General features: G+C 36.3%; 5 protein-coding genes, 1 long non-coding RNA gene and 1 pseudogene across 12 annotated transcripts in view; 4 read left to right on the top strand and 3 right to left on the bottom strand.

Annotated features, from left to right (window-relative positions):
• FOXP2 (forkhead box P2) overlaps positions 1 to 131,799 on the bottom strand; it is a 531,964-nt gene extending 400,165 nt beyond the window's left edge. Inside the window, exons 1-2 of one of the 4 annotated variants that reach the window (XM_067746782.1) lie at positions 131,335 to 131,799; positions 66,175 to 66,319 (exon numbers count right to left, since the gene is read on the bottom strand). The gene's annotated coding sequence lies outside the window, so the exon portion shown is untranslated. Of the gene's footprint in view, positions 1 to 66,174; positions 66,320 to 130,065; positions 130,282 to 131,334 lie in introns of those variants that run through there. The other 3 variants (XM_067746788.1, XM_067746783.1, XM_067746784.1) reach the window with 3 other exon arrangements.
• Positions 131,800 to 219,522: 87,723 nt separating this feature from the next.
• PPP1R3A (protein phosphatase 1 regulatory subunit 3A) lies at positions 219,523 to 266,174 on the top strand. The gene is made up of 4 exons (XM_067746780.1): positions 219,523 to 220,350; positions 250,200 to 250,258; positions 250,355 to 250,479; positions 252,398 to 266,174. The coding sequence occupies exons 1-4, from the start codon at positions 219,563 to 219,565 to the stop codon at positions 254,774 to 254,776; spliced, it is 3,351 nt and encodes a 1,116-aa protein (XP_067602881.1). The 5' UTR covers positions 219,523 to 219,562; the 3' UTR covers positions 254,777 to 266,174.
• Positions 242,088 to 882,107, bottom strand: LOC137229211 (uncharacterized). The gene is made up of 12 exons (XR_010945593.1): positions 881,971 to 882,107; positions 861,857 to 861,995; positions 833,956 to 834,030; positions 772,328 to 772,410; positions 606,279 to 606,449; positions 605,063 to 605,153; positions 570,816 to 571,038; positions 477,209 to 477,305; positions 321,367 to 321,469; positions 316,034 to 316,093; positions 294,489 to 294,595; positions 242,088 to 242,213 (listed from the first exon to the last, which is right to left on the bottom strand). It is a non-coding gene; the product is annotated as an uncharacterized lncRNA (long non-coding RNA).
• A 30-nt stretch (positions 882,108 to 882,137) lies between these two features.
• On the top strand, positions 882,138 to 884,017 carry SMIM30 (small integral membrane protein 30). The gene is made up of 3 exons (XM_067746781.1): positions 882,138 to 882,219; positions 882,577 to 882,644; positions 883,107 to 884,017. Exon 3 carries the CDS (start codon positions 883,152 to 883,154, stop codon positions 883,329 to 883,331), a length of 180 nt encoding a protein of 59 aa, XP_067602882.1. The 5' UTR covers positions 882,138 to 882,219; positions 882,577 to 882,644; positions 883,107 to 883,151; the 3' UTR covers positions 883,332 to 884,017.
• A 22,332-nt stretch (positions 884,018 to 906,349) lies between these two features.
• Positions 906,350 to 910,853, top strand: GPR85 (G protein-coupled receptor 85). Of its 4 annotated transcripts, none has more exons than XM_067746776.1 (3): positions 906,350 to 906,849; positions 907,018 to 907,130; positions 908,237 to 910,853. In XM_067746776.1, the coding sequence occupies exon 3, from the start codon at positions 908,407 to 908,409 to the stop codon at positions 909,517 to 909,519; it is 1,113 nt and encodes a 370-aa protein (XP_067602877.1). In that variant the 5' UTR covers positions 906,350 to 906,849; positions 907,018 to 907,130; positions 908,237 to 908,406; the 3' UTR covers positions 909,520 to 910,853. The 4 variants fall into 4 exon arrangements, with proteins under 4 accessions (XP_067602877.1, XP_067602876.1, XP_067602879.1 ...); XM_067746775.1 differs by having other exon boundaries at positions 907,015 to 907,130; XM_067746778.1 differs by having other exon boundaries at positions 906,991 to 907,130.
• A 154,920-nt stretch (positions 910,854 to 1,065,773) lies between these two features.
• SAMTOR (S-adenosylmethionine sensor upstream of mTORC1) lies at positions 1,065,774 to 1,151,717 on the top strand. Its single transcript, XM_067746774.1, has 5 exons — positions 1,065,774 to 1,066,017; positions 1,080,817 to 1,080,958; positions 1,097,678 to 1,097,848; positions 1,132,710 to 1,132,824; positions 1,148,494 to 1,151,717. The coding sequence occupies exons 1-5, from the start codon at positions 1,065,858 to 1,065,860 to the stop codon at positions 1,149,121 to 1,149,123; spliced, it is 1,218 nt and encodes a 405-aa protein (XP_067602875.1). The 5' UTR covers positions 1,065,774 to 1,065,857; the 3' UTR covers positions 1,149,124 to 1,151,717.
• Positions 1,146,492 to 1,147,752, bottom strand: LOC137229207 (protein-L-histidine N-pros-methyltransferase pseudogene; annotated as a pseudogene).
• Positions 1,151,718 to 1,153,433: the final 1,716 nt, after the last annotated feature.

Here is a 1,153,433-nt window from a genome sequence, read left to right as displayed (position 1 = left end):
ATTCCAACAACACTCACAGATACTCTTGCGCATCCCACTCTGGAGACTACACAGTGGCATAATCTGAAACTTATCTGATTTGGTCACATGAGCAGATAGTATTGTACTACAGATGGTCCCTGACTTAAGATGGTTCGACTTACAATTTCTTGACTTTACAATGGTGTGAAAACAATATGCATTCCATAGAAACCGTACTTCAAATTTTGAAATTTGGTCTTTTCCCAGGCTAGTGATACGTGGTATGATACTCTCTTGTGATACTGGGCAGTGGCAGCAAGCTGTAGCTCCCAGTCAGCCACGTGATCATGAGGGTAAACAACCCAGCCACTTACAACCCTTCTGCATCCATACAACCATTCTGGTTTTCACTTTCAGTACAGTATTCAATAAACTACATGAGATACCCAACGTGCTATTATAAGATAGGCTTTGTGTTACATGACTACGCCCAACTGCAAGCTAGGCTAAGCTATGATGTTTGGTATGTAAGGTGTATTAAATACATTTCCGACATACAATATTTTCAACCCAGGGATGGATTTATCTGGACATAATCCCACTGTAAATTGAGGAAGATCTGTCTAGTAGAATAGTTTGATCTTTCAAAGAACTAAATTTGTTGATATGAGCCTTTGCTGATATGCTATCAGAATAAATTAAGAAACGTATATGAAAAAGTCCCAGTGGAACATATTATTGCATGGAAGGCAGTGGTATTATTGAAAGTTTTTATTTCACCATGCCCTCAATACCCTCGTAAGACTGGTTTGCTGTGATATAACAGATACTGTGTGAGTCACGTTAATTACCACATTTCTCTTTTGCCATCTGTGGTTAGGGAGAGCCCAGTTTGTGGCCCATCTCTTGCAAGTACATTAGACTTGATATTGTCCATGTATATATTAACTTTGCTCCTTGTTTCATTTTAAATTTCCCACTGATATTGTCCTTTTGCTCTGTTTCTTTGCTTCATAATTTTTGTTGCACTATATGTTGTAAACCACCTCAAATATTTTTAGAAGGGTACAAAATAGTTATTATAAGAGAAACAATAAACGAACTCTACCTAAATAAATAAATTCCCTCTAACTCTGTAAAAATGAAGTTTCACAACATAAGTAAAATGCAGAAATCTAAGACAGATATTCAAGAAAGGCTTGCAACTCTCTGGTCCTTGTGTTGAATTACAATTGCAAGCAATATATTTTTTAAGTGTTTACTGAAGAAAAAGAAAGCACAAAGCTTTAGGAAAGTAAAAGCATTAGGGACTAGAAGATAGACAAATCAGAATGCTGTTTGGGTGTTTGGGGTCTTTGCTCTGAGCATAAAATGTGTTTTGTTTTTTTTCCTCTAGAAACACTAAATAAATAAATAAATAAATAAAGACTGGCATTTGAAATATAAAACCTCAGCTAGAAGGGAACTGAACCTCAACCCTGAAGTCAGGCCACAAACTTTTTGAATTTCTTCCATGCTCACAGTGATTCCACCATAACAAAATGATGGAAATCTTGTAGCCTGCCTATAAAATCTATAATTGTCGAAACACTCTAAACAGTATTCCCTATTTTTACGAATGATTACAATTATGTAACTATTCCAAACCCGCGTACCAAAATTTGTTTGAACTTCATGAAATCTGACATAGAGCACTGGTTTAGTACACCACAGTTTCAGGGGAAGAAAATGATTCCCTTTTCTCTCTTGCAAAGATTTCAGTGGCTCAACATACTGGAGTCTATAACTTCAAATAATCAAGAAGCCGTAGGTAAAATGGATTTCACTGAAGCCTGTGTTACTGCAGCTTAACACTAAAATAAGTAAGAATTTCAATCTAGGTTGACTCAAGCAGAAATCAATATTGGGAAAGACTGTAAGAGAAATGTATACCAGCGATGTTGTTCCCTGCATAAAACCAAGAAATTAACAAAATAATAAAGAGAATGATTAAGGTAAATAAGACAGACATAATAATGATATTTCTACCACGTTATCTGACAAAAATGGAAAAGAGATAATGAAATGGCAAACTTTCAAAAGCTGAAAGCTTAAATGGCAACATTAATGTTTCCAAATATCCTGGAAAGCTGGAAATTCTCATTTTCTAATCTGCTAAACAAAGAAATTCTAAGAGCAAGCTATTCTTGCTGAAGCACATTAAAATAAAGAAGATGAGATGAAGTAAATATTTAGAGGAACATAAAACAGCCCAGCCATTGTACTGAAAGGTGCCAAATGTTACTGGACATATAAATAAAAAGTGGTGAAGAGTTTCAAGTTTCATATGAATTGTTCCATCTTCAAGGGAGTGGCTGAGAACAACCAATGACTATATTTGGAGGAAGAAAACCATCAGGTCATTGCACAAAGGCATCCCGAGTCACCACAATATGTTCCTGTGAGTCAAACAAATGATCTGAGGTTTTATTTAGTGTACAAAGGGAAAAGCTACAATAAGAATATTTCCATAATAACATTTTTTAAAAACTCAAAATAGAATCTATTAGGATTTTCAATAATGGATAAAAATGTAAACTGGAGTGCTTTAAAATGTGCTTCAAAGTCACAGATGGAAGGCAAAACATTTTATGAGTTGTTTTTTTTTCCCTCCAAGTTGACTCTTTCAGACAAATGTCATGGCTCACTTCCTTCAACTCAGGGATTAGAAAACAGACATTGTGTTCTACTGACAAGAGCCTGTGTGATCCATAAGGAAAACAAGTGCAATTCAGCTCCACCACCAACTATGTGACTTTGGGCCCGTTATCCTCGCAGAGCCGCTTATAAATAAAATGGGAAAAAGTAATGTAATAATTTTTGTAAGGATTTTTGGCAGACTGCCTGGCATATATGAAGCATTTACTAAAAGTCAGAGGGGAAAAGAGGGGGAAACAAGCAAACAAACAAAAAAAGCAACTCAGTGGGAAAATAACAGAATAATATGAACATTATGACAAAATACAGAAGAAAGTTAAAAATTGCTAGAAAAAAATATTTATTCAAGGAGAAGGAGCAGTTGAAAGGCAAAATAAGATGAACCAGTAATTTCTAAAAGAAAAAAAAAAAGAAAGATATTTCCTTAAAAAAGGGAAAGAAAAGAAAGAAAAGCCACAAAAGACCCAGATTAATTTATAAGCAAGAGGCAAAATTCTATCAAACTTTGAAGGAATTTATCCTTCCAATCTTACAAACATGCCACACAATACAAAACAAAAATAAAAACAAAATACTCCCATCCTAATAGCTCAGTCAGAAAAGTTCTATTTGAGAAAGACAAATAACAGGCCAAAATCCTAAACAAATATTAGCAAACCAAAGCCAGCAGGATATAAGAATAATAGGGAATCTATTGTGATCAAGTAGGATTTAATCACAACATTCAGGAAAAGTTAACAACAGGAAAGCTATAATTTAAATTCAGTAGCTAATCGGGGAGAACCTCTTCTCGAAGGCAAAAAAAGCACGTGAGAGGGGTCACATCTATAAGAGTTTTTACATCTCTTAAAATCTATTAATATAACTTTTTTAATCTTATCAACTATCTTCCAAAAACACTGGAAATACTTTCTTTAAAATAAGGAAAAAAACAAAGATGCCCACTGTGACTGCTTCTTCCAACACTGTAAACTCTCCTCGAAGTTGTTGTCAGCTGAGAAATAAAGAAAAAAATAATAACAGGTAGAAGATTTTAAAAGGAAACAATAAAACTGGTGATTTACATATAATTGTTGACACAGGAAGTGTATTTTGTATAATAACTAAAAAACATAATGTATAAAGATTCTAAAAATATAAATATTTAGAAATTTGTACATGTTCTTCATAAAGAAAACTGTAAAACTCTACTGAAAGAAGCTGAGAATATATAAATAGAGAGGAATAAAATGTTCATCAATAGGAAGACTCAGTATCACTCAGAGTTCTCCCATACAAATTTATGGAATCAATATTATTTCCATGAAAATCCCAAAGGCTTTTATGCAAACTACAAAGCTGACTGTAAAATTCATATGGAAAAGCAACAACCTATGAATAACCAAGGCATTTCTAAGAAAGTGGAAGTCGTAGGAAATATATAGTAATTAAGACAGTGAAGTTCAGAGATGGAGTAATTTACTAATAAAACAGAATAAAGCCCCCAAAATAGGGTCATACATAAATGGCAACAGAATAGGACAGAGAAGGCATGGACTTGCCAAAAACAGTGCTAGAATTACCAGTTAGCTATAACGAATAAAATGAAATTGATCTCCATCATACCACACACAAAACACATATATATGTATTTTATATATATATATATATATGTATATTCCCAATGGAAGGAAGACTTAAATGAAAAAGACAGACCTTTAAATTTCTAGAAGGAAACAAAGAAAAATAACTTTGTGGTTGCACAATTGGAAATGTTTGCTTAAATAAGGAACAAAAAATCCTAACCGTAACAGAAACATGGATAAATTAAAATTAAGACTTTCACTTCATCGAGTCACTTAAAGTAAAGAGATATACCATAAATTGGGATAATATATTCACTATGTATAATCACAAATTAAGAGACTGTTTTTGCCATCTATCTATCTACCTATCTATGTATCTATCAACTTATAAATACTATATATAAAGAATTCCTTCAAATCAATATGCAGCAGATGCATAACCCAATAGAAAAATGGGAGACGGAAGAAGAAAAAAACATAAATGCCCAATGACCAATAAACAAATTAAAAGCTGATCAACCTGTTTAGTGATCCAGGAAATGCAAATTAAGAACATCATGATTTACCTTTTTTTTTACCCATTAGTTTGATCAAAAGAAAAAAAAAAGGGACTTGTCTGACAAATGCTGATGAGCATACACAGCACATAAAAGACTTATAGGTGCGGGCAGAAGTGTAAACTGATACATACATTTAGGAAAATAATTTGGCATTGTCTTTTTTTTTTTTTTTTTGCGGTACACGGGCCTCTCAACATTGTGGCCTCTCCCGTTGCGGAGCACTGGCTCCGGACGCGCAGGCTCAGCGGCCATGGCTCACGGGCCTAGCCGCTCCGCGGCATGTGGGATCTTCCCGGACCGGGACACGGACCCGTGTCCCCTGCACTGGCAGGCGGACTCTCAACCACTGCGCCACCAGGGAAGCCCTGGCATTGTCTTTTAAAGCCAAACATGCACACGTTATGGCTGAGCTATCCCACTCCTAAGGAAAGACCCTAGGGAAACTCTTGCATATATGTACTAACAAATATGTATGAAATGTACAAAAATGTTCTACTGTTGTTTGCAATAGCAAAAACAAACTAAAAATGTCTACAGACAATAAAATAGATAAGTAAAATATGGGATAATTATAAAATGGAATATTAAATAGTGAAAATGAATTAATGCATTTTATTGGTAATGTTCTAATTCTTTTATTGGGTGTGGATTCAGGATGTCTGTCTTATTACATTTCAGAACTTATGAAAACATTACATACATTCTTTTGTATGTATCAACTATTACATAATAAAGAGGGGGAAAGAAAGAAATCCAATAACCATAACTAAAGCAACTCCCTGGAATACAACAGTTACCCAAACCACCAGGGAAAATTTTTTCCAAATTTTTCACTGAAATTTTCTTGACCATAATAAAAAAAAAACTGACAGCCTAATTTATTTGCCGGAGTATTTAATGCAGATACGGGAAGCCTTAGAGGATAAGAAAGCTGCACTAATTTGGGAAGAGTTAGAAAGATCAAGATAGAAATCCTAATCTGGATATGAAGAGTAAGAACAAATTTGGGGAAAGTAAGTTGCTGATAGTTTAGAGTGCCAGAGTAGAAGCACTCTTAACTCACTGATTGGATCAACAGTGTTCCTCATTCCTTTTACTAAATACACTGACTGATGCCCATATCACAGTGAATGTGAACACATATGATGTGTATACAGTTCTCCATTATGCTAAATCAGGACTGACTGTGTTGGTTCATAAGTTTGCCAAATATTTTTCGCTTGCCTGTTCAGTGCCACTCTCCACTCTGCTCTTTCTCCCGTCTGTTCTATCAAAGTAAGCAATGCCATATACATGAATATATATCTTCAGCTTCCAGTCAGGTCCAACCAGTGAGAAGTCAGAAGGAGGCACACAACTTTAGAATAACCATTCTTGGGTGTTGCATAATCCCTTATGATTTCCCTATACCCTGCCTACCCCTTTGTTATATAGGCCCTTTATTAAACTCTCTTTGAATTACTTGAGTATGCTATTTCCTACGGTTTGAACTTGTTTATTCCTATTGAAGTTGTCATTGTGATTCCATGATTAAATTAAACATTCATTAGGTAATGTAATAAAATATGAATTCAAAAATGAAAAAGCAGAATACTTTGAAAACTGAATTGAATGCTTTGGAAAAATCGCTAAAGATAAGTTGACTTAAAACAACTACTATTAAATTAGATATAGATGTAAACTGTAAAAAGCTGGGAAAATAGTAAAAATCTTTTACCCTCAGAAGAATTTTACCCTCAGATTGCTCTTCAAGGGTCTTTAGGTTCTAAAGCTCCAATTTAATGTAACTAGAAAGTACAGATAATGAATTATGGGTGTGACTAACATACAAAGACCCAACTGAATCAAACCTTTAAGCCATTTCTCAAAAAACAGGCCATGGCCCTACTATACTTAATAATGATGGCTAAAGAAACATATAATGGAAAAATGATATACACAAATCTGTAACATCTTAAGCTAAATCACATGAATATGCTTATGAACAGGCAAAAGATAATTTTACTACATTTCTAGTCAAAATACTAAATAGCAATAATTGAAAGAAATTTCTTTAATATGAAAAATATCTATTTTAAAGTACTTAAAGCACACAAAGAAAATAATTTACAGAAAAAAATAGAGTACTGTCTTTAATATTCAAAGAGATTATGCAAATTGAAACACAAAAATCCAAAAATATACAAACCAAAACAGTACTGCTGGAAGACAACATGGAAAAAAAATATCCTCGCTAGCAAAGACATTTAAATTTGATATCGTTAATAATTGATTCTTGTTTATTCAAGTACTAACAATATTATGGTAAATTACAATGCATTTGCTGGCAAACCTTCAGGAAAATTGGCACTCTCATTTTCATATATTACTGGTAAGAGTAATCCTTTTGTCCATTTATTCAATACTCTTTATAGGTCTCTGAAATTACACTATCTCCTGCCCTCATTCTCTTCTGGGATTCTTTTTCTCTTCATCTTGTAACTAATTTTTCCATGTTCTTCAAGACTCAACTCAAATGTGCCTTCTTCCAGAACCATCACATCCTTGGGATTGCTTTAAACACTACCATTATGCCATTTATGACAAAGCCACAGCTAACATCATACTCAACAGTGAAAAGCCAAAAGCTTTTCCTCTAAGATCAGAAACAAGACAAGGATGCCTACCCTTGCCACTCCTATTTAACATAGTATTAGGAGTCGTAGCCACAGCAATCAGACAGAAAAAGAAACAAAAGGCATTCAGTTCAGAAGGAAAGAAGTAAAACTATCACTATTTGCAGATGACATGATACTATATATAGAAAATCCTAAAGACTCCAACATAAAAACTTAGAACTGATAAATGAATTCAGTACAGTTGCAGGATACAAGATTAAAATACAGAAATCTGTTGCACTTACCATACACTAATGATGAACTCTCAGAAAGAAAAATCAAGAAAACAATTCCATTTACAATCACATCAAAAAGGATAAAATACCAAAGGATAAATTTAACCAAGGAGGTGAAAGACCTGCACCCTGAAAACCATAAGACATTGATGAAGGAAACTGAAAACAATACAAATAAATGGAAATATATCTGGTGTTCATGGACTGCAAGAATTAATGTTGTTAAAATGTCCATACTACCCAAAACAATCTATAGATTTAATGCAATCCCTGTCAAAATACCCAAGACATTTTTCATAGGAAAAGGACAAATAACTCTAAAATTGGTTTGGAACCATGAAAGACCCCAAACAGCCAAAGCAACTTTGAGAAAAAAGAACAAACTAGAGGTATCATGCTCCCTGACTTCAGACTAAACTACAAAACTACAGTAATCAAAAGAGTATGGTATTGGCACAAAAACAGACACATAGATCAATCAATGGAACAGAATAGAGAGCCCAGAAATAAATCCACACACATATGGTCAATTCATCTACAACAGAGAAAGCAAGAATATAAAATGGGAAAAAGACAGTCTCTTCAATAAGTGGTGTTGGGAAACTGGACAGGTACATATAAAAGAATGAAACAAACATCTTCTCACACCATATACAAAAATAAACACAAAATGGATTAAAGACCTAAATGTAAACCCCGAAGCCATAAAACTCCTAGAAGAAAACATGGGCAGTATGTTCTTTGACAAATGTCTTAGCAATTTTTTCTGGATCTGTCTCCTCAGGCAAGGGCAACAACAGCAAAATTAAACAAATAGGACCTAATCAAACTTAAAAACTTTTGCACAGTAAAGGAACCATCAACAAAAGAAAAAGGCAACCTGCTCAGTGGGAGAAAATATTTTCAAACAAATATGTCCAAGAAGGAATTAATATCCAAAATATATTTTAAAAGACTCATATAACTCAATATCAGAAAACCAAACAACCCAATCAAAAAATGGGCAGAGGACCCAAATAGGCATTTTTTTCTAAGAAGACATACATATGGACAACAGGCCCATGAAAAGATGTCCAACATCACTAATCATCAGGGAAATGAAAATCAAAACTATCATAAGATATCACCTCACACCTGTTAGAATGGCTACTGTCAAAAAGACAAGAAATAACAAGTGTTGGCAAGGATGTGGAGAAAAGGAAACCCTTGTACACTGTTGGTGAGAATGTATGTTGGTGCAGACACAATGGATGACAGTTTAGTGGCTGCTCAAAAAATTAAAAATAGAACCACCATATGATCCAGCAATTCCACTCCTGGGTATTTATCCAAAGAAAATGAAAACAATAATTTGAAAAGATACATGCAACCCAATGTGCATAGCAGCATTATTTATAATAGCCAAGATATGGAAGCAACCTAAGTGTTTATCAACAGATGAATGAATAAATAAGAAGTGGTATATATTGACAATGAAATACTACTCAGCCATAAAAAGGAATGAAATTTCACCATTTGCAACAACATGGATGATCCTGGAGGGTATTATGCTTAGTGAAATAAGTGATACAGAGAAAGACAAATACTGTGTTTTCACGTACATGTGTAATCTAAAAAATAAAACAAATGAACGAATATAACAAAACAGAAATGAACTCACAGATACAGAGAACAAACTAGTGGTTACCAGAGGGGAGAGAGGTGGGAGGACAGGCAAACAGGTGAAGGGTATCAAGAGGCACAAACTACTAGGTACAAAATAAGTTATAAGGATGTAATGTACAACACAGGAAATGTAGTCAATATTTTATAATATAATAACTTTGTATGTAGTATTATCTATAAAAATACCAAATTACTATGTTGTACACCTGAAACCAATATAATATTGTAAATCAACTTTACTGCAATAAAAATTTTTAACTTATTAATTAATGAATTAATTACAATACTATCTTTATGCTCGCGAAGCAACTCATGGAAACCCCTTTTAATGTGAAACATATTTTATTATAAACATATTTCCTTCTCTGTTTTTCTTTCCATAGACCCTTATAGCCTAGTTACTCTACTAGACCATAAGCAAACTGCATAAGGTGAAAAGACCTGCTTCTCTCCATAGCATGGTACCTAATACCTGCACACAGCAAATGCTGAATAAATACATATACAAATGCAAATTAAAACAAATTAGTGAATGAATAAATGGATAAATTAACAAAGTATCAGAAACAATGTCAAGGATTACTCCTAAACCACCATGTTATGCTTGAAGATAAATTCTCTCAGAAGGGCCCCCTGGAAGCAGCCCATTCCTGTCCTGGAAAATAGGGACTGGTCTGGTTCACATGACTAAATAGGTACATATACTTCTGCCATAAGTCCTTTCTATCTGCTGGAAAGTCAGCAGTATGTCCTTAAGGTGAGTGGAACTGGAGCAAGGCTTAGGAGAAGAGCATGAAGACTGAACCCAACAAGTCTTGAGAACAGTTATTTATCTTGGGTCATGGCCACAGTTGTATCTGTGGAGCCTAAAATCAGGAGCCACACAGCATCAATAATCTATCAGATATTTCAAGTCATTTAGTTCAAAAAATTCCCATGATCATGACACACAAATTATGATCTAATTAGAGAAAGGAAGAAAGGAACAAAAGCATATAAAATTCCACTTCTGAAGAAGGATGATTTACTGCAGTGCACAGCCTTAAAGAGACAAGAGGGGCCGTAGGTACCGTGTGGAGGAGTTAGAATAAATGCTACCTGATGGCTGGGAAACTAAAGGGGATAAACAGAAAATGGAGAGGATACACATGAAAAAAAAAGTTACTTGCCTGTTTTTCCTAGGACTGATGCTTATACCTTCTTTTCCCCTGGCTTTTTTGGCCCTAAGTATAGTAAATCCAAAGATTTCTTAGAAAAATATTGATATTACTTATTTGTTTCTAGGCCATAAATTTTAGGATAGGACATAGTGAAGTACAAAATAAATTGTCTTGGCAGTACCCATTTCCCCCCACAATTTCCTGGAAATTGTGTCATGAACCAGAAAACCACAAAGTGAACTGTTTTTACCCATGTGAAGGACATTATAATTCAGAGCTTAATACTGACTAAAGGGCTTAGTATCAAAATTATGAAAAATAATAACAGAAGAACTAAGCCAGTAAAACTAAAATCATAGTCATAAAATGAAGTCATTTAAATAATAAAATTAAACTTCAATAACCACAGACTGCTGACAGATATTTAAAATACTGATCATAAGACAATACTACAAGATGTATAACAATCAGCTGACACTGCAAATCTGCTGTATCATAAATTTGTCCTAAAACTAATATACTTCATGCTACTACTACTCCTACACTTAATAAGAATGATGGTGATAACCATACAATGCCACTTAATTGCAACTAAACTAATTTAGAATTTAGAAGAACTTAGAGTTTTCTTTTAATCAAAAGAAGTTCGAGTGGATGCCTTGTTCAGGTAACTCTTCAAGAAAAAATAGGCATTCAAAAAATTACATTTGTCCATTTACCTTAGGACTACATCAATCAAGTGAATATTGAAAAATTTCTATTATTGTTGTGGTATTGGTGATGAAAGTGGTGGTATTTCTTTGACTAAAAACTTTCTGAAAAGTAAAGTCTGAACTGCCATTTTTTTCCCCTTTCCTTTTTCTCCTAAGCAGAGACCGCCTGAATTATATCAAATAAGGGTTACCACCAAAGGATAAGAAAAGCAACTTGAAATAATGTCCATTTGGGTAAATGATGCTACATGAATTAATGTTCATTTGAAGTAAGGAAATTCCCACTATGAATCAGAAGAAATAGTGCATATTCATTACAGGTGATAATTATCAAAATAATGTCATACTATGAAGTTAAGGAAGCAATTAGAATACAAAATGGTAAGGCTTCCCTGGTGGTGCAGTGGTTAAGAATCAGCCTGCTAACTCAGGGGACACGGGTTCAAGCCCTGGTCCAGGAAGATCCCCCATGCCGCGGAGCAAATTAGCCCACCCGCCACAACTACTGAGCCTGCCCGCTAGAGCCCATGAGCCACAACTACTGAGCCCACGCACCGCATCTACTGAAGCCCGGGAGCTCTAGAGCCCATGTTCCGCAACAAGAGAAGCCACTTCAATGAGAAACCCGCGCACCTCAATTTAGACTAGCCCCCACTCACTGCAACTAGAGAAAGCCCGCGCGAAGCAACGAAGACCCAACACTGCCAAAAGTGATAAATAAATAAATTTATTAAAAAAACAAAGAATACAAAATGGTATATACACAATGACAGCAGTCATGAATCCATGTAAATATATGGACAACAGATACTGTTATATAATAATGTAGGCTTATCAATATTTTTCCTATATTTTCTTCTATATTGTAATATTTTTAGGAGAAGAAAAAAAAAACAACTATCACCAAGTTCTACCATCAAACTTTATAAAAGACTTCTTAACACTCACAGCATTATGAAAACAGAAATCTCATGTCAGCTATGGCTGCAATGTGATTATCCTGTGCTTGGACAACGAAATTAAATAAATGGGTGGAAAAAAAGGCAGAAATTATTTACCAAATAGCAATGAATGAAGGGGCAATACGTTGGAGATATAAAAAGGTATGACTGATTAAAATCATTTAAAATTTTATAAAGATATTTTATACAGGCAATATGTCTTGCTAATAATACCAAATAAATACAAATAGGTTTAAAAAATCATAGCCACAAAAAAAGGTGACTCAAAATTCCAAGTAATAATACCAAATAAATACAAATAGGTTTAAAAAATCATAGCCACAAAAAAAGGTGACTCAAAATTCCAAGTAAATATGGAGAAAGTTTTATCTAGTAAAGTAGGTGGTTCTAAAGTGCTAACAAAGAAATATACCAAATACAGTTATATAGTTGTTACTACTGAAAAGAGAAACTCAAAAGCAGAGAAAAGAATATATTTTAGCGTGACCAAACTAAGTATATTAAAATGTTAACAATCTTCTAAAAGGGAAAGGTAAACACTGTTCTAAAAGGGAAGGTCACATGTTATTTTACCCCTTTAAAATTGTATTCTTATCTATCTCTACTAAGTAATAAAGAATTACAGTTTTCATTTTTTTATTGTCATTGAAATCAACCTTATGTTCTTCTTATGATTGGATAATTAATTTTTATCATTAAAATGGCTATGGCTTAAATGATAATAATTAAAATTTACATAATCTTTCGTATTTGGAAAATTTTATGAAATGAAAAATTTGACTACTATATAACCTACTTGTAAAAATTAGTATAATTAATCTATTTGAAAAACTAGCAGCTTTTAAACTAAAATAAAATGGGACTTCGGTTCTTTAGATTTAGTCTAACCACTGAATATCAAGTTGGCTTTCCACTTCATGTGTTACTTGCCCAGACTCAAGAAATAAGGGAGGCAGGGACTGCCATTAGGCAGTGAATATCATACAAAACTTGTATGAGTTTAGGACAGAAACTGGTACCAAAATATATCAAGCATGACTTGATATAATAATATACAATTGCATAAACCTGTATACTGTTGCTATAGAAACATGAATGGCTGGAGATAAATAATACTACCCTTAATGATTGACACTGCCCAATATAAGCAACTGAAATAGCACACAACAGAACCATATTACAATCCTGCCAGACAAGTGAAGATTATTCTTTCATAGCTAATATATTCAGTGCTTGACACTATTTCAGTTTTGCTTAGACTCTTTTTTAATTGATTTTTATTCTCTCTTCTTTCCCATATCTATTCCATTGCTGCTTATTCTGTGCAGGAATAGAGAATGTGGCCTTCTTGAAGAGCCTCCTGTCTTTAAATACTACTCAACTCTGAAGAGTCACTCCCACTGCATGAAAAATATCATTTTCATATGGCCCGGGGGCATTTTCACACAGTCAATTGCTATAAGAAAGACCTACATTTAAGAGGTACCTTTTAATTCTTGCTGCTTGGTGAGCAAGGATGCAGTGGAGAGAATTCTTCTGGGGGTGAGGCTGAGGGCCATCTCTACTCCTCTAACAATACATGCATCTAACCCATAAATTTGGACAGAAAAATGTCACACTGCTTTCAGAGTGTAGAAGGTACTGTAACACAATTAGAGCAGGCTTTTCCATATGATGGTCAAAAAATAAGCACTTTTATAATACACACTTAGAGTACATATGCATATTAATTCTTTCTAAGCTTCAGATCATTTCAGCCAACTTTTATGAGCCTAACATTTTCTGAAGCATTGGGGATAAAGCACTCGCTGTCTAGTGGAGAAAACAGGTAAAATAACAATTAATTGTAATATATGTAGTAAGGACATGCATATATGCACAAAATATGATCTTAATATCATACAGATTTTAATAAAACTTACTATCACAGCATCCAGGCCTAAAATGAGAAGAGGTGTTACTTGGAGAGGGACCTAGAATCAACACAGGCTAATACGTTTAAACTAATCTTCACACAGATAATGATAAAACTTTTCCTAAATTCTGGGAATTATTTTTTATAAAGTTAATGCTCTATAACTGCACTGAACAGCTTTTAAAGTTTTATTTTTAATGCCATTATTTGAGCATGAGGACTTTATGTCAAATGGTGTCCTATACTCGTTTTCTTTTACTCCATTTAGTTCTTACAGCAACACTATGAATGTATCACTATTGACTCCCATTTGTTACTGGGAAGATTTCATGCCCATCACTTTGTGCAGTATGTATATTAATTTTCAATCACAATAATACTCCTGCTAAATTGATATCATCATTCCCATTATGCAAACCAAGACACTGAGGTTAAGAAATTTACCAGTGATTAAAAATATAGTAAATGACAGAAATGGAATCCAAATGTAGGTGTCGGGCTCCAACCTCAACTAGTTCCCCAACTCCATACTGACTGGTATTCAGATTCCAACCAGTCATTCCAGCCTCACATCTCTCCCCAGTCCTTGCCACCAACCTTATAGAGCCCAGACAACTCACACCTCCTCACATTTTAGCATGCTGCTCCGTGTGCGTCTAGTGACCTTATTAGCCTTTACCAGTGGTTCCAAATTTATTCATCTGTCAAAACCCAGTTCAACCACCTTCCTCAACACCAAAAGAATAGATCATCTGGCTCCTGGAGTATTTTGTTTATACTTCTGTCACAGTACGTCCATGGTGAAATTTGTATTGTAGTATGTTATATCTATCTCAACCCTTGGGCTGACAACTCTTGGGAGGGCCAAGAACTACATTTTATTCATCTTTCTGGTGCCTAGCATGGATCAAGGTACCCAAGTATGTGATCAGCAAGCTCTATTAGTTTTATACTAGTTCACACGTAAGGTCTTCTGTGTTGTGATCATGACTCTTTTTCCACTCTTCAAGTATCCTACTCTCCAGAGCCAACAGACCACTTGATGTTTCTCCCACATGTGACTCCAAAGTTTTGCTTTGCTCACGTTTTCCCCCTCTCTACATTGTACCATTTCCTTCCCAACCCTATTTACCTCAAAATCCTGCCTACTTTTCAAGATTTAACTTTATTGCTGTCCCGTACAGGAAAAACCCGTGTAAGCCTAAGTATTATAAACTTTTCCTTTTTTCTTAATGCTCTCTAAGAGTATTTATCAAATACATCATGAGTGGCCTACACTGTGGTGATTATAAGCATTCTAGAGAAAAAGAATCACATTATTCTTTTCATCCCCCGTTTTATCACAAAGCCTTGCTATAGTAAACATGTATTTGATAGTAACTTGATTTAACTTTAATCCCTGCATTATAAACTACAAATATAATAGAATAATGTGAAATAATTCTTCTGCCTGTTTTCCCTTCATTTTGCACTGGCATACACTCTGGTAAGAATTACATTGCACTGCGTTATAATCATGTGTATAAATCCTAAGGCAAGGAGGGGGCTGATCAACCTCAGTGGTTGACGATGTCCAATATATGCAATTGAAATATCGCATAAGCATGCTGCAATTCTACCAGGGAAGCAAAGTGTATTCTTTTAAAGTTAATGTATTCACGCATTATACTATTTGGGTAATTTTGCTAAAATTAGGCTACTTTTTAATGTTTTTTATTCCATCTCTTTTACTATACAGATCCCATTTCTATGCATGAGAGCATAGAAGAAAACAAGTCACAGAGATAACTGAAAATGTTCATCTAAGCACTATCTGGGGAGACAGTATTTTAGACTTCACATTTGGAATATTCCTCCCCTAACTGGTAGGCGTGATAGGTAGCCAATAGGCTTTATTATTCTAATTCTAGTAGCAAGACCACACATATGGCGGATATGGCTATATCAGATTGCCTGGGCCCAATACCATAAAACAGCTGATACGTGAACTTCCTTTCAATTCTGATTCTACAATCCCCAAGCAATCTGGTGATTCTGTTGCTTTTCGGCTGCCAGTGCTGCTCTGCCTAAAGGAAAAGAAAGCTTCTAATGACCAAATTCCTCATTTTAAATTTTACATACACAGAACTCACGGATTCTTCCTATTCTAATTATTTTTGTCCTAGAAAATAATTTATCACCATAAATCAATCTTTTTAGTTTTAAACACTAATTTCATGAGCTTGCTTAACGTGAGTCTATCCTCAGAAATGTGAGTCTATTTTATAGGCCAGGGACTACATCCCAGACCATGAGAGGAAATGAATGCTAGTCTTCTGGTCCTACTAGACCTCTCTGCCAGTCCCCTCCCTTGATGACAATAAGATGACAGCATTAATTTCTACAAACCATATATTTTTCTTCCTTTATGGTTAATTCCAAAGGGTAGAATGGAAGACAATATCTCCTACAATAAACTAGCTCATAATTTTACCTTTTATATAGTTTTTTTTTTTTTTTTTTTTTCAGTACGCGGGCCTCTCACTGTTGTGGCCTCTCCCGTTGCGGAGCACAGGCTCTGGACGCGCAGGCTCAGTGGCCATGGCTCACGGGCCCAGCCGCTCCACGGCATGTGGGGTCTTCCCGGACCGGGGCACGAACCCGTGTCCCCTGCATCGGCTGACGGACTCTCAACTACTGCGCCACCAGGGAAGCCCTATATAGTTATTTTAAAACATTAAGTATCTGTCCTATTTGGTGATAAATAATGCCAAACTGTTGTTATCAATGTACTTGCCAATCAGTCAGAAGGACTTTAATGTTAACAGGTTAAAATAATTATTTTATTATCTCTTATGTTGTATTCGCAAACCACAATACTCTTATTATTTTTAAAAATGATGATGCCTATGATTTCATTCTGTCAAGGATAATTTACTTAGACATTTGGATAAAGCCAGACTTTACTAATATATTCCATTTGCTTTATGATGTTTTATTTTGTTTCATTGTGTTTGAGATGGAAATTGGAAATAAGGAGTGTAGAAGCTGCAAATATTTTATCTCACAATAATAATCCACAAAGTAGAATACCAACTTAGCCACCAGAAATCAGAGATGTGTACATATAAGATAAACCTGAAAGGTTTTTTTCATAGTGTCAGCTGTAAGAATGAAGCAAATACATTAAAAATTCTTTAGTAGAAACCAAGATCACAGTGAATGCATGTATCATATATATCGTATATAAAAATGGAAATATGAATATGCTTTTCTTACTCATTGTTTTACTCTTAAGCTTACCTTGTCCAAACCTCCACTGTGTTAGATTAGTTCAATGTCTACCTATGTTCACTACCATAAACAATATTCATTTTAATGATCTGAAAGTGTTGGCATATATGACAGTAATTTAAATTGAATCTTATAAATGCCAAATAAAAACTGCAGAAAAAATTAATAGTATAATTGGTTGGAGGGATTTATGTTTAATTAGAGTATCTTGGGGAACAACAGGGAAAACTCTGTTTCTTTTTCCTCATATTTTCATGAGGAGACTTTTGATCAAGAAATGCCATTAGTTTTATTCTGTCCCTCACTTCTTACCATGAGAGTGGCAGAGACTCATCACACTGGTGAGTTTAAGAGAATATACGAACGGGCCCAGTTCAATTCCTTTTTCTCAGTTCAGTGCTACCTGTAGAGAAGACACATTCAGGCCTGTTTTTATCCATTCCTCAGTGACAGAGGACTGTGGATGTCCCACTGTGCCAGCAGCTGGGAGGGTACCACTGTCTAATCCAGAGCTGAAGCCAATTTCATATGGACACATAATGCATGTCCTCCAATTCAGCCTCTACCAGTAATAAAACTGGTACTTTGATCTCCATCTGCCTGGCACCTGTGTCTGTTTCTCTGAAGTTTCCAAAGTCTGGAGGGGACGTGATTAATGTGATTTATCCAACCTCTAAAACCCCAAACCAAGTCGACTGCTGACATAGAGATAGAGATCTACATAGACTGAATACTGTAAGATTGCCTATTCTTATTTATTCATTCAGTAAGTATTTACTGAACATTGAGTATGTGCCAGGTATTCTCTAGGTATGGGAATATGGCAGGCGAGAAAAACAAAAGCCAGTATCTTAGGAAACCAACTCTAAGCACACGCCACCAGGCTGTTGAGTAAATCAGCAGGGAAATAGGAAGAGGAATACACCTGTGTTTTCTTTTTCATGGACTTCAGAGTATAAATTACAGTATTTCAACATATTAATTGCAACAAAAAATAATAATAGGCTGATATAAAACTGCAGATAGTCATCCATTTGACCTACAAAAATAGCAGTTGTCTTACAATGGAGACTAATACTTTGACACTAAAGAATAAGTGAGCAAATTCTATCCTCTTGGAATGACACAAAAGACCATATAAATATCGAAAAATCTAAAATAAAACTAATTAATGATTATAAAGAGATATTTTAATTTAAAGTAGGGTTTAAATATATAAATAATGAATAGGGTTTGATGTGGGAAAACCACTTGTACAGATTGATTGAATCTTATCAGTTCTGGGTAATAATACCATATCCTATTCCATGACAAACTAACAGAAGCAGTATCAGTTTTCTTTTAATACATCTGAATATTAAAGATTAAATATTAAAAGTAGCACTGATTTTCTTTTAATGCAATTGAATATTAAGGATTCATATTAATAACAACACTTATCCCCTCTAATGTCTTTCTCATATTTAAAGTACTTTACAAATATTAATTCCAAAAAATCATTAATAGTGTCAATCCAAGATGGATAATATTCATATGTTTCAAAGATAGTCTATATCCAAAAAGCTTTATACGTATGAAAACAGAAGACTTTACAAAAACTCTGACAAATCGCTAATACCAGCTAACAAAGACACAAAATATAACACTTTTTTGTATTTATAGAAGATTATAACCACTATGATACTAACAGGGAAGAGGTGGCATTTTGCCAACTGGTATGAGAGCTGTTCTGCTCCCTAGAAAATTAAAATTCTTAAAAAATTCGATACTAAATACAGAATTATTTAAAGTTAGGAGTAAAGGACAGCAGAGGGAAAAGAATGATTTTGTCAGTGGAACAAGGCAGAAAGGCAGTCAGTGAACCGTTACCCCAGGAGAGGCAGAGCCAGCCTGCAGTAGCAGTGTGCTCCAGGTCAGACTGAGGTGTCTCACCCAATGCCATGTCTTGATGTTACTACATCTATCACAGTCTATATATGCTGAGAATAGGCATAGGTGCTAGAATAGGTGCTAGTTTATTACAAGTCTCTGAACTTCAAGAGAGGACACGATATATAGGATAAAAGATGATTTCCTGAAAGGCAATAAGAAATTTTATGAAATACTATGCAGTTACTTTAGATTTTTCACCTCTGAAATCTCAATTGGAGATAGGATCTTGAAAACTCTAGCATGATGATAACATTTCAGAACAAAAATGATAGTGTTAAAATGAGCATACCCTACAGAAACTTATGTCATAGCTTATCCTCTCATTTTTCCTTTCTATACAAAATTAATTGAGATGATTTAAAAGTACATTTTCAGTATAATCTGTTGCAAGGTGAGAGCTCTGTAGTTCAAATACCTACAACTATGCTCATCAAGGATTGCTGAAGTTTTACTGGTTTTCCCTAAAGCCAATCCTTTCTAATTTTTGTAACATTAAATTAACTTTCAAAAATTAAAATATACCCTTTTATGTAGTTACTTTTCTGTTATTTTAAAACAGCATTGAGGGACTTCCCTGGTGGCACAGTGGTTAAGAAGCCGCCTTCCAATGCAGGGGACACGGGTTTGAGCCCTGGTCCGGGAAGATCCCACATGCTGCGGAGCAACTAAGCCCGCCCGCCACAACTACTGGGCCTGCACTCTAGAGCCCGTGAGCCACAACTACTGTGCCCATGCACCACAACTACTGAAGCCAGCGTGCCTAGAACCCGTGCTCCGCAACAAGAGAAGGCACCACAATGAGAAGCCTGCGTGCAGCAACGAAGAGTAGGCCCTGCTTGACATAACTAGAGAAAGCCCGCATGCAGCAATGAAGACCCAACGCAGCCAAATAAAAAACCAAACAGAATTGAAGTGACACGAGTCAAAATAAATATTATGGTTCAGGTAAACTAATAGTTGGGTCATATTTAAGAGTCATCTGAGGATAAACTCTTACAAAATACTTAGTTTTTAAAATGACAAAATTAAGTTGCTATAAATCTTAATGTAGTTTTTAAAACTTTCTAGAAAAGATTTGAGTCTGGGAGATAAAGTCCAACCCATGGAAAGAAATTAATTACATATGTTTACAAAATAAGTAGGTCAAATAGGCATTATAGATGATGTCAACAGGCATTATAAAATTATTCTGAGTATTATTTGAGTAAACATAGACTTACATCTCTGAGATGCTTATAAGCTGAAGTGCCTTATATTTATGAATTTTAAACTCTCCACATGTACAGTCTTTGTTTTAAAACCCAGAAAAGAGTTGAAATGGAAAAAAAAAAAAAGATTTGAAATGGAGAGCACATAATCACAGTGAAACCTTCAGATGCACAAAACTTACATTCTCAACTACAAGAGCATATGTCTTTCTATAACACTCCTCAGATGAGGCAATTTCTGGATGTACTTATGTAAAAAAAGATGACTTATAAGCATTTCTGAAATAACATTTTCAAATTTAATGAAGATCAGGAAAACAATGAGATGGTGTTTACAACAAATAACACTGACAGAGAAATCTAAAATTCCTGACTATTTGACTTTTAATAAAATAAAAACCTTCTAACCAGCTTGGTAACAGGAATGCTGACAATAAAGTTCATTAGAGGATCAAATTCAGCAATCACTCATTAAGGGCTTACCACAGACAAGGCACTGTGCTTGGCACTTAGAGGAAGCAAAAGCAAACAAGACTTCACTTTCTCACTTATATTATGATTGGAGCAGACACCAAAGCTGACACCAAGTAAACCCATTTACTTCCACGTCCTTTTCCAGCTCAAATTTTTCCAGTCTCCCAGCAATATTCACTTACACGATGTTGTTGTTGTTGATTTTCTGGGAAAAGGACTTTCCCCACCCTTGCTTTTCTGTCTCATTTTATTCCTATTTTTAATTTATGCCATCTTGTTGTATTCTGCATACTCTAAGTTGCCTTAAGACCATTGTAGAATGCGGCAGGGTATAAAGAAACAAATAGAAGACAAACACAGAAGAAGAAAATCAAGTCAAGATATTCCAGGACACACTTGAAAATCAAATTTTAAATGTCCAACTCTTCTTTCTCAGCTGGCATATTGGCCTTGAAGTCAGAATATCAAGATTTTAATGCTACCTCAATATCTATAAAATTTTAGGCATGATTCTGATCCTTACTAAGCCTCAGTTTTATCATCTGTTTTATCATCTGTAAGTAAAGGTAAAAACAGCCATGTCACAGGATTTTGTCTGCATATTGCAGAGTAGTTGGTATGGAAAAAATGTTCAACAAAAATCAATTTTATTTCCTTCCTTTACAAACTCATTAGCTGTCTATTGCTCTAATATTGCAGTAAAATGTCAGTCAACAACATGGCATGTCTTGTTAGCAAAAACAGAACAAATGTAAAACCAGTATATGGATAAAACTATTAAGACAGTAAAACCAAAAATATCAAGATAAAAATTCATTTAAAAATTCTGCCCACATTTTCTTATAGTTACTACACCAAACTCAAATACTTTGCAGAATGAAACAGAGATATTTTTTAATGAAAAAAATGGTCCATTACTTCCTCTAAATTTCTGCTTCTTAGGGTACATATATGACCCCCAGAGTGTACATTAAGAAACCAAAGGATGAACATTTTGTCGTATTAGTTTTGAAAAATTGTCAACAAACATTTTTGTATAAAATATAACTAGACGACAAAATAGGAATCAAGATTCCCTTGAATATAGGGGCAGAGGAGGGGGAAGCTTGAGATATCAGTGATAATTTTCAATTGCAAAGTGATTTTTCAGTTAATTCTCCCCAAATTGATCTATATATTTAAAACAACCCCTCCTAAAATCTCAGCAGGCTTTTTGTTGTTGTTGTTGAAACTGACAGGCTGAACCTAAAATGTATATGAAAATTCAAAGAACTTAGATTATCCACAGCAATTTTTAAAAGGAAGTAAAAAGTTGGGGTACACACGCAATCTGGTTTCAAAGCTTGCTATAAAGCTGCAGTTATTAAAACAGTGGTACTGGTATAAAGATAGACCTAGAGATCATTAAAACAGATAAGAAAGTACAGAAATATGCCCTTAATATGTATGGTCATCAACTGATTTTTGACAATAGAGCCAAGACAATTTAAGAATAAAAGATGGTCTTTTCCACTAATGACCCCTTCATACCATACACAAAAATTAACACAGAATGGATCAAACCTAAATGTGAGAGCTAAAACTATAAAACTTGACAAAAAATAATAGAAAATCTTTACGATCTTAGATCAAGCAACAACTTCTTAGACATACACCAAAAGGATAACCCATAAGGTAAAAAATAATAAATTGGGCTCAATCAAAATTAAAATATTTTGCTCCTCAAAATGCCATTAAGAAAATATCACTAATTAGGAGGAAAATTTTGGAAATCATATATCTGATATGGAACTTGTATCCAGAATATATAAAGAACCCTTACAACTCAATAATGAAAAGTCAAACAACCCAATCAAAAAATTGCCAAGAGATTGAATAGACAATTCACCAAAGAAAATATACTAATGGCCACATGAATATCATTAGTTATTAATGAAACGCAAATTAAAACCACAATGAGATACCATTATATGCCCACCAGAATGGCTCTTATCAAAAGGACCAAAAATACCAGAAGTTGGCAAGGACAAGGAAAACTTGGGGTCCTCATACATTTCTGGTGGGGATGTAAAAAACAAAACAAACACCACTTTTGAAAAAAAGTTTCTGTTTAGTAGTTTCTTAGTGGATATACATAAACTTATCATTGAACCTTGCATTCATACCCCTAGAAAACTACCTAAGGGAATGAAAATATATGTCCACATGAAGACTTATACACAGAAGTTTACAGCAGCATTATTTAGAATAGCCAAAAAGCAAGAAATCCAAATGTCTATAAACTGGTGAATTGATAAACAAAATTTGATCCATTCAATGGGATATTTCTTAGCAATAAAAGGAAAAAAATTCTAAACATGCTACAGCATTGATGAATCTCAAAAGCATTATGCTAACTGAAAGTAGCCAGGCACAAAAGATTACATATTGTAAGATTCTATTTATAAAAAATTTATAGGAAAGGCCAATCTGTGAACACCGAATACAAATCAGCAGTTGCCTAGGATGGGACTGGTAGCAGGGCTCGACCGCAAATGAGCATGAGTGAGTTTTCGGGGGGTAATAAAGAAATTATAGAACTGGATCTGGTGATGATTACACAACTCTAAATATACTAAAATCATTGAATTCCATCAACTGCAATGAGTGAATTTTATGGTATGAAAATTATACCTCATTAACGCTGTTAAAATTAACACAACATTGTAAATCAACTATACTTCAATTTTTAAAAATTAAAAAATAAGAACAAATGAGTATGCAAAGTTCTAAACTAAAGCCATAGACTATTTTTGCAATGATTAATCAATCATTAGTTTAAGATGTTTAACCCAAAGAAGCGGACATAAAGTAGAAACATAACTATTTTCAAATACCTGATGTATTTCTAACATACGATATATGTATGCATATGTACACATATGTAATGTGCCCTTCAAAGGACAACTAAGGCTAATGGGTCTTAATTAGAACAAATAAATTATAAGAATACAAATACAAATCAATACACTGAGAACTCTCTAAAATTAAGAGCCAAAGTTTCCAAAAAATGAGCTGTGAACATTTAACAGGATGCTCCATGAGTCAGTCTATTTCTTGTTACTGAAACTGTTTTAAATGGTTAATTGACTAGCTAGTATTGCTCAGAGCCAACTCCTACATGGAATGGAATTGAATAATAAATCAGATGACCCCCAAGATTCCTTTCATTTTTAGGATATTTTTATTATCTTTATTTCTGCCACTGAACTGACACATTAAAAATGAGGGTAGCCTTGAGACAAATGGGCACTCAAAGTCAAAATTACAGTCCAGTCCAGGGCCTAAAACAAAGCCTCTACTTGTCTGATGACCCTAATATATAATGGGTCTGAAAGTGAAGTTGTTAAGGTTCTTGATGAATATACTGAGTCTGGCCCAGGCAGCTACTGGGGATGCTTACTCTAACTGTAACAGCATAGAGGGTCATCTTATAGCCAATAATAAGCTGTCTTCTGATCTGATAAGTTTTGGAGTACATCTTTTCAAAAAAAATTATCAATTTTTTTTTAATATAAGGAGGTAAGGTACTGATATGAAAAGATTATTTTATTCATTTCTTTCTTAACAAAAATAACAATTTTCAGCAGGAGAAAAAAGAGTAGAATTATGTAACTATTGTGCTGTGTTATAAGTAATAGTTATTGTCAAAATAAATCTCTTCTTGCCTTGAAAAACATCTGAACTGAGCTCAAGTAAAACTATTATTTCAAGAATAATCTCTGTAGTGGAGAGGTGATGGGGGTTCATAGGATACATCAGCATCAACTAAAACAAAATAAGGTAGATGTTATATTATAGACAGAAACACATGCTTAAAATTTCAGTGAAACTTCTGAGACTATAGTTTTTGCCTTGGCGATTAAAACCTTGGAATTTTAATAAAGCAATACTTATTTTAATAAACTATTGCAAACAATACCCTTACTGTGACATTTTCTACCTCGTTCATAACCAGAGAATACTATACATATGCGTGCATACATATGTGTTTTAGGTTTATACTTTTCTAATTTCAAATTTTGTATTCATTAGGTCATTTTACTCTTTAAAGAGATGAGATTTTAAACATGGCAGGAAGATGTAGTTGAACTGGACAGCAAATAACAGCTACTGGCTTGCTCTTGGTTATCTATGAGCCTACTTCAGTGTGTTTCCTGTGTGTTCAATTAGCTCTTTTTTTTTTTAAACAAATTAAGATGATCATCTCAACAGACGAAGAAAAAGCATTTAATGAAAACATTCAGAAACTAGGAATAGAAGAAAACTTCCTGGACCTGATAAAGGGCACTTACAAAACAAAACAAAACAAAACACATCTAACATCATATTTAGTGGTGAAAGATTAAATGCTTTCTCTCTAAGTTCAGAAAGAAGAAAAGAATGTCACTTGTTGTAACATCTATTTAACACTGTACTAGAGGAACTAGCTAGGGTAATTACATGAAAAAACATGAAAAGGCATCAAGATTTTGGGAGGGAAATATTAAATGTATGTGATTTTGTAAACAAAAACTGTGTATATAGGAAATCCTAAGGAATCCATACAAAAAGTCTGTTAGAACGAATAAATGAGTTCAGCAAGGTAGCAGGACACAGGATCGATATACAAAAGTGAATTGTATACTAGCAATGAACAATGTGAAAATAAAATTAAGAAAAAAATCAATTTACAATAGCATCAAAAAGAATAAAATACTTCAAAATAAACTCATGAAAATAAATGCAGAGCTTATACACTGAAAAATACTAAATATCATTGAAAACAATCACAGAAGACCTGAATAAATAGAAAGACATCTAATGTTCATGGATTTGAAGACTTAATATTAAGATGACAATATTCCCAAAATAGATCTATAGATTCAAAACAATCTTTATCAAAGTCCTAGCTGTATTTTTTTGCAGAAATCGACCAGCTGATCCTAAAATTCACATGGAAATGCCAAAACAATATAGAAAAAGAAAAAAGTTAGAGGACTCGCACTTCCAGATTTCAAAACTTACTATAAAACTAGATAATCAAGACAACGCAGTACCAACAGAAGAACAGACATACAGATTAATGGAATAAAACTCAGAGTATAGAAGTCAACACACTTATGGTCAATTGATTTTGGGCAAGGGAAGACAATTCAAGAACAGTATTTTCAACACAAGGTGCTGGGACTACTGGATAGCTAAATGCAAAAGAATGAACTTGGACTCCTATCTCACAAGATACATAAAAATTAAATCAAACTGAATCACAGACCTAAATGTAAAATCTAAAACTATAAAATTCTCAGAAGAACACATCTTTGTGACCCTAGATTAGGCAATGATTTTCTTAGATGTGGCATCAAAAGCACAAGTGACATCAGAAAAAAACAAATCGGACTCTGTAAAAATTTAAAATTTTTGTGCTTCAAAGGACACCATAAAGAAACTGAAAAGATAATCCACAGAAATGGAGAAAATATTTGCAAATCATATACCTGAGATTAGTATCTAGAATGAGTTTAGTATCTAGAATGTATAAAAAAGTATTAAAACTCAACAATAAAAAGAAATATACCCAATTTTTTAAAAGAAGACAATATTTGGAATTATAAAATGGTGTATCCACTTTGAAAAAGTTTGTCAACTCCTCAAAAGGTTAAGCATAGAGTTACCATATGACTCCTAAGTATATAACTAAGAGAACTGGTAAGCATATGTCTAAATAAAAGCATAAGTGTTCATACCAGTATTATTCATAATAGCCGAAAAGTGGTAGTAATCCAAATGGCCATCAACGAATAAATGGATAAACAAAATGTGGTATATCTATTACAGTGGAATATCATTTGGCCCTAAAAAGGTATGAAGTACTGATGCATGCTAAAACATGGATGAACCTTCAAAACATTATACCAAGTGAAAGAAGCCAGACATAAAAGGCTGTGTGCCGCATGACTCTATGTATATGAAATGTACAGAATGGGAAAATGAAAGGTAGAACAGTCGTTTACAAGGGCTGGGGAGAGAGGGAGGTGGTAAGAGACTGCTAACGGGTGTGGGGTTTCTTTCTGAAGTGAGGAAAATGTTCTAAAATTTGATAGTGGCCAACAGTTGCACAAATGTATGAAGAGTAAAATAACACTGAATTGTACACTTTAAAATGAAGGATTTAATAGTATGTGAATTATGTCTCAATAAAGCTGTAATTAGAAAAATAAGTCAAATCAGGTGGGCCACTTAAGATAGATCAGGACCATCATTCAGTAAGGAATAAAAAAACTTGTCAAGGACATATTATAGGAAGAGGTGTAGATTGGGAAAATGACTCACAGAGCTTTAATTCCAACAGGGGAAGACAGAAAACATAGAAAAAAATTAAATAAACAAGACAATTACAGCTTGTAATAAAGGCCATGAAGGAAAATATAGTGACCTGACAGAGAAACATTATTGGAGGCCTACATTAAACAAGGTAGTCAGGGAAGGCCTCTATGGGGATTTGATCCAAAGAATAAGACAAAAACTATCACATAAAAGGTGTGGAGGGGTGCATGCCTGGTTGGGAAATGGGAAGTCCAAATGCCCTCAACTAGAAGACAACTCGGCATGTTCGAGAAATTGACAGAAGGCCAGTGTGTCCAAAACATAATATATGAGGGGGAAAAGTGGCACGAGAAAATGCTGCAGAAATAAACAAGAGTTAGATCAGGCAGAGCATGGAAGCTACAGTTACGAATTTAGATTTTATCCTTCCTTCAAGCGGAAGCCATGGGAAGATTTTAGGCAGAGTAGTGACACTGTCTGATTTACACGATCCGATTTTAAAAGCTTGTTTTGTCTGTCATGCAGAGAACAGACTGGAAGAGGGCAACAACGAAAACAGGAAGAGTAAATAAATGGCTCTAGCTGTCTTCCTGGAGAGATGGGTGGATTGGCCCAGACTGATGGAGTCTCTTTATGTAACTGCATCCAGCACTTCAGGTTCTAGCCTATTCTAAGTATAGTGGATACTGTGATATATCGCCCAAACTCACTTCTGGGATGAAGGAATTATTTCCCCAGCTACTGACTCAGCTGAAAACAGACTTCCTGGAGCAGCCTTCATCCAGTGATCAGCACAAAGGTAGAGGGGCCTGGCCCCTTACCTGAATGAGCCATCCAGCTTCAGACCTCCCCATGAGGTCCACGATGCCTTCACTGAAACTACATCCCTCTCCCCAGTTCTGTTTCCTTCCTTTCCCTCCCGAAGCTACTGATCTCAAGAGTGTTCCTTAATCATTGTCCTCTATGATAATCTCCATCTCATAATCTGCTTCCCAGGAACTCAATCTGACACTGATTTCATAAATCTCAGTATATGGTCCTCAGTTTACCTTAATTTATAGATGGTCAATAATAATAAACTTGAAATGATAATACCATTTTTAAAAATCCTTAACAATACAGCGATACTTTGCAAATATGACTGACATTTGTACCATAACCCATTCATACTACATGTATCCTAATTAAATCTTTTGTTTGTAAACACATTTGAATTCTATTTCAGCAAAAAGGCAATAGTAAAAAATAAAATAAATGGCAAAATAAACTGTACCATTAATCACTCTGAAGAACCTAGGAACAAAAGTATACAAGTTTTCTAAGTGTCTTTCACTGCTAGATAAGAAGATAAAGCATTATTTACAACTGCTGATCAGATCAATTAATGTGAACCATTATAATTGAAACATATCATCCCACTCCATACTAATCAAAAGTAAAAATTCAATGGAGTACGATGTTTCTATTAGCCCAGAACATTATTTCCTACAATCAGAAAAACATGAAAAACTTACATATGCAATTCTATTCTTCCAAACTACAGTTGCTCTCTATATTTATAAGCAGTATAATTTATGAAACAATTTGAGGTACATAAGAACATATAATCAAATCTTGATTATTTAGGGTGATAGAAGAAATATATCACTAAAATCTACCCCATTTAACTCATCACATACAATCTTCTTGCCTATCAAACAATTTTCCCAGACTGCTTGCCAGTAGCTAAATAATCTAATTTGAGTTTTACCCTTCTCTTATTTCATAAAGGTTCTACAACAGTGAAACGGCCAAAGGGCAGCAACATGAGGGAGTCAAGTCAGAAGTAGCAAAGTCCCTAAATAATCCTCAAAGTATTCTACATCTTAAATAACTTAGAGTTTACTGTTGGTTGTGTTGGCAATATATATATATATATATATATATTGAAAGGATCTTTTCTCTGGAGTTTCAGCCCAGATCAGAATTTTACTGCCTTTTGCCCAAGGCCACTGCGAGACTTCCAGAGCAAAAAGAAGGTACAGTGTGATCCTTAATATGAGTTATGAAGATCCAAATAGAGCAAAGAGAGGATTTCAGAGATTTAAAAATCAGTAACAATTTTTACTGAAATTTGGAAATATGTCTCCATATTTTAACTCTATATTATAAAATAATTTTCACTCTGTTTTTGAAATAGCCAGGCAATAAGTTATGTATGACTGTGAGTTCCTTGAGGTGGGAAATACAACTGGATCATTCTATTTCCAGTGTGTCATATGGAGCCTGGAACACAGCACTCAACAAAAGAAACCAAAAAGGAAGATCCTTTAGTTCTGTGCTTCCACATACACAGATTTCCTCAACTAAGAGAGTGTATTTGAAAACCAAGTGTAAAGAAGTCAGTAAAAAGCAGATGACCATGTGGAAAAAAGTGTTTATTTTTCAGTCTTCACAACAGCTTATGAGATATCATCCCATGTTAAAAAATGGGGTGGGGGGGAGAGGGAAAGAAGTTCAGAGACCATAAATAACTTACCCAAGATAATGTAGCTAATAAGCTGCAGAGCTGTGAGTCAAAATGCTGCCTCACTAACTCAGTTCTCAGAGTTTTTCTGTAGCTGCACTGTCTAACGCAAGTAGTCACCAGCCACGTGTTGCTGATGAGCACTTGAAATGTGGCAAGTCTGAGCTGAGTTGAGCTATGAGTGCAAAGTACACACTAGCTTTCAAAGGAAAATATTTTTAAAAATGAATGTAAAATTATTCACCAATATTTTTATATAAATTACATGTTAATAATATTTTGAAGTACTAGTTAAATAAAATGTATTATTAAAATTAATTTCACTGCTTCTTTTGCTTTTTCTAAAAAATGTGGTTACTTAAAAATGTTAAATGTAAATGCATATGTGGTGTGCATTACATTTCTATCAGGCACACTGATCAATAGGAAAAGGTAGACAAAGAAGAGACTCCCACTGGAGAATGAGATTGAGAGAAGGGAAGAAGTGATCTTTTAAATTTTAATTTGTCATTATATTATCATATACTGTTTGACATTTTTAAACATGAATATATAAAATACAGCACAGATTCTATAAAAATACTGTGATGGCAGTGATTAGCCCTACCCATAATCTCAATGAAGTTTTACATTTAGGGTGTTAAGCTACATCTAAAGGAATGAAGAGAAACAAAGGAGAAATAAAGAAAATTTGGAAAGGCATTCCAGGTGGAGGAAAAGTGTACCCAGCAGCAATGGGACAGCTGAGTAAAATGTAGGAGAGAACAGAAGAAAACAAGGACATATGGGGCAGCTACATCAGGTCTGTAAGCCATGCAAAGACATTTTATCTTTATTCAAAAGATACTGGAGAGTGACCAAAGGGAAGGGACATAATCTGAACTGTCATTTATGAAGACAGCTCTCACTGTATAGAATATAGGTAGACTGGGGTGAAGAAAAACAGAGAATGGCAAGGAAGGAAACTAATGCTTCCTGAGTTCCATGCACTTGGCTAAGTGGTTTACCTATATTCTTTAATTTGGCATCATTGTTTATAGCTGAAAAAAACAAACAAAAAATTAAGAAACCTTCCATGACCACACAGATGGCAATTTATCCTCAGAAACTGTAGGGGATAATAGGGATGGGTCCTGATGCAGATAATTTGGGAAGGGGTGGTAGGAAAGTCTGGAGGCATCATACCTTTATTTTTATCTATAAATTAAGTGATGATATTTTGTTAAGCCTAAAGGACTAAAAATGGATGGGGACTTGAAAATAGTAAAAAAGAATTTGTAGTAGCACAGAAATGAAAGGAATGGAAGGAGCTAACCAAGAGGAAGTAGTAAAAGGAGTGGTAAGAGGTGTTGAACATCAATTAAACAGTAATAAAACTAGAGAAAATTTATTGAGTTCTTATTATGTACCTGCCACTGGCTGAGCATTTTACATGCATTTTCTCATTTAATCCCCCAGACGTCTAACTAGATGAGTAAAATTATTTATCCTTCTATTACATATGCTAATTAGAGATTAAATAATTTGAACTTTCATCACAGAGTCATGAGTCAGACCAACTTCTGTCTTTCTCAAGCTACTTAACCAGGTCTCCAATAACACTGTAATCTTAAAAATCTGAAATTCCACTCTATTACAAGGGAAGAAAGCCTCTCATTTTAGAAATGAAGCAATACTGAGGCCTAAAGAGCTTGAAGTGACCTATTTAAGAAGTCAAAGATAGTTAATGCCAATGTCAGAACTAAAATCTGGGTTTCAAAATTTCAGATGCAGCTAAACAAACTATGGTGTGTGTGTATATATATATATATATATATCCACACATATTGTATTACTTACGGCTAAAAAATTATGGGCCATCAATCTACGGAAAAAACATGGAAGAAACTTAAATGCATATTACTGAGTGAAAGAAAGCAATCTGAAAAGGCTACATAGGGAGACTGGTTCAAGATGGCAGAGTAGAAGGACGTGCGCTCACTCCCTCTTGCGAGAGCACGGGAATCACAACTAACTGCCGAACAATCATCAACAGGAAGACACTGGAACTCACCAAAAAAGATACCCCACATCCAAAGACAAAGGAGAAGCCACAATGAGATGGTAGGAGGGGCGCAATCACAATAAAATCAAATCCCATAACTGCTGGGTGGGTGACTCACAAACTGGAGAACACTTATACCAAAGAAGTCCACGTACTGGAGTGAAAGTTCTGAGCCCCATGTCAGGCTTCTCAACCTGTGGGTCTGGCAACGGCTAGCAAGATTTGATTGCAGGACTTCAACAGGACTGGGGCAAACAGAGGCTCCACTCTAGGAGGGCACACACAAAGTAGTGTGTGCACTGGGACCCAGGGGAAGGAGCAGTGACCCCGTAGGAGACTGAACCAAACCTACCTGCTAGTGTTGGAGGGTCCCCTGCAGAGGCAGGGGGTGGCTGTGTCTCACCGTGAGGACAAGGACACTGGCAGCAGAAGTTCGGGAAGCACTCCTTGGCGTGAGCCCTCTGAGAGTCCACCATTAGCCCCACCAAAGAGCCCGGGTAGGCTCCAGTGTTGGGTCGCCTTAGGCCAAACAACCAACAGGGAGGGAACCCAGCCCCACCCATCAGGAGACAAGTGGATTAAAGTTTTACTGAGCTCTGCCCACCACAGCAACAGCCAGCTCTACCAACCACCAGTCCCTCCCATCAGGAAAGTTGCACAAGCCTCTTAGATAACCTCATCCACCAGAGGGCAGACAGAAGAAACAAGAAGAACAATCCTGCAGCCTGTGGAACAAAAAACCACATTCACAGAAAGATAGACAAGATGAAAAGGCAGAGGGCTATGTACCAGATGAAGGAACAAGATAAAACCCCAGAAAAACAACTAAATGAAGTGGAGATAGGCAACCTTCCAGAGCAAGAATTCAGAATAATGATACTGAAGATGATCCAGGATCTCAGAAAAAGAATGGAGGCAAAGATTGAGAAGATGAAAGAAATGTTTAACAAAGACCTAGAAGAATTAAAGAACAAACAAACAGAGATGAACAATACAATAACTGAAATGAAAAATACACTAGAAGGAATCAATAGCAGAATAACTGAGGCAGAAGAACAGATAACTGACCTGGAAGGCAGAATGGTGGAATTCACTGTTGTGGAACAGAATAAAGAAAAATGAATGAAAGAAATGAAGACAGCCTAAGAGACCTCTGGGACAACATTAAATGCAACAACATTCACATTATAGGGGTCCCAGAAGGAGAAGAGAGAAGGGACCCGAGAAAACATTTGAAAAGATTATAGTCAAAAACTTCCCTAACATGGGAAAGGAAATAGCCACCCAAGGCCAGGTAGCGTGGAGAGTCCCATACAGGATAAACCCAAGGATAAACACGCCGAGACACATAGTAATCAAACTGGCAAAAATTAAAGACAGAAAAATTACTGAAAGCAGCAAGGGAAAAATGACAAATAACATACAAGTGAACCCCCATACGGTTAAGAGCTGATTTCGCAGCAGAAACTCTACAAGCCAGAAGGGAGTAGCATGATATACTTAAAGTGATGAAAGGGAAGAAACTACAACCAACATAACTTTACTCGGCAAGGATCTCATTCAGATTCCATGAAGAAATCAAAAGCTTTACAGATAAGCAAAAGCTAAGAGAATTCAGCACCACCAAACCAGCTCGACAACAAATGCTAAAGGAACTTCTCTAAGTGGGAAACACAAGAGAAGAGAAGGACCTACAAAAACAAACCCAAAACAATTAAGAAAATGGTCATAGGAACATACATATCGATAATTACCTTAAACGTGAATGGATTAAATGCTCCAACCAAAAGACACAGGCTTGCTGAATGGATACAAAAACAAGACCCATATATATGCTGTCTACAAGAGATCCACTTCAGACCTAGGGACACACACAGAGATGGAAAAAGATATTCCATGCAAATGGAAATCAAAAGAAAGCTGGAGTAGCAAAGAAAGCTGGAGTAACAATTCTCATAACAGATAAAACAGACTTTAAAATGTTACAAGTGACAAGGAAGGACACTACATAATGATCAAGGGATCAATTCAAGAAGAAGATATAACAATTATAAATATATATGCACCCAACATAGGAGCACCACAATACATAAAGCAACTGCTAACAGCTATAAAAGAGGAAATCAACAGTAACACAATAATAGTAGGGGACTTTAACACCTCACTTACACCAATGGACAGATCATCCAAACAGAAAATTAATAAGAAACACAAGCTTTAAATGACATAATAGACCAGATATATTTAAATGGTATTTATAGGGCATTCTATCCGAAAACAGCAGATTACATTTTCTTCTCAAGTGCACATGGAACATTCTCAAGGATCGATCACATCTTGGATGACAAATCAAGCCTCAGTTAATTTAAGAAAACTGAAATCATATCAAGCATCTTTTCTGACCACAATGCTATGAGATTAGAAATGAATTACAGAGAAAGAAACGTAAAAAACACAAACACATGGAGGCTAAACAATATGTTACTAAATAACCAAGAGATCACTGAAGAAATCAAAAAGGAAATCAAAAAATACCTAGAGATAAATGACAATGAACACACAACGACCCAAAACCTACGGGATGCAGAAAAGAAGTTCTAAGAGGGAAGTTTATGGCAATACAAGCCTACCTCAACGAACAAGAAAAATCGCAAATGAACAATCGAAACTTACACCTAAAGGAACTAGAGAAGGAAGAACAAACAAAACCCAAAGTTAGCAAGAAGGAAAGAAATCATAAGGATCAGAGCAGAAATAAATGAAATAGAAACAAAGAAAACAATAGCAAAGATCAATAAAACTAAAAGCTGGTTCTTTGAGAAGATAAACAAAATTGATAAACCATTAGCCAGACACATGAAGAAAAACAGGGAGGGCTTCCCTGGTGGCACAGTGGTTGAGAGTCCACCTGCCTATGCAGGAGACACAGGTTCATGCCCCGGTTCAGGAGGATCCCACATACCATGGAGCGGCTGAGCCCGTGGGCCATGGCCACTGAGCCTGCATGTCCGGAGCCTGTGCTCCACAGCGGGAGAGGCCATGGCAGGGAGAGGCCCGCGTACTGCATAAAAGAAAAAAAAAAAAACAGGGAGAGGACTCAAATCAATAAAATTAGAAATGAAAAAGGAGAAGTCACAACAGATACTGCAGAAATACAAAACATCCTAAGAGACTACTACAAGCAACTCTATGCCAATAAAATGGACAACCTGGAAGAAATGGACAAATTCTTAGAAAGGTATAACCTTCCAAGACTGAACCAGGAAGAAATAGAAATTATGAATAGACCAATCACAAGTAATGAAATTGAAACTGTGATTAGAAATCTTCCAACAAACAAAAGTCCAGGACCAGATGGCTTCACAGGTGAATTCTATCAAACATTTAGAAAAGAGCTAACACCAATCCTTCTCAAATGCTTCCAAAAAACTGCAGAGGAAGGAACACTCCCAAACTAATTCTATGAGGCCACCATCACCCTGATAACAAAACCAGACACAGATACTACAAAAAAAGAGAATTACAGACCAATATCACTGATGAATATAGATGCAAAAATCCTCAACAAAATACTAGCAAACAGAATCCAACAACACATTAAAAGGATCATACACCATGATCAAATGGGATTTATCCCAGGGATGCAAGGATTCTTCAATATACGCAAATCAAACAATGTGATACACCATATTAACAAATTGAAGAATAAAAACCATATGATCATCTGAATAGATGAAGAAAAAGCTTTTGACGAAATTCAACACCCATTTATGATAAAAACTCTCCAAAAAGTGGGCAAAGAGGGAACCTACCTCAACATCATAAAGGCCGTATATGACAAACCCACAGCCAACATCATTCTCAGTGGTGAAAAACTGAAAGCATTTCCTCTAAGATGAGGAACAAGACAAGGATGTCCAGTGTCACCACTATTATTGAACATAGTTTTGCAAGTCCTAGCCATGGCAATCAGAGAAGAAAAAGAAGTAAAAGGAATACAAATTGGAAAAGAAGAAGTAAAACTGTCACTGTTTGCAGATGACATGCTACTATACATAGAGAATCCTAGAGATGCCACCAGAAAACTACTAGAGCTAATCAATGAATCTGCTGAAGTTGCAGGATACAAAATTAATGCACAGAAATCTTGTGCATTCCTATACACTAATAATGAAAAATCTGAAAGAGAAATTAAGGAAACACTCCCATTTACCACTGCAACAAAAAGAACAAAATACGTAGGAATAACCCTACACAGGGAGACAGAAGACCTGTATGCAGAAAACTATAAGACACTGATGAAAGAAATTAAAGATGATACCAACAGATAGAGAGATATACCATGTTCTTGGATTGGAAGTATCAATATTGTGAAAATGACTATACTACCCAAAACAATCTACAGATTCAGTGCAATCCCTATCAAATTACCAATGGCATTTTTTACAGAACTAGAACAAAAAAAAACTTAAAATTTGTATAGAGACACAAAAGACCCCGAATAGCCAAAGCAGTCTTGAGAGAAAAAAATGGAGCTGGAGGAATCAGGCTCCCTGACTTCAGACTATACTACAAAGCTACAGTAATCAAGACAATATGGTACTGGCACAAAAACAGAAATATAGATCAATGGAACAGGATAGAAAGCCCAGAGATAAACCCACGCACCTATGGTCAACTAATCTATGACAAAGGAGGCAAAGGTATACAATGGAGAAAAGACAGTCTCTTCAATAAGTGGTGCTGGGAAACCTGGACAACTACATGTAGAAGAATGAAATTAGAACGCTCCCTAACACCATACACAAAAATAAACTCAAAATGGATTAGAGACCTAAATGTAAGACTGGACACTTTAAAACTCTTAGAGGAAAACATAGGAAGAACATTCTTTGACATAAATCACAGGAAGATCTTTTTTGATCCACCTCCTAGAGTAATGGAAATAAAAACAAAAATAAACAAATGGTACCTAATGAAACTTAAAAGCTTTTGAAAACCAAAGGAAACTACCAATAAGACCAAAAGACAAACCTCAGAACAGGAGAAAATATTCGCAAACGAATCAACGGACAAAGGATTACTCTCCAAAATATATAAACAGCTCATGCAGCTCAGTATTAAAAAAACAAACAACCCAATTCAAAAATGGGCAGAACGGGCTTCCCTGGTGGCGCAGTGGTTGAGAGTCCGCCTGCCGATGCAGGGGACACAGGTTCGTGCCCCGGTCCGGGAAGATCCCACACGCCGCGGAGTGGCTAGGCCCGTGAGCCATGGCCACTGAGCCTGCGCGTCCGGAGCCTGTGCTCCGCAACGGGAGAGGCCACAACAGTGAGAGGCCCACATACTACACAAAAAAAAAAAAAAAAGGGCAGAAGACCTAAATAGACATTTCTCCAAAGAAGACATACAGATGGCCAAGAAGAACATGAAGAGCTGCTCAACATCACTAATTATTAGAGAAATGCAAATCAAAACTACAATGAGGTATCATCTCACACCATTTAGAATAGGCATCATCAGAAAGTCTACAAACAACAAATGCTGGAGAGGGTGTGGAGAAAAGGGAACCCTCTTGCACTGTTGGTGGGAATGTAAATTGATACAGCCACTATGGAGAACAGTATGGAGGTTCCTTAAAAAACTAAAAATAGTATTACCATATGACCCAGCAATCCCACTACTGGGCATATACCCAGAGAAAACCATAATTCAAAAAGACACATGCACCCCAGTGTTCATTGCAGCACTATTTACAATAGCCAGGACATGGAAGCAACCAAAATGCCCATCGACAGACGAATGGGTAAAGAAGATGTGGTATATAATACAATGAAATATTACTCTGCCATAAAAAGGAACAAAACTGGGTCATTTGTAGAGACGTGGATGAATCTAGAAACTGTCATACAGAGTGAAGTAAGTCAGAAAGAGAAAAACAAATATCGTATATTAATGCATATATGTGGAACCTAGAAAATGGTACAGATGAACCTGTTTGCAGCGTAGAGATTGAGACACAGATGTAGAGAACAAACGTATGGACACCAAGGCGGGAAAGTGGCAGGGGGTGGGGGTGGGGGTGGGATGAATTGGGCGATTGGGATTGACATGTATACACTGATGTGTATAAAATGGATAACTAATAAGAACCTGCTGTATAAAAAAATAAATAAAATAAAATTCAAAAAAGGAAAAAGGAAAAGGCTACATACTCTACGATTCCAACTATGTGACATTCTGGAGAAGACAAAACCATGGAGACAATAAAAAGATCAGTGGTTGCCAAGGGTTCGGGGGGAAGTAAGCAGGAGGAACACAGGCGATTTTTAGGGCAATGAAACAACTCTGTATGATACCGTGACGACAGATAGATGTCATTATATACTTATTCAAACCCATAACGTACAATACCAAAAGTGAAGCCTAATGTTAGCTATGGACTTTGGATGATTATGATGTGTCAACATAGGTTCATCAAGTGTAACAAATGTTACAATTTGTTCTAACTCTGGTGGAGAATGTCAATAATGGGGAGACTATGAATGCTTGGCAACAGGGAGTATACAGGAAATCTCTGTACCGTCCTCTCAATTTAGCAGTGAACCTAAAACTGCTCTAATACTTAAAGTCTTAATTTAAAAAAAAAAAAAAAGATTAAGAGACAATAAAAGGTGACAAATACAATAGAGCAAAAGGTTTTTTTTTTTTAATTTCAAGCACAATGTTTAGGTGTGAGTATGAAATAAACTGGCTCTTTAAAAAAATTATCTGCGTGGTTGTAATAGACCTGAAATAGGTAACGGCATTGATGAATCCATGTCTTATAACCCTGTAGGATGCACATGTTAGGACAGTGTCTTGCACAAAGAAGGAACTAAATAAATATTTCTTAAAGAAAAATAAATAGGTGGATGAATGGAAGGAAAGGGAAAAAGGAAGGAGGAGAGGAAGACATAGCGAAAAAGAGATAAGAGAGAGAACAGTTTTCAGGGGAGATGTTTCATTTCCTAAAAAGTTTGATTGTGACCACATTCTTTGAAATTCGTTGACTCAGAATTGACAAGGCACTAGAATCCAAATTTTTGACTGCTTTAGGGTACTATCAAGTATGGTTTCAGATTTATAACAAGTTAATTGCCCTACTTCCATACTCTCGCTACTTAGGGAATTTTCAGCCATTGCTTAACTACAGAATTTTCATGCTGGATAAAGTAGATGGGTCACTTTCTATTCCAATAAAATTTAATATGGTTGTAACCTTTTTAGTGACTCTATTATCTATACTATATTATCAGGTCTATGGTTCCAGAAATGCCTTTAATGAAAATAAATCCGTAGATTGTATACATTCTGCAGAAAACAACTATAATTATTTTATGAACAAGGTAAGGTATAACTAAATAAAAATACATCAGTAAAATTATCAGTTCAAAGTAGCTATGTTTCTTTTCAAATTCCTTCAATTAGGTTATCCATTAATTATGAAGGACACCTCTTAGAAATGGTCAGTATTTGGAAAAAGCATCTTAAGCAGGAAAGTCAAATCATTATATCAACACAGAGGAAAAAAGTGACTTATAAAAGCAAATTGAAGGAAAAATCCAAGGTGCATAATCTTTAAGTTACATAATTTAAGTGAAGTCAGAAGAAATGTGGGCTAAAACATAACATTGCTTCATAGTTCTTGGTCACATGACATCAGCTCTGAAATTCCTATTTTGTACTAGTAAGTAGCAATGATATGTCTATCAATATTGGTATTAGCTAAGCTGTTCCACACCTGGATTTTACAGAAGTTGTAGGAACTGTGAGATCTATAAATGTCACTTTTGCAAAAGAATAGATCTAGGTTTAATAAATAGTGTATTTGTTTTACAGTGTTTCCTGTATTCCTATTCACCATATGGGAAATCGTCAGACATCTCACTACAGTGTGTTCTCCAATCATACTCAGTATAGTGGACATAATAGGGGGTTCAGAATAAATTGGATAAATTGGATAAATTGCTCAAGAAGTCAAATATTACATCTGTGTCAGGATCAAAACCCAGAGACATACAGAAGCAGATTTAAGAAAACTTTAAACTTTACAGGTTGATCAGGATTCTACACGTAGCACCCTATCAGAAAACTCTCCCTCAATGACCTGTTTGCTCGTTCACACTTCTGCTAGTTATCAGTTAATTTAGCATTAGCGAATATCACTTGAAGGTATTACTCCCAAAGCTATTTGGCGATGCCTACTTTTAAGTCAGTGGAACTAAGATTAATTGAGGGTTGATTTTGCGTGTATGGGACTAACTAGAGGATAAATTCATAGTCTAAAGTAAAAGAAAATTTATTATAATTTTCAACTTATTAGTTATAAGGCAGAATATGAGTTAAGTGACATAATCTTCTATACTGCCTTATTTATGACAATATTTGTTTGATTTTAAAAAGTTTTATAAGTATAGATTATAATGTGACAAATTTCTCTTTTACCCCATATTAGGCAACAGCTGTGTTGAATGTACAATCTGTTTTACCAATTCCTATAATCTTCTGTGGTATTTTGAGCTGGTGTATTTCTAAGTGTCATTTTCATCCATACTTATACAGCTTTCTTGAAACTTTAGAACAAGATTTTATATTCATTCCATTAATTTTGATCTTGCTATTCTCAGACCACTGTGCCAAAATCCTTGTTGGATCTCAATTCGGACATTCAACACAGTAGCTACACTTCCTTAGTTCACGTATTTTGCTCACTGTGATAACCTTACCAGGTAAGGCCAAGCAAAGAGCTCTGTGATTCATTACTGTGTTAGTGAATCAATGCGCTCTACACACACTTGTGTTAGCCGCTCCATTTCTAAAGTTTCCACAAAGTTGAGAGGGCACTGAATCTTATTAAGTAATAAGGTAATATATACGGTATTGATCAGCATTATTTATTCATTCATTTACATATACATCTACTTATTTTATGTTATTTTCAGATCATTTCCAAATTAGAAGGATTACATAATATTTTAAAAGTAGAACTGACCCTAAATATTAAGTGATGCTGTGATGGCTAATTTTGTGTCAACTGTGCTAGGCCATGGCACTCAGATATTTAGTCACACACCAGTCTAGATGTCAATGGTGAAGTCATTTTTAGATGGGATTAACATCTGAGTAAAGCAGATTACCCTCTATAATGTGAGTGGGCCTCATTCACTCTACTGAAAGCCGTAGTAGGGAAAAAAAAGAGAGATCTCCCAAGGAAGAGGGAATTCTGCCTCCAAACTGCCTTTGGACTTGAACTACAACATCAACTCTTCTGAGGATCTCCAGCCTGCAAGCCTGTCCTGCAGATTTCAGACTTGCCAGACCCCAATTCCTTAAATCAGTCTCTCTCTGTCCATCTCTCTCTCTCTCTCTCTCCATACAAATACGACACACATTCTATAGGTTCTGTTTCTCTGGAGAACTCTGACTATTATAGGGACCTTCAGCATTATTCCCAAGCCAAGGTTGGGATGCTCTAGAGGGGGCTTTTGTAACAGACAGAAGATAGTCTGGATTATTTCTATGATCATTTTCATATTCAGTGTTCCTTCATGACTGCTAGTGACCTGTTCTTTCTAATCAGTACAATCTTTGGGTGTCACACAGCTCACTGCTTAGATGGACCTATAGCTGAAACACAGGCAGCTGACAAATGAAATAAAGAATACTGATCAAAAATTATAATGACCTTTATTACAGTTATACTATGCTGTAATCTATACACCATTCTTTCACATAACTACTACATTTGAATTTCCCAACAATCCATGCCACATATAGCTTATATTTTTATCATAATTTCAAACAAAGAAACGACTGTCAAAAAGATACACTCTTACTTAGGGAAAGAATTAGGACTAGACTCTGGAAGTCTTTTTAAATACTTTAGCATCACCTCTTGTTTAATATAAGAAATAAATCCATGGAAATTGGACTGCTGTGGATTGAACTGTGTCCTCTCAAAATTCACATGTTGAAGCCCTAACCCCCAATGTGATGGTTTTTGGAAATGGGGCCTTTGACAGGTACTTAGGTTTAGATAAGGCCATGAAGGTGAGGCTCTAATGATGGGACTAGTACCCCTATAAGAAGATCCATCTCTCTCTCTACCACGTGAGGACACAGTGAGAAGACAAGCCAGGAAGAAAGCTCTCACCAGAACTCAACCATGCTAGCACCCTGATCTCGGACTTCTGGCTTCCAGACCTGTAAGAAATAAATTTCTGTTGTTTAAGCCACACAGTCTATGGCAGCCAGTGCTAACACATAGACTTGCAAATTCTGAGTGTTATTGAATACTACAACCCATTCAAAGATTATATATTAAGAAGATTTTTAAAAAGAAACAAGTAAAATTATACTAATCAATGATAAAGATCACATAAATAAGTGGAACTCAGACTCTAGGTTCATCAGAATCCCTCGCAAAGATTACTAAAGTATAACACTGCTGACCCCACACCCGTAGCGTGTAATTCAACAAGTCCGGGTTGTGGCCCCAAATTCTGCATTTCTAACAACAGTTCCCAGGTGATAGTGATGCTGAACCGTATTTTGTAAATGACTGATATAGGTTGATAAAAGGTGTAAATCACAGTCTATTAAGAGCACTAAGAGTGCATTTTAAACACACACATATACACAGAATACCAAACTGGATTTCTAAGCATTTAACCCTGGGTATCTTGAGTGGGGCATGTTTTCAAAAGGAAGTTTTAAAAATTTCTCCAGTTTGTTTTAATAATCACCAGGTTTGAAGAATTAATAGTCTAAGATTACCATATTAGAAAAGAAGTACGTTTCATTCCTTTAATTATCTACCATAAGAAAACCAGGTTAAGAAGATAATATTTAGTAAAAAAATCTTTCAAAATTTTCTTAATATAAAATATAAAGTTAAAATACCAAGTTTTTATTTATAAAGTACACTGTCAGAAAATAGTTTGTTATTTTGAATATGTTTGAAATGTATCATTAAAATTCTGTGGACATTACTCATTTACTTAAGCCCTTTCATCCTGGGCAGGATATATGTAAACTAGTCTAAACTTAACCAGAGGGAAATCAACAGATACAGCAACAACACTCTCAAAGAAAGCACAAAATCATTTAAAAATGATCATCAGACACAGAAAAACATCTCCAGCAGTTAGCTTTAACAACAGTAAGCTTCAGTAATATTTGTTCAATGAAATTAATGAATGAAAGAATTATTGTTTAAAATATCAATAATGAGTTTTATCTAATAAATAATATATATATAACTTATAAATATATAAATGACAAATTGATATATTTTATATAAATATTATATAGATAAAAATCTATCATAAGCAGCAATGAAAAGATGCTTGAGAATACTATGTCCACTGAATGAACTACAAAGTAAAATGAAGCTTGAGTATGGGTCAGAATTGTAATCAACAGAATGTATAGATATATAAGATAAATGTGAAGCAAGACGATCAATAAAGTAAATCTGAACTCAATTCCCAGCGGCCACTTTCTGTGTGAACTAAGGCAAGTCACTTGATTTCTCTTGGTCTCTCTTTCTTCAACTACAGAATGTCCCTCAAGATAGTTCTTGCTTGAAGCAGAAATGTTACACCCAAGATTTCATGCACTTCTGCTTTTCCTTAGAATACTTATCTGCTCCTCTTTCCCTCTGTGAAAAGTGAGTATCTGGAGCTCTACTGCACAGTTTTATTTCTTAGAAGCCTAAGGGCAGACTCATAAACCAACAACCAACCCAGTTTACTAGAGTTTGGTTAATATATTTGCTATGGATCTTTCTTAAGTCCCAAGAAAATAAGTTATGAAATTAATGTTTAAGAATGAGCATATATTAAACCAAATGTATAGACTGTTGGGACAGTTAAAGAAATTCTGTGAAAGGATAACAATTTCATTATACTCTCCTATTTTTTTATTATACCCTTGATCTGCACTCACAATAGTATTATAAATGTATCCCATCTAATTCCAAAGATTTAATGAAAGGCAAAATTACTTGTAGTCTTAGCTACAAACAAATGTTTATGTCTCAAAAGTATATTTTGTATACAGTTAAATTTAGGGTATTAGAAAAATGGAAAATAACCGAATTTGCAATATATCAGCACATCAATTATTTGGGCTTTAATTCAAAAACAAAGAAGAAGAAAAAAAAAGAGGAGAAAATGCGTCATATAAATCTTTCAGTATCCACACAATAAGGCTGAATAAGCACTGTTGGGTTTTTTTCCATGTAGTATGGAGGATTTAGTAGTATTCTCTCTCTTTAATTCAATATGTGTAGGCAGAGTAGGTTTTCCTTATATACAAAGGAAAACGTAAAATTAAAAAGATAAAACAAAAGGAAAAAAATCAATGAAATAGCACAATGTTAAGAAGAAGTAACGTTTAAGAGGAAATCAAAGGAAGGGAGAGCAGCTAAAAAGACCAAAAGAAAGATAAAGGGCAAAGGATTTAAAAATTAAACAGAAGAGAAAAGATTAAAGAAGGAAAGGCAAAAAGCAATGCAGCAGGATTTAAGAAGCCAGTAAGAAGAAAAGACATGCAGTAATGACAAAGGGATAGCAAGTGCTAAAGAAAAGATACTTGAAGTAATGAAAAGAAGAGAGAAAAAAGAAAGTAAAATAAAAGCAGTTGTAAATTAATTTTAAACACAGTATAGGACAGATACAATGTTAATGGGCTTTCAATTTTTTTTTTTTCATCTTCTTGGCTCTGTTATTGATAAAAAGAAGAAAATCAGTCTTCAGGCACAGGAGATTTAGAACAGTATTTCCAATGTACAGGGATGCAGCATGGGTTAGTAAGCAGGCTCTGTGGTGTTTCATAAGGAACACAGGCTCTGTGTTGTTTCATAAGGAACTTACCTTCTCTGCCCCACACTACATCTCACAATTTTCTAATTTACATATTGAAGCCACTCTCACCTTGTTTCTGATGTCCTTAGCTGACTAAATGTTGTGACTTTACATACAATCCATCACTGGCTCTGACTCTGAAGTCACTAACTTATTTTACAGTGAAATAAAATGTATCATAAATGACAAACTGAATTACAAATAGACTTACTTTTAAATGATCAATCGTTCCCAGCAACAGTAGTGCCACTGAGAGTTTCAAAAATTATTTGAGGGGGTATTTTAAGTTGTCATAATAATTGATGGGAACAGCTAGTATTTAATAGATAAGGGTGAGGGAGACTAGATATGTTCCAATTTCCTGCAGGACATTCTTTTAGGTAAAAACATATTTATAATTATTTTGGCCTCTTTAAGATTAGGGACCATAGGTGCTCAATGAATGTTTACTGAATGAGTAAACGAAGTATAAAGCAAATAAAACACCATCATTCCAACGCAGTCCATAGTTCTCTTCTTATGTATGTTTATGTCTATTAAGGGGTAGAGAATATTTTCAGTATGTGGAAAATAAAGTATGTTGATATGATTACTTTAAATTTATATAGCACCTTCTTCTAATTAGAATCTCTCTTCTGGCAATGTTAGGGTCAATGCAACATCAAACAGTAATGTAGCAGTAACTACTGAAATCATAAAACCTTTATAATGAATTTTTACTTGTATAAACAATGACAAGTGAAATACAAATTACTATTTACTGTCATGTACATTGCTCTATAAGACAATCTAGATTATTTCCAAAATATAAAAGCAAGTTAATCTATAGCCACTTTGGAAGACAGTTTGGTAGTTTATTACAAAGCTAAATATAGTTTTATCACAAAACCCAGAAATTATGCTCTAGATTTCACCAAATGAGCTGAAAACTATATCCACACAAAAACCTGCATATGAATGTTTATAGCAGCTTTACTTATAATTGCCAAAACTAGGAAGCAACCAATATGTCCTTCAATAGGTCAATGAATAAACAAACTGTGATAAATCCATGTAAGAGAAGGTTATTCAACAATATAAAGAAATGAGCAACCATATCAAGCCATGAAAAGACATGGAGAAACCTTAACTGTAGATTCCCAAGTCAAAGAAGGCAGTCTGAAAATGCTACATATTGCATGGTTTCAACTACATGATGCTCTGGAAAAGGTAAAACTACAGACAGTAAAAAGATAAGTTCTTGCCAGAGGCTTGAAGGGGAAGGAGGGGGAGAGCAATGAATAGGTGGAACATGGGATTTCTTAGGGCAGTGATATTATTCTTTATGATACTGTAATGGTGAATACATGACACAATGTATTTGTCAAAACCCATAGACCTGTACAACACAGAAAAACGAGCCCTGGGCTTCCCTGGTGGCGCAGTGGTTGAGTCCGCCTGCCGATGCAGGGGACACGGGTTCGTGCCCCGGTCCGGGAAGATCCCACATGCCGCGGAGCGGCTGGGCCCGTGAGCCATGGCCGCTGAGCCTGCGCGTCCAGAGCCTGTGCTCTGCAACGGGAGAGGCCACAACCGTGAGAGGCCCGTGTACCGCAAAAACAAACAAACAAACAAAAAAACGAGCCCTAATGTAAACTCTTCAATTTAGTTAATAATAATGTGTCAAGTTTGGTTCATCAATTATATCAAATGAACCACACTAATGTAAGATGTTAATAATAAGGGAAATTACTTCGAGGATGAGGGTTATTACAGAAACTCTCTGTACTTATTGCTCATTTTTTCTGTAAATTTAAGAATTCTCTAAAAAATAAAGTCTATTAAAAATAGTTAATAAATCAGGCTATATGTTCACAAAACTTCAATGGAAATTTGGGTGGACTGACACCATATGCCCTCTAAGAATTTGAGCTTAACTGTTCGGCTGCATATGTGCCTCTAGTTACAGCTCAGTTTTTAATCCCCACCCTCACCCCAAATCACACTCTAGGGCACGGGTGAAGTTAAACACTTTTAGGCATGGGTGAAGTTAAACATTTTTATTGGGCCACAAGACATGGTTTCTCTGAGGATTTTTAAATTATTTAAGAGTATTTCTTTCTCTCCTTCCATGTGTAACCAGATTCTTCACCTATCTTTGTAGAACATGACATGAGACCTTCCGGTTCAAAACAGAATGGACCACCTCCCTTCTCCCTCCATAATAAACCATACAAACATGACAGCTAAAGGCTGTTCAATAAAGGAATAAACCTACAAGGATAGAAAGTTCAAGAGAGAAGGCAATAGCAACAAAATTCTGGAAGCTGGCAAGCTAACACATGAGTTATAGTTGATTTAACAAACCTCAAAAAACTGAATCCTTGGCTAACACTGGGGACAAACCAAGAAGCTACTTGATCCATAGCAGAAGCCCCAAACTTGGTAGCATGAGGCACCTCTGGAATAAGACTGAAGACATTTAAGAAGGAATCAGACTCTCCTGCTTCCCCTCCCCTATTCCACAGAGCCAGGCAACAACCCTTCCTCACTCCCATGCAGAAACTCAGTTTACTATCTAACACCAATTTTTCTTTCTACATTGATTGATTTGCTTGTTTTCTTATATTTTCTAATATCAAATGCATTGCTTTCACATATTTTTTGGAAGAAGGATAGGAATGGAGGGGGGAAGAGGAGGAGAGGAAGGCAAGGAGGAAGAGATAGAAGGGAGGGAGGAGGGAAATCAATAAGACATAAAAATATTAAAAATTGGGATCAGACAAAACTTCGGTGCATTAAATTATGAGGAGAGAAATAGTAGTAGGAGATGGCACTTAACATTTAGTAACAGCGTACTAACAATGCCCTTGTGTTCTCAGGGGGTGTATCAAAGGAGCACACAGGCCTTCTTTTTCCTTCCTGTTATATCTTAACACATTTTTTTTTTTTTTTTTTTTTTTTTTTTAGCGGTACGCGGGCCTCTCACTGCTGTGGCCTCTCCCGCCGCAGAGCACAGGCTTCGGACGCACAGGCTCAGCGGCCATGGCTCACAGGCCCAGCCACTCTGCGGCATGTGGGATCTTCCCGGACTGGGGCACAAACCCGTGTCCCCTGCATCGGCAGGCGGACTCCCAACCACTGCGCCACCAGGGAAGCCACTTCCTGTTATATCGTAACTGACCTAAAGCAAAACTTCCTCAATAAATATGCATTTATAAACATACATTTATCTGTGTGAATTTCTCTACAAAGACTCAAGGAAAGGACAAGCAATCAATCATGTTGAGCCACAGGTGAAATAAGAAAAAGAATCTCTTCAATCATTTAGTGAGCTCGAAAGAATTAAAGGATAAAAAGTAATACAGTCAAAAACAATCACTTTTTCTTCAAGAAGAAAATTATCTACTTCTTTGGCCCACAAAAGTCCTCTAAATAATGATCAAAGTATAAACTAAATTTTATGATTTTCTTCATTTTTATAGATGACAAGGTCATGTAGAATAAGATGATACTGGTTATTTAGGATAATAAGAAAAATATTCTCAGGTTATCACTGACCTAGTCAGAGAAAGAAAACACTGTACACAAGCCTTTCTCCAACGCTACTGAATACGTTTCCCTCAAAAAAGAGGTGGGAGAGATTATACCTTCGTGGGATTTATTTCCACATATAATATAAAAGGGTGACTGTTTAAATCTATGCATCATTGAGATGTATCTTCCATTTTTATGAAGAATCAGCTCAATAAACATACTTTAATTTAGAGAATAATAATAAAAGGTAATTGCCTTAGTCTGTAACAGGATAAAAAGTATTTCATTATCATAATTTTGAGATATAACTTTTTATACAAATGATAAAATATTTTTAAAAGCCAATGTTATATATGAGAGAAAAGCAGTTCCAATGGATGCACACACGATTTTGGTGTATGGTAATCAAGTGAATCAATCATAAGACAAAGTTATCATGAAATAGAGTTAATTAGGTATAGGCTTGAGGTATGGCAGATGGAAGGTGTAACATATGAAAGGAAGTTAAGCACACTTTTTGAATTCTGATTTTCTGGGTGGTTCCCCTTGTCATATAATGAACTATTACATTTCATTTCTGAATAACTGAGGAGATTAAAGCATTCAACTGTAGCTCATGAATTACTCTGAAAGCTATTCAGAATTTAAATGTAATAGCTGGTCTCTCATTTTTCATTGTCTAGTAAATGAGTTTATGAATAAACAAATGAATTTATATATTCCAAACAGCAGACCAGTCATGTACCCCCAATTCATTCATTCATTCATTCACTCAATAGATACTTACTGATCTATAAAGGGTCAAGCCCTACCCTAAATGATAGCCTAAGACAAACATTCTATGCCCCCACAGAATTCACAAGTTAATATGAAAACAGACATTAAACAAATGTATTTACGTGTCACCAGTAACGAAGTAGATGAAATGAGCTGTGGAAAAGAACAAAAGCATAGAGGAATGGGGAGTTAATTTAGAGAGGGAGGTCAGCAAAAGCTCCCAGAGAAGGCACCATTTAAACTGAGACCCAAAGGCTAAGAAGGGGCAGGCCAGGCATGGAGAGGAGCATTCCAAACAGTGGAAACAGCAAGTGCAAATGCCCTGAGTCAGGCAGGGCTGCAAGAACTAACAGAAAGCCAGTGACACCAGGGAGAATGAGCAAGGGAAAAGGAGGCAATAGATGAGGTAGGAAAGCTAGGCAGGAGCCGTTACCGAGAGCCTTTCAAAGCCAAGGTGAGAAGTTTACATTTTATGCCAAGTACACGTAAAGGCTTTAACGCCGAGAAGTGACATGACCCAATTAACATTCTTAGTACAGCACCATCACTGCGCTCTGTAGAAAATACATTAGATTTCTCGTGGGGATTCTTAGCTGTTTTGGGCACCATGAGACCTTCCATCAGTCCCCTGAAGCCTATAAATCCCTCCTCAGAATAATATTTATAGATGCATAAAACAGAATACATATAGTTACAAAGGAAACTAATTATATTGAAATTTATTTCTATCAGGGACCCTTGGAGGCAAAGAACCCAGGGTGAAGAATACCTGCTAGTGAACATAAGTGAAAGTAGAGTTAGAAGGCAAGGGCGGTGGATGTGGACAGGAATGGATGACTCCAAGAAAAAATTAGCATTTTTGGATTCTTTGCTTATTACGTAGGTCCAAATTTTTGAGCATGGATAAAAATGTGTGTCTGTTTTCTTTTTCATCAAACTCCTTTATATTTGTGTATTTTAAAGGACATTTTCTCTCATATAGAACCAAAAAGTTTATATTGGAGAATTTTTCTAATAGAAGTTGTCCTATAGGTAATCCTTCACTCTGTGAGCATTGATTGATTATAATGATAAGCACTGATGACAAGAGCTAGCATTTATTGAGCACTTACTATGTTCCAGGTACTAAGCAAAGTGCTTTGTAGTGCAATGTCTGGTTTAATTCTCATAACAACCCTTTGAGGTAGAGGCTTTATTGTTACCCCCTTTTTTACAATGAGAAAATTAAAGCTCAGAGATATTAAGTAATTTGCCCAATACCACACAGCTGGTAATTGTCAGTACTGGGAATGGAGGCCTGGACTAAATCCAGAGTGAGGGATTACTGAGCATCTACTAAGTGCTCAGTATTGGGTTGGCAATAATTAGAACCCCAAAAATGTATAAGCCAGGGTCCAGATCTTAAGGCACCAATAAAACAGTTTATAACAAACACACATATGTATATATCATTAGTGGAATATGGGAGACCATAAAAATATGTACTTACTTTAGCATCACTAGCACTAAGTATTCAGCAAAAGGAGAGCTCTGAATTTGTGGGGAATGTTTTAGGGCAAGTATAAGACTTGAACTGTTTCTTTAAAAAATTCGGTACCCTTTAGATAAGCTTAAAGGTGGAGGAAGTAATTTTGGTAACAAAAGCAATGAATCATATGAAGTATTAGGGTATAGTCAAAAGATAAACTTAATGGCAGAACATCTAGATTTTTAACCTCCTAGAAGCGACATTTTAGAAAGTTACTTAACTCCCTTGATACTCAATATTCTCATTGGCAAAATGTGTTTAATAACCTCTGCTTGTGAAAGTATATGAGTGTATGTGGCAAACTGAAAAGCAACTTCCCTTAGCAGTTTTATACATACAGTAAACATTTCATTTGGCCAAAAGGCAGGGACCTCATATAATGTTGTTTTTGTTTCTCTTTTCCGACCTAGCCCCAGTGAAGAATGCTGTGACACATTATATGATTCTTTGCTGTGTTTCATTTGGAACTTCTTATTTCTACACATCTAGGAAACGCTAAAGGCAAACCTAACCCGAAGCACCTCCTTCCTCCCAGTCACCCTCTTCTTGGAATACAGTTCCATCAGACCAGCTTCTGAGTGATGAGGATAATGGCTAATAATGGCTCAATGTGTTATTCCTTCCATAAAGCATTTACGTTTAATAATAGTCCCCAAAGTCCTATAGCTAAAAATTGGAAAATAAAATAATTTCAGATCTTATAGAAATAATGAGAAGGAAAGCTGAAATTCTGGGACAGAAGGGCCACTGGGTCTTCTTTAAGTCACACTGCTCAGGAGTTGCAGCCTTTCTGAGGAAGCTACATTAACCAGTAGTATAATAACCAATATTAAAATCAGAAAGAAATATCAGTTAAGAGCCTTAGGATGTTGCTGGCAAATAACCAGTTCAGAAATGAGCATTTCAAGACTAAAAAGGAAGGCTTTGATCTTTTAAGATTTCTTAATAAAGAGACCTAATATTAAAATGGCAAAATAGCAACATTTATGAAATCTGAATGGTGGGTGCATGGATTCTGCTAAGTTGGTTTATGTATGTTTCTGTATGTTTTAAGCATTTCTTAACCTGAAAGTAACAAATCATATAAAGCAAGAATAAAGAAGTTCTTATTACAATGCACACAGAAATAGGTTCAACAGCTAATTCCAATTTTAATGTTTCTCTTGTTTTGTACCACACTACTACACTACACTAGTACACTACTGTACTACACCACTAACCCTCTGGCAATTGGGTATGACAGGCTGGATAAAACACACCTGGATGCAACAAAACACTTTATCCCAAATTCTTATGAATTTAACACTAGGTCAAGATAAGGCTTTGCAGACTTTTCCTAAAACCAAAAATTATAACAGAGTATCACTAATTAGTGGTTTTTTTAAATCTAATAATATAGCCAAAATTATGCTGATACGATTTGCCAAAACTTGAAATAAATAATGTAAAGTACACAAATAATATCAAGTAAACCAGATAGTTCAAGAAATGTAATAAAGCTAATTTATATCTACGCTACAATTCACAGTTTTCAGAGAACTTACAGCTATATTATTTCACTTAACTGTAGAAACTATAACTTGTATATTCTGCAGGGGAATGATACAAGTGTTAATTCAGCACAAGTCTTGACATGCCAGCTGATAACGCTAGCCTTTGGCATATTTTCAGTTAAAGAAGGCATTCCTAAGAGTCTTAACTTGTTGAAATTGCTTAATATGCTAACTGTATAGATGATGGTTGAATATATGAGTGTGAAATATAATTTATTTATATTTTTCTACAAAGTTTGACAGTTTAATAGTCAACAGTTCTATACTTCCACATTTGAACATGTAAACCTGAATCTGATAACAAATGATTAAAGAACAAGAGGCAGTAAAGGCTAAACAAGAATGTCATCTTCACTTTGTTGTGAAGCTGAAACTAACATACCATTGTAAAGCAATTATGCTCCAATAAAGATGTTTAAAAAAAAAAAAAAAAAAAAGAATATCATCTGATTACTGTACAGATTAAAACTGGATGCAAAAGTGCTATATGTAAAATATACTTAAATGATACGAGGATAATTTCCAAACAACTTTTCAAAAAGGCGCAAATATTTTTTTAAAAACAAACACAGCCCAACAGCCTGGACTTTTGTGATACAGACCTCTTCCACCACCCCCAATTCTGACAATCCCTGCAGGCAACCAACTGCTGTAACTGTGGAATGTGCTCTTTGAACTGTACAAAAGCCTTCAGCCTTTCCTGCATTCTGCAAACAAAAACTGCCAAGTACAATTATTTCTCTGATTTAACATAACACAAGTGTTACTTCTCCCCCCCTCAACTTCCCTAGTGCCAGCAATGGCCTATAATGTCTACATTTATAAATGCACAGAAAAACAATCATTTTTCATAATCAAAATTAAATTTGTTTTAGAAGTATAACAGTTCAACTGAACATAATATAAATTCAACAGGCACCATATTCCCTTTTGTGTATATGTTTTAAGAATTCTATTTCTATAGATGGATTCAGGATTGAATGGGATTAGTCCTTTTAATTATATGACTAGGATCTTCAGCTTGAAATCTTTCTTACAAAAAAAAAAAAAAAAAAGACAAACACAATAGTTGTTTATATTCAATTCATTTACCAAAACAACTCATTAAAGCTAATAAGAATATGTCCTTCCAAATGTGAATGTCTCTTGATGTTCAAAAGAAAATGAAAAGTAAAAGGCAAAATAAGTCCTAAGATAGAGTTGCACAGATATTTGAACTTACCTACTAGTTAAATGTTAGAATAGAGAATTCTTCTAGCCTAGATCCAACACAAACTGCTTTTCTTCACTGAGTATGTCCTTGACATTATGCACACCTGAGTATTTTTCTTTTTAAAAAGATAATATTAAACCCAGTACTGAAGAGTTAGTTCCATTTTTCATGTACATTAATGCTTCCAGCTGTTGGTATGTATAAACTAATTATCAGCTGCATTACTCTACCTGAAAATATTTGAAGTTTTATAAAATTAAGTTATGAACAGATAAGACACCATCATTTATTTAACACACACAAAAAAATTATCAAGTAGAACCAACCATTATAGAAGATGCTAAGAAAAGATAAGGCATGCTTTTGTTCAAAAGAAGCTAACAATCAAGTTGAGGGAGAAAGACACATGCATAAAGCGATGAAAGTTTAAGAAAAAATAAACATGATATATATTTGCCACTATTAATTTAAAGGAATTTGTTCATTTCATGGCCTATTTAAATAAAGTTCAACCTCATTCCTTTTTTGAGAACCAGAGACATCTCAGGTTGTTACAAACAAGGCTGAAGTAAACTGGCTTAGAAGTTGAACCATCCTACAGATAAGGATTTCTTTTGTCTTTCTATCAAACGTTTTATTTTCTATGTCAGTCAAATCACTTCTCACTGATGCCATAAAAGCTTTTTCAGCTAATTAGTTCATACAGTATTTTATCTTTTTATTGATGCCTATATTTAATAAGTACTTATTAAATACTGACTGTGTCTAGCAAAGGATAGTTAAAGACTGATGCTTCCAAGTCTGACATGTGAAGGTTCAAATTCTGGCTCTGTCACTTAGTAACTGGAGAAACTAACTTTTCCAAGTCTCAGGTTCATCATCTGCAAAATATACATAAGTAACATAAAGGAAGCTGTCATCGACAACTCGACAGCTCATAGCCTCCCAGAGAATCTGTGCTTGAACTGGGTTTTGAAGGACAGTAGGGGGTTCATCTACCACAAAAGCAGTGGAGGACTTTCCATACAAAGAGAACAGAACATGCAAAGAGGTATGGAGTGCAAGATATCTTTGGAGAATCACTGTATGAAGTTCTGAAATATTTTAGGTTGCAGAAGGTTAGGCTAGAGAGGGCTTATACGCACGTTATACTTCGATGCTTAGATTGTATATATGTCAATTTACTAGGGTAAAGTCTATGACAAAAGAAAACAGAATTACTAAGTTTGAAATCTTAGGATCATCCTGATCTTTTGCCCCATGCATCCATTATCAAGTCCTAGAGAAGGAACAACATGCACAAAAGCCACAAGGCACAAAAGAACTTGAAGCCATCAATTAATGAAATTAGGCCAGAGTAAGTGGAGCAAGAAAGAAGAGTCTAAAATGTGCTGAGTAGAGAAAGATGATGCTAGAGCAGCAGGCATGGTCCAATTTCTGCAGGGACTTGTAGATCACTGTGAAGAGTCAGTTTGGGTCTTACCCTACGTTAAAGGGAAAACAAATGCAAAATTTTAAGAAGAAAATAAAAATCATCCAATCTTTATCTTTAAATGAAAATTGCTCCCTAGTGAGTTAGAAGGGATAAAGGGTACAAAGAACTGAGTAAAACAGGTAGTCACTGCAGTGGTCCAAGTGAACATTTTAAAACAGGGTAGTGTCAGTGGGATGTGGAGAAAGAAACGCATTTTGATCAAATCCGGAGGTTGAATTAATGAGAGTAGGAGAGTGGACATGAGAGAAGAGAGATGTCCAGGTGGCCCAAAATTGGTGACCCGACATTTCTGACTTAGGCACCTGGGTATATAATGGTGCTTGCCATTCACTAAGACAGAAAACAGCATAAAAGAAGCATATTTCCTATCCTATTTTGATACGTGAGACAGGAGCTGGCAATGAGCTTATTTTAGATGGATTCCTGTGGGACATTTAAGTAGAGATATCAAGAAGACAGTTGTAAATGCAGATCTTGAACTCAGAGGAGGAATACGAGCTAGAGGTACAAAAGAGGGAGCCCCAACACTAAAAGTGGTAGTCAGAGCTTTGGAAGTAAGGGAGCTCATTTAGAATACTGTACATACAGAGCGAGAAGATAAAGCTGGAGGAGGAAGACAGAACACAGGAAAAGACCTAAATTTATGAGGTGGGCAAAGAAAAGACTCATAAAGGAGACTTAGGAAGGAGAGTAAGCGGGAGGACACGCCACAGAGAGAACATGAGATGATAAAAGGAGGAAGCAGTCAGCAGTGTTAAAGACTTCACGGAAGGCGAGTGATGGAAACTGTCCTAAGATTTAGCAACGATAATAACATTGAGGGACTTCTGGTTAAGCATAGCAGTCTAAACACATGCAATTACATCCAGTGCTTTGCAAAATACTAATACAGTGGCAATACAAGAATAAAAAGTTATGAACCCATGAAAAAGATCATAGCCGAAGGGGTGACACCCAACAAGACATGACAACACATCTCTGTATGCACTACATGGTCTAACACAGATCCTCAAAGAAAGTTGTTGAAGGAATCAATCAGTACTTTACTCAATCATTCAATCCTCATCTTGTAGAAAAGGAAACTGTTCCGGGAGTCAAAAAATGCAGAGGAGAAATTATACATGAGTTACACCCCAGGAAAAATTCTCAGAGCTGATGAAAATGTCCCTGTCTCCCTCTGAGTGAACTTAAACTAGATATATTTACATTTGTAGATTTTTTAAGGTAGATAAGAATCTACTGTAATACAGCATAGTTTTTTGGTTTGCTCTTTTTTTTTTCTTAACTCAAAGGTTCTGCTTGAAGAAAACGATCTTATTAATTAAGCCAAATATAGTTCCTCTGAGTTAAAAAAAAAAAAAAGAGTAAACAAAAAACTAAGCTGTATTACAGTAGGGTCATTGTCATCAGTTTTGAGAATTTTTTCTGGTGTGTAACTCCTGTTACACATCAGGATGTTAACTGATCAGCCATTATAATTCATTATCATTTCATTTCAACATGGTATTCCAAAGGATTACACTTCAAGGCAAAAGACTAACATTCACCTTGTATCACAGCATAAAGAGGCAATGTCCTTTTCTGAGAGAGAACATCAAAATCAATTCATTCACCAAATACGTATTAAGTGTGGACTGTGTACCAGTACTATTCTGGGCAGTGGGGACATAGGGTTGAATGAGGCATAAAGGAGTTTATACAACACCGTATGGAAAGGATAAGAGTGGGAAATAGGATGGTACCTTATGACACTGATTCTTAAAATCTAGTGGAAAACAAAAATTATTATTTTCAGTATTTCCATATAAACATCATATCTATTAGCATTCATCTCTATAATGAAACTATTGAGAAATTATACCACCTCAAATCATGATCTATATAAATCCAAATATAACTAGATTTAAAATAATAAAAACAAATTCAATCTCAGATCACTTTAACCATAAGAAAACAGGAACACAATAGAAATACTATTTTAAAACTGCACAACAAAGCCAAAATTGTCTTTTGCACAAGCCTTCTAAGAACCAGTTAAGTGTAAAGGATTTTGAAAAATTAAGAAGTTGGCAATAATTGAGGACTCAGTTAAAATTTACTGGTACAAGTTTGCTCTGAAAAATCAACCTGAAATTTTGAGTTGATATTTGGTTTGCTAATTCAAAACACACTTGGTGGAGAGATACCCACAATGAAGAAGAAGGGGAGAGAGAGTGACTGAAACAGATTCTGTGTAGCAACATGCATTTCTCATCTGAAGAGAGAAACTAGGGGTTGACTAGATCAAGACTAATTAAGGATCCTGTTTCTGACTTACTTCACTCTGTATGACAGACTCTAGGTCCATCCACCTCACTACAAATAACTCAATTTCGTTTCTTTTTATGGCTGAGTAATATTCCACTGTATATGTGTGCCACATCTTCTTTATCCATTCATCTGTCGATGGACACTTAGGTTGCTTCCATGTCCTGGCGATTGTAAACAGTGCTGCAATGAACATTGTGGTACATGACTCTTTTTGAATTACGGTTTTCTCAGGGTATATGCCCAGTAGTGGGATTGCTGGTAGAGGGGTGGGATAGGGAGGGTGAGAGGGAGGGAGACGCAAGAGGGAAGAAATATGGGGATATATGTATAGCTGATTCACTCTGTTATAAAGCAGACACTAACACACCATTGTAAAGCAATTATACTCCAATAAAGACGTTAAAACAAAATACTTCCTGGGGGTGGGGGGGAAAGTATCCTGGAAGGGGGAAAGGGCAATGAGAGAAATGGAGATTATTTTTTAAAGTAATGGTAACAAACTAATTACATTCCTTCTTTGAGACAAATGCTGACCCACCTCACTGATAGGGTCAAACCTAAGAATTGAGATTAAAAGTCTTGCTTTGGTCACCCTACCAACACTAACTATTCTTACGTCGAACAGAAAAGATAAATACCTTCGTATTACTGACTAAAAACTATAAAATAAAAGTACATGCCATTTTCATAAAACTCAGTGGGAGCTGGCAAAGCAAATGTTGGCTCCCCTTCACCATTTTGCTTAGGATCAAATCTCCAATAAGAATGTCACGAAGGTATAAGTCTATTAATCAAATCATATAAACTTTCCAAACCATCTCCATATATAATGTCCCTGGGTGATCGAAAATCAAGATCAAATATATGCAATGACTCTGTTATGCAGGGAAAAACAGACTTTAGTAAAGAAAGAAATTTCAAAGATTGGAAGAAGCTACCTTAAATGGATCGTGGGAGAATTCACATGAATTGTAAGGACTCTAGAATAAGCATTGTACAGCAATATAATGATGAGTAATCCAACAGTGAAAACAATAATAATGGAAGCTTTACATAATCTATATGCCAGGAGCTGTGCAGGCTGTTTCATCTCTCCCCACTAAATTTTCCCCAAATCATCTGGTACTAAGCTTTATATAATGCAACAAAAAAAGCAACATTTATACTCTGTACTTGACGAGCATGATTTATAATAAAACAAAAATTACCACTTTGTGATATAACCCCATTAGAGAGACATTTAGCAATATATTATAAAAATAAAGATGTAGTATTCTAAAACTCAGACACTCTACTACAAGTTATAACTTTAGAAAAACTCTCAAACATGCACACAAAAAGATATATACAGATATGCTCACTGCTATTAGTGTGTGGAATAGTAAAAAATGGAAAACAGCCAAATTGTTCATTTACCGAGGAAGGAATTTTAAAATAACTGTGCTTTATTCAAACCATGGAATGTTACAGAGCAATTAAAACCTAATTATTACCCACAACAATGGCAAAATGAAAAAAGACAATCTCAGTTTTGGAAAGATGTGGAACAACTTGAACTCACATGCATTGATGGTGGGACGGTCAACTGGGATAACCACTTTAGAAGACTGCTTGGCAATGTCTACTAATGTTGACACTGACACTAATTACAGATAAGCTAGGATACAGACACTAAGTTGATACAATGATGTAGATATCTTATCATACAAAATTTCTCTTCCTAGCTATACAGATATGCATAATATGTAACGGATATGCACAAGAATCTTCAGAGTGGTATTATGCCTAATAGTCAAAACAAGAAAACAACACAAATGTCCCAAAACCGAATGGAAATAAACAGTGGTATATTCATGTAATGGAATACTAGCTAGCACTCACGATAGACATTTAATTACACACAATAACATGGAGGAAGCATGTAAACCTAATAGTAAGAAACAGAAGCCAGATACACACAAAAGACTATGTACTAAATGATTCCATTTATATAAAGTTCAAAAACACAAAACTAATCTATGTTGTTAGAGGTCAGAATATGGTTTCCCCAGTGGGGGGTGGGGAGAGACAGTAACTAAAAGGTGGAAAAAGGGTGGGAAGGCTTCTGAAGCACTGGTAGCATGCTACTTCTTGAGCTGGGTACTGATTACACAGATGTGTTCATTCTGTGAAAATTCATCAAGATGTACAAATATAATTTTAGCAGTTTTCAGTATACAACTGCAAAACTCATAAATGTACAATATATACTTAATAAAAGCTTACTTAAAAAAAAACCCTAAGAAATCAGACCTGTATGTATCACCATGGATAAGTCCCCTAAACATAATTTTTGAAAGCAAAAATTTTTCAGAAGGGCAAATTTAATATGATGTCACTCACATAAATTTTAAAATCACATAAAAAGTGTAAGAATACAGATAAAAACCAACTTCAGTATAGTAAATACCTCTAGAGAGAGAAAAAGGAACAGGATGAGAGCACACAGCTTTTGCTACATTCATGGTATTGTATTTCTTAAAAAGAGAGAGATCTGAATATAACAAAATATTCACGTATGTCAAATTTGAATATGTGAGTGCCTATTGTGTTATCTTCTGTATGTCTACAATATTTTAAAATAAAAATCTTAAAGAAAGCTATGACTTTGTATTCTAGAATGAAGAGAATCTTTAAAATATTTTTCAGTGAAAAACATTCTTAACCATTTGCCCAGATCAGCTGATTAACAAATGCTTTTATATATAGCTTAAGTATCTGAGATGGCTGATGGGTGTTTATTTTAGGTAAAATGTTTACTAAAATACACTCTATATATAGAAAAACAGTACACTCTTATTTGCAAAAAGATAATTTGGGCCTTTTAAGCTGTACAGTAATAAAAATCATTCAACATTTGAGAGAGTTCAGCAGAAATGGTCTTTAGGAGAAAATATACCTTCAAACTAATTCTTTAAAACCCAAGGCAACTTTGTTGCTCCTTTATGCATTCCACTGGGCTATAATCAAAATGAAGTATTTAAGTAATAATGGTTGCATGGGTAGAATCATCAACTCCACAAAACTAGATCATCGAGACACCCACTAAAAAGAGTTATTCATCCCAGGAATACTCAGTCCCTTTTCCCAGATATCACTTTGCGTCATTAACTTGGAAGTGGACTCAGTGGTTAGCTAACTGGTCCTTCAAATGGATTTGGAGGTTACCATCCATTTTGTGTTTAATAAGAAGTTTTGTCTTTACTGTCTTGTCTTAAAATCGAAGAGGTATAGGGAATAAATAGAGACACATAAATGGGTAGAGAGAGAAAAAGACAGAAACACAGAGATAAATACACATACATGTATATATAAACACATACATATATGCAAACATACACACACTTATGTGTACACACACATTTCTACATACATAGGTAGGGCAAGAGAGACTACTTCCATTAAGTGTCTACTCTGTGCCAGGTATTTTTAAGTTTGATCTTTTAATCTTCACAAAACCCTATAAGAAAGTTATTATTATTTTTTGCACATGCAAAACTTACCCAAGATCGTTATAAAAAGAATACGTGGCAGAGCAAACCCGGGTCTGTCAAATGCAAAAATGAGCCTCTTTCCTCCATAGTATGCTTAAAATAAGTTTTAGGTCGATTGTAAGTATTGCTTTGTATCACTTTAACATAGAAAAAAATTCATTTTGGCACTATGAAGAAACATAGCTGGTTTTTAAAACAAAATCTGATTTTATTCCCAAAATTTCAATATGGCAAAGGAAAAGTTGCTACAAAGATAATTCTTAGTTGAATATGTTCAAAATTTAATTCCCTGGTAATCTGGGTTTTGGCCAAGACAAATCAAAATCATAGATATTTTACAAATGCCAAGTTTTCAGAGAAACAAAAAAAATGTAATAGCAACAGATGCATTCTCCATAGACATTTGTGTTGAGCCTAGCTATATCCAGAGTCTGAAGAAAAGGGGGATCTTTAAATTTCATTTTAATGAATAATAAATTCCTGATTTCTGTTCATGTCAACCAGTTAAATAAGATCATATTCACTCCTTGGAAAATTAGATGGTAGAATATACTGAGAAAGAAAAAAGAAAATAAGGAGGAAAAAGAGGATGGGAGGGAGAAAAAAGAAAAGCGAGAAAAATTTTAAAGAGACTAGAAAGAAAACTATATCTGGTACTCCTTGAACTAAAACTATATTTGAAAATTTCTATTCAAAGAAAGAATACATAGTGCATTTGTTTTTCATTTCTTTTACAATATACTAATATTAACATCAACAAATTAAAGTCCCACTTGTGTAAAAGCAAGTGTGTCTGAGGATGACAGACCATTGCATAAAATGCATTAAAATTTAAGGAAAGAAGATACAAACAACTCAGTAAAGATCAGTAGTTCATTACTATAGAATGGGTTTTGGTTATACTGTAAAACAAATATCCATTTTTAAATTCAAAATTGAAATATCTATCTTAAGACAAGTTTATACTACATAAATAAATTGTCATTAAAAGTTACTAAACATATGCAAGCAGAGGTTCCCCTCTATGGATCTTAGCACTTTCTCCAAGTAAAACACACTACTTTATAATATCACAAAATATTGATTTTAAGACCCTATCTTTTAAAAAAATTTTGAATATTCAGAGTAGACAGATCAAATATGAAATTATCTCACCTTTTCTCAGAACTCTACTTAACAGAATCATTGAGATTGCTTTTTTAATTCTTTTTTTCAGTTATATTAGACATGCAGAAACATATCTAAAATAAAGCCTTAATTTTTTAGAGCAGTTTTACTTTTACAGGAAAATTGAACAGGAAGTACAGAGTTCCCATATATATCTTCTTCCCCATTCCCAATAGACATAAAGTTTCTACTGTTATTAACATTTGGATGACTGTGGTACATTTGCTACAACTGATGAACCATATTAAAACATAGTTATGAATTAAAGTCTAGAGTTCCCATTACGGTTTATTGTTTGTGTTGTATAGTTCTACAGTTGTACAGCTGGCAAGTACATAATGCTATGTATCCATCATTAAAGTACCATACAGAATAGTTTCACCCCCCTAAAGATCCCCTGTGCTCTGCCTATTCGTCCTTCCCTCTCCTCAACCCCTGGCAACCACTGAGCTTTTTACTGTCTCCATAGTTTTGCCTTTTCCAGAATGTCATATAGTTGGAATCACAGGATGTAGCCTTTTCAAATGACTTCATTCACTCAGTGATATTCATTTAAGGTTCCTCCATGTCTTTTTGTAGCTTAATAGGTCATTTCTTTTCATCAACTGAATAACAGTCAATTGTATAACTATATCACAGTTTGTTTTTCCATTTATCTATTGAAGGGCATCCTGGTTGCTTCCAAGTCTTGGCAGTTATGCATAAAGCTTATATAAACATTCTTGTGCAAATTTTTCATAGACATAAGTTTTCAACTCATCTGGGTAACTACCCAGGAATGCAATTACTAGGTTGTATAATAGTGAATACTGTATGCATGTTTAGCTTCATAATAAACTGCCAAACTATTTTCCAAAGAAGCTATATCCATTCCACCACCAGTGAATCACAGTCCTTGCTGCTTGCTCCACATCCTTGGCAGCATTTGGTGTTGTCAGTGTTGTGAATTTTAGCCATTCTAATAGGTGTGTAGTGGTATCTTTTTTTTTTTTTTTGCAGTACGCGGGCCTCTCACTGTTGCGGCCTCTCCCATTGCGGAGCACAGGCTCCGGACACGCAGGCTCAGCGGCCATGGCTCACGGGCCCAGCCGCTCCGCGACATGTGGGATCTTCCCGGACCGGGACACGAACCCGTGTCCCCTGCATCGGCAGGCGGACTCGCAACCACTGAGCCACCAGGGAAGCCCGTGTAGTGGTATCTTGTTGTTTTAATTTGCAATTCCCTTATGAAATAAATACCAAGCATCTTTTCATAAGCTTATTTGCCATCTGTATATCTTCTTTGGCGAGATCCATTTCTTATAGTTGAGTTCTTTGTATATTTTGGATACAACTCCTTTATCAGATATGTGTTTTACAAACACTTTCTTCCAGTCTGACTTATCTTTTCATTTTCTTGTGTCTTTCTCAGAATAGAAGTTTTTCATTTTAATAAAGTGCAACTTATCCAACTTATCAATTTTTTCTTTCATGGATTGTGCTTTTGGTGTTTTATCTAAAAAATCAACTTCTAGATTTTCTCCTATGTTACCTTCCAGCTGTTTTATAGTTTTACATTTTACACTTAGCTCTATGATTCATTTTTAATTCATTTTTGTAAAAAGTATAAATTTTGTGTCTAAATTTCTTTTTTTTTGCATATGGATGTCCAGTTAGCTGTTCCAGTGCCACTTTTTGAAGTCACTGTCATTTTTCAACTGAGCTGTCTTCACTCCTTTGTCAAAGATCAGTTGCCTATGCTTGTGTAGGTCTATTTCCAGACTCTCTATTCTGTTACAAAGATCTGTCTATTATTTCATCAATATCATACTGTCTTGATTACTGTAACTTAAAAAAATGTCTTGAAGTCAGGTAGTGTCAGTCTTCTGACATTGTTCTTCTTCATCAATATTGTGTTGTCTATTCTGGGTCTTTTACCTTTCCATATAAACTTAAGATCAGTTTATCAATATTCACAAAATAACTTACAGGGATTTGATCAGGATTTTGTTGAATCTATAATCTTCAAGTTAAGAAGACCTGACATCATAACCATATTTGAGTATGCCTAGCCAAGAACATGGACTATCTCTCCATTTATTTAGATCTTTGATTTTCTTTCATCAGAATTTTGTAGTTTTCCTAATATTGTTGTTGTACATATTTTGTTAAAGTTATTCCTGTGTTTCTTTTTTTGATGCTAATACAATGGTATTGTATTTTTAATTTCAAAATTCCAGTTGTTCATTGTTCACACATAGGAAAGCAATTGATTTCTGTATATTAATCTTGTTTTCTGCTACCCTGCTATAATTGTTTATTAATTCCAGGAGCTTTCCTTGGTTGATTCTTTTGGATTTTCTACATAGACAATCATGTCATCTGCAAATAGACAATTGCATTTCTTGCTTCCCAATCTGTATGCCTTTTATTTCCCTTTCTTATCTTACTACCTTGGCTAGGATTTCCAGTATGATACTGAATAGGATTGTTAAGAGGGGACATTCTACTTTGCTCCTGATCTTAGTAGAGAAGCACGTAATTTCTCATTGATGGTTTTTCATAAAGCAAATATCCATGCAACCACCAGCCTAGTGAATAAACAAAATGTTGCTGATAGGCCAGAAGCTCCTGGAACCTCCACCCCAATTTCTACCATCTATATACAACTTAACCATTATCTTTAGTTTTGTTGTAATCGCTTCTTGCATCCCTAAACACTAAAGTCTAGTTTTGGAACTTCATATAAAATAAATCATACAGTATTATTCTTTTGGGTCTAGGTGTTTTTTATCAACATTATGCTTAGGAGATTCGACCATGTTATTGTTGCCATACTTTATCCAATTTCATTGCTGTAGAGCAGAAGATGAGAAAATTTTTTCTGTGAATGACAATATTTTCCAATTTGTCATCAAACTCAAACCAGTAAATGAGAGTTCACTACTGACCTATCAAATTTAAATAACTCTTTAAAGTTTCATCACACTTCTCAATAATAAAAATTAATGTTTTAAGTGAAAAGCAACTGTTTCATGTCATGAAAGCAATACTAATGTCTGTAGTCTTTCTCCAAGTTGTCTATTCTAGTTCAATGATGGAAAAATTTTGAACTGAACTGCTAAAACCAAAAAAGTTTCTTTTTTATGCATAGTTTCTGCTAAATTCAAGATTCCTAACTCACAATTATAGATTGTCAGGAATGGCAACAGTGTTTCCTGGCTCTATCAGATGTTCCAACCAACAAGATTAAACATGAACCTAGTAATTTTGAAGAATGCTCACTGTAGACTACTTTGACAGCTTTGTCAGATACTATGTGATTAAGAATATCACATTCAAAACCTGTAAAGGTTCATATTTCAGTTCTGGAAATAATTGGGAGAATGTATGATTTGGTTTTATTCAACTCTAATAAGCATTCATTTTCTATTGCATAATTTGGACCTTTTAAAACCAAAACAATACTCTATCACTGAGTTCTTTCACTGATGAATGAAAAGTGTTATCAATTATAAGCAAAAGTCAAATTTCTGGCAGTTAAGCCATTACCTCACGTATCAAGTGCCTTATCACAAGGATGATGCACGAGGTAACTTTCCAGATAAAGGTAGTGATGATAAGAAATTTCTTCCCAAATAATTTTCCTAAAACAAGCGTTGCCTTTAGTCATCATTCTTTCTACCAGTTTCTGAACAGCAACTGAATTCTATGTTTCTATAAAATCATTAACAGACATCTTTTAAGTTCTTCCTGACAAAATAGGAAATCAGTCTTTCCAATACACTGAGCTGACAGAAGTTATATATATTTTATAGTAGATTATGGATACAAATTCAGTCTAATTCATTTTCACCATGCAAAGTGAAAAAAGGACTTAACGTCTCTCTTACTGGAAGGTGTACTTAAATAGATATGTTAAGATAGCCTTATTCTCAGATATGAAGAAATATAAAAGAAAAAGAGAATCAAAGTTTAGCGCATAAAGGGATTATGACGGCACAATTGCACATATTAAATCAAATGAAGTTACCTTCTTTTCATCAGAATACTCTCAAAATTCTTAACAGTTCTCTGCCAGAAGGTAAAATTAAAACTAATCCATTTTGCATTAAATGTTATTATTGTACGGCATCACCCTATGTTATTAGTTAGAAAATGTTAACACAAATAGAAATTTAAGTTACCTACCAAAACACCCATATATTTTGTAGAGAAAAAAAATCCAAAGAATATTGTCATCGCATAGTTTTCTATTACTAACACCTGAATAGCCACAAAAACTGAGAGATGGAAAATATAGAGTGCAGATGACTTACATATGGAGGGTTAGACTTTAATTCTCTCTCCCAGGATTGAGGAGTTTTATTCTTTGTGCTTACAATGCTCTTTTCTCCAGGGTATTCTTCTACTTCCAGAATAGGTCAGGACAAAGCTTCAACAGACTTCTATTATTTGTTTGATCTAGGGGGAAATTATACTTTTAATCAATTATTACAAAATGCATCAAACTTTTTTCTCACTGTGCTGGGGGTGGCGGTTTCTCATTATTTTCTCTTGGATCTGAGGTGAACAGAGAAAATAGGAATTGCCATTGTTGCATATTACAATAAATAAATCAAGTAGTTTAAATTAACACCACTAAAAGAAACCCACATCTATCTTCTTTTTCATTTTTATGGCTAAGCAGCACAGCAAGAGAAAATTAATATTCAAAATCCAAATGACTACAAAAGCCTACTCAAATGTATTTTTAAAAGACTTTAACATAATTTTGCAAATCCATGAGTTTGAATGGACTGGCAGAGATGATTAGGTATCAAATATTTTTACTCATTCATTTTAATGTCTTAGGGCTAAAGAATTACAGGATGATTAGAAAAGTGTAAAGGGAAATCCATTTTAAAAAATTTTAATGGAATAATAAAAAAGATGATTTCAAGAGCATGAGACAGACCAGAAACAGATAGCAAAGGGCCTGTAGGCAGGGCAAGAAATCTAGAGTAAGAATTTTGGAGATGGTACAAAGGTTGGGAACTGCTATTCAAACAGAGCATGTTGGTCAAATTAAAGCATATAACAGGAGTACATTTTTAATATGGTTTGATGTTAACTCTCTAAGAAATCTATAAATGTAAAAATGCAACACATCCTACCTTCACAAGAACACAGAAACATAATACATGATTATTTGATCTTTGGTGGTATGAACATTCATAACTTTAAAGGAGTTAATTGTATTCTACAAACTTCATCAAATTGTAGTTTTCTAATAACGGATATTTTCTGCCTCATTAAAATGAAATATCAAGATAAATGTCTTCAACTTGTGCCATACCCTGGATCACACTCTCTTGCCTTATCTTTAAGTCATTCATATTGCTTTCCAAGTCATTCATATTGCTTTCCATTAAATAATAAATTAGAATGTAGGGGGAACATTTAGAGAAATTTGGAAATAAAATACAGATGGGGGAAATGTGTCTGTTAGCATTTTAAAGCCAGTTTTCGTTCAGAAATTTAAAACTATTACACTTGTGATTACTATTCCAAAAAAACTATAGTGGCAATATAGTAAACAAATGAAGCCAATTAATAGCTGTATCGGAATAGCTAAATACAAAAACCAAAACGTACGTGGGCAGAAGAATGTCTCTTTAAGCCGTCCATCTGGTCACAAACTGATACTTACGTGAGCCCCTTCTGATTTTAATCAGAGTCAGGGGTACTTGTAAGTATCTACCTGGAACACCACAAAATTATTTCAAAGTGAAACGAACAGAAATTTGACTATCAAAAATTAAAGCTATTGAAGGAGAAAACTCATTCAAGACTAGATTTTAGGATTACAGAAAACTGGTATATTTTCTTTTAGAAAGATACAACTAATCTTGGCCTAACTTAATAGTCTTACTACTAAAACTTATCAACATGCATTCTATATGAATATTTCCATATGGCTTTTCAAACATAGGTAGTTCTACCTTAGTTTCAAGAACACAGAAATGATTTTGCTATATTTTGGATCAGTGCAGATCAATGCACATTCCTTTAGGGAAGCCTTTCGAACTGACAAAGGGTGAATGATTGACATCAGTAACAAATACTTTTTGTTGTCCTGGACTGACATGTCATTTATAGCAATACCTATGCTAATTAATGCCATACATATCTACCAGATGTGTCAGAGAAATATGCCAGACCCTTCACAGAATATTCCGTTTGAGTGCGGCTAAAATTACATTATAGATATGGAAATGCATCCCTTTGTGATAAAGAACTGATCGCTCTCTCTCTCTCTCTCCCTCCCCCCATGTATCACACACACACATATATACATATACATAGAATATACTTTCTGTGATAGGGAAAAACCCACTTACATGTACAATTAGCTATACCTTGTCTATTCCATTGGTAAAACTTTTTACAAAGAGCAAACTCTACCTTGCCATGTTCAAATACACTATAATCTTAAGCTTAAAAAATACAGAACATAATGTACTAAAATACTAGTCAGGGTCTTCAGAAACTACACTATCATCATGACACTTTACATTGAAGTGTGTTCCCAGATTCTCTCAACTCCACTGGTAGACTGTTAACAATGGGAACTATGCGTTAATCATCTTCATCTCCCCATTCCCTAGGACACAGTTTGGTATATAGTGGGTACCAGCTTTTTTTTAAAAAAATAGAGTTAGGGTCAGTAAAAACATCAAAATTATGTATCACATTTTTGTCAGTGAATTCAGTATATACAAAGAAATAATTGTTAGTGTTGGCAACTGAAACCCTTACTCATTAAATCAAATAAACTCGTAAAGAACTCATCTCAGTGTCTGGTACAGAGCTAGCACTCAAAAAACTGTGAACTATATAATCAGATTGAACATTCATCCTGCATTGCCTGGAATAGCTGGGGTTCGTACTTACTGCAATTATTAACAGCTACCACTTTTCTTCTCAAAAGTATCATTAATTTATTATAATTCATTTATATGATTATTTCTTTTTATCAACAAGTTATTCTTTTTCTTGTTTTCTATGATGCTGTTACATGACAAAACTATTTTATTGGGATTGGGATGAACAACATTCCATTCTTTTAACATCAGTACATTCACAGAGAAGGTCAAGGGTTTATTAAATCCTCACATCCTTTTTTTTTTTTTTTTTTTTGCGGTACGCAGGCCTCTCACTGCTGTGGCCTCTCCCATTGCGGAGCACAGGCTCCGGACGCGCAGGCTCAGCGGCCATGGCTCACGGGCCCAGCCGCTCCGCCGCATGTGGGATCTTCCCGGACCGGGGCACAAACCCATGTCCCCTGCATCGGCAGGCGGACTCTCAACCACTGCGCCACCAGGGAAGCCCTCACATCCTTGAAGCTAAACATTTCATCATCAACAAAGGAATTATCTCCTAGCTGACCAATCCAATGTGACTTCTTAATTCTTGGTTTGCTTAACTTTGCTAATTCATTTACCTTAGTTTTCATTCTTTCCTTCATAAAACTCTACCTTTGGCCTACATGACACCCCTCTTTCTTGATTCCCCTCCTACCTCTGAGACCTCCTTTTTTCAGTGACTGCTAGTTCCTATTCTTACATGTATTTCCTCAATGTCAGTTTTCTCAAGACTTCATTCTAGTCCTCTTCTTTTCCTAATCTGCGCTCCAGTTCTTGCAATAACCACAATTTATTGCAAATGATTCCCAGGTGTGTATATCCAGTCCACACCTCTCTCCTGACCTGCAGATCGAAAGTTCCTACTGAATATACAATCTCCTATCTGTCCCCACTTCCTCCAGTCTTAACTCCAAGACCAAGGAAGCAACCAACAGTTAAGGAGAAAGTGAAGTCCTGCAAGAATTCACAGGCAACGAAAGACAAGGCAGGGAAATCCAAACCCACTAGAGTGAGAGGCAACCTGTTCCTGGTATCTCATTTGTAATCCAAGCATGTTTCACTTATAAAAATTGTTGCATGTAGTGGATAGGTTTCAAGGCAAATATTACTAGAAAGAATAATATGATAAACGTCAAATGTATCATGAGGATCACAAAATAAAATACCCAAAGATAAAAGTGTAAAGCAGCTAGGCGCAAGATAAAAGAAAGTTGTAGGGTACTGTGGCAAAGTCTCTAAAGAGGTGTTTTTTAACCCCCATCAGATTACTGCATATGCTCCTGCATTTGCTCCACAGGAATGCAGTCTTAGCCCTGCCAAATGTGAGTTTTCAAGAGAAGTTAGAAAAGCTGTGCACGTGTGTGTGTGTGTGTGTGTGTGTGTGTGTGTGAGAGAGAGAGAGAGAGAGAGAAGAGAGAGAGGGAGAGACACAGAAACAAAGAGAGACAAATCCAATTTTTAAGATTTAGTAACAAATTTCATATTTTAAAAAATAATAAATATAATAATATTTGCAAGCTAAGGACATAAAGCACTCCTTTTTGACCTCAAGGTTAAATTGAAGGGCTAGCCTTTGACTTAAAAGCCATGTGTATATAACATGGCTTCTTAAGGAAAGTGTGGTCTGAGTTCTGAGCACCCAACACAATACAAAATCTTTTGTTATACAATCCATTTACATTTTGCGAAAAGCTTGCTATTTAATTGTATTGCCTAAAACATCCTATGAATGCAATTTTCCACCTTCTCTTTGGCTCAGCTCTTTATCCTCTACTGCCTCTTAAACATCTTCACTTGAATATTATGGTTCTGACCCTTCTTCAAATTAATCATGGTTTATATATCTTCAGAATTTTATCTCAAACCTTCTCTTTACTCAAGAACACTCAAGTTTTCTTAAATATATACCAAAATATTTATTTATTTATTGGATCTTCTAACAGGGAAAATTTTGTGTGCCTCTGGCTTTCCCTCCAGTTTACAGGAGAGATTTACAGAAGAGAGAAATTTATCCAAGATCTCAGAGGGTGTGAGTGGCAGAGACGGAACTTGAGCTCACTTTCCTTTTGAAACCAATGCAAGCCAAATTTACCCAAAATTTAATTCATAGGTAAATATACACATATAATATTTAATTTCTCTAACTGTATTTGAAAATAACTAATTTCCGTTAAATAACATACACTATAATCAAAATTAGAAAATACCAATATTTGTGTATGTCACCTCAAAGTATGCTTATTACAACACTTTAAATTTCACATTAAACATATTTCACTTATGTATTATACATGTTTATAACTGCAGAGTCAAATGAGGATATCAGACTTCCAAAACTAATAATCATCCACTCTCAAAAGGGCACAACCAGTATCAGCATCACTAGGTTCACATTTAAAAGAGATCGACTCATTCTGTACACAATTTCTGAGTAGTTGATTGTATATTAGCTTACTTATGAAGTAGAAAAAATCTCAGAACAAACGAGCAGGCGACGGGGAAAAAAAAAACTACCTTATCTATATTGCCCTGACAATTGAGTTTGGACAACAGTATTTTCTAAATGTACCCTATTCAGGGCTGGATATGTAATTACCTTCAGTTCATAGTCTAGACATTAATGCTTTCATAGTATTTAAGACTCCTTGTAACATGCTTGCAGCTTTAAGTAAGCAAGGCTAAATCTTGACCAGATAAATTAGCAAAGAATGCAATAAAGGCTGCAATAAAAGAACTTTATCCTACAAACCTTCAAGTTGCTGCTAAATGAGATTTCTTTGAAATGCAGATCAGTTGAACTAGATTAGTGAATTTTAGCTCCTGTCAACATCATAACAAAATACAAATACAATTGTTCACTGGCCTTATCTCCATGCTTCCATCTGGTGCCTTGTTATTTACTTTCCTTGATTTACTATGCAGATCTAAATAAGGCACATCAAGGAGGGCTTACAACACAATGGCTTCTTAAGCTTTACATCAAGGTATTTGAAACTGAAGCCAGGAAAGGGCTGCCATCAAAGACATATCTCTAATGAACTTCCATATCAGAGAAGGTTTGGTATTTAATACTGCTGTGAAAAGAAAGAGCTACAAATCAGAATGGCCTATGAAAGAAAATGCCCACAAATCTTGATGAGATTAGCACCTCTGAGAATTAATATCCCAATAAAAATGATGTCTGGTACCTTGAAGAGTTAACTTCCAACCTTTGCAAATATAATGCACTGTGTCAAGAGCAGGGAAATCATTTGACAAGGTTAAAAGGTCAGGGAAGAATTTTTAATTTTTCTCCCAAAGCTAGAAAATTATATTTTTTATACCTGCTTATCATAAATCCATGTCAGAATAAACAAACTTCAACATAATTAACACAATTAACAAATTTATAACATTACTTTCTATGGTATACACATTCTGCACTATTTTTTCAAAAATGAAAATTAGGAACAACTTCACAGTAAAATATGTAATATAAAATGACAGCATGTAACATTTGTTCATCAATTCTAGTATTTCCTTTTTCTGCCCCACAGCCATCTATGGCAACACAGTAAAATCTTCAGTCATTTTGCAAATCTTGAGGTGCCATTTTTATTACATGCTGCTCACCTTTTAAAGAGACACAGTAAATAAGAATTTCTTTTCACCCTCTCTTCCTCCCTAATTGTGTTTTCCCACTTTTATTTATGTCACAGTTGAACAAGACAATAATTCACAAACATTAGTGAAAGTTTCCAGCAAACTCTACTTGCATTACTATTTGACAATTTCTTCCCCATAAGCAGTTAAGGTCCATAAACAAATGATAATTTTGTTTTTCCTAAAGAAAGCATTTCAATCATTTATGTCGTTCTATAGCAAGGGAAGATCCCACAAGCAAGTTCTGCTCCGTGGATCAATCAGCTCCAAACCAAAGTAGACATGTTGTCGACTCCAGTGCCTGGAAATCCTGCTGCGGGCTCACCAGATGATGAAAACCGAGGTATGCAGCAGGGGGGCCCCACGTGGCATTTGGTAGCTTCTGGGCATGTCAAACTTCACAACAACCCCACAGTCAATGACAGCAAACACCTTCCCTCTTCTTGCCTCCAAACATAAACTTGCCTCTCTACCCTCCCTCCGAATTATGGGCAGTCTTCCAGAAACAAAGCCCCAAACAGAAGAAACCTCCCATGACTACACAACAGAAATCACAGTTGTCTTTTTGCTGGATTTCATTTCATGTAGGCAATGTTCCAGACTTATTTACAACCACAAGAGACTGTTACCTCTTCTTGTTTAACACAATGACAAAACAACAGATTTACATATGCAAAAGCAGGTGCTGTAACAGGTTTGACTACTCTTGACCTAAAGCATGTAAAAGAGGTTTATCTGCAACAGCTGTCTCAAAGGTATTGGTGCTATGATGGGCAGTCAAAACTCCACCATCTGTAGAAGCGTGTGCTCAAAATGACAATATGAATTAAACAGTGATCAATAGGCCTTCCCTCATCTTTATCCATACATTGAAATCCCAAGATGTGTATATATTGGGCTATTTTACCTATCAGTCCTAGATAAGGAAAATAGAAATGTTGACATGCAAAAGTAATGTGTTCAATTGATCATTTCAGAACAGTTCTTTTCACCATGCTGACACACTGTGAGATGCCAGGTACTGAATTTTAATCACAGTATTATTTTAGAGCAAAATTTTCACAGGATTAATAATTCTAGTTGCTGTAATAATAACCTAAATAACTACTCTGTTGGAGTTCTACTACCGTAATTGTTTTCCTTAACTATTTTTACATTCAAGTTGTAATTTTAGATCTTAAAAATAATGAAATTGTAGGCATGGGTATCTTAATCTCTCTTACTTTAAGCTTCAATTTAGAGAGGCACATTTTTCTGACATTCTGAGATTACAATTTTCTTTAAGATGCTACTTTTTCCCTTGCACACCAAGGTAAAGAACCCGAGTCTGAACATGACCCCTTACTGAACAGAATAACTTGTTTTTGAGTTATATTTGCAGAAGGTAGCACCATATGCCCCAAGCTCCAAGTTGGATGCTCTTTCTATGGTCTAATTTGCTTGTCAAAAGATGTTACAATCACAAACCTACAATGTCTAGATAAACTTAATATCGAATGGAAAAAAAAAATATTTTCCTCACTTTCTTTAGAAATAACAAATTAAGCTCAAATAAATGCAAAAGGTTTGTAAAGTTCAAGCAACCTCTGAATTATAAATAAAAGAACCTGGTGCCACATGATTGAAAAAAGAAAATCACACACACGTACATAAGTTTAAATTAATTATTAAGAACAAAAACCTCGTCTCCTTTTTGAAAGAACAGAAGCAGCATGAAGTGCACAATTTTCAAGCTGACTTAGAAATAAACTACTTTTTAAACAGAAGTTTCACAAAAGACATTTAAATCAAACCACAGTTCATTATAAAAATTAACCTTTCAAATTTGAGTGAAATACATCCACTTATTTTAAATGTTTTTGCAATTTCCATTGTACATCTTTGGAATTTTGTTTTAGCCTCCAAGAACCTTTAAACTCTGCTGCAATATTCTTTTGTTTGTTTGACTTGATTTTGTTTGTCTGTTTTTTCATAATGGAGAGATAGTATCATGGGAAGGAAGAAAGAAAGACTATATCTGCAGACAATTTGTTTCAATTTTTTCTTTTTTTTTTTCCTGTCTTGTTGCTTAAACACTAAAGAATTAAAATACCATTTAAAGAAAAAAGCAAGGGTATTCAGTGGCTGTTTCTCACAACTGAGATGAGACATTATTATGACCCTTTCAAAGCCTTTCCAAATGTTTAAAAACTAAAATTATTTACTCAATAGGTCGTAACTGCCTTTTGTGAGCCACAGTAATCCATCATGTGAATAAATATTTAGACAATATTTTAAATGTGTGTGATATACTTGACAGAATGCTGCAGTTCCAGGCTGTCCTGTAAATACAATCTGATCAAAAACATTCTGCTTGTACAATTAAAAAAACCCAGCTAGAAACACAACAGTCCAGCCAAGGAGGGAAAATTGATATCTAGGAAAACCTCAACAGTGAAAGTGACCATCAGTGACATAAACCACTGCAATTTTAAGAAGTTTGAAAAGCTGTTCTTGCTGAGGTAGATATCATATAAAGAATATACACCTATCTTAGGCAGATATTAACAAAGCTTCTTAAAAATGTACCACTTGTAAATAAAGATAATATATCTATTTAATAAGCAACATTATGCAGCAGAAAAAAAACAACAGAGCAGCACTATACCTACTGATGTACTGACAGAGAGCAATTTCCAAGGTACACTGTTAAGTGAAAAAAGCAGGATACATCAAAGTGTATATGTTTATATTACCATCTGTGAAAAAGTGACATATAGAGATACATATATGTTTATATATACATCACTATTTCTAGAAGAACACTAAGAAACTGGTTGGTGTGACTGATTCTTGAAAAGGGAAAATGGATACTTAAGGCACTGCTTCTCAAACTTTTTCATAACTACATACACATAAAAACCAGTACCAATTATGTGGCACACTGGGACAAACGAAGGGCCATCTGTCACAGGTCCCACCTTGCTTAGTTGGGGGTTAAAAACATAACTATCTCTTCATACCCTTAAAGTGGCTGAGACACAGTAAGCTATGAGGTATTACGTGTTACCTGTTTTTAATAATTAAAGTTGAACAAGCCAAACTGACCATTTAAAGCTTATCAGTGGAGAATAAACTTGAAATATCTACTCAATCTTTTTACAGTTTAAATTTTTTTAAACTAGCACCTGCTAGAAAATCTCACTGCACATTAGATGGTACTCCAATAATCTCGCAATTTTTCTAATTTTAAAATGCTGCTGATTACGATATTTATAGAGTACATACACACCAAGAGTCTTCAAACCAGAGTTGCTTGCACTATATTGCACTATGATACGTTTACCACATCCTTAGCATTTCGAAAATTTAAACGGAAATTATTTTTTCACTCAAGATAAGGGTTCTGAAAATTAAGTCAAATTTTATCCATTACTCTGCTATATTTTATTTTTAATTTATTTTTAACACATATAAAGCAGATAAGTCAAAAGTCTCACTTGTTAGCTTAAGAAGCTCCAGTTGACGTTTATTTTTATTTGATTGACAAAGGTGGAAACAATTTATTATTTTATTACTTTAATGAATGCAATTTGTTACACAGATAAAAAATACTCGAAGCATAGTGGGAATTAATAATAAAAGAAATTTTGGGTGGTAGTTAAACGGCTACTGCTGCTGCTATTACTTATAACCTCAGCAAATAGCAGATGTGTGCTAGAAAGCACTTTTTTGTAAAGAAAGTATGATTTGCACCTTTCAGAAGGACATTTTAGTTGGTTTTCACAGTGAAATTATATAATAGCTTTTTTTATTACTTTGTATAAAAAAGCTTATGCGAAGAATCACACATCTATACATTTGGCAATTTTGTATTTATGATAATATGTCAGATTATGGAGGTGTTCCAAGGAGAAAGAAGTCAAGATCACTTTCAAAAAATCACAGGTAAAAGATGAGGACTCGGGAAAAAAAGACAAGAAGCAGCTATGTGTGATTAGGAAAAAAGATGGATTCGACACTTTTCCCAATGGAAGAGCGAGCCAGTATTCTAGGAAAAATAAGGAAGATTCATTGGCATTGGGATATTTAAGGAGTTTTTAATACTTACTCCCATTCTGCCTCTAACACCTAATCACTCAGTCAAAAATATCTGTAGGTACACCATCTCCAGATGCTGTGTTTAGCACTAGAAATTCAATGATGTAGCCCCACAAGCTGTATAAAAGCCTGGGATAGAAGGTGGAACTGGGGAACAGTTGGTGTCAAATATTTTGCACAGAAAGAGGAACTGAAGGAACTATAGGCATAAGAATGAATAAAAAGTAGTAATCCAAATAAGAAGGAATGAAAATCTGAAGGAGGACCATACCAAAGGAGATGAAGCAAAGAGGCCATATTTGATAGACATTTATATTAGTGTCCATTTCACTTTGTGATTGACTAAGAGAGGGAAAATTGAAAATGACTTTCAGATTTTTCGGCTTGGTTATATGTCGTAGATACCGCAAGGAAAGCAGTCTAGTGGGATTTATACTGTGATAGCAGCCTCAAAGATTCCCAATGATCCCAGTCTCTGCTACCTCTGTCCCATGCAATCCCCTCTTCTGAAGTGTGGGCTGGATCTAGTGCCTTGATTCTAATCAGCAGAATATGGCAAAATGATGGCATCTCATTTCTATGATTAGGTTGCAAAATAACTCTTGACTTCTGTCTTTTCACTCTCACGTGCTCACTCTGATGGAAGCCAGTTGCCACGTTGTGAGTTTTCCTATAATTAGGCCCAGGTGAATGCCCAAGTGACAGGCCCACATCTTTTATGTGAATAGCACAAAAACTGAGGAAATGTTCTCCCAATATTCAAAAACTATTATCTGGTTCAGCAAAGGAGTTACTCATACAAATGATAAATTATTAAGTTCATCTCATTATTATTATTATATTATGATTAAGTTTCAATATACAACTTTGTTATTTCACTCATATCTTTCCCCTTAATATAAGCAAAATATTAACCAACATTCATACTAGAACTAAACTCATTCATTCATCAATTGCAAACGTAAGTTGGCTGTAGATATAAGAGTTCAGCAAAAGTCAATGAAAGCATTCAAAACCTTCGACAAGGGACTTGGGTTTTCTTGAGCTAAGAATAAAGTATTTTATAGTTGCAAAAGATCATCCTTTATGTGTATGTGTTTCTGCCTTTGTATGTATTTATGTCTGACACTGGATGGCTTCTGTAGAGTGGTGAGTTTCATTTGCTTTATAGCCAAAGAGTAAGATAAAGTAAACCTTGTACCTCCTAGAGTTAGTCAATTTATCTGGATTCAGAAACCAACTCATTCATTTTTGGTGGTGGATCTGATTCAGATACTATGTAACCTTACTGTTTGTTGCCTAATAAATACATGTTGAATTGACATGAATTGATTCCTCTGCTTTACCACCCTGAGAGCTAGTAAGATTCTAAATCTTGTCTTGTATTTTCTTAACTACAAAGAGTGCTCTGCTCATAGATTCAATGAATGTCTACAGAATGAGTGGATGAATGAATGAGTCATTTTATTAATCAGTACAGGCAACGGTAGATTGAGGAGGGTGTGAATGATGAAGCTTGAAAGCAAAAGAAAGGGGAAGGAATCAGGGATATTGCTTTAGGGTATGTCATCCATCAAAGGAATTTTATTTGCACACCTTTTAAAATGAAATTTTGGGCAGCATTTTTAGAATAGATTTGAACATTATAAAGGTAAGAAACTTTGGGAATGCTAATTGCTAATAGGACACTATGATATAAATGTCATGGCATATAAGGAAAACGATATTTATTGTCACTGCTGTGTGTGACAGGCAGAAAAAACAATAGACATGTTACTTGGCAACGCGCTGAAACAGCATCATTATCACCATAGAGTCATGGAATCTCCGAATTGGAAAGGATATTAAAGGTCATCCAGTCCAACAGCAAGCTCGACAGATGGCCATCTAGCCTCTGCCTAACCATTTCTAATCATCGTTGCTTTCTGTGGTAGCCAGTTATACAGTTGAATAGTCTTAGCACTTACAAGGCGCCTTAAATCCAGCAAAATCTAGCTATTTGAAACTTGTCATTGTCCCTGATTGAATACTTGGCATTTACATAAATGACATCTGCTTCTTAGGTGGAAAGGTATAGAGGGAATGGCACTGGACATAATATGTGAGGATTTGGATCTGTCTCACAAATCAGCCACTTGTTATTCTTGGTCAAGTCATTTAACCTCTGAGCTTTACATATATATATATATATGTGTATATATATATATACACACACACACACACACATACATATATTACATATATATACATACATATATATGTGTATATATATATATACACACACACACATATAAGATAGGGTTGTTATGGGGAATCACAAAGTTAATATATATGATAGGGCTTTGCAAACTATAAAATGCTAAAGGTACTGTATTTCATTTTGACAGCCTTTGTATATTGAATATAGTTACTGTTTCCCTTCTCCAGGTATAACCACAGTTATCTTTTGTAGTGTCATATGGTTTTGTGCAGAGGCCAGGAGACATACCTAACCTGTCCTGACCAATACACTAAATCACTTCCTTTTTAGGAGCAAGGGCAAACTGTGAAAGAAAACTAAACCTCAAGAGAATCTAATCACAGTGCTTTATAATATTACTCTGATAAATTATGCCTTTTAAAGTAGTACTAGAAAGTATATTTTCAAATGTTAAAAAGATTGTCAATCATTTTTGGGATATTGTGGGACATAGCTTAATTTCTCTAAGTTGAAAGTGGGCTTTTAAAAAATAATATTTTAATTTTTCTTTCAGTATGCTTTCTCAAGGATACATAACAGTTACATTTAATTTTATCTTTCATTAACAGCAATACTTGCCTAGTAGTTCAGCCTATAAATGATTTACAAACCAACATGGAGAAAGGAAAAGAGGGAAACACCATTTGCTGAGGCCTGACCATATGGCAGAAGATAGACGGAGAGCCTTGAGTTAAGGTGGAACTAATATAGCAAATGCCATCCAATTCCTTTTGAAGAGATTTTTTTAGATTAACATAAATGGTATAATACCATCTATAAGTTAAGCTCTTACTTTTCCAGACTATTCTACTTGAAATGGATCTTCTGGAAATTATTCTAAATGTTCCCGGATACTTGAAATTTTAATCCACCCCCTCATTTAAAATTCATAGCTTATACACTTTTTAAGTTCTAGTGATTCCTTGGAATTTATAATAGTAAGAAAACTGATATTTACCTATAAACAATACTGTGTCTGAAATATCTGTGCTTTCTAAGCTTACTGTCAACCAAAAATAGAAGAAGAATCTGACTTTTTTATGATTTTATAAAATACTGATAAATTTCCTAAGTCATTAGCTGGAAAAACTTCAGTTTGAAGTACTCTTTCAGGATATATAAGAGAGGCTCTAGCAAGAGCCCCTTATAAGGCTCTATTTTCTCTACTGGTATGTAAAGCGTTTTACTTTTCACAGCTCTCCACAATTAATGATGGCCAATCACTTAATGGTACTGGTGATTTTCTTCCCCACTCATGCTGTTTCCTGAGAGTCTGTAGAGAGCTTACTCACATAACCCCTGCAAGTTCTTGGTCTTCTCTCAGTCTCTCGGTCTTCCACCTCTTGCCAGGGAAGGAAGGGTAATCTTATTGGGAAACATGGGCCTCTCTTTTATTTCTCATTTAATTCAGAACACAGATGGGAAAGAAGAATGATTTATCGGGCCACATAAGACACGCTCCCCACCCAGAATAATGAAACTGTCCATGGAAATTGTGAAGAGCAAGATTCAAATCCGTCTCAGAAATTATAATGTTATGTGTCCTCTATATAATCCAGGTTTCAGTGTAACTATTTTTGTAAAAAATCTTAAACAACGTGGTGTGGAAACTAAGTACACAGGGGGAAAACACACCAGTGCATGTCATAGAAGAGTGCTAAAGCACCTGATATGTCACAAATATGTTACAGGGATGCCAAGATGCTGATCCCTTCTGCCCTCAGGGTGGCAAGAGGAGCCTGGGCAGCCAGAGCCCTCAGGCCAATCACCCCTGGCCACAAGTTAACCCAAGGCACTCTCCAAATACCATCACTTTCTATGTGTGTGAGGCATGAATAAAATCAGGAGGCAGGACCACAGAAGTAGTAGCTAAATAAAGGTTAAGTGGGACAGCTTAGTTACCTGCCAGTGGCATGGCGATCTCTAGTCAGAATGTAATGGGCTGCAGGTATAAAAGGATGGACTGCTTTACTGTAGGTTAAATTACAGAATTTTATTACAGTTCACCAAAAAGAAAATACTCTGGCAATTTTTCTGTGTCTGATAATAAATAAGTCTCACTAGGGCCTCACTACTCACTATGTGTAAATTAAGAAACTGGATCGTGAGGCATCCTAAAGATTTAAGCCAAGGGCAAACAGTTCACCTCAAGGGACAGAAAAGATTCTTCTGGGCAGATATTCCTCTCTGCCTATTAGCGTCACCTCTACTTAGATTGCAATTATGTAAATATTAAATAATTTTTATAAAAATAATAAAGCTGAGCTCATTGTCAGCTGCACTCTAGAAAACTGAGAATTGGGACTAACTTTATACTATTTCCACGTCACAGAAAAGCACAATAGAAGTGTGCAGGATTACATGTTTTGGAGCTCTTCATACATAAAGTTGTCCAACAAGCTTGATTTAATGTTCTTAGGCCTCAGTTACTTTATCTGTTATTTGAAGATTACAAAGTCAACAAAACCCAAATGCTGTTGTAAGAAAGGATGTAGTAAAAGAAGAGGAGAAATACTTTAAAATACTGTAATACAACGGCAATGCTAAATAATGATTATTTTGCCTAAGGTATTATTGTCAGAGAGTATTTGCTCAGTTACTGAAATACTAGTGAGTTGGGGACTCCAGCGATTTGTAGAATTTCAGTATACCTGACATATAAAAGGACAAAAAGTATCAGGAAAATGAACATGAAATAATCACACACCATAATCTAAAGGAGTAAACTTTCTATTGTAGTTTCATTTTATATATATACATATATATGTATATACATACATGTGTGTGTATGTGTGTGTGTGTATATATATATATATATATATATATATGTAAAGTCTTCTTATTATGTTTTATCACCTACACATACATATCTACCAACCCTGGTGACAGAGGGGAACTGTTTTCTGCAGCTACACCCAAAACAGCCATTCTCAGCAAAGCCTAATAGTTAAGAGAAGAGGATCTAGAGCCTGGGTATTAATGCTTAGTCTTGGGCAAGCCATTTAACATTTCATTTCTTCAGCTCTAACAAAAGAATAACACTACCTGCCAAAGAGTTGTTTTAAAAAAATTAAGACATGTAAAATGTTTAAAGAATTCCTGGCCTACAGTAAACTCTAAATAGTGTTAGCTATTTTTATTATTCAATCCTACCACAAGTCCTCACCCCCCAATCTCCCACCATACCCATTTTAGCCACACTAAGCCCACAGATGCAGAAATGCCAACATTAAATTTTTTTTGAACATTAACTGAAGTCCACATCATGCTCATATTTCCATAGTTTTTACTTAATGTTATTTTCGTGTTTCAGGATCCCATCCAGGATACCATATTGTATTTTGTCATTATATCTCCTTAGGCTCCCTCCCCTTGGCTGTGACAGTTTCTCAAACTGTATTTTGTACAATGTCCCTAGGCTGGGATCTGTCAGATGTTCTTCTAATGATTAGATTAAGCTTATAGATTTTGGGGGGCAGAGGACCATAGTAGAAAATTGCCATTTTCATCACATCATATCGTTTATATACTATGAACATGATACATCACCGTTGCTGTTTACCTTGATGACCTGGCTGAGGATAGGTTTGTCAGGTTTCTCTAATGGAGTTACCCTTTTTCCTTTTTTCCATACTGTACTCTTTGGAAGAAAATCACCATGCGCAGCCCACAATTAAGTCAGGAGTTATGCTCCACTTTCTTGAAGGTGAAGCATCTACATAAATTATCTGAAATTCTTCTCTTCTGGAAATGTCTGTTCTCCCACTTATCTACTGAACCCTTTATCTATATAAGTATGGTACGGACTCATGGAGATACATTTTACATATTGTGCTTTTTTGAACATTTTCTTATTTTCTGGCATTACAAGAGTTCCAGCTGCATCTTGTGTATTTTCTGCCCCAATCTGAGAATAAGCCCCATTTCTCCAAGGATCCCTGGTTCTTTTTTTTTGGAGAATGGCGTTAGAAACCAAGATACAGGCACTAAGTATGCTTGTCGCTTTTAGGTCCTCTCAGTTGACAGAGCAAGGAAATAAGTGTGTATACGAACCAGTGTATATGCAAATATCTATAAACACTTCTACCTGTAATCATGAATATGTACATTAAGCTAAAGTTTTTACTAAGCTAAACCTGAAGTCTACGTCTCCAGCTCTAATCTATTACCACATGGTAATAGATTATTATTAGTAATAGTAATAATATTAATTAATATTATTATAATTATTAATATTATTTTCTTCCTCTTCCCCTTGCTTAGCCATAAACCCTAAAATAAACTTTTGATTAACACCTTGTCCCATTAAAATACTTCATAAATAAGGTATTTTTTCACTAAAGCTTCTTGAACTTCTCCAAGTGAAACTAAACTTTTCAGCCAGGGTATAACTTAAACAGAACTGAACAAAACTCAAAAAGTGTACAATTTAATGTGTACAATAGTGATACAGAAAGCACCTCTCAATTACCGGTCTATGTAAGCATTTCATGTATAGAAGTTTATTGAAAATATATCTCTAATCATCTAAAATTATGTAAAGAAAACATCCGTTTACTTATAATACTTGTCACAGATAGCCCAACATGTATCCTCTGAGATGTTAAATAAGTAAACCCAAGAAACTTTCTCTATATGTAAATGTCAGTCATTCACTTATAGACTCACAGTAATGAATTAACCCAATACTTGTTCAATCTACCTTCAACTATCTTAATCTTTATTTCCTTATCCTTAAAACTTAATACATCATACCCTCTGCTATCCTCCTTAGCACAGAAATATATTCCTAACAAATGTAGACGTATCAAAAAACAAATACTTCAGTACAAGACTACTCAATAATTCAAGCTGGTGTTATTTTATTAATTTTTGGAATAAAGCATGATAAATCTTGATGAAAGGCAAACTCATAAAACTCATTAAGTTTTTTTAGTACTATTTTATTTTAAAATCATTAATTTAAAATTTATAAATGAGGTTCACATCCCTCAGCATTTTCAGCAAACATCAGTCTCTTGTTTGGATTTTTAAGGATGTTGCTGTATACAATCTTTAAAGAATCACACTAGCTCTGACTCACTAAGGAATAATACTGGCTTATTATTGTTGATGCTATGGTGTTGGAGAATATGTCTAAAGATAATAGTCTCTAGCCTCTACTGCAGTAATAAAGGTATAGCCAAATTAGAATGAATTTTTAGAATGCATGAATAATTCATTATAACAGGTTTGATTTTGCTGTTATATCTAGTGTTACTTTTAAATTTGCTTTTTTTTTCCTGATGCCTAGCTTAGACTCATTTTCCTAAGTGTCCTTACAATTCTTGGAAGACAATCTGAGGCCAATTTTTTCAAAAAGGGAAACTATATCCTCAAAAGGCTATTGCCCATTTTTGGAAAGCAACAGAATTCATAGTCTTGCAAACTTTTTATTAAAGAAAAGCTAGGGACTCCCCTGGTGGCCCAGTCGTTAAGAATCTGCCTGCCAATTCAGGGGACACGGGTTCGAGCCCTGGTCCGGAAAGATCCCACATGCTGCAGAGCAACTAAGCCTATGTGCCACGACTACTGAGCCTGCGCTCTAGAGCCCGCAAGCCACAACTACTGAGTCCACATGCCACAACTACTGAAGCCCGCGTGCCTAGAGTCCGTGTTCCGCAACAAGAGAAGCCATCGCAATGAGAAGCCCACACACTGTAACGAAGAGTAGCCCCCACCCGCCACAACTAGAGAAAGCCCGCGCACAGCAACAAAGACCCAATGCAGCCAAATAAATTTATTTATTTTAAAAAGCTAACTTTTATTATATAACTATAATCTTTTACAACATAAAAATATTTTGCTAACTTTTACTGTGTAAACATCATCAAATTTTAGGTTACATCATACTACCTTCTGTTCAAACTCTGTCAAATTCTGAAATTTGAATTCTGTCAATAAAATTAAGCTAAAAATCGACACTGTAAGTTAATCAATTCAAGCTAGCATATCTTAAATGGCAAAGTGCAGTTAACCAAAGGGGTAAGCTAGAGCTGACATCGGTATTTAATAAAAGTTTTTCAGAAATAAAAAAAAAAGAGGACAAGATAAAATTAACTGTTCTAGGATACTGAGAGTGGAGGACAGATGGAAGTATCAAGAAAGTTGCAGTGTAATACATGGATTAAGGTCCACAGTTGCAGAATGACATATACACACTACTATATTTAAAATAGATAACCAACAAGGATCTACTGTATAGCTCAGGGAACTCTACTCAATATTCTGTAATAACCTAAATGGGAAAAGAATTTGGAAAAGAGTAAATATATGTATATGTATAACTGAGTCACTTTGCTGTGTACCTGAAACTAATACATTGTTAATCAACTATACTCCAATATAAAATAAAAATTTTAAAATAAAAAGGTACACAGTTGCAGAAACCTTAATCTCTAGCAGCAAGGAGAGAATGTCAAGGGCCAGACTCTAGCTAAACCTTGCTGTTCCAGTTTCTTCTACCACTCCTGAATGGTGTATGTCACTGACAGGTATATCTTTGTTTGGTTTTATATTGAAAACGACGGGGGAATATTAGGTACATGGAAGACATTCACGTAGTGTTGAAAGAAAGTCATCATTACCTATAAAATGTCTTAAATACATATGAAGCATATCTTTCTCTAATTATCAGTGATTTGAGCAGAGACTCAGAAAGGAATTATTATGTGGGGAATGGCACATCAAATCTACGGGCACTGCCAGCATTTTGTAGATGAAATAATGTAGACTTTGCAGATAATCAACTTTTTCAAAATCAAAGAGAAATTTAAAACATCACAGATTTCTCTTTGATCTAATACGTAACACTACGTGGGCCACTGAATCTACTGCTATATATATTTTAAATTTCAAAGCTATTCTCGATTTACATTTACCAACAAGCTATATATTATTAGATCATCTTTAAATTTCTTTTACATATTTTTCATATAAGCAAGTAAAAGTTTATTTCTCCCTCTGAGACTTTACTTTTAGAAAGTGAAAGTGTGAAAGAAGCTGAACAGGAAGTGAATATATGTTCTAAAACCTATACTGTTCATCAAAACTAAGAAAAAAATCTATAGCACGCCTTGCATAGCCAACAGCAATGAAAACAGCACCTTTGGTTTGTTATTCTGGTTCCACTCGGATTTTCCTTGCCTATTTTCTTTTTTTTTTTAATTTTGCCTTTTCCTACAAAACAGGCTTTAGTGCTAAATTAAAAAATTTAGCTGAAGATCAAGAGCACAAGATTAAAATCATTTTATCATAAGTTAAATTTCCAGTTGGTCATCAAATTAGCAGCAAGGTTAAAAACAATAGTATCTGATTCAGTGAAAATCAATAAAAGATGTATCTATTTCTAGAGGGATTAGAAATAACTCATCTGGGAAGAAATCTGGCAATGTTCCCCATGTTCTGCTCCATAATTCTACCTCTAGAAATACACACTAATGAAATACTCAAAACCTGGACAAAAATATATGCACAAAAACTGTTAATAATAGCTTTATTAACAACAGTGAAGAACCGAAAGTAATCTAACATTATGGAGAGAATCTGGTAACTGTGGTATATATTTACTGGTATTTATGGTATGTTATATATGCTCTACTGACCATACGATGGTCATAAATGATACTCAGAGTTTATTTGATCTCAGAAAATATTTATGACATGTTAAGTTTATATATATATACTAGGAGAGATATCTATTAAGCTGATCAAAATGAACAAAGACAATGATTAAAAGTCTCTGGAGAAGAATAAAAAGATGTATAACAACCAAATCTACCAGAACTCAGTAAGAACACTGGAGAGTCGTGGAGTTCCAGCCAGGGACGGCTTCCATCCTGGATGAGCTGGCAGCCAGTAACAGTATCCATCTCCCCCAGCTTCTAGGTGGGGTTAGACATTGGCGACTTTTGGCAATCTCATTTCCACAGCTCTGTGCTGCAGAAAATCTACACCAAGCACATGGAAGCAGCTGGGTGGAGGTGCCTATTCACTCGCCCCCAATTCCCACTAGGCAGGGAAGATGCTTTGGGAGGGGCAGTAGTAAGCAGTGCAGTCCCCCAGCCCCACACAGCTCCATACTACAGGAAAGCAGCCTCGGGGGGCTTAGCACCTGAGTGGCAGCTCCCAAATAGCAGTAAAAAATTCCTCATTTCTAAGGGGCTAGATAAGGAGGAAATGGCAAAAGGAAGGGCTGGACAGAGAGGCAAGAATAAGATAACAAAGAATTTTGAAATTTCATATTATAGAATCTATTTTGCTCCTCAGACATTAGAAGCCATAAAAAAAGCCTAGCAAGGGGAATGGCATTATTAGGTTTATGTGTGGAGTGATTATTCTGGAAACAGAGTAAAGGTTGGTGGGAAAAGGTGGAGATAGAGAGAAGGTAAGAAATCTGGTGAGAGGCCATTGGATTAATGAACTAGAGGAAAGGCAGTGAATATGAAGAAGAGTAGAGACAAAAGATATGCACTGTGTGATCACGTAATTTATTGTCCAAAGAGGTTCTCTGTAGAGGGAGAAGGGGGCACTCTTAGTTACGCTGGGGCCAGGCATAAACTGGGACTGTTCTGGCCACACTGAGGTACTCGCCCTGCCAGAGCTTGGGTAAGAGAACACATTGGCCTGTTTCTCTCGAGGAGCCCTCTTTTGGTTATCTTTCCTAGCTTCACATGGTTTCAAATAACATCTACGTACTAACTTACAATTGTTTCCCTACAGCTCACATCTCTGCTCCAAACTCCAGGTTCCTATATCCAATCGTCTATTTACTATCTACAATCGGATATCTAACAGAGCTCTCAAACACGTCCGAAATTGAATTTTTAATGTTCCTCCACAAAACCCATTCCCTCTATGGTCTTCCCCAACTCAGAAAAAGGAAATATCATCCTGTCGGTTTTCAGGCAGAAACCTTGGGTCAACTTTAACGTTTGAGGCTCTCTTTGCCTCAAACACCATGTTCAATCTGTCAGGGAATCTTGTTGGCTAAATCTTCAACATACATCCAGAATTTGATCCCTTTCCTCACCTACACTATGATTTCACTCTTGTTCAAGCTACTACCATCTCTTGTTTGGATTCCTGCAATAAATTCCTAACTGGTTTCATCTTTGCTCCCTTCCTTGTCTTCATCCCTACCTCTCTACAGGTTATTTTCAACACAGCAGCCAGAGTGATTTTGTCAAGAGGTAAATAATATTGTGCTGCTCGTCTATTCAGTGGTCTAGAGTAGCCCACAAGGCCCTACGTTCTCTATCCCTTAATCCCCAATTCTAGCTCCTACTATCTCTGCCATTGCTTATTCTGCAGGAGCTGCACTGCCCGCTCGCCGTTTCTCAAACTTCAAGACCGTTACGTTTGCTTTCCCTCTGCTTTAGCATGCTTTCCTTTCAGGTACCAACATAGCTTTTGCTTTCACCTCTTTCAGATCTTTGCATAAATGTCAACTTTTCAATGAAGACTTCCTTGACCATCCCATTTAAAATTGCAAACCCCATTCCATCTCTTCTTTTGTTTTATTTTTCTCCACGGCACTCACCATCATCTCATATTCTTTACCTTTTACTGATTTATTTTATCGTTGACTTCTCCTCATGAGACAACAGCCTACATGAGAGAAGGGATTTTTGTGTTTATTTCGTGCTCTACCTCAGTGCCTAGAGTGCATGAGAAGAAACAAGTGAATGAATGATTGAATGAAAGAAGTAGGTTTCAAGGTCATTTCCAAGCTTCTGGCTTCTAAGACAGAATGGACGATGATGTCAAGACAAAGACTGAAGGAAAAAAAATTGGAAAATCAGAATTATGTTCTTTAAACTAAGATAAAACCATATATTACTTTATAGAAATATCTTCATTGATGTTAATACATTTAAATAGGTAATTTTAAAGAAAGCAAGGATAATTTTTGGTCACAGAAAGTTATGATTTAATATTACTTTAACAAAGTTGATGAAAACTAAACTATTTGCTTTTCTGAGAAGACATGTGATAAAGCCTAACATCTACATAGTCATACTATCCGAGAAAATTGTCAAGCTTTATTTTAGAAAGTATTTACTTTAGAAAGTAATGAGGTTTTTTCCACATATAAATCATATATTTAATATGCCTTGCCGCCTTCAGGTATTAGACAATGCTGACAAGTGATCACGAGGACAGTTACAGAAGAGGACAAGTACACCATCCCTGAGTGAATATCTTTCCTCTCTTGTGGAGCTCACACAGCTCTGGAGAAACTTCACAACTCCAGTCCTCTTTATAAGAACATATACACAGATGCTTATTTCGAGAATCTAAAAGTAGGAAAAGTTTTTAATGTGCCTCTATTTTAAGAGTAAACAGGGGGAAGTCCTTAGTTCCCCGATCAGCTTGGCAATTCCTGTTTGAAACTGCAAAATTACCTTTCCTCTTTTTGCACATCTTTGGTAGCAGACTCTACTGATGTAGTTACAATATTCTAGGGGAGTGAGTGATTTAAGGAAAATCCCTAAAACTGCCCCAATAACCTTTTCCAAAGAGGTCACTTAAATGTTGCTTTTTGAAACGTACGTGTGTGTGTGTGTGTGTGTGTGTGTGTGTGTGTATGCATGTGCATGGGATTTTTCGGGGGTGAAGGTGGCATTCGTTAAGAAGTAAACTTAAAAGGAATTTCAGTTTTTATATGGTCAAACAAAATCAAGATCCTCCCAATTTTACTCAGCATAATACTTGGTCTTAATAAAGTGTAATTTGTAGCGTACTGAAGCAAATGGACTCTTCTATACTGATGGGGATAATTAGAGTATAAGAGCTTCACAGACCAGAAATTCTAATGCAGCCTTTTATCAAAAGCAGTAACTCTACCTCAGTCTGACAGTTAACAACATATGATCTGATAAACAAATACTTTCACACAGAACAAAAGTGCCATTAAAGGCCAAAACTGTCAACACAAATTCCATTCTTACAAGAGAAAAAAAATACGTAAACTGTTGATCACCTCTGGTTGTCTTAACTAGCATGGAGGTTGTCATGGAAACATTTCTACGAAGTTCACAGTGATGAAATACAAACACTTCCAGTTTAATTGCTATTAGGTTTAGCATACCAGAGTTTTATTTATACTCAGTGTGCATTATGATAAAATGTAGTAGAAATAAAGCTTATAATGATCTAGCATAACAAAGCCAACATTTCCTTTTAAAAAATTAAAGGAAAATGAAATTCAATGGCAGTTTAAATTTTTTCCCAGAAAAAAATAATAAATTCCCAATTTTCTAAAATACCTACTCTGATGTCTTTGTACTTTTTTCTGCAGTACATGATTTATAAAAATATTTTTGTATTTTTACTTCTATAGCATGTGATTTACCAAAATGCCTACTTCACACACTAAAAATTAACACACAAAATATGTTAAAATAAAAATCCCAGAATGGCAGAAATTTAAATATTCTAAGTTACTTTTTCATATCAATAGTATGCAATTATTAACATTTAACAGGGCATTTGTTTCATTTGTGGTGATAAAATACTAGGAATGGTTTGCCTAGAAATTTTCTTTTTCTTAATTGCTTCCTCACCAAAAAAAAAAGAAATCTACAAAAATACTGAGGAAAAATAACATTATAGGCATGTATACAAAAAAATACGTTCATGGAATCCAATTAATGACATGCTTAATTGTGTGGAATTTTTAATAGCAAATCTTTCTGATGTGTTCTAGAGATAGATTTTTTTGCTAAAAGTTTGAACAAAGTTTTTCTTTTTCCCTCAAGAGAAGTATTTAGGTTTCTTTTTACTACATTTTAATGACATTCAAAGAATATACTTTAAGACTTAAAAATAATTTTAATTTTTTTAATTAAGTGCCTAATATGTGCCCAAAAGTAAGGTAATTACTACATACAATACAAGAGAACAATAAGACAGTTCCTGTCTTGGCAAAACTACAATTCTAGTTAATGAGAGAAAAAATAAAGATATAGAAAGCAATTACAGAACAACACAAAGCAAAATACAGTTAGGGTTAAATTATGAAGTTCAGCCTACACTCTAGTGCTAATCAGTAGTAAAAGTGAAATGAACTGGCATAGGCTTCCAAGTTTTCACAAAAAAGGTAAGATCACATGACTTGCAGTAATCAAACATCAAATTAAAGGATACTTACTTGAAATATCCCCAAAACACACATAAGAGTAGTAAAAGTGCAATTTTATTATAATTCTCTAAAACCACATTTTTTTAGTTTCAAGTTACTTGCCAGTCAAAATAAGACCTGCCACCCGGCATTGACTCAAAATTGTCCAGTGGCTAACGTACTAAATATCTACAATATCACTCAATAGCCAATAATCAATGTGTGTCATTATGGCAAAGATGCATGAACAAGTTAGTATCAATTGTGTCACCAGGTCTCACTAAACTACAAGCAACACATACAAGATAATAATATTATCCTGGTTTACTAACAAAAAAATATAGAGCTTGCAGTTCAAACATTTGGATTTTAGTCAGGGGTTTTCCACTAAATATCTAGGCTCAGTTAAGAATGCTAGACAGTGTAATTCCTAAGGTACCTTCTTGCTTCATAACTCTAACCGAGTACTCAACTTCCTCCCCACATTCCTGAATGGATAGGACAAATGAGAGTGGAAGATGTGATATCTCCAACATAACCAAGTCAAAAGGAAAAGGTTCTGGCAGCCAGAGATCTATGGTATTTCAGATAAAAGAAGCACAAAGAGTGCTTTGTTTTGTTTGTTTTAATGTCTTAATAAGACATGGAGAGGATGAAAAGGGACACAGGCTAAGTAGCTATGAAGAAAGAAGTCATTTCAGAATACTGGAGAATCTTTACATTATTATGACTCTGTATTTGGTTGTTTAAAAATTCTGGATTTCCTCAGAAGACTTTTAACTGGGTTACCATCATCAGAAAGCATTTATTGAATGCCTAATGGCATGAAGTTCTACACAAAGATATTTACATAGTGACAGTCTTTGAGTTCCTGGGCTTTTTAAATCTAGGTCAAATAACACTAAAATGGGCATGTTCAGGACAATACATATAATATACTAAATATATTTTATCAATAAATTTTTTAAAATTCAATTTTTTGAGTGTTTGGATCCCAGACTATGAGTAGTTTGAGGGTAAAAAGAAACTTTCAGAACTAAATAGAAATTAAGTTTTAAAAATACATTAATAATAGAATATCTATACTGAAAATGTAATAAGAAAGGCCAAGGCTAAGAATCTGCTTCTTAAACAAGAAATGAGTCATTTTAGGGGGAGAAAGGACCCTTACAAGAGTTTAGTAGTTTACAAGAGTTTTAGTAGTTTATATTTGGATAAGACGTAGTGACCTGAAGTTGAATTCCCTGCTTTTGATGACTATATTTCTTTCATTTCAGGGTAATACTGGGCCATGATCAACCACAGATGATCTTGTTAACTAAAGCAGGAGAAATGCATTGATTAGGAGTTGGAGAAAATCCCCTAGGTTTGGCCGCACATTAAAACTGAGGTCTTTTACTAACTCTGATCGTGAAACAGCAATGATCATTGGAATATTCTTAAAATTTTAAAGGTATTAAGAAGCAAACAAAGCACAAGAGAATTTACCACATACAATTCTCTGATCATCATTCAATCCAATGTAATCATTAACCCAGTGGCCTGTCCCTAATATTTCAACATATGCAAATAACTATGTCATGCACCTGTCAATTTTCAAAACCAGCTATAAGTTTTATATCATTACTATTTTGTTACTCATAAAATATTTAACAAGGAATATGTTCATTTTATTTCCCTATTTATTTTATTTATTTTTATTTTCTAGAACTGACTACAAACACATGCAGCTACTGTGATACGTCAAATAAGGAGTACTCTGGAAAAGGGAAGAGGGAAAGGAATGGTAGGAGAAGTCATGATTTCAAATTGTTTTCTAATAACAATAAAGTTATAATTATAAGTAGTCACAGGCTAGAACATCTCTGAGTACAGCCTCCACTTATCTCTATGTAGCTGAAGAAAGCAATAAATGTTTTAGATAAAGATAAAATTCATAAACTGAAAAAAAATCTGTCCTTCTTTTCTTTGAATGTTCTAGCTTAATGCAATCATTTCTTTCTAACTCATCAATCCAATGCCTTCTTAGTCTCTTTATATTCTCTGGACATTAAAAAAGGGAAAACCCTGGGCTTCCCTGGTGGCACAGTGGTTGAGAGTCTGCCTGCCGATGCAGGGGACACGGGTTCATGCCCCGGTCTAGGAAGATACCACATGCCGTGGAGCGGCTGGGCCCGTGAGCCATGGCCATTGGGCCTGTGCGTCCGGAGCCTGTGCTCCGCAATGGGAGAGGCCACAACAGTGAGAGGCCTGCATACAGAAAAAAGAAAAAAAAAGGGAAAACTCTGACATCATTTGCAATTATTCACTGACAAGTGAAATTAACTATTGATGAGTTTCACCCTTCTGAATTCTACATCTTTTATGTATCATTATAGAAAAGGTCTATCCCACCCAAAATAAATTTAAGGCATTGTAGCAGACAGACTCTAAGGTGGCCCACAGTGATCTCCACTGCCTGGTATTTATGCCTATAAGGCATACTTAATCCCTTCCCCTTGAGTGTGGGAAAGACCGGCGACTTACTTTTAACCAAGCAGGTACACCAAAAGTGATGGGATAACATTTCCATGATTGTGTTACATAAGACTGTAACTCCCATCTTGCTTGTAGACTCTATTGACCCTCTCCCTTGTTGACTCTGATAAAGCAGACTTTCATATGCAGAGACCTACATGGCAAGAAACTGAGGGCTGTCTCCAGTCAAAGGCCAGCAAGGACCTGAGGCCCTCGGTCCAACAACCATGAGGAACTGGATCTTGCCAAACCACATGGATTAGAATTGGATCCTTTCCCAGTTGAACCTTCAGATGAGACTTCAGCTGTGATTGGCACTGTGACCGCAGCTTGTGAGGGTCACTAAAGCAGAGTACCCAGCTAAGCCACACCCAGATTCCTGACTCAAAGAAACCATGAGATGATAAATGTGTTCTCCTAAGCTACTGATTTTTGGTAATTTGTTATGAAACAATAGATAACTCATATAGGTATCAACAAAAAAGTAAAGAGATTTGGGAAGAGGGAACTAGAAGCATCTAAAAGACCTACTTTAAGGGTAAACCAAAGAATTACTTTGGTTTAATCATTTCAAGATGACATGGGTAGGAATACACGATTTATAATGTCTTCCTCCATGTAGCTTCCTACTTATCCAGGCTAATCTAAGTTAACACAATTATTGTCTGAATACTACAGAGCTGCCAAAGTGCTGGACTTAGGAGCTTTCCCAACAAAATTATGTATGTCCCTTCATGACCAGGTTATTCTTAAAATCTATCAGTTATTTCACCTTAGCACATAGCCATATGTCGCTATAAGAACTGTACAGGTTACTATACTATTTAATAACGACTCCCAAGAGTTTTAGTTGCTAAACTCAAGATCTAAGTCAAAATAATATTCCAATAACATCAACTAAGGGAGAGAGATTTTATATATCCTTCAATAGAGTCACATTTCATGAAAAAAAAGTATTTAAGAGGAGTACCTGCTAATCTCACCATGACTATGCATTTGCACACACACATACACACATCTGTACGGAGCACAAATATATCAACATATATTCATACTGAGAAAGTGTGCTATTATATGCTTGAATATTTACATAAACAAACCTATTAAGCATCTAGTTTTGCATTATTCAAAACTCAGGTCAAGTGTCATCTCCTCCATATTTTTTTCCTGAAGTTCGTATTAGAATAGAACATTCCCATAGTTTGTTCTGCATTATACTTACATAGATACACACACACACACACACACACACACACACACACACACACACACATATATCTCCCACTATATTTTAAGCTCCTTGAGAGCAATACTAGGTACTCTTCAACTTTAAATTTCCAAAGACCTAGCACAGTACCTTCCTTGCATTCAGAGGTTTTTTTAGAGAAATCCATATGAAGTTCAAACGAATTGTTACTTCTTCTTATTAATCTCACTAAAGAAAGGTAACATTATTCACTAACACCAAGTATCTTTTTCTTGATATGCACAATTTTCATAGTACATATAAATGAGTGTTTTGTGAAATAAACATGTGATGGGCATGTGCCCAAACTGGCATGTTATCAACCTAAGACCACGAGAGGGAATCCCTTAGCTGGACAACCTGCTCTAAAATTAAACAGTGGTTAGGCTTTCTTTGTGTAGGGGGACTGTCTAGTGGGGAGGAAGGGCAGGAATTCCGATTCACTGAACACCAGGGACCCAAGCTATGGTGAGGTTTTATAGTCTACAGCAACATTAGATAACACAGAAAAGATTTCTGGAGAATCAGGCTTCTCAAAGGACTTTCAAGGTCTCTGAATTCTCCACAGTCATCATTATTATTATCTCTCCTGGAAACTTCTAGGCCTAGAAGTCCAGGTTCCTTTGCTGCCACTATGGGTTCATATTTTAGATTAACATAATATGCATGAGCTACAATCCAAGTCCAAAAGAGAAGATTCACACTTAAGTATGCAGTTACTTAAGATGCAAGAATACTTTATAGTCATTAACTTACTATTGATTCTGCATACTGGCTAGGAGAAAACATTCATTTCTTACATTTTAATACTGAATGAATTAAAAGATCTTTGACTATATAATAGGTTAGATAATAAAATGCAAATATGAGAGCCATTTATTCATTCATCACTCACTTATTCTAACTTTTATTTAGTGTAAGCTATAAGGCCATGTGAAAGATGGTTTTAAAACATTTAAATACTAGATTATGCATATTTAGTGACAGAAATCCACAAATTGGCAAAGGCTGAGTCTATGATTCCTTGAAGTCAGTAGTGGTTATGAGCACAGACCTAGAGAACAGACCTGGGTCTGAGTTCTGACTTCACTACTTATTAGTTGGGTATCACTAGGAGAGATATCTTAATGTTTATATCCTTGTTTCCTCATTCATAATATATATGCCTCATAGAGTTGGGGTAAGAATTAAAGTAATCATGAATTCCAGCAATTATCATAGTTTCTTGCATATGCTCTATAAGATAAAGATGACAATGATAATGGTGATCGTGATGGTGATGATGATGATGCAGGAGAAGACAGAGAAGGAAGAGTAGAGGAGGAGGAAGAAGGAAGAGAAGAAGAGGAGACGACAACGAGGAAGAAGAAAACATACCCTATTTTGAAGCTGTCTTTAACAGGACAGCCATACTCTTACCTCACTGCCTCTTAATATACTACCACTCGGCCTTGGACAAAGAAAGATGAAACATAGTCCCTGACCACAAAATCTCAAAGTCTACTGGAAAGCAGATCTATAACAACAGATTGTGTCACGTTGTAATATAGATAAAAACAGAGTCCTTTGGGAACTTAGAAATGGCAACACACTATTACAACCAAATAAATCAATCTCCAGATATTACAAGAAATTCCAGGAACGTTGGGAATCCACCCTAAAAAATAATTTAAATTTTAAAACTAAATTATAGAATGATTTTAACAAAATCATCATGATTTGATCTTCATGATTAGAATAAAAGTCAATTGCTTTCAATAGGTTAGTTATTATTATATTATCACTTTTCAAATCCAGGCGTGGATAGCATTTAACATGAGAATGACCCTAGGTTTATTAGAATTGCACAATTGTTTGTAGTTAGGAGTGAGGGAGGATAGACGGTGTTACACAATACCCAGTATTCTTTTCCTTACAAACCTACCTACTCCCCAGGGCCAAACAATATGTCTCCAAATAACCACTTTGACTGTGGTTGGAAGGTATGCCTCCATTATGCAAATTTTCTAGGCTAACACACACACACACACACACACACACACACACACACACACACACAAGATGGGATAAAAATGGAAGAGAAGTCCATAAAAGGAAAATCAAGTCAAAAATATTTTGATAAATCAGCTCCTAAGAATGTATGCTCATTTTGTAAATTCTCCCATAATTTCATACAGAAGACTAATTTCATCTTGTCAAAAAGTCTTTTAATGTATGTAAACTTCCCAGAAGCATGGATTCTGTTATAGCTTAACATAATGTCAAAAATCTGTTTAATAAGAAAATGCTGTATATGGTAGAAAACTCAAATACTTACTTTACAAGGCTTTTAAAAACATTCTACAAACATTTATGTACTTCAGAATAAACACAAGACCTTTATCAAACTTTTATATTCCACACTGAATATTTTGTTTGTACACAAAGCTGAGAGAAGTAGTAAAGTTGTCCATCTAACATTTATAAATGTGTAATATGTAGCTAGACACAGAGAACCAGATTATGTTCAAACAAGCTACTGACACATTAGCAAATATCATGCTATAAAAAAATCAATCTATGATGATAAAAGATCTTTATAATTAAAATATATTTTACTAAATAAGTGATAAACTTATAACAGTTGGCTTTTCCGTATTGGTACTTTCATTAATTTTTTAAAAATCAACACTTCTATTGCTATGCAATATATGTAGCTGACCACACAAGAAGTGGCAAAACCTCAAAAATATCTGTTTATTTTAAAATTTCTAGTGATTTATTAATTTCTTATTTTGACTGTAAACTGTACTTTACCTCAGTTCAATACTAATTGTCAGCTTCAAAATAAATCCGAGTAAGAACAGGCAAACAAACTTGTGGAAAAAAAATCAAGAAACCTAAAACATTAGTTACAATATTGTTAATTACACTTTCTGGAAACATACAAATGAGTCATTTCTGTATCAAACTGATAACTGATGAGTACTTTACCACTCGTTAAAAATTGTGTATATTCAAATGCTACCTATCCTATAGCATATAAAAAGCCTTAGATCTACTAAGCTTTCAGGCTGATCCATCAGCTTAGGAAATGTTTGCAAAATTTTTTAAAATGCAGTGTAAACATTTCAGCCCTGAACCTTCTTTCTATGCCTTTGAACCTTCTCTTTCATGTGCAATACCTGAAGGCCCACTGAGAATAGCTGCTGAAAGCCCCAAAGATGGGTAAAACAGAATTTCTGACTCAGGAAATAAAGATCAGCTGAATAGGATTCCCATACGGCAATCCAGATCAATGGAAAAGCAAGGCCAGAATTTTACAGTATCTATCCTATACAGTACAACATGAAGGTTGTATTCCATTGCCGGTAACAAAACTCCCAGTTGCCAAGAAAAAAAAGGGAGCTACAAAGATTGTAAATCCAGTAATGAGAAACTACACTTTATTTTGACATTTTGCTCTAAGTGGAATTAAAAACTCCACTACCTTTCCTTGGAATCACTGATATGGTAAACAATTTCTGCAACCAAACAACTGCATTCTGCTAAAAGAACTGAAGCAGTAATGAGAAGTGGATTAATATTTAGGGAAAATCCTTACACATTTCCAGCAACTATCATCTTAGATGGTAATGGTTTAATGTGCTTTATGCCAAGAAAAATAATGATTTACTTTGCTTTCAAGTTTTGTGAAGAAAAACTCAGAATAGACCTATTAGTAATCTATAATCAAATTATAAAACAACCCAAAACATTTTATTACAATGCTGTTAAGTTCTGATGGACTCAACAATCCGTGCAGAACAGGAATTACCTCTACAATACCCCTACTGTGTGGCACTCCAGTTGGTATTTCAATATTTCCTTACATAGGCACTACCTCACAAGGCAATCCTTCCCCGTTTCAGACATGTTTTTATTCTCACCATATCTATAACTGAATAACTTTCATCTATTTGGTCCTATTCTCACTACTAAGGCTACATAAATTCCCTGTTCTACATAACTATTCTTTAAAATATTGTGCACTGGGCTTCCCTGGTGGCGCAGTGGTTGAGAGTCCGCCTGCCGATGCAGGGGACACGGGTTCGTGACCCGGTCCGGGAAGATCCCACGTGCCACGGAGTGGCTGGGCCCATGAGCCATGGCCGCTGAGCCTGTGCGTCCGGAGCCTGTGCTCCGCAATGGGAGAGGCCACAACAGTGAGAGGCCCGCGTACCGCAAAAACGAAAAACAAACAAAAAAGAATATTGTGCACTATCAAACCTCCCCAAGCCTCCTTAACTCTGTACTAAACAGCCCAGTTCTTCATCCCAGTCTTCTTACATTGTTTCCCAATCCTTTGAAACCATGTTTACCTCCAGATAAACTTCAGTTTCAATTAAAGTGACTTTCAAAACTGAATACAGTACTACACACACGGTTTATCACACACCCCCTGCATCTAATCTAGCCACCAAGTTCTTAAGAGTTTGCATTAGATTTTTACCATCAAGATCCATATATTCACTGACCAGTAGATCTCTTCTCTTGGATTTCCTACAGATTTCTCAAACTCAAAATGTCCAAAACTGAATTTATCCTCTCCCTTGCCCTTCACTTCTCTACTTCATCACACTCCTAACACACTTCTCCTAATTTTCCTATATCAATGTCTAGACTGCCTCCTTCACCTCATATCTATCACCCAATTCCACAAATCTACCACGCAGTTTAAGAGTTCGGGCTCTAAGCCAAACTGCTAGAGTCTAAATTATTGCTCTGCCCTAACCAGTTGTGGCCTTAACAAGTAACTGAGCCTCTCTGTGACTCAGTTTCCTCATTTGTAAAATGGAATTAAAAATAACATTTTCCTCATGAGGCTGCTGTAAGGACTAAATTCATTACACAGTGTGCTTGGTAGAGTCATCAGCCCACAGCCCACAGCCCATAGTGAGTGCACAGTAAATGTTAGCTGCTATTATAATCATTATTACCACCACCTTAGTATCTCTCACATCTGTTTATCATTCTCATCACTGCTTATTATTTAGTTCAGGTCCTTCATTGCTTTTCACCCAGATTATTGTTGCAGCTTCAAAACTGTTGTCTCTGCTTCCCTTCTTGCCACACTCTTGTTTTTATAACTTTGATCATGCCATCCCCCAGTTCCAAATGCCTTGATGGTTTACTACTGTTCTTAGGATAAATGTAAATTAGTGAGTATGGTATACAAAACCCTAGATAATCTGGTAAATTTCTCTAGCCACACTGATCCCCTCTGTTCTCCTAGCACGTGATGCTTGAGTCACGCTGATTTATCTCCTCTGTTTTTCTAGCATGTGATGTTTGAGCCACATTTGATCAACTTTAATTTGTTCACAGAGACTCTCAATGTTTTTCTTTTTCTTTTTTTTTTTTTTTGGTGAGTTACTGAAATTGCCCAAAATACTCTGAGACTCTGCTACCCACCCACCTACTCATCCCATCTTACCAATGCTTATCTTCCAGTAGAAAAGGACTAAATGATAGGAGATGCCATTACCCTGGAATGTTTTCATGGGTTGTCTGTTCATCTGCTTGAGCAAGGGTGATACAGATCGGTTTTATTCAAAGTATGGCTGAAAAATCAGCAGCATCAGAATCACCTGGGAGCTTGTTAGAAATGTTAATTATCAGGCTCCACACAGGCTACTGAATTAGAATTTCTGGGTGTGGGGCCCAGGAATCTCTTTTGTAACAAGCTCTCTGGGTGACTCCTACTCATGCCAATATTTGAGAAGCTCTAATGAAAATGAATCATGGTTAATTTTTCACTCATGATTTACCACCTGTAAGACATGCAAGAGCCAAAAACTACTATTGGTACAAATACAAATTAACACATTAAGTAAAGGATACAATCCTGAGAAAAATATGATGATGAATCTACATTAATCATTTATAATTCACAAGCAAATCAGCAGCATTTAAACACCATGACCTATTTAAGACAGCCCACCTGATACACTGATAACAAAACATTCTGTGAGACAACACTGGTAATTCCAGCCACCTGTTTCTTGGGCGTGAGCAGCTGGAGTTCTACAACTTACCAAGTATTTCATCGCACTTCCACTTCTGATAAATTTACTAGTATCTTCAGTAGACTCTAGTAATGAGTTTTATTTTGGCAATGCTCTATTTCAGTAAACTTTCATATCCAACTTAGGTTTACTAGTAAGTAGTCCTTAGTTGTTCATGGAAGCAAAAACCTGTGCAAACCTGTGCAAATTTTTTTCACTCGTGAAAATGAAAGAATGGATTTGCATTTGAGATTAATTTAATTCTAAAATGGACTGTCCTCCCCAATTAGGAGGTGGCCAACCACTTTGACAATCATTGCTTGAAAGAGCCAGAAAAACCTTCATTTCCAGCACTGGTACATGAATCAGCCTGCCTGTAACAATTCAGGGTTTTCTTCTGGGAAGCCTCTCCTCTCCCCATACACCCATTCTGTGGTAGGTGTCCCTTCTCTGTCTATCTTTAGCATGCTGTGCAAACCTCTGTAACTGTACTCACGGGGTAGTGAAAAATCTGTTAACTTTTCTGTCTGTCAAGATCTTTTCAAAGCTTGATTCTGTCTATGTAAAGAAAGAAGTAGTCAAAAAAATTCTAGGCTGATATATAACCAGTCATTTACTATACCTGTCTATTCTTAGCTTCATCACATACTTTTTTCTATCTTCAGTCATTTTGAAAACCATTAATTTTTCCCATTTTGAAAATCATGCTTTAATGATGACAAATTTCACAGAGAGTAAGAAATTATGCATAAGGACAGTATGAGTGGCATAAATTCTCTATTAATTCATTCATAATCTAGAATGAGAACACAGTTTCTATTAAAACTTCACATTCTTTTTTGCCATTCTTATTCATAAATGTTACAAAACATTAAACCACTGTGAACCCAAGAAACAGTAAGTGGAAATACAGTAAAAGGCTATGGTAGAAACACAACTATACAGGGAATCAAAAGATCCAGGTGTTAACCTCAGCTTGACTAATAAACACTAAACTATCTTATCAAGACCTCCGATTCTCCAACTCTAAAATACAAGTTTAAAGTAATTAATGGGAAATAATGAAGGTACTTGTCCCAGAGGTAGCTATCAAGATCAAATAAAGTAATGCAAATAATGTATATTGTGAACATTCATACATGCATTCACTATTATAATTCTATAACAATAAATAAGGGAATATAGGGTGACCCAAAGTAGAATCACTTGTAGACCAAAGTAAAAATTTTCTCTTGAAATAGCAAAATTATTTTCACCAGCCAGGTTTAGAGAGTTATATAGATGCAGGTTCTTGTTAAAGCTTCTGCAACTGACTCTGAGCACGTGTCATGTAAAAAAACTGGGGTGGGTCGGCGCTGTCCCAGCTTCCACAGGTATCCGCCAAAGGATAATCTTAGATTGAGACATGGGGAAGGCATGAGTGCCCTTGAAGGATGGGAGACAAAAGGTCCAAAGCTTTAGTAAGAGGTAATTCTCTTGTGAAGACGACTCATCTCCAAGCTCCTCACAATTGCCTCTAATCACTCTTCTTCCACGTGCATTCTTAATCAAAATCACCCTATTTAAAATTTTAATCTTATATACTTTACTGTTATTTTTGCTTATTGTACACTATAGTTCCTTATCCAACTTTCAGCTTCTAATTTTTGTGTCACATTTTTATTCTATTAACTCTCACCCCTATTTTCTGGAATTGTAGTTCTAGTCTTTTTTTTCCCCTATTGTTCTCATTTATAGCTACCATTTTAAATGCGTTAAATGCTTTCAAATGTTTAATTCAATTTCTGATTTTTATAATATTCTAGTCTTCCTAAACTTTTTCCCTTTGTCACTTCTGCATTCTATTTATTATTATTTTTTATGATATGTGTTTTTGGGGGGAGCAAAAAGTCCGGAAAAGAGCTAAAAGTAAAGAAAGTCATTATAAACCAGAAGGGATGGTAGTTTCCTTCCTTGCAACTGCTTTTTCTGCCACTCTGATTCCCCAAAAGATTCCCTGGCCTAGTCCTGGATGGCTCTCCAAAATATCTTTAGCTCCCAGGGGACAAAGCCAACTAATTCCCTCCCCCAGGACCATAAGGCTCATTCTGCAAATGGCATCTGGTTTTGCTCCAGTGGTGTCATTTGTTAACTTCTCACGTTATCCAGGCTTTATACTAGCCATTCTGTCTATTTTAAAATTCGTAATTCCAAAATATAACCCCAATAGACTTGGGGTCGTTATGACCTAAATGACCTAAAGGAAATGAGGAGACCTTATAACCAGAGGGATGATATAAAAATAAGTGTTTTATAAGTATCATTCCAGTTGCTATGTTACAGAACCTACTAGAGAGGTACAAAAGTGTCCATGAAGAACTCAATCATTCATTCAACAAATATTTATTAAGCAACTACCATGTGCCTGTACTCTGGTAGGCACTGATATAGCAGGGGGAAAAAAATAAGAAAAACCACATACCAGAAGTATGTACAGTTAATACTTATTTCAGAAGACTATATTGCATTAGCCAAGCAAGAGCTGGGAGTGCCTTAGACACTGACAATGGTTCTGGACATGGAGAAAAGTAGATTCACTAAGGTGATACTTAGAAAGTCAAATGGACGCTTAGTAATCACTGATTCAAAACAGAACAAAACAGTTGTATGTTATGTTCTGTTCTGTTTCACACAAGGTTTATAAATTTTCAATTGCTTAAAGTAGAGAACTCTATTTCTTTTCTTTATTTCAGTTCTTCCATGAATTCAGTCCTTCTATTTGGTTACTGTATTCAATCTCTGATTTCTCTAATATAAGTCAGAATTTTAGAATGATATAACTTTAATATTTTCAGGCAACCAGGCTCTAAAATCCACCAGCCATCACTATTAGGTTCATTCTGAGATCTGAACCTCAATAACTCTAAGACACTGTGGCATTAGAAATAACACAATTTAACCTTCTTGAAGGAAAGCAATATTTTACATTCCAACCAAGAAACTCAAAGAAGAACGATTATCCAGGAAGAGATGCAGAGTACACTGTTGAAAGCATTCAAATCTGTAGCACAGCACAAGGAGAAATTAGGGATTTAAAAACATATATTTGGAGCTGTTGTATCAAAGGATTTAACTGAAGTTGTGGAAATGAATAAAGTCAAATAGGAAACTGTATGATAATAAAATAAAGAGTACTATATATTTCAGTCCTTCTCATAATCAAACTCACAGAGTTGTACTTTGATGATATATCTTTAGGCTTTACAGAAATACACAAAAGAGCCCCTTCAGAAAATCTATTGCTGGAATGTGGTCGAGGACATAGCCCCTTACGTAGCACTCATTACTCTCATGTAAGGCCTGACATGAGAAATCTCTTTTAGAATTTAGGCCAAGGAATGGCATTCCCTTTCCTGAAAAATGGTATTCTTCCTTGTTTTTCAAAATGGATATTCTAAAACTAACTACATTCCACTTTAACTGATGGGAACCTCAGAAGCAAACTAGGAGCTTAACTATAGGTCTCTACGTCTTTGCTTTTGGTAGACATCTGTCATTGTAGTGACTTTCTGTGCTGCATCCTGTATCTGCATGAATTCCTGTATCCTTTTATCAACTGCTGCATAACAAACAACTCCCGAACTCAGTAGTTTAAAACAACTATTTCTCATGATTCTGTGAGTAAGCTGTGTGGTTCTTATATGGATCTGGCACGGGCTCACTCATGCAGCTGCATTCACCTGGTAGGTCAGCCCTGGGCAGAGTTCCCTTGGGCCTATTGGGCCTTGAACAAGCCAGATCTCTCCATGTGGCCTTTCATCTTCAGGAGGCTAGACCAGACTTCTTTATGTGGTGACAACGACATTCCAAGAAGGCAAGCTCCAACGTGCAAGCTCTTATCAACTGTCTACTTGAATCATATCTGCTTATGTCCCACTGGCCAAAGTAAGTCACATACACAAGCCAGAGTCACTGTGGGAGGGTGTGGATACTGGAAGGCGTGACTCATTGCAGACCACTAGTGTAACTATCTACCATAGCAGCTTCCTAATAAGGCTGTTACTTATTCTTCTTCCAATCCTTCTAATACTTGAATGTTATTCTTTAACAAAGTTTATTTCCTCTCTGCTCCATATCTTATCTTTTTCAGAGCTAAAATATCCCTTATGGGTGTTCTAAGCTCATACCAGTCCAACATATCAGTGAATGAATGCTTATGTAGGATTCAAGAGTATTTTAAAATTTTAAATGCACCATATGCCACAGCAAATGCTCACTCCTAAATTCTTAAAGCTCTCATAAAAGGAATAAAAATTCCTTTGAATTTAAGTTGCAAAAGCCTTTACAAACATCAGGGCCAATTAGTTCCCCCACCAGGAAGAAATGCATCATTCCACTGGTGATGTCCCACACTCAAGCTCTTGATGTACTTTGTATCTCTAATCAATATTGAATGTATTATCAAAAAGTGTCCAAAATGCCTGAAAGCTTAAAGTCAGAAAAAGAACCATTATCTACACTGAGTACTTTTACACAAAGTACTCCAATTAGCAAGACAAGAAGATGCTGAAAAAATACAAAAATGTTAATCTGAAGAACAGTAAATAATATGAACAAAATGGCAAAAAAAAAATCACCAAAGAAAAGGTGTAAAGATGAAAAGAATTCATTAAACTTGTTTCATCTTACAAGCTGTTACTATTTTTAAGATGCCCTATGATAATTTAAAGATAAGTTGAATAGGCATTAAAAAAATTAAACTCTTAAGGACATGACTGTACTTCTTGTGATTAGTTTTAATATGCACTTTTTATCCCATTGGCTTTTTTAAAACACCAACTGCAAATTCAATTAAAGACTGTAAGTTTTTGTGAAAATGAATGTGTTTTGGAAAAAGGTGTGTGCATATGTGACTTGAAGGGTAACTAGACTGATATCAGGTAAGGTAGGTCTCTTTGGACTGCCGAGGTTTGCACTATGACTGGGGCACACATAACTAAAAAAAGTCAAAACAGACCTTCTGGCTGCAATTATGATGCCAAACAACATGTTGTTCTGTGAATAGGTGGCAAAACGCTTCAGAGATTTTCCACCAGGGGAGACAAAATGTGGAACTTTACTTATGCACAGAAGACTTTTTTTGTTGTTGTTAAATTAGGCCAACAGCAGAGTTATTTTTAGATTACTTACTTCACTTTCTCTTCTTAATGGGCTGGTATACAAAATAGGACAGAAAACGCACCATATGCCACAGCAAATGCTCAAATCCTAAATTCTTAAAGCTCTCATGGAAATAAAAGATATCTCTATCTTAAAGTATGAGGTTTGCATTCAGATGCAATTAAGACTATAACTAATCTGACAGATCTTTATCAGTTAACAACAAATAAATCATATATATCTATTTTAAAAAACAATATTTTGGAGTTTTTTTCCTTTAATCATTTTTAGTAAAATAAATAAGTTGTAAGGGAAGAGATAAAGTGTGAATGAATGTGTCGACTTACATTTATGATTAAAAGTTAACATTTAACATACAGCATTTTCAGATTCTACAGTGACTAACGTAGTTCTTGATTTCCTAAAGTTACAAAATTTAGATGACTCAGCCACTTGCTCTTTCATAAAATCAACCTAAAGTCTCTTCAGGCAGGCTCAATTTTATAGAAAGTTAAACTTCCAAAATTTACTCTTTGTATTTCAACATGATACATTCTCATTTTATGACTGCACTCATGGCTCCACAAAACTATACTATTATTTTGATTTATACTACTATTACAATTACGAAGATGACACAGAATGCATAACATTAAAGACATATATATGTACATAATATATGCTATTGGAATAAAAAAATAACTGATTTAAAAAGAAATTCTCCCCACCTTTATTAATGACATACATAATTCAAACTATATTATGAAATATGAAAAATTATTTTAAAAGAGATTAATAAAGTCAACAAATATCCTTAATACAGCAGAACATTCACCATGTTCTTTGAAATGCCCTGATTTTATTGAAGCAATAAAACTGCAGGACAACAAAAGATCTGACACCTTTTTGGTGTCTAACCCACTGTACATAGTGTACAATTAGGAGGAGAAAACAAAGTGCTTATTCCCTTTAAAAAAATCAAGTAAAATATCTAAAGTTTTGATATTATTTTATTATTTTGTTAAATTACAGTATTGTGAGTTCTTCATACGTTAAATGTATAAGTCTATTTTTTCCCTAAAAACAGGGCAGACAAATATTGCTAGATATAGTTCACCATTCTAAGTAACCTAGTTTTAAAAAGATTAAATATAGCAATTAAATGAAACATGTTTAAACCAATATAGATATTTAGGCATATAAAAACTAATTTCTAAATAACACTGGTATGCTGATAAGTTGGAATTTGCCAACAAAACAATTTTAACATATAGCCTAAAGAGACAAATATATGATGCAAAACTAGGAAACTAAAGAATATTATGATTGTTTTAAATGTTGCTAAACTAATAGTACTAATGAAATTCCATTTATAAAGACTAACTTATACATACATAATTTTTACATTTAAAAATACACTTAGATAATCTGCATTTTGATATAATCCTAAACACCTTAATTCTGACATGTAACCTCTAATAATTATCAGGTCTAATGGCAGGAAGAAAAATACTAGGTTGGACACAAAAAAATAGTTCTTAAAACTTTAAAGAAATCATAATACCTTGCCAATAAAATTATTAACAAAAGCAAAATACTAAATAACTAAAATTTTAAAAGGCTGCTTTTAGAGAAGAGTAGACTTTGATTGGGAAAGAGAAAGAGGTATATGCATTCAGAACTTCTCCACATTTGGTGGCACACACTGGTCTTGGGCCTGAAATAAATTCCATGTCTAAACTGCTGTTAAGTAATTCTTCATATAGTCAGGTCAATTAATTTTAAAGAGACCCACCCTGAAGAGAAGAAACAAGGAAGAGGCTATGTCCTCTAAATAAAATTATAATGCTAGACTTTTATTGAACATTAAACCTGCTTCATATGCTTTTTTTTCCCCTCAAGTAAATAATCAAGTTGGCAGGTATATGGAAGAAAACTTTAAAGTAGCAGCAAAATATACTGACATTCTTATCAGGTGATATGACTATGTCTAAGCAGTTTAGTTTTATTTTTATCTTTCTCTGGTTGCTAAATTCACATTTAAATTACTTAACACCAATTTCATGATATATTTACTTTAGACTTTCACTAACATTGACCTCTAAGAAAGTACAACGGAAGCCCAATTTTCTATATTTTATGGATAGATATTTCTAGGGCTGGACTAGATCTTGAAAACTACCATTACAGAACTTGTGTATTGGTTTCAATTCATCCATTATTCCCACTCAAAATGAGGCCCCTCCCATAACACAATATTGTTAGAAGAGTTACCAAGCACACACAGTAAGCACCTTTTGAGCACGTGCTTTTTATTAGGGGATCACTAACATATGCTCCCAACATCCACGAGCTAAGGAATAGGTACCGCTTGCCAAACCTTTCTTCCACTGAGCACATATCTACTCAGTAAATAATGATTTCCAGACAAATGGGAAAGGAAATTGTGCTTCTTTGACTAAATTATCTATTGTATTTTCCTAGTACTGAAGGAGAGGGAAGAGACATAAATGTGAAACATCTTCAAAATATTCTTCCTAGTGCTTCCTTAGTGCCTGAAACCTATAAGGAAAAGTCCAATATTTTCAACCTCATTTCCTCAGTGTGCACATGTAAAATGGTGGTCAACAGTATACACAGGATAGTGTGTTACAGGATATAGCAGTACTCTGTGAAGAGCTCACATCATAGAAAACAACTGTCTGAGCCATGAGACACAAAGGAGAGGATCTCAATTCCAACAGAAACTAGTAATTAATTAGCCTTATTATAAAAATAGAAAATTACTCCATTTCAGAACCAGAAAAACTGGCTTCCTAAATTTAAAACACAGCCAAGTTAAGAGTAAACTTAGCTTAGCTGTAGGCTCAGGAAGAGGTCCTCAGAACAAGAGAGCAGCGACTCAGTGAAAGTACCTATGATTCCAAATTAAATGATATGCAGCTGATGTTAACCACATACATTACTGAAATACAAGAAAAATATTAACAGGGGAGTCAGATTGATACCCAGAAAGGAGGAATCTTTTAAATTTATTACATAAGACTGCTTACAAAACATATTTCTCCAGAAAATGGGAATTTGTTTAAATGATGAATTTATTAATTAAAAAAATCATGTTTAAAGCCATATATATCAAAGCTTTATACCTTATTGATTATATATATATGATATATATATGAAAAAATACTGTAAAACTGAGACAATCTTAAAATAGGGCAACATCTAGTTTTGCCACATCTAATAGCTTCAAAGAACTTCATGAATAAACAATTGTAGCTTCACTTACAAATACCACAAACAAAATTCAAAATTAATTTTTAAGTTTCAGGTTTCAAGTTTCCAAGGATATACTGGTTCAGGCAGAGACAATATTTGACTTCTGAGCACATCCACAAAAATCAGATTTTCCTCTAAAGACTATTCCTGGACCAGCTGTTTGTAACGTAACTGCCTAACCAAAGGGGGCAAGAAATGAGGAACAGGATATATTTGTTTCTGGTAAACTGCCTATTTCCCTTTCTTCCAGGTCCTCAGAATTCATGGAGTCTGGTATGAGGGATGCCCCCTTAGCAGAACAGGTGGCTCCATCCTATACCCTGGTACTGTTTTTTAAGATGAAAAACATACAAAACAAAGCCAACAAACAAAACACCCCTGCAGGAAAAAAAAAAAAAAAAGTGGAGGAAGGAGCTAGGAAAAAGCACAGTCATAAGATCCATAGTTACCGTTGAAGGAAGGGCATCTACTATCTGGCAGCTACCGTGTAGGGAATCTTACAAACGTTATTTTTAATTCATACACCAAGAAACCCACTATATAGAATTTTCATCCATATTTTACAGATGAGAAAATCAAGTTCAGAGATCAAATAACTTGCCCAAGTTCACACAGTCAGCATATGGCCGAGCCTCGGATTTGCTCTCCATCTGTCTAATGCCAAGCCCTCCTCTTGCCATGATGTCAAGCCCACATCTAAGTTAACAAATATTCCTGCTGGGCTTCCACTGTGTGTACCCATGCTACAAAGAACTACAAAAGAAACAGAGGACATCGCCTTTGCCCTCCATGCGGTTAACATCTAAGAGGCATTCTGAAGATTCAGGTGCCCAATTCATGATAGGCAGTGTGGTTACAGACAGGGAAGAGCACTAGACCAGGGGGAGGGAGATGACTCACTCTGGGCTGTGCTACTTACTAGCCGTACAACCTTGGGTAAATAAGCATTTCTATTATTTCCTCATCTGCAGAGAGGAGACACTATAACATCTACCTTAATTATCTCACAATTAGTTCAAAGATCCAATTAGATAATAAACCTGTGGAATGGGAGCGACTGACAAGGGCTTAATTTCCAAAATATACACACAGCTCATACAGCCCAATCTGAAAAAAACCCAAACAAACAACCCAATCAAAAAATGGGCAGAAAACCAAAATGGGCAGAAAACCTAAATAGACGTTCCTCCAGAGAAGACATACAAATGGCCAACAGGCACATGAAAAGATGCTCAACATCTCTAATTATTAGAGAAATGCAAGCCAAAACTACAGTGAGGTTTCACTTCACACTGGTCAGAATGGCCATCATTAAAAAGTCTACAACTAATAAATGCTGGAGAGGGTGTGGAGAAAAAGGAACCCTCCTACACTGTTGGTGGGGATGTAAATTGTTACAGCCACTATGGAGATCAGTACAGAGGTTCCTTAAAAAACTAAAAATAGAGCTACCATATGATCCAGCAATCCCACCCCCCCGAGCATATATCCGGAGAAAAATGTGGTTTGAAAGGGTACATGCACCCTGCATGCACTGTTCACTGCGGCACTGTTTACAACAGCCAAGACATGGAAGCAACCTAAGTGTCCATTGACAGATGAATGGATAAAGGTGTGGTATATATATACAATAGAATATTACTCAGCCATAAAAAATCAATGAAATAATGCCATTTGCAGCAACATGGATGGACCCAGAGATTATCATACTAAGTGAAGTAAGTCAGACAGAGAAACACAAATATCATATGATATCACTTATATGCAGAATCTAAAAAAAAGTGATATAAATGAACTTATTTACAAAACAGAAATAGATTCACAGACATAAGAAACAAACTTATGGTTACCAAAGGGGAAAGGTGGGGGGAGGGATAAATTAGGAGTTTGGTATGTATTAAAATACATACTACTATATATAAAATAGATAATCAACAAGGATTTACCGTATAGAACAGGGAACTATACTCAATATCGTATAATAACCTATAATAGAAAAGAATCTAAAAATGTGTGTGTGTGTATATATATATATACACAGTCATATATATATTCAGTCATATATATATGACTGAATCACTTTGCTGTACACCTGAGACAAGCACAACATTGTACATCAACTATATTTCAATAAAAACTTTTTTACAAAGAGCTTATTAGCTACCAAATATTTTAGAAATATGAAATGCTAATACTGCTTTGCAAGTGTCCATAGTCTTGTCATTACAGAACTTTGGACAGATATCTGAATTCAGCAATAAAAGGATTAGCTGACTCACTTTTGTGTCCCCTCCTTTTTGTTTTGCTTTAGTTTGTCTTGTTTAGAGAGTTAGTGCTGTAAGGGTGAAGGATTAACCAACTGGTGCTGGTTCTGGTTCTGGCTCTTGCTCCCCGCACGGTTCTGAAGGTGGGACCCATGACGAAACCACTTTTCCTCACTACAGCTGCACCCAAGCCCGTCCAGGTGCAAGCTCATCGTTAGCGGAAAGGTAAGGTAGCCCTATTTCCCTCTCTTCTCTCCTTCATTTCCTTTTCTCCCTTCTTCATAAGCTATCTTATAAAATTAGAACTCCATGCTCAAGTGTCCATCCACTCTCTAACTCAAAGCTGTACCTCAAAGTATAAATTCCTTCTTTCTGTCAACTCAAAGAAAAGTATGAGAGACCCATTCCCTGAGAGAGACTGGAGGAACTAGGTTCAGAAACCAGGTGAGGAAGAGATTCTCTGAGGAGGTGGAGAATTTGCAAAACAAGAAACAGTCTTTTGCTGACTGGAAAGTTTCCGTTTAAACTAGGCTGTACCAACCACAAGCATTTAAAATAAATGAACTAATTTTCTGTCTTACATGCTAGTATTCAAACATAATTTCCTATCAACTTTTTCACTGAAAATTAATCAATATTTAGAACATTCTTTTTCAATGGGAAGAATTATTCCCAATTTCAAACAGCCAGTTGACAAGCTTTAGAAGGCTATCTAGATTCCAAATACGTTTGATGGAAAAAGAGTTACTGTAATTCTTCAGATAACTCCCAAATCTTCATTTTATTTTGTGTAATTTTAATCCAACCATTATGATACAGCATAAATGTAGCTCAATGAAGACAAAACAAAAAATTTCATTTTAACTGAAATGTCACAGGAGAAATATACACACAACTTGACAAACTTAAATGTCTCAGGCTTTAAACACACACACACACACAACACAACTACCTCTACCTATCTCTCTCTCTCTCTCTTTCCCTCTCTTTCTCTCTCTCTCTTTCTGCTCCCCCCACCCTTCCACCCCCAAACCTCCTCCCTTCTGTCTCTGTCTTATTTAAAGGAAGCTAACAGTACTCCTTTCTATAATTTCTTTTCTACATGTGAAACTGTAGACTCCTATTAGATTATAACAGAAACTCAAAATGCTCACTGGATCAATAAAAAAATGGAAGTGAAAACCGTTAGACCTTTAGAGGTTATGAATTTATTCTTACAGGAGTAGTTATAAATTTTATATTCTAAATCACAATTTTATTTCTGATAACCAGTAAAATCTGGGTTCTATTTCAACTCCCTATTTTCTGGGGGAAAAAAAAGCTTTAGAAATGCCATGTAATATTTTACTCTGGTGTTTCTAAAGCATGGTCTTCACACCACCTTACCTGAATCATGTAGAACATCTTCTAAAAAGGCAAATTCCTGATCCCTCTCCAGAATTACTAATGAATCAGATAATCAAAGTCAGATTGGTCAGCACTGTGACAATTTTCCCCAAGTGATTCTTATGACCAGCAAGATTATCACAAATGAGTTTTTTCACTTATTTATATTATGTTTAGGACATTTCCTCAACAGCACCATCTATAACATTTTATAACCTTACTATGTTAAAACATATTAGCTCTCTTTATTTGAATAAGTGTTATTTTCTAGCAATAAAAGATTATTTCTTCAACTAATAATATATTTAGTTTGGTTTGTTATAATTTATTTATGCACTTTCCAAGGAGAATTCAACTGCCACATCAAAAGACACACTAAATTTACTTTAACTTTTATCATGACATATTGAAATGTAAATTAAGAACTAGTTAAAATGATTAAATATTATTGTTGGAAAATGTGATTAGAAAACAGAAATAATGGTATAGCTCTTCATGAAAATAAAGACTATAAATACACATATTCATAGTTTTTCAATTAACTTTTTAAAATTTCTATCACTATGTCATCAAACAATATTTTTTAACCTCTCATTGTATTTCTTCATACTCTATTAACATTTTCAAAAAAATAAAAAGAGAACTTCACTCTCTGAGGAAGACCATAATAGTTCATTAGCCCTACAGATCTCAGCAGCCCCACACCTGACTGCATTAGGTCTCCTTGCACTTCTCATTTTTTAGGTCACAGAAATACTGTAAGTAATGTAATGAAACCACAGGCTTGCCTGTATTTTCTCATACAGCCAAGCCCTGACTCATAAATATTTCATTTATTGTTGTCTTAACTCTAAAAGAGATTTGTCTGTATTTTTCAAGCTCTGTTTTGAAACCTCTCTCTTCTGAAAGTGATTCTGACCACGACTTTGGTAAACTAATACACACTACCTCATAGAAAGAACTCTGATTCAACACAATGGCAACTACCCAGACCAATGAACCAAAAATTTTTAAGACACGGAACTATAAAATTCACATAATTCTGAAATAAGTTATTTCACAAGGAAATTCAATGTTATATGATTGAAGTATGTTTTCTGAGCCTTAAAATGGTAAGAATACTGTTCACATAAGCGCCTTTAGGTCAAAGAAAGCAAGGAAAGTACAAGATGAGTTCAGAGGGAGTTTCGGGAGAATGGGTGTTATGGGTTAGTTGAGAATTAAAAATCACAAATCGCTTATTCAAGAAGTTGAACAGTGGAAGCAAAAAAGATTAAAATGCCAAGAAAGAAACAGAACTGATATTGTTCAATTTACAACTCTTTCATATGATAAAGTAACAAATGTTACCTCTAAATCAGGCCTCCTGCCGAAAAGAGAGATATGTATTCTGAAGGAAAAAAAAAAAAAAGAGTCAAATAGTTTACTAAGCTAGCTGAGTACTGTGGATTTGCTCATAGCAAGGAAGAAAAACATCAAGGGAAAGAACTTTACTATTCCTCATTCTTAGTCTTTTTCATCCATCTTCCCATCTCCTCCAGCTGAGATTGTATAATCTACAAAGTTTACATCAAATATAAGAACAGAAACATTCCCTGAAACAGACTCTGCAAGGTTGGCTATCTTAAAAATATAAATAAAGAAATACCAGAACACATAAAAAACCTAAAGAGCCACCATGAGTAAACACAGTAGGAGATCCTCCTTACCCAAAAGCACAGAAGCAAACCCAGTTACACAGTCCTTCTGGCTGATTGAGAGCCCTTATGTGATAAGTTTTCAAATTTCTGATTCCAGCCAGATACTCACTCATCAAATCATACCCTAGGCGCCTGATCTACCCATACCCTCACTTACCAAGGGGTATATTAAAAGCTCTGGGTCGTGCCAAAGCTTCGTCTCATACTTAAAGTTGCCTCTGCTCGTCATGATGCTTCACGACTCTTCTACCTGTCTGGGGACCTTCAGTACATTTTTGTTTCGCCCTGACCACAGAGAAAATGATGTGAATGTTGTTCTTGGTTCACTACCTAGACCACTGATGACTCAGGTGGTCACTGCACTTTATGATCCAGATTGACACCTAATACTGATAATGACAAAAATTGAGCATCTAATGAATTATTGGCTTATAATAATTTCTTCTCTCTGAAGGCTTAAGAAGCAATAAGGAAAAAAAAAAAGAAAAGAAAAAGAAGCAATAAGGAGAACTACTACTTAACAGCAGTGAAAAGGGAAGAACCAAGATGAAAAATTTTGTCACAGAATTCTTAGAAGTCCATGTCAATTTTAAGCTCATAATTCCAAGCCAGTGAACAAAATGTGGCATGGATTTTAGAAACAGAAATTTTAAAAAGATATGTCTATATTTATATGAATAACTCTGTGTATGTGTGTGTGTGTGCGCGCGTGAACGCGCATGCGTGTGTGCACTGGGCAAAATATAGTCCATGGGCTAAAACTAGCTCACCACCTGATTTTGGATGGTCTGTGAGGTAAGAACAGTTTTTACAGTTTTAAGTGGCTGAATCAAAAGAAGAATATCTTGTGAAACATAAAAATTATATGAAATTCAAACTTTAGTGTCCATAAATAAAAGTACTGGCACACAGCCACATTCATGCATTTAGGTGTTGTCCATAGCTTCTTTTACACTACAATGTTAGAGTCAAATATTTGTAAAGGGACCAATGGCCCGCAACTGTATTTACTATCTAGCCCTTTACAGAAAAAAATTACCAAGCCCTGCTTATATACATGGCTTGACATGAAACTCTAAAATAAAAAATGGTTTGGGATAAATATCATATCAATAGAAATTATGAAATCTTGAAAGTGAAATTACAAGCTTCCAGTCTCAGAAAACACTAACAAAAAAAAGAAATTAGAAAATATCTTAAAAAAACACAGCATTACACAGGGATTATTCAACCTCAGAAGTGATATTACATGGCAAGAAATAGTACAGAAACATGACTCAAAGCTTCAATAAATGCTTGAAATGGGCTGAAGAAAATCCCGCCCCCCCCCAAAAAAAAGCTAGGAGCATTTCAAGATATTATTTAGATATGGGGAAAATATTAAAGGTATAAGCCTACTGTTTGGGGACAATGGTATGTTATCAGATAACTGAGATATGCCAAACTTCTTGATTCTTGGGTGGTTTTTACCTTCTGCACCAGAAAGAAGTGATGAAACTAAAACGGAAAATCAAATATGATTAACAAGAAAATCAAAGCTCAGGAATTAGTAAGAGGACTCTGAGTCACTTTAAATAAGTTTACGTATACAGGACCAATAGACTACAATTTCAAGATATTTTTAAAAAGTGGCTTGTATATGTTATCACAGAACTACAGTTGACAACCTTGACAGAGTTACAAACAACAGAAGAGCAGATGTAATACATAAGAGGGACAAATGTTATTTTATTTTTTGAAGGTAAAATGATTCTAGGAAATGAAGATCAGTGATCTTGACACTATTCCCCAACATTCTAGAACAGGTTACTAAACAGATGGTTTGTGAGCACTTAAATTTTTTTTTAAAACCTGCCATGGATTTGTTAAAAATAAGCCATGCTAAACCTCGTTTCCTTCTCTGACATGTTATTAGATGAGTGGATGCGAGAAATGCATTGGCTGTATAATGCCTGGACCAAGAAAAGTATGGAGTAAGTCTCTCGTGGCCAACTGGGGTAAGTCCACTCACTATCTGTGTAACTTTGGGGAAGTTTCTTATTATCTGGGATTAAGAGGCAAATGTCACAGATCTGTCAAGTTTCTGCACGTTTTGTGAGCAGAGGCACTGGAAGCCTTTGTTCTAGACTGTCTTTTCATGGATGTTTGTATAGCAAATAGCATTTGAAGACCGATAGCATCTCCCTCTGGAACAAAGGGAAGGTTTGCTTATAGCCCATTATAAAAGATCAGGGTTCCTAAACTTGGAGTTCCTTAGGTGTGATACATTGTGTGCAGCGTGGACTTGAGCCACCCTGTGGATCCCCTGTGGGCCTGGGGTACAAGGAACCAAAAAACACATGAGGCTCATGCTGCTGCTGTACCAGGAGCAATACAGTCCTTTGTCTCTGACCTGGAAGTCTTCTGTCTTCTATAATCATCCACAAAACAGTGGCTGGCTAATCTGTCAGCATACAAGTAGGGTGAAATCTCAGATACTTCACAGTGCTTGACAACCTGTGACTCAGCTTTGCCATTGGTAAAATGGGGAAATAACAGTAAGTCCTCATAAAGGTAGTATGAAGAATAAATTAATTCATACACAAATTGCTTAGAAAAGTACCTACTTAAGCTAACTGCTCAACAAATGTTAGCTATTATTATAATGATAGTTATGATTCATTTCAAATGTATATAGGTAGGTAAATAATCCCATCTGAAGGAGTAATGACAAGTCAAAAAGTCCAAACTCACGAAGTTCAGAAAAGGCTCTATTCTTAACCCTGTTCTGCTCAATATTTTCATAATTAATTAAGTAGCGCTATAAAAATGTATTAATCAAAATTATGGATGACACAATTGCTAACACAGATAATAGAATCAGGATATTTAAAAAATCTTGACATGCTGAATACACTAAACTATAAAGAAACAAATTTAACAGACATACAAATAAAGTATTCAAGTTGTATATTAATTGCAACCTACATGAAATGAATTACAATTCTAATAACAATGTAACACGACTGAAAAAAAAACAAATTTGCCATTATGTTAGAGAAGAATGGAGATAAATTTTCATTGTGTTCTGTGTTGGTTAGGCTACATTCATGATATGATATTTAGCTCTGGATATACTTTAAAGGGAAACTCCAGCAAAGAGAAGCATACCCAGAGGAGAGTGATCAGAGCTGTGAAGGGTGAAATAAATCCATATAGTATATATAAAGTATAACTGAAGAAATTTGACTACTTTATCCTGAGAAAGGAAAGGTTTATTGAGGATGAAAATTTTTCAGACATCTGCAAAATTATCTGTGTGAAACAGTCTGTGTAAAGCCAAAGGGTGGAGTTAGAAAAATGGCTAATTGATTTCAATTCAATGTAAAGAAGAACTTTCTATCAATTAAAGTTTTCAAATATTGGGTATTAAGATAAGTTCCTCATTCATGGAAGTTTCTGAAAGCCACTAGCCAGGACTATGAAAATGGGGATTGCCTCTTTCACGTACAGATGTCTTTAAACTGCTCACTTCTTATCTGTAAAAAAAAGGCAACCCACAGGGAGTTTGTCCAGGCCTCTTGTGTATTTTCACTCCTGTCTTGCCTCCCTGGTTTCTGTTCCATTTCAGCCTAGCTGGCCTCTTCAAACCGATGATTTGTTCTTAGCTGCCCACCTGGCTTTTTGATTGACCTCTCTGATTATTTCCTTTTTCCATACACTGCAGCCCATAGGCCATCTCACAGTAGCACCTGGGTAACAGACCCTGGCCCCATCTCCCGTCTGCTTTGGAAGGGAGAATAAAAAATTAATTTCATGATCTCAAAGGTTTGTTTCAATTCTAGGATTCTTGGATCCTTCTTACTTCTTTTGCCACATACACAGATTGGTGGATGAGCAGTAATTGATGAATAAGTGAATGAATAAATGAGTATTATTAAGAAATTCATAATAAGCTGCTTTCTTCTTTAAAAACTAGGTACCTGAATGGGTCTCACATCTTTCAACCAGTCAAACAGATGACAAGGAGTGAAAAGACAAGAAGAGCAAACACCTGTGGAAACGAAGGAATGAAGTATGAGAGCAAGAGAAAGATTAGGGGTGGAAACAGAAATGAGGGTAGACAGCTATGGAGAAGACCACAAAATTAACTCTCAGAAATGATTAACTAGTAAAGTCTCTAGTCCATAAGCCAAGCCAATTTATAAGCCAAAATAAAATTTAAGGATATATTAAATTAACATATATTTGAATAAAAAAGTGAGAGGAGAATTCTAAACTCCTCAGAACTTATGACAGGAGCAAGCAACTACATTCTTGCAAAGGCAAAAATGTTATACACAACAATATTGGTGAATCTCATGCATTAAGCCAGGTGAAAGAAGCCTGCCTCAGAAGGCTACATACTGCATGACGTATAAATATAAGCCAGAGTTGAATGTAATACATACATATATATATATAATACATATATATACATACACAATGTAATATTATTCAACCTTGAGAAAGGAGTATATCCTGCCATTTGCAACAACATGGATGGACCCTGAGCACATTATGCTGAGACAAGTCAGAGAGAGGAAGACATGTACTGTATGACACCACATATAAATATGGAATCTAATAAAGTCAAACGTGTAAAAAACAGAGACCGAAATGGTGGTTACCAAGAGATGGGGATGGGGTTTAAGACTGATGTTGTTTAAGGGTACAAACTTGGAAGCAGTAGTAAATAAGCCACAGAGATCTAATACACAGTATAATGAATATAGACAACAATATTGCACTATAATTTTGTGATGTGATAGATATGGCTACAATACCAATCATCTACAATATATAACATGCTGGACAACTTAAATGTAAACAGTGTTACATATCAAATTCGTTCCATTAAAAAAACTGTTCCCCTCCCCCAAAAAACAGACTTGAAAAAAACAAAACTCTAGGGATAGAAAATAGATCAGTGGTTACTAGATACTACAGGATGAGAGGAGGGGTTGACTAAAAACCATATGAAAAAATTTTGGAGCATGATGGAACTGTTCCTAATCTTAATTGTGGTAGTGATTACACAACTATATATGTTTGTCAAAATATATAGAACTGTACGTTAAAAAGAAGCAAATTTTTCTGTATGTAAATTATCTTTAAAAATGGAAAAAAATTAAAGAGCTTAAAACAACTCTGTAAAGATGAGCAATTAAAACATGGTGTGTGTTATTAATAAATCACAATAAAATCATAGCAATATTTTCTTAGATCAGTCTCCCAAGGCAAAAGAAATAAAAGCAAAAATAAACAAATGGGACCTAATCAAACTTACAAGCTTTTGCACAGCACAGGAAACCATCAACAAAATGAAAAGCCAACCTACGGACTGGGAGAAAATATTTGCAAATGATGTGACCGACAAGGGCTTAATTTCCAAAATATACAAACAGCTCATACAATTCAATATCAAAAAAACCCCAAACAACCCAATGAAACAATGGGCAGAAAACCTAAATACACATTTCTCAAAGAAGACATACAGATGGCCAACAGGCACATGAAAACATGCTCAAGGTCACTAATTATTAGAGAAATGCAAATCAAAACTACAATGAGGTATCACCTCACACTGGTCAGAATGGCCATCATCAAAAAGTCTACAAATAATAGGGAGTTCCCTGTTTGCCTAATGGTTAGGATTCCAGGCTTTCACTGCTGTGTGGCCCAGGTTCAATCCCTGGTCAGGGAACCGAGATCCTGCAAGCCATGCAAGGGGTGACCATATTAAAAAAAATAAAAGTCTACAAACAATAAATAAGATATGGAGAAAAGGGAACCCTCCTTCACTATCGGTGGGAATGTAAATTGGTGCAGTCACTTTGGAAAACTGCAGGGAGTTTCCTTAAAATACTAAAAATAGAACTACCATATGATCCAGCAATCCCATTCCTGGACATGTATCCAGAAAAGACAAAAACCCTAATTCAAAAAGATACATGCACCCCAATGTTCATAGCAGTGCTATTTACAACAGCCAAGACATGGAAGCAACCTAAGCGTCCATCAACAGATGAGAGAAGATGTGGTGTTTTTAAACACACACACACACATACAATGGAATATTACTCAGCCATAAAAAGAATGAAATATTGCCATTTGCAGCAACATGGATGGACCTAGAAATTATCATACTAAGTGAAGTAAGGCAGAGAAAGACAAGTATCATATGACATCACTTATATGTGGAATCTAAAAAATAATGCAAATGAACTCATTTACAAAACAGAAACAGACTCACAGACATAGAGAACAAACTATGGTTACCAAAGGGTAAAGGGGGAGGCAGGGATAAATTAGGAGTATGGAATTAACAGATACATACCACTATACATAAAATAAACAGCAAGGATTTACTGTATAGCATAGGGAACTATATCCAATATTTTGTAATAACCTATAATGGAAAAGAATCTGAACATATAACTGAATCACTTTGCTATACACCTGAAACACAATATTGTACATCAACCACAGTTCAATTGAAAAATGGAAAAAATTAAAGGTATTAAAACAACTTGGTAAAGATGAGCAATTAAAATATCATTTGTATCATTAATAAATCACAGTGAAGGTAACAATTTTGATAGAAACTTATCAGGATCATTTCTACAATACAGTGACCAACATCTTATTTAAAAATGAAATATCAAATGTATAGCCAAATAGCTTTTTTAAAATAAATATATTTTCACTGTCTTATAAATAGGTAACATGTAAAAATAAAATTAATCATTCACATTCTATTTTTAAATGTCCTCTCATAAAAATGTAATTCTAGTAATAAGAAAATAAACATTAAATATTTTATTAATTATGTATTCATATCTTGTTACCATATATTCTCTATTACTGTACAATTGCTCTTAAAATTTGATCTTATATAGTCAGAAAAACAAGTTGTCTCTCAAAATAAAAAAAAACTTATAATAACGATGTTCCTTTAATATAGTTACATGAGTAAGCATGTACTTGGTCATACTTCAGAATCTGGCATCGTTTCAGCCAAGTGGGAACGAGATATTTCTAGGACACCATTAGAGAGATATCAAGGAGAACAGATATGTAAAATCAAATAACTATTAGAGATGACAAACTGCATTGCCTTTCTTCTATTTGTGGAATAGTCTGAGCAATAGACATGTGGGACTAGAGATAGTTTGAAATTACTGAAAATTACAAAAGAGCAAAGAATTGGAAGTGATAAGAGGGCAACTTAAAAGCATACTTTTCTGGAAGTAGAGAAATATTATAAATAGATCAAGAAAATACATCTTTAAAATTATTATATTTGGGACAACACAAAGTGAGACTGTCAAATGAATTTTATTTTTAGTTACAGGAGTATACATTCTCTGTAACATACAACAAGGTAAAATGTATTGAAAAGTGAACATCTGCAAGCTTACATCACTGCTAAAAACGACCACAGTTTATAATCCCCTGCCTTCTGAGAAGTAATCTGTAGCTACACTCCTGATTTGTCTACATAGTAGGCTGATGGTCAGAATGAGAAAAGACACAACACCATGCATGGGACGGCACACTTCACGGGGTATGTGCACTTGGTGTAACTTGCACGCATTGCATGATTGGGGGACGGGACAGCAAAACAGTGAAGGAATAACCTAGACGAGGCTCTAAAGACTTTTCAGCATTTCCCAGGAGAAGAAAAACAAAAAATGTCTCAAGAAACGTGGGACCAAGCTTCCTATGCGGTACGCTGTATAAAACCTCGGGTCACACCCTTTAAGCCAAACTACAGCCAAGACACGCAGCACCCCTACAGCTGGGAGTTATGTTTCCTTTTAACGTAGCACAATGCACAGACTGGACCATGAGGCGACCCAACGTTTCAGGTGTGTGTGTAAGGTCCATTAAAAAGGAGAGCTCTAATTTTAGAAAGACAAAGTTTATCAAACAGCTCATCCAACTCCACATTTTATTTCTGGATTGGTGCCACCACCAGCTAAATATATAACTGAGCACAGGACCGAGGCAAAATTGTGAAGAAATTAATATTTATGGGATGTTAATGGTATGCGCTTCAGGGAAGAGGATGCCAGGCGGTTATTTATTTTTCTCAACCCTAACATGACCAACTCCACATGCACTCACTTCTCCTCTCCTTGTTTCATCATCCTGGTTAAATAAGGGGCGGCTCCATTCCTGACTCAGAAGGAGGGGAGGGATGTGAAAATCCCACGCGGGCTAAGACCACTGAAGAAAAATACTCTCACATTTTAACGGAGCCTCCTGAGCTTCGTAAACAAAGTTATCTGCGATAATTTTTTGCTGGTTTTAATTGTTTTTATTTTAGGAATTATCTTTTTCTCCCAGTCACTCTTACATGTGTGTTTACATGGTAGTAAGAGAGAACCTGTTCACAGCTTCAAATTTGATTCCATGTATTTCATAAAAGGTTTCAGTTGAAAGCAACCTAAAAATGAATCCAGTCTCTTTTTAATTTTGGAGGAAATGACTCACCCAATATTGCACAATAATTAAAGTCAGACCAAGGACCAGAATGCAGGTCTCCTGGCACTTAATGTGGAACTCTGAACAGTAAACCAAGCGGGCTGTTTTACTATCTGAGATAATAATTATGCTTTCCAGAAGGAGTCATTTTCGTTCACATTCTAATATGCATTATTATTATCAGACAAGGTCTTTAATACAAAATTTCCTACTTGGAACAAGGAAAGGAGAATACACTGGGACTTGGAATAGCTAGATGGCAACACAGAGGGCACTGGGTACCTAAGGACCAGGATAAAACAGGCAGAAGGCATAGGTTAGTAATTTTTTAAAAAGGGAAAAGTGGGGTAATTATGTAATAAAGCCCCACTTTGCCTTGCTTCAGCTTCCCAAGGACCACACATTCACTCGTGATATAATAAGAGATCAGAAGTATTCTGAAAGATCTCATAATTCAGTCAGGAGGAGGGAAGAAAAAGAGAAAAATGAGATGAAGCAGGCAAAGAGAGACCTCCTTCATTACCAATAGAAGAGATTATAGACTCCTTTCTCTTTCTCAAGGTATTTAGAACAAAACTGCTGAGCAAGCTAATGCAGATTTTAAATATGGACACAGTGTGTGAGAGAGGGCTCTGTAGGACATTAGGTTTATGAGAACATGATCTGTGTATGTGGGTGGTGGTATATGGAGAGTTGTATCACTTATTCAGGCCTTAGCTGAAGATGTCCCAAAGCAATGTGAGCAAACTAAAGAGTGGGACTTTAAATTTGGAAAGATGGACTTTCCGGCAAATCATAAAGCCACAACCTGCTCTGTTTAAAGATAGATACTGAAAGGATGAAAGGCAAGACACGTTGTAAACTATGATGTGTGTGCCAATGCAAAAAAAGTAAAGCTACCTAAATCTAAAGGTTTCAGAACAGACCTTGACTTAACCCATTTTCCTCCCTCTTTCCTCACAGAAGATCCCCAGAATTACTTGGAATGCCCGTATTGTACTCATAGTGTAGCCATTAGAAACATCTATATACGTGACTTATGCTAGTCATATAAAGATATAATGATGAGGCATATGATTAAATGTCAGTTAAACAGTGCTAAGCATTATTATATTGAAGCACTCAACTACTGAGCGTTTGTCATACAAAAGCACGAACATCCACTCACAACTTTCCAGTTAAATGTCATGTTGTTTCTCAGATCAAGAGTAGTTTTAGAGCTCCTACCAAGGACAAGGCATGTTCTAAGCACTGGGTTAGAACAGTGCCCAAACGAAAATCTTTGGATCCATGGAATATACAATCTCATTGAGGGAACAGATGATAAACAAACAATCTTTTTAAAGTCAGCTGATAGTGCTATGGGGGAAAATAACGTATAGTAAAGGTGACAGTGCATGATCAATGAGGATTGTTATTTTATATAGGGCGGTCAGAGAAGGCTTCTTTTATAAGGATACGTTTGAGCAGAGACCTGAAGTTAGTGAAGATACCTGAGGGTAGAGCACTCCAGACAGAGAGAACAGAGAGGAAAACTCTGAGGTGGGAATCAGCTGATCCCATTTTGAGGAATGTCAAGGAAGTCAGTGTCTAGAGTTGACTGAATAAGAGGAAAATGATAGAAAATACTGTCAGGTAGCAGGTGTCAAATAATATGGACTTATGTAAGGTCTTTGTCTTTTATTCTGAGAGACAGAGAAGCTGTTGGAAGGTTTATACAAAAGAGTGACATAATCAAACAGATATATCTTCAAAAGATCACTCTGCTACATGGAGAATAAACTGTGGTGCCTGGAGGGAGAAGAAAGGGGATAAATAAGCAGCTGCTGCCACAATTCAGGGAGTTGCTGATGGTCTATCTGATCAGACTGGTTGGGGGTGTACTAACTAGATGTATAAAACAAGATTTGGGGGGACCATTTAGCTCAACTAAAGACAGACTGAGAAAGGGGAAAAAATGAAGACAAAAAGGAAGTGAAGAGTTAGCTGCAGGCACACAGATATAGCTCAACCAAATCCTGGAACATAAATTTGGGTGAAGTAATGGTGAGGAATAGCTTTTAAGGATGTTGGGGATCTTTTTTTTTTTAAATGAGATGATTTTATGACAGTCTACATATGCTAAGATGTTAAGATATTTGGATTAATGTACTATAAGTTTCTCCACACTATCTGCCAGCAAGACATTTTATAAACGCTTTCTCTGAAATACGCCTACCACAGATTTTTTTCTTACCCCCTAAAATACACTTTAAGAAACTTTTTTTTTTCTTAAACGGAGAAAAAGTTGCAAAATGATGGTTGTGGTTCTGTATGTGTACCAAAACAAAAATAATGCAAAAAAAAATATTTCACAGAAAATGCCATCATAAAAGTGGAGAAGAAAAGAAATAAATGAATACCAGGAAAACTTTAGGTTCTTTGTAGTAGCATCCTTTCTTTGAGGAATTTAAAGTTAATTTCCTTAACCTGTTTTTTTTTAATTTTATGATATTCTCATGGTACAAATCTTTTAGACTTATGTTAGAAAGAGCTTTAAAAAGAAACACTAAAAACTTAAATAAATTCAAATCAACATTATCTTCCGCGAAGTATATTTTAAGGTTTCCAAGATAGAAATCAAAGGAAATTGAGGAACCTTAATAAACTAAAAATGCTGAGAGCCTTTAAACCCCTGGGGACTCATCTGCTTCACAGCAATGTGCTTTTTCAACATTTAAATTTTATTGGCTCCTGCTAATGAAAATAATTTGCCACAGCAGAAAGGAATGAAGATGTCAGCTCCATATGACATATTTATCAATATAATGGTAAGGTATGTTCTCGAGACCCTTGGTGGATTGTAGAAAGAAAGAAGTGTACAACTGACTGGGAAGCTGAATTCAATCAACGGAGTATATTAAAGTTAAAGAACACATATCTCAAATATCAAGGAATTCAAAAGGTTGAACCTGCACTCCACAGATAATTTGTGGAGAAAATGGATTTTTAATAAAATTTTACACAAATCATATAAATTGAGGGAATTTTAGAATTCAAATTGTTCGTGGTAAGGAAGCTAAACAAATGAACGAATACAAGTCAATTTAGAGAAAGTGAACCAAGTTCACAATCACAAAATGAAAAAGTATTAGGATTCAGTGTGAACTATAAGCTATAAACTGTTAAAATATAATGTTGCTTTAAAATGAAATAGGGGTGATACAAGTATACCTCACTTCAGAGCACAGGTATATTCTGTTAATTTGGCTGCTGGGCAAAATTCTGTATAGATAAACACAAATTCCTAGTCACTCCAATTATAAAATTGAGATTATACTCCTAAAACTAATTAGATCAATACTTAACAATATCACGTTTGAGAAAACAGCAAATCACTGAAGCATCTATTTAGAGAAAAAATAGTTTAAATGAATACCATTACTGAAAATAAGTCACCACACACACATAGGTTTACTTTTTCATTTTAACATTAATAGTGTTGGAACATAACAAATCTAAATATTCTCTAAGGACCTCTCTCCAGCAACTCAATATTCTAATGTTAACCTCTTAGCTATAATATCTCTTTATATTTCAGCAAAGTTACTCTCTTTTTTTGTTCATTTTGTTTGGAAAATTGCAGACAGGGGATAGATGAAAACACTGTGCAGAGCAAAAGAGTATATACAAAAATACATCAAAGGTAATGACAGGGCAGAAGGAAATAAGCAAGTGGAAGTAAGTACCATTTATTTTAGTAGGTAGGAACACCTACAAGGAAAGGCTATTCTACTTATTAGTATTTATGAAATTCAATAGTAGTGAATTTTCATATAACCAATGCTGGACTTAAAAACAAAGTAATGTTATTTTTAATCAACCCTCCTAACTATTCTTAGTTAAGGTGTTAAAAAACAAAATAGTTATGGGACAAATGAAGAAGCTAAAGTTTGGAACAACTCCATAAGAAAGCACTGAAAATGACCTAAGCCTCATGAAAAAAACAAACAAACCTAAAGAACTTAAATTATTTTTACCTTTAAATTATTTTTACCTTTACCTGTAAAGTGTTACCTTTACAGATAACACTCTGTAAGTGATATGACTGGAGTCCAAGTATATTAAGAGATAAGTAGTTGGACCTAAGCAAATATTCATGTCATCTAAAAAAAAGAAGAGATGTAAACTATGGCATATAAAACTCAAATTAGGCATTAGGTTATTTGTGGATCATAAGCACTGGAATATGTTTAAGGAAAGTTTCAAGCACCTTTCAGAAGGCTTAAGAAGATAAACAACAATCTTTCTGGGTTGGATTTGACCAAGTTTGTTAGAACTCTATGAATTAAGCACTACATAAACAAGGTCACTTTCAAAATCTATGCAAATCTTAAAATACACTAATTAGGGGGCCTAATTTAAGAAATAAACGTTCTTTTATCAAAGGGCAGTATGAATCTGGGCACTGGTTAGAACATTTTAGATCCATTCATTTATCACTAAGATCACTACCCTCTGTCACAAAGTTAAAGAGAAAAACAAACAAACAAAAAAAAAACTGTGCCATGAATTAGTATTCAGTGACTGTAATGCAACTGATATTATTTTGGAATTCAACTGTGATTTGCAATTTTATTTAGCAACACTCATGCCAAGAGAACTTCTTAGTGATATTCTCTTACAAGTCAATGGTCTCTTTTTTTTTAAATTTTTATTGGAGTATAGTTGCTTTACAATATTCTGTTAGTTTCTGCTGTATAGCAAAGTGAATCAGCCATACGTATACATATATCCCCTCTTTTTTGGATTTCCTTCCCATTTAAGTCACCACAGAGTGATGAGTAGAGTTCCCTGTGCTATACAGTAGGTTCTCATTAGTTATCTATTTTATACATAGTATCAACAGTTTATACATGTCAATCCCAATCTCCCAATTCATCCCACCCTGCCATTACCCCCTTGGTTTCTTTTTATTTTAATTAAGAGAGACAGAAAATACATAACCACTTCCAACATTCACTTTTCTATCAGTATTATAACTAATAGTTGACACAACATGAGACTGTCCACACAGAAACAGACAAGGGTGATGAGGCAGAGCAGCTATAAATCTTTAAATATAACACAAACAATATCTCTTTTATGTAATGAAGTACCATAACCCTCACATTTTCTCTTGAAATAAAAATGTCTGGTAAATTTGGCTATGTTCAACATATTATTATATGCTCTAAAAGTCTCAATCAAGCCATGAAGGTATTTTCACATATTTAAATACACTTTTCATAAAGTACAATTTTAATAGTTATGCAAAGAGAGTTGTTTTGTGTTTCTGAGTTTTTGCTTGTACAAAAGGAATATAATTTCTCATTACAGGTTTTCTGTAATTTTAATGTTCACATTTTTTCCTATTTTTTGGTGTGTCACATAAAACAATTTCCCCTATTTTAGGATTTTAGAATATCACAAAGATTTATTTTATTTTATTTTTAAAGCAAAACCACTGCACTACCATCAATGCAAAGAAATAAAACTCTAATGACAGTTTACTCAGATATAACTATTCATAAATCTATTCCTATCATAATGTAATTATAGGTCTCTTTTCACTTGAAAACAATATTCAGTTCTAGAATTTCCATCATCTGAATCCTAATGTATAAGTTGAGGAATTTTGAAAGATAGTTTAAAATAGCTCATAACTGTTATTTGTATACATTTCCCTTTGATTGCTCTATTTTAATATTCATCATAGTGTAATAGTAACATTTAATAAACTATGTATTAAAAAAAACTTGTACTCACATTTAAATTGAATGTTAAAAATTATTCCCTTAATTTTTTTTTGTATTCTTGTACTTAAAAGTGAAATTTAAGATGATCTTTTAAAATTGAGTGTCTTCTGTCACTTACCAACAGGGATGTATCATCAGGTTTCTAGTCTCCTCTTTAAAAGTCAGTAACTTTATCACAGTTAAACCTTTCTTTCACTTAAGTTTTAGATAACAATGAAATAGTGGGTTTCTTAGAGAAGAACTGAACTGAACAACTACTGAACGTGGGTGTAGTTTAGTAATAAAAATGGAAGGATGGATGGAAGGAAAGAAACAACTTTTAAAAGCTCTAAAGCGGAAATGAAATTTTATGACCCTAATGACCATAGTGTATATAACTTTATATCCACTTTATTAATACATATACAACTAAATCGAAATTGTAAAGTATTGGTTAGCAGTATTAAACAAACACTACACTTTAAAATTCCAGGACACTGAGAATATACTTATCCATAACTCACAATGACAGAAAAGATAAACAGGCCTTTTGACAACATAAAACATTTCCTGAGGTACACCACAATGCAAAATTGAAGACGAAAATATCTGAAAGCTCATCTTTGAGTTTTGACCTCTAGCATAGAGGTGCTATTAAACACACCCCTCCTGTCTCCACTGAAGCCTAACCAAACTATTTGAGTTAGGAGAGTGTGCAAAGATGTGCCTTCCAGGCAAACTTTTGTTTTCTAAAAGTTAATCTCCCGAAATACTTCCAGTTGGAAATCGTCCACTTGAGCTACTTGACACCAGGGCGTCACTTTCTCCCCTTGGCTTACCTGCTACTACTTAATTATTCTTCTAAGCAGGCTCTGGACAAGTTGGGGAGGTAGCTCTTTCAGCACTTCTGAATCCATGACGACTACAAATGTACACACCTAACGCACTCCCACAGGTCTTTCACACGTCGCGAAAGCCTGACCACCTGGGAGCAGACAAGACTCGAGGAACAATCCTCAAGATCAAGAAACTGACTGGATTTCAACATGTGGTGAGAGAAAATGGGCGGGGCGGGGGGGACAGGAGCACTACAGACAGCAGCTGTCCATTAAGTGGTTTAAAACTGTTGGTTACAAAGCTGAATAAACAAATACACAGATGGGTCTAGTTCCTTGGGGACTCCGGAGTCTGAGGAGCCCCCCCCCGAGCGGTGTCCAGTTGGGCCTCTCTTGCCTAGTCCGCGTGCAAAGCGCGCACTGGTTCCGCTCTCAAATGCCCGAGACTCGCACGTGCCTTTCCCTCCCGTTACTCCTAATGAGTTTCACCCGCGCGCCAGGTGCCCTGAGAGACTTACCTAAGATATCTCAGGGTCTGAGGATAGGAGGGCAACTTTCCCTCCCTGCTCTAGGCCGACCCGAACGCCCGGGGCAAGCGAGGGTCCACGCAGACGCTAGTCCCTAGGTCCGGGTGCCCGGGCGTCCGGGCGCTTTGCGGCCCGAGGGGCGGGGAGAGGCGCGCGGGAGACGTGCGGACGGCGGGCGCGGCCACCTAGCGGGTCCAGCCCGCGCCGCCGCCGCACGTGCGCCGCCGCGAGCGCTACGGGACGTCGGGACCCGCGCTCCCCCGGGGTCAAAGTCAAGCCTGCGCGCCCGCCCTCCGCTCGCCCGGGGCCTCCGCGGATTTACAGGTAAAAGCCAACCGAGAACACTCCCTTTCTCCGAAAGGTGTCTGCGCCCCTCCCTCGTGCCCTCCCTGAAGAACCGGGAAGAGGGATTTCACCCCCAAACCCACCCTCAGAGTGGGGAGACCTTTCCAAAGCTGAATAAAAATAAGAGTAGGACAGACCCCGGGTGAAGCGGCTCCTGCTAACCGTGGACAGGGGAAAGAGCGCGATCGGGGGCAGCAGTCGAGATGCACGATCATCCTGAAGCGTCACTAGGGGCCAGGAGTTTCTTCGCTGGAGAAGCAGGACTGTCCCCTCTCCGCCTCCCATTCCAGAGAAGTACTTGTGAATTGTACGCTGAAGTGTCTAACTTTGAGACCAGAAGCGTGCACTTGCCCCATTGAATAAATAAAGGTCAGCAGTTGGATCAGTAAAGTTGGTCCAACCGCCAGATGTTCTTACTCTCGTTTCTCCTCTCGGGGAGGGGGGGGCGGGAGGAGGGGTAGGAAGGAAGAGGAAGAGACAACAAACAAGAGAAATAAAAGAGTAAACGAACACAACTGGAGTCTCAACACACATATTCCTCCAGCCGCGGTGTCGCCAGACAAGGCAACACTTGGCACATACAAAACTAAAAATCGTCCGTGAGGCAACAGCAACCTCCCTTCTCTCGACTCCCCCTTCCCCACATCACAAAGCAAAATGAAAAAGCACAAGCGGTGATGTTGGGTCCGGAACGCGACCCGGATGCCGAGCCGAAATTTGACACATGTCACACCCGCCCCGCCGCGCCGCGCCGCACCGAGCGCAGCGACTGGGGCGAAACTTTGCCGCCGCCGCCGCCCTGGGAGGAGCGCGGAGCAGAGTAAAGGCGCACGCAGACCGGCCCTGGGTGGAGGTGGCTGGGACGGGCTGGGGGGCGGAGGTGAAGCGCGCCACAGTGAGGGCAAAGAAACTTACCGCGACCGAAGACGCCTGGGCAGCGTCCCGGGAGGTGGCACCCGCGGCGCCGAGGCAGAAGCTCCCAAACAACACACCCACGCGCGATTCCTGGCAGCTGCTGCCGCGAGTGGGGGCGCGCCCGGGGTGGGGGCTGGAGGAAGCCGCAGCTGGCGGACGCGGCCGCCGCATAAATAACCCGGACCGGCGCTCAAGGGCGGGCTGCGCTGGGCTCAAGCCGGGGCGCTGCGGCCGCCGCAGAGCTGCACGCGCCGGCGTGTCTCGCGCTTTCTCGGAGGCTCGCGCTGTCTCGCGCTGCCGCTCCCCCCACCCGGATCTCTGTGTGTGTGTGCGTGTGTGTGTATGTGTGTGTGTATGTATGTGTGTGAGTGTGCTCTGGCGGGCGCGCGCACCCGGCCGCGCGGGCGTGTTGTTGGCAATGCAAACTGTACACACGCTGCGCGCCGAGCCGCCTCTTCTCGGAGGGGCGGGCGGAGGGAAGGGACGCCTCCGAGGATTCTGAAGTACTGTTGGGCCACTTGTTTATTTTTGTTTTACTTTGCGTTGTTAACGTTGACTGTTGTTGTTGATCCCCAAAGTGGTTTGGAACCAGCTGGTTAGAATGCCTGTCACCCCCATCCACCTATCTCCTCCCCCGGCTCCCCCAACTTAAGGGAGGGGGAAGCGCGGAGTAGACTGTTGTTCCGATTTGCAGGGGAGCCTCCTGGCTGACGTCAGGTCCACCTGCTCTGTAAACAACTCGCCGGAGAACTTGTTTGTTCTGCGCCGGTTCCTCCCCCACCCCCACCCTTCTCCCCACCTCCTGCTCCGCCTCCTCCCGCTCGGCCCAGACAGCGAGTCGAGGAAGGGGGTTGGGGAGGGAGGAGAGAACAAAACCGTATGCTGTATTGGCAAAGCCGAGTTGTGTCTGCTGCTCCTTGGCAGTTCCCAAAGTACGTCCTCTCAGCAGACGGAGCTGCTGGCAAATGAAACAGGGGATTCCAAGCGAAGTACAGGAAGCCTCGAAGGGATCCGAAGCCCTCGGTGGCAAGGAGTGAAAGTACTCGATAGTCAGAAAGGGAGACCCAAGCGTGCGTTAAAACGCTGATTGGCCTTTCTTTTCACGGTGTGTGCCTCCGCGGCCTGGGGTGGAGAGAGGCCGAGTGTCTTTCTCACTTTTCATTGTTGTCGTGGCTCCTGTCTCACTTGGGCCCGGGAGTTCTCGGGCTTCCTCGTGGTCGCACAGCCCTGGTCACGGGCTTGGGGCCGGGCTGCGGGCCGGCCGGGGCGGAGCTTGGAAGGAAGGGGCCGCCGAGCTAGGACTCTTAGGGTCTGCGGCTTTCGAGACGGGCCCTATCAGTGGCTGAGGGGAGCAAAGTAACCGGAATGAAAGGAAGGAAGAAACTGCCGGAACTGCCGTGCGCACTTCAAAGCCGAGGCGCCGGCGTGGGGAGTGCGCAGGCCTAGCTTCCAGAGCCCGGGTCTCCGCTCCTGTCCGTGGGATGTGACTCGGCCAGGTCCCACGCGGGACCGAGGGGATAAGGGAAAGGCCGAGGGAGGACGAGACGGGCCCGGGTGGGACATGTGACCCGAGGGGAGGGGTGTACCGTAGCCCCTATTCCACCGCCGCTCCTCGCAGGCCGTTCCTCCCCGCAGGCCCCCACCAGCCCCTCCCTCGCCCGCGGGCCGCGCGACCCTCCACTGGCCGCGTCCCCCTCGCGCCGCGGCGGAGCCGGCCGCTCTGCCAGCAAATCCGTCGTGAAGTGTGGTGTTCCGAAAGGTGCTGAAACTTTCCTCCAAATAGCTGCAGACGAGAGGCCGTGGCGAACAGACCCCGGCCCCCGGCTTCTTCCCGGCCAACTTTAACATCTCTAGCGGCAGAAGAGGGGAGGGGGTGACTGGGGAGACGGGCGAGCAGGACCAACTTACGCCTCTGAATCTTTCTTTTCCTCAAAGAGCAGCGCGCCCTTTCTCTAAAGGGCAGAAGCGAACTCACACACACACACTTGGCACCAACTCTTCCCTCCAGAACCCGCAGTTCTCCCGCGGAGGAAGCAGCCCTGGCACCCACATCTATAAACACACCGTCGGGTTTTCTAGTGAAACCAATTAAGTCAATAAGCCACGGGGCTGGTCCTGGGAAGACGGCCCCTGCCAGGAGGACAAGGGAAGAGGTAGAGTTGGGCTTTGAATTGCGGTGCTTTCTGTGAGCTTTCAAAACTCCAGGCAGTCCGTAAGTGCTCTGCCAGTGGATTGTGTCCTCGCTCTTTTTTAAATTGTCTTTTTTCGAAATGCTTCTGAATAGTGGACAAATAAACCGAATTTTTTTAAAGATGGGGGCGAGGAGAGAAGGAGGGAGCAGTCATTTAAATTATAATACAAAACGCCAGATGTAAATGACCACACCTCGCCCTTCTGAAAGGTGGAGATCATTTTATGATAAGTAATTTGCGTTTATACTTCACAAGCAACCCTAAATAAAAAGCGGATTTTCTGAATTAACCTGAAACCATTTTGGAAAAGAGAAGAACAAACGGCGTCGAAATCCTTGGAGATCCGAGGATGTATCTTTCCACTGGGTTTGTGAATAAAGGCAACAGAACAGTCTAAAGGTCTACAGCTCCTCACTTTTTTTCCTTCTTCTTCCTCCCCCACATACACCGACCCCACTTACTTCCCTTTCTCTCTAGGGGTCCGACGGAGGAAGTGAGCGGGAAAGGTTTATTATAAATGAGTCTGGGCAACTTGGAAGAGAAGTTCAAGTTCCCAACGAGGAGAAAAGAAAGAGGGTTATGCTCTCGAGGCTTGGAGAGGAGCGGATTTAGTTAGCCTTTCACTTTTCTGTACACAAAGACACGTTTTGGTGAAATTCACAGCCACTGACGTTTCTTTCCTGTGAGTACAAATAGCCAGGCGCCAAGAGGTGCAAACGGATATCTCAGTTGGAGGAGCATATCTTTCTCTACCGGCCGCGTACCCTGGCAGGGATCTTTCTAAGCGGGGCTGAGCCCGCAGCCCCCTCGGGCGCCCTGCCTAGCTTCGCCCCTGTTATCTATCTCCTCTTCGCCTGCTGCCATTCCCGGGCCACCCACTCTTCCCCCAGGGAAGACGCCCCGGGAGTTGAGAAAGAAGATCCTGCCAGGAGCGGCTGCCCTCGGCGGACCCCTCGCCCGCAGCCAATGGGCTGGGCCCGGGTTCGAGAGGTGAAAGTTCAGGCCCGGGGCTTGCGGCTCGCTCCCCCTCTGCCGTCGCCTCCCTCCCAGCCAGCGCCCTGGGCCACACTGCAGACCCAGCCCTGCTACCAGGGGCTGCCATGGTGGCATGTAGTTTGTTGATGGGTGGTCATAAAATATATTTATTTGCAATTCCTTTCCCTCGCCCACCACCCCCGCCCCGACATGGCCCCGAACACTGCAGGCTTTGTTCGCCTCGCTGCTGCTGGAGCCGGCCGGGGTTTAGCGCTCTATGCTAAGAGACTCCAAAAAAAGTTGAAGTATAATAATAGGAAAACCGGGTTTCCGCAGCCTAGGGAAATGCTGAAAGGGCAAACAGCGAACGAATAGTTTTCTTTTGCACAAGTCACTGGTCAGCCCACTGGATCAAGGCAGCCTTGAAACGAAACACTGCATATCAGAGAGAGGAGGGAAGCCAAATTCTGTCCCTGTAGTCGCTACGCAGGGTCGTAGCCACAGTTCAAGTCTCCTTTGCAGCACGTGGGTCTGCAGAAGTCATTTAAAGAGGTTCCAGGGGAAAGTTAAACAGGGCTACTGGGTAATTGAGGAGTTTCACCAAGTGGCCCTCGAAGTTCTCTCACTAAAATTTATTTGATTTCAAGTTTATTGCACGATGGAACCGCAAATCAACAAATTCCGAGCCATTGCTCTATTACGGTCCAAGCAAAAGATAAATTCGTTTGAAATGGTCCCAGCCAGCGCATCTTCAGCGAACTAAACCACCCCAAACGAGACTAAAGCCAGGATGAAGGGAAGCAACTGACGCGAATGACATGTATTAGAAACGTTGGTTAATGCTTCTCCGAGTGAACCGCTTGGATTTTTAGTTATTTGCTATAAGAATATAATTATTCACACATTTAGGTCTGTTTTCTCCAGAACTTTCAGTTAAACAACAATTACATTTTTCTTCTTCAGAGTCGGTTTATTGGTGTAATTGTGACTAATACTTAAAAATGTAACTGCAGAGAGATTGCTAGCAGAGAGGGAAAGGGGAATGGTTTTTTAAATCATTTTTTTTCTATTAGAGATATCATCTTCAAAGTTGTATTACTTCAAATAGACTAACAAAAGTCTTCTTTAAATGCAAGGTAAAACATTTTTTTTTTCACGTAGAAGAACAGGCACATATCAGGTTCCTATTTTTCACATCCACTCCAGTTTTCTGAAGATAAGCAACTAAACAGACTTTTAGACATTCTCCTATCCTTACTGTCCTCCCAGACACATTTTTAGGAAAACAGAGAACATTCCAGTTTCACCGAAGTCAAATCAAGGATAATCTATGTTACGACGTTAAATTGAATGTAGAGGTTGCAAAATTGGTGGAGTTACACCACCATCTGTCGTTAAGCTTCGGGACTACAAAATTTGGGACCTATAATAAATCTTAATGAGCTTGCCCAACTTTTTTTTTTTTTAATCGCAGACTACTCTTTCCGTTTGTGTTTTTATAACACATGCCCTAAAATTACCTGGATCCTGAATGAACGAATATGTCTTCATAAGCCCAATGCTTCTACCTGGGTTCTCTAGTCATCTCATCTTCAGAAAAAGAAACAAAAAACAAAACAAAAACTAAAATAACAAAACCAAAAACCCTTCATCTGCCAACCTCCAGATACAGATTTTTCAAATCAGCTGTGGGACTGCACATTTTCACCCCTCCCGCCTTCCTTGCTTCTAATAGACTGTTGATAGGAAAAATGGAGCCCAAACTGCAGGGTCCACCCTTGTCCTGGAGTGAAGAATACGCTCTTAATTCTCTCTTGAACGTAACCTAGTTCTCTGGTAGTATATCTAATCTTGAAACGTGTAAACACAGCATATCTCTGCTAAGAGGGTGACTGTGAGTGTCTTTAAAAACTGATTGAAAGGCAGTTAATATCAGGTTCCAGTTCTGGTTGACCTTGCTGTGGAGACAAAGATCAATTGCTCTGGGCTAGAATCTTACCAAGGAAGCCTTTATCCAAATGAACACAGAAAGGGGAAAATTCCTGGATAAAGAATTCCATTGCTGACTCAAAAGCCTCCATTAAGCAATGAAAACTTTTTCCCACAACACTTCAATGGCACGTGTTTATATATTACATCTATTTTTTTAAGGCTCTTCGAATATCTCAGTATCTATAATATTGCACCCCTTTCCATGTTAGGGATTTATCAAATTTCTATTTTCCAGAAAAGAATTTAAAATAAAATGTAAATGTACTTCACTAGAAATAATAGTATGAAGCTGAATCATACTAAATTGTCTATATTTGACCAAATTTGACCCACACAAATGAAAATTTCATATGCTTAAATTAACAGAACCCAGATTTTTTCTGAGACATATTCTGTCTCTGTAAGAGTAAGCATTAGTTAAATTGCCCAATCCCCAATATTTACTTCCTGCCACATTGATTCAAATATGTTGAATTGCCTGGTGCAGGGGCCCTTTGCTTGTTGATGTTTCTACAATTAAATTAGCCTTAGAGTTTGTATGTCTCTGAGTTACTGTGAAATTTTAGAGCTGAAGAAAACTTCAAGATATTCTAGTATACTCTCTTCATTTTAAAAATCATAAAGCAAAGGTCCAGAGGTGACAGCAGGATCAAACAGCTAGTTAATAAAACTCTGATTACTATTATTTAACTATTTCATGTTTCTAAACATTCAATGACCCTCCTTCCTTACTCCACAAAAGACATTTTTGCCACACACCCCCATCTTTTTTTTTTTTTTTTTTGCGGTACGCGGGCCTCTCACTGCTGTGGCCTCTCCCGCTGCGGAGCACAGGCTCCGGACGCGCAGGCTCAGCGGCCATGGCTCACGGGCCCAGCCGCTCCGCGGCATGTGGGATCCTCCCGGACCGGGGCACAAACCCGTGTCCCCTGCATCGGCAGGCGGACTCTCAACCACTGCGCCACCAGGGAAGCCCCAACACCCCCATCTTTTTATGTTTCCTTCATATCCATCAAAACTGACATGGCTCAGTGGTACCTTTATTTGGATATCAGTACAGTATTACTGATGGCTAGCTGTCATGTCACGTCCACTGTAATACACAGGAAAAAAAAAAGTCTGATGACTTGTTTCTCTTGAAAGTCAGAGTCTATAAGATTTCTTCAATAATGTAAAGAGGTTCATCACTGTTGATTGCAAGTGTTCATCATAGAAAAAATGATGGCAGGAGGTGCTAACACAAACCACAGTTTATGATGTTTTTCAGGGTTAATAATCTTCAGGAACTCCTAGGGGAGCAAAAACCACTCCTAGGGGGCCTTCACTATATTCTTATGAAATAAAGCTATGAGACAAAATATAACCTTGATTTTTTTTAAGTTATGAGCAAAAATCACTATATCAAGATCCTGCGTCACTGTAGACTTTTATTTAGTTTAACAACTACATGGCTCCGATAACCATCATAGCTTACCCAAACAATGTACTGAAGTGGTTAATTGTCACAAATCATATAAAAGTTCAGCCATTTGTTCTCTCCTCCTTCCCCTTCTGCTCCTCCTTTGGGTTCTCCTTCTGTATATCCCCCTCCTTTTCCTCCTTCATTTTCTTCCCTCTGCTGTGATCTTTGTTACCACCCTCACAATAACAACTTCCAAAATTCCCCATAGATGTTTCTCTTCTAAGCTCTAGGTTTATTCAATTGCTTAATGATAGCACCATTTGAATTGTGAAAAGCTACCAACTTGCCCTCTTCACTCCTTGCCCAGCTACTCCTTATGCTGTCTGATTAATGGTTAATGACACCTTAATCCACCCAGTTTCCAAAGCCAGAAAATGCCACCTCCTCCATCTTCTTATATCCAAGCAGCGTTAGGTTTTGTTCACTGTTACCTATTTAATCTTCCATTGTCCTCTTCCATCGATTCCCATTTCTTACCTGGTCATTCTTTATAACTTTCTCATCACCTTCCTGCTTTCAGTTGCTCTTTCAGTTCATCCTCCTCACTTCTTTTTAAAACATACCTAATATGTATATGTATAGCTGATTCACTTTGTTATACAGCAGAAACTAACACATCATTGTAAAGCAATTATACTCCAATTAAGATGTTAAAAAAAAAACTATAAGAAAAACAACAAAACATACCTAAAACACATGTCACTTAGAATTATGCCAAGCTTCTCTATAGCTAATGGAATTTAATCTTAAATTCTATAGTCTGACAGAGCAAATATGTCTGGCAAGTATGAGATAGCTAATAATCTTTTTTTGGAATGGATGAATGAATGAATGCCCCAGACAAATATATTTTAGATGTTAAGTATATTCTGTCAGATGTTGTCAGATATATTTTTAGCTGTGTATTATTTTCAGCAAATTTTAAGTCTACTTTGCTACCCAATCATTTGGCTAAAATAGTAAAGTAATAACAAAAGATTTTATTTTTATATGAAAGAACTTACCAGACAGATATAAAAGTATATTCAACCTTGTATTCAAATTCCCAACTGTACTGTTTAATGGCTCAACAAATATTTACATACTAAGCACTGTGGTAGCTATTCTGAGATCTAAAGACATATGAGATTAGGTCTCTGCCCAGAGCTTATATTCTAGTAAGAGATATAAGATATATAAAAGTTTATTCCAATAAAACATAAATTTCAATACAGCATAACACAGAGGTATATACAGGATACAATGAAACCAGGGAAAATACTTCTTAAGGCTATTTTTTTGTTTGTGATGAAAACTTAAGAAATAAATATATCTATTAATCAAAAATTTATAATCAAATAGCAGCTTCAGAAAACATAATTTTTGGATAAAATTGCAAAGCTGTGGTAAAAACATGGTTAAATCAAAGACAATGGAGGGTTTAACAATTGTGAAGAGGTATCAGGCAATCCCTTGAATTATCTCATAGTACTCTTAAATACAGAATGCACTTTTATGGAAAGACTACTTCTAATTTGTCATGATTTCACTCCAGGAAAAGAGTTTTGTAATAGATAGAAAAGAAAGAAAAAGCAAAAGAAAGTAAAAAGAACTGAAAAAAAAGTAAGAGAACATAAATATTTGGAGTTTAGAAGGGATTCACGTGTTTACCTCTCTTATCAGCCTCTAACTCTGAGGTGAGGAAAGCACCTGATCCTGGGCCAATATGGTTCCCTGGGGACAGTCATAGGAAATTGCTGATTGGTGGGGGAAATCTGTTTCCCCCACCAATCACCTTTTTCTGCCTCATCAAGGTGCATGCTGGTTTCCTTATGTCCCTCTTTTTTTAACCCCCCTCTCACCTCATTAAATATAGTATTATGCAATACTTTCACAGTTATATACTACCTCTTCTCTAAGTTCTTCCCTCCACCCACACATTTCTGATTCTTTTTCATTTTAACTCAGGAAAACATTTCTCACTAATTCTGTCTCTACCTTTTTTTCTTTCTCCCTCTCTTCCAAGAAAACACACACATGCACATACATACATACACACACACACACACAATCACGGTAACATGCTTAAAAGCAGAACTAGTGATACAAGAAATAAAGAACAGGGAAATTAACATGAAAATAGAAAAAAAACCCTAAAAACTAGTACTATTAGCTTCTAAAACCTTGAAAGTCCCCATATAAAGGAGCACTGAAACAGACACTGTTATACCCCTCTGTGAGTTAAATCAATACAATCCAATTGGAAAGCAATTTGGCAACTTGTGTTGAGGCTTTTTAAACTAGTCCCATAGCTAGACAGCAATCCAAAAGAAATGATCTGAAATACAGATGGAAAAGCTTCATGCAAAAGCTGTTTATCACAGAATTATTTACAATAGTGCATATTTGGAAACAATACAAAAGGTCAACAATATATAATGTAGTCTAACCACTAAAACAATATTATGAGATGTTTTAACAACACATAAAATGTTTTACTTATATCATTTGGTGGAACAATAGTATATAAAAATACAAAAAAAGGCCAGAAAGAAGCATACCATTTTGATACTGCTAAGCCGGCCCACAATGACCCCTACCATCCTGAGGGTCACACTGTCTGTAGTCTCCTCCCACATTGCTTCAGACTCCATCTATTTGGTATAAGTGATGGTATGTCACAGTTGAGCTTGGGTTATAAAAGACTATGTGACTTCTGTCTAGGGCTCTGGATCTGTCCCTTAGGTCACTTGCTCAGGCAAGCTGCCATGCTGCCAGCAGCTCTGTAGAGAGGCCTATATGGTGAGCAAGTGCTGTCTTCGGCCAACAGCCAGGGATGAAGTGAGCCTGCCAAGAACCATGAGAGTGAACTTGGAAGCAGATTCTTCTTTCCCAATTAGGACTTCTTGAAATGACTGCAACCCTGGCCAACAACTTGATTACAACCTCATGAGTGAAACTGAACAAGAACCACTCAGTTAAACCACTCCTGGATTCCTGACCTTCAAAAACTATGAGCTAAAAAAATGTTTGTCGACATAAAACTGTTAAGTTTTTTTTTTGGGTGGGGGGATTTGTTACACAGTAATAGATGGCTAATATAAACAAGATAAGAAAGGTTATATTTAAATAATAGAATTTCAGGTGATTTTTTTTTCCTTTCTATTTTTCATATTTTCAAATCCTCTGCAATGAAGATTTATTACTTTATAATTGGGAAAAATACTTTATTAAATAACTGTTTTAAAAATTATGTTTGAAAAGACAGTGCCCTAAAGTACTTTTTAGAATTGCTACAAATTTAGTTCCCCCAATCAACATTCTCTAAGAAAACTGGATTTATCTCAAACATAGGACATAAATATAAAATTACATTTCAATTTTCCTTTGTACTTTATTTACTGAAGCGAGATACAGAGTAGTATTTTACATTTTGTTAATACAAATAAACAGCATATCCACATATGATAAGTATCTTTCATGAATTAGCAGGGTATCTGAACACCATTCACAACACTGTTTCTGAGAAAATGCATTCCAAGTTTTATACAACTCACTTACAACGTAATCTATTTTAACTATCTTCCTATACAGTTGGTTCTTCATAAGTAACCTTGGGTTCCACATCCTCAGCTTTAACCAACTGTGGATTGAAAATATTTGAAAAAAAATTCCAGAAAGTTTCAAAAAGCAAAACTTGAACTTGCCTCTCAACTATTTACATAGCATTTACACTGTATTTACAACTATTTACATAGCATTTACATTGTATTAAGTAATACAGAGATGATTTAAAGTATACTAGAGAATTGCGTAGGTTATATGCTAATATTACACCATTTTATATAACTAACTTGAGCACCCTTGGATATTGGTATGTGCAAGCGGTCCTGAAATCAATTCCCCTCAGGGACTGAGGGACATCTGTACATGCCAATCAAAAAATCACACAGGTAAAAGACCTGTTAAGCTTTGATTATAGTGAACAGCATAAATGTTAAAGTACTTTCAGTCTTATTCCAGGTAAATGAATAAAAACAAACTGTGAACTGATACAGACTAGATTCTCACTTCATATTTAATCATAAGAAACAATGATTGTCTCTTGAGGTTTTCCTAATTAGGTTATAGCACAGTTACAGCAGTTGAGTAGAGAAGGTCAATGCAAGCTTTAAATTAGTTTAGCAAAAATTAGCAAGTCAATAAGCATGTTTTTTCAAATTACAATAAACATGCTAAAACAAATGGATTGCCTAATCTGTTAATAATTATGCCTTTTCTCTTCATATTATAAAAACCTCAAATAATTTTATGCTCAGTTGATTTCTCAAAAAGTTTGTCATTAAAAACCATAAAAGTCATTTTTGGATTTTTATAATATTTTTATATAATCAATTTTTGATTATATCTAGATTGTCTTACGGATTTAAATGTTGATAAAATAGGTACATTAAATAATGTTCATAACATTGGAATATGCAGCGTGGGTATATTATTTAGTTATGTTGATAATAACTATGAACATCAAGTACATTGTTGAGTTTACTTCAGGAAACTATTATACAGAATATTATCATTGTGTTCATGATCATAAATACATATAGTTCCTCCCATAAGAATATATCATAAGTATTAGACAGATAATTTTCTGCTAAAGCAAGATTTCATTTCCTTATCCAAAGATTCTCACATTTTCTGACTTATTTTTTGAAGTTAAAAAATCTTTTCATTACTTCTATGATCCTTTGTCCATCATGTTGTTGATTCATCTTCTATAACAATTCTCTTTTCCACCTCTTCACTAAATTCTGTGAATCAGGATCAAAGACAAAGATGTCTGAACTGGTGAAAGAAATGTATGATATTTTAACCAATTGAAGAAAACTCCTTGATACCATCCATGTTTTTTTTCAAATAACTAGGTCATTAAGGATCATAAATCATAAAGAATCTTTGCTAGAAAAAAATCGAGTATCCATTAAGCAAAAAGTCCATGCCCATTAGTCTATGATCCTATATGGAATCAAATTCAGGTAATTTATTTTCAGATAAGAGATATGAAAACTCTATGTTGGGACATAATACTGAGGAAAAGACACAAAAATGAACCACCAAAGGCCAACTTGACCTCTAAAATAGGGTTAGTAAGATGAGCTCTACCTCACAGATTTTAGCAGGGAAATGTGGTGAGCAAATGTAAGACTTTCAAAGAAAAGGAAGTTCATACAGCTGTTTGTGAGAATTAGATAAACTGTGGTCATAAAATATAGACCCTTTTACTTCCTGAATTCAACTCAGTTCATTTCAGCAAATATTTATTCAGTCTACATTATTTGTCTGTCAATATTAACATCTTAGAATCATAATCTTTAGGTTAGATAAGGGCTTAGAGGTCACCTAATCCAAGATTCTTCCCAAGGAAGGAATTTGGACTTGGATTTTTGTAACGAAGTGATATTTCTTGGAGACTTTTTATTAAGAATAGCCAGGAAGTAGAGTCCAGAGGTGGCTGGCTTCCCAAGATTTTTCCAAAAATTCTTGCATTTCAATGAGTAAATGTCTTTAGTGCATTTCTCGATTGCATGTTGAACGATTTACCTCTTGACATTTGTAGCCTAAACTGAAGCTGAACATACTTATTTCTTGGAAATAAGTATGCTTCCTGCTTTCCCCAGGCAAACCTAGACTCCCTCCTGTCAGTTTCCTAAAGGTTTACTTCTTCCTAGAGGTTTATCCTGGAGCTAACTCTTCATCCTTCTAAAATAAAGTCTGGAGTCAGACTCCCCTTAGGTGATCTTGCTTTTGCATTGCTTCTTCATTGTTGGCTTTGGGTATAGCCTAGGATACATATTTTGGTTGCCTTGCTTAGCAACCATCCTTAACTTTACACTGATTATTTGAGGGCAGCCCTTAATTCCACAATAATCAAGTTCACCAAGGATTCGATATCTCATCTTTGACGAGGAATCATCAAAGATGCTTCTAATGTCAAGAGCTGACTCAACTGGAAGAGAAGACAAATGCTGAGCACATTTGTTGGAACAGGCCGACTAGTCCAGTTCTTTCCTACAGCAGAACCTCAAGAAGTGCTTCCCTGAAAATATTCTGGGCTGCAGACCTTTGCAGTGGGTGCTTAAGTTTCCTTACCTTGCTCATTCTAAAGCAGTGCTTCTCCTAAGGTACTCACTGGCAAGAGCAAATCATCTTGAGGTGGATATACAGAACAATCAGGTACATTTGCTTCTCCACATATTAGCTGCTAAACATAAGATGAAATCTAAGGGATGATCTGAGTGGAGATTTGGTGGGGCAGCCTCAGTTAAAAGTGTTTTAGGGAATTCCCCGGCAGGCCAGTGGTTAGGAATCCCCCCTCTCACTGTAAGGGGCAGGGTTCAATCCCTGTTGGGGAACTAAAATCCCGCAAGCCACACAGCATGGCCAATAAAAAAGTGTTTTACACAAATCCTGTCTTTACCATTCATAACCATTAAACAGAATAGGTGACACTATTATTTTGCCAACTACAGTCAGCCCTCCCAACCTGCGGATGTGGTGGGCTGACTGTACTATGCTACTTTATGTAAGTGACTTGAGCATCCTTGGATTTTGGTATCTGCTGCGTCCTGGAACCAAACTTCCCTGGGTACAATATTGAGGGATGACTGTGTAGACTTAGATTTCTAATATACAAACTGAGAAAAACATGTAAAAAGAGAGATGACTGAACATATTGAATCTTGAATATTGTTTTTATAATAATGATAGAAACAAAAAGAAAAATCACCACGAAAAATGGTTCACCTCAATTAGAAAGATTTGAGATTAACATATAATAGGCATAAAAAATGCACTGAAGGGCTTCCCTGGTGGCGCAGTGGTTGAGAGTCCGCCTGCCGATGCAGGGGACACGGGTTCGTGCCCCGGTCCGGGAAGACCCCACATGCTGCGGAGCGGCTGGGCCCGTGAGCTATGGCCGCTGAGCCTGCGCGTCCGGAGCCTCTGCTCCGCAACGGGAGAGGCCACAATAGTGAGAGGCCCGCGTACGGCAAAAAAAAAAAAAAAAAAAGCACTGAAGTATTAATCAATTGATTTTATGTTGCAAATTTTAAAATCACATAAGGAAAGTATATTACTAATACATTTTCATTTTTCTTCTGTGTATTCTGACATTTTCTACAAACTATATCTTTCTATTTTCAGTTTTTGATTATTGATTCTGGTTTTGGTAGATTTCTGACTTTCATGAAAGGTAATAAATTTATGGGTGTTTATTGATGTTTAAATGATAACACAGCTAACTTTTGTAATACTTATTTAAAGTAACCCGGTTACTTATTAGATTGGCCTTTCTTAGGATAGGTTTAAATTTTTTTTTGGTTTCTTTTTTTTTTAATCGAAGTATAGTTGATTTACAATGTTGTGTTAGTTTCAGGGGTACAGCAGAGTGATTCAATTATACATATATATCTATCCATTCTTTTTCAGATTTTTTTCCCTTATAGGTTATTACAAAATATTGAGTATAGTTCCCTGTGCAATACAGTAGGTCCTTGCTGGTTATCTGTTTTATACATAGCAGTGTGTACACGTTAATCCCAAACTCCTAATTTATCCCTCCCCCCCTTTCCCCTTTGGTAACCATAAGTTTGTTTTCTATGTCTTGTTTTTTATATCTCTTTTGTATATAAGTTCATTTGTTATCATTGTTTTAGATTCCATATATAAGTGATATCGTATGATATTTGTCTTTGTCTGGCTTATTTCACTTAGCATGATAATCTCTAGGTCCATCCATGTTGCTGCAAATGGTATTATTTCATTCTTTTTTATGGATAAGTAACAGTCCATTGTATATATGTACCATATCTTCTGTATCCATTCATTTGTTGATTGACGTTTAGACTGCTTCCATGTCTTGGCTGTGGTAAATAGTGTTGTAATGAACAATGGGCTGCATGTATCTTTTCGAATTGTGGTTTTCTGCAGATACACCCAGGAATGGGATTGCTGGATCATACAGTAGATTTGATTTTAGATTTTAAGGAACCTCCATACTGTTCTCCATAGTGGCTGTACCAATTTACATCCCCACCAAGTATGTAGGAAGGTTCCCTTTTCTCCACATCCTCTCCAGCATTTATTATTTGTAGATATTTTGATGATGGCCATTCTGACCGGTGCGAGGTCATACCTCATTGTAGCTTTGGCTTCAATTTCTCTAATAATTAGGGATGTTGAGCATCTTTTCATGTGCTTGTTGGCCATTTGTATATCTTCTTTGGAGAAATGTCTATTTAGGTTTTCTGCCCATTTTTTGATTGGGTTGTCTTTTTTTTTTTTTTTAAATGTCGGTTCGTTGGTTTATTTATTTTTGGCTATGTTGGGTCTTCGTTTCTGTGCGAGGTCTTTCTCCAGTTGCGGCAAGCGGGGGCCACTCTTCATTGCGGTGCGCGGGCCTCTCACTATCGTGGCCTCTCTTGTTGCAGAGCACAGGCTCCAGACGCGCAGGCTCAGTAGTTGTGGCTCACGGGCCTAGTTGCTCTGTGGCATGTGGGACCTTCCCAGACCAGGGCTCGAACCCTTGTCCCCTGCATCGGCAGGCAGATTCTCAACCACTGCGCCACAAGGGAAGCCCGGGTTGTTTGTCTTTTTGATTTGGGTTGTTGTATTGAGCTATATGAGCTGTCTGTATATTTTGGAGCTTAAGCCCTGGTCAGTCCCATTGTTTGCAAATATTTTCTCCCATTCTGTAGGCTGTCTTCTCATTTTGTTTAGTTTCCTTTCAAAAGCAAAAGCTTTTAAGTTTAATTAAGTAAATAATTTTAAGTTTAATTAAGTTTAATTTTGCAAGTTCCTTGCAAAAGCTTTTAAGTTTAATTAGGCCCCATGTGTTTATTTTTGTTTTTATTTTCATTACTCTAGGAGATGGATCCAAAGAGATATTTATTTACTAGGTAGACATTTGAAGAATACCTCGAAAATGGAAGAGAGCTATTTCTTGGACAGAAGCACCCATATAAACCAAAATGATAGCTTATTATACTAAAACTATATGTGTAAATTGGACTTCTTCAAAACTTAAAGAAAACCTTTGTTCTTCAAAAAACCTGTCAGAAAGGCATGAAAAGATAAGCTATAAACTGGGAGGAAGTATTGGCAACCACATATCTGAAAAGAGTTTTGTATCTAGAGCATATAAACTATCCTCAAAAATTAAAAGCAAAAAAAAGAAAGGGAGGGAGGAAGGAAGGAAGGAAGGAAGGGAAAAAGAAATAAATACAAAAAGAAACAAAGGAAGAAAGCAAGCAACAATTCAACTAGAAAACTGACAAAAGACATGAGGAGACAATTTATCAGAGAGGATATACAAATGACAAATAAGCACATGAAAAGATGTTTAACATCTACATCTGTAGATGGCTATTACACACCTTTCAGGACTGATAAAAAATTTAAAAATAGTGGCAATGTCAAATGCTGGCAAGGATGTGAAGAAACTGGATTTCTCAAACATTGCTGGTGGGAATGTAAAATGGTACAGCCACCCTGGAAAATAGTTTCTTAAAAAAGTAAACATAAACTTATCACACAACCCAGCAATTGCACTAGTGGGCATTTATCCCAGAGAAATGAACATTTAGGTCCACCAAAAACCTGTACAAGAATGTTTATAGCAGCTTTATTTGTAATATCCCCAAACTTGGAACAATCGAAGTATCCATCAATAACTGAATGGCTAAACAAACTGTTACATTGATACCATGGGGTGCATGGAATTAAAAGGAAGAACTATTGATGCACACAACTTGGGTAGATCAAGGGCATTTTGCTGAGTGAAAAAGAGTCACATAGTGTATGATTCCATTTATGTAACACTCTCAGAATAACCAAATTATAGAAATGGAAAACAGATTAGTAGTTAACAGGGCTTAGGGACCATGGGGTGAGGGGCGTGGTTATGATTATAGAGGGGTAGCACAAGAGATCACTGTGATGGAACAGTACTGTATCTTGATTGCTGTGGTGGTTACACAAATATATATGTGATAAAATGTCATAGAACTATACACATACACTGTACCAATGTCAGTTTCCTACTTTTAATGTTACACTATAGTTATATAAGATGTAACCATTGGGGGAAACTGGGTGAAGAGAACACAGAACCTCTCTGTGATGTTTAAAAATCTTCCTGTAACTATTTCAAAACAAAACATTTTTAAAAAGTAAATATGTAGAACCGATAAAGAAAGCCAAGAATTAAAGGGGAAGACAATGGATTGTATTAATAACAAAGCCACAGCATGAAACCAGTCTATTTGTTTATGTTCGTGAATAGTATTTAAGAAAAACAAATCCTCATTCTTTTATTAAACACAGTTATGCCTATTTCTTCATGCCTAAATAGGTAATAGGTTAGGTTCGATTTTCCTGTTATAGAACTGCATATGAGCTGACTCATATAATAGTGTTTTGTATCTGTTTTCTTTCACTAGAATAACGATTTTGAGGTTCATCCACGTTACGTGTGTCAATAGTTCATTTCTTTTCATTGCTGAGCGGTATTCTATTGAAGATATATACTACAATTTCTTACTCATGCATTTTTTGATGACTGTGGGTTGCTTCCAATAACAGTAACAGCAACAACTATAGTTACAAACCCCCAAACAAAAAGAAAACCCTTGTGTCATTTAGGAATTCTTTTGCCTTTAAGTAATAGCATATTTAATCAACATATGGACATTTATTGTGCCTTAACCAAAAAAAACAAAAAACAAAAAACTCTGAAGATGCATACTTCCAGGGTTGGTCTAGCAGCTTAAACATGTTACAAGTGACTAGATTATTTTAATTTTTTGTTCTATCATCCTTGGTGTGTTGATTCTTCTCCATATGCTTGTGACCTTATGCTTGCAAGTTGACTTAAATTCCTGTTCACAGCAAGAAGGAGAGGAACAGGGCAGTTCCAGCATATTCTCTCCTATGTCTTTCTATAAGAAAGAAAAACTTTGCCAAAGCTCCCCAGCAGACTTCCCCTCATGTCTCACAGCTCTGAACTGTTATCTCACTGGCTCAAGAATAGCTGGGAAAGAGGGCAAAATTCTAATGATCAGCTTCCCTGAAACAATCATATTTCATCACTTGGGATGGAGTCCATTGTCAACCCAGACAAATTAGGGTTCTGTTAGCAGAGAGACAGAGGAATGGCTGATAGATATGGATCTAATAGTGTCTGCCATAGTACCTTCCCTTGATCTCTTTTTACTAATTTATATTTTGTTTCCTCAGGTAAGGGTTCTTCTTAACTTCTATCACCTCAAATATTTTTAAAGAAATGCAATTCTTCCAATGGCACTTGTATAGATATATACTATAAAATTTTTATTTGTTTGTTTTAAAAGAGACTGTAGATGAACAAAAGTCTACATTTAGGGCAAAATATAGTCACCAAAATATTTGTCTCTAATTGTGATATCCTGTTCATATTGAAGAGATGCTCTAGAAATACGATGATACCATTCCAATTTTACCATGTCCATGTCCCAGGAGGAAATGTTCCCAATTTTCTGTTCAACTTTTCCATACTTAGACCAACCATTTGTATATGAACCAAATATTATATTTAATATATACCAGCTGTATAAAAGTAACCTTGAATTTAAGATATGATAAGACTAAAAAGAAAAGCTTTTATCACAACTTCCTATGTACATTTTCATCAACTCATATGGTGCACATCTGGGTCTTTGATAGCTATGTGTTTAAAAAAAAAAAACCTAACAGATTCAAAATTAATTTTAAAATCCTGTGTTTTTCTCTAGTCATTTAAAAATACTAATATTATTAGCATAATCATAAAGCTATCTATGAAAGTAATTTGAAGATAGTGATAAAAGTGCATTCTTAAAATCTAAATGTTTTACATTAAAAAAATAATAATCTCATGGAAAAAGAAAACATAAAGAAGCTAATAATTATTGAACACTTAAGATATTCCAAGCAATAAACCTGGTGCTTTGTACACTGCCTGTGATTTAGTCCTCTCCAAATATCATGAGAAAACTAAGAGGCAGAGGAGTTAAGTAATTTGTCCTAGGTCACATTTAAAAAATAAATCCAGTTCTGTGGATTTATCATCCAGATTTTTAAAATTAATGAAGAACGAACAACCAACCAACCAAACATCCCAATAAGCCAAATGAGTGCAAACCTTGATAATATTAGAGAACTCTTTATTTATGTTGGATAAAATAGAATCTAGGAAACCCAAGAAAACATAAAATTTAAATGTGGTGTATTTCTCCCACTTTATCATTGTTGCCATCAGCAGTTTCTAATGATCTAACCTCTAGCAATGCTCACCTTCTCTTCCACCAAAGGCACATGCCAGATGAATTTAGAAAGGTTTAATTGAAGAAGATTTGTTCAATAATCAAGCAATTAGAATGGGCAGGAAAAACACAGAGTACTAGAAAAGCAATGTGAAAAATTCACTAGACTTTGAATCCAGTGAAAATGTAAAACTAACCTAAAACAAAAATGTCATACAATTTGGGCAGAGAAAGCACTTGAAGAATCATCAAAGGATTTAACCCCAGTGAATTTTATGAGGCACTGTCAGGCAAAAAGGAACTATGATAAAAGAATAGACAATAAGAGTGAGAAAAAGGGTGAGGGGGAGTGAAAGTATATGCTGAAAGAAAAAAAAGAATAAAGGGACTGGACTGTGTGTATAATAATGGGAAAATGAGGCTCTTTTCATACAGATGGCGATCAGTGGCTAGAGCTTTGAATACAAAGAAAAGAAGTGTGATGATGTAATTATAAAAGAAAGTTAATGGATAGATGAGAAAAGCCTTACCATGGTCAGAGTAACAGGAGGACAAAGCCACCTTGGAGGAGGCCTTTAGGCCAAGTGCATAGCCAAGGATCAGGTCTGTGCTGTGCAAACTGAACAGCAAGTAACCTCTGAGGCAGAAGTCAGTGTTTGTGTGAGTATGTGTGTGTGTGTGTGTGTGTGTGTGTGTGTGTGTGTGTGTGTGTGTGTGTGTGTGTGTGAGTGTTTTGGGGTAGCGGATGGGGGTGTCTTAAGGCATAAGAGAAACAGAACACATTTTCCTGGAACCTCAATTTTACTTTCTGGTAATCAAAATATCATTGCTAATTAACCTATGGTAATAGAATGTCAAATTCACAAGAATTTTTAAGATAAATTATTTTTCCCAACTTTACTTAGATATAATTGACATATGACATTGGGTAAGTTTAAGGTATATAATTTTGATTTGATACACTTACATATTGCCAAATGCTTACCATAGTAAGGTTAGTTAACACTTCCATCACTTTAAATAATTACCATTTCTTTTTTGTGGTGAGAACATTTAAGATTCACTCTTCTAGCAACTTTCAAATATACAATACAGTATTATTAACTATAGTCACCATGTTGTACATTAGATCCTCATGACTTACTTGATAACTGGAAGTTTGTACCTTTTGATCCCCTTCACCCATTTCACCCACCCTTCCACTGCCCACTCCCTTCCTATCTGGCAACCACCAATCTGTTCTCTTTATGACTCTGTTTTGTTATGTTTGTTCATTTGTTTTGTTTTTTAGATTCCACATATAAATGAAATGATATGGTATTTGTCTTCCTCTGTCTAACTTATTTCACTTAGCCTAATACCATCTAGGTCCATCTATGTTATCACGGACGGGAAGATTTCATTCTTTCTTTTATGGCTGCATAATATTCTTTAACCATTCATCTATCAATGCCCACTTAGGTTGCCTCCATAGCGTGGCTATTGTGAATAATGCTGCAATGAACATACGGGTGCAAATATCTTTGTGAATTACTGTTTTAGTTTTCTTCAGATAAATACCCAGAAGTGGAGTTGTGGATCGTATGGTAGTTCTATTTTAAATTTTTGAGGGGCCTCCATACTGTTTTCCATAGCAGCTGTACTAATTTACATTCTCACTAATAGTGCACTAAGGTTCCCCTTTCTCCACATCCTTGCCAGAACTTGTTACGTGTTGTCTTTTTGGTGACGGCCATTATGACAGGTGTGAGGTGATATCTCATTGTGGTTTTGATTAGCATTTTCCTGATGATTAGTGAACATATAGCTTTTTGATTGAAAAGAAATATGATCTCACAGATAAGACACTGATTCACATTATGCATTTTAAAACCCAAAGAGGCTGGGACGGAATCACTATCACATTCAAAATTCTTCAACAGCTCTGCACAGATGCAGAATGAAATTAAAAATCCTTTTCTTAGCACAAAAAGCCATTGTGCCTGCTTTTTACCCTTGTCTACTCTTGTCCCTTCTCCTCACTTGCCCCCTGAGACTTTCCTTTTTCAAAATTACAGTCTTGGGGTTTCCAGAATTTGTCATGCCCATAGTGTCTCCTCTACCTAGACTTGTTAACCTGGGGGAAGTTTTACTTGTTCCTTCCAAGCTCTCACTGCACTTTGCCTATATCCCATTAAGGAAAATATCTCCATGTATTTCTCTGAATAGTTTTCTCTTCATGAGATTCTAAGCTCCTAGAGAGTAGGGACCAATTCTTTTCTTTCACTAGAGGCCTCACAGAAAGTATATCACATATGGACAGAACCTAATAAATATGTATGGAATACACGTACTTTAATAAGTGAATTAGGCCATCTAATACAATATTTGAATATAGGTATGGGATAAAACTTATTAAATAAAACTTTACTGCAAACAAAAGCCACAATTCATTGAAGTAATATGCTGGAAGAAAGGGATATAGAGTTAAAAGAAAATTACATAAGTACTAATCATATGTCACATTTTTTCCCAGAACGCTTTAGGGACATGTTTTAAAAACTTTAAAGGAGCTCTTCCCTTCAAATCAAATCCCACTGAGAAGTGTAAATGAATGAAACTGAACAATACAAATTTTCTCCAATGCATGTGGGTGAGGCAGTTTTAGGGTTCTAGCGAGAAAAGCAAATGAGAGACGTACTGTCAAAGACACAGAAATATAGTAACTTACTTTTACATGGGACTTTTCAGCTTATAAATTGGTCTGACATTGTGTCATTTGAGCCTCACAAACAGTGTTAAAGTTGGCAGGGTAGATACTATCCCAATTAACTAAGTCAAGGAAAGCTTAAGTGACTTGCCCAAGTCTTGCCAAGAATTGCTCTCACTGCAGTTATATACTGTAGCTACTCATTAAAACCAGGTCCCTAGGATATACAGCTGATCCTCTCGTGTAGAGTTGCCATTTGAATACACAAATACACACACACGCACACACATATATGTCATGGTAACCCTGGAAAGCTCCCAGTGGCATTCCTCAAGCATAGTAATTGCATATCCCCTGGGCGCCCAGCTCTTTCTTCTTTGCCCTACTGCTATGGAATATGCCCAGACAAGCTGTTTCCCAGTCTTGCTGATTCTAGGGCAACAGAATTTTTAGTTTCTTGTTTTTTTTTTTTTAATGTAAGGTCTACACAATCCAGATATCCCTCTATAAATGCCTAGATGGAATCTTTCACTTGGAGTTTTATACATATAAGAAACTGTTTGTTCAAAACCACAGGTCTTACAATGTAACATGGGAATTTCACACATTTAAAAAACATAGAAATTCATAAACAACAAAAAAATTAAGAATTCCAAGGAATTAGGGCCAACTACACAATTGGAGGGTGCCACCTCTAAGACCACCCTCATTTCTGACACCAATTACAAGATCAGGGTGTTCCCAAAACCACTCTCAAGTTTGATAATTCTCTAAAAGTACTCATAGAACTCATTGAAAACTATTACACTCACAGTTACAGTTCATCACAGGAAAAGGATATGAATTAACTGGATTAAAATCAGCCAAAGGAAGGGACACATAGAGCAGAGTCCAGTAAGGTTCCAAACATGAAGCTTGCATTGTCCGCTCCCCATGGAGAAGGATGTGTTACTTGCTCAGCGTTGATGTGTGACAATATGCATGAAGTACTGCCAACCAGGAAAGCTCAGCCAAGTTTGGGAATTCAAAATTTGTCTTAGGACTTCATTCTGTAGGTATTATGGATTGACCGACGTCCCACATGGTTACTCTCATTCTCCCGCTTGACTGACACTGGATGATCCAAAGTCCTCACCCTAAGTGACACTGCTGGCCTGTCTGGCATGTCCAGCCTGTTTCCTAGGACAGTTGAGTGTGGCTGGTCACACCCTAAGTCTAGTGTGACCAGTCCCCACACTCAACAAGGACACTTCTATCGTGTATGACATAGATTACTTCCTAGAAACTGAAGGCTAAATCCAGACCTCTCCTTGGGCAAGACCAAATTCTTTACTACCTAGGCCACAACCAGTCTTTGGTCAAGGCTCTCCTACAGCAAAACAATCAAGTTTGAGCATCTCCACTTAATATAGCATTTATGACAGACAGAGAAATAGTATCATTATAAATATGCCTAACATTTGGAGGAGACAGTGTAGGGGCAGCAATAGATTTTAAGAAAAAACTAATCCATCTTATAAAGCCATCATATTCATTTTCATATTTTTGTCTTTTGATCTACCACTGTTTGTATCTTGTGATAAATTTGTGTAGAACTACTTAGCATATAGATTAGCTGATGGTTAACTAAATGTGGTTCTTTATCAGGCCAGTCATTTTCCAGCCATATTATATCCTGAGGAGGTTCTAACTTAGTTTCCCAATATATTTGATCATCAATATCATATTATAATCCTACCAACAGTGTTAGTGTTAAAACATATCACATTATGGCAGTAGATATAACCTGAAAAGAATAGTAAAAAGATATTGGCATATTACTATATTCTCACTTGTCATTAACAGTTAGTCCAGTCTATAATTATATTATGTGACCAAACATCTCACAGAGTGATGCTACTCAGGTTTGTAGGCTTCTAGTCAACCTTGTAAGTTTCCAAAATAGTTTCCAAAAGCAGGAGTAGCTTCATTCTTTCAGATACGTGGCATAATTAAACTAAGAGACAGTATCATCTCTTGCTATGGGTCTCTTGAGTAGGCAATATAATATTGGATTTTCCTCATTGTAAAACCCACTTATTCCTTCTCTTATCATTAGCTACTATTCCTCTTTCTCTACATTTATACCTACACTTCTTCATCTTTGGAAGGGATGTTAGGTTGAGACACTGTGCTGGTTCAGATTGCAGTAGCAATACTAGTCAAGCCAATGCCTCCTGTTCAGTCCACTTCTGTTCATATAGAGTTGCACAGGTAGAGAACTAGTGTGCTGTCTTGACCACTAGGCAATGTAACTGCATTGACTGTCAACCTAATTTTGCCAGATTGGATGAAGGCACATTTCACCCCATCAGACCCTAGTCCCATTGTCAGGAAAAGTCTTATCCCACCAGAGGAAGGAACTGAAAATGGATCATCATTTTCTGAGAGACCTGACGCTTCCTGTGTAATACCATTAAAGGTCCCCTAAGCAACTGCATCTCTAGTCATGTATTTTACTCACTTTGGATTACTTAAAATTATAGTACAGTGGTTCTCAAAACTTTATCAAAATCATCTGGAGAGAGTCTGATTCAGTGGGTCTGTAGTGCAAACCGGGAATTTTCACGTCTAAGTTCCCAGGAGTCACTAATGCTACTGGTCTGCAAACCACTCTTTGAGAATAACTGTTAAACCCCATGATTTTAGAAATCATCTGTTTATTTCTGTTTCCTTTCAGGAATATAAGCTTTTTAATTACAGGAAAAGTTTTATTCATCAATATGTTCCCATGACCTAGCAGAGCATTTAGTAAAGAATCAATAAATATTTGTTGATTAAATGAATGATAATGCTGTTTCTAGCTTCATGCTACTTATATTGATACTGCTTCTACTGGTGAAATCATTTGCATATTTGAGGACAGCAACATGACTTTATTTTTCATACATGTAGTTTAGTGTTTTAATATATAAATATCAATAATAAAACATTATTTATTATACTTTAATAACATCAGCATGATATATTGCTAATGATCTTTGCAGAAATATTTTGTTACTAAGTCACTACGTATATATGTCTGTGTATGTGTGTCCACGTGCTGGGTTTATAAGAATACTAGTTTTCTTTTATTATATGTGAATTGATAGCATAAAATTGTTACATGAAATATGTGGCAGCTGTATACCTTGCAGGCAAAGTTAATGAAAAAGAAAAAATTATAGAATCTAGGCTAATTTGAAAGTGTGATGAAACATGTCCTCACAAATTAAAGTTTGGAGAATGGTAGAAAGTACAAAAATCATTGATAGTCTTTCTGAAGATTGTTCCCCATTCTGTCTTCTGCTCATTAATTGTTAATATTCATTTAGATTCTAGTTGGCCTCTTTAATGCCAGGTTCCCAAACTCAAGTGGAACTAAAGGCAAACTACCTTAATTTTCTCTCTTTTACATTCCTCTTAAAGTTTTTAAACAAGTACTACTAATTTTAAGAAATTAGCAAACCAAGTACTCTGGGGGCCATGATTTAGTCCAATCTCATTAGCTAAGTGAGGCCTAACCTCAGTGTCGCCCATCTTACTTAGGAGATGTAATTAAGAGGCCAAGAACAGTGTGGTTGAAGCTATGCCAGAACTTACAAATGAAATGATGAGAAACTACAGCAACTGGGATCACTTAAAGTTGCAGAAGAGAAGGTAAGTAAATAAAATTAATGCTATAAATGATGTAGCAAAAGCTGATGAGTCTCTTCTTTGAATCAATCCAATGACATGTCAAAACTAGTCACTGGTTGTTATTAGTGGCATATAAATGTAAAACCAATAAAAAGAGGTACTTCATCATCCAGCACAAAACCAAACTATGAAATACTTAACCACTAAAAATTTAGTGTTAAATTCCACAGTTAGATTTTTTTAAATGACTTAAAAATTCATTTTAGTTTGATTTAAAAACTCATAACAGACATAAAACTAAGGTTTAAGGGCATGTGTTAAGTTTTATCAACTGAAAAGAACCACTTATTCAACTGAAGATGTGCAGCTTTTTGATAATTTTACCTAATGTGGAAACACCAGGCATTACTGATAGATAAAAGCAATGTGAAATGTGAAATATCCTGTTTGTGTCCTGTTTGAGGAGATATTTACAAAATGAGTCAAAACAAAAATCCCTGTTATTGCAAGAGATTTTTTTCAACCTTGCTGAGCCTAAAATATTAGTCTTGATTTCATTTTGGAAAATGAAAACTACACCAAATGTATTCAGTTGCAATCTAGTCCTAGTCAAAGCTGTGAACTAGGTGAAGTTTTCCTTTGAGGCTAGCTCACTTCCCTTTGGTGTCTAATGCAGTACTCTCATTCTATTTCAGGGTTGCCCATTTATGGAACAGGCTTCCAAATCCTGCAGGGTCCAGATCTCTAATAGGTGATGACTTGCTAATCCTATGAAGTAAACTGTGCTAATAATTGGGTAGGGTGCCATAGACTAAGACTTCCTAATTCAGTTAGTGAAAATTGCAGTCTCTTAGGATTATAGGAGACCTTAGAGGTTACACTCCACACAGTGCAAGAATCCCACCTAAGGGACCTCTTCAGTAACAGTTCCTATTATAGGAAGTACACTACTTCACCAGGTAAGGCAGTTTTAGATGTTAAAAAGTTACGTTTTATATTAAGCTAAAATCAAGAGGTATCAGGATGTAGAGAAAAGAACATTTGCTATGGAGAAGGCCCAAGGCCAAGTTCCAGCTTCACCATTCACTATCTGTATGAATCCGAGCATGTTTTTGTTTTTGACTTCACTGACATAAGTGTCCTGATAAAGAGGTATAAAAGAAAAATCTCAAAGAATCATGATAATATTAATTACTAATTATTTGTAAGGCATCATCTAGTGCTGCGTACAAAGTGATGATCCAATAAATCATACACTAATTTTATCTTTTCTCCTATTATCCCTAGTCTAGGTCTTCCTATATGAAACAAAATTGTTCTGTTCCTTTTATTTCATGACAACTTTCAAAATGTCTAAACCTAAGTGTCGTATTTCTTCTTTTACTCTTTTCTTTTTCAGTCTAAATATCACCATTTCCTTCAGCCATTCCTTGTATGGCCATGTTCTTCCAATCCCTCACTATTCTATTTCCTTCATGTAAGTGCATATTGTACTTTATAAATATCTTTATGGAATGATGGTGCCTGTAATCGGGGACGGTTCTCTAGAGATGGGTTATATAAAATAATTTTTGAGATGTTTATTCTCCATTCCCTACACCAACTTATCTTTATCAGTCCCTTTGCCCTGCTTCACAGCACCTTATCCTTATTGGGAATATTTTCTTTATTAATGAGCTGACTAATTAATTCAATAAGTATATGTTTGTTTATTATTTCTCCCTCTTACCTGAACATGTCACATCATGGCAGGAATCTAGTCTTTTTGTTCACCCTTTTATAACTGGTACTTAGTATAGTCTCTGGCACATCAAAGACGCTAATGAATATTTGAGAAATAATAAATTCAAAAGCAGTTTGAGAAATTATTCTAGGTAGAGATGATGGTAACTGTATACATGGAATTGACAACTCACAAATCTTGCATAAAAAAGTAATTGCTTAGAATTTAAAAAAATTTTATGGCAAAAATATATATATGATAGGAAAAAGAGAACAATAGAGGGAAATGATTCTGTCCTTGATTCCACTGATCAGGCCTTCCTTTTGGCTGCTCCCCAGGCATGGAGACTACCCTCCACCTAGAGACAGAGGAATTCCCTCTGCAAACAGAGCAGTATACTTGCCTACAACTGAGGGAATCCTCCTCCAAACGCCAACTTTGGTTGGCAGATAAAAAGGAAATTCTTGTGCCCTGGCATGCCTTAGGTAAGCAGAGTTGTGGCCATGTCCTTTGTGAAATGAAGATTGCAGTAAAAAGTACTGTAGAAAGGTACTTTGTAGTTTAACGAGGTAATTGTTCAGGTACTATTTAAGGGGCTAATTTAATATATAATAGTCTATGAGTACTTAAACTATCAGAGAAAATCATTTTTTGGTATCTCATTTTAAAATGAGCGTCAAGCTTAAAATATTACATCGACTCAGTGAAAACGTCTAATTCAAATGTATTCAGTTGCATCTGGTATTAGTCTATTCTTTTGTTACATACAGAAATAGGAGCTTCTTTCACATATTATTTAGTAATATATTAAAACAATTTGTATCATCAAAAAAAACCCAAAGGGGTGGTTCTAAACTATTTATAGAAAAATATATTGATATTTTTGGAAGGAAACATTTGACAATGCCTTGTTTTCCATTTATATTTTGCAAATAAAGTAGGCTTGGTGATTCATTGGGTTAATAACGAAAGCAAATAAAAGGTTAACTTTTAATTTTAACAAATTATGTCAAAATTTTATATGCTTAAGGAATAGTTAGTTCAGGTGTAGCCAAGTCAAATTGTCTAAGAACTTTGGAGGAAATAAAGCTGAGAAACTCAGGCCACCTTAGGGCAATTGGGAGAAGGCTCACCCCATCTAGGTGATATAGCCGCTGCTTGGTGTCAATGCATTGTGCCACTAAGAAACAGAGGCTTAGCGTTGCCAGATCTTACGATTTTTTAAAGAAAAGCTGTAAATCTGTATTTTTACCTAAACTCCTTAATACTTAAACATTGGTAAAATATATGAAATGTAAAAGAAATCACTATATTACCTGAATATGTTATGTCTGGGTCATATCTAGTAATGTATGAAGCTAGAGAATGATAAAGTTTCTATTTTACCAATAAAGAGAAATTTTCTCTCCAGTATTCAGAAATAGGGAAAATAAAACAATCAAATATAATTTCCCACCAGATCAGCAAAAGAAAAAAAAACACCACAAACCTGAAATTGATAAATTAATTTTAGTGTTTGTAAGCACACAGAAAACTATGCATTTTCATTACAGTGTTGTTGAGAGTATAAAAGGTAAAAATCTTTTTGAAGACCAGTTGAGTGGTAGCTTTCAAAAATATTTAAATTATGTATATGTGTATATATGCGTATGTGTATACACATACATATATTTTATATATACTCTTGGACTAAGCAAGTCCATTTCTAGGAATCTATTTTAAAGACAGACTCACGTATGTGTACAGTAGTAATATGTACAAGGATGTCACTTTCAGAATTGTTTATAATAGCAAAAGTGAAAATATCCTATATATTTGTTGAGCAGGTGAGGGATTCAATAAATGTGGTGTATCTAAATTATGAAATATTGGACAACAGTTAAAAAAAAGCGGAAGGCCCATATCTACTTATAAGGAAAGCATAAGATATATAATTATTAAAAAAATTGGAAGAATGGGTATAGAATAATTATGATTATATGAAAATAATATTTCTGTGTGTATATATACATGTGTGTTAGATATTTAAAAGAGTACTGGAAGAACTGGCATAGTATAATTATGTTTTCATAAGATATTTGTATGTGTATTTGTGTTAGTTCTTAGCAAAAGGACTGAAAGGCCATAAAGCAGAATTTTAACATATGTTGCCTTTCAGACAAGACATTGGAATGGAGAGGTGAGAGGGAACTTTGATCTTTTATAACTATTGCTTAAATCTTTTCCAATAAGGATATATTCATGAATTGTTACCTAAATAAAAAGAATAGTAAAGACAAAACAAAATTAAGCCAGTAAAATGGGATTATCATAGTGATGAAAGATAATAATGTGAAAAATAAATCATTGCTTATTGGTTAAAACTATTAATTAAGAGGATATGGAAGCTATGCTATCACATACAGAGCTCTATACTGAAATGATTTAGAACACAGGTTCTTTCATGTGACTGGGTTCAAATCTAAGCCAGTCAGCTGAGTGACATTGCCCAAGATTTGTGTATATAACAAATTCCTACTTATAGCACCTTACCAATAATAATTGGTAATGGATATAAAATACTTAGCATAGTTCCTACTACATTGAGTAAATTCTCCAAAAATAATGGCCATTATTATTCATTGGAGATTAATGTTATGAAACTAAATCCAGAGGATTTACTTAAAAATCTCTGGATACATTTTTCAGAGGTACTGGTCAGCTATTGAGATCTTGTTAGCTGTAATGCCTCCACCCTTTATTGAATCAAATAATTGGGTTTTTTTCTTAGTTTCTTTTGAAATTAACTAAGTTTCAGGTGTACAACATTATAATTCAATATCTGTATACACTACTAAGTGATCACCACCACAAGTCTAGCTGACCTCCATGTCCGCGCAGTTGGCCCCCTTCATCCATTTCACCCACATACCAACCCCTTTCCCTTCTGGTAACCACTAATCAGATCTTTGTACCTACAAGTCTGTTTTTCTTTTATTTGTTCATTTGTTTTTCTTTGGTGGATTCTGCACGAGTGAAATGATATGGTATTTGCCTTTCTCATTCTGACTTATTTTACTTAGCATAATACCTTCAAAGTCCATCCATGTTGTCTCAAATGGCAACATTTTTTTTGGCTGAGTAGTATTTCATTGTACATATGTACCACATCTTCTTTGCCCATTCATTTGAAAACATTTTAATGGTATATTTTTAATCAGAAATCCATGCTATTTTTGTAGTGGGTCAATAGCAGTACACAGGTATCTGGCTATGGGAAAGTTATGTATTCAAGATGATGTATTTGTGAAATTCTCCTTCCCTCTTTTAGCTGCTGTTTTGGTATTAGATAGTTCTATACATTATATGCAAAATATGGTAGCAAAATATAGTCTACCTCTGAGACCGTTGACTTTGCAACAGAACAAATTTCATCAGCTACTTCCATGCATCCTTATAAACATGCAAGGTCATAATGCCACCTCCAATAAGGCAGCTCTAGAGAGAAGTCGTTGTTTGGCCACTGAAACCAATAGTGAATATTAGTCAGTTTTTCTGTCAGTGTCAGGGTCAGCCTTATGTGGAAAATGGATGACACCCAAACTGAAACTTAACTGGATAGCCTAATAAACATTAGGCAGAAGTGTTCAAGGGTGTATTTTGTCAATACAACATTTCCATCATTCCTGGAGAAGCATATGCCGAAAGATCATTCTGGCTGAAGATAATCAGAAAACCAAATATAAAACTATTTTTGATTCAGAAAAGAGAAAACCACAAGTAATGACAGATACTGAAAGGAGAGATAATAAAAGCGACCAAAACGGGAGGGACCTCAGAGTAGATCTGGCACTCTTTTGTTGTACAGTAACTTAAGAGCCTTTTAATAAACGAAATTTATTAAAATAAACATTGCTTTTATTTATACAAAAATATATTTTCCATTTTAAAGTGATAATCTTTCCAAAAGTCACCTCACTGACAGTTTAAAAATTCTGTTTACTATTCCTACTTCTGATGAGAACAGAGTTTTATCATTAAAATCAAGAAATGTGTAGGTATTAACATTTCATTTCTCCCACTGCAGTTTCCCCAGCCATTTTTTTTAACCTACTTTTTTACTGACAAATGTAGAACCTTTAAATTAACTAATTTTTGGAAGTAGGCAATCACAAGTCCCATATATGCTAGACTCTGGTCAGGTAAATATAATCTTTAATTTACCCACTTTTCTTTTGCAGGTCATGGAAGAATTTGACATGCATGCCTCTGGAAAAGGCACAGATTTGAAATAGAATACCTGCTAAGCCCTTGTTTTCTTCTCATCAGTAGTTTCTGATTGAGAAAATTAGACATGCACACAATATATGTGTGTTACATGTTAAGCATACTCAAGCTAATTTATTTCTGTTATTCATATTGAATTTAGTTCCCAGATCTCTCAGTTGCTTAAAACCCAGGCAAGTTTGTAATCTTGAGACACTTACATCTGTCTTTATTTTATATTCTACCAAAGCAACAACTTATTTGGAGAGATACTGTATAATTCCAATGTAAAACTAGTAATTCAATATTACTGTTTTATATTTGCTACAATTATCCACTTTATAACAGTATAGCTTTTTATAATTGGTTACAGTGTCTTGCAGTTTATAACATAGTATCTTAATCATACTCAACACTCAAGAAATGTCTGCTAAATGTAACCATAATGAACTGTGGTACATTTAAGCTAGTTTTGCTATTCTGTTAATTTCATTTTTTTTTTTTTTTAGTAATTTTTGTTATAGATATCTATTACTGAAAGATTATTTCTGCTAGTTGTGAAAACTGAAAGAACCCTGTGTTTTGGTAGTCTCTTTTTCTCCACAAATAAACACTATTTATAGACTCTAAATTAAGGACCCACATTTTCAAGGAAATTCTGTATTGTGCAAAATGAGTTCTTTTAAAGCCAGAAAATGACATTGAGTGTAGAATCCAGGACCTCTAACTTTGAGTTCATCATCGCATCTTAGGAACTACCTGGTAAAATGCCTTAACTGCCAGGATAGGAAATGAGGATGTCATATAACTTACTTATAAGTCCTAGGCCATGGAGAGCTTTATAAATTAAAATGAACACCCAGAATGACTGTTGGAAGCCAGAGCTATGCACAGAGCATCCGTATAATGTGCTCTGTGTGGTTGGCATTGCTAAACAGACAAGCTGTCACATTCTGTACTAGCTGAATATTCCAGGGCTCTTCCTCTGTCAACCAAGGTAGAGGACATGGCAGTAGTCAAACCTCGAGGTGACAAAAACCTAAAGTAGTGTGGTGAGCCCTGTATTACAGAGAGAAATTTACAAGTGTAGATGGGAAGAAGCATCTCTTGCCACAACACCTATATCATAATCCAAACTCTTCCTTGGACTGAGAACATCACTATTAAAATAAAGGCATGTTGTGTAATGACAGGAAAAGAGATCTCAGTAAAGGAGATCTTAAAAAACAAAAATAAAACCTATAAAAAGGATCATCTTACATGCTTTTAAGCAGATATAAAAAAATATATTTATAATACTGCAATAATTTAATGGGAGAAAAGAGTAACATATTTTGAAATTCAGCAAAGAATTTTACCATGAATTTATTAACAGACTACACGAATATACTTCAACTTATTTTTTAAATTATGTTCTATTTACTTAGGAAAAAAACTGTGCTGTATTTCTTATTCTATAAAATCCCAAATTATTTGTATTTAAAAATTTTAAAATATTGTCTTCATAAGCAAAGAAAGAATGATAATCCGTTAATGGCCTGTGTATAGTTTTAGGATACAATCTATGAATTATGGCTATTTGGTGCCACCTAGTGGTAGACGGCTTTTAAAATCAGTTTAAGTTTAAATTTAGAAAATTTGTAATGAAAAATAATTCACAGATGGCTAGACTGTCTCCTTAAAGAGATAAAAGTTAAGACAAAGTATATTTGGCATTCATAGACATTAACTGAGATTGTCTCTTACCCTCAACACTGGAGAAACATTTGATTTGACTGATTCAGAATGTTTTCTGACTAAAAAGAGATTTGGGGTTGACAGGTTTTTACGCTATTTTTATTGTTTTATTCTTTGTTGCTCGGTTGACTGGTTGGTTTCTAAGGTCAAGGATAGATCTAGGATTGATATAAACTTAGAGATGGTGTATCATCTCAAATTTAATTATTATTAATTAAACATTATCAATATAGGAAATGACATAATCATACCATTCTGTGGACAAAGTGAAAATAACATATGCCTGTAGCATACAGAACGTATAAAAGTGCCAGATTCTTTTTCACAATTCGGGAATAATAGGCATTCCCATTATTTTAGTGGTCACATAGACATACCTCCTGCCCAAGTACCCTCCTCTCTAGAGAAGCTGATCTACTCACAGCATCCAGAAGGAGAGGATGCACAAGTGCCCATCCCTGGGGCACAGTTGATTGGCCTGAGTGGATACTGGGAAAAAACTGAAATAACTGAATTCTTTCTTCCGACCTTTGGGATGGGGACACTGAGAGGCTACATCAAATGAATGAAAGTACGCGTTTAATGTGAAAATTCCTCATAAACCAAGGATGAGACTACTACAATGGAATGTCAAAGCCATTTTCAAGTTACAGAATCCACAAAGAAACAGAATAGGCCAGTCTTCAGAGAAATTAGAGTAGTCAAGCCATATGGAGGGGAAAACAAAGATGAGGAAGGACTATAATTTATGAGAGAAAGGAGCAGTCTCATTCTTGACTTTCAGTTCTTGTGCTCAAGCTTTTAGCTTGTGTCTTGTCCTTGTTGCCCCTGACGACACCTTCACATAACTTGCTTCTTACTTGATCTAGGAATTTTTGATCCTTTCAACCAAATGATCCCACATTACAGAGTGGGATATTTCAATTCTGAAATACTTCAGATTTGGTGAAATATATTTCACCAGATGGGAATGATGCCTTTCCCAAAATGTCTGTGAATATTGGCTGTCACCAGGAAATTACAGAATATTTGACTGAAATTTTAATTTTATACTGAATTTCCAGATCTTTAATTGTGGCTTTGATAATATGTTAAGACATGTGTTTTTTTCTCCTGTATTTCCCTTTCCTTTCCTCCTGTTTAGCAAATACCTAACTTGTTGTCTCATAGGAGAGGTATTTGGGTGTATGGTGTGTGTGTAAACATTGATGTTCCTGGCTTAGGTTTCCAGAAGCTCTAGGCTGGGGCTGTGTTTGTTAAGGGGGTTTGGATTTAGGATTGTTATATGGCATAAGCCCATGTCTTGGAGAAGCAGAAGTGAGAAAGAATTTCTCTAGTCTCTAAATACAACAGATATACAGTCTTGATGAATCTAATTTCCTAACTATTTTGATTTTTCAGAGAGAACTACTAATAAAAATCTAAGAAGATGTGTCCTGCTGTGACAATTTCTTTATTGCCTGGGGCTGTTTTACTGAGGGGTGGAGGTGAGTGGGTTGGGTAGGGATTTCCTGCTTACATTTGCTGGGGATGGAGCAGAACCTAACGACTGATAGTGGGAAGTGGAAAAGAAAGAGGTTTGTAGGACTAGAAAACAGAGGGGCAGTTAAGCCCTATTTCTTGAAAACATTGCTGAGGGAGGGGATGGGGTAAGGTGACAAGACCCCAGGACGGAAATGGCTGTATATTTGGTCTAGGCAGAAGGAACCATAAACAGCCACAAAAAATCCTTCCTGTCTCCATAATACCTCAAAAGAAGCAGCAAAGAGCTCTGGGATGTGCAGGGCCATGTGGCAGAGAGACCTGTAGTGATGACCAAGACCAGTTGGTCCCTTTTACCCCATCCTTGACCCTGTGTAAGATCCTAGAAGTGGATCCAGATCCTAGAAGTGGATTCTGGAATCCTAGGAGGATTCCAGAGAGGGCTGAGGTTAAGTCTTCAAGATCCAAGCAGAACAGGGGCTAGAAGCTAAAATGAAGTTGTTCCATAAACAATAGTCCTTGTACTCCTCGTGCATGAGTTGAGATTCCACTACGTAACGCTAGAATATGAAGTGTTCCGCTGCTCTTTCATATCAACCAGTATTTACATTAGTTTTACAAACATGTTAAGAAAGGTTTTATTTTCTACTTTAGTGGTATCTCCAAAAATTGTCTGCTTCAGTATCACTCAAGTGCTTATGAAAACAAATACAGACTCCCAGGCTGCACCCCAGATGCCCTCACCCTCTGCCCCGCCAGGGTCAGGGCTTAGGGGAAACTTTTTGAAAAAGGGCCCCAGGTCCTTCTGATTTGTAACCAACTTGGGAACCAACACTCTAGCTGATTAAATTGTTAAAAATCACTCCATGGTTAAATCAGTCTTTATTACTCAAACCTCTTTTGGTTAACTACAATTAATTTGGAGGACTTTTGTACTGGAGAAAAATTTGTTATCTTCACTAAATTTACTTTAAAATCACTGTGTAAATGATGTATGCATAATTTAAATGTTAAAGATAAATGTTATATGGTTATATGGACTTTTCTGACATAAATCACTTTTTGGACAAGAGAAACGCTATTTGAAATACCTAAATAGAGCAGATGTGGATTTCTCGTTAGTTGTGAGCTCCTCCTTTTAACCTAAAATTGACCATGTCCTAACCTTGAGATCTGAAGGGCAGGAACGATGGAGTGTTACCAGTGGCCCCAGCCCTTCCCACTACTTACCTTTCAGTGCTACGGGTACGAATTGAACCACAAAAATCATTTTAGGGGTACCATTGGATCAAGCGTATCTTTGGCACTAAAATGTCACCATACCTATCTGAATTTTTCACCATAAATTGCTAATTTAAGATAAATTTTTTTCTCAGAAGAGTACAAGTTAGGAAGAGAAAAAAGGTGGAGAGAACAGATAACCTAACACCCACAAGCCCTCACAATTAGCACAGTGATAGAGATTCATTTTTGAACAGAACTATTCAAGTCATGGAGTATAAAGTAAAAACTAGAATATAAGAATATTTCTCAGACCAAAGTAAAGGGGTAAGTGGGTCCTACTATAAGCCACTGCCCTGGCAGAGTGGGAGGGTAGTACTCTCAGCGTTTGCACAGCCCAGGCACAACACTAGGCTAACAGGATAGGACAGAGATGACAAACAGGGCAGAACTAAGTCTTTCAAAGCTTTGCTTCCAACCACAGGGCCTGAGTCTTCTCATGCTTGTATTTAGAATATATACAAGGTGCCCAGTGTAAATCTACTGAATTAAATTGGATGTAGGAACTCCCAGGAGAGCTTACCTCCCTGTGCCTGAGGTAAACAGAAAGTACCAGAAGTTCTTGGACTCTGCCCCTGGCTTCCAATACTCATCCAACAGCCTTTGCTTGCTTTTATGTGGCAGTGTAGTTCACGTTCACATCCTTTCACTGAGAATCTAGTCATCATCTAAGCACTTGAGATACAAAAATGAAAAATCCAGTTAAAGCAAGCACAACTAAAAAAAGTCCAATATAACTTCATACATACCATGCCAGAGGGATACACAAAGTACTTTGGGTGCATAATGAAAAGACACTAAGCCAATCTGAGATTTTGGGGAAATTCCCCAGAGAAGATGTCAAAAAGAGTTAATTTTGGTTGATCTGGTGAAGAATGGGAGAAGGGCATTCTAGGAGACGGACCTCTATGACTCTGTGGGTAGAAATACAACACTGTATGGTGTATATAAGGAACACTCAATCTAACACAGATGACAAGCATTGAGGGCTCAAGGCACTGGTGATAAGGGTAGAGAAGATGCATTTGAGAAAAATTTAGAAGGTAGAATTGAAAGGCTTTAGCCTATCACTGGATATTGGGGGGGAGGGGAACTCAAGATGTCTCATGATTCTGCCTTTACTGATCGGGTAGAAGGTGGTCTCACAGAGACAGGAAATATGTTACGACAAAAGGGAGATTTAAGGCAAAGATAATAAGGCATATTAGATGAATTGCACTTGAGGTTCCTGTAGGACATTTATTTGACTACAAAAAAACAAGCAACTAAATATGTAGGTCTGAAGTTCCAAAGAGATGTCAGGGCTTCAGACACACATTTGGAGAATTTAAACATATAGATTTTAAAGGTATTTAAAAACATGAGAAAGAATGAGTTCATTCAAAGAGGTTTAGAAAGAGAAGAACAGGGCAAAGTGGAAACATCTCTGTTTATGGGAGAGTGGCTGCAGGGTGAGAGGTCACAGACTGCTTGCAAGTTAACTCGATTCATTTGGTCACTGTTGCCTTGGTTGACTCCATCTTGGTCTGTACTTGGTAATTGTCTGCCTGCTTCTCCTGAACTCACTGGCCTCCCAGACGCTGGGTATAACGCAGGCATCCTCTTGTTGCTCCTGTTCATTAGGGATGTCCTGACATCTCTAACGAACAAAGAAGCTGACAGAATCTCAGCTTCTTTGGCTCCATACTACTTGTAAAGTCTTTATTTATCAAACCACTGGCTTCAATCTGTTGACTTCCTATACTTGTACCATCTTCCAGGTGCCTAGGCCTCCCTGACAAACACAGGGAAATACACACGGTAGAATGCAGTGGTCTGTAAATTTTTTTTTTTTTTAATCAGTGGGATCAATGTTTCAAATGAGCTCTAATAGATGAGAGATAAATCAGTGTTGTTCTAATTAAAGCTGAGTGTATGTCCCAGAACAAGGCTCACTCAGATCCCATTTTATTTCTATAGTAGCCCCTTAGGCATCTCCTTAGGACCCTAGGGTTTTATAGGACACAGAAAATCACTGTTATAGGTAAACAGTATGCATTTTATGAAACAATTTTATGAACAAGCTGCTTAGGCTTTCTCAGTCTTATGTTCCTCAGCTATAAAATATAATTACTTCATGGGCTTGTTAGCATCAGATGAGATAATGTGTCAGTGCAAAGCTCAAAGGGCATGGGAGCCTCAATAAATGTTAATTTTCTTGCTTTCAGCATATCTTGGCCCTAGTGGACAATTTATGGAATCAAAATAAAATGATAGAGTCTCACAGTGGGAAGGGGTTGAAAGCTATCTAGTCCAGCCACCCTGGGGAGTTCCTTTCAAAATGTCCACATCAGATGGTCATTTAGTAACTGCCTGAAGATTGCTCAGAGACTCCAAATTTATTTTTTTTAGTGATGGATTCTCCTTCACTGATGTACACCTGAGTCAAATATGTGACCCATTCTTTTAAATGTTGTTCTTTAGAACTGCACATATAATGGTAGTCATTCAAGTTTTAAAGCCAGATTATCAAGTATTATGTAAATTGTGATGCTGTTTTGGTTAAAAGATATATAAACATACTCACATATGTATATATGTATGTGTACAGACATCTGCTAGATTTATATAAAATTTTAATAGCTGTTAACTGTGCATTGGTATTATAGAAACATTTCTTCCTAATAAAAACTCTATACTACATCATTTTTCTCTTTCATTAGCACACATTTTCAAATATAATATAGTCTTTTATCTATTTATTTATTTGGTCTTTTTTTTGGTTTTCTTTTTTTTGGTTGCATTGGGTCTTCATTGCTGCGCGCAGGCTTTCTCTAGTTGTGGTGAGGGGGGCTACTCTTCATTGCGGTGCATGGGCTTCTCATTGCGGTGGCTTCTCTTGTTGCGGAGCACGGGCTCTAGGCACGCAGGCTTCAGTAGTTGTGGCATGTGAGCTCAGTAGTTGTGGCTCGCGGGCTCTGGAGCGCAGGCTTAGTAGTTGTGGTGCACGAGCTTAGTTGCTCCATGGCATTATTTATTTGGTCTTGATCTTCATAACAATTTTTAATGAAAGACAGGGGAGATGTTATTTTTGTTCTGTACACACACACATACCTGGAACCCAGAAGAATGAAATGATTTTATGAGAGTGATTTTCTGAGGTTTGTTGAGAATGGTGGAACAAAATTTAAGCTCAGATTTTCTAACTATTATTCTTCCCACCACACCTTTTGTTTTGGCTTGGTCTTTTTTTAATCTAAATGTCTCAGTTTCCTCAGCTCTGTCACTTCTGACATAACTCTCAGACTTCCTATAATTCAGGTCATTCTTCCCTGAATGCGTTCCCGCCGGTTAATTTTCTAATTAAGATGTGTATTTGGAAGTGTTTGTAATATTCAAGAGTAATCTGAAAAAACACATAATAGACTGGATTACCTTCCTTGCTTAGCACATCACACATGGATTAAATTAAGATACAATACTTTTATTAAATATGCATGCCTTTCAGCAAATTTTAACATAACATTTTATATTTCCATTATGAATGTCATATATATTCACTGTACGATGTTTGCTAAGTACAGAAAAAGCAAGAAATCGCTCATATATCACCCAGTTCGTCTATCCCAAAATAACTTCTCTAAATATTCTGTGTCTTTTCCCACCAGAAAGGAGGAGCTTTGTGGGCAGAACTTTGATTTATTTTGTTCAGTGTTTACTCTGTGCCTAGAGTAATGCCTGACATATATTATTAGGCATTCAATTAAAATTTGTTGAATGAATAAAATATTGAAGTGTATACATTATTTTTGAGTACATATTAGGATCCACTAAGTTTTGTATCCTAACGTTTTTCAGTTCATATTAAGTTATTAATAGTACTAGTATTTTTATGTCATCATAAATTCCAACTCTCACCATAATGACTGCATAATACTCTATTGAGTGAATATTCTGTCCTTATTTTGGACACTTAGAGTGTTTTTAATATTTTGCTGCAATGACAACATTATCACAAACATCTCTTCGTGCATATTTTTATAATTTTTGAGAAATCTTTTGCAGGTATTTCCAAAGTGAAATTATTCATCCAAAGGTGTGAGAAGTTCAAAACAAACATTCTTCTTCCCTCCCCAAGGTTATACAAAATCTGAGTACATACTGAATTTATGGTCATCTACTGTCATTGGGCTCCCCGCTCTTTTCCACTCCACAATCTACATAGACACTAACCGACAAGTTTTAGGAGTGTTGCTGATGCAGGTATGAATTCACGTTACTGTAACATCCTTGTCTATATCTCCTCTCACTTCTCAATACCAACCACTTCTTCCCTTCTGGTCAGAATAAAGTAGCAGTTCCACCTTTTGCTTCTACTACCTTCTGAGAGATGAAATTGTCAGCAAGACAAGTCAAGAATTTGTCTGATTCTCAGCTTTTTAGTCTAATGAGATTTCTAGCAGATGTCTTTATAGTGGAAGTGCCCCATTACTGTTATAGCTTTTCTCTGTGACAGATTTTTAATCTGTGTTAAGAAAGCGATGCCCATATCTTTTGTCAGGCTGGGCAGACTATTGTAGGCTCTTCTAGTGTATTCCTTTAGTTTCTCTTTCTTCATGAGGCTTTCATCTTCACCAGTCCACAGACTTCCAACTAGAAGCTATCTTTGTAAAAATCAAAACATAAAAATGTTTCATTAAAAAAAACCATAATGCATATTTAGGCTTCAATTTTAGAGGTCACACTCGTCAATTGTAAAAAGCCTAGGAAATGCTGAAAAGTACAAAGAAGAAATCCCCAAATAACTCGTAATCCCACAAATTTAAAGAGAGTATTTGTTAACATTTTGCCGTATTTTTTTCTAAATTTGTTTTTTCTGTGTAGGAGTGTATAAGTGTGTGTGTGTTAGATGTACCTGGAGTAAGAGTATGTGCAACTCTTGAGATTATATTTGATATCATATTATAAGCATTTTCTTATGGCTTTAAAAACTTTTCGAAAAAAAGGTTACTTTAATAATTACAGAAATTTTTCATGGAAACCATCTATAGCTAATTTAATCATGTTCCTGTACTTCTCATTTGCTTCAATCTATCCCTAATATAGATAATTCTTCCACAAACGTCTTGGTAAGTAAATCTTTACATACTCCTGCAAGGATTTCTCCCAGATGGATTCCTAGATGTGGATTTGCCCGAGAACATGCTGCACTGCTTCAGGCTGTATCTATGTGCTCCTGTATTCATGCACCTTTACCAACACAGAGCTTCCGTAGTCTTGCCTAATTTTATAGGTGAAATTGAAGTCTTCTACTTTCAATACTCATTAGATTATTAGTGAGGATTAACTTTCTCATCATATAGGCCATTTTTCTTTTTTTTAATTTGAGCTTTGTTACCTTTACTGTGCTTCTTCTTCCCATGCAGGAACTTGCTATATCTGTTATTCGTATTTTTCAATAACTTGACAGTTTTTAACTTAATTTTTATTTTATCGTATGAATTGATGCATAATTTTAAAAGTCACATTGTATTATAAGGTTTCTCACCAACAACAGCAGTCCTCGGCTCACTCCTACCTACCACCAATCCTACTTTTTCAGAGGCATCCACTGTCATCTCTCTTAGCTGTGTTATCTGCTACTTTGTTCCACATTTCTGAATAATGTGCCAGGACATCTATTTAAAATATTTTAAATTCAGATTGACTTCCTGTTATGAAATTAGCTATCTTATGCACTCCCCATCTCCACTGATATGTAATTCCTCTCCACTCCACCTCTCAAGTATAATTATAACATGATTTTTGGCTAGAATCAGTAGCTGATATTTTCACTAGTGTTGTCTATGTAACTGTTATTCATAGTTAATTATATTCTTGTACATGTTATATTGTTCCCTTTTGTTGTGTGTTTAGTTTTACATCATTAATCACTAACTTATCCTCAAACCATTTGGAGCTATAAAACTTGTCTATGCGATCAAACACACCAGATAGACTTTCTTCTTCCTTCCCTTGGCGGCATCCCTCGTGGGGACCCTCTAGCCTCCTGCTGCAGTCTAAACTATTCACTTGCTAGTCTTGCTTCACATCTGTCACCCAGAGCTGCCTTTGCCCCTCTCTTGCCTAGAATTCCATGTGTTTTTTTCCTTCTTGAATTACTCCTTTCATCAGTTTCCTAGAAGAGGGTGTACAGTATAGGAAGTTTTTGTGATCCTGCATATTGTTTAACTGACCCTTATACTTGATAAATGGTTTGGCTTCTTACATAATGCTCTATTGGAAATAACATCCTCTCAGGATTTTTTAAATGGCTCCATTGTGATCCAGTTCCAGGGTTGCTACTGAGAAATTTAACATATTTCTCTTCCTACCCTCTGTATTTGTCCTGTATTTTCTCTCTCCATGCAAGGTCTAAAATCTTTATTTTACTTCTAGTGTTCGGACATTTCATCCTTTTTGGTATGGCAAGTCAGCCACCCGCTCAGCTGCTTCTGGCACTCTGCATCTTTAATGTCCCCAGAAAGTAAACCTCCTGTATTCTGGGTGGGGAAGGAGCAGTCATCTAGCTTGAGAAACAAGCATGGGGGTGGGGTGTATGGAGGAGAAGGATGGTTTCCTTTAATTTTATTCATTCATTTGTTGATTCATTCTTTTTCTGTTTGTTCAGTTATTCTTTATGCATTCAACAAACACTTATTAAATAATAAAAATGTGTGAAGCATGGGGCCTGGCAATGCTGATACAGGGGAACATGCTTTCTCCTCTCAAAGAGTTTATAGCCTTGGTCCTTTTACCTCTAATTAGCATCCTGATTGTGATGTTTTTCTGTTCTTTCAGTTGAATATTACATCTTAATATATACCTATGTTTTAACAGTAGTTTTGACTTTCCTCCAACCAATTAGTGTATCTTTTTGTCCCCCATAATGTTATTCAACAAACATTTATTGGTAGCCCACTCTGGGCACACTCGGTGCTTGGGGCCAGGGATACACAGGTGGGTAAGGATGGAGTCTCTGCCTGTACATTACTCTTCTGCTCTCTCTCTGCCTCTCTTGTGCCCCAGAGGCCGAGAGAACACTATGAGAGACTTCCTTTCCTCAGAGGTCCTGAAAGTAAGTAGAGAACACATCTTTTCTCTTAGATTCATAATCTTAGGTGGAATTTTATTATCTCACTCCAATCCCAGTAACTCCATCTGAGGGAGTCTCTCTCTTCCTTCTCTGATCAGATGTGTATGAAGTTTGGTGGTTGCACTCATAAGGTGGAAGGCAGGATTGATGCTACTGGAAAGAAATCTCAGACAGTTTTATTAAACTTAAAAAGACAAAAATTTGATAACTTAGCTCTCTGTTACCCCTTGACATAATGGAGGTTGGGTTCAACCATGAGAATGGGCAATGTCCCAGGGCAAAAATGAAGTGTGGAAAGGAACATTCAATTAGTAACATTCCATGTTTTTCTTCTCACAATCACTCTCTCCATTTCTTTGGTAGTAGGATTGACAAATGTCTTGTCAGTTGCTTTACCAGCTCTGACCTTTATGATTAAACAACAAGACAAAATTTTCCCTGACTCTTGCATTTTCATGCTCTGTTACATGCACATAAGTTTTGGGGATTCCTGAATTCTTCTACTTGTCTATTAAAATTTAGAAAGCTTTCTCAAAGAATTTTCTTAATGTCTTTCAAAGGAATATTTGAGATAGGATGATATCATACCACGTTTAAAATTATTTACTGTATCTGCCAACATCTGTATTTCTTGTAGTGTTTCTTTTTTATAGGACTAACAATTCAGAAAATTTATAATTTCATCCTTGTGTGTAAATAAATTATAATTTGAAAGTAAATAATTAAAATGATTTAATATATGCTAGGCATGCAGAATAATGCCTGACACATGGGAAGCACTATACAAGTGTTTGCTCTTATTCTTATATTCATTTATTCATTCTGCGTCTTTTATATGCCAGGAATTATACTAAATGTTGGGGATACAGAGTTGCATAAGACTCTATCTTTTCTACCTCCAAGGAGTTCAGTTTAAAATAGATGTAGGAACATGGCAATTAAGCTTTTGCAACAAGAGATTTAAGTAAAATACTCCATACTTTATAATTGATGACAGATATATTATTTACAATGTAAGATGTGACTAAGCATTGTAAATTAAGCAAAATTTATCTCTAATATTTCTCACATCATCTTTCTGCTTGCTGCTTTCCTTTCACATCCTTCTTCTCTACTCTCAACACTAAGTGTTTTTTGAGTCCAAATTTGCAACACATGGAAACTGTCTTCGGCCTAGCCCTTCGGGATTTGAACCTTTTCAGAAAGATTCTCTTTTTCCTGTAGATCTTACGTTTAATTTTCTAATTGCCTGGACAAATCACTGGCTAAATAGAAAAAAATATTGTGAATTTTAAAAGGCTGGGGTCCACTGCCGCCTCCCCCACGTATCGGACCTGGCGGTATACAAGGAGAAGGAGAAGAGGGGTCAAAGAGCAGCCGTCTGAGAACAGATGATGTCAGAGAGCGGAAATCAGAAGCCCAAATGATGAACTTGAGAGAAGAAAAACTGAGGCACATCAAATTCACGGGCTGGAACAAGGTGGTGAATGGAACACCGTTACAGAGGACAGCCCACAAGCAGGAGTTCAATGTCCTAAACAATTCAAACGAAGATGAATATGGGATGAAGTAGGAGAGAGAGTGGGATGAGTGCAAGGACTGGATCCATGCCCGCACGAGCCTGACCGGAAATGCTCCCCATGCCCTTTCTCTTTCCCCTTAAGATGTGGTGATACTTCGCTTACCAAGTGGCTATACTTCCTGAATTTGAATACGCAAAAGGACAAGAAGCAGCCTATACTTCAGTCCTTTGCTTAGCAGTGGATGTGATAGTGTGCAAGAGGACCCTGATTCTGGGAAGGGCAAAAGTTTGTTAATAGGGCAGCTAGAATTGGCTTGTTTCCTAATGCATTAGGAGTTATCTACCTGGAACTTCCAATCCATGATTATTCTTTCCATGATCTTGTCTCATGATTAGACTAATCCTTCTCTCAACTTTGCCTGTTTTTAGAAAATGCTCATGTTCAGTCTGTTTCTAACTCTATATGCTTTCATTAGAACTTCTCATGACTTACATACCTCCATAAACTGATGATACCTGTATACATATTTCCATCACTGAACCAATTTTTAAGTTGATTTGACTGCCTGACATATCTACTTAAATATTCCCCAGGCACCTCAAATATAATATGTGTAAAAGTGAATATATTTAATCCATTTCAGACCTTCCACTTTCAGCCACATCTCAGTCAACTAACAAACCAAATATCAAAAGTTGGAAGAGACTGGCGCCCGTGGGAGGGAGCTGTAAAAGAGGAAAGGTGCCCTCACCCTGGGAACTCCCTTCACCAGCTGAGAGGTCCGCCAGGACAGATAGCGGAGCTGGAGGGGCCTGAACTCTGTCCATGAGGAGTGCACCTGTGCTGGCTTGCTAGCCATCAGGGCGGAGGGGGGACAGCAGCGCTGACCGCTGCCATGTCCCAGTACTTCCCAAGCTGGGAAGGGCTGCTTCTGCACACAGCGGCAGGGCGCTACAACTCAGGCTCCAGCAGGTGGACCCCGGAGAGGACTCAGTCTAGCTGCGCAGAGACAGCTGGAAGGATCACACTCCAGGCCGCCACTGTTAGCATGTGCAGGGTGGCGCGTGGGCCCGCCACAAGAGCCCCATCGGCAGCCTGGCTACGGCAGGGCCAGGGCTTGGTGAGCACACACACGGTGGGGGCCAGGGCTGACATTACAGCCCATTAGCAGCACTCCCACAGCAGGCGCAGGCCGGAGGGCAGTTCTAGCAGCTGCAGACTTTGTTGGCGTGCACACGGGGCGGCATCACAGGATCACACGGCCTGGGCAGGCAGCCCCTGGGGAGGAGTACTCAGTGGTTCCTTTCCTGGCAGGAGTGCTCCATTCCACCTACCTCACACCGCAGCTTGGAGCCAGATTTGGGGCAGACAGGCCCTGGAAGCGCCCTCCCATGTAGGCAGCCCAGGTGTCAGGTGGCAGCACAACCACTTCGATCCTCGAAGCCACAACACCCTGGCCCCCAGTGTCCTCCTAGTACTAGGTCTGGGACAAACACAACGGAGAAAGGGTCACAACCTTGGGCTGCTTCTCGGCAGAACCTCAGACGCCTGCACAGGTGGCGCATAGGTTTGCTGTGACCACACAGCCCTCACTCGCTTCAGTGCTCATCTCCTTGTGACTCCAGAGCACACACTGAAGGGCAACAGAGCCTTATCAAACCCAACCCTCAAGGCTTCCACTCTAACAGCTGGGGAGCAGACCCTGCCCCTGACAGAACTGTGACAGCACAGAGCAAAGAGGAGGCCCCACCCAACATCCAGCGTAGGCTCTGGTCACAACCCCAATCACAACCCCATCAAGGGGATAATGGCCAGCACACTCTGAGGAAAGACATGGCAGGCATCCATACCAAAAACAGCCCTCGCACCAAAAATACTGGACTCACACAGTCTCCCCAGGGATGTTCCCACATAAAAACAGTGCTTCGAGACCACAGTAGATATTCATAGAAAAAGAGAAATTTAGGGAAAATGAAAAAGCAGAGGAACCACTCCAAATTAAGAGAAGAGAAATCCCCTGAAAGAACCACCAATGAAATGGACATCTCCAGTCTACTACACCCTGAGCTCAAAAAGGAGATAATAAAAATGCTAAAGGAGTTAAGAAAGATTATTGATAGAAATGCAGGTCACTGTAACAAGGAACTAGAAACTATAAAGAGGAACCAATCAAAATTAGACAACTCAATTGCTGAGATAAACACTGATCTAAAAACAATGAATAGCAGACTAACTAATGCAGAAGAATGAATAAGTGATATGGAAGACAGAATAATGGAAATCACCCAATCAGAACAGCAGACAGAAAGACAAAAAACATGAAAGTGACATGGCAAAAAGAAAATTACAGGGCAATATCTCTGATGAATATAGATGCAAAAATCCTCAAGAAAATATTAGCAAACTGAATCTAACAACACATAAAAAGGATTATAATATATGTGAAACGAAATATATATATTTGGGTTTTCCATAACCTTGTATGAAAAACGAGAACGAACTTTCTGGCCAACTCAATATTACTCAGCCATAAAAAATAATAAAATATTACCATTTTCAGCAACATGGATGGACCTAGAGAATACCATACTGAGCAAAATAGGTCAGACGGAGAAAAACAAACATTATATATCACTTATATGTCGATTCTAAAACAGAGTACAAATGAATTTATATACAAAACAGAAACAGACTCACAGACATAGAAAACAAACCTATGGTTACCAAAGGGGAAAGCAGTGGGGGAGGGATAAATTAGGAGTATGGGATTAACAGATAAACACTACTATAGATAAAATAGATAAACAACAGGATTTACTGTATAACACAGGAACAATATCCAATATCTTTTAATAATCTACAATGGAAAATAATCTGAATATATATATAACTGAATCGCTTTTCTGTACACCTGAAACTAACACAATATTGTAATCAACTATACATCAATAAAAAAAAATAAAATTGCATGTGTCCCTTTCATTAAGCTAAGAAATTAACATAACAAATATACTTGTAAGTTCTCTGTGGAATCTTCTCTGATCATACACCCTTACTCACTGTGCCATCCATTCTCCTATCTCTCCTTGTTACCAATATACTGAATTTCATGTTTATTTCTGTGCCTATATTTATTTCACTAGATTGTATGAGTCACCAAATCAACATATAATAGTATTTAGCTTTATTGATAACTGATATCATATGATATATATATAATTTTTGCAACTTGCTTTTCTCCCTTAACATCTTGCTTGGTAGATTTATTCCTGTTGATACTTATAGCTCTAGTTTGCTTCACTTCTGTGCAATAGTTAAATATACTACACTTTATTCATCTGTCCTCCCTTGATAGGCTTTTTACTAACTTTTTACTTTTACAAATAATACTATTAGAAACATTCTCATATACGTTTCCTAGCGTTCTTTTGTAAGAGTTTCTCTAGAATGCATGCCTAGGAATGGAATTTCTGGGTTCTGAGTTTTATTACGTATCTTCAACTCTATCAGGTATTGTCAAATTTCCCTCCAAAATTCGTATACCTATTTACATTCTGATAGCATAGAAGAGTTCCCACGGCTCCACAACCTTTCTGGTTCTTATTATTGCCACATTGTTTGCCAATCTGATGGGTATGAAATGGTGTCTCATTGAGGTTTAACTTTGCGTTTTCTTCAGACTGAGCTTCCTTTCATGTATCTATTGACTATTTGAGTTTCTGCTTATGTCTATTTTCTTATTTTTATACTATAACACATACTACTTTCTTAAAAATAACAGTAGAGGAAAAAATGGAAATGTAACACTGTTAACTTTCTCCACGACCCCCAAACTCTCTCCCCATCACCCCCAAATCCATGGCCTTATCAAAACAGACCTGTCCTGTCTTCTGCCTGACTTTCATTTGGGCCTCTGTGCATGCACTTCCCTCTGCTTGACTGAGCCTCCACAAACTCTCCTGAAGTATCCTTTCCTGATGCTCCTGCAGTACTGCTCTATTAATATATGAGGCACATTAGATTTGAACGACTTATTTTTATGTTTATTCCATTCCTGCCTTTCCCACATCCCTGCAACTGGACCTTAATCTCCTGAAGACCAGGGGTCAAATATACCTAGTTTTTGCTTTCCCAGAGCTCATCATATTGCCAGATATGAGATGAGTTTAACCTTATGGAGAGTTTACTAAGATCTGGGAAGAAAGTGTGCCAGCCCCACAGCTGCTCCTCGGTGGCCCAATAAGAAATCTGTGAGTAGATGCTATCTAGTTATGCTACTAAAAGGGTGATGCTGAGCAGGCAAGCTATTCACAGAACTAAGACTGTTCTAGAGTAGTGGTTCGCAGCCTTGGCTTCTCATTAAAATCACCTGGGGAGCTTTAAAAAATACTAATATCTGGCTTCTGCCTCCAGAGATTCACATTTAACTGGTCAAGGATACACACTTAGAACTGGGATAGTTAAGAGTGCCAGGTGATCCTAATGTGACCACAGTTTTTAAAAATGCTATTGTTCTAAGGATGCACTATTAGAATTGGCTACAGGAGGAGCTCTTTGTAGTTTTAATATCAAGAAATGGCCTCCGTGACAGACAAGGGAAACATCTCAGATTGCTTGCAGGTGTGAACTGCTACCCTTCTCATAATGACCACCATTAGAGAGCCACTGCTATCATAGGAAGGGGCTGCCACGAGGTGATGAGAAGATGCTATTCACATAGTATCACCTCTAGTTGCCGCTATAAATATAAGGCTGGGGAGACCTCAATGCACCGAGGTTTCTTTTCCTCCTTTCTATTCTAATGAACAACACGTAGCAATGAGGGAAGACCAGAAATCATATGCCTTCTCTGGTGGCAACTTTTCCTGAATAACCCTATCTAAACAGTTATTTGAAATAGTAGAAAAGACTTTGAATCATAAGACAACCTTCAGCTTTTCAAAGAAAGTGGATGACTTTGAAAAAAGTGAAATACATAGAGTGTAGATTAAATTTAATGTTTAACACAATTCTTCAGTATAGTTATGATAAAATTCTCAAAGAAAAGCTTTGTTATAGGACCCACAATAAAGTTAAACATGAACTATCCTATTCTCTAATGTCTACGTCATGTTTTATTTCCTCATTGACTTTTCCCGTTTCTTCACCTAACAGACGGAGCAAGAAAGAGGTGTGTTACAGGACGAGTAAAGTGGCAGTCATATTAAGTTCTGGTTATATATTGCTGCATACCAAACTACTCCAAACATTTAACGGCTAAAAACAGCAGCTTATTATTATCTCACGGTTCTACGTGTTGACTGAGTTTACCTGGGTGGCTCTCACTTGGTGTCTCCTGGGTTTCAGTCAGTTGGAAGCTGAGGCTGGAGTCTCTCAAGGTTGGACTGGGCTATTTAGACTCACGCACAGGCCGGCGCGCTGCCGCGGACAGTCTGTGCGCGGAACTCAGCGGCGCGGGCTGTTGACGGAAATGCCCAAGGCTACGCGGCCCCTCCACGTGACTTGGTTTTCTCACAACATGGCGGCTGAGTCCTGAGAGCGAGTCTCCTTGGAGGGAGCGTTCTAAGAGGCCAGGGATAGAAGCTGCCGGTACTTTTTAGACCTAGGCCCAGAGTTCCCAGAATGTCACTTTTGCCTCAGTATACTGGTCAAAGCAGTCACAGTGTCCACGCAGTTTAAAGGGTGTAGAAAATAGTCTTCATCCCTTGATGGGGGGGTGTCAAGGTCACATTGGAAGCAAGCAAGGGACCATCTTAGGAAGCATAATCTATCACCAACAGCTCTGTTTTTAAATTTTTATTGCTGTTAATAATTTGACCAGAGAAATGTCTCAGAGTTACTAAAGAGTTCACTATAAATGGTGAAAACCCGTACGTCGTTAAGACTATGTAAATTGTGACATGATGAGCTGCCTTCATGTTGTTATGAAATCAGAAACAGTAACCTCAGAGTTACATCTTGAGACTAGTTTTGATAAGTGAACCTCAAATGTTTTGTTTATTTAATGAAATAATTTAGAAATTATTTGGTCTTTTCAATAACATCATTAACGAAAGTTATGATTATTAGCCTTTAAATGTTCGGTATGATATTTAGCACATTATGATGACTGCATTATCTTTTTTGTGGGAAGGGGGAAGTATGGAATGTTTAGTGGAAAATTCAATTTACTACAAATATATTATTTTCAAAGATGAAATAGTAATTGTAAACTATTCTTATATCTTTAGAATCTTATAAAGTGAAGTTATGGAATGGCCTCAGATATATCTTTTTTTGTATGAAACATGTATACACACATATATTATTGGAGGTATGTCTTCTTGGTATGTAAGAACAAATTTGTTGGATTTATTAGAACGATAATTGCTCCATGTAGTCAACTGACTAGTGCTTTGGTATTTTATAATTGATGGGGAGCTACAAAATTCCCACATAACTTTATGCTGTGATAAGACTGTAGAAGGAAATATGTAATTATTCAATGGGCATTCATACTTGCTACATTTTTCTGTCAAAAGAAAAAAAATAATGTAACTAAACTCTATGCTCTCTTTTTCCCACACCATCTCTATTTTGTTAATCCCTCTGACAAGCTGTGCACATTTTTGTCAGTATATGAAGGGATGGAAATAGCATTTTGGCTATAAACGTGTCAAAATGATTGTGGTTAAAAAATGGCAGTTTATGGGACAAGGGGTTATTTTCTGAAGTAGTATTTAGAATAATCTGGGAATTGGGAATAGATACGTCAAGAAGTCTTTTGATGTATTGCAAAAAGAGAGTCATTTTAAAAATACATTGATTTGTAAGGTCTAGAAAGTCACTGTGGGAACTGGGGGGCTCAATCATAAAAACAACAAAGTGGGAAATACTTTGGCTTTCACACCCTCTTTTATTCAACTCATATCTCATTTCTTCCTCCAGCATAAACAGGCTTCAAACTTCAGTGAAGCACTTTTGTTATCATACCATGCATCAGATTTCCCTTTATGGGACACCCTTGGGAATACCTGAAAGTGAGACGCTGTATAGATGCACAAATTCAAAGGCGCCACTGCCTTCTCAGAAGAGAAGAGACAGAAACAAACTTATTAGCAATATACAACATCCAAATAGCTAATACGAAAAATTAATGCTATTAAAAGCTTTGATAAAAAAAATAATGAATTGGCAGAGATGAACATTTCCTAATCAAATTGGGCTAAACTGGTTAGAAAAAATATTTACCTTTTTAAATTTCTAACTTTTTCAGGAGAATATCAAGGTGAATTTTGTACCTTATTCAAGAGTATAGAGGTAGTCAGTCCATAATTCATGAAGGAAAATTCTGGAACTGAAATTATTTCTTCTGGCTAAATCTTAACCACGTGCATCAGTAGACAAGAGTTTTTTCCTTTGGGAGCATGAGAAAAGTATGAGGCTTTTATGTCCACACAACTATAGGGCAAATGTCAAGGCTCATTTTAAAAAGCAACTTCATGTATTCATTCATTCATTCATTCATTCATTTACTCGTCTATATATTCTTGAGCACTTATTAATGGTAAGCCCTTTTCTGGGTGATTGGATACATCACTGACCAAAACAGACAAACATTCCTGCCCTCATGGAGTTTACATCCTAGCAGGGACTGAAGTAAGTGTTATAACCTCATTCTTCCAAAATGATAGGTTGGAACAGAAAAACATGGTTTATGCTGATTAAGGTAAAGATATTTGCAGTAAAAACAAACAAGCAAAAAAGCCTCTAACTAAATATTAGTTGTGTATTAGAAACTAAAAGTGTCCCATTCATCTGAACTTCGCCTGCTATTCTACTCCATTCCTCAGTGATGTTTGCTTCTGTAAATTTTATATGGCTTTATAAGTATGAACCAGTTTTCCTTGGTTTTAAGAGGTCACCAATTGTAAGAGTTTCCATTCAAATAAAATATTTTAGCAAAAATATATCAATAAAAAAGACACTACCAATAGTGAGTAGACACTACTACTGATTGCAAGACACATTTCAGGGGAAAAAATGAGCTTTAGTTTCAATAAATGCTGTATGTGTAACCTGAGTAACCTCACGGTCTTCACCGTTATTTTGTGTAGTATAGGGAAGTCCCGTCCCCTTGCTGGAGTCGCTCCGAACTCTTTTTCCATATTTCATTGTTAAGTGCCTCAAGCAATCTTGGCCTCCCCGCTGTTAGTAATGATGTAGTTAAGGCTTCTGGCTACTTCCTGCCAGAGCCATGGCTTTCCAACTGTCTTTAAAGGCTGGCAGCTAGGACCTACTAACTTCCTCTAGAAAGTTTTTTTTTATCTCCTTGGTTTTCTGAGTCTCAGGACCCCGGCTCTTGCTACTTTGTAATATAGTTTAAGACCTTTCCTTGACTCAAATTTATCATATTAGGGCCTAGAAGAAGTCCAAATGTAGTTAGCTTTTAAAATATGAATTTTTCTGATTTCCATATATAAAGGATTATATTTATTAAGAACAAATGGAATCATGTTACATATTCTGTTCTAATGCACACACATATGTGTATATGTATATGTGTGTATGTGTGAATGTTTGTATATTTTGTGTAACTAAATATTATAGGTAATTACCTTATTCATTTTACTGGGTTGTATAGTGTTCTACTATATGAATATATAAAACACTAATTAATAAATATGTTGCTTCTATTTGTTATTACAATATTACTACAATGAATATCTTTTACACACACATATATGTGAAGATGTATATGTGTGTGTATATGTGTGTATCTTTGAACACTCATGTGAGTATATATATATATATATATATATATCTTAAATAAATAAATGAATTTATTTGTTAAATAAATTCCTAGAGCTAGATCTTGCGGGTCAATTAATATTGCTATTTGAAATTTTGATTTTTTTGCCTAAATTGTCTATCATATAACCTTGATAGCAATTCTAAAGTCCTAGGATGGAAGTCACAGAGGAAGCAAAGCTTCCTGCTTTGCAATATTTGTCATGGACACTGCATAACATGAAGAAAACATTTACATCTGCTTTTCTTGGAATAGTAGTATATTGATTAAAAATCATACTGAATAGAATAATTTTGGTTTAGTGGTTTGGGACATCAAATTTTTTGGGACATCAATTTTTTGGGACATCAAAAAATTCTATTGGAATAGTTTCCTATATGTCTGTCTTTTAAGACTAAAGGGATGTTACTGTCATTGGAAGTACTTGATAGATGCTGATAAAATCTAAATGGCGATTTGGGGCATGCCAGTAACAATCATGAATAAAGATATAGAGGCCACTCCCACTTATTGAACCTATTTTTATTGTATTTGCTGTATTGTATGTACTTATACAAAACTTATTAATTCTATTTTTTTTTCTATTTTCAAGTAACTCTCTAAATGTGCAGATAATGGCAGAAAATCAGCTTGACACAGACAACTGTGCTTTTGCAGTGCAGCGTACTCATCAAGCTGACTGGTGAATTATTTCATGATAAGATAATTTTCCTTCAAATCTTAATACCATAGAGGTCACGTGGTCTGGTGATATTCATGAGGAAACTGTCACTTTCAGGCTCCTAATATCAGTCACTCTTCTATCTATATTTGGTCTATGGATTCAGGAAAGTGTGATAGCAGTTATTAGCTGCTCTCAGAAAATCCTCTTCCAAGATAGATTTATTTCCTGATTAATGATGGGAATGATCCCATATTAATTTCAGTTTTTGGTATCAACAATTTTATGTTAACATCATTCTTGTTATGTTCACCTTTCAAATTACTATGATCATTCTAATGATTAAAAAGCTATCATTTGACTTAGATTCACTCCATAATTATCGATCATAGCATTTCTGACATTTCTTACTAAATTGGGGTTCAGGAGGTTGTACTCCAACTAAAAAAAGCTTTTCCTAAAGAAACTTCTTTTAAAAAATATGCATATTCAGGTAAATTTAAAGCATAGAAAACCAGGGAAGTAATATTAGTCATACATTCTATCCTGAGTATGATTTTTGATAGATGCAGTGAAATTTGTTTTACTGCTTTTTATTCTTGAAATTAGGATACCTTCTGCAATCTTGTGTTTGCAGTCATAGTTTTCTCAACATTTATGTTATAACAACATCAAATTGCTTTTTCCATTATTCTATTTTTAAAGTTGCATTCTTAGACCGTTCTAACTATATTCTACATAATTCACTATGATTAATGAGTTAGGGCTTTTAATTGGAGCATAAGAAAACTACTCTCAGTTAGTACCTAAAGAATATAATAATTCCCTTAATACTTCTCCCTTTTGGACATGTTCTTATGAAGTAAATCTATGAAGGCAGCAAACAATTTAAAAACTAGGAAGTACTATACAAAATTTTATATTCCCTTTTTCTTAGTCAATTCTGTAAGTGTGAATGACAAATGTTTGTAAAAATTTTTCAGTTATATACAAATCTTTACTTACTGGATTTCCTGTTGTTTATCTATTGCCTGTTTTGTTTTGTTTTGTTTTCAAATACCATAATATCTTCTCCAATAAAGTATCTCTTCTTTATTCGTTGTTTTGTTACGGTGGATTCAAGTAAAATATATGTCTCTTTTGTTCTAAAAATCTGAAGACTGCAAATAATAAGACTACATCTTATTGATATCCTTTGGTCATTTACACTTACCAATATTTTAATACTGGAGTTGCATCTTTTGAATTTTCATACTCTGCTTTTAATGCATTAAATATAACATCTACAGTGGATCTTCATTATGGAAACATCTGTGTAAATTTTAACAGTTACTCTTCTTTACACATTGGACAATCATTGAAGTGAGATCTTGAAGGTCAATCAAGTTCCTTTGACATCTGCCTGAGTCTTGTGATTAGATGTCATTAAAGAAGCAAGGAACTAGATAAGGAATTGCAATGGCATTGAAATTTAGAAGCAGAAAATATATTTTGAGAAGTTTGTTCCTAATGTTATTCTGCACAGCAACAAATGAGTGTGACATCAATAATTATCCTTGGTTTTACTCAATGGGATCAGAGCCACTGGTTGGTAACCCCTGAAATGTTTTCTGAATATTATTACCATGAGAAATAATTTTTTAAGATGGAAACTGGTCTTCACACTGGATCAAAACTTTATTTTTAAAAAAACTGTTATACTAAAGAGAATTTTCCATTCAAGAGCAGTAAAGGAAAGACCAAACTTATATTCTGCCTTACTTGGATATACTTTTAATCCCTATATAGATTTAAAAAGAAAGTGAAAATAGTAATTTAGATCACACCATAGAGGACAATTTAGGAAAAAATGCTTATTTAGTAAAGACACAATTTAATGGGCAGAATTTTAGAGTTGATTGATTTCTAAAGTTCAGATCCAGAAGACATTATCCATCCTCTTACATTATACTCAGTTTATTGACTCAAAAGAATGGAACTGGAAATGACTGCAAAAGGTTCATAAACTTTAATAGATAACAAGTGTTAGAGGCAACTCTGAGAATCAGTTTCCAGGTTCTTAGTCAAGTGTTCTATTACAATACGCTGCTTTGACTCCTTGTAACCCATCCTTCACATAAACCTTCCTTGCTTATTTAACATAGACCCCTGAATATCCCTTTAATTGTGTTTTTTAGCCATTATCATCTGTTAGAAAATACAATTAACATTAAATTCCTCATGATGCAACCTATGCTCATTTTGTTCTTTTTTAAAAAAAACTTTAGACATACTGACAAGTAGCATAAACTTAAATATCTTCTTTTCTTCCTTTAATCTAAGTGATATTCTAGTTTATGATACTAAACTTGCTTCACACTTCTTTTACTTTGTAAGATCTTGAAATCAATATAGAAATGTTATTTAATGATTTTCAGTGTAAAGTATGTGACTCTTTTTCTGTCTTTGTAAAATATATGTAATATAGGTAATAGCATCCCTGTCTGTAATGCTTATGGTAACAAATGTTATATATAAAGTATTTTTATCTAATCTCTAGAGTATACTCTGGTTGACAGATTTTCTTTTTAATTTTGCCATCTTCTATTGACAACAATATGTCACAGATTTTTTTATTCATTTCAAATAAATCATTTCTTCCCACCAAAATTTTCATTTTGTCCTGACTTCGTGCTTTCTTAGATTAACATTCTACCTAGAAAGCATTCCATCTACTTTATATATTCCTGGTACATAACTGCAGGTTAGTAAAATTGTTTTTGAGTGAAATAAGAAAAAGAGGAAGGGATATAACATTTACTTAGTGTCATTGTATCAGGCACCACCATGGTTTATTACCACCTTGTTACAAACTAGGCAGATTCCCAGGTAAAATAATTTGTACATGACAACAGTAAAGAAGCAGCAGATCCAAGATTTTAACTCCAGTCCTTCTGACTCTAAAGCTGCTTTCTACTTCACCAACCTGCCTTGGTAGAAGTACGTAATCTACAAATCTTTTGCAGTGATTTCTTAATATTAAAATAAATAAAATAGATCTGGTAGTACTATGAATGGTGATTCTATTTCTGCACCAAATCTTGCATTTAACCTATTCTTATCATACCTCCCACTATTTTTCTATTTCAGGCATTTGTTACACCCCATTTAGATTTCCATAATAACCCCTTAATTATTCTCCTCTCTCTCTGGTTCCCTTCTATACTGAAGTAATGTTCCCAAAGCATATCTTTTATCATGTCATTCTTCTGTTTGAAAGTGTTTCAAGGTTTCTAATTAACTACATGACAAACTTTAGTTTATGCTCTTCATTGACGTGGTCTCACTGTGCTCCCTCAAACACCTCCGCTGAACTCTTTACATCTTTGGGAGCTAATCATCCCTTTTCCAAATTCATACTTTGCTTTCTCTGCTCACTCCACCTGGAATAATCCCTCCTTTCCCCATCACTTATAGAAATGCTTTTCACCCGAAAGTGAAATGCTTCTTATTCAATAAATACAGCTCAGGACCCCACCTGGAAGTATTCTCTCCTGCCTCTGTTTCCATAGAGCTTTGTAGCTAGGTGACAACTAAAGTTATTGAGGATGTTTAGACTCTACAAGAATTTGCTGTGACAACTGTCTTCAGATATTAGAAGAGCACTCAGCTGGAAGAAGGGTAGGCTCTGGGAAGAACAAGAACCAGATGGATATATTATGGTGGGATAGGTTGCAGCAACTTTAGTATCTGCTTCAAGAAACAGTGAATTATTTCTTCAAAGGAAGCATTTCAGCAAACTCTGGATGTTCCCTGAGTGTGGATATTATAGGATTTATGATTCAATCACCATTATTTATCTTATAGTAGTTTGTGTTCATGGTATTTTCCCTACTAGACTTGAGCTCTTTAAGAGTAAGGACTTTAAAAAAAAATGAATAAGGACTTTTGATTATAGGTGTGTCTCTCATCGTGTTTATTGGTTTGGCTTTGTTACGCCAAGAAAAGATGAGCACATACCCCTAGTACCACATGGTGTAAATATAAAATAGATTTTATTAGGAGAAAAACTTTCAAGCAAAGAAATAGCAAAGTGTACCATCTTTAAAGTCTCACAATCCCCAGTAGAAGTGAGGTTATATTGTGCCTAGCTTGGCTGTGTGCACCTTGCAAAGTGCTCAGCTGAAGAGGCTTCAGTGGTAAGATAAATCTAGGCAAGCATTACTTCCCTGCTGGAGGAACTGGCCTTGTTAGAAAGGAGGAGCCTCTGGATCACAGCCTCTAATATCAATCTATTCTTCTCTTGAGCTAAGACCTGCTGAGCTAATTTCTCGCTAAATTATCCAAAGCGAGGTAATGAGTCACCCAGGTCTGTTTCTTCATATACTTGCAATGCCTTTGCATGAAAACAAGTACTCCTTAACAGCAGTACTGAAGGAGAAAGAAGGTAAATAGATCTCTATCATGTTCATATTTTTATTTGACACAAGAAAAAAGAGTAGAAAATGGAAATAAACCTTTGGACTTTTGTATCCATTTAGAAACTAATAATTAATGTGCCCAGTAAGGAAGTGTGCCAATTCATCATCAGTTGTAAGAAACAGAAACCAGTTTGCAGATGACATGATACTATACATAGAGAATCCTAAAGATGCTACCAGAAAACTACTAGAGCTAATCAATGAATTTGGTAAAGCAGCAGAATACAAAATTAATGCACAGAAATCTCTTGCATTCCTATACACTAATGATGAAAAATCTGAAAGAGAAATTAAGGAAATACTCACATTTACCACTGCAACCAAAAGAATATAATACCTAGGAATAAACCTACCAAGGGAGACAAAAGACCTGTATGCAGAAAATTATAAGACATTGATGAAAGAAATTAAAGATGATACAAATAGATGGAGAGATATACCATGTTCTTGGATTGGAAGAATCCACATTGTGAAAATGACTATACTACCCAAAGCAATCTACAGATTCAATGCAATCCCTATCAAACTACCAATGGCATTCTTCACAGAGCTAGAACAAAAAATTTCACAATTTGTATGGAAACACAAAAGACCCCGAATAGCCAAAGCAATCTTGAGAAAGAAAAATGGAGCTGGAGGAATCAGGCTCCCCAACTTCAAACTATACTACAAAGCTACGCTAATCAAGACAGTATGGAACTGACACAAAAATAGAAATATAGATCTATGGTACAGGATAGAAAGCCCAGAGACAAACCCATGCACATGTGGTCACCTAATTTATGACAAAGGAGGCAAGAACATACAATGGAGAAAAGACAGTCTCTTCAATAAGTGGTGCTGGGAAAACTGGACAGCTACATATAGAAGAATGAAATTAGAACACTCCCTAACAGCATACACAAAAATAAACTCAAAATGGATTAGAGACCTAAATGTAAGACTGGACACTATAAAACTCTTAGAGGAAAACAGGAAAAACACTCTTTGACATAAACCACAGCAAGATCTTTTTTGATCCACCTCCTAGAGTAATGAAAATAAAAACAAAAGTAAACAAATGGGACCTATTGAAACTTAAAACATTTTGAAGAGCAAAGGAAACCATAAACAAGATGAAAAGACAACTCTCAGAATGGGAGAAAATATTTGCAGATGAAGCAACAGACAAAGGATTAATCCCAAAATATACAAACAGCTCATGGAGCTCAGTATCAAAAAAAACAAACAACCCAACTAAAGAAATGGGTGAAAGAACTAAATAGACGTTTCACCAAAGAAGACATACAGATGGCCAAGAGGCACATGAAAAGATGCTCAACGTCACTAATTATTAGAGAAATGCAAGTCAAAACTACAATGATGTATCACCTCACACTGGCTAGAATGGCCATCATCAAAAAGCTACAAACAAGAAATGCTGGAGAGGGTGTGGAGAAAAGGGAACCCTCTTACACTGTTGGTGGGAATGTAAATTGACACAGCCACTATGGAGAACAGTATGGAGGTTCCTTAACAAACTAAAAGTAGAACTACCATATGACGCAGCAATCCCACTACTGGGCATATACCCTGAGAAAACCATAATTCAAAAAGAGTCATGTACCACAATGTTCATTGCAGCACTATTCACAATAGCCAGGACATGGATACAACCTAAATGTCCAACGATAGATGAATGGATAAAGAAGATGTGGTACATATATACAATGGAATATTACTCAGACATAAAAAGGAACAAAATTGGGTCATTTGTAGAGATGTAGATGGACCTAGAGTCTGTCATACAGAGTGAAGTAAGTCAGAAAGAGAAAAACAAATATTGTATATTAACGCATATATGTGGAATCTAGAAAAATGGTACAGATGAACCTATTTGTAGGGCAGGAATAGAGACGTAGACGTAGAGAATGGACATGTGGACATGGCGGGGAGGAGGGGGTGGGATGAATTGGGAGATTAAATTTGACATAAATACACTACCATGTATAAAATAGATAGCTAGTGGGAACCTGCTGTGTAGCACAGGAAGCTCAGCTCTGTGATGACCTAGATGGGTGGGATGGGGGGTGTGTGGGAGGGAGGTCCAAGGGGGAGGGGATATATGTATACATAGAGCTGATTCACTTCATTGTACAGCAGAAACTAACACAACATTGTAAAGCAGTTTTACTCCAAAAAAAAAAAAAAAAAAAAAAAAAAAAGACCTGGGTTTGAGAGTTGAATGTGACTTTCTTTGCAAACTGAGGCAGGTCGTCTGAATTTTCTGTAACTTAGTTTCCTGCCTCACAGTGATATTGTGCAGAGACTCATACAAGTATGTTATGATATACTTTCTGTTTTTTGTTTTATGGAATCTTCCTCAAGAGACAACTCTATTTTCTCAAAATACTGCTCATGGTTTTAATGTTGTTTGAGGTAAAATAAGGAAATATAGGAGCCAGTTAGTGCCACAAGTTACCTATTCTAAGAACAAGCTTATTCTGAAAATTGCTGTCCTTCCATTGGCAAAATCACACATTTGCTTCTGTTGTGGGGTTGAGGTTAATCCAAGAACCAGTAAATTTCGACTGTGGCTGCCACTTACTGCCAGCCTTCATCTCTTACTGCCTCCTAAACACATGCTTCACTCACAGTAAGGTTATTTAACACCGGTTCTTAGTTTTGCCAAGTGATCTTCAGTGACACAATTCCTGACAATAAAATAAAATAGAAGCCAAAAGACAAAACCAGCATGAAATCTGTAGGTAGCACGATACAACACTAGGACAATGGGGATGGGACTGGTAAAGGTCATTCTCTGGCTACACTATCAGTTGAAAATATATGGGAATGGTAATAGTAAATTACAGCTGGAGAGGAGTTGGCCTTCACTTATTCTATGTCGTGGTGGGAAATGGGGTGGGAATTGACAGGTGAGTAGTAGAGGGAGGGGAAGAACAGTAAAGGAGACTAGAGAGACTGGGCGGAACATGAGGAATGGGAGGACAAACAGTATAGGCATCCAAGCGCAAATGAGTTTTAATTAGATTCTATTTTAGATTATGTCAAATAACACTTTTACCCATGTAGCAATTGGGAACTGACATTTAATTAGTGAATGACAAGCAAGATATAGCAAGGTGACATGGAACCACTAAAGAATAAAGCCATCATTATTTCTCTCGCAGTTTATACTTGCAAAAGTTTTGTATTGTCCTTTATTAAACCTTTGAAATATTACTGTGAGAAAGATGGATAACGAGAACTAGCTATTGACTCTCTCTTGTGGGCTAAACAAAAGGAAATTGGCTTAATTGTAGTCAAGTAAAAATGTCTTGGCTAAAAAGCCCATATCTGTGCTAAAAAGTATTCCTAAATGAATTGCCCTTTCAGTAAACAGCTATTGAACCTACTAATTTTTATCTTTACAATACATCAGCTTTAAGCCAGGGTGATTACATTGGAAGACCCAGGGTTGAACACAGACGTAGAAGGCAAAGGCAGCTTTCTACACTGTATGTTTAACACTCGCTTGCCCTCAAATTTTTCCCAAAAGACTGCCACATTTCCTGAAATTTTCACATTTTTGACTCTTTGGGATGAGTCACTGAGGACCCCCACCGTGGAAAATTGTACCTGGACTACACTGTACTTAATTTTAGCCATCTGCATTCACCTAATTTTTTTAAGAATAATTCCCAATCATCTAAAAAAATTCCAAGAGAATGGAACATGGGAGTGGGGAAGTGAATGAAGAATTGTTTAAGACAAAAGTTACCAGGTAAAATTCCCCAGTGGTGGCTTGTGAGCATGAAAATCCCTAGAGAAGGAGGCCATCCATTTGAGATTACAAAGAACATGTCCAGTAACTGAATTATTCACTCAACAAATATTTATTGAGCCCATATAATAATGCAGAAGACACTGTCCTTGGTGCTGGGGCTAGGGTAGTTAATAAAACAGACAAAAATCCCTGTCTTCATGGACCTTTAATTCTAATGGGGAAGACAGACAAAAAACAATGATAAATGAGCCAACTATATATATATATAGAGAGAGAGAGACAGAGACACAGAGAGAGACACAGAGACACAGATCGAATGTGTGTTAAATATTGACATGGGTTAAGGAGAAAAAGAAAGCAGGGAAAGGGGACAAGAAGTTTGTGTGTATGTGTGCTTCCCAGAGAGGAGCTTGTAATTTTAGAGAAGAAAGTTGTTGTTGATTTTTTTTTTATTTTTTATTTTTTGTGGTATGCGGGCCTCTCACTGTCGTGGCCTCTCCCGTTGCAGAGCACAGGCTCCGGACGCGCAGGCTCAGCGGCCATGGCTCACGGGCCCAGCCGCTCTGCGGCATGTGGGATCCTCCCAGACCGGGGCACGAACCCGTGTCCCCTGCCTCGGCAGGTGGACTCTCAACCACTGCGCCACCAGGCAAGCCCCAAGAGAAGAAAGTTGTTTTATAGTTAAGGTTAAAGGAAGCCAGGGAATGAGCCATCAGATATCTGGGGAGAAGATCCTTCAAACAGAGGAAACAGCCAAAGGCATTGGATAATCTCATGAGGGTAAAAGGAAAGAGGAATTCCAAAAGGAATCAGGAATGCTGAGTTAGGACTGGTTCCAGAATATGATACCTATCTGGGTGCAAACCCCTCAAAGGAAGGTAATCTTTCATTTTAAAATTCTCAAGTAACTTTTCCTTAGGTAATGGGCTGCTTGCCTGCTTTACTGAGGATGCTACCCACAGGTACTCCATGGTGACTTGTCCCCTAAGGGAGGTTCTAGGTAGGAGGACTTGTTCAAGGATACAAAGGTCATTCTCTGGCTACACTATCAGCTGAAAAAATATGAGAAACATCCTCCTCATCACCCTCCCACAACGTATCAATTTCATCTCTCCTGGGGTGCCCAGCCTCACAACAGTAAAAAGGAGAATTGTTCTAAATTTTTAAGGAGTTTACAATCTATTTGAGAAGACTAAGGTTAACTTACCTTAAGGGGAGGAATGCTGTCTTTCTTCGCAGTCTTTTCAACCAAAGTTCTCAATTACTTGCTGAGGCCATTGCCACATAAAGTAAATAAGAGACGATAATGTATTCAGTTTCAGATTTGTAAAATGTATCAAAGGCCATTCAAGTGGAGACATCCAAATAAATAATGAAGATAAGCAAGGCATAGGCGAGCTTTATGACCTTAAATGAGGACTAGAGTGTCATCAATATAGTGATGAGAGGAAAAAAGGAGTAGAGTGTTATGCTAAAGGAAGTTAGTTGTAGTTAAAGATTACACTGCAAGAGGTTTCAATATGTAATAATAAACTGTTTATTTTATCCCCTGGCGTTATCTCACTTAAACCTCTCAAGTCTTACGGGGTAGATGGTATTATAATCCCTGTTTCACAGATGAAGCTCAGAGTATGTAGGTTACTTCTCCAAGACCATACAGTATACGGCAGAGATCAAGCTAGAACCTAAGAATTTGAGCTTCAGAGCTGCACTGAAAAAGACTAATGACTTGATGGCTTCTGCAGTTTTGTATATTGCCATATACTGTGAATTTTTTTGTTTTATATTTATGTGTATGTACGTGTATATGTATGGATGTATAGGTGTTTGGTTCTGCCTCTGATCCTTAAACTAATCTTGTCTCTAATCAGAGGAAATGTATAAGATCCTAGACTCGTAGCACAGAGCCTTAAACTTGTCTTCTATTCTTGACACCTTCAGGTCTTATACCTAATTTTAGGGATGGAGTTTTTGTCTCGTGATCTACTTCCAGGACCTTCTTGTCCCTTTTTATTTCCATTTTGGCTACATGGGCAGCATTCCAGTTCTGCCTTTTGCATAGTCTTCTGCTATGAAATTAAAGTATTCAAGTGTGTGAACTCGAATCTTAAATATGTGAATCTTCCAAGTATTCAAGTTTACACAAAGCTCAGTTTGATCAACCGCTCTATCATGTGAGAGAATAAATCTAAGAAACTTTTCCAATGGTAAGACCTACCAGCTTTGGTGACTGATTGCATTGGGTGGGGAGAAAGTACTATCTACATTGGTACTATCACTTTCTCTCTAGCTAGATAGATGGGATATTGACATGAGCCTGCTCCACATTTCTGGCCTGAATTGTTGGATGAACGTTGATGCCTCCATTTGAGATACAGAAGGAATAAATAATAGAAGATGAGGCCAAGAAAAGGACTAAGAATGAAGCCAGTCTGCTGACTGGCTGGCTGGTCGTGCCATCAACTAACTAAAATAGAAAATCTGAAAGAGAGAAATGTTTGGGGAGACTGTAGTAAATTATGAACATAATTTTGGACATAAGTTTAATATGCCTTTGAGAATGAAGGTAAATATATAACTCTTGACTTTAGGAGAGGGTTAGTATTAGAAAGATATGGGAGTTATTCACACATGATTTTATGTGTCTACAGTGGCAGTACCACTGAATGGCTTGAGGGAGGGAGAACATATTAATTCCCAATAATATTTTAAACTGTCTCTTACATAAAAATATGGTTGACTCTCTGCATCCATGAGATGAAGAAACTGTTGATACATAAAGCCGACTCCAGTATGCCATATGAAACTCCAGTATCGTCGGATTTTGGTATCTTCGAGGTGGTCCTGGAACCAATCCCTTGCAGATATCGAGGGACAACTGTAATGATAATATTTTTCATGTGAAGATTTGTGTTTTCTTAAACTTATGTAAAAGCCAAATAAAATTTTATAAAATATTCATGTTTTTATCCACTATAATTAACAACCCAAATAAAAGTAGTGTACTTGCTCTGCAAATGGAACTTCAACACAAGATCCTTGGCTTAACCAGATTTCTGTCCTAAAGCCCCACTTATGTAGAATTTCAAAGCCACCATTGATGGTGTTACATATAAATTTCTGGGCTTCATTTTCTTCAAGATATTCAAGACTTTGCTGGTTACAAATTCAGTATAATTTTTTTTTTTTTTTCGCGGTGCGCGGGCCTCTCACTGTTGAGGCCTCTCCTGTTGCGGAGCACAGGCTCCGGATGCGCAGGCTCAGCGGCCATGGCTCAAGGGCCTAGCTGCTCCTCGGGATCTTCCCGGACCGGGGCACGAACCCGTGTCCCCTGCATTGGCAGGCGGACTCTCAACCACTGCGCCACCAGGGAAGCCCTAAATTCAGTATTTTTTAAGAGGAGGTTCTACTTTTATTTGCTGTTGAACAGTATATGAGATAATTCATGAGGACGGTAATTTCTCCCTAAAAGTATGGAGTCAATACAAGCAGAATACAAGTACAGCATTATTTGTTTCTGAAACCCAATCTTGTCCCCACCAGTTGCAGTAATGATGAAAGTTATAGAATGTCATTGATTTAAAAATACTTATAGATGATAATTTTAATACTTTATTGGTTGGTTGATCAGACAATATTTGTTTTCAGTCATAACACTATTACTCTATAAGCTAGTTTTTCTACCTGCCTCATTTCCATTTATATCCTGTCACTTTGTATTCAATACAATACATTTTACATAAAAAACAGTATTATAGGTTAAGAGAATTTTTACTCAATAAATGGAAAATGATTATTTACATATTATACCTTCAGAATTGTATTTTGTGAACTTTTCTTACAATGTTATGAAATTAAAGAATAATGAGTGCAAACTTATAAACTTAAAAATACCTATTGGACAGGTGATTAAAAGTCTTAGTGATTATTGTAAATAGAATTTCAATAATAAACATGTGTGCCAAAATATACCCTATTCTACCTATAATCTTTCAATAAACTTTCCTATACTGGTCATAATCTTTCAGCATGTTTCTTCTCATGGAATGCAAGGGAGGTACCATCTGTGACTCTCTGAACAACTGGATAGATGGGACTCTGATAAAAGGATTAGTCCCGATTTTACTAGGAAATACTTGACTTTCATCATTTGGAAAATTATTTTTTAACCCTACTCAGTGATTACAACTCTTCTTCCCTTCTAAAATGTGTGTGCTGCACTGCAAGCTAAGCATTTTCAATAGTATGCTTGTATGTTGCCTGATAATAGGGAGTGTGTCTTTTCCATTTTTGGTAACACCTGGCACAATTCATAGATGTAATAGGTGCCTTATAGTGCCTGTCAACTAATGGAAGAGTTTTTTTTTTTTTTTTCAGATTTATTGAGTTTGATCCATAATTGTCAAGTGTTCTTGTTGCTGTTGCTGCCTGTTCTCTGGTGATATAAAAATGTGCCCAGTTTAGACAAAACCCATGGTTGTGCATTTAAACTGAGCCGATCCTAAAAATATTTTAACAAATATTCCTTTCTTCCTTCTAGATTCGGCACAAAGGTTATCTCTTCTGGGAAGCATTTTTAAGTCAGAATCAATCATTCACCTCTAGCTACTCAGCAAGAGTATAATAGGATCTATATGTTGAACATTATTTACGTGGCTTACTCTTTTGCCTTTCTGAACTATATTCCACCAAAGAGATCCTTCTGCTTTGATTTGGTTAAGGTTTCTTCCAAAAGGAATGAAAAGATACAGTTTGAGATAGTAATAAAGGTTCAAGAATAGAATTTGTAGCAAGGCCATAGTCTGGAGCTCAGTGATTGAGAACTGGACTGTCCAAATTTCATTATTTATTATTAGCATAGACTTAGGAACTTAGTCCATAGATATTTACATAAGCATTCTAGACAGGAAGAGGATGGAAAAGAAGGCTGTCCCTTTCAAATCTTGGAGAAATGTGTCAGGAAAAGAGAGATGTGGGAGAATATGATGAACAGATCTATCCTTTCTATGAATGAATATCACTGGGAGCAGCGTGAGGCCTCGCCCCCATCCCCATTTGGGACTTTGGGTGGAGGGCCCCCTCATACTTTTCTTTGTACCATCCTGTCGGGGACTCAGCCATAACAGAATTATTTTAAAGGCACAACTTGATATTTTATTTTTCCAATTCACTTTTACTCTTTCCTGTGTAGCACAGGCCCTTGGATGGCTAAGAGAAGTGTACTTCTGTGAGTGGACCACCTAGGCTTGTATTGAATGCAACATTCAGCTTACTGTTTATATCAGCAATATGGGCAAAACTGAGGCTGAACCCACTAAGGGAGCAATCTGTACATTGTAGATGCCAAAAGAATGGTTCACAATTTTCTTGCTCACATTTTAGCACTGGAGGCCCATAGAGCATCCATAAACTGGGCACTCAAGGAACACCACCAGGAGGCTGGAAGAGCCAGACTACTTCACCAAGAGAACTTCCCACCCCTGCCACCCTTACGCCACACCCAGATGCCCTGTTGGAGATGAACCTGAGAGGCAGAACAAAGAGTACTAAGTCTGAGAGGCTGATAACAGTTTCTTGGAGTTCCTGAATAGTACCCCACTGTATTACTTCAATTGTTGGATTAAGTTTTAGACTGGATTAGACAATTAGTTAATGCTTCTCTCAATAAACCAGAGGGGGGGGGCCTCTTGAAGAAGACCATATCAGCTATAGACAAAAGTAAAAAACTGCATGCTCTCTAGGGATTAAATTTTGTAACCCATCTTCATATTTTTATTAGAAAAAAATTAAATTTATTCTTTCCAGATATTTGATTTATACATCTATTCTTTTCATATTCTTTTATAGAAAATGATACATGTATCTGTCTTTGCACTAGTCTTCAAAGCTGCCCTAAAGAATACCACAGACTGGGTGCCTTCAACAACAGAAATTTACTTTTGCACAGTTCTGGAGCCTGGAAATCCAAAATCAAGGTGTTAGCAGAATTGGTTTCTGGTGAGACCTCTCTCCTTGGTTCCTTCTCACTGTATTCTCAGATGACCTTTTCTCCATGCATGGACCCTCCTGGTGTCTCTTCCTTTTCTAATAAGGACACCAGTTGTATTGGATGAGGGCCCCACCCTTATGATCTCATTTAACCTTAATTACCTCCTTAAAGATCCTATCTCCAATACAATCACACTGAAGAATAGGGCTTCAGCATAGGAATTTGGCAGGGGGTGGGGGGAACACATTCAGTCCATAGCAGTCTCCATTACTATATTAGTTATCTGAAGACAGGGACCTTATCATTATATCTCTAATCCCTAGCTGACACATTTTAAGTGCTTAATAAATAATGAATAGACACAAAGGAAAGTAATACATGCAAAATGCAGTATAATGTGGTGATTAAGGACACAGACTTTTGAGGCTTTTCTTCAAGTTCCAGCTATACCTCTTATACAAACCCAGTTTTTAAATCTGTAAAATAGGCATATTTAATGCCTCTCTTTTTTAATTGTTAGAAGATTAAAGGAGTGTGCTGGTAAATTACAAATGCTCAATAAATGTTAGTCGTGATTGTTATCATTTAACTGTGCTTCATTTGATCAGCCTATTTTCATTTGCATGTCAGCTAAAACCAACATCGTTCTTGTCTGAAAAGCAGGATCAGAGCACCCTAGGTTGTAATCAAGGGCTGCAGACAGGAGAGTAGAGTGAGCATGTCACAGAGCCATCATCCTGGGCAGTCATTCTCCAGGGATTGTTTCTGTCTGCTTGGGGGCGATACTTCAGCTCTTGTGATGGGTAATATTCTTAGTGTTTTCAGGCAAAGTTAGGCTGCATTAATTTTAGAACTGACCCACTTACATATTTTTAAACTTTGGGCTACGGCAGCTGAACAGCTAAGTTGGACAATTTACAAACTGTATTATGGCTTATATGGGGCAGGCCACTCTCAAAATAGGACCAAGAGGCTCGGGAGTCCAAGTGAGTGTGGTTCTTGACCAATTCAAAACATCAATTAAATACTTAACCCTTAGTTGTCTGCTGGAAATCTAACACTTTGGAGGAGGAAGTAAACATGCTATAGGCTGTTTGAGGAATAAAAAACAAAAAAAAAAATCAAATCTAGAATGTCACAGAATTGTTATCAAATAAATATAAATTTGGGCAAGTTTCAATTACACTGAACTATATTCACTTGCCAAATTTTGATTTTAAAAGTTGAATTAACGTTGTAAACCTGCAGGCTCTTCAAGTGTTCAGGGAATGATATAAGACTGATTGTCAATGTGAAAATAGTACTATTTCTTCAAAGAGCTGAGACTTATATAGAAAGTTTTATCCATTTTTCTTAGAAAATATATTACAAAACACATAACCATACAAACTTTACATGTCTAATATCACAAAGGACTACTATATTTAGAAGGAAATTTAAAGATATTAGAATTTTGTCTCATCAATCAAACTAAAGAATAAATTTACCTCATATGCTAGGATTTATTTAATGGCAAATAGTTTCTTCCTGTCAAAATTCTATTAGGATCTGATTTTCTAAGCCTATTAAAAATAATAGGTAAATCAATAATAATTTAGTGAACAACTTCTTTCCACTTCAACATTCTTCACATAAAATGAATAAGAACATTCCATTTGACCACTTATTGAAAGAGGGATAAAATCATAATCTATTGACATAGAATCAATGTCTCCTGTTTGCCTTGGACTTGCTATTTTACCTAAAGCAAGGAGATATTACCTTGTGAAAATATTTTGGTTTAGGTACATGCATTTTTTAATTAATTGGTAAGCCTTTCTAGTCAACTAAAGAAAGTCATAAAAGGGACACTTTAATGATGCCAACATTTTGCTAATAGTGAATACTGTTGTCAAAATTCCTGAAGTTCTCAGTGTTTATCAATGGCATTGGATTAATATCTGATTATGGATCACATTTTGATAGTATGTTACTAGTAACAGCTGTACATAGTTCTTCTAATACAGGGAAAGAACAAATTGCTTCAAAGACATGTTCATAGTTATTGGAATTTATTGATAGGTATTATCTATATCGTGTGAGAAACACTTCCCAAATACTTACCAATATAGACTAAAACCATTAATCACTAATGACTGATGGAGCAGATTGCCTAAAAGCACTTTTCAGTGACAATACAAAAAGTCTATAATTAATAAATGGAAGTATAAATGCCATTCAAATTTAAAATTACTGACAAAGTAACACAAACCCTTCTGCATGTGGAGGCTGTTTTCATTCTTAATGGAGAAATCATGGGATAATAATTCACTTCTTCATTAAAATATCAGTATACCACAACTTTTATCTCCTTTAGAAAAATAACTTTGAAAACTAAAATCACATCCGTTCTCAACTTTGTGTTTTTATTACTGTTAAAAAGGAAAAGTGCTATATTACTTGGAAGCTTGATGAAAATTTTAATCTATACCAGCTGTAAAGTTGTGGATGATATTTTTATATTTTTTTTTAGGTAAATGAATTAAGTGTATAAAAGACAGAAAGATACCAAAGGACTCTAGAACATCAACATTCAACTCTCCTCTGCCTTGAGCCCTGCCTTGTTTTTAGTCCCAAATCTGTTTTCAGTTCTTTCTTTGCTCTTAGGACATATTTTGAACTCCATATGAAGACCTTACAGGGAGTCCAGGCATGGATCATGACTGCCACATGCTGGGCAAATAGAACCCACTGTAATTATCTCTATTTTATAATGGATGAAACTGAGATGCAGAAAGGTTAAGCCATTTGTGAGAAACCACATATAAGTAAGCATTCTTTGAGATGGAGATAGAAACCTTTAATCAAGAAGAGGTTAAATGTCACGATTCCAAATCTGAAATAGATGGTCTGAAATGGCAGATTCTTAAGAGAGAATAATTAAATAAAGGAGTTGATGCCTCATTGTCTTTAACGATATTCCTTGCTGTTCCCTCAAACCATTGAACAGATAAGAGGTGAGCAATAGGTTTCAAGCTGATCTTTTGTGTCGCTAGATAATTTAGACAAAAGCTCATAGGGATGGTGTAGAAAGTAAATTCACCTGCCTGGCCTCCAAACTCCTCAACTTTCAGTAGAGGGTGAATGAGTGACACCTGGACACATAGAGGAGACTAAAATGACTCTAGATTTTTATTTCCTTTTTGGTATTTGCAGTGTTAGGCCACAGACCATGTATGCTGATTGTAGTAACTTGAATCCTGGAAACCGAGATTGCTATGCCACTTCTGAATTTTAGACTGGGCAAATGAACTTTATTCATATTCTATTTTCACTTCACCTATGCTCAGAAGACTTAACCTATAATTATATAAGATGGTTAATCCTTATTCTTTGCTGCAGTAATTATAATTTCTGGTGTTTAAGGATGGAAAAAAATATTGCCTTCCAAGTAAGCTAGGACTTTTTTTTTTACCCCTCATGTCTGGGAAAGTTCTGGATCAGAAACCTTGTAAACCTTCCCACCTCCAATTTAAGTTTTGATTAGTCCCCTGGGGAAAGGAAATGGCCAGACCTAAATTTAAAACTTTTACAATCAGGTGGAAGTAGTGACAGTATGTATTTATCACATCTTCTCTAACGATTCTAATTCCCTAATGTCACTTTTTAATGGATCATTTCCCTCACATCTTTATATTTTATTTAAAACTATACTTGAAAATGATCTAATGTTAGTCTGCTTGTCCATGTATTCATAATTCTGTTTTCTACTCTATTCTTTAAAGTTTCTTTTATCTTTTGCGAAGTCTATATACTACATGATGCAAATTTATCCCATAGGGCTTCTCATATAAATGAGTATGGTAAATAGCTTCATATTACATTAACACATGCTTATTGTTCTTTTAAAAGGATTTCTTCAGAAAGATAAAAAGCACTCTCCTTTAGACTCCAGATAGGCAGTGGAGAAATCGCCTCCAAGTGAGGATAAGCAGAAAAATGATGACATATCAGTGTTGTAGGAATCCTTTATCAATTGAGGAATCATCTTTGTACTTTCTCACTGCACTGGAATTTGATAATTATCCCAGTGTGGTTTACTTCGATTAAGAGGCTAGATACCACTTCCATTAAGGGGACTTGATTGATTCTCAGAGTTCCATTTTATAGACCATCCCTGTCTCAAGTATGGATACAATAAAAATATCTAGAAAAGAAGGGTTCAGCTGCTACTGATCTGGAGGACTCCTTCAGGAAAGGCACAGGGACACATGTCAAGCAGTCCTCTTAATTATTAAACAAGATCTGCTTAATGAGTTTGAGGGAAAGACCATTGAATTGTGAGCCAGCTGATGAAGTGCTGGCTTTGCCTATGCTGCTAGTGCACTCATAAAAGGAGGGGGGAAATTCCCTTCTCTCCTATAGACCTGCTTCTTTCCACAATAAAATGAAGCAGAGGATCAAAATGCTCTCTAGAATCCCTTCCAGTTTAAACATGTTCTAGTACACAAACATCTTCTAGTAAGGCTCTGTACTTGGAGCTGTGGGAGACATGATATCATACGAATGCTTTTCCAGCCCTTCAATAGCTAGCTCTCACTTCATCATATGTGAAAATGATGGAGATGAACTGAAATTTTGAGCCAATCCTATAATACTGTGCAAGTAATGGAAAAGAGCTCATAATGTTGTCTGATCTGAACCTAGTGACAACTATGATACTATCTTCATAGTCTGTTTCTTGGATATGCAGATCTCCTAATAAGAATAAAACACCATTCACCACAGCAATCCAGTGTACTTCAACCTGATGCATATTTGATGTAGGCAACTTACCTAAATAACGTGTGGAAAGCTATGCACTAACATTTTAAAAATTAAAAGAAAGTCACAGGCTGATAAACTTTTAAGGAAGTAAAAGCATGAACTCTAATGATTGCATACAAAAATATTTGTCTAATTCACAATGGAGAAGTTATTTAAGTTACATTTTCTGTGATAAATTGTGGTGCCCTTGAAGGCAAGGGCATGTTCTTATTCACCCTTTCATGAGGTTAGAGTATCAATAAATATTTACTGAAGTGAATCTTATAAAATGGAAGTCCTGGGGGTCAATCAACAGTGCCTGTCCCAGCACATACATGTACACACACAATCAACAAATTGGCAAAATTCAATATACAGGTTTAAGCACATTGCAATAAATTTCATGGGGCATAGAGTCAGAATCAGAAAATTAAAAAAGGACCTTGGAGATCAACTAATTGTTTTATGATAGTGAAATTTTGTTTTAATGAGAGAACATGATGAGGAATCACATTCTCTTTCTGTGGGAGCTGGGGATGAGAAAGAATTTATATTTATCCTTTCTGAGGGAATTATCAAATTGAAATAAGTTTAAATTCCAGAAGCGTAAAAAGGGTAGTATCAGAGCCTTCCTATCCCCACCTCTTTACACTTTAGGCCTGTAGGAAGTTCTTGTGTTCTGTTAGGCTATTTTGGTGTGGTTTGAGAGTATAGGTGGGTGTTTTTCAGATGGGCTGATGGGATTTGGGAGTGGAGATAGGAAGATTGGGACTTAACATCTTCAATGAAACAAGATACAATAATTAGGACTCTTCTTCTATGGTTGTTCAAGTACAAATTAAGCACTACAAGTTACTGTCTTTAAACGAAAGCTACACAGACAGAAACAGAATAAAATGTTATAAAAGTGATAATATGTAATGAATATTGTGCTTTAAAAAATGTAATATTTTTACACGAGTTTAAGGCAATGGACTATCTTATTTTTATTTTTATTTATTTATTTTTTGCGCGGGCCTCTCACTGTGTGGCCTCTCCCGTTGTGGAGCACAGGCTCCGGACGCGCAGGCTCAGCGGCCATGGCTCACAGGCCCAGCCGCTCCGCGGCATGTGGGATCTTCCCGGACCGGGGCACAAACCCGCGTCCCCTGCATCGGCAGGTGGACTCTCAACCACTGCGCCACCAGGGAAGCCCAAAATTACCTTATTTTTAATTTCCTGTACATTATTGCTAACTGAACACCGGCTATGTGCTAGGCACTGCGCTTGACCTTTAAAAAAAACACCTCATTTAACATTCATAACAGTATAGTTATCATCTTTGTTTTACGTATGTAAAGAAAATGAGAATCTTTAGAAAAGTTAAATACTTGCCCAAGTTCACATGACTGGTAATATATGAACCATAGTTTGAACAGAACTTTCCAGACTCTAATGCTCTTTTCATAATATGCTGCTCTCTCCCCAGTGGATTTCAGCTGAATTGAATTTATTGTAAAGCGGTGAGCAGATAAAAAGTACTAGCTCTGGGACTAATGCCATCCTTTTACTAACTAGCTGTGATGGGGTCAAGATATGCCGTGTACCTGCCCTTTAATATCTACATCTCTAAAAAAGAAGGGTTTTAGCTAAAGTTCTTTATTGCTCTAGAAATATGTTCTATTTAATTTTTTTCGAAGACTTTCTTGCTGGAGACCATCTAAAAAACATGGAAATAGCTTTTAAGTTTTTTTCTTTTTATCAGAACAATCTCATAGATCATCATTACTAGTTTACTGGAAGTTTGTACTTGTATGGGTGAGGAAGTTTGGAAATATTGCACCTATAAATCTATAGAGAATATAGATGTTAGAAAATTGTATCCTACCTAGGAATGCTTGTTGTAACAAAGCTGAATGCTATAACTAATACGAAAGCTGGATGCTATAGCAGATGAAAGAAGCTGACAAGAATAATATTATCTTACATTTAGGTTCATAAAATCAATTACACTAATACACATTGAGGGAGAATTGGTATATTTAAAAGACAGAAAAATTAATTTCCCTTTCTGTTACGATGCCATATATCTTGTGGCAGACTAATTATCCTGCCAAGACCAATGAGAAAGAAAGAAAAATGGTTATCAGACATGGATTTTAAAATCGCTGTGAACATAGTGTGAGAAAATAGGGCAAGATGGAGAATTTCACCAGAGAATTGTATCTTTAAAAATTGAGACATAATTCACATATCTTCAAATTCACTCTTTAAAGTATACAGGTTAGCGAGTTTTTAGTATTTTCACAGATATGTGCAACATCAGTATTATATAATATTTTCATCACTGCAAAAAGAAACCCAGTGCCCATGAACGGTTACTTCCCATTCCCCTTACCCTCAGCCTCTGACAACCACTAATCTACTTTCTCTCTCAACGGATTTGCCTATTCTGGACATTTCGTGTAAATGGAATTACACAATATGTGGCCTTTTCTGTCTGCCTTCTTTAACTTAGCATAATGTTTTCAAGGTTCATCCATGTTGTAACATGAACTTCATTATTTTCTATTGCCGAATGGCATTTCATTGTATATACCACAGTTTCATTGTATATACCACATTTCATTGATACACTGCAGTTTGTTTATCCATTCATCTGCTGATGAATATTTGGTTTTTTTTTTCACTTTGGGGCTATCATTTATGAGTTTTTGTGTACATAGATGTTTTCATTTCTCTTGGGCATATACCTAGGAGTGAAATTGCTGATTCATATGGCAACTCATATTTAACCATGTGAGAAACTGCCAAGCTGTTTTCCAAAATGGCTATAGCATTTTACATTCCCACAAGAAATGCATGAGACTTCGTATTTCTCCAAATCTTCAACAACACTTCTTATTGTCTGCTTTTTGATTATAGCCATGCTTGTGGGTATGGAGTGGAATCACATCGTGGTTTTGATCCATATTTCCTTAATTACTAAGGAGGTTAAGCATATTTTCATGTGCTTATTGACCATTCATAAATCTTCTTTGGATAAATGCCTATTCAAATCCTTTGCCCATTTTTGTATGCGGTTATTTGTCTTTTTATTGTTGAATTCTAAGGGCTCTTTATATATTTTACATATGAGATCTTTATCATATATTATTTGCAAATATTTTTCTCTCATTCTGTAGGTAGTCTTTGCATTTTCTTGATAGTGTCTTTTGGACACAAAAGTCTTTAATTTTGATGAAGTCCAGTTTATTTTTTTCTTTTATCATTTGTGCTTTTGGTATCATGTCTAAGAAACTATTGTCTAATCCAAGCTCATAAATATTTATGCCTATGCTTTTGTGTAAAAGTTTTCTAGTCTAAGCTCTTAAAATGTAAGTCTTTTTGAATTAATTTTTGTTTATTGGGAGGTGGGGTCCAACTTAATTCTTCTGCATGTGGATATCTACTTTAACCAAGGTTAAATTTCATACTTGATGGTGAAATATTGTAATCTTTACCATATAGATGAGACTTACACAAGGATGCTAGTTACAGCCACTACTATTGAACATTGTACTAGATTTTTCTTTTTTCCTAGTGCAATAAATCAAGAAAGTAAAGCAACAGATAAAAATATAAGAAACTAAGAAATAAACTTCCAGTATTCACAGATGATGTGACATTGTACACATAAAACACAAAATAAACTAAATAAACTACTACAATGAATAAATGAATTTAGTGAGGTCACTAGCTACAAGGTCAGCTTACCAAAGTCAATTGCATTTCTATATACCAACAAAAGGGAAAATAGAAAATAGAAATGGAAAAATAGAAAATTAAATACTTAGAATGACATTATATACACTAGCACAGCAAATTAAATACCAAGAAATGAATCTAATGATATATGTGAAAGGACTCCTCACTGAAAACTATCAAGTATTATTAAGAGAAATTTTAAAAGAGCTAAAAACATAGGCCACACAATGTTTACAGTTTGGAAAACTCAGTATTGTAAAAGTGTCATTTCTCTTCAAATTCTCTTCAAGTAACCTATAGGCTCAATGCATTCCAAATAAAATCCTAGCAGACAGAATTTTTTGTAGAAATTAACAAACTGATTTTAAGGTTTAAATGGAGTTACAAAGGGTCAAGAAAATTTTGAAAAAGAACAAGTTTGGATTCACTTTAGAGAATATGAAGACATTATGAAGCTACAATAATTAAAATGTGATATCAGCACAAAAATAGTAAGATAGAACAGTTTTCTTTTTTTTAAAGATTTATTTATTTATTTTTGGCTGCATCAGGTCTTAGCTGCGGCACTCAGGATCTTCGTTGAGGTATACAGGTTCTTCTCTGCGGCGTGCGAGCTTCTCTCTAGTTGTGGCGTGTGGGTATTCTCTTTCTAGTTGTGGTGCACAGGCTCCAGGGCACATGGGCTCTGTAGCTGTAGCATGCGGGGTCCAGAGGCAGTGAGCTCTGTAGCTTGTGACACACGGGCTCTAGTTGAGGCACGCGAGTTCAGTAGTTGTGGTGCATGGGCTTAGTTGCCCCACGGAATATGGGATCTTAGTTCTCTGACCAGGGATGGAACCCGCATCCCCTGCATTGGAAGGTGGATTCCTTACCACTGGACCACCAGGGAAGTCCCTAGAACAATTTTCTAGATTAGAGAGTACAGAATCAGACTCTCACACATATGGTCACTAATTTTATTACAAAAGTGACACCATGGTGTAGGGAGAAAGAACAATCTTTTCAATAAGTTATGCTGCACACACTGGATATTTTTATGCAACAAAAATAAATCTTGATTCTCCTACCTCATATTGTATCCATAAATCAATTCCAGATGGACTGTAGATTTAAATGTGAAAGGTAAATCATAAAGAATTCACCTCAAGGACTGGCAAATGAATTCTACTTAAAATAAATTCCATGTATCAAAAGACACCACTAGGGCTTCCCTGGTGGCGCAGTGGTTGAGAGTCCGCCTGCCGATGCAGGGGACACGGGTTCGTGCCCCGGTCCACGAAGATCCCACATGCCGCGGAGCGGCTGGGCCCGTGAGCCATGGCCGCTAAGCCTGCGCATCCGGAGCCTGTGCTCCGCAGTGGGAGAGGCCACAACAGTGAAAGGCCCACATACCGCAAAAAAACAAAAACAAAAAACAACAACAACAAAAAAAGACACCATTAAGAGTGAAAAGATAGGTCACATAACAGGAGAAATAATACACATATAGACATGCACACATGTATTTATGACAAAAAAACAATATCTATCTATCAATCGATCTATTTATCTGACTTGAACAGTCACTTCACAAAAGAAGACATCCAAATGTTCAAAAAATGAAAAGATGCTTTACTTCATTAGACATCAGGGAACAACAGTAAGATACCATTTTATAACTACCAGGGTGACAAAGAAAACTGTTGACAATGCCAAGGGCTTGCAAGGACTTCAAGTAACTCAAACCCTCATACATTGCTGTTGGGAGTGTATATTTGTCCCACCGCTTTGATAAACTGCTTGGTAGTAGCTATTAAAGGTAAATGTACACATACCTTAAGATCCAGCAAATGCACTCCTGGGTATATACCTAACAGGGGTGCATACACCTGTGCACCAAATGACATATACAAGAATGTTTACAGGATAACTGTCTTTAGTGGTTCGTCTATTAACAAACCCATGTCTTTCAACGGTAGAATGAATAATAAGTTATGATCTATTCGTAAAATAGAAGAGTATACAACAGAGAGAATGGATGAATCTCAAACATATAATATTAAGCAAAAGACAGTAGCCCAAAGAGTTTGGTTCCAGAAAAATTAAGCTTAAAAACAAGAAAAACTCATCAGTGGTGATTGGAAGTCAAGATAGTGGTTACCTTTAGAGGCAGCTATTGGGAGTAAGTATGAGATGGATTTCTTGCTGGAGTTGGTAATCTATTTTTCAAACTAGTTGGTTAAATGGCTAAGATCACTTTAGGAAAAATTCAGTGGGCTGCACACTAATGATTTGTGAAGTTGTAGAATAAATGTAGTACTTTTAAAAGTTTTGCTTCAGTTGACACAAATTTTTATGAAGACTTTGGTTAAGGCAGTAAGTTCTTACGAAGATATCAAATCCTACTTCTGAGACAAAAATAAAAATAAAACACAAAAACTAATATAAATTAAACTGTAGCACAAAATAATAGAACTTTTATTAATTTTTTAAAGTAGAATGTGATGCCTCATGAAGCAGTGAGTTTGTTATCACTGGATTTATACAAGGTAAAGATAGAAGCATTCCTATTAAATAATCTTAAAAGGGAGTCTTTAAAGGGTGGACTTTGGATAAAATGATTTCCAAGGATCTTTTCAACTCTAAGACAAAATAATGTCAACCTTACAATGAACAAACACAACCTCCCAAGTGGGTCATACCAAACAATTTGCCAAACACTGTTCATCGGTGAGCAAATCATTTAAACTATCAAGCTGATTCCACTTAAAAGAAAATATATTTCTCACTTCCTTATATGTTTGACAACTTTTAGTTACATAACTTAAAATATATATATTAAACTACTGAGTTAAGCAATACATTAAATTATGCCTAGATTTTTTTAATGTTCTTAACAAAAACCTAAAATAATCTAGTGACAGTTGACTGCTCTATTGGTCAAAGATGTTTTGCCATGGGAAAATTTAGAATGTTGCTAACTATATCTATTCACTGTACCAGGACTGCCTTATGAAAAATTAAGCAAGTTCTATTTATCGCTCACCTAAATAGTCAGATTAGATATGCATAATGTGTATATGTGTTGATATAAACACCATCGTGTATTTTTCACACTACATAGCAAAGAGATATTTATAATGGATACTGATTCAGTTTGGGCTGAACTTTAGGTGCATGAAAGGCAGAGACTGGCACATATTCTACTTTTAATTCATAGGACCAGCTCCTCCTGGTTGTCAAACAATTATTTGCAGATATCAATAATTCTTAAATTTTTTGGCTCAGGACCTGGAATAAAAATTGTGTATGGTCAGCACAGTAAAATGTAGACATGAATAAATTTAAAATATAATTTTAGAGACTTTTCAGACCCTTTGTTTTCTACCCACATATCTGGCAGTGTCCTGTACACATATATCACAGGTCCTGGCCTGGTTAACTAAAATAATGTATAGTTGGCACAAACACTGACAATGTTGCTGGCTTTGTTATAATATTAAACACTATTAGGCATCCTACCCTGCATGGTAAATTCAGTTTGAGATTCTTTAAGTTGTTGTGGAAGCATTAAGTATTTATCATCACCCAAAATTGCGCCAAGCATTGAATAAAGCATTTACCTGTCTTTGAAATTTTGAGAGAAATCCACAGTTAATGCTGAATTTTTGCCTATATTAACCAACTCAAATGACATAAGACATAAAAATGTACGTCACATATATTACAATACTACCTTGTAAGTAGATTGGAAAAAACTGTAGTTACCTACATGCTTACTTCTGTAGGCTCCCATAGTAAAATCCCAGAAACTCTTAATTTCCTTCCATGCCCTATGTTGTTTCATTCTATCTTAAACAATTTATTGAATTCAATGACTACAAGGAAGGACTAGTATGAAGTGGAGAAGAAGGCAAAAGTCTTCTAGTGGTTTGAACCTATGGTGACACAGTGGAAAGAAAATATATACCTCTAAAATAATGTAGCAGAAAATGAATCTGAAACAACTAATGCAATTCTTTCTTCTGCTTTTATCTGGATGTGCACATAATAAAACGTCACCAACCGCATGCATTGGTATTTACATTCTGTTTACTATGGGAAGTATCCAGCCTGAACACAGAATAGAGTACTCTGCTTAACAAATTATTTTGGCAGATGGAGAACTGCCACATATTCCACATATGAATAATTATTTTTAATAATTTAGGAGTTACTTCAGGATCTTACATTATAAACATTGATTTTTACTATATTGCAGAAGTACAGAAATAGTAATAAAAGGTATACTTGAATTCCAGGAAGATGATGGCTTATGTTGAAGTCATTCATTCTGCCTACCACTCATCCACCCATCCATCCAGCTATCCATCTGTCTTTCTATCCATCCATGCATACACCCACTCATCCATTTTACATAATATGGGATATAAGGAAATACAGTGGTACACAAAATGGATAATTTTTCTTATGAAACTGTCATGAATAAAAATGTAAGAAAAATACACAATGACTATACTAGATGATTGGATTTTTAAAAATTTAGTGAGATATAATTGACATATAACATTGTTCAAGTTTAAGGTGTACATGTTGATTTGATAAATTTACATTTTGCAATATGATTACCACCATAGCGTTAGCTAACACTTATATCATGTCACATAATTTAGATGATGAGATTTCAAGTGATCTTTTTCCTTGTAAATTTTAACCACCATAATTGTATATTTTTTATTGCTTCATAAGCTTTCCATTCATTAACTATTTGATCCTTGTAACCACTCTTGGAGGTAGGAACTACTAGTATTACTTATTGCACAGATGCAGAAATAAAAGCACACAAAGGTAAATAATTACCTAAAGTCACTCAGCTAATATATAGAAGCAGGATTTGAACATATGCAGTGCATCTCCATACACTGTGTTCTCAAATCCCACAGTTGTATTATCTCTCAAGAATGGAGGTATGTTAATATGATCAACAATATTGCAATATTAGCATCAGCAAGAATAACAATAATGATATACACAATTTTTATTGTTTATATAGACTTGTCACTGTTGACAACTGCTTATACACAAGTCCTAGTTTAATCTTTACAACAACCCAATGACTTAAGCATTATTGTGCTCCATTCACAGAATGAAAAATGAGGCACAGAGTAGTTGAACATCCTGCCCCAAAGCAAAAAGCTTATAAGAAAAACAGCAGGCATTTGAACCAGGTTTGTTTGACTCCAAAACTTACTCTTAACCAGTTTATTAAACTTCCACCATTAAATATGTTCAATGAAATAAACATTTGTGTCTGAAAAATACGACAAATGTGTCAGAGTGAATCTAGATAAACATTATCTAAAATTTAACTACTACTAGGGAGGGTGGGAGGGAAGGAGACGCAAGAGGGAAGAGATATGGGAACATATGTATAAGTATAACTGATTCACTTTGTTATAAAGCAGAAACTAACACACCATTGTAAAGCAATTATACCCCAATAAAGATGTTAAAATAAATAAATAAATAAATAAAATTTAACTACTAGAATTTATAACTTTAAGTATTAGGTTAATATTTAAAATAATTTTTTGATAATTCATATTAATATAATTAGGGGGAAAAACCCTTGAATTTGCTTTTCTTAATTGTGTAAAGCAGCAATTCTAGGCTAGGGCTACCTATATCATACCAAGGGATATTGCGCTCTCAGGTGGACTCCTAAGTATTTCTTAGCTGATTCCCTCACCTACAGGAAAAATGTGGGGCGAAAATTGAGCAGAGCAGGTTTGGTTAACATTCTAACACTAGAGTCTCTGAAAAAATAGTCAATAAAATTAACAAAGTAAATAGCAGCCACAAGAATCAGTATTTTGTAGGATGGGGAGTCTGAACTTCTTTTAAAAAAGGGATAGATCAGTCCTGGCTGCAGATGAAAGAATTTAAAAACCTGTCTACGAGACAAGAGTCCAATTCTAACACAATATACTTCTAACACAATAAAGAGAAGAATATTGTAAGCCAAGTTCCCCAAATTTTCCAATCAATGACTAAGGATGTTAGGGCAAGAAAGTGAGCTATATTATGATGAAGGGGACCTATTGTTGCCTATCTCTCCACCAGATGCTAGGCTATTGAGAAAAGATTGCATATTTTATATTTAACTTTGTAGCCTTAGGTTCTAGCACAGTATGTGGCACAGAGAAGGAAGTCAGTGTATGTTTGTTTCACATACAAATGGCAACTTGCAAAATAAAAGGCTCAAGGGTTTGCAGATTCCCAAGTTTTAAGGAGATCTTAAATAAATATCTGGGTATTTATACAAAGCAGGTAAATAATTTCCAATGTTATACAATTTCCTAGTGATAAACGTGACTCCAGAATTCAGGCCTACTTACTCCTAGTGCAGTGTGCCTAGCTGTACTTTTTAATATCAAAACACATACACTATGAGCATGCTTTTTATGGGTCAATCAGCAATTTACTAAGATATTATCAGATGGTATCTGTCTTTCAGAAGTTTACAATATGATTTCCTTCTAAGGTTAATGCTGAAATCACCCACAACCCAAGGTAAGGATCCAGCTGACCACTTAGATTTCAATTTTCTTATATGTAAAATGAAGGGGGTAGCCCTGATGCTTGCTTGCTAGCTGTCCTTAAAACTCTAGATTTCTATAACTACTCTATGCTTACATGCCTTTATTTTGATCAAAGGAGATTAAAGCATATTATACAATACATATAAAATAAGCACTTGGTGCTTGAGTATGTTACTAGTTTTTCTTTTATAAATTAAGCTAAAGAATCTATCTGCCTTTGGTGGCAAAGCCTTCTGCTGTAACATGATCAATTACCTATACTGAATTATTCACCTCTCCACGGAATAAATGACACATCCCTTTAAACATTTACCTGCATATGGCAAAGTTTTCATTTTCTGCTGACTTATCTGGGTATGCTTTATTGGTAGATGTGTACATTTTCAAAGGATTTTTTTTTCCAGTGACTGGGATCTGATGAACAAATCTGCGACTCAAGCTATGTTTGAAGTAGGACCCTTTAACAGTCCTTTAAAATAATAAATATCAATATTAGTTCTAAAGAGATCATATAATTCATTTTTATAACTGAGAACAGTAATTACCAAATAGGAGTATAGCAAAGTCTCTGAGGGAGCAAGAGAAAACAGTGTAAGATATTATATTTACCAAAGGAGCATAGGTTAAAAAAGGTTGAGAGACTCTGCCACAAATAAAAACTATCTGGACACCTCTGGAGATATTTCAACAAATGGAAAAAAGAAAGTTCACAAAAGTTAATTGATTAAAAAAATAAACTAGATCTAGAACAAAACAAATTTTAATGACTATTTTTCAAAGAATGATTAATTTGTTAGTTATGAATTGGTGTATGGGTGGTATAATGTGGAGAATACAGGACTGAAAGCAAGAGAGAGCTGAGTTCAAGTCCCAGCTCTGTTATCAAATGATGGGGTCCTTCATTGCTCTGGATTTCAGTTTCCTTATGTGAAAATGAAGGGACTAGACTAGATGATTGCTAAATGCCTTAAAGTTCTGATACTCTGAAACTCAACTAAATTTTTATGTCATTTTTTTGGTAAAAGTATTTTATAGCCTCTGTATAAAAAAAAGCATGAGGTATGATAGCTACATCTCTTTCTAACTAGAACCTAAGTCCTGGACCCTATGGGGATCATGCCTTGTAACCAGTCTGTATACCAGAATCACTTGCGGGGCATCATCAACCTGGAAGCTCACATTCAGTAGACCTGATAGTGCACCTGAGCCTGTGGAGTCTGAACATCTCACTCAGTGATTTTTACTATGTATCTCTTGTTAAGAATCACTGTTCCAGGTTCTCTTTTGACAAAATTTTCTTGAGTTTAGGTTGCAGACAAAGACATGCTAACAAGGGAAACAAATGCAACGTTATAATTAATCTCAAAAAGATCATTTCTTTCTTAGTCATCCATGGATAAGCTCAATATTTCTTATGTGGCTGGATCAGAGCTTAAAGATCTTAGATATTTGAACATTTTTTGCTAGGATAATAAAAGATCAGGTAATAGAAACTCAGTTGGCATTGAGATGGAATATGTATGAAGAAAGAGCAACACATACATATGCTTAAATATAACGCATAAGCAGATAAAGATAAGTAAATACAAAATCTTAATCTCCAATATCTTTTGTTTGCTCTTCCAAACCCACTCACCACTTTTTTCACCCTTTTCCACCCTGCTCTCTGCTCTGGGAGACTGACCTGAATGAACTGTAATAGAACCCATAGCCTCTGGTCAATGGGTAGCCCAGGCAGGATAGTGTAGGAAAGAAGAGTGAATTCAGTGTATTTTTGTCCATGGATCACTCCTGGCAAGGTCATCTTCAGCTGGCTGTGTCCCTTGACCAAAGATCACTGATCCCCTTCAGGCCGGTATATAGTTTATGGCACTCTGTGCTTTCAAGTTTTGATGATTGTCCCCTTTCCTCTTCCCTTGAGGAATGTAACAGCTCTGATGCGATTGGCCCCAGTTTACTGCACTAACCCTTGTGGCTTTTCTGCATTTACACGTTATAAATAGACCCTTGTAAATAAGCCCTCCTGGAATTATCTTATTTTGAGCATGACATCTACTTCCTGTTTACAGGGATCCTTATTGAAAGAGCCTTTTATGTTAAAGGTAACGTTGAGAATGTTTGATTAATACAAAGGAAGTGGAATGTGTGGAAACTTGAGCTGCCGTTTGGTAAATGAACAAATAAATAAATTTTTTAAAAAGTCATAACTCTGATAAAACCGGTGTACCTAAGGTATTGAGGAAGAGTGTGGTAAAAGTCACGTTAAAACTGAGGTAGTAGTGAGTATGAGAAAATGAGATGTTGGTTTGATCTATGATATGGAAAAAAAGCAAGGAGATGTGAATTTTAACTGATACAAACACCAAGTCACAAGGCTGAAATTGGCAGAGTTTCTTTACATGCCCCAGAGACACTCGATCTATGCTACTGCATTCATCTGGGGGCAGCTCATTAACAGAATAATATAGGCAAGCTGGAAGGAGTTCACAGAGGAGTAACAAAACGATAAGAAGTGCCAAAGGACTGACATGTGAGAAGAGACTGAAAAGATGATATCACTCTGCTTTAGCTAAGTGGTGACTAAGGGGGAACATGTCAACCGTCTACAATTACGCAAAGGTTATACACTCCAAAAGATAGGCAGTGATTATTACAAATCAAGGGAGTATTGCTCTGTGGGAAGAGAAATTAAGAACAGGAAAGTTAAGCTCAAATACAGGACCATTTTCTAATGTAGAGCTATTTTATGTCTTGTAAAGCTAAATTTTATATACTATAGCCTTTAAAAAAAGACAAAAATGACGCAAATTATAAACCATTACTTAATATTGTATAGGTAGATTCTCTATGTCTGTCCGTCTATCTATCTATCTGATCTACCGGTGTATCTTAAAATCAACCTTTCACAAATGTACATAGAAATAAAAATAATGATTGCTTCTATTACTATAAGTTTTGTGCTAAACATTTTAGCAAGCATCTCATTTAATTGTTAACATTGCATTTTAGCAATCAGGGAAACTTAGGGTAAGAAAATTTGAGCAACATTTGAAGGTCACCCAGCTAGTAAGTGTCACAGCCAGTGTACAAACCCAGGGGTCTTTATCTCCATGTCTCTGCTTATAATCCCTGGATGTACTACTTTAGTACATTATTCTATCTGCAAATTTTCATTATTCTATTGTTTATATGACTGTATGGATTAGTTACAAATTCTATGGAGTACTTTGTTATGAATTTCCTTGACTAGCTAATGACGTATTTTAGGTACCTTGGAATATGGCTACTCATGGCTCATGGGCATTACATTTGCAAGGGACAGTCATTTCCACAGCCATTTTCCATTCTTGAACAATCCATGTGGTCATCACCCATTCTAGCTATGTGGTAAAGCCTAAATAATTTTATTCCCTTATCCTAGACACTATTTATTTTTAATTTCAAAAATAATTTCTTGATCCACTACTGTATGCAATTCAAACTATTCAGTAAGTTATAATGTATTTATAAAGCAGTAATTTTAAAGAAATTATGCTATTGAGGTCTCTTTTTTTAAAAAAATAATCACCTCACACTTATTAATTTGAGTTGAAGATATATTGAAAGAAAACCTTTCTCATGGCTAATATTTCAAACAGTACAGAGACCATAAACTGAAATGAATGAGTCCTTCTCCCTTAGAAGCTTCACCCTCTGTGGTTAGAGATAACCACTGCTAATAGTTTCTTTTGTGTCTTTCCAGAAATTTTCTATGCACATATTTGTTCACACTTGCCTTTCTTCACTTAGCCATTTATTTTGGTTGCCTTTCCATATCAACACATAAAGTGGTACCTTATCCTTTGTAATGACTATAAAACATTCTACTGAATGGGTGTAACATTATTTGTTCATTTCCCTGTTGATGGATAATTTAGATAGTTTCTAGAATTTTAAAAATAATCCAATCCTATTATGAACATACATCTACATTTATCTTTGCATACTTATCCCTACTGATAGGGCAAATTCATAGCATTTTCTGGGTCAAAGCATATGTATGTTTAAATATTTTAAGGTTTTTCCCAATTGCCAATTCCAAAGTGGGTTTTACATTAATACAAAAAAATATGAGAGTCTAAACAGGCTGCTCACACTTTAAAACTCACATAGAACCCCAACATGTCATGGTATTAACTTCTGCTCTGTGGGCATAAAATGGCAATTTGCCAAAGAAGAACATTTTATTCTACATAAATATTTTACTCCTGGGCCGGGTTTACCATTGCCCACTTATATTTTCAAGTTAATTAAACATTACTTGTTTGTATTTTTCCATGGCTTAATTGAAAGAAACAATAATGTTTAAAATAACAGATTTGACTAATTATTTGTTCTAGGCCTTGGCTTATGCTATTTCTTCCACCTGGAAAATCCACCTCATTCCAACCCTGGATGTATATATTCTACCTACCCTTCACGGTTTATTTCAAATGATACCTTCTCCACCTAAATCATGTTTATTTCCTCAGAACTCCCAGCACCTCTATTTAACCCTTTAGAGTTCACATTATATATAAGTCCATGATAAATGGTAGCTATCATTATTATTAGACACTGGATCTTTCCAGTTCTATAAATGTTCTCATTCTCTCCTGTGTTCCCTTGCCTGCTCCAATGGATGAATTTAGCTCAAACTACATATTTAGTATTGTGATATTAATTTTATTGTCTTTTAAAATAAATGGTTCAAGTTTTCATTTTTAATATCAACTGGTTAAAATAATATTTTTATTCTAAAGTTTCAGATTGTTGAACACAGCAGAAAATGATTTAAGATGTCTCTTTGGAACTCATAAACATATGCAACTTTAAAAACTGAGAGTTAAACCTGAAACATGCTGGTGAGAGTAACATGGATGCTATCATATTAAAGGCCTTTGGAGGCAAGCGAGCATAGTTTACACGCCATCAGACCTATTTATAGAGCTGACTCCTTTCTGCAATGTCAACTGTAACCTTATACTTATTTTAAGCCTCAGTGTCTCAAGTATCAGCCTCTACTAGTCGTACAGTTCTCCCTTATTTGATATCAGAGAGCCCAATGGAGCCTTCTGAAGAACCTAGTCAGATTAGCAAAGATAACTTTTTAGAAGTTCCTAATGTACCTGATTCTCTTTCTGAAGATGAAGAAGTTAAAACTACCTTCAGACCTGGTTTCTCCCCTCAACCTAGCAGACGAGGTTCTGATTCATCTGAAGACAGTTACCTGGACAATCCACCTTCAGGTGCAAGAAGAGTTTCATTTGCTGACAACTTTGGGTTCAATCTTGTGTCTGTTAAAGAATTTGATTCCTGGGAATTTCCGAGTGGTTCAACTGATTTTGACTTAATGAAGGACATTTTCCACACAGAAGAATATGTTTTATCTCCACTATTTGACTTGCCTTCTTCAAAAGAAGACCTTATGCAACAACTTCAAGTACAGAAAGCAATACTGGAATCAACTGAGTATCTTCATGGATCTACAAGTATGAAGGGCATTATTCGAGTTTTGAATATTTCTTTTGAGAAGTTAGTATATGTGAGAATGTCCTTAGATGACTGGCAGACATATTATGACATATTAGCAGAATATGTCCCAAATTCATGTGATGGTGAAACTGACCAATTCTCCTTTAAAATTTTATTGGTTCCTCCTTATCAAAAAGATGGCAGTAAAGTTGAGTTTTGTATACGTTATGAAACCTCTGTTGGTACATTTTGGTCAAATAATAATGGCACAAATTATATACTGGTTTGTCAAAAGAAAGAACAAGAGCTGGAGCCTGGAAAACTACAGGAAGAAGTTCCTAACAGACAAATAAAAGGCTGCTTAAAGGTAAAATCAAGGTGAGGATATATCTTACATTCCTTACTTTTTTATAATCTTAAGGTTATTTAAGGTCATTCTTTATTTCACTGGTTGTAAGAAATAGCCATTCTGTTTAAAAATATATTTTTGTTATGTATAAAACAATGGTGCTAGGCTTTAATAAGGTCAGTGCTATTCAAATAAAAGCACTGTGTTATCTATCCTCCAAATGTAAGGAAAATATGGGTATAATGTAACAGATGGCAGGGGGACTGCAATGTGTATGTTGCCTACCTAGCAAGTTATAAATTGCTTAAATTCAAACCACAGAATCTAGATTCTTAACATATAAAACTATTTATTTTGTCATTTAATGTATATTTATTTTCAGTGGTTTTTAAATACTTTTGCCGTACTTCAAAACATTTCTGATTAACATAAAACTGTATTTCAGTATGTATCTAGTGCTCAGAAATTCACAGACTTCCCCCCAAAGCTGTAATGAACTTTTTAACGACTGATTGAGTCATACAGGGATGTTTGGAGTGATACATATTAAGTTAAATTGGAAGAGCTATGACTTTAATGATAAGCTAAGAGAAAGACAGAAGTATATGAGTGATGGATGAATTACACATAAAAGTTTATAATTATAACCAAATGTAACATTATAGAACACAAAGTAGTATAATTTAGTAAAAGTAAATGGAGCAGAATAAAAAAATGACCCAAATAGAAATAAGGATATTAGCTTTATAGATTAGAGATTTGGGATATGACCCCTCATTAGTAACCTTGCTCTCTTGTTAATGTAAAAAATAAAGAAAACTGAGTCTTCAATTCTATCTCTTGTAGAGTTGGCTAATTTCCATGACAGTAGGCGAGTAGATAAAATATCCAAGAGGAGACGGATGTCTCCTGTTCCTCCGAATCCACATGCTCTACCAGCCACAGGCAAATGTTTGATTATCCTCTGGATGGTCCACCATAACTGTCACTGGACCCAAGGATTCTAGTAACTGCACCAGAAATCGTGTAAGATGATGAAAAGGGAACTGTATTAAGAATCAAGACACCCAGATTCTAAGTGGAATTAAATAAAAACATAAAGAATTACATTGGGAAGGTTCTAACCTCTTATGCTTTAATGCCTTGATCTCTTATACAGCAATAAATAATAACTACTAAATGTGTTATTCTAATGCATTAATGAACTAAATATAATGTAGGTGAAGCAATTCAATCATATAAAATATTTCTGTTTTCATTATCCTTTAAAGTCATTTGAAAGATTGGTTTATCTGACTTTGTGAGATATGCTACATTTCTTAGTCCAAACAAAAGTTTCTCAGGTTTTAACTGATGCTATTGAGAGATAATATAATCATAATCTCTATGTGCTAAAGTAATAGTTTATTAGTTTATGAAATTATTCAGCAACATGTTAGCTATATAGATAAAATAAGTTCAACACTATTTAGTAAACTATTTATATACATAAACATACACATATTAAATACTTTACAAATAAGATCATCATCTGTGAATATCTAATATACATGCTGCAAGTTGCCCTATATATTAGAGAAAAGTGAAACTTAAAAAAGGCATAGCCTTATTGTCAAAGACCTCATAAAAGAAGCAGCGTTTAACTCTGGATTTTTCTGCAAGTTAAGAAATGCAGCTTTAAAATTACAAGCATTACATGCTGAACTATGGTAAAGATAGAGGATTCCTTTGATAGAGCAAACTTGACTTGATAGCAAGAACAAAAAAGGATAACTGCTAGGCCTAATCTACCCCAGTCATGATATTATTGAAACTTCTCCTAGTCTAAGATATGTATAACTGGATATATATCAATACCCACATTTGTATTCAGAACAGTAACCATTGGATTCATGGCGGACACCATTCAAGTTTTAATATTGCTTTGGGGAAAAACTTGAGAAGATCTAAACCACAAAATGGTCTAAAGGCCTGTAAAGTTTCCTAATGAGTTATAAAAATGGAAAAAATCTCTCTCCTTCAAAACCACAAATACATTTTCTGCACTTCTATAACTTAAAAATGACCAACATAATTCAAACCACATTTTGAAAACAAGCATTTGCCTCTGGAGGAGGCCTTTTGTGCTGAATTTCAGTCCAACGTGAATTTTTACATCTGATTTATATACCACTCAAAATGGAGTGTATGAAGGAAATCCTGACAGATCCTTAGAACAGCATGTGCCTTAATAGAATATTTATACAGCTTTTCCATGATATAATTTATATGCAATGGGGTTTCAAATATTCCTAAAACTCACACAAGAGAGCATTATCAAATTTCTAAATGAATATTGCAGTTGGATTTCATTGTGAAGAATTTGGTTAGGGAAAAACAGCACACCTTATTAGTGTTCTTTTACAAAATGTGTACTTGGCTAAAGCAAAAATGGACTAATACTTATTTGATCAAAAAAGTTATAGCTTCTAAAATATCTTCCTCCCATCAAAAGTTACAGAATCTAAATGGGTCTGTTTTGAGCATTTCCACACTTCCTATGTAACTTAATTTGGAGGTCACTTCTTTGAGAAGGTAAATGCAGAAGAGAAATGTATGTGAATTTTTACTTCACACATGCAAGTAGATTAATAGTAGTGTGTAACAAAAGTCAGAGTTAAACTGAAAATAAGTCTGTCTTAATGTAGAGAGTAACAACTAACTTGAATTCCTCTTGATACCAAAGTTAATTTGCTATCAGGGTCTCAGAGATTGTATCTTCCAGAAGTGTCAATAATCCCTTCTAATAAGTACAGAATGAACTGTGGGAACACACTGAGTGAGGTAGGATTTCTGTTATGTTTTCTCTACGGAGATTTTTTTCAGGTCAGAGTTTGCAAACCTCCACATCGATGTGGTTGTCTCTTTTCTTTGATTCTTGTTAATCTATCCACTTTAGACAGAAAGAAATATCTAGAGGGAGAGGGAAACAGTTTGTAACGCATAGGCATATGACTGAGAGTGACCCAAAGGTATTTAATTGCACTGAAAGTCATGCATCATGAAATACTTGGTAAGTGTCACCACATATGTGGCACTGGTGTATGTGTTAGCGAACAAACTAAGCAGATTTCTGATCTACATCTCAGGGCCATTATTTCAAAATAAACGACCAGGGGCTTCCCTGGTGGCGCGGTGGTTGGGAGTCCGCCTGCCGATGCAGGGGACACGGGTTCGTGCCCCGGTCCGGGGGGAATCCCACATGCCGCGGAGCGGCTGGGCCCGTGAGCCATGGCCGCTGAGCCTGCGCGTCTGGAGCCTGTGCTCCGCGACGGGAGAGGCCACAGCAGTGAGAGGCCTGCGTACCGGAAAAAAAAAAAAAAGACCAAAAGAATTAAATGACATTGATATAAATAATATTAAATGTACATAGATAAATAAACTAAAAATAGCATGCATAAGTAGTATAACTTCAAAGTTAAAATTTGGGGCTTCAGAATTAAACATGTCTGGGTTTGAGTCCAAGATGCACCACATGCTAGCTGTGTGACTTTATGCAAGTTAAACTTGGTACCCCTTCTGTTAATTGTGAATAACAATAGTACTATCTCATAGACATTGTTAGAGATTTCCATAAAATAATACATATAAAGTTTTGGCATAGTGTCTGGAACATAGTAAGTTATCAGTAAATAATAAATCCTGGAAAAAGACAAGGCTAACTCTAGCTTTAGGTGGATCTGAAAAACCCTAGAAAAGCCCAAACTGCCCAAAAGTTCTTTTTCTCTTTCCTCTCATGGGTTCTAAATTTTTACCTTTAGAGAGCCATTTCTTTGTCTTTTGCAGGCTTTTAATCAACAAGGGAAACTCATTGAATTCTAAATTTTCTTGAGATGTAGTCACCTGATATCTAGAACATCTTAAAGTTGGAAGAGATCTTAATGACTATTAAAATTTCCATGTTTAATAGATGAAAAAACGGAGGACCAGATCAAAAGGGTTAAAAAAGGCATTGATTATGGCATTGAACAGACACACATATTAATCCCAGGTAATATACATTTAACTATGTGGCCATGGACATATTACTTTACGTCTCACAGCCTCAGTTTATTCATCTGTAAATAGGGGTAATAGTGCCTGCCTAATGTTGTGATGATTAAGCTAAAATAAAATGAGATTATATTTTAAAAACTTCTAGTAAAGTGTTGGGCACATATAAAGTAGTCATTAAAACCCAAATATAATTGCCGTCATTATTACCAAATTGTGTTCACCTAACTAATTTCTTGGTTCTTGGACTTGTGTTTTTTCTCCTGACATCATAGTCTTCCTTGTTCAGGTTTCAAAATTCATTCCACAGGTGTTTATTAAGGGCCTGTGTGTCAGGTACTGTGTTGTTAGGCATATGGCTGGAAACATGACCCCGTGAAGACCAGAGGCCCCAAGGGAACAGGCCTCACAGGGGCAGAGAGCAGTTGGGGTGAGGGGGGAAGAACACCAAAACAAAGCTCAGATTCTCTGGGTATACCAGGGAAGCCATGGATGAAAAAGAACTATTTACATTACATTTCAGGTGTTCTTGGATCTGTGATCTATAACTGATCTTGTGTTCTGGACAGCGGACTGACCTTTTCAGCATCTCTTTTTTCCTCCCAACAGCTGCTAAATGTTCCTAACCATTGGGTACACAGACTGACTTCATATGGTTTTGTATTTTGTTAAGTGAAACCAATTTATTATTATAAGTAATGAAATGGCATGATATAGTGTTGGATGGTATTTATAACTTGGCCAAGTGAATGCAAATAAATGCCCGAAAGATTTCAATGCCAAAGGAAAAAAACTGACCAGTCTTCAATTTTTGTCCTTGAGGAACAGAACCAGGTACATTCAAGAATGGGAAAGAGAGAGATACTTTCTAAAGCATGACTTTAAGATTAGAGAGAGTTTATCTTTCAGGGTGGGAAAATCATTAAAATGAAGCCAAGAAAAGCACTGGAAAATGGTGCCTAAGATATGGTCCTGTTGCATGTTCCAGTCAGAGCTTTAGGATTGTGAGACTTCCTTAATTTTCACTTACAGTATAACCTGGGGTCCTGGAAGTAGTGCAAAGTGTCAATAGCCCCATGAGGCCTTTAGGACTTAATGTATTCCATAACTAACCTGTTCTGAGCGCACGCTAATTGTGGAAGCCGGGTCTGTTTAAGGGAGGGACCTCTGGCAGGGCCATATGGAAACCCAGAACACAGCTGCACAGGACCCATCAGGAGGACTGTTTGGAAGCTGCCCGATGGTTGACAGCAAGGAACCAGCTAGTTTAGAGTTTCCTTGGAGATCTACCAGGGCTTTGTGGCTTCCTGGTCTTGTGGGAAATCCATACCCCTATAAGCCTAGACTTTCCCTAGAGTAGTTCTGAATCTTTTCTGAGAGAAGAGGAAGAAGAGGGTCTCACCACTCAGGGTTTCTCTCAAGCCCTAGCGGAAGGGAATCACTACGGATGCCAGGCCTCACATGGATCCTCTGGGATCTCTACGAGCCTAACTTCCCACCTGAAGCCCATCTGCAGCCTGTAAAAATGGAGCAGGGACCAAGAACTCTGAGCCAATAACGCTCCAGGCAAAAGATGACTGTGAAGTGGGACACTTCAGTTTTTCACCTTCTTCCAATTCTGCTCACTGTGACTCTTGTCCTTGTTCCAAGGTTTTACCCCAGCACCCCAACAGGAATAGTATAAGAGAAGTTACCTCAGGGGCAGTCACCTGAAGTAGGCCTGATTGTCTACTGCATTGTCAGACTTAAAAGATCATACATATATAAGTGTGTGTGTGTGTGTGTGTTTATATGTGTAAGCACATATTTATATAATACACACACACATAGAAATTCCTTTCCTTAAATGCAGACCTCTAGGCTGGCAGGGACTATCACTATCTTACACCCAATTAAAGTCAGCTGCACAAATGGGCTTTGAGTTTGGATTGAGACAGTGGAAATGGATAATTTTAGAGCAGGGAGCACTATGGTGTACAAGGCAGATTTGAATACAGAGTTTTGGTAGGAGATCCACAGAAGCAGGAGGACCCTGGGGGTCTGGAGTGTGTGTGTGTACTTGGGAGGGAAGGAGGATTCCAAAAACAAGGCATATTGGAAACAGCATGGGCTTTAAAGTAGGGCAGATTTGGGCTTTCATTCTAACTAATTAGTAGCTGTATGAACTTGGATAAATTACGCTTTGTATCCATTTTATTCAGTTATAAAATAGGGATAATAATCTCCACTTGGAAGAGTTGCTATGACAAATACATTAGCTAACATATATAAACATCTATCCCAGTTGCTGACACTTAGTAGATACTCAAAATGGCATTGGTGATAAATTCCATATTTTAAAATCTTGTACATGGCTAGTCTTATGCCCAAGATTAATGGAGAGATGATTTTTCCCCTCAGTATCATTCCTGCTGCCTGGATCCAGGTTAGTACAAATACAGAGTTTCAAAATTATGGGTTCAATAAGCTTTTGGGCACTAACCAGGGAAGCTAATATTTTATGGCATTGCTACTATGGGGAAAAATGATTCCTAAACTCCAGCAACTTCTGGGTTACAAAAAAATTTTGGAACATCGACTGGATTTTTTAGGTATTTTTTTAATGAAGTACAACATGTTTTTTCTTAAGGTAGTTCTTCTTAAGATGGTTCTTTTGGAGTAAAAAACTGAGTTAGCTATACACAGTTTCACCTTATCATCCCTGTATACATATGAATAGAAATTGAATTTTTTTATTATATCTCTATTGGAGTATAATTGCTGTACAATGTTGTGTTAGTTGCTGCTGTATAACAAAGTAAATCAGCTATAAGTATACATATATCCCCATATCCCCTCCGTCTTGAGCCTCCCTCCCATCCTCCATACCCCACCCCTCTAGGTCGTCACAAAGCATTGAGCTGATCTCCCTGTGCTATGCAGCAACTTCCCACTAGCCATCCATTTTACATTTGGTAGTGCATATATGTCAATGCTACACTCTTACTTCGTCTCAGCTTCCCCTTCCCCTTCTGTGTCCTCAAGTCCGTTCTCTACGTTTGTGTCTTTATTCCTGCCCTGCCCCTAGGTTCATCAGTACTGATTTTTTAGATTCCATATATGTGTGTTAGCATATGGTATTTGTTTTTCTCTTTCTGACTTACTTCACTCTGTATGACAGACTCTAGGTCCATCTACCTCATTACAAATAACTCAGTTAATGAAACTGGATTTGATATAATTATTTCCTCTAAGAAGATCTATTATACACCATTGAATTTTGGTCATTTCTCTGCTTTTGAAGCATTTTCTGTACCCCACCACCACTATATAAAAAGAAAAAGCTCCTCAGGGCATAACTCTCAAATCTCTTCTGGTTTTTATTCTGCTTCCCTAATAGCTTTACTTGGGTAACTGGCATGGTAGTGTTATTATCTATTATATAAATAATAACTGGTTTTTAACCTCAGTTTATAACCTCAGTCATACTATCCTGCTGTTTAGAGATTTTATGACAAATAGAAATAGATTGCTAAATTGGACAGTTATACAGCATTGTTTAGTGACAGAGACCAATTGTACATTAAACAAACCTGCTTTAGGAAATTTTACTGTTCCCTCCCCCTCTAGTTATTCTGAAAATGGTCTGTCTGTGCTGTACATCAGTGTTATTCAAGTCACAACTACAAATGGGATTCTAATATCATAAGACAATGATTGTCCTGGGTGTGGTTGTAGATTTGAATTTCATTCACCCCTTTTGAAGTTTGCAGTAGTAAAAAAGATCAAAATATCCCCCAAATTTAAATCTGTAAAGCATGCCAAATTGTAGATGCTTTTCCTAATTATGTGAAACAGATTTTACACCCATTTAACACTGATGGTACTCTGCTTGTTTTACAGAATTAAACCATGATACAAAGCTAACCTATTGACTCTAAAGCTGTGATAAAAACCCTAAGCTGATTTTCATTCTTAAAAATTACTGTGGATGTATTCACACAATTACAAATTACATAGAACTGCTCAGGTAACTTTCAGCTTCATAAGCCACATATGATATAAAGCTGAGTATTTTCACATTTTACTAATATCTCCTTCTGAGGATTAATGTTTATAAATAATTTTATAATAATATATTGTTACAACTTAAATCTCTTGAGTATTTGCCAATGGAAAAATCTCACCGAATTTTAAAATCACATTCAGGCACAAGCAGAAGAAAATATGATCTTCACATATAATCTTGAGTAAGTGTATAAGACTACTGTGCTTAGTGTAAATAAAGTTATAATCATTTTTTTCCAATGCTAATACAGCACTTGATTTCTGAAGAGTCTTCCTTGAATTGTATTGTAGAAGAGACCATCTAATTCTATCCTTTGCTTTCAGGCAGAATTATTCTGAAAACTACCAAGCCAAATGCTTATAATATTCTCTTTTTAAACATCTCCTGGGAAGACTGTGTTCTTTAGTAAAGTATTCGATCAGGAAATTCTATGTTTTTCATGTAGCCATTCATGTTGTTATATACCTTTAATCTTGTCATTTGTTTACTTCGATTCTCAACTGAATTAAATGTTGGAGTTCCTATACTTATACTTTAAAATTAAAGTATTTAATTTCTATTTTCCATGTCAAATAAGCTCAACAACATTAGATTTCCCCCCTGAGTTCCTAATGATCAAACTAATAAACTAGTTTGTAGTATTTCAATGCAAAAGTCAGAGAAGAAAAAAATCATCACCAACCAGTGAATGATAGCACTGTTACAAGGACTGTGCACTGCCGCAACCAAGGTATCAGGGCAGCTGGATAGGTTAATAGGCTAGCTAAGAAGCTTTCCCAGTCCTGCCCTCTTTAGCTCTGAATCCTGAGTATTGGACTCCTGTGAGAGTCAGAGAAGGGAAAGAGGCTTTATTTCACTAAATCACAAAATTAAAAGTACTTCAGAAGATCATGTCATTTATTTCTCAATCCTACCTAAAAAGATAGCTGCATTAGAATTGTTGAAACTCTCTTAGACAAATAATGAATAATTTTGAATAATGGCTACACCCTTTTTTAGAAAGCTCATTTTTAATACAATTTCATTCAATAATATAATTTTGTAAGTACATTGAAAAGAAATTTTGAATAGATTTGTAAAAACCAAATGTAACACTGACCAGCTGAAATTTAAACTGTTGTAAGTGTACCTTAAGATTAATACTGTGCTCACAAGCAGAAGTCATTTGAATATATGTTAAAATTATTGATTCTGTGTGTATGTGTCTATGTGTGTGTACAATTTTAACTAAAAGGCATTGTTTGAAGCAATGAATATGTACAGAGGACTGGTACAGTCAATCGAGCTGATAATTTATTTAGTAAATGGAACATAGGGAGCAGTATAAGTAATATTGCCCACCTCCATTCAAGTTATCCTTGATGCACTGCTTTTTTGTGTGGAAAGCACACATGCATATGTATATATGAGCTTTTCACTTTTCACAAAGATAGTTCATAATTTTCTAGTATTTTATATTGTTTGTATTAGTAATACCTCATTCAAAGTTACCTTTGGCAAACCAAGTTAAGCTTTAGACAATGGCAATTATGTGAACATTCAAGGCACTTGTTTACAAATCTCATAAAACTCGTGTAGTTCACCAGGGCTACTCCTACTGTCGATTTATCCATGTTATGGAACTTGCTTTTGCCCTTTCATAGCTTCACTATACTGCCTTAAAATTACCAGCGTTTCTGGGAATATTTTCCCATGGAGTAGCTACTCCTATGATGCAAAATAAAACAACTTTCCTTAAATGAAAGGGTTGCTGTTTGCCATGTTTGCATCTGATGCAATTTATAAGCAAAGAAATTAACATTCAGTGAAACTTACTGTTTATCAGATATTTTTATTTGGAAGAAGAGAACTTTTGTCATATGTCCCTCTATATCTGTTTAGCCAGAATTCTTCCAATGGTGGCCTTTCAAATGGTGGCCTTTTCCTGCACTTTTAAAAACTTTTATGTGTGTGCCATCCTCTCAAATGGATTGCAAGATCCTTGAGGTCAGCAGTGGTATATTAGTTTAAGCATTATTCCCCACTGTGACTAACAAAGGGTTTTGTGTGGAAAAGCTCTGAAAAAATATTGATTAAACCTGATAACCGTAGAGCCTGGTAAAATCCTAAGGTATTCATTCTGAATACTTAAAGAATGAATTATGCTTTTTATAATTTTAATGATGAGTGCTTTTATTGTTTTCACAATCTTTAAAAATCAGGGTCCTACTGGTCATCTCCATCTGGATATCCATGTGGCAAATTAATTCCCTTACGTCCCAAACCAAAGTTAGATTTCCCTTTCAATCCTAATCCTTCTTCCTCTATCCTGTACTTTGTTTAAAGTCATAATCATCATTCCAGTCATGCAAATAAGAAACGTCAACATAAGAACTGATTTCTCTTTTGCCAACTCCTATTAATTCTACACTCATATTCGATTCCATTGCCACATAAGTAATGATTGTTCATTTGAATAAAAATAAACATTGTTTCTGGGGCTTCCCTGCTGGCGCAGTGGTTAAGAATCCACCTGCCAATGCAGGGGACATGGGTTCGAGCCCTGGTCCAGGAAGATCCCACATGCCACAGAGCAACTGAGCCCTTGTGCCACAACTACTGAGCCTGCGTTCCAGAGCCCTCGAGCCACAACTACTGAGCCCGCATGCCACAACTACTGAAGCCCGCGTGCCTAGAGCCCATGTCCTGCAACAAGAGAAGCCACCACAATAAGAAGTCCATGCACCGCAACGAAGAGTAGCCCCCGCTCGCTGCAACTAGAGAAAGCCCGCACGTAGCAAGGAAGACCCAACGCAGCCAAAAATAAATTAATTAATTAAATAAATTAATTTAAAAAACACATTATTTTAAAAATAAAGAACAGAGTATACAAAAAACATACACATTATAAAAACAACAGCTAAGAGGGAAATTTATTTCTTCAGTAACCACATATTTGTTGTCTAAATTGACTCAAAATTAAATATAGAATTGAACATATTAACCATATTAACATCTTGTAGTAGTCTAAATTTACTTGCAGTTACCAGGGTATCAAAGAAAGATCAAATTGAGAAATAAGTTAATATAGTTGACACTTTATTTAGTCTTTCCTTCTTTCCTGTCTTCTAATGAGCTGATTCATTGAGTCAGTACAATGTTACTATTCTGTAATATCAAGTAATCTTAACATCCCAAATAAAAGAAATACTCATTGGTCAGCTTTTGGCTTCCTTCATATCACAATCCAGACTAGTGGGACAAGAGAAAAATCCAACAGGCTGAATAATAAAAGACCAAAGGCAGATATTGAATGTCCACTGATCAGAACTGAGTCATTCATTCTTTCTCTTTGACAGGGCCAGGACCAGGGCCAGTACTCATGTTAGTTCTGCTGCCGCTGCTTGTGGCACTCACTGATTCTGACACCTGTGGATTCTGGGTCTGGCTGTTGTTCTGTCTGCTTTTCTTTACCTTAATGACTTCCTTTGACTGGGCCTTTTGCCTCTACCAGATTCCTCCCCTGTACCTAAACCTAAACACCTAAACCACGTCCTCTCTGTCTTGAGATTGCAGATTCTTGGCCTTCGCTTATATGAAACCATAAAAACAAAAACAATTAAAGAGAAAAAATGCAGTGCATGTAAATGTTTAACCTTAAAACCTACAAAAAGGTAGTATGATGAATCTGCTACATTCTGTTGAGTACTTTTTTAAAAAAATATTTCTTTATTTAGCTGTGCTGGGTCTTAGTTGTGGCATGTGGGATCTAGCTCCCTGACCAGGGATTGAACCTGGGTCTCCTGCATTGGGAGCACAGAGTCCTAGCCACTGCAGGGAACTCCCTATTGAGTACTTTTTCAAAAAATTACTTTAATATAATTTTAGATTTAAAGAAATTTATAGAAATAATATGAAGACTTCCCATATGCTTGTATATAAACGTTTTAAAACTATATAAGAGGAGTCCAGTTACATTGATTCTTATAGGCAAAAGCTTTTACCTTTGAAAACCATAAGCAATGGTGACTTTCTAGTTTGTAGCTAACTGCTGATTTTTGCAGAATATAAACTACAATTAAAATGTTTTGTGAAAATATTAACAAACTCAGATGGAAATAGTACTATTATTATATTATAATGCTTTAAATTTTAAAATTATATTTTTCTTTTTATGATATAAGAATTGGGAAACAAATATATGTTTTTAGGAAATTAGCATAAATAATTACATATTTTATATGGCAAAATAATAATATACCCCGTCTATAATGACACATCAATTAACTCTTACATCACTACCCTCAACTATCATCTCATAGTTTTCATTAAGAGTTTTACTATAATTTTCCTAATATCCTAAAGAGCTTCATTGTATAAAACCTGAAGTTTCCACCCAAAGTATAAATGTATTATTGAGGTAGGAGAAGAGTTAGGAGACTGTTTACATAGAATAAAAAATACTTGTGGACACGGCAGCAAAAAAGATAAGTCAGAGATTTTGTTGTCAATTTGACTGCCTGGAATGGAAAGAATTGTGAGAGCCAAACTTGAAGAAAAAGATTGAAAAAGAATTGCACAATCTTGCTAGACCAAGGATTTTGAACTTTAGTTCCTATGCTCAAGGATAAAGTATTATTTTAGTTATATCAATCCAGTAAGCATATGCAGAATAGAGTGAAAAGTATGAAATAGGTCACTGTCCATAAGAAGGGATATTGATTTTCTATGTTCATAACTGTTTTTTACTTACTGTTTCTGTATGTTAGAATGTTTAAAACATAGGTTTTATCCTTTTCTCATTATCAATATTAACTGAATTCTGCTATAGGTCATCTTTAACATAAATAAACACACATATATATTATGGCACTAATTTTTAGGTATTTCTATACTATTTCATGGGTGATTTATTTTACTACTCTGGTGACACTTGGGGGAAATTTATTTCTATAATTCTTTCTCACCCAAATTCTTCCTTCAAAATCTAAGGTTTACGTTTTAATTTAGTGAAAAAGATTAGTCCAGGCATCTCAGTCTTTATCTTCTTGGATGGATACATGGAAATTACACTAGTATATTTTTTTCTATAGTACCAATGACCTCAAGATTAAGAGGGTATGAATCTTGGTTCACATGAAAAAAAAGAATCAAAATATTAGTATCAAAGTTCTAACTATGCTTTTCAGCTTGTGTATTAAAAGAGAGTAAAAAAAAAAGATCGATGACTAGAAGAAATGAATACAGGATCTTCATACATTCAACAAATCTTTGTTGAACACATACTATGTGTCAGGTACTGTTCTCAGTACTAGAGATACATCATGAAAGAAATGACAATCCCTGTCCTCATGTAGCTTACATTCTAATGGAAGAAAAACTAATAAGTAATAAACATAAAGAATAAGTAAGTTATTTTAGAAGATGACATATGCAATTGAGAATATACAAAACAGAGCAGCATAAAAAGAATAAGGAATAAAGACTACTTCATTGAGAAGATGACAATTGATCAGAGACTTGAAGAAAGTCAGTCATGAAGAAATCTGGGGGAAGCAAGTTCCATGCAGAGCAAAGCAACCAGTGCAAATATTCTAAGTAAGTTCAAGTGATGGATCTCCCCTTCTGTTTACATTAGGTTCTCATGCTCTTTAGGTCGCCTGTACATTCTTGGGCTTATTTCCCACAGGACCCATCACTACCCACAGGGTCTCTGAGAGAAAGGGGCAGGGTAGCAAAGGTACAGATGAAAATATGTCATCAGCAGTTTGTCTTTGACTCTAAAGTCTTTTAGGGTCCCTTTCTGCTTTCTCTGGCTGCCCAAATCCCTATATCCAATCTTTTAGATTCATCTTTGCAACTGAAGGACTGAGTTGCAATTTTGTCTTGGTGAAGGTGCAGTTGTGTTACAGGTAATCTAATCAAAGAAGAAATTCCACATTGAGTTATCTTAAAAAGCACTGAAAAATTCTATCTATTATTATTTTATTTCAAATTTTTTTGATTATCCTGACAATAGACTATAAGTACTGTAGATACTGGATAAGTTTATGTAAATTGATACCTGTAAGAAGAAAACATTTTTCATAAATTAACACTGTATATGTATAATAAATCAAGCAAACCATTGTAATGATGATTTGGAAAGAAAGCAAGTGTAATCTTGCAAGTGCCTTTACTTATGTAGCAAATGAGGAAAAAAGAAGACCGGAATATAAGCAGTTTTGATCTTTTTATATGAAACATTATTTTACATATTATAAACTCCAAACACATTAAACTATCAGCATTATCCACAACTTACATTTAAGCCACTACATTGCGTGTTCTGCTTTTTTAATAACTGTCACCTCATCGCTACCATTTTCATCTCAAGACTAATTGTCTCTTTTATGGGATCTAACCAACTAGTGTCCTTGGCAATACACTTTACGGTGCTTGCATTTACAATAATCGTTTGGGCAATTTGCCATAGTACAACTGGAAAACATTTTACCATCCCAGGTCTAAATCTTAACAAACATGATCAGTGTTAGGGTAGAAAAGATTAATGTCTCTTACCCTAAACAGCATCTAGATTTCATTTCAGTTAAAAAAAATCAGTAAATTTAAATTCACTGATGTATGGATTGGTAATTCCCATGATGAATAAAAATTAATTGTGGGCTTCCCTGGTGGCGCAGTGGTTGAGAGTCCGCCTGCCGATGCAGGGGACATGGGTTCATGTCCCGGTCCGGGAAGATCCCACATGCCGCGGAGCGGCTAGGCCCCTGAGCCATGGCCACTGAGCCTGCGCGTCCGGAGCCTGTGCTCCGTAACGGGAGAGGCCACAACAGTGAGAGGCCCGCGTACCGCAAAAAAAAAAAAAAAAAAAAAATTAATTGTTTAATAGACCTAACAGTAGCAGAAGTAAAATCCCTAAAGAATTTACATTATTGCTAACCTGCCTGATTATGTATACCCTCTCCTCCCACCCCACAGAAAATCTTAAGAGCAGAGTATTTTCACTGAAGGATTTATTTTCCCACTAACCATACTTTGATATAGTAAAAGCCAGGGTAGAATAGTAGTGTAAACCAGTGTTTCTTAAACTTGGGTGTGCATAGGAAGGGGAAAAATAAGGCACCCACACCTAGATCCTCCTATAAGACCCCAATTTCATTGGTTGGGGTCAGGTTGCAGGCACTGGTATTTTTAAAAAGCTCCCCAGCTGATTCTGATATGCACCAGGGTTGAGAATGATATAAACAAAAGACTAAACACATGTGTTTTGAGTTGTAACTTTTTTTTAAATTTGAAAATCAATTAGTCTCAGTATCCACCAAAAGAATAATGCTATTAAACAAAGAAAAATTAGCAAATAAAATAATGCTTTTGCAAATATGGCCTGAGGGATTTTTAAGCATTAATAGCAACATTAAGTACTGTGGGAATTACGATACAAAAGATAAGCTTTTTAAATAGGGCATCTATTAAAGAAATTTTGCCCCATCATTTGTGATGACTTGGGGAAGGCGAAAAAGACACTTTAAATAGCATGGTAAAGTTAATTTCCATTTAGAATGAAGTAAACTTTCAGAAAGTATTTACTTTTCTTTTTGAAAAGTATATATTTTACAGTTCAGAAAAGTCAAACTTTTAAATATGATTTGTAATCATATTAAAGGATATGATCTTCCTTCAGTCTGCTCTCTTTACAAGCCCGTGTATATACACAGTTGCTACTGCCTTCCCTGAGTTTGACTTATGGATTTTATTACAGTTGACCCTGTATGGATCCTGTATGGACCCTGTTATGGATCTTATTACAACAGGGATATCAGGGGTGCTGACCCTCTTTGTAGTTGAAAATCCGAGTATAACTTATAGTTGGTCCTCCATATACTCAGTTCCTCTGTATCCATGGTTCTGCATCATCAGATTTAACCAACTGCAGGCCACGTAGTACTGTAGCATTTACTATTGAAAAAAAAAATCTGCATATAAGGGGACCCACGCAGTTCAAACCTGTGTTTTTCAAGAGTCGACTGTATTTTCTTCTATAGCACTCCATGCTTCCCCAATCACGAAATGTACAGCTGTGATTTTATACTGCCAGTTTTCATTTGTCATTCTTTAGACTGTAAGCTCTATGAAGTCAGAGTTGGTTCAATCTCAGGTTGTGCTAGTAGTTTAACGTCTAGCATGATGCCTAGCACAGATTAACTACTTGCTGAATGAATACATACTAAATTTTGTCCAACATTATTCTGACTTAGCATGATGTCCAGTAGAAGGACTGAATCCTTTTAAAGCCACTTGATAGCTGTATTCTTCAGAATGTTGACTGTAAAGTCTTGTGCTGCCTTGTTAAAAGTGTGGCAGAGATCCCCATCTTTGGCAACATAACTGCATCCCTTCAGGATTCAGCCCTTGCATTTGACTCCTTCAGCAATCCCAGCCTGTGGCCCAACTTCTTCAGTCGCCTGTTTCTTGCCTTTTAGTTCATACTGGTTCTCAACTTGTCCTTCCCAAGCATCGTATTGCTCTTCTATTAATCTCTAACCATAGTCTGTCTTAGTGAGACCTTCACACTTCATCTTCTTAGGTTTGCTGGCAATGAATTTTGCTTTACTTAATCAGGGATCCAAAAGCCTTCAACTGGGAGAGCCATCTTGGCAGTGATGAGCTCCTCCTACCTATTCCATCTCTTCCAGTGAAAGGCACCAACCAGAGGAGTAAGGTGGTGTTTGTACTGTAAGCTTCTTAAATCAGTTGGACTTCCTTTCTTGACTCTATAGGTTCATTTGCATCATCCCTGAATCTGCTTACATCTTCTCCAGTCTAGAACTTGGCTAGGACCAATAACTGGTGGACATTTTCTAGCATTTTAGTATTGAAATTAACATGAGCAAGAATATGAAATGTAGTTGGTTGCATGTGATAACTACACTAATAAAGATTATTTATGTTAAAAACAATATTGCCTCTTATTTAAAGAGTTTTAATCAAATAGATTCTATGAAGGATCTCTGCAAGTTAGCAAAGACCTTAAAGCTAATTTAAAAATTCTATTACTTGGACATCATCCAGATTAAGAACTCTTGCACCCAAAGACACAGTCAAGACAGTGAAAATGGGAGAAAACATTTACAAATATATCTAATAAGTGACTTATCCAGAAGAACTCTTACAACTCAATAATAAAAAGACAGCCTAATTTTAAAATGAGCAAAGGACTTAAATAGATATTTCTCCAGAGAAGATATATTAATGACCAATAAGCACATGAAAAAGTATTCAATATCATTAGTTACTATGAAAATGCTAATCAAAACCACAATGTGATGTCACTTCACGCCCACTATAATGACAACAATCAATAAGACAGATAATAAGTGTCGGTGAGGATGTGGAGAAACAAATTATAGGATTATCATAAACCCAGCAATTTCACTTCTAGGTATCTACCCAGGGGAAATGAAAACATGTCCATGCAAACACTGGTATGTAAATGTTCATAGAAGCACTGTCCACAAGAGCCAAACGGTGGAAACAACTCAAATACCCAACAACTGGTTAATGCGTAAAGTGAGTGTATCTATACAATGGAATACTATTCATCAATAAAAATGAAATATTGATACATCCTACAACACTGATGAACCTCAGAAACATTTTCCTCCATGAAAGAGGCCAGACACAAAGAATGTATATTGTATGATTCTCCTAATATGAAATATCTAGAATAGGCAAATATCTCAAAACAGAAAGAAGATTAGTGGTTGCCTAGGACTGGGGATGGGAGTAAAGAGTGACTCTAACGGGCTTATTCTTTTGGGGGTGCTGGAAATGTTCTAAAATTAGATTTGGTGATAACTGAACAACTCTGTAAATATATTAAATATACTAAATGTCACTGAATTGAACACTTAAAATGGGTGGATTTTGTGGTATGCAAATGATACCTCAGTAAAGCTGTTAACTTAAAAAATTATTTTACGGGGCTCCCCTGGTGGCGCAGTGGTTGAGACTCCGCCTGCCGATGCAGGGGACGCGGGTTCGTGCCCCGGTCCGGGAGGATCCCGCATGCCGCGGAGCGGCTGGGCCCGTGAGCCATGGCCGCTGAGCCTGCGCGTCCGGAGCCTGTGCTCCACGACGGGAGAGGCCACAGCAGTGAGAGGCCCGCGTACCGCAGGAAAAAAAAAAAAAAAAATTATTTTACTAATTTTGTATGGGGATACTAATATTTTATGATAAACAGATATAGATTTCTATAGACGGACTGTAGAATTTAGGGTTTATAAGTTTAGGGTCTGAAATTTCCCCTGAAATTTAGTAGAGAAATAGTAGTAAATGATTGTTTTGTATTTTAGATGAGGCTAGAATAAAATGGCAAGAAAATGAATACAGGTTGCATACATAGTCCCAGATGAAAAATTATATTTCCCATACATGGTATGCGTATAAGCTTTGAAAGATACTTGAGTACCTTTCCATGAATTCTGTAGATAATTCTGCTGCAGGAATAAGGACTATAAGTTTGATCCCCTTCTTCAGAGTATGTTAATTCAAGGACTGAACAACTTTCACTCCGTAACATTTTTCTTATTGTTTCAACAGGGAATGTGGATATTAATTTTATCTTTTTGCAAAGTGTTGATGTAATAATAATAGGTAATGTTTATTGATTGCTTGCTGTATGCCAGACACTGAGCAGTTTAAATCCATTTCCTCATTTAATGTGTTACATTGGTACGAACACCTACTCTTCTTAGTTTAATTAAACTTTTCTTTCTTGTGTCCTCTTTCATGGCCTTTCTCTGCTCTCATTTTCTTTTTTCTATTCTACTACTCTTTCCCTACCCACCTTCAGAGCAAAATTATTCAACTGCTGGTTACACTATTCATGTTTCAGAATCTCATTTTTTAAAAACAAGTGATTCGTTCACATTGTTCTGCCTTTAGCCAAAAAGCAATTTGACATTGCAGAAAAATAGCAAATCAGATTTTGTGCTGAATCTTGACTGATCTAGTCAAAATGTTCAAGTGGTTTGTATATATAAACCTGCCTTAAATCAAAGAAATGTGGGCTGAAGGGGAGGAGGTCTTTGAATATGAAGTGGTAGATTCCACAGGAGTGCAGAATCTTTTGTGAAGAAATCCACAAGAGGACAGAAAGAAAATACTAATTCACAAAAGGTGTGGGTGAAGGGCTGGCAAAGAAAACCTGTAACACAAGACGTGGACATTTGTGAGTATGCCTCAGTGCATTGCATTAATAATTTGCATATTAAGAAGTCACGAGTCTTCACGTTAATGAATCCCTAACTAGTCTCTGACACAATAGAATGAGTGTCCCTGGAGGAGTCATTATGGCCTATCATGTCAATGATCCGCATATTAATGACTCTCTTACAGGCTCATCAACAGGTAGCCTAATAGGCTTCCATTGAGTTCTTTTTCATTTGCTTTTTAAATGTATCCTCTCCTCCCTTCCTTTTGTAATCCAATTGTGAAGATTCGACAAAAAGGTGCATTAAGATGATTTTAATGTGTGACGTAAGTTCACAAAAGCATTAAATTTAGAAATAATGCTTTAAGACTTCCTGAGTCTGCCTAGAAAACTTTTCAAATGCAGTTAAATACAAATCCAGTTCGATAATAGGGTTCTTATTTGGAATTTAACACAAACCATCCAACCCAATTTACCATATTTCTCTTTTCCCTGATATATCAATTTATGCTGTGATTAGCATAAGTAGAGTAGGTAGTTTAAAAATGTTTGTGAAACTGAATTTCTTGAAAATGGAAATGAATTCCAATGGATTTCACATGATAGAGGTTACTAAACACTTATTAAAACTAAAAAGCAGTAGCTGATAATATTAAAAAATTTTAAATATAAAAGAATTTTAAATTTAGAGAAAATATGTTTATTAATTGCATAGCCATAAATAAAAGGTCCTAGGATTTTGAAAAAATGATTTCATAACTTTAAAATTTAACATTTAATTAAAAGCAATAACAGGAAGGCAGTACTTTAACATTTCTAACTTGATTTGGCATGCCCTGACTTTTGTTGGCCCTAATTATTATATTTAAGATACTTGGTGATTTTTCTTATGAACATAAAACCTACCATCTCCTATACGAAATACTGAAGAACTGCTTTACCAATATTTTACTGAATTATACATCATTTCACCTGATTTACTCTCCAGATAAGGGGAAGAGTATTGATACATGCTTGAAATTCTCTGTCAAGAGCCAGGAAGAGGAGAAAAGCTGGGGAAAGAGTTGGAGAAGTTTGGCACTTTGTTTCCCATTAAAGAAAAAACAAAACGAACAACCCCATGTAAACTTTACTATCTTGGGGAACAATAGAGAGCACAGGTGCTCAGGGGAGTGGCTGCCACCCTCAGCTGGGCAAAAGATCCTTTTGAGAAGTGTCACTTCGGAATGATTTGATTTCAGTTTGTAAGTCTCATGCTCCTTTGTTTTCCTTCCTGCTCCTAGCCCTTCCAAATACAACCTTTCCACACATACACTGGGAATATCAATTTACATTTTAAATTACTTTTTCTTAAAACAGTTTTCAAAACAATATTTAATACAAATTCTGTAGAGCTTGGATGTCAAATCTCAGTATTTAACAGACCAAATATCTTAGGTGATACTTACATGTAGATTTCACAGAGAAAACATGTTTAATCAGGATTTCCTTAATTGCAGTTAGTTAGCTCATAGTCATGATTTTGTGATAATGACTTCTTACACGAACACAAACAAATCAATATCTTTATGAAGGAAATAATGCCTGAAAATTAGTATCCTTAGGAAAAATAGATATTAACAATTCTCTGATAATTTTCAAAAGATGGATGCTGTATAAAGTTCTTAGAAATCACTTTGTAGGGGAATTGTGGAGAATCAGAATGTCACAATTCTGAAGTAGTAAGAGTCTCAGCTGGACAATGACTAATTTTTCTGTCACCCACATGCTCCACTGATAACAATTACTTCCATTAAGAACTCAGGTAAAATAAGGACTTTAGACCAATAAAGTTAAGAATTCTTTTCTGATATCTGTCTGATGTATATTCTTTAGTTTTTCCAGTATCCATCACTTAAAAACATTTACATTTCTCTCTTGGTAGAATATAATTGGCAGATTGTGGCAGAGAAGTCCTTTGGGCCAGGTTTACCTATAACTCTTCTTTCACTGAAAATTCATGGATTCTGCTTGTAATTACATCTCTCCCAAAGCAACCTACAATTTTTGTTGTTGTTCATACGTGAACCTCCAAGGTTTGACTTAATTAAGCACTAGATTCTCGCAATTTAGTACTCCTTTAGAAGACACTCTAAGGAGATTCCCATCTCTACAAAATTGCACATGATGCCCAGATTCAATCACAGAATTAAATCCAAATAATGTTTTCTCCCTAATTTCTGTGGGGTGGGTGAGCAAGAAAAAATAGCACACACTGCTTTGACATGACAAAGCAGATTTGAAAACAGCAATCCTTGGCAGAAGACAAAGAGTTAGGAAATGAAGCAACTTTGGAAAAGAAACTTACCAAAGAATTCTTCAACAAGGTTATGCTTTTTTTTTTGCGGTACGCGGGCCTCTCACTGCTGTGGCCTCTCCCGTTGCGGAGCACAGGCTCCGGATGCGCAGGCTCAGCGGCCATGGCTCCCGGGCCCAGCCGCTCTGCGGCATGTGGGATCTTCCCGGACCGGGGCACGAACCCGTGCCCCCTGCATCGGCAGGCGGACTCTCAACCACTGCGCCACCAGGAAGTCCAGGTTATGCTTTTTAGTTGCTTCTTTCTCTGCTATTGAAATTCCCTGCATCAAGAAGGCATCATACCATCGTTTTCAATATGTTTTCAAGATCAAGCACTGAGGCAATAGGGAATGTTCTAATTTAGTAAAAGAAATAGAGAAGATTTTTAGGAACATAGCAATTCAGGTTTGTGGAAAACAGGAAAGTGACTCAATAAAACCATCTGGTCACTAATGTGGTGATATGTTCTTAGTTACTTGAATACTTGAGCAGTTCACTAGACTTTACTCAAGGGGCTTGTGGTTTGCCGTGGTTTATGCTTACATTTTAAAAGTAATAAATTAACTTATATCATATGTATTATCCAATATATTCATTTATCCCAATCATTTGTAGATATTGATAATGTTCCACTATTTGAAAAGTTTTATCTGGACATAGTAAAATAATTTGGGAATAAATCATTGTATAATCTGCATTATAAATAATGTAAGTCTAGCTCACAAACTGTGTGGGTAGGATTTCTGTAGGTATTAAATTTGAAATGCTGACCATAAGATTTAATTGAGAATTTATCTTTGTATTGCAAAGTTAATGGTTATTTCTATTGATCCTACTAGCATTTATATCTTTTGAAAACAAATTTAAGAAACTTCCAAATTACATTTCAAAATTATATTTATGGAATATTATTAGTTACATAAATATGGAACTCCTAAAACTGGAAAGCATGTTATTTAATGTCAAAATTGAGAAAGGCAAATTGTTTCCATTTTGAGCAATAAAGGGGTTGAGAAATAAAGGGGTAGTGGCTGCCTGATTGTATAGAGAAGGATCACAGTGCTCAATCTGGTCTCAGCTAGGAAGTCCCTTGATCTGTTATCAGTGCTTGCCATGGGTGCGAGAGAAAGAGGCCTGCATGAGAGTATTGTATTTGATATCCCTAATCTAATCCAGAGCTTTCACTTTGAAGATGAGGAATCCCACAAAAACCATGTTCTTTACCATATTAGTTATTAGTCTCCAGATGCAGCATCTAAAGGAAATAGAAGCCATTTAAAATATTTGATGTTTTTTTCTTTGAGATTATTTCTTGCTTCTTTCAATCCCCGTTATTAATGCAGAACTGTCTTCATTTTGTTTTCGTCTGTGGAATTATTATCAAGGAACTGAATTTTAATTCACCTTTTCATCCTAGATTCCTTCTTGCATTATGCCTTTAAACTTTTTCCTTAGACACTTCTGTTCACAATTAGACATTTATTGCTCTAATTGTCTCTCTTTTGATCAAATATTTCTCTTCTGTTCTGGTTTTATTCCTGATCAAAAGACTATTGGTACTGTAACACCAAAGGAATAGATACTAAGCCCTAGTAGTTGGTTAATGTATTATGAACTTTACTTCTCATTAAGTACAAGTTTCTGCTTTCCTCCCTCCTCCAATTCATGGCTATAAAATGTCAGAATACTAGAAAGTCCATTTTTAGAGAAATATCACCATAAAATTATGAAAATAAACAGTACACAATATGTAATTATTTATTCCAGGAAAACCTTTTCAGTATTTCTGTAAGTATCCACTTAGCAATGCCAATCCTGATATATTCTTCTTAAGTGTCTTTAAAAAATTTTCAAGTGAGGTACATAATATTTTTAACTTAAAATCTCTCCATTCATTTAGGGAGAGTGGGTAGAGGAAATCAAATGAGAGCACAAGCTTCGAAGTAAGAAGGCACACTTAACGTCTTCTTGAAGAGTTCAATATTGACTTTTTAGCTGTTTATCAGAGTGAGAGGTGATGCCTAAGAATTCCAAGTTGGTTTTCTTTAGGCAATGCTGAGTACTTTCAAGCAGAGTGTTAAAGAGACACAAACGCAATATTCATGACTCATTTTGGAAATGATCCTTTTTTTAATGCCAACTTTTTGATTCCTCTTGGAACAGAGTTACATTTCTGCCACCTACAACCTAATCCTCACATTTACCCTGACTAGTTGGGTAATTCCACCACTTCAGACTTAGACTGGGTGGAACAGGTTTTACTCATATTTTAAGAGACATATGGGCTTTTAGCACAATAGCATTACAGAAACCCAGGAAAAATGATATTATTACTTATACTAAAACTACTATATTTTGACAGTGTTAAAATTAACCATAACTCCAAAAGCATAAGTGCCACATACCCAGAAACTGCAAGAATATTAACAGGGTGCCTAAATTCTGACAGTGAATAAATCAATTGGGTAATAGCAGAAAGTGTGAATTTGCATTCACATGCACACTGTATTTGTATTTTAAATAAAAAGTTACTTTCACTGATGATCTAGTGATCTTTCTTTGGAGGGTGGTCCTGATAATAAGAGTATACTTTAGAAAGACTAATAAGCTAGTATGTCATCATGGGCTGCAAATTTTACTCCTGAAAGTAACTTGTGGAAAAATAAGTAATTTGTGAATTAAAGATATGAGAGAATGGAGTAAACTTTAAAAAAATATACATAATTCCAAGTAAAAGGAGAAGCACGGGAATCGGGTACTGTGGCAGTATAGAACTAATGATCAGTGCGGTATTTACTACATGTCACTAATAATAATGGTAATAACAGTAGTGATAATACATTTATTAAACACTTCCGCATATTGAGAATTATGATAAATAATTGCCCTGTGTAAGGACTAGGCAATATTTTGGAGAAAAATGAGATACAGAGAGGTTAAGTATCTTGTTGGAGGTTACATGGCTAGTAAGTGACTTAGTAAGGTAAATAACAGGAAAGACTGTGATTTGAATCCAGGTCTTTCTGCTCTTTTTCGCTATGAATTGACTAGAATAAAAGCCAGGAAACTAGGTATAACTTGCTGATGCACTGTCCAGGCACACGTACCAGAGATTAGAGAAAAAGGCTGAAAGGTGTCTACATGGGCACCGCAGAAGCAGATTACCCAGTGTGCAAGACATCAGAAACCAGCCAGCAGACTAATTCAAGACCTTACCGACTTAACAGTGAAGGAGCCGCGGTTAACCACCAGACTTAACTCTCTCTTGCTTAGGTCTTGGAAAGGGCAATACTTGATTTCTAAATCTCATGAACACAGCCAAGGTCAGGCAGAAAGAAGGCATTTTTAAAATCTACATTCAGGGAATTGATCAACAAATCGCATTGATGCTACATCAAAAGTTTAACTCAAATTTGATTCCTTTTCTCTTCCTCATTGCCATCACCTTTAACAGTCATTATTTGTGCCTGAAATATTGAAGGAGCCTCCTGACTTGTCTTCCTGCTTCACTATGGCTCATCCCATCCAGGCTCTCCTAAAATAGATCCTTAAATGTACTTGCAGAGATTGGTCCCTAAATGTAAATCTGATGGTGTCTCTCTCCCATTTAACTCCTCCACTCGCCTCCCCCGCAACGGGAGCACTGCTTTAAAAGTACAGAAAGAATTCAGTCCCACACTTCCTGGCATGCTAAGCCGTTTAAACCTGGCTCAAACCAACCCCAGTTCTATGCTTTGGCATTCTTTCCTCAAAACACAGTCCAAGCCCTCTGAACATCTCATTGTTCCTGGATGGTTCTCTTCTTTTTGTGCTTTCTTACCTGTACTTCTTTGAGCACTTCTTATTCTCTCTGCCTGAAATGACCTTACCATTCTCTATTTGAGGAACTCCTATTTCCCCTAAAACCTAATTAGAATGTTACTTCCTTTGTGAAAAATTCCCTGATTCTTCCAACTGAGTGCTCTCCTCATTTCTGTTATTTTTTCTCTAGAGAATATCATATCCCATTATTATAATATTTATCACATTATAATAATTGCCTGTTGATGTGTCTATTTCCATCGTTACATTATAGCTTCCTTGAGGTAAGAGGCTACATATATATTATTCACCTTTGATTTCCCAGTGTTTATTAGAACTTATGGCATATAGTGGATATTCAAAATATCTATTAGAAGAATGAATGACCCCTCTTATGATTAAATAATACTAGTGACTATATTATATGATTTAAGGTGCACTAGAAATGAACTCTCCCTCCACAAACTACATACCTTTTTGACTTTTTAATTTCTAACTTTATATTAGAAGATTTTAAAATTTTTGTTTAGCTATTTAAACCCATAATTAAAAGCACTGTTTTTAGCTTTAGAGTGGGAGGTAAACATTATAAGACACACAAAAACATGCACGTTTTAATTTATTAGAATCTTTTATGAAAATAAACTTTAATGAGGAAAGAAAAGAAGAATAATGTTATGATAATTTTTTTTTTTTTTTGCGGTACGCGGGCCTCTCACTGTTGTGGCCTCTCCCATTGTGGAGCACAGGCTCCGGACGCGCAGGCTCAGCGGCCATGGCTCACGGGCCCAGCCGCTCCGCGGCACTTGGGATCTTCCCGGACCGGGGCACGAACCCGCGTCCCCTGCATCGGCAGGCGGACTCTCAACCACTGCGCCACCAGGGAAGCCCTGTCATGATAATTTTGACAAGAGGTGGACAGAAGGGAAGAGTAGAAAGGACACTGTGCATTTATTCAGCAGCATTTATTATGCCACTATTATGTGTCAGGTAATGTATTAGCCACTGGGAATACAGATCAATAAGAAATTCCCCTACTCCAAAAGGACTCAGGGAATATAAAGGGGAGACTAGAAATCTTCACTAGCATATTTCACTTATACCACAATTGTATATAGTTGTGGGTCCTATCTTCATCAACCATCAAGTTCTTTGCCTTTTTCCTCAAATTTTCTGAAGTGGTTTTAATTAAACCCTTTAAATGTAATTGGTCATATAACAGACACTTTGGATTTTGGAGTGGGATTTTATCTATAAACATTCTGTAATTTTGGCCAGACAGCAACCCATTTGTCTTAATAAATGATCTAAAACTAGAATTTAACCATTTAGATATTTTAAATAATAAACACCTGCAAAACTACCACTCAAAACAATCGATTTCTCACCATTTCCTTTGCTCATTCCTTTCCTCTGACTCACCCCACTTGATGTAAGCATAATCTTGAAAATCAACCTTTCTTGTTATATTCTATATATTATATTATACATATTCCTTGATAAATATATTTAAATTATTTTAGTAGGTTTTAGCTCAATAAAAAAGAACCTCCTCTGATGTAATGTTTTAGCACTGTTCATTCAATATTATGTTGCTAAGATTTATCCATATTGTTGTATGTTTCTGTAGTTTATTAATTTTTAGTGCTTTATAATATTTCTTTTGTGGTATTCCAAGTTTTGTATCTACTCTTCTGTTGATAGGCATTTGGATTGGTTCAATTTATGCAGTTGACAGCAATTTTTACCAATTAAATAAGTATAAGATAGCATCTCCTTGTGATCTTGATTTGCATTTCTCTGTTTTCTAATAATGCTGACCATCCTTTACGTGCTTATGGGCCATATGTATTTTCTCTTCTGTGAAATGTCTGCTCCTCTCCCCTGATTCTATTGAAATGTTTGTGCTTTCTTACTGATTTGTGGAAGTTCTTTATATATTCTTGATATTTATTTTGTGTTGATTTTGTGTAACATATGCATCTTCTTCCAGTTTATTTATATTTTTCTATTATAAAGATGTCTTTCAATGAACAAAAATTTTTAATTTTAATAGAGCTAAACTGACAATCTTTCTTATAGTCACTTTTTTTTTTCTTATTTAAGAAAACATTTTCTACTCTGAGGGCTGAAAGATATTTACATATTCTACTAAGAATTTCAAGGTTTTTGACATTTAAGATCTTAATCCATGTGGAATTGATTACCAAATATATGTTTTACCTATTTCATATTTTTTCCATGAGGGTAGCCACTTTCCCCATCTCCATTTACTGAAAAGTCCCTTATTTCCCTGCTTGGTGACATGCTATATTTGTCATATACCAAAGTTCTATATAAGTAGGGATCTGTTACTAAGCTCTCAATACTTGCCTGTCTCTGTACCAATATAACTGTCCTAATAACTATATCCTCATAAGAACTATTGAAACTAGGTAGAGCAGTTTCCTCTACCCTTCTATTTCTCTGTAGTCTAGCTATTTTCAGTCCTTTATTCTTCTCTTTAGAATCATATTTTCAAATTTTGTGAAAACATGTTTTGAAATTTTGATTAGAATTGAATTGAATCTGTAGATCAAATTGGGAGATAATATCTTCACAATCTTCTTCCTATCTATGAACATGGTATATCTCTCAATAATTTCTAGGTCTTTAATATTTATTGATACAATTTTATTCTTTTCCCTGTAGAAGCCTTACACATTTTCTATTCATTTTTTAACATATATTTGATATAACATTTAAATATCATCTATTTCAGGTTCTCTTTCTTGTATTTACCCCTGAATCTAAGATTTCCTTCCTATATTTCTGTATTTATATGTTTTTGTAAGAAGTCAATATAATAATACATGGTTTGATACCTAATTATTTGTCCCCAAAGTGAGCTAAAAGCAGGTTTCTTTCCTTTTGATGCAATCACTTTAAAAATTAAAGCATTTTAGAGAATTTAGTAAGAAAAATGATTAATAGCATTTTGCTTAGGCAAAAACAAAAAGCTTTAAATGGTTATGATCTTTCCCTCTACAAATGAGATTTTCAGCATTGCTATGGGACTAAAGATAAAGAAGGGATAATTAAATGCTGTTTAATGGTTTATATATTTTTAAGAGTACACAGATTTTCTATGTACTCTATGAAAGAAAAATGTGTCAGCTTGCAGTTCGATTCCACAAAAATTGAATCTTTGCATAATTATAGGCCTCATAAACAATATAGATTTATAGATTAAAGCAGTATCACTTATTGGAAGTACAATATTTTTCTAATAAAATTATACTTAGGTAAAAACATTATTTTCATTTCTGGGCCCACTTCAAGGTATCAAATAGTACCTTAGTAAAGCTAAAATTAAGCATCATAAAATGTACACAAAGCTGAATTACTTCTTACATGGTCAAGATGGAAGAATTTGCAATTTTCTTGTGATTTGCTGAAACAAGATTAGCCTTCCGGGGATTTGAATCAACATTGTCCATGCAACGAAAACTAGGCTCTATTACACAAATTTATCATCCATTGTGAACTCTCTGTATTTCTTTTATTGCAGAAAAAAGTCATTGAGAAAAGTCACTAGGAGAAAATTCAGCTGAGACAGTACAAGAAAATGGGGAGACTGGGCCAATCATTTCTGATAGACTGACTTGTGACATAACTATACACAAAGTGAGCTCTTCACTAACTCTTTTCTTGCTGAGTGTCATGGACAAATCTAAATTCTTATAATTCCACAAATACACCTACAAACATTACATTTGGAGGAAAAAGTATTTATCTTTCTCAATAAGCATGCAGAATATGAGAGAAAAGCTAGTATAATCTGAATTATTTTAAAGAAAGAAAATGTATGCTTCCATATGAATGATCTAAAGCCTTGGTTGTAAAATTGGCCTTTGGCGATACATGAAGTCTTTAAACTGGATATAAATTTAGCTGCCTTTCAGTTTCTAGTAAGTTTGTTTTTTTTCTCCTTTTCTAGAGAGAGAGAGTTAATAATATGTCAGTTCAACTGGAAGAATTTTGAGTAAAATGGAACACAAAAAAATAACTGGAACGTTAGAAAGTAATTTCAATGACCACAAATGGACTGTCAGTTCATAAAACTTCATAATTTAAAAGAAGAGAAAAATGTTTTCACTTGCAAAGATTAAATTCATGAATGATGGAATAATCTACACTTACATATATATTTTCGTTTGGTTATGTGTTTTAATATGAGTAAAATAATTTTATTTAGAATTATGGAATTGTGTAAATAATTTTTACATTTTTCTACAACTAATATATATTATTGCATCATTCTAAGAGATCAATTTAATTTAAAAATATACAAAGTAATGCAAGAAAATGTGAAAGGTTATATAATATTTGTTTGGCTTGTAATTGGTTTGAATTTCCTCCTCTATAAAAATACTTAGAAATATAGTCCCAGAAAAAAGTATAACATTTTGTTTTAAACTTAACAGTAAAGAAGAATCATTGGTAACATCAGATGAGAATAACTCTGAGAATTCAAAGATTACAGGTAATATTTCTTTAATTTTTAAACAGAATATATTTATTTTGTTAAAGCCTACAATTATAACAATCTTACATAGGTGCAATTATCTTAACTTTTCAGACACCTATGTCCCAACAATTGTTTTTTCTCATGAGGACAAGCAAGACTTGGAAACCAGTAATCAGAATGTAAAAGATGTAAACACGGAACACGATGAACATAATGAAAAAGAATTAGATTTGATGGTAAGTGTTCTGTTTGCCTCGGTATTAGAGAAGATGAATCCATTTATGCTTCAAAGATGCTGCAATGCCTGCCTTTCAATAGCTTCAATTAATAAGTAATTTGCAAATGTGAAAGTGCAGCCTATTCTGTCCTTGCATCTCTAGCTTGATCAACAAGGCACTTTGATTTCAGTATGTTGCTTCCGGTCTCTGCAATGGTAAATTAATGACATTCATTTCTTACCTATTTACCAGTGGCTCTGAGTAATAGTTTGTAGGAATTACAGAAGAGGTAGTACTATCCTGATGTGCATTTCTAATCTTTGTGACAAGTGTACACTTATCATAAACTCGTCTATAAAATGAGAGGGCTGGGCTAGATGATTGTTAGGGTTCTGTACAGCTCTACAAGTCTGATTCTTGCATTTAGCAGCATTTTTTTTTTTTTTTTTACTTACTTACATCTGTGAGAATCTCTAAGCTCTATATCATTGGAAAGTATTAAATTACCAAATGAGGATAACATAGCCTGTGCCATATTTTTCAAACAGGAAACAAATTCAGAACTGTACAATTTAGTATTAAATTTGTTATCATAAATTTCACACTTGGTGAACATTCAATCTATTTGGGATTTTTAGGGGGATGGTTTAGATAGCATTTTTATCACAAAGGAAGAAATAGGAGTAAATGAGTCACATAATGCAATTTATCCTTTACTGTATTTGGTTGGAGCTCATATCATTAGGATACATGGATTCATAATCATCTAAGATTAAAATGACATTTGCCTCTTCAAGTGTCAGTGCTGAAACAGAAAAGAAATGGAGCTCACCTCTTTCCCCACACATTCCACCCTTTCTATAGTGATATGGAAGCTGCATCACTAAAGTATGCAATTTACTTTGCTCCAACTTTAAGAAACTACAAAGTTGTCATCCATTGTGAGAATTCTCACCAGCTGAAAGTTAACATCGCCATCTTTTTCAAACCACAGAATATAATGAAAGGGCCCTGAAAAATCACATACTTCACCAATATACCTCATTACAATCAGCAGGCTCAAATATAAAAGTTTGTTTAGAAGTTACTGAGATTGTACATCCAATAAATGAATAGGGAGCTGTAATTTAGATGCTAATTTGCTCCATGCTGATGTTAATGCATAAAACAATGAAGCTCTATAATAGATGGAAATACAACCAAATCTGTGGAACCCACAGGCATTGGCTTACAAGACAGCTGTGCAGTTGACAAGTAACATGAGCCTTATGTGAGAAGAAGGGGAAAACGTAAGATTTGCATATAATTATTGAGATCATGCAAATGTCAGTTATGAGGAAAAAAAAAAAACACAGGCATCTCACTGTTAAATCCTGACAGTTGGCATCACTGAAGAGCTCAAATACATTTGAGCACCAGTTGGCAGAGGGTCATTAAAACAGAATTTGCAGAGACATTAACTCCCTCACTTTTCTTTGAGTGACGTTTTGCTATTAATAGTTTGCAGAGGCTTTGCAGAAAACATATTAATAAGAGAAACTGTAATAGGGGCACCTACAGCAAGTGTAAATGCAGAAAGGGGCATCTAGGAAGCTGCTCTCTAATTGATTAGCATGGAGCTATCAATGTGTATATCCTAAGTGAGGAGAAAGTGCAATGACAAGCAAGAATAGTTGAATAATACAATGTGATATTTGGAAGCTAGGAAAGAGAGTGATTAATTTTGGCTCCTTTTCTGATTAATCTCATTCCCAAGTCATAGCCTACATGGATCCCCCCAAAACATCCAGCTTCCACAATCTGTGCAAAACCCACAAATGAAATGAATCAAGGATATATACCAGATAATTACTAGCCAAGTTAATGAAACCTATCTAATTTGCTTTGTATATTTAAAATCATTTGATCATTATTTTTTGTGTTTTTATCCCTTAAGATAAATCAACATTTAATAAGAAGTACTGCTTCCAGAGATGAAAAGAATACAGTCAATTTTCCAAATAAAGCTGAGGTGTTACAGAAGAAGCAAATCCATGATGAAGTATACACTGACTTGTTTAACAGGCCTTTGTCTTCAAGTTCATCAGCAGAAAGATCCTTAAAGGGAGAGTTTTACCACAATGAAAAATATTCCTCAGGAAATAAGTGTAGTTATCAACCTTCAGAGGAAATTACTTCAGATATGGGAGAAATCAAGCCATCATTGGGAAATACTAGTAGTGATGAATTAGTGCAAGTACATATTGGTAGCAAAGAAGTACTGGATAATAATGCTAATCCAGCCCAAGGGAGAGGCAGAGTGCAAATATCTTGTCCCTCTGCAGATCAACTAATGGCAGACAACCTTAATCAAAAACTTGAAGGAGAAGCTAAACAAACTGAAGTAAAAGATTGGGAATGTTTAAGAAGTGATTTCCGTTTGGATTTCCATTCAGAAGAGTCTAGAGAAAAAGGATCTTCCAAGAAAGCTTATGGCAATGGTAAGAATGAGGAGGGGCAAAGAATATGTTTAGGTGTTAATGAAAAACACAGCAAAGATTTACAGTCAATCTTACATGACCAAGAAAGGAAGATGAGCCACTCTGAAATAAGTGTGGAAGGGATGGGAGCCAGTAACAGAGACCTAACTGCTCTGCCGAGTAAGGATACCCCAATTCATGACCAGTCAATCAGAGCAGATATATTTCATTCACCGAGGACAAATCTAAGCTGGGAGAAAGCTGTGTTAACAACCTCAGACCTTGATCTCTCGACTAGTGAAGGCACTATTTTAGGAGGGATGCCTGGTCAAGCTTGTTTACCAAGAAATAGAAATGTTTTGAGGAATGAGTATCTTTTCCAAGTTGAAGAAGAAAAATCAGCTTGGATTAATCCCGAAGATCAAAATAAGAACACCCAGCATAAACAAAGTTGGAATGTTCTGGAAAGTCAGGGAAGAGCAAGAGAGAGTAAGACAAATATAACAGAGCAGACCAAAGAACAAGCAGATTGTGGAGACATGTGGGAAAAAAGAGATAATACAAGGAATTTGAAAGCTAATCCTACAGAAGAATTGTTTACCTGCCAAGAAACAGCGAGCTGTAAACTGTCTTCTCTAGCTGATCATGGTATTACTGAGAAAGCAGAAGCAGGTACAGCTTATATAATTAAGACAACATCAGAAAGTACTCTAGAAAGCATGTCTGCTAGAGAAAAAGCAATAATTGCTAAGCTACCTCAAGAGACAGCACGAAGTGACAGGCCCATCGAGGTAAAGGAAACAGCGTTTGATCCACATGAAGGGAGAAATGATGATTCACATGATACCCTTTGTCAACGAGATACAGTAGGTATAATCTATGACAATGATTTTGAAAAGGAATCATGTTTAGGTATTTGTAATGTACATGTAGATGAAATGGAGAAGGAAGAAACCATATCTATTTACAATCCTGGGGAGACACATGACAGTAAGAAATGTGTCATTGGAAATACAACATCTGTAGAAGAATCCTCACAGGTCATTACAGACTATCAAAAAGCAGCCTCAAAACTAGATTTACATTTGGGAATGTTACCAACAGACAAAAAAATATTTCCAGAAAATAGAGATCACGGGCAGATCCAAGAATTATCAAAGAAAACGAATATAGATGCCATTATTCATTCTGCTTTAAACTCAGACACTAATAGAGCTTCTCAGAATGGCTCTCACATTTCTAATCACCATGTTAAAACTTCACTGCCATCTCATGAACAGGCCACTGCTATAGAGAATGCAATTACTACCATGACTCTCCAATCTATTTCTTCTAAATCAAAATATAATTGTAATCCAACAAGTGAAATCCAGGGTTCTGAGAATCACCATCATCCTGCGTCTACACCTGAAGAAGTTTCCAAAAGTTCAAGAATAGTGACATCAGGTAGTAGGAGGGAAAGGTGTATAGGCCAGATTGTCCAACAAGGAGAATGCAGTGTGGAGAAATCTCTAGGGCCAACAATTTTACTCAGTGAAGCTTTTGAGAACATGGAAGAGGCAAGGAATGAAAAAGAAGGATTAATAAACTCTGGACAATCACTGTGCTCTTCAGGAGACAAGGAATCTGAGAGCCCTGATTCTGACAATCTCCCTGCCCAGGAAAGTCAAGCTCAAAGGGAATCTCTGCTTTCGAAATACACCAACTCTAAAATACCTTATTTCCTTTTGTTTCTGATATTTCTTGTAGCCATCTATCAGTATGACTTAATGACCGGCTTGGCATTCTACGTTTTTTCATTGTACTGGCTGTGCTGGGAAGGGGGAAGACAGAAAGAGTCTGTCAAAAAGAAGTAACCTCAGCACTATTATTATTCTCTCTTAAAAGATAAGCTATTTAGCCCCAAACATTTGGATTGGTTAAAGAGACTATTCGTTGTTCAAAGAGCCAGCGCAGTTTTTCTCTTGAAGGATCATTTAGAAAGGAATGCGTATGAAGTTTGCTCCTTCATATAAGTAATTATTCTATATAGGACCATTATGTTTGGATCATTAAATACCTATATGAATATGAGATCTGAAGCACGTCAAGTTGAAATTAGGTACAGCTGTTGCTCCTTAGCAGGCTATGAAGTTTCAATGCTTCATGTCTCTTCACTACTTAAAGTGCCATTTCTTGCATTCATTTCTTTTGCAGTAAAGTTTCATTTTTTTTTTTCCTGAGTGTATTTTTCCCTCTACTGTTTCTAAAAATAGATAAAACATGGACAATGGCAGAGGACTTTTTTTTTGTCTTTTAATACTGACCATGAAATTTGCATTTACCACTGTATCATTTATCAGCACATTTTGATAAATCGAATCTTTCAACTTTGATTACATATTTTTAAGAACAACACCCATGCATATTGAAATGTGTAGATTTAACCTGAAGAAACACATTATGCACTTGAATAACACTTAATACACATACACATGTTTTATATCCTGCATACCTACAAAGTCAGGGCATTCGTAACCCAAATTTGACAAAGACTGAAACAATCAAGAGATGATCTTTCAGTTCTACAAAATTTGGGGGATGGCCTGTCTTTAAGCAATATTTTTCTCCTTTACAGGGAGACTGTATAACACAGCTGAACAATTTTGATGCCAACTATTATTCAGTTGGAAATTTAAATTAAAAGTTCCAGAAGCATTGCTTCAGAATGAATTTGTACCTATAAAGCATAAAGCATTAAATGATAACAATAATTAAAAAAAGATTTCCTAATGAACTATTTTACTTGGTAGTATTTTTTGTCTTCAAACAGATTTTTAACTTTTCTCATTATAAAACAATAAATTATTCCCCAAGGTGCATTTAGAGAACAAACAACTAATCATTGGTGATATTTATTATATAGTTATCAGGTTCTTAAATGACAACTCAAATTTTTAAGGAGACAAATAGGTAGATATGGAGATCTACTGAGAGAGAAATGAATATCCAGTACAGCAGTGACTTCAGTTACTGTTATTATCTATGGCTAAGTATGTGAAATAATGGAACTAATCATTTTAGCCACATAGTGGTAATGCAAATAATCTTACACAATTGATTTCAACAACTATTTATTGAATGACTAATATATGCAAAACCTTGTGCTCTGTTCTATGGCAGAGCACTTCCTTTGATACCCTGAATGGCTAGTCCTCAGGGAGGAGGCATCGATATGTATTTTGATGCTTTTGACTTGGCCAGAAATATGGGAGAAAGTCACATTGAGGGAGCCCACTTGGATGATTTCTTTTTAACAGGAACTTCTTTTATGGAGAATATAACATTGATCTTCAGAGAGAAAAAGTAATCTATTTATTAACCTGTAAAGGTAAATTCAATGACTAACACTTGTATATATTATCCTACACTCCTAAGAAACATGCATGCATGGGAAGACAACATGAGAATGAAGCATTTAAACTGACTTTCATGTGGTAGTAAATGATTTCCTTAATTTTCATTAGGTACACAACTATTTCCAAATCCCCTAATTGCATGCTTGTCTTAAGTCCCATTGAAATTGAATGCTTGACTTTAACTTTTTAGTTGAACAAATACAAACATCCTGAAGTAGAACTTAGGGCAAATATTTGATTGTTTGAGAGAGCATATTTTCATTTAATACAAGTGGGATACTGTAGGCTGTACCTAGAATATTATCTCTAAAATTGCTATGTTGATAATTTTGTTGACAGGTCTAGATTACTACGAAGTTAGGGTTAGCATTTCTTCAGTTCCTAATGGCTTGGTTTTTGCATTCTACCTTTAAGAGTTTCAGTCAATATGCCATATCTTATTAATGCAAAGAACACTATATTACTTTATGAACACAGGTGCACAAACTGTAATTGTTCCCTTATACATAAAAGAATGTACCTTTTTTTAATCTCTTTTATTTGACTTTTGGTAACATTAACTTACTATACCTTCTCATGCATATTTGTAATGTGACAATAGAAGTTTCAAAGGATTTAAAATACTCCATTGCGTACTTTTATGCAGGCAAAGAAGAAATAATTGGTGATTTAACTGACTTTCCAAACATTACTTATGAAGAATTAGAAATAAAGTCATAAGAGCTATGAAACTATTGCCAGGTGGAGAGGTAGATTTTTGCAACCTGTTTTGGTCACATCACTATGTTGAACAAGAAAAGTGGATCTCAGGAAGAACTGGCAGCCCCTGGTTAATAAAGATTTGACTGTGAATCATCATGACAAGGGTCAACTTTATAAGCAAAGCTGCCTTCATCGTGTCCCCTCAAGTATTGGTTAAGGGCCAAAAGGGTGTGGCATAAGAATAAACAAAAAGAAGTATATTGTACATATGCTTCTATAGTGGGTAAGAAATGTGATGTAATAACCATCACCTTTTTATCTTGCTGGGCTTCTGACTATTAGAAACAAAGTTCTAAAAATTAATTGATGAGTCAAGCAAGTGTAGGTAGTAAAATCAACTATCTCAAAAAATCACATCTGTATAAGCCACCAATATCTCAACAGATTTTTCAATGTAAGAGTAAATAGGTCAATGAGATGACATTCACCTCTCAATATTCAAGAACATTGGCTTAATGCAATTGTGTTTCCCTGCTGAGTTCCAATATTTTGATAGTGAATTTTTTCAAAGAATATATATATATTCTGCACCATTTTGTGAGAGAAACAGGATCATCTTTTGTCATCTTAAACCAGTCTTCTGGTTAAATGGAAAACTTAAAAATATCCAGACCAAATTTGGGGAAATAAGTATTTTTCCCAAATAGCATTCATGATACTTTCTTAATAATTTTTTTCAGTCATGAATATTATTTTATCTCACTAGGCCTGTTGTCTTCTTTATTAGTCTCAATTTTTACATATAAATTTTTGCAAAAAAGCAAACAAAGCAAAACAAAAAACTAGCAGGAAAACTAGTAAAGATGCAGGCAGGAAAGCTGTCATCCCCAGAGCCAGTACATCTACTGATTTCTGATGTCATGATCTCTGACTTTTTAAAATTTCACTGAGTGAATACAGAAATTGAACGATGCAATAAAGATCGTGGTTTGTTAATTTAAGTCCTGTCTTAGCCAGTTCCATGGAACTGAGGAATAGGACTGACTCTGATTCTGAAACAAGGTATGAAAGGACTATGACAGGCCACGCTCCTCCAGCATCTCCACAGTTGTACTCCTACATAAAGAGAACAACTAAAAAAGTTACTTTTATTTATTGGATTAAATTAATTTGCTTAATTTTTTTCTACTTAATTTTTTTCTACTTTCAGAAATAATTCATAATAAAACTCATGGCAACATAAGTTACTTTTCATCTTTTAAAAATAGATTCAGTCATTAATACATTTCCATAATTTTACCCAAACCTCTTTAAATAGCTAATCAAATTTTCACTAGAATTTCAGCTTAGTTTGAACATGTTTTATAAGAAATATTATTACAGTGTGTTAAAACCTTATTAAACAAACAACTCTTTAAAAAGTTCAGCATTTTTATTTTGTGTCATTTCTGTATTTGTTAGATACATACATACTACCTTCATTCATCAAATATGAAGCAATGTAGTATGTGAAAATTTAAGGAAAAATTCCCTAAGTCTTTTCTTAATATATTCAGCTCTTTGTATTCATAATAGTAAAGTAAAGAGTATCATGGGTAAATCAATAGTGGATCACCAAGAAATCACTTTTATTTGTCTGAGACGATGCAAAGATCTGATTTTGCAGCATATTTCAATGCCTAATTAAGTTACTGGTCTTGGTTGGAATCAGTGCATCGTCCTTTTTATCACCCCATCTGAACCACGCAGCCCTAATTCCCACTGCTCTTTCCTTCAAGTCCTCTGTCAGTCAAGCAAGTCACGCTGTCCCTAGAACATGCCATGCTCATCCATTCCTCTGTGACTGCTCGTGTACGCCCCTCTGTCTAGAAATCACTTTCAGTTATCTTTCCTCCTCTCTTCCTACCCAACTCTGTACATTTTTCTATGTACTGTTTTAGTCCCCATCCTTTTGAAGTCTCCTAATATTTCTGTTGGTGGGATCGCTTCGTTTTCAGGTCTCTTATGACACTAACCATCTTGCATGTGCTAGGTATTTGACTGATTATACTAACTGGACCATCTGCTTGTTCAAGACGGGAATGTGGCTTCTTCCCTCCAATCACCTCACAAGGTCTAGTTTATAGGAATCCTCAGTCAATACTTGTGGATAGAATTGAATTGCAGTGATGTCTCCTTCCTATGCTGTCCCTGAAACGTGGACAGGATACTTTGAGGTCTGATTTTAAAATGAATAAACTTAATCAAAGCAAAGCTGGAATGTTTTCATAAACTACCAAAGACAATGTAGAAAAAGGCAAAGAGAATGTAGCTACAAGACAGAGTGGTGCAGTGGATCTGGGATGTGGGAAAAAAAGAAAAAAATCCTTCCTCTCCATTCTTCTTAACAATTAAATTAGCTTTCTATATATATTAATTCTTCCTAGCACAGGTAACATTCCCTTCATTCTATTTCATGGGAAATACTATACAGATTATATATTAAAAGAATAATAACGCATAACTTAATTTGCTGGCTAATGTGAAAATTAAGAGAACAAGGCATGTCTTCAGATAAAGAAGCTTAGTAGATTAAAAACCAACAAACATCACAAGATATAAAGTGTAAGAAACTCAATCTTCCCAACTGCTGCCATGCCCTTTGAAAATGGCTGATCTCTGAATTTCACACCTGTTCTGCATGTCAACTTTTAGGATAAGCAAACAGAACAACTAGCAAAAATAGTAAGTGGATTTTTAAAAAGGAAACATTTGCCTGATTAGCCTATATATACTGAAACACACACACATATACATGCACACATACACACAAAGGCACACACATACATACATGTATTCCAAGATCTGATAAATGACAATATGGCAGTAAACAGTCTACTAATACTATGCATAGTGAATATATATAATGTAGTATATAAACGGTTTATCCTTTCTTTGAAGAGATTCATTCTATCATATTTAGATATGAAATTAAAATGATAACACAAAGATAGCCTGTTTGGGGGGCAGAGTCTAAACGAAAGCAGTATATGGCCTAGAGATGTAGTAGCATGCCACATAACAGCTTAAGACCATTAGCAATTAGTCTCTTAAGACTTAAAGAAAAGCCAGATACATGTCTAGTCTATTGTAGAATTCATCAGTATCATGCATCGGTTGAGTTGGTTCTGAGTGGAAACATTTAAAATTTCCTAAAGACACACTCTATAAAACATAATAGCAGAGAGAAAGTTTAAAAATCACTAAACGAGGTTAGAAATTCTCTTTGTAAACACTTAAATAACCCATAACCTACTTTTAATAATTAATTCTATGTAGGTTTTAATGTACAGTTTATAAAATTTTTTAGTGTGGGGTATTTATGAATATATCACACATGTAAATCATTTTTACACATACATTCTACAAATGATATTGATATTTTGTTACTACACATTAAGTGTCTTTTCCCAGTTAATCCATAAATCTTTGGGAAAATTCAATTGTCATTTTTTATTATGCACATAAACTTTCCCTGTGTTTCTCACTTCTCAGTCCTGCCTAAGAAAGAGAATAAAGGTTAAAGAAAGGATAATTTATTTCCTACCTTCACAGATATGAGTGGGTATATTTTAAATACATTTCTACACTTTGAAAGTTGGAAAGGAAAATGAGATAAGAGATTATAAATGTCCTTCATATTTATTTCATAGTCTTTAATATTTGGGATCAGGCATATAGACTTCAATTTAAGTCAGTTGTCTTCTCCCATATAAATTCTTTGGCCTACATGATCTTACTCCCATGCTTAAATTAATATTTAAGTGCAACATGTTGATTTTTCATTATGTGAATAAGTAAGGAAACCAGTTGCAGCCTGAATCTTTGAGTATAACAGCTACATCTGTATCTTTATTGATCTATGCATGTGAGGTTCAACCTTTAATAATAATAATAGTAGTTGTAATAATTATTATTGTTATAAAAACATAATTGCCAACTTTTGAGTGTTTACAATAATTGGGCACTGTTTTAAACTCTTTATGTGAAAAACTCATTTATGTTTTATGACTTCATGAGAGAAGTGTTATTACTTTCCCATTTTACAGATAGATGCACAAAGGCTGGTTTTCCCAAGGTCACATGCTAGTCTAGATTCAGACTCCACCAGTCTTTCCCCAGAGCTGAGCCTCTTAAACTCTGTACCATGTTGTTCCTTCAGTTCAGATATACTAAGTTATCTTACAAATTGCAGTTATATGTTAGCATGCTGCATGGTGCTATACTAATACATAAGTACATTACATACTATGAGATATGAGTATACCACTATATCTTGCACAGATAATCCTATCTTTATTAATGCTCCTAAAAAAAGAAAGCTCCTAAAAGTATTCTGTTCTTTTCAATTTATTCAAATGACCTCAAAAAATACACTTTGACTTCCATCCAAGACACAAACATTGCACTAGTCCCAAATCTTGCCTAGCTTGAGTATAGCGAAGGAGTTAGAGACCAGTAATTGCAATATCTTGTGACCAGTTCAACAATAGAGGTAAGATCTAAGCACAGAAGTGGCACAAAGAAAGGAATGTTTGGTCCTGTAAGCACTTTGCTTCTTATATTTCATAAGTGTGCCATCTTTTTTGCATAATAATTTTAGGTATCAAGGAGATCAGAATAAAACCCTCCAAATGCCTCATTACAACTGGCGTTTTACAGACATAATAACTACAATGAGAATACATCTTGATGTGACTGGTATAGTAGTTATTTATGCCTGATGTCCCAGTGTAATTATTAATAGCACTCCTTTCACTTTCAAAAGTAAAATAATTTGGATGAAAAATGCTAAGGTCAGCCTAAAAGTCCAAGAAAATATTTTAGCCAGCAGGTGTATATCACTCTGTGTCACAAGAATAAAAGGGGAAACTTCCAATATGAATGCCATCTATAACCTACCGGCAGAATTCTTGTCCTTAGGGTTGTAGAATATAGCTCAGATGTACCAGTCCCTGGTCAGCCTAAGTAAAGAAGAGCAACATTTTTGCAGATTCAGTATTGCAGAGGGCAATGATTTTTTTAAAAAGTAGGGACATTTTGTAAAGAATGTGCTGGTCAAAATCCATTAGAAAGAAGTCATTTACATTACTGACACTGGATAACCATAACTTTGTGGAACCTGATACTATAGCCTATAGCCTATTCAGAGGGCACAGGACATGATACTTCCACCATCCAGGATAGTCAAAGTGGAACAACATGGAAGAAGCTTTAGCAAAAGCTGTGGAAGCCACTGTGTGTTACTCAAAATTATAATGGCGTTATGTTTCTGGAAGCTGTATTATGAGTGTACATGCTGCTCATCATTTGTAAGAGAAACAAATATTTTTGGAAATTAAGCTACATATTACTGGCATTTAACAATCATGAGACAAGCTAATAGTATTTCAGTAGCAAAAATAAATTAAAATATAAACAAATGAGCCAAGATTTCAATAAGAGACAAGGACATTTTAAGGCAGAACCAGTGTCACTCCATCTAGTTTTGGCCTTTGCAATAACCATTACTTTTGGCCTCACTTCACACAGGTGTGCTGTGCTGACACTGTGAATGACGATGGATCAGCATTCCCTTCACTTCTGCTTAAGGGATATGTGCACTGGAACCTTATCCAAAGAACTACTACCATAATTTAAGACCACAAAATATGTTCATACTGAATGAATGGCAAAAGGCTAGCATAGTTGCCCTAAAAGTGTTATGCCTCTGGTGACTTCAACCCAGCCTTACACTTACAGGGTGTAGAAGAACAGTTTTTAAATAGTGGTCTTTCTCTATGTACTCTTTGTTCATTTAAAAAATGTCACTGGGGTCACTTTTATGTACCTATAAAGCTGTTCTATCACTGAAGGTGTAGAGCTCATGATATTTTATAAAGTTGCATATTATCATTTTTAATTGTTAGGGACAAGGGAATTTTGGTAATAGTCAATGTGCATTACTCAAAGCCCTTTGGTTGGAAATAACCAAAACCTTTCAAAGTAGTTTAAGCAAAACAAAACAAAACACACAGAAAAAAACATATCTTAAGGAAACAAGACCACTACCCCAGGGCTAGATGTGAAAACAGGCATCAGTAGGGACAGAAGCCGGGTCATGAAAAGCCATCAGAAATGGAATCTCTCCCGACTTTCCTGTTTTCCCATCTTTTTTTCCCTTTTCTGAGTCTACTTTATTTTTCTGTTTTTTGCCAGTGGATTTTCTCTTTCAACTTACTCAAGATGCATGGTCCCTGAAGTAGAATTTTCCAATGGCAATCTTGCATCCTGATTATATATGTCCAAAGGTTAACTGCTTAGAGATACCTGGATCTCAGTTCTAAACTCTTAGAAGACAGAAATTTATACAGTTGTTCGTTCTACATGCAATCCATTGTTTCCCCGTAACTGGAGGCACAGGGTGATAGAGGGACTCACTGTAACGGAAATGTTTGTAGGTTCTCGAAGGGTAGGTGGGAATATGGAATTTGTAATGTGTATCTCTAACGTGCCAATTGTCATATATTTATGGATATATTTCTGCTTCTCTTTTTCCTTTTGTAGATCTACATGGCCCAAATTTCTGTAGATTTATAGTAGATCTTGATATTAGGTGAGGCAAGTTCCTATACATTTTTCTTTAAAACTCTGTAACTCTTGGCCCCTTGCTGTTCCATATGAATTGTAGGATCAGCTTACCAAGTTTCATGAAAAAACTTGATTTTTAATGGAATTTTACTGAATGTGTACATTAATTTGAGGAGAACTGACATTTAAAAATATTGAGTCTTTCCACCCATGAGAATAGTATATTTCTTATTCATTTTTTGTTCCTTCAATTATGATTTATAATATTCTCCATGAATACATTGCATATTTACTATCAGATATACTCCTAAGTACCTCATGGATTTTGTTACTATTTTGAATGAATCACTTTTTCCTATTATATTTTCTTTAGGGAAATTATTGATATTTCGTAACACTTGATTTTTATTTGTCACTTATTCAACTATTTTGCCAAAGTTTCTCATTAGTCCTACTAGTTATTAGTTTGATATTTTGGTCATTATGCCAATAATGTATAAGAACAGTATTGATTTTTGTATGTTCTTTTATGCATCTTGCCAAATTCTATCATTAATACAACTAGTTGGTATTATTTTTAATTCACTTGCTTCTATTTTCTTTTTCTTGTCTTCTTGAGGTAAATGTATGTCTTATTTATTTTTAATCCTTTCCCTTAAAAAAGTTCATAAAATACTATAAAATAAACCAAATATTTTTAACTACATTGAATTGATTTTGAGATAATTACCTGTAACTCAAAAATATATGTGTGAATACATATATATAACATTTTAAACATTTTTATTCCCTTTTATTTCCTGTTTCCCTCTATAATTCCCACTGTAATTTAACACATGAGTTATTTAACAGGACATTTAATTTGTTATGATCTTTAATAATTGGTACAAATTACATTAGACTATTGTCATAGAATGTGGTTGACTGCCAATTATTTGAAATGTGATAATACTTCCTTTGTGATCCACTGCACTGTCAATGTAATTATTATTCTATGTATTCATTCTTTTGGGGGGTACAGAGTTCTTTATGTATTTATCAGGTCATGCTTCATAAGTCTGTTGTTCAAAACTATATTCTAAGTCCAGAGGTAATCCCACGCACCTGTGGTCACCTACTCTATGGCAAAGGAGGCAAGAATATACAATGGAGGAAAGACAGTCTCTTCAATAAGTGGTGCTGGGAAAACTAGACAGCTCCATGTAAAAGAATGAAATTAGAACACTCCCTAACACCATACACAAAAATAAACTCAAAATGGATTAAAGACCTAAATGTAAGACTGGACACTATAAAACTCTTAGAGGAAAACGAAGGAAGAACACTCTTTGACATAAATCACAGCAAGATCCTTTTTGACCCACCTCCTAGAGAAATGGAAATAAAAACAAAAATAAACAAATGGGACCTAACAAAAAGTAAAAGCTTTTGCACAGCAAAGGAAACCATAAACAGAATGAAAAGACAACCCACAGAATGGGAGAAAATATTTGCAAATCAAGCAACTGACAAGGGATTAATCTCCAAAATATACAAACAGCTCATGCAGCTCAATATCAAAAAAACAAACAACCCAATCCAAAAATGGGCGGAAGACCTAAATAGACATTTCTCCAAAAAGGACATATAGATGGACAACAGGCACATGAAAAACTACTCAACATCACTAATTATTAAAGAAATGTAAATCAAAACTACAATGAGGCATCACCTCACATCAGTCAGAATGGCCATCATCAAAATATCTACAAACAATAAATGCCAGAGAGGGCGTGGAGAAAGGGAACCCTCCTGCACTGTTAGTGGGAATGTAAATTGGTACAGCCACTATGGAGAACAGTATGGAGTTTCCACAAAAACCTAAAAATAGAGCTACCATATGATCCAACAATCCCACTCCTGGGCATATATCCAGAGAAAACCATAATTTGAAAAGATACATGTACCCCAATGTTCATTGTAGCATTATTTACAATAGCCAGGACATGGAAGCAAACTAAATGTCCATCAACAGGAATGGATAAAGAAGATGTGGTACATATATATGATGGAATATTACTCAGCCATAAAAAGAATAAAATAATTCCATTTGCAGTGACATGGATGAACCTAGAAATTGTCATACTGAGTGAAGTAAGTTAGACAGAGAGAGACAAATATCATATGATACTGCTTACCTGTGGAATCTATAAAAATACATTCATTTAACCTATTTACAAAACAGAAATAGAGTCACAGATGTAGAAAACAAACTTATGGTTACCAAGGGGGAAAAGGCGGGGAGGGATAAATTGGGAGATTGGGATTGACATATACACACTACTATATATATAAAATAGATAACTAATAAGAACCTACTTTATAGCACAGGGAATTCTACTCAATACTCTATAACGATCTAAATGGGAATAGAATCTAAAAAAGAGTGGATAAATGTATATGTATAACAGATTCACTTTGCTGTTCAGCAGAAACTAACACAACACTGTAAATCAACTATACTCCAATAAAAATTAATTAATAAAAAAACCTGTATTCTAACTAATATTTAGTGTGCTTTGACTACCATTACTTGAAATCTCCTAATATTATGAAACTATCCATTTCTTCTTGTAATTGTGTCAGTTTTGCTTTAAATATTTAAGACTCTTAATTCTTAGCTGCAAATAAGCTCATTGTTACCACTTCTTAGTGAATTTGTCCTTTATTATTATACATGATATTCTTATTAATATTCATCTTAAATTATATGCCATCAGATATTAATATTGCTGCACTAGTTTTCTCATGATTAATATTGACATAACATAGCTTTCCTCATAACTTTATCGTATCTCTTGCCAGAAACTTATAGCTATATTTAAAAAAATTCAACCTATAGTCTGTCCTTTAATAGAGGAGTTTGAGCCATTCGTGGTATTTCGATCAGCTAATACATTTGGACTTATTTTTACCATGTCATTTTGAGTTTCTATTTTATATTTTTCTCTCCTTGTTCTCTGTCCTTCATTCTTAATTTCTTGAATTATCTTTCCAATTTACTAGTTCTCTCTTCTACTTTGTTTAATATAGAATTATTTTTCATTTCAATAACGATGACTTTTATTTAAATATATAGAATTTGTTCTTTTTCATACCTAGCCATTTTTTTCTTCTTTAAAAAAATAATTCCATACACCTGAAACTAACACAATATTGTAAATCAAGTATACTTCAATAAAAAAATAATTCCTTCCCATTTAAAAAATAAAAGTTATTCCTCCATTTATCACTTTGAGTATCTTAAATGTAGATATTTAAAATCTTTAGTGGAATATCCCATTAGTTTGAAGTGAGTGTGCCAATTCTTGGTTTGGTTTTAGCTGTATTTGGTATTTGATTCCTTCATGTGTTTTAGAACTTTTGTTTATAAATTCATTGTCTCTCTCCTTCTCTGAATTTATTTCTCCCTGTCTCAACTCTGTTCATCATTGTCTTCACCTGGCTTCTTGATCCTCACACGTGGAGCCTAATAATATTACCAGAAGTGGGGGCTTCTGTACTATGGGGAAAATAGAAATACTGCAAATTCTGTCAATTTCAAAGTCAGCTGGTTGTTTTGTGCTATTTTTAGTAGGGAGGATATGATATGTCTGTATTCTCCTTAGGTCTGGAGCTTGTTAAAGTTACATTTTAGGTTTTAGTTTATTCATGAAAAGGAGAGATCACTTTAATCCATGGTTTCAAATGGAACATGCCTTCTGTACAGCAGAAACTAACACAACACTGTAAAGCAAATATACTCCAATAAAAATTAATTAAAAAAATTAACATGCCTTGAGTCACATTGTCAAATGTTTTTAGTTATTGTAATTTTGTATGTGTCATATCCTAGGAAATGGCAGGAGTGAGAATTAGGAGGGAGAGAAATTCAGCCCTGTGTATAAGCTAAAAAGGATATTAAAGGGATATGAAGACATTAGGTGCACTGGCTGTCTCTGTTTCAATACTGTATATTTAGGATTACCTTATAGCCCAGTTTACTCCAAAGAAAGAATCTGTTTAGAAGGCTTAATTGATCAATGCCAATTTTAACAGTAGTAAGAGACAGTGGTTGAGTGTGTTGTCTCTTATTCTCTTTGACAGGTGCTAAGAGTATCCTAAAATTAATAAGAATTTAGAATTAGATCAAAGATGATACGTGAAATTAACTTCTCAAATATTTATGATGTATCCATAAATCATACCACTACATGTCCTTTTATGGATTGCAAAACATGTAGAGCTTATATTTGAAAATCATTATGTTTGAAAGAGAAGGAAATGACCTATTATTAGGGGCTCTTAGACACTTGATAAAACGCTTGTTTCATTGTGATCCACGGATTCTCTAGGGCTTGAAAGGTATATGTCTGAATTACTGGTGGAATCAAACACCCTTTTGTCATGAAATCCAGGTACATGAATTTGAAGTAATTGACATTATTTTTCTCATATTCCTCACACTTGTAGCAGGGAAACTGAAAGTGGCCTGTGCAAGAGAAAACAATTTCATTGAGAAACCTGAGAGAAAACTCAGCTTTTGGATTTTTAGGCTTTATCTTTTCCACTTTCATTTTACATCCAACTCTCCTCTTTTTTCTTTCTGTCTTTGCCACTATGAGTATTTTACAAGTCAAGTGATCTCAGACATTAAATATATATATGTGTATATGTATACACACAAATATATATATATACACACACACAATCTCACAAGATTTAGGACTGAGTCAAGGAAGATTTGTGTTTGCTATGGTGCAACTAAAGTATGATCTCACTAAAATATGAACTAATACCTAATATTATATAGATTATTCTCATTAAATAACTAGAGAAAAGAGATGAAAAATTATTTCAGTGCTAAAAACCACATTAGCCAATGATTGACTTAGATTACTCTTATGTTTCAGTTTCAAAAGGCATCACCAAATCTAGCAACATCAAAATACTTCATTGCAACCTCACTGCTGATTATTTGTGCCACTCTCCTGAACCACATCATGGAGCATGGCTGAACTAATAAGCTATCAAGTCCTGACAATTGTAAAATCCCTTTCACCTTATTCAGGGAAAATGCCTGGTATATATTTACTTTTCATTATAGGAAAATACATTTTTATGGATTACCTCATCAAAAACATGCCTTAATATTACCTAGAAAATTGAGTATGGTTCCTCAGATACCAAAACAATTCCTGCATGGGAAAAGATTGAATTAAATTGGGATTTTACTAGAGTATTGAGTAAACACTTCATCTTTGATATGTTAATGCTACCTGGGTACCTTGAGAGATTTTTTCCTTCCAATTTATAAATTAAAATTCTGCTGTAGTTGTGACAAAGTATAGAGTTTTGTATATTCCCACTCAGGTTTTTCAGAGTATCCTACCTACCACAAGAAGAGTTTTTAGAATAACTTAGGCAAGTCAGTAGAAAGATTGAATTCAAAACACAAGAGTTTAGACAATAATGCTTTTTATAATGAGAAAAAGTTGATAACTCTATAGCAATTTCTTACATTATTGCAACTATAGTTGACCATAACTATTTCCTGAAGTAACTTTTTTTTTTTTTTTTTTTTTGCGGTACACGGGTCTCTCACTGTTGTGGCCTCTCCCGTTGCAGAGCAGGGTCCGGATGCGCAGGCTCAGCGGCCATGGCTCACGGGCCCAGCCGCTCCGCGGCATGTGGGATCTTCCCGGACTGGGGCATGAGTCCGTGTCCCCTGCATCGGCAGGCGGACTCTCAACCACTGCGCCACCAGGGAAGTCCCCTGAAGTAACTTTATAGTCAGCTGCTATATAAGGTTACAAGTATACAACTCTGTGAAAATAATCCTGGTGGCACTGGGAATGATTTCACGGAGAAGTTAGCTCACGGACAGGTTCTTAAAGCTAGAACAGGATTTTGATAGGAGGTGAGAAAGTAAGAAGTGTTTTACCTAAGAGGGTTGAATTAATTTAACTCAACAAATACTTAGAACAAACTCGATAACATGAATTATCTAATTTAGAACAAACCTTGATAACATGAATTATCTAATTTAATCTATTAATTTAATCTATTAATTAATTATCTAATTTAATCTATTAAAAAACCCATGAGTTAGATGTTATCAATATTTTCATTTTATAGATAAATCCCTGAGGCACAGAGAGATCACTCAGCTGTTAAGTGGTAGAATCAGGATTCAATCCCGAGCAGCTGACCCCAGAGCCCACACTTCTAAAAACAAGGATCAACTGCCTGCCTTCAAATTCTGACTTCATCTATAACACTTAGGTTAGTGCCTACCCTCACTGGGTAAGTGCCTAATAAATGTTAACTATTTTAAATATGTTTATTGTTATTACTAGTGAACTGCTCTGTCATTGCTACTTCTCTGTGGCTATGTGTAAGTTATTCAATGTATTGCAGATGATGCAAATATGCTAGATTGAAGGTCTCAGTCTTCAATGAACTTTCAGTTTTTTGGGAGCAATGGATATATACCACAGAGGTATAATAGGCTAAATATGGGGGAGATTAATTTCAACTGGAAGAGATGAAGGAAAACCCCAGAGGTGGTTTTTGAGCTGAACATAGAATGGATATGCTTGCAGTTGAAGAGATAAGAGGGAAGGCTTACAGGGTGAAAGGACCATGTGCACAAAGGCACAATGTTCAGAATGTGTTTGGAGAATAGGTTAGCTTATATTTACTTTGTATAAGAGAGGGAAGAGCAGTGAGAGGAAAGGCAGGAAGGCAGCCTTAAGTTCATATCTCATGGAGCCTTGAAGAGGTCTTTAAACAAATCAGTGACAGTTCAAAGGCATTTTTGGAACACATTTTAGTAACAAGGCACAGAGTGGAGGAAAGGAGGGCAGGGCTATCACTATAGACATGAAAAGATTCAGGTTTGCTGCCACCGTTTTCTTCTATCTTCATAATTCTAACAGCACACTCTATTATTAATTTTTTGTGTGTGCTGGACAAGTCACTTACTATTTCGGTCCTCTGTTTCCTCACTTACAGAATAAGAGAGCTGAATTGATAAGTATATGATCAACAGTTTTGAGAAGTCATGGACTCTCTGTGGCTTGACTTTGTGCCTATATATTTTCACATGTAATTTTTGTTCATGATGGTGGTCACAAATATGAATATCTTCCGTCTCTTAGTAAATACCTATTTTTATTTAATATTTCTATTCATTTAGCACATACTATATTATTTTTCCCTTATGTTCATTTCTTCTCAACTGTTAGTTCATTGAGAAAAAGACCATATTTTATACTTTTATATATGCTTTATGTTCCTTTACCAGCGAGGTGAAAAATTTACCAAATCCAGCTTTCACAACAAATTTTATATGTGAAATTAAAAGGATAATTTATTTTACCATCACTGCTTATGTAAACTAAAAAATTGATATTAATTTCCATTGTGTGTATTTTTATATCTCATATCCAAAACCAGAAGACATACTACAAAAAAGAGTGGAAGAGGATATGTTTTCTTTTTCTCAAAATAAATATACAAATCCACAGCATAAGAAACAATTATACAAAGATTACTTTTAAGATTATGAAAAGTCTAAATATATTATCTATTCCAAGTAAGGAGAACTAACGTCAAGTTAAATGGCTTCTATTTGGGAACTTTTTCTATGATTTTTACAGTATGAGCATATTTTCACATAGCTTTTTGAACTAGAGTAAGACATAATATCCCTTGATATTTGAAGCCTGAATGTCCCCTAGATACTTTAAGATGTTATAGCAAACAAAGTCCCATTGGTCTGAGAAGCCACTAGAAGTAAATCTTAAAACTAATTATGGTTCTCCTGCTGAGAGTTTCTTCAAGAGCCACTTTCCAATTTCTGTCAAACATTTGCAGTTCTAGTACAAATACATTTATTTTTTTTTCAGAATTAATTCACCTGCATTTCAACTTCAAGATAGTGTTTGCCTTTCATTGTGAAACAGAGAAAGGTTATGAAGAAATTTCCAAGGAATTAAAAAATTAACTCTTAAAATCCTATTTTAATTTTGCAAAAACCTAATAGGCCCAGTCCTAACCATAATAGAGTTACACAATTATCTGATAGATTTAGAATGGTCTCATTGCCAATTTGGGCTTTGAAGAAAACAAAATCAGGTTCATAAAAAATTCTCTGAACTGACTGTATTGCAATCTAAACTTTAGTGGAAAATTACTAAACATCCTTTATTCTTTTGGTTACATTTATTATTTTTCCCCACCGAAGACAAACATAGCAGCAATGGATTCCCTGTACTGTTCTCTGACCAACACAGCTGAGATAGAATTGCCTGTGAATGACACGTCTCCCCAGTCAGGAGTTGGGTGGAGACTTTCTACATTTAAGGTGTCTCTGGCTGACATCATTTTTTTGTTCTAGAAAAGGAAGAAAATTGGACTTAGTTCAATTTGTCTCTAACGTCGGTATCTTAACATTTGGTCAAAGAAAAGAAGCAAAATCAATAATAAGTCTAATTGGGCCATTTTCACCAACTAGAAACTTGTTATTCAAAAATCAACATTTGATACTTAGGTAAATACCATATATATAAGAATTATATGAATACAAAAATTTAGTTTGTGTTAGACTGTGAAATGCAAAGGTTTATTGTCACCATCTCAACTAAATAATTCATGGAAAGCATCTCTTGTGGCCACTAATATATTAACTACCTGAATGAAATGAAGGCTACTATTTAGAATTTACTAACATATCCAGTAAAATGTGTAAAGTTAGTTCTATTAACTAGGTTTACATAATGCATTTTTCTTATGACAATCATACCTCTTATGACATTCAAAGATATATGTGTTTAATAAATTTTAAATGAATTTTTAAAATAATTTTTAAATTTTAAATAAATTTTTTCTTGGTTCATTGTCATTTGACTGAACCCCACAGTTATATCCAATAAGAACTAAGTTAAAAATGAAGTTTCTGTCAACTATTTTCCACTAGCAAACATAGTGACTCACCTTCCAAATAAAAGCATATCAACATGAAAGTTTCCCAAGGGTATATTCTAGGTCATAATCTTTATGTTAATGAATTCCTTACTGAATAGTAAATTGTAAGAATATATTACCTTATTCCTCTAACACATTACCTGTCAGCAGGTAATTACCCATCAAAACCTAAACAGAGAGGAAGATTGCCCTGTGACACCAGTGACCCCTACAGGTAAAATTAAGGAAAAAAAGTACACTGTAATTGGACAAAAGATACCACTGCATATCTGAATGTAGCTAGATAATGCCAAAGCATAACATTTATCAGTAACTCCCCATAAGACTTATTATTATTTTCTAATTGCCATTGGAGATTTTGTAAACTGTGGAATAAACCAGGCATACCTTTTTGGATTTTATTAGCTATTATTGAACTCATTTACATTTTGCGTATCACTATAGTTTCTAGAGAACCTTGTCCGGATAGGGCCTTTAAAAAGCTGTTTAGAGTTACCTGGTTAAGGTTCTGGAAGAGATCAAATGGCCATCTGGTTTATCGGCATGCCTGATAATTAGTTTCATAACCAGCTTACTGGGTGCTTATGATACAAAGTATTGCATATGCAGTCTGAAGAATTCCCAGTGAGATAAATAATATTATTCACACATTATAGAAAAAGGTAGCTAAGTGGCAATAAGTTGCAAAGCTGGAAAACATCCCCCAAGTATCTACTCCTGAGCATTATACTACAGGGACAGGGTGAAGGTCAGGTTTAGGAAAGGTCACACAGACACTACATATACTTCAATTCTCAACTTAATAGCATACATTCAATGGCCACTCATTTATTTAACATGTAGGGAATGCTTACTTATTATGTCATTATGGGCTGTGTTCTGAAGAGGTATGAAAAATAGCCAAAATTAAGCATGGGGGATTTTTTTAAAACAATAATCTATCACATTCATAGTTTAAATAAATGCAGTTTGATACTCTAACTGATGGTAATAAAGAGAGTAGACACCAGTCCAACCATTTCATATACATAACTGAGTCATTATTTGTAGTACTTATATCAACATTAAAATTCCCCAGCAACCTATGAAAGGTATGAACAATTTTTATAGCTACACATATTTTTCACCTGATTTTTTGTATTATTTTCAGAAAATATAAAGAGCTATCTTTTTAAAAAAATATGTGCTTTGGAGTTTACTGGTAAGTATATTTTTTCTCTTTTATGTTCCCAGTTACTTCATGTAAAATGTAATGCACACACAGAAGGATGATGATTTTTGTTACTTTTAGAAAATAATGATGGAGGGGTGTGGTCAAATATTGTTTTTAAAAGAGCTATCAATCAACTATAAAACTCCTAAAATCTTAATGTTGTTACTTAACCACATAACAAGAAATAAAAGCAGAACATTCAGTGTCTTGGTATTTCTTTGACTTCTGCCACACAGTAGTAAGCAGACTGACAAAAACATAAATAGTATTAAAAATGCACCAGGGTTTCACAAGGAAACCAAGTATTATATATCTATTTATTTTTCCACAAATATTTAATAAACACCTAATATATGCCAGCCAATGACTTAGAAACTGGGTGTATTGTGGTCAAAAAAACAGACATATTATCTGTATTCACAGAGCTTACAGTCTAAAGGGTGAACTGATAATAACAGGTAAACAAATAAATAGTAAAAGGTGTTGTGTTCTTAAGGAAGTAAACAGTGCAAAATGTTAGAGAATGACATGGCTGGAATCTATATACAAAGAATAAGCCAGGAGGGCAGTGAAGAAGTGTTGCAATTTGAGCTGAGGCCTGTAAATAGAAGGAACAGCCCTGGAAGAGCAGAGGGAACAGCGTGAGTGGAGGATCCAGGAAGGAAAAGAACTTGCTCTTGTTGAGGAACTAACTACAGGGTGGCTGGTGTGGCAGTGTGGTGTGTGCTGGACAGCAGGACAAAAGAACTGAGTTAAGACCAGGCAGTATCTCATGAACCATGATGGGGAGTTTGAATCTCATGTAATGTGTAATGGGCTTCAGGTAGAGACTAACAGAACCTTCCCTTGCTGCTGTGTAGTAATAATTTATGGATGGAGATGATTGGAATAGGGAGAGAAGAAAGAGGATAATATAGTAGACAAAAGCTAAATCTTACCATTACAACAAATTATTTATTCAGGTTCCTGTAAATGGACCAGATCTAGGGATACTGTCTTAAAAATATCAGATTGACATATTAATTCTAAAAGCAAAGGTTTGTATAGCTTGAATTGATTCGATATTGGTTATACCAGGTAAACAAATGCATTGACATAGTATAATGGTTTTAAATGCTGAGTGTGTGCTCTACAATCAAGTAAAATAAAATTATATCCCTTTTATGTTTAAAAAAAGCAGAAAAATATTTTACCAGTCTTCTGAAAGACTAGTGGGGAAATAAATCTTCCAAAAGGTAAATTAAGGATGAATTTTACCCTCTATAATAAACATAGCCCAAGCATAAAACAGTAATGAGTCAGTCTGCACATAATGCCAAACAACCACTCAAGTCAGTGAGGAAAAATTAGGGAAGCCACTTATTTAGCTTCAGGGAGAATTCAAAAGGGTGGGTTTTCTGCATTTAACACTTTATAAGAAGCAGTTGGCCTCATGTAACTATGATTACTTTGTTCAATTATATGTAAGATGGATAGAATAATGCCAGTATAATGGGATTTTAGGGAGAACTGTATGAAAAGCTTCTTTCCCAGAGCCTGGAACATAGTAGGCACTTGGTTTATAACCAGAGTTACAGGCCCATCTAAAGAGAATCTGAATGACAGAATTAGAGGTTATGGAAGCTCAGCTGATTCATTAATATTCCAATATAAAATAAAAATTTTTAAATATATATAAATAAAATTTAAAAATTTAAAAACCTACTTTGTATGATATTAATATAACTACTAGCTTACTTTTGGCTAATCTTTTCTGTTATATCTATTTATACCTTTTTATATTTGATCTTTGTCTTTATCTCTTTTAAGCAGTACAGAATTAAGTTTGTGGGCTTCTTTTGTTTTGTTTTTTCATTGAAGTATAATTGTCATACAATGTTAAAAAAATTTCAGGTTATTTAAAAAATTCCATCAAACAAATCATAAACTAAGAAACTCTGTGCTTCAAATATTCTATAACTTTTAAAATATAACAATGTGAGAAGAATGCTGTAATTAGATTGAAAAGGTAAGAGAGGTGGTGAAATTCAAACATAACTTCAAGTACTCCTACAATTTTGTTCCTTCCTGAAATGTACTTCTCATCTAAATATATGATTCAAAATGTATCAGGTTTAGGAGGAATATAATTGAGAATTGTATGGGTTAAACTGTGTCCTTCAAAAAGATATGTTGAAGTCCTAACCCCCTAGTAATTCAGAATGTGAACTTATTTGGAAATAGGGTCTTTGCAGATGTAGCTAAGATGAGTTCATTCTGGAATAGAACGGGCCTTTAGTACAATATTACTGGTGTCCTTATAAGACGTGGAGAACACAGAGACAGAGACACTTAGGGAAAAGATGGCCATGTGACAACAGAGATAGAGACTGGAGTAATATGTCTACAAGCCAAGGAATGCCAAGGCCCGCTGGCAAATAGCAGCAGCTGGAATAGGCAAGGACGGATTCTCCCCTATAGATTTCAGGGGAAGGATGGCCCTGCTGGCACCCTGATTTCAGACTTCTAGTTTCCAGAACTGTAGGACAATAAATTTCATTTATTTTAAGCCACCCAGTTTGTGGTACTTTGTCACCGCTGCCCTAGGAAACTAACACAAGAGTAGAGCCACACAGAGACCTAGCTGACTGTAACCTTCAATGTGTAGTTTTTGCTCCATCAAACAAGATAAGCTAAAAACCACATGGAATGAGAGGGTACCAATACCATTTTATTCTTAACCTTGATTTTGGTCTGGCCAACAGCATGCCTTAGCAAAATCAAAACAAATCCCAGCAATAAAGCAAGGCAAACAAACACCCCTCCACATACACATTAATTGGATCTTCCCTGCTGAGTCATTTATGCCTCATTTAAGCGACAAATGTTTATCACTGCTAGACCTCCAGAGCCTCCCCAGCTGTAGAGATATAAAGTCTATTCCATTGACTTCATGCATCTTTAACAAAGGTGCCATTGCGGTCCAACCCCAGAAATCTCTTTTATTGGTGATGATGTACGCAAGTAAAAGAACACAATCTGATTTTTTTTCAGACCCAGGTACATGAAATTGAGCTTACAGTGCTGCAAGTTAGGAGAACCTTGTTTTTAAGGCTGTAAACTGCATATAACTTTGTGAATGTATTCATAAGCATGATATTAAAATAGCTTATCTGTGCCTAAAATCCTAGCTTATAAAAATAGCATCTAGCTAAGAACTGGATTTTTTTAGTTGATACTCTTTCTGTGACCATTATAGTTTTCTGTGTCCTGTCTTTCCTGCACAGTCTTATTTGCCATCAGTCTTAATTCATTCTCACAAACAAATTAAGGCAGAGAGCCAGATGAGGTATGCAACTCTACTCTCTATCATCCACTTCCCTATGCTTCTGTCAGAATCAATAAATACTCATTCAAAGGAAGGGGGCTAAGCAACTCATTAATTCTCCTGCTCACTGCTTCCAAAATATGGGTGGCTTGTTAGGTGCCCTCTGAAATCCACAGTGCAAAGTGCAACTCTTGAGTCCTGTTAAAGAGCCAGCAATACAGGCGCAGAGCATGAGGAGAGGGACTTAGCAGTGATAATTAGACTGGTGCATGCGTGTTCTGTGATTTACCCACTCACAGCATTTTCCAAATAATACTTTTTTCTTCATAAAAGATATAGGTTGTCTTTGTTTTCAAAGACTCTTCCAAGCCTGATGTCACCTCATTGTTTAAATCTGTCCTTGAACATAAACAACACCCTGGAAATTTCCAATTTTATACAACATTTTTCAAAGCACATAAAAAGAAAGTTCTTCAAACTTAACAGAGTGAATAGTGATTGCTGATTTGTTTGCAGTGAATACTGAAGGAGAGATGCTGTGTAGAAACTCCTTTAGCAATTCGTGTGAGGAATGTGACTATCCAACACCACAGAAATTCACAGGTAATACTGGGGGTTAAAGGAAGCCAGACAAATAAGACTTTGAATGGATCTACATCCTTAGGTTTCTCTCTCTCCTTGACCTTAAAGTTAGAAGTGTGATATCTTGGGTTTACTCTAATTCTTTTGTTGCCTCCAGTTTGGGGGATTTTATTGTTATTCCTCATGGATTTTCTAACTCTAAGAGAAGTGACATGAAAAATAACGTCAGCCTGAACTCAGTAACCTCTACTGTTTTTTTTTTAGTTTCACTTGGCTAAAAGCCATTGTAGCTGCTGTTTATTAGTTCAAAACGCCATGAATACTTACTATGTGATTCACTTCCATGTAAATTTTTCATTTAGAGATCTTTGATTTAGAGCAATGTATGCATTAGCAGGAAAACATCATACAATTATTTACTGAAAAAACAAGAGAGAGGAGGGTTGAAGAAGGCATATCCCAGGAGATTTAAGACTGACAGATTAGCAGCAGAAAACCTTTTGTCTGAAAAGTACAAAAATGATCATAAGAACTAAGAACAATATACCGCTCATCTTATCAAAACCAAAGAAGGTGCCTTACATGTGCAAAATGTCCAATTCTGTATTCTCAATACACAACTAACTTGGAAATTCATCTGACTTGGAAAATAACCAAGTTGAAAATAAAACCTGCAATCATAAACACAATATTTTTATAGATTAAAAACAAACAACCGTAGGATTTTTTTCAGAAGTAGGATTTTGCTGCTCTATACCTTTAAATATTTATTCTAGTATATCAACTTATTGGTAAAGTATAACAAGGTGATAGTTTACAGTTAGAGAATATAGAGCATCAAAATTTTAAAGATAAGGAGGGAAAGATGGCGGAAGAGTAAGATGCGGAGATCACCTTCCTCCCCACAGATACAGCAGAAATACATCTACACGGGGAGCAACTCCTACAGAGCACCTACTGAACCCTGGCAGAAGGCCTCAGACCTTCCAAAAGGCAAGAAAGTCCCCACATACCTGGGTAGGGCAAAAGAAAAAAGAATAAACAGAGACAAAAGGATAGGGATGGGACCGGCACCAGTGGGAGGGAGCTGTGAAGGAGGAAAGGTTTCCACACACTAGGAAGCCCCTTCGCGGGCGTACACTGCGGGTGGCGGAGCGGAAAAGCCTCGGATCACGGAGGAGAACACAGCAACAGGGGTGCGGGGGACAAAGCGGAGAGATTCCCGCACAGAGGATCAGTGCCGACCGGCACTCAGCAGACCGAGAGGCTTGTCTGCTCACCCGCCGGGGCGGGTGGGGCTGGGAGCTGAGGCTTGGGCTTCGGCCGGAGCGCAGGGAGAGGACTGCGGTTGGCAGCGTGAACACAGCCTGCAGGGGGTTAGTGCACCACGGCTAGCTGGGAGGGAGTCCCGGGAAAAGTCTGGACCTGCCGAAGAGGCAAGAGACATTTTCTTCCCTCTTTGTTTCCTGGTGCTTGAGGAGAGGGGATTAAGGGCGCTGCTTAAAGGAGCTCCAGAGACAGGCGCGAGCCGCAGCTAAAAGCGCGGACCCCAAGGACGGGCATAAGGCGCTAAGGCTGCTGCTGCCGCCACCAAGAAGCCTGTGTGCAAGCACAGGTCACTATCCACACACCCCTTCCTCCGGGAGTCTGTGCAGCCCGCCACTGCCAGGGTCCAGGGATCCAGGGACAACTTCCCTGGGAGAACGCCCAGCGCGCCTCAGGCTGGTGCAACGTTATGCCGGCCTCTGCTGCCGCAGGCTCGCCCCGCACTCCGTACCCCTCCCTCCCCTCCTCCAACGACCTACACGCAGAGGTGGGGCCAAATCCAAACCTGAGCCCCGGGAGCTGTGTGAACAAAGAAGAGAAAGGGAAATCCCTCCCAGCAGCCTCAGAAGCAGCGGATTAAATCTCCACAATCAACTTGATGTACCCTGCGTCTGTGGAATACATGAATAGACAACGAATCATCCCAAATTGAGGAGGTGGACTTTGAGAGAAAGATTTATGATTTTTTTCCCCTTTTCCTCTTTTTGTGAGTGTGTATGTGTACGCTTCTGTGTGAGATTTTGTCTGTATAGCTTTGCTTCCACCATTTGTCATAGGGTTCTCTCTGTCCGTTTGTTTAAAAAATTTTTTTTCTTAATAATTATTTTTTATTTTAATAACTTCATTTTATTTTATCTTACTTTATTCTCTTTCTTTCTTCCTCCCTTTCTTTCTTTCTTTCTTTCTTTCTTTCTTTCTTTCTTTCTTTCTTTCTTTCTTTCTTTCTTTCTTTCTCCCTTTTATTCTGAGCCATGTGCATGAAAGGCTCTTGGTGCTGCAGCCAGGTGTCAGTGCTGTGCCTCTGAGGTGGGAGAGCCAACTTCAGGACACTGGTCCACAAGAGACCTCCCAGCTCCACATAATATCAAACGCCGAAAATCTCCCAGAGATCTCCGTCTCAACACCAGCACTCAGCTTCACTCAACGACCAGCAAGCTACAGTGCTGGACACCCTATGCTAAACAACTACCAAGACATGAACACAGCCCCACCCATTAGCAGAGAGGCTGCCTAAAATCATAATAAGGCCACAGACACACCAAAACACACCACCAGACGTGGACCTGCCCACCAGAAAAACAAGATCCAGCCTCATCCACCAGAACACAGGCACTACTCCCCTCTACCAGGAAGCCTACATAACCCACTAAACCAACTTAAGCCACTGGGGACAGACACCAAAAACAACGGGAACTATGAACCTGCAGCCTACAAAAAGGAGACCCCAAACACACTAAGTTAAGCAAAATGAGAAGACAGAAAAACACACAGCAGATGAAGGAGCAATATAAAAACCCACCAGACCTAACAAATGAAGAGGAAATAGGCAGTCTACCTGAACAGGAATTCAGAATAATGATAGTAAAGATGATCCAAAATCTTGGAAATAGAATAGACAACATGCAAGAAACATCTAACAAGGACCTAGAAGAACTAAAGATGAAACAAGCAACGATGAACAACACAATAAATGAAATTAAAAATACTCTAGATGGGATCAATAGCAGAATAACTGAGGCAAAAGAACGGATAAGTGACCTGGAAGATAAAATAGTGGAAATAACTACTGCAGAGCAAAATAAAGAAAAAAAGAATGAAAAGAACTGAGGACAGTCTCAGAGACCTCTGGGACAATATTAAACGCACCAACATTCGAATTACAGGAGTTACAGAAGAAGAAGAGAAAAACAAGGGACTGAGAAAATATTTGAAAAGATTACAGTTGAAAACTTCCCTAATATGGGAAAGGAAATAGATAATCAAGTCCAGGAAGCACAGAGAGTCCCATACAGGATAAATCCAAGGAGAAACATGCCAAGACACATATTAATCAAACTATCAAAAATTAAATACAAAGAAAGCATATTAAAAGCAGCAAGGGAAAAACAACAAATAACACACAAGGGAATCCCCATAAGGTTAACAGCTGATCTTTCAGCAGAAACTCTGCAAGCCAGAAGGGAGTGGCAGGACATATTTAAAGTGATGAAGGAGAAAAAGCTGCAACCAAGATTACTCTACCCAGCAAGGATCTCATTCAGATTTGATGGAGAAATTAAAACCTTTACAGACAAGCAAAAGCTGAGAGAGTTCAGCACCACCAAACCAGCTTTACAACAAATGCTAAAGGAACTTCTCTAGGCAAGAAACACAAGAGAAGGAAAAGACCTACAATAAAGAACCCAAAACAATTAAGAAAATGGGAATAGGAACGTACATATCGATAATTACCTTAAATTACCTTAAATGCTCCCACCAAAAGACACAGATTGGCTGAATGGATACAAAAACAATACCCATATATATGCTGTCTACAAGAGACCCACTTCAGACCTAGAGACACATACAGACTGAAAGTAAGGGGATGGAAAAAGATATTCCATGCAAATGGAAACCAAAAGAAAGCTGGAGTAGCAATTCTCATATCAGACAAAATAGACTTTAATATAAAGACTATTACAAGAGAAAAAGAAGGACACTGCATAATGATCAAGGGATCGATCCAAGAAGAAGATATAACAATTGTAAATATTTATGCACCCAACATAGGAGCACCTCAATACATAAGGCAAATACAGCCATAAAAGGGGAAACTGACGGTAACACATTCATAGTAGGGGACTTTAACACCCCACTTTCACCAATGGACAGATCATCCAAAATGAAAATAAATAAGGAAACACAAGCTTTAAATGATACATTAAACAAGATGGACTTAATTAATATTTATAGGACATTCCATCCAAAAACAACAGAATACACAAGTGCTCATGGAACATTCTCCAGGATAGATCATATCTTGGGTCACAAACCAAGCCTTGGTAAATTTAAGAAAATTGAAATTTTATCAAGTATCTTTTCTGACCACAACGCTATGAGACTAGATATCAATTACAGAAAAAGATCTGTAAAAAATACAAACACATGGAGGCTAAACAATACACTACTTAATAACGAAGTGATCACTGAAGAAATCAAAGAGGAAATAAAAAAATACCTAGATACAAATGACAGTGGAGACACGACGACCCAAAACATATGGGATGCAGCAAAACAGTTCTAAGAGGGAAGTTTATAGCAATACAATCCTACCTTAAGAAACAGGAAACATCTCAAATAAACAACCTAACCTTGCACCTAAAGCAATTAGAGAAAGAAGAACAAAAAAAACCCAAAGTTAGCAGAAGGAAAGAAATCATAAAAATCAGATCAGAAATAAATGAAAGCAAAGATCAATAAAACAAAAAGCTGGTTCTTTGAGAATATAAACAAAATTGATAAACCATTAACCAGACTCATCAAGAGAAAAAGGGAGATGACTCAAATCAATAGAATTAGAAATGAAAACGGAGAAGTAAAAACTGACACTGCAGAAATACAAAAAATCATGAGATATTACTACAAGCAACTCTATGCCAATAAAATGGACAACCTGGAAGAAATAGACAAATTCTTAGAAATGCACAACGTGCCAAGACTGAATCATGAAGAAAGAGAAAATATGAACAGACCAATCACAAGCACTGAAATTGCAACTGTGATTAAAAATCTTCCAACAAACAAAAGCCCAGGACCAGATGGCTTCACAGGAGAATTCCATCAAACATTTAGAGAAGAGCTAACACCTATCCTTCTCAAACTATTCCAAAATATAGCAGAGGGAGGAACACTCCCAAACACATTCTACAACGCCACCATCCCCTTGATACCAAAACCAGACAAGGATGTCACAAAGAAAACTACAGGCCAATATCACTGATGAACATAGATGCAAAAATCCTCAACAAAATACTAGCAAACAGAATCCAACAGCACATTAAAAGGATCATACACCATGATCAAGTGGGGTTTATTCCAGGAATGCAAGGATTCTTCAATATATGCAAATCAATCAACATGATACACCATATTAACAAATTGAAGGATAAAAACCATATGATCATCTCAATAGATGCAGAGAAAGCTTTCGACAAAATTCAGTACCCATTTATGATAAAAACGCTGCAGAAAGTAGGCATAGAGGGAACTTTCCTCAACATAATAAAGGCCATATATGACAAACCCACAGCCAACATCATCCTCAATGGTGAAAAACTGAAAGCATTTCCACTAAGATCAGGAACAAGACAAGGTTGCCCACTCTCACCCCTCTTATTCAACATAGTTTTGGAAGTTTAAGCCACAGCAATCGGAGAAGAAAAGGAAATAAAAGGAATCCAAATCGTAAAAGAAGAAGTAAAGCTGTCAGTGTTTGCAGATGACATGATACTATACATAGAGAATCCTAAAGATGCTACCAGAAAACTACTAGAGCTAATCAATAAATTTGGTAAAGTAGCAGGATACAAAATTAATGCACAGAAATCTCTGGCATTCCTATACACTAATGATGAAAAATCTGAAAGTGAAATCAAGAAAACACTCCCATTTACCATTGCAACAAAAAGAATAAAATATCTAGGAATAAACCTACCTAAGGAGACAAAAGACCTGTATGCAGAAAATTATCAGACACTGATAATTCTGATTATATCAGACACTGAAATTAAAGATGATACAAATAGATGGAGAGATATACCATGTTCTTGGATTGGAAGAATCAACATTGTGAAAATGACTCTACTACCCAAAGCAATCTACAGATTCAATGCAGTCCCTATCAAACTACCACTGGCATTTTTCACAGAACTAGAACAAAAAATTTCACAATTTGTATGGAAACACAAAAGACCCCGAATAGCCAAAGCAATCTTGAGAACGAAAAACGGAGCTGGAGGAATCAGGCTCCCTGACTTCAGACTATACTACAAAGCTACAGGAATCAAGACAGTATGGTACTGGCACAAAAACAGAAATATACATCCATGGAACAGGATAGAAAGCCCAGAGATAAACCCATGCACGTATGGTCACCTTATCTTTGATAAAGGAGGCAGGAATGTACAGTGGAGAAAGGACAGCCTCTTCAATAAGTGGTGCTGGGAAAACTGGACAGGTTCAGGTAAATGTATGAGATTAGATCACTCCCTAACTCCATACAGAAAAATAAGCTCAAAATGTATTAAAGACCTAAATGTAGGGCCAGAAACTATCACACTCTTAGAGGAAAACATAGGCAGAACACTCTATGATATCAATCACAGCAAGATCCTTTTTGACCCACCTCTTAGAGAAATGGAAATAAAAACAAAAATAAAGAAATGGGAACTAATGAAACTTAAAAGCTTTTGCACAGCAAAGGAAACCATAAACAAGATGCAAAAACAACCCTCAGAATGGGAGAAAATATTTGCAAATGAAGCAACTGACAAAGGATAAATCTCCAAAATTTATAAGGAGCTCATGCAGCTCAATAACAAAAAAACAAACAACCCAATCCAAAAATGGGCAGAAGACCTAAATAGACATTTCTCCAAAGAAGATATACAGACTGCCGACAAACACGTGAAATAATGCTCAACATCATTAATCATTAGAGAAATGCAAATCGAAACTACAATGAGATATCATCTCACACCAGTCAGAACGGCCATCGTCAAAAAATCTAGAAACAATAAATGCTGGAGAGGGTGTGGAGAAAAGGGAACACTCTTGCACTGCTGGTGGGAATGTAAATTGATACAGCCACTATGGAGAACAGTATGGAGGTTCCTTAAAAAACTACAAATAGAACTACCATATGACCCAGCAATCCCACTACTGGGCATATACCCTGGGAAAACCATAATTCAAAAAGAGTCATGTACCAAAATATTCATTGCAGCTCTATTTACAATAGCCAGGAGATGGAAACAACCAACGTGTCCATCATCGGATGAATCGATAAAGAAGATGTGGCACGTATGTACAATGGAATATTACTCAGCCATAAAAAGAAACCAAATTGAGCTATTTGTAATGAGGTGGATGAACCTAGAGTCTGTCATACAGAGTGAAGTAAGTCAGAAAGAGAAAGACAAATACCGTATACTAATACATATATATGGAATTTAAGAAAAAAAAAATGTCATGAAGAACCTAGGGGTAAAACAGGAATAAAGACACAAACATACTAGAGAATGGACTTGAGGATATGCGGAGGGGGAAGGGTAAGTTGTGACAAAGCGCGAGAGTGGCATGGACATATATACACTACCAAACATAAAAGTGATAGCTAGTGGGAAGCAGCCGCATGGCACAGGGAGACCAGCTCAGTGCTTTGTGACCGCCTGGAGGGGTGGGATGGGGAGGGTGGGAGGGAGGGAGACGCAGCGGGGAGGAGATATGGGAACGTGTGTATGTGTGTGGCTGATTCACTTTGTTGTGGAGCAGAAACGAACACACCATTTTAGGGCAACTGTACTCCAATAAAGATGTGAAAAAAAAGAAAATGTGGAAGATGTGGTGTATACATACAATGGAGTACTACTCAGCCATAACAAAGAATGAAATTTTGCCATTTGCAGCAACATGGATGGACTTGGAGGGCATTATGCTAAGTGAAATAAGTCAGACAGAGAAGGAAAAATACTGAATGATATCACTTATATGTGGAATCTAAAAAATAAAACAAACTAGTGAATATAACAAAAAAGAAACAGACTCACACATATAGAGAACAAACTAGTGGTTACCAGTGGGGAGAGAGAAGCGGGGGGGGGGGAAGATAAAGGTTGGGGATTAAGAGGTAAAAACTACTGTGTATAAAATTAATAAGCTACAAAGGCATATTGTATAACACAGGGAATATGCAATATTTTGTAATAACTATAAATGGAATATAACCTTTAAAGTTGTGAATCACTATGTTGTACACCTGAAACTTATGTAATATTGTACATCAAATATACCTCAATAAATAATATTAAAAAAAATTTAAAGATAGTGAAAATAATAGATCCACCTTCTAATCATTTACAATATTCCAAGCATAATGCTAAACTCTTTATTTAAAAATTTCCCTCTAATCCCCACAATAAGCCTATGAATTTAACAGTATCGTTTCCATTTAATAGACGAGGTTATCTTAGAATCAGCTAGCTTGCCCAAGATCACATAACTGAAAAGTGGCGGAACTGGGGTCATATGCAGGTTCATGTACCCTGAAATACGTTTTCTGTCTACTGTGCCCAAGGAGCTGTGCTGACCAGATGTTAGAGATGACAAGTCTTACCAATTCACTGGATTTTCCAAACTCAAAATGACCCCCCTTATTATTTCTCTCCCTTTCTTTTTTCCTCCCTCTCTCTCTCCCTCCCACTTTCTCTCTCTCCTTCCTCCCTCCCTTCCTTCTTTCATTCCTTTCATTCGACTCCAAAAATGATTAGAAGGAATTTACAATGAAATACATGTATAACTGGACAACTGAAAGCTCCCCCAAAGATTATATGTCCATAAGTGTGTGTGATAACAAAGATTAAGAAATAGAACTCCTTTTAAAACACAATATTAACAGAGCAGTACTGTTTACTCATTCGACACAATATATTGAGCTGCTCCTATGTTCTGGGGATTGTGATGAGTCCTGGGAATGTGAATATGAATACATGCAGGCCTTCCCTTCATGCTGTGTCCTGTATTATGACAGTACACACAGAGTAATGTACGAAAGTGGTGGAAATAGAGGACCTAAGTAAAAGTGTTCAGGACAATTAATAAGGCTCGACAGGAGAGTGAGCATTTCAATGGGTCATAAAGAATAAGGAAAGACTTTCCAGGAGAGAGACAAGAAACAGGTCTTCCTGGAAAAGGATTAGTGAAGGCTTAACCAGCTCTGAAGCTAAAACATGTGGTTATTGCCAGGGAAGTGGTAAGATGCAAGGTAAGATACAAAATTGGAAAGTCTGTGGATTCCATGCTAAACAACTTGGATGTTTACTAAGCCTTGTATAATTCAGAAAATCAACATTGATACATTACTGTCATGTGATTTTCAGACTCCATCCAAGTTTTCTCATGGTCTTGATGATGCTCTTTACATCAAACACACGCAGTTCAGAATCACATGTTGCAGTTAGCCCTTTTGGTCATCTCCAGTCTGGAACAGTTCTTCAGTCTTTCCTTGACTTTAATGACTTTGACACTATTAAAGATTACAGGCCAGTTATTTTGTAACTGTTCCTTAATTTGGTGTCTGATGCTTCCTCATGATTTGTTTCAAGTTATGCATCTTTTGCAGGAACATCACAGGAGAGGGGCTATGTTTTTCTCACTGCATTCTGTCAGGTGGTGTGTAATTTTAATTTGTCCCATTAATGATGATGTTCACTTTGATCACTGGATTAAGATAGGGTCTTCCAGGATTCCTATCTGTGAAGTTCCTTTTCTACTTCTGTACATAATAAATATTTGCATGGGGAGGTAATTTGAAAGTGTGTATATATCCCATTCTTCACTAAAAGTTTCATTTATTTATTTAATTCAATGGGTTATAACCAGTTACTTTCATTATTTTGATGTTCAAATGGTTCCAGAATTGGCCAACGGAGCTCCTTTAAGCTTTCCCCTGTGTCCTTTTGACAACCCTCATCATTCTTTTATTTCTGTCACAAGTGGTTCTAAAGTCACCTTGTTTTTTCTCTAGCTCTTGAATCAGCCATTTCTCCAAGGAGCCCTGGTTCCTTATAATAAAGAGTGATATCTGGAAGTCAAGATCTGGGCACCAGGTGTGCTCACTGCTGTTGAAGCAGAGTGCAGTTGCTGCTCTTGTGCCCTCTCATTGGACTTAGTTAGGGAATGTGCACACAAACACACACATGTATGTGTGTATATATGTATATGTGTGTATACAAGCATACATAATGTGGCAAATTGTATTTTGCAAGCTAGCTATAACAAGATCTCCCATTCCATATAATCCATATGTTCTTTTTACAATATAACGTTAATGCTCCTCCCATCCAGAAGTGAGAGCCACGCTTGTCTCCTACCTTGCACCAGTGGTTGCTAGGGACTGAACTGTGTCCACACAAATTCATAAGTTGAAGCCCTAACCATCCAGTGTTATGGTATTTGAAATGGGGCTTTTAGGAGTTAGTTAGGTTTAAATGAGGTCATGAGAGTGAGGCCTCATGATGGGATTAGTGACCTTATTTAGAGAGCCACCAGAGAGGGTTCGTTCTCTCTCTCTCTCTCTCTCTCTCTTCCATGTGAGGACACAGTAAGAAGGCAGACCCCCCAATCATGCTGGCACCCTGATCTTGGTCTTCCAGACTCCAAAGCTGTGAGAAAATAAATTTCTGTCATTTAAGATACCCCATCTTTGGTATTTTGTTATGGCATCCCAAGCTAATTAATACTTGTGACGATAGCGTAAATGAGGCTATGAGACTTCCCAGTCTAGCACTTAAAAGATTATACAACTTCTTTCTGGTCCTCTTGGGATGCTTGCTCTTAGAATCCAGTCAGCATCCTGTGAAAAACCAGACAGCTACAAGGAAAGGACAGGTGTACATGCTCTAGTCAACAGCCTCAGTGGAGACCCCAGCTAACAGGCAGCATCAAACTCTAGCCTCTGGATGATTCTAGCTCCCAGCTGCAAAGTCATCCCCAGCTTTCAAGCTTCGCACCTGAGCTCCTGGGGATAAACTGTCCCAGTTTCTGGGACAGTTTATTTGCAAGTTCCTGATGCACATAAATCATGAGAAATAACATAATAATTGTAATGTTTTAAATCACTGCATTTGGGGGTAATTTGTGATGCATTAATACATGGCCAGAACGCATACCTCCATTATAATGCAACACCACAGGGTTCATTCTAGCTGTCTCCCTTTCCTAATTTGTACCCCACCCTTTCAAAACTTGGGAAATCTGACTCCCATTTTCCTTAATATCTTTAGTTGTTTGATTGATCCTCCTGTATCTAACCAATCTTTTATAAATTATATTGCCCCTACTCTTATGTGGATGCTCTCCTGATTCTACTTGGATATTGCTACCCTGAGATGGATCTTCTTTCTTTCTCATGGGACTCAGACACTTGATGCTAGACTGCCCCCCACCTCTGTGTGGATGCCTTACTCACCCTGCTTGGGCTCTGACTCTCCACTTTGGTCAACCCCTCTGCACAGATACCTGCCTTACTCTGTCTCATTCAATAGCATTATCATTGACTATTTTAGGAAAGAGAAGGAAATGAAGGAAAGGGAAGGGGAGGAAAAAGAAGAGAAAAGAAAAGAAGGGTAAGACATGGAAGAGGAACCATGTGGCCAAAGTGAAAACTTTGGAAATTTTTACATAGATGACTGTTAAGATCCAAAATGCATTTTAGAAATATCAGCAAGACTGTTTTCTAACAGTTTACTGATAATAATTTTTTTCTTATGAAATGTTTATCTAATGATTGAATAGAGTAACTGATGGAAATAAAGATGATCGTAGAACAAATAACTAAAACTGTGGTCCCTAGGCCAGAAATTTTCTTCATAGGAAAGAAGTAGGAAATATATTTTTATTTGTTTGTTTGTCTCTATTTCTTTTGGTTTGCTTATTTTGTTCAAAGATACACACATGGGATCAAGTTCAAAATCAAAGAACATTTTGAACCTGCCCCCTACATAACACATACCACATTTCTACTTGTTTTCTTCTGCATCTATCTACATGTAAGGCCAAATTAACTAAAGAAATACAATCAATTTCTCAGTATTAAGTTTACTGCTTCGTAGTTTTACTACCTAACACAGTACCTGGCATAGAGTAGGCATTAGATATAAGAAATTGAATGAATGAGACAATACAGTAATAAGGCTGTAGCTCAGCAATTCTTTAAAGTTCCACAAATGGGACTGACCTCAGAAATTCCATAAGGATACATTCCAGTACATACTCAAGTCGTCCACATCAGAAGAAATAGTGGGAGACAGTCTAGTGATAATAACCAGAGCTGGGATCACTTTTAATGCTCTTAACTATTTCTAACATCTCTATTAATACACGGAGCATTTCTTGATTTATCTTTTTGAAACATGTATTCAATTCCTGGGAAGATAGATGAGAGATTTGGCTGTTATATGACCTCAACACCTTGCCTCACCCATTCTCCTGTATAATTATTTTAGCTAAATGAGTGAAGAATATTTTCATAATTAAGCCTGCATATATTGTACACTATGGAGCCAAGACTTTCAGTTTTATTTCTTTTCATTTATCATTTTACTTTTTGGTTTTCATAGTGTGCTTCTTGCATTTCTTTTTTCCTACACTGTATGCCTTTGTCATATTTCTTTTTTCAAACTCTCTGTCATATCAGAAATTCTGTCATATGGCATTTCCTCCCAAGATGTCTTTCCATTTTTCCTGCTTCAGTTAGGACTAGTTGCTTTCCAGGTCTGTTGCTCCTGGGCTGCATCCACTTCTCCTGGTTCCTATGTCTCTCTCTTTCTTGATTTCTGGTGTCACTAAAGCTACTTCCTAATGTTAGATGTAAGAGAATTAAAATTTCTGAGCTCTTACATGTGTGAAAATTTCTAAAGGATAATGTTTACATAAAGTCTAAAGTAACTGTTAGGCCACTACATTCAAATATATGTGTAATAAAATAATTGCCTTCTCTTAGCTCCTTTCCCTTAACCAGTTTGAATGAATTATGAGCAAAATACTATAGAAATGATAACTACTTTTCAAGATCATAAAAATGACTTGGAATCTCATTTATTAATAATCTTGGGATTCAAATTTTAATTAATATTGAAGCTTTTATTGTATATTAGAATTCATTCTCTCTGGAAATGGTTTTTGTACCTATTATGCATAAATATACACTTGTATTATATACCTAAACTAATTTGCACTTAAAAATAGTTGTCTCTGGGCTTCCCTGGAGGTGCAGTGGTTGAGAGTCCGCCTGCCGATGCAGGGGATGCGGGTTCGTGCCCCGGTCCGGGAGGATCCCACGTGCCGCGGAGCGGCTGGGCCCGTGAGCCATGGTGCTGAGCCTGCGCGTCCGGAGCCTGTGCTCCGCAACGGGAGAGGCCACAACAGTGAGAGGCCCGCGTACCAGAAAAAAAAATAGTTGCCTCTGACTCATCCTCTTGCTCCCATTGGTTCCCTCCTCCCCAATACTGCTGCTGAGAGAATGAGTGTAGGAAAAATTTTGGAGCTTTTAAAGAACTATTTAGAAGGGAAGAAAGTCAAGGAACTTGAAAGCAGAATTAATTTAGAAGGCTAACCCTGGAAACACTTGTATATGTAGTGATTCCCAAGTCATCTTATTATATTTCAAGTCACACTTTATTAAAGTTATGACACTCTACAGATGAAAATTTCATTTGGGTTAACAATGAATTCTCCTTTAAAGATGTGATATGGCTTTTAGAGTTTAGTAAGTGGTGTCAGTTCTCCACACTTTAAAGAGAATTACCTCCCACCTTCACCCCCCTCGATGTTTCTCTAATATCTAGCTGAGGTCAGTAGCACTGGGACAGAGAAAGTAAAGATAATTTTAGTGAATGGTTCAGCAGACTCAGGGCAATGCCAAGGCACCCAAAATGTGTATCAAGCTAATGTGACTCTGGCGTCAGTATCAGGAGGCAAAATTTGTCAGGTAAACCCATGAGAAACAGAAGTGATTCTAATGGGGTAATTGATAGTTGAGGCAGCCGCTCCATCTCAATAGGATAACAGATAGTAGCTAGCGATAAACATGACCTAAACTGGCTGTGATAAGACTAAGACTTTTCCACATATTTCCAATGGCCTCCTATGACACTTAAAACCACACTCTTTCCCAGGACCTATTCAGCTCTACTGAATCAGGCATTTGTTTATTTCTTCAACCTCATTTCCTACCACCACCACCTTCTCAGCTCACTAAATTTCAGCCACACTGGCATTCCAGCTATTCCTTGAACATGCTAAACTTGTTCTGCCTAGGTCTTTGTACTTGGTGTTCCCTCTGCCAGGAATGCCCAGCCCCAGATCATCTGGTGTCTTTTTCATGTCATTCATGGTCCAGCTCAGAGGTCACCTCCTTAGAAATGTCTTCCAACTTAAAATAGACACTCTCCATTTCTACCAGCCCTGCTTCCTGCATTCTCTATCTCTTCACTCTGTTTGTTTTCCTAGCACTTATCCCTTTTTGAAATTGTCTTATTTTCGTCTTGTTGCCTGACTCTGCCCTGAGTTTATATGTGCTTATGAGCAGGGACTTTGTCTTGTTAACTTTTTTCCCCAGTTCCTAAAACCAAGCCTGCCCTGTAGAAGGTATTCAATAAATGTATGCCAAATGAATAACTAAATAAATGAGCTACAGAGATGATGGAGCACGAATTAAGACAGTACCTCAGTGGGCTAGTCTGAGAGGGTGGAAGGAGGCAGGGAGGGAAGAACCATGATGTGGTAGACAGTGTGTTCAGGATGGAATAAAAGCTCAAATTTGCCATTCTGTGACATGGAAAAATTACTTACCCTTGCTGAATGTCAGTTTTCTCAGCTTTGAAATGATAATCACTATTGTATGTCCAATTTAAAGATTCCATTAGGTGAAATTATAATATATAAATGTGTATATAAAGAGAAGAGGCACAGAGAAGGTTCTCAATATATAGTAGCCATTATTACCATCAAAATTGGGACAAATGAATTTTTGAATGCTCATTGTGTTGACACTGAAGAAGGGAAAGCTTAAGTACTCTCTATTCAATTTTCTTATTTTTCTAAAATATCCCTTTTTATAGGATTTATTATATGTTTATAAAAGTAACAGTAACTTTAGTGTATTTTGCATATAAAATAAAATATTCATATAGTCTTGGTTTTCAGATGCAGCCAAATAATAAATTGGACCATAAAGTATGAATACTGTACCTAGCAATGAAATAGTTGTATACATGAATAGAAGAGACATAATGGCTGGTCATAAAATATGATTAACCTAGTTGAAACAAAAGGCCTCAGTACCTCACAAGTGGTGATCTCATTAGCGGGTTATAGGAGTTCCACATGAGTGAAGAAATCATGTATAATGGTTGCTCATTACACACCCTATTTATTCTTAGGGTGCCTTTTTTGAAGCTTGTTTTATTCTATTAAGTTTAAGCAAGAAGAGAGAAAAGTATGATATAAGAATATGCCAATTATATTTTAAAAGAATATTATTATTATAAGTTGGTTTGTATTAATCAAAAGAAACTTAACCCTTAATAATAAAATGAGTTTGGTGTGTATTCCATGTATGACCAAGCCATTTAACATTGCTTTCAAATCAAGACTTTTATGAAGCAGAACCTTTTGATGGGCTATTTCTGTTCCATCTCTCCTTTGTATTATTACCAGTATTGCTTCTATAGCCCCAGTTTCACCATCACTTCCGTGACTTTGGATAGTATAATTAACCATATTGGGCCTCAGTTTCCATGCTTGTAATATAAGAAGGACATCAATGTGGCCCACCTCATAACTCAAAACGTGACAATACTTGTGAATGCTGGAAGCACTTTAAATTACCACATGCAAACAATGTGCTATTACAGAGAACTTAGTGCAGTACCTTTTGTATAATGGGTGTTTAATAAATATTAACTGAATGGACAGAACCATTGTGATAACAAGATCAGTCTTGTTATACAGCGATTGGGAGAGTATGACTCTGACTTACCTTTCTTACATGTATTTTATATCTGTAAGTGCCAGGTGATAAAGATAGGAAACCTACAAATGTTTACCTCATATCTTCCTCCATTAAAATATTTTGAGGATTAATATTTAGCTATCTTTCATCAATGCTGAGGGTTTTTTTGTACACAGTAGCAAATGCTTTATATTTTTCTTTAATTGAAAATTTTGCATCTTTAAAACTGGTTGTTAATAGGATTTAGTAGTTTAGTAGATTTTTAAATGTATTTTAACACACTATAATATCTGCTGAAAATGTTCATATTTGAATAAGATTTTGTATTTCACTGTTAGACAACAATATGGTGTTATCAGAATGCTATGTACTCAAATTGTTGAGTTAAATTTTTTAGCCCTGTTAAAATAATCACAAGAAAAATCTATGGTAGTTTATGACTCAAGGGCACAAGTAATAGACTAGGCTAATTAAATTAGTGATCAATTTTCTTTTAATCCAATGAAGTGGATTAATATAGCCTATCCATCTGATTAATTCAGGCCAAAATATTTTATTTTCTCAAAAACAAAATTTCAATCTGAACCATCCAGTTACCCCAAACCATTCCTTTAACTTGTCAGTGTGTTGCATTGGTCATTCCATCACTTACCTTTTCAACAAATTTTTGACTGTGCGACAGAAAATACATCAGGTTCAGGAAGTAGAAATAGTTGAGTGGTCCTTATGCTGGAAGAGGTCACAGTCTTACAGGCAGTGCTAATGGAAAATAAAAAATTGTATCTAGTTAATATAGGCAAAAAGACTTTGAAGATTAATTTTCAAAATAACTACCCCAACTCAAAATATCTTCTTTGGGTTGGGCTGTTAGCCTAACTCTCCACACTGGTATTTCAAGGGCTTCATTTAATAGCTGTTTTGTAAAGGCAATATAAGGTAAGATTTGAGAGCACAGACCCTGGAGCCAGACATGTGGGTTTGAATCCCAGGTCTAATACTTATGAACTGTGCAACCTTGATCTTATTACTTAACCTCTCTGTGTCTTAGTTTCCTCATCTGCAAAATGTGGATAAGACGACTACTCACCTCACAGTTGCAAGGTTTAACAGCAAAGCACTTAGAACAGTGCCTGATAAAGTGTAAGTTATAGAAGTGTTAACTATTACCAGCAGAAATAAAATATTTATTTAAATATACCATGATCTGTGTAATTATAACATGATACATGATAACTGCATATATCATACAGATATCTATATACCTACACATACATAAAGATGATAAATGAAGCAATGTTGTAATAGTAGTAAACTATAAGTTATATCTTAGATGAGGAATACACTGCTTACGTTGAGTTGGAAGAATAAAGAATAAATAAAACCTCCTCTCTTGTTTTTCCACTAAAATTTAAAATTTATCTTTTTATAATGCATATGGCTCAAAGTGAAGTTGTGTTGATATGGACTGGCATACTTTAGTAACCACTGTTGCACTTCTTAAATAATGACGATAAGAAGGAAAGATGTAAAATCAAATAGAATATTTACTAGCCATAAATATGAATATTTTTAATAACTTGATTTAATAGGATTTATTATCTAGCACTACAACACTTAGATCTATTTATAGAGCTTAAAAAATGAGTTCTACAGCTCTGAGTCTAATTTAGGGCATATGAAAATTCTTAATGTTTTAAAAACACCTCAGAGAAATAGAGCAGCCTCCCTTATCAAAATAAAATACTAAATCTCCCAAGATTTGAGCCAGGTAATGTTTTAATTTTAATGAAATTGGCCTTTGTCCTTGAAAGGGACAAAATAAACGGATTGGCTAGTTCCTGAACGCTGCTACATCCAGAATTTTTTTTTTTTTTTTTGCGGTACGCGGGCCTCTCACTGTTGTGGCCTCTCCAGTTGCGGAGCACAGGCTCCGGACGCACAGGCCCAGCGGCCATGGCTCACGGGCACAGCCACTCCGCAGCATGTGGGATCCCCCCGGACCAGGGCACGAACCTGTGTCGCCTGCATTGACAGGCAGACTCTCAACCACTGCACCACCAGGGAAGCCCCAGAAATATTTCTTAATCCATGAGTAGGCCTTAGGAAAGGAAAGCAACCCTGGCAGCTAGTGGTGATAGTAAGTAAGCAGCTCTAAGTACAACATAAAGGCAAAAGGAAAAGCTCAAAAGGAGAACATCAGGACTGTTCTCACTGACAAATCTCCTTCCTGGTTCATAACTGCTAAATTCTTATTTAAGCATTGTTTTAATAGAAAGACTGTCCTTCGTAAACTTTTATTTCAATTTTATTTTTAACTACATAGAATCCATAAAAGTATTAATTATTATACTTTCATACCTTGCAGTTTTACAAAGTAGGTAATAATTCATATTCTCTATTGCTATATTAGGCTGTAATTTTTCTGGCTGTGTAATATTCCTTTAGGAGACTATATCATGATTTAGTTATTTTGTGGATAGACATTTATGTTCTAGTTTTATTTTTCAATTTTTTAACATATTTATTGGAGTATAATTGCTTTACAACGGTGTGTTAGTTTCTGCTTTATAACAAAGTGAATCAGCTACACATATACATATATCCCATATCTCCTCCCTCTTGCGTCTCCCTCTCATCTTCCGTGTCCCACCCCTCTAAGTGGTCACAAAGCACCAAGCTGATCTCCCTGTGCTATGTGGCTGCTTCCCACTAGCTATCTATTTTACATTTGGTAGTGTATACATGTCCATACCACCCTCTCACTTCGTCCTAGCTTACCCTTCGCCCTCCACATGTCCTCAAGTCCATTCTCTAAGTCTGCATCTTTATACCTGTCCTTCCCCTAGGTTCTTAAGAAACATTTTCATTTTTATTTTTTTTTTAGATTCCATATATATGCGTTAGCATACGGTATTTGTTTTTCTCTTTCTGACTGACTTCACTTTGTATGACAAACTCTAGGTCGATCCACCTCACTACAAATAACTCAATTTCATTTCTTTTTATGGCTGAGTAATATTCCATTGTATATATGTGCCACATCTTCTTTATCCATTCATCTGATGATGGACACTTAGGTTGCTTCCATGTCCTGGCTATTGTAAATAGTGTTGCAATGAACATTGTGGTACATGACCCTTTTTGAATTATGGTTTTTTCAGGGTTTATGCCCAGTAGTGGGATTGCTGGGTCATATGGTAGTTCTATTTGTAGTGTTTTAAGGAACCTCCATACTGTTCTCCATAGTGGCTGTATCAATTTACATTCCTACCAACAGTGAAAGAGGGTTCCCTTTTCTCCACACCCTCTCCAGCATTTATTGTTTCTAGATTTTTTGATGATGGCCATTCTGACCGGTGTGAGGTGATACCTCATTGTGGTTTTGATTTGCATTTCTCTAATGATTAATCATGTTGAGCATCCTTTCATGTGTTTGTTGGCAATCTGTTTATCTTCTTTGGAGAAATGTCTATTTAGGTCTTCTGCCCATTTTTGGATTGGGTTGCTTTTTTGATATTGAGCGGCATGAGCTGCTTATAAATTTTGTAGATTAATCCTATGTCCGTTGCTTCATTTGCAAATGTTTTCTTCCATTCTGAGGGTTGTCTTTTCATCTTGTTTATGGTGTCCTTTGCTGTGCAAAAGCTTTTAAGTTTCATTAGTTCCCATTTGTTTATTTTTATTTCCATTTCTCTAGGAGGTGGGTCAAAAAGGATCTTGCTGTGATTTATGTCATAGAGTGTTCTGCCTATGTTTTCCTCAAAGAATTTTATAGTGTCTGGCCTTATATTTAGGTATTTAATCCATTTTGAGCTTATTTTTTTGTATGGTGTTAGGGAGTGTTCTAATTTCGTTCTTCTACATGTAGCTGTGCAGTTTTCCCACCACCCCTTATTGAAAAGGCTGTTTTTCTCCATTGTATATTCTTGCCTCCTTTATCAGAAATAAGGTAACCACATGTGCGTGGGTTTATCTCTGGGCTTTCTAGCCTGTTCCATTGATCTGTATTTCTGTTTTGTGCCAGTACCATACAGTCTTGATTACCGTAGCTTTGTAGTATAGTCTGAAGTCAGGGAGCCTGATTCCTCCAGCTCCATTTTTCTTTCTCAAGATTGCTTTGGCTATTCGGGGTCTTTTATGTTTCCATACAAATTGTGAAATTTTTTGTGCTAGTTCTATGAAAATATGCCATTGGTAATTTGATAGGGATTGCATTGAATCTGTAGATTGCTTTAGGTAGTATAGTCATTTTCACAATGTTGATTCTTCCAATCCAAGAACACGGTGTATCTCTCCATCTATTTGTGTCATCTTTAATTTCTTTCATCAGTGTCTTATAGTTTCTGCATACAGGTCTTTTGTCTCCTTATGTAAGTTTATTCCTAGGTATTTTATTCTTTTTGTTGCAGTGGTAAATGGGAGTGTTTTCTTAATTTCTCTTTCAGACTTTTCATCATTAGTGTATAGGAATGCCAGAGATTTCTGTGCAATAATTTTGTATCCTGCTACTTTACCAAATTCATTGATTGGCTCTAGTAGTTTTCTGGTAACATCTTTAGGATTCTCTAAGTATAGCATCATGTCATCTGCAAACAGTGACAGGCTTACTTCTTCTTTTCTGATTTGGATTCCTTTTATTTTTTTTTTCTTCTCTGATTGCTGTGGCTAAAACTTCCAAAACTATGTCAAATAATAGTGGTGAGAGTGGACATTCTTGTCTTGTTCCTGATCTTAGAGGAAATGCTTTCCATTTTTCACCATTAAGAATGATGTTGGCTGTGGGTTTGTCATATATGGCCTTTATTATGTTGACGTTAGTTCCCTCTATGCCTACTTTCTGGAGAGTTTTTATCATAAATGGGTACTGAATTTTGTTGAAAGATTTTTCTGTACCTATGAGATGATCATATGGTTTTATCCTTCAGTTTGTTAATATGGCTTATCACACTGATTGATTTGCATATATTGAAGAATCCTTGCATTCCTGGAATAAACCCCACTTGATCATGGTGTATGATCCTTTTAATGTGCTGTTGGATTCTGTTTGCTAGTATTTTGTTGAGGATTTTTGCATCTATGTTCATCAGTGATATTAGCCTGTAGTTTTCTTTGTGACATCTCTGTCTGGTTTTGGTATCAGGCTGATGGTGGCCACGTAGAACAAGTTGGAGAGTGTTCCTCTCTCTGCTATATTTTGGAAGAGTTTGAGAAGGATAGGTGTTAGCTATTATCTAAATGTTTAATAGAATTCTCCTGTGAAGCCATCTGGTCCTGGGCTTTTGTTTGTTGGAAGATTTTTAATCACAGTCTCAATTTCAGTGCTTGTGATTGATCTGTTTATATTTCCTATTTCTTCCTGGTTCAGTCTTGGAAGGTTGTGCTTTTCTAAGAATTTGTCTATTTCTTCCCTGTTGTCCATTTCATTAGCATATAAATGCATGTAGTAATCTCTCATGATCCTTTGTATTTCTGCAGTGTCTGTTGTTACTTCTTCATTTCTAACTCTATTGATTTGAGTCTTCTCCCTTTTTTTCTTGATGAGTCTGGCTAATGGTTTATCAATTTTGTTTATCTTCTCAAAGAACCAGCTTTTAGTTTTATTGATCTTTGCTATCGTTTCCTTTATTTATTTTCATTTATTTCTGATCTGACCTTTATCATTTCTTTCCTTCTGCTAACTTTGGGGTTTTTTTGTTCTTCTTTCTCTAATTGCTTTAGGTGTAACTTTAGGTTGTTTATTTGAGATGTTTCTTGTTTCCTGAGGTAGGACTGTATTGCTATGAACTTCCCTCTTAGAACTGCTTTTGCTGCATCCCATGTGTTTCAGGTTGTCGTGTTTTCATTGTCATTTGTTTCTAGGTATTTTTTGATTTCCTCTTTGATTTCTTCAGTGATCTCTTGGTTATTTAGTAGTGTATTGTTTAGCCTCCATGTGTTTGTATGTTTTACAGGCTTTTTACTGTAATTGATATCTAGTCTCATAGCGTTGTGGTCAGAAAAGATACTTGATATAATTTCAACTTTTTAAAATTCACCAAGGCTTGATTTGACTCCCTCCTGGCTCGCTGTGGCACACTAGCCCCCTTCAGGCCGTGTTCACGCTGCCAACCCCACTCCCCTCCCTGGGATCCGACCTCCGAAGCCCGAGCCTCAGAGCCCAGCCCTGACCTGCCCCGGTGGGTGAGCAGACAAGCCTCTTGGGCTGGTGAGTGCTGGCCGGCACTGATCCTCTGTGCGGGAATCTCTCCACTTTGCCCTCCACACCCCTAGCGGAGCAACTAGGTCTCTGAGCCACAGCTACTGAGCCTGCACGTCTGGAGCCTGTGCTCCGCAACAAGAGAGGCCGCGATAGTGAGAGGCTCACGTGCCGCGATGAAGAGTGGCCCCTGGTCGCGGCACTAGAGAAAGCCCTCACACAGAAATGAAGACCCAACACAGCCAAAAATAAATAAATAAAATTTATTAAAAAATAAATAAATAAAATAAAATAAAATATATACCCAAAGAGAGGACTTTTATACTGATAATTTTTAAAGAGGCTATGATCAAAATGAAAATACAGATTTGAAATATTACTGTGGAAATTTTGACCTTGAAATTGTGTGCCCTGTTTCATTCCAAGTTTTCTAGAGATCCTGGGAAACCAGTTTCTGAAACTATGCTAGACCAATTCTCTTCCTGGTGAGAGAACTATTTTTACACAAAATACGTGGTAATAGTTTACCTTGAATTTTGTTTTAACTTTCTATTTTAAAGGAACAATACTTTTAAGAGCCAAATAAATGGAGCCATATAGGGACTTTTCTATTAAAGAAATCCTGACCTTTAACATGTAAAAGTATAATTTAGAAATTTTTAAATTAACTTTATCTACTCTCCGATGTACATATTTAAAGCCCTATAATTTTTCCCTCTAAGTATATTCCCTCTAAGTATAAGTATTGCCACTGTGGCAAACTGTCAATCAGCCTCTCTGCTCCCCTTTTAGAAGGACTGTCTACATCAAATGGCCTTGACATGTAACAACTGGCAGATGACAGTCTAGGATTACTGCATACTACTTAAACAAATGATTTGCCCATATTGCACCCAGGAACTCCCAGTTTTAAAACGGGGACATTTAATTGAATACTAGGGGGAAACTACTAATAAGTTGATTTTGCTTATGATGAATTTTTTAAAAACCTGCTTTTTCCAGAAAAAAAAAAAGTGTCATCTCTGTCTTAGTGTTAATGTTTGTCAATACTAGGCAGGATTTTGTTGTTGTTGTTGTTTTGCTTATCTGTGTATAATATATAGTTAATATATTTGAAAATTTAGTAGGATGAACTTACAAAATATCATAGGAATGCATAAAACAAATGATCAAAATCAAATTTCTAATAGACTTTTCCTCCCTCAGATTCATGTTCATTCCTTTACAAAATAATTTACTGAGACTGGTCCTGAACAAACCAACAGAGGAAGCTATTTAATATTTGCCAGCTGGTGGTAGTAACTTATAATGTAAAAGAACGAAAGTATAATGTATGCACTATTTACAGAAATTTGGACATATGGGAAAAAAACACGCAGAAGTATATCTGGCACCTAGGGCTTTTTGTCAAAGAAGTAGCAGAAGCTGGGAGAGGCATGCAGGTGGGGTAAAAGGAGAATTTTACCACAGAAAAGCCAAAGCAACTAAAATATATATCTGTTCAGGGTTGTAAATGCCAAGAATGCACAGCTGAAGGAATTCCTAAGGCACCAACTCTTGAAAGATTTGTGGATTTCAGATTGTTGATATTAAATCTAAATATGCTGGGATGAAGTTGTTGGATTTTTTTTCTTTTTACGCAGTTTGGTTACACTTTCCTGATCCATGCATACATATAGTATGTGATCCATAAATGTGGATTTACTAAAATACAAGAATCTTGTGGCCCTGACTCTATTGGAAAGTACGCACGTTAGCTTTTCTACTCTGAAGAGAAAGGTAAAATCAGTGTCGTTTAAGGCATCAACGGCTTTAATGAGGGTGAGTCATAGCACTCAGGGAGGTGAACCTGTTTATTTTTATTACACAACACTTTTAACTGGGACCATTTTAAAAAAGCCAAATGACAGACAGGGACCAAGATTAGATGCATCCTCAGTAGACAGCTGGCATGCCCTGCCAGAAGGAGGATTTAGTGGAGTGTGGCTGGTAAGAAATAGTCAACAATTGGGGGAAGGGGAAGTGAAAAAAAAACTCCCTGAAGAAAGTATGAAAACAGGTCACAGTAATTTCCCTCAGGACTAAAATGTGTGACATGAGCTTTTGCATTAAGTCAGAAATTTCAGAGTAAGAGGAACCAGGAAAGAACCAAAACCATGTGGAATAACGTTGCTATTGTATTTGGGAGGGCTCAAATAAAAAGTTACTGAGTCCTTTCCAAACTAACTAGCTAAATGGTGTGCTATTTCTCAAAAAGAACTTGCTTCCAGGAAAAGGGAATTAAACTTGTTTTCCTATTTCAGATTGAATTATAGTAGTGAATTTATTAACTAATCAACTAAGGTACATATGGTTAAAAAAAACACAAAACTTCCTCATACTGCAGCAAAAAAATGTATTCTAAGACTTACCAGGTGACAATACCTTATATTGGAGACATGATATCAATGAAGCAAAGTCACTGTTGACCATCCCAGAAAGTTATAATACTGTTTCTAGCTTCTTCTAAAAATGTCCTGTCTATAGCCAGCCTTTCCAAGAATGTTATTCTCCTGCATTTAAATTAGGCAATAGTTTAGTGCATAAGTTTGCATTGGGGATTGGGGATATTTCCTTGAAAACACTTTATTTTTTTTCCAGAAGCAATATAAAAATGATTGTCCAAGAAGCCTAAAATAAATGAGTAGCTCCCCAGGAGTAAATGGTGTACTTCTCTGAGATATGTGAATTCCAAAAGAGGCAAGGGTTTCATGCACAAAATAAATGGAGAAAGGAATCAACAGCATTTTCTTGATCCAAACTACAGAAGTTGCAGGGGAAGCTGGAGGTGCATTTTTATAGCCGTGCACCCATGGGAAGAGAAGAGGCTCTGCCAGGAGATCCTTAGGGATACAGGGGAAAGAAGTGATGTTTCGGTATTGTCAGGAACTAATAAGTTGTCTGGAACTCAATAAATGTTTGTTGAAATAATAAGGAATGACTTTTGATATGGCAGTTATGAATAATTCTGCACAGTACAAAAAATTGCTACAGATAAATTTTAACTATAAAGTCATACAAAAGTTTTCTAGTGGGTTGAAATTTGTATAGTTGTAATGTCTCAATAATGATTTTGGGAAAGATTGAGGAAATAAAATGTGAAAATAATTTAAAGTGATTTTTAAAAAAATAAAACTTATGTGATGATTTTCTAATTCAGAACTACTTAAAGATAATTGTTTCTTTGATGATATACATATTTTCTTATATATATATTTTAAAGTATATCCTATATATTTTAACAGCAGCCAAAATTAATCTTTATAAATTAAAAATTTTTAATAAAAACAATATAATCATTCTTAACAAACTGATTTGCTAATAACGGTATAAGTCAATGACTTTATCAACAGACTAAGATTTTGAGACTATATATCTATTTAATACATAAGGTAATGAATTTGTAGCACGGAGGATTGATTTAAATTTAGGGGGATATTTCCTTAAAAGAAACAAGTTCATGGTCACTTTGTATGTAGAAACATGGTTCTCAAGGCAGTCCCTCAATTAGTAAGGAGAGAAAACGAGAGAGAAAATTATTCTGCATTAAAAATTCTTCAGTTTCCTGAGAGAAGTGTTGGTAGGGCCCAAAGTAAAGTAAACAGAGAAAAGAGTGAAGAGGAGGACGAGAAGAGAGGACTTAGGAAGAGCATTGTCTAAGAAGTGATGGGAAATGTCTAAGGAATGTGAAAGAATAAGGGTCTGATCTTGAGCTACAAATTGTTTATTACACAATCCTGACAAAATAAACCTTGTCTTTGACTTCAGACTTTCAGAGCGTGGTACAGACATTGCATTTTATATCACAATTTAAAATATTCTATAGTAAAATGAGCTTCAGACTGACAACTATATTTTTTAACACATATTTGATGTTCTTTTGGAAACATTAATATGGAAAATTTCTATAACATAAAAAGGAGACATTAATTTAATGAAGTTATCGCCTAACATAAACAGCGATCAACTCATAGTCAATTTTGTTTTATGTATACCACCTCATCCTTTGCTGCCAGCCTGCCCGGATTATTTTGAAGCAAATGCCAAACATCCTATCATTTTATCCATGAATATGTCAGTGTCTTTCCTCAAAATACAAGGACTTAGTTAAAAAAAAAAAAACAATATAATTATCACACATAAATTTTACCAAAAATTTATTTTCGTAATCGTCTAGTCAGTATTCAAATTTTCTGATTGTCTCATGATTCTATCTGTTTTTCAAATTGAAATCCAAATAAGGTTCAAATTTTTCAGTTGATTGATGTATATCTTTGGATCAATGTATACTGATCCATCTTTCACTCTATTTTTCCTGTCAATTTATATGTGTATGAAAGTGGGTTATTTTTCCTTTTGAGTCTAGATTTTGCATCGCTAGCAGATAATAACAAAATTTTGAATTTTGCCAATTAGGTGAGAAACTGTATCTCAGTGGATTTTAATTTATCTTACATGTGATATGGAATATCTTTTCACATATTTGAGCACCACATTCACTTATTTCTTTTTCTGTGATCTTGTAATTCATATATTTTGTCCATTATTCTATTGTATCATTGATACATTGTTTTCTTCTCTATCTTTAGAAGTCCTTTATATATTGGTATTAAAGATATTAATTCTTTGTGATATAATTTGCAAATATTTTTGTACTATTTTGTCATTTATCTTTTGACTTTGGTGGTGGTTGTGTGTGTCTTAATATACCAAATAAAATTTTATTTTTATGTTGTCAAATTTATCAATTTTTTTCTTCTTTTTTTATTTTTTTATTTTTGCTTCTAGAGTTTGTCACTGTTAGAAATATTGGGTTGGCCAAAAAGTTCATTTGGGATTTTCATGAGATGTTATGGACAAACCCGAACAAACTTTTAGGCCAGCCCAATATTTTCACCTCTCCCAGGTTATAGAATTCACCCAGGTCACAATGTGTTGCTGGTAGGACTCTCAGAAGTGAGTAATTGCTTTTGTGGAATAATATGATATAAAATAGGAATGGCATGAGTAATAAGTGAGACACAGAGCAGAGACAGAGAAGCTGGGGAAGCTGAATTAAAAGTTAACATTTAAGAAGCCCCCAGAGAATCTCCTTATCTATAGGGACACTGAAGTTTCTTCTCTAGAAAGGGGGATAAAATCACTTTTATCTGAGGGTCACAGCAAAGAGTACTTCCAGAATGCTGGAGGCCTGAGGCTTGGGTACACCCAAGGAGTGGACAACTTGGTCACATTCAGCCATGTGCAATATAATTATTCACAGCACTTTTCCATGGCCTAACCATATCACTTCAGAGGTAAAGTGACAAGTAGACTGTTAATTTAACCTATATCTAAATATCAGCATATTGAAAAGAAAGAAGTATTTGATAAATGAAAAGCCTTGTTTTCAAATAATGAAAGCATTCTCTTTGTAACTTAATATGTCAAATAGACTATTTTAAAATCAGTTAAGCAAGGTAACTCTGTGGTGTTAATCCCATGACTACTGACTTGACTATCTTTTGGTTCAATCTAATTCAGTGCTAGATCTGTGGTTACGAAACTATGCTGCCTGAGTGGTCTTAAGTACATTCATTAATAATAGAGGCAAAATGCTTTCCACAGATTTCCCCTAGGCTGACACGTACACAGGCACACATACTCTATAGTTATTACCAGGCATACCTATAATCATACTGTTTATGATGAAGAGATTACAAAATAATCTGAGCTTCAAATTTTCATTTTAAAATAGTGTATCTTCTCATTGATGCACATGAGATACATCACATCTCATCCACATGAGATACATCAAATTATGGGATTCAAAATAGAACCTACTAGAAAATTTACCTTGAAAAAATATGTGAAAGGATAGCTATTATCTCAGCTAACCCTGTGTAACTTCCTCTCTTTCCCTTTGGTCTATTAACTAAAGGACATGTTAACTCTTGATAACAGGTTTTGAAGGATTCCAATCATAACTGGTTAATGCCCTCTATGTTGGAGGCTACATACTGTGAACAGCATGGCCTAAATCTCTCTTTTCCCAAAGCCACGTTGATTCTTCTGAGTTTTTCCTTCTTTCTTTTTAAAATTTTACTCTCTTAGAAAATGTCAATGATACAATACAGTGTTATCAACTATATTTCCTTATTTGTTTAATTAATTTGATAAGCTGACACTACATACCTTGTAGGATCTTGGTGAGTATGAAGTAAGGCTGTCTGTGTAAAGTTCTCATCACTTGCTGGCTATATAATAGCTGTTCAATAAACACTAGCTCTCTCTCCCCAACACTCTTTTCTATACTGTATATACACAGCCTATAATGTATATTTGAATGAACCATGTATTTGCCTTGATATTCTAGGGAAGAATAGCTTTTCCTAGGGTAAGGTCATTATACGTCAAATATTGTCCCAGGAACCTGAGCTGCATCTCTTAACCTTTTCCAGTTTATAAAAAATCTCCTTGGATTGCCAAAATGAACAGGGATATTTACTGCCTCTTATGAAGCATGAGTCATCAGTTTAATTTAAGAGCTCAAGTGTTTCAGAGGACATTTGTCAGTTGAATCAGAAACATCTCTATTAACCAGCAGACCTTACCATAGCATTAGCTGGCTCTATAATTAGACACGACTAGGAGTTATGGGGGAAAATTAACAAGGTAACAATAAAAATAATAGTGAAGTTTACTCTTCTGATGGATGCAAAAATTAATGTTCCTTTCAAAGCTGCAGGAAGCTCTGGTTAATTCTGCATCACAATGTCTGTTTGTAAGGAGACACAACACAAATGCCCACGACCCACTGTGTCCTCCAAAGTTATTCATCAGTTATGAAAATTGGATTTGGGTTGATCTGGAGATTTCCTGAACAATATCTATAAAGAAAAAACTTTTTGATGAAATAAATTAAAAAGTGAGATGTGTATTTAACTTCAGAGGTTATTTATTTAAAGACAGTTATTAGCACATATTTAAAAATGATGGAGCTAATTACAAATGAATCCCTTCTCATTAAATTAGGTTTTGAAGGACCTCTAGTTGAAATCCTCATTTTTTTTTTTTAATCTTTATTGGAGCATAATTGCTTTACAATGGTGTGTTAGTTCCTGCTTTATATCAAAGTGAATCAGTTATACATATAAATATGTTCCCATATCTCTTCCCTCTTGCATATCCCTCCCTCCCACCCTCCCTATCCCACCCCTCTAGGTGGTCACAAAGCACGGAGCTGATCTCCCTGTGCTATGCAGCTGCTTCCCACTAGCTATCTATTTTATGTTTGGTAGTGTATATATGTCCATGCCACTCTCTCACTTTGTCACAGTTTACCTTCCCCCTCCCCATATCCTCAAGTCCATTCTCTAGTAGGTCTGTGTCTTTATTCCCATCTTACCCCTAGGTTATTCATGACTTTTTTTTTCTTAGATTCCATATATATATGTTAGCATATGGTATTTGTCTTTCTCTTTCTGACTTACTTCACTCTGTATGACAGACTCTAGGTCCATCCACCTCACTACAAATAACTCAATTTCGTTTCTTTTTATGGCTGAGTAATATTCCATTGTATATATATGCCACATCTTCTTTATCCATTCATCTGATGATGGACACTTAGGTTGCTTCCATCTCCTGGCTATTGTAAATAGAGCTGCAATGAACATTTTGGTACATGACTCTTTTTGAATTATGGTTATCTCAGGGTATATGCCCAGTAGTGGGATTGCTGGGTCATATGGTAGTTCTATTTGTAGTTTTTAATGAACCTCCATACTGTTCTCCATAGTGGCTCTACCAATTCACATTCCCACCAGCAGTGCAAGAGTGTTCCCTTTTCTCCACACCCTCTCCAGCATTTATTGGTTCTAGATTTTTTGATGATGGCCATTCTGACTGGTGTGAGATGATATCTCATTGTAGTTTTGATTTGCATTTCTCTGATGTTGAGCATTCTTTCATGTGTTTGTTGGCAATCTGTATATCTTCTTTGGAGAAATGTCTATTTAGGTCTTCTGCCCATTTTTGGATTGGGTTGTTTGTTTTTTTGTTATTGAGCTGCATGAGCTCCTTATAAATTCTGGAGATTAATCCTTTGTCAGTTGCTTCATTTGCAAATATTTTCTCCCATTCTGAGGGTTGTCTTTGCATCTTGTTTATGGTTTCCTTTGCTGTGAAAAAGCTTTGAAGTTTCATTAGATCGCATTTGTTTATTTTTGTTTTTATTTCCATTTCTCTAAGAGGTGGGTCAAAAAGGATCTTGCTGTGATTTATGTCATAGAGTGTTCTGCCTATGTTTTCCTCTAAGAGTTTGATAGTTTCTGGCCTTACATTTAGGTCTTTAATCCATTTTGAGCTTATTTTTGTGTATGGTGTTAGGGAGTGTTCTCATACTTTTACATGTGCCTGTCCAGTTTTCCCAGCACCACTTATTGAAGTGGCTGTCCTTTCTCCACTGTACATTCCTGCCTCCTTTATCAAAGATAAGGTAACCATATGTGCATGGGTTTATCTCTGGGCTATCCTGTTCCATGGATGTATATTTCTGTTTTTGTGCCAGTACCATACTGTCTTGATTACTGTAGCTTTGTAGTATAATCTGAAGTCAGGGAGCCTGATTCCTCCAGCTCCGTTCTTCGTTCTCAAGATTGCTTTGACTATTCGGGGTCTTTTGTGTTTCCATACAAATTGTGAAATTTTTTATTCTAGTTCTGTGAAAAATGCCAGTGGTAGCTTGATAGGCATTGCATTGAATCTATAGATTGCTTTGGGTAGTAGAGTCATTTTCACAATGTTGATTCTTCCAATCCAAGAACATGGTATATCTCTCCATCTATTTGTATCATCTTTAATTTCTTTCATCAGTGTCTGATAATTTTCTGCATACAGGTCTTTTGTCTCCTTAGGTAGGTTTATTCCTAGATATTTTATTCTTTTTGTTGCAATGGTAAATGGGAGTGTTTTCTTAATTTCACTTTCAGATTTTTCATCATTAGTGTATAGGAATGTCAGAGATTTCTGTGCATTCATTTTATACCCTGCTACTTTACCAAGTTCATTGATTAGCTCTAGTAGTTTTCTGGTAGCATCTTTACGATTCTCTATGTATAGTATCATGTCATCTGCAAACAGTGACAGCTTTACTTCTTCTTTTCCAATTTGGATTCCTTTTATTTCCTTTTCTTCTCTGATTGCTGTGGCTAAAACTTCCAAAACTATGTTGAATAGAAGTGGTGAGAGTGGGCAACCTTGTCTTGTTCCTGATCTTAGTGCAAATGGTTTCAGTTTTTCACCATTGAGGACGATGTTGGCTGTGGGTTTGTCATATATGGCCTTTATTATGTTGAGGAAAGTTCCCTCTATGCCTACTTTCTGGAGGGTTTTTATCATAAATGGGTGTTGAATTTTAGTCTGTAGTCATCATTTTAGCCATTTCATTGATCACCATGGAATTAACCCCTCAAATTAGTCTGGATCAGTGTGGATTTACATTATAAACTACAAAAGTTGGTTTGTAGGCCTGACAGACATGGCAAAAGAAATTAACACTTCAAAACACTACCAATTTAGTGACCTAATTTAGGGAAGATTAACGTATATTGAGGATGTGAAACTAAATTAAATCCAGTTAAATACAAATATTTTTCTTCACATACTGAGTCATCTGATTCAGACCCCACAGGGTGCAGTGTTACCTTGCTTGGTGAACTGCATAATTATTTATAGATTTCTCTCAACATTAAGTTTACCCCTTATGTAACTTTACACAGGCAGTCTAGCTAGTGACTCTCAGAGAGATACCCTCCGGCATAATATGTTCCCACATGGTAGGTCAGGGCCCAGGTGCCCCTTTTTCCATTCTTTGTTGATGGTTTGAAAATATCAGGACAAGGACTGCATGCCACATTGGTTTTATAATTCCTAATCAAATGTCTCTACAGGGGGCTCTAATTCCACATAACGTGTATAAAACAAAGAGATAAATGTTACTTATTATTAGGAATGGAGGTTCAAGGATCTATTGTGAAGCTTTGTACTTATTGATGGAATTCTAAAACTAGGCTATAAAAAAGTTATTTCTTGATGAAACATTAATGATAAATAACAAGCCTTCAGGCGGTTAAATACTTAACACTCAAAGACATTTCCATCTGAAGCATTTTTAAGAATATGAACTAATGGAATGAAATTGTATTTCTAATAAAGTACAATATTAGTTCTACAATGAAACTCAGTGTTAATTGAGTGAAATCTTTAAGTTCTTAAAAGTAATAATTTGTGTGTGTGTTTGTGTTTTAAAGAGATTAATTTTGACTTAGAGGATGCATATGGTTGACTTTAGGCCAACTAGACATGTTTCTCTTGTTTAAGAATAGAGAAAAAGAAAAACTTCTTAGAAACATACTGGTGAGAACATCTACTTACTGTTCAGTGTAGAAATGAATAAGAAAAGGAAGGAAGTGATAATAGTGTCATCTAAGGGCAGGCCTCCTGGAGCCAGACAGAGTCAGATAAAGTACAGATTAGGCTGCTCATTCTTTTTGAAGGCCATAACACTAACTCAAATATAGTCTTAAGAAAATTCCTGAGGATAACTGGCATGCACAATAGTCATGAGGGACAGATACCAGAATGTCAATGTATTAATTTGCAGTTAGAACTAGTTCAATCGCATGGGACTAGAGTACTCTACTAGCCTGATTAGCATATTCTCTCTCTATAGTCAAGCTACATAGAGAAAGTAAATCATAATCAGAAAGATGTTATTTGAGAGTAGAATCAGAACAAAAGAAGTTAAACAATATAAATATGGAATTGCCTCATTCTAAGGTGGTTTAATATACCCCTCTCACAAAGTAAAGTGTTTGCCAATAAAACCAGAAATCAGTAAAGTCCACCAGTTATCATCACCTCCATCCGTCTCCATTGGAGGGATAGACTTGCCATATGGACTGAAAATACCTCATGGCTGGAGGCTAAGTTTTTCTCTACCTTATGGTGTTTGAGTAGGCACTGCTAACAGCTGCCTCTCTGACTCTTCTTATTTTTATGCTGATCAATTGCTTTTCTAATAGACATAGTCCTTTTGAATGGGTGTGCATGTATGTGTGTATGCAAGCATATGTGTGTATAACTGGATTAGAATTAAATCCAAATGTATGGCCTATAAGCCGTCCTGTCTCTTTCCAGTGATTGTGTTATGTCTTCTCTGATCCATTACTTGTTGCTTTTACAATTTACTTCTCCATGGACAAGTTCATTTTACTTATTTCCAAGTTCCTTGAGGGACATCTCTGTGTAAGCTCATACTTATTAAGAAATGTTATCATATACTTTCTCTCACCAAAAAAATAGATAAATGGCCTTGGCATAACAATTTTGACAACTAATAAAACTGTTCTACCTCTTCAAGTAATGAAGTCTTTTTAGTAGTGCTAAGCAAATTTCTATTAGATGGTTGCAAAGATTTAGTTAATGAATAATTTGAATTATCTGTGGTTAACCATCTATTGAATGGTTTATAGCATTTGAGCACTACTTATATAAATCCTGTATTAATCATTATACGAGCTGACTTATGGCATAAGGGAAAGCAAATTTGATGTTTGTTCCCAAGTTTAGACTCCATATTACCACCACTTAGACCTTGTCTTGGTTTGGATACTATGATGTAAGCACTATAACATTATTATAGAAGCAAAAAAAATTATTGAACATTAAAAAGTGGAGTTTTAACCAGTAAAAACACACTATTACATTTAATTTTTCACAAACTGGGCTCCTGGGATTTGTTTGAAAGCACCACTGGATAATGCTGAGTAATACTGCATGAGTAGGGCTTGGGGGTAGTACTTTGAATTACCTCCTGATGTTTGCTTTAAGAGGAGTAACTTTGCTTTCTAAATTCTATTAAAAAATCAATTTGGTTTCCAAAAACAGTATTCTAATTTAAAGTTTTCTCAAGACATTAGTCAGTCTCTTCACTGATAACTGATTCCTTACGGACAAATATCAGCACTTTATATGCTACCTTATTGAAACCACAACTGGCTGGCAACAGACAGCTTTCCAGCATCACATCTAGTATCACAGACAGAGTCCTGGACTAGGGGTTAACAGATCTAGATTTTAATCCTGACTAACTGTGTGATTTAAAATTATTTAATCCTTGGCTATTGGCCTCTGTTGGGTTGGATTGTTTCCCTCTCAAAATTCATATGTGGAAGTCCTAAGCCCCAGGACCTCAAATACAACCTTATTGGATATAGGGTCTTTACAGAGGTAGTCAGGTTTAAAATGAGGTCAACTAGGGTGGGCCCTAATCTGTTATGACTGGTGTCCTTATAAGAAGGGGAAATTCGTATACAGACATGTACACAGGGAAAACACTATGTGAATATAAAGACAGTCATCTATAAATTCAAGACAGAAGCCTTGATCAGATCTCTCCCTCACAGCCCTCAGAAGGAAAAGACCCTGCCAACAACTTGATTTCAGACCTCTAGACTCCAGAACTTTGAGACAATAAGTTTCTGTTGTTTAAACTACTCAGTTTGTAGTACTTTGTCACAGCAGCCCTAGCAAACTAACACAGCCTCTTGGGCCGAAAGGAGATGATGAAATCCTTCTATAACAGCCCTCTAGACCCTTGTTTTATCTCTTCTGTGTTAATGAAATTATTCTTTTATCTCTGTGCTTTGCAATCATATTTCTGAAATAAAGATCTGATCTTGCCAATGTGCTGCATAAAGCCTCCAAGGGAACACCTCCATATATGGCAGACAGAGCCTTTCCTGGTCTGTTCCAAAGCCACAATTTCAGGTAGCCTCTCTGCCCCCAAATGCCATTGTTGTCCATTTCCTCCCTGGACAACTCTGCCCTTTCTTTTAGTTTGGGAGATCAAGACCAAGGGCAAGAGAATTATGGCAACACGACCCTGGACAATGTTGGAGCAGATCAAAGGGAGAGCACATGGGAAATGGGAAGAAGAGAGAAAAATGGTAAATTTACATAGTTTCTGTGTAAAAACTTGTTGACTAATGTTTTAGGTCAAACAAAATGAATCAGAACGTTTATATATTGAGATTTTTTGTTTGATGTTGCCAAAATTTTTTCAGACCTCTAGTGGCATGAATGTCTGCTTTGTAAACAGTTAAAATTGCAGGTTTTTATATATGGAAGCAGATACCTTAAAGAAGGCTTTCTATATATCCAGGAAAGACTAGTCAGCTTTGCTCAGTGTTGACATAATACACTGTCTAAACCCCTTCTCCATCATGCATTACACGAGGCAAATATAGTTTCTTACCTCACAGGACTGTCAGTTATTTGAGGTCAAGTACTACAACTTAAATATTTCTTTCAATTCACTATATATAGCATAGTACTTGACACTTGGTATATAGGAAAACTAAACAAAACCAAAGAAAAAAGTGTATTGAGTTTGAGCTTGGTTTAGGTCTTGATTTCTTCTCTTGAAATTTGCATTGGTTCTCTTCCAGAAATATTTTGGTCCAAGTGTGAAACAACGTAAAGCTATCAATTTATACCATTTTGGTAAGAGTATAAATAATATTTTTGAGAAATTAAAACTACAACATGGTATTGTCATATACCAGCTGGACACTCCAGAATCGCTTGGCATAATCAAAGACTATCTTTAAATATAGAAGTCCTTGCTACTGCTCACTTACAGGAATGTCCACAAGAAAGGTAGCCCAACTGCAAGTCAACCCCTGCCTTTGGGGCTCATATTTGAAACCACTGTCTTCTTTCTGCATAGCAGTCCTAAGGGTCACTTTCAGCAGCAATCTGCAGATGACTGCCCACCCTTGGAGATGCCCTTTATCACCACCGCCAGCCAGGATGCTCCAAAATGAATCTTGTACATACCATACCAAACACACCATCCAAATCCACCCAGCCGTTCTCCTGTGACCCAATAACCAATATAGACAGAAACTTGATTTCAATAGATGAAGATGATAACCAGAGTTTACTTAGGAAGAGAAATAGCTTTTTTCACAGCCTATCAAGTCCTTTACATTCAGTATTTTGCGACAACGCATTCAGACTTTAGGAGACCCAGTTAATATACAATTATAACAAAATTGAAAAGATTATCAGCAGCAAAAAGTGACTTAGAGAATAGGTTAAAGGATAGGGTTGGGGAAGACGAGAAAGGTGGAGGCTGTAAATGGAAAAAAGAAAAAAATGGCAAGGCTTACAATTTACGCAGATCCTTTGTATATATTTCTTGACTGTTCAAATGAAAATTGAATTATGGGGGGTTTTATAGTGAAGGAAAAACCCTCCAAACTTTAGCAGCTTAATTGGTAGCTTTTAAAAAAATTGTAAAGGGTTTTAAAACTACAATTCCACATTCTATGAAATAGAAACATTTTAGTGCTTTTATACCCTATTATTTTAAGCTTTAATATTTTTTCTGGAACTAAGTGTGGAAGATTAAGATAACAAAATTTGGCTTCTGGGTCTGCCTTGGCATTCTTCACCTTGCTCAGATGTATATGATTACATTTTCTATTATGCAAGCCATGGGGACATACGGTATTTTCACCAAAAAGTGATGAAAGGAACATCTTTAGGAAAGTTGAAAATATTGTCTAACTTAGGAAACAAACTTCTGAGACTGGGGATATTTTTTTCTGCTTGGCTACCTGGCAGTCTAAGTGTTGCATGTATGCGTAGAGTGTTGAGGGAAGGGGTATAGTTAGAGAACAGGCATGCAAACAAATAACCAAAAATATGTAACTCACAAAATTTGGTCAAATTCTAGATTGTTCATGATTGAGTGATACATGTAGAAATTGATCAATTTTATTTCTGAAAAACTTTGGCAAATGGTAAAGATGCTTGCTAAAAAGTAAGACTACTTACTTATTCTCCCTTGTTTCTGGACTTAACTCTTGATTAACTCAAAAGTAGGCTGAAGACTATGCAGCCGTTCTGCCATCTGCACTTTGACTGAACAAAAAAAGTTAGGCTTCAACTCCCTCCTCTGCCTAATATGTTAGGAATAAAAAATGATAGTTACTAGCAGGTCCCACAGTGAAGTTTGAGTTCAGCCTTGACTTCCCCATAAGCACTTTATGAGCTGAGCACCCAGCATGTAAATTTTGGTCATACAAAGAGTCACTACATCGTTATAAAATGATTGCTACCCTTTTGGAGAATTTGGTATATGCTGGATTTAACACTCATCTCACATTCTAAGAACAACAAAGCATAGGATTTTGTTCATCAAAACATCTAAATAATTAAGTGAATGGGAGACAGTATTAAGAATATTTTCACCACACATTCTTCTTTTTTTTCTGGTCCCTCTACAGCCAGAGCATTTCTTTTTTCCTTAAAGTGAAATGCAACTAAAAGTTGTATCAATGTAGCATCCATTTAACAAAATTGGGACAAAAGATATGATCGCGTTTTCTAGGAAATAGTCTTCTTTGAGAACACATTTTAAAGAACTGACACAAAAGCTTTCTTCAAGGTAGAGGTAGTATTAAGACATTAAGTAACTGGGACGAAGTGAGAGAGTGACATGGACTAATATATACTACCAAATGTAAAACAGATAGCTAGTGGGATGCAGCCGCATAGCACAGAGAGATCAACTCGGTGCTTTGTGACCACCTAGGGGGTGGGATAGGGAGGGTGGGAGGGAGACGCAAGAGGGAGGAGATATGGGGTTGTATGTATAGCTGATTCACTTTGTTATAAATCAGAAACTAACACACATTGTACAGCAATTATACTCCAATAAAGATGTTAAAAAAAATCTATTTCCAGTACTTTGTTATGCAGGAACCATTTCTAAATAGAGCATTGGGTTTTTCAAATGAAAATACTTTTCTCATGTGCAGACCAATTTGTTCCATTGCTTCTGAAATGATAAGGTAATAGAAAACGCAGCCCAATACAAATATTAGAATGTACATCAAAGTACTTACTTCAGATGGATGTGTTCTCAAGAATAATTTTCACCTTTTCCTTTAAATATTCTTTCTTTCCTAAAAAGCAAAATATTAGAAAATAAATAACTTTGGGTAGAAACATAAATAATGTTCCAAAAAATGTAGAAAGGGTCAAAAATCTTTCAAGAAAACTGCAGATTTAAAGATGATTATAATATTAATAGAGAAAAATGAGATTCAAGAGTAAATATAAGAAGCATAAGAGAATTTAATAGTAATAAAATTACACTAAAAAAACCAATAGTTATTCTGTGTGTTCATTACGTATTTGTCTTTAATGCATTGAATTTTAGTGACAGTTCCTTCTTTAGTACTTTTGCAATATGCTTTGGCTCTTGCACTCTGAATCTATATGTTTGAGCTAATTTCTTGTTGATAGCAAGTAATGCTTATAAGCATACATAGGTCCTCTGCACTGGTCTTAACAACTCATAGAAACAGTGCATCTGTTTTGATCTAATCATAATTTTGAAACCACTGGTTCATGATTATGGCTCACTTTTCTATTCAAATACCTGTTTTGAACTTTGATAAAGTTCTCAGTGCTATTCTTTTTGAATAACTTCTTTCAAGGCACCAAATATAAAATAGTACAAAATATGGAAGGTTAGTAATATCCATTCTTTATATGAAAGTGGCTTGCTTTAAGGAGGAATAGTTACAGATTTGATAGTAACATGAAAGGAGTAAATTTCAAAGTACAATAATTTTCTCAGCATAAAGTGAAATGGAAATTTGGTGTTTTTCTGGTAAGTTTGACATATATGCAGAAATATTTGAAAATTTCACTTTTTAAAATGTGTACACAATAACTGATTTTAGAATGTATTTGAAATTGTTCTTTTTATCTCCCTTTACTCACTGGTTAAAGTATTATTCTAGAGATAATTTCACAAGAAGTGTCTTCAGAATATAAATAGTTACAGTACAGAAACCTGATTATTTTATTGGGAATATTCTGCAAGCCCTATGAAGGCAAAACTGCCTTTCAGAAATATTAAATTAAGTATTTATATATTAAACATTTATAAAATTAAATATATATTAATTAAATTTATGTATAATTAAATATATAATAAATTAAGTATTTAATATATATTAAATTATATATTACATGACATTTCCAAAGCAAATAGACCACTAATAAATCTAAAAGCCATTTTTAATGCTTATTATCCTCTCCTTTTTATAGTGTTTGCTTTAATTCACCAGCTCCGTCTATGTGAAATGCTGGCTTCCGTGACACTAGAACCCTTCTGTTTTCTTGTCACTGTTCATTGCTCCCTCTCATGAGAAAGAAGACAGTGTACACAGTTCAACTACTCTTTTCCTCTGACAGCTCTGCTCATTCTGTCCCCGTTACCTTGGTAGCTTCTTTTCTTCTTTCTTCTTTGACCTGTTTGTGTCTTAAGGGTGCATGCTTTGCCCTCTTTCCTTTCACACAACTCACTCTTCCTTAGTAATCTCATCGCTCATATTACCAGCCCTAAACTGGTAACTGCCAACACATCTTTTATCTAGAGTAGAGGATGCAAACTTTTTCTGTAAAGGCCCAGATAGTATATAATTTAGGCTTTGCAGGCCATATGGTCTCTGTCACAACTACTCAACCCCACTGTTGTAGCACAAAAGCAGCCATAGGCAACGTAAATGAAGGAGCACAGCCATGTTCCAATAAAACACTGGAATTTGAATTTCATGCAATGTGGATGTAGTCCTAACTCCTAATACCTCAGAATGTAACTGTATTTGTAAATAGAATCTTTAAAGAGGTAATTAAAATGAGGTCATTATGGTGGGCCCTAATCCATTATGACTTGTGCCCTTATAAGAAGAGGAAATTTAGACAGAATGATATAGAAGGAAGACCATGTGACAACACAAGGAGAAGACAGCCACCTACAAATTCAGGAGAGAGGCCTTGGAAGAAACCAACCCTGACAATACCGTGTGGACAACTCAGACTTCCAGCCTCCAGAACCGTGAGAAAATAAATTTCTGTTGTTTAAGCTATCCAGTCTGTGGTACTTTGTTGTGACAGTCCTATAAAACTAATGTAACATATTCTTCTTCTTTTTTAAATTAATTAATTTTTTTTACAGTAGGTCCTTGTTGGTTATCTATTTTAAATATAGCAGTGTGTACATGTCACACTTCTTCATTTTTTTTCAACCATTTAAATTAGGCAAAACTATTTTTACATCACAGGAGGTACACAAACAGGTGATGGGCAGGTCCTCGTTTGCTGAGCCCTGATCTAGAAGTCCCTTTTCAAGCTTCATTTTATAAAGCAGACAACTACGTCTTCACTTCCTCAGATTTCCTCAAACTCAACCTGTTCCTAGGGCAGGTCATCCTGTCCTTCTCTGTTATCTAATCTGGTTTATACTTTCTCCTCGTTTGTGTTCCCTGCCTTGCTGAGTGGAACCACCATCTACTTTGTCACCCAAACCTTAAACCTGGTAGTTATCCTAGATTTCTCATTTCCTTCATTTCCCACATCTAATATGGAACCAAATCTTACTGATTCTGTTTAATATTTCATTGACTATGTGGTGTGTCCTATCACTTATTCTTTTATAATACTGTGCAAATTTGTCCAGATCTTTAGTCTTACTGTCTACATTGCTGCCAGAGAGACTGTCTAAAGTCTAAATCTAATTACATTGTCCTTCCAGTGAAAACCTTTTAAAGCTTCTCTGTTATCTAAATCCTAAGCTTCTGAACATGATATACATTGTTTTCCATGAGGTCTTTCTTCATCAAATTCATTCCCTAATGGACTCCTCTTTCAACAACGGTTCAAATGAAATACTTGCCATTGTCAAGAAGGGGCGCAAGGTTACCTACTTCCCGGCCTTTATTTATGCTGTTCTCTTTGCAATACTTTACTTTTCCTTCTTCACTTGATGGACATTTGCTCCTTGACGATGGGAAATATTTTTCATCTTTAGCTCTTACACAAGGCTTAGCAAAAGGTAGACTCTTCAAAAATACATTAATTATTAACTGTGATCAAAAGAGCTGTGTGAAAGATAATAACATATATATATTTGCACATACGTATGTATGTGATGTTAATGTGTGTGTGTATGTGTGTGCTTATGTACATAAATATGTGCACACAAAATCTCTGCTTTCTGGCCTAACTAACAGTGGTGTAACAGGTGCAACAACTTTTAGAGCTGGGTTGAAGGATAATTGGACTCCAAAGAGTTTGGGTCCAGAACTCCATCAGTTCAGGATGTATCCGGAAGCATCAGGGAAAACATCCCTGTCCATTTCCTGCTCACTCTGTCTGTAGCCCATTCGAAGCATGCATTATCTTTTGCTTCCAGTTACTCAAGCCCTACATGACCTTCAAGGCTCCACTTAGAGCTGTACTCCTTCAGGGATCCAGAAGCCTGTTCCCACTATTCCAAAGTTTAGTGACTATTCGTTTCTCTCTTGTAATATTTAATAACGGCGTTTAGCACTCGCTTTTAAAATTTCCTTCTGATTTGGAGGTTTGTCTTCCCTTGCTTTGCAAAATACTTTGTTAAATGGTCATCTCAGCACATAGCTTAGTCCCAAGCACCATGTAGGCAGTTGGCAATTGAAGGACCAGGTCAGAAAGAGTCCTTTGTTTGATCACTCTTATAGCTCTGAGAGTCTACCCTGTATTGCATACATGAACTTTAACATTTGAGGGGTCACTGAACTTTTTGAGAATCCAGCAGATAGTGCCCCTCAGAAAAACCATAAATGTACACACACACACACACACACACACACCATCTATGCAAACAATTTTGTATATGATTTTAAGGATTTATCAACGCCAGCTTACCAGACTGCAAGTTCCTTTACCTACAGATGTGTTGTATTTTTTAATACTTAGCACAGTACTTAGCTGTTCAATAAATCTTGTCTAAAATAAACAGTACTGAACTCAAGCCTTTACTAGACAACATTTCCTATATTTGTATTCCATACAGTACTTAGCACAGTGTCTTGGCCATAATAGTAATTTAATAAATATTTGTTGAATCAAATTGAATTCTGCTTTCTTTGTATCTCAGAGAAATACCAATTATAGTGATATAGGTAGGTGGGGCTAAATAAATATTTACAATGACCCTTTTAACACTTAATCTTATTGTTTTAACATTCTACAGACCTGAATCCACTAATTTGAGTATATTAGTGTTAATAGATATACTCTTTTAATCTTTTTTTCATGAAGTGTTTAAATTTTAAAGCATTTAGTTAGAAAAAACACAAAGAATTCATCTGTCCTTTTATAAATGTCACTACATTCTATTTTGAGAATAATGTGAATAAGGACCAGGTCTGAGAAGTCTAAAATAAAGCATTTCTACCAGTGAAGGGAAAGTGTGAGGCACCTTTTTCTTCCACAATCAACCCAAATGCCTCACCACTTAAAACAGATTCTCTTCTGCTTGGGTAGCAATCCTGTTCTTAGCAGTTTTTGGAATAATGAACAACCCTCTTCATAATGACAGAACTTTAAGCCTTAAAAATAAAATAAATAATTAAAAAGGAGAAGGGAGAGCTGATTGATTGGAACGACACCAAATTTTTATTTTCAATGGCATTTGTAGCTGCTAGAAGTGACACAATTTATGTCAGTCTAGGAACTCGAGGTAACCAAACATAATAAGTTGTAATTGACCAAATTAAAGTCAGAAGAATTGTAGTTAGTTCATTAAATAAATAATATGGAGAATTTCCCAACTTAGCGGTGAGGTACAAAACAACAGATCATCTATACAGTAGAAAACAAGATGAAAAGGGATAAAATGAGAATAAAAACCTAACTTTCTCTTCAAAGAAAGCAAAGAAAAGACAAAGAAAAGAAACATTTAAAAAGGAAGATTCAATTAGCAAGGAAGGGAGAAAAGAGAGAAATCCAAGTGGGATTCTCTACGAAGGAAAAGAACGTGATGAGAGTTTAGATCATAATCTATAAATAGTCTTTTATTTTATAAATCCTTCATGTGGTGCATAGATTACACAGTGAGCCTCCCGTGTCCTTAAAATGTATAGTCTCACAGCACATCCCTTTTAAGGCAATACCAAGCACAAAGAATTAGGTCTGGAAAATGACTTGCGCTTCTCTTGATGAGGAGGGAATTTGGGAATATGGCACAAATTGTCAGGAGAGCACAGGAGGGATAAGGCTTAGTTGTCTATGAAATATTTCGGAGAAGTAGTATGCCCCGCTTCTAACTTACCAGTGTGAGGGATAATTTTAATTACCATTCTGTAATGAACCTTCCTCCAAATAACACAGAAGACCACTTTACCTGTCATTCTTCACACACGTGTCAGGTCCTGTGTTTTTTGTCTCTTCTAATCCGTTTGTTCTGATTTTCAATTCTATAAGATGCTAGGGGTGATGGAAGGGGGCTAAGGATGGAAAAGCAGAGTGTGAGAGGGTCAATATTTTACAATTAATTCTTTGATATGTTTTGTTGTCTTTTATTGTATTTTCAAGGACTCCTTTCCATAATATTTCCAAATGCTTGAAATAAAGAAGCAGCCTTTCAAATCCTATATCAAACATAATACTCTTTTTCCGTTTTTTAGCAGGGCAAAGAATTGGCAAATGTAACCACCATCATATTTGGCACTTCTCTAGAATATTCTTTATTACTGGCCTTTACGATTTATTTTTAAAAAGAACTGTTATTTTTAAAGAGGAATTAAAATAGATTCTGACATGCCTGAGCTAGGGATGAGTTGTACACATCTGCATTCTTAGCTCTCTTCCCATCTGGCCCAGAGAACCAGAGTGGCTGAGGAAAAAGCACTCATCCGTGGTTGGATGAGCATGGTCAATGGATTTCCCCTCCTGTCAGACAGGTATCAAGACATTTAAAAAGCTATGCCATCTTTTTTTAGGAAGATAAATATATCACATCTTCCTTCAGTCACTTATCTTGAGAATCACTGTCTTCTGAACATTTCTTCTTGCCAGAAAGATTATAGAGTTTTATTTTTAGTATTTTCATTACAAAAGAAATGTGTTGTACTTTAACAATTAAAAATATATATATATAATCTATACTCCTCACTACATTTTTTTCACCCTAAATATCTAAATATCACTGAGTTTTTCAAAATGTCCATGGAAACAATGATTTAATATAATAAAGTTATGTGTGTCAATAAGAGTTGTACTTCTCCAAGGATTATCTTCCCTCTTCTTCGGAATAAGAAGTCATTCATTTTAAGAGTCACTTTCTAAAAGAGTTCTTTCTAAATACAATATCCCTACTTTCATTGTCTAAACTTCTTTTGCTGACCACAAAAAATGTTGCTTTGTACATTTCCATCTTCAGAATTTTTGTCATATTTCATATACTCTCTCTGGGAAATCTCATTCTGTACCATAATTTAAAATCTTTTCTTTGTATCAACAGCTCCCAAATCTACACTTCCAGCCCAGAACTCACTCTTCAGCTTTAAAACTATACGACATATCCACTTGTTTGTTCAACATGTTCTTAAAGAAGGTCATTATTCAGTGGGAACCTAATCCAGGCCCACTCCCTCTCCCAGATTCCACCTCTTAAATAAGATATCACAATTGACCTGGGTATCATCTTTAACATCTTCTCTTTCACAATTTCCTTTCATCCCTGCCTGACATAGTGGAACCCAAAGATATATCATATCCTGTTAATGTTCCTTCTGATACGTCTCTCAAAGTCATCCTGTCATTGCCACCCCCACTGCTAGGTTCTATTACAGTGTCTTACCATCTCTTGCCTGGGGTTGCTTTTAGAGAAAAGAAAAATTCATCATGCCCAGTAATGACTCATACTCCAGAATTATCAAAATAGTTCTACATACCCCCCTCATTTTGCCCTGATCATTATGATCATTATACAGGAAGTGGCCAGAGAAGATGATCCACTTTTGTAGAAAGTCATATTCAGTGACCAAACTGTCTTTCTGAACAGTGTGGACGAGGACAAGGTAAGGGAGAGTCAGAAAGCTTCTGAAGTCAATGTTTTATGAGACTGTTCCAACACTCAGCAATACCAGATGATTGTGAATCGCAGAGTACATGGAAGACCATCAAAACCTTGAGTATTATCCTCTTGTTCACTGGCTGTTGCATGATTTTCAAACTGCAAATGGACTGGAAAGCTGAAACCCTGATACCTGTTAGTGGCCAGTTGGCTGATTGGACTAGAACAGCAACATCATAATCTGAAAATGTGTCAGTGATGGTGAGGCACCACTAAAAACCCTGAAAGGGGACCAAAGGCTAGATATAGCCAATCTGCCAGGAAGATGCTTATAATCTGCTGGATTATAGTTTCCCAAGTGGCAGACTAAACATCTAGGCTACTTGGCAATAGCCCAAGATTCATTAAAACTATAACTAGGTTCAGCAAGGGCTGTAATAGCTAGAGCTATGAGAACTGCCACACTAAAAGGAAAAACCACAGATATCTTTGATTCTGTACAGCTGGCGCTGAGGTTGAAGAGCCACAATACCCCAGTGGACACCACCAGGTTTCTGCTCCGCTGAATTGTTCAAAGAACCAGGCCCAGATATTTAGGGGAAATTCTGTGAATTCAGGGTTCCATGCAGCCAAAAGCTTTGCTTTAGGCTGCAGGGATGACAGTGAGATGGGTTAAGAAGTATTTTATGTGTCCCCCTAGCACTTCTCCAGATGTAGATCTTTTTTTTTTTTCTTTTTTAATTAATTTATTTATGGCTGTGTTGGGTCTTCATTTCTGTGTGAGGGCTTTCTCTAGTTGTGGCAAGTGGGGGCCACTCTTCATCGCGGTGCGCGGGCCTCTCACTATCGCGGCCTCTCTTGTTGTGGAACACAGGCTCCAGACGCGCAGGCTCAGTAACTGTGGCTCACGGGCCCAGTTGCTCCACGGCATGTGGGATCTTCCCAGACCAGGGCTAGAACCCGTGTCCCCTGCATTGGCAGGCAGATTCTCAAACACTGCACCACCAGGGAAGCCCCAGATGTAGATCTTTTTGATCAGAAAAGTCCCCCTAGACTTTATGAACATTCTCAGTACCATCATGTGAAACACCAGTGTCAATTATACATTCAGCAAGGGAGGTCACGACAATACTACATTAAATTAACTCAAAGCGTCACACCCATACAAGATCACTGTTAACTTCTTTTCCCCACTGCAAACCTTGCCCAAAGCCTATCAGTTGAATTTGAGTGTCCCTTCCCCCCATGGGACTGTATAGGATAGTAACTTTCTCCCTATACCAAACAGAGCTATAAAAATTTGAGTCCTTACACTCTCCAAATTTCCCCAGATTACTAGGATGGGTATGTATGGACTTCAGTTCCCCTTCGGGATAAGGAAGTTCCCCCTAATTATCTTTCTTTTTAAAGCAGTTGTGTAAGGTTAGAGAAGGAGAGAGGGAACAGGGAATGTGCAGGGTGAGAGTGGAACTAGGCTATTAAATAAAGCACATTTACCTTAGGTCTCCAGCAACATGGTGGCTGTTCATGGCTCAACCAAACAAACTTCCAATGTTATTGGCCCACCAAAGGCCTATATGGGGCAGCAAAGTCAGCATTGCTGGCACCAATATTACAGATCTGGGGGCCCTTTGATTCAGCCATGGACAAATAGCCTTTGAGCAGCCACAGACAAATTGCTTTGAGACTGTGACCCTGAGGTTTGTATTCCTTGCTTGACTTGGGCTTAACTCACATAGAAGTCTTCTTTTTAAAAGGAATCTACCTTAATCTACACCATTTGCTATCCCATTATCAAAACGGTATACCTTAAGTGCTTACTCAATTTCAACATAAAGGCTAGGAGAGTTTTCTATGGTGTCAAGGCTGACTGCAACAATTTATCTACATGTCTTTGAGTGGGTTTCTAATTCTCCAGTGGGGTGAACTCCATCACTCCACTGGTATTGTTAAGTCAATCAGGGCAATAAGAGTCCAAAGTTTAGTCAATGCCTCATCTGGGGTTTCTCAAGGGAGCTCGTCTGTCTCAGGGAAATCTCTGTAAAAGGGCCATATCTCCCTTATAACAGCCATGAACCACTGCAACAAACAAACAGAAAACGACAATAAAAAGACCTTTGTGACCTTTTGCTGTCAATTCTAATGGATCTAAGTTAGTCATACTAGACTGTGGGTGGGGCTGAGCTATGAGCCTGCCCAGCTGTTGCATTCCTCCGTAACAAGCAATTAAGTCCCCTGCCTCTCATTTCTTCATGTCTCAAGTAAACCAGCCAACGTTCTAAACTTTGTCTGTGTCCTGTCCATACTATTCATTAATTTTCCTTCTTTCAACCAGTGTAGTGTACATTCTTTAGTTATTGTCTGAAATGGATTGGAAACATCTGACCCTTAATGTTAGTTGTCTGGGTGACAATGGGGCAAACCTGAGACTGACTACCAGATTGTCAAGGAATCCTCACCCTCCACCTTAGGAGAAAAATTAGCAGCAACCAGGGCACCATTCATGCATCTATCTCTGAACCAACTTCCTGATACTTGGCCTACAACCACCCTCCTAACGTTTCCTCATTCATAAGTAATAAAACAGAACACCATTTACTGACAGGCTGGCCATACAATTTGGTCAATATGTTTACTACTGAGTCCTATGGACCTCCCTCAGATACCATTAATTGCCCTGTGGCACTAATTTTTCCTCTTCCAGAAAGCATGTCTTTGTCAGTATCATATTCATCACCAAACTGTCAAGAACTGTGAAGGATCTGAGCTTTACTTTACAGGGGGTCTATGGGTGCTTGCAGTAGATGTGAGACTCCTTTGTCAGAGTCAAAGAACTTCATTACTCATGGCACAGAAACCAGCATGAAAGTCAGCATACATTATGCAGAGTCTCCGAGCCCAAGTTCTCACAAAGAGGGCCAGATGATACCTGCATGTGCAGTAGGTTGCACTCCAGGAGATGAACTCAGAACTTGGGAACCCAAATCTTTTATAGTGGGCAGTAAGCATACCTGACTATGCCCTGGAGGGAGACATTATCTTTATTACCCCAGACAGTAAGCAAATCTGCCTCTTCCTCTGGAGGGAGATACCATCTCTATCTTCTAAGGCTGCTTTCTATACAAATATCCTTAAAAAGATAATCTGGGGCAAAGCACTCTTCTCCCAAGATATGCAGAAACATGAAAGAACCACAGAGATACTCTCTTACTTTCCTCTCTACACACTCCACCACAGCCCAGGAACCAGGTGCCAGATTCCAAGATTCAGAATGTTTAGCTCTGACTCATTTCACCATGGTTAACATAGTACTTAGATTGTAAACCTTTCCTTTGAGAGTTCCTGTTATATTGGGACATATGCCAGTTCAAAAATCAAGGCATTCAAGGCAAAGTTATGTTGCACAGCATAATTGCTTATTCACTTTTCTAGTTTTCTTACTTCCTCTTTTCACCCCTTCTTTTACCCTTTTCATGGGTAGATTATACTTCATGATAGATTATATTCCTAAAATTTAAATACTATTTTAATAAATGAAATAGATTTTATTTCATTAAATATTATACTCAGTATGTTTAGAATATGACTAGGGAAAAACCTACTTTATTCTGGACAGCTATTATAAAACCTAGAAAAGTATAGCCAGTACTCAAATAGAGATGGAGACAATACGTTAAGTTTATGAGCAAATGAAGATTTACACTCTGCACAAGATTTAGTATTGCTATTTCCCCTCAAATCTGAGAATTGCATTATAGAATGAAGTTGAGGAGGGAGGACTCTGCCTCATATTTCATTTATTTGATTAAGTTTTTACAGAGGAAATAAGATTTCAATTCAATAACTCTAAGATACGTTGTTTCAGCCCTTACCTTAATACCTTCAGTCAGATTCTATATAAGATGTTTATATAAAGGGACGATGGAATACCAGGGTTTTGGTATAAGATCAGAGTAAATGTTAGGACATCTATAGCAGAATATACTAATGGTTCAAATTAATTCATTCCAATGGGATGTACTTAAACTGGGTGTAGCTCAGTCATAGAAAAACATGAGAAGTCCAAAATATATGCGCATATCCAGCAATGCATGATCACAAAAAAATTCTTTATAAAATAAAGAATTGAGGGAAAGTTTCCCTTCACCATCCTAAAAGTATACTGTATTGTAATTTAGAGAATTATAAACAAATCCTAATGAGTTAATATCAACCACTTATCTTTTGTCAGACTACCCACGAGTAGGCTGCCCATTTACAGAGTAAAAAGGATCTAGAATAATCTTTGTTGCTGCTTTCCTTTTAATGAAGTGCAACCATTTCTGAGATGCATATATGACTTTAGAAATACTTAACATTTCTTTAATGATGAGAAATCTCAGCGCTTACTGACAGTGAGATGGAAGGTATTACATTTTACACCATAAAACTTGCTTTCTGTTCCAGAATTCAAGTAATATGATAAGTGAGGCCTATGACATGTCCTTTAAAGATACAAGGACAGAAAGGCATGCCATTTGCTTCTAATTTTAATTGTTCTAGTGAGCAATAATTTTCGAGCTCCTTGTCAAAGAAGGGAAAATGGTAAATTAAGTTCTTATGTACAAATCCATCCAAGACCAGAATTCTCTAGCCTTCATGTAGAAACCACTGGATCATCACAGGGTTTACCTACATCCCATGGAGAAAACTATTCAAACTCATGTCTGGATTACACAGGTGATCCCATCTGTCAGTCTTTTGAAATCCTTTCTGCTCTCTGGCCTTACTTGTTCTCTATTTTCAGCGAGTCTTCTGGCAAAAGAGCAGTAGTCAAGGCAAGCTGGGAACCAGAGTGTTATCAACTTGTTTGTGATGCTTTCTCACCTGGCTTTCTGCAAAGCTCTAATAACAAGAGGAGGTGGTATTGGCCTGTTAATAATTAATAGCACCCAGTGCAGATGAAGCACTTCTGTCATAGGGCTTCATCAGTAAGGTCATGGTACAACAGGGGCTACAGGTTTTGTAAGCGTGAGTGGTATTTGCATATGTCAGAACAGACCGTGCATGCTAACAGCACAAACACTTCACATCTGCTTCTGTTTACTCCCATGCTAACACCCCAAAGAACAGAGGTCCTGTGTTAATTGCTCAGTTACATACTGACTGTTGATGTGTTTTCCACAGAGCTTTTCCTAAGTGCACTGTTGCAAATAAACTGCTAATGACTTTGCTTATTCCAGGCACCCTTTCAAGGAAATCTACAGCACATACTCAGATTAATGATTCCTCTATTTAGCAGTGTGTCTTGTGACTAGGTTTGCATAGAAGCAGCATCAATTAAGTAGCAATTATCTGCAAAGTGGGAAAAAAAGAGGGAAGATATAAATAGGTAATGAGCATGATGCTAAAACCTCTGAGAACAACTAAAATTGAAGTCTGAGGCAAGGGCACTGACTAGTGAACATATTTTTCCCATATTTTCTTACCTGAAACCCACAGAGCCCCTGCAAAATCCAGAACAATTACAAACACTTATGTTCTTAAGTGATATTTTTATATTTGATATTCAAGGTGACCACTATTTTGAAAGAGCAAAGAAACGAGAAAACAGAGTTGTATCTAAACACCACTAACAAGACAGTTTAGAAAATGAGGGAGAGAGGGAGAGGAAGGATTGGCCTATAAATGTTTATTTTGTGAAAGGACTCGACTAAAACATATTTTCTATGGACTAAAACATATTTTCTATGTGCCTTAGTAACAGAGGTCAGCACCATGTCTCAATTTATCCCTCTATTCTTGTCAAGCAATGGCCTTTATTAGTACCTCATAAGACTTATCTGGAAAACTACATTATCTGCCTGTAAAGAAAAAGAACAAATGGGGTTCTGAGGCAATACAAAGTGTTCAAATTAGTAGGCTTGGTAACAAACTTTATAAGATTTATCTTTCCTTACTAACCTTGGCTTATAACAGCCAGATAGGTTCTTTCAGCTCCGGATCCCCTTAGGAGATACACAGAAAGGCAGAGACCCTGGTGGCATCCATCTGGCCTTGGTCCTTATCAACCAGGATGTTTTTGACCTCAGTCTCTTCCATTAACATGGACTGGGCAGAATGTGAATTAGAGCAGTAGGCAAATGTTTTAAGGTTTCTCCAGAAGATCTAGAGCCCAGTAATTCCTTTGATAGCTTTTTCCCCTCAGGGCTCAATGACTATGATAGTTCAAAAGTGTGGTTTTCTTTTCTTTTTTCACTTACAATGATCATATTTTCCTGCTCCTAAATGATGACATTTAGTTTGACAAATTATACATGAAGAAAGACAATTACAATTGTGTAATGTATTGACTAGAATACCATTAGGCTAATATAACAAAGAGACCCAATAAAACAGGAGTTTACAGAACGAAGAAGATGTTTCATTGTAATATCCCAATCCAAAGGGAAGCTCCTGGCTGCTGGGCTGGTCTGCCCCATGTGGTAAGTCATGGACTTCGGTGACCATGAAGGGGTACCCCCCAGATTTTCTTGAAGAAAACCTGCTAGAAGACAAGCTGCTGCACCTTCAGATCCTCCAAGACATTCATGTTGATGCCATACTAGCCCCCCAGGCTACTCTCAGCCAATGACTAAGCATGGCCGGGGTGCCAGAGCCAGGCCATCTCTGCCTGATGCAGGACCTTCTCATGGGAAATTCTGTTCAGGGAGTCCACATTGGCTTGGCTGACATTTCTCAGAGATGTTCTTTAGTTTGAAACATACCCTGCCCATCCTTCTTACCTCCTGCTCTCCTTTCACAGGTGTCAAAACGGCGCTCAGGCCAAAAGTCTCTCCCCACCTCTTCTTCTCCCTCTCCCCTTTTAAATACCTTTCACAAATATTCCCTCCAATATTTGTTGTAGGTTCAAGCTCATTTAGCTGCACTATTTTCTTGCAACTGAGAAGTCTTTAAACTTCTGCAGGTACTCACTCTTTTACCTGAAACCCTTTGAGCCAAAGGGTTTTCTGAATTCAGAATATGGTGCATCTACCTTATATTATATACTGACCCCATTTGGAGTATTATGCAGTAAAATCCAAACACACACACACACAAAGTAGGATAAATAGAGGCTATACATGATATCACATAATTATAGGTCACTTTATTGCCAATAAATACGTCTAGATACGGGTGGGAATGGTCTCTAAATAAATTACCAAAAAAAAAGGTGTTTGGTTTTCAGAATTGTGAACCTATATCTTTTGCACTATTGTTAACAGTTACTGTAGGCTCAGATCCATAATTTCCCCCTCCTTACTTTATTGAGCTGTTAGATCCCAGTCCAATAGTTCTCACGCTTCAGCATCAATAAGGGGGCAGTTTTCAACTCCTAAATTTTTGTTCAGTAGGTCTAAGGTAACACCTGAGAATCTGCCTTTTTAACAAGCTAGGCAGGCCCATCACCACCTGTGATTCTGATGCAGAAAGCCTTGGGATTCACACTTTGAAAACACTGTCCTAGACTTTATGCTTCACTATGGTAAACTACTAATGTCCTTAGTTCCAGGTGTAATCTGGATTTTGAGGCTTTTTGTTTTTTAAACGCAGAAACAGCTAACTCACTTATTCTCTTGTTCTTCCTCTCTGAGTCTGGCTACTTCTGCAGACAAGTCCTATAGCCACTGACTTCCTAGTATGATATTAATTTCACCAATAACTCTTCAGGGATGTTTATCTTGCAATGGCAGGAGTTAGCTTTTTGAACTGAAATAGAGCTGAATAATTTCCACTTATCTTTGAATATCTGTCTCACCAGAGTATCAGCTTGAGCTTACAGAGTTGTGCAAGGAGGCCCCTGTTCCCCTTATAGTTGGAGTTATAGGTAGAAAAACTTTAGATAAACTCTAATGGGTAAATGAATCCACAACAGGTATAGCAGAACAACTGGCATGAAATAAATTTGTAAGTGTCCTCTCAACTCAGGACTACTTTTAGCTTGGTTCTCTTGCAGGACCAATTTTCTTTTGAAGGAGTAAAACAGTTATATTTCTAAACTTTCCTTTCCCCTTCCAAAGATATTTCTGATTTTCTATTTTAAGCTGAGTGCTTCCTGAAACTGGAGACTAATCAGAGACTGGAAGGTGATATTTTAAGAGGACAGGTTAAGGGAAAAAAAAAAGTTGTTTGTAAAGGGATCTGGGTATTTATTTGGGCAGTATGTTTTCTGCAAATAAATGTTTGCTCCCCTCGTAATAGGAATTTAAAGTCCTCTGCTAAGCACAGCTTGAATGGTTATTAATATTAATAAGGGAAAACACAAGAAAAACCATGTCCAAAAGCATCCTTTAGAATTACATAAATACCATCATTTCTACAGTTTTACAATTATCAAACTGAAGAATCCTGACATTTTGCCAGGATTTAACTGGAATTAGAGGTTAAATGTGGTGTATATCCCTGGAGAAACAATTTTAAGAAAATGTTAGAAAAAAACTAATAATTTTATGCTAAAATAAACACAGGCTTTATGGTACAGAATATGAAGTTTGTGTGCTTTAATTAGTAAAACACATGCCTGTTAAGAAATATCAAAAATAAAAATGCCTCTTTAGTCCAAGACCTCACATCCTATAGAGCTCTGTCTTCTTTCTCAGTGATTCAGGGTAAGCTGGTGGGTAGAAAACACTGCAGTTGATTGTGACATGTGTGGTTAGGTATTTCCTGTAAAGAGTGTAAACGTGCCTACTTTGTTATTCTAGTGCCTGCTCTTGAATTCTCCATCTCAACTGGCAATATATGGAGTTGAAAACTGTATAAAAATTGTGTTTTAGTTATGCTACTAAGGATATGCAACAGGATGTTAAAGTTGAACTATTTCTGACTCTGTTTTGGCTAAAGCCCCAAGACAATATTTGCCAACTATTCCACATTCTAAAGCTAGACCACCTATGTAGGACTTGTAAAGAAATGGAGGAAATGAAGAAGGAATCCACAAAGCCCTTTTCCCCCTTCAGGTAACCACCTATAGGAGTCAATAGGGGCTGAGGAGAAGCCCTAATTTTAGATGACTGGACATTTTAACTGCTGAAATGAAACTTTCTTTTTGTGACCACACGTGATCAGAAGACTTTTTATTACCCATGAGTGACCCCAAAGTCATAATATTTCCTTTCAATTTCATTTGCATAGCAGAGAAAATAACCCTACAAAGTGGGTTTTAATGAACATTAAACAAAATAAATTTTTTTTATTAATACCTGTGACTAGGACATGAATCAGGAAAAAAGAAGCCATATGAGGCAAAATTCAGAGCTTTCTAACAATTCTTTTCTTTTTGTTTGCTTACATTTGTGAACCCTAAGCTTCCACCAAAACAGGACTTTTCCTTTCCACTTTACAATACATTCTCTGCTTCCCCCTCCTACAGGTCATGAACTCTTTCCCCATTCAATGCTGTCCTTGGTGTTCGTTTTATCCATACTTCACTTGATTTAAAATATTGGGATGGAATTGTGGTACTACCTTCTACAGCGTCTATATTCTCCCATTTGATGATGCTGGGATGACGGTAAGTGTCTCTCAATTTCCAGAAATACTTAAGCTAAAAACAGAAAATTACACTCTAAAAGATATGGTAAATAAATAACAGTTATAACTTATTAAAAAAGTGCTTATCACTTGGCTTATAAATTCCTGACCTGCTTACCAGTTTATCTAACCAGGAGGAATAGACTGGGATCCAGGTTATATAAATTGACCTAATCCTATTATTATGAGAACTCTGACTTCCAGATCACAAGACATTTTTTTCCAAGCTGAGCAAAGGAAGAATTCATTTTACCGTCAGGGAAAATATTTTTTAAGGAAGTCTTTTTAAGTATATGAGAATTGTTTTAAAAATTCTCTAAAACCAGAGGCATAAATTCATACTGAGATGCTTCCTAAAGGTTACATATCAAATACTGAGAGATGTCAAAAAATGGATCTTAAGAAGACACTAATAATAGATGCAAATATGAACAGATATTTATGGGGCACCAATTGTTAGGCACTGTGCTGGTTCTGGCCATATAGTGGTAAATAATGGATAGTTCCTGGTCTCTAGGTGTTCACAGGGGTAGAAAAGAAAACATGTGATTCTAAATTAATATTTAGAATCATGCGTATGATAAGAGGATATGTGAAAGATAAAATGAGAGATGACCACAGGAAAGGGGTTATCTCTGTTAGGAAGTCAGGGGAACCCTCTGGTCAAAGGTCAAGTCAGCACTGGCTTTTGAAGAACAGATCAGGAGATGATGGGAACTTCCAACTGAGGAGCAGAAAGGGAGGATGCCCACATGCAAAGCAGCGTGGTGTATTCAGGGACACCACTAGCAGATTGGTAAAGCTGCAACATTAAATGCACCCGAAGAGGAGTGAAGCTAGTAAAGGAGGCTAGCACGGCCAAAAGGAGCAGGTGATAAAAGGTCTTTGCTAAGGAACTTCACCTTGAGAGCAATGGGAAGTCAGTCAAGGATTTTATGCCAATGAGAGAGAGATGAGGAGATGAGCATTTTAGAAGAATTCATCTGGTGCAAAATAAGACATGAAGTAGAGGGCAGGGGAGTCTATAAATAAGTAAAAAGAAACCAGATTCCTAGTGGCAGAGGAAGTAGAGAGAGGAGAGACAGCTGCTTCTACTGGAAAGAACCGCCACTGCCAGGATGAGGAGTCATTGCTGGGATGATGCTCAGAGGAACAGGAAGCAGAAAGCAAACAAAGCAGGAGAGAGCTCTTCTTCCTCTTTATCCTAGCAGAATCCCTCCAGTGTCTCCTACTGCACAGCCTAATAGCCTTCACCATGGACGTGAGATGCAGAAATGTGCTTTGCAGAGTTCCAGCACTGGCATCACAAAGCCAAGTATGGAACAGTGAGTCTGGAGCTAACAGACAACAGCTTGATAAGCAGCACAAATGGAAATCAGAAGGTCTTGGGCTGTGTGTGTGGAGGAAGGGGCTTGCTAGAGAGAGGATCTTTCTAATCCTGGCTTTAATTCAGTGACTTGATGAGTCTTCCCACAGCCTAAGTTTCAAATGGACACTGAGCAGTCCTTCCTGATGAGCCAGCTGCTCCGGAAGATAGCTGAGGGGCACAGTTCTGCAGACGGAGAGGTCCATATCCTTAATGCTTTTGTAAATTTTGAAAATAAGTTAAGGATAGGATGCTAAGAAATGCACTCTCTCAAATGCCAAGGAATGTGCCTAGGAGACAGGAAGTTTATCCTGAGATGCAGAGATTGGAAGAGCTGGACAACTCTTTGGCACAGAGTCATCTCAGTGGGTGGGATAATTGTACATCTTAATTGTCTTTGGACCCCAGGTCAAGAGATCTTCTCCCAGTTCCTCAAGGCTCTTTTAAGAAACATAGATAGTAGACTCCAAATTTTTTAAGTAGTTGATATGATTAAAGTAGTCTATTGAAAAGATTAATCTAGCAATGACATGTTAGATGAAAAGGAAGAGTGAGAATCTGGAGACAGGAAGGACTATTAGACAAGTAAGCCTATGGTCTGACTTATGGTTGTGACCGGGGAACTAGGAAGACAAAAACATAAACATCATGCGAGAGGGAAAGGAGAACCGAGTGAAATTATAGCAAATGAAACTTATCACATAATTTTATAGCCTGTTGTTAATATGTCCATCTCCTTTGCTAGACTCTGAGCAATGTGCTTACAAAGACAGTTTCTCATTTATCACTGTTATGGAAGGAGGAGGGAAACAAACTCTAAAGGAAGAGTTGTAACACTGTTAAAACATCAAGAGAGCAATACTTCTCTGAGCAGCTTAGTGAGAAGAGTATCCCTGGTGGAGACTTGGGGGAGGCCGCCGAAATAAATGTGAGTGGTGTTGGTAGCTGCTGGACGGTAACCTGAGAGATACTGGCAGGCTCAACCTGTGGCAACTGGGAAAGTCATGAAGTCCATTGTCATCAGCAAATGTCATGCAATAATAGCTGAGTGTATGAGGCTGTCAAGTAGATGGAGAGGGGCACACATTTCTTCAGTGCTTGTAATGGCTGCCAAAGCAAAAGTATCTAAAAACTCCACAATCCTGTTCATAGAAGGGACCACCTCGAGGATAGGACAATTACAGTGATGATGGTGGTGATAGTGTAGCATCTAAACATTAAGTTCCTTCCATGAGCCAGGAGCTAACACATATGTTATCTTATTTAATCCTTACAGGTGATTATAAAGTAGATACCATATTTCACTCTACAAATTATGGAACCTGGATTTAGTAAATTAAATTAGTCAAGATTACATGGAAATAAACAGAAGACCCAAGTCTGCTGTCTTAAAAGACTATGATGTGAACTACTAGGTTTTGTAAAGACGCTCAGGACCAAGAGCTCAGCCACCTTCTTCTCAGCCCTTGCTCCCTACAAGAGATTGTGTGACCTTGGACAAATTACTCACTCTTGGTTTTAATTTTCTCCTTACTCAAGCTGAGACAGCTGGATTTGTACTTTATTTCTATGATTTCTACCATTCTATGATTCCCCCTCTTCACCTACCAATCTGCAAAGATGAAATTGGTTAAAAATTTAAAAAGCAGTAGAGAAGCAAAAGAGAGAAAATAGAGTAAATATTACTGCTCTTTAGTTCAGGAAAATATTTGTTATTTGTTAAGCAATATTTGCTTACAATACAAAATATTTTATATAAAATATAAATACAAAGGTATTTGCTTCTGTTTTTTTTTTAAACATTAAGTGGCTTCTCTCCTTTAACTGTTCCTTTTTTATATTATAGTACTCTCTTTGAGGTTATTTTTAGTTATTTTAAAGTCCCATTCCTATTACTATATTAATTCTGTTTTTTCAAGTGTAAATTCAGATTGATGGTTTTATTGCCCTGTCCTTCATAATGTTGGTGCTTTTTTTTTTTTTTAACATCTTTATTGGAGTATAATTGCTTTACAATGGTGTGTTAGCTTCTGCTTTATAACAAAGTGAATCAGTTATACATATACATATGTTCCCATCTCTCTTCCCTCTTGCATCTCCCTCCATCCCACCCTCCCTATACGACCCCTCTAGGTGGTCTTAAGTATTTGTGATTTGTGATTCTTGATCATGAACTCAACTTTCCAAGTGCTATTTCCCACTAGATTGTCCATGGCCAACTTAAGTTTGCTGTAGATTTCTGTAGATGCACTTTATCTGGTTAAGAAGCTCTTGTCTATTCTTAGATTGCTAGAAATTTTATCATGAATTGCTTTAATTCATCTATTGTGTTTTTAATATCATTTACAATATTTTTTATTTTTTGTTCTATTGATTACCATTTTTCCCATTCTTTCCTTCTTTTTAGCCTTTGTTATACTTCTATTACTTTATTATAATTTCTATTTCTTCATATATTTCTTCAATCATTTTAAAATTCAGCAAGATACTTTGCAACTTTCTCTGGCTGTTGTGACTGCACTTTCAAGGCCCATTCATATGAATGCAGCCGCTTTCGCTGTGAGGTGTTTGCAGGACATGGGGTCCCAACTACTCTCCTTGCACTGGTTTAACGATACTCTCCTATTTCAGGTGAGTGTTAATAGCTCATTCCCGAGTGCCCTGGGGCTGTGTCATGTCCGATACCCTTGTGCCTGGTTATGGTATCAATTGCATATATATGGTTTTGAGTATACTCTTCAGTTTTGGCAGTAAAGAATTTCCCTTTCTTTTATTCTGTTCTTTTCTTTAAGCATGGCTGTGATTTATGTGGTTTTGTTTTATTTTGTCTAGTACATCTATATGTTTCCATGTTGCTGGAAAGCATTAATGTTATAGTAAACATTTCTCTATGTGTTCTTTACACACTAGTTTAATTTGTTTTTCTTAGAATAAATTCATACATATGAACCTTCTGATAGAAAAAAATGCAATTTGGGCTTCTGATTTTTCTTCCAGTTGTCATGCAGCAAGTTTACCAGTTGACACTGATACCAGTAGTATCTGAGAATACCTGTTTCTCCAGAGACATACTATATCTTGAAGGTTGAATAAAAGGTCACTAAGTGAAGAAGAAGAAAAGACATTCTTTCCAAACAAAAAAGAACAGTAGGTGACAGTGCAAAGAAATATTCAAAACATGTGTTTGGGGAGTTACAAGAGATTCACTAGGATCTAATGGAAAAGTCATAGGTTCATGAATCATTAAGTATTAAAAATCTTTGCTCTGTTACTTCCCTACAGACATCCTGGAAAAGTGGATAAATTAATTAACCTCTTAGATCTGAATTTTGTCCCCTGTGAAATGGTAGTCATCCACTTTTTAGGTCTCCAGTATTAAATAAAATATGTTGGTAGTGTACCTAGTAGGTGATCATTCCATAGTAAGTTGTAGCTCATATATTCATGCCAACAACAATAGAGCCATAATAACATAGAGTTGAGGCAGAGGATGGAAAATAATCCTGACTCCATAGTATGAAGGTCTCTTGAGGTCAGAAAAGGAAAAGGTTTAGATTTATTTTCTGGGCTACGTAAGATAAGACTTTTTGCTTTTGCAGTTTTAAACCAGCCATGCATTCCTCAGATAAACCTCATTTGGTAATGATATATTGTCATTTTTATATATTGCTGAATTTGATTTGCTAATATTTGCAGAGGAGTGCGAATCTATTAACACAAAGGATAGTGGCCGTAATTTTGTTTTTCTTATGAAGTCTTTTTTATTTTAATTTTAGAATCTGGGAAATGCCAAACCCATAGAATACATTGGGAATTGCTCTATTCTCTTCAATTTTCTGGAAGGGTTTATTTAGAATTGGTAACATTTTTTCTTCAAATATTTGTTCCCCAGTAAAACCATCAGGATCTGGAGTTTTCTCTATGTAAAGGTTTTAACTACAAATTAAGTTTCTTTAATAGATATGGGGTTATTCAGGTTATATATTTCTTTTTGAATGAGTTTTGCTAGTTTGTGTCTTTTAAGGCTTAAAGATATTCATAATAATTTATTTTTACTGCTTAACTATCTATAGATTCTCTAGTGATGTCACCTCTGTCATTCCTGATATCAGTAATTTGTGATTTCTCTGTTTTATTACTAATCAACTTGGATAGAATTTCAGAGATTTTATCTTCTCAGAGGGCCAGCTTTTGTTTGTGTTGATTTTCTCTATTGTTTTTCTGTTTTATAATCTATTGATTTCTGCTCTGATATTTATTATTTCCTTTCTTTTACTTCATTTGGTTTTAATTTCCTCTTCTCTTATTTCTTAAGTTGGAAGCTGAGGTTATTGATTTGAGACCTTTCTTCTTTTATAATCTTTGTGTTTAGTGCCACAAACACTGTAGTGCTATAAATTACTGTATTACTGTATCTCACAAATTTTGGCCTGTTTTCATTTTTGTTCAGTTCAAAATACTCTCTAATTTTCTTTTTTCATTTCTTTTTTGTCCAATAGGCTATTTAGAAGTATGTTATTTCTAAATAACATATCTAGTTCATATCTTTGAGATTTTTAGAGATCTTTCTGCTAATGACTGTTCTATGATAATTATGACCAGAGAATATACTGTATATGACTTGAACCCTTTTAAATTTATTAAAATTTGTTCTATGATCCATATTATGGCCTATCTTCGTAAATGTTCCATGTGCACTTGAAAAGAATGTATATTCTGTTGTTGTTGGATGGAATGTTTTACAAATGTCAAGCAGGTCAAATTAGTTGATGGGGTTGTTCAAGTCTTCTACATCCAGACTGACTTTCTGTCTATTTGTTTTGTCAGTTACTGAGAGTGTGGTATTTAACTATCTGTCCATAATTGTGGATCTGTCTACATCTTGCAGTTCTACCCAGTTTTTTTCCCCATGAATTGTGTAGCTCTGTATTAGATGCATAAGTGTTTAGGATTGTTTTGTGCTCTTAATGAATTTCGTTTTTATTATTATGAGGTAATCTTCTTTATCCTCATTACAATTCTTTGCTCTGAAATCTACTTCGTATGATATTATAGCTATTCTATCATTTTTAAACTAATGTTAGCTTGGTATTATAATATTTCTTATACTTTTATTTTTAATCTATTTGTGTTTTATAGTTAAAGCACATTTCTTGTAGGCAGCGTATTGTTGGGTCTTGCTTTTCTACCCAATGTAACAGCTTCTATCTCTGAATTGGGGTGGGTAGGTTATTTTCATTTCGTCTGCATACTGATATGGTCAGGTTTAAGTCAATTATCTTGCTATCTGCTTTCTGTGTCCCATCTGTTGTTTGCTCCCCTTTTCTTCTTTTTCTGCCTTCTTTTTGATTACAGACTATCTTCCATGATTGCATTTTATCTCCTTTGATGGTCTTTAATTTTTTACTTTGGTTATTGTATTAGGATTTATAGTAAACATCTTTAACTAATTAGAGTAACTTCAAGTGATATTATACTGAATAGGGACCTCATAATTATATACTTTCATTTCTCTCCTGGTCTTGTGTTTTTGTTGCCATATATTTACATATGTTATATACCTCACACAATATTCTTATTGTTTTTAAGCAGTCAATTATCTTTCAAAGAGACTTAAATAATAAGAGGACAGTTCTCTTTTAAACTTTTTAGTGTTATATTTCGATTTGAGAATGTGCTAAAAACTATGAATTGATTCCCTAGAAAAAGTACACATCAGCACAAAGTATACTCTAAATACTGCAGATAATTAATGGGGCTTTCTGAAACCTGAAGCCCATTCACAGACACCTGCTTTAAAAAGCAAAGTTGTCATGTAAGCAGTGGGAGTTCAAAAACACTGGAACTGGAGGTATTAGTCTTAATACGATTTCATTTACAATAACATTTGTGAGCCTTGTGGAAATTCTCATTGTAGTATATTTATAATGTCATGTTATGCAGCCATTAAATAATAATTTTGAGGACTATATTCTAACATAAGAAAATGACAATGAAATATTGTGTGACAAAAATAAGACACAATTTTATACACACTGTGATCATAACTGTATATTTAAGCACGTATGTCATTTATGATGTTTTTGGCTGCAAGTAACAGAATACCTGGCCAAAAGTGGTATAAAAAATAAGTGCTGCTTTTTTCTCACTTCAGTCAGTTGTATACTTCAATAGAGGTATACTGTTTCAATGTTGGCTCCACAGTGTCAGCTTCTGTTGGCCATCATCTCATGATCATGAGGTGGCTGAACATTTCTCACCTCAAATCCTTCTCACACATCTCTAATTTAACGGGAAGCAAGATATTTCCCAGAAGAAGTAAGTGCCCTTCCTTATTCAGACTACCCCTCAGCCCTCACTGGCCAGGACTGGGTCACATGCCCTTGCTGCAAAGGAGTCTGGGAAAACAAGCATTGGGTAATTTTGGCCTCTGTTGTGGAAGGTGGTTTCTTTTAGCAAGAAAGCAATGTTGGGAGACAACTGAGAGTCTCTGGCATGGTAAACATGAAAATATTCTGGAGAAAAATTCATCAAGACAATAATACATAGCAGATTATTATTGATTTGGGATATTTGTTCTACATTTTCCAAACTTTCAGAACTATGATCACAATATTTTCATGAATAATTTATTTAACTGAAGAATAATTATCTTAGGTTGAGCTAGACATAATAGTTTATAATAATTCAAGTTCTTCTTTTTCCTTTCTTAAGATGATGAGGTCACATTGGTTGTCTCCTTTACAATTTGCTAATATTTCTAAATTGACCAAAACATTGATTTCTTACATTAGAACATTTAAATGAGCTAGCCATTAACTTCTCATATCTTGGAACTTCCCTGGTAGTCCTGCAGTTAAGACTCCATGCCTCCACTGCAGGGGGTGCAGGTTCAATCCCTGGTCAGGGAACTAAGATCCCGCATGCCGTGTGGTGTGCCCAAAAAGTAAAAAACACAAGCATTTAAATTAAAAAAAAAAACAAAAAACTTCTTGTATCTTTCTTTCCCTTTCTTAGTTTTATTATTGATGGTAATAGTACCTGTTTTATGATGGAAGTATAAAATTATTAGTGTAAAATAAATATTTTTCTTCAAGTGGAATTATTATTTATTCTACTTCTCAAATATTTTTATGAATACCCAGCACATATTAATTTATTAAGTGTGGTATCATTTACCACCAAAATGATACTTACGGTATCATTTATTATGTTTAACTGAAAAGGTATATATAATCTTGTGTACTTTAAACAATGAATCTTTGTTAAAAAATTTATCTTCTGAAAAAGTTGAATGAAAACTTTTCCTTATTTTTGGAACATTTATAGATTTCTTCCCATTCACATATCTTAAAGCATTTTGATGAATCTTAATGAGGGAAGAAGTGCAATAGAGGTGACTTCCTTAGGGTATTTACTTAGAGTGAGAAGAACTTTGGTATCTTTGATAAGTTACTTAGACAAGAAAAGAAAATGAGGAGTTTTGTGGACACGATGTCAACAGATGGATTATTTTTCTTGTCTTCCCCATAGTCCTGTTGTGTTTTGTTTTTCTTTACCACTTCTATGTGAAATCAAAACATAATTTTTTTTTTTTTTTTTTTTTTTTTTTTTTTTTTGCGGTACATGGGCCTCTCACTGCTGAGGCCTCTCTCGTTGCAGAGCTCTGGACGTGCAGGCTCAGCGGCCATGGCTCATGGCCGGGCCCAGCCTCTCCGCGGCATGTGGGATCTTCCCGGACCGGGGCACGAACCCGTGTCCCCTGCATTGGCAGGCGGACTCCCAACCACTGCGCCACCAGGGAAGCCCCAAAACATAATTTTAATGTTAGCATTTGGAAGATGTTGTTTGAATTTAGTACGTTCTCTCGGGCAGTTATGTGTAGGGCAATTTTAAGTCAATAATAATATATAATTGTAATTCAAGTTTTAATTTTTTCTGCTTGCCAGTGAAAACTGGATAGGAAAAGAAGGAAACAATAAAAATGTCAACATCAGTGGAAAAGTATTATTCAAAATGTACATTGTGGAGTTAATTCAAACATTTTGTCCATATCCAGTTCTTGAGTCATTTTTTGCAGTTCTACTTCACTATTTTTACTGTGTAATCTTTTAGTGCCACCAATATATTTGAAAATAAAGCTTCAATCAGATAACTGTAAAAATACTTAAATAAAATAAGAAAATACACTGTTAAAAGAAATATTGCCAGCTATTAATAAGTAGTCATGCTACTATACCTAATATTCCTGACAAAAGGGGGAGGGGCATCAAATTAGCTTCCACATTAATTCCCTTTTCAAAATTTTAGTGTGTTTGAGTTTAAAGCAATACTAATATCTTCTATCCAGACTTCTTAAAATGTATTTTTTATACCCTTGTACAGTAGATATTGAAATATATAGTGAAAACTTATATAACATCACCCATTCTACATATCCTGCAAAGTGGAATTTGGCATAAGGCTGGTTTAACTTATACAACATTCAGGTGAATTCATTACTGTCAGGAAGACAAAATAAAAATTTCAGAGGTGTTATTCTTCCTTAATATCAATCCTGAGGTCATGCCATAATAGCAAGACCCGACTATACTATAATCTCCAACTGAATACTGCGCATAGGTAATAAAACATTGGTTATATATTAATCCTAAACTATACATTCCATCTCATAGTAAAATATAGTTTTTTCCCCACTTCCTCCATCTATTGATATTAGAGAATCTACTCTATCCTGAGACTAATGATGGAAATAATCAGGTTACAGGAAATTGGCATGCCACCAAACCTTTCTTAATTCATTTAGGATGCCAGTCTAATCAGGGATTATGCCAGGTATTTGACATTCAAAGTTAAGTAGAATGCAGTTCCTAATTTCAAAGATCTTAGTGTCTAAAAGAAGGACAACCAAGAAATAATACATGTCCATCATATATTTCTAGCACCGAGTTCAGAACCTGGGATATGCAAGGCATTTTAATAGTAATACTAATAATAGTGGTAACACTACTACTGCTACAACTACTACTGTTACTACTAGTGGCTGACATTTATTGAATGTTTGCTATATACAAGGCACTTTTCTAAGCACTTCATTTCATTGCTCTTAAAAATGCAATAATGTAAATTCATTATTTGCCCATTTTTACTGGATGACAAAACAAAAGCCCAGATATCCATTGTCAAGGTATTGATTTGGCACCATGGCCAGCTCTGTCTGGTGATATCAAGGAAAGTGTCATAGATGGGGTAAACAGAAAACGGTGTATCTGAAGGCAAGAGGACATCTGTCTCTCTTCCCTTGGCCACGCTACAATTAAGTTGTCCCTAAGTATGAAAATATACAATCTTATGGAAAATAATAAACAGTTTTAACAATTAATGCTTTTTAAAAACTGTGTTCTTGTTTTACCCTAAAAATCATTTATTTTAACCTAAATCTTATTATTCTGGATTCACTGATGATGGGAAATCTACAATCACTTGAATGGTGCCATTCTCTTAGATAATTTATGTCATTAGATATGGATTGAAATAGTTTATTATTATTTTTTCTTTCTTATTTCATAATGAAGTATTCTGGAAAGATAAACAGTAGTACATTCAGGAGCTACTGGGCAAGCACAGAGTTTTGTCATAAGCATTGTTTATAATAGCCAGGACACAGAACCAACCTAAATGTCCATTGACAGAGGAATGGATAAAGAAGAGGTAGTACATATATACAATGGAATATTACTCAGCCATAGAAAAGAATGAAATAATGTCGCTTGCAGCAACACAGATGGACCTAGATATTATCATACTGAGTGAAGTAAGTCAGACAGAGAAAGACAATTATCATATGATATCTCTTATATGTGGAATCTTCAAAAATGGTACAAATGAGTTTATTTACAAAACAGAAATACAGTCACAGATGTAGAAAACACACTTATGGTTACCAGGGGGCTTGGAAGGCAGGGGGAGATAAATTGGGAGATTGGGACTGACATATACACACTACTATATATAAAATAGATAACTAATAAGGACCCACTGTATAGCACAGGGAACTCTACTCAATACTCTGTAATGGCCCACATGGGAAAAGAATCTAAAAAAGAGTGGATATATGTATAACAGATTCACTTTGCTGTACAGCAGAAACTAACACAATATTGTAAATCAACTATACTCCAATAAATTTTTTTAAGAAGTTTGTTGAAGAATTAATAAATGAAATTAAAAAGGGGCTATTACTTTAAGTCCTTTAAGGGTAGTTTTGGTCACAACTGGCTTTTTAAATTTTAGAACATCTATTTTAAATCATACCTTAATTTGGCCTCAGTAGAATAAAATGAATACTTAAAAAAGGAAACATATTTAAAGCAAAATGGTCCCAATCCCTACCTTAGAATGATGCAAATCAACTAACCTGTGTAAGAAAGTTTAAATCTCACAATTTCTTTAGAAGTTAGAAAACCTGAAAAAAATAAAAAGGTATTATATATTTTCTTGTGTAACCATAAAATCATATGCATTTCAAATTTAGATATCTGACAAGAAAGTGTTACATGTCTGTGGCAGGATTAATTTTTGCTCTGTCAGAACTGACCTGGTGCTATAGTTATTTTAAGCCCTAGAATTAAAGTGTTATGGTTGCCAAATACTAGGTGCCATCTAGTGGCCATTGAGAGGTAAGACAAATGTTCACAGGAATTCCAAAGTATCCTGATTTTCTCCTTTTTTTCATGGTGAGTTATATTTATCTCTTTCTGAATGATATAATCCATTTTAACCAGGCTTCAACTTCCTCAAATTTATATTTCTACAAGTGAAATTACCTTCAGAGCTATTGGTGTCTGTTTAGAATCTTGATTGGTTTAACATTTCAACTTTGTGTCAAGAGATTTTCTTACTTGATTTTAGTCGAAGGGATATGCTCATCTAGTATATTCTAATTAAAATGAATGTCAGATATTGTATTGTTTCCCAAAAGTCTCAAATCTATGTTTTCATTTTCTTCCCCAAATTATATCTAAGTTGGGGATGCCCCACAAAGCTAGACAAAGGGTCAAACAGAAGTATTTGACTGCCATTAATAATGCTCATAGTTAGTCATTTTGAGTGTAGAAAGTCAATAGCTTTGGATTTATACAGAATATAGATGTAAAGTCTCAAGAAAATCTTTAACATTTTAGAATTCCCGTATTTAAAACTAGAGAGAAATGTGGACGAAAACCAGTTCTGGTGAATGTTAAGAATTCTGTTTCCAAGAACTTGTTGGAAATAAAAGATTAATAAATTATAGGGACTTCCCTGGTGGTCCAATGGTTGGGATTTCACCTTCCAGTGCAGGGGGTATGGGTTCAACCCCTGGTAGGGGAGCTGAGATCCCACATGCCTCTCAGCCAAAACACCAAAACATAAAAAACAGAAGCAATATTGTGACAAATTAAAGACTTTAAAAATGGCCCACAGCAAGAAAATCTTAAAAAAATAATAATAAATAAATAAGTTGTAGTGCATCTAATGTTGTGCCTTTAATAAGCATAATAATGTGATGCATTACTTGATATTGATACTTATTCTGATTTTAACAAAAATCTATAAAGAAATGGTAAATGAGTTACTGCTCATTTGATCAAATCAAAGTGAAAATTGAGGAAAATTAACATTAACATCATCTTGACATCTGGCGTTTATATACATTTACTATATAGTTTTGATATAACACATTCATTTTATTTTGGTAAGTTATCACTCACTTTTTAAAATAAATTTATTTATTTATTTTTGGCTGCATTGGGTCTTCATTGCTGTGCACAGGCCTCCTCTAGTTGCAGCGAGCGGGGGCTACTCTTCATTGTGGTGCTCAGGCTTCCCATTGTGGTGGCTTCTCTTGTTGCAGAGCACGGGCTGTAGGCGCGCGGGCTCAGTAGTTGTGGCTCGCAGGCTCTAGAGCACAGGCTCAGTAGTTGTGATGCAGGGGCTTATTTGCTCTGCGGCTTGTGGGATCTTCCCGGACCAGGGCTCGAACCAGTGTTCCCTAAATTGGCAGGTGGATTCTTAACCACTGCGCCACCAGGGAAGTCCCTATCACTCAATTCTGATCAGTCACTTCCAACTTGGGAAATTCCACATTAACCCCATGATAAAGCAAAGATTTATCAAGATTCTCTAATCTGACCTGAAAGGACATCATTTCTATGTAGCAATCCTGGTGAGTTAATGGGAAATGAAATATTTAGAACTTATGAAATATTACTTGTTTAGTAGAAATTATATACAAAATGCATGGGTGCAAAGGTTACCTTCAATCAACAAATATTTATTGAATATCTACTATAAGCAAGGATCTGGGGATATATCTATGAACAAGATACACAATGTTGTCACCTTTAAGGAGATAGTATTTTAGGAGGAATATTTAGGAGAGATATTTGATGGATAAGTGAAAAAACTCATGGTGGATTGGAAAATAAAGACTATTTAGATGCAAAATAAAAAAATAATTAAGGAGGTTCTTAACTTATTTGGTGATTTGAAGTTTGGAAACTACTTATCTAGGCCCTTCTATAAGCACTTAGAGATTTATATTGAGAGTAATTTGGTGCAATATTCTTTCCTATCATAACTAGTGCCATTATAATGAGTTAACACCTGTCTCTGAGTTTTAAAAATGAAATACTAATGAAAACAGTAACCCATCACTATAACTGTGTCCCACTATCTAAAGCTTTGAAGAGATTTGTGTAACCAGGATATTGAAATATCAGTAGGACATAACATGAAATTATTTTTTTTACCAATCACTGCCCTAACCAGAGCTATGTTAAATCTTATTTTTCTTGTAGGTATCAGATCTCCTAAGAATATCTGAGCAGATTTCTATAGCTTTCTAGTCATTTCCAGTTATTAAAATCTCAGTTACTCTTAGTCCAAGTTGTTTCCTCCCAGCTAGAACCTCAATCACGGAAAGGGGAGGAAAATTGGTATGCTACTGCACTCTGATTCTAGACTCTTAAATTTGGGATCGGGTAGAAGGATTATGGAGAAAGGGCAAAAATCTTTTTCCGAACTGAGCACATGGTGGAGTGCTGTGTTGGGTGATGCTGCTTTCTTAGGTATCACTGGTTAACGCTGTATGGAGGGAGTATTGATGCTGGTACTCTTCTAGGAAATGTGCCTTAGCCTTGTAGCTGCTCCAACTCAGCCTCGTTCAACTTCCTTCTACTTCCAGAATAAAACTCTAGCTCCAAAACCCACTCTCAGCTTCTAGCGCTGGGGTCCCAACAAGATGATTCAAGTTCACGTATCCTCAGCTGTGTCCATTTAATTAGTAGGAAACTGATGTATCCTTGGCATGCCAAATAGTGGGAGTGGCAGTTTTGATAGTTAGGAGGATACAGGGCATAACAAATGCTAAATTTAGAGACTGAGAGGGAGGCCTGACAAATACTAAGGACTCCAAAATTAAGGGGAGAATAGTAGTAGTTAGGTATTGTGATGAAGATTAGGATGTGTGATACATGAAACCATTGCCTAATTTATGAGCGAAGTGACCTTTGATTCCCCAATATTCTTAGGTATTTTTAATACCCAGCATAGCCTAGGGAAGACACTAGAGATTAAGCAGTGTCATTTAAAATTTTTAAGTTGAAGACCCACCATGTTTCCAGGTTCAAGATACAGATTCTAGGGAGGTAAGGAATTGGAAAAGGTTGAGTGGAAAAGGGAGATTGTTTAATTCAGTTAAACAACCAGGTAAAGTGTGTCACTAACACTAGTGGCTGGTTATTTTAAACAAAATTGGTTCTACAGATGCTGCTTTAGGTGACATTCCATACCATGTAAAATCATTTCTACAATACCTAACATTTTTGTTGCAAAAATATGATTTTCTTATTAAAGTGGTGATGAATAAATACAACCACTTTTTGAAACTGTATATGTTTCCTTTTTCCTTCATGTCTTATTGTAACTGTGAAACATGAATATTAAAACCATGTCTAGAAAATCTTTTTGAGTTCCTTAGAGAAAATCATCTATAAATACAAGGGTTTATTATTATTACATAGTGGGTGTTAGACTATAAAAAAGCCCACATGACTCATTTGTATTTGCATGGCACTTTTATTTATTTATTTTTAGCTCAATTGTCTTGATGCCATTGTAGAAATAATGCTCTATTGAATCAGAGCCCACAAAATCTGTGTGAATAATCTATTAGCACTCTAGGTCACACCTGATTAATGCTAATATAAATGTGAATACAGTTTTATTGCTGTTAGAAATGTTAGTTCTACTTATTTACCTTCATTTTTTTTAATGATGGGAGCAAAGAAAAAGAAAGTCGGGTATGTGTGAAACTGATTATGGAAATTGTGCTGGTAACATATTTAAATTTCTATTCTCATCAATGCTACACTACTTGTTCAAGTGAGGAAACACATGGGTGCCTTTATTCTGAGATGTCTTATCTCATATGGGAATAGAGAAATGAGGAGCTCACTTAAATAATATTTACAAATATGCTATAAAATATTACTCATTTTGTCTTGATGTAAATCCCTCTAAAGTCGATTATACACATTCCAATATTCTTAAAATTAAATACAATAACATTTACTTGAGACAAAAGCAATATAAAGTAAAACTATTAAAGGTAGTTACGGGAAGGGGAAAATATATGCCAAGGAGTAAAAAAGAAATACAACAAAATTATTTTAAAAAAAATCAATGTAAATTAAATTTAGTGGAAATAGCTGCTAGGAAGGGAAAGGTATATGCCAGGAAGTAGTAGCCATAGGGAAAGAAAGACAGGAGGTATTGAAGAAAGACCTTCTGCTTTAAAAAATTTCCATACTATTGCCCTTTACCCTCCTCTTTTTTGGAGTCTCAACAGAAAGGAAATAAAGGCTAGCATTGGGAAGGTTTAAGTTTGTTGATCCTTCCCTTTCAAAAATTAAATTGGGGCATCTGCTTGAACATGAGACACACACAGTCTTCTTGTGTTTATTTCCTACACCTATTCAAATGCCATTAAAATACAGTAAAGAAATAGTAAAGTGTTAGAAAAAAAGAAAAAATAAAGTTGGGGGAAGAAGTAAAAACTGAATGAAAGCTTTCAACACAGTTTCTAAAAATGAAACTCAGAAGGATAATTGATAACTAAAGGGGGAATTGAGGCAGTTATAAGATAAATGCCTAAGGAGGGGAGAAAAAGCAAAAAAAAGCAAGAGAATTTTCTCAAGAACTCTTGAACACAGGGATTAGAAGCACCAGCTATGAGAAAAGATGGAGGATGAGATGGATGGTCTTATTCAGAACAATTATGTCCTTGGGTCTCCTCATTCTTTCTGAGAAGCCTGCTATGATCCCCCTCACCCTTAAAGGGCACACTCCTAGTTCGGTGAATGCAAACAGACCCAGGACAAAGACACCTCATTAAGACATTTCAGAATACCATAAAGATGTTCTGAATAAAGGAATAAAAAGAAGATCCCCAAAGTGACAGACACAGGACAGGTCACAAACAATAACGGGAAATCAGAGCACAGCTGGAATTCTCTCAAGAATAACACTGGAAATTAGAGAACAATGGAGCAATATTTTCAAATTTCTGAGGACAAATCATTTTCTATTTGATACAAATACCCAGCCAAATTATCAGTAGCTAGCAAAACTATCAATCAAGTATGAAAGTAGAATAAAGGTACTTTCTAATGTGCATGGGCAAAAGAAGTATAATTCCAATACATCTTTTCTTAGGAACCTAATAAAGGGTAAGTATCAGCAAAATACAGGAATAAACTAAGAATAGGGAAAATTTAGGATTTAGGAAATGGGTGATCCAACACAGAAAACTGGTGAACGTAGGTCGTAGAATGACAGTTCTATTTCAGGCTGAGAGAGAATCAGTCCAAAGTTGAGAAAAACGAAGGTATAAGGAAAAGGTCTTACCCAGAAAAGAAAATGAAACTAAGATGAGTTTCAACATCTAGAAAATATTGTTAGGTGTTTGATAGATCTATCAAAATAATCGGCAAAAACAGTGAAAGCTACATCACCCATTACTAAAATTAATGATAAGCACCTAGATAACTAAGCAAACAAATGTTCTTTGTGAAAAAGAAATTCTAGTTCATTACTTGGGTCAGCTCAGCACTGAAAAGAGTTGCATAGTCTTAACAATGTAAACACTTACTATTATTTAACTGAGAGCAAGGAGGCAGAAGTGAGTGAGAGGAAGTGTATAGTAGTTTAAAAGAGCTAATTAACTAGTCATAAATTAAGAAATTAAGCCGATACTGTATAATATTGATAAATCAAGTATATCTAGTATAAATAAATTCTTTAGGAATATTTAAGTTAATACCTGAAGAAACAGCTAAGAAAGTTGAAAGATTCTGCCTGTAAGGTACAGGACTGGGACGAGGGTAAGGTGGCGGAAGAGTAAGACGCGGAGATCACCTTCCTCCCCACAGATACACCAGAAATGCATCTACACGTGGAACAACTCCTACAGAACACCTACTGAACGCTGGCAGAAGACCTCAGACCTCCCCAAAGGCAAGAAAGTCCCCACGTATCTGGGTAGAGCAAAAGAAAAAAGAATAAACAGAGACAAAAGGATAGGGACGGGACCTGCACCACGGGGAGGGAGCTGTGAAGGAGGAAAGGTTTCCACACACTAGGAAGCCCCTTCACGGGTGGAGACTGCGGGTGGCGGAAGGGGAAAGCTTCGGAGCCACGGAGGAGAGCACAGCAACAGGGGTGCGGAGGGCAAAGCGGAGAGATTCCCGCACAGAGGATCAGGGCCGACCGGCACTCACCAGCCTGAGAGGATTGTCTGCTCACCTGCCGGGGTGGGCGGGGCTGGGAGCTGAGGCTCGGGCTTCGCCTGGAGTGCAGGGATAGGACTGGGGTTGGCGGCGTGAACACAGCCTGCAGGGGGTTAGTGCACCACGGCTAGCCGGGAGGGAGTCCGGGGAAAAGTCTGGACCTGTCGAAGAGGCAAGAGACTTTTCCTTCCCTCTTTGTTTCCTGGTGCGCGAGGAGAGGGGATTAAGAGCGCTGCTTAAAGGAGCTCCAGAGACGGGCGCGAGCTGCGACTAAAAGCGTGGACGCCAGAGACGGGCATGAGACGCTAAGGCTGCTGCTGCCGCCACCAAGAAGCCTGTGTGCGAGCACAGGTCACTATCCACACCTCCCCTCCCGGGAGCCTGTGCAGCCCGCCACTGCCAGGGTCCCGTGATCCAGGGACAACTTCCCCGGGAGAACACACAGCGCGCCTCAGGCTGGTGCAATGTTATGCCGGCCTCTGCTGCCGCAGGTTCGCCCCACACTCCAAAGCCCTCCCTCCCTGCGGCGTGAGTGAGCCAGAGTCCCCGAAGCGGCCGCTCCTTTAACCCCATCCTGTCTGAGCGAAGAACAGACATCCTCCGGCGACCTACACGCAGAGGCTGGGCCAAATCCAAAGCTGAGCCCCGGGAGCTCTGAGAACAATGAAGAGACAGGGAAATCTCTCCCAGCAGCCTCAGAAGCAGCGGATTAAAGTTCCACAATCAACCTGATGTACCCTGCATCTGTGGAATGCCTGAATAGAGAAGGAATCATCCCAAATTGAGGAGGTGGACTTTGGGAGCAAGATTTATGATTTTTTTCCCCTTTTCCTCTTTTTGTGAGTGTGTATATGTATGCTTCTGTGTGAGATTTTGTCTGTATAGCTTTGCTTTCACCATTTCTCCTAGGTAGGGTTCTATCCATCTGTTTTGTTTTGTTTTCCTTTCTTTAAAAATTTTTTTTTCTTAATAATTATTTTTTATTTTAATAACTTTATTTTATTTTAACTTACTTTATTTTATCTTCTTTCCTTCCTTCCTTTCTCCCTCTCTCTCTCTTTCTTTCTACTTTTTCTCCCTTTTATTCTGAACCGTGTGGATGAAAGGCTCTTGGTGCTGCAGCCAGGTGTCAGTGCTGTGCCTCTGAGGTGGGAGAGCCAACTTCAGGACACTGGTCCACAAGAGACCTCCCAGCTCCACATAATAGCAAACGGTGAAAATCTCCCAGAGATCTCCATCTCAACACCATCACCCAGCTTCACTCAACGACCAGCAAACTACAGTGCTGGACACCCTATGCCAAACAACTAGCAAGACAGGAACACAACCCCATCCACTAGCAGAGAGGCTGCCTAAAATCATAATAAGGCCACAGACACCCCAAAACACACCACCAGACGTGGACCTGCCCACCAGGAAGACAAGATCCAGCCTCATCCACCAGAACACAGGCACTAGTCCCCTCCACCAAGAAGCCTACACAACCCACTGAACCAACTTAAGCCACTGGGGACAGACACCAAAAACAATGGGAACTACGAACCTGCAGCCTACAAAAAGGAGACCCCAAACACACTAAGTTAAGCAAAATGAGAAGACAGAAAAACACACAGCAGATGAAGGAGCAATATAAAAACCCACCAGACCTAACAAATGAAGAGGAAATAGGCAGTCTACCTGAAAAAGAATTCAGAATAATGATAGTAAAGATGATCCAAAATCCTGGAAATAGAATAGAGAAAATGCAAGAAACATTTAACAAGGACCTAGAAGAACTAAAGATGAAACAAGCAACAATGAACAACACAATAAATGAAATTAAAAATACTCTAGATGGGATCAATAGCAGAATAACTGAGGCAGAAGAACGGATAAGTGACCTGGAAGATAAAATACTGGAAATAACTACTGCAGAGCAGAATAAAGAACAAAGAATGAAAAGAACTGAGGACAGTCTCAGAGACCTCTGGGACAACATTAAACACACCAACATTCGAATTACAGGGGTTACAGAAGAAGAAGAGAAAAACAAGGGACTGAGAAAATATTTGAAAAGATTACAGTTGAAAACTTCCCTAATATGGGAAAGGAAATAGATAATCAAGTCCAGGAAGCACAGAGAGTCCCATACAGGATAAATCCAAGGAGAAACATGCCAAGACACATATTAATCAAACTATCAAAAATTAAATACAAAGAAAGCATATTAAAAGCAGCAAGGGAAAAACAACAAATAACACACAAGGGAATCCCCACAAAGTTAACAGCTGATCTTTCAGCAGAAACTCTGCAAGCCAGAAGGGAGTGGCAGGACATATTTAAAGTGATGAAGGAGAAAAAGCTGCAACCAGGATTACTCTACCCAGCAAGGATCTCATTCAGATTTGATGGAGAAATTAAAACCTTTACAGACAAGCAAAAGCTGAGGGAGTTCAGCACCACCAAACCAGCTTTACAACAAATGCTAAAGGAACTTCTCTAGGCAAGAAACACAAGAGAAGAAAAGACCTACAATAACAAACCCAGAACAATTAAGAAAATGGGAATAGGAACATACATATCGATAATTACCTTAAATGTAAATGGACTAAATGCTCCAACCAAAAGACACAGATTGGCTGAATGGATACAAAAACAAGACCCATATATATGCTGTCTACAAGAGACCCACTTCAGACCTAGAGACACATAAAGACTGAAAGTAAGGGGATGGAGAAAGATATTCCATGCAAATGGAAACCAAAAGAAAGCTGGAGTAGCAATTCTCATATCAGACAAAGTAGACTTTAAAATAAAGACTATTAGAAGAGACAAAGAAGGACACTACATAATGATCAAGGGATCGATCCAAGAAGAAGATATAACAATTGTAAATATTTATACACCCAACATAGGAGCACCTCAATACATAAGGCAAATACTAACAGCCATAAAAGGGGAAATCGACAGTAACACATTCATAGTAGGGGACTTTAACACCCCACTTTCTCCAATGGACAGATCATCCAAACTGAAAATAAATAAGGAACACAAGCTTTAAGTGATACATTAAACGAGATGGACTTAATTGATATTTATAGGACATTCCATCCAAAAACAACAGAATACACATTTTTCTCAAGTGCTCATGGAACATTCTCCAGGATAGATCATATCTTGGGTCACAAATCAAGCCTTGGTAAATTTAAGAAAATTGAAATTGTATCAAGTATCTTTTCTTATATTCATTAAAGATGATACAAATAGATGGAGAGATATACCATGTTCTTGGATTGGAAGAATCAACATTGTGAAAATGACTCTACTACCCAAAGCAATCTACAGATTCAATGCAATCCCTATCAAATGACCACTGGCATTTTTCACAGAACTAGAACAAAAAATTTCACAATTTGTATGGAAACACAAAAGACCCCGAATAGCCAAAAGGCTAAACAATAGACTACTTAATAACGAAGTGATCACTGAAGAAATCAAATAGAAATAAAAATATACCTAGAAACAAAAGACAATGGAGACACAACGACCCAAAACATATGGGATGCAGCAAAAGCCGTTCTAAAAGGGAAGTTTATAGCAATACAATCGTACCTTAAGAAACAGGAAACATCTCGAATAAACAACCTAACCTTGCACCTAAAGCAATTAGAGAAAGAAGAACAAAAAAAACCCCAAAGTTAGCAGAAGGAAAGAAATCATAAAGATCAGATCAGAAATAAATGAAAAAGAAATGAAGTAAACGATAGCAAAGATCAATAAAACTAAAAGCTGGTTCTTTGAGAAGATAAACAAAATTGATAAACGATTAGCCAGACTCATCAAGAAAAAAAGGGAGAAGACGCAAATCAATAGAATTAGAAATGAAAAAGGAGAAGTAACAACTGACACTGGAGAAATACAAAAGATCATGAGAGATTACTACAAGCAACTCTATGCCAATAAAATGGACAACCTGGAAGAAATGGACAAATTCTTAGAAATGCACAACATGCCAAGACTGAATCAGGAGGAAACAGAAAATATGAACAGACCAATCACAAGCACTGAAATTGAAACTGTGATTAAAAATCTTCCAACAAACAAAAGCCCAGGACCAGATGGCTTCACAGGCGAATTCTATCAAACATTTAGAGAAGAGTTAACACCTGTCCTTCTCAAACTCTTCCAAAATATAGCAGAGCGAAGAACGCTCCCAAACTCATCCTACGAGGCCATCATCACCTTGGTACCAAAACCAGACAAGGATGTCACAAAGAAAGAAAACTACAGGCCAATATCACTGATGAACATAGATGCAAAAATCCTCAACAAAATACTAGCAAACAGAATCCAACAACACATTAAAAGGATCATACACCACGATCAAGTGGGGTTTATTCCAGGAATGCAAGGATTCTTCAATATACGCAAATCAATCAAAGTGATACACCATATTAACAAATTGAAGGAGAAAAACCATATGATCATCTCAATAGATGCAGAGAAAGCTTTTGACAAAATTCAACACCGATTTATGATAAAAACCCTCCAGCAAGTAGGCATAGAGGGAACATTCCTCAATGTAATAAAGACCATATATGACAAATCCACAGCCAATGTTGTCCTCAATGGTGAAAAACTGAAAGCATTTCCACTAAGATCAGGAACAAGACAAGGTTGCCCACTCTCACCACTCTTATTCAACATAGTTTTGGAAGTTTTAGCCACAGCAATCAGAGAAGAAAAGGAAATAAAAGGAATCCAAATTGGAAAAGAAGAAGTAAAGCTGTTTGCAGATGACATGATACTATACATAGAGAATCCTAAAGATGCTACCAGAAAACTACTAGAGCTAATCAATAAATTTGGTAAAGTAGCAGGATACAAAATTAATGCACAGAAATCTCTGGCATTCCTATACACTAATGATGAACAATCTGAAAGTGAAATCAAGAAAACACTCCCATTTACCATTGCAACAAAAAGAATAAAATATCTAGGAATAAACCTACCCAAGGAGACAAAAGACCTGTATGCAGAAAATTATGACACTGATGAAAGAAATTAAAGATACAAATAGATGGAGAGATATACCATGTTCTTGGATTGGAAGAATCAACATTGTGAAAACGACTGTACTACCCAAAGCAATCTACAGATTCAATGCAATCCCTATCAAACTACGACTGGCATTTTGCACAGAACTAGAATAAAAAATTTCACAATTTGTATGGAAACACAAAAGACCCCGAATAGCCAAAGCAATCTTCAGAACGAAAAACGGAGCTGGAAGAATCAGGCTCCTTGACTTCAGACTATACTACAAAGCTACAGGAATCAAGACAGTATGGTACTGGCACAAAAACATAGAAATATAGATCTATGGAACAGGATTGAAAGCCCAGAGATAAACCCACGCACATATTGTCACCTTATCTTTGATAAAGGTGGCAGGAATGTACAGTGGAGAAAGGACAGCCTCTTCAATAAGTGGTGCTGGGAAAACTGGACAGGTACATGTAAAAGTATGAGATTAGATCACTCCTTAACACCATACACAAAAATAAGCTCAAAATGGATTAAAGACCTAAATGTAAGGCCAGACACTATCAAACTCTTAGAGGAAGACATAGGCAGAACACTCTATGACATAAGTCACAGCAAGATCCTTTTTGACCCACCTCCTAGAGAAATGGAAATAAAAACAAAAATAAACAAATGGGACCTAATGAAACTGCAAAGCTTTTGCACAGCAAAGGAAACCATAAACAAGACCAAAAAACAATCTTCAGAATTGGAGAAAATATTTGCAAATGAAGCAACTGACAAAGGATTAATCTCCAAAATATACAAACAGCTCATGCAGCTCAATAACAAAAAAACAAACAACCCAATCCAAAAATGGGCCAAAGACCTAAATAGACATTTCTCCAAAGAAGATATACAGACTGCCAACAAACACATGTAAGAATGCTCAACATCCATTAATCATTAGAGAAATGCAAATCAAAACAACAATGAGATATCATCTCACACCAGTCAGAATGGCCATCATCAAAAAATCTAGAACCAATAAATGCTGGAGAGGGTGTGGAGAAAAGGGAACCGTCTTGCCCTGCTGGTGGGAATGTGAATTCGTAGAGCCACTATGCAGAACAGTATGGAGGTTCCTTAAAAAACTACAAATAGAACGACCATATGGCCCAGCAATCCCACTACTGGGCATATACCCTGAGAAAACCATAATTCAAAAAGAGTCATGTACCAAAATATTCATTGCAGCTCTATTTACAATAGCCAGGAGATGGAAGCAACCTAAGTGTCCATCATCAGATGAATGGATAAAGAAGATGTGGCACATATATACAATGGAATATTACTCAGCCATTAAAAGAGATGAAATTGAGCTATTTGTAATGAGGTGGATGGACCTAGAGTCTGTCATACAGAGTGAAGTAAGTCAGAAAGAGAAAGACAAATACCATATGCTAACACATATATATGGAATTTAAGAAAAAAAAATGTCATGAAGAACCTAGGGGTAAGACAGGAATACATACACAGACCTACTACAGAATGGACTTGAGGATATGGGGAGGGGGAAGGGTAAGCTGTGACAAAGCGAGAGAATGGCATGGACATATATACACTACCAAATGTAAAATAGATAGCTAGTGGGAAGCAGCTGCATAGCACAGAGAGATCAGCTCGGTGCTTTGTGACCACCTAGAGGGGTGGGATAGGGAGGGTGGGAGGGAGGGAGACGCAAGAGGGAAGAGATATGGGAACATATGTATATGTATAACTGATTCACTTTGTTATAAAGCAGAAAGTAACACACTATTGTAAAGCAATTATACTCCAATAAAGATGTAAAAAAAAAAAAAAGGTGTAGTACTGGTAAAGGTGGTAAAACCGTTGTGTCGGAAAATGACAACTTTTTAAATATAAGCAATTTAATCACTGGTAAATTGTTAACTATGCATATGCATCACTTGGATTAAAATAAAACTTACTTTATACAGTTACAATTACTGATTTGCGCATCTCTATTTGGAAGGTATTTCAACCACAAACTCTATGGAGTATTACCTGCATATGTTAAAGTTTTCTATATCATCCACAGTAAGCAAATCAACAAATACCCAGATGGCAAAGTATTAGGCAATATGTTTAGTAATGTCATGTTGTTGCAATTTTCTCCTTATACCTGGGAAAGTTCCACAAAGTAGAGCCAGCCTATTTTTAGATATGATAACTTTGCCTGAAAATGTAATCACTTTAGAAGACTTCTCAGTTGCCTTCTGGGACTTTTAACTACGCCTATTATTACAGTTAAAAACAAAACAAAACAAAGAAACAAAAAAACCAAAGAAGCTAGTGTGAAAGAAAGAAGGTAATGTTTAAAGATATATTACTCCTCAGACCTCCAAGAATTCCTCAAAGCCTACATTCTTAAACATATTTTATGATCTCTCTGATCTCTGATCTCACTGTTTTCTTAGTATAAATGGGCAAAGCCCTCTGCTAGGAGCTAGGCTTAGAATCAGTGACATTAAAGCTTAGTTCAGTTACTTTATGGTCAAGAAATACACTCCAGACATCACACTGTCTTGAAAAGGTCTCATTAAAAAATATTAAGGCATTATAAATAATTTTTAAATGATAGAATAAAGATGTTCTTTTTGTTCCAGAGAGCGCTTATGGGATAATTTCTGTTAAATTAATAAAACAAAGAGGCCATTAGACTGAGGTAGCTCTAATGCCATGGTGACCTATGTAAGGAAACCAAAATCTAAGCCTGTAAATGCCTCAAGGTTACAAAATTGAAACCTAAGGACAACCAATCATGAACATCCAACTAGACTTTAAGCTAGAGCCAATCAATGATTTCCTTACTTTGCTTTCATCTTTTTCCTATAAAAGTCTCTCTCTGAGCTCCTGTGGGATGCAGTGCTCCTAACCACTTCCAGTTTGGCACTGCCCTGTTCAAATCAATTTTTGCTGAAATAAACTCTTAACATTTTTAATATGCCTCCACTTATCTTTCAACATTTCCAATGGATTTGTAAGGTCAATTTTAATTGGAAAATTAAATAGTTTGAAAAATAGTTCTTTTGAAACTTTGAAAAAGTAATTGCATTAAATATATCAATCCATACAAAAAGGAAGGTTAGCTCAAAAACTGTGTTCAATAGCTGATGTTATTGTCCTATTACAGTTCAGAAGAAGGCTTGACATCATATTTTTGTGTCACTATTCCAGTAATAGAACTACTTGCTCCTAAAAATATTTCTTGGTTTCCTTGCTCATAAAACAATATTTTTTTTTCCTTCTTGCAGATAAGAAAAACAGCTAACCCACTGAAAAACAATCCAGAATACTGTGTAAAGAGAAGTAAGATAAGGCACAGGTTGATTCAGAAGGATTATTCCCAGAACAACCTTGCAAGCAATTTATTGAACTGCCTTATTGGGTGGATGCGTTATTTGGGGGCAGCAAAAGATAGAGTAGATAATTTAAGAATGTGATTGGGCTTGTCAACTGAAAAAAAAACACACAAGGTAAGGTGAGTTTTATTCAGTGTCTTACTGAGGACTATAGCCCAGGAGACAGATGCTCTGAGGATCTGTTCCGAAGAGGTAAGGGGAGAGGCCAGTATATAAGTGATTTTGACTAAGAAGTACCTGCAATCCAGCATACATCTCAGTAGGTTATTGCTAGTCATAAAGAACAGATATTTCAGTTAATGATTTTAGTGCTTTTGTAAGTATGGAAAAATGCAATAATCCGTGTTCATAAACAATTTTTTTTCCCCTGAAAAACAACTCTCTAAGGGCCTATATTGTCTGTTTTTCCTAAAGCACAGAGTGCCTCATCCTGTTCTTCATCCTGAATTTCTTTCAGGATGTACTGTAGGTCAGCAACTGCAATGGCTAATGACTTAATCCTTGCACAACACGATGGTGGGCAACATTTTTTCATAGGCTTAAAATTTTTGTCATCTTGACAATTGGCTCAAACACTCCCCTTAGAAATATGTTTTACCTGGCTATTTAGTAGCTTCTCTGAAGTATGTTCAAATGTTTGATTTTAATAAGAGCCCCTGCAGAGTACATACGGGTTGTCATTTTCTGGGGTATTGTGTTAACTTCACAATTTCATAACGGGATATGATTGTATTTCAGAAGATGTCAGATTAATTTATCTTTTGTTTTTCTGGTCATTTAGAATTTTTGTTGCTTATATGAAAGACACCAATGGCTATAGCCAACTTGGCTATACTTTATCCCATAGGATGGCAATAAATTCTACCAGTTGTACCTCAAACACTAAAATATCTTTTTGTCTCAGAGACTAGAATCTCATGTTAGAAGAGAGTGATTCTAACATGCCTGTTCTATTTTAACCCATGTATCCTTGAACATAATTTAAATTAGACACTCTCAGAATCTTACTGATGGAAGGGGAATTAAAGACCACCTAGTGGAATTCCTATCCCAAACTGAAATCTCCTCAAAGAGTCCAAGGGAACAAAGTGGGACAGCAGACCTCCCATGGAATGCCCCTCCTAGGAAGGGATATTCATTCATCAACTCTTCAATTCACTCATTTACTTGTTAAGTAATCAGTCTTAGATTGTCCAAGTCTATTACCTCTTTGGAATTTAAATTTAAAAGAGTTATTAAAAGTGATCTTTATTTCACAGGAGATTCTGTTCACAGACCATCTTAGATGATGGGATTATGATATTGTATGTTTTAAGGGCAAATACAAATTAAAAATAAGAGGCTTAATTTTCCCTGTTAAAAATTAGGAAAGATACATCCCTTTCCCATTTCTGAGAGCATTTTCTTTTGTAAACTTGCAATTGTAAATTCTTTCTCTGCCCCTTTGAGATGTATGTAAATCATTTTGAAAGCCTCTTGCTAGTTTTACAACCCAGAAATATCTTTCTCAGTGGCCTGGGATCCTTCCCTTTGGAATGTAAACATCAAAGGAGACAGTGCCCCTATCTCCCAGTTTCTGTGGGAGGTAGGAGCTTAACTCCAGTTGCAAAACTATCTCTTGTCATAAAGATATGAGAAATTTGTTTTTCCTTTGTATAAACCTAACTACCAGGTGAATTTAGGATAAACTGAGTGTGATAAATGGTGCTGTCAAGTTCTCTTACTTGAGGACTTGCTATTGTTTATCTTGCAAACATGTATATAATGGGTCATATCTGCTTGGCTATAAAAAAGGATGAGATTTCTTTCTGTCTTTCTTTCTTAGCATATTGCCTGTGATGTGCGTGACATACTGTTTTAATGCTTATTCAAAAATAAAATTGTTTTCTTTCTCATCTACCTTGGTGGAGAGGTTTTCTGGGTTGGGAAGATTTTGCTTTTAACTATATTTCTCAAACGATATTTAAATGCTTTCCAAGAAGAACTGTTAATATGAGTCACTTGAGGGACTTAATAAACAAATTCCTTCCATAGATCTGCTGAGTTAGAATTTCTCAGGGTCTAAGAATTTGTGTTTAAAAATAAACGCTCCCTGGTGATCCTGATGGATGGGCATTGGGATACTGGACTAATTTGATTATTCGTATTGACCTATAAAAACATCTACTAAGTTCATGCATGTGAGACATTTCATGTCCAACATAAAGATAAATTACTCAAGTTCAGGGGTTCTACCTTATTTGAAATTTGACTTTTATATACAATGAGGCCATAACGGTACTTGGTATATAATGGTGACTCAGTGAATCCTGTTTTGTTTGTTGGCATTTTGACAATGTCAAGGTGAAAAAAATTCTAGAACCTCTCTCAGAAATCCATTTTAATTTCTCTCTTTTTTATCCATCCTTAGCTACTTATCCTCAATTCCTGATACTCCCTTTAAAGTCCCATCATCCCTTGTTAGTATACTATCAATATTTAGCATACTACATTATAAACTAAGTTTTCAAAACTTACATTCTACCCTGAGTTATTATTTACGTCTATTAAGTTTGTTCATATTTAATTACTGTAAGAAAGCAAAGCAAAACAAAACATTTGGATAATTTTTCTTAATTTTCTAGTACTTGTGAAAAGTGATAGTGCTATAAAGTATTTTCAGTTATGATGTCTTTTATTTTAAAAAATTTTCTCATTTGTTAATGTAATACCGTAATTTATAGGATTCATAAATACTATATTCTATGGATGGGTACATTTATTTTGCATAGTAACTTGTGTTAGGGACGTAAGTAAGAAAGAAGTAGTTTATTTACTTAAATATTTAAACTAATTAAAAATTTGAACTGCCAAATAACTATGTCAATATTCAAGTTTATTTCTAGGTTTTTCTCACTCACTTTATTACAATTCTTATTATGATAATTTCCCAAACTGATGTATATGTTTATACCTGGGTTAATTATTAACAATATGTATTTATTATTCTGCCCCAATTCTTTTTTAAACAATGGGCAACTGAGTCTTATAAGGAGGACTGAAGTGTCACAACCATTTATTGATTGGAAATAAACTACATTATGTAATTTTTGGCGGTTTCTCTCAAAGATTTCCTGGGTCAGCTCATCAGAATTACTCATTGTTGAAGTATCGCCTCAGGGTTTAGTTCTTGGACTCTATTTTATTAATAGTTATTTAAAACTTAGGTTCATTTGGAGGAAATTCTAATTATCCAAATTTTTGCTGATATGTGTATGTATGTATGTGTTTTTTATAAACTGTGCTTGCTTATGTAACTTCTAAAAGAACCTTCAAATACAATATTACCAAGTTGAATATTATCTACTTAATTAACAAGGCCTGACAGACTGGGAGGTTATCAGGAGATAATCACAGCCCTCAGGTGCTGTGAGGCACTGGGTGCAGCCAAGTGCCTCTAATTCCCCAAGGGTGTGATTAGCTCATGATGACAATGCTCCCTTGAGTTGTTTTATTGCTTTTATAAAAAGCCTTTATTGTGGAGAACATGTTTATTTTCATCCAGGAGGAGGATGGACAGTTTAGACTGCCGAGTGAATAGCAGTTACTTCTAACTTCTGGTACACGCCATGACATATCTGCTCATTTAGAATACTTCCCAGCCAATCTGGATGTTTTGACTACCTCAGTACTTCTGCAATAAAGCCCAACTTCCATATAATACAGCTGTAAAATTGTGTTTTCAAGTTAATGGTGTGCATTCTCTAAAATTAGAAAGTGAATCATGTTGTAGAACGGCTGCATGTGAAAAACTGACCAATGATTCAGTGCGGAACAATATTTTGTGTACACAAATGGTCTCAAACCATGATTAAAGACATCAGCTGATTTGGGAAATACAAATGAATACAGGTGAAACTGTGACAGACAACAGAAAGCTTTACTTTCCTTTGATGCCTCTGTTTCCTCCTCATAAATCCAACCCCAGTGGTTTTCGAGGTCAAGAAGAATAAAATTGAAACATTTCATTAAGACCTGGAAAGTCTGGTTGACTTGAAAAAAAAAACAAACAAATGCAACGGTAAGAGTTGTGACTTGAGTTTATCCAGTGTCTTATTGAAGACTATAGTCCGGGAGACAAAGCCTCTCACATAGCTCTGGGAAACTGTTCATAGAGGTAATGGGGGAGGTCAGTATATAGGTGATTTTTGGTGAAAGGTATGGGTAATCAATTACACATCTCAGCTGTGGATTCCTGCTAGTCATGAGGAACACATATCTTACTTAATGGTTTTAGTGCTTTTCTAAGTACCGGAAGATGCAAGAATTTGGGTTCATAACGTTTTCTCCTGAAAATATCTATCTGAAGGTCTGTTCTGCCAGTTTTCACAGAGCACAGAGTGCCTCATTGCTGATCTGATTTCCTTTCAGGGTGTGTTGAAGGTCAGCAACTGCACTGGCTAATGACTCAGTCCTTGTCGAACCAGATGGCAAGTGACGTTCTTTCGTTGGCAGCTTCACATGAGCTGGCCCCAATGACTTCTCAGAAGTCGTCCTTCCTTCTTTCACTTGAAAAGGCCAAGCTTATATCAAGATTTTGCACTGCTATTCTCTCTGAAATGGAACATTCTTTTCCCAGGTCTTCACCTGGCTGCCTCTTCTCATCATTCCAGTCTCAGCTGGGATATCACCAACTCTGAGAGGCCACCTCCCTAAAACAAGTGTCCACATACATTCTACTCCATTACCCTGTTTCAGTTTCTTCACCGCACATATTAATCATTGAAATTATATTATTAACTTGATTGTCTGAATTCACCAAATACAATGTAAGTTAATGAGGGCAGCAACTATCTTCCTTATTCACACTTATAACCCCAGCTTCTAGAAGAGTGCCTTACATATAATAAACAGTCATATGAATACATGTTTAATTAATATATATCCAATTTGTTACCATTATATACTTTTTAGTTGCCTATTTATCATCCATTTTCCTTCCTTCCTCCTAACAGAACTCATAGGTTGTACTTTTCATCCTTCCCCCTTCAGTTGATCTGTCAGGGAAAACTGGACCAATGCCAACTCCAGGCAATGAGTCCCCTTGGACATATGAACCTATTTGAGCCAATGAGACTTGGAGAGGGACTTGACAGAGACTTCTGAGAAAGCTCTTCCTCATTTTCTGTAAGAGCTTCAAGAACATCTTTCTCTTTGTTCCTCTGATCATGGTCAACGGGAGTCATGAAATTCACTTGTAATGAGTGATAAAAAAAAACAAGCCTTCATTTAAGCAAGAGTGTTTACATCATGTGTTGGATATAATTTCTTCAGTGTGAGGATAGAGAAATTGGATTTTCATGAGAATATAAATTTATTACAGAGCTATTTTATGAAGCTTGTAGGATCCTCTGATTCAGAGAAGCAAGGAGTGATCTCACCTAGGCCATTTTGCATGCACAAACAAGATCAGGCAAGTTAGACCATAAAAAATGATTACACAGTCACTCTTACTTTTTATATAAACAGTTCTTCATATTTAATTCTACAAACTCTTAAGTTTATTTACAATATTTTGATTTCCCATTTTTATCAGCAGAGTAGGTTACTAAATAAACTATTTAAGAGTACTAAATAAATGGTTTTAACTGCTACAGTGTATCAGAAATGAATATTAAATTCATGAATTCAATCTTAAATAGGAAAGTAAGCATTTAATTTTGAAATATAGAGAAACATATATAATGGATGATATAAAAAAAGGCTAAACAAACTATATGTAAGAGTACTTATATAATGCCCCTTTCCCCCTAAAAAGCTATATTCCTTAGTTGTACACACTAAAATGTCATACATAGAATATTTACTAAGAAAGCCTTGTAGGGCTTCCCTGGTGGTGCAGTGGTTGAGAATCTGCCTGCTAATGCAGGGGACACAGGTTCGAGCCATGGTCTGGGCAGATCCCACATGCCGCGGAGCAACTAGGCCCGTGAGCCACAACTACTGAGCCTGCGCGTCTGGAGCCTGTGCTCCACAACAAGAGAGGCCACGAAAGTGAGAGGCCCGCGCACCGCGATGAAGAGTGGCCCCCACTTGCCACAACTAGAGAAAGCCCTCGCACAGAAATGAAGACCCAATACAGCCAAAAATAAATAAATAAATACTCCTGTTCTCTGTTTTTTTTTAAAAAAAGAAAGCCTTGTAGCTTTGAATAATAATGATAGTAGCTAACATGTATTAAGTGTTTATGTGCCAGGCATTGTTGTTCTAGGGATTTATGTGCATTAACTCAACTTAATCTTCTTATCAACCTTAGGAGAAGAGGAAATTATCCAGCAAGGGACAGTGATTTGGTAACTAGAAGAGGAGGGGCAAGATTTTAGCCTAAGTAGTTTGGCTCCAAAGTTTACCTGTAGAACCAAATTATGTGAACCCCGAAGCTGATTTGTAAACAAAAAGTAACAAAGCAGATTTTCAGCCAAGGAAGAAGACTATAAGTGTGTATTTGAACATGATCCTCATCATCTATCAGTCCACCTTCAGCAAATAAGTTAATCATTACCTTTCTCCTGATGCAGAGGCCACTATAGTGAGAATACTCATTGAATTAAGTAGCTTATAACAGAATATGGTGGCCACTGATATTATTTATTCTTAATTGAGATGGAAAAAAACCACAGATATCATTTCACCATGGTGCATAAAATGAAAATAGCATAAGACAACTCTGATATTTTTTAAAACAATTTTCACAATTTCTTAGACCCTGTTAATATTCTATTTGGTCCACAAAATTGTCTTGACCTTTTCCAATATTTTCAATTACTCTTATAGGCAAGAAAGACCAAGCACATGACTGTAGCTTGCATACCTAGAGATCTGCATCACAAAAATAAGTTTCCCATGAAACCAAATTAAATTACAGTTTGAAAGGAGGGATTGACCTCATATGATGCTACGAGAAGGGTACATTACGTTTGTGATATTCTTCCCCTAAATCCAGTTAGCTCAATCCAATCATGAGTAAACATCAAACTCAAATTGAGGGGCATTCTACAAAATACTGGACAATTCTCCTTCAAAAGCATCAAAGTCATGAAAGATAAAGATGGAGAAATCATCACAGATTAGAAGAGACTAAGGAGTTATCATGGCTAAATACAACGTGGTAACGAACTAGATCTGGCAACAGAAAAAGGACGTCAGTGGAAAAATGGGAGAACTCTGAATAAAATCTACAGATTAGTTAATAGTTTTATGTCAATGTTAATTTCTTAGTTTTAATAAATGTAACTTGGTTATATAAAGTGTCAAGAACAGACAAAGCTGAATGAAGGTTATATGGTAATATTTTTATAATACTTCTATAAATCTAATGTTATTTCAAACAAAAAGTTAAAATAAATACACACACACACACACACACACACACACACACACATATATGTACACCCCCACCATCCCTCTCTCAAAAAAGGAGAGGTTGAGACTGTCTCTACATTAAGATTCAAAGTGACTTCTATAATTTGACTCCTTTCACACACAATGGCAATTATCAAAGTAACGTTAAGATGATCCTTTCCCTCCCAAATGATCAAGTCAATATTGGCTCTCCTGTATGTTGGGACCAGATTTATTGCCTAGCTTAACTTGGAGATAGTATAGACACAGAGTGTAAATTTTACTACATGATTCTAACAATTGATTTGTTTAGGACCTAAGCACATGTGCAATCGTATATGACTCAATAAATACAGGTTGCTCTAAGAAACAAAGTTAGAAAATGCTTTTTATTCACTCTTCACATTTGTACTTCATTTAAATGGTGACGATTTGACTATTTTTTTGTTGTTCTTAAGTATCTAATAGTAACACTATGCCTGGATCCTCCATAAAGTGGCCATAAAATCAGATATTTTCATTTGTATGACTTACACATTGGTAATACTGAAATGCTTGCCTGTCTTTTTTCTTCCGTCAAAAATATCTCACCACCTAAACTGCATACTTCTGCTAAATTTACCTTATGTTCCATTCCCCAGTCCCACCCCATATCTATGTTCTTTCAGTAAGAAATAATTTGTAAGAGTAAATTAAGAATACAATTTTCACCTTTGATTTGATTTTATTATTCATTTTCCTTACACTTATTTTCTTCTTGTAATACTTAAGAATATATAAAAATATCGCCTAGCCACTTAAGGGCTAAAAACAACCAAATAAAAATATAGTGTTAAACATTTATTTTCAGGTAATAATAGTTCCATTTCCAAATCCCATCAAGTTCTCATTTCTGAAATTCTTTTTTTTTTTTTTTGCGGTACGCAGGCCTCTCACTGTTGTGGCTTCTCCCGTTGCGGAGCACAGGCTGGACACGCAGGCTCAGCGGCCATGGCTCACGGGCCCAGCCGCTCCGCGGCATGTGGGATCTTCCCAGACCGGGGCACGAACCCGTGTCCCCTGAATCGGCAGGCAGACTCTTAACCACTGCGCCACCAGGGAGGCCCTCATTTCTGAAATTCTGTTGACAGAGACTCTTTCCTGCGTTATTGTTAAGTGACCCTGTTTGCTTCATAGTTAGTCACAATTTTATATCTCTTCTGAAAATGGTATAAAATAATGTGCAAATTCTCTAATGCATTTGCAAGATAAATATTTTCTTTTAATGACTACTAATGAACCCCTGTTTTATGCAGGGTGTGAAAAGTTGCCAAGGTGTGTAACACAATTATGATGACAAAAAGCATGAGTTTTAAAAAGCCATTTCATTTGTACAATTGTGTGAAAATCCAGGAAAAGTCCTAAGGGAAAAATTAATTTTAATAAGCTTTTAGCCTTGCTTAAAGACTGTGTAAATTTAAGGCATGAAGACCTATGTATTAATGTATCAGGAATAATACGAGAGTTTCATCCTGTAGAATAAATCTATTTCATCATCAACCTGTTACTTTACACTTGAACTATAGCGACATTTGGTTATTTACTAGAGAAAATATATGTTATGTCTCCTAGGAGTGAAATCCTGGGTAGAAAGTTTAAAAAGGTGAAATCTTGTTTTTTTTTAATAGGGGTATAGTTGTTTTACAATGTTGTGTTAGTTTCTACTGTACAGAGAAGTAGAGTTCCCTGTGCTATACAGCAGGTTCTCATTAGTTATCTATTTTATCTTAAATAATTTTTTTGATGTGAATTTATTTATTATTAGAGAATACTGTTTATCCTATAAGCCCATTGATAACTGAAATCTAATCCTTGGAACTTCTATTTTAATAGATTCAGAGATAATCACATTTTAAAGAAGTATTTGGATTTTAAACCTTTAAATATGAATAAAGTATCCCATGAACACTTAATGATCTAGTTCCAGGTAAACTTTATTGATTAAAAAAGTCTGAAGATTCTAGGAGCTACAATACATGACTTTCTCATGAAACGGTTATTCCTGAATCAAACATAATAACTAGGAGGAAGTTTTCATATGATTTTAATAGCTAAAAGTCAAGGACATACTCCAGCATTTAAGGTGGAAGAGTCTCCATGAAGATTTCCAGGATATTTGTTTTTACGGGGCTCATTATTGCTAATAGCTCTCTTCTTCATCTTTGCTTCTACATTTAACCTCCAAAAGAACCAAATTATGGGAGGAATTTTCACAATGATCTGAATGTGAAACAACCGAGGCAAAATAAAGGAAAGTGTTTCAATAATACCAGAGATATTATTGGTATCTTTGAGAGAGTGTGAGAATAGACTTGTGGTTAAGAATTTATACTTTAGAATCGGAATAATTTGAACTCTAATCCTGATCCTGCCACTTATTAGCACTGAGACTGTGGCCAAGTAACTTATCCTCAGTTTCCTCAACTCTACATGTGAAATAATTATAAATAGTCCCTGATTCATTGGGTTATTTTGTGATTATATAAAGTACCTTGGCACTTAATTAAAACTGTCTTTATACTGGCTATGAAATAGTTAAGTCTTAAGATCTTAAGAGGCTGGGAGATGGACATTTTAATGTTGCTATTGAAAGGGATCAGAATATGCCCCCCCAAAACACACTACTTTGGCAGATTAACTTATTTTGAATTAAAGTTACTTAAGAAACAGATGGTGCAAGAAGGTCATTCTGACCTGCTTTGTCTCCCTGAAAGCAGGAAATAAATCTTCCAGGTGAAAGGTACCATCTCTATACCAGGAGAATAGAAGGCATCTTTATCACCAGAGATAATGAATTTAGGGCTGAGAAGGCTGTATAAACAAACCTTGTTACTTCTTCACTAATTTGCTACCCCAAGCCCACACCCCTTTGCTTGTCAATTTCTTCATAAATTTGTTTACTTGCCTAAAAGGTATAAAACGGCCACTTTCGTGGCCACTTCTTTGAATCTCATACTTTTATGGACTCCCTTATGCGTGAAATTCGTTTTTCTCCTGTGACTCTATCTTATGTCAATTTAATTTTAGACCAGCCAAAAAACCTAGAAAGGAAGAAGGGAAAAGTTTCCCTCCCCTACACTATATAATGAGAGAAGCAACACAGCATTCATAAAGCAAGAAAATCTTATCTCATCTTGGATCTCAAATAGAATGTTCTCTTCTTACCAAAAGTCATGGAATATAGCTTTTGCCAGTGCAGCAGAGCTTCCGAATGAACATAGGATAGAGTTACCCTTGGGGCAAGTAGGGGCAGTGCCTGGAAAGGGCCATGAGGGACTACTAGAGCTCTCCTAATGTTCTGCTTCTTGGTCTTGATGATGGTTTTGTAAGTGTGTTCACACTGAAAGTTCATTTAGCTGTGCACTTGTAATTGGTGCACTTTTCTGCATTTATGCTGAAACAGGAAGGGGCAGGGCACAACCTTTAAAAGAATGACATAGCTGTTGAGGACATGACATAAACTGGTTAGAACCAACTAGGTTCAAGATGGTGGATGACTGACTTCCAGCAGGCCTCATTATACGCTCATTGTAATACATCAGCATGCTAAATGACACACCCACAGGTGCCATGACAGTTCCGAGGCTGACCATAAAAGGCCAAAAAGTGGGTGGTGACCTAATCCCTGGAAATCTCTGCCCCTTTCTCAAAATAGTTGGAATAATCCTCCCACTCATTAGCCTATGAAATTACTCAGCCTATAAAAACTAACCACCCCATATTTCAGGGCCTCTCACCTTCTAAAATAGCCCACACTCTTGTCTGTTGAATGTGCATCTCCCATGGCATCTTGCCTTCTGAGATGACCCACACTCTGTCTATGGAGTGTGCTCCACTTTACTCTGGCTCGCTCTTGAATTCTTCCCTGCACGAAGCCAAGAACCCACACTTGGTGGCCCAACCAGAGGCTCCCCTGAGACTTGGGACATGACCATCCTTTCACGCCTCACTTTCTTTCCTGCAACAATGCTATACTTCAGTAAAATTTACAGTTCACACTCTCCAACTATCCCTGCATACTTTATGTTCCCATAATTTATTTGCCATCTCTTTTTCCCACTAGCATGTAAATTATATGTAATCCCTACCGGATTTTTTGGTCTGTGTTTGTTTTGTTCACTCTTGCATTTCTAGCACCTGAAAAAATCTTTGGCATCTTGCAGGCACTCAAAACATATTTAAAAGTAAATAAATGAGATAGAATATTGGCTAGAGGGTGAATGGTGTTATAGAGAAAATGAGAGAGATATAAAAGCAGATATTCTGGATAAGAACACTGGTTTAACATTAACTGGTAGTGAATTAAGAGATGTATATACATAGCTACTTAACAATGTTCTGGTCAAAGTGCTTTTTAAAGCCATTTACCTGAGACAGAGGATTTTCAGCGATGAACAAATCCATATACTAAGTATAATTTAGTTAAGTGGAAAAACCTCCATTTCAGAGCAAGTTTTGGCACCCCGTGGGTAGCATACTTGCTTTCTTAAGATTAAATTCTGCTCCTGCAGAGCAATTTACTTGAAAACAGTTCCCCAGGTGGGGCACAACGTTTCTGATTATTTTCAGTGTCTAGCCAATTAGATAGCAGGGCAAGACCTAGATTAAAAAACCAAACATTGAGTCAAGTGGTTTTGGGGCTCTTTAATTTAGCTGAACCTCTTGTTTAATCACTGATTATCAAGACTAAAACTTCCAAATTGCTTTTGTATTCCAATATTGAAAATTCTTATGAATGTGAACTGCTTACAGGATCACATGAGAAAGGATGAAGGGTTCAGGATTACACATGGGGTGTGTCAAGATAACAAGAGCATAATACAATCAAATACGAACAGAGGAGGATGGACACACAAGAAAACGAATATCCCCTTACTAAGATAAATGTCATGAATCTCTTTACTTTGGCTTGCATTCTTTTTGAGAAATTACTTTATGGAGAACTTTCTTACTAACAGGGGCAGAAATATTTTCCCTTCTTTCCTTTTAGTTTCTTTGGCTGGATTAAAAATTAAATTGACATAATGCAGATTAACAGGAGAAAAACAATTTTAATTTTGAACATACTGGAGCCCCAAAGATATGACTCAAAGGCAAGGCAGGCAATTGAGGCTTATATACCATCCTGAGCTAAGGAACGAGATATGGAGGGACCTGGGGCTTCAAAGGGGAGAAAGGAATGAGATATGGAGGGACCTGGGGCTTCAAAGGGGAGAAAGGTGATTCACAGGACAAAGAGCAGATGTTTGGCAATCAGAAGTTTGCCCCACCATGCAGATAGGCCTTTCAGATAAAGATGTTATCTCTGTGGTAATAGCTTTCTTTCTGGTGTAGGCTCCCTATTTAAATTCTTTTAGGCAGTTAAGAGGGAGGATAGAGTTTTTCAGGAGTCTGCTGGGTCTTGATAGCCCTCAGCTCAAAATAATCCACATGCCAAAGTGACATATTTTGGGTGGCATATTCTGCTCCCTTTCACTAATTAACATTATATTGAAATATGATATAATATTCAAGACAAATTTACTGAGAGCATAAATTAAAATTAGAATATTTTACTAATAAATTTGAAAAGATAAAGAACATCACCATCAATATAATCACTCATTATACTTTAAAATAGTGCTGGGATGCAGGACACACTACCCCAGAACATGGCACCCTGGCATATTGAATATTCTAAGCTGAAGGAGTTTGAAAATCCAGCAGAATTGGGAAGGTCACTTTGACTTCCTCCCCACCCTTGCCCTACTTCCCTGAAACAGGTCATAAAACCCTTAAGTGAGAGATGCCTTCCCTATAATCAGAAGAAAGGAGCATCTTTATCTCAGAGAACAAAGGGACGCCAAGTGGACTCCTAACAAACGAGCCTTGCCAAGTTTCCCCAGTTTACTGCAATTACCTATACTCCTTAACCTATCATATTCCTCTACAACGATTCATTCGTCATCAAACTTGGCATAGAAATACAAAGGTCTGTTTCTTTGGGTCTTCATTTCTTTATGAAGGCTCTTGTGTCATGTAAAACTTATATTAATTTAATTTGCATGATTTTCTCCTGTTAATATGTCTTTGTCAGTTTAATTTTCACATCCAGCCAGGGACCCTAAGAAGGGTGAGGAAAACTTTTTCGTTCCCTAAAACAGCTAAAATCTAGCATTTATCAAGCACCTCCTAGAAGCTGGAAACTGTACTAATTTGCCAGTATTTATTTATTTAATTTTATTTCAGCCTTAATTCAACACTGTAGGAAAGAAATTATCATATCTATCTGAGAGGATCAAGAGGAGACCCATGCAGAATTAATGGCCAGCTAATGGTCCCATAGGAAAAAAAATGGCATGAATAATATCCCAATCTCAGACTACCTAATTATTTGTAAATTTAACTTTCCTTATAATATTGTTCTAGAAGAGTAATAATATACATCAATTCAAAACAATATTCTACACCTTCAGTGTGGCTTGGGGGGTCAACATTTTTTCTTGAATTCAAGAAAGCACAAGAACACAAATTAAAAGTGAAGAATTTGCAGATATGTAGATTAAAAACATTTCAGTGTATATCCTTATGCTAATAACTTTGAAAATGTCAATGAAATAGATGATTTGGGGGAAACTACATATTATATTAATATGTATAATATTACCTCATATAGCCCAGATTTGGAGCTTAAGAGGCAGGCAACCTGGAAATGCCAATGGATGCAGACAAAAATAACCCCCCCCCCCCCCAAAAAGCCTGCTCTCTCTAGCCAATGACTAAGTAAGGGGCAACCTGGCAACAGAGAAAACTTTTAGAAAATAGCTGCTTTACTCCAGCTAAACAGCATAGAATAAATGGTGGCCTCATTGCCATCTACACCAGCAAAGGCCATGTAGGGATCCTGGAATTCCACCCATGCCAGGCCTTAATGAGGTGTCCCAACCTTCCCCCCACTAATGTGGTGTCAGAGACAGCAAAGAAGGTAACCAGGAATATGATTTCTGTCAGGGATGAGGTCCCACCCTGTGGAGTCAGTGGAGACCACGTGGGTGAGGAGCCTGGATTTCCAACCTTAGTAGCAATGACTAGGAGCCAGCCCCTCTCATCCTCAGTGGGGTGCTGTCAAAGGAAATCTAGTGGAGACTGAGTTCATTCACCACTGCCCAGAAGCAACAAGGTCCCTCCTCTCCTCTGCAGTGTCAGTGGAGGTCCATAGGGAACAGTAGTGAGACACTCCTATCCCTCCCAGCCAGGGAGGTATCAGTGAGTCACAGTGAGGAGCAAGAACTTCCACCCTAATCCAACAGTGATGAGGAGAGGCCCCTCCGGGCTTTGTACTCAATGGAAGCCAAGTGAAGAACCTAGATTTCTACCACCACCTGGCAGTGATGAGGCAGTACCCGGCTCCTCCTGTGGAATAGTGCCAGAGAAGCCAGCCTAAACAATGTTTAAACAACATTCAGTTTCATAACATAATACTCATGTTTCAATTGAAGAACCAGGAATATCTCTAACCACATGAGAAAACACACTCAATAAATGCCAACACCAACATGACAGAGATGTCAAACCTACCTGACAAATAGGCAGATATCATAAAAATGTTTCCAAAAGCAATTAAGAGTGTACTTGAAAAAAATGAAAAAAATATTAAAAGTCTCAGCAGAGAAATTGATAGTCTTGGCAGAGATAGAGAAGATGTAAAAAAGAAAAAGAAATGGAAATTTTAGAACTAAAAAAAAAACTGAAATAAAACACTCAGTGGATGAACTCATAAACAGAATGGAGGCGAAAGAAAATAGTCAGTGAACAAGAAGTTAGAACAATAGAAGTTATGTCATTAGAAAAACAGAGAGAAAATAGACTAAAACAAAGAAACAAACAAAAAACCAGAGCCTCAAGAACCCATGTGACTGTAACAATTGATCTAACATTTGTGTCACTGGAGGGGCTAAAAGTACTTGACGAAATAATGGCTGAAAACATCCCAAATTTGTCAAGAGACATAAAATTTCAGACTCGAGAAAGTGAACAAATCTCTAAGAGGATAAACTCAAAGAAATCCACACCAAGACACATCATCATCAAATTCTGAAAAATAAAGACAAAGAAAAATCTTGAGAGCAGTGAGACAGAAATGACACTTTGCCCCCTATGGGAGAAATAATATGAACAACAGTGCATTTCTCATCAGACACCTTAGAGGCCAGAAGGAAGTGGCATAACTCTTTTACATGCTGAAAAAAAAGAACTGCCAACTCACAATTCTGTTCCCATTAAAAAATGTCCTTCAGGAATATTGGGGAAATCAAAACATTCTGAGGTATAAAGGAAAACTAAGAGAATTTGTCACCAGCAGACATACCCTAAAAGAATGGCTAATAAAACAAGTCCTCTAAACAGAAAGTAAATGATAAAAGAATTAGTTTTGGAATATCAGGAAGGAAGAAAAAAATATAATAAGCAAAAATACTGGTAAACAATATTTCTTTTTCCTCTTGGATTTTCTAAATTATGCTTGATTGTTGAAGCAAAAATTATAAAATTGTGTGATGTGGTTCTAAATGAATATACAGGAAATATATAGTACAATTATATTATAGAGAAGGGAGAGGTAATGATGTAAAGGGAGGTAAGATTTCTGCACTTAAACTGATAAAATGATGACACCAAGAGATTGTGATTATATATTATATAATCTATAGATATTATCTATCATCTATCTACAATGACCCCAACCCCCAAAAGCTATATATAAAAAGAGATCCATTCAAAAACACTATAACTAAATCAGAATGGACTTTAAAAGAAAAGTTTAAACTTAGTAATACACAGGAAGACAGGAAAAGGAAACAGAAAAAAAAATTTACACAGAGAACAATCATGCATACACTAGAAATGGGGAAAATTTTTAAATCATTAATCTCAGGTGTCACCTAAAGAGCCTAGAAATCCAAGAGCAAAATGAACACAAAGCGAACAGATGGAAAAGAAGAATAAAAATAAGAGCAGAAGTCAATGACATTGAAAACAGTGAAATGATGAGGAATGTCAATAAAACAAAGATTGTTTGTTGAAAAGATCTGTAAAATTGACAATCCTTCTGCAAGAGTGACAAAGATAAAGAGAGAGAAGACATAAGAGAGTAAAATCATATACAATTTTACCAACAAATATGAAAAAATATGTTTAATAAAACATTAGCAAAGTATCATGTATATTCTATGTACTTCTATATGGATACACACATACACACATCATGCATGTATGCATGTATTTGAGTGTATGCATATATATGGATACACATAAACAAAGTTTTGTTTGTACAAAGAAGAATTATTTATCATTGAAAAGTCTAATCATACGATTTAATGCATTAATAAATTAAAATTAAAAATAGATCATCTCATTAGGTACAGAACATTTTTGATAAAGTTATACTCCTTTTTCGATCTAAAAAGAAATTCCATTAAAATTAAAATAAAAGGAAACTCTTAACCAAATAAAGATTATCTAATAAAAATCCAAATTATTATACCTAATGGTGAAATGTAAGAATCATTCCCTTTAAAATAAGAATGAGACAATATCTATTATCACTGTTTCTATTCAATATATTTCTAGCTTCCCACAATAGCAGCTGGAGAGGAAAAAGAAATGAAATTTGTAGGATTTTGAAAAGAAGAAACAAAACTATACTCATTTAAAGATGCTACAGTGAGCTAAATATATAATGCATCTTCATCATATTATGTGACTGCCCATCTTCTCTTCAACTGCCCTCAAAGTAGAAGGCTGAACTAATATTTTCAGCTTCTCTTATAGCTAAGGCATCATCATATGACAGCTAGACATATACGTGCAAGAATCATATCTGAAAGTGAATTATATGAGGAAACATGTTTTTGGAGAGTTTTAATTTATCCTCTTATTGGTAGTGCAGAGCCATCATGAAGATATAAATTCCACCAAAATTAATCTATAAGTTCAATGCAGTTCCAATCAAAATACCCACGGAGATTTTATGGAATTTGACAAATTTATTCTAAATCTATATTTAAGAGCAAAGGTTTAAGAATAGGTAAGATAATTTGAAGATGACTAACAAGGTAGAAGGATTTATCCTACTAGCAAGAAAGACACATTAAAGCTACAAAAGGTTACTAAAAAAGAGGCAGACAAATAGGCCAATGGAATAGAAAAGAGAGCTACAGAACAGACTAACTTGAAACATGAAAACACAATGCAGAAAGGATGAGTTATTCAATAAATAGTGCTTTAATAATTGGTTATCTCTACAGATCAAAAATCTGTTAGCTTTCTATGTCAAAACCTACAAAAAGTCAGGTCAGGTAGAATAAAAATGCAAATAATGGCAAACACTTACTCAGTTCTTATTATGTGCCCAGTGTGATTCTAAGCATTTCATATATGCCAACCCACTTAGTCCTCATAACAACCCAGTGAAGTAAGTACTATTAATATCATTCCCATTTCAGAGAAAACTGAGACAAAACAGGTTAATTAATTTGTCCCAGGCCACAGAACCCTAAGTAGAAGAGCTGTGATTTGAATTCAGGTAATCTGACTCTTGACTCTCTGTGTAAGCCACTACACTGTACTGCCCCCCTTTCACATGGAAAGAGGGAACAAATTTCTTAAACAAGATTAAAAGAGTGCAAACCACAATAGAAAAGACTGTGAGAGAGGGCAAAATTTGCCACCCCAAAATATGTCTCTTGGGCATAAGGATTAGCTTAAGCTGATTATTTATAAGAAATAGCAGGTACAGGAAAAGCTCTGAAAACTGAGTATGTAGAAGTTACACTTTTGTAAGAAACATTTACATTTATAAGGGAAATCTCCATTTGTAAGGACTTCTTCCTCTGTACCAGGAAGATGATGACTAAATCTCTAGAAACTCCTTATCAATGGAGAAGACCATGACATAAACCTGCATAACAACCGTACCCTGTTTACTGTGCTCTTCCTGATATCTTCCCATAACTGGCTCCTGCCCCTAACATCTTCTTTTGTCTTTAGCTGGGAATGCTACTTAAGGTGGTGGTTTGGGTCATTTTTGAGAGTTACTCAGTCTTCCTGGGTCTCTCCCATGTGTATAGAAGATACGTATACCTTGTAAAACAAACAATGTTGCCTGCCATCCAGTTCTATAAGAATCACTAGCCATTGCATTCGCTGACCTTCAGTACACCCTGAAAGGAATTCAGGACAAAAATCAGGGTGAAGCATTCTGTTTTGGATATATGGGACTCAAGGTAGTTGAGATGCATATCTAAGGAAGAATTTCAATGGCCTCAGATTCTTCATCTTCCCATACATGGATAAGCATTACAATCATTAACTTGAGATATCTGGTTTTGTGTGTGTGTGTGTGTGTGTGTGTGTGTGTGTGTATGGTAAGCAGTAATCTTTTACCAAAATGTATACTTGACTACATGTATTTCCCAGACAAAAAAATAATAATAATTTATCTATAATGGCTTCTCTCCTACCTCTTTGAAGCAGTTCCTTAGAGCTATCTAAGAGGCTGTTTCCTTGGCTATAGCCCTCAGTAAGGTCCTTAAATAAAACTGAAACTCACTGCTCTTACATTGTGTGTGTGTTTGTGTGCGTGTGTGCATTTTCAGTTGACACCATACTATTAAACTCCTACTAAATTTGTTTTTCTGATAAACTGTCTCTTATTACAGGGGGCGGGGTCTCAGCCAAGAACCTAGAAGGATAGAGGAAAAGTTATTTTTCCTACCGTACAATTGATAATTGGACTACATTAAATTTAAGATCTTTTCATCAAATGACCACAAAGATAGTGAAAACACAAGCTACAAAAGTGAAAAGATATACATCTTCACCAAAGAACTCCAATGATTAATAAGAAAAAAGGCAAACAACACAATTGAAAATAGGCAAGTGACAGAAAGTCATTTCACAAATGAGGAAACTTGAAAGGCCAATAAATGTTTAAATATTTTCAAAGTTACTACTATTTAGGGAAATGTAAATGACTTGTGTCATACTCATGAGATTGGCAGAAATCATTCCGAGGAGCTGGCCAAAACCTGAAACCAAAAGTACTCTCATATTTTCTAGTAAGAGTATAAGCTAAACAACCACTTTGGAAAGCACTTTGGCAATAATTAGCAAAGTTGAAACTCTTCGAACTTTGTGATCTAATAATTTCACTCTGGTATCTGCTCTTTGAGATACATACTGCATTGTATGTAAAAGTAAGAAAAAAATGGAACAAATGATTATAAAGAGAAAAATGGACAAATACATTTAGAATATTTCTACAATGGAATACCACATAACAGTTAACATGAATCAACAAGAACAGAGTTCAAAAACAAAAGCAAAGAAACAAGTTGCAGAAGGAATGTGCAGTGTTATATACATTTATGTAAAGGTAAAAACAAAATAATGCCACTGTTTATTCAGGAACACACCACAAGCAGGATGGTGGTTACCTCTGAGGCAAAGAAGAGAAAGGTATTTGTTCAGGAAGAAACAGAAGGGAGTTTCAAAGGTATTTTGGATACTTTATTTCTTAAGGTGCTTGATTTACTATTTTCCATACTTTTTTGTGTAGATATGAAATATATGAAAATAAAAGCAGAAAAGAAAATCTTTCCTTAAAAGTTTCTGTTTGAAAGGTCATGCTTTATTGAAATTTGATTTGGGTAGAATATCTCCAATCTAAGGATGTCAGCTACCTGAGGGATTCCTGTATGATGACAAGTTTTCCCAGCTCGAAGGGCTTGAAACAAACTCTTATTCTCCCATAGTCTTATTTCAAAATGTGGCTAGTACAATATCTGAATCTGTGATGAAGGTATTGAATGAGTATTATATACCATTGTTAAAGTTATAGATATCAATAGAGTTTAAGTGGTTTTAAAGCCACACCCTTATTCTATTGCTGAAATAGACTTCCAGCCTCCCAAGCATATTTCACTATATGATTTATTTTTTAAATTTTGGTTATTTCTTTAATTCTCATTATTTGTTTGTATGTTTTGCTATTACCTTGGGGCATGTCTCTATCTTCCATTATATTGTGAGTTTCTTGAGGGACAGAACTCTGCTTCTGCTGTGTGGAAGAGAGGTGGCATGTGTGGCAATGTTGTCTGTGCAAAACCAAAAGTTTGTGGGTCTTGTTTATTATCAAACCTCCTTTCATCATAAAAAGTAATGCCATTTAGTCTGTAATGAACTTCCAGAGATCAAAGAGAGTTATCTTGTTTGGTAATGTGGATTTTGTTATTATCATTAATGTTACAGATGCTAAGGGCCAAGATGCATGGCTTACATGCCTCTATGTAATGTCACTTTCCACACAAGGGCTAAGCAGCTCTCACCCAGATACGCGACCTGTGGCAGTTACATTTCTCATGGACTGGCGATGGGGTGGACCTAGAGATATAAAAATAGTACTTGAAACTGCCTGATTGTCACATGTTAGAGACTGAAAGAGGATATTATTTTGGGATCAGGTGCTTCTGAGCTCTCCAGCCCCAAATGCTGCATGAGGAAGCCCTGTCTTAGGAGACAGTGTCAATACTTGAGAACGTTAAAAGAAAAATACTTAGGAGTTGAAAGTATGTGACAGTTTTCCTCATAGTGATTTTTATCTGGTTCCTCTGCTTTTAATATTGAAAACAATCTAATAATCTCTCTGATTTGTTATTAAAAAGACACACACAGTCTAGGAGAATATAGATTTAGGGCAGTGGTTCTCAAGCAGGGTTGAAATTGCACCCCTCCCCGCCCAAGAGGAATCTGGTAACAACTGGAGACATTTTGTGCTTGTCACAAATTGGTGATGGGGGAGGTTGTACTGGTATCTATTGGATAGAGACCAGATACATTACTAAACATCTTATAACGTACAGAGAACCCCTGGCCAAATAATTATCTGCCCCAAACATCATTAGCGCTGATATTGAGAAACCCTGCTCAGTGGCAGAACCTACAGTATATTTGAAGGCTCCATGTGTCTGTATGATTTTCACACTTATATGTACACAAACTCTCTGTGAATTGACATCTCCGGTTTTCACTGCCCCCTTGTTCACCCTCCCCCACCCCCAGCACACACATATATATATCTTTGGTCTCTTCTTACTATTTGGCCATTGACACAGAGAAGTTCTTTAAAATAAGAATTGTTTTTGGTTTGTTGTTTTTGCTATTGTTCACATTATAAAGCAATACTTGGTTTTAGCAGAGATATGAAAGATTTACAAATGTATAAAGAATAGTCTTGAATGGTGGGAATCCAAATATTTTTGTTTGTTTTTCAAATTAGAATTTTGGAAATTATTTTCCAATAATTTTCCCAATTAGAAATTAGACTGCTTATACAGTTTTGTATCATTTTTGTACTTTATATTAACCAGTCACATTTTTGACATATTATTATTCTTTTGATTTTGATGGCTACATAATAGTCCGTTACAGGAGTCATCATAATTAATTTAACAAATATCATATTTTGGACATTACTGTTGTTTCCAATCTCCCCCCCCCATAGGGAATAGTGCTATATTTATATCTTTATGTGCCCCTCCTGACATTTCTTTAAAGCAAAGTCCTAAATTTTGAATTTCTGGGTCAAAGATTATGAAAAAAATTGGAAAGCCTCTTGTTACTTATTACCAATTTACTATTTATAAAGATTATACTAATTTAAACTGTCATTGAATTGTATGAAAATGGCAGTTTTCTCTACTACTGGATATTAGTATTATTGTAAAACACTCCTGAACTGAAGGAGCTCAAGGAGTAGAAGATAATAAGGACAACTAGATATCTGGATATTGCTTTCATCTCATGGAGGTCAGCAGCATTATTTCAAGACAAAGCACACATTGCCTAGGCTCAGAGGTCACCAGCTCAAACTTGTCGGGAGTCAGGCAGGCAATTCACGAGTCGAGGAGGGCTTGGCAGCATGAGTGTACCAGGCACCTCCAGAAGGAGGAAAAAGACAAAGCTGCAAATGGGATTCATGGGAGTCAAACTACCTTTTCTCAATTCTGTTTAGAACTTTCTCAATCACAGAGCTTTTGGATAGGAGGAAATGTTAGATAACTTAAACCAACCACTTCACGTTACCAACAAGGAAAATGAAATCCAGGAAATTTCAGGGATTATCAGAATACTCAGAGTCAGGTAATGGTATAATTAAAGCAGCACTCAAGGTTGGCTGACTCGCAGCGCTAAGCACCTTTTACTGGATGATGCTTTGATTTGGCTTTGGGTCAGGATAGTGAAAGTACACAGTCACACAGAAACCCAGAACATGAAAAGACTCAGAGAGACCTTACAGGAAATCAAGTTGTTTACTTCAAGTAAATTATTTCTAGTAGGCATTTACTTGATTGCCTCAAAAGTATACCATCATGAATTTATTCTCTCAGACTGGCTGAAGAGTAAAGATTGACAAAGATTGAAGACAATGGGAATGGCCACAATAGTGGAGGTAGGTAACCTACATGGGTAGGTTAAAGCCAATGGCCATACAGTTTAAAATAAAGGCAATACACACATAATTCATCAGACACATAGATCCATTATATAAGATCAAGTTAGAAGGCATCATTCCTCGTGCAGTATCAACTTTAGACAAGATACAATGTATGTGAAAAGAAATATATACATATATAATATTATATTATATATTATACACATATATAAGCAACACACATACTTTTTTCTCTTCTTGGAGGCAAGAATAATATAAAAAATAAATACCTGAACAAGATACAGGTAGATACAAGTTAGGTTAACAAGATACAAGTTAGGTTAACAGCAAAATAGAAAACTTTTTGGCAAAGTCTTAGTAACTATTACTTTATCCTGTGGGAAAAGCTCTAGGGTATTGCAAAGACCTCCAAACTTGTAGGTCAAAGGAATTAACAAGGGAAATGTTAAATTGCTTTGCTTTCACCTGCCCTAAATTAATATTCACCACACCCCACAAGAGAAAACAGCTATTAATAATATTTTCCCATCCTTTTCAAAATAGCTTAAACATGTATTAGACTGTTTGTCAAGCCAAATAAAGCAATTTTGGATGTGTATCAGACACTTAGAAAATGCTTTAACTCTTTCAGTAAAAGTTTAATGATCATACAACAGTCACAGTTGTTTTAGATATAAAATGTTCTAAGGATGACATCTAAATGGAAACAGATTTATAATTCAGGAGATAGCTTAATTTCTGACTGTAGCACTTACCCTCTTAGTGTTTAAATAATGAAACTATTATTGTCCATTAAATAAATCCTCATTAACATTAAAAGTCTCTTATCTGACCATCTTACAGCTGTATATCATGATTTAGGCAAGCATGTGGCTACAAATTCAGTTAAGCCAATTGATGAATATTTTGACTAAACATTAAATATTGATTAGGATTGCTAAAATCTAGGTAAATGAAAAATAATCCTTCAGGTAGGACAGATTATTTACATGGGCATAACTGAGGGATAAATCTCAATCTGTTATTTTCATAAGCTGGGACAGAACTGTTCTGCCATTGATGATAATCAAGGACAGACAGTTTGGGAATAGCAGAGCCTGGAGAGGCTAAATTTGGGTTCAGACATATTTAGTATCAGGTGGCAGGAAGATAAATATCAACGGGGGCATAAACTGTGGAAACTAACCTATGGGGAGAGTCAAGGCTAGAGAAAATTTTGATGGTCACCTAAATAATAAAGTCTTTTAAAAATAATTGTAGATCATCGTGAGAACTGTAGAATCGTGTGCAATAGGGTAAACGATGACATTTGCAAATGTGGAAGATAAAGTTTTAGATAATCATGAGTATACACAGTTGCACATACTGTTCCTCAGTTAATTCTGAAAATATTCAAAGAAGTTGATCAATAATATCAAACCATAAAGTACAGAGATCATATTTGCTAATAAAATTATTTGAGTACTTTTTTTCTTTTATGGGGGATGCAAATTAACAATGAAATGCCCATTATTCAGAAGTAAAAGGCAAACTGAAAAGACCGAATGATTAACTGAATCTGTGAAAAATAAAAATATGATCAGAGGGGCAAGAATAGTCATTTATCATGTCAGCTCAATTCTAATAGTTGTATCTGTGAGTTAGAATGTTAAGGTCACCATTTGATATAGAAGAAATTGGAAACCGCCAGTGACAGCAAATGTTCAAGAGGTCAGTTCACATTAGATTTAAAGGTCTTTAACAACTGTGTGCAGATCGCATGTAGAAGGTGATGTAATATCTTCCCCTGTGAGGTTATATTAATAAAGTCGTCAACCTCAAGTGGAGAAGCAAAACTTCACAGTAATATGTCAAAAATTGTAATGCCAATTCATCTGTAAAAAATTCACTATGTTATTAGCTACGTTTTTTGGCAACTATTTTTGCTGCTTATTTGTGTTAAAGGTTTTTATGATATATGGGCTCTTTCTTTCTGGCTCAGTTGATCTCTTGCATGACACTGAATCTAACCTCACAGGTTGCCAGAGTGGTGCTATTTCAGAAATGAGTACCTATTCTGAATAGGCTGTCTGGAGGGGAAAGCCTATTTCTACTAAACAATCAGTTTAGACTGGAAATCCAACAAAATCTGGGTATATATCCTAATATTTTATAGCATCTCAATGCCTTTAATGAGTTTTCATTTTAGAAATTTCATACTATTTAATATCCTATGCATTTTTAAAGTTGGACATTCACAGCAGAAGGAGTTTTAATTCAATTCTTTTCAACAAGTGTTGAATGAGTATTCACTATGGCCAAGGCTCAGAGTAGGAATTTCAGAGATACAAACAGGAATGTGAAAAAAAAAAAAAAAAAAACTTCTTTCATTATGCTCACCATCTCTAGAGACAAGAAGATGAGAGAATGGAGAAATAGTTACATGCAGAGTAAAATTGTGATGTTTGACTTTCCAATACTGTTTTATGTGTTTTATTATTTCCTGTGACTTTTGGGGGGTTGTCTTCAGTAAATCCTCCGATCAAAATTACAAAATAAAACACTTGAGCAAACATAAGGATCTATGTCTCTGACTAGAAGATATTATGTAGGAAATTTGAAATAGTGAAGAATTGGAAAACTGTTTATATTTGGTCCCAGAATTGTCTTTGTTCTTATGTATAAATAGTCTTCTCATACTGCCCCCCAGGAATGCATGAACTCCAAACAAGACTTTGAAGCCACATCACAATACATAACCCACAAGTCACTGGATAAGTTGCTCTCTCAACTTGCTCAGTTGCCCTCCATTCTACAACAAAGACAGCAACAACTTCAATATAAATAGTACTGAAAGCAATGGTATGGTCAACTTTGTGATTTAAAAAACTCCTGAGCTGTAAGACATAAATTGAAATAGTGTTTTAGTTTCAACTGCATGGAGTAGTAAAGGAAAGTAAATGCTAGGGAAGAGTGTGAATATATTCATAACTAAATTACAATAATATGAACAGGAAAGTAAGACTTTATCAGACTTTGTATTACGAACAATCTTCTTGAAAATATGTTAGTCATCCCAAATCCAGGAACAATATATTGAACAGGCAGGATTTGGCTAAGCATGTTTTTAAGGCTTGATAATACTTTGCTCCAGGTAGAATGACATATAACCTTAACTTAGCATAAAAAAAATATTATTCAGTTTTGTGCATTATTTTATTTAGGTATGACAAAATTTACACGTTAATTAAAACTTTTTAGGGCCACTATACAACGGGCAAACAAGCCAATATTGAAAGATCTTACTTTTTATTATTAGACAAAATGATACATGCCTACTTTAACAAAGAAATCTAATTTAAAAAAACCTTGAATAACAGGCTAATTACTAAAAAATTTTTTAGTTTTTTACTTACTGTTGATGTAATCTCATAAGTATAGATAGATGCTATAATAACTGACTTGATAACTTTGAGCTGGAAGATGAGGTGAGGGATTCTTTGAAAGAAGTATACATAAATGATAGAGATCAAGATCCCAATAAAACAAAGAAATTTGAAAAATGAAGGGGAATTAAACTAACATATTTTAATATTTTTGTGAGATAGATTCCAAATTTTAATCACATTATCCTATTAGAGAAGTGGTCAAAAATAAACAGAATAAGATTCAATAGAGAAAAATACCAAAAAATGAAAAAAAAACACACATTGCAAGAATGAAGATAAAAATTACATTGTAATGCACAAAGTACTAGACACTACTTGTCAAGCATAATCAACCACTAGCCAATAATTTAACCAGCTCAGATGAAAAGGGAAAATTAAAAAAGGAGCAAAGATATTTAACTGAAACTTTCTGTTTATTACTTCCAAGTTGACTGGGGTTCATTCATTCATGCACTGTGCCAGACAATGGGACTCTTAACAGTGGATAAGACCAACATGACATCTCTATTCATGGAAGTTATAGTCTACAGAGAGAAACAGTCAATATTTGAGTAATCAAATGAATATTCAGGTAATTAAGAATACTGATGAGTGCTATGGAAGTAACAAACAAGGTATTAAGATGGACAATAATAAGTGGCTGCCTGATTTAAACAGGGTAGTAAGGGAAAACCTGTCAGAGGAAGTGATGTTTAAGTTAATATCTGCATGACAAAAAGGAGCTAGAAATCTGAGGGTGTGTAAAAGGGAGTATTCTAGGTAGAGGGAAGAACAAGAGTCAAACAAGAGTCAAACAAGAACAAGAGTCAAAGCACTGAGACAGAAATTAGATTGGTCCCTGGAAGAAGAAACAGTTGCTGTAGCAGAGAATGTATTTAAGCAGAAGAAAGGGGAAAGTATATTTTTACATAAGAAGCAACTTATAGGGAAAGACATATGAATTGACATATCGATAAATAATTATTAATGCAGATAAAACAAATTCTAAAAGTTACCTAGTCTAACCCCTTCCTACTTAATCCAAGTCTCACTTTTCCTATTTGGATAGAACATTCATCCCCTATGACAAGGAAGGAGACTAGACAAGCAAATTCTCAAGAGGATATTTGTGTATTTGGTTTTCTTTGTGTTCTACCATATCTGGAACATTTAGCATTCCTGAAATTTATATTTTGGAGGGTCACTGGAAGACCAGAGGCCTATTTATACAGTTTACATAGGTTACATAAAATTTTTAAATTGTTTTTTGTCTTCGAGTTTCTGGAGATGACTCACCAGTTTGGGTGGTCATAACATATTAGACTTTCAAAGAAGTAGCCCAGGGTCCAGAATCATATTTTTAATTTTTATTAAAATTTCTGCTAAACCATGGTCCAAGTTGTCTTATTTTTCTTAGGTACTGTGCCTGTGGGACTTCACTGATTTGCCAGGATGTCCTACTTCAAGCCGATTTCAGAGACAGAGTAATTTGTTACAATTTTAGAAACTAGGTGAATTTGCAGAATTGGGCCATGACATAGTAATATAAATGACTTTCAAAGTAAAACTAAAATAAATAAAGTTTGTGTGTATGTAAGAGAGATAGAGATGGAGACAGAGACACAGAGAAAAAGAGGAGACTCCATTATCAAATATAGAAATTTAGATAAATGATTCTCCCCCCTATTTCCTTTGTCCCAATAGTCTCTTATGTAGTAAGAATTTAATTGCCTCTTTCTTTATACCGAAAAAAAGGAAAGATTTGAAGAACAGGGGCTTTAATTTCTATGTGGAAATTGAAATATTGATACTCTGGCCTCTTACTAAGAATTGTTAAGAGGTGAACCCTCCTCCTTCAAACCAGCTCCTTTCAATACATCAAAAAAGACACCTCTTTTAAAGAAAGTGTCAGACAGACCTGAATTCTGTTGATATCTATTCTCTGGCAGAGGTTTCCGTATGTTTTTAATAAAAGTAAATGCCACCAAAATTTCCGGGCACTATGTTTCAAAGGAAAACATTCAGAATCCCAGAGAAGGTTTATAAGATGGTTACGGGTAGTTAAGCCACGCAAGTCCTAAGCCATGAGAGAGCGTGCCTGTGCTCCCCAGCACTGGGACCCAGAGCATGCAGCCATGGCTGCTGACTGCACAGCTTTCAAAGATAAAATGGAGCATGTGGACATTTAGGTGCTGACTCCAGCTAAATTGGTTAATGACTAGTATCATCTAAATAAGGTAGCAAGCTGAAAGGACTCATAATCTCTCCCTGTGCACAGATTTTAATTAAAAAATTATAATGTCCTTGTTGTAATTATTTACCAGTAACTGTGCTCCTGAGTATTGCTTCTTTTGCCTTCATCTGTTCTGTCAGCACAGCTGAACAATGAAATATTCACTTGGCCAAGATGAGGGGAAACTGAATGATTCTTATTCACCACGAAATAATACTCGAAGAACTGTGGCAGTGAGACAAGATTCTAGGCTCTCCATTTATAACTTTGTATTTTTAGGAGAGTAACCTCGGTTTCCTGATCTGGGATGGTTAGGCTTGACATATACTGTATTTTTTCTACTTCTGAGAGGTTTCAAGAATATGACCAGAAAGCATGTTTTCTCAGTATCTAGAACTTAACATTACACATTATAACAACGGCATTTAAAAAAAATATGCCATTTCCTATTTTGTGACTGTGGAATCTGTAGTCTATAACATATGTTTCAAATAGTGAAAATTAGGAATGATGCAAAAAAACAAAAATGACTAAGCAACTTTTTGTTGATAACACACATAATTATTCAAAATAGCAGTGAGAGAACAGACTCATTAAGCAGTGAAGCTCATTTCTGAGTCAAAAGTGGGGCTGCAGAAAATAGAGATGGATATAAACCATGTAAAAGAAAGCAAGATCTTCATAGTAGACTTCCCCTGAGAAACTAACCTTAGTAAATAAGTATTACATTTCTCCATTTCTTCTGGGGGTTCAGGAAGAAGAAAAGGAATTTAACTGTAATATGTGAGATTTAACTTTAATAAAAGAAATACATTATGAGTGTGAGCAGGGTAATAGTAAAGCACTGTTATGCAACACTTGTTAAAGGTCTCTCCTTCCTGTAACCTCCCCAGTCTGCACCTCTTCCCATTCTGGTTACATGTTCCTATTACATAAGGTATTTGAGAAATGTAGCTTGAGACTTCACCCTCTCAACAGACTTTGCATTTAGTGTGAAAAATCTTAAAAACAAGAATACTTCAAAAGCAAAAAGAATATTTGGGGATAATGATATTTAAAAAAATGAGTAGGTTAATGTATTTGTTCAAGGAAGTTCTTTAAGTTTGAATCAAAAAAGTTGTCACCAAATCCAACAACAGATACTTAAGACAAGTCTGACTTCAAGGGTAACAGACAATAAGGAGGACGCAGGGAAATTTATTAAATTGTATTTCCACACATGTTATGGAAGTGTGTCTGTAAGAGGGTTGAACACAGGAAAATGTAGCTCCTTTAATTTCTCCTAGTAATATCTTGTACTTTTTTGTGTAGAGTCTTGTTTACCTCTTGTTAGAATTATCCCTAGGTCTTCTTATTTTTTAAACTATTATAAGTGATATCTAAACATTTTTACTCTCTAATTGCTTATTCCTGGCAAATATAAAAAATTCAAGATATATATTATATATATATATACAGATTTTGCATATACAATTATTTCTCATTATTCACAGTAGTTATGTTCCATAAAGTCACTGAATTAGAGAATATTGAACCATGGAATCCTGGGGGGAATGCAGTTATCTTCTTATGAACCTCTGGTCACAACATTTTTGTCAATCAATCAATGCATAACCTTGTTTTATGTATGTTTCTACCCAAAAACATCTTTATTTTAATCTATATTGTTGATTCATTAATATTGACTTCACGGTCAACGGCCTTATAATTCACACCTGAATAAAGCTTATCTAACACACATATTTTCTCTATAAGGCACAAGACAGCACTTTAGCTCTATACTTGGGGGCTATTTTAAACAGCAAAACCACCAAGAAAAGCACAAAATTGCATAAAATATGTCACAGTAGACTGTGAAAAGGACAAAGTCTATAATATGAGAGCTGAAACAAGAAGGCAGAATGTCACCTTGTTTGATCTCAGCTGGGAACATGCGTTGGGCGACTCAAATTTTTCACCCTTCGTGTATGTTTACAAATGACCATGAAATTGCTACCTGTACTGATTTTGCTGCCACAAATAAATTTTAACAAGTAGAAGAATTCACAAATATGGAATTCTCAAATAATGAAGATCACCTGTAGTGATTTTGCTGTATTCCCTTAATTCTAATAATTAAAAAAAAATAATATACAATAGTGAATACAATTGTGAATGATGATAGTATTTTAGGGCTTTTTTTTGTTTTTGCTTTTTTGTCTTTCCAATCTTTATAAGTTTTATTTCCTTATATTGCCTTACTCCACTAGATAGCAACTCTGGTGCAGTGTCAAATATAGGTGGCAAGAGCAGGCATCTTCTTCTTAGTTCTAAACTCAGAGGGAAAGCTTTTAATATTTTAGAGAAAGTATAGCGTTTGCTGTAGGGTTTGTTGTAGACTCTTTTATCAGTTTAGGAAAGTTCACAAGTCCCCTTTTACTCTTAGTTTAGAGCTTTATTATGGATGATTTCTAAATATTGTCAAGCGTTTTTTTTTTGCAACTGTTGAATAATTATATATATGTGATTATGGATATGTATATATGCATTTGTGTGTATATATATATAAACATATATATTATTTATTTCTGGAATAAACCAATTTGGTTGTCATGTATAATTTTTCTTTATATAACTTTGGATTTTATTTGTTAATAACCTCTTTAGAATTTTTGTATCTATGTTCATGAGACAGATTAGCCTATAATTATTCTTTCCTGCAATGCTTTTGTCAGGTTTTCATATCAAAGTTACTTGCCTTGTAACATGATTTGGGAAGTGTTTTCTCTTTTTCTATGCTCTTGAAGAGTTTCTGTAAGTTTGGTATTACTTCTTAAATGTTAGAAATATTCACTTCTGAAGCCAACATAGCCCAAGGTTTTCTTTTGAGAAAGCCTGCTAATTATATGTTTTTTAAAGTGGATACCGAACTATTCAGATTTTCTATTTCTTCTAATGTCAGTTTTCATAAATTACATCATTCCTTGAGTTCTTCATTTATAAAAAGTCTTAGATTTATTGGCATAAATAAATTCAAGTTATAATTTTAGATGTATTGCACAAATTTTGATAGATGATATTTACATTATCATTTAATCAAAATATTTTCTAACTTCCACTGTGATTTCTTTTATCCAGGGATTATCCAGAAATAATTGCTTAATATCAAAACATTTGGATTTATTTCCAGTCGCTTGTTTGTTATTGATATTCAACTTTATTTCAATGTGTGATTACAATATTAGTTTGAGAATTGATGTGTTTCAGAATATAAATTTTATTTTATATAAGGATTTTATTATATATAAATTTTTTACTTTATATAAAGTAAATTTTATTAAGGATTCATATACACTCAAAAATACTCTGTAGTTGTGTTCAGTGTTCTCTGTATTGCTAATTATGGTCAAGTTTATTTATCATGTTTACCCATGTTTTAAATCTACATATTCTTTCAATTACTGAAGAAGATGTTAGAATTTTTCCTAACTTGACTGTAGATTTGACTTCTTTCATTTATGTTATTTTATAATTTTACATTTTTTAAAGTCTTTGTTAAGTACACCCAAATTTACAATTGTTATCCTTTTTGGTAGAAAACAACACTAGGAAATATTTTTTTATTTTTTGTAACTCTTGTTGCTTTAAAATTTACTTCCCCTGATATCAATATAGCTATACCAACTTTCTTAGGTTTAGTGCTTATATAACACAACTTTTCCCACCCGATTATTTTAAATCTTTCTGTATTCTTATGTTTAGGGTGTGCTTTTTGTACTTAGTAACTTTTGCATTTCGCATCTAAAATGACAATTTTTGTCTTTTAATTGGAGTACTTATTTGAATTTTTTAATGTATTAGACTGCATCATATGTAATTGCCATCTTTACAGAAAAATAGAAGATCTGCAATTTTATGTGATTAAATCTAATAATTAGTAATGTATTTGGGTTTAAATCTACCATCTTACTATTTGTTTCCTATTTTTACAAACTTTTATGTTCTTTAATCTCTAGTCTTGTCTTCTTTTAGATTAATCAATTTTATTTTATGTTTTCTCCTGCATGAGTGTGTTACTTACACTGTTTTTTACTTTTCTTTGGGTGGTTAACCCAGAGATTACAAATGTACCCTTGACTTTTAAATGTGTAATATAAATTAATACTTTTACCACTCGTCAGATGAGGCAAGGAATTACGAAAGTTTTACTCTATTTACACACTTCCTCACCATCTTTTGTGCTGTTGCCCGAATTTTACATATTTTTGAATATTTAATAAACTTTTACTTTAGAATGGTTTTAGATTTACACAAATGTTGCAAGAATATTATAGGGTTCCCATATATACAATTTCCCATTTCCCCTTTTGTTACCATCTCACATTATTATGCTACTTTGTCATAATTAATGAACCTATATTGATACCCTATCATTAAGTAAAGTCCATACTTTATTCAGATTTTCTTGTTTTTTCCCCAATGTTCTCTTTGTGTTCTGGGATCTTATCCAGGATCCACAACATGTTTACTTGTCATATCTCTTTAGGTTCTTGTCTACTGTGACAGTTTCTGAGACCTTCCTTGTTTTGATATCTTGAGGATTTTGAGGGGTACAGGTCAGGTTTTTTCTTTGTTTTTTTTTTCTTTTTTTTAAGAGTGCAGGTATTTTGTATAACGTCCTTCAATTTGGATTTGCCTGATGTTTTCCTTATGGTTAAACAGGCATTGCAAGTTTGGGGGAGGATGGTCACAGAGGTAAAGTGCCATTCTCATCACGTATCAAAGGTATGATTTATCACTGATAATATTAACCTTGATCGCCTTGCTAAAGATAATGTCTGCCACATTTCTCCAGTGTAAATTTTACTCTTTTTTTTTCTTGCTTTCCAATACTGTACTTTTTAGAAAGAAGTTACTGCACAGAATCCATACTTAAGGAGTACGGAGTCATGCTCCACTTCCTTGAAGGCAGAGTGTCTGTGTAAATTATTTATAATTCTTCTGTAAGGAAAATCTGTCTACTATTCCCTTTTCAACTATTCATTCAACCAGTTATTTACATAAGTATGGACTCATTGGTATTTATTTTATACTTTGGGTTATAACCCAATATCACATTACTTTGTTACTCAAATCATTACTGCTTTGGCCATTGCGAACTCTTTCAGTTGGTTCCTGTGTCTCTTTGACATATCCCCATTGTATCATTTTTTTGAACAATTCCCTACTTTGTGGCACTACAAGACGATCCAAGCTCTTCTTGTATATTCCCTGTCCCAGACTAGAAACAGCCATTTCTTCAAAGACTCCTAGTTTCTTTTACTGGAAGATGGTAATCGGAATCAAGATCTATATTCTGGATATGTTTTTTGCTACTGAGATGCTCTTGATTCCTGTCCTCAGCAGACAGAACTAGGAAATACATGTGGTATACCGACAGATGTATTTATAGATGTCTGTAATTATTTGTATATGTAACCATCTGTTACATAAGTTAAATATGAGTTTATATTGATGTCCCTGACTCTCATCTAGTACCACATGGTTAATTCTAGTCTTTTCTTATCTGTAACTTCTCACTCCAATCTTAAGAAACCTGGATCCCACTATACATCATCTCTTTGCTTATTTGCTCAACCCCAATATACATGTATAGTGGTGCCAGAATTGTTAACCTATACTCCCATGGGAAACAACTTTATTTACTAGAGTACAGTGCTTATGTATAGTTTCTTTAATCCTTAGTTTTATAGTCTCTACTTATTTTCTAATTTACTTAGGTTAAATTTTCTCTCACTCCCTTCAATGAAGATATACCATACATCTGTAACACAGTTAGATTCCTTTGTCACAATATGCATTCCATTATGAAGCCCACAACAGCCAAATTGATTTTTTTTAATTGCATTCGTTAAGGTCTTGCTTTTTGTGCTGTAAGGTTCTATGAGTTTTGACAAGTGTATATTCCCCAGTCTTTTACATGTATTTAAAATCTCATAGATATTAGAATTATTTTGTATATTCAATATTCATTTTCATTTGACCACGTATTTACACTCTTCTTTCCTAAGCAAATGTACAAATAAAACAACCCCTGGGTTTTTATGTATAGAAACTGGTCTTATTGTGTAGATTGATAGCTGATTTGAAGCTTGAGGCACAGCCTGGGTCACAAGCATCATAATGTCAGCCTGTCAACTATCACATTTCTCCAACACAGCATCCAGTTACTTTGGACAGGGACTGGCCTGCTGGAACCTGACAGTTCAGTCACTGCCAGCAGTCTTATAATAGCTGATGGAAATTGCAAACAGTAACCTTTTCATTTAACACAAAGATTCTGTCCAAAAACCTAAAGCCTGGGAGACACCAAAAAAGATTTCGCTCAAGTCAAAGTAAAAGTTCTGGTTTTATTTTTATCTTATTTTTTAGTCTTTTTTCTTTTTTTTTTAAATTAAGGGGTGTTTGCAACCAAGTGGATTGTTTGCAAACAACAATACTAAGAACCCTGAAACCATGAGCCCTGTGATTAAAAGTCCCGTGTCAACTGCTCTGCCTCCAGCATTAACATCTACATAAGGCCATTCTGACGACATAGGAGTGAAAGGGTACCCTTTTATCACTGGACTACACGAAAGTGACAGAAAGAAATTAGGAGTAAAGGCTTTCAGAAGAATGTTGGTCTCTTGGGTATAACTAAGCAACCTCTGAGAAAGTCAGCGGTATTTCAACACTTGAGTACCATGCTTTGCTAGGTTATTTCAGACATTACAAGTAATGTATTGTTTCGTTGTACCCATGTACACCATTAAATGCATCACAGTGTGGCATGGATTCAGCAAGTTTTAGTCATAACATGCCAGCTGGAGAATATTAAGGGGGGAAAAATCTGTTTTCAATTTCTGCTTAATGTTCTGGTGAAAATAATGTAAGTCACTTCTGTGAAAGTATTTACCTTCCAAACACTCTAACTACTCTTCAATAATATAGGTACTAAAAGAGAGTTTTCAGTAATTTAGTGTTTGCTCACTCCCTCTACCTTACTCAGCTTTTGCATTCCTTTCTTACTCTTCATTGATGCATATATGTTTCAACATGTTTCTTTTACTTCTAGAGTTAACCTTAACACTAGACTGACACTGGCAAGTTTACGGAGCAACAAAAGTGTCTTTGTAGGCAAGAATTATACAAACACTGTGACTGTATTTTGCAATCGTTTTCCTGAACACTTTATGGCTATTTAAGCCTCATGGTGGTCTTTCACAATAAGTACTGTGGACTATGAAAAAAATGTGTAAGTTTCATTTTTGCCATTAAAAATAATTTTCATTTGCTTTGCTGCCTCAATCATTAAAATCTACCCAGAGGGATTCCTCCTTATCTACTGAGCATGTCTACTAAGTACTGCTCCATATTTAACTCGCTCTTAGATCACACCATGGCTTGAGAATTCTTTTAATCTCTTTTCCATTTATAACTGTACTGCTTGACCTTTTTTCAGCAAGGTGTCTTGTATATAAAATGTCAGTGAGAGGATTACAGACATGGGACAAAGACATAGTTTAATTAAAAAAGGTCCTGTGAGATTGAAAAAGGTTACTGGCCTAGATCACAAATATTTAATGCCAGATGACTATTTATGAGGTTAAAATAAAAAAAAAGAAAAGAAAAGATTTACTGGCTATTTGTAATTGATCAACCATTAAATTTACAAAGATTCGATTATACTTCTGATGAAAATGTTTGCTTTGTATTTACAGTAAATTAAAATGTCTAAGCTATGAGCTATGCCAGTTATAAAATAAAAATTAATTCAAATTCCCTATAAGTGAGACAATATAACAGAGGTATATAGACCTGCTTATTTTTAATGTCGAAGTTTGAATATTTAAAAACTCATTCATTGTTCCGAAGTCACGATATGAAGCTATGTATGGATTGATTAAACCCAATGCATCCATGTAACAAATGGCTTTCCCACTCATTTATCTTTCCATCCAACCTCATGTATATCTACATATATAAAAGTCAAAATATTGAACACCAGTTATTTAACCACTGATTTGAAAAGGATGTCAATTATTCAGAAGGGATACCCAAACAATCAAAAAAGGATACTACTATTAAAATCTAGTTTGACTAAAATGTGTGAAGCCAGCATAATACACAAACATACAAACACACACAGACACACACACACACACACACACACACACAACCTGTCAACATGAAGCTGAAGCTATGTCAACAACTAGTAATTCAGCAAGGAGGATCTTTCTTTGACTTCAGAATTTGAAACTAAACCTATACTCCTTAATGATTATAATAGTACATGGGGATGTTGAAGAATGCTAGAGAGAGGTACCAGAAGTTTCATTTAAACTCTAGAATTAGCAGTCTTATAATGTTCTGAAACCAACAATCGAAACTCCTATTCACTAAACTCAAAAGCTTCCATGCACCAAACATCTCACCTGAGCATTAAGACAGTCCTGGGCTGGGACTTCCCTGGTGGCACAGTGGTTACAAATCCACCTGCCAATACAGGGGACACAGGTTCGAGCCCTAGTCCTGGAAGATTCCACGGAGCAACTAAGCCAGTGTGCCGCAACTACTGAGACTGCACTCTAGAGCCTGCGAGCCACAACTACTGAGCCCGTGTACCACAACTACTGAACCCCGCATGCCTAGGCCCGTGCTCCACAACAAGAGAAGCCACCGCGATGAGAAGCCTGCACACCGCAATGAAGAGTAACCCTGCTCACAGCAAGTAGAGAAAGCCTACGTGCGGCAACAAAGACCCAACACAGCCAAAAATAAATAAATAAAATAAAAAAAGAAAGTCTTGGGCTGCAGTTGTCCAACTTGAAATAAAGATCAAGTTTCCTTAAACCATGAATTAGGGATCTCATTCTTCTTTGCAACCACCTCACGGTATTAACTCTGATCAAACATTTCTTCAGGTGGATGAGAGTTTGCAATTCTTCTGCTGGAGATACTCAAGTGCTTTGTGGACTTATAGAAGGCAAGTTTTGATGTTTTTACATGACTCCAAATTCAAAAATTTAAAAACTCAGATGAAACTCCATAATTAGCATTATATCTATATTTGGATGTTTCAGGTATTTGAATGTTTTAGCCATAGAAGCACCAAGAAGAGCAGCAGTAGGAGAAAAACAAAACAAAACAAAACAGTTTCAATAAATCTGATCCATTCAGTGTCTGCATGAAATATACCCAGGAGGAAATTTCTCATGGTAATCAGGATGAAAGAATGTATTTACTTATTCATTCATTCATTCAACAGATATTCAATTTAATTGGTAATTACTATGTGTCCAGCACTGTGCCAAGTGCTAGGGATAAAATGGTGAACTAAAACATGTATACTTCCTGTTCTCAGGGAGTTAAGAGTTTATTGAGGGTGAAGGAGGGACAGATCATTGTCAGAAAAATCATACTAATAAAAGTGTAATTACAAACTCAGATACATGATACCAAATAAAAAGTACTCTATGAAATCCTGTAATGAAGGAAGTTGATTTAGATCGTGGGGTGAGGGGAGTACTGGGAGTCAGTGGTCAGAGAAGGCTCAAGGGTGAGACAGTTATCTGAAAACCATGGAAACTCCTAAGACTTCAGGAGCAGTAACCTTTGTACAGACACTTTTACCACTTAAGAATCACAAGTCTTATACAGAAAAATAACCCCACTATGATGAAGCATTAGCAGAGGCAACACACAAGAAACTTAGGTCCCCAAAATCTGGACTGATAAACAACCTTAAATATTATAAAGTAAGTATTTTAAAATAATCTAAAAATATCAACACAGGAATGGAAACCATAATGTATGATAGGATAACCTATCATAATGTATGATAGGATAACCATAACCATAGACAGGAAAATTTGAAAAGAAGGACCAATCAAAATTTTTAAATTCATTAAAGAAATAAAATAATTTAATGGAAGAGTTAAACAGATTAGGAACTGCTCAAATGATGTTAGTAAACAGGAAGCTGGATCTGAAGAAATCAGATATAAAATATAAAAATATATAAAATATAAAAATAAAAAATATAAAAAAATATAAAAAATATATAAAATATAAAAAGCAACAATTTTGGGGGCTGGTGAGTCCCAAGTCTGCAGGGCAGGCTGGCAGGCTGAAGACCCAGGGAAGAGTTGATTTGCAGTCTTGAGTCAGAGACAGTCTAGAGGCAGAATCTCTTCCTCCTCAAATGATCTCAGTATTTTGTTTTGTTTTGTTTTGTTTTGTTTTTGCGGTACGCAGGGCTCTCACTGTTGTGGCCTCTCCCATTGCGGAGCACAGGCTCCGGACGCACAGGCTCAGCGACCATGGCTCACGGGCCACTCCGCGTCATGTGGGATCCTCCCGGACCAGGGCACGAGCCCGCGTCCCCTGCATCGGCAGGCGGACTCCCAACCACTGTGCCACCAGGGAAGTCCGATCTGTTTTTTTCTTAAGGCTTTCAGATGAGTGAATAAGGTCTATACAAATTAGGCAGAGTAATCTGCTTTGGTCAAAGTTTACTGAGCTAAATGTTAATCATGTCTAAAAATTACCTCACAGCAACATCTAGACTGTTTTTTCACAAAACCACTGGGTACCTTTGTGTAGCTAAGTCGACACATAAAATTAACCATCACAATGAATGAATATTGAAAGATGTGGAGAATAAAGTGAGAAAACCCTACATCCATCTGAAAGGTGGTATAGAAAGAGAGATAGGGAATTAGGAGTGAATCAATATCCAAAGCAATATTGCCTGAAAGTTTGTCAAAATTGAAAGAAAACATGAGATTTTAGATTGAAGTGGCACACGAATTCAGAGCAATAAAATAAAATAAAATCCATAACTAGTCATGTTGTTATGAAACTGCAGAACATAAAAGGTAAAAAGAAAATATTCCAAGGTTTCAGAATAAAATACCAACCATCTAGTAAAGAAAGGTAATTAGAATGAGAGCAGACTGCTTATTGGCATTAAGAGCTATATAAGGTAATGGAAAGATATCTACCAAAAGCTCAGGAGAAATCAGTGAACAATTAGCTTTTATACCCAGCTAAATGACTGGTTAAGAAAGAAGGTAAGATAAAAACATTTTTTTCAGACAAAGTCTGAGAGCTTTTTCAACCTGTGGGCTTCACTGAAAGAAATATTAAATGATGCATTTAAGTACCAAAAAAGAAAGAAAAAAGAATTTTGAAGAAAAAAACTAGGATGCAAGAAACAATTCTCCCAAAGAAATTTTAAATATTTCGGTAAACTAAATAAGCTTTAATTGAAAAAAAACATTTTTTTGAAGATTTTAAAAGCAAGTAGTATCTAAAATACTAGACAACTAACATAAAAGAGGGGAAGGATAAGTTAGAAATTAAAATTTTCTAATCTTTTTGAGAGGATATTATTTAATATTATTTATTGCTAAATTTTGTTCTGTCAAGAGGGAATGTTAAAAACAAAAGGACAACTGCTAGAACACATTTCTAATAGAACACATTTCTAAATTAGTAGAGGAATAAAAGAGAAATTAGAAAACTTGAGCAGAAAGAATAAGCAAGAAAGCACGTAAAATAGTAAACAAAATAAGGTGGTGGAAATAAGTCCAGATATATCATAATATCAAAAAATGTAACTAGATTGATAAAATAAGTTAGTTACTAACTTTATTCATCAGATTGAATTTGTTTAATCTAGTTTTGTCTCATGAGAATACCTAAGCATCAAAACACAGCAAGGCCAAAAGTAAAGAGATGGTGAATGATATACTGAAAAATACTAAACAAAGAAATCTACTGTTGCTATGTTAATTTCAAATAAAACAAATGTTAAGTTTAGCCCATGGAATAACTAGCCCCTTGAATAATCTTAAGTCACTGTATTTATATTCGCTGGAAGAAAATTAGTAATTGAATTTATTAAGCTGCTAACTTCTGGGCACTCTGAGAGGTTCTTAGGAAACTTTGAGGACAGCATCTTAGGAAATGTCATTCTGTTCCTAAATATTTTTATATACTAATATACAGCCAGGTAGAGTGTTGCTCTGGGACAGTATGATATATTTGGATGCCTTCTCAGCCCTTTGAAACTTCTTATTGGCTTACAGGACCCAGTGCTTACTCTCTGGTTTGGAAAAATAAGCTAATATTTAAAATTTATAATTAAAAATAAAAAATAACGGGCCACATACAGGTTTTTGTGTAGAATGAGAGCTATATCCTATGTATCTGAGACATTTGGATTAGTGCCTGGATGATGAGTTTAGCTGTTAATGCTATGGGACTTCTGACTGCAATTCAGGCTACCTACCACTAGATGGCATGTTGCTTATTTGCAAAGAGCAAGCATCTCAAACCCATCCAACAAGTAGCCATAAGAAGGCAAGTTGCTTAATATTATAGATAGAAGGGTGATGATCATACATAGATGATAGATAGATGATAGGGATATTCTACTTGTCAATAGAATAAATATGAATTAAATATTAGTTACACACTTAAGAGTTAAAATCAAGTATAATAATATCAATATAGTCTAATTAAAAGAGATTGGAGTAAAGAATGTAGGCTCTAGACTTTGCATCACTACAAATGTGACTTTTAGATGAGTCATGTGACCACTCTGGACTTCTATGTCCTATAAAATGAAAAACTAGGTGATTTCTAAGATCCTTTTCCAGTGCTGCAATTCCATAATACCATTTGAGGCAATATATGAAAAAAAAACCCAATTAAACTTATTCAGGCATCTGGTGAAATTTATATTTTCTTTTAAAATTTGTTTCATTTACTGTTTTACAAACACTATTTTAATTTTTAGAAATTCCAGATATTTGGCGACCTCAGCCTACGCTAGTCTCATATGTGTTTGGATTTTATAAGCTCTTATTTTATCTGTATCTCTGATCCCTCATCTGTAAATTGAAAATAATAGAACTTGCTCCAATGGTTATGTGAGAATTAAAAGATATATGTAAAGCATCAAATACACGGGCACAGGTTGACATGCACTTTGTAGAATTTGATTTTTTAATATTTAGAGAAAAAATGTTCAGAGATAAAATGAAATTCCAGTGATACAATCTCAAACAAGCCTGATTAGGTATACAGAAAGGGATGGAGCTACTCAACTTGCTCTCAGAGGAATCCAGAAATGAAAGGGACAAGGAAAATTTGTTTCCATGATCTTTTTTAAGAAGTATTTATTTATTTGGCTATGCCGGGTCTTAGTTGTGGCATGTGGGATCTTTAGCTGCGGCATGCGAACTCTTAGTTGCGGCATGTGGGATCTAGTTCCTGGGCCAGGGATCAAACCTGGGCTCCCTGCACTGGGAGTGCAGAGTCTTTAGCCACTGGACCACCAGGAAAGTTCTCCATGATCTTTTAAAGTAAAATGAAGTAAGTTTTGAAAAGAAAATAAGGAGTAAAATATCATTTAATTGAACATATGTAAAAACAAAATTAATTAGGTGAAGATCAATATTAGTTATCAGTGTGATAAAGCTGCCCAACAGGCTGATGTTACTTTAGACTCTATTAACAGAAGTGAGTCTACAATGAGGGAGGTGCTAGTTCTATCCTGTTCAGCTCAGGTCACTTCTCAAGTAGAATATTGTGCTTGGTTCTAAGTGCAAACACTATCAAAAGTTTACTGGCTGTCATACTTTAGGATATAGATACCCATGACCTGGATGAGGGGGATAAAGGCATTCCAAGGAAAAAAACCAATTGTGGGTTTGAGAGAGAAAGTCCACTTTGGTGGTCATGGTTTACTATTTGAAGGTCTAAGACAAGATTAATAGTCAAAACTGGGGGGTAGGTAAGGTTGCCAGATAAAATACAGGTCACCCAGTAAAATTTGAATTTCTGATAAACAATACGTATTTTTGCATGGAACATATACTAAAATTATTTGTTGTTTATCTTAAATTCAAATTTAAGTGGGTATTCTGTATTTTTATCTGCTAACTTTGGCAAACCTAGGGGGGTGATTTAAGGAAAGCCATGTTCAATGAACAGAAAACACAATGACAAGAATTTCAGAAGGGAGATAGTTAAAATCCACATTAGTGAATGCAATACTGTGGCAAAATGTCAGTCTGTCATTATTTAATTGATATCAGTATAAGTATTTTATTGACAATGGTCAGAATTTATAAAATTAAAAATCATTGACATTTAATATAGTTTAAGTACTAAAACTTTTGGAAAAGTTCCTCTGCTGCTACCAGCCTGGCTATGTTCACATACTCTTCCGTTTCCTGTGCCAGGGGTCTATTCCAGCTGGGTATCTGCAAAGCACAGCTGTTGGGTTCAGCTCCTTCCCACCCTCTTAAGCTCCCTTGAGAGAGCCTTTGGGAACATTGTGCAGGAACAGCCAGTAGTCTCTGGCACCTACTCAGCTGCCTGTCTGACAGCCTGTCCTGCCTGGGACCTTACTCCTTCCTCTCCCTAGAGGAGATTGGAGGGACCTCAGAGCTCACATTTGGTGGTTCCTGAGTGCCAAAGAGGGAGGCAGGGTGCTTTGTGCTTAAGGTGCCAATGCTGGAACGAATGCAAGGAGGCAAGGAAGGGGGATGAGAAAGATTAGAGTGAACTACTAAAGGTGAATGAAACTGCTGACTGACGCCTAAAACAAGGATTCACAAAAGTGAGGAATGCACTTGTAAATATAAATGAGTCATAGGATACCAGAGTACCGAAAACAGACAGAAATCCAGCGCCAGGGAATTCTGAGAGCAAAGTATAAGACACTAGCAATATCAACTGATAACTGTAATGTTGAGAAATTTTACAGCTTCTAAAGATAAGTGAGATAAGTACACAGATACTTACACCTATCAATTTTAGGTAACTCTGTTATTCAGGGTTCTCCAAATAAACAGAACCAATCTCTATGTAAAGAGATTTATTATAAGCAATTGGCTCATGTGATTATGGATGCTGAGAAGTCCAAAATCTGCAATGTGGGACAGCATGTTCAAGACCCAGGAGAATCAGTGGTGTGGATCCAGTCCTAAGGCTGGCAGACTGGAGACTGAGGAGAATCAACAGAGTTGTTCCAGTCTGAAGGCCAACAGGAAGAGACCCAGGAGAACTTATAGTACAGATGAAGACAGAAGGCAGTTTGCTGGAGAATTCCCTCTTGCTCAGGGAGGCCAGTCTTTTAGTTCTATAGTTCCTTCAACTGACTGGATGAGACCCACCCATATTATGGAGGACAATCTGCTTACTCAAAGTTCACCATTTTAAATGTCAGTCTCATCCAAAATCCATCCTCCAAGTTGACAGGTTAAGTTAACCATCACAGTAGGTACATACCACATTTTGTTTACCTATTCATCTATGGATGGACATTTGGAATGTTTCCACCTTTTGGCTGGTGAATAATACTGTTATGAACATGTTGTAAAAATACCTGTTTGAGTCGCTGCTTTCAGTTATTTTGGATATACACCCAGAAGTGGATTTGCTGGATCATATGTTTAATTTTCTGAGGAACTGGCAAACTGTTTTCCACAGTATCTACATCATTTTACATTCCCACCAGCAGTGTACAAGTATTCCAATTTCTCCACATTCTGGCCAACACCTATTATTTTCTGTTTTTGTTCGTTTCTTTGTTTTGGTTTTTTTTAGAATAGCCATTTTAATGGGCTTGAAGTGGTATCTTACTGGGGTTTTTATTTTCATTTCCCTATCATTAGTCAATATTGAACATCTTTTCACGTGCTTATTAGCCATTTGTATAACTTTGAAGAAATACTATTTAAGTTCTTTGTCCATTTTACAATCAGGTATTTTTTGTAGGTGAGTTGAAGGAGTTCTTTATATATTTTGAATATTAATTCCTTATCAGATTATGACTTACAAACATTTTCTCCCACTCTGTGAATTGCTTTTTTTGCTCTCTTAATAGTGTCCTTTGATGCACAAAAGTTTTTATTTTTCATTAAGTCCAAATTTATTTAGTTTTCTTGTGTTGCCTGTACTTTAGTATCATATCCAAAAATGTCATGAACTTTTTCCCTGTGTTTTCTTCTAAAAGTTTTGTAGTTTTGGGTCTTATGTTTATGTCCTTGATCCATTTTGAGTTAATTTTTGTATATGGTGTAAGGTAAGGGCCCAACTTCATTCCTTTGCATGTGGATATCCAGTTTTCCTAGTGCCACTTGTTGAAAAGACTGTCTTTTCCCAGGGTTGAATTTTATTTTTAATTTTTTTTATTTTTAACATCTTTATTGGAGTACAACTGCTTTACAATGTTGTGTTAGTTTCTGCTGTATAACAAAGTGAATCAGCTATGCATATACATATATCCCTATATCCCCTCCCTCTTGCGCCTCCCTCCCACCCTCCCTATCCCACCCCTCTAGGTGGTCACAAAGCACCAAGCTGATCTCCCTGTGCTATACAGCTGCTTCTCACTAGCTATCTATTTTACATTTGGTAGTGTATATGTGTCCAGGCTACTCTCTCACTTCATCCCAGCTTATCCTTCCCCCTCATCATGTCCTCAAGTCCATTCTCTACATCTGTGTCTTTATTCCTGTCCTGCCCCTAGGTTCATCGAAACCATTTATTTTTAATTATTTTTTTAGATTCCATATATATGCTTTAGCATACAGTGTTTGTTTTTCTCTTTCTGACTTACTTCACTTTGTATGACAGACTCTAGGTTCATCCACCTCACTACAAATAACTCAATTTCATTTCTTTTTATGGCTGAGTAATATTCCCTTGTATATATGTGCTACATCTTTATCCATTCATCTGTCGATGGACACTTATGTTGATTCCATGTCCTGGCTATTGTAAATAGTGCTGCAATGAACACTGTGGTATGTCTCTTTTTGAATTATGGTTTTCTCAGGGTATATGCCCAGCAGTGGGATTGCTGGGTCGTATGGCAGTTCTATTTGTAGTTTTTTAAGGAACCTCCATACTGTTCTCCACAGTGGCTGTATCAACTTACATTCACACCAACAGTGCAAGAGGGTTCCCTTTTCTCCACACCCTCTCCATCATTTACTGTTTGTAGATTTTTTGATGATGGCCATTCTGACTGGTATGAGGTGATACCTCACTGTGGTTTTGATTTGCATTTCTTTAATGATTAGTGATGTTGAGCATCCTTTCATGTGTTGGTTGGCAATCTGTATATCTTCTTTGGAGAAATGTCTATTTAGGTCTTCTGCTCATTTTTGGATTGGGTTATTTTTTTTTTTTTTTTGATATTGAGCTGCATGAGCTGCTTGTATATTTTGGAGATTAATGCTTTGTCAGTTGTTTCGTTTGCAAATATTTTCTCCCACTCTGAGGGTTGTCTTTTGGTCTTGTTTATGGTTTCCTTTGCTGTGCAAAAGCTTTTAAGTTTCATTAGGTTCCATTTATTAATTTTTGTTTTTATTTCTATTTCTCTAGGAGGTGGATCAAAGAGGATCTTGCTGTGATTTATGTCAAAGGGTTCTGCCTATGTTTTCCTCTAAGATTTTTACCCCAGGGTTGAATTTTAGAAGTGGAAAAATCAAGAGGAAATCTAACCTGAGGCTAAGTAAGACCAATTTCCAACTGATAAAAGATCTAACTTCTCAACGATATTGGAAAACTTACTAATTGTTAATTGCTTTTCTCAGTCAAAAAACAATCACATATGTAATTTAAATTAGTGTCAATTTTATGCTGGATATTACACTTATACTTTTGCTCTAAAACAGCTATAGGTAATATTCTGCGTATATTTTCCTAAATTATTATTGTCTATTTCATACTTAACTGAATCCTCCTAACTGTTGTTTGTTACTTTTCAGAGGATCATATTTTTCAGCTTGTTTTTTTCCTATGTATCTTTTTTTTTTTCTATCAAATCCATTCTTTAAGCTCTCAAGGTCAATTAGAATAGTTTTCTCATTTTAACTAACATACACTGAAACTCCTACCTTTAGATCATCTGCAAAAATGCATTAGTGGGTTATACTCCCTCTCTAGAACCATTAATGAAGATGATAAAATCATTAGCTTAAGAGATAATTCCAAAGAGTGACAGATGTACAACAGCTCTTTACGCTGATGATATCTAGTTCTAGCAGAAGCTTTATAAAGCCACTGATCAAAAGTTGAAGTTGCCCCAAATGTAAAGACTGGAGAGGCATAGAGTACTTAAGATTAATTAAATAAATTTATTTCTCAGACATTTATATACCAACCTCATTATAGTTCATGGAGTTCAGCTGGTCTACCAGATTTTTCCTCTCAGAGACACTGGAGTGACTATGTTTGCTCTTATAACTTTGTCCTCAAAGGACGAAATGATTTGCCTTGTTAACAATGGAGTCTCAGCTTGTTTAAGAAAATAAAGGATAGCACAGCATTTTGCCTATTGCTAAGCTTATTGGTGGTAGTGTATTTGAAAGGAGAGTGAAAAAAATGAGAACCTGAAATTGTGTACATTTTTTCAGCTGCTTAGTTTTTTAAATATACATCAGTAAGCCCTTGCAAAGGAAACTTCAAAGTTCAGTTCAGTACAATCCACTTGTGTTTGTTATCAGAGTAACTGTACTTTAAACAGTTAATAAAATGTATATTTAGCCGAGAAGGTTGAGGGACAGATATATGCATGAATTTAACTCTGCAACTTCTCTGAATGTGAAGTTCAGTAGTCGTAAGTTCACCTATTCTGGTTTTAAAAATCTATCTAGGGCTTCCCTGGTGGCGCAGTGGTTGAGAGTCCGCCTGCCGATGCAGGGGACACGGGTTCGTGCCCCGTTCCGGGAAGAACATGCCGCGGAGCGCCTAGGCCCGTGAGCCATAGCTGCTGAGCCTGCGCGTCCGGAGCCTGTGCTCCGCAATGGGAGAGGCCACAACAGTGAGACGCCTGCGTACCGCAAAAAAAATATATATATATACTTAGCGGGTAGGGGTGACAATATTTGCAATATTTCTATTGTAGTGAGAAATCAGGAAATAAGAAATCTTACATGCACGTATTCAGAAGTCAACATTATTATATGCCAAGCACATGTTTGAGCAACCTCAAAACTTTTCTTTTAAATTTTATTTTAAAAATCATCACAGAAAGCCAAAGTCTTAGCCTAAAATTTTAAGCAACAAGAAAACTAAATATGAACATAGATAGGACTCTGAAATATGCTGTAATCCCTCTGGGATCATAAAACAATACAAATAAATCAAATATATAGCTAGATTAATTCAGGTTATGGTGTTTAACAGATAAAGTCCATGACTATTCGGTTACAAAATTATTGGCACATTAAAATATTTCAATAGTCAGAGTGGGATTAAAGCTAATTTGCAATTGGTAGTAATGACTTCAGAATTTGCTTTATCATGAGAAAACTAAAATGCACTAGAAAGGCAATGCAATATAATGAAATAGTGACACAGGGATTCCCTGACTTAATAAATTAATTGAAAGAATCTACAGGCAGAGTGAGCATTTATTATAAAAGGCTTGTATCCAGAAGAAAAGAGATAAACATACTCTAATGGTTTGTTAAATAAATAAGAATTTTATAATATGTAAGTAAACCTGAAAAATGAGGTATAATCTTGCATCTGATTCTGATTTATATAAACTTGCTATTTCCATTGGAATGTTGAAATACTCACATATTTTAGGTAGATATTGACAGTTGAAGAGGAGAAAGGAGCAGTGAATAGAGATTTAAAGTCCCACATTTAAAAGCAAGGCATTATCTATTTTATTCCTATTTAAACTAATCAAGGGGGGCAGTACCATAACTTGCACATAACAGCACTATAATTTGCACATAGCTGACATTTAATAAACAAATATTAATTGAATGGATAAATAAAAAGCAGTACTTATTTCTAACACAGTTTTGTAGCCTTAAGGTTGTTAATTTAGAAATTAACTTGTATTCTTAATACCTGACTATCCCAGTAAAAGAAGTACAATTAAAAAGAGTGAACCTCTCCCCTTCAGTTTTTCCTTCACTCCCTTCTTTCTTTTAGATCTCAATGCTGGCATGTAGTGTCATTTGGAAATGGATTCTCATGTTTTGATTAGTTTTTATTAACTGGCCATTTGACATGTACCTAAATTATAGTTGAAAAGTAAATAGAAAGTCACCTATTTACTGATAGATTCTGACACTTGAAATGTGGAGTAGTTTTCAGGTGGCAGAAGGAGAAAAACTGCTATGAGAGACAAGTAACATTTACTATTTAGTTCCATTCTTTTGTTGTTGTTGTTTTTTTTGGTCATCCATCCCTATTTGAACTGGCAGCTTAGAAGTGTTAAATAAGAATTTACCCATTTGGGGCTTTAGTTAACAATCTAGGGTCATGCAGATGCTTTTGTTTTGGTTGAAAAATCTAGATAAGAATAGAAAAGGAAAATAGAAGAAATCCCAAGGATTCCTACTTTCTTTCTCTTTTCATCCTTCATGTGGTAAAATTAGTTTAGTTCTCAGGTCAAAGACCATAGCCCCCCAAAATCTTAGATATCTAGCCTGAAGTAAAAGAGAAAAACACACGAAGTAACTTTTCTTATATCAACTTCATACAGACCAAATAAAATTAGACAATAATACAGGTTAATCATGGATAATACTGTCACCCTGTAATTTTTGACAAGTTTTGTCTCGTGAAATTCATCCTGAATTTCATTCTGTGGCAGTCATCTTTTAAAAATAATAATTTTCAAAGTTCGAGAAAGATTTTAAAGTCACTTAGATCTGCTTAAAATATTTCCCCATCCTTCTTTCTTGGTTTCATTGATTATATCAGTCAGTCAAGTTCAACAGATTTATTTTCCAAAGAAATATCTGAATAGCTTATTTTTATAAACCAAACAACCAATTTTCACACTCATATCTATTGTGAAGGACTAACTTTTGATTATGTGTGAAAATCTATGGCAAGTGAATAAAAAGACATACATATTCTTTAAATAGTAAAACATATGCACATTCAAAATAAAAGGGGCAAACTGATTATCAGGAAAGTATGTTTGATTGACTCATGATTTAAATATTAATATACTAAAATATAGAAAAATTTACAGTCATTTTAAAAGCCAACCAAGACACGTGCATAATTAAAGATTTTAATTATGCTTGTTATAGAAATTAAAATACTTGGAATAAAAAAATACTCAATGATGCCAAATGAAGTATCAGCATAAATTATAATTGTTTATTTTTTGATTACATTCTGGTGCTATTGTCATGAATCACACATTCTTAAAGCACAATTTGTCCTTATGGAGTATAAGATTTTCCTAAAATTACTATGCATGTGCTATGATGAGTTCTTTCCTCCAGAGGGCAGTGCAATACAAACTCAGAGGGCACAAAGTGCACCAAAAAACCAAACATTAAGTAATTTCATTTTATTCCAGTGGTAAGGACAGTATAGCAAAATTTCTAGGATCTGCTATAATGCCAAAACACCTGACTGCAAGATAGAAAGTGTTGTCAATCATCCAATTAGTTTGACAATGTGTCAATTTCTTTAATGGAAATTGTTTTTTAAAATAAATTGACTAAATTGATCCTCTGTTGGTTGACCACAGCATCAGTAGATTTTTTTAAAGAAGATAGTTTTTTAAAGAAGATAGACAAAAATGTTCCTGGGACTCTGAAAGACTTTGATTCACATTGTATGAGCACCTTAAAAAAGAAGTATTCCTCTACTTCCCCTATACAATGGAAGATACACGCTTGATTTTATGAACTAACTTTTTCTTGCTTATGGCTCTCCAAAAACTTTTCCAAAGCTACAAGTTAAATCTACTTACATCATATTATAAACCAAATAGAATTTTTATACTCTCAAGAATAGTTCTTGCAAAACTCCTAAGACTTTTGCACTACTATTGAGAACTATTCAGCAAATGCCAAGCGATATTAAACTTCAAACTCTAGGCACCCAAGGTAAGGACATTAACCAACCTCTAACATCATGCTAAAGACTTAAAATACTTGCCAGGTTTTTCATATATATATTATCTCATTTAATCCTTACAACAGTTCTATTTTCCTTCCTCATTTTACAGATGAGGGAACTGAGTCATAAAATTAAGCAAATGGTCAATGTTTCATTGCTCTTTGGTGGGAGAATCAAAAAGAAAATTCTGTTTTTTTCCTAATGCCAAGCCTTTAACCATTATGTTATTTTTCTCTCAGTTTTGGAGTGATTAGTATTATGATGTGATTAGCAGTATGCTCTAAACAGCTTTGGTTAAGTCCAGTGTCACGTAAACTTCAAAGAGGATATATCACCATGGAGGTAACTGAGTCACATGTGCTATACAAATTTGTGTTAAGAGAAAATTTTAACAGTGGTTCTCAAAGTGCTGTTTCAGATCGCAGCATCCTGGGAACTCACTAGAAAGGCAATTTCCCATGCTCCATCTCAGACCTGCTGATTCAGAAGCTGGAGCTGGGAACTACCTGGCAATTTGTGCTTTAACAAGCCCTGCAGGTGATTCTTATGTTTGCAGAGTTTGGGAACCACTAATATCTACATCATGGCTAAGACGGTTTCTTGCCTCCAGCCAGACCATATGGATTTTAACCCTGGTTCTACCACTTTTAGCTATATGACTTAGAGCAAGTATCTTAATGTATTTGAATCTCAGTTTCCTCATTTGTAAAATGGGGTTAATAATAGTCAATTCATATGGTTGTTAAGAATGTTGTAATAAATGGGTAATACAAATAAAGAATTAGTGTCCAGCACACAGAAGTGGTGCCATAAAGTTTAGTTACGGTTATTATTTAAATATACATATACACGTAGATCTTGAAAAGATATATACCTATATCTGTCTATATATGTGTACTTACATAGACAGATCTTGAAAAGCAAAACCCCCAAATGTCTTAGTTTCTCCTTTTCACTGTATTTTTCAAACATAAAATTAAACAACAAATTTAGGTTTGTAGTAAAGAGTTTAACTCTGTCTTTGATATTTGATTTTAACAGTTTCCAACCCCCAACGCTGTCTTTTCTCCTCTAGCCCCACATTTGGGAAAGCCCATAAGAAAGCCAGGATGTAGCAAGTTCAAATTACACAAGAGGAATCCTCACTCTATTGCTGCCCCCTAACTACAATGAAATCAAAGTTAGTGTCCTCCCTACTCTTGCAAGCCATTTTCAGACCTGCTGGAGAGCCTTCCCTGCTGTCCCCAGAAAGCCCCATTTTGTGCATAATAAATCTCTTCATACCCTCTTGGTATGTGTATGTGTGGCATTACCACTCTACATTCAGATCAAATTTTAAGTGGGCTGTTGATCCCATTCCCCATGGAGCAACCACAGACCAAGTTTGAGATCTGTCTTTCTGATGCACTTCTCCAAATTCATTCATGCATTTGCTCCCTTTGAAATAGACAGCTCATCTGACGGATATGGAAATTCATTTTTTTGTTATTGTTTTAATACAATTTTCTCCCAAATTATGAAAATCCTATAAACTAGAGATAATTAAAAATTCTAGGGCATATCTTCTCCTATAGTAAAAATATTCTGAAAAACTCTCATGGGAACCCATTTTCACATTTAATCCTTCAGTAAGCTTCAAATATTCTTTGATTGAGGACTTCCACTTTGATTAGCCTCCATTTTCAGAGACCTACTTTATGAAGAAGAACTTTCAGGTGTGATGCAATAACAGGACAGAGAACCACAATGCGGAATTCTTGCTAAAAAGGCTTTGAGCTTGAATCTAATAGATTTCTGCATCTGATCACAGATTAATAAGTAACAGAAGATAGAAGTGGAACATGTTAAAGAACACCACAAGAATAGTTAGTCAGATTCGGAATGTAGGAAATTTTACAGCACACATGACCTAATTTCTTCAATAAATACACATAATTAAAAGAGAGAATTGTTATCGATTAAAATGTGGTATATACATACATGGATATATTATTCAACTTTCAAAAACAAGGAAATCCTACCATATGTGACAACATGGATGAACCTTGAGGACATAATGCTAAATGAAATGAACAGGTCACAGAAGGACAAATACTGCATGATTCCACTGGTTTCAGGTATTTAATGAAAGGTAGCAGAATATTTCACCCCAAAATATTCCTCACTGGATATTTTGGATTATCAGCTCATAAGGATTATTTGAGCTGATTATTTTGACAAACAGCAGACACAGGAGAAGCTCTGAAAACAGAGGAGAAGTTATCCTTTTGTAAGGGAAATTTACATGTGTAAAGGAAATCTCTGTTTGTGAGGGTGTCTCCCTCTCTACAATAAGAAGAGAAGGATGACTCTAAATCATAAGAGAATCTTACCAATGGAGGAGGCATCAACTTAGATCTGCATAACAAACATTACCTTCCTCGTTTACTGTGATTTTCCTGGTAACGGTTTCCTGCCCCTACCCCTCAAAGTTTCTCTTTTTTCTATTTAGCTGAAGATAATATTTAAAGTGATGGCTTAGCCTACCTCTGAGAGTTACTTATTCTTCCCTGGGCATCTCCCATGTGTACACAAAGTATACAGGTTAATAAATTTCTGTTTGTTTTTCCCTTATTAATCTAAAATACAGTAGTCACAGCTAAGAACTCAGAAAGGTAAAAGGAAATTTATTTTTCTTCCCCATACACCAAAACAGTCAAAGACATGGAAGCAGAGCGTACAATGGTGGTTGCCAAGACCTTGAGGGAAGAGGGAAATGGAGAGTTGCTATTCAATTGGTATAAAGTTTCAATTAATCAAGTTGATTAAATTATAGAGATTTGCTCATTGTGCCTATTGTTAACAATACTGTATTGTACACTTAAAATTTTGTTAAAAGGGTAGATCACATGTTAAGTGTCCTTACCACAACTTTGAAAAAAGATTTTTTAAGAATACAAAAAATACATATATTTTAAGAGTCACATCAAATAAATGAAATTTGTACCTTGCTTGGATATGATTCAAAACCAGCCAACTGTACAAAGATAATTTTGAGATAGCCAGGGGAAACTGAAAAAGGACTGAATATTAAATAAGAAGAAGAAATTGTTAATGTGATAGTATTGCTGCTCATTTTTTAATTTTTTAAATCCTTATGTGTTAGAGATTCATAGTGAAGTGTTTATGGATGAAATAATAGCATGGTGGAATTTGGATTAAAATACTCCATTCAAATAACAAAGAGAGATGAAATAAGGATGTTGATCATTTTTGAAGGTGAGTGATAGGTATGTGGATTTTTATAATTCTCTACTTTTAAATATGTTTGAGATTTTCCAGAGTAAAAGATTTAAAAAATAAATAAGCAAAGGCCTCTTTTTGCCAGAATTCTTTATAAATATTGGGGACTTATTTTTTTTATTTTTTCGGTACACGGGCCTCTCAGTGTTGTGGCCTCTCCCGTTGAGGAGCACAGGCTCCGACGCGCAGGCTCAGCGGCCATGGTTCACGGGTCCAGCTGCTCCGCGGCATGTGGGATCTTCCCAGAACGGGGCACGAACCCGTGTCCCCTGCATCGGCAGGCGGACTCTCAACCAATACGCCACCAGGGAAGCCCAATATTGGGGACTTACTAAAGAATGAACTCTGAGTATGAAATTCATCAACAAAATAACATAGCATTCTCCTAATGTCTGGTGATTTCAAATAAAGGTACAGATAATTCAAAACTTAAAGTAGACTTATCTTTGTTCACAAGACAATGTAAATGAGCAAAGTACAAGGAGTTAGTAAAGTAATAGTTTATTCACAAGCCACATGATTTGAGAACTGTGATGAGGAGGACTGTTGAGTCCAAAGTCAGAAGCCATTATTGCCACAAGCAGTATGCCCCTTCTCTTAAAAAAAAAAAAAAAAAAAAAGTTGGCATTACACAGCCATCTGCTCACATCCCACGCTGTTTATCTCGCTGTTTGCTCTGCTTGTCAGAATAGCATTTGGATATTCCCACCATGGCATGAGGGTCAGGCTACCCACCTGGTGCTAGTGACCCCAGGGTTATTTTTCTTCTGCAGCTAATTTTTTTTTAGCTCATATCAGCTTGGGACTTGGAGAATTCAGCTGTCCAGTCTCGGCATCTCAGCCAGTCACCCGCTCAGGGAGGCATCCCTTCTGTGTCCCAAGTCCAACTCTATGTTCTTGCCAATTTAGAACTGACAGTACAAAAAGTTGATTTGCATGTTACTCATAAATAACTTGGCCATGACGTGTAATGTTTACCAACCTGCATCAGCATTTTCCTTACATCAGCCTGACTTGAAAGGACTAAAACTGATTCAGCTATGCAAGATTTTATTGTTGTTATAGTTGTTATTGTTTCTGTTTATTTGACTATTTCTTTTTTGGTGGGATGAACACTAATGGATATTGTCTAAGATAATGTAACATGAAATTTTATCCCATGCTTTTCTAAGTCTTATTAAAATGAATACCCATGGGTTTATTTCTTTGCCAATTCAATTCCATGAGACTGCATTGAATACCTCATACATGCCAAACTTGGGACTGGGTGTATGGGAATACAAAGATCATTAAGACATGATCTCTCTCTTGAGAGGCTTACAGTTAATCTTCTTGGGGTTAGATTGATGGTGGGACATGGTGGATAACAGCCATGTAAACAAATAACTGTGGTAGAAAATGATAAATACATACCAGGAATAGTGTAAGTGATATACAAATAAACAACGCTTAGAAGTATCAATGTATTATAAGCCTATGACTTACAAAGGCAAATGATGTGAAAAGAAAAAATGCCCCAGAGTTTCAGGAGTCACATGTTATTCTCATAAATACATCTGAATAAAAAGTTAAAGGTGCATTGTATATAATGTGGTAGCCACTGGCCACCTGTGTCTATTTAAATTTGAATTAGTTAAAACTACATAAAACAAAAAGATCAGTTCTTTATTGGTCATTAGCCATATTTGAAGTGCTTAATGTGGTTACTGGTTACTGTATTGAATGGCACAGGCACAGGGCATTTCCATCATTACAGAAAGTCCTATTGGACAGTACTTACTTACAGTGCCATGGTCTATAGCAGTCCCTCTCACTTTAATGTGCAAATGAATTCCCTGGGTATCTTGTTTACATGTTAATTCTGGTCAGAAGGTCTGGGGTAGGGTCTGAGATCCTGCACTGTTAATAAGCTCCTGGATAATACTGATGTTGCTGGTCCATAGACCATACTTTGTGTAGCAAAGGTCTATACTATTCTATTAACACTAATAAAGAAGTAATGTTTCAAAGGGTTTTTCCCCCTAGTTACCTCTGTTAATTGAAGCTAGGGAAAAGTTAAATGATTACTATATTTTTAATAGAGAGAGTTTTTCCTCTCAAAATCTTTGATGTTACATTCTACAATTTAATCATAACCATAATAAGGTCATTTTAAAGACTTTAGCACTGAAACATAAAGTATAACAAAAATATCTTTGTTTTAACTATGCACAATCCATATCCTTCCCCCTCTGATTCTTGGCATTCATGAATCAATTAAAAAAAAAATCAAATCTCAAATCAGTTTTAAAGTGAGTTGAAATTCATTTACCCACCTTAAATATAATTCTAATGTATTTAACTACTGCTCTAATAATGCCACATGCAGTTTTCTCCTTTGATTAGTTCATTTCAAAGTTTTACTTTTCTCAATATATTTTTTCCTAGTTAATACAATTATAAGGGATTTCACAAGAAAAAATAATTTCAACTTAAATAAGAGACTCATTCTTGTTCCCAAAAATAGGGCTGTTATTATTATTTAGGAAGAATGAGAAATGAAAATAGCCCTAATTCCTTGGTACTAACAGAATGTGTGCCACTTCTATTTCTGCTCCCATTCACTGGCTCTTTAAATTCAACAAAGACACACCATTCCAATGTCAGTTCAAAATATCCATTTCCCCAAAACAGATCAGGGATAGTATCAGTTCTCTCTTCAGTATTTCAGTTCTGGCATGGCTCTCTGGAAAGCTCTTAATTATGTTTTGATGTTGCACATTGCTTATCAGTGTGGCTTCTAATCTCATGCTAAAATCAAACACATCAAAGTAAAACAAAACAAACCAAACAAAAAAACTGGGTTCTTTTCATTCTTCTTTTATTTGGGGAGTGATTAGACATTTAAGTCTTCCAAAATCTCTTGGAGACATTGAAGTTTCCTGAAATTGTGCCTTAATGACCTATTAATTTAAATAACCCATGTAATAATACGTGCCCAAGTCAAATAGTTTTACCAACCAAAGAGTCACAGGTAACTTATAAAGTCATATTATGTGTTTCCCATCTCTACTGAAATGATCAAGATTAAAAAGTTAACAAAAGCAGGAAGCTTGTTTCCTACTAACAAACTGAAAATATAATCCATTAGTCACTCTTTTCAAATTGCTACCTAATTACTTAGAATCTTTCCAACTCTATAATTTACTGATTTAGATAGAATACCATGAAGAGGAAAGAGCGAGTTGTTTACAGGGTAGAGCCAATTATGGCTAGACTGGGGAAGGTTAGGGTTAAACCCTTAAAGAGACAAGAGATGCTTGAGGTGGTACAGAGAGCATTGTTGTTATCTGGTCTCATCTGGTTGAGCTTGAAATCATCCTGCTCTTTGGTTTTCTTTACGCTATCTACGTTAGAAGAAGCTGTGGACCAAACTTCCTATTTTATATTTGCCCATCTGCAGCCATTCACAAAGAGTTCCATTTCATTTGTTTCTCACTTTAATCAACAGGCCATTTTAGCATGAAAATAATGATGAAAAGGGATAAAGCGAAGCAAAGGTGTAAAGAAAAATAGAGACCAGAGGTGGCTGGGAAGCAAGCAAGAAAACAAACAAACAAGAACTCTGGAAGAGTTTACCTTTACAAGTGAAAAAAGCCAGAATGAAGATAAGGGAAAGGTGACCTATTAAATTAGGTTTCCTGAGTAGTCTGCTCTTTGATCTTGGAAATAGGTAGGAGACAAGGTCTGAGATAAGTAGGATTCCCTTTTCTAGCTGTGTTTCCTTGCTGTTATTTTAATCTATATTAATCTTTTTGTGGAACAGAAATAACTCTTGAAAGAGTATAGTTTTCAAAATGATGGACTGTGATTTACGAGGTAGAGACATGCTCTGTCAAGTTGACTGACTCACTAAAGGAGGTAACTGTTCTTTACAATACATTGTTATCAGAAAACTGAACAGAAGTCAATACAATGTCTATTTCTTCAACCCCTCAACAAATGCAATAAAATGCTTTCCTTCTCCTCAGTGAATGACCAGGTTTGACAACCAGATAAAACAGAACAACTGTGGATCAGAAAGTAGGATTTCCAGTACGACCCAATAACTTTTATATTAAGGGTGCCTGTGAGCTACATTAATATTGATGATTCAGGGATTACAGGTGTACTTTTTTCTCAAGAGTATGCCAGCTAGTGGGATTAATAGCTGTTTTTCCTTATGCAAGTAGGTATCTGCATACACACTTTGATTTGAAGGGTTTCTCAGGTTTCCACCTATCCAACAGTAGTTTTCTATTTATCTGTCAAGGTGCTACTGTACTTCACTACTTTAGGAATTCAATGATTAAAAAAAAACGAAAACCAGATTACTTAGAAGGCAAAGGAGAGAGGCTCTTCATAGATAGAATGAGACAGCCAAGATATTTGGCCAAGATCCTGAAGCCAAAATTTGTGTTTTGAGGAAGATAAGGAAAGAGTGCGTGAAAATCTCCCTCTTTATTATTAGCAAAGGCTTTAACCCAAACTCCCATATGAAGATAGCTGGGTTAGATCACTCGAGAGACTTGGTTTAGATTGACTGCTATTTATTTGTTTTAAAGTCATCAATTTTTCCCTGACAGACCTGGATGGTGATTTCTTTTCCTTGGTGATAATCTGAATCCTGTACAGCTTTCTCAAAACAGGAAGCCCCTCCCAAGTGGGAAGTAGCCCTAGTCCAATTTACCTTACCTTACCCAAAGTGTGTAAAACAAATCTAATTAGTAAAGCTGCTATGAACACTCATGTATAAACATTTTTGTGGGCATTTATTTTAACTTATTTAGATAAATACCTAGAAAAGGAGCTGCTGGATCATATAGTAAGCATACATGCAACTTTGTAAGATACTGCCGAACTATTTTCTAGAGTGGTTGTACCGTCTAAGTAGCCCCACCAGCAGTGTAGAGAGTTCCAATTGCCCCACACCTTCAACAACATTTGTTATACTAAGTGATAGTTGGCAACATATGGTTATTCTATATTAATATAATGAATTAATATAATTTCCATATTAATATAACAAATACTACTCAGCAACAAAAAGGAATAATCCACTGCAACAAAACAACATGAATGTATCTAAAAAACATCCTGCTAAGTGAGAAAAGTGAGACACAAAAGGATACATAGTACATGACTCTGTATTTTTGAAGTTTTAGATAAAGGCAGAACTAATCTATAGAGACCAGAAGCTTATCAATGGTTGCCTGAGGCGCAAGGTATGGGGTGGTGGTGGGGCCATGACTGGGAAGGGCACAAGGGAACTTGTGTTTGGGTTGATAGAAATATTCTATAGCTTGAATGAGATGACAGTTACATAGGTATACACCTATGTCAAAAGTTACCAAATTGTATGGTATTTAAATGGGCATATTCATTTTATTATATACATGGTACCTCTCAATAAAGTTTATTAAAAAATGTAAGGAAAATCAATCTAGATTTGAAAGTTAAAGAAGGGGACGAGCCAGAGAAAGGTGAATCCAAAAAGACCAGTGTCCAAAAAAAAGCTTCACCCTGTAGCAGAGTGGCCCCAAAGACTCTTGAACTCCTCCTGCTCCTGGAATGTGGTGTGGGGAGCGAGGCCAAAGCTCTCACTGGAAGCCAAGTCTGTCAGTATCAGTTGACAAGATAGGTGTCTGGCTACTAAGGTAGGAAAGGCTCTATGAAGAACAGGAGGGAAATCTCTAAAATCCACTTTCTCTGATTCACACATTGGCTTTGTCTGAACCTAGTGGTATTAACCTCTCCCATTGGCTTTGTTTCTTTGTTCTCTTTGGTTTTAAATATTTGAAAAGTTACATACTTGGATTCATATGCTATTTGCATCCTTTTTTAAATTTTTTTATTTTTTTGCGGTACGCGGGCCTCTCACTGTTGTGGCCTCTCCCGTTGCGGAGCACAGGCTCCAGACGCGCAGGCCCAGCGGCCATGGTTCATGTGCCCAGGCGCTCCGCAGCACGTGGGATCTTCCCGGACCAGGGCACGAACCTGTGTCCCCTGCATCGGACTCTCAACCACTGTGCCACCAGGGAAGCCCTGTTTGCATCCTTTTGATGGATTTCCTTAACCAGTCTCTCTCCTTGGTCCTGGTTTTTGTGTGCAATTTCCCAACTTTGTCTTTTGGGATATGATAACAGATCTTTGAAAACCTTTCTGCCACTGGTATATTCAAATATCCAATTTATTTGCGTGCCTAATAATGCAAATCTAGTAATATTCTTTTTTACTATGATTCATGACATAAAAATTAAGTCAGAGGGATTTTATAGTTATAGTCTTGGAATCATTTTTTTGGTATCAGCTAGGAAATACTGAGAAGCAAGTATTTAGTTGTATACTTTTCAGAAATACTCTTTCAGAAATAAATCCTCTTTCAGAAATAAATCTTAATTGACTGTGGTACAAAGACAGAGTTAAACAGATTTATATTTATTTTATCAGAAAATAAATATAAAATATTGGTTGTATATTTATATCTAAAGAATACTGTTTTTCTGTGTCATTTGTGACCTATTTACTCAAAGCACATGTGTACATGCGTATAAATATTCTTTTTGCATATATTTTTATAGGGACACATTTTCAACATAACATTATTTGGACTTGTCATTATTTTCCAATGTGACTGGAAAGTTACTTTAAGAGAAAAATACCGTTGACCTTTGTTTTTCTACTTCAGATTTTTAATTTTTCCTTGCATGATATTCAGGCTTCATAAGTGATGAAGTTAAAGAATTATTTTAGTGTCAAACTTCGTGTATTCAATGAGTTTTAAATATAAAATATCTAATTATAAAAACTCTGTATTTAATGATGCTATGTTCAGACAAAATTGTAAGATTTATAAAAAATACTTTTACCAGTTCTCAGAGTTTCCTTAAATGATATATAAACACCAAGTGATTATATTTTATTATTTATCAATTATTTACTAAATAAGATGGTATTTCTTCCTCCCTCCCTCCCTCCCTTCCTTCCTTCATTTCTTTTTTAAATTTCAAACCAGTGAGAGTAACACCTAATTTAAATAGTAAGTCGATGTTTTGGAAACTATAAAATAAAGTTTTCTTCTTAGTCTACTTCCTGTTTTCTAATAAATTTTATTTTAGTCCTACCCTGCTGATAAGGCATTTATTATGACACATCTAGACTACCTGACAGAAATACAATTTCTTTCCATGCTCTTTTACATTATTTTTGCTCATCTAAGTAGCCTGAAAAAGACAGTGTAATTTAGAGAAACTTGCTAAAGTTCCTCTTTTGATGGCTTCTCCTTTTATTAGAAAAGTGCTGAATCAACTTAATAGTCATTCTGGAGAAAGGTACCATGTACAATGTCAACATCAGCCTGCACAAAGGGAAAAAAAACTCTGAATGTTGAGATATTAATTAGCAAATATAGAACTAAAAATAATAGATGTAGTTAAACACTCTTTTTGTTATATCAGTCCAATGCAGGCATTACCAGAGAACAAATGTAAGGACTACCAAATACTTCTCCATTTAAATGACATGTGTTGTAATCATTGTTAAGCAAATTGATTGACATTGCTGATATTTGTACCTAAATATCATTATGCAAATGATTTTAAGATTATTAAATGTAATAATAATAATATTTTTAAAGGTATAATCTGAGTTTTTGCCACACTAGCTAGATTATTTAAAGCTACTGTTGTCCTATTTAGGTTAAAGGAGACCCTCAACTACTCCTCATTATTTTTCCCTCCGAATTGTGCCATGTTTCTTTGACATCTACAAGTTGCATTGAATGTTTTTGTCAGAGCTGGTGTTGACACACTGTCCTATGATCTGTAATGAATCCAGGGCTGGTGCTGGTGGGGCTCAAAGGGTGCTGTATCCATGGATAAATACCAACAGGGTCAACCTTATCTAAAAATGTAAGGAAGGTATACATAAGATGGAAGGAAAATTACAAATCATACATTCAAAGCCCTAATTTATGTGAAAATAGATTAAGAAGCTGGTACAGGTCACAGAGCAAATTAGTGGCAGAACTGAGATTGGAGTCTAGGGCTCATGAAGGTCTGCTGCCCTGACGGAAAAGTTTTTTATTTAGCCCTTACTATCTCTCATGTTGTTACTGACTGTCATATGCTCTGTTCAACACCCATTTCTCGATGACCTGCTCCAAATGACTTGTTAGAAAATATCACTTGGCTATAGTAATTCACAAAATTCTAAGGAGGTCTGAGAGCTTCCTGAACACTCCCCAGGAATAGGGAGCTCACTCTCTGACACACAACTGGATAAAATCTGAGACAATGTAACAAAGATCTTCTAGTGGACCTTGAATCCACATCCTTATGATTCCCACCTGTCCATTGCCCGTCTCAAAGTCTCCTAGAGTAACACAGCTCAACAGCCCTTCCAATATTTTCAAACTTGGATCATGCTTTTCTCTATTTCAGAATTCATCTCTCCAGATCTATTAAAAGTTATTCATGCAATAGTGTCCATATATCCTTCATCATCCTCACTGCATTCCCCTGGATGTGCTTAATTGCTAATGTTGAACCTCTCGCAATTGATTTTATTATAATAATAATAATTTCAAAGACAGACTTTAATCCAATTTGCTTATAAAAGTTTGCATGTGAATAAATATCCCATATAATCTAAATGAGATGATTCTGAGCAGAAATTTTGATGACCCTTCTTTTCTAGTCCTATCAATTTGTTCTCACAAAACCAACCTAGTAGAAGACTTAAAGAAAAAAAGGGGGAAATGGTATATTTTTCTCTTCTCTATACAAATACAACTCAATCTTGATGATTGCTTTCTGCTGAACTTATTTTATGTACATATTATTTAATATTTTGAGCTTTGTGGGGACATTGAAGGAGGAGAAAGAAGAATAATATAAAAACCTGCAGCCAGAAATGAAGAAAACTCTGTATCAACTGTCTTTGTGTAGGAGATGGAAGAACAAGAACCTACCACCTAGGCATTCTGTTCAGCTACCTTGATCACTGTAAATAAGGATATAAGAATTGAGTCAACGTCTTGGAAGTCAGATTTCCTGAAGTTACGTTTTCTTTTTTGGTTCTCAACTACCTTAAGAAAACTTATCTAGATTGTGTACATTAGATTATTTATAACAGATTAGCCAGGCAACAGTTTAGAAGTAGCTGTCATTGTCATCACGTGTGTGTGGGTTGGCATTCCAGGTGGCAAATCTGGGCGAATGTAATACTTCAGTGTTTTGGACAACAAATCATGTAAAGTATTACTTGTTAAAGAAGTATGTGTGCTCTGAGTGTTATAATTGGACTGTAAAGCACATCTTCATGTTCTCTCCATTTATGAAGTATATTTTAATTTCTGGTTCTAAGTGGAAGAAAATAAATATATCAATGATATGATTTTTGCATGTGTTTCAGTATTTAATGTGATTTAAAATTAAATAGTAGAATATATTGTATTTTTTAAAGTTTTATTGCCTCCATTTAACCCATACGATTTAGGCATGAGTCATTTAAATTAGTCTTTGCATAATTTTTAATTAGCTCAACTTTCTCTAATTATTACATTAGCTGAAGTTCTCATTAAAGTCTTCCTGTTCCTTATCTCTGAAAGGCAGTGTCATAATGAGGGTGAAGGACACTTAGAGGACTAAGGAGATAGTAATTTATAATTTAATGTGACAAGCTGACATTTCATTTATTATGATGTAACCATTTTTGGTAAACAGGATAAATCATATTTTAAAAATACATGTATTAGTAAGTACAATTGTAAATATTTCAATGAATACAATTATAACTTGTGTATATTCCCAAATTCTTTAGCCTTGCGGGAGGGATATTCTTCCTTTAGCATTCAACTAAAACCCCTAAGTCTCCATCCTGTATAATCATGACAGAAGTCCAATGATCTAAGTGCTGTATGTTATGAAGTATGAGGGGCATAGCTGTTCACATTTTGATATCACTGAAGTAGGATGTACCCTATAGTCAATGTAATCTTTCAATCATTGTCAACCAGGCAACAGTTATGAAATAGCTATCACTGTCATCACATGTGTGACTTTGTAGATATTCCTGGTGGCAAAACTGGCTAATGTAACTTCTCAACATTCTGAACACTTGAATGTAAGGACAATTTAATGAAGAAATATGGTAACTATTTGTTGTACAAAATCTTTCTCATGAATCCCACAGCAAGATTAGAAAAGCACTAGCTTCAAAACTAGCATCATTGGCTTGGAAGAAAATACCAGAATCAATAGTAGAGCACTCTTTGAAGATATGTTGCCTCACCAAGAAAGTGTTGGAAAGACCAAGATATCAATGACTGGGTCAAAAAGTGACTCAAAGAGTCAGACTTAGAAAGCAGAGTCAAATATAAAGAAGCTTTAGAACTATTTTATTCATTTTATTTTCTTATATTTTTATTTTTATGTATGTGCAAGAGTGATATGTGATAAAAGTCTGTGTTTAGGTAAATCTAAAAGGGCTCTTTCCTTAAGTAGAAAATAAAAATGTAAGTTATAAGAAAACATTATATGATAATTTAATTTGCAGAAATTTTTCTTTCATTGTGGCACATAAAATAACAGTGCACCTTAAAATAATGGCACCTTAGAGTCAAAGAACATAAGTCTAGAAACTTCCAGGGAGTCATCATATGCTCTATCATTTAGTACTGACTGTTGCTTGTCATCTTTCTGATGATACGAGACTTCACACAAATCACAGGGCCACTTCTCAAGGTTTGCGCCTATTATAACAGCAGTTTGCCTTATGAGGAGCCACAAAGCAGAGTTGACATTAAGATATGGCATTAAGAAATCTTTACTGGAATCTTTTGGATGTGAGGGGAAAAAATGTAATGCCACAACAGCAAATTTTCACCTGGAATATTTGATAGCATTGTGTTTAGAGTACTTTTCCCTGATCCTCCACAGAGAGATCCTTTTTATATTTCTCCTTGGTCTTGCTTCTCTCTATTGTTGCAAGAAACAGCTTGCCTCGCTAAAAAGGGAATACCCTTAGCCAATATTGAAACCCCACTGATGTCTAAGAAACTTGCCGGGTTTTCTCCCAGTTAAAAATAAAGGTGGGCTTTCACATTATTATGGAGAGTAGCTAATTTTCTCATTGACTCAAATTTCTCCCTTCTAGAATGGCATTTTTACTTTACTATTTCATGACTAAAAATCCTATTAAAATGTCTCTTTGTAACGTGTGTGCATGTTTTCCAAAACCAAAGAACAGTATACTCTTAAAGATATATTCTGCTTCTATTACTAAAACAATAGAGAAAAACATGAGGCAGCCTGTTAAAATAGCAGCTTGTTCCTGATATATAAAAAATTCACTGGAAGAAAATATAAAAACAAAAAAAACCCACTAAAATTTCAGAGACCACCCTGATGATTTGAATTTTGATGCTATATTTGCTCTAAGAGCTTAATAACACAAATGAATGGGTTTTAATAGACACTGATATCCTCTGAAACCACAAGAGAGTGAGACAGATTTACAAATAGGGATTGGTGAGATTTGAGCATAAATTCTACTTCCAAAGTCTCCAGAATGGAATTAACTAAAGTTAGGCAAAGTCACTAATTTTTCAATATGATCTATAAATACTGCAAATGAAAAACAAAATAAGAGCTACAAAGTAGAGCAGTAGTTTTCAAACTTTAGAGACATAAATTTCACCCAAGGAGCTTGTTAAAAACTGGAGAGTTCTAACTCCTAGCTTCTAATTATTCTGAATTAGTAGGTCCGTGGAAGGTCTAGAAATTTACATTTTTGTCATGAAAACATCAGGTGATTCTGATGCAAGAGTTCAAGGCATCACATTAAGGAAGAAAAAAACCGCTATAAAGCCTGTATCTCAAATAGGAAAAAAAAAGAACCCAATAACATGTTACAATAATATGCCCAAATGGTTTGGACCATTTGCCCGCATATCTGGATACATAGTCTAACAATTAGCAGATTTATGATAAAAATAATTTACAATGATTTCAAGCATCTAATGGACAAATTATTCCTTAATATTTAATGATCTTCAGAGAGAAAAAAAATCTTAGTATGATAATTTAATTACATTACTTGTAAAAATATCAGTTATTTAAAATATGTACACAGAACATCATAGTCTTGGTCTTGCACACTGTATTTGGTGTTCAGTGTAAACTAAATTTCAATAAATTTTATCATTATACATCAGCTCCCTCACACAAGCACATGCCCCAGATAACAGCCCCAGAGTCACAAGCAAATGCAGGTTCCTGAGTGACTTCCCTAACAGCCCTTGTGATCACCAGCCTCCCCTGTGCACCCCTTAGGAAAGACCTCTGTAGCGCTTACCAGCACCCTGCTTTTTTGGTTGGAATTGACCAATTCACCAGAAGGCCATGAACCTCAAAGCATTCTACTTTCGGACCCTAAGACATGTGCCCCAGGTTCTACCCTCTGTCTGCACTCTGCTTTGACCTCCCAATGTGGCCCCTTGAAACATGCCGTGTACTTCCTCCAGGACCTGTGAGTAATAGACTGCTCTATTTGAATTTCTCTTGCGGTCTGTTGTTGAACCTCCACTCACCATATGGCACCCTGTGCTCCATTTAACAAGTGTTAATTTTAAAATGTCAGACACAAGGCAAAGGTTTTACCGTTTTAGAAATCTTCCAGAATATACTCTTGAATAAGTACAAATTTACCTTAATCTCCTCCACTACATGTATTTATACTGTAATCACTAAACTTCATCTCTCTGAGGGTCAATAAATTTTCCTTAACATATGACTTGAATACTGTGGTCTCTGTTTGATACTGGAAACATTATATGATTAGGAGTTGAACCAATTGAAAGTATAATGCTCTTGACAATTAATATTTTATCTTTTCCCAAAAGTATTATTTAATAATATTATTACTTTGGATCAGAATTAAAGCAAAGGTAGGATGCATGACGTTTAAAATTTCCTTCCAAGCTAATGATTCATGAATATTAAAGAAATTTACTATTTTATGATGCAGTTGAATGTAAATAACTTTATCCTTAAAACATAAATAAATAAATAAATAAAACAAATATTTTCTCCCTTTTATATTTAGGTCCAATTCATGTTTGTTCCATTGTTCCCAAACTCCTTGGGGTTGTTTCAAGGTTGTAAGAGGAGACTTGTTGATGGATGCACAATGTAATTATACTGTAGCCAAGCACCTGCCCTCCCACTGCCTGAAAAGCAGAGGAGGAAGGCCAAGAATACGCGTAAGAGAATTCAACTCATCACTATTCATGTACCTAGAAATATAAAGTTCCAGATATATAGCATGATAGAGCTCATGCAAACTGATAGCTGTAACAGGGCTACAAAAAAAAAGCACCGGAATGCATATCCTTTCTAAGGAGGGTCTCTTCATGCTCACACCCAGCCCCTCAACCCCCACTACTTAATCTTAAGCCTTGATTTTGCTGATTTGATGTATACGGAAGAAAGAACATTGAGAGAACACTAGAGCTGTAATTGCTTTACATTGGGAAAGGCATGGAGGTATCACTGAGGAAGAGAAGGGAGTGAGAAGGTGGGAGGACAGGCATCAAAAAGTGGGTGGAGCAGAAAGAGTACCCTTGACTCTAAGCGTGAGAGGAAGAGAGCAAAAAAGAAGAAATTTTGGAGTTGCCAAGTGAAATGGAATTTGAGTGGAGAGAAATGTATAAAGCATACTTTGTGAAGTTTTGACCTGTATTTTTTAATTCTCCTTTTTGTTTTTTCTTTATTAAGAAATTTCAGTGAAGACTTCTTACCGAAGATAGAAATATTTTCCAATACTTTGTAATTTGGTTTGTGATTTTTAAAAATGCAATGAAAAGGGACTTGAAGCAAAATAATAAGACTCAGATATTTTCAAGTTATATCAGAAACAGGTATTATTTAAGTAAAATTTCAGATAATACAAAACCCAAGTCAGGAAATTGTTCTTCCATCAGAAGTGCAAATCTAATGAATATAATCATTAGGGAGGCGGACTTGCCCTGTAGGTGGATTCTGAGTTCCGGGTAATCAGTTTGTCTGAGATTCCAAACCTACTAATTATTTAGAGATGAACTTAGAAAAGAGGAAGAAGAAAAGAATGAGGAAGGTGTGTGTGTGTGTGTGTGTGTGTGTGTGTGTGTGTGTTCACACCTAAAAGACTTTCTCTCTGGTTAGTCAAGTGTGACTATTCAGACTGCCAGTAGGTCTCCTCACAGTGCTCAGGGTTATTGCCTTGAATCACTGAACTCTTGAGATAGACTGGCATGTAATGAATACATGGAAACTTACACTTAAGCCTTCACAGGTTATACACATTAAAAGGATGTAAAGTTTGTTTCAGAGTTTCTCCTGCAAGGCATTACTCGTATTTAGCAAATGTTATTTCCTTAACACCCCAATCAAAACAAAGAGAAGCACGCAAAACTAAACAGATTAACATGCCCTATTTTCTAAATTTCCTTTAAATATTTCTCATAACACAAGTAACACATATTCATTGTGCAAAATAAAAAATTCCAAGTAAGAAAAAAATCAACCAAAATATTCATAGTTGCTCTTAATATTTTGATATATACAAAACTTATATAAACATTAATATTTTGTTTCCTTAAAATTTTCCATTTCATATAAGTTATCTAATTTGCAGGCATACAGTTGTTCACAGTATTCCTTTATAATTCCTTTTATTTCTTAAGGCCAATAGTGAGGTCCTTTCATTTGTGATTTTATTAATTTAATTTTCTTCTCTTTTTTTCTTGGTTAGTATAATTTCTATTAATTTCATTTGGTTCACTGAATCTTATTGCTGTAGTGTTCCAAGTGCTACAAAGCCCACCTTTTAATTTTCAACTATTATACTTTTCACTTCTAGAATTTTCTTTCTGGTTCTTTTGTAGTTTTCATTTATGTGCTCAATTCCATATCTGTTTATCCATCTGTTCTATTAAGTCATTAAACATGTTTATAATAGTAGGCTTTTTAAAAACTGAAGTATAGTTGACTTACAATATTATATTAGTTTCAGGTGTACAACACAGTGATTTGATATTTTATAGATTATACACTATAAAAAGTTATTATACAATATCGACTATATTGTCTGTGATGAACATTACATGCCTGTGACTTTATTTTATAACTGATAGTTTGTACCTTTTAATTCCATTCACATACTTTGCCCCTACTCCTACCCCCTCCCCTCTGGCAACTACTAGTTTGTTCTTTGTATCTGTGAGTCTGTTTCTGTTTTGTTATATTTATTCTTTGTTTTGTTTTTTTAGATTCCACATTTAAGTGAAAGCATAAGCACTTGTCTTTCTCTGCCTGACTTACTTCACTAAGCATAGTACCCTACAGATCCATCCATGTTGTCACAAATGGCAAGACTGCATTCTTTATTATGGCTGAGGAATACTCTACTGTATTTATAATATATACCACATATTCTTTATCCATTCATCTGCTGGTGGGCACTTAGGTTACTTCCATATCTTGGCTATTGTACTGCTATGAACACTGGGGTGCATATATCTTTTGAAATTAGTGTTTTCTTTTTTTCGGATAAACACTGAGGAGTAGAAGTGCTAGATGGTATGGTAATAATATTTTTAATTTTTTGAGAAATCTCCATGTTGTTTTCTATAATGGCTTTACTAATTTACACTCCCAAAAACAGTGCATGAGGGTTTACTTTTCTCCACATCCTCGCCAACACTTGTTATTTCTTGTATTTTGGATGACAGCCATTCTGACAGGTGTGAGGGGATACTTCATTGTGGTTTTGATTTGCATTTTCCTGATGGTTAGTGATGTTCAGCATACTCTCATGTGCCTGTTGGCCATCTGTATATCTTCTTTGGGAAAATGCCTATTCAGGTCCTCTGACCATTTTTAATCAGATATTTACCCCATATCAGACATATCATTTGCAAATATCTTCTCCCATTCAGGAGGCAGGCTTTTCATTTTACTGATGATTTCCTTCACTGTGCAAAAGGTTTTTTGTTTGGTGTGGTCCCATTTGTTTATTTTTCTCTTGTCCTTGCTGAGGAAAGAGATCAAAAAATATTAAGACTGATGTCAGGGCTTCCCTGGTGGCGCAGTGGTTGAGAATCTGCCTGCCAATGCAGGGGACATGGGTTCAAGCCCTGGTCTGGGAAGATCCCACATGCCACGGAGCAACTGGGCCCGTGAGCCACAACTACTGAGCCTGTGCGTCTGGAGCCTGTGCTCCACAACAAGAGAGGCCGCAGTAGTGAGAGGCCTGCGCACCGCGATGAAGAGTGCCCCCACTTGCTGCAACTAGAGAAAGCCCTTGCACAGAAACGAGGACCCGACATAGCCAAAAATAAATAAATAAATAATTTTTTTAAAAAAAAGACTGATGTCAAGGAGCTACCACCTGTTTTCTCTTAGAAGTTTTAAGTCTTACATTTAAGCCTTTAATCCACTTTGAGTTTATTTTTTCATATGGTGTGAGAAAATGTTCTAGTTTCTTTGTTTTACATGTAGCTGTCCAGTTTTTCCAACACCACTTATTGAAGAGACTGTCATTTCTCCATTGTATATTTTTGCCCCCTTTGTTGTAGAATAATTGACCATATGTGTGTCGGTTTATTTCTGGGCTCTCTATTCTGTTCCATTGATGTATGTGTCTGTTTTTGTGCCAATACCATATTGTTTTGATGAATGTAGTTTTGTAGTATAGTCGAAGTCAGGGAGCATGATACCTCCAGCTCCGTTCTTTCTCAAATAGTTTTGGCTATTTGGGGTCTTTTGTGTTTCCATAAAAATTTTTAAATTATTTGTTCTAGTTCCATGAAAAATGTTTTTGGTATTTTGATAGGGATTGCATTGAATCTGTAGATGACATTGAGAAGTATGGACATTTTAACAATATTAATTCTTCCAATCCATGAACATGAAATACTTTTCCATTTATTTGTGTTGTCTTTATTTAATCAATGTCTTATATTTTTCAGAGTACAGATCTTTCATCTCCTTGATTAAATTTATTCCTAGGGGTTTTTTTCTTGACTTGACTGTAAATGAGATTATTTTCTTGATTTCTTTGTGACTGTTAATTATTGCTATATAGAAATGTAACTGATTTCTGTGTATTAATTTTGATTCCTGAAAATGTAGTGAATTTATTTATTAGTTCCAATAGTGTTTTGAGTGAGTTTTCTATAGATAGTATCACGTCATCTGCAAATAATGACAGTTTACTTCTTTTCTTCCAATTTGGCTGCTCTTTATCATTATTTTTTCATCTGATTGCTGTGGCTAGGACTTCTAACACTCTGTTGAATAAAAGTGGTGAGAGTGGTGGCCGTATCTTTTTCCTGGTTTTGGAGGTAAAGCTTTCAGTTTTTCATCATTCAGTATAATGCTAATTGTGGGTCATAAATGGGATTTATTATGTTGAGGTATTGTTCCCTCTATAACAACTTTGTTGAGAGTTTCCATCATGAATGGATGATGAACTTTATCAAATGCTTTTTCTGTATCTATTGAGATAACCATGTGATTTTTATCCTTAGTTTTGTAAATGTGGTGTATCATGTTGATTGATTTGTGGATATTAAACAACTCTTGCAGCCTTGGAATAAATCCCACTTGATCATGGTATATGATCCTTTTAATGTATTATTGTATTTGGTTTGCTAATATTTTGTTGGGGATTTTTGCATCTATGTTCATCAGGGATATTGGCTTGTAATTTTCTTTTATTGTAGTGTTTTTGTCTGGTTTTAGTATCAGGGTAATGCTGTCCTTGTAGAATCAGTTTGGAGGTGTTCCCTCTTCAATAGTTTGGAATAGTTTGAGAAGAACAAGTATTAACTCTTCTCTAAATATTTGGTAGAATTCCTCTGTGAAGCTATCTGGTCCTGGACTTTCATTTGGTGGGAGATTTTTTGGTTAGTGATTCAATTCATTACTAGTAATTAGTCTGTTCAGACTTCTTATTTCTTCCTGATTCAATCTGAGAAGATTGTATGTTTCTAGGAATTTATCCATTTCTTCTAAATTGTTCAATTTGTTGGCCTATAATTGTTCATAGTATTTTCTTAGAATAGTTTATATTTCTGTGATATCAGAATGAGAAGTTGTAACTTTTCTTTCATTTCTAATTTTATTTATTTGCCCCCTCTCTCTGTCTCCTTTTTCCTTGATGAAGTTGGCCAAAGGTTTACCAATTTAATTGATCTTTTAAAACAAACAGACAAAAAAACCCAGCTCTTAGTTTCATTGATCTTTTCAACTGTTTGTTTTTTTAAAAACCTTTTAGAGCTTTATTGTAGTGACATGGAAAGAAAGTTCAAAACATAGTATGTGGGCTTCCCTGGTGGCACAGTGGTTGAGAGTCCGCCTGCCGATGTAGGGGACACGGGTTCATGCCCAGGTTCGGGAAGATCCCACATGCCACAGAGCGGCTGGGCCCATGAGCCATGGCCGATGAGCCTGCACGTCCGGAGCCTGTGCTCCACAACAGGAGAGGCCACGACAGTGAGAGGCCTGCGTACCGCAAAACAAAAAAACAAAAAACAAAAAAAAAAAATAGGGTGTACACTGAAAAAATATGTGAGACCTTAGCTAACACTTAACATTGATTTTCTCTGAATGGGGTGTGTGTGTGTCAATCTTCTATGTTACCTATTGCTACAATTTATAATTAAAATATATTACCTTTGTAATTAGAAAAAAAGTAATATTTTTAAAAGGTAACTTTACAATTTCTTTCTATAGGAGATTACAGGCTTTATACAAAGCCAAAAGAAATTTTAGAAATTCAACGTTTAAACTATGAGCAGGTAATAGATACAATTTTTGTTATATTAAAATAGTTAATTTTTACTTATGGATATATTCATTGGTCTCTATCATTGGCTTTTCTTTTTTTTTAATTTTATTTTTTTATACAGCAGGTTATTATTACTTATCTATTTTATACATATTAGTGTATATATGTCAATTCCAATCTCCCAATTCATCCCACCACCACCAACCCCCTGCCACTTTCCCCCATTGATGTCCATACATTTGTTCTCTACATCTGTCTCTATTTCTGCCTTGCAAAATGGTTCATTTGTACCATTTTTCTAGGTTCCACATATATGCGTTAATATACAATATTTGTTTTTCTCTTTCTGACTTACTTCACCCTGTATGACAGTCTCTAAATCCATCCAAATCTCTAGAAATGACCCAATTTTGTTCCTTTTTATGGCTGAGTAATATTCCATTGTATATATGCATCACATCTTCTTCATTCATCTGTCGATGGGCATTAGATTGCTTCCATGACCTGGCTATTGTAAATAATGCCGCAATGAACACTGGGGTGCATGTGTCTTTTTGAATTATGGTTTTCTCTGGGTATATGCTCAGTAGTGGGATTGCTGGGTCCTAGGGTAATTCTATTTTTAGTTTTTTTAAGGAACTTCCATACTGTTCTCCATAGTGGTTGTATCAATATACATTCCCACCAACAGTGCAAGAGGTTTCCCTTTTCTCTACACCCTCTACAGCATTTGTTGTTTCTAGACTTTCTGAGGATGCCCATTCTAACTGGTGTGAGGTGACACCTCATTGCAGTTTTGATTTACTCTTCTCTAATGATTAGTGATGTTGAGCATCTTTTCATGTGTTTGTTGGCCATCTTTATGACTTCTTTGAAGAAATGTCTATTTAGGTCTTCTGCCTATTTTTTGATTGTTTGTTTTTTTAATATTGAGCTGAGTGAGTTGTTTATATATTTTGGAGATTAATCCTTTGTCCGTTGATTCATTTGCAAATTATTTTCTCCCATTCTGAGGGTTGTCTTTTCGTCTTGTTCTAGTTTCCTTTGCTTTGCGAAAGTTTTTAGGTCCCATTTGTTTATTTTTGTTATTTCCATTACTCTAGGAGGTGGATCAAAAAAGATCTTGCTGTGATTTATGTCAGAGTGTTCTTCCTATGTTTTCCTCTAAGAGTTTTATAGTGTTCAGTCTTACATTTAGGTCTCTAATCCATTTTGATTTTATTTTTGTGTATGGTGTTACGGAGTGTTCTAATTTCATCCTTTTACATGTAGCTGTCCAGTTTTCCCAGCACCACTTATTGAAGAGGCTGTCTTTTCTCCATTGTATATCCTTGCCTCCTTTGTCACTGATTAGTTGACCACAGGAATGTGGGTTTACCTCTGGGATTCTATATTTCTGTTTTTGTACTGGTACCATATTGTCTTGATTACTGTAGTTTTGTAGTATAGTCTGAAGTCAGGGAGTCTGATTCCTGTAGCTCCGTTTTTCCCTCAAGACTGCTTTGGCTATTTGGGGTCTTTTGTGTCTCCATACAAATTTTAAGATTTTTTTGTTCTAGTTCTGTAAAAAATACCACTGGTAATTTGATAGGGATTGCATTGAATCTATACATTGTTTTGGGTAGTATAGTCATTTTCACAATATTGATTCTTCCAATCCAAGAACATGGTATATCTCTCCATCAAACTGTTTGTGTCATCTTTGATTTCTTTCATCAGTGCCTTATAGTTTTCTGAGTACAGGTCTTTTACCTCCTTAGGTAGGTTTATTCCTAGGTATTTTATTCTTTCTGTTGCAATGGTGAATGGGATAGTTTCCTTAATTTCTCTTTCTGATCCTTTGTTGTCAGTGTATAGGAATGCAAGAGATTTCTGTGCATTAATTTTGTATCCTGCAACTTTACCAAATTCACTGATTAGCTCTAGTAGTTTTCTGGTGGCATATTTAGGATTCTCTATGTATAGTATCATGTCATCTGCAAACAGTGACAGTTTTACTTCTTCTTTTCCAATTTGTATTCCTTTAATTTCTTTTTCTTCTCTGATTGCTGTGCCTAGGACTTCCAAAACTATGTTGAATAATAGTGGCAAGTGGACATCCTTGTCTTGTTCCTGATCTTAGAGAAAATGCTTTCAGTTTTTCACCACTGAGAATGATGTCTGTTGTGGGTTTGTCATATACGGCCTTTATTATATGAGGTAGGTTCCCTCTATGCCCACTTTCTGGAGAGTTTTTATCAAAAACAGGTGTCGAATTTTGTGAAAAGCTTTCCCTGCATCTATTGAGATGATCATATGCTTTTTATTCTTCAGTTTGTTAAAATGGTGTATCATATTGATTGATTTGCATATATTGAAGAATTCTTGCAACCCTGGGATAAATGCCACTTGATCATGGTGTATGATCCTTTTAATGTGTTGTTGGATTCTGTTTGCTAGTATTTTGTTGAGGATTTTTGGATCTATATTCATCAGTGATATTGGTCTGTAATTTTTCTTTTATCGTAGTATCTTTGTCTGGTTTTGGTATCAGGGTGATGGTGGCCCCATAGAATGAGTTTGTGAGTGTTCCTTCCTCTGCAATTTTTTGGAAGAGTTTGAGAAGCATGGGTGTTAGCTCTTCTCTAAATGTTTGATAGAATTCACCTGTGAAGCCATCTGGTCCTGACCTTCTTGTTTGTTGGAAGATTTTTAATCACAGTTTCAATTTCATTACTTGTGATTGGTCTGTTCATGTTTTCTATTTCTTCCTGGTTCAGTCTTGGAAGGTTATACCTTTCTAAGAATTTGTCCATTTCTTCCAGGTTGTGCATTTTATTGACATAGAGTTGCTTGTAGTAGTCTCTAATGATGCTTTGTATTTCTGCAGTATCTGTTGTAACTTCTCCTCTTTCATTTCTAATTTTATTGATTTGAGTCCTCTCCCTCTTTTTCTTGATGAGTCTGGCTAAAGGTTTATCAATTTTGTTTGTCTTCTCAAAGAGCCACCTTTTACTTTTATTGATCTTTGCTACTGTTTTCTTCATTTCTATTTCACTTATTTCGGCTCTTAGCTTTATGATTTCTTTCCTTCTATTAACTTTGGGTTTTGTTTGTTCTTCTTTCTCTAGTTCCTTTAGGTATCAGGTTAGATAGTTTATTTTAGATTTTTCTTGTTTCTTGAGGTAGGATTGTATTGCTACAAACATCCCTCTTAGAATTGTTTTTGCTGTATCCCATAGGTTTTGGATCATCGTGTTTTCATTGTCATTTGTCTCCGGTTACTTTTTGATTTCCCCTTTGATTTCTTCAGTGATCTCTTGGTTATTTAGTAATGTATTGTTCAGCCTCCAGGTATTTGTGTTTTTTACATTTTCTCCCCTGTAATTTATTTCTAATCTCATAGCACTGTGGTCGGAAAAGATGCGTGATATGATTTCAATTTTCTTAAATTTACTGAGGCTTGATCTGTGATCCAAGATGTGATCAATCCTGTGGAGAATGTTCCATGTGCACCTGAGAAGAAAATGTAAACTGCTGTTTTCGGATGGAATGTCCTATGAATACCAATTAAATCTATCTGGTCTATTGTGTCATTTAAAGTTTGTGTTTCCTTATTGATTTTCTCTCTGGATGATCTGTCCATTGGTGTAAGTGAGGTGTTAACGTCCCCCACTATTATTGTGTTACTGTCGATTCCCTCTTTTATAGCTGTTAGCATCTGCCCTATGTATTGAGGTGCTCCTATGTTGAGTGCATATATATTTATAATTGTTATATGTTCTCCTTGGATTGACCCCTTGATCATAATGTAGTGTCCTTCCTTGTTTCTTGTAACATTCTTTATTTTAAAGTCTATTTTATCCGGTATGAGTATTGCTACTCCAGCTTTCTATTGATTTCAATTTGCATAGAATATCTTTGTCAATCCCTTCACTTTCAGTCTGTATGTGTCTTTAGGTCTGAAGTGGGTCTCTTGTAGACAGCATATAGATGGGTCTTGTTTTTGTATCCATTCAGAGAGCCTGTGTCTTTTGGTTGGAGCATTTAATCCATTTACATTTAAGGTAATTATCGATATGTATGTTACTATTACCATTTTCTTAATTGTTTTGGGTTTGTTCTTGTAGGTCCTTTTCTTCTCTTGTGTTTCCCACTTAGAGAAGTTCCTTTAGCATTTGTTGTAGAGCTGGTTTTGTGGTGCTGAACTCTCTTAGCTTTTGCTTGTCTGTAAAGTTTTTGATTTCTCCTTAGAATCTTAATGAGATCCTTGCCAGGTTATCTTGGTTTACGGTCTTCCCTTTCATCACTTTAAATATATCATGCCACTCCCTTCTGGCTTGTAGAGTTTATGCTGAGAAATCAGCTGTTAACCTTATGGGTGTTCCCTTTTATGTTATTTGTCGTTTTTCCCTTGCTGCTTTCAATAATTTTTCTTTGTCTTTAATTTTTGCCAATTTGATTACTATGTGTCTTGGCATGTTTCTCCTTGGGTTTATCCTGTATGGGACTCTGCGCTTCCTGGATTTGGGTCGCTATTTCCTTTCCCATGTTAGGGAAGTTTTTTTTTTTTTTTTTTAACCTCTTTATTGGGGTATAATTGCTTTACAATGGTGTGTTAGTTTCTGCCCCATAACAAAGTGAATCAGTTATACATATACATATGTTCCCATATCTCTTCCCTCTTGCATCTCCCTCCCTCCCACCCTCCCTATCCCACCCTTCCAGGCGGTCACAAAGCACCGAGCCGATATCCCTGTGCCATGTGGCTGCTTCCCACTAGCTATCTAATAGGGAAGTTTTTGACTATAACCTCTTCAAATATTTTCTCTGGTCCTTTCTCTCTCTCTTCTCCTTCTGGGACCCCTATAATGTGAATGTTGTTGCGTTTAATGTTATCCCAGAGGTCTCTTAGGCTGTCTTCATTTCTTTTCGTTCTTTTTTCTTTATTCTGTTCCGCAGCAGTGAATTCCACCATTCTGTTTTCCAGGTCACTTCTCCGTTCTTCTGCCTTAGTTATTCTGCTATTGATTCCTTCTAGTGTAGTTTTCATTTCAGTTATTGTATTGTTTATCTCTGTTTGTTTGCTCTTTAATTCTTCTAGGTCTTTGTTAAACATTTCTTGCATCTTCTCGATCTTTGCCTCCATTCTTTTTCCGAGGTCCTGGATCATCTTCACTATCATTATTCTGAATTCTTTTTCTGGAAGGTTGCCTATCTCCACTTCATTTAATTGTTTTTCTGGGGTTTTATCTTGTTCCTTCATCTGGTACATTGCCCTCTGCCTTTTCATTTTGTCTATCTTTCTGTGAATGTGGTTTTTGTTCCACAGGCTGCAGGACTGTAGTTCTTCTTTCTTCTGCTGTCTGCCCTCTCTACCTTGTTCTTTTGTTTGGACCATATTCCTTTGTTTTTTAATTTTCTTTGACTTTCTCTGTCTCTGTGAAATTAGGCAAAACAGTTACCTATACTGGAGTTGAATGTGTGTCCTTGTGTAGGAGCATCCCTATGCAGCCTGCATGTTCCTATGGCTTTGACAAGAGAGCTGGAGCTAAAGTGTGAGGGACCACAGCTTTTTTCCAGGACATGCCAATGCTGCCAACTTGGTGGGGGTGAGTTGAATCTGGGTGGGTGGTGGGGGCTAGATCAGTGTTTGGTTCAAACTGGGGCCTCTCCCAGAGTGTAGTGGTGGCTGTTACATTTGGGGAGTAGGGGTAGAGCCAGAAGTACTAGAGCTGGAGCCTGGCATGGGCCAGAGATTTTCCCAGGATATGCTGGCAGCCACCAGCTTGGCAGGGGTGGGCTAGATATGGATCGGGCTTCTCTGAGCGGGCACTGGTGGCTACCATTTTGGTGGTACGGCTAGAATTTTAGGGTCTAGATGGGAGCTCAGTGCAAGCTGGGGTTTCTCCTGAGGCACACTGGCAGCTGCTGCCTTTTGGGGGCTGGAGCTGGAGCAAGAGGGGTTGAAGCTAGAGAGGCTAGAGATGGAATCTGACACAAGCTGGGGCTTCTCCCCGGGCACACTGGCATGTGCTCCTTTGATGGGGAGGCTGGGGATGAAGGGAATAGACTGAAGACTGCAGAGTCTGGTCCGGGGGCTTCTCCTGGGGTGTGTGAGGGCTGATACCTTTGTTGGAGTGGTATTTGGAGCTTCAGCCCGATGTGGGCTGGTGGGTGTGCTCAGGTGGTCTTGTCAGCCTCTCTAGAACACAAGGAGCTTTTCAATCAGCTACCTCTGTGCTGTTACTGGAAGCAAATAAGTTTGTGTTCATGTCCCTTAAGGGTGGATTCTCAGTTTCCTATAGCTTTCCAGTTCTCTCAGTGGTAAGCCCCACTGGTTTTCAATACCTGTTAAGGGGGCTGATCTTTCCAGTGCTGGACCCCAGGGCTTGGGTGCCCAATGTGCAACTTGAACCCCTCACTCCTTAGGGAGGATCTTTGAGTTTGTGATATCCCCTTCCCTTTCGGGTCACCAGACTGGGGTGCAGATCTTGACTAGATCACTTCTTTTCCCATCCTACCCATCTCAGTTTGTGTGTGTGTCTGTGGGTTTTTTCCCCCTTTATATCCTTAGTCATAGAAGACTCATTCTGCTAGTCTTCAGGTCGTTCTCAGAGAGAATTGCTCTATATGTAGTTGTAGTTTTGCTACGTTCATGGGAGGAAGTGAGCTCAGTGTCTTCCTGCTCTGCCATCTTGATCCTGCCTTCTATAATAGCAGTTTTTTGTTTGTTTGTTTGTTTTGCAGTACGCAGGCCTCTCACTGTTGTGCTTTCCCGTTGCGAAGCACAGGCTCCAGACGCACAGGCTCAGCGGCCATGGCTCACAGGCCTAGCCGCTCCGCAGCATGTGGAATCTTCCCGGACCGGGGCACGAACCCGTGTCCCTTGCATCGGCAGGCGGACTTCCTCACCAGGGAAGCCCTATAATAGCAGTTTTAAAGTCCCTGTCTATTCATTCTAAACTCTGACTTTGCTTGCTTGTTTATTTTCCTGTTAACTGCTTTTTATGTTGATTACAAGGCACTATTTCCTGCTTCTTTCTGTGTGTGTGGTAACTTTGCATTCTATTTTATTTTTGAGAGAGTCCCCATTATTTACTATTCTTTTTAAGTGTTTTGAATTTTACTTTGACTTGTAGTAGCTTACCAGGAGATTTTTAAAACTTCTGTCATGCTTATTTTTTGTTTATTAAGATGGGTTTACTTTGCATTTTTCCTTAATCCTAATGTGTAGTCCTTACTTTAAGCATGGCCTCCTAGGATTTCACTTGAACACATAAAGAGCTCAGTAGTATCTCTCCACTCTAGCTGGGCTGCAGCTCCAACTTCTCTCAGGATTTCATGGCTTATGATATCTCTGACTAGATCTCTACACCCCCATCAGCTGTTCTTTGCTATGCTTCATGGTTCCTCATTCTGTATGTGACCCCAGAAGACATTCTTGTGTAGGAACTGTTTTACTTATTTTTGTACATTCAGAAGTGTCTCATAGAGTGCTTGACATGTGGTTACACTCAGAAAATATGATTTTAAATGAACTATTTATTCAAAAATAGGTCAAGATTATGCAAAACTCTGTGTAGAAAAAACAAAGTGAGACCCTTTTTAAGAATTTAAATATGGGAGAGTGGGTGAAATGAGTGAAGGTGGTCAAAAGGTACAATCTTCCAGTTAGAAGATAAGTAAGTCCTGGGGGTGTAATGTATAGCATGGTGACTATAGTTCTGTTAACAATACTGTATTGTAAATTTGAAAGCTGCTAAGATAGTACATCTTAAAAGTTCTTATCCCAAGACAAAAAGCTGTAACAATGTGTGGTAACGGATTTTAACTAAACTCACCATGGCAACCATTTTGCAATATATCCATATATCAAATCATTATGTTTCACACCTAAAACTAATACAATGTTATATGTCAATTACTTCTCAATAACAATAAATAAATAAATACTGATAGTATAAAAAAAGAATTTAAATAATATTTTGTCCATAGCATAAAGAAATCAAACATTTCAAAATGATTTGCAAAATTTTGTTCAGTAAAATCATACAATATGAAAAAGAATCATAGAAAAGAAAAATTACATTTACTATTTTGGAATTTGTCTTATTTTAGTATACTGAGCTTAAGTATTAAGTTTATTCATTTCAGTTTATTAATGCCAGTTGTATCTGTTTAAAAGTGTTGAAGATGGAGAGTTAAAGTTTACAAAAATTGCTCACCAGTATAACTGCATTTAGAGTTTCATCAAAATATTAAAATTTTGTTTCAGTTATTTACTACAATTTTAGAAAACCATGATATATCAGGAAATGTGGTTCTAGTTCTTAGTTTTACTGTTTATAGCCATTATACCCCTGTCAAGTCATTTAGCTGGACAGGACCTCAGATTTCACATTGCTAAAACTGAAAATCATATTACTTTCTTAGAGTTGTTTTGGAGGTTAATTGTTCTAACATGCAAAACATTTTTGTAGTGTGATTTCTTACACTACAAAAATGTAGGCACTCAGTAGTATTAACCAATTTGGATTGAAAGTGAATCCCAATCAAAACACTACTTAAACTTGTAATAATGTCATAATCAAACTGATTTGCACATGTAATTATAGAAAAATTGGAGAGTTTATATCAATATTTTCAATTAAACTAAGAAGTTAACATTAAAATATTTTACTTTCTCCAGTTACTATAATTTTCTATGTTAAAAGCACATATATTTTACAGTAATTTTTAAACTAAAAACAAGACACATTTTATCTTTATTTCATTAGTTAGCAACCTATTTCAAAAATGATCAAAGAAGATTCATTTATTTTTAAATTTCAGCTGCATTTCTAAATATCAGCCACAATTTGAAAATATTAACCATTATATTTTCAAAGGAAAACTTATTTTTTGAAACGTTTGTGTTCATTTTATTCTAATTTTTCTCTTTTGCTGTATTGATTTGCAATTGAAAATCAGTAGCACTTGGTGCTATAGAAGACTATGTAAATTATTTCTTGGCAAGCCTTGGTAGCACATATGCTTCTTTTAAGAATAACTAAGAAGCAATCTGCTGATTAGTATACTTTACATCCTTGCGTCCAAGTCCTTCAAGAACATTCAATATCTGTGCCACCTAAATAGAACAAATACTCTGACTCCAAGGTATTCATTCTCATTTCCCCTGTATGCCATGCCATTCAAAATCTGTAGAGCACAGATATATTTAAAATCAAAATGAAGTAATGATTCCTGTTTACACTGTACTATACCTTAAAACAAGAGTATAAGTGGTTTTTAAACATCCACAGAGAAATTAGCAATAAAACTTAACAATAAAACTACTATTTTTTTCTATTGACAGAAATAAAACAAAAATAAATAAAAATGTTCATTCCATAGAAGTGAAACAAAATCAGCTACCATAACCTTCACTGTGAACATCATCTTAATTTATATTCTTCAAACAATTAAAATCATAAAATTAAGGAGAAAATGTTTTATGCATCTCTTAAAACTGATGAACAAATGCCAATATTTGTTCAGGTGAATTAAGGTTACTTATTAAATACACCCAGCACACCTTCTAGATTCTCCATTTGTATTGGTGTAATCAAATTGTCCCTAGCTTCTCCAACACTAGTTACAGATATAATATTACTAGCTCTAATGCTCAGTGCTTCCAGTTGCTTGGCCAATCCTATACAGAGTGTCCTGCTTTCTTAAATATAGCAAAGGCATGTTTATGTAAGTCTAAGCATCAGTACTAGCTATTGCTCATCTCCTGGTAAACCAATCTAGGACATATCCTAGACCACCAAATACACATATATACAATGGAATATTTCTCAGCCATAAAAAGGAATAAAACTGAGTTATTTGTAATGAGGTGGATGGACCTAGAGTCTGTCATACAGAGTGAAGTAAGTCACAAAGAGAAAAACAAATACCGCATGCTAATGCACATATATGGAATCTAAAACAACGGTACTGATGAACTTACTGGCAGGGCAGGAATAAAGATGCAGATGTACAGAACAGACTTGAGGACACAGCAGGGAAAGAAGAAGTTGCTGCATAGCACAGGGAGGTCAGCTCGAGGCTTTGTGAAGACCTAGAGGGGTGGGATAGGGAGGGTGGGAGGAAGACTCCGGAGGGAGCTTCAAGAGTGAGAGGACACGGGGGTATATGTATACATAGAGCTGATTCATTTTGTTCTACAGCAGAAACTAACACAGCATTGTAAAGCAATTATACTCCAATAAAGATTAAAAAAAAAAAGAGGCTCTGATCCTTCCAACATTTCTTCCACTAGAGCAGGACAAGATAACTGCTGCCCCTAATGTCAGAGTATATCTTGAGCTGCTCCTAAGTTCACTGGCAAAGTGAGAGAGAGAACATTCCTATTTTGATATGATCAACTAAAGGTCTCACAGCAAATTTGAGTGAAATATGTTAAATTGGTTGAGAAACAGCTATTTCATCTGCTGTGACACATAAATCTAAGGTCTAACAGCTTCAGTTCTCAAAAACTTCACCTGGTCACTCTCAACTGAATCACTTCCATAAAGAGGTAAGATGAACAACTTTATTTTTTTTTAACAGGTAGAGTTATATGAATTGAAATTTAAGGTAATACCAAAGCTTATTTAAATTCTCTAGTAGTTTCGAATTTGAAGACTGACTTGAAAATTTCCTTGATTTTCTGTGTAATACCTGGCACATTCATTCTGAGTTCTAGTGTGAACTGCTGAGAAGGGGAACTTCTCTAATTACATTTTGCTGTCTCCTTTCCAATTTTCCCCTACACCAAGGAGAATAACATTCAAATAAAATGACCAAAGCACTGAAATGAAAAAAGAATATTTAGACGATCTCTCAAATCTTAACTCAGTTTAGAAGTGAAAAATAACCACTGACACAAGGATAAAATTGTTTTCTTATCTGGCCTGGTCTGAAACTAGTAACTAGTGAACCATGTTATAATCAATACCATTAAAGCTAACTTAAAAAAAAAATCCTCCTTACTATCCCTCTCTCACATGCAATCCATCTTTACTTCTTGTAGCTTCTAATACTTTATTTCTACATTATAGTCTCAAATCCAACCATTTATTTCCATTTCCACTGACAGCAAATTAGCCCAAGCCTCTGGCATCCTGCAGAGGGATTATTGCAATTGCTTCTCCAATTAAAATATTTTTAAGTGTAACATTAATTCATGCAAAAAAGTATTAGAAAAATTATAACAAAATTAAACACAAAATGAGTAACCACAATTCAATTCAATAAATAGAACATTATTTGCTTCTTAGAAGACCCTTCAAAAGTATTTTTGCCATGCTACAGTTGACAGTCATTTGGATTGTCCTTAGTTTGGAATTATAACAAATAATACTGCTTTAAACATTCTGTACAAGTTTTTGTGCATATACATTTCTCTTGTCTAGTAGCTGAGTCAAATGGTAGGAATGTGTTCCTTTTATGGCCAGTTTTTCAAAGTGGCAGCACCAATTTACACTTCCATCCACAGTATCTGAGAATTCTAGCTGCTCCCCTTTCTTGCCAACACTTGGTGTTGCAGACCTTTTTTTTTTTTTTTTTTACCAAATTACTAATGATGTTGAGCAACTTTGCATATGCTTATTGGCTATTTGTATATATCAATCATGAAGTGCCTGTTTATATCACTTACCTATTTTGAGGGAGCATTGTCATTTTTTTATCATAGCATTTTTTATATATTCTGGATATGAGCCCTTTATGAGTTATTTTGTGCTGCAATTTTCTTGTCCTATTCAGTGCTGTGCCTTTTCTTTCTCTTACTGATATCCTTTCGGGACATTTCATTCTTTAATTTTAATGTAATTTAAATTTCAATTTGTCAGACTATCATTTCCTTTATGGGTGATGCTTTTTGAGTCCAATTTAAGAAAATTTTACCTGTACTACAGTGATTAAGATATTCCCCTGTTATCTTCTTGAAGACTTGCTGTTCTGCCTTTCATTTTCATGTCTACAATCAACTAAGAATTGACTTTTGTATATGAGGTGAGGCAGGGGGTCAAGTATTTTCCCCTCACGTCAATACCCAGTTAATACAGTGCCAATAATTGAAAAGACTCTGCCCTTTCCTGCAGTGCCACCTTTATTTTAATCAACATACTTATATGTGTGGTATGTTTCTGAGTTCTCTATTCAATTTCATTGATAATGTTTCTATTCTTGCACCAATAGTACATCAATAGTTTTTACTCTGTAGCTTTTTAATAGCTCTTAATATCTAATAGAGTATGCCCTTCTCAAGTTAACTTGGCTATTCTTGGCCCATTGTTTTCTATTGAAATTGTACAATAAGCTTGTCAATTTATACATAAACACATAATCTATTGGGAGTTTTATTGTGATTGCATAAAATCTAAAGATCTCTTTGAGTAGAATTCTTGACATTTTTTACATTACTTAGACTTCCAAACCATAAACATGTTTCATCTATGAATTTATATTTTCTATATGTCAGCAATTAATTTTCTTTAGTTTTCCACGAAGAAATTTTAAACATAACGTTAAGCTTATACCTACATATTTGTGATCTTTTGATCTTGTGATAAAGGAACAAGTTTTTAAATTTCTTCTTTTTGTTGCTGATATACAGAAATACAATTAATGTATATTGACCTTATATTCAGAAATCTTAATGAAATTACTTATTAATTCAAACAATCTGTAGGAACTTTGGGTTTTGTATGAACATAATGATGCCTGTAAATTGTAATTTATTTGTCCCTATAAAATTCTTGTATATTTTATATTTTTCAATTGGTTTATTTCACTGGCACAAACCTCCAGGGTAATGTTAAACAGATGGGATGATAGCAGGAAATGCATGTCTTATTTTTGCTTTCAGGGGAGAATACATTCATCTTTTCATAATTAAGTACTACCCTTTCTGAATTATTTTGTGTAGATATTCTTTAGTTTACTAAGAGTTTATATTGCAAATGGATGATAAATTTTCTCCTTTACTGAGTAATTACACTACTTTTCTAATGTTAAACCAACATTTAATTCCTGGAATTAAAACAACCTTGTCATGATATATTATCTTTCTTAATATCTTTGTCATATTTAGATGTTTTGGTATAAGATTATGATAATCTCAGAAGTGAGTTAGGGAGTATTTCTACCATTATCTGAAAATATCTGTTTAAGGCTGGTGTTACTTTGTCCATAAGTATTTAGAAATTTCACTACTAAAGTCAGGTGTGTGCAATATATTGTTTCCTCCCATGACAGGTTTAGTAAGATTTTTATAAATTTCATCTAAAACTTCAAATTTACTTTTATGAAGTAGTTCATGTCTTTTTATTAGCATTTAAATACAAGTAGGATCTACAGTGATGTCCTCTTTTTTATTCTTCATATTAAGAATTTGTAACATCTTCTCAGGATTTTTTTCTTCACCTTCTCTGCCAAGCATTTATAAATTGCATCAGTTTCTCTAAGAAAGGACATTTTGGTTTTGTTAATTTTTTATTGCATATTTGTTTCCTATTGTATTTTTTTATTACAACTGCAATGAGATAACTGTTGAAGTACACTAAACAGTATATATTTAAAAAGCAAAATCTGATCTGTTTTGGTATATGTATACACCTGTGAAACAACTGCCACATTCAAGATAGCCACTTTCTTCATCTCTGCAAGTTTTCTCATGGCCCTTTGCAATCCATCTTTTCTTCCCCCTTCATCCCATGCAATTTCTGTTAATACAGATTCATTTGCATTTTCTGGAATTTGTGATGAATAAAATAATATAGTATGTACTTTTTGGGGGGCTTGGCTTCTTTCACACAGAATGTATTTTGGGATTCATCCATGTTGTTGCTTATATCAATATGTTCATTCCTTTCTGTTGCTCAATAGTATTTCATTGCATGGGTGTGCCACAGTTTATTCCCTCCATCTGTGTTCTTATATTTAAGATAGTCTCTTATAACTAATATAGAGTTGGGTTTCTTTTATTCCAATATTACAATCTTCTTATTATTACTATTGCTTTGGGTTTTTAAAATTTATCATTTTACTATTTGCTTTCTAATTAACCCATGTAGTTTTTTTTCTTTTCTTTTCTTTTTGTCTCCTTTTGGATAGATTAAGAACATTTTTATTATTTCATGCATCCCTTCTATTGATTTGCTAGTTTTACATATGAAGAATCTTAATAGTAGGCTCTCAAGAGATTATACCATATATGCTTGATATATTGAAGTCACTATGGTTAATATTTTTTCAAGTATTTAGGTATTCACCCTTTCTTGACTATGTGTATCCCTATGGATTTACCCTTTTCATTCCTCTTTACTCAGTCTTTATTATATCTCTGAGCTTCCTTCTGGTATCCTTTTCCTTCTACTTGAATAATGTCATTCAGTAGATCCTTTGGTGTGGGTCTGCTGGTGAGGAATACTCTGAGTTTTCATTTTTGAAAATGTCTTTATTTCTCCCTCATTTGGAAGGCTATTTTCACTGATTACTGAATTTTAGTTAGCAGTTATTTTCTTTCAACCATTAAAGATATCATTATGTTATCACTGACTTCATTTGTGCTCTTCTATTAATAAATCAGCTGTCAGTCTTATTGCATTCTTACAGGTAATATGATTCATTGCTGCCAGATTTGACTGCTTTATACATTTTCTCTTTGTCTTTTATTTTTAGCAGATTCATAGTGATGTGTCTGGGTGTGATATTATTTATATCCACAGGGTTTTGATGCTCTAGTATCTATGATTTGATGTCTTCAATTGCTTTTAGAAAATTCTTTGCCATCATCTCTTCAAGTATCACTTCTTCTCTAAGACTTTTCTTCCCTCTTTTTCTAGACTACACATATATCCCATATGTACCATTATACCTTTTCCTCTATTTTTCATCTTTTTGTCTCTTTGCTTCCATCTGGTTATTTTCTCCTGACCTATCCTTTGTTCCTATCCTATTTCCCTTTTCAACATTGTCTAATCTGCTGGTGAACATTTCCATTGGTCTTTATTTTAATTCCTATATTTTTTAGTTCTAGAATATCCTTCTGGTTGTTTTTTAGTTTCCAATTTTCTCTGAAAACTTCCATCTTGCCTTTTAATCCAGTAAATGGATACACTAACCGTAATTATTTTAAATTATGTCTCTTTGCATCATTACTTGTTAAAATCTTTCAGTGTTTTCCTATTACACTTTAAAAAGAATGCCAGGATCCTTCCCTCAGATTAGATGGCCATGTATGGTCTGACTGCAGCTAGATTCTTCAACTGCATCTATTATGATGCTCCCTACTCCCCACTCTTTATGCTGTATTTGACTCTGTGGCTGCCCTAAGCTTTTCCTCAAGTCACAGTTTTTCTCTTCCTCAGGATTTTTGGATCTTTTACATATCATCTTATTAGTGACTCCCCTCAAATGACTCTCAGTATTTGCTTTTTCCTCCTTGCCAGCCTATTTCTTACCTATAATGGCAGTGACTATGCTTTCTTCCTGTTGTAAATCCAGGTCTTAGCATATTATTGGCACATGATAGGCATCAAATATTTGTGAATGAATGATTCAGTGAATGAAAGCTATACTTCTCCTATTTAACAATTCTCTTAATAGTAAAAAGATGAAAAACATCTAGTTATTATCTTATTCATCTTTTTATCTCTCAGAGCACCTAGAATATATTAGATAATTGTTCAATACCTTTGACAAGCTGAGTTGAACTATAAAATGCTCATGGTTGTGAAATTCATAGATAGTATGAATATAGATATGATATAGATATGTCTATAATATATATCCCTCCAAATCTATATATTTATATATGAATGACATGACCGTAACTATTACCATGACAATACCAATTACTAACATTCTTAAAAACTTGTACAATTTTAATGAAGTAGTGAACTTGACCTTTCACAGATTTTCACCAATAACTTTTTCTACAACTTTGAATACCTGTAGTTATAGATACCAAACATAGTTTGGTCACGTTTCAAATATACAAGCAAAGAGGAGATATTTGATTTGTAGGAATTATTTTAAAATGCTGTTTTCAGACCACTTTATTTTTAATATATATCAACTATTTTTTAAACACATGCAAAATTACTTGAATACTTAATACTTTCCCTTTGTTGTCTAAGAAGGGGTCAAATTGACAATCTCTGATTCTGACTCTCCCAACATTTCCTGTGAACTTGTAAAAAGAAATAAAAATAAGAATGCTAAAATCCAGAAGGAACTTCTATTTTAATAAAAATACCAAGGAGTTAATTAAAAAGCACTAATTTGGCTTGCACATTCTCTGAAACACAGAAGTCTGCTAGCCAAGAACTAGGTAGATAGAAATTTTAGCTATTCTATTTTCTCTGGATTTCATCTTAAAATAGATATTTGGCACATATCTAAACAGATGATTGGCTCACTTACTTAAAACTGCATGAATAGTGCTTCCACAAAGATTTGGTTTACTCTTGCACTCACCCACACCTCATTATTACTTACACTTCTATAGCTATTCAGATACTCTGTTTGCCAATGAATGGCATAGAAGTTGGCTAGAAATGGCATTTTTGGATGGCTCATCTCCTTGGGTGAGGGAAGAGCCAGAAACCTGGGGACAACAAGGCATGATGGGAGTGGGAGATTTTCACCTGCTGTACTGGTTCAAAGTGCCCAAGAACCTTGTCATGTGGACAGAAGAGGATTAGTGGCATTCACTAAAACCATCGGAACAGTTGTGCAACTGACTGTAAGTATTTTTAAAAGTTTTTGAAAGGAAACCTTAAGCTGTAAAATCATCACTTACTGAGAATAATTGCCATCTAAAACTCAGGATTTAAAACAAAGACTAAAGTTGAAAATGGAGGGAGGGTAGATAATTTTGTTTTTAAATGGCCACTAATTTCATCCTATCATACAGGGAGATGTTAGAAGATACTGTTTTATTTTTGATTTGGATAATTTAAATTTTTCATATCAAAAAATTTAAAAACCATTGAAGTAGTATAAACATTCAGAAAATCATAGAGAGTTATAAAACATCCATGTGCCTACCACCTAGATTAAAGAGATTTTGTTATATTTGCTTCAGATCTCTTCCTCTTCCCCTTCGCTTTATTTATTTTTTAAAATAAAACATTAAAGAAGCAGTTCATAGTTCTTTGTATCCCTCCCCTATCCGTTCACTCACCTCCCTTTCCAGTTTCCATCACAATCCTGAAGTGTAACTTGCCTGCCTGCATTGTTTCTATGGTTACCAAACATGTTTTCATCCTTCACCAAAGTAGAAAACTGATTTATGTGTGTTAAAATTCTATAGAATGTATCATGATTTATGTATCATTTTAAACAATACTGAGTGAAAAATGCAAACTGCAGAATTATGGAAATCCTACAGCAGTTAAAATGAATGAATTTGACTTATGTGTACTAACATAAGTAAATCTTAGAAACACATTACACAGTATAAAAGCTGGCTTTTGTAATAATCTAGTGTAGATACATATAAATCAAATTTAATAACTCTTGTAGCTGTGTGGTTTTCTGCCATATAAATAAACCACAAGTAATTTATCCATTTTTATTTGATAAAAGGATATTTAGCTTGTTTCCAGCTATTTTCTATTACAGTTAATTATATAATGGACATCTTTGTACACATCTCTCTGTGTGAATACATCTTCAGTGTATGTACCTAGTAGAAGATATGTCGGAATATTTTCAATTTTTATGGGTATTTTCAAATTAGGCTTTAAAGATGCTGTACCAGTTTATACCAGTTATACATTAAGAATCCTATGTATGAGTTTACAAATGTATATTTCCCATATTAAATTGGTGTATTTGGTTGTTGATTTTTTTTAAGATATATGTTGCAGGAGTTTTTATATGATCTGGATACTGCAAATTTATCTGTTAATATTTTGAAAATATCTTTCTGCTATCTGTCTTATATTTTCACCATTTCTTTTGTGTCTGTTTTATTTATATCTGTCAGTAAGTCTTTTTATAATTTGTGTTTTCCTGTGCTGTTTGATAACTTTGTACTCCAAAGTCTTAGATATTTTTCTATACTTTCTTCTAGAATTTTTAATTTGTAGTTTACATTTAGGTCTTTAATTAGGGAGACAATATGTCCCATTTTGCCAGAGTCTCAAATGTTTTAGAATTTATCCCAGATATTTCATTGCATAGTGAAGTATTATGATAATAGTTGCCTTCAAATAACCCATTACTTCTTTGGCAGACCTCCTCTTTAGATTTCCAACTTCTGCTGTATGTCTTGTCTGGTAAGTCTCTTCAGGTGTAGTGGTAGAATTCAAACTTTAAGTCATGATTAAATCTAAGAGATGACCAATGATAACTCTCTCTCTTTTCCCAATCTTTTCCAGGTGCAATGATACCAACTTTTCCTTTTCCTGGGTAGCATGGCAATGAAGTGCTCTCTGACATGAGGAACCAAGAACAACTGACTCCTTCCAGTGCTTTGTGTTTGTAAAATATTATACTCTATTGTCCTTGCTAGCCATTTGGTGCACCAGCCAGTTGTTTCATGGCCTGTGAGATGCACAGTGTCCTCGGGCTGTCCATCACTGGGTTCGGTGGAGATTATATAATAGGTGTTTGCAAAATATACGTGTGGAAGATAGAGGCTGAGAAATCCTGCTCTAGTGTATGTAGAGAGTAGTCTGCATTCTCTTGCTTGAGTGGCTTTGTAATTTATTACATGATATAAACCTACAACTATTTGTTTGTTGTTTGGCTTTTTAATTTTTCAGTAAACCCTTTTTGCATCAGTAAGCTCAACATAAAAAGTACATATTTAATAAAAAGTTAGGTATTACATTTCTGTTTCTCAATAAATTTGATGATGAAACATATGATTTGCAGGATAAATGTGTTAACATTTGCCATTCACTATAGAGACCCTAGTAATAACACCAACCATGAGAAGACCAGAAGATGTAAATCTGCTGAAGAAGTATCAAAATCTACTTAAAAATTGAGTAATCAGAAAAGACTAAAGATGACAATTTAAGATGTGTAGATGCAGAAGGTGGATTATGTTTCACTCTACAAATACTGATTTTTCATTTAGATCAAATGACTATTCTTCTAAATTAATACCTCATTAATTAACTCATTCTTAAGCCAAGTTTCTTCATGTATGTGTAAAAAGTGCATCAATATCTGTTAATGTATTTAATTGGCAGAAGTAAAATTTTGCAGGAGTTTTTTCTTTCCAGTGTTATCAAATGCATCAAGTAGAGGATCAGTTAATTTAATTTGAATAACATCTTAATTTTTATCGTGTTATTGAAATCGAATTGAAATTTTGGAAATTCATTCTGTCTGAAGCAAAGTATCAGATCTTATGTTTACTATTATTATAAATTCAGTTAAAATAATCAATAGCAGATATAAATAATATTACTCATTTGTGATAATAATCTGAAGACAAATTTTTGTGAAGCAAAGAGCAATGTAAACAATGTTCTTACTAAATTAAGCACACCGTTGATGGGAACGTAAAACAGTGCAGTCTCTATACCGGAAAATAGCATAGAAGTTTGAAAAAATTAAAAATAGAACTACTATATGATCTAGCAATTCCACTTCTGAGTATTTATCTGAAGAAATGAAAACACTAACTTGAAAATGTATCCTCATCCCATGTTCAATGCAACACTATTCACAACAATTGAAATATCCATCGACCAATGAATGGATGAAGAAAATATGATACATATATATGACAGAACACTATTCAGCTTTAAAAAGCAAGGAAATCCTACAATATGCGACAACATGAATGAACCTGCAGGGCATTATGCTAAGTGAAATAAGCCAGTCACAGAAGGACAAACCCTGCATAATTCCACTTACATGAAGTGCCTAAAATAGTCATACAAAAAACCCCAGCAGAATGGTGGTTGCCAGGGATTGAAGGGAGGGGGAAATAAGAGTTGCTGTCCAACTGGTTTAGTTTCAGTTACACAAGATGAGTAAGTTCTAGAGATCTGCTGTACAGCGCAGAGCCTATAGTTAACAATTCTGTACTGTACACTTAAAAAGTAATTATATTGTGTGCTTACTAGAATAAAGAAGCTTATAAAACATTAAAAGTAGACTACGATTAGTTATAGTGCAAAAATAGCTGAATGACAAAATGTCATGATGCAAATACTGAATAAAACAATACTTCAGATTGTCAGTACATGATTTCTCTCTGTTGACCATCATTAAATGGATTTTAGAAATATTAAAGCCTTTGAATACCTATTTCAATCAAACTAGATGTCCTAAAAAGATATTTAACTTTAGTATGAATTTGTCTTGTAAAGTTTGGTTATATTTTATTCAAAATCTTTTGGAAATCTTTAATCAATGTATTCCACAAAGGAACACTTCAGGTTTTGAGGATCTGGGCAAAATGAAACTAGTAAGAGCAGCTTGCAAATAAGCTCATCTTTATAAAATCTATGGTAGACCAGAATAAATGAGGCCTCAGGTAGCATACAAGATTTATTTTTGAATTTATGGAAAGAATATTTTGATAAAGCTCCTTTTTAAAGTTAGATGTACAGTTGTCCTTTGGTATCCATGGGGTATTGGTTCCAGGATCTGCCCCAGATACCAAAATCCGCAGATGCTCAAAGTTCATAGTCAGTCCTTGGTATCCAAGGCTCTGCATCCGAGGGTTTAACCAACCTCAGATAAGTGTAATACTGTATGTATTTACTGGAAAAAAAATCTGAGTATAATTGGACCCACACAGTTCAAACCCCTGTTATTCAAGGGCCAACTGTATTTATATTATCTGGGAATGAAATAAAACTGATAAAATCTACAATTTTGCAACTTCTTAATTTCCTGAAAATTTCAAAATATTCATAAATTGAAACAACTTGTTCCATAATTTAAAAGAATTTGACAAACAAAAATACTCCCAATAAAGGTAAAAGGATAGCATCCAAGAAAATACTCAGGCTAAATTTTTTCTATGTTGTAGTAAAAACAAAAAACAAAAGAGAAAAAAAAATGAGCGAATTTAGTTCTTTGGTTGATCCACTAGGTAAACTGTTGAACATACAAAAATGGGTTTATTAAACATGCTAAGAAAGGGACATCATTTTGACAGAGTTTTAGTCTGACTCAAAAAGGGGGTCAGTTAGGGAAGAATATTTATAGTATTTCAAGAACTGGAGTCAGTCATGGATGGTTTTATGGCAGAAGTTAGTAAGCGTTGTATGGTCTGGGCAGAGATTTGTCAGATCTGTAAACTAGGTGACTTGCTGAACTAGTCAGTGGTCTTTGGAACATATGGATCTGGGTGGTATTACTGCTACTATTACCTGAGCTTGACACATGAATTCCAAAATGAGCTACTACATTTTATTTGTGCTTAGATTATGTGTGCTGCAGATAACAGTTTGATACAGTTTATCTGTTAGCAAGTCACAGTTGTTTTCTTTTCCTCTTTCAGGTCGTCATTTTCTGCTTCAACTCTCATTTCTACATCAATGAATATACATCTACAGAAAAAATTTTAATGACAGAATAATATTCCAAATGTTTGAATGAACCACACCTTTTAAACCAATCCACTATTGTTTTGGACAAAGATGATTTTCATTTTAATCTTAGGTATTACTTATCCTTCTACATATATCAGTGAGTACTTGCTCAGCTATTTCCTTAAGATAAATTCCTAGAATTGGGGTTTCTAGGTCAAAGAAAAGAAAATTTTTAAAAAGGTCTCTGATAAAAAACTATCAAAGTACAGTTGGCTCTCCATATCTGTGGATGCAGAATATGTGGATAAGGACTGACTGTACTACAGTGTTTTATATAAGGGATTTGAGCATCCTCGGATTTTGGTATTCGTGGGAACTGAGGAACAACTGTACTTTCCAGAGACTCTGCACCAGGTGAGCATGAGTTTTTGGTTTACCTCCACTAGGTCAAGGATGATTAATTCATTTATTTGTTCAACAAATATTTATTTAATGTCTATTATGTGTCAGGTACTGAGTAATACTAGTGTACATGTTTTATGAATCACAGTGCTAGAGAAGTTGGGAGAGCTTAATATGTGCCCTTAGAGCGTGTGGTTCCATCTCACTCAGTGAAGTGTGAAGGAGTCTGGCTACAGCTACCTACCAAGACAGGATGAGGAGAGAGCCATAGGGGAGCAGTTGGCACTTCTAATACTGACTAGGACAGGGTGTCTGATATTTTCTGTGAGCCGTATGACGCCGAAGAAGGCCAAGAGCTGTCTTGAAAGCTGAGAGGACCCTAACAAAGAAAGACTGGAGGCAAACTACTGGACGTAGGAACAAAGCCTAGAGGGAAGTGGGAGTTGTATGCAGACAGTAGGAGAGTGACTCACGTGTTTCAGGGAACTCTGTATACAGTACAAAAGTCTGCAAAGGGAGTCTCAAAAGAACCCACAAAAACACCCCTTGAGTGAGAACTGGCATGTGGTGCCTGACATAATAAAGACTACCACCAGCCAAGTTACAACAGCACCAGTCTCAGAAGTCTCTATCTTTTCTTTCAATTCTTCTTTCTCTAAGGCTGGAAGAACAATAGGAGGAGAAGTGAAAAACTGACCATGCCCCCACTCTTCACCATGTGTCCCCCAGCTGAAAGTCAGGCCTAAGCCAGGGGAGGGAAACAGCTTTGAATTGGATGAAAGTTTGAAAGTTTAATTTAGTTTAGGCTAGAATTTTTGTTACCTGAATTTGAGGCGATACCTATAGCTGGGAATGAATGCCAAGCTACAGGATCTGCCTGAGAAATAGCCAAGGGACAGTTGAGATTTAGCAGAGAGGATCCCTGCAAGCAGTAAATAGGTAGAAATAAAGCTGTTTTATAGTTGTACTTTAACAAGTTTGCTCTGTGCAATGAACTGGCTAAATAGGCACTTACAATAAGATCAACAACTCCTACTGAAGTAAGGTCAGCTATGTCAGCTATACAAGAAGGGTACTAACCTAGATTTCAAAGCCTATGAAGGCTTCCTGTGAAATGTAATTTTGCAACTTAATTGAAAGTTGAAAATGCAATTGAAGGAGCTCTGACTGTAGGAATTGGCCACTTATATCATAGGCAGTGAGCAACCAGCATTTCAGGGGTAAGAAATGTATCCCTTCAATGCATTATTTCACTTCCAAGAATTTCCAGATGTATAACAACTCTGAAAAGTGGCCCAGGTGAAAAAATGGTCAAAACTTTTTGACTGTGGCATACTCAGCAAGAAGTATAGGAACGTAAGAGGCCCATGTCACACTGCTTCTCAATACTCAAAGGTCCAGTTAACAAGAATAGATTAGGTCAACCACCTTCTTTGTCACCCTGACAGTGGTCCTACAGTAAAAAAGAGTAAATGCATCATAGACCACCTGCTTCTTCAACTCCTTCCTCCTAGTGTGGGAAATAGAATATGAGCAAGGAGTTACCACCCCCCTCCAAAAAAAAGAGAAGGCTGTAGAAGTGAACAGCAACCCACACCTCCCAAAAAAAACGGCTGTAGAAGTGAACAGCGACTGGATGTTGAAGGGCATTATAGCCCATATTTAAAGAATACAGACTATCTTCAGGGCAACAGGAGCTACTAAAAGATTTTAAGCATGAGAGCTGCTCTGGCTGCAATGAGAAAATTGAATTGGAGGTAATATCAGAGGCAGAATGACCAGGTAGGAGATTGTAGCAGTAATTTAGCTGAGAAATTAGGAGAACCTGATCTAAGGTACTAGGAGTTAGGGACATAAGTAACTAGACATGTAACTGGAAGTAGACTAGCCAGGACGTAAATGGCAAGCTGGATAGAGAGAAAGTAAGAGAATGCTTGGTGGCAAGTCGCCAAGGGGGCCCTGCTACACCTTACTAAGCCTGTGGCACGTAGTCAACAGAAATCATAAGGAGGAGGGCATACATAAATTTTAAAAATAGTAACTTCTTCCACGTGTAAACACAGCCATATGGTGCCTTGGAATCTGACACAACAGAATACTACCACCCTTCTTCTGTTGAGAGGGTTAAGAAGAGAAAAAAGGGAAGATCTCTGAAAGATAGAGAGAGGGGATTTTGATGGGAGTGTAGTTTAGAGAGAGGGGTTGTTTGGGATTATTATTTTCTCTGTAATTCTTTGTTAGTCCTTTAGATTACCTGTTAAAAGGTATATTAAGCTAAAACCAGTGGCTTGTTCCAGGAATCATGTCATGGCTAATTTTGCATTAAATTCTTTACTAGAATTTCTTGAATGCCATAAAATAGCTCTGGGAAAGGGAGCAGGCAGGGCTCCACACACTGTAGGTGTGGTATGGTTATGCTGCAAGAAGAGACCTCAGAGTAGAGGTCACAGTAGTCCATGGTGTTGATATCTGTCAGCAGTGACCTGTGATGCTCTGAAAGTATGGAATATGGGAGGAAAGAAGATGGTGAAAGGTATTGATAAAGGAAGTTTGTACTCTGATGCAAACACTAGCATCAGGATAAGTGCTATATAAGTTTTGACTCTAATACCGATAGCCACTTTATGATTACCTCTTTAGAGACTGCATGAATTAAGCAAAGATGGAGGGGGAGGCAGGGGGGGCTAGTTCAGCTGAGTGCTTTCACTGATGAAAAGCAGGCTCTGGTCCTGTCACCTCAGCTTCAAATGCTTCAGCTCATCTTAGGTTGAAGGGCCAAGGTTAGGCTGGAGATATTTAGGTTATTTCCTTAGTTTGTGGTGAGACTATAAAGAACATCTGAAGAGATGATTGCATATGTCAGTTGCTCAAGATGCCTGAGAGCACTAACAGGAGATTAATGTTGGTCCTGGGATATGAAAATGCTCTTTTACTTTTTAATCAAATAGTTGATAGGGTTTGATTTATTTTTTTGATTTTCAGGGGTGAAAAAAAAAGAAAGTCAAAAAATGTTTATGGCTCATTTTCAATGAATGGGAACAATGAACTTAAATATTTTTCTCCCTACTTTTAAATTAAATTTTAAAATTATAAATTTACACAAACATGGACAAGGTTTTTTTTTACTGTGCATTTTAAATTAGATAAAAGAGGGAATCAAAATCTTTTTATTCTGCAAAGGTGATTATAGGAGCTTAAGATTAAATTTAAAATTTTATTATTTGTGAAGAAGCAGTTCACCCTGAGGCTCCTATCTTCTTATGTCTTTGCCTAAAAGGGAACAAGTTCTGAAATTATTTTTAGGTACAATCTGCAAATCCTGATAAACACAATGACTAAGCAAAAACATGCATGAACAAGCAAATAACAACAACAAACACACATGAAATAAGATTTCAATACTCCAGAAGTAAATTATCTTACATGTCTTGGTCTATGACTTTTCTAATCATCACTTCTGTTAATAAAATATTTTACCATATAGTTACATTACAGCTATATTTCTTTGAATATGAATAGTTTTAAAGTCTCTGAACTCTGTCCTTCACACCATACATATTATTTTCTTTGGGACATCACATTATTTACTTCAAGAAAGAGTCATTTAAAATTTTTTTATGAGATACATTGAAATGATCTGTGATTCATGACTCATGATTCAAAATTCTAACATCCTCTGACTACATTGTGTAAAATCTTAAATCACCCAAATATAACATCATACGTTGCCAGTTGGTTGTGGATTGATATTTTCATTCCACCTCTCCAGTCTCTATCCACTGCCCTTTGCAATGCTTAAATTTGTTGTTGAAATTGTTTGTAGACACCAATGATAAAAAAATATATAGAATTTGGAAGAGATAGTGATCTAAATGCTAGGCATCTTTTATGATTGATCACATATTCCTATCTGTTTATAAACATTACTGTAGGCTTATTATATTCTCAATTGTTCACCAGGTAATATGTATGTGCATAAGAAATTAAAGGCATGACATTGATCCTTCAGTTGTTTAACATTTTATTTGTAAAACAGACTAATACACAAAGACAATTGTGTACAATGCCAGATATTATACCCATATATCAATATCTAGGTTGAAAATTGTGCCCTACAAGTGTAGGCACTGAAAAGAGAGAATGATCAATGAGGGCAAGGGAAATGAAAGGTGGCTCCATTGAGAAAGTGAGGCTTAAAATTGACTTTGAGGAATGAATAGAATTTACACAGGGAGAGTGACAATGGTTTTTAAAGCAAGGAATCAAAGAAGTGCAAGCCATGCTTGTAGACAGGTGAAGAAACATGTCTAACTGAATTTCGGGGAAACCAGTTGTAGGGACAGTAGGAAATAAGATGAGGTAAAATGAGGCCATATGGTCACATTGTTGCTGACTCTGAAAAACAGAACTCTATTATTTCTATCATTCAACTCAGTAGGCAGTATGTACCTATGTGGCAGGCAAAGGGAATATTTGAGAGGCAGCGTGGGATAAACAAATAGTTTGAAAGAATCAAAATGGTATATAGAACAGTTATTCTAGCATTACTCTGCAGAAAATAGGTGTTTATAAAGAAATAGTCATGTAGAGCAAGTTTTTAGAAGGAACAGAAACATTTTAGGGTCCCAAATAATGCACTGTACTAATCAGGATGATTTGTCATTTTTTAGACCATTTGCAGGTTCTCTAACAATTTATTCTCAGTTCTGAATCATCAATGTTGCTCTCAGACTGCTCTCAGTTGCTAATTTGTATGGTGAGTTATGCTTAGAAATATATGCTAGTTTTCTTCTAGGGAAGGCACCCTGGCCAACTATTTCTTTATCTGTGATTGTTCAGCTGCCATATCCTCTCATTCTCTAATTTATTTTCTCAAAAAAAAAAAAAAAATAGAGGAGCATTCTCTTTCTATCACTGAGCTAACTTCAAGTTTCACTTATGTTCAGGAATACTTCTTTTATAATAGTACAAAGCTTCTCAAAAGAAAATATAATGTAAAGAAATATATTTCCACAGTTGGTGAGTGTCAGGATGAGGGGAGAGTGGAAGGCGCTAGGGAATATATTTATGCTGCTAAAGCAGAAGTGTTTGAGATGCTCAAAAGAGGAAGTGACAATTCAATCCTTCTTCAATTATTCTATTTCTTTTTCTATAAATAAAACTAGGAATGCAATCAAAAATTATAAACGTAATATAGCTACACAATTGCCCATTTTTTAGATGAAAGCAGTTTAAAGTATCATGTCTGAAGAAATTTGCTGTGGCATTCTTCAACAGTGCAAATATATTCTGTATTAGTGATCAATATTTCTTGATATTATAGTGACCAACTGGGCATTTGTGGGTTAATAATAAGAAAATAATTTTTAAATGACAGTATAACATCTCCTGAGATACAGCCTTAGAGGTTAGCAGGTGATGAGTTAATTTGTTACAGGAAAGAATTGCTTTCCATTTTCACTCACCTGGGAAGATGGGTCAGAGTAATTGGACAAGTCTGAAGTCCCTGGGCTTTGCAAGGGGCATAGGTGAAGATATAACTTGTGAAAATTGGAGGCTAATTATCTTTCAGCTATGAAATAGTGACAAGATGTTTTCTTCTGCATCAAGCGAGATTTTGGGGACAGCTTAATGGAGTTGATAGTAAATAACACATTTTTAAGAGTTTATAAAATCCCCATATTATTCTAATTTGAGTTATAATCTCTGATTTGATTGGGAGATGTTCTTGTAAAGTAAAAAACTGGTAAATTGAAATGTCTGAAAACAATGCACTTGCTTTAAAAAGACTCTCCAGCTTTTAGTAATTTAGTAACCTCTGCATGAATAAACTACGTAAATTGGTGCCATTTTCATAGGCTAAGTCATAGATTACTCACTACATTGGATACTGCAAAAAGGAAATAATTTTTGCTACCATTCTTCAGGATAGTCTACAGGCAAGAAGCAAAAGATGAAGCATCATTTTCATTTAATGTCTGGCCAAAGGACCACCAAATGAGGCATTATTATAGATTTTTACGAAGCTGAGTAAGTGAACTTCATAGCATAGTATAATGTATAATGAGGAACCATAAAGTAGATTGGAAATTCTGTTTCAAATCATGTTGGTCATCTTAAATGTTCAGAGAACTAATGAAGCCTTTTAAGGATGAGAGTTCCATTTAGGATGACAGAAAGGGTAGAAAAAGTTTACACAAAAAATAATCCTAAAACTAATCTAAGTTTTACAATTACATTTCTTTTATAATGAGACAAATAGCTAAATTTACTTTGAGATAATTTGGCTTGGAAGTGACCAATTTGGGTGTAGTTATTATCTTTGTCCTATACCTGTCAAAGCAGTGATATATCATTTAAAAAAGCATAATCTGCTCTTGGAACCGCAAATGTCACCATGTCTGTTATTGATTGCTTCTCAAGTTGAAATTACCTTTTCTGCTAACTTCTCTGTGGTATTCGTTGAATTTTTCTGACATTCACATAATTCAAATATTATCCATAGAGGTAAATATTTTTAAAAATCATGTTCTTATTAGTATGAAACAAAATTTGAGATCTGAAATGATTAATTAGCCAGAGGGTCAGCAACTGAAAAAGTGGAAGCAGTGTTAGGTTTATTCTACCACATTTACATAATCAGATAGCAAGTATTAATAATGTTATTAAGGTCAGTCACATAAGTGAGACTCTACCATGAAGGTAAATGTAAGAATAATGAACTCAAAGATTCTCAGTCTTAAAGACTTAATTTGCATTATGTGAACAAGTCACATGGTTGTGCCACTTCTTCATCTGGTTTTCTAAAGTGTAAAATCTATATAAATGCTATTATCACTATTCTTCACCTATCTGATTGGATGTGATGTGATTAATTTAGGAAGAATTCAGCTTAATCATCAGTTCCCTGGACCCCGTGGGCTCCCAGTCCAAATCTGCCTCAGTCTCTTACCCCTAAGTAGGGGAAATCTAAAGATCTCTGGTTTTATAACTCAGCATTAAATCACAAATCTGCTGCAGGTTTTGTTCTTTCTTCTTTAGTTATAATAATAGATTCTCTATTTTATTCCTTGTAGGTCTGCTCAAAACTCTGGATTCTTGGACTTCTCTGGTGGCACAGTGGTTAAGAATCTGCCTGCCAATGCAGGGGACACGGGTTTGAGCCCTGCTCCAGGAAGATCCCACATGCCACAGAGCAACTAAGCCAGTGCGCCACAACTACTGAGCCTGTGCTCTAGAGCCCACGAGCCACAACTACTGAGCCCGTGAGCCACAACTACTGAAGCCTATGCACCTAGAGCCTGTGCTCTGCAACAAGAGAAGCCGCCGCAATGAGAAACCTGCACACCACAACAAAGAGTAGCTCCCGCTCACCGCAACTTTAGAAAGCCAGCGCCCAGCAACAGACAATGAAAACAAACAAAAAAACCCACAAAAAACCCTCTAGATTCTTAAACTACTCTGCATAATTCTAATTTTACACTATATATCCAATGTCACTTCATACAATACTGTCATAAATTATAATCATATTACCATAGCTATCCTTTTATACTGACTGCTATTGTATGACATTTTCACAATATCTTTGTCTCATTCAGTAAAGAGAACATAAAGTATATATGCAAAATCCACAACTTGCCTGTAAGCAACACAATAGCTAGTTAAAATACTGATGAAAAAGGTTAAAATATATTCATCCTATTAAATAATAGCTTACTATCATGAGTATAAAAAAAGACACTAATAATCTGAAAAAAGCCCAATTAAAAATAGACAAAGAATAATAAAAGTAATTGATAATAGAAAACTACAAAACCACTGAAGATATATTCAACTGTGAATGCTTAGTTGGTGAGGGTTTTTTTCTTTTCTTTTTTTTTTTGTTACTCCTTGTTTTTTTTAAACATCTTTATTGGAGTATAATTGCTTTACAATGGTGTGTTAGTTTCTGCTTTATAACAAAGTGAAGCAGTTATACATATACATATGTCCCCATATCTCTCCCCTCTTGCGTCTCCCTCCCTTCCACCCTCCCTATCCCACCCCTCTAGGTGGACACACAGCACCAAACTGATCTCCCTGTGCTATGAGGCTGCTTCCCACTAGCTATCTATTTTACGTTTGGTAGTGTATACATGTCCATGCCGCTCTCTCACTTTGTCACAGCTTACCCTTCTCCCTCCCCGTATCCTCAAGTCCATTCTCTAGTAGGGCTGTGTCTTTATTCCCGTCTTGCCCTAGGTTCTTCATGACCATTTTTTTTTTAAGATTCCATATATATATGCTAGCATATGGTATTTGTTTTTCTCTTTCTGACTTACTTCACTCTGTAGGACAGACTCTAGGTCCATCCACCTCACTACAAATAACTCAATTTCGTTTCTGTTGACTACTTTAAAAACTACCTAACTGGCTCTCATTTCCCCTTCCAAGCTCAGCACAGAAACTACAGCTATATTTAAATATGTAAATTGGATTGAGACTGTACTCTACTTAGAGATAACTCAGTGACTTCCTATTGTGCTTAGAATACATTCTAACACATTACTGTGACTAGAGTTAAGGTTGTAAAAAATTAATAAACAGAAACCGCAATTAAATAGAGTCAGGAAACCAGAAGGGGGAGCTCTTAGGCCCTGCAATGATAGCAGATCCAACAGGAAGAAGAAACATTCCTCTTCTTTCCTGGAAAGAACTCAACCAATGAAAAGCCATGGGCTCTATGTTTACTAGAGACCTCTCAACTTTCTTTACTTCTCTATAAAAGTGTTCTCCTTCCCTTGCCATGTGGGAGACTTGCACGTGACTCGCCATGGTTGGAGAACCTGAATTGCAAGTCTCTGCTGATCCCAAATAAACCTTTTTTTGCTAGAGAAATATCTGGCAGTCTATCTGTTTCAGCTCAACATTTTGGTGACTCACATGGGGACCAGAGAAGACCCCCAAAGGCTCTGGGTCTGGTGAGCAAACAAGTGCAGGACGCACAATTGAGTCCATTACTGCTCCCTGCTTTTCTCACTGACCCTGGAGTTTGAAGGTACATATTTCTTCTGGATCTGAGCTCACACCCTCTTTGCATTTGAAGCTCTCCAGACTTTATTTGGAATCTACTTTAAGGTTTTGTCTTTCCAGTTAAGGCCTTGTTCTGTATGTGAGTACTCATTTGGCACTTCAATCTGATTTTGAGTTGAGACTGTTTCAACTGGAGCTAGCTGAGGAGCTGTTGGCCCATTCCTTCAGGAACAGGGCTGCTTCACTGAAACTGTGCTGGTTCAACTGTCAGCCCATTCCTTTGGAACAGGAGCTGTTCTCTGGAAACTGGCTGGAAAAGCTTTTGGCCTGGTGCCTGTAGGACCAAGCTGTTTTTCTTAGACTTGGTTAGGATTAGCTTGCAAGCTGTTTGGATTGAGCTGTTTGAGCTGTAAGCTGTTTGAGCTGTTTGAAAATTATTCTTTTACTCTAGAGGAAAAACTGAGAAATGGGATCTAAGTTATCTAAATATTTTGAGGACAACACCCCTACAGGGACTTCGAGCAATTTTAATGTTTGAAAACCATGGTCCCTCTGCATGTGCATTCCTAACTAATGGATGACCTGACTAAAGGCAATTTAGACTATCAATGGACATTATGGGGAACTTTTGAAATCCCCAAAGTTAATTTTCTTAAAACTGAATTGGAATACAATAGCTCTGAGATTTCCATAACTGAATGGTACCCCTATTTCAATGGGTATTTTGAGGTTTCCAAGTGTTGTCAGAAGCCTGTAATTGCCTCTCTGCAAAATAAGATTAGCAAAAGCAGGATAGATCAAGATGGCAGAGTAAGAAAACATGGAGCTCACCTCCCTCCATGAACACATCAAAAATACATCTACACGTGGAACAATTATCACTGAAAACTGGCAGAAGGACTCCCATACAACCAAGGCTATAAGAAAGATACACACGTAATCAGGTAAGGAGAATAAAGCTATCAAATCAAGGCATACGCCCAAGAGAGGACTCAGAGGAAAAAGGGAGAATACACATGTGGACACCTGCCCTGGAGAGTGAGTGGTAAGAGCCACAGACTGGGCACCCCAGTCCTGGGGTCCTATATGGGGGAGACGAGACCCCTTGATTGGTTGGAGGACCACTGGGACTAACAAGAGGGCAGTGAGATGCCTGGACTCCATTTGCGAAGAATGTGCACAAGCTGGCTACCCCCAAGGCCGGACGGAGAGGGGTCTACTCTAGCAGCTGCCAGTTTCCCACTATCACCTTGGCATGTGTCCCAACCCAAACAGAGCAAAAGCTCTGGCCTCGCTCACTCCACGTCACAGCATGTCACTGGATCTGCGGTGGCCTCAACCTGGTCTAAGACTGGACCATGGAACACAGAAGAGACCCAGTCCCTGAGTGGAACCTGGCTGGGGAAGCCACAGCCATTGAACATCAGTGCTTGAACTTGTCAGAACCTGCCCTGTTAAAATTAAGCCTTCTGAGGATCCAGAGGCTAAACCCTTAATTGTTTTATATTCTCTAGACTAAAGCTGAACTGCAAGCACAATCAAAGATTTTCCCAAAATAACTAAAAACTCCTCACAGATTTGCTGATGAATTTAATATAATCATTCAAACTTATCAACCTGGATTCTCTAACTTATATGAGCTAGTTCATATGTTTTTCATGAAGGCCAGGCCCAGCATTGGATGAAAACCACTAACTGGGAAAATCTGAAAGGTCTCTAGAATTACAACAGGAGACCAGCTTGCTAATTTATTTGATCAGGCTCCAGCAATCCCTAAGTGACTTCATCAAAAACTTCCTAGGGCTTTTCCAAAGACTGTTAATTGGAACAAATTTCAGGCTTGTACAAAAATCTGATGAAACTGTTCATGACTATTACAATCAACTTTAGATTGTATTTTTAAAGAATATTCTGGTCTTCTTTCAGATGTTAATTCCACCTGGGTAATTTTAACTCTATGCTTATTAATGGACTGAAAATGAGACCTTTCCCTTCTAGTAAAAAGGCCCAGGATATAATATAAAACTATGTCCACTCCATATTTAGTTTATCTGGCAAACCAGCTCTCTCACACTGTAGATAAATCAGCCAAATATTACTGACAAAATTCTTAATCTTCAACTCCAGCAAATGAAGGTTCCTAAACGAAACCAAAACTCTCCTAGTTTCTGCTATTATTGCAAAGAGCCAGAACAATGCAAAACAGATTGTTCCAAATTTAAGTACTTAAGGTGGCTTCAGCCCTCTAACCAGCCTTTCCTCCCAATTTTCAATGATGAGGCTCTGAGGAACTACAGGGTCTCTTCTCAATCCTCCCTCTTAATTGGCTTGGAGAAACAGTTCTCCAGATTAGGGATGAATCTCTTCTAGTCCTAATTGACACCGAAGCCACATTGTTGGTACTTAACCCCACTCATATAAAAAAGCCCCTGCCTTAGAGTCCTAAAACAGTTTACCTAGCAGGGATCTCTAACGAATCACAAGAGTACCCTATCTCTGAACCTATTCCATTTTGTTTAGGCTCCTTGAAAGATACATACTGTTTTCTCCTTAGTTCCTCTGCCCCTATCCATTTATTAGGCCAAGACTTCTTAGAGAAGTATGATGCTGGAATTTCTTTCTCCCATAAGGGGGAAATAATTCTAGAATTTGACAGTAGTCATCAAAGTACAGGTATACTTTGGAGATATGGTGGGTTCAGTTCCAGACCACTGCGATGAAGTAAGTATAACCATAACGTGAGTCACATATTTTTTTGGTTTCCCAGTGTATATAAAAGCTGTATTTACACTATACTATAGTCTATTATTGCATTATATCTTAGAAAAACAATGTACATACCTTAATTAAAAAATACTTTATTGCTAAAAAATGCTAACCGTCATCTGACAACGCAGAGTTGCCACAAATTTTCAACTTGTAGAAAAACACAGTTTCAGGCCAAAGCCACCTAAAGCACTTAAATTTGCAACAATCTCTTTTGCATTGTTGAAGCACAATAAAGCAAAGTGCAACAAAATGAGGTATGCCTGCAACCAACCAGGTGAATTAAAAGCCCTTTGATGTCTTTTATTTGTTCCATCTCTGACAGCATTAAAGCAGATTCTGGAAATACTGATCATTTGTCCCTATTAAATCAGCTACCACTTTCCTTATGGGCAAAATCTCCAACTGATGTTAACCACATCACAATTCACAGGGTACCTCCCATCAAAATTCAGAAAGACTCCCCACAAAACTTCTTCCCAGAATTAATCAATACTCTATAAGTAAAGAAGCTCCTCAAGGCATAAAGCCCATAATAGAATAAGACTCAAGGCCTCATTACCCCTTGTACTAGCCTTGTAACACTCCCATTTTACTGGTGAGAAAACCGAAGGGCCAAGGGTGGAGGTTTGTCCAGGATCTCTGAGCAATAAACAGCATTGTCAGGCTTCCCTGGTGGCACAGTGGTTGAGAGTCCGCCTGCTGATGCAGGGGACACGGGTTCATGCCCTGGTCCGGGAAGATCCCACATACCACAGAGCGGCTTGGGCCCATGAGCCATTGCCACTGAGCCTGCGCGTCCAGAGCCTGTGCTCCGCAACAGGAGAGCCCACAACAGTGAGAGGCCCGCGTACCGCAAAAATAAAAAAAATAAACAACACTGTTATCCCTGGACACTCTGTTATTTCTAACCCTCGTGTATTACTAACATCCATTCCCACCAGAAGTAAATTCTTTACTGTAATTATTTATGCAATGCATTCTTTAGTATTCCAGTTGATGAAGCTAACGGATACCTTTTTGCCTTCACTTGAGAAGAAAAATAATTCACCTGGACAGTATAGCCTCAGGGGTATACTGAAAGTCTTTCTTATTTCTCATAAACCCTGAAGGCTGATCAGGATGATATAAAGTTTCCTAGACGTTCTACTTTGTTGCATATATGTGGATGATTTGCTTCTTTGCTCTCCTCCAGCATCCTGACAGGAAGAGAGCATCCACTTGCTAAAGCTTTTACTCTTAAAAGGGCATAAGGTCATCAGAGAAAAACTGCAATCTCCCCATTATTTAGGGCATCTAATATCAGAACAAGGGCTACACCTAGATCCAGATAGACATCGTGGTGTCCTAACTTTCTCCAAACCCCAAACTAAGCACCAATTGTGAGGTTTTCTCAGGCTCGTTGATTATTGCTGAAATTGGATTCCAAATTTATCTCTTACAGCCAAAGCTCTGTATGTTTTATTCAAGAATAATATCCCCAACCCAACTTTACGGGAAGAACCAGACGACAGCCTTTGAGACCTTAAAGGAGAGTTTGATGAACCCACCTGCCCTTGGGCATCCCAATTATCAGATTCCTTTTTTTCCTTTTTTGTATATGAAAAGGAAGAGAATGCCCCTGGGGTTGTCACCCCAATATACGGGGACTATCACTGAGTATTATAGCCAGCAACTGGACCCTGAGGCGTGGGGATACCGCTGTAGCTTTAGACCCATTATGGCCACTGCCCTTTTGGTTAAGACCACTGAGAAAATCATTGTGGGATCCCCCTTTAACCATTTTTGTACCTCATGCAGTAAAAGCTCTCCTAAATTCTCATCATGCTCAACATTTTTCAGTTGCCTCACCTCCTAATGAAGTCCTTTTGTTAACTGCTCTTCACATAACTCTCTTACATAATAACCTTAACCCTGCTATTCTTCTCCCCTCCATCTTTAATGCTGACAGACAACCTCCTGACTACTCATGATGATTTGCAGGAAATTCCTTTTGGCAACGCTGACTTCCCACGGTTCACAGACAGTTCTTATTTAAAAGGTGACAATGGCAAATATTGTGCTAGGTATGCTTTTGCAAGCTCTTTTGATGTTGTTGAGGCAGCATCTTTACTTACGGGTAAAGGCTGAATTATACACTATTACAGAGACTTGTACTTTAGCCAAGGACACAACTGCCTGTATTTATACTGATAGTAGATATGCTTTCAGAGTAGCTCATGATTTTGGAACGTTGTAGAAGCAACGTGGTTTCCTTACTTCCATCAGAAATAAAATTTTAAATGGCCCCTATATTCAGGAATTATTGGATGCAATACTTTTACCTGCCTCTCTAGCTATTATTAAGATTCTGGGGCATTCTAAACTTGATTCTATGGAAGTTATGGAAAATCATCTTACTGATATTTCTGCAAGGAATGCTGCCCTTAAAGGGACCAAGAGCAGCCAAACCTCTGTCATGGTTCAAAGGGTATTTCTGCAAATGATAATTTAGAAACATTAACTAGAGACACCCAACAATTGGCCTCAGAAAAGAGAAAACAGGACTAGAAATTCAACAATTCTTGGTTTGATAAGAAGATAAGGCTTAGGTTTGGACCAAATAACAGCCAAGTCCCACCGAAGACTAAAATTCTCACTCCTCACCACTGTACATGCGTTAAACCACTGATCTACTGACAAAATGATAGTCTTCATGAATCAATATTTGGCAGGGGAACATTAATAAGACCACAAAAAATGCCTACCTCATTTGTCTGATGTGTCTGAAGTACAACCCAGGGAAACCTGTTCACACTACTCTCAGACTTTTTAAACTGCCTAATGGACAATTTGACATCTGGCAAATGGATTCAATATAATTTCCTCTGTCTCATGGATATCAATATGTTTTAGTTATGGTCTGCATGTTTTCACACTGGACTGAAGCTTTCCCTTCAGGTTACTGACTCTTCTGTGGCTAATGTCCTTTTGGAAAAAATGATTCCTTCCTAGGGAACTCCTCTCAAACTTCATAGAGATCAAGGAACCCACTTTACTGGCTAGATAGTTCAACAAGTCTACACTGTTTGGCTCGTTTTACAACACTTTTACTGTGCTTACCACCCTCAATCCTCTGGTTTAGTCAAACGCACTAACAGCATTATTAAGACTCAGTTGGAAAAATCTGTAGAGGCCCTCCAAATACACTGGCCAAAAGCATTGCTGTTGGTCCTTCTAAATCTCAGATCCGCCCTTTTGGAACCCATGAATTCTCACCTTTCGAGATAGCCACAGGATGCCCAATGCACTTGGCTTCTACTTCTTTGACCCACAACTGACGGATAAAAGGAGAGATACTACAATATTGCAAAGGCCTTACTGCTTCTATTAAAAGTAACCATGCTTTTGTAAAGCAATCTTTTCATAGTGCACTCTCTGGAGACAAAGACCTTAAGCATCACACCTTGCAACCTAGAAATTTCATCTATCAGAAAAGACCCTCCAGAGGAACTTTCTTCAAACTCCCTGGAGAGGACCCTATCAGGTACTGCAAACCAACCCTAGTGCCACCAAACTCCAAAAAATAGACTTTTGGATTCATGCGACATACCTAAAGAAAGCACGGAACTCTGACCAGACCTGCACATCATTTGGTGACCTGAAAGTAAAGACTTCCCAGAATTGAACTAATGACATCTGATAAGACAGCTTTCCCAAGATATCTGGACCAGGTCTGCTGGAAGTTTGTCACCAAATCTTTGATGAAGACAACACTTCAGATGATCTCCAGTGTCTATGATCTTGATAACATATGGACTTTAGAAAAAAAGTGCCTGAGAGTTCTCCCTCGTACTCCTCTTTGTTACTCAAATGTGACCTCAGTAGGTTTCCAATCTGTGTACTCTCTTTCTGATGTGAGATGCTACACCCAGGAAAGGTCCTTCCTGGCATTAAGGGACAAAAAGCCACTGAAACTAGAAAACCTCACTCTTGATCGGCTATGCTTTCAGAGAAAGATCTTGGTCAAAAGGGGAAAATGTAAGAAATTAATAAACAGAAACTTCAATTAAATAAATTCAGGAGACAAGAAAGGGGAGATCTCACGCTCTGTGATTATAGCACAGCCCAACAGAAAAAAGAAAAACTCCTCTTCTTTCCAAGCAAGGACTCAGCCAATGAAAAACCATGAACTCTTTGTTTACTGTATCCCTCCAACTTCCTTTTGCCCTCTATTCATAGGGCCTGGAATGGCAATGAAAAGTGAATTAAGTTGGATTGTAAGGAAAAATACGGGATAGTGAGGACTGGAAAGTTGGGAGATATATGCAGAATCAAAAGAGGGCTGCTGCTATTTCCAACTGAGTGTTCTCATGTGGGACTGCTGTCCCATGGTTGACAGATCTTTTGACTTTTTTCCAAGGGAAGTCAGAGATCATAATTTTATAAGAAATATCTGAATTTGTAAATACTGGCATTTGATTAAACTGTTTAAAAAGCTGTAGCGGTACAAAAGAATCATCTACACCCCAGATCCAGATGTTAACTGTGGTGTGAGACTTTTAAAAATCTGAAATTGGGGGGAAAGGCTCTGATGAAATGGTACACAAGACCAATAAGTTTTGATGAGGGTACCAGAAAGAAAGAAATTTGGATTATTTAGTTTTGTTCAAAGAGAGCAGATCCAAGGTCTTGAGCTTTATACCAAATAATTCTGTTTGGTTTTTCTAAAGTAATAAAAATCACACATCCTTAGTACATACATAGGCCAGACACTGTTCTAAAAATGTTACACATATTTACTTAATATTTAAAACTGCCTCAAGAAATGGATACAATTTTTAATCTCTTTTTATTGATGAAGGAACTGAAAACCAGATAAGCTATGGATGTGCCCAAGATCCCACTTCTAGAAAGGGATGGAAATGGACTGCAGGGGAGTGTGCTATGAGGCAAAAGAGCACTACAGGAAAGAGGGTATGAGACTGATTAGGCACCGTGTAGTTTTGCCTAGGATCTGACTCACACAGCATTCACTGATGATTACCAGTCCCAGTAGCCCATTTCTCGGAATTTCAAAGCATCACATAATGGGCCTGTCCTAGCTTTAATAGTAAATAGGCCAGCTTGTATGCTGTCTAGTTCTGCAAATGCTTATATATATTGTCATCTTTCTTCCTTCATCTTCAGGCTGTCCACACCAGCCCAACTGTTCCATCACCCGCCCCCACTTCTGTCTGAGGGTGTTACTCCATCCTCAAGGAGTGTAGCCAGCAACACTGAAGCAGAAGAATGCGATGACATAATGGTGATTGTTTTTTCTTAAATCAAATTTACACAGAAAATGCAATGCCAGCAAGAACTCTTTCAGGTCACAGCTGTTTCACAGTGAGTCATCCATCACTCTGAGGACTATCCCACATGGACCAAAGTAATGAAATCCCACGCACCAAGGGATAAATAAAGTTACACTAACTCAGGAATGCCTCCCATCAAATATTCACATGAAACTCTTACACAGGTTAGGGGAAGAGTATGCAGCATTGCTGCATCAAAGATTATGAGTTTCTTTTTAAGGAACTCTGAGAATATGAGAATTTTGTAAATGAATGATTTACCTCTGCATAGAGAGTACTGCATTCTACAAGAGCTTTGGAAAATTATATACTTTCCTTTGCCAGAAAGATAAAAGATTCAATAAATTAAATTGCTTTTAATAGGACCCAGCAACACACCCTTAATAGGCCCAGTAGGAGAAATAGACAGCTGTCAAACAGTAAAATTCAAGTTTGGTCCAAAACTTCTGACATTCCTGGAATGTATCAACAAATTACCTGTCATGGAGCCTGAAATATCTATTCTATTGGGATAAGGCATCATGCCCATGAAATAGTAATAAATGGTCATTAAATATATTAACACAGATTGACTTATTCTCTTGCAAAAAGGAAATCTTTGGCTGGGGCATCAAATGGAGATCTTGGGTAGCCCTAGGCATTGGACATACTGCCAAAAGGAGAAAGGATATCACCAAGAGAAAAAGAAGATGCCAAATAAAACTTCTCCATTCTGATACATTTGCCCAGGGCTGGTCAGGCTGCCCTGCTATTTTCTTGGAAAAATAAAATAAGACAAGCAAAGAAAGAGAAAAGAAAAAGAAAAAGTAATGACCAAAAAAACAAACAAAAAACACTACCATTAACCAACCAAACAAAATAAAACAAAACTCAAAACACGAATGGCCAGTATGTATTTTAACTCTTGACCTGTAATGCACATGTTACCAATTTGTCTTGCAAGGTACCTGTGTAGATCAGTTTTGTCCCTGACTTTGAAACTAAGAAACTTACTGGAAAGCTTTCACAAGACAAGCACTTATTTCTCTATCACCTCCCTGTATTTTCTCTATCAAAAAGTACTGATTCAAGCTCTTCTTAAAACCATCCCAAAAGAAAGATCCCTTATCTTCTCTGGCACCCTTACATTGTTAGATGATTATCTTAAAAAAGTAGTCCTAATTCCAAAGCTTCTCCATGTTAATTCTGAAGCCACAGAGTAAATAAATGAAGAGGGTGAACTAATACTCTTGGCCTCACTAGACAGAAAGATGCCTTACAACAGCAGCAACCTATGGACGTTCCTATTCATCTGGCATAAAGTTTATGTTTAATAACCTAGAGCAATGCTGCACAGTAGAAATATAATGTGAGCCACATTTGTAATCTAGAATTTTCTAAGGGCCACATTAAAAAAATAAAGCATATTTATTCTTAATATTTCAAATTTTATTTTACATAAAATATTTTATAACTAAAGAAAATATTTTAATTTTTATTTATTCTATCTAAACCAACTTATTATCATTTCAACAGTCAACATAAAAATTTATCAAGTTGATATTTCACCTTTTTTCATACTAAATCTTCAAATTCATTGTTTATTTTACAAAAAGCTCATCTCGACTGTACACTAAATTTTCAATGGTTCAAGTGAACTGCAGTCCTATGAAAGCAGTAAAGTTGTGTTTAATGGAAAAATATTTTTAAATAATTCATTTTAAAAATTTAATTATAATTAAATGAAATTGAAAATTCAGTTTCTTGGCTGCATGAAGCACATCACAAGTATTGAATAGCCATTTGTTGGCTACCATAATGGGTAGTATAGACCTAAAGGATTGTCATGTTGAAGTATTCACATGAGGTAAACACATTAGCACTTCCCATTAGCCTTACTAAAGAAAAACATTGAAGGAAGAACTCTAAACCAAATCCAAACCGTAACCAAAATGAAGCACTTCTGTGGGAGAAAATATCTGTCAGAACAAAGATCCTTCTGTATGACCCATCTTGCATAAAATGCAAATTACACTAGCTTTTGATTTAGATAATATGTGAATGTGAGTTCCTCCACATATGGTCTGGAGAGTCAACATCGGCAATACAAAAGATTTGCTCTTGAAAATCAGACTAGACCTTCATATTCTCTCTCTGACACTCTGGGTTTGAATCAAAGGAAATTTATCTGTAAATGATAATAAAAACATCAATATGTTTGATATTAAAATAAAGGGGTGGAAAAAGTTACAGTGTCATTTATAATGCCCAAATATTTAGCTTAATCATGTAATAATTTACTTAGATTTTCAAAGATTGAAGATAGCCATGTATATATATCACTGCTTCAGTGACAATAATATTGGTTCTTTCACCACATGGAGAAATAAATATACAAACTTGTGTTCAGCTAATAAAGTTTCATTAGCCTATATACAATACTTTCTCCCCTCTTAAAAGAAAAGCCCTCTTTGACACAAATCCCTCTAGCTATTTCCCTATTTCACTACTTCCCTTTATTGAAAACCTCCTCAAAAAAAGTTCTCTAACACCACTTTCCACAAATCCTCTCCTTCTATTCTCTCTTACTCTCTTGAACCCACCTGAATGATTTTCACCCCTATCACTTCTCTGAAACTGGTCTTTCTTTTCAGTAACCTCCATATTGATGAATCCAATGATCAGTTCTTAGTAAGACCAGATCTTATTTAGATTATTTCTCTCTTTCCTGAAACTTTTTTTGTTTCAGAAGAAACACAATCTCCTAAGTATTCGTCTGTCTCACAAATTCCTTTACTGATTCCTCCACTTTCTCCCACACATAAACATTAGCATGCATTAGGACTGAATATAGGATTCAGTCCTTAGAACTGTTTTATATATACAGTCACTTGCAGGATGATTCCATCTAATTTCAAGACTTTGAATATTATCTCTTTGTGGGCAACACTAGTCTTTAAAGTCTGGAACTTTATCCTAGATCCAGGCTCATATATTCAAAGGGCAGGTTGGCTTCTCATTTGGATGTCTTAAGGCAACTTTTTTTTTTTAATTTTAATAATATATTTTATTTAATATTATCAAATATTATCATTTTAACATGCAATCAGTACAAAATTTATTAACATGATGTTTTTCATTTTTTTTTATATTAAGTTCAAAATCTGTTGTGTATTTCACACTTACAGCACATCTCAATTTCTGCCAACCACATTTCAAGTACTCTGTATGTAGCTCTTGTATTGGACAGCACATGTCCAGAAATACTGTATGAGCAAATGCATGTGAACTTCAAAGTTTTCTGCAGAAAATGTTTCATTTGATTTTTCTTCAAGAAGTTTATGTCTTTACTGATTCAGTATATGTTGTCGTTTATAGCAGATTCCACAAATGAAATGGGTGGTTGGTCTCTGTTCCAAATACCTTAAACATTACTCTTTGTTTCAAGTTTCCTCATCTGTAAAATGGAGATACAATAGAAGCTATCCTACTGGGTGTCATGAAGACTGAATGTGTTAAAAAATATGCAAAATATATATATAAATTAAAGCATTTATAAAAGCACCTGGCATATTGTAAACATGCAATGAATATTGGTTATTATTTCCTTCTTTCCTGATTCTTTGACAGAAGTATACATAATCAGTGTCAGCAGCAGGAATGGAAGCTTGCAGGCTTTGTAATGACTAAAGTAATTAAAATGAATGTTAGGTGTAAGAATTATTTTGGGACATATTTAAATCTGTATGAACATTAATAATTTTTTAAATCACTGTTTCATTCCATAACTAAAAGTTGTTAATATAGAATGCTTGAATTCAAACAAACCATTATTTTAATAATACTAAACAAGGTTTGTTTTAAAATTGAGTATTTACTGAATGCTTTTATTGTCTAAGGCACTGTATTGAGAGCTTTTATGTGCGGTATCTCATTCAATCTTTACCATAACCCTAGTGTAGGGCACTATTATTAAGCTCATTTTAAAGATGTGGAAACTGAAGCTCAGGAAAGCTCTGGCCAAGGTCATAGAGCCCACAAATTGCAGAGGTAAACTGACACCAACAGCACTGGTGGAGTGTTAAGGCATCCTAACTTAAAATCAGGCTTCTCATCTTCCTCCTCAAGGTATTTCCCATGTCATCAATGACCAGTCATTCTTCTAGTTGCTCAGGGCAACAACCTCAGAGTAATCCTTCACCCTTCTTACTCTCCTTCTCTACATCCAAGCTGTTGCTTTATTTTGCATTTATTTGATTATTAAAGAATTAAATGTTTCCAAATGTACATTTACTCTTTATATTTTATCTATTAAATAATTGTTCACATCTTTGTGCCAAATGTATAAAATAAGGTATATTCAGAGAAGTTCTCTGTCTCCTCCTCCCCCCCTTCCCTCCACTCCACTGTAGGCAACCATTTTTCTTCCACTTTTTGGCTTCTCCCCCTCCTGTTTTTAACTATAAACAAATATGTTAATATACTGCTATTTCTTTCCCTCTTTTCTTAGATGAATGGCAGTTTATTATACACACTTTTCTTCAACTTGCATTTTCTTCACCTAAAAAGCTGTCCTGGGTACCTCTATGTAGTGTGTAGAGATCTATCTCCTTTTTTTAAAGGAGCATAATACTACATTGAGTGTATTTAATGTAGTGTATTTAGTGTATTTAATTAAACTACATTTAAATGTATTCTCATTTAAATTCAGCCATTTCTTTGTTTATGGGCATTTGGCACTTATTGGCCTTGTTCATACATCTTTTAATATTTTTATAGTGTATCATCCGGATAGATCTCTAGAAATGGGATTGGTAGGTAATTAGGTAAACTCAGGTACAATTTTGCTAGACATTGCATATCACTTTTCTATCAAAAACATATAAGAATACCTATTTTCCCAGAACCTTGGCAAGTATTTTGTTTAAACATACCAAATTTCTCAATGACGTTTCATTTTCTCATCAGTGAAACTGAACACATTTTAATATGTTCAAGGGCCATTTGTATTTTTTCCCTATGAACTATCTGTTGCCTATTCTTCTATCAGGATGTTGTCTTTATTTTCTTGCCCTCTGCTTCCTCTTACATAGTTATAAATATCACTGGCTTCTTTCTACCCTCAGTGGTTGGACTCCATCCACATATACTTTATAGTTTTGAGGATTTCTTGTCATCTAGTTTGTTTGCTTGTAAACTTTTAATTTGATATAATTTCAGATTTATAAAAAAAGTTGCTAAAATAGCACAAGGAATTCCCATTTGCCCTTTACCTAGATCATCAGTTGGTATATTTGGTCCCACTTATTTTCTCTCTCTCTCTCTCTCCACATATATATATATTTACTTACAAACACACAACATACAACTTCAATATATGTTTCCTAAGAACAAAGACATTCTTTTGTATAACCACAGTAAAACTATCAAAAATCAGAAAATGTAACATAGATAAAATGCTATTATCTAATCCACAGTTCATATTCAAATTTTGTCAATTGTCCTAACATTTACTTCTTCTGCCCAATATAGAATCCCATCCAGGATCATGGATTGCCGATAGGTGTCATGTCTCTTGCCTCATTTAATCTTGCACAGCTTTTCTGTCTTTGTTTTTCTTGATCTTAACATTTTTTGAAGACTAAAAACCAGTTATCTTGTAGAATGTCCCTGCATTTAATGTATCTGGCACGTTCTTGTTAGAGTAAACTTATGCATTTTGGGCAAGATCACCACAGGAAATATATATACTTTTCAGTATCAGGAGAAATATGAGGTTGGTTTGTCCTATTACTGGCACTGTTACCTTATATCACTTACTTAAGGAAGTATCCACCAGGTTTCTTCACTGTGAGGTTACTTTTCCCCTGTGTAATTAATGAGTTATTTGGGGGGAAATATTTTGTATTACATAAATATCCTGTTTTTCACCAAGCTTTCACCCACTAGTTTCAGCAACCATTAATGATCTTCTAATTGTATTATTTCTTCTGTATTTGTTAGTTGCCACTCTACTTAAGGAAGAGCTTTCTTTTATCACTCCTTTATTTACTTATTTGTATTTTCTGATTTATATCAGCTTGGACAAATGGATTATTACTTCATAATCTATTCCTATCATTACTTCAATTTATCTCAAATTATTCCAGATTTGTCCAAAGGGAGACATTTAAGTTGGTTCCTTTGCCCTTTAATTATATCTCTATCATATTTTTAACACTTTATTAGTTTCTAACACAATAAGATATTCCAGATTCCTTTTGTATCTTCCATGATTCAGACCTGGAATCAATTATTTCCCTCCAAAGTACCCTTTGGTAACCAAAAAGATGTACCTACTTGGGCCAGGACTTCAGAGAAGTTCCAGAGCACCTCCGCAGGAACTGTGGACGTTTCACAAAGAGGCTCTGTCTCATCTTCAGCCTTCTGAGAACTCCTATGGAAGAGCAAGGGAAAAATATGTCTTGGGAAAGAAAATGGTTTCGCTGTCAAAACTAGGAGATGGTGCTGGTTCTCTTGGCTCTTTAGAAACTCCAAAAAATCTGCTGGATTTTTATTTTATAATTTCACAATTCTTATTTTTCAAAATTATTTTTATATTTGCATTTCTCATTTTATGATTTGCTTCTAGATTTTAAAAATATTCCTTTTTTCCCACTTTTTGCTGTTTAGTTGTTATTCAATTTTTTCCTTTTGATTTTGATCATTTTTTTGGACTAGATTATATTAAGCCAACCCTTCCACCAAGAATGACTGCTATATCTGTGTAAAACATTTTTTAAAAATCTGTTTGAAGGCATTAGTTAAGAAATCAGCAAGGACCAGACGAGTCAATGTTTCCAAAGAGGATGAACATAGATAAGTGAATCCAATATTCTACTTTTGAAGCATTTTCCAATCTATAAAACACAGCTGAGAGACTGAGAAGCTGAGCATAAAATAGTAGGTAGGAGGCTGAGAAGCTGAACAGAGCTTTCAGAGGTCATAAGAGGCTGGAGGAACAAAAATTAGAGGTTAGAAATCACAAGGAGATGGGACATTGGTTAACAGCCCAGGATTCCACTGAGACCATTGAAGATTTACATCTTGGAAGGAGTAAGGGCAAAACAGAAATAAAACCCCCTTCACAAATACTGAAATATGTCTCTGAATTAGGGCAATTGATTTGATTGATTTAAGATTATCAACTCCTTTATTAATTTTTACCAACACAAAGAAAATCCTATGTGGAGCATTATAGCATCATCAGAACCTCAAATTATATTTATAAGAATTGATAATCAGTGTTTTTCACTCCAGCAAAAAATGCTGCACTCCAGGAAACAAGACCAAATGACCAAAAGAGAAAGAAAAAAACATAATGTAGAAATAGACCATATGATCCAGACATTGGATTTAACTAGACATCAACTCTAAAATAAATGGTATACTGAAATAACATGATAAACTAGAGAAAAAAATTAAGAATTTCAGCTGAGGACTGGAAACTCTGAAATGGAAACAAATGGAAAATTTAGAAATAAGAAAACTAAAATTAAGACTCAGTAAATGAGTTTGACAGAAGATGACCCAAAGTAAGAATTAGTGAACTGGATTAGTGATCAGAAGGGAACAAATATTCATGCCAAATCACAGAGAGACAAAAAATTGGAACATACAGGGCTTCCTTGGTGGCGCAGTGGTTGAGAGTCCGCCTGCCGATGCAGGGGACGCGGGTCCGTGCCCCGGTCCGGGAAGGTCCCACATGTCGCGGAGCGGCTGGGCCTGTGAGCCATGGCCGCTGAGCCTGCGCGCGTCCGGAGCCTGTGCTCCGCGACAGGAGAGGCCACAACAGTGAGAGGCCCACGTACCGCAAAAAAAAAAAAAAAAAAAAAAAAATTGGAACATACAGAAAAGAGGACAAGAGAATGGGAAGAGAGAACATGTGGTGTTACCACAGCCTAGAACCCCAGGATGTCCCTTGAGAGCTAGAATCACAGCGAGGACCACCTGTTGAGAGTCAGGACATAAGTAGGGAAGTGGTATCTGAGCAGGAGCAGAAGTCATGGATGATCCCCAGAAACTACAAAGATATCATACTGAGGAGACCTGCCCTGGTTTCTGTTCATCTTCCACCCACCAATATTTCAAGTATTCAACACAGAAGCCAATGTGCAGGGAGCATGGGAAATGTAACTCCCTATGTTACAGAGTGTGTGTATGTGAGGGTGGATGGATATGAAAGAAAATTATCAGTTAGCCTTGCACAGATGCCAACTTTTCAAGTTTCCAGGGATAAAGCTAATTTACCCTGAACCTATTTTCCTACTTACTTTTGACCACTTTAATAGGGAACTGAGAAAAATAGAGTTTGATGCCTGTGCTCAGGATGATATTTTATCCAGATTTCCAAGATAGAGTTTATTCTGAGAAAAGCATATTGAGATTAATCCAAAAACTACCAGGGAATCAAACATTTCAACTGAGCTGATGAATTAAAGTACATTTTTGACTATTTTGGGACTAGTGAGTGAATTTTTTCATCAGCAAAAATATGTAAACTAGTTTGTGTTCCTAAATGCAACATAAGCTCAGATACACCTTTTCTCACCAAAGAAGTTACACTTATCTTTCTTCTTGGTGTTTACTTTGTGGAATAGGATGTATGTGAAAACGTAGCTTCTCATAGAAAAATGGTTCATTGTATTCTGATAAAGTGTCTTCAAATGTTTTCTTTCTTTTTTTTTTTTTTTGGTAAATTACATATTATCCTCTGTAGTACTGAATATTGAATTTCAGGTACAAACTGAAATGTCATTCAGAAGTATTTGACTTGAAACAGTTTGGAGGAAATTATTTTAAGTGAAACTGCTTTTCAGGCAATGAAAGAAATACTGGAACTTTGGAAATTGACTAAATATATTATTTTTTTCAAGTAATGAGCTCTCTAAAATGAATTGGTAATCAAAAATTACGCTACTCTTGCTTTTTGCATAACTGGCTAGCAGGTAATGAGTGTGATAATGTCCTCTTTGAACTAGGGCCAGGACTCTAAGCTATAACATCGAGTAAAGGGTAATTATGTTCTTTAATTTTCAAACTGGTTCAATCTCTAGCACCTACCATGTACCAGTCATGGTACTAAGACTTACAAAGATAAGTAAGACAGTATCTAGTCTTAAATTGAAAGCAATCTAGTGGAAGGGGTAAATTATTAATAGATACTAACTTATGAGGTATAATTAGTACAGTATAATGAAAGATACATAAATATGAGGTTTTTAAAAAAGCATTCATTGTATAATGCTAAATAGAAAGAATAGGAATTAAAATTATGTTCATAGTGTATTTCTAATTTGTTGAGCAGATAAATAGAATTCTATAAAATCATCCACTGTTCAAAGCAGTTACTCATGAATTATGTGATTAAAAGTTGTATAATCTTTTAAACATTTCTGTATTTTTCAAATTATTTTATTTTTTTCTTTCACAGTGAGTATGGATTAAACTTTAATTAGAAAAAAATAGAACCTGTTAAAAAATGAATCTATCATTCACTAAAAATGGCATTTCTTTGTTCTAAGGAAGGGCTTGGGAAATGACAACCAGCAGGCAAATCCAGCCTACAGCCTGTTTTTATTTTATGGCCCATTATAGATAGAGGTTGTGAAACCTTGCCCTAAAGAACGCAACCAACAAATACGTATTCCACCAAGACCCTTTATTTGTCTCTACTTTATGGAGAAGAACTGGGGAAAACCATCAAGATACACCACAAATTATTCAGAGTTCAGAAATTGTCTCAAGGTCATTTATTCAGGCTAGAGCTAACCTTCCTGAACATCACTTTAAGCCAAGCAGTTTATGTGGGTTATTGGATTTAATTCTCAAAACAATATTATGCAGCATACTTTTTATTCAACTTTTAATGATAATCAAATTGAGGCATGGAGAGATCATAGCCATAGCAAGAAGTGAAGCCAAAATTTAAATCCAGGCAAACTATTCCAGGGCCACAGTAGAGCCTTCTCCATCTGAGGGAATTTGAAATGCTACATATCTCCTGAATGGAATGGAAGTTGGCCTTGGATTTAGGCTTTTCAAGGTAGTTATCTAAGGATCCATCACTGAACTTAACTCCTATCTCTAATTGGAAATAAAATGCAGCTGTAATCAGCTCTACAGATCAAAAAATTCGTCTGCAAGTTGGCTGCATTCTCCTGGTAGATGGACTTGGTAAAGTGCTCTGAACTGACAGAATATACATAAAAATGAGATTTTTTTTTCACCCTGGAGATTTTCAATTTGAAGAAGTTAATAAATTACAAAGGCTTGCAAATCAAAATCATTAGAAGTATTCTCTCATTAAGAGTTCATGTCTGATTAATGATAATAAAGAAAAGAAATTAGCATGATATTTATGTGGCTACTGCAAGCATTTCCATGGAGATTTCATCACCTTTATTATAATCTAATGTAATAATAATATGACTTTAAAAATCCTTTGCTTGCTATTTCAATGCCCAACTTTTGAATTAAAAGCATGCGAGATAACTGTAAATCCACTGTGAGGTCTCACATTTCTTTATAAAACCTTTTTTCTTGAGATCCCTCCCAGATATGAGAAACTAAAAGTATACCAAAATACAGACAAACAAAAAAATTCTAGACAAAAGTACAGTATGAAACCATAGTGTGTTACCATGGTATGAACTATCAGCTCTCTGACACAATAGAAATATAAAAGGGTTTTAGTTTTGTTTACACAATTTGAATTTTCCTGATTTTATAACCCAACAATGCTAATTATAAAGTAACTAAGATGTTTCCATTTGAGTTAAGAAATTTATTTTTATGAAGTGTGACAAAGCATTTGATGGATTTTTTTTCACATTTTTTCTGGGTACACTGGTGTCATATATACAAACTGAATCCTGGTTATTCCTTAAATATGCCAGATGATTCTTTTATGGGTGAGGGATACAGGTTGGCATTATAGTCATGGAAAAGAATTACCTGTCCCAGGGTTTAAGAAATGTCTTTTTGAAGCATTGCTAATACAACATCCTCTTTTTAGTCATTTGAATGATGTAAAAGCCAATAAAACGATATGCCAAATTTCTGTGAATAACAAAATAAGTTGTATTAAGAAAGGTTTTCTTCCATATCTGGTTCTAAGAGAATTGTAAATCTTTGTTCAAGGGCTTTCTTTGGAGACTATATCCATGATCATTTCTGGCCTTGTAATCTAAAAGTATTTAAGGGTAAAAAAGTCATTCAAAGATCTATGTTATTCTAAAATAATTCTCTGGTACCCAAAGCCATTTTTCATAGGTTATTAGTGACCTCACGTGAATAACATATGAACACTATTTGCTTGTTTACTTATCTAAGACAAATGATGATTCTTATACCCACTAGCGACATTTTCAGATGATCACTGATTTATTATTATGGAGTGTGAATGAATGGAGCCGAGGTTGAGATTCAGATGCACTTTACTCAGTTTTTAAAATCTTTTCTTATCCTAATAATAATTATAGTCCATCTCACATTCTTATTAAATTTTTATCATTACTTAAGGCACAAATATACACATACACACACATCAGGGTGCTATTATTTTCTGTTACATGTTCATTGAAATATATGACTTTTTAAAGCATGTACATTTGATACCTTAGTAACATAAAAATTAAAGAAAACCTAGCAGTCTTACACTCAGGTAATAAAATTCTAGATCTCAGGAAGAAATAAGATTAAGGAATGATGGTTATTATTTTGGGGAAGGTTTTATTTATTCCATAAGGTATACTTATTTTGTTACCAGAGATAGCTACATTCCTAAAAACACCAGTTTTATAAAATATGAAATTTGCTTTTAATTCTTTAAATGTTCAGGGAGCATCCTGTGTATATGCTGAAGCTGTTTCCCACTTCCTCGAATATTTCAATAAATTTTTATTGACTGTCTCCTTTGTGGAAAGCACTCTGGAGAATACAAAGATGAACAGAACATAGCCCATATCCCCAAGATGCTTAAAGGATAGCAGATGAGGTGGATTCATAAAACTAAGCTACAGGAGAGAGTGATATATAATATGTTGTGGATAAGGAATCAGCTAATTGAAATGCCTACAGATGGCTAATGAAAATATAAATGTGTGACTTAAGCAGGCAAAAGGTGATAGGGAGGAGGGGAGCCTGTGGATGGATTTGGGGAGTCCCTGCACTACTTAAAGCCTTTCAAAGACATTTCTGTAAATACTGTGCCAGCCAAACAAAACATAACTAAAAATTGTTATATTAAGCTACAAAGCTACAAGAGGAGTGTGGGTGATTGTTCTCTTACAGTTTTATCTATATCTATATCCATATATATATCACACATACGAGTGTGTGATATATGTATGGATATAGATAAATAGGTGAACTATAATAGAAAGCAGTATATCTTGAGATATAAATAACTTGTACTTGAATTAATATTTATGGCATTGAGAAAAATGGGCATTATATGTGGGTTGTTAAATATTTTTATGATAGGATAGAAAATATAAACTCAACTCAACTATGACATCATATTTTTCTCTTTTACCAGTATAGTTATTTTATGAAAATGATTTATAACATTAAGAAGATAGATAATAAGGGCTTATTTATGGATTGAAAAATATACAGTGTGATAATTTGTGATGGTGACTTCACTTGTGATGTATAAGTTAAACCCTAGAGATATCCTTCACGTGTTCTACACATCAGTGCACGGCAATCCAAATCACTGACAAAATTTATAAAGTAACTGACGTCGACAGTCTCCACTACTTAAAATACCTAAGGGATTTTACTGATGCTTATATGAAATGCTATCCCACATTTAAATATGTACAATATTTGCCACCATAACAACTGAAATACAACAAAATAAACTTGGAAATATTGTATTTCAATAACTTGCATAGTACTAAAATTGGAATTTCTCGAATATTTTATAGAAAACAGATCAGTAATATATTTAAAAATTTTTTCAAATATCTTGTTTAAGACACTAAGTTGAGTAGTACATGATTAAAGTTTCAAGAACAATAATATAAAAATCTCAAAAACAAAATAATTCTTCTAAGAAGAAATTGGTGGTATTTTCTAATAAGCTGATTATTTTTAAAGCCTAAATAATACTCTAATATGGTCATCTTCAGGCAAATGAAAAGAAATATCCATTACATCAAAATATTGTTAACTTGCTCTTCTTGGAACAATTCATTCAGTATATGTTATTCCTTCAATGTGTGAAAGTATAGAATATATTTATATTGGTTTCTGTCCCCAGTCCCTGGCACAGAGGTTCTAAAACCATTATAATTTCCTAAGTAATAAGAGCATTAGGAGCATGTTTTATTCTAAATATTTGTTCTTTGACCCCGTTTCCAGACTCAAATCTCCTAAATTCCTTGGAATTTCCTGAGTGATAGCGATATCTTTTGTTCTAATGAGGTGACTCTTGTGGGATCCTGGATGGAGGTTGGTTACCAGATAGATCAAGTCATAATTAGAAACTTGGAATTTTCAGCCCCAACTTCCATTCTCCAGAGCCGGGAGAGGGGCTGAAAATGGAGTTTGTGATTTGTCATGCCCACATGATGAAGTCTCCATAAAAACCCCCGAAGTGTGGGGTTCAAAGAGCTTCCAGGTTAATGAACACATCCACATACAGGGAAGGTGATGCACCCCAACCAACTCCATGGGAACAGAAGCTCCTGTGCTTGAGATCCTCTCAGACCTTGCCCTGTGTATCTCTTCATATGGCTGTTCATCTATATGCTTCATCACATCCTTTATTATTTAATATTATATAATAAACTGATAAATGTAAGTGTTTCTCTGAGCTCTGTGAGCTGTTCTAGCAAATAACCGAATCCGAGCAGGAGGAGGTCATGGGAACTTCCGATTTTTAGCCAACTCAGACAGAACTTGTGGATAACCTGGGGACTACTACTTGCAATTGGCATCCGAAGTAGGGGGCAGTCTCATGGGACTGAGCCCTTAACCTGTGGGATCTGAGGCTATCTTCAGGCAGACAGTGTCGGAATTGAGTTAAATTGTATGACACATAGCTGGTGTCACAAAAAGTTGCTTGGTGTGGGAAAAACTTGATATCAGAAAAGTTGTGAGTGTGGTAGTGGTATGAGAGTAAAGGAAAAACACATAGGACGACTGGATTTTTCCTACTCACAATGCATATACAATTGATGTTTCTCTCATTAATGCCCCTAAAAGAGTAAAATCAATTACTATGAAGAAAGTCAAGCAGTTAAAAAATTTGGGGAAAAAATGTGTAACAGTAATTTTTAGTTGACCTTGACACCTGAATGTGTAGATATGAAAGGATGCACAAAAAATGACCAAGTAGAATTTCTCACATTGCTCTGTTTTAATGTTCCCAAACCATCCTAGACGCCTTCCATGCCAATACAAAAATTATCTGTGCTACTCTTAAAGTATGGTTCCTGTAGTGATGAATAATTCTACTGTCAACTTGATGAAGCTGGCAACTGCACTTCCCAGAATCCCCTTCCCTGTATGGGTATGGGTTCTGATTTGGTCGAGAGAAATCTGCATAAGCTATGGAGGCAGAAGTGACACAGCAGCCCCTACTCTCCGAATGTTGTTGTGGTTAGATGTGGTGACAGATAGATGCAAAGGTACTACCAAGGTTCAGGTACTCCTTGTCTTTTCCACTCCATGGAAAAGATCTTCTCCCTGACTAATGGCCTGTTGTTCAACAACGGCCCCAGACCTCTCACTGGACCCTTAGCTACAGACACACAGAGGCAACAACTTCCCACTGACTCCTCCATTATGGTCCCTCTTTAGTGGTTAAACATGCTTGGCTTAGCTTGACTGGTTCATAAGTCCTCTGATATTTAATTGTTATAATCAATTTCTACTCCTGAATTCATAGTGGTTCTGCTTCCTTGACTGAACCCTACTGCAATATTATCCCATATAAACACTGTATTTCAGTGGTCCCTGACCATGCCTTTATGACGGTCCAGATCATCACTCATCACTCACGAATGTCTAATCCTTCCTGGTCACCAATTCAATAATTAGACTGGATATGGACAGGCTCATACAGTTTTGGTCATTTTTCCTTCACAGTAATTTTCACCTTTGTGATTAGATAATTCTTTTATGTAAAACTCCCTCACTAAAGAATAAGGGGCTGCTGGAATTAGTTTTCTATTGCTGCTGTAACAAATGACCACAAATGTAGTGGCTTAAAGAAATGCAAATCTATTATCTTATAGTTCTGTAGGTCAGAAGTCCAACAGAGGTCTCAGTGGGCAAGATCAAGGTGTTGGCAGGGCTGCTTTCCTTTCTGGAAGCTCTTGGGGAAAACCTATTTGTCTCCTTGACTTTTCCAGCTTCTAGAGGCTGCCTGCATCCTTGGCTCATCCTTGGCTCCCTTTCTCCATCTTCAAAACCAGCCACGTAGCATCTCTCTGACCATGCCTCTGTCATCACATCTTTTTCTCACCACAACCAGAAAAGGTTCTCCAATTTTAAGGACCCAAAGAATTGGATTGTATAATCCCTCCATCACAAGGCCCTTAATTTAATCACATCTGTAAAGTCACTTTTGCCATGTAAAGTATCATATTCATCTACTCTTAGAAATATGATGTAGATATATATTTGGGCAGCCTTTATTTCTGCCTATCACAACTGCATTGTAGAACACATTGACTTGCATCTACTAAGTGTACAATAATATTTAGTAGAGAAGTAAATTTTGATATAATTAATATATTGCTAGGGACTTATTATTACATTTTCTTTAGAGTAAACAGTTCACTCAGTTCAGGTGTATCATTAACCATAATATCTAGGCTTTAAAAAGTTAGTGGTACTTTAAATGTTAAGTAACAGTTCCTGCATTAAGTTTTGGCCCTCTATACAGGACCTTATATTTATTCTTTTTAGTTTGTTTAATTTGGTTGTAAGTACTATATAGGATTTTGTTTACTAAATTGTCTGTTTTTCTTTTTTTTTTTTGCATTATGTGGGCCTCTCACTGTTGTGGCCTCTCCCGTTGTGGAGCACAGGCTCCAGACGCACAGGCTCAGCTGCCATGGCTTACAGGCCCAGCCGTTCCGCGTGGTAAATATAGATAGATATATTATATATATATATATATATATATATATAATATAGATAGTAATATATAGATTATAGATATATATAATATAGATAGTAAATATAGATAGTTGGTTGCCTATACTCAAGGCAATGAAAATGTCTTTAGCTTTTGGATATTACAAATGACAATTTAGGGCTTCCCTGGTGGCACAGTGGTTGAGAGTACGCCTGCCAATGCAGGGGACATGGGTTCGTGCCCCGCTCCGGGAAGATCCCACATGCTGCGGAGCGGCTAGGCCCGTGAGCCATGGCTTCTGAGCCTGAGTGTCCGGAGCCTGTGCTCCGCAATGGGAGAGGCCACAACGGTGAGAGGCCCCCATACTGCAAAAAAAAAAAACAGGATTGCATTTCAATAGAACTAAGCTGCATACAAGATGCTCAATTTTCTTTCTATATTATAATCACTGAAAATTACCCATTCAATTAATTTTTTTAATCCTTAACTTCACACAAAACACTGTTCGTTTTATAACAGGGAAGACTACAATAAAAAAAATTCAGCCCCTCTCCTTTAGAATTTTATATTACTAAAATATAAGGGGAGTAAGTCAATAACTACATATGTTTAGGTCGATCAAACTATTCTGTATAATACTATAGTGGTGGATACACTGTATACTTGTTAAAACCATTGTAACGTACCACACCAAGAGTGAACCTTAATGTAAACTGTGGACTTTGGATGATAAGGTGTCAATGAAGGTTTACCCTTTGTAACAAACGTAGCATTCTGGTTCAAGATATTGATAGTAGAGGAGGCTGCACATGTGTAGGAGCAGGGGCTATATGGGAACTCTGTACTTTCTGCTCAAGTTTATGTAAACCTAAAACTGCTTTAAAAAAGTCTATAAAAATACATGTAACAAAATGTTATATAGGGGCTTCCCTGGTGGCACAGTGCTTGAGAGTCCGTTTGCCAATGCAAGGGACATGGGTTCATGCCCTGGTCCAGGAAGATCCCACATGCCGCGGAGTGGCTGGGCCCATGAGCCATGGCCGCTGAGCCTGCGCGTCCGGAGCCTGTGCTCCGCAACGGGAGAGGCCACAACAGTGAGAGGCCCACATACCACAAAAAAAAAAAAAAAAAAAAGTTATATAAATGCCACCAGCAAAATTCTATCAGGGTTTAGTCACTTTACGGGAGGAAGAGTTGGAAAGAGTTCATCATGGGTGGATAGGACTAACAGGAATTCTACTTAGAGGACACAGGATGAGCAAAATCTTGGCAGAGAGAAATCTGAAGGGCATTTGGGCAAAAACAAGGGTTCTTGATGCCGCTTCCCCTCCATCCTGCTGAGGTAATGGCCTGTGGAATATACAGACAAGGATTTATAGCCAAATGAGAACTAAAGCACACTTTATTAATCTGAGCACTCATCCTAACAACCCAGAAAATTCAGGTTTCCTATGAACTGTGTTGGAAAAAAAGAGGCCAGAGTGGAACTTGTTATTCCTCCCACTCTTTGCCCCCAATTGAGTTATCAACCCTTCTGGAGATGGAAAATATGGAGCAGGGGCTAATGCAAATAACTGTTTTTCTTCAATTAGGTATCCTTCCCTACAGTGGCAGGCAACCTGCTGAGTGCCAGGCTCTCCTTATTGTCCCCTCAACACCCAGCAAGTGATAGGAGGGACTTGTGCTGAACCTCTGCTCTCCTCTTGGATTCAGAAATGAAGACCAGGTCTTCCCAATATCAGATTCCTTTTCACCTTGCCTCCAATAATTCAGTATTTGATTTGGTGATAAATCTTACAGAAAAAAATAAATACTTGTTTTTTGTGCTCACTAATCTACTTTCAATATTGATACATGCTTGCCTAAACTTCTGATGTTACGATAATTTTTAGACTTCATCTTAATGAAAATTTCCATGTTATACACTAAAACAAACTTCCAATTTATCTTTTTGCCTTATGATCACTGTACTAGAGTAAATTACTATATTTTCTTAAGATGGCAAAACAACAGTAGCAACAAAAAAAACAGTGTTTTTCAATTTGGTTATTCTAGTTTCACAGACAAAAGTATTCTTAGAGAATTTTATAAGAAATAATGTATCTTAATAAAGACACTTTTTAGGGTTAGAGCAAAAGTTATGGTATAAAAAAGCAGCCAGCTGGGACAGAGAAGTAGGGACTAGCATAGGTTTATGTTTTAAAGAAAAAGCCTACAGAGAGAGAACACACAATTGAATCAGGACAAGAACAGTTCTGAAATGAGGTATTAATGTGGAAGAAATGTTACTGTCTGGCTTTGGAAGAGCTGAATAGATCTGGCTAACTGAGAATATTCAGGAGCTATTTTAATAAGTTATCACCTACATGCACACTAATAAAAATGCCATTAAAAATTTGTTTTAGGTCCTTGTCTCCACAGTAAGCCACAATCACCCCCTGCCTCTGCAGGAGACCCTCCAACCCTAGCAGGTTTGCTTTTATTTCCACATTCAGCCTGTTGAGACAATGGTAGTCTGTACTTCATCTGAGAACAAAACTATCGATGGAGCTCTACCCACCACAAGACCCTCCCATCAGGAAACTTACACAAGCCTCTTAGATAGCCTCATCCACCAGAGGGCAGACAGCAGAAGCAAGAAGAACTACAATCCTGCAACCTGTGGAACAAAAACCACATTCACAGAAAGATAGACAAGATGAAAAGGCAGAGGGCTATGTACCAGATGAAGGAAGAAGATAAATCCCCAGAAAAACAACTAAATGAAGTGGAGATAGGCAACCTTCCAGAAAAAGAATTCAGAATAATGATAGTGAAGATGACCCAGGACCTCAGAAAAAGAATGGAGGCAAAGATCAAGAAGTTGCAAGAAATGTTTAACAAAGACCTAGAAGAATTAAAGAGCAAACAAACAGAGATGAACAATACAATAACTGAAATGAAAACTACACTAGAAGGAACTCAATAGCAGAATAACTGAGGCAGAAGAATGGATAAGTGACCTGGAAGACAGAATGGTGAAATTCACTGCTGCGTAACAGAATAAAGAAAAAAGAATGAAAAGAAATGAAGACAGCTTAAGAGACCTCTGGGACAACATTAAACACAACAACATTTGCATTATAGGGGTCCCAGAAGGAGAAGAGAGAGAGAAAGGACCAGAGAAAATATTTGAAGAGATAATAGTCAAAACATCCCTAACATGGGAAAGGAAATAGCCACCCAATCCCAGTAAGTGCAAAGAGTCCCATACAGGATAAACCCAAGGAGAAACATGCCAAGACACATAGTAATGAAACTGGCAAAAAACAAAGACAAAGAAAAATTATTGAAAGCAGCAAGGGAAAAACGACAAATAACACAAAAGGGAACTCCCATAAGGTTAACAGTTGATTTTTCAGCAGAAACTCTACAAGCCAGAAGGGAGTGGCATGATATACTTAAAGCAATGAAAGGGAAGAACCTACAACCAAGATTACTCTACCTGGCAAGGATCTCATTAAGATTCGATGGAGAAATCAAAAGCTTTACAGACAAGCAAAAGCTGAGACAATTCAGCACCACAAAACCAGTTCTACAACGAATGCTAATGAAACTTCTCTAAGTGGGAAACACAAGAGAAGAAAAGGACCTACAAAAACAAACCCAAAACAATTACGAAAATGGTTACAGGAACATATGTATTGATAATTACCTTAAATGTGAATGGATTAAATGCTTCAACCAAGAGACACAGGCTTAACAAAAAATAAAAAAATGAAGAAAAAAGAAAAAGGAAAAGAAAAGACACAGGCTTGCTCAATGGATACAAAAACAAGATCCATCTATATGCTGTCTACAAGAGACCCACTTCAGACCTACTGACACATACAGACTGAAAGTAAAGGGATGGAAAAAGATAGTCCATGCAAATGGAAATCAAAAGAAAGCTGGAGTAGCAATACTCATATCAGATAAAATAGACTTAAAAATAAAGAATGTTACAAGATACAAGGAAAGACACTGCATAATAATCAAGGGATCAATCCAAGAAGAAGATATAACAATTATAAATATATATGCACCCAATATAGGAGCACCTCAATACATAAGGCAACTGCTAACAGCTATAAAAGACGAAATTGACAGTAACACAGTAATAGTGGGGGACTTTAACACCTCACTTACACCAATGGACAGATCATCCAAAATGAAAATAAATACGGAAACAGGAGCTTTAAATGACACAATAGACCAGATAGATTTAATTGATATTTATAGGACATTCCATCCAAAAACAGCAGATTACACTTTCTTCTCAAGTGCGCACAGAACATTCTTCAGGATAGATCACATCTTGGGTCACAAATCCAGCCTCAGTAAATTTAAGAAAATGAAATCATATCAAGCATCTTTTCTGACCACAACTCTATGAGATTAGAAATGAATTACAGGGATAAAACGTAAAAAACACAAACACATGGAGGCTAAACAATACGTTACTAAATAACCAAGAGATCACTGAAGAAATCAAAGAGGAAATCAAAAAATACCTAGAGACAAATGACAATGAAAATATGACAATCCAAAACCTATGGGATGCAGCAAAAGCGGTTCTAAGAGGGAAGTTAATAGCTGTACAACCCTACCTCAAGAAACAAGAAAAATCTCAAATAAACAATCTAACCTTACACCTAAAGGAACTAGAGAAAGAAGAACAAACAAAACGCAAAGTTAGCAGAAGGAAAGAAATCATAAAGATCAGAGCAGAAATAAATGAAATAGAAACAAAGAAAACAATAGCAAAGATCTATAAAACTAAAAGCTGGTTCTTTGAGAAGATAAACAAAATTGATAAACCATTAGCCAGACTCATCAAGAAAAACAGGGAGAGGAGTCAAATCAATAAAATTAGAAATGAAAAAGGAGAGGTTACAACAGGCACCACAGAAATAGAAAGCATCCTAAGAGACTACTACAAACAACTCTACGCCAATAAAATGGACAACCTGGAAGAAATGGACAAATTCTTAGAAAGGTATAACCTTCCAAGACTGAAACAGGAAGAAACAGAAAATATGAACAGACCAATCACAAGTAATGAAATTGAAACTGTGATTAAAAATCTCCCAACAAACAAAAGTCCAGGACCAGATGGCGTCACAGGTGAATTCTAACAAACATTTAGGGAAGAGCTAACACCCATGCTTCTCAAACTCTTCCAAAAAATTGCAGAGGAAGGAACACTCCCAAACTTATTCTATGAGGCCACAATCACCTTGATACCAAAACCAAACAAAGATACTACAAAAAAGCAAATTACAGACCAATATCGTTGATGAATACAGATGCAAAAATCCTCAACAAAATACTAGTAAACAGAAGCCAACAACACATTAAAAGGATCATACATTATGATCAAGTGGGATTTATCCCAGGGACGCAAGGATTCTTCAATATATGCAAATCAATCAATGTGATACACCATATTAACAAATTGAGGGATAAAAACCATATGATCATCTCAATAGATGCAGAAAAAGCTTTTGACAAAATTCAACACCCATTTATGATAACAACTCTCCAGAAAGTAGTCATAGAGGGAACCTACCTCAACATAATAAAAGCCATATACGAGAAACCCAAAGCAAACATCATTCTGAATGGTGAAAAACTGAAAGCATTTCCTCTAAGATCAGAAACAAGACAAGGATGTCCACTCTCACCACTATTGTTCAATATAGTTTTGGAAGTCCTAGCCATAGCAATCAGAGAAGAAAAAGAAATAAAAGGAATACAAATTGGAAAAGAAGAAGTAAAACTGTCACTGTTTGCAGATGACATAATACTATACATAGAGAATCCTAAAAATGCCACCAGAAAACTACTAGAACTAATCAATGAATTTGGTAAAGTTTCAGGATACAAAATTAATGCACAGACGTCTCTTGAATTCCTATACACTAATGATGAAAAATCTGAAAGAGAAATTAAGGAATCACTCCCATTTACCACTGCAACAAAAAGAATAAAATACCTAGGACTAAACCTACCGAGGGAGACAAAAGACCTGTATGCAGAAAATTATAAGACACTGATGAAAGAAATTAAAGATGATACCAACAGATGGAGAGATATACCATGTTCTTGGATAGGAAGAATCAATATTGTGAAAATGACTATACTACCCAAGCAATCTACAGATTCAATGCAGTCCCTATCAAATTACCAATGGCATTTTTTATGGAACTAGGACAAAAAATCTTAAAATTTGTATGGAGACACAAAAGGCCCCAAATAGCCAAAGCGGATTTGAGGGAATAATATATTACAAAGCTACAGTCATCAAGACAATATGGTATTGGCACAAAAACAGAAACACAGATCAATGGAACAAATAGAAAGCCCAGAGATAAACCCACGCACCTATGGTCAACTAATCTATGACAAAGGAGGCAAGAATATACAATGGAGAAAAGACAGTCTCTTCAATAAGTGGTTCTGGGAAAACTGGACAGCTACATGTAAAAGAATGAAATTAGAACACTCTCTAAAACCATGCATAAAAATAAACTCAAAATGGATCAAAGACCTAAATGTAAGGCCGGACACTATAAAACTCTTAGAGAAAAACATAGGAAGAACACTCTTTGACATGAATCACAGCAAGACCTTTTTTGATCCACCTCCTAGAGTAATGGAAATAAAAACAAAAATAAACAAATGAGACCTAATGAAACTTCAAAGCTTTTGCACAGCAAAGGAAACTATTAACAAGACAAAAAGACAACCCTCAGAATGGGAGAAAATATTTGCAAACGAATCAACGGACAAAGGATTAATCTCCAAAATACATAAAGAGCTCATGCAGCTCAATATTAAAGAAACAAACAACCCAGTCCAAAAATGGGCAGAAGACCTAAATAGACATTTCTCCGAAGAAGACATACAGATAGCCAAGAGGCACATGAAAAGCTGCTCAACATCACTAATTATTAGAGTAATGCAAATCAAAACTACAATGAGGTATCGCCTCACAGCAGTTAAAATGGGCATCATCAGAAAATCTACAAACTACAAATGCTGGAAAGGGTGTGGAGAAAAGGGAACCCTCTTGCACTGTTGGTGGGAATGTTAATTGATATAGCTATTATGGAGAACAGTATGGAGGTTCCTTAAAAAACTAAAACTAGAATTACCATATGACCCAGCAATCCCACTACTGGGCATATACACAGAGAAAACCATAATTCAAAAAGATACGTGCACCCCAATGTTCATTGCAGCACTATTTACAATATCCAGGTCATGGAAGCAACCTAAATGCCCATCGACGGACGAATGGATAAAGAAGATGTGGTACATATATACAATGGAATATTACTCAGCCATAAAAAGGAATGAAATTGAGTCATTTGTTTAGACATGGATGGATATAGAGACTGTCACACAGAGTGAAGTCAGAAAGAGAAAAACAAATATCATGTATTAACGCATGTATGTGGAACCTAGAAAATGGTACAGATGAACCGGTTTGCAGGGCAGAAGTTGAGACACAGATGTAGAGAACAAACGTATGGACATCAAGGGGGCAAAGCCGTGGTGGGGTGGGCACAGTGCTGTGCTGAATTGGGCGATTGGGATTGACATGTATACACTGATGTGTATAAAATTGATGACTAATAAGAACCTGCAAAAAAAATAAATAAAACCATCGATGGTAAAGGAGAAAAAAAGTTCATTAAGTTTCTTATCAAAGAAATGGAGATGATTAATTTAAAAAATTTCTGTAGTTGTATTTTATTTTAAGTAAACTAATGTAATGTTATGTACCTTTGGTTTCCCAAATATTTGCAAAATCACCTTTTATAAAAATATATACACTATATTTCTGAAGTATTTATAGTTTTTCACTTGGATGAAAAATATCTGCAATTAATAAATACTTTAATATTGAATGTTTTTAAAAAAGCATTATGGAAATGGGATGGCAATAATAAGAATGTTTATTTTCTCAATTTTGGATTATTTTCATAAATATATATTTATATAAATCCTTTTATGTCCTTTTTTCATACTGTACCTTATTTTTGAAGTTATGATTTTTGTAATATATACCATAAAATGACTCCTCTAAACTTCATAAGTTAGAGGTCACAAAAATTCCTGGATTTATCTCTGTAAGTAGAGTCACTAAAAATGACTGATGGGAAATTAAAACAATGGCATTTGTTAGAAAAACTCAAATGCCCATAATTACAAAATGTGCTTTATGAGGTATATTCTGCATACAAAGAGCAAAGGTGTTCTAAGTCTGATGAACAACAAAGTCTGTGTTATGTGAATAAATGGCAAAAAAGGAGAGGAATTACGTGATGCCTGTGTTGCTTGTCTTCTGTGTGAGGAGTATTTTCAGAGATTGAACTAGGTGTATACTGGTCCCTTAACCCTGATGCATCACATCCTAGAACCCTGAGGGTAACTACAGATGAGTTATTGAAGCTGCTTACAGAATGGTTCACTAAAAACAAAGACAATAAAATAAGGATTTTAATTCAAAAAAAAATTGTTTTACTGTGAGAGCCAGAAGCTAGGACATATGGTTCATCATACCCCAAGCTCCTTTGTCCTATTCCCCCAAATCTGTCTAATCAAGCACCTAGGCTCCTATGTAGCCTGCAAGAAATTGGGATAATCATCCTTCACTTTTCTGTACAGACAATATGAATATTTCAAACAGAATCAATTTAATTTTTAAGTAGGCAAATGCATTCATTAAAAAACAATACACATTTGAACCATACAGATGAACAATTAAACATGTAAAATATTAAACCAAAAAGGCTGTTTTAAAAGGATACAAGTAAATGTTGGTGAGGATGTGGAGAGAAGGGAACGCTCCAACACTGTTGGTGGGAATGTAATTTGGTGCAGACACTGTGTAAAACTGTATGGAGGTTCCTCAAAAAACTAAAAATAGAAATACCATATGACCCAGAAATGCCACTCCTGGGTATATAACTGAAAAAAAAACAAAAACACAAATTCGAAAAAGGACATGCACCCCAATGTCCACAGCAGCGTTATTTAGAATTGCCAAGGTATGGAAGCAATGTAAGTGTCCATCAACAGATGAGTGGATAAAGAGATGGCATACATACATACACACACACACACACACACACACACACACACACACACACACACAATGGAATACTACTCAGACATAAAAAAGAATGAAATTTTGTCATTTTGCACAACATGGAGGACATTATGCTAAGTGAGATAAGTCAGACAGAGAAAGATAAATACTGTATTATATCACTTGCATGTGAAATCTAAAAAATAAAACAAACTAGTGAATAAAACAAAAAAGCAGCAGACTAATAGATGTAGAGAACAAACTAGTGGCTACCAGTGAGAAGAGGGAAGGAGGGAGGGGCAATATGGGGTAGAGGATTTAAAAAAAGGATTATTATAGGATTATATGAAATCATATTTGTGAAACTTTTGAAAATTGTAAAGCTCTAGAGAATTTAAATAACCTTTCATTCAATTGAAAAAAAAGCCTGTTTAAAATTCATAAGCACATACAGATTAAACAAGATGACACTAGTTCAAAGTGTTTACTAAAACACAGTGCAGATACAGAGATCACTGAAGGTCCTTTAACTAAATCCTGTAGGCATACAATTCCCAAATCAAGTCGTTTACCCATCTCCATGTGTCCTTTGATGCTAGAGTATATGGAATGGAGGAATGATACACAAGAGACATGGAGAGAGGGTAGCTGCTTAAAGGATGGAAGTCAGGAGAAATCAGTACCAAATAAAGACACTACAGGAACATCCCATCGTAGGGAATAAAGGCTGTCTTCACTAATAATTCCTAGAAGGTTTTAAAGGAATACCCTTCTTAATACTTAGTTCCATACTTTTACAAAGATCAGCTGTAGAATAAGTTTGATTGGTGAGATAAACATTACCCAAAGCATCTGGCTTGCTGCAATTTCTGCAACTGAGCTGCATATATTGATAAATGTCTTCAAATACACACACACACACACACACACACACACACACACACACACACACACATCCTCCTTTACAGCTCTTGACACATTTGCCCTTTTCCACAAGGAATCCAGAATAGAGAAGGCAAGAAAGCAAGTTTGGGGTTGTGCAACACTAAAACTAACACTAGGTGGAACAGTACATTCAGAGTGGGTGTGGAGAAAAGAGATCAGTTTTGAAAATAATTTTACAATAATTGAGCTGGATGTGAAATTCGGTTTGGTGCAGGAACAGTCTCGACTGAGGAAACACTGTACTATGAAGTTTACTTTCAGGAGTCATTGCCCTGTATCTGCTTCATCTGTACTTTCAGGGACCTGGAGTAGCTATGTTCCCCAGAAGTTTCCATCTGGGATCCCTTTCTTTTCCTACTCATCTGTCATCTCCTTATCCTCCTTCTAATTTCATTCTTCTAATCTGGAAACGCCTTTCCATCTCCTTGCATCACTCTAGGTATTTGACCATCTCAAAATTGAGGACATTGAACGTGAAAGAGTATAGGAGTCAGAAGTTCAGCAATTCATTCTATTCTCCACTAAGACTAATAATGGTGTCTTTATTTTCTCTCCAAATTGTTTTCCCTTGGTGTAAAAGTAACATGTTTATGGATTAAAAAAACAACATGTCATATACATCATGTTTTATATCCTGCAATTTTTTCAGTAATTTATAATGGCTGTCTGGCTTTGCATTATAGTCATGTATTATAATTCAGATCATAATGCTTTAAAATCTTACAGTTGTAACATTATAAAAACATCTCCAAGTTTGGAGTGCAATACTTACTTATCTATACTTCACACTAGAAGATAATCAGAAACAATTACCTTATTTTTTCCAGAGAAAGGAGCTTACCCATCCAATGATAGCCATAATACTATTATAAGGGTGCACTGGAGTTCTATTGGGGTTAGCACAATGTTAGAGGGCATTCCTTGGCGTCAGAGCAAGATAATGAAGTGCACCAACAGAGCCTTTACACCAGCCCAGCATTTTCTAAACTTGGTTCTCCAAGTCTCAAGTGTCACAAGAACATAGCAGTGGGATGGCTGGGAAATATTTTTAATATTTCCAAGAGCTTAAGAAAAAATATACATTTGCCTACGTAAAGTCAATATGAGCTAAGCACTAATATTTTTGGCTTTGCTAATGCTATGTTGATTAACTCATGCTGTTTAGAACTTCTTATTGGCATTTATACGTAATTAACTAATAAAATATATTTTGCAAAAAATTGTTTAATTAAATAGTTTGAGGTAAACACAAAACTTTCAAGTATCATAAAGCCCATTCTGACAAAGTAACCAAAAGGTTCTTGATAATGAAAAGAAATGATTAAGATTCACTAACTTAGGAAGATTTCTAAAACAAATACTCACAGGTTTTGGCTGAGCCTTTAAATATATTCCTTTGTGAAAACCTGGTTTAGACATTCTCTTGGACCTCTTGCAGAAGGAGTGACAATGCATTTAGACACTTGGTGTAGGAGAGAGAGCATGAGGACTGGTACTCAAGAAAATGGATGTGGAAAATAAAAGCCCAACAAGTTTGTTTGGAATAAAAATAAAGTATTAGTCAAGTTCCGGTGGACATGTTCATATTGTGTTTGAAATTCAAATGATTTCAGGGCAGAGAATGTTATGCCCTTGAAAGAACAGAAGTAACCAATAAGATAAAAACATAAAGGATAAATGCTATTGTGGAAAAAGCATCTGGTTGGATTATACTCTAGGCTCTGAAATTGGGGTGACTGGGAATTTAATTCCATCTACCACTTACCAATGACATGGTTTTGAGATAGTTATTGAATCACTTTGTTCTAAATATCCCCATTTATAAAATGTAGATAATAATATCTAAGTCATAGGGTTCTGCTGAATTTTAAGTGTGTGCTTGTATATATTAAGTACTCAAAAAAAAAGAGTTGTTACTATTATTTTTTTTCTGGGTGACCTTGGACAAGGCATTTAAATTTATTTATTTTCTAAATGCAAAACTAGGGGCTTTGACTAGATGATCTATATCTATAACTCCTTGGACATGATCACTGAGATACTTTTAGAGTGCTTATGGTTTTAAAATACTTAATAAATGAGAGCATACTAAAATTTAAATCCAACAGGGACTGAGTTTACATGACTAACTCATTTCTCATTGGCCTGAGATTTGCCTTTTCCTCACTAGTGTTGTGTTTTTACACCTTGAACTCCATGATTACCAAGTTTTTCACAGGTGAGTTATTTGTATCATTCTTCTGATTTCAAGATGTCAATCTTGGACAGTCAGTCTTTCCCACCTTGCCCTTCCAAAATGGCCCCATGTTTATGTATATAACTATATAAAAGTATATTTTTTAAATAGGGACCCTGAAACCTTGGATGAAAGAGAGTTGTTAAATAAAGGTGGGTAATTGCTAGGTCAAACTTATCTAGTTCCTAGGTAGAGACTGTGATAAACTCAGTTGGTTAATGCTAGCACAGCCTGAGAGGGGACTGATTCCTCTTCTCCAGATGGAATAAAAAAACAATTCAGTAGTGAGTCAGTGGTGTTATCTCTCTTTAAAACGACGAGCATCTATTTTCCTGTTCCATGACCTAAAAGTGTTTTTATGGCATTCAGCCAGGAGAGACTCTAACAAGCCATGGATTCATACACAGAGTAGTCACCAATCCTTCTTTTGCTGTCTTGAATGTTAGGTTCCCAATTCTCTCCAGCAGAATAAAAGGTGAAATGAATTGCCAGGTTTAAAATTTAATACCTAGCTCCCATGCAGAATAATTATGGCTGTGCTGGACACCTTGATAGAGTGATAATGAGTAGCCCAATCTACAATGTGTAATGGATCAACTAAAATTTTTATTGGATTCTTTCAGCAGACTTGGCTCCTATGTAGCTGTGAACTAGGAAAGGCATTAAGCACCAAAACCTGAATACTAAGCCTCAGCACACTTCTCCCCAAAATACACACACACACACACAAACACACACACACACAATTTTTAAAAAACAGAACAAGTTATGATTTTGTTGAGAAACATAAGCAAACTTAAATACATAAAATAATTTATGGAAATGTAGACTAGGAGAGCTCAAACAGAGGCTTTCCATGTAAAAGAGAAAAGAAGCAATAAATAACTAAATAGTATTTTGAAATCTGCTGCATACTACACTCTGAAGCCGGACCCTCTTCTGCTTAAAATCCTTCAGTGGCTTTCTGGCACCACAAGAATATTTAGTTCCTTTAACAAGGCATGATTTCTCATCTTGTGTGAGTATAAGTATATGTAGTACTTATAATGTACCAAGTAACGTGATAAGTACTGGGACTGCAATGGTGAATAGATACACAACCTGCTTTTTTAGATTTTAATCTACTGGGAGTGTTAGACATTAATCAAATAGTTAAACAAAGGAATGTGAAAGTACATATGTAGTCAGTTCTTTAAAAGAAAGATACTTGGTACATTTAACATGGAGCATTTAACGTAGTCTAGAGTTTTCAGGTAGAAGAAAAAGCAAAGACAAAAGTCCTGTAGCAGGAAGAAACAGCATACATTTGAAGAACTGCAAAAGTATACTGAAATAAAGAGATGAGGAACGTAAAGAAGAGATATAGGTAGGTGCTAAGAGAGGTAGGTAGACAGCAGATCTTGAGAAACCCATGGGTTATGTTTTGGTATTTATCTTTCTTTTTTCTTTTTTTTTTTTTTTTTTGCGGTACGCGGGCCTCTCACTGTTGTGGCCTCTCCCATTATGGAGCACAGGCTCCGGACACGCAGGCTCAGCGGCCATGGTTCATGGGCCCAGCCGCTCCATGGCATGTGGGATCTTCCCGGGCCAGGGCATGAACCCGCGTCCCCTGCAGAGGCAGGCGGATTCTCAACCACTGCACCACCAGGGAAGCCCAGTATTTATCTTAATAGTACTGGGAAACTGTTTGTTGATGTGTTTTAAGCAAGGGATTCCTCTGATCAGTTTGGTATCCTAAAGCAAGAGTTGGCAAATACGTCCCTGTGGTCTAATCTGCCTGTTTTGTAAATAAAGTTTTATGGGAAGGCAGCCATACCCATTTATTTACACATTCTCTATGGATGCTTCTGACCTATAATGAATGACAAAGTTGGCTAGTTGCAACAGAGACATAGCCCACAAAGCTAAACATATTTACCATCTGCCCCTTTACAGAAAAACTTCGCCAACCCTCATTCTAAAATATTACTGTGGCTTCTGGGTATAGAATGTACTTGAGGGAGCAAGAATGGATATGAAAAGATCAGTTTAAAGAATGTTGTTTTTAGTAGTACAGGCCAGAGATGGAAGCTTAAATTAAGTGGTGCTGATGTCAGAGATACAGAGCTACTGATGAATTTGAGAGAGATTTAAGAAGTAAGCTGGACATAAATTAATGATTTATTGGATATGGTTCATGAAGCAGAGGAAAGTTTTAAGGATAAATTTTATGTTTATGTCTTGTACTGCTAGATGGATGGTAGTGTCATTTACTAGGAGTGTACCAGATTTAGGAGAACAATAGTAAGTTTAGTTTTGAACCTGTTGGGTTTGAGTTGTCTTTGAAACATCCAAGAAAAGATACAAAGTTCTCAGCTGGGATTAGAGCTCAGATAAGAAGTCTCAGGTAGAGATAGAAGTCTGTGACTATAGGTGAATAGGAGCCATAGGTGTGGATAAGATTGCCTAGAAAAATATCATTGCCCAGGAGGAGAAATTTAGTGCAAGCCTTGAGGAGCACCAACGTTTCTGAGCTAGGTAGAATGGGATGCCCTACAAAGAGAAACAGGAAGAGAATGTATTAAAGAAATATAGAAAGAAAAAGCCTGCTTTCAGAGAAATTTAGCGAAAAGAATGTTTTAAGAAATGCAGAGTCATCAACAGTGGGTGAGCACTGAGCAAAAAGTTCATTGAAAGTAAGACAACAGAAATCATTGGTGGCCGAAGGGAGACCTGCTAAATGCAGTGATGGCAGCTGAAGCAAGACAGGTAAGATCAGAAGTAGAAATTGCAGATGTATAGACAGGTTGTATAGGCAATTTTTTAAATAGTTGTCTATGAAAAGGTAGAGACATTATTTGATAGCTCCATCCCACTGAGGCTAACTGGTAGACTTAGACATCACTTTTCCTGCAAAGATTTCTCTGACACTCCATCTTCAGCCTTGAGACTATATTAAAGTCTTCTTACATAAATTCTCACATTACTCTCATTGTAGCACATATTACCCTCTTGTGCCACTGGTGGTCTCCTCCTATTTAACTGTAACCCATTTGAGCAGTAGAGTTGAGTCTTTTTTACAATTGTACCCTCAGCACTTAGTTCTCAACAAGTATCTGTTAATTTTAAAAGCAGAATAACAAATAATGTAACAGACTTCTTAGAATTATATGATTATACATGTCTGTATATGCAGACACATATGTGTGTATGTGTAAGTGTGTATACACAACATTCATACACTGATTTTGAATTAAACTGAAATAAGCTTCTGTGTTATAGGGTTGTAAATAGCCTAAAATTTTTTTATGTCTTAACCCAAACTTTATTAAAGAAACTGTCTTTTTATTGATGCTATAACTTAAAGCTTCTAAAATTAACTGAATTTTAAATACTTAAAATTTAAAATACTTAATAACTTACTATTAGATGATGATCACATTTAATTATTAATCCTATGTAAAGTATTATCTTTCCCAGTGGAATTAGTTACTAAAAACAGAACTATCTGTTAAGTGTGCTTTTATAAGACTATACATTTTTCCCAAATGTGAATATATAAAATAATAATGAACATGCATTCTTCAGACTTTATAAGCTGAAGTCAAGTATATGAAAGAGTATAAGAAAAGTATTTCAAGAAAATCTAGGAGTAACAACATAGAAAGCAGAATAATTTAGTGAAATTTTACAAATTACCAACCAAGTAATAGTGTAGATGCTGTTATTCTTATGTTATTTTTGAAGGCAAGGTGTTTTATATCAGAGAATAACATTGTTTTTTACTGTAGGAAATACACTTCCTCACCTATTAGAAGAATGGAAATCATTGACCCATCAGCTGTCACTTCAGATCTGAGGCAATACAGTAGGCTCCCAGGCAACTGCTGGAAATATCTAATAAATACCTTTTCAGGAGGATGTGGCCTGATGCACATACAATGCAGTGGTATGGCTGCTAACTCAATTTAGGAGTGAATTAGTATTACTCCCACCACAGAACAGCACTAGAGAACAGAACAGCTAGAGAAGCACCTATATCTTTCCTTGCCACAGCTCAGCACTCATAATTGCCTTGGACTTTCTTTTTTAAAATCTTTTCAAATACTTCATTTCTATTAAAGACTTTATTATTTTTTTCAGAGCAGCTTTAGGTTTACAACAAAATTGAGAGGATTTCCTTATTATTAGATGTAGATTGTGAATTTTGGCAGAAATAGCAATATCCGGTTTTGTGTTCTTCTCAGTGCAACTTATGAGGTACAAGCTGTTGATTCGTCACAATATTATTGATTTTAACTTTGATCAGATGGTGCATACCAGGTGTACATACAGTAAAGCTACTGTTATCTGATTTGTAATTAATAACTTACTTGTGGGAGATATTTTGACATGATATAATTATCCTATTCTTCATCAAACTTTCCTCCACTTCTATTGATGATTTTCTAGCTCCATCATTCCTTGGTCATTCAGTAGTATGTTTTCTAATACAAATAGGGGTTTTTACTTCTCCTTGTTTATTTATATCAGTATATATTCACGGATTTCTACTTTACTCACTATAGTTCATTAATCTCATTGTTTATTTTAATGTACAAATGTCCCAGATTTGAGAAGCTGCAGCCCCTTCAAACTGTGTCCTCTATTTTTTTTGACATATCTCCCTTATACTTTATTTCCTCACGTTCTGTCACAATAATTTCCAGATACATTTTGAAACTTCCTTGTCCCTAGCCTTGGAATCAGCTACTTCCCCAAGGGGTCTTGACTCCTTTTAGTGAAGAAGAATATTTAGAAATCAAGGTCTGGGCACTTAGTGTGGTCCTTTTGATTGATGTGTGTAGGAAATACACACATAAATTCACTGTAACACATACTCAAACAGGCATTCATACATATGTAATTTCTGTCTTTCTAGCTAGCTAGCTAGCTACCTATCTATCTACCTACCTACCTACCATCTATCTGGGCATGTGTTTCTACTGATACCTTCATTTCTAATCCAACATCATAGCATATGATTCCTCAACATTTTCTTATTTGTAACTCAGTGGTTTTATCAATTTACCATACCACTAGAATATTTCAGAGTTCCAGTTGCTCTACATCCTTAGCAATATTTGATGTTGCCATTTTCTTCTGATTTTAGCCATTCCAGTGGTTAAATAGGGGTCTTACGTGGTTTAATTGGCATTTCCCAATGACTAATAATGTTGAGACCTTTTCATATCCTTGTTGGATGTTTACATGCTACCTTTATGAAATGCCTATTCATGTTTTTCACCATTTTTATTCAGTTGTTTTTCTTTTTATTATAGTGTTGTATGAGTCCATTATATATTCTATAATCTGTATAGAATTCTTTGTCAGATGTGTCATGAATATTTTCTTACAGCCTGTGGATGACTCTTCCAATTTCTTAGTAGTATCTTTTGATGAGTAAAAGTTCTTTTTAAACATTTTTGATGAAGTCTAATTTGTCTATCTTTTAACATTAACCTTGAATGTTATTGTTTTTTGTGTCCTATTCAAGAAATTTTTGCCTACCTCCCCACCTCATTTAAACAGATATTTCCCTTTTTTCTTAAGTTTTTGTGTTTAGATTTATGATCCGTTTCAAATTAACTTTTTGTATATGAGATAGACATCAAAGTTTTTTTTTCTTTCCCATGTGCATCTCCAGTTGTTCCAGAACCATTTGTTGAAGAGATTTTCCTTTTCTCCATTGAATTGCTATGAATCTTTATTTCAAATCAATTGACTATGTATGTATGAATCTACTTCTGAACACTATCCTTGTGTGAACACTACACTGTCTTGACAACTTTATTATAAAGGTTGAAGTAAGTTTAGTCAATTCCTCCAATTGTGTTATTCTTTTCCAAGATTGTTTGGCTATTCCATATCTATCACATTTCCATAAGAATTTTAGGATCATCTGGTTAATTTCTACTTGAAAAAAAAGAAATGCTGATGGAATTTACATTACCTGTTACCTTTCATTTTCTAACAAGATAAACCACAAAAAGTAAAATGAGGACAAATTTTATGTTCATCTAAATTTAGGAAAAACTTTCTTCAATTAGTCCTGAAACCTTTGAATGAAGTCTTCTTTAAGCTTTTCAAATTTATACACTGATAGGAATATATATTGGCTGGAAAAGTGAAGGTACCATGGAATTTCTAAATTTCGTTAACAGCTATCATAACTTATATGATTCCTTAATATAATTTCAGATATAGAGTACTTTCTGCTACGAATGCTTCAAAATTGCATTGTGAGTTTAGAGAAAATGTGTTTGAAAAGTATTTACAAAATTGTTTTTATGAAATAATTTTTCAATAGAATTAATATTGAGATGCCATATTAAGAATTCACTCTTTGGAATTTCTTAAGAAGCTAATCCAATAAATAAAACAGAAAAGTAGCTAAGAAAGGTAGCATTCTCATATAAATAATCTTGCAATCTCAGTAATTTTTTTGGTTAATATCTAATTCTCAAACCATATGAAAAGCAAGACAAACTACAAACAAAAAATTAATACCAGATGCTAATTAGTACTTAGCAAGTTTATAAAAGAACAACCTATGGTGTGTTTCACTTGGCATGATCTTTTGTCAAAACCATCCTTATACTACTAGGGAAAGTGTCTCTTTAAACGAGGGCCTGAAAACTCAGACCAACACTTCGAAGAGATAGGAATGCTATCACTACAACTATTCATGGTAGCTTTAATCCTAATCCTAACCAGATATTGCCTTCTCTTCCATCTTGTTACTGTACTGGTAGTTCCAGGATCATAACGTCACAGGGATGGAACAATGAAGACCTAAAAGTCTGAAAGCTTGTCTTCAAATGCTGTCTTCAATGACCTCTGCACAATAAACTGTTGGAGCCATAGAGAAAATGAGAAAATTCGAAAAATGTGGTAAGTGCTTCACAAAGTTAAATTTATTCATCTTTTTATTCTATGCCCTTCTTGCTTTTATATTACAACATCTACATTATAAAATTATAATGAAAATTTCAAAACACACACACTTATTGGTAAAATAAAAAATTGGTTGTAGGTCACTAAATTCAGGAGAGGAAAGCTCTGAAACGTCTTATTTTAAGACAGTCTTTCTCTTTCTTGGATGAATGCTAGAATGATGTATCATAAGACTATGATTACTAACACAGGGAATGCAGCTTTCAAAGAAACTACACTACAGCCTTGTCAAAGTAGAACAGTAGAAGTCAATTTCAGTCGTTCTAAGAAACAACTCAGCCTGAGGTCAGTGTTCTAAGAAAAAGTGGTTTTGAAACTAGACAGAGAAATAAGCTGGAATCTGGGTGATAATGAAGTAAAGCCAATAATCTAGAAATTGTAGAAACTGACAGGAGAGAGAGACAGAGAAACAGAGAGAGAGAGAGGCTGGGGAGAGAGGGGTGGGATTATAAATCAAATTTCTTCCACTATTCTGCCTTCCAAGCAGCAACATTTTCTTGACAGAAAATTGTTTTCTTTAGTAAAGTATTTTGAATTTTTGAAAGGTGATGACAACTTATCTCTGCTTACGGAAGGAAAGAAAACTTGGAAGAAGAGAAGATGGGGAGCAGCATGAGAAGTGGAGAAGGTATGGAGGTATGAAGAGTAAGGACTTGAGCAACATGATGGCAGATAGGTATCCACTGAAAATTATATGACAGCTACGATAGTCAAACAATTTTCAAAAAACAAGTTCTATTTTAAGTAGATTAGATTGTGGTTGTATTAAACAACTACCCTCTTTTACCCCAAATCTTCAGTTTGAGGAAAGATGACTTCAAGGCTAAGTTGCCATAGGCAGAGGGGAAAAAGGACTAAGATTTTTGTCTGCTGTGTGAAAAAGACCTTTGATTAACTCTCTAGCTCTGTTTCCCCTAGTAATCAAAAAGGAATAAAATGTCAACCACACAACACTGATTATGATGGAAATGACCCATGCTTGGTGAATTGTATCTAAAAGGAAGAAACTCTAAATGAACTATATAATATCTGATAGGAAGCCATAATGAGAGATATGCACTTGGAAGGCTCCCTGTCAACATGGTGACAGTCTCTCTTTCCTCTGGAACATCTTCGTGAGGAACACCTTTTTTTCTCAGTTGGTTGGGGGAGCTAACTTCCTCTGACAGGTACTTTCATGTGACTTTAAATCTTAGGGTTTCTAGGGATTAGAGAAGCCATTCTAAGTGCTGAACATGATTATAGGAGGAGTCATTTAAATGGAGCACAGACTCAAAGTCATAGGCCTGCAAACATAAATTTAATAGGAGAGATCCCATGCTTGCTTGCTGGGGTCATTCTAATTTTTAATTAGACTAGTGGTAAAGTTCTAGGCCATCTTAACCTAGTAGACTGCTGAATCTTAGTCAAGGAGTCTTTTTCAGAGTTTGATTCATTTGCTCTACTTATTCAGAGGACTGAAGCTTATAGGCATCTGCAAACATTTGCATAGTTCCTAGGCAACGGTAGAAATAAAATGATCTTTTCTATCCTAGTCAATGTACTCTTGTATCCCCAAAATGGGAATTATACGTATTAAGAGAGCTTTTACCACTGCCTGAGCACCAACTTTTGAAGAAGGAAAGACTTCAGGCCATCCAGACATCATACACACCAGAAGTAGACAAAAGTCTCTTACTTTTCCCTAGGCATGAATTCTATAAAAGTCAACTGCTACCTGGTTCCTAGCAAAGCTGGCTGGGGCTTCCTGCACCCACATTGGGAAATAGTACATTTTAAAAAATATGTTTTGAATCATTTCACCTTTTTGGCAGGCATAGTAAGAGTCTAGGACCTCTAATATCCTTCTTTTACTTAGATAATTTTGTTGATATCACAATAACACTAACCAAGCAAATCAGACTATGGTATAGGAATTATTTTGTTAGGTAATTCCCATGGTTCCCAAATTTCTTCTAGCCCCTTTTATAATCAAGAATATATTTATTGGTAGTATATATATTATGTATTTATTTCAAATCAAGAACCAAGACTTGCAGTTCTAGTAACTGCTATGAACTTGCCTGCTTGCGCAGACACAATTTCAGACAAAACATAAGCTTCCAGAGTTTTAAAATAAATCACTACAGAATAGAGAGCCTTAAGTTGGCCATTTTATCTCAAGTATATAACCCATCAGTAAATATTAGCAAGTATTCAATATAAACTGGAATATCAGTTACTTCAGGTTGGACTTTTTAAATTTTGTTATCCTCAAAGCTGGGGGAGAGGGACTTCCCTGGTGGCTCAGTGGTTAAGAATCCTACCAATGCAGGGGACACGGGTTCGAGCCCTGGTCCAGGAAGATCCCACATGCTGCGGAGCAACTAAGCCCGGGCGCAACAACTACTGAGCCTGCGCTCTAGAGCCCGTGCACCACAACTACTGAGCCCGTGAGCTGCAACTTCTGAAGCCCATGTGCCTAGAGCCCATGCTCTGCAACAAGAGAAGCCACTGCAGTAAGAAGCCTGCACACCACAATGAAGAGCAGCCCCTGCTTGCCGTAACTAGAGAAAGCCTGCTTGCAGCAACGAAGACCCAATGCAGCCAAAAATAAATAAATAAAATAAATTAAAAAAATAAAAAGCTGGGGGAGAGACCACAGACAATTTCAGTTGTTCAAAATCTTATTCAGATACTAAGGATCAAACCAGAAGATCAGGGGAATTATCATGTAATTGCTCCGTCGGAGGTTTGGTTCATTTGCAAAAGCTAGAATATTCTGTCTATAATGCTATGATGTTTTACTAGTCCCAAAAATTGTCTAAATCTTTTTTCATAGTAGGCCATTTTGTCCACAAAATGGGCTGATTTCCAGATTGTAACACTGTCGACTACAGCTGACAACAGATGCCCTAAATATTTTACCTCAGATATATTACTTGTGCCAATAATAATAATGGCACAAAAGTGCCATTTGTCTATTGAGGTCTTATACATCTATAAAGCAAAGAAAATTTCAACAAAGCCAAAGTATTAATTTTGCATTGTTCTTTAGTTTCAGAGGCTACCAGCAAAGCATCTACTTTTGAATAGTTATAGATTCCTCTGGTAGGATAAATTCCTCAAAGTTTTCCTTTAAATGACTTGAGAAAATGGTAGTCTCAAAACTCGTGAGGAATTTTTTTACCATAGTTATTGGGGTCCTTCATAAGTAAAATCAAATAAAAACAGATCGGTCTGCAAGAGGGAGAGAAAAAGAAGTAGAATACAGATCAATCACAGAAAAGACTGCAAACTGGTATCAAAATCAGAATAGTTGCAGGGTTAGAAACTACAGGGGTTAATGAGACAACAAATCTATTTCTTTGAGATCTCATACAAATCTATATAGTGGTCAACCATCTTTGTCAAATTTACCTTCCTTTTTATTGGAAATATGGGACTATTACAGAGTGAATGCCCCTTTTGAAAATTATCTGTTGTCGTTCTAATTCTTTTATAACTGGTTTTATTCTTTCTTGAGCTCTTGACAAAGGATGCTCTTGACAAAGGATGCTGTTTTACACATGGCCATGGCTTATCTTTCTCCCAAGGGAGCTCCACAAACACTATATCTGGAATACAGAATACGACGGCTTTAAATTTGCATAGCAATTCTCTCCCCAGTAGATTTACAGGAGATTCAGCAGAAAGAATGCCTGTTTCTCAGAGAACCTATCTGTATGGGAATTGTGGAGGGCAAGGAACAAGTAAAGGATGACCCGAAATAGCAACAACCTGATCTGTCGCCAGATGGAAAGCGAGAAATGTCCAAGGAAATTGCATAATAAGCAGCTATCAGAAAAGGCAAAAATAGATTAGCCTGAGGAAAAGTTATTGACTCACATAGTTCATCAGTTCCCACCTCCAAGATTCTCTCAATCTGTCCATTTTGAGCCACTTGTCAAGTATTTCCTAGCTGAGGGTTGTCCTTTTGGGCTCTTTTGACTCTCTTATCCTTACAATTCCTGCGTCCTTCAGAGTCTCTTTCTGCAATTCCTCTTCCAATGTCCTAGTCTCTTGCAATAACAATTTGCCATCTCTTTTCTTGCTTTCTTCCTTTCATAAATGGACCAGGGTAGGGATATTCCCTATAGTAGAGTTCTAACTGAGTAGCCAAGGCAACAGTCTAATCTCCTTTGTCTTTCTCTAGATTATACTCAAAATGAGTAGCTACTGCTAAAATTTGAGTAATAGTCTGTCCTTGCCATCCCACCACTTTTTCCTTGACTTGTATTTGGATAATTGGCAATTGAGCCAAGACAAAAGTGGTTTAGGGCCAGAGGGCAATTGTGATTTACCCTTGGATTTATGCCAAAAAATTCTTAGAGTCTCAACAAACCAATGATGGAAATCAGTGGGGATCTGATGCATCTTCTGAGCACACCACTGCAACTTCTCTCAGCTTATCTTTACCAGAAAGATATCAAGTATGGCTGTTAGCAACCACTCTCAAAGGATCTCTAACACTCATAGCTCTTCCATAGGTGTGAGGGGGATGGGGGACAAGGGGAGTGGCAGATAGTTGACTTTGCTTGGCCACCATTCCACTTAATATGGTGATTGTCTGGACCCCAACATTTGCTCTATCAAAGGAAAAATGTCTTCTTGTTGCAGAAACCCAGGCAGTAGTTTGTACACATCTTCCATGTGTTGGGCTGTAAGCTGAAAAGATGCTTCTGAGTACTTCTGCAAATTACTAGGGCATAGGGAAAAGAAGCCTTTTTTTTTTTTTTTTTTGCGGTACGCGGGCCTCTCACTGTTGTGGCCTCTCCCATTGCGGAGCACAGGCTCCGGACGTGCAGGCTCAGCGGCCATGGCTCACGGGCCTAGCTGCTCCACAGCACGTGGGATCTTCCCGGACCGGGGCACGAACCCATGTCCCCTGCATCGGCAGGCAGACTCTCAACCACTGCGCCACCAGGGAAGCCCAAAAGAAGCCTTTAAATAAGTTATATCAGCTGATGAGAAAGGCACATAAATTACCCAGGAGCCCTGGATAGCTTCTAAGTGGCATTAGCTTTGCTGGCTGTCCAAATAGGAAAGGCTAATTTTCCTCTCATCGAGATAAGAAAAACATAAACTCCGTGGCACTTTGGTCTTCTTTCTTGGGTTGGCATTCATCAGCTTAACACCTTGTTTGTTTGCTTTCTTCCAAGTGACTAGGGCAGCTAGTCTCCATCCAGTTGCCTTCATAAAGGAACACTGTCTTACATCCAAGTTCATAATCATTCCATGATTCTGTCTCTTTATCATGTCTGCCCCAAGTGGTGCGTGAAGGCTAAGGGACTCCTGAAGGTGGAATCTGGTTTATAACATGAAGTGGACCCAGAACTAGGCCCGAGGTATATAATCCTGTGTTCTCAAACAGAGCAGGTCATTCATTAACAGCTTAGAAAGTACCTCCTCATCCTTCTTTACAAGGAAATCCACTAATGACAGGAAGCACCCTTTTATAAGATCATCACCTCCCCTTCTGAGGTAGAGGGAGCAGAGGGAGCAGAGACAGCAGAGAAAGGAGGAGGAGGTTTCTATGAAATAGAAGGTGCCTTTAATTCTCATTTCCCCTTCTACTTTTTCCAGTCTCTTTCTGTCTATGAAAATCATTTTTACTTTCCTCTTAGAATGATATTCATCCCATAAATAACCAGTTGATTGGAATGAGGCCCTTCCAAGAATCTCTGCCAATGTGTTACTTTATCCAAATCAAAAGAACTGTCTTAAATATTGTTAAAATGACTCTACTACCCAAGGCAATCTACAGATTCAATGCAATTCCTATCAAATTACCACTGGCATTTTTCACAGAACTACAGCAAAGAATTTTTAAATTTGTATGGAAACACAAAAGACCCTGAGTAGCCAAAGCAACCTCGAGAAAGAAAAACGGAGCTGGAGGAATTCGGCTTCCTGACTTCAGACTATATACAAAGCTGCAGTCATCAAAACAGTATAGTACTTGCACAAAAACAGACACATAGATCAATGGAACAGGATAGAAAGCCCAGAAATAAACCCACACACCTATGGTCAATTAATCTACAACAAAGGAGGCAAGAATATACAATGGAGAAAAGAGTCTCTTCAGTAAGTGGTGCTGGGAAAACTGGACAGCTACATGTAAAAGAATGAAATTAGAACATTCTCTAACACCATATACAAAAATAAACTCAAAATGGATTTAAAGACTTAAATGTAAGACTGGATACTATAAAACCCCGAGAGGAAAACATAGGCAGAACACTGACATAAATTACAGCAATATATTTTCGGATCCGTCTCCTAGAGTAATGGAAATAAAAAGAAAAATAAACAAATGGGACTTACGTTTTTGCACAGCAAAGAAAACCATAAACAGAATGAAAGACAACACATAGAATGGGAGAAAATATTTGCAAACGATGAGACTAACCAGGGATTAATTTCCAAAATATACAAACAGCTCATGCAGCCCAATATCAAAAAAACAAACAACCCAATCAAAAAATGGGCAGAAGGTCTAAATAGCACATGAAAATATGCTCAAAATCGATAACCATCAGAGAAATGCAAATCAAAAACACAATGAGATATCACCTCACACCTATTCGGAATGGCTATCATCAAAAAGACTACAAATAAATGTTGGTGAGGATGTAGAGAAAAGAGAATCCTTGTACACTGTCGGTGGGAATGTAAATTGGTGCAGCCACTACGGAAAACAGTATGGATGTTTCTTAAAAAACTAAAAACAGAACCACCATATGATTCAGCAATTCCACTCCTGGTATACATCTGAAGAAAATGAAAACACTAATTTGAAATATACATGCACCCCAATGTTCATAGCAGCGTTATTTACAACAGCCAAGATATGAAAGCAACCTAAGTGTCCACCAACAGATGAATGGATAAAGAAATGTGGTATATATACACACAATGGAATACTACTCAGCCATAAAAATAATAAAATTTTGCCATTTACAGCAACATGGATGGACACCTAGGGTATTATGATTAGTGAAATGTCAGAGAAAGACAAATACTGTATGTTATCACTTATATGAGGAATCTAAAAAATGAAACAAAGGAATGAATATAAGAAAACAAATAGACTCGGATACAGAGAACAAACTAGTGGTTACCAGTGGGGAGAAGGAAGGAGGGAGGGGCAAGATAGGGGTAGGAGATTAAGAGATACAAACTACTATGTATAAAATAAATAACCTGCAAGGATATATTGTATAGCACAGGGAGTATAGCCAATAATTTACAATAACTTTAAATGAAGTATAATATATAAAAATTTTGAATCACTATGTTGTACACCTGAAACTAATATAAATCAATTATACCTCAATAAGAAAAAAGTCTTCCTTCTAGCTCTCCTCTTAAAACCAGTGGGTAATCAGTAGTCAGATCCATTTCACCTGCCTTCACTAATCATGGCCATTTTAAAACTTGTATATCCTCCAAGCAGGATAACCTAAATAATAAGATATTTGCCCAGGTTGTTTTCTAGGAAATTGGTGTCAGCTATGTCTAGTTCAAGCCGAGCTGGTTAAGACTTGGTAGGATCACTGACCCTCCAACCAGGCATGAGCAAGTGTCCTCTTGGTGACCTTTTGACATCAGAGGACAGAAAAATCTGTCCTCAGATCTTTCTAAGCACCTTCATTTTTTAACATGCAGAGGCCTGTAGCGTAGTTACATCTGTGCAGAATGACGATTACTGCACCTTTTTCCAAGCATCTTTCCCCATGCTCTCCACATTCCCCATGCCTCAGACTGCCCTGCTTCTTTATTCTTTATCCTATAAATATCCTGAGTCTCTTGCCTTGGAAGAGACAGATCTGAGACTCTTTTCCCTTATAGGTGATTACAAAATATTGAGTATAGCTTCCTATGCTATACAGTCAGTCCTTGTTGGTTATCTACTTTATATATAGTAATGTGTATGTGTTAATCCCAATCCCCTAATTTACCCCTCTCCCCTTTGGTAACCATAAATTTGTTTTCTATGTCTGTGAGTTTCCTTCTGTTCTGTAAATAACTTCATTTTTCTTTTAAGATTCCAGTATAAGTGATATCATATGATATTTGTCTTTGTCTGGCTTATTCACTTGGTATGATAATCTCTAGGTCCACCCATGTTGCTGCAAATGGCATTATTTCATTTTTTCTAACGGCTGAGTAATATTCCATTGTATATATATACCACATCTTCTTTATCCATTCATCTATTGATGGACATCTAGGTTGCTTCCATGTTTTGGCTATTGTAAATAGTACTGCAATGAACATTAGAGTGCACGTATCTTTTCAAATTATAGTTTTCTCCATATATATGCCCAGGAGTGGGATTGCAGGATCATATGCTAATTTTATTTTTATTTTTTTAAGGAACCTCCATACTGTTCTCCATAGTGGCTGTACCAATTTACATTCCCACCAACGGTGTACGAGGGTTCCTTTTTCTCCACAACCTTTCCAGCATTTATTATTACTAGACTTTTTGATGATGGCCATTCTGACTGGTGTGATGTGATACCTCATTATAGTTTTGATTTGCATTTCTCTAATAATTAGCGATGATAAGCATCTTTTCATGTGCCTGTTGGCCATCTGTATGTCTTCTTTGGAAAGATGTCTAATCAGGTCTTGTGCCCATTTTTTGATTGGGTTGTTTGTTTTTTGTTTTGTTTTGTTTTGATATTGAATTGTATGAGCAGTTTATATAACCCTTTATCAATCATATCATTTGCAAATATTTTCTACCATTCAATAGGTTGTCTTTTTGTTTTGTTGATGGTTTCCATTGCTGTGCTAAAGCTTTTAGGTTTAATTAGGTCCCATTTATTTATTTTTGCTTTTATTCCCTTCACCTTAGACAGATCTGTCTCTTCAATAAGCAGTGCTGGGCAAACTGACCATTCTCTTACTACATGTAAAAGAATGAAATTAGAACATTTTCTCACACTATATACAAAAATAAACTCAAAATGGATTAAAGACCTAAATGAAAGAGTGGAAACCATAAAACTCCTAGAGGAAAACATACGTTAGAATACTCTTCATCATAAATCATAACAATATTTTTTTTGGATCTGTCTCCTATGTCAAAGGAAGGAAGACTTTTTATAATTCAGGGTCTCTTCCCTCACTGTTATGTGGCCACAGGGCTTCAATTGTCCACTCAATTTAGGAACTGCCAGACTCATCCTGCCCTTGTTGCCAAAATTGTTGGGGAATATAATTAACAATAAACTCTCTCTCAAACCCAGAAATCCTCTCCACAGAGGTAGTAAAGAAAAGAGACACTTTTATTATTGAATGAGCATTCAACCAGAATGTGGTTTCATCACAGGCAATCTGCTAAGAGATTGCAAAGACAGAAAGGAATCTCATCCTTGTATATAACCAAGCAGATACTACAATTACACATTTCCAAGATAAACAATAACTAGTCCTCAAGTAAGTGGACCACTTGTCACACAGAGTTCATCCTAACTTTATTTGGTAATTGGTGTATTCAGCCAGAAGAAAACAAACTTTTCATGTCTTTATGATAGGAGGTAGTTTGGCAAACTCGAGCAAGACACCCATTGAAGTTAGGCTCCTACCCTACCACAGAAGCTGTATATAGGAATACAACCTCCCTTGATGTTTACATTTCACAGACATGGTTCTCTGGTCATTGTGAAAAACACAGCTGGGGAAGAAAGCCAACATAAGACCTATCTAGTTGAAAAAAGGATTCATATACATTTTAAAGGAAGGAGAAAGTGCTTATAATTACCAGTTTTCTAAAATAAATGCTCTAAGAAAAAATTGGGATAGGTGTCTTACCTTCTTTTCAACAGGGAGAATTAGGCTTATTTTTAATTTATTTGCATTTAGTGTATGCCAGGTTATTATTTTTACCATAAAATATAATTTCCCCATAACATGTAAATAAATAGGAAAATTAACAAAGAACATCCAAATAGTGAAGTTATTAATTATTGATTTATGCTGTATAATTCTTTTTCTCATCTTTGGGAAAGCAAAAGGCACAAAGTTTCTTGTCTATGTTAACAATTTTACTCCCTTATGCATAGATAAAACTGATACTCTACTTAATAGACTTAATAGAAATAGCCTCCATGGTTTATAATCACTCTCCCTAGTTATTAAATTCTTATTCTAAATAGCTGAAAACTAATATAAGTATTGGTAACAGCTCTCTTTCCCCTATGCTGCTCATTATTCTCATCATCACTGCATGGATTTTAACATGCATTCAAGCTTTACAGACTGTACTGTTCCTATCCACAGCCATCCAACTAATGGATTCTTTTCAATCTTAACATTACTCATACAAGCAACATATTTCACTGATTATAGAGGTTAACTCAGCTAATGATTCAATTAAAGCTACTAAGGGAATATTTAATTTTTGAAAAGAGATCCTCCATACAGCATACAAGAAATATCAGAAGTACTTATATCTGTATGATATTCTCCAGTGTGTTTTAACTTTGGAAAGCTTTCTTGGACTTCATAGCACATTAAGAAGAATGAATATGACATAAGGGAAAATTACCACAAGTTTCAATGTTTTGTAAGATGTAATGACATATTTTATGGTAATGTTAAGATTACTGTATTCACTAAAGGGAAGTTATAGTACAGTCACACATTTTTTGATAGATCGAAATAAATTGCATTAGATAACCAATAAAATTTCTTTTTCTTTCTCTTAAGAGAAGAGTAAATTGACTTACTTCCAATATTTCTTTCAGACCTAGCTCTCATTCCTAAAAATTAAGTTTGAGTATATGTTTTTTTAATAACAGACTTGTCATAACACCAATATAGTTAGTCAGCACAGTCAACAGTCTAATATTTTAGTAATATGTTCATTCATTCTCACTTGATCGACTTTCAGATTACCCATTTAGTGATGCACAGAACACATGGCCTCTACTGAAACCACAGGGTGAGATGAGGGGTTGTCGTCATTAGTGCTGAGGTGTGGTGAAAGTTCTGAGTCTCCACTAGTCTCCCTCTGTGCAGCCACAGCAAGGAGTGGAAAGGGTACCTCCTTACTGTTAGGTGGAGGTGAAAGTCCATAGTTTGGACTTGGTCTCCACTGACCCTGAGAGTGAGGTTTTATACTAGCTGGTGGGGTTGGAAGTCCTGGTCCCATACTTGCTTTCTTCGACACCACCCAGCAGAAGGTGCCCCCACTTGTCCTTGCTGGCATGGATGGGGGGGTCAGGCCACAGCCTTTTTTGCGGTGTTTTGCCTGAGCAGAGTGGTCATTATCTACAAGCTTTGTCTTGCTAGTTTCTCCTTCCCTGGTCCTTCGGTTAGAGAGAGCAGGCTTCGTTGTTTTTTTGTTTTTGGTCTGTGTCCATTGGCATTTCCAAGTTACCTGCATCTTCAGCTCCAATCGTGGAATATATGAGAGAGAAAGAAAACCCAGGGACTCACTATCATATTGGTCCAAAAATTTTTGTTTGGTCAAAAAGCATTAAATTTTGAATGATCTTGAGGGAAATATCTTCTTTAAAATGTTGAATTTCTCCATTTAAGAAAAAGATATATTAGATATATATATAAATATATAAATATTTAATACTTAATATTAAATATATATATTATATATATAAATATATATATTTTTATATATATATTTATATATATAAAATATTTTTATATATAAAATATTTAATACTTAATATATAAATATATATATTTGTATAAATATATAAAATATTTAATACTTAATATTAAATATATATAATATATATATAAATATGTTGACCTATTAAATATATATATAAAATATTATATAAAATATTTAATATATATATAAAATATTTAATATATATAAATATATTTATAAATATATAAAATATTTAATATATAAAATATTTAATACTTAATATGTTGACCTATTAAAAACTTCAATTTCACTTATTCAGTTCCCAAGGTTACTTACTTCTTTTTTTTCTTTTAAACAGCATACCCATTGGGAAACTTAGTGGTTAATCCTTAACAGAGCAATTTTTTTTTTCTCTTCTGGAAGGTGGCATACTTAATATACTTAAGCAATATTGTCTTAACATTTCTCAACATTTAATACTCATATGAACAGCTATATATGTTCTAAAGCCAAAATAAACTATAACATATATAACAGTGGGATCTGGACCAACCTTATGTTATGCTACAACTCAAGAAGGGAATATGAACAAAAATGTCTGCTGGTGAGAAACTCTCCACCCTTAGATGACTTTGCTAAGAACCCAAGTGGTATTATTAAGCTTCTCAATACACTTTCAAAGGATGGGAAAAGTGGAGGAGACATTTATTATTTTTAGTGCAAATAAGGTGACTTGGTCTAGAAACTGTGCAGGCTACTGTGTTTCAGGAACTGACTTGAATATGTCACTGCATAGATGAGATGATACCAGCTTGCTAGTTTCAGTTCAAACTTCTGAAACAGCTACTGCATTTTAGCTGGTGCCAAGCCACATGAAAATTCCATGAAAATTCTGTTTGGCTTCTTTCAGACTTAGTAAATCCACCACACTGTCCCTCCAATTACTAAGATTCCTCATCTGGAACATGTCTGGATAATGTCTGAAAGAGAAAAGGTTTCTCTTTTTTTAATATTAATGACTACTTACTCATGTCTTAAAAATCATATTTGAGTTTTAAATCTATTTATTTCTCCAGCTAAAAGTTAAAAATAAGGCTTGATGTAGGTAAAGGAAGAATGGGCACTTTGATTTCTATCAAACTTACCCAAAGAGCCACTTGTCACCTATAAAAGGTATATGTCCCTCCAGCTTTTGTTTGTTGGGTTGAAAACTGACCCCTGTACAGACAGGGTAAGGGGAGACCAAAGAAAGAAACAGACTACTCCAGATTGCTGGGTGGAAATTTCAATACGGGAATTTACTTACAAGGCTTGTCTCGGGCTGCAGCAAGATAAGTAGATCTCCTCACCCACCTACCAGAATCTTAAAGTTTATATAGAGGTCTTAAGTGGGTTCAGTCACTTATACAATCCAGATGGTCTCAACACCACATCACTGTCTCAAGGCTGTGTCCTTGGGCAGCTTCTAACATGTGTAAGGCAAGTGGAGGGCACATTCCAAGGACAGGGGCAGGGGTGAGGAGCCCCTGATTCCCTGGGTCCAGATTTTAGGTCAACGGGCAGTCACATCCTCTCAATGAACTCTTCCAACACTGATAAACCTGTACAATTATATCATTGTATCATAACGTGCTAGCGTTGTCATGCTTGGATTGGATACTCTTGACTAGGTGGAAAATTATCATTTTCTGTCATCTCTTTCTAAAAAACAGGGGGAAAAACATGCTGATGGTATACTTTTATTGTCAAATATAAAAGTAGTTTCAATAAAAAATGCTCTGCCAGCTAATTACTGTCAGAAAGAATAATTTTAAAACTCAAATGATCATTTTTGGCAGCTATCCTCTAACATTTAACTGGTATGTATTTATGAGTCCTAGAGAGTAGGTAAAATCATTTGGATACTTGGAGATATATTTTGAAACCTGTTCGTCTTAGACTGTTTCTCTACTTGACATTTTGCAACTCTTGGGTATGACGTTAAGAATTTTTAATGATTGCACTGGATGTTGGAAATGCTTTTGACATTTCAAGGCTAAAATGTTCATGTAACACCATAGAGCCCCGAACTTTGAGGTTTTGATTGACACATAGCCCAGGATTCGAGCAGCTTCAGAGTTATGTTTTGAGGAAATATTGGCCCTGCTCATAAACACAGCCTTGTCTTATCTTGTACCACATGTGAGATGGCCCTCTACTCAGGCACGTATCCTGATTAGGGCATCTTATTTTCATAATATTTCATTCCAAACTTCAATAAATCAATTGTTTGCCAAAGCAAATGTGTATGACCTAAATTGTCAGCTTAGATGATCTGTAATTGTTTCATGGAAACTTGCCTAAAGGAAAAGCAGTCCATTAATTCTAGGCATTTTAACTTTTATCTTTGAATCAAACTGAGCCATCAACAAGCTACAATCCTGAACCATGCAATTTTGATGGTTTATAGAATTTTTTTATAGAGAAAGGACTTGAGGACACGGGGAGGGGGAAGTGTAAGCTGGGACAAAGTGAGAGAGTGGCATGGACATATATACACTACCAAATGTAAAATACATAGCTAGTGGGAAGCAGCCGCATAGCACAGGGAGATCAGCTCGGTGCTTTGTGTCCACCTAGAGGGGTGGGATAGGGAGGGTGGGAGGGAGGGAGACGCAAGAGGAAAGAGATATGGGGATATATGTATATGTATAGCTGATTCACTTTGTTATAAAGCAGAAACTAACACACCATTGTAAAGCAATTATACTCCAATTAAGATGTTAAAAAAATTTAAAAATAATTAAATTAAATTAAAACATAAAAAAAGAATTTTTTATTTGACTTTTGATTAGGTGTTGTTTAAACTTCCACTGAGATACATCATATGTGTAATCCAAGTGTCACCAGTTCCTACAGAGCATATCATAAGTTGACATAAATTTCAAACTTGGCCAGCTAGTTTGGCTGGCTTGACCAGCACAGCAACAGTCTGTCCAGCCCCCCGCAAGTGTTACATCCTCTTACACCAGGTATATCTCAGAGTCCAGAGAAGGTGTCCTATCTATGTCCTACTTCCACAGTAGCTGTGAGGCTGCGCCAGGAGCTATCACTTATCAGAACCGGCCTCAGGATGTCTTAGCCCTTCTGCCTCCTCCACCAAGCACAGTATTTCTTGTGGTCTGTGCCATCAGGGCCTTTGTCTTACCCCTTCTTTCGTTTCACATTAGGATGCCAAACCTGACGGGTAGTCTATAATAGTACTAGAGAACATAAGCCTCCTTTTATGTCTTATGTTAGAGTAATTTCAAAGCAGTATTGCTTGAACCGCAACAAATTACATAAATAGCTATTTTGGTTTTATTTACAAGCTTCTGTATCCTTAGGACCTGAACACTTACTAATGTGAACAGGAACATTATTATTAGTGCTTTTCTGCTTTAGTAATCTTGACAATAGTGATGGCTGGCTATTTTCACAGTCATGTCTGGCTCTTCTGTAGCATTTTCCTATATACCCAACAGAAACTATTCTTGCTTCTCCTCCGGACACGACACCATGGCAGCAAAGCTTCCTTACAGGGTGATGTGCATCGCAGGGAGGGGGAGGAGCCGATGGTTCTCTCCTCAAGCACTTGTCCTGAAACTTCAAAGTACTAATGCTTGTTCCCATAGTCATTTATGAACACAGCTCATGTTTATGATGCTAATTCATCTCCCTACTGAGTCCCCTAAACCAACTCAAGAATGAAACATTCTCTCTGTTGGTTTTGCTGGCTGATGTTCCTGCACCAAAACAAATCTCTTTCCAACCTCACAAAATCTAAAGCATCCAAGCAGAACACCACATGCAAATGAACACCAGTAAGGTCACAGGCCCACAGGCTCCAGAAACAGTAATTCATTTCCAGCTCAGTTAGAAGTCCAGTCTCTGGCCAGAAAACATACATTGCAAAAGTAATGAATAAAGAATAAATAAAGTCTGCAGCTCTGCCTTCCCAGCTTCTCTCTACATAAACTGGGTTTGGCTTTCTGACCTCCAATTTGCTGTACTCCCATGTTTAGTTGCAGAACCAACTGCTTTAATTTATTCTTTCTGGTTTAACATTTCTCAGACAATGCTCTGATTCTGAATAGGCTTTAAGGCCCTTTTTCCTCAACTGTCCCCCAGAGGCCACAGGCTGGCATTGCTGTGCATGTCCAGCCTTGGAAGTTTATAGTGACCAAACATGTGATGGCAGGCACAGTGGCAGGCACATAGTACGTGCCTGATGAAGGTTTGCTAATGATTCTGAAGTCAGTACCAATAATAAATTACTTTATTTTATTACAGAATTGCACTGTTCTGCAGCTGTTTCTCATCGATTTCTGTCACACTCTGTCTTTGAGTCACTTTCCCCAAGGCTTTGGCTGAGCTACAACCTGATTGAAAATTGGACATCTCTGGAAAACGTGCTGAACTTTTTTATGACAATAGTTTTTTTGGTGGGGGAATAAAGGAGGGAAGTTGTTTTGTCACTGGTGTTGTGTGAAAATGAATACAGCTTTGCCAATAGAAATCTGTTAGATAGCTCAAAATGCCATATTCACTGGGTAGTAAAGGCTGAGACAGCATTACACATAGCCACAGGCTTTCCTAGATCTAGCTAAGTACATTAACCAAAAAGCAGCCTACTTGGAAGAGTTGTACAAATGTGCATTAGATCTGTTCTAGTTATAATCAAACACATAGGAAGTAAATCTGTTTATATCTTTAAATATGAATGACATTCCTATGCACTGCTACTTTGAAGAAATATCAATTACCTCGGAGTTACTGAAATTGCTTTACCAAGGATATGTCTTATATTTTGAATCCCAGTTGAAGACTTCACTAAGCATCAGTATAGCTCTTAGGAGACCTGAAAAATGACTACATTAATGCCATGTTATTAACAAGTTCTACTGCTTACAGGATAGTGGCAACTGACCATTTCTCCTATTTAAGCTTAGACATTGCACAACCTTTGGAAATCCCCCACCCTCACAATTTAAAATGGACCTAAATCATTTACGAATGTTATGCAATGTCAGCATGTTCTACATCTCTATTTAATTGTTAGCTCCTCAAGGGTAAAGACATCGTTTCCTACCCCTCTGTTCTGTTCACTGTGTTACCTACAACATTATTATTTCTTCAGCAGCCTCCTAATAAACACTGGTGACTGTATTCCTCCTGAAACATAGCACTTTCCCAGGTTATCTTTGAGTTGATTTCTCAAACTCCATAAATCAGGGGTTCTTAAACTGAGGCTCATGAACAGAATTCAGGAAGGTATATATTCTGATATGGAAAAGGCTAACATTTTTATTTTCATAAATCTCTACTGAAATTTAGCATTTACTTCAACTATGAAGGTAGGTAACAGCACAGAGTAGTATTAATGGTATCTATACCTTTGTAACTAATAGAAATCAGAGGTTATTTTACATCGCTTTATAGTAATTTCTGATCTTTAAGTTTCCTTCATAGTCAACTATTTGAAATGACATGAATGACTGGGGCTGCCACTAAATCACACATGATTAGAGCTGTCTATTTACAGATGCTGGCATAACCTAACTGCCAAACTGTGGGCAACTCTGGGCTTGGTGATCATTCAAGCAACTAACAATAAAGTTGCATGTGTTTATATCAGTGATTCAGATATCTACCTTCTTTCCAGTATTCCACGTCTACAGTTGTTTATTGATTAATATATGGAATGAAGTCAAAGTCCACCTTAGACCTAAGTGTTCTTACCTAAACTAAGCAACAACAGTTTGTACAATGATGTGCTTAAAAAATTTAAATTTAACTTTTAACTTGTCTTGTTTGTTAATGGATTATAAAGAGGTATATATCTTAGCAGATCATAAAAAATTTTAAGCATTTTCTCTTAACTCTTTTAGTATGCTACAAAAATTTCAATGAATATATGTTCCAAGGAATAGAAAATAATGGATGTGAAAGCAAATCCAGATCTCTCATATCAGTGATGACTCAGAATCATTGATTAATTGACCTTTTTATTTTACTTTCAATCTTCTAATTGATTAATTTGTCCACAAAAGAGAAAAACTTATAGTCATGTGTTAGTAGGAGCCAAAGAATTCCATGAAGACTTCCCTGTATGGCTACTGTAAAACTTTTCAACTTTGAGAAGGGAGAATTGCTCTTTGCACCTATTAACCTTTCAAGAAGTGGATAGAGTAGTAAATGGTGAAAATAGAAAAGTACAGTTAAACCAAATACTTGGCCTGTAGACAAAAGAAACATTTTCTCAAGGAACTGAGTCCAGTGAAATCAATTCTGGGGTATAGATGGAATTTTTGTGATCATTTTAGTTGAATACACATTTAAGGGCTCATTTTTCAGGGATTAATTTCCAAGGTCTCTGTACCACATTAATATCTAGAATTTTCCCAGTAAGAATTATCATTTATTCAAGCTGAGCCTTTGAACTGAACTGAATTCAATGCTCTAGGAAACAAAGTCACCCTGAGTGAAAGTCAATTGTTGAGCAATCAACTGAAACAGAAACTTCGTGTATGAGACCGTTGATTACTTACTATCGGGCTGGATAGAAAAGACTTTACTATAAGTGGAAGATTTGGTCACACCATATGGACATGACGGTTCTATATAGTTGTTACTTTGACAATAGACTTTGCCATAAATAAACAAAAAGACAATTTATCTGAGGCATTAAGATTCATCCCAGTAGAACATTGCAATTATGCAGTTTCTCTGTGACAGAAGTACTTTCATGAACTCATAAATCTATTATACACCATTTCCTATAATACTGCCTTCCCATAATTTCCCTTAGCAGGTTAAGACCCTACCCAGACATTTGATATAAAATGTGATGAGAGCATCTGGGTTACTAAGGAGTTCTAATAAGTCTTTGAAGATTACAGGAAGTAAATAGAACTGATAACAACGTTTTTAGTTCTGGACTTTGTTTCTATTTTACCAACTGACTAGAAATAACACTTAGACCATAGGGTGACAGATTTTGGAAAAATATTCTCAATGACAGCAAATTTTATTTTACTATCTTTTGTATTTAGTTTCACTTACCATAACACTAGAGTTTAAATTATACCAAATTTGACTCATTTGGCTTAATTTCACACTTAAGAGACAATGCAAATTTGGAAATCACACTTACACGTAGCATAGAGTTTAAATGTCATGCTTATGTTTTTGTTAGTTTGCTTTCTTTCCAAAACTCCTGGCAATTAATAAACAGTGGACAAAGTGTATAATTTAAAAATAGAGCTCACCAAATTGCCTAATAGGCTATACAAGGATGTAAGAGAAAGTGTGGAGTCCAGATAACTTCACATTTTGGGTCTGAAAAAACTGGATTTACAATAATGAAGATTCAGGAAGGAGGAGATTCAGAAGTAGAGTTAACAACCCAGTTTTGGATATCTCAAATTTAGATGCCTATTAGCTATCTAAGTAGAAATGGTAAGAAGGAATTTGGTTTTAACAGTCAAGAGAGGGGTTAAAAACTGGAGATACACATTGGAAGCCCACAGCACATAGATGTAAAACTTAAAGCCATAATCAATGGATAGGGTCTCTTAGAGAATGAATGGTTAGACAGAAGAGAATAGGTTCCAGGCCTAAGACAGAGACGACTCTAAAACTTAAGAACTGTAAAGGTGAGAAGGTTCCAGCAAGACACTGGGAGGAGTGGTCATTGTGGTAAAAAAAATCTGGAGAATGTGGTGTGAAGAAATGTTTAAAGAAGAAAGATGAAATCAGAAGTTTCAAATGCTACAGACAGATCAAGTGAGATGCAAACTAAGATTTGCCCTTCGAATCTGGCAACAAGTGTATCACCAGTAACCTTGATAAGAATGGTTTCAGTGGAGTAATGGAAAACAGAGCCTGTTTGGAATGATTCAATACAGATTAGAAAGTAAGGAATTGGAGAGAGCGAATATACACAGCTCTGTCTAGGAGTACCAGCACAAAGAGAAACAGAGAAAGAAGAAGCCTGTGGGAATAAGATAAAGTTTCAGGATTTGCACTTGTTATAGTTGTTTTAAAATGGGAGATATATACTATGTTTCCATTGTGATGGAAGTGATCCGGTATAGTGAGAAACACTGATGACTTAATGAGTGGGAGGATAATTGAAGTATAAAAGTCTTAAGTAGGTGATGAGGGACAGAATCCAGTACACAAACAGAGTGACTTTGGACTGGGGGTTGTGGCGGGGGAGGCTGGGTGAAGAGAGTACATTCATTGTAATGTAAGAAAAGGAAGTATATACAGTGTATTATACATACAGGTCACTTTCAGGAAGATGTAGAGGTTCTTTGATGATTACTTTAAGTATTTTGTTGATTTAATAAGATAGGTCATCATCTAAGAGTAGAGAGGCAGGAGGGATAAAAGATTGAAAGACAGTAGACAAGATATGAAATAGTATCCTTAGAAAATGGGCATGTAAATTGTTTACGAAAATGTCATAGAAGTATTAGACAGCATTGGGGGTTGAATGTGAATTCTGTGATTTAGAACCTGAAGTGAGACAAGTCAGCTTGGCTGTATTTTCTCCAGCTATACTGCTCTGATGTGTATCTGAAATAGGCCAAGAGTTTTGACTTTAACAAGCTTTGGAGTTTTGTCAAGAGGAAAGAAGAAATTTAAAAAAGAATTATGGATATATGCAAAAGAGTGATTATAATAGTGAATCATGAAATCTAATTCTGTAAAAGAAAGGAAATGAGGATATAACATGGGTGACAGTGAAAAGCTAATGAGAATATATTGGAGTAGTGAGTCCAAAGAGCAGTCAGAATTGAGGTGCTAGAAAAAGATGGAAAGATGAAGTTAGTTGTCGAAGACAGGGATACTTGAAGTTAAGATTTTAGATGGGTTGTAGCTATTGCATACAATAAGACCTGTAATTCATTAGATTATTTTACTGTGGTAAGTGGAGGGAAAAAATCATAGAAGTGAACAGGTCAAGAAATTAATAAGTCAGAGTATTGAATTTATTATATAGATGATGGACATGAAATTGAAATTACTCAGGTTGAGAATGGGAATAATGGTGAAGAAAACGATCTTGAGACATTTGCTATTATCATCAATAAATGAGGATAAAGAGCCATTAGGAATGAAGACGACTGGAAAAAGGAGGTGTAATAACATGAGAATCAAACCTGGGTTTTTTATAGAGGATGAAGGAACAGGGGAAATGAGGAAAGGTGGATTTAACACACCTCTAGTAATCTGTAGAATGTCACGACCTGAGAAGGCTGCAGAGGAAACTAGCTTTCAATTAGAGCAAAACCAAGGATCCATTTATGGAATATGCAGAGCCAGGTGGTAAAAAGATTCTGAGTAACGAGAGATGCCTATGAGCCTTGGACTTCTTAAGTCTGTTGACTAAAGTAACCAGAAATGGGAGGCATCATGAAGTAATTCTCTTAGAGGGAAGTTCCTATTTTAGCTTCTATCTTGGGACAGTTAGTTCTCAAGCTGTTTGTGGTGGTAAGTCAGCAAGCGTACCTGATGGTGATAAAACTGATCTTACCAAAAACGTGGAGTACTCTAATGCCCTACTCCAGTTCTGTAGAGAGAGACTGTTGAGAGTAGGGGGACATCCTCGCTAGGAGTATAAAAAAAAATCAAAGGTTATAAAATGTAGCATTTATATCTCAAAACTCATCAGATCCTATAGGGCTTTGCAATTACAATGAAGTGCATTAGCAGAATATGGTGAAGATCTGTTATTGAATTTTCCAAGATAATTCTGAGTTGTTAAATGGAAGGTTGCTCTTTTATGGAAAATAGCAGACTTTTGCAGAAAAAAAGGTTAAAAATCTTTTGTTAGTAAAAGTCATGTTTTTTCATTACTGTATTCTGAGGTATAACTAAATGTTTAGTGGAGGTGGTAAGAAGGAAACAGGTGACCCTGGAGGGCAGTGGAAAGGCAATGAAGAATTCATTATTACAGAAAAAAAATGATCTGTATGCAAAAAAATCAGTTTCTGCAAAAAATTCAAGACTAAAAGTAATTTCATTATTTCAAAACCTAATAATGTGTGACTTTAAAAAATGTTACCAAGAATAATTTCTGACAGCCCCTCTACACAGTCTACCTCTCTGAACTGAATGACAAACTACGAGTCTAAAAACATGTCCAATGTTCTGTACCAATCTGCAGAAAGATTGTCTAACATTGGATAGATCATTATAGATGAGGTGTGACTATCAATCAAGTGGATTTGTTGTTCCAAAAAAACATCTGAGCCCATTATTCAAGAGAAAAGATTTTCATTTCCATTGCTGTCTTTCTGCCTACAGGTCTGTGCTGCTCAGAATACAGTATGTGCATTAGAGAGAAATGCCCAGTTTAGAGAAACAGCATCATCTTCTTTCTAACTCTCTAGGAATAGGATGGCAAATTACCAGTAAAACGTAGACAGGATTTAGAATGAAGTCTTACAAGCTTTATTTCTACCATCCATATGAAGAAATCCTGTAATTTCTTTAATTCTTTAATATGATTCTTTAATTAGGAAATATTTTTTCTAAGTGTAATTATGAATTTATTCATTGACTCCTTTATAATTATTTTATTAGCATCCACTCTTACCACACACTGTGCTAGGAACTGCAAATATAACGGTTAACAAAATAGACACAATTCATTCAGATAGACACCCACGACAAACAGACACAATGAATAATTGGAAATTATAATTAATATATAGACAAATACCAGGTTGTCTCAAAAATTACAATACCATAGGGACATAGTTTAGAATGTGAAGTCAAGAAAGTTAAATTTAAGCTTATATCCCCACAAGTTACTTGTTATTTACTTTTACTTACTAAATATACACCTGATGGATGGAAGAATGGATATTACCTGTACGGAGATTACTATAGGCAAAGAGAAGAGGATGTGCCAAGGTCCTGAGGCAGGAAAAAGAAAAGAAAATGTCATGCAACTAAACTAACTAAAGAGGGCTTAGGCCTTCCCTGAGTTGAGAGATTTTTCTGTTGGTGTTGAAGAGGCAAGACACCATAATTTCTACAGCTGCAAGTAAATGCATTCTGATAATAAATATGTGATGTTGAAAGAGGATCCCAAGCCTAGGATTATACTGAGCCTGTGCTGACATCTTGACTGCAGCCTTGTGAGAGCCTGAGCAGAGCACCTACATAAGCCATGCCTGGATTCCTGACTCACAGAAACTATGAGATAATAAATGGCATTATTTAAGTTGCTAAGTATGTGGTAACCTGTCACAGAGGAATAGAAAACTAATACACTATGCAAATGAGTTAAAACAATCTTGGAAAAGTTGGATGACTCGACCTGATTTCAAGACTTAGTATAAAGCTTCAGTAATCAAGATAGTGTGGTTTTGGTGCAAATATACACAAATAGATCAACGAAACAAAACAGAGAAAGTAGAAATAATCACCAAAATAAATAGTTAACTAATTTTTGACAGTCACCTAGGCAATGCAATAGGAGAAAAAGTATTTTCAGGAAACAATACCAGATAGAGAGCTTCAAGATGGCGGAAGAGTAAGACGTGGAGATCACCTTCCTCCCCACAAATACATCAGAAATACATCTACATGTGGAACAACTCCTACAGAACACCCACTGAACGCTGGCAGAAGACCTCAGACTTCCCAAAATGCAAGAAACTCACCACGTACCTGGATAGGGCAAAAGAGAAACGAAAAAACAGAGACAAAAGAACAGGGACCGGACTTGCATCTCTGGGAGGGAGCTGTGAAGGAGGAAAGGTCTCCACACATTAGGAAGCCCCTTTGCAGGAGGAGACTGCGGGTAACGGAGGGGGTAGCTTCCGAGCCACGGAGGAGAGCGCAGCAACAGAGGTGTGGAGGGCAAAGCAGAGAGATTCCCGCACAGAGGGATCAGTGCCGACCAGCACTCACCAGAGAGGCTTGTCTGCTCACCCGCCGGGGCAGGCAGGGGCTGGGAGCTGAGGCTCAGGCTGCGGAGGTCGGATCCCAGGGAGAGGACTGGGGTTGGCTGCGTGAACACAGCCTAAAGGGGGCTAGTGCGCCACAGCTAGCCAGGAGGGAGTCCAGGAAAAAGTCTGGAGCTGCCGAAGAGGGAAGAGACTTTTTCTTGCCTCTTTGTTTCTTGCCTCTTTGTTTCATGGTGCACGAGGAGAGGGGATTAAGAGCTGCTTAAACGAGCTCCAGAGATGGGCGCGAGCTGCGGCTATCAGCGCGGACCCCAGAGGCGGGCATGAGACGCTAAGGCTGCTGCCGCCGCCACCAAGAAGCCTGTGTGCAAGCACAGGTCACTATCCATACCCCACCCCCACCCCGGGGAGTTGTGCCTCAGGCGGTTGCAACTTCACGCTGGCCTCTGCCCCCCAGGCTCGCCCTGCATCGGTACCCCTCCCTCTCCCCGGCCTGAGTGAGCCAGACCCCCGAATCAGCTGCTCCTTTAACCCCGTCCTGTCTGAGCCGGAACAGACGCCCTCAGGCGACCTACACGCAGAGGCGGGTCCAAATCCAAAGCTGAACCCCGGGAGCTGTGCGAACAAAGAAGAGAAAGGGAAATCTCTCCCAGCAGCCTCAGGAGCAGCAGATTAAATCTCCACAATCAACTTGATGTACCCTGCATCTGTGGAAGTGGAATACCTGAATAGACAACGAATCATCCCAAATTGAGGAGGTGGACTTCAGGAGCAACTATATATATATATATATATATATTTTTTTTTTTTCCCCTTTTTCTTTTCGTGAGAGTGTATGTGTATGCTTGTGTGTGTGATTTTGTCTGTATAGCTTTGCTTTTACCATTTGTCCTAGCGTTCTGTCTGTCCGTTTTTTTCTTTTTTTATTACTGAAAAAAATTTTTTTCTTAATAATTATTTTTATTTTAATAACTTTATTTTATTTTATCTTCTTTCTTTCTTTCTTTTTTCCCTCCCTTTTATTCTGAGCCATGTGGAGGACAGCCTCTTGGTGCTCCAGCCAGGCATCAGGGCTGTGCCATGGAGGTGGGAGAGCTGAGTTCAGGACACTGGTCCACAAGAGACCTCCCAGCTCCATGTAATATCAAACAGCGAAAATCTCCAGAGGTCTCCATCTCAACGCCAAGACCCAGCTCCACTCAAAAACCAGCAAGCTACACTGCTGGACACCCTATGCCAAACAACTAGCAAGACAGAAACACAACCCCATCCATTAGCACAGAGGCTGCCTAAAATCATAATAAGGGCACAGACACCCCAAAACACAGCACCGATGTGGACCTGCCCACCAGAAAGACAAGATCCAGCCTCATCCACCAGAACACAGGCACTAGTCCCCTCCACCAGGAAGCGTACACAACCCACTGAATCAACTTTAGCCACTGGGGACAGACACCAAAAACAACGTGAATTACAAACCTGCATCCTGCAAAAAGGAGACCCGAAACACAGTAAGATAAGCAAAATGAGAAGACAGAAAAACACACAGAAGATGAAGAAGAAAGGCAAAAACACACCAGACCTAACAAGTGAAGAGGAAATAGGCAGTCTACCTGAAAAAGAATTCAGAGTAATGATAGCAAATATGATCCAAAATCTTGGAAACAGAATGGAGAAAATACAAAAAACGTTTAACAAGGACCTAGAAGAACTAAAGAGCAAACAAACAGTGATGAACAACACAATAAATGAAATTAAAAATTCTTTAGAAGGGATCAATAGCAGAATAACTGAGGCAGAAGAACGGATAAGTGACCTGAAAGATAAAATAGTGGAAATAACTACTGCAGCATAAAGAAAACTACTGGAAATAACTACTGGAAATAACTACTGCAGCATAAAGAAAAAAGAATGAAAAGAACTGAGGACAGTCTCAGAGGCCTTTGGGACAACATTAAAGGCACGAACATTTTAATTATAGGGGTCGCAGAAGAAGAAGAGTAAAAGAAAGGGACTGAGAAAATACTTGAAGAGATTATAGTTGAAAACTGCCCTAATATGGGAAAGGAAACAGTTAATCAAGTCCATGAGTCACAGAGAGTCGCATACAGGATAAATCCAAGGAGAAACACGCCAAGACAAATGTTAATCAAAAAATCAAAAATTAAATACAAACAAAAAATATTAAAAGCAGCAAGGGAAAAACAACAAATAACACACAAGGGAATTCCCATAAGGTTAACAGCTGATCTTTCAGCAGAAACTCTGTAAACCAGAAGGGAGTGGCAGGACATATTTAAAGTGATGAAAGAGAAAAACCTACAACCAAGATTACTCTACCCAGCAAGGATCTCATTCAGATTTCATGGAGAAATTAAAAGCTCTACAGACAAGCAAAAGCTAAGACAATTCAGCACCACCAAACCAGCTTTATAACCAATGCTAAAGGAACTTCTCTAGGCAGGAAACACAAGAGAAGGAAAAGACCTACAATAATAAACCCAAAACAATTAAGAAAATGTTAATAAGAACATACATATCAATAATTACCTTAAATGTAAATGGATTAAATGCTCCAACAAACGACACATATTGGCTGAATGGATATACAAAGAAGACCTGTATATATGCTGTCTACAAGAGACCCACTTCAGACCTAGGGACACATACAGATTGAAAGTGAGGGGATGGAAAAAGATATTCCATGCAAATGGAATTCAACAGAAAGCTGGAATAGCTATTCTCATATCACACAAAATAGACTTTAAAACAAAGACTATTAGACTTATTAGGAGACAAAGAAGGACACTAGATAATGATCAAGGGATCAATCCAAGAAGAAGATATAACAATTGCAAATATTTATGCACCCAACATAGGAGCACCTCATTACATAAGGCAAATACTAACAGCCATAAAAGGGGAAATCGACAGTAACACAATCATAGTAGGGGACTTTAACACCCCACTTTCAACAATGGACAGATCATCCAAAATGAAAACAAATAAGGACACACAAGCTTTAAATGATACACTAAACAAGATGGACTTAATTGATATTTATGGGACATTCCATCCAAAAACAACAGAATATACATTCTTCTCAAGTGCTCATGGAACATTCTCCAGCATATATCATATCTTGGGTTACAAATCAAGCCTTGGTAAATTTAGAAAACTGAAATCGTATCAAGTATCTTTTCTGACCACAATGTTATGAGACTAGATATCAATTACAGGAAAAAATCTGTAAGAAAGACAAACACATGGAGGCTAAACAACACACTACTTAATAACCAAGAGATCACTGAAGAACTCAAAGAGGAAATCAAAAAATACCTAGAAACAAATGACAATGAAAACATGACGAACCAAAACCTATGGGATGCAGCAAAAGCGGATCTAAGAGGGAAGTTAATAGCTGTACAACCCTACCTCAAGAAACAAGAAACATCTCAAATAAACAACCTAACCTTACACCTAAAGCAATTAGAGAAAGAAGAACAAAAAAAACCCAAAGTTAGCAGAAGGAAAGAAATCATAAAGATCAGAACACAAATAAATGAAAAAGAAATGAAGGAAACAATAGCAAAGATCAATAAAACTAAAAGCTGGTTCTTTGAGAAGATAAACAAAATTGATAAACCATTAGCCAGACTTACCAAGAAAAAAAGGGAAAAGATTCAAATCAATAGAATTAGAAATGAAAAAGGGGAAGTAACAACTGACACTGCAGAAATACAAAGGATCATGAGAGATTACTACTACAAGCAATTGTATGCCAATAAAATGGACAACCTGGAAGAAATGGACAAATTCTTAGAAATGCACAACCTTCCGAGACTGAACCAGGAAGAAATAGAAAATATGAACAGACCAATCACAAGCACTGAAATTGAAACTGTGATTAAAAATCTTCGAACAAACAAAAGCCCAGGACCAGATAGCTTCACAGGAGAATTCTAGCAAACATTTAGAGAAGAGCTAACACCTTTCCTTCTCAAACTCTTCAAAAATATAGCAGAGCGAGGATCACTCCCAAACTCATTCTATGAGGCCACCATCACTCTGATACCAAAAGCAGACAAAGATGTCACAAAGAAAACTACAGGCCACTATCACTGATGAATATACATGCAAAAATTCTCATAAAAATACTAGCAAACAGAATCCAACAGTACATTAAAAGGATCATACACTATGATCAAATGGGGTTTACCCCAGGAATGCAAGGATTCTTCAATATACCCAAATCAATCAATGTGATACAGCATATTCACAAAATCGTATGATCATCTCAATAGATGCAGAGAAAGCTTTTGACAAAATTCAACACCCATTTATGATAAAAACCCTCCAGAAAGTAGGCACAGAGGGAACTTTCGTCAACATAATAGAGGCCATATATGACAAACCGACAGCCAACATCATCCTCAATGGTGAAAAACTGAAACCATTTCCAATAAGACCAGGAACAAGACAAGGTTGCCCACTCTCACCACTATTTTTCAACATAGCTTTGGAAGTTTTAGCCACAGCAATCAGAGAAGAAAAAGAAATAAAAATGGGCATAAAGATGTAAAAAAAAAAAAAAGAGATGTCAAGAAAAAAACAACTCACCAATGACCTATTCATTTTACTGAATGTGCATTTTACCTGATGAAAATGTAATAATAAAAGTTATAGAATATTATATATTCTATAATTTAGGTATTAAAAAAGTGATAAAAAACTATGAAGAAGAAACTAATTCTGCTTGAGGAGATTAGGGAAACAATGGAAGGAGGGGCTTTTGTGCTTGCGCTTTAGGAATGAATAAGAATTTTCCTGGCAAGCAAAGTTGAGGAGGAAATCAGAGGGATTATCATGAGGAAAGGCCAAGTGCCATGCAAGTACGTGAGAAAGTGGGAACTCCATAGAGCAGCAGAGAGTTCATATAGTTAAAATGTACAACAAGATAGGGACCAGACTACAGCAAGGAATTTGGTCAGAAGCATGTTGTAAAGGGAAGTTTAGATTATGCTAATAAATTTTATTTTTTTAAACATCTTTATTGGAGTATAATTGCTTCACAATGGTGTGTTAGTTTCTGCTTTATAACAAAGTGAATCAGTTATATACATACATATGTTCCCATCTCTTCCCTCTTGCGTCTCCCTCCCTCCCACCCTCCGTATCCCACCCCTCTAGGTGGTCACAAAGCACTGAGCTGATCTCCCTGTGCTATGCGGCTGCTTCCCACTAGCTATCTATTTTACGTTTGGTAGTGTATATATGTCCATGCCACTCTCGTGCTTTGTCACAGCTTACCCTTCCCCCTCCCCATATCATCAAGTCCATTCTCTAGTAGGTCTGTGTCTTTATTCCTGTCTTACCCCTAGGTTCTTCATGTCATTTTTTTCCCTTAGATTCCATATATATGTGTTAGCATACGGTATTTGTTTTTCTCTTTCTTACTTCATTCTAGGTTCATCCACCTCACTACAAATAACTCAATTTCGTTTCTTTTTATGGCTGAGTAATATTCCATTGTATATATGTGCAGTTTTATTCTATGATGAATGAATTATTATCAGTGGCTTGTGCGTAGGAGAATTGCTTGGTGGTGTGGAAAAAAAAACACACACATGGTAACTGGGAGCAGAATTATAGCATATATAGTCACATCCAGATTTTATGTACCTGGGACCTACCACACCTAGTTTTCTCAATATTTTTTGACAATAATATTTTCTTATGCATAAGACTATAACCTTCACCACAGAAAAGTCTATGATTACTTTACTCAAAAATGCTTCCTGGGACTTGGTAGAATGTCTGGCACATAGTAAACCCTCAGTAAGTATTTGTTGAATGAACGATTTATAATTAAGAAGAAATGGAAATACAGATTTACCAACAAATAATTATTGAAAAAATTCCAGGCTGGTACACTGAGTTGTTTCCAAAATGTGCTGGTCTATCAATGAAGAGAAAATGCAGGACAAACCATTAGGCATATAGCAGTTATATAAGAAGCTGAATTTGAATGATTACTCTTCTTGGATAGAATCTTTAAAATAATGGCCCCAAGAACTGTATGAACACATGCCAGAGTACTTGACACTTAGTTTGGGTAGTTTTTCCAGGCTTGTTGCCTTCTCTAGGCTTCAGATCTATGTGTTAGCTAACTTTCCTCAGCCTGTGTCAGTTCTCCTCAGAAATATATCTCATTTCAATCATACACTGATAATTTGCCAAACCTTCTTTTATGTTGGCAACCCAAACTTATACTGTTGGCCTATATGTTATCTTGTGATGTTTTAGAACAATACACCCAGATCTGAGTGCCACAGTAAAGGGCACCATGTCATATATTTGAAACATTGCCTTGAGCTGGCCCATGGTAGTTCTCAAATTTTGATTACTAGGGAAGGGGGGCCAGATGGTACCAGGAAGTACCGTATATGGCAAAAACAGTAAGCCAAAGAATGAGCAGTTAAGACAGAAAATCAAATTTAACCTACACTATAAACAGCAAGGACAATAGAAGGTGCCATAAAAAGAACAGAGTAATGATGACCACAAATTTGTCAAGGCCTCAGATGCCAAGCCATCTGGTCTATTCTGTCATTTGAGTACAACATATTATCTGTATCTTCACAACTCACAGAGCTCTGACTAAAGTTTTGATTGATTTTCCTGAATTTCTGACCAAAATTGCAGGATGTTTCTGGATTCCTATTACGTGCCCTGAAAGAATAAAAGACTAGGAATAAAATAGGAAGTTCGAAAATTAAAAAACAATCACACCCCAGTAGGGATGCAGCAATAATGAGCCAACATCCTTAGTTAAATGATGTGTTGAGACAATCTAAAACCAGTGAGGTGAGAACAGCAGGTAGGTTTGATCAAAGCTCACATACCTAGAATGTCAGTAGAGAAAAATGTCATGAACAAATGCCCTGAAAATGGCTCAAGGAAGGAGCAGGAAGGATGAAAGAAGAATTCAAAACAAAAGTTAGTAAAAACAGTACTGTTTAAAAGCCAAGAAAGAAAAGACATTAGGATATGTTTAATATTTGATTGCAGTGAGGATCTCATGTATATGTTAAACATATATGTGTGTGTTAAAACATCAGACTGTATACTTTAAATCTATTCAATTTATTGTTTGTAGTTATACCTCAATAAAACTGTTAAAATCAATATAGTTGTGACTTCTTTTATCTCAGAGACTTAGCTTGTGAAACATTTGGCCTAAGTTCCTTATCTGCTCTGGTAAGAAAACCAATACTTTAAAAATTCTTGGTTCTAATGAGGTAAAAATCTATACCTTTTGGAGTGAGAACTCTCATGTTAGCTGTAGGATTGATAACCTGAAAAGTTACAGAGTTGTAGAAAAATATCCTTTCCCCAAACACAATCTTAAGAAAGTCATGTAAAAGAAAAAATAGAAATGTAGTTCAAGAAGTTACCTAAGAAAAATGTGTTTAAATATAATATCACAGGCAACATTTCATACGACAATTACTGAGTTTTAATTGGTCTGAAAGCTTGCAAAATTCTCTGTAGGTAAAACGTAGTAGCAACAGGTGGCAGAAAATTTAGAAATCACAGTAGCAGGCACAGCATCTTAAAATGTACATATATACCTAGAAAAAATTTCGACAAAGACTTACATGGAACACTCTTACCCAGTGCACATATTTAAAGTAGGTTATTTTTCACTGATAAAGTAACTTTAATGTGGATTTCTCCAAGAGAAGCCTGTATCAATATTCTTTCTGATTCTAAAGAAAAAAAAACTGTCTTTGTATATTTGGTGTCTTTCAGGATGACAAGCATTTGTTGATGTGGAAATTTTCTTTTTCTTGGTTTATCACTTAATCAGAAACATTGAAAGAATTTAAAATTCCTAAACTAGACCTATATCACTCACACACTGATCATTGACCCAATGAGTAATTAAATTGCCTGACTTCTTTCTATAAGAAATTAGAGACAGTTAGACTGAAGCTCACTGATTTGGTTGATTCATTCATTCATATATTCCTACAATACTGTTGAATATTCAATATATATCAAACACTAGAATAGACAATGAGGATTTAAAGACAAGTAAGACCCAGAAAAGTCCTGCGGCCAATAAAACTGCTATCTGTTCTGAAGTTAGAAACTAAATAGAAAACATGATTTGATAAGCACTGTGACAGAATTCATGCACTTGGTATTGGGTAAACACATCCAGGTGCACCTATCCTGGGATAGTGGACTGGGGTGAGCTCAGTAAAGTTTGTACAAAGAAGTAATGGAACTAATCAGGCAAAGAAGGAGTGGTAGAGGATACAGAACATACAAAGTCAGGAACTTAGTGAGCACTTTTTCTCTCTTTACAACAAAATGTGACTGCCCTTATACTAATTTTTCTATATTGTGTACAGATAAACCAGTGAATAAGTTGGACTGAACTTCCAATAAAGCAGTTGAGACATCTGCCCAGACCACTTGGCCAAAGCTTCATTAACAAAGCAATATAAGATATGATGTGCCTAATGATTAAATACATATTCAATTAAAGCTCAGTGCAAAGGATATTCTGAAACTTCTTTATCTGCTATTCCATTCAATAAATTCCCAATTTGATCTCATAATATTTCCTTCACTGAAGTGTGTCTTCAACGTGGCTTTGGAGTCCGAAAGACCTGGATTTATCTCCCAATACTGACATCATTACTTGCTTGAATTTGGGTTTAATCTCAGCCTCGGTGCATTGCAATGTGAGTATAGCACTATCCACTTCATGTGGTTGTTGGTTGTTGTAAGAACCAAATGAGGTTAAGTGTGTTAAGTACAGTAGCAGTTACTTGTAAGAGCTCAGTGAACAGCAGTAAGAGGATACACTCTATAAAATGCACAGCTAAGAAGCAAGAACTACAATCCTACAGCCTGTGCAACAAAAACCACATTCACAGAAAAGATAGATACGATGAAAAGGCAGAGGGCTATGTACCAGATGAAGGAACAAGATAAATCCCCAGAAAAACAACTAAATGAAGTGGAGATAGGTAACCTTCCAGAAAAATTCAGATTAATGATAGTGAAGATGATTCAGGACCTCAGAAAAAGAATGGAGGCAAAGATCGAGAGGATGCAAGAAATGTTTAACAAAGACCTAGAAGACTTAAGGAACAAACAAACAGAGATGAACAATACAACAACTGAAACGAAAACTACACTAGAAGGAATCAATAGCAGAATAACTGAGGCAGAAGAACAGATGAGTGACCTAGAAGACAGAATGGTGCAATTCACTGCCACGGATAAGAATAAAGAAAAAAAGAATGAAAAGAAATGAAGAGAGCCTAAGAGACCTCTGGGACAACATTAAATGCAACAAGATTCGCATTATAGGGGTCCCAGAAGGAGAAGAGAGAGAGGAAGGACCTGAGATAATATTTGAAGAGATTATAGTCGAAAACTTCCTTAACATGGGAAAGGAAATAGCCACCCAAGTCCAGGAAGCGCAGAGAGTCCCATACAGGATAAACCCAAGGAGAAACACACCGAGACACATAGTAATGAAATTGGCAAAAATTAAAGACAAAGAAAAATTATTGAAAGCAGCAAGGGAAAAAGGACAACATACAAGGGAATTCCCATAAGGTTAACAGCTGATTTCTCAGGAGAAACTCTACAAGCCAGAAGGGGGTGGCATGATATACTTCAAGCGATGAAAGAGAAGAACCTACAACCAAGATTACCTGGCAAGGATCTCATTCAGATTCTAAGGAGAAATCAAAAGCTTTACAGACAGGCAAAAGCTAAGAGAATTCAGCACCACCAAACCAGCTTTACAACAAATGCTTGTAAAGTATTTGTTGTAAAGGAACTTCTCTAAGTGGGAAACACAAGAAAAGGACCTACAAAAACAAACCCAAAACAATTAAGAAAATGGTAATAGGAACATACATATCGATAGTTACCTTAAACGTGAATGGATTAAATGCTCCAACCAAAAGACACAGGCTTGCTGAATGGATACAAAAACAAGATTCATATATATGCTGTCTACAAGAAACCCACTTCAGACCTACTGACACATACAGACTGAAAGTGAAGGGATGGAAAAAGATATTCCATGGAAATCAAAAGAAAGCTGGAGTAGCAATACTCATAACGGATAAAATAGACTTTAAAATAAAAAATGTTACAAGAGACAAGGAAGGACACGACATAATGATCAAAGGATCAATCCGAGAAGAGGATATAACTATAAATATATATGCACCCAACATAGGAGCACCTCAACACATAAGGCAACTGCTAATAGCTATAAAAGAGGAAATCGACAGTAACACAATAATAGTGGGGGACTTTAACACCTCACTTACACCAATGGACAGATCATCCAAAACGAAAATAAATAAGGAAACACAAGCGTTAAATAACACAATAGACCAGATATATTTAATTGATATTTATAGGACATTCCATCCAAAAACAGCAGATTACACTTTCTTCTCAAGTGCGCACAGAACATTCTTCAGGATAGATCACATCTTGGGTCACAAATCCAGCCTCAGTAAATTTAAGAAAACTGAAATCATATCAAGCATCTTTTCTGACCACAATGCCATGAGATTAGAAATCAATTACAGGGAGAAAAATGTAAAAATCACAAACACATGGAGGCTAAACAATACGTTACTAAATAACCAAGAGATCACTGAAGAAATCAAAGAGGAAATGAAAAAATACCTAGAGACAAATGACAATGAAAACACAACGATCCAAAACCTATGGGATGCAGCAAAAGCAGTTCTAAGATGGAAGTTTATAGCTATACATTCCTACCTCTAGAAACAAGAAAAATCTCATATAAACAATCTAACCTTACACCTAAAGGAACTAGAGAAAGAAGAACAAACAAAACGCAAAGTTAGCAGAAGGAAAGAAATCATAAAGGTCAGAGCAGAAATAAATGAAACAGAAACAAAGAAAACAATAGCAAGGATCAAAAAAACTAAAAGCTGGTTCTTTGAGAAGATAAACAATATTGATAAACCTTTAGCCAGACTCATCAAGAAAAACAGGGAGAGGAGTCAAATCAATAAAATTAGAAATGAAAAAGGAGAAGTTACGACACCGCAGAAATACAAAGCATCCTAAGAGACTACTACAAGCAACTCTATGCCAATAAAATGGACTATCTGGAAGAAATGGACAAATTCTTAGAAAGGTATAACCTTCCAAGACTGAACCAGGAAGAAACAGAAAATGTGAACAGACCGATCACAAGTAATGAAATTGAAACTGTGATTAAAAATCTTCCAACAAAGTCCGGGACCAGATGGCTTCACAGGTGAATTCTATCACACGTTTAGAGAACAGCTAATACCCATCCTTCTCAAACTCTTCCAAAAAATTGCAGAGGAAGGAATACTCCCAAACTCATTCTATGAGGCCACCATCACTCTGATACCAAAACCAGACAGAGATACTACAAAAAAAGAAAAGTACAGACTGATATCACTGATGAATATAGATGCAAAAATCCTCAACAAAATACTAGCAAACAGAATCCAACAACACATTAAAAGGATGTTAAAAAAAAATGCATGGCTATACATTCCCAGCCCAAGAGCACTTGCTTTGACATGGTGTTTTAGAATCCAGATAAATTAGAAATAGGCTTGTGATGCAGCAGCCTAACGACTTTGCTGTTTCACAAGGACATTTAGATTCTTATCTGAAATACCTGAAGCTCCATAATGTTTGTGCCAACCTAGAAAAACTGCATTAAGTAGACTCTGGGCATATGTTGAAGATCAGTAGTGCAGGTTATTAAGAATTAATTTATCATGTGGTTCTAACCATCATGGAGTGCCAAAAGCAAGGTAGTGTCATACCAGATGTAGTCATTTCTAGGTTCATCCTTCCACCCTGCTCAATGCCTTTTCCTATGGTATGAGTGCCCACCTGGTAACTATATTTCATCAAGAGAAGTGATCTATGAAAGAAAAGAAGTTTCCACAACCAGAGTAATTTTTCTATAGTGTAGAGTGAGGTTACAAATTTAACTCATACTACAATCTGGATATTTAGAGAAAAAACAAACCCCTTTTTCTTTTTTTATAGATTATCTATATACTTCTACACAAGTCCCCACCCACCCTTTAGCAGGGAAAAATTAACTAAAATTAACTAAATATCCAATATCATTTACATTTATCATAATTTAAATAATAATTAAGCTACGGTAATGTTAGACTTCCTACGATTAGCACAGTTCCTTGGAAGGTCTTCTCTCCTCGACTCTTCCCCTAAGTTAGTGTCTCAGAACATAAAGAGAGGAATGTGAGCTTCATGAGATCTCTGAAGAGTGAGTTATCTGGGGTATTTCTGCATGGTGTTCTCTGGTGTTTTATGTGATGCTCAGACATGCTCTCTGAGCTCAAGATTTGTATATCAAGGTGCTTACTTGACATTTTATGTGACTATCTAATAAGCATCACAATCTAAAATGTTCAGAACAGAACTCAAGTTTTATTCCTCTCTGAACCTTCCTCATTCATATGAATGGCCCCATTATCACCCAGTTTCTCAAGCCCAAACCCCAGGAGTCATTCCCTTTCCCTCACCTCTCCCATCTAATCATCAGAAGAGCCTATTAGCTCTGCTAAAAACATACCTAGGATCTATCCTTTTCTTTTCATCATCCTTGCCATTATTCTGGTCCAGGCCTCACGATGTCTTGACTAGACTCCTGAAGTAACTTTTTGTGTCATTTCAACCTTGTTCTTCTCTTGGCAGCCAGACTGACATTGAAAATATCAATCAAATTCTCAATCTCCTTCAAAACCTGTTGATGGCTCCCATGCATGTAGAATGAAATCTTGTCCAGTAACATCAAAACTGAGGTTAAACTGTTCTACAAGCCATGTATGATCCAGCTCCTGCTACATCTCCAATGTTATCACTCACTCTCAGCCACAATGATCTCTTTTCTGTTCCCTGAGCAAGACAAGGTCTTATGTGCCTTTGAGCCACTGCAATTCACTATTTTGTGTACTTGGGCTGTTAGCAAGCTAAAATGTCACTTCATCAGAGAGGATTCTGATCACATTGTCAAGAGTGGCAAGAACTCAGTTCTCTGCTTTCTATCACATCACCTTTTTTTATCTTGCATCATTTATCACAATTTGTAATTATATCATTAATTAATGTGCTTACTTATTTTACTAGTTTATTGTCTGTCTTCCCCTTTGTTACATGCTCCATAGATGGGGACCTTATCTGTGCTGTTACTATTGTATCTTTCTCACTTAATATTTACTGAGTGGAATGGAAGAATGAATCACACTATATGTTGCAGTTTAATATACAGTCAGTTATGCTTAAAAATTATTTTCAAATTATACAATGCCTTCCACAGTTGGCATAATGTGGTTTTAGTCATTTAAAGCTTCTATTGCTACTAATACTACAACTATTTTATCACTACAATGTTGTCTTTTAAACATTCCATAATAAAATAACGTTGCTGCCAACAGATATTTGGAACAAGAGCATGGTGCTTCGACTGGGCAGACATGGTAAGAATTACTGGAGTGTTGGTCATATCTGCTGCTCTAACTTAGGACTCTGCCAGGAGCATTTTAGGAGCTAGCGATGATGATTGCCTTGAAGCTTCAGTCATTCAGAGAGCTGATATAACCTACATTCACTTGGAAGAAATGTATAGCTCCTATACATAAATCGGTAACTACTTTGGAATGTGCACTTTGTCTGTAAACCATGCAGATCTAAATTTTATGCCCAAAGCTCTGATAAAACAGTCCAGATATCCTTTGCATTTCTATGGTGCTGGGCCATGAAGCATGATATTGCATGAGACCAGTATCATCCAGAATTTTCACTTGTCCTGAGGCCTAAAAAGACCTAATGAAATTTAATTTGTTTTGCTGGGAGTACTATTGGCTCAAGCATATTGAATTCAGCCAGAAGCTTATCTCCGGATGAAAGCCTAGAAATAGCTGCTTTGACATTCACTTCTTCATCCTGTTTTGTATCATTGTGAATATTGTGAATATCTGCAGATTACTCAAAATTGTACCTGTGGTGGTTGAAACTTTATATTAGACTTTTCAAACATGTGAACTTTACTCAAATTTATGCACAGAAAGAGAATTCAAGAGAGTCTTCCTCCCAAAAAGACTTCTTAGGAAATAATTTGAAGTTAACCAATGGAGTGCTTGTCTTCTCTCTTTTTAAAGATTCCTCAGAATTAATTTTCACAGACACTTCTCACCTTTACACCTTTTGCTGAAACTTTGTTCAGGTCTGATAAATGTGTTAAGTAGCTCAAACTGGCTGATATTAGTGTGGAAATTGACATCCATCAACCTTCACTCCTACATTTACTGTGTGCTATGTGCCTTTAGCCAATTTTTTTTAACCTTGGTAAGCCTCTGTTTTTCCCATTGTAAAAAAGAATTCTAATAATTGCTATGGCATATGATTCTCCAGGATTAACTGAGATTAATGCAAGTAAAGGCCTTAACTTGGGGGCTTGGCACTACGTGTCCAATATATGGTAACTACTATCATTAACAATATTGATGCCTAGTTCCTTTATTTATTTATTTGTATCTAACATATATGTTTGGCTGTAAATTAATTATACATTTCTGCAGAAAGTTTGTTGTGTTTTCAATGCTTAAATGCCATAATTACCCCTTTTTACTCACGTTTTTCTTATTTTTCTTAATTATATTGTGTATTACCTCTTAAACAGGTAAAATCTAAGAATATGGACAGTTTTTTTTTTATGCTGAGCCTAATTTTTAAGACAACTCTCACTATGCTTCATCGGGTACAGTTGTGTAACAGGGACCATTCTTCCCTTTTGCTCAGGTTTCGACCTTAAGAATACAAAGTGGCTCTGCCTATAGTGAGAAGGGACTTTTGGCACCTTTTTCCCACCTAGGGGAGTATTAGAGAGTCTTCTTTCAACACTATATCCATTTCCTTACTAACTCCTCACCAAAGGAGGGCTGATAATGCAATTCGTTAGAGCTTATAACAGTCACTATGCTTTCCAAGTGGGGAATGTTACTACATCTTTTTTTTTTTTTTTTTTTTTTTGCGATACGCGGGCCTCTCACTGTTGTGGCCGCGGCCTCTCCCATTGCGGAGCACAGGCTCCGGCGCGCAGGCTCAGCGGCCATGGCTCACGGGCCTAGCCGCTCCGCGGCATGTAGGATCTTCCCAGACCGGGGCACAAACCCATGTCCCCCGCATCGGCAGGCGGACTCTCAACCACTGCGCTGCCAGGGAAGCCATTATTGCATCTTAACAGCAACCATATGGGAACCTCTCTTCCCCTTCATTCTATTGTCTGCTAAGATTTAGACCTTATTTCATGCCATTTATCTTGATTTTTAATCCCTCTGATGGGAAGCAGCCATCAAAGTGTGGAGGCAAGGCTGCCTATACAGGTCCTCCCTGTTCCAGTGTCTCTGCCTGTGGATGGGTGGGTACACCTAACTCCATGAGACTGATTGAGCAATGGGATTTGGAGTCTGTTTGAAAGACCCATGTGTTCTAAATCCAGCGGGTAGGGAGTGGGAAGCTTCTGTGTCTAACTTATCAGAGAAGCCTTGCTTTAAGAAAGTTCTAGCTTGCCTAGGAATTAAGAAATGAATTTGGCTATCATTTCTTATGTAAAGCATGGCTTCAAAGGATACCCACAAGGAGAAAAGAGGTGCATGAAAGCTTTAAGTCATCTGCAACACCTAGCATTATGCTCTTTCTTTCAGAACAACTCCAAGAATGTTTTCATACACACAACATAAAGATTTATAAAAAAAGGACAGTCTATTTGTATTCACAGATTTTCACTGAATATTTTCATTTTTCATCATACATTATTTTCCTTAACTTCCACTTAGAAAAGGTTTTCACAGCACAAAATTATATTTTAAAAAAGATTCCTAACAGTGAAATAAACACCAGTTCTAAATATAACCTTCATGCTCTGCAGAAAAAGGCAGCCATAATCTCCTGAAGAACCCAGCCGTGTAATCTGACCACTGTTTAATGTCACAAAGACTTGCAGGCTCTATTTATGTAAATTGGCAGACACTGATATGGTTTCAGATACATTTCTAAACGCCACGTCATGCCTCACTTGTGTGCTATAACTTCACAATCTGATAAGGAAAAAGGAAATCAATTTTAATTTCGAAATTAAATTTGAAGAAAACAAGAAACTACAATAACCAAATAACAATAGCCAAATTGTATGACTTGGTGTTCCCAGAGCTGTTAGTGACATACTACTAAAAAAGCTAATTTTTAATATGAATTGCTGGAGAACAAATTACCACTTAAATGAAATCTAACGGTAAAGTGCTTAAGAGCAAATGCACAGGGTCTGGAGTGGAACAGAATTGTGTTTGAGTCCTTAGTTGTGTGAACGCAGATGGGTTACATAATTATTATAGACCTAAATTTCCTTCTGAGTAGAAAAGAGGTGAAAATTCCTTCCTCATAGGCTTATGATAAGTATCAATGATAAAGTTGTCAAGCACACAGGACAGTGCCTGGCACAAAGCAAGAGCTGAAAAAGAGCAGTGATGCATTAGATTAAGTAGCTGGCTAGAAGGTACTAATCAATAAAGAAGCTCACAAAAAATGAGACAGTACAAGAAAATTTATTTTCATTTTAACATATATTTCATAGCTCCTTGCAATATTTAAAAAAAAATATTTTCATTTTGGGGCTTCCCTGGTGGCGCAGTGGTTGAGAGTCCGCCTGCCGATTCAGGGGACACTGGTTCGTGCCCTGGTCCGGGAAGATCTCACATGCCGCGGAGTGGCTAGGCCCGTGAGCCATGGCCGCTGAGCCTGCACGTCCGGAGCCTGTGCTCCACAACGGGAGAGGCCACAGCAGTGAGAGGCCCGCGTACGGCAAAAAAAAAAAAAAAAAAAAAAAAAAAAAAAAAAAATTTCATTTTTATAAAAGAAGACAGTAATAATGTAACCAGGTATTTATTTGAACACATAGTGGTATTAAAAGGAATTAACATTCTCATTTACTTCCCAACTTTTGTGTCTTCTCTCTCTGATTTAGCTTCTGCCGGATTAATCTTCCCAATGAACAATTACCATCTTGTTATTCTCTTGCTCAAAAATCTTCATGGATTCCCAACTGCCCACTGAATAAAGTTTGAACTTATCTTGCTTTTCAATATCTTCCACAAATTTGGCCCTAACTCATCCTTCAAACATTATCCCTTACTCTTCCCTTTATAAATCTTATGCTTCAGCCAAACTGAACTAGATTTTAAACTTCTCAAAGTCAGAGGTCTTCATTTACTTGTCTTTGTAACCTTAATATCTACTACACTGTAACGATTCATGTCCTTCCCAGTCAATATCAGTATGGGCAGTTTCTAGGCTTGCTGATTTTATTCTTGCCCCTTCCAAAATTTGTATTGTGATTTGTCATCATTTTCAATGTTGTTTTAGTCTTCTGAAATGTTAGTGATTCCCAAACAACTCTATTGCACACCATTTCAACTGCATCATCAAATAGTTAATCATAAAAATAACACAGTCCCAGAGGAAACATTCTGATATCACCTCTAATAAATGTTGATGCCTTCTTAATTTAAGACTTACATAATACAGACTTAACCCATGCCTTCCCTGAAAATATGGCTATCAGAGACACTAAAATCTTTCACTTAGAATAGATGTTGATATATTATTTTTTGAATAAAGGAATGAGTTAAAGGCCTCAATGGAGTGCAGGATATAGGCTGTTTTTTTTTCACTATAGTATATCACTATTGCAAAGAAAGAAACATATTCAATATAAATACTGTCCTAAAGGCCATAATATTTTCTACCCAGTACTTTGTGATTTCTTTATGATTACACATTAATTTTTCATAGACTTATTATAGCTTCTTACCAGGAATGGAATATCTATGATTGTCCTCTTTTTTTCTTTAAAACATTGAGAGCTACAATTTTCTGTTATTCAAGCACTTATAGAGTTAGTAGCAACTGATAAATACTATTTAGAATCTCATACATGTAGAGTACCTGGCTAGATACTATAACAAATAGTTAAAGCAATTGCTCTCAAAAAATGTATTATTACTTGCTGCCTATGCTCCCTTACTTCCGTTCTCTTCTTTATCCACTATAATTGGACCTTGGTCCTAACCACTCTGCTAAAATCACTCTTGTTAAGGTCAATCACCTCCCTCTGGCAAAACCTAACCCTTATATCTCTCTTCTCAGCTTAGCAGCATTGCCACAACATAAGAAGGGGTCTCTTGATTTCCCCTGTGCCCACTACACACTTCTCTAAACATCTCCCCAATTCTTCTCCAGCTCAGTAAAAATCACTGCCCAATTATTCAAGCCCCAAACTTAGAAGTTATTCTAATTTTTTCCTTCCTTCACTTCCTGCATTTAAACCACAGAACCAAGTTATGTTAGTTCTTCCTAAAAAATGCATTCTGAGTCTATTTCCCCTCATCTCGACTGCAACCATATTAATGACAGTCACTTAAAACTACTAAACTACTACTACTACAGTACCCTCCTAATTGGTCTCCCGCCTACATGCCTCTCCCCGTCTGTTATCCATTTTAAGGTAATCAGAACTTCTCACTTCCCTCCTTAAAACATTCTAGCAATTTGCAAATGTCAGGGGTAGAGTAGAGCCCCAAGTCTTTACCTTGGCCTGTGAAGAAGGCCTCCATGAGGTCCCCCAACACCAGAAACCTCTTTTAGCTCTTCTCTTACAAGTTCCTTAAATAAACCAATCTCCTTCACCGTACAAGCCTTTGACTTGTTTCTGCCTCTGTTTGGATATATCTTCCTCAGAGTTTGTACATTATTTAGGTTTCAGTTCAAATATCACCTCCTCAGAGAATCTTTCCTTGTCATGCAGTCTAAAGAGAATTCTTAGTCCTTTGCTGTCATATCATCCAATTCACTGGCTTCATAACATTTACTACAGCAATGAAATGAGTCATAAACTTGGTCATTTACTTACTTGCTTCTTTATGTTTTGTCTCCTTATTTGTCTAAATTAGTAGTTATTTGAGGTCCAGGAATTGTCCTCTTGTAAACTGGTCTAGACCAGGGGATGACAAACTATCACTTCAGGGCCAACCCAGCCCACCATCATTTTTGTAAACAAAGTTTTATTGGAACACAACCATACCCATTCATTTAAGAATTGTTTATTTCTGCTTTCACGCCGTAAGGACAGAGTCGAGTAGTTAACAGACTATATGGCCCTCAAGTCAAAAATATTTACTATGTGGGCATTTACAGAAAAAATTTGCCATCCATGTGCTAGACTTATGGGATGCCAAGGTAACTGAACCTGTTACAAAAAATAAATAAAACAAAAAACAAAATAAAAACCACTTATCTAGTCAAGGATGTAACACATTTTAGAGCCTGAATTGCAGTAGGCTATGAAAGAAGTAGAGAAATCATCCAGAGGCAGAATATATAGTATTTGACAACTTCCTGGGTATAAGGAATAAAGGAAGAGAAAGAAATGACTCCAGGGTTTTAAGTCTGGGTACCTTAGAGAATGTTGGTACCATTAGTGAAAACTGGGGTGTAAAGAGAAGGATGTGATCCGGAGAAAGGACAATGAACGTGATATTGGACATACATACTAAGCACAAAGTCCCAGCAATACACTGTTGGAGAGATGGCAAGTGAACAGTTATTGGTCTAAAGCTCAGAAGAGTGATCGAGGCTAGAGAATTATACCTCAGACTCAGATATGCCCAAGCAATAACAATATAAAAATTGTGTAAGTAGATAAAGATTCAGGAAGAGAATTTTTTTAAAATAAGAAGGTATTCAAGGACAGGACTTTAAGAAGTACATGTATTTAAGGATAAGAAAAGAAGAGACAAGACAAAAATGTCATCTTAGAAGAAAAATTATAATAGTTTCCAGAAGAAATAGTTTTTCAGTCTTAACTGCTAAAAAAATTTTTAAATGTAAAAGGAAAAGGACAAAATGGAGAAAATATTTTCACATTTATAATAAAAAATGATTCAAACACTTCACGTACATATAAAATTATATATACATATACACATAACAATTCTAAGCCTCACAGATATTTATACGCCATATATATATATATGAATAAAGGTGTAGAGTCTATGCCAGTTAATCAAACAACAGTGACTTAAACAACATAGAAATTATTTCCTCCCTCATATGATAATCTTAGCATGAGCATATACGGGCTAACATGGCAGCTCCATTTGGTGGTGGTAAGCACCAGGCTCCTTCTAGCTTGTGGTTCTGTTATTCTTAACATGCATCTTCCACTTTGTGAGCTACAATGGCTGCTCCAGTTTCTGCCATTACGTCCTATTCCAGCTGGCAAGAAGGAAAAAAGGATAGTAGAAGTCATCCTGCCCTCTTTCTCTTTTTGGACACTGCCCAGATGTTGCATACATCAATATTGCTCACAACCCACTAGCCAGAAAGCAGACATAGGACTACACCAGCTACCAAGGATGCTGGAACTTGTTGTTTTTATCTCAATGACAATGTGCCCAGATAAAATGTGTGGACTTATTCCCAACTGAAAAAGGAGAGAAGATACTGAGTTATAGCTGGCAGTCTCTGTCAAACACTGCCCCAACTAAACAACAAAGCCATGGGATATGAGAAGAATCACAAAGAATACAAATGGCCATTAATAATAATCAAAGAAATGGAAATTATAACAAGACACCAGACAATTCTACGACATTGACAATTTAAAAATGCTAAAAATATTTGCAGGTAAATAGGCCTCACCACACATCCCTACACTTCAACCCAGTGCAGACCAAATCACTGTCACACCTAGACTAGGACAATTGCCTCCTAACCTTCTCCCTGTTTCAATTCTTGTCATTCCCATTCAATCCTCCAAACTGCTCTCAAGAGTTCACACTTTTGCTGATTCTGCTCACTCAGCCTGGAATGCTTTCCCCGGTCTCTCTGGCAAATGCCTACTCATCTTTGAACTCAGCTCAAAAATAACGTCTGTAAATTGTTCCTGATCTCTCTTTTTACCACATACAGAACTGATTTCCTCAGCTGTGCCCCTTCTGTACCTTGTATATGTTTGTATTACTTTACTATGTTTTTTTGTTTTGTTTTGTTTACTTCGCTCATTAAGAAATTAAGCTTTTGAAACACAGGATTGCACCTTCTCTTTTTTGGATTGCCTTTAAGTACCTTAGCGCCTGCCACAAAATAAGCCTTCACTAAATATACCAGGACTCATCTCTCTAATAACAATGTCTCCTTAAATCCTGGATTAGAGTAAAAAGGATCAATCTTACTGGAAGGTCCATAGGAAATTTTATGACAAATAAAATGTCCCCATGCCTTGACACTTGAACACTGTCCTGGCCTAACCTTTCATGGAAAAAGGCAAAACCAAAACAAAACACCTTTCCTTCTTTAAGTTTTAAGAGGTCCATTTTTACAGTATCTTTCAGTCTATTCTCAAATTTCAACCTTTCCATATTCCATCAAGGCAGCATACTCAAAAGAAGAATTAAGAGAGGTTCCATGTGTTTATATGCCAGGAACCTGGTCTCCTCTTTTGATATTCAAAATAGATCATGTTCAGACTCCTACATGATCCAGGCTATATACAATTATAAAAGGAACCTACATTAATTTTCCATTTATTGCCTTTACTAATCTGTAGTCTCTGGGGGAGGTAACATGGGAAGATTAAAATTGACTGACTAGGAATATTCTCAAACCTAAGGAGATATTTTTAAATGGCAATGAAATTAAAAGTAGGAGAGCCATTAGGCAATGATCTGATCAGTCATATTTCTTTCCTGAGGACGTAATGTCAGATGCTTAGTAGAGAATCTGGGATGAGGAAGATTCAGAAGCCCTCAGAATTATTCTGCCACTCTAAGTTCTTTCTGATTTTATTTGTGTATTCAGCTTCCACATGATTGATATCAGGCCTCTGTAACATTAGGCCTCTGGAACCCTATAACTTGTTAACACTTCTCAACAGACTGAAGAATGATTAATGAATTTGTGTGGCAGGGCAGCGGGTACGAAGGAGGACATGTCAAGAACAAATGACTAAGATCTCTAGCAGTTTTTCCAACAACAAGCAAATTCAATTAGAGGAATTCTTTTATACTTCATTATCTCATTATTCATCTGTTCACTTTTTTAAAAAGCAATATATTGCTTCTTCATGAAGTCATTAGTTTTCCCTATATTAAAGAAAATGTGTCTTTCTGTGTATTTTGAGATCATGGTTTTCTTTAGGGTGACTTGTAAGCATCACATAAGATTATAAACTAAAAAAAGATTATCCCTCAGAATAGAAGCATGATATGAACATTTATTTTTCTTTGTCAACATTTGCTCTGGCCCAAGGCATTTTTAAGTGTCTAGTAAGAGACCATGGCTATTCTCTTGTTCTTTGTTTTTTCCTTTGAATATTTCCCACTAGAGTTGAAAGAGAAGCATCTTTCCTCTCCAGCTGCAAAGTTATATAAGGTAAGTCTGGAGATCCTGGAGGGCAAATCCTTTACTTTATAGCAAACGCTGATTTAAAACTGAAACAAAAGAGAGAGAGGTATAAGGGGGTGTAGAGGAAAGAAGAGAGAGAGACGGAGAGGATAAGAGTGCAAATCCTGAAACACGCAAATCCCTGGTTGCAGTCATTCCCCGTGGCTACTTCACTCTTGCCTTCTTTATAATTTTAGCATGTGAACCAATATTTCTGCTTTTCACCCAAAACTACTTTGAATGTGGTTTCTATTCCTTGCAGTTGAGGCTACTGACTAATTAATGCTATTCAGTCTTTGACCATAATAATGAAAAATTTTTGTTTTCCTCTCAGAATTCAATTAATTAATGCAAAAGCATTAAGTCAGAAATGAACAAGAATGCCCTTGATTTTGTGAATTCAGAATATGCCAGCCACCTCTGTCTACTGCTGAGGAGATGATTATAGAGGAAACAAAATCGGGGGCAGGGGTGGGAGGAATGAAGAACTACCTTCCTTCCACAATTTTTAAAGCTGCTGAAAGTGTTAACATTTCCCATGTCCTTACTTAAAATGTAAAGCTTATAAAATGTCTAACTCTTACTTTTCTGCTTTCTTGTAGGACCTGGCACACAGCAGTACATGCAGAAGCTGTGAGGAGGATATTCACACCTTTGCCTAATTAATGCGCAGCTTTGCTGGACTTCTACCCAATCCCTGACAATGCCAACAGTGATAAGGGACCATTAAAGTCTAATGAGCTTGGAAAAATCGGAAACCTGAGTCTCTGGTAGAATGTTAAAGCTGATCTACTTTTGTGGAGGAGAAAAGGTCTTAAGACATTCACTCTATTCATTAAAAATATCTTTGTGAATTAGTAAAGAAATGTTCTTATCATTTGATAGCTCTGCTATGTAAGTGTATTTTTCATTTTTTAAGCTGCAAGCTGTGTTGACTAACAGCAGGGAGGAAGAAATAAATTAATCCTTCTTTTCATCAAAAAGCAAAACTAAGTGCGCCTAAATCAAGCTTTTTGTCTTAGTAAGAGGTTCCTGGAGGAAGTGCTATGTCTGATGTTAGCAACCTGATGTAAAACTTAAATGTACACATTTTTGTGCAATGTAAACATAGGTTAGTTACTGATGTTCACTGCTGGTCAGTATTAATTTATAACATGTTTCATTAATACTTAAACCATTACTTTTAGTTGGAGAATTACATAGAAGATGCTTAATAAATTTCCTAATTATTCTTCCTTATCCTTGACATTATAACTTGCATTCTTTTATTCTCTGATAGATGTTTGTATACACACACACACACACACACACACACACACACGCACATATTACATTAGCACTACAGTACTATTAATACATGAGTTCATTAGTAAATAAGACAGATACTGTCTTTACCTCTACCCTCATACAGGAAAGCCTTTATGAAAGACTTCTTCTAAAATATTTTCTATAGAATGAATTCATGCAATAAGTAAGATGGTGTGTTACACGATGTACTCAGTAGTCTAAACCTCCTTGAATAGATCAAAAATGTACCCCTGCTACGCTGAAGTCTATGACATAATGAATACTGTTATAACGAAACTCCTGTTTATTTCAGAAAATGAATTACATTTAACTTGGAGAAAACGAAAATGGCTTTCTTGAAAATGACCTGTAAAACACTGTAAATTCACCACTACTTCTTCATTCTTCTGGGAGATTTTCCTCAGGAATTGACATGCAAATCATCAGGGTCTACATATAGTTCCCATTACATACAAAGGACAGTGACTACACAAATTAGCGATTTTGTTCATCAGTAAAAAACAGAAAAACATTGCCTGGATATTTGTTAAAAGTTGTGTTTTTTTCCTTTCTCTGAATCATTTTTCCTGAGCCAGTTTCTACTGACAGAATTTGTCTACTCACGTTAGTGACAGAAAGAAATAATTAACTGTAAGTTGTCACTAGTGATTGGATGATCCATGAAGTAAGGCACACTAAGTGGGCAGATGAAATCCAAGCTATCTTTCTCCATGTCTGCTGGAATAGAATTAAGGAATAATCTCTGAGATATTCCCACTTCTCATTTCTTAAGTTTATGTGGATGAAAAATGGTAATAACCTATATTTTGCAGGATCTTTAAGAGACAATTTTTATCCCTAATCACATCCCCTGGGAAACATCCTACTCTACTCTTAGGATGTGCCTGAGATAAGGATAAATCTATGTAATTATAATTAGGGTGAGATCTTAATAATTGGTAAATATTACTATGCCTAATTGTTAAATATGACTTGTTAGTGGATAAATGTGAATTGTTAATGGATAAAAAAAGAAATAGTTATTTGGCTCCCAATTCATTCACTTAACACATATTTAGTGAATGCCTTCCATATATCAGAAGTTTTTCAAGTAACAGAGAAAAAAAGATGACTAAAATGTAATTATCCTCCTCAAAGTAATCCCACTCTAGAAGAAGATAAATTTGAAAATTGATGCTTAAGATATAGCATTATCAAGGCTATGGACGCAAAAGGAAGGTCATAGAAGGGTTAGTAGATGTGAGCAAAGGGGGCTCAGAAAAGCTTTCAGGAGAACGTTATGCTTGATCTGAGCCTTGAAGGATACTTCGCAGCTATCTCGGAGACAAAGGGTGAAGGAGTCTCCTGGAGTTATGGCAAAATGTGGCTGCTAACATAGAGATAATTCCAGAAAAAGGCCAGCAACTGCAAAGTCAAGTAGATTTGAAGCATTAGCACCTGTGGAAAGTGGCAAGTAGTGTAGTTTATCTGGAGAGAAGGGTAAGAAACCAGAACTATTGTAGGAGGCAAGTCTAGAGAGAGAGAGGCTAGGGTCAGATCATAAAAGTCCTCAAATGCTTCCAGGAGAAATATGAATTTTATTCTGAAGATCTGTAAGAGGTCTCTAAAGATTTTCAAACATAGCTAGTTTTGTATTTTAGAAAGAGCACTCTGGTATTAAAAGCTGAGCAAGACAGGAGGCAGAAAACCACTTAGGAAGAGCAGAGAAGGAATGAAAAATGCCCCTTTTATCTCTGTTAGAAAACTGGAAAGATGGCTGTGCTTAAACCTGGAAATGGAAACACAGAGGAGGAGAATTTTCCTTCTTTGAAAGGTGAATAGTGAAGGAAAGGCCAAGTTCAATTTGGATATTCCAGCTTCAATGGCATGTACAACACAGAAATAGAAACAGACAGCGATGAAATAGGGAACAGGAGCTTAGAAAAAGTATCAGAAATAGATCATGGGCATCATGATCCTATGGGTATTAGTTTCATTGGTCCTGGTAACCTCCCCCTTAAGAGGCCCATGCTGCAGTGGATGCTCTGTTATACGTTTGCCCACTTTTGGTGATCATAAGTAACACCTGATGTATTTATTAAAGAAATTTTTAAAAGAAAAGAAGATATTCCCAGGTCTTTTCCCACAGTGAGTGGATCAGAATCTTCAAGGAAAGGCCCGGAGACCTGTTTGTCTTATTTTGTTTTAAAAATACCTTTAAAGGATTCTTACCAGCATGGAATTCAGGGATCTGTTAGTCTAATAGCAACATTTGTTAAGCACCTATTATGTGTTAGGAACTCTAAGCTTTACGCACATACAGTCTCTATATCTTACGACAACATTAATAAGATGGATATTTTATCCCCATTCTAATATAAGGAAACTGACATTCATGGTCTTGTTCAAGGTCTCAAAACTAATGAGTGGAAATAGCAACTCCTACTGATTCCAGTGTCTGCATTCTTTTTTCTTTTTTTTGCGGTACGCGGGCCTCTCACTGTTGTGGCCTCTCCCGTTGCGGAGCACAGGCTCCAGACGCGCAGGCTCAGCGGCCATGGCTCACGGGCCCAGCCGCTCCGCGGCATGTGGGATCTTCCTGGACCGGGGCATGAACCCGTTTCCCCCGCATCAACAGGCAGACTCTCAACCACTGCGCCACCAGGGAAGCCCTCTGCATTCTTTACATTAAAATATATCTTGCCCTACATTGTGTTGAAGGATGCCTAGCATGACACACGAAAGGTATTTTCTCTTAGTAAAGTACCTGTTATAGAGAAAATTATATTATAGAGAAAATGAAAAAAAATGTCAATAAAATTAGCTTTGGTGTTGAAGTTCTCAAATGTACCTTTCCTCCCTTGCATCAATATTGCTCTGCTAAGCAGCAACTGTACCCTCAGGTGCTGAGCTTCATACCCTTTAAACATTTTCTCTACTATTTTTGTGTTTTCCTCCTCATCTCTTTCCTCTTTGTTCTCTTGATGGAAGCTAGAAACCACTATCCACTGAACTCTGGCCAAATTTAAGCCAAGATGACTGAGCAAAACGGGGATGATAAGAAGATTGTTTACCAAAATTGGAATGACAAGGGAGAGGAATAGCAGTGATATCTAATATAAATAGAATATAATAAAAAATACAAAATATCTCATTAAGCTATATTTCAATGTCAAATACTTTTTTGCTCCATTTGTTTTCTGTTCAGCAAGTACAAACATTTTCCTCACTACAGGTGTTCTGTTAACAATTAGACTATTCTGAAAATTAATAATCCTAGGGTCCTCATCCAAAATCATGTGCCCTGCAGGTTCTTGTGGTCCTAACAATTGGAAAGGTTAAGTCATGTTCTTAACTTGCTCTTCTTCCTGAGGCTTATAATACAGCAAGTTTTTCTGTGTATGATCATCTATCAACCAATACTTATAAAAGGCCCACAGGGTGCAGCATTATACAGGGTGCAACTGAGTGGTATGTTCAAAAAAGCACAGATAATATCTGACAGGTTTCAAAATAGATGAGATAGGACACATACAAGCAGGGGTTCAGAAGCACAGAGAAGACTCAAGAAGCTGGTGGAGATAAAGTTAAATAAGCATTTTAGGTTCATGTAGAAACAAAATGTCAGACAAGGGGCATCATAAATGGGCAACATCCAAGGCCAAGGAGTTCTGAGCTACAAACTATAAGCCCGGGAGTGGAATATCTTGCATTGCAGGACAATAAAGAAGTACCTAAATAATAATGGAAACATGTCAAAAGATCACAAGAGCTAGCTTGAACACATTCCCACTAGTTAAATCTGGGACAATCTGAGCACCAGAATAATGACCATAACAAGTTATAACCCATTAAATAAAATAAGAATCCATGAATGCATGCTGATATCAATCAATCAATTAACCAAAAAGAAAGAAATGTTCTTAGAATATTATAGAATGTCAGCCATTAAATGTAGAAGGAATGACAGAATTGGAAAATCATCATTTGGCAACCATCAACATAATAAGTGAGTCAGGCAAAAATCATCAATGGAAACTAAAACCAGAGAGTGAAAATTTAATGAGGAATAAGATTTTTACATAGCCTCAAAGTCTCCCACCATAAGATATTTTTGTTTGTTTGTATTTATATATTTTTAAATTATAATTTTTAAAGTATAGTTGGCACAATATTATATTAGTTTCAGGTGTACAATATAATATTTCTATCTTTTTATAGATTGTACTCCATATAAAGTTATTATAAAATGTAAACTATATTCCTTGCACTGAACATTACATCTTTGTAATTTATTTATTTTATACCTAGTAGTTTTTTGCTTTTTTTTTTTTGCGGTACGCAGGCCTCTCACTGTTGTGCCCTCTCCCATTGCAGAGCACAGGCTCCAGACGCGTAGGCTCAGTGGCCATGGCTCATGGGCCCAGCCACTCCGCGGCATGTGGGATCTTCCCGGACCGGGGCACGAACCCGTGTCCCCTGCATCGGCAGGCGGACTCTCAACCACTGCGCCACCAGGGAAGCCCTATACCTAGTAGTTTTTATCTCTTAATCCTCTTCACCTATTTTGCCCTTCTCCCCACCCCCTCCCCTCTGGCAACCGAACCGCTGGTTTTTTCTCTGTATCTGTATGTTTCTGTTTTGTTATATTTATTCATTTGTTTTATTTTTTAGATTCCATATATAAGTGAAAACGTATGTTATTTGTCTTTCTCTGTGTGACTTATTTCAGTAAGCATAATGCCCTACAGGTTCATCAATGTTGCTGCAAATAGCAAACTTTCATTCTTTTTACGGATAAATAATATTCCATTGTATATATATATACCACATCTTCTTTATCCATTCATCTGGTGACGAACACCTATGTTGATTCTATATCTTGGCTATTGTAAATAATGCTGCTATGAACACTGGGGTGCATATATATTTTTGAATAGTGCTTTTATTTCTTTGGATAAATACTCAGGTGTGGAACTGCTGGATCATATAGTAGTCCTGTTTTTAATTTTTTGAGGAACCTCCATCCTGTTTTTAATAGTGATTGTAGAAATCTACATTCCCACCAACAGCACACAAGCATTCCCTTTCTCCATATCCTCATCTCTTTGATGACAGCCATTCTGACAGGTGTGAGGTGATATCTCATTGTGGTTTTCATTTGTATTTCCCTGATGGTTAGTGATGAGCATCTTTTCATGTGCCTATTGGCCATCTGTACATCTTCTTTGGAAAAATGCCTATTCGGGTCATCTACCCATTTTTTAATTGGGTTGTTTGTTTTTTTGATATTGAGTTGTATGAGTTCTTTATATATTTTAGATATTACTCCTTATCAAACACATCATTTGCAAACATCTTCTCCCATTCAGTAGGCTGCCTTTTTATTTTTTTGGTGGTTTCCTTTGCTATGCAAACACTTTTAAGTTTGATTAAGTCTCATTTATTTATTTTTGCAATTGTTTACCCTACCTGAGGACACAGATCCAAAAAAAAAAATATTGCTAAGACCAATGTCAAAGAGCATACCATCTATGTTTTCTTCTAGAAATTTTATGGTTTCAGGCCTTACATTTAGGTCTTTAATCCATTTTGAGTTTATTTTCATACATGGTGTGAGAAAATGTTCTAGTTTCACTCTTTTAGATATAGCTGTCAAGTTTTCCCAAAACCACTTGATATTAATTACAAACAAAATAGTAACTTGAAATGTTTATTATAATTAATAAAAATGATTCTATTCTAATTTTATGTCACAGTTCTATAAGCTAAAAAATTTTTTTTTAAATTTAGTGTGTATCTGAAGTGAAAATTGATTTGAAGCTGATTTTCCTGATATCAATTCATTTTATTGTCTTCTAACTCTTCCTAATATTGTGGGAAAAGATTCTATGTAATTGTTTGTTCTAATCAGTTGCATTTTTATTGATCAAGATTTTACTAAATTTATTTTCCTTAACTTCAGTGAATTCATAAAAATGATCCATCACTTACTTAACGGCTATCATGCACTCTCTTTCAGAATACATCTCTTAAAGACGTATGAGGAAAACAGCACCTGGAAAATCACACTGTCAGAGCTGTGGAGAAATGGTCTGAATTAACTGTGTGTCTGCTCAGTGAGACAGATGAGAAAATTATTCTCAACCCCACGTGTACCACTATTGGATAAGTTACCCACACTGAGCCTGAGCTAGAGGGATTGGTGCTCAAGGAAATGAAGGAAGGAGATCTAGCACTCTGACAAAAAGGCCATTCAACCATAGGACACCTCAAAAGAATTATTTTCATTCTAGCCTTGGTATATTTAAAAGAAAACACTTCTCTCAACTGTTGTGCAGTATAGCTGCAGGTGGTTTCCAACATATAGTATTGTGTTTGGCCTGATCCAAGTGAATTCCAAGAAATACAAGTTCTGTAAGATGTCAGTATACGTTCTCCCAAAAAAGGTGGTATCTATTGTCAAATAAGTTTAGAAAAAATCTGGGTTAAACTATACTTTTTATTGCACAAATATTTTAATACAGTTCTTTATCATTTATCAATGTAAAGTGTGAATTTTCAGAAGCCACGGGATACTCCCTGCTTTTGAAATCATTTGTTTATGAAGTTAACCTTTTCTTCCCTGCAGAGCCTCTTACAAAACTTGTGTTTTGTAACAAAACACAGTACAATTTGTTTGTACAAAACAATACAACATGAAGGTAATTGTGATTTGAAGTAGAAAGCTCAAAAAATTGAACAAAGTACTTAAAGATGTGTTACAGACTATTTTCAAGAGCTATATCTTCAGATTTAGGAAAAGCTGACAAAAACAAACAATAGCAAAACATATCCTGGTTAAATAAATGAACTTCAAAGATAAGAAAAGAATTCTTTAGGGTATCCTGGAAGAATCAAACAAGTTTTCTAAAGAGCGGAGAAGCAGGCTGGCCTAAGAATTTTCCCCAAATGTTCAATCCCAGAGTACAATGCAGCAAGGTCTAGATATTCTGAAAGAAAGTATGACACAACCGTATTATACTCAGCTCAACTGTCATTTAAGATAATTATGGAATAAACATAACATGGACAACAACATTCATAAGGAAGGAATAGGAGGGGGAAGAAAGTGTAAAAGAGTCACCCCTCCATCTTCCACGGAGAGCTACTGGTCCATCCACACTAAGTATAGATGTAGAGTTTAAAAGTCTTCAAACTTATAATATTCTGCCTTAACCTCAAATGGTTTATTCTTTTTTTATAATTGATAATCCTTTGGTAAAAAGAAACATTTATTTCAAGTTTAACAATTTCTCCAGTTTCACTTGTTTCTTGTCCTGCTAGTAGATTCAAGTGGAATTAAATTTAACACTTTTTATTTTTAAAAAGCATGTGGTCTATCATTCCATTATTATAAAACTATATTTGGCTCACTTTCTCTTTCTCTCTGTGTATACATACAGAGACATATCTGGGGAAATGCTTCCCAAATGTGACCCTGGTCACTTCAGGGTTGTAGAATTTTGGGTGAATTGTCTCTTCCTTGTATTTCTCTATATAGTTGGATCTATGTTTAAGATGAGCTCATATCATTTTATCTAGAAAAAAAGCCATTATCTTAAAAAAAAATACAGCTACAAAGGAGAAAAGAACCAGAATTAAACTTTTTCCTACTTTTCCATTCCTCCAAAAGGAAAAAAAAAAGTGAAATGAGCATGAGGAAAGGGAGTTTATAATCTGGTCTGAGATTAGAAGGGCAGCTCTCTTCCAGAGAAAGAATTTGCTAATTGATGAGAGTTGGCTCTGTCTGAGGAAGCCCCACAATGAAGCACTCACAGTATAAATAAGCAACAGTGAAAAGCACCATATGGACTTTTTATGCCAAAAACAAAAACCAACTTCCTGGGTGACCATGGATGAACTGAGAACAGAAGGTTCTGTACCACCTAGGAACCATCAGAAAAAAGATTAAAAGCAAAACAAAATGAAAGGTAAGCAATAATTGAAAATGAGCAAGTTTGATGGTAAATTGTACTTAAAGTTATCAAGAACTGGCATTTGAAATTTATTTCAGGGAGATTTGTAATTTTTATTAAGAATTCCAGTAAGGCCTAGGCTTCTGGGTAATGTGAATCACTGGGAAGGAATCTGCTAGTTTCAGTCCAAAATTTGATCTCTTAATGATGTAATAAGGTCAACAGATCATGAAGCCTCCATTAACTTACCTTATATTGACTATTGACCCCTTTAATGACTTTGAAGTGAATGAATCAGGCTCTGTCAAGGACTGGACTAAGATTCCCACAGCTTTTTTTTTTCCTGCATTTAAGGTATATCTGTACACTGTTTTCACCATTCTTATTTCCTCCTTCCTTTCCAACAATCAATTCTCCCCTTGCTATTCCCTCACAGAACAACTTGCATTCTCTTGACATATAGAGGGAAACATCAGGAGCTGTCCTTAAATAACTACAGGCAATACATTCAAGTAATTGCCTAGTTGAGAAAGTCCCTTGTTAATAATCTAAGGATGAGTATTATAGTTCTCACCTAACAAAACTGAGCTAAATCTCTAACTGAAGGTCATTTTCAGGACTAAAACTAATTCTTCCCAGATCAATCCCACTAGATATTCTGTACAAGAATGATGGCCAAATAAATCTAGGAAAAATATGCATCCCATATACTTCCCTTGATGGGCCCCAAGGCACTGTAGACTATTAGAGGCTTTCAGAAATTCTCAGGAAAGACACAGATATGATTTTGTCTGGTCCAGTGCTTCTCACACTTGTTTCACCTGGGAGCTCTATTCCTGCTCCCACTCCCCAATCCATTTTACCAGTAGCACACTTTGGAGTTTCTTGATCTAGGATTTTGTATTTCCACAGTATTACTCTTTGTTGTAATAGGTTTTTGTTTACTGTTCTGGATGAATGGTTTAGATCTAATATTCTCCTTTCAAAGGGAATCAATTGTCTATGTTGCTAAGCTTTGCCTATGTTCTTTGGACACGCTATCAATAAAAAGAGTTGTTGCTTAATCAGGTATATTGTAGTATTCTGCCTTACTTCTTACTCTGTCTGAACCAATGCTCTTCTCATATATAAATTATTAAATAACTTTTTCAGTTTCATATGGATTATTTTTAGAGATAGAGAAAACATTATTTGGATTGTAATGATCAAATAACAATCTTCTCTAAGCTCTAATTCAACAAGAGATCTATTTTCTTGTTAATACTTAACTCATTTCTACATTTTAAAAAAGTTTCTAAGTCACCATTAACCATTTTGATTCAATTCATCCAGTCAACAAAAAATTAATACGCTTCTAAAGTATGTCAGATATTCCTTACCACCCAAACATTACTGAAGCATTTGCCACATCGCAGCCACTGTGCAAGGTATTGGGAATACCACAGTGAAAAAAACATGTAAGGTTCCATGTCTTTACTGTCTAATATGGAAGATAAACAGCAGTTATAAGTAGGTAAAGTATTATTAAGAAGTGTAGAGAGCTACAGGGCCATATAATAAGTACATCTACTCTGGTGTGAAGGATCATAGGCTTCCTATGGTAGAAGGAATGATGTTTAAGCTGAGAGAGTCATTTATATAACAAATATTTACTAAGTACCTACTCTGGCACCATGTTAGAATTGGAGGTGTAACACAGACATAGTCGCTATCTTCATGAAGTCAAAAGTTTGGTGGTAAACAAATAAATAATAAGTTAGCAACTATATAAAGTGATAAGTAGTGAATAAAAAAAATATAAGGAAAACAGGGCCTTCTAAGGGTGGTCAGAAGAGTACTCTTGAAAGAGCAAAATCCAAGCTGTGATCTGAAGAATAAGGACCTAAACAGTTTTGGGTTTGGAGAAGAGGAGTTCCTGGCAATAGGAGTAGCAAGGGCAAAGGCCCTGAGGCATGAAAGAGTTGGGCCTCCTCTTGGAACTGAGAGAACACTGGCATTTTCAGTCTAATGAGCAAGAGATGGGGAGAGTGGCATTAGATGAACTGGAGAGGTCATGCCCCTACACAGGTCGTGGTAAGAAGTGCATATTTTACTGTAATTGAGAAACTATTGATAGATTTTAAGCGGAGTGATATTATATGATTTGGGTTTTAATAAGGTCACTTTGGTTTCTGCACAGAGAATGAATAGATGGGAGCCATGAGAAGAACAGGGAGGCCAGTATAGGGGATGTTAAAGATGTAAGAGGAAAAGAGCACAGTAAATGAGATGGAGAGAAGTAGATGAATTTGAAATATGTTTGGCATTAGAACAATGAAATTTCCAAGCTTCTGCTTTAGTAACTGGATGGACGGCAGTGCCATGTGTTGAGTCAAGAGAGTGGAGGATATCAGGATTTTGGGAAGAAAACTAAAATAATTGTTTTGAACAAATTAATTTTGAGATGCCTCTGACACATCCAACTGTAGATGTCATGTAACATGTACTTACAACTCTGGATCTTAGAGTGGATGTTTAGGGATGAAGATCCTCACTTGGTATTTTAAGTCATGAAACTTGATGAAATCTCCTAGGGAGATACCATAGCAAGAGAAGAAAAGGGGACCACAGACTCAATCCTGAGAAAATCCAGCATGTAGCTTTTAGGTAGCAAATAGAGAACCAGAAAAAGAAGTCAATGAGGTAGGAGAGAAAAAAGAGTATATTTCTTCAGGGAAGGAAAAAGTAGAGTGCTTTTAAAATAATGGGATTGCATATTTTATTAGATATTGCTAAGAGGTCATGTTGTGATAAGAGCAGAAAAGTTTCCACTTGATTTGGTCACATGGAGGTCTTTGCTTTTCGTGACAGAGGCACACACCTGAAAAATGAGTGTGAATAGTTTAGGTGAAAAAGAAGGGCAAAAGAACATTCCAGTCAAGAGAAATAGCATATGTGACGGTACTACATGGGAAGGGAAGAGGCCAAGGCACCAGAGATCCTATATGGGTGAAACATGGACACAAAAGGGAGTGACAGGAAAAGAGGCTAGACAGGGAGGAAGAAGTTTTATTAAAAGTACTGAGTATACAAAGGTCAGGAGACAAAGCCCTTATTAGTACAAATAATATTTGAACGAAGAATTAAACATTCATGATGTATAACTGGGGTGGTAGAGGAACTGGGCAGGATATTCCAGAGAAAAGATATTCATGTACAAAAGCCCAGAGCCAAGGAGCAGTAGAGTACCCTTGGAACACTGAAGTACTTAACCAGGCTGGAATAGAGGGTGTTGTGGGATACGGAGGAAAACATTCTACAGAGTAGTTAGGGATCAGTTAACCATGAGGGACTATGTTTGGCGTGCCAAAATACAGCCTCTATCCTGTAGACAGTGGGAAGACTAAAGAGTTCTAATCAGACGAATGATACAATATGATTCGTGATGATTCATGTTTTGAAAAAATTACTCTGGCAACAGTATGGGAAAGAATTGGTGAGGATAATTCTTGAAGTAAGGGGCTCAATTAGGGGACTATTCTAATAGTATAGGCAAGAAGTGTTGAGGGTCTGAACTAAGGTGATGGCTGTGTAAATAAAGAAGATGGAAAAGACAAATTCTCAAGATTGTAGAAATGGAAATGAAATAATTTAATGACAGTTAGAAGTAAAGGACTATGGAAAGAGACATTTAAGATTGTTCCCAGGTCACAGGCTTGAGTGACCAGATGGCTCTTGATGCCATTTTACCAAAATGGGAAGTAAGTCTATCAATAGAAAATAAATAAAATGAAGGGTTTCATGAGGTCAAAGAGTGGATGTAATTGTAGATGAAGTGGTGGAAGTATAGAAGCTTATAGTCTGAAAGCAGGATATTAGAATTTGGTGTTATAAAGTGGGAGTTTTCCTAAACAATGAAATGGATCACAACATATTACAGAAGAATAAAAAGGTAGAAAAAAATAAATGCAGCCAGATAAAAGACAAGAATGAAAAATATTAGATACCCAATGGTTCTGAACATATGTTCAAGACATATGTTCTTGACAATTCTACCTGAAACTTTCTGGAGAATAACACAATAAACGTAGAAACAGAATCAGTTACAATGTTCACAGTATCTATAAGATACAAACCAAAGAGTTGTTCATCAGGAGCCCAGACTTCCATCATTATAGGATATAAAAACTTTTCTCTAATGGTTCTCAAAAGAGGACACTGACTTTGCTTTTTAAACTGGGGTATGCTTACCTCTAAGAGTCATGCCAGATACCTGGTGCTACCTAGACCAGATAAGCACAGTTCACCTTTGTGGAATTTTAACTTTATTTGAAAATTTAGATGAAAATACAAATCATTATTTGTAAAATCAACACTGATAGGTATGTAGTAGCAGAAAAAAAATGGTAAGCACTTAAGACAAAATGTGAGTCTACAATTAATTTCTACATGTGCAGTTAGATCCTGTAACTGAGAGATACTGACACATTCTCCTCTATCTCTTGAAGGTTTTAGATACTCTGCTTTTCAAATTTTTCCATTAATTTAAAGACTGGATATATAAGATCATAATAATAACTATCATTATGATTTTATATAGAGTTTTGTTCTCTCAATGGAGACTGGTGGTCTAATGCTAACAAAAGCAATGCGCTAGGGACCAAAACAATGCAGAATACTACTCAATTCTCTGCTGGTCTGACTTGATTCAAGAATCAATTTTATTAAGGGTTGGAATGCATATATTTTACATAATCCGTCAGGAGTAATATTTATTTCAACAGAAGCTTTATAAGTATTCGACAGCAGAGAGTTCAAGGTTATATCATTTAATAAGTATCTACAGTATATTTTATATTACCAGTTAGTGGTTGATTTATATACATTGATGATTAAATTTTTAGGTAGAAATTTAGGTTAACAGAACCAAAGACATAAAGCATCTGTTCCTAAAAAGAAAGATACACTAGCTCTTCAAGGAAATGAGCTGAAACTTAAGAGAAAGCTCTCTTTAGTGTAAATGATTCTATGGGTAACCATGAGAGACAAAATATCCTTGGAAAACAACTTTGCATCCATTCCAACTTATATAAAAATGGATAATCAAGTTTCCAAAGGATACATCAAGAGCATGGCCATGATAAATTTAAAATGAAAAAAAAAAAGAACATTTAAGTAAATGCCACTAAACACCCGCTGTAGATATGAAATTTTTTTCAAAAGTCCTTCTAAAGATTAGTTATATTTATATATATATCATGTGACTTCCTGATGGCCCTCTAATGTAAGTTGATTACACAATGTATCTTTAAATAATGAGCAAGCTGGCTCACTGAATACAGTAGTTACAAAACCTGGCTTTGCCTTGGCATGACTTGAGAAGATTTTCTAAATCATAAATCCTCAGGCCCCACTCCAACACATCCACTAACCAAGAATCGCTGTGGGTGGGTCCCAAGAGACTGTATGCCTAAAATGCTTCCTAACTGATTCTGATGCATCCAGATTTAGGGAACGCTGCAAGCCTGTTCACTATAAACTAGATGAAAGCTGGATGCTCATTACCAAAAATGATAACTCTCTTCTTGCAATAGTTGATGATTAGCCATTCTATCTGACATTAATTAGATAGCACTGCTAACACCACTCCTAATTTGTGACAGTAATACAATGTTCCCAAAACACACAAAAGAGATTATTTTCCTGTTCTCTCTAGTTGGAGAGCCAGAAGGTGTTTATGCCAAACTCACTCAAAAAAAAGTATGGAGTTATTAAATAACCAGTTGAAGAGAGGGAAGCCAGTACACAGCCATGTTTTATCTGCTGCAAATTATCTGACTCATCAGGAGACTTTCTAAGTGCAGGTTATACCTTAAGCTACTGGCCCATACTGAATTCATTTGGTTAGACCTTTAACTGATTCATGTAATTAGAGTCAAAGGCCACAAAAGGATCAATAAAAGCTACATACAATTCTATGTTGTTCCTGACAAATTTGTCCCAGAGATGACAAAAACAATAACAGAGCCTAAATCATCATCTACCCCTCTCATAAAATACTGGTCTCAATAACTTCAGCTTAATCATTTATCAAGAAGGAAAGTCTTGCAAGCTTAAAAAAACCCATAAAATTTGCAGACAGTAGAAGTTGCCCACTACTTTTTGCCCACTATTTATTGGGTTGGCCAAAAAGTTCATTCAGGTTTTCATACACTCTTACAGAAAACCCGAACAAACTTTTTGGCCAACCCAGTATTATGATGACACTCTATATTAAGAGGAAGACCAAAACAGAGTCAATAGTGGTTAATAAATTGACACAGGATTTAAATACACTTACAAAACAGAACATTAATGTTTTCAGCCATAGGTCTGTGGAAGTAAAGGTATAGCTGATAGAAATTGAGAGGTATGATGGAAAGGTGAAGTGGAGAGAACAGAGGGACACTAATAGTCTCATCAAATAGTTGGGGGGGTGAGTGGTCAACAGATGCTCTCTAAAGTTCGAAGGAACAAGAAATAGAGCTTTTCATTTAAGACTTTACTTTTTACAGCAGTTTTAGGTTCAAAGAAAATTGAGAGGAAGGTACAGGGATATCCCATAAACCTCTTGCCCCCATACAACCACAGTCTCCTCCATTATCAAGATCCTCCCACCAGAGTGGTACATTTGTTATAACTGACGACCCTACACTGACATTTCATAATCACCCAAAGTCCATAGTTTACATTAAGGTTCACTCTTAGTGTTGCATCCTATGAGTTTGGACAAATGTATAATGACATGCATCCATCATTATGCTATCATACAAAGCATTTTCAATGCCCTAAAAATCCTCCACCCTCTGCATATTCATCCCTCCCCTGCCATCTTCCCCACATCCCTGGCAACCACTGATCTTTTTTACTGTCTCCATAGTTTGCCTTTTCCAGAATGTTGGAGACATACACTATGTAGCCTTTTTAGCTTGGCTTCTTTCACTTAGTAATAAGCATTTAAGGTTCTTCCATGTCTTTTCATGGTTTGATAGCTCTTTTCTTTTTAGTCCTGAATAATATCGCATTTTCTGGATTTACTACAGTTTATTTATCCATTCACCTACTGAAGGACATTTGGTTGCCTCCAGCTTTCGGCATTTATGAATAAAGATGCTGTAATCATCTGTGTGCAGGTTTTTGAGTGGACATAAGTTTTCAGCTCCTTTGGGTAAATACCAAGGTGTGTGACTGCTGGATCATGTGGTGAGAGTATGTTTAGTATTTTAAGAAACTGCCAAACAGTCTTCCAGAGGGGCTGTACAATTTTGCATCATCACCAGCAAGGAGAGAGAGTTCCTTTTGTTCCACATCCTTACCAGCGTTTGTTGTTGACAGTGTTCCAGATCTGTCCATTCTAATAGGTTTGTATTGGTATCTCACTGTTGTTTTAATTTGAATTTTAGGAGCTTTATAGAAGTATATTTTACACTTTTGCATTTTACATTTAGGTCTGTGATTCATTTTGAGTTAACTTTTGTAAAGGGTGAAGGTCTGTGTAGAGATTCATTTTTCTGCATGTCGATGTTAGTCATTCCAGCACGATTTGTTGAAAAGACTATCTTTGCTCCATTGAATTAATTGCCTTTGTTCTTTTGTCAAACTCATTCTAAAATTTACATGGGGAGGCAAAAGACCCAGAATAGCTGACACAGTATTGAAGAAGAACAAAGATGGAGGACTGTCATGACCCAATTTCAAGACTTACTATAAAGCTAAAGTAGTCAAGAAAGTGTGGTATCGGAAAAAGAATAACAAATAGATCAATGGAACAGAATAGAGAACCCAGAAATAGACCCCCATAAATACAGTCAACTGATGGTGTTGTTGAGTTTAACCGTATCCTTACTAATTTTCTATCTACTGGATCCGTCCATTTCTGGGAAAGGGTTGTTGAAGTCTACAACTATGATAATGTAGTCATCTATTTCTCCTTGCAGTTCTATTGGTTTTTGCCTGACATAATTTGATGCTCTGTTGTTAGATGCATACATGTTCAGGATTGTTATGTTTTCTTGGTGAACTGACCCCTTTATCATTATGTAATGCCTTTCTTTATCCCTGATAATTTTTCTTGCTTTGAAATTTACTTTGTCTGAAATTAACATACCTACTCCTACTTTCTTTTGATTAGTGCTAGTATGGTGTACATTTCTCCATCCATTTACTTTTAGTCTATATGCATCTTTATATTTAAAGTGGTTTTATTGTAGACAATACATAGTTGGGTCTTGTTTTTTTGGATCCACTTTAACAATCACTGTCTTCTAATTGGTGCATTTAGAACATTGATGTTCAAAGTAATTATTGATGTAATTGGATTAATATCTACCATATTTGTTGCTGTTTTCTATTTGTGGCCCTTGTTCTTTGCTCCTATTTTTGTCTCCTACTTTTGTTTTTCTGTCTTTTGTGGTTTTAATCAAATATTTTATATAATTCTATTTTCTTTCCTTTATTAGCATATCAATTATACTTTTTTTTTTTTTTTTTTTTTTTTTGCGGTATGTGGGCCTCTCACTGTTGTGGCCTCTCCCATTGCGGAGCACAGGCTCCGGACACGCAGGCTCAGTGGCCATGGCTCACGGGCCCAGCCGCTCCACAGCATGTGGGATCTTCCCGGACTGGGACACGAACCCGCGTCCCCTGCATCAGCAGGCGGACTCTCAACCACTGCGCCACCAGGGAAGCCCTCAATTATACTTTTTTAAAAAAACTTTTTTTAGTGGTTGCTCTAGAGTTTGCAATACTCATTTACAACTAATCCAAGGCCACTTTCAAATAATATCATATTGCTTCACAAGTGTGTGAGTACCTTATAATAACAAAATAATCCTAATTCCTCCTTCCTGGCCTTGTGTCACTGCTGTCATTTATTTCACTGACATATAAGCATACATAAGCATTTTTCTCCAATATCTACCAAAAGAATCTGGTTGAGCTCCAAGAGGTAAAACTCACAAAAGTATAGGAGCCCTCCATTAGACTGGGTCCCTTGGGAATTTTTAACTCTCAGAGTTGTCCGCGCTGAGCCTCCAGCAATTCATCAATTACAGTTCAAGTTTTCCTACCTGGTTCCCCTGGCAGTTTCCACTCGTGAGTCTCTGCTATGGGAAGCCATGACTCCTTGTGTTGGTCTGTCTATCTCTCCAACCCCAGGGGCAGACGTTTGGCCTTTGTCCTCCCCTCTCTTATGGATCCACAAGAGTAGTTGGTTTCTCAGACTGTTCAGCTTTTTACTCGTTGTTAGGATGGAGTGGCAACTTCCAAGAACCTTACATGTGGGACCAGAAACTGAAAGTACAAAAAAAGAGTTTTAACATTACAAAAGTAGTTAACAGACAAACGCCTATAGTAACTATTAAAATGGAGAGGATTTTATTGAAATAAATCTTCAACTTTCAAAATGCTGAATCAATAGGTAAACAGACTCTTATATTGACATCAATAAATAAATTATGTCTAATATTTAGTTGCTTGGTAATAACTGGCATAAAAGTTAAAAAGAGATATTTTTATGGTAGGAAGAACAAGGAGCAGTGTAAGCTGGTGAACTGAGTGGGATGGTGGACAGTTACTCTTCATTATAATCTCTTCTGCACTGTTTGATCCTTTTAAACTTTATGCACGCATTACTGTGAAAAAAATATTAAAAGGAGAAAGAGAAAGAGAACTGAATTCTATATATTTTAAGCTTGATTTTGGTTTCTATAGCTGGCAAAAATAAACCTGACATATATCAATTCAAAATCAGGTTTCAATGATCTTTCTTGTAAATTTCAGGAAACTGAGTCCTAAAATATTCCAACTCAAGCTGCAATTTCAAAATTGGATTTATTTGTTTTTGAGAATATAATGTTTATAATATTTTAGCTTCATGAGCTCCCACATGGCTTTTTTAGAATTTCATTTTCCACATTTCATCTCTAATTACTAGGATTTTCTTTTGATTGTTGAAATTCCTGTTCGGAAAAACAGAAAGGCAAAGCTGTGATTTTGTGATGATCCTCCTATACAAGCAGAATCACCTAGACAAGAGCAAAAATGAATAACCTAGGTGGAAAGGTATGTCCCTACTGGGGAAGAAATTCTTTGATTTGATTCCTGAATTTCCTAAATAGTAATTTAGGAAATTACTAAATTACGTAATTTTGTAGCACGTTATTTTGGATGATGCCTCAGCACCTATTGGAATCCCTTTTAATGAGGTTTTGTGAATAGATGTTATAAAGCCATACTTAATGGATTTTGTAAAATCCAAGACATTTTATTACATTTTCCCAGATGTGCTCAGTTTCTCTGTGACCAGACTGTTCTTATGAATTCTCTTAAAACTTAAAGGTAACTTATAGCATCAGAAACAAGTGATTCAGGCATATGCTTAATTGCACCCTACTAACCTTACCCTTTCATCTCTGAATGATTTTATAACTGTTCTTATGAATTCTCTTAAAACTTAAAGGTAACTTATAGCAACAGAAACAAGTGATTCAGGCATATGCTTAATTGCACCCTACTAACCTTACTCTTTCATCTCTGAATGATTTTATATTTCAGTGACAGTAGAAAAAGAGAGTTGGGGAAAATTATGTTACCAAAACTTAGGGAAAAAAAGAAAAAGAAAACCTGAAGGAACCTTAAATGCATGCTAAGTGAAAGAAGCCAATCTGAAAAGATTACATATTGTATGACTCCATCTATATGACATTCTGGAAATGGCAAAACTATAGACACAGTAGAAAAGATCAGTGGTGGCCAGGGGTTGGTGGGGGGAAGGGAGGGATGAACAGGGAGAGCACAGAGGATTTTTAGGGGAGTGAATCTATGTACATAGACATGATACTACAATAGTGGATACATGTCATTATATATCAGGCCAAATCCATGGAACATACAACACCAAGAGTGAATCCTAAAGTAAACTATGGACTTTGGGGGATAATGAGTTCTCAATGTAGGTCCAACAATTGTGATAGATGTACCACTGTCATTCGGGGTGTCCATAGTGGAGGAAGCTGTGCATGTGTGAGGAACATACAGAAACTCTGTACTTTCTGGTCAATTTTGCTGATAACCTAAAATGCTTAAAAAATAAAGCTTATTAATTTAAAAAAAGCAAGTTGTGATACAAGTTACTGTTAACATTTTAAAATTAAAGGAGAGAGTTGAATGTAAAACATCACAGAAATATTTTTTTCCTTACTTAAATTTCCAACCACTCTTTCCCTAAATGACACAATTGTAAGATTGTGTAATTGCCACTAGCTGGCCTATAGGATGCATTCTTGATACTCATTCTTCTTATTGAAAATTTAATATTTATTATTTATCATTCTACTTGACTTAACACTACAAGTATTAGTTTTGATAGTAAGTACAAGTAGGTAATTACATGTGCAAATGGAGTGTTTCTCAGTGATCAGAAAAGGAGGAAATGGGATTCTGCTTTAACCATTAAGTGAGACCTCCCCTAATACACTGACATGCTGGCGCTTGGTTTCTTTCTTAAGTAGGATCACTGGGATAGACACAAATATTTTATTCCTAAGGTTATTGCTATGCTAAACTTTAAAACTTCTATAATTTTTTTCACAATTCTCTATACAAAATTCCTCCCTTGAATGAAAAAGGAATTGCTTTTGGGAGCCTGCTATCAACCAATGCTTTACAAATAAGCTGAAGGGCCAGAAACTTGACTGGGGATGGTCCTGCTTCCTTGTTCCAAATACGTTAAAGCTAATGAAAGATGTGGCCAGAGCAAGAGTAGGTAGACAGATTTTTCTCCATACATCCCTACTCCGTGAATTGTCATACTACCAGACTGTGTCTGTGAAGACATAAGCGGGAGAGAAAGTATATCTTGGGTTGTCAAACTGCTAAAAGTGTAGCTGTGGTAATCAAGAGAATCACAAGAAATGGAGAGTTGAAGGTCAGGGTTTTGTATAGAACAAAAGTTAGGAATAAGTGTGGACACTGTGGGAAAACAGTCAGGAAGAGGAGAGTTTTTCTCCCTGCCACAAACTGAAGCAATGTCATTGTGTCTTGCTGCCCCAGGCAGAAAGTCTGTGTAGCCAAAGGATCCTGTTACCTTTTAGGTAGAAACGTATGTCACCGTTGCACAGTTTTACTAATTTAACATGTTATAGCAAAGCCCATATAAAACATTTCCTAAATCTTTATTTATTTCAAGACTAGTCAAATCTATAAACCTATGTTTTGTACCTCACATAACACACTTTCTTCCTCAAATATTTCCCGTCTTGGTTCTTTGGAAATTACAATGAGGGGGCTTCATATGATGTTATTTTGCCTTTACTGAGGAATTAATTTCATGCATGAAGGGGCTATGCAATATCCCAGAAGGACAGGTCATCACTAATAGTGCAGCTCTGAATCCTGTAGCAGTGGAAAAGGATAAGAGACTCACTGAAGTTTTCTGGCTTGGGGTTGTTGCTTTCTAACTAGAGACTGAGATGAAAGTAAGGATGTTGAGCCCACTAGTGTCACTCATCTTTAAGCTCTCAACTTGTTGATAAAATGTTTTATGGGAAAATGAGTAGGCATGGGAGTGAACTTGGGTTACCATACTTGTGCATTTCATACCTATATGGTAAAAATGTCTTTGTCATCTCCTGGAAAGAAAGAAAATTGACAGAGACAGATGGAAGCTTCGCCTTCTTTCTCTGAGGAAGCGAATTAATACAATTAAAATGAGCGATGTGTTTACATGGACTGACTTGCTAATTAGGCCAGCCTTGATATTTTAATTGTAGTATATTTAAAATACTAATATATTTAAAATACAGATAAATATTTATAGAGGTTCAATATTAAAGGGGAAAAATCAACTGGGTTGATAAAAGTGGGAAGGAAGAGGGTTTTCACTAGGTTTCTAAATATAGTAGACATTCATTTGAAAACACAGCTATAGCTTAATTTAATAAAGGACAAACACTAAAATTTACTAAAACAGAAATATAGAACAAAGAGCCCTAACAACATGAGAGAATTCAATCTATCACATAACAGTAACTGAAATAAAGCACTGTCTGCTTTACATAGACAATGCTTTATGGTCTGCTTTAATATAGAAAATAAGGTTTACTGATCACAATAATAAGTCCTACTTATTAATGAAAAATAAAATTTTAAGAAATGAATTCTAGCTTCTTAAAGTGGTATCTTAAAGGGTAGCATATAACAATTCAAGTCTATTTCAAGTGTCATAAATTTGTGTATAAAATAAAACATGTAAAACGTCCTTCTGCACAAATGGGAACATTAAAGATAAATGTCTTGGGTATTTACATAATCTCTTCAAATTTACAAACTACAGTATTAGGTATAAACTATAAAGCCTTAAAATATCAAAGTTAGAGGAACTGATTGGCTTTGATTTCTTCTTGAGATTTCTTCTTTTACTTTGCTAAGCTAGATACAGGTACCTGGGTCCTCAATCCCATTGACATCTAGATTTTTTAAAATAGTCGTTTACAGCTGAATCTTCTCATTTATTAACTACCTGAATATAGAATAGATATTTTGTTTAATATAAGTATATTCTACCATGTCTGATGTTGCAGGGGAAAATACAATACAACTGTGAATTAAAAATTAAACGAAACTGAAGTGTAATTCCATAAGAACATATTTCCAAATCAGTTTAACTTACTTCCATTAAGAAATATTAAACCCTCTTCATGAATTTCTAAAAAAGTGTATATTTATGTATTGATAGGTGGATTATATCTTTAATTTGTACATAAAAGAAGTTACTTCACTGAAAGTGATGACCATAAATAAGTTTTTAACATACAAATATGTTGCAATAAGCTCTTTCTCCATTACCTATTTAGTAAGCAATAAAATCGTCTAATGCATTTGGGTTTATATATTTGTTTTTCTACTTATGAAGACGAAAGGCACCAGTACCAGTGATTAAATGAGCTTGGTACAGAAAAGTAATTTGTAGGTATATCAAATAAGTAAAATATTGTTTACAAAAGTAGTATGGCTGTGAATAGAATTCTTTTCAATAAGCTACTGGTAGAATTTTCTTCCTCTTTTAGGTTATTAATTTATTATTTCGTATCAGGAGTAAAGATGTTCCCAATCCATTTTCCCTCTTATTTTTCACAATCTCCCAAATGAAATAGTTGTAATAAAACAGAACTCAGTATTTCTATTTCTCCTGCAATAGCGTTCTTGGAGGAAGTGGATAGATCTTAAATTTATGTTGATAATGAAGGTCTCATATGTCTACAAATATACTAGAAAGCCATTTTTGTGACACTGCTTTCTTTGTACTTTCCAGGTCACTGAAAACAGGACAGAAGGCTCTGAGCTATGTGCTCTGCTAAGTGGAACTATTTTGTTTACATGCACCAATGCCCCATATGCAGGGAACCACAATGCCAGAGCAAGATACATAAAGGATAGATTTATTTTATAGCCTGGCTTAATAAAGACAAGGCCTCTCGGTTTCAAATGTTTAATTTGTTTGATCAAATGCTAAGAACTGTATTGCTCAATGGTCTTTATCATGTTTAGTGACCATGACGGATAGAATTCAGGTGATGCCTTCTCTTTATCTATTTAATAGAAGTATTCAATATATGACACATAACTTAAATAGACTATTCAATAATAGTGAGTTTCTTGTAATGATTTTATAAAGATTGTATTCTTGAAGAAAATGTTAAAATATGGTAGAAATATGCATCATTAGAATAACAGCTGTTTCAACAAGAAGCATCATCTGGTTGAACTTTGTCTTATGCAAATAAGGAAAATGCCACTCCAAAAGAGGAATGGATTTATCCAAGTGCATGCAAGCAGCTGTATAAAAAGCTGTCTAATTCTGTGACCGGTGTTCTATCACACTTCACTGCCTCTCTTATACAAGTTAGTTGGCTGACAGTGAAATGCAATGTTTGCTTTCTTGGATCTCTCATCTCCATCCGGAAGCCACATTTTCATGTATACTGATACTTCACGAAAAAATGAACTAGCAAATAGGGTCAGCATAAGTTAAATGTGCAGTTTTCTATATGGTGCATTTTGAGAGTAACTGAATGAGTTCACAGTCCAAAAATTTATTCTCCGTGTCTGGTGTGTTAAATGAATATACCATCATTATAGTCACTGTTAAATATTAAGGCATTATTGAAAAAAATTGTAGTTAATACGCAAATTTGTTTATCCCCCATTACAGAACATACCTGTGAACATGGTAACTAGATAGGACACAATGCCTAGTGTCAAGAGTGTTGCAGAAAAATTCTGATCGTGGAACATGGTGTCCATGGAACTTAAATACAGGTTGGTAACTACAGTCAGGAATGGTGGTAGATGACTGGGAGGAAGCGGGTAATTCAGTCAACAGAATAAGGCACTGGGTACCCAAGGTTGGTTGGCATGAAAGAAGAATCCAAGGATGCTGAATAAAACTATCTACCTTACCACCTAGAGTTATCAGTGCTAGCCACATGAATTTCAGTCCTCTGTGCCCTACTATATGGACAGATAGTTTTTAATCAAAACCTTTTGATCTGTAACTATCCCCAACTTGCTCATTTTGCAAAGATCTAAAATACAAAGGCTTGGGATCCAAACATTTGTCTTTAGTGTTGTAATTCCTTATTACATATGTGTTAACTATGTTTAAGCTACTCCCAATTTAAGGTCCCTTATCTGTAAGCCTATCTCTCTCCCCTGCAACACCCTGATTTCCATTAATACTTCACTAAGAGGCCAGAGACTATAACAGGACACCAGGACATGGATAAGGTAAAGGCAGGTTCTCATCTTCTGATCCAAAGGTATTAAGGGAAGAACAGAGTAAGAGGAAAGAGAGACAGGAAATAATATATACATGTTCTTATGAAGGAGAACAGGGTTTAGCTTTCCTGTAGTGCTCTTCATTTGCTTTTGTTGAGGACAGCACCCAGAAGGTCTCTGATCTTAGAAGGAGCAGATGAAAGCAGCTGCTCTGTGAGCCAGCAGGCCTGGCATGGGGTTTACTAGGTCACGGGCAGGATGGAAAATGTGGCAGAGGTTCAGTGGGTACAAGGCAATAGTGGGGGCCAAGTGAGATGAGGAAAGGCTGCCAAGCTCCTACCATGCCAAGAGGCCAGACCAGATGTGTATACTGATATTCAAGTTCAGTTCGAGTGCTGGTAGGCTGATCAGAGCACAGGCAGATGAAGAACATCCACATGGTCGAGAAAGACCAGGGGATTCCATGGAGATGGCCAGCTCCCCCTGCTACAGCAGGGACACAGTCAGTTTTCCACACTCCTAGGAGATGAATAAGGGGAAAGAAATAGAGGCTTATGGAAGACTAAGCAAGAGTACAAATGAAACAGAGTGAAAACTAAAGGGACCACTTAAATTACTACCTTGGACTAAATTGTAAACTGAATTAGATTATATGTACTTTGTTTTTGTTTTTTTGCTATCCACATCATTTACATGAGTGGGGTGTGAGTAATTTTGTAAAGTTGTCCCACATACATGCATAGACTGGCTATGAATTTATAGAACCAGATTCTATCCCTATTGTTTAATAAAGGAAAATAGTTATTGCATTAATTTATATCTTGTAGCCCCTAAATACAACCCTGGAATGACTGTGTTCCTAACAGAAGGTAAGGAACAGATGTAAAGTATATGTAATTAATTCTACTTAAATTGTTTTTATTTACATAAACTTTAAAATAGGCATTTGGGATCATATTCTAAATAGAATGCTGTAGATCAGAGATTCCTAAACTGTCTTAGTTCAAAGCACCTTTAGAGTCTTAGTAATTTTTTAAACAAGTGACCAAAACCAAAACAAACAAAACAAAACAATTAAAAAAAATAATAACAGTTGCTTTTACTAAGTAGTTAGGGCCAACAACTTAATAATACATTTTTATAACCTAACAAAACCACTGTTATTTGCAAAAGTAATGCAAAAATTTTTGAAAAAGAATTTTTACTTTACCTTTAAATAACTACAATTACCTACTAACGAGATGTGTATGCCTGTTGAGTACTGCACAACTTCTCAAACTGTGCCTTCAGATTGGATATGACCAGTCACCATCTATTTCTGTCCCATATGATTTTTTCATAGTACGTGCTTTTTATCACAGCAACTGATTAAAACCCAACTTTGCGAAGAAATAATTTAGTGTGATTTAATGTAGAAATTGTGAAGTACCTCAAGCTAGCATTTCATTTGCTGTCTGATACTTATTGGGCATCACTGTGTTTCCCATAAAAAGCCAATATGTCCCCAGGTTGCTGCTCTGGGAATCTTGCAGTATAGAAGCTATCTTCTTCTAGCCCATTGATTTAAACTGGATAAGAATAGCTGGATTAATATTATTTATAACATTTTTAGAACAATGTTTGGCACCTAGCGAATACCTAATAACTGTTACCTATTACAGTCAGCTCTCCGTATTTGTGGGTTCCTCACCCGCAGATATAGAGGGCTGACTGTACTATGCCAATTTATATAAGGAACTTGAGCGTCCACAGATTTTGGTTTCAGGGGTCCTAGGACCAATCTTCCCCACTTCCCATACCAAGGAACAATTATTTAATTACTATTTCTAAGTAAGACTTTCTCTGATGGAAACAAGCCTATTTTAGTGACCAAGCACCTGAACATTTGCTTCATCTCATTTATTGAAAGGTATCCCTTGTTGCTCCTTATTCAATGATCTCATAGCACTTTGTTCACATATCTACTGTAGCAGTTATATATAATTGAAATTCATGTCTGGCTCTACTTGAAAACAGCTCAAGAGCAAAGAGCACTCCCATTGACATCCCAAAGCCTTGCACTTTGCTTGGCATAAAAATTGTTTAATAAACATGCACTGAATGAATGATCAAATGCAGAACAGCAGTTCCCAGCGGTACTGAGCACTGAGTCATAAAGAACATGACATATTTAATTATCAAACACCGCTTGATTTTGTAGAGGATCTTTTCTGGAAGAGTTTTTGATCTTAGAATAGCAGGCCTGGATTATTGAGACTAGTCAATTGAAAGATCATACCCAGAGAAATGACTTAAACTTCCAGATTTATATCATTTGATTTTTTTCTATACCACTAAAGAAATCAATATGGTTGTTAGAATGATCTTTATGTAGTCATGTTAAGTATTAGATCTTTTCAAATCTGAGTATTAAGAATTTAATAAAATGTAAACCAAGTGTGAGAGAATGTGATAACTTGGCTGAATTTTTTTTTGAGGTAGAATATATACTTATTATACCATCTACCTGAAAATACTTGGCCAACCCAGATCAAGGAATTAAACCAAGGATTTTCATTCCATGCATGCTTCAAATTTTTTAAGTTTCCTCAGGCACTTAAATTTTTTTTTAATCAGAAAAATTTTTACTGAAATAAAATTGACCTATCTTTGGTGCTCAACTAAACTGAGTTTGACATAATTGATCACGGATAAATATTTCTTTGTTTATTATTTAATAATAAAAATGTTTGAGCAGTTGAAGAATATAAAGCTAAACATTGTTCAATTTATTTAGTTGCTGAAAATCTGTAACTAAAGCATACCAAAACGAAGTTGTTTTTAATAAATTTTGGCAAGCAAATCTGGCACAATTTTTTTAGATTTTAAGATTATCTTTTAGTGTAAATGTTGATATAGCACAACATTAAAGTAAACCAATTTTAATTTTCAAGTGAAATTATTGTCTGAGCCCTTATACCTGAACCTACTGTCATCAACCTTATCACTAAAAGAGTGACTTCATGAAGGGACACAGATGAGGGGCTTGTGGAAATAGGAACTGGCATTCTTATTACCCAATTTTAGACTTGCACACAGTATGTATTCAGAAAATATATGTCAATGAAGGCTATGAAGAAGATCAAGGAACAAAAATAATAGACACTGGAAAATAAATCTTCCCCACTAGAACTAAAGGCCCCACAACAGATTGGAATTTAATGGTATATCCTCTGCTTTATATCCCTAATAACATCAATAAGGCTCATCATTTACAGAATTCTTATTTTTCAAAGAAAGATTATTTTAATCACAAACTACAGTATATGAATTGCTTTACAGTTCCCTTTAACCCCCAACTAACAATGCCCAAAGAAAACTAAATAACATCATTATGTATTGTTTCTAAGTATATAGAATTTGCAAATTTTATACTAGTAAATTGGTGTGATTCTCTCCTTAAATTGCTAAGCACTGTTCACATACCCTAGAAAATGAATAAAACAATGAACTCAAAACAATACCTAATATACATTTAAAGTATTACCATGAAAAAAGTATTCTACAGGGTGTGTGTTTATTCTGACTTAATATTAAACTGTTATGAAAATAGTAATTTTATAAATATTTTAAAAATTTAGGTTTTTTTAGTCAAATGCCTCCTAATTATTTTTTCTGTTTTTCATTTGTTTTTAAAACATTCTAGTTATTAAAAGGCATACTTTGCTTCAGATTTCCCTCGTGATGCAGTGGTTAAGAATCCACCTACCAATGCAGGAGACACAGGTTCGAACCCTGGTCCAGGAGGATCCCACATATCATGGAGTGGCTAAGCCTGTGTGCCACAACTACTGAAGCCCATGTGACTAGATCCTGTGCTCCGCAACAAGAGAAGCCACTGCAATGAAAAGCCCACGCAACACAAAGAAGAGTGGCCCCTGCTCACCGCAACTAGAGAAAGCCCACATGTAGAAGTGAAGACCCAAAGCAGCCAAAACTAAATAAATTTATATTTAAAAAAAGCATGATCATGCTTTGCCTTAAAAATTTTTAAATGAATATATAGATTTATGATTCAAAATTTTAATCAATAAATATACGGCTGAAATTGGTAATTTCAATACAATAAATGCCTTTATACTCACTGGAAAAATGCACTATTATTATTCATAAGTAATGATATGTTAATACTATAAATCTAATTATTCATTCATACTGTGGTGAATAATGACATTAGAAACCCCAAATGTTCATCTGTTTTACTGTCTTGCATTAAAAAAGGCCTATAATTTCATAAAAACACAATTCTAAATATAATAAGCTATCTAAAATGTCTCTATTAATGATTAGATATTTAGCAATTATTCATTAATACTGAATCATTAGCTTATGAAGTGACCAGACAACAAAAATACACATTATAAAAGAATCATTCCTTGCACTGTCCTTAGAGCTTTTTTCCCTATATAGCTAACTGCCAGGAATGAGCTGGAGGTGGGACTGAACTAGATCAGTTCTAGAAACACTGAAAATCACAGAGCGCTCTGATATCTACCTACTGAAGAAAGTCCTTGAAACCTCATAATCACACAACCCTTATAAGTCATCTTAGAAAGACATAGAACTGATCTTCCAACCTGAGTATACCTCGGATCTGGAAGTCATTTCAGGCTGCCTCCAGTTGAAGAGATCTGCTAACTACAGTTATTCATTTCCAGGACAGAATGAAAAAAATTATTCTTATCACTGACATAAGGAATGGGGATGTACTTTATCCAACAAACTGTGTGGTTGTTATACTCCCAACACAGTGAGAGTAGTATGAGTAATATTGTTAGCTAGATTTCATGCCAAATCTTCCATCCAAATACTTGTAGAAGAATGGTACATCATATGCATGATAAAGTTTCTGGTCTCAGCCTTAATTCCAATTTTACCTCAGAAGACAACAATGTCATGTTAGATAGACATCTAGCTGGATTTATTTCTTCTTGCCTTGTTATAAGATATGCATCATAGTGAATTAAAAATGTTTCCTACAGGCTCATAAAAATCACCAGCGTGACAATGTAGAAAATTTTACTAAATGGAAGGAAACTGAATGTCACGTTAGTCACTGTTCTTGCTTTTGTTGCTTAAGAGTATCACTCATCTAAAGAGATTCTGTAAACACTGAGGTCACTGTCATCTACTTCTTATTTAAAAAACTCCACCCTCTCAGTCAAAAATATTTTAAATGCCTTAAAATACCTGAATAATGAGCATAATCTAAAATTAGAGGCAGCTTTGTGGAACAGATGACATACGATAGTTCCTCGAAGGGTAGAACCGTGACAGGTGGAGATATAGGGGAAGGATATTTCGGGCTAAGACACTGAACATGAGAAAATGGAATATGTTCAGAAAATGATGAATATACTGTTATGGAAGGAATGTAAGGCATTTAGGGTGAAGGAAGGGAAAAAAAATATATATATATATGATTTTATTTTAACATCTTTATTGGAGTGTAATTGATTTACAATAATGTGTTAGTTTCTACTTTATAACAAGGTGAATCAGCTATACATACACGTATATCCCTGTATCTCCTCCCTCTTGTGTCTCCCTATCCCACCCCTCTAAGTGGTCACAAAGCACTGAACTTATCTTCCTGTGCTATGCAGCTGCTTGCCACTAGCTGTTTTATATTTGGTAGTGTATATATGTACATGCCACTCTCTCACTTCGTCCCAGCTTACCCTTCCCCCTCCACGGGTCCTCAAGTCCATTCTCTACATCTGAGTCTTTATTCTTGTCCTGCCCCTAGGTTCTTCAGAACCATTATTTTTTCTTTTAGTTTACATATATATGTGTCAGCATGTGGTATTTGTTTTTCTCTTTCTGACTTACTTCACTCTATGACAGACTCTAGGTCCATCCACCTCACTACAAATAACTCATTTTCATTTCTTTTTATGGCTGAATAATATTCCATTGTATATATGGGCCACATCTTCTTTATCCATTCATCTGTTGATGGACACTTAGGTTGCTTCCATATCCTGGGTATTGTAAATAGAGCAGCAATGAACATTTTGGTACATGACTCTCTTTGAATTATGGTTTTCTCAGGGTATATGCCCAGTAGTGGGATTGCTGGGTCATATGGTAGTTCTATTTTTAGTTTTTTTTTTTTTTTTTTTTGCGGTATGCAGCCCTCTCACTGTTGTGGCCTCTCCTGTTGCGGAGTACAGGCTCCGGACGTGCAGGCTCAGTGGCCATGGCTCACGGGCCTAGCCACTCCACGGCATGTGGGATCTTCCCAGACCGGGGCATGAACCCGTGTCCCCTGAATTGGCAGGGGGATTCTCAACCACTGTGCCACCAGGGAAGCCCTATTTTTAGTTTTTTAAGGAATCTCCACACTGTTCTCCATAGTGGCTGTATCAATTAACATTCCCCCCAAACAGTGCAAGAGGGTTCCCTTTATTTCACACCCACTCCAGCATTTATTGTTCGGAGATTTTTTTGATGATGGCCATTCTGACCTGTTGAGGTGATACCTCATTGTAGTTTTGATTTGCATTTCTCTGATGATTAGTGGTGTTGAGCATGCTTTCATGTATTTGTTGGCAATCTGTATATCTTCTCTGGAGAAATGTCTATTTAGATCTTCTGCCTATTTGGGGTTGGGCTTGTTTTTTTGATATTGAGCTGCATGAGCCTCTTGTAAATTTTGGAGATTAACCCTTTGTCAATTATTTCATTTGCAAATACTTTCTCCCATTCTGAGGGTTGTCTTTTAGTCTCGTTTAAGTTTTCCATTGCTGTGCAAAAGCTTTTAAGTTTCATTAGGTCCCATTTGTTTATTTTTTTTAATTTCCATTTCTCTAACAGGTGGGTCAAAAAGGATCTTGCTGTGATTTATGTCATAGAGTGTTCTGCCTATGTTTTCCTCTCAGAGTTTTATAGTGTCTGGCCTTACATTTAAGTCTTTAATTCATTTAGAGGTTTTTTTTTGTGTATGGTGTTAGAGAGTTTTCTAATTTCATTCTTTTACATGTAGCTGTCCAGTTTTCCCAGAACCACTTATTGAAGAGGCTGCCTTTTCTCCATTGTATATTCTTGCCTCCTTTATCAAAGATTAGGTGACCATATGTTCATGGGTTTATCTCTGGGCTTTCTATCCTGTTCCATTGATCTATATATCTATGTTTTTGTGCCAGTACCATACTGTCTTGATTACTGTAGCTTTGTAGTATAGTCTGAAGTCTGGGAGCCTGATTCCTCCAGCTCTGTTTTTCTTTCTCAGGATTGCTTTGGCTATTAGGGATCTTTTGTGTTTCCATAGAAATTGTGAAATTTTTTGTTCTAGTCCTGTGAAAAATGCCAGTGGTAGTTTGATAGGGATTGCATTGAATCTGTAGATTACTTTTGGTAGTAGAGTCATTTTCACAATGTTGATTCTTCCAATCCAAGGACATGGTATATCTCTCCATCCGTTTGTATCATCTTTACTTTGTTTCATCAGTGTCTTCTAGTTTTCTGCATACAGGTCTTTGGTCTTCTGAGGTTGGTATATTCCTAGGTACTTTATTCCTTTTGTTGCAATGGTAAATGGGAGTGTTTCCTTAATTTCTCTTTCAGATTTTTCATCATTAGTGTATAGGAATGCCAGAGATTTCTGTGCATTAATTTTGTATCCTGTTACTTTACCAAATTCGTTGATTAGCTCTAGTAGTTTTCTGGTACCATCTTTCGGATTCTCTATGTATAGTATCATGTCATCTGCAAACAGTGACAGCTTTATAACTTCTTTTCCGATTTGGATTCCTTTTCTTTTTCTTCTCTGATTCCCATGGTTAAAACCTACAAAACTATGTTGAATAATAGTGGTGAGAGTGGACAACTTGTCTTGTTTCTGAATTTAGAGGAAATGGTTTCAGTTTTTCAACACTGAGAACGATGATGGCTGTGGGTTTCTCATATATGGCCTTTATTATGCTGAGGTAAGTTCCCTCTTTGCCTACTTTTTGGACAACTTTTATCAAAAATGAGTGAATTTTATCGAAGCTTTTTCTGCATCTATTGAGATGATCATATGGTTTTTCTCCTCCAATTTGTTAACATGGTGTACCACATATTGATGTGCGAATATTGAATAATCCTTGCATTCCTGGGATAAACCCCACTTAATCACGGTGTTTGATCCTTTTAATGTGCTGTTGGATTCTGTTTGCTAGTATTTTGTTGAGGATTTTTGCATCTGTGTTCATCAGTGATATTTCCCGGTAGTTCTCTTTCTTTGTGACATCTTTGTCTGGTTATGGTATCAGGGTGATGTTGGCCTCATAGAATGAGTTTCAGAGTATCCCTCCCTCTGCTATATTTTGGAAGAGTTTGAGAAGGATAGGTGGTTAGCTCTTCTCTAAATGTTTTCTAGAATTCGCCTTTGAAGTCATCTGGTCCTAGGCTTTTGTTTGTTGGAAGATTTTTTGTTTGTTTGTTTGTTTTTTGCGGTATGCGGGCTTCTCACTGTTGTGGCCTCTCCCGTTGCAGAGCACAGGCTCCAGACGTGCAGGTTCAGCGGCCATGGCTCACGGGCCCAGCCACTCCGCGGCATGTGGGATCTTCCCAGACCGGGGCACGAACCCGTGTCCCCTGCATCGGCTGGCAGACTCTCAACCACTGCAACACCAGGAAATCCCTTGTTGGAAGATTTTTAATCAGTCTCAATTTCAGTGCTTGTGATTGGTCTGTTTATATTTTCTATTTCTTCCTGGTTCAGTCTAGGAAGGTTGTGCTTCTCTAAGCATTTGTTCATTTCTTCCAGGTTGTCCATTTTATTGGCATACGGTTGCTTGTAGTAATACCTCATGATCCTTTTTATTTCTGCAGTGTCAGTTGTTACTTTTCCTTTTTCATTTCTACTTCTACTGATTTGAGTCTTGTCCCTTTTTTCTTGATGAGTGTGGCTAATGGTTTATCCATTTTGTTTATCTATTCAAAGAACCAGCTTTTCGTTTTATTGTTCTTTGATATTGTTTCCTTCATTTCTTTTTCATTTATTTCTGATCTGATCTTTATGATTTCCTTCCTCTTGCTAACTGTGGGGATTTTTTGTTCTATCTCTAATTGCTTTAGGAGTAAGGCTACAATGTTTATTTGTGATGTTTCTTGTTTCCTGAGGTAGGATTGTATTGCTATAAACTTTCCTCTTAAAACTGCTTTTGCTGCATCGCATAGGTTTGGGGTCGTTGTGTTTTCATTGTCCTTTCTTTCTAGGTATTTTTTGATTTCCTCTTTGATTTCTTCAGTGATCTCTTGTTTATTTAGTAGTGTATTGCTTAGCCTCCATGTGTTTGTATTTTTTACATATTTTTTCCTGTAATTGACATCTAGTCTCATAGCATTGATGTCGGAAAAGATACTGGATATGATTTCAATTTTCTTAAATTTACCAAGGCTTGATTTGTGACCCAACATATGATCTATCCTGGAGAATGTTCCATGAGCACTTGAGAAGAAAGTGTATTCTGTTGTTTTCGGATGGAATGCCTTATAAATATCAATTAAGCCCATCTTGTTTAATGTATCATTTAAAGCTTGTGTTTCCTTATTTATTTTCATTTTGGAAGATATGTACCCTAGTGAAAGTGGGGTGTTAAAGTCCTCTACTATGACTGTGTTACTGTCGATTTCCCCTGTTATGGCCATTAGAATTTACCTTAGGTGTTGAGGTGCTCCTATGTTGGGTACATAAATATTTACAATTGTTATATCTTCTTCTTGGATTGATCCCTTGATCACTATGTAGTGTCCTTCTTTGTCTCTTGTAATAGTCTTTATTTTAAAGTCTATTTTATCTGATATGAGAATTCCTACTCCATCTTCCTTTTGATTTCAATTAGCATGGAATATCTTTTTCCATCTCCTCACTTTCAGTCTATATGTGTCCTTAGGTCTGAAGTGGGCCTCTTGTAGACAGCATATATACAGGTCTTCTTTTTGTAACCATTCAGCCAGGCTATGTCTTTTGGTTTGAGTATTTAATCTATTTACCTTTAAGGTGATTATCAATATGTATATTCCCATTACCATTTTCTTAATCATTTTGTGTTTGTTATTTTAGGTCTTTTCCTTCTCTTGTGTTTCCTGCCTAGAGAAGCTCCTTTAGCATTTGATGTAAAGCTGGTTTTGTGGTGCTGAATTCTCTTAGCTTTTGCTTGTGTGTAAAGGTTTTAATTTCTCCGTTGAATGTGAATGAGATCCTTGCTAGTTAGAGTAATCTTGGTTGTAGACTTTTCCCTTCCATCACCTTAAATATGTCCTGCCACTCCGTTTTGGCTTGCAGAGTTTCTACTGAAAGTTCAGCTGTTAACCTTATGGGGATTCCCTTGTATGTTATTTGTTGTTTTTCCCTTGCTGCTTTCAATATTTTTTCTTTGTATTTAATTTTTGATAGTTTGATTAATATGTGTCTTGGTGTGTTTCTCCATGGATTTATCCTGTATGGGACTCTCTGCTTCATGGACTCGACTATTTCTTTTTCCATGTTAGAGAAGTTTTCAACTATAATGTCTTCAAACATTTTCTCAGTCCCTTTCTTTTTCTCTTCTTCTTCTGGGACCCCTATAATTCAAATGTTGGTGCATTTAATGTTGTCCCAGAGGTCTGTGAGACTGTGCTCAATTCTTTTCATTCTTTTTTCTTTATTCTGCTCTGCAGTAGTTATTTCCACTATTTTATCTTCCAGGTCACTTACCCGTTCTTCTGCCTCAGTTATTCTGCTACTGATTTCTTCTAGAGAATTTTTAATTTCATTCATTGTGTTGTTCATCATTGTTTGTTTGCTCTTTAGTTCTTCTAGTTCCTTGTTAAACGTTTCTTGTATTTTCTCCATTCCATTTCCTAGATTTTGGATCATCTTTACTATCATTACTTTGAATTCTTTTTCAGGTAGACTGCCTATCTCCTCTTTATTTGTTTGGTCTGGTGGGTTTTTACCTTGCTCTTTCATCTGCTGTGTATTTCTCTGTCTTCCCATTTTGCTTAACTTTCTGTGTTTGTGGTCTCCTTTTCACAGGCTGCAAGTTCGTATTTCCCGTTGTTTTTGGTGTCTGCCCCCAGTGGGTAAGGTTGCTTCAGTGAGTTGTCTAGGCTTCCTGGTGGAGGGAACTGCTGCCTGTCTTCTGGTGGATGAGGCTGGATCTTGTCTTTGTGGTGAGCAGGACCACATCCAGTGGTGTGTTTTGGGGTTTCTGTGCCCTTATTATGATTTTAGGCAGCCTCTCTGCTAATGGGTGTGGTTGTGTTCCTGCCTTGCTAGTTGTTTGGCATGGAGTGTCCAGCACTGGTCATTGCTGGTCACAAGCACTGGAGCTTGCTGGTCATTGAGTGGAGCTGGGTCTTAGCACTGAGATGGAGTTCTCTGGGAGAGGTCTTGCCGATTGATATTACATGGGGCTAGGAGGTCTCTGGTAGTCCAATGTCCTGAACTTGGCTCTCCCACCTCAAAGCCTCAGGCATGTCACCCAGTCGGCACCAAGGCCCTGTCAGCCACATGGCATATTTTAGAGCAGTGGGTTCGCACAGTGTCATCCTGGTACCAGCAGCATCAGCATCACTAGAGAATGGGTCAGAAATGCCTGTACGCATTATTTAAAATACTTAAGATTGTTATAATGGATATACCATAATTTATATTTCTGGTTGTTCATCACACATTTAACAGGTGTGTATTTTTTTACCCTTTCCTTACCTACATTAATTTAATTATCTTCATTGCTTATTTTTACCTTAGTTTAATTTTATCATATAACCATAACCCTCTGTCATGAATTTAATATAGTTCTACTTTTGCCTAGCATCCCATCCATCCTAAGCATGTTCAAAGACTTTGCTCCTGTAATTATCCTTTTTCTCTTTTGTACCATTAATTTTTCCTTCTCTACTGGATCATTCACATCAGTGCAAAAAGCATGCTGTAATAATTCTTTTCTTGAAAAAAAAAGTAAGATAAAAATCTCTCCTCCACCCATTTGCTGCTCCTTTTTATTGCAAACTACTCAAAATAGTTGTCTATACACATTTTCATCTTCCATTCTCCCTTGAACCCACACGATAAGACACTCATTCATACTGCACTAAATCTACTCTGATCAAAGCCACCCATCACCTCTAGATTATCAAATCTAATTCTCTGTATTCATTTACTCGAGAGTGAATCAATCACCCTTTTTAAAAAAATTTCCTTTACTTAACTTCTAGGTCAATCACATTCTTCTGGTTTTGTACCTTACTCTCTGCTCCTTCTCAATCTTTTGCTAGATCCACTTTCTCATCCCACATAAATTGTGGATCACTCTTCCATTTTATTTACACTCAATGCCTAGATAATATTGTCTATTGTAAATGTAGTTTATAAACTGGTGAGTTGTCCTCTGTTCTCCAGAATTTATATACTACAACCGGAATGTCTTCCTCACATGTCTAGTAGGCATCACAAGTTAAGATACCCAAAAAAGAGTTACTGATACCTCCCTAGCCATCCCCAACTACCTCCAACTTGCTCTTCCTCTAGTCTGTCCTCTCTTGCAAATAGCACCGTCATTGGCTCAGGACAAAACCTTGGTGTTGTCCTTGAATACTTTTCTCTCACAGTACACATCCAATCCACCAGTAAATTCACCTGGCCCTACTTTCAAAATTCAGAATCTGACCATTTAGCATGATCTTCACCACTCTCAACATTATCCAAGCCACCAGCATTTGTCTTCAGGACTTTCACCATAGCCTCCCAACTGATTTTCCTCTTTCACTCCAGCCCACTACCACCTCCCCCCATTCCACGAACTATGGTTTATCATCCATACAAAAGCTAGAGTAATCATTTTCAAATGAGCTGCTTACTCTCTTTCTCCAATGGCTTTTTATCATACTTAGAATAACACCCAAATCCCATAGTATAGCATACAATACTCTACATGATCTGACCCCTGAAAAATTACCAACTTCATTTTCAACTCGCTCTCTCTCTTTCTCTTTGTGGCAGCACACTGGTCTTCTTGTTTCTCCTGTATCATCACCTGCATATTCCCAATTCCAGGTCTCAACTCTTACTATTCTCTCTACCAAGAATGGCCTTCTCTCAGATATCTTGATGGCTTGCTCCTGTGCTGTATTCAGATCTCTGTGCAAATGTCCCCTTCCCTTAGAAAGTGTCACTACTCCCTACCCCTATATCTGACATAGAATCTCCATTAGCTTCTATTGTCTTCTTTGGCTTTATTTTTCTTCTTGATACTTACAACTACATGGTATTATACTTCAGATGTATTTGCTTTTTTATTTTCTTTCTCCTCCACTGATTGTAAGAGAGAAGTTTTTTTCTACTTTGTTTAATCCTTTAGCCAAGTGCCAAGAACACAGCCTAAGATGTAATAGGCACTCAATAAATAGCTCTCTAGTCTAACTGGAATTTATTTTAGTATATGGTGTAATATAAGTACTTGAACATTGTTATTCTAATATAGCTAATTAACTTTATAAAACCTGTTTACTGTGTGCTGTTTCCCTTTATAGTGATTTATTATACATCCTATATCACATATTAAATTATTTTATAGGTTATATTTGGGGGTTCTCTAATATATTTCATTGGTTCCTCTACCCGTAGAACTTTTAAAAATAGTTCTATGATACACTTTGATATTTTATAGGAATAATCCTTCCCTGTTACTCTGATTTATAGAAAGTTCTCCATTATAATAACTTTATATTCTTTCAAAATACCTTTAGAAGTACTTTGTCACATGGAAAACTATCACTGGAATTTTTATCAAAACTATAATTGATTTGGGAATGATTGATACTTTAAAATACTTATTCTTCCTAGTATGATAAGCATCTCTTTATTAAAAACCATTTAGGTAGATTGTTATAGTTTTCTCCATGTAAATGTCCATATTTTCTAATATTAAGGTCATTCTTTTGTCAGTTATCTTTTTACTGGGATTGAAAATGAGATTTCCAAATTATACATTTTCATTTATTGTTGTTTGAATTAATTAATTAATTTGTATTGTTGAAATGTAAAAAGGCTATTGATTTTTACATTTTTCCCAATCAGAACAACAAAAAGAAAAAAAAATAAATGAAAACAGTTTAAGGGATCTCTGGGGCAATATCAAGTATACCAACATTTGAATTATAGGGGTCCCAGAAGGAGAAGAGAAAGAAAAGGGTTTAAAATATATTTAATAAAATTATGGTTGGAAACTTCTGAACCTGGAAAATGATACAGATATCTAGGTATAAAAAGCACAGAGGGTCCCAAACAAGGTGAATCCAAATAGACTCACAACAAGACATATCATAATTAAAATGGCAAAAGTTAAAGAGAGAATTCTAAAGGCAGCAAGAGTAAAACAAAGAGTCGTATACAAGGGAACCCCTCATAAGGCTATCAGCTGATTTTTCTCGAGGCCAGAAGGGAGTGGCATAATATATATAAAGTGCTGAAAGGGAAAAACCTGCAACCTAGGATACTCTACCCAGAAAGATTATCATTTAGAATTGAAGAAATAAAAAACTTCTCAGATAAGCAAAAACTAAAAGAATTCATCAATCCTAAACTGACCTTAAAAGAAATGTTAAAGAGCCTTTTCTAAGTGAAAAAGAAAAGGCAATAGCAAGAAGTAAGAATCTATATGGAAGGAAAAATCCCACTAGCAAAACCAAATATATAGTAAAAAAAAAAGTGGATCAACCACTTAAAAGAAGCTAATATGAAGACTGAAAGACAAAAAAATTGTAAAATCAACTATAACTACAATAAACAGTAAAGGGATAAACATGAAGATGTAAAACATGATATCAAAAAATGAAGCATGAGTGGTGCTGGGAAAACTGGACAGCTACATGTAAAAGAATGAAATTAGAACACTCCCTAACACCATACACAAAAATAAACTCAAAATGGATTAAAGACCTAAATGTAAGCCCAGACACATAGGCAGAACACTCTATGACATAAATCACAGCAAGATCCTTTTTGACCCACCTCCTAGAGAAATGGAAGTAAAAACAAAAATAAAGAAATGGGACCTAATGAAACTTAAAAGCTTTTGCACTGTGAGTGGGAATGTAAATTGATACAGTCACTATGGAGAACAGTATGGAGGTTTCTTAAAAAACTAAAAATAGAACTACCATATGACCCAGCAATACCACTACTGGGCATATACCCAGAGAAAACCATAATTCAGAAAGACACATGCACCCCAATGTTCACTGCAGCACTATTTACAATAGCCAGGTCATGGAAGCAACCTAAATGCCCATCGCCAGACGAATGGATAAAGAAGATGTGGCACATATATACAATGGAATATTACTCAGCCATAAAAAGGAACAAAATTGGGTCATTTGTAGAGATGTGGATGGATCTAGAGACTGTCATACAGAGTGAAGTAAGTCAGAAAGAGAAAAACAAATATCATATATTAATGTATATATGTGGAACCTAGAAAAATGGTACAGATGAACCAGTTTGCAGGGCAGAAATAGAGACAGATGTAGAGAACAAACGTATGGACACCAAGGGGGGAAAGTGGCAGGAGGGCTGGTGGTGGTGGGATGAATTGGGAGATTGGGATTGACATATATACACTAATATGTATAAAATAGATAACTAATAAGAACCTGCTGTATAAAAAATAAAATAAATTCAAAAAATAAATAAATAAAAAAATTAAAATAAAACAAAAAAACAAAACATGGGGAGGGGAGTTAAAAAATGTAGATCTTTAAAATGTGGTTGAATTTAAATGACAACCAGTTTAAAACGAGTAATATAGATCAACATATATGAACCTCATGGTAACCACAAATCAAAAACCTACAATAGATACACAAAAGCTAAAGAGAAAGGAACACGAGCATATCACTAAAGAAAATGATCAAACCACACGGGAAGAAACTAAGAGAAAAAGAAAAGAAGAGAGAAAAACTATAAATACAACCATAAAACAAACAATAAAATGGCAATAAATACATACCTGTCAATAATCACTTTAAATGTCAATAGACTAAATACTCTAATAAAAAGACATAAAGTGGCTGATTGGGTGAAAAAACAAGACCCATCTATATGCTGCTTACACTATATTCACCAGACTAAGACATACAAACACTGAAAGTGAGGAAATAGAAAAAGACACTCCACACAAATGGAAATGACAAGAAAGCTGGGGTAGCAGCACCCATATCAGACAAAATGGACTTTAAAACAAAGTCTATAACAAAAGATAAAGAAGGACATTACATAATGATACATAAAGATGAGAACGTAATAACACTCATTAACATATGCACCTAATGTAGGAGCACCTACATATATAAAGCAAATATTAACAGACATCAAGGGAGAAATTGACAATAATACAATAATAGTAGGGAATTTTAACAACCCACTTACATCAATGGACAGATCATCCAGACATAAAATCAATAAGGAAACAGTGGTCGTAAATGACACATTAGACCAGCTGGACTTACCAGATATCTACAGACATTCAATCCAGAAACAGCAGAGCACACATTCTTGTAGAGTGCACATGGAACATTCTCCAGGATAGGTCACATGCTAGGCCACAAAACAAGTCTCAACAAATTTAAGAGGATAAAACTTATATCAAACATTTTTTCTGACCACAATGGTATGACATTAGAAATCAATTACAGGAAGAAAAATGGGAAAAACACAAACACACAGAGACTAAACAACATGCTACTAAAAATTAACAGGTCAATGAAGAAATCAAACAGGAAATCAGAAAATACCTTGAGATATATAAAAGTTTAAAAGAAAACCCAACTTCCCAAAATCTATGGGATGCAGCAAAAGCAGTTCTAAAAGGGAATTTTATAGCAATACAAGGCTCCCTCAAGAAACAAGAAAAATATAAACAACCTAACCTATCATCTAAAGGAATTATAAAAAGAAGAGAAACAAAGCTGAAAGTCAGTAGAAAGAAGAAAATAATAAAGATCAGAGACGAAATTAATAAAATAGACACAAGCAAAAACCACAATAGAAAACAGCAATAAAACCAAGAGCTATTTTTTTAAGATAAACAAAATTGATAAACCTTTAGCCAAACTCATCAAGAGAAGAAGGGGACCCAAATAAGCAAAATAAAAAATGAAAGAGGAAAGATAACAATCAATATCACAGAGATACAAAAAAATCGTAAGAGAATACTACAAACAGTTATATGCCCACAAATTGGACGACCTAGAAGAAATGGACAAATTTCTAGAAACATATTAACACCCAAGACTAAATCAGGAAGAAATAGACAATCTGAAGAGACAGATCATTGGGAGAAAAAACTCCCAATAAACAGAAGTCTAGGACCAGACGGCTTCACAGGGGAATTCTACCAAACACATAAAGAAGAACTAGTACCCCTCCTTCTCAAATTATTCCCCAAAATTGAAGGGGAGGGAACACGTCCAAATTCATTACATGAGATCACCATTTCCCTGATACCAAAAGCAAAGACACTACCAAAAAAAAAAAATTAAGGCCAATATCTTTGATGAATATAGATTTAAAAATACTCAACAAAACATTAGCAAAAGAAATTAAACAATATATAAAAAGGATCATAAATGAAGATCAAGTAGAATTTATTCCAGGGATGCAAGGATGGTTCAATATCCACAAGTTAATCAATGAGACACCACAGTAGCAAAATGAAAGATGAAAATCATATGATCATCTCAATAGACTCAGAAAAAGCACTTGACAAAATTCACCATCCATTCATGATAAAAATTCTCACCAATATTGGTGTAGAGCAGGGGTCCCCAACCCCTAGGCCGTGGACCAGTACCAGTCCGCAGCCTGTTAGGAACAGGGCTGCACAGCAGGAGGTGAATGGTGGGCGAGCGAGTGAAGTTTCATTTGTATTTAAGGCTGCTTCCCATCACTTGCATTACCACTTGAGCTCCACCTCCTGTCAGCATTATGGTGTATTGTATAATCATTTCATTATATATTACAATGTAATAATAGTAGAAATAAAGTGCACAATAAGTGTCATGTGCTTGAATCATCCCAAAACCATTCCTCCCCCACCCCCACCATGGCTGTGGAAAAACTGTCTTCCACGAAACTGGTCCCTGATGCCAAAAAGGTTGAGGACCGCTGGTATGGAGGAAAGATATCTCAACATAATAAAGGCCATTTATGACAAACCCACAGCTAACATTATACTCAACAGTGAAAAGCTGAAAGCATTTCCCCTAAAATCAGGAACAAGACAAGACTCTCACCACTTCTATTTAACATAGTATCTGAGGTCTTAGCCACACCAATCAGACAAGAAAAAGAAGTAAAGGGGACTTCCCTGGTGGTCCAGTGGTAAAGAATCTGCCTTCCAATGCAGAGGATACAGGTTCAATCCCTGGTCGGGGATTGAATATAGCATGGTCCCACATGCTACAGGGCAACTAAGACTGCGCACCACAACTTTTGAGCTCGCATGCCTCAACGAGAGAGCCCACATGCTGCAAACTACAGAGGCCATGCACTCTGGAGCCTGCGCGCCACAACTAGAGAGAAGCCCAAGTGCTGCAACTAGAGAGAAGCCTAAGCACTGCATTGAAGAGACCGCACGCCATAATGAAAGATCCTGCATGCCTCAACAAAGATCCCATAGCCGCAACTAACACCAGACGCACCCAAAGAAAAATAAATAGAGAAAATAAATAAATAAATAGAAAAGAAAAAGAAGTAAAAGGTATCCAAACTCAAAGGGAAGAAGTAAAACTCACTATTTGCTGATGACATGGTATTATATATCAAAAACCTTAAAGTCTCCACCAAAAATACTATTAAAACTAATATGTGAATTCAGTAAAATTGCAGGATACAAGATACAGAAATCTGTTGCTTTTCTCTACACTAATAATGAACTACTAGAAAGAGAAATTAAGAAAACAATTCCATTTACAATTGCATCAAAAAGAATAAAATAACTAGGGATAGATTTAACTAAGGAGGTGAAAGACCTATATTCTGAAAACTCTAAGACACTGATGAAGGAAATTAAAGATGATACAAATAAATGGAAAGATATCCCATGTTCAATACTACCCAAAGCAATCTACAGATTTAATGTAATCCCAATCAAAATACCCAAGACATTTTTCACAGAACTAGAACAAACAGTTCTAAAATTTATAGGTATCATGCTCCCTGACTTCACACTATACTACAGAGCTACAGTCAGCAAAACAGTATGGTACTGGCACAAAAGCAGACACGTGGATCAATGGAACAGAACAGAGAGCCCAGAAATACACCTATGCACCTCTGGTCAATTAATCTATAACAAAGGAGGCAAGAATATACAATGGAGAAAAGATAGCCTCTTCAGTAAATGGTGGTGGGGAAACTGGACAGCTATACATAAAAGAATGAGATTAGAACATTTCCTCAAACCTTATACAAAAATAAACTCAAACTGGATTAAAGATCTAAATGTAAACCTGGACACCATAAAACTCCTAGAAGAAAATATAGACAGAATACACTTTGACATAAATTGTAGCAATATTTTTTTTGATCTGTCTCCTGAGGCAAAGGAACTAAAAGTAAAAATAAACAAATAGGACCTAATTAAACTTAAAAGCTTTTGCACAGCAAAGGAAACCACTGACAAAACAAAAAGGCAACCTACTGAATGGGAGAAAATACTTGCAAATAATATGAGTGATAAGGACTTAATACCAAAAATATATAAACTGCTTATGCAACTCAATATAAAAAAACCAAACAACTGAATTAAAAAATGGGCAGAAGACCTGAATAGACCTATTTTCAAAGAAGATATATAAATGGCCTATAGGCATATGAAAACATTCTCAACATCGACAATCATCAGAGAATTGCAAATCAAAATAAAAAATGAGATATCACCTCACACCTGTCAGAATGTCAGGAAAAGGTCTACAAATAACAAATGCTGGAAATGATGTGGAGAAAAGGGAGCCCTAATACATTGTTGCTGGGAAAGTAAATTGGTGCAGCCCCTATGGGAAACAATATGGAGGTTCCTCAAAAAACTGAATATAGAACTATCATATGATCTAGAAATTCCACTCCTGGGTATATATCTGAAGAAAATGAAAACACTAATTCAAAAAGGTATGTGCACCCCAATGTTCATACCAGCATTATTTATAATAGCCAAGATATGGAAGCAACCTAAGGGTCCATCAGCAGATGAATGGATAAAGAACATGTGATATATATACACAATGGAATACTACTCAGACATAAAATTAATGAAATTTTGCAGTTGTGACAACATGGATGGACCTGGAGGGTATTATCCTTAATGAAATAAGTCAACAGGGAAAGAAACACTGTATGTTAACACTTATACGTGAAATCTAAAAAAATTAAACCAAAGATTGTATATAACAAAACAGAAACAGACTCACATGTATAGAGAACAAACTAGTGGTTACCAGTGGGGAGAGGGAGGGGGACGGGCAAGATAAGGGTAGTGGATTAAGCAATACAAACTACTATGTATAAAATAAATAAGCTACAAGGATATATTGTACAGCACAGGGAATATAGCCAATATTTTATAATAACTTTAAATAGAGTAAAATCTATAAAAACATAAAATCACAATAGTTTCAGCTGTACACCTGAAACTAATATAATTTGTAAATCAACTGTACTTCAATAAAAAATAGTAAAATAAAATTAAAAAGATTTTTCAGTAGTTATTTTCATACCCTCAGCTGAAGTCAATCAAAGAAAATACAGTTAATTCATTAAGTAATATATCTCTTTCTCACTGAAAGGCCTATTCTAAAATCAAGTTTCTGACGACAAAGTAATAATAATAATGACAAAGTAATAACAATAATAATCACTCCCATTTAGCAAATGTTTCAAAATGGAAGAACTCAATTTTGGAGCTTTATTTTCATTTTTTTCTATCTTAAGATACTACATAATTAAACAGAATTGCTTTAGTCTTATAGCATAAAAAAATTCATAGTCAAATTTTCAATTACTGCTTCTCAGATTCCTCTTCCTTTCTTCTACCACCCAAAGCTGGTTACCCTCTCTCCTAACCATTCTGCAGCTTGATTCATGCTTCCTGATTCAAAATTAAAGCCCATCTGAGAAAGATCAGAACTGGAGGATAAGTATGCTAGAAGTATGAGTGGTGGTGAGGATTTGTGGAAAAATAATATGTGCTGCTTGTTAGGATCAGCCTCTTACTGTTTCTTTTCCATTAAAAGGAAAGTCTAGAGTTGATGCTGCTACTGAAAATGTCCCTGCCTATGATACGTTATTTATTTACACAGGAAAACATTTCCTTACAGCTGTTTTTGAACATTTAAATAAATCACACCTCCCACAATAATGTAGAGATAAGGGGCCAGCAGAGCTCTCAGCTGGCAATGCTCAGCTTAACCCACTTACATTCATTAGGACACAGGAGTTTAGGGCACAGCATTTATTATAATCCGTGACTACAAGAAAATGTGAGATGAAATACATTAAATAAATTAAACATGCATTAAACATCCCTGAATCACAGTTCAATTTCACTAAGTGAACCAACAGTAAATTATTGATAGTTTGGTCCCCTTTAAGAGAACAAAGCAGCGACTGATTTCAGTGTACTGGGTAAATTAGGCACTATATGCATTTCATTCATGACTTGCACATCTCACATCTCACATTGCCACAATACAATTATTTTTGATTTCAAAGTCTGTTCATTGGTCCCATGAAACCGATGGCTTGGAAAAATCGAAGACATGGGAAAGAAACCTCTGAAGTTAATGAACAGTGTGGTGGATTCCTCTATGGATGTGATCACATTGTGATGGGGATATCATGATGGACTCCAGTTCCCAAAGTCAGCATCACCAATAAAAGTAAGAATGCCTTGGTAATCCAGCAACATGTACCAAGGTCTACAAATGGTTAAAATTACCTTTACAATATTCCATTGTGGTATTATTTACAGTTCCCTTTGTTATTTAATAAAGAACATTCACCTCCCGCTGACCAAATAATTTACTGCACATTTTAAACTGTCTAAAGGATTATGGTGTGTGTGTGTGTGTGTGTGTGTGTGTGTGTGTGTGTGTGTGTGTGTGTGTATTTGTGCACAGGGAGGGGTAATTTTTAAGGCAAGACCTGTGAGATATCATCAATCATTAATGTCTTTTTAAATATGGCTAAGATAAATTTAAACCTCAAGATACAGTAGATTCCTTAATCCAGCATTCCATTCTATGCATGCTACCTCTACAAGGTGATTTTCTTTATAATACACCAATAGCAAAGAAAGAAACCGTTAGAGCAAGGAGCTGTGACTAAAGCAGAAGCTGAGTTATTGCTCTGCACTGTTTTCCTCATGTGAAGCTATTATGGACTTGAATCGTGTCCCCCCCATACCAAATTCATATATTGAATACCTCACCCCCAGTGCAACTGTGTTTGGAGATAGGTCTTTAGAGAGATAATTAAGGTTAAATGAGGTTATGTGGGTAGGGCCCTTATAGGATTGGTGTCCTCATAAGCAGAGGAAGAGACACCAGAGATTCGCTCTCTACACACAACCACAAAGGCAAGGCCATGTGAGCACACATCAAGAAAGTAGCCATCCACAAGCCAGGAAGACAGCCTTCACCAGAAACCAAATTTGCTGGCACCATGATCATGGACTTCTAGCTCTACAACTTTTCGAAAATAACTGTCTGTTGTTTAAGCTGCCCACTCTGTTGCATTTTGTTACAGCAGCCTGAGCTGACTAATATGGAAGGTCATCTTTTAATTGTTTGCTCTCCTCTTGTAGCCTCTGAACTTCACTTGCAACTTCCTACCTTCATCCATCTCTTAACTTCAGTGTCCTCCCAGGTTGGGGAAATCAGAGATTTAGACATTGTGGTGTTTCTGTCTTTAATGCAGTTGTGGATTTCTTTTATTTCTGCAACATGTAATTTATTATTTTCTGCTAACCATTCAAACACACCGAAGTTTTGGATCCATGTCTTCTGGTTTTGGCTTTGGTCATGTTGCTTCTATTGCTATCAGAAGTGTCAGTGGGAGCAGACACAGATTGGACCCTAAATATGTGTTTACTTTGCTCACTGGGATCCTAACTGGAAGGATGTAACATCACAGATGCATCAAACCCTCTTCTGTACCAATGTGGTGTCAAGATCTTTACTTTAAAACATGCTTTCAATCTGTCAGATTGCCAAGTTTTAGGATGATGGTGACAACTTTGATGAAGGGCCTCAGAATTTGAGCTTGTGCCTGTGCCTTGATGCTCAGGACATGCTCCATCTTCATCATATTCATCAAAAGCAAGGGCATCACTGCGAGGGAATCCCTGAGAGTTCACCTTTAATAATAATAATAATAATAATAGTAGTAGTAGTAAAAAGCCTGTCTTGGTGGGTCATTTATGGGATGAGGGGGCTGTGTATTCTTCTTGCATCAGTACATTTATTTTAGTTTCCTATTAATTCTTATAGTTTTTCAGTTCATTCTTCTTTTTTCTTAGTATATAATTATACCATCTGCAAATGAGGATAATTTTGCATTTCCTTTCTAATAATTATACCTCTTATTTCAGTTTCATACCTTATGGCTTTGATTAGTGCTTTCAGAACAATTAGATAACAATGATAATAATAGGCATTTTTGTTTTCCACCTGATTTTAATTGGATATTATTAAAAATGAAGTCCGCCATTGATTTGAGATGAATATTGTTACAGAAACAACATATGTTAGTGAAATTTTATATGTGAGTTCAAAAAGATAGTTAAAAATAAATGAGTGTACATTTTTTCTAGATTTTTTCTGATTTTATTGAAATTACCAAATTTTTTTTTCTTTCTGACCTATTGTAGGAAGTAGGACACTAATTGTTTTCCTAATAATCAACTAATTTTGTATAATGCACATGATTTTGAATACAAAATGGATAAACCAGACCACCCTCTAAGGAACGTTTAATCACTAAACATGTTGAACACATTTCTGCCCTGTAAAAGATTTATATTCAACTATGATCCCAATCAGCAAGCTTCTCTTCCCACTAAAGGGAACAAATTATAATCCTTTCAACTGCTGCAGTAAATAGAAAACAGACTGCTGATTATACAGAAAGAGGAAAAACAGACATAGGACAGAGCATGCAGATTAGAAAGGAGCCATTCCCCCCTCAATACTAAGTAAATAGAAGTAGGCATTTTGCAAAGTGCATTAAAGGGAACAGACTGCTGTAGAAATCAATTGATAAAGACTTGTCAACTAAAACAAACTTTGAGCAATTACATTAGCAAATAATTAGAATAATGTGTAAATAGTAGTAAGGACCCTGCAACAAAGGAACCACATGGATCCGTGTCTCCTCCTTTTGTGCCCATAGCATTCTGGGCTTATCTCTATTATTCAGTAGTATATTTAGTATCAGGAAGGATACTACTGAACAACAGGACTTATGATTGCAGTTATGAGAAATAATTTAATGGCATTAAGCAGGAAGTGCCCTGACACTTTGCAGTGGGAGAATATTTGTCTCCAGCTGAGACTCCAGCAAGTAAACAATGATTCCTGTCCAGAGGAAATCTATTTAACTCTCCCTGTATTAAAAGCATAAAAGAAATTCATGCACAGAAAGAACTCTCATCATGGCCAAAATGCAGCAGGCAGAGCCACTGAGTGGAAGGTGACTTATCATACATCATAGTTACTGGAAGTTTCCATATGGAGCTGGCACCCTATATAATATATTGAAAAGCCAATCCCATAAGAAACAAGTGATAAAGATTTGGAAAGAAGTATCCTGTAGTGAAAAGATGGTGGGAGTTAACATCAGGGAGCTGAATCTTGGTTGAGATATTTCTACATGTCCATGAGCAGTTACATAAAATCTGAGACTATTCTTCTTCATCTGTAAAAAGGATATAATAATATTCACCTTGAGAAGATATCAAAACTATTTGAAATGTGTATGTTTAGCACAGGGCCACATATGGTAAGTATTCAATAAGACACGGTTTGTTACTTTATTATTATTGAAGCAAACCTAGAGAAATATAACAGATACTTTAAAATATATTTAGATAGAAATGAAGACCCTGACACAAAGAAGTGACATTTTCAGGACAGAACACTGTGGGGCAAGAATGTGGAACACAGAAAAATATAAATAAAACTTGGGAAAGAGAACCTCAGTATGCATGAGGGTGGGGAGGGAAGGCTCTCCCCTAAGCTCTTAGTCAAAATTAGTCCCTCAGGGAGGAAAATGGGAAATTTGTATCTGAGTACACAATATATATTTTACAGGTATTTGAATTTATGTTCATATTAAGGTATAATAACATATGCATTGTTTCATTCTGAAGTATGGGATCCACAATTCTCAAGGAATCTTCTCTTGATCACCATAAAATTCCATGTTACATAACCACATACAGAGACAGCCTCAAAAGAGACCCCAGAAATTCTGGAGTCCAGCATGAGCAGAATGAGTAAGCAGTACCTTTTACAGAATCATGTTTTAATAACACTCATTTTTGCCTGGCCAGATTATGTATCTTAACACATCACCTTGTATTTTATGTGTTTGTTTCAGTGCCTGTGACTACTCATTTAACTGTGAGTTCCCTGAAGGCAGGTACAGTTTTGCTCACCCTTGTTTCTTAACATCATGCACGACAAGCAGAGCTGCCTTAGGGCCACTGTAGGACTTAGACACTTTTTAGAAGCACCGCCTCACATCATTTGAAACATGTTAAATTTTAAGAGCCACATTATGGCTCATTAAAATGATTATTTTTACTATAAAATTTTAAAGATATTTATAATTCTGTTTTTGGAATTTGGCTATAAGCCAAATACTTTATGATTGGTGCTAAATTCTCCACAGTGTCATAATGCACACCCAGGAATTCTTGCAAAGTGAAATAATCTAAATAACAAATAGTTTTCAATGGTCATGAAATTTTAATGGAAATAAACCTTAACAATTAATGAGGTTGGAACAATGTTAATTTTGGTAGACATTTAAACATTTATCTAGAAACAATAAATGCTGGAGAGGGTGTGGAGAAAAGGGAACCCTCTTGCACTGCTGGTGGGAATGTGAATTGGTACAGCCACTATGGAGAACAGTATGGAGGTTCCTTAAAAAACTACAAATAGAACTACCCTATGACCCAGCAATCCCACTACTGGGCATATATCCTGAGAAAAACATAATTCAAAAAGAGTCATGTACCAAAATGTTCATTGCAGCTCTATTTACAATAGCCCGGAGATGGAAACAACCTAAGTGTCCATCATCAGATGAATGGATAAAGAAGATGTGGCACATATATACAATGGAATATTACTCAGCCATTAAAAAGAAATGAAATTGAGTTATTTGTAGTGAGGTGGATGGACTTAGAGTCTGTCATGCAGAGTAAAGTAAGTCAGAAATAGAAAAACAAATGCCCTATGCTAACACATATATATAGAATCTAAGAAAAAAAAAAAAAGGTCATGAAGAACCTAGGGGTAAGATGGGAATAAAGACACAGACCTACCAGAGAATGGACTTGAGGAAATGGGGAGGGGGAAGGGTAAGCTGTGACAAAGTGAGAGAGTGGCATGGACATATATACAATACCAAACGTAAAATAGATAGCTAGTGGGAAGCAGGTGCATAGCACAGGGAGATCAGCTCGGTGCTTTGTGACCACCTAGAGGGGTGGGATAGGGAGGGTGGGAGGGAGGGAGATGCAAGAGGGAAGAGATATGGGAACATATGTATATGTATAACTGACTCACTTTGTTATAAAGCAGAAACTAACACACCATTGTAGCAATTATACTACAATAAAGATGTAAAAAAAAACCCATTTATTATTTTTAATTTTTCTGGGCTTTTTTCTTTTTAATATTTTGGAATCAATGATTTTTTTTTCAGTTCTTAAATATTGTCAATGACCTTTGAAGAGCCAGAAGGCATACTGGTACACCATGGAGTAACCAGCACTGATGGCATAAAGTAGTTGGCCAATTAGTATTTCTGGATTAGATTGGTAATTTGAGAATATACACATGCCACTGGGTATCAGCCAAAGCCACAGCATGGTTTATGGTGCAGTTTTATTTAGTGCTGTCGCTACTAAGCCATTTTACACATAGCAGTGGTTGGCTATGTCAGTAATAATGCTGGCAAGTTGAGAAAGCAGCATTTCTAGAACAAGAGGGTTAAGTTCGCTGTCAGAACAGGCCAGAGGCTGAAGTCATCCCATAGATGTCAGCAGGGGGAAACCCACGTGAAAGCCGACAACCAGAAGTCAAACACCCTCAGATTTTGGAGAGAGAAGTCGGGCCTCACACATATTGGCAATATTAGAGCCAGGCTTTGTGGCTGATACTCATAAAAGGAGAGAGAGCTGCCAGGTGGACTCACAAACATTTCTCTGATTCCACCTTCTCTAGGGAGACCTACCTTGACAACCCCTGCTCCCCAGACCGAGTGTGAATGACTGCAATGAACAGATGCTCCTGAGCACAGGAGGCCATCTTATTCCTCAGATGTACTGTAACAGAAAGAAAACAACAACTTGAAATAGTTGAGAGAGACATTCAAGAGAGCAGTTGGATCAATCCTAGGGTGAGATGGCTTGTGTTTGCTTAGTCACCATCACCCTGGTGGCAATTCTGTCACTCTTAAAGAGCCTTTACCTGTCCACACTGGACCTCTAGGTCTCAACTGGGTCACTATCTTCCCAGGAAACAGTACTGTATTCAAGACTGCACTGTCATCTCTAGGCAGGCTGGAAATAGATTTGAGTTTTAAAGCCTATCTGGATGGATATGATTCGTAAAACCTCTGATTTTTGCACATCGGATTATACTTTCAGGATCGTTCCAGGGTGAGAATCCTAAACACTAGACTTGGAACAGAGTCTAGGTAGATTGCTATTTACAACTGAAAATTTCATTTGCCTTAATGATTCCCAAGTATACCTGAACCTTAACTGGATATCTAATTAACTCCAAATTATGCTTGAATTGCATCAATTATTCAACATTTTTCTTAAAGTGTGATGAGTACAGAATTACCAGTCATCTGTTGGCAGAAAGTTAAGACCTGTACAAAATACATCTCTCTTGGCAATATGTCTCCAGAAATTTGATAATCATATGCATGTTTGGATGCTCTCTTACTAAAAGCTTTTGTGAGATACACAAATGGCAAGTATTGTGTTATAGCTGTCATACTTTAGATAAAATGACCATGTTGCTGGAGCAGAATTAACTAGTCCAAAGATGCTAAGCCTTAGAGAAGAGGGCTAGGAGCTAACATGCACTGAGGATCTACTACGTGTTAATAAGGTCTCTCTCTCCTTCTCACTCTATAGATACAGATAAAGATACATCTTTTGTAAGCATTGCATCGCAATTCTGTTTGTCTGTAACTCTGACCTCTTTCAAAGCAAAATCTGGTACCATGTATAACACAAATAGGATTCTAGATGATTTTGGAGCACTTTCTTATTTGCTTAATAACTTTCAGTGGCTCCCTATCTCCCACTGGATCAAGTTTGAATAATTCTGCCTGCTTTTCAAGGTCCTCACTGGTCTCCCTACCCAGCCAGGCTTATTTCTTTTTCTTTCCCACATATTTCCTCTGAGTAACGTGGATCAGTATTTGCACTGACCTGTAAACATATCCTCATTGCCACCTCCAAGGTTCTTTCTTTCCTCTTCTGTCACCTATGCAAATTGTCACCAATTCTTCAAGGATCCCTTCACAGTTCATCATTTAGCAGAGTTCAGTGAGCAGAAATGCTACGGACTTTTGTTGTTGTCATGTTGTAACATGATCTTACCTATAATACAGTAATTCACAAAGCATGGATTTAAAACAATGACATTGTAATGAAGTCAGTGGACATTTATGGCAAAGGAAGCTTTGAGGCTTTATCTCTTTAAAATAAAGCAAAACACATAGCTGAAGCTGAATTGCAAATTACAACTCTAAGTCCTTTGGAATTTAAGGGGTAGCATTTTTCATGAGACCTTAGGTCAACAATGTGGCATTTAATCCTCCACTGAACACTTGAACATAAGCTTGACAAACTCCATTTTTAAAGTTATCAAGTTCTGAAATACAGTCAGTACACAGTATTTGAATCTACGGTGCTACCATCTCCATAATAAATAAAACTTGAGGGGTAAATAAAATATCCACCTTCTTTTTCTTTTCATGAAGGGAGACTGCTCTCCAAAACTGCTCTATAATTCAGAATAAAACTCATAGAGATTAAGCATAATAGTTCATATTTTCTTTATAGGCATTACAAGTAAGCGTAACTATCAAAGTCATACAACTTTTTAGTTTTGAATGACATTCATTGTTCAGCAAAGGTTTTCTACACTATGGTTTTATGAAATCAGGCAGTTGTCAGAATTATTTATGGAAAGTTTCTTATATTTAAGGATTTTAAGCATAATTTTTAAAAATATCATTTTATGAAGATTTAAGATAATGAACACCAAATGAAATGACCCATTCTTAGGTAAATAGAAAAATACAGTGCAATTATACATGTCAGATGATCAGGTTTGAATCTGCTACTTTTAATCTAAGGTTGTTGATCTGGTAAGAATTTCCTTCTATATAATCTAAAGTTACTTTTCAGTTAAAAAAAAAAAAATCCAACAAGGAAACACAGGCCCTGTGCTAGGTGCCAAGTGGTCAAAATCAGACACAGTTTCTGTCCTAGAGTTTTCAGGTTTGTGGAGAAGACAGACATGATGTACCAGGAAAGTAATAGCAAAATTAGACACGTTTCTGCCCTCAAGGAACTAGGCTACTGTTAGGGAGGGACAGTACTGTGTAAGTAAACAAACAAATACATCATTCCAAATCACAGTTGATCTTATGGAGAAAACATAGTGTACGGTGATGAAGAACAACAAGGAGAGGGACTAATTTAGACAAAGAGTTAAGAGGTGCTTTTCTTAGGAGAGACACGTGTGCTGAGGGCTAAAGTGTGAGAAAGATCCAGCCATTTAAAGAGGTGTTAGGGAGACGCAAAAGCATGTATAAAGGTCCTAAAACAAACAAACAAAAAAGGTCAGTTTGTTCAAAGATCAGAGTGCATGCCACAGTAGCTAGAACAGAGGATGGAAGAGAAGAGAGACATGAAATAAGTTTATAAAAGATAGACTGCAGTCAGATCATCAGAACCATATAAGAAGTATCAAGGAATTTGAATTAGATCCTATGTACAACGGGAGAGCATAAAGGGGGACAAAAATGATTTAAAGTTTAAATTGTTCCTCTTGGCAAATAAATAGACTGTGAAAGAAGGAAGTCCAGTTGGACACTATTGCTGCCCTCCAAGGAAGAAGAGAGAGCATATTGTACTAGAGAGAAAGATAGAGAAATAGAGACCTGAGGTAGATTTCGAATCTAGACTCAAAGAATCTGTTGCTAGATTGGCTGGGGCAATGCAGAGGATTAAGAAAAGTAAATTAAGGATGACGCCCAGGTTTCTGGCTTAAGCAACTAAGTGGATACTACTGACATCTACTGAGTTGAGGAAGTTTGAAAGTAGAATGAAATTTAAAGCAAGGTGGGGTGGGATAGAGAGGAATTCAGCTGTAGTCACAGAGATTTTGAGATGCCTGTGAGATATTCTTTTTGAAATGTCAGGTGGGCAGTTAAATAGGTATATGAGGATACATTTGAAATGGGCATAATTGAGGGGTCCTCAGTCTGTAAATGATGAATAAAGTGATAGTAATAAGCAGTATCACCAGAAGAGAAAGGGTAAAGAGAGAAGAGAAGGGGATCCAAGCCCAAGTTCCAGGGCAAAAAGTAAAAGTAAGTAAGAGACTGAGAAGTGGCCAGTGAAATCTGGGACACCAGACATCAAGCAAATTAAAAGATGAGAGTGTTTCAGGATATGTGTTGCATTACTGAGAAGTCAAGTACTCTTGGCTTTTACTCATTTATGGATTAACACCTGGGGGTTTATTTTAAAAGGTAAATAATGTTATCAAAATAACATCATGTAACAGTAATAATAATTCAGATAGAGTTGGTAAGCTACTTCCACATACATTATCTGACTTGATCCCAACAATAAGTATATTTTATTACTGATTGCATTATACACTTAAAGACACTGGGGCTCTTGCGAGCAACTAATATTTAATAATAAATTCAACAAGTATTGTGAACTCCTGTTGTGAGAGGCAAGTTCTAGACTCTGCAGATATATCTGTGAACAAAAGAAATCACTCCCCAGTACTCACAGGGACAGTATCCTTTGCAATGATTATAGAGTACCACACAAGGCTAATAATTATTAAGAAGTGCAGAGTTTTGACTGCCGAGGTTCACTTTCTAAAATCTTAATTACATTTTATTAACAGTTCAGTAGTGGTAGGTATATTCTAATTGTTGTGCAAGAGGTTCACTTCTTTGAATTCTTGTTACTGTGTTGAATACAAAAATAATACAAGTTTTATGTATTTGAAGACATACTATATTTAGTAAACTAAATATATATGGTTACTCTATGTCAATATATGACATATTGGGGGAGCATCTATCTGCATCTTAAACCTTTCAGAAATCTTACTCACAGAGTTCTTTTTTTTTTTTTGCGGTACGAGGGCCTCTCACTGTTGTGGCCTCTCCCGTCGCGGAACACAGGCTCCAGACGCGCAGGCTCAGCGGCCATGGCTCACGGGTCCAGCCACTCCGCGGCGTGTGGGATCTTCCCAGACCGGGGAACAAACCCGTGTCCCCTTCTGGGAAGATCCCACACACCGCGGAGTGGCTGGACCCGTGTCCCCTGAATCGGCAGGCGGACTCTCAACCACTGCGCCACCAGGGAAGCCCTCACAGAGTTCTTAATAATAGCAATGTTTGCCAAGATAAAAGCATGAAAATCTGTCCTGTTTGTGTCTGACCAAGTCCTTATCCATTTGGGCATTGTCCTGATAGTCTATCAAGGCAGTCATTGGAACATATGTGTTTCCTGAGCTCCCATACATATTCTCTATTTTGTTTTCATGGATTACCGTAAGTTTTAGAACTACTTTGACAAAATGCAAGGTTGCTAAGTTTGTGCTTTTTCAAACAATGCAGAAAAAAGAAATATCAACATATTTAATAGCATATACTTTATCTTCATTTTCTTATCCTCTTTTCCTTTAGGAATTTATTCCTGTCTAAAATAATATATGATTCCACAAAAAATGTGGCATCTTATCTGTGAAAGAGTCAGATAACATTAGCGCTTGGTGGATTTATCAATATGTCTGGCACTTAAGAGATTTATGTGTGGGTCATTATGACAGGACATATGTAACGTTGATTTTTGTGGCTGGATTCATGCTATCTGGACTTGACTGTATAATCTTGTGTAAGAGCTGCAGACCCTCTGAAAAACTGCTTTGCATTTGTGCTTCTGTTTTGGATAAAATCCATAGTTTAGATTTCTTTGCCCTTCAAAATGACCATGATGGTATCTGTGGCTTTTTTTTTCCCCTTCTGGAATTTACTTTTACTGAAGAACACTTTCTTTTTAAGAAATGAATTTCACTCCTGCCATGACTGAATCATTCTTAAAGCAACTTCAGTTTTACAGAGAGATTTTTGTTTTTCTTCCTTGGCATTTCATAAGGTTAAAGAAGACCTTAACGATAACCTTTGTGTGCAGTACCTACAGTCTGCAGTCATTGGTACATGAGAGTAGATGAATAACTACGTTATTTCCATTAAAAAGAAAAAAAAGACTTAAAATTCTATTGAAGCAAGTGTGAGCCAGACCAATGTTTCTCAGGGTGGTGGCATTATCCTACAGGGGAAATTTTTTTAAGCATGGGCTATTTTGGGTTGTCATAACAAGACTGGGCACCACTTGTTTTTCATGAGAGAGAGACAAAAATGCTGTGTGTTCTATAGTACACCAACCAAGAATTGTTCTACGTCCCACATGACTTTCAAATGTCCTGCTGGTCATTTACATAGACAAAAATCTGTTTATAATCTGAGCCTAGAATCTAAGTAAATTTTACAGTAAGCACAGTGTATTTTACATAGTTTTCCCTATAGAGATTTTTCCAGGAATGCCAGTACTAAGCAAATTGTGGAAATATTTTATTTTGCTTTATCTGGACTTTAACAAAGAATTGTTTATAATTTCACAAAATCATATCCCTGACAGCAATGTCACTTGTGACTTTTGAGTCACCAATATAACCAATTCAACACACCTGCATCAACCTGTATTTGGAACAGTCACATGTCTGGAATTCCATGTATAGATGCAAGCATCCCACAACTTCATTTTATTTTCTTGTGTAGTCATGACTATTTTCATATTACAATGCATATTATTTCACTTAAATTTATTTCATTTGTTTTTCTTTTATAATAAAAACAGATCATTATATTGGTTTTTTAATATTACACATAGGATATAGTATCTACAATTTAATCTTGAGATTAAAAAGGAGCATTACAAAACATTTGTTATACAAAGGGTTATTGGTTGAACACTAGAGAGAACTTTTGACTTCTGAAACTTATGAGATAAGGGGAACTGTATTATCTCCTGTCTAAAGGGTTTTAGATGCTGTTATTCTGGACAAATTACAGCAGCTTCCCCACCAACTATTTGAGAGCACTGACTAGTTATATTGAAGAGATGTACACCAGGAATTCACCCTTTAGCATCTCTGTATATATGATAGATACAATGGTTTGTTTCATAATGGTCCTGAGAATGAGAGCTACTACCCTGATCTCTTGGATCAGAGCACAGCCTGGAATAAATGTCATTGTAATATAGTGAGAAAACATATCAGAAGCGGCCATTTATGGCCCCATTTATTCAGTCCTGTGTTGGTCCTTGAACCAACCTATATAGCCTGAGGGCCCTGCTGCCTCAGATAGCTTGAACAATAAAGTCTTTCCCCATAGGTACACATCAAACTTCTTTGCTCCAGGAAATTTTATCATTGATCTGTGAAGCTGTAGTCTGCTTGACACTCTCTATGGCTCAACCTGGTATTACAGTCCAAGAAAATTCAGGTAGGCTGTGTGCCCTTAGTCCTCCTCTTCTCCACCCTGCCCCCTCCCTCCAAAGGCTTCCAGAACCATATACAAATGTGCCCTCTGATGGCTGATGATCATCTCATTGTTTTTTTGACACAGGCTCAGCTTTTCACTGTAGTCATTGAACATTTAATTATATGAAATTCACGTAATAAAAAGTAACTAACTTATAAGGTTGTGATAAAATCTTAGCCAGAGGCAAGGACGTTTTTAAAAAATCACCCTAATATATCCAGGCACTCTAGTATAATGGTTTTTGTACACAGAATCTGAACCCAAAATTCTCAGGTGCCAATGACAGCTCTGCCATTTATCAGCTCTGTGACCCTGGTCTAGCTACTTAACCTCTCTGGTTTAGTTCTTCTGCACAATAATAGTGATATTATATATCACAATAATAGTGATATTATCTGTGATAATAATAGTACATATCTACCACATAGGACTGCAGTGGGGATTAAATCAGTTAATTTATGCCAAGTGCCTAGAACAACAGCACCTTGCACATAAAAAACATTCAATAAATATTAGTTATTATCCTTAGGATTATGTTTCTGTTTCTAGGGATATTTACTTATACTTTCAAAGACATTTACTTTACAGGTTTTTCAAGTGAAAAAGAGATCCAGATGCTCCTTTGCTCCTCCTTCAATTCCTCTTGTACTCCAGCAAAAGCATGAGTCCCTCTTTTTCCAAATCACAAGTATGTGAAAAATTAAAATACTTTCCCATGACCTCATGTACTTAAAAATGTGTATTAGGGCTTCCCTGGTGGTGCAGTGGTTGAGAGTCCGCCTGCCTATGCAGGGGACACGGGTTCGTGCCCCGGTCTGGGAAGATCCCACATGCCGCGGAGCGGCTGGGCCCGTGAGCCATGGCCGCTGAGCGTGCACGTCCGGAGCCTGTGCTCCCGAGAGGCCACAACAGTGAGAGGCCCACGTACCGCCAAAAAAAAAAAAAAAGTGTATTATGTCTTCCTTCTTGTAAATGTGAACCAAGAGGTGCTTTGGGCATGGGAGGCAGAGGTAGTTCTGTTTAGAGGCTTAGTCATTATGTTTAATTCTGATCCAAGTATGTCCTGGCTTCATCTATAAATACAGGGATACTACGTAGAATTCTTGCAACCTTACAGCACCATCCTTTATACTTTTTTGAATATTTGTTTCTTCTTTTGGAAAATAAGATTTCAACCTTCTGTTCACATTGTTATTCCAATATGTCTAATACCTCTTCATTACCGTTCAGAACACCAGTGATTACCACTGCACCCAAACATCAATTAATGCTTGATGATGATTATGATGTTATGTATCCAAAACAGAGGAGCCCTTGATTATTCTCCGTCTCTGTGTCATATCTTCAGGGTATATCTTTAATAAATAGAACACTAGATCATCCCTTTGGACTGACTTGCCTAATAATCAGTAAAACTGATTTTGCACCCTGAATTTACTGTAACTTTTTTTTTTTTTTTTTTTTTTTGCGGTACGCAGGCCTCTCACTGTTGCGGCCTCTCCCGTTGCGGAGCACAGGCTCTGGCGCGCAGGCTCAGCGGCCATGGCTCACAGGCCCAACCGCTCCGCGGCATGTGGGATCTTCCCGGACCGGGGCACGAACCCGTGTCCCTTACATCGGCAGGCGGACTCTCAACCACTGTGCCACCAGGGAAGCCCTACTGTAACTTTTTTGTCTCACCTAGGAAGCACAACCTAAAGGTTATGAAGTTCTAGCCTTCTCTCCTCTGTATAAATTAATAATACTAGGATCATGCCCCCTTCTATTGACTTATATTTAAAATACCTGACATAAGAATTAAGGAAATTCAGCCAGATTTAATCCTTGCTCTCAATAGTTTACATCTCTTTATATTTACTTTTCCATTCCTTCTTTTCCTATTTTTTTTTTTTTTACAGCAATCACTTTGTGGTTTTTATTCCTGGATAATGTTAATGGCTGGATTCTAGTCAACTGGTTAGAACAATGGGGTTGATGACAGGTAAAGATGAGATCTGCTGGGCCTGAAATCCTGTCCTCAGCAATATTTCTTTTGTCTCCTGGGATCCATTATAAGGCAGTACCATTTCATACAGTGTCATGTAATTGTTATATAACACCAGAAATATACTCAAATTTTCAAAGAACTAGAATAAATCTTCCATCCATATAGACATAATTAGAATGATACATTTTTATGTCTACCCAATTCCCTTAGATGTATGTGCTATATTTCCCAAAAGAAAAAGGAAACAAATCCTATGAAATCTGTCAGGGGGTCCCCAAAGGACATTCGGTTGCTTGCTTTAAAAGCACCAAATTTCAGAGAAGCTTGTAGCTGTCCATAACTCAAAGGATTCCTCACTCAAAGACTAATGTCTTTGCTGCTGCACATCATTGTGATTTTCCCTCATAACAGAGGATTCAGAGGTATTAAAGAGGTCTCAGTAAATCAACATTCTTTTATGATAAATTTTAATTAATCATTTGAGTAAGGCAATGTGCCACTACATACATCATATGGAGGAATTCATCACAGTGTCACTTGCTTATTAAAACTTATTATTTAAAAATAATCCTTATTATCATAAAAGCTCCTTAAAGTGGAGGAGGGAAAGATATAAAATGAGGTAGAATGGAGAAAAAGAAAGAGAGATGGATGGAAAGAAAACCCATGTTGAAGACAGGGATGCATTGTAATATTTAAATGCTAACAGTGTGTCTTTGTCACTCATCATGCTTGGCGGTGCAAATGAACAAAAAAGTGGGGAAAAGCACAGTATGTTAAAGCATTATGGGTATGTCAGATAAGCAGTCTGTCTGATGTTTCCACCTCTGCTGGAAAGCTGGCTTAAAACTGTGTGACCTATTCTCCAGATGTCAAAGATAAACTTCAGGGATTGTGTAATTCCTCCCACTCTGATAGAGATAAATATGTTCATATTTTTCCCAGCTAATCCTCCTTGTTGGATGATAACATAAGGCTGCATCCACATGACATACAGAGATTCAAGGCATGTGAACAAGCATCCAGGCATCCATAATACTGTCTGCCCGCTAGGTCATCTTGTTATCAGGGGTCCTTTCAGATTAAATAAATTTGCTGCAAGTTAATGTAAAAATAAATCCACGAACCTGAATCCTCTAAGGCAGCGGTACCAGTCCCTTCATGCACAAAAGAATTGCATGGGAAAGTTTTTAAAAATGCTGATATCCAGGTACTATTAAAGACAAATTAAAAAGGTCTCTCTGGATTTGGGGTCTGGACATCAGTATTGTTTTTCTAAAAGTTTCCCAAGTGATTCTAAAAGTGCAACTAGATTTGAGAACCACTGTTTAAAGCTTTTGAGAATAGTAAGTGTGCCCAAATCTTGTCAGATTTCAACCAAATTTGAAAAAAAGACAGGGCATTTTCAGTGCCTCAGAGATTGAAATAAAAATATATGTGTTAAAAAGTGAGACATTAAAACAAAAAGCAGAAGTAAAGGAATTGTAGGAGAAACAACTCTGAACTTGACTTTCAGCAAATGATTATTTGAACACCCACTAAGTAAGCAGGTTCTATTTTGGTTGAATGATAAATGGCGAGGTAAATAAGGTAAATAAAAGATCTCACTAGATAGAATTACTTTACCAAGGATAGTGACCAACATTTACATACACTTCCTAAACAAAGGATGAAATGAGCAGAGTGTATGTCATAGGGAATGTAGGCAAATGTTAGGGAAAACATTTGAGGACTAAGAATCTTCAGCTCTTAAATGAAAAATACTGAAAACTGTGACTCTCTTGCACTGAAATGTTTAAAACTCAAGTAGACTCACATCTGTCTGATGGAGCCATAGTGTGCTACAATTTTACTATCCTATGATTTTCATTGGGTTTCTGCTCATGAGCTTCTCCAAATTCCCCAAATCCACCAATTATCTACATTATTAAGAAAAGAGGAAATTCTACCAGTTAGTCGAAATCACGATTCTAGCTTATGTCCTTCCCTCTATACTTCATATCATTACACTCAGTACAATTTAGCCCTGAAGTAGAGCTAGTGAGTTTTTTTGATTGTTGTTCTTCATATTTACCTAGAAGAATGTGCAGAAATATAATATTTTTTAAATTGCTTGAAAAAACCAACAGTTTACTTCATCTACAAATTAAAGTAGCTTTCATGATGTATGTTGGTGAAATTTTAATTGCAATTGAGTTTTTTTATCTCCTCTTTTTAAGGAATTCAAAGTACCTTGTAGATGAGTTAGGACTTATGATGTCCCCATAATAAAAAGAATGTAGATGTTCACTTGATCTTATTATGTGCTTTCTTCTCATTATCCACTCATGCAAAAAAAAAAAAAAAAAAATGGAGCTACTAATACATGCCAAAAACTGTGCTAGGTGCTGAAAATACCACCATTGAAAAAATATTCTAGTGAGAAGAGACAGACTATAAACACATAAATAAATACTGTCACTTGGAAATAATCCCACTGATTAAAATTAAGCAGGGTGCAGGGATAGAATCAAGAGTTGTGATTTTAACTGAGATGAACAAAGAAGGCCTCTATGAAAATATGACTTTGGGGCATTGTCCAAAAGAAGTGAGGAGGCAAACCACTCTTCCACCAGATATTTCAGAGGAATATCTAAAGAAAAGAGAAAACATGAAGACCTGTGTATCAGAGAAAGAATGAGAATGTGGGAAGGCTGGAAAGGCAAGGGGGTATGCATGGTGAATGGGGCAGAATGATTCTCTTCTCAAACATATTTACTTGTGATAAACTAGTCCTCTCTTCTTCTATACTTTGCATCTTGATCCCTGTCCCTATAAATGGGTATCTGAGAAAAACTTAGAGTTCCTAATTTTAGTTTGATATAATAATGAAGAGAAGGAGAATTCACACATTAGCCAGGGGCCCAGCAAAAAACAAGGCACATTCAAGTAGGATTGCTAAGAGTACATAAGTAAGGGAGTATTTATACAGGAGTGGGCACCCAGCAGCTAATATTAGTAAGAAACCACCACCTGCAGGGTAAGGGGAGAAATTATGTTAAGAGTCTAAAAATAGGAGCTGTAGTCATGCAAGAGGGGTTGCTCACCATGAGTTATGGGTCAGGCAGCCGCTGCCAGATTGGAGACCCAGAGGAAAGGAACCAGGGGAAGTAATGCCCAGTCCCTCTCTTCTCGTGCTCTCTTTTCTTCTATCAGTGCCTCCTATTGGCCCACTTCACTTGGAACCCTAAAGGCAAGGAGCCCTGGCAATTACTCTACAGAGTTTGGCATTCTCAGGCACAGAGAAGAGTAGAAAGAGGATTGGGGATAGGGGAGAGAGGCACATAGAGAAAAAACAGCACACACTGTAAGACTGTATTAAGACTAAGCTTTTAGTCCAGAAGCAGTTACAGCAGTAATAGTTAACGAGAATCAAATATGTCAATATGTTATGACTTGTAAGCAGTCAATAAGATATTCTTCCACTCATTAAAAATTGAAGTGCCTATGAAGCTTCAAAGGAATTTAGACATTTTTAATATACTACCCCAAAGAGGAGTTTGTGTGCATGTACAAACCATGCATCATTTTTAAGTGTTATATGCATCTATGTCTATTATATTGCCTTAAGGATTTGAAGAAATTGCTAGTCTGTTCAATTGAGTCATCTCAGACATCACTCGCAGATCTTTATTCTGGACCTCAAGACCATTTTGGAGGGCCAGATGCATACAACTGTGTCTCATTCTTGTTATCTAACAAGAGGTCATATATTCTGAATACCCTGTGCCAGATAGAGATCTCTGCACATTTCCCACTAGATGTCAAAGTTGTTGTGTTGCCAGAGACTGTGCTTGGAGATATCACAATTCCACTCTCAAAACTCTTATTTGGAGGCTATTAAAAATCAGAGAGGATGTCATATGTTGACACATGTTCACATTATTCACTAGAAAGGACTCTGGTTGACAAGGATTTGAACCGAACTGTATTATTGTATCGTATGCCATGATTCTATTTATTATTATTATTTTATTATGTAAGTTTCAGGTATACAGCATTGTAGTTCAACAACTGTATACACTACAGTGTGATCACCATCACCAGTCTAGTTACAACCACACAGTTGACCCCCCTTCACCCATTTTGTGCACCCTCTCTCACCTCCTTCCCATCTGGTAACCACTAATCTCTTTTCTGCAACTATGAGATGTTTCTGATTTATTTTCTTTGTTGGTTGGATTTATTTTGTTGTTGTTCTTTTTAGATCCACTATGAGTGGAATCTAAAAAGAGGATGAGTAAAATCATAAGGCATACACATATATCCCCATATTCACTTTGTTATACAGCAGAAACTAACACAGCATTGTAAAGCAATTATATTCCAATAAAGATGTTTAAAAAAAATAAGGCATTTTTCTTTCTTCATCTGACTTATTTCACTTAGAATAATACCCTCACAGCCATCATGTTGCTGCAAATACCAAGATTTCATTCTTTTTATGGCTGAGTAGTATTCTTTTGTATGTATACCACATCTTCTTTATCCATTTATCCATCGATGGTCACTTAAGTTGTTCCCAAATCTTGGCTATTGTAAATAATGCTGCAATGAACATAGGAGTGCATATATCTTTTCAAATTAGTGCTTTTGTTTTCTTTGAATAAATGCCCAGAAGTGAAATACAGTAGTTCTAACTCTTAATTTTTGCAGCATCTCCACGCTGGTTTCCATAGTGGTTGCACCAATTTACAGTCCCACCAACAGTGTATGTGTTTCCTTTTCTCCACATCCTTCCCAACATTTGTTATTCCTTGTCTTTTTGGTAAGCCATTCTAACAGCTATGAGGTGATACCTCATTGTGGTTTTGATTTACATTTCCCTGATAATTAGTGATGTTGAACATCTTTTCTTGTGCCTTTTGTTCATCTGTATGTCTTTTCTTTGGAAAAGTGTCTATTTAGAACCTCTGTATGTTTTTTAATCAGGTTGTTCATTTTTTTGTTGTTGAGTTGTATGAGTTATCTATATATTTTGGATATTAACCCCTTATCAGATGTTATTTGAAAATATCTTTTCCCATTCCTTAGGTAGCCTTTTCATTTTGATGATGATTTCCTTCACTGTGCAGAGGTTTTAGTTTGATGTAGTCCCATTTGTTTATTTTTGCTTTTGTTTCCCTTGCCTTTGGTGTCAAATCTACAAAAACATCACCAAGACTCATGTGAATGAGGTTACCACTTATGATTTCTTCCAGAACTTTTATGGCTTCAGGTCTTACATTCAAGTCTTTAATCCATTTTGAGTTAATTTTTGTGCATGCTGCAAGATAGATGAACACAGATGCTGTGGTCTATGTTCATTCTTTTGCATGTAGCCCTCCAGTTTTCCCAACAACATTTGTTAAAGAGACTGTCCTTTTTCCATTGCATGTTCTTTGTTCCTTTGTCATAGATTAATTGCCCATATATGTTTGGGTTTATTTCTGGGCTGTCAGTTCTGTTCCATTGATCAATGTGTCTGTTTTTGTGCCAATACCATACCGTTTTGATTACTATAACTTTGTAGTATAATTTAAAATCAGGAAGCATGATACCTCTAGCTTTTTTCTTTCCCAGTATTGTTTTGGTATTTAAAGGTCTTCTGCGGTTCCATACAAATTATAGAATTGTTTGTTCTAGTTCTGTAAAATATGTCACTGGCATTTTGACAGGAATTGCATTGAACCTATAGATTGTTTTGGGTAGTATGGACATTTTAACAACATTAATTCTTCCAATTATGAGCACATAATATCTTTCCATTTTTGTATCTTCTTCAGTTTCTTTCAACACTGTCTTATAGTTTTCAGTGTAGAGGTATTTTACTTCCTTGGCTAAATTCATTGCTAGGTTTGCTATTCTTTTTGATGAAACTGTAAATGAAATTGTTTTCTCTTCTGATAGCTTATTATTAGTATATAGAAATGCCAGATTTCTATGTATTGATTTTATATCTAGAGACTTTACTTAAGTAATTTATTAGTTCTAACAGGCTTTTTGTGGAGTCTTTAGGGTATTCTACATAAAGTATCACATCATCTGCAAAGACTGACAGTTTTACTTCTTCTTTTCCAATTTGGATGTCTTTTATTTCTTTTTCTTGTCTGATTATCATGGCAAGAACTACAAATACTATGTTGAATGAAAATGGTAAGTGTGGATATCCTTGTCTTGTTCCTGATCTTAGAAGAAAAACCGTCAGCTTTTTGCCATTGAGTATGTTAGCTGTGAATTTGTCATATATGGCCCTTATAATGTTGAGGTACATTCCCTCTATACCCACTTTGTTTAGAGTTTTTTAAAATCATAAATGGATGTTGAATTTTGTCAAATGTTTTTCTGCATCTATTGAGATATCATTTTTATGCTTTATTTTGTTAATGTATGTATCATTTTGTTTGACTTGTGAATGCTGAACCATCCTTGTATCCCTGGAATAAATCCCACTCGATTATGGTGTATGATCCTTTTAATGTATTGCTGGATTTGCTTTACTAATATTTTGTTAAGGATTTTTTCATCTATGTTCATCAAAGATATTGGCCTATAATTTTCTTTTTTTGTGGTGTCTTCGTCTGCTGTTACTATCAGGGTAATGCTGGTTTCCTAAAGTTTGAGAAGGACAGGTATTAAATCTTCTTTGATTGTTTGATAGAATTCACCACTGATGACACCTGGTCCTGGGCTTTTGTCTGTTGCAGTCTTTTTGATTACTATTTCAATCTCCTTATTAGTAATCAGTCTATTCACATTTTCTATTTCTTCATGATTCAGTCTTGGAAGACTGTATGTTTCTAGAAATTTATCTTTTACTTCCTGGTTGTCCAATTTGTTGGCATATAATTGTTCATAGTAGTCTCTTATGATCCTTTGTATTTCTGTGGTATCAGTTTTAAGTTCTCCTTTTTCATTTCTGATTTTTTTTATTTGAGCCCTCTCTCTCTTTTCTGCATTAGTCTGGCTAATAGCTTGTCGATTTTGTTTATCTTTTTCAAAGAACCAGCTCTTATTTTCATTGATTTTTTTCTACTGTCTTGGGTTTTTTTTAGTCTCCATTTATTTCCACCCTAATCTTTATTATTTCTTTTCTTCTACTAATTTTGGACTTTGTCCTTTTTTCCATAGTTCCTTTATGTGTAAAGTTAGATTATTCAGGATTTTCTTTTTTCTTGAGGTAGGCCTGTATTGCTATGAACTTCCCTTTCAGAACCACTTTTGCTACATCCCACAGATTGTGGTATGTCACATGTTTTTTCTCATTTGTCTCTAGGTATATTTTGATTTATCCTATGATTTTTTAAAATTAATTTATTAATTTATTTATTTTTGGCTGCTTTGGGTCTTAGTTGCTGTGTCCAGGCTTTCTCTGGTTGCAGTGAGCAGGGGCTACTCTTCATTGCAGTGTGCGGGCTTCTCATTGCGGTGGCTTCTCCTGTTGTGGAGCACAGGCTCTAGGTGCACAGGCTTCAGTAGTTGTGGCACATGGGCTAAGTAGTTGTGGCTCGCGGGCTCTAGAGCACAGGCTCAGTCGTTGTGGCGCACAGGCTTAGTTGCTCTGCAGCATGTGGGATCTTCGCAGGCCAGGGCTCGAACCTGCGTCCCCTGCATTGGCAGGTGGATTCTTAACCACTGTGCCACCAGGGAAGCCCTAGCCTATGATTTCTTTAATGACACATTGATTATTCAGTAGTATGTTGCTTAATCTCCACATTTTTGTGGTTTTTCCGTTTTGTTTCTTATGATTGGTCTCCATTTTCATACCACTGTGGTAAAGGATGCTCGGTATGATTTCAATCTTCTGAATTTATTGAGACTTGTTTTGTGACCTAACATGTGATATAGCCTAGAAATGTTCCATGTATACTTGAGAAGAGTGTATACTCTGTTGCTTTCGGATGGAATCTTCTGTACATATCTATTAAGTTCATTTTGTCTTATGTGTCATTTAAGTCTGCTCCTTCCTTGTTGATTTTCTGTTTGGGTGATCTATCCATTGATGTAAGTTGGGTGTTTAAGTCCCCTGTAGTATTGTGTTGCTGTTAATTTCTCCCTCTAGGTTCACTAATATTTGCTTTGTATATCTTACTGTTCCTATGTTGGGTGCATATACATTTATAAATCTTGTATCTTCTTGCTGGATTGACCCCTTTATCACTATGTAATTCCCTTATTTGTCTTTTATTACAGCCTTTGTTTTAAAGTTGATTTTGCCTGACACAAGTTTAACCCCAGCATTCTTTTAATTTCCATCTGCGTGGACGTTGATTTTGCCTGATACAAGTTTAACCCCAGCTTTCTTTTAATTTCTATCTGCATGGACTATCTTTTTCCATCCCTTCACCTTCAGTCTGTGTGTGTTCTTACTACTGAAGTGAGTCTCTTGTCAGCAGCATATAGATGGGTCTTGTTTTTTATCCACTCAGCCACTCTATTTCTTTTGAGTGTCAAATTTAGTCCACTTACATTTAAAGTAGTTATTAAGAGGTATGTTGCCATTTTGTTAATTGTTTTCTGGCTGCTTTTGTGGTTCCTCTCCATTCCTTTCTCCTTCTCTTTCTCTCTTCCCTTGCATTTTGGTAGCTTTCTTTAGTGTTATGTTTAGATTCATTTCTCATTATCTTTTGTATATTTGCTATGATTTTTTCCTTGTGGTTACCACGAGGTTCACATATAACATGTTATATGAACAGCAGTCTGTTTTAAGTTGCTAGCACCTTAAATTTGAACACATTCCAAAGATTTATCCTTATACTTTTGATAACACATTTTACATTTTTTTGCATCCCTTTAATTATTGAATAATAATTAATTATTCATAATTTAAATTCAGCATTCAGGTCTCCAGACTGCTACATACCTTCTTTTGAGCAAACATATATATATAAAATGTTGTCCATAGCCTACTTTTCTTTTCCTACTCAGTGTACCATAACTCAATCTTTTATACTTTCTTCCCTCTCATTCTAACAGTAAGCAAGGTAAGACAATAAATTACTAAATTTATTTCCTCCTATCCCTTTGTTTCTTCAGCTGCTCAGAGTTGTGAAAACTGGTGTTGTGTCCCTGACAATATCAGGCTACTGTTTTGGCATACTGCACTTGTGTCCTTCAATTAGTATGGATTTTGGTATTGTGTCAATAGTGATAATCTAAAATTCACTTTCTCAGCCAAGGTACCCACTCTACTACTTCTTCCTTAATAGAAGGTATTGAACAAAGTATTTAGACCAAATAAATCCACCTAAAAAGAACACACTGAAAATGTAAGGAAAATGTAAATAAAAAGCTAGACCACAGAAGATTCAAGTAATTGCATACCTTAAATAATAGAAGTCTATGAATTCATGCTGGCAGACCTAAGTAGGTCACCTAATCAGTTGTTTACTGTGCTGTTGGATATGAAGCATGATAAAGTAAGCAGGGAAGAAATTGTGTGTGCTCCATCTCCATAATGACAGAGAAGAGAACAATTACAAGAGACCCTGGCCAACCACCTCCACAAAAGCAGTTTTAACCTCAGAGCAATGAGGAGTGACATAGCAAACTACTCCTGATGTCTGAATAACATAGGCCATTGAGCCAGGTAAAAACGTTCATTTTTTAGAGTACTGAAGACTTCGATCCTTGAACAGATTTGTTGAACCAGCTAAAACCTTGAAAGGGCTGAGCTAACTACTGCAAGAATAATGTACAATAGCAGAATGAGAGTTTAAAAGTAATTTAATTGCAGTATATACTGTATTAAAGATCAGACAGCAACATATACTAGTAAATATTAAGAGATTGGTACACTGTCAAAACTTAGCTGTACTATCAAGGATGCATCTTGTCTTAGATATGGTACTATAAATGATAACTTGCTATTAGGGTCTAAATAACATTTTCTTCCTTTTCTCTACCTTAGTGAAATATTGAAACTGAAATTAAACCTTCAACTACACTTTTTCAAGACATGATTGGTCTCCCTAAGTATTTTTAACATTCTCTTCAAAAACTTTTCAAAGCAATCTAGACAGTTTTCTTATATTAATTTTTTTAATGCAAGGTGAACTTATTTGGGAGATTTGTTTACTGAGATTTTTGCCAGTTAGGAATTTTATCTTTCAGTATAAAATCACTCATTGCACCCAACTGATCTCCTTTTTAGAAAATATAACTCTGAGACATTTGGACTTGATCTTTGATTTTACATTTCTGGATATTCTCCAGAGAGCTTCGTAATTCTCTGAAAATTTTTCAGTCAGAATTTTTTTTGCCAATGAAGAATATATTCAAAAGGATTACTAATAACAAATCCAATATATCAGTAATTATACCTCAGCCCCTAATAAATCCTTCCCAGTGGAATTCAAACTTCTGAGAATCCCTTTCCCCCTTCCCTCCAACACCAGTCCTTTATCCCATGAATTTCTGTAAACAGAAAAGTTTAGGGGCTAAATGTCTTAGACTGCAGCCAAACCCTACAGAGTATCAATAAACCAGCTTGTAAAGAAGTGGGAAAGTATCATTCAAGAAAACTTCGCTGTCTTGAGTGGACACAGCGGATTTGGATGCCTGTCTTTGCAAGTCAAAATTTATGCTCTAATGAAAACTGCACTACTCAACAAATCTATTTATAAATTCATTCTAAACACTGAATGAATTCATTCCCAATGCTTAGAACATTATTCGTTTCCTTCTATTCTTCGCAACATACATAATTAAATTAATAAATTATAATTTAGATTGGCCTTCTGTAAAGAGACTTGATTTAACATGATCAGTCTTTAGAAGAGACCTCTTCCTAGTAAGCTCTGTTGTCCTTTCAAGAACATCAAACCAGTATCTGAAGTGGGTTAGAGCACAGCCTGTGACACCGGATTGAAAGTCCAGCCCAACCCCCACCTATCACTAGTCATGTGCGAACTTGGATGAGTTGCTGAACCTCTCAAAGAACTGATTTTCCTACCTCTAAAAGGGAGTCATAACAATAGTTACCTCAGTGGGTATTAGTGAGATCTGATGAATTAATGTGAGCAATGCCCTCTGCCCCATACCTGATAGAGTAGGTGCTCAACAAATGACTGCTTATTAACATGTCTGAAAAGGAAGCCATACAATATTTTTACTATATACTGCTCTATTACCGAAATGTAACTGTATAATTAAAGTTGAATGGAAATGCTCCTATCAATGAAGACTTCTGACATTTCTAGATTATAAAGCTGATTCTACTTCCTTGCATAAGATCCTTCAGTGATTCCCCATAATCTGGATGACAATATGCAAACGCTTTGTCATGATACATAAGTTCTTTTATCACATCTCTCTCCTTGCCCCACATCTCCTCAGCTTTATCTACTACTACTCCTGACTTGAATAAATGCAACTTTCATACAGCCCCTGAATATGCCATGCTATCCATGTCTCTGTACCTCTGTCTATGCTGTTCCCTTTGTGTGGAAGGCCTTCTGTTTTGCCTTCCTTTAATCTCCTGCCAAACTTGTGCTCCTCCTTCATTACCCACCTCATGAATATTTTCTTCTGGGTAGTCTTTGCTGATGCTTCCCATTCTCTAAGCAAAAGTAATAGCTCTTTCCTTTCTACTAGTTTCAATTATCATACCAGGCAGTAAAAACATGTGTTTACCTGTCTGCCTATATTAAGCTATGAGTTTACTGATGGCAGGCATGGACTTTGCTCTCTTTGCTATCTCTCTGGTATAGAACATGCTCCTTGACTAGTGTACCTGCACTAATATTTCTTTTGATGAATGAGTTAACGACCATATGTATTTATCAAGATTTTTTACTAGTTCTTACCACCTCCATTGCTCCACCCTGATCCAAATCAATCTCTAAGTTGGTTTCTCGGCACGCATCTGCCTTCCACAGTCTATTCCCAGGAAAACAGCCAGATTGCGACTCAGTACCCTCCCATGGTTTCTCATCCCTTTTAAAGTAAAGCCTAAGCCCTTACAATTACCTCAGGATATGAGTGATCAGGACCCTATTGCCTCACGAACCTCATTTACTCTGACTCTCATTCTCTACCACATCACTCCATTCACACTGGCCCCCTTTTCATCCCTCGAACATACTAAGCATGCACTTGCCACAGGGCCTTTGCAGTTAACAGCTCTATCTGCTTGGCAAGCTCTTCACTCACCTATCAGCACAGCTCCTTCCCTCACTTTGTCTGAGTCTCTGCTCCAGTATCAATTTATTTTAGAGCCCTCTCTGGTCAATCCATATAAAATAACCCCAACAACAACAACCATGCCCCAATTCTCCCAACTCCCTTATCCTCCTATATTTTTCTTCCTAGCACTCATTTCCATCTTATTTGTATTCACTATATTTACTTTTGTATTTGTCTATTGCTTGTCTTTCCCACTTGTATATAAGCAATTGATAAGTGTGCATTTAATAAGTTAATATATTTAACATTATGCTCATTATAGAATATTCTCTTCTCTCTGGCTAATAGTTCTGGTTTAACTTCTGCTACCCCTATTGCTTTTCCCTTCTTTCCTTAACAGAGAAAAACTGGAATGGGACAAAACTGAGAAACATATGTAAGTTGAGGAGCCATACTTAGGAGGTTATTCTTTTTATAGCATGAAGGTAGAGGGCTTTAGGAAACTTTATACAGTATGGAGTTGGTCTTTGAGCCTCAGTTTTTTATTCCTATATACATCACCTTTCCCACTTATACCATTTTCCTTTCTCATTTCAAGCAGTGAGTACTTTGTATTCTTTCTCCCCAGTTTGGAATTCTTAATGATTCCCCCCAACCCCATTCTGATCACTGGTCCCTTTCTTCTATGTTAGACACTCTCAAAAAAGAGCTTCTGTATTTCTTCCTACTTTAGAGACTTTTCTCAGGAAGCATCAGAAACTCATGCATGCTAAATCTTGAGATGATTTGAATTTTGCCAGAGATTAAAGTCTTAAAATAGAAAACTGTGGATTATGAAACACCAGCAGGAAAGAGCAGGAGCTAAAATTTTTTATGTTAGTCTTGTCAAGCCTGAAATTACACTTCTAGGAGGTCATCTCCCCAGTGCTAGGTACTAGGTAAAACAGAAAACTAATTAACCATCTCAAGAATTGAGATCTAGCTTTTGTTAAATATCTAGAACTAGAAGAGTGTCAAGAATATAGTGGATACTATGAAGTCATGTTTTATTTCTTTAATTAAAGATTTTTGTGGCTCAACAGAAATCTAACAAACTTTAAAGGAGAATTTTACAAGGTTTCTAGGTCTCTACAATTATGTTTTTACCGAGTTTCCTTACTTTACAGCTTCCTTGCTATTCTTCCCATGTTTTTCATGTCTTTTCCTGGTCTAGAATTCCTAGAAACTTTCTATGTATGTAGGCCATAATAAACTGACACTTTTTCTATAGGCAATGGGAGCATTTTTATAGAACTTTTGAAAGTACTTTCATGTGGTTAACCAAGTTTTTTTGGGCCCTCATAAAGGGAAGTGGAGTGAGTCAATCAAGGTCACAGAACTGTTTAGTGACAAAAGGTAGATGAATCACACCCAATGATCATGAGGGAGGGCTCCTGGTACTGTATTATCCTCATATGCAGGAATGACATTACTGACCTACCATTGTCAGGATTCACACTTTGAGCTGCTATTCCAATAACAATGATGGATTTGCTTTGATCCACCCACAAATTCCTAGCTCTATTCATGACCCACAGAATATGTTTTCTTTAATACTCAATTAATTATGTAAGGTCCAGCAATTACATAAGATCCAAAAGTGGCCAAGTGTTTTAAATCCGTACAATAGGATTTTCTAACCAACTTATTTAAATTGAGACCTGGCATTCTGGGCAGCTATCAGCAGAGCACCAAGTAATTAGTTCCAGGAATACCTATCCAATTAGAAAGGCCTGGGCCTAGAGTCCTAATAGGTGTTTCGTTGTTTGTTTTCTTTTGTGGTATGCGGGCGTCTCCCGCCGCGGAGCACAGGCTCTGGACATGCAGGCCCCGGACGCGCAGGCCCAGAGGCCATGACTCACGGGACCAGCCGCTCCGCGGCATGTGGGATCTCCCCAGACTGGGGCACGAACCCGTATCCCCTGCATCAGCAGGCGGACTCTCAACCACCGCACCACCAGGGAAGCCCTCGTCTTTGCTTTTGTAATGCTGTTTGTTGTTGCTAAAATATTTAAATGTTTTAATGTATTTTTATCACACAAAGGTTTCTTGGTGAAGGGCATGGATTTTTAAAAACAATTAATAAATCATGAAATTTTCTTATAGATATTTTATGATGACTGAGGTAATCAAAGCCAAACCTGCATTTATTCATATGTTTTTAAAGCCAACATTTTATTTCATTATTTTTGACTCCTAATCCAGTGAAGACTCTAAGAAATAGTTAATGGCTAAGGAAATAGAGGAACCAAGGCAGAAAAACTAAATCAGTGTTAAAATACTCCAGACTGAATCACTAAACAAGCCAGAGACAAAGCATCTTTTCCCTTTCCTAATCCTCCCTTTACACTTGCCATTTGTTAACATGGGTCACTGCTGTCACATTAGCTACTGTGGATTATGAGTGCTATCAGCAGGTTGAATTAAATTCCTATTAAACCTTCATTTGGAGATTTGGGTCATGTCTTCAATTCTCTGGAGTTGCGGTTAGATGTGTTGCCATGTAATTTCGGGAGGTAGGGATCAAAATGGTCCCAAAATGTGTCTTTATTTTAGGCAGTGATCTGCAGACAGGATATGTTGTGTTTTCAAGAAATACATTATAACCAAAACATAACTTTCTTATTTAACATTATCTTACAAGATCCTTTTTGACCTACCTCCTAGAGTAATGAAAATAAAAACAAAAATAAACAAATTGGACCTAATGAAACTGAAAAGCTTTTGCACAGCAAAGGAAACCATAACCAAGACTAAAAGTCAAACCTCAGAATGGGAGAAAATATTTGCAAAAGAAGCAACTGACAAAAGATTAAGCTCCAAAATATACAAGCAGCTCATGCAGCTCAATATCAAAAAAACAAACAACCCAATCCAAAAATGGGCTGAAGACCTAAATAGACATTTCTCTAAAGAAGATATACAGATTGCCAACATATGAAAGGATGCTCAACATCACTAATCATTAGAGAAAAGTAAATCAAAACCACAATGAGGTATCACCTCACACCAGTCAGAATAGCCATCATCAAAAAATCTAGAAACAATAAATGCTGGAGAGGGTGTGGAGAAAAGGGAACCCTCCTGCACTGTTAGTGGGAATGTAAATGGATACAGCCACTATGAAGAACAGTATGGAGATTCTTTAAAAAACTAAAAATAGAACTACCATATGACCCAGCAATCCCACTACTGGACACATATGCTGAGAAAACCTTAATTCAAAAAGATACATGTACCACAATGTTCACTGCAGCACTATTTACAATAGCCAGGACATGGAAACAGCCTAAATGTCCATCGACAGATGAATGGATAAAGAAGATGTGGCACATATATACAATGTAATATTACTCAGCCATAAAAAGGAGCGAAATTGAGTTATTCGTAGTGAGGTGGATGGACCTAGAGTCTGTCATACAAAGTGAAGTAAGTCAGAAAGAGAAAAACAAATATCATATGCTAACACATATATATGGAATCTAGGAAAATGGTACAGATGAACTGGTTTGCAGGGCAGAAACTGAGACACAGATGTAGGGGACAAACGTATGGACACCAGTGGGGGAAAGCGGCAGCGGGGTGGGGTGGTGGTGTGATGAATTGGGAGATTGGGATTGACATATATACACTAATATGTATAAAATGGATAACTAATAAGAACCTGCTGTATAAATAAATTAATTTAATTTAATTTTTTAAAAATGATACATGTACCACAATGTTCATCGCAGCACTATTTACAATAGCCAGGACATGGAAACAACCTAAATGTCCATCGACAGATGAATGGATAAAGAAGATGTGGCACATATATACAATGGAATATTACTCAGCCATAAAAAGGAACGAAATTGAGTTATTTGTAGTGAGGTGGATGGACCTAGAGTCCGTCATACAAAGTGAAGTAAGTCAGAAAGACAAAAACAAATACCGTATGCTAACACATATATATGGAATCTAGGAAAATGGTACTGATGAACCTAGTGGTAGGGCAGAAATAAAGATGAAGACGTTGAGAACGGACTTGAGGACACAGTGGAGGAAGAGGAGGCTGGGACATAGTGAGAGAGTAGCATTGACATATATATGCTACCAATTGTAAAACAGATAGCTAGTGGGAAGCTGCTGCATAGTACAGGGAGATCAGCTTGGTGCTTTGTGACAACCTAGAGGGGTGGGAGAGGGAGGGTGGGAGAGGGAGGCTCCCAAGGGAGGGTATATAGTGATATATGTGTACATACAGCTGATTCACTTTGTTGTACAGCAAAAACTAACACAACATTGTAAAGAAATTATACTCCAATAAAGATGCTAAAAAATAAACAAACAAATAAATAATCAAAACATAAAAATCACATAGAGTATTTGAAGGGGGACTATTAATACCAATACTCAAAAGAAGAGACACTTTTCTCTTAACTACTCTACCTTATCCCTTTACATTCACAGATCAGGGAAAGATAAAAGCCTACAGATATAGTCTTTTCTTTTTAAATTTTTATACAATTTTTATAGATTACTTTCCATTTATAGTTATTACAAAATATTGGCTATATTCACTGTGTTGTACAATACATCCTTGTAGCCTATCTTACACCCAATAGTTTGTACCTCCCACTCCCCCACTCCTATATTGCCTATCCCACCCCAGAACCACTAGTTCTGTTCTCTGTATCTGTGAGTCTGTCCTTTTGTTGTTATATTCACTAGTTTGCTGTATTTTTTAGAATCCACATGTAAATGATATCATATAGTATTTGTCCTTCTCTGTCTGGCTTTCTTAACTTAGCACAATGCCCTCCAAGTCCAACCACGTTGCTGCAAATGGCAAAATTTCATTCTTTTTCTTATTATTGAAACATAGTTGGTTTACAATGTTGTGTTAGTTTCAGGTGTACAGTAAAGTGATTCAGTTATACAGATATATAAATATTTCTTACATTCTCTTCCATTACAGGTTATTACAAGATATTGAGTGTAGTTCCCTATGCTATACTGTAGGTCCTGTTGGTTATCTATTTTATATATAATCCCAAACTCCTAAGTTATCCCTCTCCCCTCTTCCCTTTGGTAACCATAAGTTTGTTTTCTGTGAGTCTATTTCTGTTTTGTAAATGAGTTCATTTGTAACCTTTTTTTACATTCCACATATAAGCAATATCATCTGATATTTGTCTTTCTGTGTGGGTTACTTCACTTAGTATGATAATCTCTAGGTCCATCCATGTTGCTGCAAATGGTATGATCTTATTCCTTTTATGGCTGAGTAATATTCCATTGTATATATGTACCACATCTTCTTTATCTATTCATCTGTTGATGGACGCTCAGGTTGCTTCCATATGTTTGCAATTGTAAATATTGCTGCTATGAAAATTGGGGTGAGTGTACCTTTTCAAACTCGTGTTGTTGGGTTTTTTTCATATATATACCCAGAAATGGAATTTCTGGATCACATGGTAGCTCTATTTTTAGTTTTTTGAGGAACCTCCATACTGCTTTCCACAGTGGCTGTACCACTTCAGATGTAGTCATTTCTTTTTTTGTTTTAATTTATTTAATTAATTTATTTATTTTTGGCTGCATTGAGTCTTCATTGCTATGCGCGGGCTTTCTCTAGTTGCAGCAAGCAGGTGCTGCTTGTCGTTGCACTGCATGGGCTTCTCATTGCAGTGGCTACTCTTGTTGTAGAACACAGGCTCTAGGCGTGAGGGTTTCAGTAGTTGTGGCACACAGACTCAGTAGTTATGGCACACGGGCTTAGCTGGTCCGTGGCATGTGGGATCTTCCCAGACCAGGGCTCGAATCCATGTCCCCTGCACTGGCAGGCGGATTCTTAACCACTGCGCCACCAGGCAAGTCCCTATAGTCATTTCTTGATCACTGGCAGAAGATAATTTCAAATTAAGCCTATCTATTCTTTTCTTACTCCCATGGCTTTAGTGTACATGTCAACTGACATGTCATACATTGGAACCTATTTAGGAAATAATATTGTGGAGGAGACTCAGCACTGAACACTGTGAAACAACATTTTGCAAAGTGTCTTCCATGGAGCAAGTGCATCAGAATCACTGGAGTGGTTATCCAAGTACTACTTGGATAGTGGTATCCAATTTCTTGGTCCCAGACTAAACCACCTGAACCAGATTTTCCAAGGCTGGAACCCAGTAACCTGCATTTTCAATAGGCTCCTGAGTGATTCACATGCTACAGAACTACTGACTTGTTGGAGGGTAATTTATAACTCTCATTCTGCTCACTGCCTTAAAGAAAGTTAAAAAAGGAAAAAATTACAGTAAAAGAAGTCACTGGAGCTATTTGCAAAAGCACTACATAAACAGTGTTCAGTGTAGCAAGAGCCTAAACAATCTAACTATAGTACAAATATAAAGTACGGCAGGGGCAAACAGTCGCGGCTCGGACCAGACTGTTTCTGCGCCCTCTGCTCAGCCGGCCCCATCCCCGACAGCACTGGTGACCCGCGCCTGCCCACTTCTCGCCCTTCTGCAGCACACCAACCTGTGGCCAGATTGGGGATGCGCACCCTGCCGGCCCCTGGGGATCAGCCGTGTGGCTGACAGGGTATTAGTGCTCCGAACAGGTGTCAGGCCTGTGCCTCTAAGGTAGGAGAGCTGAGTTCGGGACATTGGTTCAACAGAGACCTCTCAGCTCCACATAATATCAAATAGAGAAAGCTCTCCCAGAGATCTCCAGCTCAACAATAAGACCTAGGTCCACTCAACGACCCGCAAGCTACAGTGCTAGACACCGTATATCAAAAAACTGGCAAGATAGGAACACAACCCCACCCATTAGCAGAGAGGCTATCTAAAATCATAATAAGGTCACAGACACCCCAAAACACACCACTGGACACAGTCTTGGCCAGCAGAAACACAAGATCCAGCCTCAACCACCAGAACACAGCACCACTACCCTCCACCAGGAAGCCTACACAACCCACTGAACAGACCTTAGCCATTAGGGGCAGACACCAAAAACAATGGGAATTACGACCCTGCAGCCTGTGAAAAGGAGACCCCAAATAGAGTAAGCTACAAAAATGAGAAGACAGAGAAACACACAGCAGATGAAGGAGCAAGGTAAAAACCAGAACAAACAAATGAAGAGGAAATAGGCAGTCTACCTGAAAAATAATTCAGAATAATGATAGCAAAGATGATTAAAAGTCTTGGAAATACAATGGAGAAAATACAAGAAACATTTAAAAAGGACATAGAAGAAGTAAAGAGAAAACAAACAATGATGAACAACACAATAAATGAAATTTAAAATTCTCTAGAAGAAATCAATAGCAGAAAAACTGAGGCAGAAGAACAGATATGTGATCTGGAAGATAAAAGAGTAGAAATAAATACTGCAGGATAGAGCAGAGCAGAATAGAGAAAAAGGAATGAAAAGAATTGAAGACAGTCTCAGAGATCTCTGGGACAACATTAAACACAACAAGATTCAAATTATAGGGGTGCCAGAAGAAGAAGAGAAAAAGAAAGGGACTAAGACAATATTTGAAGAGATTATAGTTGAAAACTTCCCTAATATGGGAAGGGTAATAGTCAAGTCCAGGAAGCCCAGAGAGTCCCATACAGGACAAATCCAAGGAGAAACATGCCAAGACACATATTAATCTAACTATCAAAAATTAAATACAAAGACAAAATATTAAAAGCAGCAAGGGAAAGACAACAAATAACACACAAGGGAATCACCATAAGGTTAAGAGCTGATCTTTCAGCAGAAACTCTGCACGCCAGAAGGGAGTGGCAGGACATATTTAAAGTGACGAAAGGGAAAAACCTACAACCAAGATTACTCTACCCAGCAAGGATCTCATTCAGATTCGATGAAGAAATTAAAACCTTTACAGACAAGCAAAAGCTAAGAGAATACAGCACCACCAAACCAGCTCTGCAACAAATGCTAAAGGAAATTCTCTAGGCAAGAAACACAAGAGAAAGAAAAGACCTACAATAACAAACCCAAAACAATTAAGAAAATGGTAATAGGAACATACATATCGATAATTACCTTAAATATAAATGGATTAAATGCTCCAAACAAAAGACACAGACTGGCTGAATGGATACAAAAAGAAGACACGTATATATGCTGTCTCCAAGAGACCCACTTCAGACCTACAAACACATACAGACTTAAAGGGAGGGGATGGAAAAAGATATTCCATGCAAAAGGAAACCAAAAGAAAGCTGGAGTAGCTATTCTCGTATCAGACAAAACAGACTTTAAAATAAACACTATTGCAAGAGATAAAGAAGGACACTACATAATGATCAAGGGATCAATCCAAGAAGAAAATACAGTAATTGTAAATATTTATGCACCCAACATAGGAGCACCTCAAAACATAAGGTAAATGCTAACAGCCATAAAAGGGGAAATGGACAGTAATACAATCAGAGTAGGGGACTTTAACACACCACTTCCACCAATGGACAGATCAACAAAAATGAAGATAAAAAAGGAAACACAAGCTTTAAATGATACATTAAACAATACAGACTTAATTGATACTTATAGGACATTCCATCCAAAAACGACAGAAAACACTTTCTTCTCAAGTGCTCATGCAACATTCTCCAGGGTAGATCATACCACGGGTCAGAAATCAAGCCTTGGTAAATTTACGAAAATTGAAATTGTACCAAGTATCTTTTCTGACCACAATACTATGAGACTAGATATCAATTACAGGAAAAAATACGTCAAAAATACAGATAAATGGAGGCAAAAATACACTACTTAATAACCAAAAGATCACTGAAGAAATTAAAGAGGAAATCAAAAAATACCTAAACACAAATAACAGTGAAAACACAACGATCCCAAACCTATGGGATGCAGCAAAAGCAGTTCTAAGAGGGAAGTTTATAGTAATACAATCCTACCTCAAGAAAAAAGAAACATCTCAAATAAATAACCTAACCTTGCACCTAAAGCAATTAGAGAAAGAAGAACAAAAAAACCCCAAAGTTAGCGGAAGGAAAGAAAGAAAGATCAGATCAGAAATAAATGAAAAACAAATGAAGGAAACAATAGCAAAGATCAATAAAACTAAAAGCTGGTTCTTTGAGAAGATAAACAAAATTGATAAACCATTAGCCAGACTCATGAAGAATAAAGGGAGAAGCCTCAAATCAATAGAATTAGAAACGAAAAAGGAGAAGTAACAACTGACAATAAGAAATACAAAGGATCATGAGACATTACTAGAAGCAACTATATGCCAATAAAATGGACAATCTGGAAGAAATGGACAAATTCTTAGAAGTGCACAACCTTCTAAGACTGAACTAGGAAGAAACGGAAAATATAAACAGATCAATCACAAGCACTGAAATTGAGACTGTGATTAAAAATCTTCCAACAAACATAAGCCCAGGACCAGCTGGCTTCACAGGCAAATTCTATCAAACATTTAGAGAAGAGCTAACACCTATCCTTCTCAAACTCTTCCAAAATATAGCATAGGGAGAAACACTCCCAAATTCATTCTACAAAGCCACCATCACCCTGATACCAAAAACAGACAAAGGTGTCACAAAGAAAGAAAACTACAGGCCAATATCACTGATGAACATAGATGCAAAAATCCTCAACAAAATACTAGGAAACAAAATCCAACAGCACATTAAAAGGATCATACACCATGATAAAGTGAGATTTATGCCCGGAATGCCAGGATTCTTCAATATACGCAAATCAATCAACGTGATACACCATATTAACAAATTAAAGGAGAAAAACCATATGATAATCTCAATAGATGCAGAGAAAGCTTTCCACAAAATTCAACACCCATTTATGATAAAAACCCTGCAGAAAGTAGGCATAGAGGGAACTTTCCTCAATGTAATAAAGGCCATATATGACAAACCCGCAGCCAACATCGTCCTCAATGGTGAAAAACTGAAAGCATTTCCACTAAGATCAGGAACAAGACAAAGTTGCCCACTCTCACCACTCTTATTCAACATAGTTTTGGAAGTTTTAGCCGCAGCTATCAGAGAAGAAAAGGAAATAAAAGGAATCCAAATCGGAAAAGAAGAAGTAAAGCTGTCACTGTTTGCAGATGACATGATACTATACATAGAGAATCCTAAAGATGCTACCAAAAAACTACTAGAGCTAATCAATGAATTTGGTAAAGTAGCAGGATACAAAATTAATGCACAGAAATCTCTGGCATTCCTATACACTAAGGATGAAAAATCTGAAAGTGAAATCAAGAAAACACTCCCATTTACCATTGCAACAAAAAGAATAAAATATCTAGGAATAAACCTACCTAAGGAGACAAAAGACCTGTATGCAGAATATTATAAGACACTGATGAAAGAAATTAAAGATGACACAAACAGATGGAGAGATATACCATGTTCTTGGATTGGAAGAATCGACATTGTGAAAATGACTCTACTACCCAAAGCAATCTACAGTTTCAATGCAATCCCTATCAAACTACCACTGGCATTTTTCACAAAACTAGAACAAAAAAATTCACAGTTTGCATGGAAACACAAAAGACCCTGAATACCCAAAGCAATCTTCAGAACGAAAAATGGAGCTGGAGGAATCAGGCTCCCAGACTTCAGACTATACTACAAAGCTACAGTAATCAAGACAGTATGGTACTGGCATAAAAACAGAAAGATAGATCAATGGAACAGGATAGAAAGCCCAGAGATAAACCCATGCACATATGGTCACCTTATCTTTGATAAAGGAGGCAGGAATGTACAGTGGAGAAAGTACAGCCTCTTCAATAAGTGGTGCTGGGAAAACTGGACAGGTACATGTAAAAGTATGAGAGTAGATCACTCCCTAACATCATACAAAAAATAAGCTCAAAATCGATTAGAGACCTAAATGTAAGGCCAGAAACTATCAAACTCTTAGAGGAAAACATACGCAGAACACTCTATGACATAAATCACAGCAAGATCCTTTTTGACCCACCTCCTAGAGAAATGGAAATAAAAACAAAAATAAACAAATGGGACCTAATGAAACTTCAAAGCTTTTGCACAGCAAAGGAAACCATAAACAAGACCAAAAGACAACCCTCAGAATGGAGAAAATATTTGCAAATGAAGCAACTGTCAAAGGATTAATCTCCAAAATTTATAAGCAGCTCATGCAGCTCAATATCAAAAAAACAAACAGCCCAATCCACAAATGGGCAGAAGACCTAAATAGATATTTCTCCAAAGAAATATACAGACTGCCAACAAATACATGAAAGAATGCTTAACATTATTCATCATTAGAGAAATGCAAATCAAAACTTCAACGAGATATCATCTCACACCAGTCAGAATGGCCATCATCAAAAAATCTAGAAACAATAAATGCTGGAGAGGGTGTGGAGAAAAGGGAACACTCTTGCACTGCTGGTGGGAATGTGAATTGGTACAGCCACTATGGAGAACAGTATGGAGGTTCCTTAAAAAACTACAAATGGAACTACCATATGACCCAGCAATCCCACTACTGGGCATATACCCTGAGAAAAACAAAATTCAAAAAGAGTCATGTACCAAAATGTTCATTGCAGCTCTATTTACAATAGCCAGGAGATGGAAACAACCTAAGTGTCCATCATCGGATGAATGGATAAAGAAGATGTGGCACATATATACAATGGAATCTTACTCAGCCATAAAAAGAAACGAAATTGAGCTATTTGTAATGAGGTGGGTGGACCTGGAGTCTGTCATACAGAGTGAAGTAAGTCAGAAAGAGAGACACAGGTACCGTATGCTAACACATATATGTGGAATTTAAGAAAAAAAAATGTCATGAAGAACCTAGGGTAAGACAGGAATAAAGACACAGACCTACTAGAGAATGGACTTGAGGATATGGGGAGGGGAAGGGTAAGCTGTGACGAGGCGATAGAGTGGCATGGACATATATACAATACCAAGTGTAAGATAGATAGCTAGTGGGAGGCAGCCGCATAGCACAGGGAGGGCAGCTCCGTGCTTTTTGACCACCTGGAGGGGTGGGATAGGGAGGGTGAGAGGGAGGCAGATGTAGGAGGGAGGAGATATGGGAGCATATGTATATGTATAACTGATTCACTTTGTTATAAAGCAGAAACTAACACACCATTGTAAAGCAATTATACTCCAATAAACATGTAAAAATAAATAAATAAATAAAATTACACGTTCTATGCAAAAAAAAAGAATAACATGAATACTTGGCCTGAGTTAAGATAAACAGAAATATAGTGTATAAACAAAAACAAACAAACAAGGCAATATGAGGGGGAAAGTGAGAGGAGATAGAAAGAGAAATAGATGAAAGTAAAGGAGTAAGTTTACTTGGAAACATGTTCTTCACATCTACTGGGAAGAGACTGCAGAGTAATATCTTCCAAGGAAAAAGTCTTCCTGAAATATTTTTCCATAGTAGAATTACACAAAGGAAAATAGTACATGTTTGCATTTTGTGTGGGGGTGGCCAGAAAACATTTAAGAAAATGAAACACTTCACTAGCCCTAAGCACTGAAAGCAATAAAATCTTGGCACTTATGGATTTAACATTAATAGTTTTGTCTATTGTAGATGTCTGTGTCCCTCGCATTGCAGTAATCTGTAATTTTGATGAGGCACAATTTGAATTACACGTGTTGAAAGGGCAGAATGTCAGAGCGAGTTCTGCAGTCCATCAAGGCACCTGGGCAGCAGCTGGGCAGTGGAAACGTGACCATAATTATACATGTGTGATAATGCTTATGAACCATCGCCCTTACACCCAAAAGTTAGCTTTTAGAATTGGTGATAGAAGTAAATAAAAAGTCAAAGAAACGGATCTCTGAAGGAAAGCAGGATTTTTAAATTAAAGAATGGCATAAGAAGAAATGTTTATGTTTTATGTTCCATACTACTCCTGAGAATAGCATAATTGTTGAACATATAGACTTTGGAACCAGACTTCTTGAGTTTTAATCAAACTGATTGCTGGTAAATTCTCAGCAGTACCTGCCTTAGTTTCCTCATATATAAAGTGAGGGTAATAATACCTCTCAAGGGATTATTATGAGGGTTAAAATTAGTTAACATTTATAAAGGGCTTACAGTAGTACTATATAAGAATTTGTTTAAATAAATTCAGATAGAATTAGCATGACTGTTTCAGGGCATATTCCAGCCAGGACAGAGCTCATTAAATGTGAGAGAAAGTCTTAGCAACATATGAAAAGACAACTTGAATAGCAGGCGTGTATACCTTGATAGAAATACGACTTTCAGGAAAGCCAGGAGTGGAAAACAATATTGTCTTGTGATTCTGGGAGTTTTCATAAGAAGCATCCTCTCTGAAGAGCAAATATCCACTATATTTTACATTGAGCTGATAAAGACAATCAATGATTTCAATGGGGAAAGATTTATGTGCCAAAAAATATGAAAACAACTTCACATAATACTCAACTGATAAAAAAATAATGGCATATATCTGTCTTGAGGATTCATAGAAGCTTTTATTTTTCCTATAGTAACATCATTTATGAGACAGGCATATTGTCTTGATCTTCTTTTCTTTTCTTTTTTTTTTTTTTGCTTTGTCAAGTGTATTCCTTGGCACTTGACAAATAAATGAGCATAACCATACCATAATCATAACCTGACTGTATATACTCCATTTCCTCAAGAAGTTGCATGAACATAAAGCATTCTCCCTTTCGATCCTGCCAGGCTGTCAGTGAGGCTGGCCTTTAACTAGAACTCTGGTGCATTCCAATTTATAGGCAAGCATTACTTATTGTTGGGAACGCTCTCTAAAGATGAAGTATGAAGGTCCTGTGCTCTTAGGAAGAACAAAGCAGCTTTCAAAGAATGGTGACATCACCCAACAAACCTGCTGTCATTAGACTGAAATAAATGGGAGAAGTTCAATTAAACTCACAGTCTGAAAAGTAATTTAAAGGCCTCTTTCTTCTGCTTGGTGTGTATAAATGCTCAATTTTTATTCTTAACTTTGCTAGGATCAGTAACATCAAATACATAATAGGACTGGCAGCTAAATGCTTCATTTGTTCAGGGCAGAATATTTCTATGACCCTACACTCATAAACCACCCAGCCCCCATGTCAAACTGCAATTTCCCTCTTAAGCAATTCACCTTAAGATAATTATTTCCTTGCAGTTTTGTTTAAATTTCAGTTTTAACAGGTTAATTATTTCCCTGCAGTTTTGTTTAAATTTCAGTTTTAACAGGTCCATGTGGCTTGTTAAAAAAATGTAACTTGAGCTATAAATGATACATCGTGGTTGATCCCATTTATCTTCATAACCAAGGTATCTCATTGCTCTTTCCAAAGAAAAGTAAATGTCATATAAGACCAGTCACCCTACATTTCCCTCAGTAGTCATAGGTTACATGCTATTACTGCTCCTTCTCTTCTCTGAGACTGGGACACTTTTAGGAAAATATTCTGAGTGACATAAAATTGGGAAATGATTTAAACTGCGATTCCTGGCTAAATTTCTGTTGTCAACTCTATGCAGTTAAATGATTAGCAGCAGGGCCGTTTGGCTACCATCTCCCTGGGCTGCTGGCTGCCTACTTGGTTCCACTACTGCCACTGGTGTGCTGCTTGAAAGACCAAGAAGGCAGCTGAGGTCATCCTGCCTTTGTAAGTAAAATTCAAGGTTAAATTTAATGTCTTTCCTATATTTCTGATAATTTCTAGGACCTAAAATTTCATGGCCACTTCTGGCTCTGAATTTCTTCAGTTTCCTGTGGATTCTAAGACTTCTATCTTGTAGCCATTCTCTTCCTTCTGCTCTGTGAAGGCACAGGTATGATGGAATTTAGCCCTTTCTCTGATTTTTCCCAGCCCACTCACTCAAGGTTATCATGTCTAGCAGTAAAGGTTTGGAGGACCAGGACTTTTAGTTTTACTAAATTTGGCATTTTAACATTATAATACAGGCCATAAGATACTGCTCAGCTTTCTCTCTTCTAGAAGGCTCTTTCACCTTTCAGACCCCTCTATTTATTATGTACATCAATTTGGCTCACCACTCCCTACTGAGTCCAAGATTTGACACTAGATGTCTGCAAATCCTACTAGAGTAAGTGTCCTCTGCTCTGGGTCTCATTCTTCAGTAGCACCTAAGAACTAGTGGATGGTTTGACGGTTTAGAATTTTCTTTCTCCCATTATCAGCCGCTATGCATGCTTCCCTAATCACTCCCCACTCCTATATATATTCAAACTCCACCGTTCACATGAGGGATATTAAGTCATACCCTCTGGGGCCATTTGGACTAACAAAGTGGTTTTACTCCTTTGACTTACTTGTCAAGTCTGTTAAAAAATACTTGAGGTGGTCCAAAACTAATTAAGCTGGTCAACCAAACAACTAACTTGGTCCTCCTTCTTTCCTCCCCACCTCCTTTTTTCCTTCCTTCTTGCCATAACAACTAAAACCAGTTTACCAAAAAATCATACTAATTTGTAGAGAGAAGGAAATCTGGGTCACATAAATTTATATGCATAATTTTTTAACTCCCAGGTCCCTTCAAGAGTGCTAGTTAGCTGATTCACTTTGCTGTACGATAGAAACTAACACAACATTGTAACTATACTCCAATAAAAATGAATTGAAAAAAAAGAGTACTACTGTTAATATTTTTTTCTCTAAATGTATAAAGCCTAGATTCAGATGCTGTGTCATGTATCTCTGTGAAGTGAATTTCAATCTCTAACTCCAAAGAGGTAAAACAGAATCTGCATTGATTATGAATACAAATAAAGTATTCAAAACTGCACATAGGGGCTTCCCTGGTGGTGCAGTGGTTAGGAATCCGCCTGCCAATGCAGGGGACACGGGTTTGAGCCCTGGTTCAGGAAGATCCCACATGCTGCGGAGCAACTAAGCCCGTGCACCAGAACTACTGAGCCTGCGCTCTACAGCCCGCGCACCTAGAGCTGGTGCTCCAAGACGAGAGAGGCCACCACAATGAGAGGCCTGCACACGGCAATGAAGAGTAGCCCCCGGCAACTAAAAAGAAAGCCCACACACAGCAACTTAGACCCAATGCAGCCAAAAATAAATTAATTTAAAAAAAAGAGAAATGCATTTCCAATAAAATTAAAAAAAAAAAACCGCACATAAATTAAACATCTTATGTATTTTGTTTGCCCAGGCCATGGGTAAAAAAAACAGGGTCACAATAACATTGGCAAAAATAATATTTCTCTAGTGCTGCTTCTATTTGCTTAATTAAAAATTAAAAAATCCAGGCCTCTCAAATCCCTTCTAAGTACTTCTGGAAGCCACGTCTAACCTTTGTTCTCAGCAGCTACCAGACAGGGAATATTTTCATCCCTCTTGCTCAGGCCTTACCTCCTGGAGCAATATGTGCTACTAAAGATTCTGATGCCAAAGCCAAAGGTATCATGATTTGTGCCTCCTTGCTCTGTTCCACTGTCTCTCAATACCAGTTGTAGATAAGCACAGCTCCCTGTTCAGACATCTGTCATGTCCTCAAACAGTACCCCGTCTGCCACCCCAAAGTAAACATTTGTAACATAATCAACAAGTAAGGTTTATCACCCTATGCTTTCTCTATCTTGATGTGATTTTAGTAAAGTGCCTCTTCTTTTTAAATTCTCAATGGTCATTTCCTCTCTATAAGACACACAGTGTGTTAGGTTGGGATCCAAGTGCAGATGCTGTTCCTACCGCCAACCGGCTCACTCGAAGGATGCTATTTTTAATACTTTCCCTCTCTCCCTCCTTTCTCTCTTTATCTCTTTCTTTCTGATTGTCTATGCTTCAGAGTACTGACTTTTACATTCTTCCTCCAAAAAATAGAGGTAGGTCCAAAAATAAACTTGATCAGGAGAAACAGGTATTAAGTAAGGATTAACCTTACTTACTTACTTAAACCTTAGAAACAGAGGCTCTTCATAAACAACTTAACTAGTTTCAGTTCATGGTTAACAGCCCTGCAGTTTAAAGAGAGCCTTCCAATAAGAAATCCATGTGTTTAAAACCATGTGATGGTGATTAGTAACTAATCACTAGTTTTGTAATTTTCACATTAGAATCAGTATCTCATAAGAATGTAGGTGATGGTAAGAGAATAAATAGAAATAAAATATCATCTGGGCAGAATGTTTTTAACCCTTAAAATTACTCCAGAAACATAAGATGGCATTTGACTTACACTACTGCTAGGAACTTAGATAATAAGCTAGAGGGGCTAATTGTCCTCCTCATCACTCCTTTGCCTCTCACAGTGGGACTAACTTCTGAGAACAGTGAGCATCTGGCATGCTGTTCTCCTCGAGAATAAAGTGGATCCTGAACTGTCAGTTGCTGACTGGTGGGCTTGAAAGCTAGATGAGATTTTTGGACAAATTAAAAAGTAATTTGCTGATGCACACTTTTCTCATAGTTTTTTAATTACTTGCATTTACTCTTTTTCATTTTTTCCCAATCATATGTTTCTTTTTTTTTTTTTTTTTTTTTGCGGTACTTGGGCCTCTCACTGTTGTGGCCTCTCCTGTTGGGGAGCACAGGCTCCGGACGCACAGGCTCAGCGGCCATGGCTCACGGGCCCAGCCGCTCCACGGCATGTGGGATCTTCCTGGACCGGGGCACGAACCCGTGTCCCCTGCATCGGCAGGCGGACTCTCAACCACTGCGCCACCAGGGAAGCCCCCATATGTTTCTTTTGATCTACTTTGAAGAGAGTTTTTCTTCCTAAAGTCTCTTAACTGTCAACAAGTTCCCCTCAAATGAGCCCAGAGATCAAGCCTTGATTACCTTTAGCATCGTAAGCTTAGAAAAAATGGTGGGAAGAGGAAGTTGCCTAAAACCGAAGCTTTCAAAATGCTTCACATTACCCCAGCACCACTGTGGAACTGTTTAAACCATGGAAGTTATAAAGAAAGTTACCTGTGTGTTACTGTAATGTATAAAATGTTTCTTCTTTATTGTCAAGTGCATTGAAAATGTTTTTAAATAACTAAATGTTAGAATTACAGAAATGTTTATACATCTTTCCTTCTTTTCTGTTTCTACCTTGGCAATCTGACTGGTGTGCCTCTGCACATTTACAATATCCTTGCTTTTCTCTTTACAGTCTCAATAAACTATGACGAGGGGCTGTGTCTACATACACCAAAACAAGTGATAAATTAAAGACAAATGTTATCAGTTGTTTGGATAGCTTGTTTACCTGTGCCAAAATGAACTGATGAAATGGTTTTGTGTTTAAAAGAGACAAAAAGAGCCAAACTTTAAAAAGTTAAGAGAGTAATAAAGGACTCATTTTTCATTTCCTAATATTGCTGTATATAAATAGGCAATGTTGAATGTGTCAAAATCAAAAAGATGATTTCTATGCAACGTATTTAAAATGCTAATCTAGGGATTATCTGCATATTCTATTATTTGTATATTCAGGAGGCAAAGGATATTTTCTCCATATTCTGTGCTATTGTCAATGTCATTGAAATTAATCTCTTCCTATTCACCCAACACGACTAGTAATTTAAGGTAGCTCAGACACTTGTTAATACCAAGTGAGTAAGAATGTAGAACAACTGGACTTCTTATACGTTACTGATGAAAGTGTCAATTGGAAAATCCACTCTGGAAAATTGTTTGGTACTACCTATTAAAGCTGAGTGTATACCTTATGACCCAGCAATTTCATTCCTAGGTATAAATCCAACAGGAATGTCTACATTCATGCACCAAAAGTAATGCATACATAATAGCAATGTGCACTAAAGCCAAAACTGGAAACAACTCAATTATCCATCAACAGTAGAGTGGATAAATAATTATGACCTATTCATCAATGAAAACAAATGAAGTACTATATGGTAAGACATATTGTGCAAAAGAAGCCAGGCTCAAGAGACTACATACTGTATGATCCCACTTATACAAAGTTCAAAAACAGGGGAAAAAAACTAACTTATGTAATAACCAGGATAATGGTTACCTGTGAGGTGAGGGAGTAGTAACTGGCACAGGGGGTGCTTCTAGGGTTCTAGTAATGTTCTATTTCTTGATCTAGGTGGAGGTTACATTAGTAATGAAAATGTATTGACTTGTTCATGATAATATATGTACTTTTTTGTATATATGTTATTCTCAATAAACCACTAAAAAACCTTAAAAAAAGTTTAAGGTACCTTGATAATAATTACTGTATCCTATATGTAACTCCTGCATAAAAGATACAGAGAGTTTAAAGTAGATGGGTAATAACTTTAAGTGGAGAAAACTGGCACACATCCAGTTAACAAAGTAATAAGTCATTTTGACAGCATACGCTCCCAATATGGTGTGACAAGATCACATCACCTCTGTGGTATTCTCCAAACTCTAAAACTTCAATCTATTCATGAGAAAACATCAGGCAAACCCAAACTGAGAGGCATTCTACAAAATACTTGACCAGTACTCTTCAAAGGTATCGAAGTTATGAAAGATAAGGAAAGATCAAGAAACAATCACATGTCAGAAGAGACTAAGGAAACATAATGCCTAAATGTAATGTGGTATCCTGGGTATTCAGAAAAAGAATGGTAGAAGAACAGTGGAAATTTGAATGAAGACTACAGTTTAGTTAATAGTATTATACCAATATTCATTTCTTAGTTTTGATAAATGTAGAGATTATGTAAGAAATTAACATTAGAGGAAGCTAAGTGAAGGGTATACAGAAACATTCTTTGCAACTCTTCTATAATGCTAAAATTATTTTGAAATAAAAGAGGTTATTTAAAAATGAACTTGTAACTATGAGAGCTTATATATATTTGTTAATTTAAGATATTTAAATAAAATATCTAGAGTGATGCAAGTTCAGTTCTGGTATCTATCTATCTGCATCTAGATATAAACACACACAAACATTCACACATACACATAAGCACACATACATGTTAGCTTCCTCGGTAAGCATGAGATAGCAGGGATGAGAAGTGTGTTCTGCTTTAGTGTGGACAACAAGATGCACACACATAAACTGAAAACTCCTGATGAAATCTAAGATTTCTGTTTAATATTCATGATATTTCTCTCTTTCCTAAGCCCATTAGCTCACTTCTCCATAAGGTATTGTGACATCTGTAAAAGTGTTTCTGGTCAGTTTGTTCCCTCTAAAATTCTTGCTCCTTATCCCATCTGGCTTTGCAAATACGTAAAATATCTGTGTTGCATCACACTTTTTAAAGCAGCTTCCAACGACATTCACTGACTTCAAGCGTGGCTTAACCGTTCCTACCTCTGATGCAAATGGCTTCTTTAATTCTCTTCAGATCAGGCCACCCATCTTTGAGTATAACTGTTGCTATTATCAATCTGTGTAGCAGTCTGCTCTACTTTTCTTCCGTCTGTTCAGGCTTAGGCAAGCTTACTGTTGAGCAATCGCATTCTTTACTATTGCCAAAACAGGTTTTATTTTATGTAATTTTACGCAGCTGAACTGCTCCCCTGACAGTAGCCATCCCGCTAGAACCAAGCTCATCAAGCTCACTGGTAATAGCAGTGGAGGAAATTTAGCCAAGAATCTTTAAAGTGTTCATGTCAGGACACAAAGAAGCAAACCCTCAGGGTACATGTTTCTGCTTGTTTATCATCCAGGAGTGGATGACCAATTCAGAAAAATGGAGGTATTATCTCATCTTCTATGGTATTTATTCAGTGGAATTTAAAATGTTATTAGGAAGGTTATCTTAACCATAAGTGCCATATATCTGGCCATGCATTGGGACTATAAAGTCATAATGTTTTTCAGGAAGACACAGAAATATCTTTATATCTCAAATATCAAGTTAAGATTAGCTTGTGTCTATTTTTTTTGGGGGGTGGGCAGAGGATGGAAGTGACTGCTCACTTTTTACATTACACTTTGCAGTTTTCAAAATGATTTGGTAATATATATGCATGCAAAGAATTTGGGAATAAAATATTTTAGGAATTTAGCAAATGACTAGCAGCTCTGAAAGAACATATTGATGTAAGGATATTCTGTTGCACTAATGATATTTAAAGGAAGAAGAGTGGAGCAATCTCATCCTCTTCTCTGAGATTGGGAAAGAGACTCTGCATTATTCCTTTTTTTTTTTTCTTTTAACAAGATAAGAAGTCTGAGACCAGAAAAATATAATGCCATTTGTGAAATACTATTCTTTCCCTTTGTCTATATCACGTCTGAAAATAATGATGCTGCAAATGTCATTTGTCTTATATTTGGTCTTGCATTTTATACTTAAATTCTCATACGAAATCATGAGATTTTATACTTAAAATTTCATTAGATTTTGGTGTAATACAAATATAATTTTAAAAATCAATGACAATATACATCTCATCAAAATAAACATGTGATACTTGAATTGATTCAATAACTTTCTAGGAAACCACAGAAAGACATAATAATTCCATGGGTACAGACTCACATACTTTGGGTAAATGCTCCTGAAACTGGAATGCAGTGCCAAGAAACACTGCAGGGGCATTCTTTCAGAAAAAAATGTCCCAAAAGTCTGTTCTCTTACCCTGTTGGCCTATTTTACCTAGGGGAAGGGAGCTAAAATGTGTTTGATGTACCCAATGCATTATTCATTAACAGTGAGCACTTCATCTCTGTGCCAAAAGCAGAACCAATCTGCTTACCATTCCTTGCCATGATGCCTTTAAAAGAGAATAAAAGCAAAGTACTCCTCAATCCTGTAAAGAAAATGACATGAGAGATAAATAAGACATAAAGTTATTGGGGAATTGGTAATAAGATCAATTATTTACATTAAATAAAAGAAATTTACTATGGATAATTTTGTTATGCAGAAATCAGATTGGAGTAAGGAAGTGAATATTTCTATTATCCTATTGGTCAATGTGGCTAGTATCCAACAAAACGTTATACTTCCCTCACATATGGAAGATTCAGTGCTAGGAGCTATTAACTCACCCAGAAACCATACATTTCCCAGACATCCCTTGCATCCAAGAATGATTAGTTTACCTCTTATCAGTGGATGTGGGCAGATATAATGTTTGTCACCTTCATGCTTGAGTTTTTAAAAAACAAACGTTAATTCTCCACTAACGCTTTTTCTTTTGACCTAAGAGCCCCTGTGAGATGTCAAAGCCACAAGATGGAAGGAGTTTGGGTCCCTGACTACCACATGGAGGAAATGTGCCCACCAGGAACATTCATATATAACCATTAAGTTTGTGAAAAATAAAATGTGTTTCATCACATCACATTAAAACTCTAAATTTAGGGTTTAGCTGTTACAGCAACTAGCTTTACCCTATCTTACACAGTCAGGTATTGGCTCATCAACAGATGAAGATAGGTGAAAAGAAGTCAACATCATCGATAATTATGCCCTACAAAGGCATCAGAGTAAGGGAGACACAACAAATAGAAGACAAACTCTCTCAGCAGAGATTGTTTGAATTTTTATGCCTGATATTCTAAGCAGAAGAAAAATATGAGTCCACAATTACTGGACCTGAAAAAAGCTTGAAAGAATGTTCTTTCTGAGACAGGAAGGATAACCACGCATGAAGTTTTTAAAGGGAATAAACTAATGAAATTAGAAATAATGGCTGCCCACACATTAGGAAAGTTTCTAAAGACAGAGAGGATTAGAAAAAAATTATAGAAGAGATATCTAACCTGCAGTGACTTGCCTGGGTGTCCATCCCTATAGATTTCATTTCCTACACATACATATTTCCAGGGCCATGGGAAGAGCAGACAGAGGGGTTGGGCAGAGAATCACTCATATTCTTCCTAAAGACTGAATCTTAGTCACAGAGAAATTACTTCTCTGTTAAAATATCAGTTAATCAGTGAAATGTTCCTAATTTCTGCATATTTCTCCATATGCCCCCTCCCTCTGTGCACTTTGAGTTCCTTTAGCATTCAGAGAACTTTGTGTAAGCCTGTATTCAGCACTAATGAGGTATGGGTGGGCTGTTTCTCTACGATTACTCTCTCACCCAGCAGTGATGGCTTGAGTACAGGGGCCTTGTATTATTCTTCTCTGTATCCCCAAGAGTTGTTTATTCATAAAATATTCATGAAGCATCTACTATATGCCAGACCCTATGCTAGGCACTGGAGATAGAAGGGTGAACAAGACCAACAAAGTCTCTGACTTTTGGAGATTACATTCTACAGGGGATCAAAAAATTGAATTACTTCAAGTTACAATAATTTCTATGATTAAAAAAGAGGCAGAAATAGGGAATAGTAGAGGAGGGCCTTCTTTAGGTAGGATAATCAAAGCAAGTCTCTCTCTGAGGGGTGAAATTAAAAGATGAGATCTGAAGGAAGAGAAATATCTATGTAAAAAGTGTGTGTGCATTTGTGGTGGGGGAACATCTCAACAGAATAAAGAGTATGTGCAGAGGCTCTGAATCAGGAAATGGTGTATTTACATAATTTTAAAAGGCCAGTGAGTACGAATGGAGTATGTGAGGGGATCATGGCCTAGAATGAAGTAGGGAGGTAGATAGTTTTAGAAACTGTAGTAAGAAATTCATATTTTATTCTAAGTACAACAGAAGACCATTGCAGTGTTATAAGCAAGTAAATGACATTACCCAATTTGGATTTTGAGAAGAGCACTTTTTATGGGTAATGGATTAGTATGTGGGAAAGATTTAGCAGGTTATTTAAATGATCCCAAGTGAGAGATTTTGAAGACCTGGACCAAAATGAAGGCAACAGAGATGGAGAGAAGAAGGCAGATCCAAGACGTATTTTAGCCATTTATTTAACAGAATGTACTGAAGACCTGAACGTAAGCATTGACAGAGTAAGGAATGCAGGATAAATCTCAGGCTTGAGAAACTATTTAGAATGTGTAGATGGGGAAGATGTGCTGTAGTAGTGGGAGGAACAGATGGATACAAGTTGGGGAGGGTGGAGTGGGAAGAAGTCAAGAGTTCCATTATCATGATTTGACAAGTGTATGAGATATCCAAGAGCAGATGTCAAGTAGACAGTTGCATAGGCTAGTCTAGAGCAGAGAAGATCTGAGTTAAGTCAGACATCTGGGATGACCAGCATAAAATATAATTGAACCTATGAGAATTACTCATAGGTAATTGAGTAATTGAGGGGTAGAGCATATGAAGAGAATTCAGTGCCTTTCACAGTGCTTCATACATATTTTTTGAATGAGGACAAGAATCCTGACCTCATTGCCAGTGCCCATGAACAGGTCCCTGACTCTACACCCTGTCAGCTGCACCCCACACCCACCACTTTTCCTTTTTGTGTGCCAATTGCCTACTTTGATTTTCACAGTGTCTGCTGCCTAACTTCCCAGATATTCCATCCATTCAGCTCAACTCCCTCACACCTAAGGAAACCTTGCAGAACAAGTAGCTTTACGCCCTAGCACCAGAATTCCTATCCTTCATACTTGATCTGATTTGCTCTGACTTGCTAATGATGTGATTGTTTTATTCTGATAAGGATGTAAACAATAAATAGATGCCCAGATGGATCCCAAACTAAGGGAGAGGTGAGATCTACTAGCAAGATTGTATAAAGAAAAAAAAATGATAAAAAGAATAGAGTCTAGAATAACCAGGGCACTAGTATGTGTTTGAATATTTAGGGGAAAAAATCTTTACAGGTTGAAAATATCTCAAAATTCTGTATGCTTTTCCATTAGAAATAAATCACTTTGTATATTCTTAAGCAATTATGTGATTCTAACTTTTTTTTAATTAAAGATTTTAAGATTTTAAAGGTTGTGCTCCACTTCTCAATCAAACATACTATGTGTTTAAGGAAAAAACATATGATGCATGAAAGTTGTTTAGTTTAAAAGAATATATTATTCTTTACGGCATTACACTTCTTGTTAAAAACTTCACTGTAAGTGATCTGAATTTTTGACATTAGCTTTACCTCATTACCATAAAATCATGATCTTTTAAAGGCAATTGAGACTACAATTAACCTTAAGAAAAGGATGTCATCATTTTCTGATTATCTCAGCTTTCAAAAGCCAGTCATCCAGAACCAGTGTTTCTAATAAAATAAAATTTTCAGAAATGAGATCTGATCTATATTTTCTTGGCTCTCTGAATACAAAACAGACTTTGTGGGATGCATGCCTAATGAGTCATCCTTGTTTTTTCATGAAAAACATGATTTTCCAGTACTGTAGCATTTTGCTCTTTACTGATGCATTTGCATCAAATGAATATATTACAACTTGGATGTTGTGATTTAGTTAATTATGACAGTCACATTGATGCCTTAGTGATTTCATGAATCTGGAATGGACCTGAGTTTTTTAGGGGTCTTACCTCTAATATTAAAAAAACCTTGTAAAGTGAATCTTTCTTAATTGTATTTGATTATGTTAATATTCTCTGAGTCCTGGAATGGACATGTTTACCATGGATATAAAAAGTACAAGGTCTCACTTTAGCAGCATAGCTGCCATGGACGAATATGGAACAGCACACAAAGGAATGATATGAACTAATTAAATGTACTGTTGTATTATTTTTCCCACTCAGTGTGGTTTAATACTTATTCATTAAATGAATAAGAGGGAAACTCTGCCATCTACTTTAAGTAGAGTGAAGGAAAGGCATCCATGAAGGGATGGCATTTAGGCTCTGACCTAAATAATGAAAGCAGCAGCAATGTGTAGAATCAAGGAAGAGAACTTCAGGCAGATGAAGCCAGAAGCATTAAAGCCCTGAGGCTGCAAAGAGCTCACCATGTTCCCAGAAGACCAGGGTGACAGTGACATGGGAGTGAAGAGAGAGTGGTGTAAGACTGATGGGCAGGCAGGGACCAGGTCACATTGCACCTTACAGGCCAAGGTTGAAAGCTTAGATTTATTGCAAGAGTTGGGAAACCACTGAAAAGCTTTAAGCAAAGGAAAAATATGACCTAGTTTGGGTCAAAAAAAAAAAAAAGAAAGAAAGTCCAGCAGCTCTAAGGAAGGTAAATTGGATGGGGTTAAGAGTGGTCCACAGTCATGGAGTCAATCTTTCAATGTTCACTTTGGAAAATATAAGTGTTTTAAAAGAGTTCAGATCTAAGAAATATAGATTAGGTGACTGGGAGTTTAGAGAATTGGGAATAAATGTAAGATAGGAATTTTTTCCCTAATGAAAATTTACTTTGCATTTGGTCTCCTAAGATAAAAGTATAGAAACTTTAATTAAAAGTTTATTTGACTATATTAAACCAAATGCAATGGTAAACTATTCCAGTCACACCCAGGAGCACTAAACATGTGTCAACTGATTTTCTGTGTTGATGGGGTTCTGTCAGAGCCTTTATGGACCTGACTCACATAATTGTGCTCTACTAGAGATTCAGACATCCCTCTTTGTTTCCAGTTTCTCCCTACCCCTACCTCTGATTTAGCCAATGAAAAATGAAGGAGCAGGCATCATTAGCACAACGGATCTACATAACTTATTCATGAATTCAGGAACTGTAGACAAACCAAATCAAACTTATGGTCCAACCTGTCTAATGCTGACTTTCACAGTCCCATTTAGAATAATTTGCAAAGGGAATATTTTCCTTTATGACACTGGCCTCTAAAATTTAAGACTGAATTTGACCTTCCTAATTTCTCTAGCTGGAACAATAAGCCATAATTTCATGTAGTAAGCATATAATGAATATGGAATGATGATTAAATGAATGAATAAAATAAATAATACCCTCCATATATTGTAAATAAGAACACCCATCCTCTATAATAAGAAATTGTGAACCAACATCTAAATGAGGTTAGCCATTCGCAAGAGTAGCCCACTCCAAAAGATGCCTTAATTTATTAAATAAATTTTAATTATCTACTCTGGGGTCAGCAAACTTTTTCCCTAAAGGGCCAGACAGTAGACATCTGGACTTTGCAGACCATATGGTCTCTGTTGCAACTATTCAACTCCACCATAAATGACTATATTCCAATAAAACTTTATTTATGGACACACAAATTTAAACTTCATGTAATTTTCATGTGCTGTGAAATATTCTTCTTCTGCTTTTCTTCAATCATTTAAAAGTATAACAACCATTCTTGGCCCACAGGCTGTACAAAGCAGGCATCTAACCATAGTTTTCGGAGACCCTGGTCTCCTAAACATCAGGCATTGGAGAGACCGCAGTGAGGAAGATAGTTTTGTAAAGGTGGTGATGATGGGACTAAGGTATCCACCAAATCCTTTTTACTCGACCAAGGATTAACTTTAGGTAGACCAGTCAGATGTAATCTTGAAAATTTTGCATTATGTTCATTCAAGTTTAGCATGAAGTTCTGCTAATCTTGATAAGCAACAACAAGAAGTGAAGAATAATCATTTCAGCATATTCAAAGGCTTGTTAAGGGGGAAACATCTTTATAAAGGAATACTTTTTAAGAAAGCAATGACATAGAATGAAGCAAGAGCAAGTCTCCAGCAGTTCAACTTATGACTGAAACATCCCACCATCTATTCAACTCTTTTGGCTCTAGCATCATATTCATTAGGAAACTTTCTGATTTCCAATCAGTTTCCCAGGTACCCTGATATTGCAAAGGTAATGCCCGGGGTAGCAGATATAATTATTTCTACCACTGGAAATGAAGCGCCTCACTATGAATGAATAAACTGGTAAGCTTGGATAGTTTCAATCAAGTCCCCAGAGTTTTGTATATAAAAATAACTTCCTGAACATGGAATGCTGAGAACCAGATCCTGACCCCTTGCTGAGCCCACCAAGGTAGTGGTTTCCCTTGAGTCTCTGCCTACACAGCAGGCACATAGCCCTTAACTGCCAAGTTCTCAGTCAAGCATTATGTTTCTCTCCTGCAAAACTTTCTCTTAAACACTTTTTATATTTATTTTTCATTTGATCTGTGAATATTTTAGTATGTATCTCTATAAGGGCTCTTTTTAGTCATAACCACAACATCATTACTTGTACTTAAAATAAATTAACATTAATTCCACAATATCAATGAATATGCAGTTACTGTTTAATTTTCAGTCTCATAAATACTTTAAATTTATATTTTTCTACTTTATTTACATTAATATATACATTTCTTTTCATTATTCTATGTCTGCATGCATTTACAGAGAAGCAAATGATTACTCTCTATGATAGAAAATACAGCTTTTTAAAATTTGACCTAAAGCTTTTCTTTCCAGCCTCAACAACAGCCTTTCTCTGTAGTAAACAGAGTGCTGGACTGAGAATCAAGAGATCAGTTTTTGGGTTTTTCCCTGCCACTTAATATATGAGATTAGGAAATCACAGTCTCTTTAGGGCATATTTCTTCACCCCATGAAATGAGGAGCTGAGTAAGTAGATGCTCTCAAAAGACCCTTTCCTCACCAAAACTCTTGGGTTCTGTGATTCTATAAGGGTGCCTTGTCTGAACCCTTTATAAATATTCAGACAGGTGATATCCTCCTCAAGTCTACGATTTAGTCTAGTGAAGAGTACAAAATGTGTCATCAATCTTTAAAAGGAGGGAGTCAGATTCATTTGACTAGTCACATAGTCTATGTATCTTTTCTAATTTACTAGATAATGATTCCTCCTACTCCTTAGTTTAGACAGCATAGAAAGAGCTACTCTAACCAAAACATCAATGTTAATGGTTAAAATAACTGGACCTTTTCCTTAAAACTAAAGAATCTCTCAGCATGAGAAAGCAAAAACAAAATCAGTGTTGGACAATATGCATATTTAAGGCTTTCCTTTTCTTTAAACTTTAGTCAGCAAAATAAACAGCAGCTAATTGTATAAAACAAGAATGAGATATATGATGCAGCCTCACAACTACCTTTCTGAGTGTGTATTTAATATAGGAACTTCAAATTAAAGTTTCTCTCCTGTAGTTTAATATCCTTCTGTATCGCCTTCTTCTTAGAAGGTGAAGAAATTTCTCTTTTAAATGTAAAGGTCAATTATAGTCCAAAGGCTTTAAGAAATCAATGTTCTCGTGACAATTAAGGTTACAATTTAGAAGAAGACTCACATTATAATAAGTTAAAGTCTAACAATGAAGATGTAAGAAACCATCTAGATAATCAAAGCTAACATTTACAAATGTAACTAATAAAAGAACTCTTTCTAAACAACTTATTAAAACATTAAAATTTTATTATGATTTAACATTAGATATAAAGCCTTTAAATCTGTTCCAATCACTAACTGAATTGCACAATTATTTAAAAGTGATTTCTGCCAATCATCCATGCCTGCGTCTGTGTTTCATATAGCATTAAGGAAACAGGCATCCAATCTTACTCTCTATAAAAGTCATATATTTTTTTCTTCTTTTAACATAGTCCTTAAACTTAGAAGATAAGTGCTATAAAAACTTGACTAAAAAGTAATTTGGTCAATTTGGTACAACACAAGCAAAACTAAAGAAACATTCTAACATTTGTGGGGAGGAACTGAATATGAGGTATAAGAAAAAGAGAGGAGTCAAGAATGATATCATGACTTCTGGTATGAGCAACTGGAAGGACAGAACTTCCATTTACTAGATGGGGAAAAGGGCCAGTGCAGCACATTTCAGGTTGAAACTTGGGAGTTTAATTTTGAAGAATATGAGATGCTTTTTGGATATATACATGTGGAAGTACCAAGTAGGCAGCTGGAAATAAAAGCCTGCGAGTCAGGGAAAATGTCTGGGCAGAAGGTCTAATTTGGGGAATTGTGAGCCAATAGATGGTATTTAAATCCATGACAGATGAGATCACCAAGTTAGTGTGTGTAAACACAGAAAAGGACCAAGGATCCAACCTTAGGCATTCTTTGTTTGAAAGCCGGAGACACTGGCAATGGAGACTGAGAAGGAATCACATGTGCGAGAGGAGGACAGCCAAGAGTGTGGTGTCTTGGAAGACAAATTAAGGCAATATTTGAGGGAGGAAAGAGTGCTCAACCCTACTGAATGCTGAGAAGTCAAGAAGAATACAGAATTTTGACTTTACCTTCAAAATATATCCAAAATATGACCACATCTCACTATGTCCAAATGATTACTTTGATCCAAGTCATCAGTATCTCAGTGCATTAGCTTCTGAACTGGTCTCTATGTTTCCACCACTGCTCCCAACAATATATCCTCAACACAGCAGCCAGAGTATTCTTTTAAACAAAGTTTGGTCATGTCACTTCTCTAATTAAAACTCTCTAAAGACCTTGCAACTTACTCAAGGTAAAAGCCAAAGCTCTTATAATTGCCTTCAAGGTTCTATACCCTCTGGCCCTTCCACCATTTCTTATCTCCCTGGCTCACTTTACTTCAGCTATACTGCCTCTTTGTTGTTCATTGAACACATCATTTATACTCACGCCTCAAAACCTTTGCACTGGCATTCATGGTTCCTTCTACATGAAATGCTTTTCCCCTATATATCTACATGGCTTACTCCTTCACATTCTTCAAGTCTTTGCTTAATTTCACCATATTCGTGAGGTCTTTCCAAAATAAACTACTTAAAAATTTACCCCCTACCATCCTACAGTCCCCCATCCTTCTTCTCTGCCTTATTTTTTTTCTTAGTAATTATCACTTATTTATTCATTTGTATTTGTCTGCCTTCCCTCACTATGAGTTCCAGAAGGCAAGGGTTTTTTTTCTCTTGCTCAAGCCATAATTTTGTGCCAAGAACATGCCTAACACGTAGTAGGCACACTACAAGAAAAAACAGTTGAATAGGCTTATTCAGAGCTTTGAGGGACACTCTACATTATGAATATATCCTATTTTAATCTCCCATAGTCCATATTTTCCTTTGAAATATATTTATTGGCCTTTGGATTGCTGCAGGTGGCTAAAACATAAAAATATTCAAATACTTTTCTGGCTACCAATCCATATGCTCTATTCCTAAGGGTACAGACCAAGCATACACTAGACAGGTCTTGGCTCCAAATCTCTACTTTGGCACTGTGCAGAAAAAGAGTTAACACAGCAGGCCTGAGACTTATCTTTAGAAAGCCCTGCTTGCAAGTTTGACACTCAACTGGCATTTGGGAACTTAGATTTTGGGAGACTTCTCACCACCCTAATTGAAAAGAGTGGTTCACTGTGCCTAAATTGGTTGTGCAAACAATGTGGTTTATGCAGAATACCTGCTTTCCTTCTGGAAGTCTGGATTGCCAGGCAAAGGCTGACTAAGTGACCCATCTCCAAGAAAAACCCTGGAAACTGAGTTTCTAATGAGCTTCCCTAGTAGACAACATTTCACATGTGTTAACACAACTCACCCCTGGGGCAATTAAGCTTCTCCTGTGTGACTCCACTGGGAGAGAATTCTGGAACTCATGCCTAGTTTTCTCTATACTTCCCTCCATGCACCTTTTCTGTTTGCTAATTTTGCCTTGCATTCTTTCACTGTAAAAAAAATAATAGCCAGAAGTATGACTATATGCTGAGTCTTATGAGCCCTCATCTAACCTGGGCTGGGAATGGTCCTGGGGGCCCCTGATCTGGTCACTCATTGAACTCTTACTGCATGCTTATTATAAGCTTCAACCCTAGTGAACTGAAAAAGACCATAAATGAGCTTGTGGGCTTTATTTATTTTGCCCCTCTCCTTTAAGGCCTAGGGTTTTCTCCAACTGAAGAAGCCTGCTCCGTGGCTCCTTCTACAGAGGCCTCCTCTTATCAGGAAGTGCTTCAAGGCACAGTCACATGATAGAAATGGTGAAGAAATAAACCCTGTGAAAGAGAGCCAAGAGCATCCAGGCTTCAGAGCCAGCTCCACTGTAACTCCTTTACAGCTTTTGAAAGTGAACAAATGGGAGGTTCTTGACACAGATTAGACTTCTTTTTTCTTGAGACATGGAGTAAGGAGGTATCTTCTCAAGGTTTCAATACTGGTTTTTAGAATCTGCCATTAATACTAGTCTTTGGATTTGAAATAATCATTCCACAGTCTAATGAAGAAAACTTACATATATAGACCATTTCCTACCAAAAGCACAATAGTAAATATAAAAAATATATGTACATGTAAAACACATACCTTTTGTAGTAAATGTAATAATAAATGTGCTTGTTATAGGAAGTGGTATGCCATCTATGTTTTACATAATCTCCTAAACATCCATTTCTTTCTTTGATTCAGAAAAACCATCCTGCCTTTTGTATAGAATCCTGATTTGTCTACCACATGCATTCCTATTCAGGTCTAATCACTGCTCTTCAGGAAAAATAAAATTTTAAAAGACCAGCAAAATAGAAATTTAAAAGACCAGCAAAAAAAAAAAAAAAAATCCAGGAGATGGATGCACTGATGTATGCAAACAGACTAAAGTGATTAGAATTCTTGGGCTTAAAAATACAAAGTTTTAACAAATATATTAAGTACTATGAATAATTCATTTACCAAATTCCTAAGTCATCAGTGGTAATCACATGAACTGAAAATAAGAGCTAAGTTTTCTATAGTGTGGAGTTAAAAAAATCATCACAATAAGCAGCACAGACTGAGATTTTTCTGTGTTTTTTAACAATCTGTATATGTTTTCATTGCTGTGTAACAAATACCACAAACTTGGTAGCTTAAAATAATACTCATTTATTGTTCCTATATCTGTGGGTTAGAAGTCCAAGAGCAGCTTGGCTGGGCTTGCTGTTCAGGGACTCACACTCAAGGTATTGGCCAGGCTGTGATTTTTATCAGGCTCTGGAGAAGAATCTGCTTCAATACTCATTCAGGTTCTTGGCAAATGCACTTCCTTGCAGTTGTAAGACTAAGGTTCCTGTCTTCTTGCTATCTGTAGTCTAAAAGTCACTCGCAGCTTCCAGATACCACCCACCATTTCCTGTCATATAGCCCCCTCCATCCTCAAAGCCAGCAACAGAAAACCTTCCTTGCCTCAAATCCCTCTCACACTTCCAATTTCTTTCCAAGAAGAGTCCAGTCCCTTTTAAGGGCTCATGTGATTACATCCACTAATTATAATCTCCCAATCCTACGAACATTTTAAGAATTGAGACTTTACTTCTGCAAAATCCCTTCACAGTGGAACCTAGATTCATGTCTAATTGAATAACTGGGAGAAGGTGTGTGTACACCAGAGTACAGACAATCTTAGGGGTTATCTTAGAATTCTGCCTACCACAAAATCCTAATGCACTAGGCTCATAAAGTGCCTGTGTTAAAGGCAGAACTAGAGCTGGATAAAACATCAGTCTGATCCAAAGTGAGAACCGTTTTAAGTTCTAAAATTTCTAAATTTAGTAACTTCACATTTTTCTCATTCGCTTAGTCAGTTTCACCAATAATTGATCTCTTTTCCTTTTGTTATCTTTCTCTCTCCAGGTTTATTTAGTAATCAAAATCAATTGACCAAAATAAATGTGTGATGTCCTCAAGAAGTTCACTGTTGAAGAGAAGCAGCAGAACATAATGGAAGAAAGATTTACAAAGAAATGTACAGAAAACCCAGTATCAAATGTCATGCACTGAACAGAGCAATTTCTTCACTGGCTATAGAACTAAGGAGCACTGTCTTGAGGCAGCTCTGCCTATGATAAGAGGTCAGCCTTTGGGGATGACAAACCTGCATCCTTTTGTGCTTATTTCACACTTACCTCACTCACTAACTGTGTGACCTAGGGAAGCTCTTCTGACTTCCTTGAGTCCCAGACTCCTCATCTATAAAAGGGAGGTAGATAGTTTCTAACCCCCAGGTTTTTGTGAGATTTAAATGAAATAATGTACATAAGGCACTTTGGAGAGTATTTTTACCAGGTACCTTTACACATAATAGATATCAATAAATATATACTATTATTTTTATCATCATTTGCATAAATTATGGAAAGCTTCATGGAGAGCATGTTTTCTCTGTACAACCACAAAACTTTGTGTGCAGGGGTCTATGTCATGGCTCTTACCCCTCTTATTTGTTATAATTTTCCTTACTCTTGTCTGTCCTTCCTTATACACTGGCTTCTAAAACACAGAATCTGTGCATTTCCTCTTTCTGTCACCAGCTTGAATATGTGCTTAGTAAATAAATATATACATTTTGGACAAACGGATTAGGATAAGAACTGATACGTTCTTATCAGTATTTGGAAAAACAGAAATAATTAACCTTGGCAGAAGAAAAGAAAGGGCAGCTGTGGTAAACGGTAAGGAAGATACATCCAGAGATTAGAGGGAAGTTTCAGAGAGAAGTTTTAGGTACCACGTTTTGACAAAATTATAGAGTAATATTAGAGAAATACCCAAATGCTGATTTTCTTAAATCTAATTATTTTGACTAGCATTTCAAAAAAGAAAACAGTTTAATACTTCAAATAGGTTATGATATGCATATTTCCTATTTCTACCTGTGTCAGATGAATTTGTCCCCTTTACTATAAAGCAATATCAAAGGTAAATCAAGAGTTCAATTCTTTAGTCTCTTCAATCCCATTACTTTTAAATCTTCAATAAAAACTAAAATATTCAGCACAGTTTGACCCATCAGAAAACCCATTCTTTTTACCTAACTTCAAATTGGTCAGTCAAAAAATAAATTGAGTAGTTTGCCAATGGTTTAACATTTGCTTTGCTATATCATATGTATAAAACTATGACCCCCAAATTACCAATGACATTTTTCACAGAATTAGAACAAAAAATTTTACAATTTGTATGGAAACACAAAAGACCCCGAATAGCCAAAGCAATCTTGAGAAAGAAAAATGGAACTGGAGGAATCAGGCTCCCAGACTTCAGACCATACTACAAAGTTACAGTAATCTATACAGTATGGTACTGGCACAAAAACAGAAATATAGCTCAATGGAACAGGATAGAAAGCCCAAAGATAAACCCATGCACCTATGGTCACCTAATCTATGACAAAGGAGGCAAGAATATACAATGGAGAAAAGACAGTCTCTTCAATAAGTGGTGCTGGGAAAACTGGACAGCTACATGTAAAAGAATGAAATTAGAACACTCTCTAAAACCATGCATAAAAATAAACTCAAAATGGATCAAAGACCTAAATGTAAGGCCGGACGCTATAAAACTCTTAGAGGAAAACGTAGGCAGAACACTCTTTGACATAAATCGCAGCAAGGTCTTTTTTGATCTACCACCTAGATTAATGAAAATTAAAACAAAAATAAACAAATGGGATCTAATTAAACTTAAAAGCTTTTGCACAGCAAAGGAAACCATAAACCAAACAAAAATACAACCCTCAGAATGAGAGAAAATATTTGCAAATGAAGCAATTAACTAGGGACTAATCTCCAAAATATACAAACAGCTCATGCAGCTCAATATCAAAAAAACCAAAGAACCCAATCAAAAAATGGGGGGAAGATCTAAATAGACATTTCTCCAAAGAAGATATACAGATGGCCAACAAACACATGAAAAGATGCTCAACATCACTAATTATTAGAGAAATGCAAATCAAAACTACAATGAGGTATCACCTCACACAGGTCAGAATGGCCATCATCAAAAAATCTACAAACAATAAATGCTGGAGAGGGTGTGGAGAAAAGGGAACCCTCTTGCACTGTTGGTGGGAATATAAATTGGTACAGCCACTATGGAAAACAGTATGGAGGTTCCTTAAGAACCTAAAAATAGAACTACCATATGACCCAACAATCCCACTCCTGGGCATATACCCTGAGAAAAACCATAATTCAAAAAGATACAAGCACCCCAATGTTCACTGCAGTACTACTTACAATAGCCAGGACATGGAAGCAACCTAAATGTCCATCGACAGAGGAATCGATAAAGAAGATGTGGTACATATATACAATGGAATATTACTCAGCCATAAAAAGGAATGAAATAGTGCCATTTGCAGAGATGTGGATAGACCTAGAGACCATCATACAGAGTGAAGTGAGTCAGAAAGAGAAAAACAAATATCATATAATACCACTTATATGTGGAATCTAGAAAAATGGTACAGATGAACTTATTTGCAAAGCCAAAATAGAGATACAGATGTAGAGAACAAATTTATAGATACCAAGGGGGGAAGTGGGGGATGGGATGAATTGGGAAATTGGGATTGACGTATACACTAATATGTATAAAATAGATAACTAATGAGAACCTACTGTATAGCACAGGGAACTCTGCTCAGTGCTCTGTGGTGACCTAAATGGGAAGGAAATCTAAAAAAGAGAGGATATATGTATACATATAACTCATTCACTTTGCTCTACAGCAGAAACTAACACAACATTGTAAAGCAACTATACTCCAATAAAAATTAATTAAAAAAACCAACCATGACCTATCTTGACACATTTTGCCTTGAGTTTAATAGAAGTCAAACAAATTATTTTATGAGTTAATTTTTTTTTTTTTTTTGCGGTACGCGGGCCTCTCACTGTTGTGGCCTCTCCCATTGCGGAGCACAGGCTCTGGACGCACAGGTTCGGTGGCCATGGCTCACGGGCCCAGCCGCTCCGCGGCATGTGGGATCCTCCTGGACCAGGGCACGAACCCAGGTCCCCTGCATCGGCAGGCGGACTCTCAACCACTGCGCCACCAGGGAAGCCCCTATGAGTTAATTTTTAACATTTGCCCTGCAGGAAAATTTTCACATGCCATGGTAAGGCCTAAATCAAAAATTTGCTGCCAAATTTTAAACTCTTGAAAGTAGTTTGATAGAATCTAGGTCACACAGTATCATTTCGTTCCACATCTTCCCTTATAATTCAATGTCCACAGCACAAACTTCAAAAAGGACACTTAATCTAGAATAGGCCATTTTCTGCAAAGCAAAGCAAAAATCAAGTGTGAGCGATTTTTATGCATAAGTACAGATATTCAAAACCAGTACTGTAGTTGACCCAATTATTTTAAATATTAAGAGAAGAAGCTTGATGCTACCAATCTATTTTCTAAGAGACTTCATAAGAAATAACATGGACCTTAGGGGCAGATACTCCTAACACCACTGTGACAGGGGCCAGTTTGCTCCAATTTTATCTGTAAAATGGGTGTCCTGCCATTCAACTTTTCTCACACTACCTATTCTCCCTGAAAATATTCATCAATTCCTGTATATTATCTACATGTTGACATTGTCGGATCCATAGCTAATGTCAACAAAATTTCTATGCACTTCAGACTCCTATATCCCACTTCCTACTAGTCCTGAACCTTTTGATATCCTAGACACCTCAAAATCAGCATATCCAAGACTGAACTCTTTATCTTCCCCAATATCTCTATGTCTTTATCTCCCTCCTCCCCAATATTTCTATATCTCTAAAAGAATACCTCTTTTCCCTAAGTCAGTGAATAGGATTACTATCCACTCCATTACTCAAACCAGCAACCTGGGTATCATCTGTGAGGGTCCACTCTGGCTACCATCATAGTCTACATGAAGAGCAGTCTCTCCAGCTGCACAATACACATTGTTGCCTTCCAGTCCCATATCTACTCACACTGTCTCATTGGTTGTACTCACAAGGTAGCTTCCATTTTTCTTGCATCCCACTATCACTCCTCTAAGATTAGTTCCCTCCATTTCTTTGCCTGTATCACAATAAATCCTAATTGGCTACTCACCCTCCTCTCTTACGCCCAACTAGTTCTTTCACCCACTGAAGTTAGTTTGAGCTTTCTAAAATATAAGTATAATTATGTTCTCTTCTTAATGATATTCTCTTTTAATGATTCCCTATTTCCATGAAGATACAGTTTGAAATCTGTCAAGACTTACCCCTGTTATATATATATATAAAAATATATATATATATGTATATGTATGTATGTATATGTCATATATATGTCAATAAGTGAACTGATAAATATGAATCCAAAAAGTGAAACAAAAATAGTAAATGTATTATAATGACAAATATATACTAGCTTCATATAAGAGAATTGGATTCTCTTGGACAACTAAGTTTTCCAAAGTTGGCAGGAATAAATTAACTAATAAATGAATCAATAAGTAAGACGTACTGAGTTCAGCACTAACTGTTGCTGCACACCTGATGATCATCAAAGGCAATGAGGGTGCAGAAAGATCTTTCTCTCCTACAAATCGACTTTCTTAGTTTAAAATGTTTTTCTCTGTTATTATGTCCTATAAAATGAAATGTTTGTTACATGAATAAATGTATTTAAAAATTTATTTTTCATCTTTAACTACAAATCATATATATTTATATAATTATAAATTTCCAGAGGGTAACAGAAAATCTTTAACTGGCCCTGTGCAATCATGAAAATTATGACAAATATAGTAGGAACATTAATATGGAAAATATATTTACTGCATTTAAAACTGCTCCCTAGAAACACTGACAATAACAAACAATGTTGTCTGAGTTCTAAGTTCTAAAGGAAGAGAATAAAATCTTTTAAAAAAAAGTTTTGAAAGCTGGGGATAAATATTGGATTAGTCTTGGTCCCATTGTGATAATCAAAATGGCTCTTTCTATTTATTCCTAATACTTATATTAAAAACTCAGATATTTTCATAAAGGAAACAATTGGTTGAATAGGAATCAGACCTGGAGGCAACAGGAAGGCCTCCTAAAATAATCTAAAAGAACATGATTTTATGCATGTTTAGCAGCAGCTATTCTCATTTCTAGTATATGATTTTAAAAGCACCTTTGCAGTTTTTCCCCTATATGATACTTGTTAGGTAATCATTTACTTATGTTAATATGTTCAGAAGATAACACAAGTTAACAATTAACTTTCAAGGATCAAAAAAAGTAGACAACTAAGAAATATTGTCTTTTCTTCTCACTCTCAAAAAAACAGAGTACATCACCCCACCATCACTATACAAAATTAACACGTTAACAATTCTTCTCCAACACAGGATATCCTGTATCTAAACCAGTGACTTGAACATTTTTATCTTAAAGAGTCAAAATGACATGGCTTTAGAAGCTAAAATTAGTTTAGAAACTAATTTAAACATATGTAATCTTTACAAAGATGTAGAGAATTTTTCACTAGGCCCAATTTTTTGTTCAGTGAAAATAATTAATTTTGCTTTCAGAGAGGCAGTATCTTTGGGGGAGTTAGACAACTGTGTGTTTTAATCATAGCCCCATTACCCTCTCATTTGTTCTGCAGGCAGACACTTAAAGTCTGACCTTGGCAGAGCGTAGGCCTAGAGGTCCTTGGCAAAGGGATGCTGGTATTTACTTCTTCTGGATATTGATGGTTAGAGAAGCAAGAGAAAGTCTGAATATTGATTCTGAAGGACCTTTAGAGGGCAAATTCAGCAATCAGAGAAAAGTCAATGAATCAGAGAACCAGCCAAAATGTTAGAATACTACTGGGAAGGGTCACAGAAAAACTTCTGAACTTCATCTATGTCACCACAGGCATAGAGAAAATTGTGGAAGGCTGTTATTAAGGGTGAAGGGTGCAGAGGATGAAGAAAAGAGCTGATACCAAAAGTTCATGACCCACTAGAAGAACGCATACAATGATTCTGCTTAGGTTGCTGGCTTAATGAACAGCATAGGATATGAGGTCACAATGAAGAGAAACAAATGGGGCAATAGAAAGACATGAGTTTAATTTCAGTTACATAAAGTCTATGTGTCCTCTAAGACATGCAGGTAAATTCCCAGGGGACAGTAATATTTTAGGGACAGTAGGAGGAATAAGAAATACTGAAACAGTTGCCAGAAGTAAAACAGGCAAACTAGATCTCAGCAGAGAAACCATGTAAAAAGTTTTTCACTAATATGTGGAATCTAAAAATGCTAAACTCATAGAAATAGAGAGTAGAGTTAGGGGCTGGGGGGTCGGGGAATTGGGGAGATGATATTAAAGGATACAAATTTGCAACTAGAAGGTAAGTAAGTTCTGGAGATCTAAGGCACAGCATAGTGATGATAGTTAACAATACTGCATTACATACTTCAAAGTCACTGAGAGCCTAGATGTTAAATGTTCTCACCAAAAAAATAAAGAAATAATAATTACGTGATATAATAGAGATGTTAGCTAACACTCTGGTGGTAATCATACTGCAATATATAAATGTATCAAATCAACACATTGTAAACCTTAAACTTACACAATGTTATATACCAATTATATCTCAATTAAAAACAAAAAAGTTTGTTCAATGCAGCAGAGAGAATTGGTAGATTTCAGATTATACGAGACCATCTAATTTGATGTAAGCTGATCTCTGGTAACTTTTAAGAGCAGTGACAGGAGAGTGATTGGGGGGCAATCAATCAAACTGTGGTAAGAAGCAAATGAGAAGTGAGAAAATAGAGGGAAAGGGTGTAGAAGGTCCATTAAAGTGGTTGGCAGGTGAGAAAAGAAAGGAGTTGCCTTGGTACCTTGAGGTATAGACAAAACTAGAAATACATTACTGAAGTTTGCCAAAAAGTCTTTAGCAGCTTTTGAAGCTGAAAAATAAAAAAAGGAAAAACAGAAATTTAAGGTGCAAGAATATGATGAGAAAGTCTCAGAGAAATATAGAGATTGGTAGCAAGAATCCTGTAGGTGAGGTCAAAACAGAATAGGAATAGGAGGGTGAGTTTCTGCCCTCAAAGACAATATACAAAAATATAACTGTGGAGAGGGTGAAGATGGCAGAAGAGTAAGACGCGGAGATTACCTTCCGCCCCACAGATACATCAGAAATACATCTACACGTGGAACAACTCCTACAGAACACCTACTGAACGCTGGCAGAAGACCTCAGACGTCGCAAAAGGCAACAAACTCCCCACGTACCTGGGTAGGGCAAAAGAAAAAAGAATAAACAGAGACAAAAGAATAGGGATGGGACCTGCACCAGTGGGAGGGAGCTGTGAAGGACGAAAGGTTTCCACACACTAGGAAGCCCCTTCGGGGGCGGAGACTGCGGGTGGCGGAGGGGGAAAGCTTCAGTGCCACGGAACAAAGCACAGCAACAAGGGTGCAGAGGGCAAAGCGGAGAGATTCCCGCACAGAGGATCAGTGCCGAGTGGCACTCACTAGCCCAAGAGGCTTGTCTGCTCACCCGCCAGGGCAGGCGGAGCTGGGACCTGAGGCTCCGGCTTCGGCCGGAGCGCAGGGAGAGGACTGGTGGTGTGAACACAGCCTGAAGGGATTAGTGCACCACGGCTAGCCGGGAGGGAGTCTGGGAAAAAGTCTGGACTTGCCAAAGAGGCAAGAGACTTTTTCTTCCCTCTTTGTTTCCTGGTGCGCGAGGAGAGGGGATTAAGAGCGCTGCTTAAAGGAGCTCCAGAGATGGGAGCGAGCCGCGGCTAACAGAGCGGACCCCACGGACGGGCATGAGACGCTAAGGCTGCTGCTGCCGCCACCAAGAAGCCTGTGTGCAAGCACAGGTCACTCTCCACACCTCCCGTCCGGGGAGGGACAACTTCCCCGGGAGAACACACGGCGCACCTCAGGCTGGTTCAACATCATGCCGTCCTCTGCCGCTGCAGGCTCACCCCGCACTCCGTAGCCCTCCCTCCCCCGGCCTGATTGAGCCGGAGACCCCAAACCAGCGGCTCCTGTAACCCCGTCCTGTCTGAGCGAACAACAGACGCCCTCCGGCGACCTACACGCAGAGGCGGGGCCAAATCCAAAGCTGAGCCCCTGGAAGCTGTGAGAACAAAGAAGAGAAAGGGAAATCTCTCCCAGCAGCCTCAGGAGCAGCGGATTAAACCTCCACAATCAACTTGATGTACCCTGCATCTGTAGAACGAATCATCCCAAATTCAGGAGGTGGACTTTGAGAGCACGATTTATTTTTTTTTCCCCTTTTCCTCTTTTTGTGTGTATGTGTATGCTTCTGTGTGAGATTTTGTCTGTATAGCTTTGCTTTCACCATTTGTCCTAGGGATCTATCAGTCTAGTTTTTTTTTTTTCCATTTTTAAAAAACTTCTTTCTTACTAATTACTTTTTAATTTTAATAACTTTATTTTATTTTACTTTATTTTATTCTCTATTTTCTGCTTTCTTTCTTTCTCTCTTTCTTTCTTCTTTTTCTCCCTTTTATACTGAGCCATGCGGATAAAGGCTCTTGGTGCTGCAGCCAGCAGTCAGTGCTGTGCCTCTGAGGTGGGAGAGCCAACTTCAGGACACTGGCCAACAAGAGACCTCCCAGCTCCACGTAATATCAAACAGCGAAAATCTCCCAGAGATCTCCATCTCAACACCAACACCCAGCTTCACTCAATGACCAGCAAGCTACAGTGCTGGACACCCTATGCCAAACAACTAGCAAGACAGGAACACAACCCCACCCATTAGAACACAGGCTGCCTAAACTCATACTAAATTCCCAAACACCCCAAAACACACCACAAGACGTGGACCTGCCCACCAAAAAGACAAGATCCTGCCTCATCCACCAGAACACAAGCACTAGTCCCATCCACCAGGAAACCTACACAACCCACTGAACCAACTTTAGCCACTGGGGACAGACACAAAAAACAACGAGATCTACGAACCTGCAGGCTGCAAAAAGGAGACCCCAAACACAGTAAGATAAGCTAAATGAGAAGACAGAAAAACACACAGCAGATGAAGGAGCAAGATAAAAATCCACCAGGCCTAACAAATGAAGAGGAAATAGGCAGTCTACCTGAAAAAGAATTCAGAATAATGATAGTAAGGATGATCCAAAATCTTGGAAACAGAATAGAGAAAATGCAAGAAACATTTAACAAGGACCTAGAAGAACTAAAGATGAAACAAACAACGATGAACAACACAATAAATGAAACTAAAAATACCCTAGAGGGATCAATAGCAGAATAACCGAGGCAGAAGAATGGGTAATGACCTGGAAGATAAAATAGTGGAAATAACTACTGCAGAGCAGAATAAAGAACAAAGAATGAAAAGAACTGAGGACAGTCTCAGAGACCTCTGGGACAACATTAAACGCACCAACATTCGAATTATAGGGGTTCCAGAAGAAGAAAAGGAAAAGAAAGGGACTGAGAAAATATTTGAAGAGATTATAGTTGAAAACTTCCCTAATATGGGAAAAGAAACAGTTAATCAAGTCCAGGAAGCACAGAGAGTCCCATACAGGATAAATCCAAGGAGAAATATGCCAAGACACATATTAATCAAACTGTCAAAAATTAAATACAAAGAAAACATATTAAAAGCAGCAAGGGAAAAACAACAAATAACACACAAGGGAATCCCCATAAGGTTAACAGCTGATCTTTCAGCAGAAACTCTGCAAGCAAGAAGGAATTGGCAGGGCATATTTAAAGTGATGAAGGAGAAAAACCTACAACCAAGATTACTCTACCCAGCAAGGATCTCATTCAGATTTGATGGAGAAATTAAAACCATTACAGACAAGCAAAAGCTGAGAGTTCAGCACCACCAAACCAGCTTTACTATGCTAAAGGATCTTCTCTAGGCAAGAATCATAAGAGAAGGAAAAGACCTATAATAACAAACCCAAAACAACTAAGAAAATGGGAATAGGAACATACATATTGATAATTCCCTTAAATGTAAATGGATTAAATGCTCCCACCAAAAGACACAGACTGGCTGAATGGACACAAAAACAAGACCCATATATATGCTGTCTACAGGAGACCCACTTCAGACCTAGAGACACATACACTGAAAGTGAGGGGATGGAAAAAGATACTCCATGCAAATGGAAACCAAAAGAAAGTTGGAGTAGCAATTCTCATATCAGACAAAACAGACTTTAAAATAAAGACTATTAGAGGAGACAAAGAAGGACACTACATAATGATCAAGGGATCGATCCAAGAAGAAGATACAACAATTGTAAATATTTATGCACCCAACATAGGAGCACCTCAATACATAAGGCAAATACTAACAGCCATAAAAGGGGAAACTGACAGTAACACATTCATAGTAGGGGACTTTAACACCCCACTTTCACCAATGGACAAATCATCCAAAATGAGAATAAATAAGGAAACACGAGCTTTAAATGATACATTAAAGAAGATGGACTTAATTGATATTTATAGGACATTCCATCCAGAAACAACAGAATACACATTTTTCTCAAGTGCTCATGGAACATTCTCCAGGATAGATCATATCTTGGGTCACAAATCAAGCCTTGGTAAATTTAAGATAACTGAAATTGTATGAAGTGTCCTTTCCAACCACAATGCTATGAGACTAGATATCAATTACAGGAAAAGATCTGTAAAAAATACAAACAGATGGAGGCTAAACAATACACTACTTAAAAATGAAGTGATCATTGAAGAAATCAAAGAGCAAATCAAAAAATACCTAGAAACAAATGACAATGGAGACACGATGACCAAAAACCTACAGGATGCAGAAAAAGCAGTTCTAAGAGGAAAGTTTATAGCAATACAATCCTACCTTAAGAAACAGGAAACATCTCGAATAAACAACCTAACATTGCACCTAAAGCAATTAGAGAAGAAGAACAAAAAACCCCCAAATTTAGCAGAAGGAAAGAAATCATAAAAATCAGATTAGAAATAAATGAAAAAGAAATGAAGGAAACGATAGCAAAGATCAATAAAACTAAAAGCTCATTCTTTGAGAAGATAAACAAAATTGATAAACCATTAGCCAGACTCATCAAGAAAAAAAGGGAGAAGACTCAAATCAACAGAATTAGAAATGAAAAAGGAGAAGTAACAACTGACACTGCAGAAATACAAAAGATCATGAGAGATTACTACAAGCAACCCTATACCAATAAAATGGACAACCTGGAAGAAATGGACAAATTCTTAGAAATGCACAACCTGCCAAGACTGAATCATGAAGAAATAGAAAATAAGAAAAGACCAATCACAACCAATGAAATTGAAACTGTGATTAAAAATCTTCCAACAGACAAAAGCCCAGGACCAGATGGCTTCACAGGCAACTTGTATCAAACATTTAGAGAAGAGCTAACACCTATCCTTCTCAAACTCTTCCAAAATATAGCAGAGAGAGGAACACTCCCAAACTCATTCTAGGAGGACACCATCACCCTGATACCAAAACCAGACAAGGATGTCACAAAGAAAGAAAACTACAGGCCAATATCACTGATGAACATAGACACAAAAATCCTCAACAAAATACTAGCAAACAGAATCCAACAGTACATTAGAAGGACCATACACCATGATCAAGTGGGGTTTATTCCAGGAATGCAAGGATTCTTCAGTATACACAAATCAATCAATGTGATACACCATATTAACAAACTGAAGGAGAAAAACCATATGGTCATCTCAATAGATGCAGAGAAAGCTTTCAACAAAATTCAACACCCATTTTTGATAAAAACCCTGCAGAAAGTAGGCACAGAGGGAACTTTCCTCAACATAATGAAGGCCATATATGACAAACCCACAACAAATGTCCTCCTCAATGGTGGAAAACTGAAAGCATTTCCACTAAGATCAGGAACAAGACAAGGTTGCCCACTCTCACCACTCTTATTCAACATAGCTTTGGAAGTTTTAGCCACAGCAATCAGAGAAGAAAAGGAATCCAAATCGGAAAAGAAGAAGTAAAGCTGTCACTGTTTCAGATGACGTGATACTATACATAGAGAATCCTACAGATGCTACCAGAAAACTACTAGAGCTAATCAACGAATTTGGTACAGTAGCAGGATACAAAATTAATGCACAGAAATCTCTGGCATTCCACACACTAATGATGAAAAATCTGAAAGTGAAATCAAGAAAACACTCCCATTTACCATTGCAACAAAAAGAATAAAATATCTAGGAATAAACCTACCCAAGGAGACAAAAGAACTGTATGCAGAAAATTATAAGACACTGATGAAAGAAATTAAAGATGATACAAAGAAGGAGAGATATACCATGTTCTTGGATTGGAAGAATCAACATTGTGAAAATGACTCTACTACCCAAAGCAATCTATAGATTCAATGCAATCCCTATCGAACTACCACTGGCATTTTTCACAGAACTAAAACAAAAAATTTCACAATTTGTATGGAAACACAAAAGACCCCGAATAGCCAAAGCAATCTTGAGAACGAAAAACGGAGCTGGATGTGTCAGGCTCCCTGACTTCAGACTATACTACAAAGCTACAGTAATCAAGACAGTATGGTACTGGCACAAAAACAGAAAGATAGATCTATGGAACAGGATAGAAAGCCCAGAGATAAACCCACGCACATATGGTCACCTTATCTTTGATAAAGGAGGCAGGAATGTGCAGGGGAGAAGGAACAGCCTCTTCAGTAAGTGATGCTGGGAAAACTGGACAGGTACATGTAAAAGTATGAGATTAGATCACTCCCTAACACCATACACAAAAATAAGCTCAAAATGGATTAAAGACCTAAATGTAAGGCCAGAAACTATCAAACTCTTAGAGGAAAACATAAGCAGAACACTCTATGACATAAATCACAGCAAGATCCTTTTTGATCCACCTCCCAGAGCAATGGAAATAAAAACAAAAATAAACAAATGGGACCTAATGAAACTTCAAAGCTTTTGTCCAGCAAAGGAAACCATAAACAAGACCAAAAGACAGCCCTCAGAATGGGAGAAAATATTTGCAAATGAAGCAACTGACAAAGGATTAATCTGCAGAATTTACAAGCAGCTCATGCAGCTCAATAAGAAAAAAACAAACAACCCAATCCACAAATGGGCAGAAGACCTAAATACACATTTCTCCAAAGAAGATATACAGACTGCCAACAAACACATGAAAGAATGCTCAACATCATTAATCATTAGAGAAGTGCAAATCAAAACTTCAACGAGATATCATCTCACAGCAGTCAGAATGGCCATCATCAAAAAATCTAGAAACAACAAATTCTGGAGAGGGTGTGGAGAAAAGGGAACTCTCTTGCACTGCTGGTGGGAATGTGAATTGGTACAGCCACTATGGAGAACAGTATGGAGGTTCCTTAAAAAACTACAAATAGAACTACCCTATGACCCAGCAATCCCACTACTGGGCATATACCCTGAGAAAACCATAATTCATAAAGTGTCATGTACCAAAATGTTCATTGCAGCTTTATTTACAACAGCCCGGAGATGGAAACAACCGAAGTGCCCATCATCGGATGAATGGATAAAGAAGATGTGGCACATATATACAATGGAGTATTACTCAGCCATAAAAAGAAACGAAATTGAGCTATTTGTAATGAGGTGGAGGGACCTAGAGTCTGTCATATAGAGTGAAGTAAGTCAGAAAGAGAAAGACAAATACTGTATGGTAACACATATATATGAAATTTAAGAAAAATAAATGTCATGTAGAACCTAGGGGTAAGACAGGAATAAAGACACAGACCTACTAGAGAATGGACTTGAGGATATGGGGAAGGGGAAGCGTAAGCTGTGACAAAGTGAGAGAGTAGCATGGACATATATACACTACCAAACGTAAGATAGATAGCTAGTGGGAAGCAGCCGCATAGCACATGGAGATCACCTCGGTGCTTTGTGACCACCTAGAGGTGTGGGATAGGGAGGTTGGGAGGGAGGGAGATGCAAGAGGGAAGAGATATGGGAACATATGTATATGTATAACCGATTCACTTTGTTATAAAGCAGAAACTAACACACCATTGTAAAGCAATTATACTCCAATAATGATGTAAAATATATATATATATATATATATATATGTTTGTAGGATCAGCCTGTTTTTCTTTTGAATGATTCAGCAGTAATGAAGAATACCTACAATGTTTAATTGACTTAACTCTTTCATTTGCATTTTTATTAACTTAATGCTATTCAAGACATACTATGTTTTATTTCAGTTTAAACAGCAAAAATATTAATAGATTTGAAATTTTATAATGGTTGTCACAAGGTTAATCTTACAAGATAAATTAACCTTCGTGGAAACTCTGTAGTCAGTTTTATCTCAACAGTTCAAGGCTATTTTAAGATTTAACCAACTATCCCTTAAATACAGATGAATTGTTGTGTTAATGTAAAAAGAATTTAAAAGAGAAAAAACAGCTTCACTTCCATGAAGACTGCAAAACCAATTTTCTCACTATTTATTGCCATTAAAAACTTTCATTCTCCTATTTCTTAAATTAATATTTTTCCCAACAAAACTACAGACTATGAGCAACACTTTATTACACAGTGTAAGTCTCAGAAAAACAACCTAAGGCTGAACTCTACTCACTGCTATGTGAATTTATTTAACCCTGGACAATTAACAGACAGATTTTCTATATTCAGTGTTTATTATACTATAATGCTTGTTAAAATTAATAGGTATTTTATATGCTACTCCAACTAGAAATATAACCAAAAGGTAAAAATTCACTCAATTGACAGTCTAATTAAAATTCCATATTAACACTCACTTTCTTACATTTAAAAGAAACGAGCATTTTGAAATCTAAATAGCTTAAGATTAGCATGTTCTCCATACATGTTTTTGCATGTCTGTTTCATAGATAAAATACTACATAAATTAAAAAAATGTTTTTAAAGCTTCTATTGCCGGTCACTTTACTTACTAACTCATTTATTCCCCCAACAACTATCTAAAGAGGAATCTGTTATTATCTGTGAAACTGACTGCCCCTAAACCCAAGTTCCTCTGACAAGTTTATGATTAACTGCTCTGTCTAAAGACTTACTCCCTTTCTTGCCCTGTACCTGTTCCCCCTCAAAGTTGAGGAGTACCAAAGAAAAGGGGGGATTGTAACTGAGCAGGACCCCATGGGGCCTTCCCAGGACAGACCTCCCCAACCTGGTCCTTCACCTGCCTCCTGTTTGTAGAAAAACTTTATCCTCCTGGGCCTTCCCCAAGTTCTAAAGAACAAATTTAATAAGAGAAGTGAGAAAATGCAAAAGGAAAGGAAAACAAGTGAGACAAAATAATAATCGTATAGCCATTAAACAAAGTCAAGGACCTTTAGTTCCTCCTCAAGGGTTATAGATAATATTCAGAGCCATGACTTTGAGCTATTTTTCAGATACTGAAACACCTACTAGGTGGAAGAAGTTAACTGTATGTTGACCACAAGCACATAGACCCCAGACTGTTTGGAATCAAACAGTTGATGATGTTGACTCTTAACCACATCACAACCAACCAATCAGAATAATGTCCATGAGCTGATCACGCAACCCACAAGCCTCTCCCTCACACTGTCTTAAAAACCTGCCCCTGAAAACTATTGGGGAGTTTGGGACTTTTGACCATTAGCTGCCCATACTCTTTGCTTAGCCTTACAATAAACTGTACTTTCCTTCACCACCACCTGGTGTCAGTAGATTGGCTTTACTGTGCACAGGCAAGCAGACCCAAGTTTCGTTTGGTAACATCTCTATTTTACAGATGAAAAAGTCAGAAAAAGAGGTTAATTTTCCCAAACTCAAACAGCTAATGAATGACAGAAGAAGGGTTCAAACCCAGGCTGTCTGGCTCCCAAGTCTGGCATTGTGTCTACTGTGCTATTCTATCTTCACTGGCTTTGACTATGGGTTAAATTTCTGCCTCAGGTTAATCTCAAGTGTCACCAAAACAATGCATTGAAAACTATTCAAATAATCAATCTTTTCTACCTAATTTCAAATAGGCTGTTGAATTGAGTCAAGTTACTGCATAATCTGAAACTGTGTAGGCAAGACCTTTTCTAGGCCACAAATGGACAATCACTTGAAAAAATCTTCTCATTTCAATAAGCAGCTATTTGGATTTGAATTCATGTTGCTATGAAGGTTTCACGAACTCCTTCAAGACCTAAGGACTATCACTTAACATGTAAATATACTGAAGAAGTAATTTACTTTACCTCTCCTTGGAAGTATCTGAACAGAGAATCTAATACTTGATTCATTGTGTATCTATACCATGTTAACCCCTTTCTGGGGAAAAGCTTGTGAAATTCTCAAATACCAACTTTCAATGGCAGATGTTTTCATGTACCTAAAGAAAGGTCCCAGCTCATTGCTGCCTTGGTAACAATGGAACCCAAAGCAATGTTTCTGTGAGCATGAAGCTGAGTTTTTGTGGTGTTTCCTTTACTAGCTAGGAGGGAGCTGAGCTCTCTGTACAAGGTGATCATCCTGTTCATATATTTGGAGGAATACAAGCAACCAAGGCTCCTGAGAGCTCCCAGCCAAACAACTCTAACTTGATTCTCTATTAGTCTTGCACATATATTCTATTATTCAATTTCCCAAGCGTTATGAACAAAATCATTTTTATTTAATCTTTACTCTATTTAAAGAACACAGAAAGAGCTGTCATGTGTCACAAGCTCTAAGCCATTTGAATTTCCCAGGCTTTTTTCTTATCTCTACTGGTTATAATCTAACATTGACAGCAGTACCATACCTTCAACTAATATTTTATTTTATTATTTTTTTCAACTAAGATTTTAAATAGTAGACAAGATACAGACAAAAATGTTATTTCAATCCATAAACTGCCTGTAGTGATTCTTTTTGTGGGGGAAAACATAATTCATATCAATGGGGAAACAAGCTCCTTTTTCTTTGGAGAGATGAGTGGGAAAAAGAGAAAAGGTGAGGGCTTCCCTGGTGGTGCAGTGGTTGAGAGTCCGCCTGCCGATGCAGGGGACACGGGTTCGTGCCCCGGTCCGGGAAGATCTCACATGCCACGGAGCAGCTGGGCCCGTGAGCCATGGCCGCTGAGCCTGCGCGTCCGGAGCCTGTGCTCCACAACGGGAGAGGCCACAACAGTGAGAGGCCCGCGTACCGCAAAAAAAAAAAAGAAAAGGTGCGATTCAGGGCCAAAAGGCCATTGAGAAGAGAAGTCCAAAACTGAGCTGGAAGACTGGGCTAAAGGGTTCTGAATTGATCCGACAAGAATTAATGAGGCTAGAGACTAAAGTTGGCAAAAATAACTAAAACACTTTTTTAAGAACAGGCATGTCTAATATTCAATTACAAGTTCTCTGCCCTGTGATTTAAAATCCTTTCCATGGCTCAAAAACATCAAGGCTCACTCTCTACACTTGAAAACTTGACCTAATGAGACTGTGAATGCATGTGATTTAAGGAAAGGGATAGAGATCTTGCTGAGCATATTAGCATATGTGAGAATTCAAAGTAGATACAGAAACAGACTAATTTGCTAGGAAAAGAGTTTGTAGCCAAAGACATCTAGGAAAAAGGTAAACAGCCCCCTTGGGATTCAGGTACATTTCATTTGGATTTTAAGGACCAGAGCCCCTTGATAGTCATCTGAGTGACCCCATAACATCCAATATCTGTAGCATTACTTGTCTCACCTACTACAGATTTGCATTATACAAACACCTATATAACCAATATCAGGATGACAAGCAGATATAATTCATTTATGTTCATCAATTGTGACTATGTCCAATCAGAATATCTAGTAATATTATTTAAAAATAAAAAATAAGTCATACGAAATTTATTTTTAAATCCATCCTTCTCCATCTAGCCTGTAATCTTACCTCTCTTTCATATAGAGATTTAGAAATTAGAAACAAATGATTTGTCCTAAATAACATAATTTTAGAGGTTTAATCATTTTTAGTCAAATTAAACATGCTCATTCTCATCCTTCAGCTTAATATACTCATATTTGTATAAAAATAAAATTGAGAGTGACCTAAGCTCCAGTAATTCCATCCCCTAATTTTATATTCTTTCCTTCTTTTATTTTCAGAAGTGTTTATTAACTGCATCTCATGTGTCAGGAACATTATTCACCAGTGGAAAAGAGATTCAGGGTGGGGTGTCACTGTGCATCATCAAGGGAAGGCTAACCTCCTCTGACCACCTTGACCCAACTGCCTCCAGCAAGATGACCCTCACACCCTATACACATCAATCTCATGGTTTTTTTCACTGTGCTTATATTGTCCTAAGTTTCTCCAAAAATCTCTCTCAAAATAATAGTTCAAATATCTAAAATTCTATCTTTTGTCCCTCCTCTGATCAAAAATTATAATGAAAATCTAACTGGTACATCTGTATTTCGTCTTTTAGAATGATGATAGGGATATGATCAAATGCTCAGATTTAGGGTTCCAAATATCAAATATCCTTACCAATATCATTTCAAAACTGAACAGTGACAGTAATCACTCTACATGCTTTTATGAAACAGATCTAAAACTTTGGACTAAGTTCCTTCTAGACAAAGGAAAAAAATAAAACTCATTAATCATGTTCTTCAGGATGTTGTTATTAGAGGTGCCACAATGAGTTGCCATAGTGGCAGAGTAATACTCAGGTTTTTAAAAATACCAACTATAAGATATAGTTGAATCATCTTAAAAACGCTATTGGAGATATTTTCAGAGGACTGAATGTGTGTTTTTATTCATATAATTACCAGAGGCAAATGTTTCCTTACTGGTCAGTGAGGTGAACACAATCCTGCCCTGTGAAGGGGATAGTTCATGTTCACGCGTCTCCATTAAGTCAGAAAAAAGCAATCTTTCACAAAACCCCAATCACGTACATTTTCCTTCCACCTGGAGATTAGATATCCGGTAAAAATGCACTTTGCTACTAGTCATTGTTAAAAGAAGCGACAAGTCGTTCTCCTTCTGATTTACAACACCTGGAATAAGCCATGATTATGTCTCTTCTCCCCTAGTTTTAAATCAAGATTGATTTAAGTAAAATTGCCTCGGTCTAAACTGGTTACTACAATGGTCTCACAAAAAGGACCAAAAAAATTTTCCCTCTTAGATTTAGTGTTTTTATCTTTTATAAACACATATGTTTAAATTACCATTGTGGTAAACAAAACATGACCCCCAAAGATGTCCACATCCTAATCTCCAGAACCTGTGAATTTGTTACCTTACATGGCAAAAGCAACTTTGCAGATGTAATTAAAGACCTTGATGTACGTAGATTATTCTGCATTATCCCAATAAAATCATAAGGTTCTTATAAGAGGGAGACAAAAGAATAAGTCAGAGAAGGAGATGAGACAATAGCAGCAGAGGTCGGAGTGACGTGGGTCAGTCCATGCCAAGGAATGCAGGCAGCCTCTAGAAGATGTAAAAGGCAAGGTCACAGATTTTCCCTTAAAGCTTCCAGAAAAAACACAGTCCTGCCAATCCATTTTAGACCTCTGACCTCCAGAAATGTAAGAGAATAAATGTGTTCCTTTAAGCCACTAAATTTATAGTAATTTGTTACAGCAGCCATAGGAAATTTACACAACCGTATTCAGCATTTTAAAATGTGGATATATTTTTATGTTTATTCAGGTCACATTCTACAGAGCCCATCAGTACTTTTTAATAGAAGAATGAATTCTGCCATCACATTTCTAGGAAAATATTATAGCATTTATATTTGTGGCAAAATAACTAGAGATATCATGAGAGAGAGTTTTACCTAGCTTAATTTCATAAATGCTCGGATCATCTGTATCAGTCATATAAATAAAAGTCCAATCTGTATGTACCATTTTCACCCATTTTAAAGAAGAAATAATAGCAAACTAAGACACTGTCCAGCTTTCACAAGGGACACACTCCAATGACCTACTCCTCTCTCCACCTCTAATATTAATAGAGTTTTCCTTTAAAATGGGGGTAAAATTTCTTGATTCATTGGGGAAAAAACTAAAAGCATTTGTATATGACCTTTTTTTTTAGAATGAGCATAAGCAGAGTAAGTGCATAAATATGTCTTGACAAAAGTAACTGATATTGGTAGTCCTTCAAAGAAGCTTGCATTCATTGCAGTGACAGTAAAATATTGCATATCCTCTTAAAAGCTAGGGTAACCACGTTTTAAATATGTATGTTAAAGCCCTTTGAACATACTTAGCATGAAAGGGATCACAGTCACAAGAGCAGACAGCATTCAATCCTGAAGTGCTCTGAGTTTACTCAATGAAAAAGAGAAGAGATTTTTAAATCCTGAACGTATGGGGGCTATTTTTCAGGGCAGAGTTGGAAAATGTTACAATGCTGACACAAGTGATCAAAGATGAGATAATTCGTTGCCATTGGTAAGAGGGATAAAAGGTACTCTAGGAAGAGAAGCAAACATGTTTCTCAAAATGAGTAACAACTCTAAATTGCATGGTCAAGTTGGGAACCATGACCAGAACTAATTGCAAGGACTAGATAGAAAATCAGTAATATTTTGAAGGGCTACTGCATTTTCTGGTTGCCTCCCCCCACCCCCCACTATTTTAAGTACGTAAATATACTGAACTTTTGTAAATTTTTTTCTTTTGTATCAGGTTTATTGTTGCCCACAGGGGAATGCTCTTATGTTTCTGGAAGGCACTCCTTGATCTTTTGGGTTCTTTCTGGGATCAAATCCTAAGGTACCAGTTAAGTGAAGAGCACCTCAATTCAACTACTTTATCCTGGTCAAAAAATACAATTTGGGAGTGGAAGCTTAGGACAGGCTTAGCCATGTGTACTCTGTTGTAAGTATTTACCCTAGAAAATGGTCCCTTCTTTTGTCCCTAATCTTTACCAGAAGTAAACATAGAGATAATCACGATATTTAGAATAAATGTGAAATTCACATGGAAACCAAATTTCAGAAAGAGGGGGAAAAAATCCAAAATCTTATATCAGTATATCACCATTAGAACAACTGTTTGCAACTCTGACAAATTATAAATCTATTATTGGGAATTCTCTCAATTTTCCTCAGATGAGCATATGCATGTGAAATGCAGGAGAGTCAACCAAGCTGCTAAACATAATTCTTTACAAAGCATTTTCACATTATTTTAACTGATTCTCAAAACCACCTTTATTTATTTATTTATTTATTTATTTATTTATTTATTTATGGCTGCATTGGGTCTTCGTTGTTGGGTCTTCGTTGCTGTGCGCGGGCTTTCTATAGTTGCGGCGAGCGGGGACCGCTCTTCGTTGTGGTGCGAGGGCTTCTCATTGCGGTGGCTTCTCTTGTTGTGGAGCTCGGCTCTAGGCGCGTAGGCTTCAGTCGTTGTGGCACTCAGGCTCAGTATTGTGGCTCACAGGCTCTTAGAGCGCAGGCTCAGTAGTTGTGGCTCATGGGCTCAGTTGCTCCGGGGCATGTGGGATCTTCCCGGACCAGGGCTCTAACCCGTGTCCCCTGCATTGGCAGGCGGATTCTTAACCACTGTGCCACCAAGGAAGTCCCAAAATCACCTTCTTAAATGTATACTACTAAACCTAAATAAACTAAGGCCCAACGAACCCAATCCAAAGTCACATATCCAGTAATTGTAAGAATCCAGAGGGAAACGCATGTCTTTGGACTTTAGGACCAGTTTTCAAAGTTCAGGTGTTATTCATTTACTAGTAGGTTGTTTTTATCTTGTGGGACATAGCTAATGCCATCAAATTAAAATGCCAAGAATAACTGTAAAATCCTGAAGTTGCTAACACTTACAGAAATACTGCAAGAGAAATTAAATGAAACGGGTGAAAATGGTCTGAAAATAACTGTGCCTAACAATAATAGCCCAATTGTTAGATGGACTCAAGGTTGAAAGCAGAAAATTAGATTGAATAACAAAGGCAGGTTGCCTTTTTGTAGGTTACCTGAGAAGAATGCTATATTCTGATATCACAAATAGTTCTGCAGTGTAGCTGTAAGCCACATCCATGACATTGATAATGACATTGAAAAATGATAAACAAAAAAAACTTTATTTTATGGAAGGACATATTCTATTGAGTTGGCTTTATGCTCTGTTATTAATATTTCATTGGAAGATGGGATGGATCAATTGTGGAAAATTTTGTTATGGGCCAATGCCAAAACTGCCAGGTGATGTTTAGGGATCAGGGAGATTCACAGAGGGAGTGGAAACTGTGATGGGGGCTGGGGGAAGACTACATTTTTTTTTTTACAAATACAGTTCCTTAATCCATTTGTCTCAATTCATTGTCAGGATCAATAAAAATGAATGTCACAACCAGTGTGACTCAACTAGTTTTAAAATAAACACTCAATTCTAAAAATACAGAAAGAATGCTAATTAGTTTTTAAAGGGGGGGAGAGAAAGTAAAAGGATCATTTGATAAGAAAGCATTGCAATAACTGTCACAATGCATATCATTACCTTTTTTATTACTAATCACTGTTCATTCTAGCTGGTTCACTTAATTGGTTATTTTTAATCACAACACTTTTTCAAATTTAATTTAACAAAATGTGGTGATGTCAATTAAAAGCAATGAATCAGGGAGAAACTAATGATTATAGATAATGCAATTGTCCTGGTTAGTTGATCTAGGAGAATGTGCTAAAGCTTTAATGAAGAGGAAAGCATGAAGCCAAAAGGAAGTGAACATGAGTACAGTACTATCATTGTTTTCTTTCAGGTATCCAAATTAAGTACACAGAATCTACTATCATCTGGTCAGAACATATAAAATTTCACCAGTAAGGACTTAAATAAAGGCCATAAAGTACCTAAGTCACAGATAGCTCTTAGTCCTGAGATTTCATTTCTAAAAGGAAAAGTATTTTAAAATGTCTGTTGGGAACCAAAAATAAACAAATGGGACCTAATTAAACTTAAAAGCTTTTGCACAGCAAAGGAAACCATAAACAAGATGAAAAGATAACCCTCAGAATGGGAGAAAATATTTGCAAACAAATCAACGGACAAAGGATTAATCTCCAAAATATACAAACAGCTCATGCAGCTCAATATCAAAAAGACAAACAACCCAATCAAAAAATGGGTGGAAGACCTAAATAGACATTTCTCCAAAGAAGACATACAGATGACCAATAAACACATGAAAAGATGCTCAACATCACTAATCATTAGAGAAATGCAAATGAAAGCTACAGTGAGGTATCACCTCACACCAGTCAGAATGGCCATCATCAAAAAATCTACAAACAATAAATGCTGGAGAGGGTGTGGAGAAAAGGGAACCCTCTTGCACTGTTGGTGGGAATGTAAATTGATACAGCCACTGTGGAGAACAGTATGGAGGTTCCTTAAAAAACTAAAAATAGAACTACCATAAGATCCAGCAATCCCACTCCTGGGCATATACCCAGAGAAAACCATAATTTGAAAAGACACATGCACCCCAATGTTCATTGCAACACAATTTACAATAGCTAGGACATGGAAGCAACCTAAATGTCCATCAACAGGTGGATGGATAAAGGAGATATGGTACACATATATAATGGAATATTACTCAGCCATAAAAAGGAACGAATTTGGGTGATTTGCAGAGACGTGGATGGACCTAAAGACTGTCATACAGAGTGAAGTAAGTCAGAAAGAGAAAAACAAATATCATGTATTAACGCATATATGTGGAATCTAAACAAATGGTATAGATGATCTTATCTGCAAAACAGAAATAGAGACACAGACATAGAGAACAAACATAAGGAAACCAAGGGTGAAGGGAGGGTGGGATGAATTGGGAGATGGGGATTGACATATATACACTATTGATACTATGTATAAAATAGATAACTAATGAGAACCTACTGTAAGGCACAGGGAACTCTACTCAGTGCTCTGCAGTGACCTAAATGGGAAGGAAATCCGAAAAAGAGGGGATGTATGACTACGGACAGCTGATTCACCTTGCTGTACAGTAGAAACTAACACAACATTGTAAAGCAACTCCACTCCAATAAAAAATTTTTAAAATGTCTATTGAGTATGTTCACCATTAGCATAAGGGCATAGGTACTGTTAGCACAAGAGTGTAAAATATTACTAATTAAAAAGGGGATCTGGTATAGTATTAAGCTGATTTTTTTCTGGTTAAAAAGGAATTCAGACACTGACCTTAGTCACCATAAAGATTCTCTATTCTTCTACTTCAATAACTTGCCTCAAACCTCAATATAATCATTTGATAAATGGGGAAATCCCTGCTCCCTGGCATTCACCCAGTGTCTTGCCAGAGCTAGGAGTGAGGTTAGCTAAGAGTCCTCTCAGTTAGGCTCATGCATATATGCTGGCCCCAATAGAGCCCCCTCAGTTTAGGTCATTAATAATGTTATGTCCTTTATATACGCAGCAGCAGTTCTGATTATATATCATCCGTACATGCTCTCTGAATTGATTTTTTCTAGTAGAGGCAATACATTCATATTAACCCCAGCTGTACTTTCTCTCCCAAGCAAGACAGCTGACCAGGGTTGGAAAGGCAATTTGCGGTTCACATCAAGACAGCAAATATGTCTTGACTCAAGTGCCAACTGAAATGTCTCAATATTCAAACCCAGTTGAAAAACGCTCCATAACTGATAATCTTTGTCTGCCAGGAACTCAGGAGTGGAGAGTAATAGTAAACGCACAGCACAACTTATTTATCATTCCTGCTGACACACCAAATCATTACACTGATTTTATTTTTATATTATTTTAATCAGCTGAACCTATCAGTCACTTCATGAAATAACTGACTAACCAGCAAAAGACAAGAGGGGTCAGTAAAAGATTGAAAAACTAACCATGGAATTTTTGAGATGCTGATTTAACATTCCCAAAAAAAAAAAAAAAAAAACTAGAGATACATAGACCTACTTTTCTCTTGGAAATAACAGGGAAGAACAACAGTTAATTGTGATCCAGTAGAAAGAACAATCAAATTTAGTCCTAAGGTTACTACTTCATCAACAATACCAGCATTACTAAATTTTTATTCCTACTTGTTTGTTTGTGTGCGTGTGTGTGTACTTCTTCAAAGTTCAGATCATCACAAGGAACATACACAAAGTATTTTAATCCTATTCTAAATAAAGATTTAGAATTCTTAGGGATAAAAAACTGTCAGTAGTATTACTATGCCTTATAAAATTATACAATCTGAAATGGAGGAATATAATAGCCACCCGAAGGTAGTTTTTCAGATATAGAATTATTTTCATACCAAAATACAGTTAATAAAAATAATTTTGCATGCTTATTTAAATTTGGAAAAGGGAATAAAAATTGTGTTTTAGTTAAAAATGGACTATTAGGATTTAAAGCCTTCTCTGCTTTCTTCCTTTGTTGCAACCTGTATAAGGAGTTGCTCTGTGTTTTATTTTCCAGTCATCCATTTTTTTTTCAGCCTCCATAGCTCCATAAAGTTGCTCAAGGCAAACAAGATCTTCATATGTCTAAACAAATGTCATTCTCAGATTTCATCTCTAAGGCTATCATACTTAAAATCTGCAGTCTGACGACCTAAAGAATTTGCTGGTACCACAGTTCATTTACATGAATGATTACATCAAAAAATATAACCTAAATTTTGTAACTTACCTCTGATTACAAGAAAGCAATAAAAGCATATTCAGCAGGAAGAAAAACAGAAAATACACAAATAATGCTAGTTTCACTGTGGTTCCTTTTTTCTTTATTTTCTATTTTTTAACATAGATATATTACATTCACAATGAAAACGTTATGTCTCTAACACAATGTTTTTTGAAACATTGAAAATGTTACTGTTTCTAAATATTAGTCTTAAAAATATGTCATTGGATATGGTTTTACTCTTTTTAAATTATTTTCTCAAAAAGATAAGCTAGTTCTAGCCTGCCATTCCAAACTGAAGTACCTAAAATACCTTAAAAGGATTTCAAGAAGGAGAGCATGTCAAAATCTATCTGGTGAACCAGAAATGTTCATTAGAAGTGGCAAGATTAGTTCCTTCTTAAAGGCCACACTTCTCATAATTTTTTACTAAATTTATCTTCATAGTTTCATAATAAGAAAGTTATACATTAAGGTTGAATCACAACAAATTTTTTTCTTTTTGTCAATCCTATGATGAAAAACATGAAATGAATATTCCCAGAATTTGTTTAGAGATAGATTCTCTCAGATCTCAGGTTGTATCACACATGTCCCAGGCAAGATGGCAAACTTTTCAGTTGAAAAATTTGTGAAATTGGCTGCTGGAAATTGACAACTTCCCAAATGATGTCAGCTATGATAAACTTAGAAACTGGAGGCCTGGAACTCACCAATATTCTCACTTTTACTGAATATTTACTGTAAAACTCTGGTAACTAGACATTTCCTAGGTGCTGGAGACATAAAGAACTATGAGACACAGACCCTGTTCTACCTACTGTCCATTTGGTAGTTGTATCAATTAGGCTGTTTTCATTTGCAAGAACCAGAAAACTCATATAGCTTAAAAATTAAGATAATTTATTGATTAATACCAATAGAGAGTATAAGCAGATTTCAATTTTGATCAGGGACCTAGGTTGGCTTAATTCTCATGCTGGCTTTTCTCGTGGTGGTAAAATGGCTGCAGTGGTTCCAGGTTCATATCCGCACGTCACAAAAAAGAGGGCTTCTACATATTCAACCATCAAAGTCCTATTTGGACATGATTTGACCAAACCCAAACAATCACTACAGCTATGAATATATTGTGTACTGATCTGCTTAAGCTTCAGTTACTTCCCATCCTTGAACCAATCAATAAGGTTATACTGACGCAAAAATCAATCAGAGTTAATCACTGAGGCTGGAGGTGGAGTTAATATCACCTGTATCCCATGGATACCATACAAAGGCAGAAGGCTCAAATGTATGCTGGGGAGGAAACTACAAGTTTTATGAGAGTAGCCAATACAATAACAATGAAAAGTAGTAACAACAGAAGTCAATAAGAGTGATGTAACAAAAATATTGTGAACAATTACAATTATGGAGGGTAAAGTCTTACATATGTTTTGTTTTTTTATGAATATTTGTTGATTTATCATGCATTGATTTTAATTCACAATTGCTGAAATAATGGTAAATAAAATAATTATTTTATAGTTCAGAACAACAGAAGGATATATGGGGGTTGTATTGTTCTGGAAAGGAATTGGAAAAAGGCCTTGAAAGGATGAGCATGAAGATATTTTGGCTTGCATGATTGAGCAGTAAGGCACTCTAGTGGAAGAAATAGTTCAAACAAAGAGAAGTGTGAAACACAGAACATATTTTCTAGAATAGTCTACCCTTAGATGATAAGATGCAGTGCCTTAAACACACCTTATCTCTTTAAAGTAGCTATGAACACAGACTCCTATTCTTGCAAGATGCTGGATTAACCATTAACTGAGGCTTGTAGCTTTTGCTGGAATTACACTTTCCTACCAAGATTGAATTGAATTTAAAAATTATACAGAAACTACACACACACATGCATTTTTTATTTTTACAATATTTTCAAAGGAGATTTGACAACATAGTCACATAGGCCATCCCATGTAATAATTCAAACCAGACAGTATAGTAGAGATACTGAATGCTATTTTATTTAAAATCTTCCACTCAAGAAAATCTGGAACTCTCTAGATCAACGACTTGCATATAGATATGACCATCTTATAGTTTATTTTTGTTGTTTTTCTAAAACAATTTGGCTACCAAAATTGCAAGACTATGTTACCCAACATATTTTAAATTGTAAAATACATTCTAGATAACATTATCTCAGAAAATGTTATCAAGTTGAGTCTATCTCAGTTTCTTTTTCCTATTTATTGACACATCTCAAGGAAATGACACCTTGTCATTTAATATTGTTCCTTCCTACCAAACCACTGCTTAAAAAGTCATCAGCTCTCAACTGGGAAATAACTGAGTTAATTGATTCCCCAAATATGCTCTTCTGAGAAATTAAGATATATCTATAAGTTTCAGTTAACAGCAGTCTAATTATAAAGAATCCTCAATGAGAGGATCTCCATTTGGTAAAGCTCATTGAGGGAAAGTTAGAATTATAAGGAAACAAATTTTCATAACTGATCAAGAAAGCTATATCACTTTCAAAGTAATGTCCAAGATAATTTATCCAGATCTCCATTCATTTATTTAACAAATTCTTTTTGAAAGTTTACTATGTGCCAGGCATGATGCAAGATATTGGGTGAATAACAAAACTAAGACTGATTATGGTTTCTGTTCCAATACAGGTGAGACTAGTTGGGAAAGACAAACAAATAGGCAATAACAATACCAGCAGTAACATGAAATAATGGGAACACACAGTATAGGTATCTAACTTGGAATTATAGAATTAAAGAAGCTATCCTAGAAAAATTTTTCAAAAAATTTTCAATGTCAAAGCTGAGAAATAAACAGTGATGACAGTTAGCCAACCAAGGAAAAGGGATAATTGTATAGAAAGAAGGAATAGAATATGCAAAGGCCTAGAATCTAGGGAGCATGGTACAATCAGGAAACTTCTAGAACCTAAAAGAATTCACAAAATGGGATCAGCCAGGCTTTTACTATATTTGGTGGATTATGTCCTACTATACTGAAAGAAAAAAAAAAAGAACAAGGCAACCATACCAGGGAGGTAGAGGGAAGTAGAGAAAATTCAACTTTTTCATATCCTACTGGCTACTACAGCTAAGGCTTTTTACTGCTAAAGTAATTCTTCCTTGGTTCAAGAAATAAAATTATTTTCTTATAATTATTTAGGAAGGGACCAAAGCTTCGGGAAGTACTAAAGGAGGAAAATAAAGCCACATCTGCAATCACCTACTGACCAAAGGAATCAAGTCCTACTGATGTTCATTCAATCTTGATACAGAAATTTGAGAGGTACAGACTAAATATGAACATGTCTGAAGATAATGGGTTGATTCATTTCTTTAAAATTCTGGACCCTTAGAGAATCACTGAGCCAGCCTACCATCAAACAACTAGATTAGTCTAAGGAGCCTTGTTCCAAATCTTCTTATCTCTCAAAAAACAATGAGCCCTCTTTTCTTCTCCAATATTTTGAATCACAAAATTATATAGAATCTACCAAATTAAAAGATTAAATATAAATTTCTAAAAAGTTGATCTCTATACTAAAGTCACTTTTAACATAAAATAAGTCCATTGTGAGGATAAAAAACAAATCTCTTTGTCTTTACTGAACAAAAAAATAAGATAATGATAGACTGAGATACAATTTAGGCTTTATTTTGAGTTTAAGTTACCTCATTTTAAAGATCTCATAATACTTCAAATTTATTTTTGATCTACAAACATGTCATTAAAAATAACATTACCAAATAAGATGGCTTCACAGATTTATATCACCTCATGGAAGTAGACAAGTTACACTTAGTGGTGTGCTTAGCTTCTGAGAGCTTACTGATAAATTTTCAGAACTTTTGCAAACTTGTTGACATCAGCCATGGTAAAAGTATTTACACCACAGAAATTGGCAAATTCTACAAAACGAAGTTGCCCCCACCCAAGACTCGGATATTAAATATTTACCAACACATGACTAGTTACATTCATGGGGAAGCATAAAAGAAAGCGAATCACATCAACATTATACAATTGTTTATAAATCACATATGCTAACGAAGCACAGTAAAAAAAAAAAATCATTCTCAGTACCTTCCCAAGTCCACTTTATAAGACTGAATCCAATTATTTTCTTACTGTCTAAGGCTCACCCTACCCCAATTATTATGTAATATGGAAAGCAAATGACAATAGTTAAAGTTTAAAAGCTTGATTCCCAGATTTGCTTTTTCAGAAATTAGCTAATGTGATTACTCCAGAATTTTGTGGTTTCAACCTATGTTTACCTATAATTTTTAATTAAGCCACTCAACTATCAAATATGTAAACTTAGGAAAGAATATTGACCTTTTTTGTTAGAATGCAGAGAAAAAATATATATAAAATCTTCTAAAGCCATAACATTCAAACTTGGCAGGTCTTTAGATCTTAGTGAATAAAGAAAATCAAGCCAACTCTGTAAAGCAGTTAAGTAATTTTTAAGCAACAAAGTCTTGAAATGACAAGATAAGCATATAAAACGTTTCCTCTAAGTTTCAAGGTCAGTTGAGGAGATAAGGATGCTGCCGTTGAGGTACACATTATATGTCATAAAAAGCATAGAAAGCCAGCTATGCAGCTCACTTGGGCTCAGGTCACATAGAAGTGCAACAAATGGGTGATGAGAGAAACTCAAGGTTTCACTGCTTTACTTGCATTCATTCTTCACAAACTCAAAGCATAGTGTTGAAATCAAGTAATCAAGGTTTAGTCCAATAGAAGTGCACCAATTCTTAGAATTATCAACTTTAGAAATCCTCTGGGAAATGAATTACCCCAGAGTACATGAATACAAGTTCAGTGCCTTGCTGCTCACAATTTCAAAGGTTCTTTACCCTACATGAAGGACTTTTAAAAAGGGCTTTTAAAAGCATGATGTATTTAAACAGCCACCCTACACTGCAGTTCTGACACTGGATGGAAAGGTCACCTCAACATATACCAGTGTTCAAGGATAAGTCCCTCCGAGACACATTTGGCACTCACTACCTCATTCCTCTGGTACATCTTGTCAACAAGGAAATGTCCGGGTCTTTACAGCAAGTCTTTATAAAGACCACATAAACAGAGAAGTAACCCAGTCTATTAATAAGCCCATCAAAGGCATTCTTCTTTACTGTCACAGTGTTTTTGACCTCTAGCATTTCTTTTTGGACTTTTCTTAGGATTTCCATCTCTCTGCTTAAATCACCCATCTGATCTTGTATGCTGTCTACTTTATCCATTAGAGTCCTTAGCATATTAATCAGAGTTGTTTTAAATTCCCAATCTGATAATTCCCATAATCCTGCCATGTCTGGTTTTGACACTTGCTCTGTCTCATCAAATTATGTTGCTTTTCCTTTTAATATGCTTTGCAATTTTTTCTTGATAGCTGGACATGAGGTACTGGGTAAAAGGAACTGTTGTAAATAGGCCTTTAGAAATGTGGTAGGAAGTTGTGGCAGGAGGGTAATCATTCGATAGTCCCATAATTAGGTCTCAGTCTTTCAGTGAGGTTGTAACCCTAGACTACGAACTTCACAAATGCTTCTCAATCCTCCCTTCCCCCACCCCTCAGGTGGGACAGGATTGCTGGAGTGGGCTAAAGTTAGATAATTCTCTGCTCTCACATGGAATCTAGGGCTGACTGGAATTGAATTATTTCCCTCCTGCAAAGTAAGTTAGGCTCTGATAAAACCCCAGCAGGACAAGTTCCAGGTGAGGGCAGGCCTTGTTAAGAACAGAGTGCTCTGGTGTATTTCATAATAGTTCCTTTTCCTCTTTCCCTGCTGAAAGCATATGGGGAATTTTCTCCAGTATTTACTATTGAAAACAGCATCAAGCTCTTGGAGGCAATTCCCACAATAGAATAGAGGCCCCCTATGACAGGGTCCTCTACAGTCTTTAACTCTTGGAGTTGCCTACACTGAGCCTCCAGCAATTTGTCAATTACAGTTCAGGTTTTCCTACCCTGACACTGGTTCCCACACAGTTTCCACTCATGTGTCTATGCTCCAGGAAGCTGTAACTCCTTGTATCACCTGTCTGTCTCTCCAGTCTTGGACACAAGGATTTACCCTATGTCATCCCCTCTCTTCCAGATCCAAGAAGACTTGCTGATTTTTGTCTGTTCAGCTTTTTACTTCTTGTAAGGATGAAGTAGTGACTTCAAGCTTCTTACATGCAGAACAGGAAACCAGTGGAGCAACCCAATTTAGAGGTCCTCAGAGACAAAGGGAACACCTACAACTTGGCATTGATTTACTCTTCAGGTATGAATTGCCTTTTAGAGGAAAAGATCCACCTGGCCTTTGCTGAGATAGAATCAGATGGAATTGAAAAAGGAATGAGAAAGGAAGCATCAGAAATAAAAATTAATAACAGTGGATATTATATACCTACATTATTTTATTTAATCCTAAGAAGAACCCTAATTTTCAGAGTCTTGGGGTTAATATATCTCCAGTTAGGCATACCTCCCACTTCCTCCTCCCTCTGCCATTACAACCTACTGAAAGAAAGGTAGAAAGGAGGGAATGAGGGGTAAAAGAATAAGAGAAATTACAAAAAGTTACCAAATACCTTCCATATTTCAGATGGTGTGTTTGACATGTCTACGGACTTTAAATTCATTTAATAGTCACAACGCCCCTCAGACTCCCCTTTCGTAATTTATTTTCCTTTGTCTTCAGAATTGACTGGAGTTATTTCAACCACATATCCCTTGTATAAAAAGTATATTTGGGGTAGCTCCTGACCAAGATAATATAATAAGTTTATGCTTTGATATTCCCCTATGCTATAATCACATAGCAAGGATGGGCAAACTAGAAAAGGAGAAAACTAAAAGACATAATTGAGATCAAATAAAAGATAAGCAGCTCTGCGGTCAAGACATAGAACAGAAACACTGTGTGAGACAGGACCTGAAAGCCGGTGAGTCTTAGAATTCCGAAACAAGCAGAGTTTGCCAGAAGTTCTACTCCTATCATTGGTACAGATCAACACGCATGAAGCCAGAGGCTAAACCCTCAACTATCCACTGGTGGCAAAGAGCAGGGGAATTTGGATATTCCCAGGGAGTACTGAAAACATATATGTCATTGACGCCTTGCCACGTAAACAGGTGCTAATGAGATAGGAAAAAATAAGAAGTCACTTTGGCCATGTCTAAGACTGTGTAACAAGTGCCATCAGTCTCTGCAATAGATAAAGTTACAGTCTCAGTGTCTAAACACCCAGGGCATTGGGAGATACAACTGAATACTATTGGCGATAAACCACTATAAGCCTCCAGCTCCTGTTAGTCTTTTTAAGTGGCTGTATTAAGATATGCATTTCTCACTTTCTCTTTGCCTTTAAGTTCTTAATTAACAGAAACACTAATTAAATAAAGGTTTTCCTTTGTTCTCATGGGATTCCATATCATTTCTTTTGGACCATGATAGAAGGGACAGGAAGAAAGTTTAGAAAATGATTTAAGTACCAGAATACCAGTATTTTTGTGCTAATTCCCTGAGCTCAAATTTCCACAGGCAATCAAAGAGGAGCAGATGACACTTATACATACAATGGACTGCATTACAGGAGAGGAACCCTGAGCTTAGGGAACCCAAATTCTTATAGTATGTAGTTAACATGCCTGCCCTTCACTCCAGAGGGAGACATATTATACTGGAAAGTAAGAAAACCTGTTCTTTTGCTCCAGAGGGAAATGGTGTCTCTAATACCCAATAATGATCTTTACAAACATCGATTTAAAGTCCTAAAATAAAGAGCAGTCAGTGCCTCACTTGCAGGATGTTCAAAAACATAAAAGACCCATGGATAACTGTCTTCCAACAAATATATGAAAAGATTCTCAATCTCATTAGTCAAAGGGAAAATGCAAACTGTGTGATATAATATACCCATTACATTGGATTAAAAAATAAAAGTCTAAAAATAAGAAGTGTTGACTAAAATATAGGGAAATGGAAACACTCATACACTGCTGATGGGAGTGTAAATAGGTCCACTCACTTTGAAGAGTAATCTGGCAACATGTAGTAAAGCTGAAGATGCTCATATTCCAGGATCCAGGGGTTTCACCTCTTGGTATATGCGTCCATGAAGCTTTGGCAAATGTTGCCAATAAAAAAAAATTTTGTTGGCAGCGTTCCTTGTATGCATGACAGAATTCTTTATGAAACAGAAAAGTTGGAATCAGCTTAGTTATCCATCAGAGGTGAGTGGTTAAGAGAAGTTATATAGAAGACTCAACAGAAGCTAAAATGAATGAACAAAAGCTGTATGTATAATCATCTATAATCCTCAAAAATACTGAGTTTAGTATGCCATTCATATAATATTTAAACTTGTAAAAGTTATCATATATTATTTTTATATAATAATTTATGTAATAAATTTATTTTTCAAGAGAAAATAATCTTGCATGGGAATAATAAATACTGTATTCCTGGTAGTTCTTTTAGGAGGTGAGGAAATTAGCATCAGGAAAGATTCCCAGAGACCTTAACTATAGCTATAATATTTTCTTTAGTTTAATGATATAAAACAAATATAGTACAATACTAAAATTTCTTAAGCCTGGGTATGGGAGTGATTGTTAAAATATTCTATATTATTGTTTATGTATTTGAAATATTTTATCCTAAGAATGATTAAAGCGATGTTAGTTTGAGAGTTGTGCTAAATATTCATATTTCCTGCATACTATCATTTAGTTTTTTGGCCAAGAGAGCCAGTATAGCTTTATGATTAAGAATCTGTCCTCCAAACTAAAAACGTCAGAGTTCAAATCCCAGCTCTATACCTAACCATTTTTGTAACATCAAGCAAGTTAACTAACATTTTTAAGCTTTAGTCTATATGTAAATCTGGGAAAATAATATACGTTACATTCTAGGTTTGTTAAAAGTGCTCCAAGAGGCAATAAATGGCTTCTCTTCCTTGGATAAGAAAGCATTTTAAAATGTTGACTGATATTTGATATTAGGAACAATTTAATATATACTTCATACATCCCTCTTTTATCTTTGGCCATAGCAATCTAATGTAACATTATAATCTCTTTAGAAAAAAGATCTCTTTAATCAGAGGTATGGTATATGTTTTCTAACTTCTTTTGACACATTCTTCATACCAGCTGACGATATATCTCGCTGTTGCTCAATCCGCTCAGTTTAGTCTATGAGACTGTGATCATCCTGTTTTCTCTGTCTTTAATATCTTTCCATTCTGAATGGCTTATCCAACTCTTATTTTCCTTTGCAGCCTATGTCAAGACCTATTTCCACAATGAGATTTTCCTAAATCTTACCAATATACTTTGCACTAAATAGCTTTTTCTGAATAAAAACGTATTACTATCAATGACCAACAATAATTTCAGTGTTTTACATTTACGGCACTCTATAGTTTAAAATCACTTAAAGATTATGACACTCATATGACATTCAGGTGAAGATGAGCTACTGTGCAGAACTAATTTTATATCTGCTCACTCTAAGTTTAATACTTGGCATCACCTCACATACTAATAAGCACTAAGATCTTTCAAAAAGTTCACCTTTAAAGGTATACCTCACTATTGCTTTTTGTGTGTGTTTTTTTTGCGGTACGCGGGCCTCTCACTGTTGTGGCCTCTCCCATTGCGAAGCACAGGCTCCGGACGCGCAGGCTCAGCGGCCATGGCTCACGGGCCTAGCCGCTCCGTGGCATGTGGGATCTTCCCAGACCGGGACATGAACCCGTGTCCCCTGCATCGGCAGGCAGACTCTCAACCACTGCACCACCAGGGAAGCCCCTCACTATTGTTTTTTAATAAGTACTTTCCTGATACAAGGCTTTTTTTAAAGACTGAAAACCACAAGATGTTTTAGTTGCAAACATAAACTCATCAGTGATAATAAAAATGAACCATCAACTATCTTGTAATGTCTTGCCCGAGCAGTGTGTTCAGAGGCCCTGTTCTGTCCAGGTACAATATGATCCAGTTGCCTAATAATGGGTAAATATGTAACAAGATTCCACAGAAAAACTTGGAGAGGGTAAAAGATGGACAATTTGTAAATTTATCTGTACTACACAATTCCTTTGACATAAAGAAATGAGCAGTCAAACAGAAAGACCCCATGCAAGCTGATGGGACGATCCCATATGGAAGGATCCCAATTAGAAGGATTCTATATGGAAGCCTCTGACTTGCCAAGGGAGATCCATTCACATCTAAATCAACTAAATCTCTCTATATACACAGTATCCTTATCTGTGGGATTCACACGCCTAAAAGCCATGATCTTGAGGAGTCCTAATGGTCTAGGATCAGGGAGTAGGTGTGAAATAGGACAGGGGAAGATGAGAAAAGCAGAACTGCACTCTTTCTCTTTTACTTCTGAAATCCTATATATAGGCTTTGGTTTTAAAGCCTGAATGGTAAGCCTGCTTAATTTAATCAGTTCCATGTAAGGGAAGACAGATATTAGAAATTTCAGCAAATGAAGAGAACTAAAAATTTCCATTATCAAGAAGGACCTACCCAAGAGCCATTTATTAATAATATCCAGTCTTTATTCTGCTTTATGTTACTGTTTGTCTATCCGTGTGCTTGCTTCCTTATATTTCTGGTTAGTTTGCAAGTTACTGAATGATAAATCATGTACTTTATATTTCTTTAAAATCCCTGATATTGCTATTGTAAAATTAGTTTAAAATGTATGAAGTTTTAAAGTCTTTATTTTATTTATATGATTTTGGCTGTAGGAAAGACTTGATAATTCTTAATGTCAAAACCTGTTTCTAATTGCTAACTTGTTCTAATTAAGAGGGTGACTGGGGAAAAGAGAAAATAAGTGGATACCAGATTGAATCCAGGTTCCAGTGAAAGGGATAAAGTAAACAAAAGAGAAAAAAGAAGAAGAGATAAATCAGGAGGAATAAATAAATAAAGAGTTGTTAGCCAACCAGAACCGACTACAAAAATGGATGCAGCCAGGTTAGATGTAAATACAGACTGGAAAACTGAGAAATACTGTGTAGGTAAATTCTTCATCTTGAAACAGGAAAATGGATCCAGTTATGTCCAACATTACACATATGTAATTGGATTCTCCCAATAAATTAATAAAGTTTTATAAACCATAGATCTCTTTGAAAAAATGACAGAGATTGCAATGAAGATGAAGACGTTATGTGTGTAAAAGGGACACATTACTGATAGGATTACTTAAAATGCAAACACCAAGAAAAATAGGCCTTCGTGACATTCATGGATTAAACTCAAGGTAAAGAGAAGAAAATAAATTGGACTTTTGGGATTCACAAAAGTTCTGGACTGAGATTTCTTAGCCTTGGGCAACTGAACAGAGCCATCCAGAAATAAAAAAAAAAAATCTAAAACTTACTTCAGAATTTATACAAAGTTTAATTACATAAGTATGTAATTTTACAGTCCCTTCCATGCATTTTTAGTTTGTAACTTATGATTCTTCTTTCTGTGTGATTCAGGGTGTTATGATATTTACAACTGCCTACTGTGGAAAAAGCAGAGAGAAGTGGCAAATGGTTAAAGTTCCAACTTCTCAACGAAGCTTCACCCATTTCCATCCTCATCTCATTTTGAGCCTCTGGTTTAGGCATAAGAATGATGAAAAACTATTAAATTAGTTTGGTGTTGTGAAGAGAGTCATTTCTAAAAATTAAGGGACTTGAATCCTAATGTATGTCTACACTTATTTCCTGGGGTCCAATAGGGCCCAAAACCTCAGAGAAGAAGACTTCAATGAATGGGAACTCAGGACACCATAGAGTAGACTCATATCCTTCTCAAGAATGTTAACATTGTCTATATTCAGTGATAATGACCATGAGCATCCCTCAGAGTTACAAGGCTCAGCTTTTTGAAGGGCTTAAAGATAAAGTTATCAAGACTGATTTTTTTATCAAAGGAGGCCAAGGACTTCAAGAATACAAAACTATCCATTGTGCTGAAATGCCAATCTCTACACTTGATTCACCAGGGATGATGAACTGGAGGACCAGGAATGAAGAGACTGAATGTTTGGAAGTTAATAAACAAATATGACTACTTGTGATAATTTATGTAGGAACGTGGTCAAAGTTTAAATAAAAAAGACAAATTGGGGCATATGGTAAAATAAGTTCCTTCAATACAGGGCAATAATTTTTCTGTAGAATCTTGGGGGTTAGCAATTTTTTTTTTCTGAGCAGAGGTACAGCATGATGAAAGTAGTACTTTAAGAATTTTAATTTGTGTTAATATAGAGTACAAATTGTAGGAATTATTTTTAATTCACAGAATCCATAAGAACATAACCTATTTCCACTAGGACTTTTGTACACATCAATTTTTGTCCCTAATGTATCAGAAATAACCTAAAAGAATCATATATGCTGGAATTTATATATAATAATTGTCAATAGCTTCCATGCAGTAGAATTAGTGTAAACTGAGCCTTCCCTGAAATTCATCTACAAATGTTAAGTTTCCAAATAATTCATTTTAATGATATTACCACCTATGAGTTCCCAGATTACATATGACCAAAGATACTTGTATTTAAAGGTATAGAAATTATTCATGTTGCTTTTATGAGATTGTTACAAAATGCTCAAGGGTGTATTGACTGACACAAAGATTAATACGGATAAAGACATAAATAGATAAAAATATGGTTGTTTATATAGAATTATCATTATAAATGAAAGAAGTAAACTGTTTCCTAATTTATTTTTTATCTTTGCTTATCTAAATCTGGATAAAAATCAAGAGACTTTTTGGTAAGGTTAAGAAATAATGATCATGAATATCTCTTTCTCTGAAGAAAATTCTATTTGTCATCTAATGACATTTCCCCCTTACCTTTGGAAGGCTTTTTAACTAGGTCTTTGGGGGAAAACTCTCAGTTTTAAGAAAATTTCCTTTTCTCATTTAAAATTAAACAGTAAGTCAACCAATCCAGGCACTATAGGGATGATGTGATGTCCTTAATTTTTTCATATAATGATATGTACGTGTGGTAAGAAATTCATCTTTGCTAAATTTCAAGTTTCGTTTCAGAAGATAAAAGTATGATTTGGGCACTGTTCCCAGAAGTTCCTTTGGGGGAAAATGATACATTTCAAAACTGCAGAGTTCCAGTTGTATTTGGTTAAAATAATCATTTTGGAATGGAGGTTTTCTGTGTCTGTGTTTAAAGAACTGTTCTGTGTGTCTTAGTTCAGATTTGAGAGATGTCAAATTACGTGAACTCCAGGTTGTACACAGTCGCAGCTAATAATAAGCACAAAGTGTTGAGTTGTAACACCAACTAAATGTATTCACATGTCCTTATTTGAGTTTAGGACAGTGCTTTCCTCACCAAAAATAATTAAAACCAGATACCAAGGTTGCACAGCTGGATTTAGGACAAATATGCCACTAAAAAATATCTACTTCTACCCTGAAACAGAAAGGAATGTCTCCTTAAAAATAAAACTCTCTTATGGAAGCAGGATGTACAATTATATCTTAGTTGTGGTCTTAGTTGCAGTATCTACTTTCACAAATGAATTAAGAGAGACAGAAAAAAATCCCAGAAGAAATATAAGAATTGATTCTGGTAAGGCTGAAAGATGTAATTGTCTTTCTACATGACACTAGCATTTTTCACAGAAAAGGCAATATTGAAATATCTGTCAATGATAATGTTAGTTTAAATTCAGCATTTGACACAATATTGTTTTAAGTTGCATGTAGAGTCAAACATTTTGTAGAAAAAAAGTGGAAGTAGGATGTTAGGAACACCCTTAAAGGACTTTACTCTTCAGATATAAAAGCCACTTAGAATGTATTATGAAACTCCAAACTCTTAACAGGTTCCAAATAAAACAAAAATGGCAAGGTATTAGATTAATTTCTATATCCACTTAATCAAAGATTTGGTTAACATTCTATTCTCCACTGCCAAGAGAAAAATGTTCAGAAAAGGAGTGTATAAGTCATGATGTTTTAATGAACTGCTAGCTTTTGGAAAATAGTTTAAAAAAGAAAACTGAAGCTTGGAGGAAGAGAGTTAGACCAAACTTCATAGCACTAACATTGTTAGCGGGGCTAGTTCAACATTACTAATGATATTTTCAACTGCAAAATAAAGGTATTATTACACTAAAAAGAAAAAATAAAACTAAAAGAGTTCAGCTTTTCTGTTTGAAATAAGGGCCAGATTAATCATATTCTATACATTTTTTTCTATTGTACACAAGTAATACAATCAAAATGTTCACTGTAGACCCTCACACCTCATTTAAAAGATTTTTTTCCCAAACATAACCTCAGCACCAGTTCTCTCTAAAAATATAGACTACACATGAAGATCAAGCTTTTAATTGTATATCTATTTAATTTTATTACTTTCCAAATATAAAATTTATGCCTTGTTTCAAATGAAATTTGGCTCTCATTATTTTATAGCCATCAAAATTAATTTGAGTTGTTTCTTTTCTTTTCCAATCTATATGACAGATCTTTGAAATGTATTTTTTCAACATTTCTAATAGCTAGTGTATCTGCAAAAGGTCAATAAATATCAGTTTAGAAAACTTGTCAGTACAGACTAAAAATATTCTGTACTTTCATCTTCCCAGTAAGCCCTAACAGTGATAGAAACTCTACTTCATAGTGAAATTCAAAGTGGAGATATTTGATGACTACATTAGAATCTAATTAGAACACATCCTATTTAGAGTAAAACTTGGTACAAGTGAAATATGTTATGAACATTATGATGGTTAAACAAACTTTTACGTGCCTTACCCTGAAGGAAACACAAAATAAGAAAAATATAGTCACTGCTCTCAAGATGTTTAGATGAAAATATTCTAAAGATATAAGAAAAGTACACATAATTTTTTAAATAACAATGTTAATTTCATTATAGTATGTTTTCAACTATAATGCCCAAACATTTTAGACATGGCAATAGCAAGATTTCTTTGTGTTCCTATGAATATTCAGATACATTTCAAACATTCCTAGGAGTGGAATAAAATAGTGGTCATCATTTTTGCATTTTGACATCATTTGCATACTGGAAAAACCAAGGAGAATTTTTATTCAACTTTATTCTTTTCTCTTCATCACCTCTTGCCCCAAATAAGACATTAATTTTAATGGGAGCACTTCACTAAACAGCAATTCATTTATTATATTATTGCTTCTACTCTTTTATTAGCATTTTAGTTTATAAATGTAAGCTTTGATTTTTGAAACATTTCTTGAAATACTTAAAACATGCTAAGAGATTTTGGTCTTCAAACAAGATACTCATGACCAGCCAACTGATAATACTAATAAAAACTAACAATGTATCAACTAGATAAGCCTGTTAAAAATGAATACCTTATGAATACTATGTTATCTATATATCCACATTGTGAAACCTGGATTATTGAAAGCTTTTTAATGAAACTTCTTAAAATGGATAAAGTTTAGGGTTTTTTTTTTCTCCTCCTTTTCATCATGAGATGACCTTATAATTGTATATAAATTTGTTACTTTATTCAGAGCAAAATAAGTTCATATTTTCCAACTTCACTTTTTTTTAATATATATTTATTTTTGGCTGTGTTGGGTCTTCGTTTCTCTGTGAGGGCTTTCTCTAGCTGTGGCAAGCGGGGGCCACTCTTCATCGCAGTGCGCGGGCCTCTCATTATCGTGGCCTCTCTTGTTGCGGAGCACAGGCTCCGGACGCGCAGGGTCAGCGGCCATGGCTCACGGGCCCAGTGGCTCCGCGGCATGTGGAATCTTCCCAGACCAGGGCTCGAACTCATGTCCCCTGCATTGGCAGGCAGATTCTCAACCACTGCGCTACCAGGGAAGCTCAAACTTCACTTTTGATTTTAACCAGTAAATTATTTTCTTTAGGGAGACCGTGTGTATAGTTTTTGCTAAATAATCATAAATTAAAACACTGAGCAATTAACATATGGCAGACTGTGGCTTATCTTGTTGAACTTTTAAAACCAGCCTATGTATTGGAAGCATTTCTCTCCCTAATCTAAATGTGAAGAAACTGAGACTTCACAAGATTAGGTAACTTGCCTAAAGTTCAAGCTAACAAATGGCAGATGCAGGATAGGAACCCAGTCCATCTGAGACCTGAGTCATCACTCTTAGTCACTAAAACATGACACTTCCCAAAAGACATAAACATCCCTTTAGTGTAACAAGTATCAACTACTTGCCAATATACCACACAGGAGGAGGCCTAGGTTGTATGTCATTAGGGAAGAAGTGTTGCTTACTTCATGTAATTCTCCACAATTGCTGGAGAATCTAACCAACCCAGATACATTGCTAAAATATCACTTGGAATATTATTTAAAATTTTCTAGTTGAGAAGAACAGAACCTACATTATAAAATACATGTTTGTTTGTTTTTTTTTTTTAAACATCTTTATTGGAGCATAATTGCTTTACAATGGTATGTTAGTTTCAGCTTCACAACAAAATGAATCAGTTATATATATACATATGTTCCCATATCTCTTCCCGCTTGCGTCACCCTCCCTCCCACCCTCCCTATCCCACCCCTCCAGGCGGTCACACAGCACCGAGCTGATCTCCCTGTGCTATGCGGCTGCTTCTCACTAGCTATCTACCTTACGTTTGGTAGTGTATACATGTCCATGCCTCTTTATTGCTTTGTCACCGTTTACCCTTCCCCCTCCCCATAGCCTCAAGTCCATTCTCTAGTAAGTCTGTGTCTTTATTCCTGTTTCACCCCTAGGTTTTTCATGACATTTTTTTTTTCTTAAATTCCATATATATGTGTTAGCATATGGTATTTGTCTCTCTCTTTCTGACTTACTTCACTCTGTATGACAGACTCTAGGTCTATCCACCTCATTACAAATAGCTCAATTTCGTCTCTTTTTATGGCTGAGTAATACTCCATTGTATATATGTGCCACATCTTCTTTATCCATTCATCCGATGATGGACACTTAGGTTGTTTCCATCTCTGGGCTATTGTAAATAGAGCTGCAATGAACATTTTGGTACATGACTCTTTTTGAATTATGGTTTTCTCAGGGTATATGCCCAGTAGTGGGATTGCTGGGTCATAGGGTAGTTCTATTTGTAGCTTTTTAAGGAACCTCCATACTGTTCTCCACAGTGGCTGTATCAATTTACATTCCCACCAACAGTGTAAGAGGGTTCCCTTTTCTCCACACCCTCTCCAGCATTTATTGTTTCTAGATTTTTTGATGATGGCCATTCTGACTGGTGTGAGATGATATCTCATTGTAGTTTTGATTTGCATTTCTCTAATGATTAGTGATGTTGAGCATTCTTTCATGTGTTTGTTGGCACTCTGTATATCTTCTTTCGAGAAATGTCTATTTAGGTCTTCTGCCCATTTTTGGATTGGGTTGTTTGTTCTTTTGTTATTAAGCTGCATGAGCTGCTTATAAATTTTGGAGATTAATCCTTTGTCAGTTGCTTCATTTGCAAATATTTTCTCCCATTCTGAGGGTTGTCTTTTGGTCTTCTTTATGGTTTCCTTTGCTGCGCAAAAGCTTTTAAGTTTCATTAGGTCCCATTTGTTTACTTTTGTTTTTATTTCCCTTTCTCTAGGAGGTGGGTCAAAAAGGATCTTGCTGTGATTTATGTCATAGAGTGTTCTGCCTATGTTTTCCTCTAAGAGTTTGATAGTTTCTGGCCTTACATTTAGGTCTTTAATCCATTTTGAGCTTATTTTTGTGTATGGTGTTAGGGAGTGATCTAATCTCATACTTTTACATGTAGCTGTCCAGTTTTCCCAGCAACACTTATTGAATAGGCTGTCCTTTCTCCACTGTACATTTCTGCCTCCTTTGTCAAAGATAAGGTGACCATATGTGCGTGGGTTTATCTCTGGGCTTTCTATCCTGTTCCATTGATCTATATTTCTGTTTTTGTGCCAGTACCATACTGTCTTGATTACTGTAGCTTTGTAGTATAGTCTGAAGTCAGGAAGCCTGATTCCTCCAGCTCCATTTTTCGTTCTCAAAATTGCTTTGGCTATTCGGGGTCTTTTTTGTTTCCATACAAATTGTGAGATTTTTTGTTTTAGTTCTGTGAAAAATGCCAGTGGTAGTTTGATAGGGATTGCATTGAATCTGTAGATTGCTTTGGGTAGTAGAGTCATTTTCACAATGTTGATTCTTCCAATCCAAGAACATGGTATATCTCTCCATCTATTTGTATCATTTTGAATTTCTTTCATCAGTGTCTTATAATTTTCTGCATACAGGTCTTTTGTCTCCTTAGGTAGGTTTATTCCTAGGTATTTTATTCTTTTTGTTGAAATGGTAAATGGGAGTGTTTTCTTGATTTCACTTTCAGATTTTTCATCCTTAGTGTATAGGAATGCCAGAGATTTCTGTGCATTAATTTTGTATCCTGCTACTTTACCAAATTCATTGATTAGCTCTAGTAGTTTTCTGGTAGCATCTTTAGGGTTCTGTATGTATAGTATCATGTCATCTGCAAACAGTGACAGCTTTACTTCTTCTTTTCCGATTTGGATTCCTTTTATTTCCTTTTCTTCTCTGATTGCTGTGGCTAAAACTTCCAAAACTATGTTGAATAAGAGTGGTGAGAGTGGGCAACCTTGTCTTGTTCCTGATCTTAGTGGAAATGCTTTCAGTTTTTCACCATTGAGGACGATGTTGGCTGTGGGTTTGTCATATATGGCCTTTATTATGTTGAGGAAAGTTCCCTCTATGCCTACTTTCTGCAGGGTTTTTATCATAAATCGGTGTTGAATTTTGTCAAAAGCTTTCTCTGCATCTATTGAGATGATCATATGGTTTTTCTCCTTCAATTTGTTAATATGGTGTATCACGTTGATTGATTTGCGTATATTGAAGAATCCTTGCATTCCTGGAATAAACCCCACTTGATCATGGTGTATGATCCGTTTAATGTGCTGTTGGATTCTGTTTGCTAGTATTTTGTTGAGGATCTTTGCATCTATGTTCATCAGTGATATTGGCCTGTAGTTTTCTTTCTTTGTGACATCCTTGTCTGGTTTTGGTATCAGGGTGATGGTGGCCTCGTAGAATGAGTTGGGGAGTGTTCCTCCCTCTGCTATATTTTGGAAGAGTCTGAGAAGGATAGGTGATAGCTCTTCTCTAAATGTTTGATAGAATTCGCCTGTGAAGCCATCTGGTCCTGGGCTTTTGCTTGTTGGAAGATTTTTAATCACAGTTTCAATGTCAGTGCTTGTGATTGGTCTGTTCATATTTTCTATTTCTTCCTGATTCAGTCTTGGCAGGTTGTGCCTTTCTAAGAATTTGTCCATTTCTTCCAGGTTGTCCATTTTATTGGCATAGAGTTGCTTGTAGTAATCTCTCATGATCTTTTGTATTTCTGCAGTGTCAGTCGTTACTTCTCCTTTTTCATTTCTAATTCTATTGATTTGAGTCTTCTCCCTTTTTTTCTTGATGAGTCTGGCTAATGGTTTATCAATTTTGTTTATCCTTTCAAAGAACCAGCTTTTAGTTTTATTGATCTTTGCTATCGTTTCCTTCATTTCTTTTTCATTTATTTCTGATCTGATTTTTATGATTTCTTTCCTCCTGCTAACTTTGGGGTTTTTTTGTTCTTCTTTCTCTAATTGCTTTAGGTGCAAGGTTAGGTTGTTTATTCGAGATGTTTCCTGTTTCTTAAGGTAAGATTGTATTGCTATAAACTTCCCTCTTAGAACTGCTTTTGCTGCATCCCATAGATTTTGAGTCATCGTGTCTCCATTGTCATTTGTTTCTAGGTATTTTTTGATTTCCCCTTTGATTTCTTCAGTGATCACTTCGTTATTAAGTAGTGTATTGTTTAGCCTCCATGTGTTTGTATTTTTTACAGATCTTCTCCTGTGATTGGTATCGAGTCTCATAGTGTTGTGGTCGGAAAAGATACTTGATACAATTTCAATTTTCTTAAATTTACCAAGGCTTGATTTGTGACCCAAGATATGATCTATCCTGGAGAATGTTCCATGAGCACTTGAGAAAAATGTGTATTCTGTTGTTTTTGGATGGAATGTCCTATAAATATCAATTAACTCCATCTCATTTAATGTATCATTTAAAGCTTGTGTTTCCTTATTTATTTTCATTTTGGATGATCTGTCCATTGGTGAAAGTGGGGTGTTAAAGTCCCCTACTATGAATGTGTTACTGTCGATTTCCCCTTTTATGGTTGTCAGTATTTGCCTTATGTATTGAGGTGCACCTATGTTGGGTGCATAAATATTTACAATTGTTATATCTTCCTCTTGGATCGATCCCTTGATCATTATGTAGTGTCCTTCTTTGTCTCTTCTAATAGTCTTTGTTTTAAAGTCTATTTTGTCTGATATGAGAATTGCTACTCCAGCTTTCTTTTGGTTTCCATTTGCATGAAATACCTTTTTCCATCCCCTTACTTTCAGTCTGTATGTGTCTCTAGGTCTGAAGTGGGTCTCTTGTAGACAGCAAATATATGGGTCTTGTTTTTGTATCCATTCAGCCAATCTGTGTCTTTTGGTAGGAGCATTTAGTCCATTTACATTTAAGGTAATTATCGATATGTGTGTTCCCATTCCCATTTTCTTAATTGTTTTGGGTTCGTTATTGTAGGTCTTTTCCTTCTTTTGTGTTTCTTGCCTAGAGAAGTTCCTTTAGCAGTTGTTGTAGAGCTGGTTTGGTGGTGCTGAACTCTCTCAGCTTTTGCTTGTCTGTAAAGGTTTTAATTTCTCCATCAAATCTGAATGAGATCCTTGCTGGGTAGAGTAATCTTGGTTGCAGGTTTTTCTCCTTCAACACTTTCAATATGTCCTGCCACTCCCTTCTGGCTTGCAGAGTTTCTGCTGAAAGATCAGCTGTTAACCTTATGGGGATTCCCTTGTGTGTTATTTGTTGTTTTTCCCTTGCTGCTTTTAATATGTTTTCTTTGTATTTAATTTTTGACAGTTTGATTAATATGTGTCTTGGCGTATTTCTCCTTGGATTTCTCCTGTATGGGACTCTCTGTGCTTCCTGGACTTGATTAACTATTTCCTTTCCCATATTAGGGAAGTTTTCAACTATAATCTCTTCAAATATTTTCTCAGTCCCTTTCTTTTTCTCTTCTTCTTCTGGAACCCCTATAATTCGAATGTTGGTGTGTTTAATGTTGTCCCAGAGGTCTCTGAGACTGTCCTCAGTTCTTTTCATTCTTTTTTCTTTATTCTGCTCTGCAGTAGTTATTTCCACTATTTTATCTTCCAGGTCACTTATCCGTTCTTCTGCCTCAGTTATTCTGCTATTGATCCCATCTAGAGTACTTTTAATTTCATTTATTGTGTTGTTCATCGTTGCTTGTTTCATCTTTAGTTCTTCTAGGTCCTTGTTAACTGATTCTTGCATTTTGTCCATTCTATTGTCCATTCTATCTCCAAGATTTCGGATCAACCTTACTATCATTATTCTGAATTCTTTTTCAGGTAGACTGCCTATTTCCTCTTCATTTGTTAGGTCTGATGGGTTTTTATCTTGCTCCTTCATCTGCGGTGTGTTTTTCTGTCTTTTCATTTTGCTTATCTTACTGTGTTTGGGGTCTCCTTTTTTGCAGGCTGAAGGTTCATAGTTCCTGTTGTTTTTTGTGTCTGTCCCCAGTGGCTAAGGTTGGTTCAGTGGGTTGTGTAGGCTTCCTGGTGGAGGGTACTAGTGCCTGTGTTCTGGTGGATGAGGCTAGATCTTGTCTTTCTGGTGGGCAGGTCCACGTCTGGTGGTGTGTTTTGGGGTGTCTGTAGACTTATTATGATTTTGGGCCGCCTCTCTGCTAATGGGTGGGGTTGTGTTCCTGTCTTGCTAGTTGTTTGGCATAGGATGTCCAGCACTGTAGCTTGCTGGTCGTTGAGTGAAGCTGGGTGCTGGCGTTGAGATGGAGATCTCTCGGAAATTTTTGCTGTTTGATATTATGTGCAGCTGGGAGGTCTCTTGTGGATCAGTGTCCTGAAGTTGGCTCTCCCACCTCAGAGGCACAGCACTGACTCCTGGCTGCAGCACCAAGAGCCTTTCATCCACACGGCTCCTTAATTTGGGATGATTGGTTGTCTATTCAGGTATTCCACAGATGCAGGGTATATCAAGTTGATTGTGGAGCTTTAATCCGCTGCTTCTGAGGCTGCTGGGAGAGATTTCCCTTTCTCTTCTTTGTTCTCACAGCTCCCAGGGGCTCAGCTTTGGATTTAGCCCCGCCTGTGCGTGTAGGTCGCCGGAGGGCGTCTGTTCTTTGCTCAGACAGGACGGGGTTAAAGGAGCCGCTGATTCGGAGGCTCTGGCTCACTCAGGCCCGGGGGTAGGGAGGGGCACGGAGTGTGGGGCGGGCCTGCGGCTGCAGAGGCCGGCGAGACGTTGCAGCCTGAGGCGCGCCTGTGCGTTCTCCCGGGGGAGTTGTCCCTGGATCCCGGGACCCCGGCAGTGGCGGGCTGCACAGGCTCCCCGGAAGGGCGTGTGGCTAGTGACCTGTGTTCGCACACAGGCCTCCCGGTGGCGGCAGCAGCGGCCCTAGCGTCTCATGTCTGTCTCTGGGCTCCGCACTTTTAGCCGCAGCTCGCGCCCGTCCCTGGAGCTCTCTCAAGCAGCGTTCTTAATCCCCTCTCCTCGTGCACCAGGAAACAAAGAGGGACGTAAAAGTCTCTTGCCTCTTCGGCAGTTCCAGACTTCTCCCCGGACTCTCTCCCGGCCAGCCGCGGTGCACTAACGCCCTGCAGGCTGTGTTCACGCCGCCAACCTCAGTCCTCTCCCGGCGCTCTGACAAAAGCCGGAGCCTCAGCTCCCAGTCCCGCCCGCCCCGGCGGGCGAGCAGACAAGCCTCTCGGCTGGCGAGTTCCGGTCGGCCCGATCCTCTGCGCTGGAATCTGTCCGCTTTGCCCTCCGCACCCCTGTTGCTGTGCTCTCCTCCGCGGCTCCCAAGCTCCCCCACTCCGCCTCCCGAAGCCTCCACCCGCGAAGGGGCTTCCTAGTGTGTGGACACTTTTCCTCCTTCACAGCTCTCTCCCGCTGGTGCAGGACCCGTCCCTATCCTTTTGTCTCTGTTTAGTTTTTTCTTTTGCCCTACCCAGGTACGTGGGGGGTTTCTTGCCTTTTGGGAGGTCCGAGGTCCTCTGCCAGCGTTCAGTAGATGCTCTGTAGGAGTTGTTCCACGCGTAGATGTATTTCTGGTGTATCTGTGGGGAGGAAGGTGATCTCCGCGTCTTACTCTTCCGCCATCTTCCCGGAAGTCTCCAAAATACATGTTTTATAGTTATATAATATGTAACTTTAATAGACATGCATATGTATAATAAAATTTTTAAAATCTCACATGTAATCAAATAAAAAGCAATAGACTGTGGTTTTGTTCTGAATCACAAATCCCCATCACTGGCCAGAGGAGCTTATGAAATGTCTTTCCTACTCCCTAAGGGAGTCTTCTCTGTGACAGCTGTTTCTCTGCTATGCCCTGACCCACTTCAGTATATCACACCAGTCCGTGGCTCACCATTATCTCTGCCAGTTCACACAGATCTGGTTATTCTGTTATATCAGTCCTCATATGCTAACTACAGTGCAGCATCTTTTTATACCTCTGTAATTGCACAAAATTAAATCTTTAAAATACAGACTTCAAGTATTTCTATTCCTATACAAAGATTCAAACAATGCAGTAACTTCCAGAGGTGTGGCTATTTTCCAACTCAAGTCCTAAAAAATACAGATTACAAAAATAACTTTTTCTGTGTACAACTGCAGTGAAAAAGATTTTATAAATCTTCCTGGATTTGGGAAGTAAGAGAGCAAATTCCAGACTGAATGTCACCTGAGAGTTCCTTAGTGCTTTCAGCTCAAGTGCCATGACAACCTAGTTGCTGTAATCAGTTGTAAGGTTTGTCACTAATAGTATATACGTTGTTTACAGTAATGAAAGTTCTCAGTCTCCTTCTCTGACTGTTCTGAAGCCCTTTCCTTCATTCAGTTTGTAATTTCTAAAGGGTATATATTTGCTTGATTTTTGTGCATCTCCTCCACTAGACTGTAAGCTCCACTGGCTATCCTTTTTTATTATTACACTCCCAGTGCTTAACACAGCACCCATTCTCTAACACTGTTTGGGGCATAAAGAAAGAATGAATAAATCTTGTCCAAATGCAAATCAAATCCTTCAATTTATCTTAAAACTTTCCAATGGCCTCTACTTCCTAAAGCAGGAGCCTAAAACTCTTTGGAAAATATGCAAAATCTTTGATTACTGGGCCTATCCCTATCTCCAGCCTCCTTTTCTTCCATCTCTGCACTCAATCTCTGCTTCATGAATCCGGAAACACTGGAAGTTACCCAAATGTTTCAAACCTTCACATTACCCCAAATTTTGGACATGCTGTTTCATACACCTTAAAAGCTCTTCTCACCACCCAATCATTAGCCCCCGATATGTGATTAGCATATGTCTACTCCTTCTTCAAGGTGCTATTCAAGGGTTCTGTGTAATTTTTCAGTGATGTCTTTCCTAACACTCCCAAATACAATTAGATTCTCCTTTGCCTATGCTCTCATTGCATTTTGTCCATATTCTCATTACAGCAATTATTATATTGTATTCATTATTTACTTTAGGTTTTACTTTCCTACCAGACGAGGATTATGACTACATAATCATCTTGTGATCAGGAGTTGTAGGTTTCATCTATGTGTTATCAGTATTTAACAGAGTGCCTATATATTAAAGGAGATCCTCTATAAACATGTAGTGAATGAATGAAAGAATGGAGGTCTCATTGTTACTTAATTAATGATCATGCTAGGACAGCTGAAAAACCCTTCTATACTTATTTTTTTCTCTGTAAGATGGCAATAAACTCAACATAACTCAGAGTATTACCCTAACAAATGGATTTAAACACACTCTCTAAACTGAATGTTCTACAAATGCTTCCTCAAGACATTTACATATTAAAGACAATTTATAGACATGAATTCAGTTTAGAATTCTAAATCAGAGAGCTTGCAAATAGTATGCTTTTAAATTGTTCACCACACTGTACAATAAAGAGATGATTCTTTTTTCCAGGAAGTATGCTACAACAGATAAGCTTTATCATATCTCACTATTCTTGGTTCCATATTGGGGAACTGTCATATACTGAAACTTAAGTTAGAAAATCTCGGGTGGGGTCTAAGACAGGTTCACCATTATACTAAGCTCTTTAATTACTGAGACTAGAGAGTTATTGAATTTTAGAGCTAGAGGGGTTCCATGAGAGAAGAGCAAGTTTCCAGTATATTTTTTTTCTTAAGAAAATCCAGAATTTGAAGAAAAAAAAAAAGATAACGATGTCACCTTTATCTGGTGCAGGAGTGGTCAATGTAAACCACCTGTATGTAAACTATGAGAATTAACTAAGCATTTCAAGGGATTTATCACCATTACCAGCTCACCTATATAAAGATGACTTTGGGGTACTACAGTAACACAATTCTCCATTATTTCCATATAAAATGACCTCAAAGAGGGAAATAACACTGACTACATTTTTGAGCTGGGTAGCACAAACATGAAAGTGTAATACATTTTCACATCACTTAAAAGACATTTCTGTTAGTACTAAAAGCAAAGGTCAGAAAAGATCTTTTTCCCGAGGGGAAGGGTTGCAGAGAAGAAGTACTGAAAATCCCACCTTTCAGTAGAATAATCTGTCCCTAATGTTGGATTCTTTATTTTTAATAAATGCTCTTGGAGGGCTAATGACGAAAAACAACTCTAATAATAAATAGCCTAATCAAAATGCAAGTCCATTTCTCTAGCACAGACATTAAGAGAAATGAAAAATTCCCATTTGTTTCTTCAGAGAAGATACTTTTATATTGTTTTCTAAAAATTCTGACTTTAGAAAATAAATAAATAAAATATAACATGTGCAGAATGTTTCCTACTCAAGAGGATTCTCTGAAATAATACATGCAGGACTTTTTTTTCTGATGAAAAGTAGTGTCATTACATACTCTATCTTTAGTTAAATTAGTCAAATTCTGTATTTTTCCCCTTTAATGTGTTACAAATTATATATGCTAATTATAAAGCTTTAGTGTTTATCCTAAACATTTTACTTTCATATTTAAGAGTAGAGTTTTGCTACCACTTTTAAGACTTAATCAGGGGGGACCTTCAAGATGGCAGAGGATTAAGACGTGGAGATCACCCTCCTGCCCACAAATACATCAAAAATACATCTAAATGTGGAACAGCTCCTACAGAACACCTACTGAACGCTGGCAGAAGACCTCAGACTTCCCAAAAGGCAGGAAAATCCCCACGTGCCTGGGTAGGGCAAAAGAAAGAAGAAAAAACAGAGAAAAAAGAATAGGGATGGGACCTGCACATCTGGGCGGGAGCTGTGAAGGAGGAAAAGTTTCCACACACTAGGAAGCCCCTTCACTGTGAAAACGGGGGATAGGTGCGGCGGGGGGAAGTTTTGGAGCCACGGAGGAGAGTGCAGCAACAGAGGCACAGAGGGCAAAGCAGAGAGATTCCTGCACAAAGGATCGGTGCCCACCAGTACTCAACAGCCTGAGAGGGTTGTCTGCTCACCTGCCAGGGTGGGTGGGAGCTGGGAGTTGAGGCTCGGGCTTCAGAGGTCGGATCCCAGGGAGAGGACTGGGGTTGGCTGCGTGATCACAGCCTGAAGGGGGTTAGTGCACCGCAGCTAGCTGAAAGGGAGTCTGGGAAAAACTCTGGACATGCCGAAGAGGCAAGAGACCACTGTTTCAGGGTGTGCGAGGAGAGGGGATTCCTTCCCTGTCTGCCCACAGAAGGCAGAGCACCACCTAAAAGAGCTCCAGAGACAGGCATGAAACGCTCATGTTGCTGGTGTGGCCCACAAGAATCCTGTGTGCAAGCACACATCACTATCCACATGTGCGTCCACCACCCCAGGGGCCTGTGCTGCCACTGTCAGGGTCCCATGATCTAGGGGCACTTCCCTGGGAGAACGCACGGTGTGCCTCAGGCTGTTGCAACATCACACTGGCCTCTACCACCGCAAGTTTGCCCCGCGTTCCAATTATAACTACCGTACACCTCCCTCCCCCCTGTGTGAGTGAACCAGACTCCCTAAGCAGCTGCCGCTTTAACCCCGTCCTGTCTGCGCAGGGAATAGAAGCCTGAGGGTGACCTACATGCAGAGGTGGGGCCAAAACCAAAGCTGAATGGCAGGAGCTGTGTGAACAAAGAACAGAAAGGGAAATTTCTCCATGCAGCCTCAGGGCCAGCAGATTAAATCCCCACAGTAAACTTGAGGTACCCTGCATCTGTGGAATACCTGAATAGAAAAGAAATTAACCCAAAATTGAGGTGGTAGACTTTGGGAGCAAAGGCAGACTTGAGGTTTGCTGTCTGTGACTGAATTGTTTATGATTTCTATGTTTATCTTATTATAGTTTTTAGCGCTTGTTATCAACAGTGGATTTGTTTATTGGTTTATTGCTCTTTTTTTTCTATTACTTTTTACTTTTTTAATTTTAATAATTTTTAAAATATCTTGATGTTAATTATTCTATTTTTAAAATTTTTCTTTCTTTCTTTTTTTCTCCCTTTACTTCTGAACCGTGTGGCAGACAGGGACTTGGTGCTCCGGCCAGGTGTCATGTCTGAGCATGTGAGGTGGGAGAACCGAGTTCAGGACGATGGATCACCAGAGACCTCCTGGCCCCATGTAATATCAATCAGCAAGAGCTCTCCCAGAGATCTCCACCTCAGTGCTAAGACCCGGCTCCACCCACGGCCAGCAAGCTCCAGTGCTGGATGCCCCATGCCAAACAACTAGCAAGACAGGAACACAACCCCACCCATTGGCACAGAGGCTGCCTAAACTCATACTAAATTCCCAGACACCCCAAAACACACCACCGGAAGCAGCCCTGTTGACCAGAAAGACAAGATCCAGCCCCACGTACCAGAACACAGGCACCAGTTCCCTCCACCAGGAAGCCTACACAACCCACTGAACCAACCTTAGGCACTGGGGGCAGACACCAAAAACAACGGGAACTAAGAACCTGCAGCCTGTGAAAAGGAAACCCCAAACACAGTAAGTTAAGCAAAATGAGAAGACGGAGAAACACACAGCAGATGAAGGAGCAAGGTAAAAACCCATCAGACCAAACAAATGAAGAAGAAACACGCAGTCTACCTGAAAAAGAATTCAGAGTTATGATAGCAAAGATGATCCAAAATCTTGGAAACAAAATAGAGAAAATACAAGAAACATTTAACAAGGATGTAGAAGAACTAAAGAGCAAAGAAACAGTGATGAACAACAGAATAAATGAAATTACAAATTTTCTAGAAGGGATCAATAAGAGAATAACTGAAACAGAAGAACAGGTAAGTGACCTGGAATGTAAAACAGTGGAAATAACTACCACAGAGCATCATAAAGGAAAAAAAATGAAAAGAATTGAGGACAGTCTCGGAGACCTCTGGGACAACGTTAAACACACCAACATTCAAATTATAGGGGTCCCAGAAGAAGAAGAGAAAAAGAAAGGAACTGAGAAAATATTTGAAGAGATTATAGTTGAAAACTTCCCTAATATGGGAAACAAAATAGTTACTCAAGTCCAGTAAGCACAGAGAGTCCCATGAAGGATAAATCCAAGGAGAAACACGCCAAGACACATATTACTCAAATTATCAAAAAATAAATACGAAGAAAAACTATTAAAAGCAGCAAGGGAAAAAAAAAAACAAAAACACAAGGGAATCCCCATAGGGTTAACAGCTAATCTTTCAGCAGAAACTCTTTAAGCCAGAAGGCAGTGGCAGAACATATGTAAAGTGATGAAGGAGAAAAACCTACAACCAATATTACTCTACCCAGCAAGGAACTCATGCAGATTTGACAGAGAAATTGAAAACTTTATAGAAAAGCAAAAGCTAAGAGAATTCAGAACCACCAAATCAGCTTTACAACAAATGCTAAAGGAACTTCTCTAGGCAGGAAACACAAGAGAAGGAAAAGATCTACAATAACAAACCTAAAACAATTAAGAAAATGGTAATAGGAACATCTGTATCAATAATTACCTTAAATGTAAAGGGATTAAATGCTCCAACCAAAAGACATAGATGGCTGAATGAATACAAAAACAAGACCCGTATATATGCTGTCTACAAGAGACCCAGTTCAGACCTAGGAACACATACAGACTGAAAGTGAGGGAATGGAAAAAGATATTCCATGCAAATGGAAACCAAAAGAAAGTTGGAGTAGCAATTCTCATATCAGACAAAATAGACTTTAAAACAAAGACTATTACAAGAGACAAAGAAGGGCACTACATAATGATCAAGGGACCAACACAAAAAGATATAACAGTTTTAAATATTTATGCACCCAAAATAGGAACACCTCAATACATAAGGCAAATACTAACAGCCATAAAACGGGAAATCGACAGTAACACAATCATATTAGGAGACTTTAACACCCCACTTTCACCAATGGACAGATCACCCAAAATGAAAATAAGTAAGGAAACACAAGCTTTAAATAATACATTAAACAAGATGGACTTAATTGATATTTATAGCACATTCCATCCAAAAACAACAGAATACACATTCTTCTCAAGTGCTCATAGAACATTCTCAGGATAGATCATATCTTCGGTCACAAATCAAGCCTTGGTAAATTTAAGAAAATTGAAATTACATCAGGTAACTTTTCCAACCACAACACTATGAGACTGGATATCAATTACAGGAAAAAACCTGTAAAAAATACAAACACATGGAGGCTAAACAATACACTACTTAATAACCAAGAGATCACTGAAGAAATCAAAGAGGTAATCAAAAAATACCAAGAAACAAATGACAATGAAAACATGACTACCCAAAACTTATGGCATGCACCAAAAGCAGTTCTAAGAGGGAAGTTTATAGCAATACAATCCTACCTTAAGAAACAAGAAACATCACAAATAAACAACCTAACCTTACAACTAAAGCAATTAGAGAAAGAAGAACAAAAAAACCCCAAATTTAGCAGAAGGAAAGAAATCATAAAGATGAGAGCAGAAATAAATGAAAAAGAAATGATGGAAACGATAGCAAAGATCAATAAAACTAAAAGCTCATTCTTTGAGAAGATAAACAAAATTGATAAACCATTAGGCAGACTCATCAACAAAAAAGGGAGAAGACTCAAATCAATAGAATTAGAAATGAAAAAGGAGAAGTAACAACTGACACTGCAGAAATACAAAGCATCACAGGAGATTACTACAAGCAACTATGTGCCAATAAAATGGACAACCTGGAAGAAATGGACAAATTCTAGAAACGCACAACCTTCCAAGACTGAACCAGGAAGAAACAGAAAATATGAAAAGACCAATCACAACCAATGAAATTGAAACTGTGATTAAAAATCTTCCACAAACGAAAGCCCAGGACCAGATGGCTTCACAGGCGAATTTTATCAAACACTGAGAGAAGAACTAACACCTATCCTTCTCAAACTCTTCCAAAATATAGCAGAGGGAGGAACAATCCCAAACTCATTCTACAAGGCCACCATCACCCTGATACCAAAACCAGACAAGGATGTGACACAGAAAGAAAACAACAGGCCAATATCACTGATGAACATAGTTGCAAAAATCCTCAACGAAGTATTAGCAAACAGAATCCAACAGCACATTAAAAGGATCATACACCATGATCAAGTGGGGTTTATGCCAGGAATGCAAGGATTCTTTAATATACGCAAATCTATCAATGTGATACACCATATTAACAAATTGAAGGAGAAAAACCATATGATCATCTCAATAGATGCAGAGAAAGCTTTTGACAAAATTCAACACCCATTTATGATAAACACCCTCCAGAAAGTAGGCATAGAGGGAACTTCCCTCAACATAATAAAGGCCATAGATGACAAACCCACAGCCAACACCGTCCCCAATGGTAAAAATCTGAAAGCATTTCCACTAAGATCTGGAAAAAGACAAGGTTGCCCACTCTCACCACTCTTATTCAACATAGTTTTGGAAGTTTTAGCCACAGCAATCAGAGAAGAAAAGGAAATAAAAGGAATCCAAATCGGAAAAGAAGTAAACCTGTCCCTGTTTGCAGATGACATGATACTATACATAGAGAATCCTAAAGATGCTACCAGAAAACTACTAGAGCTAATCAATGAATTTGGTAAAGTAGCAGGATACTACTAAATTAATGCACAGAAAAATTAATGCACAGAAACCTCTTGCATTCCAATACACTAATGATGAAATATCTGAAAGTGAAATCAAGAAAACACTCCCATTTACCCCTGCAACGAAAAGAATAAAATGTCTAGGAATAAACCTACCTAAGGAGACAAAAGACCTGTATGCAGAAAACTATGACACTGATGAAAGAAATTAAAGATGACACAAACAGATGGAGAGATATACCATGTTCTTAGATTGGAAGAATCAACACTGTGAAAATGACTCTACTACCCAAAGCAGTCTACAGATTCAATGTAATTCCTATCAAACGGCCACTGGCATTTTTCACAGAACTAGAAGAAAAAATTTCACAATTTGTATGGTAACACAAAAGACCCCAAATAGCCAAAGCAATCTTGAGAAAGAAAAACGGAGCTGGAGGAATCAGGCTCCCTGACTTCAGACTATACTACAAAGTCACAGTAATCAAGACAATATGGTACTGGCACAAAAACAGAAATATAGATCAATGGAACAGGATAGAAAGCCCAGAGATAAACCCACACACACATGCTCACCTTATTTTTGATAAAGGAGGCAAGAATATACAATGGAGAAAGGACAGCCTCTTCAATAAGTGGTCCTGGGAAAACTGGACAGCTACATGTAAAAGAATGAAACTAGAACACTCCCTAACACCATACACAAAAATAAGCTCAAAATGGATTAAAGACCTAAATGTGAGGCCAGACACTATAAAACAGAAAAATGAAAACATATGAAGTACACTCTTTGACATAAATCACAGCAAGATCCTTTTTACCCATCTCCTAGAGAAATGGATATAAAAACAAAAATAAACAAATGGGACTTAATGAAACTTAAAAGCTTTTTCACAGGAAAGGAAACCATAAACAAGAGAGAAGATAACTCTCAGAATGGGAGAAAATATTTGCAAATGAAGCAACTGACAAAGGATTGGTCTCCAAAATTTACATGCAGCTCATGCAGCTCAATATCAAAAAAAGAAACAACCCAATCCAAAAATGGGCAGAAGATCTAAACAGACATTTCTCCAAAGTAGATATATAGATTGCCAACAAACACATGAAAGGATGCTCAAGATCACTAATCAGTAAAGAAACGCAAATCAAAACTACAATGAGGGATCACCTCACACCGGTCAGAATGGCCATCATCAAAATATCTACAAACAATAAATGCTGGAGAGGGTGTGGAGAAAAGGGGATCCTCTTGCACTGTCGGTGCAAATGTAAATTGATACAGCCACTATGGAGAACAGTATGGACGTTCCTTAAAAAACTAAAAATAGAGCTAACATATGACCCAGCAATCCCACTACTGGGCATATACCTTGAGAAAACCGTAATTCAAAAGGAGTCATGTACCACAGTGTTCACTGCAGCACTATTTACAATAGTCAGGACATGGAAGCAACCCTGTTGTCCATCAACAGATGAATGGATAAAGAAGATGTGGCACATATATACAATGGAATATTACTCAGCCATAAAAAGATATGAAATTGAGTTATCTGTAGTGAGGTGGATGGACCTAGAGTCTGTCATAGAGTGAAATAAATCAGAAAGAGAAAAACTAATACCGTATGCTAACACATATATATGGAATCTAAAAAAACAAAAAGCAAAAAAAACAATGATTCTGATGAACCTCGGGGCAGACAGGAATAAAGACACAGACGTAGAGAATGGACTTGAGGACACGGGGAGGGGGAAGGATAAGTTGGGACGAAATGAGAAAGTGGCATTGACATATATACACTACTAAATGTAAAATAGCTAGCTAGTGGGAAGCTATCTATTGCATAGCACAGGGAGATCAGCTCAGTGTTTTGTGACCACCTAGAGTGTTGGGATAGGGAAGGTGGGAGGGAGACAAAAGAGGGAGGGGATATGTGGATATATGTATATGTATAACTGATTCACCTTGTTATAGAGCAGAACTAATATAACATTGTAGAGCAAATATACTCCAATAAAGATATTAAAAGAAAGCTCATCAAATATGGTAAAAATTCATGAATTCATAATGATATTTCCACCTTTGGAAGAAACCAGGAAACAAATTGAGAACTGATAATTAAAGGAAAGGGAAAGAAGTGAACATTTACTCTGCCTTTGCAGGGAAAGCAAACAGGCAACAAGGAAAAGTTATGCTTTATAAAGTGTCTAATAAATGTTGAAGAAATGTTAGAATATCACCATTTTGCAATTCCTAATGAAATAATTGATGCAGGAAACGATTATCATTGACTGAAAGAGGATGAGGAACTTTACAATGAATGGTTGGATTGTCTCAGCCAATCTTAACATCACAAAATTGAGAGATAACCAGATAAATATTAACCATATACAATGTGTGGACATTGTTTGCATCCAATTCAAACCAACTGTCGAAAAAACATTATGAGGCCAGTGGTGAAATTTGGCCGATGACTGAATTTGGTTATATTAGAGGAATTTTCTTCAATTTTTAGGTGTGCTAATGGTATTGTGCTTAGGTTGAAACATATAGAATTGCTGATATTACAACATTTCAACCTACAAAAATGACAGTTTCATATGGTTCAGTCTTATATCTTTTTAAAAAGAGTCCTTATCTTTTAGAGAGCCATATTAAAGTATTTATGAATGAAGTTACATGACTTCCTGAACTTGCTTCAAAATAATCCAGTGGGTGAAGGGGGATGGAAGAAGAGATGAGACAAGATTTGTTGTGTACTGATAAGTGTTGAAGCTGGATGATGGGTACACAGGGGTTCATTATACTATTCCTCCAATTTATATATATGTTTGAAATATGTGTTTTCATTTGTATAGTTCTAAAGTTTTAAACTTTTATGTAAACTGAAATGTTTCGTTAAAAATGCCTGAGGCTACTTCAAAAATAAAAAGTAAATGAATTTTTTTAAAAAGAAAAAAAAAAGACAATCAATATTATTCCAGTGGCATAGAATACTAAACATTGTGTAGACCTTTCCATTGAAAACAATTAAAATTATGGATAAAATAGGGAAAAAAATATGCTTAATGCTTAAGAAGCATGAAAATAAGAATCCACCATAATTCGTTCAATTCCACTTAGAACAAAGATGTAGAAGGCCACAAGAGAATGCTGCTCTCACACTAATAATGAGAGACTGATAATCTATAAAATCATAATTTTTCTAGAGCCCATCAGAGAGCTGAGTTCTCCAGACAACCAAGGAAACTGAATTCTACAGAGTGACAAGCCTATAAGAGTAGAGACAGGACTTATAGACTGTTTGACCTATGACAGAGCAAAGGAGAAGGAGGTGGTCATCAAACAAGCAGATAAAAATAAATAAGCTAAAATTTTAACAAAATTTTAAAGGACAGGTATGGGGAACCTGTCAGTTGTCATATCTGGGAAGCCAGAAACAAGAGGAGTTTGCATTCACTTGCAAGCTCTTTTCTGTGGCTTTCCCCTAGGGATCCTGAGAAAGTCTGGTACAGGGAGGGAGACTGGAGAGAGTTTTCCCCACTTGGCACAGGCATTCAGGATATAACCTGCTATTGCACAAAGTCTCTTCTATTTCCCTATACCCTTCTTTCTATACCCTTCTTTCTTCTTTCTTCTTTCTTAAGTTTTAAGCTACTTGGAGAAGAGCAGCAAACTCTCTCATTCCCTGAGATGTAGGTAAAAAATCCATTATTTTGGTACAGGGGTAGAATGAAAACCCATTAGGGTTGGGATAGAAATACTCCCCAGTCACAGGACACAGGCAAAAATACTTTGCTGCTGCAAGAGGTATATAAGCAAAAGCCTTACACTCATGAGGCAAGTGCAGAAAAGCCTCCTGAACCCAGGATTCAATACCAATAGCAAGCAGAGATTAGCTAGCATTAAATAAGGGGCAAGAAATTATCTCTGCCCTAGACCAACCGCAGCTACAACTCAGAGTCTGGCTATCATGGGAAGGAAGAGAAGGAATGAAAGCAAAGGTCCACCTTTGAGGCCCAGGGACACAGATCCTGCCAAATACTGAAGATGGACACACACAAAAGAAGTAAAAGAAGAAACCCCTCCTGATCCTTAACATCAGACTAACACCAAGTAACAAGCAACAGCAGCCTAACACTAGAGAAGGGGCAAGAGCACAGACAAAGGCTCCACTCTATTGTTCAGGTGTGCAGAAATTTCTAAAGCTGAAGTACAGCAAGAATGCTGAGAAAAACACAAGGTAACTCCTTCCAACCACTGGATAAATTTGAAGCCCCTGTTGCCCTGAAGGTAATCATAACAACAACAAATCCTAAACCATGCTCAATTCCTGACTAGACTGATGCATACTAATGATCTGATGCATAGCGAATGTACTGAATACATACTGAAGAAGAGGAATTTCTAGAATAAACACTGTTAATTAACCTCAGTCTCTATTATTCTATAAATTATGACAGAATTCAATAAAAAACTATGAGACAATTAAAAAAAAAGAACAATGACCCATTGTGAAGTGATAAAGCAATCAACAGATTCATACTTAGAGTTGACCTGTAAGTCTATGCTATCAGATAAGGACTTAAAAATGACTATAATAGTCATGTTAAATGATCCAGAGGAAAAAATAGACAATATGTATGAACAGATAGGGGATTTCATCACAGAGATGGAAACTATGAGAGTCTAATGGAAATGCTAAAAATAATAAAAATAAACATGGTAACAGAGATGACAAATCCCTTTGATGTACTCATTACCTGAGCAGAAACAGCTAAGGAAAGAATCAGTAAACCTGAAGACAGAGCAAAATAAATCATCCAAACTAAAATAAAAAGAGAAAAAAAGACTGGAAAACACAGAATAAAGAAATTAGAGCTGTTGGAAAACATCAATCTAATATACATTCCAAATACAAAACAAAACAAAACTGAACATACCTAGTCAAACTGCTGAAAGATGAAGAGAAAATCTTGAAGGCAGGCTAAGAAAAATGAAACATTTCATAGAGGAAAACACATAAGGTTTACCACAGACTTATCAGAAGTTAAACAAGTCAGAATACAACAGCATATCTTTAAAGCACTGAAACAGAAAAATCTATTGATTCTAAGTATTCTTCAAAACTGATAGCAAAGTGGTCTTTTTTTTTTTCAGATAAAATAAAGATGAATTCATTGGCAATAACACACCTACAGCAAGAAATGTTAAAGGAAGTTCTTCAAGCAAAAGAAATGTGATACCAGAAGCAAATGTGGCTGTACACAAAGAATGAGAAGATCGGAAATAGTAAAATAAATATAATCACAAAAGATTTTTTTCTTATTTTTGATCACTTTAAAGATAAATTAACTGTCTAAAGCAAAAATAGGAACATGATTGTGGGGTTATAAGATATGCAGAAGTAAAATGTGTGACAACCATAGCATAAAAAATGAGAGGGGGTAGATATAATGGTAGTGTTACAAGCTGCTTAAACTTTACATGAAGTGATATAGTAATATTTGGAGGTTGTGATATGTGACAAATGTATACTGCAAATCCTAGAGCATTCACTCAAAAATGTTTTTAACTGTATTAACTAATAAACCAATAGTAGAAACAGAAGAGAATCATAAAAATACTCAATTAAAAAAAAGCAAAGAACAGATGAGACAAATAGAAAACAACTAGATGGTGGGTATAAATCTTTTAAAACAACGTAAGTAACAATAACTGCACTACATTTAAATGATCTGATAATCCCAATCAAAAGGCAGAAACTGTCAGATTGGACAATGGGATAAGAACCAAATAAAGAAATTATGAAACAATTTAAACATAAACACACACAGAGGTTAAAAGTAAAAGGATAGAAAAGATATGTCATGCAAGCACTATGCAGAAGAAAACTGAAGTGACTGTATTAGTGTCAAATAAAAACAGACTTCAAAACAAGGAATAGTACCAGGACTTACATAATTAGAAGAAAATCAATTCATCAAGAATTGTTGAATTATATAGATTCACTAGCATTATATAGATCATAACAATCTTAAATGTTTATGTACCTAAAAACAAAATTTTGTAACACATCAAAGAATAACTGATAGAACCAAGGAAAAATAGACAAATCCATTGTTATAGCTGGAAACTTCAACACTCTTCTCTCAGTAAAAGGCAGAAAAAGTAGAAAGAAATTCATAAAGATACAGGAGACCTGAAGAACACTATCAACCAAGTTAACCTAGCTGATATTTATAGGGCACTCTCCCAATCAGAGCAGAATGTGCATTGTTTTCAAATACAATGGAATGTTCGCCAAGACAGACAATGTTTTGGGCTAGGAAATGAACCTCAACAAATTGAAAAGAATTGAAATCATACAAGGTATATTTACAGACCACAATGGAATTAAACTACAAATAATGTGAAAAAAACGAATATTCAGAAATTAAATAACACACCTGTAAATAATCCATGTGTCAAAGAGATAATCACAAGGGAAATGAGAAAAATGTTCTGAATATAATGAAAATAGAAACCCAATATAACAAAATTTGTGGGCTGCCATAAAAGCATTAAATTTATAGTAACATATTTTTACATTAAAAAACAACAGATAGCCCAAATAACTAATCTAGGTTTTCACCTTGAGAAGGAAGGACAAAATAAATTCAAAATAAGTACAAGGAAAGAAATAATAAAGATAAAAGCAGAAATCAATGCAGTATCAAAAAGAAAAACTCAGTGAATCATACCATGCTATAAAAATAATTTTTCAATGCCATAGTACTTAAATCAAGCTTGTACTTTACTATTAGAATCAAGAAGATTAAATGACATGATGTTTATTAATTATTTATAATTTCCACATATAATAGAATATGCCATTTCTGCAACATCTATGTTGCAGTATTATCTACTGACATTTTTCCAAGCAATTATTTTAAAGAAAAAGAGTACCTCTAGGTAATTTATCTTTTATCAGCTTCTTTATACCTTTTCTAAAATTATGGTAGGAAGTAGTGTTGGGAAAGATGCATGGAGTCTTTTTACCCCCAATCAGTCACTTAAGAATGGGCCTTGGGCCTGGAACACTTCCTTACCAAGAGATGAAGAGCCTCACAGTCTGTGCTGGGCTTATCACCTGTGTAAGAATATCTTTCCCTGTTACAAGCCCAATATATGCTCTTTTTTTCTGCGTAAGCACCTGGCCAACCCCACTGTTATATCTGTACTCTGTGGAGAGCACACATAGCTCCTTCCACTACAGCATGAGAGGGGGGCGCATAGGCCAACTGCCCTTCATTTGCGCTGGGAAAGACCCACTGGCCATGGGGGACTGACACCCACTATTGAAGCAACTTCTCCAAAGTAGGTTATATGTCACTTCCTTTAAAAATAACACATTCAATAATGTAGAATTAAAGGAAAGGATATCTGATATTTATTAAAATGTATTTATTAATAATCTATAATGTGCTATACATTTAAGCAGTGTCCATCCACAAACCTCATTCCAGAATATATCCTAAGATTAAAGGTCCTCTTCAACTGGTTACTGTCTCCATTCTAGCTTTATTTTCAGCTATTGATACTTTTACTGAAGCATGACTTAGACTAGCCTGGAGTTTCTGCTCACCCAAAATCCAACTTTATATCTTTCAGACTCTGATGAGAATTGTCTTTCGTATTCTTATGGCTAATTGAATGTTCACACTAGTGTACCTCCAATTCCCTGTTTATTAATCCAGAATTAATCTCTATCTCCTCTGAATTTCCAAACTGCATTGTTTATATCAGTCAAACAATGTCTATATCATTCTTCCTTATATCATACACATTTTTCAAAATGATTTGTATTTTCTTTGTGGAAATATTCTCCCCATCTACATTCAGTAACATAACCTTTGAACCGGCTTCCTAGATAATCTTCCATTCTCCCTTGAATGTAGGTGTGTTCATATGATAAAAATCTCATCGAGGGGAGGCAAGCAGAAGTAATATGAGCAATTTCCACATCACCGCCTTAAAAAGAGTGATGTATTAGTCTTTCTGTCCCTTTTTCTAGCACTCTATTACCCAGGATGTGGTGGTGTTTGTGAAACGCTCTAGTCCTAGAAATGGTGAAGCAACTAGATAGACAACTAGAAGACACCTGGGTCTTTGACATCATGGATCCACCGTATCAACCCTGAATCACTTATATTATAATCTGAAAAATAAATACTACTTTATTTTATTGAATCCACTGCTATTTTGGTCTTTGTTAAAGCAAAGATTTGTTAAACCTAAATCTCCATTAAAATGAGTATGTCCTACAAATTCCTTAGGGGCAGGAATCACATCTTCTTTTTGAATCTTTTGTATTCATCATCTTGCTTAGCAGAATGCCTTATGCATAATGAGTACTCGATAAATACTTGTTGCACTGAACATACCGCTCCAAATGTTCATTACATAACATCTTTATATAAGTAGACCAGTCACCAAAGAAATAAAATTGGATCACATAGTACAGGAATCAAGATAAGCCTTCTTCAGTAAGCCTTGCATGAATTGAAAGTTTGTAATAAGAAAGAGAGAGAGGGGAGGGGCCCAGGGGTAGGGGAAGGGAAGGGAAGGGAAGGGAAGAGAAGAAAAATGATTGCTCTTTTACATGACTGAGTTTTAGGTGATTTGTTAAGCAGCACTATATAACTAGAACAGTCGTATTCATACTCCTCCTCTTTATATTCTTATTAAAGTAACTTTTGGGAATTCCCTGGTGGTCCAGTTGTTAGGACTCCACACTTCCATCGCAGGACTGCACGGGGCATGGGTTCAATCCCTGGTCAGGGAATTAAGGTCCCTCAAGCCACAGTGTGGCAAGAAAAAAAGAGTTAATCCTTGCAAATGGCACCTAACATGTCGTAGCGCTCATTAAATGTTAGTTGTAAAAAAAGGTAGCTTTTAAACACAAATACAAATGAGTAAGATGATTACTTAAAGCCTGTACTGTGTAGTTCAAAAGAGATGAAGCTCAGGGGATTTTTAGCTATTTTGTATGACATTATTGTGATGAATGTATGACACTATGTATTTGTCAAAACCCATAAAACTTTGCAACACCTTAATGTATGCTAATTAAAAATAACAAAACATTTAGGAGGTCTGAGGATCTCAGAATGGAGTGTAGAATGTGACAATAGGATCTAACTGTACTACAAATGTATGAAGGGACATCATTAATATGTATTGAATGAATGAATGAATGAATGAATATAAAGATATACTTGGAAGGAAAGGTGTTTCTAAGTCCACCTGGCTGGTATATCTAACTCTCAACTCTATCCCAGCCAAGTCAGTTTAAAACAATAATAAGTATTACGTCAAAAATATGTTTAGAATTTCTGTAGATCTATGTTTCATCAATTTTTGTAGATAGAGATTGTTTACATTTAAAAAGCATTCATTTTTTTAAAGTTTTAAATAACTTTTATTGAAATATAGTTGACTTACAATGTTGTATTTTTTATTTTTTTTGTTGCTGTTGTTTTTTTTTTGGCTGCACTGGGTCTTCGTTGCTGTGCTCAGGCTTTCTCTAGTTGCGGCGAGTGGGGGCTACTCTTCGTTGTGGTGCGCAGGCTTCTCATTGCGGTGGCTTCTCTTGTTGCGGAGCACGGGTTCTAGGTGTGTGGGCTTCAGTAGTTGTGGTGCACAGGCTCAGTAGTTGTGGCTCGCAGGCTCTAGAGCACAGGCTCAGTAGTTGTGGCGCACAGGCTTTGTTGCTCCGTGGCATGTGGGATCTTCCTGGACCAGGGCTCGAACCTGTGTCCCCTGCGCTGGCAGGCGGATTCTTAACCACTGAGCCACCAGGGAAGTCCAAAAGCATTATTTTAAAATACAGTCAAACCTCATTAATTTGGACTACACAAATTTAAGATTTATGATAATTAAACCTGGAGTATGTACTATGAAAAAGCTATTGTTCATCAAATTAACAGTGTAGACAAAATTATAGGAGATGATATTGTGTTTCTAAATAGGCTAAGAATCATTTTTTATAGATTTTTAACAAATGTTTACATAAATGGATTTTCTTAATTACAAGTCACTCTCATTAATTCTTTAAAAGAAGACCCATAGGAGCTCTGCTTGGAATGGTTTGAGAACAACTTGTTTAAATAACCGTGTGTTCTTAAGAAAAACAAGACTGCATGTCTTCACAAATAGTCTATCATTCAGGCTTTTTAGGAATACGGGGTAGTCTTTCCTTCCATTAGTCCAAAATCTTGAGTCTTAAAACATCTGCCTGGTTTTAGTTTCTCTGCTATGTATTTTTTTCAATTTGCTTGGGTTGTAAAATAAAACTCCGTGTATTACTTTCATGACTTAAGACCTTAACACTGCTCAAGGTAATGGAAGAGTCTAGAACTGATGAAGAAAAATTATATCCAGCATAACAACACTTTTTTTTTTCATGTGCTCTAATTGCCATTTACTTCATATCTCCATGGAACAAAGCTTAGAAACAACTACTGTTGTCAATCAGTTTAAAAAATTATTTTCCATTATTTTAAAATATTTCAGTTACTTGAATATTAGTCTAATTTCTATTCTGTTGGATGAATCTTATAGAATCTGAAGCTCAAAGAAAAAATAATGGCATACCTTCTTACTATCTACACTATTTTTAACCAGTTTTCATGTTCTATAATTCAAAATTGTTTTAGAAAATAAGCTACTTAATATGGAACCATGACCCACTACCATAAAGGGTGATGGGTTTCTTTTTACTCTATATGTAGGCATCCTCTCTCAATTTTCATAAATGGATTTTAGTGCTATACTCTTCATGGTTGATTACAAACAAACCTTTCCCTTAATTAACAATGTAGAATCTGGGCTTCAATACACAGTAATGAAACAGTCATTTACTGTGGCCAGCATCCATTTGGTTTGTGCCATCTTCAGATTGGTATATGCCAACTGGTTGTTAAATATTTTTAATATCATACCTACATGGGACATATTCTTTCTAGGTTCTTGCCAAGGGGTACAATTATGTCTTATTAGAAAATTCTAATCAAAAGCCTACTTTAGAAAAACAATATTTATAAATAATTACCCTATATCAGGAGTTCTTGGTATTTTGGACACAGATACTTTGAAAATTTAGTAAGATATGTGGACCATCCTCCCTAGAAAACTTCACACGTACATCTATAGACCGAAAGTTTACATTAAATTTCAAAAGTCTTGAAGGCCCTTTTAAGTTCATATAGTTCCCAGGCTAAGAACCCCTGAATATATATGCTAAAATTGACCCTAGATCAAGCCTCAAAGAGTTGTATACTTAGATGTCATATTCTTATCACTTATAGAATTTCTTATATTGTTTAATATGCCATTCTCCACTTTCCACTTCTGCCCATCTTCCCCACCATTCTAGTTCAAGTCACTATTGTATCTTGTATCTAGGCTCCTATAATAACTTTTTTCTTCTTTCTAATTTTGTTTCCTTCAAATCTATTACAAACAGCAATCAAAGTGATATTTTATAAGGTCACATCACCACTTAACGTAAAATCCTTCAAATGTTTTCCATTGCATTCAGAACAAAATCCATATTCCTTACAAAGTTGACAAGGCCCTGGATGCCCTGATCCCTAATTTTTTCTACAGTTTCACCTTTGGGTAGTCTCCCCTTTCCCAGGACACTCCAATAACATTGGTCTTATTTCAGTTCTTCAGAGGTATCAAGTTTTCTCCTATCTTTACATACGCTGTTCTTTCTGTCTGGGATGTTCTTCCTTCCCCCTTAAGCTGATGAGTTCCTTCTCATCAGCTTAAATATTACTTTCTGAGGGAGGGCTTTCCTATAAATCTCTCCAATGTAAAATCAGTCCCTCAAAACATTCTGTAATAGTCATTTATGTGTAAGAATATTTATTTATGTATTTCTCCCCAACTAGACAATAAATTCTATGAGAGTGAGCATAATTCATGTGAAATGTATATAGCACAGTGTCTAACACAAGTGACCTCTCAATAAATTTATAAGTATATAAAAAAGTTAATAAAATAATGATATAACTTAAGAACAAGAAATATACATTTCTTTATTATATACATTATAGGGACAGGATGTTATCTACTGCAACACATAGTTTCCTATATATGAAGAGTCTTGGCTAAGACATCTGATCAATATGTTTGATCTGCCATGCTCCAAACATATAAAAATGTAAATAAATTGTATTCAAAATATTTTTAATATATGGTCAAATTTGAATGAATGAAAGAAGAAAGGAAGGAAGAGAAAATTCCATGTTCCAGAAACAAAATCTATTCACAACAATAATTTGGAGCAAAAGCCAAATGGTTCATTAGGATCATAGTATATAGATCTTAGTGGCAGGGGCTGAAAATTTAATTCTTGCACATAAATGCAACAGAGGTCTCAAGACAGTATAAAGCAGAGAGGTGAACTTTAAGCCCATATATAAAGCTAAGATCCATAAAGGGCAACCCTGACCATGCATAGAAACTAGAGAAATTCTGTTCCCTGGTTCTTTGAACATCATTAAAGCTTGCTATCTGTTCCCAACATGGATGAAAACACAGTTTTTCCAAGAAACTGAAATTCTAAGCTAAACAGGTCAAAACGTTGATGCTTGCCTGCTGCTGAAAACTAAAGAAAAGGAGTAAACATTTATTAAAATTTCCAGCAGAGAACTTAATGAAACACCAAGAGACTCATGCTTCTGTAGTCCAGGATGCAACAGGTCCTCCACTAAAATTAACCACTGCTAAAAATGAGCTCAAAGTCACAAAGTATAAGTAATATGAATACTACAAAGAGGAAGAGATAGAAAACAATACAAATAGAAAAATTCTAACCTCAAGAAATAAATAAAACAAAATAATATATTCTGAAAGGTTAATTTTAATTAGCACATATAAATTTCAAAAAGATGAAAGAAAGAACAAAAACTGTAAAGCAATTACAGTTACATGAAAACAGCAGACTCATTTGAAAAACAGCCAGATAGAGATTGCAAAAATTGCATATATAGTTACTTAAATTTTTTTTAAAAACCTACTGGACGAATTCAATGGTTACGTTAGTGACTAGAATAGACAGCTAAAGCAGAAGTAAGGTAAGTAGAAGTTATATCCGAGGACATTATCTGGAATGCCACACAATAATTTAAAGAGATATAAAATCGGAAAGATAGGTTGGAAGCCATGCAGCATGAATTAAGAGGAAACAATTGGTTCAAACAAGGATTCTGTAATGAAAGAACAGATAATTAAGGAGAGTCATTGTTTACAGGGATGCTAGATTAAGGTTTTCCAAAATGAAATTTTTAAAATTTTAAAACATTCTCAGATTGAAGAAAACCACCACATACTTACCAGGACTGATGAAAACAAAATGCAAAGAGAATTTGATGGAACCTTAAGAACATAAAGTATCTGAAGAGTATCAATTACAAGGGGATACTGTAAAAGAGTCCATCTGCAGGAAAAAGACAGATTCCTTCTAACAGAGCTCTTAACAGACAGAAGACATTGCATTAGTATCAAAAGAAATTAGAAGACGGTAGAAATAGGTGTTCAAAGTACAGAGGAAAAATAACCATCAAACCTAGAATTATAAATCTAGTTAAAAAAGAAATTCATGGAACAGCCAAAATAAAAACTGTTTTTGACAACATGGACTGAAAAAGTTTACACATCATGAACACATTCTAAAATTAACACTGAAAGACAATACTCAACAGGAAGGAAATTAATCCCCAATGGAAAGAGTTGAATACAAAAATCAGTGGTAAGTAAATAAATTACAAAGTAGATTAGTAGATCTAGATAATTATATAAAAAGTATAAAAATTATTAATTGGGGAGAGGTTGAAAACAAGGTGGCATGACAACAGCACAAAAGGTGAGGGTAGTATAATGCAAAGAAACATGAAACATTATCAAGAGAAAATAAAGGCCTAAATTAATTGAGGAATATGTCATGTTCATAAATTGTAAAACTCAATTTTGTAAAGATTTTAAGCCTTCCCAAAATGACCTATAAATTTAATGAGATACCAATCAAAATATTGGCATGACGGTTTTTTTAATCGGCACGACAATTCAAACTTTAGGTGGAAAAGCAAAGGGGTAAGTATAACCAGACAATCTTAAATAATACATAGAACAAACTTGGAGGATTAACTTGGTTATCAAGACTTGCTTTAAAGCTGTAGTAATTAAGGCACTGTGGTATTGGTGCAAGGATAAACAAAAAGACCAATGGAACAGAAGAAATAGTCCTGAGACAGACCTACATTTATATAGGCTCTTGATTTATGGAAAAGATGGCATTGCAGTACAGTGAAGAATAGGACGATCTTTTAAAAACAATTAGATTAATTACATATCCATAACAGAAAAATAAAGTGACCCATGTAATATACCATGCATAAAAAAATCACTTCCAGGTAGATTGTAGATCTGAATGTGAAAGTTAAAACAATGCAGCCTCTAGAAGATAAAAGTTTTGGTGTAGGCCAAGATTTTGTAAACAAGACAAAATGATAAACTGGACTACATTAAATTAAGAACTTCTGTTGTGAAAAGATACCATTAAGAGAATGAAGAGTCAAGGAGAATATATTTGCAATATATTTATCTGAAAATGGACTTGTATCCAGAGCATATGTAGGACTTCAACAAATCAATAATTAAAAAAAAAAAAAAACAAATGTTTAATAAAAGAGGCAAAGCACTTTAAAGGGGACTTCAAAACAAAACAGATAAACAAATGGCCAATAGGCATTTGAAAAGGTGCTCAATATTATTATTCATCAGGGACATGCAAATTAAGAGCACAGTAAAATACAACTACCCACACACCATGCTGAAATGAAAAAGACTGGCAATACCAAATATTGGCAAGGATGTGCAGCAACTGATATTCTCAAACACTTTATGTAAGAGTGTAAATTGGAATAATCACTTTTGGTAGACTGCTTGGCAATGTCTGGTAAGTTGAACGTGTTTTCTCATGTTATAGTAATTCTACTCCAACAGAAATGTACACATATATGCAACCAAAGACATATATAAAAATTTTCATAGCATTTTCACAGAATCATTGGTATCATATCAGCATAGGTGTTATTAGTATCAGCTAAAAACTGGAAACATCACACATACCCCTCAATAATAAAATGGATAAATAAAAACATATATCCATACATTGTAATACTTTACAACAATGAAAATAAACAATCTACTGCCACATGCAAAAATATGGATAAACCTCATAAATAATACTGAGTGAAAGATGCCAAACATAAAAAAGTAATATTTTATTTATTCTACTTATATAAAGTTCAAAACCATAACTCAGTCAAAATTAATCAATGGACAAAACTGTGGTTACATGTGAGAGAGGTAATGACTGAGAGGGTATACAAGGGTCTCTGGAGTGCTATAAATATTCTTTTTCAGAAATACTCTATTTCTGAGCTGAATAGTGAATACACAGCTGTGTTCACTTTGTAAAATCTTTGTAAAATTTCATTGAGCAAGTACATTAAGTTTATTTTTCTCTATGTATGTTATATTTCAATTACAAGTTTAAGAAAAATGATAGCACTTAACATGCTAAATAAAGATACATGGAAGATAGGAAGAGAAGATTTACAGTTATACTGATATAATGTGCTTGTGTTATTCTAAATGAGGATAGAAAGACTAAAATATTGTTAAGTATGCATAATAAAATTTAAGGGTAACAGTGACCACAAAAGAATACAAATGGAACGTAAAACTTCCAAGCTAGGACTGTAAAAATAGGAAAAGGAGGAAAGCTCTATGTGTACAATAGAAGAAAGAAGATCGTAGTACAACAATCTACAGGTGAAAAAGAGACAGTAATTTGGGTAAGGTAGAGATCCTCAAAGTTACAATCTTAATGAAATGATGAACTTAGAAAAATATCTACCTACAGGTAAAAGTAACAGGAAAACTTTTCAGTCTCCTCCTGGGCTATGGATTCTAGGATCTGGCTCAGCAGGCAAAGAAGTCACCCTTGATAATTCTGGCAATAGTTTCACCTTTAGTTAATGGTAATTAATTTAAAGGATCTCATATTGGGGTCCTCCAGGGTACCTGGCTGAAGCAAATTCAAATCCTTTCTATAGGTATGATCTCAAGCTAGGTCACTGAAGCAGGCCTAATGGAACATGTGCTTACATTCCAAAATTACAAAACACATGAGAAAATAAGGCACCATGAGGAAGAGACAGCAAAGAAAACATACTATGAAATTTCAAAGAATTCAGATATTGGAATTATCAAAAACAAAAATTTTAAATGTGTTTTGAAATGTTTAAAGTAAGTAAAAGATGAAACTGAAAACATGAATAAGAGACAAGAGACTTTTTTTTGTCTGGCAGATTTTTTTAAAAAACAGATGAAATTTCTAGAAAAAAGCATAATTGTTGATATCAAATACTCAATGGACAATTTAAATAAGCATAACAAAAACAACTGAAAAGAGAACTGAGATAATGAGACACAGGGAACCAAAGAGATGGAAGAAATAAAAGAGATGTTTAAAAAACCTGTAGAATATAATAAGTAAGCCAATATATGTTTAATCACAGTTTTGGAGTAGAAGAAAGAATTGGAAATTGACATTCTTTGGGGATTTTATGCTGCTTAAATAAATATAACAGTTTTGAGAAGGGCTAGAACCAAGAGAATGCCCACCAAAATCTCTGTACAAGCCTTCTACAGTTCCACAGAAGCTGACAGAAGACGCAAGACTCCTGGGCCACAGAAAAGGACTTTATTGCAGAAGAACAATACAAGGATTATCAGTCTACTTGCACTGGTTCACTGATTCCCAAATTCTACAGAGCAACGAGGAGAGCTAGAGGAAATCTGCAAACATATGAGGATGTGCTACAGGAGAGGAAACCTGAACTTAGAGCATCCATTGCTTTTATAACAAGTAAGCACAACTTCTTTGTCCAGAGGGATACCTGATGTAGTGCAAGAACCTCACTTTTCAAGACTGTCTTCAGCATAAAAAAGTTCTGATAAGTGGCTCAATCAAGGACTTGCAATTTTGGCCTAGCAAGACTCAGCAAGACAAGCAGATGCACAAGAGGCCCAGAGCAAACAGACCCTCAACAGCTCATCCCAACATAAAAATAATTTCTCAGAAAAAAGAAAAGACACCATTCTTCCAATGTAGCAATCACAATGAATTCAGGAATTCCTGCTTTCATTTTTGACCTCTGCAAATTCCTAAGCTTCCTGTCAGATCACCAACTCACTTTAAAGTATTTTTTGTCTGCTCAGTCACCTTAAAGAAAAAAAAACAACTCTATATATTTAAGATTAGTTTAAAATTTACAGAAAAACTGCTTACAATCTAGCTTTAGGAATAAGGCAATAAACAAACAAGATACTTTCAAACTGGGGTAAGTGATGGCAGGAACTAAACAGAACAACATAAGAGTATGACTGGGACTAGAAGAAGCACTTAGGAAGGGCAGTCTGGAAATAATCTTACTAAGAGGGAAACTTTCATGAAATGTCCTAAAGGATAAAAAAGGATCAGCCATTATAAAAAAGAAAAACAAAACTCAAAAAAATAATTGAGGAAAGAGTTTTTTACTCAGGGCAATAACAACAAAACCCAAAAGCTGGAAAGACCTTACATGTCTGAGAAACAGAAACAAGGCAGAAATTACCTTGACAAGGCTAATCAGCAACATTAGAGTATAGTGAGCAAGGAGAGATTTACAATATGGTAAGGGGAGTAGACAGGGCCAGATAGCACAGGGCCTTGGAAGCCATGGTAACATTTGATTCCATTCTAAGTACAATGAAAAGAGTTTTGAGCAGTGGCATTAGATGATTACCTGTATTTCTAAATGATCCTTGTATTGAGAACAGACTAAACGCAAGAGTAAAAGCAAAGAGACCAGTTACAAGGCTATTGAAGGAGTTCAGGCAAAAGGCAATGGTTGCTTTTATGAGAGTGGTAGCAGTGAAAAGAAGAAAAGTGAAAATATTTCATATATTTTGAAGGTAAGATTAATGAGATTTGCTGGAAGGGAAAGAGCTAAATCAAAGATGAAACAGTTTTTTGGATAGGTGTTAACTGAACTGGGAAGACAATGAAAGGAGCAGGTTTGGGTGTGAGGGGTGATGAGCAGCTCAGTTTTTAGACATTTTAAATTTGAGATGGAAGAGAAATCCAAATGGAAATATCAAAGAGACTACTGAATAAATGATCCTGAAGCTCTAAATACCTGGACTAGAAAGATAACTTTGGAAGCCTTTGACACACAGATAATATTTAAAGTAATGGTGATGAATGTGATCACCTAGAAAGGACATGGTGCTCAAGAAGAGGAACCAATATGCCTGCCTTCCAGCATCTGGAGGTTAAGTAAGGAGAAGCGCCAGCAAAGAACATGGTGAAAGAGTCACTAGGAGAAGCCAAAAGGAAAACCCCAAGTGGCTGATGTCCTTATAATTAAGAAAGAATGAAGAGAGGTCTGCTGTATCTAATGGTACTAAGAAGTTTCTACTGAATTTAGCAACCTGGACATCACTGGGGCCCTGAACAAAATCAATTTTAGTGGAGCGCTGGGGCCAGAGCCTCAGTGTAATGAGTTGAAAAGTAGCCACAGGCAAGAGAATGATAACAGCTCTGATCCCTATTGGCAATGAATCTTCATGTTCAGAGAATGTTCCATATCTGTTTCAAATTTTCTGTTACCACCACAGTGATATTAAAGCTGGGAATCTATGACAAATTTCTTAATTTCAAAGTGATTCTCTTTATAAGAATTCTAATTCTTCCTTTGGTGAAGCTTATAACTGCAAATTAAAAGGGATGTTAATGGAGTTCTCTTAAATTTAATTCTATTTTTACAAGATACTGTATTCTATATTAGAAGTGTTATTTATTACTGCAAGTAAAAAAAAGATGTACTAAATATTCTGAAATCTAGCCAATCTGAAATTCATAATCACTTCATTTTTATGAGATTAAAGCAAATATTTTGGTAGGTTAAAAAAAGTCATTATTACTTTTAGTAAAGAAAGAAATAAACTAATGCTGAGATTAAGAGCAGAAGAGATACAGATGAACTGGTGTGCAAGGCAGAAATAGAGACACAGATGTAGAGAACAAAAGTATGGACACCAAGGGGGGAAGCAGAGGTGGGGGTGGGGGTGGGATGAATTGGGAGATTGGCATTGACATGTATACACTAATATGTATAAAATAGATAACGAATAAGAACCTGCTGTATAAAAAAATAAATAAAATTAAATTTAAAAAAAAGAGCAGAAGAGAAACCAAATCATTTAATCAATCTCTAGGATTATTTAATGTGAATATATTCCAAAGTTATCAAGATCATGCAAACCAAACACTAGAAAAAAATTGGTCTAGCAAATTCAGAATATTGTACACTGCTTCACCAGGATTTACCAATAATTTAGAAGTTTGACAGTGTTTCTTAGCCTTGCTGATGAGGCAATAATGGAGTGATTAGAGGCAGTGGTTCTCTTCTCTGTGTCTCCTGCAAACAGCAGAATCCTCATTCTGCCACTTTATCTTGACTAAACCTGAACTCCTTACTTAATCTTTCTGAGTCTCACTTTTCTCATTTAAAATAAAGATTTATTTATTTATGCAACAAACATTTGTTGAACCCCTACAATTTACTGAAATTAGTATCTATATCATAATACCTATATCATAGAGTCATTGTGAGAATAAAAGTTCCTGACTCAGAGTTAGTACTCTGAGACATCATATACTTTCTCATTTTTTTCCTACATCAGGGTCTTTACACACGCTGTTTCCTCTGCCTGGAATACTCTTCAACTCCTTACTCCCCAATTTCACCTGACTAACTCATATGTATCTTTCTGATATCAGTCTTCCCTGACCCTCTCACACTACATGAGGTCCCTCAGTTATACAATATTCTAGCACCCTATACTTTTTCATCATAGCATTTATCACAATTACAATTATTTGAGGAATTATTTGCTTATTGTTTGCATTCTCACTATTTTGTTTACATTGCCTAGGATGTTATCTTGAGTAAGTGAGTGAGCTGGAATTCCATTAGAGGAAAGGATGAAGGGGATTAATTCAAAGATGACTCCCAGCTTTCTAGATTGAACAATGTCATCATTAATAAAAGGAAACAGAAGATATATAAGGGAGAAAAGATCATGAGCTTTTGCTTTAAACCTGCTGGAACAAAAGGGCCTGAAGAGAATGCAGGGGGGAGATATTCAAGAGACAGCTGGAACTATGATAAGAGATGAGAACTGAAGGTTTTATGTGGTAGTTTAGCCTTGGAGATTGCCAAGGGGGGCTAAAAACAGTATGCTGCAGAAAACAATAAAGCACATGTAAAGAGTTGTATGATGGTTAATTTTATGGGTCAACTTGGCTAGGCGGATATTTAAGTACCCAGATATTTAGTCAAACATTATTCTAGATGTTTCTGTGAAGGTGTATTTTTAGATGAGATTAACATATAAATCAGACTGTCTTCTATATTGTGGGTGGGTCTCATCCAGTCAGTTGAAGGCCTTAGTAGGAAAAAAAAAAAACCTTGCCCTCCCCAAAAGAAGAGGGAATTCTGCCAGCAGACTGCCTTCACATTCAAACTGCAACAATTCCATTCTCCAATGTGCTGGCCAACCCTCAGATTTTGGACTTGCCAGCCTCCACAACTGCATAATCCTGTTCCTTTTTAAAAAACTCTCTCTTTCCAGATAGACAGGAAGATAGATAGAGATATAAACACTCTATTGGTTCTGTTTCTCTGGAGAACCCTGATGAACACAAGCTGATTTTAAAAAGGGTAAAAGGGATAACTGATTTAACATGATTCAAAATCACAAACGAGGCCGAAAATAAAATTCAAAATATTGACAATCGGTCCAGAATCTATGGTTCTGAATTTTGAATTACTGATGGTCTGTTTCCATGACAACAATAGTATGTAGGGGTTTCTGTGAACCATCTTTCATGAAAACAGGGGGGAAAAAAGAAAAAGAAAGGTTAGTTTAGGTGTTAGTTTGACTGATGAAATATTTACTCATAACTCTGCAAGCCTCAGGCAAAAACAAGCAAGAATCCCTATGACCAAAATAGTGAGTACTTTGTAACAGGATCTGTAATGTGAAGATAAACTGGATAGGGAACCCAATGATGGAGGCAATCTCAGTTCCATTCACCCACATGCAAACAGGAAATGCTGAGTCTGAAGGTCCTTTCTGTGCCTGGTGTCCCAGATTTCAAAACAAAGAATAAGCAGCATGAATGTGGTAGAATACTATAAGTCTGGAATGGACGTTAATAATCATCTACTCCAATCCCTTTGTGTTCCTATAAAGTAAGCTATTTTTCCGAAGAGGTTAAGTGACTAACCCAAGGTCATACAGGTACAATCTTTAGAAATTAAAAAAAGGATACTAGCAGATCTTCAACAAAGCAGTCTTATACTTCCGAAGAGGAATTCAGGTAAATCCCACACAACTGGAAGAACTTAATGAACATATAGTATTGGATCTAGAGCCCCAATTCTCTGACTACAGTCCAATAATTTTCTTTGGGAAAATTTGGTTGCCTTAATAATATGTAGATATATGAACAAATAAATGAATGAATATCATTTTCTACTTCACAAAAGACCTGCAATACTCTATTCTACTAATCTCACAACACGCTGAGGTAAAATGTAATGAGTCTCTAAGGTCATACAGTTCCAAAGAGCTGAACTGGAACCTAGGTTTTCTGACCTTTATCTGCACACTTTCTGACACATTCCTATTTAGACCTAAGGTCATATAATTAATCTATATGACGGGATAAGACCTCAGGCTTGAGCAATGTGGACAAGTGGTTTAATTTTCTGGCTGACTTGATAAGAAGAGACAGTTAAAAAAAAAAATAGAGCCTCCAGCCAGTTTTATCATTTGGGTTTTGCAGTCTTCAGCATCATCAAACTATTAAGTATAAACAGCCAAGCCTTTGTATTCCTGATTTATAAGAAACTAAAACTTAACTTAAAAAAAAAAAGCAATTAGTAAAGGCAGAAGTAAATTTGTACAACTGAAGTACATGTTTTTTACAGCACTCAAAATCTCATTCCAGGGGGCTTCCCTGGTGGCACAGTGGTTGAGAATCTGCCTGCCAATGCGGGGGACACGGGTTCGTGCCCCGGTCTGGGAGGATCCCATGTGCCATGGAGCAGCTAGGCCCGTGGGCCATGGCCGCTGGGCCTGCGCATCCGAAGCCTGTGCTCCGCAACGGGGGAGGTTGCAACAGTGAGAGGCCCGCGTACCGCAAAAAAAAAAATCTCATTCCAGGTTATCAGGGAATATGAATTCATTCTTAAATGTTTTACTTAAGTTCTTCCCTTGTTCCCTAATGAAGCAATAAATCCTTCAGGACCAGGCATACCCACAGATTGTGACACTTAGCTTTCAGATTCACATGGCATTCTGATAAATCCATTAGTATGTGCAGTGATGACAGATGTGATAAAGAGATCATCGTGGCTCTCACTGCCTATATTTTATTGTTTGTTACAGCCATCTTCTATTTCTGGAAAACACTCCCAGCTGCCTGCAGCAGAGCTAGGAGCCAGAGTTGGAAAATATGTTGTTTTTCTCACAGTTTATAACCTAACTTGCCTACCACTAATTATGCAGTACAGATAGGCAGAAATAATACAAGAAAACATGTCCTGAACACTAGTTTCATTATCTGGTTTCATTATAATAACCTTATTTCTGATCTTTCTTATTTCAGAGTTTTGAAAGACTCATTAAAAACATCTTCTCTGCAGTGTTTTATAACCTTTCGACATTTTCTTCTTATACCAGTCATGCCAATTTTTTTTTCTTAAGTCTATATAAATAGGAAGGTTGAGAAGGAAGAAATGGACACGTTAACCCCTGTACATTTGGAACCTGACAATCAGATTTGAGGTGGGGAGGTTATATCATTACCTTGGTTTTTGTTTTCTTTTGAGGGTATATTGTAAGATGGCTAAAGCATTCCATGTGAATTCTGTTACCATCTTAATCATCAGTGAAATACACATGCATTTCATACATAATATATTTACAACTAATATAAAAAGAACAGGGAACTGTGTTCTTTTGCATGAGTTTCTGAAGACAATATTAGCCGCTTTTAAAGTATTAAAGCATTTTCATAGTTGTTAGTATGATCTGCAATTATTTTACACTTTTCCAGGGAGAAGAAGACAAATTATAAGTGACACAAAATCCTGGGCCCTTTGATCACTTTTATGAGTCTAGTTTAACCCTAATTATTATTGTTACTTTGTATTTCTATTTTTCAGTTATTTTTCCCTCTATAAAATGATAAAAAGCAGTATAATAATTTGCTTTCTATATTACTTGAATTTAGTTGTAAAGTTAATATATTCCCATTATATAATAGAAACCATTTATTTAATAAATAACCTATAAAGTTAATGTTAATCGATAGTTAAAACCTCCAATCATTCATCCTTTACCACAACTACTATGCTGATTAAAATTTTCTTACTTTTAATAACGCTTCCCCACCATTTTTTACAGGTTATATATGATCAGACAAATGAATGGAGGAGAAATAATGAAGCAAAATACTTCACACACTAGTTGATCAACCCTAATTAAAAAGTGACTATCATACAGAAATATATTAACTGAAGATTCATATTTATTATTAGAGCAACCTCTGAGCATCACAATCTCTTCAAAGATCATCATTTTTACTCATATAGGAACAGTACATTTTTGTATATCTTATAAATAGCCCTTGAGAAATGTATTATAATGTGAAAGAAGATATTTTTTATAAATAAAGACAGTTTGACATTTAAGATGAACTGAGTCACACATCAAAAAAAAGAGTGGAGGGGGCTTCCCTGGTGGCGCAGTGGTTGAGAGTCCGCCTGCCAATTCAGGGGACAAGGGTTTGTGCCCTGGTCCGGGAAGATCCCACATGCCATGGAGCGGCTGGGCCCGTGAGCCATGGCCGCTGAGCCTGCGTGTCCAGAGCCTGTGCTCCGCAATGGGAGAGGCCACAACAGTGAGAGGCCCGCGTACTGCAAAAAAAAAAAAAAAAAAAAAAAAGAGTAGAGGAGCTAGGGTAGAGAGGTTTACTGAGTCTACTATTTAAACCATTCAATCTGATGCCTTGACTGATGAAGCAGGCATAACCTATGCTATCAAAGCTACAACAAACATCACTGCTGCAGTGGAAGATAAAAGACATTTCAATTAGAAATGGTGGTCTGTGGTCATTTAAGTGACTCTAATACCAAAAATAACTGATAAATTAACTACATGAAAGACTCATCTAAAATTAAGATAAGACAAAAAAAGGAAGCTTCTTGTGCATTTAAAATAAAGCAGTGTCAAACTGAGGGCAACAAAAGGATTTATTACCAATTTGTACTCAAAGAAGGTATCATTTAATATTCTGTAATAGGTTTTATTCCTCTGAACCAATTCCATAATATGTTGTAATCCTTTCCAGTGCAGCATCTAAAAATTTTCTTGTTGAATAAACTTGTTACTCTTCTTAAATTTATAAAATGATGCGAATTAACATGAAGCATTATGAAATGGACATTTTATACTCAGAATATCTTTTAAAGAGATATATAAGTTTCCATTTAAATATTGTCTGAGATACTATAATTGATTTCATTTATTCTTAGGTTTCTTGAATCTGAGTTGGTATTGACTTTTCTTATAATTCTGTGACGATTCAAGTAACAAGCTCACACAAGTGAGCAGCAGTTTCTTGCTCATTTACAATAGCCATTTTAGAACTAGCCTCTTTCAGTATCTTATATAAGATAGAATGTATTAGTTTGCTAGGGCTGCCCTAACAAAACATCACAGACAGGGTGGCTTAAACAACAGAAATTTATTTCTCACAGCTTTGGAAGCTGGAAGTCCAAGATCAAGGTGTTGGCAGCTTTGGTTTCGTCTGAGAGCCTCTCTCCTTGTCTGGCAGATGGATGCCTTCTTGCTATGTCCTCAAATAATTTTTTCTCTGTGCACATGCATCCCTGGTGCCTTTTTGTGTATGCTATTTTTTTTATAAGGACATCAGTCAGATTCAATTAGGGCCCACACTAATGGCCTCATTTTAACTTAATTACTTCTTTAGAGGTATTCTCTCCAAATAAAGTCCCATTCTGAGGCGCTGGAAGTTAGGACTTTAACATACGAATTTTGAGGGAACACATTTCAACCCATAAATAGAGTCATATCCAGTAATAAATGTTATGTGGCTTTTCAAAATATTACCTGAACTACTTTTCACATAATAAACTACTTTTTCACATAATTAAATACTGTGTATGTAAAGCATTCTGCAAGTTTTTAAGTGTAATGACTCTGTATGTACCACTAGAGTCAAACTACAACATTACATAAACACAATTTTCATCAAGTTTTTAATTTTAGTTAAAGCTATCTCTTCTTCTTTGTGTTCAGTTTGTTTGTTTTGCTAATTCACATTAGAGAATTACTCCCAAATCCTGATACCTTCTCTAACAGTCAAGCATTATGACTTCTCCTTTCTTTTTCTTAAAGATGCAACAGCAATCAATGCTGAGCATTCCTTTACATTTTTCAGACTGCCTTTATCCCTAACCTACAATAAGGAAGTCTTTCCAATGATATGCAGACAATGCTCCTTTCTTGTGCTTCCCATATGTGATATTTTTTAATGACACTTTTTCAGAACATTAGAATCATTTGGTCACCTTACTCACCTGGCCTGTCCGCTTTAAGCTGCTTTTTCAACTGAGCCTCATAAAATTCATAGGTTATATATCAAAATTACATTATCTGAATGAACTCAAGATCACAGGTATGATATTATATATATTACTATATCAAAAGAAGAAAACTTTCACTGATAGAAAAAATCAGATTAAACCATGCATAGCTGAAGATGCCTATATATTTGAATTGAATTGCACTTAAAACCACGAAAAACTGGCTTTTGTATGTTATTTACAGTGGGTTGTTCATGTATGATATAAAATGCTTAATAGTACTTATACCTACTTAAAAGGTACCATTTTTTATTACTTCTGAAACTGAGCAAGACCCTGCAGGGTCCTCCTGGGTACAGAAACTCCTTCGTGTTCCCTCTTTCTTGTTTGTAGAAAAAGGCTTTAGTCTCCTAGGCCTTCCCTGAGTTCCAACCAGCAGGCTCAAGCAGTTAACTAATTAGGGAAGTGAGGGAATGCAGAAACAAAAGAAAAGCAGTCAAGCAAGAAAAGTAATGATATCTTAAACAACAGTTCAGCAAAACAACGGAGTCCTGGTTTCTCTTCATGGGATGTACATAACAATGTGACTCATATCTGTGAGTTGTTCTGCAGAAACTAAGACACCACCCCCCACGTGGATAATAGTGACTACATACTGACCACAAGCACACGGACCGCAGACTGGTTGGTACCAGAAGGGTAATGATTAAGATTCCTAAAACATCACCCTGCTACCTTACTACCAATTAATCAGAGGAAAATCATATACCCTGTAACCCTCACCCCAAATGTTGCCTTGAAAAACCCTTCCCGGGGAGTTCCCTCGGGGTCCAGTGGTTAGGACTTGGCACTTGCAGTTCAGTGGCCCGGGTTCAATCCCCGCTTGGGGAATTAGGATCCCACAAGCCGCATAGTGAGGCAAAAACAAACAAAAACCCTTCCCTGAAAGCCATTGAGAAATTCTGGTCTTTTGAACACGAGTTGCCTATTCTCCTTGCTTGGTGCCCTGCAATAAACGTTATAATTTCCTTTACCACAACCTGGTGTCAGTGGATTGGCTTTGCTGCGTGACAGGTGAGAGTACCCAAGTGCAGTTCAGTAACACTTCTTTGCATTGAAAGTTCAGAAATCACATTTGTTTAACTTCAAACTGTGTGACAGTGAAGTACACAACTGGTTACTTTCCAAATAGCACCAAAACAACAACTTTGAGAGTGAGTGCCTAAAATCAGAGAAAAAGGTAGGAAGAAAATCATTAACTTCCTATTTGGTTTGTTTTCTACTAGATTATCTTAAGGAGAGATCTGCAGTCCAGGGCCACTGACTGACATTGCCCTATATTACAAGAGGGTGCCAAACTGTCATATGTTTTTCTTGCAGCTTTTGCCACTTGGAAAAATAAAATGACTGCCTCCTTAAGTGCTGAATGACAAAGTCTCCTAACATCATAAAACAAAAAATACTTTTTATGAGTAAGATAATAATTCCTCTGAATGATTATAGAAGTGTACAAATCCAAAGGGACTTCAGAAATACTGGTTGGAGGATACAAAGCCAATAAATTCTTTACATGGTAAGAAAAACATTTTAAAGATTTTTGCAAGTTCTAGTTCCCCTTCCTCATGAATTTTTTAAAAATGAAACAGCAAGGACAATAGCAAGTAGCAGGATGTGCAATAAAGAATTACATTTTAGAAGCTAGAACATGGTTCTATTTCTACTGGACAGAGTTCATTCTGGTTGAATAAGATAGGGATTTGCAACTCAGAAAGAACTATTTTGTTGTGATTTGCCTGTTGATTTTTGTTTTTGAGTATGTGTGATCAGAAGCATTGAGTTTTCTTTGAAACCACAAATCACCCTATAAAAGGAATACCCAGCCAAGTACATTATAGTTTGAAAGGTGACTAGCAGTGCTTCCCAGACCAATGACTGATGAGAAAAAAGAATTCCTGCTAGTATTTCAACCCAGCTAATATTCCTAGAGTGACTTAGAGGATTCTCTCTGTACTATTTTCTGTAATTAAAAAATCTCCCTTTGGTTCTTGCTCAAGTGCTAATTAGTTGCCAAGAATTAACCACTGCAACTATTCTCCAAAGTTATGAACAGTTTTTCAAAAACCATACATTAATTTGCTCTTCCAAAAAACTTGCAAATTTGAAAATTAATTTAAAAATTATTGAGTGTCATTTCCACATTTTCATAAACAGGACTCTGTTAGTCCAAAGAATTTAAAAGATCTCAGGAGGGCTTCGCTGGTGGTGCAGTGGTTGAGAGTCCGCCTGCCGATGCAGGGGACTCAGGTTCGTGCCCCGGTCCAGGAAGATCCCACATGCTGCGGAGCGGCTAGGCCTGTGAGCCATGGCCGCTGAGTCTGCGCGTCCGGAGCCTGTGCTCCGCAACAGGAGAGGCCACAACAGTGAGAGGCCCACATACCGCAAAAAAAAAAAAAAAAAAAGATCTCAGGAAAGACAGAAACAGAGCCAGCTCTGAGCACTAGCCTAGTCACCTTTATCTCAACTGTCCCTCCTAGCTTCTCTATCTCCTCTTACTATCTACTTTGTTTTCACTTAACTACTTAGGTTCCTTATAAGCCTTTGCCCCAGTGGTTCTTGGGTTAGATCAGAAACCCCAGGTGAAAGCCATGAGCCTCCTGAAGTATACACTTAAAAATCTGCACATAATTTTAGGGGTTCATTGGCCTACAAGGTCTAACCATGGGCCCTTTTGCTGTATCTTATATTAGGTATAAGCCTTCAGGTTCAATTACCTATAATAACTGGTAAATTTTCTGTGTCTCCGTTCAAGACTTTGATCATGAGGCAGTTCCAGTCAGCTCTTCTTTTCAAACCACATCCTCAAAATTACTCCATAGTACCTCACAGGTTACCCCATAGGTCAGGAGTTCACCTCTGGTCCAACATACTGTCCCATAGGATAGGTTCACATGGTGCTCTACCAGCTCAATAAGGACAGTGGGTGAGAATTTTTCAGAAAGGGGTAGAGTAGAGCAGGCAATATTGGCATCTAATAGAGATATTATAAAAAGATTCACAAGTTATAAAATTTTTACATACAAAAGAACACAGAGAATATTAAGTAGGTTATAAAACACAGCAATAAATGAACATCCATAAATTCACCATCTAACTTAAGAAATGGAATATTACAAATACAATAGAAAGTGCTTCTTGATCTCATTTTCCAGCCTCCATATCCCAAATTGTGTCTTAATCAATCCATCTTCCTTATTAGATATCCATCTTCCTTAGTAAGACATTAAGTAACAAGACCTAATGCTGAGTCTAATAAGTACTGCATTTCAAAGTAGTAGCAAATGTAAACATACGGAGATATTTACACCAGCTGTAATGTGATATGAAAACATCTCTGATTTATAACGGTGACAAACTCATAATTACTGCCAATATTACTGTGATTATTTTCATTCAAAATTAAACACTTAATTTCAATTAGAGTAAAAAAAAATTTTTTCCATCTAAATAAAGATGAATTCTGTCTCTAGACCCCAGGTTAAGAACATGTACTCTAGATAGAGCAGAACTAGCAAACTGCCAGCTGATAAAAGAATTTAGCCCAGAGATTTGTCTTTGTATATCAGAATGTACCAAAATGTTAAAAAGGAAATACATTTTTATGCCTCTAGGCAGGTTCGTCATACTCCAGTAATAGGACCATCACTCCCTACGTCACAGGATGCCTTCCCTGCAGAAGTCCCCTGAAATATTTGAGTGTGAGATCCCTACTCCAGAAGAATGATGTGGAACCCTGGAGTAATGCTGTCTGGTAATAGCAAGGGAGGCAGCTTGACAAGAGTAAATACACATGTTAATGTTAAGAGTAGAAGGCTGAGCAGCAATTCAGAAAGTTATTGATTGAAGCGACAACTGACCTTCTCTATGTCAGTTCTTTCTTAGAAATAAATTACAAACAGGAAATTCAAATATTTTTAACTTAAAAATGCATAGTAAAACTTAAGAAAATATTGAAAAATGTGTCTATCATCCTAACGTTACAAATTGTCTTTTGTACTTTGCCCATATTTATTAAAATGAAGGCAGTCATTATATACATAACTTCCATATTTTACTTCTATTACTTATATTTTATATTTCTCATTTGTATTTATTACAGTTATAAATGGAAAAATCAAAACAGAAAGGGAACTAAAGCCTATAAAGTTATGAAAATAAGGCCAATGACTGTACTCAGTTACATTTCCTGAAAGAAACCAAGTGAAGAATTACAATCCATTCTCCCTTTATGCCCAAAGTGGAATCATCGACCATTAAAAATATTCTCTGCCATCTAGTCCATCAGTTGTCCTGTATGGAGGCATTTCTTTCAAAATAAGGTTTGATTCTAACAATGGTAATAGAAGCAAATTTTTTTTATATAATGGAAATAAAAACATGCTTGAAATGATATTGAAAAATGTCCATAACCTCACCTAGATTGGAGGGAGGCAAATATTTATTCAGCATCTACTCTAGGTTAAACTATTACAAACTGATGACCTCATTTCTATGAATTAGAAAATGTAATTTTTCTACTGCCATACTGATACTAAGTAGCAGAGTTGGGATTATATTTATATATTATGTTGTAGTCCATCTATCTGACTCTAAAATCAATTAAGATCAGAATGTTTCACCTTAATTACTGTGTAGACAATAAGGAAAGAAAAACGAGATACAGTCCCTGTACTAAGTTCATTATACAACAGATAGAGAATAGTCATATAAACAGATCCTTTCAATGTATGCTCAAGTTGCTATGGGAACACAGAACCTCCATATGGTTCTCCAGAGTCCTCTTTCTCTACATTATGCTGCTATTCACCAGAGAATATGCCTACTAATATATGCACTACAGTCCACAGAGAATAAAAATAATTATGCTTCAGTCATAAGGTTCCTCCAAAAGGTGCTATTCTGGGGCTTCCCTGGTGGCGCAGTGGTTGAGAGTCCGCCTGCCGATGCAGGGGACACGGGTTCGTGCCCCGGTCCGGGAAGATCCCACATGCCACAGAGCAGCTGGGCCTGTGAGCCATGGCCGCTGAGCCTGCACGTCTGGAGCCTGTGCTCCACAACGGGAGAGGCCACAGCAGTGAGAGGCCCGCGTACCACAAAAAAAAAAAAAAAAAAAAGGTGCTATTCTTCTTAAGATGACACCACTGGTGACGCAAAATGTAAAATGTGTGTATTTTCATTTATCCCAGGGTCATGAGTAAATTTAATCAAAGTCCTAATAAAGCTTGGAAATCAAAGAAAAATTAGAATCATAACTTACATATTTGGTAAAAGTTTTCCTGTATGGGAGGTATCACCTAATAGTTTGTTTTGAATCATAGCAGATGTAATTTCCAAAACTGCACGATTCCATAATTACATGTCCTTTTTGACCTATCTTCAAATACAGATTGTCTCCAAGACAGATGTTTCATACAGAATCCCAAGTAACTTATATTCTAAGTAGTTATTCCTGATATTTTATAAATGTATGTATTGATATTTCCCTCTTTAATTTAGAGATGCTTCTATTTTAGCTTTTTCCCATTACTAAGTTTTCAGATAGTTGGTCCTTTTCTTATTCCAGTATACCATATGGTATTTTGGCTAATTTTTCTTGGTATATGAAATTAAGAAAAAGAAAAATATACTGGTATTTGTTACAGATTGTCTTTTATCCGAGCATGGTGTCATTTTCTTTCTTCTAGCATAGTGTTGAATTAAACTGAATGCCTGAGAAAGCATTATAAATAGTCTAGGAATACATTTTCATATATCAACAAAAGGGATTGCCTAGCAAATGCATTATTTTTTTTAAAATAAATTTATTTATTTATTTTTGGCTGTGTCGGGTCTTCGTTGCTGTGCACGGGCTTTCTCTAGTTGCAGCGAGCATGGCCTACTCTTTGTTGCAGTGCGCCGGCTTCTCATTGCGGTGGCTTCTCTTGTAGAGCACAGGCTCTAGGCGTGCGTGCTTCAGTAGTTGTGGCTCGTGGGTTCAGTAGTTGTGGCTCACGGGCTCTAGAGCGCAGGCTGAGTGGTTGTGGCGCATGGACTTAGTTGCTCCGCGGCATATGGGATCTTCCCGAGCCAGGGCTTGAACCCGTGCCCCTTGCACTGGCAGGCAGATTCTTAACCACTGCGCCACCAGGGAAGCCCGCAAATGCATTTTTTAATTAACTAAAACTGTTTTAATTCATACTTCCTTAGTTTTTACCTAATGTTCTTTTTCTGTTCCAGGATACCACACTACATTTAGTTGTCATTTCTCCTTAGGTTCCTCTTGGCTGTGACATTTTCTCAGGAATTTCTTGCTTTTGATAACCTTTGCAGTTTTGAGGAGTACTGGTCAGGTAATTTTTAGAATTTCCCTCAACTGGGATTTTTCTGATGTTCTTCTTATGATTACACTTAGGCTACAGGTTTTAGGGAGGAAGACTACAGAAGTAAAGTGCGATTCTCAATACATCATATCAAGGGCACATACTATTCAATATTTCTTATTATGTTGATTTTTAGCCTTGACCACCTGGCTGAGATAATGTTTATCACATTTCTCTTCTATAAAGTTATTATTTTTCCCTCTTTACTCTTAAGAACAAAGTCATTATCCACAGCTCATGTCTAAGGCATAGGAAGTCATGGTCCCCCTCCTTGAGGGTGGAGTATCTACATAATCATTTGGAATTCTTCCACACAGATTTCTCCATTCTCTCCCTTTTAAAAAATGTATGCATTAATTTATATCAGTATGGACTCGTGGATGCAGATGCAATTTTTATATCATCATTCCCATAGAAAAAAGGGATTTGAGGTTTCAAAAGTAAAACTTGTCCTTGAAAAAGACAAACATAAAATGATACCATTAAGGAATTCAAGTTTAAAAATGCTGGGAGAAAGTCTGAGGAAAAACTAATCTCAAGTAACTCAGAAAAAAATACTCTTGCTACTATTTAATATTTATAAGATGTAATAAGAAAGCCAGGAGATACAAGATACATAGCTCAAAGTGGAGATTCAAAAATTATCTGGCAAATCCAATCAGGAAGAAAAACACATGATTCAAGGTTCAGAACGGAGGTTTGAGACTGCTTTTGCTTATTTATTAATCAAGTTCATTTAGTAATTGCTAGTTGTTAAAAACAATTATTTTAACAGAGTGCAACAGTCCAAATTCTATTTAATCACATTTGAATACAATGAAACTTCAATGATTCCAAAAAGGAATAATATATCAAACAGAATACACGTATGAAAAAATCACAGAAAACTTTAAAGCATTGTGTTATTATTTATTTCAAATATAGCCTATATAGATCAAGTGCAAATGCATATTATGGTATAAAATGACAGAAATTAACACAAAATTGCCAGTGTCACTTGTTTCAAAGTACATAGTCATGTGTCCTAAAGAGAAATGGCGTAAAACCAAAAAATTAATTGCTTGACTCAGAATTTGAAATTACATTGAAGGAATAATTATATTGTTGACCTTTTTTTTAAGCTACTAATGTTAGTCTGGTTCTCCTTTATAATTAGAATGCCTAAAATTTGAAAAGAAAGCTCTAACTTATATTTTCCTACTACATAAAATTGCATGTGGAATCCAAATTAATCTTGAGATGGGATATCTTTTTTTAATGAAGAGACACATGAACAGCTAAAATGTGCCCAGAACTTACATTCATACTTCACCACACTACACATGAGGAGTTATAGGTTGTTTACTTCTATTTTAACTAATTTAAATCAACTATTCATAGAATACTGTCTACAATCACAATCACTTGAGGAAAATATGATGGAGTAACCCTGAAAAGCAATTCTGAGGCTCTGTGAACTCCAGACGCTATATATTCCTACAACACTTTTTGGCCTTCAAGCATTTGTTCATCAAGGCCACAGTATGAAATGGACAGCTTCTTCAGATCTTCAAAGCCTCCATCAGCCTCAGTCCATGAAAATGCTAATTAGGATTTTATACCCCAATGTCTACAAGCTATCAAACCTGGAAAGCTGAGTTTTTCTCACTCAAGACCTCGAGGACACCACCCCTTGGCTCTTTTCTGACAAGGTCTAAACCAAAATCTAGCCTAAACATCATTTTATGTCTATTCTGTTGGGCATTGTCTTAGCTTTGACTCTCCAAAACTCTGACCCTGCAAAACTTATCACTCAAATGGCAAGGGTAGAGAAAATGAAGTCTGCAAGAGTCTTTCCTCCTACTAAAAATGCCCTAAGTCTGATACTTGATGTTTCTTTCCTCTTGGTCTTCCTCACTTTTGTCCCACCTGAACTTCAAGATGGAGAGAATTTTCTGAAATGGGAGGAACCTGTAGGTCCTCAACCACACTACTGGAATCACAGGCTGGTAAAAAGAAATAAACAGCTAAATCTGCTGTTGTCACAATTCATTAATTAATCATTCCATTATTCTTTCTAATAAAGACTCAACCCCCCAGGAAAATTACTAATTTCTGAGTTATTGACAAATTAATTTTGTCTTTCAATAATATCAGAAAAATATTATAGAAAGAGGATTGGAAATCTTGATGTCTCCATAGAGTATGTGACCTAGAATATCAGCAACACTCCTGACCCATTGCTTACACAGATTTTGTAGACAAGGAAATTTGGTTAAGACCAACTCATGACAATTCTTGGAGAAAACCCAGTTATTTACTATTATTGCTATAATTGTAGTGGTGTTAATGATATATTTAAGAAGATATATCCAACATTCACCCTAGCTATGAAAAAATTACCCAATAAAAGACCCACAAAATGTCTAGTCTTCACCAGTGTAACTCCCTATTGTATCCTCCAAGATAAAATTATTACAAATTAAATTAAATACCTTACAGAACAAGGTTACTAAAGTTGCATGACATCTACCAAAAATGACTTTTTGGTTCAAAGTTTATCTGTGGTACTCCCTTCCAGCAATATAGTTAGAATTAAAGCTGTTTTTTACTTTATGAGGATAAAATGAAATGATTTGTACATAGAAGATTGCTAGTTCCTTTATTCCTTGAGTCAATAAATATGTTATATTTAACAAGAAAAAACAACCAATAATTTAAAAGTAAGATTCTTTCCATGTAGCTTCAAATTCTAAATATTTTTAGATAATACGCTTTCTTATGGGTACGTGCATGCACTAGGAGTCTACTGAGAATTAAAATATTTATAATAATTTAAGTAATTATGATGATTACATAAGTTCTGTATTTTGAAGAAACAATTCTATGATGTGGTGACGAGAGAAGAAGTAATTATGTTTACAACTCATTATCCAAACATGGCATCATAATTATAAATTAAAAAGTCTCAACCATTTCCCTATTTTAATCCATTAGAAATTATTATCTGATTTGCCAAAATACTATTGTTATTGACCTTCACGCTAGCATTAAATAATACAGGCTTATATAAGCATTATCAACAGAGTCAAAGACAATGAAAAACTATTAAAACTTACTTTATTATTAATGAGTATTGGTAATTATTTATAATCATCCTGCATCCAAGCAATCATGTCTGTTGTTTGCTTGTTTGGTAAATTAGATCTAAAAATATGGCACATCTTTACTCATTCAAATATATCCTCCAATAAATGTACATTTAATTTGAAAATTATTTAAATTATTTTTAGGTTTCTTAGTTTAAATTCTGCCTTTTTCTTTGAAGAACACACAAGTTTCTCTTAGTATTAATCTAGTTAAATGATCGTCCTCCCACATATTTATCAATAAAATCTTCTGTAAGCTTCTCCCAGCTTCTCTCTTAACTACAGCTGCATCTGTACTAACAAAATGGCTTAACAGAGTTGGCCAGCTGGACTGAATAATTTGGTGTCTGTGCTCTGTAACCCAAACAAACAGCTTACAATTAATAGTCCAGTGCTTAAGTAAAAATAGGAAGTCTGTGCTTACACATATAAAAAGAAGACAATGGAGTCAACATGATTAATACCCAAATAACAGAGATAAAACTTTGAGGGAAATCCCAAATTGTTCAGGTAGAAATCTTTTCTTTTCTTCAAAAGAGATATCTAAAGTTAAGTTGTTAGTATATCTTTAAGAAAGCTCCATAAGCATGGAAGATATGGAAGCAATGACTCCTATAAGAATCTGTTCTGACTATGCTTTTAAATATAATGTACATGATGAGCCAAGACATGTTAAGACTACACAACCATCAAGGAAACAGTATAACATAATGCCTTTCAAATGCCTGCAATATGAAACACAAAACATAAAAAAAAAATCTATTTCAGCCATTTTTATAGCACTTCTTATTGATAATAGCAAATCAACTTTCTCCAAGTAAAATCTTGAACTTGAGATCAAACCAACTGGTTTGAGAAGTAAAATATACTTTAATGTTCTCTTAGTTTTAAGTCAAATAAAAAGCATATATCAGAAATAAAGAAAAAAAACTCTACACATTTAGGAACTAAATGAACATTTTCAAATTTTGCACTGAATTAAAACTTAGATGTAGAAACCTTCAAGATGGCGGAGGAGTAAGACGTAGAGATCACCTTCCTCCCCACAAATACATCAGAAATATATCTACATGTGAAACAACTCCTACAGAAAACCTACTGAATGCTGGCAGAAGACCTCAGACTTCCCAAAAGGCAAAAAACTCCCCATGTACCTGGATAGGGCAAAAAAAAAAAAAGCAAAAACAGAGACAAAAGAATAGAGATGGGACCTGCACCTCTGGGAGGGAGCTGTGAAGGAGGAAAAGTTTCCACACACTAGGAAGCCCCTTCACTGGCAGAGATGGCAGGTGGGCAGAGGGTAAGCTTCGGAGCCACAGAGGAGAGCGCAGCAACAGGGGTGCAGAGGGCAAAGTGGAGAGATTCCCGCACAGAGGATCGGCGCCGACCAGCACTCACCAGCCTGAGAGTCTTATCTGCTCACCTGCCAGGGCAGGTGGGGGCTGAGAGCTGAGGCTCAGGCTTCGGAGGTCAGACCACAGGGAGAGGACTGGGGTTGGCTGTGTGAAGACAGCCTGAAGGGTGTTAGTGAGCCCCAGCTAGCCGGGAAGGAGTCGGGGAAAAAACTCTGGACCTGCTTAAGAAGCAAGAGACCATTGTTTCAGGGTGCATGAGGAGAGGGATTCAGAGCACCACCTAAATGAGCTCCAGAGACGGGCGCAAGCCTCAGCTATCACCGCGGACCCCAGAGATGGGCATGAAACACTAAGGCTGCTGCTACAGTCACCAAGAAGCCTGTGTGCAAGCACAGGTCACTGTCCATATCTCCCCTCCTGGGAGCCTGTGCAGCCCGACACTGCCAGGGTCCCGAGATCCAACATCCCCAGGAGAACATGTGGCGCACCTCGGGGTGCTGCAATGTCATGCTGGCCTCTGCTGCTGCAGGCTCGCTTAGCATTCCACACCCATCCTTCCCCACAAGCCGAGTGAGCCAAAGCCCCCTAATCAGCTGCTACTTTAACCTCGTCCTGTCTGAACAAAGAACAGATGCCCTCAGGCGACCTACACGCAGAGGCGGGGCCAAATCCAAAGTTGAACCCCAGGAGCTGTGGGAAAAAAGAAGAGGAAGGGAAATTTCTCCCAGCAGCCTCAGGAACAGTGGTACCTTGCATGTCTGGAATACCTGAATAGACAACAAACCATCCCAAAATTGAGGCAGTGGACTTCGGGAGCAACTGAGACTTGGGGTTTGCTTTCTGTACCTAATTTGTTTCTGGTTTTATATTTATCTTAGTTTAGTATTTAGAGTTTATAATCATTGGTAGATTTGTTATTGATTTAGTTGCTCTCCTCCTTTTTTAATATATATATAGATTATATATTTATTTCCTTTTTCTTTTTTTGTGTGTATGTGTATGCTTCTTTGTGTCATGTTGTCTGTACAGCTTTGCTTTTACCATTTCTCCTAGGGTTCTGTCTATCCGTGTTTTTGGTTTGTTTGTTTGTTTTTATAGTTTTTAGCACTTGTTATCATTGGTGGATTTCATTTTTGGTTTGGTTACTCTCTTCTTTTCACTTTCTTTTTTTTATACATTTTAACTTTTTTCTATTTTTAATAATATTTTTATTTTAAAAACGTTTATTTTATTTTTTTTTACTTTGCTTTATTTTCTTCCTCCCTCCCTCCCTCCCTCCCTCCCACCCTCCCTTCCTTACTTGTGGCTGACAGGGTCTAGGTACTCCAAACAGGTGTCAGCCCTGTGCCTCTGAGGTGAGAGAGCCGAGTTCAAGACATAGGTCCACCAGAGACCTCCCAACTCCATGTAATATCAAACGGCGAAAGCTCTCCCAGAGAGCTCCATCTCAAAGCTAAGAGCCAGCTCCACTCAACAACCTGCAAGCTCCAGTGCTCAATACCCTATGGCAAACAACTAGCAAGATGGCAACACAACCCCACCCATTAGCAGAGAGGCTGCCTAAAATCATAATAAGGTCACAGACACCCAAAAATACACCACTGGACATGGTCCGGCCCACCAGAAAGACAAGATCCAGCCTCATCCACCAGAACAAATCCACTACTCTCCTCCACAAGGAAGCCTACACAACCCACTGAACCAACCTTACCCACGGGGGCAGCCACCAAAACAACGGGAACTATGAACCTGCAGCCTGCAAAAAGGAGACCAAAAACACAGTAAGTTAAGCAAAATTAGAAGACAGAGAAACACACAGACGAAGGACAAGGCAAAAACCCACCAGACCAAACAAATGAAGAGGAAACAGGCAGTCTACCTGAAAAAGAATTCAGAGTAACGATAGCAAAGATAACCCAAATGCTGGAAATAGAATGGAGAAAATAAAAGAAACATTTAAGAAGGACCTAGAAGACTAAAGAGCAAACAAACAATGATGAACAACACAATAAATGAAATCAGAAATTTTCTAGAAGGAATCAAGCACAGAATAACTGAGGCAGAAGAACGGATAAGTGACCTGGAAGATAAAATAGTGGAAATAACTATTTCAGAGCAGAATAAACAAAAAAGAATGAAAAGAATTGTGGACAGTCTCAGAGACCTCTGGGACAACATTAAACACTCCAACATTTGAATTATAGGGGTCCCAGAAGAAGAAGAGAAAAAGAAAGGGATTGAGAAAATATTTGAAGAGATTATACTTGAAAACTTCCCTAATATGGGAAAGGAAATAATCAATTCCAGGAAATGCACAGAGTCCCATACAGGACAAATCCAAGGAGAAACATGCAAAGACACATATTAATCAAACTATCAAAAATTAAACACAAAGAAAAAATACTGAAAGCAGCAAGGGAAAAACAACAAATAACATACAAGTGAATCCCCATAAGGTTAACAGCTGATCTTTCACCAGAAACTCTGCAAGCCAGAAGGGAGTGGCAGGACATATTTAAAGAGATGAAAGGGAAAAACATACAACCAAGATTAGTCTACCCAGCAAGGATCTCATTCAGATTCGATGAAGAAATCAAAATCTCTACAGACAAGCAAAAGCTAAGAGAATTCAGCACCACCAAACCAGCTCTACAACAAGTGCTAAAGGAACTTCTCTAAGTGGGAAACACAAGAGAATAAAAGGACCTATAAAAAAAACCCCAAAACAATTAAGAAAATGGTAATAGTAACATACATAACGATAATTACCTTAAACATAAATGCTCCAACTAAAAGACACAGGCTTGCTGACTGGACACAAAAACAAGACCCATATATATGCTGTCTACAAGAGACCCACTTCAGACCTAGGGACACATACAGACTGAAAGTGAGGGGATGGAAAAAGGTATTCCATGCAAATGGAAATAAAAAGAAAGCTGGAGTTGCAATACTTGTATCAGATAAAATAGACTTTAAAATAAAGAATGTTACACGAGACAAGGAAGGACACTACATAATGATCAAGTGATCAATCCAACAAGAAAATGTAACAATTATAAATATATATGCACCTAACATAGGAGAACCTCAATACATAATGCAACTGCTAACAGCTATAAAAGAGGATATCAACAATAACACAGTAATAGTGGGGGACTTTCACACCTCACTTAAACCAATGAACAGATCATTCAAACAGAAAATTAATAAGGAAACACAAGCTTTAAATGACAGAGTAGACCAGATAGATTTAACTGGTATTTATAGCACATTCCATCCAAAACCAGCAGATTACACTTTCTTCTCAAGTGCACACGGAACATTCTCCAGGATAGATCACATCTGGGGTCACAAATCAAGCCCTGATAAATTAAAGAAAATTGAAATCGTATCAAGTATCTTTTCCGACCACAATGCTATATGACTAGGTATCAATTACAGGAAAAATAAACTGAAAAAAATACAAACACATGGAAGTAAACAATACACTACTAAATAACCAAGAGATCACTGAAGAAATCAAAGAGGAAGTCAAAAAAACCTAGAAACAAATGACAATGAAAACACGACGACCCAAAACCTATGGGATGCAGCAAAAGCAGTTCTATGAGGGAAGTTATTTATAGCAATACAATCCTACCTCAAGAAACAAGAAACAACTCAAATAAACAACCTAAACTTACACCTAAAGCAATTAGAGAAAGAAGAATGAAAAAACCCTAAAGTTACCAGAAGGAAAGAAATCATATAGAGGAGAGCAGAAATAAATGAAAAAGGAATGAAGGAAACAGAAGCAAAGATCAATAAAACTAAAAGCTGGTTCTTTGAGAAGATAAACGAAATTGATAAACCATTAGTCAGACTCATCAAGAAAAAAAGGGAGAAGACTCAAATCAACAGAATTAGAAACGAAAAAGGAGAAGTAACAACTGACACTGCGAAAATACAGAGAATCATGAGAGATTACTACAAGCAACTATATGCCAATAAAATGGAAAACCTGGAAAAAATGGACAAATTCTTACAAAAGCACAACCTTCTGAGATTGAACCAGGAAGAAATAGAAAATATGAACAGACCAATCACAGGCACTGAAATAGAGACTGTGATGAAAAATCTTCCAACAAACAAAAGTCCAGGACCCAATAGCTTCACAGGCAAATTCTATCAAACACTGAGAGAAGAGCTAACACCTGTGATTCTCAAACTCTTCCAAAACATAGCAGAGGGAGGAACAATCCCAAATTCATTCTATGAGGCCACCATCACCCTGATAACGATACCAGACAAAGATGTCACAAACAAAGAGAACTACAGGCCAATAGCACTGATGAACATAGATGCAAAAATCCTCAACAAAATACTAGCAAACAGAATCCAACAGCATATTAAAAGGATCATACACCATGATCAAGTGGGGTTTCTCCCAGTAATGCAAGGATTCTTCAATATATGCAAATCATCAATGTAATAAACCATATTAACAAACTGAAGGAGAAAAAGCATATGATCATCTGAAGAGATGCAGAAAAAACTTTTGACAAAATTCAACACCCATTTATGATAAAAACCCTCCAGAAAGTGGGCATAGGGGAAACTTACCTCAACATAATACAGACCATGTATGACAAACCCATAGCCAACATCGTTCTCAACGCTGAAACACTGAAAACATTTCCTGTAAGATCAGGAACAAGATAACGTTGTCCACTCTCACCACTATTATTCAACATAATTTAGGAAGTTTTAGCCACAGCAATCAGACACGAAAAAGAAATAAAATGAATCTAAATCAGAAAAGAAAAAGTAAAGGTTTCACTGTTTGTAGATGACATGATACTACACATAGAGAATCCTAAAGATGCTACCAGAAAACTACTAGAGCTAATCAATGAATTTCATAAAGCAGCAGTACACAAAATCAATGCACAAAAATCTCTTGCATTCCTATACACTAATGATGAAAATTCTTAAAGAGAAATTAAGGAAACACGCCCATTTACCACTGCAACAAAAAGAATAAAAATCCTGGAATAAACCTACTTAAGGAGCAAAATGACCTGTATGCAGAAAACTATAAAACACTGATGAAAGAAGTTAAAGATGATACAAATAGATGGAGAGATATACCATGTTCTTGGATTGGAAGAATCAACATTGTGAAAATGACTCTACTACCCAAAGCAATCTACAGTTTCAGTGCAATCCCTATCAAACTACAACCAGCATTTTTCACAGAACTAGAACAAAAAATTGCACAATTTATATGGAAACACAAAAGACCCCGAATAGCCAAAGCAATCTTTAGAAAGAAAAACGGAGCTGGAGGAATCAGGCTCCCAGACTTCAGACTACACTACATAGCTACAGTAATCAAGACAGTATGGTACTGGCACTAAAACAGAAAGAGAGATCAATGGAACAGGATTGAAAGCCCAGAGAAAAACCCACGCACATATGGTCACCTTATTTTTGATAAAGGAGGCAAAAATATACAATGGAGAAAAGACAGCTTCTTCAATAAGTGGTGCTGGGCAAACTGGACAGCTACATTTAAAAGAATGAAATTAGAACACTCCCTAACACCATACAGAAAAATAAACTCAAAATGGATTAAAGACCTAAATGTAAGGCCAGACACTATAAAACTCTTAGAGGAAAACACAGGAAGAACACTCTTTGACATAAATCACAGCACGATCCTCTTTGACCCTCCTCCTAGAGAAATGGATCTAAAAACAAAAATTAATAAGTGGGACCTAATGAAACTTAGAAGCTTTTGCACAGCAAAGGAAACCATAAGACAAAAAGACAACCCTCAGAATGGAAGAAAATAGTGGCAAATGAAGCAAATGACAAATGATTAATCTCCAAAATATACTAGCAGCTCATGCAGCTCAATATCAAAAAAACAAACAACCCAATCCAAAAATGGGCAGAAGACCTAAATAGACATTTCTCCAAAAGATATACAGATTGCCAACAAACACATGAAAGGATGCTCAACATCACTAGTCATTAGAGAAATGCAAATGAAAACTACAGTGAAGTATCACCTCACACCAGTCAGAATGGCCATCATCAAAAAATCTACAAAGAATAAATGCTGCAGAGGGTGTGGAGAAAAGGGAACCCTCTTGCACTGTTTGTAGGAATGTGAATTGATACAGCCACTATGGAGAACAGTATGGAGGTTCCTTAAAAACTAAAAATAGAACTACCATATGACCCAGCAATCCCACTACTGGGCATATACCCTGAGAAAAACGTAATTCAAAAGAAGTCATGTACCACAATGTTCATTGCAGCACTATTTACAATAGCCAGGAGATGGAAGCAACCCTGGTGTCCATCAACAGGTGAATGGATAAAGAAGATGTGGCACATATATACAATGGAATATTACTCGGCCATAAAAAGATATGAAATTGAGTTATCTGTAGTGAGGTGGATGGACCTAGAGTCTGTCATACAGAGTGAAGCAAATCAGAAAGAGAAAAACAAATACCATATGCTAACACATAAAATATGGAAACTTACAAAAAAAATTTGTTCTGAAAAACCTAGAGGCAGGACAGGAATAAAGATGCAGACATAGAGAATGGACTTGAGGAGACGGGGCATGGGAAGGGTAAGCTGGGACGAAGTGAGAGAGTGGCATGGACATATATACACTACCAAATGTAAAACAGATAGCTAATGGGAAGCAGCCACATAGCACAGGGAGATCAGCTCGGTGCTTTGTGACCACCTAGAGGGGTTGGATAGGGAGGGTGGGAGGGAGACGCAAGAGGGAGCAGCTATGGTGATATATGTATATGTATATGTATAGCTGATTCACTTTGTTCTAAAGCAGAAACTGACATACCATTGTAAAGCAATTATATTCCAATGAAGTTGTTAAAAAAAATAAAACTTAGATGTTAGATGTAGCATATTCAAAGGGTTTTAGATTTTTTATTTAAATTCATCATATCGGTTTGAGCCCAACCTTACTTCTCTCCGTATCATTTTTTCTTTCCCTGTGAATGAGTTGGTAAGAATGCCACATCCATTCTGATTAGCCAACAGATAAGCAATGTGGAAACTGATTTAAAGTCTCTACCACTAGAAATGTCAAAACAGATTTTACTTTCTTATAGGATGACAGCACTGGGCCTGAGATGTCAAACATAATTAAAAATTTTATTTTCAAATGTACTCCACAGTTTATACATACTGAAAGGACATCTTACCTTTTGAACTTACAGAGTGCTGTCCTTTGCAAAATGTGAGAGGCTTTATTTTAGTTTAGACTCCATTTGGGAGTGAAATCATTTCATCAATCATACCCAGAGGTTTCCTTCAGGATTTGGCATGAAAAGAGTGGCATTTCATTAAAATGTGCTGACAACTGAAAGAGCAATTCTAGCAGGACTGATTTCTCTCACCCTCCTATCTATGACTATCAAAGATTTTCCCAGTGGGTCATCCAAATTAGAGAATAAATTATAGTGTCTTTCTTTTTATAGTTATCACTCATTTCGTTTTCTGAAAGGGGAGAGGCTCAGAAGTTGCATTCTACTTAGTCATATTTATTTATAAATTTACTTACTAAGTTTCTCCCAAAGTCGTTTCCTTGGCCATATGAGTAACAAAATGCCTGGGTGGGGAAGTCTCATTGTCTTTTTAGGACATGCAATCAAAACACTGAAAGTATAGAACTCACCATAAACTTCAGAGAATATCACCATAGATTTGTGGCCCATAAGGGAAAAAAAAAAAAGGAACTCCAAAAGCATGGATATTCCAAAGAAGGTTCTCTGCCTCTTCATCCCCAAAGTGTAATTTGAGGAGCTCTGACCTACCCACAGCCACAGTCAAACACCCTACATCCAGCCTTGAAATATAATTGGTTCTTCACTGGTATTGTCTCTTTGGCTAGAGAATTAGTTCCTGAGGGCAAGAAATATGTCATATTCATGTGTTTATCAGCTACAAAGTCTTCATGATATCTTGCACATAGGTGGATCTCAGTAAATTTTTAAAAATCAATTTTGTTGGCAGGTTGAAAGCCAAACATACAGTATCTGCCCTCCAAAAACCAAGCACAGTGGAGTGGCTCAGAGCAGTGGCTGGGGCAGCTGGCTGTTTGATTTTGAATCTCAGCCTCACTGCTTGAGTGCTTAACCATGTGCCAGGCACTGTTCTAATGATCTTATATATATTAACTTATTTAATCCTCACGATAATCATATTACATATAAAGAAACACTGGCACAGTGATGAAATATAACTTACTCAGAGTCACACAGCTAGTGAATATTTTGTTTTTCTATTTCACAACAGATAGCTTAGTGGGAACCTGCTGTATAGCACAGGGAGCTCAGCTTGGTGCTCTGTGGTGACCTAGATGGATGGGATGGAGGAGTGGGGTGGGAGGGAGGTCCAAGAGGGAGGGAGTATATATATACATATAGCTGATTCACTTCGTTGTACAACAGAAACTAACATAACATTGTAAAGCAACTATACCCCAATTTTAAAAAAAAGTTATTTTGTAAAAGTTTTTAAAACTTTATATTTATTTACTCTTCTCAATGTTTGAAATGTTTATTTTTCTAAATGTTATTTAGTTTCTTAAATGTTTGAAAATAATTTTCATTGTTTACTCCTTTTCTTTGTCGTGGACTTCTAATTTTTATTGCACTGTGATTAGAAGGTATAGTTGCACTCTTTCCAATCTAAAGCATTTATTAAGGTTTTCTTTGTGGACTAATGTATGGTCATTTTTGTAAATTTATCATAGCATTTAAACTATTTGGTTTCTTTTTTAAGGGCATTAAGTATGGTACATTCTATTAATGAATATATTTATAATAATTGTTCAAATTCATTTTGTCTATGTTTTAATCTTCCTGCCCTGTCAGGCCCAAATTACTGATGTAATACATAGCTCTCTACAAATGAGAATACAATTGTTACCATTATTTAAACAAAAGCTACGTAAGGTAAAGACAAAAAGATTAATGATACCAGAGAATAAAAAAAGAAAACAGAACTACACATTTACTAATTCCTTACCTATTATAAGAGGAGATCAACATGTATCATTTTATTCCTCAAGCTGTAAAATGAGAACTTATATTAATGGAGTTAATTATTAGTATACCTAAAAATATGCTGCAGTATATACTTTCAAGTTACTGGGATGTGACGGAGGAGTTGGGAGGGGGTACCAAGGAAACAGGTACCCCCTGTTTATATATAAACAGAAAGGAAACAGGACATAGCGAGAAAGACAAAGATAGGATCATACATAAAGAAACATGAGTACAAGAGAATTAAGCCCAAACATTTATCACAGCAATGAAGGTAAGTGAGATAAAAATCACTTTTTAAGAGAAACTGACTAAAATTGAGAAGAGGTAAGACAAACAATAAGTCTCAAACATATACTGTACACAAGATGATATCTAAAATATCTAAACATATATCTAAACTATAATTCACAGCATGAAAATAAAAGAGTAGGCAAAGGAAAACCAGAAGTATACAAATAAAAAGAGAACAAATGGAGTAATATCAATGTTGGGCAAAAGTGAACACGATATACAGAGCATTAAACAAAAACAAAGAGAGGTGCTCCTTTTTTTTGATGAAGGATTCTTTGTTTAGGTTAAGTTTCTTAGCGAGAACACACAGTTGATATATCTGAGGATTCCTTGCATATTTATTTTTAGGTTACATTCATACATGAATGAAAACATGGCTGATGTGAAACACTGGGGGCATGTTAGTCTATCCTTATTGACTCTTTATGTATTTATGTATTGCTTGGTTGACTACTGGTATCTAAGGTCCCCAAGAGAATACTGAAGCTAGCTTGATTTTCTACATATTTTTGAGCAAACTGTTTCTTCTGATTGGATACTTAATATTAACAGCATAATTTTGTTTTTTATTTGTATTATGTACCTGGCATACATTACTGCCTTTAATTATTGAAACAGCTCTATGATATCTGAGGTTCACTGCAACACATCCAAAGTGATCAGCTCTGGTCTTAGCGATAAAGAAGCAAGACTCTATGGTCCTTTGGATAAACCGCCCCAAAACTGTTCCACTTCTACAGAACTTTTTTGGACGAATGCCAAGAAATTTGCTAAACCCCTGTTGCTAATATAAAGATTTTCCCAACATTGCATTTTATCAGAGCCCATAATATCAAGCTTATATCAACATATCAAGATATGACTTAGGATGTAACATCCCAAAAGCAAATTTTTACCTACCAGTTAATTTTTCCACAAGATTTTCTCACTCTTTTTAAAATACTTTTATATTTTCAAACATACAGAAAATTACAGTATAAGATAACAGATACCAGAGAACCTTCAACATGGCAGAGGACTACGACATGGAGATCACTTTCCTCCCCACAAATAAATCAAAAATACATCTACATGTGGAACACCTTCTACAGAACACCTACTGAACGCTGGTAAAAGACCTCAGACTTCCCAAAAGGCAAGAAACTTCTTACGAACCTGGCCGTGTGGCTGACAGGGTCTTGGTGCTCCAGCCAGGTGTCAGGCCTGTGCCTCTGAGGTGGAAGAGCTGAGTTCAGGACACTGGTCTACCAGAGACCTCCCAGCCCCTCATAATATCAATCAGCAAGAACTCTCCCAGAGATCTACATCTCAATGCTAAGACCCAGCTCCACTCATCGACCAGCAAGCTCCAGGGCTGGACACCCCATGCCAAACAACTAGCAAAGCAGGAACACACCACCACCCATTAGCAGAGAGGCTGCCTAAAATCATAATAAGGTCACACACACACCAAAACACACCACCAGACATGGTCCCGCCCACCATAAAGACAAAATCCAGCATCATCCACCAGAACACAGGCACCACCCCCTACACCAGGAATACCTACACAACCTACTGAACCAAACTTACCCACTGGAGGCAGACATCAAAAACAACAGGAACTACAAACCTGCAGCCTGTGAAAAGGAGACCCCAAACACAATAAATTTTACTGACAGTAACACAATAATAGTGGGAGACTTTAACACCCCACTTTCACCAATGGACAGGTCATCCAAAATGAAAATAAATAAGGAAACACAAGATTTAAATGATACATTAAACCAGATGGACTTAATTGATATTTATAGGGTATTTCATCCAAAAACAACAGAATACACTTTCTTCTCAACTGCTAATGGAACATTCTCCAGGATACATCATATCTTGAGTCACAAATCAAGCCTTGGTAAATTTAAGAAAATTGAAATCTTATCAAGTATCTTTTCAGACCACAACACCATGAGACTAGATATCAAATACAGGAAAAAATCTGAAAGAAATAAACACACATGGAGGCTAAACAATACACTACTTAATAACCAAGAGATCACTGAAGAAATCAAAGAGGAAGTCAAAAAATACCAAGAAACAAATGACAATGAAAACACGACGACCCAAAATTTATGGGATGCAGCAAAAGCAGTTCTAAGAAGGAAATTTACGGCAATACAATCCTACCTCAAGACACAAGAAACATCTCAAATAAACAACCTAACCTTACACCTAAAGTAATTAGAGAAAGAAGAACAAAGAAACCCCCAAAGTTAGCACAAGGAAAGAAATCATAAAGATCAGAGCAGAAATAAATGAAAAAGAAATGAAGGAAACAATAGCAAAGATCGATAAAACTAAAAGCTGGTTCTTTGAGAAGATAAACGAAATTGATAAACCATTAGTCAGACTCATCAAGAAAAAAAGGGAGAAGACTCAAATCAACAGAATTAGAAATGAAAAGGAGAAGTAACAACTGACACTGCAGAAATACAAAGGATCATGAGAGATTACTACAAGCAACTATATGCCAACAAAATGGAAAACCTGGAAGAAATGGACAAATTCTTAGAAAAGCACAACCATCTGAGACTGAACCAGGAAGAAATAGAAAATATAAACAGACCAATCACAAGCAATGAAATTGAGACTGTGATGAAAAATCTTCCAACAAACAAATTCCCGGGACCAGATGACTTCAAAGGTGAATTCTATCAAAAACTGAGAGAAGAGCTAACACCTATGCTTCTCAAACTCTTCCAAAATAAAGCAGAGGGAGGAACACTCCCAAACTCATTCTACGAGGCCACCATCACCCTGATACCAATACCAGACAAAGATGTCACAAACAAAGAGAACTACAGGCCAATAGCACTGATGAACATAGACGGAAAAATCCTCAACAAAATACTAGCAAACAGAATCCAACAGCACATTAAAAGGATCATACACCATCATCAAGTCGGGTTTATCCCAGGAATGCAAGGATTCTTCACTATATGCAAATCAAACAATGTGATACACCATATTAGCAAATTGAAGGAGAAAAACCATATGATCATCTCAATAGATGCAGAAAAAGCTATCGACAAAATTCAACACCTGTTTATGATAAAAACCATCCAGAAAGTAGTCATACACGGAACTTACCTCAACATAATGCAGGCCATAAATGACAAACCCAGAGCCAACATCCTTCTCAATGGTGAAAAACTGAAACCATTTCCTCTAACATCAGGAAAAAGACAAGGTTGTCCACTCTCACCACTATTATTCAACATAGTTTTGGAAGTTTTAGCCACAGCAATCAGAAAAAAATAAAATAAAAGGACTCCAAATGGAAAAGAGGAAGTAAAGCTGTCACTGTTTGCAGATGACCTGATACTATACCAGAGAATCCTAAACATGCTACCAGAAAACTAGAGTTAATTAATGAACTTGGTAAAGTAGCAGGATACAAAATTAATGCACAGAAATCTCTGGCATTCCTATACACTAATGATGAAAAATCTGAAAGAGAAACTAAGGAAACACTCTCATTTACCACTGCAACAAAAAGAATAAAATACCTAGGAATAAACGTACCTAAGGAGACAAAAGTCCTGTATGCAGAAAAATATAAGACACTGATGAAAGAAATTAAAGATGATACAAATAGATGGAGAGATATACCATGTTCTTGGATTGGAAGAATCAACATTGTGAAAATGACTCTACTACCCAATCTACAGATTCAATGCAATCTCTATCAAACGGCCACTGGCATTTTTCACAAAACTGGAACAAAAAATTGCACAATTTATATGGAAACACAAATGACCCCGAAGAGCCAAAGCAATCTTTAGAAAGAAAAACGGAGCTGGAGGAATCAGGCTCCCAGACTTCAGACTACACTACAAAGCTACAGTAATCAAGACAGTATGGTACTGGCACAAAAACAGAAAGAGAGATCAATGGAACAGGATAGAAAGCTCAGAGATAAACACATGCATGTATGGTCACCCTATCTTTGATAAAGGAGGCAAGAATATACAATGGAGAAAGGACAGCCTCTTTAATAATTGGTGCTGGGAAAACTGGACAGCTACATGTAAAAGAATGAAATTAGAACACTCCCTAACACCATACACAAAAATAAACTCAAAATGGATTAAAGACCTAAATGTAAGGCCAGACACTATCAAACTCTTAGAGGAAAACATAGGCAGAACACTCTATGACATAAATCACAGCAAGATCCTTTTTGACCTACCTTCTAGAGAAATGGGAATAAAAACAAAAATTAGTAAGTGGGACCTAATGAAACTCAAAATCTTTTGCACAGCAAACAAAACCATAAGACGAAAAGACAACACTCAGAATGGGATAAATATTTGCAAACGAACTGAAAAAGGATTAATCTCCAAAATATACAAGCAGCTCATGCAGCTCAATATCAAAGAAACAAACAACCCAATCCAAAAATGGGCAAAGGGGCTTCCCTGGTGGCGCAGTGGTTGAAAGTCTGCCTGCCGATGCAGGGGACGAGGGTTCGTGCCCCGGTCCGGGAGGATCCCACATGCCGCGGAGCGGCTGGGCCCGTGAGCCATGGCCGCTGAGCCTGAGCGTCGGGAGCGCAACGGGAGAGGCCACAGCAGTGAGAGGCCCGCGTACCACAAAAAAAAAAAAAACAAAACAAAAATGGGCAAAGACCTAAATAGACATTTCTCCAAAGAAATATACAGATTGCCAATAAACACATGAAAGGATACTCAACATCACTAATCATCAGAGAAATGCAAATCAAAACTACAATGAGGTATCACCTCACACTGGTCCAAATGGCCATCATCAAGAAATCTGCAAACAATAAATGCTGGAGAAGGTGCGGAGAAAAGGGAACCCTGTTGCACTGTTGGTGGGAATGTAAATTGATACAGCCACTATGGAGAACAGTATGGAGGTTCCTTAAAAAATTAAAAATAGAACTACCACACGACCCAGCAATCCCACTACTGGGCATATACCCTGAGAAAACCACAATTCAAAAAGAGTCATGTACCACAATGTTCACTGCAGCACTATTTACAATAGCCAGCACATGGAAGCAACCTAAGTGTCCATCGACAGATGAATGGATAAAGATGTGGCACATATATACAATGGAATATTACTTGGCAATAAAAAGACACGAAACTGAGTTATTTGTAGTGAGGTGGATGGACCTAGTGTCTGTCTACAGAGTCAAGTAAGAAAGAAAGGGAAAAACAAATACCATATGCTAGCACGTATATATGGAATCTGAAAAAAATAAATAAATGGTTCTGAAGAACCTAGGGGCAGGACAGGAACAAAGAAGCAGATGTAGAGAATGGACTTGAGGACATGGGGAGGGGGAAGGGTAAACTGGGACGAAGTGAGAGAGTGGCATGGACATATATACACTACCAAATGTAAAACAGACAGCTAGTGGGAAGCAGCCGCATAGCACAGGGAGATCAGCTCGGTGCTTTGTGACCACCTGGAGGTGTGGGATAGGGAGGGCGGGAGGGAGACACAAGAGGGAGGGGATATAGGGATATATGTATATGTATAGCTGATTCACTTTGTTATACAGCAGAAACAACACACCATTGTAAAGCAATTATACTCCAATAAAGATGTTTAAAAAAATTATCCATATAGAAAAAAAATAACAAATACCTACATAATCACAACCCAGAATTAATATGCTAACAACATTTTGCTTTAGATCTCTTTTTAATTACTGTTAAAAAACTAACCATTCCAGACTTTGAGCCTTTGTTTGAGTCATTCTGCTTCCTTTCTTCTCGGAGACAACCACCATCCAACTCATTCAGGTTTCTATGTGTTATTACATACATTAATACCATTTTGAATTTGCATTGCATCAGATCAATATACATATATAATAGTCATGCTGTACTTTGTATGTACAACACTTTATTTTTGAAATCTGTCACTTTTGAAATATTTTAACAAACTTAGAAATCAAAGTCATTAATCTCTGAGTACCTGGAAAGAACATGGGTTCTCTATTTGTTAAGGTCAGAACCCGTATGTGTCAGGTATCATAAATATCTATTAGATCAAGTTTGCTAACTGAATTCTTTAGACCTTCTGTATGCTTGAAAATTTTTTTGTCTGCTTGACTTATTAGTTACTAAAAAAGGCATGTGCAAATCTCCTGCCGTAACTATGGATTAGTCAAATTCTTTTTATAATTCTGTCAATTTTTGCTTTAAATATACACTTTTTAACAAATTTTTCCCTTGTGAAGAAAACTTTTAAGACCTACTCTCTTAGCAACTTTCAAATATACAATACAGTATTGTTAACTATCATCACCATGCTGTATATTACATCCCCAGGTCTTATTTATTTTATAACTAGAAGTTTGTACCTTTGAACACCTTCACTCTTTAAATATTTAATATTAAAATATTTAAATATGCTTCAAATATTTTGAAGCCATGATACATAAAGTTTAATTTTATTATTTATTGGTGGAATAGTCCTTTTATCTTGTATGTGATAATGCTTTCATCTCTATTAATGTTTCACATGTTAAATAATTTTTTATTAATCAACAAGTATTTATTTGACTGGCACTTCCTGATACATTTTTTCCAAAAATGTATTTCACATTTCTGGGTTACTATGTAATGTTTTGTATCTAGTACAAATGGAATATATCTATGTAGTATCTGACAAATTTGAATGTCTCTTTTACATATGTGAATTTAATCTATTTTTTATGATGATTTCTGGTATGTTTTATCCTATCTCCACCATCTTCTTTTGTGTTTTATTTTTATAATGATTTTTCTTTGCTTCATTCTTTTTCTGCTCTTGCACTGAATTAATTGACATGTTTCTTCTTTATTTTTTCCCCTTTATTTCTCTCTATTGACTTGAAATAGATTTAGGTATAGATTTGTTTTTATTTTTCCATTTCAGAACTGAGACGGATCTTTCAGTCTGCAAATCTATGTTTTCACAAGTTTTCTAAAACTCTAGACCATCAAACCTGTTTTCAAACATTTTTTCTCCCCAACTCTCTATCTATCCTTTTGTAACTTGTATATTGGTCTTTTCACTCCATATTTCCATGTCTTTTCATTTCTTCTTCCTATTTTCCAACATGTAATTTCTCTCTGTTGTATTCTAAATATCTTCCTCTCTTCAACTATAGCTAGCCTTTTCTTTGTCATATATACTATGGTTTCAATTTCAAAAATCACATGCTTTTAGTTTCTGGAATTTATATTTTAGTATTTTAAAATTTCCCTATTCTTTTTCTATAATGTTCTGATTTTGTCTAATAGTTGATGTTGTTTCTTTTATTCTCTTTAACATATGGAAAATAGCCCTTTGGTCATTTCATACAGATATTTCTTGGCATGTCATTCAAGCCATTTTGTACATTTACTCTCATTCTCTGTTCATTACTTCCTATTATATATTATTATTTGTTGTGATATCATTCCCTTAGTGCTATTTCCTGGGAAGTCTACATGTGCTGGGTTGTGGAAAATTCTTCATGAGATTTTTCATATGGCTCTACTACAGCCTCATGTATTTCACTAATTTTAGACTCATGTGTGCTTATTTTTGGACTGATAATTGCTAAAATGTATGAGAAGTGCAAATTTGAACTCCACACTCAAGTCTGGCAATTCATATTTGGAGTTGTGATTTCTCATGGTGGTTCTTTTCCCACCACACCATGCTGGTACTTCCTAGTCTCTAAGTTTTTGTAGCCTCTACTTCAAGGACTAGACAACACTTGATGGTTCTAAGTTTTATATAAGGAGTTCAGTTCTAGTCCCCTGCCAACCACAGCCCTAGGTTTCACTCTGATTTGAGTCCAGGTCTTCGAATCTGAGCCACTGCAGCACATGTCCAGTTCTAATAAACTTTCAGCTTCAGCTTCCCTCACTTGTAACTATAGCTTTCCAATCCTTCTTTATTTCTACCTCCTAGGGACTTTCCTTGTTGTTTTTAAGAATTGACATGTTTTTTTGAAAGTCTGTTGTTAAATTTATCAACATGTGTTTTAGATAGGGGTGGCATTTTCTATGTTAGTTTAGCACACCATATTGACCAGAGATCTAATATACTATTCTCTGTCCTTGAAATTGAGTAACTTCCCTAAATCTTATCTTCATGAAGCTATCCTCTATTAGTTTTTCCTAAAATATAATTAGCCTTATTGATGCTTTACTTTAGTAAATGCTCTACTATGAATTTGAATGTTGACTCTGTCCCATTAGCTCCATTCTCCCCTTTAGCATTTTATTTGCCATATGCTGTACTTCTGAAAAATTTTTCATGTATATCGTCTTCTTTCAGATGACAATCACCTCTTTATCTATAAGACTCTTTCCAGCCTGTTCTGAGTAACCTTGAGTTGGTTTTCTACTGTGTCAGTTTTGCCTCTAAGGCAGGAATAGACAATTATCAATTTGTTAAGAGGTCAATTCTCCCCAAACTGATCTAAAGACTCAGTAAAATCCCAACCAAAATCCTAGTAGGCTTTCTTATGGAACTTGAAAAGCTAATTCTAAAATTCATATGGTTATATAAAGGACCAAGAAAATTTTGAAGAAGAACAAAGTTGGAGGATTTATACTATCACATTTAAGATTTACTATAAAGCTATAGTAAATAAGACAGTTTGGTACTGATGCAAAGAAAATAAACAGGTCAAGATAAAAAAACAAAGTCCATTTAAAAACCACACACACATGATCAATAGTTTTTGACCAATACAATTCAATGGGAAAGTGTGGGGCGGGTAGAGGGGTTTTTTTCAATAAATTATTATGAAACATCTACATATCAGAGAGAACCTTCACACCTACCTAACGTTACGTATAAAAGTAATTGTGATGCATCATAGCTTTAATGTGCAGGCTAAAATCTAAAGGCTTTAACAGAATATTTTCAAGAACTTAGAAACGAAATTGAGTTATTTGTAGTGAGGTGGATAGACCTAGAATCTGTCATACAGAGTGAAGTAAGTCAGAAAGAGAAAAACAAATACAGTATGCTAACACATATATATGGAATCTAAGAAAAAAAAAAAAGGTCATGAAGAACCTACGGGCAAGACGGGAATAAAGAAACAGACCTACTAGAGAATGGACTTGAGGATATGGGGAGGGGGAAGGGTAAGCTGTGACAAAGTGAGAGAGTGGCATGGACATTTATACACTACCAAATGTAAAATAGATAGCTAGTGGGAAGCAGCCGCATAGCACAGGGAGATCAGCTCGGTGCTTTGTGACCACCTACAGTGGTGGGATACGGAGGGTGGGAGGGAGGGAGACGCAAGAGGGAAGAGATATGGGAACATATGTATATGTATAACTGATTCACTTTGTTATACAGCAGAAACTAACACACCATTGTAAAGCAATTATACTCCAATAAAGGTGTTAAAAAAAAGAACTTAGGATGGATTATAATTCATTGGGCAGGATGCAAAAAGTACTAACCATAAAAGAAAAAAGTTAAATTGGACTTCTTTAAAATGAAAATCATCCAAAAAATACCATTAAGAACAAGCCACAGACTAAGAGAAAAATAGTCTCTACACATTTATCTAACAAAGAATTCATATTTAGAATGTGTAAAAAACTAGTGTACGTCAATAAGACAAAAAGACACCAAAATTTTAAGTGAGCAAAAGAACTGAACAGACACTATACAAAAGAAGATTTATAAATGGCCGATAAACAAGAAAAGGTGTTTAACATCATTACTCACACTCCCTGCAGTTAGAGGTCTGCGAGGCACATCTCATGGCTGCCACAGTCCACCACTCGTGCCATGTTCACAGGCTTTTCTTCCTGAGGAGAAATCCAAAAAAGGAAGGTCAGTGGGATGAACCACATCCCTGTCACACGGTTAATCTCAGGGCCCTACTGGCGTGCATGCTCTCCTTTCTCCAGTATCCACCGTAAATAACCCCCCACCCTCAGATATTGCCTCTGTTGGCCTAAGTGGTGGGGTGATCCAAACTTTCAAAAGATATCATCAATGGAATAAAAAGACAAGCCACATTGTGGAAGATAATATTCTCAACGCATGAAACTGACAAAAGGCTTGTACTAAGAATATATAAAGAAATTCTACAAATTAATAAGAAAAAGACAGACAACCCAATAATAAAGTGGGTAACAGACTTTAATACCTTGTTTAAAAAGGGATATCCCAAAGGCCAAAAAATATATGAAAAAGTAATCAACTTCTTTATTCACTAGAGGAATTCAAATTAAATCTACTGTGAGATACTATACCCACATATCAGAATGACTAAAATGAAAATAAGACAGCACCAAGGATTAATGAGGACAGGGAGCAACTAGAACTTTCCTACATTGCTGAAGTGCCCTTTACTATTCTCATTTTTAAAATATTTGTTTTGAATTGTACATAGAATAAAAAGACATAGGTATTAACATTTCGAGCAGGATGTTGACACATTTCCATTATTATTAATCTGATGATTTTATAGTCTTTGATATTTTCTCTTTTAATCATTTTTATCAGTTTTGTAAACCTGGATTTATACCATCATTTAGGGGAGGGAGGGGTATCTGTTGCCCATCATTAAATAGAACACTATACTTTAAGAAAAAGACTGCATTGCTAAACTAGCATTATGAGAGAGTATGGAGAAGGAAGGAAAAAAGAATGGAGGCATATGAAAAATGATGCAGATGTATTTGCATTTTTTCCCATTCACTCCGTTTTTTATCTAATCATCTACATTTAAAAGCTAAAGCTTTTCCAGAGATTGCTCTTTGCTCCCAGTCCTTTCAGGTAGAGTTCTGCTAGTTATTGCATAGGCTAAATGCAGGAGTAGAGAGAGGCACAAGGTAATCAGGAGTCAGCCCTGAAATCATCCTTCTAACTCTACTCTTCTTGCTCCTCAGGTAACTGCACATCTTCAATTGTTTATATTACATTTCTTGAAATGATGGTACAGGAGGAATAAGTTTCCAGGAAAGACACCATTATAAATATGAGTTAAAATTATTAAGCTGGCCCCATATTCCCTGGGCTCCTCTAAAGCTCTTTCTTTCCTTCCCCTTCACTAGTATTCCAACTCCCTAAACCACTCTAGATATGGGACAAAAAACTGAAAGTTCCTCTGATGACAGGAAATCAGCCTTGAAGGTTTTTCAATAAAACTTTTGATAGGGTTTATTAAACTATGATTCACAAATGTAACCGGGTATACATGATATTTTGCAGTATGTTAAAAATAAATGCATCACAGCTCAGGTGAGACTTACAGATACTACATTCCATGGTTCTGATGAAACACAATCATGGATTATGATTCTTTAGGCACAGTGGAAAGGCTAATTACATTGACTATGTCATCAGTTTATAGATTCAGATTTTATATGTCCTGTGTGACTTTTAATAGGGAAAAATAAAGACTGATTTATAAAAAAGTGGGCTGAATTTATCACTTTGGTCTACTATACTCCAGTTAAATTCAGCTCCTCTCCTCAAAATAATATCAGTTTATCCTGGCTTGATAGATTATAATTAATATACTCTCTCCTGTGCTTTCTGACAATTGTCCCATTTTGAGGGGAAACAAATACATTAGGGCAGTGATTGTTAACCTTAGGTACAAACTGAAATCACTTGAAAACTTTTAAAAAATCCTATTGCTCAGGCCATGCACCATACAGTTAAATCAAAATCCCTGGAATTGGAGCCACAGTCTAAAGCATTTTTTTAAAGGTCCCCCAGGTGATTTAGAAGTGCAACCAAGGTTGGGAACCACTGAGTCTGAGCCCCTGCCTCCGCTACCATCCTTGACAGTGTTCACATACATTACTGATATTGATCAGATACTAGTCAGTCAACCACTCAATTGACCAAAAGGGTCATGCAGACATACTTAAGATATTAAAAATATTTAGTTAAGTGTTTGCTCAAGAAGCTTTTGTTCAAATCTGCTCTAAGTAATTTGAAGAAGTAATTAAATATGTATGTGTGTGTATATATATATATATGTATATATATAAACAAAAAATTAAATTCAAATATATAGGTATTATTTAACAGTTCAATTCAATACTGTAAACACGATAAGAAACCATAATGTGTTACGACAACTTCCAGGAAAACAGAACTCTTGAGTATTTAAATTTCTTTTTTGCCATGTAGACCCAATCACTTGTATGCATGTTTACCTATTTTTAAATGAAGACATATGCCTTGGATAAAGAATTTTGAAAACAAAAGAAATAAATAGCACTAGCACCAAAATATACATGGTAAAGCTTCTTCTATAAAACCAGCCTTGGAGGACAGGATCAGCATCTACAGGGGAGACATCTCTCTAAATGTGGCTTTGTGGTTCACAACATCCTTAAAACCCTTGTAACTACTTACAAAAGGATGTGAAGTGTGTGTCTGTGCATGGGGTTGCCCACTAATACGGATTTTTCTGGGGAGAGGAATCATGGCTCTGATGAGGTTCCTATGAGGGGAATCTACTTTCAGTTAAGGGTGGAATGACATTCTGTGATTAGTCAGCAAGCATTAAAGGATGACATATCTCCATCTTTGTGGAGACAGTTGACCACAGTACACTGGATCTGAACTCAGATAACCAGGATTTGAGTTTCACCTCTACAACTTACTTGCTGAGTAAATGCAGCTTTCCAAGTTTCAGGTTTCTGGTCTATAAAATGGTGATATTAATACCTGTCCTACCTACCTAATAGGATTATTTAAAAGTTTAAAATCAAATAATTATTTGTTAATTCTAAACTACAGTTCAATGAAAAGAAAAGATTTAGCATAAAAAACAATCCCTGTGTTGACTGATAGCTTCCAGGCCAGTTTGTATGAACTCCTGTTTAAGCCCAAAGAAGAGAGATGCTCAAGCAGATGCTGAAATAATGGTTTATGCATGATCGAAGTAAGTTTCAGGGAATACAACTGACATATATTTGAAACCTTCTTTACAGGATTTGGCACATAGATGTGTGTGTGTTTGGAGGTATCTTCTCCTCTTTAAAACAACAAGTTCAGTCCAGTGAGATTTCAGCACAGTGGTTATTAACAGGGAGCCATAGGAGACAATCTGAGAAGCAAGGAGAGGGAAACACACCTTGATGAATCCTCTTGGTAACATCTCCAAAAGAAACAAAGGCCAAAAGAGGAAGAAGCATGTAGTGACTGAGAGGACCTATTCAGGAACACTCATGAGACACTAGCTTGTCTTGCAGAAACAGTTGAGGACATTCTAAGTGTATTTATGGAGTGGTGGTGAATTTTGTACCACCTTAACCAGGAAATGGGGGAGCAATAAACCCTTGCTACATCTGATATCATCAATGAAGAAAAAACAATGTTATAATGCACTCTGCTCTATTTTACAACTTCATATCATGGGTGTCTATTTGTATAAAAAATTCTAAATAAATTCAGTTGTTTACATACTTCATTTATAATTTAACCAGCCAAATAATTATTGCTTTTATATAAAATTAAGTTTATAACCCTGTGCAGATCATGCATGTTGTATCTGCCTGATATGTCCTTCTTAATATTTCTAAAACCTTTCTCCGTGCCCCCCCACCACACACTTGAATAAAGCATTAAAAGGCTTAAAGATTGATTTTACATTCCCTGGATTAGAGCAGGATTTGTTAATTGCCACACTTTAGACAGCATCTCTAACACTGCATAAAAGTCACAAGGTTAAATGAGGTTTACTCCTTATTTTAAAATTGATTTGTGTTTTTGTTTCAGGAAGATATTTTATTTAACAGGATTATTATCATTGTTACAAAACCTTTTTTTTCTAATGTATGATGACAAGGAGATTTCCTGTTTGTAAATACTTTTACAAGATTTTGATCAAAAACATTGTAGTACCTATGTACATAGCAATCAAAAATGTTCTCAAGGAAAAATGAATATGATTTGAAACGTTAGCCTTATCTTTGATCCCATTTTCTCTTTCTTCCACCTCTGATCATTCAGCAAGCATTTAAGGTCTCCTCGATCTCTGACCCGGCCTCATCTCTGTGTACACACTGAAATCTTGCCAGTTCCCCAGACAAACCACACTGCTCAACATGCTGTGCCTTGCACTCACACTGCATCCTCTGTGATGGACACATCCCCTTTGCCCAGTGAACACCAAGTCAGAATTCAAAGCTCATCTCAAGCACTGTGCTTTATATAGAGGATTCCTGAATAGACATCCTTACTACCAGGTACAATTAATCACTCCTTCATCTATGCTTCTTTGTAACTGCCTGATCAGCCTTCTTCCCATGCATAGACAAAACCACATGATTTCCATAAAAAGTCCTTACAACCAGACTAGAACATGTTCACCTTCAGAGCTGACCAATAATTTGACACTCCCTCAAACTGGTATTATTTAATATTGATTTCTAAAGAAATAACCTCCCACCAACAGTGCAAGAGGGCTCCCTTTTCTCCACACCCTCTCCAGCATTTACTGTTTGTAAATTTTTTTGATGACGGCCATTCTGACAGGTGTGAGATGCTATCTCATTGTAGTTTTGATTTGCATTTCTCTAATGATTAGCGATGTTGAGCACCTTTTCATGTGTTTGTTGGCAATGTGTATATCTTCTTTGGAGAAATGTCTATTTAGGTCTTCTGCCCATTTTTGGATTGGGTTGTTTGTTTTTTTAAATCATCACTTATAATTGAATAGCACTGGCTATCATGTTCACTTAGGATAGTGGTTATGGTAGATACAATAAAAAGACTTGTCTAAAATATCTCTTTAAAGTTCTTTGTTCTGGCTTTCATTCCATTTCATCAACATACTTATCAAAGTGTGTTTTTAATAGCTTCATGTCCAATTAATAATACCCCAAAATGTAAATAATTGCTTATCAACAGGATAGATGGTCTTAATTTGTAATATGTAAAAAACTATATATGACATTATTTTTAAGATTCTTGATGACTAAACATTTAGATATTCACAATAAGACATAATTCATACTTCATATATTGTTAATTGTTTAGGCTTTTATTAAAGAAGTTTTCAGTATTAAATTTAAATGGTATAAATATGTAATTAACAAGTTATTCTAAGATAGCTAGATCTTAAACATTACCTTTGAGAATCAGTGTTTATCTAACTGAATTTAATTTAACCTGAGATGTTGATAATCAAGCTAATAAAATTCTAACTGTAATCAGAAAGCTCCTTCTATTCTGACAGGTTTCCTACTTCACACTCCCTTGATGCGCTTTGCCCACTCCATCTCCAACACAAAGCTTACACTTAACCTGGTGACAAGGTGATTAAGTGGCACACTAGAACAGAGGAGAACGAGGATTCAGCAAACTTCTGTATCTTCTTAGTCCTTGCCTCCTACTGCTCAATGTTTAGACAGGCAGCACATTTCTTAGACTGGCACTTTTCAAACATGTTACTATTGCTTTATTTTACCCAATTTAGACAAAAATGAATGTAATGTTTATTAATATTATGTATCTAGTATCCAGTGTCCTTCAAAATATAGATCTCTCTCTCCATCTACTGTTAAGTCTGTCATTTTGATAAGAGTTACACTGCCAGAAGTCATTAGTGACAAGGCCAGCAACACATTTGGCACAGAAAGAACTTGCAAATGCAAGAACCAAGGCAATGGAAAACTACCTAAGTTCAAAAATACAAGCCACAGAATTCTAAATTGTGCCTTAAAACTTTTCTATTTCAATTCTACAAGATATTTTGAGGGTATGTGCTGGACAGTGTTGTTATTAGACTCTCAAGAGGAAAAGGAGGGAGTGATTGGAACATACAGTTTTGAAAAAAGCACATTCTATAACTAAAGTACTTTGTTTTTTGTCGCATAGCATCTTTTAAAATGTTACAATAACACTGGAGTAGGACACAAAATATCTATGTTTATCAATAAATATTTTTTTTTAATTGGTGGTTTTAAAGTTCAGTGACTTCATTGCTCTGGATTAGCTTCAATCATTTTCATAGATCAGGAGGCTGAGGCTCTGGTACAAGCTTGTCCCTCCTGAATGATAAAAAAGGCCACATCCAGAACTAACAGCTGAGCACCTGGCACCAAAAATTACTGAGAGATCTCTGAGAAATGAATCTGCCTCCTTCACCTCTCAAAAATCCTGTTGAGTAGTTAATAGAAATGATTTTACAGATGAGTACCTTGCAGCCCCAGAGCATGTAGACTGCTGATATATTTAGAAAAGTGGTAGCAGAGTCAAGATTAGAACCCAGATTTCATGAATCTTTTACCATGCTTTCTACTATAACATAACTTTCCAATATAACAGTAACAAACATGTACTGCTTCAAAGTTTACACTAGAAGATGACAGTGACTCTTTGAGCTAAAAATGACTTGTTTTTTCCCATTTTTCAAATAACAAAGTGTAACCTCCGTGGATAAATGGATAAACAAAATGTGGTGTACACATATTATTCAGCCTTGAAAAGGAGGGAAATCCTGTCATATGCTACAATGTGGATGAACCTTGAGGAAATTATGCTAAATGGAATAAAGGCAGTCAAAAGAAGCTAAATACTACATGATTCCACTTATATGAAGTATCTAAGATAGTCAAGTTTATAGATACGGGAAGCAGAATGGTGATTACTAGGGGCTGAAAGGAGAAGGAAATGGAAAGTTGCTGTGTAATGGATATAGAGTTTCAGATTTGAAAAAGTTCTGGAGATTTGTTTCACAACAGTGTGATGTACTTAACACTACTGAACTGTACACTTGAAAATATTTAAAGTGATAAATTTCATATTATGTGTTTTTTACCACAATAAAAATAAATGTAATTTCAAAGATATATAAAACTGGTTAGGCTGTGATTCAAAATCTCGTGTTCAAGAGTTAGGCTGTGATTCAAAATCTTGTGTTCTTTACCCTGAATTCCCCTGTAAGAACTATTCCCCCAAATAATAGGTGACTATATCACCTGCATGACTGCAAGCCCATTGCAATCATGCATCAGCAATCCTTTGTGGGACAAGAATTGGAAATAAGCACAGGCCCTTGCAGGACAAAGCCTGAGGAAGCAGTTCCCATCTTGCCATACTTGGACCCAATATTCCAAGGGAAAACATTAAAACTATCTTTATTTTTTTTTACCTAAAAACAAGTGGTCGGTATGGCGTGATCACAAAGATAGGCCATTGGTCCACTGACTTGACCACTTTATTCCCTTTTAGAATGATTACTCATTGTCATACAGACATAGACACTGAAAAGTAATGCCTGGTAGGAACACAGCCATCTCCAGGAAATGAGACCTGAGGACATGCCTCACTCATGTGGTGAGAAAAAGTTAATTCTAATGGCACTACATTCAAACCAACACTTTATCTGTTGGCATGTTTACAAGGAAAGTTGGAAACCAAATAAAGGATAATTGCCCATTCTCAACAGGATGTGGCAACTTTCATCTGTGATCCTTTATTTTCAGGCAGTAGCAAGGCTTGCCAAATGAGCTAAATGAGGAATGATTCTGATGGAGAGATGATGTTAAGGCCTAAGTCTGTGTTCCTCCCAGATGCTGGATTAATTGCTGTAATATAAACCCACAGCACAATGTGTTCTCCACTGATATCACCCACTTATCTATACAAGCCTGTCTGTGATGATTTCCACTAAAGGCCAAATAGTGCCCTGAATAACTCATTGAGTTGTACAAGATTAGTCCAAATTTGAATAAAGCTTGTATGTTGTAAAGCTAAAACCTAAACTGTTAGAATCATTCCAATGGATGCTGATGGTTTTCTTCATTAAATAGTGTGAGGACCCCACTGTCTAATCTTTCTAGAGTGCTTAGTAACCTCACTTTTGTTACTAGTATTTGTCTTTGGGATTCATGGGTTTTCTAAATAAGGGAGTAGCTCATGGTATACCTTTTATGAGGACACAAACTATTGCTACATTGTGTTCTTCATTTTCTCTTAAAGAATCTCTGTTTGTTACATCTAACTTTCCCTGGACATTTTGCTTCAGTCCATGGGACTGGGCTTAGGGAAACTGGTGTGGCATGCCTAACTACGTTCAAAAATAAGTCTTTTGCTCCAATTTTGACCCCTTATCTTTGGACCAAGCCAGTGAGCTGAAATTGTTTTTAAAAATTAGTTTTTTCCTTTGAGAAACTTGGTTCCTCAAATAAATTTAACAATGCTAGATCCACCCTGCCAGACGTCTGGGTACAAACACAGGACTTCTTTCTGAAACCCTTCTACATAGGGATCCTGGACCTAACTCTGGAAACATTGAGAGGCTGATGAGTTTTTAAATAAAAGACCTCTAATGGCAGAAATTAGAATGGATCAAAAAGGAAAAAGACTGGAGGCAGGGAGGCAAGTTAGTAGGTGATAGTAATAGCTGAAGAAAACGAAAACCTGAATTAAAGTAGTGACAGTAGGAATGGAGAAGAGTAGGTAGATGAAAGGGCTATGACAGAGATAAAATTAGCAGGCCTTACAAACTAGTGAACGTGAGGTACAAAGGGTAGAAGGAATTTTTTCAGAATTACCTTTCTAAAGGAGAAGTAAGTTCATATTTTTCACCTGCTTACAACACTCCAATGGCTTCCCAATACACTTATTAGAGTCTAAACTCTATCCGTTGCCTTATAAGGCTTCATAAAATCTGGCCCCTGCCTATTTCCTCAGCTTCACTGCTCCCCAACCTCATTGCTCTCCAATTTTTTAATATAAATCTCCAGAAATACTGGATTTTCTTTCCCATCTCTGTGCCTATGCACTTGCTAGTTCTTGTGAACCCTCTTCCCCAGACTTGGATGACCATTGTTTTCTCTCCACAGAGATCCCAGCTCAGACCTCCTTCTACTTCCTCAGAAAAGTATTCACTGGCTCCCCACCAGCAGTAACACCCCCGCACTGCAACAGTCACTCTTGATATCACCATGTTTGTCCTCTCTAGAACACCTATCAGTACCTGAAACTACCTTGTTTGTTTTTGACATTATTATTGTCTGTCTCTCCCTACTGGAATGTCAGCAACCTCAGGACAGGGATCTTCTTTATCACCAGTGCCTACCATGTGATAGGTTCTCAAAGAATATTTATTGACCAAGTGATATACAGCTATACATGTACATATACATATATATATATATACATACATACATATATGTGCTGTGTCTGTGTGCCTGTGTGTGTGTATGTCCACACATGCCATATTTATAAATATATTCTATGGTAAAAAGTTATGGCTTGAGATTAAAACTATCAGACTCATATAGCTTGCTACATCCAAGTGTGATGCCTGTGCTGATGTAAGAAGTATTAATTTATAATTCTAATAACAGAATCATTACATATTGAACTCTATAAGAGCTATAAATACTTTTGATAAAAGAGAATTTGATTGAGATAAATACTCATCTAGGAATAAATTTCTAACCCATAGCATCTAAGGGTTAGATGCATCTAAATTTTATCCCCAAAATTTGTAGATTAAAAGTTGTATTTTAGAGACCTGGGAATAAGGGAGCTGGCATGCCCACAACACTCATGCCTATAATATTTTGTTGTATTGTTAGGAAACAGGGTAACTTTTTCTAGCAGGAGTAGCAAGTATATTTCAGATAAGACTACTTTTTGCAGGGAACATAAGTACCTCAGCCAGCCTTAATGGAGTCTATTTTAGGAGGCGGAGCAAAGGATCTTCAGGTTCTACTTCTCAAGCCATGCTTCTTTACATACCTCACAGGATTATCAAAAGGGTTAAATGAATTAATGGTATTTTATCAACTTTATCTACACTCTATTTTCACATTGTTTTTGGATCTGAAGGTTCACTGAGAGTCCAAGATGGATCACTCTGAGTTCTGCATGGCATCAGCAGAGTTCCAGTGACCTCAATGTTTATTCTGTGTTAAAAGAACCATTGACTGTGCCAGGGGCATAGGGTAATTGATCATGACTGAACAATATGAGTGCTACGCACTACCCATATTTTCTTCCTAATTTAGAACTTTATCATTTGAAAACAATTATATCACTGGGGAAAAAATGTCTCCTTTCAAAGAAAATGTATTCTATCAAAAACTGAGTCCAGGCAATAGCACAATTCCTCAATAGATCTTTGGATCCCACTACTAGGACCATACTTATCAATGCTGTTAATTGGATAGACACATCACATCACTGACCAATCCTGCTGCCTCTCCTTAATATGGTGCACCCCTGACTGCAGGGCTACTTCACTGTTCTTTGACTTACTGGGGCTGTGGTAGCAATAGCATGAACAACCTTAAATAGGAATGTTCCCTGTCCTCAGGGAGACTTCAATAAAAATAAGTCTCATGAGCTCTGTTTAATGGCACTTTCCATTTCTGCTCTAGTAAATGTACACTAAGACTATTAATCCTGGGAAATATAACATACACTGAAACAGCCTGAAGATGAGTCAGATTATTCCAGTGATGTTGCAATAGCTTCAAATGAGGAAAACATACAAGGTTATTAAAGAATATTTTTTAAGAGTCATTTTTTTGAGTATTTGATAATTATCTGAACCAAAATTCTATTCTATCATGGACCAAAAACATAGATTCATTAAAATAACTGTATATGTGATGCTTTTGTATAAATGGTTAGCTTATTAGATATTAAAAATAATACAGGATAATTAAAATTGTTTACAAACAAAAATAAACATTTTCTTTGCAAAATTTTTGAAGAGCCCTGCATTTTATTCAAAGACATTTTATTTCAAGTATATGATTATAAAAGCAATTGATCTTTCAGGATAAGGAACTGTAGGAATATTAAAAAGAATAAAATAATATTAAAATAACTTAATAGTAATGATAGTATTAGTGCCACTATCCTAACATGATATTATATTCCACATGACAGTTATTTACATAATTTACCCAATATTACTCAAACATTTTCAATAGTTTTATGTAGGGTAGTGTTCATAATTTTAATAATAGCTCCAAGATACGCTATTTTCCTTCAAGTTTTTCTTTTTGAATATGTTGCCATTTTTCTGACATGGTTTTGAAATATGGATCACTTTCTCTCTTTTTATGTTTTAGAATGAATTGAAGGTTTTTATAACATTGAGATTAATATAGCAAATTTAACAGACATTACTCATTCTATAAATATTAATTCATAACCACATAATCAAGCACATATTTTTTAAAATTTCCTTCAAGTTTTGTAAAAATTGGGGCCTTTTTCCCTTTCTGAAACTTTCCCTACTTCAAATTTATTACTTTGTACAGAGGTTCAGTACTTCCATAGTAAATAAGTTTTTTATCTTTTATGTTCTGCTTTTGTTTTCACAGATAAGTGAATTAGAAATAATACACTTCCTTTACTATGGTCATTTCAGCAAACATCAACTCATCATACACACACACACACACACACACACACACATCTTTTATTATCATATTATCTCTAAAACTGGATGGTTCTTTTCTTTTTTAATCATAATTTTCAAGCAACTTCCTTATCTTTCTCCTTCTCCACATACTCATCTACCTCACCTCCATTTAATTTTTTTTCTGTAGTTGCAGATAAATTTCCTTTGGTAATAACAACAAAAAAGATATTTGTGTAGTAAGTATTCCGAATGGTTGTAAGTCAGAGGATGTGTTTCAGCAGACTTCACCTATGAATGATGGCACAGCTGAAGATCTTAATTAGAACACTCTTTTTTCTTTGAAGGTTTTAAAGTTATTATTCCATTATAACTTTTATTGACTGGTGCAAAGAGGAAATCCAACTTTTTTTACTTTGGCTCCTATGATGGTCATTTGGTTTTTTTCTCCATAAAAGCTTAAGTGATGATTGTATATTTAAAGTTTAGTGACTTTAGGGAATATACACTGCTGGTAGGGATATTTATATAACTGTTTTCTTAAAGGCCCATATTAGACAATTTCATAAACTTATCCCAGCTGCTCAGAAGAAATTAATTGATGAGCACAGATTATTTACAAAAAGTGGCAGGGATTTTAATAGGAACTGAGAACTATCTTCACCATATTATATATGCAAGGCTCTAGTTCTTTGTGTCTATGAATGTATTTTCACAAATATTTTGCATGGTTTGATAGTTTATTTTATTCTCAAATTTTGCTCCATTGCTTCCATGTTTTTGTAAGACTGAGGAAATACCCTTAGAAGTGGAAGTCTAGAGCTTCCTTTTTCTTGATGAGTAATAAAGATAGACATAGAAAATAAGAGCAAGGGTGAACCACTGGGTTATATACCAGGGAGAAATAGCCAAGCTGTTAAAAGGACTCAGTGATTAAAACATCCACAAATGAATAGACTAGCGCTTCAAGGTCAATGCTTTGTGTCTCAGACACATTGTCACAGGCAGAAATGCTTTCTTTGATGTGAACACAGCTTCTGTTGATTTTTCTCCTCTACTGGAAAAGAAGTAAGAACAGAGAGGCTGCTTAAAAGGTTGGTACAGTCACTAAATTCCCCTAAAATAGCCTTGAAAACCCACACACACAGTATCTATTTTCCTCACAAAGAAAGTCTGAGCCAAGAACAGAGAAATTTCTGAATAAGAGAAGACTACTACTTATCAGTTGTGTAATAGACTATGGCACTGCCTGCTTCTGCCATGAAACAGATTAGAGGAAAAACTGAGCACAGAGATCTCATGATGTAACTGAGAAATTCCTCTACACCTCAGATGACAAATCTTCAGTGTGACTTCAATGCTCTCTAAAAGTCTTGTAAATTCCCTGAATAAGAACCATGTTAAAACCTAAATATAATACACTTTCCAAAAGTTCTCAGACTATAGGATTTCAAGTAGCAACTGTAAGATTTCAAGCAGATTTTCAATTCATCTAGTCTCCTTTGGCCAGCACAAGTCGTACGACAATAATATGGATATATCAAGACAAAACAATTATTAGCCCAAATCATGTAGATGTATATTTCCATATCTTCTGCTCTGTCACTACTCAGTAGCAACTGATGCTCTCACTAGAGCAGAAACAAAGATTTAAACATCACTCTAACCCTGGCTGAATCCAATTCGTGGGAGAAAACTGTGATTGGATAAGATGAGTAAGAAGAAGCAGTGGTAACTGGACCTAGAGAAGCTAGAGAGAGAAAGGAAGTCCAATAGAGGAAAGGCTACAAGAATCAAAGGGTGAGAGGACAGAGCTCAGCACTTGGATGTACTTGAGGGTGAACCGCTTGCTAATCATGGCCTGGGAACCACTAGATGTCTGACAGAACCTGGATACTTTTAAGTGCCAGACAGTGATGACATGAATGCCTTGTATTAAGGTGTCAGGCAGCTTGACATGAAAATCTTTCCCCTGTCCAAGTGCATGGAAATCAACACCACTTGAGAATCTTCCTAGCCGTAGAAGCAACGATAGACACACTGCCACATTTTCAAACACGTATAAACATGCTTCAGAGTTGAATTTTTATTATATATAGATTTTATGAATTTTTTGAACATAATAAACAGTTTGTCTCACTATAAAAATTTTTTACCAAATAGCATGCTTAACGGCCATATAATGTTCTATCCCAACAAATTACTATAACTATCCCATTTGGTTACTAATAAACATAAAAGGCTGGGATGAATATTTTAATACATAAATATTGAAACATTTCTCCAAGGCAGGGTTTTGGAAATTTAATTGCTGGGTGAGAGAGAATGTATGGTTCTATGACTTTTAATGCATATTGCCAAAATGCTTTCTACGAGAGTCTTAAGGAGTTCTTCTCCCACCAGGATTTATGTGAATGACCTTATCCATCAGCATAAGCAATAAGTACCACTTTCTTTTTTTTTTTAACATCTTCATTGGAGTAAAATTGCTTTACAATGTTGTGTTAGTTTCTGCTAACACAAAAACAAAGTGAATCAGTTATATGTATACATATATCCCCATATCCCCTCCTCTTGTACCTCCCTCCAACCCTCCCTATCCCACCCCTCCAGGTGGTCACAAAACACCAAGCTGATCTCCCTGTGCTATGCACCACTTTCTTTTAATATTGTTTATTTGATAAGTTAAAATGGTATTTTTATAGTTTTAATTTACATTTCTTTATTCATGAGATTGAACATTTTTCATATGTTCATTATCTGTACATATATCTTTTCTCACGTCTTGTTTCTGTACTAAAAATCTCATATATTTTTATTTGAAAGTATATATTAAGAGATAGAAATCCTTTGCCTATTTTTTGTTACAAATATTGTCCCATTTATTGTTCAAACTTTCATTTTATGACAGTTTGACATTAAAGAGTTTTTTATCCCTTGATGTTTTCTCCTTTTGATTCCTTCCATTATATACAGAGACCATATAAGTAAATACCTAAACAATTCTTACCCATATGGACATCAAATAAATACCTAAATTAAGTAAAAGACTTTGCTGTTTGTTTTTCATTTTATAACTTAATTTCCCCCAAATTTTCTTGATGTATTACAGTTAATATTTCTGTATAATAAACTACACCAGGGCAACTCATCTCTGCTCCAAGTAGGGCAGTGCGGCAGCAGGGAGAAGCACTACCAAGATCCTCTTTTCAAAGAAGGACTTGCTGTCCAGCTACAGGGTGGGGCGGGGGATGATCAGCTCCTTCAGTGCCTGGCCTCAGCTACAGAGAGCTGCTTCATCTGAGGTCACATCCTTTACAGAACAGCTCACATCTGATAACTGCACAAGGCAGCAATATGAAGGTCCAGCCATCTCAGATTGACCAGGAACAAATCTGATGAGCAAAACTCACAGTAGATCTTCACAACTGGTTGGCAAAGGCTTTGTCAGACCTTCACTGAAGCTTAGATTTTTCCTCTGCCCAGTTCTGCTGTTGCCCCTCCTTACACAAGTGTTGAAGTCTACTAATCATTTATATCATCAGCTCCATCTCAGTGTTTGCTTCCAGAAAACCTAACATGCCGTAGGCAGCTCAACTGGCTGTTGGAAGATCCTCTTTCAAGATGGCTTACTCCTTTCCCATGACTGGCAAATTAGGGTGGCTGGACTGAATACCTCTTGATGTGGGTCTCTCTTTGGCCTTGTTGGGCTTCTCCCAGCATGATGGCTTGTTTTCACAGAGATACAATTTGAAAATGTGTATTCTTTTTTATGAAGTACAAAGCTGAGCTGATATTTCTTATCAGTGTATCAACTATACTATCTAAAACCTCTTTATATTTTCTGTTTTGGCTGGCCTGTATAAAACAGGGAATTTCTACTCTTCAGCTTTAGAATTTACTTGATATGTACATTCCCCATTAATGAAACCCATTTGATGACAAAGTGAGCCCTTTTACACACTGCTTATAAACTATGGTAAAACTCTGTGCTTGCTTTAATTTTTTCCAGTTACATAATTTATTTAAAATTCTTAAACATGTTAGACAATAGTTTTAATGAGTTAATGGCAGAGAAAGAATCATTTTATTTCATCTTTAATATTCAACATAAATTTTCCAAAACAGATATGTGAATTTTTTTAATTGTTACAAATTTTTGAAATCCCATAGCATGCATAACTGAACTCAAATGAATATTCAGCATCAGAGCTGCGTACAGGTTGACAGTATGCGAATACTGTTCTTAATACTACCAGAGGTATTACAAAGACAGGAAAAAGTCACTCTTCTTCGCATGGGAATGTCTCCCCAGTATGGTGACTGTCACTTCATTATGGTTAAAAACACAGTGGATACTTCATCTGCACTGTAACTAATATTTACTTGAGAACCTGAGATCTTAGCTTGTGGATGAATGCTACCATTATTTATAAAGGGACTTAATGGGCACCATATTTTCAGGAATCTTTCAAGGAAGGCTAACAAAATTAAAATATAAATTGAGTTTTACTTCTTTAGCTCACAACATATCTTCCAAGTTATCTCATGTAATTATGCCATTTAATATGAGATAGACTTCAAGCCTAAATGTTGCAGACTATACTCCTTTTTAACACATCCTGGGGAAAATGCTCTGTTTTTAAAAGCACCATGTTGCTGACTCATGGAGACTTTTGTAATTCGTTATGACTTTTAGATGTTTCTCTGAGGTATTTGGATCTAGCTCCTCATTACTCATTTTACATTTGTACAATGTGGTTTTTTTTCTTTGAGTGTACTAGTGAATGGCCTTATATTTGTTTCTTGCTCATCAAGGTCTTTTGAATACTGTTTCTAGTCTCCAGAAGGCTGGTACTTCTGCCCACCACCACCCCTACACTCCACCCTACCTTATCATCAAGATGTTCTTTCATGTAAAACTTAATGAAGATGATGACTGTGAGAGTCAGCCTAACAATGTCTTTGAAGTACCTGCTGGGTACACAGCACAGTACTCGAGTGAGAGGAAAATACAAAGGAAACAAGGGATACAGCTCAGCTCTTTAAAAGATTGAACTTGAGATGAAGAGAATGACACACAGAAACTGAAGCATATTTTCCCAAGGCAACTGCTGCTATTATGTCCAAGTACAGATTCCAAGTGAAAACTGAGCATACATTAATGCTAAGAAATTATTGGATCATATGTGATCTGTCAAGGAAGGTCACAATGCATATTACTGATAACAGTATTAAAACTGTAACAGAACGAATCCCCTTTTTAAAAACTATTTATCAAGCCCCCTTTCATTTTGACTCCAAAAAATGAGATTCAATCCTTTTATCAAAAGCCCAAACAGGGAGACCTTCAAGATGGCAGAGGAGTAAGACGTGGAGATCACCTTCCTCCCCACAAATACATCAGAAGTACATCTACATGTGGAACAACTCCTACAGAACACCTACTGAATGCTGGCAGAAGACCTCAGACTTCTCAAAAGGGAACAGACGCCCTCAGGCGACCTACATGCAGAGGCAGGGCCAATCCAAAGCTGAACCCCAGGAACTGTGCAAACAAAGAAGAGAAAGGGAAATTTCTCCCAGCAGCCTCAGGAGCAGCAGATTAAATCTCCACAATCAATTTGATGTACCCTGCATCTGTGGAGTACCTGAACAGACAACAAATCATCCCAAAATTGAGGCGGTGGACTTTGGGAGCAACTGTGGACCTAAGATTTGCTTTCTACATCTAATTAGTTTCTGGTTTTACGTTTATCTTAGTTTAGTATTTAGAGTTTACTACCATTGGTAGATTTGTTTATTGATTTGGTTGCTCTCTTTCTCTTCTTTTTATTAAATATAATATATATATTTTTTTCTTTTTTGTGAGTGTATATGTGTATGCATCTTTGTGTGATTTTGTCTATAGCTTTGCTTTTACCATTCCTCCTAGGGTTCTGTCTGTCCTTTTTTTTTTAAGTATAGTTTTTAGAGCTTGTTATCATTGGTGGATTTGCTTTTTGGTTTGCTTGCTCTCACCTACCTTTTTTTTTTATTACTTTTAAATTCTTTTTATTTTTAATAATTTCTTTTATATTTTATTTTAATAACTTTTATTTAATTTATTTTTTCTTTCTTCCTTTCTCTCTCTTTCTTTCTTTCTTTCTTTTTTTCACCCTTTTCTTCTGAGCCGTGTGTCTGTCAGGGTCTTAGTACTCCGGCCGAGTGTCAGTCCTGTGCCTCTGAGGAATGAGAGCCGAGTTCAGGACATTGGTCCACCAAAGAGCTCCTGACTCCACGTAATATCAAATGGTGAAAGTTCTCCCAGAGATCTCCATCTCAATGCTAAGATCCAGCTACACTCAACAACCAGCAAGCTCCAGTGCTGGACACCCCATACCAAACAACTAGCAAGACAGGAACACAACCCCACCCATTAGAAGAGAGGCTGCCTAAAATCATGAAAAGGTCACAGACACCCCAAAACACACCAATGGACGTGGACCTGCCCAACAAAAAGACAAGATCCAGCATCATCCACCAGAACACAGGCACTAGTCCCCTCTACCAGGAAGCCTACACAACCCAATGAACTAACCTTACCCACTGGAAGCAGACACCAAAAACAACGGGAACTACGAACCTGCAGTCTGTGAAAAGGAAACCCCAAACACAGTAACTTAAGCAAAATGAGAAGACAGAGAAACACACAGCACATGAAGGAGCAAGGTAAAAACCGACCAGACCAAACAAATGAAGAGGAAACAGGCAGTCTACCTGAAAAAGGATTCAGAGTAATGATAGTAAAGATGATCTAAAATCTTGGAAATAGAATGGAAAAAATACAAGAAACGTTTAACAAGGACCTAGAAGAACTAAAGAGCAAACAAACAATGACAAACAACACAATGAATGAAATTAAAAATTCTCTAAAAGGGGCTTCCCTGGTGGCGCAGTGGTTGGGAATCTGCCTGCCGATGCAGGGGACACGGGTTCGTGCCCGGGTCCAGGAAGATCCCAATGCCGCAGAGTGGCTGGGCCCGTGGGCCATGGCTGCTGGGCCTGCGGGTCTGGAGCCTGTGCTCCACGGCGGGGGAGGCCACAAGAGTGAGAGGCCCGCGTTCCGCAAAAAAAAAAAAAAAAAAAAAAAAATTCTCTAAAAGGAATCAATAGCAGAATAACTGAGGCAGCGAACAGATAAGTGACCTGGAAGATAAAATAGTGGAAATAACTACTGCAGAGCAGAATTAAAAAAGGAATGAAAAGAATTCAGGACAGTCTTAGAGACCTCTGGGACAACATTAAACACACCAACATTTGAATTGTAGGGGTCCCAGAGGAAGAAAAGGAAAAGAAAGGGACTTAGAAAATATTTATAGAGGTTATGCTTCAAAACATCCCTAATGTGGAAAAGGAAATAGTCAATCAAGTCCAGGAAGCACAGAGAGTCCCATACAGGATAAATACAAGGAAAAACACACCAAAACACATATTAATCAAACTATCAAAAATTAAATACAAGGAAAAAAATATTGAAAGCAGCAAGGGAAAAACAACAAATAACACACAAGGGAATCCCCATAAGGTTAACAGCTGATCTTTCAGCAGAAACTGCATGCCAGAAGGGAGTAGCAGGACATATTTAAAGAGAAGAAAGGGAAAAACTTACAGCCAAGATTACTCTCCCAGCAAGGATCTCATTCAGATTCAACGGAGAAATTAAAACCTTTACAGACAAGCAAAAGCTAAGAGAATACAGCACCACCAAACGAGCTTTACAACAAATGCTAAAGGAACTTCTCTAGGCAGGAAACATAAGAGAAGGAAAAGACCTACAAACAATCCCAGAACAATTAAGAAAATGGTAATAGGAACATACATATCGATAATTACCTTAAATGTAAATGGATTAAAGGCTCCAAACAAAAGACATACACTGGCTGAATGGATACAAAAACAATACCCATATATAAGCTGTCTACAAGAGACCCATTCAGACCTAGGAACACACACAGACCAAAAGGGAGGGGATGGAAAAAGATATTCCATGCAAATGGAAATCAAAAGAAAGCTGGAGTAGCAATTCTCATATCAGAAAAAAGAGACTTGAAAATAAAGACTATTACAAGAGGGCGTCCCTGGTGGTGCAGTGGTTGGGAGTCTACCTGCTGTTGCAGGTGACACGGGTTCGTGCCCTAGTCAGGGAAGATCCCACATGCCGCGGAGCGGCTAGGCCCATGAGCCATGGCCGCTGAGCCTGCACGTCCAGAGCCTGTGCTCCACAACAGGAGAGGCTACAACAGTGAGAGGCCCGCGTACCACAAAAAAAAAGAGAAAAAAAAAGACTATTACAAGAGATAAAGAAGGACACTACATAATGATCAAGGGATCAATCCAAGAAGAACATATAACAATTGTAAATACTTATGCACCCAACATAGGAGCACCACAATACATAAGGCAAATAGTAACAGCCATAAAAGGGGAAATCGACAGTAACACATTCATAGTAGGGGACTTTAACACCCCACTTTCACCAATGGAAAGATCATCCAAAATGAAAATAAATAAGGAAACACAAGCTTTAAATGATACATTAAACAAGACACACTTAATTGACATTTACAGGACATTCCAACCAAAAGCAACAGAAAACACTTTCTTCTCAAGTGCTCACAGAACATTCTCCAGGATGGATCATATCTTGGGTCACAAATCTAGCCTTGGTAAATTTAAGAAAACTGAAATCGTATCAAGTATCTTTTCTGACCACAATTCTATGAGACTAGATATCAGTTACAGAAAAAAATCTGTAACAAATACAAACAAATGGAGGCTAAACAGTACACTATTTAATAACCAAGAGATCACTGAACAAATCAAAGAGGAAATCAAAAAATACCAAGAAACAAATGACAATGAAAACACGATGACCCAAAATCTATGGGATGCAGCAAAAGCAGTTCTAAGAGGGAAGTTTATAGCAATACAATCCAACCTCAAGAAATAAGAAACATCTCGAATAAATAACGTAAACTTACACCTAAAGCAATTAGAGAAAGAAGACCAAAAAAAAAAAAAACACCCAAAGTTAGCAGAAGGACGGAAATCACAAAGATCAGATCAGAAATAAATGAAACAGAAATGAAGGCAACAATAGCAAAGATCAATAAAACTAAAAGCTGGTTCTTTGAGAAGATAAACAAAATTGATAAGCCATTAGCCAGACTCATCAAGAAAAAAAGAGAGAAGGCTCAAATCAATAGAATTAGAAATGAAAAAGGAGAAGTAACAACTGACACTGCAGAAATACAAAGGATCATGAGAGATTACTACAAGCAACTACATATCAATAAAATGGACAACCTGGAAGAAATGGACAAATTCTTAGAAAATCACAACCTTCCAAGACTGAACCAGGAAGAAATAGAAAATATAAACAGACCAATCACAAGCACTGAAGTTGAGACTGTGATGAAAAATCTTCCAACAAACAAAAGCTCAGAACCCGATGGCTTCAAAGGCGAAATCTATAAAACATTTAGAGAAGAGCTAACACCTATGCTTCTCAAACTCTTCCAAAATAAAGCAGAGGGAGGAACACTCCCAAACTCATTCTATGAGGCCACCATCACCCTGATACCAATACCAGACAAAGATGTCACAAACAAAGAGAACTACAGGCCAATAGCACTGATGAACATAGATGCAAAAATCCTCAACAAAATACTAGCAAACAGAATCCAACAGCACATTAAAAGGATCATACACCATCATCAAGTCGGGTTTATCCCAGGAATGCAAGGATTCTTCACTATATGCAAATCAAACAATGTGATACACCATATTAACAAATTGAAGGAGAAAAACCATATGATCATCTCAATAGATGCAGAAAAAGCTATCGACAAAATTCAACACCTGTTTATGATAAAAACCGTCCAGAAAGTAGTCATACACGGAACTTACCTCAACATAATGCAGGCCATAAATGACAAATCCAGAGCCAACATCCTTCTCAATGGTGAAAACCTGAAACCATTTCCTCTAACATCAGGAACAAGACAAGGCTGTCCACTCTCACCGCTATTATTCAACATAGTTTTGGAAGTTTTAGCCACAGCAATCAGAGAAGAAAAAGAAATAAAACGAATCCATGTCAGAAAAGAAGAAGTAAAGCTGTCACTGTTTGCAGATGACATATTATACATAGAGAATCCTAAAGATGCTACCAAAAAACTACTGGAGTAAAGGAGCAGTATACAAAGCTAATGCACAGTAATCTCTTGCATTCTTATACACTAAGATGAAAAATCAGAAAGAGAAATTAAGGAAACATTTACCACTGCAACAAAAAGAATAAAATATCTAGGAATAAACCTACTTAAGGAGGTAAAAGACCTATACTCAGAAAACTATAAGACACTGATGGAGAGATATACCGTGTTCTTGGATTGAAAGAATCAACATTGTGAAAATGACTCTACTACCCAAAGCAATCTACAGATTCAATGCAGTCCCTATCAAACTACCACTGGCATTTTTCACAGAACTAGAACAAAAAATTTCACAATTTGTATGGTAACACAAAAGACCCTAAATAGCCAAAGCAATCTTTAGAAAGAAAAACGAATCTGGAGGAATCAGGCTCACAGACTTCAGATTACACTACAAAGCTACAGTAATCAAGACAGTATGGTACTGGCACAAAAACAGAAAGAGAGATCAATGGAACAGGATAGAAAGCGCAGCGATAAACCCACGCACATATGGTCACCTTATCTTTGATAAAGGAGGCAAGAATATACAATAGAGAAAAGACATCCTCTTCAATAAGTGGTGCTGGGAAAACTGGACAGCTACATGTAAAAGAATGAAATTAGAATATTCCCTAGCACCATACACAAAACTAAACTCAAAATGGATTAAAGACCTAAATGTAAGGCCAGACACTATAAAACTCTTAGAGGAAAACATAGGCAAAACACTCTATGACATAATTCACAGCAAGATCCTCTTTGACCCTCTTCCTAGAGAAATGGAAATAAAAACAAAAATTAACAAATGGGACCTAATGAAATTTCAAAGCTTTTGCACAGCAAAGGAAACCATAAACAAGACAAAAAGACAACCCTGAGAATGGGAGAAAATATTTGCAAATGAAGCAACTGACAAAGGATTAATCTCCAAAATTTACAAGCAGCTCATGCAGCTCAATATCAAAAAAACAAACAACCCAATCCGAAAATGGGCAGAAGACCTAAATAGACATTACTCCCAAGAAGATATACAGACTGCCAACAAACACATGAAAGAATGCTCAACATCACTAGTCATTAGAGAAATGCAAATCAAAACTACAATGAGGTATCACCTCACACCAGTCAGAGTGGCCATCATCAAAAAATCTACAAACAATAAATGCTGAAGATGGTATAGCAAAAAGGGAACCCTCTTGTACTGTTGTTGGGAATGTAAATTGATACAGCCACTATGGAGAACAGTATGGGAGTTCCTTAAAAAACTAAAAACAAAACTACCATACGACCCATCAATCCCACTACTGGGTATATACACTGAGAAAACCATAATTCATAAAGAGTCATGTACCACAATGTTCATTGCAGCCCTATTTACAATAGCCAGGACATGGAAGCATCCTAAGTGTCCATCGACAGATGAATGGATAAAGAAGATGTGGCACATATATACAATGGAATATTACTCAGCCATAAAAAGAAATGAAATTGAGTTATTTGCAGTGAGGTGGATGGACTTAGAGTCTGTCATACAGAGTGAAATAAGTCAGAAAGAGAAATACAAATACCATATGCTAACACATATATATGGAATCTAAAAAAAAAAAAAAGTGGTTCTGACAAACCTAGGGGTAGGACAGGAATAAAGACACAGACGTACAGAATGGACTGAGGACACGGGGAGTGGGAAGGGTAAGCTGGGGCGAAGTGAGAGAATGGCCTGGACATATACACACTAGCAAATGTAAAATATATAGCTAGTGGGAAGCAGCCACATAGCACAGGGAGATTAGCTCAGTGCTTTGTGACCACCTAGAGGAGAGGGATAGGGAGGGTGGAAGGGAGACGCAAGAGGGAGGAGATATGGGGATATATGTATGTGTATAGCTGATTCACTTTGCTATAAAGCAGAAACAAGCAGACCATTGTAAAGCAATTATACTCCATTGAAGATGTTAAAATTAAAAAAAAAAAGTCCACACAATTGTGCACCTATAAAATTGTTCTTCATTGTCCTCACATGCTATAGAAAATATGTAAATATATATATATATGTTAAGAGAAATCACGTAACAATTCATTGTGAGAATGTTCATATAATATTCTATACACATATAAATTACATAATATTGAGACATTCTATAACACCTAAGTGTACTTTATACATTCAGAATGTTAAAAAAATCTTCTAACAATGCCTGACCTGCTGAGTAACCCTAAAATGCTCAAAAGTCAGTGGCTGCAGCTGCAGGAAGATCAGAGCATCTTCAGGCGCCAAATTCTGTTAAAGATTTAATCCCTAATCTACTTAACTCCCAGGCTATCTGGCTTGGAATTTGCAACTGTTCTCACCTCTAAGACAGGAACCAGCCAGATCTCACTGGACTCATACATAGCACATCATTCTGTGACTGAACACTCTGTGGCCAGGTAAGTTTGGAAATGCTAGGTACAATATTTCTTCAAAAAAAAAAAAAAACTTCAGCATTTAGGGCTCGGATAAGCAACTCAGTTTTTTTTTTTATGTGTTTGACTCTGTTTAACGCAGTATTTTCCAAACCTATTTGGCCAAAGAACTCATCTAATATAGTATCTCTGACATCCTAAAGCAATGAGTTCAGAAGAATACTCATAGAAATATACTCATCTATCAAACCTCCACTTAATAAAAACTTAGTAAGCCTCTTCTTCATGAAATTATTGGTTTATTTATCTATGCTATGGAGGCAACTAAGATGAGTTAAGCATCACCTGTGCCCTCAAGACACTTTCAAAGAAGTGAAAGAAATGAGAGATTAAAAACTAACTGCATTCCCAAGCAGAAAGAGTTTAGTGCCATAGTAGAGGTCCAAAAGAGCATGCAATTGGATTACAAAAAATAAAGGAAATAAGCCAAAAAGATGAGAGAAGTCCTCAAAGATAATGTGGAATTATAATAGAAGTCTGCCTTAAAAAACAGGTAAGATTTTGCTAAGTTCTGAGACAAAAAACAGTCTGTAGGCCCATTTATAGGAAGAATACATCTCCATGGTCCTTTCCAGTACTAATGCTTTGTTGCTCTGTGATTCTGTGATATTCTCTCTAGATGTTACATGGAGACAGTACCAAGGGGAAAGGCCAAGAGCTTTTGGAAAGTGTTGAGGAACAGATGTACTGCAGAAGGCATAAGAAGGGCATGAAGTATACAACTAAACCGAATTAAGGCCCAAATGTTCCAAGACTTAACTTTCATATTTAATGAGCACGTACTATATAGCAGTGACTATTAGAAAGACTGATACAACTGGAAACAAGACTGACCATGTAAGCATAGTAGGTCATAGTAGGTCATAGTAGGTCAATAATTAAATCAAGATTTATAACACATTTTGGTTAAGATCTTATGACAGGGAAAAGACAAAAATCTTTAAGAGTATGGAACATTGGCAGCAAACATAGTCAAAGAATGTTTCTTAGAGGAATTCATAGTTGAAAAAAAGGAATGCTAAACTTTTTCTGTCAACCATGGGGAGCCATCTAAGTTGCCTGCTTTTAAAAGGAGCAATTGGATCAGATCTCTCTTTTCAGAAGAATTCAGGGGCAATGTGAAAGATGTAGTGAAAGGAGAACACATGGGAGGCAAGAGACTTAGGAGTAAGCTATTCCATTACCTAGTAAAGTTTGTAAGCTCCAAACTTAAGGCAGGGTCAGCAATTGAGGAGAGGAGCAGAAGGATATAAAAGAAGCTCAACATGTTCTAATGACCAATCAGATGCAGAGTTAAAGGAGTGGAAAAAGAAAAATATTTTCCCAATTTCCCATGTGAGATAATCAATTAGTTTCATTTCTATAATACTTTGAAACAAAGTGTCAGTAGACATGGAATATAAATGTTCAAAAGATGCATTAATCACCTAATTTCATTCAGAGATATAGTTTCTCTTTCACACACACACACACACCACATTCTTCTGTAAAAAGTTATACTATAATCCAAAGCAGTCCGTCTGGTCATGATGAAGCAGAAAACACTATAGTGGTTCCAGTGAAATGCCCCAAGAAGTTTTATTATCTCTGACCTTTTATAGAACATCCATGAAGTTCGTTAGACATCTTTACTTAAGAATATTTTCCCTGCAAATACCATTGGTTGGTCACAGTCCAGCAACTGCTAGGTATGTTTGATTTTGTGAGTGTTCTATCTCCGTAGAATATTTTGTAATGTGTTTTCATTTTCACCCCTTCTGTTTGCACCCAATTTTCTCTGTTAAATTACAAATTTAGATTCTTGTAATCTTTTTCATGTAAATCATTTCTTCATTCTACTCTATTAACCCTGAATATTAACTCATTCAATGAATATCTTTAGTATAATTGACTAGAAATATAAGCAAAATAAGAATTACATTAGGTAATGCTCTTAAGGTACAGTCTCATGTGTTAGCTATCTCCTATTCAAGAAAATAGTAAGTAATTAAGCACAACTTTAAGCCATTTTCCAAGGGTAAGATTTCTTTCAACACCAGAATATCCAGGAAACCAGAGCTGGTATAGCTCATCTGAACAAGGGGTCATTCACAGCAGTTTGCTCAAAGCTGGTAGTCAAACTCCATGAACAAAAACAAGCAACCACTTAAGAGGGAGAGGGTCATATGATCTTTTTATTACTTTATCAAGACAAAAATAGTGGACCTGAGGTGACATCCAAGCAGAGTCTCTTACCTGGTTTAGGACATTAAGAGATAATTCCCTCTCTACTCCCTGACAGAAATGTTAATCAACAAGTAAGCATAATTCCTGAGTAAAGAGGGATATCTTCTACAAATTTGGCAGGCATTACAGCTTCCTCTCTCTTATTGCACTACGTATAATTTAGCCTTCTGAAAAGGGGCACACAAAGCTCTGCAATACCTTGCTTATGAATAACGGCCACATTTCTATTGTGACTTATGAGGAGCAAAAATTGTCACATGTCAATGTTAAAGAACCCCTGGTGCTTTAGATTTTCCTAAAGCTTTTCTATCACATTCCACTTTCTTGATTCTATTAATTGAGATCAAATGAATGCAGTACTCTCTGAAAAGTCATAATCTTCAGGTAGGCCCTTATTCAATGTTAATGAGAAGTAGGGTATTTGTGCTTGATGCTGCCTGCCTCACCAAGAGCTGGGGTGACAATCCATCTAATAATCATGAAAAATCATGAAAATCCAAAATTGTGAACAAGTTTAGATTTTCCTCAGTGGTACGGAAACTATCAATCACATACTTCACACTGGTCAAAAATATGTGCAATATATATTTACCTTGTCTGTTCTTTTTTAATTTGAGGATTTCTACCTGATCTTCAATTAATTCTTTTACCTAATGTCAAAAAAGACACCACCATTTTAGTTTGATCTAACTGATCAAGTTTATGAATTGAGAAAAGATTCCAATTGATTTCAATATCTTTCAAGAATGATAATTTGATTCTTGATAAGCTTTGTCCCCCCAAATTTACATTCCTTTGCGAGAGGGCCTTTAAGAAGCAAAGTTAGGGTCTTGGTGTCCTTGTGGGCTAAAGCTCTTACAAGTTGAATTTCTTGATTTGTTTAAATCATCATTCCTGATGAGTTACTTGAATGATAGAAATTCTCAGTCTTGCTTTCCCCCTCTTGTAGTTCTAAGAGAGTAATTCAAATTATTTCTATGGTCCTATGCCCCAGTAAATAAGCGCTGCCCTTTAGAAGAGGATGGCTTGTTTGACAGTCCAGCCAATACAGTCATAGGCTTCAATGATGGTGCCTCAGTGCTGGTCAGGAGGGAGGAACAGAGGGAAAGCAGGAGAAAGGGGCAGAGGGAATGAAGGGGGAGGGAGGAAAGTGGGGAGAGGGACAGGTTCTCATCTTTTTTAACACTGAATTTTCATGTATAATTTTTTGTTGGAAAAAGAAGTTCTGAGACTAAAAACAGTCTGTAGGCCCATTTATAGGAAGAATACATCTCCATGGTCCTTTCCAGTACTAATGCTTTGTTGCTCTGTGATTCTGTGATATTCTCTCTAGTCTGTGATTCTCAGATTAGCATGGGAAAGGCTAGTGTGAAAACATGTCTCCTTCTTTCATCTGACTGGTCTTTTCAGTCAATGGAAATAAATATATATACACATATATATGCAGATAAATATATATAGATATAAATCTATACACATATTTTTATATATTTATATATAAATATATAACTTGTCTTTTTATGGTGAAAGAAATATGTGTTCCAATATGACTCTCACATCTTAGGCATTTGCCATTATTCAGTATCAAAAAAGGAATAACAGGATAACCGTGTGGCTGCAGTGATTTAAAGCATATTCTTAGATCCCCTTAGATGTAGGGGATCCAGATCTGCACATTTGAATGGAGCTAATGTAAATAGGAAATATTTATTTATTCTTCCCTATTGTAGCATTTTTGCCCTGAGGCCCAGAGTCATGCCCAGTCTAGTTCACACTGTAGATTTCAGCTTTCCCTGCTAAAAAATATTAAAAGTCTTTTTAGCCATTAAAAATCTTTAGTGTTTTGTTGGGCTTCCCTGGTGGCGCAGTGGTTGAGCGTCTGCCTGCCGATTCAGGGGACATGGGCTCGTGCCCCAGTCCGGGAAGATCCCACATGCCACGGAGCGGCTGGGCCGCTGAGCCTGCGCGTCTGGAGCCTGTGATCTGCAACGGGAGAGGCCACAACAGTGAGAGGCCCGCGTACCGCAAAAAAAAAAAAAAATCTTCAGTGTTTTGTTATTGGCCCTTTTCCACTTATTAAGAAGAAAATATATTCCCTTATTATTTTCCTTTATGGAGTGGCCTACTTACAAGTAATAAGTTCCCCAGAGCTGCAAAAATTCAAGTCGTGGGTGATCAGTTTCCGCAATGTCATAGAAAGGAATTCCTGTATTATATAATGAATTTCACTTAATAATTGCTAAGATCACATTTGTTTAGTGATTCTAGTATCCATCTTTTGTCTCTGAAAGTTCAAAAACCCCTGCTTTTCTCACTCAAGTGTTGAGACTCTACAAATTTTATACTTTATATTCATCACTGGACCCAGAGCCTAGCTCCTATTACATACCTTATTTCAACTGTACTTGATTTTTACTGAATTATTTTTTAAGTCAACTTTTCTATACCATGAGTCATAATATTAGATTTTTCTAACATCCTTAATATTGTTTTCTTGGAACTTTTTTACCCTAATGTAATTCCATCTCATGAGAACCACATGATAATATGGGCAAGCCCATGAGATATGCTGGGAACTCTGCCCAGAAGTCTGAAGGGGTCAAGTTGTTCTGAGAATAGCTGACTAGCATAAAAGCTAGGTCCTGTCCAAGGTATGCAAAAAGTCACAACAAATTCCAGCTTACTTCTAACAGCACCTGCAGGAAGGATAATATCTGGGTACGAAGCTAGAGATACAACGCAATAAACAATACTCAAAATTGAGTAAATGTTATCATCCCAATTATGAAAAATAAGATACTTCTGAACAAGATCTCAGTCAATTGCAGAAAGTACTAGGAGTGGGACTCATCCTAGCCAGGAAACAAAGCAGGTACTGCAATGAAGGTGTTACCAGTACAGGGACATCTGTTAGGCACAGGCTACATCAGGTGTGACCCTGATGAATGAATATGGTCTATCCTGATTCCAATCAAGCATCTCAGGCTCATCATGTACACCCTGCTCTGGTAGAATTGACTCAGGGCATTGCTCACGTCTGGGCTTGGAATGAAGAACATCTGTGACTACAGCTTTGCAGGGGTGTTAAAAAATGGACTGAAAGTCTACCTTATAATTTTACATTTGTCAAAATCAGCTTTCTAAACATGCATTTAATTTTTCAGGATTTTTTAGGCCTTCTCTCAGAATTCCTAATTCTGCCAATTCATGGTTGCTTATCTGAAGATTTGTTCCAATTTTAAATCCTTAAGCATTTCCCTGTTTGAGAAAATGAAGTTAAGAATGGCATCTGTTCTAGTTGGCACTTCTACATGGTCTTTACTGCACTATAGGAATTTACTGACAGGACTTTGTGACCAAGGTGCATTAATCTTCAACAAATGTTCATATAATAAAAAAGGCTGTCATCAGCACTAAGTTCTATTACTAAAAAGTTTCAACAAGCTTCTCTAAAAAGCCTGGCTCATTTTTTCCCCCTTTATAGTTTTCAGATTGATTATAAACTCCAACTACAAAGTTTACCTTTCTCTCTTCTCTTGCCTACCTAAAGTGGGACTCTCTAAACTTATTTCTCTGTCATATTATAAAAGATCATATTAATAAAGGTTTATGTTCTTTTTTAATCAGGCATTTCAGTAAATCTTTCTTTTTGTACACTAATGAAACTTTACATTGTACTGCTTATTAAATTCTTTATGTAAAAATGTACAAACATTCTCCTAAGATTACTGGCGGTATGATTTTTAACCTCTACAAGTATCAGTTTTACTTTCTGTAAAGTGGGAATTTTGTAATAGTGTTATATTTGTAGTGAGCATTAAATAAAATAACATATGTAAAAAGGTTTATCTGTCTATAATCTATAGTATTACCATTAGTATTGGTTAGTTTGTTTATAATGGATAAACTAACTGGTTTCTCCCACTATGATCCCCCTTCCCCAAATGAAGCATGAGAGTGGATTTACCAACACAGTATGACTTAAGTATCCTGGATGAGTATGAGAAAGTGGCACTTCATGGCTGATATTTCAGAGACTCTGATGTAGGGCCAAAAAACTGAGACACCTCTTACAGGATTACAAATTCAGTCCCAAATAGCATAAACTGACAGAAGCAAGCTCAAATGAGAAGGTAAGGAAGTCCAGAATCATGAGGAGCTGGTGGATCTATACCTTAGGAAAAAACATTTTGCTAAGCCAAGGAGGAAGTAGGCAACCTTCTTATATAGTCTCAGCCCAGAAGCGAACATCCACCCCACACTACCTCTTCCACCAACACTGAAAGATTAGGAAATACCCTGGACTTCTTTATCATATCGAGAATAATAGTGCAAATTTGTGACCTCGAATGGATTAGGCTAAGATTGCATTCTTAGCTAACCTTGACTCTTGGAGATAAACACTCTTTCATTTTTAACTTTCTATTTCATTTAAGCAGAACTGCTGGAGATTTCAGAAACACTCAGCAGGCCTGAGGATTGTTGATGGATTTCAAGATTTTGTTGAGTACTTTAAACTGCAATTAATTATAAGTCAATGTTCAAAAACTGTTGCACAACACTATTTTTGTAATTGATTTGTATAAACATATATCTAATTTGCATTATATTTGTTTTCTATGTGTGTAAATTCTTAAATTCTCACTACAGTTTTTGAAGGTTTCACCTATGACATTAATATCAACTTACCTATACTAATGTTTACACTTCAAAAATTGTTGTATATAGACCATCTAATTTGATTGTGGTTATCCCCACCTTACCCATGAACAAAATTTGTATCTGCTGCAAAGTAAGAAAATCAGGATTAGAACCAGACAAAAATATCCAGTCTTTTTCCTAAGCCACACTTATTTTCTTTCCACATCATTTATAATATGGGAAAAATTGGGAAATAAATGTACTCAGGCACTTATCACACCATATTGTAAATCTCTCTTTCTTATCCATTGTCCCACTACCCTGTAGGACCTTTGAAGATGGAAAGTTTTAGTCCTTGGGTCTAGCGTCATACCTGACACCTGCTCATTACTAAACTAATGAGGTAAAAATTGAAAATACCGTAGGGGTAAAATTCTTCCTAAACTATAAAATATCAAAGCTGCCCTCTTGGTGCAGCTGGCACCACGTCAGTCTCATACACTATAAAACATCATTTACGTATTTTTAAATTTGAAACTAATTTATAATATGAACTCTGGAATTGGCATGAAATCATTATCTTATATTTTCATTGCTTACATTATGTATACTTATACATAGAAACAGAAAAAAATGTTTACTGGAGAATATATTTAAAGAAAAAAGAGCTATAAATCTTTGAAGTATCTCAAGAAATTTTCATTTTTCACACCTTTCCTCTCATTTTTTTTCACAAAAAAGTGTCTCAAACAAGATTAGATAGAAAAGCACAGATAATCCAAAGATAGCCTCTCTAGTCTCTCGCTGTGCACTGACAATGATGCCAAAGAAGGTAGAAGAAATAGAATCTTCCTGTTGATATATCAACCCAGTTTCAAGTAATTTTTTAAGAGATCACCAGATAGAAAAATCAATGTTCTGCAGGTCAAAATTTGTTTTACCAGAATTGAATTAGATCAGAACAGAATTTGAAATGCCATAACAGATTTCTAGCACTTAGCAATGTATTGGCGTAATATTTGTTTTTTGAAGGAGAAAAAAAATAGGACCTTTTAAAATTTATTTAAACAATTATTGAGAAAACTATGCTTCTGGGTATCCTTGTAACTGAAAGTGGCAAAGCTAACTGCAATGCCTCCACATGCCAGTCAAGGTTGCCTGTGTGGTGCTAGACAGAAACTTTTCCCCATGGGGAGGTCAGAAGGGACTCCCAGGTCAGAGCTCTCTGCAGGATGGCTGAGACCACTGTCACCGCTGCGTCGAAATCCTTGTCTGCCCACCTTGCTTCCCTCCCTCTATGACAGGTGTTATTCCTAGGGCCCTTGCCCCAAAATTTCCTGAACATAGTTATAGGTCTTCATCTCTAAGTCTGTTACAGGAATCAGTCCTACAACACCTACTAGGCCACACACTCCCTCTCACTGCTAATATAGTTCTCTCAGCACTCTAGAAAGAAACGGTTTGCCTTGTTGGGAGCCCAATAAGGCTCTTAAAAAACTGCATTTTCCTGCAAGCCTGAGGCAGACATTAAGGGTTACCTAAGCATTTTGGCAAAAACCAACAAAAACATTTCATTAGTATCGACACTGTTGTTGGCATATCAGGGATTTGCTTTTTAGCATTTTGAAATTAAGCAACTTTGGAAAAGTTTTGAGAGTGTCTTTGAAGGAACTCATAAATGCAGAGCAATAGCATACTCAGGAGATTATATGTAAACTTGCTGATGATAGTGTTCATCAAACTTAGGAATTACAGGAAGACAACTGCCCAAATACTTTAGAGATTCTTCCCATAGTGAAAATACTCTTTAATTTTCTGTGTGGTTTATAAATGTCCTCTTATTATGTGGCAAACATTCTATAACATTAAGTAAAATGCTACATATCTGGGGCTTAGTTCTCATTATAGATTCATTATATTTACATACAAATGGAAATAATTTGGCTATTTCTCCAGCGACTACAGGACCCTATCAACTCAGCACGAAACAACTGTAGCATCAGTCTTTCTCCATACAGACTCCAAGAGGCAAGATTCGCTGGGAATGTTCTGGAAGAAAAAGGAACAATGGGCTGTTCATGGTCCCTGTAACTTTGTCCAGGAAAATAGATAAAAAAAAACAAACAAATGCTCTGGATACAGCCACTGCCTTGTCAGAGGCCCCATTTCTGGTTCTGCCCTCCTTGTCCTCAACACCCTGACTCCACCACAGACACACTTTTACCTAAAATAACTCCTATGTAGCCTGTTCCTATTTTCCCCATATTTTTTTGGTTAGCGCTTAATATTGTGGGCCTTAGCTTTATTTAATGGTATAGTACTTTAAAATTTTCTATTAACAGAGGCTTAACATTAAAATATTATCATGTATATTAATATTACTTGTTTTAATAAAATATTTTTAAAGTGCATTTCCCCAATTTTCTAATTTTTTCTTTCACTTTTCTACTAATTTTGGCATTTATGTAGCTCATTTTTTACCTCATCTAGTTAACTTTCTTTACTTCCATACTTTTTACTGGGTCTTTTAGTCTTCCTTCTTTTAAATTTTATATATAAGATAGTTCTCAACTTTCTACTTAGTTTTAATTTTTAGTTTAAGTCCATCTTAACCTTTAACTTTGCTATAAGTTTACCAATCTTCATTTGCTTTTGTAAGAGCCCACAAGGATCCAGGCTGCAGGAGTGCCAACAGAGGAGGACTGTATCATCTCTGCCCTGGCTACACTAGTGACAATGAGCACGATCATCCAAGCTGCCTCTGCACCAGGACCCCTAATCAATCTCCCTCTCAAGTTAAAGGAGGTATTTCAAGAGACTCTCATCTCTGTACACTCACAGTCCAGGCACCCATTCTGCTACCTTATTGGCTGGAGCTGGCCGTAAGAGACAGGAGGAACTACCCTATCAGAAAATTTTTAAGAAAAAGGAAACAATAGCTCTATAAATACAATTCCTGTGTTTTTTCCTTCATAGTACTTGGTAACTCAATGAATGAATGAATGATAACTCAATCATTATCATATAGTTATGTGTGTTGTTCTTTATTTAAATTCTATCTCTTCCACTAAAGTTCTACTAAATGAGGTACGTAACTGTGTTTCTCTTGATCACTGCTGAATGCCTAGCCCAAGGTTTGGTGTAAAGTACAATTACAAAAAATATTGTTAAATGGGTAAATGAACAAATGAATAAACTAAATGTCAAATATTTTAAAGTGAATACTGCTGAATAGGCAGTAAAGTAACTGAAGGTTTTCTCACCTTTGACCTTTTTTTTTTTTTTTTTTTTTTTTTACTGTTGATGACTTTAACTGGCACAAGGGTTTTAACCAAAACACTGAAGTCAGGGACTCTGTAGATACAGTTATAGTGCAATGTATAAAAAGAAGTCAATTAAGGAAGGATATTAAGTAAGGAGAATTTTATTCTACAGACATTCTTCAAAAAGTAGTTTGTCCAGAAGTGGATTATGCAATGGCTGGGATATGTGTCCCCCACCACCAGCAAAATTCATTTGTTGAAATCTAACCCCCAGTGTGATAGTATTCAAGGTGAGGCCTTTGGGAAGTAATTAGGTCTGAGGATAGAGCCCTCAGGAATGGGATTAGTGCCCTTAGGGGCCCTAATTAGGGGCCCTAATTAGGGGCCCTAGTGAGCTTTCTAGACCCTTCACTATGTGAAAATACAATGAGAGGTTGGCTGTCTGCAACCTGGAAAAGGGTCTTACCAGAACCCGACCTTACTGGCACCCTGATCTCCAACTTCCAGCCTTCAGAACTATAAGAAATAAATTTCTGTTGTTTATAAGCCACCCAGTCTATGGTATAAAACAGTTTGAACTAAGACAGAGCATTCACAATATTATCTTGGTTTAATAAATGTTTGCTTCTTAAACTAAATTACAGGTCTTTCTCTCTTTGTTTCTCTAGTTATATTTTTTTATATCTTGGTGTTTTTTGTTTTTTTTTTTGCGGTACGCGGGCCTCTCACTGTTGGGGCCTCTCCCATTGCGGAGCACAGGCTCCGGACGCACAGACTCAGCGGCCATGGCTCACAGGCCCAGCCGCTCCGCGGCATGTGGGATCCTCCCAGACCGGGGCACGAACCCGTGTCCGCTGCATTGGCAGGCAGACTCACAACCACTGCGCCACCAGGGAAGCCCATATCTTGGTGTTTTTACATTAAATGCTTAGACAGATAGTCAGACATTTTCCTAGTCCAACTTTTGGTTAATATTTAAAAATTTTTCTACCCACTTTTACATATACCTCCTGCAAACATACTATTAGATATTTTGAAAGTGATATGTCATTTATTTTGACATAACTACAGATTAAACTTTTAATTAATGAAAAGCAGAGATCCTCATAATAAATTGTAACTCATTTTAACTCAGAACAAACATAGGATTTCTGCTTTTGGATATCTTTAATTGGAACACCTGAATGTCTCTTTATTAGGCATGAATGCCAGCATGCTATTATACAGTATATTTTTTTTAATGTTAAGGCTCTATTGTTAGATATGGGGAAATATTTATGTTAACTCCCTTTGGGGGATTCTAAACAGAGTACTCTGTCATTTACTTTCTTAGAATCATAGTTGAATAAGATTACAATATTTCATGAAAAATAGTTTCAAAAGATATTTGCCCCATAAGGAAATTGTTGATAATTTCTTTTTCCATGAAATATTCAAAAGAACAGCCTATGTATGAAAATTCTTAAACACAGATAATTCTTGAGAGTTATTATTTGTTAAGTTCCAACATAAACAATGTCCGTAATAACAATGTCCACCTTGCTTCAAGAAGACAGTGCTCTTAAAATTCCAGATGAACATATAGAAGCTATTTGCTTATGTTTGGCATGCTTTGCCTCTAAAATACAGGTTTTGAGCTGGAGTTGTCCTCCACACAATTCCCTTGAACTCTTATTATATGGATCAGTGGCCACCTTGGTTTGGTTAACTCAATAATCAGTAATGGTCGCAAACTAGAAAGCCTTGTGATTTCAGGGAAATGATTATATTCTAAGGAGACTGAAGAAAGATGGAAAGTTTTTTAGTAGTTTCTCAAACAGAAAATCCAAACAGAACCTCTCTCTACGGTTTTTCACAATTTCTACTTTAAGTTCTGTTTTCAAAAGATGAGCAATTAGGCTCAGATTAGAATTTTGCAGTCAAATGTTTTCTGTTTGAGATAGCAACAAAAACTCTGTGTGAAGTCACAAAAATACTGATGGCCACTGTTTTTTCGTTCCTAGTCTTCCAGACAGGGTTTGAGAGGGAAGAGAAAACAAAAGAGTGCTAAAAAGCCCAGAAGGAAATGACGGTGATAATTAGCAAGTCAATATTTACCCTAACTTTCATAGTAGTGATAGCATTACACAAACTACTTCTGACCTTCACTAATTTAAAATAGGTATCTTGTAATAATCTGTAGTTTTCATACATACAAAATATTGTGTACAATTCCTAAAATATATTTTGATAAATAGTACATATTGTTGAAATATCAATATTTATGCCAAAGTCGATATAATCACACACAAACTTCTATTTAAATGAATTTATACTTCCCCAAATAATCAAATAACTGAAAAATGCATACTCTAATCTCATCCTACACAGTGTCAAAGAAAAATTGCACTGGATTTAGTTAAACAGACAAGGAAGACTTTTTTCAAGTGTATTGCAGTAGAGGTCAAGACTATGGCAAAGGGGAGAGACAGACTGAAATCTACTCCTCTAAAACAAAAGTGGGGTGAGCTAGTGGAAAAGTACTGGAGGACGTTTGTGGGGAGGTTGTCAATGTGATTAGGCCAACTGTATGGGCTAACTGATTCTAGAAATTAAGCTCCTACCTCCCACATAGACTTGGAGAGAGAGGTTCTATCTAGCGTTGATGATTACTTTTCAGAATGGTTGCTCCTTGAGAAAGATACTCCTGGGTTCTAAAACTGGCAAAAGACTGGGAGAAGATTTACATCTTAAAGGAGCAAAGAAATAATTTACAGTTGCAAGTTTTCTAAAGAGTTCTAACAAAAGGGAGGTCAAGAGCTGATAGGAAGAAACCTGGCTAAAGTTTAGTCAAGCTGAGGGGAATATTAAGGCCATCTTGGTCAATAGATAGAAAGAGGAATGTGGCAAAACAGACTGCAAGCTGCAATGGCACATGAAGTAAATGTTGGTATAAACTAAGGACAATTTATGGAGACTTCATATTAAAATGATGAGGTTGCTCTTGTAATTCACTCACCAACAACTCAGTAATTCTTTATAGTGATTTCTAAAAGATGGTTTGCGTGAAACTGTTAAAAAAAAAAGGTAGTTGGAGGTCAAACTAGACCAATAGGTTGTATCAGTCAGAGTTCAACCAGAAAAACAAAACAAGTAGGGGATATACACTGATGAATTTATTGTAAAAAATTGCTTTATGGAATTTTGGGGGCTGACTAGGCAAGTGTGAAATCTATAGGGCATACTGTTAGGAAGAAGAGGCTAGAAAGTAAGGCATGAGTTAAAGCTGCTACACACAAGCAGTATTTCTTCTCTTTCCAGAAAATCTCAGTACTACTCTTAAGGTCTTTCAGTTGATTACAGCAGACCACCTTGATTACCTAGGATAATCCTCCCTACTTAAATTCAATTGATTATGAATGTTCATCACATCTACAAAATACCTTCACAACAACACCTAAATTAGTGTTTGATTGAACAACTGAGGACCACAGCCTAGCCAAGTTGACATAATAGACTCACCATCACATAGGTTGAATTGAGGCGTTATCAGAGAGATGTAACAAACGAATTAACATCACCAGTCAAAACAAAGCGGTTCTCCATAAGGGTCTAATTGGTTTGTGTATTTAAATAAGTTAGAATATTTCAATTAATTTTAGAATTTGAGGGGATATATGTCACATGTTTTTCATTGATTCCAGAGCTTTATTCTCTAGAAAAATATATGAACATATATAACATTGTAATACATAACACTTTGCTTAATAACACATTATAATTATTATCTGTAATTTTAAAAGTATATATTTGTACAAATCTATAGAGTAACCTAAATGTTCAGCATTTTATAATGTTCTAATATATACCTTAACTACAAAAAACTATAGTATGATATGAAAATAAAAAGCTTGTTATAAAAGTGAAGAATGAGTAGCTACTAAAGCATCATAGGAAAATGATATCCAACTTTCACGGTAGAACAGCATTCAAAACTATTGAACATTTTATAAGTGAATTAAATATAGATATTTTAATATTTACCCTTTTCATAATATAAATTACTTTAATGCCATTTCTTAATCATATTACAAATTTTTCAAAAGATTGACTAAAATATGACTATTTTCATGATTTTATATTATTTTGTGTACTGTTTTTCCAGTATGCATTTAAGATTTTGAGATGTAAAAATATGGTTGAATTGAGATTCTCTTTTACTTTTACATATGTCTTTAAATGTAAGAACTAAAAATCATTATTAGAATAAAGATAACGAGAAAGAAAATTAATGTCTGTGTCCAAGAATTCCTCTTCTTTCTCTCAGTCTATATTACTGCAATATACAGTAAGTCCCTACATACAAACGAGTTCCATTCCAAAATTTGTCCTTAAGTCCAACAAAGTTAGGCTAGGTACCCAGCTAATACAATCAGCTATATAGTACTGTACTATAAAGGTTTATAATACTTTTCACACAAATAATACATAAAAAACAAACAAACACAAAAAATAAAGAAAACATTTTTAATCTTACAGTACAGTACCTTGGAAAGTACAGTAGTACAGTACAACAGCTGGCATACAGGCAAGAAGAGTTACTGACTGGAGGAGGGAGAGGAGGTGGGAGATGGTAGAGCTGAAGGATCGTCAGCAATAGGAGACGGAGGGCAAGCTGCAATTTCACTCATGCCTGACATTGATGGCATGGGTTCTGGTTCCTTGCTAGATTCAATTCTATCTACCCTCTTGAAAAAACAATCCAGTGATGTCTGGGTAGTAGCATGTTCACATCTTCGAAAGTTCGCAACTTGAATGTTCCTATGTAGGGGACTCACTGTGATCCCCAAGACTCATAAACGCACGTTCAGCACTGACACCAGTGACTAGCTATTAACAAAAAAACACTGAGATGTTATTTAATCAAATGCCCTTAGCATGCAACAAGTGTTATCCTGCATCTCCCAGCCTTTAATGCCTGCTTCAGTGTTCTTATCCAACTCATTCTAAAACTGAATATTTTATATTAGGTTTTGGTGAATCCTAGTCTTTCTTATTCTTGCCTAGATGTGAAAATTGCCATTTGCCATGAGTTAAGGTTAAAGTAGTCACATTTCTGATAAACAGAATTGGCTCTTCTGTTAAGCTCCTTGCATTTCATTTCCATTTTATATTCTTTACTCCAGAGCATTGCTAACCCCCCAGATGTGCATGGGGCAGGAGGAGAGAGGTGTGGAAAGCAACACACACACACATACACAATCCCACCCATACTTAAGAGAATAATAATAGGCTCCTGTGACTCTGGAGACAGGGTGAGAAAAAGAGTAGGTTTGTATAAAATACAAGCAGTCATGAAGAGGACAACAGGGATAGCTGTGAAGCTGAGGCTGCATTCATTCTGATGTGCTAACTCATTGGAAAGTTGCCAGTGAAAACTAGGAAATTCATCTGAATCACTTTAAACCTCTCAGAGGAAATGTGCTATAAAAATTCAAGACAGTGTTGCCATTATTAAAGCTATTATTGCTAACATTTCTCATTATGAACACAAAGTCAGAAAAGGAAAAAAGGCTGGTAAAGAAATCAGACAGATAATAGGGAGGAAGGCTGACAATTATTATTCAGATAGGTAATGAATTTGGTAATGTCTAACCTATATAGTACAATGGATCTGTTACAATCTTTCTTAGATTGTGAGAAATAACAAGTTTCAATACAAATGTGGGTATTTAAAAGAAATGACTACCTCAAAGTTTTAGATATTAAGTTTAGTTCTCGTAACATCTGTGTGACAGCATTCTATTGATCAGTTTGGGCTGCCATAACAAAATACCATAGACTGGGTGGCTTAAACAACAGCAATTTATTTCTCACAGTTCTGGAGACTACGAAGTCCAAGATCAAGATGACTGAAAGGCAGGTTTCATTCTAAGGTCCCTTCTCTTGGCTTCTAGGGGGCTACCATCTCCCTGTGTGCTCTCATGACCTCTCCTTTTATTCAAGGAAAGACAAAGCAAGCTCTCTAGTGCCCCTTCTTATAAGGGCACTTATTCCATCATGAGGACCCCACTTTCATGACCTAACTTAATCCTAATTACCTCTCAAAGGCCCCATCTCTACCATCACACTGGGGCTTAGGGTTTCAACACAAGTATTTGAGGGGAACACAAACATTCAGACCATGACAATTATTATATGTATAGTCTCCATTTAAAGAGAGCTTTAAAAGGATGCTTTACTCTGAGTGTATAAGCAAGTACAATATTTAAAAATAAAAAGAGAATCCTATGTATTTATCTACCATACCCCACTAGAGTCATAGTGTTTAGCAGATGCTCTTCTTACTGTTAAACAAAACCTGTAGATATATAAAAGTCAAGACATCAAATGTTTTGTTAAAAGACTTCACTTTGAACATCTACTTGAGGATACTTCATAGGGAAATAAAATATTTTATAAGTACAAACATACATGATGACAATATGAAGATAGGAAAGACTGGGGAAGAAAAATAGTCACATTGGAGTAATTAAGTCACCAGGTTTACCCAGGTAAAAATCTCTGTTCAATAGCTGCCTAAGCAGAATTTACTTATCTGCCATCAGGCCCAGCCTTTACAAACAATCAGATGACAAACAAAAGCAGTCTAAAGAGGAGAGGAAAAACAATCACTGGTAGCTAAGGACTCTGTTTTTGGTTAACAATTTGGGGAGTTTAAGTCACCAACTTGCCTATTCACCTTTCTTGCCCTAGCAAAAAAATTTCTAGTTACAAAATGAATAAAAGCTACATTATCACTCATCCATAGTAAATTTCTATTTCTAGGTTACTTTAAGCAGAATGTGCTTGCTCATCAAGGCACACTTTGAAGAGCCTTGTCATAAATACTAAGAGAGGCAGTGAATCAAGTGAAAAGAGAATATGGAACCATATAGAGCTAGATACAAATTCTACCTCAACCATTTACTATATTGGAGGCCTTGGGTAAATATGTAATCTTTCTTATTATGGAAGAATATTTGCATTATTACTTCATTGTATTATCTAACACCACAGAAATACAAAGGATCCTAAGAGACTACTATGAATAACTATATGCCAACAAATTGGATAACCTAGAAGAAATGGAAATTCCTAAAAATATACAACCTATCAAGACTAAATCAGGAAGAAATAGAAAATCTGAACAGTTCAATAATGAATACGGAGATTTAATCAGTAATCAAAAACCTCTTAACAAACTAAAGTCCAGGACCAGATGGCTTCACTGGTGATTTTATCAAACATCTAACAAAGAATAATACCAATCTTTCTTAAACTCTTCCAAAAAATGAAAAGGAAAGAACACTTCCAAACTCATTTTACAGGCCAAAATTACCCTGATACCAAAGCAGAAAAGGACACTAAAAAAATAAAATTACAAGTCAATATCCCTTATGAACATAGATGTAAGAATTCTCAACAAAATGCTAGCAAGCAGAATTTAATGGCACAGTAAAAGGATCCAGGATCCTATACCACAATCAAGTGGGATTTATCCCTGTAATGCAAGCATAGTTCAACCTAGGCAAATCAATCATTGTGATATACCACATAAACAAAATAAAATATAAAAATCTTTATGATCATCTCAATAAATGCAGAAAAAGCATTTGACAAAATTCAAAATCATTTCATGATAAAAACTCTCAACAAATTAGGTATACAAAGAATATATATCAACATAATAAAGGCCATAAATGACAGCCTACAGCTAACGTCGTACTCAGTGCTGAAAGCTTTTCCACCAATATCAGGAACAAGACAAGGGTGCCTACTCTTGCCACTTCTATTCAGCATAGTACTGGAAGTCCTAGCCAGAGCAATTAGAGAAATAAAAGGCATTCAAATCAAAAAGGAGGAAATGAAATTGTCTCTTTGCAGATAACATGAATATATTTCTTTTCATACTTCCCTAAGGACGCCAGCAAAAAACTGTTAAAACTAGTAAATGAATTCAGTAAAGTTGCAGGACGTACAATCAACATAAAAAATCAGTTGTGTTTTTATACACTAACAATGAGTTACTCAAAAAGAAATTAAGAAAACAATCCCATTTACAGCAGCATCAAAAACAACTAAATACTTATGAAAAAATTTAACCAAGGAAGTAAAAGATCTTTACACTGAAAACTATAAAATACTGATTAAAGAAATTGAAGAAGACACAAATAAATGAAAAGATATCCCATGTCTATGCATTGGGAGAATTAACATTGTTAAAATGCCCATACTACACAAAATAATTTACAGATTCAGTGTAATCCTATCAAACTTCCAATGACATTTTTCACAGAAATAGAAAAAATAATCCTAAAATGCACTTGGAATCACAAAAGATTCCAAATGGCCAAAGCAATCTTGAAAACGAAGAAGAAAGTTGGAGGCATCACACATCCTGATTTCAAACTATATTACAAAGCTGTAATAGTCAAAATAGTTTGGCACTGGCATAAAAAATAGACATACAGGTCTTCCCTGGTGGTGCAATGGTTAAGAATCCACCTTCCAATTCCGGAGACATGGGTTCGAGCCCTGGTCCGGGAAGAACCCATGTGCCGGGGAGCAACTAAGACCATGAGCCCTAAAGCCCATGCTCTGCTGAGCCCTAGAGCCTGTGCTCTGCTGAGCCCTAGAGCCCGTGCTCTGCAACAAGAGAAGCCACCGCAATGAGAAGCACGCCGTGGCCGCAACAAGAGAAAGCCCATGGGCAGCAATGAAGATCCAATGCAGCCAAAAATAAATAAATGTATATTAAAAAAAAAAAAAGACATACAGACCAAGAGAACAGAATTGATAACCCAGAAATAAACCCATGCATATAGAGTCAATCTTTGACAATAGTTCCAACAATATGCAATGGGGAAAGGATAGCCTATTCAATAAACGGTGTTAGGAAAACCAAATATCCACATGCAAAAGATTATAAGTGAATCTTTATCTTATACCATACATGAAAATGAACTCAAAATGGATTAAAGACTTAATATAAGACCTGAAATTGTTAAAGTCCTAGACGAAAACACAGGAAAAATGTTCCTTGATATTAGTCTTTACAATGATTTCTTGGATATGACACCAAAAACCCAGGCAAAAAAAGCACAAATAAACAAGTGGGACTACATCAAACTTAAAAGCTTCTGCACAGTAAAGGAAACGATCAACAAAATGAAAAAGTAACCTGAAGAATGAGAGAAAATACTAGCAAGCCATATATCTGATAAGGAGCACTATCCAAAATATACAAAGAACTCACACAACTCAATAGCAAACAAAACAAAACAAACAACAACAACAAAAAAAGATTTTTTTAAATGGGCAGAGAACCTGAATAGACATTTTTCCAAAGAAAGCATACAAATGGTCAACAGACTATGAAAACGTGCTCAACATCATAAATCGTCAGAAAAACTCAAATCAAAACCATAATGAGGTATGACCTCACATCTGTTAAGATGGCTATTATCAAAAAGACAAATGATACATATGCTGGTGAAGGTACGAAGAACAGGGAACATCTGTGCACTGTTTGTAGAAATGTAAAATGGTACAGCCAGTAAGGAAAAGAGTATGGTGGGTCCTCAGAAAATTGAAAGAGAACTACATATGATGCAGCAATCCCACTTCTGGGTGTACCTTGAAAGGATATAAAATGACTATCTCAAAGAGATATCTACAATCCCATATTCATTGCAGTATTATTCACAGTAACCAAGATGTGGAAACAACCTAAAAATCCACTGGCAGATGAATGGATAAAGGAAATGCAGTATACACACACACGCACGCGCACACACACACACACACAGGAATATTATTCAGCACTAAAAAAGGAGGAAATCTTGCCATTTGAGATAACATGGATGACCTAGAGGGCACTGTACTAAGTGAAATAAATCAGACAGAGAAAGACAAATACCATATGATCTCACTTACATGTAGAGTCTAAAACAAAACAAAACAAAAACAAAAAAAGAAGAACTCACAGATACAGAGAATACGCTGGTTGTTGCCATAGGCAGAGGGTGGGAGGTAGGTGATATGGGTGAAGGGGGTCAAAAGGTACAAACCTAAAGCTATAAAATAAATAAGTCATGAGATGTAAGGTAGAGTATAGTGACTATGGTAAATAATACTGTATTGCGTATTTGAAAGTTGCTAAGAGACCAAATCTTAAAAGTTCTCATGACAAGAAAAAAATTGTAATTACGTGTGGTGATGGATAGAGGGATGTTAACTAGACTTATTGTGGTGATTATTTCACAGTTCATACAAATATTTAATCACTATGTTGTACACCTGAAAACTACTATGATATTATATGTCAATTATATCTCAATTTTTTTTAAAAAGGAAATCCTGCCATTTGTGACTACACGGATAAAAAAGGAGAATGTTATGCTAAGCAAAATAAGCCAGGCAAAGAAAGACAAATGATTCATGATCTCACTTACATGTAGAACCTTTAAAAAAAAGTTTCAACTTATAGTGACAGAGAGTAGAATAGAGATTACCAGAGGTTGGGGAGTTAGGGGCAGGGAGAGGCAGGTAGGGGGAAAGTGGAGCTAATGGTGGAAGAGTACAAACTTTCAGTTACAAGATGAATAAATTCTGGAAACCTAATGTACAGCATACTGACTATAGTTATATTATAGTTAATATAGTTAATTATAATATAGTTAATTATAATGTATTGTATACTTGAAGTTTGCTAAGAGAGTCAATATACACAAACACAAAATGTAACTCTGTGAGGTGATGCATATGTTTATCAGCTTGATTGTGGTACCATTTCACAATGTATACACATATCAAAACATCACATTGTACAACCTAAATATATACCGTTTTTATTTCTCAAGCATACCTCAATAAAGCTGGAAAAATTAATTAATTAATTTAAAAATTATTATATTCCTATTTTTTAAAAAAGGTATTTAAGTTCTAAACACAAAACATCTCTGATAACATTGTCCTTTTCCATCTCCCCCACCACTCTCTGTTGTTAACACCTTCTCATTTTAGACATTATGTCCTCTGGGATACCTGTCCAGGTGCCCATGTCTGGGTTCAGTCACTCTTCTCTCTCCTTGTACTTCTTCATACTTTGCTTTATCAACCAATTATTTATTTGTTCATATTTCCATTAGACTGTAAACTCTATATCTTCTTCACCACACTAGGCACTTAACAATTATTTGTTGAATGAATAAACAAAGAAATTATTTCATATTTCAGAATGTCTCTCTGAAACCCTCAAAATACAGATTTTCTACTACACACTTAGTTTGCAACCTTCTCTCTCCTTTAATCTTTTATGTAACTAAGCTAGCTAATTTATTGCTTATCATTTCATTGAATTGTCTTACTTTTTTCAATATGTTCTATCAAAATACACTGTCCTTTTTAAAACTAGACATTGAATATTAGGGAGCCAGGTAAAATTATGATAATTAATTACTTGATGATTTCAGGTAGATGGAATAATCACCTGGATTGTGAGTGGCAGTTCAACTCCTATTGTCCATGCCTAAAATAGACTACCTGACTCAGGCTTATAAGACAGAAAATCAATCCCATAAAGTTATTTTGATGGTCAATTCTAAATTAGATCAGCTGTTTAGAAAAAGGATTGTTTGGCAATTCCTTTGACAGAATTAATATTTTAATAAAGTAACTGAATGTTCTAGAAAAAAGGAACAAGAAAGTCAGTCCTCATCTAAAAGACCCAGAATGACTAAGTCACATAAAGAGTAACGGCAAAGTTATACTTCAGGACTTACGACCTTCAATTCAATTTTCTTTCTATATCAATATCAAATCAATAGCTAACATGAGTTGTTATACTAATTCAGTCTCCTCTCTACCAAATCCATTATCTAACTGCTTCTTTGATGTTTCTGTTATAATGAATTTATACCAATATCCTACTTTGTCCCCTAGTCTCTAGCTGTGCAGGCTCATAATAAACTCTTTGATAATGAGAGGAGAGAACTCCATCTATCTCTTTTATCTACCCACCCCCCACCAAACCAGGCACAGGCAAGCCTTCTTAGCACAGGGGGAATGTGAAAACAACTTATTCAGAAATCTGTTCTTCTGAAAAGCAAATGAATCTTCCAGAGAATCCTACTTCACTCCACTCTTCGCTCAAAACCCCAGTTTGAACCACTTCACCACCACCACCACCACTTGCCTAATCAGGAAGCCATTTTCATTTTCATCCAGATCAAACCAGCATGAGAAATTTTCTGGGTCATTATTCCCTGGGTGAAAAATTCAGTTTTAAAAAAAGACATAGGGCTATGTGTACATTTATACAATTTGTTTTATGTACCTAGTTAAAAGTTCACACGTTACCTGAGCAAATATTAGAATGTTATATTAAATACTGTTAAGCTCTTGGTCTTTTTGTATTTTGACATATTCACCACTCTTCCCAGGTTTATGTTATCTGCAAATTTGATGGGTATGTCACAAATGTCTGCATCAAAGTAACTGATGATAATGTTGAACAGAAAAAGAAACCTTAATTTATGTTCCATAAACTTGCAAGGACAGGTGCAGGTCACTAAGGGCAGGAGGCAGAATTCATCTGTGTCACTGCTCAAAGAAGATAGTGATTTTTTTTTTTCAAAAACCAAAAAACCCCTGCTTTTTCTATACAGAATATTTCATTAATGCAGGTTAATTAAAAATTTCTTACCACCCGACATGTTGTAATATTACAACTCTACACTATTTAAAGCATTCAGCGATATTTTCTTTTTTTTGAATTTTATTTTTTATATACAAGGTTCTTATTAGTTATCCATTTTATACATATTAGTGTATATATGTCAATCCCAATCTCCCAATTCATCACACCACCAGCACCCACTCCACCACGTTCCCCACTTGGTGTCCATACGTTTGTTCTCTACATCTGTGTCTCTATGTCTGCTCTGCAAACCAGTTCATCTGTACCATTTTTCTAGGTTCCACATATATGCATTAATATATGATATTTGTTTTTCTCTTTCTGACTTACTTCACTCTGTATGACAGTCTCTAGATCCATCCACATCTCTAAAAATGACCCAATTTCAGTCCTTTTTATGGCTGAGTAATAGTCCATTGTATATATGTACCATATCTTCTTTATCCATTCATCTGCCAATGGGCACTTAGGTTACTTCCATGACCTGGATATTGTAAATAGTGCTGCAATGAACACAGGGGTGCGTGTGTCTTTTTGAACTATGGTTTTCTCTGGGTATATGCCCAATAGTGGGAGTACTGGGTCCTATGATAATTCTATTATTAGCTTTCTAAGGAATCTCCATACTGTTCCCGATAGTGGCTGTATCAAATTACATTCCCACCAACATGCAAGAGGGTTCCCTTTTCTCCACATCCTCTCCAGCATTTGTTGTTTTGTAGATTTTCTGATGATGCCAATTCTAACTGGTGTGAGGTGATATACCTCATTGTGGTTTTGATTTGCATTTCTCTAATAATTAGTGATGTTGAGTAGCTTTTCATGTGCTTCTTGGCCATCTGTATGTCTTCTTTGGAGAAATGTCTATTTAGGTCTTCTGTCCATTTTTTGATTGGGTTGTTGTTTTTTTAATATTGAGCTGCATGAGATATTTATATATTTTGGAGATTAACCTTTTGTCTGTTGATTCGTTTGCAAATATTTTCTCCCATTATGAGGGTTGTCGTTTTGTCTTGTTTGTAGTTTCTTTTGCCGTGCAAAAGCTTTGAAGTTTCATTAGGTCCCATTTATTTATTTTTGTTTTATTTCCATTACTCTACGAGGTGAATCAAAAAAGATCTTGCTTATTTATATCAAAGAGTGTTCTTCCTATGTTTTCCTCTAAGAGTTTTACAGTGTCCAGTCTCACATTTAGGTCTCTAATCGATTTAGAGTTTATTTTTGTGTATGGTGTTAGGGAGTGTTCTAATTTCATTCTTTAACATATAGCTGTCCAGTTTTCCCAGGACCACTTATTGAAGAGACTGTCTTTTCTCCATTGTATATCCTTGCCTCCTTTGTCATAGCTTAGTTGACCATAGGTGCATGGGTTTATCTCTGGGCTTTCTATCCTGTTCCATTGACCTATATTCCTGTTTTGGTGCCAGTACCATACTGTCTTGATCACTGTAGCTTTGTAGTGTAGTATAAAGTCAGGGAGTCCAATTCCTCCAGCTCCATTTTTTTCCCTCAAGACTTCTTTGGCTATTCGGGGTCTTTTGTGTCTCCATACACACTTTAAGATTTTTTTGTTCTAGTTCTGTCAAAAAAGGCCATTGGTAATTTGATAGGGATTGCATTGAATCTGTAGATTGCTTTGGGTAGTAGAATCATTTTCACAATAATGATTCTTCCAACACAACAACATGGTATCTCTCTCCATCTGTTGGTATCATCTTTAATTTCTTTCAACAGTGTCTTATAGTTCTCTGCATACAGGCCTTTTGTCTCCCTAGGTAGGTTTATTCCTTGGTATTTTATTATTTTTGTTGGAATGGTAAATGGGAGTGTTTCCTTAATTTCTCTTTCAGATTTTTCATTATTAGTATATAGGAATGCAAGAGATTTCTGTGCATTAATTTTGTAGCTGCAACTTTACCAAATTCATTGATTAGCTCTAGTAGTTCTCTGGTGGCATCTTTAGTGTTCTCTACGTACAGTATCATGTCATCTGCAAACAGTGACAGTTTTACTTCTTGTTTTCCAATTTGTATTCCTTTTATTTCTTTTTCTTCTCTGATTGCTGTGGCTAAGACTTCCAAAACTATGTTGAATAACAGTGGCAAGAGTGGACATCCTTGTCTTGTCCCTGATTAAGCTTAGAGTAAATGCTTTCAGTTTTTCATCATTGAGAATGATGTTTGCTGTGGGTTTGTCGTATATGGCCTTTATTTTATTTTATTTTATTTTTTTTGTGGTACGTGGGCCTCTCACTGCTGTGGCCTCTCCCGCTGCAGAGCACAGGCTCCAGACACGCAGGCTCAGCAGCCATGGCCCACGGGACCAGCCGCTCCGTGGCATGTGGGATCCTCCCAGACCGGGGCACGAACCCATGTCCCCTCCATCGGCAGGCGGACTCTCAACCACTGCGCCACCAGGGAAGCCCCATGGCCTTTATTATATTGAGGTAGGATCCCTCTATGCCCACTTTCTGGAGAGTTTTTATCATAAATGGGTGTTGAATTTTGGCAAAAGCTTTTTCTGCATCTATTGAGATGATCATATGGTTTTTATTCTTCAGTTTGTTAATATGTTGTATCACATTGATTGATTTGCATATATTGAAGAATGCTTGCATTCCTGGGATAACTCCCACTTGGTCATGGTGTATGATCCTTTTAATGTGCTGCTGTATTCTGCTTGCTAGTATTTTATTGAGGATTTTTGCATCTCTATTCATCAGTGATATTGGTCTATAATTTTCTTTTTTTGTACTATCTTTGTCTGCTTTTGGTATCAGGGTGATGGTGGCCTCATAGAATGAGTTTGGGAGTGTTCCTTCCTCTGCAATTTTTTTGGAAGAGTTTGAGAAGGATGGGTGTTAGCTCTTCTCTAAATGTTTGATAGAATTCACCTGTGAAGCCATCTGGTCCTGGACTTTTGTTTGTTGGGAGATTTTTAATCACAGTTTCTATTTCATTACTTGCGATTGGTCTGTAGATATTTTCTAGTTCTTCCTGGTTCAGTCTTGGGAAGGTTATACCTTTCTAAGAATTTGTTCCTTTCTTCCAGGTTTTCCATTTTATTGGCATAGTGTTGCTTGCAGTAGTCTCTTAGGATGCTTTGTATTTCTACGGTGCCAGTTGTAACTTCTCCTTTTTCATTTCTAATTTTATTGAATTGAGTCCTCTCCCTCTTTTTCTTGATGAGTCTGGCTAATGGTTTATCAATTTTCTTTATCTTTTCAAAAAACCAGCTTTTAGTTTTACTGATCTTTGCTATTGTTTTCTTTGTTTCTATTTCATTTATTTCTGCTCTGATTTTTATGATTTCTTTCCTTCTACTAACTTTGCGTTTTGTTTGTTCTTCTTTCTCTAGTTTCTTTAGGTGTAAGGTTAGATTGTTTATATGAGATTTTTCTTGTCTCTTGAGGTAGGCTTGTATTGCCATAAACTTCTCTCTTAGAACTGCTTTTGCTTCATCCCATAAGTTTTTGATCATCGTGTTTTTGTTGTCATTTGTCTCTAGGTATTTTTTGATTTCCTCTTTGATTTCTTCAGTGATCTCTTGGTTATTTAGTAACATATTGTTTAGCCTCCATGTGTTTGTGTTTTTTACATTTTTTTCCCTTTTATTGATATCTAATCTAATAGCATTGTGGTCAGGAAAGATGCTTCATATTATTTCAATTTTCTTAAATTTACTGAGACTGGATTTGTGACCCAAGATGTGATCTATCCTGGAGAATGTTCCGTGCACACTTGAGAAGAAAGTGTAATCTGCTGTTTTTGGATGGAATGTCCTATAAATATCAATTAAATCTATCTCATCTATTGTGTCACTTAAAGCTTGCATTTCCTTATTAATTTCTGTTTGGATGATCTGTCCATTGGTGTAAGTGAGGTGTTAAAGCCCCCACTATTATTGTGTTACTGTAGATTTCCTCTTTTATAGCTGTTAGCAGTTGCCTTGTGTATTGAGGTGCTCCTATGTTGGATGCATATATGTTTATAATTGTTACATCTTCTTCTTGGATTGATCCCTTGATCATTATGTAGTGTCCTTCCTTGTCTCTTGTAACATTCTTTATTTTAAAGTCTATTTTATCTGATATGAGTATTGCCACTCCAGCTTTCTTTAGATTTCCATTTGCATGGAATATCTTTTCCCATGCCCTCACTTTCAGTCTCTATGTGTACCTAGGTCTGAATTGGTCTCTTGTAGACAGCATATATATGGGCCTTGTTTTTGTATCCATTCAGCCAGTCTGGGTCTTTTGGTTGGAGCATTTAATCCATTCACATTTAAGGTAATTATCTAAGTGTATGTTCCTATTACCATTTTGTTAATTGTCATGGGTTTGTTTTTGTAGGTCCTTTTCTTCTCTTGTGTTTCCCACTTAGAGAAGTTCCTTTAGCATTTGTTGTAGAGCTGGTTTGGTGGTGCTGAATTCTCTTAGCATTTGCTTGTCTGTAAAGCTTTTGGTTTCTCCGTGGTACCTGAATGATATCCCTGCCAGGTAGAGTAATCTTGGTTGTAGGTTCTTCCCTTCCATCACTTTAAATATGTCATGCCACTCCCTTCTGGCTTGTGGAGTTTCTGCTGAGAAATCAGCTGTTAACCTTATGGGAGTTCCCTTGTATGTTATTTGTCATTTTTCCCTTGTTGCTTTCAATAACTTTTCTTTGCCTTTAATTTTTGCCAATTTGATTATTATGTGTCTCGGCATGTTTCTCCTTGGGTTTATCTTGCCTGGGACTCTCTGCACTTCCTGGACTTGGCTGGCTATTTCCTTTTCCACGTTAGGGAAGTTTTCGACTATAACCTCTTCAAATATTTTCTCGGGTTCTTTCTCTCTCTCTTCTCCTTCTGGGACCCCTATAATGTGAATGTTGTTGTGTTTACTGTCGTCCCAGAGGTTTCTTAGGCTGCCTTCATTTCTTTTCATTCTTTTTTCTGTATTCTGTTCTGCAGCAGTGAATTCTACCATTTTGCCTTCCAGGTCACTTATCCTTTCTTCTGCCTCAGTTATTCTGCTATTGATTCCTTCTAATGTAGTTTTCATTTCAGTTATTGTGTTATTTATCTCTGTTTGTTTGTTCTTTAAATCTTCTAGGTGTTTGTTATTTAATTCTTCTAGGTCTTTGTTAAACATTTCTTGCATCTTCTCAATCTTTGGCTCCATTCTTTCCTGAGGTCCTGGGTCATCTTCATTATAATTATTCTGAATTCTTTTTTTAGAAGGTTGCCTATCTCCACTTCATTTAGTTGTTTTTCTGGGGTTTTATCTTGTTCCTTCATCTGGTACATAGCCCTCTACCTTTTCATCTTGTCTATCTTTCTGTGAATATAGTTTTTGTTCCACAGGCTGCAGGACTGTAGTTCTTCTTGCTTCTACTGTCTGCCCTCTGGTGGATGAGGCTATCTAAGAGGCTTGTGCCAGTTTCCTGATGGGAGGACTGGTGGTGGGTAGAGCTGGCTGTTGCTCTGGTGGGCAGAGCTCAGTAAAACTTTAATCCACTTGTCTGCTGATGGGTGGGCCTGGGTTCCCTCCCTGTTGGTTGTTTAGCCTGAGGGGACCCAACACTGGAGCCTACCCTGGCTCTTTGGTGGGGCTAATGGCAGACTCTGGGAGGGCTCGTGCCAAGGAGTACTTCCCAGGACTTCTGCTGCCAGTGTCCTTGTCCTCACAGTGAGACACAGCCACACCCTGCCTCTGCAGGAGACCCTCCAACACTAGCAGGTAGGTCTAGTTCAGTCTCCTATGGGGTCACTGCTCCTTTCCTGCGTCCTGATGCGCATACTACTTTGTGTGTCCCCTCCACGAATGGAGTCTCTGTTTCCCCCAGTCCTGTCGATGTCCTGCAGTCTAATCCCGCTAGCCTTCAAAGTCTGATTCTCTAGGATATCCTCCTCCTATTGCCAGACCCCCAGGTTGGGAAGCCTGACATGGGGCTCAGATCCTTCACTCCAGTGGGTGGACTTCTGTGGTATAAGTGTTCTCCAGTTTGTGAGTCACCCACCCAGCAGTTACGGGATTTGATTTTATTGTGATTGCACCCCTCCTACCATCTCATTGTGGCTTCTCCTTTGTCTTTGGATGTGGGGTATCTTTTTTGGTGAATTCCAGTGTCTTCCTGTCGATGATTGTTCAGCAGTTTGTTGTGATTCTGGTGCTCTCGCAAGAAGGAGTGAGAGCACATCCTTCTATTCTGCCACCTTGAACCAATCTCGCATTCAGTGTTATTTTCAATCACACCTTCAGTAAAATATATACCTGACACTTCCTTCAAAGACAGCACATAGAAATTCTGAAAGCTGCCTGCAAACCTGCGGTTGAGGATTTCCACACCTCTGGAGCCTGAGTGCTCAAAATATCTAACTTCTCAGGGCAATCTCCGTGCTAAATCAGAGATTACCAGGAACAGGGCCCTACTCATTTCAGAATATCAATAGTGTTTTTTATGCTGTTTTTTTTCCTGTGAACAAATATGTATTGACTTCTTACTGTGTACTAAGTACTGTTGTCACTTAGAATATATATAAATTTTAAAAACATATCACCTATTTTCAAGGTTATCTCAATGTAGTTAGAAAGAGAGAAAGACATGTAAATAAACAAATGCAATAAAGAGAGTATTGTACATATAAGTATCCACATGGTATCAGAAATATACAAGGGGAAAAAGTATCAATTCTGCCAGAAAATATCAGAATAGTATGTATAGAGTCAGAAACACTTTAATTAAGTTGTAAATAATAATAGCAATGAGAACAGCAGCAAGGCAGGTGAAATGTACTATGCTTATCTCACTTAATCCTCTTGACATCCTATATGATAGGTACTATTATTATCCCAACTTTACAAATTAGAAACTGAGGAACAGTGCGATTAATTAACATTAACCCATAGCTAGTAAACAACGGAGCTGAGACTTGAACCCAGGGTTTTCTGACTCCAGAGCAGACATCCTTAAATATTGCAGTATCAGAAATATTTCAGATGACACACATGCTGTTAGGAGAGGGAAACTTAGGGAAAGAGACCTAAAGAGAGAGAGAGAGAGAAATTAAATACAATAATTTCTCTGGGTAAGTGGTAATATCCCTAACAGAAAACTGAATATGAGAAGCGAAGCAAAGATGTAGTGAAAATAAGAAAGATGATGTGCCAGATTTTGACCATACTGAATTTTAGTGCCTGTGAGACATCCAGGGGCAATGCCTAGGAGTCACAGGATGTATGAGTCAGAGTTTAGGAGACATGCTGAGCTCAGGCATGCAGTTTACTCTCTAGGTCCCAGATGTGTCTCACCTACATGCACATTTGAAATATAAAAGTGGTTAAAACTATGCTTCTAAGAAGAATGTATAGTATGAGAAGAGGGGCAACAATAGGGATCTGAGAAATATCATTATTTAGACTAAAATAGAATAGTAGTTAAAAATCCCGTTTTATGAGCTCTCACAATCTCTGTGTACTTTTTCTTTATAATATTATCAATGGTGCAAATTTACAATTGTTGACAACTTATTTGAATAATTTCTTGTACTCAATGAGTCAAGCCCCCTGGGCTTAGGGGTTAGCTTTTGCTAACCATTCATTATATTTCAAGCACTTAGCATGATGTCAGCACATGATAGGTGCTCAATACTGAATAAATGAGGAAGGGAAACAGATAAACTCGTTAGAAATGTGGAAAGAGAGGCATGATAGAGTGCTGTCAAGAGATTCCAAGGTTTCTAGCATAGAATATACAGTTAGAATAGAAATGAATCTTTGAAAACCATTTGGCCATCCTCACTATAACACAAGAAGAAGCACTATAACAAGAGAGCAGAAAGCCCTAAGAGGGCAATAACCTAGATGAAACTGAAAAATAACTGAGTAAAATAAGGGAGAATTAAAAGAAATCTAAAAGTACAACACAGGATCAATATGTCTATTGGAAGCAATAAATGGAAGAATAGACACTGCAAAAACCTGTTATTGAAATATATAGGGCAAACTTGAGAAGCTTCATCAAAAATATAGAGGAAAAGGAAAGGCATTAAAGCTATGCAAATACTAAGAATAAAAAATGGACACTCAACGTAACAATCATGGATATCCTTTAAAATAAGCAAAACAATTAAACAGAAGCAACGTCAAAATTATAATTGATGAAAACTTTTCTGAATTAAAAAAAATGAATATGCAAATAGATGTGGCTCACCAGATCTAAATAAAATCTAAGAAAGGTATTCTACATGCAAACACTCCTGAGTAAATTCTTGAGTTACCAACAGAAATAAAAATCCTCTGATAATCCAGAAATTTCCTTTAAATAGAAATGTATAAACTACTCTTAAAATAAAATAAACATGGTGAATAATGCATACATTAATAATGATAAATTGTATCCAAACCTCTAGTTTTTAATCAACTAGACATGTTGTAAGGAAAAGAGAAGAGGAGAGGGTTTCAGATGCAACTTCAAAATGTTTAATAAAATTCTTTATCTCACTTTCAGGGGACTTCAAAGATCCTATTTCATTCCTGACTTTGATAACTAGATAAATATAGCTTCAAAGAACTGCCTCCCTCCGTGTCCCAATCAATTCCAAAAAGCAGAAACTGCACAGTTCACATTTTCTAACTGCAATCCACTAAGGCTTGAAACCTTTTTTTAAAAATGTTTAACGGAGAAAAATTAAATCTTGGTAACTGAAAATACTCTTAACATTCTCCTAAATAACCACTGATTCAAAGCCAATCTATAATGAGAGACTACTTGAAAAATAATAAAAATGGGGCCATAATATCAAAACCTGTCATTGATTTCCAGGTCTGATTTCAGATGTAAATTCAAAGTTTTCAATGCTTTTTCAGCATTATTTGTAATATTAAAAATTGAAACAGCATAACAAAAATAAGGCAATAGTTATTATTCAAATATTAAAACATATTTTTAAATATTTTTAAATGGCATAGAAAAAAGTTCACAAAATAATATAATGTGTAAAATGCAGTATCAAAAACTAAGTATATTATCATATGTGGTTAAGTGAGAGGTGACATGCAATAATAACTTCTCTGAAAATTCAGAGAGAATTAGAAAGTAAAGGAATAGAGAAATAACTGCATAAATATATCTGAGAAAAGCAAAGTTTTTGACCAAATATACTTTCTATATGTCAAATCATTTTTAAAAAAAGTTTAGATCTGGCTGATGTATATTTTAAACGTCTTACCCTCAATACAATTTTCTAAACAAGCATATAAAATTTTCAGTACTCAGTGTGTTGATATTATTTTCTTTTCAATATGCTAAAATTAATCTACTATGATTGTGACCAATCTTAGGAAAAATCATACATCTAATCTCTACGGAGTTGTAACAGAGACAAATGATTTGATCTCCATGGACATAGATGTCATTGCATATTCTAAAGATAAGTTTTAAGAACAAGAACTGAAAATGGATAGACCATAGTAGGTCAAATCTCATTATAACTATCTCTAAAAAAACCTATGAGACAAAACAAAGTTAATAGTAGTGAGTGAGTAAAAAGATACCTATTTACTGACCTCAGAGGGTGGAAAATGTAGCTGTAGGAACAAATGCATGAGAAAAAAATTATTTAAAAATGCAGTAAGAAACTCTTATTCTAGAGACTTTGTTACATTGACCAGGTATGTTGATCTTTTGTGATCAACTTTCTAATTCAAAAATCAATTTATGTGTAGATTATAAAGACTGCTGGTATTCGAACTGGGCTCCTAAAAAGTCAGTATCATTCTGGGGGACCACATAAAGGATGTGCAGTTAGGAATCTAGTTCCTCATTCCTCACCCCATCCCAGTGTAAGCAAAGCAATTCTGATTTTATCATTTTTACATAATGAGGTTCAATATAATAGCTTACTGACAGGTTCAATATAATATACTGTTGTCCAAAGAACAACAAACAAAGCTTGAAAGTAGCTGCTAATTATTTCACTAAAGCAAACTACTCAGGTTAAAATATCATATAATATGCACATATAATCTTTAAATTTTACCAAGGGTATTGTGGGAAGGTCTTTCTGCACAAGTGACATTTGATCTAAGATGTGCAGAATGAAAAGCAACAACTATTCAAAGAATTCAGGGAAGAGCATTCCATGCCATAGGAATAATCAGGGCAGAAGCCCTGAGTCAGTAAAGGGTAGACAACAGTTTCAAGGAAGAAAAAAGACAGCAAGTGTGGCTGAATTACTGCACATGAAGGGGAAAGTGGAACAGATGATGCTGGATCAGCAGGTGGGTTTCAGATAGTCAGGGCCTTGCAGGCCACAGTAAAGAGTTTGTATTTTATTCCACAAGCAATGAGAAGTCACCAAAGGACATGAGCAGGGGAGTCTTTATGAAAAATTACTGTGGCTTCTATGTGATAATGGATTGTAAGGGAGCAAGAGGAGGAAAAAGAAACCAGTTTACAGATAGCACTAGAGTTAAAGGGGGAAAGCATGGTATCTTGTCTTAGGGTGACAGCAATGGAGTTACAGAGACATGGATATATTTTGAAGACAGAATCTTCCTGAATTCACTGGTGGACTGGATGTGGTAGATAAGGAAAGAGAAAAATCAAAGATATTTCCCCTAATTTTGTGGACAATGGATAGTGCCATCGACTGAGACAGTGAACACTGGAGGGGAGATAAGTCTGGTGAAAAACATCAAGAGATCTGTTTTGGACATATTAAGTTTGAGACGCCTGTTTGACAACCCAGTAGATAAGCAGGTAGCCAGATATTTTAATAGTAATAACAACAATAATAATAATAGCTAAGAACTATTGAGCACTTCTATTACATAAGAGCTACTATTCTGAGTGTTTTACATCTATCACTTACATTATAATTTATCCCTTAAAACAACTTATGAAGTAAATACTATTAATACTATCCTTATTTTATAAATGGGAAACTAAGGCACAGAGAGAATAAGTAACTGGGTCATACAATTGTATGGAGCTGGAAACTAAGCCCAGATGGTCAGGCCCCAAGGTCCATCATCTTAACTTCTACTCTTCATGGCTCACAGGACTCTGGGGCCGAGGAAAGCAGTCTCAGTTATAAACAGATATTTAAGAGTTATTCATTAATTCATCAACTTTTTCATTCAAAATGTATTAATTGAGCACAAGCTCTGTTTGTGCCAAGCTCTGCTCTAATCAATAAAACAGATAAAAGTCTGGAGGAAACTCACAATACATCAGATGGTTATGAGTGTTATGAAGAAAACTAAAAATGTGTAAGGACAGTAGAAGTTCCTAGAGTTGGAGTATTATTTTATATAGCAACGCCAAGATGGTCTCTCTGAGAAGGTGACATTTGAGCAAAAAGATAAAGTGAAGGTGCAAGCTGTGCATGTACCTTGATAGATGGAAGTATCACAGTAACTACAAAGGCCCTGGGGCAGAAGTACACTTAGCATGTTCCACCTTCCAGTACTAGGACCTAAAGAGGGCCTTTGAACTTGACCTATGCCTGACAGCATTCCTCCTTAAGGGGGAAATATGTTCCTGGATATGGGGTGCAGGGAGTTGCAGGAAAGGGGTGGGGGGGTGGTGAGGTAGGAGGTGGAGGGCAAGAATAGCAAAGAGCAGAGCCCTGGGGTCCCCCTACCAGTCTATATGCCCCAGTTTGCTTAACCAGTTTTCTGCCTTCTTCTATTATGACTAAGTATCTACCTTAAAAATATTCTTAGAACTAGAAACATTCCACACTCTTTCCATTCTTTTCCCTTCCAACCTGCCTCAGGTTAAACTCTCCCCTACAATCCAGCTCTGAAACCATGTCTTGCTCACTTCAATATCTGCTGACAAACTTCTTGGATGCGAACTGCCTGCCTATCTGGACATCTAAGATTACTGATGTTGAATTATCTCTCATTGCACATTGTCACTGAACACTGTTAGACCCTCCAGGAAGGACTCTTTGCCTACTCATTGACAGAAATTCTGGATATCATTTTTGCCTCCTACTGGATTTCCTCCCAGCACCTGCAACTGCTCATGTACTCCAAACACCTGCTCTATTCCTATAGTTCAATCTAATTTCAGATTTCTATTCTGCTTATACAGCACTATCCTGTTACAGTAGATAGGCAATAACTGGCCATACCTAAACTACATCTATAGCTATTCTTAGAATTGATTTGAAAATGTTATTTACCATTATTGAAAAGAGTAAAGCAACTATTACTTCAAACTGTGAGACCCTGGAGAGCAGTGTTATGTCTTAATTGCTTTTAATCCCCAAGGCCTAGCCCACCCCTGGCATAGAGTAGATGTTCAGTAAATGTTTTTAGATGGACAGAATAAATGAGTGACACTTTCAGGCATTTGCAAACTAAGCTAAATGCCATGGGGATGGTAGCACAGTCCTGCCTAACTGACTTTATTTTTCAAGTGGTAACATTAGACCAACAATTTTTCCAAATTTTCACCAATCAAGCTGACTTACTATAGGCTTTTGCTACTGCCCTCTCCAAAAGAAAGGCAAGAGTGATCAACCTATAATTTAGAGGTTCAAGGATTGTCACTAACATCTTTTGAGGATATGTCCTGAGTCATGAGGTGGAAGGAACTAAAAGTGGACCCTGGGATAACAAAATTAGCTTCTTTCTAAGGTAAATGGAGACTTTTTCTAGTGTCGTAATGCCTTCATGACATTTCCCAGGCACCTGAATGATCTGATCGTTTCTCTTGCCAAGGGTTTTCTCAAGAGGAAAAAAAAAAAGGTAAATAAAAGAGGTCTGTCCATTTCGTAATAAATTGCCTTGAGTTCCATATGGATGTTTGCATTTAAAAGGTAATGGTTTTAAATGGCAATTACAAGGATTGATATGAGTTCTTAATAGGCAGAAAGGTAGTCAGATATGTTTAAATAATTTACATATTTATATCACAAGTCATGGGGGAAAAATAATCTTACTTAAAACTGGCCAAAAAAAAAATGGCAAAAATGAAACTACCTAGGAACTATTGTAGGCTTAAAGCATCATACTGGCTGTATGACCATGACATCAGTTACTAATGTTTAAATGTCATTTAAAAATGAATTGCTATGGTTTTTAACAAAAGACCTCTGTTTTGCCTGGTTTTCTTCTTACTCCACTTATTCATCAATCATTACCGAGAGCCAGCTATGTAACAAGCACTCTACTAAGCACTAATAATAGACAGAAGCACAATGGCTCTAACCTCAAGAATTCTTATTCCAGTTAAGTAAAAACTGTTATGAGCCATTGTAATTATTATCTCATATTTTACTAAATTAACAAGGCTGACCAGCTAGTTGGGAGACAGAGAGACCCAATCAACTTGCTAATTCAACAATTTGTGGTACAATATATGGATTATCTATATAGGTTATCTCTCCTCCATTTCAGTCCTGCTGCTTAATATTTCACTTTTTACTACTCAATAACATGCTCATGAGAAAATGGGCTAGGAAAATTAAAAGAGGTTAGCTAAATTATTCTTCAACTGATAGATTAGGAAGAAAGATTTTCATGTTTAACTGATAAATATATATGTATAAAATCCTTTTGTATGTATATCCATAAGAAAAAAATAATAGCCCAAAAGAAATATAAATAAAAGATATAAACTGATAATTCACAGAAGATGTTCAGCCTTATTATAGTAAAGAGATGTGACTTTAAACAGTAAGATGCCATGTTTCACCTGCTGCACTGATAACATTTTCAAACTTGATAATGTCTAGATGCTAAGAATATGACCAAAACAAGGTCTCATATATTACTGTAGGAGCAAACAATTTAGACAATGTTTTAGGAAGAGAATTTGGCAATATTTACCAAAAATTTAAATGCATATATTTTTCGCTCAGTAATTCTACTTTTAGAAGTCCATCCTACTTACACCATCTCTCAGAACAAGAGGCTGTTCATTTAGGCTTTGTTTCTAATAGCAAAACTAGAAATAATCTGAATTATGATCTTTTAAAAAAGGGGAATGGCTAAATAAAACATTTCACATACCATATAATACTATGTAGTGATTTAAAGTAATGAGGCTAAGCTTGTGTACTGACATGGAATGATATCCCTTATATAGCTTTAAATAAATGGAAAGCAAGTTGCAAATGATGTTCTATATGAATCCATTTTTTTGAAAAAAAAAGCTAACAAGCCTATATGTGCATGTGTTTATGTGTTTATGTTTAGAATAAGTCTAGAAGGATATTTATGAACCATTACGGTAGACTCTCTATGAAGAATGAGATTGTAGCACGAGAAGGGAGGAATAGCACATGTGTACATCATTTGATTGTCACTAATGCCTATTACTTTAAAACTTCTTTATATTTTAACCACTCTTTTCCTCTCCATTAGCAGAGGAGGAAAAATTTTTTAAATTTAGATAAGAAGCTGAAACCACAGTGTAAAAAGTACTCACCATGATCTTCAGGTTCTGTGTTTGTATTGATGCATATATGGGAAGCCTCTGCCCTAAAATCCCATGCTTTGACACCTGAAGCAGAGAGAGATGCTACCTGTGAGTACTGTTGTTTGTTGCTGTTGTTGTTTTGTTGTTCCTTTAGCACTCTGGGGGAGCTGTATGGCATTTCTCAACCCGGTCACTACAAGTTGGTTAACAACACTGCCACAAACCTCCTGGGGGGTGCAACATGGCAGACAGGCAGGTAGGAAAACTAGGAGAAAAAAGAACTCCTGAAAACATCCTGAAATAGTGTCATCCTGTTACGGAGTCCAAGCTTGTACTGCTCCCCATACAACAGGCCAATAAATAAAGAGATGAGTTGTTGGGGCAAGGAACAGCAACCTTATTTGGAAAGGTTGGAAAGGCAGCAGACCAAGAAGATGGTAGACTACTGTCCCAAAGAACCATCTTACCCAAGTTAGAATTCAGGCTGCTTTTATACTAAAAGGGGAGGGGGTGTGGTTGGTTGTTGAAAACTTCTTGGGTGTCAGAATCCTTTGTTCTTCCATCTGTCCACTTAGGTCAGGTCATGATGTTCATGTAAACCTCCAACAAGACAAATGTTATTCTCTGTTCTATAACTTTTTACTTCTATATGAATGGAAAAGTGTTATGTTGCTACCTTTAAAGGTCAGCCTTGAGAATGGGCTATCCAGTATATTTCAAGCTGTAGGCAACATTCTTAACTTATAGCAAGAACAATAGAATACAAAGGTTAAATTTAAAGAAACAGATCCACTATGGAGTCAGATTTATTCTTCCTTATTACAATCCTGTATAAGTAAAAGCATTAATTATTCACAAATGCTAAGTTATATTTAAACATGAGAATTAACAAATGAACAACTAATGAACTTAAATTCTACCATTCTTTTTTTTTTTGGCTGCACCACACAGCTTGCAGAATCTTAGTTCCCTAACCAGGGACTAAACCCGCACCCTCAGCAGTGAAAGCACAGAGTCCTAACCACTGGACCACCAAGGAATTCCCTAACTCATGAATTTAAAATTGTAGGCGTAGAATCCATTTCCATATAGGGAAATATATGCACAAATAATAATAAAACTGGCTTTAAATCCCAGTTATTTTTCCTTTATTCTACTATTTTATGCTTTCCTATAGAATTGAGCTACATACTTTCACTCCAAACAAATCGCTGTTGTACAGAAATCTATAAGAAATGTAGCTGCCTTTTGAACCTTAATTTTACCTTAACCTACTTAAGAATTCTTTCTTTTCATTACATTGTAGATATCTTTTTTCAGTCTTAACCAATTTGTGAGTTGGTGTTCACTTCTTGACCTACATATCTTTTGGTGTTTTTAAACACGAATGATTAAACAAGAAAACTCTATGAATCAAAAAGATTGGCTTCAAATCCTGACTCAGCAACTTCTAGTTGTGTGTTTTGGACAAGGTATTTAAGACTCAATTTCCTCATCTGTTACATAGTTAATAGTGGTGCTTACTTTAGTTGTCCATGTGGATTCCCTAAGAGAATGCAGGTAAAGGGCATCCCACACTGTAAGTGTTTACTGAAGTATTATTATAACCACTCCCCTCAAATAGATAATGTAGTTGTGCATTAGCTCACACATGATGTTACAAGGTTAGTCTTTATCTTAAATAAGAAATGCAAAACATATTACACTAAGTGAGAGCTGTTTAAAAACAAACAACTTTATCTAATTGTCTGAATTCTTTTAAATACCTTTAAAAATGCCTGGAAATACTTTCTTCTAAAATTTTAAATTTTAAATGTTGGCAGGAGTCACACAGATGAATGGCAGTCTGCAGAGGCTATAGTACACCCCTTTCCATTCTGACAGATTTAATGTGAGCCAGGCTTCTAATATTACCAGTCCTCCCCAGCAGGCCCCCAACCATGTTCTCAGTGGAGCTTGATTAGAGAGAAACAAATAAGACAGGCAAATGTAGACACAATTAGATGACAGGGTTAATTCCCATTTCCCAAGCCTGGAAATAGTCTGCTGCGTTGTTCCCATTCTCCTCCACTGGCAACTCTGTACTCAAGAATGGGAGAGAACTTGGTGTTTCCCTCCAGCAGTTGGCCCAGATGCACTCCCCAAGAACTGCTGTTTCATCCTTCTTGAGGTATGGGGTGAAATGTTATACAACCTAAGAAGGGGGCGCACAGCCAAAAGCTGCATTGCCCAATTCGATGTTACCGAAGACTCAAAAGTGGGACACAAAAGACCCTTGCAACTTTATCCTCATGAGGCATACCTGAGGTATGCAAGTACACAAAAGCATTATTGAATTGTAGGATTCTCCTTGTAAGATTATAACAAGATTGCTTTTGTGAAGTATTTTTCAGGCTACTAGATATTTCTTTCTAAAAGTAGCTACTTATAAGATCTTGAGATAGGCAAATTCTGCAAGAGTTCTTCTTCCTAGCATCTTAAAACAACACTGCATTTCTTTTTCCAAATTACGTAAGTTGACAGCCATATTGTTAAATTAAATGATGGCAGCCTTAATAATGTTCTTTTTTTTAAAATTTATTTATTTTATTTATTTATTTTTGGCTGCGTTGGGTCTTCATTGCTGCACAGGCTTCTCATTGCAGTGGCTTCTCTTGCTGTGGCGCATGGGCTTAGTTGGTCCATGGCATGTGGGATCTTCCCGGAACAGGGCTCAAACCTGTGTCCCCTGCATCAGCAGGTGGATTCTTAACCACTGTGCCACCAGAGAAGTCCCTATAATGTTTTTATTTTCAGTCATGTGATTATTGTTCTACATTTTACCTTCTTCCTAAGAGCAACATGATCAGTACAATATATCTTTTCTCCAGAAAAGTTTAACAGCTTCCAGAATTTTCTTGGATATTCTACAATAATTATTATAATAGTAGTAACAGTGGCTAACATTTATTGTGAGATTACTAATGACAAACACCATTCTAAGTGCTTTACATAAATTAACTTACATAATCTTCATAACAACCCTACCAAGTAGGCACTATTATTATTCCCATTTTACAGAGGAAGGAACTAAAGCACAGAGAGGTTTAGTAATTTCCCATAGTTACAGCTGGTAGCTGGGGAAACCTGAATTCAAACCCCAGCAGTCTGGCTCCAGAGTCTGCATTCCGAAATTCTAGGCCATGCTGCCTGGCTATCCACAAACAAGATGCACCTGTGATCAGACAAGGGTCTGATGAAGGTAAACACTGCAGTATTGGTTCTTGTTACATTGCAAGCTATGCTAACCACTACCCCCACAAGCTTCACCCCCAAAAATGAACAGTGAAGGAAATAAAAGCCCATTTCAAATATGCATATTTTTAAAATCTTACGTTTTTCTGAATAGTATATGGTTGTGCCGTTTTGATTCATATTTCTACCTTCTAAAAATACAGCAGACATGTATTCATTTTAAAAATTTACTCTGAATTTTGTAAAAGTCCAAGATATGACACTTTATCCAATGTATTCTGAGACCATAAAATAGCATTAGTGTATAAGATCAATTATTCTGATTCACCCTAAAGTCTTACAAGACCTCAGGCTCAGCATACATCCTTCTGAACACTCCAGGAAACCTCCAAATCCTTGGAATCCTCTGAATCAGAGGTTGCCGACACATTTCTAGAGGGTCCATGCAGGTAATTTTAATACATAAATCTTATGGAGTATAATATAATCAGGAGTGGGGGAACCTAGGGTTAACTAGAGAGGGCACATCCCATGTAAGAACATTCAAATTCAATTTTTTTTAAATCATGTGTCAATCACATAAAATATGGCTAAGAATACATTCTGCTCTAAATGGAATAGCAAAGCAATATGCTTCTTGGCCTGACCAATCTGGCCAGTACATCTGATACGATGTACTCTTTTCTATAATCGCTTGTTTATTAGCTATCAATCTCCCAGTATAAGTTCCCTGAAGGGACAGAGTCTCTTTCACCCTTATATTCATTTAGTCATTCAAAAAATAGTTTTTAAGCTCCTACTAAATACCATTATTTTAGAAACTGGGCATATAGCAGTGAACAAAACAAGTGAATTCTCTGTACACATGCCTTTTTGATCTTATGGGGAGATACAGAATAAATGTATAAATAAATAAGAAAAATCAGACTATGTTGCATGGTAATAAGAAATAAGGAACATAAGGTAGATAGGACAGAGGGTTTTGGGGTGGGAGTGAGGGTTGATATTTTATAAATGATAACAGAGATCTCTCCAAGAAGGTGACATTTGAGCAAAGACATAAAAGAAATGGTGAGTGATCCACATAGATATCCAGGAAGAGCTTTCCAGACAAAAGGAACATTAAGCACATACGTCCTTGAGTACAAAGTGTTTTGCCTGATTGAAGAACAGCAAAGAACCCAGTGTGGCTGAAGAGGAGGAAGCAAGGGCAGGAATAGGAATTTGCAGAGAAAGGTAAGAGAAGGGGGAGCTGTTCATGCAGGGTCTGGCAGACCACTGTGATGACTCTGGCTTCTACTCTAAATGAGATGGGAAGCCACTGGAGGAGGGATGTGATCTGGCTTATGTTTTAATAATATTACTGTGGCTACAAAACTGAGAATAGACGGAAGGAGGGTAAAGGTCAACAAAGGAGACCAGTTAGGAGGGAACTGCCATAATGAAATGCAACAAATGATGGTGGAGTGGACCAGACTGGTAGCAGACAGGATGGTAAAAGGCTATCAGATTCTGTATATATTTTGAGGTGGAGACAACAAGACTTGCTGATGGATTGCATGTGGGGTATGAAAAATAGAGAGGAGTCAAAATTTTTGGCCTGAGAAACTAAACAGAGGAAGTTATTAATTTACTGAGGTGGAGAAGACTATGGGAGGAATTAGTCTGGGGTGAGCGCAAGGGAAGAATCAGGAGTTCAGTGCTGGACAAAAATTGTGATGCCTATTGGGCATCCAAGTGGGAACGTCATGGAAGCAATTGGATGTTTATGACTCTGAACTTCAGAAAAGATGTCCAGACTGGAAATATAAACTTAAGATTAGCCAGAGCATAGGTAATATTCAAAAAGACAGACAGGATGGAATTACCAAGGACATTATTGTAGAAGGAGAAGAGGTCCAGAGACTCAGAGCTTGCCAAGGTTTAGATGTCTGGGAGATGAGGAGAAACGACCAGATGAAACACAGTCATGACGAAGACAGTACCATGGAAATGCACCACCCAAATTCCCCCTTCAAGGAAGGACTTGCTTCCCAGTTTAAGGAAGCATGGGCAGCAGACAGTCACAGCTGTCAGCTACTTTAGGGTCCACCTCAGCAGCAGAGACCACCTCGGTCAAAAGCATGCACTTCTCTGATAAGTCTACTTGGGAAAACAATATTTTCTATATGGAAGTCTATTCTGGCAGTTTTGAGTTAAGTGGTACTATAGTTAGTAAGACTGAGGGAACCATCGGATAAAGACATTTACATGAAATCCCATAATCCAATTCAGCTTTCTTCCTGTTTTGAACTCTAATATTTTTAAATGGCATTTTAATTCCAGTAAGTTATATGTTTTTTATCTAAATTATTAACTGTAAGTACTTCCCTAAATATTTGGGAAGTTCTAGCACTTCCTTGGTTATGCAACTATAGCAAGAGGCAAAAATACAGATTAAAGACAACTTCAAATGGCTTATTTTACCCAACTGCAATTATTTGCTAATTAGTCTATATTTCCAACAGACAATGAGCTTCTTGCAGTTAAGAACCATGCATCTTTGTATCTGTGGTATCTAAGCATGGACTAGTTCTGGTATGTGCTCAATAAACCTTTGATTAATTAATTAATTAATGCATCCTCACAGAGCTATTGAGAAGCAAAATAAAAATCATTTAAATTTTACCTTCTCTTCCTTCTTTTACGATAGAAATGCCAATAAAGAATGAAATGGCAGAAAAATAAGAGGAGGGAGGCAGGAGGCATAAAGATAATACACAATTAATTGGGCTTCCTTGGTGGCGCAGTGGTTGAGAGTCCGCCTGCCAATACAGGGGACGCGGGTTCGTGCCCTGGTCCGGGAAGATCCCACATGCCACGGAGCGTCTGGGCCCGTGAGCCATGGCCGCTGAGTATGCGTGTCCGGAGCCTGTGCTCCGCAACGGGAGAGGCCACAACAATGAGAGGCCCACGTACCGCAAAAAAAAAAAAAAAAAACCACAATTAATTAATGGCTGATTGTATGATTATCTCTTTCACATTTGCTCATTTACATAAAAGCCTAAAGTGTGGCATGGTCAAACAATTTGTGCAATAGAGTACAGATTTCTTTATCACCAGTATATGCACTATCTACCAGTGTCCAACCACAATTGTTGGACTGTTTTGTTCACTTTTGAAAAATTGCATTTCACATCTGTAACCTCAAACATTTACATTGCAATATATTAATTGGATTTATGTATTTATAATTGATCGTTTTTACTCGTCACATTTCTAATCATTTAAAATGCATTAGTTACCATGGAAATAATGTCATCAACTAAGGGGAAACCTCAGTGATATCCACAAGTGATGAAATATGAAATCAATTAATATAATGGCTGTGCAATTTATAAGAGTTACTTAGAAAGGGTTATCTGATCTAATGTAAAATAAATATCATAGCATGAGAGAGGGTGTAGTCACTTTTTTACTCCTACAATCTCAGGTAAGTTCTATCATCAGCCACCCACTTAAAATGTATGCTTCTTTTGGATAAATTTGTCATATAAATCATCTCAGAAGTGGTCCATAGATTTAGTCATCCTCAGAAAAAATGAGAAATGAAATAAGGCAATTCATAGCCTATGCACTGCTCTTCCATTCCAGGATCTTTGCCTCCTTCTGGCTGTGTCTCACACAGAAGTACTGATTTCTCCATCCAGTGACTTCCTTTGTAGATGACAGACTCACCTCAGGAAAAGCCACAGAGTAGGCAACCAATCAGGTGGTGAGACTTCAGGGCAACAGGAAAGTCTCTACATAAAAATTTTACCTCTCACCCCATGGTCTCTTGTGCATGAAATTCTACCATTTATTTCCATTTTTTGAGCATTGTCTTCCCTAGAAGACACCTTTTAAACTGCAGATCTGAAGTGCAGAAATTTGAGACAAGAACATATCTCAGAGATCCTCATATCTTATAGATGAGGAAAGTTCAGCCCCTAAGTGAGGAAGTGGCTTCCATAGGATAAAAATATCAAGTAAAGAACAGGGCTAAATAAGAATCCCTATCTCCTAACTCACAGGAATAGCACTGGGAGCCTGCAAGAGGGGTTTGGAGAGAGAAGGAAAAATGGGTACAGGTAGTATGAGATGTGATCCCAGGGAACATAAGTGAGGAACCATGGAGAGTAAAGGAAGGAAAGCCAATATAACAATGCTTAGTGAATGGTTTGATATAGAATACCAATCAGGAGTGAAAAAGAGCCAGCCACTAACACCTAAAAACAACATAGGTGAACCCCACCAGCATAATACTGAGTATAAGAAGTCAGACCCAAAACAGGATATACAATATGAATCTATTTATATAAAATTTTAAAACAGAGGGGGCACAAGCTAGCATTCTGAGGTGCTCAAAATATTCTATATCTTGAACTTGGTAGTAGCTACATGCATGTATACAATGTAAAAATTCATAAAGCTATACATCTAAGATTTGTGAAGTTTTATGTAAATTTTGCCTCAATTTTTTAAAATATTTAAAAAAAAAAACTTTATTGAGCTGACCAACACTGTAGGTAATAAATGTTTAATTCTGCCAGGATCTTCAAGGTATTATTTGGAATGAACCTTAAAACTGTTTACCCAAGGGATGAAAGGGATAAACGCTTAACCATCACATCCCAGAACCTATTGATTGAGGTTTGCCTGATACGGCATTAATTTCTCTGCATGTGCATGAGTGCCAATGTGTCCCCCAGGTGTCCACCATATGGACTAAGAGAAGCCTCAAGGCAGAAATCAGGAGATGCACAGTTCATGCTTGTGATGAGGCACTGGCAAAATTTAAAAAAAAAAAATGGAAGTCTGATTAGAACTGTTCTCCATGGCTATGGTTGTCTGATTAGAACTGTTCTCCATGGCTATGGTTAGATTCAGAGGTAAAGCTGAGAAGATATGAAACAATGATAGGGACGTGTCTGATCCACACAGACTTTCCACACATGACAGCAAAATGGTACTATAGGTGAGGTGTAAATGTCAAGTCCTGGTGAGTGTGAAAAGGGTAACCTTAGTAAAAGCAATGAAAAAATGATAAGGCAACAAAATTATGCCCCAAATAATATATAACCCACTTGGTTCTGTGATGCTCTAAACCAGGAGTCCCCAGCCCCCAACCACGGACCGATTAGCGGTCCGCGGCCTGTTAGGAACCGGGCCACACAGCAGGAGGTGAGCGGCGGGCAAGCGAGTGAGTGAAGCTTCATCTGCTGCTCCCTATTGCTCCCCATCGCTCCCACTACCGCCTGAACAATCGCTCACATTACTGCCTGCTGAACCATCCCCCCCATCGCTTGCATTACTGCCTGAACCATCACCCCTCCAACCTCCTCAACCCCTGTCCGTGGAAAAATTGTTTTCCATGAAACCAGTCTCTGGTGCCAAAACAGTTGGGGACCACTGCTCTAAACTCACTGATCCCCACAAGAAAAAGCATTATGTGTGTGTGTGAAATAGAGGAATGAAAGGGGTTGTACTGCATTCTCCACAGCCTTCCATTTTCACAGTGAGACAGGGGTAGGTCTGTAAATAGATGCATCAAGATCAATATCAGTGGAGATAACCTGACCAATGAGGAGATGCCTTTAATGACAGAGAGCTGAGAGAGAGTTTGGGATAAATGTGAAGATTTCCCAATCACCAAATACCCTGTAGTGCAGGCACTGAAACTTCATTAACTACTTATGAAAGTTCCCTTTGGAGCAAATAACTTTGAGCACTTAGAGAGGGGGAAGGACTGAGAAATGCATTCCTTAGCAATAAAGTTAAGTACATTCATATAAATTAATCTCTCTAAGGGACCCCAATTATATCACTGACTTGACCCTCTAGCAGGATTCAGCTGCTAGAATAACACCTTAAATTTGCTATAGCAAATCCTACCACAGGCAGAGAAAGAAACAGAGATTGTGTCACAGGCAGAGAAAGAAACAGGTTGTGTCAATCATAAAAACCAATGTTACAGATACTACTGTTGCCTGACTGTAACCAACCTTCATTCTCTACTTCCTCGTTTCTGTCAGTTAGCTCTTCCACAAACAACAGATATGACTCAATCCCACTATGACTGTATATGGCTTAAACCAAACAGAACATTCACTTTTCCTAGCCTTTATTACTGATTCAGTGTCATATGACCATGATACACAAGCATTTCCTCTTTTTCCTTGGAATTTTTCCCTAGGTGATTGATTGTAAAGCCAGGAACTGTAGCCACCATCTTGTTTATAGCCTATGGATGAATCATACACATGGAGGAAAGTATGTGAAGAGAACACTGCTCAAGGCAACTATGAAGCCCACAACACCTTTTGATTTAGAAATATGGAACCAACGACTTTCTGTGTTAAGATAGTTAGAGCTGGATTTTCTGTTGCTGCTGATTCATTTATTTTTCTTTTGTCTCAATTTTTAATAACTATGAACCTTCACCAAATAAAAGCTGGATAAGCCAAATACCAACTGCCCCACTAAAACACAAGCAGGACATCCTGGCATTTCCATTTTCTACTGAGGTTCACCATCATTTTCCATAATTTTTGTAGCTATATGGGATATTTCTAAATTATTTAGAATAAAACATATTTCTTTTCAGATAAACTGACTTGTTTATCTATTCGTATTTTTTGAGCATATTGTTATGAATTCCACTCCAGTCCAGAGTGAAACTCTGAACCTACCCAAATTCATCCCGAAACATCTCTGAGGATCTAAGCTGTAGCAGTATCTTGGCCTAGAACTTCATCGGAGGTAAGAAATTGGAAGAATAAATGATGATGCACTATTCTTTTTTTCATTTGTTTTTAAACAATCTGAGCAATTAAATATACACAAGCATGATTCTGGGTGATGACTGAGTTTAAGGTAAAAGAGAATTTTTTTTCCTCCTCCATCTTGCAAAGCCATTCACTTAGGAATTTTTTTAAATGCTGTTAAACTAAAGTGGAACAAAGACAATAAAGCCTCTTATTATCAAATTGTTGTTATAAGGTTTGCATTGAAAACTATCTACCCTCTTTAAACTATATATAAATGTGTGTTTCCATTTTTGTGTTTTTTATATATAATATATACACATATTCATGTAAATATATGTATATGAAGCCCTATGTATTGAAATTGTTTTTAACTGGACACTAGTTATCTGTTGAAAGGATTTTATAAAACCACTAGCTTTCACATACTTTTACCATGAATCGAGATCTGGTTTTCTACCATCTTTTTCTGTCCTTAAATTCCTAACTGTGCCTTGATGTTTTGGTAGAAAAGCAAGTCTTCTTGATGTTTTCAGGAACCCACAAGTCCCTCATTTTGTATATCTCTCCATATCATGCTTTTATCTTTTCATTCTATGATAATTTAGAAAGGGGATATTCTAAAGTAGGTGTTTAGCAATGAAGCTTTCCTTCCTGCATTTCCTTCCTTCCTTCCTGCATTTCCTTCATGGCCTGCTTGCCCTTTACTTTTTTAAAACTATTCAATACAATATACCTATTCTGCATATTTCAAAACAGTGGTTTTGTGATATTATAACTGTGAGTCTTTACTGCTTCTATGTGAAAAAAAATTAAAGTCCTGAAATAAATGAACATGTCAGTCATTTCTTCTGTTTTCAACCAATTGTATAAAATTGATAAATGTGATTGATAAACTAGATAGACTTTAAAAAGAAATAATTTCACTTCAGGGCTCATCTTAGAAGGATTTCCCTTCTCGCTTCTCAAAGAAAATACACGCCGCAATTATAGTTCCAATAGACTAGGTTACACTGCATCAACAGTCAATCCTAAAATCTCGGTAGCTCCAAAAAAAGAAATCAAGATTTATTCTTCACTCATGCTACCCATTCACTGTACATCACCTGGATCTGCTCTGTGCTGTCCTCACTAGAATGCTGGCTAATAGAGCAGCCACTCTTTGGAATGCTCTTAATCACACTGGCAAAGGGAAAAGGAGAGAGTGTGATAAATCACCCACTGGCTCTAGCAGTTTCAACCTAGAAGATTTTGCACACATTTTAATGACCAAAGCAAGACTCATGATCACTCCAAGAAGGCAGAAATCCCAAAATGCCTGCTGGAGAAACCAGAAATAACTGGCAGAAGTACTAATGATTACCACACCACCAGACATAAATTCCTTCACTTTCCTGCTACAAATCTATAAACTTTCCTTCATCCACCTACTCATCCTTCCCTCCTATAACAAGAGAAGTCCTCCTTCCTGACTAACATTTACCCTCCCTCCTCTGCCCCTGATATCTCAGGACTCAGCTCTATAAACTACTCCTTCTTCTCTGTATCTTTAACACTTTGTGTTCTCTTGTCCCTTCTCATCATAATTTGTAATTGCTTCTCCTAATTTAAAACATTAAAACCTGCCCTTAACCTTCCCATTTCTATTTCTTCCTATCACTCTGCCTCGTACCTCTCACAGCCACATTTTTGAAAAGAGATGTGTACATTCCCGTGGCCATTTCCTCAACTCTCATTCATACTTCAACCTACTGGATCTGGTTTTATCTTCACCGTGCAATTAAAACCATTTTTATTAAACTCACCAATGACTGACCTCTTATTGCTAAATCCCTTGTACATATTTTAGTTCTCAAGTTACTTAACTATTAGCAGGACTGTCTACTCCCTCCTACTCCTGAAAATGTTCTCTTCATTTGACTTTGTAGTACTACTTTCTTGGCTTTTTTCCTACCTCTCCAAGAGGTCCTGTCTCAGTCATTTTCAAAGTACCTTGTTCTCTATCTGTTCTTTAAATGGTGGTGTTCTCAGGCTCCTGCTCTAGTTCCTCTTTTCTTCTCACTCATTAGTCTCAGCCAACATGAGTGATTTCATCCATTCTCACAACTTCAATTATTGTCTCTATGCTGATGACTCTCAACTCTGACCACAAAGAGCTGAAACAATTTCACAGTCATCCTACCTACCACACTACCCTTTCAGTGCTTGCCTGTGTCCTAACTTCCAGATACACCAGATTTGATTTACAGGAAACCAGTCATCTTTGAAGCCAAAAATAAAAAGATAAAAACTGAAATAGAGTCCTTTATTAGCAGTTACCTACATTTTAATAAAATTATGTGTTTGTTTACTATCTCTCCTTCCCTGGTCTATCTGGGGTGGGAAGGATATAGTGTCTTAGTTATTATACTGTACCTCTAAGGCCTGGCATAGTGGGTGCTCAATAAATGGTTGTTAAGTAATGTTGCAATGCCACCTGGTGCTTCTCACCTAAATGTCACCATACTCAAGCATCCTTTCTGGGTAGTCTAGTATACCTGATTATATGCAGGGGCATAGCAGCGCAGGAACTACTAAAAGGTGTCCTGTCTTGTTAAATGGAAAAATATGCTGCTGCTCAATTCAGAGAAAATATAAACCACAGTTATTAATCTGAATAGACTGTGTTGTTCTGAATTAGCAAGCAATCCTAAAATCTCAGAGGCTCAGAAAAAATCGTATTTATTTTTTGCTTATGCTACATCTCTACTGACATTCTCCACCAACAGAAGCTGCATGAGAAGTGTTATGGATTAACTTGTCTCCTCCACAAATGTTTATACCCTAACTCCTGTATTTGAAACAAGGACTTTGAAGAAGTAATTAAGGTTAAATGATGTCATATGGGTGGGACTCTAATTCAATAGGACAGGTGTCTTTACAAGAGGAAGAGACCCCAGGGAGGCACATGCATAAAGAAAGGTCATGTGAGATCACAGCAAGACGAAGGCCATCTGCAAACCAAGGTGAGAGGCCTCAGGAGAAACCAAACTGGCTGGCACCTTGATCTTGGACTTCCAGCCTCCAAAACTGTGAGAAAATTAATTTCTGTTGTTTAAGCCACCCGATCTGTGGTATTTTGTTATGGCAGTCCTAGTAAACGAATAAGAAGTAAAAATGAAAAACTCTGGGACTTCCCTGGTGGTGCAGCGGTTAAGAATCCACCTGCCAATGCAGGGGACATGGGTTCGAGCCCTAGTCCAGGAAGATCCCACATGCTGCGGAGCAACTAAGTCTGCGGGCCTCAACTACTGAAGCCCGCCTGCCTAGAGCCCGTGCTCCACAACAAAGAGAAGCCACTGCAATGAGAAGCCTGCAACGAAGAACAGCCTCCACTCGCTGCAACTAGAGAAAAGCCCGCGTGCAACAACGAAGACCCAACACAGCCAAAAATAAATAAATTCATTCATTCATTCATTTTAAAAAAGTGAGAAAGTCACTGGTGTCAAAAATCCTCTTCATGTTGGGATGCTGCTCTGCTCCTATGAAGTTCCAAAGATCAACATGAAGAGCAATTTTCATCCATTGTCACTGGCAAGAATGTGCTGAAGCGCACGTTAAATGATCTCACTCTCCAGATGAGACCCAAGTCCCTCCAAACAGTCACTCTTCCCTGTATGACCAGTCTTCTTCTGGGTATAGTATTGAACATGCCTGAGGAGAGCAATTCAATAGAAGGCAAACAGGACCCAGCAGCAGGACACAAGCATATCTTATGAGAGAAGGTTGCCCTAGAAGATATAGCTATTCCTCTCCTTTAGAAGAGTTTTTTGAAATATTGCATTTCCTCCCTAGTAAGAATGATAGAAGTGTTTGGTCCTCGGGGTCAGCCCACTCCATCCCTCTCCTAGTCTAGATTCTTCTTACTGTGCTTCCTTATGCCTCCCCCTGACTTCACAGTCTCTATACTGAGACACATTCTAGCAGTGTTACTCAGGGAAACTTCCTTATCTGCCTCACCGATTGCTTCTAGCTCTAGATTAATGAGTTCATTTTTTTTTTTACAATAAACTTAGCAAATCACAACTCTAATTCAGGACCAAAAAACTGAATTCCATCCTTTAAAAAACAGTAAGTTATCACAAGTTCCTACATATTCTATCACTGCATTTATACCAGAAAATGACAATTTTTTATTTTATATATTCTTACATGAGGCAGAAATATTATTTTAATTTTGCTACAAATTAGAACAATACTATTGATATACTGTCCTTAATAAGGTTGGCTACATTGAACATCAAGAAACAAATGCTCTGAAAGGTCATTTTTTTTCTGGTCATTTTTGTTTAATCCTGTGATATACTGGCAATGACTTTATTATCACTTACAGTAACAAAAAATGAAATACGCAGTTATGATTTCCATTCCTTGAAAAGACAGAAAAGAGACCCAATCTAAACTCTCTATATATGAGCCCAGACATAAGGAATGTGACCAATAGCAGTTATCATGGAGACTCTTTAGAGTCAGCTCCCATCTGGCTCTGGTGAAGTCTCCAGTTTACCCAGAAGGTATTATTACCTCTCAAGACAGATTCAGGAAACTCCTAGACCAAAGAAGCTATAGTTTTGATGGAACAGCAGTTTTGGGGGTAGGTTACCAGAGAAAGAACCAAGCTGCCCTGACAAAATACTTGATTATCATCAAGCTACTGTTGGCACATCTCTACCCTTTGGAAGTTATCCTAGAATTGCCTCTAATCCCAGCACCTGCTCCTCCCCCACATATTTTGCTTCCTATTTGTCTTCCCATTTTGGGCTCATGACTACATCATAGGTTATACCATTCTCCGGCCCATTTCCTAGCCCTTTTTTTGACTTTCAGATCCCTGAAGGTTATCCAGTGTGTCCTCCCGGTCTCACAAGTGACTCAGGTAGTGTCCAAATACTCACAATTAATATACTTATTCCTGAAATCACTGCTGATGTCATCTTTCCATAGCCGCCCCACCACGGTATCTTGGACAATAGCCATTCATCCCCAGGACCACCCCTACCCCAACTCTGCTGTGGGCCTGCAGAGATAAAGAAGATGCTTTGTAATGACTGAGTTTAATTTGGTTCTTTTTGTTTCTATCTCCGACACTCTGCTCAATAAAGAAGTGGTTTCAGACATTCTTCCCCTCTTCCCAGTAAGGATAACAGTTCCTGGCTCACACCCTACCCTCACTATCTCAGCCAGGGCCACGAAATACCTTCCAGCAATACCCTACTCCTTCTGTCAAAAAGTTCAGCCAGTTCTGCCCTGAGTCCTGTTGGTAAAATTAACAGAAGACTCGTGTTTCCTTTTCAACTTTGCTTACATCGGTGACTTTCCATTTCTCTAAATGTTTTCTAAACTCTCTTGCACTTAAACCATGTTGTAATGTTATAAGTCATTAAAGCAAAACAAAACAAACAAATTATCTTCAGGGTGTTGCTTTTTAAAAGCCTAAAAAATGAGGTCAAAACCAGAGTTTCCAGAGTGGCTCACTGAATAGGATCAGCATCTTGAAGCATATACACCCTGTTACCCTATCTCAGAGAGAGGCATCCCATAATAGCTCATCTCCCAGCAGTTGCCTTCCCTGCAATGCCGCCTGCTGTCTTGCTTCTGTGCAACCTTGGAGGAGGTCCCTGCCCCTTCCCTCAGAGGCACTCATTTCCGGTTGCCATCTCAACCTGACTGAGGTATTCAGCTGTCACTCATTCACACCATACATCCAGGAGTGTGATTATGATGCAGTTCTCTCTTTGAAAAAAATAAATAATGTAGATCTGCCAGTTTCCGAATTTGCCCTGCGGAGGTCAGTTCCAGAAAAACTTTTTGCTTTCTCTACAAAGCTTCTTTACTCAGACTTGTGCAAATAGCTGCTGCTTATTATCCCTCTTAGTAAAGAAAGGAAGGGGTAAAAAATAATGAAAAAAGTAACACATATATTGGGCTGAACACATATACTGACATCTGAAGCCACACCACACGTTAAGTGTTTGCACATGCATTTGTATTTTTGCAGAAACTGAGTCTGATTTGAGCACTGTTGAAACACTAAATCCATATCTCTTCACAATACATCATGCTGCCATGCCCCATACAGAGCTGGTATATTTTTAAGAAACTGGGGAAGAAAAAAGTATGGGATGAGTGGCCATTGTGCTAAAAAGAACTGCCTGTGAAACATCTATGGCGTTCTAGTCTCTCACTAACCTTGATTCACCAAGTCTCGTATTTGTTTACCTTTTACCTACACAGTGTGATCTAAGAAACAAAAAAATGTGCTTCCACCTTTTGAAGACAATGCCTGAAACTTTAGCCTCACTTCCCTCCACTCCCTTTGGATAAAGGATTTGTGGTCATCAAGAATTCCTATTTAGAAATGCTACATAGATTCTGAGATATATTTGCTTATACCTGATAGGAACACCTAATAGATGAATTAATAGAATACTTACTTAATTTACTAGTTAACAGAGTGAACCTCAGTAATGGAGCATTAGATAGCTTAGTTTTGGTGAGGGAAAAGAGGAAGAGAAGATGGAGGAAGTGGAAAATCTAAAGTCCAAGGCACTGAGGTAGGGAGAGTTTGGGGAGGGCAGTCAAGGGGAAACACAACCCAATTTGTAACAATCAGGGTAGAGTTGAAACCCTCAAGGCAGGAGGAGGCGGTAGAAAGAGAAAAATAGAAGGGTACCAAACCCAATCTTGGCCTAAGGGACAAACCCATGGAAACTAATTAGGGGAAAAGAGCTAGAACAAATAATGAGAAACTAGTAAAAGCGGAGGTAAATTGGGCACAACAGACTCCTGAGCCTATCTCCGTTACAGAATAAGTATCACATATCGCTCTTTGTAGAAACGATTTATTTGCTTGCACCCTTCTCCAGGTCATGGGTTTTTAGAGGACAGGGACTCTGTGTATATTTTATTTGTGTGGGACCAGAGCCTGGTGCACCGCCTCGCACACTGTAGAGGCTCAATTCATGTTTGAAGGGTAAATGAATGAAATCAGTTTCCTTTATTTTCTATTACATAAAATCCTTGCTATGAAGAACCAGATGTACTTCATATATGGTGGCACTTCAGCTGTATACTCAGGATTCTTAGAGGTGCTAAGGCCCTTTGAAAAGTATAAACTGTTTCATTTACAGAAAAGCAAATATCTTTTCTCAGAAATGTAGTAATGTCCAATATCTAACAAATACTGTTTAGGTGATAATTATTGTCATTTGTAATAGGCATTTTACTTATTTTCAGGGGTCTTTATTTATGGTTAAGCATGCTTCTTTACATATTCTATTTTTATATAAATCATTTAAATCAAACTCTATCTTGACTTCTACTGCATTATACTTCAATATTTGTAAGACAGATTTAGATAAAATATAGCTAATGGGGCTTCCCTGGTGGCGCAGTGGTTGAGCATCCGCCTGCCAATGCAGGGGACGCGGGTTTGTGCCCCAGTCTGGAAGGATCCCACATGCCGCGGAGCAGCTGGGCCCGTGAGCCATGGCCGCTGAGCCTGCGCGTACGGAGCCTGTGCTCCCCAACGGTAGAGGCCACAACAGTGAGAGGTCCGCAAAAAAGAAAAAAGAAAAAAAAAAAAAAAAAAAATATATATATATATATATATATAGCTAATGATTCCAAAATAGTTCCTCTAGACATGCTATATGTTTTAACTTAATTTCCTTCTTACGTATCAGGAGAAAATTGTATGAGATTTTTTTTCCCATGCATCTCTCTTTCCTCATTATCAAAGTATTCATACTGAATTATTTTAAAAAGGCAACGTTTAGTATTCAATCAAATAATAAGGAGAACGTGTTCCTTCTCAGTGGTTTAATAATAATTCTTGCATCACCAACCCTGAATATTCATGTTATGGAAATGTGTCCTACTTCTATAGATTTCATCACTGTCAGCTGGTGCCACAGCAGAACACAGGAACACTTAGTCAGTCTTAATACATTCAGGATTTCAGCAATTACCAAAATGTCTTCCCTGACTTAGCATCAATAATTCAACTTTTGAGGAATATAATACTGAGACACAGGAGGCTGACCAATAAATATGCTGCTATTCTTTGGAAAACAGGGACCTAACTGCATAAAATTGTGATATCACTTCACTCAAGTCTTACTTCAGCTATATCTGCATGACACAAAGACGACTGATCGATTCTGTGGGGGGAAATAAATCAATCAAGCCAGGTTTTTTCGTCTTTAGGTAAATGACCTATAGCATATTTATTTTTTCCCTCATTTTGCTGTTAGAACATAGTTTGTCACTGGTCTGATATTCATCATCCTCCCTCAAAACGTATTTATCATGCTTTAAAACCTCAATTCTGACCTTGGGCTAGTCAATATCTCTAAGATCAGTTTCTTCATCTGTAAAATCAGAAAGTTGGATTGTGTTGGGATCAACAAATTTGTTCTGTAAAGAGACAGATAATAAGTATTTTACGCTTTGAGGGCCATACAGTCTCTGTAGCAACCAATCAACTCTGCAGTTTCAATGCAAGAGCAGCCATATATAATACGTAAATGTGTGGGCATTTCTGTGTTCCAATAAAATGTTATTTTCAAAAACAAGCAAGCAGCAGGACAGATTTGGCTTTGTGCAGTAGCTTACCAACCCCTGTCAAGGCTCTTTCAAATCTATGATTCTATATGTTAGATACATATAAGGCACCTGAACACCAGAAGAGGGAATGAACTCATCTAGCCCCTCAATAACCCAGGATTAAAGGTGCACAGAAATTCCCCATTACTGAAAACTTCCTCTGAAAAAATCAAGTAGACCTAAGTAAACCCAGCTGATTAAAAGATTAACAAAGGTCCCTCCACTCTGGTCAGTCAGCATACATTTTATTGGTAGCCCAGAGTATACAGACACTAAAAAATCCAGGCCAAGTCTCTAAGTTATTTCTGGATGAGGGGAGAATATGCACATGAGCTTACAAGAATAATAGGATTTCACTCCAGGTTTTGTTGCTTTTGACTGCGCTGAAAGAACTCATCAGCATTAAAACAAATATTAGGTCACACTGCAGCTTCAAACTTAGAGAAAAAAAGAGAACCATTTTTCATCTCTATATAGAGTACCTATTTCATTGAGTAGCTCAGGTGGTGAAAGCCTCAAAAGTCAAGGTCAATAAAAAAGTCAAGGTCATGTGTTAATCCCTTGTGAATGTCTGTCTATGAAGGTCTGCAGTTTCATCTTGTCCCACCACTATGAATTACGCACATACAAATATAAACACAGAGGGACCATAGCTTGAGAATGCTCATCTGTGGAGAACAAGTAGATAACTGTGTGCTGAAAGATGATTCTGTGACATTCAAAATAAATTTTTTAAAAATTGTAGGGGGTATTACAACTGCCTAAGAAATATGTCCATAGTGACAAAGAATCCTAAGATAATAAAAAGAATGACAGATCTCATTTGGTTTACAGCAGTTTCTCAACCTCGGTACTACTGACATTTGGACTGGATAATTCTTTGTCGTCAGGAGCTCCTGTGCATTGTAGGATAGTTTACAGCATCCCTGGCCTCTCCCCACTAGATGGAGTAACAGCAGCTCCCTTTTCTCCCCCCTTAGTCATGACAAACAAAAATGTCTCCAGACACTGACAGATGTTCTAGATAGAGGGAGGAAAGGGTAAAATCACAACTGGTTGAGAACCTGTGGATTACAGAAACTTAAGATATAGAATTAACCATCATCCACACTTCAGGAGTCAAGTGGTACCCCAGACCCAACCTGATATTCACAAATATTTTATTACAATGACTTCCAAGATCCCTTCTGACTAATTATTTCCTCATCCCAATACATCACAGAATCACCCAGACGACAATGAGAACAAAAGTGCAAGGGATATTATCTGGAGGAGGATTACTACTGTCTTAGTCCTTTGTCCTAATCCTAAGCAGTATCTAACCCTTGCCCAATGGCAATGTTACCATTTCTAAATTTTACACACAGGGAAATCAGACCCAACTCACTATGTATCCCACTTAACTCCTAAATTATTGTTCATGATTGCTTGTTCCAGTTACTGGTAAAAAGACTTACAGAGCCTTAGGCCATAGCTCAGTGACCCAGCACTGAGTCAGTCTGTATGAATTTGAGCTCTTAAATCCCTGATTTCAAACTTTGTTCCAGGACTTAGGTCTCTTGTATTCCTACCATTCCACAGTTTTCTTAGGCAGTAGTGCCTATTCTCCAGACCTCACTGTTGGGTCCCCACTACCTGCTACACACTTCCCAGCTAACCATAATCTATTTGTTGAGATTTCATTGGGTAATTTCCTGCTAATATCTTCCCCTATCTGCTCTTGTGGGTAGAACCTTGTGGTTCTACTCCACTTCTGTGTTCCAACTAACTCTGTTCTGTGAGGTCTCATTGTTGCATCTGGCCATGAAATCAATCATCTATTTATTCATTCCAAAACAACAGTAATCACAGAGGAAAGAGAGGAGAAGCAGTTGTGTGGTTACTTCAAAGGCATCCCACCCTGAAAAGCTTTCTAGTACAACCTGACAACCAGAACTCTGATTATTAAAAGAAAAATCTGCTCAGGATATGCTGTTATGTTGTATTACTATGATATGAGGCTTTCTAACATTCTGAGTCATGCAGAAATTTCTACCACTCTCTGATATTACAGGTAGAGAAGACAAAACCAGAAAAAGTCAGCAACGTGATACCAAGAAGAACCATCCATGAATGGTTCTTCTCTGCATGATAAAGTAAAAACAGTAGAAACAATAAAAAGTGAAGACAAAACATGAGATATTCATTTTTAAATCTTACACAAAATCATGTTTGACCCCAATTTGAGGGGAAATAATATTAAGTCATGTTTAAATATAAACATAGGGATGTATATTAATGTACCCTTGCTTTAATAGTCATATACCCAGGAAAAGTTTATTCAAGCATAAAAGTGACCGGGAAACATTTAAACACAAAAGTGAATTTTATTTCACCTCTGAGGTGAGGTTAAGGAGAAAGTGTTTTCTTGGCTTGTGCTGCATATAATAAGCACCAGTGAAAAAAATATCTGAAATATAAACATCCTAAACTGTAGAGGCTTAACCACATGACATGTAGAATCTCCAAAGGTACGCAGTGAGAAGAGCATGGGCCAGGATCCCAGGGGGGGTAAGGGTGGGCAAGAGGCTGGGGTTGGGACAGGGGCAGATAGAGCTCACGCAGCTGGAAGTATACAGCATGAGAGGTTGGCTACTACGCAAATCCTAATGACAAAGAGGACTGCCCCAGTGCTCAGGGTGAGGTTACTTCCACAGAGACATTTCGAGTGGAGCCCAGCAGCAGGCAGAGACCATAGCAATACCATGATTCAAGGAAGGTCCACCTGGTTGGAAGTAAATCCCCAGCCACTAGCGCAAAGGTGTAAATAGTGAAAGGAAGAAGTGTGAGATGGACAAATTCTAGAATGGCAGTCATGCCTCAGTCAAACATCCTGGGTTCCAGACGGAAACAGAAGTGTAAATCAGGTATAAAGTCAGAAATCCAGGAAGTCAATTTCTAGAATCTATCCACTAGAAAAGACAAAGTTCTAGCTGAGCCTTGCTCATTCATTCATTCATTCATTTATCCAATCCTTTGTTCACAAATTCATACTAAACACCTACAAAACATTGCTAGACACTGTTCCTGGCCCTATGGATTCAACAGGGAAAAACAAGCATCATCCCTGCCCTTGTAAAGAGCTTTGCTGGAATTGCTTCGGGGCTTGAGTAGTGGTGAATATTTAGGTTAAAAAACTTCATCAAGACAGGGCTGTTGGACACTACCAGTGTTAGCAAGATTGAACTGCCTGTGCCCATGAAAAATTCTGCTCCAGCCCACAGGCAGCCAGATCAGTAGCAAGAAAAGAAATGTAGTTCTATGACCTTATAAACATATATTAAATAATAAATGGAGGACAAGGTGATGATGATGATGAGTAGTTATATACTTGTTTCATGATCCAACCAAGAGACTGAAATCACATCATTTATTTAAACAGAAAGTAATATAAAGAATTGTTATATTCACTAGTTTGTTGTATTTTTTAGATTCCACATATAACTGATATCATATAGTGTTTGTCTTTCAACAAGCTAGTGAATATAACAAAAAAGAATCAGACTCACAGATGTGGAGAACAAACTAGTGGTTACCAGTGAGAAGAGGGAAGCGGGGAGAGGCAATAAAGGGGTAGCGGATTAAGAGGTACAAACTATTTATGTATAAAATAAGCTACCAAGATATATTGTACAACATGGGGAATATAGACAATATTTTATAAGAACTATAAATGGAATATAACCTTTAAAAATCGTGAATCACTATACTGTACAAAAAAGAATTGTTAATTCAGTAAAAGTTGTTAATTAGCTATTGAAAAGACAAAAAGAGAACTCTAAGTTATCACAGAGATAGTAACTGCAAGATGCAACTGCCATCACTGAGTTTGGAGAAGTAAAGGAAGAACTGGGAATTATTAACTGTTAGAAGACTGGAGGACAGACCCCATGGTGTTGAAACTCAGATTTCTGAGAAGAGGAGATACTCAGATGGTGCTAGGTCCCTGAGCTCAGAAGTAGGAGGCATCCCAGACCTGGGGAGGAGATGTCCCAGAACTCTGAAAATGGGGAGCTATCCAGCTGCTACTGGGGTCTTTAAGGGTTGGCTCTATGGGTGTTGGGAAAAAACTGCAAATTGGACTCAACTGCTGCTATTGGAACAAACTGCTGCTACAGAGGTAAAGAAGCACTGCTGGGGTGACACTCACGGGGGGAAAAAAAGCCAATAGAAAACAAATAGGAAGAAAAACAGAAAATAAGAGCAAAGAGGAAGAAGCATGTTCCATCTACTTCCTCCTGCTTGCAGTCTCCCTCTAGCACCTCCAATGACAGTTAAACCAATTGACAAAGCAGAAATGTGATTTGCAGACGCCCAGCCCCAGTATCAAAAAGCAAAGTATAGAAGAGTGGCTTTGAAACTGAGAGATGATAGTTTAAATAACCATCCCAGCAATCTAGCGCAAATTATTTACCTTTTGGAGACACAGTTTGTCAAATAAGGACAATAATGCCTACCACAAGATGTTTTGAGAATTAGACAAAATATATATAAAGTACTTCACATAGTGCCTGAAAAATAAAATGCATTTTTTCACAATTAATGGTTTCCACTCCTGATTCATCCTTCCAAGTACATCTGCCACCTCTGGTGCCTTCCTTAAACAACTACATTGTAGAACCCCATGTGTGGCCTAATCTATTGCCAGAATATATCTCAGCAGGAAAAGTCTATTTATAAGGCCTCAATCAACAGGGAAATCTTCTAAGTTGGGGACCATATTTTGGCTGTTGTATTTTCACTTCCATTCCTCCCTGTCATCCTGAAAATCTGGCAAAAAATATCACCTACACACTTCCTTGCCCTTGCCACCATCAATCCAATAGGCTGGCTTTCCATTAAGACACATTCAAGTTCCTTCCTTCCACTTCGCAAACAGTTCTAGCAATGTTTCATACTTGATCCAACACCTTTCACCCCAAAGAATTGTCTTCAATACCTTGTGGCCAGGAGGATCACATGCCCAAAAAGCAGACATAGGAACTCACTATCATTTTCCTGATGTTCTCTATCCAGCAGCCATTTTCCTCAGCAACATTCCAGACATCAGACACCTAAGGCCTAGGTAGAATTACTGAAAGCAGAGCAGTATCAGATGCGTTATGGCACATTTTAGAGGCAAGAGCCACCGTGGCCCTGAATGGCCCATAAAAACCAACTCTTACAAAAAATCAAAATATAGCTCTTCCACAATCTTGCCTAAAATTGTGGGTTCCTAATAGTTCATTCCCTTCCAGACCATGGCTCATGAGGTTCTACCTTTATTAACTCTAAGACCTCGGGAAATTTTCTTAAACCTCTAAGCCTCACTTAATTCCTTGTGGAATGGAATCCCTAACATTATCTCACATTTTGTTGTAGGAATTAGAAAAAACCACACAAGTTCAAGGAGAGGGAAGAAATGGGGAGTTGTTGTTTAGCTGGTATAGAGTTTCAGTTCTGCAAGATGTAACAAGTTCTGGAAATCTGTTGCACAGCAATGTGAATACATTTAACACTACTGAACTGTACACTTAAACAGATACAATGGTAAACTTTATGTTCTGTGTTGTTTACCACAATTTAAAAAAATATTTACTGAATGAATGAATGAATGAATATAAAGTTCCTATCACATGTGCAGGCACACACACACATACAAACACACACACGCACAACACAGATTCATCACAATGTCTGGCACATCACAGGTATTCAAATATCCATGAGGTTTTGCCTTTTTTGCCTTTGAGTCTCCCAACAATCTCTTGACTTCAGCCTCACCTGCATGAATTACTAATTTTTCTTCCTCTGAACGCTGTGTAGACCTAATCACATTCTGTCCAGTGTTACTCCTTAACATTTCAGTTTGGGCATGCTTTATCTTGCCAAATAGATTGTCAGTTCCTGCAGAGAAGGGACCATATCTTATACTTCTTTTAATGTTCCCCCCTTCACATCCAGTGCAATCTTTGCATTAACTGTTGGCTGAGATTCTACTTCAAATGAGATGCACCTTCCCAGAGACAAAACATTCCAGTTGCTGCTGCCTGCTCTTGGTCCTCTATCATCATAGATCAACATTTATTGACCTGTTATTTATATAGAGATCTCTGTTAGGAAGACGGGGTAAGAGCAATGGACAGGGAAGACAGGAAGACAACTAAATGATATGTAAGATATGATTATTGTCCTCAAAAGGCTTACAATCTATTTGCACAGACAAAACAAACATACAGAGGTTGGTAAAATTGCAAGGAAAAAAAGCTAAGTATCCACTGAGTGTTACGGACAATGCAGGTATTCAAGAGGCCATGGATACTTCATGGGAAATTAAACAAGAGATGAGCTTTAGAAAAACACAAGCAATAGAGTATATATTCTTTAGAGTTAAGATGATTCTTCAGGGGAAAAAAATGTATCTTCCTACTAACTCTGAGATAAAATTATTATACATTTTCAAGATAATACTAATAACAACATTATTTCAGGCACTGCAGTAGACTCTACATACTATCACTAATCTAAAAAAAAGGAGGGGGTGGTATAATCCCTGTTTATACATAAAGAAACAGTGTGAAAGAAACTAAGCTACTTCTCTACAGATGCAGATAGTAAGTACTGGATTTGAACACATCTGTCTGACTCCAAAGCATGAATTCTTCCCACTATACAACTCATTCATTCATCAAACATTTACTTAGCAAGTGTTGTGCTGAAGATAAAAAACTAAGTAAAACATGATTTCTTCCTTCAAGTAGTTCTGGTCTGGTGAGGAGGCAGTTATAGAAAGAAACCATTTCAACCAAATGTGGTGAGTCCAAGAATAGAGACTTGCAGAAGAAGTTATGGAGTACATAGGAAGGAAAGTTAATCCATCCTGGAAAATCCTGGAAGATTTCCTGGAGGAGCAGAATTCTTTGTTAAGTCTAAAGGAATAAAAGAAACAACAATAGCTTACATTTATGTACTTACTAGGCAGATACTATTATTAGCCCTGATTTACAGTTGAGAAAAATTGAAGCACAGAGAAGTGAGCAACTTAAACCATTTATAAACAAGTGGTAGAGCCAGGATATGAACCTATTCTCTCTTAACCTCTACAGTATACTGCATATGAGTAGGAGTTTGCCAGAAAAGTAGACTGAAGAGGAGCATTTTTTGCAACAGGAAAATTGAGAGCAAGGCAAAGGCAAGAAACTGCCCTGTACGGGACCATATAAGTACCGTATGACTGAAGCAGGAAATAACAAGAGATGAAATTAGAGAATTATGGGCCAGACCACAAAAAGTCTTGTGTAACATGCTAGGCTCTTAGAATTTATCCTATAAACTATGGAAGAATGTCTTCAGATTATGCCAGCTATTTGGAGGATGAATGTCAGTTAAGACTAAAGGGAAGGGAGTCCATTAGGAGACAGTCGTCGTTATTATTATTATTATTATTATTATTATTATTATTATTACTGTAAAAAACAAACAACATGAATTTATTCTAATAATTTGTAAGTATACAGTACAGTAAGGAGACCATTTTAAAATACAACAGAAAGAGAATGAGAACTTGAACTTGGGTGGAGAGAACAAGATGGAAAACTAGGAAATAAGACATGTCTAAATGGCAAAATAGGCAGAACTTGGTGATGAACTGAATATGCCTACCTCCCTATCCATCAGCATTTCCTTTTTAAAATAATTTATTCAGGAAAAGAGACAGCATAAATGTATGCATTTGTCCTTCTGAACTGGTTACACATGGTGCTAGGCCCAGTAGCATTAAAAATGATTGAGACACACTTCCCATCCTAGAAGAACCTGCAGTCTGGAGTGGGAGTGAAGAACAAGACAAGCGCAATAAAGGGTTATGTGGTTATGAAAGAAACAGGTACAACATGCTCTGGGGATCCAAGGCAGGAATAGTTATCCCCAACCTCGGGAGATCAAAGAAGGGTTGAAGGAAAAGATGCCCCAAACTGAATCTGAAGAAATGAGCAGACACTTCCAGTGGATCATGTATTACTTGACGTAAATGTTTCTCCAGTGTAGTGTGGCAGGAACACAACAGAACAAACAGTTTCAATGAATTATGCAGAGGAGGTGAGGGGGGGGGAAGATAAATATGTGGACCCCTGAAGGTATCAAAAGTAGAGCAGGAATTTGTTAGCTGCTAGTTCCTCCATTAAAACACCAAAGCACAAGTGGGAAAGTGAGGTCACAAAAAGATGAAGGTGGGGAACAAGATAGTGATCTGCAATAAATCTACAAGAAGTGCTTTGGTTTTATAGTGCTGTCTGTGGCCACACCATCACACTCCATCTAGCTCCACCTTGAGGCACAGAGTCAGAGCTCAGTATGCTTGGAGAAGTATATAAGTCTATTAGGTATACCCTGAAACCTAGCATTTCCTATAATTGTAGGATGTTATCTTGAGATTCACAGTTATGGCTATGTGCATCAGGCAGTTCCTACTGCTCTTCTAAAGGATTTTAAATCACCTCATAACAACTTATGTTTAAAAGCCTCACTGCCTCAGTCACAAATATTGATCTTTGTGAACAAAAGTACCTTTTTTTGACAAATGTGTTTATAGAGACATTATTTTTTTCTAAATGCAATGCCCAATGTCAGAAAAGCAATATTATTCATGAATATAAACTCTCAGACTTGAAAAAGAACACCTTTGTTTAACCTGTTTAATATACAACATCTATGCAAACAATTCCTAAATCTCAAGCATCTTTCTGGAAATGGCTATTCATTCCCTTCTAAAGTCAAATTTCTACTGCTGTCCCTAACAATTAAACAAGAAAAAAGGAAATTCAGTTGCTGAAATTGATCACAGATTTTCAAGTTCATTTAACATACTGTCTTCAACACAACAACATAGGCTACAAATCTAGTTCTTTGATTTTGAATAATCTCAATATTCTTTATAGGGCAGTTTAGAAGTATTTTTCCTTAAAAAAATAAAATGATTTATCTAGAGGAAAAAATGTCTAATAAAATCATTTTAATTAGTTGTACACATTAATCATGAAATTGCACAGAATAATTATAGTGACAGTTCTCCACTTACTATAATGAAACATAGTGAGAATGGTTAGAATATAAACAGATCAGAGGGACTATGAAGGTAAGTGTTATTTGGCATAATTTTACCATGATTTAGTAAAGACTATGTCTCCCAGGATAAAATAATAGGTTCTCATTATATGAAGGTGACTTACTTGGAATCAGGAACCAAAAACTCTTTATTTCTCATGACCAGCCATCCCCAGTCCAAATCCCACATTCAGGAACATCAAAATCTCTGACCACATGCCAAAATGAAGACAGATGGATACAGAGCTGTCACATATTCAGTACCTGCAAAAAAAAAAAAAAAAAAAAAAACTGGAGTTATGACATCAGAAGACAGTAGGCTAAGGCCTAAAGAGTCCTGCTTTTTCACACATAGTAGCATGTTTATTCATCCCATTGTACTTCTACAGTTCCCCAGAGGGAAAATAAGTACCTGAAGTTTCAACTGGGAAAGATGACTCACCCCGAAACTTGCTGAGTAGTTTATGAAGGTTTACAATGCTTGTGAATTGCTGCTTGTGTCTTGTGTGCCAGGTAATGGTCAGGATGACATGAGGCAAAAGGGTTTGATAAAATGGAAAATAAAAATCTATGGCAGTCACATATAAAAATGACAATGTGTGTATCATAAACCTTTACACAAACATTTTAGCATATGGTGTATATATTTCAAGTGATATAAATGCAAAAGAAAAGGCCTTTAGCACAAATTGACCAGCTTCGACACTGGAAAAATACAAATTAACAAAAAAGAAATTCAAAGGGAAATTAATGGATCTCATAAATGTCTCAAGGGTGAAAATATTGTTTTCTCCTCAACACAGGAAAGAAACAATTTCTCGTAATAAATTCTACCAGATATTTTAGTGATGGTGTTATTTCTGTTGCTTTTAAAAATGTATTTTTAATTGTCCTACATATTTCCTTAAGCATACAAAAAGAAATGAGAGTCCTGGGGCGTAGCCAAGATGGCAGAGTAGGAAGGCCCTGAGCACACCTCCTCCCACAGGCACACCAAAATTACAACTATTTACAGAACAACTGTCTATGAGAACAAGCTGAAGACTAGCAGAAAAGATTTTCCTCAACTAAAGATATAAAAAAGGAACCACAATGAGCTGGGTAGGAGGGGCAGAGACACTATGTTATCAATACCCACACCCCTGGGTAGGCGACCACAAATGGGAAGATAATCACAACTGTGGAGGTTCTCCCTAGGAAGCAAGGGATCTGAGCTCCACCTCCACATCAGGCTCCCCAGCTTGGGGGTCCTGCACCAGGAAGACAAGCCCCTATAACATCTGACTTTGAAAGCCAGCAGGGCTTATATACAGGAGAGCCAAAGGGCTGTTGGAAATGAGAGACTCGAGGCACACAAAAGCTCACATACTCCCAGTCCCAGCACAGAGACCGTAATTTGAAAGGAGCTTGGGTTAGACAACTTGCTAATCTTGGAAAGCTTCCTAGAGAGGTGGGAGGCAACTGAGACTCCCCCGAGGACATAAACACTGGTGGCAGTCAATTTTGGGAGCTTGATCTACCAGGCAGACACTGGTGCTGGCATGCACCATTTTGGAGTCCTCCTTCTAGCCTATCAGTGTTAGGGGCTTACCTGCCCACCAATGGGACAGTACCAGCCCCAGGACCCACCAGGTCATGCAGACAGCCATGCTGGGACCTAAGTGTCCATTGATAGATGAATGGATAAAGAAGATGTAGTATGCAACGGAATATTACTCAGCTATAAAAAAGAATGAAACCTTGCCATTTGCGACAACATGGATGCACCTAGAGGGTATTATGCTAAGTGAAACAAGTCAGACAGAGAAAGACAAATACTGTATGATTTCATTTATATGTGGAATCTAAAACAAATAAACATAACAAAACAGAAACAAACACAGATACAGAGAACAAACTGGTGGTTGCCACAGTGGAGGGAAGTGAGGGGATGAGTGAAATAGGTGAGGGAGATTAAGAGAGGTATAACCTTCCAGTTATCAAGTAAATAAGCCAGAGGGATGTAATGTACTGCATGGGGAATACAGTCAATAATATTGTAGGGCTTCCCTGGTGGTGCAGTGGTTGAGAGTCCGCCTGCCGATGCAGGGGACATGGGTTCGTGCCCCGGTCTGGGAAGATCCCACATGCCGCGGAGTGGATGCGACCGTGAGCCATGGCCGCTGAGCCTGCACATCCGGAGCCTGTGCTCCACAACAGGAGAGGCCACAGCAGTGAGAGGCCCGCGCACCACAAAAAGAATGAATTTAAAAATTTTAAATTAAATAATATTGTGATACCTTTGTATTGTGACCGATGGTAACTATATTTATCATGGTGATCATTTTGTAATGTATAAAAATACTGAATCACTATGTTGCACACCTGAAACTAATGTAATATTTTAAGTCAATTATACTTCAATAAAAATTTTAATTAAAAAAAAATTAGAGGGCTTCCCTGGGGGCGCAGTGGTTGGGAGTCCGCCTGCTGATGCAGGGGGCGCGGGTTCGTGCCCCGGTCCGGGAGGATCCCACGTGCCGCGGAGCGGCTGGGCCCGTGAGCCATGGCCGCTGGGCCTGCGCGTCCGGAGCCTGTGCTCTGCAGCGGGAGAGGCCACAACAGTGAGAGGCCCGCATACCGCAAAAAAAAAAAAAAAAAAAATTAGATTCTCCACTTATCACAGAATAGCCCCCAAACAGGCAATACTATTCCCATTGCTAAAAGTATTTGAAATATATACCAGCATACCATACAAGTCAACTGTTCCCTACAATGCCCTCTCACCAAACTGAGGTGTTTTCACAAACAAAAGGATTCAAAAGCAGCAGAAGTCAGGATGGCTTTTGCAGTTTCTCAAAGCATGACCTACAAAGGAACTCCCTCTCTCTGTGTCATGCAGGCTAATCCCTACTGGTAGCAATGATAACGCTAATATACTGGCTGCACTCATCTGATGTTATTTATGTACCTCCAACTGACGACTAGTAAAATGAGGCTTTAAAAAAAATTCATTAGGTCCCCTTCCTTTCTTCCTTCCCTCCTTCCTTCCTCCCTCCCTCCCTCTCTCTCCCTTTCTCCGTCTCTCCAGATTGTCTTTTCTTTTCTCCAATAGTGAAAAAAATGGGTGCTAGTAGGTCTACATGTACCGCAATCCCTATCTCAGGCTACATTGGAAGACCAATGGATCATCACCCAGAGTAAACCTGTCACTTCTTCACATCACCTACCCACAGAGAAAAAATTCTGTTTCTTATCTATCTAGGTGTCTACATCAAAAGCTTAGGATGTCACCTTTGTTTTTTATCTTCTAATATCCAATAAGTTACCAAGACCCACTATTCTTGCTAATACTCTCAAATCTGTCCACTTCCTACCATCTCAATGTCTCCACACAATCTGGGTCTCCACAATCTCTTCCTTGTCTCCTCACTGACCTTGATGCCTCTACTCATAGCCTTTCCATCTGCTCACCACACTGCAGCTAGAGTAATCAATCAAAAATGCAAATCTGGTCAAGTTATTCCTGTTAAAGACACTTCAGTGGCTCCCCCATGTTCTTAGGATAGTCTTGTATGCTCACAATATATGTTTCTGTAATCAGACCCCTGTTTATCTCAACTCCTCTTCACCTTACTGACCCTTACAAAAGTAGTCTGTTTTCACTATCATGAACTACAGCCAAGCTCTAAGGCCTTTGCACCTGTTGCCCCCTCTTACTAGAAAATCCTCCCTGCCATATCCCTGCCTTTAACATGGCTGAAACTTACTCAATCTAAAGGATTCATCTCAGATGTTAGTTCCTCCAGGATGCCTTCTACCTTACCTGCTTGGCACTCCCATAGAAATTGATTATCATCAGTCAGTGTTCACTTTTAGCTTCCCCAACACATCAGTAAGTATTTGTTGAAAAAAAAATTTTTAATTCAAATCATTTTGTTGCATGACTGTTGGTTTTACTGTAGCATATGTGTATAAAGATCCAACTTAACTAACAATGAACCAAGCTGCTTAGCTTTGCATCCCACATTTAACTACTTGGACACACATAAACTAGGCAATTTTAACTTTATACTATTAAGGGTTGACAGAGACCCTGATATCATTAAAGCCAAGTCCTATAAATATAAAAATATATGGGTTTATATTTACCAGAAAACCAAGGTTTGAGTTTGCAAGAGCTCACTCTAGTTTTATTAATATAAAAATCAACCTTTATTGTTTCAGGGTCATCTCAGTGACACAAAACTGTCTGAAAATTTATCAACTGCTTCCTTTTCACAGTGATTAAGAACTGCCTGGTTAACAGAGGGTAGAGAATTGCACAGCTATAACATGCTTAGTGTTATCTGAATGTAAACAAATGTGATAACTGAAAGCAAATTCAATCAAAAGAAACATTACCACTTTCTCAATGATTAACATGAAACTAGTTATCTAATGAAAAAAATTTAGAACAAAAACTTCAAGGTGACCCAAGACTTAGGAGTTCCTAATGTGAAAGCTTAATTCTGTTATAAGTCAGTCAGCATCAATATAAACTCTGTATCTGTCCAATTTAGAAGAATCTCTTGGATAAAAAAAATCTAAGGTTCAACTGTCAAACACAGTACCTAAGCTTTGATTTTCAGGATGATGGGTGAGGAAGGTGATGGGTGAGGAAGGGGGGTAAAATGTGAATATTCTCTGTTTGCTTTGATGGTCCACAGTAAGCACAGTTCTAATTAATCTTGCCAGTAAGAGAAGCCATAATCCACAAGGACTCACCTTCCCAGCCAAGCTGCTATTCTACATCCTGTATGGCTGAGTGCAGAATACTGTGCTACCTAACCAAGTATAATTGGTACTGGATGCTCCACCCAGATTCCTTCCTCATCCTTCCCTCAGCTGTTGGGAATACCATCTTTTGACAGTTCACATTTGTGTCCCTCACAGAGAAATGCCCTTGGCCACAAAGAACTGCCTCACTTAAAGTTAAGCTCCCTCTCAGGGGAGAGCTCACAGTCAATGAGCTACTCATACAAAGGAACAAAAACATCTTTGCTTCAATATAGAGTATCTCTGAAGGAACATCCCAGCTCAAGAGCTCCCTAAAGGCTCTACTGATGCCTCAGTTGCACTGTGGGTCAGGTTCTCCCGCTTCCTGATCCTCCTTTTCTCACTTCCTTACAGATGCATTTCTGGAGACGACTTCTCAGAAAACCTCTTCATCTGAGAATCTACTTCCAGGCAGCCTAATCTAAGACTCAAGTCAGTAACTATGAAAGGCAAATATACTAGTATACAGTAATTTTGCTGACTTCATAGGTCTTGGTATCAGTCTTGGTCTTTTGTTACAGATGTCAACCTATTAACTGAGGCAAAGACAAGATCTAAAATCTAATCCACCACTAACTGACTCCAGTTCCCATTTAATTGTAAGAAAATTTAGGAACCAACTCATTGGTACTATAGGTTATCTTACTTTACCCTTTATCCTCAACAATTTTGAATGTTTGGCAAAAATTACTGGATAATTTTATCATCACCCAATTATAAGAGAAAAAATATTCTAGATGAAATTCTAATTAAAAGAGCATAAGAAGAAAAGGAGAATAAAAATGATTTGTCCACAGTAGATCTCTATGTTCTCAAAGATAGGGGAAATGTACTTTTGTTGGACTTATAAAGATTCAGGCCTTTTCTGATCAAAATATAAAAGAATTATTAGAATAGAATCTACTTTTTATGTTCTCAATCAATCTCTTAAAATCTCCTTTGGAAATGAAAGAAAGGTTGCCATGAAATCAACTGATTCATTTATTCCATTCACTTCTCAATCCAAAGGATATGAAAAGATCCTAGGTTTTGAGGTCTTTGTTTTTTCTTTTTTGTCTTTGTTTTTTTGTTTTTGTTTTTTGAGTTTTGTTGTTGTTGTTTTGGTGTCACCATTTTGAAGAGGAGAAATTAAATCAGTTGGTCTGCCTAACTGTAGTCTCATTTGTCTTAGTTGATACAAACCTAAGTTTCTCTTCTAGAGCATATGGACACAAAAACTAAATAGATCACGGTACAACAGCAAATGCTGATGTGCTATCCTTTTAAGAAAATATAATTTTTATATATAGATGCAAACTGCCAAACAGAAAAGGAGGCTTGCCCACAAAAATAAATCTGTTTCCTTTAAGTAGAAATTTCTGTCAAGTACAAATAGAATCACTAACTTAAAAGTAGTTTCCTATAACTGAATGACAAGGCCCTATTCCTGTTGGGGAAAGGAAGATGCAAGTGGAGGCAGAGATCCATTCTTTTATGTTTTACAGGAAAAATAAAATGATATGTGTCTTTCTCTTTCACTCCCAGTGTATCAAACCTAGACTAGTTTTTCTAGATTTTTCTACAGTTGTCCCTCAGCATTCACAGGGAATTGGTTCCAGGACCCACCATGGATACCATGATCCAAGTATGCCTAAGTCCCATAGTGGGCCCTCTGTATCCATGGGTGCAGAACCAGCAGATTCAGAATCAGCATATGTGGAGAGCCAACTGTATATTTATTGAAAGAAATCTGCTTATAAGTGGACTTGTGCAGTTTGAATATCTGTTATCCAAGGGTCAACTGAACTATGTACTTTTATGAATAAAAGTGTTTTAAATATTCATATATATAATATATAAATTATATCCATTACTGTGCTAGTAGGTACATTTCAAAAACACAATAATAGAAGTATTATAAAAATAAAACAAAAATGAAATTAAAACTTTACATAACTTCAGTTTATTAATTAGTGGTCCAAAAATTTTTCCTCATACTAAAATATTCTTTTTTTTTTTTTTTTTTTTTTGCGGTACGCGGGCCTCTCACTGTTGTGGCCTCTCCCATTGCGGAGCACAGGCTCCGGACACACAGGTTCAGCAGCCATGGCTCACGGGCCTAGCCGCTCTGCGGCATGTGGGATCTTCCCAGACCGGGGCATGAACCTGTGTCCCCTGCATCGGCAGGTGGACTCTCAACCACTGTGCCACCAGGGAAGCCCCTAAAATATTCTTAATAAAAATTCTAAAATAAAGATCAATGCAATCAAATATACATCATTTCTCTCAAACTTAGCTTAACATTTATTGATGCTATGATTCAAAAGTATGGTTCTAAATTCAATTATGATTGTCATAAGCTAAAAATAAAATGCTAAACAAAGATAAAAAGATCCAAATAGATGAGGCACATTATTGGCTGTGTTTATTAAATCATGAAATTCATTTTACAATCCTTTTGAGTGGTTAGTATTATATTTAACCCATGGTTTTTTTGCAAGAATCTTTGAAAGTTAATCAAAACCAGATAGGACGATATGGTCATCTACTTAACCAGAAAGACAAACACTACAGTAAACAATTATATGTTGAAAGTGAACTAATAAATATGGGCACTATGGTTGACTCTCACTCTTCCTAGAATAGCTGGGAGACTCTTTAGAACACATGATTATTTGACAAGTTGGCAGTGTAAGGGCACCAGTGTTAAACCACGTGATAAATATTAGTAAATCTGTATTTCTTACTTTCAAGAGGAAATTAATTTTAAAAAGAATTTGAACATTTCCTTCCCAAACTCTCTGGCAATCCAGGGAGAAAATCTCTTACCTAAACAACTGATTCCAAAGAATTGTTTAGAAAAGAAGACACCAAAAATTTAACCTTGGTGTTTTTTCAGGCTTTGCTTCCCTGAGTAGTTAAGCACCTAGACAGTATGATAAGCAGGGTCAACATGTTTCCAGATCAGCACACTGCACATATTTTGGTACTCACATGCTCAAAAGTCAAATATACTATTGACCCTTGAATGACACAGGGGTTAAGGGAACCAACTCATATGCAGTTGAAAATTTCTGACTCCCCAAAATCTTAACTACTAATAGCCTACTGCTGACTGGAAGCCCTACCAGTAACATAAACAGTTGATTTACACATATTTTGTATGTTATATGTATTATATACTGTATTCTTACAATAAAGTAAGCTAAAGAAAAAACAGTAAGAAAACCATAAGGAAAATTTACAGTACTATACTGCATTTATAGATGCCATAAGTTTACATCAACTGTTGACAAGATGAACTGTCTGTCAGTACCTACATCAATACTCTATTATATGGTATAAAACACTGTAGATGTTATACATAATACTAACACTAGACATCAAAAACAAAAAGATAGGGACTTCCCTGGTAGCACAGTGGTGAAGACTCCACGCTCCCAATGCAGGGGGCCTGGGTTCGATCCCTGGTCAGGGAACTAGATCCCACATGCATGCCACAATTAAGAGTTCGCATGCCACAACTAAGGAGCCCACATGCCGCAACTAAGGAGCCTGCCTGCCACAACTAAGACCTGGTACAACCATATAAATAAATAAATATTGAAAGAGAAATTCATTTTTATTTACAGGTATAATGATTCATGTATTAATAATGAAGCAGCAATATAATTGCTTTAGAGTAGCCTAGTGTAATCTATAGGAGTGCTTCACAGTAGCCTAGCCTATATGCTAAGGAATGAATTGTTATAAAACTTTCATGGCATACAGTATTATGGTCACATTCATAATACAGTATAGGAAACATCGTTACTTTAAGAAAACACAAAAATTTCTAATACAGTTCTTGCTACAAAACAAGCTCACCACAATAGCAACAAGAGGTGGCTATGAAATTATTACATTAGGACAATAATGTACTACAGATTTTATACAGTTATAATTATTTTTTTAGCCGCGGCATGCGGGATCTTAGTTGCCTGACCAGAGATCGAATCCATGCCCCCTGCAGTGGAAGCATGGAATCTTAACCACAGAACCACCAGGGAAGTCCCTATATGCTTATAATTTAAAATTGCATCTTGACATTTGTTTACATTTCTCTCAACTGCAAATGGTGCCATGTACAGTCTGTAAGTATATGTGTAAGTTCTGATAAATTTTAACTTTTTATAATAGATTTGTGTACACTTTATGGTATTAAATGATAAAAGAGGCTTGTATCTACGTGTATTTTATGCATTCATGACACATTTTTGCTTAATTTTTTTCTATACTTCTGGGCTACACAGTTCATCTGAGAGCTTTATCAAATTGTCACAAATCTCCACAAAACTTTCCAATACATTTACTGGAAAAAAATCTACGTATAAGTGGACCCACGCAGTTCAAATCCATGTTGCCCAAGGGTCAACTGTACTTTGATGTCCAATGTTTCATGGATTTACTCATTCAGAAATTAAATCAAAATAGTTCATTTCCCAGGAAAGCACAATTTGAAATTTAGAATAAGAAGAAATATGAAAACTTACTTTGGCCCAAGATTTAATCACCCAGAAATGTACAAATGTACAGTACAATGACTTGATATCCACAAGTCTGTTAAGATCATTCTGACTAATGGCAGGAAGCATTTTGTAGGTATTCCACAACAAATCCATTTTCGGGACACATCACATTCAAAAGCCTGAATAAGCTTTTATCTTGATCCTCAGATTATAAACTTTCGCTGGTCTGAATAAAATATACAGAACCCACTTTTCATCTGTTCACTTTAGTATTACACAATAGTTTAGGGAACAGTATCAGTTACACAGACTGGTGATAAAATATGAACAATATTAACAATATATCATATATACTTATGTATTTATAAATATTAAGAAATCATTAACAAAGTTTTCTTTTCAGAAATAGAGAAAGAAGTCCATTTTCCCTTCCTATTTGAAATAAAGAAAGAAATACTAAGAATAAAGCCTTTGAAAAGAGAAATAGCAGTGTCTCAGAGACTCTTGAATAAACTCTTAAAATGAGCACCAGACAACTAGCATAAGACTTGGGTGGTAAGAGGAGGAGATAAGAGAATGAGAGAATGTCAAGTTCAGACAGAACCTTCAAGGACATGTAAACTAATCATCCTTTTGAAGTTTGAATCCTTTCTACATCATGTAAAGTGTTCATTAAGCCAGCCTATTGACTGATCAAGAATTCACTGCTCACCAAGATAGCCATTTCTCTTAAAACATTAGAAAGCTTTCCCTTATATTGAGCTAATACTTGCCTCTCTATCTCTGTCACCCACTGGCAATCCAGAGCAACTCCAATTCCTTCCCTTTAGTTTAAGGCCTCTCCTATGGGATGAGCTATCAAAAATACTAGTTAGTCTCAATGAGTCCTTTCCTTTACATCCCATAGTCTTTCAACTATGTTTTTCAACTAACGATTCTAGTGTTATCATAGCACAGTCCTGGTTAATATCCAGTTTGTTAATGTTTCTCTGAAAGTGGGGAACCCATAAAAGAACACTATATTGCTAGACTTGGCCCAAAGTGGAAAGAGCAAAGCAGAACTTCCCCTCTCCATTCGAGATACTACACATCTATTCCTGCAGCCCATGATTACATTCACTGTTTCCATGGCTATGTCACACATATTGATTCAAACTGAGCTTTATGTTGACTAAAACTTTAGTCTTAGTGTGTCAACTAAAGACTGCTGCTCACCATCTGCCTCTACAAGGATGAAGTCAGTAGCCACTGCAGTCGCTGACCCTCAACATGCCCTGAAAGGAGTTCAGGGTGGAGATCAGGAATGAAGCACTCTGTGCTCTGGGAAAAACTGGCACAACAGGCCTTCAGATAGTTAGATATTTTCAAGAGAAGATTTTATGAGACCAATTTCTTGTATCTTCTCATATCCAGAAAAGCACTAAAATCACTAACAGAGACATCTGCTCTTCATGACTAGCAGCCACCTTCTGCCAAAATGTGTGCCTGATTGCACGTATCCCCTCTCGCCAAAACCATATATATATTGACCTCTCCTCCTCTACCTCTTTGGAGCAATTCCTCAGAGCTATCTGAGAGGCTGTCTCCCAGTCTATAGTCCTCATTTTGCCCCAAATAAAACTTAACTCACAATTCTCATGTTGTGCATTTTTTTCAGTTGACAAGTTATTCATTTACTCAATAAATATTTATGTAATGCTACTACAAGGATATTATAATACTTGGAACAGTATGAGAAATTAGTGAGAGATAATTGAAAGAGGTAAGACCTGGGCCCAAGCCCCACTTTATCCAGCTGTAACTGTGTGGGCAAGAACACTTGTTAGACCTACTCAATTTTCAGAACTAGCTTGCTACCTGCTGGTCGCAGTTCCAAAGCATATGGATGGGCCTTCAGCCAGCAATTTAGAATACCAGCACTCCAGGTTATCCATTTCCCTTCCAAACACCTATTGAGAGAAGAAATGTTTAGGGAAGATAGGTCCAAGGCTTTAAAAATTCAATCCTTGGTTAATGTTGAATCACCAGAAAGCTACACGTTAGGAACCAACCACATAATACCTTTCTGATCACCTTCCGCGAGTTGCATTTAATGCTTTGTCCTAATCTTTAACAGAAGATTGTTGTAAAAAGTAACCATGTGAAAATCACAACTGCATTATTATGTTTTAAAGCTGCTGATACTGTCCATTTTGTGGCTGAGTCCCTTTTACTGCTAGGAAAGGCTTTGTTTTCTCTGAGGAATGAGATGTTTCTACAATTCCAAAGATGGAAATCATCAGAACGTTTTATACATTTTTTAAAAAAGTAAGTTTTAGAGTTTGGGAGCTTGGGATTGACATATATATACTAACATGTATAAAATGGATAACTAATAAGAACCCACTGTTTAAAAAATAAAATTAAATTTTTAAAGTTTCTTTTTTGTATTCTACTTATTTTATTATGAATATATTTGTGTGTACATATATATATATTAAACAAATATTTTTGTTTTCTTTCTTCTATTATTTCCGTATCAGATAACATAAGATATATTGACTTTATATTTTAAAAAAGTAAATTTTAGAGAGAGACAGGTAAGTCTGTAAGAAATAATGAGAAAAAATGCCACTTGAAACATGAACAAATAGCAAGAAATATTTGTATTTCCTGCTTCATCAGCAGCTGGAAAGGGGTCCATGAGAGCAAGATGGATAATTCAAATTGGGTCTTAATAAACTTATTATTAAGTTAAAGATCGTTGTTCAGTTGCCTCTATGTTTCCTCTTCCCAAATAATCAGGCCCAATAACTTATTCTCCCCAATGACAAAGGTTCTAAGAGCTGATGAACCTAAGAACTACCTAGAGAACTTGTTTTAGAAATTTGCATTTTTAAATAAACTCCCCATGTAATTGGGATGCAAGTGAACCACATAATACATTGTTTAGAACCCTCTTCCAGGACCAATTTTTGGATCACTTGAATTAACTCTGTCACTCATCCCTGGGCTCTCTGTTGTCTCTTGAGGGCCCTTTAAAAGCCTGGTGACCGAAAGGTATGTTGAGTATTCTACTAAAGCAGAGCAGATGAAAGGGTTATGTCTCCACTCTTATGCAGCACACCACATTCACTTTAATATGCAGTAGTGTTGATAGGCATGCTCACAAAAGCAGTGCTTCACTTTGACTGTCAGATTGAGTTCAGTGACTTATTTTGACTCTCTTGACAAATGAGAGCTTAAAATGCATTAAAGTGGGTCCAAATCACAATCAAATGAAACTGTGAAGAGCACTGTTTGGGACTTTTTCCTCAACTGAACCAGCTGCAATCAGTTTTTAAAACATAATCTACTCCATTTTTTAAATAAAGAATTTTCCTTTGAATAGAAAATCTGGCAACCTCCTTGAGTAAAGTCACTCTTCCAGAAAGTAAGATCTTTTTGTCATAATTTTTTATTCATGAAGATTTTAAATTCAAACAATACCACTTTTAGAATATCTACAGGCAAGTAACCTGTTGTCAGGGAATAGATTTATAAACAATCAAAATATTACAGGCAAGAGTAAAGCAACTTTATTGTTGTTCTCTAGCTCACAATTTCATGGATGAAGAAATCATTCCATGACAGAAACTGGTGTTATACCATAAAGTTCTCTACCTGGACCATCTATATGATTTAGCAAAAGAAACAGATTTAAAAACTAAAGTGACCAATCACTTACAACATGTCAACTGAAAATTCACAGTAAATATCTACATAAAAGGTTCAGGTACTCATATAAGTTCCCAAGATCAATCTAAACGTTACCACTTCCAAGATATTTCTTACCTATAAAAACTCTACTCCAACACATTCTATCATGTCTAAACTGACTCTAGATAAAAAGCATTTTCAAAGAACAGGTTAAGATATCCAAAGAAGAAATTCAGGATTTGAAAAATGAGTGATTTTACTCAGAAAATGCCCAGATAGAAATTTTTTAAGTCTTTAGACTTAAGAGAAATCACGCAAAGACCAGTTGGGGCATGATTCACTCTCCTATGCTACCTGCATTTTCTATCTGGTATGTTTTTAATTTTATAAATTTCATGCTGTCTCCATGGTTACCAGTGCTTAATCATAATGAGCCCCTAGTCTATACACAGGAATTATTATTTCCTTATGAATTGCACAGACTAAATTGTTAATAACTTCTCTATACTTTTGCAATGACTAGTTTAAGTTTTTCACTTCTAAGCAAAGATTTTCAAAAGGTTCTTTTGACTTTCTTTTCTTCCTTTCTGAATCTTGTATATTATATGGACTTCAGTGATTTCATGATAGTTGAGATTTGCCAACACATCACAATCTATGTTCTTTGATATATGATGTCTGTGCCCATCAGTAAGTGCTCTTCTGAGCCTCAGTCAAACATCCCTTAATTTTTAAAAAACATTTTTTGTATATACCTATTAAATCTAAGTCAAACTCAATTAACAAATTAGGTGAATACTGCTATTCATTCATTCACCAAACTAGGGCCTAGAGGGGAAGTATATAAACACCAACAGCTCTTCAGTGACTCACCACAGTTAGGCTTCCTAAGCAACACTAGAGCACCTTATTTCAAAGATAATTAAAATGCAGTTTGATACTGTGGACATTTTCCACATGAAACCATGTGGGCAATGACTAAGAGTCAGTCTTTGTCAGATTTCCTGGGTTCATAATCTGATTCTACCACTCACTTATGTGACCTTAGATAAATTACTTAATCATGCCTCAGTTTCCTCACCTGTAACAGGGGATAATAATAGTGTCTCCCTCACAGGATTATTTTAAGGAGTAAATGGATTTACATTTGTTAACGTGTGGAATAGTTCCTGACACATATTAGTCACTATTTAAGTGTTTATTAAATATAAATCAATCAATCAGTCCTAGCCTATGTATCATGAAACCGTGTTTTCTAAGAAAATATTTTTTCCCATGAGAAATATTTTTTCACCCTCCCATGAGGCAAGATAATCCTCACTTTAAATTTCCTTGTGCAGCACTTAAATATTATCTGATCAGCTAGTCTCATATCTATGAGAGTTATAGACACTGACCATATTGAGCATTTTATGTGTCACTTCATTTAATCTACAGTGGGAGTCCTACAAAAGATTGGTGATTTTCTCATTACAGATGAGAAAACTCAAGTTTAAAGAAGTTAGATAATTTGTACAAATTCAGTGAGTTAGTAAGTGGCAGAGATGGGCCAACTGATGACATATCCAAAGCCAATGTTTTTAATCAGTCCATTACCATGGATAAAGTACTACATAAAAAGATAATTTCACAACTTTTCAAAACTATAAATTTGTCCCGTCCAGGTATTCTTAGCCTGCTCCTGGAAGCCCAGAAATGTTAAATTTGAATCTGTCAGTGCCTGTGGGTGTGGTTCCTCTGCTTCCTGGACACCATAGGCTTGTGTGTGTGTGACTGACTCCCACAGATTACTGAGGTTCATCAGGGGAAATCAAGGTTACATCGGCAACAGGCTCTAGATGGTGCCGGGAACCATGTCAAAAATGACCTTCTGCAGTTTGCCCATTCACGTCTGTAAGATACTGACACCAGAGTGTTTAGATTCAGCAGCAGCTGATTAGCTCTGGAAAGTGCAGCGTATCTCATGCTGTTAGCTTAGTTGGCTCTAATGTAACAGTCTCAGTGATGAATGTCCTATTACTGATGGGAAATACTGATTAACTCTGGGTTGGCCTTTTTTAATTGTGAAGCTCCAATAAAATGTCTCCACTCACTTGGCTTGGTTCAATTGCTAATGAGGAAGTCTGGGTTGTATGAACTTCCTGACACAAATCAGTGACTGCAAAATCTTGATGTCAGCCTATCATGCCTTCTCTGATTGATACCAGAAGTGCCTTCCTTCAGGGCCTACCAATGCCTCACTTCTAACAATTATAAAATAAGCAGAAGCCACTTCTTCATTCTTCTCTGAAACCACTTTTGAGTAACAATTGACTTGTGAAATTTTGCCCTCCACCACTCAGACAAGTGTCTAAAGTAAGGTTCTTTGTCTCTGAGTATCATCGGCTACCAGTGATCTCTGTTTCAGTGAAGGATAGTATAAGCTTAGGTTCTTCCGAATTGAAAGACTACATTTTGGATCTGATAACACTAGACACTTAATGCCAAAAGAGGAACTATATAAAAGCCTGCAGAAGCATTCAGACAGCTTGGGCGGGGCAACGTCAGGGGAGATGGAATGTGGCACTGCTTCAGAAGAGCTGTGGTTCACGTTGCTATCAGAGATGTTCACAGGCAGAACTTGTAGCTAGCAGACGCTTGGCACAGAAGAAGCTGCTCATCTCCCTAGTACTGCTTAAGGAAATGATCATCTCTTTTAGAAGAGGGAACTACACATGTACAACATGGCAGTCATTGTCCTGGTCAGTGATCTGGACAAAACATCTAAATCTGAGTTATAGCTAAGAAATAACAGTTCATTAAGATGGTTTGCAAGAACGTCAGAAATCAAAAAGCAGCTTCAGGTCAAAGGAGTGGAGGAGATCATTATATTCACTGTATCCCAGAAATTAATCCCTGCCTCTACATTACTTAATACTAGTAAACCCTGAGTTGACATTTCCAGTTACAGTATACAATATAAACTAATGAAAACCAATTATATGACTCTTGACTTATAAGTCAAAGACAAACTTTAAAAGAAACAAACATGATTTTTTGAAGCTATCTGGGAAAATAGAGTTCCTTCATCCATGAGTATAAGCAAATTAGTTCTAAGTAGGGGTTGTAAGAATAATGTTTATCCTCTTCAAACAGTGGACCTTACTGAAGCCAAGGAGGTAAGGTAAAAATCTTGGTACCATGTTCAACACAGTGCCATCTCTCAGGGGTAATACAAAAGTATTTCCTTCTGTCCTGCAAGCTCTGCAATTAAGTATCCCATAACAATCTATCAAGAGTAATACATTCCTCTGAGCCTACAGTCTCAGTTATTATAATTCCCTCTTAGCAAATCTTCTAATGCTGTCATTTCCTTTGCTGCAATTTATAGAAAAAGCAGTGCAGAGTTATAGACTAGCTGCTGTAACTAGAATTCAAAAGGAATTAAGAGTCTTTGTTTGTTTGCTGGGTTTTCTTGGGGTGGCCACAGAGTTCATTCCAGCTGACTGATTTCTTGGAGCTATTCACCCGTATCTAGACCCTCCCAATCACATTTTCAAAACCCTTTGGACCTAACATGATCAATCAATGATGTGACAATAACTGAATGGAGAATATATTTTAAACATAAACCTAACCACCAGTAGGTATGAAATAAATAGTAAAATCCCATCAAGGCAACAAACGGACAGCTTTTGAGTACCAGGGGAGTGTTTTCCAGTCAGCTCCCAACCCAAAGCCTAGGAAGCCTAAAATGCCTCTGTATCCAGGGAGTTCCACAGACATTTTCTATTTACCATGTTTGTCTGCAGAAGAGCATATTCACAATGGAGAGAAGCCACATCCTGAAGACCCCATATATTTCATGGATTTGTTTAACAGAAAATAGTAACAACAGTTAATATTTAATGAGAGCTTACTATATGCTAGCCACTAATTCTGGAAATTAACTCATTTAATCCTCATAATATACATATGAAGCAAGTACTATTATACCCCATTTTATAGATGGATAAGCTGAGTCTTAGAAAAGCTTACCAACTTGTCTATTGTCATACAGTTAGTAAGCAGCAGGGCCAGAATTCTAACCAACTGGTCTAACCCCAAAGACCCTAACTCTTAATCAGTAACCAGGGGAACAGACCTACAAATAAGAGGGAATTGATAAGTACTGAGCTCTGGTAACTTTTTGGTCACTTTAGAAACATTTCATTTAATTCTCACACAGCATATTTTATAAAAGGAAAGTAAGTTTCAGAGAGATTAACTACTCAAATCCATAAAACTAGCAAGGGAAAAAGCTAATATTCCATATACTACATCACAGCACCTCTCCACAGCTTAAAGACTAAGTGGCAGAAATAAAAGCAGAAATCTCACCTCAATTTGCATATCGGTGCTGTTATAAGAAAGTGACCGAGATGTCCCTGGTGGTCCAGTGGTTAAGACTCCGCAATCCCAACGCAGGGGGCCTGGGTTCGATCCCTGGTCAGGGAACTAGATCCCGATGACGCAACTAATACCCAGCGCAGCCAAATGAATAAATAAATAATTCTTTAAAAAAGTGACCAGTGGAAACTGTCTGGCAAGGATGCTGATAGGACACAGAAGAAAATCTGTAGTTAACAACAAAATCAGCATAACCAAGGAAGAAAGAATCTAAAACATTAGAGCACTGCAGTGTTGATGTTGGGGGGGGTGTGTGTGTGTGCGTGTGTATGTACTATTTCATTGTTTTCAACTACTCCTTTTATTTTCTTGACAAAATCTTGAGTAGTTCTCAACTAGGGACAGTATCTCACCAAAGACTATCTGGCAATACATGAGGGCAGTTGATTATCTTCACGATTAGGGGATTCTACTGGCATTTAGCAGGCAGGGGCTAAAGATGCTAAATATCCTGCAATATTATGTTGGCACAACAGAGCACTGTCTCACTAAAAATGCCAGTATTGCTCGTCCAACATTAGAAAGTACTTAAAGAAACCATTCAGGTATTGCTAAGAAAAAAATACACCATCCAGATGGGCTTAATCAGTATTTGCACCCCAAGTGGACAGAGGAAGTAAATAGGGACCATTATAGACAGGTTTCTGAACAAAGTAGTTCCTGTTTTAGGTACTACTGTGTCTTATACATACATAGACATAAAGCCTTGCTATTAATATTATGGAGAAAGTATGTGAGACCTAAATTTTGAATAAAGACTCAAAATAATCTCAGTCGAAATACCTTATGGTTTAGCCTAAAAGCAGACTTCCTACTTATAAGGTAGTTTCTACTACGAACAGTGTAACAGTGACTAAACATTAATCAACAAAATTTGATTCAATAAAAATATGAATCAATAAAAACACAAAATTGGCATGCTTAAGAAACAGCAAAAAGATGAGTGTGATTGGAATGAGCATGAGTGAGTAGTAGGCTGATGTCAGAAAGGCAGGCAGAGGCCAGAATGTGTAGGGGGTTGTAAGTCTTGATAAGGAGCATAGACTTCTGCTTATTGTGATGGAACTGGAGAGCTTTAAGCAAGGAATAAATGATCTGACTTTTTTTTTAATTTTTGAATTTAATTTTATTTATTTTTTTATACTGCAGGTTCTTATTAGTCATCCATTTTATACACATCAGTGTATACATGTCAATCCCAATCGCCCAATTCATCACACCACCCCCCCACACCACCCCCCGCCGCTCTGCCCCCTTGGTGTCTGATTTATTTTTAAATCACTAGTTAGGGTAGTAAGAAGAGAACACTGAGAACTAGAATACCATTCTACTTGGAAACTAGGGTTGTAATAAGGCAGACAAAAGCATATACAGCAACACCTTTGTTAAGTTGCCTGATGAGGGTAGATGCTGGTTAGGAAAAGTTAACCAATTTTATTTTGAAACTACACGGGCCCAAAACATCTCTGCACAAACTTCTGCCACTCTTTTTCAGATAGGCCAGGTCATCATGATCTCTTAACATAATAAAGAAAAAGCATTTTATCATCAGCAGACCTTCAAATTTAAAACTAACCCATTATCTTCAACACTGACACCCCTAGAAACAAGTCTGTAATAATACTAAATTTACCGTGGTCTCTGCTGACTTCAGCAAACTGAATAAACATATAGGGAAAAATTAAATCCCCAAATTGTTCACACTAGAATGCAAAAGAGTATTTTTAAAGAGCTGCTATTTCAAATATAACTGATTAGAAAGGTACAAAACCAGAAGTAGCACAAGGCAAATGAGTCAAAGACAGAACTTGTTAAAATAATCAAGTTTAGAGAAGCAATGCTGACATTACTGTGTAATTTTCCATAGACTTCCAATTTGCAAGACACCTTGCTTTGGTTTATTTGGCACTGCTTTGTCTCTCAAGAAATCCTGCTGGCACATTTATTTATTCAAATAATTGTTATTAACCAACATTTCTGAGCACCTGCTGTGTGTGTGTTAGAAGCTAGGAATGTAAAGCTTTGCTGTCAGTCCAGAGAGATTAGTAAAGTGTAAGAAAAAAGATGAACAACAATAAAAAAATTACGTGCCAATTATGGGCACTGAACTGAAATATACCTGCTGTGTCTCAGAGTCCTAGGGGGACTTTCAGACAGGGCAAGTGACTTCACCCCTAACCCACATCACTAATAACTGATCATTTCCAGGGTACCAAAAAAGTCCTCTAGTCAGTAAATGAGAGTTCAGAAGACTGGGTGATTAGAAAGGTTCAGTAAGGACTTCGTAGATTAAATTAGACTTCAAGAAAGCCTTTCAGAAAGGGCTAAGACTTACATATGCAAATAATTTATCCTTATGACTTAGAAGTATTAATTTACAACTTTCCATAAATATTTGGGGATACATAGGGTGGGTATCATAAACATATGAGTGAGAAGAAATCTCTAAAGCGTACCATACACTGCACTCCTGAAGTAATAGGGAAACAGAACTCTAGAACCTGAATCCGAGACCCTCTTATAGTGCTTAACCTGTTTTTCCTCAAACGGCCTGTTTTTCCCTACAGATGTTTCTGACATTTTCCAAAACGTCTTATTAAACATGTTTTCCACCATTGCTTAAGAGTTAACAAATATCATAAGGCACATTTGGAAAATGGTGTCAGGGGATTCCCTCCTTCAAAAATGTTACAAGCCTCTAGGTTAAATGCATCTGAAACAGATGGCTCTGCTCGGGTGATTTCTTCCGGCTGCTGTGTCTGCATTTCAGTCAAAGAAAAGGACATAACTTCTTGTGTCTTGAAACCTTGAACAGGGTGAAAAAAAACACTTGCTGTCATTTTTTTTACCTTTTTGTGTGTGTGTCAGCTTCCGTACAACTACACTAAACTACTTCACCAGTGACAGGTTCGGCCACATGAAGAAGCCCCGGGAGCTCGCTCCTCAGCGTCTCCGGTAGAGCGCGACCATCTTCCCGCAACCAGTTACAAGGGAGCGCGCCGGTGCATCCTGTGAGTTGTCGTCACAGGGGATTGTGGGAAGTGTAGTTTAGAGACTCCGCCCTGCTCGCCATTCCTGTAATGGCTGCTTCCTGGAAGGTAATGTACGAACTTGTCCCCGAAGGCTACTTAGATTGCCCAGGGTATTTGTAAAACAGGCGGCAGATTTGCACGTTGCCGGGCCAAAGCAGGGATTCTTTTTAAAGTCCTACTATCAAGTCCTCGAACGAACTTGTTTTTTTGGTTTTGGGTTTTTTTTTAGCTTTTCCTTTATAGGCTAACTGACCAACTTTTAAATCTAGTTCCCCTGCTTGAACAAACTGTTGTCGTTAGTTATTACCCATTCTTCTCCCTTACGTACAACCTCCCCGCTCTGCACTGACTCTAGCTGCTGCTTTAAAATAATAATTAATAATGTGCGATTTTTTAAATCCTGCTACGCCCCTCTGATAATAGGTGCTGTCACGTGGAGCTTAGCCTTAGCATCCTGAACTGGTAGAATTAAAAAAAAAACGCTTTCTTTGGTAAGTCTTACTATTTCCCCCACGACTTAACAGAGTTATATGTGGTTTGACTTTGCCAGATTTGTTTGCATTTCCTGGATGGGAGAGACCCTAAGAAAATATAATTTTCATTCACTAGGATAGTTTCCAAGTTAGTATCTTGTGCCTCTTCTGTCTTTTCTTATTCTGCTGTTCAATTTCTGTTTTGTTGATTCACACGGTGTTGGCGTTATAGAGTGGGGAAAAATCGCTGGAGTAGGGGAATTATCATGAGAAGGGGCGATTAGCCTCAAATGACCATCTTTAAGTACCGTTTACTTCCCTCAGTTTCTTCCACCATAAAATGAGGAGATGGGTCTGAATATAATTTATAAAGTCTCTGATTTAAAAGGTTGTATGAACTGTTGTCATGTATTCATACTGTCATTTGAAAAGGTAGGAATTTTTAATGGTTCCTTTTTGTTTCCATGTTTTAATTTCTAGGAACCTTCAGCCTTTAAGAACCAGTCACCTCAAGATCTCGACATCATGATCTCAGTTTCAACACAACTGTTCCTAGTTTTCTTTTCATTGCTTCTGGTGCTGCCTGTTGTGGAAGCAGTAGAAGCCGGAGATGCAATTGCTCTCTTGTTAGGTGTGGTTCTCAGCATTACAGGCATTTGTGCTTGTTTGGGGGTATATGCACGAAAGAGAAATGGACAGATGTGACTTTGAAGGGCCTCCTGAATCAAACCTTGCCCTGAAAACCTTTGTGCTATTGAGGTTCAGAACTGAGTTTTGGTGTCTGAAAGTTCTCAAGAAACAGTAAATAGGGTAGCTTCATAGTCTTGGTTATTTCCCTATAAATAGGAACAAACTGATATGTTAAATGGAAAACAAAACGTTTTCTTCACAACAAATAATGCACTGAAAAATGCCGTCTGTAATTTGCATTTGCTAGTTAGAAAGAAGGTCAAAGAAGTGAGATGGCTGAACTCTGCATAAGTAATATTTCATAATTTCAGAATTCTCAATAATAAGAAGAAAACTCTTGCCCAGAATCCTAGGAAATTGCCACTGTTTAGTTATAATCACTGCCTCCTGCATCACTGAGGAGTCTTTTCTCCATATTTTTAATGCATTTTTGTTTTGTTATCTCCCAAGTTAATATTGTACCTAGATATTAAATACAGTTGGTCAAAAAATTAAAACTTATCTCTTTGTGGGGGAAAAAGTTTAGAAAATGTATTCGATGTATCTAACATTGAAATGGAGAAAAGATTTAATGTAAAAAAATTATATTGACACTGAAATGGAGAAAAGATTTAACGTTTAACAAAAACAAAAAAATCTTTATAAACTGCTAACATCTCCATGGTGAGAAGTACTATATTAAATATAAACCCATTATGTAAGTTACTGTGTGGTGTTTATTTCAGACTGCTTTTATCTTTGTGTGAACTTTTTATAAAGTAAGTGGAGAAGAGTAGGATGCCTTACCTTAACTGATCACACTAGCTTGTAGAGATACAATCAGTGAAAAAATGAGAAATGGGCAGCATCAAGGGAGGGGAGAGGCCTCTGGTAGAGAATCCACAGATGCAGAAGGAAAATGTAATGGCCTATACTGATTTACACACAAGCCAGATGAGGCGTAATCTCCCTGACCTTGCTACTTAAGGTGTCCTCACACCAGCAGCATCACCTTAGGACTTGTTAGATCTGCAGAATCTCAGGTCCCACCCAGACCAATTGGATCAGAACTTTTGTTTCAAGAACCCAGGATAAGTTATATGCACATTCAAGTTTAAGAAGATTGCTCTAACTTGTTTGAGCCCAAGGATCACCCAAAGCACTTGATAAAAACTGTTAGATTCTCAGGTTCCTCTCCTGGTTGCACTGTAGTAATTGTAGGTTGGGGTCTGGAATTCTATGTTTAACAAGGGTCTCCAGTGATTCCTTTGATTGTGTAGATGCAGCCAGCATAGAATTGTATGAGTAAATCAAACTACTATAGGGTCTTAATGAAAGCAGGTAGTCAAATTTTTTCCTAAAATAATGCATTATCCCATCTCTAGCTCTCCAGGTAACACTGGGAGCCTTAATTTTGATCAGAAAACAGGCAGCAGCAACCTAAAATCCTTAATGTGCATTTCTCCAGGTGTGAGCAGACCTGGATTTCATGAGGGATTTGGTAGAGGGTACAGAGAGAGGGACAGCCACACTGTAGACACAGAAACCACATGGATCTGTTTTTGTTATACTTGTTTTTTCACCAAAGAAAACACTAATAGTTTTTTATTCTGATAAATTGGCTGTTATACATTGTGTAATCAATAGAATTTTTTTAATTTTTATTGGAGTTTAGTTGCTTTATAATAGAACTTTTTTACATGTTTTTTTTTGAAAGATGGAAAAAGGAATGCAGATTGCGGGCCAGTTTGTCCTATCTCATAAAATACCAGCCTATTGGTACTGATGTAGAGAGGCTGCTCTTGCTTCCTTGTATGTCTGAACTTTTTGATTGGCATTGGGAGAAATCATACCTAAAGTACATTTTTTTAAAAAACAGGAAAGCCTGTTTTTGTTTTTACTGGAGGCTCAGGTAGCACATGACAGTTCATAAAATGGCTTCAGGGGTAGGGGAAATCTAAAGTACATTTTGAATCACGGTGCACTGTTTATTTAGCCACCTATAGGTACTATTTTTTAAATGTTCAAAATAAGACTACAAGCAAACATTCTTTGATAAACCTGTATTTCCACAAGTGCCTAGAAGAAATCAGAAAACTGCCATTTTCCTATTTTCTCCTTAAAAGTAGAGAATTATGAGGTGGCTTTCAGGAATTTTGATGTGTATGATGGGGAATACCTTCTCTGTTTTTAGCTCTTTTCTATCTAGGTTGGATTATATAGTTTTGCCTGAAAAGAGCAGAAACTCTTAATGGTGGCTCTTAACGTTTTGGGAGCCACCAGCTCCTTTGAGACTCTGATGAAAGCTATGGTCCTTTCCCTAGAAAAATGCACATACATGCTGGCATTTTTTTAGATTAATTTCAGGGAGTTCGCAGAACTGAAGCCCATCCAGAAATCCCAAATTACAAACTTCTGCCCTTTTATTTCCTTTTTTTGAGGTTCTTTCCAATTCTGAAATTCCTTGATTTGCTCTGAGGGATAATACCCACTGTGGAGCAATTACAGGAAGAATGGGATTAGCAAATGTCCCCTGGGTGCCCAGCATAATTTGCAGATAACTAGTAAATGCTCTGTACATGTTAGCTTGGTTGAGTCTGGTTAAAAAGAAGACTAATAGCCAAAATCAACAAGGGAAGCGCTGGTAACCAGCCTATTCCTCCAATGTCAAAAATCAGTGTGTTTCCTGTCATTTCTCTCTGGCTGCTTTCAAGATATTTTTTCTCTGTTCTTAGTTTTCAGAAAGTGATCTGTGGTATGTCTTGGCATAAATATCTTTGGGTTTATCCTGTTTGGGATTTGCTCAGCTCGAACCTACAGGTTTGTTGTGTCTTTTTCCCAAATTTAGGTAATTTTCAGCCATTATTTTTTCAAATACTCTTTCAACCACATCTACTTCTTTCCTTCTGGGACTCTGTCTGCCATATCACTGCCAGACAGAGGTAAAAGTCCAGAGGGAACCTCATTACTGTTCCCTATGTGCCCTCCTCTGACCCTGCAGGTGGGGTGCCTTGTGGCTACTGGGTGGGAGCAGGAGTTCAGACTCCGCATGTGTTCTCCACTGGCCCATGGCCATGTCTAAGCACATTGGCATTTCTGGGTTGCCACCTTGTCCAGTACCTAGTCAGAGATCTATGAGGCAAAAAGAAAATCTAGAGAATTCACCACCGTGTCTTCTGGTCCTGAGGTCCCTAGCCAGTCTGCCTTCTTTCTGCCTTTCAGAATCTTATGTTTGTTTTATAAATAATATCCAGGATTTTTAGCTGTATTTAGTGGGAGAAATAGGAAAAAAGATGTCTACTCCATCCTCCTGGAAGCACAAGTCTCCTCAGTGTGTATTTAAAGAGTGGAGGGATTAAAGCACCAGGTAAATGATCGATTCAAGGAATTTTACTCACAGACCTTTGTCCTAGGATCACTCACATCTACCCTCCCCTTTTCACCCATCCAATAATAAATATATTGTTTATTCCTGTCTCTTACCCAATAAGCTCAATCAAGAATGCAGGAGTGCAGATGAAGTTTAAAAAATGAACTGTATCCATATTTTGTCTCAGCATTGAGAGTGCAATGGCAGCTTTTTGAAAAACTATCAAATGTACCACCTGTGAAGGAGCCAGCCAGGCCCAGGAAATCTCAGAAGCTACACATCCCATGTACCTTAACCCTCTTAGGCTTTCTAAGCTCTGCAGAAGCTTGTCAAATGCCATTTCCAACCTTGAGTGTAGGAAAAGTGATGTAGCTATATAGCCTGCAGCACATAATGAAGGGAGAATTCTCTGCATAGGAACCAAACCATCTCCCTCCCAGAGATACATATCAGCCTCTTTGATGGTATCACAATAGTGATTAAGAGCCCAAGCTCTGGAATCCAATAGATCTAGATAGATAACCAGATTCCATCACTTAAAATGTGATCTTAGACAGGTCACTTAATCTCTTGTAAATTTCTGTCTCCCTATCTGTTAAATGGGGAAAATAATAGTACGTGCCTCATAGATGGGTGAGGAATACATGAAATAATGACTGTGAAAAACTTGGCATGCTGGATGTTATTATAATTGGTATTTGGAGATATCTTCTAGACACAAGGGGAGAAAAACCTACTAGCATCAATTTTGTATTTATATATAAAGAAGACATCTTTAGAAAGTTATGTAAACAAATCCCTTATTAAACAGTTCATTATATTTTAATTTTGACATTTTCTTTGTCTGTTTTCTTTATTATAGTTTTCCCCTCATCATTCTAGGCTTACAAATTGCTAAAACTCAAAGACATCTGTGAAGAAAAGAAAATTTGGCTTCCCTAAGTTTCCTCAAGCCTTTTCTGTACCTGAGTCTCCTGAGGAAAAGAAACAGGAAAAAAAGAAAGAAAATAATTGAATCTGTTTTAGTAATTCCTAACGTGCTCAACCATGGGTCTTTACTAAGTGACATAATGAAAGCTTAGCAGCAACTGCCCAGGTCATTTAAGGAGATGCAAGGAATTTGCTTCTCTCTGTTCAGGAAAATAGAAGATCTGGTCCATATTCCACTAGGAAAAATACTCTTAACATATCTCATCTCATTAGAAGTCATAAAGATATAAGCACCATAAAATGTGTTTAATGTTTGTTTCCTACGTGGAGAATGTAGGGAAAGCCCTTATATTGACTTACGAACCCTAGACAGGATTTTTATTCTTAGGTGAGAATAGGTCCAAATCAATAAATATGTGTGCAGAATAGCATATTTAAGGTTTTTTTCTAATTTTTAGTAACTTCATTTTTCTAAATTGCTTCTGTGATTAATATACACCAAACATCTAAATGCAAAAGGCAGACCAGAAAAATATGACTGCTGTAAAACACTAAAATGTGGTTTAATTTCTCATTGATTTGTAGTATCAGAGCTACAATACCCCTCTCACACATTATTTCCACTGAATCCACTATATATGGCTGATTAAAATTTTGAAAATATTAGCTCTTGATAATCTGAAATGAAATTACAAAATTTTATATACAAGAAGGTTAATTATTTTTAAACGGCTAATCATGAAGTGCTTCGTTAAACACTGGGATTTTAAATACCATATGTCTCAATATTAATCAAGATAATTATGCTCCAGATAAATGTGCATAAATCACTTAACAAAAGACTTTAGAAGCAGGCATGAGCACCAAGAACAGAAACTATACCATATTCTATTTCAGATGATTTGTCAGAACAACTCTCATTTTGCCACAAAAATTACCAGGGCATTGCGATACCTACATAAAACAGTTTTATGGGCCCTGTGACGACATGTGCACACTTTCACTTGTTTAATCAACACTTTTCAAGACATCAGTACAACTTAGAAAGAAATTAATCAACTACCAGGTGACTGACCTTGAGCCAATAATTTAACCTCCACAATTTTTCATCTGTAGAATTATTTGTCACTAATCTCTAAAAGACTTCCTAGTGATAAAAATGTGTGGCCCCATATAGTTTTCCTAATTTCAAAAATAACAAGGTCTAATGTGTTAAAAAATATTGTAATTACCCATTTTCATATGGCAGCATGAGGAGCTGATTTCCTCTTTGAACTCTTCAGTGAAAACTGTAGTCTAGTCATTTGGCACATTTTTGGATTTCAATTTAGTGAAGCAGGGGCAGCTCATTTTCTGTACTGAATGAGTATGATTAGGGATTGTCTCAAGAAGGAAGAATAAAAACAAACCGTAGCCCTGCCACTCCCACTCACAGCAAACAGCCCACACACTAATTGAAGTCAGCCTGGCAGGATCCAGGAACAACCTTGAAGTTTCGTGTGCTCAGTCCTTTATGGCACTACTGGTGAGACTCAGCTAACAGACACCATCTTCCCAGTGGCCAAGACAGACACTTGAGAGGGTGTGTGGCGCCTTCCTCTCCCTTACACTCCACATCCAGTCCATCTCTAAGTCCTATGGAACCCAGCTCCAAATTATGCCTAGGATCCACCCACTTCTCTCCATCCTCAAGGCTTCTACCCAAGTTCAGACCACCATCATGATGTGGATGAGATCCACAGCAGAACCCTAGCTTGTCTTCTGACCTCCCATCTTAACCCTCTGCAATCTTATCTAAACACAACAACCATGGTGAACTTCTTAAAACACAAATCTGACCCTGTTACATACCAGCTCAAAATTTTTTAGCAGATTTCTTAGTTTTATGAAATCCTTAACAAACCTTAGCACTGTTCATCTACCCTTATTTCCTCCCCTACTTTTCCAGTCTCTTCTATGTCCATGACCCTCAACCAATTTCACACTCTAGCTTTCAGCCACACTAAGCTATTGCCTTCCCAGAAAAGCACCATGTGTGTTCCTTTCCTCTCTCTCTCATTCCCCCCACTTACCCTGCTCTCTTCATGTGCATGTTCCTTCCTCTGCCTGGCCTAGTTTTCCCAGTTTACCTGCCTTATTCCTAAAATCTTAGGCTTGGACAGCACTTCTTTAGGACGTCTTCCCTGACCCCTCCTCTCTGAACTACGCAGGCTACAGTACGCTCACACAGCATTCTTTACATCTCGCATCAGGCACATACCACCCTGTATTTGAATCTCTGTCTACTGTATCTCAACCAACCTCAACCCCATCTTCAGGATTGTAAGTTCTATGAGGAGAGGGACTGAATCATTAATTCACTGTTGTATTCCTAGTTTCTAGCACAATGCCTGGCGAATAGAAATTGCTGCTCAATCTTTTTTAGAATGAATATATGATACAGAGTTAATGTAGCAAAGGGTCACCCCAGCCCAGGATACACAGTGGATCATGGCACTCTCTCACTGGGCCTGTGTGTGCCCTTAATGTCCTCAGTACAGTGCTACCAACCTTTCAGATTTTGCCCAGGACAGGTCTGAGATTCACTGCAAGATTTTAACATTTTCTTGAACATCTAAATTATAATTATAGAACATGATTTTAGTAAATTTTAAGATACAGTCTAGTTAGTTGATCTGAATGTTTGCAAACAGTTTATAATATCTTGCATTGTACACACGTTTAATGACTTGTTTAATTTAGTTTAGAAATGGTCCACCATTTTGAAACACAAGATGTTTCCTGTTTATTTCTCATTCTTTTATTCCTACTCCAGCAACACCAAACTACCTGAATTACCAAAATCAAATGCCTTGCCGTGCCTCCACGCTTATATTTCATTTGCTTTATAAATGTCATCTCCTCCATGAAGTCTTTCCCAAAAGAAGTTAATGATATCTAAACTCCAGAGTCCATAGCTCATTGTTTATACCTGTCGTATTGCATTTCTTGTAGTCTTGTTTTATGGTTATTTAGATACTTATTGTCCCTTTTGTACCACCAGCCCTACCAACCCCTCCCCTTCCCATCGACCCCTGCCCCTGTCACCTTTATCTTAAATTTCTTGAAATCAAGATTGTGTCTTTTTATCATTGTAAGTACTAACATACCTTGTCTACACTGTTAGAGGTTTCAGTAAATACTTGTTTATTTGTGCACTGAATTTATTTCCTAAATAATCTTGAAGAATTAACACAGCATTGAATAAACAAGTCTATATGCTGAAAAAGGTACGATATTGAAGCTAATATAATTGCTTTTTAATAATACTGCAGGTTGGGAGTTTTCTTTTTTTTTTTTTTTTTTTTTTGTGGTACGTGGGCCTCTCACTGTTGTGGCCTCTCCCGTTGCAGACCACAGGCTCCGGACGTGCAGGCTTAGCGGCCATGGCTCACGGGCCTAGCCACTCCGCGGCATGTGGGATCTTCCCGGACCGGGGCATGAACCCGTGTCCCCTACATCGGCAGGCGGACTTTCAACCACTGCGCCACCAGGGAAGCCCGGGAGTTTTCTTTTTACACACAAATGTGTGAACTCTGTCTATCTGAAAGCAGTTCGTGTTTACTCTAAACGTCATCCATTGAAAATCATCCACTGTGAAGTACTCACAAGACAGTTGTCAACACACTGTAGTTCTTAGATGATGCTACCATAGGTGATGTCAAAGCCTACATTTCATTCAGATGAGAAGCCTTTATCAGACAAAAATTTAAAAAGAGAAGAAAAGATAACTGAAGCTCAAAGTCCTTCTACATTTCCAAAGATGACTCTCAAGTAAAGAGCCCCAAATAGGGTTCCACTTTTCACCCTTAGCCATGGCAAATGGATCATGTAGCCACTCTATGATTCCGCCTTGCTGTTATGTTGGATCTTATGACTTTCCCCTTCTGAAGAGTAAATCAATTCAGTGTCCAGGTATGACTAAAGGTATAAAGAAGCAATAAAATTCACCTTTTAAATATCAACTTGATCATCCAAATGTTTGGGCCTCTATAAAATAGTTCTCTTAGAAAAATGTGGGCTTAATTTCATTGATGCTTCCATTACTCAAAGCATATGTGGCCTGTGACATGCTCCTTCGAACAACCCCAACAAAGGGAAGACTTCACCACTGAGCATTTGGTTTTGGAAATGAGCCAGAAGTAAATCAGTGCTGAGCCCTGTAAGTAAGGTAGGTGACCAGAAACAGAATGAACAACCACTTGAGATAATTCTCAAATTGTCTGAGAGCTTTGTGCTCTCACATTTTACACTATTCTCACTTTTGAAGGCCACCTTCCACAACATAAATTTAACAAAACTGTGGTAGAGCACACATACCATTTTGTTTTCCCAGCATTTAACATTTAAGTATTTAATGGATATTTTAACAACCAAATAATATTCCATCCCATACATTTGCCATCATTTATTCAAAATCAATTTTTTAAATAATACTGGACATGGCAGTGCTTTCCAACATCTTGTCATTTATTGATAACACTGCACTGCAATAAGCAAAATAGGCAATTCTTACCAGTTGCCAAATAGATATTCATATCCTTTGAACCAGCCTAGAAATTGACTTTTTTTAATTGAGGTAGAGTTGATTTACAATATTATATTAGTTTCAGGTATATAACATTAGTAATTCAAAATTTTTATAGATTATACTCCATTTAAAGTTATTATAAAATATTGGCTGTATTCCCTATGGTATACAATATATCCTTGTAGCTTATTCATTTTATATATAGTAGTTTGTACCTCTTAATTCCCTACCTCTATCTTGCCCCTCTGCCCTTCCCTCTCTCCACTGGTAACCATTAGTTTGTTCTCTATATCTGTGAGTCTTTTTCTGTTTTGTTATATTCATTTGTTTATTTTTTAGATTTTACATATAAGTGATAACATACAGTATTTGTTTTTCTCTGACTTATTTCACTAGGCATAATACCCTTCAGATCTATCCATGTTGTTGCAAATGGCAAATTTTCATTCTTTTTTATGGCTGAGTAGTATTCTGTATATATATACCACATCTTCTTTATCCATTCATCTATTGATGGACAGTGCAGTTGCTTCTGTATCTTGGCAATTGTAAATGATGCTGCTATGAACACTCAGGTGCATGTATCTCCAAATCAGTGTTTTCATTTTCTTTGGATACATACCCAGGAGTGGAATTACTGGATCATATGGTAGTTCTATTTTTAATTTTTTGAGGAACCTCCATACGGTTCTCCAGAGTGGCTGCACCAATTTATTTTCCCACCAAAAGGGTTCCCTTTTCTCCATATCCTCGCCAATATTTGTTATTTGTGGTCTTTTTGACGACAGCCATTCTGACAGGTGTGAGGTAGACATTGATGTTTAAATATTAATTTTTAGATTATAATTCGACAGATATATGTACACAAACGTTTTTGTAAAGTATCTGTTATCTTAAACCTCTAAAGAAGCCATGTTTTCTAAAATGGAGGATTGGGGAATTCCCTGGCAGTCCAGTGGTTAGGACTCCGTGCTTCCAATGCAGGGGGCACGGGTTCAATCCCTGGTCGGGGAACTAAGATCCTGCATGATGCACAGCGTGGCCAGAAGAAAAACAAACAAAAAAAGACAATCAACAGTGGAGGATAATTGAGGTTACTATACAGTATTTTACCAGATATGCTAGAGGTCTAGGTTTATAAAAGACTGTTTGAAATCTAATGTGGAAAGAAAGGTTTCTACCCAGGGAGAAAAGATAACAAATCTCTTATTAGAGAAGAGGCCCAGAGTCATTGTGTACTTTTATAATAAGCAGTCTATAATTGGGAGCACACGAAGTGAAAAGAAAAATCATCATGTATTCTTGAATATTCATTTTCAAGATTATTCTTATTGTTTTCATAATTTAAATAAGCATTACTTGTCCAGTGATCCCTACATTTATTATTGTTAGTGGTCAATATAATGATAGCTATCAAGAAATCATATTAATTTGATCATTATTACAACAATGAACAGCAAACCACACACAGTGAAGTGTTTCTTTCCTCAGTGTCAGTGCTAAGTGACAGAAGTTTATGGCTAAGAAAGGCTGTGTGATGTAATGAAAAGAGCAGTAAGTGAGGAGTCTAGGAGATAAGGATCCCAGTTCTGGCTGCACTGCAAACAGGCTAGAGGTCACTGGGCAAATCACTTACAAGTTAATGTGGGCCTCATTTTCTTAATGTGTAAAAGGAAAATATAAATAAGTAGGAATGGTCTACCCAACATATCTATTCCACTGACAGGAACTTCAAACAAGAATTCCTCTTTGATGGAGGATGTGCAAAGTGAAGGAAGGCCTTGGCAAACAGGTTACCAGAAGTGGGGCCAGCCTTGAAAAAAGGCAGAAGTGGTTCCTTGATAGACGACATGATTTAAGAAAAGCCAGCAGGAAGCACCCAAAACCAAAATGCCTCTGTTCTATACACCCTTCAATATTTTTGTGATACCTGCAATTCCACCGTGAATGGTACCTCTCTTCTGGGTCTTAAAGGCCTAGAGGTATTCTGGCTGAGTCTACTGAATGATCACATGATGTGAGGCTGCATCTTAAGCTAAAATCAAGAACTTCCAAATGGAAATCCAAATTGGGATTAGACTCCTGAGATTGAGACTAGGAAGAGGGATGAAGGGTAAGGTTTCCAGAAGTGGGGAGAGGTCAGGGGTGGTCAATGCTCCCAGAATATATAGACAATTATACCATGTGACTGAGGATTGGTCCTGCTTAAAAGAAGGTTAACTTTTGTTTTATCATCCGTTAAATTAACCAGGTCAATCTAATAGCAATAGTCTTAAAAGCAGAAAACTTGTCTTTTTTATTTTGCATTATTCTAGAATACCCAAGATAAAGCATAAAACATAATGAGCACTCAATAAACATTTGAAGACTGACTCAAGGACTCTGTCCATAGAAAAACCCCCAAATGGTTTAAATGACAAAATAAAGGATTTCATAGGAAATATAATCTACTTTGGTAGCCTGGCAAAAATCAAGTAAAATCAAAATAAAATTCAAAATTAGTAGCATTATCATAAAAATATAAAATCAAAGCAAGGAAGGAGCATTTCATGATTTTATATTAAGTTGGCTGTTGCCAATTTGTTTATATGTTTTATTTTTCTAAATAAAACTGGCATAAAATGGTTGCTTTCATATTTTTTATGTGAATGGAAGCACTCTTCCAAATAAGAGATTCCCCTCCTACCTCGGGCCTGGTAAGGGAGACTACATCTCATTGTACTCAAATGACAGAACTCAAAAAATAAAAGGAGGCAGGAAGGAAGAAAAGGGGGGAGGAAGGAATGAAGTTATTCTATTTAAGAGAATCCATAGTCATTTTAAAGATCTTTTACTATAATGAATAATTGTATGGATAAAATAAATTTTCACTTATGCTTTTATTTGCTGTAAAAGCAAAAAAAAAAAAAAGATACTTGGTCCAATTACAAGGCTGTTACAGTGCCTTTAAGAAGAAAGGCTGGTTGTTTTGTCAAGGGAGCCTCAGGGAGGGGCTGAGAATGGTGGGACTGTTTTCCTCATACCTCTCTGCTACTCCTTTACTATCTTCTTAACTGTTTTTTCTTGCTCTTCTGATGCCTTAATGTTCATTCATTCTTGAAGTCTCAGACTTTGGCCTTCTCTTCTGCCAATACTCTTTCTTAGAAAATTCCTGTCTCCATATTACTTCACTCAGAGTAGGGCCCCAGGGCTTCCATTTGGAGTAGACAACTCCATATGGCTAGCTCTGACTCTCCTCACTCCAGTTCAAGAGTGTCTAGCACTTATAAATGACGCCATGTGAATGGCTGGCTGTTACTTTACATTCATTTGCTAAAATGAAACTTATCTTCCTGCCCAAACTGAATGCTTTGTCTGATTTTTCTCTCTCTCTCTCCCCCTACCACCCCCTCTGTGTGTGTGTGTCCCCATCAATCTACTACCAGCCAAGTTTGAACTTGTTCTACTCTCATACCCAAGCAATAATTCTGATTTACCTTGGTTCTTTCTCATTACAATTTTTTCCCTTGACTGTTCTATCACTCTAGTACTCACACCTGGACCATTTTTCATAAAGTCAAATATTTTAGAATTGTAAGTCTGTGACTATCATCAGCCTGGCAAGGAGAAAAAAAATGGGGGGAGGGGGTTTTTATGGACTAAAGCTGTGTTTTTCACTGTGTTAATTAGACATCTAGGCTCCACAGAGCTGCCTTGGCAGCTGCCAAATCAAACAGTAAAACATCAACAGAGTATGGCCCCAGCCCCAATCCCACTTCACTCCTAGCAGCTCCACCATTATCTGTTTTATGTGTGAATTCCAAGTATGATCTCATCTGAAAAAACCTGTGCTATTACCTTAAGGAAAAAAGTTCCAAAACCACTGTCAGGTGACTTTTTAAGGCCCTCTTACCTCTAAAATTCAAGTCCTGTGAAATATAGTAATACAATTATTAAGAAAGAATTAAAGAAATTACTAGTTTAAACTTCTACTTATTAATATGCATCTTTAGATCAATTCTGGCTCTGGCAACTTGAAGGGTTTGAATAAATTTAGGGTAAAAATACATAAGTTATTCTGGGTTTCCAAACAGTCAACAGGAGGAGAGTGTAATAAGCCTTTAAGAGTCCACAGCATCTGTGAAGAAATAGGGAAACATCTCTAAGACAGCACACATTCTGAAGTCCATAGGATTCCAGCCTTTTTCCCAAACAGAAGCACTTTATGACAATATGCTTTCCACAGCTCATTTGTAGTTAAACAGCGAATGAATCTAGGAAAAAAAGAGTTTAAAGGCTCCTATGTTCCATGGAGATTTGAATTTTGGCTCGCTCTTTCCGTTTCATGCAACTTGGCAACAGTAAATAAACAAATAGGGTTTAACATGTGTCTCACTGGAGTGAAACCAGCTGGTTTCACCTTCAAGGTGTGGAAGATGAATGTAGTACAGTGGATTCTGGGTATTTAGGTCCAAAGACTGGCTGTTGATAGAAACCATGCAGGAGGTCCCTCAGAGCCATAACTCACACAACAGGGCAGCAGAGGATTCACCGGGCTTCAAGTCTTGGCAACTGATTTTTCTCTTCAAGTCTGGTTACCAACATGACGTTTATGCACCTGATTAACTCTGAGTATGGGAATTCACTTCTCCGAGCTTTTTATTCTTACCTATATGTAAAGACTTTAGGCTTGATGGCTCAGGCCCGGTTTGCACACTGGAAATGTGGTAGTCTGAATTAAGATGCCCTGTAAGTGCTGCAAAATACACACTGGATTTTGGAGACTTAGTAACAAAAAATATATAAAATATCTCTTTAATACTTTTGAATTATAATATGTTGACTTAATATTTGGGATACTATTTTGGATATACTGATTTAAACAATGTGTATTATTAAAATTAGTTTTACTTGTTTCTTTTTACTTTTTTTTAGCTACTAGGAAATTTAAAATTACGTATGTGGCTCACATTAAACACCTCTGGACTGGTTTAGATGCTAGAGTCAGATTTAGTGTAAGAAAAACCTAAATCAAGTTTATGGTTTTACCACTTCTTGAGGTAAGTCACTTAGCACAAATCTCAACTTTTCCATTGACCTTGGGCAGGTTCTTTTATCATTCTGTGCTTTAAGTTTCCTCACCAGTAAAATGAATCATACAACCTGTCTTATAAAGTTTTGTGAAAATCAAGTAAGTTAATGAATGCAAAGAACAACACCTGTCACATTATAAACACCATATAACTATTCATTATTCCTATCTCTAAACTTGTCTTTTTTTATATTGAAAGGAGAATGATACTTCATAGGATGAAGTTAGAATTCAATAAAATAATGTATTATAAATCATAAAAACTAGGTAAATGTTGGTAACTGTTCAGCTCTAAAAGTCAATAAATCTGTGCAACCCTGATGGTCATTACAAAGTTTCAGTCCTCCAAGATAAACATGAGTTCAGCACTTACAGTCCTTTACCCTAGGGTATCAGTAGATTAGTCTACTGTACATATTTTTTGTATTCTATCGCAGGCTATGTTCAGAATGAGCTTTTAGTAAAAAGTCAAAAAAGCTCAGGATAGATGCCAACCTTTTCACAAAGCTGTGTATATACACATATACTGGGCATTTAACTTGCTCTCTTGCTAATTTTGATACTGCATAGTTTTTAAGTTGACTTGGGGCTCTCTAGAACATATTGTACTTAGAACTATTTGAGCATATTATAAGAAAAAGAGTTCAGCCATAATATATGGTACAACTCCTGAGGGGAAGGAAGAGATTATTCTTTAATTCATTTTCAAAGTACCATACGTACTTGGAGATTTAGTAGAAGAAATATATGTAAAAGAAAAAGCATTTAATTCTTAGTTATGATGATGTTTTTAACAGAAATATTTACTCAACTAATAATTACTAAATGCCTATTATTTGCCAGGTACTATTCTAGCCACCAGGGACACAAAGATGAGCAACATAGACAGAAATCTTGCACTCATAGAGCTATGCAGTATCAAAATTATTGAGAGACAAAGTTAAATATTGAGCATATGTGTATATGCCCAAGTTAGAGGGTGATGTTGGCATGTATCAATCCTGATTTTTGACTTTACTAAAACATCATTCTGAACATAGTGTGTGAGTAGAATCAAACCTTCAGTCCATCTCTTCACCAAATGTCAATGTATGTATGATCTTCTACAGCACTAGGACATCATGAAACATCAGCAAGAATCTCACCAATTCAATGCCAGATGGCACAAAAAACAAACCAATTATAGAGTGGATTATAAGCAGGCTATATACAAAAGTGCTGTCTCTGCATGATTCCTAGTTTTTCAACCAAGTGCCAAGGATTTGTGTGCTTAATTCCCATTAGAATTTACGGGAATTAACAGTGCATGAGGGCTTCCCTGGTGGCGCAGTGGTTGAGGGTCCGCCTGCCGATGCAGGGGACACGGGTTCGTGCCCCGGTCCGGGAGGATCCCACATGCCGCGGAGCGGCTGGGCCCATGAGCCATGGCCGCTGAGCCTGCACGTCCAGAGCCTGTGCTCCACAACGGGTGAGGCCACAACAGTGAGAGGCCCGCGTACCGCAAAAAACAGTGCATGAATGGGTAAAAAAAAATTTTTAAGTGGAAGGTGAAATCTTGAAGAGCCCCAAGATAAAAGTGCACATTTTATATATGTTGTTGATAAGGGCCTTTTAAAGATAAATTTTAGAACTGTTTAGGTTGTAAGTGGGGGCGCAGATTAAGCATGTGCTGACTTGGCTTAACAGAGGCTGAATGTTGAAAAGGCTGCATGGTGTAGTGGAAAACATTCCCTGGTCTTATGTACAGACAAACTGGCTTTTAGTCCCTGCCTCAAGAACTTACAAGCTTCTTGGTACAGAAGGACCAATGTACGTGGAACTGTTTTATATAATGCTAAGCAATAAATACACCTGGACCTGCACACAGTATATATACCTGAACCAGTGAATACCTAATGAATAGAGAATTTTAAATTTTAAATGATGGATTTGTTGTTTTTAATTAACTGACCGATTTACTATGAAAGAAACTCAAGAGATCCATGGTTCCACTGGAAGAAACCTGATAGTAAAGACCTGGAAGCTTAAAAAGACTCCTGATTGTTAAAGAATTTAATACAAATAGAATAAAAGGACAGCAGTCCTGGAGCTACACCACAACCCCATAGTGACTGAAGGAGACACTACACCAACTAAAACTGTCAGAAATTTCCACACTAAGAATTCTCACAGGAGGACAGATTATTTACCTGGACCTAACACAGGTCTGTATCTCTCAGACAACTGCTTGCCCAAACAACTAACAACTACAATCGTAGCTCTACTCTACAGTTTTAATTGGGATCAAGTGATATGAAATCCACAGTCAAAAAATATTTCAAATATTGGAACTCTTGGCATGGAACCATTTCCATTTCCACCTTGTTAAGCCTGCCCACCTCTCTACAGCACAGTGACATTCAAGGAGATGGTGGGTAACAGCAGTACAGACTATAGAGTTTAGAGGTATAAGGCATTTGGTATTTTGAATCTCTATAAACAAGACTCACATTTTTCATAATACATGCAAGCAACAGTATTCCTCATACCCCATGGAAATGATTAATGACCCATTAACAATAGCTGTGCCAGAAAAAAACTGCTATAAATCACATACCAACTGTCAATACCATGCCATGATTCTAGATCAGATAAAGGAGAAAGATAATCTCAAACAAATTCTATATGGTGAAATTGTATACACCCACTCTCAGTCATTACCACCTTCTGAAAGTGAGCTATCATCCTATTTCAAGTTGTTGGAAGCATTTTTCTATGCCCTCCTTGTTCCAGGATTACAAACTCTATCATCAGCTCTGGGCTTTGTTCAATCTAAGAGGACTTAAAGAATGATTTAGCTTTTTTTATTGTATTCAATTAATGAGATGAATCAGCACTATTTTATAGAAGAACCTCTTATATTCAGCTCTAATTTATGCCTGGTAAAGGAGGGAAAGGAATATCTTCTAAAAAGAAGACAAAGTGTAAGAAAAGATAATCCTGATTTTCACCTAAGAGTAATATCACCTTTGTGAAGTCTTTTTCCAAGTAGCTAAATGGCCAGATTCTGTTTCAACCCTTTTCCTGTCTGTTCTATAATTATGAAAATCCATTTGCAAAATTAAAGAGTATTCATCATTTAAAATTTTCTTTTTATATTATCAAGTTTTCACTTCTGTATTGGTAAATCAGATTTAAATTTGTTTTCAGGACACACCACCCTTTTGGCTGTTAAAAAAGTAATGATCAGGGCTTCCCTGGTGGCACAGTGGTTGAGAGTCCGCCTGCGGATGCAGGGGACATGGGTTCGCGCACCGGTCCAGGAAGATCCCATGTGCCATGAAGCGGCTGGGCCCGTGACCCATGGCCGTTGAGCCTGCGCGTCCGGAGCCTGTGGTCCGCAATGGGAGAGGCCACAACAGTGAGAGGCCCACGTACCGCAAAAAAAGTAATGATCGTAAGTCCAAGGCCAGATAAAAGCTGAGATATTCTGTCATGTATGTGAGCACCAGGTTAGGAGCTCAAAGCATAAATTTCTGCTCTTGGCTCATAATCTGCATGACAGACACTGTTATTAAAAAATGGTTTGAAATTATTAAGTAGTAAGGCAAATAAGGAATCATGTAAATGCTAATGTAATAAGGCTAAGAAGCAAACAAAACTTGCCCAAATCCAGAGTAAATCCTTGGCCAAGAAAACTTTCTGCCCATAATACAAATAATTATCCCAGCCTTATTAAATTAAGAAAACATAGAGTTCAGCTGGAGCCTGTGTCACTGTTTTTTTTCTTCTTTTTCTTTCGTGTCCTCCTCACAGTGCCTAGCACAGCACCCTTTATGTAGTAGGTTCATAATCACCCATTCAACAAAAAGGGTGGAGTGCCCTCTATGTGCTGGATCTGGGCACCAGGGAAGAAAAGGGCAAAATAAGATACTGTCTGAACTCTCATAGGGTTCCTATTCTGATGGAGACTGACATTTATAGAAGGAATGAAATAATGTTGTGCCAGGACTTATGTCCTTTCCGATGTAAAATTAGGCAGATATCACACTTTTATTTTTACCAAATGTTAACCACGTTAAAGTAGTAACCATGTTTATGAAGTATGGGAATTTTGTGTTTGTCCTTGTTTTATAGAATTATTACTCTGTAAAGAGAAAATTATAAAGTTTTAAAAATTAGGAGAAATGAAAGTGAAAGGGCTAACCAGAAAATCAGAATGCAGGACTGGACAGTTACTACGGGAAGCTCTTAAATTAGAGTCTAAGGTTCTTTACTTTCAGCCATGTTTTAATAATGCCCATTTATCAAAAAGCTAAACACCACAAAAGCTTAAATAACCATAATCCACTCATATTATCATATAACTGGTGCTTATAATAATGGCCTTAACTCACTGTATTACTGAGGTAACCCTGAATAATCAAAGAAAAAATGTCTTAGACTTCTTGAGTTTTTAAAATTATATTGCATTTTTATTCTGTGAAAATTTATAATCCATATAAGATATGTATGACTCTCCATTAACCTGAATATTAAATTAAATTTCCCAATTCTTAATTATTTTACCAACACTTGCTTTTCCTCCCTACCTCGCTCCAACACACACACACACACACACCCCTACACCCACAGACCACACTCACTCAAACTATACCACATAGGTCACTTTTCTCTTTTTCATGGTTGAGACTAACTTTATCTTTAAAAAAAAGACAAAAAAGAATGAGACAACTTAGAATATTTTAATAGACCAAGGGCTTTTGATCAAATCTCTAAAGTTTTACCAGGCATGGTAGGGAAACTTGCATTTGCTCTCATTCACAGCATCACATTTAAACAGTGCGTAATAGAAGAAGAGTTTTAAAGACTTCCAGAAGAAGAAGGCATGCTATATTTATTTAAATAACTAACACTGTTCACAAAACATCAAGAGAATTCATTAAAACCTTCATCACTAACAGTGCTGTCATTAATAGCAAAATAGTTTCTGAACCTGACCTTATAAGCCTTTAAGCCTATGCCCCTCACTTGTTAATCCCTTTCAGTGTGACTTGCTCTTCTGAAACTGCTCTCTCCAAGGCTGCTAATGATTTCCTCACCACCAGATTCAATCATATCTTCTAATCCTTCATCCTTTTAAACCTCCTAGATACAATTTATACTGACGACCACTCCTCCCTTGAAATTCTCTCCTCCCTCAAGGTCTATGACACTGATGTTTCTTCCTTTGTTCTAGCTGTGGTTCTTACATGTTCCATCTTGTTTTGTAAATATAGACATTATCTTAGCTTTGCAGTTTGTTCAGAAAGAGAAGGATGGGCCTGTTTATTTATTTAACCTCAACCTTACCTCTCAACAGTCTCTCCCTTGGCAATGTCATCCAACAGTTAACCTATTTCCACCATCACCTACCTATAAGTACTTCCTGAATTTGGGGTCTTCACTTCCAACTGCATATAAAACATCAGCATTTAAATGTTCCACCAGCATTTCATATTCAATCTGTCTAAAATTAACTCATTATCTTCCTTACAAACCAGCTCCCCCTTTTTTAACTTTTGCTACCTCTAGTTAATGGCATCTCCTATCTCCCAGTTAGTTATCCAAGCTCCAAACCTTAGAGTCAATTCTTACTCCTCAATCTCCTTTGCTTCCCTTATCTAATCACTTGATTAAAAAACAAACAAAAAAACACAGCTTCTACCTTCTCTTACCAATCAGATCTATCGCTTTGTTTCTGTTCATTCCACCCCCTCAACTTCTACCAGTTCAGGCTTTTCCTACATTGATGCAACTGCCTGTACACTGATCCTATGTCTTGATTTTTCATTCCTTGCAAGATCTAGCACAGTGATTCCTAGAGAGTAACCTCAACAAATGTTTGTTAAATTAATTAAATAAAGGAACAAGTTTTAAAGTTTTCAGAGAGAAGGAAATTGTGAACAATAAAGATCAGAAAAGGTAAATTGCTAAGTTTTAAAAGCCTGGATCTTAAAATGAGAAGGAAGGTCTTAGAGATGCTAGCTTTAAATTTTTAAATGTATTATATTTACACATCGGAACCTGTTCTGTGACAGAGTAAAGAGAAAAATCTGACAAATGAACTTTTAGTATTTTGGAAAGAAACATGCCATATTCTTAATCTTTTAAAAACTCATTAAAATTCTGAAGAAATCTCACTGTTTGAGGTGTTCACACTTATGGTTATTCCAAACTCCAGAGGCATGATTTTTTAAATCCAGTGGCAGTTTTTTAGGTATAGTATATTCTTTCACCATTCTGTTCCTCAAGCATGAGTACAAAGCCCCCTAGAAACTTTCAGTTACTTAGATGTCCCTGTGAAAAAGGTCATTTTTTGCCACAGACTAGCAGGTGAAAACCATTTTCAAAATATAAATGCACACTCTCCCTTTCTGTTGGTCACTTATTCTAGGTTAGTGATTTTTTTTTAATAATCTATTAGAAAATGTTTCTGCGCAAAAGTCCCTGGTGAGAGCCATTCTTACCAAGATCCAGAAATTTTATGGAAGCTTCTTTTTCATATATAACTTTAGACTTTACTAAGAGTTGGGACTATCAAAGATACATATTTTTAAAGGTTTAATGACAGGCGTTAAGTGGGAGAGATAGTACTTTAAATGAATGGTCACAAAATCTTTAGAACGCTTATCCTAGCCTATCATTCTCTGCATTTGTGAAGGATTGTTTACTTCCTGACACATTTTCACATAATGCATAGAACAAAAATACTGCATTTGTCCATCATGAGACTGTGAATTTGGCAAAAATCGGACATGTCCAATTAATTTTGAAAAGAAGATAATTGCTGCTTGAAATAAAAACTGTATATATTACAAGAACCAAATTAAGCAGATTACATCAGTCTTCCTAATCCACTGATCAATACAGTAAATGTAATATGACGAGAGTTTGAAAACCGTTACACTTCTTCAAACTTTTAGAATCCTTCAAACCCAGGGTATATAGTATTTTGTTGTTTGCTTTGTCTCTTTACTCTCAACCTGAAAATCAATTTTTCTAGGTTTGGTGATATAAGGAATCAAAAAGAAATTAGCTATGATCAAATAAGGTTATGATCTGAACAACTGAAGTGATAATTTTATATTTGAGAATCTGTAGATGATATGAAGCTTTTGTCCATTAACGTATTAAATATATTTTTAAAAATCTCTGTTGATGAAAGATGCAGGCTTCCATGTTTTCTCCAGTAGAGTTAATGAACTAAATGGAAAATATCTCACTAATTTCTTAAACCCCCTTGTGAGGCAAGAAAATGACATTCTCATCTAACAGCTGTAAAAACCGAAGAACTAATAGATGTAACTGCACTCAATTGCAGAGGAAAATAATAGCTCTAATATACCGTGAGTTGTGGATATGAAAGAATATTGCATACACATAACCCCTCCCTCATTTTTAAGGAATCAATCTTGGATCTTGGCCCTATACCTTTTGGCAGAGTAAATTATTGCCTCAAGGGCAGGCTGTGCAGTCATCCTTTTAATTTACTTTTAAATAGCTCTTCCCTAATCCATACCACCTAAGATTGGGCCAATCATGAATTTTCAGCAAACTTAAGTCACTTATTCTATAGATTTTTTAACTAGAAATTTTTCTAGTTAAAATTTTTTTTTAAGTTTACATTTTCTAGATTTTTCTCCCTAAATTCAGGAGATAATAACTCTTTGCAAAGTACATTGGGATACTAATTGGGAAGTAAAAAGGAACAAACTGAATTGATTTGTAGTTTCACAGAAATGAATTTGACATTTCACTTACAAGTTGCAAACCCACGTATAGTTTTGAACACTTCTGAATTTATTTGTTTTGCAAAAAAGTGGAATGTTTCACTAGAATCGAAATGCCCTCAAGTTATTTCCAGTACTGCTGTAGAATTGATTTTTCTAGGTTAAGGGAACGCCAAAGTGAAGAGATACTTCTTTTTTTTTTTAATCATTATCTATTTTTCTTAACTGGGTTTAGGACATCCCAAAACAAATCAGGAAAATGTAACTTCATTTCAGTATTACCAACATAGGGCATTTTGTAATGACTGTAACATGACTGTGACATTATGACAGTGAAGTATTCATTTTTAATCTTTTTAAGCTTTAAACAGAGAAAGCTTTTCCTCGGTATGTCCAATAGAAATACAATATGTAAATTAATCCATATTATCTGTATGCTGATTGGCTTGAGTTCCCCCAAATGTCACAATCTCACCACCCAGCAATGAGGTATTTTACTGCTGTCTGGAGATCAAATTATTGCTGTAGAGAAGATCTTTATTTTTTCTGTTTCATTAACAGATTATTATAAAGCAATAAGCATGCAGGAGGAGAATCAGACGTTTTACCTTGGGAATTAATGAAAGCATTTCTGCTCGTTTTTTGGAGGTGGAGTTGTCGTTTAAAATCTTATACCACCCCCACAAACAAAATTCTTACGAAATGGTAAAATAAGGAAATCCATGATTCCAGAGATATCCCTAAGCACCCAGGTGTCAGGCTATGTACTGTCGTGTGATATCACCAGACCTTTTGGACGGGTATAAGTTTTATGAATCGTTATATTCCTAGTATTTTTCTTCCTTAACAACAAAGGGGGGAAGGAAACTCACATACATACAACTGCTGTGACATTACAATCTACTGGTCAGCTTTACTTGCAAGAAGCAAAAGAAAGGCTATTGCTTGGTGGGGTGGAATGCAAGGAGCAGTCATTTAAAATTTGTGTAAGCCTCGTTCTATAGTCATATTCGTTAAAGTAGAATGGACATAAATCATTTTGCAGCTTTCCTCTGAACTTAGTTTCTTCCTACTTAACGCATATCTGCGTGCACTGGAGAACAGAAGAAGACTAACAAAGGGCTGCCCTAACCTGCCTTCCCTTCTTCCCCATTGACAAGATTTTTCCTGACTATGCCTTTTTTCTTTTTAAAAAAAAATTTTTTTTTTCTTTTCCTTTCTTTTTCCTTTCTCCCCTCCCCTCCACTCTCCCCCACACCAAGCTAACCTGCAAATGTAGTCAGCTGGGGAAATCATTAAAGAAGAAAGCTGAAAGAAGCTCCCAATGCTTTGGACCGCTCTAAAAGAGCATGGAGGAAAATGGGGAAAGCGAGGGTTCCCGGAAGCTGAGGTGGAGGCGGGCACCCCGGGCTCCGGGGTGCGCTGCCCTAAGGGAAGAGGGTGGGCCTGAGGTCCTGAACGAGCCTTTCCAAACCCCACTCCCAATGCAGGGAGGGAAAAGTTCAGAAGCAGCCGCAAGGGGACACAGGCCAATTTTGCCAGTTCAACAGGACAGGACATTCAATAAACCCAGCCCGCTCTGGAAAAGGGTCGGGGCTCCTGTTGGCTCCACAGAGGCTGAGGTAGCCCCCTGCCGCCGCCCTCGCCACCGCTGCCGCCGCCGCCGCCGCTGCCCCTGCGTTACTGGGGGAGACGGTGCCGCTGCGACAGGGGAGGACGCGGCTGGAGCTCAAGGAGGCTCCAGCGCGCAGGCGCCGCCGAGCCCTGCCTGGATGTTCAGTCAAGGCACTAAGGCAAAAAAAAAAATCAGCAGTTTATAGAAAGAAGAAGCTATAGTCTGTCGGGATATCCAACACCAACAGGTAGGAGGATATACTCTCGGTTAAGTTTGGGGGGAGGGGGCACACTGTTGATGAAACTGCAGGTTCACCGGGAAAGAGCCCTCCTTGAGTTTTTTTTTTTTGTTTTTTTTTTTTTTTTGACAATAAACTGCATAATGGAAGTACATTCAGACAATGCATCTTCAGTAGGGCTTACTGAGAGCTCCATTTCTGGAAAGCGTTGCAAGACTGAGGAATATCAGACTGCGAATCACCGGGAACAGTTCCCTTGCAGCACAGAAGCAATCTCTCCCCATCTTCGCGTATGTAATGCATGTCTCTCTCCCCCTCCCCCTCCTCCACCCCCCCATTATAAATCCAGGGGTGGCGGATTTCAGGTTTCGTAATGTTGCATGATGCGATCGGTATTTACCCGGGGATGTACCGGTGGGGAAATTAAAATCATCGAACGCAGTGTTGCCTGGGCTTCTATCAGCATATTCCGGGCAAGTGAGAAGTGGCAAAGGAAACATGCTTAGTGGGAATAACAGAGAAAGCCGATTTCCCTGGTGGGGCTCCCCAACACCTAGGAGACAATGTGCATTTTGTTTTAAAATGAAGCCACTTGCGATTTGCAACGAAGATAATCAGTGTAAATGGGAAAAGCTTAATTGCCCAAGAAATACAGGTTCATGTTAAATTCATTTGAATTCAGGCAGCCCCGGTCTACAAATGTAAGTGCATTATTCCTCTGGGTGTTTCCCTGACCAATATTTACATTAACCATTTTTAATAATCATGTGGGTTTAAAAGAGAAAAGATTTGCCAAAAATGGGGGGGGGAGGGAAAGACAAAAGATTAAATCACATCAAATCCTGGGACAAGTTCCTATTAATTTAGAAGTCTAATGTTGAAATCATGCTTTAAGATGAATCAACAAATATTCCTCTTATAATATGCAGCATGAATAGTGGCACTTGAGTCAAAAGACATATATTTTGGAAGGGTTCTTTGGATCCGTATCAGCAGAGAAGCTGCAGGGAAAACACTGACAGATACTAACAGACCTCAGATAAATGTGGGTTGTCTCTTCTCTGTCTCCTATTAGCAATCTTGTAGATTCCATTGCAACACTAGTGATTAACTCCAGGACTGGCATATTTTACAATTGGGGAACATTTTATTCCTTCTCTCCTAAAGGTGCCCAATCAATTGTATGTTCTTTTAAATAGAGACATTTTAAAATTCATCTAGCTCAGAAAACTGAACAAGCCAATTCTCTGAAATCTCAAGCAAAAATACTAAAGCAAATAATATTATTCAAAATTAAAACTTTATTTGCTTCCCCATAAATGAACAGCTTTATGTTAGCACTGCCTGACATCATTGCTTGTTAACTTTAGAACTGATAGCTCTTTTTTTTTTCCAGATATTCTGATGGCAAATCAAATGGAAGAAAAGAGGAAGCATGACTGCAGATCGGATCAGTTCTCTTTGTGGATTACATTTTCAGTAAAATGCATGGATATATCTTTTCCTTGTTCTTATATCTAGATCATGAGACTTGACTGAGGCTGTATCTTTATCCTCCATCCATCTATGGCGAACTATAGCCATGCAGCTGACAACATTTTGCAAAATCTCTCTCCTCTAACAGCCTTTCTGAAACTGACTTCCTTGGGTTTCATAATAGGAGTCAGCGTGGTGGGCAACCTTCTGATCTCCATTTTGCTAGTGAAAGATAAGACCTTGCATAGAGCACCTTACTACTTCCTGTTGGATCTCTGCTGTTCAGATATCCTCAGATCTGCAATTTGTTTCCCATTTGTATTCAACTCTGTCAAAAATGGCTCTACCTGGACTTATGGGACTCTGACTTGCAAAGTGATTGCCTTTCTGGGGGTTTTGTCCTGTTTCCACACTGCTTTCATGCTCTTCTGTATCAGTGTCACCAGATACTTAGCTATTGCCCATCACCGCTTCTATACAAAGAGGCTGACCTTTTGGACGTGTCTGGCTGTGATCTGCATGGTGTGGACTCTGTCTGTGGCCATGGCATTCCCCCCAGTTCTGGATGTGGGCACTTACTCATTCATTAGGGAAGAAGATCAATGTACCTTCCAACACCGCTCCTTCAGGGCTAATGATTCCTTAGGATTTATGCTGCTCCTTGCCCTCATCCTCCTAGCTACACAGCTTGTCTACCTCAAGCTGATATTTTTTGTCCACGACCGAAGGAAAATGAAGCCAGTCCAGTTTGTAGCAGCAGTCAGCCAGAACTGGACTTTTCATGGCCCTGGAGCCAGTGGCCAGGCAGCTGCCAATTGGCTAGCAGGATTTGGAAGGGGTCCCACACCACCCACCTTGCTGGGCATCAGGCAAAATGCAAACACCACGAGCAGAAGAAGGCTATTGGTCTTAGATGAGTTCAAAATGGAGAAAAGAATCAGCAGAATGTTCTATATAATGACTTTTCTCTTCTTAACCTTGTGGGGCCCCTACCTGGTGGCCTGTTACTGGAGAGTTTTTGCAAGAGGGCCTGTAGTACCAGGGGGATTTCTAACAGCTGCTGTCTGGATGAGTTTTGCCCAAGCAGGAATCAATCCTTTTGTCTGCATTTTCTCCAACAGGGAGCTGAGGCGCTGTTTCAGCACAACCCTTCTTTACTGCAGAAAATCCAGGTTACCAAGGGAACCTTACTGTGTTATATGAAGGAGCATCTGTACATCTTTAGCCTTGTGAAACACTAACCTTCTCTGCTAAGCAATTGTGGCCTGTAGCCATTTCTTGAGAAGAAAATCAAGAATGGGATCAGCAGTTATAAGGATTTGGGCAACATTCTGCAGTCTTTGCAATAGTTCACCTATAATCCTATTTTAAATCTCAGAGTGATCCTGCTGACTGCCGGCGAAGGTTTGTAATTAAGAAAGGACTGAACCACTGCCCTAAGTTTCTTTATGTGGTTGAAAACTAGATAATGAAAGTAGCAGGTGCTAAGTATCAGTGCTAAACGCTGTGTATATCACTACTTACGAAAAAACATCAAAAAAAAAACCAATTAGCATTGGACATCTTAATAAATTAAGTTGACATGAGGTAAATGTGTTGATAAAAACTAATTTTAGAAGTTTGAAGACTTTAAAACATTTCATACTATTATTGTTTTGCAAGGACTAAAATACTTGGGGACTTAAAGTACTGTAATTCACTAAAGACATGCCATGAATTATTGGATTACCACACTTTTAAAAAATCGCCTTGTAAGTTTTGGGGAGCATTCCAAAGCAGTATATTGGTTCCAATTAGAGTTTACTTTTTTTGTATTAATACATTACTGTTTCTAAATACCACTTTCCTTACCTACTAGTGAAATTGCTAGCATCGAACTGTATTATGTGGTTTTTGTTGATTTGGTATAAAGTTTTTCCAATTCATCTATATTTTACAAATACTAGATACTGGTCTGGGAGGCAACATTAATGGTACCAACCGGTCACAACTGAGCAGTTCTAATAATGCAGAATAAACACATGTTGCCTTAAAGGATTATCTAGTATCTTTCATCTTATTTAGCATTGGAGCAAACTGGAGTCATGGGAAATTGAATCAGTAACTGGTCATGGTCATGCAACTGGAAGTGCATGGACGATCATTTAATACTCTTTCCTTTTTCCTCACATGGTTTGAAAATTAAGGTGCACATCACTGGGATAATGAGATTTTCTTCTGAGTTGTGCTACCCATTCTAGTGTGTTCTAAGAAGGAGGCAGTTGATGTGTGTTTATATTTTAAGTCAGCTGTCAAGGGGAGACCACAGCCTTAGTATGACATCCTGCACAATTTGTAAAGCCTTTATTCTACCGAAGGCACAGTCTTGTTTATACTTTCTGCACATTCAGTGTATTGGTCGTTTAAATTATTTCAGTTTTAACTTGTGAAAGCTTATAATATGATTTCTAGTATTTCAGAAATACATTAGAGTCTGTGAGTCTCATTCTTCAAGATACAGATGTGTGAATTTCAATATAAAGTTGCATTTGCCAAAATTTACTTGTGTAGCCTGTTACTTTTCTTGGAATAAATTTTACATTTTTGGCAGTTAATTTTTTTTTTAATTGGGAGGCAAGCACAAAATAGGAAGACTAGCTTTATTATGGTTTTGTTTCTTTATTTTTGTAGCTACTATATTCTGGAACTGAAAATGCATGAATGATGGGGAACCTAAAGTTGATAAACTGACAAATAATATTATCTGCAAAAGCATTATTTGGTAGCTTTTGTCGTATTTATCCTATTTATTCTTACAAAGCCAGTAATATTTAAAGATGTAAACCTGCTTAGTTGGTTGGTTCAGAATTTTAATATAAACATCACATTTTATTTTGGGCCGTGGTAGAAATTTTGGATTCTAAATACATAACTTGTAAGAAGAATGGTTTACAATTACATTATGACAAAACCAGAAAAGTTGTTATTGTTTTTGTTTGTTGTTCATTGTTTTTGTTTGTTTGGGGGTTTTATTTTTATTTGGTACTTGAAAATTAAGATTAGGAATCTAATGGAACAGAATTCTTTATTGCTACAGTGTTTCTGTAAAGAAAACATCAATATAAATATAAGTAAGGAAAAATAAATCATTGAAATATTTCAATGATATATGCAACAATTCAGTTTTGCTCATATAAGGACAGCTCAAGCCATGATTTAGTGAGCACTCTATTTGAACTCATTTTTACTTTATATCAAAGTTGATTGGATCTGAGACAAAATTTAATGTACAACAGTGAACTGAATCTAGCAATAAAGACCCCTTTTGGTACTAAAATCATTATCTAAAATACAATTAAGGAAATGCTATCAAAAGGTATTGGGATAACATTATGTTTCCAACTCAAAAAGTTTACAGTAGAGACATAATTACCATGACTATATTTATAAAGAGCTTCGCTTAGAGGTTCAAATATCACCAGCAATCAGTAGAAAATTCAACAATGATCTTGAGGCCAGAGAGACCAGGTTTTATTAACACTGGCCTCCATTATATACACAAAAACCTGGCATGGATTAAGACTAGGAGACTGGGAAGTCAAGAGCAACAACCAAGTGAGATTGCCTGATTCTACCTAGCTATTTGGAACAACATATTTCAACAGCTTTGGTAAGTGATCAACCCCAGTGATAAGTGAATAATACGGAACTGTGGTGACTCTCATTTAAGCCTACTCTTGACTAACTTGGCATTTCAGGTCAAGGGGCAAGCAGTGGGTGAGATACATCCCCAGTTAATCAATGCTATTTGTAAGTCAATAAGTAATGGTAGCAATCATATAAAATAAAAGTCTGCTTCAGTGACTCAAGGACCAAATCACATTATCTATTTTGGCACCCATTCCAATATTCAATATTGAAAAACTGTTGCAACTAATTCAATTTGAAAATGTTACTAATCTTCAACCCATAAAAATACATTCCCACTGGGGAGTCCAACTTCCCTGTGAGAAAAACCCTTTATCAGTAATAATGTGTCCCTCTAGGACTAATTACATCTGAGTTGAACAGGCTTTAGATTGTTTTCCTTAATAGTGGTAATGTGTTTGCATGGATGTGTCTATAATCTCATCTGGTTCCTTTTGTGCACAGTGGATTTATTTGTGAGATGCCTGGCTGGAGCTAGGCATTAAGTCTGTGACTGTGAAACCCTATGCAGATATTAACTGAGGCAGAAGGAGGTGAGTAACTGGCTCAGTTTCCCGTGGAGGCTCCATTTAAATAATACAAAATTAACCATAGTGATTAGATTTTAAAATTATTTGTGGGACAACCTATTGACTGAATTATCTTCTCAAATGTTAGCTGGTTGGGTTTCAACACCAGCATTTTTCATAGAGGTTAATAACTGATTTGTCTTTACATGGTTATGGCCCCTTATCCATTTGCCTCTACATCCATGAATACTAACTGAAATGCTTATTTATTCATTCATTCAACAAATATGTGTTGGTCACTGAGCTTGGTGCTGAAAGCACAGTAGAAAACAGGCAGAACAGAATTAAATATGTAGTAGCAACAAGTTACAAGTGTTACAATAGTAAATGTTTCTAAAATGGACTTGATATTAATGACCATAAATGGACTCTCTTCCATTTTCCCTTCATGCCTTACCCCCATCTTTCCCAGTATTCCCTGGGATCTTTTATATATCATACTCCCTCAATTCAGAGGGAGCCCCCCCATTCTGCTCACATTTCATTTAGATGAATCACCCGTGCTGTGTTTTGGAACCCTGAGTTCCCTCATTGTTAGTGGTTACACAAAGTAACAGCAAACCCTGAGTGTTAAAGTCCTCCCACTCCTGACTCTCCACTTCCATGTGGAGATACTTCAATTCCTTCAAATGACAGGGAGAGGTTCTTTCTTCCATACTCATACCTTCCTGCAAGTTAGCATGAGAATGCCTGGGTAAAGTGCAATCAAAGGAAGGCACTAAGATGTCAACTCCCAGGGGGCCTCCCATGGTGCTCACAGGGTACATATCTTTTATTATGAAAGCATGCTACTCCTTCAATGTTTTTCTTATTCCTTACTAGAGATAAAACAAAACTCCCTACCCCTACCCTCATCAGCTGAAAAGTTTATTTGGCCTCCAAAATTTACTTCTATTGCAAATACAATGAAATGTACTTAAAATTATAGAGACGTATCCTTTTCAGCTAAGGCATGTAATAGCGCATTGTGTTGCAATGGGAATTACTGTAGAACAGTTGCAAACAGAACCAAAACCCTTCACTTCTGTAGATAAATTTACTTTACATTAGATAAATTTACTTTGTTCCATTCTTTATTCCACGTGTAGCATAAACTATATTGTTATTAAAACAAAGCAAAACAAAAACCCCAGCTTATATTAACTTTATCTTAAAAAGAAAATTAAAAAGATAAGACGACAAATAGCAGTGTTTCAAGTACTGGCTAAATACAAGACCGATGATTACCAGAATTATGGGTTATTTACGATTCTAGAATCACGTGAGTCTGTTTTTTTATGCAAAAATGCATCATTTTCATGTTTGTTAATAGTCTCATAAATGTTTTTAATGGAAACTGCAAGGTCTACTAAGATAATTGTTTGTTGCTGACATTTTTATTTTGTTCTTAACTCTGGGTATGCTAGTGTTCTGTGACTTTCCTAATTCTCTCACAAACTTTTTTTATACCATATTAAAATGATAGAATTGCTCAATTTTGAGGCACAAGTTCACAGTTAGTCTATACAGTGGTTAAAACTAAGGGAGCATTTGGAAATGACTGGATTATTTTTTGCCATGAGTCGAAGCAGTCAAATAAGCTAAAGGGCTATTGAGAACTGGGGCAATGGAGAAAAGATTGTTTTGGCTAACTCATTTTGCCATTTACTGCATTGTAACAAGCTCTAAAAAATATATTTAAACCAAGAGGCTTTAACTTTATAAAAGGATTATATAAATAAGACTTTGTTTTTAAAATGGAGAAGCAGTTTTTATATCACATCCTTTTGCCAAGAGGATGATGTCTATTAACTGCTCAAACCCTTTAGATTAAAAGGCTTTTAAAGCTAGTTTTCCTCCCACCAGATTAAGCAGTTAATACAAGGGCTGGAGCCCTGAAAGGCCCCAGAGCAAAGTAAAAAAGAGTGTGTTTCCCTCTGAGTGACTGTGAAAAAAGACCTTAAAGGAGTAACAGGTGGTTTGGGGGTTGAAATTAATCACACCTGGCATTCACAGCTAGTCCCTTAGCTCCTTCTGGTGCCATAGGATCTCATCATCCTCAGAAAGACAGGTTCTCAAGCTTGGCTTAGAGGCAGAAAACAGTTCCTTTTTTCTCTTTGTGTTTGGAAAATTATAGGTTCTTGACACAGTATTAAAATTGACACTGTAATGCATGTCCTGGATTATGAAGTTTTGAACAGATAATAAAATAACATTTAACTTATATGGGTATTCGAGATCATGGGAATAATGATCAATGGGAAGTAAGTCATTTACTACAGCACAGGAAAAAGTTATTATATTATTTAAAAACTTTAAAGCTGAATTGATAATTGAGCTTCAACTAGCTAAAGTTAATTAGCTGTTTCTTTTCATAGCTTTAAGAAAAAAAGTTGGACTAGATGAAAGAGGAGTTTGTTCTTTTCTCCTCCATCCTAAAAGATGTTGAATTGAGAGATTTCATCTTCTCCAAGGAAAAAAAGAAATTTTGATCATTTTTAGTAAGCATTTTTACTTAAATATAATTCAACAATCATTTATTGTGTGGCTACTGCATATATCATCTTGGACAAGTTACTTAACCTTTCTATGCCTCCTCAATAAAAAAGGGATAATACAGCATACATCCTGATGTTATTGAGAGGACTCAATGAGTGCATCCTTATGAAGCCTTTAGAAGAGAGTCTAGCATCTTAAATAAATTTTAATTTTTACTGGTTCTCTCATAGTTCACCATTTAGCAGCAGAGACATGAACAAATTATGAGACAATGTGATAAGTGCTGAAAGAGAGATATGTGAGATAAGTGTAAAAGAAACACAGACAAGCAATTAACTCTGTGAAGATGGGAGAAGGAAGGTGAGAGAAAAGGTGGCAGCTGAACTCAGTCTTGAAGGATAATTTTAATTATATCTACTTGACAAAGTTAGGAAAGCCATTTCAGAGAAAGGAAATAATAAAATGAGCAAACTGTATAGAGACTTGAAAGCTCATGAAGTGTTCAACATAAGGATCCGGTACTAATCAGAGAAGTTTAATGTTGTGTGGCTGGGGCTTAGGTGCCTGGAAGGGGAGGACCAAAATGGCAGAGGGGTTAAAAAGCACAAGACATGGAAGTTTAAGTCCTTATTCTGTCCCTTACTATCTTTATGATCTTGAAAAAAGTTCATTAAACTCTTTGAGTCTCAGTTTGCTTATCTGTAAATGGGGGAGTAAGTAGCAGCAACCACTACTTTCGAAGATTAAAAAATGAGATAATAATAACTATTATTAATTAAATACTATTTGCTAAAAACTGTTCTAAACACTTTTCATATATGAACTCATCTGATTAACATAAGAAGTAGATGCTATTATTCTCCATACTTTACAAATGAAGAAACTGAAGCACAGAGAAGTTAAGTATAGGGTTGGTCAAAATTTTCATTTGGATTTTTCTATAAGATGTTCCAAAAATCCCGAACAAACTTTTTGGCCAACCCAACAGTAATAGGCAAAAGATGGATGTAAAGCACTTAGTACAGCGTGCAGCCCAGAGTGAGCATTCACTAAATATCAGCTATGCTGCCGCTGCTATTGCTATTGTTCATTTTAACAAAATAACTGAAGAAGGTTAGAGATTAATGGGAGCTGAAGTGACTGAGCAGAAACAGCTCCAAAAAAAAAAGAGCTCCAGCCCTCAGTCTTCAGCTCCACCTTGCTGTTCTCCCTTTTTCCACTAAAGGAAGCAAAGAATAGTAAGTAGTCAGTTGTCTAACAGCCCTCTCCACTTTCATGTAGGATCATATTAGCACAGAAACAAGAATCCATCTGATCTTTCAAATGAATATTTAGAAGGACATTGCTCACATTACATCACTCAAATTTTGAAAGTGGACTACACAACTCATACCATGTGGAGAGTTTTACCTACATCTAGCTCATATTCTTCAGTCCTACATCAGTTTTGTCACATTTTATATAAAGTGGAGATTTTAAAGGGATGATTATAGTAAGCTGGGTAAAATCCTTTCAAGCATCTGTTACCTAGTCTCCCTTTAAAGTTCACCTTTCAGGATCACCATTCCCAGCCACGTCCCAACTACTTACACTTATTTCCCTACTCTGAAATCTCTCCAGAGCCTTCTGTAACTCTAGCATTCATAACATTCAAAACTACACATAGTAAAGGAATGATTAATTGAGAATATAATGGCAGAATTACCTCATGAGTCCTGCCCACTTGGCATTCATGCATCCACATGGTCCTCACACTTGTATGACTATTAACTCATAGTCATTGTTTACATGCCTGGTGATCCTTCACTGCATTTTCTAAAGCTGATGTTTTGCCCATTTGAACTCCCCTATATCCATCCCAATTCAGCTTCATTCTTTTTATTTGATCTCTTACTTTACCAGTAACAGTACCAAGGAGATTTCATCTTCTAAAGTGACAGCCACTGCCTGAGAGCCAATTCTCACATACAATATTTCAACTAACTAGGTTCCTACCCAAGCAGCTGTAGGTCCAAACTAATCCCAGCTTGTTGATATCAATGCTAGAGAATATCTATAGCATATTAAGATGCTATTTCACCAGGCTTCTCCTTTATTCATGTGCTAACTTCATAACAACACATTATTTATTTTTTTAACATTTTTAAAAAATATCTTTCTTGGAGTATAATTGCTTTACAATGGTGTGTTAGTTTCTGCTTTATAACAAAACGGAATCAGCTATACATATACATATATCACCGTATCTCCTCCCTCTTGCATCTCCCTCCCACCCTCCCTATCCCACCCCTCTAGGTGGTCACACGAAGCTGATCTCCCTGTGCTATGCGGCTGCTGCCCACTAGCTATCTATTTTACATTTGGTAGTGTATATATGTCCATGCCACTCTCTCACTTCGTCCCAGCTTACCCTTCCCCCTCACCATGTCCTCAAGTCCATTCTCTACATCTGCATCTTTATTCCTGTTCTGTCCCTAGGTTCTTCAGAACCATTCTTTTTGGTTTTTAGATTCCATATATATGTGTTAGCATAGGGCATTTGTTTTTCTCTTTCTGACTTACTTCACTCTGTATGACAGACTCTAAACCCATCCACCTCACTACAAATGACTCAATTTCATTTCTTTTTATGGCTGCGTAATATTCCATTGTATATATATGCCATATCTTCCTTATCCATTGATCTTTCAATGGACACTTAGGTTGCTTCCATGTCGAGGCTATTGTAAACAGTGCTGCATTGAACATTGTGATACATGTCTCTTTTTGAATTATGGTTTTCTTAGGGTATCTGCCCAATAGTGGGATTGCTGGGTCATATGGTAATTCTATTTTTAGTTTTTTAAAGAACCTCCACACTGTTCTCCATAGTGGCTTTATCAATTTACATTCTCACCACAGTACAAGAGGGTTTCTTATTCTCCACACACTCTCCAGCATTTATTGTTTCTAGATTTTTTGATGATGGCCATTCTGACTGGTGTGACGTGATACCTCATCGTGGTTTTGATTTGCATTTCTCTAATGATTAGTGATGTACAACATCCTTTCATGTGTTTGTTGGCAATCTGTATATCTTCTTTGGAGAAATGTCTATGTAGGTCTTCTGCCCATTTTTGGATTGGGTTGTTTGTTTTTTTGATATTGAGCTGCATGAGCTGCTTGTATATTTTGGAGATAAATCCTTTGCCAGTTGCTTCATTTGCAAATATTTTCTCCCATTCTGAGGGTTGTCTTTTCGTCTTGTTTATGGATTCCTTTGCTGTGCAAAAGCTTTGAAGTTTCATTAGGTCACATTTGTTTATTTTTTATTTTATTTCCATATCTCTAGAGGTGGGTCAAAAAGGATCTTGCTGTGATTGATGTCAGAGTGTTCTGCCTATGTTTTCCTTAAGAGTTTTATAGTGTCTGGCCTTACATTTAGGTCTTTAATCCATTTAGAGTTTATTTTTGTGTCTGGTGTTAGAGTGTTCTAATTTCCTTCTTTTACATGTAGCTGTCCAGTTTTCCTGGCACCACTTATTGAAGAGGCTGTCTTTTCTCCACTGTACATTCCTGCCTCCTTTATCAAAGATAAGGTGACCATATGTGCATGGGTTTATCTCTAGGCTTTCTATCCTGTTCCATTGATCTCTCTTTCTGTTTTTGTGCCAGTACCATACTGTCTTGATTACTGTAGCTTTGTAGTGTAGTCTGAAGTCTGGGAGCCTGATTCCTCCAGCTCCATTTTTCATTCTCAAGATTGCTTTGGCTATTTGGAGTCTTTTGTGTGTCCATACAATTTATAAAATTTTTTGTCCCAGTTCTGGGGAAAATGCCATTGGTAGTTTGATAGGGATTGCACTGAATCTGCAGATTGCTTTGGGTAGTATAGTCATTTTCCCAATGTTGATTATTCCAATCCAAGAACATGGTATATCTCTCCATCTGTTTTTAACGTCTTCAGTTTCTTTAATCAGTGTCTTATAGTTTTCTGAGTACAGGTCTTTTACCTCCTTAGGTAGGTTTATTCCTAGGAATTTTATTCTTTTTGTTGCAGTGGTAAATGGGAGTGTTTCCTTAGTTTCTCCTTCTGATCTTTCATTGTCAGTGTATAGGAATGCAAGAGATTTCTGTGCATTAATTTTGTATCCTCCTACTCTACCAAATTCATTGATTAGCTCAAGTAGGTTTCTCATAGCATCCTTAGGATTCTCTAGGTACAGTATCATGTCATCAGAAAACAGTGACAGTTTTACTTCTTCTTCAACGATTTAGATTTTTTAATTTCTTTTTGTCCTCTGATTGCTATGGCTAAAACTTCCAAAACTATGTTGAACAATAGTGGTGAGAGTGGACACTGTTCTATTGTTCCTAATCTTAGAGGAAATGGTTTCAGTTTTTCACCATTGAGAACGATGTTGGCTGTGGGTCTGTCATATATGGCCTTTATTAGGTTGAGGTAGGTTCCCTCTACGCCTACTTTTTGGAGAATTTTTATCATAAATGGGTGTTGAATTTTGTCAAAAAATTTTTCTGCATCTATTGAGATGATCATATGGTTTTTATCCTTCAATTTGTTAATATGGTGTATCATATTGATTGATTTATTTGCATATATTAAAGAATCCTTGCATTCCTGGGATAAACTCCCCCTAATCATGGTGTATGATACTTTAATGCACTGTTGGATTCTTTTTGCTACTGTTTTGTTGAGGATTTTTGCATCTACGTTCATCAGTGAATAGCATCTATGTTCACCAGTGATACTGGCCTGTAGTTTTCTTTTTTTTGTGACATCTTGTCTGGTGTTGGTATCAGGGTGATGGTGGCCTCATAGAATGAGTTTGGGAGTGTTCCTCCCTCTGCTATATTTTGGAAGAGTTTGAGAAGAATGGGTGTCAGCTCTTCTCTAAGTGTTTGATAGAATTCACCTGTGAAGGCATTTGTACTGGGCTTTTGTTTGTTGGAAGATTTTTAATCACAGTTTCAATTTCAGTGCTTGTGATTGGTCTGTTCATATTTTCTATTTCTTCCTGGTTCAGTCTTGGAAGGTTGTACTTTTCTAGGAACTTGTCCATTCCTTCCAGGTTGTCCATTTTATTGGCATATAGTTACTTGTAGTAATCTCTCATGATCCTTCATATTTCTGCAGTGTCAATTGTTACTTCTCCTTTTTAATTTCCAATTCTGTTGATTTGAGTCTGCTTCCTTTTTTTCTTGATGAGTCTGGCTAATGGCTTATCAATTTTTTTATCTTCTCAAAGAACCAGCTTTTAGTTTTATTGATCTTTGCTACTGTTGTCCTCATTTCTTTTTATTTCTGATCTCATCTTTATGATTTCTTTTCTTCTGCTAACTTTGGGGTTTTTTGTTTTTCTTTCTCTAATTGCTTTAGTTGTAAGGTTAGGTTGTGTATTTGAGATGTTTCTTGTTTCTTAAGGTAGGAACGTATTGCTATGAACTTTCCTCTTAGAACTGCTTTTGGTGCATCCCATAGATTTTGGGTCATCGTGTTTTCCTTGTCATTTGTTTCTTGGTATTTTTGATATCCTCTTTGATTTCTTCAGTGATATCTTGGTTATTAAGTAGTGTATTGTTTAGCCTCCATGTGTTTGTATTTTTTACAGATTTTTTCGTGTAATTGATATCTAGGCTCATAGCATTGTGGTCAGAAAAGATACTTGATACGATCTCAATTTTCTTAAATTTACCAAGGCTTGATTTGTGACCCAAGATATGATCTATTCTGAAGAATGTTCTACAAGCACTTGAGAAGAAAGTGTATTCTGTGGTTTTTGGATGGAATGCCCTATAAATGTTAATTAAGCCCATCTTGTTTAATGTACTATTTAAAGCTTGTGTTTCATTATTTATTTTCATTTTGGATGATCTGTCCATTGATGAAAAGTGTTAAAGCCCTCTACTATGAGTGTGTTACTGTTCATTTCCTCTTTTACGGCTGTTAACATTTGCCTTATGTATTGAGGTCCTAAATATTTACAACTGTTATATCTTCTGTTATATCTTCTTCTTGGATTGATCCCTGATCATTATGTTTTCTTTGTCTCTTGTAATAGTCTTTATTTTAAAGTCTATTTTGTCTGATACGAGTACTGCTCCTCCAGCTTTCTTTTGATTTCCATTTGCATGGAATACCTTTTTCCATCCCCTCGCTTGCAGTCTGTCTGTGTCCCTAGTTCTGAAGGGGGTCTCTTGTAGACACCATATATCAGGTCTTATTTTGTATCCATTCAGCCAGTCTGTATCTTTTGGTTGTAGCATTTAATCCATTTACATTTAAGGTAATTATCAATATGTATGTTCCTATTACCATTTTCTTAGTTGTTTCGGATATGTTTTTGTAGGTCTTTTCCTTCTCTTGTGTTTCCTGCCTAGAGAAGTTCCTTTAGCATTTGTTGTAAAGCTGGTTTGGTGGTGCTGAATTCTCTTAACTTATGCTTGTCTATAAAGGTATTAATTTCTCTGTCAAATCCGAATTATCCTTGCTGGGTAGAGTAACCTTGGTTGTAGGTTTTTCCCTTTCATCACTTTAAATATGTCCTGCCACTCCCTTCTGTCTTGCAGAGCTTCTGCTGAAAGATCAGCTGTTAACCTTATGCTGATCCCCTTGTATGTTATTTGTTGTTTTTCCCTTGCTGCTTTTAATATTTTTTCATTGTATTTAATTTTTGATAGTTTGATTAATATGTGTCTTGGCATGTTTCTCCTTGGATTTATCCTGTATGAGACTCTCTGCGCATCTTGGACTTGGGTGGCTACACCCTTTCCCATGTTAGGGAATTTTCAACTATAACCTCTTCAAATATTTTCTCATTCCCTTTCTTTCTCTCTTCTTCTTCTGGGACCCCTATTATTCAAATGTTGGTGCGTTTAATATTTCCCAGAAGTCTCTGCGACTGTCCTCAATTCTTTTCATTCTTTTTTCTTTATTCTCCTCTGTGGCAGTATTTCCAGTATTTTATCTCTCAGGTCACTTATCCGTTCTTCTGCCTCAGTTATTCTGCTATTGATTCCTTCTAGAGAATTTTTAATTTCATTTATTGTGTTGTTCATTATTGTTTTTTTGCTGTTTAGTTCTCCTAGGTCCTTTAGTTCTTCTAGGCTCTTTAGTTCTTCTAGGTCCTTCTAGATGTAGAAAATACAACGTTTCTTTTATTTGCTCCATTCTATTTTCAAGATTTTGGATCATCTTTACTATCATTACTCTGAATTCTTTTTTATGTAGACTGCCTATTCCCTCTTCATTTATTTGGTCTGGTGGGTTTTTACCTTGCTCTTTCATCTTCTACATATTTCTCTGTCTTCTCATTCTGTTTAACTTACTGTGTTTGGGGTCTCCTATTCACAGGTTGCAGGTCCGTAGTTCCTGTTGTTTTTGGTGTCTGCACCCAGTGGGTGAGGTTGGTTCAAGGGATTTTGTAGGTTTCCTGGTGGAGGGGACTTGTTCTTGTGTTCTGGTGGGTGGGGCTGGATCTTGTCCTTCTGTTGGGCAGGGCCATGTCCAGTGCTATGGTTTGTGGTGTCTGTGAACTTAGGATGACTTTAGGCAGTCTCTCTGTTAATGGGTGGGGTTGTGTTCCTGTCTTGCTAGTTGTTTGGTATGGGATGTCCAGCAATGGAGCTTGCTGGCCATTGGCTGGAACTGGGTCTTAGTGTTGAGACATGATGTCTCGGAGAGCTCTCGCCGACTGATATAATGTGGGGCCAGGAGGTCTCTGGTGGTCCGATGTCCTGGACTCGGCTCTCCCACCTTGGAGGCTCAGGCCTGACACCCAGCCAGAGCACCAAGACCCTGCCAGCCACATGGCTCAGAAGAAAAAGAAGAAAGAAAAGTAAAGAAAAAAAAAAAACAGAATCCCAAACCTAATGATAAAAGCAAAACTAAACAGAGAAAATCACACAAAGAAACATACATACACACACTCATAAAAAGAAAGCAAAAATAAGAATGATCAGAACCCTAGGACAAAAGGTATAAGAAAATCTAAGCAGACAAATCACACAAAGAAACATACACACTCACAAAAAGAGAAAAAATGGAACAAAACAGAATAAATTTAAAAATTTATAGAATAATAAAATTTTAAAAAATAAAAAGAAGAGAGTAACCAGACCAATAAACAAATCCACCAATGAAAACAAGCACTAAAAACTAAACTAAGATAAACATAAAAACCAGAAACAAATCAGACACAGAAAGCAAGCCCCAAGTCTACAGTTGCTCTCAATGTCCGCTGCGTCAATTTTGAGAACATTTGTTGTCCATTCCGGTATTCCAGAGATGCAGGGTTCATCAAATTGATTGTGGGGATTTAATCCGCTGCTCCTGAGGCTGCACAGAGAAATTTCCCTTTCTCTTCTTTGTTCACACAGCTCCTGGGGTTCAGCTTTGGTTTTGGCCCCACCTCTGTGCGTAGGTTGCCCTCAGGCTTCCGTTCCCGCCCAGACAGGACAGGGTTAAAGAAGCAGCTGATTAGGGCTCTCTTGCTCACTCAGGCCATGGAGAGTGAGGGGTATGGTAGTCATAACTGGAATGTGGGGCAAGCCTGCTGCGGCAGAGGCCAGCATGACACTGCAACAGCCTGAGGCACGCCATGTGTTCTCCCAGGGAAGTTGTCCCTGGATCTCAGGACCCTGACAGTGGTGTACTGCACAGGCTCCTGGGAGGGTATGGGTAGTGACCTGTGCTTGCACACAGGATTCTTGGTGGGAGCGGTGTCAGCATTAGCGTTTCATGCCCGTCTCTGGGGTCTGATAACCATGGCTTGTGCCCATCTCTGGAGCTTGCTTAGGCGGTGCTCTGCCTTCTGTGGGAGCACAGAGTAGGAATCCCTCTCCTAGCACACCCTGAAACAATTGTCTCTTGCCTCTTCAGCAGCTCCAGACTTTTTCCCTGACTCCCTCCCAGCTAGCTGTGGTGCACTAGGCCCCTTCAGGCTATGTTCATGCAGCCAACCCCAGTCCTCTCCCTGGGATCTGACCTCCGAAGCCCGAGCCTCAGCTCCCAGCCCCCACCCGCCCCAGCAGGTGAGCAGACAAGCGTCTCAGGTTGGTGAGTGCTGGTCGGCACCAATTCTCTGTGTGGGAATCTCTCCCCTTTGCCCTCTGCACCCCTGTTGCTGTGCTCTCCTCCGTGGCTCTGAAGCTTTCCCCCCACCCACCCCCATCCCTGCCAGTGAAGGGGCTTCCTAGTGTGTGGAAACCTTTCCTCCTTCACAGCTCCCTCCCAGAGGTGCAGGTCCCATCCCTATTCTTTTATCTTTGTTTTTTTCTTTTTTCTTTTGCCCTACCCAGGTACACGGGGAGTTTCTTGCCTTTTGGGAAGTCTGAGGTCTTCTGCCAGCATTCAGTAGGTGTTCTGTAGGAGTTGTTCCACATGTAGACATGTTTTTTATCTATCTGTGGGGAGGAAGGTGATCTCCATGTCTTACTCCTCCGCCATCTTGAAGGTCTCCCATAATTGCACTTTTAGTTTTAATCAGACAGACTTGATGCTCTGCTTCCATTTCAAACGATCAAATTACGGATATCTGTGCCCTGTTATTCCTTTTTATGTTCTATTCTCAATTATAAATAATTCATAGATTTCTTTTAGAGGCCACTACATTTGTTTCAAGTTCCTGTTTCAAATATATGAAACTTAAAATTTAGGAAGACATTTTAGTATGCCACCACAGTTTGCAATTCTGAATGATCCATCTCTGAACATGCTTACTTAATAAGCATCTACTGTGTACAACGAGTTGTACTGTACGCTTTAAAAACCTTTTAATTGCATCTAGTATGGCTAAGGTTTTAGTCTTAAAGACTTGTGAAATAAACACAAATCTAGTTTTCTGTTTGTAGTTGTTTTTGCTATGCTTTACATGCATAAAAACACTGGCTTTTAAATTCAACCCAGTACAGAAGTGTTTTGCTATTATTTTTAATCACACTCTAGGCTTACGTTTAAATGGCTATAATTAACTGTGCATTTAAATTTACAATTTCTGATTTTCAGCAACAAAATGATTTAGTTATACATCATTTTTATATATTTTGAGTCTAGTGGCTTGACTTTTAAGAGAATGAACTAGGAAAAAATATTATTATGGTAGTAACTTTTTAGCTACTAATAAAGAATTTGGTGGGTAGCATGGGAAAATATTCATGCATGCTAGAATTCATAATTCAGGGAAACAAATGTTCCCATTTTTACATGGCCCTTATACACCCAACCTGCAGTAGGAATTCTGTACAATTATTGCATCAGTGCTTTTAGATATGATGCCACTCAGTTCCCTGATGCAGAAAGAACCTGTATTCTTCTCTGTAGTGCTATTATTTGTTATGCCTAGAAGGTCTTGAGCATTTTCTGCAGTGCCAGAGCCCCAGTGCTTTGTATTTCCATCATGGGCATGAAAAACTATCATTTTTAGGAAGAAAAACAGTATGAGAGAAAGACAGTTCTTACTATATTAACTTTAGCTGAGGAATATGTGCTCTCTGTTATAATTTTAAGAGCAGCTTAAATTTTATGTACATGATAAAATAGATCCTCATAAATATTCAACCGAGAACTATTCTATTTTCAGTCAACTAAAGCTATACTTATATTGATAATCATTATCAATTATAGAGTGTTCATTATAGTGAACAGGCAGAAATATAAAGAAAATACCAGACCCAACTTTCTCCTTAGATATTTATGACAGAAGACAGAAAAATATAGTTAAGTACATTTCACTATTAGTAGCAGAAACAAGATGTAGCAGGACATATGTACATAATCACCAAACAGAAGGCAGTTAAGAAATGATAGAGAATGATAAAATTGTTCCAGTGATGTGAACTAGTGACACTAGGGGGAAAAATCTTCATCTGTAGGAAAGTTAGAAAAGTTTGAAAGTAATAGGAAAAAAGGATGGGGCTAATATTTTAAGCAGTTGAGAATTTGACCTTACTTTAAAGAACTTCCAATGTCTCTCTATTGTATACATAAGACCAAGTTCAAACCCCATTATAAGACATTTTATGATATAGCACTGTTGTCATTTATCCATATTCTTCTCTTTTTCTTTTGTTTTCCATTCCTTATCAATACCATATAAACATACACATACACACACACACACACACACACACACACACACACACATACATACACACACACACACCTCCTCCAATATATAGGCACACACTTCTCTTCCCAAGCTATCCCAATCCACAGGCCCACTCAAGTTCCATCTTTGAACACTTTGACCCACGTTAACTTCTCAGTTCTCCAAGGCCTAGGTTATATGTGATCTGTGTGTGGTTTTACATGATATGATGCCGTTCTCTAACTGCTTCAGATTTCTCTAGTAAGATTGTAAGCTCGTGGGCCTTGTCATCTACCTATTTTCCACCCCCACAAAGTACCCTAGCTTACTACTAGGTGATAACTAAATGCTTAAGAAGTAGAAATATTATTTGCATATAAGGACAGAAGAGCAAAAATAGTAATTTTGGATATTTTTAAATTAGAAATATTTTTGCCTTGTCCCAGTTCAGAAGTTAACTCAAATATTATTTCCAAAACAGGCAGAGAGAAAGAGAGAGAGAATCTGTAATCAAAATCTAGATAATCCTGCCCTCTCCTTTGTAAATAAATATGCTACTAATCCTTTAATGGCAAACGAACTTTAAAGTTTTCATTAGTGGTGATGAATTCTGAACTATCATAGTTTCTCACTTGGTTTCCTTGTGATCAGTTTCAGACAAATGTCCTACATAATCCGAAAGGCTATGTGACGTTTTATTTACAACAGCTCTGCAATTTTAACATTAAGATGCTAGGCAATATTGAAGCTACATGTTCAAAAATTTTTTTTTTTTTTTTTTGCAGTACACGGGCCTCTCACTGTTGTGGCCTCTCCTGTTGCGGAGCACAGGCTCCGGACGCGCAGGCTCAGCAGCCATGGCTCACGGGCCCAGCCGCTCCGCGGCATGTGGGACCCTCGTGGACCGGGGCACAAACCCGTGTCCCCTGCATCAGCAAGCGGACTCTCAACCACTGCGCCACCAGGGAAGCCCCAACATGTTCAAATTTTTAAAGACATTTTTATGTTGGAACATTCTTCACGTTGGACAATATTCAGAGGTGGTCACATTGTGTTAATAAAGGATATCTCTTAATCTATTATTCAATAAGGACTTAGATTTTAATAATCACATCATGACTACAAAAACAGCATCATTTAGAAATCAATTAAGCTATAGAGGAATAAGGCACACAGATGCATTTTACATCACTAAGAACAAGAGTTAGGCTTATCAAGTATAAATAAATATTGTTTTAATATCAGTATTTTTCCCCAATAATTAAAATAAATTGTAAAATATATTCTAGAGTAACCCAATTTTTACCAGATGATTCAAATGACATGATTGAAAAATCTCTTTGAAATGCCATTAAGAATATGACCCTGGGGCTTCCTTGGTGGTGCAGTGGTTGAGAGTCCGCCTGCCGATGCAGGGGACATGGGTTCGTGCCCCGGGTCCGGGAAGATCCCACATGCCACGGAGCGGCTGGGTCCATGAGCCTGTGCGTCGGGAGCCTGTGCTCCGCAGCGAGAGAGGCCACAACAGTGAGAGGCCCGCGTACCGCAAAAACAAAAAAAGAATATAACCCTGGACTTCCCTGATGGCACAGTGGTTAAGAATCTGCCTGCCAATGCAAGGGACATGGGTTCGATCCCTGGTCCGGGAAGATCCCACATGCCGCAGAGCAACTAAGCCCTTGCACCACAACTACTGAGCCTGCGCTCTACAGCCCACGAGCCACAACTACTGAAGCCCACACACCTAGAACCCATGCTCCGCAACAAGAGAAGCCACGACAATGAGAAGCATGCGCACCGCAATAAAGAGTAGCTCCCACTCACTGCAACTAGAGAAAGCCCGTATGCAGCAACAAAGACCCAATGCAGCCAAAAATAATAAAAATAAATAGTAAATAAATAAATAAAACAAAGGAAACTTAGACTTAAAAAAAAGAATATAACCCTACAATTTTATAATACATTTTTTATGTGCTAAGAATATTAACCTTCTAATAGCAACTAAATTTTTAAGGTATATTCAAGTACACTTTAGAATAATTTTGTTTCATTTCAAATATAGACTGTTAACAACAACATAAATGCTGTTGACTTTGGTATATGAGGGCACTTATTATTTTATTATATCATTGTTATGATCATAGTTATTTTAAATCAAAATAAGTGGAGACAATTTGGGTGTCAGTAGGACATAAGAGTAAGAGAACCTTGAAATCTCAATAGTTTGTTAGAAAAATGAACACTCTGCGTATTAATCAGTGAAAAATAAAAATGGATGGTTGGATTTCTTGATTTTACAACTATTTAAAAGAAAAAGGAAAATGGGCATGTATCTGTATAAACCCATTCCTACAGCTAATACCTTTTTTAAAAACAAAAAACTAAAACTTTCAGTTCAGTGGTTCTCCTGAAAGTTAACTAATTGTAAGAATCAGGGACAAATAATTATAAGCCTTTATTTTATTAACCCAGAAAAACTACAAGTAATGACCTTCTCTATTCAGCTAACTGAACTTGGCTTATGGTTTATTTCTGAGAGACAGATCATAAAGAAGATTGTTTAATGATTGTAAATCAATGTTCAAGAGAATTCATTTACTCGTTCAACAAACATTTATGCGCCACCTACTATGTTCCACTGTATTCAGTACAATGATAACAATAGTGAATAAAACAAAGACACAATATCCACTTCGACTGCAAGGTAGTCAAGTAAGTTTGTTTTGTTTTGTTTGCGGTACGCGGGCCTCTCACTGTTGTGGCCTCTCCCATTGCGGAGCACAGGCTCCAGACGCGCAGGCTCAGCGGCCATGGCTCATGGGCCCAGCCACTCCGTGGCACGTGGGATCTTCCCGGACCGGGTCACGAACCCGTGTCCCCTGCATCGGCAGGCAGACTCTCAACCACTGCGCCACCAGGGAAGCCCTCACATAAGTTCTAATTTTTGCAACTCTAACAAGCCAGCACAAAAGTAAGTGTAAGATGAGGGAGAAACTGGATTCTCTGAGAAGCAGAAGAAATTTAAAATCACCTGTTACTTCTCTAGGGCCAGCTCTACTTCTCCCACTCCACAATGCATCTGCCATCCTTTCATAAAATGGCTAAAGACTAATACCAGCCTGACTCCATCATGTCAATGATAAACACATCAGCAATAATAAGAAATGCTTTTTGGGTCAAGAGATTCAAATGATTGTTCTGAGTGACCACAACCAACACAAAAATTTCCCTATTGAATTTGCTTTTAAAAAATGCAGGCTTCTATTTTGCACAAATTTCTATTGCTTTCACTCTGAATTTCTACACTATTTCAAAACTTTTAGCAAGCATTATTTTTGAGAAATTCAGATACAGCTACACTGCATCACAACAAAAGGAGGCAAATGAAAAATGCAATTTCCTATTTCTCTTCCCTCATCACCACTGTACAGACTTGAAATTGCTAGATGCTTCCTCTTTCTAAAGGATATACCGTAAAATTAAGATTTTCAAGGTTATTGTGGTAAAAGGGATTTGAATAAAACCATGTGTGAATGGATGCCCACCAAAGGGCAAATCAGGGTCCACAAAACCAAGGCTGCCCACCTCACACTGCCCTCAGGAGTCCAATGACTCAGTCTCATGAACCAACCAAAATAACAGAAGAGAAGACACAAAACAAAGGTCATGATTTCTACTCATGAAATAAATGGCATCGTGGGATGAATAATACAAACAGCTGTCTTAAGTCTATGGAAATAAAAAGGCATTTCTAAGGCATAAATGTCACAACAGGGATGAGTTAATGGGAAAATGGAGTCTGAAAGGCTCTGAAGAGGACAGACCCAATCGTGTCTAAGTTTATGAGTCTGATGAATATTCCTAGGCAATAATATCACAACAGACTGAATTCTTATTATAGCACATCATATTGTTTCAGTGAAATGAAAGAAATTACAAATCATTGGATAGAGTGAAACTTCACGGGAGCCGGAAGTATTTTGTTAATTACCCTGAAAGCCTTCTGGAAAGAAATTTATGACTTTTAGTTTCTATCTTATCAACTGACAGCAAGTCACTGGTTTATTAGCCTAGAACAAAAAAATTCGATGGGAAAAAAGGTTAGTTAACCTATTCATAGGTATTATGTAGCCAAAAACGTGTGTGTACTATTTACATTTTTTACCTTTAAATTGATTATACTGGCATATTTTAGAAATAACAAGAATATTTCTTTCTAAGTATCATGACAAAAAGTGCAGTTCTAACTAAGAGTCAGAAGACCTGAATTCAATTCTAATTCAATGCTGCTGACAACCTACTGAGTGGCCCAGCCAATGTCATCAATCTTTCTTGACTTCAGTCTCATCATTCTTAAAATGACCTCTGAGACAAACTCTTTCTGTTCTCAGAGTCAGTTTCTTCCACCATTTAAACTATGCTTTTTTATTCTACTAAGACTATCATGATGAAATTTTAATTCATACACACTGCATTGTTTCTTTCAAATAGATTAAAGAATAATGGATTCATATAATAACAATAAACTCTAGTTCCAAAAATAGCACCCAAATGCTCTAAAAGAAATTATGGAGATTCCAAATGTGTGAATTATGGAGAATCTGCCCTACACACATAAACCCCTCAGCATGTAGAAAGGAACTTTAAACAATTATATATCCTGAAAGTTATACAAGCTATAAAATGACTAAGGAGAAAATATTTTTTGATGTTAGGAAGAAAGATAATATGTCATTTTGATACTTTGAAGGACGTAAGTCTGAGAATGACTGAAATAATACATTAGATGGATGGGACATGAGACATCTAGATTCAGATCCTATGGGTACTTGGAAAGTAGAAACCAGGTATTATTTTATTTATGGTTCTAGGAACCAAATAGTGGCAGAAAGTAAAAGTGTGCAATGAAATCTCAAGAGAACTTAGATAACTTAAAAATAATTGCAGCTTTAGAAGGTACCTGTAGCTTGAAATCAACGAAAAAGTTATGTTATTGACGCACAGAGAGCAGAGTTAATGAAAGTAAAGGCGCTTGTAAATTGGACAACAGCTGGTTAAGACTAACGATACACAGAGTAGATGACCACTTACCGTGTGTAATTTGAGGCCACAAGATTCTGTCTCTCAAAATAATTTTTTCCACTTACTTGGCCTGAAATTCCTGCCCTGTAAGAGAAGTAGCCTCCAGAAGGACACTGTTAAGTTGTACATGTGTGACACTGGAGATGTGAGGAGGCCCCATGTCCCATCCCATTTTCTCCCAAACTTCCAAGAGACCTTGTTCTATCAATCACCACCACTCCACTCCTGGAACCTGACCTTTCTGCTAGCTTCTTATATTCAGCATTTAAATACATTCATGACTCTGCTGCCTCTAGTAAAAGGGGGAAACTCCTCTCAATTCTGTATCTCCCTCCAGTTACCATGCCACCTCACCTTTTCACAATCAAATATCATCTTCTATTCACTTCTCCATCCATGACAGCCAGATTTCCTTCACTATTTCTATTCCCAAGGTAACCAATAATGTCCTGGCTCCTAATCCAGAGACAGTTCTTGGTCCTTAGGTTGCCTGATTTCTCAGCACCATTTGACATAGTTTACCATTCTGCCCTTCTTATTATGCTCTTTCCTTGGCCTTCAAAATAGCATAAGCATCTGGTTTTCCTCCTACTTCTCTGCCCATGATCTTTCAGTCTCCTTTGCAGTTTCCACTTCTTCCTTAAATGTTGTTTTTGATCCTTAAAGAGCTACCCTAGGCCTTTCATGCCTCTCTCTTAACACTCTCTCCTTGGGAAATCTAATACCATAGACATAACAATAGTAATCAACTATATTAGGGCCATTATTAACTATTTCAGTACCTTGGTACAGACTACACCTGCCAGACAGATGTTATAATAAATACGCAAATCTACTATGTCTATGATATTAATGGTATCACCTTAGGTGTGGCACCTTTGTGATATGCACAACTCATACAAAAATGTATGGGGGAGGAGCTTCAACATGGTGGAAGAGTAAGAAGTGGAGATTAATAACGAACCAAGATGGCAGAGAGAAGGACGTGCTCTCACTCCCTCTTGTGAGAACGCCAGAGTCACGGCTAGCTTCTGGACAATCATTGACAGGAGGACACTGGAGCTCACCAGAAAGGGTACCCCACACCCAAAGACAAAGGAGAAGCCACAATGAGACGGTAGGAGGAGCGCAATCACAGTAAAATCAAATCCCGTAACTGCTGGGTGGGTGACAAACAGACTGGAGAACACTTAGACCACAGAAGTCCACCCACTGGAGTGAAGGTTCTGAGCCCCACGTCAGGCTTCCCAACCTGGGGGTCCAGCAACGGAAGGAGGAATTCCTAGAGAATCAGACTTTGAAGGCTAGTGGGATTTCACTGCAGAATTTCAACAGGACTGGGAGAAACAGAGAGTCCACTCTTGGAGGACACACAGAAAGTAGTGTGAGTATCGGGACCCAGTGGAAGGAGCAGTGACCCCAGGGGAGACTGAGCCAGACCTACTTTCTAGTGTTGGAGGGTCTCCTGCGGAGGCGGGGTGTGGCTGTGGCTCACCGTGGGGATGAGGACACTGATGGCGGAGGTTCTGGGGGTGCGCCTTGGCGTGAGAACTCCCGGAGTCTGTCATTGGCCCCACCAAACAGCCCAGGTAGGCTCCAGTGTTGTGCTGCCTCAGGCCAAACAACCAACAGGGAGGGAACCGAGCCCCACCCATCAGCAGTCAAGGAGATTAAAGTTTTACTGAGCTCTACTAACCAGAGCAACAGCCAGCACTACCCACCACCAGTCCCTCCCATAAGGAAACTTATACAAGCCTCTTAAATAGCCTCATCCACCAGAGGGCAGACAGCAGAGGCAAAAAAAACTACAATCCTGCAGCCTGTGGAACAAAAACCATGTTCACATAAAGATAGACAAGATGAAAAGGCAAAGGGTTATGTACCAGATGAAGGAACAAGATAAAACCACAGAAAAACAACTAAATGCAGTGGAGATAGGCAACTTTCCAGAAAAAGAATTCAGAATAATGATAGTGAAGATGATCCAGGACCTCAGAATAAGAATGGAGGCAAAGATCAAGAAGATGCAAGAAATGTTTAACAAAGACCTAGAAGAATTAAAGAACAAACAAACAGAGATGAACAATACAATAACTGAAATGAAAACTACAACAGAAGGAATCAATAGCAGAATAACTGAAGCAGAAGAACGGATAAGTGACTTGGAAGACAGAATGGTGGAATTCACTGCTACAGAACAGAATAAAGAGAGAATAATGAAAAGAAATGAAGACAGCCTAAGAGACCTGTGGGACAACATTAAACGCAACAACATTCGCATTATAGGGGTCCCAGAAGAGGAACAGAGAGAGAAAGGACCCGAGAAAATATGTGAACAGATTATAGTCGAAAATTTCTCTAACATGGGAAAGGAAATAGCCACCCAAGTCCAGGAAGCACAGTGAGTCCCATACAGGATAAACCCAAGGAAAAACACACTGACACACATAGTAATCAAATTGGAAAAATTAAAGACAAAGAAAAATTATTCAAAGCAGCAAGGGAAAAATGACAAATAATATACAAGGGAACTCCCATAAGGTTAACGGCTGATTTCTCAACAGAAACTCTAAAAGCCAGAAGCGAGTGGCATGATATACTTAAAGCGATGAAAGGGAAGAACCTACAACCAAGATTACTCTATGCTGCAATTATTTCATTCAGATTCAATGCAGAAATCAAAAGCTTTACATACAAGCAAAAGCTAAGAGAATTCAACACCACCAAACCAGCTCTACAAAAAATGCTAAAGGAACTTCTCTAAGTGGGAAACACAAGAGAATAAAAGGACCTACAAAAACAAACCCAAAACAATTAACAAAATTGTCACAGGAACATACATAACGATAATTACCTTAAACATAAATGGATTAAATGCTCCAACCAAAAGACACAGGCTTGCTGAATGGATACAAAAACAAGACCCATATATATGCTGTCTACAAGAGACCCACTTCAGATCTAGGGACACATACAGACTGAAAGTGAGGGACTGGAAAAAGGTATTCCATGCAAATGGAAATCAAAAGAAAGCTGTAGTAGCAATACTCATATTAAATAAAACAGACTTTAAAATAAAGAATGTTACAAGAGACAAGGAAAGATACTACATAATGATCAAGGGATCAATCCAAGAAGGTGATATAACAATTATAAATATATATGCACCCAACATAGGAGCACCTCAATATATAAGGCAACTGCTAACAGCTATAAAAGAGGAAATCGACCAGGACCAGATCAGGACCAGATGGCTTCACAGGTGAATTCTATCAAACATTTAGAAAAGAGCTAACACCCGTCCTTCTCAAACTCTTCCAAAAAATTGCAGAGGAAGGAACACTCCCAAACTCATTCTACGAGGCCACCATCACCCTGATACCAAAACCAGACAAAGATACTACAAAAAAACGAAATTACAGACCAATATCACTGATGAATATAGATGCAAAAATCCTCAACAAAATACTAGCAAACAGAATCCAACAACACATTAAAAGGATCATACACCATGATCAAGTGGGATTTACCCCAGGGATGCAAGGATTCTTCAATATATGCAAATCAATCAATGTGATACACCACACTAACAAATTGAAGGAGAAAAACCATATGATCATCTCAATACATGCAGAAAAAGCTTTTGACAAAATTCAACACCTATTTATGATAAAACTCTCCAGAAACTGGGCACAGAGGGAACCTACCTCAACATAATACAAGGCAATAGACGACAAACCCACAGCAAACATCATTCTCAATGGTGAAAAACTGAAAGCATTTCCTCTAAGATCAGGAATAAGACAAGGATGTCCACTCTCATGACTATTATTCAACAGAGTTTTGGAAGTCCTAGTCATGGCAATCAGAGAAGAAAAAGAAATAAAAGGAATACAAATTGGAAATGAAGAAGTAAAACTGTCACTGTTTGTAGGTAACATGATACTATACATGGAAAATCCTAAAGATGCCACCATAAAACTACTAGAGCTAATCAACAAATTTGCTAAAGTTGCAGGATACAAAATTAATGCACAGAAATCTCTTGCATTTCTGTACACTAATGATGAAAAATCTGAAAGAGAAATTAAGGAAACACTCCCATTTACCATTGCAACAAAAGAATAAAATACCTAGTAAGACAAAAGACCCATACGCAGAAAACTATAAGACACTGATAAAACAAATTAAAGATGACACCAACAGATGGAGAGATATACCATGTTCTTGGATTGGAAGAATCAATACTGTGAAAATGACTATACTACCCAAAGCAATCTACAGATTCAATGCAATCCCTATCAAATGACCAATGGCATTTTTTACGGAACTAGAATAAATCATCTTAAAATTTGTATGGAGACACAAAAGACCCCAAATAGCCAAAGCAGTCTTGAGGGAAAACAACAGAGCTGGAGGAAGCAGACTCCCTGACTTCAGACAATATTACAAAGCTACAGTAATCAAGACAATATGATACTGGCACAAAAGCAGAAACATAGATCAATGGAACAGGATAGAAAGACCAGAGATAAACCTACGCACCTATGGTCAACTAATCTATGACAAAAGAGGCAAGGATATACAATAGAGAAAAGACAATCTCTTCAATAAGTGGTGCTGGGAAAACTGGACAGCTACACATAAAAGAATGAAAGTAGAACACTCCCTAACACCAAAAATAAACTCAAAATGGATTAGAGACCTAAATGTAAGATGAGATACTGTAAAACTCTTAGAGGAAAACATAGGGAGAACACTCTTTGACATAAATCACAGCAAGATCTTTTTTGATCTACCTCCTAGAGTAATGTAAATAAAAACAAAAATAAACAAATGGGACCTAATGAAACTTCAAAGGTTTTGCACGGCAAAGGAAACCATAAACAAGACGAAAAGACAACCCTCAGAATGGGAGAAAATATTTGCAAATGAATCAACAGAAAAAGGATTAATCTCCAAAATATATAAAGAGCTCATGCAGCTCAATATTAAAGAAACAACCCAATCAAAAAATGGGCAGAAGACCTAAATAGACATTTCTCCAAAGAAGACATACAGGTGGCCAAGAAGCACATGAAAAGCTGCTCAACATCACTAATTATTAAAGAAATGCAAATCAAAACTACAATGAGGTATCACCTCACACCAGTTAGAATGGGCATCATCAGAAAATCGACAAACAACAAATGCTGGAGAGGGTGTGGAGAAAAGGGAACCCTCTTGCACTGTTGGTGGGAATGTAAATTGATATAGCCACTATGGAGAACGGCACGGAGGTTCATTAAAAAACTAAAAACAGAATTACCATGTGACCCAGCAATCCCACTACTGGGCATATACCCAGAGAAAACAATAATTCAGAAAGACACATGCACCCAAATGTTCACTGCAGCACTGTTTACAATAGCAGGTCATGGAAGCAACCTAAATGCCCATCGACAGACTAATGGATAAAGAAGTTGTGGAATACATATTCCATATATACAATGGAATATTACTCAGCCATAAAAAGGAACGAAATTGGGTCATTTTTTGAGACATGGATGGATCTAGATACTGTCATACAGAGTGAAGTAAGTCAGAAAGAGAAAAATAAATATCATATATTAATACAGGTATGTGGAACCTAGAAATATGGTACAGATGAACTGGTTTGCAGGGCAGAAGTTGAGACACAGATGTAGAGAGCAAACGTATGGACACCACGGGGGGAAAGCCGTGGTGGGGTGGGGATGGTGGTGTGATGAATTGGGACTGACATGTATACAGTTATGTGTATAAAATTGATAACTAATAAGAACCTACCGTATAAAAAAGTAAATACAATTCAAAAATTAAAAAAAAGAAAAACTAATAGTAAACTTTCTTTGGGTTATTTGTATGGAAATATGTTAATATAAATGTTTCAGACATTACATGAAATTTCTAAAAATCTTATATATTCTGGTATAATGTTATGTCATAATTCTAGTTATTACATTAAAATGTATATCTCAGAAACAACTAAATTTCCTTGTCAATTGCATTATTATGAACTTTCATCAAATCTTTAACCGTGGTCATTTCTAAGTCTTTTGTCATTTACAGACAGTTCTGGGTGTACTCTGATGCTTTTGCAAAAATGTTCCTAAAAAAGGGTTTCATCTTCAAGGAATTCATGGAAAAGACTCTGACAAGTACAGGATTCTGGTAACTGACTGTACTGCTGACTGAATGAATAAGCATTTTCAGAACTCTAATGGAAAACTGATGAATTCATAAAAGTGCTAACAAAAGATCAAGATGAAAAAAAATTAATTACATGAGACTGAGTGAACTGATGAGGATGATTATAATTTTTGTGACTTTGTTTAAATAAAGAAAAAAAACAAAAAAAAGTGGAGATCACCTTCCTCCCCACAAATACATCAGAAATACATCTACATGTGGAACAACTCCTACAGAATACCTACTGAACGCTGGCAGAAGACCTCAGACCTCCCAAAAGGCAAGAAACTCCCAAAAGGCAAGAAACATACCTGGGTAGGGCAAAAGAAAATAACAGAGACAAAAGAATAGGGATGGGACCTGCACCAGTGGGAGGGAGCTGTGAAGGAGGAAATGTTTCCACACACTCGGAAGCCCCTGCGCAGGCGGAGACTGCGGGTGGTGGAGGGGGGATCCTTTGGGACCACGGAGTAGAGCGTAGCAACAGGGGTGCAGAGGGCAAAGCAGAGAGATTCGTGCACAGAGGATCGGTGCCGACCAGCACTCACCAGCCCGAGAGGCTTGTCTGCTCACCCACCGGGGCAGGTTGGGGCTGGGAGCTGAGGCTCGGGCTTCAGAGGTCAGATCCCAGGGAGAGGACTGGGGTTGGCTGCATAAAGACAGCCTGAAGGGGCCTAGTGCACCACAGCTAGCTGGGAGGGAGTCAGGGAAAAAGTCTGGACCTGTTGAAGAGGCAAGAGACTTTTTCTTGCCTCTTTGTTTCATGGTGAGCAAGGAGAGGGGATTCAGAAAACCACCTAAATGAGCTCCAGAGATGGACACGAGACTCGGCTATCAGCACAGACCCCAGAGACGGGAATGAGACACTAAGGCTGCTGCTGCCACCACCAAGAAGCCTGTGTGCACGCACATGTCACTACGCACACCTCCCCTCCCAGGAGCCTATGCAGCTCGCCACTGGCAGCATCCCGTGTTCCACGGATAACTTCCCCGGGAGAACACACAGCGCACCTCAGGCTGTTCAAACATCATGCCAGCCTCTGCCACCGCAGGCTCGCCCCGCATCCATACCCCTCCCTCCCCCAGGCCTGAGTGAGTCAGAGATCCTAATCATCTGTTCCTTTACCCCCGTCCTGTCCGGACGGGAACAGATACCCTCAGGCGACCTACACACAGAGACAGGGCCAAATCCAAAGCTGAACCCCAGGAGCTGTGCGAACGAAGAAGAGAAAGGGAAATCTCTCCCAGCAGCCTCAGGAGCAGTGGATTACACTTCCACAATCAACTTGATGTACCCTGCATCTCTAGAATACCTGAATAGACAACGAATAATCCCAAATTGAGGTGGTGGACTTTGGGAACAATGATATATATATTTTTTTCCTTTTTCTCTTTTTCTGAGTGTGTATGTGTATGCTTCTGTGTGTGATTTTGTCTGTATAGCTTTGCTTTTACCACTTTTCCTAGGGTTCTGTCTAACCGTTTTTTTGGTTTGAGGGGTTTTTTTAGTATACTTTTTAGCACTTGTTATCGTTGGTGGATTTGTTTTTTGGTCTGGTTGCTCTCTTCCTTCTTTCTTTTTTTCAATTACTTTTCAACTTTTTTTACTTTTATTTTAATAACCTTATCTTATTTTATCTTGTCTTTCTTTTTTTCTCCCTTTTATTCTGAGCCACATGGATGACAGGGTCTTGGTGCTCTGGCCGGGCATCAGGCCTGTGCCTCTGAGGTGGGAGAGCTGAGTTCAGGAAACTGGCCCACGAGAGACCTCCCAGCTCCATGTAATATCAAATGGTGAAAATCTGCCAGAGATCTCCATCTCAATGCCAAGACACAGCTCCACGCAACTACCAGCAAGCTACAGTGCCGGACAACCTATGCCAAACAACTAGCAACACAGTAACACAACCACACCCATTTGCAGAGAGGCTGCATAAAGTCATAATAATGTCACAGACACCCCAAAACACACCACTGGACGTAGACCTGCCCACCAGAAAGACAAGATGCAGCCTCATCCACCAGAGCACAGGCACTAGTACACTCCACCAGGAAGTCTACACAACCCACTAAACCAACATTAGCCACTAGGGGCAGACACCAAAAACAACGGGACCTACGAACCTGCAGCCTGCGAAAAGGAGACCCCAAACATAGTAAGTTCATCAAACTGAGAAGACAGAGAAACACACAGCAGATGAAGGAGCAAGGTAAAAACCCAACAGACCAAACAAATGAGGAGGAAGTAGGCAGTCTATGTGAAAAGGAATTCAGAATAATGATAGTAAACATGATCCAAAATCTTGGAAATAGAATGGAGAAAATACAAGAAATGTTTAACAAGAACCTATTAGAACTAAAGAGCAAACAAAAAATGATGAACACAATAAGTGAAATTTAAAATTCTCTAGAAGGAATCAATAGCAGAATACCAGAGGCATAAGAATGGGTAAGTGACCTGGAAGATAAAATAGTGGAAATAACTACTGCAGAGCAAAATAAAGAAAAAAGAATGAAAAGAATTGAGGACAGTCTCAGAGACTTCTGGGACAACATTAAACAAACCAACATTCTAATTATAGGGGTCCCAGAAGAAGAAGAGAAAAAGAAAGGGATTGAGAAAATATTTGAAGAGATTATAATTGAAAGCTTCCCTAATATGGTAAAGGAAATAGTCAATCAAGACCAGGAAGCACAGAGAGTCTCATACAGGATAAATCCAAGGAGAAACATGCCAAGACACGTATTAATCAAACTATCAAAAATTAAACACAAAGAAAAACTGTTAAAAGCAGCAAGGGAAGAACAACAAATAACATACAAGGGAATCAGCATAAGGTTAACAGCTGATCTTTCAGCAGAAACTCTGCAAGCCAGAAGGGAGTGGCAGGACATATTTAAAGTGATGAAAGAGAAAAACCTACAGTCAAGATTACTCTACACAGCAAGGATCTCATTCAGATTCGACAGAGAAATTAACACCTTTACAGGCAAACAAAATCTAAGAAAATTCAGCACCACCAAACCAGCTTTACAACAAATGCTAAAGGAACTTCTCTAGGCAGGAAACACAGGAGAAGGAAAACACCTAAAATAACAAACCCAAAACAATTAAGAAAATGGTAATAGGAACATACATATCAATAATTACCTTAAATGTAAATGGATTAAATGCTACAACCAAAAGATACAGACTGGCTGAACTGATACAAAAAGAAGACCCGATTATGTTGTCTACAATAGACCCACTTCAGACCTAGGGACACATACAGACTGAACGTGAGGGAGTGGAAAAAGATATTCCATGCAAATGGAAATCAAAAGAAAGCTGGAGGAGTAGTACTCATCTGCGACAAAATAAACTTTAAAATAAAGACTATTACAAGAGACAAGACATAATGATCAAGTGATCAATACAAGAAGAAGATATAACAATTGTAAATATTTATGCACCCAACATAGGAGCACTTCAATACATAAGGCAAATGCTAACAGCCATAAAAGAGGAAATCGAGAGTAACACACTCATAGTTGAGGACTTTAACACTTTCATCAATGGACACATCATCCAAAATGAAAATAAATAATGAAACACAAGCTTTAAATAGTACATTAAACAAGATGGGCTTAATTAATATTTATAGGGTATTCCATCCAAAAACTGCAGAATACCCTTTCTTCTCAAGTGCTCGTGGAACATTCTCCAGAATAGATCATATATCGGGTCACAAATCAAGCCCTGGTAAATTTAAGAAAATTGAAATCATATCAACTATCTTTCTGACCAAAATGCTATGAGCCTAGATATCAATTACACGAAAAAATCTGTAAAAAATACAAACACATGGAGGCTAAACAATATACTACTTAATAACCAAGAGATCACTGAAAAAATCAAAGAGGAAATCAAAAAATACCAAGAAACAAATGACAAGGAAAACACAATGACCCAAAACCTATGGGATGCACCAAAAGCAGTTCTAAGAGGGAAGTTTATAGCAATACATTCCTACCTTAAGAAACAAGAAACATCTCAAATACACAACCTAAACTTACACCTAAAGCAATTGGAGAAAGAAAACAAAAAACCCCCAAAGTTAGCAGAAGGAAAGAAATCATAAAGATGAGATCAGAAATACATGAAAAAGAAATGAAGTAAACAATAGCAAAGATCAGTAAAATTAAAATGTGGTTATTTGAGAAGATAAACAAAATTGATAAACCATTAGCCAGATGCTTCAACAAAAAAAGGGAGAAACTCAAATTAATACAATTAGAAATGAAAAAGGAGAAGTAACAACTGACATTGCAGAAATACAAAGGATCATGAGAGATTACTACAAGCAACTATATGCCAATAAAATGGACAACCTGGTAGAAGTGGACAAATTCTTAGAAAAGCACAACCTTCTGAGACTGAACCAGGAAGAAATAGAAAATATAAACAGACCAATCACAAGCACTGAAATTGAGTCTGTGATGAACAATCTTCCAACAAACAAAAACCCAGGACTAGATGGCTTCACAGGCGAATTCTATCAAACATTTAGAGAGGAGATAACACCTATCCTTCTCAAACTCTCTCAAAATATAGCAGAGGGAGGAACAGTCCCCAACTCATTCTATGAGGCCACCATCACCCTGATACCCAAACCAGACAAAGATGTCACAAAGAAAGAAAACTACAGGCCAATATCACTGATGAACATAGATGCAAAAATCCTCAACAGAATACTGGCAAACAGAATCCAACAGCACATTAAAAGGATCATACACAATGAACAAGTGTGGTTTACCCGAGGAATGCAAGGACTCTTCAATGCACGCAAATCAATCAATGTGATACACCATATTAACAAACTGAAGAATAAAAGCCATATGATCATCTCAATAGATGCAGAAAAAGCTTTTGACAAAATTCAACACCCATTTATGATAAAAACCCTCTAGAAAGTAGGCATAGACGGAACTTTCCTCAACATAATAAAGGCCATATATGACAAACCCACAGCCAACATCGTTCTCAATGGGGAAAAACTGAAAGCATTTCCAGTAAGATCAGGACAAGACAAGCTTGCCCACTCTCACCACTCTTATTCAACATAGTTTTGGAAGTTTTAGCCACAGCAATCAGAGAAGAAAAAGAAATAAAAGCAATCCAAATCAGGAAAGAAGAAGTAAAGCTGTCACTGTTTGCAGATGACATGATCCTATACATAGAGAATCCTAAAGATGCTACCAGAAAACTACTAGAGCTAATCAATGAACTTGGTAAAGTAGCAGGATATAAAATGAATGCACAGAAATCTCTGACATTCCTATACACTAATGATGAAAAACCTGAAAGTGAAATTAAGGAAACACTCCCATTTACCATTGCAACAAAAAGAATAAAATACCTAGGAATAAACCTACCTAAGGAGGTAAAAGACCTGTACTCAGAAAACTATAAGACACTGATGAAAGAAATTAAAGATGACACAAACAGATGGAGAGATATACCATGTTCTTGGATTGGAAGAATCAACATTGTGCCCAAAGCAATCTACAAATTCAATGCAATCCCTATCAAACTACCACTGGCATTTTTCACAGAACTAGAGTAAAAAGTTTACAAATTTTATGGAAACACAAATTACCCCAAATAGCCAAAGCAGCCTTGAGAAAGAAAAATGGAGCTGGAGGAATCAGGCTCCCTGACTTCAGACTATGCTACAAAGCTACAGTAATCAAGACAGTATGGTACTGGCACAAAAACAGAAATATAGATCAATGGAACAGGATAGAAAGCCCAGAAATAAACCCACACACATATGGTCACCTTTTCTTTGATAAAGGAGGCAAGAATACACAATGGAGAAAAGACAGACTCAAAATGGATTAGAGAACTAAATATAAGACCAGACACTATCAAACTCTTAGGGGAAAACATAGTCAGAACACTCTATGACATAAACCACAGCAAGCTCCTTCTTGAACTGAAATGGAAATTAAAAACAAAAGTAAACAAATGCGACCTAATGAAACTTCAAAGCTTTTGCACAGCAAAGGAAACCATAAATAAGACCAAAAGACAACCCTCAGAATGGGAGAAAATATTTGCAAATGAAGCAACTGACAAAGGATTAATCTCCAAAATTTACAAGCAGTTCATGCAGCTCAATATCAAGAAAACAAACAACCCAATCCAAAAATGGGCAGAAGACCTAAACAGACATTTCTCCAAAGAAGATATTCGGATTGCCAACAAACACATGAAAGGATACTCAATATCACTTGTGATTAGAGAAATGCAAATCAAAACTACAATGAGATATCACCTCACACCAGTCAGAATGGCCATCATCAAAAAATCTACAAACAATAAATGCTGGAGAGGGTATGTAGAAAATGGAACCCTCTTGCACTGTTGGTGGGAATGTAAATTGATACAGCCACTATGGAGAACAGTATGGAGGTTCCTTTAAAAACTAAAAATAGAACTACCATACGACCCAGCAATCCCACTAGTGGCTATATACCCTGAGAAAACCATAATTTAAAAAGAGACATGTACCACAATGTTCACTGCAGTTCTATTTACAGTAGCCAGGACATGGAAGCAACCTAAGTGTCCATCAACAGATGAATGGATAAAGAAGATGTGGCACATATATACAATGGAATAGTACTCAGCCATAAAAAGATACGAAATTAAGTCATTGTAGTGAGGTGGATGGACCCAGAGTCTCTCATACAGAGTGAAGTTAGTCAGAAAGAGAAAAACAAATCCATATACTAACACATATATATGGAATCTAAAAAAAAAAAAAATTGGTCATGAAGAACCTAGGGTCAGGATGGGAATAAACATGCAGACCTACTAGAGAATGGACTTGAGGACACGGAGAGGGGGAACTGTAAGCTGGGACAAAGTGAGAGAGTGGCATGTACGTATATGCACTATCAAATGTAAAACTGATAGCTAGTGGGAAGCAGCTGCATAGCAAAGGAAGATCAGCTCGGTGCTTCGTGACGACCTAGAGGGGTGGGATAGGGAGGGTGTGAGGGAGGGAGCCACAAGAGGGAAGAGATATGGGAATGTATGTATATGTATAGGTGATTCACTTTGTTATAAAGCAAAAACTAACACACCATTGTAAAGCAATTATACTCCAATAAAGATGTTTAAAAAACAATGTATGGGTATGATTCCCAAATACACTACTCTAGCTTCAGATATAACATTAGCTAACACTTATTTAGGACTTACTATGTGTCATTATTCACTGTTCTAAGCACTTAACATATATTCGCTCATTTGATCACTTAACATATATTAGCTCATTTAATCCTCAAAGAAACCTGTAAGACTGGTACTATTATCTCCATTGCACAGCTGAGAAAACAAAGGTACAAGAAGGTTAAATAATTTGTCCAATCTTTATAAATGGTGGAATCGGTATTCAAATCCAGGCAACCTATGTACAAAGCTCACATGTTTAACCATTTTATAATATTGTTTACTGAAAAATTCTTGTTTGACATCTCTGGGATACCTCAAACTCAACATATACAAAATTGAGCTCATTATTCCTTAACCAAATATGCTTCTCTTCCTGAATTCTCTGGACACTAATTAGCCTTGCTTTCTTAGTCTTTTTTACCTTTGATTGTTAATCTATCTCATAAAATCTCTCTATCACCATCCCCTATTCTAGGTTCTTACTGATACCCGTGAATCAGAAGACTAGAAAGGAAAGCTTGTAGAAGAACATAAGCCCTATGACATAGATAATTTTTCTTCTTCACTACTATATCCTCCAAGAAGTGTTCTTGAAACACAAGAAATGTTTAATAAATATTTGTGGAATAACTGAATTTAGATCTGAACTTGCTTTTTACTTCTTTTACTTGTCTTTCAGTTGACCCCTAAAAGTATCAGCTGGGGGCTTCCCTGGTGGCGCAGTGGTTGGGAGTCTTCCTGCCGATGCAGGGGACGCAGGTTAGTGCACCGGTCCGGGAGGATCCCGCATGCCACGGAGCGGCTGCGCCCGTGAGCCACGGCCGCTGGGCCTGCGCGTCCGGAGCCTGCGCTCCGCGGCGGGAGGGGCCACGGCGGTGAGAGGCCCGCGTACCGCAAAAAAAAAAAAAAAAAAAAAAAAAAAAATCAGCTGGATACCCTCACTATAATACTCAGCACACAGTCCTAGCACTTATCGCAACCAGTCAGAATCCCCCACTAAAGCCTGGGACCCTCTAGCCTCTTTCATTCACCATTTAATCCCTAAAACCCAGCACAGTACCCAGCACAATATGTATTTGTTGAATGAATAAATAAATGGATGCATGAATGATTGCAGATTTCCTCTACTTCTCTGGCTCAAGCAATCTCACTGCTCACCTGAATCACTGCAGTAGCTTTCTAACTGGATGGACTATTCTCAGTATTTAGCCCCCGCTTCAAGACCATTTTCTGTACATTAGTCAAAATGAGCTTTCTAAAATCAAACCTGATAATGTCCTTGCCCTATTTAAAACCCCTGAATGGCTCCCTAATGCTCTTAGGATAAAGTCTAAGCTCTCTGATGTATCTTATAAAGCCACTTTTAACCTGCGCCCTGTGTACCTCTATCACCTAATCTATTTTCAATCCCTGTTTACATGCCATTCCCCAGACATACTGAATGTTTCCCGCTCCTGTAAGCAAGTCATGCCCTCTCTTTACTCAGAAATTTTATACTTGCTTTATCCCAGAATACTGACTTCCAACCACCCCTTTCTCTTGATTAAGACATTTCTCCTTCCAGGACGCCATCCCTGATCACTCAAATCTGGATTAGGTGCACATCCTAAGTGGTTCCCCTGCCATGGAAATCTTCAGCACACAGTGTTTTAACTGTCTATTTACTTCCCCATCTTACCCTCTTGACTGTAAGAGCTGTGGAGACAAGTACTGCATCCATCTAATTCACCACTGCCTTCCACAGCAGGTACTACAGTGCCTGGCATCTGGCAGGTCCTTAGAATATATATATATATATGTGTGTGTGTATATATATATATATATATATATGAATAAATAATATCCTCTAACTCTTTCCCGTAAGCGCAGAATAATTTATCAAATGAGTTCATTGTCATGTTAGATAGTATGAGATGGTATGAGAACCTAGACCTTAAAGAAGAAAATAAGGGAGAAATAAGTTTCAGGGGGAGGAAGGGTTGAGTATTAGTTTAAAAGCAAAACATTCTGAATTGAAAATAGAGTCAATCAGGACAAGTGTAAAGGACAAGCTCAGGGAGTCAGCGGCCATGGGATATGGCTCCAGTACCCATAGCAGGACAGGGAAGACTGAAAATTGCTGGGGACTTTAAATTAAGCTTTTCCAGTGAGAGGTGGAAGACTTTGGGAACAGACCTATCTGTCAGTATGGGAGGAAATCCAACACGGAGATCAGAAAAAGGGCAGCAACAGCCCAATAATAGATACATGTTGAATGAATAAATAAATGGATGGATGGATGAATGCTGATTTCCTGATTCTCTGGGTAATGTGCTTAGCCTCTAGGAGGCTGGCAAGAGAGTAACCTAGTCTTCTGATGGAAAAGCTGACCATAACAGTGAAGAAGCCAGAGAAGGCAATGTAGGACAGACAGCGTTAACTTGATTTCTTGCATTCTTTCTCCAGATATACCATAGAGTGTCAAGTAATTTAGAACTATTATCTCACTAAATCTTATGCGAAATAGGCACTATTATTCATTTTATTTTGCAAATGAGAAAACTGAGGCTCTGAGAAAAAAATAACTTGCTAGTGATGAATGGAATCAAGATTTAAGTATATGTCTGTCTGCCTCCCAAGCCCAAGCTCTGACTTTCCATGATCTCCTGCCTTGCATCATAATAAGCACCATATACTGGTGCTTACTCCTCTCTGCCAGATTAATTGCATTAATTCTCTCATTTAAGCCCCCCTACAACTCTAATTAGATAGAACATGAGACTTAGAAAGGAAGAGTATTTTGCCTGATGTCAAACAGGCAACAAGAGATGGAGTTGGATTTTAAACCTAGGTCTGCCTGTCTCCAAAGCTCAAATGCTTATCCTTTGCATTGTTATCCCCACTCTTAAAAATTAATCTTTATGAGGAGACGAGTCCTGGATTAGGGCCACACAATTAACAAGGGATTGTTGGGATAGAGTCTCAGCACTGAGCTAGAAATGAAGGGCTTGAATCTTTCCTGCAGCCAGCCCTGGCCATGACTGATCTTAGTAGCAGCCAGTCTGGTTGGGATGAGTGGTAGGTGAACTGGGAGGCGAGGTCCATGAAGAGAAGGGAGGAGGAGTGCCAGGCATTCTGGACAGAGCCTGTCCAGAGGACCCATGGTCCCAGTGATGCAGAGTTGAGAAATACACAGGCTAGATACCCAGCCAAGAATGAATGGCAGCTAATAGAAATAATAAATGGCAAAGGAATTATGTAGAATAAGCAATATAAAATCATCTTAACCACTTAAAGTTTGGTTAGCAAAACTTCTAACTATAAACCAAGACACATTTATACATGTTGCTGTTCACTTTATGACCTATAACTTGTTCATTCTACAATGTTGTGATGAGACAGAATTTTCACTGCTATAACCATTTAATACAGAGTATTTTTTTAGGTTATTTGGACACAGTCAGATACCATACAACTCATATGAAGAGACTGGAGAATGACCTTTTGTTTAACTCCAGGAAAAAATCCACAATATGAAATGATCTAGAAGAGATCAGCAGTGTGATGATTGTGAAAGGTTTTTTTCTCTCTCTCTCAGCTTGCCTTGTTTTCTCCAATGTTTGTAGTATAACTGGATTACATTAAAAATAATAATGACTGTTAATTAGAAGATTTAAACTAGGCTGCAAATATTTTTTCCTTTCTAATATTCTAATTGCCAAAGTCTATATAGAAACTCTGGGGAGAATCTACCAAATAAGAAAGAGCTGTCTCAAAGCAAATGTTCCAAGAGATGACTAATTCCTTTGTTTGATGGTTTGTTTCATACGTTCATACTGCAGGAGGGAAAAACCAACAGATGATATTTTTATTCTTCTCCTTGTTCATAGTTTGGCAATGTAGTGGGATGGTAAGAGTGATAGATTCACAGTTAGGAATGTGGAGTTGGGTTCTGGGTATACCACTAACTAGCTATGTAACATTGGGCAAATCTCCTCACTTCTGTAGGCTTCTTCTGTCACAGCTGTAAAAATATCCTAATCTCTTTCACTACTGAGATACAGTGATGCTAAACTAATTGATTCTAACAGCTCTAACACGTTGAGTGTTCCAGTATTGAAATCCTGATTGTGAGCGTACCTACACCACAGTAGTAGTTATGGTAGTAATTCATTTAACAGAAATTCCCAACTGGTGACCATTCACCCACTTCCTTCAATACCTAGTCCTTAGCCGTTTCAAAGCAAGAAATAATGCTAGAATGAAAACAGAAGCCAAATTTCCCCCACGGAACCCTGAGAGTAGTCCTGTAGCACCTGCTTCTCTATTTTGTTCATTACAAAAAATAAAATAAAATCTCCGTGTCCATCTGGTAGCATTCAAAGGTTGCCAACCTGGCACCATTTGTGGATATTAAATTCACTGACTCTTATCTAAAACAAATTTTATACTTTATGTTCATAGGCTTAGCATGAATGGAATTAGCAGATTTTGCCATAAGTAGTTAGCGACAATTATTTCCAATAAACAAACCACATATTCCATATAACTATTTTATCCCATGCTCTTCAAAAGAGGTTACAGAAATGGCAATTTAAATTTGGGGAAAAAATAATCCTAAAAAAGTGCTTAGTGTTTATTTTTAAATGACTAATAATCTGAAATCTAATATCATATTAAATGACTCATTAGAAAATAGAAAAAACTGGAAATGATTATTCAACTGGATGCACATAAAGATACATTATATACCACCAAATATATAAAATAATAGCCAAATAACTATTTTTAATAAAATGTAACTGTGGCTATAGACACAATCTCAGGAAACTTCATAATTAAAGAAGTAATAAGGAAACAGCAAAACAATGCATATTCATTCCAATAAATATAGTACCACAAGTATGTATAATCAACCTAATGAACTGGTGAAATGGTTCTATAACTATTATCACATGAAAGTTAAATTTTCTGTTTATTCTTAAAACATTGTCAAATATTCATTTGGGCTCTTTTCTTTAATATTCTTCTGGAAAATAAAAGTAAGAAAAATCACTAAATCTTTTGATGCTTTTAATTTGTGTGAAATTCTATAGTGGCTCTGTGTAAGCTAAAGTTCAGATTTCCTATCACAAAATTTATTTCTATCAAATGAAAGAATAATTGTTTTCTTAAAAATTTCATAACATCGATTTCCTAGAACAGGTTCAAATACCTAAAGATTTTTCTGAAGAGTCCTAAGTGGTTCTTCTCCTTTCCCAAGGAGCTAATTCCATGTTGATGTCCAATCTTGAGTAAAACCAAGACTTCGTGGTGAGAGAAGTTACATTATCCTTTGCCCAGAGCTTCACAGCAGACGTTGTTCCTGTATGTGGCACTAAAGATAGTTTTTCCTCAGGAGTAATATCCAGGGGAAACAGAAGACTGAAGATACATGTAAAGTGGGCAAGTTATATATGAATTGCATAGAAAAGACAGCGTATAGTCCCCTCCCCACTCTACCTGCAGTGGTTCATCAAACACAGGAGCTCATCTCTGTCTTCCCAGGGAAAGTACTTTCCAAAAGGAAGCTGGATTTGGAGGGCAAAGTGGTGGAGAAGACATGGGGTAAGCTCAATTCATATCTACGAATTGTTTAGCATTCTATAAAAAGAATTTATGGCCAATTAAATGTGTGTTATTTAAATGAAAATTATCATATGTCTCCCTAAATAGAAACAGAATACCCACCATTTATTACAAGCACTATGTGCCAAGCACTGTGTTATGTGCTTTATATACACTATTTAATGTAAAACTCAAAAAATCTCTGCAAAGTAAATGTTTTTATCTCCTTCTTAAAGATAAGGATATTGAAGCTGAGAAAGGTTAAATGATTTGCTCAAAGTCACTGGGGATATATAGTAGAACTGGAATCCAAATTTAGGTTTAGCTAATTCAAAAGCAAATGCTCTATTTGCCAATAACAAAATGTCTTATCAAGTCAACAACGTATGGCTCAAGACTATCAAAAAATAAAATGGTAAGCATTACTCATTTGTAGGTCCTCTAGTTCCATCTTTCAACTCAATTAGGCAGCAAAAATAAAAGGAAAGTTACAAACAGAATGATTAGAAGAAAGGAGGGGAGCTAATATTAAATGAGGAGAGGCCATACTAGCAACTCCTAGGCATATCTCAGAAAAGATATGTCTAAATAATGCACTCAAGCACTAGTTACAATGCCCATTGCTGCAAGAAAGAAAGGAAGGAAGGAAGGAAAGAAGGAAAGGAAGGAAGGAAGGAAGGAAGGAAGGAAGGAAGGAAGGAAGGAAGGAAGGAAGGAAGGAAGGAAGGATGGAAGGAAGGAAGGAAGGAAGGAAGGAAGGAAGGAAGGAAGGAAGGAAGGAAGAAAGAAAGGAGGGAGGGAGGGAGGGAGGGAGGGAGGAAGCCTCTTCCACCAGAGAGCAGCCAGCATAAGCAAAAAGAACTACAATCCTGCAGCCTGTGGAACAAAAACCAGATTCACAGAAAAACAGACAAAATGAAAAGGCAGAGGACTATGTACCAGATGAAGGAACAAGATAAAACCACAGAAATACAACTAAATGCAGTGGAAATAGGCAACCTTCCAGAAAAAGAATTCACAATAATGACAGTGAAGATGATCCAGGACCTCGGAAAAAGAATGGAGGCAAAGATCGAGAAGATGCAAGAAATATTTAACAAAGACCTAGAAGAATTAAAAGCAAACACCTCAAAGAATTAAAAAACAAACAAAACAGAGATGAACAATACAATAACTGAAATGAAAACTACAATAGAAGGAATCAATAGCAGAATAACTGAGGCAGAAGAAAGGATAAGTGACCTGGAAGACAGAATGGTGGAATTCACTGCCGTGGAACAGAATAAAGAAAAAAGAATGAAAAGAAATGAAGACAGCCTAAGAGACCTCTGGGACAACATTAAACACACCAACATTTGCATTATAGGGGTCCCAGAAGGAGAAGAGAGAAAGAAAGGTCCTGAGAAAATATTTGAAGAGATGATACTAGAAAACTTCCCTAATATGGAAAAGGAAATAACAACCCAAGTCCAGGAAGCACAGACAGTCCCAGGAAGGATAAACCAAAGGAGAAACACACCAAGACACACAGTAATCAAACTGGAAAAATTAAAGACAAAGAAAAATTATTGAAAGCAACAAGGGAAAAATGACAACATACAAGGGAACTCCCATAAGGTTAACAGCTGATTTCTCAGCAGAAACTCTATAAGCCAGAAGGGAGTGGCATGACATAGTGATGAAAAGGAAGAAACTACAACCAAGATTACTCTACCCGGCAAGGATATCATTCAGATTCGACACAGAAACCAAAAGCTTTACAGACAAGCAAAAGCTAAGAGAATTCAGCACCACCAAACCAGCTTTACAACAAATGCTAAAGGAACTTCTCTAAGTGAGAAACACAAGAGAAGAAAAGGACCTACAAAAACAAACCCAAAACAATTAAGAAAAGAGTAATAGGAACATACATATCGATAATTACCTTCCATGTGAATGGATTAAATGCTCCAACCAAAAGACACAGGCTCACTGAATGGATACAAAAACAAGACCCATATACATGTGTCTACAAGAGACCCACTTCAGACCTAGAGACACATACAGATTGAAAGACAGGGGATGGAAAAAGATATTCCAATTAAATGGAAATCAAAAGAAAGGTGGAGTAGCAATACTCTTATCAGACAAAATAAGCTTTAAAATAAAGAATGTTACAAGACACAAGGAAGGACACTACATAATGATCAAGGGATCAATCCAAGAAGAAGATATAACAATTACAAATATATATGCACCCAACACAGGAGCACCTCAATACATAAGGCAAACGCTAAGAGCTATACAAGAGGAAATCGACAGTAACACAATAATCATGGGGGATTTTAACACCTCACTACCACCAATGGAGAGATAATCCAAAATGAAAATTAATAAGGAAACACAGCTTTAAATGACAAAACAGGCCAGTTATATTTAACTGATATTTATAGGACATTCCATCCGAAAACAGCAGATTACACATTCTTCTCAAGTATGCATGGAACATTCTCCAGGATAGATCACATCTTGGGTCACAAATCAAGACTCGGTAAATTTAAGAAAACTGAAATCATATCAAGCATCTTTTCCAACCACAATGCTATGATATTAGAAACAAATTATAGTAGAAAAAAACGTAAAAAGCAAACACATGGAGGCTAAACAATACGTTACTAAATAACCAAGAGATCACCAAAGAAATCAAAAAGGAAATCAAAAAATACCTAGAGATAAATGACAACGAAAACATGATGATCCAAAACTGATGGGATGCAGCAAAAGCAGTTCTAAGAGAGAATTGTATAGCAATACAATCCTACCTCAAGAAACAAGAAAAATCTCAAATAAACAATCTAACCTTACACCTAAAGGAACTACAGAAAGGAGAACAAACAAAACCCAAAATTAGCAAAAGGAAAGAAATCATAAAGATAAAATCAGAAATAAATGAAATAGAAACAAAAATATAGCAAACATCAATAAAACTACAATCTGGTTCTCTGAAAAGATAAACAAAATTGATAAACCTTTAGCCAGACTCATCAAGAAAAAAAGGGAGAGGACTCAAATCAATAAAATAAGAAACGAAAAAGGAGAAGTCACAACGGACACTGAAGAATTACAAAGCAACATAAGAGACAACTACAAGCAACTCTATGCCAATAAAATGGACAACCTGGAAGAAATGAACAAATTCTTAGAAAGGTATAACCTTCCAAGATTGAACCAGGAAGAAATAGAAAATATGAACAGACTAATCACAAGTAATGAAATTGAAACTGATTAAAAATCTCCCAACAAACAAAAGTCCAAGACCAGATGCCTTCACAGGTGAATTCTATCAAACATTTAGAGAAGAGCTAACACCCATCCTTCTCAAACTCTTCCAAAAAACTGCAAAGGAAGGAACACTCCCAAACTCATTCTACAAGGCCATCATCACGCTGATACCAAAGCCCAACAATGATACTACAAAAAAAGAACATTATAGACCAACATCACTGATGAATATAGATGCAAAAATCCTCAACAAAATACTAGCAAACAGAATCCAACAACACATTAAAAAGGTCATACACGGGGGCTTCCCTGGTAGTGCAGTGGTTCAGAGTCCCCCTACCAATACAGGGGACACGGGTTCATGCCCCAGTCCGGGAAGACCCCACATGCCACAGAGCGGCTGGGCCCGTGAGCCATGGCCGCTCACCCTGTGCGTCCAGAGCCTGTGCTCTGCAATGGGAGAGGCCACAACAGTGAGAGGCCCACGTACTGCAAAAAAAAAAAAAAGGTCACAATGATCAAGTGGGATTTATCCCAGGGATTCAAGGGTTCTTCAATATATGTAAATCAATCAATGTGATACACCATATTAACAAAATGATGAATAAAAACCATATGATTATCTCAATAGATGCAGAAAAAGCTTTTGACAAAATTCAACACCCATTTATGATAAAAACTCTCCAAGAAAGTGGGCATAGAGAGAACCTACCTCAACATAATAAAGAACATATAGGACAAACGCACAGCAAACATCATTTTCAATGGTGAAAAACTGAAAGCATTTCCTCTAAGATCAGGAACAAGACGAGGATGTCCGCTCTCGCCACTATTATTCAACATAGTTTTGGAAGTCCTAGCCATGACAATCAGACAAGGAAAAGATATAAAAAGGAATACAAACTCGAAAAGCAGTAAAACTGTTACTGTGCACTGATAACATGATACAATCCATAGAGAATCCTAAAGATGCCACCAGAAAATTTCAAAACTAATCAATGAATTTGGTAAAGCTGCAGGATACAAAATTAATGCACACAAATCTCTTGCATTCTTATACACGGACAATGAAAGATCAAAACAAGAAATTAAGGAAACAATCCCATTCACCAAGGCAACAAAAAGAATAAAATACCTAGGAATAAACCTACCTAAGGAGATAAAAGACCTGTGCTTAGAAAACTATAAGACACTGATGAAAGAAATCAAAGATGACACAAACAGATGGAGATATACATACCATGTGCTTGGATTGGAAGAATCAATATTGTGAAATGACTATACTACCCAAAGAAATCTACAGATTCAGTGCAATCCCTACCAAAGTACCAGTGGCATTTTTTACGGAACTAGAACAAAAACTCTTAAAATTTGTATGGAGAACCAAAAGACCCCAAATAGCCAAAGCAATCTTGAGGGAAAAAAACAGCTGGAGGAATCAGACTCCCTGACTTCAGACTATACTACAAAGCTACAGTAATCAAGACAGTATGGTACTGGCACAAAAACAGAAACATAGATCAATGGAACAGGATACAAAGACCAGAGATAAACCCACGCCCATATGGTAACCTTTTGTTTGATAAAGAATGCAAGAATATACAATGGAGAAAAGACAGCCTCTTCAATAAGTGGCGCTGGGAAAACTGGACAGCTACATGTAAAATAATGAATTTAGAACACTCCCTAACACCATACACAAAAATAAATTCAAAATGGATTAGAGACCTAAATGTAAGACCAGATACTGTAAAACTCTTAGAGGAAAACATAGGGAGAACACTCTTTGACATAAATCATAGCAAGATCTTTTTTGATCCACCTCCTAGAGTAATAGAAATAAAAACAAAAATAAACAAATGGGACCCAATGAAACTTCAAAGCTTTTGCACAGCAAAGGAAATCATAAACACGATGAAAAGACAACCCTCGGAATAGGAGAAAATACTTGCAAATGAATCAATGGACAAAGGATTAATCTCCAAAATATATAAACATCTCATGCAGCTCAATATTTAAAAAAACAAACAACCCAATCAAAAAGTGGGCAGAAGCCCTCAGTAGACATTTATCCAAAGAAGACAAACAGATGGCCAAGAGGCACATGAAAAGGTACTCAACATCACTAATTAGTAGAGAAATGCAAATCAAAACTACAATGAGGTATCACCTCACACCAGTTAGAATGGGCATCATCAGAAAATCGACAAACAACAAATGCTGGAGAGGGTGTGGAGAAAAGGGAACCCTCTTGCACTGTTGGTGGGAATATAAATTGATACAGCCACTATGGAGAACAGTACAGAGGTTCCTTAAAAAACTAAAGATAGAATTACCATATGACCCAGCAACCCCACTACTGGGCATATACCCAGAGAAAACCATAATTCAAAAAGACACATGGACGTCAATGTTCACTGCAGCACTATTTACAATAGCCAGGTCATGGAAGCAACCCAAATGCCCATCGACAGACGAATGGATAAAGATGTGGTACGTATATACAATGGACTATTACTCAGCCATAAAAAGGAATGGAATTGGGTCATTTCTAGAGATGTGAATGGACTTAGAGACTGTCATACAGAGTGAAGTAAGTCAGAAAGAAAAACACAAATATCATGTATTAACGCATATATGTGGCATCTAGAAAAATGGTACAGATGAACCAGTTTGCAAGGCAGAAATAGAGACACTGATGTACAGAACAAACATATGGACACCAAAGGGGGAAAGCAGGGGGTGGTAGGATGAACTGGGTGATTGGGATTGACATATATACACTAATATGTATGAAACAGATAACTAATAAGAACTTGCTGTATTAAAAAATTAAGGTAAAATTCAAAGAAAAAAGAAAGAAAAGTTTGGCATGAATCTCTTTTTGTGTTCCCAAATGACAACATTTTATTCACTGTTGCTTTTTTGAGGTTACAGAACTGAGAAGTCCAGAATTTATCCTCATGGTTTTGTATTTGCATTTCTCAGCATTACGTTAGTGTGTCTTGTGGCAGACAAGACGAGGTGAACAACGCCTACACTGAAAATCCTCTGGGAAACAACAGATAGTATTCAGAGTAAATCTATAAAGTGTATCATCGACATACACACTAAAAGGGTGCTTTTGGATGCTTTGCACAACTTTACTCCTGCATATACAGAAAAAAACAGATCTGTCTTCTCATTTATCTTCACAACCCCCTTTTGAATTAGGAAATAATACCTTACAGTAAGAGAAAGCTAAAGAATACTGGTTACAAAAAATTGAGCCTCATGTATTAGATTCTCTAGTTTTTTATTTTTGGTTGGTTTTTGGTTGGTTGGTTGGTTGGTTTTTTGTTTTGTTTTGTTTTTTGGGGGGGGGGTGTTTGGTTCCTTTCAGTTTGGTTTTGGCTGATTATTCCATCGTCTCAAAAAATGATGTTTCAGGGCTTCCCTTGTGGCACAGTGGTCAAGAATCCGCCTACCAATGTAGGGGACACGGGTTCAAGCCCTGGTGCGGCAAGATGCCACATACCACAGAGCAACTAAGTCCGTGCCCCACAACTACTGAGCCTGCGCTCTAGAGCCCGCGCTCTAGAGCCCGCAGGCCACAACTACGGAGCCTGTGGTCCTACAGCACATGCTCTGCAACAAGAGAAGCCACTGCAATGAGAAGCCCGCGCACCGCAACAGAGAGGAGCGCCCACTCACCGCAACTAGAGAAAGCCCATGCGTAGCAACGAAGACCCAACACAGCCAAAAATAAATTAAGTAAATAAATTTTTTAAATGATGTTTCTATACTAAGATTTCTGTTTAAAAATCTTCCGATATCTAGATGAATAATTAAACATGCAACTAGTTATTTGGCTATAATTATTAAACAGTCATTTTAAATTATTTATTCATCAATATTTGTTTCAATACCATATGCAGGCAACACAGGAGATATAAAGAGTAATAAAATTGCACGTCTGCCCTAAAGAAGCTTAGAATCTATTAATATAAAAAGGACAATGCATACTTTATAATAATAAAATAATTATCATATAACTTGTGGAATATATGCCATAAGAGGGAAGAAGATCAGTACCAGCTGGGTGATGAGGAATGGCTTAATGGAGATGCAGTATTTGAGTTGGGTCTCAAAAGATGAAAATTATTTGATATGAACAAAATGAAGAGTGAAAAATAGCAGCATTCAGAAGCATGAAATATTCGCAGAGGCATAAAGTTGGGAAATTTTAAAGCCTGTTTGGGGGATGCCATATATTCTACTTTAACTATATCCAAAATATAAACAGGAAATGTTCCCAGGAAAGTAAATTTAGGCTCACATTTGGAGGCTTGCATTGGCTGACTGCACAGACAATCATAAGGAATTCAAAGAGTAGAGTTGTTTGTAAAAGGAATGCAATTAATTCCATTTTTAGACACTAAGGGCACAAAGTCATATGGGCTGAACCTCACCAAAGTAGAAGATAAAATGATTTACCAGGACCAGAGGTAAATTTGATTAGAGAGGAGAATAGAACAGAAGAATTGCTACGAAAATGTCATAATGGCTCTGCAATAGCAAGGGCCCAGCTGAGATTACACAGCATAAATGGATATTGGACCCAACAGCACTATTTTGTCATTTTATCCAACAAAGTTGGAACAGAGAAATGGGTGATGTGAGTAACTTATCATTGATAATGGATATGTCAGAAAGCCAAGACTGCAAAGAATTTTAGGATGCCACAGAAAATACTGAAGAGATACAAGAGGGCCAGCCTGGTTACGAAGGCAAGTGAATACTCTGGATCAATGGCCTGACAGAAGAGTGACAAGCCCACAATATGAGGATCACAAAAGGGAGGAAAAGAAAGAATAGGCATAAGGGAGGAGAAAACACGGTTGTAGCCAGACAGAGGAAGAATCACAGACCAGATACTGGTCACAGAGCATTATTTCATTACGATAGATTTCAAAGTATGTGTATGTCAATGCTCAGGACTAAACTGCCAGTTTTTATTTGAAGTGAAAAAAGCAGAAGAAATACTCAGAGAAGATGAAAGGTTTTCTCAAGGCACAATGGAAGAAACTAGTAGAGGATGAGGAGGGGAGGCAGTAGGCTAGAGCAGTTGTGAAAAGAGCTGAAATGGAAAAAATATATATTCCATAAGAGGCAGATAAGGCCCTGACTGTCACAGAGATGAAGGAAGATGTAAGATCCAAGAAGAGAGCTGCAAAATTGTTTTACTTGGGTTTGGAGACTCGACTAATTCTGGTGGACCAACTGAAATGTGGGTGTATTTGTTTGTTAGGGCTGCTGTAACAAAGTACCACAAACTGGGTGGCTTAAACAACAGAAACTTACTGTCTCAAGGTTCTGGAGGTTAGAAGGTTGAGATGAAGGTATGTTCAGGGTTGGTCCTTTCTGAGGACTGTGAGGGAGAATCTGTTTCATGCCTCTCACCTAGCTTCTGCTGGTTTGTTGGCAATCTTTGGCATTCCTTGGCCTATAGAAACATCACCCTGATCTCTGCCCTTCATATTCTTATGGAGTTCTCCCTGTGTGTGTGAGCCTGTGTACAAATTTCTCCATTTTGTAAAAACACCAAGTCATATTTGATCAGGGGCCTGCCCTACTCCAGCTTGATCTTATCTTAATTACATTTGCAACCACATTATTTCCAAATAAGGTCCCATTGGGAGGTACTGGGGTTTGGGGTTTTTTTTTTAATAGTTGTTCACATAATTCGTTAGATCTTTTTCTTTTTGGTTGCGCCAGATCTTGGTTGCAGCAGGCGTGCTCCTTAATTGCGGCTCGCAGGCTCCTTAGTTGCAGTTTGCTGGCTCCTTAGTTGTGGCGTAAGAACTCTTAGTTTTGGCATGCATGTAGGGTCTAGTTCCCTGACCAAGGATCGAATCCAGGCTCCCTGCATTGGGAGCGTGAAGCCTTAACCACTGTGCCACCAGGGAAGTCCCCTGGGGGATTTTTAAAGCTTCGAAATATGAATTTTGGGGCAATACAAGTCAACCCATGATAGTAGACTTAGCAAAATATTTGTGGAATTGGAGCTGTGAGATCCAGTCTCCCTAGGGGCTATGTTTGGTCTGGATGTCTTCTCACAGTTTCCACTAATGGAGAAGAAACAGGTAAAGGTGAGTTTCTGCATGTTTGACCTCATGCAGACAAAGCCTTTGGATAACTGACTACAGTATTTGCTTTTTGTCTGTTTAGACATTCATATATTCATAAACACAACCTGAGTGCATATAACTGTCTGCTAAAATGACTATATACAAGTCATTCAAATGCAAAGTCTGCAAGTGGGAATAATGTAAAGGATGGCAAATTTGTAGTATGATAATCCACAAGACGAGCATTACCATATTATCCTGAATTCCCATGGTGCTCTCTCTGTAAAACTAAAGGAAGAGTTCAGCCTCAGGCCACAAGACAATCAATATGAGGTTGATGAACCACAATTAAAACATGTCAAGATCTAAAAGTTATTGAAGACAAATCGTCCTTCAATGAAGATGTTTCTCAGAGAGAATAAATGATAGTCCTGGGAGAGCAGAAATCAGTTCTGGAAAGGTCTTAGCCTACTAATCCTTCAGGAAAAGCTGGCAACATTCAAAATGCTAAGATTGTCAGCAATCTAGAAAAATACTCACCTTGTATAGCTTTGGTTTTCCAAGGAATCTCTCAAAAGTAAGATCTAAGAATCTAATGATAAGAAAACTTGCCCTTTAGTGTTCAAAAAAATAATAAAAAGGCTACAGTGAAAAATTTATACAAAACGTCATGATCTATGAAACTATTGTTTCAAGTACACATGGAGAATGATATGAAAGATTTTACTTTGATTTTTTTATTTCCATCTTTTTAATTATTCCTCATTTTGTGATCTGTGTGATTAATTTGAAAGGTGCTCATTATATATGCAATTTAGCTTTTAGGAAAAGAGTCAAAGCAAAATGAGCATAAAATACTCTACCCCTTCACTTCTCACCTGGATTACACCCACCTATTCATTTTTAGATCTAAGCTGATTTCCCACTACCACCCTTGCCCCCACTTTAAGTAAGTTTCCTTGAACTTTTCCTTTAAAATAGTAGAGTTCCAACTTGCATATGTAATTTGTGAAAACTGTTTAATTCCTGCCTCTCTACACTAAATTCTAAACTTCACCAGACCAGGGATGGTGTCCTTCTTGCTCCCACTGTATCCCCAGGCTAAATAGGTATTCCACAAAAGAATAAGATTTGTGAATGAATAAAGACTGTAAGGTAGAAAAAGTAAACAGTAAACAATATTTAGTCTAAGCTGCTTAACATAGTTCTGATAACAGAGGGAGGATAATAGCATACCTACTTTATGATACTTTGTACACATCTACTTTTTCCTACATCTTTCATCATTTTCAGGCCTTCAGTTGCCCCAGGGAATGGAGGAGTCCATACTAGGGCTACTTAGGAGAAGTTTTGGCACCATCATCACTCCCTCACTAGGAACCAAGGATTCCACTCAAACAGCCAACTGCAGAGTTTTCACACAACCCCAAAATGTTGCGATCCCCCACTGGAGGAACAAAAAGGAAGAGGAAACCTCTTTTTCCAGATCTTAGTACCTAAGTGTTTAAAAACAGATGGGATGCCCACTAATTATAGAAGGGACACAGAGACAATGTTCACCAACACCTAGAATAATGGAAAACAAGCTTTGTTCTACTACTTAGAGATATAAAATAGAAAAATAATCTCTTATTACAGATTCATGTAATTTTTGTCTGGATAAGTTTTTGACTAATGAAATGCCTTTCTCTGTAATTGAAATGAATCATTCATTTCCTACGGAAACATCCTACTTAACATCCTATGCATACACAGTGAATTTCAAAACTTCATTTCCCCTAAAGAGAGTGATTTAGTATTTATACACCCGCCCACACACACAGTTTTTTCTTTTCTATATAGTACAGTTTGGAAACTTAGAAAAACATTTTTATATATCATGGTTCTGCTCTAATCACTCTCTAGGTACCAGGAAAACTACTTTTCCAGCTGTGAGGAGAAAAACAAACGTTTAAGGAAAACATCTGGTCTAAAGTGAGCAGTTCATGTTCTATGGAGGCATATAGGACCTTGGTAATGCAAATACACTACTCTATGGTTATGGAGGGGTGGGATGGAGCAGAAATACTGATCTGGTATGTAAAATGGAACAGTATTAACCAAAGGCCTATAGTAATATTTGCATTCAGATAATGAACAAGTTAGTTGTAATTATAAATGAGTCATATTTGATATAGTACTTGTAATAGTCTATGAAATTTTAAAGTACTGTTTATAATGTATATTCCATTTAATTGTCAAAAAGTTTTAGGACAGGTTATAATAAAAACACATCATTAGTATACAGGTCATTAAATATGAAAATAAGAGCTATCATAAATCTTGAAAATGAAAGATATTTGCAGAATAATGGTTGAAAAATAAGATAATTACTACAACTTGAACACAATTTGACTTGAGCATACTTGCAGACAATGCAAAAATGGAAACTTAATTGGATGTTCAGTTATTTCACCCCTTATATAAAGCAGATGTTGAATCATAATTCATTGAAGACATTTCTAATAGTAGCTAAGCTAATAAAGTCCAAATACCTACTTCTGAGTGATCTAAGGGATAGAACTGAAAGACCATAGAAAACTGTCATTCAAAAATTGCTTTAAACCAAGGAAAACTCAGTTCCAGGTACACCTTACTCAGAAGTTCATTCAAAAATTGCTTTAAGCCAAGGAAAACTCAGTTCCAGGTACACCTTACTCAGAAGTAAGACATGGAAAATAGATCAAAGTACAACTACTCTGGTTGAAGAAGGAATAGAGGAGGACTAGGACCCTATCTTTCAGTAATCCCTCTTTACTTTACCCCCCTACCCCATCTCTGGTCAGCTCCAATGATCAGGCAGACCTCCTCAGAGCACTTTTCAAAACCCACTGCCCTAGAAAAATTGGTTGGCTAACTAGTCCTTCTATCAACTATCCTTTGACAGGTTCTGAGTAGTCATCAGTTCAAGCTTAGGCTCCATGGTGAGAGTCTAGAGTACAGATGAACTGTGTTGTTGCAAAAAAAAAAAAAAATTTCACATGCAAGATACACATAATAGGGGAGCAGGTGTCCCATTGGAAATGGTTATGAACAGGCTGCAAAAGATACGTGTTTCTAGAGAGCCCCTCCCCCGACCCCTTCCTGGAACAAAATAAATCAGAATCAAAGAAGTTTCCCTGGTAGTTCTCATGAGTTTGTGAAGGAGTTTTTAAAAATCTACTTAAAAAAGTAAAATATGCATTTTCCCTAAATTTATAAGACATTTCTTATTATTGCTGAAAATTTAGAAAACTCAGAGAGCACAAAGAAAAAAGTGCTCTATAACCTTACTTTCCCAGAGGAAACCAACGATAACATTTTATTATGTTTCCTTTCTATCTTTTTTGTATGCATTGACATATACTTTGAAAAAAGATTATGCTGAATATGCTTCTTAGAAATCTGTTATTTTTACATACTACATAATAAGTATTTTTGTACTCTAGTCAATGTTTTCCCACAGGATCATTTCTCATGGCCTTGTGTTACTTGTATGGTTGAAACAATTTTGCAAATATCCAATAGTTGGCCATGTAGATTGCCTATACAGTTTCTATATTATCAATTGTATTGCAATCACATCCTTAGGAATACATCTTTTCCTACATTCATGACTATTTTTTCAGAAATAGAATTGCTGAGTCAAACAACAAACCATTTTTAAGTCCTTTGATACCCATACCCAGTTTACCCTCAGACAAAAGTAAACAACAGTTGCCCTCTGGAACTAGAATAGCTCTTCAGAATTGTCCTGAGTTGGGCTGAGATGCTTAGGAATTTATGCATCCACACTGATCAACCACTGGATGTGGACCATGTAAGGAAGGAATGTTACTTTGGATGAGGCTTTCTTCTGCTAAGGCAATCCTCGAATCCCTGCAGATAAGACAGCCCCAGAAACTGAAACAACAATGCTTCATTGAAGGAGGATCTGAGCCTTGCATAATGTCCCCCCACACTGACATCACCAGTACTGTATGAGAGTGCCTGGTTCACCTCACTTTGATGCCACATGCTATCATTAGTTATTTCATCTTTCTTGTTTGAAAGGTGAATAACGGTATCTTGTTTGTTGGTGATTTTTAAATTTTTTATGAATTGCCAATTTATGGTATTTGCCCATTTTTCTATACGGGTGATTTGCCAAGGGGGAGGTTGATTTGTTCTTTTTTAAAAAGCTCTTTGTATACTAAGAATACTAAACCTCCCATAAGCAATGCAAATATTCTTTCTCAGTCTGTAATATTTATATTCGATTTTTAATGGTATTTGACAACAGAAGCTTTTAGTTTATATGGTCAAATATTTTTATCTTTTTTCTTTATGATTTCTGACTTGAGAGTTATGCTTAGAAAGATCTTCTCCACCCCAAGATTATATCAGTATTGATCTGTATTTTTTAACAATTATGTACATACATATATATACTATATATGTATATAAATATATAATGCTTAATTTATCTGGAAATTCTTGGCATATACATATGTAAGGTAAGGAAATTATCTTTTCCCAAATAGTCAACTGTCCCAACATCATTTATTCAATAATCTATCTTTTCTTTGATGTTTTGAAATGCCATTTTTATCATGTTCTAATTTCTGAATATACTAATATCCAATGGATTTTTAATCACTGGAAAATGATTCTTGAAAAAATGCTCTCCAATGTGTGACACTGCATAGGATAGTGCTGTATATAAACATTTTAGTCAAAGTTTCCTACCATTTCTCAAAAAAGAATAGTGTGATATAAGGAAATTAAACTAAATATTAATAGGAACATAATTTTCAATTTTGAATGATGACTTTTAATTATGTCCAGCAACTGTTTTACCTATAAAATGCTAATATCATTTAGAATCCTTGTACACCACTTGGGCACATTTTGTTTTAACAGCTGAGATCATTCTCTATTACTCTGACCCATGAGATTAAATCCTATTAAAAGTAATTCACATTAGCATCATTAAGAAGATAATCCTATTTGGCCTACATACAGTTCATTTCTTTCTTTCTTCTTTTTTTTTTATAACAATGCAACTTAGCTGTGCGTTTCTTTTCACTAAAAATGAAACAGAAAGATAAAGGTGCTAATCTAGAAAATACTGTCTCTATCACTCTCACTGCTTTTACATCAAGCATTCAAAAGTGTGGTTTTCATTGCAGCCTATCTGTATACAAAAAATTAGATAATAAAATGGAAGCAAGACATCATTTAAAAAAACAATTTAGCTACTGAAATTCTATCCCATGAAGATAGTCACACTCTGCCTTTTACCTAAATGATGATGCTCAGTCTTCTTATATATTGAATGCTTCAGTTGCGGGGGAAGAACCCTGACCTCGTGCCTTGGGTCACCTGGAGGAGTCTGAGAGGTGTCACCAATCTCTCACATGTCTCATGGGTCCTCAGTGAAACGAAAAATTATTCTGGCCCACTCTACTAAAATATTAACTCTGCAGTTGGTTCAATATTAGTGCTCTTTACCCAAATAAAACGTAATTCCCAGTGCAATAAATTCTTGAAATGAAATTTAAAAGATGCTTCAGATATGCTTGCTTAGTACTTTTACTCCTGTGAAAATGTGTGGGATAATCAAGTCCATATTTCCATGTACATTATACCAGCTCCTGTCTACATTATCGCATGCTAAGAATACATAACTAAAATCATATGGAAATCTCCACAAATGATACGGTGGTTATCCGGTGGGAGGGGTGCAGGAATGAAGAGGAGAAAATTTGACCAATTACTTTCAGATAAACTGAAATGTCTTTATTTGCATCACAGACAGAAGTGTGGTGCTGGTAAAGGCACAAGATGAGACGTCAGCTCTGAACTCAGGCATCTTCTTTCCCATTCCCCGCCCTCCCAAGCAGCCCAAAATTCACCCCCACAAAATACACTTGCTTCCTCTACTGTTGTATCAAAAGGAAGAAGCTTTCTCCTGCAAAAACCTGTCCTTCCTGTGTGCTCTACACGGTGCCTCGGCAAGGGACTTACTCCAATATTTATTCTCTCTTCCTCCTCACCCTTCTCTTTTCATGAGCTTCCTGCTTTTGGCCTATAATACTCATGCCCTCACTACCTCTAATTGATCACGTATTATTTCTCTCCTTCAAGCTTCTGTATTCTGACTCATTTTCTCACCTACTTTTTCTTCAATTCACTAAAATCTGTCTTCTGTCTTTAGCACACCACTGAAACTGTTCTTGCTAAAGATCTAAATACCAAGCTCAATATATTATTTTCAGCCCTTGTATTATCTGTTCTCTTTGTTACATTAAACACTGGTAACTACGTGTTTCCTAACATTTTCTCCAACCTCTCTATAAGGACTCTCATCCCTAATTCTTTGGCTTTTTTGCTCACTGCTCAGCTGCTTGGATGATTCCTCTTCTTCTACCTGCCCTTCATACTGTAATGTACTGAGGTTTTTGCACCAGGCACTATTTTCTCCTACACACATTCCTGCCATCTATTCCATGATGTCAAGCAGCTGTACACTTATGAATCCCAAATCTCAATATCGAATCCAAATCTATCTCCTAAGCCTTAGACTACCAAATAGCTCCACAAGAGAGTTGATTACCTGCCCATTTGAGTCTACATGAAGATGTAACAAACTATGCAGTTTTAACTCCATAAGGTATAGAATTCAAAGTATAAGCACCTAATTCACGTCATTAAATTCATAATGCTAACGTGTGTCTCGCTATAACTGGAAAAAATGCTTCTCCTACTCTGAAGAAGAGATTTTTTTTTTTTTTACTCTGCCTAATACCACACAATTACTTTGACTTAAGGGAAACAGAACATAAATAAATGGTGATGTGAGATAATACATAAAATTTAATAATTGAATAATTCCAGATGCATTAGGTAGGAGCTCTCATTTGCATATTTTTCCAATTGCTATTTTCAGCTTTCTTAAATTGGTAGGGTCACCTACCCTACACTTGGTAACAATACACTATGTTTTTAATGTATATGAGTATAAATGTTTGAATTAGTTAAAATGTCACCAAAAGACCAGATTCTGTCTTGTAGATAACAGGGCTTGAGATGACTTCATTATCTAAAAATAACCACAGTAGAGTTTACTGCAACAAAAATTGATACACAATTCTCCATAAATGTATTGTACAGGAGCCTTAGATGTTGATCATGCCTTCTTGGTATAAATGAAGGCTGAAAGTATCTTTGGAAAACATAAATAAAATCATATCACTCTCCTGTTCAAAACCCTGAGAATAGAATCCAAAGCCCTTGTAACAGCCTACAAGGCTCTACACAATCTGCACCACTCCCTCCCATCATCCCATGCCACCTCCAGCGTCTCATCTCCTACCATTCCTTCCCTAAATCTGTGTTCCAGCCTAACTGACTTCTTTGCTGTTCCTGCAACAGACCATGGACATGCTCTCCTAAGGGCCTTGGCTCTGCCTAGAAGGTTCTTTCCCCAGATATAGGTAAATCTTCTCTACTTCCTACATCTTTCTGCAAACCAAGGTGCAAATCCCAGCACCACCCACCACCATTTCTATGACTCTACCATGTTTACCTATCCCTTCTTCTATCCCAGTCTCTTTTTCTGTAGATATGAAATAATACCACATACCTGGGCCTTTGTTCTTATGGTTCTCTTTGCTCAATAACCATTACACCCAGATTTCTGCTTAGGTCTACCTCATTTCCTTCAGGACTCTGCTTACATTTTTTTCTTTATCAGAAACCTTCTTTGGTCATCCCATATAAAACAGCATACATATCACCCCCTTTGTCTTCCATCTCACTTTACTCTGCTTTATTTCTCTTCAGAGCACTTTTTAACCACCTCCCATATTGTCTACTTACTCATTTGCTTATGGTCTGTCGTCCCTCACTAAAACAAAAAGTTCCTTTTTGATACTTTCATCTGTTTTGTTCATTGTTTTAACCCAGCATCTAGAATTGTGTCTGGCAAATACTCAGAGGTTAACAAATACGTATTTGTTGAACAAGTTAAAGAATGAAAGAACATGCATTTCACTCAAGGTGAATTCATTCTGTAAATTAATCAGAGGGATTATTTCTGAAATACTACATGGCTTTCAATATGACCCAAGTTTCTCCTATATTACACAATATATATATATGGAGAATGGTAGCCTTTACTTCAGCATGACTCACACTGTGTATGCTCACAAGATAAACTAGGGATGTAGCAAAATAAACACCAATCTAGATAATGCTGGCCCTCAGAGTAATTACAGAGCAGTTCAGAAATAATACATTTTAATCATCTACAATAATGAAATTATCTAACAACCTTCTGAAACCTCTACTCCATCTGTGTGTGTGAATGGTTTGGGGCATTAAATCCAAACTGAAGGATATCTGATATGATTATAAAAGCCAATGCAGGGATCTGCATTTATCGGCTCAAGAACTAAAACGATCATTGTTCCCATGCTAAGACCAGTTTTATTTCTTGTCAGCAGGTCTATTCATTGTTTTCTATGAAGAAGCCCTAAGAGATTACATATCTTTAAGTAACAGACTCGTTTTAATGAACTCTTTTCCATATTTAAAATGGCCCTACTACATATGTCTGCATCAAAGAGCCAAAGGAATTTAATCATCTCCAAGATTACATGCAAATGCAAATTTTTATGTTGGGGATTCTGTTTTATATTGGAAATATATCCTTCCTTGAGACCACTTCTTTCTCTGGAAATCATTCCTTGGCGAAAACAATATGAATTCCCTAGCTGCTTTCTCAAGCAGGAAATATATAAAGTTCAAATTAAACAGTGTAAAAAAAGACCAACTTTATTAGATTATTAAAATAGATAACCTCAAAAATAGATTTTCTGGTAAAATGCTAAAAATATTTTATATTAACTAAATCTATTAACTAACATATATTAAATTTTTGTCAGGTTATTTTTTTCTATTCAGTGTAACTATGGGTATATCTCATTTTATTGCACTTCACAGAGAGTGCTTTTTTTTTTACAAATTGAAGCTCTGTGGTAACCTTGCCTGGAGCAATCTATTGGCACCATTTTTCCAACAGCATTTGCTCATTTCATGTCTCCGCGTCACATTTTGGTAACTCTCAGGATATTTCAAACTTTTTCATATTAATATATTTGTTTTGGTGATCTGTGATCAGTGATTTTTGATGTTACTATTGTAATTGTTTTCAGGCACCACAAATCACACCCATATAAGACAGTGAACTTAACTGATAAAACGTGTGTGTTCTGACTGCTCCATTGACAGGCTAATCCCATCTCTTTCCTGCTCCTCAGGCCTCCCTATTCCCTGAGACACTATAATATTGAAATTAGGCCAGTTAATTACCCTACAATGGCCTCTAAGTGTTCAAGTGAAAGGAAGAGTCAACCAATGTGACAAACTTCATTGTTGTCTTACTTAAGAAATCACCACAGCCATGCCAACCTTCAGCCGCCACCACCCTGATCAGTCAGGAACTAGCAATAAAAAGGCAAGACCCTCCACCAGCAAAAAGATTACCACTCACTGAAGGCTCAGATTTTGGTTAGCAATTTTTAGCAAGAAAGTATTTTTTAATTAAGGAATGTACATTTTTTGACATAATGCTATTGCACATGTAATAGACTACAGTATAGTGTAAACATAACCTTTATATGCACTGGGAAACCAAAAAATTCATGTGAATCCCTTTATTGTGATATTCACTTTATTGCAGTGGTCTAGAACCTTAGTATCTCCAAGGTATGCCTTTATTCAAAATCCTTATAATATATTGCAAGATTCTAAAGGAGTAGATTAGGATTGGGTATTTTACAATAGGCTTAGTCTGTAAAGAAAATATAGGAAAGAAAAATGATTTTCATATTCACATGAAATAGAGCAATATAGTACAATTGCAACTCTACACTATATTAATATATACAATGTGTTTCCAAACTGCTATGTCTGTATGTAAAGTTGGCTTTCACAATATGAAGCCACTGTCAAACATATCACTTTTATGCTGAAGATGGTGTAAAGAAAATAAATCAAGCCCAAATCAAATGAAATTCTATTCCATTCTTTCCCTCCAGGAATATCAGAATTCATTTAACTATCCATTTGTCCTAATGAAATCTTCTGCTGTACTCATAATGCAGGTGAGCTGAGCAGCATCCCCAATTTGATCTGCTCTCACAAACCAGAACAAACTACCAGGATGGTGAAACAGAAAGCACTGCAGATCTGGTTACACCCTGGCTCCTCAGCCAACTATATGGTTTGATTCTGTTTCCTCATGTGGAACATGTAGGAAATAAACCAGAGGGCTTCTAAGGGTAAAGAAGAGAGAGAGTTTGTTTCTTCAATGATTGCAGCAATAACGTTTCTCTAAAAGTACAGAAGAGAATTTTAGAGCTATTGAGATCTAGAGATTGTTAAAGTGGGAGATTTGATGCTGTTATCCACTCCCTGCTTCCAGAACTTGTATCAAAGTTTTTGTTATAAAATCTGATGATGTCATACCTCTGGTTAAAAGTTTTTGCTTCTCCACTTGCTTAATGGCTGATCTGGACATCCTTATACTTAGCACTAGAGACAAAGATCCATGCAATTTGGTCCACTGAACCACTGGTGCCCCATTCCCTACCATGCCTTTCATTCTTTTCATACATCCCAGGAGACGATATCCTAAGAAGTTCTACACATCTGTACATATGGTTCCTCCACCTTCAGTGTCGTTACTCCCTTTTTCCCTTGGCAAACTCCCACCTAGAGGGATGGTCCCCATTGAGTACTTACAACTATTTATTGATATTTCTATCACAACCTTTATTACACTGTACTGTAATTTCCCTTTTAAAGTCTGTCTTACTCACTAAACCATTTCTTTTTGTGGGAAAGAGATCATGTCTTACTTATCTTTGTGTTGCAAGTGCCCAGTACCACGCCTGGCATGTAATGAGTGTTCTACAAGTATGTGCTTTATATGGAACTGTATAGATTTAGGCAATGAATAATAACTGCTATGAGCTAGCTCAGTTGCTGCCTGATGTTAATACAGTGACCTAAAAGCTACAAAAACATCCCCAGCATACATAATATTCCTCTTCATAATAAGTATAAGGGTGAAAGGTTTCCTCAGTCAGAAAAAAATTAGCACATCCTTCACTATGCATTTTTTTAAAAGAGCAAAGAGTAGTTATCAACAGAAATTTATTCATAAACGCTTGTGTTTGTTCCAAATGGATGAAACAACTTTACAGAGCATGCTGAGTTTTGAGAAATTTGGAAAGTTTGAGAGGTCAGTTTTCCCCACAAAAAATCTGCCTCAGGACATCCTTTGTCACTTGCAAGCTCCTTTGAGCCTCACCATTTGCTTGCATATGAGGTTAAAATATAACTGAAAAGGCTCTCTCTGCAAAGTTAATAAACTCAAGTAAAGACTGGCTGGTGATTAGGGAAAAAATGACTATAAATCTGGTGTGTTTAAATTTATTGACACATACTGTTAATTATTGCAGTAGTAGGAGCAGCACCAAACTATTTTGGGAAGAGCATCCTATAAGCAAAAAGTTCTTGTTCTGAAATGGTTCTGCAAAATCAAAATAGATGATTTTTAGAGAGCCCAGAAATAAATCAATGCATCTACAGTCAACTAATCTTCATCAAGGGTGCCAAAATGAGGAAAGAACTGTCTCTCCAATCAATGGTGTTGGGCAAACTTGATATCCCCATGCAGAAGAATGATATTGGACACTTATCTCACACCATATCAAAAAATAAATGCAAAATTGAATAAAGACCTAAACCTAAGACCTAAAACTGTAAAACTACTAGAAGAAAACATAGACAAAAAGCTTACTGATGTTAGTTTCGGCAATGATTTTTTGAATATGACACCAAAACCACAGGCAACAAAAGCAAAAGTAGACAAATGATATTGCATCAAACTAAAAAGCTTCTGCAGCTCTCAGCCTTAGCACCATCTTCTTAGAAACCTTTGCATCATGAGAGCCAAGTGGAGGGAGAAGCAAATGCACAGGCTGAAGTGCAAAAGAAGAAAGATGAGGCAGAGCTCCAAAGTAAACTGCTAGCCTATGCACCTATGGAAGAGACAGGAGCAACAATATGGAAAGCTGGAGGCCAGGAACACAGGTAGAAATTGCTGGACTGGATGCTACTATCTAGAATTGTCTCATTGAATCTAGCACATCCATTGCCATCTGATCCTTGTGACCGACCACCTCTGAAAGACCTACCTTGCTTATACCAAAACAGTCCCTTTTGGTCCTTTGCTCTGGACTTGGTGACATTCTGGGCTACTTCTGTTCTCAGTTGTGGCTGACTATAACATGTGTACAATAAATCATCTCTTCTGCTGCCTTAGCTGAAGAATAAATAAATAAATAAGCTTCTCCACAGCAAAGGAAAAAATCAACAGATTGAAAAGTCAACCTACAGAAGAAAATATTTGTAAACCATATACCTGATAATGGATTAATATCCCAAATATGTAAGGAATTCATCCAAAAATCAAATAACCCAATTTAAAATGGCAAAAGGCCTGAACAGATATCTATCAAAAAAGACATACAAATGGCCAACAGATTTATGAAAAGGTGCTCAACTTCACTAATCATCAGGGAAATGCAAACCAAAACCACAATGAAATATTACTTCATACCTGTTAGAATGGCTATTATCAGAAAGATGAAAGACATGTATTGGCAAAGATGCAGAGAAAAGTAACCCTTGTATGCTGTTACTGAGAATGTAAGCTGGTATAGCCATTATGGAAAACAGTGGGAAGGTTTCTCAAAAAATTAAAAATAGTACTAACTTATGATCCAGAAATCCTACTTCTGGCTATATATCCAAAAACAAAAAAAAGAAAGAAAGAAAGAAAGAAAGAAATCAGTATCTCAAAGAGGTATCTGCACTCCCATGTTAATTTCAGCATTATTCACAATAGCCAAGATATGGAAACAACCTGTCTGTGGATAAATGGAAAAAGAAAATGTGGTATGTACATACAATGGAATATCGTTCAGCCTTTAAAAAGAAGGAAATCCCACTATTTGCAGCGACACAGATGAGCCTGTAGGACATTATGCTAAGTGAAATCAGCCAGATGCAGAAAGACAAATATTGCATAATCTCAATTATATGTGGAATCTAAAATAGTCAATCTCATGGAAGAAGAGAATAGAATGGTGGCTACCAGGAGCTGGGGAAAGGGGAAAATGGAGAGACATTGGTTAAGGAGTACAAAATTTCAGTTATGTAGGATGAATAAATTCTGGAGATCTAATGCACAACAATGTGACTACAGTTAACAATACTTTACTGTATACTCGAAATTTGCTAAGATGATAGATTTAAAGTGTTCTCATCTCACACACACAGTAAAGAAAATGGTAATTATCTGAGGTGACAGATACGTTAATGATCTTGATTGTGGTGGTAATTTCACAGCATATACATTATGTATATCAAATCATAATTGTATACCTCAAATATATACAATTTTTAATTTTCAAATATATCTCAAAAAAAATCAAAATGAATTCTATATCATTTTTTTGGTCACTTCCTAAACAAAGACAGAATTATGTATATTATAAAAGTCAGCATTTTACAGTCTTTTCAATATCTGAATCAATTCAATCTGCTAAAAATAAAAGAAAATATTTTCCTATAAAAACTCCTATATGGACTGCACGTGTTACAAAGAACATAATATAATGTCTATCTAATAACTTACATTTATTGAACACATACCATGTGCCAGGCCTAAATTGCTTGTCATGTAATAACTCAATCAACATAACCATCTTCTAGGTAGGAATTATGATTTTAATTTTTCACTTGAGGAGACTGAAGCACAGAGAGACTACATAATTTTTCATATCACCTGACTTGTTAGGGTCAGAGCTACATTACAAATCCAGAACACTTGTAATCATATCACCTCATTCTTCAACACTGGACTACACTAACTTCTATACAAGAGCAATTTTAAAAAGTAAATAACTTTAATTGGTGATTTTTTTCCTGATAATAAAAATGAATCATGTTCATTGGAGAACATTTTTGTAATCAAAAATATAATAAAATCATATTTTAAAAGAAAGTAACCCAAAGAGGTTGAAATAGTACAAATTGTACCAGTGTGGCAATAGAATTAACTGTGGAATTTTAGGACCCACAGAAAGAGAGCAGCAGACCTCATTATTAGTTTGAGTCATATTCCATTCTATAGATGACACTCTTCTTGATAAGAAAGTAGCCACGACCTCAGTATCATGAGATATTTTATACATAGGTCCAGCTCCAACACCAAAAAATAGGGCATCAGTGGTCAGAAACATCTCTCTATAGTTACTGTTCTTTACTATGATTCACAAGAGTATAAAAGCTTGATATAATGGAAGGCATTTTTGTGTCAGCAAAGCACGTAATGACTTTTTCTGGTAGGTTCCTCAACTGCTTCATTTTGTTTAAGAAAAACATAGAAGGAATTAGAGTAGCCTCAAGAATGCTCAAAGTTTTTCCTTTATTTTTAAAGAAGATGCATTTTTTTATTTTACATGATATAACTTGGATAGCATGAATATAAAAATTGCTAATGCTAAGACTAGGAAAAAGATACTAGAATTATTCTTATTACATTTTTATCTTTTTTCATTCAGATATATTGTGTATCAAATCACATAGAAATTTCTAAACTTTTCCTATGAGTTCTTAGTATGTTGGTCTTACATGAAATATGGATCTACCCTGAATGCTAGAAGGTCTCCATGAAGCACTAGAAAATTAAAGGAGGGAGCAAAACTTTAAATTTTTAGAATACTTCATATTCACCATATAGTTACATAATAATATCAACTTGGTGTTTGTAGTGACCTCAACAACTTAGGTTAAGTATCTTGTGAAAAATAATTATAGAAGATATATGTATGTATTACGTGTTTCGAAATACTAACATAGAAAGTTATAGATATATATTCATCCATCTAACAATACAATGTTGAAGGCAATAACAGCCAGCCTATTAACATCTAGCAAGTAGTAGGTGCAAAATAAATATTACTCACTGAAAGTAGATTTTCCAAAAATAGCACTTTCATTATTCTTTATTACAAAGATTAAAATGAAACAACAGAAACTGGCATGTGTGATATTGTCAATAATCTGAAATAGATTAGAATTGATTGAATAAAACTAAAATGACATGAGGTAAAGCATCTCTGTTTCTGAACTAAATTAGGATGAAATCTACATCTAAATCTACTTAATGCAGCCTAGGCTAGAAATGAAATAGTGGACATGAAATGATAAATCATGTCAGTATTTTCTAGGCCTTAGCTTTTTATTTATTTTTTTTTTCAAAATTTATTTTATTTATTTTTATTTTTGGCTGCATTGGGTCTTCATTGCTGCATGCGGGCTTTTCTCTGGTTGCAGCGAGCAGGGGCTGCTCTTCGTTGCAGTGGGCTTCTCATTGCGGTGCGTTCTCTTGTGGAATACGGGCTCTAGGCACGTGGGCTTCAGTAGTTGTGGCCCACGGGCTCTAGAACGCAGGCTCAGTAGTTGTGGCGCACGGGCCTAGTTGCTCCGCGGCATGTGGAATCTTCCTGGACCAGGGATCGAACCCGTGTCCCCTGCATTGTCAGGCAGATTCTTAACCACTGTGCCACCAAGGAAGCCCTAGGCCTTAGTTTTTTAAAAACAAAGTTCAAGTAGACCATTTGATCAGAGTCAAAGTAGACTGAAAATCAAGTGTGATGGATTTTAGCCATTAGTCATGATTAGAGCTATTAGAACAGTTAACAGAGGAAAACTTTTAGATACCAAAAAAAAATCCCATAAGATTGTTGGTATCTTTTGATTTATCTGAAATCAATGCAGTAAGCTTCATCAATTATGTTGTTTTGCCAAAATAATTAATTGCAAAATGTGTCTCATCTTCAGAGAGCCTGCCATTTAACTTTCTTTATCAATCTTACCACATGCATGATGGAGAATTTAATTCTAGATGTATTCAAAAATAGTTATATAGAAATAAGTATTTTTATAAATTTCTACCTTCATCTTTGTATATGCTATAAACTGATGCCAAAATATCACAGATTTTATGTTATTTCTGAGCCTTTCCTGTTTATGTTCTCTGGAGTTCATGTAAAAGAAGTTCTTAATCTTTTAGGAATCATGGATCTTTTTAGAATATGATGATACCTATGATGTTTCCCTTTTTAAAAAAAATGTACATATTCACAGTTTGCATCCAATTTCAGATCATCTATGGACACAGGTTAAGAACTTGTGGTCTATAACAAATACTTGATTTTTCCGGAGGGGATGTATGAAATGTGTTGGACTTCTCAAAGGAAAAATGGATCAGTGAGCTTACTGAATGGAATCTTAGAATATTTTGGGGGGTGATTACATACAGCATTGGAAGTGGAATTTATCCGTTTATTGAGAAACATATCTCATTTCCATAGATGAATGCTTTTATATCAACAAAAGGGCCTCCACTGGCTTATTCATCTCTTTGGTGAGATGTCTTCTCCACGGTTTTCATCATTGTGAATTCAAGTGGCTTGGTGCTGTCAGCACAAGTAAAATGGTTCTTCTCCCCCATTCATTCATTTATTAAACAGATATTTATTGAGTACCTGTTACATGCTAGGATCCTCCTAGAACTTTCTTTGTGTCTATACCCTCCTAGGCTTTGAGGATATAGACACAAACAAAAAAATACAAGGTTCCCACTCTCATGGAGCTTGCTTTCTAGTAGAAAGCAAGAGGAATAATAAACAAGTAAACAAATAACCAAGATAATTTCAGAGAATGATAGGTTCATGATGACCATAAATGAAGGTCATGTGATGAGTCACCGAGGTGAGGGGAAAGACTCTAGAATGTGATATTGATCTGAAATCTCAAAGGATGAGATTTAGCCAATAGTGGAAGAGAGTACCTAGCAAAGGGACCGTCAAGTAAAGGGCCCTGAGATGAGAGCGTGCTTGGCTTATTCAAGAAACATAAATATGATCAGTATGGCTAGAGTATTCTAAGGGTGAGATGAAGTCAGGTGGATGGGTGGAGTGCAGATCCTGTAGGACCTTGCATATTATTAAAAGGATTCTGGATTTTATTCTAAATGTGATGAGAAGCCATTAAAGAGTTTTAAGCAGAGAAGTGACTAGCATAACCAGATTTATATTTTGTAAAGATGATTTTGTCTGATATGACCTTAGACCCAATTGTAGCCACAATAGAAAATGCAGCATTCAGGGCAGATAAATGAAAATTTCCACTACTGATACCAAGCAAAGCAAGTTACAGACTGTAAGTAAGAAGTTACCTTATGACTAACAACATATATATTTTAAGATTTGCTATTAACCATTAATTTATAATAATGTGAGACTTCAAAAATCTCTGGTTCTATCTGTACCTTACTGAAAGATCTAACCTTCCATTTGTCCAATAACTAATTATTGAATAACTTCTGTATCCAGGTATCGTTCTGCCTAGTGCTTTTCAAACTATCTGTGGAGAAGGACCAGTTTTTTCATTGTTGACTAATATTTTTATAAAATACATAAAAATAAGTTATTAAAAATAATTTTAAAAGGTGAAAACAAGCTTAATTTATTATTATCAGATTTAACAAACATAAAATTACATTTCAATAGATGTAATCAGAAGAAACATAACCAAAGCAGAGAAAAAGAATTGCAAAACTAAGCAAGTTTAAAAGTGTGTGCACAGGTGATTAATATAGAGAATTTAATACATTTGTAATTTTTTGTCATTCCACAATAGTAACTAAAGAGTATTTGAGGAAATAGTGACTTCCCACATTAAATACCTATTCACACACTTCAAACACCAAGATATCAATATTTAAAGTTTTTAGTGCAATAAATGAGCTTTCTTCTTGCTTGTCAAATTATCTAATCAAGAGAGCAGTTTCTCAGAGTTATCTGAAACACTGTCTTCCAGGCTGCAGTTCTCATTTTGCCCCAAATAAAACTTTACTCACAGCTCTCACAGTTGTGCATATATATTTTTTTAAGTCAACAGTTATGGTGACCACGAATAAGGGACCCAGATTGGACTTCTCTCCTTCACCTGAACTCTGCAAGGAACCAGAGCCTTGGTACCAGCAGAGGCTGCTTGCACCCATCCACCTCCTCGGAGAGTCCAGACGAATCTGGACAATTCCACATGAGAATAGGCACCATGAAGATATATGAAGCAGACTGTGAGTTTCTGTGCCCTTAAGTGATCCATATTTGTTGTTTTCTTTTTGTTTTCCAACTTTGGTTAAATGAATAAGTATTGTTTCACAGTGACCTATGATCCTGTTGTGTTTTAAAAACTTTCTGATATTTTTAACGAACTTCTCAAAATCTAACTAAATTTGCTTTGGAAATTTATCTGAAATCCCTAACGTCTCATATGTCTTGATATAATGTCATAATTCCAGTTATTCTAAAATGCTGTATGTCACAGAAATATCCAAGTTTCTACTAATTGCATTATACTCAAATCTTTAACCATGCTATTTTAAGTTTTGTCCGATGCTTTTACAAAATGAAGATTTTCAAGAAGACTCATAAAAAGAACTTTTTAAACAAACACAAGTTTCTGATGGCCTTTAGATAATACCACTGAACTATGTAACAAATGACGGAAAACCTGATTACTTTATCCAAATCAACAGGAATCAATTACATGGGACTGAATGAACTGATGAATATGATTTATAACTTTATGACTTTGGGAAATATACTAGCTTTAATCTTTGTTTTTCAGAAAAACCTTTTCTCTTATGCTATGACTTACAAGTTGCTAAAGTAAACACTTGTAAACAAAGATAAAACATTTATCTTTTTCGCTCTACCTGATCCTACCAGAATTTGGCTTCTCCAAGTGGCTCTCCTATGGACTTGATGGTTTACTGCAACTAGATTACAACTAGTTATACTAATTGTTTTAATTTGTTCTTTGTTTCCAAATTGTTTATGATTGTGTCTCCCTGCTGCATTATGACTTTGCCAATATTACTAGCTGCATTACTTATCCTGTCTATTTCATAAGATTGTTGTCTCTTACAGCACTCAGTGATAGTAACCAGGCTACTAGCCTACTGAATTCTTAGGTCTCTATGATGAGAAAAGCAGTGCTACAAAACTGCGTGGTCCTTGACATCCTTACAGCATCTCAGGGAGGTACCTGTGCCACAATTCAAACTGAACGCTGTGTTTTCATATCTGATGAATCCTCTGATATAACACGTTTAATTAACCATATGAAAAATCAGATTTTTGCCTTAAGTGACCCACTCCCAAGTCTTGATGACCTCTTAGAAAAATGGTTTGGCATGGGAAGCTCTTGGCTTAAATATTTACTTATAACTCAATTAATGTTATTGGCTATATTATTTGTATTTTGCCTGTTTTACAAGATTATTATTTCTTGTATTACTAAATATATGACTGAGCCTCCAACAAAAATAATGACGACTAGGCGACTTGAAGCAGTTGATCAAATATATAGTTCTGTATGCGATCAACGATTGTAATAATGCAACTCTAGATACGGGAAGACGCAACTAGGGAAAACATTTCCTGGATCAAATTAAATTAGTAAGACAGAGGATCCAGAAATCTTTAATTATCAACAGGGCCTAATCCGAAAATTAGCACCTGGAGTGGCATATCAACAGCAATTTTCGTCTGATCTGGGATGAGCCTCCCAGCACCGTGGGACAAAATTTGGTCATGAAATGTTTTCCAAATATTGGTCGCATTCCTGACCAAGAGGAGGATATCTGAGAAATGAAATATTTTCTGCCATATCAATAAACAAAGGATGTCACAGTCATCAACAACTGTAGCCCTCCAACGTGAGCCTAGCCGAGGAAACTCAGGGCTGAAAAGAATACCTGCCATCTAGCAGCCATCAGACTGCAGCTGGTGAGTCCTGAGGAAACTCAGGATGTGTCAGGATACTGGCCCCAGATGGCTGAGGTGCATATCACAGGAATGATGTCAGTGAGCCAAGACTCTTGCATCTTCCCATAAAGAGAAAAGCGCTAAATTCCTTAACTTGAAATATCTGGTTTTCTTTAACAATAATCTTTTGACGTTTCTGACTACCTGTCCTTTGTTGCAAAACTCCTCTATATCCTGGCTTCTCCCCTCACCTCCTCAAGGCAGTTTCTCAGAGCTATCTGAAATGCTGTCTCCTGGGCTACAGTCCTCATTTTGCCCCAAACAAAACTACGCACAGCTCTCACGTTGTGCATATATTCTTTTTAAGTCAACAATCCCATGAGTGTATTATTTTACACAGCCAGGCCAAAGGGACTTTGAAGATAACGTTAAAACTGTAAACTTTAAAATAGGGAGAGTACCCTGGATTATTCTGATGGGCCCAGTATAATTACATGAGCCCTTAAAAACAGAAGGAGGCAAAAGAGCTGTCAAAGAGATGCAACCCGGGGAGAAGAGGCAACAGAAAGTCAAAGCATGACAGGGACTTGACCTGTCATTGCTAGCATTCATTATGGAGGAAGCAGACTATGAACCTAGTAATCCAACGGCCTCCAGAATCTGGGAATGGCTCTCAAATGACAACCAGCAAAGAAACAGTCCTATAAATGCAAGGAACTGAATTCTGCCAACAACTTGAAAAAGCAAGAAAACATTTTCATCTAGAGCCTCCAGAGAGGAACAGCCTGCTGACACCGTGATTCTAACCTGTGTCAGATTCGACCTGTGTCATTTTCTTACAACACTGTAAGAAAATAAATGTGTGTTAAACTGCTAAAAAAAAAAAAGAAAAATTATCTAATCAAGATCGGACTGACAACAATGTATTTCTAAACAGCTTCTGTTTTGTTTTTAATAACACTCAAAAGTAGAGAAACCAGTCTTGCAGAAGAATATTGATAGGAATGAAAAAGATTTTAAAGCAATTTTGGCAAGCTCGAGATATTCACTTTTAACTTTTATACAAAATAAAGTGATATATTTTCAAAATTAATCTTCAATCCCTCATCATAGTCAGATATAACAAATTACTCTATAAAAATATAGCTAAAACCCAAACTGCCTATTCCCCATTCAATGACTATAATCCTCTCTTATAAATCCACTGATCATGAACTTGGATGTTGCAACAATGTCAAATTACTATAGAAGTTTCCAAACCCTTACTTCAACTTCTGCCTGTTTCTCATCACAGAAGTTACACACAGTTCTTCGACCCACACCGCTTGTGAACTATAGTTTGGGGAGCACTACTCCAGACTACCCTTTCTATGAACAAAATAAAGCTGTATGTTTTCAAAATCATTGAATTCACTGTAGAGGGATGCTTTCTACTCATCAGTGTTATAAGTCACAAATATTAGAAATAGCAATAAAAGTCAGTGTTAACCTGGAGGGATATCTCTCCAGATAAAAAATGATTTGGGGTAATTTATGTCTCTGACTACCTGGCTCTATTTCTGATGTCTGGGATTTGTTTAACACAGAATTTCCTGCAATGATCATCTGTTTAGAAGTACTCAGATCTTTTTCCTGCTTCACTCCTCTCAAAAACAAACAAAAAAGAAACAAAAAAATACATATATATTAATTTAGCATATAACACAATCTATTAGGATTTTTCAAAACTTCATTTAAAACAATCTTATAATTTCAACTTTCATTAGGTCAAATGACGATTTATAAAAATGGAATTAAAACCACTGGTTGGCTGCAGTTGGCCCATACTGGTTTGGGAGAACCAATTATGTGCATATCTTCCCACTCAGCTTTCAGTGGTATCAGGTTGGTAACTGAAATCAGCCTTGGTGAAAGTATTTACACCATGGAGATCAGCAAACACTACTAGTCAAGGCTTTTTTCTTTCCAGAGAGCTGGTTATTAAACATTTACAGTAATAACTGGTTGTAATTAATGTTAATTTCAAATTTCTTTAGAGTAAGAAGAATTGACAGAAATGGCATTATAAAATTTGAAATATTTCAGGTATTATTTTCAAGATGGTCTCATTCATGGCCTTTAACATCCGGCTAAGAACAAAAAAAAAAGTCTTCCTGGATTATATAAAATAATCTGTCATTCAGGATAAATTTATATCATACATACACACACCGAATCACAAGTAAGAATAGCAACAGGTATACAAGAAGAATAATAGTATATGTGGGTTTATGAGTGTAAAATTGTTTTCAAATGTGATTTAATAAATTATCTTTATGTTGGTCATAATACACTAGAAAAACTCCAACAATTTATTCTAGACAATAGCAAAAACTAGAGCTGATGAAAAGCTTTTTGAAACAATAGGAGAAGCACAAGTCACTGTACAGGTGAAGGCTGTATTATTGAAGATAATAATAATAGCATTACTATTTCCAATAATAGTATTAAAGGTAGACCTCATGGCTTGCTTCTATAAACAAACAACAAGCTACACTAAAACAAATTAAATCCATTGTTGAGAAATTACATAAATTGTTTTTTAATAGTGTGCTCGGGGCACACTATCACCTATTCTGCCTTTTATTAATTTTATTTATTTATTTTTGCTGTGTTGGGTCCTTGCCTCTGTGCAAGGGCTTTCTCTAGTTGTGGCAAGCGGGGGCCACTCTTCATCGCGGTGCGCAGGCCTCTCACCATCGTGGCCTCTCTTGTTGCGGAGCACAGGCTCCAGACGCGCAGGCTCAGCAGTTGTGGCCCACAAGCCCAGTTGCTCCGCGGCCTGTGGGATCCTCCCAGACCAGGGCTCGAACCCGCGTCCCCTGCATTACCAGGCAGACTCCCAACCACTGCGCCACCAGGGAAGCCCCGAGAAATTATATAAATTTTTAAAACAAAATCATTTTTAAAAGAAATGGGAAAATGATAAATATAGGGATCTAATAAATGTTTGGTGAGAGAACAGATAAATGACTACCAAATAACATTTAAAGAAACAAGCGAGTTGCCTCGCTAATTAGAGTGTGGTTCCAAAGAAGTTAAGGGCAGGTTAGGTCACTCTAAAGCATGACCCTAGACTGAACACTTAGTCTGACTGAAAAATGAAAGCCTAGAGCCACAGGAGAAAGGCAGCAAATTCAATTCACCATTATGGTGAATAACCTACTGGTAACATACTAATTCATCGCTTGTGACTCTTGGGGGCAGTGGGACAGTAGCCCAGCTTTTGATATCAGGGGTTTCATAAATCATTAACATCTACCTTGTTTCTATACATTTCTTCTCCTGACAAGCAAAAGCACAGTGAAAACTAAATTGGAAATAAGAGCAATTCCAAACTTTAGGATAAACTATTTTTCAAATATGGTGAAAGATGTTTACAGCAAAAATGTTTAGTACATTAGCCTCATCTGCACCTTGCAATACTATCTGTTCAAAAGAAATCCTCTTAAGGATTGCTATCTTTTCCTTTGAATAGTTATCTTTCTTATGCTATTTGAATCTGAGCTGATTTTCACAGCACAACAAAAACAGGATCTTACAGAGATTTAAATGCCACTTAAAATAATGAAATAGAGAATTAAGAAGCTATTCTTATCATAATATGTCTACCTTTCCCATTTTGTAAGGATTTTCTTATATTGAAAAAATTTTTTTAGTGACTAGGAATCAAAAGTCTGCTGCTTTTTAAATTATATGACAGATAATCTCTCTATTCTCAGTTTCTTGCTTTCTTTTCTTATTCAGGGAGGAAAAAGCCCCATCACAGTGCTGCTCACAAGCTCTAGTTAATAGTCTTTTTTTTTTTTTTTAATAGTGTGCTCGGGGCACACTATCACCTATTCTGCCTTTTATTAATTTTATTTATTTATTTTTGCTGTGTTGGGTCTTCGTTTCTGTGCGAGGGCTTTCTCTAGTTGTGGCAAGCGGGGGCCACTCTTCATCACGGTGCACGGGCCTCTCACCATCGTGGCCTCTCTTGTTGCAGAGCACAGGCTCCAGACGCGCAGGCTCAGCAGTTGTGGCTCACGGGCCTAGTTGCTCCGTGGCATGTGGGATCCTCCCAGACCAGGGCTCGAACCCGTGTCCCCTGCATTAGCAGGCAGATTCTCAACCACTGCGCCACCAGCGAAGCCCCTACTTAATAGTCTTCTTAAGTGAGCTGTGTCAGGTGATTGATTCCCTGTTCCCTGACACCGGCAGCCCTTTAATAACTCCCAGTGATAGCTGAGTGCCCCGTGGTTTTACCAACTATATTATATCTTCCTCAAACATTTCTTACTTTCATAGACAAAATAAGGTTTATGTCAATATTAACTTCAACAATACTCGTTTAGCAGCTACAAAAATTTTTTCTTAAAATTAAAAAATATGCCAAATTTCAATTGATGTAAACATCAAAGAAAAACAAGATGCCCTCTCCATTTCCTGATCTTTCTATTACTGATTCACTGATTCAGTAAGTTGCTGGACTTACTTTGATGAAATTTTTAAAATTGAAAAATATAATGGCAAATATGATAGTATTCTTGGGATTTTCAAAAGGCTGCATAATTGTAGTCAACTGATAATAACCTCTTCATTTGAAATGGTTTTCTTGTCATAGGATTAGAACACACCTGACACTAAGCAATAGCAGTAAATAAGATCAAAGATTAATAAAAAAACCATTTGTGTTCAAGTTTCAAGGCAAGCTCTCAGGCATAATTATATATTCTCATAAGTCATGAACTTAACTTCACCTATTTCTTTACATTTTGGGAAATAACAAAAGAAATCTCAACACATTTAATTTTTAAATGGCTGTATTTTTCCTGCATTATCATATATAATCCCCACATGAAGAATGAACTATTATTATTCCCATTTTATGGATGAAACAATGGGGGCAGGATACAAATGACTTTAAGTTTTGAAGCCAATGCTCATTTACCATTCCAAAACTCCTAGAGCCCTTGAGAATTATGCTAAATCTACTCTGTGTCTATTCTATAAATTGAAAAACAAACCTTCTATGACAGCACATTTGTTTAAACTTGGTTTACTGAATGTTTTAAGGCCACTGTTGAGACCTATTGCTCAGAAAAAAAAGATCACTGCTTATTGACAATACACCTGGGTCACGCAAGAGCTTTGATGGAGATATACCACAAGATTAATGTTTTCTTGCCCGCTATCACAACATTCATTCTGTAGCTCATGGATCAAGGAGTCATTCTGACTCTCAAGTCTTATGATTTAGGAAATACAATTTATAAGGCTATAACTGGCATAAATATTAATTCCTCTGAGAGATCTGGTCAACGTTAATTGAAAACCTTCTGGAAAAGATTCACTATTCTAGATGTTATTAAGAACATTCATGGGAAGAAGTCAAAATATCAACACTAACAGGAGTTTGGAAAAAGTTGATTCCAACTCTCATGGATGATTTTGAGGGGTTCAAGACTTCAGTGGAGTAAGTAAAAGTGTTTCAAATTCCACCACTGCAGTTGTGGTGGAAATAGCAAGAGAACTAGAAGTGAATCTGGAAGATGTAAGTGAATTGCTGCAATCTCATGATAAAAGTTTAATATAGGAGGAGGTGCTCCTTATGGAAGAGCAAAGTGAGTTATTTCTTGAGGTGGAATCTACTCCTGGTGAAGACCGTTGAAAGGACAAAAAAAAAGTGATTTAGAATATTATATAAAATTATTTGAAAAGCAGAGGCAGGGCTTGAGAGGATTGGCTCCAATTTTGAAAGAAGTTGTACTGTGGATAAAATGCTATCAAACAGCATCACATGCTACAGAGAAATTATCAGTTGATGCAGCAAACTTCGCTGTCTTATTTTAAGAAAGTGCACAGCCACCCAGTCTTCAGCCACCACTACCCTGATCAGTCAAGAGCTATCAATATCAAGGCAAGACCCTTCACCAGCAAAAAGATTATGACTTGTTAAAGGCTCAGATGATGGTCAGCATTGTTCAGCAACAAAGTATTTTTAAATTAAGGTATGTACATTACGGTTTTAGACATCATGCTATTGTACACTTAACAGACTACACTATAGTATAAACATAACTTTTATATGCACTGGGAAGCCAAAAAATTTATGTTACTCGCTTTACTGCAATATTTGCTTTACTGCAGTAGTATGGAACCAAAACCACAATATCTCCAGGGTATGCCTGTAATCTAATTGATTGCATTGTACTTGACCATATCTGAAATAGCTAATATAAAACACAACTAATCATATCAGTAATTCAGTACTTATTAGGTAAACAAAAGAAAAACTAGATCTCTTTTGTCACACTGAAGTTACCCGCTTGCAGCTAGACTTTAAAAAATAATTTGAAACACTTTTTATCTAATAGAAATGTATTTTCTATTATAAAGTAATTCATGCATCTTGTAAAAAGTTCAGACAATATGAAAGTACATAAAGCACAAAATTAAAGTCACCTTGTAATATTAACCTTGTTTCTAGTTTTCTAGGGAAATCTTACTTTGCCCTTGCAAAGTGTATGTTTTTAGATCATCTTCTAAGTTCCTAAGCAATCATGTAATCTCAAAATTGTAAATGGAAAAATCAAATTGTGATATTTAGGCAAAGAAATGCTTATGAAGACAGAAAAAAACAAATTCCCTGCCACTTAGCAGAAAGTTTGTATTGTTTACTCTTGCTTCTTTAACACATCTGTTTATTATTTCTAAATTCAACTCCTTTAATCAATGAATATTTGGTGTTACAAGTTGCAATTTTTTCCATGATCATCCATTTAATTTTTAATTTAATTTACCCATCAGAAAATAACTATTACAACAAAACACAGAAAACTCATGTTCCAATTTGCATAAGTTGCTAGACTTACTTTGATGAATCAGATACTACATCTCTATTAGTGGTTCCCAAATTCCCAAACTTTAAGTGTGTATCAGAATCATCTAAAGGGCTTGTCTAAACACAGATTGCTGGGCCCCCATGTCTAGACTTTCTGAATTCCACAGATCTGGGAATGAGACAGGAGAATTTGTGTTTTGAACAAGTTCCCAGGCAACAGTGGTGGGGCTAGCAGAGACCACATTTTGAGAACTAGCGATCTATATAAAGACATTAAACACCACTTTAGAGCTCATCTAAGATTTATTGTCACTGGATCTTGATTTTAATGGACAATTTAGTGCCGTGTATATAGTAGGTTTCAGTAAATGTTATTAACTGATCAATTCTAAAATTAAATATAAAATAAATTGGGTTATAAATCTACCAGTTATTAAATAACCCATTTCCCCCCCAATTTACCAATTGAGAAAATCTTGGCCAAGTTTTCAGAGAGCATACATACATAAAATGGTCTTTGGATACAGAATCTTTCTACCTATTAAGTTTCTTTACAGTGTACTTTTATTTTACTTACTGACAATAACAATCACAGTCATTCTGGTACAGGCAATATAATGGTAAAATAAAATGTGCTTAATGAAACATTAGTAAAATTGCTGATTAGATTGTTGATTCAAAGAATTTTTTTAGAAGCAGTGTTTTGATAATAGTAGAGAATGATTTTTGGAACAAAGGAGATCACAGCTTGCTTTTTTTAGTTTTAGTACAACATTAAGCTCATGTTGCTAAAATCTGGAATGTGCCTATTAGTTTGTTTTGATGTCTATGTTTCACCCTGCATGACTAATTTAAGTGAGACATTTTTTCTGTTTCCAACCCTACAGTGAGATGTTTTAAGTCTTTTCCCATAGTTACACCAGTTCTATCAAATTCTGAATGCTAGTTGAAGTATCAGTAGTACTGGGAGAAAATACTTAATGATTTTTCCTTTTCCTTTGTCAATATGTTATGGTATTCATATGACTCCCTCTGGTGGCAAATGCAGTATGGAACGTTAATCTTTTTCAAGAAATGTACATGTATATATTTCTCTTCTTATAAAGTCAATGATTTATTTTTTCCCTCCTGCCTGAAGTTTTTTTCTGTATCTTACTTATTAATGCTATGCATAATCTAATGTGACCATTGGAAGTCATCAAAAATGATTAGTTCAATCAATACAAAGATGGACTGAATCTCTCTGTAAAAAATCAGCCTGGAAAATGGAGTCAAATAGTTTTTGTAGCCTTTTAATAATCACACCAGAATATTAAAATACTAAAACAACTGATTAAAGAAAATGACTCCCCAAAATTCAATCTCAATTCCTCTACACATAGTTCATTCACAGTCATGTATATACTTAGTCTAAGAAACCTAAGTATTGGACTTCCCTGGTGGCACAGTGGTTGAGAGTCCACCTGCCAATCCACGGGATACGAGTTCACACATGCCATTGAGCAGCTAAGCCCATGTGCCACAACTACTGAGCCTGCACTCTAGAGCCTGCGAGCCACAACTACTGAAGCCTGCATGCCTAGAGGCCGTGCTCTGCAACAAGAGAAGCCACCACAGTGAGAAGCCCACGCACCGCAACGAAGAGTAGCCCCCACTGGCCGCAACTAGAGAATTCCCGCGTGCGGCAACGAAGACACAACACAGCCAAAAAATAAATAAATTTATTTTTTAAAAAAGGGGGCTTCCCTGGTGGCGCAGTGGTTGAGAGTCCGCCTGTCGATGCAGGGGACATGGGTTCGTGCCCTGGTCTGGGAAGATCCCACATGCCGCGGAGCAGCTAGGCCCGTGAGCCATGGCCGCTGAGCATGCGCGTCCGGAGCCTGTGCTCCGCAACGGGAAAGGCCACAGCAGTGAGAGGCCCACGTACCACAAAAAAAAAAAAAAACAGAAAGAAACCTAAGTATCTGCATTCAGAAAATACCCTCAGAGCTCCATACAAATATAATATAGAGTCATTCAGAGATGAATTTGAATTCTACCTCTGCCACCTGATGGATGAGTAACCTACGTCAGGTTATGTAACTGCTGTGAGATATGATTTTCATATCTATAAAGTGAAATAATACCTACTTTATGAACTTTATAAGAATTAAACAAGACAATGTTAAAACCTAGCACTGTGCCTTATGTTTAGTAAGACACTAGCTATTATTATAGCTATTCCTTTTAACTAACAAACTGAAGCAAACACCTCTTATATTATCTATAGGAATTACTATCAACTGTCCCCTCTCCTACACTCTGTCTCACACAGGATCCTTTCAATTATACCATATTACAATGCCCCACATTTATCTACTCCTTCTGTCCTCTTGTGCGTCAGTCAGGGCCCCGGCAGAAAACAGATGGTACGTTAAGCTACATAATTTGATAGGAGCTTAATAATGAGAATATTTACAAAGGGCCTGAAGGAAACCATAAGGGTAATACAGTGATGCCTTGGGAGCTACCACACCTCGGCCAGAACGGGCGAGACTAGTAAGTGGCTACCAGACCTGGAGAGAAGAGTTATATGGATAGGGCTGCCAGACACAAGCTATAGGCTTTGCTGGCGGGATGCTGCCAACCTGCAGTGACCAAACTAAGAAAGATCTGCGGGGAACTGGTATCTCACCCTCACTCTTCTCCTTCCCTCTGATCACCTACGGGTGTCTCCCATTGGCCACATATACCTGGAAGCTGTAGGGCAAAGGTGATATAGCCCCTAAGGGGCAGCTTCCCAAGGCCCAGTGTAGCAGCAAGAAAGGCAGACAGGGGGATCAGGAGATGCAACAAAAGATTTCAAACACGTCCTGCAAACCCATAATTTTATTACAGTGGCCATCATCTCCTGCCTGGATTATTTCAATATCCTCCTAACTGGTCTCCTTGCCTCCAGTCTTGCTTCCTTCTAGTCCATTATTCATACAAGACAGAGTGATCTTTCTAAAAGTATAAATCTGCTTAGGTCACTTCCCTATTAAGTCATCCAATGGCTCCCACTGTTCTTGGGACAAATTCCAAATCCCTTAACATGTGTTTTATGAGGCCTTTGACTATCCAGCCTTGAAGAGCTCTCCAATCTCATTACTGACTGTTTTCCTGGTCACTTCACATAAGCTGAAGGGAATACAGGTCTTCTAATAAGTCGTGCTCACTTTCAGATCTATCTGCATGATGGTCCTTTTGCCTGAGTACTTTTTACCACCCTCTCTGCAGGTTTAGCTCAAGACTACCTCCCAAAAGTCTCCTCCTCTAGGGAGCTTTCTCCGTCTTCCCAGAATTAGGTCATATGTCTTCCTGGAACAGCTCCATCTGCTCCAGACATGGCACTAATACATTATTTTAATTGCCTCTTTACTTATCTATTCCCCCCCTAGAGAATCTGTGCTACTTGAGCACAAAAAGATTACACTGTTCATCATTGTCACCCCACCTCCAACCCAGGCCTGGCATCATGTGGGCACCAAGGGAACTTTTACTGAATGATTAAATAAACTAAAAGAAAAAACTCCAATCTCTTCATAATGACTTCCAGACTCTCCATAATCTACCTGACATTACAAAATCACTTCACCTCATATTATCCTATCTCCAACATCTGCTCCCCCAGTCCTACCCCCATCATAAACTCATCTGTCCAACCATATTTCCTCCCTAGATAGGAAATTAAAGGTCCCCTTTCCTTCCTTAACCCCTCTCCTAAAAATGGGTTAAAATGTAGGACTTCAATTCTATCTCCAAGGAGGAACAGTGTGCTCCTTTGATTAGACTACAGCACAAAAGTACAGAGTATTAAACAGGTTTGAAAGATTACACAAACATAAAGATGGTTCTTTGGGGGTTTTCCTTCCAAGAGACTGGAAGGGTAAGGCAGGGCTCCAACCTGCCCCTCTGTTTCCAGTCAGTGAGTAAGATAGGCCTGGAAGTCTTTCCCTTTCCCCACACCACACCTGGGCATTGAGGCAAACCCTCTGTCTCTTACACACTCTTCTGTTTTTTGCTGTCATATTGTCTCACAAACCACACTGGAATTGTAGGTAATCTTAGTGTCCAGGTTAACAGCGCGTAACACTGAGGTTTAATGTTAAGGCCTCAGCTTATAGTCAAGGGTTAGCTTACCTGGCTTCCATTGTGTGAATTGCTTTCTTGGGATCTCAAGCATCAGGTACTTCATTTGAAGTAAGATTCAGATCTTTCTGTGAACTGGAAAAATACCACCTTTTCAGTTTTTAAAGTTGTTGCTGTTTCAATTTTCTTTTTGTTTTTTAAATACCATATGTACATGGAAAAAAATTCAAAACTTTACAGTGAGATGTGTCCCTCCTTCCCAGGTTCTGTCTCCTGGGAATTAGAAGAAGTATCTGCTAATTATATTTTACTATAAATATGTTCTTCACAAGTCTGCATTCTTTTCTGGGGTTTTTATATATATTGTGATTCGATACACCAGAACAATCTAATATCATCCAGAATGATACCAACCTCCGTGGAACCAATTAAGACTACTTATGAAAAACCTTCCATGAAGCCTGAAATACCTGCCAGGAGTACTGCTCAGAAAAACATGAGCTTTAACATCTAAATTATTAGGAGTTATGCTCAAAGAAATAGCCCTGCCACTGTAACCCGTTATCTCCTTGACCTCATCTTCTATTACTCTCCCCTCTGGCCCATTCCACTCTAGCTTCAAAGAGGCCAGACTTGCCTCAAAAAGGCCTTTAAAACATTTGCATTGCCTCTTCCTTCTGTCTTGGGCACTCTTCTCTCAGATAGCCACAGGGCTAATTCCCTCTAGCTCACTTTCTGCATGTCACCTGAGTGGAGCTACCTTCCTGACCACAGAGAAATCATTATTTTATGGTACCTATACCAATTTGTATTTATTCATTATTTACTTGTTTGTCTAATTGAAAGTTCTGTGAAGACAGGGACTTTGTTTTGTTCCCCACTGTCTGTTTAACAAATAGCCATTCAGTACCAACTATGTGCCAAGCACCATTTTAAGGGACACAGCTATGAAAGAAGTTTATATTATAGAAGAGTGAGAGGGGGACAGACAATAAAAGTATACATGTAAAATAGCGGGATAGTTCAGATAGTAACCAATGATTTGAAGAAAACAGACAAGGGAATGTGATAAAGAGTGACTAAGGGTTGGAGGATTAATTTACATTGGCTGGTCAGGGAAGACCTCTCTAAGGAAGTAACGAGTTGAGATGGGAATTATATGAAGGAGACAGCCGTGAGACGTCCTGGTGGCTGAGCACTCCAGAAAGAGAAAACAAAGTGCAAAGGACCCAAGGCAGGAAAATCTTTGACATTAAGGGGCATGAAGAAGTCCATTGTGTCTAGGGCTTTGTGAATGACAGGAATGAGATGAAATGGGAATGGCAAGCAGGGGACAGCTCACATAGGGCACTGTAGATCATGCTGAAGCATTAGGTTACTTTGCCTGATATGTGTAGAATTAGATTATAGAAGAGCAAGAGCAGAGTCAGCAGGGAGGTGTGTCCTGGCAGATATAGGAGATTAACAGTGACTTGGATCAGGTATAGGTAGAGAGAAGTGGAAAAAGTAGAGATAGATAGTAGAAGTGATATTGCCAAAACTTGCTGATGGACTGAACGTGTGCAGTGAAGGAAAAAGAGGAATCAGGATGACTCCCAGACTTCGGTCCGGACTTATCTGGTGGACGGATGGCATTTCCACTTACTAAGGCAAGTATTCAGTGCTTGTCACATGATAAGTGCTTAACAGTTATTGAACACATCAATCAGTACTGAGGTTCTGGGTGAAATTTTGTTTGAATACAACAGTTTTGATGAAAACAGAGGTTGAAACTACTGCCGTTAGGGAGATCAGAGTTGTACATGCTGTTTTTAATCTCATTTGGGTGACTTAGAGGAGATGGCTCTTCTATTACAATTTCCCTTGGCAATGCCTCTGATGCAGTAACAATGGGTACATGCATTCACAGAGCTGGCTTCTGGTATGGTAAGGGTAATGGGTGGTCCTTGAGAGGTTTGAAGATTACAGCCTATGAAACTAGGGCACTTTGGTTGTGAAGAAGTTCTCAATTGCGAGACCAACGGCTTAGTCAAATACAGCAGAGGTTGATGTTGATTAACAAGGAATTATAAAAACTAAAAAAATCAAAGAGTGAGCAGAAGTTTGGATTTCATCCAGGGAGGATGACTGTCTCCCAAATCATTTATATCCTTTTAAATAAAGTAATTTGAGGTCTTCTAGACATGCCAATTTTATAGGAAGTTAATCCCTGGAAATTGGGTGAGGAGTGAGAGGGTGGGACAAGGTATATCAAGGTCCTTTGCTGAGGGTCTCATAAATCACACCATAGAAGCAGTTACCTTATTTAACTGCACATAAAACCACTCTTAATTCTGATTGGTTGAACAAAGTAATCATGTTTGGAGAGATTATATGCCTTGCAGAACTGCTGGGAAAGAGGGTGGAGCAGAACCAAGAGCAAATACTTTATCTCCTGATCAACACTGGAAGTTTAGATCGCTCAAACATGGGTAATCTAGAAACCTGCTGGCACTGGCACTGCAGCTAATAGGAACCAGCAGCAGCCTCACAGCTGCCCAGCGGAGACCTACTGGAGTGTCCGCAGTTGAAGTTTATAGATGTCCACTGGTGTGTCCTCTCCGGAAAGCTAGAGCTCAATTTCAGCAGGATTATGAGGCTTAATTGATTAGTGCTGCTAAAGTGTATACCATCTAGTTGTAGAGCTTGTAGTCTTAGCTTCATAGAATTGAGTTAATTTCTTCCCAAGGGAGGTATTTGCAATTTTCTTAAGTGATAGCTTTAACCTAATACCCTCAATGGTTAAAATCCTGATAGTTAAAAGTTAATGGGTTTTTAACAAGCTATTCCCAACATATGCATAATTTGTTTTCTTTTCTTTTCCATGGTAGTTCCACCTTAAGGTTGAACTGGATAAAACAAAAGAAATGCAAAATTCTTCTTCAGAATTTGGTTTCTGAGATAATATCAAGTTCCAGACCGTATTTTTAAAAACAATGGAATTTTCATTTTCATTGAAAAATGCTATTATTTTCTGACTATAAGAATTAACAGTGCTGAATTAAAATTCTACCACCTTGTAAATTTGGGCAAATTACTTAATTTCTCTAAGTCTTAATTTCCTCACCTGTAATACTGAGATAATAATAGTTGTGACTATTAAACGAGACAATGCAGGAACAAGAGTTAATACTTGTTTGGCAGAAAAATATTTTCTCAGTTTATTATTATTATTAAATGTTTTGAGAAGTGGTTTTATCCTCCAATTAAATAATTATGCATGTGGGTGTTTAATCCGTAGGGCCAAACTTGAGCTCCAAAGCTTGAGCAAAGACAAATATTTTAAATGATTTTTCAACTTATTTTCTGTTATTCCTTCATGTCAAATCTGTCTAATGTACCTGGCAGAACACCCCCTAAAGGAAGTGATTATTATCCTGACAACTCCAATTATCCAATCTTTTAAAAATCCTAATACACATATGTATTTTCACAGTAATCTTTGAATTTTCCAAGGTTATTAATTAGTTAAAAGAATGGCCTATCTGACAAGATAGTTCTTTGTCTATATTTACAGAAGGAAAGGGCACATGCTACTGTTCTGTTTTATTGATTGAAATAACCTGGGTTAATTCCTAATCTTACCGCTAGGATAGTCTTAAAGAACAGTATATATATATTCAACTCTAGTGTTTAATCAGTATCCTTCTCTATCCTGCTATGTGCAAGGCACTGAAAATACAGTAATTAAGTCACTAAGAAGCAAGAGAAGCCGCTGCATTTTTTGTATAGCCTGTCTGTACCAGAAGCTGGTAGATCTTGAGAAAAAGGCTGTTTCAACAATTAAAAGAGCTTTCTTAATCTCTAATATAAAGAGAGTGAAAGAGTGAATATGTATTGAGAACACACCACCCCCCCCAAAAAATCTAAATCTACATTTGAAGCTAACAATAAAGTATGTTTAAAGGTATAAAATGTTGGTCTGATTTTTATGTTGACCCTTAAAGATGTGTTAGGCTCTACCTTCATCCACACCTAACTAGGACTGAGCTATCCTCTGCCACTAACATTAGAAAACTCAGAACTATATGCTTCCCAGCAACAGAGTAAATTCAAAAACTTTTATGGTAGAAAAGGAAACTTCAGTTGAGCTTGTCCTTTGGGCCATTGAGCAAATTTAGAATAACGGAACCTACTTTTTTTTTTTTTAACAAATACTTAGACCAGGAAAAAAATGCAACAAGCAGCCTTAAAACTGTAGAAGTCTATGTATAAAACTTTATGGATTATAATGAAAATAAAAATTAATAGCATAAAAATTAACAGTCACAGTTAATCCCCAAACCTTTTTTTTATTAATCATGTCTCCCTTTTCACAAAACATCTTGTTCCCTATGCTAAATTATTTAGTATATAAATGAGCAGAGTTTTATCTGTAAAAAAAATTAGGTGGTGTATTTAATTCTGTGTGTGTGTATATATATATATATATATATAAAATCAAAATATGTTGCTTTTATTAAAAAGCAGTAAGCTAGGGCTTCCCTGGTGGTGCAGTGGTTGAGAGTCCGCCTGCCAATGCAGGGGACATGGGTTCGTGCCCCGGTCTGGGAAGATCCCACATGCCGCAGAGCAGCTGGGCCCGTGAGCCATGGCCACTGAGCCCGCACATCCGGAGCCTGTGCTCCGCAATGGGAGAGGCCACAGCAGTGAGAGGCCCGCATACCGCAAAAAAAAAAAAAAAAAGCAGTAAGCTAACAAATTAGCCTGCCACAAGCTAACATACTAGCTACTTGCAAGTTAAAAGGTAGCCTACCACAGTTTCATGGGTACTGGTAGAAGACATGAACCTCCTTAGAGACAAAACACAGGTAATGACTCAAAGCAATAGCAATAGCCAGACTGTCAGCATTTGCATTGATACCCAGCCCTACATTCCCATAACATTTAATAGAAAGAGAGGTACCCTGAGCTTAGGGAACACAAATCTTGTATTTGTGAGAGTTCCTGCCCACTGCTCCAGACAGAGATACTATCTCTATCTTCCTAGACTATAAACAATCCTACCCTTTTCTCTGGAGGGAGACAAAATCTCCGTCTTCCAAGTCTTTTCTTTATACAAACATCCTTGAAACATAGTCAAGAACAAAGAGTAGTCAGTGCCTTGCTTTGCAAGAGGTGCAGAAATGCAGGACTCATGGAAGATTGTCTCTCAACAAATCTAAGCAGTGATTTCCAGGGAAAGAGTTGGAGGAAGAAAGAGAATCCTGTCCTGGTGACTTTTCTGGTACTGAGGTTAGATGAATCCTTTTCATACTGGGTAATATGATGAGAGAATTTAGTCTGAGGTGAGCTTCCACTGCCACATGTGACCTGAGAAGAAGAAAATTCCATCTCCTATTCTTCCTTTTCACCCTGTCTCAATATCTCAGTTTCCCAGAACATATTTTAGTTTAGTCTTGGCATCCTGAAGTCTGACTTGGATATCAATTACCTTAGAAATAATTTACAATGGCAGTCAAATTCCCTGACTATTCCTCTCACTGCCTCCCATCTCAATCTCCCCAAAGGCCCTATTAACTGACAATGTAACTGATTTATAGAACATTCAGTTTCAACTGCATTTTGAATTAAATAAAATTGGCTGCCTAGCTGGATACCATAACCACTTATGGAGTCTCTAGTGTGGGAAAATGTGTCTTTATTAACAAATGCACTTAACAAATGATTTTATCAGCCATGCCTCTTATTATATTGCATCTCTGTATTTAATAAACAAGTTTTTAGAATGTTATTAGAGGAAATTTACTTCTGGAAATGTCTATGAAAAATGGCACTATTTTCTATGGCAGCAAAAAAGTTATCCCAAGCCAAAAGCCTGGAGAAAAAGTAGACTTACTCACTAACAGGAGATTAAAGTTAAGTGTATGAGCCAACATGCTGTCAGATTATCATATTCTCTCCCTAGAGAAGTGTAATGGCCAAAAAGCAAGCAGTAAAAGAAAAAAATATTTTAATGATAGTTCACAAAATCCTTGAAAAATGGCAAGTTTATACTATGTCAGGGAGAAAAAAAAAAGGAATTATATCTCTCTCACTGGACAAGGATTATACCTTTGAGAACCTCTCTGAGCATTTCCAATTTACATTCAAATTCTCCTGTTTCAAGGAGCTCTTACTATGCAATGGAACATTGCCGCTTGTCATCAAAATACTCTCTGTGATATTCCACTTTCAAGTTTGCTTTGCTTGACTTCACCCCATTGCACACAGCTATAGAATGTTTTCTTATCTGCATTCCCATTTAGAACTTGTCAAACATTTTTATCATTTTTATATCAATTTTTACATAATTTTTTAGAATTCATGCTCCTTTTTTTCTGGTTGAAAAAACTATCCAGTTAGTTCTATTTTTCCCATGTGAGGAGACTAGAATGAAAGCAGACTAGCAAAGTCAAATGTGATTTTCTTCAGTTGTAGTGGCGGGGGGGGGAATTCACTACTTCTGTGCTCTGAAAGATTGCTAACATTTTTTTCCATCAAAGTAAGGGTTTTGGGGGTAACTTTTCCACATTTAACTGTCCTTTACTTTTGCCCTTTTCATAGGATCTTACTTCATGTTGATCTGGGGGTAAAAATACCTTTGGTTCACTTGTAATTAAGGTGTTCCATCTCTTGATTTATTTTATTGTTGAATTTTTATCTTATTTTTCACATTTCTAGGGCATATTCTTGAAATTTTACAAAATATTATTTTAAAATGTCAAATTACTAAACTATTCTAGGAGGCCATTTTGAATAAAAAAGGAAAGTTCATATTAATTGACCCCCCAAAATTAAAAATATAAATGAATATTATCTCCTTCACTATAACTTAGGAATTTCTACTTTTATTCCATTGATCTTGCCATTGTTTAAAACAATTTGGGGGACTCCTCTTTTGGATTTGCCTTTAGAATCTGCTGCTTTATTTTAAATGAACTCAGTGGTAGTAAATCTTCAGCCTTTAAGTGTGGACTTTAATTTTTGGACAGAGGTAACTGTCATCCATAGTCTATACAGGTTGATGATCAGACCGGGAGAAAAAGTATCTGACTATAAGGAATGAGGGTAATATTCTTGTTTGACTAAACTCGCTGTGAAGACAACTTCAGGAAAAACTTCTAGAAAGTTCTTGAGCTTTGTCAAGAGCAACTGACTGCCATACATCCAGCTCCTGTGTCGATCCCTGGTTCAGCCAGTGGTAGTGGTATATCACATAGGTCCTAAACTCACCTGGTAGACCATTTTACTCTAAAGGAAATGGGGAGTCATTGGAGGGTTGTGGGCAGATGAGTGCCGTGAACAGGCATGTTTTTAAAAGATCACTCTGGAATGCTCTTTTGAGAAGACACTGAAAATGTAAGGGCAGAAGGTGGGACAGATGCTAGAAGTCTAATTAGGAAGCTACTGCAGTAATCCAGACAAGGGATGGTGGTGGCTTGAACAAAGATAGAAAAGGGAAGTGGTGAGAAGTGGCTGAATTCTGAATATATTTTGAAGATACAGTCAATAGGATTTCCCGATATTAGCCTAGATTTGGGCCTCGGCCAGGGACCATTTTCCCCCAAGAGGCATTTGGCAGTGTCTGGAGACATCTTTGATTGTCATGACTAAAAGCATGCTATAGACATTTAGTGAATAGAGGCTAGGGCTGCTGCTAAGCATTCTGCTAAGCATTCTTTGTTTGCCACAACAAAGAATTATCTAGTCCAAAAATGCCAATTGTGCTGAGGTCGAGAAACACTGCTCCAGTTGCACTTTGAGCATTACCCTGTGAATTTCCCCACTATATGCTTTAGGAGAGCCCTCTATAACAATTTTGACACTAAGCTAAAACTATTGTTGAAATGCCCATGGAAGAGGACAGACTCTAGCAAAATCCATTCTGCCAGTGGACTCAGCCTAAATTAGAAAGAAACCTCCCCAATGAGCTTGTTCTAAGAATAATGAGTAAGCCTGTTTGGAGGTGGCTTTATTCACCAACACATCCAGATGGAGGGTAACCATAGTCAGGACTTCTGCTTAGATGCCCAGCATCCGGCCTCTACAGGAGCCAATGAAGTCTAAATTTATGAGAGTTCCTTCTGATTTTCCTGGCAGAGAGGGAGGAACAAATAGCGACAAATCCTTTCTTCATGAGCCCAAGTGGAGTCTGCCCTACCAAGTGTCCCAGGCCCATTATGCCAGAGGAGGGAATCTGTTGGCCACCATAGCAAGGCAGCCACTGGACAGATTTGCCATTTTAAGAATTAATCTAGTTGGATAGCCTCACTTTCTGAAGACATATCAACTCTATGATAGGTGTCAAATAATTACAACTTGGAGCACTACTCTATGAATGTAGGCATCCTTTTACTTTTAGAAATCTTTGGTTTGAGAAAAGAATCATCAAATCTCTAAATCCCAATTCTAGAAAACAGAGCTACTAGGTTGGAACCAATATCAAAGTAATGTGGGCGCTTCTACTGTCAATAACACATTAGGAAGGACAAGCATAAGATTCCTGCCCTGAGTAGACACAAAATTATACAGGCCATCCTTTTTATCTACATATGTATTATTCAGGCTCTCAAACTTACAAGGTTTCATAGGCAAGCAAAACTATTATGACACAGGAATATTTGCTAAGGAACTCCCAAACATAAAATTAGTTCATACTCAAAAATCCTTTCCTGCTTCACACTAGCTTTTATCCTATGCACCATTTTCATATCTTTGACATTTTCTTACAAAAATTATGACATGTTATAATTATCAGTGAAACTGAAAATCTTACAAAAGGTGCAGGCTTTCTTGACGTCCATAAAAGTGAAATTAGCAAACAGATAAGCCACTGAGAAATAAAGATCTGATGACAAAGTAAATGCTTCAGAAGAGGCTTTGAAGAAGCCCTTGAATATTTTGCAAAAATAACTCTCTTTATGAGCATGCTACAAAAGTCAAGTGAGAAGTGAAGGATGCCCTATGGTGCCATTCTATAACTTGGTTAGAAAAATTAACCCCTCAAAAAGCCTTTGATTTATTTTTTTGTGCATCCTAAGAATTAGCATAATCATATGCAAACTCTAACCTAGATGTTGTTAATTAGGAAATAAAATAAGCTTATTTTCATAGTTTACAGACTAACAGCTTTATTCTTCAATATAAAAATACACAGGAATTTTCCTCCAAATTCCCTTATTCCCTGTCATACCCACCACTCACATTATAAACTCAATTAAACTTAAAGCTACAGTTGGCTTCTGTCTGCTTATTACAGTCTGAAATGCATCCTCTGCCCCAAGACTAGTACAAATTCCTTTTCTGCTCAGTGGTTATACACTGGCTGGATTAGTCACTGCCATTAGCTGGACACTTAACTCGAAAGAGCTATAGGAACACCTCAAAGTACCTCAAGAAGCTCCAGAACCCATTGAAATGTCCTATTAGATTGGGTTAAGACCAAAGCCTGTTTGGGAAACTTGCTATCTCAACAAATGGATGATCCTCCCAAAATCTCCAAAATTGTTTCACTGGGTCCCATTTCTTCCTGTCTTTTAAAAAAAAAGAAATAAATATATAGAGAGACAGATTAGATGTATAGATATGGATATAGATATGGCAGAAGCATAATTATTTTAAGTTCCCTTTTAGGGCCAGTGTTAATTGCACAGCCTCAACTGACTGTCTAAAACTTCAATATTTTTACTACATATAAGCAAACAAGGCTTTTACAAGTAAAAATTTCTAAGATTTAGGCTCTCCTTTTGCTGCCACAAGAGTTCCATTATAATGGTGGTTCTCAAAGGGTGGTCCCAGGACCAGTAGCATCAACATCCTCTAGGAACGTTTTAGAAATGCAAATATTTGCTCCCCCACCACTTCCCATACCTATTGAATCAGAAAGTATAGGGGTGGGGTCCAGCAACCTCTGAACAAGACTTCCATGTGATTCTAATGTTCGAGAGTACTGCATTTTAGAGATTATTGTTAAGGTCCTTGAAATCATGAATGGTGTCTTTCCATCTTTATATCACTCCCATGAGTGTCCAATACTACGTATGCCCTGGCACACAATATTTAGTAAATACTTCTTCTATGAATGAATTTAATGATTGGTCTATCATTTCTATGATTTGTTTGGCATTGTCTTCTCCTGACTTCTCTCTTCTTCACATTTGTCATCCATAAAACTGAGGTAATAGTGTGAAGAAGAGTTAAGTATGAACTGAACATGACTCTCACCGGGCTGTCACTGTTCTCTCAACACAATACTCTCAGTGTTTTAAATTCACCATGATCCGTATTTTTTCAGGATGCTTAAAAGTAACTTGCATACCAAGCAGGAAGAGCACAAAGAAACTGCAGGATTTTGAACTGTGCAGAACACTGCATTACACTTATATTATCATACCTTATTTCTCTCCACAATGCAAGAGAGAAAGTGTCATCAGATAAGCATTTAGCAGTTTCTGCCACATTGTACCCAAAATATATAGCCAGGAAGATTAACAATGATATTTGAAACTGTAGGTATAATTCTATGCTGCAGAAGTAGTATTTGCCTGACCTGGAAATTATATAAGAACATAGTTATTGTTTTTTTTCTTCAGAGAAAAGAATATCTTCATGAAGCTATCAAAAACACTGTACTTCTATATTTCATGAAATATTTACAGATAATGACAAGTTTGCTGAAATTATGTAATCAGCAATTCCTAAATGGGTACCGTTATAATTAATGTTTATTTGAAAATCCTGAGAGACAGAAGAAACATCTCCAGTTTTGTAATGATATGGGGTATTCTCCTGGCTGCTCTTCCAAACACCTGGGCTAATACAAATGTAAATCACCCAGTGCTAATTTCTGCATATTAATGAGGGTCAAGCTTTACTGTTCCCATAGCTAATTTTTTAAAAATTTCCTCCCTTTGACACTATTATCAACAGATTCTCAAACATAACACTAAAGAATAGAAACCTCCTCCATCATGCTTCTAATATCTCATCTCTCTTATTTTAAGATCCTCTTGATTGCCATTTCTAATAGTTTTGTCTGATGTGTTGTGCTATAGTATAAAGAGCCTTGTACTTGGGTTCTAAAAACCTGAGTTTCAATCCTTTAGCTTCTATTAAAGGCAAACACTGCTCCTTTGAACTGCAATCTCCACATCTGTAAAGAAAAGACGATAGCTTGGTGAAAGGGACCTTTAAAAAGTCACTTGCTGGAGCTGTTATCAAAACAAAACAAAACTTCAAAACAACCAGAAAATAACAAGTGAAAATAACAAGTGTTGGCAAGGCTGGAGAAAAACTGAAACCCCTCTACACTGTTGGTAGGAATGTAAAATGGTGCAGTCACAATGGAAAAACAGTATGGCAATTCCTCAAAAAATTAAAAATAGAATTACCAAATGATCTGGCAATTCTCCTTCTAGGTATATACACAAAAGAACTAAAAGCAGCATCTCAAAGAGATATTTGTACACCCATATTCATAACAGCATGATTCACAATAGTCAAGAGGTGGAAACAACCCAAGTGTCCATTGACAGATAAATGGATAAACAAAATGTGATACATATAATGGAATATTATTCAAACTTAAAAAGGAAGAAAATTCTGACTACACATAAACAAATCTTGAGGACATTATGCTAAGTGAAATAAGCCAGTCACAAAATATATACTGTATGATTTCAGTTATATGAGGTATCAAGAGCAATCAAACTCACAGAAACAGAAAATAAAATGGTTGTTGCCAGGTGGTAGGGACAGGAGGAAATGGAGAGTAGTTGTTTGATGGGTATAGTGTTTCAGTTTCGAAGATGAAAAAGTTCTAGAGATTGGTTGCACAATAATGTGAATATACTTACTACTGAACTATACAAAGAAGTTAAGAAATTAAAACAACGAGATATCACTACACACCTATTAGAATGACCAAAATCCAGAACGCAGACAACACTAAATGCTGGCGAGGATACAGAACAACAGGAACTCTCATTTATTGCCAGTGGGACTGCAATGTGGTACAGTCACTGTGGAAGATAGTTTGGCAGTTTCTTACAAAACTAGACACACTCTTACCATACAACCCAGCAACTGCACTCCTTGAAATTACCCAAAGGAATTGAAATGTTATGTCCACACAAAAACCTGCATATGGATGTTCATATCAGCTTTATTCATAATTGCCAAACACTGGAAGCAACCAAGAAGTCCTTAAGTAGGAGAATGGATAAACTGTGGTACATCCAGACAATGGAATATTATTTGACAATAAAAGGAAATGCACTATCAAGCCATGAAAAGTCACGGAGGAACCTTATATGTATATTACTAGGTGAAAGAAGCCAGTATGAAAAGACTACATACTGTATGATTCCACCTACTGTATATAACATTCTGGAAAAGGCAAAAGTATATACAGTAAAAAGATCAATGGTTTCCAAGGGCTGGGGGAGGGAGGGACGATAGATGGAACACAGAGGATTATTTAGGGCAGTGAAACTATTCTGTATGATACTGTATTGGTGGATACATGTCACTACAAATTTCTCCAACATAGAATGTACAACACCAAGAGTGAACCCTAATGCAAATTATGGACTTTGGGTGATAATGATGTGTCAGTGTAGATTCATCAATTATAACAAACGTACCACTGTGGGGGTAGGAGGGGAATACCAATATATATGGGGGGGGCAGGGGTATATGGAACATCTCTGTACCTTTCTCTCAATTTTGCTACAAATCTAACATTCTTCTAAAAGAATGAAGTTTTTAAACTGAAAAAACAGTTAAGAAAAATTTTGTTATTTGTATTTTATCTCAATTAAAAATAAAATCAGTTGCTATATAAAATTTAACTTCTTGAAAGTATTCCATATCAGTTTGCTATTTATCATTATACCTGTTATTATCCCCCCAAAAGAATAATCATAAAAGTATAATAAAAATATAATAGGGGACTTCCCTGGTGGTCCAGTGGGTAAGGCTCCCCGTTCCCAATTCCGGGGGCCCGAATTCGAACCCTGGACGGGGAACTAGATTCCGCATGAATGCCACAACTAAGAAGCCTGCATGCTGCAACTAAAAAAGATCCCACATGCCATAACAAAGATCCCTCATGCCGCAACTAAGACCCGGTGCGGCTAAAATAAAAATAAATGTTTTAAAATATATATATAATAAAAGTATAGAGCTATATAGAATGTATCTTAGTTCCTTATATGGAAAATCCAGTGGAGCTTTAGAAATGTCACAAGTCTTCTACTTAAATTGACTCCCAGACTCTGCACTGGAGACAGGAGCAAGTGGAGTATTTTTATTAAGAGAGGACATTTCTCCAGTGGGAGAGGGGCTCTTTTTCCACTCATCAACCTAGTCTCTTTTTTCTGTCAGTCTGAGGGCGCGTGCAGTCCACAGGGCACAGCACTGAAAATGGCTGAGAGGACAGGTGGAGGCGATTGTAAGAAGCAGGCTCCATGAGTGCTGAGTGACTATTTGTCACAGCACTCTTCTTCTCTTCCTCCTTTGCTTCTCACAATCCCTTCCTTTCCCCCAGAATGAAAGTCTCATGAATGCAAAAACCAAGATAAGGCAGTGACCTTTCTCAAGGCTCCAAAGGCAACCATGGTGACAGTTCAGCTATTCTCTGGAGAATTCAACAGATAACCAGTTGGAAGAAATGTCCCCCCACCCCACCCCCTTTTTAGCCCTCTTTGCCATAAAGAGAAAACCAAGGTAGTAAGTTGGGCTGGCTCTCTGTCTTTCACAGGTGGGCTAACTTGTAAAGGAGGTCAGGTTTCTTCTCTGTTGACCATACCCCACTACCCGCCACCACCACAGTCATGAGCACCTTCTCTGTGCCAGCCCCCCATTCAGAGAGGGTCTCCACACCGGCCAGCCCTCTCCTTCCTGCTCCAAAGACTCTGAAAACAAACATTCCAGATTCTAAACTTTTCCCTCCTCCATTTCTCATCCCTCTTCTTCAGAAATGAAGGCTTTTTCTGTGCTAAATTTCTCCAACTGATGACAAACTAGCTAAAATGCCATACTGGTTGACACTAGGTTTTAATTGTTGATTAAGATTTATCTCCAGAATAATTTCCATTTTTGAACAGTATTCAAGGCCCAAACATAAAGTAAATATTTGTAAACCTAAGGTGAGAACCCCAGGCACTATATTACATCTGACAAATTAAGGGACCAGGCAGTCTTTTTAGTGCCTTTCAAATCACGTCAAGTGATTGCGGTCTGCTCTGCTACGCTAATCCACTTTACTCTTTCAACTTTGCTCATGCAGCTGTTCTTTCGTCACCAGAAAAGCCCACGGGGGTCCCCGGGAAAAATAATAAGATAGCGTTTAGGTGATAAAATAAGGTCTAACCTCTTTTTCTCGGTCCAGTTTCACCTGCTTATAGTGGGTCGGGTGCAGACGCTTTGTGCCTAACGCGTCAGACCTCGGTTTCCACAGCAGACCTCATTCAAGATGGCGGCGGCCTGCAGCGTGCAGAGACGCTGTATCCCGCACTTCAGTCTGAAGTGCCGCGAGAGCAGCATAGCCACACCCGACCCACGAGAACGCTCCAGTTCTCCCCACCCACCCGCGAGAACTCTATAAACCAGCCCCGCCCATCACCTATTGGGGAGAGTTGTGCTCTATAGTGCGAGCTGGCGTCTCTGCCTTCTTTCATCAAAGAATCAAGCTTTCTTTTGCTACGGAACCGAACTGAGTCTCGTTCTCTTGGCTCGAATGACACCAAGCAGGAGCACCCTTCCTGGGGACTGACTCGTAAGGGTCGGTAGCACTTTCAATAACTACGTACTACGCCCATGCTGAGTACAGGATACTGTACTTCAACCATTTCCTCAGCAACCCTACACACAGCCTTTGCCCACTGCTCACCAAAATGTGAAATAAAGACACAGAAAGAAGAAAGGAACTCACTACCACACTGGTAATCAAGACGGAAGCTAGCCTAACTCTAGTATGTGGGAAAGAGTAATGCTAATTCCAAAGCAGGGAGAACTTGATAGAGGCATCTTCTCAGAGATAAGGACATAACATTTCCCACCTCCAGTGTATAAAAAAGAAAGCAATAAATAGTGCACTGCTTTTAAGGCCTGGATCCTAACATAGAATACAGTAAATATTTTATACAAGTAATTAAGATTCGTGATAAAAACTGTTTTCCTCTTCAATGTTACCATTGTCTCCAAATAGGCGTGGTTCTTTTGCAGAGTTCCTTTACCTCTGGTTTAAAATAAACAATTGAACAGGCTTTAATTTCTCCATTTTTACATTTTACTGCTTACTTAATCCTTTATAATAAAATGATAATAAATTCAACATATTGTTGCCAGATTTGCATAGAAGCCTCATTTATGCATTCTCTTTTTTGATAACAGCATTTCATGGCTGACTCACATCCAGTTTAAAGTATGCTAACACTCCTAGAGCTTACAGTTTCTTTCCAATATCGCCATTAACTATTCTTCTCCTATAACTGATTTTCATTAGTTTCTGCCAGCCCTATGTTTTTAAAATAGTATCTGAAGTGCAGAACAGTTGCACAATCAACACAATTCAAGTAAATTCGGTTTTTTAAAGAGAGAGCACCTCAAAAATGTAAATAAGAAAACAAAAGCTGACCTCTGTTCTCAAGCAAATCCCACCTTAAAAAAATTGTTTTTATCTAGATGCATTTGAAACAAGTTAACAATTACTGGAGATGACAGTAAACTGGCATGAAAATTACTTAAATTATTCCATCTGGAGAAAAGAAAATGGAAGATAATCATAGATTTAAGACGTAAGGGATTATTTTAAAATGTATTCCAAATAGCAAACCTGTCCAAAAATGTATGCTCATTTATAGATGAAGAAACAGAAGTGTTAATTAATCATTGATCAATATAGGGAGAAGAACAGAAAACTTTCTGAATTTGAGGGTCTTTTAGTTTGTTTTGTGCTCCAACCAGTATGCACTTCTCCATTTCAAATGTATCACCAAATAATCAGAATGCAAAGAGACATGAAGAAAGACTTCAAGCTTAAAATGACATAAGAACAAAACAGGAACATATTAGTAGCTTAGGCATAGCCACGTTTGCAAGCAACAATTTTGTGGAAGATAATGAACTATCATATGGTACAAAGGACTAAATGTTCACTGCTGACTCTCTAAAATAATGTTATGGAAAACGTTCACTTTTACAGCACTGTTTCCTTTATTAAATATTATGTGCCATAGCCCAGATGTAAGTCTAACCTAGCTTTTGGTCCAAGATAGCCCCTGAGAATACTAGAAAAGCTAAATGTCAGGATTATGCAGAGCCAAAATTAGCTGAGCATGGATAAAAGTGTGGAAAGATATACCCCAAATTGCTAACAGTGGTTGCCTCTGCAGGATGGAAGTAGAGCTGGGGAAAGAGGAGAATTACCACTTTTAAATCATGTATTTTCTGTTAAAAATTTTTTGTTTAGATTGGTTAAAATGATCACATGTTAAGGCTTTTAGGAAGATGGCGGAAGAGTAAGACGCGGAGATCACCTTCCTCCCCACAGATTACACCAGAAATACATCTACACGTGGAACAACTCCTACAGAACACCTACTGAAGGCTGGCAGAAGACCTCAGACCTCCCAAAAGGCAAGAAACTCCCCACGTACCTGGGTAGGGCAAAAGAAAAAAAAAAAAAAGGAAAAACAGACAAAAGAATAGGGACAGCACCTGCACCAGTGGGAGGGAGCTGTGAAGGAGGAAAAGTTTCCACACACTAGGAAGCCCCTTCGCGGGCGGAGACTGCGGGAGGCGGAGGGGGGAGCTTCGAAGCCGCGGAGGAGTGCACAGCAACGGGTGCGGAGGGCAAAGCGGGGAGATTCCCGCACAGAGGATCGGTGCCGACCGGCACTCACCAGCCCGAGAGGCTTGTCTGCTCCCCCGCCGGGGCGGGCGGGGCTGCGAGCTGAGGCTCTGAGGCTCGGGTTTCGGTTTCGGACGGAGCGCAGGGAGAGGACTGGGGTTGGCGGCTTGAACATAGCCTGAAGGGGTTGGTGCACCACGGCTAGCCGGGAGGGAGTCCAGGGAAACGTCTGCACCTGCCGAAGACGCAAGAGACTTTTTCTTCCCTCTTTGTTTCCTAGTGCGTGAGGAGAGGGGTTTAAGAACGCTGCTTAAAGGAACTCCAGAGACGGGCGCGAACCGCGGCTAAAAGCGCGAACCCCAGAGACGGGCGCGAGCCGCGGCTAAAAGCGCGGACCCCAGAAACGGGCGCAAGCCGCGGCTAAAAGCGCGGACCCCAGAGACGGGCGGGAGACGCTAAGGCTGCTGCTGCCGCCACCAAGGGGCCTGTGTGTGAGCACAGGTCGCTCTCCACACCCCTCTTCCGCGGAGCCTGTGCAGCCCGCCACTGCCAGGTTCCCGGGATCCAAGGACAACTTAGCCGGGAGAACGCACGGCGGGCCTCAGGCTGGTGCAAAGTCACGCCGGACTTTGCCGCCACAGGCCCGCCCCTGCACTCCGTGCCCCTCCCTCCCCGCCGGCCTGAGTGCGCCAGAGCCCCCGAATCAGCGGCTCCTTTAACCCCGTCCTGTCTGAGCAAAAAACAGACGCCCTCCAGCGACCTACGCGCAGAGGCGGGGCCAAATCCAAAGCTGAGCCCCTGTGAGCCGTGAGAACAAAGAAGAGAAAGGGAAATCTCTCCCAGCAGCCTCAGAAGCAGCGGATTAAAGCTCCACAATCAACTTGATATACCCTGCATCTGTGGAATACCTGAATAGACAACCAATCATCCCAAATTAAGGAAGTGGACTTTAGGAGCAAGATCTATGATTTTTTTCCCTATTCCTCTTTTTGTGAATGTGTATGTATATGCTTCTGTGTGAGATTTTGTCTGTATAGTCTTGCTTCCACCATTTGTCCTAGGGTTCTATCCGTCCATGTTTTTTTTAAAAAATTTTATTCTTAATAATCAATTTTAATTTTAATAACGTTATTATACTTTACCTTCTTTCTTTCTTTCGTTCCTTCCTTCCTTCCTTCCCTCCTTTAGACAACGAATCATCCCAAATTGAGGAGGTGGTCTCTGACAGCAAGATTTATGATTTTTCCCCCTTTACCTCTTTTAGTGAGGGTGTATGTGTATGCTTCTGTGTGAGATTTTGTCTGTATAGCTTTGCTTCCAACATTTGTCCTAAGGTTCTATCCGTCCCTTTTTTTTTCTAAATAAGAATTTAATTCAATAATTTTATTATACTTTATTTTATTTTTACTGTATCTTCTTTCTTTCTGTCTTTTTTCCTTCTTCCCCTCCTTCCTTCCTTCCTCCCTCCCTCCCTCCTTTCTTTCCTTCTTGCCTTCTTTCCTTCTTTGCTTCTTTCTTTCTTTCTTCCTTCCTTCCTTCCTTCCCTCCTTTCCTTCTTTCTTTCCTCATACGTCTACTAATTCCCTCTACTTTTTCTCCCTTTTATTCTGAGCCGTGTGGATGAAAAGCTCTTGGTGCTCCAGCCAGGAGTCAGGGCTCTGCCTCTGAGGTAGGAGAGCTAACTTCAGGACACTGGTCAACAAGAGGCCTCCCAGCTCCACATAATATCAAACGGCGAAAATCTCCCAGAGACCTCCATCTTAACACCAGCACCCAGCTTCACTCAATGACCAGCAAGCCACAGTGCTGGACGACCTATGCCAAACAACTAGCAAAACAGGAACACAACCCCACCCATTAGCAGAGAGGCTGCCTAAAATCATAATAAGGCCACAGACACCCCAAAACACACCACCAGACGTGAACCTGCCCACTAGAGAGACAAGATCCAGCCTCATCCACCACAACACAGGCACTAGTCCCCTCCACCAGGAAGCCTACACAACCCACTGAACCAACCTTAGCCACTGGAGACAGACATCAAAAACAGTGGGAATTACGAACCTGCAGTCTGCAAAAAGGAGACCCCAAACACAGTAAGATAAGCAAAATGAGAAGACAGAAAAACACACAGCAGATAAAGGAGCAAGATAAAAATGCACCAGACCTAACAAATGAAGAGGAAATAGGCAGTCTACCTGAAAAAGAATTCAGAATAATGATAGTAAGGATGATCCGAAATCTTGGAAACAGAATGGACAAAATGCAAGAAACAGTCAACAAGAACCTAGAAGAAATAAAGATGAAACAAGCAACGATGAACAACACAATAAATGAAATTAAAAGTACTCTAGATGGGATCAATAGCAGAATAACTGAGGCAGAAGAACGGATAAGTGACCTGGAAGATAAAGTAGTGGAAATAACTACTGCAGAGCAGAATAAAGAACAAAGAATGAAAAGAACTGAGGACAGTCTCAGAGACCTCTGGGACAACATTAAACGCACCAACATTCGAATTATAGGGGTTCCAGAAGAAGAAGAGAAAAAGAAAGGGACTGAGAAAATCTTTGAAGAGATTATAGTTGAAAACTTCCCTAATATGGGAAAGGAAATAGTTAATCAAGTCCAGGAAACACAGAGAGTGTCATACAGGATAAATACAAGGAGAAATACGCCAAGACACATATTAATCAAACTGTCAAAAATTAAATACAAAGAAAGCATATTAAAAGAAGCAAGGGAAAAACAACAAATAACACATAAGGGAATCCCCATAAGGTTAACAGCTGACCTCTCAGCAGAAACCCTACAAGCCAGAAGGGAGTGGCAGGACATAGTGAAAGTGATGAAGGAGAAAAACCTGCAGCCAAGACTACTCTACCCAGCAAAGATCTCATTCAGATTTGATGGAGAAATTAAAACCTTTACAGACAAGCAAAAGCTGAGAGAGTTCAGCACCACCAAACCAGCTTTACAACAAATGCTAAAGGATCTTCTCACAAGAGAAGGAAAAGACCTATAATAACGAACCCAAAACAATTTAGAAAATGGGAATAGGAACATACATATCGATAATTACCTTAAATGTAAATGGACTAAATGCTAACTAAATGGACTAAATGCTAATGGACTAAATGCTAACATACATATCGATAAAATGGGAATAGGAACATACATATCGATAATTACCTTAAATGTAAATGGACTAAATGCTCCCACCAAAAGACACAGATTACCTGAATGGATACAAAAACAAGACCCTTATATATGCTGTCTACAAGAGACCCACTTCAGACCTAGAGACACATACAGACTGAAAGTAAGGGGATGGAAAAAGATATTCCATGCAAATGGAAACCAAAAGAAAGCTGGAGTAGCAATTCTCATATCAGACAAAATAGACTTTAAAATAAGGACTATTAAAAGAGAGAAAGAAGGACACTACATAATGATCAAGGGATTGACCCAAGAAGAAGATATAACAATTGTAAATATTTATGCACCCAACATAGGAGCACCTCAATACATAAGGCAAGTACTAACAGCCATAAAAGGGGAAATCGACAGTAACACATTCATAGTAGGGGACTTAAACACCCCACTTTCCTCCATGGACAGATCATCCAAAATGAAAATAAATAAGGAAACACAAGCTTTAAATGCTACATTAAACAAGAAAATAAATAAGGAAACACAAGCTTTAAATGCTACATTAATTGATATTTAGAGGACACTCCATCCAAAAACAACAGAATACACATTTTTCTCAAGTGCTCATGGAACATTCTCCAGGATAAATCGTTTCTTGGGTCACAAATCAAGCCTTGGTAAATTTAAGAAAATTGAAATTGTATCAAGTATCTTTTCTGACCACAACGCCATTAGACTAGATCTCAATTACAGGAAAAGATCTGTAAAAAATACAAACACATGGAGGCTAAACAATACACTACTTAATAACGAAGTGATCACTGAAGAAATCAAAGAGGAAATCAAAAAATACCTAGAAACAAATGACAATGGAGACACAACGACCCAAAACCTATGGGATGCAGCAAAAGCAGTTCTAAGCGGGAAGTTTGTAGCAATACAAGCCCACCTTAAGAAGCAGGAAACATCTCGAATAAACAACCTAACCTTGCACCTCAAGCAATTAGAGAAAGAAGAACAAAAAAACCCCCAAAGCTAGCAGAAGGAAAGAAATCATAAAAATCAGATCAGAAATAAATGGAAAAGAAATGAAGGAAACAATAGCAAAGATCAATAAAACTAAAAGCTGGTTCTTTGAGAAGATAAACAAAATTGATAAACCACTAGCCAGACTCATCAAGAAAAAAAGGGAGAAGAATCAAATCAATAGAATTAGAAATGAAAAAGGAGAGGTAACAACTGACACTGCAGAAATAAAAAAGATCATGAGAGATTACTACAAGCAACACTATGCCAATAAAATGGACAACCTGGAAGAAATGGACAAATTCTTAGAAATGCACAACCTGCCAAGACTGAATCAGGAAGAAATAGAAAATATGAACAGACCAATCACAAGCACTGAAATTGAAACTGTGATTAAAAATCTTCCAACAAAAAAAAGCCCAGGACCAGATGGCTTCACAGGCAAATTCTATCAAACATTTAGAGAAGAGCTAACACCTATCCTTCTCAAACTCTTCCAAAATATAGCAGAGGGAGGAACACTCCCAAACTCCTTCTACGAGGCCACCATCACCTTGATACCAAAACCAGACAAGGATGTCACAAAGAAAGAAAACTACAGGCCAATATCACTGATGAACATAGATGCAAAAATCCTCAACAAAATACTAGCAAACAGAATCCAACAGCACATTAAAAGGATCATACACCATGATCAAGTGGGGGTTATTCCAGGAAGGCAAGGATTCTTCAATATACGCAAATCTATCAATGTGATAAACCATATTAACAAACTGAAGGAGAAAAACCATATGATCATCTCAATAGATGCAGAGAAAGCTTTTGACAAAATTCAACACCCATTTATGATAAAAACCCTGCAGAAAGTAGGCAAAGAGGGAACTTTCCTCAACATAATAAAGGCCATATATGACAAGCCCAGAGCAAACATCATCCTCAATAGTGAAAAACTGAAAGCATTTCCACTAAGATCAGGAACAAGACAAGGTTGCCCACTCTCACCACTCTTATTCAACATAGTTTTGGAAGTTTTAGCCACAGCAATCAGAGAAGAAAAGGAAATAAAAGGAATCCAAATCGGAAAAGAAGAAGTAAAGCTGTCACTGTTTGCAGATGACATGATCCTATACATAGAGAATCCTAAAGATGCTACCAGAAAACTACTAGAGCTAATCAATGAATTTGGTAAAGTGGCAGGATACAAAATTAATGCACAGAAATCTCTAGCATTCCTATACACTAATGATGAAAAATCTGAAAGTGAAATCAAGAAAACACTCCCATTTACCATTTCAACAAAAAGAATAAAATATCTAGGAATAAACATACCTAAGGAGACAAAAGACCTCTATGCAGAAAATTATAAGACACTGATGAAAGAAATTAAAGATGATACAAATAGATGGAGAGATATACCATGTTCTTGGATTGGAAGAATCAACATTGTGAAAATGACTCTACTACCCAAAGCAATCTATAGATTCAATGCAATCCCTATCAAACTACCACTGGCATTTTTCACAGAACTAGAACAAAAAATTTCACAATTTGTATGGAAACAGAAAAGACCCTGAATAGCCAAAGCAATCTTGAGAGCGAAAAACTGAGCTGGAGGAATCAGGCTCCCTGACTTCAGACTATACTACAAAGCTACAGGAATCAAGACAGTATGGTACTGGCACTAAAACAGAAAGATAGATCAATGGAACAGGATAGAAAGCCCAGAGATAAACCCATGCACATATGGACACCTTATCTTTGATAAAGGTGGCAGGAATGTACAGTGGAGAAAGGACAGCCTCTTCAATAAGTGGTGCTGGGAAAACTGGACAGGTACATGTAAAAGTATGAGATTAGATCACTCCCTAACACCATACACAAAAATAAGCTCAAAATGGATTAAAGACCTAAATGTAAGGCCAGAAACTATCAAACTCTTAGAGGAAAACATAGGCAGAACACTCTATGACATAAATCACAGCAAGATCCTTTCTGACCCACCTCCTAGAGTAATGGAAATAAAAACAAAAATAAACAAATGAGACCTAATGAAACTTCAAAGCTTTTGCACAGCAAAGGAAACCATAAACAAGACCAAAAGACAACCCTCAGAATGGGAGAAAATATTTGCAAATGAAGCAACTGACAAAGGATTAATCTCCAAAATTTACAAGCAGCTCATGCAGCTCAATAACAAAAAAACAAACAATCCAATCCAAAAATGGGCAGAAGACCTAAATAGACATTTCTCCAAAGAAGATATACAGACTGCCAACAAACACATGAAAGAATGCTCAACATCATTCATCATTAGAGAAATGCAAATCAAAACTACAATGAGATATCATCTCACACCAGTCAGAATGGCCATCATCAAAAAATCTAGAAACAATAAATGCTGGAGAGGGTGTGGAGAAAAGGGAACACTCTTGCACTGCTGGTGGGAATGTGAATTGGTTCAGCCACTATGGAGAACAGTATGGAGGTTCCTTAAAAAACTACAAATAGAACTACCATATGACCCAGCAATTCCACTACTGGGCATATACCCTGAGAAAACCAAAATTCAAAAAGAGTCATGTACCAAAATGTTCATTGCAGCTCTATTTACAATAGCCCGGAGATGGAAACAACCTAAATGCCCATTATCTGATGAATGGATAAAGAAGATGTGGCACATATATACAATGGAATATTACTCAGCCATAAAAAGAAATGAAATTGAGCTATTTGTAATGAGGTTGGATAGACCTAGAGTCTGTCATACAGAGTGAAGTAAGTCAGAAAGAAAAAGACAAATACCATATGCTAACACATATATATGGAATTTAAGAAAAAAAATGTCATGAAGAACCTAGGGGTAAGGCAGGAATAAAGATGCAGACCTCCTAGAGAACGGACTTGAGGTTATGGGGAGGGGGAAGGGTGAGCTGTGACAGGGCAAGAGAGAGTCATGGACATATACACACTAACAAACGTAGTAAGGTAGATAGCTAGTGGGAAGCAGCCGCATGGCACAGGGATATTGGCTCGGTGCTTTGTGACAGCCTGGAGGGGTGGGATAGGGAGGGTGGGAGGGAGGGAGACGCAAGAGGGAAGACATATGGGAACATATGTTTATGTATGACTGATGCACTTTGTTATAAAGCAGAAACTAACACACCATTGTAAAGCAATTATACCCCAATAAAGATGTTAAAAAAAAATTAAACCAAGTATTTAAATAAAGTTGAAAAAAAATGATCACATGTTACTTTTATAATTTAAAAAATTCATTACTGAAACTTCCGACCCGATGTCAAATAATGTTGCTTCTCAGTTGAAGCAATATCTGACTTAAGAGAAACAGCACTTACTGATGATCCACAAATTCCATTCCCTGAACTGTATCTCTACCTTTTTTCCCTCTATTTGGACATATCAACAGCCCCACAGAAAAGTCCCAGAACTATTGCCAGGTGAGCTATCATAAGATGTAGAAAAGGAGCAGTACAGGTAGGCAGAATTTTTTTAGACAATCCTTACATTCAGAAGAGTGAGTAAGGGAAGAAGTTGTGAAAACAGTGAACACACCCTGAATCCAGTTTCCCAAATGGAACTTCTTGCTTGAATATTGTCCTGCATGCCCAAAATATTTCCTGGTTTGTTTGGGTTTTTTTCACTTCAGTCATTACACCATAGAATGGTACTATAGAATTCTACCAAAAAGATAATCCTCTGTTTTACATCTTTCTTTAAAATACAAATTCTTCTTGAAAGGGTAAATGGCTCTCCACTCTTCACACATTAGTAAACGTTAGTTTAATCACATATCCTCATAACAGCCAGCTGAAATTAGACTTGCTGTTGAGAGAAAAAGCATATGAGAGAGTGTAATTACCAATGGGAGACCTGGATGTTGAACTGAAGAGGACTTGGTACAAATGAAAACATGTAAGCTAGGAACAACAAGAGGGCCCTGGAAAGTCATAAAAAAAATGGGTCGTAAAGGAAGGTAAAGGATACCAGAAAAACTGTGGACTGCAGAATAAAAGCACCCAATGAAAAAAAATAGACTCCTTTTGTTCCCTTCACCTTCTCTTCTTTCTTCTCCTTCCTTCTCTTTTACTTCATATACTAAAGCAAGTATGAGTACCACATGTGAGTTATATACAGTGGCCTAAATAAACTTCAGCTGAAGCGCCCTCCTCCATCCCTCTACTGCAAAGACTCACCACCACCTCCCACAGACTAAACACACAGTCATTTGTCCACGCCCAGGAAAAGGTTTGAGAAATACTCATTGAACACTGCCAGACAGAAGTATATTTTGTCAATAATATTTCTATGGACTAGACGTTTATGCACCCCCCCCCAAATTCATATGTTGTAACCTAATCCCCAATGTGATGGTATTTGGCAGTGGGACCTTTGGGAGGTAATTAGGTCATGAGGATGGAGTCCTCATGAAAGGAATAAGTGCCATCCTTATTCTCCATCCTGGCCTGAGTCATATTGCCTCTACCAAAGACTCATTACACTCCCTTGTAGGTTTTAGAGCTCTTTGGAACACAGACCTGAAATAAGACTCAGGGATTCTGAGATGAGCCTTCTGTGCATCCCAAAGACAAAGCAAATCAGCCAGGAACAGAGATGGCTGTGCCTTGTAAAACTGTGGTCATGAAATCCAACCAGGACAGCCAGGGATAGAGAACTCACTACACACACCATCAAAAGTGGTTGATAAAGTGAGCTAAATGAAAGAGTGACATTCACTAGAGGTGTTTTCTTAGTTTCCCAGTATCATCTCTTAATTGAGGATGCCTAATACTTTTAAGGAGGACTGGGAAGATAAGTGAGATAACACAAACTGTTTGGAGCACTCAATTCAAGGCCAGGTATCCTAGGATTAGCTAGAAATATTTACATATTATATATAGGCCGTGGGGCCTATATAAATACAGGACTTGAGGACATGGGGAGGGGGAAGGGTAAGCTGGGACGAAGTGAGAGAGTGGCATGGACATATATACACTACAAAATGTAAAACAGATAGCTAGTGGGAAGCAGCCGCATAGCACAGGGAGATGAGCTCGGTGCTTTGTGACCACCTAGAGGGGTAGGTTAGGGACGGTGGGAGGGAGACGCAAGAGGGAAGGGATATGGGGATATAGGTATATGTGTAGCTGATTCACTTTGTTATAAAGCAGAAGCTAACCCACCATTGTAAAGCAATTATACTCCAATAAAGATGTTTAAAATATATAAATAAATAAATAAAATAGATTTAAAAAATCATTAAACAATTTTTGACCACCAATTTACATTAACCTCCCTCATACTTATGCTTTCCCAGATATTTCACCTTTCTTCCTCTCAGTATAAATGCACTAAAAGAACAAAAGCATTCTGCTGAAGCAAAAGTAGTAAAAGCATTCTCATAGGCAATGGCTTTTATGCAAAAATCCAGAGGACTTGGGAAAAAACAGAGCTTATGCAGTTTCTTTTGGGGACACATTGGTTTCCCTTGTAGCCTTTCTGATCCCAATCTCAATTTTTGTAGTCCATTTAGCATATACAGGTGATGGGAGGATTAGAACTAGAGTCCCCTAGTGGAGGAACAGAAAAATGTGTGTGAAGATCATGGAATTGTAGAATAATGGGTAACCAAGAGCCAGATGGTCCAGATTCAAAATCTCAGCTCTTCCCCTCACTAACTACATGACTGTGGACAAGTTAACCTCTCTGTGCCTCAGTTTCCTCATTTATAAAGTTGGGATAATAAGTACCTGCTTTCCAAGGTTGGATAAATTGAGTAAATTCATATAAAGTGCTTAGGACATAGTCTAACGTATAATAAGACCTCAGTAAACTTGACCATTAATATTGGAAGCATCATATTAACTTTTGTGGCACTTTAGGAACTCATACTGTGGTTTACTTGGAGTTGTCACTGGAAGGTAGGAAATGAGACTGCAGAAAAAGGCTGTCTTTACTCTTACGATCCTTTTGAGAGCATTTCAGCTTGTAAATGGAGAAATATAAAGGTTTCTTAATAATCATAATGATTCCATAATAATAATAAAGCACAAAATTTATAATTTACTTATGAGTCAATAAGATTAAATTATCAGTGTTAAAACTGAATTTAAAAAAGGAATAAAAATTTTATTCCCTGTTAACCAAGTGAATTTTAGCATTGGAAATGACTTTCCACTTCTTTACATAACTATAGCTAGGACATAAACGTTAAAAGATCTCTGGTCTTGCATAATTTTACGTTCAACCATAGTTAAAGGAAACAAATAGGAATAAATGTGGATACATGATGAAAAATTTTGCAATAAGCAAAGAATAATTTTTAACACTAGAAGAATTATTCATTTTACCAGACAGCTTAATATCTCACATAACAGTGAGATAGAACCTAACACCTGCAGGTAAGACAGGGTGGGTGAGAGAAGCTGATATTGAACGATTACATAAAATGACACTTGGCAAACAGAGAAAACCAAAGAATGACTGCAAATGTTCCATCACTGGTAGTTTGATACTAAGGAGTAGATAAATAAAAGAGGAAATTGGGAGGCATGTGAGGAATTGCTAAAACAGAGCTATGAGAGTTAGGAATACAAAGTTGCTTCAAAAAAGCATCAGAAATTTTCCAAATAACATGGATTCCCAAGTATTGCTTAATAAGAACTTTGGATGGAATAATACTATAATAGTCTCTGCAGCTTCAAGTTTTCTTGCTGTCCCCAAAGGCAAACACATAGGGCTTCTGGTTTAAGGGGATGACAGAACCAAAATGCATGGGAAAATCACGAAGTTTAAGTAATCTTATTATGTTCTTATGACTAGGTTTCCTGATCTATGGTTGTTGACTTCTGAGTGGTCATTGGAAGAACCACTGGACTTCTGCTGCTTAAGACTTACTCTTGAATGTGATTCTTTAATCTTCCCCTGTCCACTACATCTTCAGCCCACGTCTTTTGCCTAGAGAGAGACAATGACAACCGTTCATTCAAGAAGGACCCCCATGCAGAACTGAGGACCCAATCAGTGAAGAGCAAATACCAGCTTTTCCATGCAGTGGATGACAACCAATTCAACAGGTTCCTATCCTTCATGAGAATGTTGTCTTTGGAACATTTCCTTACAAGGAGTCCTATTGTCATTTGATCACCAGTTTGAAATATATTATTGCAATTGCAATATTTGTTGTTAACTTTTTAAAAAACACAAAGTGATGAAAATCACTGGATGTGATCAAGTTCAAACAGTCTAAACTATGCTCCCAAACTCCAAATTGATTCAAATTAAATGATGATTTTAGGGTTAAAATATCTCAATGAGAAATCTAAAAGTTAAAAATAAGCAAAATAACAAAAACATCTAAATACCAGAGTAGTCTTCTCTTTAGTTTAATCTCATATTGATGTTGTTTTTTTTTAAAATTTTTATTTATTTATTTATTTTTAGCTGCGTTGGGTCTTTCTTGCTGCGTGCAGGCTTTCTCTAGTTGTGGTGAGTGGGCACTACACTTTGTTGCAGTGCGCAGGCCTCTCATTGCGGTGGCTTCTCTTGTTGCAGAGCACAGGCTCTAGGCACGTGGGATTCAGTAGTTGTGGCACACAGGCTCAGGAGTTGTGGCTCACGAGCCCTAGAGCACAGGCTCAGTAGTTATAGTGCACAGGCTTAGTTACACCACAGAATGTGGGATCTTCCCGGACCAGGACTCGAACCCATGTCCCCTGCATTGGCAGGCGGATTCTTAACCACAGCACTAGCAGGGAAGTCCCTCATATTGATGTTTTAAATGTACATACCATCTGTATACTTCTGAGCTATTAATCAACACTTCTGTTTTCTTTAATTTTTTGCCTCTTTTGACCTAAAATAAATTTTAAATGTAATATTTAGATATTAAAATTTTCCACTTTCACATTTTTGCAACTCTTTTAATCTGTGATTGAAGTTAAGGAATCTTCAAAAATGTTTTCATACCTTGAATGAGTAACATTGCCCTTATTTACAAAGGGTCTTTACTCTGAGATAATTGATAACAGAATTATATTTATGAGGATCCAAGCCCCAGAGTACCAAATGAGTAAATATGCATTTTCTACGGTTCATCATAAAGCTTAGAGAGAGCATGTAAAAATTTTCTCTTAGAAAGTAATTAAGATAAGTTGAAAGAATAATTAATAATTGTATGGGTTAATTTCATCCTGTGGTTCATAACTTTATTCTGAACCAAATATTTTTAATTTGGAAAGTTTTATGATTAATGTCATTTGATCTAAATCAAATTCATCAGTCCAAATTAAGGTATCAATGTAAGAAGCTTTAGTAATCAATCTTTGGTTTATTGCAGCCATCAAATCATTTATCCATGAATAATTTAGATCAATTCAAAAGAATCATATCTTTCAGCTATACATTTCCCAAATACGTGTGGTGAGGAATAGCAGTAATTGTTCAATATGCTACTAATAACATTATTTTATTTTCACAAAAATCGACTTTATATCAAATTGTTTTTTATTCTTTTCCCTCTCTTGTTAAAAAAAAAAGAAGAATATACACTTTCAGTTACCTGCATTCATGGCCAGATTTTTCTGATGAGTCAGTTAGTTCGTGGATCCATATATTGCTTGAGATCACCATCAACTCTTCTTATTAGGCATTTATCTCGTCAAGGCAGATATATCAGATGATTGTCAAAACAATCAAGCTTCTTGAGGGCAATTTAATGCTTCCTTGTAAAATAAAATACCACACAGAGAGAAGTCAGTCAAACAATAAAACAATAAAAATTTGAAGCTGAAGTGTTTTAAATTCTAGTAAGAAATAGCATGAAATGCCAAAATGTATGAGTAGAATGTCTCCTTTCATGTGAAAATACTGCTAGGCTTGGGGGTGAGGGTGGGGGTGGGATGAATTGGGAGATTTGGATTGACATATATACACTAATATGGATAAAATAGATAACAAATAAGAACCTGCTGTATAAAAAATTAAATTAAAAATTAAAATGGCAGATATGTTGATGGAATATTTATATGGAAAAATATGTGAAAATTATTTAGCAAAGCTGTGTGTCCACTGATAAAAAGGGCCAAGGAAAAAGAATTGAAGAATATGAATAAAGGACATACCGTTGACTAAAAAAAAAAAATACTGCTAGGCTTAAACAGCTATCATACTGAGACTTGATATTTTACAACTTAGGGCTTTTCCATAACTATGTAGCCAATAAGCTCCATCTCTAAACATATCAACAGTTTATATCCATGAAACCTAGGTCATAGAACATTAATGTGTATCAGATGCAGATGGACAACTCAACAGGTACAATTCTTAAGACAATTATAATTGGTGCTATCCTGAGGGTATGGATGGAAAAGGAGGTTGCCAGGGAAACAAAACCAACTGACTGGACATGTATGACTCTCGGATGCTTTATGATACCACTGAGTACACGAGGGCACATACAGAAGAGCATTGATGTATGTGCAAGAGCTCATTGGCTGTTGCCATGGAGGCAGCCAGTAATGGTGTGCAGGGAACAAACAGAAGGACATAAAAAGAGATGACTGTGCCACATGTACTGAGAAAGAAACCTGTGAAATTCTCTCCGCTCATTGGCCATCACTATGGAGACAGTCTTTAAAAACCCATAGGAAAAGGAAATTAGATTCTGGTTTAAACACAAACACACACACACACACACACACACACACACACACACACACACACACATATACCTCATAGAGGTGAGTATAAACATGAAAAATATTTAAGATCAATTTCATAAGCTGTTTTCAGGAACAATTACTAACATATAGCAAAATCCCCCTAGACAGAAAACATTGACATTATTCAATAATTATAGAGAGTATCTTTTTTCCTACCCTGGTATTCATTTCCAAAAGTTACCCATTTTGCTCAATTTTATCTCTAGGTTGTATGTCAGATGCCAATACCACTGTATGCTGTTAAAAGATCACTCTTTCAAGTGATGAATACAACCCCCTGCTGCAAAGCAAGGGCTTAGAGACCTTGAAACCCTGATGTTTGGCAGGTAGATATATTTCAAGTTTTATCAGCTCTTTGTACATTGGGTAAATGTTTTTCTGTGACGCATTATTAACAAGGCTCATCAACATCCTGTTATGCAAAAAAAAAAAAAAAAAAAAAATCAGTTGAGCTTTAACCGGCTACTCATGAGGCATAAAGGAAATCAAGGTTTCTTAAATTATCCTCTTTTCTTTTTTTTGCATGAGAGTAGTTTGCCCTGACTCAATTACCAATACAACCATCATCTCTTGAATTCTTTTCAATTTTTCATTTGCTCTAACATCCTGCTATGTGTAGTAGCTGAGCTGCCTAAAGCTTAGGTTTATCTTGGTCCCCCAAAATACACAGACATATACAACTTGGTCTAAGGAAAATACGTATTGTAGGAAAAAATACAAAAATGATGACTTTTGAGAATATGGAAATTAATTGCCACTACTTATTTACTAAGAAAAAGAAAAGGACTATTCTAACCATGGAATGGAGCTTGAGAGAGAGGAAAAAGAGAGTCACAGGTGGCAAAACCCCCTAATTTACTCCTGGTAACTTTAAAATGGAAATTCTCAACCAAGGGAGGCACATACTTCTGTTGCAAAAGTCAAAATATTAATAGAGGTATAAATTACTGCAGAATGTTCTGAGTTTCCCCTCTAGCTGGGTGGAAGGGTTATATCTTCTGCCTGAGAAAGAGAGCGCTAGAGAGAGGAAGGCCGAAATAAGGGTAGACTTATCTGCCAACTCTATGCAAGCAAACATTTAAAACAAACACTTCTGTCACCCAAAGGCATAGCCAAATGAGCTAGTTGATGGCAACGTAACTGAGTCCTCATTGTAAGTCAGGATGCCCCCAAATTACAAATTTTCTTGGCTAGGGGTCAGCCTGTATTTGGAAATGATAAAGTTCTATCCATGTACTTGGTGTCAGAAGCAATCGTGATCCCAGTATGCCCTAACATTTGTCGAACACACCTGCTGCAAGCTGCCTGTACAACAGTGTGACAGATAAAGAAGCATCAGAACTATTAAGAGGATAAGCTGGATCTTATCAGTTAGACTGAAAAGTGTGCTTATATGGGCTCTGAAATGCTCCACAGTATCTAGCTTTATTTCTCTGATGCCTAAAGAATGTGATTCAGCCTTTAAGCATGACTGGTGTGCTATTTTTAGGCAGAGGGGGAAATCTGGTTCAGTGTCACTATTAAGTACCATTGTTTATATAGGTCTTTTTATACTAGGATTTGACCTGAACTTTTAGCAAGTTGAGGGGTGGGTTGTGAAGCATGTTATCTCATTCCCTTGATCCTAAACACTATCCTCAAAAATTTCATTTGCAGAATGAGTTTCATTTTCAAAGGACTTACTATAAATAATAATAACAACTTATTTCATGCTATCATAAAGGTGTAAAAAGTTTTTAGAGAATGTTTAATTTTCCTGGGGGTGTCTAATGCTCTTATTTTAGGTTATTTTGCACAGAGATCATTAATATTTTTTAAGCTGATTGAATTTTCATGCTCTAAATTTAGTTACCTCTCTACAGATCTTCAGTTGAAAAAAAAAAAAAAACTCTAGGGGTTATTTCTAAGTTACATACCTGAAATTCCTGTAATTAGCCAACCAATAAATTAGAACACCTAGGCTATGGCCTCCAGATCCAAAAAGTCTGACTTTCCATTACTGTATAATGAAAATAAAACATTTATTTATACTCAATTATGTTACTTCTATAAAATATTTACTCACATTATGATGTTATATTTCAGCAGTAAATATAGCAAAGTTTTAACATTCCTACAAATATATTCATCAAATCAGTAAGAAAAGTCACAAAAATCACAATAACAGATGAGAAAGGGCATGAATGAATCAACAGTTCACCTAAGATGATGACTAGAAAAAATGTTCAAACTCACTAAAATCTAAATATGCAAAATGAAATAATAGTTTAGCATATTATAGTTAAATTGCCCAAAATAAATAATGATACATCTTAGAGCTTACAAATTTAGAACAAATGATAAAATGAAAATGATAGCTTTTAAAGATTAGATAATTTAGATCAAAGTTTGAAAAAGTACAAATATTTGGGGAAAAATTTTATTTTTTTGGCTCTACTGTGAAGTTTTATCCACTGGACCACCAGGAAAGTCCTAACTGGGCAAAATTTGAGAACATCTTCATTAACTTGTAACAATTATGAATCTTAATCCAATTATATTCCCTACAGATTTAAACAGAGTATTGTTGTTCTCAAGTTTTGGAAGTCCAAAGTTCCTCAATTGTTGGAGTTAAAATTTTACTGCACCTTTTCTCATTTTAATAGTTATCTATGATCTCAGCTTACCTTTGACTTAGCTAGTGAATTCCCCAGAGGTTTAAGTCCCTTTGCCTCCGAGTTCTAACTTTTCCTTCCTTATACGATTTGACAGAAAGAGCCCAAGGTTGAATATGTCCTATATTTCCCAGTATAACTTCCATGTGACAGCATTTTTCAAATCAGCAGAAAAATTTCCTCTTCTGAACATATTTCTTTTTCATGCCCATTCTTCTTCCTTTAAGAAGCCAGGACTGGTTTAACTCCAACTTTGTACTGTATACTTAGGCTCATATTGCATTTTCCCTTGGTAATGGGTACAGGAGGTTTTAGATCACTCATAAATCTACTTGTTTTTGTTGTTATTTAAAATGGCATGGCCTTTCCATTTCAAAACAGACTATAACATACATTTAAACAGATATATAAAATTGTTTCTTTCTCTATACCAACTAAATAAACTGTCCTCACAGCTGCTCAAAAGCACAGATTCAATCTACTACAACATTTTTCTAATTCAGTGTTCCTTGAAAACAAACTACAAATTCAGAAATTTCATATTTCTTAATGATATGACCATATTAAACTTTTCATAAAACAAATAATGTTCCATATTTGGAAACACATAAAATATCTGTGATCCCACACTAGCTTATCAGACACTTTCAGTCATTGGAGGTAAACTCTGTATTTTCAGTAGATAAATTATTTTTTAAATTCCTATTTAGATAGCACCTAATAGTAAAATTATAGTTTCTAAAAATAGTAAACTTGATATAGTTGTCTCCATTTTTAGTTAAAACATTTCAATTTTAATAGTTTCCTTTATTCACCAGGAAAAAAATTCTAACTTTGTCATAATATGGGAAAAAAATTACCTTTTCAGCCTTACTTTCTGCTAACACTTTCCTGCCTGCTATTATATCCATCTGCCTGATATACCCTTGAGCTTTTTTTTCACATTTGACAGATTTGGTATTATTTTTCAAGGCCAACTCAAAGGTACTATATGAAGCCATCATTAACGACTAGATTTGAATTATTTATTGCATTGCCCTGCTGACCTAAAACAAATAGATTGCCAGTTATTTCTGCATCAAAAATGGGTTTATTTGAATTCAGCAAAGAATTGTTATACAGGGGGATTGGAACCAAGATGGCAGACTAGAAGGACGTGCTCTCAATCCCTCTTGTGAGAACACCAGAATCACATCTAGCTGCTGGACAATCATCAACAGGAAGACACTGGAACTCACCAAAAAAGAGACCCCACATCCAAAGACAAAAGAGAAGCCAAAATGAGATGGTAGGAGGGCACAATCACAGCAAAATCAAATCCCATAACTGCTAGGTGGGTGACTCACAGACTGGAGAACACTTATACCACAGAAGTCCACCCACTGGAGTGAAGGTTCTGAGCCCCACGTCAGGCTTCCCAACCTGGGGGTCAAGCAATGGGAGGAGGAATTCCTAGAGAATCAGACAAAGAAGGCTAGTGGGATTTGATTGCAGGACTTGGACAGGACTGGGGGGAACAGAGACTCTACTCTTGGAGGGCACACACAAAGGAGTGTGCACATTGGGACCCAGGGGAAGGAGCAGTGACCCTGGGGGAGACTGAACTGAACCAGACCTACCTGCTAGTGTTGGAGGGTCTCCTGCAGAGGCAGGGGGTGGCTGTGGCTCACGGTGGGGACAAGAACACTGGCAGCAGAAGTTCTGGGAAGTACTCCTTGGCGTGAGCCCTCCCAGAGTCTGCCATTAACCCAACCTAAGAACCCAGGTAGGCTCCAGTGTTGGGTTGCCTCAGGCCAAACCTCCAACAGGGAGGGAACCCAGGCCCACCCACCAGCAGTCAAGTGGATTAAAGTTTTACTGAGCTCTGCCCACCAGAGCAACAGCCATCTCTACCCACTGCCAGTCCCTCCCATCAGGAAAGCTGCACAAGCCTCTTAGACAGCCTCATCCACCAGAGGGCAGATAGCAGAAGAAAGAACTACAATCCTGCAGCCTTTGGAACAAAAACCACATTCACAGAAAGAAAGACAAGATGAGAAGACAGAGGGCTATGTACCAGATGAAGGAACAAGATAAAACCCCAGAAAAACAACTAACTGAAGTGGAGATAGGCAACCTTCCAGAAAAAGAATTCAGAATAATGATAGTGAAGATGATCCAAGACCTGGGAAAAGAATGGAGGCAAAGATCAAGAAGATGCAAGAAATGTTTAATGAAGACCTAGAAGAATTAAAGAACAAACAAACGGAGATGAACAATACAATAGCAGAAATGAAAACTACAATAGAAGGAATCAATAGCAGAATAACTGAGGCAGAAGAACGAATAAGTGACCTGGAAGACAGAATGGTGGAATTCACTGCTGTGGAAGAGAATAAAGAAGCTACTACATAATGATCAAGAGATCAATCCAAGAAGAAGATATAACAATTATAAATATATACACACCCAACATAGGAGCACCTAAATACATAAGGCAGGTGCTAACAGCTGTAAAACAGGAAATCGACAGTAACACAATAATAGTGGGGGACTTTAACACCTCACTAACACCAGTGGACAGATCATCCAAACAGAAAATTAATGAGGAAACAGAAGCTTTAAGTGACACAATAAACCAGATAGATTTAATTTTTTTTTTTTTTTGCGGTACACGGGGCTCTTACTGTGTGGCCTCTCCCGTTGCAGAACACAGGCTCCGGACGTGCAGGCTCAGTGGCCATGGTTCACGGGCCCAGCCGCTCTGTGGCATGTGGGATCTTCCCGGACCAGGGCACGAACCCGTGTCCTCTGCATCGGCAGGCGGAATCTCAGCCACTGTGCCACCAGGGAAGCCCCAGATAGATTTAATTGATATTTATAGGACATTCCATCCCAAAACAGCAGATTACACTTTCTTCTCAAGTGCGCATGGAACATTCTCCAGGATAGATCACATCTTGGGTCACAAATCAAGCCTCAGTAAATTTAAGAAAATTGAAATCATATCAAGCATCTTTTCTGACCACAACGTTATGAGATTAGAAATGAAATACAGGGGGAAGAACGTAAAAAACACAAACACGTGGAGATTAAACACTATGTTACTAACTAAGAGGTCACTGAAGAAATCAAAGAGGAAATCAAAAAATACCTAGAAACAAATGACAATGATAACACGACAATCCAAAACCTATGGGATGCAGCAAAAGCAGTTCTAAGAGGGAAGTTTATAGCAATAAATGCCTATCTCAAGAAACAAGAAAAATCTCAAATAAATTATCTAACCTTACACCTAAAGGAACTAGAGAAAGAAGAGCAAACAAAACCCAAAGTTAGCAGAAGGAAAGAAATCATAAAGATCAGAGCAGAAATAAATGAAATAGAAACAAAGAAAACAATGGCAAAGATCAAGAAAACTAAAAGATGGTTCTTTGAGAAGATAAACAAAATTGATAAAGCATTAACCAGACTCATCAGGAAAAAGAGGGAAAGAACTCAAATCAATAAAATTAGAAATGAAAAAGGAAAAGTTTCAACAGACACCGCAGAAACACAAAGCATCCTAAGAGACTACTGCTAGCCAATAAACACTATGCCACTAACACTATGCCAATAAAATGGACAACCTGGAAGAAATGGGCAAATTCTTAGAAAGGTATAACCTTCCAAGACTGAACCAGGAAGAAACAGAAAATATGAACAGACCAATCACAAGTAATGAAATTGAAACTGTGATTAAAAATCATCCAACAAAAAAAGTCCAGGACAGGATGGCTTCACAGGTGAATTCTATCAAACATTTAGAGACGAGCTAACACCCATCCTTCTCAAACTCTTCCCAAAAATTACAGAGGAAGGAACACTCCCAAACTCATTCTATGAGGCCACCATCACCCTGATACTAAAACCAAAGATACTACAAAGAAAGAAAATTACAGACCAATATCACTGATGAATATAGATGCAAAAATCCTCAACAAAATATTAGCAAACAGAATCCAACAACACATTAAAAGGATCATACACCATGATCAAGTGGGATTTATCCCAGCGATACAAGGATTCTTCAATATATGCAAATCAATCAACGTGATACACCATATTAACAAACTGAAGAATAAAAACCATATGATCATCTTAATAGGTGCAGGAAAAGCTTTTGACAAAGTTCAACACCCATTTATGATAAAAACTCTACAGAAATTAGGCACAGACGGAACCTACCTCAACTTAATAAAGGCATATACAAGAAACCCACAGCAAACATCATTATCAATGGTGAAAAACTGAAAGCACTTCCTGTAAGATCAGGAATGAGACAAGGATTTCCACTCTCACTGCTATTATTCAACTTAGTTTTGGAAGTCCTAGCCTCGGCAATCAGTGAAGAAAAAGAAATAAAAGGAATACAAATTGGAAAAGAAGAAGTAAAACTGTCACTCTTTGCAGATGACATGATACTATATGTAGTGAATCCTAAAGATGCCAGCAGAAAACTACTAGAGTTAATCAATGAATTTGGTAAAGTTGCAGGATACAAAATTAATGCACAGAAATCTCTTGCATTCCTATACACTAATGTTGAAATATCTGAAAGGGAAATTAAGGAAGCACTTCCATTTACCACTGCAACAAAGGAATAAAATACCTAGGGATAAACCTACCTAGGGAGACAAAAGACCTGTATGCAGAAAACTATAAGACACTGATGCAAGTAATTAAAGATGATACCAACAGATGGAGAGATATACCATGTTCTTGGATTGGAAGAATCAATATTGTGAAAATGACTATACTACCCAAAGCAATCTACAGATTCAATGCAATACCTATCAAATTACCAATGGCATTTTTTATGGAACTAGAACAAAAAAATCTTAAAATTTGTATGGAGAAACAAAGACCCTGAATAGCCAAAGCAGTCTTTAGGGAAAAAAATGGAGCTGGAGGAATCAGACTCTCTGACTTCAGACTATACTACAAAGCTACAGTAATCAAGACAACATGGTACTGGCACAGAAACAGAAACATAGATCAATGAAACAAGATAGAAAGCCCAGAGATAAACCCACACACATATGGTCAACTAATCTACGACAAAGGAGGCAAGAATATACAATGGAGAAAAGACAGCCTCTTCAATAAATGGTGCTGGGAAAACTGGACAGCTACATGTAAAAGCATGAAATTAGAACACTCCCTAACACAATACACAAAAATAAACTCAAAATGGATTAGAGACCTAAATGTAAGACCAGACACTATAAAACACTTAGAGTAAAACGTAGGAAGAACACTCTTTGATATAAATCACAGCAAGATCTTTTCTGATCCACCTCCTAGAGTAATGGAAATAAAAACAAAAATAAACAAATGGGACCTAATGAAACTTCAAAGGTTTTGCACAGAAAAGGAGACCATAAACAAGACCAAAAGACAACTTCAGAATGGGAGAAAATATTTGCAAACATATCAACGGACAAAGGATTAATCTCCAAAATATATAAACAGCTCATGCAGCTCAATATTAAAAGAATAAACAACCCAATCAAAAAATGGGCAGAAGACCTAAATAGACATTTCCCCAAAGAAGATATACAGATGACCAAGAAGCACATGACATCTGCTCACCATCACTAATTATTAGAGAAATGCAGATGAAAACAATGAGCTATCATCTCACACCAGTTAGAATGGGCTTCATCAGAAAATCGACAAACAACAAATGCTGGAGAGGGTGTGGAGAAAAGGGAACCCTCTTGCACTGTTGGTGGGAATGTAAACTGATACAGCCACTATGGAGAACAGTATGGAGGTTCCTTAAAAAAGTAAAAATAGAATTACTATATGATCCAGCAATCCCACTACTGGGCACTCACCCAGAGAAAACTGCAATTCAAAAAGACACATGCACCCCAATGTTCATTGCAGCACTATTTACAATAGCCAGGTCATGGAAGCAACCTAAATGCCCATCGACAGGCAGATGAATGGATAAAGAAGATGTGGTACATATATACAACAGAATATTACTCAGCCATAAAAAGGAACAAAATTGGGTCATTTGTTGAGAAGTGGATAGATCTAGAGACGGTCATACAGAGTGAAGTAAGTCAGAAAGAGAAAAACAAATATTGTATATTAACACGTATATGTGGAACCTAGAAAAATGGTACAGGTGAACCAGTTTGCAGGGCAGAAATTAAGACACAGATGTAGAGAACAAACGTATGGACAACAAGGGGGGAAAGCTGCAGGGGTGTGGTGGTGGTGGTGTGATGAATTGGGCGATTGTGATTGACATATATACACTGATATGTATAAAATTGATGACTATTAAGAACCTGCTGTATAAAATAAAAAATAGAGAAAACCTATTTATTAAATAAAAAAGAATTGTAATTTAGGTTGTGTAACCGTGGCAAGCCATGTGCAAGTCCCCAGAAAAAAATGGAGAGAATTCTTTCATAGAGGGGAAAAGGAACTTGGGAGGCCTATAGTAAACAAAGACTCCATGACTTTTCATTGGCTGAATTGTGACTGTCTCTCATTGGCTGAGCTCTTGCCAGGAAGGAGGAAGAAGTCTTCTTCCTGTTGGGCTCCCACTGTTGTTGGTCATAGGGCATGAGAGCTCCCCCTTCTGTTCACCTGACTCTATTTTTTTGTTTGTTTCTTTTGGTTTTTGGTTTTTCTGGCCACACCCAGCAGCTTGCAGGATCTTAGTTCCCCAACCAAGTATTGAACGCGGGACCCCTGCAGTGGAAGCACGGAATCCTAACCACTGGTCTGCCAGGGAATTCCCTGACTCTATTTAACTGAGGTTTCCTTGTATTAATTTTTTATAGCACTATCTGTGATCTCCTAGGTCTTTGTCCACACTTCTTTCTAAACACTTGTTATCTTTTATTATGTTATAGACATGTGTCATCTCACATAGGTCTATATCTCCTTCTAGACTGTAAGATACTTAAGAGTAAGCAACATATTCTGTTTACCTTTATATTTTCAGGATCTTACAAAATAGCTGCTATATCAATAAAATACTGCCACACAAACATTTAATGAAAAAAATCATTATTGAGATTATAAACAGGCAGAATGGTAAAACCTATAAGGGAAGCAAAGTACTTCTTTGTCTGAAACAAGAGGAAAGAAAGTTGTCCATATATAGCATTGCTCCTTTGTGAGGTGTTTTCACCATTTCAAAGTTAAGGTTAAAAATCTTGGGGGAAACACTGTTTCAGCTAATTATGAATTTGTGTCCTAGATATTCATATTTTTAGTTTGGCCAAACTACAAATAGTTGTAAATAAACTTTACAAGATATTCTCCAAGGAAGCAGGAATAAACAAAGAATGTGATCCAGAAAATTAGAGAATAGTTCAATGGGGTGATTAACATCCTATCCATTATCAGACCAGGCTGTCCTGAGGAAGAACACACTCAGCTTAAACCTATTTTAGGACCAGGGCTAGGAAGCAAGAGTCTATGAAGTCTTGAATGCCTGCAATATCTAAATGCAGGTATCCTTTTCTTCTTCAAAGGCACGGAGTATTTATTTTCATGAAACTTCTGAGTGGGCTGTGTGATATTGTGATTATAATAAGAAACATATATCTGGTTTTTATCCCCATTAAAGTCATAGAGCTCCTAAAACCCTTGAAATTTCCTAAGTGACAAAAGCAATAAAGGTGTCTTTTGTTATGTTCTTGATGGAAACTTTTGGAAAACCCTTAGGTAACCTAGGGTGGGGGCTGATTACCAAGGGAATCAACCATGTGATTAAAGGGATGGAACTTTCAGTTGTACATCCTGACCTTCCTGGGAAGGGAGAGGAGCTGGAGTTCAATGTCCAATGGCCAGTGATTTAATCAATCATGACTATGTAATGAAGCCTTCAAAAAACTCAAAAGTATGGGGTTTGGAGAGCTTCTGGGTTGGTGAACATGTGGAGATTCAGGGAAAGTGGAACTCCCAGAGAGCATGGACGTTCTGAGCCCTTTTCCTGTACCTTACCCTGTTCATCACTTCCATCTGGTTGTTCCTGAATTATATCCTTTTATAATAAATCAGTGATCTAGTGAGTAAACAGGTTTCCTAAGTACTGTGAGTCACTCTAGCAAATTAATCAAACCCAAGGAGAGAGCCGTGGGAACCTCTGATCTATAGCCAGTTGGTCAGATATACAGGTAATAACCAGAGCTTATGATTGGCATCCTGAGTTGGAGGAGGTTGTTGGAACCTCCAATTTGTAGCCAGTTTGTCAGAAGCACAGGTAAAACCTTGGACTTGTGACTGATTGGCATCTCAGATGAGAGGAGGAGTGATCTTGTAAGACTGAGCCCTTAACCTGTGGAATCTGATGCTACCTCCCAGTAGATAGAGTCAGAATTAAAGAACACCCACCTGGTAACCTGATCATTGCTTGTTGGTGTGGGGAACACCCTTCTCCAACATACATACACAAATTGGAATTGGGTTTAAGAACCCCCAAAAGACAAGATTTTAGATAAACTAGTTCTTATTCTTCAAGCTAGTCAGTAGCCATTCTCCCACACAAGCAATTGTAAAACTGTGCCTATGCTTTGATCAGAGTGAGCAGAGTGTGCAAGTAAACACACAGACTCTTGGTCCTGTTCTCCAGACCGTTTCAAATTTTCCCTCTTCTGTAAACCAATCTATCTTCAGATATGTGTCAATATCATTAAGCTCTAGCTTCTTTCACATTTACTCTTACTTTTAAATATATTTCTAGGTGCAATTCTCCTAACTTGACCCACAGATTTGTTAATTTAGTCAATTATATGAAGGTGTTCGTTATTTAGCTCTTAGAATTTCACCTTAATTTTTCTAGTTGTAAGATCATCTCAGTCTAGCCTTTAGTACACTCTCTCTAATTCTCAGTGGATTACATAAATTATATCTGTACAAGCCTAATGTTTTAAGCCTTTATGAAGACTACAGTTGGACAAAAATAATGTCCTTAGGCAACTCTCATAACCATTTCCTACAGTCAATCAACTCCATTCTTACTGAAGGGGAAGATTTTTGCAAAACTTGACATTGCCCAAGTTAGGCAGCTTGTTCAGCAACCCTGAAGTGTAGACATCTAATCATCATTAATTAAGAAATCTTCCAAGATTTATTTGTTCAGCTTAGACTTTCTAACCCTTGGAATTAGATGTATCATGGAGACACTGTTTTATGGGCCTCCAGATAAGGTAAAAAGGGTTTTATAATATATTAGCCATAAGAGCTACAGAAGATAAGTTCTTTTGAAAACATCTACATCATTTCCTTTGGAGTCAACCTTGATCCTCAGTTCACATTCAATCTTCAAGAAATTTTAATGGCTCTTCTTTCAAAATATATCAGAATCTGACCATCTCTCACTCCTCTCCACCTCCCATGGCAGTGCCAGCACCTCTATAGACCACTATGAATTACTACACCTTGAATTACAATCTGCCCTCCACGTGCACCAATTTTGCATCCACGGATTCAACCAACTGCAGATTGAAAATATTTTTTTTAATTCCAGAAAGTTCCAAAAAGCAAAACGAATTTGCTGTGGACCAGCAACTACTTACATAGCATTTACATTGTATTAGGTATTATAAGTAGTCTAGAGGTGATTTAAAGTATGGAAGGGTGTATGTATATTATATGCAAATACTACAACATTTTATATAAGGTACTTGAGCTCCCTCAGATTTTGGTACCTGCAGGGGCCCTAGAACCAGCTCCCCGCAGTTACCAAGGGACGACTGGACTATAATGGCCTCACAACTGCTCTATTTTTATACTTTCTCTCCTATAGTCTGCCTTCAACACAGACATTAAAACATTAATCTGCTCTCCTCTGCTCGAAACCTTAGAGGGGTTCTCCTTCATTTAGGGAAGAGAGAACTCTGATTTCTACCAAGAATGTGGAAGAATAAAAGACCAAGCATTGCCAAGCATTCTGGCAACAAAGCCTGATTTTAAGACCTATTTTAGAAATTTTCACTAAGAAAAGAATATACAATTTGGGAAAAGATGCAAAGAAGACATACACATCAAGATCTATGTGCCTTCATGAACAGATGCTCAACATCGCTAATTACTAGAAAAATGCAAATCAAAACTACAATGAGGTATCACCTCACACCAGTTAGAATGGCCATCATTAAAATGTTGACAAATAACAAATGCTGGAGAGGGTGTGGAGAAAAGGGAACCCTCCTACACTGTTGGTGGAAATGTAAGTTGGTGCAGCCACTATGGAGAACAGTATGGAGGTTCCTCAGAAAACTAAAAATAGAACTACCATATAACCCAGCAATCCCACTCTTGGGCATACGTCTGGTGAAAACTTTAATTCAGAAAGATACTACATGCACCCCAACATTCATAGCAACTCTATTTACAATAGCAAAGGCATGGAAGCAACCTAAGTGTCCATCAACAGATGAATAGATAAAGAAGATGTGAGAGAGATATATATATACACACACACACACACAATGGAATACTATTTAGTTATAAAAAAGAATGAACTTTTGTCACTTGCAACAATGTGGATGGACATGGAGGACATTGTGCTAAGTGAAATAAGTCAGAGAAAGACAAATACTGTATGACATTGCTTATACGTGGAATCTAAAAAGTACAACAAACTAGTGAATATAACAAAAAAGAAGCAGACTCACAGATATAGAGAACAAACTAGTGATTATAGTGGGGAGGAGGGGGAGGGGCAATATAAGGGTAGGGGAGTGGGAGGTACAAACCACTGGGTGTAAGATAGGCTACAAGGATGTATTGTACAACATGGGGAATATAGTCAGTAATCTGTAATAACTGTAAATAGAGTGTAACCTTTAAAAATTGTTTAAAAATTGTATAAGGACTTCCCTGGTGGCTCAGTGGTTGGGAATCCGCCTGCCAATGCAGGGGACACAGGTTTGATCCCTGGTCTGGGAAAATCCCACATGCAGCGGAGCAACTAAGCCCGTGCGCCACAGCTGAGCCTGCGCACCACAACTGCTGAAGCCTGCATGCCTAGAGCCTGTGCTCTGCAACAGGAGAAGCCACCACAATGAGAAGCCCCCACTCGCTGCAACTAGGGAAAGCCCGCACGCATCAACAAAGACCCAATGCAGCCAAAAATAAATAAATAAATTTATTTTAAAAATATTGTATAAAAATTAAAATTAGAAAAAATCCTATGTTCCTATATTCTGGTGAGGAGTGGTCCTTACAAAGGTCTACTGCCTGACTCTCAGGGACTGGGGCTTACTTCCTGGTCCCCACTTCTACCCCAGGATACCCCAGGCTACCTGGGTGGCACTTCTAACGCAAAAGCCTCTACCTCGGTCTCAGTCACTTCTGGCCTGAAAATTGCTGCTCCCCATTATAGATCTATTTGGTGGAGATGGAAGGAGCTGTTTCTGCCCTCTTCTCAGTTTTGACCTGGGTGTTTGCATCTTCTGCTCATTTTTTCCCCTTTGCCCATGATAAAAGCAAATTTTTTTTTTCAAAAGGTTCAATTAAAAACCTAGAGTAAGGCTAATGGACAGATTAGGTTATGTTGTCAGACTTAAATCTTGAAATAACATGTCAGAAAGTCTGAAGAATTGGTTAACCTATTACCTTTTCCTCAAACTGTTCACAGAATTGCAGTGTTTCAATCATAGTTATAAATCCCAGGACTTTCAGACAAAGAGTTCAGCTACAATAACAATGTTGTAAATAGGCACAATTCTTTTTCTCTTTTATCCAATATAGTCATTACCTAAATAAAATATACGTATCTGGTCTGTCCATTCTGTTTAAAGTGGAAATAAACTTTTACGGGATACCTTACCCTTTTAGCGTTGAATTTTGTGGAGATTCAAAACATCATACATGGGGCTTCCCTGGTGGTGCAGTGGTTAAGAATCCACCTGCCAATTGAGGGCATATGGGTTCGAGCCCTGGTCCAGCAAGATCCCACATGCCGCGGAGCAACTAAGCCCGTGCACCACAACTACTGAGCCTGCGCTCTATAATCCATGAGCCACAGCTACTGAAGTCTGCGTGCCACAACTACTGAAGACCTGATGCCTAGAGCCCATGCTCTGCAACAAGAGAAGCCACAGCAATGAGAAGCCTGCCCACAGCAACCAAGAGTATCCCCCAGCAACTAGAGAAAGTCTGCGTGCAGCAGCGAAGACCCAAAGCAGCCAAAAATAAATAAATAAATAAATTTATAATAAAAATTAGTTTAAAAAAAAATGTCGTACATATGTCCATATCTCTACTGACAATTTCCACATCAGGGAATGTGTGTGTATTTAAGGGTAACTGAAACTATTAGAAATAATAAGAAAATTCATGTCCATGGGTTACAGAGCTAATATTAAAAATAACGTTAGCTTTCCAATATTTAAGCAACAACGATACAAACTGCAGTGGAAGAAATTATCTTTTACAAGAACAATAATAAGATTAAATGTCTAAATATTAACTTACAGGAATTTTACAGAATCTCTATTCCTAAAACTTTAAAACTACACTGAGGAGTATATAAAAAGATTTTTAAAAATTATTATGCACACTATCCACTTGTATACAAGGGAGACAATATTGTCATTCCTTTCTAAATTACTCTATAGGTTAAATGTAGTCACAAAACACCAAAAGGATGATTTTTGCACCTGGACAAAGTTATACTAAAGATCATTTGGAAAAATAAACACACAAAGATGTTGAAGAAAATTCTAAAACAAAAGAGTGAATGGGGCTAGCCCTATTAGCTCTTAAGACATCGTGTAGTTTCCATAATTAAACAGATTGGAACATGAAAAGAAATAGATCAATGAAACAGAACAAAGTCAAAAAATAGTGTGCAGGACGCACAGAGATGTCCTTTATATTAAAATTGTGTTTCACATAGATGTGAAAAAACTTCTGTATGGCTAAAACTAAAATTATAACTGTAAACAAAGTTAATGAACATATACGAAAAAATATTTGTAACATGTTAAAAAAGGATTAATTTACAAAGAACTCATATAAATTAATAAGGAAAGAAAGAATCATTTTGTAGGAGAGAATAAGAGGAATGAGTTGTTTTTTTTTTTTTCTGGAAAAAAGCAAGAAAATGGTGCCTATCGTTACTTTACACAAAGAAGACTGTGGTTGTGAGTGAAGCTGTTTAGAGAGACATGGGAAAAAGAGGCTCTACCTTTCAGTTTGTATCTTTCTCTACAACATGGATTTTTCTAATTATATTCAAGTATGTATTCATTTAACATGTCAACATATTACCTGGGTGATAGGATTTTAGGCCAGTATTTATTTTCATTATTTTACTTATTTATAAATAAACCCATATTATTGTTATTTTTAACATTTTAAAGAAATTGCTCTATATTATCTGTAATTTACTTTAGAATACCCCAGTGTAAATGGAGATATATATGAGTTTCTATTTAATTTTACCGTAGGACCAAGTAATTATCATTGAAGTGTCCTAATCAGGAACATACACTTCATGGGTGGTTAACTGGCTTTGAATAGCTCTAACTAAAACAATCCAGAAACACCTACACCAGCCTTTCAAATATCTTTATCTCCAATCAGCACAAGAGGCTTTGATATATGTTAGAAGTAATTTTTCACTGTGAAATGAATAATGTTTAAGATATATGCATTGGCTAGAAATATTATACAGATTTTCATACGTTTGAATGAATAACCTAATATCTAAGCAATCCAATAGCCTACACCTTTTAGAATAAAGCACTGATTTAGGATTATAAATAAATTGTTTGGCTGCCTAATGACAGATTTTCTCAACTGACTCTAACTAAAACGTTAGCTATATTTGACATTAAAATATAATCACGGGCTTCCCTGGTGGCGCAGTTGTTGGAAGTCCGCCTGCTGATGTAAGGGACACGGGTTCATGCCCCGGTACGGGAGGATCCCGCGTGCCGCAGAGTGGCTAGGCCCGTGGGCCATGGCCGCTGGGCCTGCGCGTCTGGAGCCTGTGCTCCGCAGTGGGAGAGGCCGCAACAGTGAGAGGCCCACGTACCACACACACACAAAAATAAATTATATATATATATATATATATATATATAATCACATTCATCTATATTGAAGCTTGTATGCAAGATTCTGTCAGAGTACCTAAAATGATGCAATTTATAGAGCATGATGACTTTCCCCAATAAACATTTCTATGTAATGTTTGTATGTGTGGCAAATTCGAGCTTGCTTTCATTATGATATTTCACCTTACGGTGAAGCTATGGGGGAGAAGACCTACAGTCTCACCTAACTTTTAAGGGAGGTCACTCCACTTATCTACCCCAGAAGCTTAATTATTATGAATGAGCAAATTACCTTAGGTCAATTTACAACACATTTATAATAGGGGTCTTAGGGGTGGCAGCTCTGAGAAGGAGAAAGCTTGGAAACAATCTCAGCATGGTATCCTCCCTCCCAGTTATCATAATTAGTCTCCAGAAATATAGACATAGAATTCAAAATGTAAGATTCAATCGTGGCTTTCATAAGGGTCTTTGTATCTCTTTATTAAGCTTATAGAGATATCTATCCTCCCTTTTCTATGTCACTATTATATTCCCGATTCTCCACCCCAATGAGCCTCTTTGCCAGGTGTATTACCAATTATTTTTTGGAGATATGCTAAGTATTCTGCTGGTTTCTGAATTTGCAATACCCAAGGGCTTGTTTAGGGCCTTTGATCATTCTGCTGAAAGCCCTGACAAACTCTGCTGACTTGAAAAATTAACAGTAAAAATAGAACCTCCATAATGTAAATTTCTCTGTTTTCATTCCATTTGTCCACATTTAGAATTGCCAGGCTACCTGAATTACCTGAAATAATAAACATTTGGGCAAAGTTTATTTTCTTACTAACTTTATAGGTATGTGTCGCTTCTTAATTCCCCATACAAAAATTTAAATTATCTAATCCTTTGTACATTTATTAATCAACTCTTGGAATTTCATTTAGGTCTATTTTAAAAGTTTTTTCTTGGGCTTCCCTGGTGGTGCAGTGGTTGAGAGTCCGCCTGCCCATGCAGGGGACACGGGTTCGTGCCCCAGTCTGGGAAGATCCCACATGCTGTGGAGTGGCTGGGCCCATGGGCCATGGCTGCTGAGCCTGCGCGTCCGGAACCTGCGTGTCCGGAGCCTGTGCTCCGCAACGAAAAAGAAAGTTTTTTCTTAAAATCTAATGTAGTCTCTAGAATAGTTCACAGAAATTTGAATGCCCTACCTTTGCAAATCTAAATCTTCTGTGTATTTGACGGATAATTTCAATCTTGCCATCTCAAGTTTCAATCTCTAGCATTATTAATTCAAATTATAATCAGAGTTTCTTCAGTCTCATACCATCCTTCCCTATGTCCCTTAACAAAACAAATTTAATCTTTTCATCTGGAAACAGTTCATTCCACATCTCGTCATGAGCTCACTACACTCTCAGATCACCTGATATCTGTGAAAACAGATGTCTAACAATTATTAGAAACAAAATCTGTAAAAGGTCTCTGAGATATCTGGTTCAGCAGATTATTTTATTTTAGAGATAAACTGTGTTTCCCAGAGAGGTTTAGCAAGTCTCTCAGTTATTCATCAACTTAGAGTCAAAGCTAAATTATTCAGAACCTAAATTTCCTTACTCCCTTAGGTCATTTCCCCCAGGGATACCACACCACTTCCTTATTCAACTCTCTGAATCACTAAGAGCCAACATTTCAGCAGTGGAAATATGGTGAAGTTGAAATAAAATCTATCTGGAAATTTCAAGTTTTATTATTTAGATATAGAAAAATAACCTAGGAATAGCAACATTAATTCTTTGACAGTTTTTAACAACAGCAAAAATACTATCTCTTTTATACTTTCTTCTTTATATTCCCAGATTATAGGAGGTGGAGAGGACCGTAGTCTTATTTCTCTTTCCTCTCTTTGGAGCCATCACATAAAGTTAAGAACCCTTAAGCTCTTGCTCTGATTGAGCCATTCCTGAAGTATCTTTTTCATGTTCCATTCATTGTGTAATAATTTTGCTTCTAACCCTAAAACTGTCAACGTTTTCCCCTTGTCCTTTTTTTTTAGCTTTACATGAATTGACGAAGGATGAACAAATAGGTCAATAAATGAATGAGACTGTAAAATGGGTTCTTCCATTCTGAAACCAAGGTAATTTTTCAGTTATATATAATTAATGCTTTCTGATAATTGGCAAAGAACCTCAATGGTATTGTATCCAAATGACTGACAGACTCTATAGCATCAGAAATGATAGTGATAATATGGGGTATGCTACCCAAAAAAGCAAGGTTGACATCTATCAAATTATGTATAAAATCTAACATCTGTTAGAGCCATTCAAGGTGCAAAATAACTTAGTGAGTTAATATATACAATAACTTAGAAATGTCTAAATATTGTTAAGTTATTGCTGATTAAACATTTAGTTTCTCATTTTCTTTTTTTTTTTCTTTTTTGCGGTACGGGGGCCTTTCACCACCGCGGTCTATCCCGTCGCGGAGCACAGGCTCCGGACGCGCAGGCCCAGCGGCCATGGCTCACAAGCCCAGCCGCTCCGCGGCATGTGGGATCACTCCCGGACCGGGGCACGAACCCGCGTCCCCCGCATCGGCAGGTGGACCGTCAACCACAGCGCCACCAGGGAAGCCCTCCCATTTTCTATTTTTATTTGATCATATATATTGTATTGAGCTTTTAAGTATCCCTCTTTAAAAAACTCTTAAGTCATTTTTGCTATCTAATCTGCACTGCTATCAATTTGCTATCAATGCAATCCCATTTCTCACTCTTGTAGTGTAGCTCTTTTTTCTTTTCAAGTACCAGAAATAAACATTTAACATTTGCAAACAGAAAACTCTGTGTTTCTACATGCATGAGACATGATAGACTTGGAGAAATGATTATCAACTGAATTCAGATATGGGAGAATGAAAGATGTCAATTTTAAAATGTTTTTTCACTTCCTTATGGAATCTCAGTGATCAGCTTCTGTGAACTTTCTTTCCTCATCTGTATAACAGGGATGCTAAGCTATATAACCTAAAATCTAATTATAGGAAATTAAAATAGCCACTTCAATGTCTATCCCATGATATATCATGGTAATATAATCAGATAATAATATGGTCCAGCAATTTGTTAGCCAGCAAATGCATCTCCCCTTTCATGCTGCTTTACTAAATTCAGGTTTTTAATAAACATTCATTTCTGAAAGGTCCATAAAGGTATAATTATGAGATTTTCCCATTATGGTGGCAGGTCTACAGAAGAACGAAGTGATAGTCTGATTATAAAATTATAACACATGCAATATGAGAGACACTATGGTAAGCCTAATCAGCTTCCTATAAAGTATTCAGAATTTTAAAGATGACATACACTCTATGAAGTTGCAACTGTCTAATCCATGTAATTGCTCTTTTTTCCCACTTAAATTTTGAACTATTTCCTTTGTGTGGTTAGAACTGGAAAAAAAAACTGACAATAAATCAGCATTATACCACATATTGGAACGCTTAGTAAGTAAAACATCATACATTATTATTATAAAATTATAAAAAATCAATTATGGTATTGGGTTATAGATTCTTATGATAAAATATTTATTTTGTTTAGCAATAATAGCAATATAGTAAAATGAACTAAACTGGAAAAACTAAAAATCCCCCTCACCACTTTGTCAAGAGTACATACAGGAATGATGAAAGATTCCTTATTCTGTTTGTTTAATGTTTGGATTTCAGTGATGCCTACCTCTGAAGATAATCTTGAGTGGCACATTTGACATTATATGAATCTAAAGTAAGTTTGATGCCACATTTTCAAATACAATGAGATACTGCATTTCACTGTCAATTTCTCTGTTTCTAGAGAATTTCACAATCATGCAAGAAATCTTAAGAATCAGCTCCTATCTTCTTATTTGTAAATATGAATTATTTCAAAATATAAAGCATAGGGAGAGGAAGAGAAAATTTAAGGAAAATAATAGTATTACCTGGTCAAAGAAATCTAAATAGCTTTCAGTTAGAAACCCTAGTAATTAACATCATGAGTTTAATAATGAACAGTCAAGAAGATTTCAACCTTGATGTATTATACTTCTTGGGCTACTATAACAGAGTATCACACACTGGGTGGCTTAAACAACAAAAATTCATTTTCTCACAGAAGTCCAGGAGCAAGGCACTGGCAATGTTTGGTTTCTGGTGAGACCTCCCTTCCTGACTTGCAGAGAATCACCTTCTCAGTGTGTCCTCACATGGCCTTTCCTCTGTGTGTGTGTATGCAGAGAGAGTGAGCGAGCTGTGGTGTCTCTTCCTCTTCCCATAAAGACATCTGTTCTGTTGGACTAGAGCCTCACCCTTATGACCTCATTTACCTTCAATTACCTCCTTAAAGGCCTTATCTCCAAGTACAGTCACATTGAAGGTTAGGCTTTTTTTTCCTTTCTTTTGTGCTGTGCCATACAGCTTGTGGTATCTTAGGCCATGCGGCATGTGGCATCTTAGTTCCCTGAACCCGTGCCCCCTGCAGTGGAAGCACGTAGTCTTAACCACTGGACCACCAGGGAAGTCCCCGAGGGTTAAGCTTTTAATATAAGAAATTTGTAGGAACATGATTCAGTTTATAATATTTGGTATCCATTGGAAACCCCTCAAAATATTTCTCTCTCTACTTTAGGTCAAGCTAGGAATAACTGGCATAAGATATTTATTAATTGTGACAATTGCAAGAAATTTATTCTCAATTAGAAGGAACATCTCAGTATTCTCATATTATAATTTTAGCCTTTACCTCCAGGAGAAGAATACAGAGGCATTATAACACAATCTAGAAGAAATACATTTTAAGACATTTTTTCCTATTGCTGAGTAGTATTCCATTGTATAAATATATCATAATTAGTTTATTAAACTGTTGTTGGTTTTGAATTGTTTCTGCTATTAACATTTGTTTGCAAGTATTTGTGTGGACATATGTTTTCATTTCTCTTGATTAATTACCTAGAAATAGAAATGTTAAGTCATAGGACATATATATTTTACTTTATAAGAAACTGCCAAAAATTTTTCCAGAGTGGCTCTATCATTTAACACTTCCACCAGCAATGTATGAAGGTTCCAGTTGCTCTGTATCCTTGTTGACATTTGGTATTGTCATCTTTTAAATTTTAGCTATTTTAAGGGTATGAAATTTTATTTCATTGTGTTTTTAATTTGCATTTTCCTGATGACTAATGAAATTGATCATTTTTTCATATGCTTATTGTACTTTTTAGTTCTAGAATTTCCATTTGGTTCTCTTATATAGTTTCATTTTGCCTATCCATTCACTCATTCTGATCATCTTTTTCCTAAGTCATGAACATCTTAATAATTATTTCTTTAAAGTACTTGCCTGATAATTTTAACATCTAGATCACCTTGGGATTTCTTCCTATTGATTCTTTTTTCTCTTGACTAGGGAGACTCTTTGTTTCTTGGTATGTCTATTACTTTTTGATTGCACACTGAATATTGTGGATGATGTATCGTAAAGACTCCAGATTTCATTATATTTCTCTGAGAAGTGTTGATTTTAGTGTGACCAGGCAATTAAGTTACTGGCTGATATCCATGAACTTGTGGAGGCTTGATTTGAAAGAAGCCAGACACAAAGGCATATTTACTGTATGATTCCTTTTATATTCCTTTTATAATAAGCTGAAGAACAGGAAAAACATTCCTATGGTGACACAATCAGAACATCAGTTGTATATGGGGAGTGGAGACTGAATGCAAGGTGCACAGTATAATTTCTTGGAGTGATAAAAACATTCCAAATCTTATTTGAATTGATGCTTAAATGATCGTATTCATCTGTTGTAACTCACCAAACTGTATGTAAATTTTTCTCAATAAAAATGGTATCAGGGCTTCCCTGATGGCGCAGTGGTTGAGAGTCCACCTGCCGATGCAGGGGACATGGGATCGTGCCCCGGTCCGGGAAGATCCCACATGCTGTGGAGTGGCTAGGCCCGTGAGCCATGGCCACTGAGCCTGCGTGTCCGGAGCCTGTGCTCTGCAGTGGGAGAGGCCACAACAGTGAGAGGCCCGTGTACCACAAAAAAAAAAAAAAAAAAAAAAAATGGTATCAGAAAGTATCTGTAGACTACATATTCACTTATAAAATTTAAATTCCTCAATATCATTAGAGAATATGGACCTATTGCATATAATTGTCCTCCATGAATAGTTATCACTCTATATAATTTTCCATGCAATCAAATATAAATTCTAAATATAGAAAGCAATGAGAAAAAAAAAAAAAGGAGCAAGAAATTTTCCAAACTTACAAAACAGTGCTTACTTGGGAGAGGGAAACTGCAAAGATATTTTCTGTTCCTCGTTAAGACCCTTTTTGCATTCAGGATTCCAATTTACATTTTAAGAGGGAGAGAATTCAAATTGTTCCACTCCTCTGGAATGGATTCTGTGTCCAGCTAAAGAGAATAATTATTTATAACATGGCATTTTATCTTGCATACTTATCTTATCCTAAAATATTTTAAGTTAAAAAAACAGTGACATATTGAAAGTGAATTCACATTCTGATAGAAAAAGTTTTCGCTAGTGGTGCATGGTCAAAAACAAACAAACAAAAGGCAATAAAGGAGTATGTCACCCTAAAGCAATGGTTCTCAACTCCAGCTGTACATTAGAATAACCTAGGCAGATTGTAAAATAATAAATACTAAGTCTTAAGCCTCACTAATTACAGCAGAATCCTTGAGTTATTATCCTCACTGAAATAAAAACTTCATGAGGGAAGAGCTGTTTTTTGATTTTTTTCTCTTTTGTTCATTCTTATATCCCCAGAGCTTAGAACAATCCCTGGCACTAGTATGCTCTCGATATTTGATGAACCAGTGAAGAGTAAACAAGTTATTACAAGCCAAGGACAATTTTGGTCTTGTTCAAAATGGCAGAATTCTTCTAGATAATAAAGAATACAGCAGTGTGAAGAAGTTATTTTACAAAAATGTCTGATGATTTGTATTCATTTTATTTTATTTGTTTATATTTTATACAGCAAGTTCTTATTAGCTATCTATTTTATACATATTAGTGTATATATGTCAATCCCAATCTCCCAATTCATCCCACCACTGCCACCCCCACACACATACGTCCATACGTTTGGTGTCCATACGTTTGTTCTCTACATCTGTGTCTCTGTTTCTGCCTTGCAAACCAGTACATCTGTACCATTTTTCTAGATTCCACATATATGCGTTAATACATTGTATCTGTTTTTCTCTCTCTGACTTACTTCACTCTGTATGTCAGTCTCTAGGTCCATCCACGTCTCTAAAAATGACCCAATTTTGTTCTTTTTTATGGCTGAGTAATATTCCATTGTGTACATGTACCACATCTTCTTTATCCATTCGTCTGTCGATGGGCATTTAGGTTGCTTCCATGACCTGGCTATTGTAAATAGTGCTGCAATGAACATTGGGGTTCATGTGTATTCATTTTAGCTGAAAATTATTATACTAAGCATTTATTGAGCATTTCCTATGTATCAGGAATTATGCTCAGAGTAAGGTATACAAATATTAATAAGGCATAGTTCTGCATTTGAGAAGCTTCCAGTCTGTTAGGGATTAGTGGTAAAGAGAAAGTCTAGCACAAAAACATACATCTATTTATTCATTAATTCAACACTTATTTATTAATTATTTACTCTGCGTCATGGACATATGTGCCAGTATATGCTGTGGTAAACAAGGCAAATATGATAACTCTCCTCCTGTCTAGTGAGGGAGAAAGATAATAAACAAGAGAAAAAAAAGAATTACAATTTGTGATAAATATTATGAAGGAAATGATTATAATGTTATGATGGAGAATTTGGGTCAGGTAAAAGGCACTGTTTTGTATTGGATGGTCAGGAAATACCTCTCTAGGGAGAAACTTTAATGATGAGAAGAAGTCAAGAATGCAAAGTGCATAGAGAGTTTCTAGTGGAAGAAATATGTTCAAAATACTTGAGGTTGGAAAGAACTTAGCCTGTTCAAGGACCTGAAAGAATCTAATGGCTAGAGCATAAATAGAAAGTAGAACAAGTTGAAAGTGGATTAATAGATGGGGTTATTAAATTCACAGCCTTGTAGGCCATGGTAGAAAGTTTGGATTTTATTCTAAGGGCAATGTGAATCTATTAAATGGTTTTAAACAATAAAATGGCATGATACAATTTATATAATTAAAAGATTAAAAAGATTTCTTTTTCCAAATGTAAAATAGATTAGAAGGTGGACAAAACGGAGGTGTGAATATTAGTTAGGAAGTTTTACAGAAGTCCAGGTGAGCGATGAGAGAGGCAGTGAATTACAGAGATTCCAGTACATATGGAGAAAAGTGAGCTGCTCTGAATATATCCGAAGACAGATTTGATAGGACTTGGTGAGGAATTGAATGTGAGTGAGGGAGAGAGAAGAATCAGTAATGACCCATAGGTTTCTGATTTACAAGAATGGGAAGATCAAGTGAATATGTACATAGATGGGGAAGAATAGGTCAACTCCAACATTTAAAATTTGGATAGAAAAGGAACCAAGGAAGAATAAAGAATAACCAGAGAGGGAGCAGAGAACTCTAGAGCATGAGGTATCTCAGAATCTAAAAATCTCCCTAAAAGAGGAGAGTATTTCAAGAAGGAAGAAGTGATCAAATATGTTCAATGGGGCTAAGGGCAGAGAAGTATCCACTGGATATGGAAAACTGAAGGTTGTTTGCAATCTTGATTAAAGCAATTTCAGTAGAATTATTGGAACAAAATTCAGATGAAAGAGGACTGAAGAGTAAATGGGAAGGAAGGCAATGGAGGAAGCAGGAGTAGACAACAGTTTCAAGAAGTTTAGTTTCAAAGGGAAGCAGAAAAATGGAATGAGAGGTGGTATTGAATCAAGAGGAGATACCAGAGCATATTTGTACATTGATGGGGATGCTCTAGTACAAAGAGACTGATGGTTCAGGGAAAGAGGGAGTATTAATAAAGAAGTCTGAGGAAGGAGCATGGTAATTGAGGATGCCCTTGAGAGAATGATGACCTGTGGAATCTAAGCTGGACAAGGAGGGGAGAGGATATGAAAGCTAAACAAAGCTATAAATAAAGAAAGCTAAAAATAAATAAATAAATATAAATTTAAAAATAAAGAAAGCTAGAAAGAGCAATGAATACTTGACCTTCTGAGAAGGAAGCATGCTTGGAAAAGGAAGAGGACGACCTCATGGAGACATAAGGTTGAGCGAAAGTTGCATGATCTTCTGAGACTATTATGGAGAATGGAGGCAGTGAAAAGGGACGAAACTTGAAAGCTAGCTTTTGAAGGATACTGCATGACTGCCAAAGAATTTGAACTTAATTTGTTAACAACCATAATTATTAAGACTCTTTGAGTTGCAAATAACAGATATCTACTTGGGTGGTATCTACAATGAAAGGGGTAAGGATATAGGTGTCTTACAGAATTCAAGAATGAAAAAGAAGTAATGGCCTGGGAAGCACTGGAATATAGTGTGTTTATTGTCACTCATTTCTCCTTTTCTTTTCTTTTCCAGTCTGTTTAATTCTTCTCCATTTCATATATTAGAATATGGTGACCCCATTGCTCATAAGTTTTTACAGGAGGGAGAGAGATTGAGCCAGTTCAGGTATCTACTTCTGTGCCAATCAACTATGGCTGGAGAGTGGGTTGTCACTGAATAAATATGGTTTCTGGAAGCCCATTCCTGTGGATCAGTAGCTGAGTTCATAGAAGATAATATTTTTAGAAGTTTAGCAGGCAGCCCTCAAATCATCAAGACATAGGAGGATTTTTTTTTTTTAATACGGAAGTAACGTGATCAAACCCAACATTTAAAAAGATAACTCTGGCAGCAATATAAAGAATACATAGAGACAAACTAGATTCAGAAAGATAGTCGAGTTAGGAAAACACTAAGAAAAATGCCAAACAAAAAAATAAAACGAACTCGGTTTGGGATAGCAGTAGTAGCAATGGAAAGTCGTGGACGGATATCAGACACATTTCAGAGGTTGGATGGACTTTAATATAAGCAGTGAGGAAAGGTGAAAAAGGACCAGACTTTAATATAAGCAGTGAGGAATGGTGAAAAAGAAAAGATTACTCCAAGATTTCTAGCTTGGGCAACAGGGTAAATATGATTGCTGATAACTGAGACATGAAAAACAAGAAAAGAAACAAACAAAAAACCCCACCAAGGTTTGAGGGGGCAATATCAAGACTGAAGAGTTACAGTAAATCCAATGACAAATCCAAAGCTCAAGAAAGAGTTGAAAAATCAGTATTTCAGAGACACAAAGGCAATAGTTGGAATGTTAGGATTGCATGAGATCATTCAGGAAGATCATGTAAAGTGAGAAAAGATAGTAACTCCCTTGGGAAACTCCATCAGAAGAGATGGAACTAGGAGAAAAGTAAAGAGCAGTCAGAGACGTTAGGGAAGAATAAGAGATAACTGTGTCTTAGAAGCCAAGAAAGAGCTTTACAGGAAAAAAAAAAAAAGATCAAAGATATCAAATTCTGCTGGAAGGAAATATAGGCTGAGAGCTGAAAAGAGGCTAACGTATTTGGCAATCACATGATTGCTAACCTTTCTCACAGCAATTTCAGTAGGGTGGTGGGGGTGGAAGCCAGATTGCAGTGGTTTGAGAAGTGACTGAGAGAAGAGGAAGTGGAGGCAGTGCTTATGACCTGCTCTTTCCAAAAGTTGCCTATAAACTAGACTATATACCAGCATAGAATGATTTATTCTATTAAAACTTATTTTTTCATTATTTTGGATTGAACTAAAACTAAATCATTGACAAAGCTCCAATTGAACCATGGACTCCTTACTCCCAAATATCTAGAGATCACTTTATCTTTAAATAAATTAATCCTGTGGCCTCTTAGAGACGTAGATCCAATGGTACTATATCTCATCTTTATTTTTACTGGTTTTCATGCCATGGTCTTTAATGATTTCTCCCATTATCATTCCTTTTTACTCCATCTCAGCTCTCAGACACATGACCCTTTTGCCAATCTCATTAAAGCTTGTGCTCATTTTCTCAAGTTTCCTATCAATCTGGGTAATTTCTTCCTACACAAAACCCAGTCTCCTATTAACTGGCTCATTACCTTGAGTTAAAAGTTTAGAAACTTCAAACTGAAATCACTGCAGTGTCCTGAAAAGAAACTACTTTTGAAGATGCTGACACATCTGTAAGCCAAGACATTTTTTAGATTGAATTATTGTTTTACAGCTCCAACTTATTCCTTGTCAAGTTCCTATTTTCACCAGTTTTCCTTCCTCACTGTGATGGTACATTTATTACTCTCCAGGTCATAACAGTTGCAAACATCTGGAGTAGTAGAGGACAAAAATCAGTTAATGTGTTGATCACAGCTCTGCCTGTGTTGATAGAGCTATGTGGTTCAGAAAATGTATACTATTAATGTTACTCTAGTTCTCTCTCCAGTTGAAGACAACTAGGTTAATAAACATTTCTCCTCATTTATTTGCATGCTAACTAGTTTTATCTTTGCATTTTTGGGCTTACCTCACTGATGCTGAACATCCTAAAAAACCGTTGCTGCTTTGGATCAGTGAGAAAGACCAAGAGACATGAAGAGAAAAAAAAAAGATTGAAAAAAATGTAATAAGATAAATGATCCAAACTCATTATACCTAATGAGTAATTAAAAATCTCCTTTGGTAGTACAGGTAAACATCTCCTTAAATAGATTTTTTTACAAAGCATCTATAATAAGTTCAAGACATACATCACTTCAAGCAGAATAACGTCTCCTAAAAAGAATTAAGATGCCCCAGTATTTAGCTGCCCTTTCTATCAAATATTTATTTAGTGCATATTTCATGGTGGTCACTGTGATATTGAGATATGGGCCTTGGTTTGTGTTTTGAGAACCATGTTGTGGGTTGAGGAGAAAGAATATCCTATCCACAGGAAAGTAAGTAATAATATAAGACAGTATATTTTCAGTGACAAATGAATTTTACAGATTATAAGAGCTGTCAGATTCCATATTGGTATTAGCATACCGATATGGAATAATTTAGAAAAGATTTCATGAAGGAAGTGCTCCTTGTGCTGGATCTTGGAGGAAGTATAAGACATAGGCTAGCAAAAAGGCATGGGGAAGACATTATAGGCAGAGGACAAAACTTAAACAATGATCCGGAGGAGATGTAGAATTGCTGAAGAATCAGGCCTGAAGGCCTGCAAGTGTCTTTCATTCTCTGGAGGAAGTTAGCCACCATGAATAAAGTCTAACTACCCTGAGCCTATCATCATGCTGTGAGAAGCCCCACCTACCCATGTGGAGAGGTCACGTGGAGACCTGAGGCCACTGGTCCTGAGTTCCCAGCTGAAACAGCCAGCACCAATATGCCAGAAACATGAGTGAGGCCACCTTGGAAGTGGGTTTTCTAGGAGTAATTGAGCTACTTACCTGATACCATTGCTCAGCCCTGCCTAAATTTTGGAATTTTGAGCAAATAAATGATTGATACTATTTTAAATCATTAAATTTTGGAATGAATCACTGCCTCTTTTCTTGATATGGGTTAAAATTATAACAAGCAAAATTTATCTGTGAAGATCTCTTGCTTCAGTATTATTCACTTTCCCAACTTTGTCTTCTCTACCATGTAGCATAAATCTTTATCCTCAAAATCCATATCATATGATGACTGGTTAATTTATTTTTAAAAAAGGTCAAAATGTTCCTTTTTTTTTTAACATATTTATTGGAGTATAATTGCTTTACAATGGTGTGTTAGTTTCTGCTTTATAACAAAGTGAATCAGCTATACATATACATATATCCCCATATCACCTCCCTCTTGCATCTCCCTCCCACCCTCCCTATCCCACCTCTATATGTAGTCTCAAAGCACCGAGCCGATCTCTCTGTGCTATGTGACTGCTTCCCACTAGCTATTTTACATTTGGTAGTGTATATATGTCCATGCCAGTAGGGGCAGGACAGGAATAAAGATGCAGATGTAGAGAATGGACCTGAAGACACGGGGAGGGGGAAGGGTAAGCTCGGACGAAGTGAGAGAGTGGCATGGACAAAATGTTCCTTCTAATGTTATTTATCTTTTAACAAAGGAAGATAGGAATATCTTTTTATTTATTTATTTATTTTTGGCTGCATTGGGTCTTCATTGCTGCATGAGGGCATTCTCTAGTTGCAGCGAACAGGGGCTACTCTTCGTGTGGCGCACAGGCTTCTCATTGCAGTGGCTTTTCCTGTTGCAGAGCACAGGTTCTAGGTGCGTGGGCTTCAGTAGTTGTGGCTCGCAGGCTCTAGAGCGCAGGTTCAGTAGTTGTGGCACACAGGCTTAGTTGCTCCACAGCATGTGGGATCTTCCTGGACCAGGGCTCAAACCTGTGTGCCCTGCATTGGCAGGCGGATTCTTAACCACTGATCCACCAGGGAAGTTCCAGATAGGAATATCTTTAAGATGCAAGTGCTGAAAAGGAGGTAGGGTGGGAATGTAATGAAAAAGAAAGAAAAGAAAAAGTATAAAATCACCATATAAAAGTCCCAAACATCCAATTTAAGCTATATTGCTTCAGGTTATCTAGATCACAATTTTTCTTTTCTTGATTTCTCTACTTTAAAGTGTATGTCACTTCCGTAGGTTTTCTTTCTTTCAGTTGAGAAAAGTTAATTACTAACTATGATTGCTTTATAAACCTCATATGCCAATTTATTATAGGCTAAAATCAACTTGACAGATAAATATTTTAAAATAATCAACAAACAAAAGATTTTCCCCATGTCATGCTTTTTCTAAAACATGTAAACTGAACAAAAGGGTAAAACAAAAATGTATTATATTCCTCTTCAACTGGTCTGCCACTAGTTCTCTTTAACTAGTCTGATATTTTAATGGGAATTTTCTTTTTCCATTTAAGAAAACATATTCTCCTAAAATTAAGTAGCACATATTTCAATTCAACACAAAAATCCGGTTTCTATCACTGTCAACTTCTGGGAATTAAACCAAATTAAGAATTTAGGGGGAAGATGGCAGAAGAGTAAAATGCGGAGATGACCTTCCTCCCCACAGATACACCAGAAATACATATACACGTGGAACAACTCCTACAGAACACCTACTAAATGCTGGCAGAAGACCTCAGACATCCCAAAAGGCAAGAAAGTCACCACGTACCTGGGTAGGGCAAAAGAAAAAGGAATAAACAGAGACAAAAGGATAGGGATGGAGCCTGCACCAGTGGGAGGGAGCCGTGAAGGAGGAAAGGATTCCACACACTAGGAAGCCCCTTCACGGGTGGAGACTGTGGGTGGTGGAGGGGGAAAGATTCGGGGCCGCGGAGAAGAGCACAGCAACAAGGGTGTGGGGGGAAAAGCAGAGAGATTTCCGCACAGAGGATCAGTGCCACTTTAGCACTTTTACACACACATCAAAAACAACGGGAACTGCGAACCTGCAGCCTACAAAAAATGGAGACCCCAAACACAATAAGATAAGCAAAATAAGAAGACAGAAAAACACACAGCAGATGAAGGAGCAAGATAAAAACCCACCAGACCTAACAAATGAAGAGGAAATAGGCAGTCTACCTGAAAAAGAATTCAGAATAATGATAGTAAGGATGATCCAAAATCTTGGAAACAGAATGGACAAAATGCAAGAAACATTTAACAAGGACCTAGAAGAACTAAAGATGAAACAAGCAATGATGAACAACACAATAAATGAAATTTAAAATACTATAGATGGGATCAACAGCAGAATAACTGAGGCAGAAGAACTGATAAGTGACCTGGAAGATAAAATAGTGGAAATAACTATTGCAGAGCAGAATAAAGAACAAAGAATGAAAAGAACTGAGGACAGTCTCAGAGACCTCTGGAACAACATTAAACACAACAACATTTGATGTATAGGGGTCCCAGAAGAAGAAGAGAAAACGAAAGGGACTGAGAAAATATTTGAAGAGATTATAGTTGAAAACTTCCCTAATATGGGAAAGGAAATAGTTAATCAAGTCCAGGAAGCACAGAGAATTCCATACAGGATAAATACAAGGATAAATAGGCCAAGACACATATTAATCAAACTGTCAAAAATTAAATACAAAGAAAACATATTAAAAGCAGCAAGGGAAAAACAACAAATAACACACAAGGGAATCCCCATAAGGTTAACAGCTGATCTTTCAGCAGAAACTCTGCAAGCCAGAAGGGACTGGCAGGACATATTTAAAGTGATGAAGGAGAAAAACCTGCAACCAAGATTACTCTACCCAGCAAGGATCTCATTCAGATTTGATGGAGAAATTAAAACCTTTACAGACAAGCAAAAGCTGAGAGAGTTCAGCACCACCAAACCAGCTTTACAACAAATGCTAAAGGATCTTCTCCAGGCAAGAAACACAAGAGAAGGAAGACCTACAATAATGAACCCAAAATAATTAAGAAAAAGGGAATAGGAACATACATATCGATAATTACCTTAAATGTAAATGGACTAAATGCTCCCACCAAAAGACACAGATTTGCTGAATGGATAAAAAAACAAGACCCATATATATTCTGTCTACAAGAGACCCACTACAGACCTAGGGACACCTACAGACTGAAAGTAAGGGGATGGAAAAAGACATTCCATGCAAATGGAAACCAAAAGAAAGCTGGAGTAGCAATTCTCATATCAGACAAAATAGACTTTAAAATAAAGACTATTACAAGAGACAAAGACGGACACTACATAATGATCAAGGGATTGATCCAAGAAGAAGATATAACAATTGTAAATATTTATGCACCCAACATAGGAGCACCTCAATACATAAGGCAAGTACTAACAGCCATAAAAGGGGAAATCGACAGTAACACATTCATAGTAGGGGACTTTAACACCCCACTTTCACCAATGGACAGATCATCCAAAATGAAAATAAATAAGGAAACACACGCTTTAAATGATACATTAAACAAGATGGACTTAATTGATATTTATAAGACATTCCATCCAAAAACAACAGAATACAATTTTTCTCAAGTATTCATGGAACATTCTCCAGGATAGATCATATCTTGGGTCACAAATCAAGCCTTGGTAAATTTAAGAAAATTGAAATTGTATCAAGTATCTTTTCTGACCACAACGCTATGAGACTAGGTATCAATTACAGGAAAATATCTGTAAAAAATACAAACACATGGAGGCTAAACAATACACTACTTAATAACGAAGTGATCACTGAAGAAATCAAAGAGGAAATCAAAAAATACCTAGAAACAAATGACAGTGGAGACACGACGACCAAAAACCTATGGGATGCAGCAAAAGCAGTTCTAGGAAGGAAGTTTATAGCAATACAATCCTACCTTAAGAAACAGGAAACATCTCAAATAAACAACCTAACCTTGCACCTAAAGCAATTAGAGAAAGAAAAGCAAAAACCCCAAAGCTAGCAGAAGGAAAGAAATCATAAAAATCAGATCAGAAATAAATGAAAAAGAAATGAAGGAAACGATAACAAAGATCAATAAAACTAAAAGCTGGTTCTTTGAGAAGATAAACAAAATTGATAAACCATTAGCCAGACCCATCAAGAAAAAAAGGGAGCAGACTCAAATCAATAGAATTAGAAATGAAAAAGGAGAAGTAATAACTGACACTGCAGAAATACAAAAGATCATGAGAGATTACTACAAGCAACTCTATGCCAATAAAATGGACAACCTGGAAGAAATGGACAAATTCTTGGAAATGCATAGCCTGCCAAGACTGAATAAGGAAGAAATAGAAAATATGAACAGACCAATCAGAAGCACTGAAATTGAAACTGTGATTAAAAATCTTCCAACAAAAAAAAGCCCAGGACAGGTGGCTTCACAGGTGAATTCTATCAAACATTTAGAGAAGAGCTAACACCTATCCTTCTCAAACTCTTCCAAAATATAGCAGAGGGAGGAACACTCCCAAACTCCTTCTACGAGGCCACCATCCCCTTGATACCAAAACCAGACAAAGATGTCACAAAGAAAGAAAACTACAGGCCAATATCACTGATGAACATAGATGCAAAAATCCTCAACAAAATACTAGCAAACAGAATCCAACAGGACATTAAAAGAATCATACACCATGGTCAAGTGGGGTTTATCACAGGAATGCAAGAATACTTCAATATACAAAAATCAATCAACGTGATACACCATATTAACCAATTGAAGGAGAAAAACCATATGATCATCTCAATAGATGCAGAAAAAGCTTTCGACGAAATTCAACACCCATTTATGATAAAAACCCTCCAGAAAGTAGGCATAGAGGGAACTTTCCTCAACATAATAAAGGCCATATATGACAAACCCACAGTCAACATAGTCCTCAATGGTGAAAAACTGAAAACATTTCCACTAAGATCAGGAAAAAGACAAGGTTGCCCACTCTTACCACTCTTATTTCACATAGTTTTGGAAGTTTTAGCCACAGCAATCAGAGAAGAAAAGGAAATAAAAGGAATCCAAATCGAAAAAGAAGAAGTAAATCTGTCACTGTTTGTAGAGGACATGATACTATACACAGAGAATCCTAAAGATGCTACCAGAAAACTACTAGAGCTAATCATTGAATTTGGTAAAGTAGCAGGATACAAAATTAATGCACAGAAATCTCTAGCATTCCTATACACTAATGATGAAAAATCTGAAAGTGAAATCAAGAAAACACTCCCATTTACCATTTCAACAAAAAGAATAAAATATCTAGGAATAAACCTACCTAAGGAGACAAAAGACCTCTATGCAGAAAATTATAAGACACTGATGAAAGAAATTAAAGATGATACAAATAGATGGAGAGATATACCATGTTCTTGGATTGGAAGAATCAACATTGTGAAAATGACTCTACTACCCAAAGCAATCTATAGATTCAATGCAATCCCTATCAAACTACCACTGGCATTTTTCACAGAACTAGAGACAAAATTTCACAATTTTTATGGAAATACAGAAGACCCTGAATAGCCAAAGCAATCTTGAGAGCGAAAAACGGAGCTGGAGGATTCAGGCTCCCTGACTTCAGACTATACTACAAAGCTACAGGAATCAAGACAGTATGGTACTGGCACTAAAACAGAAAGATAGATCAGTGGAACAGGATAGAAAGCCCAGAGATAAACCCACACACCTATGGTCACCTAATCTTTGATAAAGGAGGCAGTAATGTATAATGGAGAAAGGACAGCCTCTTCAATAAGTGGTGCTGGGAAAGCTGGACAGGTACATGTAAAATTATGAGATTAGGTCACTCCCTAACACCATACACAAAAATAAGCTCAAAATGGATTAAAGACCTAAGTGTAAGGCCAGAAACTATCAAACTCTTAGAGGAAAACATAGGCAGAACACTGTATGACATAATTCACAGCAAGATCCTTTTTGACCCACCTCCTAGAGAAATGGAAATAAAAACAAAAATAAACAAATGAGACCTAATGAAACTTCAAAGCTTTTGCACAGCAAAGGAAACCATAAACAAGACCAAAAGACAACCCTCAGAATGGGAGAAAATATTTGCAAATGAAGCAACTGACAAAGGATTAATCTCCAAAATTTACAAGCAGCTCATGCAGCTCAATAACAAAAAAACAAACAACCCAATCCAGAAATGGGCAGAAGACCTAAATAGACATTTCTCCAAAGAAGATATACAGATTGCCAACAAACACATGAAAGGATGCTCAAGATGATTAATCATTAGAGAAATGCAAATCAAAAATACAATGAGATATCATCTCACACCGGTCAGAATGGCCATCATCAAAATATCTAGAAGTAATAAATGATGGAGAGGGTGTGGAGAAAAGGGAACACTCTTGCACTGCTGGTGGGAATGTCACTTGATACAGCCACTATGGAGAACAGTATGGAGGTTCCTTAAAAAACTACAAATAGAACTACCTTATGACCCAGCAATCCCACTACTGGGCATATACCCTGAGAAAACCATAATTCAAAAAGAGTCATGTACCAAAATGTTCATTGCAGCTCTATTTACAATAGCCGAGAGATGGAAACAACCTAAATTTCCATCATTGGATGAATGGATAAAGATGTGGCACATATAAACAATGGAATATTACTCAGCCATAAAAAGAAATGAAATTTAGCTATTTGTAATGAGGTGGATGGACCTAGAGTCTGTCATACAGAGTGAAGTAAGTCAGAAAGAGAAAAACAAATATCATATGCTAACACATATATATGGAATCTAAGAAAAAATAATGTCATGAGGAACCTAGGGGTAAGACAGGAATAAAGACACAGACCTACTAGAGAATAGGCTTGAGGATATGGGGAGAAGGAAGGGTAAGCTGTGACAGAGCGAGAGAGTGGCATGGACATATATACAGTACCAAACGTAAAGTAGATAGTTAGTGGCAAGCAGCTGCATAGCAAAGGGAGATCAGCTCAGTGCTTTGTGACCACCTAGACGGGTGAGATAGGGAGGGTGGGAGGGAGGGAGATGCAAGAGGGAAGAGATATGGGACATATGTATATATATAACTGATTCACTTTGTTATAAAGTAGAAACTAACACACCATTGTAAAGCAATTATACTCCAATAAAGATGTAAAAAAAAAAAGAATTTAAAACTTTGTCTATCGCTTTCTATTTTAAAGTTATGGACACTGTTAAGAGATATAGTCAAGAAGTATTTGATATCTCTCTTTCACTTTTATATATCTTCTCATTTAACAGATATGCTGAGTCCTTGCTATGTTTACACTAAATTTATCTAGGTAGCAAAATAAGTAAGTAGTTTGTATCAAATTTCCACTTACTTTATTTTATAAATAGTACATAAATAAGAATTCCATTGGTTTGCATCCTCTTACTAGTAACTGCTAACTTCATGAAAATATAGACAATCTCTCTTTTTTTTTTTGCCACTGAAGCTACAATACCTAGCAGAATGTCTGGCATATAATAGGTGTTGAATGTATTATTTTTAACAGATTTATTGAGGTACAATTAATATACAACAAAGAACATGCATTTAAAATGTACAGTGTGACAAATTTTTACATCTGTACAGACTCATAAGACTACCACCAAATTCAGGATAATAAACATATCCATTGTCCTCAAAAGTTTTCTCATGCTCCTTTGTAATCCCTCCTATCATGACTACTGATCCACTTTCTGTCACTATAGATTAGTTTGCATTTTCCAGAGTTCTATGTAAGTGAAATAATAAAGTATGGTTTGCTTTCTGTCTAGCTTCTTTTACTCAGCTTAATTATTTTGAGATTATTTTTTGTTGTGTGAATCAATAGTTTATTTCTTTTTATTGCTGACAAGTATTCTGTTGTATGGCTAAACCACAGTTTGTTTATCCATTCATCTGCTGAGGGACATTTTGGTTGTTTCATTTGGGGCTGTTACACATAAAGCTGCTGTGAACATTCATGTATGTCTTTATATAGATATGTACTTTCATTTCTCTTGGGTAAATACTTAGGAGTGGTATGGCTGGATCATATGGTAGGTGTATTTTTAGTTTTTTAAGAGTGTCAAACCATTTTCCAAAGTAGTAGCACCATTTAACATTTGCACCTGCATTGTATGAGAATTCTCCTTTCTCTATGTTCAAACCAATACTTGGTATGGCCAAACTTTTAAATTTTAGTCATTAGCACTGATGTGTAGTGGTAGCTCATTGTGATTTTAACTTGCTTGCCCCTAATGACTAACGATATTGAGCACTTTTTCACACACTTTTTGCCAACTATTTGCCCAACCCAAGGTCATAAAGATTTTCATCTAAAAGTCTTACAGTGTTAGATTTTATATTTAGGTCTGTGTTCTATTTGGAGTTAATTTTTATATATGGCATGAAGCAGGGACTGACGAACATTGTTTTGCATATGGATGTCCAATTTTTCCAGCAACCTTTGTCAAAAACACTATCCTTTCTCCACCAATAAGCTTTGCAACTTTGTGGAAAAACCAGTTGTCTATACATGTATGGGTCTATTTCTGAATGTTCTCTCCTGTTTCATTGAAGTATTTGTTTCTCTTTATGCCACTGCCACACTGTCTTGATTATTGTGGCCATATACTAAATCTTGAGATCTCCAAATTTGTTCTTCATTTTCAAAATTGTTTTGAATCTTCTGAGTTTTTTTTTTTTTTCCACATGAACTTTAGAATCAGCTTGTCAAGTTCTACAAAAAGGCTTGCTTGGATTTTGATTGGGATTACCCTGAATCTTTACAACAATTTAGGGAGAATCGACATTCTAACAACATTGAGTCTTCTGACCAATGGCTGAATACATTTTTAAGGGATAAAAGAAGAATTGTTGAAGTTCAGTTTTAGAATAAAGAATTTTAAGAAACTCTAGGTAAATTAGAAATATCATGTTTATTAAAATGTTATGGCAGGGAATTCTGATTTGGCTTTTCATAAAACATTCTAATTATACTTTCAAAATTTGGGGGAGATACGGTCAACTTTAGGAAATGTATTGTAATTGCTTCATTCTTTGACATATAACACCTTGTAATTTCAGAACTAATACGAGATCTTTGGAGCATGCTCTACCTTTAGAAAAAGAAAAAGAAAATAGTGATTTGGTGACAAACTATTAAAATCTAAAGGGAGACAGATGAACATTCAATAAAAGAATGTCTAGATTTAGCTTCCTGCATCCAGGCAATTTCACTTTTTCAGGTCCCTTAAAAACAAATAATACCTATCACATTCATTTGCTTTTGTAATTTTTTAACTTTTCAAAGCACTTTCAGTTCACGATTTTCTTTTATTCATACAACTTTGTGAAGTAAGAATGACAAGTCGCCATCATTGACAGCTGAGGAAATTGAGGAACCCAGCAGATAACAGATCACCAAAAGTCACAGTGAGAGCTAGTGAAAACTGCTTTCAGGTCACCTAATTCTCTTCTGAGATGTTTCTTCATTAGACACTTCTGTGCAAAAAATAGAATTCACTCTAGCTGTTCGAATAGAAAAGGCATTTATTAAAGGATGTTAGGTGTCCCCCTAATCTCCAGAAGGACCAGTGAGGAAGACTTGCAGACTACCCAGCCCAGATCAACACCTAAGTCAGACCCAGTGACTAATGTGCTAGGTCAGACCTCACTACCTTTGTTTTTTGGCTTAAAGGGCAAATGTTGGACACTAGAAGACAGGACCTCGGTCACTATGATCCTAAAAGACCCACACCAGCACAGTCTCCCTCAACGAACCAAAAGGTTCCCTGTAGCTTCTGCTTCATTGTTCTGCCCTTTTCTGAACAGACAGGTCACTCCAGAGAATATGATTAGCAGAGTCCAGTCACTTATTTGAGCCTACATTCATAATGGGGGAAATTCCCCAAACATAAAAATGAAATTTAAAAAGGAGTGAATAGCCTCAACAAGGCAAGGTACATGTCACAAAGCATTCTTAAAATCATTGTGAGTCACTGAATGACAGTGGTTTGGGGGTTGACAGGGATCTTTTAAATTGCCAATATTTTCCAAATTTTAGCCATGACTCATTAGAACATCATAAAAATCAATGTAGTGTGCTCCATAGTTTTAAAAATTAAAATAGAATTGAAAATACCACTATGGATTGCACTTAGGGAAGGTAAGTACTGTCTGGTGAAACTTTTGTCCTAATTGTATATGTGTGTCTACATGTGTATATATATGTATATGTACAATATATATGTATTCATACATATGTATAATATATATTTATATTTGTATATATATAGTGTGTGTGTGTATATATATATACATATATATATATATATATATTTTTTTTTTTTTTTTACTTTGGGGCTTGGGTACATCCCAAGCCCCAATGTAAAATGTTTTTTACTGTGAGTCGTGGTGAATATAAAAAATTGAAAAATGCTAGTCTAATCCAATCTCTTCATTTTACATTTAAAGGAGAAAAAATAAGGCTCAGAGAAATCAAGTACCTTGCTCTGGCAGTTAGCATAAAGCTGGAATCAAGATGCAGAAAATCTCTCAGTCCTACTCTGCATTATAAGGACATCATCTATCACCTAGAAGAATACTTCCCATTTCCTATGTAGATCTTCTCCTACATTAGCCTTGTTGTGGTAATTAAATGTATTTCATAATTAGTAAATCACAAAAATATTGTAAATTTTATAGTTGCATTTGGAGTGAGGCAGTAGTTAATTGTTACCACTTGCTGTAGTTAATACTAGTCTTAACACCATTCTGCATTTTAACTCTGGAAAGACAGCTAACCTGTGTTATTTTAAAGATTTTTATGTTGGCAGATATGTTAAGAATTGCAGGTGACACATTGTACTAGTTACTATAAACAAATTTTTAAAGAAAATAATTTTATTTTCAATAAATAGAAGGAATTTTAAAGTTGTAATCTGCCATACTGAATGAAGATATATCATTGAAAATATTTCTTTTCTTGCTAGTTCTCTGCTATGTTCGTTTCTATCAAAACATTAAATACATATTCCAAAAAAAGTTTCTGTGATTTGAAATAAAATTTGAAAAACAAAAGCTTCTCAACAGTTTCTCTAAATGTGCCCAATTAATGATACCTCTACACTTTAAAAATTTGAATTACTAGAAACAAAGTACTTAAACTTCATGGATATTTTTATATTAAGGGGTAAGAGTTATACAAATAATATATAAATATTTAAAAAAATAATATAGATTTTACTTTTCCAGTCCTCATTTTAACTGAATTTCTAAAAATTCTATTTCTAAATAGCCATGAGCCAAAGATTAAGCCAGCTTGCAATATCTCTATCTTCAATAATAAAGAGGTTCATCAAGTCTTTTTGCACTGTTGCACACCACTGTGTATTTTATAAACAGAAATTTAATATAAATACTTCTATTACACATTAAAACCTAATTGCTTTTAAGATTTTGATGATAAAGGGGGTCAAAGAGGAGTAAAAAATACCAATGATTAATGCTTTAGATAATCAAAGAACCCCAATTTCCATTGTGTAGGCTTCTCCCTCCTACAGGAAAACTCAATAAATGTAGCAATGAAAAGTACAACACTTTTGCAAAGTGCACCCAGAATCTTTCTATTTGCTAACTCAGTGCCACCACCCAGATTTTGATATGGATCCTACAAGTTTACTTTTCATCACCAGTTAATATGTTTTGAACTAATACTGAAAATAGAATGCACTTTATTTTTACATGTTGTCTCTTCTCGTTGCCTGTGGGAACCTGTTTTCCTTACAAAGAACATAGCTGCAAACAAAGAAGACACGGTATTTTTCTTGCCAACGATATTTTCCTATACTGAGTGGTCCTTTGACATAGGAAGCTTACTATGACATACCAAATGTGCATGGGAAAGGGTGCAAAAGTCCGTCAGGTAAGGTAAAGAATGAGGGTGAGAAATTTAGTTATCAGGGGTTTAGTGCAGTCGTTAGGAATGTTTCTTCCTCCCAGACTGTTTTGTCCCGTTCAGTGAATACTGTTTTATTCCAACATCCCTTTTCCCAAGAGCCATTTATAATAATAATGAGAAAAAAATTTTAAAGATATTTACAGTAAATGAAATTCTGTCACACATAGAGAGGGTAGGGGGAAGATGCTGATATTTTCCTGAGCATAGGATATGCTCGTTGAATATGGCACCAAACCTACTTTCTGCAGTGAATTCTTCTTACCAGCAATTGGGACAATTATTTTACTTAAATGGAAAATATTGCTACCATTCTTCTGCTACCTTAACAGCCAGAAAGCTTTTCCCAATATTGCTAATCACACTGGAGGAAGATTATAAACTCCTTTTTATACTGTGGTCTATGGCTGGTTGCCACAGCCCTCCAAAGAAAATTCAGTATTGATGTATCTCAGGACATGTTGGCCTTCTGCCCTATGTGAATTCATTCAAATTTAGAATAAAATCCAGCTGTTTAGTTTCTAATCTTGAGTTGCTTCTCGAGAAAATATGAAATCAAAAAACAAATTAAAAGTGTGAAGCTCTTCAATTTGCTTGAAAAATGACAACTAGATAGTCTTAAATAAGTTCCTTTTACTTGCTCTTATATTAGTATTTAGTGTTAAAAATTATGCCAACCAGAATAGCCAGTTAAGAAACAGCAGAAAATTCCCACATGTTTCTTAAAAATAGAGACCTTTAAAAAAAATCTCATTAATGACTTTGTAAATGGTACTACCTATAGTTGGTAAGGGTGCAATCAAATAAACACTCACAGTTACTGCTGGAGGTGACATAAACTGCTACCACTTTTCAGAAAAGACAATTTGACAATATACGTGAAAAACCTTAACATGTTTGATCCTTTGATTCAGAAATTCAACTTTTAGAAACTTAGTCTAGTGAAATGTATAATTAAAGAAATGGACAAGCATTTGTGTACAAGGGTGTTCATCAAAGCATTACTTGGAATACAGAAAAACTGGAAAAAACCTAAATATACAATAGCTGGGAATTGGTTACTAAAACGATAGGCTATTCATATAATAGAATATCACACAGCCATAAGAAATATCTCATTTGAAATAAGTATGTACAAGCAAAGGAAAAAAAAAAGCACTGTTATCTTTCAATGCTGGGTTTCCAGGTGACTTTTACTTTTTTTCCACCAGCTTTATTGAGATGTAATTGACACATAATATTGTGTAAGTTTAAGGCATCCAATTGACTTGAAACTTTTATAAACTGCAAAATGATTACCACCGTAGTATTAGCTACCACCTCCATCCCATCACAGTTACCACTTCTTCTTGTGATGGAAACATTTAAGATCTACTCTCTTAGCACTTTTACTTTCTTTACTACTTTCTGTATTTTCCAGGTGTCCTTCAGTGTAATTTTTACTTTTTAAAAGGACTTTAAAATTCATGTGCTAGTAGTCGCATGGAGGGAAAAAAATTTTTTTAACTACAATTCAGTATAAATGAAATTTAATGCTCTCTTTACTATGATTATAACTTCCAAATATTTGCACCTCTTTCTGCCTCCGATAAATATTAAAATACGTAAGAGCCAAACGAGGTATGTCGTTTCAAGCTCCCTTTTTTCCCAAATGAAATCCCCCCAAATAAGACCCCCATATTCTCATGAAGCATATCCTCATTTTATTAGGCATGTCCATGTAATTTCTCCTCATAATTACAATTAGTTCTTACGAAGTTTATCTGTGTTTCATCTGCTTCTCTGTGCTGGTAGGGACATAATCTTCCATCTTAAATTTCACCAGTATCTGCTTTCACTTCTTCCCTCTTGCTTCTCCTATGTTCTTGAGAGTGTATGCTACGTTCTTCAGGGTCTTCTTTATTCAGGTGCCATACAAAACGGTTACATAACGCAGGCTTCATTCATATTTATAAAATTACTGATCAGATAGTTACTGCAACAATTTCCAAACAACATCATTTAACCGACAACTGCAGTGCGGTGGGTGGAGTGCGGGGGCGACAACCTAACACAATTCATTAAGGGCTCTCAGCTGGTTGACAATCTCACACTCAGCAGTCTCTCTCTCTCTCTCTCTGTCTCTCTCTGTCTCTTTCCCTCCCTCCCTCCCTCCCTCCCTCCCTCCCTCCCTCCCTCCCTCCCTCCCTCCCTCCCTCTCTCTCTCTCTCTCTCTCTCTCTCTCTCTCTCTCTCGCAGCGTTCCACCTTTCTGGGGCAGAAGTCAGTAACCATATTCTCCATGAGCTTCCCATGAGAAGATGTAAGGGGAGGGAGGTAGAACTAACCTACCAAATAAAAGGCAGGAGGTCACCCAACCCAACTTTAAAAGCGCTCAGAGCTCTGACGCAAATTAGACCAACGCAGGCTTTCTCTGATACCCGGGCCACCACGAAACTTCTTGAAGTCATCTGTTGTGGATTCCCCATCTTTCCTTTCCCCTCTTCCATCTTATATTGTTTTTACTGCCCCTCTCCTCTCCCCAAGTTCTGTGCTTTTCGCCCAGCACTTGCACTACAGGCATTAACCATTGTTGGCCCGTGAATTAAGCCAGTACTTGGCAGCCATACCTCTCTTGAGCCCACCAAAGCATCCATGCCTGGGTTCCTTAAAGTCTAAAATTCTAGTGCTGCCAAGTCACCTCTAAAGCGCTTCTCAGGGCTACACAGCTAAAGGGAACCTACAACCGACAAGGTGCAGCGGGGGCTCAGGTAGAGGACCCTGGCTGCAACACACCAGAATATAACTCGCAAAAGGGGGAATAGCTAGAAGACGAAAGAACGCTAGGCGGTAGAAAGATGCCCAACCTAAGCAAGCTCAGACGCGCAAGCGCGTGGCTCACGGCGCGTCTCCGTGGCCTCACCACAGCGCCTGCGCACAGGATCCCCGGAGCGGCGGGGAGAGGAGAGGAGCAGTCGGGTCTGGCGCTCCTACCGCCTCGGCAACTCCAGCCTGCTAACTCCGCCTCCTTCAGCTGCTCGCCTTCCCAAACAAGCGGGTGCGTCCCTGGCGCTCTCCGTCCATTGGCCGTTGGCCTTTTCCGTTTCCGCCCAGCCCTCCAGAGTCCACCAATCAGCTTGTGCGTTTGGGTAAGTGGCCACCTCCTAGGCCGTCGCTCCAGGTTCTCTGTCTCCTCCCGCTGCTGCCTCCGCTGCTGCCTCCTCCTTCCCCACCTCCTCCGTCAGGCGGGCGGCTGCGGGGGCCCGAGGGGCGGCGGCGGCGGCAGCGATATGGAGCCGGGGGCCGGCGGCCGAAGCGCTGCTCGCGGGCACGGGGCCAGGCCCCCGAGCATTCCGCCGCCCAGGGAGCAGGAGCGGAAGCTGGAGCAGGAGAAGCTCTCCGGGGTGGTAAAGAGCGTCCACCGGCGGCTCCGCAAGAAGTACCGGGAAGGTAAACAGCGAGCTGAGCGGGGGGAAGGGGAGGCCTCGTCGCCCCCAGCCCCTTGTCAACCGCTCCCCTCCCCCCAAGGGGCCACCATTACAACCTGAAGGAGCTGCACGTCAGCCCCTGCTAGGGCCGCTCTCTCAGGTCCGGACGCCCCCTTCTCGGTCGAGTACTCGGTCGGCGTCAGGCGTGCTCCTCCCGCCCCCTTTTCTTCGAGGGCCCTTCAGGAGAGTTCCAGGCCTGTGGAGGAGCCGAGTGCCCACCTCCCCCATCCCCTGTCCCCAGCCGGGGTGCTGAGATTGTTGTCACCACACACACAAGCACGTAAATCCTCTCACAGGAGGCGGAGGTCGCTCGCTGCGAGAGATATGAAGCTAAAACACGAAGGCAGGTAGAATCCATTCGAGAAAGACGAACTGAAAGAAGCCCGAGTTACCCTTCGCTGCCTCGCGCCTGATGAGCCTGTTTGATTTGCTGCCCCGTCAGACCCCCTTCCTAGTACCTAATTCCTGCGGCTTTAGCCTGGGCCGGAGCCTCCTCGCATTGGCTTCCAGGGCTGCGAAGTCAGCAGGCCTTAGAGCTGACTAGACTTCACCTTGTTAAAAGGGGGAGGGGTTCCATCCTTGCTTCCCCCCCCCCCCATTCTTCAAATGCTGCATCTTAGGGTTTATTTAGGCGGGAGAGGAAGAGATCTGGGGCAGGTTCTCAAAATACTGTTTAGATTTGACTAATCCGTAACTACCAAGCCGCCTAAGGATACAGACCCTGGTGAAGCCGGCCGTCGCTGGGAACCCCTCTTATGGAAGGTCCTGAGCAAAGGAAGAAGCCATAGTAGCTTTTGCTTGGGCCTGAGGAAGGTTTATAGTTGGGATCTACAGTTATCCTTGGTATTTTAAAATATAGGCTTTTTTACAGAGCTATTTTATAAGAAACTAACAGTGAAAATTATCAGTTTTTTCATGCGCTCAGGAGACATTTCTTCTAAAGATCAAAACGAGGGATAACTTTCTTCTGTCTTTAGCTTAATTGCAAACAAAAGTCGGCAGTCTTATACTTAGTTAAGTTAGGATTAGAAGCAAAATTATGACAGTGAAGGAACAGATAGGTAAGATCATGTTACTTTCGAGTTACAAACACTTTTCAATTACTCTGGAAGATAAAAACTAAGTGTCTTTTGTTCTCTTGAGTGTAGGTGATGTGTTTCATTTTTCAAACTTTAAGAGTTTTTTCCCCTTGGCAACTCAAGCCTCAGTTTTTTAATAGCTGCTTAAATAGTCCTCCTCAAAGCTAGCCTATAGTTATTGTTTAATAGGTAGCAATAGAAAGAGACTTATCGGGCATACTGAGATGTTAAAATTTGTTTTTTAAAAGAATGCTTTAAACCCCAACCCACAATTTATTCAATAAAATGAGTAGTTACCATAGCAATCGTTGCATCATTCTTGATATTCAGAGAGTGCACTTACATAATGGCATTCAGTGTAGGTTCTTGTGTTGTTTGGAGAAATGAGCAAATAAAACGGACACACTTTAATTTATCATGCTATTTTGCATAAACTTAAGCAAGTACATCTTTTTAAAGAAAAATGGGTAGCATATAATTCAGTTTCCATTTTTACCTTTTTATAATTATTATTCATTATTAACTTATTCATAAATGAATATATTCCACTTAATATACTACTAATGTGTCATCATGCGTTCAAGAGCTGTTTATATTTTCTTAGTTCTCACATGTTGAAACATGTCTTTAAGCCTGAATATTAACCAAGGGAACACTTGTTTATAATGAGAATTAGTATTTGGAAGTTACGAGAGCTAGAACAGATACATGTAGTACATAAGTGAATGATCTAGTGTGCTTTAGGGCAGGTAAAGTCCTGGCAGTTTGTAAACATGAATGAGACTGTTCTTTAGGCGTTTTAATGCCCTGAATTCCACCAGTGATCTAGACTTCTCTAGGCTTTACTCTAATGATATACAAAGCCCCATCAGTGAATTAGCAAAGTAAAAGATCCTAAAGAGTCTGCCCTTTCTACCTTTATTTCTGACCTGTAGGTCAAATCTTAGTTGTGATTTGACAAAAATCCATGAAAAGGCCATCTGTGAAAAAGTCTGATTATGCACATAATAATACCAAAGAAGTAATTTTTAGTGCTTTCCTTTGAGATCTTAGTATCATTATCATATCATTTGCAAAGTCATCTCTGGTTATAAAATAATAATATAAATGGTGCTTAGGTTCTAGGTCAGGTTACAAAGGCCTGTTTGATCAGTAACATGCCTGCACTGTAACACCAATAACTATGGAAACTTTACTCCTTTTATAACAATATTCCTATCAGAAAATGCAGTGAAAATTCCAGCTTAGAATCTTGGAATGTTAAACTAGAAGGAACTTTAGCATTTATCAGTGATTCCCAAACATGGATAAACAATAGACTTATATGGGTGCCTTTTAGAAAATTACTCCATTCCACCTCAGATGTACAGTTTCAGAATCCCTATCAGTGGTGCTTGGAAATTGGTCAGCCAGATTTTGGACTGGTAATCTAAACTACTTCCTTTTTACACATGAGTGAGCTGAATCCTAAAAATAGTAAAATAACTTGCTTGAAGTTTGGATAGTTTATCATTAGCACAGAACGTATTTTATGGGAATAATGTGTTTTTCTTTCCAATTCAAAGCCTAATGGTGTCTCCAAATGTTGGAGTGGTAGGGAAAATGGGAAGCAGGACGTAGCCCTAGAATTTGTGTTGGGTAAGAGGATGTAAACTGACAGGGATGGGGCAATCCATGGGATAGGTATGGTTCGCTGAGTTAGGGCTATGTGAGATGTGGGTTTCTTAAGGAGTTTTGGCAAAGAAGGAAATAAGTTGGGGTAGAATAAAGAAGGAGGCAAAACATTCACTGGATAGTAAAGACAGGAGTGAGACCTGGATAATGAGTGTAGGGTTGGATAATATAGTTTTCCCTTTCCTTATCTCTGGTAGTGGAATTGAACATGAAGCAGGAATAAGATTGAAAATAAGATTTTTCTGATGTGGCAGAAAAAGGTTTTTCTCCATCCTTCCCAGTCCATTTGTCCAAACTGATGCTTGTTGTGGCAGTGAGCAGGCTTGGGGTAGGGGGTAGTGGATAGGATTGTAAAGACTAGCAGGTAAGTTTAATGTACTCTTTTACCACTTTTCCCCTCTCTGCTCCATTTTACTGCCTGTCCTGTGTCACCACTTAGAGATCCTTTCTCTATTTGTATAAGAGTAAAGTGAGAACTGGAGATAAACGTCAGTGTTCCAGGCAGTGCTGATAACTGAAGTAGTTACCAAAAGGAAATGGTAGGGAAATGTTTAGCAATGGTGATGAGAAGGGGTGTTTCTGGTGTCAGCCATTTATAGATAAGGGACAGTCTTTTAGACTGAGTTTATATAAATGGAAATATGCTTGCAGATGTAGGTGTTTTCTTTCTTTGCTATACAGAATTTTCAAAATAATGGCCTTGATATAAGCCAAAAATATTTTAAAATATATCATAGGATTGGAGACAGCTTTTAAATAAGAAACAGCTAGTTTTTCTTTCCAAACAGGGAGTTTGGAACAGGGAGTCATTGTTTAATCAAATCTGCCTGATAAGTACATATCCAATTGAGAACTGAAGTAGAGCCGTGTGTATTTTCAGTTGACTTTGTATGATTTTTTCCATAATCCTAGTCACATAATCTTATTCCTGTAATGATTGTTATTATGTTTGGCATCTCTTTTTAAATTGAAAGTATCCGTGTAAAAACTACAAGAAAATGTAAAGGCTACAGCTGTTAGGAATAAAAGTATGATCCCCATTCCTTAGTTTTGATTTTTTAACTTATCTTGTGAATGTCTTTACTTTAGCAATTTTCATCAACTTAATTAAGTCTCTGAATTTACTTATTCTGTATGCCAAAACAGGTTAAACAAGCTTGTCACATATACCCGTGTAGGTTATCAATCAGACAAAAATAAAAATGCACGTTACCCTGTTAACAGTGATATTCTCAAAGTCATGGTTTAATGGGAGATCTTTATTATACTTTTCTACATTAAAAAAAATCAATCTTATTAGTAGCAATGATAATATTATAAAAGTGGTTAGAGTACGTAAGACAGATTACTGATACTGAAACAGAAAAGGAGAACACAGAGTAGGTTGGTTCTGTAGACTAAGTCTGGAAAACATTGTTACAAAGGTTAACAGCTGTGAGCAGCATTTTAAGAGTCAACTACTAAATAGCCTAGTTTAGATGTTTACTTCTTATTGATTATTGAAATTATTCTTCCTTGTTTGAGACAAAGGGTGAGCTAGAATAGCAGTTTAGGATAAGCTGAAAAATACATTTGTGATTGAGTTTTCTTTAGCATACATCTAAAATGAGAATTGTAGGGGGGAAGGAAAAAAACATTTGAATTAGAAATAATTTTAAACTAAAACCAAAAGGTCTAAAAATGAAAGAATAAATGTATCGTCAGAGTTTTTCCTGAAACAAAGTTTTGAAATTGTTTTTAAAATTAGGATAACAGACTATGTGGGTTTTTTTTTTTTTTTTTTTTTTGCGGTACGCGGGCCTCTCACTGTTGTGGCCTCTCCCGTTGCGGAGCACAGGCTCCGGACGCGCAGGCTCAGCGGCCATGGCTCACGGGCCCAGCCGCGCCGCGGCATGTGGGATCTTCCCGGACCGGGGCACGAAGCCGTGTCCCCTGCATCCGCAGGCGGACTCTCAACCACTGTGCCACCAGGGAAGCCCAGACTATGTGTTTTTAACTGAAATTTTCTAATTTTTTTTTCCTTTGGTGGCTTTCAAAACTTTCAAAATACTGACCAACTCGATGACCCCAAGGCACTTTTCACAGGTTCTCCTTGTTTTACTTTTTTTTTTCTTGCGGTACGCGAGCCTCTCACTGTTGTGGCCTCTCCCACTGCGGAGCACAGGCTTTGGACGCGCAGGCCCAGCGGCCATGGCTCACGGACTCAGCCGCTCCGCAGCTGGGGCACGAACCCGCGTCCCCTGCATCGGCAGGCGGACTCTCAACCACTGCGCCACCAGGGAAGCTCTTTTTTACTTTTTTATCAAGTGAAGTTTTACTCTTTTTTCTTTACATGGTCTTTTCTGATTCTGATATAGAATCTGAAAATGCTGGGTTTTTTGGTAGAATCTTTGCTCAATCAACAAAATAAGGTGAAAAGTGTCCACAGAAATGCTTGTTAACTTGGCCCTAGGAGAGTTTGAACTGCCATTCTAGCAGGGGGAACAAAAATGAAAAGAGTTTAATAATTAGTAACACTAAAAGATAAAGGGAACATTGATAAACAGTCAGCTCAGTGAGGTACACATAGTATATTAACTATTTGATTTCTAGTCATCTTTGTATCTTTTTAGGAATTTTTTGTATTTAAAAAGGTACGGTAAAACTAAAAAGTATTGGTATAGATCCTTTGATTGTTTTGTGGGAAAAAATATAACAACAAATGCAGTGGATATTAGCCTTGATTCCACATCAGTATCATCTCTGGAACTTTGTGGAACACAGGCATCTGTATTATTTAAAAGCTCCGTAGATTATACAGTGGACAAAAGGGTTGAGGAACACCTAGCTAAAGTACTCTAGATTGGAGTAGGAAGGAATCTAGAAGAAAGCAGATCAGCTAGGAGACTCTTAAACTAATCTATTTTTTAAAGGTGAATAATAGCATAAATAACAGTAGTGATCATGAAAATAGAGAAAGGTAAGTCAAATAGTCAAACATAAGTCGAAGTCAAAGTGAGCAGTTTTAATGAAGGTAAAGGGGAAAAGAGTCATTGATGATGCCAAGATTTCTTGCCTGGAAAAATATAAATAGCCATTTCCATCCAGTTTGGAAATGTCTGTGTTGAGGTGGGAGCAGGGAGAAAGGAGTAGACAGGCAGGTTGGCTTGTCATAGGGATAGTGGTAATGATTTAGTTTGGAATGTATCCCTTGGAAGTGAAGGATTGGAAGCTCTCTCTTGAAGTTGTAGCTTTGAGGGCAGATGAATGACCCAATGGAGTGATGGTAATGTATAACTGAGGACAGATCCTTGGAAGATACCAGTAGTGTCCAGTTTTACGTAAGTACTGCCCATTCTACCGTATGCTCCCATGGCACAATTGCCTTGCTTTTATCATAGTTATCACTTATCAGTTCACTTGTCTTTCTCACTGAATTTAGTTACTTGAGTAGGACTCTGCCTTTTATCTTTGTATCCCTAGTACCTAGCACCTTGCCTTGTAGATTTAAGGCACACACACACAAAAGAAAGAAGCTGATATACATATTTCCTTATAGTTTGAGTCTAATCTTTTTGTATTCATAACTTTAAAATTTTAACTTTGGATACAAATTTTTTGTAATGAATTTATTGTCATATCTTTTAAAGTGAGTATATTAGATTAATTTAACCTTTTGAAAATGGTCCAAATTATCATTATTAGTATCATTCCATTTTTTTATTAAAAAAACTGTAAATAGTGGCAAATATAGATTAAAAAAATTTTTGTTCTCAGAAAATGAGAACTAATAAGGATATAGTGTGTGGTATAATGTGTCTCTGTGTGTGTTGGTATAAGAAGGTGATAATTTTGTGTATGTGTATATATATTATATCCTCTAATTTCACACACAAAATTTTGCAACCCCAATATCAATTGCCTAAATTTTGGAGGTGAAATTTGTACTTGTTGTAAAATCCAAACATCTGAGAAGCACTGATCTAAACTGTACTAATTTATTGTGCTTTAAGTGTAGGTATATTGATGCTCATTGCAAGGGTTATTTTAGAACCCCATGCCTTTAGAGGGACATCTGAGTATCCCCTATTCTCATTTATACAGAAATTGCTCTACTTATATAGAAATTCCTATTCCCATTTATATAAAAATTTAAGTCCCAGAAGTTTCTCCATAAGTCCTTTGCTTACACTAAACAAGAGATCTGTGTGGTGGTACACATTTCGGTAAAGTTGTTTCACAGGGGAATAACAGATACTGATGCCATTATTTCTAACTTCTTGATTTTTTCCATCTCTTGTACAGGATGTGTTCAAAGTTTTACATTTCAATTAACTTTTTTATCATAAATATGTTTATAGTAAGAGAGTGCTCCATGCACAGAAGATGCACCATGGGCCAAACTGTGTTTATAAATGTGAACTTTAATCTATGCAGTGTTTTGTTTTTTAATTAAATTTTTGACTCTTCAGTTTACCCCAGGTCTCAATTGCTCTGTGTATTATTTCACCAGACTTTTGAGTTTACAGTCTTGCCATAGACCCATGGCTTTAAGCCATGGCTGCACAGTGGATTCATTTGGGGAGCAGTGAAATAAATGACCAGTTCCCACCTCAGACCAATTAAATGAAACTTCTAGGGGATTCCAGTGTGCAGCCAGAGTTGAAATCACTGCCAGAAATCTAACAAATAATGCAGTTGCAGAGAGAAAATAACTGCGTTTGACTGACAAAAGACCATTTGTTTGTGGCTAGTAGAGTCAGTGTACTTTGCTTTAGTGCAAAGCTTTGTTCATATCCATGAAAGTTTATAAATTAAAAACTCATAAAGAGAGGCAAGGTGGTATAGCGGTTATGAGCATGGACTTAGGCACTTGACTGCCAGGTTTGATGTGTACCCTTGAGAAAGTTACTTAATCTCTCTATACTTCAATTTCCTTATCTGTAAAGTAAAATATCTGCCTCAATGGGTTGGTATTAGAATTAAATGAATTAATATTTGTAAAGTACTTAAAACAGTATCTGGCACATAGGAAGCATTACTTGTGTTAAATACATAATTTTAAAAATTAAAGGTGTATCTGTAGCTACCACCTGGATGCATTAAGGGCATTGAAGATTGAATTGTTTCTGGAATTTGTATCTAGACTATTCTATAGTGTCTTTCTTCTTCAGTACTAGGATTGCTGTAGTGTTTTTTCTTTTCTTTTTTTTCTTGACCCATTTGCTTTTTGTATTTCTAACTTTTTATGTGAAAGGTCCAACCTTTTTAGCACATTAGAATACTGAGTTTTTCCCCTTATCAGAGAAATGACTAGTCGCAACACGTTAGGTGTAAGATGCAGGTTTTCAGGTGGTTCGTTTGTTTGATTCTCAGGAGCTGCTTCAACACCAAACATCTTGGATGTTTTTGTCCCACCTCTATGTGTGTCACTATATCAGATGCTCAAGAATACTGAGAAAGCTGGTCTGTGTGTGGTTTAACTATGTTCGTGAGACAATCTTGTCCTGATCACTTTGTTTTAATGTCTTGGAATGGCTGCTGAACTTGTTTCCACTTGGTCATGAGTTTCTCTGCTTACTTCATATTAGAGAAAATGACCTTTAAATGTTCTTTGAACTTGAATTTGGTAATCTGGTCATCTATTTGGTAATATACCTAAGTAAAAGTGAAAATTTTCTGAATTTCTAAAAGTTTAAGACTTGTTTGTGATACTCAAGGTAACTCCTTGTTTTTGTTTTCAGAGTATTTGATGACCCTCAAATTTAATGAAATACAGTTTTTATTTTGTAACTTTTGCTGTGTTCACAGCACGTCATATTTTAAAATGAAATTTATTGAGGTACAATTTATATACAATAAACTACACACAGTTAAAGTATATAATTCACTGGGTTTGACAGATGTATACACCCTATATTCTTTTAGCACAATCAAGACACAGAACATTTCTGTTGCCCCCCAAATTTCCTCGTGCTCCTTTGCAGTCATTCTCTCACTCTACTCTTGGTCCCACTGATCTCTTGTCCCTGTAGATTTGTTTTCATATTTTAGAATTTTATATACATGGAATCATGTGATAGCTTCTCCATTGCATTGTACGCCACTTAAGGACCACAATAGTGCAATGTTAATCTTTGGTATTGTGACTCACAAGGCTAAACTGACAAGAATGACATGCTATTCTTATCTTAAATTGGCCTCAGATTTACACTTGCTAAATGTCTTACCTTCTGTGCTTTATATTCTGTCTTTTTATACTGAGAATTAGAATAGAGTTATTGAAAAAATAATATTATTTCTAATGTACTTCTAAACATCAAATGGTCCCAGCATGAAAAAATGCATGAACCTTAGCACCTCTTATTCATTTTATTCATTTATAAGTAATTTTTTATCTATGTAATGTGTTACCAATAATTTCTTCTTAACCTTATAGATTTTCCAAAAAGACCCATGTACTATAATCAAAGAATTTAATAGATGTGATTGTGTTTCCACTTGCAAGTTTGGTTGTTTTTTTTTTTTTTTTTTGACAATAATGTGAAGTGAAAAAAAATGATAAGTTAGCTTAAAACAGTGGAGAGATTCTCCAGAAAATTGACTTTGAACCTATTGGTTTCCTAAACATCTCATAACTAATAATTTGAGAACACTGTTTGAAGTATTCAAATTTTACTGCTTATTCATCACTATTATCTATTGACAGTTATGAACTGTAATTTGAATTTTACTCTAGCAACTATTTAATTTGTAATTTTTGGTGTTTCTTATAATTTTTTTTTTTTGTTTGCCGTACGCGGGCCTCCCACTGTTGTGGCCTCTCCCGTTGCGGAGCACAGGCTCCAGACGCACAGGCTCAGCGGCCATGGCTCACAGGCCCAGCTGCTCCGCGGCATGTGGGATCCTCCCGGACCGGGGCACGAACCCGTGTTCCCTGCATCGGCAGGTGGACTCTCAACCACTGCGCCACCAGAGAAGCCCTTCTTATAATTTTTGAGCACGGTGAAAATTTAAATATTTTCTCCCCCATTAATGGGGTACCATGATTAACTTCTATAGCTTATATAAGTTATAAATCAAAAGTAGTCTTTGCCTTTCAATTTATACTTTCTAATGGGAAAAATCACACCTGGTTTTAATAGAAAACTCTTTATATAAACAAGTGACAGAGTACTATAAGGATGGCAACTGCATATGGGGGGAATTGTAAGATGATCAAATGGGAGGCAGGTAAATCCTCTTGAAGAACATGGGAATTCAGTTATGTTTTGAAGGCATGAGAGAGGTTAATTCAAAAAGGAAGAATAGTATCCATTCTAAAGAGTATCCATTCTAAAGAGACAGTTTAGAGATTCCATTGGTTCACCTGAGTTTGGACCTGTAATACAGCTGTTCTTGAGCAACAATAAATAACTCCTTAACTTATTATACTTGGTTCTTACAAAGACACCTGCAGTCAAAGTAATAATATCTTAAACTAATCACAAAATTCTTAAAAATGGAACTTTTTTTTTTAACAGCTCTATGACATACTTATTTTATAACTGGAAGTTTGTACCTTTTGACCCCCTTCACCTATTTTGCCCACTCCCCTACCCTCTGCCTTTGGCAACTACCAGTCTGTTCTCTGTATCTATGAGCTTGCTTGGTTTTTTTTTTCCTTCTTAGATTCCATAGAACTTTGTCTTTTTAATCAACTAATGAATGTGCTATTTTTTCCTAGTTATTGTCTTTTCATAGGAAGTAACTTATATTTATTCTTTAGTTGTTGCATATGTTTGTGAAGGTGAGTTTAGTCAATAATTATGGTATTATTCCTGACAGTAGGACCAAGCTTCAGAATAATTTGGTTCATCCGATTTCCATACTGAATTTGGTTTGGTAACTTTAAGTTGGCATCACTTGTGTTTTGAATTATTAATTAATTTTTTAATTAGTGTTTTTAAAAATTTAAATGTAAAGAGAATATAATGAATAGAAGTCATGTTAATGTGAACTTCATTCTAGAATTTTATGAGAATCAGGTGACTTTATCTTTAAGACCTGGCAGAGCTTTAAGTTGATCTTAAAATGATGTATTTGAACAAATGAATACTGATTCCTTCTCTAGATTTATTATTTTAGTCTGACTATAAAATGTTTATTAACTATTAATTTCAGGTTAGGCTGCAGGACATATATATATTTAATTGTGCTTTCTAAATATAATTTTTTAATTGCCCAGACTTCTCTGTGTTAGGGCAAATTCGAATGTATGCATTAATTAGAGATTTTCCTCTCCTCTCCATTTCCTTCTCTTCACTTCGCCCCTCCCCCCTTTTCTCTCTCTCTGTCTCTCTTTTTAACTAAGATACATTCATATTTTTATAGGATGCCTGTAAGAAATAAGTAAGGAAATAGATTATTAATCACAATGATTTTGAGTCATCACAAATACCAATATATAAAAATCATTATAAAGCTAATTATTAATTCATTGAGACCTCTGATTGATTGAATTTTAATACTTAAGCATTTCTTGTTCTGTTGAGTAGATCTTTGATGCAGACCTCAGGAAGTTCTTAGTTCTTAATTTACCTTTCGATAATGAATAAGTATTTCCTTTTAAATAAGACAGTCTTTTAAATATTGGTTGACGTAATAACTAAAAGATAACAACAACCAAAAAATCCTCAGAATTGAGTTTTAACATATTTTTTTGCATATGCAGTTTGACCAAGTTAGCAGCAGAGTTTTGAATTTGTATACTGGGCACTGGTGAACTTTAACTTTTTTTGACTTCTGGAACCCAAATCATAAATTATTTTGAAAATACAGTGATTAAAAGGTAAATAGCACTATTTTGAATACTGTAAAAACAAATAATGGGCTATTATGAAAAAATACTGAATTTTCCCATTCTGTTTTCAATAAATTTATTTATTTTAAAAATAACCTTTCAAGGGTATTCTGGAAAGTGGAATTTCTGAAGGCTAACTATATTTTTTGTTCAACTTTGTAACCACCAGACATATAACATAGTGTATACCTAGTAGTTGGGGTTTGATACTTTTTGTTGAATAAATACATGATTTAAAAGTTCTGGGTCCAGAATGGCTTACATGGACCATAGTGAATATGTCAGGTTCATATCTCTATTAGAGCAGATACCACATTTTAATACATCTTCTCCCCTTCCTTTGATGCCAGTGCTTGCTCGTTAGCTTTATTATTCTCTATAGTGTTTGACCTAGAGTATTTTCCCAGCAAATCTGTTGAAGGAATGAAAAGTATGTACAATTGCATTAGTTTCAATTATATATTAAGTGTACTGACTTTATTAATCACGTTAATCTCAGTATCAGCATATTTAGAGAGTCTGGAGACTCTTAAATGTTAGTGAAAACATTAAATAGAAGTTTACAATCAGTTTGATAGGCTTACAGACAAAATGTGAATCCTTCCTCAAAACTTTAGTAGAGCAGATAGTAAGCCTTAAAACTACATAAAAAATTGAAGTATTTAAAGAGAATTTTGAGTGTGAGAAACTAGAGGTCATCTAAAAAGCTGAAGGGCAATAGGTTTCCACATATATATAAACTCGTCTTTGTATCTCATAACTAGTAGAATAATTCTAGGGTATATTGAGTTTCACAGTATACGATGTTATAGTAAGGACTCTGAGAATTTATAGTAGATGCCTTTGGCGGCTCACAGCATACCATTGGTCCTTGGGTGTGGTGGACAAACACTGTGAGCTCAGAGGCACTTGACCCCGACGGAGTCCCATTTTAAATGTGTGTTGCTTTCTTTTCTATTTTTCACCTTTTTCCAACACTGATGGAGCCCACTGAGGGAATCCCCTTTTTCAGTGCCTAAGTGTAGACTTAGAGGTACAGGTTGTTAACAACCCTCAGTTAATGGGGGATAGTAACTGATAGATAAATGCTCCAGCCTCCCATCCTTTAGGTATACAATTCCAGAGGCTTTCTGTATGCTTCTGTGCTGCCCACAGCAGCAGCCTCAGTAATGCACCCTTGTATTAGCATTTTCTCCTCCCTTAACTTGTTCTCCCCACTCCCTCACTCCTGTTTCATAGGGTTCCCTCCTAAATAGACTACTTGAACCCAGGTCCTTGTCTTAAGTTGTACCTTCTGTAGAATCTAAACTAAGAAGTCTTAAAAAAAGGAAATCTGTTTAAGTATGTTAAACATAGCTTTTCCCGAACGTATTTGATCTTAAAACTTTTGTTTGAATGACTTCTATTACCAGAAAATGTAGTAAATTTATGTATTTATTTATAGTATGTACATTACATAAGACAGTGAAACTTACATATTCAAACAAAGGGCCTTTTAGAGTTGACGATATCCATCTCAAAAAAAGATAAAGCACCTTTAAAATAATACTGTACCTTAATGAATCATTTGACATCAAGTCTGATGAGTAAAGTCAGGAATAGTCTTATGAACATCATAGGTTTATTAAGGTATCATTAATCAAAGTATTTGTTTCAAAGACTTTACTTCCTGTAGTCCTACTTAGATACTTGATAAATAACTACATCTGAAAGATGTTACTAAAACTGAGGGGTTTTTCTTTGAGAATGTAGAAAAAGTTGTTTGCCTGCTTGTTTTCAGTGGACAGTTATTGCCAACCTGCTGTATAACAAATTGAGAGCCCTGTCACTACACAAATAATAGTGATTAATGAAAATATTATTGTATAAGAACATAACCATGAAAAAAGAGAAAGCTTTTCATTCTTTTGGGGTTTAAAGTCAATATTCAGACCAAGGCTGAGACTGATACATATTCATCTTAACTGAGCAATGTGAGTGTGAGGGCATATTTGTACCCTTATTGCTCTTTCTGGTATTGGTCAAACTAGAAGGCTAATAGTTTGGTTTTCAGCTCAGTATGTGCTGGGCTAAGTGCTTAAAATAACCAGTAAAGTTTTTCAAATTTTGAATAGATAAGTGTTGTTAAATTTGAACTATTATAATTCCTTTTCTGTTAAAAAAAAAAACCAACTCTTAAATACTGGAATCTAATTGTCTCACCTGGGGAAAGAACTTGAATATAATTATCATCCCCAAATTTGGTTGTTGTATTTATGTTTTTAAGTTTATTCTGTCGCTAAACAATTGCCTATATTTGAACATGTGGCAAGAGAACCTAGATTATGTCTAAGAACATTGATTGAAGCCAACTTGATAATTTTTTTTACTCTTTTACCTTTACAATTATGTAAACGTTATTTATTTGACTGTGGCATATTCATACCTTTCTTTATCAGAACTCACATTGATTTTTCAAATTAAATATGATGACTGATCTAATTAAAAAAGAAAAAAGGTAGTAGCTGGAAGTAATGCTGTGGCCAGATAATGTAGTCAGCTTATAATTTTTATTCATCTTATAAAGACTCAAAACTTTGGAGAGTTTTCCAAGGTAATTTCTCTAGCAACGTTTTTGCACTAGGATTATAATTTTTTAAGTGTAGTATGCCTACAGCAAGTCCAAGTGTATCAATACACAACCATTTAATTTGCATGCTAATTTACGTTGCCATCTCACTTATCAACCCCTTTTAATATAGAAAACTGATAAATTTGTAGAGATCCAAGAAAATAACAGACAAGAAGAAGGATTAAGTGGCTTCTCTGTTGCTGCAAGGTCGTATTGCCCAATGGTAGCAGGACAATTAATGTTTGAATGCCCAGCCATACTTGTCCCCTACCAGGATGTTTTTGGTTTATAAATTGATAACTTGTGTATGTCTACTTGTATTTATTAGTTTTATTCAGCTTCACAAATCCATCTGTTTAAAATGGTAAAATTTATTTGGTTATCAAATCATCATGGTTAAAATGATGGATCCAATTTGCATAAAGGAACTTCGAAAATTATGAAGTTTAAACTTCACAGAATTTTACTTCATGAGTTTGCTTTTATTCGTCTTTAAATAATTGTAGATTATACTGAAGCTTTTAGGAGCCTGATGTATTTTAAGTCAACTTAATTCAATTTTTTCCTTGTTTTTAGTGGGAGATTTTGATAAGATCTGGCGAGAACATTGTGAGGATGAGGAAACACTTTGTGAATATGCTGTTGCAATGAAAAATTTGGCAGATAATCATTGGGCAAAAACTTGTGAGGGCGAAGGTCGTATTGAATGGTGTTGTAGGTGAGTGTTTTTATGAACTAACAGTTTTGGTTTCTAATGTATTATTTAAATTCTTAAGTCTAAGTAATGCCGTATATGATTCATTGTACCAAAAGAGAAATGTTTTAAAACAGATGATGTCTTTTAAATAGCTTCTTCCCATTGCCTCACTTTCTCTATGTTTATTTCATTCACCTTTTTTTAATCAAAATGTTTTTCTTTGATATAACTTAAATTTCTTTGTTTCAACTTTTTAAGTGTATAACTTTAAATACATTTGTTTAATTAAGCATTGGTACATTTAAAATATGTGATTTAGCACTTGACTCATCATTAATAAGTTATAGTATAGAAAGTTCTTTAGATAATTATATTTGGATTCAAGTAAAAATGAATACTTTCCATTCTTTAAAGCTGAAAACATCTTAAAAGTTTCCAAATCCTGAATTTTTATATGTGATTCAGGGTATTCCAGCACTTATATTGACTTTGGATAATGTTTGTTTTCTCATAGCAGAGCTTCTAATTTTAAAAACATCAGAAAATGGAATACTGCTGATCATTTCTCTCAAGTGGTAAAATAATAAGAATGAATTTGTATATTGACTGAATTTAAAAATCAATTCCCAGAAAACAAAACATTATCTTTCTGCTTGGACAATAAGTTTATGGTAACTTTAGGTTTATATTTCATTTCAATTATCTTTTATTCAAAGTTTCTGTTTTGATTTCATTTAAAAGTTATATAATAGTGCCTATTTCATTTATTCAATAAATAATCCAGAGAAAAATATGTATTTTACTTCATTCTTTTATTTATTCATTTAATAAATAACTTTAAGTGATTGTCTTCTGTGTACCAGTCACATCATAGGCACTGTGAGTATAGCACTCAACCAAACAGATAAAATCCTTGCTCTCATTGAACTTACATGCTAGTGAGGGTTAGAAGCAAGAAACAATACATAAGTTAAATATACACTAGGTCAGATAATGGTAAGTGCTGTGAGAAAAATAAAGCAAGGAGAAATAAAACAATTTTAAAGAGGGTAGACAGAGAAGGCCTCACTAAAGTGATGTGTAAAAGACATGAAGGAAGTAAGAGAGCAAGCCTTAACAAGTCCAGAGGCCTTGAGACAGGAGCTTGCTGGCATGTTTCAGAAACAGCAAGGAGACCTGTTTGGCTAGAACAGAATAAGGGGAGAGTGATAGAAAATAAGATAACAAACAGCTAGATTTTGTAGGATCTTGTGGACCATTGTGAAGACATTGGCCTTTATTCTGCATGAGATGCGAAGTCATTAAATGTTTTAAGAAGAAAAAGTTACAGGATCTTACTAATCTTTTGAAATGTGTCAAGGATTTTTAAGAACTAATTGTAGTGTTAAGATAGACTATAGAAAAGGCAAGGATGTTAGTGAGGAAACCAGTTAGGAAGCTGCTACAGTAATCAAGGCACAAAGTTATAGTGAAACAGTTTTCTTGGAGAAGGAGTGAATGGACAGACAGTGTGGTAGGATTAATGCTCAAATGAGTATAATGACTTAAGAGAGGAGCAGGGGAGATGGTGATGTATACATGGTGGTGATTATGATGATATGTAAGAAGTGAGCTGAAAATGTGAGGTAGGTGAGGAACAGTGAAAAGATTGGTATTATCAATGGATTGTGGAGCCAAAGAATTGTGGAGTTGAGGAACTAAAGGAAGGAGCCAGAATAATAAGAAATGAGATGCTTGGGATTAAAATGTTTGGGTTTTTTTTTTTCTTTTTCTAGAGAAAAAATGGTTATAAATGTGACTGTTCTACGGAGTATACATTTCTCCTTCAAGCTAAGAAACGCAAATTGAGGCATACTACTGAGCCAAATATTTCCCTTGTGACACAAAGTAATAATGTAATCCAATCAGGAAGTCAGTACCATCGCTATTTAAGACCAACATTCTTTGCTCTTAGCAGCACTGCTTTTAAATTAGTATTCCAATACATCAGGCAAGCTCTCAGACTTTATTTCAAATACCACTTTGATATGTGGTATTCTCATAGGAGCATTTGCTTGTACCTTCCACTTGAATAATGAATATGCCTCACACTTCGCTCTTCTTTCTTCTTCCTCAGATTTGTGTTTTTATCAGTAGTTTTTGTATTTACATGTGTTCTGAAAGAGGTTATTTTTAGGTCAAACTGCTGAAAAAGAACATTAATAAGAATTTAGGTCAAACTGCTGAAAAATAACAGTGGCAAAATATGGTAAAAAGATGTTACTATGGAAAGTAATCCCAAGAGAAGTTTTATAGTGTCTTTACTTTAAACTTAAAACTAGGTTGGGGAAAAAAGGCTTCAAAGCAATATTGAATTTTGAAATGAGTTATCTGTATTTCTAACTTGGGTTATATGTATTTCCTTTCCCTGTTGACAATTCTAAGAGAGCAGTGTCACTCTGAAAAGCTAAAATCAGCTTTAAAAGGGGTTTGACAAAAGTTTGCTTCCAGTAGTTATACTTAAAACTTTAGAGGAATTCGATATGTGAAATAAGTCTTACTGACATTACCTTGCTGAGATTTTGTTGACTGTTTAGCTTGAAGAATTATACATAAGATTTCCTTCTAAAAATTAGTAAAATTTTATTTGTAATATGAAGTATTTAAATTAGAAACAAAACACAATATAAAGTTATAGTTGTATGTTTAATAAAAGAATTTACCTTTTCTAACTCTCCACACAGAGGAAGGAACATATAAACACACCATTTCCTGAACCATTTGAAAGTAAATTGCAGATGACATGACATTTCATCTCCATCTCCTACATAACCACAATACTATAAACACATTAAGACAATTAACAGTAATTTCCTAAAATATCTAGTTCATAAAATTCAGATTTTTGTTATTGTCCCCATAACATGCTTTATAATTTTTTTCCCCTAAATCAAGGCTTGTGCTTTGGTGGTTAAATTTTTTAGGTTATTGTTTTTGTTTTCCCTAACATTGCATTGTTTTTAGAGAAATGTCAGTTGATTTGTAAAATATACCACATTCTGTATTTTGTGATTGTTGGTTTGAGGTGATTAGTAGCATTGTTCAAATATTCTGTATATCCTTACTGATTTTTCTTTTTGGCCTTCTATCAGTTACCAAAAGAGATGTTTCCAAGATATCATTTTACTTAATTTTTCTATAATAATTTGGCTCTTCTTTAAAGATTTCATTTTCTATTGAAGTTCTCCATATTTTCATCTATTCAGTTAATATTTTTCTCTATTAAAAAAATTTATAATAGTTATTTAAGTCCTTGTCAGCTTATTCCAACATAAAATTAATCTGTGGTTCTGTTTCTTTTGGCTGTTTTTTTCTTTTGGTTATGGATCATTTTTTTCTGCTTCCTTGTATGTCTGGTAATTTTAAAAGTACACTGGGTTGGCCAAAAAAGTTTGTTCGGGTTTTTCCGTAACCGCTTACAGAAAAACCCGAACGAACTTTTTGGCCAACCCATATATACTGGCATTATGTTTAGAAGAGACTGGGGTAAATATTATTTTCCCAGAGAGGGCATGGTTTTTTCTCTGATAGGCAGCTGGGATAAGAGATTGAACACTTTGATCTTATCAGGAGTTAGGCTGGGTTGAAGCTTGATTACCACTTTAGATAGTTTCAATTCACATCTGGCTTCAAATGCCTTGAGAGTGAGTCTTGTTCTGTGTATATTACAGGTACCAACCTGTAGCAGGACTCTGGGACCTAAGCCCATGGAAGAGTGCAGAGAATTTTTTTGCTTTTTTAGTCCCACTCCAAGTCTCCAGTGCTCCCCCCTCCCCTATCTTTTTCTTACTTGAAAAAAGACCTATGGGGGAAGGCAGGAGAATGGCGAGAACAATCTCTGCATTTGGGTTTCTTAAAGTTTCCAGTGTGTCACTCCATTCTAAGCAGCCATTGAAAGCTCTGCTGCTTTTCCTTTAATCGAACAAAATTCCTCTACCTTGGAAGGCTTGATCCTTCACCACTCATGCTCCTTTTCAGCAAATGCACAAAGTGCCTGTGGTCCCTTCCATTAGACCTCTTTGCGTACTCAGTTCTCTTGATTTCTTTTTAATACATTATTTTTAGATTGTGTAGGTTTTTTTCTTTTTTCCTAGTTATAGCACAACCAGGGGTCTATTGTGATTATCTGTATCCTAATCCAAAACTGGCTTTGTGTCTTTGTTTTGGATTTATTTGATTGTTTTATCATGGTGCCATTTAACTACTTTCTCAGTCTCCTTTATTTCTTGTAAACTGAACATTGAGTCTAAAGTGTTGATTCAGGTCCCAGATTTTTGCCAAAATATTTATTAGGTGAAACTGCATACTTCACGTTGCATCACGTTAGCAAGTTCTTATTGTCAGGTTATTCCACTGTTAGAGACGATAAATTTTGCCATTTGGTTAAGGTGGTAACTACTAGATCCTTCCATTGTAAACTTATGTTTTCCTTTTGTAATTAGCAAGTCATACGTAGAGTGACATTTTTGGCTTGTGAATCAATCTTGTCTCCCAACAATCTTTCAACTAACAGGTTTACTCCATTTATTAAATAAATTTGGGGTGGTAAAATGATTTTTTTAATTGTATCATTCCTTGCATTTATTAGCGGTCATTCTTCTGTAAATAAAAACTTTCCCTTATGAACAGGGAATGATTACATGTTTTCTGGAAAGGCTAGGTAAAAGTAAACATATACATGTAATTCTTTCTGTTTAATTAGCAATTTTCAGAGTAAGGAGTTGGTGTAATGGTCAATTCCAATTGTGACAAGTGAGTTGTGGTTTTGTTGTTGTTTGGTTGGTTGGTTTGGTTTTGGTGGGTTTTGTCTGTTTGTTTTTGGAATATCACTGCAGGCTCCTGGATTCACTTTTTCCATCAGTCTTTGATTTGTGTTTGAGTGTGTGTTTGTGTTCAAATTAATCTGTATTTAGCCAGTGGGAGCCTCTTCAAAGCTGGCTTCTTGGTTCTGACAGCACCTTTGAGCACTTCTTGCTATCTACTACAAGATAAGCTTTACCTTCCCAGTCAAGACCTACAATCAAGGAGCCTTAGTTTCTTGTAGTGAGAAATAGAAATTAAGATCTGGGCACTAGATATGCTTCTGCGGTGTCCTTTCTTCTAGACTTTTTCACTGAACAGAAATATTATATAGTCTTAAATTCATAATTGGTATTTGCTATTCAAATGTAACATTACAGGTTTTTTGCCTAACTTCTCTGTTTTATATTTCTATATTATCTCTTCTGTTACTCTGAAGGACTTAGTTTGGAATAACATCAACATATTTGCTTTGTTCTATAGTTCACATAAAATGGTTTCAAAATTACAGTACCAATTCTACTTCTAACAATAAACTGAGTGAAGTTTAAGATTTCTTTGCAGTTAGTTCTTTCGTCTTTAGAACATATCTCACTAAGGGTCAGAATACTGTGTGTAAAAGTTACATGAAACAATTCTTTTGTGTATGGTTATATTACCAATTTACTATGCAGTTAGTTTCACTTTGTTTTATGGGCTTTTTTCTTATTTTCTTTTAATCTGGGGGAATATAAGGCATTTACATGGTTCAAAAGTCAAAACTTTACAAAAAGGTATACTCAGAATAGGCTCCCTTCCATTTTCTTCATTTGTTTCTTGTTTCTCCTTTTTGAAGAAATAAGCAAATTCATACAATGTATATACATGTATCCACCCTGTCTTATCTCTTCAAGTGGTACATGTTTTATACTCTCTTTTGTACATTTCATTTTTACTTAATATTATGTCATGGAGTTCATTCTATTTGATATTGTATTAATCAGGGTTCTCCAGAGAATTGGCTCATGTGTTTGTAAAGGCTGACAAGTCCCAAGATCTGCAGGATGAGTTGACACGCCAGAGACCCAGGAGTTCCAAACCAGTGGTATAATTCCTATCCTGAGGCCAGCAGGCTCGAGACCCAGGAAGAGCTGCTGTTTCAGTTTGAGTCCAAGGCAGGAAAAATTCAGTGTTCCAGTTCAAAGGCAGTCAGGCAAGAAGAATCTCTCGTACTCTGAGGAGTGTCAGCTTTTTTGTTTTATGCAGACCTTCAAGTGATGGGATACAGCCTACCCTCATTAAGAAGGACAATCTGCTTTACTCAGTCTACCCATTTAAATGTTAGTCTCATCCAGAAATATCCTGACAGAAATACCCAGAACATTTGACCAGATATTTAGGCACCCCGTAGCCCAGTCAAGTTGACACATAAATTGACCACCACAAGTATATAGATGTTTTCCTCATTTTGTTGTTACATACAAGCTTTTTCTGTTACAAATAGTGCTGTAACGAATAACCTTGTGCATATTCATTTTGTATTTTTGGCATTGTATCTTTGTAGACGTGGAATTGCAGAGTAAAAGAGTAAATGCATATGTGATTTTGTTGGATATTGCCACATCACCCTCCATAGAGGTTATATCATTTAATTCCACCAGCAAAAATGACAATACCTGTTTCTCCAAAATCTTACCAACAGAGTATGTTGCCTACCTGTTGAATTTTTGCCAGTCTGATAGATGGGAATTGATATCTCTATGTGATTTTAATTTACGTGTCTCATATGAATGATGTTGAGTACGTTTTCATATACTTAGGAAATATTTGCCTTTTCTTTCTGTGAATTATATGTTTGTGTTTTTGATGCTTTTTTTCCTAACGGTTTTTGGTCCCTTTTTTCTTGATTTTTTTTTAGAGCTCTGTATATAATTTAGAGATATGTGCCCTTTTTCTTTGAGTTTGTATCTTTTGCCATGCAGGTTTTTGTTTTGCCATGCAGAAGGTTTTTGTTTTCACATAATCAGATATATCTGTCTCTTCTTTTATTGCTTCAAGATTCCAGTTGTCTTAGAAAAGCTTTTCTGATTCCCAGACTGTAAGAATTCCTGTTAGAAATTCACTCATGTTTTCTTGTAGTACTTTTATGGTAATCATTTTTTTTTTGACATTTAGATCTCTGACCTCTTTGGAATTCATTCCAGTGTTTGTTGCAAAGTATAGATCTACCCCCCCAATAGTTATTTATTTCTCCAACATCATTTATGAAAACGTCTACCTTTTCTACAGTGATTTGACATATACTTACGTGATATACGAAGATTCCCCACATAATTGGTTCTGTTTTAGGACTTCCTGTAATGATTCCTTGTCTATATCATTTAATCCATGCTATTCTATATCATTCTTCCGCCTCCCCACCACCATTCTTCTCTCTCAGGATTTTCTTGGTTATTCTTGGTTTTTTTTTTCACCATATGTACTTTAGAATCAACTGGTCTAACTAAATTTTTTTTTTAACATCTTTATTGGGGTATAATTGCTTTACAATGGTGTGTTAGTTTCTGCTTTATAACAAAGTGAATCAGTTATACATATACATATGTTCCCATATCTCTTCCCTCTTGCATCTCCCTCCCTCCCACCCTCCCTATCGCACCCCTCCAGGCGGTCACAAAGCACCGAGCCGATTTCCCTGTGCCATGCGGCTGCTTCCCACTAGCTATCTACCTTACGTTTGGTAGTGTATATATGTCCATGCCTCTCTCTCGCCCTGTCACAGCTCACCCTTCCCCCTCCCCATATCCTCAAGTCCATTCTCCAGTAGATCTGTGTCTTTATTCCTGTCTTACCCCTAGGTTCTTCATGACATTTTTTTCCTTAAATTCCATATATATGTGTTAGCATACGGTATTTGTCTTTCTCTTTCTGACTTACTTCACTCTGTATGACAGACTCTAGGTCTATCCACCTCATTACAAATAGCTCAATTTCGTTTCTTTTTATTGCTGATAACTAAATTTTTTAAAGTTTGTATTTTTATTGGGATTACCTTAAATTTTTTAATAACTGGAAAAAAGTGGAATTTTTATAATGTTGAGTCATTGTATCCATGAAAAAGTTATATATCCTTCCATTTGTTCTAGTCTACTTTTGAATTTTCAGTAGTGTTTTAAGGTTTTCTGTATAGTGATTATGCACATTTCTTATTATGTTGATTCCTAGGTACTTTATCATTTGTTGCTATTATAAATGAAATCTTTCCTTCCGTTGTATATCCTAACAGGCTATTGTTTGTATACATGTGGAGGCTTTTGATTTTTGTATGTTTTACATCCTGTTTTACTGAATTCTCTTACTGTTTGTATTACTTTGTGATTGATTCTTTTGGATTCTCTAGGTATATTATCATATCTATGTATACATAGAGTTTTATTTCTTTCTCTCCAATTCATTTAACTAATTATTTTTCTCTTGTCTGTTGCATTAGCTATGTTTTACTCATTCAGTGATGTGTGTGGTATGTCCCCATTATATAAGTTGCTGGCTTTTTTGGCTGATATATAGATACAATTTAACTGTTAGGAAGCATTCACCAAGCCCTGATTGATTGATTGATTTTATTAGGAATAGCTGTTGGATATTGTTGAATGTCCTTTCAGCATCTATGGAAATGAATGTTTTCTCCTTGATTTGTGAATATAGTGAATTATATGGAAGGATTTTTTATATTGAATAATCCTCATATTCTTGAGATACATACTCGGTCATATTTGATTCTGTTTGTTAAAATTTTATTTCATATTTTACATTGATATTTATTTTTATATTTTGTATTTTATATTTCTGTATTTTTTGTAGACATTCTCACACCTGATTATCATTGTATTTGCTCCATAACAAATGACTTTAGAAAATTTTCCTTTGTTTATATGGTCTGGAACTGTTTAAACAGTTTTGGCGTTGCCTAATTTGTACTTGTGTGTTTTATTTATAGAGGTGACTGAGTGATGGCATGGAGAGGTCATTGCCATTGAAAGAATTTATTACTTACATGCCCTGAGAGAAGTGGGTATGCCATGTCACACAGGGAAGCACCACATTTGGTCAGGAGGCAGAAGCAGGAGTGAGGGGAAAAAATAGACCTGATCCTTTATAGGGTTTACATGGGAAAGGCAAAGCAGTGTAAACAGTATAGGACTGGCTAGTTTGAATAATTTTGGTGGGCTTTGGAACATACGAGCTGTCCCTAACTGTCTGGTACCTGGACCTGAGTTAATTTAGGGTTTGGGAAACATGGACTTGTGTGAGAGTTAAATAAAGGAAATGGTTGGGTTGCAACCCATAGTTGCAACTCTGAGAGGCGCGCTCCCAAGTAAGTTGTTTATTATCTTTAGGAATTAGCTAGCCTTGGAGAGGCAGTTTCTCCCTGGGTCTGTAAGGCCCTCCCAGATGTCAGAACATCCTAAGTTACAGAAAATTAAAAGCTTGATAAATACAGGGGTTATCTGATTTTTGAAGCCTTGGTAGAATTCCTCAGTGGATACTGATGCTTTTTGGTGAAGCAACTCTTTGATAACTTTCTCTTATTTCATCTATGAATTTTGGGTTTGTTTAAATTTTGCAATTTAATTGCAAAATTAACTGCAGTTTATTAATTCTACCTGTAATCAAGAGTCAAGTTTAATAAATTTTCCTATATCCTATATTTAATATACTTACCTAGAAAAATTATGTTTCATCTAAGTTTTCAGCTTTATTTGTATAAAGTTATACAAATTAAAGAACCAGTTTATGTATTTATTTGTTGGTTCTGTTTTTTCCTAACATTAATATCTTACTCCCTTTTTTTTGTTTTACTTTTTTCCCCTAATCCTTTGAGTTAGATATTTATTTTATTTATTTTGATTCTTTCATTTGTATTGATATAAATATTAAAGGTCTGAATTTTCCTCAGGTCGCTATTTTAGTGCATTTCTTAGATTCTGACTTGTGGTGGTTTTGTTATTGTTTTTTAGAAGTTCTGTGATTTTTATTAGTACTTTGACTCCAGAGTTATTTAACTTTTAAAAAAATTTGCAGGTGAAATGAATTTTTTGTTTTATTTTGTTATTAGTTCTAGCCTTATTGCGTTGAGATTGGATGATTTTGTCTATTATTTTTCCTATGGCTCTTACTGTAGTTTTATTTGTGACCTAATACATGTATATGGTAATTTTTGTGAATATTCCATGTGCACTTGAAAAAGAATAGAGTGAAGTTTGTTATGCAGTGATAAGATAAACCTTATTATGCTCTTTAGGGCTTCTGTAACCTTACTTATTGTTCATTTACTTGATTGAGAGTGGTGTGTTAAAGTTCCCTGTTTTTAGTTTTGCCTGTTTCTCCATGCATCTCATGGAGTTTCTGCTTTGTAAGGATGGCTGCTATGATACATAGTACATGGCTTCACTGGGAATTGTGGTCTTCAGCATGATAAAGTATCCTTTTTTAATTCATTTAATGCTTTTTATTCTCTACCAGCCTCTTCTTCAACATTTCCCAGTCATCTCATAGATGAAGTTCATGCTTTAATAATCTTGCAACTGTGACATTCTATGAGTTCTTACCTACCAAAAGCTATATTTCTGTAGTTTTGTTACAAGGTGCATAACTTGGCTAGATATAAAATCCTTGACTCACACTTTATTTCCTTCAGTTTTGAAAAACAAAATGTTGCTCTATTTTAGTCTCATTTTGTATCGTTTCCCCTTTTTCTCCCCCCGCCACACCCCCCTTGCCTTTTCCCTGCACTCTCTATTGAACCATTTGAAAGTCAGTTGCAGAGATCACAAGACTTTTGCTCCTGAATCCTTCAGTGTGTATCATTGCACTTAGTTGTTATCCCTCTTTGGTCTTCTTTAATCTAGGAAAATTCTCGGTCTTTTATGACATGGACATTTTGTAAAGTCAAAGTTTTACAGACTGTCTCTCAGTTTAGATTTGTATGGTTGTTTCTTTGTGATTAGGTTCAAGTTAAGCATATTATTAGCAAGAATATCACATAGGTGATATTGTATCCTTCTCAGGGTACTGCATCAAGAGGCACATGATCTATTCTGTGTTCTTTTTTTTTTTCTTTCAAATAGTCATTATTGTTTTAGAGCAGTTTTAGGTTCACAGCAAAATTAAGCAGAAAATACAGGTAGTTCCCATACATCCTGACCCCACACATAGGCAGTCACATCACAATCAACATCCATCTATAGTGCTACCTTTGTTACAGTTGATGAACCCACACTGACACATCATTAGAATCCAAAGTCCATAGTTTACATTAGGGTTCACTTTTGGTAATATATATTTTATGGGTTTTGAAAAATATATAATGACAAGTATCCACCATTATAGTATCATACAGAACAGTTTCACTGCTCTAAAAATCCTCTGTGCTCCAACTGTTAATTCCTTCTCCCCCCAACTTCCCCCCATACCCAGCAACCACTGACGGTTTTACCGTCTCCATAGTTCTGCCTTTTCTAGAATGTATGTAGGTGGAATTAAGGTATTTAACCTTTTCATATTGACATCTTTCACTTAATAATGTGCATTTAAGGTTCCACCATGTCTTTCTTGGCTTGATAGCTTATTTCTTTTTAGTGGTGAATAATATTCCATCGTGTAGATGGATCAAAGCTTATTTATCCTTTCAGCTACTGAAGGATATCTTGGTTGCTTCCACATTTTGGCAGTTACGAACAAAACTGCTGTAGAGACTTCCCTGGTGGTCCAGTGATAAAGAATCCACCTTACAATGCAGGGGACACAGATTCGACCTCTGGTCAGGGAACTAAGATCCCACATGCTGTGGGGCAACTAAACCTGCGCACCACAACTATTGAGCTCGAGTGCCTCAACTAGAGAGCCTGCGTGCCACAAACAACAGAGCCTGTGCTCTCTGGAGCCCGTGCTCCACAACTAGAGAGAGAAAACCCAAACGCCACAACTAGGGAGAAGCCTGTGTGGCACAACGAAAGATCCCACATGCCTCAATGAAGACCCTGTGTGCTGCAACTAAGACCCGAAGCAGTCAAAAATAAATAAAGTAAATAAATAAATAAATCTTAAAAAAAAAAACTGTTGTAAACATCCATCTGCCGGTTGTTGTGTGGAAGTAAGTGTTCAACTCTTTTTGGAAATACCATGAAACTTGATTGCTAGATTATATGGGAAGAGTATATTTAGTTTTGTGGGAAATTACCTGTCTTCCAAAGTGACTATACCATTTTGCATTACCACTAGCAGTGAATGAGAGTTCTTGTTGCTCCACACCAGCGTTTGCTGGTGTTAGTGTTTTGGTTTTCTGTCATTCTAATAATGTGTAGTAGTACCTCATTGCTATTTTAATTTGCATTTCCCCAATGACATGTGATATGGAGAGTCTTTTTCTTATGCTTATTTGATATCTGCACCTTCTTTAGTGAGGTGTCTGTTAGGTCTTTTGCCCATTTTTTAATCAAGTTGTTTGTTTTCGTAACGTTGAGTTTCGAGGGTCCTTCATATATTTTGGATAACAGTCTTTTATGAGATAGATCTTTTGAAAATATTTTCTCCTAGTCTATGGCTTGTTTTCTCATTCTATTGACATTGTCTTTTGCAGAAGTTTTTTATTTTAATTAAATCTAGTGTCTCAATTTTTTTTTTTAAGGGTTGTGACTTAGATTTGGCAATGACTTTTTAGATATAACACCCAAGTTCATCTAGATTTTCTCCTAAAAATTTATAAAACTCTCTTAAGAGTTTTAGAGTTTTGTGTTTTACATTTAGGTCTGTGATCCATTTGGAGTTAATTTTTGTGAAGAGTGTAATATCTGTGTCAGGGTTTATTTTTTTGGCATGTCGATATCCAGTTGTTCCAGCACTATTTGTTGAAAAGACTGTCTTTACTCCACTGTATTACTCCACTGCTCCTTTGTCAAAGATCAGTTGAATGTATTTACATGGATCTATATCTGGGCTCTCTCTTCTGTTCCATTGATCTACTTGTCTATTGTTCTGCCTACAACATACTGTCCTTGATTACTAATAGTAATGGTATAGTTACAGCTTTATATTAAGTCTTGAAATCAGATGGTGTCAGTCCTCCAACTTTGTTCATCACCCTCAATATTGTGTTGGCTATTCTGGGTCCTTTGCTTATCCATGTACACTTTAGAATCCATTTGTTTTATCTATAAGATATTTTGCTCTGCTTTTGATTGGGATTGTGTTGAATGTATAAGTCAATTTGGGAAGAGCTAACATAGTGACAGTATTGAGTCTTCCTATTCATATTCATGGAATATCTATTTATGTAGTTCTTCTTTATCCTCAGTTTTCTATTTAATTTCAAATTTGAAATGTTTTTCATATCTGCATTGCTTAATTATGTATAATTAATATTGAAGTGTTGTTACAGTTTTCTTCTCTTTTATAACTGTTATTTTCTGTGTTTTTGAGAATTTTCATCCACTGAAAAGTTGTGATATCTTTCTCTTCCCTTCTAATAGAAACTTGTACGATTGCTGGATTCATTGGACATCTCTTTTATGTGTTTTGTCTTTTATGTTAGACTGTGTATAGAGGTATAGGTAGAGGTTTGGGTGCTTGCTTTGTTTCTTAATTCCAAAGATCCTTGCTTGATTGCTACAGATATGAAAGTGGAGTTCCTTTAATAAGTATTGTCCTCTTTTGGCTGATTTATGAATTTTTAATAGGTTTAACTTATGTCAGTATGCTCTTTATTCTTAATTGATTCTTTCCCTTTATCAACACACCTCCAGAGATACCCCCTTTTTTCAAGGTGCTTCCTTTCTCCCTCAGAAATAATATCTTCACAGAGCTCTCACCTTTGGTGACAGCCCTTCCCATATACTTTCCAGACTTTTTCCTTTTGGTCTTCCTGTGCCTAATGCCTTGTTTCACTATGTCCCATAAGTCTTAAGATCTCTCCATTCAGAGTTGGACTCTCTCTGTGGTGAACCTTAGCTAGTATTATCGATTTTTCTGTGCCACCTCTAAGACCCCATCATACCTTCCTCTCTTACACAGTCCTCATCTGACTCTGTACTTCGGGTAACTCCAAAGCCAACTCAGTTGGCCTCAGATTTTTATTTCCCCAATTACATGTAAAATAAGGTGCTATTCCTGTTTCCTAGTTATGCCATAGGTGTGAACTGTGTGTGCTTTTATTTGCTCTTCCTAATGTTTTGTATATTTTTTGGAAGTTTTGTAGGGAGATTGGGGTTTAGATGGTGGTTATTATCCTATGAGTATCTGGAATTCTAGCCCTTTAAGTATTTTGCAGTCAAGTGTCTAGGTAACATTGAGATTGAACCACATAAAATTGCAATTTTTGTGGGTCAAGAACTACTGAATATCAGCAGCTCTTTGTGGTTCTACCTAATAGAAAGGTAAGTAATCTCTTTACCCTTGTGTTTCATGCCTTAGTGAAATATTATATGATAAAGGTATTATTTTTAGTATTAATTCCAAGGTGATTCAGGCTATATTTTTCAATCAACCTTACTGAGGTTTAATTAATATTCAATAAAATATACCCATTCTAGTGTACAGTTCAGTGAGTAATGACAGTTGTTTACACTTGTGTAACCATCACCACTGTCTAGATACAGAACTTTTCCACGACTCTAAAAAGCTCTAGTGTACACCTCTGTAGTCAGCCCACCCCCCACTCGAAGAAACCACTAAACCATTTCTGTCATTAGATTAGATTTCTAAAAAAGACCACATTCCTAAATAGGCCTGTCAGTCTTGCATGATCTGAAGTTTGTTTACCTCTCCAGTGTCATGTGGCTGTCATTCCTCTCTATATGTGTGTTGGCCTTAGGGCCTTTTCACTTATGAGTCCATCCATCCATTTTCTGCCTGGCAGTTTAAATTTCACATGCCTTGAACTGATGTCTATCTCTGCGGGATCCATGATGCTTTTCTGTTCCATGCCTTTGCTCATGCTGTTCTCTCTGCCAGGAAAGCACTTTCCTCCTTAACTAACATTCTTCCTAGCCTGATTTATTCCTACTTATCTTCCTAAAATCAGCTTATACTACTGATTTTAGATTGGGCGTTAGGTATTTATCAATTGTATTTTCTTTACTATTGGGTTGGCCCCAAAATTTCTTTTGGAAACCCACACAAACTTTTTGGCCAACCCAATATATAATTATTTGTCTCCTTCACTAGTCTGAGCTCCTTGAGGGCAGCAATGCCTTCTTCAATTTGTTTTTCCATCACCTATGTGCCTGGCACATGATAGGTACTTAATAAATGTTTGATTAATGATAAATGAGTTTCAACTCCTGTATATAATTTGAGTTAAAATTAAATCTCCATAGGATAAGTTAAAGAAGTCTTTATTAGATACTTAGACAAACTGAAATTGAACTAATAGCATCCTTTAAGTGTGAGGGGAAATAAGCATTGTTTCGTTAGACACCATAGTTCTACTTGCTGAAATCAGTTTTAAATTAATTTTTCACTTCTTCTCTAGCCATGTGTTTTTGAAACTGCACCAAGGAGTGTTTATGGAGAAAAATAGTCTAGCTTGTTCAGAGTATGAGCTATATGGAATAATAATGTGGTTTAAGAATCTAAAAATAAAGAAAATTTGTTTAGCTTCATTTACATTCACTTTAAGCTTTGATAAGTATATCAGTTAATTGTCTAAGTATGTATCTCCTGTCATATTGTAAGCTCAAGGGCCAGAGGCAGATCATACCAGTCTTGCTTCCTTTAAGTTTTTTGTCTTTAATAGCTAGTAAGTGTTTTGAGTTGATTCTGTGGTTCATGTTTATTGTCCTGTTACATACCCAGGCATGGTACCCTACTATTTTCACCCTAAAATTGTATTAGGTATGAAGAAAATTGTTTAATCTTAATGCCAGTCATCAGTTTCTGATTACGGATAACAACCTGATATGGGCTAAACTAAATGAGTTTGAAATAATACATCTTGAAAAATCTGCATTTTAATATCCATTTATATTATAAGAATTGGGACAAGCAGTAGTGGTCTCTTGATGGACAGGAATAATTTCCAAGTGTTATAAAAATCACTATTATGTTAAAACCTTTGTTCTCTCTGAATGTATACCTTTATAATATGATACCATTTTTACCTTAACCAGATTTTTATGTTCTTCTTTCAGAGCAAATAGCATGATTCTTAATATTTTGGCAACCTGATTTTGTGACTTTTTTTTTTAACAGCAATTGGATATAGTTTAATGGAGCTTCTCTTTTGTGTGATAACTATACATATATATATATTTTATTGGTATAGTTGTTTTACAATGTTGTGGTAGTTTCTACTGTACAGCGAAGTGAATCAGCCATATGTATACATATATCTTGCTTTTTTGGATTTCCTTCCCATTTAGGTCAACACAGAGCACTAAGTAGAGTTCCCTGTGCTATACAGCAGGTTCTCATTAGTTATCTGTTTTATACATATTAGTGTATATATGTGTGACTTTGTTTTTATAAACCAGGAGGGATCTGAAAAACAACTGTCTACTACCAGCAGAGCTGGCTCAGAGTTAACTGTGACTACTTTTTGAATTCTGTCACTGAATAACAGAGTTATTTAAGCTTTTCTGGAGGAACTTATGTTTTAGCTAAGAATAAAGTTCAGCAAAACATACAGGCACATTGTACTTCTGAAAAAACACTTTTAAACATAATCTATGATCATGCTTTGTTATATGGTAATTTTAAAAATTTGAAAATGCTACAGGTGCTCAAACTTACCTCAATGTGACATTTTAAAAATAGGACACTATAATTTGAAAATTTCCCATTTTGATTAATAAAGGTTAATATTTTCCCATTTTATTTTATATTCATACCTATTGTTTTAAAATATAACTTTATTTTGCCTTGTAGTGTATGCAGAGAATATTTTCAAAATGGTGGGAAGAGAAAAGCACTTGAAAAAGATGAAAAAAGAGCTGTACTCGCCACTAAGACCACTCCAGCCTTAAATACGCATGAATCTTCTAAACTTGAAGGTCATTTAACCAACCTCAGCTTTACAAACCCTGAATTTATAACTGAGTAAGTATACTTTTCTACTTAGATTATTAACATTATCCTGGATAGCTGTGTTAATAATGTAAAATAGTGTAATGGTTTACACCAAGTAGTGGGCATTTTGCTTGCTTCTCTGGTCGTATGTTAGTCTGAGAAATGTAAATTTGTTATATTATTAGGTAGGAAAGTAGCATAAAATTTTAAGGGATATCTGGGAAACTAGTAGTTCCATAACATCAATTGTTCTCACTAAAAATGAGAAAGAATCATTCATTAAATGTTACATTTTATGGTAATACAAAGAATCAAAACAGTGAAATCCAATTAAATTAAATATAAAGTGTCTATCCACTGACAAATCACAAATAAGGAATTAATGGAAGATTATTAATAGAACCAATTCCCATTACTTTATTTTCAATATAAAAATCTGCCTGCTGGTAATATTTATATATATGCATATAGGCATAAATTTTATTTAATAAGTACATGAGTATTTTCCCAGTTTTACTGAGATATAATTGACATGTAACACTGTTTAACACATACAACAAAGTGATTTAATATATGTATATATTGTGAAATGATTACCACAGTAAGTTTAGTTAACCATCCCTCACCTCACCTAACTACCATTTTTTTTCCTTATGAGAACTTTTAGCAATTTTCAAATATACAATACAGTATTGTTAACTATAGTTACCATGCTGGATATTACATCTCCAGAACTTATTTATCTTATAATTGGAAGTACCTTTCACCCAATCCCTAAATTTGTGATCTGACAGTCACAAATCTGATTTTGTTTCTATGAGTTTGACTTTTTTTTTTGACTCTACATAGAAGTAAGATCATACAGTATTTGTCTTTTCGTGTCTGACTTACTTAGTGCAGTGACCTCAAGGTCCATCCATGTTGTTGCAAATGGCAGGATTTCCCATTTTTTATGGCTAAATAATATTTCATTGTGTATGTATTATAATCCAATTAATTTTAGTAGTATTAAAATTATTTATATACCTTAGTACCAGAATAAATTTGTGGAATCAAGTAATATTGTATTACTCTCTTGAAAATGTTAAGCTCGAATAATTCTAGAAACATTCCTAATAGACACTGCAGGCTAACCTTGGAAATAAAATTAAATTAACCTCTTAAAACATTTCCAAACCTGTAGATATCAACATAACATTACCTTTGGTTACTTTGATTTTATACCATGTTGAAATATTATCTAGTTAGGTATAAGCAGTTTCATTCAAAAATTAATATATACCTTTGATTAGTTCTGTAGGAAAAGATCTTTACCTTTATTCAAAGGTTACTACAAAGCTTACAAAGCATAATGAGTTACTAAACATCTTATAACTCAGGTGTTACGAACATTCTTGAATATTTTTAAAATATTGACCAGCATAAGAAATTATATAGTTAACAGTGCTATCAAAAACAGGTACATGTGGAAAACGTGAACCCTAGAATTTCTATATCGTTCTTTTTTATAGTCTCTGTTTCATTGTTGAGATTACTTTGTTTGTTAAGTCATTGTCATATTTTCCTTTTACTCTTCTGAACGTGGTTTCTTTGAATTCTTTGAACATTTTTATAATAGCTGATTTGAGGTCTTTGCTAAATACAACATTTGGGCTCACTCAGAATCTATTTACTGCTCTTTTTCTTGAATATGGACTACACTTTCCTGTTTTTCTCTGCATGTCTCATAATTTTTTGTTGAAAACTGTCCAGTATATTTTTGAAGTTATAGAAACTCTTGTTTTGGATTTTTCCCCAAGGAGGGTGGCGATGGTGGTGGTGGTTTTTAGTAATCTCCCTGCACTTAATCTGTGGAGTCTGTTTCCCTGGTAGTTTGTACATTACTATTATTTTTATTTTTTTAGGCTGGTTTCCTACAGTTTGTACTTGTGTCTGCACAGATTAGGGGTCAATGATAGGTCAGAGGTTGTGCTCAAACACCTCTCCAGCCTGTAAGGCTCCCACCCTCTGCCAGTGGATGTGTGTTGATTTGGGAGTACATTTAAAATTCAGGCAGTTTCCAAGTCTGCCTCACTTTTTGCTTTCCATCAGGCCCTCGTGGGTCTCCCGTGCATGTTCATTTAGCCTCCCAATCAACCAAGGCTATGTGGAAAGCTTATTTAGCCCTTCTGTGCCTCTTTCATTTCCAGGATATTTCTGGAATTTCTAAATTTCTGACCAGTCTTCCAGTCTACAGCTCTGGCCAACCAAAACTGCAGCCTGAAGCTGGCATAGCTGCTGACTTGCCCTGTTTGTTTCTTACCATTTTGTTACTTTTACTGACATTGTTCTGTGGGTTTTTCACCCTCTGCTCCAAATCCTGTTAACCCCTTCCAGCAGGGAATTTGCTGTTTCTCACAGCCAGCCCTGTCCTCAAAGAACTTCCATACCAACTGAGCAAAGGGCGGGGATGATGAGAGTGGCTTCAGGCAAAGACACCACAGATCCCCACTGTTGTTAGCTAAGATTTAGCTGGTTTTCATGAATGAACACTTTGCAACGTGTTTGCCTAGGTTTGAGCCCTGAAATGGTTGTGTTTGATGATTGTGTTCTTTGTTATAGTTGTTTACTGAGGAGTGGATTTGCCACCAGCCTCTCCCCTGCCATAGTCAAGAAATTTCAGTCTCTGTTTTAATTTTAAAGGAGAAAAAGTAGTTTTAAGTATTTGAAGGAAATATGATTGTTATAGGTCAGGACTTACTTAGTATTGAAATTAAGCATTGAAACATCTTAGCCTAGGATGGCTAGGTTTAGATTTTCTTCATTCTAGAAACTACTTTGTATAGCATTTGGCCCCAACATGTGTATGTAGACTTATCCCTCCCACTCCTCCTACCATTATTGCAGCCCATATTCTAGTCTTATGGAACTGTTTAAATTCCCCTAGTGGCACATGCATGTTCTCACTTTCTGGCATTTGCAAGTACAATATATCCTCTTTCTGATCAACTGTTGCTGTATTATATTAGGCTATATTTGAAGCATCTTCCCTTCCAGAACTTAACTTGAACTTCTCAAAAGAATTGGTACTCTGGTACCAATATCAAACTTTTAATATCTCTATTACAGTACTTATCATGTTGTATTAAAATCAGTATTTTATATTTTCCTGACTGCAGATGAAATAAGATAACAGTATGAAAAATTTGCATGTAGAGAAGATTATAGGTGTAGAAAAATTATTACTCAATCCTGGTTACATTTAGGTGTATTTCTTTCCAGTCTTTTTAATAGGCACTGTTTTCTTACACAATAGAGACCATGCAGTATAAAAAATTTTGTGTAAACTGCTCTTCCTGTGCTATTAAAACACTCATTCTGCATTATATTTTATCATAAATATCTACCACTTTATGTGTCTAAATATAAAGTGATACTCATACAAAATAATAATCAATTTTTCCAAAGAGAATTTCTCGCTCTCTTACACATACACACTTCTAGAGAGGTAGATGAAATAGTCAAAGGTCTGATGTTTACTCTCTTTATTTATAGATATTATTATTTAGGAAGATATGTATTTGTTACTATCTAAATCTGTTTGACTTCCGACTTTGGATAGCAAGTGTAGCTAGCAAGGGTTATCTTTTTCCCAGTGTTATCACAAAATCAAGTCATTTTGATTTCCGAGTTCAGATAGTGATGGCTCACATAGCAAAAATACCTTGGGTTTTTTTAACTTACATTTCATGAAAACCAAAAATTTATTACTACTAGAGTCACTTTTTTTTTCTTCTAACTTTATTGAGATATAATTGACATATAACGTTGTGTAAGTTTAAGGTTACGATGTAATGATTTTATACATGCATATGTTACAAACTGATTACAACAATAAGGTTAGTTAATACAGCAGTTACTTCACATAGTTAGAATTCTGTGTGTGTTTGTGAGGAGAGAACTTTTAAAATCTCTCTTAGACAACATTCAAATATAAAATACAGTATTGTTAACTACATTCACGTACAGAACATTACCTTACATTACATCCCCAGAAACTGATTCCTCTTATAAGTGGAAATTTGTACCCTTTGGCCACCTTTACCATTTTCTCCCCCTCCACCTCCTGCCGCTGACAATCTGCTCTCTGTTTCTATGAGTTCGGTTTTTATAGATTCCACATTTAAGTGGGATCATAAGTGTTTTTCTCTGTCTGACTTATTTCCCTAAGCATAATGCCCTCAAGTTATATCCACGTTGTTGCATATGGCAGAATTTCCTTCTTTTATGTCTGAATAACATTCCAGTGTGTGTGTGTGTGTGTGTGTGTGTGTGTGTGTGTGTGTGTGTGTGTATCACATTTTCTTTCTTAAACACCTTTATTGGAGTATAATTGCTTTACAATGATGTGTTAGTTTCTGCTTTAGAACAAAGTGAATCAGTTATACATATACATATGTTCCCATATCTCTTCCCTCTTGCATCTCCTTCCCTCCCACTCTCCCTATCGCACCCCTCTAGGTGGTCACAAAGCACCCAGCTGATCTCCCTGTGCTATGCGGCTGCTTCCCACTAGCTAGCTATTTTACCTTTGGTAGTGTATATATGTCCATGCCACTCTCTCACTTTGTCACAGCTTACCCTTCCCCCTCCCCATATCCTCAAGTCCATTCTCTAGTAGGTCTGTGTATTTATTCCCATCTTAGCCCTAGGTTCTTCATGACTTTTTTTTTCTTTTCTTAGATTCCATATATATGTGTTAGCATACGGTGTTTGTTTTTCTCTTTCTGACTTATTTCACTCTGTATGACAGACTTTAGGTCCATCCACCTCACTACAAATAACTCAATTTCGTTTCGTTTTATGTCCAAGTAATATTCCATTGTATATATGTGCCACATCTTCTTCATCCATTCATCTGTTGATGGATACTTAGGTTGCTTCCATGTCCTGCTATTGTAAATAGAGCTGCAATGAACATTTTGGTACATGACTCTTTGAATTATGGTTTTCTCAGGGTATATGCCCAGTAGTGGGATTTCTGGGTCGTATGGTAGTTCTATTTTTAGTTTTTAAAGGAGCCTCCATACTGTTCTCCATAGTGGCTGTATCAAGTGACATTCCCACCAACAGTGCAAGAGGGTTCCCTTTTCTCCACACCCTCTCCAGCATTTATTGTTTGTAGATTTTTTGATGATGGCCATTCTGACCGGTGTGAGATGATATCTCATTGTAGTTTTCATTCACATTTCTCTAATGATTAATGATGTTGAGCATTCTTCCATGTGTTTGTTGGCAATCTGTATATCTTCTTTGGAGAAATGTCTGTTTAGGTCTTCTGCCCATTTTTGGATTGGGTTGATTGTTTTTTTCATAGTGAGGTGCATGAGCTGCTTGTAAATTTTGCAGATGAATCCTTTGTCAGTTGCTTCATTTGCAAATATTTTCTTCCATTCTGAGGTTTGTCTTGTTCATGGTTTCCTTTGCTGTGCAAAAGCTTTTAAGTTTCATTAGGTTGCATTTGTTTATTTTTGTTTTCATTTCCATTTCTCTAGGAGGTGGGTCAAAAAGGATCTGGCTGTGATTGATGTCATAGAGTGTTCTGCCTATGTTTTCCTCTAAGAGTTTGATAGTTTCTGGCCTTACATTTAGGTCTTTAATCCATTTTGACTTTATCTTTGTGCATGGTGTTAGGGAGTGATCTAATTTCATACTTTTACATGTAGCTGTCCAGTTGTCCCAGCACCACTTATTGAAAAGGCTGTCTTTTCTCCACTGTATATTCTTGCCTCCTTTATCAAAGATAAGGTGACCATATGTGCATGGGTTTATCTCTGAACTTTCTATCCTGTACCATTGATCTATATTTCTGTTTTTGTGCCAGTTCCATACTGTCTTGATTACTGTAGCTTTGTAGTATAGTCTGAAGTCAGGGAGCCTGAATCCTCCAGCTCCGTTTTTCGTTCTCAAGATTGCTTTGGCTATTCGGGGTCTTTTGTGTTTCCACAAAAATTGTGAAATTTTCTGTTCTAGTTCTGTGAAAAATACCAGTAGTAGTTTGATAGGGATTGCACTGAATCTGTAGATTGCTTTGGGTAGTAGAGTCATTTTCACAATGTTGATTCTTCCAGTCCAAGAACATGGTATATCTCTCCATCTATTTGTATCATCTTTAATTTCTTTCATCAGTGTCTTATAATTTTCTGCATAGAGGTCTTTTGTCTCCTTAGGTAGGTTTATTCCTAGATATTCTTTTGTTGCAATGGTAAATGGGAGTGTTTTCTTGATTTCACTTTCAGATTGTTCATCATTAGTGTATAGGAATGCCAGAGATTTCTGTGCATTAATTTTTTATCCTGCTACTTTACCAAATTCATTGATTAGCTCTAGTAGTTTTCTGGTAGCATCTTTAGGATTCTCTGTGTATAGTATCATGTCATCTGCAAACAGTGACAGCTTTACTTCTTTTCCAATTTGGATTCCTTTTATTTCTTTTACTTCTCTGATTGCTGTGGCTAAAACTTCCAAAACTGTGTTGAATAAGAGTGGTGAGAGTGGGCAACCTTGTCTTCCTCCTGATCTTAGTGGAAATGGTTTCAGTTTTTCACCAGTGAGGACGATGTTGGCTGTGGGTTTGTCATATATGGGCTTTATTATGTTGAGGAAGGTTCCCTCTGTGCCTACTTTCTGGAGGATTTTTATCATAAATGGGTGTTGAATTTTGTCAAAAGCTTTCTCTGCATCTATTGAGATGATCATATGGTTTTTCTCCTTTAGTTTGTTAATATGGTTTATCACATTCATTGCTTTGCGTATATTGAAGAATCCTTGCATTCCTGGGATAACCCCCACTTGATCATGGTGTATGATCCTTTTAATGTGCTGTTGGATACTGTTTGCTAATACTTTGTTGAGGATTTTCGCATCTATGTTCATCAGTGATATTGGCCTGTAGTTTTCTTTCTTTGTGACATCTTTGTCTGGTTTTGGTATCAGGGTGATGGTGGCCTCGTAGAATGAGTTTGGGAGTGTTCCTCCCTCTGCTATATTTTGGAAGAGGTTGAGAAGGATAGGTGTTAGCTCTTCTCTAAATGTTTGATAGAATTCGCCTGTGAAGCCATCTGGTCCTGGGCTTTTGTTTGTTGGAAGATTTTTAATCACAGTTTCAATTTCAGGGCTTGAGATTGGCCTCTTCATATTTCTGCTTCTTCCTCATTCAGTCTCAGCAGGTTGTGTATTTCTAAGAATTTGTCCATTTCTTCCAGGTTGTCCATTTTCTTGGCATAGAGTTGCTTGTAGTAATCTCGTGATCTTTTGTATTTCTGCAGTGTCAGTTGTTACTTCTCCTTTTTCATTTCTAATTCTGTTGATTTGAGTCTTCTCCCTTTTTTCTTGATGAGTCTGGCTAATGGTTTATCAATTTTGTTTATCTTCTCAAAGAACCAGCTTTTAGTTTTATTGATCTTTGCTATTGTTTCCTTCATTTCTTTTTCATTTATTTCTGATCTGTTTTTTATGATTCCTTCTACTAACTTTGGGGGTTTTTTGCTTTTCTTTCTCTAATTGCTTTAGGTGCAAGGTTAGGTTGTTTATTCGAGATGTTTCCTGTTTCTTAAGGTAGGATTTTATTGCTATAAACTTCCCTCTTAGAACTGCTTTTGCTGCATCCCATAGGTTTTGGGTCGTCGTGTCTCCATTGTCATTTGTTTCTAGGTTTTTTTTTATATCATCTTTGATTTCTTCAGTGATCACTTGGTTAATAAGTAGTATATTGTTTAGCCTCCATGTGTTTGTATTTTTTACAGATCTTTTCCTGTAATTGAAATCTAGTCTCATAGCGTTGTGGTCCGCAAAGATATTTGATACGATTACAATTTTCTTAAATTTAGCAAGGCTTGATTTGTGACCCAAGATACGATCTATCTTGGAGAATGTTCCATGAGCACTTGAGTAGAATATGTATTCTGTTGTTTTTGGATGGAATGTCCTCTAAATATCAATTAAGTCCGTCTTGTTTAATGTATCACTTAAAACTTGTGTTTCCTTATTTATTTTCATTATGGATGATCGTCCATTGGTGAAAGAGGGTGTTAAAGTCCCCTACTACGATTGTGTTACTGTCAATTTCCCCTTTTATGGCTGTTAGTATTTGCCTTATGTATTGAGGTGCTCCTATGTTGGGTGTGTGAATATTTACAATTGTTATATCTTCTTGCATCGATCCCTTGATCATTATGTAGTGTCCTTCTTTGTCTCTTGTAATAGTCTTTATTTTAAAGTCTATTTTGTCTGATATGAGAGTTGCTACTCCAGGTTTCTTTTGATTTCCATTTGCATGGAATATCTTTTTCCATCCCCTCACTTTCAGTCTGTGTGGGTCTCTTGTAGACAGCATATATATGCGTCTTATTTTTGTATCCATTCAGCGAGTCTTTGTCTTTTGGTGGGAGCATTTAGTCCATTTACATTTAAGGTAGTTATCTATATGTATGTTCCTATGACCATTTTCTTAATTGTTTTGGTTTTGTTATTGTAGGTCTTTTCCTTCTCTTGCGTTTCTTGCCTAGAGAAGTGCCTTTAGCATTTGTTGTAAAGCTGGTTTGGTGGTGCTGAACTCTCTCAGCTTTTGCTTGTCTGTAAAGGTTTTAATTTCTCCATCAAATCTGAATGAGATCCTTGCTGGGTAGAGTAATCTTGGTTGTAGGTTTTTCTCCTTCATCACTTTAAATATGTCCTGCCAGTCCCTTCTGGCTTGCAGAGTTTCTGCTGAAAGATCAGCTGTTAACCTTATGGGGATTCCCTTGTGTGTTATTTGTTGTTTTTCCCTTGCTGCTTTTAATATGTTCTCTTTGTATTTAGTTTTTGATAATTTGATTAATATGTGTCTTAGCGTGTTTCTCCTTGTATTATCCTGTATGGGACTCTCTGTGCTTCCTGGACTTGATTAACTATTTCCTTTCCCATATTAGGGAAGTTTTCAACTATAACCTCTTCAAATATTTTCTCAGACCCTTTCTTTTTCTCTTCTTTTGGGACCCCTATAATTTGAATGTTGGTGCATTTAATGTTGTCCCAGAGGTCTCTGATACTGTCCTCAGTTCTTTTCATTCTTTGTTCTTTATTCTGCTCTGCAGTAGTTATTTCCACTATTTCATCTTCCAGGTCACTTATCCATTCTTCTGCCTCAGTTATTCTGCTATTGATCCCTTCTAGAGAATTTTTAATTTCATTTATGGTGTTGGTCATCATTGTTTGTTTGCTCTTTAGTTCTTCTAGGTCATTGTTAAATGTTTCTTGTATTTTCTGTATTCTATTTCCAAGATTTTGGATCATGTTTACTATCATTATTCTGAATTCTTTTTCAGGTAGACTGCCTATTTCCTCTTTAGAGTCACTTTTTAAAGTCATCTATAGCTCAGAATTGAGACGTGACACTTTTTGAATCTGTATATAATGTGATTGATGGAAATTTTATCCCAAGCCCCAATTACTACCAATCCTTCTAATACTAAGATAGCTGTGTCCCAACCCTCCTTCTTGTTGTACATATATACTTGTAAATGATACAAAATAAGTACTTTGCTTCCTTTTAAAAAGTATTATTTTTTCAAAATGTTTACCAAATAGGCCATATTCTGGGCCATAAAACACACCTTAACAAATTTAGAAAGATTTGAGTTATATAAAGTATTCTCTCAGACCACAATAGAATTAAAATATAAACCAATAACAAAGAGAACTGGAAAATCCCAAAATATTTATTGATTATCTAATTAGCATGTGGGTCAAACAAGAAGTCTCAGGAGAAATTTTAAAATACTTTGTACTAATTGCACTAAATGAAAATGCATCGTATTAAAATTGAAGATATGTAGTGAAAGCATGCTTAGAGGGAAATTTTTAACATTGAAAGTATATATTAGAAAAGAAGAAAAATGTAAAATCAGTAATCTAAACTTCTACCTTAGGAAACTAGAAAAACAAGAGCAAGTTAGATCCAAAATAATCAGAGAAAAAGAAATAATAAAGATCAGAGCAGAAATTAATGAAATTGAAAACAGGAAAGCCATAGAGAAAATCAGTGAAACTAAAAGTTGGTGTTTGAAGGTCAATAAAATTGATAAACCTCTGGTCAAGCTAACCAAAAAAAAAAAAAAAAAGACAAATTACTAATATTAGAAATTAAAGAAGGGCCATCACTACTGATCTCATTGACAATAAAAGGATAATATAGGCATATTATAAATAACTCTATGCCCACAAATTTGATAACTTAGATGAAATTCCTTGAAGGACACAATCTACCAAAACTCACACAAAGAGAAATAGATCATCTGAATAGGTTTTTATTAATTAAAGAAGTTAAAGCAATAATGAATAGTCTTCCAAAAGAGAAAGCATCAGGCCTAGTTGGTTGTACTGGTGATATCTACCATTTAAGGAAAAAGAGACCAATTCTCTACAGTCTGTTCCACAATATAGAATTAGAGGGAACACTTCTGAATTCATTCTGTGAGGCCAGCAGAATGTAATTTAAGATGTTAAACCAGTCTTCCTATTTCCCAATCTAAAGTAAAAAGGAAAATTTTTAAATAAAAGAAAATCATATGAAATCAGAAAAATAAAATTCATTCTGTGATGTTCTAGTACTTGCCATGGTAGAAACATGGCATACATGGCTTTCATAATACTTTCCAAAATCCATGATAAATGTAGGTAGTTGGTCATTGGATCTTTCCTACAGAGCCTGGACTTGCCTCAGAATCCCTTTTACACAGCACTCTAAGAAGCTGTTTCCAATTAATCAGTCAATATAAGAGAAGAAACTCATCATCTGCCATTTATGTCCATTACTGTTGTTACAAATAGAACACACAGTTTTGACTCTAAGTTTCTTAGCATCTAAGCCAAGGCTTCGAATAGTATCATTTCATTATTTCTTTTTTTTTTAAGGATTGTCTGTTCATGTCATTTGCTCTCTTAAGTTTTATGATCTTAAGTCTGTCAATTTTGACAGTCAATTTATGAGCTCTTTAGTACTCAGGATATTACTGGACATTTATAGTGATTTGAGTGGGGGCTTAACACATGCTTCATGGGTAAAAGAACAGACAGACAGATGGACGGATGGGTGGAAGGAAATGAAAGAAGGAAAGACATATTTAGGACAGTAGAATCAGGTTTTTCTAATCATCTACTTGAGATTTAGTTAATTGGTAGAGAAAGGGGGAAGGAAGAGGTGGCACTGAGCAAAAGGAAAGACTATTTATTAGATGGTCACTGCCAATCCAAGAGTCTTATGGACTTTACCTGCATACTGCCTTAGGATGTAAGATATTGGACATATTCTTAAAAGGCTTGTGACAGAAAGAGAATATAATACATGATGATAGGTAATATCTAATAAAGAGGACCTAATTTGACATATTAATGCTGGTTTTGAGAGTTTGGTTTATAATAATTAAATAGTGGTTTTGAATACCATTTTAGTGTTCTTTTTTTTCAAAGTTTTAGTTAGCAGTTGATTTTTATTCAGTTTTTAGCATTCTTCGTATTTTCTTTGGCTTTTAACGTTGAAGGTTATCCTAGTAAGTAAAAGATATTACGGTAGTAAAGGAGGAAGTTAAATGTCTTTTGAACATAATACAGTATATAAATGAAAAATTTGTTTCAGTAGTGCTTTTCAGGTGTTTTGCTCTTAGTTTGAAATGCATTACATATTAATCAAAGCATATATACAAATATAAATTTGAACCTGAGAGTAAAATTTTTCATTTATTTCACTGAAACACTAAATGGATAAAATTGTGATTACAAGTATCAAATATGGAGTTTTAGAAATATTAAGATATTAAGTCCCACTTCCCTGGTGGCGCAGTGGTTAAGAATCCACCTGCCAGTGCAGGGGACACAGGTTCGAGTCCCGGTCTAGGATGATCCCACATGCCGCAGAGCAACTAAGCCCGTGCGCCACAACTACTGGGCCTGCGCTCTAGAGCCTGCAAGCCACAACTACTGAAGCCCATGTGCCACAACTACTGAAGCCTGTGTGCCTAAATCCCATGCTCTACAACGAGAAGCCACTGCAATGAGAAACCCATGCACCGCAACGAACGTAGCCCCCACTCGCTGCAACTAGAGAAGAGCCTGCGCACAGCAATGAAGACCCAATGCAGACATACATATATACATACATACATAACTAAATAAATAAAATTTTAAAAAAAGAGACAGACATGGTGGCTGATGCCTTTTGTTAAAAAAAGAAAAGATATTAAGTCCCATTTAAAGCCATGTATAATATTTTAAAGCTATTTCTACAGAAACAATGTGTATTAATTACCAATTCAAAATGTAAAGTTTTCCTCCATAGGTTTTCTTCATTTAAAAAATATATATATATTGGAGATTATGAATAAGCTGAATGCTAATAATCCGTGCTTATCAGTTGCTCCTTTTTAAAACGTTAGATAGTTCCTTTCCCAATTTTAACACTGGCTCAGAGAATAACCTTGGGAAAATATCTAACATTCCTGAGTCTCCCTTTATTTATAAAAATAAAATAACGCTGTATAGTCTTCTGTTAAAAAAAAATAGGAAGAACTACGTATAAAGACCCCAAAGGTCTGAGCTTTCAGATAATGACCCAAAGTACTAGATGTTGGGAATGAAAGTAGTGATGATTATATAGGTTCAAAGCATCATTTGGGTAACAATAGCACAAGGGGCAAATTGTCATAAGAAGAATACCGTGATCCAGCCCTCTATAATCTGACTGTATATATAAAGGAAAATAATGACCAAAAAATATTTTCTACGAAAAATTCTGTTTGGAGGCATTCTGTTATTTATTTAATTTTTGGCTGTGTTGGGTCTTCATTGCTGCGCAGCGGCTTTGTCTAGTCGCGGTGAGTGGGGGCTAATTTTCGTTGCAGTGCACAGGCTTCTCATTGCGGTGGCTTCTCTTGTTGCAGAGCACGGGCTCTAGGCATGTGGGCTCAGTAGTTGTGGCTTGCGGGCTGTAGAGCGCAGGCTCAGTAGTTGTGGCTCATGGGCTTAGTTGCTCCATGGCATGTGGGATCTTCCTGGACCGCGGCTTGAACCCGTGTCCCCTGCATTGGCAGATGGATTCTTAACCACTGCGCCACCAGGGAAGTCCCTGTTTGGAGGAATTCTTAAAGTAAATATGCTTCCTTAGTAAGATTTAAAGCATTCCCCCCAAATTCTGTTAACTTCAGTTTATAGGATTTTTATTATAGTTCTGTATATTATGTCCTCAACAGATAGTAAATTAAAGATTTACTATCTAAAACAAGTTGTTTATTATTTTGGTAACTGGAATTGAATCTAATTTGATCTAATAAAAATATAAAGCTAATTAGACTTACATGGAATTATAGAAGTATAATTTAGGAAATAGAGTCTTTGGTGTTTTAACTAACAAATTACCATTTTCTAGTGAGTTACCTAAAGCCTAATAAAACTCATCCTGAAACAAATATCAATGAATGTTATCCATTTTATGGGGGTGGTAGAGGCATGTGCTATAGTACCTATTTTATGAGTCTTAATGGTAATTTAGTGGTTATTAACAATCAACTTATGTATTCTTCTCCTTATGACTGCAGTGTTATCTTTAAAAAATAAATGTCTTCATCTTAATACATGTGCTGTAAGGACACGTCCTTTTATCAGTACATTTCTTGTCATTTCTTAATAGCAGTACATCCCCTTTCTTTGCCTCTTAAATGCTGGTCCTGTGCTCTCTACTCTTCATTTTCATATCCTCTCATGGCAGCTTAATTTACTTCCATAGTTTTGGTTACCACGTACATGCTGGTGATACCAAATCTGTATTTCCAGTTCAGAGCTCTGATCTGAGCTTCATATATCTAGGTGCCTACTAAACTCTGTTTGCGTTTGTGCCTGTGAGATACCCTTGTATCATGAGCAAGCTAATATTCTCCCCTTTCCTACACTCTGAATCACCCAAATTTGTTCCTCTTCCAATGTTCCCTGTTTCATTAAACGCATCTGTATGCCCAAGCTAGAAACTTAAAGATTTTATCTTGACTCCTTCCCTGTCTCACTTCCCACATCCAGTTAATCACCAAGTCCTATTATCATTTCTAAGTTCTCAATATCACTTCAGTCAGTCTACATCTCTCTGTCCTCTTCTCCCACCAGGGCAATTACAATAGACTTCTATTTCCAGTCTTACTGCAATTCATTCTCCACAGTTCATCCTGAGAATTTTTTTCTGAAACATAAACCTGATAATGCCAGCTCTCTTACCTAAAACTGTTCAGGGATTTTCTTTTGCTCTTCAGATAAAATGCAGGCTCCTTAACATAACATAGAAAATCCTTCATTATTGACCTCGGCATCCCTCATTTCCTCAGTACCTTTTCTTTTCAACTATATGACCTAATAATACTGATGTTTCTTTAATTCATGTAGAACTCCAGCTTCGGCCTGGTGTTTTTCCTTCTGCCCAGAGCATCCTCTCACAACCCATCATTCAACCCCTTCACCTGGATAATTTCCTGTTAATCCTTACATATAGTCTTATTCAACACTCTGAGAAGGAACTTCCTTTACTCCTAGATTTGGTATCATCAACAAGGCTACCAGAATCCTCTAACATAGCAGATTTCAAAGTGTGATCCATGGATCTCTAGGAGTCTCTGAGGCCCTTTTGGGGAGGTCTGTGAGTTCACAGTATTTCCATGTTAATATTAAAATATTATTTGCCTTTTTTACCATGTTGCTATTTGTACTGATAGTTCAGAAGCAATGGTGGATAAAGTTGCTGACATCTTAGCACAAATCAAGGCAGTGAAACCAAATTATATTAATAGTCGTATTCTTCGCCGTGAACCCACAATTTAAAAAAAAAAGTCCAGTTTCAACTTGATTGTTGGTGATGAAGCAATAAAAATTATAAATTGTATTAAACTTAACTATTGAGTAATTGTCTTTTTAATGTCATGTGATGAAATGGGAAATACACAAAAAGCACACTAAAGCATGATGGCATGATTATCCAGCTATTGTCTGTTTAGCTAGACAACAGAGATCTGCAAAAAAAATGTAAAACAGTGTCACTTTTCTCATTAAGTTTTTGTTTGGAAAATATAATTTTCTCCAAAAATGCTATTTATAAATTAGCCTGTGATGATTTTATTATTGCCATTTTTATGAATAAATTTTTAAAAATTTACTCAGCTATAATTTTTATACAGTAAATGTCAATTGATATAACCCACATAAACAAAAGTTCTTTGATGTCTTCAGTAACTTTTAAGAGTAGAAGGGTATTCTGAAACCAAAAAGTTTGAAAACCCCTGCTCTAACTCATTGTATTTTCCTTATTGTTTATGGTTTGTCTTTCCTCTTAGACCACATTGTAAACCCCGTGAAGATAAGGTCCATGTCTGCCTTGTGGGTAACTCAGCTCCTAGCATAGTGCCAACACATACAAGGTCCCCAATAGATACTTGTTAAATTACTGAATTCAACAGCATGTGTTTATTATTATCTTGCATATTGTTGAAATGTGAGTCTAGAGCTAGGAAAAAAATTTTAAAAATCAGAAAGTAGATATAGAAGTATCATCTGCATTTGGGGATTATTTTGATTGTTGGAAGTACATGATATCATCTGGATATACAGAATATCACCTGAATCATTCTGGAGAAAAATTGTAAAGTAGAAAGAGAGAAGGAAAGAGAGAAACCTTAATTATGGAACTTTAGGGAATGCTTGTGTATAACAGGAATGAAAAGGAAGGTATAATGAATGTAAGAGTTAGGAGGATAATCATTAATTGGATACAGATTGAGAGGATGTTCTTCGGGTGGGGGGGCTTTATAGAGTAATGATCCTCTAAAGAGAAGCATGATAGCAAGTGAAAAGGTTAAGATAGGATAATGTCTTTAGGGAAATTCAGGAGTTCTCCCCAAGTGACTACAACACACACATTATTTTGTACTTGTAAGTCTATAGAGTAAATTTTTTTATTATCTTGAATCATCTAAATAAGAATTTAACTGGATTTATTTTTAATGCTAATACAACAGCATTAACTAAATTAGAGGATGGAGATATACAAGCAACTGGCTAAAGTCAAGGAACAGAGGATGTATGTATATGTATAGAACTGAGTGGGTTGAACAGTAAATTGTGTTGTTTGTGCTGCAACTTTAAATCATCACCTCCTTCTTATCCCTAGGAGAATCACTTTCTTAATAAAAATCTCCTGTTTAGTACTTCTCCAAAAGAAATGCTTTATTTACTTGAAAGCTTTGTTCTTATCCCCCGCCTCATTTGTAGGTAAGTCTTTCTGGTCCGTAATTTTTAAAATCATTCATTACACTCAGAGAATGGATTTTCTATTAGTTAGTGCTATCTTTCCTAGTTAACTAGGATAACTTGGTTTTTTGGTATTGAACCTTAGAAAACATTCACTAATTTTATATGGAGTATTCGAGAGTGATGGTACTTATGTTTTCTTTGACATTTTTTTCTTCAGTCACTTGCCTTTTGATAAATATAACTCAATCTTTGTCACAGCATTTTGATATGAAAGTGTCAAAATATTGCTGTGATAACTGTCATGGTTAAGGATAGTACTCTACAGATTTTATAAAGCTCTTCTGAGATCTAGTACTTAGGCCTAGACAGGATCTATAGTTTGAGATCTATAGTGAAGAATAGTTAGTGTCTGGCTTTCTAAACCTTCAACCATGAAGCTTGTGGGAAAGCTGCTATTTAGAGATAAAATAGGAACTGAAACTCTGTAAACAATAAACAGCCGCCTTCCTGGGTTTCAGCCCACTCCCTCCTGACCTCTTCTGTTTCACCAGGCAGCAGCAAGTAGTTCATAGCTTTCCTTCCTTGATTCTCACCCGATAGTTTTCCTTCCTTGATTCTCGACCGTTCTCTGTGCTTCACTTGGCCCATGGAGACTGCCTACTTGCGGATCTGCCAAAGTCAGAGCTGGAGTCTTTAGATTAGTCACAGTGTTGCACAGAATTCTGAAATGTTTCCCTGCACCAAATTTAATAACACATTGTTACTAAGTTTATTCTTACTATACTGGTAATAGCCAAATTAGTGATACTGAGTAACTGTATATGGAGGAGTGAATAGACACTTCAGTTCCCAAATCATATATTATTTATGACTCTTTTTTGAAGTGGTGGTCCTCATGTAGTACTATATATTTATTATATTGTGTGTATTTCCCATTCTCACTCAGTTCAGCTCTACTTATAGAAAGCCATATGAAAATAATTCATGATGTTTTATTTATACAGCACTTACCTAAATTAGATTCCTGCTGTGTAAGTTTAAGGACAGTAAGTTTGCCTTACCACTGTATCATCAGTACCTACAGAATACCTGGCATACAATAAGTACTCAGTATATATTTGAATAAATGAAAGAAAAATGGAAACAATTGAGTAATCTAATATAGAAAGTATGAGCATAATTGCTTTACTTCTGGAGAATATTTTAAAATTAAGAATGTGGCCTTAAGAACATGACCAGACATGAAATGTGAATCTGAGGTGGAAGCCTTCTGTGAAATATGTAAGTTGTTAAAGAACCTTAGCCAGCTGGATTCTTTTCTACCTCAGTTTTCCAAAGCAGTGGTTTTTAGCCTTCAAAGAAACAATGTTACCTGTGTTAATTTTTATCTACGCCAACAGTGATAGAGGTCACAGCCTACAACTTAAACTATAAATATGAGTGTAGAGTAGTAAGGTATTTCAGAATGACATTGTCTACCTCACTCAATCTCTAAGCCTTTAGGCAATGTTTATGTCTATTTCCGTGTAAGAGGAAAAGCCTATTCCTCCCAAGATCTCTGTACTGTTATGGATTAACTCTAGATTGAATACATATTCTCAAAGGTAGAAACAATTTTGAAAACCTGGGAAAGTCTGTATGTTTGAGAGAATTCACAGTAAATTAATCTAAGTAAAATAATCTACTCTATCATAAAATCACAAGAGAACTTGTGTCTGTGTCTAAAGGCCAGGTTTTCTTTAGGCTTTAGTAGTAGTTGAGAACTTTAAAAAAGGGTTAGAAAATTCTAAAAGAATTAAGTTATTCACTTTAGTAACTGGCCCAAGGGGCATTATAATCTTCCTAACCATTATAATTTTCCAGACCATGTACTAGTGTATAAAGCATCATGAGGACAGATGATCAAACTCTGTTATTCTCTGCTATAATTTGGGGGCTTAACACAGTAACCTTGCACATAAAGGAACACACTAAATCGGTGAATGAATGAATTCTGTTAGAAGGGACTATAAAATTAATTTTAACCAAAACCCCAAATAGTGCAAATCTCATGATTAAGTTAACTGTGACTTTAGAAAAAGATGACTTAATCAAGGTTAGAAACAGGGAAAATCAGTAGTACCCTGTTTCCTTTGTTTTCTTTTTATCCCTAGAATATCTTTGCAGTTCTGTATACCATTGAGTATGGTGATGTTGGCCCAAAGTATTTAGAGTAGGATGGAGCCATAAATACAACAGATTATGGGTGATCCCAAGGAGAAACAACAAAGGATTAAAATGTTAGAAGTAGACTAAGAAAAGGTTTTAAAAAGGGGGTGCAGATGTTGGGGGGTGTTGTGTGTGACACTTTATATCTTCAGAAAACATTGGTAATCTAATATCTCTACTATTTGGCTTCTTACCCTGGTTAATAAAAGACAGTATATCTAGTTTTAGCCGACTTATATTTAACCACCCTGAATAAAGATGAGATCAGTTCAAGTAATTGCCATGGAATTAGGCCTTCATACACAAAAATGAAGAAGAGGAAATAAAGGAGAGAGTTTTTCAAAGCATAATAGATTAGAAACCTTAAGAAAACAGAAGAGTCAGTTTACATAATAACAAAATGTGACAGAGAAAAGACCAACTATCTTAAAGAAAAGCAACAAATAATTCTAGAAACAGGCAAATTTTTTGGAGGGGCAGAGTCTTATATATCTATAAAGATGATTAATGGTCATGATGAATACCTCCGATGTCCAGAAAAGATAATGTTCAAGTCATTTTTAAGAAGACAGGTAAGAATATATTAACTCTTAAAAGATTTCCATTACATATAAAATATATTGTCACTCAAGCACTAGATCCTTGCCTTTAAAGAATCATGCCCTATCACAAAATTTTGAGTTGTTAAAAAATACTGAAGTGTAGGTTACCAACAAATTGTTTATTTCATAAATAACAGGTGAGAAAGTTGAAATAAACAGTATTTTTAAAATTTATTTTATTTGAGAAAGTTGAAATAAACAGTATTTTTAAAATTTATTTTATTTATTTATTTTTGGCTGCATTGAGTCTTCGTTGCTGCGCGCGGACTTTCTCTAGTTGCAGTGAGCGGGGGCTACTCTTTGTTGTGGAACACGGGCTTCTCATCACGGTGGCTTCTCTTGTTGCGGAGCACAGGCTCTAGGCCCACGGGCTCAGTAGTTGTGGCTTGCGGACTCTAGAGCGCAGGCTCAGTAGTTGTGGTGCATGGGCTTAGTTGCTCCGCTGCATGTGGGATCTTCCCAGACCAGGGCTCGAACCTGTGTCCCCTGCATTGGCAGGCGGATTCTTAACCACTGCGCCACCAGGGGAGCCCTAAACAGTATTTTAAAATATCACTTAGGACAAGGTCATGAGTGAATATAAATCTGCATTTCAATTAACTTTATAATTTTGAATTTTTCCAATTTCTTGCCAGATCTGATTTAGTCTTTTTTTTTTTTTTTGCTTGCTTCAGTCTAGCTAAGAAATGTTTTTACTAGGAATCGAAGTGTCAGATCTGTTTTGTTTTGTTTTGTTTGTAACTCCCTTGCGTTTCCATTTTTAGATTATCTTCAACCTTTAAGCTTCTTTTTTTCCTTTTTTTTTTTTTTGTGGTACGCGGGCCTCTCACTGTTGTGGCCTCTCCCGTTACGGAGCACAGGCTGTGGACGCACAGGCTCAGCAGCCATGGCTCACGGGCCTAACCGCTCCGCGGCATGTGGCATCTTCCTGGACCGGGGCACGAACCTGTGTCCCCTGCATCGGCAGTCGGACTCTCAACCATTACACCACCAGGGAAGCCTCAACCTTTAAACTTCTTTGCCAGGAATCTTGATAAGCTAGTCTTTCATGAGGCTTAGTTTAATTAAAATCAATAATTCAGTCATCTATTGACTTACCTGGGAGCAAGGAAACTCAATATATTGTGGTATGCTGCTAGGGAACAAATAGCAGGGATATGCCACTGGTATTTCTCCGTGTTTTGGAACTCCTTCTCATCTCTCAGGTAACCCTACACAAAAACAGGAAGCTTGACCACCAGATACAGGGATTCTTTTGGGGAGTGTGTATTAGTTAGTGTTTTCCAGAGGAATAGAACCAGTATAGTATGTGGGTGTGTGTAGAGGATCAGAGATTTAAGGAATTGGCTCACATGATTATAGGGACTGGCAGGTCCAAAATTGCAGGGCAGGAAAGCGGGCTAGAGACCCAGGGAAGTGGTAATGTTGCATCTTGAGTCTAAAAGTAGTCTGGAGGCAGAATTCCCTCTTCCTCATGTGACCTTAGTCTTTTTTCTGGTAAGGTTACTAATCCATTGATTAAGATGGGAAGATTATCTGGGTAGGCCTAATCTAATCACATGAGCCCTTAAAAACACAGAACTTTTTCCAAATGCAACAGAACAGAAGGGGAAAAGGAGGGTATCAGGGAGATTTGAAGCATAAGAAGGATTCAGTATGCTGTTGTTGGCTTTGAAAATGGGGTGGGCCATGAGCCATGGTATACAGGTGGCCTCTAGAAGCTGAGCAGACAGCCAGCAAGAAAACAGGGCTCTCAGTCCTACATCCACATGGAACTGGTTTCTGCCAACAGCCTGAATGAGCCTAGAAATGGATTCTTCCCTCACAAAACTCTTAAATGAGAGCCTAGGCCTGCTGAAACCTTGATTTCAGCTTTATTACACCTGGAGCAGAGTACCAGGCAAGCATACCGGAACTTCTAACCTATAGAATTAGGTTGTATTTTAAAGTTAGCTTTGTGGTAGTTTATTATATAGTAATAGAAAACTAATACATATGACTAACTTGTATTCAAAATGAAGAACTACATTTATAGTATATATTTCCATAGCATATTTATTTTATGCATGGACAACTGTTAATTTGTATCCAAACTGCTACTTCCTTCTATGCTAAACGTAGTGAGCATAATTGTTAAAAGCTCAGGCTGCTGAGTTAGACGGATTTTAATTCCACCTGAAATCACTTACTAGCATATGACCTTCCATGTGTTATTTAACTTCTCTAAGCCTCATTCCCCTCATCTATAAAATGAGAGTAGTAGTACCTACTCGTAAGAATTTTACATTGCCGATATAGTGACCATTGTTACATGATTACACTGATCACCATGATGGCAACACAAAGAATGTTGTCAATAAGAGCGTGAATCTGGGCATTCATGTGAAACCATGCTGAGATCTTTTCACTTAATTTTTTATACCCTTCTCTGATCTCTGTATATGGATTTTCTGGGTCATCCTTTCAGTTTTTTTCAGATGTTTTGCTTAAAAACTAGATATCCATGCCTTTCTCATGAATCCCTATCTCGTCTCAAAAGTTTCCCAGAGAAGTTCTGTAAAATAAGTAATACATAATTTGAAAGGGAGTTTGTCAACAAAATAAATTTGGACATTAAAATTAAATTGAGTTTCTTAATTGTAGAGCTATTATATGGTTACGTGCCTGTAGCTCTTCAAAAAGAGACTATATTTTCCACATTCATTGACCTATTGACAAAGAAGCGACTTGCAAGACTATTTCGTGAAATGCACTTTGGGAAAAACTGTCCCTTCAGATATAAATCAACTCCATGAGCTAACTCTTGTTTTCTCTTTTCCTCTTAAAGCCTGACTTCATCTACTTAGTGCAGATTATTTAGCCTATAAACAACCTTTACTCACACACTTAATCTCCCTCCAATATATTTTTTGTTCTTTACTACCAAAATATTTTGGAGGGGAAGCTGTTGTCTGGCTTTACACATTGCCATCAAAATCAATAATTGTTAGCGTCATTTCAGGGATTTGTGATACATATAGAAATGAAATGGATTATGTACAATGCTAAGAACGAGTTGCTAAATAAATGATAATAAACCAAGTCATCAGAGTCAGAAGTTTTCTATTTTAACTGGGTTTTTTTGCTGTTCCTTGAAGGAATGATTGAGACAAGAGGATAGGTGGAACTAAGGATTTTTATATGATCCAAGGTATCTAGTAATAAATTTTCCCCACTTATTTGTCATCTATCAGCTCTAAAATTTGGCTTTAGAAAGATTTCCATATATATGACTGTCATGAATTCAGAGTCAGAGTGACAGTGCTGTTGTTTTACATACTAACTCTCAAAAATGCATTTTCTTCTTGTTTTTTCTTCTCAAAAAGATAAGATATGGAAATCTAATTTCTCCCTTCCTCTACATCAAACCAGCAGGGATAATTAATAAGGCCTAGATCATTGATTTCAGCCATTTTAACCACAGAACCTTTTCTTCAGAGGAAACATTTTCTGGTACGCTCAAAGGGTATAGAAGTTGTAGCCTCCAGATATCTCCCATACCTGCCTTTGTTGGCCCTTGAATGGACTCTGGAAAATACCTACAGCTTTGTAGAGAGCACTTTGAAAAACTGTTGTAAACTGCATACTTGGGTAAATATTGCCAGATTTTCTTATGTAATGAGCAAAAAATTTTACTTAGAGTTTACAGCTCCCTCTTAATATGTCTTGAGGAGTTCAAGATGCTGTTGTTGACACTGGCAGCATGCCAGACAGAAAATTTTGTAGGAAATAAAATCCTGCATTTCCTTACTAAACTCCTTAACCAGTGGATGGGAATTGAGGGGGAGAGAGTAAAGAAATGTGATGTTTTACTATAACTGTTTTGGAAAAGAGAACAAAGACAATATTGAGTAAACACCAACATGGGAAATTTAAATAGAAAGTTATCATTTGACCAGCCTATACATGTTTTTTACATATAAGATTTTTTTCTTAACACTTCTGAAAAACTGCAAATGAAGTTAGAAGACTATGAATTCTTAAGTTTTAAAAATCTTTTTAAATAATACAATTTTAAGATTCTCTGCGTAAATCTGTCTAAAGAAGCAAAATGAAAATTTACTGAGGAATGTAAATGAACATTTGAAAGAGGCATTAAAATGTAGAGGAAGCATTACAAACTTTCTAGCTAAACTTTGTTTTCTAATCAGTATGTTTTATCACTTTACAGAATGTAAATAAGTGAGTGCATATATGCTGAAATTAGGAACCAATCTAACTATATTTCAATTAGCTGTCCTTTAGAAAACCATTTGTTTCCTGACTAGTCAGACTGTTGACCTGTTATAAAGATTTTCCTGATCAGAAAAACTAATTTTTTCCAAATATTTGCCTTACCAACATTAGTAAATTCAGCCATTTCTTTTTGTTTTCTCATAAGGTATAATGACTTTTTTTTCTTTTCCTTGATCTCTTTGGAATCACATTTTACGTGTCAAAAAAAGGCTTTAAAATCTAAGGCTTACATACAGCCTAGTGCACATTTAGAAAAATGTGTTTAAATGCCCCAGAGTAGTCTCCAGAGAACACTAACATGTTCCAACAGTGCTGCCGTAGACCACAAAATTTATTACAACTGTTTAATGAAGTTACAACTCCTACATTTCGCATTTCTTTTAAACATTCTTAATGGTGGCAGATTGTCTATTGTGGTTGAGTTTGATGTTAATTTTTGGAGAGATGTTTCAGTAGAAAATGATATAGCTGTAATAAGTCTTAGGTTGCTATGGGAAGAGGGATAAAGCATGAAAAGTATAATCTGAGAAGGGCTATCTGAGAGTTACAGGTGTCTTGGAAGGGATTTAAAGAGCACATCCTAACAAAGAATGCTAAACGTTAACTCAGAGAGGAGTTCACAAATATTACTTTATTAATCTAGCTCATATCCTGACTGTGTATGTAAATACTAACTACTCTAAACTGAAGTGAAAAATAATTATACTTTAATAGTATAGTTCAGGGATATAGGACCATGTCTATTTTTGTCATCAAAGTCCAGAAATTTTTTGTAGGCAACTGAGGCAGCTTTCTGGAAAGAAGAAGGAGACAGAAGACTATCTCCTTGGTAACTTTTCTGTTCCCATGAAGACCAACTGTGCTTCTTAAAGTTGAATTCCATGAGCTATCTTTTCATATTTAAAATAAATTTGACTTTACTTAAGCTAGTTTAAGTGGTTTTCTGTTCCTTGCAACAAAACTATACCAGACCAAGACAATGATTCTATAAAACTTTATCTTCATCATCACTGCCTATACATGGAAACTCAGATAATCCAAGCAGAGTCTGTGAACCACCCTGAATTATATAAAAATGTGATTTGTGTATCATATGTGTATTGTTGTCTAGGGGGAAAAGGCCATAGATTTCATCAAATACTCAAAGAAGTTTGTTACCCAAAAAGATTAAGAACTATTGGTAGAGAGCCTCATGCAGAGGCATCCTAAGTGACAGAGTCCCTTTCCATTTTGCCTCCATGTTGAGGCAGTGAAAGACTTTGATTCATTATTGTTGCATCTGACAGTGCCATAATTATGCCAGTTTTTATCCTATATATGGAACGTTGAAAAAGATGCCCCTTAGAGCTTTGCTGCTATTAGATGTCTATTAACAATCTGACAAAATAGATTTTCATGAAATTTGGACCTCAGGAAAATTCACTAGGTAGTAATTTTTTTAAGAAGTCTTAGTTTTTGTTTATTTGATTATTTTCAATGGGACATTGATACAGGCAGGTTTCAAATCTGCAAGAGGGTGGTATTCTATCAAGAACTGATCTAGAGTTTTAGAATTAGAATGGCCTTTCATTTTACAGATGAGGAAACTGAGACGCAAAAAAGGGTAAGTAAAATTTCTAAGGTCACTTGGTAGTAAAGCAGAAGTGAAGATAGAGTTCTGTTGACTGTCTCCAGAGCCTTTTTTTTTTTTAACTGTACAAAACTTTTGATAATTATTACTTCTTTACTCCTTGTCCCCATCTATGATGCATAGTCAACTCATTTAATGTTTATACAACACTATGAAGAAGGTGCTGTTACTGGCATTTTAGTAACTACTTCTTCTGGGGAAATTTTCTTGGGGAAATTACATTGTGAATGTTCTATTAAAATATGTAAGTCAGTTTGAAAAATAGTGCCATATACATATATGTACTTATTCATGGTAGTGGAATTAGATTTCTAGTCTTGGATAAATCAATGAAAGAGCCATTTCAGATAATATTCTTCTCTGTTTTCTAGGAAATATGTTTAGAGGCTTCTTTGTTTGTTTGCTTGTTTTTAAAATTCAAAGTTTTAAAAATGTTAAGGGCAAAAAGAACAAAAAATTGTCACTCTGGACTTAAAAACTACAATACAGTGAAATCAGTTACTGGACATTTCAAAAGGCACTTTATGAGTTTCACAGATTTTATGGAAAGTCCACACCTACTTGGAAACATGTACCTTTGCACTTACTATGCTTTCTGACTGGAATGACAGTCACCTACCTCAACAGTCCTTCCCTTTATTCTTCACCCCCCATTTCCCATTTTCTCCTGGGAGAAGCCTGCTTATCCTGCAGGTCCCAGATATGGATTTCCCTTCTCTTCTACCAGTGTTCTTCTGCTCCTATAACATTTTATACACTCCTTTACCATACAGTCATTGCATTGTTTTCATGTTGTATTTGCATGTGTGTCTTCTTTACTGAACTGAATTACTTGGGAATCTCAAGCTCCTAAAAAGAGGTAGACAGGTACAATAAGTATTCAATAAGTATTTGTCAAGTTATAGTTATGTATACATTTAAAGTATTTTTAAAAATGATACTAAAGCTATTCAGGTTTTTTGTAGAAGATTTGAAATACTGTTTTGATGAATAATTTCAAATTAAAACAACTTCTAAGCTAAGATTAAACAGTCTTAACTATATATTTATGATTATAGCTATTTAGTATAAACTTGAAAATTTCCTTCCAAAATCTAATCTTATTTTGGATTTTAGAACCTTGAGGCTTCAGACTTACATTTCCACATCAAAACTTAGAGCATACGATCTGACAAAGATTTTGTTTTGTTTTTGTGTTGTGAATGAAAGGTATTCTGAAATATAATTTGGGTGCCAGGATACTGGAATTTCAAGATCTTTCAGCTTCAGTGAGGAAGAGTAGTTTGTTGGTACTATTGAGAAAAAAAAGAAAAACGCCCTATTATACTGTTTAAGTATTTCTTTTGTTAAATGAATTACTCTTACTTTGCTGAGGCCAATGTTTTGAATTCCAGATACCTAACCACCACCTTACCTATCATTTAACTTGCAAATAAAATGGGCTTTTCCTCCAAGTAAATTTATAATATGAGAATTTGCATAAGTAGTAATGTTTGTTGCTTAATTTTAAAGTATTGGTGCTTCAAATACAGAAATATAGGTGCCAGGATTTAGTCATTATCAATAAAAATCATCTTGATGTGAAAGTAGTCCTTATAAATTTTATTTATTTTGGACTATGGGATTACAAATCCCATAAGAATTTATTAAGGGTAAACCTGAGAGAGACCAGGATAGCTTTTACATAGTATTAACGTAAAAGACTTGCTTATTTCTCTTGCAGAAAAATTTGAAATAGTGATTAAAATGAGAAAATTGGGTAATTCAATGTCATTTTAGTCATATCTGTATTTGGCATTTTAACTATGAAGTCTGTCATATAAGGTCACTTAAGGTTGGCTCTCTGGCCTTTTTTGATTAAGAAACTTCAAAGTCATTTGATAGATTATTCAGAGGATATTTTTGTTCTTAGCACATCTAGTGTATTCACATAATAAGTATTTTCATATCTGTGAATAATAATGAAATACTTCTTATACTCCTTTTATAATTATTGACTCTTTTTGTCACAGACTGATTTTATGCTGACCAACTAGACTAAATTAATTTTATCTGTTTATATATTTACTTTGAAAGTTAACTAGAATATGCTAGCAGGATATTCTAACTAATCTCTCAAACTTGAAAAGAATGATTTTTTTAAAATGTTGGATAAATCTTAAAAACACCAAAGAATTGGTAGGGCCAAATGCAAATGCTGGCAGGAACCCAGAAAGGGAGGCAGAGCACAAAGCTTCTTTAGCCTTGAGAGCATTTTTCCAAACTGCAGACTTCAACTTTAGTTTTTATACTCGACTGGTTGGAGCTTCAACTCTGAAAATTACTTTCTCAGTTTAAGGGTGAACCAGAATAAATCTACCCCGTTCGTCCACAGCATGACAGACTCTGACAAGTTGAAACTGCAGGACATCCTAAACATAAACTCCTAAATTCACATCACAAGGGTGGTCCAAAAAACTTTAAACCCTGTTTATTTGGTTGAAAGTGGTCCGGCACTGGTGGTATCCCAGATTGCCTGACAGAGCAAAAATGAATACTTCTGCTCAAAGAAACTTCGTAAATAATTTTTTAAGAAAAACATCTCACAGTAAGAAGTAATTACGAAGCATGTATGGAAACAAGGAACCATGATCTAAAATCAGCACGTATCAAGAATAGATATTTAAAGGCCTCAGACACTAGAATTATGAGTCACTGTTTATAAAATAATATTTTAAAAATAAAAGAATGCTTGAAAGTTTCTGAAGGAACTAGAAACTTTAAGAACCTACAAGCCATTTGGAAAGCCAAAATTAAAAAGAAAACTTCTAGAGATAAAAAATAAAATAATTAAAATAACTCAGTGTATGACATGAATTAAAGAGGAAATTATTGAACTGAGTGAGACAGAGTAAATGAAATTATCCAGAATGCCACATATGGACAAGGAAAAAAAATAATAATGAATTAAAATGGTTAAAGACACAGAAGATAAAATAAGGTTTAACTTCTTAATGGAGTTGCAGAAGGAGAGAAAAGAATGGGAGAGAGAAATCTCTTACTAAAAGAAATTCTAGAGGTGTATTTCAAGCAGAAAGAAAATGACCCCAGATGGAAAGTCTGAAGTGAAAGAAAGAATGAACAACAACAACAACAACCGAAAAGGTAAATATGGACAAACATTTATAAAACAGAATACACAAAAAGACTAACATAACCACACAACAGAATTGTGGTCTCAAGCATTTGTATGGTTTGAGAGAAGGCTAAGATTATTCAATAGTTAAGTATATATTTTTCTAAAAGAACAAACTATAAATTTTTGAAATCAGTAAAATGAAACAATATGGAATTATTAAAATTTAAAAGGAAAAATCTAAAACCAATTCTCAACCTTGGCTTACACAATACATTCACTTGGGAAGCTTTTAAAAACCCTAATGCCCAGGCTCCATCCTAAACCAATTAAATCAGAGTCTTTAAGTAATTTTGAAGCTCCCAGGGTGATTCTACAGAAAGCAAGGAGCAGAGGAAAAGAAACGTAGAACAGATAGAGCAGATAGAAGGTGCAAGGTAAGGTACTATATATAAATCAAAATATGTTGGTAAATCACTTTAAAAGTAAATGATCTAAATACTCTAATTAAAAGAAATTTTTTATTGTCATAAAAATCCAGTTTATGTTGCTTATGAGAGACATATCCAAAATATAATATGGTAGAATAAATATAATTTCTAGAGATAAAGTATATTTCTCATAATAATAAAAGGTGTGATTTAACAGGAGAATATGTGTTTAATTTGTACGTGCCTAATAGTATAGCTTCAATATACATAAAGCAAAAATTGACAGACAAACCTACAGTTGTTTTGAGGAGGTTTGTTTTTTTTTTCCCCAGCATTAAAGTTTGATAAGTTTCAAAACTCTAAGGGAGATTTTAAGAGTAGTACAACCAATACCCTCATTTATGTTTGTTACCAAGATTCATTAACAGTTAATATTTTGCTACATTTACTCCATAAATCTGTGTGTGTATATATAGACACATTTTTCTTTTTGTTTCTTTTCTGAACCATTTGAGTTACTTCAACATTAAATACGTTATCATGTATCACCAAAGACTGAGGACATTTTCCTACATAACCACAGTACAGTTGTCATCACATTCAGGAAATTTAACATTGATATAGTTACATGTTTACATAGTTCACATTTGAATTTTCCAGATTGTTCTAATAATGTTCTTTATAACTGTGGGTTGGTAGTTTGATCCAAGATCCAATCAAATATTATATATTGTATTTAGTTGAATATCTCTTAGGCTTGATTAATCTAGAAAATTCCCCATGATAGATCCATGTTAAACATTTTTGATAGGTATAGATGATACTGTGTTCTCAGTATATCACTAAGAGGGCATATGTCAGTTTGTCCCATTATCATTCATGTTAAGTTTCATCATTTGACTAAATTGGTATCCTCCAGATTTCTTCACTGTAAAGGCACTTTTAATCTCTAATCTGTTGGGTTATACGTGAAGATCGAGACAATTTCCTGTTCCTTGACAATTTTCACTGTAACTTTAACATGGTCTTGCCTGAGTCAAGTTTTGTTTCGGTTTTTTTTTTTTTACTATAATAGTTGGAAATAGGTGATTTTTCTATTTCTGGCTTGCTTACACATTCATTGGTTGGTATTCTTCTATAAAGAAAAACTTTCCCTTTTCCCCCTCTTTTTTAAAGTTCTGTAGACTGATAGATTTTTTAAAAAATTCAGTGTGTTATAATTCATTCCTATCATTATTATGATGCTAAAATCATCTCAAATTAGGCCAGTGGAAACTCCTGTAAGCTAGCTCCTTTGACCTTTTGGTATATTCCTATTAGTTTTTGAGCGTTACCTTACTTTCTTGTACAACAAGATAGTTGAAGCTCACCTTGTACTTTCTCTGCTTCAACCCTGAAATTCTAGTAAACATTTAAGTTTACTAGAGTTTAGTAAACATAAACATATACATAAACAGTAAACATATAGTACTAGAGTTTAGTACTTAAATGTTTACTGAGTTCTAGTAAACATTTAAGGAAAAATGAATTCTGTTCTTACACATACTCTTTAAAAATAGAATGAAAGGAGTTATCCCACACTCATCTTAAGAGTCTAGCATAACCTTGATATTAAAACCCATCATGGACAGTACTAGCACAGAAAATTATAGTCTGATCTCACTTATGAACATAGATGCAAAAATCCATACACACACACACACACAGTTTATCCTAATTATTCAGAAATTCCATATCTGCAAATTCACCTACTCACTAAAATTCAACTCCAAGGTGAGTACTCATGGCATTTTCAGACTCATTTGTGGACATGCTGAGGGTGGTGAAAAATTTGTCATCTGACACACACCTTCCCAGTTGAAGTTGAACAATGCAAGCTCTGCCTTATTGTTTCAGCTCTCAAGTATAAAAATGTCCCATTTTCAGTCTATTTAATATCACATTTTTTGTGCTTTATTGATTTTACGTTTATTTTTTAAATTTTATTTTTTGCTGCATTGGGTCTTCATTGCTGCGCGCGGGCTTCCTCTAGTTTCAGCAAGCGGGGACTACTTTGTCGTGATGCGGGGGCTACTTAGTTGCGATGCGCAGGCTTCTCATTGCAGTGGCTTCTCTTGTTGCAGAGCACGGCCTTTAGGCGGGCGGGCTTCAGTACTTGTGGCTCGTGGGCTCTAGAGCGCAGGCTCAGTATTTGTGGCACATGGGCTTAGTTGCTCCGCGGCATGTGGGATCTTCCCGGACCAGGGCTTGAACCCGTGTCCCCTGCATTGGCAGGTGGATTCTTAACCACTGCGCCACCAGGGAAGCCCTATTTTGCTTTAAAAATGGCCCCTAAGCATAATGTTAAAGTTCCATCGAGCCTGTCTAAGCACAGGAATGCTGTATTATGCCTTACAGAGAAAATAGTGTATTAGATATGCTTCCCTTAGGCATGAGTTATAATGGTGTTGGCTGTGAGTTCAGTGTTGATGCATCATAATACATATTAAATAAGTTACCTTTAAACAGAAATACACATAAATCCAGGTTATGTGTTGCTCTGGTGTTGAAAGTATTGTAACCAGAGGCCTAGTCTTGTATTTCCCTTAGGAGCATGGTTTAGTGATCGTGGTGACTTTATAGACCAGACCCATCACAAATAGAACCAACTGTATATACATATATAAAACAAATCCTTTAAGTTATGAAGACAGTAATTTATCAAAACCAAATTAGATTCTTCCCAATAAGGCAAGATTGATTTAACACTACAGAATTAATGAGTATACTGTATCACATAAACAGATCAAAGAAAAGTCATATCTCAGTAGCTGAGTACATTTGATAAAATCTAACATAGATTTGTGTGAAATTTTTTTTTAAAAGGAGCTAGCAAAATATAAAAGCTTCATCAGCTTTATCAAGGATTCTATATAAAACCTGCAACAGTCATTATATTTAATGGTGAGTTATACATTAATGGTGAACATTATACTTAATGTTCCCTCTGAGACTGGAAACAAAATAGTACCTGCTTGTATTAGTCCTGTTTAATATTGTATTAGAAGTCCTGGGCAAAGCAGTGAGGCAAAAAATAGATGGGTGGGTGGGTGGATGGATAGATAAGAAAAGAAGAAATAATATTATTTTTCACAGATTATGTAACTACGTACCTAGACTAGAATACCCCAAATAATATACAGATAAGCAGTTGAGATAACAGGAATTTAGTAATGTTGCTGGATACAAATCATTGTACAAAACTGAATTGCATTTCTGTAACCAACAATGAAAAATCAAATTTTAAAAAATAACAAGGTTTATCCATAGGGGAAAAGCAATAACAGCACCAAAAAATATGAGTTAACAAGAAATACAAATCCAACAAAATATACATGGGACCTTTTAAGAGAAATTGTTAAAGCTATTGAGAGACAATGAGGAACTAAATAGATGGAGAACTATGCCATGTCCATGGATTAAAAGAGTCCATATTGTAAAGACGTTAATTCTCCCAAATGATCTTTAGATTCAGTGCCACTCTAATCAAAATCACAATGGGATGTGTTGTATAAAGGTACTGTCACACAGCCATGTACATGAATTAACTACAGAAACACAAATGACACAAACTTAATATTAAATGAAAGAAGAAAGTCACAAAAGCAAATGTGTAGTGTAAAACTAAACTATGTTATTCAGAAGACAGTCATAGGTAGCAAGACTATAAAAGGAAATCAAGGGAACGATTATCACTAAAATCAGGATAGTGGCTACCATTACAGAAAGGGGTAGGGGATGTCGTCAGGGAGGATCCTGTTTCTACGGTGCAGGCAATGTGTTATTTCTTGACCTGGGTGATAATTACTTGGATATTCTGTTCACTTTGTGATTAGTCTTTAAACTAAATATATGTTGATGCAAAAAAAAATTACAGAGCTCAACCAAAGAATTTGAAATGGATTAAGTGTATTACTGAGAGTTAATGTTATTAAGTTAATCCATGATATTAAGTTATTGGTAATTATATTTCAAAGTTGAATTAAGTTGAATGATTTGGAATACTCCATCCAGGTAGAAAGGTTAATTTCTAAGAAGCACTTTTTTAAAGACTATCAGAAATTTTTTGTTACCCAATTTACTAGAGTCTACCAGTATTCTGCTTTTACTATGTTCAGGAAGATAGTAAAATTCTGCTTCTACCATGTTCAGGAAGATCATTAGGGGACAAACCACAAAAGATTTTATATATAACATGATATTAATAGCTAACAATGATATCTACCACTTTTTGAGCGTTTACCATGTACCAGATACTAGGGCAAGAATTATAAACGCATAATCTCATTTAATCCTAGAAACGACTCTTAAGTGTGGGTACCATTGTTGTCCCCATATCACACAGGTAAAGGGCAGAATCAGGTTTTGATTTTAGTCTCTCTTATTCCAGAACTCTTGTTCTTAACCATAGCCCCACATAAGGATTAGAATGGCAATCTAGTAGTGTACTTAGTATTACATGTTGTTATAGATTCATTTATTCAAACTGGTTATGATTTAAGTATTCAAATTTGTTAATTTAGCAGTAAATGTCAGCTATATGCCAGGCATTTCAAGGTACCTATCTACTGGATCTTTTGCTCTGTTTAGCAACTTGGAACCTATACCACAGTAGTTTGCTGGCCTCCTTCTTCCTTAGAGCTAGTGTATTGTGATATTTCAAGTATCACTAAACTTAATTCAACTTTACAGATGATTATTTGTTATACACATCACCCAAACTACATAATAATCTACTTCCTGATTTGGCTGCAGTACAGAAAATTACCTTTTGAGCCCTAGGATCAGCTCTTGTTGCTGAGGGAGTTTCTAGCTATTCCTTTTATTTCCTTATACCCTCATAACCCCTTCTTTGGATGAGTTCTTAAATAAAATTTGGTTGACAAAAATCTTTTAATTGGTTCATATTGTTTTTATGGTACTATAAAATGCCATGTACTGTATTAAACAGGTCCTGTATATAGTTTATTTATAATCAAATGGTGATTATGGTCATTTCTATAAAATGTTAGGACATCAGGCTCTTGGTAAAAAATGTAACCCCTATTTATTGTGTTGCTTTTCTGAAAAAAAAAATCAACTTTAGATTATATTATTTTATTTTGACTTACAGTGCCTTTTCCAGGAGCTTAACTACAGTCTGTAGTTTAACACCTCTCTAATGGACACTATGGCAATATACTAGCTGAGGTAAAAGGAACAGAAGCTGGGCAGATTTTCTCTGCCCTATAGGCTTTAAAGAACCAAGATTCTGTTTTTACCCAGTTATTTCACTATATTTCTTTCCTTTATGTTTCCAGTGTCTACTCATAATTTTTTTCAGCAAAATTGTCTTAATATCAATAAAATGGCATATGTCTTAAGTTGGTTTTTATTATTGCTTTACTTGTCTGAACACTAGGACTATAGGCTTCAGACCAACAAAAATCCACTGTTTTCCTTCATCCTTATTTGCCGCTATGTAGATCCGTATTATCAATAGTTGCATTTGACTAACTTTAATGGTCATGTCCGGTTTTGTTTACCTTCTTTTTTCCTACTACTTTTGGACGCAAGGAACACTCCAGAACAAAATAAAATTTTTCATAACTTAAGAAATACTATCCTTTCATTGCTTTGCTCTTTGGTCCTTTTAAATCATTGAGACAAATTAAAGTCCAAAGACATCATTATATTGACTACTGAGAATTAATTTGTGAATGGATTCTTTCATCTACAAAGACAGTTTTCAAAGTGTGGTCTGGGGATCTGAGACCCTTCTAGGGTCTCTGTGGGGAGGAAATTATTTTCATCATAATACTAAAATATCGTTTGCCTTTTCTACTCTCATCCTCTTTTGAGTGTAGGGTTGAGTTTTCTAGAAACTTCATGGCATGTGATGTTGCAACAGCTTGAATGCAAAGCAGACGTGCGAATCCATCTGTCTTCTATTAAGCCCAACATTAGAGAGACTTGAAAAAATGTAAAACAGTAACTCATTTTTACTATCTTTCTAATCTAGACTTTCATTAGAAAGTATAATTTACATTAGCATATACTATAGTGTTATTGTTTTATAAATGAATTGATGTTTTTAAACCATTGAGTTTTAATTTCAAATATGGTATTATTGATAGAACCTGCATAAACAAAAGAGCTCTTTTAGGCCCTCAGTAATTTTTAAACATGTAAAGGGATCATGAGACCAAAAAGAGAGCCAATAATCTATACTATTTTTTTTATTCTCAAATGTTTGAATTTTTCTTATATTTTATTTCATCTTATAAAAAGCATAATGAAAATAATCTATTTTTAGGTTGCTACAAACCTCAGGAAAGATCAGATTACTTGATGTTGGCAGCTGCTTTAACCCATTTCTGAAGTTTGAAGAATTTCTAACTGTTGGCATAGACATCGTACCTGCTGTAGAGGTATGCATAGTTCTGTTTGTTTTGAGATGAATATTTTACATGTATATATACAAAGGAAAGCACTGTCTTTACACTCTTGAAATAGCAAATATATTTCTGTGTACAAGTTGATAAGAGACTATTTCTATTCAAAACTAAAAGTATATTTTGTGAAAATTTGAGCATTTAGTTAACTAATATTAATTTGACCAATACCATATTTGTCTTCATTTTGTTTTGTTCCCTGTTTATCATCTGTCATTTCAATCAAGAAACTTCAGTAAGTTGCAAAGATTCCTTATTTTATTTTTTAATGCATCTCTTTCTGAAACGTACTCTGATGTAGAGCTATTATGGAATAGTGGAAAGAGCAAGGGCTTTGGAGACAGCCAAAACTTTATTAAATCCCAGCTATTTGTACTTAGTAGATTAAACAACTTTACAAAGAATGTTTCCTCTGCTTTTCAAATTAGATTTTTTTCCCCTCAATGACATAAGTTTATAACATTTGCCATTATACTTTTGATATGGCACCAGACACAAAAATTTTTTTACAAATTTTTATTGCTATAAAGAGATTGTGGTAGAGTATAAACTCAGGCTCAGAGATTTTTTTCCTCCACTGCTATATTCCCAGTACCTAGAAGAGTGCCTGGCATACTAAGTACTCATTAAATACTTCTTGAATAAAAGAATGAAATCTTATTTTCAACCTTGATTTGACTCTCTGAGCCTCAGTTTTCTCGTCTGTGCAGTGGGGTTTGTAATGGACTATACCTTATAAGATTGTTGTTGTGTTTACTTGAGAAAAAGTATTTAAAGCACCTAACAAAGCACCTGTTATATTGTGAGTGCTAAAGAAATGTTTGCTGTTATTATTGAAAAGTTCCTGCATGAAGAGTCAACTTTCATATGAATTTATTCTTTGATTCTTATGAGCTTGACTGTCTATATTGAATCTATGTGACTAACACTGACGAATAAGAAAATGCTAAAAGCGTTACTATTATCTCCTAAAGGTAGACAGATACTTGCTGTACGGTAAAACAGCTGTTCTTAGCTTACCACTGCAGAGAATTCCTGGGCCATTAGAAGCTATAGTTTTAAAGTGCAGGTGGATTTGTACATGGATTCTCTCCCCTTCCTTCCTCAAGACACACATTAGAGATGTCCTTCAAGGACTGGTAAGACATGATGACCATTTGATCTAAACCTAAGGCTCAAATATTAAAATATTAAGCTTATTTATATATAGGGCTATAAATTTTCAACTGTAAAGCCATTAGATAGGCAAAAGAACTACTATACATGAGTTCAGTAGTAGAATCAGACTTTGATAGTTCCAGAACCCTATAACTAATTTTAAAACAAAGGGAAGAAACTTATACTTCCAGTCGAGATGGGGTGACAGGGACCAGACTGATGCTCTTTCCCCCTGCCTGCAGCAACTAAAAAGTGGACAAAATATTCAAAATAGTATACAAGAACTGGACATCAGGTAATGAAGGACAGTGATCCCCAAGAGATGGAAAACAAATGAGATGAGCCATATGGTTGCACATACAGCCTTCAGAGAGTTTCCAACGTGTGGCACAAACAGGGGATTCCCAAGCAGAGTCCAGCTGGTAGTGAGTTGTAGAGGCAGAGGTGAGAGTCCTGAGAGACCAAGACAGCTAAGGCTCATGGACAAAGTACCAAAGATATGAGAGCTACACAGAGAGAAAACTCCAGGGGTCTGCAAAGAATCCTCCGTGAGTACTCAGCTGAGTACTTATCAGTACACGTCTGTGAGAAAACTACATGAGACTGGAGGAAGTACCACCTCAAAGATCTAGAGGTTATAGTGCCCAGCACACTCACACAGGCTGGAAGTAGCACCCGTTCCCACCAGCCACACTGGAAACCTCAAGAATCACAGTAGCCTGGGTAGAGTACACAGAAAAGCCTTGCATCAGTAGTGGAGAATAATTAGCCTTAGACTGAAGGCTGCTGTAGTCCCACCTAGCAAATCCTGAAACAAAAACCAAAAAGATCAAATTGTCTCCAGATAATTTAACTACATCCTAGAGCAAAGTTAGAATATTTATAGCAATACCAAGTCATCCAGGACGCAGCAAAGTAAAGTTCACCATGCCTAGCATCCAATAAAAAAGTAATCAGCCAAGTAAAGAAGCAAGAAAATAGGACCCACAATGAGGAGGTCAGTCATCCAGCAGAGACCAACTGTGAACTGACACAGATGTTAAAATTTGGAAACAAGGACATTAAGATAGGGACATTATGACTGTATTCTGTATGAACAAAAAGTAAAGTAGAGACATGGAAGATAATTTTAAAAACCCAAATCTAACTTCTGGAGACGGATACTATGATCTATGATATGAAACATGTACTAAATGGGATTAACGGTACATTAGATATTGAAGAAGAAAAGTTAAACTGAGGACATGGCAATAGAAACTACCCAAAATTAAACTGAGATATTTTTTTAATGGAAAAGCATCAGCAAGCAGTGAGTTAATTTCAAATGGCCAAATATAAGCATAATTGGAGTCCCCCCAAGAAAGGAATGAAAGAAATAATGGTCAGAATTTTTCTGAACTTGATAAAAGCTAACTAATAGTAGAGCTGACCCTTAGCACCCAGGGGAATTGTTCCAGGACAGCCCACCACCACCACAGATATCAAAGTCTGTGGATGCTCAGGTCCTTAGAGTTGGCTCTTCATATCCCTGTGTTCCATGTCCACAGATACAGAGGACTAACTGTATATTTCTTGGAAAAATCCATGTATAATTGGACCTGTGCAGTTCAAACTCGTGTTGTTCAAGAGTCAGTTGTAATGTAGAGTTTATAATCTATATAAAAATAAAATGTATGATAACAATAGCACAAGAGGGGAGAAAGGGAAATATACTATATGTATAGTAATAGGTTTTTATAATATATATAAAGTGGTAAAATACTATTTGAAGGTAGACTATGATAGGTTAAAGATGTAGACTATAAATTCTAAAGCAACCAGTAAAATAAAGAGTTACAGCTAATAAGCCAGCAAAGGAGATAAAATAGAATTACAAAGAAATTTCTTTAATCCAAAAGATGTCAGAAAAGGGAAGGAAACAATGAACAGATGGGAAACATAGAAAATAAATAGCAAGATCATACATTTAAACTTAAGTTTACCAATAATCACATTAAATAGATATGGCCTAAATACCCCCAATTAAAAGGTGGAAATTGTCAGATTGGATTAAAAAAAGCAAGACTCAAATATATGTTGCCTATAAGAAATGCACTTCAATTATAAACACACAAAATAGGATGTGTAAAAGAAAGACACTGTGGCACTATTACAGTCAGACAAAGTAGATGTCAGAGCAATATTACCAGCAGTAAAGATGGCCATTTCATAATGATAAAAAGTTCAATTCATCAAGAGTACAAAACAATCCTCAATATATATGCATCTAATAACAGAGCTTCAAAATACGTAAACCAAAAATTGATAAGGTAGCAATTACAAATAGACATTTATAAAATTATAGTTGAAGATTTCATTACCCCTCTCTCAATAATTGATGGAACAATTAGAACATTGGTCAAAGAAGAACTCACAAGGAAAGTTAGACCATATTTTCTTTTCTTCTTTCTTTTTTTTTTTTGCAGTACGCGGGCCTCTCACTGTTGTGGCCTCTCCCGTTGCAGAGCACAGGCTCTGGACGTGCAGGCTCAACAGCCATGGCTCACGGGCCTAGGCGCTCCGTGGCGTGTGGGATCTTCCCGGACTGGGGCACGAACCCGTGTCCCCTGCATTGGCAGGTGGACTCTCAACCACTGCGCCACCAGGGAAGCCCTAGACCATATTTTCAAATGAAGATAAATAAAAACATATGATATCAAAAACATAAGATATGCATAGGATGCCACTAAAAACACTAAAATAGTACTTAGAGGAAATTTTACAATAGTAAACACCTTTATTAGAAAAATAAGAAAGGTCTCAAAGTAATGACATCAACTTTCCAACTAGGAAAAAAACCAAACCCACATTAAATCTAAAATACAAGAAAGAAAATAATAAAGATTACAGCAGAAATCAATGAAATAGAAAACCTTTAGAAAATAGTAGGGAAAAACTGATGAAAGCAAACACTACCTCTTTGAGAAGATCAATAAAATTTATAAATCACTAGCCATACTGATTAGGAAATAAAGAGAAAGGTGTGACATCATGTATATTTTACCAATATTAAAAGAAAGGAAAATATTACAAAAAATTTTATGCCAATAAATTCCACAACTTAAGTGAAATGGTCAAACTCCTTGGAAGACACATACTGCCAAAGCTCACTCATGAAGAAATACATAACCTCAGTAGCCCTAAATGTATTAAAGAAATTTGAATTGGCAGTTAAAAACTTTCCCACAAAGAAAATTCCAGGCTCAAATGGCTTCACTTCCCAACTTATTCTATGAGGCCATTACCCCAATACCAAAACCAGAGACATTACAGAACAAAAACAACAACTTATAGACCGTATCCATCATAAACATAGAAAAGTTGTCTACAAGATTCTAGCATATTGAACCGAACAGTATTTCAAAAGGGATAATACATCATGGCTAAGTTTGATTTATTCTAGGAGTATAAGATTGGTTTAATGTTAAAAAAAATAATCTATAACACCTATACAAAAATCTACTGAAAATGGATTAAAGACCTAAATATAAGACCAGATACTATAAAACACCTAGAGGAAAACACAGGCAGAACACTCTGACATAAATCGCAACAATATTTGTTTTTTGATCCATCTCCTAGAGTAATGGAAATAAAAACAAAAATAAACAAATGGGACCTAATTAAACTTAAAAGCTTCTGCACAGCAAAGGAGACCATCAACAAAACAAAAAGACACAACCTACAGACTGGGAGAAAATATTTGCAAACAATGCTACCAATAGGGATTAATCTCCAAAATATACAAACAGCTCATACAGCTTATCATCAAAAAAACAACTCAGTCAAAAAATGGGCAAGAGACCTAAATAGACGTTTCTTCAAAGAAGACATATGAATGGCCAACAGGCACATGAAAAGATGATCAGTATCACTAAGTATTAGAGAAATGCAAATCAAAACTACAGTGAGGCATCACGTCACAACAGTCAGAATGACCATCATTAAAAAGTCTACAAATAATAAATATTGGAGAGGGTGCGGAGAAAAAGGAACCCACTTACACTGTTGATGGGAATGTAAATTGGTGCAGCCACTATGGAGAACAGTATAGAGGTTCCTTAAAAAACTAAAAATAGAGTTACCATATGATCCTGCAATCCCACTCCTGGGCATATATCTGGAGAAAACTCCAATTTGAAAAGATACATGCACCCCAGTGTTCATAGCAGCACTATTTACAATAGCCAAGACATGGAAGCAACCTAACTGTCCATCAACAGATGAATGGATAAAGAAGATGTGGTATATATACACAATGGAATATTACTCAGCCATAACAAAGAATGAAGTAATGCCATTTGTGGCAAAATGGTTAGACCTAGAGATTATCATATTAAATGAAGTCAGACAGAGAAAGATAAATAGCATAGGGTATCACTTATATGTAGAATCTTTAAAAATAATGATACAAGTGAACTTATTTACACAACAGAAACAGACTCACAGAATACAAATGTATGGTTACCAAACGGGATAGTGGGGGACGGGTTTGGTGGCGAGATAAGTTAGGAGTTTGGGATTAACATATACACATTACTATATAGAAAATAAACAACGAAGACCTACTGTATAGCACAAGGAACTCTACTCAGTATCTTGCAATAATCTATAATGGAAAAGAATCTGAAGAATATATATATAAATGAATCACTTTGCTGTACACCTGAAACTAATACAACATTGTAAATTAACTATACTTCAGTTTAAAAATGGTTAAAAATAAAATTACATATACCATAAAAAAACCCCACTTATTCTTTTCATCACAGTAATACACTAAAAAAGAAACCTACAGCTAACATCATACTTAATAGTGAAAGAAAAATGTTTTTCCAATAAAAACTGAAAAAAGAACAAGATAAGGTTACTCTCACCATCTCTATTCAGCATTCTCTAAAGGTTTTTACCAGTGCAGGAAAGCAAGAAAAAGCAATGATAGGCATCCAAATTGGAAAATAAGATGTAAAACTGTCTTTGTTCACAGATGACATTGATCATCTATTACTTTATTCTGTGGAATCTACAGAGAAGCTACTAGAACCAGTAAGTGAGTTTAACAAGGTTGCAAGATATAAGATTAACATATAAAAATCAATTCATATGTACTAGCTACAATCAACTAGAAATTAAAAATAGTACCATTTATAATAGCATCAGAAATATGAAGTATTTAATATATGAACATATATTTATATGAAATATAAAGCTGACAAATATATGGCAAACCTGTATATTGAAAACTATAAATTATTAAGAGAAAGTAAAGAAGACCTAAATGAGTAGAGATATATACTGTGTTTATTGGTGGAAAAACTCAAAATCTTTAACACATCAATTTTCCCAAAATTGATCTATAGATTCAGTGCAATCCTGATAAAAATTCTAGCAGGTTTTTCTGTAGAAATTGAAAAATGTATTCTAAAATCTGTGTGGAAATCCAAAGGTCCTAGAATAACAACTTTTTAAAAGGATAGTGTTGGAGAGTTTCAAAATTTATTTTAAAGTTATAGTAATGAAAACAGTGTGGTATTAGTGTCAAGATTATCAATGAAATATAACAGAGAGTCCACAAATAGGGCTAAACCCCTTGTAGGGGTCCCAGAGGGAGAAGAGAGAAGAGGATCAAAAATGTATTTGAGAAAATTATGGCTGGAAACTTCCCAGACCTGAAAGAGAAAAAACTCATATCCAGGTACAGGAAGCACAGAGGGTCCCAAAAAGATGAACCCAAACAGACCCATATCAAGACATATCATAATAGAAATGGCAAATTTAAAGAGAGAATTTAAAGACAGCAAGAGAAAAACAAAGAGTCATATACAAGGGAATTCCTGTAAGGCCATCAGCTGATTTCTCTGCAGAAATTTTGCAGGCCAGAAGGGAGTGGCATGATATATTCAAAATGCTGAAAGGGAAAACCTACAAACTAGGATACCCAGCAAAACGATTATTTAGAATAGAAAGCAATAAGAACCTGCTGTATTAAAAAATTTTAAAAAGAAAAGAAAAAGAATAGAAAGCGAGATAAAGAACTTCCCAGAGAAGCAAAAAATAGTTTATCAGTACTAAGCCTACCCTAAAAGAAATGTTAAAGGCTCTTCTCTAAGTGGAAAGAAGTAAGGATCTACAGGAAAGGGAAGATCCCACTAGGAAAGGCAAATATATAGTAAAGACAGAGAATCAATTGTGAAAGCAACTGTAACTGCAATAAACAGTTAAGGGAGAATCATGCAGATGTAAAATACGACGTCAAAACACAAATGGGAGGGGAATTAAAAATGTAGATCTTTTAGAATGTGTTTGAACTTAAATGACTGTAAGTTCAAAATAAGTATTTATATTATAGGTCAATACATATGAACACTGTGGTAACCATAAATAAAAAAACTTAAAATAGATAGACAAAAATTAAAAAGAAAGGAACACAAGCTTACTACTAAAGAAAGTTCATCAAACCACAAGGGAAGAAACAAAAGAAGAAAAGAACAAAGCTACAAAAACAGCCAGAAAACAAGTAATAAAATGGCAATAAGTACATACCTATCAATAATCAGTTTAATGCCAATACACTAAATGTTCCTATCAAAAGACATAGAGTGGTTGATTGGCCTAAAAAACAAGACCCATCTATATGCTACCTATAAGAGACTCACTTCAGAGCTAAAGATACACACAGAATGAAAGTGAGGGGATGGAAAAGATATTTCATACAATGACAAGAAAATGGGGGTAGCAATACTCATATTAGACAAAATAGAATTTAACAGAGTGTATAACAAAAGACAAAGAAAGGCATTATATAATGATAAAGGGATCACTATAAGAAGTTTTACACTCATTAACATATATACATCCAACACAAGGGCACCTAAATATATAAAGCAAATAACTAACAGACATAAAGGGAGAAATTGACAAGAATATAATAATAGTAGGGGAATTTAACACCTTACTGACATCAATGGACAGATCACCCAGATAGGAAAAAAATAAGGTAACAGTGGTCTTAAATGACAGAATGGACCAGTTGGACTTAACAGATATCTACAGGACATTCCATCACGAAACAGCAAAATACACATTCTTTTCAAGTGCGTGTGTAATGTTCTCTAGGATCGATCACATGCTAGGCCACAAAACGAGTCTCAACAAATTTAAGAGAATAGAAATTCTATCAAGCATTTTTTCCAGCCACAACAGTATGACACTAGAAATCAGTTACAGGAAGAAAAATGGGAAAAGAACAAATGGGGAGACTAAAACAACATGCTGCTAAAAAAAACAATGGTTCAATTAAGAAATCTAAGAGGAAATCAGAAAATACCTCAAGACAAATGGAAACGGAAACACAACTTCCCAAAATCTGTTGGATGCAAAAGCAATTCTAAGAGGGAAGTTTATCACAATACTGGCCTTCCTCAAGAAAAAAAATCTCAAACAACCTAATCGTGGACCACCTAAAGGAATTAGAAAAGGAAGAACAAAGCCCAAAGTCAGCAGGAGGAAGGAAATCATAAAGATCAGAGAGGAAATAAATGAAATAGAGACCACCAAAAATAATGGAAAAGATCAATGAAACCAAGAGCTGGTTTTTGAGAAGACAAACAAAATTGATAAACTTTTAGCTAGGGTCACCCAAGAAAAAAAGAGAACCCAAATTAACAAAATAAGAAATGAAAGAGGAGAAATAACAACTGATACCACAGAGATACCAAAAAATAATAATAATAATACTATGAACAGTTATATGCCAACAAATTGGACAATCTAGAAGAAATGGATAAATTTCTAGAAACATACAACCTGCCAAGACTGAATCAAGAATAAACACAATTTGAACAGACTGATCACTGGTAGTTTAACTGAATTTGTGATTTAAAAGAACGCCCAGCAAACAAAAGTCCAGGACTGGATAGCTTCACAGAGGAATTCTGCCAAACATACAAAGAAGAGCTAATATCTTTCCTCTTCAAACTAGTCCATAATATTGAAAAGGACAGAACACTCCGAAATTCATTCTACAAGCCACCATTAGCTTGATACCAAAAACAGCAAAGATACTACAGAAAAGAAAATTGCAGGCCAATATCTTTGATGAAAATAGATGCAAAAATCCTCAACAAAATATTAACTAACCAAATCCAACAACAATACATTAAAAAGATCATACACTATCATCAAGTGGGATATAGTCCAGGGATGCAAAGATGTTTCAATATTTGCAAATTAATGTGATACACCACATTAACAAAAGGATAAAAGTCACATGATCATCTCAATAGACACAAAAAGCATCTAACAAAATTTAACATCCATTCGTGATAAAAACTGTCATCATAGTTGGTATAGAGGGAACATTTCTCAACATAATAAAGACCATTTATGACAAACCCACAGCTAACTTCATACTCAACTGTGAATAGCTAAAAGCCTTTCCTCTAAATTCAGTAACTAGACAAGGACGCCCGCTGTCACACTTCTATTTATCATAGTAGTGGAAGTCCTAGCCACAGCAGTCAGGCAAGAAAAGGAAATAAAATGCATCCAAGTTGAAAGGGAAGAAGTAAAACTGTCATTACTTGCAGATGACATGATAGTTTATATAGAAAACTCTGAAGTCTCCACCAAAAAACTATTAGAACTAATAAATGAATTTAGTAAAGTTGCAGGATATAAGGTTAATATACAGAAATCTTATGCTTTTCCATACACTAGTAATGAACTATTGGAAAGTGAAAGTAAAAAAAAAAAAGTCCCATTTAAAAATCACATCAAAAGGAATAAAATACCTAGGAATATACTCAACCAAGGAGGTGAAAGACCTATACTTTGAAAACTATAAAAAATTGATGAAGGAAATTGAAGATGACACATAAACTTGGAAGTATATCCTGTGCTCTTGTATTGGAAGAATTAAGGTTGTTAAAAGGGCCATACTACCCAAAGCAAACTACAGATTTAATGCAATCCATATCAAAATACCCATGACCTTTTTCACAGAACTAAAACAATTAATCCTAAAATTCATATAGTATCACAAAAGACCCCAAGTTGCCAAAGCAGTCTTGAAAAAAGAAACAAAAACAAAACTGGAGATATCATGCTCCCTGGCTTTAGACTATACTACAAAGCTACAGTATTCAAAACAGCATGGTACTGGCACAAAAACAGACACATAGATCAATGGAACAAAATAGAGAGCCCAGAAATAAACCCACACACCTATGGTCAATTAATCTATGACAAAGGAGACAAGAATATAAAATGGGCAAAAGACAGTCTCTTCAGCAAGTGGTGCTGGTAAGATTGGACAGCTGAATGTAAGCCAATGAAGTTAGAACATGCCCTCACACCATGCACAAAAATAAACTCAAAATGGCTTAAAGACTTAAACATAAGACATGATACCATAAAACTCCTGGAAGAGAACATAGGCAGAACACTCTGACATAAATTGTAACAATATTTTTTCAGATCTGTCTCCTAGGGCAAAAGAAATAAAAGCAGTAATAAACAAATGTGACCTAATTAAACTTAAAATCTTTTGCACAGCTAAGGAAACCATTGACAATACAAAAAGACAACCCACAGAATGGGAGGAGATATTTGCAAATGATATGACTGACAAGGGGTTAATATCAAAATATATAAACAACTCATACAATTCAATATCAACAGAACAAACAACCCAGTCGAAAAATGGGCTGAACACATGAATAGACATTTTTCCAAAGAAGACATACAGATGGCTAATAGGAACATGAAAAGATGCTCAACACTGCTAATTTAGAGAAATGCAAATCAAAACAACAATGAGATATCACCTTATACCTCAGAATGGCTGTCCTCAAAGTCTGCAAATAACAAATGTTGGAGAGGATGTGGAGAAAAGGGAACCCTTGTACACTGTTGGTGGGAATGTAAATTGGTGCAGCTACTAAGGAAAATAATATAGAGGTTCTTCAATAGACTAAAAATAGATAACCATAATGATCCAGCAGTTTTACTCCTGGGTATATATTAGAAGAAAATGAAAACAGTAATTCAAAAAGATAAATGCACCCTTGTTTTCATAGCAGCGTTATTTACAATAGCTGAGATAAGAAAGCAACCTAAGTGTCATCAACGGATGGATAAAGAAAATACATACACATATATATACATACACACAGGTATATACACATACATACACACACAATGGAACCTTACTCTGCCATAAAAAAGAAAGAAATTTCTGCCATTTGCAAAAACATGGTTGGAACTAGAGAATATTATGCTTAGTAAAATAAGTCAGACAAAGATAAATACTATATGATATCACTTATATGTGGAATCTAAAAGATAAAACAAATGAATGTATAGTAAAACAGAAACAGACTCACAGATATAGAAAACAAACTAGTGTTACCAGTGGGGAAGAGGGAAGGGAAGAAGGGCAAGATAGGAGTATGTGATTAATAGATACAAACTACTGTGTATAAAATGGATAAGCAACAAGGATATATTGTACAGCAGTCTGGAATATAGCCATTTCATAATAACTTTTAATGGAGTATAATCTCTAAAAATACTGAATCACTGGGCTGTATACCTGAAACTAATATTATAAATTAACCATATTTCAATAAAAAAAGAAGACATTGTTAAAAGAATGAAAAGACAAGCCATAATCTGAGAGAAATATTTTCAAGTTATATATCAGATTAAGGACTTGAATGAAGAATAAAGAACTCTCAAAATTCAATAAGAAAATAGGTTTTTAACATTTAAAACAACCCAATCATTTTTCACTATGCAAAAAAATTGAACAAACACTTCACCAAAGAAGATACTTAGGTAAACATTACTACTCATTAGGAAAATCCAAATTAAAACTTCAATATACTACTACACACCTGTGACTATGATTAAAATTTAAAAGCCTGGCCATTCCAAGTGTTGATGAGGATTTGGAGGAACTGGAACTGCAATAAACTCCTGGTAGAAATGTAAAACTCAGTATAAGTGCTTTTGAAAATAGTTTTGAAGTTTCTTTAAAAGTTAAACATGCACGAACTGTATGATCCAGCCACCCCTTTCCTCAGTATTTGCCCAAGACAAATGAAACATGTTCATTCAAAGACAAACAGGAATGCTCATAGCAGCTCTAGTTGTAATAGCCAAAAACTGGAAACAACCAAGTTATCTATGAAAGGTATATGGATAAACGAAGTGTGGTATATCTTAATATAGTAGCCTACCTCAGCAATTAAAAAGGAATAAACTATCAATACAAGCAAAAAAATGGATTAATCTGAAAATAATTGTGCTGTATGAAAATAGTACATTATTCTGTATTATTCCACTTACATAAAATTCTAGAAAATACCCATTGATCTATAGAGATAGAAGTCACATCAAAGATTGCCTAGTGGCAGGGGAAGAACAGGGAGGGTACAAGGAAGGGATTATATAAGGGGCACAAGAAAACTTTGGCAGGTGTTGGATCTATTCATTAATTTGATTGTAATAGTGGTTTCATGAGTGTATAAATGTTAAAACTTACCAAAGTGTGTACTTTAAATGTTTGTGTGTCAGTTATACTTCAGGTTGTACATCAGTTATACTTCAATAAAGCTATCCCCCTGCCCCAAAAGGAGCAAAAGGAAGAAGAAAATCTTTTTCCGCGTAGTTCCACGTAGTAGAACTTTGTGTCGCATTTCCTAATAGATAGTCCAGATGCTTATGTGACCAGCTTGTCTACACACTAACAGAATTGAGGGACTAAGGTATTAGCTCATATCTTTGATAATTAATTAACTATTGTTGTATATAAGGGTAACTAATTTTTATCTAATTTTAAAACTGCTTTCTTATTCTGGATTATTTCCACAGAGTTTGCTTTTTTTTTCCATCTCCAAAAAAGTTTATTAGCATGATTAAAAACATTTTTTGAATAATGATAGAATTTCTAAACATAAAAGAGTATCAGTGGCTATATCCTATAACCAGTATTTGCAACTGGATGGACAACTTTATTGCCAGTCTTCATTTTATTAAAGACAATCCATATTTATTGGTTCCGTGTGAAGTCATGACTGTTGCTTTGCCTGAGAATGAGTCCCTACTGCAATTAAGTATAAAAAAAATATCTTCCAGGTGAACCGGTTTGCAGGGCAGAAATAGAGACACAGATGTAGAGAACAAACATGTGGACACCAAGGGGGGAAAGTGGCCGGGGGCGGGGAGTGCTGTGATGAATTGGGAGATTGGGATTGACATATATACACTAATATGTATAAAATGGATAACTAATAAGAACCTGCTGTATAAAAAATAAATAAAATTCAAAAAAATACATATATCTCCCATAATCGGAGTGTGACCTGCATTACTGAGTAAAGAGTTAATAAAAATCCTCAAAGAATTGGGGTTTTGTTTTTCAAAAACATTTTTTACACACTACAAAGAAATAATTAGTATTTTGGCTTTTAAAATTCCTGCATGATATTTAGAATGGCAGCCCCCAAATGTCCTCCCTTCACAAAATTGAGAACACAGACCCTCTTCCGGAGCATACATTCTTGGGGTGGACTCTGAAGACTTCAACCTCCACATGTTTATACTGGTTTGAGAACAAAGACAGCGTCATCCAGAACGTAGTAGTCTTTATACATATCACCTTCACACAGGTATGGCAGTCTGGTGAAAGCTTCGATAACAAAACCAGCTTTTCTGAAAACTTCAGGCAGACTATTCACTTGTTCTTCCCAGTTCTATCCCTTGATTTTCAAAATTTCTGATGGTTTATCCCACTTGCCATCTATGTTTTCCACATAGGGATGAAAAGGTAAGACCAGACCAAGGATGACCCTGCCTCTAGTTGGCTCCAAGACGCTTCTGATATCTTTTAACAAAGTCAGGGGCTGATCACAGCGGTCCAGCAAATTCAAGCAGCTGATGATATCATACTGGAACCCTGTATTCTGCCATTCATTTTTACCAAGCACTCTGTATTTCTTCTTCTGAAGCTGCCATATTATAGTTTCAAACAGCTCAGTGGCATAAATTTCTTCAAAATGAGGGCTCATGATTTTTGTGACTTCTCCATCTCCAGCAACTAAATCAAGAAATCTGTGGGTTTTCCAGTGTGGATTAATTTTAAGCAGTCTCTGAAACTGATCTGGTGAAAACACAAACATTGAGCCTCTTCCTAGCAACCCATTGATAGATGTTCTAGACATAAACTGGCTAAAAACAGATGACACAAAAGAGTGATATAATTGGATAAATAGCCAGCCCGATTTCTCAGTGTTGTTGTTTAGGTCTGTGTTCCTTGATCAAGGTAACTCTGAACAAAGACAGCCTGGAGTGATTCGCATAGTTTCTCTCTGTTGCACACAAACCACTGGTGGTTCTTCCTGCTGCCTTCGGCTGCCGCCAGCCCACCCTGGTCCGCTCGTCATGTTCACGTACAGGGAGCGGGTGAGCGGGCTCCGCAGGGTCCACATCCTCCGCGCCAGCCACACGGACGCCGGGCTCAGACAGCCAGCCCGCGAGCAGTCTCATCGGGGGCCGCGGCCACTCGCTCCGGTCACCGCCGGTGCCGGGGCAGGGAGGAGGACGCGCTGCCGCCTCCAGCCGCCGCCGCCGCTGCCGCCGCCGCCGCCGCCGCCCAGGATCGAGCCATCGCGCCAAACTCGCCCATCCAGACCCTTCAGGGCAGAGGCGGAGGGTCTCCATAGAGTTTTAATATTCAGCAAATGATACAGTGCTGTTTATTTCTTTACTTGCAGTGTATCTCATGGTCATTTGACTCAGTTAATTAATTTAATACATAGTTTGTTTCAAGCCGGAGATTAGCTTTTTAATAGAATCAATATATTATTAAAATTACTTTTGAGATGGTTAAAGTTAATGGTTGAAAAGAGGTTTTTCATGACCTTAACAGTTCTGGTATTTTGCTTTTACACATTTATAACTGCTTTCATTATCCTCTTTGACTTCTTTGATTCATCTTTATTTCATGGTATTTCTTGTTTAAAGTTATTTTTATGTAAACCTGTTTTTTGGTAACTATAAATGTTTAAGTGAATATAAATATGACTAAGTTTAGAAATAAATCATCCCTGTAGGCTCTTACCCAAATAAAATTTCAAATAAACCCTTATTATTTTTAAAAAATATATACTTAAACATTATTTCTAATTTTTAATTAATTGTTACTCAGAAATATTTTTTTTAAATAATGACTAGAAATTCTTTGGGCTTAATTACTCTGAGATTTTTCTGAGTAAAAGTTTTGGTTGAATAAGTCTGTGCAAGTGGAATATTTATAAGGGAAAGGTACATAATTAAAGCTTGAATTATATAGAAATGCTATGAAATAGCTTGGTTTAAAATTTATGTAATTAGGTGGAGGTGATCTTAAAATTCTTAACATGCCTTGTTTTTCCCTTTCTGCAGAGTGTGTATAAATGTGACTTCCTGAATTTGCAGCTTCAGCAACCACTCCAGCTTGCACAGGATGCTATAGATGCCTTTTTGAAGCAGCTAAAAAACCCTATTGATTCTCTTCCTGGAGAACTTTTCCATGTGGTTGTTTTCTCTCTCCTTCTTTCCTATTTTCCATCACCTTACCAGCGATGGATTTGCTGCAAGAAAGCCCATGAACTGTTAGTGTTAAATGGTTTATTGCTTATCATCACACCTGATTCCTCCCATCAGAACCGTCACGCTATGATGATGAAAAGCTGGAAGATTGCTATAGAGTCCCTGGGCTTTAAACGTTTCAAGTATTCAAAATTTTCACATATGCATCTGATGGCATTTAGAAAAACCTCCCTAAAAACCACAAGTGACTTGGTTAGTAGGAACTACCCAGGGATGTTATATATTCCTCAAGATTTCAACAGTATAGAAGATGAGGAATATTCTAACCCTTCCTGCTACGTTCGATCAGATATAGAAGATGAACAGCTAGCATATGGTTTCACAGAGCTCCCTGAGGCTCCATACGACTCAGATTCTGGAGAAAGTCAATCCAGCTCTATTCCTTTCTATGAGCTAGAAGATCCCATATTACTTTTAAGTTAATATAAAAGCAAAAGGCCCTTTCAGTCCAGACTCCTAAACTTAATTGCTTACACTAATCAGAAATACTAACATGAACTCAGTACTTAAAACCTGCTTTGCATAGAAGAAATGCAAAGGTTTACAGAGTTTGCTATTTTTTTCTACTTCTGGATTTTAAAATTTATTCTTATATAGAAAGCTTAAAGTTTCATGCAGAGTGACTCCTGTCATAGCAGAAACCACTGTTATTTTAGCATTTAGCACTAAGATATTATAGAAAGGTACCTTTTTCTCTTTAGTGCTATTGTGAAAAATGAAGCATAATTTGCTATGTATTTTTCTTATTTTCATCTTTTCAGTGTTGACTTTAAACCATTGCAATGAGAAACTAAGATATGTAGAAAGCTGTAGATTGCACTTTGATGACTCACAAGTTAAATGTGACAGAGATAGATTGGTTTAGTAGTTTTGTGATGCACTTATTCTTTTTTCTAACTAAATTGTTACCTGTTATAGAAAGCCATTTTGGCTCAGTTTTGTCTGATGATTGAACATTCCCCAAACTTTTTGGAATTGATAATTCTTATTCTTTCTTGCTTGCTCATTTGGCAGCATCAGACATTGGGGAGATATTTCCCCCAAAGTGTGTATTCTAATTTGATTAGCATAGTACAGTAAACACCATTGCCAAAATAGAGTTTTCATATCTTTCTTGTTGATTTGGGCCTTGGTGTAAAGTATATTTAACGGTGAGAATTCACTTTTACTTTTTTACATTTAGGTTTCATTTACAAAATTTTCTATTTAAGCAAGGAACAATATAATACTCAATACTGACCCGAAACACATATGTGAAAGGGTTTGCACTTGTAAGAGAGCTTATGTTCTACCTAGACCAACCTTAATAGGGTCCTCACCTTTCCATTAGGAGGTGCTGCACTACAAGTCTGGAATTATATAGAAAAATTTTAAATTAACCCTCTGCTGGTAATCTCATAAAATGGTTTTGACGTTTCGGTATTCTAATTTCTATCTAAATCCTAGCAGAAATTTTTCTTTGAATATATAAACCATTAGTTGGCTGTGGGAATTTTCCCTTTCCACATTGATAAATGCCTTTCTGTGTTTCTGAATCAGAAGCAAATGATTAAGGAGAAATATATGTCCAACAAGACAAGATTAGTTTAAATGGCTAAGAACATTTAGTCCACATTGTCTTGTCAGCCAGCAGTTGTCATGTAAACTATCATTTTTAAGAGTGCCACTGTGTGGATTTTTTTTCAAGTGGTTATTACATTAAAATTACCTCATACTGAGGTTTTTGCACTGAAATATCACAGTTTCAGATTTCATGGTTAATGTTGTGTGTGTGCGTTTTTAAAGGAAATTTGCATTTTCAATAGTTGATCCTAAATTCATAAACTGAACTTCTTTACTCTGATAAAAGTGTTTTTGTGCTTATTGTGAATTGCTGTAGTTAACTCTGAATGTCAAACTTTACTTAGAAATAAAAAATTTACCCTTTAAGATATAAATGGTTGAGTGTGTATACCCAATATTTGAAATTAAATTTCACATTCTAAATTAATGAAAGTAACAAGACTGTAATTAACCTAAAAGTCAGTTGAGTAAATGCAATAAATATTGGTTGCTCAAATATGCCAGAAGTAACTTGAAGTTTTTCGTTTACTTTCAATAGCATAAGATTACTTAATAATAAGGAATAATTAGACTTTCTTTCCAATTAAGAACTACAGGTCAAGTCTTGTAACTCGCCCAAAAGAAGAAAAAAAACACTGTGTTCAGGGTAACATAGAAAAATGTGTGTTGTTAGTACCTCCTTTACCATACGGTCCGTTTTCTGTGATTTGGCTAAATGCTATCTTAAAGGCAAAGAAAAGCAACATACCAAACAAAAGCGCTTTGAAAGTAAATGAAAACAGTGCTTTTGAGAGGCTGGTGTAAGTATTGATATATGACCTTGGAGTTAGCCCATGTGTTACAGCTAAAATGTTGGTGCTATAAATTCTTCTGATTGTTTACAGATGTTGATTCTGCTTATGCTCCAAAGTGTGCATGATGTATTTTAAGTAGTACTTTAAAGAAAAATCTCTTTATAAAAACCTATACTCTCACTTAGTATAAATTTGTTTGGATTTATAAATCTCGTTTGTTACTACTGTAAATTCATCTTCAAAATTAGGTTGGCGCAGGATTTAAACTAATACGTATTCCACCAAAGCCAATTCAACATATAAATGTTAAAATATAAGCAGTCATGTGGCTTGGTGCCAGATTATATATGTAATGACACAAGAAGTTATTAGAGCCTTTAATACTGTATGGGTACTCTTGAGAATGATTTTGTTTGGATATGAAGAAGTTAAGGGGCCTCCTGTCACATTCACAACAGTATTCTCCAAAATAATTTGATGTTTCAAAAACAAATGATCATTTGCTTGGTTTCTTCAGGATTATGAATAGATCAAGTGGTTTATATGGTAGTTGCCAAGTGGTGGGAGGTGGCTTAACTGAAAATGTATGTTTGTGTTTGTTGTATTTTTTCACATTTTGTGAACAAAGCACATTTATTAAAAATTTTAAATTTTCTAATATTCCTTGTCTGTTATTTACGAACTGAAAGTTTTGTGGTCTTGACCTAATCTCACTAAGTGATTTCAGAATTGGGAAGCAATTTAAAACTTAAATGACTTAGAATTTTCTATCTGGTTTCATCTAGTCCAGTCCCTTAATTTCATAAATTCATTCACTGAGATCCAGAGAGCTCAAGTGATTTATCCATTATCATGCTATTTACCGACGAACAAGGACAACAAACAACAAATTCTAGTTCATTATATGTCAACTATGTCATACCCTGCTTTTCTTGAAAGTTAATTACATCCAAGATAATTTACCTAAGTATATCAGTTATTTTAGGGCAGCAGATGGCTTTCTCATAATGTGAAAGGGTTCTTTATTCATTAAACAGATATTTGAATTCTACCAAGTGCAATATGCTGGGGAAACAGCAGGGCTTGGTGTGTTCACAGTCCCCTGCTTTCATTGGAACTTACGATCTAATGAAGACAACAAGCATTCTACATGGAGTTAACATCTGTATCTAGGAATGATTGCCTACTGATCCTATACCTTTGCTCCTGCTTAACTTCCTTAATTTGTTTCCTAAATAGAACAGGAGACAAAAAAATTTTAAAACACAACAAAAACTGTTTAGCAAATCACAAACACATTGTAGATAAGAGGGATATATTGTTCATCCCTCCAGAAAAGTGCAAACTGAAAATTCTGATTGTTAAAAGCAAGGAAAAAATGGAATTGAGCTTTTGCTCCATTTTCCCACACTTTCTGAGCACAGTGCTGCAATGGTATTCGTCTTCAAGAGTCCACATACTAGGTAAGTAGAATGTAGACTTAAGATCTGGCTCCTTCTTCGTGTTGGAAATTGTTAGACAGCAAAGGTGAAAAACAAATACCTCTAAATTACTAGTCCCAAAAAACATAATACAAACGTTTATTACAAAGAATGTTTGTATTATTTTATTCGTTCCAAAAACTTGATTTGCAGTAACTTGCATGATAGTTCACAATAAAAAATTCATGTCCATGATCAACTGAACACAAAGCTCCCCAAAATTATTAGTGGTGGCCTATATTACATAATACCCAATAAACAAGCATGCTACAATAGCTAACAAATTAAGACCTCTAAATGTTATAAAAGGAGAGAAGTATTAGGTTTTCTAAACCCTATTTTGTCTTAGAGATATTCAAACCTTAATAATTGGGATCTCTTAATTTATTTTAAACTCAAGTTTGTATGTTTTATCCCAAATTTGTTTCAGAATGAGCTCGGTAGTTTAGTATGTATTTTTCAGATAAGAATTTGTTACAGATGGCACTACTGAGGGGTGACTTTGAGTCTACATAAGCAGTGTTCAACTGTGAATTTTATTTTTAAACAACACCTTTGCTCAATTAATAGAAAGCTATTCCACTTTTTGCAATAATATAAAGCACTTGTTATTCATGTCACTGCTTGTCTTTAGTAATTGAATATATTGATAACTGTTTTGCACTATAGATTTTAACAATTTCTAAGATTGGCCCCATCAGTAGTACCAAAGATGGTACCTATGTTTTTTAACTTACAGGAAAATACAAAAAATTAGGTCATAGGCGTTGACTGCAGGATTGTTTCTTAATTTGTCAATAAGATTGTGAAACATAAATTTGTTAATATTGTTGGATTGGAATACCCACGTAAACGATAAAAGTAGTAGGAAGCATTACTCAAAAGACAAAACAAT

This window comes from Pseudorca crassidens, chromosome 8 (genome assembly GCF_039906515.1).
Source record: "Pseudorca crassidens isolate mPseCra1 chromosome 8, mPseCra1.hap1, whole genome shotgun sequence".
In the NCBI taxonomy this organism is placed as follows: Eukaryota; Metazoa; Chordata; class Mammalia; order Artiodactyla; family Delphinidae; genus Pseudorca; species Pseudorca crassidens.
This window is presented reverse-complemented; position numbering and strand designations above follow the sequence as displayed.

Coding starts and splice junctions, on each gene's coding strand:
- GPR85 (XM_067746779.1), top strand. CDS start 908,407: ATGGCGAACTATAGCCATGCAGCTGACAACATTTTGCAAAATCTCTCT.
- SAMTOR (XM_067746774.1), top strand. CDS start 1,065,858: ATGGAGCCGGGGGCCGGCGGCCGAAGCGCTGCTCGCGGGCACGGGGCC. Junction 1,066,018..1,080,816: donor CCGCAAGAAGTACCGGGAAG/GTAAACAGCGAG, acceptor CCTTGTTTTTAG/TGGGAGATTTTGATAAGATC. Junction 1,132,825..1,148,493: donor ACATCGTACCTGCTGTAGAG/GTATGCATAGTT, acceptor CCCTTTCTGCAG/AGTGTGTATAAATGTGACTT.
- SMIM30 (XM_067746781.1), top strand. CDS start 883,152: ATGATCTCAGTTTCAACACAACTGTTCCTAGTTTTCTTTTCATTGCTT.
- PPP1R3A (XM_067746780.1), top strand. CDS start 219,563: ATGGAGCCTTCTGAAGAACCTAGTCAGATTAGCAAAGATAACTTTTTA. Junction 250,259..250,354: donor TGAGAATTCAAAGATTACAG/GTAATATTTCTT, acceptor TTAACTTTTCAG/ACACCTATGTCCCAACAATT. Junction 250,480..252,397: donor AAAAAGAATTAGATTTGATG/GTAAGTGTTCTG, acceptor TTATCCCTTAAG/ATAAATCAACATTTAATAAG.